The 1,077,404-nt window shown below is 38.5% G+C and overlaps 3 protein-coding genes and 1 long non-coding RNA gene across 14 annotated transcripts; 2 read left to right on the top strand and 2 right to left on the bottom strand.

The window, feature by feature from the left end:
- Positions 1 to 83,013: 83,013 nt before the first annotated feature.
- On the top strand, positions 83,014 to 188,368 carry LOC110674248. Of its 3 annotated transcripts, XR_002498766.1 has the most exons (5): positions 173,897 to 174,043; positions 174,141 to 174,327; positions 187,677 to 187,890; positions 187,958 to 188,057; positions 188,123 to 188,368. XR_002498766.1 is itself a non-coding variant. In XM_021838504.1 (3 exons), the coding sequence occupies exons 1-3, from the start codon at positions 174,258 to 174,260 to the stop codon at positions 188,214 to 188,216; spliced, it is 543 nt and encodes a 180-aa protein (XP_021694196.1). In that variant the 5' UTR covers positions 174,114 to 174,257; the 3' UTR covers positions 188,217 to 188,368. The 3 variants fall into 3 exon arrangements, 1 of the variants encoding a protein (XP_021694196.1); XR_002498767.1 differs by lacking the exons at positions 173,897 to 174,043; positions 174,141 to 174,327 and adding an exon at positions 83,014 to 83,231; XM_021838504.1 differs by lacking the exon at positions 173,897 to 174,043 and having other exon boundaries at positions 174,114 to 174,327; positions 187,958 to 188,368.
- A 41,116-nt stretch (positions 188,369 to 229,484) lies between these two features.
- LOC5579159 (homeotic protein ultrabithorax) lies at positions 229,485 to 841,436 on the bottom strand. Of its 4 annotated transcripts, XR_002498764.1 has the most exons (5): positions 840,987 to 841,436; positions 671,331 to 671,428; positions 528,675 to 528,695; positions 395,727 to 395,777; positions 229,485 to 232,093 (listed from the first exon to the last, which is right to left on the bottom strand). XR_002498764.1 is itself a non-coding variant. In XM_021838501.1 (3 exons), the coding sequence occupies exons 1-3, from the start codon at positions 489,249 to 489,251 to the stop codon at positions 231,804 to 231,806; spliced, it is 975 nt and encodes a 324-aa protein (XP_021694193.1). In that variant the 5' UTR covers positions 489,252 to 490,130; the 3' UTR covers positions 229,485 to 231,803. The 4 variants fall into 4 exon arrangements, 2 of the variants coding, with proteins under 2 accessions (XP_021694193.1, XP_021694195.1); XR_002498763.1 differs by lacking the exon at positions 528,675 to 528,695; XM_021838501.1 differs by lacking the exons at positions 528,675 to 528,695; positions 671,331 to 671,428; positions 840,987 to 841,436 and adding an exon at positions 488,618 to 490,130.
- Positions 517,239 to 517,838, top strand: LOC110674247. Its single transcript, XR_002498765.1, has 2 exons — positions 517,239 to 517,340; positions 517,406 to 517,838. It is a non-coding gene; the product is annotated as an uncharacterized LOC110674247 (long non-coding RNA).
- Positions 841,437 to 852,983: 11,547 nt separating the features above from the next.
- Positions 852,984 to 979,051, bottom strand: LOC5578718 (homeobox protein abdominal-A homolog). Of its 6 annotated transcripts, none has more exons than XR_002498761.1 (9): positions 977,325 to 979,049; positions 976,826 to 976,994; positions 976,523 to 976,743; positions 962,504 to 962,539; positions 934,122 to 934,169; positions 869,871 to 870,094; positions 856,323 to 856,634; positions 855,790 to 855,902; positions 852,984 to 855,626 (listed from the first exon to the last, which is right to left on the bottom strand). XR_002498761.1 is itself a non-coding variant. In XM_021838496.1 (9 exons), coding segments are annotated over exons 1-9 (1,071 nt in total). In that variant the 5' UTR covers positions 977,326 to 979,047; the 3' UTR covers positions 852,984 to 855,586. The 6 variants fall into 6 exon arrangements, 5 of the variants coding, with proteins under 5 accessions (XP_021694188.1, XP_021694189.1, XP_021694190.1 ...); XM_021838496.1 differs by having other exon boundaries at positions 855,883 to 855,902; positions 977,325 to 979,047; XM_021838497.1 differs by having other exon boundaries at positions 855,883 to 855,902; positions 976,523 to 976,740; positions 977,325 to 979,044.
- Positions 979,052 to 1,077,404: the final 98,353 nt, after the last annotated feature.

Here is a 1,077,404-nt window from a genome sequence, read left to right as displayed (position 1 = left end):
TCGGGGCACTTCCGAATGCCAGGAAGCTTATTGAAAGGCCTGAAATTTCAGTACGATGCACCAGTGTGATCGGCCTTAGATAGGATTGAGTTCATGATGTTGTTTCAGGGACGATCCTTAGGAAAAACATAATAATTATTGAAATACCCCAAATGGCCATAGGCAGGTACCCCAAGGGAATCTGGAATAATTCCGGAACCATCCGGTATTCTACTATTGTTATCCTTGCTATCAAAACTAGGATAAAAACTGGACCTTGTCTGAAAATTTCATTAAGATTGCTCAAGATTCACGTGAGTTATGATTTTTTAAAGTTGAAAATTCGTGTGCTGAAAGAGCTTGGCCTTTTGAGTGTTAAGATAATTATTTTTAAAATTTATTGAAAATCAATAAACCAAAATTGTTGGATTATCCACCTGGAGAATGCCGGATAAATAGAAGTCGAATTTTTAATTAGCACATTCACCCAAATTGCCACTCACATCGATGACACAGTGACATCATTTATCAGCTGACGTGTTCGATGTGCCAGCTTGGGCTTAGCCAATTCACTGCTTCCCTACATGACATCCATACTTATCTTTGCGGTTTGTGGAACAAACAGGTTTGCAAGCAAATTCTTAAAATTTTACCTAATTAATTATGTATCTCCGTGGAGCGTACGTTTCCTTCGGAATTATGCAAGCTTTGGCTCCCTGCATGCTCATGTTGCCTATCACCGCTTATCTGTGTATGCATTTCATCACGACATTTCATTTGCAGTTTGAAGGGACTAAAAAAAACAACGCAATTGTGGGATTCCACATTTTATTGTAAGCCTGTGTATTAAACTTTCTCTTATCTGCCTCTTTAGACTCAAATAATTGCGTTATGTAGTAACCAACCCGTTACTTTGTACATTATACATGTAAAAAGTGTTTGTACGTTTCATTTTTTTAAGTTTTTCATATTTAAAATACTAACTGAAGTTTAATACTCAACTTTACTTTATCAATAACTTCAAAAATCAATTGTAACGAAAATATACATGGAAAAGTTATCCCACTGAAAATAATCCACACGTTCGATACAATTTTTTTAACGTGAATCTGTAGTGTCGTTTGGCAAGGAGAAATAACATGTAAAATATTTGAATCTGTTAAGGATTGACTTTGGTTCGATAGCAAAGACTTTTTCACATAATTTGAACGTGTTTTACAACGCCGATATCCATCACTAGTAGAACTAGTTTGCCTATCATGACAAGGACTCATATTGGCCATTCACGCGTGTCATGCTAAGCAACATGTTATTTTTGGGGAAAGCGGGTACCCGTAGTGGGTGCCTGGAATAATCATGCAATCGTTAAAAAAAAAACCCACAGCAATGTTTTCGATTATTTGTAAATTACCGTGTTTTATAATTGAATGGTTCAGATCGATGGTGTAGATTGATGTGTTTTACAATAAGTGAAAATTCACATGTGAAACACTTTGATCGAGCTTGTATAATAGCTTCAGTGCCCCTATAGACCATTTTTTGAGCGAGTAGTTGGGTAGATGGAAGTTGGTAGGAGTGTTAAAATAACGCGTTGACAAGAATGATATCAATGTTGATGATGATGAATTATAGTTGTATATGTGCCTTTCGTTCTACATATAGATGATGCTCAGTGATCCGAATGGAGTGATGGAGGATGAATGAAATGGAATCAGAATAATAGATGCGAAAACAAGAAAAGATCTGGACAAACATTTGAAAAGGGACCAAGAGGTCTTGAGGCTTTTTTCAGAAACGTTGTTGTTGAGCCCTTTGTAGTATCCGGATCCGCTAAAAAAAATCATCATCATCATCATCCAGGGATAAATTCCTTCTGGCATTTTTTCTTCCGTAAAATTGTCGGAAATTCGTTCATAAATCAATCCTCCAGCCTACTCCACTTCCCCTCCCGCATGGAGCCTACTGGGGACGCTTTTTCTCCCGTAAAATCATTGGGAATTCGTTTCCAGTTCAATAATACTTACCTCCATTTTCTTTACTTTTCATTTTCACAAACAAAACAAATGCATTTAAACTGTTTTTTGGTTCTACCGATCGCGTCATTGTAGTATCCGGATCCGTTAAAATAATCACTTTTGGCCGATTCCACCATCGGCTGAATAAACATGAGCTGGGTTTGAACCAGCACAACCATTTGCGACAAAATCGTTCATTAAACGGATTTTTGGAGTTCTCGATAACGCGATTAAGCTCAATTAATTTTTCGTGCTTTTCTCTTTTGAACTGTTAATCAAACGCACGCTCAAAAGATTCATTTGAAATATATTGTACACTGACAATAAATCATACACACTGACATAAATACATGAAATTATATTTTTTCTTCACATACATACATTTTTAACATATCAACTCAAGCTTTTTAGCCCGCTCACGCAAACTAACACTACTATCAAAAAAATTGGTGTTAGTCCTTCCTGATAGTGATATTTATGAGCGTGATCGAGTTGCATTGGGATAAACAGCGTCCTGTAAAACCAATGTTTACTAATGTCGATGTGCCCTTTGGAAACGTTTGTCCAGAGATCATGGACTATCCTTCTGAGTTTCGGTCGAGGACAAAAAGATAGCTCAATCTCGAAAGTAGTTTAGTGTAGCTGGAGTAAAATTCGGTTCACCGCTTCGTGAGCGTCCGGATGATTCATTACATTCAAGTTTCAATATTTCGTTCGATCATTACATTCAAGTTTTAATATTTACTTTAAAAATCAAGTGCAGCCCAAAAGCTTTTTCACAACCTCTAACGACCCAAGTTTTTGAAGACCAAAACAAATCTTGTATGCTTTCCCTATAGACTGCCGTTGGCGAAGGCTTCGGTCGATACGGGTGCGTCCAAGATTTATTGAAGGGGAGGTTCAGCAGTCTAAGCAGTCAGTGGGTGCGAAGTGTAGTCAGCTGCAGGGGAAGTGGAAATGACAGCTGGCGAGCTGGTTAGCTGGCGGGTTTGTGTACTCTGTTCCTCAATCTACCGTTTCTATGGAATTTTTAAGGGTTGTTTACTGCTAGTAACAGCAGTTGAGTGAAAATTGTCTCGCGCGTCCATGAACCTTCTTGTCGCGGCTTGAACTTCAACCAAAACAAAGTCGCCAGCAGTCACTTATTGTTTCAAAATGGCGGAATGAAGAATCTGGCAGATTTGATTACCTCCCTTCTAGATACCTTGGGTGCGTCCAGCATATCCATGGTTATCCAGTACCTGTGTTATCTCTTGTACCATACAGTTGTTTACCAGGGTGCTTTTTTCGCATTTCAACACCTCTTTCTTGTATATCCCAACTGATTCCTAGGAAAGGAAGTTTTTCAGATTTCATAAATTTGAACCCGACCCATAACCAATTTATCTTAACTTTTCAAAGAGTTTAATTCCTTTTTTAACTTTTCAACTGATGCTTCGGAGAACTATAATAAGAATTTATACAGATTTTATTTACGGACTTCTTCAACATTTCTTTCAGAGATTTCAAAAGAAAAATAGTCTAGAATGTCAGCAGAAACGTTCCTAGAAATTCTTTCACGGATTTTTCTAAGATCCAACTCCCACCAGCTAATGAACGAGAGCGACTAATAGGTTTCGTCGCCTCCAAGAAGATAAGCATTCGTAGCACCTATTTCTAGCACAACCTCGCCTATCGGTACACCTAAAGTTCATCATAGCAGACAGAATTTCAAATTGCAACCACATTTTGATCAATGAACACCTGAATGGCGCAGAGAATACAGACACAGAGGGCCATGACATTGATTACGCCAGGACAGCGGAAAGTGGATGGCAACCAGCTCCCACGATGTGCGTTGTTAAGGATGCAATTTAACAGCTAATCAACAACAAGGCCGCTGACAATGATAGTATTGGAGCCGAATCCATAAAGAGAGGCCCAGATAGACGGGCCACTTGCATGAATCAGCTGATTTCTCAGAATCTAGGAGACGGAAAAGCTACCGGAAAAGTGGAAACAAGGTGTTTGGATTCAACTCTTTTAGGTTTTAGGGATAACACATCTCCAGTATGACTAGCGGCGCTCATGAAAAACGTCTCCGAAAAATTTAAATTTTCCTATCTCAGTAACAAGCAATCATTTTCAAATTTTTTAAAGTTGCATTTTGTGTTTACGTATAGATTTGAGACGAGACTCGCGAAGACGGTCTTCTTTTTCAGTGATTGTTGAGTTTTTTCTTTTTCCACTTTGTGTTTATACCAATCATGCGCAAGCCGTTCAAATCCTCACATGAACCTCTCAGCAAAAAATGATTGAGTTTGCATCACATCGAATCATAAATAGCCGTTTGAGTTAAATATCATGCCAGCAAACGTAGCAGACATTACAAATAATTAAACTTCTGCTTAGATTTATCAGCAACTTTGGAAAAAAAAACTGCTCCGCTGACTGAGGTTTTCAATAGCAATTTACTTTGAACACAATACTTTTCACTTTTTCAGCCATAAAAACGGTGGGCTGCATTTGACGTTTCGTGAGAGGGGAATCTGGGCTGCATATGACGTTGATATTTTTCCTCTTCGCGAGTCTCTCTCAGGTATAGATGTATTATAAAAGGTATATGGACATTGATTTTTCATTGTTTTCAATGCGAGATCATCTTTCCAATATTTTGCTGTTCGGATAATTTGCGGACACCCTATACAATCACTATCCTGAACGCCGCCTACAAAGTGCTATGCTATTATTGGAAGAAAATTCGAAACGGTGGCAGATTTGTTAATCCGCCTGAAACGCGAAGAAGCAAGAGTGGGACTAGGGATGGTACACAAATTATGTCACGCTAAATTTCTACATTTTCGAACCACCCCCCCCCCTCCCCATGTCAAGCATTTTGTATGAGTCCTCTAAAACAATTGTAAGGCTTATCACGCTATACTAGACCCCCTCCCCCTCTTGGACCATGACATAATTTTTGTACGAACCCCTACTCGTGAATACGTCGAAAACAAAGTACATGCGGAACTGAGCGCGGTTAAGTCAGCCATAGCGATGGCCATAATTGGATTCCGGAATATTAGGGCCTTAGAAGCATTACTCATATTATTCATAAAAAATCACAAAGTCCTCATGTCAATTTAATATTTCCTAAAGACAATCAAATACAGGACAGCGTTGTACAAATTACTACAGTTTTTATGTTTGTTGCTTGCACAGCAAAGCATCCTGGAAAAAACAAAATTTCTTTCAGTATTTTTTTGTCAGCATCAATATTTACAGCATATCAATGATATGATACAAATATTAAAATGGTTTAGGCCCACTATGTAGATTTGGGGTTTGAAGGAATTCCATTGTTGTTTGAGGTTCTTTCCTGGGATGGGACACAGGTATTTCTGTCGCATGTCCTGGCTCTAAAACCTAGACTTAAGTGCCTTTACTCGCTCTTTAAAACTTTGAAAATTTTACAGCAACCTATGATTTATCACTGTAGATACAATAACAATAAAATAAGAAAACAAAATTACAAAAAACTTTTTCATCAATTTCAATCAGCTACAGTCTCAATATCCTCTACCTTAATGAGACTATACGTTACCGTAATTTTGGCCAAATGCTACACATATTCAACAGCATTTTTCTTCTACCTAAGCGTCATCATTGTTTGGAACGCATTTAAACTGTTTATTGATCGTAGTAAGTCTTCGGTTTTCGAAAACAAAGCAGCGTTTCCCATTATTGTCAATTTTGTTAACTCGTAGATTTTCATCTTAAATTTTTACGCATTTCGAGTTTAAACTCGTAACAGACAGAACAATTTGCGGAGACGATAAAAACGTGACAGATCAATTCGTTCCCTTAATGCTACAACTAGATAACTCGAGAATCAAAATATTGGGTTGTGCAACTTTGAAAATATGACCTAAATACAAGGTGAAGTTTAATCGCAGAGAATATGATTGAGATATTAACTTCAACTTCTGTATTTTGAACGCGCTTATGAGCTGTAGATATTTTGCAGATTTACCGTTTTGATTCATAATACGGACACTTAAGGCCTCAGTGAAGTATAACTGATCAGAAAGCATATAAAATAAATCATTCTGTATGATTCCTCCACGTTATTGAGCCTTCAAAGCGCTTAACTTTCGAATGGTGGGTGAAGATTTTGATTCCGCAACTTGAATAATTTTAAATAAATAGAAATGAGTGGACTTTTCATGATTCTTATTCCGGACGCTTGGTTACTTTTGCCTCATATTCCGGACACTTCGATTCGAATTCCGGACAGCTCGTGAAAATCATAAATATAAAAGTTAAATCATCAATTGAAATCGGTAAACCACTAAACAGACGTATCAGGAAGTTGGGCATTATAAATTTGCATAGATATTTATGGAAAATGTTTATTAAAACGAGCCTCGAAAGTAAGAACATTTGAGCGGCAAAAATTGGAACATTTCGTGTAAAATATTTCCCATACAAAGTTGAGTGTCCGGAATTTGAAGCTGTCCGTAATATGAATCAAAACGGTAATTAAAAATAATATTTTGACATATTGAAGTCAAAAATTTCAAATTTTGAGTTATCTAGTTGTAGCATCAAGGGGACGAATTTTCAACACTTCCGTTCACGCGCGCTGCCTACTGCGATCCTCCATTATTTTTTTATGTCTCAATTTGGCTTTAAATATTAAATCATTAAAGAATGTATAGTATCTGGTGAGTTTCCAAAAAAAATCTACTCAATTTAGCTCACGTTAGAATTTTCCGACCATTTTGCATGCTCCGGAATCCAGCTTAAATCCAAGCTTGTCCGGGCAAATCCTACTTCTAAATTAATGCTAAAACGTAACAAATTATACAGGCATTTCCAATAAGTCATTAGACAATTAGCAATAGTTTCTAACATTATGCTGATGAACAAATACATCTTGAGTATCAGAAAACATTCCATTGTTTTGCATTAACATTTTTTGGTGGTTTTAGGTGAATGAATGAACGTAATATACCAGGAATTCCGTTATTTTCAGGATACCAAAAATTATATCCCGGAATGCTACTTCATTACGAGCCTCATGTACAATCTCAATGTGACTGGTATGCGGTTACATTTACGAATGTGACAAAACAACTTGGTATTTTTTCAAAATTCTCACAGATCTCGAAAAATCGCACAGATTACAGTAAGTTGCTCGAATGTATTTATTATTTGATGACCCTCTACGGTATTAACTCAAAATTGTCAAATATGTCAAATGTGACAAATATGCATTTAAGAAAAATGACTAGAGTAATCATTTATGTCTGCATAACAGGTTCGGGGACCATCCCACAATTAATCTCTAAAAATAGATTAAGAAATGAATAAATCAAAAGACGTGGGAAAATACCTACTAGCTTATTTGTTCTTATCACTTTGGACCACCCAGCTGCACGATAATGATATTTGACTGTGTATACAATTTATTCTTGATAACCTCCGGACGTTAATTTAAGCTCTCCGTGATTTATTTTAATATTGCGCAAATATGAAACACTGCGTGATATTTCTTACGAATCATTACGAAAGTAAATAATATTTCGACAAATTTTCAATCACGCCTGACAAAGTGAACAATGTTGATCTGCAATTCAAACAGAATTCAATTCAAACTCAATGCTGAGGCTATAAAGCGAAGGTATACAGAGTGTGTCTGATTACTAAATCGATTTCTATCCAAGAAATTCTCCAATTTGAAATATTCTCGCATATCATGTCAACTTAAGTACATGATTCACGAATGATAAGAAAAATAAATCTCGCATATACCTCAGAAAATTATTAACTCCAAAAAGTCCATAAAAGTAAGAACATCCATTTCATTTTTTTGTTTTATTTTGGCTGACTTTGTATTTTACACTAGATTGATAGCACCTTGGACTCTTTCTAAAAACAAAAAAAAAACTGTTTCAGCAGGGAAGCTGGAGTTCATCATCTAATCATTTTTGTTGACTCCTTTGAAACCACCAGACCGAATGCAAGCCACGATTTTTGTATCCATTACTCACCGAACTCATCACACAAAACTCGTTCCCTTGAAGCTCGCTCACTTGAGTTATGGCTGTGAATTGAATAAAATATTTTCCATTTAATTGAACTTAATAAATCATTTCGCCTCAGCATTGCTCAGAATTTCCTCCACGTTCTGGACGATTCTTTATGCGAGTGCTGGATTACTGTTCCCGTTGGTTATGTAATATTTTTGGCTCTCCCTTTTTTCCACCACTTCGGACGGGTTTTTATATTTCGGGAACGCTAGTGTACTAGCTAGTCCGCTGGTGCTGTTCCATTTTATTCAAATTTTTTGGCGCATATAACATAGAATGACCGGGATCGCAAAGCCGTCTCGCAATCAAGCCTTTTCAGCCCACCTACCACTGGGCTCTAGATGACAAATGTACTGATTTTGAATTGGTTCGCTTCAATTGTCGTTATATGTAATCCATCACATAATCGATGATGTCCTTCCATCAACTGCATGGGCGATTATTTGGTTAATATTAGAAGGTCGAACTTTAAACGAAGGTTTTTTTATGTTTTATTTAGAACAAAAAGCAAATTCATCATGTTTTAATTAGATAATTGTGGATGATGCTGACAATCTAAACCACCAACATATTCAACTAAAATAAAATAATACTTGCGAGAGAAGATCAGTAGTTGTGACAAAATCAACTGAAATAAATAAATGGAAACATGTCGCACAAAATAAATTTCTTTACGAGGAATAAATAATTGCTTTTTCCTGCGGAATAGTTTTTCGGACACATGCAAGTTGAGCACAGTAGACAGTGGCTGTTGGTTGATGAACAGAGTTCATTTTGATTCAAGTCTACTGAAATATTTTTTCAAAAATTGTAGACAAGTTGTATAACTGTTTGACAAAACCTGTACTCTTAATTTCGACTTAATGGTTTGAAAAACATGTTTCTTTTTACAGCCATCAATAACAAACTCCATATATGAAACCGTTTTATTTTTATTTTTTATTTGCAATTGCAGATCCTGCTAAATGATTTCCAAAGCAGGATCACGATGTCCTTACATGAAGGATTGTTATATATCGCTTAACCGATATTGGCGTGCTCTTCATTCGTTGTTTGAATCTTTTCTTTCTTGGCATTAACGTCCTCGCTGGGACAGAGCCTGCTTCTCAGCTTAGTGTACTTATGAGCACTTCCTCAGTTATTAACTGAGAGAGCTTTCTTTCCCAAAGTTGCCATTTCGCATTCGTATATCGTGTGGCAGGTACGATGATACTCTATGCCCGGGGAGGTCAAGGATATTTCCATTACGAAAAGATCCTGGACCGACCGGGAATCGAACCCAGACACTTTTAGCATGGCTTTGTTTTGTAGCCACGGACTCTAACCACTCGGCTAAGGAAGGCCCCAAGTTGTTTGAATTTACAGTGTATTAATAAATTAAACTATGTTTCGTTGTTATTACCATGTCTTCAATATAGAAACTAGTTTTAAACATTGTTCCATGCACTGCAGTTCAACGTAGTACGTTTCCTCTGCGTGAAAAGACATCAGATCAAAACCTGCAAAACCCCAGATGTATGACGCTACACATTTCTCGTTCTTTTGCTGAATTCGCTTAGTGGCGCGCTTAAGATGTTATCGCTTCAAATTGTTTACCGATGAAATTACCGAGAAAACGTTTTAATTATGCTCGTCGAGGATCGAGTTCTGGATGCGCAATAATGGCTCGAGGGTGTTACCGGAGTGAATTGCATTGACCACGATAAATATTATTGCAGAGCTTGTTTAACAATTGACCGATCCCGGCTGGCTGTATGGGGACCGAATCGGAACCGCGTGGTTCGCAAAAAGAAGAGCCACAAGGAATTTATCATTCGTCCAATCACGCTCCTCTCTGGAAGTTCCTCCAGCCTACGGCATCCGGCTTTCGGTTATCGTCCCGTTCGGTGCTGTGCAGGGAAGGGATATACCTGCGATGCATAAAAAGCCAATTCACACGTTTTTCATTTCTCTTGTGTGCCTCTTGCAAGCCGCTGGCAGCACCTTATGACAGATAAATTTACATTAACCAAGAAGTGGAATCGTGTAATCAGCGGGACCTACAACCCCAACACCAATGTCAAATAACAGAAAAAAATGGTACCATTTTACAATCCTTGCTTGGTGTCGTTGAGGCGTAGGTCCTTCTTTGGCCGCCTGTCGTTTTCGGATATTCTAACTGAAGCAAAAAACAACTACATCTCTAGCTTTTGCTTTATGGCACACGAGGATATAACTCTTGATTACCGTAAATTACTCTAATTTTTATGTTTTATTCATGTTACCTTTCATGTTTACGGTTGCCACTCGCTAATTACGATTGTACTCTCCATCTCATAAACAAGAATTCATAATTAAAACACACTGAGACGACGCAACAATATTGTGGGATGCTGCGTCCTGTCAGCTGAAGAAACTCCGTCCAGACACATTGGCGTCCCGTATCTCCGCGCTTTCGGATGGTGAAAAATGACCTTTTAATGTTCCCAGCATTCGTCGCGTAGAATTTCCCCGCCTTGAAGTTGAACGGTTTTGCGGTCACCAGCAGCACTTGTGGATGGAAATTAAGGACTCTTGTAGATAAATGGGGTTCGGTTGATTTTCCTCGTGCGGAGGAAGAAAAACGGTTGTCAGGATGCTGCTGGTAGCGTTCCACGAGTGAGAGGTGGATGTTGTTTGTTATCGGTGGAGGAAGCTTTGCTCAGAGAAAAAAAAAATGGAACAAAATTCTTTCAGCATTAGAAAAGACATTCTGTTCGCTCAAGGAGAGATGTGAAAGAAGGAGAACAGGGAAAAAATGTTTGCAGAAAATATAGAATCTATCTTTTTACCGTAAGAAGCTATACATCAAGTTGATTTATGGTCACAGATACGACAGCTTAAATTGCATCTCACACCACCCAAAAAATGAAATTAAACTCTCCCCTAACTAAAAACTAAGAAGCACGCCGACACGAAACACGAGTGGATAAGAATCCGTTGAGCATGCTAACACTCATTCCGCGTGTGGAGGCGTAGGAGAAAGTGACGAGAAAGTCACTTCCCTTCCGTTGTGCTGGCCTTTTTGTATTATGTTTTTTCTTTTCTCATCCACCTTAGACCTTTGAGAATGTTTCGGTCCAGCTTCTAGTAGCGGTATGAGATTTCCCTGGAGCTCCAAAAATATCCATCGGTAAATGCCACTGGTGTTGTTTTGTTTTACTGTGACTCAAGTTACCCCAGTCATCATCGTTCATGCGTTTGGGGTGGTGGAAAGCCAAGTCGAACTGATTTTATGCCGAAGTGAAAATTCCATTCTGATTCTTTGCTATTCACTATGCAGCGTGTGAATCTATGGCAAAAGGTCGAAAGGACTAAAGGTCAAAAAAATTCTTAAGGTTAAGATGAATCGAAGCCAAAACTTGAATTTTCAAGAGCACAAATCTGGAGAACCGAATTGAGCTGAAAACTGAATCGGTTATTCACCAACAGCAAAAGACCAATCGATTAAGTTTTCAGCTCAAACGGATGTCTGTTTCTCCAGATTTGTACCTATTGTCCTTTTGTCCTTTTGTTTTAAGACCTTTCGTCCTTGAAAACTATGATTGCAAGAACGAGTTCAGTAGTTCACACTTATTCACGTACTCAAAGTTTTCATATAAGCTTAGTACTTTCTGTAGTGGATTCTTTAGTGCTAAATTTTCCAAAAGTATTGATAAAGTCTATAAAAACTGGATGTTTCTGTGCAAAACTAATCTTATATGAAATAAAACTGTTTAAAATCAGCTTTCACGCGATTTTTTAGCCACAGCCATGAACGATGTGTACTACAAGCGAGATTTTCAGTATAGTACACACAGTGCTCCCCTGACCGTTATTATCAGAAAAAATCTATATCAAAGCTGTGCTCACTAGTCATTTTCTACAATTTTTTTTTGCATATCTGGGTTAAATTTAAAAAAAGTGGTAGGGCCCGTTTTGAAGTTACGCCCTTTTGTTGCATAAGTCTACTAATTCAAAGGAAATCTGAGAAATTTAAACGTATTTTCATTCACCTTGTTTTTCAGAAGAAATATACCATCTAAATTTGATTCAAAGTTGGTTTGTTTACACCTTGTGAAGTTTTAGATGAGAAAATTGACGAAATTTGGAGTTACGCCCTTTTTGAGGTGTAACCTTTGAAAACACTACTTTCAAATAGATTATTTAGGCATTATTATACCGATAAGGATGTTCAAAAAATTTCAATGACACATTGCACTTACATGTCGCGTGTTGTCCTTTTGTCCTTTTGTTTTAAGACCTTTCGTCCTTGGAAACTATGATTTCAAGAACGAGTTCAGTAGTTCACACTTATTCACGTACTCAAAGTTTGCATATAAGCTTAGTACTTTCTATAGTGGATTCTTTAGTGCTAAATTTTCCAAAAGTATTGATAAAGTCTATAAAAACTGGATGTTTCTGTGCAAAACTAATCTTTTATGAAATAAAACTGTTTAAAATCAGTTTTCACGCGATTTTTTAGCTACAGCCATGAACGATGTGTACTACAAGCGAGATTTTCAGTATAGTACACACAGTGCTCCCCTGACCGTTATTATCAGAAAAAAAATCTATATCAAATCTGTGCTCACTAGTCATTTTCTAACATTTTTTTTGCATATCTGGGTTAAATTTAAAAAAAGTGGTAGGGCCCGTTTTGAAGTTACGCCCTTTTGTTGCATAAGTCTACTAATTCAAAGAATATCTGAGAAATTTAAACGTATTTTCATTCACCTTGTTTTTCAGAAGAAATATACCATCTAAATTTGATTCAAAGTTGGTTTGTTTACACCTTGTGAAGTTTTAGATGAGAAAATTGACGAAATTTGGAGTTACGCCCTTTTTGAGGTGTAACCTTTGAAAACACTACTTTCAAATAGATTATTTAGGCATTATTATACCGATAAGGATGTTCAAAAAATTTCAATGACACATTGCACTTACATGTCGCCAAAGTCTTTCACAATTGATTTTTTTCAAAGGCTCAAACCCTGTAAGGTATTATGGAGCCATTTTTTGTATCATTATTATTATTCAAGAAATATTGTTATAGCCCAACTAGCTACTCCTTCGGCTGTTCCGGCTAACTTTGTACTGCCCTAGAACTTAAACTTCAATCGCTGAGTAATGGGTTATTGGCCAAACTATAGAACTCTAGACCACTGTCAAAATTTTTGTGATCATTTGTAGCATACATTACTAAGGACTGTTCATTAAAAAAAGTGGACACCTGATTGTTAACATTTTGGTGTGAAAATTCCAAGGAAAAAATTCAAATTTTGTTTCAGTGTGTAGTCAAGTATTTATTTTGACAGCAGAAGAAAGTTGACATCAAACAGTTGTGAATTCCAAGCGATAGGTCGGTTTAACATGGCGACTCGCAGATTTATTCTGCACAAATGGTGTTCAGAAAAGCTGTCGTTCCGAGATTTGGCTTAAATCGCGAAGTGTTCAAATTCTAATTTTTCAACACTGTATCGAAAACAGATGCTTATGACCACGAGCAATACATCCGAACAGAAAAAATTGGGAAAACAGTTTTTTTATGGCAAGCAGTTTGCTCCTGCGGTATGAAAAGTACTACATTTTTCACAACGGGTTCAATCAACGGCGAAAATTACAGAACTGAATGCATTCAAAAACGTCTTCTGCCCATCTACCGAAAGTATAACAAGCCTCCATTGTTTTGGCCAGGCCTGACATCGACTCACTATGCTTCAGCTACTTTGGAGATGATCAAGAAGGAAAAAGTCGAATTTGTTGAAACATGGCAGATTCTACCGAATTGACCATAACATCGCCCCATTTGGAAATATTGGGCAATAATGAAACAACATCTTAAGAAGGATGGAAGATAAGCAAGTTCCATGGATTTTTTGAAGAAAATGTGGTAAGCAACACAAAGAAAAATTACGAACAAAGTTGTGCAGAACCCGATGGGAGGCATCAAGAGAAAAGTCAGAGCATTATCCAGGAATGCTCAATAAATGTTCATTAACTCATTCTCAAGCTAACTCGTGAAGAGACAGCCTCAGTACTTAAAATATGCTTAAGAGAAGTATGAAAAATGCGTTTTGTTTTGGTTTCATTGATTTTAAAATCATAACACTTGCAGAGCTTAATGTTACATGTCTTCCTTAAGTATCTAACCTCTCTTGAGATGATTCCAAAACTTCGAATTTCTTCATCCCGAACGCACTGTTACGCTAAATGCTGTTGTCCCGAATATATTATTACCTCGAATGAAATTATCGCGTGATAATGGAACTCGAAGTAACGCCATTCTTGGAACTGGAACTCGCGGTGATGGTCTTCAGTTATTCCGGATAATGGAATTCAAAGTTAAGGAGCATAATTTTAAAAAGATATATTTTTATATTATATGATAAAAATAGAGTTGATCATTCTACGAAAATTCCAATTTTGTTTACCGATAAATCGTAAATTGTTCTATGGCCTTGTTGATTACCTACTGGTTTACCTACTAAAATATGGTTTGAATCCTATACAACCTGAAGATTTATATGTAAAGTTTTTTTTCGATCACCAACTGTGCTTGTGAGGTAAACACACACAAACGAAGAAAAACATACTTTGCAAGCTACACAAAGTTTTTCAAACTGACAAGGACAAACATTTAAATTAAGCTCTGTAAATGCTACGATTTTGAATTCCAATAATCAAAATAATAAGGGATGTTCTAGATTTTGCACTATTTTCATCCATTTTGTATCGCTGCTTTCAACGTCGTTAGTTTTATAAAACAAACACGCTGCTACCCTTAATCGAAAACTCAACTCGTAAAGTACTTCTGGACGTATGCTTCGCTTCAATATATAACAGGTAGCAATCAGTAGCATGTTAAACAATCTGAATCGTAAGTACATGGGTTCACCAACTGAGCCAGAATATTGTGCTACAAGAACTAATGCCTTAAAGTGCTGGAGCCTATGAAAAATCGTTGATAGTGACAGACTTTTGTAGCATGTAAGTGCAATGTGTCATTGAAAACATTTGAACATGCTCAATGGTATTAATATGCTCAATTAATCTATTTAAAATTATTGTTTTCAATTGTTATACCTTAAAAAGGGCTTAACTCCAAATGTCGTCTATTTTGTTACTCAAAACTCCCCCAAGAGGTTACAAATAACTACACAAACCAACTTTGAACCAAATTTTGTCGGTATATTTCTTCTTATAATCAGGGCCAATGAAAATCCGTTTAAATTTCTCAGATTTTCTTTGAAATAGTAGACTTATACAATCAAAAGGGCGTAATTTCAAAACGGGCCCTACGATTTTTTTTAAATATTGCCCAGACATGCAATTTACCATTTCTGATTTTTTTCTGATAATAACGGTCAGGGGAGCACCGTGGTACAACAAGCGTGACCACAGAAGTGTTATAAATTCGACTAGTTCACAAAACAACAATTTTGGTATGCATCTTTTATGGTTATACACACATTTGTCCTTTTACTCGTTATTCAAACACCTGAATTTTTTATTTTTTGAAACCGAGCTGGCTAAAGCTCTGTAAGTGAATTAATAAATTTGTGTTTAGTGGAAAAGTAACCCACTCGTGTGTTCTTTCATTTTTTGAGATATATGCCGTTGTATGTGAATGGCTCCTAAAAATCATATTTTTTATCATAACTTTTTTCAAAGATTTTTAACATTTATTTGTGTTTTCTACAAAGTTGTTTGTTATAGAAAAACCTGTGTTTTTGCTGAACATATCATCACCCTATTATTTAATGTAACAAAGTTATTAATGAATTACTCTTTTTTTCAAGGGGTAGTTTAGGCCTTTATAACTGGCTTCGGCGCAAAATGGCGCAGACAACTCTTACAAATCATGAACGTACCATATCTTCTCTTTCGGAATTTGATAAAAAAATTGTCTATAAGCGCCTTTGCATGGGTTTTTACTATCAAACAAATAAGCCTTATTAAAACGAATTCGACAGATAAATCTTTTTCTTTAAGAGCTAGAAAGGTGCGATGTTCAGAAAAAATGCGTGTTTTAAGATGTTCAACAACTTTGTAGAAGACATGAAAAATGTTGAAAATTTAAGTAAAAAGTTATGAACAAAAATTATTTTAAACGAGTTTTTTCATACAAATTTGTGTACTTTATGTTAAAAAATCGTAACTGTTTTACAAGACGCTTATAGACAAAAGTTTTTATCAAATGCCGAAAGAGGAGATATGGTACTTTCATGATTTGTAAGAGTTGTCTGCGCCATTTTGCGCCGAAACCAGTTATAAAGGCCTAAACACCCCTTGAAAAAAGATTAATTCATTGATAACTTTGTTACTTTAAAAAATAAGGTGATGATATGTTCAGCAAAAACATGGGTTTTTTTATGACAAACATTTTTGTAGAAACACAAAAAAATGTTAAAAATCTTGGAAAAAAGTTATGATAAAAAATATGATTTTTAGGTGCCATTCACATACAACGGCATACACATTAAGATTTTTTTCACGAGCTCGGCTGTGCGAATCTCGGTTTCCCGATTTTAACTGAGACTCAGCTAACAAATTGTCCGGTTGCTAAGCAACGAAGCACGATTTACTGATACTCGGCTTTTATTTGCTGAGATCCCAGGGAATTTGTTTGCCGACTACTCGGCTGTGCGGATCTCGGTTAAAATTAACCGAGATTCGGCATTCTGAATTAAGTGTGTTTATTTCAAAAAGTATAAGAGATAGAAAAGTCGTGTCTTCCACAAAGTAGTTTCAATTTGCCAATTCTACAACTTTGCCGAAGACACCATATGTCTGTCTAAATGTTTTGATAAAATAGTTTTTCTGTCTCACTGCTAGGTGGATTGATCAAAAAACTTTTTTCGTCAAAAGTTGCGCTTTAATATACCAAGAAACTTCTCCGATACAAACTATATCGCTAAAATCAACGGTTTTTGCGCTATTCAAAAAGCGTATGAAATCGAGAAAATAAAACACAGTGCAACGGTGACATCTTTCCCACCGATAAGGATATCAAATAGTGTGGAATCTCTGTCACAACCGAGCGTGCGAGATTCTTGCCGATCTCCGAGACGATCGGTACCATCGAAGCCTTCTACTGGCATCCGTTCCTCGTCAACGATATAACAAGTCGAGGAGATCCTGAAAATATCGAGAGGTTTGACACCATCGAAGCCTTCTACTGGTTAACGAGGCACACAGTAGAAGCAGGATCCGTTTACTCTGGTTATCGAGGCGACCATTCGAGAATTTCCACGTCGAGCAATGAGTCGATCGATAGAATCGCATCTTTACTGGTCAAAGAGGCGACCAGTCGAGGATATCTCGCCGATCAACGAGATCGGTACGTAGCGCGACATTCTTGCCGCCGGCAAGGACACAAAAGGTGAGAGAAGCATCTACCGGCCTGCGAAGCGATCGGTAACAATGATGCCTTCTGTTGATCTACGAGGATATCAGTAGAAGCAAACCTCGTTTCCCCTTGTCAACGAGGCGTGCATTAGATACGGCATATGTCCCGTGGTCAACAAGGTGACCATTCTAGGAAGTCCAACTAGTCAGTGAGCCGACTGACAGGAATCTACCCGATGAGCTACTTACTACTCGCCGATAGTCAGAAACTTATCCATCTACGTGCCCAAGTCACCCGAAAGGTCACGTACATCTATCGTAACCAGGAAGAGGTGAAGGATAACCTATCCAACGAATCTGAAACGAATTCCAGCGACGAAGTTCGAGGAATATGATGAGCTGTAAATAAGGTTCGACCATATTCATATCGAGTAGCTATCCGCGAGATTGGCTGGTAAGTTGATGATAGGTGAGAGTGAACGCCTAGTTCTGGAAAGCTTCCAAAATAGGCAGCGGCAGAGTACGCCCAGGAGAAGCGCTCTGACATGGTCATTTTGAAAACGCCACATCACGTTGCGATGGATGGAAATCAAACGAACTTCAAGAACTCTCATCCGCACACTGAAACACCTAGCAGGCCACCAGCCGAATCGCGAGTTAGACTGCTGTAAGAGTTCGCTCAGAGAGAGCTCTCTGACTCACCAAGAGCAAAGACGCACTACATCACTGCGAAACCCAAGATCCAGTCGGAGCCGTGCAGCGTGAACGCGCCGTTGAATCTACAGCCAGCGATGATCAAGTTTCGGAAATCGACACCTGACGGAGTCTGTTGGAAAAGGATATTCTGACCCGTCTTACGTGAATGTACCGAGCAACGCTCGAGCAGCCAAGTCTCGTGCTAGCGAAGTATCCCGACTTTCAACGGCATTTCGGATTCATCGTCTGGAAGAACCCACTAAAGGGGTCTCCGAGTCAAACAGTGTGGATTCACTCGATCACATCTCAGCCGACATCCAACCGAAGACCGCTCAAGAGGAGCCAGTACTCTCCGATTCGCTCAGTGTGGAGACACGGAAACGTACCATGACGTCCGACATGTCAGCAATCAGGGAACAGCAGCGAAATGATTGCCTGGAACACCATCAGGAATCGGCTCAGGAGGAACTGTCTAAGCAGTCAGATGTGAAGTCATCGATCGGTGGAGTGTCATATGCCGACCAAGTGAGACCCGCTAGCAGCGAACAGTCCGCACATTCCAGAGAAGAGAAGTCGCACCATACTGCTGCTGAGACGGCTGCAACCTTGATGTATACAGAGTCCACTCAGGTAGAGCTCTCTAGCCCGTTCAGTGTGAACCAACCTTTCCACACTGCTACTTCCGTCGATAAACTGGACTTCACTCCGAGAGAGTACACCAGACCCGAGCTGTACGAAATGGTGCCAATATATTCCGAAGAAATTACCAACGAATATTCGGCTGCCAAGGAGCTATCAGAGTCTGTTCGGGAGTATCTTTCTGGTCAGTCCTGTGCGACACAGCTTCTTCACGAGGTGATATCTGCTGTACAACCGGAGTTCGATCATGAAGAGTATAAGAATATTACTGTCTTCCAGTGGAAATCTGAGAGTTGGCACTGTGGCCAACCAAGTGGAGCTCACTATAGAGGAGCACTGCATACTGCCGTTTGTAAAGCCAACAAAATCGAGCCTGCTCAGGAGGAGCCTTCCGAGCAACCAGTGAATGTAAAGACATCACCAAGTCGGCTGATGCTCTTCTCATGTAGTGGCCCGTACCCAGACAACCAGAAATCGCATGAAAGTTCACGTTTCAACTCGTTTATTCATACTAATTACATCAAACTCGCTAAATACCGTGGATAAACTCGTCAGATTGATGAGTTTCCTCGTATAAAACCCTTCTTTTCTGAGTTCATTTGTACATTTTGTTTCGTCTCGTACACACGTACAAAGTAAGTCGAATCAATCCGTAGCAGCTGTCAAACCATCATTTGTTATCATAAGTTAAGTCGCATAATATTGCAGGTTAGTTCGGAATAATATTTATACACTCGCATTGTATGTTGTTATTCATCACATAATATATGCACACATATCGCCTCCACTTTTGTACGTAGAAGGCCGTTTCGCAACATCTTATAAGTGAAATTTTGCACATATAGAGCCTCCAGGTGATTTCGTTTTACGTACATTTTGGTTGTCTGGGTACTCGTCGAACCAGATAAGAGTGCATTACTTCGGATTCCGTGAATTTCCTTTAAACAAGGAGGACGAGAAGAATGCTTCAGTCTGCGTCTCCCTAAACCGATTAAGCAGAGAAGCATCGTGCCCTTCATGCCACGACTTTCGTTGTGTCCATCTGATGAGAAAGACACCTCCTCAGGAAGCCCGACATCGAGCAGCAATGGTCATCGTACTAAAGTTCTCGATTAGCGTCAGTCTGTGTTCATCAAGGAAGTGGCGATCAGTGACTCTAATAGATATACAGCAACGTGTCATCCAGCGATGAATGCTGAGTAATTTTGGACTATAATTCTGATACTACACGGGTGGAAATCAGAATCCAAAAACAAGATTATGACTCATGATATCATGATTCCAGCGTGTTTTCGTCTTATGAAAATACACCATGATTTGGACTCATGATATCATGAGTCAGATTGCCGTAACGCAACACACGCGTTAGGTTTTTGTAGCTGATTGCTCGGAATCATGATTCAAATGCCAAAAATGCTGAGTCGCGCATCCGTTTATGATCGACAAAATAAAAAAAAAGTTAAAAATAGCATGCATTGAGATTCGAGCCAAGAACCTTCCGATTGTGAGCCACATACTCTACCACTCAACCGCTTCGTCATCTTGAATTAAGAGTGATCGATACGAATGTGATGAAGCAAAGTGCGCCGCTTAGTGTTTTCGCACTGGATGTTACGCTTATGAGGAATCATGATTATGACTCCAGGAACCATGATTTGTGATCCTGATATTAAGACCTAACCAATTTATAAATTTCATGATTTGTAAATCATGGTGTGGGGATCAGATTTTTATCCGTGTACACCTGCTACAGTCCAGTGAAATTGAGAGGTCCTATAACGTGCATCCAATGGACCAGCTGGGTTACACTTTGCAGCCCCAGAGAGAACCCTTGCAATCCCTACTGCACCTTGAAGATCGAGAAACCTGGTATGCAAGATTCATCCAGTTAACAGTCGTAAATCCTTGAGAAGGAAAGTCTGGAGTTCTCCGAGTGGCTGATGGGGTATCATTCATCGTTGGAATGGAGCAATAAAACTCCAACTAACCACAGTGACAACTTGATGTGAAAACGGCCTAAATTGAGTAAATAGTGGAATTAAAGTTCTTGAGACAAACAAGTGTTTCGCAGTGTAATGAATGATTGATATGAATAAGTTGAAGCAAAGCGTATCGGTGAACAATCATGATTATGTCTCCAGCAACCATGATTTGGGGTCCTGATACCGTGCCCTAACCAATTTATGAATTTTATGGAAATCATTTTTTTCCGTGTGGCCAAAATCTCATCTGACGTTGCAATCCCCCAAAGGATGAATGTATAAATTTTATTCCACTTTCGACCGGAACTTGGTTCGACCTGAAAAACCGAACACCTCAGAATGCGGATCGAAACGAAATTTGTCCCCCGTATTTCTCGTTTCGAGTTTCCTTCTGCTGATGGTTGATATATTTCTTCTATATTATAATGTGCGTTCTGCTCTTCTCCTTTTACCCCCGAGGGCTCACTGGTTGGCTGTGAACTCACAGGGCAAAGCGTGGGCGGGAAGAATGCTGTGCAGTCCTCTCATCCTTTCCTTTTCGTTGAACAGCACCAGTGACACCGGTAGGCACTGGCCAGTGATATATGGCAAATTAAGGAAAGAAGACAGTTCGGGCTATATTTTGCTCAAGAGCTTTGAGAATTCTTCCAGGGGAGCACAGCTGAAGAAATTCTTTATGTACGCACAATTGTTTCTTCGTCCGGAATTCAGAGTGAAAAATTTTCCTCCTGGGAATGGAGACAAAGTTTGCCGAAACATTTTTTCTGTGAAGAACAAGGCGTCCCCATTAAATTATTTTGGATCAGTTCGAAAACATGTTTCGATTGCTGTGAGAGCCGCCCCAGATTATTAATTCACTTTTGATTAACGAGCTGTGAGATGGAAACCATTTAGACGCCACATTGTTTGCTCAAATGTTGTACAACGGTTTGCCGCCGATCATAAATCTCCCACTCGAGAGAACCAGAGGATGATAGTGAGAAACGGGATATAAGATGATACATTAACCTCCCCCAATTTGATCATAGGGAAATTTTAATACCACGCAATATGTTGCCACTGGGGAAGAAGGAAAAAGAGTTACCACTAGACTATTTAAAATTGTCTGAGCATTTCGCTTCCCATCCGACGAGGGCTGCTAGCTGCCAACCGTATAATCCATATAAATAAGAGATAAATTATGTAAAAACGGCTCTCTCCTCCAACTTTCCACGGAAAAGGAGACTCACACCGAATAATAATTTTAAATTGTCATAAATCATAAGAACAAAACACCAGCTGCTAACACATAATTTTCCTATTTTTCCTCCTGCTTGATCTCAATTTCCTTCTGCTTTGCCACACTCCACCACAGCTTCCATCAAAACCACCACTATTTCACTTTTCCTGAGTAGGTACCTACCAGGATATGTTTTATGCATGCAAGTTTAGAACATTTTCCTGCAGACCGCTTGTGCAGTAAAAGAAGTTCCCGAACGTGCCCTCGGAGAGCTCGTTGGCTGGCCCTTGCATCAGAAAAGGGCGGACAGGAAAGAGGAACGACGTGTGCGTGTGTTCTAGTTTAATTTTTCCAACTCGTACACATTTTCCGCCCCATTTGTAAACTACAATATAATAGTGTTGCGGGATGCCGAAGGGATAACGAACGATGATGCAACCAAATCGAAGCAAATGAAGTGTCGCCTCTCAGTGCCTCTGATCGAGAGAGAGCGAAGCCATAATTTATCCTTGCTGACAAAACATCGCCCAACGAGGGTCGAAGCTCGAGGATCACGAGTAGTTTGGTTGGAATAAATTTGTTATCTTTTTTATGCTGTTGAAATGTTAAACTCAGTGAATCATTTGTCGTTGGTATTCATTCAAAACATGTTCAAATCGGGTTCGTTTTCATGGCGCAACCGCACCAAAAACCCAATTGAAACCCATCGCTCAAACAATTAGAGCCTCCTTACTCAGACGACGATGATGATGCAGTATGCAGAACCGGGACCGCGAAAAATCAGATTCAGTTCACGTACGCCACGTTTTGCTAGCTGCCACCATTCTGCCAGAATTTTTCCCGGATTGAAACTGTTTGTGACTTTTGGCGCTGCGTGAGCATATGACCCGCGTGTGCGTATTTTCAGCAAATGGTGATACCATAAATCAATGGAGTCATTCATTTTTCATGCCTTCGCTGTCCGGAATAAATCGATTTATGAACATTACACTGTTATTTATGAATTCGGAAATAAATTTCTCAAAAAGAGGCAAAACAAAAACAGCCAACTTTCCTATTAGCGAACTGGCAGCAACGGAAAGATATAATTCTTCCGCTGACACCTACAAGGAATGTATTACGAAAGGAATAAGGTTCTTTGGTGGTTTTGCAATGGTTGGGCAGAAATTTGTTTGGATTTCTGAAAGCTTATTTTGATAGTATTCAGCAGTAGTACTTGATACTTTAGTGATTGGGCCATTGTATCTCGTGAAACACTCGCTAGTCGTACATTGCATCAGCGCACAGTGCGTTGAATGTATGGAGATGCGAAACTAAAATCAAAACTGGAAGACTAAGCCATTTCAGCCCTTCAGTACAGAGAGGAAAGTTATTTTTTGTAAAAAAAAACTGATTTTATAATAAATGATATATTCTCTTAATTCAGAATACCGAATCAAGGCTAATTTGAACCGAGATTCGCACCGCCTAGTAGTCGGCAAACAAATTTCCTGGGATCTCAGGAAATAAAAGCCGGGTATCAGAAAATCGTGTTTCTTTTCTAAGCACCGGATAATTGGTTTTTGAACTCATGTCTCGGTTCAAATTGGAAAACCGAGATTCACACAGACGAGCTCGTGAATAAAGCTAAGTGTATATAATATAAGTATTATATAAAAACTCTCCCAAGTACTAATTTCATACTTTTCCATGAAAAACTTTACAAATTATACTTGATTTGATCTTTATGACATGTTGGGCGGTAGGGTTTGTTTGATTTCGTAAATTTATTGTTCAGAAGAATTACAAAATTCCTGCGGGATAAAATAGTATTAGAATCCATTTGCATTTTTATAATGTAGATCGTACTGTAGTGTACGCTACCACTCAACGAAGATTTCCAATTTTTTGCATAACATTTACAATTTCTGCTGACGAATCTGCATAAGGATAAATTATAGTAGGATTGCTAAGAATCTGAGGATGACATTAGGTCTCTTACCCTAGGTAGCCTTGTTCGTACGTAACTAAACAGATCTTAACAGATATTATACTTTCCAATTCATGGATTTAGGCTACAAATTTGTGAATGCACAATTAGCCAATGAAAAGCAATTCATTCAGGATCTCACCATTCAGTCGGCACTACTTGATAGGATTTGAACTTCGACCAATTGTTAACCCTTTCTAAGGACAATGCGCTATCTAGGCTGTAACAATAGGCATATGTTTTACAAGTAACATTTCATTATTATATGCATTTCGCAATACCTGATGTATTATAAGCAAATCTATAACCCAAAATACGTATTCTGCCTCTAATAATTCGAATTCAAAAAGTTATTTCACTATAATCGCAGTAGTTTTTTTTTCTGTTTCCATCACAAGCAACTCAATTCATGGCCGAAACGAACGAGATTTCCTCCCTCTATTGTCGTTTCGATGCATTGTAGTGATGGTGTGTATTTATTGGCTTGTGGCCGGTCCCCTCAATGCGCACTGGGTGTGGCAATTCAGCACCGGTAACAGTGGGGCATACGGAGTTCGACGGGCGTTGGCGTAGCGAATCCAACACTCCCCCCACAATGCGGTCCTCTTGAGCTGCATTACATCGAACGCCTACGTCCAGCACGGCGAGTTTTACTGTTGGCCGCTCATAAATTCCATTGATTGTCTGAACGGTGGCGCTTCTCACCTGATTATCTTGCCCTCTTTTTATACCAATAACGCGGCCTTTTGGCCATGTATTTCGAGGAAATTTAGGATCTACAATGATGACCAGGTCGTTGATTCTAATAGGGTCCACATCTGAGAACCACTTAGTTCGGCGTGTAATATACGGCAAGTAGTCTCGGAGCCACTGCTTCCAAAACTGGTTGGCCAAAGCTTGCGAAAGTTTCCAGGAATTCTTCAGTACTTCTGTACTGTCGTTGAAAGGAACCCAAGAACATAGTCCATTGCTAGATCCCAACAAGAAATGGTTAGGAGTCAAAACTGGGGACTGGTCATCGTCCAAAGGCAGATTGGTCATCGGGCGAGAGTTGACCACGTTTTCGATCTCCGTCAACAAGTTTTCCAAAACTTCATGGGACATCGTTCTGTTTGGTTTTAGTTTGGCAAGGTTTTGCTTCACGATACGCACGAGGCGTTCCCACGCCCCACCCATATGCGGCGAAGCAGGTGGTATGAAACGCCACTGCGTATGAGAAGTTGTGAACTCCGTTTCAAATCGCGTTTGATCTAGATTTTTTATCGCCTCCTCTAGTTCCTTGCTGGCCCCTTGAAAGTTCGTACCCCGATCGCTAAAGATCATTGCCGGAACACCCCTCCTTGCCATAACGTTTCTGAGGGCCATAATACAAGAATCAGTAGTCATGGAGTGAACTACTTGTAGGTGAATGGCCCGTGTGGTAAGGCAAGTGGCTAAAAGCACCCATCGCTTTTCCAAGCGGCGTCCAAGTTGTATTACGTATGGACCGAAGTAGTCTACTCCCATATATGTGAATGGGCGCGCAAAGGCTGCTACGCGCGATAGAGGCAAGTCTCCCATAGCAGGTGGTTGTGGTTGCGCATTGTCATTTTTGCACTGCTGACAAACTCGGCGAATACGGTTATATAGCGCTTTCAATTGAGGTATGCTGTATTTTTGTCGTAGTTCGTTGATTGTAACGTTGTGGTTTTGATGATGATATTTGTTATGGTAATAATTTACAACGAGGTTTGTGATGTGGTGAGTCTTTGGAAGGATGATGGGGTTGACTGCGTCCTGGTTGATATACAAACATGCTCCTGTTCTGCCACGTACGCGAAGCACACCTTCTTCGTCAATGAACGGACAAAGATGATGAATCGAACTGCTTTTTGAAATAGCAAATTTGGAGTTTTTCGAAGCCTTTCTATCTACTAGAATCGCTATTTCGTCTGCGTAGACATTTCGTTGAGCAAGGCGATATAAATAGTTTTCAGCGATATTTAGTTCCGACATTGTTAGCGGCCCGACATTTCTTTCAAGTTTGCATATTCTGGTATTCTTGATGAAACGGAACACGTAAGCCATTCGTCGTAACAATTCAGTCCATTTTGAAAACTTTTGCGGGTCGATGACTGGTTCGAACGTTACGGTATGCACGAGTAGGTGAGGGCGTAGTTCTTCCAAAGACGTTCCAGAGATTCTTCGCTGCGTTGGCCATGCAGCCTCAGGCTGTTTCAGAAAGTTTGGTCCGTTAAACCAACGGCTGGTACTGGTCATATCAGGAGGACGTTTCCATTTGGTGCCTTCGTCCGCGATGTTCTCTTTTGTTTGAATCCATTGCCATTCACCGATATCAGAAGCTTCTAGTATTTCGCTCACACGGAACGCAACGAATTGGCTGTATCGGCGGTGATCAGATTGGAGCCAACTGATAACATCGCTTGAATCAGTCCAAAAGTACCGTCTGTTTACGTTGATAGTAAGCGATTTCATTATGCTGTTCGCAAATCTTACTCCGATGACGCAGGCTTGGAGCTCGGAACGCGGGATTGACAAAAACTTGATTGGAGCAACACGGGTCTTCGACCCGACCAACGCTGTCTCGATAATCTGTCCTTCCTGAAATCTAAGATACGCTACTGCTGCAAACCCTTTCTCGCTCGCATCAACGAATATGTGCAACTGGACGTTATTTGAATTCCCAGTTGAGGTGGCTGTCCGATAACATCGTGGTATTTCGACATTAGCAACGCTGGGAAGCACGTTTAGCCACTCTATCCACATTTCGTACTGGTTATCTTCAATGGGCTCATCCCATCCAACTGAAGTACGCCAGATTTCCTGCAAGACAGTTTTCAGGTACATCAGAAAATTGCCAATAAGGCCCAGAGGATCGAAGATCATCATCAATGTTCGTAATACTTCACGCTTAGTAGGCCTCCGCTGTCCGGATATCAGATCTGGATCGTATCGAGGAGAAATCTTGAAAAAGAAGCAGTCGCTGGCCGTGTTCCACCACATTCCGAGTACCTTTTCTGTCACTAAACCCTCGGCCATGTTCAAATCTTTCTCCGCCGTTTTGGGTTCTCCTAGTGCCTCCAAAACTTGTGTACAATTTGAGATCCAATTTCTCATTTCAAAACCAGCGTCCGCATGAATCCGTTTTACATCCTTTGCGATGATTACTGCTTCTTTTTCACTTTCAACACTTACGAGCATATCGTCTACATAATGTTGGTCGATGATAGCGTGAACCGCCGCCGGATGTTCCTCGGCAAATCGTTCGGCGTTCGTGTTTTTCACGAATTGCGCAATACTTGGAGCGCATGAAACTCCAAATGGTAAGACCGACATGGTGTAGACGCTAGGGGTTTGATCATTCTCGTCATCTTTCCAAAAAAAGCATAATCGAATATCCTGTTTTAGTAGTACCTGCAGGTACATTTCGCGTATATCGCCGCAAACTGCCACTCGGAATTGTCGAAATTAGATGAGGACAGATAATAGTGACGTCAAAAGATCAGGTCCCTTCAATAGGAGCGAATTAAGAGACACACCGTACGCGGAGGCGGCTGCATCCCACACGAGTCTTATTTTCCCTGGTTTATTGGGATTTAACACAGGGAATACCGGTAAATACCATTCTCGTTGCTGGCGTGTGTTTAGTTCAGCTTCCGACAACTTTCGAACATATCCCTTTTCCACGTAGTCAATCATTTTCGATCTGGTAACTTCTGCAAATGGTCTATCACGTTGCATTCGCCGTTCTAAGCATTGCCATCTTCTGTACGCCATTCCCATGCTATTTGGCAGACGAACGTCGTCATACCTCCAAAGCAACCCGGATTCATAACGTCCTTCTTTTTTAATAGTCTGCCTTTCAAGCAACTCCATTGCTCGTTCGTCTTCAGATGAACGCAAAATTTTCGCAGGTTTTGCGATCCCCATGCTGTCCAGAGCGAAATAGTTCTTCATTGCCGTATGGAGGTGCTCGTCAGTTGTACTGTTACACTCGCATACTTCAATGGCGTGCACATTTACGTAGTTCACATTCTGTTGTACACGTGAAAGGCATCCATATACGACCCATCCTAAACGAGTTTTGACAGCAATGGGTTCATATGGTTTCCCTTCTCGACCTTTCTGTGCGTGGCCTAGGGAAGCATTATCGAGGCCGATCAGTATTCGAGGACAAACATTGGTATAGGATTCGACAGGTAATCCTTTGAAGTGTTGGAATCGTTCGAGCAATTCCGAGAACACTAACGTTTGCGGTCGAAGCTGTAGGCTTTGGATCGTATGGACATTGTTCATCCTATAAGGGTTTTCGACATCTTCGATGGTGGAAATTCCAACGTTAATTATTTGCGAATCTGCTTCCACTCTCTTCGTGCCACCAGTCCACTTCAAACACAGCGACGTTCGAGGACCCTTCACACCAATTTCTTCTGCTAAGCTGTCCTCCATCAGCGTCAACTCCGATCCATCGTCTATAAACGCATAAGTCTTAACAACCTGTTTCGGGCCGTGTACCAAGACCGGAACAATCCGAAATAAAACTTCACTTGTTTGCATTTGATGAACATTGCAACTGGCCATGGAACTTGTCGGCGTTTCTGCAGACGACGATCTGTTTCCTGTTCCCTGCGATCTGTTGTGCAATAATGGATGGTGAAGAAACGTACAGCCATCCACTCCACAAGATTTTTGTTGTCTGCACGATCCGTTGTGCTTGCGTAGGCATTTGCGGCACAGTTTTGCATCTTTTACAACGTCCCACTTAGCATCTAAGCTCAACTCTTCATATTGTTTGCATTTGGCTATAGTCGAACATGTTCCTTTGCATACAATGCAATTTGTTGTTGATGTTGATGGCAATATTAACGGAGTTTGACTGGATCGTAATTGATCAACCTCGTTATCCGAATGCACGTTTATGAACCCATCATGTTTTATTCCGCGTCCTTTCGATGCAATGGCCGACGCATGCATGACTGCACTGGCATCCTCTGCAAGGGAATATAGCCAACTACTGAAGTCTAGCAAATTCGGTGCTGGGTTGTTCCGAGAATGCTTTGCCCAATCTAGCTTCAATCCAGGGGGAAGACGATCAACTAGCTCAATTTTCAAAGAAGCGTTGTAGACGAAGTCCTCAATCCCACAAGCCTCAATCGTTGCGACCAAATTTTCAACAGTTAATGCAAAATTTACTACTGTATCAAGCTTCTCGATTTGTGGCGATGGTAATGACCTGATTTTTCGGATTGACGCTTGAATTATTGCTTCGGGTCTCCCATACAACATTCTTAGAGTTGATATAACACCATTCACATTGGATGGATGAAGCAGACGGCATCGTACAGCATCTAAGGCCTTTCCCTTCAGGCATTTCCGTAGACGGAGCATATTCTCCTCGTTGGTGAACCCGCACATCTGAGTGGAGGAGTTGTACATGGAGAAAAATAACGGCCAATCTTCTGGGTTTCCATAAAACTCCGGTAATTCTTTGGACACGGCTTGGCGAGCTGCCAACTGACTACGGTTAAGTATGCAGACGTTTTCTTCGACCTCACGAGGATCAGATTCTGGTTGTCTGTAGAAACGATACGCTGAGTCCGTTTGGTTCCTACCGTCAGTAGGCAGCATCTGATTCGTTGGAGCGGGCGTATTTCCTCGACGTGAAGGATTGTTTACCAATCGCGTATGCTCTTCTACTGGAACAGAATGCACATGCTGTCTAATAGACTGATTTTCGAGTGGTTGACAAAACTGGACTGCTGTACCCGATCGGCGGTACGATGGTTGGTAAAACATATTTTTGCAATCAGAAGAGTTTTGCAAACCTATGTTTCTAGTTCTATTCGCTTCGAGAACTTGCGGGCGTGGCGTCGATCGTTGATTAGGGTTGAATCCTTGTAGCGTAGAACGTTGTCCAATAGCACCAACGTACGTGGACTGCCGATGCTGACCACTTCGTCGCTCCTGTACTTCGAGCCCGTCTTCTTCGACTAGGCCAGAGTCATCTTCACCACACTTGCTGGTATCCATCAACCAACCTTGAACTTTGGACATTTCCAACGATCCTACTTCGTCATCGCTGATCACAGTTTCGTCGTCATCGTCCTCTTCATCTAGAATTCGATACTTTTCCTCCAAATATTTCTGCTCCAACTGCTTTTGTTCCTCTAACATTTGCAGTCTGAGGGCGGTTCTACGTTGACTGCGGTTACTGCTTGCCTTGCTAGTAGTCTTCCGTGAATCCCCTTGCCTTACGGGTAGCTTATTGGGGACGGTCTTTGACACTCCCGGTAGTTGTGCATCTGCTTCGGACTCAACACACGCCGGACAGATCCAACTACGTTCGGCTATCCCGCTTGTCACTTCTACACACGAAAAATGATACCACAAATCGCAGCCATCGCACTGCACCATGCTGCTAGTATCACGCTCATTACACATCTCGCAGTGACTAAAGCGAGTTATTCGTATGCGTAGATTGAGATTTTCGCGCGCGACGGGCTTCTTGTACGGCACTGTTTCTACCGACTGAATAGGATTTTTCGTATTCATACCACTTGCCTTTACCTTATGAATCGCTCCCAACTGTTGGGTTTTCGTCTTAGTATTGCTACCAGATGCTACCTGAGGAGAAGGGAGGGATGGTCCAGTTACCATGACTGTGTTGGCCGCTGCACTTGCCACCGATTTTGCAGACCAATTCGCTTCGCGTGCTGCGTTGTTCACGATGGCCAGGTTGCCGAATTCGGTGACCACAGGGTCATTGGTTAGCGGATTCACTAGCTCCTCGGGCGCGCCCCCATGGGCACCGGATGAGTACAGACGATCTATTGCTTCCATTGCGGAGATCCTTCCAGATCCAGTAGTAGATGCCTTTTCCGACATGTCTTACAGAATTTTGTAAGATGTTGGGCGGTAGGGTTTGTTTGATTTCGTAAATTTATTGTTCAGAAGAATTACAAAATTCCTGCGGGATAAAATAGTATTAGAATCCATTTGCATTTTTATAATGTAGATCGTACTGTAGTGTACGCTACCACTCAACGAAGATTTCCAATTTTTTGCATAACATTTACAATTTCTGCTGACGAATCTGCATAAGGATAAATTATAGTAGGATTGCTAAGAATCTGAGGATGACATTAGGTCTCTTACCCTAGGTAGCCTTGTTCGTACGTAACTAAACAGATCTTAACAGATATTATACTTTCCAATTCATGGATTTAGGCTACAAATTTGTGAATGCACAATTAGCCAATGAAAAGCAATTCATTCAGGATCTCACCATTCAGTCGGCACTACTTGATAGGATTTGAACTTCGACCAATTGTTAACCCTTTCTAAGGACAATGCGCTATCTAGGCTGTAACAATAGGCATATGTTTTACAAGTAACATTTCATTATTATATGCATTTCGCAATACCTGATGTATTATAAGCAAATCTATAACCCAAAATACGTATTCTGCCTCTAATAATTCGAATTCAAAAAGTTATTTCACTATAATCGCAGTAGTTTTTTTTTCTGTTTCCATCACAAGCAACTCAATTCATGGCCGAAACGAACGAGATTTCCTCCCTCTATTGTCGTTTCGATGCATTGTAGTGATGGTGTGTATTTATTGGCTTGTGGCCGGTCCCCTCAATGCGCACTGGGTGTGGCAATTCAGCACCGGTAACAGTGGGGCATACGGAGTTCGACGGGCGTTGGCGTAGCGAATCCAACATGACATTTAAATCATACGTGACTTACACACTTTTATGCTTAAAAATTTATTGTTTTCACAATTTCAATTTAATTGTTTGGGTCATAACCTCACTTAGGTGTAATGTCTAGCGGTGAATTCCATGTTTCTAGTGATATGTTCGGTTTTTGACGTTAACTACGTCTTACGGCAATATACTGAGTGTCAATTGAAAAAAAAACTTTGGCACCGTCTCGAAATTATGTTAGGTTTGGAACGCAAATAACTCAGCCATTTATCGATAGATTTTCAATATTTTTCCACTAATTTATGCAAGATTTTACTCGAATAACTAAAAAAAATATCTGAAAAGTCAAGAAAATTTACATGATGAAGAATTCATAGACCGTCTGACAATCAAACTCAGAAACTATTATTGAGATAAAAAAAAATCCGAAAATCTTGCAACGCTATGTGATCGCGATTCAACCAGCCTTTACACCAGAGCAAGTTGATGCTTAAAATAATATATTTTAAATGTAGTTTACAAGGAGTGTTTTGGAAAGCCCAACCAAGACGGTTCGTTTTCGGGTCGCCGGTAGTTTGCTTTTCGTTTCGCGCGTTTTGCTGGGCAAAAGCCCAAGCACGACGAGAAGTTTTGCTGTTCGCGCTGTGTGAGTGCGAAAATATATTCATGTTCTGTCGAGGACGGATTACTAACTGGTGAGATTATTTCATGCTTATGATAACACATGCTTTCAAGAAAGCATTACTGTTGTGTAATATTCAAACAAACTTTGTATGGTTCGTCATTACAAGTGTCGGCATCAAAATACATATATTTTTCTCTTTTTGACATTACTAAAAATATTTTTTGAATTGTTTGACTTCATAATATCATAATGTTGACGTATTTAAAAAAATGTTAACCATTTACCAAAAACTTTTAATCTCGAGGCAAAAATGCACAGAAATACTCATATGTAATTTTCAAACAAACTATGTATGATTCATCACTACAAGTGTCGGCATAATTCCTTTTTCATATAATTTAAAATATATACAAATATTTTACTGTTTTCGCTGACGTATTTTTTAAATCTTCTACCAGAAACTTCTCGAGACAAAAATACAAAACTAGCTTTAAGTATAAGTCGTATTTTTCCACCTTGTCCATGGATCGCATCACCGACCAAAGATGACTTCCAGATCTTTCCCTCCCTCACTAATAAACACCCTTCCCATGATGATTGTGGAGATGCAGAGGTATTCTCGGTCTCTAGAAGCAATAATCATTACACCCTAACATTCCTTCTCCATTCCAACTGACTGTAAGGACTTGGCCGGCGTCGTTATTGATCAATAATATTAGATCTGCTAATATTGCACTTCGAGAGTAAGCGGAAACTCCCATCCCTTATTCATTTGGATCATAGTGCAATTCTTACCAGTTCCGATTAATCACGGAGTAGCAACCATTGACATGTACAGTCAGTTTATGCTATTGCTATGCATATATCATGTGGCAAATTGACTATTATACCCTATGCCCAGGGAAGCCAAGAAAACTTCCCTTACAAAAAGACCCTGCACCAATCGGGAATCGAATCCAGACACCTTCAGTATGGATTTGCTTTATCGTTTCGGGCGTTACCACTAGGCTTAGGATGGCCCCTAGTATTCAGAGATATTTGCTGAACAAAAAAAATATTGACACCATCAGAACTAATAATCAAATGTGTTACCGTACAGTAACATTTTGCTTTTGATTGATGTGGGACGGTAGGAGAATAAAATGTAAGTTAGCCAACGTTCAAATCAAATGGGCGGCTTGGGGGAGCTAACGCTCAAAACGCAGGCCTACGAATGGGTGGCTGCGTGTGCTACTCAATAAAAGCGGAGGTGGCAAAACGCGGAACCCATACCGAAGGTGATGAGTGCTGGTAGAGCGAAGGATCGGAGATAGGCAGTAAGTTAGCATCTCGCAACCAAGCCAGAAGTGTCGAATCATCAAGGTAGAGTCGAGTGGAAAATAACCACGTCACGCCGGTCTTGTTCAGACCCTTAGCCAACGAGTGGTATCAGTCATCGGGTGCTACCGGAGAAATATCGGTTTGACCCACGTCTATCTGGTTTCTGGGCAAGCAATCAGCCCAGCAATACGGTGGGTATCCCGCCTCGACGAGCCGGCCCCAACGACTAAAGTGGGTCGAACGTTTTGGGTTCGTTGGCCATCATCAGGCTCTCTAAGTCGACCACGTGGAGGACCATCCACTGCTCAGGATCGCCGTATAGTCTCTTCGGGCGGATATTGAAGCCACCTCGTCCAACTGGTGGTACAGTCGAGTCGTCTCAGGTCCGTCACCCCGACGCCGTTTACCCTGTAGTGAAGGAGAAGTTCAGCCAGCCCATGACGATCGCCTTCGGTAGCATATAGTCGACTGCTCCGTCGCTCCGAATCCCAGCACGAAGTAATTGGTCCCCGAGTCTTCAGCACCGCCCACTCCGCCGTCCATCGCCGGTGGTAATTGCCTTCCACTACCGAGTTTCGTCACCCCTCGCCGCCCACGATCATTCGAATAAAAACCGTAAGTTGAATCCTCATCATTTTAGGACTCCCACATCCGAAGCTTGTCACCTGCTACAAGATAGCATGCGACAGACATGTAGACGTTTGCCTTGGAATGGGTATTATCCCACCAGATTAAAAAGTATATTGGGGCTCTCAAATTTGAATGTATATCATTACACTCAACAACAGAACCACAGAACCCATCTTCAGGGTCGGTTGTCGAGCATTAGCAACCGATCGTGTGCCGCACGAGTGCACGAGCACACCAATGCATTGCCCAAGTGGTGGGATCACATTCAAATGACCATTAGGCCGGTCTCACAAATCTGACCAATTCAGATTCAACTCACCAGTACCAGTTGCGATGATCGGGTGTACTAAAGTACTCATTGGGTACCTGAATACCACTCACTTGCCGAATAAGCCTACGATCGTGAAGTGGTGAATATAGATCGGAATGAGAGCTAAGCTCTTACCCAAATGCCCACAAGAACTCCAATCAGTTCTGACTAATCCGTTCTGCACACAAGAACAAGTGCATGGCTAAAAGCATGTGCGTTTAAAAAGTTTGATCCTATTTGGGTTGTGTAATTTGTTAATCAGAACTTAGCATGTGGAGCATGGAGTAGGCGTGAAGTGCTTAAAGTGAGATCGGTGAGGAGAAGAATTATTGGTACTATTTATCTGTGCCTAAAACCAACCTTGATCCTATCCTAGGCCTATTAGTGAATACCAACGATTGTGTCTTCGCGGGAGGTGCAGTGTCGTCAACAGCCAATTCGCTGCATGTTCGCCCCGCTGTAGAGCCAGACTGCGGCTAAGGTTTGCCATCCGGATGGCCGATGACGTCGCCGAGTGGATACACTTATATACAAACATATTTACAACACTAGCAGATAAGTACAAAATTTAGATTTAAGTTGATTTGGGGGGAAAATAAATGGGATTTTGCATGTAAAACTTCAGCATTCTTTTTATCTCTGGTGATTCCGTGGACTAGATTCGAAAAGTGACTTTTATGCTGAGCCGCGAACCTGTTCAAGCTGTCTTTCTGTAGACCAGCATTTCTGCATGTGTTCTCTAACTAGTATTTTTTCAAATTTTTGTCTCATGCCAGTGGGATGCAATCCCCGTGTGACAAGCTCTCCCCTATTATATACGCCCTGGGACCCGGGAGACAGAAGACGGCCTTTGGTGCCCACCCCGGAAGCGGCCGTTGGCTCAAGACCAGCTGCTTGGGGCTTAGGCCAGTCCCCTTCTGGGACTGAGCATTTTCTCCCGGGGTCAACTCGTTTCAAATGTTTCAAATATAGATAGCTCTCGACTTACTCAAGAACTTTGTCCAGGACGTCATGTCTCTATTAAGTCAAACTCCTGATATAAATGTAAAAACAAGATTTAAGGCTCACTAGGGCCACCTGATAGCAACATTTGAAATCAATTAAAAAAAATCAAACCACCACTTTTGAACCAAACACCACATTTGACCCATTTTGAATAAACTGATTATAGCAATGATAGCCCTTGGCTTACTAAACAAGCGCTGCTTAGTAGCAAAATTTTGAATGATGATGATTAATTTATAAGTAGTATGAACCTTGAAATATCTACAAAAAAAGTTTCATGCTCACCAGCGCCGCATGGTGTCAACATTTTGAATCATCTATACAAAATGCTCAAGTTTGGGGTGCTGTATCTCAGCTTCTGGTAGTCTGGATTGGCTGAAATTTGGATGACGAACTACAAATAACTTGAAGTTTTGCCTGCAGTCATTTTCCATAGAGTTTCAGAGGGTTGTTCAATTTAATTCGGTAAGTTGAGGGTTGTTGGTCTGTTTCACAAAGTTGTTCAATTTCAGAAGTCACACAAATTTGCAGAACACACCAATCCTCTGGAACTCCAAGGAAAATGACTGCAATGTAATAATTCCTTTACAGACAAAACTTCAAGTTATTTGTAGTTCGTCATCCAAATTTCAGCCAATTCGGACTACCAGAAGCTGAGATACAGCACCCCAAATTTGAGCATTTTGTATGGAAAAACAGCATTTGGTTACTAACTTATGCCACTGGCTGTAGGCCTCTGAAGTTCACCACTTTGTACGGGAAAAACAGCATTTGGTAACTAATTTTCTATTTTTGCTGTGGCGAATTATAGATGACCTCAATTTTTGATAACTATTGGGAAATATGTGTGAAAACTATTGATTCAAAAGTTACAGAAAGGTTGGATTTTGACATAAAAATGCACCATGACACAAAGTGATGCGGCAGAAAAACTACGACTCACATCATCTTGGAGTCTTTAGCACATTTGGGCCTTATTGCTCAATGAACAAATGCACCAAAGACACCAAGATGATTCGACGCGTATTTTTTCTGCTACATCACTTTATGTCTTGGTGCATTTTTTATGTCAAAATTCAACCTATTTGTAACTTTTGAATCAATAGTTTTTACACATATTTCGCAATGGATATAAAAAATTTAGGGTAGTTCGTAGTTCATCACAACAAAAATGAAAAGAATCGGTTGAGAAACGGCGGAGATAAAGCTCTCTGAAGTTGACCATATTGTATGAGAAAACGGCTTTGGCATTTTTTATGACCGATACTGTAGGTTTCTCACTCTTTGAGTCTTTTTACTTCACATATTTTACGATATTTTACGAGAAGTATTCAAAGCTACTAAACTTTTATTAGGTAATTCATTTAAAGTTCAAAGATTTTTTTCAGAATTACACGAGTTTTCTACACGATTTTCTAAGAATAAGGATAGAAGTCCCAGAGATGGTCTTTATACTTCATTCGAAAGATTTTGGTTGGTGCTCCGAGGGAATACAGTTAAACCTTTGTAAATCAACTTTTTTGTTTGATATTCCTTATATAATAAACAAACAGCTACTACTGGAGCACTACCATGACTACTGGAACACATGTTCCAATTGTGGCTCATGCGGTTTTATGGTCACAAAATATTTTTTAGTAGAGAATAAAATCTTTCATGCACATATTTGGAACATCGAAATAAACCTAAATTTCAACAACCAATCCATTATTTTTCAATTGAATCAAAATCAAAATTAAACAATCATTTAATATTCACCATTTTTGGTAGAAAATTGAATGTATATTCATTTAGATTTACATGATGCTGTAACAACACACGAATTTGATTTATTTTTACAGTAGACTTAAAACTCGATTTGGAATTTATTATTATTATTATAGCTTTATTAAGGAGATTTTCAGCCCTAGGCTGGTTCATCTCCGTTTTGGAATTTAAAAATCAAGCTATTCAATACAAGAAAAAACAAGAATGTGAAATGCACATTTCGTCAAATCAACATTCGGTAGAAAACGTTTTGTTATAATAGAAAGCATATGTTATTTGGTCGAATCAACATAGCATGCTAATAGTATGGAAACAAAGTTTTACGTTTAGTCCGATTATCGTCCGGAGTAGGACTTTGCTACCAATACGCTTTTTGGTGATTGTTCTGCGAGTCAAGACAAGCTGGTCTCAAGCAAGCCGAATTTTGTGATCATAATCAGCTCATCTTACGCCAGCTAGCTACACAGTTTGCGAAAAAGCCCATTTTTTATATATTTTAGGTATTTCTTCACGTGTTATGTTCCATATTTCCCTTGGAACACATAACATATTTAGTGGCATCGTATAGAGGAAGGTTATAGTTTTCATTTAAGAATTAAAAAATTGGCGGCCATTTTAAATTTGGACGCTCTCTTGAATTTTGTTAGAAAACCCGTTTTTTTGTCACCATTAGCGCACCGCTCGTTTAGAATTCTGAAGTTACCTTTCTGATGGTAAAACTGAGTAAGATAGGCTGCGAAAACTAGGTGAGCAATGGTATTTACCCTATGAAATGAACGATTTTCTAAATCATGTTCTAGACATTTGACGTATATGGCGAGTGCAATCAATGAAAACATCATTTTTTGTACAACAAAGAAACAAGATTATGACGCCATTTTGATTTTAAGTAGTAGAATGAGTTTTTTACTTTGCTTGCACTTGTTTAATGTTAAGGGTACCGTATCGCTTACTATTCATGTTCTTATTTTCCTGGAGTTACGTCCTTACTGAAGCAGAACCTGCCTTTCAGCTTAATTCGTTATGAAAAACAGATAATTAAATTAGGAATTTCCTTTTATTTATTTATTTATTTATTTATTTGGTGGTGCATTCATCTGACAGTATTGTGTGTGCCTATTTGGTACCAGAATGATTCTTCGGCATATCTTTATGTTCAGGAATAGCATTCATTCTTTCATTTATTTGGTCCAAACCTTTGATTGAAATAAACAATCAATTGAACAGCTGAGATAAGGTAAGAATGAAATAATCTGATGCCTCATAATTCAACATGATGTTGGGCGGCAGTTAAAACGATACTTTGTGGCACAGAAAATCAAGGAATTTTTTAGCTCAAAAACATAAGATTCACTCCATAAATAAATGCACTTTTGGCAATGTTTTACATTAAAACTACAGATATCATCATTACTAATGTCCCAACGCGCAATCTATAAGTTCATTCAATGAACAACAACGTATATGGTAAAAAAAAAATTTGCTTAGATAGTTGTCAATTATTGAATTCATTATTCCTGAATTCAAAGATGTGTCGAAGAATCACTCTATTACAAAAAACGCATTAGAAAAAAAAAATCCAATATAATAACCTATTTTTATAGCTAATTAAGCTGAGTAACAGGCTCGGTTACAGTAGGGACGTAACTCCAGGAATTAGAGGAATAAGAGTATGCGTAATCTGTTTTAGTTATAAGCTCAAAATTATAAATGTTGAGTGGTAATAAGGTGAAAAACCCATTCTACTACTTATAATCAAGATGGCGTCAAAATCCAAGATGGCTGACATATTTTTTCAGAGCATTAGTCTTCACTCCACTCGAAAAAAAAACACCAGCGATTGAAAATTTGTTTCTTTGTTGTACAAAACTTGATGGTTTCATTGATTTCACTCGCCATATACGTTTTCTAACAAAAAGATGGCGACAAAATTCAAAATAATCGCCAAAATTTGGTTAGTCTCTGATGAAAGCTATACCCAGACAACCAAAATGTACGTATAACCAAATCACCTTTTGCTTTATGCGATGCTTATATGTGCAAAGTTTCACATATAAGATGTCGCGAAAAGGCCTTATGCGTACAAAAGTGGAGGCGATTTACGTACATATTTTATATGATGAAACATAACATGCAATGCGAGTTTGTAGATTTTCTTGCGAATTGGTCTATACTCTTATGCTACTTTATTTATGATAACAAAGTTTATTTGACAGCTGCTACGGATTGATCCGACTTACTTTGTAAAACTATGCGGAACGAAACGAAATGTACATATGAACTCATAAAATAGCGTTTTATGCGAGGAAACTCATCAATCAAACGATTTCACTCACCATTTAGTGCGGAAGTGGTGCAGTTTGTGCAAATAAATGACTTTCGTCGTATACTGCTATGCGACTTCTGGTTGTCTGGGTATCCTTCCTCTACACGATGCCACTAAGTTTTTTATGTGTTCCAAGGGAAATATGAGACATATCACGTGAATAAATTCCTAAGATTTATCAAAAATGGGCTTTTCGGCAAAATGTGTTGCGGTCTGGTTTCAGCGGGAATTGCTCATATGTCTTTTTTATCAAATGGCCTTTCAATAAACCATTTCAAAATAAGCTTTCGTCCTGATTTTCGTTTGACTAAACGTCATCACCAAATGTCATTGGACGAAATTTCCTAAAGATTATCGAACAATTCGACCAAATGTTCTAAAGTCGTTCTGAGATAACACTTCGTAAGCCGCAGCATGATAATTTCCGATGAAACAAATTATGTTGAACCTCTTGTTCTTTCGACTTTCTAACGTTTAAAATTCTATCCTATTTTCTGAAGAACTGTTAGCTGAAATACGAACATTGAATGTCTAAACTTCACAATTCTGTGTGACCGAAACAAGCTGAATAGAAATAATAGGCTCTGTTCCAGTGTAATGAAATGCCCAAAAATGAGGAGTATAAAAACTAAACACCAACCTCTTCAGTTGCTTTGTCTAAAATTTCAGTTTATTCAAAAATTATAATTATAGTCGACTCCGTAGTACTATCGATGTGAACAAATTTTACTAATATTTGGAAATAAATGAGAGATTATAAAAACTTAAACCATTATTTTAATTTCAAACTTACAGCAAAATTCATCATTTTAGAACATAGCTTAGTGAAGCCTTAAAGAATATATCATATAATTCTCTGAAACTGGAATGCTTTTTGCAGGCAGTGGAATTTTGCATAATCCTACTAGGTCATTTATTTCACCAAATAAAGAAGTCAAAATCCACCAGCAAAAAAAAAATCTGTGACATCAGGAAATGAGAGGAAGCCGCCTTTGTTTGGCGTGGCCTTCCACAGCCTAACCAGCAAACGTTGCTCTGGTTTAGTTTCTGACCGCTGCTGCCGCTTTTTCTGAGTCGAAGAAATTTTTAATTTCCATGGCATTTTATGATTTATGGTGTGTTTTACTTTTGCAGATTTCCAGTGCAGCACATTGCCACCACGCTGATTCATTGGACATTAGGAGGTCAGCATTCGCACTTCTCTTCCGTTGGCGTTTTCTGTTTTTTTCTTATGCGTACAATAATTATTTGGTTCCGTAATTTATTGTTGTACAGGAGCAGTTCTAGTTTTGAGCATTATGGCATACCAAGGAACTGCGTGACTTGAAGAATGTGGGATGATTTATTCCTGTTTCTAGCGAGAATCCAGTTTGGCGCAGTGCAACAACAGTAAAACAAAAGCACTGTTTGCCAAACAAAGTCCGTTTGTCAGCTTCTGCTCAATCTATCCATTCAGAGTTCCTATAAATTCCATTCCGTTTCTTACTCTATTGAGTCAGGAAGAGAGCGATTGCGAGATAAATTTCAATCGAAAAGTAATTTAAACTGTGCCAGACTATTTTTCAGCGCTTAAAATATAAATCCGAACTCTCGCATTCTAAGCAGCAATTTTTCTTGTAACTTCGTCGCATCAACAAAACTAAGGTATTTTCTTCGGCGCACAAAAACAATAAAGGTGATAATGTTTGAGCGAGATTTTCAAATTCGAAAATGACACTTTTTATTGCTTTCGTGTTGAAAAAACAATTCCGTCGTCCATTGATTGATTAGGCACTTTGTATGAGAATCTGGAAAAGTCAATCCCACCAGGGATCTTGGAAGAAGATTTTCCCAACAGTAATTTATTCGTGCAAACATAAAAACAAAACGCCTAATAAACCAAATCGAAACGAGATGTTGGTGTAGCATCTTTTGGGCTGGAGCGGAAGGAAAATGAATAGATAGCGAGGTAAAATAGATCGAGCTTCGTGGTGAAAGAAATGCAAAAGAATGTTAATTTAATTGACTCATAAATTTTCCTTCAGCCGCCGCATTGAGATTTTGAATGTGTCTGTGTGCTTCCTGGGAAGAAATTTAACTTTTTTTTATTTCACGTCGACATTGCTTAAGCCTTCTCGAAACGAAGCGCAAAGGATCTTCTTTGAATTTGAATTGCATCTCTCGCAAATCCGCAGAATTTCTTCCGGTTTTCCGGTTTTTGCAGGTTTCCGATATTTTTCTTCCATTCCTGGCAATCCTTCCGCAAATGGCAATATTTCTCAGAGCTAATACCCTCTACCAGGATACGGGGTAGGAGTTTCCCAGTGCCGCTTGCAGGATCTTCTCACCTTTTTGCAGACGCCTCTTGTTGGGACCCAGGCTTGCGGTGAAATTCAGTACAACTTGACTGTAACCGAAAATAAATTGCTATCAATTTCTAATCCGTTCCCTGAAAACGCCTTGGCTGTATCCATCCATTAGGTTTTCGCTGCACTCGTACAGTTTACGTTTCTTATGTTTTGTATAGATTTGCATATTAAATAAAAACAAGTTAAAGCGACGAAAATAACATGACCTCCCAGGTAGGGATGAAATGTGATGCAATTATGTTGAGGAAGAAAGTAACCTTCATCTGTTTTATGGCCCAATAAAAATCCCGGGTAAAAAGATTAACTTTGAAGGACAACCGATTTGCAGGTGAAATTTGCGTAACGTCCTCGAGAATGTTTGCATTTCTTTCACGAAGGTCAGCTGCAGTTTTAACGATGTTCGGTGTTTTTGCATAAATGAGGAGAAAGCAAACCCCTAGTCAGGTCAGGTGCATTCAGCTGTTGATAATCGAAATTGCAGTGACGATTGTTAGCTTTGATAAATTGGCTCTAGCGTGGGTGTGCTTTGCTTCCCGCTGGATAACCGCATTCCCAACTGCAGGAAGTAGAATAATGAACCAACGGCGACGTGCAAATAATTCATAATGAGAAGGATTTCCCGATCTGGAAAATTTTGAAATCGCCTACATGTACGAAATCTATGGACGTTTGCCAGTAAACAACGCTGAATCGGAGTTTGGATTGGTGTTAGCATTACTTTTGAGGGCACAACTGTTCACAATGGTAGTAACTAGTGACGGGAAACTGGCACCAACTTGGCCACAGGAGGGCAAACATTTACAGTAGAATTCCGTTTTTGGAAACAATATCGAAATTTTCATGGGTAAATCAGGAAAATTTCTAAACCTTGGCCAGCGGGATTCGAACCCACGCCAACTTGTTTTTTTCCATGGGGTGAGTCGGGGGGAGTGGGGATGTCGAACTACCGATAACCCACTAAAACTAGCCCATGCACTGTACATGAGCAATTCTCGCTGAATTCGTCAAGTGTTGTACAGAGTGGACATACATTTCTCTTGGTTTCAGACTCTTTATCTCTCCGGAGCCACTTTACGATATTTCTTCGGGGAGGGGTTTGTGCATATCAAACTCAACACATGTAGCAGAAGTAGCCTAGGCAAACTGCTTCTCCTAGCCGATTTAAAAATTGCTTCAGGGGAACAGCCTCGTAAGGGCTAATTCTCTGCAGCCAATTCTTGATCGGCACGCCATAGGCGGTGCAATTCTACCATAATGTGACAGTCGTAGGTACTGCAATCCAACACTCGGCATCTGCACACATTCTCTGCATTATATGGTCCGGGACGTGCCTCCTCCGCATACTAGCGAACATAAATACTATCCTTCACAACAATGAAACGCGAGCAATCGAACACGACATGCTCCGTTGTTTCCTCCACACAAGTATGGATAGCGCCACGCCTGTCAGTAGCTTGCGTTTGCTGACAATTACAACTGAGCTGTTAGACATCATCCTCGAAAGCATCGCTACAACCGTGGATGCTCTTTTACAAGCATTTTCTAGGCGGCATCCACAAATTACGTAACACTCTAGGGGGAGGGGGAGTAGGCTCAAACGTTACGGTTCATACAAAAAAAATGAAATTTTTCACACAAAAGGCGTTACGGCGGCTGGGAGGGGGTAAACAATTTTCAATTTAAGCGTTATGTACTAAATGGACGCTGCCCAACTGGCTAGCGAAGCTGAGCTTGTCATCGATGATTTCCTCAAGATGCCTAAGGGATCGCTTAGGTAGAAGAAGAGTAGAATCCTACCATCAACCCAAGCAAAGACGGATAACTGGATGATATCAACTTGATAACAACTTTTATTATCACTGTTATCATTTTGATATTATGTTATCAATGAAAACCGAATGATAACTACATTTGTTATCATTGTATCAGTGACAGTCATTTATGATAACAATTTGATAACAAAATATATCAGTCATGGTGTGGCAGTGAGATTTGATCGCGTGGGATCGTATCTGTGCTCGCTGAAAAGTCCGTACTGGCGGGTGAAAACGCACTCGAACGCGTCTAAAAAGTGTTCCCCCGGTTGGCCGGAAACGCGTACCTAGTGGAAGTGATATTTTCATCCGCTGACGAGTTTGGAAAAGTGGCTAAAAGTGTATTTTTATCTGCGAATTTTGAGCCTCCATTAGCGAAGGTCTTTTTTTTGCTGATTTTTTTTTCGCTCACTCTCTCTCCCGGTGGTGGTCGCATTTTCTCGCTCTCGCGTTTGGAGTTTTGGTCGTCATCGTCGTCGCATCTCCGGGAGCAAACGACGCATTGGTGTTGGTGTGGATTTCGTAGACTTCGTCAGTAAAGTGTGTGTTTGTGTTGTTCGTGCAGTAGTTTGGATCGCATCAGCGACAACAGCAAAAACAGCATCCAGCCCATCTTCCGCATTCATCCGATGGTGGAGGCGAGGCAGATAGTAGATAGATAGCTGTCGGTGGCACCTCGTCGCGTGTCGCGCTTTTTTGCGTTGCGGTTTTTGTATAGTAGTGTACGTGTACAGCAAAGTTCGCCATCAAAGTGTTGCGGGTTGCACGATTGCAATGCACAGTGGGACGAATGAAGAATTACGGGGGTAAAATCGTTTAGGATGGAAATTTTAATGTTTGAGAAAAACAGATTTTTAAAAGTATTGAGTGATTGGAGTGTTATGTAAAATTCAATTAGTATATGATGAACTGAAAAGTTTTTTTTCTATGACCACTATGTTAAGGTTAGATTCGGCAGATGGTGCCATGTGGTGCGAATGTTCTATGGAAAAAAGTTTTTCAAAGTGATAAAAGTGATGATTTCTCGCGTAACTTCTGATCTCGCCCTAAAAGCCATTGGTAACCATGTGTGTAGCTCGTTGTTTCTGAGCATTTGAATGGATTTTCATGTTATTTAACAACGCTATGGGAAAGAAAGGATCATTATCTACCTGCCCGTGATGTTGGTTTGGATGCTTATTCTTTCTTGTGCTCAGAAACAACGAGCTACACACGTGGCTACCAATGGCTTTTAGGGCGTTATCTCAGAGTATGCGAGATTTGTGGAGTTTTTTACCTCTTGTTCGATTTGCTTGCGTTTGAATTCGTTTCGTGCGACTAGTTTTTTTTATCTCCTAACACTAAGCTGAGAAGCAGGCTCTGTCCCAGTGAGGACGTTAATGCCAAGAAGAAGAAGAAGTGTGTTGAGCCTGTTGATTCAAAAATTGAATGTTATTCGTTGATGCTCGGTTCGGGATGGGTTATGAACTGCAGTTTTTTGTCGATTTTTGCGTGGTGCGTGCATTTTGACGCTGAGTGCTAAGTGACGGCTCACGGTATTGTTCATTGCGAGGAGCGAAGGATCGCAGAGGAGTTTCGAAAAAGGAATTTGGTGAGTTTGTTCTGATCATCAGCGCATGATCACAATGCGTAAATATTAACCATTTGTTGGCCAGAACGTTTACCGAATGTATCCTATGGCACTACCCTTTCCATCAACATTCCACAACATCCCGTAACACCTAGCAGAAGTCGTCGTGATGATGATTTCGACATATATTCGTTCCCATGTTTTATATGGTCTGTGTTATATTAATATAGGTAAATATTGCCATTTTTATTTATGTGGTTAAATATTGTTATGTTTTATATGGTTAAATATTGCAGAACGAGTGACTGGATACCAAAACATTCATTATTTATTCCTTTCGGGACAAACGGTTTCTCAATTTTTATAATCAAATTTCTTTCAGCAAAAATCAAGCAAGGATGATGGTAACCTACATGAATACACACATAACATAGGCTTTTGTCTATTTAATTGGAATTTTATATTCTTGGAACGTAAATTATTCACTTCTATTTAGTCTATTATACTGTGTACAATTTCAGTCTTCTGCGTAGATAACATATGAACTTGTTTTTTTCTATGAAAAGGTACACTTCTAAACACAACTAACAAAATAATATCAGTATCATTGTTTGTTCCGCGTGAAATTTATCCAAAATTATTCCTTGCATTTTCAATACTAATTTTTAAGTTATGTATTATATTTCAATTCAACGGAAGAACAGGATATTTATACTATTTGATTTACAATGATATGCTCAAATATTCTCAATCTCAGCATTCATACTATAGAATCAACGCGTTGGAAGGAGTTTGTATAAATGTCTTCAATAAAACCGAACGTTGGATTTTAAATAGCTGTTGAAACTTACGTGTTGTGTGGACATATTGGACGTGATTGACCGTATTATATCAATATTACTATTATTTATTTTCGGTTAATTTGATAATTTATTAATAATTAGTTTTTTTTAAATTTATTATTGATTAGGTTCTACACCATTATCTATATGAAACCTCGTACACAATATTTAGCCAGTTTACTGAAATCATGACTGCCATCCTTTACCTTTCGCCTCATAGCACATTCTTCAGATCCTATTGCGCCTTGTTTATCTTCTTATTCCACTGCGTTCCATGGCTTTTATAATTAACAGTACCCGATTCTGTTTTCGCACGGATTTATTTTACACGGCCGTGCAAAAAAAAAAAAAAAAGATGCCATATTTTGTTTTTTGCTAAAACATGAAACGTCGAGAAATTATATTACTTTGTTGTGCACGGTTTTAGAAATTTTGAACAGAAAACTTTTTTTGTTACACGGTGCACATCAACCGTGCAAGAACAGAATCGGGTATGCTGTGATTCGTGTATATTATTATAAAATGTTATATTATATTTTATTATATTATTGTATATTGTTCTATATTATTTCATGATATAATACATACTATATAACATATGTATTATAGTTACAAAAAAACTGGGAAAAGAAGGAGAATCAAGGCAAGATTAAAGATGCAACTCAACAATGAACTGGAGTTCTTGAATAAGACGCGAGTTTCGTTTTTACAGGATTGTTATTTGGAATGGAAACTATCGGCCCTGTCTAGCGTACACTTCAAGCATTAGTCACTTTCAGGATACTTGGATACAGTTGGAGTATTTTATAATATTATATTGTGTTTTATTATAATATATTAGAATTTATATATCATTATACTGTATACCCGAGCAAAGCTTGAGATCATATTGAAAACTAAATTTGATGTTGTGCTGTCGCGGATTTTGATAACTCAGTTTGTTGTCATTTTGGTCGTTTTAACGGTTAAAATATCAAAACTGAGAGCAGAAAAATGTTCCCATGAAATCAAATTGAAAACTCTTTTTGCTGTCAATGTAAGCAAATTGAAAACAGTTTCTGCTGTCATTGAAAGCAAATTGAGAACTCGCTGAGATATACATATGTTCGATTGATATTGAAACATGGTTGCAATTAGATAAATGCTTCATTTTTATATTCTCGGAGTATTTAAACATGTAGCACGAATAAATTTATAATTAAATAAAAAGAAAATATAAGTAAAAATTTAAAATGATAGCAGAAAGAAAACAAAATATGACATCGAATATTTCATTGATAAATTGATATCAAATTATGATATCAACTTGATGCTGAAAACAATATATGTTTTCAACTGAGGGATTCCACGGAGGCATGCAAGTCGATTCTGATCGACCATTTCAAAAATATCTGAAACTTTGCACAGTTTTTCACTTCCATCTAAATCGTCATTTTCCGATATCAAATCCTCAAGTTGAGTCACGACTAACTTTTCAAAAGGGTGTATGTGAAAATGGTTCAAAAATATTCAAAAAGCTGCACAGCAAAAACAGTTCGTTCGATTGTTAGACAACTAAAGAAACAAAGTTAGACAACTAAATAAAGATTCCAAAAAAAAATACACACAGTAAAAAAATTTTTTTTTGCTATTAAAAACATCATTTTTGTCACAAAAACTCAAATATTTCAAAACCCTATCGGAATATCAACGTAATTTTTTAAGGAAAAACGGTCCATTATATTAGCTATCTACCATAAAAATTTGGTGATGGTAAACCAATAAACAAAAAAGTTATGACATTTCAAACATGTCACAATTTTCACATTTAGTAGAAAAAAAAACTTATAAGTGATTTTGTTTATTAAAATTTAACGAGCAACATGAGTAGTCGCTTTCTCAACTGTTGCAGGCCGTTTGCAGAAAAAAAGTGTTCGAAAGAGCTACGAAATCTCACCGAAAGCACCATAGATAAACTGAAAGCGTAAAACCTGTAGATGAGTTTGTGTCATTTTTTTGCTTGAAATTAGAAAGTTTAATTCCTCACGACTTTATTAAAACAGAGCAATCCCGCTTTTTAAAAAATACGAAAAATACATTACAAGATGGTGAATTTTTAGTCATTTGTGATTTTTCTGAAAACTATAGCTTTGTATTGCAAGATGAAGTGCAGTCCCATCACTGGAACGTACAACAAGCTACAATTCATCCATTCGTTATTTATTTCAATGGAAGTACGCAAATTGAACATTTTAGTTTTATTGTAATTTCCGAAGATTTAAGACACGACTCAGTATCTGTAAATTTGTTCATTGCCAAAATGATTAACTTTTTACGCGTTGATAAGGATAAAGAAATCAGAAAGATATATTTCATGTCTGATGGAGCAGCATCGCAGTACAAAAACCGTAAGAATTTTTCGAGCCTATGTCAATTTAAATCAAAGTACGGAATTGATGCAGAATGGCATTTCTTTGCTACGTCACATGGCAAAGGTCCTTGTGATGATATTGGAGGAACCATAAAGCGCATGGCCACAAGAGCAAGTTTAGCCAAAGAACGTGAGCATCCAATTAAAACTGCAAAAGAACTATTTGATTGGGCGAATCGCAGAAAAGAAGAAGATTTAACAAAATTATCATTTTGTTTTACTACTACTGAAGAGTACGAATTAACGGCATCAGAGCTCAGCGAGCAATATAATAACGCGAAAACGATCCAAGGAACCCAAAAATTTCACTGTTTCATTCCATTGTCAGAAAATAAAATTAAAGCAAAACTATACTCGAACTGTACTGATAATGATGCAAAAGTGTTCGATATTGTAAAAAAATTGAATAACAATAAATAAATAAATAAGTATTAATAAAATGTTTTCATGATCTCATAACGCATACCCAAATCCAAAACTTTTAAAGTTTATATATAACATTTAGAAGCTCATGGATTATACTCTAAAAAAAATATCCTGGTAAAAAAAAATTATTTTCGTGTAATCTGTTAATTCATTTTAATTTATACATATATACATATACATATAATATTTATAAATATACATAATATTTATACATATAATATACATAATACTAATGAATACATGAAAACGACTTGTTTAATTCACACAAGGCCCTTAACAATAAAATCAGCAACAAACTGCGGTTCCCGTAATAATTTACACCGAAAAAAAAATTGTTTTTTCTACTAAATGTGAAAATTGTGACATGTTTGAAATGTCATAACTTTTTTGTTTATTGGTTTACCATCACCAAATTTTTATGGTAGATAGCTAATATAATGGACCGTTTTCCCTCAAAAAATTACGTTGGTATTCCGATAGGGTTTTGAGATATTTGAGTTTTTGTGTCAAAAATGATGTTTTTTAATGCAAAAAAAAATTGTTTTTTACTGTGTGTATTTTTTTTTGGAATCTTTATTTAGTTGTCTAACTTTGTTTCTTTAGTTGTCTAACAATCGAACGAACCGTTTTTGCTGTGCAGCATTTGAATATTTTTGAACCATTTTCACATACACCCTTTTGAAAAGTTAGTCGTGACTCAACTTGAAGATTTGATATCGGAAAATGACGATTTAGATGGAACTGGAAAACTGTGCAAAGTTTCAGCTCAATAGAAAAAAATGAATTAAAAAATTTACCAAATTTTGGTGCTGTTGCTTGGAATCACTCAACTTGCTTTCATTTTGATGTTGGACTTTGCTCGGGTATACATTATATTGTATTGAGTTATTTCATATTTTAATACTATTTACTATATTACAATATAATGGAAGGGACGGAGCACCAAAGCATCATTCAAGTTGCAACAGGACAATGAAGTGGAGGTACTGACCGTAACGCGAACCTTGGTTTTACTCTTTTGTTATATGGAATTATTACTATATGCCCTGTCCGGCGTACACTTATAGCATTAATCATTTTCAGGATACTGGGTTGGCGGATTATAAATACTATATTATATTATATTATATTATGTATCATTATATTATATTATGCTTTGTTGTATTATATTATGTTTTTCACACACCTTATTGTGTTTACATCACATTATTATACTATATAACAATGACAATGTACTGGGAAGGGAATTTACAACTGGACAATAAAGTGGAGTGCCAATCGGAGTCAGGAGGAAAAGTGTTAGTCGTTCGCGTCTAGTACTTTTCTCTCCAACAGTTGTAAAAGATTTGACGCGCCCTTCTTTTAACAAACCTTTCCGTGGAAAGCTCGACAAGTATTGCAAATTCTAATACTCAATCTGTTGGATCATATGGCTGGAAAGAGATTCTCTATTTCCAGCGGGTTTCGCGTAAGTGTTTCTACTTACGGGTCCGCCACCCCCTTTTGGCCCTTCATACAGCGATATGTTGAATGCAGATTGGTAATAAAATTTGACCTTACTGTTGAGTGGAGCCGCATGCAGAGCAAGACTCAAGCAAGGATTGGTGGCTACCTACATACATACAATTTGATAACAAAATATGTTATCACACGTCTTTCCTATAACATTTTTTAAAGCGTGTGTTATTACACAGAGTGGATTTTTCGTCATACATTATTTTGTAAAATTATTTGAAGCGTAAGTTTTTTTCCAAAACACTCATCTCTCAAAATTTTCCTTTGATTTAAGACCATAAAATTCAAAAATTTATGATGATGCAAATTGAGTTATCAACTTGAACTCAGTGATACACAATTTGCTATTGCTTTGTTATTTGACGTACAAATTTGAGTTCTCATTTTTGTTATGTTGGCTGTTAATTCAGCCAAGGTGATAACAAAATCAGTTATCAAATGATGATAACCAGGTAACAAGACTTGTTATCATTTTGCGATTCAACTTTGCTCGGGAACATAGCTTTCTGAAAGCTTACACAACTGCACCGCTACCTTGAGGAGGTGAAGTGCGTGGGCTATCACTTCCAAGCTTGCGATGTTGAACGCATTCTTCACATCCAGAGTGACAACCGCACAGTAACGGATACTGCTTCATTAATGCTCGGTTGCCTCCTCAGCTGTCTGAACGACCAACTTGATAGCGTCCGAAGTAGATTTACCTTTCCTGAATCCAAACGGGTTGTTAGACATGCCATCCGCACCTTCCATATACGATACTAGCCTGTTGAGGGTCAACCTCTCCAATAACTTGACCGTCTTATCTTGTAGACAGATAGGTCTATACGCCGACGGGTCACCTAGTGGTTTCCCCGCTTTTGGTAGTAGCACCAGTTTTTGTCGCTTCCATTCGTCCAGGAAGATTCCTTGATCTATGCAACGTTGCATCGCAGTTCTGAACATGTCCGGATCCGCATTCACTGCCGCTTTTAAGGCAACATTCGGGATACCATCGGGTCCCGGTGCCTTGTTTGACGCGAATGATCTCACGACCTCTGCCAGCTCTTCGTTCGTCACCCTCGCCACTTATTTTCCTTCATCTGCCGAATACGGCGCTGGAGTTCATGGGCTTGTGGGATGATGCGGGAAGAGTACATCGATTATCGATCGCAGCAACTCGGGCGACTTCCCTTGGGGCGCCATAGCATCTTTGGTCTTAGCCATTATCACTCTGTAGGCGTCACCCCACGGACTCGAGTTGGCACTCTGGCATAGACTATTAAATCATGCCCGTTTTCGACTCTTGATTTCCTTTTTGAGAGCTAACTTTGCCTCTCTGAACGCTGCACTGCGTTCTTCTCTTTGTGCTTCTGCGCGTGCGCGTTGCATTCTTCGTCTAGCCCGAAGGTAGATTGCTCAATTGATTGAAGGTAGATTGACTTCAATTGATTCGCACCACCAGCTTTTTTCGACATGGAAGCATCACAGGTCCAGACTGTTCTGTTCGCGCCACAGGGCTTCAGTGAATATTTTGCCGTCGAAGCGCGCTGTTTTCCAACCTCGGGCTTGGGTCGAGCTATATCGCACTAACTACCGACCGCCTGGTGATGGTCACTATGAGTATAACCGTCATCAACGCGCCAGTACCTAAAAGGTTAGGACTACAAAACGCCACATAGATAATGCGGCCAGAGATTCCAGTAATAGTTGGCCTCTTTGATTGGTGTAGCGGCTACCCCACTCCACTGCCCATGCATTAAAGTCACCAGCTATCAGTTCTGGCTGTCGATAAGCCAGTTCGGCTATCATCCTGTCGATCATGTGGGAAAATTCCTTAATCGAACACCTTGGGGCGCGTAGCAGTTGCAATAGAACACGCCGTTGATTTTTGCTATCGCAAAATCGTCGTTTGAGATACAGCATTGGATATCGTCCTGTCGTTCCTATAGCATGGCTGTTGAGACCTATTCAGTTCCCGTTGTTGGTTGGTATGCGGTATGGGTCCGATAGTCACACCACGTCAGTCTTCGTTTCGGAGACTGACTGCCAAAGCATATTAGGCACTTAGTCATTTGCTTACAGTCGCTTGCCCTATGGTCTTCGGTGCCGCATTTTCTGCACATCTTACTTCTGTCGGGACCATTGCATTTCTACGACTTATGATCCTTCCCGGAACACTTGAAGCAAACTTCAGGAAGCTGTTGTATGCTAAACCGGCAAACCGACCAGCCTACCTTGAGTATGCCCAAGTTCTTCGCTTTGTTGGCCTCTGTAACCGGCAGCCTGAACGCCGCCATCTGTTTGCCCTGCGGCGTCCTTCTTTAAGACTAGGATCATGTCACCAATCATAGTCCGCCTTATGCTCCGCATATCTGCGCCCAATGGCAATAATTTCTCCGTACTTCGCTTCGCCTTCAGAACCTCGGCGTATTTCGCTTCCTCCGTTTTGATAACGAAAATTCCTACATTTCTCTGTCTTCGGAATAGCATTCTCTTTAGGCTCCGTTTTCGGTTTCCTCTGCTGTTTCTTATTTCCAACTCGTATCCACGGGCTGCTGTTACCTTGTGCCTGTGGTTCCTGTGGATGCACTGCCTAGTTCGGGATATCTCGTGTTTTTTTTCTTGGCTTTCATGGCCTTTGTTTTGGTGTTGACCTCGTCACTGTTGCCATGTCTTCTTGAATATGGAGCTTTTCCGCTCTGAAGGACCAGCTTTTCTGCTCTGAAGGACGGCCACGTAGGTCGCTTTTCCCTTAGCAACCATATGTCTTTTCGCCACGTATTCATCTTCAAATGGTTCCTTCTTCCGCATCGCGTACCGAATAATACCATCAGATATATTTGCATTGCCTGTGAAGGAAAACACTTCAGTCTGACAAGAATTAGTGTCTCTTTTGCCTTCTTCCTTGCCAAGTTCTGCCTTGGCTTTCTCGTAGTCCTGATTTGTCGCATTTTCAGTAGACTTGTTGTCAAGTCTATGCTGATATTGCTTTTGCTCTTAACAAACTCGATAATTACATAGAGTTTCTCAGCAGCTACCTGCATTTTCGGGAAGTGCTCCTTATTACGAACTATGGCCTCGATTAGTCCCGGGCCATCAATCACCCTTACATGTTGCACTGGAGCGACCAATGCCTGCCATCGTAGTGTTAGTGTCTAGGCTTTTGTCCATACTGTTCTCACTTAAGTTGATGTTGGTCGCCTCCTATCTTGGAGTGAACCTTAGCCGTTTTCTGATAGGGTCCACAAGCCTCTCCTTCACATTCCGCTAGTTGTTTGTTTTGATGGATCATCTCTTACGGGTCCCCCCAAGAGCCGCTATTCACCTTCGCTGGAATAGTCGTCTTTGTGATCCCATGGTCATCTAAGCAATCAGGGAGGCCATGCTAGGGTTGACAAAGTCCTTCATGTGGTACTATGTTCAGAGCCGGATCGGCGCAAGACAGGTAATGGCATCTGAGCCTACTCCCACCCAGTTGGAACAACCAGGCGACGGATTTGGAACGTACTCTAAGGCCTGTCACGTTTTACGGGATGGGGGCAGCCTGTGCCATTACCCACTCGCCGTTTCGGGCCAGTGTCATCCGACCCTACTAAGGGAGTAGAACGTCGCCACTTTCAGACTCAACGTATATTATCCAGTACATATACCGTCGTGTAACGCTTGAGGTTACGCTTTCGCTTCATAAGCGGAAGGTCATGGGTTCGATTCCCAGTCCCTCCACAAAAAACCCGTCCAGCCACCAGAAGACGCCTCACGGAGGACCGAGATTTGGGGAGCACATCCATCCACCGTCAGTATCAGATGGTGACTGAGACAAACTGACCCTCTTCGCAGGCAGCTAGCCTCACTAATAGCAGAGCTCTCTCCTACCTGCTCGGTGTGAGAGTAAAAGAGTAGGAGAGAGTGAAACTAGATGTAAATATAGATAAAGTTGAAAATAGATCTGTATCGATAAAGAAGCTACAGATCAACTGAGTCCGGCACAGTAGTGGCCACGAGCACGAAGTGCCTTAAAAAAAAATTTACCGTCGTGCGCTGCCAGTATACATAATTGAGGCCGTACTGGCGTTGGCCCAAAGTGCTCGAAACAGACAGAATGAACACAGTGTTCGGCATTTGAATCAAAATGTTGTTCCATACTTTTACGTGAAAACAATACTCAAACTAATTTAATCAACATAATTATTGGTACACTCAACAGCTAACAGATAGACTTTGTGAAAAAAAACTAAATTTACACTAATATCAGCCAATTTATATCAATCAGATGTATTTGAAGCCACTGTTGGTCTTAAGTGTTCGGAATACGAGTCAAAACGGTATCAACTGAACTTATTTTTATTGATTCCAAGAACTGTTGTATAATCATTTTATTTTTTCTTTCGATTTCCAAGCAGACGTAAAACAATATTGCTGCAAACCCTGAAAAAGTTAATGAAAACGTAAAACTTAAGATGTCGTTTTAGGTATTTTAATAAGCATTGTCCGCTTATCTTGGTTGTGATTGATGATTTCCGTATTTAACGTTTTGATTCATATCAAGTACAGCTTCAAATTCCGGACACTCTACTTTGTATGGGAAACATTTCACACGAAATGTTTCAATTTTTGTAGTTCGAAAGTTCTCACTTTCGAGGCTCGTTTCAATAAGCATTTTCCATAGATATCTATGAAACTTCATAATGCCCAACTACCTTACGTGTCTGTCTAGTGGTTTGACAAATCTAATTGATGATTTGACTTTTGTATTTATGATTTGTTTGTTTGTTTGACTTGTCCAGAATTCGAATCGAAGTGTCCGGAATATGAGGCAAACGTGATGGAGCGTCCGGAATAAGAATCATGATAAGTTCACACATTTCTATTTATTTAATTTTATTTTCCATTTAAAAATTTAAATAAAATTTAAAATTATTCATGTTGCGGAATCAAAATCTTCACTCACCGAAAGTTAAGTGTTTTAAAGGTTCGACATCGCAGAGGAATCATACGGAATGTTTTATTTTACATGCTTTTTGAAGAGTTATACTTCAATGAGGCCTCAAGTGTCCGTTATATGAATCAAAACGGTAGTTTCCACTGACAATTTTTTGTCAAATGTGTGGATTTTCGTCAAGTAAATCAAACGCGTGGATTGCTGAGCTCAAGATGACTCATCTGAGCAAAAGATATTAACGAAAAATCGATCACAGAGCTCTAAGATAATATCTTACAATTCAATCCATATCATGCTCAAAGGATTCAAAGATGTGATGAAATGTAATGCCTGCATAGAACACTAAGCACTAATTTTCCAGTTAAAACTGAATGCAATGTTGAAGGAGAAGATGATAATCCTGCAGTAAAAAAGGGCATGGGTGAATCCTGGTAGTTCAGACAATTTAGAAAATGCGAAAAACAAAATGATATATACACTAATATATGAAAATCGATCGTATTCAAAAATGTTCCATGGATCAAATTTGTTGCCAAAATCGAGGGACGCCAAAAACAGAATCACACTGTATACCCAACCGAGCTCTGTACACTATTATGAATAACAATGAATAGTGCCTACCCCGGTCCGAGCATCGGATTAAAATTATTAAATATTTGAAAAATTAATGTTCTGAATTATTATCACTACACAATGACAATAATTTTCTATGAAAATTAAATGAATCAGATCTAATTAAGGCCCGCTGCCACAGAGTTGACCTCATCCGTCGGGAAGGAGGAAATGGCGTACGAATAAAAATCAACAAACCGCGAATGGACAAATTATGAATTTATGCGAACGATTTTTGAATATTCTAGCCACCGCACAACGGTTCAGTGTTGGTTTTGCTGACTGGACGTTTGTTGCTGGCAGTCAGTGGCACAAACCAAACCAATGAACGAACAACTCACGGTGAGTGTGAGAGCATGTTTATTTTAGTGTACACCCCGCTGCCAGCTTCACCAGAATTTAATTTATCGCTGACCGCAACGAACCTAGGAGTCGACGGCTTCGCTTAATCTTTCAAGCGATTAATCATTTTAAGCGGGTAAATTTGAAAAACTGAGCGCATATGCATTTCGTAGAGCTACAAGTAGCTTTGATGTTTTGGACGAACATGTGCGCTACAAATTGCTAATGGCGGTCATCCCACAGGGCCCAAAGACTGCAAACTCAAATGCCATAAACGCCCGCACACTGGAGATAAGTTTAGCATCACCAGAAGCAGCAGAGCAAACTATCCAGACGCGATCGTTTTCAAGTCGTATCTGAACAGACTGTCGGTGATGGCATTTCCTTATGGACGTTTCAATATACGTACGCAAGAAGAACATCCGCCCGTTCAGGGATTTAGGTCTACCAAAACCATGCCACGCTGTCTTGCGCACTGATAATAAGCGTGAATTGAAACGTTAATGCCGATATGCAGCTTTTGCGGTTGAAATCGAACCAAGGCGCAAAATTAAGTCTTTTCGTCTGTGGGCATCGCGAGCATTTCATCTCCTCCCGCGTCCCCTCGCTTTCTTCGCATTGGTGAGAAGGGCTTATTTCGCTGCCTTTATCGAATCGTACAACCTTTAAGTCTTTGCCTCTTCCACAGCATTTGCGTGCACGGCATTTCGTGATCTCGTGCGAGAACCATTCCGTACTTCTACGACTTATCGGATATGCAGACTGAAACTGAGCAGGCTTTCAAGTTGGCCAAAAATACGAACCCAAAGGATCCGTTTGGAACCTCCGTCGTCGCTTAGCTCAGCCGCCGTTTGGGGCCTGTCTTTTCGCCGTACGATTTCGCGCAATCGCGTCTTCCACGGTCCCGTGACGGCATTATGTGTGTACGACGAGACGCGCGGCTAAGCATAAACTGTTTTGCTCGTTGCTTTCTGTACATATAGGGTAGCGGCACCGATTTCGTCCAGGATTTGAATTCTGAGAAAATTGAGAGAATCTCTTTGTAACAATCATGATCCGCAACACAACATGAGAGTCTGTTTATCATCTTCTGCTACAACTCTTAATAGCTCAGGGGATAACTGTGCATGATAAAACCCATCGAAACATGCTCCAAACCTGGGGGACTCTATCAATATTCGAGAATATTCGAGGATTATTTATAACGCCATTGAAATAAAAAAAAATAAAACTCAAGCGTGTGCTAGAACAAGGGCGTAAGCCGCATGATCGACAAGATGACAAGTTTGTTAGTATTTTTTCACCTCAAGACGCAAGATACATAGCTATACAACCAAGCGGTCTGAATCGAATAGATGCTAACAATCTTGCATTTTGTCACTTTTATTCACAGAAGAGAGGATCGATGAAAAGAAATCGATTATGCGACTCACGCCCTTATGCTAACACACGCTTTAACTATCCCCAATGGGAAAAAAGAGAGAAAAATGAGTTTTATCATCGCTCTCTCTCTTTGGGGCAGCGAACAATGCTGTTATTTAACATGCTTGTTACAACTTGAGAAGCAATACCGATCATGGCCGGCCATTTTTAATGCTGTATTATTATGGACCAATTGTTGTAATTAGAGAAAGCAACCTCTGCAGAGGATTAAATATACAATTTTGAAAATGACTCTAAAGCTCCTTCTCTGGTGTAGTACTAATGAGTTACAAATGATGAAACACTGCAAAAAATGTCGAATGAAATTATTAAAAATATGAGACAAAAATCGTAACAATCTTCTATTGCCTTAATTGATTCGTTATATAATATCTAGGTTAGGTTAATTGAAAGTGTTTTTTTTTCTCTTATAAGCAGATGAAAAAACTCACCTGTAAAAATTCTGAACTGCTTCGGCAAATGAAAAATAATATGAATGTTAATGTTAATAAAAGCTTAATTTAGTTTTACTACATTAGGATGATAGTGTTTTCAAACACACAACACTCAGGTATAAGAAATGAATGTTATGTTCGTAATGATACTTATGGAGGAATTGAAAAATCAACTATAACTGCGACCGGCGATATGTCCAAAACCGGTGCTTCTACCCTACAGTTTTTTTTTCATTTCGCTCACCGTCTGCGGTGTGCATTTGCCAGTTGCGTTTCCTTGCACAACATAAAAGTTATGTTTAAAATTAAATACGAACACAAATGTCGCGTGAGATGCAATTCCCACAATTTTGTTTACATTACATTATACATGCTCTAATGAAGGTCTTCATCAGCAGTGGTCCGAGAAGGAGAGAGAGAAATAGGAATCCATTGCGTGAGTCCGATAAGTTCGCCAGTGTGGGGAGCTGCGCGAGTTCATAAGTGGTGTCTCCGTGGAATTACGGCTGCTAAGAGTTCGATCTGATACCGGGATTTCAAGGTGTCCGATCTGAAACCGGACTTACGACATTTTTTGCATACATTTGATGCTAATTTCAAGAAAAAGGAGTAGCAAAGCATGCGTTATGCCTGATCGATAGGTGTCAAAAATTGGTTTTCAATTATAAATTCTTTCCATAAGAAAAAGAGGGGGCGTACAATCAGTAAGTGTCAAGTGATCATCTTGATCACTCACAAATCCAAAGTTGACAAGGTTGAGTCTAGAATGGGATTTAATTTTATTTCAGCATTCTACCCTATTATCCCGAATGTCATTTGTCATTCGGGAATCATTTCTTTAACTACAGTTAACTCTCCCTTACTTGATATTCTGTATCTCGATATTTTCCCTAACTCGATGGAATGCGCGGTCCCTTCAATCTAGCATACTTTGATCCCTCTGTAAGTCGATATCTCTCAAACTCGATGTTCCCTAACTCGATGCGACCTGTTTCAGTTTCCTATGCAAGTTTACCTCTCTAACTCGATATGTCCATGAAAATTTTCAAATATTCTCCAAATGTTAATAAATTTTATAAATTAGATAATTATGATTATAGTGATAGTAAAATGAAGGTTGGCAAGTCATTTCAAAATGTACGTTGCTAAATGTACTAAAAATTTACAATTTTTCACATTTATTTACTATTTTGAATTTACTTTGTCGAGATAATCAAAATTTAAAAAATTGAAAAATTTGTGTTCTGTTTCTTGATACCTCCATGCCTGAGTCACTTCGTGAATTCTACCATGAATCTTTGAATCGCTTCCCTGGAGAACTTCTCAGAATACAGAAATACCTTTAAAAATACCAGAACGAGAGTCAGATTTATTATAATCAATTTAAAACACTTGTCCCAGATTTCTCAAAATTCACAACAAATATATTCCAAACTTCTTTTATGGCTGTATGACTCCTCCAAAACATTACCAATAGTAATGAAGAAGTTTCAATAAGAATCCCTTTAAGCATTCAGAGTTTTCTATGTGAAATTGCCGGCGAATTCTCCAAAAATTTCCCCCGATGTTTATTTAGGAAGATCTTTAAGGTCAGTCTAGAATACCTAGTAATTCCTGAAATAACTGATTGATGGAATTCAACAAGAAATAGTTCAAGTTAACTCCTTCTTTTGATCTATTTGGTCTTTCCCGGATGCATAAGAGACTAGTTGAGTTCGTTGGAGAATACTGAAAGCAAAGTGTAACATTTTTCTTCTTCTTTCTGGCGTTACATCCCAACTGGGACAAAGCCTTCTTCTCAGTGCTCTTATGAGCACTTCCGCTGTTATTAACTGAGAGCTTTCTTTTCCGATTGACCAATTTTGCATGTGTATATCGTGTGGCAGGTACGAAGATACTCTATGCCCTGGGAATAGAGAATATTTCCTTTATGAAAAAATCCTCGACCAGCGGGATTCGAACCCACGACCCTCAGCAAGGTATTACTGAATAGCTGCTCGTTTACCGCTACGGCTATCTGGGCCCCTAAAAAAAAGTGTATCATTAATTGAAGCAAAAAGAACTTTGGTTAAAACCATATCTCGATTATGTGTAAATTGGGGGTGGCCTCCTTGCTCCTATGGCACACTTGCCCCATGTTCCGCCGCTGTCAATTTGTGTGACATTACTCCTATCCCAAGTAACTAAAATTCGTATAAAAGGACATGTTATGGTCTTCAACAGCTCACTTTTCAGTGAAATGATTCGAACTTCAGTTTATTTAAAATTCATTTAATTTACTTATAAAGAATGAAATTTACCTTCAAGTAAGAAAAAAAATGAAAAATGGTTCTGAACTTTTTGTTTGTAATAAGTTCGTGAGTTATTGTTTCGAGACTCAAGTTCTGGTAATATCCAGTGTTCTCTTAATCAGCGAAAAAGTTTCACTGAAACTACATTTATAGCATAAGTATACTATGGACTTCATTGCTTAAGTGCAATCCCAACTATTGGTTGATCGGGATTTTTATAGAAAACGAATTGATGACTTTGTCACGATTCAAAACGAATGTTTTTTATTTTTCTATTTGCTAAACACGAAGTTTTCTATATTAAATTTCCGACGAACTCTTTGAAAATATCCCCCGAAGTTTTTTTTTCAGAAAGTTCCTTGAGGTCAGTCTAAAATATCCAGTAATTTCTGAAATAACTATTTATGGAATCCCAGAAGAAATAGTTCGAGTAAACTTCTTCGCTTGATCTATTTGGTCTTTCCCAAATGCATTAGAGGAATTACTGGTTGGGTTAGTTGGAGAGTACTGGAAACAAATTGTAACATCAATTGAAGTAAAAAGAGCTTTGGGTAAGATAAAACATAATCATTTTTTTGAATTTTTGCATCAGACTGCAGAGCCACAACACTCCAGGATAAACTTTTGAATGTAATTCTTGCAAAATCCTCTGGAGAATCGTAAATGATTACCTAAAGAAATAACAACAGGAGCTGTTGTATGATTTTTTTTTTGAGGTTCATAAGCACCAAATTTCCTGCCTTGAAGTTACTGCATTTAGCTTTCCTTCTCATCTTTCTGTTGATGATACAGCTGTATTTGGATCCTCTGGAGGTGTTATTGTACATTTCTAGGAATTTATTCATTTCTACTTTCCAGTCTCTATAAAGCGCATTGGCAATTTTTAATCACTTGAGAAGTGACCGATTTTTTTGTTCCACTTCTCCATTCGCTTGTGGGCAAATAGGAGACGTATGGTTCAGATGGATTTCTTTTGTGTCACAGATCTCTTTGAACTCGGTGGAGACGAACTGCTTAGCATTGTCGAGCGTGATTGTACGTGACAGCCCCCATAAGCTGAACATTTTCATTAGCCGTTTTATGGTCTCCTTTGCTGTGAGGCTAGTCATGATCTCGACACATATTAATCTGCTGAAGCAATCTATCACTACTAAGATGTGCTCGTCTATTGGCAACGGGCCAAGAAAATCTATAGCGATGTCCAGCCAAGGCCTGTCTGGTATCGCACGTCGTTGCATTGGTTCTGGAGTATCGGCTATTTGTACCAATCCTTCGTAACTATCGCACGATTTTGATACTTCAGCGTCCATTTTAGGACACCAGCAGCGATCTCAACCATCGCTTCATTATGGTTTGACCTGGATGTCCCTCGTGAGCTAGGACTAGCATTCGGCTTCGTAAACCTGATGGAATTTCTAGTTTAGATTCTCGCATTATGAGTCCAATTGTAAAAGATAATTTTTGTCGAAACGCTGCATACGGTTTCGCTGTCTTTTGTATACTTCGAATAAAAATTTCTATTTCATCATCAAGTGTTTCGCCCATGGAATCGTCAACCAGCATAGCTAACGTCGTAGTCACTAAACGACGAATGTAAACTTCTGATTCTTATTGCCATTTGTCTTCTACATGTGAGGCTACTCTAGAGAGTGGGTCGGCGATGTTTGGCAAACATTTCTTGTAGACTACCATTAAGTTGAATGACTACAAATCATCATTATGCAACTTGTTCCGTAAACTACTATAGTTTAGTTTCTCACGAGCATTTATCTATGCTCTATGTACGTGAGTTTGATCACAGCGTACTGTACGCTCTCAGTGAATTTAATCACAGTGCCAACGACATTCTCTATTAGTCATCTTCTGATGTATTTTACTTGACTTAGCACTCTAAAAGATCTTAAACACTAGGTAAGGATAAGACACGAGACACCTGAATAAAGATCTTAGTGCGCGCGCAGAAACAAGATAGCAAATCATAAAGTTATGTTATCGTATCCTATTCTAGATTAACACTTCTGTAGTCGCGCGATTGTATTTTGTACCGCGCCGGTGTAAAAACTTGCTTTTCATACACAGCATCAGCGCGGTGCTTCTGGTGATGGTCAACCGCACGACGATCGAATGGTTGAACAGACGTTTTTTTTAGCAGCTCAGGAGGGGAAACGTTTGAGAATCTTTGCACTCTCACTGATTCTCCCTTCCTCTCGCGAGTTTCTTACCGCGCGGGTGGCGATGCTGCTGTGCTCTCAGTATCAGCATTTGGCGCATAAATGATAGTGCGGAAGGTAAATGATTAGTCCGAGAGAAATTTACTGTTATTTTTGAACTTTTGAAACATTCGCAGTGATAAATAATAGAAAAAAAATACAACTGTTGGAAATCATTCAGTACAGCTTAAGCAGTACGGCCTTAGTACCTACAACAAACGCTATTATCAAATTTTTATATACTTCTTCTGATCCCTAATCATTTTTTAGTTACCGCCATTCAAACTGCAAAATACGGCCCACCATCAATTTCTGTGCGGTGATTGTGACCATCATCCAGTCAGCAGTCAGTAGTCGATTTTAATGTGTCGCATTTCTCAATCAGTACGAATCCACTAACATGTCTTTCTTTTTTTCACAACGAATACAAGTTTCGTTTTAATTCTCCATTCGATTACACACACTTTGGGGTTGGTTTTTTTTCGTTCATCACTTCTTTCATTCACACTACGCCAAGTGGTGTCTCATTCATTAGGGATCACCCCCACCAAGACTTTTTTTTCTCCACCATTGCTCCACACACTTTATCCTTAGCCAGATTTTTTTTTTTTCAAATTATGCCTCTCATGCCTCTACAACCCTACTTAAGCACGCACACCGTCAATATTCATCATCAACCCCTGTTCTTTTTTTTCTCTCAACAAAGCCTCACACTAGAATTATTTCCCGGTCAATGGTGCTCCAATTCTTCTGCTGTCCACCAGCATTCAATTCTGGGTGCGATTTTTTGAAACCGAAATATCAAAGATCACTTTTCCAACTACCACTCCATGCCACCTTTCCCCCAGCAGCAACGCAAGCACGTTCTTCTTTTGAAGGTCAACCTTTTTTCCGCTCACCTCATTTTCGAACATGCAAAAAAAAAATACAAAAAATGGTGGACTACAGCGTGATCTTTTTCACGAACCAGAATGAAACTTTTCGGCTATTTTCTCAATGCAGACTACTTTTCCCGATTCATTACCTGCCTTTATCAATAGTTTCTACCCGAGAAGGAAAACAAATGACGCTTGCTCGAGCTTTCTCGGCGCACTGCCCGGCAAAAAGAACGCACAACCCGAGCGAACATAAACAACTGACACTTATTTGGAGAGGAAAAAAAATGAGCTCGGAGAGGAAAAAAAAGCTCGAGCAAGTGCTTTCTAGATGCCTGGCAAAAAGAACGCGCAACCCGAGAAGGAAAAAAATGACGCTTATTCGAGCTTTCTCGGCGCACTGCCCGGCAAAAAGAACGCACAACCCGAGAGAACAAAAACAACTGACACTTACTCGGAGAGGAAAAAAATGACATTTGCTCGTGCTTTCTAGACGCCTGGCAAAGAGAACGCGCAACCCGAGAGGGAAAAATATTAAGCTTGGTCGGCTTTCTCGACGCACTGCGGATGTGTTTATACAGGAACTTCGGAGGAGGTCTAGAGGAATTCCTGTAGACTATTCTCGGAGGGAATGTAGGGAATTTAGCTTCAGAAAATTTCCTAGTGGAACTCTGGAGCATTTACTAGAACAAAGAATTATACGAAATTATACGAAAAAATACGAAGGAATTCCTTGTGGAGCCCCGAAAGAATCTCCGGAGGAATTCTCGGAAAAAATTAGGAATTTCTCCGGAGGCATTTCTGGAGGAAATTCCTGAAGAAAATCCTCGGCCCGGAGGAAATCCTTGTGAAACCCTTATAAGGAGTTCTTGGGAGAAATTCGCGGATTAATTTCTTGAGAAAACTCCCGGAGGAATATTCTGGATGAAATCCCCAGAGCAATTCCTGGAGGAAATTTCCAGATGAATGCCTGGAGCATATCCCCGGGGGAATTCTATGAGGAAATAACGGAGGATTTCCAGAGAAAATTCCCACAGCATTCCTCGAAATCCCTGGAGAAAATCCCCGGGGAAATTCTCGGTGAAAATCCCCAAAAACTACCAGGAGGAAACCTTCGGAAAAAAAATCTCTGAAAAGATCCCTGATATTATTTCTGGATAAAACCCAACTTTTAGAGGAAATCCCCGAAAAAAATCCTGAAGAAAATCTCCAACTAAGTTCTTCAGGAATATTCCCGAAGGAACCCTTGAAATTCCCGGAGGAATTCCTGGAGAAAATTCCCAGAGAAATTACTGAGGGAAGTCTCCAGTTAAATTCTCCGAAAAAATCCTCAGCGGAACTTCGTAATGCAATCCCCAGAGGGATTTCTGGATCAAATCTCCGGAAGATTTGCTATTGATGATTCTTTGGGGAATTCCCGGAGAAAATCTCCGGAGAAATCCTTTGAAGAAATCTTCGGAGGAATTCCTGAACGAAATCCTCGAAGGAATTTCTTAACAAAATCCCCGGTAAAATACCTGAAGCAAATCGTTGGAGTATCTGAAGGAAATCCTTATGAACTCCTGGAGCGAATCTTCAAAGCAATGTTTTGGGAAGAAAAGTTCCGAAGGAGTTCTTGAGGGATATTGCCGGAGGAATCGTTGAAATCTTCGGAAGAATCCTCAGTGTAATTCCTAGAGAAGTTCCCGGAGAAAATGCCAAGAAAAAATCCTGGAGGTACTCTCTGAATAAATTCTCTTAAAAAAACCCGAAAGAATTTCTTGATAAATCCTTGGAGGAATTTCTGAACGAAATCCCAAGAAGAATTCCCAAACGAAATCTTCGTAGGAAATGCTAGTGGAAATCTCCTGAGGAATTCCTGGAGAAAATAACCGGAGGAGTTTTTGGTGGAATTCTTGGAAAAAATCTCTGGTGCAAATCCTCAGCAAAATACCTGGGGAGATCCCCAGATAAATTCACTAAAAAAATCCCTGAAGCATAGTTTTAAAAATCCTGCTTTTTCCTTTGGAATTCGAAACTGCTATCCTTTGTGTTTCTGATGTTTCCGAAATCGTTAGCTTTCTTTTGGCATCGTTTGCATTGCTGCCTAAAAATATAAGATCAACAGCACTTATACACTGAGGGTGTTTGTTAGTCCCAAGCATTCATCTGGTTGGTTCCTTGTATAGGTGCAGCTGATTGGGCGATACTACGGGCGGGCTACTTACTGTAGTAGCAACCAGGGGTGGCCAATCAAGCTAAAGCTTTTTTTTCAGCAAAAATAATAAATATGACATGTTGAGGCCATCAGCATCATCAGGGGTGTTTTCATTACACCGCGCCGGCAGACGAACATGCCTCATGCTGAGGCCCCAAACCGCACATATTGAATTCGCACTTCTTGGTAATATACTGTACTTACCTTTTCTCCATTTATCATACCAATGTAGCTACTGTAAAACAATCACACAATAGATGAAAGGTGGATCAGTATATCCAATTCGATCTTTGTAAACATAAACATCAACACACAATCATTTATTGTTATGACATTTCAATACATATTATTCAGCTGCATTAACACACAACACAAGATTGCATACAAGAAGAAGTAAACATAATATTGTGTGAGAGTTGAATAGGGTAAAGGAGTATAAATAGGGCACGGTAAACTCTCCAAATCAGTTGGAAATAAATCGTGAATTCGAAAACATCTCTCCGTATTAATTATTCCCTACCGGATCGTATCCGCGGGAACATGACAAGTACTAAAAATTCGAGTTTAACAACGAGTTGCATATATTTCTGCATATATATTTTGCAATTAATTATGAAAATTATCTTTATAAGCTAGTGGGGAATCAACTGTATGGTTGTAATCAATTATGCTTTTCGGCTACGCAGTCTTAATTTGACAAATTAAGACTGCGTAGCCGAAAATCATAATTGATTATTTTTATAGTTGGGTTATTAAGGGAGCTTCAATCCTTTTTTCGCCCAGAATTCCTCACCTGAGTGGAATTCGGATCGTAAAACAGAAGCTAGTTGACTAAGTCAATCAGTACTCTTTTTTGTTGGTGGGAAACGTGGGCTGATATGCAACAAACATACAAAAAAAACATGTTTCAAAATGTAGGTGGCTTGTGACTTGCCGTACGAAATAAGAGACACGTCCTAATCGGATTTATTTCGTCACCATCTAGCCATCAACAAAACCAACCCAACAGCATTGTTCATATCATGACGCTAGAGAAACAAATGTAAATGATACTTGCGGATAAATCTGGCTACAAACGATATCTACGAACAACAATCGCTTGTTGATTGAACACGCTTGATAAACCGAAACGTGCAGAGTGCGGTGTTTCTTTCACTTCTCAGTCCCACCAACCGACAGTCTGTCCACGCTGCGAGCTTTCTTCCACAATGTGACCGTTCCACAATTCTTTGGGCCAAGGGGTACCACCGACCGACCGATATTGCGATAGCTCTGCGAGTTGCTGACCCGGCATTCGATTGAACCTCGGCTGTTGAGAGCTGAAGTGCGCATAACCTAGTACAGAGCGCATCGAGTATGTTTATCTTGTTTCAGTTCACTGTTTTATTTATGAAATATCACTTACTAAATTAAAAGTGGACGTGAATGGAATCGATAATCGCGCCACCGCACCGCGCTTTAACGCCGTGACTCGCACTTGAACAAACAAACAGGGAGACCAGCTGGACTACAGCCAGCGAGCGAGCAGTTGATGCGATCGGATTTTACGATTGAAACGATGCATGGCTAAGGTGTGATTTGGTCGCTGCGCACGGTGTGCCGTAAACCGTTGTCAGCGAAAAAAAAGAACATCAATGAAATTAATGTTATAGTGATTTGAAGATCTTCTCTGTTTTTGGATCAATTAAAATCCGTTAAGGGTGAGTCGAATGGGGCCTTCCTTAGCCGAGTGTTTAGAGTCCGCGGCTACAAAGCAAAGCCATGTGGCTGTATTCGATTCCTGGTCGGTCCAGGATCTTTTGGTAATGGAAATTTTCTTGAATTCCCTGAGCATGAGTATCATTGTACCTGCCACATGATACACGGATGCGAAAATGGAAACTTAGGCTGTCCCAGTGAGGATGTAATGTCAAGGAAGAGAAGAAGATCCCTTAGAAATGGCCTTATATCCACAAATCACTATACAAGTCATTTCCCTCGATAATATATGGAGAGGTTATCAGGATACCATAGTGAATGCATAATTAATTCTCAATATTTTTCGTTTATAACAATGGTAGACACACCGTGCACAACTTGGGTACAAACGCCAACCAATTGGGACCAGCGAGGGAGAGACCCAAGCCAGTTCAGTACCTACATATGCTTGGTTCGAGTACATCACCTGAATAAAATACAGCAAGGAGCGCAACTTGGCTCAAGACTTGGTCGGAGAAACCGAAACCCAATTGTTGCTGATGGCTAGCTACCTGCCTGCTGGCAGAGGATTAGCATGCAAGTGAGACCTGATGCGATTATATGCATGTTCGGCAAGAGATGGAATTTAAATTCATTTCGCGAACTACGACAACAATGCGCAATTAAAATTGTTTGGTGTTTTACGCGCGACTTCAATGATGTGCTGCGATTTCTCGCTGTGGGTGATTATTTTCATATTTAGAATTTAATATGTCCGGCTAAAATGCATAAAATTTTAATGATTTATTGTACTTGAATTGAACTTCTGTTTGTATACGGCCACCACGGTGCACAGAGTCACAAGAAGGGCGCTCATATGCCTTTGCAAAAAAAAAACGGTCAATTATATGCGGTTGGTCTTATTGATCGATTCACGCCTTCCTTACAATGAAATGTAAGAAAACAAACGACAAGTGTGTACTTCTGCGGTAAATTATTTGGTGATGATTTGTTGTTTGACATTCAGAAATTTGTCATCATTAGCATTTTGCCAAACGCGTCATAAATCGATAGCATCGTTTTTCTGCTGTTGACCACTTACGAATTCCATTTGACAGTCGGCTTCAGAATGAAACTCCCATTGCTTGCGCACAGGCGTCATTGTAAGGCAATTGATTTATGCCCATCGATAATGGGTCAATCGTATTATATTTCCGTGATTGTATTGAATATGCATGCGATATATTTACCGTTCTTGGTTACATAACAGTTTTTTTTGTTTTCAGTTGCACGAATACATAAACACTCACGCATCGTTTTCGGCGATTTTGCACTCACTATCAATTAACATTTCTCTTCATTAGGCTGGCGTCTACTACACGGACACTACGCTATCTTTGATTTATTGATCGAATTGAATAGAATGACGTCGGGCACCCACTCTAGTGAAGCGAAACTGGTTCAGCGGTCACGGCAATGCATAATAGTTAAGAATCAATGCTACGATTCGTGGGGTAATTTATTGCTTATTAATTGACTCAATCCACGTTGTTTCAATTAGACACAAAACAGTTACCCAGAGAGCAATCAAATTGGCATGATTGTGAGTGGCCATGGAGGTTGATTGATTCTGTATTAAAATTTGAATATCATTCGTCATATTAGGATTGGAATTTGATCAGACTGATAAATGGGCAGGCCTACAGTGGTCGACGTTCAAATTTTTCAAAGTACATGTGTGATATCAAAAATTTCGTTAAGTATAAAGGAGATTTACAATTTGGACAACATTTATCATAACGGAGCTCCAAAATATCTACAGAAGAAACTATCATTTGAGAACAATAACATTTAAGATCTGATTTTGTCAGCTCCTCGATGAATTTTAGACAGATAAAATCGGGAAATGTATCAAATTTTGTCGTGTAAATATTCGTTTATGGGCTATTTTAAAAACAATATGGAGTTTAAGAAAGAAAAAGGCTACACAAACTATTTAGTTTAATTTTTATTTTCAGGACATTTCTCTTGAAATACAACTCGCTCAAACTTTAACATTTCAAATTTTATTGTTTTTTTTTTTTGTTATTCAGTATGACACTTTTTTTTTTATTTTGCTGGTTTTCCTCAGTTTCCAGTCACCAGTTACAAAATATCTAAAAATCCGTAGAATGTTTCGTTTGTTTATTTTTAATTATATTTTTTATTGAATTCCATTTTGACTCATATTATTAACACTTGAAGCTAACAGTGCCATAAATGCATCATATAGACATGAATCAGCTAATATTCGTTTGAAACTCAATTTAATTTCTTAATTAATTTGTAAGATATTGAGAGTGCTGATAAAAGTAATAATGTATTACTATCAGTACTATTTTACACAAAAGAATGGGACAAAGTTATGCTTCAAACAACGAACACTGCTTATTTTGTTTCATATTTCGAACACGTTCAATCAAATCCCAAATAACATTAATAATTAGTATTCAAACGAATAGTTTTGAAACAAAATTATCTGAGCAAGATTTATTGAGAAGATAAAAAAACCGAATTTAGTACTATACCATTTAATTCCACTAGAGTTTGTATCCTTTGACAGATACGCGTATTTCGACCTCAACTGTAAGGCCGTCTTCAGTGTCGTATACTAGACTCGACTTCATTGGCTCAAAATTGTTACTACTGCTAGTGTATAAAATAGCTTCAAAGATTTAAACATGAGTCGCAACAGACCCCCGCTTACAGGAAACTTGATAAAATATTTGAGTGAACTATTACAATAAAATCTCCATATAAAATCAACCACTCAAAATATAAGTCTGTTCGGAATTTGAGACAAAATGATGTTTGAGATTGTTTAAAGATATTTTATATCTCTAACCGTTCTCAAGTTATTGCTTCATTTTATGTACGTCAAAAATACACATATATAATATTTTAACCCGTTTTGAATTACATGTATTCAAAATGTACAAGTTCAAAGAATTTCCTTTTGCAATACATGTCGATCGATACACAATTTTGAAGCCTTCATATAAGATGTTGGGTGAGGAGTTTAAAATGATTTTACCCCGTCTGGCATAAAGTCGTTTGGCATAAGGTCGTTTGGCATAAAGCCGTTTGGCATAAAGCCGTTTGGCATAAAGTCGTTTGGTATAATGACCGTTTGGCTTAATGGTCGTTTGGCATAATGACCGTTTGGTATAATTATTGAATTAGAATGGATATCGGCATTTTCGAAGTTTTTACCGAGATCAACATCACCGAGCCCATAGCAAAACAATTTCGTAGATTCTTAATAAGCATGCTGATTGTTCAGAGATATTCCAAGCTATGAATGTCAAAAATTGTAGTGATATTAGAGAGCATTGCTAAATAAAACTCGTGACGGGTCTGGTGGAAGATGTTTTCAGAATAATAATTTTCTCTACATCCCAGAACATAGAGTATCTTTCAGCTTGTTGCGGTATACATATTTAAAAATAGTAAATTGGCAAAGAAAGTTTGCAGTTATTAATAAAAGAAACGCTCATAGAATATTTTGCAGCAGATCAAGCTCTGTCCCAGTTTGGACGTAACACTTGATGAAAATTACTTGCTTTAAGAAGGGAAAATTTATTTGCAAAATCTTATCCCAAGATCTATAATTGCAGCATATTGCAAAAATAGCCTATATAGGGTTTCGTTTTACTTCGTCGTAAGAGCTACTATTCGTCGTATCAAACTTTAAATGTTCCACTACGGCGGGTATTCCAACTTACCTGCAACATAGATTCATTTTCCGAATGTAATTTTGTGAAAGCTTTTATGATTCATCCACCTGTACACCAAAAATGCAATGAAACTGCTGTATTTCGATAAATAACTTCAGTTCAATTATCCACTTTTCACTTTTTCACCGAAATCGCATGGACGAACACGATTTGAGAGAAATGCTTAGCGATCGACATCAGTCACACCACTTTCCAACACAAGTTTCTTCCCGCCCCCGTGGGTGACTTACTTCGCCGGGAACTTATTTTCACTATGGAAAACCTTCGTACTTCTTCACTGAAGGATTTCATTCCAATCACACGCCGTAAAACTTCAATTAATCATCAAACTTTACGAAATTTCCTCAACCGCCGCGTATAATTGAGAATGTAAACAAAGTTCAATCCGTCGTACTGAGAAAAAAAAGCTTGTGCGCATCAATGTGTGCGCGACGCTCGACGTAAAAATACGATTCCTTTGATTGTGTTGTTTTCGCTGTACTGTGAGCAAATGCCATAATTGTACGGTCAAAAGGAATTGTGTTCATATGTTTGAGCTGAATTTTGATGACGAACAATGAATTTTAAAGGAAATCAGTATATTCCAACATGCTGAAGGAATGGAGGGAGATGCCCATAGATCTACATATTCTAGTAAAACATTTTATTATAGCGTTGATATATTGTGTTTTAACCACTCGACACATCACAGTGAGCAGTAAGCTGTGGGACGAATCTGGAAACTGATTGCGACGGAGTTGAAAACGATACGACGGATTGAGAATACGAGAGAGATGCATTTTCTTTGCATTATTTCCAAAAACAGATCAAGATTTATCAAAATGTTATTGTACAATGCTAAAGCCGTTTTGAGAAAGAATTGTTTGGCATCGGTTTGTATCAGCATCATTCACTGCAATACTGGGAAAATTGCAGCTCTCACTGATCAATGCTTAATACGATGGATACTAGCACATCACCCTACGAGAGCAGATTATTTTTAAATTTTTAAAGAATAAATATTTTAAAGAAGGATAATTTCTGGATAAATTATAAAATAGTATTGGCAATAACTTTCCTAATATGCTTTAGTTTATTCAAGAGCATATGAATAAAGTGACGTTTTGTACCAATTGACTCCACAACCTTCCTGTTATCATCAGAAATATTCAATAGAAATGTAAAAACGAATGCCATTTTCAGAAATTCTTGGTTTCAGACTATTATGCCAAACGACCATTATGCCAAACGACCATTATGCCAAACGACTTAATGCCAAAAGACCATTATGCCAAACGGCTTTATGCCAAACGACTTTATGCCAAATGACCTACCACCGTTTAAAATAGCCCAATTTTGCGTGACGAAGTTCATGGACGCTCCCTGACATCAAATATTATCAGATGCGATCATTTTCAATGTAAAAACGTTAATCACTATGCGATATTTTCATTGATGTTCGGTGGAGAAATGATACAAGCAATCGGATAATATTCATGAAATTAAACCTTAAAGCTATTTTATTTTGTAGTAGGTTTTATTTTGCTGAAGAATGTTTCTTCTTTGCACCTATATTGCCCATAGTCGCATAACAGTCCCATGTTTATAGAAAACCCCATAGAACATAGGACTGTTATGCGACTATGGGCAATAAAGTGGTAAATCAGTACCCATAGTAGTGGGTCCCATTAGACAGCAATGGATTGCGTCAAGGAACAATTCTGAAAACATATCTCCACTAAAGGAACAATGTTCCTGTCATTGGTACAAGGATTTTTACAGGGAAATCTTCTCTATAAATAAAAATGGAATGGTGTTTCTATAACACGACATGGCTCCAGAACGAATCATCGGGCTAACCATATTCTTTCATAGCTAGGTTCTTAAAGTGTTCGTGCGTTGAAAATGTTTGGGGAAAACGGGAGAAAATTAATCGGTCGTGTTGTATGGGAGAATGCACGCCATTTCTCACCAGCATACTTAATGGCAAGATGAACTTTTTCGGGACCACTAGTTTTAAATAAGTTTTAAATACAGATGGCAAGTGCAATGCAATGACAGATTTTCATGAATATTGCTTCGAAATTGAGCAAAAAATATGGTTTCGAAAATTTTTAAAATGTTTATGGTTATTTGGGTAACCATTTGCAATAAAAATCATTGCCGGTGGAAGCGTAATTGTCGTATGTTACACAACAGGCTACCCAGAAGAAATGTGAGAGTCGAGTTTCCAATTTTCTCGGGAAACAGGAAATGAAGTTGTAATTTCCCGGAAAATACTGGTCAATTATCATCCTTTCGACCTTTTGCCAACTATTTGATTGCGAAAAATAACAAATCAACATTCAAATATAGCTAGTGATCTAGTGAAACCATTGATTAAAATGGTTTATGGACAAAAGGTCGAATTACAAAACGTCGAAAGTACAAAAGGTCGAGAGGACAAAAAATCGAAAGGACAAAAAGTCGAAAGATTTTCGACCTTTTGTCCCTAATTTTTCGTTCTTCGACCTTTTAGTTTTTCGACCTTTTGTCTTTCGGCCTTTTGTCTTTCGACCTTTTGTCTTTCGATCCTCTATCCTTTCGACCTTTTGCCATAGATTCGATTAAAATAATGAAAAATAAATTGTGCGATGGTTTTATTTGAAAATAGATAGCTATTTTATAAACCAGAACTATCCCAGAAATAAGGAAATCCCATGAAATACGGGAATCCCGGAAAACATAAGATCATTTCCCGGGAAACTGGAATCTCTGGAATTCTATGTGAGAGTCAATACGTGTTTTGCTTTCATTGTGAAGATTTAATGTTCAAATATGCGCTCACATCTCAAAATGTTCAAAATAACAATAAAACTTTGTTTTTGGATGACTTTCTGTAATGTAGTTTTCCAATGGAGCAAAGCCAAATCACATTTTTCCAACAGTTTCTAGCATAAACACCCTAATGGAACAAAACATAAACTCAACTATGAAAGCTGTTGAAAAGACTATAATATTTCTGATTGTTTGACAAACTTTCCATTCTAAACTTCATTCAAAATGATCATGCTTCAATACATGGATCTCAGCTTCTAGTGATTTGATTGATTTGATTTCACTCATGATATTTCAAACACAAACTTTTAGATTATCGGTTATTCCCATTTTGTGAAAAAGGCATTACTTTCATTTTGACGTAGGTACCAGTTATGGACATAGTGGTTCTCTATTTCGCCATACGGGGTTTCTTGAATGTTTTCACATTTTGTAATATTGTGTGTGTTGTAGCAGTAAGGTTTAAGATATATACTTACCTTACCAGTCAGGCTAAGGCCTGGGTGGCCTCTGCTGTACGTAGGAGACGTCTCCATTCGACTCGGTCCATGGCTGCCCGTCGCCAGCCACGCATTCTGCGAAGGGTCCGCAGATCGTCCTCAACTTGATCGACCCATCTTGCTCGCTGCGCACCACGTCGTCTTGTGCCGGTCGGATTGTTTTCGAGAACCATTTTCACCGGGTTGGTATCCGACATTCTGGTGACATGCCCGGCCCACCGCAGCCTCCCAATTTTTGCGAGGTGGACAATGGTTGGTTCTCCCAGTAGCTGGTGCAATTCATGGTTCATCCGCCTTCTCCACGTTCCGTCTTCCATCTGCACTCCGCCGTAGATGGTCCGCAACACCTTCCGTTCGAAAACACCAAGGGCGCGTTGATCCTCTGCACGTAGGGTCCATGTTTCGTGCCCATAGAGGAGTACCGGTCTAATCAGCGTCTTGTAGATGGTCAACTTCGTGCGATGGCGAACTTTGCTCGATCGGAGCGTTCTACGAAGTCCAAAGTAGGCACGATTTCCAGCAACGATGCGTCTCTGGATTTCTCTGCTGGTGTCGTTGTCGGCGGTCACCAGTGAGCCCAAGTACACGAATTCTTCGACAACCTCGATTTCATCACCGTCAATATGAACTCGAGGTGGGGGGCGTGCCGTGTCTTCTCTTGAGCCCCTCGCTATCATGTACTTCGTCTTTGACACATTGTTGTTCAGTCCGATTCGCCTAGCTTCAGCCCTTAGTCGGATGTACGTGTCCGCCATCGTCTCAAAGTTGCGTGCAACAATATCAATGTCGTCGGCGAAACCAAGTAACTGAACGGACTTTCTGAAAATCGTGCCACTCGTGTCTATTCCCGCTCTTCTTATCACACCCTCTAAAGCAATGTTGAACAGTAAACACGAAAGGCCATCACCTTGCCGTAACCCTCTGCGAGATTCGAAGGGACTCGAGAGTGTCCCTGATACGCGGACTACGCACATCACTCGCTCCATCGTCGCCTTGATCAATCTTATCAGTTTGTCCGGGAAACCGTATTCGTGCATAATCTGCCATAGCTGTTCTCGATCGATTGTATCATAGGCCGATTTAAAATCGATGAATAAATGATGTGTGGGTACATTGTATTCGCGGCATTTCTGCAACACCTGGCGGATGGCGAATATCTGGTCCGTTGTTGCTCGTTCGCCCATAAATCCTGCCTGATATTGTCCAACGAATTCTCTACCAATTGGTGATAGACGGCGGCATAGAATTTGGGAGAGTACCTTGTAGGCGGCGCTCAAAATTGTGATCGCACGATAATTGGCGCAATCCAACTTGTCGCCCTTTTTGTAGATGGGACACACGACACCTTCCATCCACTCCTCCGGCAATACTTCCTCCTCCCAAATCTTGGAAATAACCCAGTGCAGCGCTCTTGCCAGTGCATCACCACCGTATTTTAGCAACTCGCTCGGAAGTTGGTCCACTCCAGCGGCTTTGTTGTTTTTGCAACCGTTTAATCTCCGTTTCTACCTCTTGGAGATCTGGAGGCGGAAGTCTTTCGTCGTCCGCGCGTGCTCCCAAAATTATTTCCGTGCCACCTTCGCTACTGGTCACATCACCATTAAGGTGCTCGTCGTATTGCTGCCGCCACCTTTCGACCACCTCACGTTCGTTCGTGAGAAGATTTCCGTCACAGTCTCTGCACATGTCGGCTTGTGGCACAAAGCCTTTGCGCGAACGGTTAAGCTTCTCGTAGAACTTCCGTGTGTCTTTAGCGCGGAACAGCTCTTCCATCGCTTCGCGATCTCGTTCTTCTTGATGGCGCTTTTTTCTTCGAAAGATCGAGTTTTGTCTGTTCCGCGCCTGTTTATACCGTGCCTCGTTCGCTCTCGTGCGGTGTTGCAGCATTCTCGCCCATGCTGCATTCTTCTCATTCTTCAACTGCTCGCATTCGCCGTCGTACCAGTCGTTTCTCTGATTCGGGGCCGCTGGACCTAGTGCTGCTGTTGCGGTACTACCTATGGCGGATCTTATGTGCCTCCAGCCATCTTCAAGAGTGGCGGCGCCAAGCTGCTCTTCCGTTGGTAGGGCCACTTCCAACTGCTGCGCGTATTCTTGGGCTACTTCTGAGTCCCGTAACCGCTCGATGTTAAGCCGCGGCGTTTGGCTTCGACGCGAGTTGTTCACCGTCGAAAGTTTTGAGCGCATACATACAGCAACTAGATAGTGATCCGAATCTATATTCGCACTGCGGTATGTGTGAACATTGGTAATGTTAGAGAAGAATTTTCCGTCGATTAGAACGTGGTCGATTTGGTTCTCGGTTAGGTTATCGGGTGATCTCCAGGTGGTCTTATGGATATCTTTGCGGGGGAAGAAGGTGCTTCGGACTACCATACCACGAGAGGCTGCAAAGTTGACGCATCGTTGGCCGTTTTCGTTAGATACGGCATGCAGACTGTTCCGCCCGATCACCGGTCTGTACATCTCCTCTCGTCCTACCTGTGCGTTCATGTCGCCAACAACAAGTTTCACGTCACGCGGAGAGCATCCGTCATAAATCTGCTCCAGCTGCGTGTAAAACGTATCTTTCTCGTCGTCGGGTCTCCCTTCATGTGGGCAGTGTACGTTGATGATGCTGTAGTTGAAGAAACGGCCTTTTATCCTCATCTTGCACATCCTTGCGTTGATCGGCTGCCACCCGATAACGCGTTGTCGCATCTTGCCCAACACTATGAAGCCAGTTCCTAGCTCATTTGTGGTGCCACAGCTTTGGTAGAAGGTAGCCGCTTGATGCCCGCTTTTCCACACCTTCTGTCCAGTCCAACAAAGTTCCTGCAGCGCTACGATATCGAAGTTACGGGGATGTAGTTCGTCATAGATTATCCTGTCGCAACCTGCGAAACCAAGTGACTTGCAGTTCCATGCTCCAAGTTTCCAATCGTAATCCTTATTTCGTCGCGTGGGTCTTTGCCGATTGTTCCGGGTCGTATTATCTCCTATGTTATTCGCAATAAGGTTTTTTACGGGTGGCTTATTGGGCCTACGCCAACACTCCTTTCTCGCCGGAGCGCCATCGTGTCAGCTCTGTTTAACGTCCCAACTAATACTAGGACGATCGCGCTGATGGGGCTACCACCTTGGATTTAGCTGTGCGCGATTCAGCATTTCTTACTCAGCCGCTGGATACCAGAACAGACGCTGTTTGAGCCGCACCTCCTGGTGAACAGACGCTCGAGACGTACCTGTTTAAGATATATCTTGATGTTTAAACATTCAAAAAGATGAAAAATGTGAAAGTTATCAAGATTTCACGTATGGCCAAATAGGGAACAACTAGGGCCATAACTGGTACACTTTCCCTAATCTGAATACAATTTTACTGAAGAATGGTATTCCACAAACTTGTTTGTGAAGAATACATCAAACCTATAGAGCAATAGAAGTTTGGCTATCGAAATTAGCGATCTGCACAAATGTGTCTCGTTAGTGATGCTCGAAATATTTTTCTGGAAGACATGCATTATTTTTTAACACCCAGGATCTTTTAGATCTAAGTAACCTTAATATATAACATTTGCGGTTAGATTTGACACGAATCTCATGGAGATTTAATATGCGAAAATAAATGTATTTGTTTTATTCATCTAGGCTAGGGGAACATGCTTGAACACCCTTAGCATTTTTTTTATAATCATTCAAAACTTGAGTATGAGCATGAGACTCGTAATTTTTCTGAAATTGGTTGAGCCATCGCTGAAAAATAGCTTTTATTCATTTTCAAAACAATGATTTGCATAATTATGATGGCACTACAAAATATTCAAATCTCACATGAATTGTGCAAACGATATAAGCAAGGAAAAAGTATATGGTTTCAAAAATGGCTTAATGGAAAACAATTCCGGTGTCATAACTTTCTTAAGTATGTTTAATTCAGCAAAACTAACAAATTGCTATAAACATCGCTTGCAACTTTTAATAAACATACCTTAGTTTATCAGACAACAATATACAGTATATAGGAACAAATGATCGGTTCCAGTATTGGTTCACTACCACTCCTGTTTTTGATAAGTCATGTGTATTTGAGCGGTTTTGATGCCTCTCTCTGACACTTTGTTATGTATTGATTTGTGCTGAAATAGTAAATCTATTGAATTGTTTGCAGGAATAACGTTTTAATAATATTCTCTGTGCCTGGATTTTGTGCTGTTATATATTTATTGTCTTGAAAGCCGGGAATGTGCAATAGTTATGCTAGCTCCAACGTAAAATTCTCCTGATAGCTCTATTATTTTTAAATCTATGGTTTTATAACTTTTGGGACAAATTGTTTTACCGTCGGTAAGAACAACTGTGAGCGAATGTGCGCAAAAATAATTTGCTTTCTCACATATTTGGCATTGAGGATTTTGAGCAACCCTAATGCGGTGTCCGAAATTGAAGGCTATTAAATTTTGCGAATTTTACAACATAATTTGCCTCGTTATCTAAAAAACCATCGATGAGAAACGCCACACTTTCAATAACTTCAAATTATTTTATGAACATCGCTTAATTAGCAAGTCAAATATAACTTTCGAGTTACCTTTGTGCTTAGATTTCCAGATTTCGAGTTAAAAGATAAAAGATAAAGTTTATTGTGAATTTCGATTCAATTCACAAGAAGCTAGAAATACCAAGACATTTTTTTTATCTTAGCTAGGTATTGATATCATCTCTAAAATAGTTCTAGAAAAAGTAAAAAGCTCAAAGGTAATATTCAGGATGAACAAAATAAAACGTAACTAAAAATTAATTCAAATATCCTGTATATTTTTAAAAGAATATTCCCAATTTATAAATCGCTTCAGTAATTACAATAAGTCAATATTGCGATTATGTAGCCTAAAGAATTAAAAAACGAAAAAAAAAATTTTTTTCCTCAAACAAATTGAATTATAATCAACAAGCATTCTTCTGAACACGTGTAGAATCAGCGTAGAATGACTTATCTTTAGCACATGCAGATTACAACATACAGTGCATGCCTTCCTGAACATAGAAGACATGAACCCGACGCCGAAGTAGTGTAAAAATAGTGCTCTAACATGCAACTGTTCCGCTCTATCCTGCTCAACTCACGATGAATCCATGCTTTGGACTGACTGCTATGGAGGCAGTACTCCGATAAAGAGCGAGTGTACGGAATGTTGAATCTTGCCGACGGTACAACGAGTCCTGCACGCTTTATGAAAAGGTGCAGAGGAGTAGTGTATCAAATCATAAATAAATTTGTCTCATTCGCACCTCAGCTGGTAAATATTTATAGGACACGATATCATAAACATTAAAACTCGCATGCCTATCATAAGAAGCGATTGCCCTGTGGATATGGAAAATAAGCATCAAATGTCGGAAAAATAAAACAAAAATCACACAACCCTCGAAGGAGAATATCTGCCAAAAACGGAAGGTGGAAAGACATCCCGCTCATTAATCATTCAATCAAACTGTTAAATGATAAATATGCTTCGGAGCATTCATTATTCATGAAGCTATTTCTGATCGCGCGCGAAATGAAGTCATTAAATCAATTCCTTGCGTATAATAAAACGATTTAGGAAAATAAGTTCATTTTTGACGCCGCTCTCAGATGTGATGAGAATGACAGAGGAGAGGCTCAGAAAATGCAAATGTCTGTACGCCTAGCGCATAGCGAAACATGGTAAATAACATATTAATATAAATTGTAAATTTGTGAAATAATTAGTGAACCTCATAAATGCGTCAACGTGTAACCACAATATGCTAAATTTCCGCCGCTTTCGTACGTTATTCTTACGGCCGTTGGATCCCAAACCCGCTTGGAAAGTAACGACTAGGAAGCTTTTCCTTCCCTAGAGCACTCCAGTTCGGGTCCCCGAGGAAGCTGAGCCGTAGAATGTGCTGGAAGAGACTGTTGCTCCATTGATTCACAAAACATTCAACATGGACTGCATATAATATTTTCAATTGGTAGGAAAAATTTCAAAGTAGAAGAAAATAATGCCGACACTTGTAGTGACGAACCATTCAAAGTTTTTTTGAACAAATAGTTAAACGCAACATTTTTACAGCTGTTTGGACGAAAGCATGTGCTATCATATTTTACTCATATGAAAAAAAAAACTCGTTCGGCTGGACCATCACAGAACACTCTTATGCCGACATTTATAATGAAAATTTTGCAAGTTTACACTTATAGTGTCGAATCATTCAAAGTCCTTTCTTAATTACAAAAATGGTAAAAAGAAAGGAGTGTTGTAAAAAAAAGGAATGAAAAACATAAATAATTTTGAATAAGAGTGAATGCCGACACTCACAGTGACGAATCATACATAGTTTGTTGAAAAATCATTTTTATGTCCCACCGTTGTGACGATTAATTATGCAGTCATACATATGTTATAGGATTGAAATAAAAGTATGGAACGGGCTTACCAGTTGATTCTTTCATCCTCGCCTGTGCAGCACCAATCCACTTTCAGTTTCACTTAACGCATGCAGACTAACTGAGAAAGAAATCACCCTGGATACGCAAGAAAAAAACACTTACTTTTCATGCAAAAGATCACTCTGATGACACAAAACAAAAACACGAAAACTTGGGCTTCCACGAAGCACTCCGCACTGCTCAGGCACTACACCGACTCGTTTGCTTGAGCCATATCAAAGCACTCAAAAATAGAACGCGCAACCCGAGAAGGAAACAACTGAGATTGCTACGGGCTTTCTCGACGCAGTACTCGGCAAAAAGAACGCACAACCCGAGGGAAAAATATTGGACGCTTGCTCAGGCTTTTCTCGGCGCAAAGCCCTGCTAGAAGAACGCGCAACCCGAGGGTAAAAAATGACGCTTGCTCGCGCTTTCTTGGCGCACTTCCCGGCTGGAAGAACGTGCATATCGAGGAAAAATAAAACTGAGATTGCTTCGGGTTTTCTCGATGAACTGTCCGGCAAAAAGAACGCACAACCCGAGGGAAGAAAATAGACGCTTGCTCGGGCTTTTACAACGCACTAACCGTCAAAAAGAACGTTCCAGTCGAAGACGAAATAGGCCTATCTGTCAAGATAAGCAACATTTTAGAGTTTGAAGTATTTGCTCGCCTTACTAGTGATTTTTAGTGTTTTATTTTTTTGCGAAAGTGAAGTGTTGAAAATCAATTAGTGGTTTTCTTAACATACTCTAATAATCCCTTCATAGTGAAAAAAATACTTAAAAAGAAGCTGAAGAGCTGATGAAATTTCATTCAAATCAGGTAATAAATAGTTCAGATCTAATCCCCTAAAATTGATCACTCTTAATGGAAAGTCGAAAAAGATGCAAATGTATTGCCTAATACTCAATATTCGATTTTAACATGGTTCTTTAGCCTGAAAGTTTAGAACATATCATTATACAACAACTAAAATTCCGAAACAATGTTGATAAAATTTATATATCCATGATTATTTAACAGTTGAAACAAACAAAAACTTCATATGAACACTGCCGAAATACCATCTGTGGTTGTTGGACCATTTACACTTCCTCAGTAGCCGTAGCGGGCGAAATTCCACCCTAGATCCACTTCAAAACACTTGGCAAAGTGTGCCTCGCTCATTAATCATTCTGTGTGAGTTTTAAAAACCCGAAATGCTTTATTGGTGTGCACGCGTGGATTGCTTCGTCTTCGCTGAGCACTGTCTCCCTCTATCCCACGCATGCTTTGATCTCCATTTCCCGCATCCTGTGACGACCGACGGGCTTCGCCCTGCCATGCTATGGTTCCATTCAAAAATTTCACTTTCATACGCAACCATCATCTTCTCACTGCCGCTTTTTGTCTAACTGGCCGAATTTGCCGACCAAGTGCCAGAAGGAGATGGCATTCCGAGCAAGACAACACGAGGACTATTAAAATGCTTTATGGCCGACAACCAATGCTTTATTGCCATTTCCCGACGGCAATCCCAATCGCACGCACGCATACTATCTCCTATCGAAAGGGGAAGCGAGATCGGTTGCCGTAAATTTATTCGTGCGATAAAGAAGGAACGATTATTGTTACTTGAGAAAGTCATAAAAGTGTCCGCCTCTTACGGTTCTTTGCTTTATCCGTTTTGATTTCCCCACCACAAGAGTGGATCGGAAGGAGAGGAGAGTGATTGCGCCGAATGAGTTATTTTCTCCACGTGAAGAGCGCGATTTACGAGCTCAATGCCGCCATCCACGTGGTCGCTTGTTAGTATCAGTGACTGTTGGAGGGTTCGGCTTGATGCTCAAAACGAGAGAGAGGCAGGGCACTCATTCTCACCAAGAGTGAACTATCGAGTCGAGAGATACGAAGCGACTATGTTGCGAGGTTTTACTTTTTGTTGTGTTCCCCATTCTAATTTCGGATGCCTTCGAGCGAACGAGTAACTTCAGAAGCAGGTTAAAAGTATGGCTGACGCAGTTTTCTAATGGAGGAAAAACATGGCAGGATCGTTATTGTTGCTTCAGTAATAGCGTGAGTGTGAAAGGATAACGAAAGGATGGATGCGTGTATATGAAAATGTGGAAGTGTGAGAGTGTGTGTGTGTGCCTAACTCTTGTTTACGACAACGATGACGATTATTGTGGTGATGATGGAAGGGTAAGTTGTAAAGTAAACGCAATTATGGCGTCGTCAATCTGTAGTCAATCTGTAGGATTTTCAGCTCGTTCCAATAATTGTTACGACACTTGTTGGGAGTTCTTCTTGATTCGCTCAATGATAATTGTTTTATCCAATAAAACATAATTGAAAAATTATTGGCTCGCTCGTATGCGGGTTGTGTTTAGACAAGAACATATATGCTACACGTCGTATTAGGAAATGCCGACGGGAAGTGTAAGCTTCTAAAAAACTGATTGGGTCTGTGCACGTATGGAATTTGAACGATGGTTCATGTAAGTACAAGTAAATTAATTTCATTTTATATTCGATAAAATATTGTACACTACGATTGTACTCAGAGATCTGATACAAAGCAGATTTATCAATTCCGACGGGTTCGAAACCTAAGGCTAGCACAATTTTAGTTTCTGTTCGAATTCATGTTGATAAATTTACTTTTGATTATATTATTTTTTTATAACGAACGGAATCACATATCTACAGCAATTAGGTAGCTTTTTGAAATTCAATAACAGACTTAATTTGAAATAACATGGATATGTTATAAAGTTGACCATAATCTTCATTCCGCACAATGTTGCATACAATTAAATTTTGCAACTAATAACCGTTGCACGATGTTCTTCATCACACAAATTTAGTTTGCTGATTTGATTGATTTTGCTGTAAAAATTGAGTTCTTAGATGGGTAAAAGTTCCTTCTGAAATTTCTCATCATAATAGCCTGTTTTTCATCAAGCCAATGTATCATTAAACGAGTTCTGCAACGATTTGCATACAACATTTTTTGTAATTTCGTAATAGACCAATTCAGGGTATCAGAAATCATATCGGGGAGCGCTCACCATTATTTTGCAATTTCTGAAAATTGCTGTGAAATGAATCATTGCGCAATTGAAACCAGTTGCGTTCATAATATATTGATAAATTGAAGCTTTTTATTAGTTCGAAATAATCAAAGTATGCAACGCTATGTTTATAGATAGCTAACACTGCGGAACACGTTTTTGTCTCAAGCACCAAAATACTGCTATTTACTAAACTAAGATTTGCTGAATCCATTACCGTTTTCAAAAATATCGTAGCACGTCTAGTTTTTTAGATGTTCACTGTTGAAAATGCAGAATTCGGCTATTTCAGCCAACTTGCATACAAGTTTTCCAGCTTGCATGGCAATTAATTCGCTTAATTTGTCACAGAATTCAAACTACATGTGTATAACAACTATTATCAAAAAAGTTCATAATATTTTTGATGGTCAAAAGTTATTTTTTGATGGTTATGAAAAGTATTGTATTTTGCCATGTAAGAGAAATACAGAATTTTGTATGGAGACTTAATCGATTTAATCTAAATTTAATCGTTCAATTTCAACCAAATTATATCTAAAATGAAAGTTAAAGTCCTATTTTGCATGCTCAGGTCCCAAAAAAGATTGATATATCATACTTTAAATTTGATGTAAACATCAATAAAACCAGTGTTTTATGCAACTTTGGCGACCTGTAGCTAAAAATTGTGACGAACTAGAACATTTCTGAGAACGGCATCAGATTCAGCAACCCCAAATCTACTTGAGACACATAATTGGATTCTTGAGACACGCAAAAATGTCCTTTTTGTTGCGCTGTGTAATTAAGGCGGACATGAGATTTTCGTCTCATTTTCTTGATTGTAGAGCCATAGTTGCTTATGAGAATATGTTCAGACCTTTCAGTATTACAAAGTGTATGGATAAAAAAATACAGTGATCGCAAGAGTAACGTATACGCTACTTTTTATTTAAACTAATCGTTAGTTGGTATGTTCAGCAAAGTTGTAACAAATGATCATACAAACAACTTGGCTAAACAAATATTTTCTCGGTTTTGCTTGAGAACCGAGATAATTATGTACTTTTGAATAAAAATAGTTTCATTATTCAACATAATGATTGTTCATTTCAATCGGTTTTAGGCCAAATAAATGAAAGAATTCACTGGAAAAAATCGGTAGTCTAAACAAGGAGAACGAGTTATGATTTCGGGAGAAAGATGTATTTTCATGTTTTGAAAGCTCAACGTTAATTATTGCCTGGTACTACATGAACAAGATGCAAACTTACAAATACGTTTTGAAACATCTAACAGCACCTTTTTGACTAAGATGAAAAAAGTGACAGCTGGATTAGTGTAACGCCCTGAGCATACAAATTATTGTATGATAATCATGACTCGTAGTCATGATATGATGAAACATAAAATTGTATGATTTCATGACTTTTTGGTCATGAATCAGGCATCGGTGCTTTTTCCGTTTGAATACTATTGCTGAATTCAAAGATATTTCGAAGAATCATTCTGGTACCAAAAAACAATTATATAAGAAAAAAAAAATTTAGTAGCCTGTTTCCATAATATGGGGACGGACCTGTTGTAGGGGTTAAACACACGCCTCTCACACCGGAGACCTGGGATCGAATCCCATCCCCGACATAGTCATCTATGACGTAAGGGTTATAGTGACGACTTCCTTCGGAAGAGAAGTGAAGCCGTTGGTCCCGAGATGAACTAGCCCAGGGTTGAAAATCTCGTTAATAAAGATGGAAAAAGGGAATAAATGTTTCCATAACAAATTAAGCTGAAGAGCAGGCTCTGTTCCAGTGTAGACGTAACGCCAGGAAAAAAAATAAGAAAAAAAAGAAGGTTTTCAGCAGTAGCTTTGAATTTCAACAAGTTGAGCTAACAAGGTGAAAAACTCATTGTTCTAGGGTAGATGTACCAATAGTGGAGGTACTAAGCGCGATTGAACTTCATTTAACCGCCTTAATGCAAGAAGCGCAATTAATGCATATGTTGTAAGGGAAAGTAACGACCACTGACTTAATGAGAAAAATGATTTCATCGTAGTAATCCACGGCATGTCAGTGAAAAATAATACCTCCACTATTGGTACACTGTTCATTTAGTTGCGGTATATTTTTATTTTGTGTTCCTATAGTTGCGGTATCCGTTGTTTTCTTATGGGATCCTCCATTATAGGAACACTTTACCGCAACTATTGGTACAAGCAAGAACAGTTTTAGCAAATTTAGTGATTTTTCATCAGTTTTCAAGCAATTTGGACGCTTTTTTCAACTATTCCGTGTATCAACAAGCCAATATGTCGATTGGCAGTGTCGTTTCTATGGTCAATGCAATAAAATCAGTGAAAACGCAGCGAAACGCAACTACCGCAACTATAGGAACACCCACAACTAAGGGAAGATGGCGTTTTAATCCAAGATGGTCGCCAATTTTTTTTCACCTAAAATAATGCTACCATTCTTCGTTCGACTCAAAGAAAAAAAAACGATTAAAACCTTGTTTCTCCGTTGTACAAAAAAATATGTTTGCATTGATTTCACTCAGTTTTTTCCTCAGCTTTCTGATGATGGTTTCAGAATACTACACGAGCGATACATTAATGGTGAGAGAATGGTTATCCTGACGGAATACATGATAACGGCCAAATTCAAAATGGCCAGCAATATGTTTTAGCTTTGAATTGAAGCTTTATTATCACTCTATACGATGCTACTAAGTTTGATGTGTTGAAAAAATGTACCACATATTACATAAAATTTTTTTTTTTTTGCTTTCTGACGTGGAAAATATATTTAAAAAAAAGTGGAAAGAGTTATTTATGTTTCGGTAAAGACTCTGCTTTCTCTCCAATTATTTATTGAATTTAATCGTTAAAGGCCACTTATATTACTGTCATTTACCACTAACATTAAGTAATTTATAATAAAAAAAGGATAAATATGTGTAACCTTATCTGAGTTAATGAACTGCGATCCTAGCTTCTAAGATCTTAAAGGTGAAACAGTTTGGAATCGAAATTTTTAGATTGCACTAAAACTTCAAAGGCACTAATCTCACGAAAGATGCATCTAGCAACAATGCACTATTTATTTTGGCTTTGTGCACTAGCAGAAAGCTTAAAATAAGAAGATCAGGAACGTTTGCCTACTGTTTCTCCAGTTTAGTGCCTATGAAAACACGAGTAGGGTCACAAGTCAGTCATTGTGACGGCCATCTTTGCATTCACTTTGAAGCTCTGCAGAAGTTGAATCTCTTACTACAGGAATATTTTTTCATTATGAATGTTTATATGTTTGAAATATTGATGATACTATTGAAAATACAATATTTCATTGTGAGACTTTTTCGGCAATATTCTGAACAATGAAAAATTCTTTTATTAATCGTCATATGCTTGAAGCTAAGGTATAGTCGAGTCGAGTTGAAGTTGAGGTATAATCAAGACTTTCCTTTGCGATGAATTAGGTACCAGCCTTGCCAATTTGAATGATTTTTAAATATTCAAATTGCTTTTTAGATAAAGATTCTTTTGAAATATGTATTGAATAACGATTTCAAGGCATGAAGGGTCGCGAAAAATAAGCCGGTGGGTCGTGAAAGTTTGGGAAACTATGCTGTAGATGAATCAATCTGTTTTCATTTCATTTCATTTATATTTATAAAAAAATTATAATTTATAATTGGAACTACTGCAACTACTGGAATGCCCTAACATACGAATTGTTCTATCGAATAACTTCAGAAGCAATGGACTGGTAGATATAAACTTTCCTCATTTTAACACTATATTTGAAGCAGAATCTCATATAAGGGTTGAAACCAGGCTTAACATTGTGGGATGTTTGGTAACTGATGTTTCAATTCAAAATTTATCTCTCAATATTGAGTATCTAATTGTTCCTGATTTGACGATGCAACCATAAGATGTTAGTATTGGTAGAAACGTTATAATGCAACCAGGGATACGCACGATTATAGAAAAAGGCCAAAGACAGATTTTCAAAACTATGATCTCTCTTTAATGATGTACTCGATCAACTCCACTTCTCCAAGGTTCACTGGTGTAATAATCTTGAAACGACTCATGTCATCTCCATCTTCTTAGTTGGAGTTTTTTCTCAATTCAAACGTTACCATGGATACCGAAAATTTTGTCTTGAGGAGGTTGAAAAATTCCGATAAACTTATTGTAAAAGGTTTTGATAAGTATTCAGCCATTTCAGGGCATTTCCTTTCAGTTTGCTTGATATCTAGTAATTTCATAATTTCTTCTCCAACATTGATTTTTTTTTCGCTTCTAATAAAATCGTCGACATTTTCTCCTTCATTTCCCTCGAAGTATGGAACAACAATTTTGAGTTCGTCCAATTTCCCGAAAGAACTTGAGTTCTGTATCCCAGCATGATGATCAGTCCCAAACGAGATTGATGCTTCTCCTGGTGCATTTCTTTCAAAATACTTGACTATGTACTAAGCTCTAACCAAAGCAGGAAGACTTCTTCCGATATCCCCTGGTATTTCGAGATCGGATTGTTGACGAATGTCCAATATTGTTTTGGAATGCGATTGTGCAGGATTTTTTTAGCGTGTATCCCACTTTTGATAAATAGTGCGTTAGTAACAACACGTATTATCAGTGCAATGGTTTATTACAGAACGGTGTTTGGTTCCTACGTATGACTCTTCCATATTCCATGGATACTATGTTAAGTGTATTACTGTGATGTTGTGGCCAGTGCGTATCGTACCTTCGTGCTGTGCGTACACGAATTCTCTCTGCTCTTGAAATTTTTTTTTTTAAAACTACCTAAAGCAATAAAACGGTACTTTTCAGTGCTAGTAAAACAGTACTTTTCAGTACTATTTTTTCTACTATTGATCCCTTTACGATCCTTGTTTGGACCCGTGCCTTTGATTTTTCGTTGGACCCGTTGGCGAAAGCTAGCGGTGGTAATCCTTCTTGGACACCGTCTTGGGAAAAACCTCTCAAAGGTCACGTCTTCTTATTCACTACACATGGTTGCAACAACAAACAAAAGGAAGGGTGAATCTCTGAATTCACAACTTCCTTCCAAAAAAGTGGGATTTAAAACTGTCACTAAACGTGGCAAGAATGGAAGAAAAGACGTTTCTCCGGAATGCGAACTTTCTTCCAAGGGTGTATCGAAATCTGCAATCAGTTCAATGCTCTAGACAAATTTTCCGAACACCAAATCGAAGCAGCCTCTAGCCCAGGCTCTTTGATTCAAGTGAGGAAGCAAAGAGTGCCGCCTATCGTGGTCAGTTGTTCCGAATTTGGGGGATTTAGGCAGGAGATCTTGAACTCCATTAGGGGAATCAAGGTTTCCTTCCAAATCGCAAAGAAAGGAAATTGTCGCGTTTTGCCGGAAACTCTTAAAGATCGCGAACTTCTTCTCAAACATCTAGAAGAGAAGAAGCACAATTTTTTTTACTTATGACGACAAAACTGAACGTTTGTTCAAAGTCGTCTTGAAAGGTCTCTCAAGTGACTATAAATCACCTGAAGAGATCAAAAATGGAATAAATGATTTACTTGGATTTTCCCCAGTCCAAGTAATCATTATGAAAAAGAGAGAATCTGGCATTGTTCGGAAAGGGCTTTCTCAAGAATATTATTTAGTTCACTTTAACAAAAAAGAACTAAATAATATTAAAGCTTTAGAAAAAGGAAAACTTATGTTCGATGTCCGTGTGACGTGGGAACACGACGGCAATTTGACCTGGCCGCAGGTCAAGGCGATAGCTGGTAATCGCCCAGGATGGAAATCTTTCACGTCGGCCCTATGCACCAGAATGGGTGCCCAGGACCCATAAGTAAGTAAGTAAGTCTGTATGTGTCAATTTAGACTTAATTACTATCTGAAACGTCAGAAATATTTTGCTATAATGTGGCAGGCCTGTCCAACGTACGGCCCGTGGGCCGCATCCGGCTCCGCCTTCATTTTGTGTGGCACGCGAATAATTCAAAGATTTTTCTTATATTTGACTCGTTGAATGACTTAAACTTAATTTAAAGTTGGTAGTTGAGGCTTATGATACTTTTGGGTTTATTTCAACCTGTTATTGCAGTTTATAAATTCTTTAAGGTTTAAGAAAACATCAAGCAATCATCAACAAATTAAACCCATCTTTTTTCGTCCAAATTTAAAGAAATTTCAATGAAAATTTTGTCACTTCATTTCAGATATGCAATAAAGAATGTTCATTAAAAATTTCAGCAAAAAAAAGTGGTTTAGATTTTTTTCTGCTTCACTTCGTTGCCCAGCTAATTCAGATTGAGCATATTAAAAATTACTATCGTATGTAATGTTCAGCAGCTGGATTCAAAGCGCTTTGCTTTTGAGCTTATTAACCATTAGAACTGTTTTATACATAACTCTCGCTAGAGATAGATTTGAGATTTGAGATAGAAGAATTTGTTTTAATAATCATTTTAATATTATCAGGACTACATAAACAATCTATTGTTCATTATTTGATAGGTAAAACTGAAACTGAGCGATTTGCATTGGTTCTAATAAGGTCAAGATTGACAAAATACCACAGGATAGAAAAATTCACTCATAGGAGTCGTTCGATATAGCATATATACCGTTTTGATTCATATTACGGACACTTAGGGCCTCAGTGAAGTATAACCCATCAGAACGCATATAAAATAAATCTGATACCTCGGCGCTATCGAGTCTTCAAAACACTTTCAAAAACTTTCGAATGGTGAGAGAATATTTTGTTTCTGATACATGAATAATTGTAAATAAATAGAAATGTGTGGACTTTTCATGATTCTTATTCCGGACGCTTCCTTACTTTTGTCCCATATTCCGGACACTTTGATTCAAATTCCAGACAGCTCATGAAAATCATAAAAAGACAAGTCAAATCATTATTTGAAATTGGCAAACAACTAAAGAAGCGTCTAAGGCAGTTGAGTGTTATAAATTTTTATAGATATCTATAGAAAATTTTGATTAAAATGAACCTCGAAAGTGTTAAATTTTGAACGGCAAAAATTGAAACATTTCATGTGAAATGTTTCCCATACAAAGTAGAGTGTCCGGAATAAGAAGCTGTCCGTAATATGAATCAAAACCCTATTGAAATTTCTCGCAAACTGAAAAATTTGGCCCGCCACACAATTTTTTTTCACCATTTTGATCCGTGGGTAATAAAGGTTGGGCAGGCCTGATAAGAGCTCCATTTTGTCGCACCGTTTGGGTGATTTTTATTTTTCATGTGCCTTGAAGTAAAACTCATTTGGCGTTTTTTGTCGACTAAGTATACGTCCAATATAAAGCGTCAAGGTTAAAATTTCGATTTATTTTTTTTTTTTTTTTGAAATTAAAGGAATAAAGAAATACGGTACTCCATTTGAAACAATTATGTTAACCTCCATGCACAATACGCCAAAAACGACAGACGCCGATAACTACACGGCCTCAAACTCCAGATTTCAAAACTTTTGCACGATTACTTGAATGACTAGTTAATTAACTTTGAATACTTTTCAGATTTTTCCGCAAAAATTTCATGATTACTCTTCAAAAGAATATAAGTTTACGATTCTAATTACACCTTATTTTAACATTTTGGTCGATCCAATGCTGAGGAAATTATCTATGTTTTTTAGATGTGTTTTTTGAAAAATGTCACAACTTTAAGTAAAAATGTAGTATACAAAATTCAAAAAATGTTTTTTGGGAAAATACATATGAAGTAAGAATAACTTTTTGCCTTTTGAATGCGGCTAAGAGAGTCTGAATTGGACGTGTTTTCACAGAGATATGGACTGAAAACTTTTGTATGTTTTTAGGGGGTGAACCCAAACGGAAAATGCAAATTTCACATATAGGGATGTTTCTTTTCAATACCTCAACAACCTACTGAGCAAAAGAACGTTTGCCGAGCCAACTAGTTATGTTATAATTTAGTTATGATTATAAGATGATCTGTTATATTCTTGTTTTTTTTTGCTGCAAATTCTATTAGATGAAAGCTCAATATAAGTGTCAATTTATATTAGAGTGTTACTGCCTCTCTGTAGTAGTCATGTCGTCACTTGAGTGAGAACGACACGTTGAGAGCCTACCCGCATCTTTACTTTTCCACAATACAGTTGTTGTGGAAGCGATGTAGGTACGATAGACAAACAGTTTCAACACTAAATTAATCGCACTCGCTCGTTCCGCGTGTGTAGGAACATGAGATGGATGAATATGGGTTATGAAGGGGGTCCGCGTGGTCTGTAGAGATTTGAATTCTAAAACTTGTAACCAACTCAGTTATTGAGTCACCAACTGGCTCGGTAGCTTAGTTGATAAAGCGCTCGTCTAGCATACAAGAGTCCTGAGTTCAAATCCCAGCCGAGCACGTGGATTTTTTTTTCATAATTTCACCATCTTTACCACGCGTAATGAGTTAATTAATTTAATTCTATTAGATATTTTTGTTGTTTTAACAACTAACGGTACTACCCATAAAAGTATAACCATTCAACTGTCTCATGCAGATTTTCACCGTTTACATCACAACATTCATATTTTATTGTAGATTTTGCTACGCATTTCAAAGTAATGAAATTTGTTTGAAAATTTTGTGGAGGTGGGAAGACAAACATCAAACTTCAAATAAGCGCTATGATCCCAACGCCTAATCTTTCCATATGGGACAGTTATGCTTTTATGGGCATGGTAGATGTTTTGTAAAAACTGGTAGTATATAGAAAAATATCAGAGAAACACAAGCTGTTATTATATTTTTTTCTTCTGTATGGTGTGGTATACCCAAGCATGTAATAGTCAACAATGCAAAAATAAAGCCAGAATACTCATTATGCCAGTTTCCAGATCTTTGCACTTTTTTTCACTCACCTAACAAACGAGAAGATGCGCTAAGTGGAATACCAACTGAGGAAAAAAATGTGATAATTATAACATACTGTCCGTTTGATACTTGAAAAGATAGCCGCGAACGAGCTGACCGCGTGCCTTACCAACTTACACGTTTTACGATGTACAAATTGGTGATTGCGATTTTTTTGTTCCGCTTTGTTCATTGTTCCACATTCGCATATTCCAACCTGGCGTAATTGGTGTTATCATGTGCACGCGACCATTCTTGCAAGCAACAATCCCCAACCAACCATCCTTAGCGAAGGTGTTATTACATAATTCAATGAAGGCAAAAAAATAATCTTGCCCACATAAATTTTTGCTTCTCCCAAGAAGATCCAACAGCAAGAACGAATCGCTGAAGTCGATGAGGCCAGAACTTGGACAAAAATTCACACAATGTGTCACTTCCAGTTTGGCTCTTGTCACTCTACATCTCTTGCAAATAATACGGCAAGCGAAGACGGCACGACGATTGACGGTTGACAAATAAACAAAAGACGGCTGGAACGTGATCAGAGGATTGAATGATTTTGTGGCTCTTCGCTTTGGGCAAATATAGCCTAGCAAAAGGCTTTCCACTCGTATAGCATCGGCTCTCGGATGGTCTTCTTCTGCTGTTCAGCGCAGTTTAAAATTATGGTGTGTTTGGAATAAAATTTATTTGCAGAATGAGACATTAAATTTGCATGTTTTGCGGAGTGTGTCATTTGTTTGAGCAACTAGTGCTCATCGTTCTTACGGCGAATTGTCCATTTCTTGCGTAACTTTACTAAAGGGCCTATGTAACAATGATACACTCTCTCCTCTTTCGTTCTTTGGGAAGCTTTTCACTATGGATTAAACGCAACAGAAGAATGTGTTAATGTGGCTCAGATATTGATTGAATGTTAGATAGGTCATTTTGAAAAGTTACGCTAGTTTTGATATGGGTGCACTTGTGTGATTCTTGGATTAAGGTGATTTATATGAGAATCGTCCGTCGACACTGTTGGGTGGATATGGTTTTCTTTCTTAAAACCTTTTGCCTCACACTTTTAGCCGATGGCCCAACAAGCAACGTACAGGTGGCTAATAAAAGATGCTTCGTCAATTGCTTAGCAATGGGTTAACTTTGATCGTTATCTCGTTTCCCTTCTCATCGTCGTCGTCGTGTCCTTTGCTGGGCGGTCAAAGCAGGCTGCGATATTGTTTCATGGGAAATTCTTTCATCCCGATAAATCTCACCGCTTCATAAAGGAGAAAAATACGGCACCATCACGAAACGAAAACGCTTCGCGGCCCCGACAAAAACAAAAGCAGCGCTCAATGGAAAGTCCAAAAGCGGCAACTAAATCCCTGGGATATTTATAATGTGCGAAAAATATTACTGCACTCTCCAATCCAATTCAGCAATATTTTTTGCGATATTTATTCCTTGCGCAGGGTGCCTCAATCGTAGCAATCGTGTGCCAAGCCGATATGGGGGAAACTTACGTTTTAGAAACGGTCTGGCACGCGGAATGCTGGAGGAAAAATTTTCCATCCCGATCACATAATAATCCCATAAATAAAATATTATTTATTAAGATAAATAAAGTCATAATAATAATCTTATTTTGCTCTCTGACGATTTTGTTCTAGCACAATTTCTCGTCTTTCATTCCCTTGTGCGATGTGCTCTTCGGTCGTGTTTTTAACATAACTTATTTATTTGTTTTATATTTTATCGTTTATCACCCAGCTCCACAATCAGACCGCGTTCGTATTACTGAGGTGTAAGGCACTGAAAAAAAGGTGAAAAGTTTCAGGTTCCCCAGAGCAGAAAAAGAAGCGCAGGAAAAAAAAATTTCGATGCCGAACATTGGCGTAAAAAGGGGGTGAGCGATGGCAGGCTCCCCCAAAACTTAGGATTGGTCCGTCCTAAAACTTTTTGAAAAATATATGACATTTTAGTTGAAATTGTATCTATATATCTAACCATAACACTATGGGCGATAAGGTGGCCAATATTCAAAAAAAAAAATGATTTGTTCTCTTGTACATCATTCCATAGTAAACACTTATATTAAGATATTCCTGGAATATAAGGGTAAGATCTTTTACAGTTTCATTGATACAGTATGTCAAACTTAGAGTTTTTAAGAAAAATAGAACATTCAGAGTAAACACAAGGTTCACCTTTAATATAATATACTGCATATTCGTAATATTTTATACTGTCCGAAAGCTTATTTGAAAAGCTATCTAAGAAAAATAAAGTGAAATAAAAATTCGTACCTTAGGTCGAAAAAATGCGGGGAGCGCACTGTAAGAAATATATTTAATTTTTTATCGAAACTATACACATCCCATACTTTTTTGTCCCAAGTTGTCCCAGGCTAAAATTTATTTCCAAAGGTACTTAGAGGTGTTAACTAAAGGATCGTAAAGAATTTAGCTGCACAAATTTGCACTTTTTTTTTTGATACAGAGCTTTTTGAATTTTTCCAATATTTCTAACCATTTTCTATTAAAAACAGCAAAAAGAAATTCAGAGGATGACTGAATATCGCTAAATCATTCATATCATCATTTCTATGTTAGTTCTAAAATTTATAATGGTTTGCTCAACGTTAATCGCATAAATGGCTTCATAAGGCATCATAAGTAACAAAACCTATTATTTCAATATAGGCCCTACTCAAAAGTTAGTCTCGAAAACTTGTTTTTGAAAATAAAACATCAAATTTGTATCACAAAACTCATAAAAACGACATTAGATGTAAAACATATTTTTGTCCACCAGTCTGTATGGAAACCGCCCATAGTGCATAATGAAAGTAGGTTTTCATGGCAACCTCGATGGTCCCTTGGATCACTGTTGCACTGGTTTTGTGCTCTGTAACTCGACATCTCCCTAACTCGATGGTCCCTTCAATATCGTGCTATGGAGAGTTGACTTTAGTTTTAACACGTCTCATACTGACCCTTGTTACAAATTGATCTGTGTTTGCCTATTGTATGTTTGACTACAAACATTCTGTGATAGTGAATTGTGATAAACTAACTGTGATAGCGCTGGCTGGGAAAACGGTTTTGCTGCATTTTATAAGTCTGATATTGTTTCTGAGCTCGGCACACTGTAGCCGTCACTGAAAAAACGTGATCGAAATTGTTTTGACCTTGAAAACATGATTTTAGTACTATAATGTCTTCGGGAAAGTTTTTCCATAAAATAATCGCTATTTTATGAAAGTGTCAATTTGGTGATTAATCCACCTAAAAGTGAGAACGAAATTTTATTTTTCGTATTTATGAATTTAAAATTAGTTTTTTTCGGGAAAGTTGTAGGTAATATTAGAAGAAACAACTTCGCTGAAGACACCGTATGCATATTTTTTTATTTTCATGTACATTTGTGGAGTTTTTTGTGGAACACCCCTAAAAATCACTTTTTTCATCATAACTTGGTTGGATGATTTTTTACAATTTTCAGTTGTTCTAGTGTTATTTGTTACTTACAAAAACGCATAACTTTCTCCAAAAGAGCATATTTTTATCTCACATACTTTTCGAGTTATTGAAGGTTTTATATAAAATCTCGCACCTTTTTGACACTAAAAATCATTAGGTCGCGCACATTTCCGCAGTCTAAAACATGCTCATTCAATGGTTTGAAACTAATACTATGAAATGCAAAGAAAGCCACTTTTAGCCTGCTTTAGCCTGACGGTCAAAAGAAAGTCTGAAAAAATGTTTACTTACATGCAGATATAATATACACTTATTCACTACCCCTTATATTGGCTTAACTTGAATATCTGGCATCACTGTATCGAATTGTATGCAATCAAATCAACAATGACATCAATCAACAACAGATCGGAATAATCTGTTCAGACAGGTTTACCACAGACAAACAGACTAAATATCATACACTCTTTTCATCGCTCACTTTTCTAACGTTAGTTCCATGTATGAAGTAGGTGGTCAATTAGGGATTCCGGCTCCGACTACTTTTGCTGAATATCGATTCGACGGTACTACATCGATCAGTATCGGTAGGGTTTATGGACAAAAGGTCGAAAGACAAAACGTCGAAAGGACAAAAGGTCGAAAATGATTTAATTGGTGGGAAATTTTTCCTTCTTTTAAAAAAGATTTTCGACCTTTTGTCCCTTCTTTTTTGTTCTTCGACCTTTTGTCCTTTCGACCTTTTGTCTTTCGACCTTCTGTCCTTTCGGCCTTTTGTCTTTCGACCTTTTGTCATAGATTTATCGGTAGTACTAGTAAAATACCGATAATGAAATTTTTTCCCACTAAACCAATAAAAAATGTTAGTTTTCGTTTATTCATAAGAAATCCCTTTATTTTAGTTTTATTCACAATTATAACATTTATGCATTTTACAATAAATAGTTGATAATTTGTGGAGAATGAAAAAAAAATACATTTGTTGAAATATTTTAGAATATTAGTAATAGTTATCGGAAATGTTTACCCTCGTGTCATGTGATTTGCCATCACCAGAACCGCTTGATTGATGATACGATTGGCGAAGGTTATTTATCAGCATTATACAAAATAAAACAGCGGAATTACTGAAATCTTAAGATGATCATGTTAAAGATCATGTAACAAAATTTGTTCATACATTTTTCTATGATAACATTTTGTTGAATTTGTTCATTTGTGGTGATCGAACCCATGTATAAAAGGGACCATTAATAAATTACAACCTGCTTACACTGCTCATCTACACTTACTTGTCCCATTTTCTATGTAAACCTTATGAGCTGCGAGCCAAATATGCGTAGAACGGCAGTACACGAAGGCGATTGTGGATTGTTTCTTCATAATTGTGTAAATATGTTTTAATGCGAGAAAATCGGTGAGTATGCATTTCAAACTGTTTAATTGCTTTTTGGTTTATATGAGTGGCACCCAATATCAGCATCCGTACTAGCTCTGGCTGGAATAATCTGTTCAGACAGGTTTATCATAGACAAACAGACAACATATCCAACACACTTTTCGTCGTTCACCTTTCCAACGTTAGCTGTTTATTTTTTTGCAGAAAAACACTTATTGCTATATTTTCTGCAGGAAATCTCAGTCCTTTCTTGAGAATTTTTCGGAGCTCGCAGCAAAAACTAAAATGTGTAATATAACTATGAAACATTTATTTTTTCCTCTAAAATTCATATTCAATTGCATAATATTTATTGCATAAAATTCGATACAGTGATGCCAGATATTCAAGTTAAGCCAATATAGGGTGTAGTGAATAAGTGTAAATTATATCTGCATGTAAGTAAACATTTTTTCAGACTTTCTTTTGACCGTCAGGCTAAAAGCGGCTTTCTTTGCATTTCATAATATTAGTTTCAAACCATTGGATAAACATGTTTCAGACTGCGGAAATGTGCGCGACCTAATGATTTTTAGTGTCAAAAAGGTGCAAAATTTTATATAAAACCTTCAATAACTCGAAAAGTATGTGAGATAAAAATATGCTCTTCTGGAGAAAGTTATGCGTTTTTGTAAGTAACAAATAACACTAGAACAATTGAAAATTGTACAAAATCATCCAACCAAGTTATGATGAAAAAAGTGATTTTTAGGGGTGTTCCACAAAAAACTCCACAAATGTACATGAAAATCAAAAATTATGCATACGGTGTCTTCAGCAAAGTTGTTTCTTCTAATATTACCTACAACTTTCCCGAATAAAGTTTATTTTTAAATTCATAAATACGAAAAATAAAATTTCGTTCTCACTTTTAGGTGGATTAATCACCAAATTGACACTTTCATAAAATAGCGATTATTTTATGGAAAAACTTTCCCGAAGACACTATAGTACTAAAATCATGTTTTCAAGGTCAAAACAATTTCGATCACGTTTTTTCAGCGACGGCTACAGTGTGCTCGGGTGGTTTTTGGAAATCAGGACTATGGGGCCTTCCTTAGCTGAGTGGTTAGAGTCCGTGGCTACAAAGCAAAGCCATGCTGAAGGTGTCTGGGTTCGATTCCCGGTCGGTGCAGGATCTTTTCGTAATCGAATTTTCCTGGACTTCCCTGGGTATAGAGTATAATCGCACCTGCCACACGATATACGAATGCAAAACGAATGGCAATTTGGCAAAGAAAGCTCTCAGTTAATAACTGTGGAAGTGCTCATAAAAACACTAAGCTGAGAAGCAGGCTCTGTCCCAGTGAGGACGCCAATGCCAAGAAGAAGAAGAAAACAATGATATAAGAAATGTGGCTGGCTGCACTTTTCACACTTCTTGGACGAATCTGAAGAAGTGGAGCTGACGTGTACTGCCACCTTTGCGGGTTTACGGCAAGGACCGGCGACTGGACCGATGGACTGCAAAACCTTGGCGTAGTTTCTATAAAATGTACCATGGAAACATACGTTGGAAATTCTTCTTCTGCATCTTCACTTGTGGCGCCACTCAGGACATTTGGCAACGTTATCACTATCCAACCGAGCACAATAGCCTGCCCAATCCCAGAGAGTCCCTAGAGTCAGTATCCTCACCCAAACGCTTCAGCACTGCAATGTGCTGTTCGAACCGATCAACCAAGTTGAAGAGCTCATCGGGAGATTTCTTCTTCATGCTTGGAGTTTCGAATAATGATTTAATGTGACACCGAATCTGCTGGCGGTTATTCTCATAGCTGGACCATTCATTTAATTCTCGGGACCAACGTCGCAGTCGAAGGCTGACAAGCGTACTCTCACAAATGCCGAACGGATCTTCACACTCCACGCTAGAGAGCCGGCACACACCGGTGGCAATTCTTCAACACTTCTTACTAGTCGCACTTGCTGCGACGTTTCTTCTCATGAATGGAGCAGAACATCCAACACAACGAAGATGTACTGAGCAAATCACACTCACACACCGAAAGCACTCGGAAATGGAATCCGGCTTTACAAAATGGCGACACAAACACGTTTTTTCTTTCGGTGCACAATTTCAACTATTTCACTGCGCAGTTGGCCGTGATGCAACTTCCGTCGCGGAAACACGTTGATTTTTGCACTTTCGCACAATTCAGCAGCATCTATGCTGCGCAATTCGCTGCACGTGATCAGAAGGGCCATGTAAAATATAACATTTTTTCCGATCTCGACTCACAAACCGCGGATTCGCGAACCGGCCTTCCATATTCCAGCGGACAATCAATTCACAACTCGGCTTAACTCGCGGTAGAAACACTCGAGAACTCGGACGGGGAGAAGGCAAGAAAACGCCCGGAGTGATTGACTTCTTGGAAAGAACTAACTTTATTACTGTACCTGGCGGTTACATAGGGACTGTGCGTGTGTATTCGTAAAGTGGTTTTCACGCCCGATGGTATGGGTGCCCTAGTGTAGATGTAGTTGTAAACCTTAGAGGAAAACAATATGCACTCTGTCTCGAAAAACACCCAGAATCCGTGTGAAAAATTTTTCAAATTGGGTAATATTTCCATAAGCATTTTGATGAGTCTGGAAAGCGTGTGCAAGTTTCTTTGAGGAAAACAAAAACAAACTGTGTATGACGAGCGTATGCTAGCCTACGTGTGTTCAAATGTCACTAAGCTCTATTGAGTTCAATGGGTAGTGGACGCAAAAGTGTCTGCTCTTTAAAGAGAAATAGCTCTCTTTCAAGTGAATCTGAGGTGCATTAATTTCGTGCTACACAGTGTTGTGATTCTGTCATATGGTGCTCCAATGATTTGATGGAGTTTAAAACAGATGTGTTATTTTTGTCAGTGAAAACTCTGAAAATTTATTTGCCAAAGTTGCAAAACCAATGGCCGAAGATCATGTTGTGCGGTATAACCGTTGTATGCGATACGTTCGTGACTGTGTGGTAAATACCTACATTACAATGGAATGCGAAGAACGTTCTCCTTTTACATATACCACGTAACGTTCTATGTTATGTGTACTGTCTTCTAATATAAGTGAGATATATATGTGTTCACAGGCACTCAATCTGTGGTCATCATTGATGACCATTTCTCACCGGTACCGCTGTAAAATTCTGATGCTGATGAGTAGTTAAGGGCTTTAATTGCCTTTGGATGATTTTGCTGTCAGAAATTAAAAAGAGGTAAGTTTTCTGATTGTAAAATTTCAAACGGACGTTCCCTTCTGGAGTCACACAACTTCGTGAAAAGGTCATTTATGGATGTTATGATCATTTTGTCTCGAAACATGCAGAAACACTTTTTTTTTTCGTTTCTACGTAATGGATGAAATGAACTTTGAATGTTCATTTGTCTTTACCATTTGTATCTCAATATACAAATATGTGTGTTATTACATTTCAGTTGTTTTGCGTTGATTGTGTAAAATGTGTTATACTGTGTAGTATGAATTGTATTATGTACTGTTAGCCTACAACAGACATATCTGTTTAAGTGTATCACACAACTTCATTAGGTTAAATGTGTGATCGGCACATACCAAGTAATTACGTATGTGGTCAGTTCATCATACTGTAAGTTTATTCATGATATTTGTGATGTCACAAACACAATAGCATATCAATTTCATCTACACAATAGTGATTTTTGAAGTTGGAAACACTTCTTAACGCCAAGCTCTTTCTTTCTTTTGGTGGATTTCATCGAGTCAACATCGTTGTTTCTCCCGAGCTGTGATATTCCATCTCTCGATTTTTTTTTATTTCAACATGGCTGCCAACAACGTTCCTGAAGTCGAGATGCAGAGTGCTGAGGCTACATCTGGTAAGGTTGTGACCACCGAATCCCAGTGTTCTGAATCTGGCGATTCTTGTGCCATAAAAACAGGTTTACTAGCTGTGCCTTCTACTGCTGTGATTAACCCAGGATACGGTGTTGGTTTGCCACGTGCTGAAGATGTGCCTCCCAGTGAAATTTCATCGGAGGCCTCTAAATGGCGTTTTCAAGTTAGGCTTGAGAATGGCCATTTTACACCTGCGTTAAAAGACGCCCTTCTGAGGGATTTGAATGCGTGTCTTTACTCTTCTCCCTCATCTTCTTTCCACCCTAGTTTTAGGGGCTGTGGCCTTAGGTTTGGGGTTGTCTGGTTTTCTCCAGACAACGAACCTAGCAATAATTGGCTTATTGAAAAGCTCACAGCAATTAATGAAAAAGCTGGAGACCTTAAGTTCGTAATCGAACCTTACGCTGCACACCAGAACAAAATCTGTGTGAATATTCCTTGGGATCCCAAGGAAGGTCTGCGTGACGCAAATGTTTTGAAGAGATTGAAATTTCAAAACCCCTCAATTTCAGCTGATCGCTGGAAGGTTGTGAAGACTAGAACAACTGACAACAATAAATTGTTGTTATGTAGCATTGATGATGCTTCTCTGGATGTTTTGCAGAAGCAAAACTTCCGGCTGAACTACGGGTTCTCAAAGGTACAAGTAGATGTACTTCTGCAGAAGAAATCTGCTAAATCAAAACAAATGTAATTTTTATTACCAGTCTGCTTATATTAAGCACCAAATGTTGCAAAGATTTCTATGCAATTAATTAACTGAACTTCGGGTTCCCATTTTTAAGCAACTTTTGTAGCTTCGTCTTACAATTGAGGAAGGGCCTGGAATGGGTTGCGCAACAAAGTGATGTGGCTGGTTTTGATAGTAAATCCATGTTATTTTCTATCAAATCCTTGCGCATCGCTGCGATACACATTGCAGTCCATCCTTTACAATCCGTGCGGCGGTTCTTTCAGTAACATCTCCTTTAGATGTTCTGATAAATACAAGTTTTCTCTCTACTCTTTCCTATCTTTCTATTATCATACCACCCCATCCTATCCCTTTTCCGCTCAGGTAAATGATGTTAAGGCTGTTGTTTGGCGAGGCACAAATCTCCCAACTGGAGGGGAACGTGCTGCCAGAGCCATTTTACTGATAGAGGAAAACAATATGCACTCTGTCTCGAAAAACACCCAGAATCCGTGTGAAAAAATTTTCAAATTGGGTAATATTTCCATATGCATTTTGATGAGTCTGGAAAGCGTGTGCAAGTTTCTTTAAGGAAAACAAAAACAAACTGTGTATGACGAGCGTATGCTAGTCTACGTGTGTTCAAATGTCACTAAGCTCTATTGAGTTCAATGACCGCACAGTGGATCAAAAGGATTACAAACATGGTAAAAATTAAAATTATGTACTGTTAATTCAATGCCAGTTGTACATTGTACACACTCTTTACCTAATAATACACTGGATAGACATGAGAACAGTGGTCATTTGTTCTGAAATATTTGAACCGATTGACTTGAGCACATACACCAACTTATCTGGCTTGCAGAGTGTTTATTAGTATAATTTTGCGCATAAACTAGGTTGCTATGACAGTGACCTGGTGTTAACGTTAATTCATCCATATGAACCGATGCACGAATTGACGAATTTGACGTTTGAGCGGTGCCATATTCACTCATTGCCATGGCCACATAAATAACAAGGCACCGCTCAAACGTCAACGAGTGAACGTGTGCATTGGTCCATAATCGTTCACTAAAGTCACTGATTGGACGGATAAAACGACGTATGTTTTTGCAGATGACAGAAGTAGAAACTAATCAAAAAGTCTCCCCCAGTCAATTTTTGAATTTCAATCTTTAGCAAATGCACAGATTATTTGACCGAAATCATTGAAAGATTCAAGAATGCAGCTGGGAGCACAAACACGCATTTTCCCAGCAAAGATAGTGCTGGTGGTTACGACAAATTTGGGCAGTGGAATCGGTTCATAAATATTATCAAAACATTCATTGTAAAGTAATGTAAATCCATTACAATCTACTACCTACAATGCGAAGGGCCATGCCCCATGTAAGTCTGATGACTATTTACGCCTATGCAAAGGAACGAGAGGAGAAAAAAAAGTAAAGCACCGTTCCCTCAACGTCAAACGTGGAATGCCTCTTCTCCAAGAAGAACAAAGCAATTCAAGCGAAATGAGCCCGAGTTGGCCTGGCCAGAGGGAAACGTGCCGCTGATGTGGGGTCAGCTCCAAGAAGGAAGGAGTCTTCTTTTGCCTTCGCCGAAAGAGAAAGGAAAAAAATCTCAAATAAAAATTGCCGACACACTCTTGCAATATATCTTTTAGATCCTTTATAAATCACAATGTAATCCCTCATGCTGTACAGAAAATAATGTATAACAGCAAATATTGTATCGCACACACCATTCCATGGGTTTCCTGGGGGGGTGCTACCGCTGCCACCCACAAAGAGCCACCCAATTTTGGCAGCAGTGCGAAAACACCTTGTAGCCACGATGGCGACGGCGACCCTTCTGTAATTCGGCTGCCTTTTCTAACTCACCCTCTTCCGGAGCTGTAGCGTGGAACACTGTAGCTGTTGGTACGCTGAACTGAACTAGGAAGAAATATAGAAGGTGGAGATGGGATGCTGTCCTGCTTGGTGGAGGTATTTTCTGTGGTACGCCATAAATACTGTACCGCCACAGCTTGCAATTTATTCACGACCATTCGGATTCGTCAAAGGCGTCTTGCTTCCAGTGGAGATAATTTCCTATTTTGTGATACAAATTCTGGAGTGGCTGCTAAAGTAGCATAAAACGGAAACATTCATCAATTGGATCACGACTTTTTGCTGGGTATTCTTCGGAAAACAAATGCTAACCTGAAGCAAACTCTTGCTTATAAAGAATTGTTATGATTTTTATAAAATTGTTATTTTACGTCTTTTGGATGCACATAAAAGAAGCGAACCGAATGACGCAAATCTGTGTCACATTTTAAATACGATGGTGTCTGATTCGGGAAATGCCAATCATAGCCGCACTGTTTTCATGTCCTTCAGCATGAAAAATTACATTTTTCTTCCAATACATCTTTCAGAACCCATTTTTACGTCATTTCATCACTTACATCATGTGTCATTCAGTCATAATGTGAATTACGTCCGCAGTGATTTTCATTATTTTTAAGAGTGTAGCTATTCTCCATCAATAAACTTCTTGAAAAAGTCATTTTGACAGAATGAAGATCCACATCAACTAAAATTCAATTTTTGCCTATGAACAGTTTGGATTCCGACCATGGCAAATAAAAAGGCTTAATTTTCGTGAATATGCTCTCAGAACATCAGGCCATGTTCCAGTGATGATACAGTACGAAGAGAAGCAGATCTGTTACATTCCTCAGATAATCACCCCAATTAGCTCCTTAGTTCCAAGATCACCCCCTATCTGCTTGAAACACTCTAAGTAAAACCCCTCAGTCACCTGCTGGTTGCGTAATTGACGAAATTGACGCTGCTACGACCGCATATGATGCTTCACGAGCAAGCTCGTCGTCGTTCGTCTTTCTGCTCTCCATATTACACTCCCCCATCGTCAGGTAGTCAGGACGAAATGAAGACATAAATTGTTATTTAGAGCACGTGTTATATTATTTTCACATTAAATTTAACTTATTCTTGCTGTTTTCGCTCTTCAGCGCTCGGTTAGAAACTCATTATTTTCGTCCGCTCTTGAGTTTCGTGCCTTGTCCGTCGCCGTTGGCATTAAAAACGGAGGATCAGATGCGCGTGTTGCTGGTGCTGGTCGTTTAAAACTCCCCTCGTTTTGGCTCACCGTTTTGAAAAAAAAAACGCTGCTCAACAGCTGAAGTGAAATTTACGTGTATTTTTCAAAAATAGTTTGAAAAAAAAAACATAGTTTTGTGAGTTATAATACTTTATCGAAAATAATAAATTGATTATAAAAAGAGAAAATACACTTCAAACCTCTACAAAAGATTTTTTTGCGATTTGCAAATCAATCAACTTTTCATTGAAAAGATGCGCAACATAATGGCCAAAAAAACAAAAAAACAATGCTGAAAAGTACAACTTTCCAGCACTGGTTTCGGTGCTGAAAAGTAGCACTTTTCAGTTCTGTTTGGGAGGCGTCAGCCAAATATCCCAGTCTATTCTGCCATAGCATCTGATTCTATATCTGATCCAGATGCAAGACTGGTAGGTAGAAAAAAAAAGTTAGAATCGGTTTCTCGCCGAAGTTGGATTTTTCTCAGAATTTATGCGAGATATCTTCGGAAATGGTGCATTCGATTCACACCCGGATGCGTTTTAATGCGCCCTTCTTCCGAAGCATGGTTTCTTCCATGGATAACGGGAAAAATCAATTTTCGACGAACTGAATTTTCTAACGATTGACCGATCTTCCAATACTGGGTAAGGAACGGATCGTCCAGCATTCGTAGAGGTGACAGCAGAACCCGCTACTGAAGGCGTACAGTTACCTGTTCTGTCCTCCAACAAGGAATATGGGTTTGTCTGATACCACATTGATGTGAACTAGAAAATTTATGACATTCGTAGATACTATGTCGTAGCCTACGCGATTGAAAAATACTGAAATGATACTATCCATGGATGTATGCCCACGTGGTTCCTGTTGAAATATTTGTTTTTGCAATTTCTCATCGTAATAGGCTGGTTTTCCTCACGCAAATCTGTCATGAAACTGCCTACTTTCCTGCACTGAAGTGTGCAGTGCGGGAATAGTCATTACCTGAGACGAGACTCGCGAAGTCTGTCTTCTTTTTCTGTGATTGCTGAGTTTTTTCTTATTCCACTTTGTGTTTATACCAATTATGCGCATGCTGTTCAAATCCTCACATGAACCTCTCAACTCAAAAATGATTGAGTTTGCATCACAGCGAATCATAAATAGCCGTTTGGGTGAAATTTCATGCCAGCAAACGTAGCAGACATTAGAAATAATTAATCTTCTGCTTAGATGTATCAGCAACTTTAGAAAAAACTGCTCCGCCGACTGAGGTTTTTAATAACAGTTTACTTTGAACACAATACTTTTCACTTTTTCAGCCATAAAAACGGTGGGCTGCATTTGACGTTTCGTGAGAGGGGAATCTGGGCTGCATATGACGTTGATATTTTTCCTCTTCGCGAGTCTCTCTCAGGTCATTACGCAACTGAACCCAGTGCAGTAATGATTCATTACGCAACGCTTTATCATTACGCAACTGTTTTGAGTTGCGTAATGAATCATAACACAACGATTATTCAGAAATTGTTAAATAATGGTGAATACATTCTGATATAATTTCTGTTACCCTCAAGTGGTCTTCTAGGAAATTGCAAAAAATATTGTACAAAACTCGTTGCAGAACTCGATTTTTACAGCACTCGTCGTAATTATCCTACTCGGCAAGCCTCGTAGCATAAATTTACGACTCGTGCTGTAAAAATCATCATTCTGCAACTTGTTCCGTAAACTACTATTGTGCTTCTGGAAATGATCCAGCTTAAACGTCAATTTTTGTAGTAGCGAAATATGTTGTATGCAACTCGTTGCAAAACTCGATTTTTTCAAACTATTATCACATAGTGGACAAAAAATAAATATCAAATTCAAAGGATTAAGAGTTTTTTGCATTTTGTCATTGTAATAGGCTATTTTCCATCACGCCAGTCTGTCATGAAACGGCCTACTTTCCTGCACTGAAGTATGCAATGTGGGAATAGTCATTACGTAACTGAAACCAGTGCTGTAATGATTCATTACGCAATGCTTTCTCATTACGCAACTGTTTTGAGTTGCGTAATGAATCACAACACAACAATTTTTCAGAAATTGTCAAACAATAGTGAATGCATTCCGATATAATTTCTGATACCCTCAAGTGGTCTTTTTTGCAATTTCTCATCGTAATAGGCTGTTTTCCATCACGCAAATCTGTCATGAAACGGCCTACTTTCCTGCACTGAAGTATGCAGTGCGGGAATAGTCATAACGCAACTGAAACCAGTGCTGTAATGATTCATTACGCAACGCTTTCTCATTCTCGGCAAGCCTCGTAGGATAAATTTACGACTCGTGCTGTAAAAATCATCATTCTGCAACTTGTTCCGTAAACTACTATTTCAGCATTATTACTTTGCAGGCTACATTATAACCCAAGTAACAATTCCACAGCAATTTAGCATTCGTGTGGATCTATTGATTTTTTATGACAGTTACGTGAACGCTATAATAGCTAGAGGCGACATTTAATATTGCTAAAAGATGATTTTTTGTAGGTCAGCTGTTAGTTGTTTTCAAAACCTTTTAGAGGCAAACTATAAAGCCAAAATTTTGTGGCTACAAAACCAGCTTTATAACCAAGAAATATTGAATTTTTCACCTGGCATTTTATTTTAGCAATTGCTAAATAACTAGAAATATGCCACTTTCAGAAGGGGCACAGGCCAATTTACTTCTTTCTCATCACATTTCACAGTAAATCTCACTCAGCACTAAAGATTTGAGCACTATATCCCCAAATAAATCACTTTAAATAAAAAGCACTACTAAATTATCACAAACGTGTTTTCAATCTTACTTTGTTTTGTTTAGGTTATAGCAAATCCGCCAAGATCGATGTTAAGATAAAATCATTTTCAAGATGTTGCGACATTCATCTATAACAGGTGGCCTCAAAATAGCTACCATAGATGCTAATTTGCTTTAATCGTGTGACATAAATATACACTTCATAGCCTCTTTTAGAGTGGGCTAAATAGTCACATTCTAGCCTACAAGAGGTTTTGGAGGATGCGATGACCGTGGTTTTATGGGCGTAGCACCCTGGAAGTAATTCGTAAAACTAAAATTGTTACTTGGGAAAGGTAGTAAATGTTAGCGTCCCTTTGCCAATAATAATTTAACAATCCTAATGAATGAAACTTAAAACCAAGTTTAAGAATGTTTAAATGTGGTTGAATTATTCAAAAGCAATATTTTCTCACCAACAGGGGTGACAGACTTAAAACGTTTGACCTACATTATCAACAAACGGTGTAGCTGTCGAATATCGCCGAAAGCTTGATGAGTGGATACGAGGAACCAACATAGACGACAACCTCAACAATCCTTGATCCACAGAGCGGTGAGCACAGCAGCGCGAGATGTGATATGTACTATTCAGAGACGACCTAGGAACGGTTGGTTTGATGGCGAGTTCCAAAAGGTGACAGATGAGAAGAATGTTGCCAGAAGCCAGTAGAAGGCAGTATAGAGAGTATAGAGCGTATAGAAGGCGGTAGAAGAAAGTGGGAGCAACAGAGAAAAGAATTTACCGCTGAAAGAAAAAAAACAGTATCAAGAAGATACTGTGAAGATCAAGTTTAGTGAGACGCAGAACAGCATGGAACAAAAAAGTATGCTGAGATTTTACAAAACTGTCAATGGCGTGCGGATAAAAATAGCGCCATCTTTCGTCATTTTCAATGGCCGTGTAGGTAGCATTTTGACAGAAAAAAAACCATGGTGGTTGTCATGTGAAAAGAGCATTTTGAGCATTTGATGAGCGGAGAGAACTTTGGCTCGTCTGAGAACAAATTAACCATCAGCGAAAAGGAACAAGCTGTGGAGCACCTCGACGCTAAATGAGATTAAAAATTCAATCGGAAAGTTGAAGAACAGTAAGGCTGCAGGAAAAGATGAGTTCTCTGTCGAACTTGTCAAACACGGTAGTGAGTAGCTGTACAAAATACTGCATCGTATTCTATTGAGGATATGGGAGGAAGAAGAACTACTTGATAGCTGGCTGGAGGGCCTAATCTTCCCCCTTAAGGGACACAGACTGGAGTTCGCCAATTGCCGAGAAATAATGCTTCTTAATTCGGCGTACAAAATGATGTCACGTATTCTGTTCAACAGAATCAGACCGCTGGAGGAGTCCTACGTCAGCGAATACCAAGCTGGTTTTTACGAGGGTCGATAAAAACTGATCAAATGTGTACATTGAGACAAATCCCTGATAAGCTCCAAGAATACAACTTGCAGACTCACCATCTGTTTATTGATTTCAAGGTGGCGAACGATTCAGTGTAGAAAAATTAGTTATGGCAGCTGATAGAACATTGTTTTCAGACGAAGCTGATTATACTGATTCCAGTGACTTGCGAAAATGAAGTTATCCACGAGGTGAAAAGGCGTCTTGCGAATAGGGCTTATTACGGGCTCCGTAACCAGCTGAGGTCCCGTAGTCTGAAGACGAAGACAAAATTTGCAATATACTAAACACTGATCCTCCCGGTAGCTCTATATGGCCGTGAATCCTGGACGTTAAAAGAGGTTAACCAGAAAGCGTTCAGGGTTGCTGCGAATATTGGACCAATGCACGAGTTCCCTTATTTGACGTTTGAGCGGTGCCGAATTCACTCGTTGCCATGGTCACATAAATAACACGGCACCGTTTAAACGTCAAATAATGAACTCGTGCATCGGTCCATACTCGGTGGTAAACAAGAAAATGGTATCTGGCAGCAGCTCATGAATCATGAATTGTACCAAGTATATAAAAGAAGGAATATTATCGGGCTCATAAAACACGGCAGGCTGCGTTGGGCTGGCCATGTGGTACGAATGCAGGAAGAACAACAAGCAAAAATAATATTCAGTAGAGAACCCGTACGATGCCTTTTTGCAGTTGAGGAGGACTCAATGGCACTTAACGTTAAGGGCGACTGGAAGCGATTGGCTCAGAACCGAGCCCACTGAAAGAAGAATTGGTCGGTGTTCAGACAGACTCTACCAAGTGTTCTTTGAAGGTTTCAGGAAAACTTGCCCCAAGCGTACGAAATACCAATAGAATTTGCATTTATTGCTGCAAGAATGGAACATATTGATATTTATCTGACGATACATATGTATCAAAATAATATCGTAAAAATCAAAATTGATTGAATCCGGAACGTATTATTAGAACGCTAAATATCATCTAGTTCGGTCTGTCTGAACACCAATCAATGATTTATTCGGTGTAGATTCCACGCAGCGGATTGTAGCCCATCTATTCATGAAGAGGATACAGGTGTGATTATCGAATACTTGCAAAAGTCTGATCATTTGTACCGGTCCCATGGTTTGGGAGGACCATTTACATTTCAGTATAGATTCATGGAAAAGGTACGAAATAAAAATAGCATCACTTCAAATTAAACTAAACATTGTGCTTGATGCATTCATTTTTTGTACAAATATTTTTTTCATAACTTGTACACGATTAAAGGATCAGACTGTTTCAACAAGCATTAGTATTTCAATCCTATACTGTTTAGCAAATTACTAGAATTGAACTAATTAAAATATAGTAATCTCACATATATTTTTGATACGCCATTAGTTTATTTTTATCTCCAGCATTATTACGCAGTTAAAAGCATGTATTTTCATCGTATTCAAATCCCGCACTACCATATCTCAAAATTTTTTTTATTGTGGCTGAGGTATTTTCAATCAAAATTAACCTTATTGATAAAAACCGCATCAACATATTGAATAAGTGTTTAATTTGACTAAATAATATTGAAAGAAAAAGTTTAAGTACAATTTGAAAATAAATTTTTACTACGCAACGCACTGTGTTTTATTTTCTCGATTTCATGCGCTTTTTGAATAGCGCCCAAACCGTTGATTTTAGCGATATAGTTTGTTCGGAGAAGTTTGAGATATATGCCGTTGTATGTGAATGGCCCCTAAAAATCATATTTTTTATCATAACCTTTTTCCAAAATTTTTAGCATTTTTTTTTGTGTTTTCTACAAAGTTGTTTGTCATGAAAAAAAACGTGTTTTTGCTGAACATAACATTTTTCATGTCTTCTACAAAGTTGTTTAACATCTTGAAACGCGTGTTTTTTTCTAAACATCGCACCTCTCTATCTCTTAAGGAAAAATAATTATCAGTCGAGTTCGTTTTAATAAGGCTTATTTGTATGATAGTAAAAACCCATGCAAAGACGCTTATAGACAAAAGTTTTTATCAACTGCCGAAAGGGAAGATATGGTACTTTCATGATTTGTAAGAGTTGTCTTACCCGTAACGCGGGTAGATCACCTTTTCGTGGTGCGTTATGGGGTAAGATCTACCAATTTGAACCCTAGTCTCATCTTGTTTGTCGGGCTAGCGTAATATGTTTTGATAATTCAAGGATTCGCGGTACAAAGTCCTTGTTACTGGCAACAGTTTCTGAAAATTAATCTATTTTACCTAGCAGATAATTAAAGACTCGGAGTTGGTCAGTCCCGAGACTACACTTGAAGCCAGGATAACAGTCATGAGTATTAACTCAACAAGGACTGTAAGTACTGGTAATTCAAGGACTCACGTGAATTCTGATTACTAAACAAATTTTCTGATTACTAAACAAAATGCGCCATTTTGCACCGAAGCCAGTAATGGAGACCTAAACTACCCCTTGAAAAAAGAGTAATTCATGAATAACTTTGTTATTTCAAAAGATAGGGTGTTGATATGTTCAGCAAAAACACGGGTTTTTGTAGAAAACACAAAAAATGTTAAAAATCTTGGAAAAAAGTTATGATAAAAAATATGATTTTTAGGGGCCATTCACATACAACGGCATATATCTCAAAAAGTATAAGAGATAGAAAAATCGTGTCTTCGACAAAGTTGTTTCAAATTGCCAATTCTACAACTTTGCCGAAGACACCATATGTCTATCTAAATGTTTTGAAAAAATAGTTTTTCTATCTCACTGCTAGGTGGATTGATCACGAAACATTTTAAGTCAAAAGTTGCGCTTTAATATACCAAGAAACTTCTCCGAACAAACTATATCGCTAAAATCAACGGTTTGGGCGCTATTCAAAAAGCGCATGAAATCGAGAAAATAAAACACAGTGCAACGGTCCGAAATATTGGTTTCTTGTTCTAGCTCTCATTTTCGTTACAACTCGTGGCGCATTTTCCTCCTAGAAAACTAGCTGATAGAAGAAAAAAAGAACGTCCCCCATCCTAGACCCCATTTTTTATTTTATATCATATTCCCATATAACTCGGTTGCTGTAGACCCTCTAGAGAGCGTAAGAACAAAACCAGACATTTAAACTTCGAAAAGAAGCCAGAAATCAACGCAAACCATGTAGAAATATATTCGTAGAACCGTCCGAGATCTAGCAGCCATCCAGTAAGATTCGGGGAAAGAAAAAAGACAACGACAGGAATGTTGTCACACGAAATGATTTATGCTAAAAGTGTGATTTATTATCAAAACAAGCACCGAGAAGATTACGTCGTACCCGGCAGAAGAAGAGATGGAATCGCCTCGAGACCGTCGCCAGCCATCGTCTTCGGTCTCATCATCGGTATCATCTCTGAACCGTTGATGTCATCGGCTAAATTTCTTGCACCTCCAAATGTAGGTTTAAGCCCCTGAAGATCTCAAATGCAGAAAAAAAAAGTACAGCCCCCTATAAATCAAACACCTTTCTTTACGCATCTTTTTAGATTTGGGCTGTTAGGGATGCGTTATTTTTATGTTTCAAGGAGAAAGGTGATTTAAAGGAGGGCACATTTCACCGTAAACAAAGGGAAAACCATTAGCCGAACCAAAAATCGATTTGCTCTGGCTTTATTACTGTCCTCCGTCTAGTTGGCCTTGACTATGATGACGGTTTTTGCCTCCTTCTCATAAATGTGTTCACGTTCATTTACATAACATTGTGTCACTTGTTGCAGGGGATGACACTTTTTGTCAAAAACTTTCAAGGCTTGCTGAGGTTAATTTAATCGCTGTTGCTCACTCACTGTGAGAACATTAAAGCATGTTCTGCGGTCTGAGACAACGTGCATTGTTACCACATTTTTTTTCGTCTGCAGCTCTGATAGAAGGTTTCGGAATAAAAACAAACAAGATGAACGTAAATTAAATGACATGAAATTATTTCTGCTATTCGGTCATGTCGTTTTCATCAAGCTCAGTGTTATTTTAAACATCGTTGCTCCGTGGCAGTTTGAGTTCCACGAATGTGTTTGCATAGAAGCTGACATGCCTTCTAAGACTTCGTATCTGCGACATACGTATTTTTATTCCTACTTTTGTTGTTTGTGCATACCTTCATGAACTGTGTTCTACAATAGCTATCTGACAACTGGCTGTTGAGCAAGACTCTTGAATTCGACTAAGATCTGCGTGACGCAAAACAACAACGCTGACAATGCAGACATCGAGCAATGTGCCCGTCATTTGAATTTCGTTCGAGCTTTTTAATTTTCTTGTTGTGCTGCTGGGGAATGAAGAATTTTCATGGTATGCCCTTCTTGGCAAGATGTAACGCATGGAAATTGGCAGCTTCTGGTCGACCACAATAACTCAGCTCGTTTAGCTCAACAACAGTATGCGGTTTGCTGGCTGAAATATGAAATGCAATAATTTCTGGAGAACTACCCCAGCGGAAGAAGAGGAAACCGAACGAAAAATGATTCGCGAGATTCGTTGGAAATTTATCACTCTTCTAGTAAAACAAGCTGTTTTCCAAAGTTTTCCCACCACCTCAGCAGAGCCGTGTGCTTGTCTCTCCTATAGTGAAGGGTAAAGTTTTCGCAATTCATAAAACTCTCCAAACACTTACTGCATCACCACCCGCCCGTCGAGTAGGAAATTTCGTGAAAGTGTTGGCTGGTTCTACGGAAAAGCTTGGATGAATGGAACTGCTTCTTCTGAGACCACCCGGATGGATGCTGTTGTGCACTACGATTCTCAGCCGATGCTTCATTGTGGTTAAGTCACTGGGGAAAATTGGTTTCGGTTCCAAGGCGAAAGTTTTTATGTGGATTTTAGCTACATTCCAAACAGGGCTCTCAGTAGAAGAAGCTGGCCACAGCTAGGTACCAAGGTGCCTACTGAGTTACTTGCGTAGCAGACGATTCAGTTTCATCGCCGTTTTGCTCCCGATTTTGGACGGCGCGGTGGAGGAGAAGCACAGTACATTAATCTTCTTTCACTAATTAACCATCCTCTTGCATGCGCGAAAAGTTTGGAAGACGAAAGTTTTATTTTAAATCATAATTTATTTCGGTTATTCATTACACCACCGAGAAGTTATTGTTCATTACGAGCTTATCCAGGGAATCTCTTTGTAGTTCGGAACACATCGGTTGAAACATATACTAATGTGAATGCAAGCTGAAACCAATAAATAATATGCATATTCGTTTCAGAACGTTTGCAAGAAATAATCATCTTAATATTTATATGGAGCATGGGGAAATGAGATTTTTTTTTCGAATAATGGCTCCCATGAAGGATTGCGGCCCTAAGCTGGTTAAAATTCCGTAAAATAACGGAAACGTCATTGTCATATGACACAAATGCTCCAAGGTGAAAATAAACTCTTCAACAACTTCAAACACATCTCCATCGAACACTACCTCAGCACTAACACAACTATGCATACCTCTATATCGGCCTGCAACCATGTACTTCTTAGGTGTAGCGATGATCGGATAATGATTCATCATCTGATACATGCCAATTCGTCATTTCGTAACTGATTCTGTTCGGGTAGAGCGTTATGTCTAGCACTTCTTTTCTAGCAGAAACCATTAAGTTTGGGCGATTGCCTATGTTAAGTAACTCAAGATCTGTAGTATGTCACTTGAAATCTTTTACAATTTATTGTGGGAAACCATTAGGGAGGAAGTACCTGTTAAGAAGAGACGAAGGAATCACAACTCAAAAAATCCAATTTGGTTCAACAAGCAAATCATAAATTTGAAAAATCGAAAACAAAAAGCTCACAAAGTTTACAGAAGATATAAAAAACCAGACGACTTAGAAAAATATTTGGTTGTTTGCGACCAACTCAATTTAGCCATTTCTACAGCACTTACCGAGTACAACATAAAAACTGAAAATTAAATAAAGTCATGTCCAAAGATTTTTTTCAATAACGTTAAAACTAAGCTCAAATCGTGCAAATTTCCATCAACAATGACTTTGGACGAAAAAGTAGGAAATATTTCTGAAGATATTTGCAATCTTTTTGCAAAATTTTTTCAAGAAAATTATTCAACATTTTCGGAAAACGATCGAGATTATTCTTACTTTTCACATTTTGCTGACTTTCCGAGTGATGTTGGCGTTAATTCTATACATGTTGTGGACATTTTGTTTGGTCTTAAAAATTTGGACGCCACTAAAGGATCAGGGCCAGATGAAATTCCACCCGGATTCATAAAAACTTAGCAACTGAACTCACAACTCCATTATTTTGATTATTCAATATGTCTCTTCAAACTGGCCAATTTTCAAAGGTATGGAAAAAATCATTCCTCATAACAATATATAAATCAGGTAAGAAATCGGACATTCGAAATTGTCGCGGAATTGCTTTTATGTCATGTACTCCAAAACTTTTCGAATCAATTGTAAACAAAAATATGGTGGCCCAAATAAAAACTCGTATAACAAACGCTCAACACGGCTTTTTCAAAGGTCGTTCGACCACTACGAACCTTCTGGGATTTGTAAGTTACTCACTGAGTGCAATGGATAAAGGTTATTTCGTAGAAGCTCTTTACACTGACTTTAGTAAAGCATTTGATAAACTGGACATTCCAATGTTGACTTTCAAGCTTGAAAAAATGGGAATCGAAATGAGTCTCCTTACGTGGATCAAGTCCTATTTAAACGACCGTCAGCAAATAGTAAAATTCAATGGGAAAAGATCAAATCCAATACATGTTACATCTGGAGTACCTCAAGGCTCACACTTAGGCCTTCTTCTTTTTATTTTATATGTTAATGACGTTTCTTATATTCTAAACAAACTGAGGGTTCTTATATATGCTGACGACATGAAGCAATTTTTAGAAATAAAGAATGATGACGATCATAATGTTTTTAAGAATGAGATACAAATTTTCTACACGTGGTGCTGCAAAAGTTTATTGGAATTGAATATGTATGTAACCTCATAAGTTATAGCAGAAAACGAACCACACCAAATTGTTTTAGGAAACGAACATGTAAAAAAATGTGATAAAATAAGAGATTTAGGAGTTATCTTGGACTCAAAACTATCATTTATAGATCACAATAATGCAATAATTCATAGAGCAGGAAATATGCTCAATTTCATAAAACGATTTGGTCAACACTTTCGTGATCCTTACAAATTAAAAATACTTTATGTTGCGTATGTAAGATCAATATTAGAATATTGTAGTATTGTTTGGTCACCTTACACAAAAAAAAACATGAAGAACGTATAGAATCGATACAAAAGCAGTTTTTATTATACGCACTACGTAATTTAGGCTGGTCAGTACTTCCTCTACCATCATATGAATCACGATGCATGCTTAACATCACTGAAATCACTGAAAGTGCGTCGTGATTATGCTATGGTTTCTTTTGTTAACGATATTGTTTCACAGCGCATTGATTCTGCTGATTTACTTTCAAAACTGAATTTTTATACTCCTACTCGTGACTTGCGCAATCGTTACTTGTTCACAGTATGTCATCATCGCACGAACTACGCTAAATCTTTTCGAAAAACAAAAGTTTTGACGTAATCAGTTTTTTAACGGGTTTGTAAAGTGTTCAATAAAATTATCTGCAATCTGCAACATTTTTGATCAATAAATTGAATTGAAGAAAAATTATTCAAAGATCTTGGACAAGTACCTAAACAATAGGGTCCTAAAGCTGTGTCCCAATATAAGTACCAAACGCTTAAGTCTAGGTCAAAAACGCATGTTTACTCAATTTTTAAATGTTATTTATGTTTATTAATAAAAGTCCATTTTTTCCTGTTTTTCAGATTTTGTCACACCCCTTGGTTTAAACTAAAATTTTGAGTGTATTTTGTTTTCCGTGCTCCTTCTGAAATGTCAGATAGGAACAACCCCAATGTTAAAACTAAAACCTCTGTGGCGTTCATGTCGATTAAGGCTGTAAACCGTTTCACTAGTTTGTTTAACTTCAAGTTAAAATTTGACAGCTCGATAGTTATTTCCCCTCCGGTTAGAAATAACCCTGCTCTGAAGCATTGCTAAACTTTACAGTTCGAAAGTTATTTTCTGTTAATGTGAATTTGAAAATAACTAACCATCTGTCAACTTTGTTCTGAAATAACTAATCGGCTGTCAAAGCTCAAATGAGTCGACCGCGATGTTCAATTTATCCATTTGATGGGGAAAATAACTATCAAAATGTCAAATTTTCACTAATAGTTAAACGAACTGGTGAAACGGATCAAAAGTGTCAAGGTTCATTTATCGACCCTATTTTTAAATTAAAGTTTATGATATACCGTTAGTTGAGCTAGAAAAATTACTAAATTAGTTGCAGTAACACGCTCTTTCGTGTTCTTAAAAAAAAAACACAATTAAATTAAACATTTTAGGACCCCATTGTCTATTAGCATTTCATTGAGAATATGCACTACACTGAATATAAAAAAAAATTTCAAATCCTAGTTTTTTTTTTGCAGATTCATATTTGGCTATAAAAATTGATGGCTTTCGGGCTTTTAGGCAGTCCTCCTATGAATAAAATTGAATATATTGTGTATGACTTCTTACAATAATACAATGTCTGTTTTCAAAGTATAAAACAAATAGCGTGTTCATGACCCTTGAAGATTTTGATGGACAATTTTTACAAAAGTCTTGCTGGAATTTCGAAAATAATAATCAATTAAATTCATCCCTATTATAATAAAAAAAACTTGAGCTTTGAAGGGGCGCTCAAATGAAAGTTTGCCAAGAGCGCCATGAGGCCACGCTACGGCTCTGGCTGTACAGTAGAGTGATGCAAATTTTGAATTTTTGGCTCCCCTATGCTTAAACGACTTACACTACCCGTCATAAATACAGACTCACTAAAATAAGTATTGCAACACTCAGCTGAATATTGAATCACCCTGAAAAGTTTAGCATCACCTCAAAACAGGTTAATTCACATTGCTATATCTCGAGATCCTTACGACTTGCAAAGAAGCGATCTTCAGCAAAGTTGTTCAGGGGATCAAGGACATCTGGAAAGCGAACAGTTTAGTTCGCGTTTTTGCCGCTAGGTGGCGCTAGTGCGAATGCAAAATTGAGCATTTCAAACTAGTTCTAGCTTGTGATCCATAAGAGATAGAAAGTTCGAATCTTCGGCAAAGTTGCTCAGGGGTTCAAGGACATCCGGAAAGCGAACAGTTTAGTTCGCGATTTTGCCGCTAGGTGACGCTAGTGAGCATGTAAAATTGAGCGTTTCAAACTAGTTCTATCTTGTGATCCATAAGAGATAGAAAGTTCGGGTCGCCGGCAAAGTTGCTCAGGGGTTCAAGGACATCCGGAAAGGGAACAGTTTAGTTCGCGATTGTGCTGCTAGGTGGCGCTAGTGAGCATGCAAAATTAAGCATTCGAAACTAGTTCTAGCTTGTGATCCTTAGGAGATAGAAAGTTCGGGTGTTTGGCAAAGTTGCTCAGGGGTTCAAGGACATCCGGAAAGGAAACAAGTAGCACCACCAAGCGGCAAAATCGCGAACTAAACTGTTCGCTTTCCGGATGTCCTTGAACCCCTGAGCAACTTTGCCGAAGATTCGAACTTTCTATCTCTTATAGATCACAAGCTAGAACTAGTTTGAAATGCTCAATTTTGCATGCTCACTAGCGCCACCTAGTGGAACAATCGCGAACTAAACTGTTCGCTTTCCGGATGTCCTTGAACCCCTGAGCAACTTTGCCGAAGACCCGAACTTTCTATCTCTTATGAATCACAACTTGTTCGGGTGTTTGGCAAAGTTGCTCAGGGGTTCAAGGACATCCGGAAAGGAAACAAGTAGCGCCACCTAGCGGCAAAATCGCGAACTAAACTGATCGCTTTCCGGATGTCCTTGAACCCCTGAGCATCTTTGCCGAAGACCCGAACTTTCTATCTCTTATGAATCACAAGCTAGAACTAGTTCAAAATGCTCAATTTTACATGCTCACTAGCGCCACCTAGCGGAAAAATCGCGAACTAAACTGTTCGCTTTCCGGATGTCCTTGATCCCCTGAACAACTTTGCTGAAGATTGCTTCTTTGCAAGTCGTAAGGATCTCGAGATATGTTCAGTGTTGCAATATTTATTTCAGTGAGTCCGTATTTATGACGGGTAGTGTATATTATGGTATAGGTATAGTATCCTCCCAAAGTTTGAAATCAATCGGAAGAAACTTGACTGTGCACAGGCTATTTGAAGCTTATATGGGGATTACTATGGAAAACGCCATCCTTTTGTGTTCAGTCTTCTTTCTCTTCGTCAAAATGTTTTATGGAAAAATTGTAGCTGGGAAGATTTCACATGAGAAGAGTGTGTTCACTTTTCCACAGATTATTATTTCTAGCAGTTAACCTTCGGGCTGTCGCGCTGTTGTACTTTGTACAACAGTTGTGATTTTTATGCTATCATTTTGCAACAAAGATATCTATCGACACCAAACCAAAATGTATTCCTCAAGAATCTTCTTAAGAACAATACTCGACAGTTTTTATTTACAGTATGGCCCTTTGTAATACGGTAAAATCAACAAATGTACTTGGAAGTGGCATAATAATGAACGCACTATGTACGGTTCAAGGGAACCATAGTTTCAAATCGTCATATCTTAATATCCAGATAATATAGTAACTTGGGGTCTTTATTAAAGTTGTTCTGAAGGTTAAGCGCTATCTGATGGTATCTCATTTAATTCGGAATTTGACTGCTAGGTGGCACTAGTGGGCATGGAAGTTTTACTTTTGTTTTGCAGATATTTCAGGATCCTGACTATTTAGAAGGATGTCGTCTTCGGCAAAGTTGTTTAGTAAGTTAAGGGCTATCATTTTTCGAGCTAGTTGATTCAAAATTTTGCCATTAGGTGGTGCTAGTGAGCATGAAACTTTTGTTTGCAGATATCTCAGGAGCCTGACGACTTAGAAAGATAGTGTCTTCGGCAAAGTAGTTCAGTAGCTCAAAGGCTTTCATTGTTTGAGCCAAGAAATAGGGTATTTTTCCACCAGGCGGCGCTAGTGAGCATGAAATTTTTGTTTTGCGGATACTGCAGGATCTCGACTTTTTAGACAGGCACCTTGGGCAAAGTTGTTCAGAAGCTCAGGGACTATCATTATTTTGCAAAATCTCGAACTTTAATGATTAAACAAAGAAAGGATTTGAGCTACTGAACAACTCTGCCGAAGACACCATCTTTCTAAGTGATCAGGCTCCTGAGATATTTGCGAAACAAATGTTTTATGCTCACTAGCGCCGCCTAGTGGCAGAATTTTGAATCAACTAGCTCAAACGATGATAGTCCTTGAGTTACCAAACAACTTTGCCGAAGACGTCATCTTTCTAAGTGGTCAGACTCCTGGGATATTCGCAAAACCAAGAGTGTTGTATAAAGTACAACGCACGACTACTCGCGTTACAAAAATTCGCGCGACGATCGAAAGGTTAAAGGACTGAACACAAAAGCTTTACCTTTTTCATAGTAATTTCCATATAAACTTCAAATGGCATGTGCATAACCAAATTTTTTCCAAATCACTTAAAATTTTGGGACAATGATTTTTATCATAATTGACGCTGTTTAAGCATAGGGGAGCAAAGAATTTCAAAATTTGCATCAGTCTGGTTCGATGTCGATCGGCCGTCAACGAAGCCGGTTTGATTACTTCCCACGTACTCGTTTACTACAGGTGACAGACGACGGAAGATGATCTCTGCCGCATCGCTTGAAAGTTCTCACAATCTTACTTGTCGCCTTTCTTGTAGATGTGGCATATTGCCCCTTCGTTCCACTCCTCCAGTAGCTATTCTGTTTCCCAGATTGCGTATATCAGTCGGTGCAGACAAATGGCCAGCTTCTCCGGGACCATCTTAATGAGTTTTGCTTCGATACCATCCTTACCAGCAGCTTTATTGTTCTTGAGCTGGTGAATGGCCTCCTTAACCTCCATCAAGGCTGGTTGGTTTCCATCGTCCGCAGTATTGACGAAGTCATTTCCTTCGCTGTCACGACCTTCATTGTCTGTGCTCTTAGCGCAATTCAGGTGATCGTCGTAGTGCTGCTTCCATCTCGATTCGATCATCTCACGTTCGTCCGTCAAGGGAGCATCCTTATCCCTGCGCAACTTGGCTCGCGAAGCCAGTGTGGGATGCGTTGAGCTTCTGAACTTCTGATTCCGTGTTTCTTGAGGCCGACACTGCTGTTCCACTCAAAAGAGGGGGGCTGCTGTTGCCGTTTCCACCTGATCCACTTCTACCGGGTCCCTTGCTGCAGCATGTCCGCCGCGCTACATTCTTCTCCTCCATAATTTGCCTACAATCGTTCCGTCGACTTCCACGACTCCATCAACACGTACCCAACCAAAGCATATCAAATCGTCCTAAGTGTAACATCTGAATGTTCACTGTGCAGCTTTTACAATAATTCTCGCTGAAATTGCTGCTCTCCACACAGCATTAGAAAAGCGAGTGGTGTCTTCAGCGTCAGTGGATTTTACGCACTTGAATCTAAAAAACGCACTTCCTGCGTTGCATGGTCGAAAGACAAAAAAAATGTTATTTAATAACTGTTTATATGACATTCCACTAAATAAAATTATGCATAAATAACAGAATAGTGCACAATAAAGTGAACTAAAAATGAATTATAGCGCGTTGGTGTCCTCTTTGGAAACGATCTCATGTGGCGCCTCGGCCTAACGTTCGCCTAGTCTAGCCCAGCCAAGCCTAGAGCACTAGTCAAGCGTTTTGCTGCAACTGCGGCTCAGCATGGGCATGGTAAGTAGTTCTCTAGTAGACCATGCATAGTGTAGATACGTACGCCCGAAAACCGCCAGAACAGACGCGCCACAGCCATATATATTCAAACTAGCAAATTGGCCTTTGTTCCACTTCAGCGTGGCATGTGTGCCCTCTTTCTAACTGAACCGAACCGAACTGAACTCACACATCGGAAGCGGATGCTGCCGCCATGCGTTTTATGCCCGCGAGTTTTTTCCTTCCTGCACTGACTTTCTTTGCGCCATAAAACACGCGCCCCGGAGCAAACGTGTTTCCTTTCCGCAATCAAAATTTGCTCCTGCAGAGAGGAGGGTTGCTAGCTAAGCCACAATTCATCATCTGAAGATGCTAAAAATCCCTGATTTATAGAAGATTTCCAGAAGAAACAATGCAAATATTTCCACTGCCGATCATAAAACGAAGGAAACTCTGTTCGAAATGTAATCGTTTGAACAAATTCTAAAAACTGGAGGAGATTCACGTAGAAAATCTCGATTCGCTTTGCCCACAACTGCAGCAGCGCGCGAACGAATCCATTCGATAAACAAATGATAAATTTTCGGCTGCCCTCGTAATGGGGTGTATTTTGCCGCCTTATCTGCTGCAATGCTTTTCTATTTGTTTGAAAATCCTTTTTGCGCGCTAAAATAATATAAAAATGTAGGTATTAGCCTGTCTTCGCCACATGTGAAAGTGCCGTAGCTTTCTTCCGGTGCACATTTTTTTTCTCGCCTGGTGGGGAAGAACAATCAAAGGATTATCGATGACAAGCGGATGCAGAACTTGGTTTGGGATACGGAGGGGTAGCTTTAGAAGCTGGTAAGAACTTTTAGAAATTATGCATGGGTCCTAGTGTCCGAAAAAAGTAAAAACGTGTAAAAGACCATCACTGAATTCAACCAAATGTCGATCAGATGTTCATTCATTTGGCTACTAGCCAAATATGTATACTAGAGTGGTTCAAAAAATCGTTTTTGCTCTACACGGCTCATCCGATTCTAGATCAAATTCGGAGTGTCCTCCCAAAATATGAGGTCATTTGGATGAAAACTGAGACTGCACAAACCCTTTAAAGTTTATATGGGAATTACTTAGGGAAAAGCAAGCAATCCATTCAATCGGTCATAGTGTTTGCCCATGCGCTATTGGGGATTAGATTAGAGCTACGTTGATACTAAGAGATAGGGTGTCAATGCTAGTAATGGACCCCTTAGTAGCTGAAATTCATTCTCGACGCCTTCCCGCAATTATATATCAGGCGAATATACGTTTTGTGGAGTCTAATAACAAGTTCAATGTCTTTACTTCACAGTACACCCATGCAACATACAAAATCATACGATTTTCCCAGAGAAATATACATTTGGAAAACTGTTGTCCGAATGCCTATTATGGACCCTCCCGGGGTCCATAATAGGATTGTTTACAAATTTGACGTTGCGTATTATGGACCCTCCATTTGATTCCCATGTAATCCGGCTCGCTGCCGACGTGCCTATTATGGACCCACCTGGAAATGCGTATTATGGACCCTCTTGTGTTGTTTCATATTCAAAACTGTTCAAATATCTGTATTTATGCGCCTCAAACCAAATATTTTGCCTGAAACAGCTGACTAACAATGCAATCGAAGTTCCCCCGGTGGATTTTCATAGGAATAAGGTTGCTTTGAGTGTTAATTTTACGTTTTTCTGTAGGGGGTCCATAATACGCAAAGGGTCCATAACCGGCATCGACTCCCTACATTCATCAGCTTCAACTTTGCTGAAGAGCGTTTTCAAATCGGACGCCTCAGTAATTAGTTACTTATAGTAGTTATAACAATGCAACGCCTTTTGACTACTTCTCAAACCAGCAACTGTTTATCGTGCGCAACAACATCGTACTATTTTATCAAATGGATTTGAATGGAGTGAAATGGATTTAAATTTAATTATGTATTGGTGTTTTCATATTATAGAAACATCTCACGGAATTACAAATGATTTGGTTTGCTGAAATACCGGGATTATGACATCAACATCTGACTAAAATGTATTGATCGTGGAATGTCACACCGAAATTTAACTATTTGCGAAGGCTTAAAATATTCACTGTTTCTGTAAACCTTTGGCGAAACTGAATAAGCTTTATGGTAATGGGGATGAAACTTTGAAGACAATTTGAGGGGGGAAACAAGAAAATTTGTATAAACTTGACGATAAATGCTGGGTTTACAGATTTTTTCTCATAGCTCTTCAATTTTTTGCTATAATTGTTCTTTTGTGTGGATTTATCATACTTGTGAAACATCGTAGATGTCTTCTCGTCTTGTTTGGATCGTATTTCATCAATATTTTTCAGCTGTGAATGATTTTGCAATCATATTCTCAAATACAAGATATTTCAATTACACTAATTACAGTGACCCAATGTCACTGTATGGTGAATGTGGTGAATGGTGCTGACAGCACAGACAACGGAGTAAATGCCTTTGTCAGTACTGCGGGCGATGGAAACCATCCACTATGAGGGAGGTTAAGGGTGCCATTCAACAGCTCAAGAACAACAAAGCTGCTGGTAAGGATGGTATCGGAGCTGAATTCATAAAGATGGACCCGGAGAGGCTGTCTGCATCGGCTGATATGCACAATCTGGGAAACAGAACAGCTATCGGAGGAGTGGAAGGAAGGGGTAATATGCCCCATCTACGAGAAAGGTGACAAGTTAATATTAGTATTATCCCAAATCATCTTCCGTTGTCTGTCACCTATAGTGAACGAGTTCGTAGAAAGTTATCAAGCCGGCTTCGTTGACGGCCGATCGACAACGGACCAGATCTTTACTATACGGAAAATTCTCCAAAAATGGCGTGAATACCAGGTCCCAACGCATCCCCTTTTCATCGATTTCAAGGCAACATTCGTATCGACCGCGTAGAGCTATGAAAAATCATGGACGAGAACAGCTTTGCCGGGAAGCTCACGAGACTGATAAGAGCAACGACGGAAGGTGGGCAATATTGTGAAAAGGTTTCAGGCGAACATTCCAATTCATTTGAATCCCGCCGGGGACTACGACAAGGTGATGTACTTTCGTGCCTATTGTCCAATTATGTTTAAAAATTTATTCAAGGTGTTATGCGGAGAGCCTGTCCTAACAGCCGGGTCACGATTTTTACGTATCCAGTTCATTTGTTTGCTTCGTGGAAGATACGGACATTGTCGGCTGAACATTTGAAACGGTAGCAGGAATGTACAGTACACCCACCTGAAACGCGAAGCAACAAGAGTCGAACTGGTGGTGGGCGACACCGAACGCGACAGGGCTCGCCTAGGTAACAGTATTACGATAGATGGGGATACATTCGAGGTGGTCGACGAGTTCTTCTACCATGGATCCTTGCTGACGGCTGACAATAACGTTAGTCGTGAAATACGGAGGCGCATCATCAGCGGAAGTCGGGCCTACTATGACCTCCACAAGAAGCTGCGGTCAAAAAAGATACACAACAACACCAAATGTACACTGGTCCCACAGTTATGAATCATTTAAGGCTCTGGTTAAATTTGAAAAATTATAGAGAGCAAAATAAACAATATTTTTTGATGAAATCAATTCTGAATGGTAAAGTGGGGTATATACCTGTAGTTCATGTACAATGTTGTCATTAAAATTGTTGAAAACATTTGAAATTTTCACTTATTTGAACATTGTCTTAATCCACAATTTATGAATCGGCAAAAAAGTTGTCCACAAATATGAATCAAAGTGAAAACGATTTATGAATCAGTTGTCTACTTTCAATTATTTTGCAATTAAATGCTATATAGTTCATATGTTTATTAGAGCACTGCCTCGGACAACGTTTATTATATCCGGGGGTGAACCAGAACCAAGTATTTCAAGAATCTGCATGACATTGCTTAATTTTTTATTTTGCTACTGAGCGAGCTTAGTGAACATTGAACACCGATTCATGAACGTCCATACCCGAGTAGCACACATGTTATAATTGAGGCAGAATAACTCTTATATGATCAGATCTGGTTATATGAGAGAGTCATTCGAATCTTTCAAAACACCTGGTTTAGATGGGATTTTTCCGGCGCATCTTCAAAAGTGCAAGGAAACTATTATCCCTATTCTAATGACTCTATTCAAATCCAGCTTTCTTCTGGGATATCTTCCAACTAAATGGAGGCAAGTCCGGGTAGTTTTTATACCGAAATCTAATAAAAAAGATAAAACAGTGCCAAAATTATTTAGGCCAATAAGTCTTACATCAATATTTTTAAAAATAATGGAAAAGCTTATAGATGAGTACATTAAATCAAATATACTTAAAAATAAGCCATTAAGTAGAGCTCAATTCGCTTATCAGACTGGTAAGTCGACACTTTCAGCTCTACATTCGCTGGTTTCAAAAATTGAAAAAACTTTTGACACTAAGGAGATACTATTGGCTGCTTTTCTCGATGTAGAAGGAGCGTTTGACAACGCTAGTTTTACATCGATGAAAAACGCCATGAGAAATCGAGATTTCCCTGAAAAAATGATTGAGTGGATAGAAGAGATGCTATCTAGAAGGGAAATATCAGCATATCTAGGAGATTCAGTTGTAAAGGTAACAGCTGTTCAAGGCTGTCCGCAAGGGGGAGTTCTCTCTCCTCTTCTCTGGTCTCTGATTGTTGATGACCTACTTGTAAAGCTAAAGCTTCAAGGATTCGAAATAATTGGATTTGCAGATGATATTATTATTATAGTCCGCGGAAAATTCGATAAAACTGTTTCCGAGCGAATGCAAACAGCACTCAACTTAACCTTAGCATGGTGCAATAATGAAGGATTAAGTATAAATCCTGATAAAACTACAATAGTACCGTTTACAAGAAAACGTAAAGTCTGCATTTCAGCTCTCAAAATAGGAGATACTAAACTATCCTTATCTCTTAGTGCCAAATTTGTAGGTGGTGTATTAGATTGTAAGCTTGTTTGGAATAAGCATATAGAACAACAGATAGAAAAAGCAAGAAATGCTTTCTGGGGCTGCAAAAGAACCTTTGGTAAAAAATGGGGTCTGAAACCGAAGATGATATGCTGGATCTATTCGGCCATTGTTAAACTGATTATTTCATACGCATCAATTTTTTGGTGGGAAAAAACCAAACAAGTCGCTACTCAAGCTAAGTTAAATAAACTACAAAGGCTTGCTACTATTTCAATTACTGGGGCAATACGAAACACCCCTTCAAATGCGTTGAACGCAATGTTAAATCTTCTTCCACTTCATGACTATATACAAATGGATGCAGTTAAGAGTGCTATCAGAGTCAGAAGGTCCTTAGATAGCGCTGATAGTGAACTAAAAGGACATATGACTATATGGAAGCACTTCAAAATAAGTCCAGTGTACTTAGTGAACGAAGATTATATGTTGAAGCGTAACTTTTTTGATCATCGTTTTTGGGTTGCTGATGTAACTCGCCAGGATTGGGACACAGGAGGACCAACTTTCCGATCTGGATCATTATTTTTTTTCACTGATGGTTCAAAACAAGATAACATGGTAGGGTCAGGAGTGTTTGGCCCAGGAGTAAATGTATCTTATGCACTGGGAAGTTGGCCAACAGTTTTTCAGGCCGAAATTTATGCCATTCTTGAATGCGCTGACATTTGTCTTAAAAGGCGCTACCGGAATGCTAATATATGTATTTGTTCGGATAGCAAAGCAGCCTTGAACGCTTTGAAGTCTAGAATTTACACATCAAGACTTGTTTGGGAGTGTTCCAAGCTACTGCAGCAGTTGTCCTATCGTAATAAGGTTAATCTATATTGGGTTCCTGGCCATTGCGGAATAGAAGGAAATGAAAAAGCTGATCAGTTAGCAAAACAAGGTTCTTCCATGCAATTTATAGGACCTCAACCGTTCTTCGGAATGGCCTCTTGTGCTCTGAAAATGCAATTAAAGAGCTTGATGAAGGCAAAAATTAAACTAAACTGGAAGAACGCAATGGACTCTCGTCAGTCCAAACGATTCATCGAACCAGACGCCTATCGAACGCTGAGGTTGTTAAACCTCAATAAACACGATCTAAGTACTTATACTGGCTTATTAACAGGCCACTGCCCCAGCAAACGTTACCTTAAAATTATAGGTAAATTACCAGAAGATATGTGTCGTTTCTGTAAATTAGAAAGCGAAAGCACTGAACATTTGTTGTGCAAGTGTGTTGCACTATACCACAAGCGTTGTAGATATTTAGATAAAGGCTTGCTAGAGCCTAATGAAATTCAGTTCTATCATCCAAAACAGGTACTACATTTTATCCGAAACGTAGTACCTGATTGGGATGCACGCCAATAGCTGTGGAGATAGTTACTTCATATAGAAACATATTTCTACAGTACGGCAAAAACAAAGAGGATAACACCACAATAGATCAACTTAATGGTCGCAGTGGTATCATGTCCCCACAGAAAAAAAAAGGTGGGGCAAAAGTTCGACCTTAGTGGTATAATCAAAGTTTCCAGGAAAACAATAGCAGTTAAAACAAAACAAATACCATAGAGTAAAGTAGGGCAAAAGTTCGAGTGGGGTAAGAGTTTATTTTTAAGATTTCTAGTTCAATTCAAAACAAATCTTATAAATGTCATGGTGGTTGGAATGCTATTCAAGTAAGGGACTTTTAATCCAAATATCATAAAAATCGATTGAGATTTGGAAAAGTTTTGGCTATTTGTTGTTTTTCGACGTGAATATTGTAATTTTTGGTCAAACTTTCGTTGCGTGGAACCAATTGAAGATAAAATCTTTTTCAATATTTTATGTAAGGGCATTTCTAGGTCTATCATAAGGTTGCTTTGTGGTGTATTAGTTTTTGCATAAATGCTTGAAAACAATTTTTGGCCCATAGTGGGGCAAAAGTTCGAATCAGCGGGGCAAAAGTTCAACCCATGTAAAAAATCACGTAAAAATTTGCAAATTGCCTCAAATCCACATATTATCTTCAAATTTGGTTAAATTCGTCTGATCGTGTGAAAACTGCCACCAAAATTTTACATTTCCACTTAGTTTTGCAAAAAACTGCTATTTTGGAGTATATCACAATTAACCCTGTTTTGGGCAATTTTTTGATGAAAATTTAGTGTGTATTTTTCGTTAAACATAAGTTTACGGCTGGTGTAAAGTATGCCTGTCATAAAAGGATCGATATTTTGTGTTTTAGCCAGCGATATTTTGCCCCACACTAGATTCGAACTCTTGCCCCACCGGTGGGGCAAAAGTTCGAATAAGACAATCAATTTTGAAACTGTTGTAACTTAAAATGGGTAAATATGTTGACACAAGTTTGTTCAGCAAAATTATAGCCAATATGTTGAAGGTTCACTGTATGGTATTTGTTTTGTTTTAACTGCTATTGTTTTCCTGTAAACTTTGATAATACCACTAAGGTCGAACTTTTGCCCCACCTTACTCTACAGTGAACCGTCAACATATTGGCTATAATTTTGCTGAACAAACTTATGTCAAAATATTTACCCATTTTTAGTTATAACAGTTTCAAAATTAATTGTCTTATTCGAACGTTTGCCCCACTCACGCTGAGGACCTGGGATCGAATCCCATCCCCGACATAGTCACTTATGACGTAAAAAGTTATAGTGACGACTTCCTTCGGAAGGGAAGTAAAGCCGTTGGTCCCGAGATGAACTAGCCCAGGGCTAAAAATCTCGTTAATAAAGTCAAACCAACCAACCAACTTTTGCCCCACCGGTGGAGCAAGAGTTCGAATCTAGTGTGGGGCAAAAGTTCGCTGGCTAAAACACAAAATATCGATCCTTTTATGATAGGCATACTTAACACCAGCCGTAAACTTAAGTTTGACAAAAAATACACACTGAATTTTCATCAAAAAATTGCCAATAACCGGGATAATTAGAGTAAGGTGGGGCAAAAGTTCGACCTTAGTGGTAGAATCAAAGTTTCCAAGAAAATAATAGCAGATGAAACAATACAAATGCCATACAGCGAACCTTCAACATATTAGCTACAATTTTGCTGAACAAACTTGTGTTAAAATATTTACCCATTTTTAGTTATAACAGTTTCAAAATTGATTGTCTTAAATTGAATCTAGTGTGGGGCAAAAGTTCATTGGCTAAAACACAAAATATCAATACTTTTATGTCAGGCATACTTTATACCAGCCGTAAACTTATGTTTGCCGAAAAATATACACTAAATTTTCATCGAAAAATGCCCAAAACAGGGTTAATTGTAATACAGCCAAAAAATAGCAGTTTTTCGCAAAACTAAGTGGAAATGTAAAATTTTGGTGACATTTTTCACACGATCAGGCAAATCTTGTCATATTTGAAGATAATATGTAGATTTCAGGAAATTTGAAAATTTTTCCGTGAGTTTATACATGGGTCGAACTTTTGCCCTGCAGATTCGAACTTTTGCCCCGCTAAGGGCCAAAAATTGATTCGAACTATTTATGCAAAATTTAGTACACGTCAAAGCAACCTTATGATAGACCTAGAAATGCCCTTACATAAAATATTGAAAAATATTTTATCTTCATGTGGTTCCATGCATCGAAAGTTTGACCAAATATTACAATAATTACGTCGAAAAACAACAAATAGCCATAACTTTTCCAAATCACAATCGATTCTTATGATATTTGGAGTGAAAGTCTCATACTTGAATAGCATTCGAACCACCATGACATTTCTAAGATTTGATTTGATTTGAGCTAGAAATTTTAAAAAGGAACTTTTGCCCCACTCGAACTTTTGCCCCACTTTACTCTATAATATACTCAAAAATAGCAGTTTTTCACAAAACTATGTGGAAATGTAAAATTTTGGTGACAATTTTCACACGATCAGACAAATTTAACTGAATTTGCAGATAATATGTGGATTTTAGGCAATTTGCAAATTTTTCCGTGAGTTTATACATGGGTCGAACTTTTGCCCCGTTGATTCGAACTTTTGCCCCATTATAGGCCAAAAATTGTTTTCAAGCATCTATGCAAAAACTAATACACCTCAAAGCAACCTTATGATAGGCCTAGAAACGTCCTTACATAAAATATTGAAAAAGATTTTATCTTCAATTGGTTCCATGCAACGAAATTTTGACCAAAAATTACAATATTCACGTCGAAAAACATCAAATAGCCATAACTTTTCCAAATCTCAATCGATTTTTATGATATTTGGATTGAAAGTCTCTTACTTGAATACCCCGTTTTTATAGCACAATTGGGAAGAACCTATCAGGTGTAGTTAAAAAATTCTTTACATATTTTACATCTGTACTGTTTCTTTTTGTTCCTCCATCGTTAATCCATAAAGATAATAATCGTTGAGGCCTTACATAAACAACGTCCGCAATTTGTATGGCCATATAAGACTATAATACCCCTAAATAACTTTTTTCATAAGAATTTGTTTTTCCTAAATCAGGGAAATTCATAAGTATGTTCAGATTCCTTTTCCAAAAAAAAAAAAATCCGTAGTTTATGAACGGTCTCTTCGAACTTTTGCTCTCCCGTAACAAAATTTTACATTGAACCTTATTTGAAACTTAGAATCATTATTCAAAATACTAAGTACTAGTAGTTTGAACGCTGATTCATAAATTGTGACTGGTGTGTATATTTCCCACAATTTATTGATCAAGTAATTCACTCAAAAATCTCATCAAAATCCGTATAAATACGCAATTATCTCTCATAGCTATGTTTATTGAATCTGTAAATGTTGTCTGGGGCTCAAACTCTCACAAAAAAAAATCTTTGAAACACACTTTGAAACTTCATTTCTAGCTAAGCGTCAATAGGCACACGGCTTACAAAGTTGGCCAAAAATACAGCCCAAATAGCTACAAAAAGAATTTAGTAATATTGTTGGTTCATACCGTGATCAAGAGCTATTTTACTGAGATAAAAAGCCTTGAAATGGTTGAACACTATGTGTAGCTTGTCAGTAAAAATGATTATGTGATGTTTTGTGATAAGTTTGATAATAATTTTGTGTTTTGAAATCAGCTGATTCATAAATTGTGGGTGATTCAACTGCGTGGGGTGACTGTACCATGTACAAAACGCTCATAAGGCCGGTAGTCCTCTAAGGGCATGAAACGTGGACGATGCTCGAGGAGAACCTGCAAGCATTTGGAGTCTTAGAACGTCGGGTTAGGACGATCTTCGGCGGTGTGCAGGAAAACGGTGTGTGGCGGCGAAGAATGAACCACGAGCTCGCCCAACTGTACGGCGAACGCAGTATCCAAAAGGTGGCCAAAGCTGGAAGGATACGATGAGCAGGGCATGTTGCATGAATGTCGGACAGCAACCCTGCAAAGATGGTGTTCGCTTCGGATCCGGTGAGTACTAGAAGGCGTGTAGCGCAGCGATGAAGGCGGGCGGATCAAGTGCGTGGCGTGGCGAGCGTGGGGCAGAACCGAGGATAAAGAGATGCAGCCACGAACCGAGTATTGTGGCGTGAAATTGTTGATTCAGTGTCGTCTGCTTAGATGTTAACTAAATAAATGAAGAAGACATTTCGATGGAACGCTAGGAAAAATCACAAAATCGCTTTGATACGCCTCTTTAAAGCTAAGGACAGAATGCTTATTATGACAAATAAGTTCAAAGTTTGTTGTGACACTGAAAATCAGTTAAAAAACCTAAATCGAACAAATATTGTTTCCGTAAATAATTGCAATTAGTATTTCAGATTTTTCAACAACTTTTCTCACATCCTAACAATGAATCCTTTCAATCCCCTTTCTACCATTACCGGTCAGTTCCCTTCTGTCAACGACTGTATCGAACGTAAACTTTCTGCCGTCACGTTTCATCCCTGCATCAATTTCCCGTCCCTGCTTTGACAAGTGGCAAAAATGATCCTTCGCGAAGTGACGATTTATATTCATTAATTGTGAGCTCGCCTCTGTGCTGCAAATTTACCACAGAAACGTGCATAGGCATCAACTGGTCTGGACAAGATGGATAGCAGGATGAGAGGGAAAAAACTCATGGAAAAGTTTCTCCAACAAATAATAAAACTTTGCCCTATAAATTTTCCGGGTTTACTTTTTTCTCTCACGTTTCGAGCCATCTTCACTTCGATTGTGATTGCCACCCACTCCCCTGGGGAAGAAGTTTCTTGCCGGCATTACTATTCTCAATTTATATTTTCTTGATTAATCTTGTCAGGAATAAATCATTCCGTTTAGAATTTTCCCATTAAGGCGACAGAGTGGGAATCCATGCAGAGTGCAGAGTGGCATCCAAGAGGAAACAACACTTTCAAACTCTTGATGCTGCCGCTCTATTTTGTCATCTCCTGGAGCTGACAAAGAAACTACTTGACTTGACTGTATCAGACTCGCTGGGGAAAACTTTCATTTTATCTCTCCACAAGTTCCTGCGGGAACGCAAGAAGACACCACTCCTATGCCGACCGAGTGGTTCCTGCAGGGAAGAAAATGAAACTTTTTTCTCACTCGCCGGCTGCATCAGGAACTTGGCTTTCCTTCCTGCGCCCGGCATGCGAGGCATCCTTTATTTTCATCCACCAGGATCCCAAAATGATGTATGTAGAAGAAATTGTCGAGTCCCGTTAAGGCGCTTTTAAATTGGTGACAAACAACTTTGGACAAATTCGATTCAAAATTGAGCATTGGTTGGAAAATCTCTGTAACCTCTATAAGTATCGGAATGCGACAAAACATGAGAAACAACTTCATGAGAAATCGATTCGCTTCCAACTTCCTTACTATCGAGCCAAAAACGTCCCTGAAACTTGTTTTGGTGCCTCGTGTCTTTTGCGGAGTTTTGGCATTCGCTTATAATCCGGCACATCCATATTTATCAGTATTATGATAATAAGTCTCGATCTTGAATAAATTTGAAATAAAATTGTTACGCCACGTCAAGCATACGTGATATATTTGTTGATTTTTCCCAATAATTTTTCCTCTTTTTCTCTCTCGCAATCGGACGCTTTTCTTTCACTGTCGCCGGTTCCCGGTCGCTACCAGCTTCGATGTCTTGCCAGTTTCGATGTGTTTTTTTCTTTATCTTATATTTTTCCACCCCAAACACCCAAAAGCCCATCGTCAGCATCACCGGTGGTAGTACCTCCTCAAAGCTGGGATCTCTGTCTCGGTCTCTATCTCGGTCCTTCGGGTTCTCCATAGAGTTTGTCTTATTTCCCGCGCGCGCAAAGTATCAGCAATAGATCTTCCTTTCTCATGAAAATTTATCGCTGTTCTTTGCAATTTTCTTTTTCTGACATATTTTATCTTTCTCAACCCCTCGTTGCGCCCATGCGGCTCGAGCTCGAACCCAACGAAACAGCTCATGCTCCTTCTCTATCGGTTTAGATAGCCTTTAGTCACTCTCGGGACAGACCACCAGAGCTTTCGCTGCTATCTTCTTTTTTTTTTGGTTACCTATTTTTATATCGCACCAAAACGCAGCGAGCTGTGAAATTGGACAGATTCTAATGTATCGGCAGTTCGTGACAAATACCTCCCAACACGTTTCAGTTTTTGGCCAGGAGGTGCTCGCTGACCGACCCACTGTGAGGAACAATTCATCTGCTGTTACATAATCGGGCGAGGGAAGAAAAATCGAATCAACATCACAAGAAATTCTTTTGTTTCTGCGGAAGGTTTTGCTGTGCTGCTGGTTATTTATGTACTGAATTTAATCAAATTGATCAATTACATGCGTTTGGGTGATTTGGGGGGAAACATCCATCCGTTGGACTATCATAAGATTCACGGAAGGAGGTTTTGAAGGAGCACAACTGATTGAAGAAGCCATTAACTGTGTTATTACATGTTTGTTTTAATATCTCAGAAGTTTTTGAAATTCATCACATAAATCGAATAATCAAACAGAAAAACGTGATCATCATTCATCATTTTCGAGAGAAAAGTATGGCTTCTTGTTCTCTCTAGCGTTACGTCCCAACTGAGAAAAAGCCTGCTTCTCAACTGTGTTCAACAAGTGTTTTTATAAGCAATTCCACAACTACACAGTTTGTCAAAAAAGTCGATCTGAAGGCACAAAGACGCGTCATCCCGAGCTTTGAAGTACGAAAAAAAATGGCGAAAAAATAACTGTCGCACTGGAAAAAATTGAACAAGACCAATATATAATATTGGTACAAACCGTCCGCTATTTTTATATTCAAAATACATTAAAATTGGAATGTGAATTATTATCCTTTCAAGCAAGGATTTCAAAAATTATAAAACTCTCAAATAATAGGAAGTTGGGCAGTAGAACAAGGGTCAATAATATGAACTTTTATGTGTACCCTTGCAAGGCCTTGTGGTAGCTTTTATATTAGTCTATGTGGGCTATATTTCAAATTATATATAACCAACTTCGATGATGACATCCAAATTCAAATTATATCTTATTTTAGTAAGTTAATTTGTGTGCAACACAAATTTATTGTTGATCAAACTGCAATAACGATACCATCGGAAGAATATTAATTTTTCAATCAACATTCTCCTCATCCATCATCGTTTCTAGCTCGTCACTGCTCCAATAAGTACTTGTATCCCATATTATTGGTGTTACACCTGTTTAAGTGAATCCATTCAATCGCACGATGTTTGATGCCGCCAATCGCTCGAATGCGGAATCCTATCAATGCCCTCCCCCAAGAAAGCTCCCCATTTCACCACCTCAGACGGAGCAACTGTTTTTCTTCGGTTTTCTTGTGCATCCACAGCATCACCATTATTCTTCATAATGTATCCTGAGTTCGATATTAAATCAAAATATATTACAATACATCCATGTGATTTATTACCTTCATATCTTTCGACCATTCAAGATCGGCTCCGACCATAGCCAAAGGAAACGGTAAGATCCCGCACGAAGAAAGGCGAGATAGAGCGAAGTCGACAACAAGAATACCCTAATTTCTTCGACTTTTCCCTCCTTCTGCCAGTAGCTTTCATCATTTGCTATGCGGGTCTCCCATTTTTATCTCGTATGCCCCTGACTGACTACCCTCTTATTTTTTTTTTTCGTTACGAGGCGTTTGACTTGAGTTCCTGAAACTACGTTCTTTTTTCCAGCACTCGCTCGCCGTCTCTCCGCTTGAAGAAAATATCTGTTTTCATTATCAGCGGTCATAAATTATATCGGATGAAAGAAGACGAAGGTCCTTATACGCACTCTCGCACAGGAAAATTTTTCCTCCATCTCCCCCAGCTCTTCCGCGTGTGTATCGCTTGCTGGATGGCTGGTCTTCCTCTAACTAGTAGGTAATCTTTGCATCTCAAGAGCTTTATCAAGGTCCATTCAAAATGTAGGAGAGCGAAACACACGCGCCTACCATCTTTTATTCCCCAAGAAACCCTAACTATCTCTCATATACAGATAGAGAACCCTTCGATTTTTCAACAAGAATTAGATGAATAGTTTCACGTTTCTGTGCATGGCTTGGAAGAGGGTATCACGATGCAAGCAACGGCTTTTATGGCTAAATTTTAGGCACCTCTGCGGTGAACGTTAGGGTGTTTTAAAAACGGATGCGGTCCAGCAGGCTCTGCAAGGGAAGTGATAAGGGCAAAATCCGGGACCAGTATCTGGTTGATTGTGATCATATAATTGCTTCGGGCGAATCCGCAGACTGTTAATATGAGAAAAGGTGGTTTCAAAATTTGATAAGTAGAAATCATTCAACCCATTCAATGCAATGGTTACTTATTTAATAATGATTGTTATTTGAATTTTTGTTATTGCATAGTTTCAAAGTCGAAGCAATTTTTCATGAGATAAATGTACGCACCTGTAGCTATAGCAAAAATGAACATAATACTCTCGAGCTAAAGTTGCTATTGATTTGCCGGAAGACGGATGGAATATTCTAAATATGCATTTTTCATTTCTATCAATAAAAAGTTTTTTGCGACCATGAGAAATAAAAAGTTAAAAAAATGTGAAGCTATTTACTGTTACAGTTTGACCATGAAAATTTGAAGTCCGTGCGTGGACGCTAAGTGGCCCCCAACGACCCTGAAGGATGTAAATGATCCCGTGCTCAAAATCGAGCTCTAGTGAAGAAAATAAACTTCTGTGCTGACTTTCAACGTGTGCAGGAGAATTTGTTACTAGTGGCTTTTCGCACTCATGTTGCGAGCACTAGAGCAGCGAGCTCGATATTGCTACGTAATCTACACCTGATACCTTCAGGGACGTTAGGGGCCACTTAGCGTCAACGTACGGATTTCAAATTTTTACCTGATTTTTGTCTTACCAAAATGAGCACTCTATAATGACGAACTTGTATCATTTCACATTTTCGAAAAAGGAACGGCTTAATAGGCAAGAAATAACCAGAAATGAAGGAAATGTCGGAACTGCTGCATACATATTCAATGACATTGTACTAGAAATAAAACATAAAACACGAAATTCCCTTCAAGACAAAAACGGCGATACCTCAGTACAAAAATGTGGTATAACAATCATATAAAAAATCTGAAAAATCGGAAGCAAAAGGCACACAAGATTTATAAGAAACATCAGAGAGATGAAAACTTAGCACAATATTTGGACACTTGCAATCAATTGAATCTTGCCATCAGTAATGCTCTTGAAGAATATATTTCAAAAACTGAGCTTGAAATAAAGTCCTGTCCAAAGAACTTCTTCAATTACGTACAACAGAACTAAAATCTGACAATTTTCCATCCGTTATGCAACTTGATGAAAATGTAGGTGACAACTCAGAAAAAAATGCAATCTATATGCCAATTTTTTCCTAGAAATCTATACTACATTTTCAGAAGAAGACCGCGATCGCAATTATTTTGCGTCTTATCCGGAATTTTCTGGAGATATTGATGTAAATCAAATCCATGTGCGGGAAACTTCAGACGCTCTAATGAATTTGGACGCTTCAAAAGGTCCCGGCCCGGACACGATTCCACCAATATTTATCTAAAATTTAGCAAAAGAACTAACAGCGCCATTGTTTTGGCTTTTTAATCCCTTGAATCCGGAAGCTTCCCAAAAATATGGAAAAGCTCCTTTTTGGTGCCTATCTTTAAATCTGGCCGAAAATCTGTTATACGTAATTATCGTGGTATTACCATTATCCTTTGTATTCCAAAACTTTTCGAGGCAATTGCCAACGAAAAGCTCTTCCTTCAAATCAAAAATAAAATTACTGACACACAACACGGCATCTTTAAAGTTCGCTCGACCTCAACAAATTTACTTCAATTTGATGACTATTCATTGAATGCAATGGACAATAGAAACCACGTAGGGGGGCTGGGGTCAAGAAGTACACCTTAAGATATATAGGTTCAAATCATTTTTGATTAGCACAATTTTTGAAGATTATTGTAGGGGCAAGCTCACCTCTTGTTCTAAATGATGTTATCGATAGATTTCAAATATATAAGAAACACATGTTAATTTTAGATTTTTGAAAATGTTTCTTCTTATAAGGTTTTTCGACGAGGCACGGAGCAAGAGTGCCACTCGTATGGGGCAAAAAGACCACCAGAGCAAAATGCCACAAATTTTGTATATTATTATTTCCTCGCCTAAACGATACATTCTAGAGTTTTTAGTACAGAAAAGTAGCACTAAATGTTAGAGCTAATACTTACATCACACGTATTTTCCTATCTATACTGAAGCCTGTTCCTTATCGCTTTAATTCGTATGGGGTTATTGACCAATGAGAATATATACTAAGGTGTGGAAGAAGAAGCAATGGCTTTGTGTTAGTAAAGAGCAAAAACGTAAACAAAAACAACTACGTCACTAATTTACACGGCTTCTCATGGGAGCTCGTTCACTTGTAGTTGTGAATGTCACACACTAAACGTCTTCTTCCTCACCTCGGTATATATTCTCATTGGTTATTGACGGTAAAGTTGCTTTTCTATTGATGACACTTTACACTAGAAGGGTGCATTCTTGTCAAAAGTTTCATATAATTCACAATTCGCATACAATATTGTATCATGTAAACGTAGGCTCCTTCTTCAATAAAAATGTATGCGTGAGCCGCTTGTGGCCGATTCTTAGCTTCGTCAGCACGCGTTGGTTGGCCGCACTGCGTATCGTGCTTGATCTCTATCAACTTCTTGTCTCCTATTGAGTACAATGGATTAAACTAACTATAACGGTCGCTATGAAGAGCATAAATAGCGCCACCGTAGTTTTGTGTGCTTGACAGAACAGTAATGCTAACACAATGTTAAATCCCATAAACTGTGGCGCTGCTGATTGGGTGTGGAGAGTGCCGAAAAAGTTACATTCAATGATCCATTAGGTGTCCCACCGGCGCCACGTATCTACTTTCGTCGCTCACAGAGCATCTTCGGCGGGGAAAGCAGTATCGACGGCCATTTGCTGTCGAACATCGTTGGCCAATCGAACAGCTTCGTTGTTGCCGGTAATGTCGGCATGTCCCGGGATATAACAGAAACCAACATTTTTGTTTCGTACCTACCATGTGTTCAATCTCCAGAATCCATCTTCTTCTTTTTGGCGTAACGACGCACTGGGACAGAGCCTGCTTTTCAGCTTAGTGTTCTTATGAGCACTTCCACAGTTATTAACTGAGAGCTTACTATGCCAATGACCATTTTTGCATGTGTATATCGTGTGGCAGGTACGAAGATACTCTATTCCCTGGGAAGTCGAGAAAATTTCCTTTACGAAAAGATCCTCGACCGGTGGGATTCGAACCCACGACCCTCAGCTTGGTCTTGCTGAATAGCTGCGCGTTTACCGCTACGGCTATCTGGGGCCTCCAGAATCCATGAGTGCTTGGAATATCCTGCCTCCAGGGCCTTCAGGCAACTGGCCGAATCCGTAAGAATTACCACCTCGTTTCTAAAGTGTAACTCGTCATCAACAGGTTGGGGTAAGACGTCCCGGATGACTCCTTCAGCCTGCCGTTCTTGCGTCAGAAGATATACTACACTTTCCCTACTTCCGACCCGAAAAATCACATAGTCCGTGTTCGTGCGGAGTTCGTCGTCGTATTCCGATTCCGTATTCCGGTTAGGGAGTATCTCTGATATCTCAGGCTCTTCGACGGACGAGTGTCATGGGTGCTGGGTGCGGTCTTCTTCGGTGGGCGGGCTGGTATTTGGTGAGGTTGCTTGTTTGGGGTAGATGAATTTCGGAGATCTTCCGCGCCGGGGAGTTATTTCTAGATTGAGTCATTGGGCCAGCCGCCGAGTGGGCCACTCGTTGCTCTTGACTGTGGCAGGGTTAGACTGTTGCTTGACCTGCTTGATCAAAGCCATAATCTGCTCAATCTTCTCGTCTTCCTTTTTGCTCTCTTCCTGTAACCTGGAGATTTCCTGATCTCTTTGCAGCATGACCGCTTTCAGCTTCTTTTCGAAAACGCTCCATTGCACTGTGTTTTAATTCCTCGTTTTCATGCGCTTTTTGAATAGCGCCCTAACCGTTGATTTTAGCGATATAGTTTGTTCGGAGAAGTTTCTTGATATATTAAGGCGCAACTTTTGACGAAAAAAATTTTGTGATCAATCCACCTAGCAGTGAGATAGAAAAACTATTTTTTCAAAACATTTAGATAGACATATGGTGTCTTCGGCAAAGTTGTAGAATTGGCAATTTGAAACAACTTTGTCGAAGACACAATTTTTCTATCTCTTATACTTTTTGAGATATATGCCGTTGTATATGAATGACCCCTAAAAATCATATTTTTTATCATAACTTTTTTCCAAGATTTTTAACATTTTTTGTGTTTTCTACAAAGTTGTTTGTCATAGAAAAACCCGTGTTTTTGCTGAACATATCATCACCCTATCTTTTGAAGTAACAAAGTTATTCATGAATTACTCTTTTTTCAAGGGGTAGTTTAGGCCTCTATAACTGGCTTCGGCGCAAAATGGCGCAGACAACTCTTACAAATCATGAAAGTACCATATCTTCCCTTTCGGCAGTTGATAAAAACTTTTATCTATAAGCGTCTTTGCATGGGTTTTTACTATCAAACAAATAAGCCTTATTAAAACGAATTCGACTGATAATTCTTTTACTTTAAGAGATAGAGAGGTGCAATGTTCAGCAAAAACACGCGTTTCAAGATGTTTAACAACTTGTAGAAGACATGAAAAATGTTTAAAATTTCAGTAAAAAGTTATAATCGAAAATGATTTTAAAAATTTTTTTTTCATACCAATTTGTGTACTATAAGTTAAAAAATTCGTAACTCTTTTACAAGATTTTTAACATTTTTCATGTCTTCTACAAAGTTGTTAAACATCTTAAAACGCGTGTTTTTGCTGAACATTGCACCTCTCTATCTCTTAAAGTAAAAGAATTATCAGTCGAATTCGTTTAAATAAGGCTTATTTGTTTGATAGTAAAAACCCATGCAAAGACGCTTATAGACAAAAGTTTTTATCAACTGCCAAAAGGGGAGATAAGGTACTTTCATGATTTGTAAGAGTTGTCTGCGCCATTTTGCGCCGAAGCCAGTTATAGAGGCCTAAACTACCCCTTGAAAAAAGAGTAATTCATGAATAACTTTGTTACTTCAAAAGATAGGGTGATGATATGTTCAGCAAAAACACGGGTTTTTCTATGACAAACAACTTTGTAGAAAACACAAAAAATGTTAAAAATCTTGGAAAAAAGTTATGATAAAAAATATGATTTTTAGGGGTCATTCATATACAACGGCATATATCTCAAAAAGTATAAGAGATAGAAAAATTGTGTCTTCGACAAAGTTGTTTCAAATTGCCAATTCTACAACTTTGCCGAAGACACCATATGTCTATCTAAATGTTTTGAAAAAATAGTTTTTCTATCTCACTGCTAGGTGGGTTGATCACAAAATTTTTTTCGTCAAAAGTTGCGCCTTAATATACCAAGAAACTTCTCCGAACAAACTATATCGCTAAAATCAACGGTTAGGGCGCTATTCAAAAAGCGCATGAAAACGAGGAATTAAAACACAGTGCATTGGGCCCCTACCTGGGAGTAGCTACCAGCTTGTTATTCCATACGTTTTCTGGCTTCCGGGAAATTCAAGTTTTCGTTCACTTTCACATTGATCACTTCCACGTCCTTTTAGTTGACCGCGGACACTGGCGATTCGTTGGTCGATGATCACCCTTGCAATTACGACACGAAGGAATTTCACCGTATTTTTCTGCGAATAATTTACGCAGCGTTGCGGTCCAGGGCAACGAACACTAGTGAGTCCATAGCTGAAGCAGCCATAGCAGAGCATCGGATTTGGAAAATAAGGACGACCAGCAACACACAGTAAAAAGACTTTCATATACTCCGAGTACATGATTTTACAGAACGTAAGGATCAGCTGCACACCAGTCACCTTCTGGCTGATCCTTCATCTTTTCCGCCATCTGAATTAGGTCCATGCAGGAAATGACGCATCTACTAACGTTCAGATTCTGATGAAGGACGACTTCTACCTGGGTGTCATCTACTTAACTAACTTAAGTAATTTGAAAACTTGGGCTGGGTTGCAAACTCGTAGAGTGTATTTTGTACCCTGCGTTTCGGATTTCGCACTTTCGATAGGTCCGCCGGCACATGCCTTAACCGGTTTCTTGGCAATGACGGGTTAATCGGCAATGCAACTCCGTTTTCCCGGTAAGTTGGAGGATCGTTAACTCACCAAACTGGTTCTTTGGGTCCATGTTCTCCGGTAATCTACGTTTAACGGACCATCTAGGTCGCTGTTATTTTGTTTTTGCGTGGAAAAAACTTCCACTGGTAACGGTCACCCGTTACCTACCAAAAATGGACGATGGAAAAATAAACAGAAAGATCTACCTTGTTTTCTTGTTTTAGGTAGAAAACGATGCCTTAGCGTTGACAAAATGTTGTGCCGCATTGTAGACACTTCCGGAACGCATTGCGAGTACGCCACTGATGAGAATCACTTTTTATATTTTTCAAAAATATTTTTTAAAGCAACGGTGAATGAAAACGGCCAGGGAATCGGCTAACGGCGATTTGTTTTGCTGTTCACAGCACGTGATGTATGCAGTTTTCACTAATTTCGGCAGTTTTTCGTACACGTTTTGATCCCGAAAACTGCGAAAAGCCCTGAAAAAAACCTCGTTTACAAAGACAACCGGTCAGCACGGTCTTTCAACGGACGATGATCAAGTTGCTAATATTGCCGACAGAAATTTTTCTTTTTGCATACACTGCCCAAGTAACCATAAGCACTAATAATAAGCCCTTAATCAGCATCATAGGTGCGTACATGCATTATAATAGCACCAGAAATGCTTACACAGCTTATAACAGCACTTCCGCTGCATAGAAACCCTATTACAGCATCATTAATGCTTCTAAGCCGGATGCATACAGGCATTTTTTTTCTATTTCATTTATTTGAGGCTCAATCGCGTTTAACGCTTTACGGAGCCGAAATTCATTTTTTGTATTGTTTACAAATCATTCACTTTTTTGTACTAAGATTAGTATGGGATGGAGCCAGGGTACTCGTGGCAACTCGAGGTTAATGGTCACAATTTTTGGAAGGAAGGACATGGTGAGGATTGGGTTTAGGGTTTTCTGCAGCACATCCGGGAGGTATATCGTGGTATCGCGATGAACGTGTAGTGGCGTTGGTACCAATTTCTTGCCGGTATTCGTCTGCCGGATGGCCAGGATCCTCAATCCAACATACAGGGGACAAAACACAGAGAAAAAAAACTGGAGAAGAGAACACAGGAGAATTAAACTTTTATACTGGACAAGCGAAGAAAATCGTAAATTGCGACCATGTAGATGAGATCGCGGGTGCCCAACACATCTCTAATAGGAACATAGGGTTGTCTACCTCGGGCCGCAAGGGTATCCAAAAGTTGCGCTCTGGAGGCGTCCATATCCGGGCATTTCCAAACTACGTGATCGATGTCATCATAACCATAACCACACCTATTACAAACATTGCTCAGCGCGAGGTTAATCCTGTGCAAATGTGTACCTAGCGAGTAATGGTTGGACATGAGTCTTGACATCACGCGAATGAAATCTCGACCTACATCCAAACCTTTCCACCACGCTCGCAAGGAAACTTTAGGAATTATGGAATGTAACCACCGTCCCAGTTGGTCATTTAGCCAATCGTTTTGAAAACCGTGAAGAGAACTTTGACGTACTAAATGAAAAAAATCATCGTGTGAAATTTGTCTATCATAAATCTCACCTTCCTCAGCGCCCACCTTTGCGAGAGAGTCCGCCTTCTCATTGCCATAAATTAAGCAATGTGAGGGGACCCATACAAAGGTAATCTTATATGATCTTTCGACCAGTGCACACATCTGCTCTCTTATTTTTGTAAGAAAGTAAGATGCATGCTTAACATGTTTCATCGATCGAAGTGCCTCAATAGAACTGAGGTTACCCGAAAAGATGAAGAAGTGGTCTGCGGGCATGTTTGAGATCATCCCCAATGCGAAGTTGATTGCTGCCAGCTCAGCAACGTAAACCGTGCAAGGTTCCTGAAGTTTTCGGAAGGCGGAAGAGTTTTCATTGAAGACACCGAAGCCAGTGGATCCATTGATGCGGGACTACTTTGCGTTAAAAATACGTGGAATCGTTATACATCGAAGTTGATCTGGGATTCCATGAATAGCTTGTTTCATGGACAGATCGTATTCAACAGAGGAACTGTCATTGGTGAAGTGTACACGTGGAGGGTTATAACATGGAAGACTTATGTCAGATGACATGTAGTAGAGATAAACTCTCATGAATTTTGACTGAGTATTCAGTTTGAGCATTTCTTCGAAGTTTTCGATAACGAGTGTGTTGCTCACCCCACAATTAATAAGTATTCTTAGCGAGAGCTCCCAGAATCGGTTCTGTAGTGGTAAAACCCCTGCCAGCACCTCCAGGCTCGCATTGTGAGTCGAATGCATACAACCTAGAGCGATACGCAAACAACGATATTGAATTCGTTCCAATTTAATAAGGTGGCTGTTTGCTGCTGAGAGAAAACAGAAAGAGCCATACTCTAGAACAGAGAGAATGGTTGTTTTATAGAGTTTTATGAGGTCTTCCGGGTGAGCACCCCACCATGTTCCGGTAATTGTTCGTAGAAAATTGATCCTTTGTTGGCATTTTTCCGTTAAATACCTAGTATGGGTTCGCCAAGTGCCTTTTGAATCAAACCAGACCCCAAGGTATTTTGAAGTCAAAGACTGGTCGATGTCTATTCCCAATAGCTTAAGCTTTAGTTGGGCAGGATTCCGCTTCCTTGAAAATACAACCAGTTGAGTTTTTTGCGGCGCAAACTCGATCCCTAAATTTCTAGCCCAAGTGGATAGATTATCAAGGGAATTTTGCAATGGTCTTTGCAAGATTTCCGCTCGTGGGCCCTTCATAGAGACCACAGCATCATCTGCAAGTTGTCTAAGCGTGCATGGTTCTTCCAAACAGTTGTCAATATCTTTAACATAAAAATTATAAAGCAAGGGACTTAGACATGAGCCTTGGGGAAGACCCATATAGCTAATTCTGGAAGTTGTCAGTTGACCGAGAGTGAAGCTCATGTGTTTTTCTGACAACAGATTGTACAAGAAATTATTCAATATTCCAGGTAGTCCACTATTGTGCAGGCTTTCTGACAATATCTCTATGGAAACTGAATCAAAAGCGCCCTTAATATCCAAGAAAACCGAAGCCAATTGCTCCTTGTCCACAAAAGCTAGTTGAATATCTGATGAAAGCAACGCTAGACAATCGTTTGTTCCTTTGCCCTTGCGAAAGCCAAATTGAGTACTGGAAAGCATGTTGTTTGATTCGACCCAGTGATCGAGTCGGGATAGGATCATTTTTTCTAACAATTTCCTTAAACATGATAACATAGCGATCAGGCGGTACGAATTATGATCAGACGCTGGTTTCCCAGGCTTTTGAATAGCTATTACTTTGACCTGTCTCCATTCAGATGGAACAATGTTGTGCTCCATGAATAAGTTGAACAGGTCAAGCAACCGTCTTTTAGCGATATCAGGGAGATTTTTAAGAAGATTGAACTTAATCATATCGCGTCCCGGAGAGGAGTTGTTTGATGAAAGAAGAGCCATAGAAAATTCCAGCATAGTGAATGGCCTGTCCAACGCATCGTCTCTCTGGGTTTCCCAAAATGGCGGTTGAGCTGGAACTGAGTCTGGACAGACCTTTTTTGCGAAGTTGAATATCCAACGATTGGAGTATTCGTCACTCTCATTTGAGGATGAGCGGTTTCGCATGTTGCGAGCCACTCTCCAAAGCGTCGTCATTGAAGTTTCTCGTGAGAGGCCATCGATGAAATGTCGCCAATAGCTACGCTTCTTCGCTTTAATAAGATTCTTCAGTCTTTTTTCGAGCTTCGAGTACTCTAAATTAAGTTCTGAGGTACCGTATCTACGAAAAGCTTTAAAGGCATTAGATTTTTCTCGATACAACTGAGTGCATTCATCATCCCAACCAGGTGTGGCTGGTCGTCTTTTGAAGGATGCACTTGGAACTCGTTGCTTTTGGGATTCTAATGCACTATTATAAATCAATTCTGATAGGAATCGATACTCATCCAACGGTGGGAGAGTGTTGAATGATTCGATACCGAAAGTTACCGCTGATGCAAATTTTTGCCAATCTATATTCCTAGTGAGGTCAAAAGGAACCTGAATTGACTGTTCTGACCTTTCAAAATTATTTCTGATAGAAGTTATTATGGGCAAGTGATCACTACCATGGGGATCATCGATAACCTTCCACATGCAATCGAATGATAGTGAACTTGAACCCAAGGACAGGTCAAGGCAACTTTCTTTGCCGTCGGATGAAATACGTGTCACTTCACCTGTGTTTAAAATATTCAAGTTGAAATCATCGCATAAGTCATAGAAAATAGCCGCTCTATAATCGTCATAAGATTCGCCCCATCCAGTACCATGGGAATCATATCACCCAGTTTAAAACCGGGAATGAGAGCATAGAGACTGCATTCCAAAGATGACGGCGGTTTATTGAAACTCTTGGAGGAATATAAACAGAAGCTACGCAAAGATCTTTACCCTTTACGTTTATTTGGCAAGCAACGATTTCTATGCCTGGATGAGTCGGGATGGGGATTCTGTAGAATGAATGGCACTTTATGATCCCTAAAAGCACACCCCCGTAATTATCATCTCGATCCTGGCGTATAATGTTAAAGTCGTAGAAGTTAAGATCGTCTTCAGAAGAAAGCCATGTTTCACAGAGTGCAAATATATCACAATCGGAATTGTGAAGCAAAAACTTAAATGTGTCTAATTTAGGTTTTAGACTATGACAGTTCCACTGTAGCTCACTTGATGAATTAGCCATCGAAAGATATGATCGAAGCAAGGAGGGGCCACGAGATAGTCAATTCCCGGAGATATTCTTCTGTTGCGGGGAGAAAAAGTTCGAGTATGCCTCTGAATGAGTCTGAAACTCCGAGAGCATTACATATGCGATCCACCAGGGCCCTAAAAGTTATCAGTCCTCGCTTAGCCCGGGGCGTTTTCGAGGAAGAGCGAGGGACTTCAGTAGCATTTCTTTCGCTTTCTTGTCTAGAGCTTCTTTTCGAAGTGTATTTTATCTGTGGAGGCGGGGGCGGCAGATCTTTACTGCAACACGGAACGGAAGCATCAAAGACCTGTTTCTTCGGGTTTTTCAAATTTGCCCCACCTCCTTTGGAATTAGGCAAACTTCTGAGGGAAGATTTCAATACCTTACGGCGCAGTCCCGGAGAAGATGGACTTTCTTTTACCGGGTGCGTGTACCTCCGAAGAATCTCCCCCATCGGTTTCGTCGTCGTTCGCTTCATCGGAAGACAACTCTTGAAAAGAGTTACCAACTGGGATGGCTGATGAAGACTCTTTTGAAGGCGGATTCAAAGCTTTCACCATTTCCGCATACGTCTTCTTGGAGCGCTTCACAATTGAGCGACTCTCATTTCGAATGCGCTTTTTGTATGCCGGGCATTTTTGCAAGTCATGCAGATCCTTGCTACAGTAGCTGCATTTTTCAGCTTCCTGTGTGCAAGCATCTTCTGAATGAGCTTGGTTGCATTTGCCACAACGGGGCTTGTTGTCGCAAAAGCTAGCACTGTGGCCAAGCTGCTTGCAGTTGGTACAATTGAATACCTTCGGCACGTAAAGACGCATTGGGTAAAAACACTATCAATGCAAACAAATTTCGGGAGGACGGAACCAGGAAAAGTCACTCGAAACGAGGCTGACGGCGAAAAAACTTTCTTATTTCCTTCCATGGAAACTGATTGCAATTGTTTGCAATCCAGTATAGCCACATCAGGAATTGACCGGTTATCAAAAACACCTTTGCCAGTCTTAATGTCCTCACATGTCAGACTCGCGTCGATGATTTTCCCTTCCACCTCGACTTCTCGTGCCGGAATGTAGGTAAAGTATTCCACAGCAAAAGCCTCATGCTGAGCAATCTCATTCGCAGCTTGGATTTCTTGGTGAATAACGGTCCCTGGATATTTACGCGTCAGCTCTCGAGAGATCGAGAGCACGTTCAAAATCTTATTTTTGCGCCGGAAATACACAACCCAAGGCCCAGCCGAAGACGGTTGGTAAAACCGCGTTCGAGCAACGAGATCTTTTGGAGGCGTATCGCCTCCATCCGAATCGTCCATGCGGGAATAGATCCAACCGCAACCAAATCAACAAAAAATAAAAAAATGTGGAGAAAAAAAAAACGTTTGAAAAATATTAATTAATTAGTGGACTATTTTGTACACACCTCCCCTATACGGGCAAAAAATAATAATACTAATTAAAGAAGAAAGAAAAAAAAAATATGAAAAAAAAAACTTAACCGATCAGTGGGCTATTTTGTACAAGCCTCTCCTATACGGGCAAAACTTGCACCGGGAGAGAGACAGAGGTGAAGCGAAAAACAACCTTGAACTTGTTTGCTCGGAAATGTAGAGCAATTCAATAGATATACAAATTGATACTTATCCGTATAGCAGCAGAACGTCCAAGCACCGTAGGTAGCAGACTGACCGAATCGCCTTCTGCTTCGATGTTGCTCTCGGTGCGGGAAAAAAAAATCAATCACCGTTGTGCCGATGGTGATGACTTTTTTTTTGCGGTGGAACGATACTAGTTATGTACACTAGTTCGCTTCCTTCGCAAAGCGCGATCGCCTAAGCACTTAAATGCACTAATTAGATTATTATTAACAGTCGAAACTAGATCAAAAACCCACGCGGGCGGTGGGAGAAAAAGGCCACATAAACTTTGCAACTTTGTGCCGTGCGATGAGACCGGGAACCTGTCAACCGACTCGTGCAAGCGCTAAGCAAGGAATGATGCATACAGGCATTAAATAAGCACTATATTGGCTTTATATTCGAATACAGGGCATGTTTAAATGCCATCCAGTGTTTTGACAGATATACCACGTGCTTTTTGTTTGCATATAGTGGTAAGAGGGAGTCAAACATAAATCTTCTCACTACTACAATTGAGGGTTTTATGACGGGGAAAAGTGATGGTTTAAATTGGTCACTTTTCTTTCCAATACTATTCATCTTATGTGGCCGTAGGAGCAAAGGAGCAGGACAACAACTCAACAATACGGGTGTCGTAGGTTCGAGACGCAAAATGAGGAATTTCATCATCATAAAACGAGGATCAAAATGTGGCAATTGCAATCCTCAAAAGGATACTTCGAAGTACTATCTGTATCATTTTATTACATTTTTTACATACTTTTAGAGGTTTCCGTTTTCATTTATTCATTTATTTACCTCGTGTACCAGTTGCTTGGCCGCATACGCGAAAGCTCTCTGGCTGCGTACGCGAAAGCACAAAATTTTCGCCCCAAAAACCTGGCGAAAACAACTGACGTTTCTCACGTGGTCTTATATCAGCATTAGTGGTGCAGAGAAGCACGGTTATATCTTGGCACTATAATGGCACGCTATTTCGCCGTTTCTGGCATTATAATAGCATTATATGCGTATATAAAACTGACATGCAGCAATTGATTACCCTATATGCGCATATAATGCTGTTACCGTGCCGCATTATCGTGCTTACTGGTTACTTGGGTGTTCCTTCCTTACTAGAATTGTTATTATTCAAATTATAAATAAAATGCTTGCACCAGAGCTTTTTTGTTTTCTTAAAATTCATTTGAGATTGTTGATCCAACAATGTTGAATCTATTGACGTTTTCAAAAATTTCAGAGCAAAAATGCATTTTTTATCTATTTTAGTGAAGTTGGATCTAAATTTACCAGTTTGTTAACTGGTTTAGCTTGAGCTTGAACTTGATTGACTGCCCGTGGTTGCTACCCCAGTATTGCCAGATCTTCTACTTTTAGACGATAATGGCGCTTGCTACTTTGATTAATGATGCATTTAAACTGGCTCCCACAGTAGACCGTATGTGCAACTGCGTCTACGCCAGTTCATGCGGGAAGGGTGTAGAGGGGCGGCAAATTTTATGACAGAGAGGCTTGCTGTTTGGTCCGCAGACTGCCTGGAAGAATGGAAGCGTAGGGAAATGGTTTTTATTTATGTCTTTCTCGGGTTCTAGCAAATGCTATGAACTGTGAGATATTAGGAGTGGAAGTGAAGTGAAAGATAACAACTACAAAGTAGAAGGAAAGGGACGGGCCTGGGATTTAACCCATGACCTTTTGCTTATGAAGCAGAAACGGTAGCCGTTGGACCACCAACCCCGTCTTGTTGCAGGTGTTGAGTAGTACGAGTCGATAAAATGTATGACACTAAGAAGGTACTTTTTGGGGATGAGCTTTGTTTTGAGAGTTTTGTTCTCTTTCTACTGAAGTTTTTCACCAATTTCATAAGTGAGCTCGATCACATAAATTCATTACGGAGTCGATAGCCATTTGTTTTTTATTTGAACGAATACACAAATATGTTACATTACTTTTATAGGCTGAACAAAGTAAGTATTATGTAACAGATCTCTCCTTATGATTTATATTGTAGATGCATTTGCCGTATTCTGAGAAGCAGACACTGTACCAGTTAAAACGAAACGCTAGAAAGAAGCAAAACAAGCAGTTTTTTTGTAAATCGATAACTTTACTGAGACAAAAATATCTTGTTACATACCGTCAAACGGGGGAAACTTCCAACCATTTTCAACTTCAAAGCTATATGGATGAAAAACTTGAGGATTCAGATGAGACAAAAACCATCTGGTACCCTAATCGCCACGTAAAGAACACCATGTGGTATTAATTTTATCAGTATTTAGTTTTCTGAGAACAATAGAGACGAAAAATATACATTTTTAATGCTACCTTTAATCAGAAATAGGCTATTCTACTCTTAGAAAACTAATTATTACTGATTGAATTATGAGTATTAAGTGTAGAACTAGCCCTCGTGCGTTAAAATACACTCTAATAAAGTCTTAAAAAAAAAAAAAAAAAAAAAAAATTATGAGTATTAAATCAATTCGATTGAAAACTCCATTGGCAGTGCATAGGGTGTCAACACGGGAAAATTCTAGCATATCATAAGTCTTCACAGTTATTGGAAAACCATTAAAACGCTTTAATGCAACTTTTCTACAAATACAATGGTGTTGGTATAACCTACATTATCACATACTTTTTATGCATATTTAAATCAAAGCAACGTATCACATATTGATATGTATGCCTTAAAATTATATCTATTGGTGTTTTGACATATAATTCATGCAGAAAGTTCCCAATGGCAGATCTGCAAATTAATTTTTATACAGATTTTCAAAATTATTCATGATTTTTATGAATAAAACAAACCTAAATCTAATAATGATGCGATTCATATAAATGTTGTAGTGTTTAGTATCAAACTTTTATTGAATTGGTTGAGGTACAAAAATGTTAATGTAACTGAACAAATATATCCTCAATGCCTTTTCATGTGGTTTCGATGACAAACGGCAAGGAATATCAAACAATTGAGATCAAAACTACTGTTGCAAGTTACCCCACAAGAATAGTCAGAAACGTTTTTGAATTTTATAGCATTTATGCATCAAATTATGAAAACATTTATATTATCAATTTGTGCACTACTAAGCACTGTAACTGATAGCAAATGCAACGAATGATATATTTCTATCGTTTGTGTGGTGTGGAGAACGTTTTTCAGAATAAATTTTATGCAAACCAACGTGCAATATGATTTTCACTTCCTGCAAACCAATCGAAAAAGAAACAATCCTCAAACCCTCGCCAAAATTTACTGTTTTATATCTAAGATCAATAAATGGCGGAATAAATTATAATAATTTAACTCAATGCCGAACGAAACGACAATTCTGTTACATGACGAAGTTTTGCAAGTTTCACCCCTGTTGCAAGTTACCCCATTTGACGGTACTATATATAACAATGTAATCTTATTAAATCAATTTTATTAAAACATTAATTTTTTAGTTTTATTTTTCTCATTTTACAAAAAAAGTACTGTAACAAATTTATAATACAGACTATGATGTTTGATCATTGCTTATAAAAATTGTAGGTACAGTGCAAACTTCGAAACCTCGAATATCATTTGAAAAACATAATTATCAAATTGAAAGAAACTTTTATAAATCTGGAACAAGTAAAAAAAGTGTAAATATAGTTAAAAATCATGGAAATCCATTAATTTTTAAAACGTAATTTCGAAACGTCATATAGGAAATATAAAACTATCTTGATGACAAATGTCATATCGGATAGTCATGTACAATGTTTCATTCGATTTAGGAAGAATTTGGATTCGCGACCTTGAACAATAATATTCCAATTATATCTTCGAAATTTCTGCACAGTATGATCCATTATTATACAATTTATGTTAAAAAGTGTTCAAAATATAAGTTTTATTCCCCAAACTCGCCACTGTTCGGAATATGAGCCATGTTCGAAATTTGAGACAATACGGTACTACGATATCCAACTGAAAAAGCTGTGTTAAACAACACGATTCTTCAATTGCCCTTTCATATTTTGAAAATTACCTTGTATCTTTAAGTGCAATCTAAAGTGTACAGATTTACCTCATTCCACGTCTTCCCTGTCTGTCGGGTAAAACCTACACCGAGTATGGAAAACTTTGCCTGCGCCAACAACATTGCCACCTCCAGATATCGCAGCATCAACAAAGGAGACGAGGCATCAGATTCCATTCTTCTCCGGTAGCCTTTTCGTTGGAAACGGAATAATAAGTGGGAGTTCTTCCCGAGGAAATTTGATGTCTTTTGTAATTAATTAGATTTAATTATTATTTGCACTTTTCCTCCACACAATTTATTAGTTCGGCTGAAACTCTTGACTGTTTAAGAGCTAAAGATAAACCTATTGGTTTTCCGTGGATCTTTCTAGAGCAGTACTGCTATGTTGGCGTAATCGATCTGGCGAACGAAATAATCGGAAAAATTTCTAAAACATTGTCTACTCGTTTCAAGTGGTCCTTATTAAGGCAGCTCTAAATGATGAGTCTAAAATTTTCAGTAGGTGACTAACACAAATTTGACGGTATAAAGTTACAATTAAAAAAAAAGTAGTACAAATGAATGAACTGAATCGGAACATATCAGTCCAACGTAAGAAGTTTTCAATTTTGTCATATGTTAAATATTACAACACTTATCATACACACAAACCAGATTTCCGGGCAGACCTAGCCACCATTCTAACAGTCTCAGCTTCCATACCAAATTGTCCCTGGACGTGTTGTGTCCCATCCCAAACCCCCGACGGATAGCCACTGTGCGTGCAGATAAAGAAATTGAAAGCAATAGATCAAGAGGCATTTGATCATGACAGCTTTGGCACTCTCCCATGCTGCCAGACATTTTGGAGGCGAGTGCGGAACTTGTGTCCGGTTTTTCTCAACATTTTTCACGCTCACTCCCTCCACCGAAGAGACTGTATGTGCTTGTGATGTAGAAACTGGTTGCATCATGTGCCACATGTAAGGACTAGGTACGTGATTCCGAATGGAACCGATACACCCTGTTTCACTTTGGCAGTCCGAAATAATGTGAGCGGCTTAGCACTGTTGGGTCTGTTGTGGGATATCAAATTTTATGACTCATCAAAGCATGAGAAGATGCTGGGATTGAAATCAGAGAGCAGATTTGTTACAGGTATGTAACCTTATGATAATTACTTCTTCAACGGCCCATAACACATCGAAGGTATTAGATATGCATGAAAAACACGTTCATTGCATGAATTTCGACGGTTAATGGTTCGCTGATGATGAGATCGGCCAACAATTGGCTACAAAAGCGGTGGTACTGAAATCTTTCTGAACGTAGTATAATAAAACTTTGCTAAAAACTATACATTTCCTTTCTTATGATTGGAGCAGTATCTACCATCCAGTGACATATCCATTTCTGACGCTGCAAATTGCAAAAATTGAAACCAAATCTGGCGCAACTGTATGGCAAGGTTAAAATGCCTCCCAAAAAAAGAACTGGACCCCACACATCCATCCAACAACCATCTTTCGAATCCGCACAACGTCCATGTCAATATCTATGTTTATTACAAACCAAACCAAACGTTGAATAACAAAGTTGCATTCCCCACGTAGGACAGCCGGTGGCACTCTTTGCGACTCGCCTGAAAATGTATCGACAACCGATCAAAGTTTTGAATATTAATTAGGCAAAAGCAATGCGCGATCGCGTGCGCCAGTTCCTCATTCACCCACCACAATGTGACTTAATTAGTCCCAATGGCAGTAAACAGTGAAGACGCGGCGGAGGACACGGGTCTACCACCCGGGTTGTCAATGAGCTTTGGGTTTGCAAATTCCTTCGACTTACGGCAGTTGCGGTGCACAAAGCTGGATCTTTTTCAGAGTGGCTGTTACAGGTTATGAGTGTTACTGTTGATAAAGATCAAAACTAAATCATTATTCAATTTTTTATGTAATACAACATTTTGACTGATCAAAAATACGGTTTCTCATGTCATATACCATTTCCTAGAGTAATCACTATAAGTTTCTAAATGAACTCCCGAAGGAGTTTTTGGTAGAATTATAACTAAATATTAGGTAAAAAAAATTAGGAAGGATAAAGTTGGTTATGGTTACTTTGATCATCCCTTGAACCACATTGACTACAGAGGCACTGATTTATTATTATCATATTATTAGTTAGCGAAATAAACTCGTTAATGTTTTAGATTTCAACTTATGTAAAGTGAATTGTATTTCTTTTGTTATTTTGCTAGAAAAAAAATCCTACATTTTCTAAATAAAAACAATTAAATGTAAATTCTATTTTTCTAGCAAAAAGTTTCTTCTTTGTTTTCAATAACACAATTCTTTATATGTTTATCGCATGAAAGGCAAATATGATATTCTCCGGTAAGTCGTGACTATTTAAAATCCGGAGAAATCTTGTCAGCAAACTAATGTCAGCATGGCCTTATTGAACAACTGAGCGCTTACCGCTACAGTTACAAAAATTTCTCAGCCGGTACATACAAAATTGCAAAGAATAGCTAATAAGAATTACACTTCGATCCAGGGATGAGACTTTCCTTGTATGCGGAAGTGCACATTTTAGCAGTTCGCATAATATTGATCAACAACGGCGCCTGCCTAGTACCCACAGTCAGTTGGGATGGGGAAGGAATGTTAGTGTGATTGTTGTTTCTAGAGACAGAGAATACCTCTCCATATCTACAACCACGAGAAAGGTGTTGATAAGTGAGCGAGGGAAAAGATCTGGAAATCATGTTTTGTCGCGAGCTTGCTTTGTTGCTTGTTTTTCGTCTGTGTTGATGACAATTTGATTCACTGGTACGTTGACATTCATAATGTCGAACTATTCCAATGTTATTTCTAGTTATGAGTGTAGTGTAATGACAAATCATCCATAGTTTGTTTGAAAACTACAAAAAACGTAAAGTTGCCACAATAAATATGTGTTATCAAAAGCATGAAATGAGCTCTCCAGTTGGCAATTCATCCTAATCTTATTTTCGCACTCGCCAAACTCAAACCGGATACAATGGATTCAAAAACGACACATGACGCGATTCTTTTTTCGAATTCGCGCAAATCGGACCGAACACGATTCTAAAGAGCTCGTATGCTCATATGGGAGTTTCAGAATATCTAAGGTGTTATCAAGGAGTTGCAAGGGATACTTGGTAGGTTTCCAGCAGTGGTTCTCAAAGGATTTTCAAAGGTTTTTCTTAGTTTTTATTTTCGTAGGATAGGTATGTTCCTTTTAATTTTTTTTAGCCTCTATTGATCACCGACTTTTGACAATAATAATAATTTCAGGTTTAACATTACTCTAGAAAATAACTAAGTAACTAACGGGGAAACAGTTTAAGAGTATTTTTCATACCAGAGTATTTTTTTTTTGATTTTCAACTCACGAAAAAATGCACAAAATTCCAAAGGGTACCCGTCTTTTGGGTTGGGTATAAGAGGCTTAAGGATCCAAAGAAATCCCACGGGAAGCCTCTTTCTATGAACCGCATATTTGCCTCGAACAGCCTCAAAAAGATGTTGCTTAGCTCCCAAGGAATATTAAAAAAGCTTTTGGGGACATATTAATACTCTGTAATATCCCCATGACAATCACTGAGAACTTTTATGAAATCCTGGGAGTCTTCATGAACCAAATGAGAATTTTCAAAATCCCTTGAAAAATAAAGGAAACCTCGAAGAATCCCATGAGATCCTGTCAGACACTTGACTTTCCATAAGGTTGCCCAATAGAAATAATTTGAACTGCTTGAGAACTTTTGGCAATCTCTGGCATTGAAAACATATTGGTAAACGCAACTAGGGTTGTCCTGTTTATTACGGCTTAAACCAGCCGACGGTGTTTTGAAAAAAAAAACCTGAACTTCGTAGACACAAGAGTCAATTCAACAAATTGAGATCTAAAAATGTGAAAAATAATGAAATCTTTCTGGTGGGCTTCACACACGCCACCCAATACGCCTGGGCGCGTTAATCAACTACGCCACAGAACGGTTAACGATTCTGCAGCGCCGTCGGCATACCTGAAACCAAAGTCTGTCACGACCTATCGCTCTACTCCACAACTTTTAATCTCCTTCTGCTCTTGCCAGATGCCCAATTCAACTCTCCTACGCGTGCCTAGGAACAACAGTGAAAGATTTTATTTTTAGCGTCGCACTATTCCACCATGTATGTATCTCCATGATTGTGCTACTTTTCCCCGAATGTCCCGTTCCCCGAATGCCATTTCCCCGAATGACCCGTTTCCCCGAAAAGTGTAGCAGTTCAAATAAGTGCTATAATAGTTTTAGGTGGCAGGATGGTGAATTAGACAGAATGATATGCAATCAAAAGGAGGAGGTATTTGCTAATTTTCGGCTATACACATGTTGCCAAAAATGCTGAGGACGGTAAAACTCGTAAGAACTGCCAATCAAAAAAAGAAGGGTGCATATCAGATGACCAGTACGTTCACCCCCTGAAATGTATAAAGTTATGACAAATATGAGTGCAAAAAACTTTTCGGGCAAGTGGGCTATTCGGGGAAACGAGATATTCGGGGAACTGGCATTCGGGGAACTGGCGTTCGGGGAAACGACATTCGGGGAACCGACATTCGTGGAAAAGTAGCACAACCATCCACGATACCACTCGCAAGCCAACGTTGGCTAAATGAGATGGTTAGTAAGGTCAAGCTCAGGGTTTCCACATTTACAGATGTATTTTGTGAACTAGAATCTGTATGTACAGATTACAGGTGGTAAAGAATCCTTAGAGTGAGTCAAGAGTTTATTTTTAAGATTTCTAGCTCAATTCAAGCAACACTTAAAAATGTCATGGTTGTTCGAATGCTATTCAAGTACGAGACTTTCGCTATAAATATCATTGAAATCGATTGAGATTTGGAAAAGTGATGGTCATTATTTGTTTTTTGATGAGAGTATTGTAATTTTTGGTCATGTTTTCGTTGCGGGTAACCAAATTAAGAAAAAATCTTTTTCAATATTTTATTCAAGTGCATTTCTAGGCCTATCATAGGGATACTTTGAGGTGTATTAATTTTCGCTTAAATTCTTGGAAACAATTTTTGGCCCATAGTGGGGCAAAAGTTCGAATCAGCGGGGCAAAAATTCGACACATGTAATCATAATTGACTAAAATCCACATATTATCTTCAAATTTAGCGAAAATTGCCTGATCGTGCGAGAAATTTCATACAAATTTTACGTTTTCACTTAGTTTAGCAAGAAACTGCTATTTTTGGGTATTTTACAATTAACCCTGTTTTGGGCAATTTTTCATGAAAATTTAGTGTGTAGTTTTCAGCAATAATAAGTTTACGGTTAGTATAAAGAATTCCTTTGTTAAAAGTATCAATATGTTGTGTTTAAGCTAGCGTACTTTTGCCCCACACTAGATTCGAACTCTTACCCCACCGGTGGAGCAAAAGTTCGTGTAAGATAAATTTGAAACTGTTATAAATTAAAATGGGTATAGTATTATGACACAAGTTTGTTTAGCAAAATTGTAGCCAATATGTTAATGATTCGCTGTATGTATTTTGTTTCAATTGCTACTCTTTTTCTGGTAACTTTAATTATATAACTAAAGTCGAATTTTTGCCCCACCTTACTCTACTCGTTCTGTGGCGTTGGTTAACGCGTCCAGTCTAGCGTATTGAGAGTCGTGGGATCGAAGCCCTCCAGAATGATTCCATCATTTGTCACAATTTAGCCATTAGCAGCCTTCAAAATTCACTTCGGCGCCACCCACAAATTACGTAATACACTAGAAGATAGGAAGTAGGCTCAAGCATTACGGTCATAAATAAGGCCGGAACAAATCTTAAAATCTTCTTTTGTCACCTTCCATCAAAATATGTCGAGGGGGGGGACAAAAAATAATAAAATGGAAATTCAGGGAAATCCATCATTTTTTATTCTCATATGGCGAAAAACCATGTTTTGCCACATATATCCGTCAAATCAAAATGTTTGAATAATAAACACGACTTTTTTTCGAAGTTCGTAACATCAATCGCATATCATTTTTCATAAAACGGCTTTCAAATTGTACTCTAGCTAATAACAATTTCAAGAAGACTGCGAAAATGTTGAACTTATATGCAACTTGAAATCATATTTAGATTGTATCAATTTGGTCCAACATGTGTAACTTTAAGGCGATTCAAATCTTAAAAATGTTTGAAAATCCAATCTCTCATATCTTTCTTATAATCTTCACCATAAAAATAGTGTTCTGTGAAATTTTCAGCTTTCTAGGTGGTGATTTAAAGTTGGCCCAAAGACGATGTAGGTTCATATGAAAATTAATATGCAGAAATTCTGAAAAATGTTCCAATTACGTTAGTACTGTTAGTACAAACATATCATTCCATAGGGAAAACTTATTCTTCAAGTCTTAATGAAGGATTTTGGTGAAGAAATAAATCCGTTTTGAGCAAATTTTGTTTGGATTTTTTGTAGATGATTGCAGGGCTGTGAAGCTAAATAATATCTAACAAACTCATGAATATCTTTTCTCCTATCGGTCGGATAGAATTGCTCTCTTCAGCAAACTTCTTTATTATGGTTTGAAGAATTAGTTACTATGGGACGATAAATTTGTACTTACATTCCAGTACTGACGTGCTTGGAACATGTATCAAGAAGAAAGCTGAAAATTTCACCAAACTCTATTTTTATTGTAAGGATTGTAAGAAAGATATGGGAGATTGAATTTTCAATTTTTTTTAATTTTGTACAGCCCTAATGTAACATTCCCGGTTGGTCCAGGATCTTTTCGTTATTGAAATTTCCTTGACTTCCCTGGGCATTAAGTGTCATCGTACCTGCCACATGATATACGAATGCGAAAATGGCAACTTTGGCAAAGAAAGCTTTCGGTTAATAACTGTGAAAGTGTTCATAAGGACAATAAGCTGAAAAGCAGGCTCTGTCTCAGTAGTGACGTAATGCTAAGAAGAAGAAGAATTCATGTAAATCATAAAAAAATCTTTTTTCATGGGCAACTCTGTTACAGTAAAACAAACAGATTGAGGACTTGTTATCCAATAACACCTGTTAGCTCATATAATACAGTAAATACGAATTACAAAGCTAGCTAAAAAACACGTAGAATAATAAAAAATTACACTGAAAATGAGATGTTTTATTTATTTTCCCCTTCTGTTTTTTTGAAAATTTTGAAGGGGGGGGAGACAAAAGTAAAATTTCAAATTTGTTCCGGCCTAAATGCTGCCTTTTGTAACCCAGTGGCCCTTCCTTAACATCGTGCTGAAGTCAGAGGCACCAAAGAAATAAAAGCTAAGCCCTACAGACGGTGCTTATGGGGAGAGCTCTCAGTTAATAACTTCGAAGTGCTCTTACAACACTAAGTTGATCAGCGGACTCTGTCTTGGTGAAAAAGGCCAAGTCTAGCAAAGGGAAACCATTAGAAACCTCTATAAACATATACTGAAATACTCTAACAACCCCTAATAACCCGTTGGAACCTCCGGAACTCCTTGGCTCGTAATCATTACAAAAGTCAAAATTTCGTTCTACAATTCAAAGATTCATGTTTATCAAAATAAACTTATGTATTTTTTAAATTTACAATGTGAGCCGAAATTTTTAAGAACTCGATCTTAATTTGCAACTGAAATCTCGGCACGTGCTTCCATATTTTGTTAAAGAAATTTTCTAGAAATTACACTTTAAATAAATGTGATTATTTAAGTAATATATTTGCTATCAAATGTCTTCACAGCTTGGAAAATTACAAATGCTCAAAACTAAATGACAGCTATACAAAACTGGATAGATGATGAAATTGTTTAGAAATTCCAATTTGTTGAAACAATCCTTGTGAAACTTTAAATATTTTGGATTACCACCGAAGATAGTGGACACACAAAATTCTTGCTTCAAAATACGTAAGCAGCGAAGAGGAGTTTAAGATTTCTTCATACATGATAATGTGAAATGCACCATCTTCCAATATTTGCCATTCATAGATGGTTCAGCCTTCTCTTAAAAATAAGCTGCTCTTTCAACTTATCTTTGTATCTTCTAATTGCTGAACTGGCTAACTATGGTTACAACTATGCAACTTTTCTTTTAGCATTCGAACTTCGGTTCTCCAAGTGTTTAAAATAAATAAAACAATCGGTCAAATATGTCAGATGTTCCACCTGACGCAGTTTCTGTCAGGACATGGTTGCCTATAGCCTACCTACATAGGTTAGGGTACTCATAATCTCCTGCGTGTCCCATTTGTGCTGGTGTGGAAGAAACAGCGAAGCATGTTGTGTTCATTGCTGTGCGAGATCGCATGCTCGCTACATTAAAATTTATTAATAAATAACTAATGATTAAAATTTTCAATACGATTGGTTATGCTACTTTTCCCCTAGTGGCGGTTCTCCGAATGTTGCATTCCCCAAACATCAGTTTCCCGAATGTCAATCCCCCGTATATCCCTTTCCCCTTTTCTCACGACAAGTTTTTAATTTTCAATTTAAACAAAAATCAATAATTATTTACTGAGGCGTCCAATTTAAAAATGGTCTTCAGCAAAGTTGTAGCTGATCAATGTATGTAACAGTATCAGTGTAGCTTAAGGCCGTTCAAAATTCAAAAATGTTTGAAAATCCAATATTCCATAGCTTCCGTACCATCCTTATCATTAAAATAGTGTTCAGTGAAATTTTCAGCTTTCTAGATGGTGATTTAAAGGTAGCCCAAAGATGAAGTAGGTTCATATGGAAATTACTGTATAGAAAATATGAAAAATGTTCCAAATACGTTAGCACTGGAATGTAAGTACAATCTTATCATCCCATAGTGAAAACTCATTCTTCAAACCATAATAAAGAAATTTGCTGAGGAGAGCAATTAAATCCGACGGATAGGAGAAAAGGTATTTATGAGTTTGTTTGCTATTATTTATATTCAAATGGAATTTTAGCCTTGCAAACTTCTAGAAAAATCCTAAACAAAATTGATTCAAAAGGGATTTGCTTCCTAAGCAACATCCTTCATTAAGGTTTGAAGAATGAGTTTTCACTATGGGATAATAAGCTTTACTTACGTTACAGTACTAACGTGTTTGGAACATGTTTTAAAATGTCTTCATAGTAATTTCTATATAAACCTACATTGTATTTGGGCCACCTTTAAATCATCATCTAGAAAGCTGAAAATTTCACAGAACACTATTTTAATGGTGAGAAAGATATGGGAAATTGTATTTTCAAATATTTTCAAATTTTGAACTGCCCTAGTGTAGCCCTCATAAGCACAAGGGCAAATGAAAATTTAAAAAGGTTGAAATTCCAATCTTCAATATTTTTCTTCCCATCCTTAACATAAAAAGAAACATTTTTCAAAATTTCTCCATATTACTTTTGTTTGGGCCGCCATTAAATCACGACAGAAAATGCTGAAAATTGCACAGAACACTATTTTTATGGTAAGGAAGATTTAAAAGATTGCATTTTATGGCGATGAACCTGCCTACGGTAGAAAATCCCTCAATAAAAAAAGGAAAAAAAGATTGCATTTTCAAACATTTTAAATTTTGAATCGCCCTAATGAGCATACACTATGAAAAATTGAATTAATTGCTCACTTTTCTCAGAGTAATTCCCATAAAACTTCGAAGGGCTTGTGTACACTCAGTTTTCATCTAAAAGAGCTCAAATTTTGGAAGGACACTCAGAAATTGATCAGATAACCATCATGTGGTCGGTGTTCAGACAGATAGGACCAAGTGTTTTTTTAATGGTTCCACAAAATTGTGTCCCAGGCATGCGGGAAGCTGTTGTAATGGAACTTATCTATTTGATGATACATCTGTACCAAATTAGCATCGGAAAAATCAGAAATTAGCATCGGAAATATCAGAAATTTAACGTTTCTCTAGAACTACCATATATCGGAGGCAAATATTGCACTGCAACTGTGAAATAATTTTGTGTATTCATCTGTTTTCTAGCGAACTCGTGACATACAAACACCATTTAATTTTTATTTGTATTGAAAAGTCGAGTCTAGTACACGACACTAAAGACGGCCTTACAGTTGAGGTCGAAATACGCGTATCTGTCAAAGGATACAAACTCTAGTGGAATTAAATGGTATAGTACTAAATTTGGTGTATCACTTAAATGCTAGAAGATTTATTATCAAAAAGATAGATTGAATTGGATTTGTACTTCATTTTATAGTACATTCAAAAATACAATATCCAACATATCCAACATTCGCCACACCGTCCGGTGCATTTATAGGTGAATCGACACACGATCTATCAATTAATTTTTACGACTATATTTCGAGTATCTACGCAGTAGCATGAACAATAGCTGCCAGGGCGCCATCATTTTGGCAAACGCAAACAACTGTACACGTATCGACACAATAGCAAAAATAGCCCCAAAATAGCAGTGAATGTTTTGATGCGATAACAATCAAATCTTCAACGTTTTCGCTATGCAAGCATTTGTTTATATTCTGGCACAAAGCGCAACAAAACCTTTCGATATTAGGAACCGCCAAAATCCGTTTGCCAAAATCTAAGTTTAAAACTCCTTCCGTAAATGGATGTGCACAATTCATATACGGAAATATGCACAGAGACATATAATAGACAAACAAACCCCAAAGGCCAACACAATTGAATGATTCGGCAGAATATTGATTGCGCAACCGATGGACAACTGGTTCTGATGTATGACGGCGGCAGAATACCAACTACTACCCGTTTCTAATGACCCATATGACATTTGAGAAGCCGAAAAACGTGTTGCCAGTCACGTACCGCTGGCTGGGACCCCTTCTCATTATGCGCCACATCTGCAAATTACAGACAACCGTTTCGAAGAAAGTGAAAAACAACTCTTTACAAATTCCCGCCGCCTCGACGCGCCATCTAGGTTCATAATAGCCATAAGATTAATGGCTCATTTCTCCGCCCCGCCTGAAGAGATGATACGCATTCTTCAGACTAGCGACGTACTCTGCTGTCGTATTTGTACGCGTTACCCACTCCGGAGACGACAACGTGACGTCCTCCCTCCCAGGGCACCATCAGGCGATCGGGACGTTCCAGAACGCAGCTCTTCTCGCGGAGACCCATAAATAATACCGAAAAAAAAACTCTTTCGCGCTCGCTGAGCGCGTAGAAAAGAATGATGAGCTTTCTTTCCTTCGGGAGCAGTTTTTTTTGGCGTGTGAGACTCAAAAAGAAATTCAGCCCGAACTGCGACAAGAATAATAGCTTTTTTATTCATGTTGGACTGTTTTCCTAGCGTTTTACTTAAACTTTGCTGTTTGTGAATCTGCGCCCGATAGTGAACTGGAAGGAAGCTCAAACCCTTCCGAAAACTTAGTGCATCGCCTAGTCAGCACAACGCCATGGCACAACGCGAAAGCTTCCCCAATTGACTTGCACGCGCTGCAGTGGTTGAAGGGAAGAAATATTTATTTTCTCTCTATTTTAATGGGAAGGAAAAAAATGAAAAATAAGTCCAAGGAAATAGAGAAGCGCAAGATGATGTTCTCTGAATGCGATGCCGCGGCTGAGGAGGAAGAAGACGAAGAAGTAGAATCAAAGATAATGCAAGAGCCTGATTTATTATATTTACTCCATTTCGTTCCTATATCTTGGCTCCATCTCCAACAATGTGACTGTTGGTTTTATTTTTCGGGTAACCAACTCAGCTCCGACCGCTCGTCTTGAAATTGGCCAACAGACGGGTAATGTGCTGGATTGCACTTTACATTGACAAATATTTCAAGAGGGGTGGTGTTTTTTGTTCACAGAGATGTTGTCTCTTCGAAATGGATTGGAGTCCATCATTGGCAGTAAGAAATTAACAGAATATGATCTAATGTTCTTCCAAAACATTACCCCAGACATGGTCGCAGAAGCACTTACTAAAGATCTTTGTTCAGCTCATATTGTATTCATCCTATAGATTACTTGAGGCCCCTGAAAAAAAAACTCAATTTTAACTATGCATTTCGACGAAAACGTTATTCTAATTATGTTTCGTTTAAATTAGGTCGCATGACTAAGCTCGCTATTACTGAAAACAGTCATTGGGTTGAGGTAATAATATCTATGAAAATAAACTTAAAATAAATGAAATTATAGTCGACAATTTTAAAACAGTGGAGTATAACATGTCACCCCGGTTCCAAACGGTGTTTTATGACAATATCCAGCTTTTTTCCAAAGTCTTATGTATGAAGCAGATACTCTGCATTTTGATGTCTCGTTTGAGTTTGTATTTTTGTCAAACCGCTTTATCGCTAAAAATTGTATTTCAGTGTGGGCATCGAAAAGGTTTTATCAGATTTTTTTTCATAAATGTGACCAGGTAGTTGCCTTTGATTCCATTAGAAAAATTTACTCAAAATTAGGTTAAATCTACGCAATCATACATCGTATCAACGAGAAAAGTTGCGTTTAACCACGTTTATTTGGCTTATTGGGCCCAACTACCTTAATTTATTTGGTAACATGCGTGGTCAAGAGAAAATGAGATTTTGGGTTAAAAATATTATCGATATATAAGTGTATTTGCACAAAAGTCACGTGACGTTGTCCCGCGGAACTGAACAATCGAGGTTTTGCTTCCATTTTACTTAATTTTTATATGAGAAAGCATTGCGGTGTTTCATCAAACGCAATTATTATTTTCCTGGTCATTCGCCGTGTAGAATATAAGGCAAATGCGCGGATATTTTCAAACGTTAGTCTACATAAACGTAAAAAAATGCAGAGTAACATTAAAACAAGAAGACAATAAGAGTTACTTTAAAACAAGAAACATTCTGAGAGGGTACTGCCAATTTCGAGGACGAGTTCGCGAAAAATCCGTCTGTTAAAGAAGCATGTGGTATTCATTCCACTAAAGTTTTTATCCATTTAATCCAAACATTTGCACGATATACCATACTGAGGGAAGAACCCAAACTTTCGCACGATGACTTGTATGGCTGTTTTATTGATTTTGAATAATTTTCAGATTACGATTCACATGACACATTGATTTTAAATTTAAGTCGATTTGCTGATAAAATTAGCCATGTTTTTCAGTGTTTTTTTTTTGTTTTTTAAAAAATGTCACAATTTTAAGTAAACATTCAGTACACATTTCCAAAAATGTTTTTGGAAAAATACCTACGAATTAAGATTAACTCATTGTCTTTCGAATGCACCATAAAGAGTTCTAATTGGACGTGTAATCACAGAGATTTTGACAAAAGGGGATTTTTTTATTTCCGTACAAAGTGGGCCGAAGGGTCTCAGATTTTCATGAAACTTTTTCCACAGGCAGGGCTCATCAATATATGAATAAAAAAATTGAGGAAAATTTAGGGTCGCTTATTTTCCCGGAAAACTAAGTTGGATTTTTTTTTTCCTCTGACACTACTTACTTTGAAAAATCATAACTCAAGAACGAAGCATCGTAGAAACAAAGTTTTTTTAATGAAAACGAAAGCAAATTTTCTCAGGAATAAATAAAAAATTAACTGGAAAAAGTTTTCCACAAAATTTTCCACCGTTGATAAAATTTGTAAAGAAAAGCCGGAAAAACTATGCTCCAAATATTTTTGAAAAGATAATTTCATAAGCTTTAATCGATGAAATTTTTGAAATGTACTTTTTTTTCGTTTTTGAGTTATGGCCAATTTTGTAAAAAATGTGCAAATGTGCCATTTTGAGCCTTTTCTTTGAAAAATCATACCTCAAGAAAGAAGCATCGTAGAAACATAGTTTTTTTTATGAAAATGAAAGCAAATTTTCTCAGGAATAAAACCAAAATATTAACTGGAAACAGTTTTCCACAAAATTTTCCACCGTTGAGAAAATTCGTAAAGAAAAGCCGGAAAAACTATGTTCCAATTAGTGGAAAACTTTCAAAAATATATTTTTGAGAAGGTAATTTCATAAGCTTCAATTGCTGAAATATTTGAAATGTCCTTTTTTTTCGTTGTTGAGTTATGGCCTATTTTGTGGAAAATGACCATATAAGCCTTTTCTTTGAAAACCCATATTTCAATCGGAGCATCGGAAACACAAAGATTTTTTATCAAAGCAATTGCAAATTTTCTAAAACATCTGAAAAAAAGATATGGGATTGGTTTTAATGAAGTAGGGGAACTTACGTATTATCGGCCGATTTGTTCTCTTCGTCATGGGGGGTTTTTATCGACAAAAACTTCTGAAATTCGGCAGTAAGATGCACTTATATGGTGAAAGTATTGGTGCATAATTTGAGCTCAATATGTTTTAGAAAACCACCCAAGACGAAGAGAACAAAGCTGCCGAAAATACAACAAGTCACCCTATAAGTCGGAATGGATGATATTTTTCATGAAAAATTACACCGCTAAGAAAAACTGAAAAAAAAACTGATTCTGTCTCAATTTTTCATTACACTGAAAAGGGATTCTTTCTTTTCCATGGAATAAATAAGATTATTATTATTATTATTTTAATTTTATTTATTCAATTATTCAGTATATAACTTACATTTCTGGTTAATCATAATCATGCACTTCATGCAGATTTTCATCTTTTCCATGATCCACCGAACTCCATTCGAATGAAACTTGGTCATGAGACTATGGCTAATCGAGCGTAAATTTGTACTGATTTGTGGCCGTCCAGTCCGAAGGGGTTACAGCATAGCGAATAGTATTCGTAGTCCATTTCAACAGCTTCGGTAATAACGAGTAATATACATCTGACAACACTTTCACTTTCTCACTGCTCTTTGTTAGTTTTTTGGTAAACTTATGATTCTCAAGCCATTTCAACGCTTTAAACCAGAATTGGTAAATACCTAATTGCCATATTGTCTTCCCCTTTGATTCAACTGTCAATTTTGTTGTTACCTAACAGGTAGCTGGAAAAAATGCCTACATTTTGATTGAAGAAATCTTTGTTTCTATGCTGTTTCGTTCTAAAGTAGTTTTGTTTATAAACTTATAAATTTGAAAATAAGCTTTATAAACTTATAGATGTATAAATTTGTAAACAGCTCATCTTGGCAATATTTGATCATGTTTTTGGAACGAAAGATGAGCGTATTTCAAAAATGTTAAGAATTGGATCTTATTGATCACTCTTTTCAAATATACTTTGTTTGTAAGCTGGAATAGCTAATTTGGTTATCATTATTTATTTTCCTTAACGGTGAAAAATGTCCTGGGAAACTTATTCCATTTCAAAAAATCTCAAAGTTTTGAGAAAATTTGATTCCGATTTGTCAAAAAAAAATGTTTCTGTGACGCTTTTATCTTCAGTTATGATTTTCGAACGAAAAGACTTGTGCGAGAAATCTGGGCATTTTTCACAAAATTATGACCAAACGCAGGAATTAAAAAGTAGTACATCTTAAAAATTTCAGTGATTGAAATTTATAAAATTCTGTTCTCAAAAATATTTCTTTGAAAATCTTACACGAGTTGAAACATAGTTTTCCCGGCTTTTCTTTACGAATTTTCTCAACGGTGGAAAATTTTGTGGAAAACTTTTTCCAGTTAACATTTTTTTCTATTACTTAGATAATTTGCTTTCATTTTCATATAAAAAAACTTTGTTTTTACGATGCTTCTTTCTTGAGCTATGATTTTTCAAAGAAAAGGCTCAAAATGGCACATTTGCACATTTTTTACAAAATTGGCCATAACTCAAAAACGAAAAAAAAGTACATTTCAAAAATTTCAGCGATTAAAGCTTATGAAATTACCTTCTCAAAAATATTTTTTTGAAAATTTTGGTTGGAGTTGGAGCATAGTTTTTCCGGCTTTTCTTTACGAATGTTCTCAACGGTGAGAAATTTTGTGAAAAACTTTTTCCAGTTCATATTTTTTTTGGATTTTTGAGAAAATTTGCTTAAATTTTCATATAAAAACTTTGTTTCTACAATGCTTCGTTCTTGAGTTATGATTTTTCAAAGTAAGTAGTGTCAGGGGAAAACAAAAAAACAACTGAGTTTTCCGGAAAAATAGGCGACCCTGAATTTTTCTCATTTTTTTTTTCATATATTGATTAGCCCTGCCTGTGGAAAAAGTTTCATGAAAATCTGAGACCCTTTGGCCCAAACCCGTACGGAAATTTAAAAAAAAAAATCCCCATATCTCAGAAACTAAAGCAGGCAGTATCTTAAAATTTTGGATTTTTTTTTAATAATGTTGTCAGTAATAAGTAGAAAATCACCAAAAATGATTTAGGTAACAAATTTATGACCGCCTGATCCACCATAGTGCCTCGCTCAATTCAGCAGTGTACGGTCTTTGGAAAATGGGGAGAACGAGATTAACTGTTTCTTGCTCTCTCAAAGCCTTTTCTCTTTCGCTCGTCGCTTCGTTTTTTGCTGCTAGCAATCATAAGCTAACGAAAATTGAGATTTTTGCGAAAATTGCATTTAACTCAGGCCTATATTTCGTACCCCAAACATTCATTTTAAATAATCAAGATTCTCAATCATATTTTTTAACTTTTCACACAAAGCCTAATTTTTCAGATTCATAATTGGCGTCACATTCGTGGGTGATGAAAACTGCTCGTTCTTTGTTCAATATCACCATTTTCTATGAAATTTAATTTCGATTCTTCTGCCTTGCAACACAGATTCTCAACATATTCAATTAACGATATGCTTTGCCTTGCTTGCCGGTATTTTTTTTCTTTTTTTTTCATTTTTACCCTCGTCATCAACTTGTGGTACCTACCGAAATCCTTAGCACACACATTTAACTCAAAGAATGAATAGCTGTGTTCGCTCGCTAATTAGTCGGACCATCGATAGCATTGAGTTAATACATGCAAAATTTCAGCTCAATCGGAGAAACTGTATTTTAGCGCCAGTCGTTCAAAGTTTGTATGGGATTTACTATGGAAAAACTTACTTCTACAAATAAAAATCGCCAGAGGTCGCCCATTGACCTTTATAAAAATTCTGAACTCAGACCTCGATAGGTATTTTTACGATGAAGAATATTGCCCAAGACTGCGAAACAATCCGACACTTGTGAAAAAACTTATTCAATGAAAACCAATTGACAAGGCGACGTTGATTAACACGTGAAGGAATAACAATAATAACAAAATCGGGCAAAATTTCCGAATAGTCTTTGATCAATAACTTTTTTCACAAGCATCGGATTGCTTTGCGATCTTCGACAATGTTGTTCATCGAAGAAATACCTATCAAGATCTGTGTTCAGAATTTTTATAGAGGACAATGTACGACCTCTGGCGATTTTTCTTTGCAAATTAGGTTTTCCCATAGTAAATCCCATACAAACTTTGAACGGCTGGCGCTAAAATATAATTTCACCGATCGAGCTAAAATTTTGCACAGTTGTTATGGGACTTAAATGCAATACAAAAAGTGGACTGGAGCGAGAATCTAAATTTTTCATATAACCATGTCCCAGGCTACTGAGCATATTTTCGGTTCTTCATTGAACCTACGTGAAACCGTCTCACATAGGTAAATCAAATTTGTTTTTCTTAGAAACTGGTAAATTTGGGTACCAAACTTTAACATTTTGAAAAACCAGCTCAGCTCTGATCTAAAGAGATCATTTTAAGGATATTTCCGAAAATCCATTAGTCCTCTAAAACCAACCCCTCCGCGATGTGACAGATAACGCGATTCTCACGTACCTACTTGCAACCAAAACAATGGGGCCATCCACGGCTGCCTGAAAAATATTGTCATTATATGGTCCTTAAATATGCATTTGCTTAATGTGTCCATTATTCTCCTAATTCCCCTACTAATCATAAATATCGAGCACGTTTTGAATGAGCAAGTCTCGCATAACTTATATTCTCGCCCTAAAAGCCATTGGTAACCATGTGTGTAGCTCGATGTTTCTTAGTATTTGGATGGATTTACACGTTATTTAACAACGTTATGGTGAAGAAAGGATCATTATCTACCTGCCGATGGTGTTGGTTTGATTGCCTATTTGTTCATTTGCTCAGAAACAACAAGCTACACACGTGGTTAACAATGGCTATTAGGGCGTTATCCCAGATTACGCGAGAAGTGTTCAAAAACAAAAGATTGGTTACCATAAGGAACTTAAAACACGCGAACCACAACACATCACTATTCCAAACCCGCTCGCAGGCCGTAAAATCTTCTCGAGGACCGCACAAAACCTTCTCTATGGTCACAGTTTGGTGGTCACTTGTTTATAATGATATTACAAATGCCAAACAAAAATTGTAAACCTTTATTTATTTTCAATAAGCGTAATTCTAATTTACGCCATTTTTCGGGCGCACTCCATAATTTCATTGAGTTTTACAGTACCACGGACCAAAATTTTTCGGTACACTGGCGTTGTACTGCAGCTGTCATGATGCTCCCGGGTTGTCTAAATGTTTAGCGATTCCAATCGAGCTAAAACGAAAGCAATCCGCCCAAGAATTGATGAAATGGCAGCAATTTGAACCTTTTTTTCATTTGCTTAGCGGTTACTAATTAGCTCCGTTCATAATGTTCCGAAAAATCACTGGATAGCTAAGATGTCTCATGGCTCTCACTCCAAGAACTTATGTAAAATTCAAAAGTTAATAGAATTTAGTTATTTCAACTTTCAAAGCCTTCTATCCATAAACCATCAAGAAATGACTGCTACGTTTGTAGATTTAAAAGCGAATACCGAAAAATTGCTTTTCTACCGAAAAAGGTTTGAAAACGTCTAAAGTTTGGAAGAATGTTTCAATAAACATTCTTTCGAACTTCTATACCAATTCCAGAGAAACAACAAACTGTTCGTCAATATACATATTTCCTACCATGAGAATCCACTCATAGAAGAAAACTAGTCCACACATCCACATTTTTTCCGTTTAAATGTGTTTGCATGATTTCGATTCAACAGAGAAAAAAATATTGGCACCACATCAAGAAATTGTTGCGGTCCAATCGTTTTCGATTCTTCAACTATGTAGCGAACTGCGCTGACGGCAAAACACATGTTTGTCGTTGTCTTGCTTTATTTATTTGGGTTAGAGGTCACGTTTGCTCAGATTATTTCCGCTCGACTTGATGTCTACTGTGGAGCCTGTCTGTATATCCACGACGCATCAATCCCCATAGCAGAACTCTAGCCCGGACTGGTGTTCTACAGTCGTCTGAAACGCCATTCGAAACCACTCGAAGGTTTTCGGTCTGAAGTATTCTGTCTGCTCTCAATTCATTGGATGATTTACGCATTTCGGTATCTTTTCTGAGCTTCTTAGCCACTGGGCACACAGCATCATAGCTGTGAATCACCACAGTATTGTGAGGAAATGTCCTATAGACGTAGTTCACTCTTTTCAAATACGGCACTCAACTCAGTATCATCATGAAAATACACATTCGCTGCCAAACTGCGAGTCCCCAATCCAAGCGTAGAAAAAACTTTCCTTTCCAAGCTTTATTTACGATTATTTTTTTCCAAATGTGCAATCAGTTTCATTCCGTTTGTACAAAAGAAAGAAAATCCAACAAAAGACCAGAGGAAAAACATCCACAGATTTTGCTTTTCCCGAACCTTTTCCTGCTTTTCAATACGATTTGAATGGCGGAAAGGAAAATCTTTTTGCTTTTTCCTCCAGAAGCGAACGCAAAGAAGAAGGGAGAAGAGATCCGGGCCAGAGTAGTTTATCCATTGCTGAATAGTTGTGGCAGATTCTAGCTCGAATACAGTTCCTGCCTTGTCCAGGGCGAAGAATGATACACAAAGTCAAATGGGGTAATTCATGGCACTTTTTAATAAACCAGAACTAATTTTTGCTCATTACGGCAAAATATAGACGCCTGGAATGGTCTCCACTGCGAATACATTTGCGTGCCAATCCCACCCCTCACTACAAGAAGGCCCCGAAAATATTCTATTCGTGGGGCGACCAGAGCCAAAAGCAATAAAACATCAATAGAGAAAATGTACTCAACATTTTCTTTTACACCATTAATATCTGCCTTAGCATTTTCTCGCCGTAGAAGGGAAGAAACTTGCCCGTCGCCATTGCAATAAGCCGTTCATTGGTTCGGGCAGCCCATCTTTGTGCATTCTGTTAGAGCGAAACCATCGAAGGAAAATGAGTTCAACAGGTGGCCAAATTTCGAGGAGTTAATTTTTCATTTTCCTCCTCTGTCCAGTTTCCTTCGCTTAGCGCTGTGTGCATTCGTGTAAGAACTAGCCTCAGCAGGCAAACGTTTTCATCGTTCCGTTTTTGGTGCTCTGGTGTTCGCCACTAGATATATCCCACTACGTAGACATGAAGCTCGTTCTTGCACAAGATGAAGAAATTCTTCCCCCTTTGCGATTGGTCCGGTTATTCTTCGAGGTTGGCGCTGTGCTGGTGCGAGGACAGGATTGTGTAAGTAGAACAATTTGTAATTTAATTTCCTATTCTCGTGACTTTGGTGTGTTCCGGATGCACGCAGAGATCCTTTTTAATTTCTGGCTCAATATAGCGTGTGATTCGTTCATACCGTCTGGGCGCTATGTGTGATTATTTACGACCTTCAGAAAGCGGTTGGAGAAGGACATGAGCTGTTTTCTTTCGAACATCTAGCCGTAGATGCGGGCGGATGGGATCTCTCCAGGTGATAATTTCGTGCAGACTTACACGGTCGATCTATTTCCCGGGAAGAACAATTGGTGAGTTTTTCATTATTTATGAATGATTGTTATAAAAAATGCGATAGAGCTATTTGAAACATGTTACTATTTGAAAAATAATGTGTGATTATAACACCAACATAATATTAATACACTTTATCGAACCACGTGTTAAATGTACAATTCATTTAATTTATTTAGTTAACATCAACACAGATAACACTGAATCAACAATTCACGCCATAATACGGTTCGTGGCCGCATCTCTCCATCCTCGGTTCTGCCCCACGCTTGCCAAATCGATACGCTCTTGATACGGCCACCTAGCTCGCAGCGCTCCACGCCTTCTTGTACAAACCGGAACGGAAGCGAACACCATCTTTGCAGGGTTGTTGTCCGGCATTCTTGCAACATGCCCTGCCCATCGTATCCTTCCAGCTTTGGCCACCTTCTGGATACTGGGTTCGCCGTAGAGTTGGGCGAGCTCGTGGTTCATCCTTCGCCGCTACACACCGTTTTCCTGCACACCGCCAAAGATCGTCCTAAGCACCCGACGTTCGAAGAATCCAAGTGCTTGCAGGTTCTCCTCAAGCATCGTCCACGTTTCATGCCCGAAGAGGACTACCGGCCTTATGAGAGTTTTGTACATGGTACATTTGGTGCGGGCCTGAATCTTTTTAGATTTCTTCTGGAGGCCATAGTTGACGCCATCTCCACTGATGATGCGCCTCCGTATTTCACGGCTTACGTTATTGTCAGCTGTTAGCAAGGATCCAAGTAGACGAACTCGTTGGTTGGTTTCCATCGCCCGCAGTACTGACGAAGGCATTTCCTCCGTTGTCCGCCCTTTATTGCCTGTTCTCTCAACGCCATTCAGGTGTTCGTTTAAGTGCTGCTTCCACCTTTCGATCACCTCACGGTCGTCCGTCATAATACTTCCTTCTTTATCCCTGCACATCTCGGCTCGCGGCACGAAGCCGTTGCGGGATGCGTTGAGCTTCTGATAAAACTTACGTGTTTCTTGAGACCGGCACAGCTGTTCCATCTCCTCGCACTCCGTCTCCTCCAGGCAGTGTTCTTTCTCCCGAAAGAGGCGGGTCTGCTGTTTCCGTATATAACGTTCCACGTTCTGTCGGGTCCCTTGCTTCAGCATGACCGCCTGCGCTGCATTCTTCTCCTCCAGAATCTGACTACATTTCTCGTCGAACCAATCGTTCCGTCAACTCAGTCCAACGTACTAGCTCACCCTCTTCCGGTAATGCAGCCTCGATGTGCTGCGCGTACGCAGTTGCGACATCCGGTTGCTTAAGCCACTCTAGATCATACCGGGGCGGCCGTCGGTACCGTACGTTGTTAACGACGGAGAGTTTTGGACACAGTTTCACCATCACCAGATAGTGGTCAGAGTCGATGTTAGCGCCACGATAGATCCGGACGTCGATAGTGTCGGAGAAGTGCCATCCATCAATCAGAACGTGGTCGATTTGTGATCATGTCTGCTGTGGTGATCTCCAGGTGTATCGGTATGGAAAGCTGTGCTGGAATAGGCTTGGTTTGGTCTCTAAACGTCTCTCCAGGTTTGCAGAAGCAAAAGCTAAAGCATACGACCAAAGTTCCCACCGGGGTTGGTTACCCGATCTTCCCCAAGGTTACTCGTACCCCGGCCAGTACCACGAGGAGGTAGGGATATGAGTTGCTGGGCAAGAGGCTAAGGACAACACAAAGGGGTATATTTTATTCCTGCAGGTACTCGAGGTACCAATGGTACGCCATGGTACTGACAGTTCCGTGCAGTGTCATTAACATGGAGGGAGCATAATTTGAATGCTCGAACATTGTGTGGTATTGAATGTATATGGATTGTTATAAATTCTATGATTTTTGGTATACCGCAATAATAGGACGGCACTACCGCAATAATAGGACAAAATACCGCAATAATAGGACAGAGGAAGAGCTTCAGATTTATGTCAAAAAAATGTATGTATGATTCCAAAAATTACTTTTTTACTTCACTGTACTCCAGATAAAGGATAGTTTTTACACTTGACATTGCAAAATACTATAATATTTAGATTTTGGACACTGCAATACGATTTTAATTCCAACACCGTGCTTAAGTGCTCCATAATAGGACGGATACCCTACCTGAAATAAATAAAAAAAAAAATCCAATTTCTTCTCTTTGCCTTCAAGGCTTGTTGGGTACAGTGTAGCGTCACAGCTTATTGTTGAGCTCCATGTTCATTGGACTTGGCCGACACATCGCCAGTTGTCCAGAATGTTTAAAGTTCCCAGGTTATTTTCCACAGCGAACAGCCAGTGTATTCGAGACGCTTTACGAAGTTGCCGACCTGTATCTGGTTCACTATTTAACCCTCAATTTTTTTTTTTTTTTTTCATCTTTATTAACGTGTTTTTTAACATTATGCTAGTTCAACACGATGGCTCAGCAGAAGGCTGAAACCATGGAATATTTCGGTCAGCAGAAGGCTGCACCGAGGAAAAGAAGATAACTGTCAATCTATTTCACATATTCAAATCTTAGTCTAGTACATTTTCATATCCATAGGCTGGCATCGATGTCGTCATCATATGAGAGAGATCATATACTGCTGTACAGGTTGGCTTCACGTAAAAAGCAAAGTAAGGCAGCAATAGTAGTTTCATCGTCGCGTAGTAACTCTCCAATGTTGTCGGAGAGACCGTGTAGTTGTCGTAGATGTTCATACATGGGACAGCACAAAGGACATGGTCGACGGAGGCTGGAATATGGCAATACTCGCATTCTTTGTGGAAGGGCCCGCCTCCCATATTATGCGATATTAGGGTGTGTCCGGTTCGTAAGCGAGATAGAATCCTTTGGTCCTTTAGAATTGGCAGGTCTTTCCAAGCAGTGGTCGAGCTTTTAAGCTTCCGAATAAAAAGTGCCCTTGTGCGGTACCATGAGTCCTCCCAAAATTGGCGGAAGGTAGATTTGATCCACCGTTTAAGGTCCATTAAGGGAACCTCTGAGGTATACCGCTGACCGGAAAGGCCAGATTTGGCAAGATGATCAGCCCTTTCGTTCCCCGGAACTCCGCAGTGCCCAGGGATCCACGTGAAAACCGTGCAAGGTGGTGCGTACTTCAGAATTGCTTGGATCCAAGGGTGTGTTGGCGAATTTGACTGAAGGGCAGATATTACACTTGCTGAATCAGTTAGGACTAGGATCGAACGGTCCGAAGGGGTGGTAGCCGCGATAAAAGCTGCAGCTGCCTCGGCAGAAAAAACAGAACACTGTGAAGGCAGGTTCATACTTACATCCGGGATATCACCAGCCACCCCTATGCCGACACCGGAGCAAGTAAGGGAACCATCGGAGTAACGAAGAGCAAAATTGGAATACGAAGTTTGTAAGAGCTCTGCAACTGATCGTCGCAAAGCAGCGGAATTGCTGCCGGCGGAAAAACTGTTCTTAATTTTATTATCGATTTTTGGTGGGACGGAACGCCAGCTCCTGTCTCCGAGCCAGTGAACCCTGGTAACCGGTGGGAGACTCAGGTTGGCTGCCGCGTTTAGGGCTCTGTTCGCCTGATCAAGGAGAAAGACCCTATCCTCGCCGGCTGTCTTACTGAGGAATGCTGCTGTTTTGCAGCAGATGGAGGAGCAGATAAATATTCGAAATGGAAGAATTCCAGCTTCCACGCAAGCGGAATCTGCCGGTGTGGACGGAAGCAGACCAGAGATGATTCTGATGTAGGAGTTGTAAATTGGGCTGAGAACTTCGATCAATCTTTCCATCGCTATACTAGTAAGCTCCAATCCATATATAAGCCGACTGTCTACAATGGCACGGGCAACCCTGAAGCGGATTTCTCGATTATTCGATCGATGCGGGCGAGAGATGGATTTAATTAGGTTCAACCTAGATCGACACGCTGTCTTAACGGTATCAAAATGTTGACGGAAAGAAAGATTTCGATCTAATAATACTCCGAGAACGCGAACAGTCTTACGAAGCGGGATTGGTTGACCATTGATTGTGATATCCGGGCCTGTTATCCTATGCCCGGATGGACAAATGTGGCAACGTATGCTTTTGCTGGCAGACAATTGGAAACCGTTGTCTGATGCCCATTTAGCAACCGACTTGACAGCGGTTTGAGCTCGGATCCGCGTCATAGTGGGAGTTGATCCACAAACAACAATGACTATATCATCTGCGTAAACGAATACGTATATGTTCTTTGGCAGATGGGAGAATACGCCGTTCATTGCGATTAAAAAAAGCGTTACAGCTAGCACAGAACCCTGTGGGACACCTGTTTCTTCAGGGAAAGTGGATGACTTAGTATTTCCAATGATTACTTGGAAGGTCCTATCGGCAAGGAAATTTCGAACAAAATGTAAAGTTCTTCCACCTATGCCCCAAGCAATCAATTGTTCAAGAACAAGTGGAGTCCACGTTCTGTTGAAAGCCTTGGAGATGTCAAGTGAAATTACTTCGGCGTGATTACCTTTATCGTAGGCCTCCTTGAGGACGTCACTGAGACCAGCGAAGTAAGTAGAAGTTCCGTAGCCTTGCCGGAAGGCATGCTGGCGAAAGTCTAGTAGCCCGTTGGCTTCTAAGTGGTATCTTAGCCTCCGATTTGCCATCCTTTCCATCACTTTTCCAGCACAGCAGGTCAAAGAAATCGGTCGAAATTTTGTTGGGTCGCGGGTGGGGATGTTAGCTTTAGGTATGGGCACTACAAGACTTTCTTTCCAAGCTGGAGGGAAATCATTATTGGTCCAGATCTTGTTGTAGAGATCTAACAGCGCAAGTTTTCCGACACTGGGCAGGTTTTTGAGAAGCGGATATCCGACTTCATCAGGACCCGCTGACCTTCCATTGCTCCGACTAAGCGCGAAGGAGAGCTCCCTGGTTGAAAACGGTAGTTCCATTTCAGGATCGGCAGTGTTAGGTGGAATGATAAAATTGTTGATGGCAGAAGTGGAAGGCTTAACAGAATTCAAAAAGTGAGGCTCGTAGCTTTCAATGGCTGAGATGCTGGCAAAATACTTGCCAAGTTCGCTAGCAACTGCTTCTGGATCAGATATAGCGTTCCCCTGCACTTGAAGAGTGAGAGGTGCAGTTTTTCGCTTTCCATTCAGTGCATTTACTCGATTCCACAGTTCACCGGTAGTTTGGGATGCATTCATGCTTTCTAAAAAATTCTCCCACGTGGCCTTTTTAGCATCACCGATGATGTTCCGACATTCTAGATGGAGCTTGCGATAATTCTCTAAGGTAGACTGCCTGTTCGGATGGTCATGTGGAAGCCTTCGTAGTTGACGCAGCGCTTTTCTACGGGCTTTTACTGCAATCTTGGTTTCTTCAGACCACCATCGAAGAGCCTTCCGGCCAGGGGTGCTGCTAGTGCGGGGAATGGTGGCCTTAGCGGATTCAACTATGGTTGAGATGAAATCAGCCATGTTGTCAGGAGGACTGTTTCGAAGAGCAGAACGAATAAGCAAATCGTACTCCGTCCAATCAGCTTTATCGTACTTCCATCTATGTCTCCTCGTGTTCTTCGGAATTGACGCGCCGGTGGTCAATGCAATTCGGATTGGAAAGTGGTCACTACCATGAAGATCAGAACTTACACTCCACTGAATATTTCTGGCAAAAGAGAGCGAGACTGCGGTGACGTCAATTTCGCTGGAGAAGTGGCCATTGAAAAAGGTTGGTGAGCCGTCATTTAAAATCAGCATGTCTTCCTCTTCGAAGGCGTTAATCAACGTGCTTCCGCGTTTATCAGCCTTGGGAGAGCCCCAGACCGGATGGTGACTATTGAGATCACCAAGGAAAATTCGAGGTTCAGGGAGGGCCTGAAGACAGTTTTGGATTTGACCGTGAAGGTTTGGGATGTTCCCACCTGGTAGATAAGCGCAGGCTACAGAGACGTACGGGGAACTTAGTAACTGTATTCCAACTATAGGAAGATTGGAAGGTAAGTCAAGAATTTTGTGGGGAATTCCTTTGAGAATTCCTATTGCCGCAGAATGTCGTTGATTTGCTAATCGCTTAACAGTCCAGGCGTATTGGCCACCAAGTGTGCGACCCATTTCATCGGCGGATATATTATTTGTTTCCTGAAGGGCTAAGATCCAGGGCTGATTATTCTGGATAATCAATTCCAGATCACATAGGCGAGACCTATAGCCATTCAAATTCCATTGTAGAATGAAATTATGTGATATAGGAAGAGCAGGGACCGGAAAACTTGAGAGAGAAGTTTCGTTGGAATGAGTTGAACCGAGGGGAGTGCTGAATACAGACCCCGACAGAGCTCTACCGAGCGCAGGTCCCGGTGTGGTACCCACAACTGGCAGAGGTGAAGGAGCTGTGGTAGAAAAGTGGGTTTGAGAAACGCCATTTGGGGAATATAAGGTTCTAGTTGCAGACCCCGGAAAAGCTCCGCCAAGCACAGATCCCGAACTGGTACCCGCCGTTGTTGGAGCATCAGAAGCTGCGGAAAAGTATTTGTTTTGAACAGGGCTTCTGGGAAGCCTTCTGGAGAAGTGCTGCTGCGAGTTTGAGAGAGAAGACGGTCTGGAAGTCAGGTCGAAATATGGGTTAACATAGGTTGTTGTTGCGGACGAAGATGCACCGGGTGGTAGATCCAGAAAAGGGTCGACTGCTGGCATGATTGATTGAGAAGTTATAGTTCTGTTCAATCCGGCAGTGCTATTGGGCGTTATTTCAGAACAGGCAAGGGATCTTGAAGAAGCATGATGAGATGTAGAACACGACAGATGACCTTCGGTGTTCCCCACGGTTAGAGTTGAGACCATTTTGAAAACGGTCCCGGAATACCCGGGTGAGTTCCGAGCTGAGCGATGGTAACGAGCGTTATGTAACAGATCATACAACCTGGCGTCACTTGCTTCCGGTCCCAAGGCTGGGAAGTATTCAGTTGGTAATGACGAGGCGGTCTGGCATTTGGAGGTGTACTGGAGTTTTCTGTTCGGATTTCGACTCGACAGAGGCTTGCTTCCCTCGTTGTCCTTCGGGGTATTGGGCGTCCCGACCTTCACCCTCTGTATGTTAGCAGGGGCAGAAAAAAAAGTTTCCTGTAGCTTGCTTCCCACGCTGTCCTCAGGGGAATAGGATGTTGATCCCTTTTGCGTCCCTCTTCCAACTCTATATGGGCGCCAGAGGTTGTCCGCCGGTTCCGGTTCTTCCAAAACTTCCGCACCGACGGGGCCCTGGCTATCCATACAGCTAGTTGGGATTTTCGGGGGATAGGCACTGTGTCCCTTTTGCGTCCCGATAACAACAGTTACGTCCGGATGCCGGGGCTTGTTCGCCAGTTCCGGTTGGGGTGTAGCGTCCGCACTGACGGGGCCCCGGCTGTCCGTGACCCCTGTTGTCGCTGAATTGTCCGTGAGTATTTCGTTCAGAGGCTGTAGTGTGTTCATCGGTATTTGCTCAGTCGACTCTTGTAATTTGACTGTCTCAACTCTAATTTGCGGAGTGAAGATGACAGGAAGAAAATATTGTCGAATTGTTTAGACCATATGCTTGAAGAGGACTGAGCGTAAATTATTGTTTTACTGTTTGGTTCTCCCACCTCTTTTGCGGTGCTTGTTTTTCCGCTTCGAGTTAATGGATGAGGCATTTGAATCGCCGGATGGGCAACTGTGATCCGAGGTTGAGTGCATTCTTTTTGTAGGGTTTGAAACGTGAGACGTGTTGGAGATTCCAGTGGCTTTAGATGTGGCTGACATCATGCTATGATCAGATGCATTTCCATCGTTGGTTTCATCGCCTGTGAGAGATTTCTTGAGGTCCGGTGTTATATTTGAAATCCATTTGGACACCTGTACGTCCACTTTGGGGTTGAGACTGGGCGGTTTCATGACGGAAACTTCTGGCGAGGTTACTAGAGTAGCGGTTTGCGTTTGATCATCTGGTGTAGTAGAGCCAAAACTTGTCGCGGGTTTGTCATAGGACGGAGCTGTTTGCCTGCCTAGAAGCTCAACGATGGTGCGATTTTGATCCGAGATTTGTTTGTCCTTAACTGCTAGGGCATTTTGGAGGTTCTGAATCGTTTCAGTTAGTGTTTCCACTTGTTTAACTAGCTCTCCGATGGTTCCGTGTTCTTTAACCGTTTCGAGACGGTCGGTGACGGTGCGGCTCTGCAAAGCTCGTTCCATTTCAGCCATCCTTCTTTCTTTAGCTTCAGCGTCCGTTCGGAGTTTTGCAACCATGGCCTTCAGACTATCGATTTCAGCGTCCTTACTGGCATTGACCACACCGGAGAAGTTAGCACTACTTCGACTTGCTACTTGTTGGGCTTCGTATTCACGTCGAGCCTGTGGATACGGAATGTCCAAGTCGACGCGAAGGTGTTGTATAGCCTGTTCCTTCAAGTACACCGGACACTTGCGACTTGAGACGGAATGGTCTCCAGTTTTGCACTGCTTGCAGAACAGCTCTGCAGTGCACTGGTACCGCGTTTTCGACGCAATGTGGGCACTGGCGGCTCCTTCCTGGGTATTTGTAGAATCTTGTTCTTCCGGGTGAATCTTGCAGCAGCGTCCGCAAATGCGCTGGGGGCTTGTGCAACGCTTACCAGTATGCCCATACTCCCAGCAGCGAAAGCATAGCATGGGAGATGGGTAAAAAAGACGCGTCTTGCACCGTGACCAACCGAAAACGACATACTCCGGAATAACGGTGCCCTTGATGGTGAGTACGATGGTGGCGGTGTTTATCACTTTTCCATCCGGTCCGCGTCGCGTGATCCTTCGCAGGCTCTTGATTCCCTGGGAGGAGAGCTGTTGAAGCAGATAATCATCTGATAGTCCGGTTGTGTCATGGTTGGTTACCACACATTCCCTTTGATTCAGTCGGGGGTGTTCAGTGATCCGGATTGGGGTGTTATCTTGCAGTTGGCTCATGCGGAGGAGCTTATTTACCTGATCTTGACTCCGTACTTTCAACACATAGGACAGACCTTTATTTTCCTTGAAGGCCCCGAAGATGGGACCTCCAATGGCCTTTTCGACGGATAGCCGAAGAAGAAATGGATCCTGGGGTATGGTTCCAGCAGTCGCTTCCATTCTTAGATACTGCAGTTGTCCTGCAGTACCTGCACGGTCCATAAACTCCGGTAGCAATGCACCGGTGTAGTCGCCAAGAACTCTGTTGCCTACTTTGCCAAATCCTCCTCCGGGGCCCCCTGGGTCCCCTGGGTGGAGGGGATGGCCGTTCGCCAGCATGGCGCCGGCAGGCCGGAAGGAGGCACTCGTGGAAGACTCACCTGTTTTGGTTGGTCAGTCACACTACAGTTGAAAACCACTGAACCGCTTTTTAATTTGAAGATAATTATATTTATACCACTCACAAGTTACTAACACATACACTCGCGCCCGAAATAATACTATACAGTACTCGAGCCACGCTACCGAGTCTATTTAACTTCACTTCTCACCACACCACTGGGTGCTGCACTGATCCGGAATAAAACAATGCACACTCGCCCCGCTGTGGAGCACCCCGTCAGACAACGATCGAGTTGGCTGATGCGCTGTTAAATGATATTAACAGTACGGAACAATGCAAAAGACGACTGTATGCGACGGCGGTCGGCTGTCAACTCATTAACCCTCAAAGCCCCGGGACATACCTTTAATTTTCAATCGACTGGTGCTCAGAAACAAATAAGTTTAACGAAATCCGGTTTTCACTATGATCGATGAGATAGACTTCCTACGAATAGGGTTTTCAAACCGGAAGTTCAGGTCTGGACATGTTTTTCAACCAGAAATAAGCCTTCTCTAGTCACATTTTTTACAACCTTAACAACGAAACCAATGTTTAACGATAAGTTTTAGCCATTTTTAGACATTATGTAACGGACCAAGGCAAGAGTACACCTGGTTCCGAAAGTACTTTCCGGGTAGGAGCCGAGGCCAAGGAACACATGTAAATTTGACCCGAAGCAACATAAGCGGCTACTTGAACGTCATGAAATCAATTCAGAAAGCCAATACAAGACATCAACTCTCAATATTGTCAATTTTGCCAAGACTGGGTTGTAGGGTCACTTCCGGTGAACCAGGAGACAAATATGGATGAAGCTCAAAACTAGGCATGCGACTGCTCAAACTTCATGAAAAAACCTCAGCGTGACTGGAAGAACATGCTTCTTGCCTGTATGGACACTTCGGCCAGATAATCAGACAATGTCTGGTTTCTAAGGTCACTTCCGGTGATTCAGGGAACAAACATGAATAGAATAAAAGGTAAAACTAGAAATGTGGCTACTTAATCTTCATAAAACAAACTCAGCGATAATTCTGCCATAAAACCAGACAATAACCAGATTCTGAGTTCACTTCCGGTGAACCGGGAGTTAAACATATATAATATGTAAGACCAGGCGTGCGACTGCTCAAACTTCGTGAAATAATCTCAGAGTAGCTGCTGGAACATGCTTCATGTCTTTATTAACTTTTTGTCAAGTTGGACAGGCAAAGACCGGATTCTGAGGCCACTCCCGATGAATCAGGAAACAAATATGGATGAAACTAGGTTTGTGACTGCTCAACCTTTTTGAAATAATCTCAGCATTGCTGTAAAAACATGATCCTTGCCTGTAGGGACACTTCGCCAAAAGACCAGACAATGACCGGATTCTGAGGTCACTTTTGGTAAACCAGAAGACACACATGAATAAAGTTTAAAAAGAGGTGCGCGGCTATTCAAACTATCTGAAATCGTCTAAGCTCTGCTTTGCTGTTTGCAATTGTTAAATACACATGTTATAAAGTTTTGTACATCATTATTTTGATAAAAGGCAATCGATTGCATTATTCATATTTGTTTCCTGATTCAACAGAATAACGGATCGCAAAATCCGTACATTTGGCTACATGCAAGAAACATGTTCTTACAGAAACGATGAGTATATTTCATGAAGTTTGAGTAGTCAGTTTTACTTTATTTGTGTTTGTCTCTTGGTTCACCGGAAGTGATTATATGGCCGAAGCATCAATACAGGTCGGACTCGATTATCCGGAGACTCGATTATCCGGGGACTCGATTATCCGGGATTCGATTATCCGGAATTTTGGACTCGATTATCCGGAATTTGTTTTTTGGATGTACAGTACTGGACAGAATAAAGTACGCATTGGCCGTTTTTCCATACAAAATGGTCAAGTTTGGAGATCTGAATCTCAGCTTCTAGTGGTCCGATTGATTTGAAATTTTCACCACAGCCTGGATATAACATAGATTTTACTCAATTAAAATATCACTGTATTTGAAACACAATCTTTTAAATTTTTGAAAATCTCTCAACTTGCAAAAAATTGCAAAATTTTATTTTGAAAATATTTTGAAAAAAAAAACAGTTTTACCGAAAAATGATGTTCTGCAAACTTGTGTGTCTTATCAAATTGTAAATTTTTGCAGAAGGACATATTGCTCTAAATATTTTCGTTTAAAAATTATTTCTACTTCAAAATTTTGTCATTATTATCAAAATTTGAGATTTGCGATAACTTAAAAGTTCGTTAATGAAACTATGAATTTCTAGCCTAGCAAATTTGAGGTTACTTTCAAGCTGCGGTGAAAATTTCAGAACAATCGGACAACTAGAAACCAAGATATAAGACTCCAAACTTGATCATTTTATATGGAAAAACGGCCAATGCGTACTTTATTCTGTCCAGTACTGTACTTGTTTTTCATTTTATATGCAGAAATCTGAGATAATATGATATTGCAATATACAATATGAATTGTTTTACAGTTTGGAACTATTTAAGAAGAGGGGGGTTTGAAAAAGTGTTTTTTGTGTATGCTGGTAAGTTTTTTTCTTGTTAAGACCCTTACTGTCCCTAGAAAAAAATTCTGGCTACGCCACCGCATCATATAAATAAAATAACGAAAAAAAAAGATAATATTTAAGTTCTTTTGTCAAAGCTTTACATTTTTTCTTAGTGATTCGATTATCCGGAGAATTCCATTATCCGAAGTGAAAAAAAAATCGATACTCCGGATAATCGAGTCCGACCTGTACATGTAAAAGGCATGTTCATACAGCAACGCTGAGGTTGTCTTATGAAGTTTGAATAGTCGCATTTCTAGTTCTACTTTTTATTCTATTCATGTTCGTTCCCTGAATCACCGGAAGTGACCTCAGAAACCATCCATTGTCTGTTCATCTGACAGAAGCATCAATACGTAAAAAAGCATGTCCTTACAGCAACGATGACAATGTTTGAACGGTCGCATGCCTAGTTTTTTGATTTATATATGTTTGTTCCTGATTCAACGGAAGTGACCTCAAAATCCGGACATTATCTGGTCATCTGGACGAAGGTTAAACTACAGGCAAGAAGCATGGTCTTACAGTAATGCTGAGGTTCTTTTATGAAGTTTGAGCGGTCGCATGTCTAGATTTACCTGTTATTTATGTTTGTCTCCTGGTTCACCGGAAGTGACTCTACAACCCAGCCTTGGCCATAAGGTAAAATTGACAACATTGAGAGTTGATGTCTTGTATTGGCTTTCTGAGATGATTTCATAACGTTCAAGTAGCCGCATATGTTGCTTCGGGTCAAATTTACATGTGTTCCTTTGCCTCGGCTCCTACCCGGAAAGTACTTCCGGAACCAGATTCCGAATTTCGTCCCATAAAAGAAATACTCCAAATAGTGTACTCTTGCCTTGGTCCGTTACATAATGTCTTAAAATGTCTAAAACTTATCGTTAAACAATGCTTTCGTTGTTAAGGTTGTAAAAATGTGATTAGGGAGCACTTATTTCCGGTTGAAAACAATGTCCAGACCTGAACTTCCGGTTTGAAACCCCTACTCGTAGGAAGTCTAACTCATCCCATCGATCATAGTGAAACCCGCATTTCGTTAAACTTATTGGTTTCTGAGCACCAGTCGATTGAAAATAAAAGGTATGTCCCGGGGCTTTGAGGGTTAACAATATATTCGCAAACTTTTATTCGATGGTGTGACCAGGCTACTGAAGTCTGTCATATTTTACAAGTCTTCCACGCTAAACACAATTTGTAATCATTGCTCTAGCATTGAACCTAACCCTTAGTGACATTCACAGTTAACAACAACAATATCCGAATGATAGTAGGATAGATTTGCATCATTCGACGGAACTGAAACTCGAGTGCGTAAAAAAAATCCCATCAAATGAATATCCATATCTAACCAAATATGCATCACATACCGACGAGTCTTCAATTGCATCTAAAAACAATTTCAACTTCATTTCTCATATCAACAATAAATTCCGTGCCACACCATTCATTCATGTGTCAACAGTCACAGTTTTTCAGCATAACTAACGTTATTTATTTATTTGGAATTTTTTGCAGCCCCCCTGCAGCTCTATCCTGGCGTGAATCATCTCTTCGCTAGACGAATCCACTCGACAAAATTGACGGACATCCGACAGCCATTGTTTGTCCACACACCCGCAAACGCAAACTTCCGGCATCCATTAGTTTGCTGCCCGGCAGGTCCTCCTCACAGCTTGCAATGCAACACCAAATCGACATCTCTGCTCTGTCTCTCCCGGGATGGCCGGTTGTAAATCATATTTTACATATTTGATCGCTATTTGAACTACATAAATTAACATATGCCATCGTTTCAGTCTTCCGCCTGTTCGACTCGAGGCCCCAGTGTGTTCGTTTGTGGGCCGTTTCCCAAATATTTCACTTCTGTGCTACAGGAGTGGACTCGTCCTCTGGCCGGTATGGCTAATTTCGATAGTCCTGACAGTGCACCGTTTGCCTGAAAAATTGCCTTGTGTTTACAGTAATGTTCGCCAGGAGAACCTCCAAACAACACGCTACTCTGCGGACGACCGGTCGCTTGCTGAGAAGAGACTAGTTCCCTCCAGTGTTACGTAATGTATGACACTAGTAGTGCAATCTGTTCGGTCAACTGAAGCCATAAAAATGCTGTAGAAAGCACCAAACAAGGACAGCAGAGGTAGCTCAGACTAATTGAAATAGCGTTCTAGCCGTGGAAGACAGACTGTCATAATAAAATCATAAATCTGTTCGAGTTTTTTTTTTTCATCTTTCGATCCGTAGGATGCAAGTCGTTCGACATCGGTAGGTATCTACAGATTGCAGGATTGACCCGATGGATTTCCAATTATTATCGGCCTCGGACCCGCCATGCATTTTACTAGACTGTACCACATGGCCGGCAAGTAAGTGAAAATGCATTATGGAATGTTTTAAATCTTGTTTTGCTTTTGGGACGGCGGCTGTTCGGTGCGTTTGCTACTCGCAATGGTCAGCACAAGTTGCAACGATGCGTCACAGTGTCCCTAAATTCATTTATCCTACAGGAGTATACCACCGACAGCAGCAGCACGAAACGGAATGCGTGCGTGTAGGCGCTATGGACCAAAAACTGTCGAGTCTGTGAGCCTAAAATTATGCAACGTCGGTTCATGCACTGCACACGTTCTGCACCAGAGGAGATAAATTAAAATGCCATTCAGTACATGTCCTCATCTGCCCACCCTCAATATACACCACGTTCCTTACCCAATGTTCAGTTCCGAACCCCCATGGAAGTGTATTTGGAAGGAAAATTCGTACATTTAGCACCTCACTCCATCCTTTGAGGACCCTTCTATAGAGGCAGGAGAAGCATGGAATGCGCCTAGACTTACTTTACTGAACTACGAGAAATTCCACACATGATTGTATCTCTGGAACAAAGAGCCAGAATGTATGCATGTGTGGAAACGTATAGAGCGCCAGTGTATATTTAAAATAATAAAGTCGAGTTCGAGCGTGTTTATTAAATATACATTAATCCATTTTTGCATAATATTTCATCTATCGCACTGAATGTAAGGATGGGAATCCTAGTTGTAGCCCCGCTCCCTTTCGGTGCTCATCCCTTCGATTGGGTGATGTTGGAGCCAGGAGCCGTGTCGTTTATCATAGAGTGTGTGGTTTTACGCTTCTGTGCTGAATGGAGTCAGCAGCTCAGAAAATGCCAGTATAATCTCTTACATTGTGCTCCCTTCTGCAGGTCGTTTATCCTGGGGGTCAGTCGAAATTTTTCATAAATGTTACATTTTTATGTTTCCATAAAGCCAGGGATAAGCAGTACTTTAAATGATGTATATCTATTAATCAATGAAACTCTGTCGCCAGAACCGACCAGAAATTCGATGGGACGGCATTCTAGTACTACCACCACACAAAATTCTCCAAAGCGGTGGCAGTTGCGAAATTGCATGAAACCCGCGCTAGGCGTCTTGCATACCCTGCAGGCGTTTTAGTTGCCGTTCTTCCAATTGGATAATATTTGCTTCGCTTCCTTCCTGCTTACAGTATGTGATCAATTACTTATGAGTCATTGAATCAGCTTCCTGAATAAATTAATTTCCAACATAAGCGAATACATATTGTACACTCCCTGAAGAAAAACAAAACGAATTATGACAGAGCACCGGAATTGTGCCCGTCTTGGCGACGCGTCGCTGTGAATATTCTTTCCTCTTATATACGATTCTTTTTATTGCTGTTTTATTTGTTTAAGTTTGTCTTTCTTTTATTTTGGGGCATCTTATGGCAATATTTTTGCCCTGGAGAATAGACATTTGGATTTCGCGTAGTTATTGAAATGTTGGTGATGGTTTGTTTCATAAAACTTCATAAAATAGAGAGAGCCTAGCTGAATCAACAGTAGAATATGTTATGTCTAGCTAACTCAAGTGGTATTCCTTATGATTCTGATACCATTAACTTGTTCGTACCTACGTGATTTCTAGGCTATAAATACTGTAATACACTTTTTTATATTAAATTTACAGGAGGGATTGTTAGAGTATGTTTAAAACTACAAATTGAACTTTAACACTTGGGGATTTTTTTTAGTTCCGTACAAAGTGGGCCGAAAGGTCTCAGATTTTCGTGAAACTTTTTCCACAAGGCTCATCAATAAATGAATAAAAAAATTGAGAAAAATTCAGGGTCGCTTATTTTCCCGGAAAACTCAGTTGAAATTTTTTTGTTTTCCTCTGACACTACTTACTTTGAAAAATCATAACTCAAGAACGAAGCTTCGTAGAAACAAAGTTTTTTTATGAAAATGAAAGCAAATTTTCTCAGGAATAAAAAAAAATAACTGGAAACAGTTTTCCACAAAATTTTCCACCGTTGAGAAAATTCGTAAAGAAAAGCCGGATAAACTATGTTCCAGTTAGTTGGTTGGTTGGTTTGACTTTATTAACGAGATTTTTAGCCCTGGGCTAGTTCATCTCGGGACCAACGGCTTTACTTCCCTTCCGAAGGAAGTCGTCACTATAACTTTTTACGTCATAAGTGACTATGTCGGGGATGGGATTCGATCCCAGGTCCTCGGCGTGAGAGGCGAGTGTTCTAACCACTACACCAGGTCCGTCCCCATGTTCGAGTTAGTGGAAAACTTTCAAAAATATATTTTTTTTTGAGAAGGTAATTTCATAAGCTTTAATTGCTGAAATTTTTGAAATGGTATTTTTTTTCGTTTTTGAGTTATCGCCAATTTTGTGGAAAATGACCATATAACCCTTTTCTTTGAAAACCCATATTTCAATCGAAGCATCGGAAAAACAAAGATTTTTTATCAAAGCAATTTCAAATTTTCTAAAACATCTGAAAAAAAAAAGATATGGGATTGGTTTTAATGAAGTATAAGTCGGAATGGATGATATTTTTCATGAAATATAACACCGGTAAGAAAAACTGAAAAAAAAAACTGCCTCAATTTTTCATTACACTGAAAAGGGATTCTTTCTTTTCTATGGAACAAATAAGATTATTAATATTATTATTTTAATTTTATTTATTCAATTATTCAGTATATAACTTACATTTTCATCTTAATACTACAGGTATGTTCCGTTTCTATCACGTTCTGATTTTGTCACGCTCCGATTTTGTCACGTTCCGATTTCGTCAACAAATTATTCCGTTTTTCTCAACACACATTTTTTTTTTATTTTCAAAATGTTTAGAATACAAACTAAACACTTATTTTGAAGCAATTTAAATGCTTTTCAATAGCCTCAGTAAGTGTCAAGTCATATACGATTCAATAAGTTTTGACTCCTTCTTATCCACTAATCAATTGGAGTTTTCAAAGTTAGCATGGTCTGTTGGACAAAATTGGCCAATTCTTCAACAATCGAGAGTTGCTCTGGTCGTCATAGCAACAACTGCAATTTCTTTTTCTTATATAACATGGTATCAAAGAATTTTCTATGTAAATTTGATAAACATAGGCGCTATCCACGTAAGAGGTTTTTCGACCCCCATCCCCTTATGGTATGTTTTTTTTTTGTATGAAAATAAAAAATAATTTTTATGGCACGTAAGATATCTCAAACCCTCCCTTCCGTCATAACCCTTCTGTGATTAATGAACAACCCTATATATGTTCAGTTCTTTTTATAAGGGATGCACTTGGGAATGAACTCAAGTATGTTTTGGCAACGGCAAGAGACACGATCCAGCTTATTTTATTTTCAATAAGACTGTCGACCTCGTCATTTTTTGGACATTATCTTCTATCGCTCAAACTCATAGCATTGCACACATTATAGCAAACAGCCAATTAAATAACTGCGGAAGTGTTTATAAGAACACTAAGCTGAAAAGAAGGCTCTTTCTCAGTTGGAATGTTATGCCATAAAGAAGAAAAATAATCAGAAGGATGAGGATGAACAGTAGAAAAAAAGTTATTTCTTGTTTAATCTCTCTTGAAAAAAATAAACATCAGCTTGATCCACTTCCTTGTAGTTATTTTAACCAATATGATGCAAAGGACATTTATGTGATTTTCGTTTTAATATTCTACATTACATTTAATGAAGAGAAGAAAACTAAAACTATTAATGATTTATTACAAAATCATATTGATTGATATGAGTCTGTAATCAACTTTCATTACGAACCTATAAGAATGAACAATCTAATAATCTTATCACAGCTCCTAAACATAAATACTGTGCATTTATATGATGAAAATGTGTATTATCCTAACAAAACTGCAATTTTCTTTTCAAATTTGTAAAATATTTTGAACAATAAAATTATTCCGTTTTTGTCACGGTTCCGTTTTTGTCAACTGAAAATTGCCGATCGTGTTGATAAAAACGGAACATACCTGTATCTATTTTTTCAACCGGGAAGATTGTCTTTGGTTGCTAACACCAGAAGATTTTCGTTTCTTTGTATTATTAAGAACAAAGCATGCTGTATTTTCTTGGTTTTCATGTGTATCTGAGAATTCACTAGCAAAAATGCTTCGTTCGTCTTCTGGTATAAATGAATGATATTTTTTGTTCCAGGAATTGGAACAAGGTTAGAAAATCTGTTTGGTAAACTTATGATTCTCAAGCCATTTCAACGCTTTAAACTAGAATTGGTAAATACCTAATTGCCATATTGTCTACACATTGATTTAACTGTCAATTTTGTAGTTACCTAACAGGTAGCAAGAGAAAATGCCTACATTATGATTGAAGAAATCTTTGTTTCTATGCTGTTTCGTTCTTAAGTAGTTTTGTTTATAAACTTATAAATTTGAAAATAAGCTTTATAAACTTATAAATGTATAAATTTGTAAACAGCCCATCTTGGCAATATTTGATCATGTTTTATGAACGAAAAATGAGCGTATTTAAAAAAAAATGTTTAGGATTGGATCGTATTGATCGCTCTTTTCAAATATAACAGTGAAAAATGTCCTGGAAAACTTATTCCATTTTAAAAAATCTCAAAGTTTTGAGAAAATTTGATTCCGATTTGACAAAAAAAAGTTTCTGTGACGCTTTTATCTTCAGTTATGATTTTCGAACGAAAAGACTTGTACGAGAAATCTGGGCATTTTTCACAAAACTAAAAAGTAGTACAACTTAAAAATTTCAGTGATTGAAATTTATAAAATTCTATTCTCAAAAATATTTCTTTGAAAATCTTACACGAGTTTGAACATAGTTTTCCCGGCTTTTCTTTACGAATTTTCTCAACGGTGGAAAATTTTGTGGAAAACTTTTTCCAGTTAACATTTTTTTCTATTCCTTAGAAAATTTTCTTTCATTTTCATAAAAAAAAACTTTGTTTCTACGATTTCTTTCTTGAGTTATGATTTTTCAAAGAAAAGGCTCAAAATGGCACATTTGCACATTTTTTACAAAATTGGCCATAACTTAAAAACGAAAAAAAGTACATTTCAAAAATTTCAGCGTTTAAAGCTTATAAAATTATCTTCTCAAAAATATTTTTTTTTGAAAATTATCCACGAGTTGGAGCATAGTTTTTCCGGCTGTTCTTTACGAATTTTCTCAACGGTGGAAAATTTTGTGGAAAACTTTCCAGTTAATTTTTTTTATTCTTGAAAAAATTTGCTTTCATTTTCATAAAAAAAAACTTTGTTTCTACGATGCTTCGCTCTTGAGTTATGATTTTTCAAAGTAAGTAGTGTCAGGAGAAAACAAAAAATTTTCAACTGAGTTTTCCGGGAAAATAGGCGATCCTGAATTTTTCTCAATTTTTTTTATTCATATATTGATGAGCCCTGCCTGTGGAAAAAGTTTCATGAAAATCTGAGACCTTTCGGCCCAAACCCGTACGGAAATAAAAAAAAATCCCCACTTCCCTTTTTTTGCAAAAAAAAAAAAAAAAAAAACTTAAATCACTAGTAAGGCGAGCAAATACCTTTAAACTCTAATATGTGTTGCTTATCTTGACAGATAGGCCTATTTCGTCTGTGACTTACAGACTTCTTCAGTGTCGAGTGCTTTTTTTTATAAATATTGGCTACCGTAGGCGCAGAAAGGAGGACTTCCCGAACTGTGGACAGATTCACATATTATTTTATTCTTTATTTGCAGGTTATAAAATAATATACATTTGTCTTTCTTTAAACAAGGAAACCTTATTCACAGATTATAATCAACACAGTAACTAAATGTAATGTTGCGGCTGAAAATCTGGCAGCACTGCCTTAACATATTTATGTTCAGACGCTGTGCTCTCGAGTGACATGATATTTCATCTGACACTGCGACGATGCTAAACGGCGCATAGATGTATTTATGTATTTGGATGGCAGTCATTACATCAATAAACAGTTTATTGTTATTCTTAAGTAGTCAGTCAGCCTGTACAGGCAGTTCAGTGCATTAATATGTTGAATATAAATAGTTAATAAAAGTCTTTTTTGATTGGTTTTGTGTAAACCCAATGCCATGCACAGTCACCCCAAAGAATTCGAGTTTACAACATGTAAGGTACTTAGTATTTCATAAGTGCAAAAGTACGGAATGGCTTCGAATCATGTTGGGTTCTCCAGAGCACTTATTCTTTGAATGGAGAAGAATGAGTCCGCTGAAGACACTGACACATTTCCGCACTTGTGAACACTTCTGCGATAGTCCAGCGGTGAAAGAAATGCGCAATAATACTACACGTAAACATTACTCTAAATTTGGACATTTAGGACACCTTCCCTGCCCCTCTTGATCTGGTTTTCTATGAAACATTTGAAATAAACCGTGCATTCAAACGTATATACTCTTGTGAAATTAATTTCTCCCGCTACTTCGTTATCGCTCGAATAGAAATTTGACGCTGTAGACAGGATAGTAAGGCCTGCACTGGAAAAAAATGCACTATTTTTATCAGTGTGTAACTTTTTTGTCCGTGGGTAAAAATTGATGAAAATCTGGCTATATCTAGATTGGAGTGTATTGTTTACCTGGAGAAAATGTCACAAACGGTTCAGTGATTATTAAAATGGCCTCGAAACAAGAAGAAAATCGCCGGAGAATTTTGCGTGCCATCATGGAAAATCCGACTGCGAGCATGAGATGGATCGGAAGACACCTGGGAATAATCCATACAACTGTCTCTCGGGTGGTAAAATATTTTAAGGGGTCCCAGACGACCGAGCGGCGGGCTGGAAGTGGACGAAAATCGAAGACAGCTGAGACCCTGTTGTGGTAGCTAGAGTTGGTGGATAAAAATATTGATTGGTTTTATATGAGCGTGCATGTTTGATTTGAGCGTGCATGCTTTATATGAGTTATGTAGGTTTTACTTAATCGTGTACCGTAAAACGGGGTAACTTTGATAGTTTTTTCGAAGAAAACTTGAATATTTTTGCATGCTGTTTCAAAGATTTACAATTTATATTTTTAAAACAAGTACTGGCATCCTAGTTATCGATTACAGTCGATAAATTGGCAAAAGATTCATTTTGAATGGATATATAATTTTTCATATAATCGAAAGTTGGTTTTCTGTTTTGGGGTAACTTTGATAATGGAGTATGATTCGAACAAAATTGAATGAATAACGAACATTTGTAAGGCATTGCATACCTCTAGGCGTTTAACGTTGTATGGAAATTTCTGACTTAGATTACAGAAATGGTACCAGTTTGTGAATATGCTTTTCGCTAAGAGATTTGAGACCGTATTCAAGTTCTATGATAACTAGGCTATCAAAGATAAGTGGCCAACTATTCAAAACTACATCAAATAGTGATCGTAGAAAAGATTGTTTGTAAGCGTTTTAAAAATGCTAAAATTGTGTAAATTTTTTAAATTCGTATAAAAAGCTTAAAATGTTCTTGATTAAAATGAAAACCGCTCTTACATGAAGTGTCATATTAATTTTCTTTAGTTTTGCATTCGTTTTGCTTAACTGATTGACAGAAATTATGATATTTCATTTAGCATGCGATGGGTTACGCACTATCAAAATTACCCGCATTATCAAAGTTACTCCGTTTTACGGTATGTTTTATTTAAGCGCGTTAGAATTGACAGGTAGAAAGCTCGGAAAAGCGCGCACAAGACTGTGTGTCTCGCGATCGAGATCTCAGATAAGTGAAGGATTTTGTGGCATACGGTTGTGCTGGTTTGAAACCAGCATTCACTTGTTCGGTCGATGGCGGAATCGGCCGAAAGTGAAGTTCATTTCGATCTGAATTATTTCAAGCATAATCTGAACCTTTAGATTCGCGACGTGGCTCTGAATGCTAAGTGTTCCACCTGGTTCGTTCAGCAAACCATGAAACGATCTGGGCTTCGTGTATTCAAGGTCCAGAAAGCACCGAACCGGCGTGATCAACAAACCACGGTAGTCGAATCCCGCGCAAGGAAGCTGTATTGATTGTGGTTAACGAAACCGAAATGTGTGGTTATGAGTGACGCAACCTACATCAAGGCAGACGCAAAGTAGATACCGGGGCTAGAGTTCTACGTTGCCAAATCACGACTAGATGTTTCGGAAGACATAAGAAAGAAGAAAAGGGACTACTGCCACTACTTGCTCTGGCACATGGCCTGCCAATGCGGTAAACTGAGTAAACCGTACATTACAACGGGTACCACAGCGATATTTGCAGCACCGAGTGCCTCCAGAAGCGTCTGTTGCCCTTCCTGCGATCTCACGAAGACGAGACATTATTTTGGCCTGATCTGGCAGCATGCCATTACGCGCGATCGACGTTGGTACAGAGACAATAACGTTGTTTTTGTACCAAAAACCACCAACCCCCAAATTCACCAGAAATTCGTCCGGTTGAAAGACTTTGAGCTATAATGAAGGTCAAAGTACGAAAATCGTCCAATGTGTTTAAAAACGAGCTAGAATTGAAGAAAGCCTGGGTGAAAGTGACCAAAAAGGTTGGCTCCACTATTGCACAAAATATAATGAGGGGTCTTAAGGGAAAGATGCGGGCTTTCAGCGAAGTTTTTAAAGTTTTTAAATTTTAAAAGCGAACATTGAATAAAGTAATTATACTGAAACATAATCCACATGTATTAGTTCATTCTCTGAAAGATTCAAGAAAATCCGACTTAAAATAAATTTTTGGTGAACACTTTTGTCTGGTGCATTTTTTTTCGAGTGCAGGCCTTAAAAGTGCTACGTGTAAAGTAGTGTGGGGAGGAAACGCACCGCGTTAATGGGCCGACTTGCTGGTATATGGTCCAGAGTGAGTGCCATGAATTCTACCACTGCACGCATTGACGATTTGGATGCTGGTGTGGAATGCCTGAGAGATTGGTAGCTAGACTATCGGAAGCATCAAGACATAATTCTGGACCTTTGCAGGGATGACGACCTATTAGACGATATTATCAAGAGTGGCATCGAGGCAGAACAGGGACGCGGTAAAGGAACTCAATTTCAAAGGGTGACTCGAAACCGAGATAAGGCGGTCGATAATACTGCTTCAGTTTTGGCATTAGGTCACAACGTTTCACCTATGGGACTACCTGAACTAAATCTCACAAAGGGCATCCTTCCAACTTTTTCTGGAGACTACGGAGAGTGGACATCGTTCTTCAACCTTTTTATCAGCTCGGTTCTCAATCATCCCAGGCTGACCGATGCTCAAAGGCTACTGTATTTAAAAACATATACGGCTGGATCCGTAGCAGCACTCCTTCGGCACATTAAATAAGAAGAAGTGTGCTCTAGGTGCTCTGAAAAAGCGGTTTGATAGAGAGGACCACATCGTAAATCATCATATTCAGCGCTTTCTGAACATACCACCCACATACCGGTATCATCGTTTCGGCGGGTATACAGTAGATCCGATGACGTAATAAGGGCAGTGAAAGCATCACAGCCAGAGGAAAGAGATAGTTGGCTCATTCAAATTCTTCTGGTGTAGCTGGATCCAGAAACTCGTCAGCAATGGGCAGATAGAACATCCTTGAACGAAGTCGATCCGCAAGTTCCTTCCATCGAAAGCTTTCTAGAGTTTCTCGACCAACGAGCATTCACGATGGAAGCTACTCATATCATCGAAACAACGAATATTCAACCAAATCGTCTCAACGACAAGTATAAGTTAGAGGGTTTGCCAAGGCCTGTAAAAAGCATGCAGACTTACCGGAATCTCATCCCAGGGGCTGCCTAGCCTACAGATTCTGATGTATGGCAACCCAAAGTCGTCTGATGCTGGACGCCTGATTCACCCCGGCCCAATGTTTTGGAGGTTTTTCAACGGCCTCAGAGGATATCGTCACTGACCGGGTACACGTAGTCACCGATGTTGACCTCTTCACGTGGCACTTGAACTTCCGGGTTTTCACTCGCGGATAACAAATCTTAAATTATTTTTAAAATATTTCTAAATTAAATTTCTGATACTATAAAAACAAACTGAACAAACCCGGATTACAGTAGCCGAAGTTGAATACACATTAGGGTGCCAATGAAAATCGATTATTCGAATTTTAAAAAATGGAATTGCTCAAAAGTTTTGTCTCCTCGAAAAAAGTCCCCATGCAAAATTTGAGCTCAATCGGACTTCATTAAGTGGACCCTCAAAGCGGTCAAAGTTTGGCTTTTTTGACCCATGAAAAAGAAAGAAATGCATGAAACGTGGAGATCTGGTATTATTTGGTTTTTTTTTTTTTTTTTTTTGAAAAAATCGACCTTTTGGGACTTTGAATTTTTGAGTTGGGGGAGTGAATTGAATTTGAAATGAACGATTTGAATTCAATTGCTGAGAAATTCAAGGCAATAGTATTGAAACATATCCTATATCATTGTTGGCCACTGAAAGCATATTATATGTGATATTTCATTAGAGTGGTTCATTTACTTTACATTAGGGTGGTCCTTTTTGTTAAAAAAATAAAAAAATAAAAAATAGAATTTTAATTGAATATTGAAGACAATAGGAATACCGTTTTGATTCATATTACGGACAGCTTCTAATTCCGGACACTCTACTTTGTATGGGAAACATTTCACACGAAATGTTTCAATTTTTGCCGTTCGAAAGTTCACAATTTAGAGACTCGTTTAAATAAGCTATTTTGATAAATATCTATGCAAATTTATAATGCACAACTGCCTTAGACGTCTCTTTAGTGGTTTAACAATTTCATTTGATGATTTGATTTTTCTATTAATCATTTTCATGAGATGTCCGGAATTTGAATCAAAGTGTCCGGAATATGAGGCAAAAGTGAGGACGCGTCCGGAATAAGAACCATCAAAAGGCTATACATTTCGATTTATTTAAAATTATTCATGCTGCGGAAGCGTATTCTTTACCCACGATTAAAAAGTTAAGGGTTTTCGGCGGTACTCACTTACAAGAGTAATTAAACATCTCCTATGTCATCGTAGGCCACTGTTAACATATAATATGTGACATTTCATTAGGGCTATTGTCCTCAGTTTTGCATAAGGGTGATCATTTAATTTGTAAATTGATAAAAAAAATATTCTCAACAGATCTAACAAATCAACTTTGTTTGTATAGTTTTGAATCATGATTCTTTATTGGCATGCAACTCTTCGTTAAGATATTTTCATTAAGGTTTTCTTTTGAATAGTTAAAAAAAGGGCAACAGAAGTGTTTAGTTTATATTTTCAAAAGAGATTCTCAGCCTTGGGCTCCTTCATTCCCGAAACAATCTCCAAATGTTGAGATCTTTAAGCGGCTTCAGATGGAATGGCACCGCTTGGAAAAGAGTTCATGCCATTCTGGTTTGTATAATGCGTTCGTTAAATCATCAATAACAGACAACGAGAGGGTGATTCTTTTAGAATTTTTTGAGCGACAACTAATAGAACATCATCACCACGAAGATTATCGTGAAGTTATTCAGCTTACGATTATATTTTTGGGTGGAAAAATTAATGTAAATTTTAAAATAAGAGCTCCTGGTGCTTTCCATAATGCAAGATGGATGACTAAAATTATTTATAAAATAGGTGTAAGCATTTTGCCCCATGACTTAATTTATTTTAAAGTCTTTCAATATAGGATAAGGATTTTTAAGGATAAATTAAACTCTTTTTTCGCATGGAATATAAACTATGGCGGTGCACAAGGCTGTTCTCGGAGAATGTTTCGCAAGAAATTGATCACTGTACACTAGGCCGGTTCAAAATTTAAAAATTTTTGAGAATCCAATCTCCCATATGTTCCTTACCATCCTTACAAAAAAAATAGTGTTCTGTGAAATTTTCAGCATTCTAGGTGGTGATTTGAAGGTGACCCAAAGACAATGTAGGTTTATATGGAAATTACTATGGAGAAATCTTGAGATAAGTTTCAAACACGCTAGTACTGTGAAGTAAGTATAAGCTCATTATCTCATAGTAAAAACTCATTCTTTAAACCATAATAAAGAAATTTGCTGAAGAAAGAAATTCATGAGTTTGTTTGCTATTATATAGCTTAAAATGTGATTATAGCCCTGCAAACATGTACAAAAAATCCAAACAAAATTAGCTCAAAGCGGATTTATTTCTTCAGCAACATCCTTCATTAAAGTTTGAAGAATGAGTTTTCAATATGGGATGATAAGTTTCTACTTACATTACAGTACAAGCGTGATTGGAACTTACCTCGAAATTTCTCCATAGTAATTTCCATATAAACATACCGTTTCAATTCATATTACGGACAGCTTCATATTCCGGACACTCTCACTTTGTATGGGAAACATTTCACACGAAATGTTTCAATTTTTGCCGCTCAAATGTTCTTACTTTCGAGGCTCGTTTAAATAAACATTTTCCACAGATATCTATGCAAATTTATAATGCCCAATTTCCTTATACGTCTGTTTAGTGGTTAAACGATTTCAATTGAAGTTTTGTCTTTTCTATATATGGTTTTCACGAGCTGTCCGGAATTTGAATCGAAGTGTCCGGAATGTGGGGCAAAAGTGTCCGGAATAAGAATCATGAAAAGTCCACACATTTCCATGTATTTAAAATTATTCATGTTGCGGAATCAAAATCTTCACCCACCATTTGAAAGTTCAGTGCTTTGAAGGCTCAATAACGTGGAGAAATCATACGGAATGATTTATTTTATATGCTTTCTGATCAGTTATACTTCACTGAGGCCTTAAGTGTCCGTAATATGAATCAAAACGGTACATTGTCTTTGGGCCATCTTTAAATCACCACCTAGTAAGCTGAAAATTTCACAGAACACTATTTTTATGGTAAGGATGGTAGGGAGTATATGGGAGATTGGATTTTCAAACATTTTTAAAATCGCCCTACTGTACACTCTATTCCAAATATCTCTTTGCTTTGACACTACACTTCTTCTTCTTCTTCTTCTTCTTTCTGGCATTACGTCCCCACTGCACAGTGGGACGGATAGGGGTTTTAGGAGGAAAGATGGAACTCACGCCTTCAATTGCGATTTTACGTAAAAATGATGTTCTACAAAGTTGTTTCTAATATAAAAACAATTTATTTGGTCGGAACGAAAATTAGGGTGGCCCTATGTAAAAAAAAGATAACCATTAAAACTTTTTTATTTTAAGGAATATTGACATAGCTTGTTCTACAAAGTTGAAGATCGGAGAATTTTAAGCTGATTTGATAAAAAAAAGTTTTTTCCTAGCTCAAAAATTGACCGTTTTAGAGCATTTATCGCTATTGATGTAGGGTGGCCCTTCAAAAATAGGTTTTTGTGTTATATTTTTTTTTATTTTTTAGATATCTCATCAAAGTTGTCATTCTTTCATCTTTATACGATTGAGACGCATACTTTAAGGCCTATACAATTTTGTCGGTGAATAGTTATAAACATGTTTCATGAAAAACAAACGCTTTTTTGTAAATGTAGTTGGGGCAAAAAAAGATTTTTTTTTTATGACAATTCTTATCCTTTGGCTTTAAATCGGAATAAAAAACTAACTTATTTCATATTCTTATATACGTACTTCCGAAAAGAGTCAAAGGAGCTCAGCAATATAAATAAGGAGAAAAGTTTTTTGAAAATATCTTCTAAATTTACCTCACGTTCGTTACCTGTTCTGGGATTTGCCGGGCTCTTTGGGAAACATTCTGATTGGAAGTAACAAATGCTCAATTACTAGTAATTTGTCCACCGTAGGAGATATATCGTATCTGGAACGGTATATTACTAGAGTACGATTTCTGATTATGACGCTGACTTTCAAGGCTAGATTAAGTAGAATAACTATATGCATTATTTGATCATGTTTAGATGTTTCGAATAATTAAGGCTATAGTTTAGAGATAGTCATGCCTGAAAATTGAACATTATAGTAAATTTGGGAGTTCCTTCAAAAATCTGTTAGTAACGGTTATTAATATATGAACCAGTCATATCATTAGCAAACAGATCCGCCGAAGTATAATACGATTATTCACATTTTTAAGCTGACAAACACTATCGTCATGTCAACACAATTCATTTTGTTTTCCCAACTATACAAACATATAAACATATTTTTTTAGTTATCAAAAAGTCTTTAACTTTTCATCAGAAAAAAATTGTATCAATATTCTTTTTTTTTTGTTGGCATCGCGTCCCTACTGGAACAGATCATACTTCTCAGGTTATTGTTGTTAGGAGCCCTTCCACAGTTATTAACTGAGAGCTTTCTTTGCCATATTTTTCATTTTGCATTCGTATATCGTATGTATTAGTATCGATGATACTCTATGTCCAAGGAAGTAAATTAAATTTTCATTACGAAAAGACTATTGTATCTATTTGTTTCCATTAGCTATATCTTTTATGTTTGCGTTTCAATTAGTCTCGAAAGTAATGGGAAGACAATTTTACTAAGAAACTTGAAATAATAAAAATTAAACACAAAAAAAACAATTTTTGATGGGCCACCCTACATCAATAGCAAAAATGCTCTAAAACGGTCAATTTTTGAGCTAGGAAAAAACTTTTTTTTATCAAATCAGCTTGAAATTTTTCGATCTTCAACTTTGTAGAATAAACTATATCAATATTCCGTAAATTAAAAAAGTTTTGATGGTTATCTTTTTTATCATAGGGTCACCCTAATTTTCGTTCCGACCAAAAAAATTGTTTTTATATTAGAAACAACTTTGTAGAACATTATTTTAACGTAAAATCACAATTGAAGGCGTGAGTTCCATCTTTCCTCCTAAAACCTCAATCCGTCCCACTGTGCACTGGGACAGAGCCTGCTTCTGAGCTTAGTGTTCTTATGAGCACTTCCACAGTTATTAACTGAGAGCTTACTGTGCCAATGACCATTTTTTTTGCATTCCTGCCACACGATATACGCAGGTACGAAGGAAATTATTATGGAAATTAATTTTGAATCACCCCTCGGCAAATTTTACTTCGGGGCGAGCTATCATAGTGTAAATTGAAATGTCATTGAGTCTACGGATTGAAATCGATATACTCATAAAAATGTGCTCTTTCGATCAAGCATAAAAGCTGTTAATTTTCCATCACTTAACAACCCAATTATGTTACACAAATAAAAATCAAGCTTTCAATGACATACATTACCTAATTGTTTCGTTTCTCTACTATTCGTTTACTTTGCTATTGTTTTACTTTGAATCGAAACTACTACGTTTACTACTATTGTTTTACTTTGAATCGAAAGTTAGTATAATAGTTTGCATTTAACAATGAACCAAATTATGCTTTGCTCCACATTCCCCTATTAGGCATCACATCGGCCCGTATCGCTCTATTCAGCGGAACAACGGTATGCGAGACAAAGCAGAAGCATACCCATTAGCTTATGTTTTAATGGCTTTCCAACTTGAGCTATCCGCCGTCAGATGGCTTTCCTCGGAACGAAACGAATGTATGCAATTTAGCTGTATGCATACGAATGCTGTCAGTTTGCTGGTTCTACATTGACTTCTTTCTGTAGCATAGCAGCTAGTAAATGTGTAAAAGGCGGAAAGTAACAAGAACTGAATGGCAATCCATTTTTTTTCCATTTTCTCCTTTCAGCACACCTTTATAATGAAGAACTCGATTACGCTGTGATTTGGCATTGCACAAGTTTAGTGCCGTTTACCATAACATCACAAGAATTTGATTTCTAGTTTTAAATCGAAAGTTTAATTGAAATAATTTAAAAATCCTTAGGAAGGTAGGTATAACCGATGCAATGTTCTGACATCACATTTGCAGACACGACAATGCCAATGAAAGAATGTCTGCCATCTGTTCCAATAAATTCGCGCATCCAGCATGATGAAGAAAAATCGCTCATAAATTATTTATGCTGTCGGTTTTGGGTGTTCCTGGATTATGGTGCAAATGAACGAATTCCTCAGTTTTTTTGTCCTCTACAAAAGTACCTAACGGATATGTATGTATCATCGAAATATTTATTAACCAGTACTGGTTGGATGTTGTCGAATAATATAAACGATTATATTTAGAAATGAACAAGCGAAGACTCCGGAATGATGTTGATCAATCTGTGTAAGAAAAACTTCACAAATAACAAGATATGCTACTCACTAGATATGAGGTCCAAGAATCTGTATCAGGTCTCAAAATAATAATGTTGATAAATCAGTGGATTTCGGAATTGAATTTTGTGAATTACAGTATAAACCACAGTAAACGCCTAAAGGTAGGCAATTTTCTTAGATTTTGGCAGCCCGTTCACCAACAGAACAAGTGTTTTTCTGACTGAAAATGAATTTTTCTCATCAATGCAACTTTGCAACTGGCTGAAGAAAACAAATCTGGAATGTATGAGAAAGTTTTTTTAATGGTGTCTAATGGTGTTTCTATGGCCCTGGCAGTACTCTCTTAACGTTCAAGGAATCGTCATCGTAATCGTCGTCATAATCGAAACTTCAACAGCAGTTTTTCTGTTCAAAACTGGTGTTTTCTGTGTCCCAGTCAACATTTCGGTTGGTATATTTTTTGCTTTACATCATTATATATGAATCAAATCACTCGTATAAAATGCATGAAAACGCTATATACACACCAAAGTGGAGGCCATATACGCACTTCGCACGACTTTTTCAGACTTTTCATAGTCAGCAATACATGTGTATTGTTTGATAGCACCGTGTCTTCTGTTGAACTGCAGATTCTGTTGATCATTACTGCTCGTAGGTGTTCGAACGGGCTTCTTCAAGAGGTCCAAAGTCGTCCGGGCTGGTCTACCAAGAAACAGTTCTGCTGGAGTCTTCGTCTGCGGACTGCACTTATTCGGTGTATTGCGGTATACAAACAGGAAGGTTTGAAGATGCTGTAGTGTTGGCGTAGATTCCCCTTCACTTAACTTCTTGAGTCCGCGCTTGAGAGAATCGACAAAACGCTCTGCTTGACCATTCGATTGGGGATGGTATGGAGCAGTACGCATGTGATTGATTCCGTTCTCTTGGACGAACTGCTGGAATTTTTCGCTAGTGAATTGGGTTCCGTTATCCGAGACTAGGGTTTCCGGATTCCCGTAGCGAGCGAAGGTTTCACGTAGTATATCCAACGTTGCAGTTGCGGTTATGTTACGAGTTCGAAAAATTTCTGGCCACTTGGAATATGCGTCCACTATAACCAAGTAATAGGAGGAGTTTTTCTGGCAACCATGCCGTCGTTTAGCCGCCGCGAATAAGAGCTCTTGCAATAATCGAATAAATCGTGTGAAATGTATATCCTATGAGAATAAACTTCAACTGCATCAGTAGTTTACACCTGTATATCACTCGCGAATTGATATCTTGGTCAATCGAACGATATCTCAGCTGAAATTCGACGATAAATTTATCTCAGCATCGTACTACTATTGCCATCGTGATATATACGTGAATAGCCATTGTTTCGTTGTCTATTGTGATCAACTGTGTTTGATATGGCTAGTGAGGACCCGAATTCTAGGCGGTTACGTAGCAATTTAACGCCAAATCTTGGATCCGGTCAAAAGAAGGAGGGCGATACAAAATCCACCCCTTCTTTGGAAACTGTTATGTTGATGCTCACGAAACGGTTTGACGAAACAAACCACAAAATCGATTGCATGAGGACTGAGGTTAATGGCAAGCTTGACGAACTGAAACAGGATCTTCAAAATCAAATTGACGATGTGAAAGGAGATATTGAGCACTTAAGGGCCTGCTGTGCTACCGAGTCTAATTCATTTCGCACTGACTTGGAGGCTATGAAGAACCGTGTGGATTCTACTGCTGAAACCATCAGTCGTCTAGAGAACCGTTCGGATTTGATTGCTGTTGGTATTCCCTATTTCGTAAATGAGGATCTACATCGTCACGTCTCTGCGATATCGAAAGCTATTGGTATTGAAGAGTGGAAAGTAACACACATCCAATGTAAGCGTCTGCGTTCCGGTCGTTTGGCTGATGGTACCCGCTGTCTCACCCTGCTGCAATTTTCTTCAGTCTGTTTGAGAGATGAGTTCTACTCCAAGTATCTCACCAAACGAGATCTCAATCTTCAGCACATCGGAATAGACTCCAGCCATCCAGTACATCAATGAAAATTTAACCATGAATGCCAGATCGATCAAACGAGCAGCCTTGAAGATGCGCCAAGAGAAAAAACTTGCGACAGTGTCGACAAAAAATGGAATCGTGCACGTGAAAAGAACTACTGATGGTCCATCAACACCTATTATGTCTATCGAACAGTTGTCCCAGTTGTAGCCGCTAGTTTGTTTCATCACACTTTTTTTTTAGGTGTTGTAATTGTATGAAATTGTCAGAAATGAAGATTGTATTGAACAGTTGTTTCGTGAGTTGTGACCTATATATGCAGCCTTTGATCATTGTTTTTCGCTATTACACAAATGTCTAGTTTCATAAGAACCACTCCTTCACATACGATACCGAAGGTAGTTTTGAACACTGTTCTCAAGACTGGTAAGCTAAACATTTGTCATGGGAATGTGCAAAGTTTATGTGCCCATCATTCAAGCAAGTTTGAAGAAGTTAGACTGTTGTTGGAAATGTCCAAAGTAACAGTTGCTTGTTTCACGGAGACGTGGTTAAATGAAGCGATTCCTGATGGAGCGATCGGGATACTCGGTTACAAAGTAATACGGAATGATCGTGTGTACAAAAGAGGAGGTGGTATAGCAGTTTATATCAAGGAGCATGTTCGTCATAGAACGGTTTACTGTACATCTCTTTGTGATGACTCGACGTTCAAAACTGAGTGTCTTGGAGTAGAAATCAGCATTGGTGCCATTAAGCTTCTTCTACTCGTAGTTTACAACCCACCTGAAAGTGATTGCTCCTTGTTCCTTGAATCAGAGTTGTCAGGCATTATTTCGACTTATGAGCACGTCGCTTTAGTGGGTGATTTGAACACAGATATGCTACTGAGTAACCGAAGGAGCACCAGGCTTCAATCCGCATTTGCTATGTTTGGTTTGGAGGTGGTCGGAAATGAACCAACTCATTTTTACGATAGTGGATGCTCACTTTTAGATCTGTTGGTTACAAATCAGCCTAATGATGTGATCGTTTTTAATCAGGTAGCTATGCCAGTTCTTTCGAAACATGATTTGATTTTCTGTTCACTGGATATTGAGGTACAGACATGCCATAAGCCAAAAACATACCGGGACTATGTCCATTTTGATGCTGTAGCTTTGCAAACAGCGGTGGACAGTGTTTGCTGGGACCGGTTTTATTCTTCGGGTGACGTCGATCAACAGATGAACTTTTTCATTACTAGTATCACAACTATTCATGTTGCAGTTATCCCTGTCCGTGTTGTTAGGCACCGTAAGAAGTATAACAGTTGGTTCAACGATGACATCATGCGTGCTATGTATGCGAGGGATCTAGCTTACAAAGATTGGAAGTTGGCACTACCAGATAGTAAACCGTTATTGAAGAGTGTCTACAATCGTCTGAGGAACAAAGTGAATCTATTAACTAGACGGGCCAAAGTACAGTACATCAATAACCTGTTTGGGTTGAGGGAACCCGTTCAAGCATTTTGGAAAAAAATAAAACATGTTGGTGTTTCTAAATCCAACCAACACGAGGAATGTCTTTTTGAACCTGACGCAGTTGATGCTGCTTTTCCAAGTAGTTTTACGCCACTTGAAGAATCTGTACAGCCAATTCCTGTTCATCAACGTTCGGAAAGAAATGCAAATAGGCTCGAATTTCAACCCATTCGTAATTATGAGGTTGTGAATGCAGTTTTCGAGATTAAATCAGATGCAGCAGGTGTGGATGGGATATCCATGAAGTTTTTGAAAATTGTGCTTCCGTTGATTGTCGATCATATCACCTGGATGTTCAATAACATCCTAGCTACTTCAGTCTTCCCGTCCGCTTGGAAAAAAGCAAAAATACTACCGCTACGTAAGAAAAAGCACATAAATTCGATCGATAACTTGCGTCCAATCAGTCTATTATGCGGTATGTCCAAGGTTCTGGAAAAGCTACTTAAGCGACAAGTGGTAGCACATATTGAAAGGTTCAATCTTCTTTCGGATCATCAAGCAGGGTTTCGGCAAGGTCAAAGTGTTAAGACGGCCTTATTAAGAGTTTATGATGATATCGCAGTGGCTGTCGACAACAAGGATAAGGTCGTATTGCTTTTGTTGGATTTTTCCAAGGCGTTCGACACCATTTCCCATCATCAGCTGTGCAGTAAGTTGTATGACCGCTATCTCTTCACTGACAAAGCAGTTAGTTTGATACGATCTTACCTATCAGGAAGAACACAGGTAGTCGTCTGTAATGATAAAACATCTAGAAGTGCTGCCGTTACATCGGGTGTCCCACAGGGCTCAGTGCTTGGCCCAGTTTTATTCACGCTGTATGTTGATGATCTTCCCAACGTGTTGCACTATTGTAGAGCCCAATTATTTGCAGATGATGTCCAATTAGTTTGCATTTATCCAGGAAAATTACCGGCTGAGTTGCTGCACCTTGTTAACCCGTATAGGCCTGAGTGAAAGCAAAAATTCTAAAACCCTCACCGCTCAGCGAATTATTAATGGATTCAAATGATTTTTTGTCAGTATACTGGCACACATATCTAGTTTCTAGAAGTGGACAGAGGAACGCTTAAATATTCCTGTGGTCGAAGTTATTCCGGTGGATCACTGGGTCAGGTCGGGTGAGAAGAATACTGTGCGTTTGTGCCCCTGGAGGTAGGCAAATTTCAAGTCAGAGCTAATTTCCAGAATCAGTTATAATGTGGCCACTACATGACGGAATTTCAAGAAAATTGCATCAGTGTAAACCTTTTGAGAAACGATTTGATTGGATATGTATGAGTTTTGCATTTGATTAATCCTACAAAAGGCCATTTTCGGGTTCCGGGACGCCTCAAACTTACGATAAAGTGGCTAATTTGTATCTGAACATATGTGCCAAGCTTATGGGAACGCATTTTAGTGCAGAATTATGTTTGATTTCTGCTTTTCTAGCATTGAAACGGTTTAGTATCCAACAAATCTATAGCCGGTTCTTCCGGACATTACATACGAATTACCACACACGGTATATTTTAAACGGTGCAAAACTCTTCATTTATAATGTTGAATATCAGATCTTGATGATTAATGCAAATTAAAATTATTGTCATTACAAATAAATAAAGGTAACTTGGCATGTCCCAAAAAATAGCCCTTTTTTACCCGACTTGACCCAGTGACTCACCGGAATAACTCCGGCCACAGTAATATTTACGAGTTCCTCTGGCCACTTCTAGAAACTGGAAATGTGGGCCAGTGAACTGACAAAAAATCATTTGAATCCGTTAAGAATTCTCTGAGCGGTGATGGTTTCAGTATTTTTGCTTTCACTCAGGCCTATACGGGTTAATGAAGATCTGACACGACTACATCGTTGGGCCATGAGGAATAACCTTCGGATCAATCACAGCAAAAGCAAAGCTTTGCTGTTTGGTGTACCAAGACAAGACAATCTAATTTTTCCTGACTTAAAAGTTGATGGAAACCATATTGGGCTAACCTGCGATGGTAGTAATCTTGGCATGATTTTTCAAACTAACCTTAAGTGGGACAAAACTGTTTCTCAGCAATGCGGAAAAATATATAGCGGTCTGAGGACTTTGGGAGCTGTGACAATGGATATGCCAGTGCAAACCAAGCTTCAATTGTTCAAATCATTATTGTTGCCCCACTTCATTTTTGCGGATGTGGTCTATGCGAATATGACCATGACATTGCTATCTAAACTTGAAGTTGCTTTGAATGATTTTGTGAGATATGTTTATGACATAAATAGATGGACATCAGTGCGGCATCTCCAAGAATCTCTTTTAGGCTGTCCTTTCCGCAACTTTCACGCCTTGAGAGCTTGTCTCTTCATGCACAAGATTTTGAACCGAAGAACACCTAATTATCTGTTTTCTAAGTTAACACCACTTCAAGGAAGACGAAATATGAACTTATCTGTTCCTGTCCACAATACTTCACTGTATGGCGAATCGTTTTTTGTGAAGGGTGTGGTATATTGGAATTCACTTCCACCTGATTTGAAACGTGTTCGTTCGGAAGCAATGTTCAAGAAAGGCTGCACTACATTTTTCGATAGATGATTATTTTTAAGTTTTTGTAGTATGTATGTATGTAGTATTATTAAAATTGTGTAACTTTGTAGTTTCAACCGTTATGGCAAGAAAAAGACATTAGTCTTAAGTCATATGTGAAATAAACTAAACTAAACTAATAGTATCCGCCGATTGGGCCTGCGTAATCTATGTGTACACGTTGCCATGGTTGGGTGCACACGGGCCAGGATTCCAGAGTAGTCTTCGTCGGAGCCTTCGCTGCTTGAGCACAGGATCTGCACTCACGAACAAAGTCTTTAACGTCCTCGTCAACATTTGGCCAGTAAATGTAGCTTCTTGCCAGTGATTTCATTCGGTCCCTTGTGGAGCTGATGAAGTACTTGCTTGCGAAACTTTTCTGGAATGACGATGCGGTCACTAAACATCAAACAGTTGTCGACTATCTGCAATCCATCGCGTCGGGAGTTGAATTTTCTCACAGTCAGTCAGTCACAGGGTCAGTAATCTTCTTACTACTTACGGGCCAACCTTCTTTCAGGAATTGCATAACTTGCTGCAGAACTTGATCTTTCTGGGTTTCAGCAACAATCATCTTGAATGACAGGGGGAGTTTGCTCACCGTGTCTGTGACAACAGCTTTGACTTCGTTTTCCAAGTGTACTGCAGCGAGAACGTAATCTTCATCTGGTCGGGTTTGAGTGGACATCAGTCTTGACAGGACATCTGTGCAACCGAACTTGTCAGTCGAAATGTGCTGGATCTCAAAATCGTACAGGAGCAAAGTGAGGGCCCAACGTTGCAGTCTGTTGGCAGTATACACCGGTATACCCTTCTTGGATCCAAAAATCTTGATCAGCGGCTGATGATCCGTCTGGAGGATGAATCTACGTCCGTACAGCATTTTATGAAAACGAGTAACTCCAAAAACTAGGGCGAGTGCTTCTTTCTCTATCTGTCCATAGCTGGCTTCTGCTGACGTCAAAGATCTTGATGCATGTGCGATAGCCTTGATTTCGCCGGTTGGAAAACGGTGCATGATTACGGCCCCAAGTCCATACTTGGATGCGTCCGCCGCGACAATGATTTCCTTGGCTGGATCAAAATGGGTCAGGAGCAGATTCGAACAAAGAATTACCTTGAATTTGTCGAATGATTGTTGACACTCGGATGTCCAATTCCAGTGGGCGTCTTTTTTGAGCAGATTGTCGAGAGGTGCTCTTAACTGTTTCATCTGCTTCACAAATCGTCCATAATAGTTGATAGCTCCCAGGTAAGAACGAAGCTGTTGAACGTCCTTCGGTGGTGGCATCTGGGAAATCGCTAACGTCTTCGATGGATCTGGGCGAATACCGTCTTTGTCGACTATGTGCCCGAGAAACTTGATTTGGGAAACGGCGAACTTGCAGTTTTCAATGTTGAGGTGAAAGCCATATTCTCGAATTCGCTCAAGGTCAGCATACAGGCTACGGTCGTGTTCTTCCTTGGTCTTGCCAGCGATGAGAATATCGTCCATATAAGGTTTCACTCCAGGCATCTGACAAGTCCAGGTGGGTGAAAAACCGTGCTCCGGATAGTTCAGCGAACAGATCATCAGGATGTGGAAGAGGGTGCCGGTCAGATTCGAGAGCGTCGTTCAAGCCAGTGGAATAGTCACCGCATACACGGACAGAGACATTATCTGCCTTCCGTACGACGACTATTGGTGCCGCCCAATCTGAAAATTGCACTGGAGAAATTATACCTTTGTCCTGGAGCCGCTGGAGTTCTGCTTCCACCTTCGGAAGTGCCGTGTAGGCACCGGTCGCTTCGGACAGTACACCGGACGAGCGTCTTGCTTCGGGTACAGCTTAATTTTCGCTTTCGTGCATCGGCCCAGCGTACTCTTGAACACTTCTGGAAACTTCTTCTTGAGCTGCTTTGTAAAATCTTCAGGACGCTGCTGGATTGCATTGACAAGACTGTTGATTGGAATGGACCAAAGATCGAACAGGTCAATTCAGGTTCAATTCAGGATTGTTTGAAATGAAAATGCGCCCTGACTTGCTCACGTTGCCGATGGTGATGTCGGTGTGAAATTCTGCTAGAAGCTTGAGATTATCTCCAGAGGCGGTGATTGCTGCTTCGGCAGTTCTCCGAGTCGCTGGTTGTCCTATTTTGATCCAGTTTTCTTCCGAAATGACTATGATGTCCGATGCCGAATCATGTTGAAGCTTGACCGGTACTCCGTTGAGTTCCACTGTGACGAATTTGCGCTTGCTTCCCACGTTCCGGATTGAGAAAATTCCTTTTGTCTTCAGATTTTCCTTTGGCTTGAAGTGGAATGGCTTTGGTTTGGTTTTGTCGTTTGAGCAGTACCCTTCTTTGTGGCCTTTCTGCTTGCACTTGGTGCAGGTGTGACTGGAGAACGGGCAAAAGCGAGTGTAGTGCATTTCACCGCATTTCCAGCAAGGCGTCTTGGGGATCTTGGCTTTCTTCGGATTTGAATCTTTATGGTTCCGAGTGATGGCGTTGATAGTCTTGCTATCCTTGTTCTCGACCATTTGAGTATCGTGCTTCAGGTTAACAATACGATGACACTCCTCCACCAGATTTTCCAAAGTGATAGTACTTGGACCATCTGGCCGCGCCGGGGCTGATTCTTCAGATTCTAGCTTGGAGATCAGCCTCACACGAATATCGGCATCGCGTGGTGATTGCAGGCCGCAAATGAACTGGAGAGCCTTGAACTGGTCGTTAGATAGCTTTGACAACTAGAACGCTTCTCAGTGTTTGTTAATCTTCGCCGCATACGAGGTAAAATAATAGAAATATTAGTAGTAGAACGCTAATGGCGTTGTTGTCACAAACTGATTTTAATTATTATTACCTTAAATTAGGGGTTTTCATTGTTTGTTCAATACCATGTCGTTGTTTTGGTTTTTAGAAGTAATCTGACACTTCGAGGCCCGGTACTCAAGCTGTCAGTTCGTGGCAAACTAGATGTTGGTAACACGAACAGCAGCGACATTAGCATTCTTAGGTTAATGCTTCTACTGGTAAAATCGTCTGCTTCACTCTTGAAGTACTGCAAACACTGGTACCTCGCATGGAAAATTGACTTCCGACGTCCGAACAGCTTCTTCAGTTTGCCAACGGTTTCATCTAGGCCGAATTCCCTTGGGTGCTTTGGAAGGATGCTGTCCACGTATCGCTCATGGACCGTCGTACTGAGTTTTCGGAGAAGCAACCTCACCTTGGCAGCTTCGTCCAGGCGTTTTCCGTCCTCTTTAAAAACATCTTCGTATCGAGAATACCATGCATCAAAGTAAAGGCCGTCGTCAGGATCGAACTGGAACTCTTGAATCCCGGAGGCGAGCGATTCTATGATTTTCTCACTTCTGTCGGTTGGATCGGGTCGTTCCAGTGCAGTAATCCGCTCCTGCTGTTGCACGATTAGCTCCGTCAGACGTAGAATAGCGTCCTTGAGATCGTTGTCGGACATTTCTTCTTATGGTACTTCGATAGATGTTCCGTCGAGAGACTTGAGGTTGACTTCGGTTCGTACTTCTCGTCGCCAAAATATTGTAGACTCCAGATTGAAGGAAGACGAGGTATTTGTAAGGAACAAAGTATATTTGTGTGCTTCTTCTTTGGAGGTCTAACTGATAATAATCAAAGAACAGAATTTAACATAATGACATAAGGTTAGCAAAGCCTACTGCTCTGCTACAGTATTGATATTTTGTGTTTTAGCCAACGAACTTTTGCCCCACTCTAGATTCGAACTTTTGCCCCACACTAGATTCGAACTTTTGCCCCACCGGTGGGGCAAAAGTTCGTTTAAGACAATCAATTTTGAAACTGTTATAACTAAAAATGGGTAAATATTTTGACACAAGTTTGTTCAGCAAAGTTATAGTCAAGAAGGTTCTCTGTATGGTATTTATTTTGTTTCATCTGCTTTTATTTTCCTGGAAACTTTGATTATACCACTAAGGTCGAACTTTTGCCCCAACTTACTCTATGGAAATTTCTGACTTAAATTACAAAAATGGTCCCAGTTTGTGAAAATGGTTTTCACTAAGAGATTTGAGACCGAATTCGTGTTTTACTACAACTAGGCTGTCAAGGATAAGTGATGAACACATTATGACTTCATGAAAAATTGATCGTAGAACAGATTGCTTGTAAGTGTTTCAAATTTGATAAAATCTTATATTTTTTTATATTTGCAGGTGTATCCTCAAATGTACCTGCAACGAAAACAGCTTTGACATGAAGTGTTATACTAATACTTTTGCAAACGTTTTACTTAACAGATTAACAGAAACTTTGTTATTTCGTTTAGTATGTTGAGAGTCTCGCACTATCAAAGTTACCCAGTTTTATGGTATCTATAAATAGTGCACATTTTTTAAATTTATATATGATAAATATGATTGCAACAACAGTTTTGGCATCGAATGGAAGGTACAATTGAGTTGGTACAGCCAATGATAAAGAACATTCTTGATGCTCAAGGTCTGACAGCGACCAGCAAGCTTGCAGAATTGACCAATCAAGACGTAGATGTTCTGCAAAACGAATGGCGAAGCAGGTTACCAAAATAGTTGAGAAAATGTGAATGTTCAATGGCAAACAAGAAGATCAATTTGGATTTTTTTATGTGAACCCGGAAGAATTCCAATTCTCAATAGCTGAACGTAAATGCATTGCAGCTTCAAAAACGGCATCCATCATTTCATTGGATCAAATAACCGGGAGGATACAAAGCAACAAACATTCTTCGATGTGTTTTGAAGTCATTACTGGCCTTAAGTGTTCGGAATATGTATCGAAACGGTATCTCATGTTAAGTATTATATTGCTGTGTGCGTTTGAAACGCAAATATCAAATGTGGGAACACCGAACGCGGTAAGATTTTCCACAAGAATGCGATGTCAAAGATGATTTTTTCTATCTAGGTCAGTGGTGATTTAGATAATCGTTGCTAGGAGTTGATTGGTATGCAGGGATTGGGTGCGACTCAAATCTCTTTCGGTGCTACACGCGCTGCTGCGAGATAGCACCCAAAATTCGAAAGAGACGTGCAGGAGTATTTTTCTCTGGACTGCACCCTGGCTGTGCTGGCTCGCAATGTGCTTTGGAATGCATAGTATCGAGTTGTCTCATTTTCACTCTTTGCGTTTCGTACACGCGTAAACAAATTCACTTGAATTCATTTCATTAATATGTGACTGTCAAAACTCTTAAACACGATGAACATAATTCGTCACCACCTTATGTTTCTGACTTTACCAAATATGTCAAGATCCACAACAATAAGATTTTGCAAAGCACTTATTAAGCGGACACCACTTTCAAAGCATACTTTGTTGAAAATATTCTAGAGTGGATTTTGTGCTTTCACGAAAGAGACTGAAAGAGTAGAGATTGTGCTTTGCTTTGTCTCCCACACAAACAAATTGTCTCCTGCGCCTTGCTTTGAGTTTACTCGCAAAGAATGGGAGACGCACAATCAATTTCTGAGTGGCACGCATGTTTTTGGCACTGCACTGAGTTTTCAGACATTCCCTGTTGGTATGTGTTACCGCATTTGAAGGACATTTAATGCACCTCTGTAAAAATTCTGAACACAGACCTCGATAGGTATTTTTACGATTAAGAATATTGCTGAAGGCCGCGAAACAATCCGACACTTGTGAAAAAAGTTATTCAATCAAAACCTATTGGCAAGGCGACGTTGATTAACACGTAAAGGAATAACAATAACAACAAAATCGGGCAAATTTCCGAATAGTCTATGCTTAATAACTTTTTTCACAAGCATCGGATTGCTTTGCAGTCTTCGGCAATGTTGTTCATCGTAAAAATACCTATCGAGATCTGTGTTCAGAATTTTTATAGAGGTCAATGGGCGACCTCTGGCGATTTTTCTTTGCAAAAGTAAGTTTTTCCATAGTAAATCTCATACAAACTTTGAACGACTGGTGCTAAAATATAGTTTCTCCGATCGAGCTGAAATTTTGCACAGTTGTTATGGGACCTAAATGCAATCCAAATAGTGGACTGGAGCGAGAATCTAAATTTTTCATATAACTGTGTCCCAGGCTAGTGTATATCATATAGCAGGTACGAAGATATATATGGGGCGGTCCATTAATTACGTAAGACATTTTTTGGGGTTTTTCAACCACCCCTTCCCCCATGGTAAGATTTTATGTATGAAAATTAAAAATAAATTGTATGGCGCGTAAGAAATCTCAGACCCCCCCTCCCCCCCATAAACTCTTACGTAATTAATGGACAGTCCCTATGGCCACTACCTACAGGTATTACCTGTATTACGATAAATAAAGGTCTGAATATTTAAGCTAAGGTTTCATTAATACCATAATTATTATTTTAGTATGATTTAAGAATTGAGCAAAAAGAGATCAAAGGCAAACTAGAAATAATACACTAACTGTGGAAATGATTTTTATTTTATTTTCATAATCTTAACTTTTTTCAGTATTTTTACGAATCATTTAGAAAAAGAAAGTGAACCAGCGAAGCAAACCGAAAGGAGGATTAACACATAATCATGTCGGAGCCCTTGAAGCCGCGGCGAGTGAGCATTCGCTATTCACTTGCCATCTATTGCTCCGATGTCTTCGTGTTGTCAAGTAATAGATGTGGAAGGAAAACATGCTTTTCATGTCCGTTCTCAGTAAAAACCCAGCCGCAACGGACACAACGCCACCGCCGCTCAGAGACAGCCAGCGAAAACCGTGGCGATTTAGATTAATTGAGTGAATCACGTTTTCTGTGTTTTTCTCGTCCCTATCGCATGACGACCCTTTTCCACAATCCACAATCCACAATCCCGGCCTAGACAATGAAAAAAATATATAGAGGAGAAAATTTCACGACCGCGCGTTTTAAGAAAACATGCTTCATTTTAAAAATTTAATTGAATTTACTGCTGCTGCTACGGTATCTAAAGGAACTAGAGTGGACGACCGGCTTCGGTTCGGTCGAAAATATGTTCACAGCTCGGTCGAATTCAAGCTCCAGTGGACGAAAAAATGAGACATAATCTTCTGCAACTGCCAACCAACAGGTTTTCATCACCATTTTCAGAGAGCTGCTGACAGAAACCGGGCAAAGAAGCCTAATTTCAGCGGGGCACGAAATCGTTTTGTACTCTCCAAACTACTTGATGGACCGAAGCAAAGTGGGGCTAGAACATGAATTCAATTACATTTTTCAACGTCTCTCCGCAATGAAGGATAGAACTCACGCTGCTGTTTGTTTCGAGCCGCTGCCACTTATGTCGGTAATTGATTTTTAGCTTTTAATGATGATGGTGATTAGCCTGTAAAATCTGATCATTGAAAATAAATACTTTGCGTATGTGCTCTCGATGCGATTGAAGTTTCACTCACATGGTCAATGGTGCAATTAATGAGATTTGCGTAATTTTCCGCAATTACCCTCTAAATAACGTCTTTGCAAGCAACAATCAGAAAAAGGTGTTTACCAGTCCATGCAAAACGAGGTTCAAATTAGATTCTTCTGCACTTGCTTGCCAGCAAGCTGCAGTCAGTGTTACAAAATTCTACCCCCTCCCCCCCTCTTTCCCTCCGCGCTCCGTAAATATTTACGACCATTCCTTCAGAAGCTCGTAAAGCATTCAAGGATATTTTATTCGCTTTCTCTGAGCTCCTTTTAGATCCTTGTTTTTTCGTTCGTCTCTGAGACAGCCAGCAAAAGCTGCAATATGGCTGTGTTTGTGCGAGTATGCCGGTGTCGTCATCTGTTGTAGACTCGATGAACTAGTAGCTCGCTTTCAATGCTTTATTTCCGTCAGTGAATTCCCTTGCTCCGCTTTTTGCAACTGCCAGCTATAGCTTTTAATGGTAGGAGCTGTTGATGAATTACGTAAGTAATTTTTGATAAAGAACATCTCACGCTTTGGACATATTTAAAGGAAAAATTCATCGATTTTAGATTTCAGTAATTATCGTTTCTTTCGCAGGAACGTGTAGTTTATGGATGGTTCCTTACAGGCGGCACTGTTGTAGAACATAGACCGTATCAACTGCTGCGTGCGGTTGAGGAAGCTTCCTTCGCATAAATTCGTCACCAGTCTGGAGCGGCATTTTTTGGTTCCTTAGGAGGGCACATGCGCAGAGGTTTCCGTTTCTAGTAAAAGCGTTTTGCAGGTTGTTTATAAAGAGTTGTTGATGCACTAAGAGGATTGATAACATATCAGTTAATGCAATTGATGAACTTGATTTTATATTAGTTGAGTATTCACTCGAAAAAAAAATCGGTTAGGAACATCATGAATTGCATGTTGATAAAATCGATTTGATCTTAATTTAATTATATCGGAAATGAAAGTTAAAGACCTATATTGCATGCTTGGTGGATTAGATCACAAAAAAGTTTGATAAATCATACCTTAAATTGTATACACACATCAATAAAACCAGTGTTTTATATAACTTTGATGACCTGTAGCTAAACATTGTGACATGCTGGAACATTTCTGAGACGCATAGACCCGATTCTGTTTTTGCACAGATTTTTTTTTTCACGGCCGTGCAAAAAATGTTCCCTTACATTATTTTCCGCCAAAACCTTATTTTTGCATGAAACGTCAAGAAATTGTGTTATTCTTTTGCACAGTATTTGAAATTTTGAATCGAAAACTTTTTTTTAACGGTACGCATCCCCCGTGCAAAGCAGAATCGGGTGTAGTTTGATCATTGAGACACGTAAAAATGCCATTTTTGTTACGCTGTGTAATCACTGTACTGTACTGTTGAAGTACAATAGATCATAGCAACCCACGAATCTAGATGTAGGGGTCTATTTTGTAAATCGAGCGAATTCATGTGACTTGTCTGGAGTCATTGTCGATCAAAGTAAGCATGCATATTTCAGATGTCACTCGTCGACTCCCATAGTAATCCAGTCACATAGAGTGACAACTGATGATGATGATGATGATTATTTAGCCACCATCAGCGCAAGGATTACCTATGGCTGCAGAATCATACCAGGATGGTATGATCTACCTGATGGTTTGTTGTAGCAGGGCTAGTTAATATCTTTGAAGACCTTTGGAAGACAACACTAAGGCTGTTTTCTCATGATAAAAGGCTGGCGACCCCACGCACTTTCATCCAGTCAACAGTTCAATTAACTCCCTTAGGCTACCCCTCCCCAATACCCAATATATAGTAATATATCATAGAGTGACAACTGTCGATAAACTCGAGTGACAAAGCTGAGTCGAGCAAATTTTTCGGTCGACAGTGACTCCGGTCGAGTCATTTTGATCGAGTCGACTTATAAAATAGGCCCCAAAATTATTTATTCCTTTGTCAACCATCAATCAGTAAATGTGTTTTAAATAATAAGCTCTGCTAAAAGTTTGTGGACCCAGCGAATCCAAACCGAGAAGTTTCTGGAAGTCAGGCGAAAAGTATGCAGCGCAGGAAGACGACGAACAGTTCCTCAAGAGCAAGCCTATCGACGGTACGGCCTTCATCAATTGGAGGTTCAGGAGGGTGGCTGATAAGAAAGAAAAGGAGGAGAGGGAAGCGTGCAGGAAGAGACAGGACAACAAGTGTCGTTCGGTTCTGATTGGTGCGGTCGTGGATAGTCACCTTGAATACACCAAGGACAAGAGGACAAGAGTCCGAAGGAAATCTGGAACGATCTCCATGAAGTTTCGAGCGGAATAGCTTGACGAATCGGTTCATGCTGATGCGGAAATTATTGGAGATGAAGCACGATAAGCATTCAACTCTGGAGTCTTCGTTTCGACCAGTTGGTTCGGTAGCTGAAGTCAAGCGGTGTGAAAATGGACGAGGACATGTCGTGTGAATCCGTGAACACTGGCAACGGATCGGAAAGATTGATCCTGGAACTCGTGGGGAAAGTATCTGGAAATCGAATCAAAGCGCAAGGGAAGAAACTTACGCGATTAATCAAGAATCGGAGGATGTTGCGTTCGCTGGTATGTCTGAAGGAAAATGTCGACTGAAGTGCTACGGCTGCGGAAAATTTGGCCGCAAGCGCGCTGAATGAGTCTGGACTGCGTCAAGAGCACGGTCGGAACCACGAGAAAAAGAAGCCTACAATGGTCGGCACTGCTGCGAAAACTGTGTCGTTTTTTGCCGTTTTTGGGTCAGCGTTGGATGAAGAGTTTCAACGTTGGTACCTGGATAACGGTTGCTGGTTTGCTCTACGGGATGGATTTTCATTACAACTCCAAACAGTGATATGGTATAACTAAGGAAATGGAGTTGTAGGATCAACGCTTCGGTCACCTTGGCAGTGGAAACCTGATGAAGCTCATCGACGAGAAGATGGTGGATGGATTGGACCTGGACAGCAACAAGAAACTTTAATGCTTGCAACCGTGCCTGGCTGGCAAGCAAACACGAAAGCCGTTTGCAAGTCGCGTGGGGAAACGGACAATCCGTCCGTTTTAGCTAGTACATAGCAACATGTGTGGTCCCATCTCACCTGTGTCCTGGAATGGCATGCAATATGTCATATGAACGACTTCACCCATATGACGGTCGTTTACCTGATGAAGTCGAAAGGGTGAAGCGCTGGAGTGCTTGAAGACGTACGAGGCTATGGCGACAGCACATATTCAAACCAGGATGTCGCGTCTTCGCTGAGATAACGGTGGCCATTATAGTGGCAAGTAAGTGAAAGCGTTCTGTCGGCAAAAAGAAATCCAACTGGAGATGACGGTTTCATATACTCCGGAAACGAATGCTGTATACGTGTCCTTGATCAACCGAAGTCCGACCTCACGAAGTCTGAAATGGGAGAAAAAACGTGAGTAATCTTCGTATTTTGGGGGCAAGAGGGCAGAATGTTTCGAAGCAAAAGCGTACAAAGCTGGATGTAAAGGCCGAAAAGACCACCTTTGTGGCCTTTGCGCCAAATGGTTATCGTGTTTGGAATGGCAGAAAGGTTTCCATTGCTCGAGACGTCGAGTTAAACGAATGCAAGATGACCCAAGTAACCACTAGCCCACTAATTCGCCTTTTTGGGCTTATCGGGCTATTCTAAGGCTAATATAACGCATGTAAGCTGTATAATAGCACTATATTAGCACGAAAGGCGAATTAAAATGTTGGTTAGTTGGGGAGTGCCGATAAGATGGACGACGGCAATAGTGGTGAAAAAGAGCAGCAGATTGTGATCCAACATCGTGTCAATCCAGTGGCTCGTGAAGAAGCTGGTAATATTGTAATTTGTAATTGCTCAATCCACACCCTGGCAGACAATTATCCGCCAATCTAGACACGGGCTGGGCGAGGACCTACCAAGCCTCCCCCGTTAACATGCCCTATACCGTTTAGCACACCGGGTTCTTCCACAAGCAGGCGCCGGAATTAAAGCGGTCCCACAAGTTTCAGATACATTAAATAGATATAGTCCCTCTGGCACTAAACCGAATAGCGCCCTCCACCTCATCACCAGCACTGCCCATCCCGCACGCCCAACAAAATGCCGGAAGTGGCATGTCGTGTAGCACATCAGATGTTCTACAGAGCACACCAGCGCGTACAGCAAAGACAGCGCTAATAAAAGCGGAATGCGCCATTCGATTCAGTACCAGAGGGACTATAAATGTAACGGAGAGGAAATGAAAAGATAGTAGAAATGGTTTGGTTGTTGGATTGCTGAAACGAGAAGAATGAAATTATTACGTTAAAACGTGGTTTTTATGGTTGAATAAATGTATCCATAGTTTCTCATCTGTTTCTTTTCCGTATCGTAGTTCCGTCGAATCTATCCACCTCGAGTTTTGTCGACTCCGCTCGGGCAATGAGGTGCGATGAAATGAAAAATATAAAAATATGAGCATTAGTGTTTATCTATTATTCAATGTGGTTCTTATTTGCTTTCAAATACCTAAGTAACATGTGAACTCTGCCTCTATCAGAAAATTCTAATAAATCATAGTTTATTCACCTACATACACCTATACCCTAACACAAAGTATTCCTATTTAATAAGACAAGTGCAAAAGCACAAATAAAAGTGTGGGATTGCATCGAATCATGTTGATGCCCTCAGAGCATTCTTCGATTTGCAAAATATGAGTCCGCTGAAAACACCGACCCGACTCGACGCAATCGCGCACCTCTACCGGCACCTCCGGCACAGGTAAAAACTTTTGCGATAATCCTGTGGTGTGAAAGAAATGCGCAATATTATTTTGATTTCAATCCTAACTTCATGACCCGTGGGCTCTACGCGTATGATTGTTCATTATTTAGGCTAAATATACCTGTTTATACCTGTACATCAGAAAAAAAAAGAAAAACGACTACGAATATCTTGCAGCGTAAAGTTCAAGTGATCAAATATTCAACCTCTCTTCGACCCTGCACTATAATAACCTCCTAATATAACGCAGAGCTAAAGATTCTTGCGTTACGCAATCTGAACAAGAAACCATTTCCAAATACTTCCCATAATTTATGCGAGGCAAAACAGATTCCACTTTCTACGTAATGTAACCCAGTATAAACAGCTGCCCAACTCTCCAGACCTGCGCCCTCCAAGATCCAAGGTGCTGCTGCCTTACGTTCAAAACTTCTTTCCTCAAAGCCTGTCGTCTGTCTATCAATTCCGAACTCTATTGCATACTACAATACCAATCAGACCCTATTACTGACAAGACACAGAGTCACAACCCCAATGTGATGGATTTACCCACAACCTTGTCATAACCCCTCTTACGTTTCGCTATCCTCGGAAGTCACCCATATTGATGCCCAAATTACACCACATTACGTTGGTCCGTTTGGCGTCGCCGGTGGATACCTTGTGCTTATTCTGCGCGGCGTCGAGACGAGTCGCTCTCACCGCGAGTGACGTGAGACGACTAATGTTAATCAAATGGGAGCGAGTCGACAATTGTCACCTCATTCGACTCGTGTCACCTCACACGCCGCGCAGAATAGGCACGCCTGTTCTGATATTCTTTTCTTTCAAACCCCATTTCAAGCCTGTCCCCCCACTTTATCAATACGAATGTTGACGATTCACGATAATCTGAAGATCGTGACCAGAACGGAGGTAGGATTTATCACTAGGGACCAACCACAACCCCATCGTGTCAATCCAGTGGCTCGTGCAGAAGCTGGTAATATGCCGTAAAACAATGATGGACCTATCATCATAACCTATGAAGCTAGCGCTGAAGATGACTTGGAAGATACACTAACCGATCAAACTGCCGGAGGGGATCTGAATGAAACTGAAGTTCGCAGTTGCGGTGTTAACGTTAAATTCTGAAGAGTACGTGGATAATATTCTAACTGAAACAGCGGAGTTAAAGAAACGCGACGACTGGCCGCTTTGGAAGGATGCAATTGATGATGAGATTTCATCTTTGGAGAAGAATCGCACGTTGTGCTTGACCGAGCTGCCTGCTGGAAGACGACCTGTTGGTAATAAATGCGTGTTCACTACCAAGCGTGACGGCGAAGGCAAAATTGACCGGTACAAAGCCCGATTAGTTGAAAAGGGCTTTACGCAAACTAAATGTTTCGACTACTTGGAATCGTATGTACCAGTTGCAAAGATGACAACGTTGAGGATATTTCTGGGTCTGACTAACCAGCGGAATTTGCAAGTGCATCAAATTGATGCCAAGAAGGCGTTCTTGAATGACGAATTGGTCAAATAAATTTATGTGCGGCGTGCAACCATCAGGCTCAATTGAGGCGGAAAACGATCTGGTTTGCAAGCTCAGCAAGAGTTGGAATATGCGATTCCACACGTGTATCGCGAGCATCGGATTCGAGCGAAGTCAGTATGACTATTGCGGACTGGGGCAACAATCCAAACGCCAATCTTTTGTCTCAGGGTACGTTGTGAAACTGCATGGTGCAACAGTCTCGTGGGCTACCAGTAAACAGACTTCGGTAGTATTGTCGACCACTGAAGCGGAGTTCATGGCTCTTTGCCAAGCCAGCTGCGAGGCGATGTGGGCGGTAAGCCTCTTGAAGATGATCGATGTGGAAGTTACCTTACCGGTGACCATCCATGAGGACAATCAGCCATGTGTTGCCATCTGTTAGGAATTAAGGAAAAACGTAGAATTATTTTTTTCTGCAAGACCTGTCATTACAGATCTAAGGCCTACCTACGCATGAGGTGTTTTGAGTTATATTTATCATTGTGGCTCGTGGCTGTGATGAAGGATTTGAAGATATAAAACATATTGTTTGAATTAGCTCTAAGTAGGGTGCAGAACCATTTGGACACTTCCATGGTTAACTTTGGCATTAGGGGTTTATCTCGACCGAATTTTCTGAATCAATAAATGCAATAAGAAACACTTCAGTCAGTGGCTTAGCTAGGATTTTCAGGGCCCAGTGCGGAGTCAAGCTCGGGGACCCTTCAAAATAACTACAAAATAACTAAATAACTAGTCATCTACTCGGAACAGGGATTAGATCCTGAGAAAATTGAGAGAATCTTCCACGGAACTATCATAATATGCAGCACATTATAAGAGACTATTTATCGTATACTGTTACAACTTTGATCAGATCGGAGGGATAGCCGTGCATGATAAAAACCCTCTAAACAAGCTCCAAATCTGGGGGACACTATTGCTATCGGGGATTGTTTCTCGCGTAACATTACTAAAGGCCCTATCTAACATTGAGAGGCTCTCTTTGTTTACTTTCTCTTTCATTAATAACTGAGTCACATTAATCTCTTCTGTTGCGTTTTTTGTATGAAACGCTAGTCAAGGAAATTGGCTTTCGATCTATAGTGAAAAACTTCCCAAAATCTTTAGTGTTCCACTGTTATAATCGAAAGAGAACGAGAGAGGAGAGAATCTCTCATTTGTACATAGGTCCTTTAGTAATGTTACGCGAGGTTTATCGTGCCAGTAAAACACCTATCCCCAACGATAAACAAGCGAGAAAAATGTATTTTATCATTGCTCTCTCTATGTGGCTCTCCTTCACTGCTTCTATTTATCAGACTTGTTACAACTTGCGATACATTGCCGACCGTGAAGCGCAACAGATGGGATGTTTTTCTTCGCTTGCTTTGATCGTGCTTCAAAATCAAATGAGAGCGATTTCTGCAATGCCTGAATCGGAATAATAATATATTTTCAATTAACGTTAATATTTAGGTTTGAAAATAAATTCCCTTGATGCATCTATTTTAGAAGTCGTTTTTAACATTTCATTCAGTAATCAAAATTTAAATTGATGAAAAGTAGTATGCCGATGCGACTACTTCAGGGCTGATGGCGGCTAAGTATGTATATAAAAAAGAATTTTAGGGACCTAATGTCTGAAAAACTAGACCAAACCGAAACTGAGCAAGAACCACGTTTAAATGAAGATTCTTCAAGTAATCCGACCAGACAACCCTTAAAGCATCTTTCTAAAAGTTTCTGTGGGATTAAATGAGTTTCTTCAGAAATTCCATCAGAATGTAATTTGCTCAAAGTTTTCTGTTTATTCTAAGATTTCTTCAGGACTGCATAGAACGAGTCCTTCACAGTCGTAATATTATCATTCGAGGTACCTTAAGAATTCAACCAAAACTTTTTCTAATGCTACCCTTAGTTTTTTTCTCATGATAGCATCAGAAAACTTCCTAGAGAAATTCTTAAAGAATTGTCTTAAGATTTTTCGAGGGAAACCTGAAAAAAAAAACAAAATAAAGTGTGTCAAAGATCTTCGGATCTTTTATAGACTCTTGAGAATGTCTGCCTAGTCTTCAGAGAAACTAATAAAATTATTACTGAATATGTATTACCACAACCAAAATTTCCTATTGGAAATCCCTGGAAAATGTCGAATTGAACTCTTGGAGTAACTATTGGAATAATTTCTGTAGCATTTTTTGGTTTAAGAATTTACTTCAAAAAAATTAAAGATATCTTTGAAAAACAAATTTCAATTAATGAAGAAATTTATGAGGAATCCCTGGTTTAATGAATCATGAATTTCCTTGAAGAATTCCTTATAGATTTTGTTATTATTTCACTTACTTGGAAGTATTTATGAATCAGTTTCTGGAATAATCTATGAGGTAATTCTTAAAGTATTGGTTCTGAAAACGGCTGGAAGCATTATTCAAAATGAGCTTTTGAGCAATTCTCGAAATATTTTCTACACAAATTCCACCAATACTAGAATAAACATTTGTTATTCGCCTGAAAAGATTACTGCATCTCAATGTTACGAGAATTTCGGAATTAACCTTGTAAAAACTTCCGAAAGAATTTTCATTGCAATTTCGTTACTGGTTTGCTAAAGGATTTTCTGGCGTAAATTTAGTATTCCTGAAAATCTTGATTTAATATCTAGAAGAATTTATTAAGATGAAAGAACCTATGGAGTAGACGCGTACTAGTCTCTTGGGCCTCGAGGATATGGCTAATAATTAAATGTTTTCAAACCAGTTCCAGGTTTCCTCAGGCTCAAGTTATGCCCACTGATAATCATTGATTAACAGATTTTTGAACCAAAAACCACGATGTTCTGTTAAAACGTACTGTAACGTAACGTAAAAGAAACACTATCTCATACTGAATGATATAGGGGCCCCAAACCTAGAAGGAAAGTGTTACTTGGGTTTATTCTACGACTGGCGTGAGGTGACAATTGTCGGTCTCGTATAGCGAGGTGACAATTTTCAACTCGAGTGAAGTGACTCGCCGTGTAAATCAAATGGAGAGTCACTTCACTCGAGTCGAGAATTGTCACCTCGCTATACGAGACCGACAATTGTCACCTCACGCCAGTCGTAGAATAAACCCGACTGAATACCAAAATAAGGTATTTTATGCCAAATAAATTACAATACTTACAACCTGAATAAGGTATGAAAACGCCCTGCATAAGAGATAAAATATCTTAACCAAATCAATTCATTAAGGATTTTCGTATGAAAGCGAAATATTTCAATAGTAGTTCAATACCTCAAGCAATCCTCAATAGCTGTCGAATACCTCAATGAGGTATTTTTGATTGTCTTAAACTTTTTTGTTTCTAAACCATAATACTATTAACACCTCATATGAATAATAGGTCCGGTGCGAACCGCATCCCCCTAGCTATGCTACTTATTTAAGTACAACGCATTTTGTGGCCAATTATGAGCACTGCAGCCTTCAAAAAACCCCACTGCCGAAGTGAATCAAAAAAGCCAAGAATAGTATCCGGCTCCCTATAAACAAAAAGACAAAAAAGTTGTTTGATGCACTGCTTTCTCGCAATCCATATATTCTAAATACTATGTGTGATTTTCTGAAATCAATTGACTTGCCTATCCAGTTTTGTCTTTAACTGTGAATTACTATAACCTGCTACTTGAATGATTGACGGATGTCTTGAACGACATTTCGAACCGATAGAATTTCCTCCGCAAGCCATCACGACGTCTCCAAAAAAAACCACTTAGCTTATCATCACCATCTCAACCGAGCGTCTTCACTAATCCATTGTAAATATTGACTAACAAGAGAACCGTCCTACGATGTATCCTGAGTCCTAGTTTAGAACTCATGATGAAAGTATGACGAGATGAAGAAACTACAGAAAACCACTATGAAATATAATTGATTACATTACTAATAATTGTTTAAGAGTCTGCCCTTAATACTCCATAACAAGGAGAATAGACTTTTATTTCACTCTTACAGGCTTTACCTTATTCAAGAAAAAAACCAATAGTGCATCATAAAACATTAAATATTAGTTGGGCTATCTTAGGGCGCGGCCAGGGTAGACGCGAATTGCGAACCGAAGCGAAATTTGCATGGGAAGGAATAACAATTATTAATAATGAAATGTCAAACTCCAAAGGATTTTCGCGTCGCTTCGCGTGTCGTGGCCGACACCTTACGCGTCAGATGCAGCAATGTTGCCTGTTGAGAAGACAAATGAGCTACTAACCGTTTAATGCACATGGGCCAAAACTATGACCGATTGCATGATTTACTTGATTGCCTCATAATATCTGTTATTACCATACGAACTTTTAATTTTTATCCAAACTCAATTTTTATCCAATCATCCTAGCATCGAAGTGAAGCAAAGTTGATTTATTGAACCTCCTTAACTATTGCAGTTGTTTGTTATGCGTACATCGTATCGTAATTAATAGACTAGTTTCTTAACAAAACAAGGCCCGACTTGTTCACGAATCTTCAGATTTGCTGAGTACATCGGTCACCTCACACATACGGTACAAGTAGCACTCCCATTAGTGCAGCGCGAGTGCCCCAACTATCCATCCTGAACCGCAGCCATTTTTCATTCGCCTCGCCCCTTAGGGTCCAAATCAGACCGTCCATTTTAGAGGCACCTATAGTGCAACGTTTCGTAGTTCCTAAATAATCACCATGCATCGGAGCGGCCGCCATCCTCACGGTAGACTGGAATCAAGTGCACTTCCAAGGCAACCAAACATGATCGGTAATAACATACTATTGAAGTGCACCTCTCTGTCATCATCAATTTATTGCATCAAATTAGCCCGAGGGGCCTTCTGTCGTCGTCGTCGTCGTCGCAAACTGCCGTACCAACCAATGGGAGCGTTTTCGTTGTTTGTTGTAAGTTGTAAGAGACGCACTTTTACACTTTATAGCGAGAGGAGAACGTTTATGAAACGATGGTTATTCGCTCCGCTTCGGTATCGTGTTCATCTCAGCACTTCGTAAATTAGAACAATTATTGTCCATTTCTGTGACTACCACGTTTGATCTGAGAAACGCTTTCAAACTTCCACGTAGGAAAAGGATGTTCTTTCGCTCTATCTCGCACTGATGGGCAAGAACCTTTCCAGCTAAATTTTCATAGTCATTTATTTTGTCATAGGGTTTTGTTTTTTTAATCATCATCATTACCATTAATGGATGAATGAACATGCGTACACACTCTATTGCGCACACGGTCACTAAGTTTGATTTCCCCACCTTTGTTTTCTCTTTTTTTTTATAGGAACTGCCTTCTTGCTTGTTTGCTTATCTGTTGTCGTCGTCGTCAAATATTGACAGCCCTCGTGGATTAGATTTTCCCTCATCTATTCTCACTGGAATATGTTACTCTGTTTAGCGGTGAATTTTTGTATGTGTCTGTATCTGTGTGTTTGTGGGTTGTTTCAATGTTTCATTCCAATTAAGTTACTTATCAACTATAAAAATCTTATTTACTTACGTATCTTCCATTACTTTTAAATTATTTTTTTCTGTTTTCGATTTTTTGTAACCATTTCTGCTGTTATTTTGCTTTTCCATTGTTTTATTATTTCATTAAATATACTTTAGCTTACCATCTATTTACGTATACATTTTTTTCCATTTGTTTCTTTTACGTTTAAATTACTCTTACTCTGGTCTAATTACGTATTTTTGATCTATTCCTTCCATTTAGGCTTTTCTATTAAACATTAAGGAGCATCCGTTTCACACTGGGTCAGAATGTGTTTTTAGTGGGCTAAGGGTACGTCTGATAATAGGATGATTGGAAACAAACATTACAAATCTAGCTGTCATAGACGATGAGCTTTTGTGAGGACCTATGTACTGGGATGGAGAATGGAATCGATTTTCTCCTACTTTATGCTACTGTATTTTGGCTTGTCTTGAATAATTGTATCGCTCACAGGGGAAACAAATGAAAATGTTCAAATTTGAAGCACATAGGTGATGTAGCACTGAAAAATGGATCTGAGGGCTAGAAGAGACAATGGAGAGAAAGGTTTGGTTGCATGTGTTGCATGTCTTGTCGTGTTGTTATGAGTGTGGTTCTAGAGAGTAGAGACTAAACTACACTACGGCGGTTGATGTTTACTACACGTGTAGCTGAGCTTTAAATCGCGACGGATTTGAACAATTAATTTAGCGTAGAGACCAACTGACAGAATGCTCTAGTTCTGTAAATTATTGCACTGAAGATAATTTTGACGAGGGAAAACGTTAAATTTTGTTGGCTATGTACAAGTTTGTTTCCCTGTAATAAATAAGTACATGAACAATATATTACTACGACAATCGTTTTGCTCAGGAGTCGACCAATCAACTGGATAATGGCCAATGATAGTGTTTAGAAAATTTTCACAAAATTACGTATCTTGGTTGCTTTTTTGTTGATTATTAGACTTAAGGAAACATAAACAATACTGTAATACGAGGATAAAAGTCATTTTGAGCAGCTTCCGCAAACTTCCAAGCCCTGCGATACATTTGCATTCTTGAGTCACTGATGTTTGAACTTGGTAATTCAATGAAGCCTCTTAAAATGAAGCACACCCACGTATTCGAACCTTTGGACAGTAATTCTAATTCTTTGAAGTACGTATCAGATGAATATTTAGACGGCATGATCGTAGTCCACTTTTGCGAACGGCCAAACTTCACAAAGAAACAAACTAGGATGGTACGTTGCGAATGGTAAAGCTTCGCAAACCTATTTGGAGTTCAATTTCTGAAATTGAAACATAACCGAACAAGTTCATGTCAAACTAAGCTTACTAAATACAGGTGAAGGAAATCTGTCATCGACAAAAGTGGATTATTAGTATCTGCAAAAATGCGTTGGTGCCTTTGCCTTCGGATCTGTCTGCTGATAATTCCTACTAATGTATTGCATTTTTACCACATCACAAAAGGAGGCATACCTTCCGTTTAGACTGAGTTAAGATTGAGATTCGAAAATAGTTTCTACCAGCTTCTTTGTACAACTTTTTCATTCCACCTTTTCTTACAGTCGAAATCTATGTACAGCACGTCCCCTAACTGGGGAACCTTACTTCTTCTCCTCTATCACCGAGGGTCAGATCTCTGTTTTTTTTGGAAATATACCTTTCACTAGCGTTTTAGTTGTTGTTTAAATTAATCTCTTTAGCAACATTTCTTTTTACAAAATTAATTTATCTAATATAGAACAAAGCCAACTTTCGTCGTTGCAATTGGAAACGGAACTAAAACTGAAACGTAACGTTTATCGGTTAAAAAGTAAAACATAAAAGAACTAAAACAACTGTACAGATACGAGACGAAAATATTTCGCTGATCGCAAACTAACCATTTTCTTTTGCGCTGAAACTCATATTAAAGTTAATATAAATAATTACTAGAACTACTGTGATTGGTATGGTCTAACCCCTAGTTTTGCTCGTGCAGGGCCGCCTGTGCCGCCGCCGCAGCAGCCTTCTGGGCCTGGGCTTGCTTCTCCTGTTCGTTCAGCTCCTTGATCGCCTGGATTTCCTTCTTGAGCTTCATCCGCCGGTTCTGGAACCAGATTTTGATTTGCCGCTCCGTCAGGCAGAGTGCGTGGGCCATTTCGATCCGGCGCCGGCGGGTCAGGTAGTGGTTGGTGTGGAACTCCTTCTCCAGCTCCAGCGTTTGGTATCGGGTGTACGTTTGCCGGCCACGTCTTCGCAATCCGTTGGCACCTGTGGAAGAGGGGGAGAAGGGATTACATTAGTCATTGGAGAAAATATTGGTCGAAATTGATAATTTCTAATTTTGATTTACAAAAACTCGGATTTACCCCACTGTGTTTCACAGTCTTCAAAAGAACCAGACATAAATCTTGTAATCACGCCATTACGTATCTTTCCGCAGCGAAACCATCTTCCAAAAATTTGAATCCAAAACGTAGACGGAACATTATTCAAATTACTCCCCTCGTGTTCATGTCTGGGCACTCGGCTCGGCTCGGTGTGGTTCTCCTGGGGGCAAACAAATAATACCCCCGCGATTGAACAATGGTCCACTGAAATTTGTATTATTTGATCAATTATAATGTAATTATTTCATGAAATAGCCTCGAACCACTCGACCGCCGAAATTGGTGCAATTGTTGAACCATGCATGCTTTTGGGTTTTCGCTCAAGGAACCGCAAGGATTTTTTTTGTGGCTCTTATCGGGAATTTTTGGCTTCGACTGCAGAAACGTGAAGCAGCATTTTTTCCGAAACAATTTCCCCTTTTGGCCTGCTTGGATGGTGCCTGCCTTACTCGTCCTACGACTTTCGGTGCCAAGAAGCCAACCGAAGGGGAGAAAAACAAGTTCAACGGCCTGCTTTTTGTCGATCGTAGCAAGCGGCACTTTTATCATTTTTCGTTCCCTTTTTACCTTAACAATTGCTGCGGATGTCTTCGAGGTGCAGTACACTTATACTTACTCACACACAGTCGAACAGGGCTGGAATTTCGACTTCCAGGGCTGCCTGCGTGTTCTCTGTAATTACCGCTGGGAAAACAACAGAAAAATACCTGACGAAAAGCTATCCAATCCGACGCTCCGATCCACACGCGGAGGGCTATAATTTTTGGAGGTTGCCCCCAAAAAATTCGACTATTTTCCTGTTATTTTGCCGCCGCAAAGGGACACGCCAAAACATCCGCCATGAGAACCACGGCGACGACGGTCCAAATTAAGACACGAGAAAATTGGAAACTCTTCTTCTTGGTTGCTTCTCTCGATCGGTTTGGAGCATCCCCAACGCAGAAGCAGTGAGAACCTGCTTATAATTATCAGTTTTCGTAGATGAGTCTATTCGGTTGAGGTTTTGTTTTCGATTGGTGAACCGGGTTAGGAATCATTTCTGTTTGGGAGACGACGACCATCGGTTGCCCCGAAAAATATGGAGACATATGTGGGAAATAGAGACATAAATCAAGATTCGTTTCACTAAATTAACGAAGCCGAACGGTGGAATAACCGAGGTTTGTTGGAATTGTGGGGATGTTTCGGAGAGGGGATGTAGGAGGGGTATTTTGTGCGCTTTTTTGATTATTTATCGAACCGGAGAAGAGTAAAATATTCCTTTAAGTTAGAGATAACAGAACTATAGAGATTTATTTATTACCAAATAAGCTAATAATTCACGAGATTATTCATCATTTTGCAATTCTAGAAAAGCTTAAATATTTCCGAATGTTCTTTGAAAAAAATTTAGAAAAAAAAAACTCTTGAAGAAGACGAGACTAGACATAATAAGATTCATAAAGGAAATAAATTTCCAGAAAAATATTTTTGATAGAAAATCTTCATAGACGAATCAAGATTAGATTTCTGAAACAAATGCAGTCAACTCTCCATAACTTGATATTGATGGGATCATCGAGTTAGGGAGGTATCGTGTATTAGAACACAAAACCAGTGCAACTGCGATTCAAGGGACCATGGAGATAGCTATGAAAACCAACTATTACTATGGTTCTCTAACTCGATATCGAGTAAGGGAGAGTTGACAGGGACAGAAGATCAAAGAACAAGATGTCGAAAGGACAAGAAGTCAAAAATCAATGATTCCAACAGGTTTTCCGTGTAATTACAATATTTCCTGAAAGTCGTTCCAAGATATTCCCTTCTGTGTTAGCATAATTTTCCATGCAACGCTTAGAGAACTTTCCTGATTGTTTACGAAACTGAATTTCGGAAGTATTTTTTTATGAACTTTTTATGATCTGCGAACATTAAGAGCAATTTCCTGTAACAGCATGCAAAATTTCGAAGACAATGGCTCAAACACATTTTGTTTAAATTTCTGAGAAGTACCTTCACACACAAGCTTTTGCTCTTCAAGTTTCTGAGGAAAAACTTGTCAAGCATCTTTACTCGAACTCTTCAAGGCTCTGCGGGGAAACCAATCTGGCCTATGAGGAGAAGTTTTCCAAAATTTCAGAGGATAAGTTTTTGAATATTTTGTGTAGAAGAATTTCAACTTATATGAGAAAAGCCTAAAATTATTTTTCAGAAGTAGTACTTTAAGCTTGTGACAAGAACCTTCGAAGAAGAAGCTAAATATCCACTCCCAGGAAAAACTACTAAAAAGCTTTTCCTAGGGAAAACAGCTACGAGCTTCAGAGGAATAGTTCTCTATTTTTGTAGCTATAAGTTCAATAAGTTTTTTTGAAAGAAGGGAAAATATCTCAAACAAGTTCCAGTGTTTGTATAAAAAAAATGTGTGCAGCATTAGCAGGATTCAATGATTATTCTAGCTGCAAGGCTTAATGGAATGAATCAAACAGCAAAATATAAAAACAGATTCAAAAAAAACTTCACAAAATATTTCTTACAACAATGTAAATCTCAAAACAGTCTTTGTTTAAAAGAAAGTATGGAAGGCTTTAATGAATAAAATTGATTTAATTGAGTTTAATATCAACGGAGAAACTACAGCAATAGATTTCTCTTTATTGATATTTCTTATTGCTGATAACTTGGGCAGGTTCATGAATTCGTTTGTCACCCTTATTTCAGCATGAAGTTCAATATCGGCTACAAAACCAATAATTAATGAAACAATATAGCTTCAAAAACAGTCTTTGTTTAAAATTTTCTCCATTGTCCATTTTCAGGGGATCCTATTTCTGGGCTTTAATCTCACGAGGATAACTTTTTGAAGTTTGTGAAAAGAGGCTTCGAGGAAAAACTTTAACATCTCAGGAAAATGTCTTCTAGCATCTATAAAGCTTACTAGGGCAGAAGCTTTCCGAGCTTCAGAAGAGATGCTTCCTAAGATTTCCTAAGATTTTTCCCAAATGAGGAACATCTCGTATATTACAAGCGGATAAGTTTTCGTAGCATATGAAGGCAAGTTATCTGAACTTACAAATGGGATTTGCTTCCAAATATTTTGTTTCCATCGATTATGGAAAATCTTTCCATTTATGAGGATTCTCTTGTAGGATCTGCAGAAAAAAGTTCTTACTATACTAGGGAAAGTTTTCCAAAGATAGATGTCAGACAATTCAATAGGAAATCTGTATCCATGAAGTACAACATTCTGTATCTCATATTAAAACTCTGTGTCCATACAAAAATCATAGATAAAAAATCTGTGTTCCATTCAAATTGAATCTAAGCCAACATGAAAAAAAATGCACAGTTAATCTAGCCCTGTTTCAAAGCTACATAGCATTATCTTTCAAAGATGTTGTGAATAAGAATTCCAATTTATAGAAGAGGTGCTTCCAACCATAGAGAATTTGTAGTTCCAGTTTTAGACTAAAAGCTAGAAGTGGTCCAATCTAAAGAGAATTGTGCCAACAAATGTAGAGAAGTTTTCCAGGGTGGAAGAGCTTAGAACTTCAGAGGATTAATTTTCGTATATTTAGTGAAGAATAGTTCAATATAGCATTTCGGAGTATTTCGATTTTGTTATGAGAGGTTTCTGATAACTTTTCACACTTGAGAATAATCTCTTGAAGCGGTTGCAAAAAAAAGAAGCTTTCAAAGCTTTAGAGGGCAGCTTTCCAAAATTTCCTGCAAAGGAGTTTCAGTTCATTAAGAAGAAGCTTTCACCTGAGTCGAATTTCTCTTACCATCTGAAAAGACATTTTCTTAGCTAAGATTGTGTAGAACGACTTAATCCTTTCAAGGAGATTTGAGAAGTAGTACTAAATTTCATGCATGGGCGTAGTCAGAATTTCCATCAGAGGGGGGGCGAGCGACCATATTTACGGATTTCATACAAAACGATTATTATACACCACCTCTTTACCCTTTTTGCATTAAACGTTAAATTTGAAAGAATTCCCCCAAAATTTCATATAAATATTTCTAAATAAATGTTCCCAAGAATGCTTTGAAAATTTATCGAGGAGTTTGTTATGGCACTTCTTTTATAAATACTCCAGAAACTCTTTCAGGAGCTCCTCCAACCCAGACAACCAGAAGTCGCATAACAGTTGACGAACAAAGTCTTTCAATTGTACAAAGTGCATCACACCCGCACTACATGGTGTGCGAAATCGTTTGACCGACAAGTTTCCTCGCATAAAACGCTTTTTTATGGGCTCATATGTACATTTCGTTTCATCCCACATACATGTACAAAGTAAGTCGGATCAATCCGTAGCAGCTGTCAAATCAATTTTGTTATCACAAATTAAGTCGTATAAGAGTGCAGATTAGTTCACAATTAAATCTACACACTCGCATAGCATGTGACTTTTTATCATATAAAATATGCACGTATATCGCCTCCACTTTTGTACGTATAAGGCCTTTTTGCGACATCTTATACGTGAAACTTTGCGCATATAAGCATCGCATAACGCAAAAGGTGATTTCGTTTTATGAACATTCTGGTTGTGTGGGAAGGATCTAACTAATTTTTTTTTCTCGACAGGAACTTGTTGAAGCTAGGAAGCAATATTCTGAAAAAATCCTATGAATTCTGCAGAGGGAGTTTTGGTGATCTAAGAGGCATTTATAGATAAATGATAGTCAACCCTGAAGGATCATAAGATGAAGTCCTGAAAAATACCTGGACATTTTTTTACTGCGTTCGTGGAATGGTTCCGGTTTGAATATTTGGAGGAAAATATTTTGAAAAAATCATTATATTATTTCTATGGAAACTCTAGGAATAATTCTTGGGCGAATCAATTCTTAAATTATTTTTCTAAATGAACTCTTGAAAGTTTCCAAAATCTCAATTTTCGAAGATCTTTTGAGATAACTGCAAGAAGGATTTAAGAAATATCTGACGAAATAAAAAAAAACTGTCTAGAGAACTTTTTGCAGGAAACGTTATTGATTTTTTTTTATAATGCTCGAAAATATATACATCACAAATTTCTACACAAATTTCAATTGTGGGAGGTACTCTGCAAACTAATTCAAGGTCAAAAGGAATTTTTGGAGAAACTTTTACGATTGTATCCAAATTAATTCAAATAAATTACTACAAGAACTGAAAATTTCTGGAAGAATCTTTGAAAGAGTTGTTTGAGAAGTTCAGAGAGGTATTCCGGAACACATTTTTGAGTTGAAAGTTGTAAAGAATTGTAGCACTTTGAGGAATCCTTAAAGGAGTTCATGAAGTTATTCATAAAGCTCATGTAATTTCTAATGGAATATCTTGAATTTACTACGGAATAAAACTATACTAAAGTGATTCTTAAAAATATGTAATTCCTAAAGCAAAATTCCGGTTTTATCTTCTGAACATGTTCGACAGTAAAGGCATGAAAAGTGTATTGAAAAATATGCAGAAGAATTTTCGAAGGAAACTTCCCTGTAAGTTTTTTGTAATAACTCTTGAAACAATTCATGAAGCCTTGTGCTTTAAAAAAGTTCTGGTAGCACTACAAAGATAACTTCCCAAACAAAAACCTAGAATTATTGCTGAAGACTCATTGAAGACATTCGAGATATTCCGAGAAACGGTTTCTGGAACAAGCCTTAGAGTGTTTATTTCGAAGATTTCAATCCTTGAACAACCAAAAAAAAATCTGAAGAGGAGTTCCTTAGGAGTATTTGGAGCTATCAATTATCGATAAATTTGTCATATTATTTGATGATTTCTTGGAAGGATTTGTTTTGAGATAACTTGGCAGATCTTTTTAAATTCCGTAATATATTGTTGACAAATTACACTCAAGGTATATTGAAGGCTGTTAATAGAATCGTCAAATGATATCTGTCAAACGTGAGATCTTTAGTAGAATTCTAATTACTTAATTAAGTTGAAGAACTCTTCAATAAGTGAAATGTAGAAGGCAACTTCTGAGAAATTCAAATATAAGCTCAATTTCCGCGGCAAAATGTGTTTCCATCGTTCAGGGAGGGGCAAGGCAAAGCCAAGTTCTCTAAATTATTTCTGGAAGAATCTTTGACAGTTTGAGGACCAGGGCCTTCAAATGTCAGTGAATTTCATTTTAAATGACATTTGAAAATTGTGAATTTCATCGCTTCCTGAAAAAAAAAATTGGTGAGCCTGACTTTATCGTTCTAATGTACGATTACGCTTTCCAAAGTTGAAACTCTAATAGAAAATGTGAAAATCAATTTTTTTCTTTTGACATTGTCAACAAATTCCAGCACAGTTGAGGACTCCTAGATTTATTACTAATTATTTAAGAGGTAAAAAAAATATTGAAATGAATGCTGAAAACAATTTTTGAAAAATGTAAAACAACTAGCGAACTAGTTGAATTTAACTTTTTTTTCCGCGATCCAGGGCGGGAATGGTCAACGGCCTTTCCACGCCCACTCTGGCTACGCCCTTGTATTCAATGTTTGGGTTCAAAATTTGAAGAAGGTTCTGAGGAGCAGCTTTCCTACCATAGGGAGATTTTTTCCATTATCCGTGGTGAAGCTTTTGCAAGCATCAGAGGATTGACTTTCAAATAGTTTCAATCTATTGATGAGCAACTTTCCAACCCTTTGAAAAGGCAACATCTGTGACTGTGACATGAAGTTTCTGATGAACTTTCTCATCTTTGGAGAATTTAATTTAGTATCTGTAGAAATTTTATTGCAGATTACAAATAGAAGCGTTCAGAGCTTCAGAGGTTCAAATCTATGAGAAAGAAATTTTCTATCTTTTGAGGAGTAGCATTAAAGTTCGTAATAATAGGATTGAGAGGAGAAACTTATCTAAAAGAGACATTAAATGCTTATGAAGAAACGCTGTTCAAGATTTCTTCCTTTTTAAAATGTTCACAATAATCATCCAGAGCTGGTACCGGCTGAACATGAAATGCTGTGAACGGGAATAAAAACAGCAGATTAGAAATTCTTTCGGAAGAAGAAATATAGCCACGATTACAGTCAACTCTCGAGTTAGAGAACTATAGTAAAAGTTGGTTGTCATGGCTACTTCTTGTTCCTTGAATCACAGTTGCACTGATTGAATGTTCCATAACTCGATGCCTTCTCAACTCGATGGCCCCTTCAATATCGAGTTATGGAGAAATAACTGTATGAGAATCATGAAGGTACAGAGCATCTATGTGGTCTGCATTGTCTGTTCATCTTGGCGGACTAACGTGAGATAATCGAAAGGTGGAAACAGCACTCTGTTCAACACCTGAATGGCGTTGAGAGCGGAAGCAGAGTCAAAACGGCATAGGAAATGCCTACAACAGTTTGGCGAACTCTGACGATCCACCAGCCATACCTTTGAGCATGGAAGATCTGGCCATTTTTATGTGGGTGATGATGATTAGAATCTGAGAAACAAAGCAGCCAACGGGGTTTTGGAAATAAGCTCATCTACAAAAAAATGTAAGGGAGTCCAAAAGTTCGATGTCCCATGAAAATTTATGGCCAGATTTAACTCAGTTTTCCAACTATGCATAAAACAGCTCGTTCAATAAACAGACTACAGTAAAAAATCAATAATTCCACGAAATTTTACTATATTATAGGCCATGTATGGATGCTAGTTTTAAAAATCTATTTGTTGTTTTACCCGATTTATTAGCGTTTCAAACATTTGCCATTAAAACATTCCAAGCATCTGAGATAATGTTCAAGACATTGATAAGATATGTCATAGGTTCTCTAATTCTCCGAGGAAAACGCCCATAAATCAAGTTTCCCCTCTTCCGATGCACATTTTCGGTGAACAATGGGCCGGAAAATTACAACACACTCCCGAGTGACTCCCACCCCCCCGCAAACTGCCACCAAACATTGGCAAAAAGAAGAAAATGCTTCCTTGGTTGTCACTTTCCAATCGGTATGCCCCTCGAGAGTGGTTTCCTCCATTACGTGACGGCTGCTGCTGCCGGTTCGTAGGTGGCCATGACATCTCGGGGATGGCCCGGACGTAATTGGACATCGCCTGCTGCAATTTTCCACGCCAATCGCAACAAGGCTATAATTAAGATTATGACTGCCCCTCGAGTGCTGTTGCGTAATGGTCTGTCGAAATTTCGTCTTATCAAAGACAGGCACTTGATAAGTTTTCCATGGCAGATTTACGAGCAATCTTACATGCTGCCAAAATGAAAAGCTAATCACTAACTAAGGTTCTAAGGTACTTGAAACACGAAAAAGTGCTACTTGAATGGGCAACAATGCAATGGGACGGATCTTTGGGCGGATCAGATAACGAACGCTGCAAGTAGGAGGGAGCGGTAGAAAATTAGACAGGCATGTTTGAGCAATTTGTTCGGTTGCAGCTGCTGCAAGGTGTATCCTGTCTGTCAGCAACTGTGCATTAGTGTACCAACCGCGCCCATACAGCTCAACCGCGAGCGAGGGAATAAATTAAGAAATAAATTATCTCTATACACTGACTGACTGGTAGTTATAGTTTGCTTTAGGACATTCTAAAAGTGAGTGCATCGAGTATCAAAAGATGCCACACTCTGAAAAAGCAATTAGCCCGCTTGGAAAGGGTTGCGCCGAGTCAAATCCCGGCATCGGACGGCAATCTGAGATGAATGTGAGCAACGCGAGATCAATTAAGGGCAAGACTAGATTGATTTTGCCAGCCAGTCGTCATATTCAGCCGACGATGGCGTGCGTTAGTGTCTTGAACCTACAATTGAGAAAATTACAATAATAAAGCCAGTGCTTGAAAGGCTGGATGGATAGGGCTAGTGAGCTGGCTGTCTGATTGGGAGGAGTTTGGCACATGTGTGTGGTGAAGAAACCAGACGGTTTTAAAACGACGGAAACATGTGGTTCACTTCTCACGACAAACCACACAACAACGACGTAGAAGGCGATGACAACCGAGCAAAAAGTCGAGTCGGATTCAGTCAAGACAGCAGAGAAAAAAAAATCGTCGACATGCCAGTTATACGAAGGGCTACAAATGAATCAAAAACATGACTGTAGAAAGCGTGGAAATCGATAAGAAGAAGAAGAAGACGAAGGAATGGAAGCAGAATAAGTTATACCGCCTGCATGGGTCTGTTCTCAGGTCGATCGAAGCAATCCGGTACATAGCAGCAGCGAGCAGCAGCAGGCGGACGAAGAACATCACAAACACAGCAAGCGGAGAAAAATGACAATCTCGAAATAACGAACGAGGCATGTTCGGCCATATTTATTTTCGTTATCAAAATACCTTCTGCCTCGCTTTTGCAGGTTACGCTCCGAGAGCAGATCGGGACACTGTGCCTCATCAGCTGGTGGAAATTCGTCAAAATCTGGTCAGGTCATCCGTTTTCCTTTGAAGGGATATTTCAACCTTAGTGTGCTGCCATATAAAAATTTCAATCTTGCAATACACGCTCGTTCAAATCTACTCAAAAGAGAGTAACTTTGACTCACTTTTGAAGTTTCAAGTTAGCTGTCAAAAGTGAGTAACTTTATTTTATCAAAGTGAGTAACTTTTTACTCAACCATGAAAGAAAACGACCTTACTCACTTTTGAGTAAACACAAACATATTTGACTCAATTTGTAAACGTCAAAGACTTGTGAAAATTTCGCGCGCTCGAACTGACAAATCCTCCGTTGTGGTGAAATTTCTTCCGTCGTCGTGATGTCGGACTGTTTTCAAAAACAGCCGAGATAAAAGCCGAGCCGGCAGAGCGCTTCGGAAGTCCAACCGGCGAACTCCAGATTAGTGCTGCGAAGTCAATAACCCTGATATCAAGGAAGCGAGGTCGGATTGAAAATGACCAAGGTTTTGATCAAATAACCGTAAACTGTAAGTTTTACCGCCGTTCTTTTTATTGGACTAATTATCAATTCTTTACAGTCTAACCGGGAAGGCTACTGGATCGGTCAAACTACATCCTCCATGACATTCATCAATGCCCCAGATATTTATAACATCCAGGGATCCATTCCAGAGCAGCGAAAATTTCAACACAAATATCACATTTTTTTTACTTGTTATCATGTATTATTATTATGTATTATGTATGAGATAATGAATAAATGTTATGCTCTTTGTATATTTCTTCTGATTTCATAAATAACATAATACATTTATTTCCAAAATTATTATTTCCTGAAGTGAGTGACATCTACTCACTTTCGCAAATTTAAGATTAAACGAAGTGAGTAAGTGTTACTCCCATATTGACATTTGACTATGTTACTCTGAAGTGAGTAACGATGGTGTTACTCACTTTTGAGCAGTTCCACTTTGTTCCGAAGTGAGTCGAAATCTACTCACTTTTGAGTAGATCTGAACGAGCGTGTATAGTTTTTGCAATTTCTCATCGTAATAGGCTGTTTTTCATCACGCCAATTTGTCATGAAACTGCCTACTTTCCTGCACTGAAGTATGCAATCATTACGCAACTGAAACCAGTGCTGTAATGATTCATTACGCAACGCTTTCTCAATTATTTCTTTCGAAAAAATAGCTATTGGAGATTGCATGCGAAATCTAGCGATTCGTAGTAAACTCCCCTTGAACTTTTAAGAGTTTCAATCCGGGTCTTTGGAATTTTGAGCCATATTGCAGGAGAATCAAAAAGAAGCCTAGCAATATCCTTAAATTTTTAGCAAGCTTTTGGGCAGATATCAATCGCTATCTTACTCCTAAGCAAGATCCTGTGGATTCCTAGCGAGATACCCCCTAGGGCGGGTTTATGTGGTTTCTTAACAGACGCATGAAGATTTTTATCGGAATATTAGAATTTCATAGTGGGATCCTGCGAATTTTTGATTAATTCATATGATTGATTTATAACATATAAGTTCAACTTCTATAACGCAATTAAAACTCATTTGATATGAGATGCCATATGATGCAAGGAACGTTAATTTAAAAATCCATTTTCAAATTAGCAAATGTTGTCAAGTTTGACGCTTGGGATTTAGAGATAAGCTGATTTTTTATGTTTATTAAGTTCAGTCATTCAGTTTTGTAACACTACGAACTTCTTTTTTTGGAAATAAGTTTCGAATGAAATGTATTGTATTTTTGTTTTATAACACTATTTTGAGGAATCGTTCCTGAATAAAGGTAACTAACAAATTGTATACATAAAGCTTATTAAACATTTTTGATGACATTTCAGCAATTATAAGCAGGCTTGATGGAAACTCCTCTGCGCTGCAAAGAGGAGGCGATTTTGCCGTTTTTTTGAGGAGAAAACATTGAACTCAAAATTTTCAACACAGATCCTCAAGCAATTCGAGTGAGAGTGCAAAAAATGGGAGAATTTTTTTCTGGTTCTCTCTCTATCTTGTTGCAATGTTCACCTTTACTATCGCTTCAAAAGAACCCTTGGGCGTCCCGCCCGAACAAGGCAGACCTCGGGGAGTTGTGAGAGCATTAATTTTTGATGGAATTTTACGCTGGTGTGTTTTGTGCTGCATCTTCCTCGCTCAATTCTGGTTGCCTCTCTGTTTAGCATTTTATCGCTCCCTCGCAAAGAGGCAAAGGCAGCACGCTGCTCTAGAGTTTGTCACTGAACTCTGATGATGTTGAGGAGTATTATCAAGCCTGATTATAAGCGTGTAGGACGTCAGTCACAATTAACATGACGGATCTATAGATGTATAGCATAGTCATTTACAGGCTTGACAGAAACACTTGTGCGATACAAAAATGAAACGATTTGACGTTTTTCTGAGAAGTAAAAATTTAACTCGAATTTATAAACACAGATCCTCAAACGATTCGAGTTGCGAAGATTTTTTTTTTGATATTCTTTTTCTCTTGTTGTTTTGCTCACCTTCACTCTCACTCTGAATGAACGCATGAGTGACCCGCCCGAACAAAACAGCCCTGGCGGAGTTGTAATGGCATTCTTTTTTGATGGAATGTTGCTCTTTTGTGTTTGTCCTGCTTCTCTCCCGCTCATTTTTCGTTGCCTCTCTGCTTAGTATTTTTTATTCGCTCCCTCGCAAAGAGGCAAAGGGAGCACTCTAGAGTATGTCACCGAACTCTGATGGTGTAGAGGAGCATTATCAAGCCTGGTCATATCCTACGAAAATCTGCTTCGAATTGGACTGTTTCATAGTCTGGACATCCATCTGGTTTCATAATGATGATGTAACAACGTCAAAAAGATATTCATTTTCGTATTTTCTGTGTGAAAAATGGCAACGCAAGTGCGAGATAAAGATACACGAATAAAGCTTTTTGAAGTGATTTGAGCGAAAAATTGAGTTTTGGCGGATAGTTTTGTAGTAGACGAGTAACCAGTAGCAGTTTTGCATCGCAACTAAGAGGTAAGGGTGACTTTAATTCAATCAATGTGTCTGCATGATTTTACTTGAACCAAACACTTGGTAAATGGGGAAGAAGTTGTAGTTTCCGGAGGGAGGAACCTGCACATGTAAAGTTAATGACTCGGTCAGTCGAATTGAAACAGGAGCAATTCCAGCACAACTTAAACGCTCGAAACACTTTACAAGACAATGTGTCAATTCTATCGACTTTCAACAAAAAAAAATCATGTTATCCTTCATTCATCCCTTGCAGAGAACTCAATCTCATACTAAAGATATATTACAAAAAAGTGAGAACACTTTGGTTCAGCATTATAATCATCATCTTCATTATCATCATCATCATCATTCTTTACTCCTCATCAATTCTCACTCTCCATTCCTAATTCCTCACTACTTTTTTTTAATATTTCTCACTTCTTAGTCTTCACTCCTCACTTTTCATTGCTCATTTCTCATTCCTTGTTCTTTACTCCTCATTCCTCGTTTTCCATTCCTCACTTCTCATTCCTCATTTCAACCCCGCTCACTCCTCACTTTCATTCCTCACTCCATATTCCTTACTCCTCATTCCTCATTGCCTCTCAGGGGAATTGGTTTACACTCACAGGGGAATTGATTTACCCTCTCAGGAGAATTACTTTACCCTCTCGGGGAAATTACTTCACCCTCTCGGAAGAATTGCAATACTCTCTCTGGGGTATTACTTCACCCTCTCGGGGGAATTGCTTTACCCTCTAGGGGGAATTATTTTACCATCTCATGGGAGTTTATGCATTGTTCGTATGTACTTCACCACAAAGCATAACACAATAAAGTCGGTTTTATTTGAAGAATTCTCACAATACTGTTTTCCGATTGTATTCCAAGTTAGTTGTTAACATTACACTGATTGATACTGTATCGTTCATAAACATGAAATAAAGTAATTCCTAACATTTAAATTCACTACAAGCAATAAGAAAAATAAATATTAAAATACATTTATCAGCCCCTCCGAACTCCATCAGAGCAATCCAACATAAAATCAACCATTATCCTTAACACAACATGTCTTCCGTCAAGTGACGACTCACAAAAAAAACAATCAGCACCGACTCGCTCTGTCTTCCGTTCCAGGCCGAGGCTTCAAATGGTTGGGAGCGCACAACACACTTACCACTTTATCTTTCCTTTGACTGGACGGGGCACATTTGTCTATCTTTGCTGAGAGCGCTGAGAGCACGGAACGGCAGCAAATTGCGCTTGTATATGTGGCGTGTCGCGCAAATCAAGACACGTGCTATGCGTTACAATAAAGCCGAGATACGAACGAAAGAGAATAGGATAAAATAATCAGTTCGAAATTTTTACTGGTCACATTTTATCGGATCCGTTGTATGACTGCTGATCGAATGACTCTCTTAGTTTAACTTAGCTTAGACTGACTACACATATCTATGGTTGCTATTCCGTGATTGACCAAGGTCAGTGAAGATGCACAAAGAATCAACTAGAAGTTTGGCTGGCCATAATCTTCTTCAGTGTGCATAATTCAGTGTCTCTATTTATGCAGGGTCAATAACGGCGCCGGCCACGTCCTTGCAGTCAGGTGGGAATGAGGGAAGCACTGTTAGTGTGTAACCTTTGCTATTTGCTGATCGAATGAACCGACTCTCGCCAAAAAAGAGCTACGGATTACTCGTTCAATTTAGTAATTCGGTTCTTTTGAATGGCTCTGTTTAATTTTGCCCATGTTTAGAAGGAAAGCATGGTAAACAGTGGCGCGGGAAGTGGGTAGGACAGATAGGACATGTACTACGCACAAAAACACCTGGGTAGGACATTCAAAGGTTTGTCCTACCCATGATTCAACAAAAAAAAAAGAGCAGTATTGGTATATTTGTGTTAAATTTGTTTAATAAAATTTATTTATTAAGAATATCCAATGAATTATACTAAAGACAGAACTGGTTGTAGTTTTTTTAGATCCTTGGTCTCTGTTTTGATGCAAGTCTCTGAGAAGGCTCTATTTTTAATGGAAAGTCTCTAAAGTATCTGTTTTAACCATAATGGTCTCAGACTTCTCTTCTTTACATATTCTACTTGCATAGAATTCTAATGAAATTTCAAGTCTTAGATTCTTCGTAGAAAAGCTTCAGGAATTATCAAAGTGATTTTTTTAGAATACTTTCAGGGTCTCCTACAGGGATTTCAACCAATTCTCCCATAAAATATTCCGGCATTTGTTCAAAGGATACTTAGAAGAACTTCTCCAGAATTTGCTCCAGGTAATCCTAGAGAACTACAAAGCTACTATTTGCGGTAATTTCCTTAGGTATTACTTTGATTTTTTGTTTCCTTCCAAAACTATCCTAGAATTTCCTCCAGATTTTTCTTCAACCGAATTTTCAAGTTATTACTCTAGGAGATCTTCCAAAGATTTCTACAGAATTTCTTCCGAGGAAATCCACAAAGCCTTATTTCAGAGTGATTGAAATAAAAATAGCCTATGGAAACATATCTAGTTTTTCTAAGAACTTGTCCAGCATTTCATCCAAATATAACTCCTGCAGTTTTACCAAGCATTTCTAAAAAAAGTTTCCCGAAAAATCCCCATGTACTCTTTTTATTATTTTAAGGTTTTTACATCAGTTTATACTACAGCAATTTGTCCTCTAATTTCTCCTATCACAATCCTAAACCAATTTCTATAGAGATTTTGTCCAATGTTTTCCCAGAAATTTCTTCATAAAATCCTATGATTATCTTAAAATTTTATTTGAAAATTTCTCACGAATTTATTTTTCAGAAAATTTAATTTCCCTGGAGACTTTCCTGGAAAAATCTTGAAAAAAAATTAAAAATCTTACTTAAGAAAACCTCAAAGAATCAATGTAGAAATCATAGAAGGAATCTATGAAGCAATAGCTAAACGTTTCTTTAGAAAAATCCCTAATTGAAATCTTATTTAAATCCTAAAAGACAATTTTAAAGGAAAACCCCTAGAAACTTTTGGAGAAGTTATTGGTTTAATTATAAAAGACGTTTTGACTGAGAATTTTGGATGATGTCCTAGGAAAATCGATGGATGAATCACTGTATAAAATCTTAGAGGAGTTAGGACTTTCTTGAAAAAATTCTCAAATAATTTTTGGAGGAATTCCGATGATTTCTGAAATAATCAAAGAAATTTCATTTCTGCGATTTGCCTTGGTAAAATTCAGGTTGAATTCTTGAGGTATCCTAAACAAAATACTTGGAGAATTTTTCCCCTCAGTAACTTTCAATTTCCTGCCCTGTGTTATTTTTTTTTAACTTCACTGTGTACACAAAATTTGCCAACGTTTGTCCTACCCATGATTTCAAATGTGGACGCGTCTCTGATGGTAAACGTTATACTGGTAACCATTTCTGGTTTCTCTTTATACGCCCTTAACGTTACAGTCTGTGAAAAGTGTAGTTTGTCAGATGTCAGATGTTCATGTCTGGTAAATCATGATTTGGGAAGCCAATTAGCAATTCTATTCCGTGTGGTTGACTTCTAGAGCGTTTTTTTTTCAATTTGATAGCAAAAGAACCATCTTTGTGTGTTTTTGAAAAGAAAATAACGTGGTAGTGAGCTGGATCCAATTCTTGGCACTTTTAATTCACTTCGGCGATGAAGTTTTTTGAAAGCTACTTATATATGGTTCATATTTGGCCACAATATGCGTCGCAATGACGTGCTTTTTATGGTAAAATTTCGGCTTGGAAAAAACCCCATGCCAAAGTGAATCATGGAAGTGCCCAAGAAGCTCTGCACCCTACATTATAGAATAATCTAGACAGTTTCAGAGCGGAATTTGAAAATTCAAAAAAAAGATTATGGCTCTCAACGCAAAGAAAGCAATGCTAAAATTAGTATAGTTAGGTGTTTGGTGTTTTTATGATATTCAATAACGATGAAAATGTAACATTAACTTGGATTTCACTAAGAAAAAACCGAAGGCCTCATCCACTTCACCCACTGTGAGTTGTTGCTCCGCGTCGATCGCATGCAGACACACCGTTGCATGATCTTGGTCGACGTTTTCTCGAGCAAACACTTTTTGCGCGGGATTTTTCAATTTTGCGATAAGTGAAGCGAACAAGTACCGTAGAATTTTCAGCAAGCAATAATACCTCCCGTGGACCGTGTTGCTCGCTTATCCGCGAGTGCAGAGCATAAGCGGGAAAGATCTCCGCCGGGCCACAATGTGCATCGAGAGCATCCTTCCGCCTCCTCTCGGTTGTGTCACGATTTAACCGCGCGAAGAGCATCTTTCCCAGCCGAGCCGAGCGAGGAAAACAATTTTAAATCATTGATTGTTCTCAATAACTTTTTTTTCGCCGACCACCGACCGCCTGATTCGTGAGATGGAGGGCTTTGCAATGAAAACCGTGCAAGCTCAGCAGAGCCGTTGGAATCGATGATTTATCTTCCGTTTAGGCCGAACCGCCATCAAGTTCAATCCCGACCAGGATCACCTTACAAGATTGTAACACGTTTCTAGCAACAGCAGTTCAAAATCACAAAGGTTGATACTGTTTTGTTATAAGACGACTTTGTTACATTTTTTTATAACAGATTTGTAACAACATTTGTTGTATTTTTGACATGAAACACATTCTGCTATGAATTGTGATATATTCTTGTTTTACTTAGTGTAAATTTTGTTTGAACGTTTTGTAGCAACTGGTAATGTGAATAAAGCAAACCAGGGAAACACATTCTGACATAATCTTGTTTCTTCTGTCTGGTCGGGATCGGTCTTCTAGGTACTTGGCGAGCAAGACGGGGTCAGACGACGGCAAATATGGCGGTACGATGTGGTCTTCAATCATAAACACTTTCCCGGGCGAATGGGCGAATCGATTATCCTCCGGTGTGGTGGTGGTTCTCGTCTGGACACGTGATGAAAGATGACTATAAATTGAGCGAGAATTATGAACACCTTCGGCGGGGAGGAATGTTAGAAAAAAAAGGAGAAAAGCAGCGAAATATTTACGACTGATTGGCGTTCATTTGCCTGCCTTTTAGTGGTGACCCTTGCAGTGAACTTCCATAACTTATGCCAGCAAATAAAAGGGAAAATTAAACGTCATCATTGTTGTGAGTTATTCGCCGTCGACGCGTGATGATTTGTGAGGGAGGACAGTAGTGGCGGATTGATTCACGAGCAATGTGAAGAGATTCATTCTTTTGCATGGTAATCTTGCTTACTCGATAGACGCTAACAACTCTATCGTAATTCTGAATGCTCTGACCGTAGTACAGTCAAACCCTTAATGAGCCGATATTGAAAAGATTGTCGATTCAGAGAAATATCGCGTTACGGACAGCTGTTAGAGTTCTTCATGATAGTACACATTGATACATACAAAAACACTTTTTAATAACAAGGGATTTTGTGATTGCTCGAACATGTTCGAATATCTTTAACTATTATACTCGACCAGAGCCTGTTGCCACAAAGAGCCGTTATCTAAACAAAACAGGTTTATAACATTATATATTCCGTAATTCATCCTACTGCAAATTTTGTCTCCCGAATTCCCTTCCACCGTTGCAACATTTAAACGACATGATTGCAACATTGTTGCAGCTGATCGCTCCATAATGGCACTTTCGGCACGGCATGTTGTCTTCCGTTCCATTGTGCATTACGTTCTTATCTTATTCTTACTCATTCGCTGTTTCGAGTTAAGGTGAAACAGTTTGGAATCAACTTCTAAGATTGCACTGAAACTTCAAAGGCACAAATCTCGCGAAGGAAGCATCCAACAACAGTGAACTTTTTATTTTGGCTTTGTGCACTAGCAGAAAGCTTAAAATAAGAAGATCAGAAAAGTTCACCAACTATTTCTCCAGTTTAGTGCCTTTGAAATCGTGAGTAGGGGCACAAGTCGGCCATTGTGACTGCCATCTTTGGATTCCGAGATGTTTCACCTTAAGTATTTCGCCGATCGTGCATCTGCGCCAAAACCGTCCAGTCCTGGACCATCCATTTCATTTGTCTCTGAACTGCATCAAGAAGAAAAAAAAACTACCACATTTAGCACTTTAAGCAGCATAATTGCTAAATCTCCAGAAAATTAACATCGGATTACATGAAAGGCCAAGTCCAGTCAACCGTCAAACGTGCTCCAAGTTTGATTTCAGCATACCGAGGTCAAGCCGTGGGCGAAAGTGGTGGAACCTTATTGTGCTTGTTTGGCCATCAATCTTGTAAAGCCTAATTGAGTCCCTCGGCCGTTCAGCGGCTCTTCCGAACGGCCACCCTCGCGTGGAATGTAAATCTACAGCGCAAGATGGGGACCGACGACCGGAGTTCAGCGTGGCGGCAAATGATTATAATTACTTTTCTACAGCACATTAATCTTTCACATATGAAATTAATTGCCGGCAGGGTGCTTGCCTTATAACGGAGCACGGTCACATCCTCTATGTGTATATCCTGAGCCAATCAAGCTACCAGTGTGACGCTGACGATAAAACAAGCACAAGGGCAGTTTCATCACGAATATCTAATTTGTTCTAATTATAGCAAAAAAATCCAACACTAAAAATTCGAAACCCCGTAAATTTCCCAGCATCTTCAAGATAATGCCGCCGCCAAAAAGAACGCAGCCAGACCAAACGTAGCGCCGCACCTCATAAAAATGCCATTATATTAAGGGATGCTCTTTATTTAGTGCCCACCCTCGCGTTCGCACCGGTTTCCCGCTCTATCCCGCTTACTCTCGCTTTCCACATCCACAGGATCAACGGTCCCTTTCACGCGTGCACACCGGCTACTCGGCACACTCCCTCCTTGCCATAATAATTCTTCTCTCTCCATTTAATTCCTTCTCCCATTCTCGCGTACGCAAACTACGGCTTCCTCAGAGCTCTCCGACTCTGCACCGAAAAGTTGTTAGAAAATTTCATGACTGATATAGCATGGTAATAAATCACCAACTCACACCATGCTTTATTTCTTTTCCTTTCTCTCTCCCTCTCCTTCTTTGCCTGGGTTTCTTCCTGTTGCCCGGCATGTTTTTCCTCCTCTGCTGGCGCGTTACTCATTTTCAACCATATTTATTTCTAATACCCTCGCGCGCTCATTCCTTCGCTCCTCGGCTTGCCGGTTCAGGCTGGAGATGTTCAATCCCCCTTGGAAAAACCGAAAACAAGTGCAAGAAGCGCTCTCTCGGAAGATGTAAGAATCTTCCACCACCGTGTGCTCACGACCCGTTACGATTACGTTCGCGAAGGGTGACCCTCGCTCGACAACAAACAGGAAGAAAAGGCTTAACGACCATCCGGCACCTGAACTCGCGAGAAATCTCAACAACTAGCGCGGTGTGATGCTGTTTCCGAAGGATGGGACGGTAAATTGGTTGTTAGAATATTGGGTCCTTCCGCAGACTTTATACTTTGAGCCTCGTGTTACTCACACCTAATGTTTCGACACTTTAAATTATGTTATAAAATTCTGATTGTACCCATTACGATACCGTAAATTGCTCATAAGTAAAAAGAACGTTCTTCTTTCCGAATTGACTATGACTGAATACTTGTTCAAAAATTCTATCCTTTATTTTAAAATATGGAAATAAAAAACACCATTAAAAGATCCGCTACAGTTTTAGTAGAAATAAAATGCTTGCAAAATTTGAACATATAGAAAAATGTTGTCATTTTTTTTTTCAATATAATAGTTTTATCGAATGATTTTTGTTTTGAAATATTTCTCAAAGAAATGAGAAAGAATTTTCACAGAGACGGACCTAATTTAGTGATTAGAATACATCCAGTGAATTGTACCCCGTTTGGCATAAAGTCGTTTGGCATAAGGTCGTTTGGCATAATGGTTGTTTGGCATAATGGCCGTTTGGCATAATGACTGACTTAGAATGAATATCGGCATTTTTGAATCTTTTAACGAGATCAACACCACCGAGCCCATAGCAAAAAAATTTGGAAGGTTGCAATAAACATGGTGTTTGTTCAGAGATTTTCCAAGCTATGAATGTAAAAAAATGTTGTGATATTAGAGAGCATTACTAAATAAAATTCGTAACGGGTCTGGTGGAAGATCTTTTCGGAATGATATTTTTTTCTACATCTCAGAACATAGAATATCTTTGAGCTTGTTGCGATCTACATATTTGAAAATAATAATTTGGCAAAGAAAGTTTGCAGTAGAATATTTCGCTCAAAGAACATTTTGAGGCAGATCAAGCTTTGTCCCAGTTTGGACGTGAAAACTTGATGAAAATTACTTGATAAAAGAAGGGAAAATTCATTTGCAAAATATTTAAAGCTCTAATCCAAAGACCTTTAATTACAGCATAATGCAAAAATAGCCTATATACGAGAGCAGATAATTTTTCGTTCAAAATGTTTGAGGCTCTAACGAAAAAAATGTTCCCACGCCACAGCATAACTCAAATGAACAACACATTTAAAAAAAGTATATGTGTGACAAAACTTTTGAACGATTCAATTTAAATTTTAATTTTGGACGTGTAAGTCAAAAACATCGTCAATTATCGAAAGAAGGGAAAACAGATCATGTATTCGCAAGAAAAAAAATATGTTCAATATTGGCAGATTCTAAAAAAATATCATTCTTACAGCACGTCTTGCAAGAATTGATAATACAGCAAAATATAAAAATAGGTTAACATTTAGCTTTACTTAATAATAAAAATTTAAAACAGTATAAATATAAAGAACAACATATGTTCAAAAGAAGGCAACATTTATGATTAAAATAGAAAAAGACGCCAAAAATAATCGCGGCATAATACAACGAAAAGACATCAAATAAAGCGTTCCGAATTATCGGTTCCCCGAATGACCGGTTTCCCCGAAAAGCGGTGCAATTTAAATAGAAGCTATAGGTAATAGTCTTCAGTGGCTGGATAGTGAATGAGAAAGAACGATAAGCAATCAAAAGAAGGATGTATTCTGTCATTCTTGGCTATGCACATGTTGGCAAAAATGCTGAGGACGGTAAAAATAACCGCCAATTAAAAAAAGAAGGGTGTATATTAGGTGGTTAGTTCGTTCACCACCCTGAAATGTATAAAGTTACGACAATTATGAGTGCCAAAAACTTTTCGGGGACGTGGGTAAATCGGAGAAACTGGATATTCAGGGCGTTCGGGGAACTGGCGTTCAGGGAAACGACATTCGGGGAAAAGTAGCACAACCCATCGAAGTAACAGCAGTAATGGATTTCTCTTTTAGTCAATAACTTGAGCAGGTCAATGTTATCGATTGCCAACTGACAGAAGGGCAGTTGGAAACAAAAATATCTACAATATAGCTCAAAAGAACAGCCTATGTATAAAAGAAGGTAAATTTTTTTAAATTTTAAAATCAACACTAATTATACCTATAATAATGGTTACATCATGTTTAGAAAAAAAAAATTGAATGTTTGAAAGAAGGGTAAATTTGTGCTAAATATATTAAAATCTTCAGTGCAAAAAAATATTCCAATAGCGAAACTCAAATGAAGCATTAGTATTTGAAAGAAGGGTAATTTCTGGATAAATAATAAAAAACTATTGGTAATAACTTTCCTAAAATGCTTTAGTTTATTCAAGAGCATATGATTGTTGAATAAAGTGTCATTTTGTTTCAATTGACTCCAAAGCCTGACAAGCCTGATGCCTTCAGAAAGATTCAATAGAAACGTAAAACGAATGCCATCTTAAGAAATTCTTGTTTTCAGACTCATTATGCCAAACGAATATTATGCCAAACGACCATTATGCCAAACGACCATTATGTCAAACGACCATTATGCCAAACGACTTTATGCCAAATGACCATTATGCCAAACGACTTTATGCCAAACGGCTTTATGCCAAACGACTTTATGCCAAATGACCTACCACCCATCCGGTGACGAACAAACAGACCACAAGCGCCGTCCACAAACGTATCGCTCAAAGGGGGGAGTGGTAGTAGGCTCAAGCGTTACGACTCATAGTAATTTAACAAGAAACTCCCATGCAAATTGCGTTACGGAGGAGGTAAGGGGGTCGAAAAATTTCCAAATTTATCGTAACGTAATAAATAAGAATAAGAAGTTAAAATTTTTGGAAATTTATGATTTTTTTTATGATCCATCCATTATATATTGAGGACATTAAGCAACATAATACATTACCAATGAAAAAAATGGGTGTGTTCTTTTCAATTTTTACGAGAAACAGATCTGCTTCTAAAATGATCTGCAAGCGTTACTGATAAGTAGAACGTAATATGTACAAAATGGTCTATTCAGGATTTTCCAAGGGATTTCCACAAAATGTTCATATATTGAGTTTAAAATTTGTCCCTTCAATATATAAATGTTTTTCAGGATATTATAATAGAAACTTCAGTGATCTTGTGCTTGAAAATAGGAGACTAAAAAGAGAACGCAGAGGAACCAAGGAGAATATATGACAAAAGCTCTGAAGGAAAATTTTTCTGCTTGTGTTACTGAAAGCCTTTTTCCATGTTTTTTAAAAGGAGTTTCATCAGAAACTAATTCAGGTATTTGCGCAAAGCTACCTTTATGTTTCAATCCGAAGATTTATGCAGGAGTTCATTTATTTATTCCAGAACGACCTTCTTAAATCTCCATGAAATAATTCACTTTCTCCACAGATACCTCCTCTAACTCCGACCAAATTTTTTTCTGAGGCTACCTTCAGAAATTACTCCTAAGATTCCTTTTATGCTTCAGGAAATCCTGAAAAATTCTTTGAAAAAATTAACAAGGATGTTTTCAACAAATTAACCCAAAAATGTGTATTGCTCAAACAAAGTTTGTACAGCTCACGCTCGATAACTAGGCGATCTTTAACTGCACTGCTTTTGACTGGCATTATTCATTAAAAAAATAGACGTCAAATCCACTTTGACATCTTGAGTGAGGGAAGTTTTGCTAAGAAATTGTTTATTCTGTTTGGAAATCGATCACCAAAACACTGAAATTTCCCTCGACGAAAACAGCACAATCTAGTTATCAAGCAAAAGCTGTAGTATTATTTATTTATTTATTTATTTATTTTTACTATAACTTTGAAAGAGGGAAAAACCCCTTTGGGTGATTTCTAATGGAAATCTTTCTCAAAGAGGCCCCTTTATCTGTAATATTGTCTGATGAAACTTCTGTAGAAATTCCTAATAAACTGTTGCGACAACCTCTGAAAAATCCCTAACTTCTAAATCTTGGAGGTTTCCTGAAATGAATTATTAAGATAATTATTGAAAAAACCTATGCATAAAATTCTGCAGGATTTTCTGAATAAAAATCGGAATAATTGCTGCAGTATTCGCTAGTGTGATAATTCAAATAAAATTTTGAAAAATGCATGGAAATTTTTTTTCAAATATTACTCGAGTACAGCAGGAGTAATCGTGGATGAAATGCTGGAGAACTTTAAGATGAATTTCTGGAGGAACCAAATTATGAATCACTGATTGAATTTATTGAGGAACTCCTAGGAATTTTCTTCATCGAACTCCAAGAATAATCTTTGGAAGAATTTTGGAGGAATTCCTAAAAAAAACTTATATAAACTCATAAAGAAATGCATATGAAAATGGCTGGAGGAATAACTGAAAAAACGCGACGTACGAACTCCAGAGGAATGCTTTAAGGAATACCTGGAAAATCTTCAACGAATTTCTTGCAACATTCTGGAATAAACTATTGGGGATTTTCTTGGAAAAACTCCTGTAGGAATCTTTGGAAGATTTGCTAGAGTGCCAACTGGAAAAAAATCGGTGGAAAACTGGAATTGTGAACATCCCTGAAAAACGTTTTGAAAAATTTCAGAGTAATCCCTGAGGGAATCCCAATTTAGTTATTTCGAATAAGAATCCCAGCAAGGGGAAGGGATGTAGTGACTTTAAAAATAATTTTGGTTTTAAAAAAGAGCCTTTATTGATGTTCCACTACAAATGGGAACTTGCATTAAAATAGTGGCCAACGGTGAATTCATCATCGCAGAAAATTGATTATTGTAACTAATCTTGTAAATTTTATGTAACATTGATCGCATTTGTTATACCTTCAGTATTTCTGTACATCAACGTACTGGCACAACAATTTTTTATTCAAATTGATACAAAATCCTTGAATTTTCTCAGAAATTCGCAGTAAATATTCTCCGATATGTCTTTCCCGAACTTGAAGGAAAAAAAAACCTTTTCCTCAAATGGACATGAGAGACACCCAGATTTAGGAGAAATATACTATGTTTTGTATCTGCTCCAATTTGAGCCCATTTGTTACAAATTTATTATTTTTGTAGAATTGGTGAACATTAAACGCTTTGTAGAAAATTTTGAAATGCTAAAATGGAAATGTCGCTCATGGAACGACACTTAACTGGCATTGAGATAAAGCAAAACAATATAAGTAAGAACTGAGCTTACTTTTATTCGCTTGAGAATTTCAAATCCCTGATGGTGACCGAAATTGCCTGAGAGTTCCAGGTTGTCCAGGTATTAGAGACCCGGTTATTCCATGAGCATCCACGCGTAGTATCAATTAAAAAGTTTTCAATCACGTAGGTCGTGATACAGTAGTGTGAGTGTCACAAATTGTCTTGCTCTCATCATACAGATCTATGTCTATTTTATGTTGGAGGACCGTAAAGGTAAGACGTTACATACATCAGCTGACTCTGCTGCCTTTTCTACGACCGCTGGTCGATCCGATCCTCGATCAAAATCATCAGTCTGTGTCAGACCCGGACCACACAACGGTTGTTGAATCTGATGCAATGGTATAAAGAGACTAAGATTTTTAGTTGACACCTCTCAAAACAATGCTGAAAAATGCTACTTTTCAGCATCAATAATAGTGCAGAAAAGTATCACTTTTCAGCATTGTTTCTGTTGGTAAACCGTTATGTAACTTATATCATGGATGAAAAGTTGGTTGATATGCAACGAAATAGCAAAATAAGCATACATTTCAGCAAGTAGTCTCTGTCTTCTACAGTAGGTAATTGTGGGCTGCACTTAGCAGCTGGCTTTGCTGACTGTAATTTCCTTCGCTTGGCTACTGTTACACTACAACTTATGACTTTTCTAAACTCTAATATTTGTTATTGAATCCAGAAAAATGTGCAAAATTCACTTTAGAGTAGCGTGTTTACCTTCTTGCAAATTGATACTTTCGAACTAAACTTTTAAACCGAATACAAGAACGAGTAATGGCGCTTAAGCCTAGGCTCAATATCCAGGACACACGGAAGAAATACCATCCTAGCAAGTGGACAATAATGGAGTGCGGATTAACATTCTTAGCTTCGATACTCCCGACACTTTTACCTATCTACCTTTATGGAACGGTTGGTACGGTAGTCCCCGTTGTTTTTCTCCACAGAATTTGAATTTTTTTGTCTATCATGCTAATCATTCAAACCCCAAGTCTGCACAGTGGGGCTAATAAACTCATTGCTCAAAATATTATTTCATTACAGATAGTTCAGATAATTCAATTATCGCGATATCTCTATTCTTATGTATTATTGAATGCTTATCCGCGATTTTCGTAGAAAAGTGGAATTTTCTTAAGAATTTGATGTGGGAACTCTGACATTACAAAGTAAATTTTGAGATTATCTTTTGAATTTCGTAAACCCAGAAGCCATTCTGGAACCATTATAAGAATTCTTACATTCTGGTAGTTGTATTAGGATTCTGGTTGAAATTTTAGAACTCCAGTGAACATTTAGGGATCCTGAGGGATTTTTTTTCAGGTCAGGGATTGTTTTTTTTCCGGTGGAAAACCCTGACAATTTGATTTAAATATTTGGGTATTTGCTAAGAAACTTTGAGGATTCGATGGGCTTCTTGCCATCTGCTGTAAATATTTGTACTATCGATGACAACCTTGTAGTTCTAGTGAAGTTTGTTTTCAACTTCATTTGTTCTTGGGATTCTGAGAAAAATCTGGTAGGAATCAATTGAATACCTCAGTAAGAATATTTAGAGTTTCAGTGGGAATCTTGAACAGGAGATTTTTACTGAAATCTATCAATTTCCACGATGAGAGTTACTGCAGTTCTTATCAGAATTGGAAAGTCTCACCTGATTCCAAGGATTCTCACCAAATCGACCGATTGCTCACGAGCACTTCAAATGTTCTTACAAAAATGAAAAACTCCTATCAGTGTATTCATAAGCATCCCAAGAATTACAAGAATTTCACAAAAAAACATCTCATTAGATTTTTTTTTACTGGTATCTGCGGATCAGAATTCCTGGAAATCTCATCAAATTTCAATCATTATTATAAAAACGAATTTTGAAATCATAGAATTCCAAGAAATCAGAACTTCAGGAATATGACCCAAATACCTAGAATCTCACCGAAACACCTAGAATAATGGAAATCAACATTAACAAACCCAGCAGCACAATCAATCCTACTGGAATTTCGAGACTCCAAGACTAAACGTTATATTAAACCCAGATTGATTACTACAGTCTCAAGATCTCAAAAGATAATCTAGGTTTCAAACTAAAATTTGAAAACTCATTAATCACAGGTGGTGGCGAAAAAGTGAAACAAACATCAGTTGGCAGTTCTCTGCTACCTACATGTATGTAATGAAAGCTCGTGTTCAAAGATGGACAATGCTTTTTATTCACAACACCAATGTAGTCTGTGAATCTTGTTTTTGAGTAGATGCTACATGTAGTAAAGTTGAGCGTTATTTATTCATACCACCCATTGTCACTCACTAGTTTGCACCCGGATTTTATCGGAAAACTTTTGTGCAGTTTTTTCCATGGAATATTTTGTACCATAAGTGCTGTGAAAAGTAAAAATTTTGTTAAAATTCAAATACTTATATGGCACCGTTCTATGTGAATTATAGCATCTGCAAATATTACCAACCTGTAGTTCTTCAGAAAATGTCACAGGGAAAACTTTTATCTGATTACTTCTTCCACGGGAGAAGGATGATGTAAATAATATTCAATTGTCAAAGCCACGGCATTTAACAGCTCTGTCCATAAGTGACAATTTTTATGATTAACATCCGAACAATGACCACAGCTTCCTACGGCGATATGGCATATTTTAATTCTGAAAGATCATTAAAACTGCTGAAGAGATTATTGTACTATTTATCAATCAAGTTCTATCAAGTTCTGGAACCCTGCTGGAAAAAAAAACTATCATTTTCTTCCCAATCGTCACAGAATCCACATGAAACCAACTGCCCAGGCAAAATCAATTCGATCTCAACTGTTTACGACATTTGGGGATGCAACCACGGCTACAACTAACCAACCCCCCCCCCCCTAAAATTTGCTACTCGATCCTTCCGAAAATCGATCGAACATAATCAAAATAACAGCTGGCAACTAGCAGACCCGATTTGCAGCCTGATAAAGAGGAGGTTGAGGCCGGAGTCTGTTCAAACATCCATTCCAGAATTCTCACAGCAGTAGTCGACAGTTTTCTCGTTCGATAGACTCGAGAATGGCGGCGAAGCACACGGAAAAGGATACTCCCTAATCCCGACCGTTCGTCCGAATATGTAATAATTTAATGTCTTGTTCTGGGATGATTTATGGTCTTGGAAAGCTGTCATCTGTATCATCAGTGTGTCAGATTGGCTTTCACTCCTCCGTCGTTCTGTTCAATGGAAGAAAAAAAATCCGATTCCGTTCCGACGGAGAAAATGCTGACGGAGATGTATGAATGTCGCCATGCATCATTTTCTCATGGAATCGTTGTCGTACATCCACAACAAAATTCTGTACACGACGCTTCCACATGTGGGAGGGGATCGCATGTGCTTATCTCCTCCATGTAGACCATGTTAGAAGAAAGCATTTTGCTTGTTAGATGGAAAACAGTCTTATCTTTCTCCTTCTGGGGCAAATGTCACTAATTGAAAGAAGTTCCCATTCCGGCAGATTGTGAAACTGGAGGCTTTCTCGGTAGATATATTTCAGAAATAACAACCATTATTAATTTAGTTTTTCCTCCCGAAAAAGGGCAAACGAAACCGGGGTCGAGATTTGTACGGGCAAGATCCTTACTGTTCCAGGAATGATCAATTGCCGCTGAAAATAACGAAAGAAAACACGAAACACAAATAATTGTATGCCCATTTGTAACATATGGTGAACATAAAACTAGATAAATTGATACTTGAATCTTCCCTTTTTCGGGCAGGATTCACTTTCTCTCGTTCGTCGGCGTCCGATGGTTGGTTGGTTGGCTCGGCGAGCTAAAAAGGCGGACTCAAGACTCAAGACGGCGAAGGATTTAGCGCACCAAACCGCAAACGAGCTCATTAAAAGTGAATTATTGTTTCTTCCGAGGCTCAGATGCACACACTTGGCGATTTGACCTCGCGAGCCCCCGACTTCGACTATGCTGCCATCATCGTTTGGAAGCTAATTTTGATGGGATTCAAGACGATTTCTCGCGTAGGCCAGCGAGCGGAAAATGTATCTTTCCCAGAAGAATTGTCCGTTGATGGCATTGTGTAGGCCTTGGAAAAAAGGTTTTAAAGCTACATTCCCAAACTCTCGATGGAGGGGACCTCCATCCGAGCAGCACTTTGAGCGCAGGAGAGCGGAAACCATTACAAGGGAAATTCTGGAGGCAATAACTCAGCCCAAAGCCACGTGGTTCCGGGGTAGGAAATTTAGAGGCTAACTAAGGTGTAGAAAAACAGAGCCAAGGGGAGGACCCGGCACTGAAAGCCTTCCATTTTCCTCGGCAGATTTATGAGCCCAAGGAGCCGAGCGGTCGCTCAGGAGCTCAGGAGCGTTACGCGGTGGCCCTTGAAAAAAGAAGGTGTTTATAATGCCCTGCGAAAAATAAATTTGGAGGCGAAAAATGTCGTATAAATAATACGGCAGCTTTCTGGGCTACCTTGCGCACGAGTCGTCCTCCTGTCGGAGAGAGTGGTAATTTTTCTCGTTTTGAGTTATTCTTAAGGGGGTGCGCGATTAGAGAAACGTGCGGTCGTTGGTCCTTGTTTGCAGCAAAAGCAAGTAAGCCCACCGAGGTTTGGAAGATGTCAAGCCTGGCTTAATGTTATTAAAATTTGCAATTCGTGGCCCAAGGATACATGGAAGTGTGGGTGTTCCGAACACGCACTTGCTCTGTTGTAAGGCGATATTTTTCGCTGCAGAACAAACGCTACGATTCATAAATACCAATATTTATTTTTGCGGGCTACACGAAGCGAAGACCACGGGGAAGTCAAGGAGAGCACACTGAGTGCGGGTTGTTCGGCTCGAACCAGTCGATAAACGAAATGCAGTCAATTATAATGGAACGCATCCTCCTAGTAGAGTAGTTGGTATGCGTTGGCCGTGGCGTTTTCAGGCATCGTCATCCTCGTTGCTTCCCTTGGGGAATTTCTCTTGCTTGCTAACCGTATACTGAACCCGGGCCTGACACTAGAAGGCACAGTAACTATCAAAGGTTGGAATGTTGGCCTCTGGTCCTTTGGTCTACATGAGCTGGACTGCATTTATGTGGTTGTGTTTGCCGAACAGCAACACGGGTTCCCTTCAGACTAATAAAGTTTCGCATGGGATGCAGTTCCTGTGTCCGGTATGAGAAGCATCCTGCGTTGCGGTCGGCATCCGACGTGACTATTGGTCCAATTTCAGTGTTTAATAATAGGTATTCGATATGACGATCGATATATTTGGTTTTCCAAGATTTGTGCGAAAGAAAATTACTCGCAAGACTGGTTGTGTTTTAGTTGTGTCACCTAAATCAATGGAATGCGAACGATCCCTTCGAACCACACCTAACATCCAAGCGGTAATTGAAAGAAATCGTTGCTCATGTCGTATAGATTTCCAATTAAGTTCGTAACTGCAGCTACATGCCCTCAAAATGGGCCTGCCAACTTCGTCCAGCCAATGTGCGGGTGAGGCGCACTGAGGACAGTATAAAATATATCCAATTATGTACATTAAAACGTGGTAGCAAAAACACTGCATCATGTATAATTTAACGAGATCTCGATGCATAGATAGTGGCTGCCTGCTGTAGAGACAAACGTTGCTCGCTGGCTTGCTCCGAGAGAAGTGCTGCTGCTTCTATCGAAGTGCATCTAGTGGTTGAGAGATTTTCGGGATGCATTTAACTTGAGGCAGGGGTGGCTAAGGGGGCGGGGCGGATAGTTTATAGCAAAACGCTCTCTGTGGAATAGCCGCTACTGTCCTCTTCGGTGTATTTAGACTGCCTCCAACTAAGGCAAAGATGCAGTGGATTGCTGGTGTTTGTGTTTGGGGCTCTGTATTTGCACTGTAATAATGTATCCGAGCCGTTCATTATCGATCGACATTGTTTAATTTAATCCGATATAATAAAGTATGCATCTATTACATAATATCCTGAATAAAATGCATAAACAATCAAGAACACTGAGCGCTAGACGGATTCCATGGAAATGCCTACCGGCATGCCAGTATAAATGCACTCCACAACGCATCCCACAATTTCCGCGAGTGTTGGATCCTGCTGCATAACTCACATATCCTCTGGTCAATTAATAAACCATCAAACATCGTAAATCAAAATGCGTTTCCAATAATTCACGATCGCCGTTCCCATCCTGTAGTCACGCACTGATCCTTGTGTGAGAGAATACGTTCCTAGGTGAATGTGGATGTGGAACCATATCATTTAAATCAATCTCCTTTCCAGAGCTGGCTTTCAGTATCAGACAGCCACCATCACAGAGCAGAGACCAGAGCCGGACGTGATAATAGAAATCCATCAACGCTTTAGCAAAACATGATGCAAAGTGCTTGAGCTCTGTGCCGACAAAGAGAGGGAACGTGAGAGAACGAAAAAAAAAAACCAGTCACGGTGCATAAATACGCAAAACGTTATTACATTATCCATAATGAAGTGTTTATAATGGTTGCGGATAGATAAATGATCCCCCATGGTGTCTCCTCCCATCATCACGAACCCGAACGAAGGAAAATAAAACATACAGGGGGCCGTCAGGGGGAAGTCATTTTTTAATCGAAACTGTAAATCTTTCTGGATCGATAAAGTGCACAGACAAACACACACTGAACTGCAACGCACTGGGAGACTATTTGAACAGATATAAATCGAGCCTGTTATCGAGCCTCCCACCCAGTGCTGCAACTAGTTCTTGGAGTAACAACCGATCCTATAATTTCGTGAAGGAAGCTTTCATTATAATCACAGTAATCGAATGTCATGATCTTAACTCAATCTCCAAGATCTTCCATCTTGCTTATTCCTTTTGTTCGACTCTTTGGTCGGCACTGATTGTGCACAGCCTTAGTATAAGATGAAGAAATTCGCCCGCATCGAGACAGAAAGACCGACCGGCCAACCAACAGTTCATAAATAATACACATAAATGAAAACTATCGGAATTTATAATTCACAATGATAGCAATCGTGTGCTAGCTCATATCGTATTTTCCGTTCCATTGTGGACCTCTCATCGGCTTCTTGAGGACAAGCCCAAAGTGACGAAGATTATCTTGAAGGCGGCTTCTTGCTGGCACACCACCCCCGTTTCTTTTGCCACTTCTCAGCTGTTATTAATATGACTATTATGTTTCTTTAATTAATTTCATTTTGTATTTTCATCTGGTTTCAATCTTCTTGTAGTTCGGTTTTTACGACCACGGTTGTTAGCTTCTCTTGCGTCGTGTGAAATATTATCCTGACACTGCACCAGGCTCGGTAAAAGGAGTATCTAATCCGCTCCCGACAAGGAAAGGCGACGAAGAAATTTCTGCCCGTGTAGTTACATGAAACCAGCATTAACTGCTTCGCGCTAACAAACTCCATTAAATGAAAGACGAAGAAAGGTGTTATTAAAACCGTTCGTTCAGGGTTGAGCCTCACTAGTTGCTTTGTTTGTTTTTCCACCACCTTTCCATGGCCGGATCGGGGTGGCGAAGGCGAAAACCCGATCCGTATGAATAAACGGGCCGAGATTAACGAGCATCGATTTCCGCGCCAAACGGAAACCTGGTGGCTCTGAAGGCAATAAACGGGTACTTGAGTGCCTTTCAATGGCTTTTATGAGGACTGCCTCCGTCGTCGTCGTCGCGATTTACGATTCCTTTGAAAGTTTCCTAGCCTCGCGCGAGGTTGGCACTGCCTCAGATTGAGTGATAACCTAGTGATCCCGTTTTCACTGGGGAATGGAACACGTCCCAGGCGATTGTGTTCTCGCCACTACTGTTTCAGTTGGATTCAGTCGGATTGAACGAGATTGATTCCCTTCTTGAGTTGTGTATGGACTGTTTCGTTTCTTGAAGTATGCGAACTAGAATAACGTGCTTTAATGATAACACATATAATTTTCTAGTTGTCTATTAGAAATTTGCTTTCGGATCGGAAAGTTGTAAATACTTAGATAATTCAAGTGTGTTCTTCTTTGCCAGAAAAACGGTTATCAAATAGCTAGATAATCTGCAATTTGTTAAGACGCATAGGTTTCACGTTTTTGTGTCTCATAGAAAACGAGGCCACATTTTATTACATCTAGATTGTTACAACTTGAGAACAAATGACGAGGTTTGTGGTCTGATGGCTACCGCTTCTACTTCAATCCCCGTCGTTTTACTCGAACTTTGTAGTTGTACCTTTCACTTGCTTCTATCTTCCACTCGAAAACTATTCGTTCATAGCCATCTCTAGAACCAGAGACGGACAAGAAACCGTTTTCTTACACTTCAATTATTCAATCATTACATCACGGTTTTCCTTACACCTGATACATAGGCAGTCTGCTAACCAAAAGCAAGCTTCTCTGCCTTACTCCTATATCTTCCCGCATGTTCTGGCATAGATCCAGAGGTATATCCGGTCTACTGTGGGCTAATTTTAAATGCATCATCAATTCTTTTCCCTTCCCCTCACTAATCAGCATTCTGAGGTGGCAGGCGCCATTGTTGCCTAAAAATAGAAGATTACCAGCACTTGTACACTGAGGGTTCTTGTGTAAATGCAGCTGGCTATACTGGCGCAACAACCACGGACAGCCTAAAGCTCTAAATTGTTACAACTTTCATATCATACACCCATTGCAATGGAATGTGTTTTGTTTGTTCTCAATATTTAAACATTTATTATCATATATGTTACCCAAAATGCTTCCAATTGTCGAATGGAACTTATTCTTATAAAAATATTTTCCATCCTGTGACGTCTGTGAAACTATTTGGTCTTAAGGTGACACATCTGGGAATTCAAACATGGCAGGTGCAATGGCCGGCTTGTGCCCCTACTCACGATTTCAAAGGCACTAATCTGTTGAACTTATGGACGTACAAGGTCAATCTTCTTATTTTAAGCTTTCTGCTAGTGCACAAAGCTAAAATAGGAATTGCACTGTAGTTTGATGCCTCTTTCGCGAGATTTGTACCTTTAAAGTTTTGGTACATTATTGAATTATGATTCCAAGCTGTTTCACCTTAAGTAAACGTTTAACTAACATTCCTTTCCTTCCTTAGCGATAGTAAGGAAGTGGCCAGATGTACAATGTAATCAAAGACAAATTAAAGACCTCCATGTCCCTTGCAGTTGCCCAAAATTTGATGCTTCATAAGGTAATCTAGAATGCCGTGAAAAGTGTACTGCGATCTGTCAAACTTGGGTACCTTTTGCACTACCGAGGGACCAAATGCAGTACTAGAAGTGGTACCCAATCTGAGCCCGAGTGAGACGGACCTGATGTAATGCTTGTTTTGTTAATTTCTATTATGTAGAATCCCAAATGTTTCCTTGTAACGCTACATGTAAATAACTCAAAAGCGATAGAGCTGAACTGTATACTGTATACTGTATACCATCCACGATTGATACAGACGCCCATGTTGTGCTATGATGCTGTATCTCAATGCCCACTCAACTTCAAGCTTCTTGAAGAAAGATTCGTTCTTTTCGTAGCACTTTTCGATTTTCTGCTGAACTAGAGAAATTTAAAGTCACGTAATGTATTTCTTCTACTAGTTTTCAGGTGATTCTTCAATGAATAAACAAAGTTTCAAAGTGAAACAAAATTACCGGTAAAGTATCGTTTTATCTGCTCCCTGAGATTTCTAGCTAAATTCCATCAAGAAGTGCAAGAAAACTTCGTGATATTATTTCTGCACCGTCTTGAAATTGACTCAGGAATACTTCTATCAATTTCTGGGCTGCTTATAAATTTTCAGATTTATCTCTCTACATATGGAGTAGAATCACCATTTTTGGCCATACTGCCTATGTTCGCAAAGTCGACGTAAGCGCCATTGAGAATTAAACTACATTATTCAGCGAATGATTGCAAATACTAGGCTTTGATATCGAGGGCGTCTGTATGTACCTTTATCTGGATCTCGATCGAAACGATCAGCGACCAACTGATGAAACATACACTTCGTAGTTGCTACTCCACACAAAGAACCACTCAGTTGGAGCTTGGATTTTTAATTTTTTAACAAATGTACAATTACACTATCCTTTATATTTCTAGAATAATAATAGCGCCGACCAAGTCGTTATGTCAATCGGGGAAAGAAGGGAAAATTGATTAGATAGCCTTTGTTGCTAAAAATCCCCGGAGAATCTCCCACAAATACCTTTGAAGTAGGAGGATGAGGTATTCGATTGCAAGGATACCGCCACTGCAATAAGTGGTAGTCGATTTATTCAATTCTAGCGATGCATAGAATTGATGATGTTTGATGTCATTATTAAAGATGGCGCAAAGAAATAAAGAAAGATATCTATTAGGAGGAATGTTAGAGAAATGAAAAAGGGACAGACCTGGGATTGAACCAACGACCCCGTGCTTGGGAAGCAGAAGCGATAGACTACCAACCCCATCTGTTCTAACACTAATCTAGATCTGTTGAAAAACTAAACGTTACATATTCTTTGCAATCGAGTTGAATGGACAAAAAGAAGTGCAATTTTTGAAAAAGTTACAGGTCTTCTCGGTGAGAATCGAACTCACGATTCTCAATTAGCTAGACAAAAGCGTGACCACTACTCCACGGAGGACCCGTGAACGCAGAATTAAACCTGAATTCGATTTCATATCAATAATCACGTTTTCCTCTATTCATAAGAAAATCCTATTCATTAAAAAAAATAAACCCGCTGAGAATTCCACGAATGTACTTCTATTGATTTCTTGTTCTAGAAACTCTCCAGATGCCATGGTTTTGAAAATGCAGCATGAAACTATTTGGCATTTAGGAAATTCATTACAAAAATACCTTTAAAATTTGTACTTTTTATTCTGCCAGAACAACATATGCTCTTCGAGAACATCATGCCGGATTTTTTGGAAGTAAATACGATTTGCGCATATTGAGCTTTCCTTTAACGATACATTATTGCACTTAACGCCGTGTGTTAAATATGAGAACTTTTCTGCCTGTAAATTGTTTTCGAGAGCAACCATACGTTGTAACTTTTCGTTTTCGACATCCTTTCTGGATTTTTTTGCATTGTCCTCGGAACGTTTCCTCGAGACTCGAATGTATATGCCGGATTAGCAAGAGCTCACCGAAGTCCCTCTTGAGGACTAGCAGTAGGAGTAGTGTCAAAGTAGCCATTTCCAACGCGCAACGGAAGGAACTATTGGAAGAAAATCGACGGAACGGTTGATTGACCAGGAATGTCAGTTGGTTTTGGACGCCTGGAATAGCTGGAGTGTAAAGAGATGGCACAGTTGTTCCGTTCTCAAGAAACGGGTAAGTTCTACAAGAAACTCAATGCATCCCACAAAAGCTTTGTGCCGCGAGTCAAAATGTGTTGGAATTAAGCTGCAGGTATCTTGACGAACGAACGTGAGGTGATTGAAATGTGGAAGCAGCACTACAATGAACATCTGAATAATGAGGAGGATGGCTTGGCGTGTTGTTCGAATAACACTACGAAGACTGTCTAGCTAGAACATGCTTTCCCAAATCACCTTCCATAGTCTATCACCGCTAGCAAGCAGATTTGTGGGAAGAGATCAAGCCGGTTTCGCGGACAGGCGATCGACAGCGGACCAAATCTTTATGATGCGGCAGATCCCCCAAAAGTGTTGCGAAAAGAGCTCGCATTGGCAGATGTGTGATGATCGACGGAGATGAGTTTGAGGTGGTGGATGAATTTGTCCACCTCGGATCATTGGTACCGTCGGATAATAAGTTCAGCAGAGACATTTGAATTTTTATCATTGCCAGAAGTCGCGCTTACTACGTACTACAGAAGACCTTGCAGTCTAGTTAATCTCTCCTCCGTACTAAGTATACCATGTACAAGACGCTGAAAAGACCGGTAGTTTTCCACGGGCATGAGAAGTGGACAATGCTCAAAGAGTACCTGCAAGCGCTAGGAGTTTTTGAACGATGTGTGCTTAAGACGATCTTTGGTGTGGTATTTGAAAACGGCGTCTCAACTTACATCTCATATCCGTCTATGACAATCGCCAGAAGCGGACAATTGAATCTTTTCTCACGAGTGAAAACTGTTTACCTCCTAGCGAAAGCGGACTGTACCCCCTCTCTCTTTCTGGCGTTACGTCCCAACTGGGACAAAGCCTGCTTCTCAGATTAGTGTTCTTAAGAGCACTTCCACAGTTATTAACTGAGAGCTTTCTTTGCCAATTGATCATTTTTGCATGTGTATATCGTGTGGCAGGTACGAAGATACTCTATGCCCTGGGAATCGAGAAAATTTCCTTTACGAAAAGATCCTCGACCAGCGGGATTCGAACCCACGACCCTGAATAGCTGCGCGTTTACCGCTACGGCTATCTGGGCCCCTGGGCGAACTGTACCCCAACACCTATATCGATACCTATGCAATCTCATTTGAACTCACAAAGATGCAGTGGTTTCCGCGATCAGTTATAGACGTAAAAATGAAATATGTTGGCCTCTATTCTAACGTGGAAAGGGCAATTACTGCCTAAAAATACTATTTAAACTCAGGACCGAGCTGACAATATTCGAAAAGTTAAGTTTCCAATTGTTGAATAATTTCAAATTTTATAAATTGTTGAACATATACATATAATCCTCACAAATTCATGAACACTCCATAAATCCATCGTTTGATGAGATTCATATCGAGTTTTTGTAGTTTCAACCTAGTTATATAATCTAACCCGAATTTCCACTGAAAAAAAAACAAAGCCTAAACCATAAACTCATCATCAGATAAAATCAAGATTTTCGTGCGTCAAAATTGAGTTGTCTAGCCACACAGCCCATTGCGGACACCAATCCTCCAGTAGTCTCGGCACGCACTGATTCCCGGAGTTTTAGTTGGTATTCCACTCGACCTAACCCAAATTCAACCATTCTCGTCCACGTCTTCATTGACCACAACCTCTCCGCCATCCTCCACCACCTCATGCCACCACCACTGAATTAAAAAGGCAAAAATTTATGAAACCCTAGACACATCGCGGGCATTTCCTACAAGCAACGCGCGAGATCAAAAAAGTTAACCGCTTGCTCTCGAGCGATTAATCGAGCTAGTAAATCTCCTGACTCAATTTCCCTCTTCCGCGCCCTCCTGCACCGGGATTGCGCCAAGAAAACATGGCGTCGCGCCGCTCGTATGAAGTAACGCAACAAAAGCGAGAAGAAAAGAAAAATTGGCGGAGATGCGTGTGTGTTTCCAAGAGCTCCGAACAAACATTCATCTTTGAGATACTTCTATGCGCGCCTTTAAGGCAAATGGGAGTTCAAAAAACATTTTTACTAAATTGATTATTTGTTTATAAACTCTTTCAGAAGGCCCCGCTTTTAGACTTTCCGACCGCGGATACGGGTGAGAAAATGCATGTTTTTTGGACCGCCCTCGCTCCTGGGATGGTATGATGTTCGTTCTTCAACAATGCTGGAAAATTGATCACGTTTTAGAGACTGCCGATTCACTTAGGAAATGGAAAGCAGTAATTTGTCATTCCGGGCAACATTTCACCCTCTGGGAATGCAAAGAAACGGATTGACGTAGTTTGAAGAGACTCCCGACTTTGAAGCGTGATTCCACGTCGTTCTATCTTATCGCCTGGTGGATGTTTGAGAAGAAGCTGCATTCCGTGCAAGATCTATTTTTGTGTATTACGAATCCAGTCGAAGATGTAATGAAAAAGTAGCTGTAGCATGAAATGTTCCACGCATCCTCGAGAAACAGGAAAAATGGAAGCAAAACACCCATACTGACATAAATAATAACTTCTAGAGGGAATGCGAGTCGTGCAGAAGCTTTGCCCTTTCCGAAGTATGCTTCGAAAAAGGAAGAAAATTCGAGGGTCGCATAATAGGGATGCTATAGTGAAGGATATTTATAGTCATATTATTTCAGGAATTTCCACAGGATTTATTACGTTTTCTACTTTATTTGATTACAAGAACAGTTCATCCGTGCTGCCAACACTGCACAAACAAACTTGTCTCATAGCTTTCGTAGCAAGCGAGCCGTCAGCTCCATCACGCCAAAGTGAACTTGGATCCTGAAGTAAATTAAATGCGTTGCATAGTTTACTGGGATCGTAAATTGGTGTCCGGAAATAATGAACCTCACCTTGCAGCTTGGCAATTGCTAAAATAAGTCCGAAGCGAGAAGTGAAACTATAAACACGATACAAGAATTTTCCGGTCCCATAATGGCTTTTGATTTGTGGCCGAGAGCTAGATGTTTTGGCAAACGAGGGCAAAAGTTAAACCTAGGCTGAGCTTTAAAATGGCTTTTAAGCCGATCCCTTCCCCACAGGGGAATAACTTTCCGAGCTTCAAGGTGTTCTTCGAGGCTGGTTTGGGTGCGCTCGGCTAGTGTAAAACCCGGCCCCGCTCGTAAATCGCTCCGAAAATCCTTCTTGCTCTTCCATACGTTGTAGGCTAAATCCTTTTTGGAGGAAAGTTTGCTGCTTTGCGGCCGTCGTCGTCCTCTGTCGCTGCTCTGAGCGGTGGAAGAAGATGGAGGAAGCTGCAAAAGCTTGTCCTTGGTATTAAAAGAGGATTTAGCTTTAGGAAAATTTTGGGGAAAAGTTCAAACTCGCATCCTTTGCACGTGGTGGTCTTGGGGAGAGCATAGGACGACGCTGAATGGGAGAGGAGGCTGAGTTTTATAAATAATAGCGATACAGAGAAATCTTTCTCCTCATACGTGGTGTCCCTTGCTTGGGGAGGAAACGAAGAATGCCAAAGAAGCTGAATGTTATAAATCTGCACGTGTTTCTTTGTTTTTGCCGAGATGAATGCTGTCCCGCTTGGGAAATGCAGCGTGCGAGTGTATGGTTTTGTGCAAGGTACAACGGAGATTAAGTATAGATAAACCTGCACTATTGTTTCGCGAGGATCGTCCTTCAGTGGAACGTAATTAAGTTATGTTAAACATAGCGAGGAGGAATTTCGTTCGGTAGATAGGAAGTACGGTGCGTTGCAGAATTTGGCAATCAGACAAAATTCGGGAAGTTTAAGTTACCTGGAAATTAATACAAATGGTTTGAAAGATGTCTTTCAAACCATTTGTATTAATAATTTGAATATTTTAAACAGCTCAGTAGGGAGATTGCAGTTGTGATGTAAGACATTGAACTATAGACTTGGCAAGAGTAACAGTAGGTTTCTATGCAGCATTTGCGGTGAAATTTATAACGAAGCTCAAACAGAAGCAGCGAACGAGAGCTCCAAAGAGAGAGTGATGCCAAAATCCATTTTTTTCACTTGTTTACCATTGGGAGTAGGTATTTTATTTTACTGCCAAGATGAATAATCCGCGAACATCTTACAGCAAAAGTGTCTCTTTGAATGGAAGCATGTTTAGATGAGTTTTATTATGCAGTGTTGGCCTCCCAATCTAATCAGAGTTGTAGCAGTAGATGACATATAGGTTCTCATGAAGCACTACGGATCATGATGATTGTTACAGAGAGCGATAAGTGAAACGTCCATTTGTTTTTTTTTTTCATCAATTTTCAAATGAACGGCCATTAGTGTGGCCTATAGTCGTCAAAATGTCTAATTCTTAAGATTCACTTTTCAAATTTGTTCATTTGGATTCCCAGAAGCTACTGTGTGAAATTTGAACGAAATTCATCAAGACCAAGGTTTGACAACCTAGTAGTTTACATGAAAAATCAAGAAAACGGTTGTGCTACTATCCCCGAATGTCGTTTATACCCGAACGCCAATTCCCCGAATGGTAGTTCCCTGAATACATCTTTACCTCAAATAGCCCATTTCCCCGAATAGTGCTTGGCACCCACAATTGTCATAACTGGGAGCAGGTCGCTAGGCCGAAAGCCGTTCAAAATGGATATTGCGTTTCTAGGTAACGCAAATTATCCTGATGTAACAACAAGCAATCAATTCGACCAGAAAACTCATTCGGTGGCTTCAGAGGCGCGTCCACGTTCGGAACCATGGGTAGGACAAACGTTAGTATTTTTTGTGTGCAGTGAATTTAAGAACCAATATAACCCTGGCTGGAATTTGAAAGCTACTATATCAAAGGTGCTCAAACACAAAGAAGTGTAAGTGCAGTGGCGATTCCCTAACCTCAAAACTACCTTTCTACGAATAGAAATTCTTGAATTTCATCAACAAATTGGCATGTAATGAATAGAGATTTGTTAGAAAGGACGATTTCAATAATTATCTTTTTGATTTATAATCTAAATTTGCCGAAATTGTCATTTTTAGAGTCGTAGAACAGGCAGAAAGTGAGGTTACGAGTCGCCACTGTGTAAGTGACATTTCGGTCGTTTTGAGTTGAGTTGACATGAGGAAATTCTTCTGTTTCCAAGCGTTCTAACGATATTTTCAGGTAACTTTTCCGCTCATCTAAAAATAGCATAATTCTTGGAATACTGGTTTGTTTTTTGACTTCCATAGAATGAAAAATTGCTGAAAAAAATTTCAAAGTAGATTATCACAAAACTAGGTTTTTGTCACTGACATCACTTTGCTCAATTTCATTACAGCCTTTGCCACAAGACTAAGAAGACTTTTCGTCGGGCTGGTAGCGACTGAGTGCCTTAAAAATAGGAAATAGAAGACCTCTTGCCAAAAAGAGATATGAAAAGAACCAAAAAGAGACCAAATACGAACCAAAAAACAAAATGGAATCTAATAGGAGCCAGGAGATAAGAGTTTGACTACTCATAGCATCAGAGCAGACATTTCTCTAATATCCTGGATTTCCCTAAAATATATTTCTGAAATAATCTGAATTCCTCCAAAAATTCTTCGAGAAATTTTTCAAGAAAGCCATAACTCCTTCAATATTTGATCCAGTGATTCATCCATCGATTTCCCTGGGGATGGTACACAAATTATGTCACGCTAAATTTCAACTTTTTTGACCCCCCCCTTTTTTTGTCATGTTTTTTGTATGAGTCCTCCGATTTTTTTGTAAGGCTTGTCACGCTTGGCTTGACCTCCTCCCCCCCTCGAAGCGTGACGTAATTTGTGCATGACCCCCTGGGACATCCTCTAAGATTCCCGGTTAAAACGATTGTTTTTTTTTCAGGAATTCTTCCAGGAATGTTTCCAGGGAAATGCCAAGGATTTTTTTCTGAAAAATAAATCAGTGACGTATTAAAAAAACTTGTATAGTAATCTCTGACAAAACTTGGATAAATTTTGAAGTCACTCTTAAGGTTCGCTGAAATAATTCCTGGACTCTTAAATACATTTTAGAAGATTATTTGCTGAGATAATAAAAAAACAATCGAATCTCGGGATAGTATTCTGCAGGATTTTCTAAATAAATTTCTGGAAAAACATTGGACAGCAAGTCTATAAAAATTTGTGGAAAAATCTGAGGAATTATTGTAAAAAATGCTGCAGTATAAACTGGTGTGAAGACTCAAATGAAGTTTTGCAGATTGCATGTGAATTTGTTGAGAAACTTTTTTTAGGAAGTAAAATTATTCGCGACTACGAAACAAAAAGAGATTTACGAAGCACTCGCACTTATGGAAAACCTCGTAAGGAACTGTCATCGTGTGCGTGAAAAAAAAGCAAAAATATATCTCTCCTTGTTTATCTCACAGAAAACCGAAGAAAACATCAGCAGCTTCGTAGTCCCGAATAGGAGTAACATGGATGGAATGCTGGAAAAAATCCTATAAAAAATAGATTTGCTCGAAGAACCCCTCAAGGAATTTTAGGTTTCAGGAAGGAAAAATGTGTGAATTCTTGAAGAAATCCACATGGAACTTCTGGCACCCATTAAAGTCTCCGAAAGTTTCAAGCCTGCACAATTCGGCATCAAGATTCAGTAATAAGGAAAAAGAGAGACTTCAGAGACCATTTTGGTTGAAATAGATACTCTAAAGACCTTCCGTTTAAAGTAGAGACTTCTTGTCTTTACTACCAATGTGATTGTTCTAATTTTCTCATTTATTTCAAGACAACAAATGGATGAACACATTGAACAGCAAAAATTCTGTGAATTTGAGTAGTTTTTTTTTTTTCTTTGCACCGAAGAGACCCGGCTATTCGCAAAAGTTTGCAGGAGAAACTGAAGATGCTTGAAAAATGCTTCATCGCGCAGAAACTCCAACAAATATTATGCTCGAATTTCTTGAACAATTCTGCAAAAAATCTCTTTCGAAAAATTGGCATAATCTATCCAAAATATTTCTATGAATGAAGCCACAAAATATCAGTAGGAATTTGATCAAATAATTTTTAAGGAATTGACTAAGAATTACTTCCAGAAATTTCTGCGACAATTCTGAATCAACCAAGAACCTCAAGACAGTGCGCTTTGGGAGTTCTATAGAAATTGCTCTGAAAATCGTCAAGATTTTTATCACGTTACGACGTTGGTCGTTTTTCTGCTGATTTAGATTTTTGTTTTGTTGAATCGTAGGTAGGACAATACTTTGACTGTCCTACCCAGGTGTTTTCGTGCGTAGTACATGTCCTACCTGTCCTACACACTTCCCGCGCCACTGGGTGGCTTCCAGGTGATGAAAATTATCCTGACCTACCCTTGTAAATTACTTGTTCGACCTAACGATTCATAAGAACTTTCGGCCATTTTTGGCCTAATGACCCTTTCGGCCTAACGCCATTCGGAATAACGGCATTTATATTATATATTATATATTTATGTTTATATTTTTGACAACAATGGCACTTGTCACGTCAGAATGCAGACCAATGAGGGGAAGGGAAAGAATTGATGATGCATTTAAAACTGGCCCACGGTAGATCGGTTAAACCCCTGCATCTACGCCAGTCCATAAGGGAAGGAATAGGGGTAAGACAATTTTATGACAGACAAGCTTGCTTTTGATTAGCAGAATTACCTATGTATCAGGCGTAAGGAAAGGCGTGAACAATTATGGAAGAATGGAAGCCTAGAGAAGCGGTTTCTTGTCTGTCTCTGGTTCTAGCGATTGCTATGAACGAATAGATCAACTGTGATTGATTGTGAGGGCGATTGAAGCAAGTGATATATACAACTACAAAATATAAGGAGAGGGACGGTGATTGAGCGCATGCCATTATGCTTATGAAGCAGAAGCGGTAGCCATTAGACCACCAACCTTGTCTGAGATTTTTGGTTATCTAGGATTGCCAAATTCAGCCAGTCACTGTATTCCCGTGAGGCCCCAACAGCAAACTATCCAACCAGCCTTGTTCCGAAAACTATCTGGCATCTAGTAGTGTCTATACTCTCTTGGTTGGTCCGATTGTGTGTGGTGCAGCCGTTGAACAGAAGTCGTAGCCGGGGAGGGGAAATTTTTCGAGATAAATTATACGAGCAATTCCACACTCGAGCGAGCTCCAAATGTGGTGACTACACGAGAATCTGCTGCAGCTAAATCCGAAAGCCGAACAGTGAGGAAACCCAAAAAAAATGCGGTCGACACCCGAGACTCTCACTTGCACAAAAGGATGTGAATTATACAACATACAATGAAATTACTGGCTAGAGTGAGAGACAGAGAGAGAAAGAGAGTGTGTGTTCGCTTCATTGTATACTTTTCATAATTTAAACCAATTGTCAGCATAAATTCTGCGGAAAAATCTATGTGGGAATAAATTTTCCTAATTCAATAGATCCTGCCGGAGTGGCGCTCGGCTGTCTGCTGGTCTTTTGGCGCGCGGGCATTCGTAAAAGCGGATACACATATGCGACGACAATGCTGCCCAGAGAAAGAAAGTCACTTCTGGCGTTCTACGACTCCTCATAGAATCGTCCGGTCGAGCTTTTTGCAACTTTTTCTCACTTTTCCGCACACACATCCGCACATCCGCGTTATAAATAAAGTGTGGAAAAGTCCCTATAAATTGCGAGATTTCCCTCCGAGCGTGTTTGGAGCTCTTTGGGATTGGTCACGGCATGGCACTCTGTAGCCGCCTTTCTCCACACAATTTCACTACTTATTGTTGATAGCGAAATAACTCATCCGAAAGCGGAGCTCAGTTCTTATAGACTCCCGCTCGTCGTGCCCTGGTGGGAATTTTCAGAACAGTCGGTGGGTGGTCTTTCACAGCTTTATCATCGGGAGAAGCTTTTCAAAGCATTGTGCAAGATTATAACTCTTCAGACACAAACGCACATAGCTTCCGGATGGTGACGCAGGATTTTTTTTGTGGCAAACGGTGCTACACCAAATAAGCCTGTGGCGAAAATGCCGATGCGATTTATGAATGGAAATTGGATGAATTTAAGGATTTGCGGAAAATATACGCGGACCGGTTGTAGATTTTCCGGTGTTCGGCCGCCGACAATGGCAAAAGGAAGGGAACCGTGGTCGCAAATCTTCGCCCGGGAGATGTGATAAAACTGTTGTTGGCTGTTTCTTTCCCATTGAAGCCCCCCGGACGAGTGCCGAGTGCCAAAGTTCATCCGGAGGGCACAAAGCGCGACTCCGATAAAGCATCCTGTCGCACAGTCGTGCCATTCTGGTTTCGTGAACTCCCGATACACAGCTCCAACCAAAAGGAAAAATCGTATCGGGAATAATAAAATGTATACACGCAGGGGGATATGGTACAAAATGTACTCAGATGGGGTAAAATGGCTCTTTGCTAAACTATGTTGAAATATGTTTGCTTAAGACTTGACTTCATCTGACCAATTTATTGGAACTCCTCTCATCGTGACTTAAAGATTTCAAAAAAATAACTTTTGGTTTATGTGGGAATATTGTAGAGTTTTTGAAGCATGAGGAGAAATCTTCCATTTTTTGCAAGTATGAAGAACTTTTTTTTGCAATCTACTACACTTTTGAAACTTTTTTATATTTTTGAAAGTTGTTTGAAAAATTGTATTCTTATATAACCTACAAATGCCCCGGGTTCATTTAACGTGTAATATTAAAAATCGTAGCTTTTATATTTTTCTACGATCAACTTATAACAAAAAAAGTTGTTGATATTATAATAATGTCAAACCTGTTTTTTCCGTTAATTACACGGAAAATAAAAAAATAACAGAACAAAAATTAAAAACTTCATATTTTTTAAAGCACCGTAAAACCTTGAATTTTTATTATTGCTAAAAATCAGTAACTAGAATATGAATCAAGAAAAAATAAAGAAAGATAGAGATGTCCAAAAATAAAATTTATAAACATCAAAAACTAAATTTGGTTAATTTGCGAATTAAAATAAATCATTGCCCGAAACGTGTTCAGCACGATTTTATGTAACTGAAAATGATATTTAGATCGAAAATAAAAATTTGGGTATTACAGGGTTAATAAATGTCAATCAAAAACTGAATAGAGAAATACATAGATGGCTCACACTTGGCTAGCCCTCTGAACATTCTTTACTAATTGAAGTATCATTACGTTATTTACCATTTGAGGTTTCAAGTCTTCATCATTCACAAGCATGATTAGGGACTCAAGAAAATTACTAAACGGACTCTGTGTAGGGATTTCTCTTGAATTTTTTGCAGATTTTTTTAGAAGCCGATGAAAAATAATTTTCATCAAATCCTTTAATAATGCTGTAATTATTTTGACCACAAAAATGTGATTAAATCGCGATAACCTTTTCTTGTTTAACGATATTTTTGCACCATTTACTCTGCGTTATTGTTTACTAAGCTGGCGTAGTTGGATACTTAGCTGGCTTGGAGAAATTTATGATATTTTTTCAATCAAAAATATGAATCGAAAAATTAAGCTCCCGAAACTATTTTTGAGGTTCTAGAAAGCAGGACATCTTGATTTAATTACGTAAGGGATTACAGGGGGAAGGGGGTTTGAGATTTCTTACGTGCCATACAAAACGCCAAAACCGTCTTACATAATTATTGTACTATCTTCTTCTTTTTGGCATTAACGTCCTCACTGGGACAGAGCTTGCTTCTCAGCGTAGTGTTTTTATGAGCACTTCCACAGTTATTAACTGAAAGCTTTCTTTGCCAAAGTTGCCATTTTCGCATTCGTATATCGTGTGGCAGGTACGATTATACTCTATACCCAGGGAAGTCAACGAGATTTCCTTAACGAAAAGATCCTGGACCGACCGGGATTCGAACCCAGACACCTTCAGCATGGCTTTGGAAGGACTATATAGTTTCTAAAAATGGCCAAGGAAATTCTGGAATGTACCTGTGTCCGGAGTGAGTCACAGGGTTAGGTCGGGTTAAAAGGACTATTACTTGGGACACGCCAAAATATCTGGTGCGCCTGATCTAAATAGGATAACGAAAATTTACTCCATACAGCCTGGAATTTTCAATGAACGTCCAAAAGAATTCAAGATGCAGGACAAGGTAAAATTGCTTCATGGAGTTGATTCAGCTTGAATCCTTCAATTGATGTCCTAGAAGGCGTTAAGATGCAGTTGATCTACGTGAGACGAGTTTGATTTACTCCAGACATCTTGACAACTGTTGTCTGACTGTGGTGTTCGCCACGAATCCGGTCGGAACAAGAAGGCGTGGGGCGCAGCGAGCTAGGTGGATTGACCAGGTACACCAGGACCTGGAGAGCGTGGGTCACAGTCGAGGATGGAGAGAAGCGGCCATGAACCGAGGGAATTGGCGAAATATTGTTGGCGAGGCTTTATCAAGATAATTGATGTAAAGCCAAATAAGTAAGTAAGTAATCTTGACAACTTCTATTGATGTCAAACAAGTTGTACAGCTTGCAATTTCCAATTGATATCCTTAAGGGCGTTCAAATGACCTAATCTGCGTGGGACAAGGTCAGATTACACAAGGGCGTTGATAAATCTTGACAAATTTTATTGATGTCATACAGGGCGTGAGAATGTGACTGATCTAACTAGAACAAGGCCAATTTTTGTAGGGCGTTGATAAAGCTTGGAGCATTGATGTCAGTGGACGGACGTGGTGTAGTTGTTAGAACAGGCGCATCTCACGCCGAGGACTTGGGATTGAATCCCAGCCCCGACATAGTCGCTTATGACGTAATAAGTTTTAGTGAAGACTTCCTTTGGAAGGGAAGTAAAGCCGTTGGTCTCGAGATGAACTAGCCCAGGGCTAAAAATCTCGTTAATAAAGATACAAAAGCATTGATGTCCTGAAGTGCTGTAAGATGATCTGATGTACGTGAGACAAGGTCACACTACTTCAGAGCATTGATATATCATGACAATTTCTATTGATGTCAAACAGGACGTTTATAGATGTAGTGGTTAGAACACACGCCTCTCACACCAAGGACCTGGGATCGAATCCCATCCCCGAGATAATCACTAAAAATCCAGTGACGACTTCCTTTGGAAGGGAAGTAAAGCCGTTGGTCTCGAGATGAACTAGCCCAGGGCTAAAAATCTCGTTAATAAAGATACAAAAGCATTGATGTCCTGTAGTGCTTTAAGATGATCTGATGTACGTAAGACAAGGTCACACTACTTCAGAGCATTGATATATCATGACAATTTCTATTGATGTCAAACAGGGCGTTTATAGATGCACCTGATCTTAATAAGATAAGGAAAATTTGCTCCAGGGCGTTGATACAGCTCGAAATTGGCAATGTATGTCCTAGAGGGCGTTAAGATGCACCTGATCTACGTGAGATGAATTTGATTTTTGTTTTAAAGACACCGACACGTTATTGCTTCCAGTGGACGATTTGCCCTTTGAAGAAAGCATCAATCTAGACAACGGACTAGTATGCAACGCCCAGTGGCACAGTCCGAAAACCTTCCTGGCGAAAAGTTGTCCGGACAGAAGCGGGAATCGAAACCACACCCCTTGACTCGATGCGGCTAAATGCTTGGTAACACTAACCGCACGGCCACGAAGCAAACCTTAATCCAGGGCGTTGATACATGTTGATAAGTGGATACAATGTGACAATGTCTATTGATGTTATACAGGGCGTTAAAATTACCTGATCTTAAAAAGATAAAGTTTAATTTCTTCAGGACGTTGGAACAGCTTAGAGTTTTCAATTGATCCTAAAGAGCGTTTAGATGATCTGATCATCAAAGTCGAATTACTTCATGGAGTTGATACATCTTGAACATTTTAATTGACGCCATACAGGGCGTTTAGATTCACCTGATTTTATTAGGAGAACAAAAAAATACTCCAGGGCGTTGACATAGAATATAATTTTCAATGTACGTCCTGCAGGGCGTCGAGATGCAGCTGATCTAAATGCTACAAGGTAAAATTTCCCAGGGAGTTGATACAGCTTGATGATTTCTTTCAATGTCATTCAGGACGGTTAAGAAGATCTTATCTAAATAGGACAAGGCCAAATTTATACAGGGCGTTGATACAGCTTGGAGTTTTAAATTGATGTCCTAATGGGCGTTAAGATGACCTGATCTGTGTGAGACATGGTCAAATGATGTCATACAGGGTGTTAAGATACACATGATCTTAATAGGATAACGAGAAATTTCTCCATGGCGATGATACAGCTAAGAATTTTCAATTTATGTTATACAGTCGCCTCTCCACATCTCGATATCGAAGGGACCATCGAGATAGGGAGTGATCGAGACAAAGAACAATTTTTTAAAGAATACTAGATTGAAAAACACTCCGTTGCCTAGAAAATAATACACAAACAAACGTCAGTTTGCGCTCCTAATTTGTTTTGAATCCCAAAAAAGGTCTAGTAACCTTCGATATTGGTCACATCGACATACGGAGAGAAAATTGAGATCGAAAAATCAACAGAAACACATCAAGATATGGAGATATCGAGATAAGGAGGATATCGAGATATGGAGAGTGAAAATGTATGCAGACTGAAGGGACTTATGAAATCATCGACATATGGAGAGATATCGAGATGTAGAGCATCGAGATGTGGAGTCGACTGTAGAGGGTATCAAGATGCAGTTGATCTACATGAGCCATGGTCAAATTACTCAAGGCCTTGATACAGCTGGGAATGTTTTATGGATGAAAATAGTGGATGAAATTACTCCAGGGCGTTGCTACAGCTTGACGTTTTTGATTGAGCTAATATGTTCCTGATCTCTTAAAATTCTTGCATACAGGTTTGGAATTTTCGATTGCTATCTCATAGGGCGTTAAATTGTAGCTGATTTGAGTATTTTTTTTTAAAGAAAAAGCATCTTATTCGTCGACTAAGCGCGACTAAGCAGAACGACAGGGCAGAATTGAGAATGCTTTCCAAGTCCTGAGTAACTTTTCAATTGAACGAGTGAGTCCTACAGTAAAATTATGCGCGCTTTCAAACTGCATAGCAATTTTTTGAGTTTTTCGCAATTAGTTAGTAATAATTTGTTTTCCTCTTTCAAGGCTGGAATTGAATTCTGAGGTTTTTCCAATTCTTTTGATAGTTTCCAGAAGGGCTTTGAGCCAGTCCAATTAAGAAATTTAATTTCCATTTTTTTTTCCTTATTGAGAAAACTGATTTTAAATTTGTTTTTACAGATCCTGCTATATAATTTTCATAGCAGGATCGCAAGTGCGTTGAAATTGCCTTCTTCTCACGTTTTTAAGACGGATCGAGAGTTTAAGATCATCGTCTATAATCAGGGATTTGAATTTTACTTCACATTTTGGTATTCCAATGCCCCTTGCTTCAACAATGGAATATGTGAAAGTTTTGAGAGCATTGTCAATATCAAGTTTATTACTATCGATGTTATGTTTCATATATATATTCCAGTCGACTCAGAAACAGTTGATAGTGGTGCTAATAGGATTGAGAATCACTTCATGGGATGTTTGAAAAGCAACAATGGCATGATCAGAATCAAAATCTACGTGAGCAACCAGTTAGTTACAAAGGTGACTAGAGTCGGTAAAGACTAAATCAATCGTAGAAAGGTTTCTAGAAGAGGAAACACAAGTAGGGCTATCAGGGTATTCAATTGAGAAATATCCTGAAGAGCACTCATCAAATAAAATTCTGCCGTTGGAATCACTTTGCGAATGTTGTTTTGCATTAAAGTCACCAATGACAAATTTTTTTGACGAGTGAATTTCCGCATATCAGTTTGAAGCAAATTAACTTGCTGCCCAGTTCATTAAAGAGGCAAATAAATAGTTATGAAAGTACATATACCAAACTGTGTTTCAACAGAAACAACCAAAGTTTCAAAAATGATGGTTTCTGATGACAAAAAAAGTTGATGTTTTATACGCTTATGAATGATGGAAGCAACTCCACCACATGCTCCATCGAGTCGATCATTACGATAAACAAGAATGGTTGGATCTCATTGAGTGGTAAAAGTGGCGCTAAACAGACGAGTTTACCAAAATTCGGCGAAATTATTTGAGAATGGCACAATAAATGTGTTGAAAAACGTCGGATGAAAACGTAAAATCCGTTTTTGAGCATAATAGACTGAAAGCCATAACCTAGACCTTAAAGTGCCATTTTGGACCATCTTACCCTACTCTCCCCTCTCCACCGACAGACGACCCAAAGACGGCAACGATTGTTGCCTTCCCTCTATGACTGTCGCCGTTCAATAGTGCCAAGGATCCTTGCTCCGGGGGATGTGAGTTCCCGGAGTTGGCTCTTTCTCTCTCTCTTCAAAGGACCAAAATTTAATGCTTTTCGCCGAAGGTGAAACTAGATAAATCTAGCCGCCATGAAGAACGGATGTGAAGTAGGGCGCGAAATCGAAACCCGTGGTTGTGAGATAAGAGAGTTCGTTGTATCCGCGCGCAGCTGTAGATTATTATAAAAGGCTTTGAATTTTTAAATTTCCCCGAAGAGGGAAACATAAGGTTTGGCCATTTGCCTTGTTGAGTGCGCAGTTTAGGGAGTGGTGACTAATTTGGGGAGTAATAAATCTCTAGCGAGAATCGCATCTGTTTGGAAAATTAACTTTTCCCGAAAAACGGGTATGGAAGGGGGATTTCTGTACCGAAACCAATGATAAGAAAAACGCAGAGGATTATTGGTGCGTAAACATTTTCATTTCCATGGAGCAACGGTCTAGCTTTGCTTGGTCTGAAACCGTCACCGTCGTCTATCCTGCCGGGTCCTGTGGTGGAATAGTTCGGAACCTGTTCTCTATTCGGTCTCCGTTGGTCGAGAATATTTATATTACCAATGCGCCGCGGCACAAGAAGGATCACGGAAAGGGTCCTGGCAAGCAGCACAATTCGGCGATACGAGGGGAAACGATAAGTATGGCCAAGTGGAGGACAAAAGCCCGCATCGAAAAACACTTGCTTGTTTGTTTTTTCACCCCACAGACGACGGGACAGCAGGGTAGGTTTCAGTGGTGCATTTTCCATTTTCTGTCGCGCTGCCGTGTCGGTTTTGGAAAATAAACCATAAATCCTGAACCGAGGCCATAAATCCATTGGCACCATTGCAAGGCAGACCGGGTTGAGTCGGGTCTTTTCCGGCCTTGCACTGGCTGGCTCTCTGGGAAAACGTAGCCTAAACACAAATGGCTTGATTTCGAATAACATTTGTCACTTTAAAATAAATTACATCACATAAAATTTTAGACATTTTCTATCTATTCCAAATAAATAAATTTCCCTCCAGGCGGGAGCCTACGAGCTGAGCGCCAGTCATCCAAACACGCAGCCATTGACCATCCATCCAATGAACGACGGGAAAGGATAACGGAAGGTACACTACATAAAGAAAGGAATTAAAGCACAAGTGTAAAGTGTGTGTCCTGCGATCGTCGTGCAGGGCATTAGTTTTTCGGTGGAAAAAGCGTAATAAACTGTGTGTTCTTCCCGTTCCCGAGCTCCATTGAGACTAGATTTTTTCCCACTGCTGCCCAGAGTGTGCCGTGTCTGACTTGTCCTGCAGTCTATTTTTGGTCGTTTGGACGGAAAATTGCATCTCGCTGGACCACAGGTTCCCAAACTGTGGGTCACGACCCCAAGGGGACTCCTTCGCCCATGTTAGAGAAGTCACAAGACAAATTTGAACTTGTGTGTTCACACACATTTTAAAATGTTGATACTAATTCCTTATGAATAGTTCTGTTCTGCAACTTTTGAGCTACAATTAAATATGAGAATGTATTTTTTATAACACATTTTGAGCATTGATCACTTATACTCATACTCTTGAAGTTCAATTCGGGATTGTTTTCTGATATCCTGATTTACCCTACAAAAGCAACTCGGATGGCACATCCAAGAAGTTTGGGAACGACCATCGCTGGACCATCGTCATCGTCCTTGTCGTCATAATGGCGTTTCGGTCTTCTGTTGTGTCGCACTATGCTCGACCAATTCAGAGTCAGAGAGCTAGCTCCACCGTAAGCCCATCCGTAGAGGCGGGCGTCGTCGCTTCCGTGTGAATTTCGCATGCCACAACATTTGACTAAACATAGCTCTAACCGAAGCGGGAGAGAGCGACCAGCAGCACACGTGATCCCTTCAACGGCAACGAACTCCTGTGATGGTCCTTCTCCTGTTGGGTGCCACCGAGAGTTGCGAGTGAAACAACACAGAAGCAATGTTATATGACGTTTTGTTAAATAATAATGGGATGACACCCTTTAAATTAAAAGGATATATTGTGTACATGAAGAGAAGACACGTTGTTGTGTCTTTTCTCGCCCGTACGCCTGGCTACCGACCGAGGAGTACTGACAGTTCCTGCGGGTAGGGTGTGCAATGTCACATTTGTTACTTTTATGGATCTCGATACTTTATCGTGAAGAACTATGATAACGATAAAATAAATAACGGTACGGCTTGTTGAAACTAGTTGAAGTTTGGGCCTCAGGTTGATATCCCAGGTCTGCAATATCAATCACGAGAAGATTATAAACACTTTGTTATGAGGACCAAGTCTGTTTCTACATTCAATAACCGTAATTTAGAGTAACAAGAGATTGTAGAATTTTGTAGAATTCTTGGAGAACTATCTACACAGAAGAACTTCTGGGATATTGCTGGAACAGTTTGTGTAACGCTTCAGAAAAAAAAAGTTGCGAGTAATGCCGTTAAAAAAGATTTCTGAATAAACTGCAGGTAGAAAATCCACATGAGTACCAACAAAACTGTAAGAATATTCCAAACGATGTTATATTTTCAAAATCTTTGGAAATACTGCAGTTCTGACTGAAATAAACTGGACCCATGGGAATGGATATCAATATAATTATTGGAAGAAGTTCTGTAATAGTTCATAGATATGATTATTCATTTTATTTTACCTGGCCTCAACAGCCGAGTAGAAATTGTTGAATATTTCTTTAGATGGTCTGTGGGCTGAGGAAAGGAATAAGGAATAATTCCAAGAACGAAAAAACGGAGAAAAAAATTGAACAAATTCAGAGTGAAAGAATATTCGAAAATGTTTTGGAAGAATTCGTTGGAAATTGAGACATTTTCGAAGGACTATTTTTGAGCTTCCGTAGTCAAGGAATCCAAGTGTGGGTTCGATTCCCACCTCAGACCGAAAAACTTTTCGCGAGAAATGTTTTCCGCCACGAGTGGCATGATGTTGGATATCAGTATAATTATTGGTAAAAAATGTGTTTCGATAGTTATTTCCAATTGAAAAATTGTGCTTGTCGAAGGATTTGATTATTCATTTCAGTGTTCAGATTTTTACCTGCGCTTGACAACTAAGTAGAAATTGATGAAAGTTTATTCAGGTAGTCCAGATTGATTGAAAAAAAAGTTGTTGCTAGAATTAATGTCAGGAATTCGCTATGAATTCTAAAATATTTTTTAGGTGAAAAAAAAAAGAAAATAAAATTAAACGAATCCTACACAGTTCGAACGCAACGTGTAAATTTCTGAGGCATATAATGCACATAATTGAAGCGTGGAATATCACGGCTATTTACATGATATGTCATGTAAACTTCAATTAAATGTCATGTAATCCAGTATTTATTTCCATTTTTACATGATTTCAGACTTAAATTTACATGACGTCATGTTTACATCGCATAAATGCAGTTTAAGTGATGTGTAATCTTCATTATTTTTAACTGTGTAAGTGAACGATGGAGTATTCGAAAATGGAAGCTCTCGAAGGACTATTCAAAAGTTTCTGCAGATATCTTGAAAGAATATTTGAAATTATTTTTTGTAATATAGGATTCTTAGAGAAAGTATGATTTATTCCTTACCTTCATAGAAGCAAATCAAAATTAAAGGATAACCTTTACACTTTCCAGCAAGCATGGGAGAATCCACTCACTCACCCGAAAGCCACCGATAAAAAAAATAGCAAAACATCAGCTGCTACCGAATGTTCAGTGAGCGCTGAACCATACTGGGAAAAGTGTAGCATGTAAGCGTCAAAACCGATTGTGTAAAAGCGATACACTTATATCTGCGAGGCACGAGTGCACGCCAAATGCATTGAACTGAATGAGCGGATTCCCACTCACTGAATCACTCCGTAGTGTGTATTGAATCAGAATGTAAACAATCATTCAGTATTGCATTTGGTTGCCTTCGGCTTTCAGAATCGGTAGCGACTCAGTCAGTTGCCCTTTTTTTGATTCGCTTAGTGCTCGCCAAAGAAGCAGAATGAGTACCTGAAATTCAAACGTTCAGCGTGGTTGAAGAAACAGCAGTCTCGCTTCCGACTGTACGTGGAATCGAGTGAGGGAAACGCAATAACTGAGTGAGCGTTTCCATGCTTGCTTTCTAGTGCTGTTAAATTTCATGAGCAACACGTTAACTTGAAAATTGAATAATGTTATTATCTTCCTTCTCCGTATTAAATTTCTCCGCAATTGTCACCGTCATCGAGGTACTCACTGGCACTCACCACAACAACAACGAAACGATGAGTGAAGACGCTAGAGCGCGGACGTTCCGGAACGCGCACCCGTTTCGCCAGTAAGGTCAGTATCATTCCAAGTCCATCCTCGATTTTATTCAGACACGTTTTCGGTTCGCTCGTAAAGTTCACTCGCAAAGTTAAGTTCCGAAAGTTGTTTCGCGTTGTCTGCAATGGGAAAGCCCGGTTCCTCCGGGACGCAAAAACGTCGCGCTGTCGAGAGGATGAAAACGCGAAAAAGCGAGTGCTCAAAAACAACCGTTTCGCCCCTCTTGCAGCAGATAATTCTGTGAAGAAGGAGCTTCTGCCGCCATTCTACACCAAGCGATTCCCGGAGAACCTTTATGAGGACATGGATTACTATGTCAAACAAGGCCAGAAGGTGACCCTCCATTGTTGTACGGACGGCTCACCGTTCCTTCAATAAAGCCCTTCCGTGCGATGGAATCGTACCTGAAGATGAAGAACATCCAATTCTTCACACACGACAACGAGGCCGACAAGCCTTCCAAGGCGATCCTTCGGGGTCTTGGCGACATGGAGGAGAGCCAGCTGGAAACCGAACTGAAGGCCGCGGGTCTCGACCCGCTAAAGATCATCAAGATCAGGTGCCATGATAAGAACAAGCGGTACGGCGACCAGCTGTAACTAATCCACTTCCCCAAGGGTTGCAACATGTTGTTCTATCACACCATTCATGTGGACACGGTACAATCCGGTCCACCGGGAAGTGACGCAGTTTTACAATTGCTTGAACTGCCATGGGGTCAAACACTGTCACTGCTCCAAATGTAGAGGCAGTTGTGCGGTCGAGGACCCAAAAAAAGCCGAATTCATTCAGTTCCGCAAGCAAGCAAATCAACGGAAACATCACCCGAATAAGAAGCAGGATACCATCGATCTCGGCCTCGACTCCTTCCTGGGCCATCCCTAAAGAAACAAGGCCAAGCAAGCCTACGCTCCCACCTCTGGATCTGCGGTGCAGCAAAGTCGGTCTGTTGACGCCTCCACTCTCGAAAAAACATCTGGAAGTCATCAAGAATCAAGAATCAAGAATACCAAATCGATATAGCGTTTCTGACAGAAACATATCTCAAATCGGACACGAAAATCTGCTTCCCGCAAGACACCATCGTTCGACCTGATCGAGGCAACGAAGCGAACGGCGAAGGCGTAGCCAGGAGAGGCCTTGAGTTCAAGAATTTGCCGGTCTTTCCACTATTGAAGCCGTCAGCGTCGAGCTGGCTTCCCCGGACGACCCAGTCATATGTGTAGCCGCCTACTGCCCTGCCCAATGCAGAGATCCAGATGGCTCTACCGTGCCTGGAGTAGCAACTCATCGCCGGTGATATGAATGCCCGCCACAGCCTATGGGTCAACATCCGGAATAACAAGAACGGCATGGCTGGCAGGCTGAGGACCTCCAGGCCGGCCACTATGTTATTCATCATCCAGACTCTCCAACGTTCTTCTCACCAGCTGGCGTAGGGTCAACGCTTGACATCAACGTCCTCACCACCAGCTGCTCCGCCATTTGTACCTTCATCGACCTGCCATCTGAACACCTACCGGTGGTTTTTGAAATGGATCAAGCCTGCGCCAATAGTGTCAACCCTCCACTGGCACCGACGGACGAAATCGACAGTGTTCTACGCTGTATCATGCAATACATCGGTGAAGCTGAGCAGTTGTTCATCCCATTTTCGCCAGTGACACGTAAGTTTGGCAATATTGATATGGAAACAAAAAGAATCATCTCGCTCAGGAATGCCCTTCGTCGTCAGTTCCAACGTACGAAAAATCAGGGCCGGAAAGTTCTGTACCGGAAGTTAAGCAAGATTAGCTTAATCAGAGTTCAGAAGATCAGGAATATACAATGCCATCAAACTGCAGAGAAGAAAGACAACTCTTTTTATAAACAATTTCTTGATTCCCACAACCTGGGTCGCGACACTGTCAGCCCGATGGAAGCGTCGGTGTTTGATAGTATTTCTCAACTTGCTAACTCGCCAAGTGAACTCTCCGACGAACAGCAGTTCTCTCTGGATGAACTTACCTCAGCGGTTAAATCTTGGAGGAACATGAAAGCCTTTGCATTCGATGTCGCTTCTCGTAAGCATTTACAACCGTTGTGTAGCTATGGGATTCTTCCCATTCGCTTGGAAGCGATCTAAAGTGGTAGCCATTGCCCACCAGTCCTTCGAGCTACAGACCGATCAGTCTGCTTTCTTCGATTAGCAAACTCTTCGAAAAGCTAATCTACTCCAGGCTTCTGTCCCACACCGAGGCCGACAACATATTTCCGGAAGAGCAATTTGGATTCCGCCAAGGTCACTCGACGGTCCATCAGATCTAAAGAGTAGCGAATTCTATCAACCAATCAAAAGCGATCTCAAAGACGATAGTCGATGTCAAACAGGCTTTCGACAATGTCTGTCAGTAACGCTTTGAAATGTTTCATCTGAATGCTTCTTTGAAGGCTACAATAGTAATTTTAGAGCACTACAACAGTTTAAATGGTCGAACATTGCAATTTCAAATAATAGACCACTACCCTAGTTGTTCAGCAGAGAATTCAAGAATATTCTGGAACATTGAATTTCTATTGTATTAACATTTTATTGTAACTGATGGAATGTTCTCAAACTTTAAAACAAGAACGATTTCAGAAACATTTCACAGCGGTAGACACATTATAACAGCATCGACACGTTTTTGATTCCCTTCAACATTCACAACACGAGCGATCAAACGAATGTCAGAAAGAAAAATGTCAATTGAATGTCTCTCATCACGACAGCTTCACTAGGAAACGTTACGGTTTTGTTTGTTTCTGTCATTTTTCGTAATAGGCGCTTCTTCCACTGCATGTGTGTCACATTCGACATAACAAGCAAGATCAAGCTATTCTTGTTGTTTATGATCCGAGATGTCTGAATTCTATGCAAAACTTATGATGTACGCAAATGTCATCATGTCAGACGACATTCAATTGACAGTTTTTGTGTTTGTCGATGCTCATTCTAGCGTTCGTGCTGTGTGCGAGATGAATCCAGCAAAATAAAATGAACTGATGACCATGGCAACGAACCAAACGTCGCGCCAAATGCCGAATGCTTACAGCACTGACCATGTGTGTCGATATCAGGTAATGTTAACAAAATTATAACAATTCCTTGAAATTACATTTTACATGACGAACGGAGACTTGTTCTCTGTTTTTTGTTCTCATAGCATTTTCGCTGTTGTTATTAGATACATATATATATATATCATTTTGCAGTTGAACATAGAAATTATCAAACAGTGAAGGGTTTGCTGTGTTTGCTTCCAAATTCGAGCTCTGACTGACTGATATATAAGTTTTGTTTGCTTCATTTAGATTATAAAGATCGTTTTTTCTTTCACTACAGATCAGTCTATATTTGAAATAATTAAATATTTAAAAATATTCTGTCGTTAATTTTTTTCCACATATTGTGTAGCGGCATAAATACATAGTCAACAGGATTTCAATGGGTTTCAGTACGAAAAATGACCGAAAACTTCACAATTTTATTGATGGAATGTTTCAAAACCTTCCGAATTGGAGCCGAAATACTGATTTCTAGCGAGAAAAAAATGCGATGTACATTATTCTACTGAGATGCTTTTCAAAAAACATTTCGGTTGCTGGAGCTGCTGACCCTATTTCATTATCATCATCATCTTTTCCATATAAGAAAAGGGATGAGTGTGAGTGAATAGGAACCCTTGAGATATTTCAATGCTGTTTCAGAACATCATAGACGTTCAGCAATTGAGGAATAGTACATTATCGAAATTTTTATAGACTTTTTATACTACAAAACAAAATCTACTTTTGTTAAATTTGCCAAAGAACTAAAACATTTTAGATTTTTTACATGATTTTTTAAGCGTTATGACAGGGTAACGAAATTAAAGTGATAGTAAAAGAGTCATTTGCAATGTTTGTGTGTGGCTTGCTATACTAGAATACGTTGATATCCATAAAATATATAATTAAAAAATAATTTTAGAAAATAACCCGCGATAAATGTATAGCAAAAACGTAACCGTTATGAATCGAGGTGTATACAAAATTCGCATAATTTAGATATTTGTCGTTCCAAAGTTTTGAGCTCCAGCTTGAGCTTGATTAATCGCCCGTGGTTGCTATTCCAGTATCGTCAAATCAGCTGCACTTACTCAAATAACCAACCAGATGACAGCTTGGGACCAACATACACTCTCAGTGTATAAGTGCTGGTGATCTTTTATAGTTAGACAACAATGGCACCTGTCACGCCAGAATGCAGACCGAAGGGAGAGGAATTGATGATGCATTTAGAACTATCCCACAGTAGACCGGATATGCTCCAGCTTCTACGCCAGTTCATGCGGGAAGGTGTAGGGGTAAGGCAATTTGATGGCAGAGAGGCTTGTTGTTTGGTTAGCAGACTGCCTATGTATCAGGCGTCAAGAGAGACGTGCTATAATGATGGAAGATTAGAAGCAAGTGAAAGTACAACCACAAAGTACGAGGAAAGGGACGGGCCTGGGATCGAACCCATGACCTAGGCTTATGAAGCAGAAGCGGTAGTCATTAGACCACCAACCAAGAATATTTTGAATTTTTCAAAAAACTTAACTCTTATGTATCCTAAGCTTGAAATTTTCATTCTCAGCCAGGTTCGCTGAACATACACTCCGTTAGTTGCTCTATCGTACACCCTAAGAGCCCCACTCACATGGGAAAGTCCACTGCAGGTTGTTGTCCACGTGAAATCCCAGTAGCTACCTACGTGTGCAAAAGGCGACCCAAACCAAAGTCGTTTGGATGGAAAAACGTTTGTCCTTTTTCGGGCAGCAACAGCAGCAGCGAGGCCGAGAGCTCAGGAAAGCGCGGAAAATTGATGTTACCAAGTGGAAAACAGGCTCTCTGTTGTTGCGGAATAGGCACGACCTTTGTTGCACATCCACCGCTAGCCAGCGTGCTCGCGCGCTCCAGAGTGAGGGAGAACAGGCCTTACATGCAGATAAAACATAAAGTTTAAAATTTCGAAATATTTATTGCAACCGGTTTTAGACCATTTGCCGGAGGCTCCACAAAACGGCCTCCGCCTCCGGGGGAGATGTGCGTTGGTTCCTTCGTTTACTCATGATGTTCGGAAGCAGCCCCCGGAGACCATTGTCACATCATCAAGAAGCACTTGTAATGCAGCACCAGCCAGCCCCAGAGTCCTAGAGAGTAGCGTCGGGAGCCATTCGAAACCATAACGAAGAAGGATGCCCGATGGCGACGGCAATGGCGATACATCAATCAAACACGCATCTCAAGAGAGACGTAAGGAATGTTTCGTTGCGGATCCAGTTTATTGATGGAAAATTAAAATTAATTGGCCCCAGGAACGAACGCAGAAAATCAACGAAAACGATTTGACCATATCAACGGGAGCGCTGGGGAGAAACCATGCGCGGGGTCTGTAATTACATTTAATTTAATTCAACTTTAAAAGAAAATTAAACTTGACTGTAAAAGCTTGGACTCAAATTGCAAGCTGCACTTGTAGCGGAGGTTGGGGCAACTGGGCCATAGGAGCAAGTAGGAAACTTCTACTTTTCACAACAAGGACTAAATGTTGTTTAACAAGTAAAGTCTGAGTCAAATGTATAAATAACCAAATATATTTGTTCTTTGCAATCTTTTCAATTCGAATGGAAACATACAAGGAAATTCCTATGCCAATGTTGAAAACATCAACTTTTTTCGGCATTTGAAACCAAAGTTTTTGAAACTTTGAGTATTTTTGTTGAAACACTTCTTGGTAAACATACTTTCATAGCTGCCTATTTGCCTTTTCAATGCACTGGGCAGCAAACTATGTTGATTCAAACTGACTTGCGAAAATTGACTCGCAATTAGTAAACATAATTATACGTTATTTTGCATGATATTTCAGAAGCACTAAAGCTAATACTTTTAGAATGTACTTTTGAGAAATATTAGTTGCTAAATTGGTGGGTTTAATAAGCTTTGAACAAAGTTAGAGCACAAATTGCCTAAGGTGGCACACTTGCCCCGAATTCCGCTATACTGAGGAAACCATCCAAGTTGGGACAAGAAAAAATGAAACAAGTCCAACATGGAATTTGGTCCGGTTTTCTCTATGGGGGGAAGCAGAGACAAGAAATTAAAATGAAATCCTTTTTTTCCGCCGGTCCTCTCCACCTAAACAGGGCCAAGGGGCAAAGTGATCGACAACGTGTTTGAGGAATGGGAAGAGAGCGACCAAAGGTACATTTAACCACCACCTATGCAAGCTCGAACGATGATGTGAGCCTTAAATTATGCTTTTGCATTGCATCAATTCCCCCCGCCAACCTCAGGATCTTCCACATCCTTACAAAATCATCATCGATCAGGTTTTGCCGTTCGGCGTGGAAGGAGCGAATAAAAAATAATGACCGCAAACAATGATTTTATTTTTCTCCACTTTTTGTACCACATTTTTCATCATCTCTTCCCTGACCGTTGCCGTTGTGCTTTTAAAAGTCTGAAGTGGTGGCAGAGGCATTTTTCATCATGTCCATTTGGGACTGTTTTCGCGAAGGGCCGCCATTATGAAGGGTTGATTTAAATAATTTAAATTCTGATAAAAAGATGAGAGAATGATTATTGCGGCACCGAGATCTTGCCCTTGGTTTTCCGTTTTTGGGGCATGAAAACAATTTCGTTCAGCGAAATTGGAAGGATTGGAGGAAGGTGCGGTAGTTGATTGGTACGTGAGTGCACTTTAATATTGTGTGATTATCGAGCAGCGCCAATAAGTGAACCGAGAGTATCCTTTTTGAGCAGCCACGGAAAGCATCCAGCATATTCCCTTGAGGCGTGAAACGGGACCAGAGCAGCAACAAAAAAGTGGTGCAACCTCATCATCGTCGACATGATCAGCGAGTGACTGGCCGATGGTTATTACGGGGCAACGATTTCCACTAACGTGTTATTTTCGAAAGCTTTCCAATCGTAGGCCCGAAATTGGACATACCGTTTTTGTAGTTGCAGCTCCCAAATTATTTTCCATCATCCATCCCATCACTGAAAACGAAGTGCCCCCCTCTACAGTGTCAGTGCTTGAAGGAAGAAATCAATCGAACGATGGCAATAATTATGGAACGCCATCGACTCGAACCAGCCGAAACCAATTTGAACCCCATTTCCGACCTCCATTACAATTCGAAACAGCGATACAAATGTGGAGCATCTTCACCTTAAAAAGAATATGTTCGGATTGCTTGTAAACCATTATTCCCAACGAACCTCAAGATTTCACATCGCCAAGAGTTGACCAAAATTGATGTTCGAATGGTTTGGTTAAGACATAAAATTGGAAGTTTGATTGATTTTTAGTGTGTGATGTAGCTAGTCCCAACCCTCCCAACGAAAGCACACGAAATGCTTCGATATCTGCTGGAGTTGGCAAGGGGTCATGATAATGTAGTAATAATTCGTTTTTATTGCAATTGAGCAATCCGTTTTGGGAGATGAAAGTCATAAAACCGAAAAGGGGGATGGTTTGCCAAATAACTCATATTCAGATCGTTTTTCCACGGATGAAAAAACTTAAGAACTTCTTGGTTGTCAAAGCAAGTTGGGGAAAATTCAAAACCAATAAAAGTTAGATATTCTTCCTTCTACCTGCTAGAAGGTGAAATTTAGAAAAAAATATCTAAATGGTCCCGTATGGATCATCTGTTAGTTCAGATTCAATCAACTTAATCTATTATCTAAAGTTGAAACAACTCTGCCGAAGACCCCATCTTTCTAAGTGGTGAGGCTCCTGAGATATTTGAAAAACAAATGTTTCATGCTCACTGGTGTCATCTGGTGGCAAAGTTTAAAATTAACTAGCTCGATCATTCGCGAGGTATTTCATATTCTCTCATGCACCCTTGACCATCACAAATTATACTAGTCAAACATATAAAAAACTTCTTGCACATTTTTCAATCAAATGAAATATACTCACAAGTATACTCCAAATTCCTAATCCAAAATCCTAATTTTTTGACGATTTTTCTATTTCTCGACTCATGGAAACATAAAACTCTTTTTTTTTATGGAAAACACTTGTTAGCGCGGCAAATCCTCTGAATTGACTAAAAACCGAACTTTATAATGCCTAACAAGTCTTCATTTTAGTTTAGCAGCTCCTCCGAGGTTTCAGTAGGAGTTCCTTCGGAACATTCCTTTAAACATTTCTGCATCAATTCACCCGAAAATTACTCTAGGAGTTTCGGATTTCTTCGGAAATTTATTGTTTCTATGGAAGTTCCTATGGAAGGTGGTCTTCCGCAAGTTTCCCTGGGATTTCAACTAGTGAATTTTTCTGGAAGTTGCTGTAGAATTTATCCCGAAACATTTTCCGGAAATTTCTCTACAAGTTCTTTTGGAAGTTCTTCTAGAAGTTTTTCCGAATGTTCCTCTAGGAGTTCTTCTGAAAGTTACTCGATAATTTCTCCTGGAAGTTCCTCTCAAATTTCATGCGGAAATTCTTCTAGGACTTTTTGAGTATGTTTCTATAGAATTTCTTTCGTAAGATCGTCTAAAATTTCCTCCGGAACTTCTCATATAAGTTCTTTTGGAAGTTCCTCTAGAAGCTCTTCCCGAAGTTCCTCTAAAAGTTCATTCGGAAGTTCTTCTACGAGTTTTTCTTGAAATTCCTCTAGGAAGTCTTCAGAAGTTTCTCTCGGATCATTCGGAGTTTCTCTGCAAGATACTCTTGATGATCTCCCGAGAGTTCTCCATGGATTTCATCTAGAGAATTCTTCTGGAAGTTGCTGTAGAATTTTTCCCGAAATTTTCATCGGAATCTCCCGGAAATTTCTTCTAAAAGCTCCTCTAGGAATTCTTCCGGAAGTTCAGTTCATATGGAATCCGAAAATTCATCTGATTCCTGTAAGAGTTCTTCCGGAAGGTTTTTTTTCAGAATTTCTCCTAAAAGTTCCTCTCAAAGCTCCTCTAGGATTTTTTCCGGAAGTTCCCCTAGGAGTTCTTCCGGAAGTTTCCCTAGGAGTTCCTATCGAAGCTCCTCTAGAAATACAGAATATAGTTCTTATATAAGTTCCTTCAGAAATGTTTCTGGTTCCTGTAGGAGTTCTTCTAAAAGTTTCTCAAGAATTTCTCCTGGAAATTCCTCTCAAAGTTCTTGCAGAAGTTCCTCTAGGACATTCTAAGTAAGTTCCTTCAGAATTTCTTTCGTAAGATGCTCTAATTCTCTTCTAGGAGTTGTTCCGGAAGTTCCTTTTAAAAGTTCTTTCGGAATTTCTTCTATGAGTCCGAAAGCTCCTCTAGGAGATCTTCGGAAGTTTCTCTTGGATTTTTCTGGAAGTTTCACTAAAAGATCCTCTTGAAGTTCCTGTAGGAATTCCGCTAGGAGATCCACCGGAATTTCCTGTAGGAGTTTCGCTGGACGTTTATCTAGCAGTTCATTCAAGAATTCCTCTTGGAGTTTTTCAGGAAGCTTTTTCAGAAGTTCTTCAGATTTCTTCTATCTCTCTCTTGGAGTTCCTCCGGAAACTTCTCCAGAAGTTTTCCCGGAAGATTCCCTAGGAGTTCTTCTAAGAATACCTTCAGAAGCTCTTAAAGAAGTTCCTTAGGAAATCCCTCTAATTACTATAGGAGTTCATCCGGAAGTTCCTCTAAGAATACCTCTAGGAGTTCTTGTAGAAGTTCCTTGGGAAATTCCTCTGATTTCTGCAACGAATTCTTCTGGAAGTTTGCCAAGGAGTTCCTCGGGAAGTTTTTTTTCCAGAAGATACTCTGTATGAATCGCCAGGAATTTGTTGAAAAAATTCCGTTAGGAGTTCCTTCAGAAGTTTCCTAAAAATTAAATTCCGGGACTTCTGCTAGGAGTTCCTCCAGAAATTTCTCCAGTTCTGAAATTTCTCTAGAAGTTACTCCGTAAGTTCTTCTAAATGCTCTTCCGTAAGTTTTTTTTTAAAAGTTCCTTCGAATCCTCTACAAGTTTCCCCAGGGGTTACCCCGGAAGTTACATCAGAAAAGTTCGTTCAGAAGTTCTCCTTAGAATACTTCCAGAAGTTCCGTCAGGATTTTCTCCGGAAATTACGCTAGGAGTGCCTTCGAAAGTTCTTCCGGAAGTACCTCAAGAAGCTCCTATAGAAGTATCCCTGGAAGTCTTCCGGAAGTTTCTCTTTGAGTTCTTCTGGATGTTTCTCCGAAAATTCCTTTGGGGGTTCCTTCTCATGTTTCTCCAGTTCTGGAGTTCTTCTGGAAGTTTCTTTAGTATGTCTTTGGCAAGGAGTTCTTAAGTTTCTTTCTTAGTCTTCTTAATAGTTCCTCCGCAAATTTCCCCAGGAGTTACTTCGGAAGTTTGGCAAGAAGCTTCTGCGGAAGTTCCGCTAAAAGTACTCCCAGAATTTTCCCTAGATATTCTCCCAGAAGTTCCGCTTGGAGTTACAACGGACAACTAGTTCCTCCAGAAATTTCTCCTGAAATTTTTCCGAGAGTTTATTCTGGACTTCCTACAAAAGCCTCTTTAGGAATCTTTTTGCAAGTTCCTCCGGAAACTCCGCCAAAAGTTCCCACAGAAGCACCTCCGGAAGTTTCGCAGTTTCCTCCGGAAAAAAGCTCTTGAAGTACATCCGCAGTTTTCCCAGGAGTAACTCCGAAAGTTTCGCTAGGAGTTCCTTCAGAAGTTTCTTTTGGAGTTTTTTAGGAGAGGTTCCGCCAGAAGCTCCACTAAAAGTCCTTATGGTAGTTCCACTAGAAGTTCGTCCGGGAGTTTCTCATAAGTTTCTCCGAAAATTCCTCCACAGGCACTTGTAGAAATTTCTCTGGACGTTGCACTAGGCATTCTTCTAGATTTTTTCCGTAAGTTGCCGTAAGAATTTCTTTTGGAAGTTCCTCTAAAGTTCCCTCGGAAGTTCATCCGGAAGTTCCTCTAGAATTAATTCAAGGAGTCTTCGGAAGTTTTTTTCGTATTATCCCGATAGATCTTGTAGGGGTTCGTCCGGAAGTTCTAATAGGAGTACGTCCGGAAGTCTACAGGAACCTCTGGACTTTTCCAAAGCAGTTTATCCAGAAAGTTTTCTAAGAATTTCTCAAGGAGCTCCTCTTGAAGTTTCTAAGATTCCATTCGGAAGTTTCACTTGGAGTTTCTCTGAAAGTTCATCTAGGTGATCTTCCTAACGTTCTTCTTGGATTATAGCGATTTAATTGTTGTAGGAAGTTGCTGTACAATGTATCCCGAAACTTCCCCCGGAATCTTCCTGAAGTTCCTCTGGGAGTTCTTCCGGATGTTTCTGTAGAACCTGCAGATGTACTTATGATTCCTGAAGGAGTTGGCCCGGAAGTTTCTGGGAGTTTCTCTCAAAATTCCTCCTGAAATTCCATTAAGAAGCTCTCCTAGGAGTTCTTCTGGAAGTATCCCTATGAGTTCCAATGGAAGTTTCTCCAAAAATACCTTCAGAAGTTCTTATTGAAGATCCTTCAAAAATTGCTTTGATTTCTGCAACGAATAACTCCGGAAGTTATCCAGGAGTTCATCCGGAAGTTCCTGCAGGAGTTTCCTGTAGAAGTTTCTCTGGACGTTTCCGTGGCAGCTTATCCGAAAATCCCCCAGGAGTTTTTCAAGAAGCTCCTTCAGAAGTTCCTTAAATTTCTTCCGGAAGTTTCACTTGGAGTTTCTCTGGAAATATGTGATCTGCGGAAAGTTTTCTTTGGATTTTATCTAGAGAATTCTTCTAGACGGTGCTGTAAAATGTATCTCAAAACTTTACCCAGACTCTTCCGGAAATTCCTCTAAGAGTGTCTCCGGAACCACTTCTAAGAGTCCTTCTGGAAGTTTTCCTAGGAGTTCATTTGGAAGTTCCTCTAGAAATACCTCCAGAAGTTCTTGTGGAAGTTCCTTCGAAAATTCCTCTGATTTCAGCAACGAATTACTCCGGAAGTTACCCAGGAGTTATTCTGGACGTTTCACCCAGGAGTTCCTTCGGAAGTTTCTATCCGGAAGTTACTCTGGACGTTACGTCAGAAGTTCCTTCGAAATGTTCCGCTAGGAATTTTCGTAAGATTTCTTCCAGAAAAACCTCTTGAAGTTCCTTCGCAGTTTCTTCAGGAGTAACTCCCATAAAGCTTTGCTTGGAGTTTCTTCGAAAGTTTATGAAGGAGTTCCGCCAGAAGCTCCGCTAAAAGTTCTTATGGCAGTTATTCTAGGAGCTACTCCGGAAGTTCCCCGAGTACTTTCTCCAGAAGTTTTTCTTGGAGTTCCTCCTGAAGATCCGCAAGACTTCCCAGAAAAAGAAACGGAAAGATTCCTGCTCTATGATTTCTTCAAGAAGTTCTTGTAAAAGTTTCTTCGAAAATTCCTATAATTTCTGCAATGAATGACACAAATCTCCCAAATGGTGGAGAACGTGCCTCTGGAGCCGGCCTTCTGATACCCAGGAGTTACTCTCGATGTTTCGCCAGGACTTCCTCAAGTAAGTTCCACTAGGAGTTTTCATAAAAATTCCTCCAGAAAAAAAAACTCCTCCGCAGTTTTCCCTGGAGTAACTTTCAATAAGTTCACTAAAAGTTTCTCCGGAAGTTTATGTAGGATTTCCGCCAGAAGCTCCACTCAAAATTCTGATGATGGTCCCTCTAGAAGTTTCTCCTGCAATTCCTTCGGATGCTTTCCTAGATTTTCCTTCGGAAGATCCCTGAGTAGTTTCTCTGGATGTTCTACGTGGAGTTCCTTCTGAAGATTCGCAAGATTTCTCAGGAGTTTATACGGAAAGATTCCTGCTGTATGATTTCCTGTGAACGTTCCTCCTTAAATGTGCTTGTTAATTTCTCTAGGAGTTCCTCTGGATGTTCGTTCAGGAATCTCTCCAGAAATTCGCCCGGATGTTCATCGAAAAACCCTTATAACGTTACGGATTTTTGAACCAGTTGCTCCGGGGATTGCTTCAGAGACTGCTTTCCATTCATCTAGGAATTTCTCCATGAATTTTCATATGTAGATATTTTGAGGCGAATCCTTGTACAAAATTCCAGGAAAATTCTAGAAATAATTTGTAAGGGAAATCTGGAACGAACAAAAGAGAAAGTCCTGGAGGAAATCCCTAAGAAAATTTCACGAGAGAAATCAATGGTGGAATTTCTTAAGGAATCTTGGAAGAATTTCTAAAGAATGCCCCTTGGCTAACCCTGAGAAAAATTTTCAGTATTTATGGATTAATTTCGGAAAGAATTTTCTGCAGAGCTGAAGAGCTTCTAGAGGAATTCCTAAACTAATTGCCTGAAGAATTCCTAACGTTACGCCCTGAAATGCTCTAAAATTATTCATTGAGAAAGGAATTTCTGGACAAATTCTCAGAAAAACTCGTGGGAAATTGCTGTAAAATTTCAAATAGAGGAATTCTTAGAGAAGTTCCCAAGAGATTAACCACAGAAACAACTGAGAAAATTCGATCTGAAATTATTTATGCAATTTCTGAGCTACTTTTTTAAAGGATACTTAGACAAACTCGAGGGAAATCCCTTGAAGTATTCTCGGAGCAATATCTTATAGGATCTTTGGAGAAATTTTGACAGAAATTCCAAGAGGAATTACTGGTGTATACCCTGAAAACAAGTTTCTGGAGCGATTTATGAGAAAATTTACAAATTTGTTGTTTGATGTTCCTGAACGAATCGCTTATTATTTCCCTGAGCAATTTTTCGAATTTTTCTTGAAGAAAGCCCGGAAAGGTTTTTGGAAAAATCCCCAGTGAAGATCCTGGAGAAATTCTCAGAGGTATTCCTGCAAATATTCTTGGTGAAGTTCTTGAAAAGAGTTTTCCGAAAGAGTTCCGGAAAGAATTGAAACATCTATATTCCTGGAATAGATTATTGGTCGTCCTTTTGAATCTACAATAATTCCAATTGATGGAATCGTTGAACTTTGCTTTTAAATAGAAACAGTCTTCAGAAAAAAAAACGTATTAAGATACCTATTTAAGAAAGTTATAGAGAACTCTACGTCCTCTTCAAAACATCATGGAAAGAGGAGTATTTCTAATGTAGAGGTAATTACTATATGACTTTTTTATATAAGAAGCTGTCAAATGATTGAACTCCATTAATTCCACAGAAACTTCCCGACCTGAACATTTCAAACTGAACCGAAAATTGAAGCTGTACGCCTTCAGCCTAACATTCAAGCAGCGCATCTACCAACTGATCGACCCTCAATATGAATTCTTGAGATTACGAAACGAATAATCTCCATTAAAAATGCCTTTCGTTGATGAATTCTTCGACCAACCGGGGGAACAATGCATCCAACCCAAAAAACCACCGAAAAATGCGAGAGCAAGTTTCGGTGCATCCTAGCGCTGTGGTTTCCTTTGCTTGATTTATCGGTTGACCTCAATCTGGACATTCAATTTGGAACACCAGAAAAAGCACCGTCCTCAGACAACGTTGAAACAAAAGGAATACATAAATGTGTTCCGCCGTTGTTGGTGCTGCTGCTGATGCTGCTGGTTGTGTGCTGTGGCCGAGTGTGAGAGATAATTCATGGACTTTTTGCCCCCATCCCGATGATGCGCTCCCGATTCCGGCCGGGAACTTCGCCTTGATAACGAAAAAGCCATTGGAACCCAACTTTTTCTCGGCTCACTTGTTTCTGCACCGCAATTCAGCCCGATTGGGAAGGAAACGAGATGAATCTCGTTTCGATTGTTTTTCCTGTGAGTGTGACCATAACGATTGACCTTTTTTTTATCGGATGCTTTGCCGTTGCTTTGCGTAGGTGCAGTACCTGGCAAATGTTTGGGGTCACTCCTCAGTATGATGTATCGTACACAAAATTGGGGTCACTAAAAGTAACTTATAACACGAAAATTCTGTAAAATCTTATACAACTAATGAACGTCTCATTATTTACGCTCAAATGGCGTTTGAACTGTATGTCACGAAATGGCTTGAGAACGGGTTAACGGATTTGGAAAATTAGTATTAGTATTTGTATTTTATTCAGGGGGTTACCCCAAACTTTTGTACGGCAGTGTACCTCCGAAAGGGATTGGTCTCTTTGCGGATGAAAAATGAGCACAAAGAGAGAAGATGAAAAATTAAGTTGGAAATTCATTTAGGTTTTGCTTCTGAAACTTGTTTGGATGCTCCGCGAGACGAATCCTAACTTGCGTCGCGGTCCATCGTTCTTTGCAACACCAGCAGCCAGAGTTGTGCGGCCATAACAATAACATTATCATAAAATTTATCTTCCCAATGGCTGCAACATTTCAAAAATGTATTTTTAATTGAAATTTTATACCATTTTTACAAACACACGCCACGCCATTGCTACTACTGGGGCCCTTTGGATCGTCTTTCTTTGCACGTTGGAAATGATTAAGAATGCCGTAGAAGGACCAACCAAAGCACACAAACCATATAAAGTAACTTTATGATTTTCGCTCCTTCGTCCTAGGAATGGAATGGCGCGAACGGTGGTCAGCAAGTGTAATCAAGCAGCGTCTGCATCATTGGTCATGAAAAATTGCCAGAGTTGGACTTGTCTGGAATCTGAGATGTGCTCAAGTAATAAGTTTCAGCATCGGAACATCATTGATGAACTTTTTACATAACTGCCTCCATACTGCGCCACATCGGAATAAATGTCATCCGACTGAATCTACACATCACAGTTAGAGATCTTTGCAGATCATAAATTTTAATGAGACAACGAACGTCGATGCGGAAGCCAACGCCCTGCGATTGCGAAGAGTCAATGCGAATGATGCATTCATTCAAATTCTGTGAAATCCAGGAAGATTGAAGCACATCGCCAAGATGCATAAAGAGAGGAAAATAAACAACGTTTGTGTACTTTGCGCTTGGATCAACGCGGGTTTGCACTAGAAGAAGTTTTATCCGAGAAATTTAAATAAATACAAAATATATTCAGGAAAATTGTACTTTATTCCGGTTTTTTTTTTCTTCCTGCCAGTTGTATCAACTAGTGCATGCCTCGGAAAGGAGGATATTATCATCTTTTCTCGCACAGGTCACACGACAGACGCTGGCTGTGTTGCATTAGTTCTCCAACTGGTACTGGGCAAAAAGAAAAACCTTCAATATGTGTGTATAGAACATAAAATCATAACATTAGCATAAAAATATTTACCCTCCATGTATGCCGACAGCGCATATGCACACACTCCTACTCCTTGCTCAGCTCGCGACGCCATTGTCGTGACTAGAGGCGAACTCCAACGAGGCAAAAGGTGGGAAGAGTTTCCTATTTTTGCAACATAAGTGGACCGTTCTTTTTTCTTCCCTTTCCCAGCCTTTTTAACTTTGTTTGTTTGTCTTTCTGGAAGAATAAAAGAAAAACAAACCCAAAGGAAAAACCTACTGCCGTACGAAATCAACGGGTTGTTAAAATAAGGAAATATATGGGAATTTCACCGTCCACCACACTGCCTTGGCTTGAAGCTGGGGGTGGGGAGGTGCCGACAGTAGCAGAAGAAAAGTAAAAAACGCACTTCCACTATTCGTTTTTAATAAAAATAAAAGCGCCAGAAAAACTTATTTTGCTTGGGTTGGCGCTCTTGGAGCTCACTCTTTTTATTCACTTATCCGCACAAGTCCAATTGGCGAGGGAAGATTTACTCATTCCCTTGTCCCCCGCCCCCCTCCAAAAGGTTCGCTCGGGTTCCATTTTCATTATTATTATCTGCAATCAGCAGAACAATTGGACGGAACTTCCCGGACTGACTGGGCCCAGAAATAAAAACGGGGGAATTGGCGCGGGGCCGAAGAAAAAGCTTCTGTTTCAGCAATGGCATCGTTTGCCGATTTGCATGCAATTCAATTTATGAAACACTTCTCCGGGCGGCTTTGGTTTGATTGCAGTTTTCTTGGGATCGATCCGCTTGCGGTGTTTTTTTTTGTGTCCCAGTGGTGGGTAGTAAATGAATTATGTATGGATGTGTTGTTCACTGATTGTTGTATGTATGGAAAAGTAGTTACTTACGATTTTGAGGTAGGGACAGAAGTATAACTCACCTGAAAAGAACGAGAAAATCACATTGATAGGGTGGTTTTTTGATAAAATCTCACTTAACATATATTACTATACTATTTATAAAAGTTATTAGTTTTCAACCAATCATGCATTACCATAACCACTAAACAGTTTAAGAAATAAGTATTGGGTTTTACACGAGTGTTTAGATTTCTGTGATAATTTTGACATCCCTCCAAGCATGATTTCGCTGCGATATTTTTCCCCGATTAGACTCAACGATTATCACAGTACGATTCATTGCCCACAAATCACACAATCGCGCACAGCAAGATCTGTTTAACTAGGTAGGTCAACTGGCCTACTGTCAAAGAGCTGAAACAGCCTATCTTATGACAGACCTTGCTCGTATACATTTGCACTGCGAAATTGTATGCGAGATTCGACTGTGATAATAAGAAATTTGGGGTGAGTCTAAATGGGTGCAAAAGTCGCAATAATCGTTTTAATTATTTTTTTCCAGGCATAAGTATATCTCCACTAGAACAGACACTGCGTTTTAGTTTATTCGAGAGTCGAATCCACCCACCTTCAGCATGGATTTGTAGCCGCAGATTCTAACCACGTGGCTAAGGAAGGCCCTTGAGCTCACTTTAACAGTTTAACTTGTGGTTGTCTTTGACATAGTTGCTATTTTTGCTATAATTACGATACTTTAAGCCCAGAAAAGACAAGAGACTTCGCTCTATAGCTGCTAAGAAATATCCACTATTGTTCTAACAATATCGACAACATATCAACATATAATCTGACTTAATTTTTCCAACAAACATCAATAAACTTATAATAAAGCTTCAAAGTTTACACTACAAGAAGTTGGATGAAAGACACAATAAGAAATTCTCGCTGAGACCGGCTAACTATTTAACCCCTAACCCCTAGGTAGTTTTTATTAAAATCGTGTTTAAGGACCCCTTCATTTTTGACAATAATTGAATCTTTTAAACTAAGAATTTTTCTTAGACAACGCCTTCACACTAACATGTTTTAGAAAGAGAATGCATAGGAGCTTCATTTGAAAAAATTGAAATGTTTGGCGGCCATACTGAATTCGACCGCAATATTGGATTTTATCTGAAACCCTGAATTTTCTTTGTGTTGGCAATTATTCATTTTAAAAGTTTTTGTATCATTAGGAAGCCAAGTTAGTGTGTAAAATCAGAGGTTTTTTACATGCACCTTAGGTGCAATTTTGTGACATATTTCTTATCGCACGGATGCAAATTCAAAAAAAAAAATCATTCATCTCAGTTAAGTATACACAATAGGGTCCTAAAGCCCTGTCTCAATTTTAGTACCAAACGCTTAAGTTTAGGGCAGAAACACATGTTTACTCAATTTTTAAATGATTTTCATTGGTTTAAGTACAAAAAACATTTTTTATGATTTTTGAGATTTTGTCACACCCTTTGGTTTAAACTCAAATGTTGGGTATATTTTGTTTTCCGTGTCCCTTCCGAAGTGTCAGATAGGAACAACCCCAGTGTTAAAACTATATGCCCTGTGGCATTTTTGTCGAAAAAGTGAATGTCAAACAAGATCACGAGTGTCAAGGTTCATATTTGGAACCATTTTTAAAATTGAAGTTTAATAATGTTATAGCCGTTATTTTAGCTGGAAAACTTGCTAAACTAGTTGTAATGACATGCTCTTTCGTATTATTAAATAAAAACAAGAATTCATTAAACATTTTAGGACCCGATTGTCGTTTTAGGAGCGATAAAGGTATGGGCTAACAGTTTGTATAACAAAGATAAACGAATTTGTAAGTTATGAGGGAAAGCCACATGTGTCGATAGGATTTAAATATGAAACTTGTAACATTCTGAGCTTTTACTTTCATTAGCATAGTTGGTAAAGTTCTCGTCTAGCATACAAAAGTCGTGAGTTCGAATCCCACTAGAGGACGTGGAAAACCTAATAATTTTTCTAAATGCTGGATTGGTACAAAATTCATAAACTAACATTGAAACACTATAGAACTGTTGTAATGTATAGCATCTTCTTCTTCTCTTTCTTCTTCTTCTGCTTCTCAACATTATGTCCCTTTTGGGACACCTTTAACCAGCAGTAAACTTAGAGTGCTTCGTGAAGCCCAAGCAGGACAGTTCGGTTTTGCGTCGTCCGATAGATTTGGCTCACGGTTTCGCGCATGTTTTCGTCGCCGGAGATTTTTTTTTTCCTGTTTTGGAGCGTCTTGCTGGGTAGTGCTTCGTGAAGCCCAAGCAGGACAGTTTTTACATTCAGAAATGGATAAGTGAAAAATGAAAAATGAAAAAGTGATTTGTTTGATTTGTGTCCTCAGTACTGTTGGTTTTTGGCTGCCCTTTTCAAGTTCACCGAACCATCCGGAAGTGACAGGCAGCACATAAATTTAGAGAATCAATCCAGTGAGTTTGTTCCAGTATGATACTTTTTCTTTTGTGAGCCTTCCGGATCGTTTTTGTTCGCGTCGTGGAACTTCTGATCGTTTCTTGAACGGAAAATGTTATTTTCGGAGTTTGATAATTATGTTCAGATTGCGCATTCTGTCCGGGCAGGTGTTACGCAACTAACAATCGGTTGTGGATGCTTTTTAACCATTCGATGACCCTGGAGGGATCGATTCTGCTTTTCGTATAATTTTGAGCAGAAAAACCGACTGTGTTATCCTAGGGTGTTTAGTTCGAACGCGCTTCCTTTCGTTTTTCGATTATCTAAAAATACAGTACCACCCAGTACAGTTTTTCAATGGGCACAGTACAGTTTTTCAATAGGCGTGATTTTTTTTACGCGTATCGTTATTTTATACAATCCGATGACCCTGGAGGGATCGGTTTTGCTTTTTACTGGTTATTGAGTAAAAATATTACTGCACAATCGACAAGCATTTCGCGAAATACTATTTATACTATAAATAAGCTTTTGTTTTCTCTTTTGATTGCCGGCATTCAAAAGATTAATTTGAAAACGCTTAAACAACAAATATTTATGGTCTATCGCCAGCTTTCTAGGCGAATCCTGACAATATACCTTCCCCAACCTCCAACTCCGTAGCACTTATGAGGGTGTCGCTGAGTCGGTGGCCTCTCATTAAGTAAGTGCTACATCAACATTTCCTTCCCCTGTCCCAAGTTACGGTAAAAATGGGCGTGGCCGGGAATAGCGATATTCATGCTTTTAGTATTCTTGTTTATGATTTGAACAAGGTATACTCCCCTGCCTTGTTCTTGAAAGTAGTCAGGATGAGATTATTAAAAAGAAACATGAATGTTGCTAGTATCCAATCTACGAAGTATACCGTAACTACGCTAACGCTAACGCTAACGCTAACCTTTAACCAGCAGTAAACTTACTCCTCTTCATACGTCTGACTACGTCCTTACAAGTTTTTTTTATTTTATAATAGTCCTCACATCTACTTACAGAACCGCTCGAAACGGAAATAGCTTCCTTAGATGAAGGAGATAAAAAAATAGCGAATCAATGCACAGTGTAAAATAATTGAAAATAGGATATCAATATGATGGTCACAAGGAAAAATCTCACCGAATCCTTGCTCCAGCATTGGGTATTTCCGACTTCAATTGCACACAATCCATCTAGGCGAATAAGTGTAATTTTTACAAACTGTTATACTTTTTCTTCTTTCGAACAAAAATCTTTCTGGAAGCAATATGGCATGCAATTAACAAAAAAAAATTGTGCATTAAATGCACTATGCAATTAGCTTAGATAGCATTTAATTCAAGCTACGCGATAAACAAAAACACCTTTTTTTTTTAAAAAGAACATTTTGCCATTTGCAACCATCAACCGATTCGATTTCATCGGCCGAATTGATAATAACGCGGAATCGAAGTAAGCGTGACAGAAAATTCAAATAAGGTACCGCGGGGCAAGTGGGAACGAAAAAAACGATAGTTCAAACAAATTGTTCAATAACATTTTCAAATGTCAATATTTTTCAAATCCAACAACACAATCACGTTTTGGCAACATATTTGCTGGTGTGTGCATGAAACTAATCGAATAATTTCGAAATTGTGAAAACCTTGGAAGAAAGTTTTAGCATGAGCCATTGGACGCAGTTGCCTCGCTAAACGGGGCAAGTGGGACACATCCAGTTTTATGCGTCAATCCACATCAGTAAGTCAAGCATTGCAATAATAGGATTAATAAGTCATAGATTTTCAATTTTAAGTACATATTTGATGTACATAAGGGATCAACCATAAAATACGTTACGTTTTAGGAAGAAACCCTTTATTTAATAGTATGTTACCTCACATTTAATATTAACAGAAAATTCTTCAATAAAAGCGTAAAGAGGAATTAAACATGTTCAAAATATATCATTTATAAGTTGTTAATTAAAATGTAGCACATAAACAATCAATAATTGACGAAATTATAAATATGTTTGGTTATTACTTATATGCATGGCAGAAAACCACCTTATGGGATGGAATTGTTTTCCATCACTACTTAATTTGGTAGAAATGACAAATAAAGTTCGAATAAAATATAAAATTAATCGTTATCATGATGCATTTCAAATTTCAGCTGTGTGTTTGTTCAATTTTGAAGTCGTATTTCAAAAATAAAAAATAAAGAATAATAACACTTTTCTTCTCCCTCTTATGCATTTACGTAAATTGAGGTTGATCTTTCTTTTTTATATAAAAATCATTTGTTTGAATGTTTTAGTGCTACTCTCTAGGAAAATGTATGAAACGTGTACGAAAAGTTTTGATTCTGGTTTTTGTTTTGATAGGTCCCACTTACCCCAGGTACAAATATATTTAGATAGACCATCGAAAATTTCATATGAAATGAAAACAAAATACTGGTTTATCGTTAGCAGCTTGTAATAATACTTAAAAATATAGCTTACTGATGGAAATTCGATTTAAAACACATTTATTTTTTGCGAGTCAATGCAAGACGTGAAACGTGTCACAATTTATCATGCAAGTTGAAAATGGCGCTGAACTGACAACTGTTACATGAACCACATGGTAATAAAAATAACAATATGTTTAGTACTAAATACATTCCTTGTCATTGTATCTTCAACTTTCTAGAAGCATACCCCCTTGAAAAACTTTTCCTAGTTGAGCTATGACGAAACGCCCCACTTACCCCGGATTCTCACTTGCCCCGGGGTACCTTAATTTGTGTCAGTGAGTAATAAGTGAAGCATTATATTATACACATTTAGGTAGATACAGCTTATTTAATACTGTTTGGTGAATAAAGTTTTAAGATTTTTTTGTTTCTAGTGATCTAATCCAGTGGTTTTTATATCGTGCTCTGCGAAGCACTCTTAATAGGTGCTCCCCAACAGTCAATTTCAACCAATGTCTTTTAACTTTAAAATACGGTTTTAATTATACCAAACGAAGCCACACCCTGAATTTTCTTTTAACACCACTGTTTTGTTCTCTAACTATATACTCTTGAAAATTTGGAGGATTTTTTTTATTCATATACACCTTATGTATATCTTCACCATTATGGTGGATGAAATAACAAAGTTTTTACAAGCCTTAAAAATATAAAACTATGTCAAAATCTCGATCATTATTGAAATTTTTATATACATCGGATATTTTGACAAAAAAACGTTCAACATTTAGACTGAGATTTTATTATTGGATGGTTTAAAAAATGTCGGGTAAAATTTTCATATGCATTTTGTATGGGATAGTTTCAGCTGCATATAGTTTTTTCTTGAATTTAGTATAGAGAAAACTCTTAAAGTTGAAGATATCCAATTCGTCCCGACAGAATATTTTGAAACTTTCTGGGGGTAAAAGTCGCGTTGCGATACCTTTTCTCGTCGGAAAAATATATGAGGACCATGCAACTTCGATAATAATCGAAATTTTGATATTGTGATACAATAATATAAATTCCGAGCAACACACATGTTATAATGGTGTATTATCAACTTATATATGACTAATTTTGGTCATATACCAGTTGAAAATACACAATTATAACATGTGTGTTGCTGGGGATATTTCACGAGTTTTATCACAATTTTGAATACGTATGTAAAATATGTTGTAAATTTCAGTTTATTTTCATGTACATTTTGGAGCATCAAAATAAACTGAAATGTCAACGACAAATAGCTTATTTTTCAATTGAATGCACTCTAAATTTACACGGTCATGTAACATTCAAGCATCTTTGGTTGAAAATTAAACGTGATGCTGTAACAATAGATGATTTTGATTTACTTTAGCAACACTCTTCTGTTTACGCTACATCGAAATTTCAATATTTTTATCTGTGTGGTGAACATGTGCCTTAATCATTCAAACACATCAATGAAGGCTTAAAAAGAAATATAAGTCATCAACAGCAAGTGACCAATCGGTAAACTTTTCGGCTTAAACGAATGTTTATTCCAAAAAATGGTCCGCGAGCCAAAAAAAAAGTTGAAAACCCCTGATCTAATCTAATGATAACACAGCGGAACGACTCACACTGCGTTGAATGTATAGTGAAGCGGAATAAAAATCAAAACTGGAAGATCAAACCATTTCACCACCTTGGTATGGAAGGAAAACTTTTCATGGTGAAAAGAACTGTAATTTACATAAGCGACATATGATATATGCTTAATCGCAAAACTATCCCAAGGGCCATCCATTATTTTCTATGAAAAACCTTGCGAGTTGTACTAAAATTGCTCATAATGATGTAAGAATTTATTTGCAAATATGTAACTTTTCACTCGTAGCTGCAAAAGTGACTTATACGCTATTATGTATAAAAATAGCAAATTTTTAGTTATTTTTCCGTTTATATATATATTTTTTTTATAATTTCTTGGTAACTACATTTGAAATGTTATATTTACAACATAAACTGGCTTTGGTGAATTGTCTGGTTGAGCCGTGAATTTTGAATTTTCTGCAGAGCTTTCTTCCTGGTTTTACAACAGCTAGTCCATATTGGTACAGCATACAATATGGCCGGCCTGTAAATTTGTTTGAATATCAAAAGCTTGTTCTTAGGACAAAGTTTTGATATTCTATTGATAAGGGGAAAGAGACATTTTACATGTTTGTTACATTTGGCTTGAATGCCCTCAATGTGATTTTTGAATGTTAAATTCTTGTCTAGCATGAGCAAGTATGCAAAATACGACATGTAACTTTTATGTAGGATAAAGTTTGGTTTAAAGTACACGATCAAATTTAGATTTCCCATATGCTCATCGGCTGCATACACAATTCATCGTTTCGTTTATATTGCAATATAGAATACATTTCCGAAACGCCCAAAAATAACTTTAGAGCATTATTATGAAGTTTGTTTATAAGTATTCTTTAAAACATAAAAAATAATGTGCTGAATTAAGCAAACAAATCATACAATTTGGTAAAATTGCATGCAAGTTGGCTGAAATTAACCAATCTTGCATTCTTAACAGCCAATATCTTAAAAACTGGATGTACCATGTATTTTTTTGATAAAGGCTATTGATTCAACAACCCTAATGCAAGTAAACAGTGGTATTTTGATTCTTGGGACAAATATTCCTCAGTGTAACCTTTCCAGCCTCGCCATCGATTGATTGTGTATTCAAATTGACTTGAAAGGGCTGTTTTTTACGACTATGGCCGTATAAATTATGATAAATCTTCATCATTGATCTCCGAAACCTTTGTATCGGGTATCCAAGAGACTTCAAACTTGAAATGCTATTCGTCGGGCTAAGTATTTGCAGCGATCTTAGATTCAAAAAAGTGAAAAAAATTCAGTATGGAAAATAACGCTGAATTTGGATCTACGACACTTCCCGTTAAATTTTCAAAGATTTGCCGAAAAAAATATCACAATCTCTTAAATAAATTTAAACTGTGGCGAGCCAAAGCCCCCACAAAACAGTTCATCGTCATCCATCCCGAAGCTTTGCCATGATTTACCAGCAGCTTTCCGACTGCCTCCCTGTCGTCAGCAATGGGTTCGGAATAGTGCATCAGGAAGCCTTCCCTAGTCCAGGGGTAACGTCTGCGGCTAACCATGCTGATGGTGTCTGGGTTCGATTCTCGGTCGGTTCAGGATCTTTTCGTAATGGAAAATTCCTTAACTTCCAGTGCATAAAGTATCATAGTTTGGCTAAGAATGCGCTCAGCTAACACATGTGGAATTGCTCTTCGAACACTACGCTGACAAGTAGGCTCTGCCCCAGTGGGGACGTAATGCCATGAAGAAGAAAATCAGCATTCCTCCAGGTCCTCGGAACTTCCGTCCAACCAAATGCACAAAATTCGCCGCTCATATTTGTTTAATCGTCGTCGCATAGCCTTCAGCCAAAATGGCGCGCTTTCGAAAAAAAGGCTCACTCACAGGCTCAATGTGCAACGTGCCCCCCCTTTTCGGTGAGTTCGCGCCAGGCCTTGGCACCGGCAGTAGTTTATGACAAATTTACAGCTCACCCACCAACGGGGATCCCACGAATCGGGAGGCTTTTATCAGTCCCTGACTGGCTGGCTGACTTGCTCGCTGCTCGCTGTTTCTGTGTGTGACTGGTGTCCTTCGACGCGAACCACCCCTGGAGGCATTTATTTCCCGATTTGTAATTTCCTCTATCGCCGAGGCCTTGAGCAATGGCACTTTTGCAGCAATGGGGAAACAATCGATGGGATGAGCCGTTTGCTGGTTGGGGGGAGGAACTCTTCCTCCCGCCCTTTTAGCTGATAATAAACCAATTATTTTTTGCACAGTGTAAGAATTGCAGCCTGGTTGGGTAGAACTCTCTGCTGCATTGTGCATTGTGTGCCGCTTCATATACCCTTCGGCTCATGAAGTTTTGTGGCGTTCGTGATGCGAGTACGAGGTGCGAAATTGAAGCAAGCGGAAGGAAAGAATTACAATTGGAAAATAATTGGGAAAATGAATTATTGATTCGATTTAAATTACAATTGAAGCGTAATTTTTAATTATTAACGTGACGTGATTTACATCCTTATTGGTGAGTTGATGAGTGCTGCAGCATAAATCAGAAACCACACAGAGCCATTAAAGGGAGGTATTTCAAAGGGACGAGCAGAAATGCAGTCACTTTTTCTTATAGGAAGACATTCCTCATCGAAAATGTCAAATGCCCAACGTGACTTAATTAAATCATGTCTTGAAATGGAATGAAAGCTTTTTCCTTATCTACCGTTCTCCAGTTTTTCTGACTACAAGTTTTGCCGTCCGGAATCTAGATAATGACAGCAACTGTGCCTCTGTGTGAGCCCCTTACAACTGAGTCACCGCTCTCTGAAGGGGCAACGGAGCGAGTTAAGATGTCTCTCTGAATGCCTTTCGAAAACGGGACCGGGAAATAAAAATGTTTAAAATCAACCAGCCCCAGTAGACATCCCAGGAATGAAGCATCTTTCCATATCAGTAAGCTTCTGGGGGCCGCACTGTGTAGCAGCCGTATGAATAATTTATTAATTTCAACTAAAAACGCTTGTCACACTGCTACTTAGTGTCGTTCATCGCCGGTTGATTCACCGCTTTTGGAGCAGCTCCAAGCCCTGGGATGACCATATCGGGCCCTGGCTGGCAACCATTTTGTGCCATTTTCCGATGGAAGCGAAATTAAAATACATAAATTATTCATAAACTTGCCAAACGAATAACATATCGATATAAATCAATTTAAAGAAAAAAATAACACAGAGAAGGAAAAAGCCAACGCTGAAAGCTTAACAAGGGAACGTTCCTTTCACAGCGCAGCAGCAGCAGCAACCCGCAGACTTTGAACTACCAATCAAATATGGTCGATGGCTGACTTACGATACATATATTTTCATCTCATTTCTGCTTCTGCTGCTTGTGACTGTGGACTGAGCCGAGATTCGAGTAAGCAGCACAACGGGTTGAAAGGCTTCAAGTTGCACTTCGTAAAAAGCAACGACACATCCAGTTATGGAGCTCCTTTCTCCGCAATAAGACCCTTACATGAAGTGTGTCGAGCACCGTGATTTTCCCTTAATTTCCAACCATTTGTGCTGCAGATTGTTTAGATTTTCCGCGTTGAACCGGTTCGTGACCCGTTTCGACAAAGGAGTCAACCAGAAAAGACTCATAATTGAATATGTATTTCATCGCAGTTGGCCAAACAACGAGCAGGGCAAAAAAAAGGTCCGATTGTTATGCAGCTTCCCCCGCCGACTGACTAGGTATCGCATTGTAATACAAAGAGGTGATTATCTAAGCATTATTCATGCTGCCACCACGACTGCAACTTCGGACGAGGTTGTGGAGAGTGTGCTGACATGTCGTCGGTAGCGAACCCTTATTTAAAGTGATTGCGAAAATCCCGGCCGAAAGGAATTCACCTAGCATGTAGCGAGGCTATTTCGCGCAGGCTAACCATATGCTGCTGCTATCGCGCGGTTGACTCAGCTAGCTAACTGTCGAAGTGAATATGTACCAATCAGGGGGAGAAAACAAAGTTGGGTGGAGAAGAGGCGAGGTTGTTAAAATCCACACTTATCCACTGTTTGTAGAGGCCGGAGGGAAAACGGAACTCGAAGGAAATACCTTCGATGCTGTGTAGTAGGCTACGGAATTTTTCGATTGGGGAATACTTGCTAGAGAAGTATGCCGATTTACATTGCAATTGCCAACTGGTGAGCTCGTTTCATGTTTATGATAAAAAAAATCTATAGTGGCAGCGTTACTTTCATGGAGTTGTCAATCAAATTAGGATGATTCGCCACTACAAGTGACAAACTTAAACCTTTATTCCTGTTTCAATTAGTTTAATATACACATTCCTTTCTTTTTCGTCATTATCAACCATAACGTTTGAAAAATCGACACTATAAATGTCGACACACTTTGTTAAATCCTTTATCGATATCTACAAATATCTTACCACCGCAAGCCAAAAATACAGAACTAGTGTAAAGTGAGAGTTTTATTTGTCCTGCATGGATCGTTAATGAAAAAAAAAAAATGAAAATCCATGGATATTATCAAAGACCAAAAGTGATTCCCAAATCTTTTTCCTCTATCACTAATCAACACCCTTCCAGTGGTGATTGTGGAAAAGCAAAGGTATTCTCGGTCTCTAGAAGCAACAATCACTACACACTAACATTCCTTCCCTATCCCAACTGACTGTAAGGACTTGGCTGGCGCCGTTATTGACCAGTAAATAATACGAGAGCTGCTAAAACACACTTTGTACTTTGAGAGCAAGCAATCACTCATCCAGCGATTATTATATAGATTTGAAAAATCACTTCAAACATAGCCTCAGGGAATCTCCTCGTATGTTTGTTAAAAATTTCTTTAATATTCCAACTAGAAATGTTTCTAAAGATATTTTGAGTGATTTCTTTTAAGCTTTTTTAGGAATTTTTCAACTGGTTCAACCAAAACTCATCCAGGGCTAGAACCTCCTCTAAGTATGCTATGGACATTTTTCAGAAATAATACTAATGAATTTCTGAAAAAAAACACCGGAGATATTTCTAAACAAAATTTTAAATATATAACTGACCCTGGTGAAATACATGATAAATTCATACAAGAAAAAAACTTTTATATATCTCTGGATTTCTACTGCACTCTTTAGCACGTCTAGAATGCGTCTCACAAAAAAAAAACTGGTAAAATAAATATTAGAAAATTTACCTAACGAAACCCTTGAAAATTTCCAAGAATTATTGGAGCTATTATAGAAAAAATGTTAGTAGAGATTTGTAATTTGAGCCCTTATTTAATTGAAAAATCTATGAAGAGTTTACTTCAAAAATCGTTAAGAAAATATTTGGAAAGAGCCAAAATTTGTTGAGAGGAATTCCTGTTGAATTTATTGCACTATTCGTGAGAGCATTCCTTTTAGACTAGGTGGGATAATCCCTTACAGAATTTATGGAGCAATTCCTTGATTATTTTATGGGATAATTCTTGAAGGAGTGGTTTCCAAAATGGCTGGAAGTATATATTACTGGAAAACGCTGACATGAGAGCTTTTCAAGGAATTCTATACCTATAGGATTTTTTTTTTCAAATATTACTCTGAAATGAAAATAAATAAAGAAATCATTGGAAGAATTTTTGAAAAAATCCTGTAGGAAATTCAGCTTATTCTTGATTCATTTTAATTTTATTATCAACTAGTGGTCCCGGCAAACTTCGACCTGCCATTTAGTAGGCTGCTGAAAAACGCTATGAGCGTCCCGTACAAAATGACAGTTCCGTTCATTTTCCTTTTTTTCAACTTTTCCGCTGAATATCGTTAGCTTTTTATACACGCAAACACGTCGGAATACTTCAAGAACATAAGTAAGAGAGAATTTTCAAAATCCGATAGCCCGTTCTCAAGCCATTTCGTGACATAAAAACACCATTCTATTTTTATGTATAAGTGAAAGAAGAAGAAGAAATAGTAGTTTACGGAACAAGTTGCAGAATGATGATTTTTACAAGTTCTGCAACGAGTTACGTACAACATTTTTTTGCAATTTCGTAAAAGACCCACTTGGAGGTACCAGAAATTATATCGAAATGCATTCACCATTATTTAACAATTTCTGAAAAATTGTTGTGTTATGATTCATTACGCTACTCAAAACAGTTGCGTAATTAGAAAGGGTTGCGTAATGAATCATTACAGCACTGGATTCAGTTGCGTAATGACTATTCCCGCACTGCATACTATAGTGCAGGAAAGTAGGCCGTTTCATGACGGATTGGCATGATGAAAAACAGCCTATTACGATGAGAAACTGCAAAACAGATTTATTCGCACTAAACTCACTCATACCCGAACCATTCATATTTGAGTGTGAATAACATTCAAATTACATTCGATTCATGCTCCCTTAACTCTAAGTACACTTTTTGAATTATTCTACACATTTTCGACTTTCGATCGAATTACTTTCGAACGATTCAACCTAAATTTGGAGTGTTCTGCGATGTCTAATTCATTTATCGTTTGGCGTTTTGTGCTGACGGTATTAAAAGTGGTTCATGACTGCTCAGTCGAGGATGGAATAGCAATTGGTGAGCTCGTTTCATGCTATTTTTTTTTTTCAAATGAGTAAAAGCTTCTATCCAAACAATGGTAACACTCTTGTGTTTATCTAGTTGTTCAACAAGCTTTGAATGGTTCGCGACTTCAAGTGTTGTTTACATGTTCATATGTAACAAAAAACTGTTTATCATGGTCCAATCGTTTATCAAAGTAAATCCAACGACCCAACGTTCTTCCCCATTAACAAACATCCCTTCCAGTAACCTTTGTGGAGGTAAACACGATCTCCAAATAGCAAAAAATACGCACTAATATTCCTTCCCTCAATCCCACTCCCACCTGATTTTATTATGAGCCAAAGCCTGAACCAAGTCGAAAGGAAAAATTGCACACAATATTTTATACATTCTTGAAAAGTACCTAAGCATATTTTGATAACGCAAACGAAGGCCTCTTTTTTACGCAAAACATCTAATCTATTTGAAGACTAGTTTTTTTTCGCATTGCAATGAATCTTGAGGCTCCAGAGATTACGCGATTACTCCATGGGTTCATAAATTTTCATCTTCAGGAATTTTTCTAGAGATTTATTGGGAGCTTTCTTCAGGTATACGTACAAAGACGTCTCCAGGGATCCATCACAAATTCTTATGTAGACTCTTCTAGCAATCCTCCCAGGAACTTGTTTTGAAATTTCTTCAATGATTTCTTAACATATGCTAAGAATTGCAACAAAAAATCTCTCAGAAATTCTTGTAACGGTTTGTCCAAGTTTTTCCACGAAAATAACGAAGGTTTATTCTACGATTGGTGTAATTTGTGTAAATATTATTTCGAGAAATCATACCAAAATACCTCGAAAACCTCTCAAGCTCATGGCAATTTTTCAGAAATACTTCCAGCCATTTTCGGAACCAATCCTTCAATAAAAGGCCAACTCATTATCCCAGAAATTGATGCATAGTTTCATCCAGGGATTATTCTACAAAATATTTAAGGTTTTTTTTCTAATAATTCCACTATAAATTCAACCAAGAATTTCTCCTAAATTCTTTCAAAAGTTGCTGGCATTATTTTTGAAGTAAATTCTACTTGAATTCTGAAAAAAAATTCTTCTTAAAAATTGTATTTAGTGTTGAAAACCAGGAAATCCAACAGCAATTATTCCTGTAGCTCCTCAAAGAGTTCCACTCAATTTGTCCAGGGGATTGCTCTAGCGAATTTTGGTTGGGGTATTTTTTTCAATTATTTCATTATTAGTTTCTCTGAAGACTCATCCAAGACTTTCTCTAGAGTCAATAAGAGATCCAGAGATATTTGAAAGACTTCTCTCTTGTATCGTGTATTTCATCAGAGCTAGCATTCCACAATGTTTGGGCTCCATATTAAGGTGCGGCCAAAACTACCAAAATCTATTTTGAGATTTTTATCTTTTCCATCATTTCAAAATATACCTCATGTATTATATTATATTGTTCCTTGATTGAAGTTGAACCAACAATTAAATTTCTTTGACTTTTATTACGTCAAATTGGGTGAAGCCAGAAAATTGAAAAATGTAACAATAAAATAAAGTACAAAACTCATATTTTAGCAATGCAATATTTCCCCAAAGTTACAAACTGTCTAGAAGCTTATGGTTCAACACGTTTATCGAGCATAAAGATGGAAAAAATATTTGGTTGAAGTTTTAGTACTGCATATTCAATATAACACTTTAGTAATTTTGATGATTTTGAACATGGAAAACAACTCTTGTCGCATTATGTCACCGCCATTTTGAATATTGCACATCAGAAAGCATCCTTCGATCTTACAACAAACGTTTATTTATTTTTTGCAGAAATTTTCTGATTTTAAATATAGAGCTATTTGAACTGTTCAATATTTTACATTTATTTTGCCTATATGTTTATACAAAATTTATTTAAAACATATTCATCCACTCTTCATACACATTTTGATCAAAATCGGGTAAATACAAATAAAATTTGAGTTTTCAGTCAATTTTAACTGCATTGCAAATAAAAAAGTTCAAAAATACGATTTAAAAGAAAGTTACGTAACATGTGAATAATCCCATCTGAAATTCATGTATTCATATTACATATTTCATCGATTACGAAAATAAAACTAGTTTTGGACAAATTTTATTTTATTTTCGACCATTGTGAATTTATTTGTATGTATGGGTTTTAAAAAGAATCCCCTCAAATACAATTTTTCTTAGCATCTTCTTGAACAAAATCCTAGATAAAAATCTTGTAACAATTTGTTGAGGACTGCTTCGGATAATTTTCTGAAGAAAACTTTGGAAAAAACAATTCTGTGGGTCTCATTGGAAAAAGTTCTGGTTGAGTGCTTCAAAGTACCTCAAATGAAAATTCAGGAGCAGCTCCTTGGGAAGTCTGTGAAGGAATAGGTCAATGTGCTTCCTAAGAAATCTCCGAATTAATAGTGGAAGCAAACTTTTAGCGAACACCAGAATTACATTCTAAATAAATTTCTGAAAAGAAATATCATTAAATCCCACCGATAAGTTTAGAAAGACGCTTTGAGAGTTGTCTGGTTGATAATTACATGAAAATTAAAAACGACTTCAACAATAGCTGAACACAAGGACCACTATTTTCAATCCCAAATATAAATGTTGATGGAATGTATACTTTGTTTCGAAAAATTGACTATTTAATTGGCACATACCCCTATTTGGAAGGGCGCCCGAAAACCCTAGGCACCAGGCATTGCAGAATTCGTTCTTATTTGATTTAGAAGCACAATCAAAGAAAGCGAAGATAAACATCCCATTTGTGTCGGTCCATGATCGGCAATGTTTCACAAATTGGAACAAGCTTGATACATAAGAGCAGCGAACGAGAGCCCCAAAGAGCGAAGTTTGATAAAATCATTTTTTCTCGCTTGTTTGCCATTGGGGATAGGTGTTTAAGCATTGTTAGAGCTTATTGAGCAATGTTTAGTACATTTTTTTTCAGAGATTTGATAGATTTGTGGTTAGTGCACACAAATAGTAAAACCAATTAAAATGTTTCAAGTATCACTTTAGTAGCTGAACAAAAAAATAAGTATAGAGCAGAAAGACGAGCTGATTGACTTCTGCTCATAATTATACGTGATCTGAAAAGCAATGATTGGTCACAACCCTAGTAAAATTGCAACACAAGATTAGAAAATGAGGTTTTTTTTATTAAAATCACAACATTCAATCCATGTAAGCTCTTACCTGTTTTCATTCATACGGAAATCCGGTGTACCCCAGAACACTTCTTGGATAATTTTATCTAGTATGTGTGATCTTTTCAAGATTAAGAAGCTTTGTTTTTGGTCACAACTCCGTGATGCTATAGAGGCTCTTACTTTTGAAACTGCCATAGAAAGGTTGAGACCATGATTTTGATTGAGTTTATTCAGTTTTGTTGAAATTTAACTAGCCAAATTTGTTTGTTCAACAGTCTTGTTTTGTCGATTTTACAATTATAAATTGTGAACGAATTAGATTTAGTGATAATCTAATAAGTGTTACGGTTTTAGATCCTCAATAAGTGATAAGATCAGGATCAATCTGTACATGCTATCATATAATGAAATCCATATTCGAATGAAATTGAATCTAAACATTTTGAAACAAGTTTCCGTGGCTGGCTCAAATAAAAAAAGCATGCACTTGTAGTATTTAAATTGAATGATTTTTGGTGAGAATGGAAGTAGTCGAGTTGAAGATCGATTGTAGAAAATTTCCAAGGGAAAACCCTCACGCTACAAGTATTTTCAGAAATAATAACTCCACCTAGGACACATCCCGAATTAAAAGGTATTAAAGTACAACCAACGAAAAAATACACCTTAACATAAAACTAAAATAGAACTTCGTAATTTATTTAACAACGATAGTAAAATCTATAAACATAATGGTTAACCCAATATAACTGCGGTTGAGGTTGAGCTTGCGCATGATTGGCCACCCATGGTTTCTACTCTAGTATCGCCAGATCAACTGCACTTACACAAGGGATCAACCAGATGACTGCTTGAGACTAACAGACACCCTCAGTGTATAAGTGCTTGTGATCTTCCATTTTGAGGCAATAATGACGCCTGCTACGTCAGAAAGCAGACCAAGAAGGGGGATTGGCATTGTTTTAAAAATTGCCCTCGGTAGACCGGATATACCCCTGAGTCTACGCCAGTTCATACGGGAAGTTATGGGGGTAAGGCAATTTTATGGCAAAGAGAATTGCTTTTGGTTAGCTGATTGCCCATGACCTTCTGTTTATAAGGCAGAAGCGGTTGGCATTAAACCACCAATCCCGTCCACAAGGGTTAATGCAACATAACTGATAGTTAAAACAAAAACATTCTAATGGTGATTATCCAGATTTTAAAATCAACAATCATCAAGGTTGATTCTAAAAAACTGTATGTTGGCTTATGGACGCTAGCCATGTTTATACTCAAAAATAATCCGAATGCGATCGGCTCAAAACCCTAATCAACACGCCATCGAACAGGTAAGCGAGAATGGTCCACTGCAGTTCGATTTTTCCATCACTGTTGTAGTTTTTTTTCCTGCACCAACAACAGCAGGAGGGACAAAAACTCAATGCATCTCTCGCTGGTTCGTGGTTCGCTTGAGGTATACACCGGGAGCTGGTTGGTGGTGGGGCATTTGGGGCAACCATGTTCGTTAGTTTTATTTTTCGCTGAAATTCGGTGAATGCTTTGGGAAAGGTGCCCTCCTCGGCCGATAATATAGGCAGGCATGTCGGTCCGCAAACTAGTTGTTAGGTAAAAACAGCAGCAGCAGCAACTACTACAATGCACCAGCATCGTCATCGGAATAGTTTTCCAGCCGTGCAGGAGATGAGGAGGCAGATAATGAGAGTCATCGAGCGAGGCCAAAGGCTAATGCTTGGGGAAGTGGTTAGCCGAATGAGGTGAGGTGAAACCCGCCGGGTAAGGTGGAATTGTATTCAATCTATTTTGCATGTAACCACGTTTTGCTGTTGTTGCCGTTGTTGTTGGCTAAATCTCTCGTGACCGGGGATGCTGTGTATGTGCTTCCAGACGAGATGTTGGTGTGAGTGTGAGTGTGTGTTGCTGTTTGCGAGAGGAGATGTTTTGTAATTACTGCATTAATTAAGTGGAAGTCTTAAGAGCGATAATTCTAATAAAAGGTCGAGCGTGCGGCAAAGGAACGAGCAAACATTCCTCATTCTGGGCTCGTTCAGTGACTGCACAGGCCAGCTGATAGAGGATAGATTGTGGATGCGGTTGTTGCAATAACAAACACGATAATTAAATTTTTGAAATAATTCTCTACTGAGAGCTGAGATGTTCCGCACCAGGCTTGATAGTTGAAAACCACAAATTCGTTGCACAAACTCCAAGTCAATTTAGTTGGGATCGGCTGCCTTGCCGCATTGTGCTCCGATAGATCTATGAAAGTATAAGTAGCAGCAGTTTATTTCAAATTGATTCAAGATAAGATTGCCGCACTCCCGGAGCATGAAATGCAGAGCATCCGCATGTACGATTAATGGATGCTCGATCTGTTTGTTCCACACTCGCATATCGGAGAATGTTTCCGAACAATCAATATATTCCTATAGCATCCCGAGTATTTCGGTGAAAATTCCACGAAAGCAGTACATTTACACAAAAAAGTCGTTCATTCTCTATCAGACCTTAACCGATCTTTGGTGGAATACATTATCGGAATCGAGTGCTTCCGTAAGCGAGTGAAGAAACGCGAGAACGCGTACATTCTCATGAATAATGGATCGCTCGATTCAGCGAAAGGAAGCTAGATTCCCTATCATAAATCTCTGATATGAATTTCTTTCCTCCATGACGCATGACTCTCATCCACCGAGCGACGGTCGAGAAAAAGGAAAGGAGGGAAATCTTACGAAGAAAATGGCTTCACGAATTCCTGCCGCTGCCCCCAGTTGACTTGCGATGCGATAAAGCATTCTTGCAGGCATTCGCAATACGACTAATTTGACACGTAATTTCAGCCCGAAAACAACCCATTTTCTTATCGCTTTCCCCAGAATACGACCCTTTCGGCTTCATAGCATCACGTGCCGTGTTGCTACGCTCTATCAGAGCAAGTCATCCCTCCCACAAATAACTTTGCAGCGAAATTTGATCAGCAAAAACAATAATTCAATTTAAGGAAGATTTACGCTCCCACACACGGAAAAAAATCCGTTGCCGGATTCATGAACAAAAAGTCATGATTTCATAAAATTTTATGTTTCATGATATCATGACCAAAAGTCATGAAATCGTGATTATTATGCAAGAATTCGTATGCTCAGGGCGTTACACAAATCTAACTGTCACTTTCTTCACCTTAGTCAACGTGTCTCGTGGCGATCGGTGATCTTAGCTAGTGAAATTATAAAAAAAAATTGTTTTGAAATAGTTTAAATTCTTCGGAACCTTGTCATCATATCGATGAAATTCTTGGTGAAATTCTCGTGAGTTCCAACATTGTTTCACGACACAATCAATGTACTTACTTAATCTTGACTTTGCAGAACCGGGCAATGTTTCACTTTGAGCGAAGATTTTGCTTGACAAGCTCATCGGCGATTTTATTGTTCGGAAGTGATGCATACCCCACGTCCTATAACAGAGCAGGTCACAAAAGGCCTTCGGCAGCCGGATGATCCCGTTCCACTTTCCACATCCGAAGAGTTGTTAAGAAGTGTTCCATGACTCATGCAATCCACCAGCCCAGGGACCATTTACCAATTCAATTGATGCTCGAAACAACATTTTGCGTACAAACCAAACCACCGAATGTTCGCGTTCCTGCTAAAGATGTCACACTCGTTAGGTTGACTTTTGTGGAATGTTTTCACGGTTTATTACGAAACTATCGGCACAAAAGCAGTAAAACTTTGTTTTATTTGTTTACCAATGGCAAATATAAACTGGGATCTAAATTGACGTATAATGTATCGTTTTCATGAACTGAGTTCATGATTCAGGGATCCTGCTTCATGATTTCATGACTCAAGTTGCCACTTTTCAGCACCAAAATTGGAATCATAAATGACAGGCATCTGAATACATGAAAAGTGCTTATGTTTTCATGACCTGTGTTCATGATATTAGATCCTGCTTCATGATTTCATGACCGAAATTGCCACTTTTCGTATCAAAAATAGGAATCATAAATGACAGATGACTAAATCCATGAATTTTATTCATGGTTCCAGCATACATGCTTCATGATTTGAGAATTTTAATTGCCATTTTTCTTCGCTAAAAATTGAAAACGTAACGTACAGCCGGCGTTACGGTAAAATGCTTCATGATTTCATGACTTTTGGTCATGGTGTATTTTCATAACATGAAAACACACTTTCCTCCCGAAATCATGACTCTTTCTCCTGTTTTAGAGTGCCGCATTTTTACCCGTGCAGGAGAGGTGCAATTCCTCAAGATTCGTTCCGAAACGAAAGCATAAATTCAGAAAACTCGTATAATCTCACGTTTGCCGTTGGACCAATTGAACCAATCTTTACCATTGGGTCAACTCCCAAGCGGATTAAAATATGAGCCAAAATTTATTGCAGCCATGGCGCCCTCAAACCTCGACCGACCAGCCGAATAGGACAGGACATGCATGGAGACTACCAGTCTTGAAAGTTGCTGGATTCGGTTCCGGTCGCACATAGTGTCTATATGTGGCTGCTGCTTCCATTGCGTTTCCAGGATTTATTGTCTAATATTGCTTCCCTTATTTATACAATCGATGGTCATTGATAATGAACTGTTGGAACAGGCGCTCACTGATGCCAAAGTGTAGACGACTCCAGCCAGCCAGAAGGTCCTCTTTTGCTATTGCTGCGACACTCTTCGGTACAGATAATTTCGCCTTCGGTTTTAGATTCTAAATTGCACGCATATGGTCAATAAATTTTTGAACAAAATTGAGACCGAAACATTCCGGCCACACAGTGCGACTCTTTGGCATCGGTGCACATCTCGGTACTCCGTTCGATAGCCGTTTTCTGTTCGTTCTTCGGGCGAGGGGAAAAAATTGAATGTGAATAAATTTGCAATCGAAAGTTGGGTCGAGTCAGAGCAAAAGTCCGAAGCAAATTTCATTTATTACACCTCAAACCTCGTGTGCAAAAAGGGTTACGAAGCGAACCATCTGCCAACCCCATCCCTTGGTCAATTGCACCACACATGTCGGCATAAAAGCGGAGGGAAAAGCTAGCTAATCTTTATTTCAGATTCATTGGCACTTAATACCCATTTATCAATGGCCATATTTGACCACTGATCCCAAGCTGTCATCGGCTCAAATCCGAAGCACTCATTCTTCCCTAAAAGGTTGCTAATTTATATGCGAAAATCTGCCGAGTGACCTCCAAATTTCAAGACAAAAGACGCTGCTCCAAAGGGAAATCGAAATAAGCTACTGCATCCGAAGAACAGAAATCAATAAAATTACTCTTCTGTAATTTAAATTGTGCCCAGAAAACACTGAACTCGTCCACCGCAAGAAAACGGGCAACGGACGACGACGACGAATGCGAATGGAAGAGTTAATGTGCGACCATATTTTTCGATCCTCCATCTCGCGTGTTTGTCGTCTGTCTCACTCTTCTGCCCCAGCATCTCTCATTCCGCTTTCCAATTCGCTGAATCCACCGGACCGTTGTATAGGTCGGTCGCGATCGGTGCATGTTTTTTGCCCTCCATGTTCCTCCATACCACGTCCCTTCCGCCCCCTCCCAAAAACTTGTTATGGCAAGATCGGAAAACATGGCACATAGCAAGGAGCAAAAGCATAGCCAGCATAGCCGAGTGCATAAAAGGAACGAAAAAGTTGTCGTTGTACGTCTTCTTACCGCGCACTTCTTGGCGGCGACCGTTGAGTGGCACATACTTCAGCGACTAGCAACTTTTTACTCTCGGTTTGCTTCCCCATTTGGCGGGGGGGCACTTCATTGGCCTTTCTGGGCCGATGCACTGCGCGATGATGCTCTATATGTATGCTGTGCTCGTTTTTGATTTAAAAGTTTACCATAAAAATAGATCACGGCACATCATTAGGCGGAACGATTCTGCTGAAATTTATTGCCGTCCTGCTCTCTTTCTCTCTCCTTCATTGCTTTACCGGTTTGTTTCGTTCCAACCTTCAATATTTCGTCGAAGCATTTGGAATTTGGATGCTTGATTTGAACATATTTCGTTATTCTTAAGAATTGTCGTTTTTTGTTGGGTTCTTACTAACTTTAATTAAATTTTAATATTTCTGTGTGCGTTTGAAATGCAAATAACACCAAACACGGTAAGATTTTTCACAAGAAATGCGATGTCAAAGATAGATTTTTCTTGCTAGGGCGGCGGTGATTTATACAGACGTTTTTTAGACAAGATTTGCTTCTTGAATGCAAACAGCAATAAATACAGACTGTTGAAAAATGCAATCAAACGTCCCGTAGAAAATGACAGTTCCGTTCACTCCCTTTTTTTTCAATTTTCCTGTTCAATATTCTGTACATTTCATATACACATACACTTCGAAATAATTTAGGAACATAATTATGAAAGAGTTTTCAAAATCCCATAACCTGTTCTCGTGTTATTTCGTGATATACAAACATATTTATAGAAGATAGAAGAAGAATATAGTAGATAGAAGCTAGAAGAAATAAGACAGAAGCTAGAAGTTTAGAAGCTAGAAACTAGAAGTTAGAAGCTAGGAGAAAATAGAAGAAAGAAACTAGAAGCTAGAAGCTTAGAAGCTTAAAGCTAGAATCTAGAAGTTAGAAGCTAGAAGAAAATATAAGAAAGAAGAAAGAAGTTATAAGCTAGAAGCTACAAGCTAGAAACTAGAAGCTAAAAATTAGAAGCTAGAAGCTAGAAGCTAGAAATTAAAAGCTGGATGCTAAAGGCTAGAAGCTTGAAGCTAGAAGCTAACAGCTAGAAGCTAGAAGCTAGAAGCTAGGAACTATAAGCTAGAAGCTCAAATCTAAAATTTAAAGTCAAAAGCTAGAAGCTAACAACTAACAGCTAGAAGCTAGAAGCTAACAGCTAACGGCTAGAAGCTAAAAGTTAAAAGCTAGAAGGTAGAAGCTAGAAGCAAGGAGCTAGAAACTAGAAGCTCAAAGCTAGAAGCTAAAAGCTAGAAGCTAAAAGCTAGAAGCTAAAAGCTAGAAGCTAAAAGCTAGAAGCTAAAAGCTAGAAGCTAAAAGCTAGAAGCTAAAAGCTAGAAGCTAAAAGCTAGAGGCTAAAAGCTAGAAGCTAAAAGCTAGAAGCTTAAAGCTAGAAGCTTAAAGCTAAAAGCTAAAAGCTAAAAGCTAAAAGTTAAAAGTAAGAAGCTAGAAGCTAAAAGCCAGAAGCTAGAAGCTAGAAGCTAGAAGCTAGAAGCTTGAAGCTAGAAGAAAACAGCTAACAGCTAGAAGCTAGAAGTTAGAAGCTAGAAGAAAATAGTGGAAAGAAGATAGAAGCAGAGCGTTAATGATTAATCATAAATTTAATCATGATTAATGATTAATGATTATGTTTAATCAAAAATGTTAATCATAAATCACAAAAAATCAAGAGTTAATCATAATTCACTAATCATAATCATTGCAATATTATGTTTTAATCATTAATCATTAATCATAATCATAAAGATCGTTAATTTTATTCAGTAATCATAATCTTAATCATAAGTCAAACATTTAATCAATCATCAATCAATCATTGAACAAAATTTAACAAATTTTACAGCATTGCCTTCTACAGGGTGTCCGCAAATTATCCGTACAATCTTTGAAGACATGGCTCTATACAATCATGTATAATTAATTCAATATTCTTGCATGATTCTAAACATTGGCTTATTATATTCTTAAGAAGTAAGTTTGACACATTTCCGATTTCAAATAATTGCAAAACCAACCCAAATGTATTGAGGTGTCTTAAAGGGAGCTGTTTTCCTAGCTTTATGACGGAAGAGAAATGTCCATAGAACTCACTGGATTTCGATCGTACAATTGTCTATATCCAGTGTAACTTGAAGCCACTAACCTGTAGATTACTTCAAATAATAATAGGACATTTGTATTCATCTCTTTTAGGTTTTAGGGATAACACATCTTCAGTGTGACTAGCGGCTCTCAGGGAAAACGTCTCCGAAAAATTTAAATTTGCGTATCTCAGTAACAAGCAATCATTTCGAAATTTTTTAAAGTTGTGTTTTGTGTTAACATATAGATGTATTATAAAAGGTACATGGACATTGATTTTTCGTTGTTTTCAATGCGAGATCATCTTTCCAATATTTTGATGTTCGGATAATTTGCGGACACCCTGTAATGTATAAATAAATTTTGCATTTCTTATATCTTGTGACACGAACAATGAGAGTTTATGCCCAAGGAACGTCGAAATCCAACCAAGTACAGCATGACTTTGCTTTGTGTCTGAAGACGTTATCATAAGACTAAAAAAGAATCCTTAAATATTTCCTCCAGGTAAGACGGTGCATTTCTTAGTTGTATATGATCCGAATCCGAAGACGCGGTTGAAAGCTTGTGAGTGGTACCATTCTACATGAAGGATTGCTGTTTATAGGGGCAGATCACAACATTTCGACCTAGCACTAGTTTTTGGCCGTTCATAAGATTGTTGTATACTTTGTATGAAAATCCGAAAATTGGCACAAGATCAAAAAATATTCCTATTCCCCTAGTAGGTGCTATTTTTGTCAATACTTCCTCGCTGTTTTTGTTCACGTTTGATGTTTGTAATCTAATATCGCCTGTAGAAATCCACTGAATGTATCAGAGCGTTAAGTTGATCTTGATTTAACATTCGATGATTATAAACGATAAACCATGCTTAAAGCTTTTCAATTTGAATTGTACTCTTCAATAATGAGCCATTCATTTTTATATTATGGCTTATTTGTTACATACGTCATTACGTAGTGCTAAAAATTGAGTTTTTGAACCCTGGGGAAAGCCCTCCCCTCTTCGTAATGCTTTTTGCATGAACATTTTCAAAATTTTGTTTGAGTCGCACCGTATGAGCTTACCCCCTCCCCCTTCGATCATTACGTGATTTCCCAACAAACATTTTGGTGGAATAAGAGCTGAACAAATTACTCTCAAGCAGATTTTAGCTGAATAAACGGTTGTTCAGCTACTAATGTTACTTGAGTTGCGGACCATGCCTCAGGAAGATGCCATTTAATTTTATTAGTAATCATTGATTAATCATTCAAAAGCTAATGATTAAATGCCCAAAAGTATGCTCTAAGCACCGGCGGAAATTTCAACATTGCTTGAAAAAATATTTTTCCAGTTTTTCATAATGATTTCGTTAGGAAATTCCTACCAAATGTTCAAACTGAATTCGCCCAATATCTCTCCAAGAATTGGGATGTTTAGTGATAAAATATTTGCAGTGTTTGTAGCCTGTTCAAAAGATCATATTTTCTAAGTATATCAAGTATATCAAAAAAGATTTCAATCCGTAGACTCAAAGACATTTCAATTTAAACAATAACAGCTCGCTCGAAGCTAAATGTGCCGGGGGTGATTCAAAAGTGATTTCCATACTAATATCGAACGCGTTATTAATATAGATTCAGGGCACGGACAATTTTGAAATTTTGGGTTCTGGTTCAATTTTTAATGTAGATTCAGAAAAAAAAACTGGATACTCCTAAAAAAGCTGATTCTTCCCAAAAAATCTAATATCAACCTACTTCAATAATTCCCTTGAGAATAAATTCAATAGCTTGGTTTGCAAAATTCATGAAGTTTAATATATGGAAAGCTAGGTTTCAGAACTACCAATATAGTGCTTTAGTTTCATTTTGGATTAATTTTTGGAGTATGAATAAACAATTTATTGAATTTTAACATTTTGCTTTACAAAAAGAATACTAAAAATCACTAGAAAGGCGAGCAAATACCATTAAACTTTTATGTGAATAATTATAATATAATCACATGATTAGCAGTATATTAGAGTATACCAGGGTTTGCTCGCCTTACTAGTGACTTTTTCAACACCAATATTTTGAATACTTTCCCCGGGAAATCGACAATCCTTAACAACCCGGCATATGTTCAAGTTTATCAATAACTCTTGAAACTTCCGTTACTTAATAATTCATGAAGTTGGATTTGTCGCAAGCTACACTTCACAGAGCCAATATATTGACCACTACCTCCAGGATACTAGCTCTTGAACCAGAGCAATTAATGACGATTTGTGATTGAAAACTGTGATTAATATAACGAAGTTCAAAAGATTTTTATATAGGATTGTTTGTTAATCATGAGTAATATTATTCATTATCTAGTGTTAGTATATAATCCACTGGTTGCATACTTCAAGTCGTTTAGTGCATATTTTCGGGTATTTAATCATTCGTTATTGAATGATTAGTGATTAATCAAAGATTAATCAAAAAAACAATAATAAAATGACATGAGATGCCCAAAACACCTTCAAGTATGCAACGAATGCATCACACTCTTTAAAAGTTATCAGTACACTTATGATTAAAAAAAAACTGAATCAAATAGCTCTCATCATGATTTTTCGTTCAATCATCAATTTTTCAATCATGATTAACTTAACGATCTGCTCTTGAACCATCCTTCTTTAGACTCGGTCTGCAAAACAATGAAGCTTGATTAATCGTTAATAACTTTTGAGACTCACTATGAAAGTGGCTCCTGACTCTTGTGGGGCTACTCCAGTACTCCCCGTAATAGAATGCGGAATTATCGTAATTTACGAATCGATACCCGCAGTTTCAAAGACAAATTGCAATCCTGATATTTACTTTATTCTTTAGAAGACGACTGAAAAACATAATTTTGAAAAACTACCGTAAAAAACATTACATATACTTCGTATATGGATTAAATGTAAAAAATGATGTGAAATTTGCGATAAAACTACACGTGTTCTCAGTGAGAATCGAACTCACGACTCCCTGTTCACTAGATAGGGCACGTTATCCATACACCACGAGAGGACTCACGGATGCAGAAGTTGACCTGAATTTGATTTCAACTCAATAATCACACACTACTTGCAAACGACTTGTTAGACGAGATTTGTATAGTGCTAACAATGAGTTGCGACGTTCACAATATAAATACGATAAATGAAAATTAAAAAAAAAACTATTGTTTTGAAATTGGAAATTTTGATCAAATTTGACATTGTAAGGGTTAATCATTAATCATAATCACTAATCATACTGAGTTTAATCATTAATCATAATCATTAATCATCTAAAATTGTAATTTAATCATTAATCATAATCATTAATCATACTTTGGCTTAAAAATCAATCACAATCATTAATCATGACTTAAAAAATGTTAATCAATAATCATAATCATTAATCATGATAAAATTGAATGTAATCATTAATCACTTAATCAATCATTGCGACCCGTTAATCATTAACGCTCTGGATAGAAGCTAGAATCTAAAAGCTGGAAGCTAAAAGCTAGAAGTTAAAAGCTAAAAGTTACAAACTAGAAGCAAAAAGCTGGAAGCTTGAAGCTATAAGCTAACAGCTAACATCTACAAGCTAGAAGCTAGAAGAAGCTACAAGCAAGAACCTAGAAGCTAAAAATTAGAAGCTAGAAGCTAGAAGCTAGAAATTAAAAGCTGGATGCTAAAGGCTAGAAGCTTGAAGCTAGAAGCTAACAGCTAGAAGCCAGAAGCTAGAAGCTAGGAACTATAAGCTTCTTCTTCTTCTTCTTTCTGGCGTTACGTCCCCACTGGGACAGAGCCTGCTTCTCAGCTTAGTATTCTTATGAGCACTTCCACAGTTATTAACTGAGAGCTTACTATGCCAATGACCATTTTTGCATGTGTATATCGTGTGGCAGGTACGAAGATACTCTATGCCCTGGGAAGTCGAGAAAATTTCCAACCCGAAAAGACCCTCAACCGGTGGGATTCGAACCCACGACCCTCAGCTTGGTCTTGCTGAATAGCTGCGCGTTTACCGCTACGGCTATCTGGGCCCCACTATAAGCTAGAAGCTCAAATCTAAAAATTTAAAGTTAAAAGCTAGAAGCTAACAGCTAACAGCTAGAAGCTAAAAGTTAAAAGCTAGAAGGTAGAAGCTAGAAGCAAGAAGCTAAAAACTAGAAGCTCAAAGCTAGAAGCTAAAAGCTAGAAGCTAAAAGCTAAAAGTTAAAAGTAAGAAGCTAGAAGCTAAAAGCCAGAAGCTAGAAGCTACAAGCTAAAAGCTGAAAGCTAGAAGCTAGAAGCTTGAAGCTAGAAGAAAACAGCTAACAGCTAGAAGCTAGAAGTTAGAAGCTAGAAGAAAATAGTGGAAAGAAGATAGAAGCTAGAATCTAAAAGCTGGAAGCTAAAAGCTAGAAGTTAAAAGCTAAAAGCTAAAAGCTAAAAGCTAAAAGTTAAAAGTAAGAAGCTAGAAGCTAAAAGCCAGAAGCTAGAAGCTAGAAGCTTGAAGCTAGAAGAAAACAGCTAACAGCTAGAAGCTAGAAGTTAGAAGCTAGAAGAAAATAGTGGAAAGAAGATAGAAGCTAGAATCTAAAAGCTGGAAGCTAAAAGCTAGAAGTTAAAAGCTAAAAGTTACAAGCTAGAAGCAAAAAGCTGGAAGCTTGAAGCTATAAGCTAACAGCTAACATCTACAAGCTAGAAGCTAGAAGAAGCTACAAGCAAGAACCTAGAAGCTAAAAATTAGAAGCTAGAAGCTAGAAGCTAGAAATTAAAAGCTGGATGCTAAAGGCTAGAAGCTTGAAGCTAGAAGCTAACAGCTAGAAGCTAGAAGCTAGAAGCTAGGAACTATAAGCTAGAAGCTCAAATCTAAATATTTAAAGTCAAAAGCTAGAAGCTAACAGCTAACAGCTAGAAGCTAGAAGCTAACAGCTAACAGCTAGAAGCTAAAAGTTAAAAGCTAGCAGGTAGAAGCTAGAAACAAGAAGCTAGAAACAAGAAGCTAGAAACAGGAAGCTAGAAACAAGAAGCTAGAAACTAGAAGCTAAAAGCTAGAAGCTAAAAGCTAGAAGCTAGAAGCTAAAAGCTAGAAGCTAAAAGCCAGAAGCTAAAAGCTAGAAGCTAAAAGCTAGAAGCTAAAAGCTAGAAGCTAAAAGCTAGAAGCTAAAAGCTAGAAGCTAAAAGCTCGAAGCTAAAAGCTAGAAGCTAAAAGCAAGAAGATAAAAGCTAGAAGCTAAAAGCTAGAAACTAAAAGCTAGAAGCTAAAAGCTACAAGCTAAAAGCTAAAAGTTAAAAGTTAGAAGCTAGAAGCTAAAAGCCAGAAGCTAGAAGCTAGAAGCTAGAAGCTACAAGCTAAAAGCTGAAAGGTAGAAGCTAGAAGCTTGAAGCTAGAAGAAAACAGCTAACAGCTAGAAGCTAGAAGCAAGAAGCTAGAAGAAAATAGTGGAAAGAAGATAGAAGCTGGAAGCTAAAAGCTAGAAGCTAAAAGCTAAAAGTTAAAAGATAGAAGCAAAAAGCTAGAAGCAAAAAGCTAGAAGCTTGAAGCTATAAGCTAACATCTACAAGCTAGAAGCTAGAAGAAGCTACAAGCAAGAACCTAGAAGCTAGAAACTAGAAGCAAGAAGCTAACAGCTAGAAGCTAGAAGTTAGAAGCTAGAAACTAGAAGAAGCTAGAAGCTAGAAGATAGAAGATATAAGATGAGCAATTCTCGTTGAAACCAGGCCGCCATCGGCACACATCGTTGGAACTCAAATTGTATGTCACTGATCGTTAATTAAAGCTAAAACTAAAGGGCATTCCTTTTCGTTTTCTCAAATTGGTGGACCCCTCGTACGCCAACTAGGAAAACAGTTTGAGAAACTGTCCCCTCCACCTCGTGGCCATTTGTCCATACAAAAAAACATAAAATATGTATGGACCGTGGACCATCCTCCCCTCATTAATGTCCACGTAGTTTATGGACGATCCCTAGGAATTTCTTCTCGTGATATGTCTCATATTTGAGAACACATAACAAACCTGGAGGAAGTATATAGATTTCATTTGAAGCCAAAGCAATTTTGGCGGCCATTTTGAATTTGGCTACCATCTTGAATTTTGTCGGAAAACCCGTGTTTTTACTATTAGAGCATTGCCAGTTTCGAATTCTGAGATCACCATCAGAAGGATAGGATAGGATATGAAATAGGATATAACATTCCTTTGAAACTTAAAAAAAATGGCGGCCATTTTGAATTTGGCCACCTTGTTGAATTTTGTCAGTAAATGCGGTTTTTTTTTTCATCATTAGCGCACCGATCGTTTTGAATAATCATGTCACCATCAGAGTGCTGAAAAAAAATCTAAGTAAGAAAGGCTACGAAAACTAGGTGAACAATGGTATACCATGTTCTACGATTTTGACGTGTATGACGAGTGCAATCAATGCAAACATCATTTTTTGTACAACAAAGAAACAATTTTTCAATCGGTGATTGTTTCTTCAAGTTAAGTGAAGAATAAAAGTATTTATTCAACCCTCTAATACCCAAATTTTTATTTTCGATCTAAATTTAATTTTTCGGTATCAAAAATCATTCTATACACGTTTTGAATAATGATTTATTTTTAATCACAAATTTATGAATTTTGGTTTTTAACTTTTATAATTTATATTTTTGAGCATCCCTATCCTTTTTCCTTTTTTAAAGCATCTTCTGATTACTGAATTTTGGCAATAATAAAAATTAAAATTTTCACGGTGCTTTTGGATATATTACACTTGTTCTTTTTTCGGGTACATATTTTATTTTCCGTGTAACTAACAGAACAACAGGTTTAAACTTATTTTAATACCACTAGGATCTTTTTCGTTGATAGGTAGATTGTAGAAAAATATAAAAGGTACAATTTTTTGTATTACACGTTAAATGTACTCCAGGCATTTGTAGGTTATAAAAATACAATTTTTCAAACATTTTTTCCAACACACAAAAAAGCTTCAAAAGTCTTAAAAAACTTTCCTTATGTGTGTTATAAAGCAAGGTTTAATCCATTTTGATGTTCGAGCTACGAAAAAATTCTCAAAATTCCAAAGTATACCCCAAAGTATAGGCGGGGTTGCGTATTACAGGGTTAAGTGAAAAAATATGGCGGCCATCTTGAATTTTGACGTAATCTTTATTTCAAAAAGTAGGATGAGATTTTCAACTCAAGATTTGAAAGCAGCAAAACCATTTATTGCCCATTGAATCGATCCAGTAGTAACGATACTGCGAGCCGAAATCAGTGACTTGTAACTACAGGAAAAGACGTTTGCATTTTTCATAGGTGCTATGTCTACACATTCGAAAATATGTGTATTGAATAAACATTCCAAAACTTCTTCATCAGAAGAACTCCAACATGACGTCCCTCTTTAGTTTTAACAGACCGCAGAAGACATGCTTCTTCAAAATCTTCCAAAATGTAGGACGTTAAGGTATCAACGGAATCATCTAAATCACTTGGTCACTGAATTTTTCTCCAGTAGATCCAATATCTATTAACCCCTCTACCGGCAGCTTCATTTTTTACCGTTTAAAAAATATTCAAATCGCGATAACTTTTTTGTTTCTCGATATTTTTGCACCATTTTTTCTCAAGATCTCAAAAAACTCTTCTAGTTTAAGGATCCGTTTCGATATTAATCATTGGTGATCTAGTTTTGAAGATATTCCGATGTTCCTTGGGGGACCAACATTCTCCATATAAAATGTCTTTGGCGGCCATTTTGTTTTTGGCCAATTTATCAAAAAAATAAAATGTGTACCATACAATGCCAGGTAATAAGGAGCTACTGTGAAAAAATCATGAAAATCGGTGCTGTATTCTTGGAGATATCTGAAAATTACGACATGAGGTTTTTTAGAGTTTTCAAGATCTCTATTTGTCCAGTGTAGTACCAGAAACATAAATGCTCATTACTTAAAGACGGCTGCACCAAATTGCTTCATTTTTTCACAGCATACTCGCATTAATGTATCATTCCGAACAGTGAATATCCGAATACGATAAAAATTACGCGTCGGTCCCCCAAGGAATTTCGGAATATCTCCGGATCCAGATGACAAATGATCTATTTCGACACAGATTCTGAAACTAGAAGAGTTTTTTGAGAACTTGTGGAAAAATGGTGCAAAAATATCGAGAAACTAAATAGTTATGACGATTTGAATATTTTTTTGGCGATAAAAAATGAAGCTGCCGGTAGAGGGGTTAACAGTAAGAGCAAGAAAGTGTAAGGGGCTTTGAAAAAAAGAGCCTCCAGTGCTGCTGTGGCAGTTGTAGAGAACGCATCAGACATCGCCATAAAGCACATCCTTTGAAGATGGCCCAATTTTGATCGAATTGTTCTCACTTCCCCTTTTACCATTACAAGACATCCATACGCTAGTATTGGTAGAACAACTGTTGTGTAAATTTATTTCATATACTTAAGTTTGAGGCCCCAAATTTTACCAAAGGTTTTTCGGCACTGACCAAAAGCCATGCCAACTTCCTTGACTCTGAATTCAATATTCAGGAAAGTTTGGAATCAAGAATGGCTCCAATCAGTCACATCAATCTCAGTGCCAAAAAGACGTAAAGGTCGAATTCCAATGGTTTCGCCTTTTCGTAAAAAGAACGATGGATGTTTTATTCGGGTTAACCGAAAGGCCATATTGACGGCACCAACTCTCGACTACTTTGGGGGGTCCGTAGCCTTGAGGTTACGCTTTCGCTTCATAAGCGGAAAGTCATGAGTTCAATTCCCAGCTCCTCCACAAAAAAAAACCCGTCCAGCCACTAGAAGACGCCGCCACGGAGGATCGTGCTTTGAGGAGCACATCCATCCTCCGTCAGTATCAGATGGTGACTGAGACAAACTGACCCACTTCGCAGGCAGCTAGCCTCAAACGACTCAGGAACATGGCAAAACGAACCACCGCAAGAGCAATGGAACTATGGCTTATGGAAATCGATTGGACTATCAGCAGAGCACTCTCCTACCTGCTCGGTATGAGAGCAAACGAGTAGAAGAGAGTGAAAGTAGATTTAAATATAGATTAGTTAAAAATAGATCTTAATCGGTGAAGAAGATACAGATGAACTGATTTCGGCATAGTAGTGGGCACGAGCACAGAGTGCCTTTAAAATAAAAATAAAAGATAAAAAAAAACAACTCTCGACTACCTGAAGAGTAGAGATGGTCGGGTTTCACATTTTTCAAACCCGAACCCGACCCGTACCCGACTTATTTTATTTCTTCAAACCCGGACCCGACCCGAACCCGAGACAATAATTGAAAATCAAACCCGGACCCGACCCGAACCCGAAAAATTTTCGCTGTTGAAACCCAAACCCGACCCGAAACCCGAAAAAGTTTTCTAAGGAAAACCCGAATAAAGCCCGAGTTCTAAAAGATGATAAATTCATCGTTTCTGATACATAGGGAAGGTTTTAGTTTGTCACTCTGTTCACAATTCTCACCAAACCCGACACAAACCCGACTAAACCCGACTTTTTTCAAGCCCGAACCCGACCCGTACCCGATAATTTTGTAGCCTTTAAACCCGACCCGAACCCGAACCCGAAAAATTTTAAATTTTAAGACCCGAACCCGACCCGAACCCGTCGGGTTCGGGTTCGGGTCGGGTTTCGGGTTTGAAAACCCGAGACCCGACCATCTCTACTGAAGAGCACTTTGCATCAGGTCGAATAGGGACCGGGGATTTTTGAAACGCAGTCTGCGAAGTTACATTCAAATGTTTAAAGACTACATCTTTTTCATCAGATAAAGATTCCTCATCTGATACGTCAGCTAGTGACTATTCAAAGTCGCCTACTCGTTATCCATTGAAAGACTCCAAACGTGAAAAAGCACGGAGTACACTGTGTAAAAGGTATAATGCAAAACCCTATAGGTGATTATGTAGGAACGTTACACCATTTTTTTTGTAGGCCTTCCTTAGCCGAGTGGTTAGAGTCCACGGCTACAAAGCAAAGTCATGCTGAAGGTGTCTGGGTTCGATTCCCGGTCGGTCCAGGATCTTTCCGTAATGGACATTTCCTTAACTTCCCTAGGCATAGAGTATAATCGTACCTGCCACACGATATACGAATGCGAAAATGGCAACTTTGGCAAAGAAAGCTCTCAGTTGTTAACTGTGGAAGTGCTCGCAAGGCTCTGTGCCAGTGAGGACGTTAATGCCGTTTCTTTTTATTAATGTAGTTGATGTAATTCGTTTGAATCTCCTGGAAATGGTTTTAAAACATATTCCACAATGAATCAAACGCAATCATAAAGTTGTTGGGCTACGTAAACTACGAAAAGGTGATTTTAGTGCGCCAACAAAACATTATTGTTTTATTTGGTCGATGCCAATGTTTTGCACTGATTTCGTTCACATATGGAGTGTTCGTCAATCCAATCTAAAATAGCAAGAAGAGAACCCTAACCACCCCCTCACAATCCCCTTTTAAGAATGACATGGCAGGAGACAAAATCGCGCTTGCATGCAATCTCCGCGACGGCAATCAAGCCGAGGTTCCTTCCCACGTAATATCGACTGCGCCATCGAAGGAATACGAACCATATTAGCACACGTCTCGCCGCCCGTACCCCGAACACCGCACCGAACCGTTTGCGAAACCCCGTAATGGCACTCACACAGCCCCCTTGAGGCCGCTTTTCAGTTTTCTTTGGCCATACACAGGATTGCGCGCCGCGCGACTTGCGAGTAGTTTTCCTGGTCGCCCTCTCCGAACCCTTACACCTAGGAATACTACAGTTCAGGTTGTCGCTCGTCGACTCAAGACGTACGGGCTGGGAAGAAACTGCGGAGGCTTCAAACCTGAAACAATTGTTTGTCAACGAAAGGCCATAAATTTCAATTGTGTATCCGCTGCCGCTACCGTCTTCGTCTCTCTGTGTGCTCCGTTCGGCTGCTTGCTGGTGCATCGGGGTTGATTCCGTCTTTTCACGGATCATGCATGTCACGACTACGATGACGACGACCGCACGGCGCAATGGATTGGAGATGCATTCCGCTTTGCAGCAAGCAACAACGGTGTGTGTCTTTCGATCATAGGCGGAAAACTTCGTGTTGCATAAATCCGGAACAACGAGGCGGAAAATGTAAACATAGGGTGTCGGTATCACATGAGTTCAAATGTGGCCAGATTTCGATAGGTATTCGCTGAAAATGGTATGTTGGGATTTAATTTGGAAGTCGAGTGATCGGTATCATTTGGACGTAACTTTTCCCTTGAGTATTCTTGAGATACACTCAGTGATGGAAAAAGCATATAATGCATTGGAATGCTTTACTTAAAGTACCATCGGGGTAAAAAAATATTATAAAAGCCTTGTGAATGGAAAACTGCGATTTTTGAAGTTTACAGGGTGTCCATTCAAAATCAATTTTCAAATTCCCGGATGTCCAAGAAATTAAAAAAAACAAATTACAAAAAAAGTCATGCGACTCGATATCAGGACTGTTAAAACAGTCGCGAATTTCACGATTTTCGCGGATTTGGTATGCCAGGCGCGAGAATCACGAGTGACTGAAATTATGTCGGGCAAATCGCGGATTTTCTTGTTTGTTGTTGTTGTTGTTTTAACTTGTTTTGACACAAGTTATGCAGTTCATCATTAGGAAATTTGTATTTAAAACTATAAACTCTCGTCATCCCATTGAGTGCTATAAAGTGCACTTTATAATTTAGTCTCTTTGGCCCAGTTTTGCTGTTAAGTTATTAATTTTTGCAGGTCTTTTTTTTTTGTTGTTTTCCTCCAATATAAAGGGGTCAGTTAAACAATTTGCTACCATTCTCAAAAGGCACAATCCGAAAGCTCATAATTTAAAAGTCGATAACGGTGCCGGCCACGTCCTTACGGTTATCGAGGAAGGGAAAGAATGTTAGACAACCATTGTTACTAGAGACCGAGTATACCTCTGCATATCCACAGTTTTCGTGGAAACAATATTGGGTTAGTGGGATAAGGAAAGGATCTGCGAGTTAAAATATTCACACATCTTTTATGAAACGTCGAAAGAGTTTCAAATGGATAATGCAATGTACTGTATATTGGCCAATTACTGTCTGACTAATGACATATTACCGTAATCCAGGTCATTTGGCGAATTTGGTCGGTATCAAAGAGCAATATCTTTTAAGGATGCTTCATACGTGCCGAGATTTCAAACAGTTTTTATTTCATAAGGATACTTTTGCACAGAAATAATAACAGTTTTTTTAGGCTTTGAAAATGATTCTGAGGCTTTCTCCCTGGTATAGTACCAAAGAGTTACATAGAATATCCAAAGTTGAAACATTGGAACAAGTGTCAAATAAAATAATCAATAATTTCAGGCAAAAATCGTTACAATCTTCTATTGCCACGATTAATGCGTTATATGTTTAGGTTAAGTATATTGAAAACGTAATTTTTTTTCTCTTATAAGCAGGTGAAATCAACTCACCTGTAAAAAATCTGAACTGCTATGGCAAATGAAATGTAATATGTTGTTAACAAAATGTTAATAAAATCTTAGATTTGTTTTACCAAATTAGGATGATAGTGTTGTCTAATAACACAGAACACCTAGATATAAGAAATAATGAATGTAATGTTTGGAATGATACTAATAAAGAAATTAAAAAAAAAACAAACAAAACAGCTTTTTTGATAGGTGCAAGCAATACTGTTGGAAAAGTCATTACTAAACTATCCAATGGTCAGCTTTAATGTGAACTATTGAACTCGATTTAAAATCATACTGCATAAGTAGCGTAGATTTTCAAACCGTTTATTTTCGGAAAACGTGCTTATTACAAGGTAAATAATCTACATTCAGGTATATTATTCTGGTTTCCAAAGTTAAGCTTCGCAATAAAATGGTCGAATGCAAAAGCTGTAAGATTTTTTTACATCATTTTCTGTATTACGGAACCGTTATTTAGTAGATGGAGACATATATTATTCTTATTTTTACTTTATTATATGAAAATCTATTTCGCCCCAGGCCCAGGGGACCATTTTCAATTTCTTATTTTCAAGCTAGGTTTATGATACATTCAATATTATTTCCTAAAAAATAGTTACATGCACTGATGGAGATCAACGAAGTACTGGTTTTGCCGAAATTAAGTTGACAATATCTCAGTTCCTAAGGATAATATAATAGAAAGTTATAGTGATTAATTTGCCCCTGGATTACGGTACTAGAAAAGTGCATCAAAGAACACAGAACTTTGTTAAAACAATTAAGTTTACACAACAATGTTAAGATATTTTTTACGAAAAATCGATTGCGTATTGTGACATGAAGATTTCAATGACAATTGGAATATATTTTTGGCGCTTCCAGGCGCGGATCGAATTTCAGAAGTCGCGGTTTTCGCGGATAACATTTTGAAGTTTTTGTAATAGCTCTGTATACATACAAGGTGAGACGCGAGACAAGACATCACACTTATCGTTCTTACAATCGTATTGATTGTAATCGATTGTAAGAACGATAAGTGTTATGTCTTGTCTCGCGTCGCGTCTTGTATGTGTCGTTTAGTTCTTACGTTAGCGCACACCACAAAATGAGAGCTCTGTATATTTGTTTTCATTGGTTTTCATACGATATGGAAAAATTTGGTAGACTTGAATTAACTTATTCATGAATTAGGTTTAATGAAATAAAAAAATGGTTTAAACTTTAAAATAGTTTTAGATCAAAAGATATAAAATATTGTTGAAATATCTAAAAGATCGTGACCCCCTCGAATAGGGTCTTAAAGCCCTATGCCAATTTTATTACCAAACGCGGAGTCCAAAAAAACATTTTCTACGGTTTTTGAAATTTTGTCAGACCCTTTGGTTTAAACTCAAATTTTCGGTATATTTTGTTTACCGTGTCCCTTCCGAAATGTCAGATAGGAACAACCCCAGTGTTAAAACTAAAAGCCCTGTGGCGTTTTTTTTTCGACAAAGTTATCGTCAAACATGATCAAAAGTGTCAAGGTTCATATTCGGAATTATTTTTAAAATTAAAGTTTAAGTATGTTATATTCGTTATTTGAGCTGGAAAAATTGCTAAAATAGTCACAACAACATGCTCTTTCGTATTATTAAATAAAAAAAATCATTAAACATTTTAGGACCCAATTCACAGGAAGTTCAGAGAGATTTTGGAATTAAATAAAAAAATAGTCAACTCATTACCTTCTAAGAATGCCTTAGGAATTATGCGTTAGAAATGGCTTGTTCATGTAGAAATACAGTATTGGACAAAACATTTGCAACTTTTTCGATTTTCCATACAAAATAACCTGCTTTCATAAGCTAGATATCAGTTATTTATGGACCGATTTCAATGAAATTTTCACAGAACATCGGACATAACTTAAATTTAAACATATATTTTTGAATAATGTTTCCCATTACAAATTTAGATGCAATAATGATTTGACTAAAGTGAAATTTTCGACGAAAAATTCAAAACTATTTATCTCAAAGAGGGCCTCTTTATTTTTTTTATTCATCAAAGATCTAGTCACGAAATTTGTTTTGGATGATTGAAAAAATTCGCTGTAAATCTGCAGAGATCTACACAAAATCTCGTCGGAGGCCTTATAATAACTTTGTCATAAGTCAAGCACTAGTAAAATTAGTTATCCTGACAAAGCTTCATCAAGAATCAGTATCATCAACAACCCTAGAAATCCGCCAAACGGAACTCTTACTGAATCTGTCCAGGATTTCAGAAGATCTCCCAATAAATGCCAACTTTCAAGCAATAATTTCAAGCAAAATCAGCCTTTTCTAGATTCCACCGAAAATCTTATTATCAATTTACTAACACTTCAGTGATCTCTCAGAAAAAAACTAATTCTAATTCTGGTCAATTATCGGTTCGATTTCCGTTAGGATTCCAGCAAAGATCTAATTAAATATTTACCAAGAACTAAAATGGAAATCTTACACGCATCTCGAAAAGCACCTTACCAAAAATCCTTAGTACCCTTCTAGAAATGTTTCAAAGATCCTACTTACCAAAAATTATTCATAATGTGAAGTACGAACAACATACGACTTGAAATTTAAACAAACCGGTACACAGAAAAAAATCCGTTCTTGTATCCGTGAACAGCAGAACGTGAACTCGTCAACAAGCAAAAAATACACCGTGAACTAGATCATGTTTATATGAACGCGTTGCCTAGTTCCGAGAACGATGATGGTAGTTCACGGTGTATTTTTGACAGTTCACGTTTTCCAGAACTCTTTTTTGAGCGTGTATTCTTACGTTTGAAATACATATTTTCCCGGGGTGTTCTCCAAAGTCCCGGGTATTTCCCGTATTTTTCCCGGTGATTTGTAATTCCCGGATTTTTCCCGGTTTTCCCGGATTTCCCGGATGGATGGACACCCTGAGTTTAGTACTTAAACTTCGTTTGCAGATTTTGTGTAAAATTTTCATACTCTTCAAACAAAGTATTGACAATTCACATCTATGATCAACTATTTTTTTTAATTTTTCGATTATTTGGTAGGCTCAAGCGCCGTTAGGCATAACGGAGCCGAACTCATTTGATTTGGTTTACACAATCTTGTAGGCTTCTTCATCATCTATGTTAGTTTTGGAGAATCGTAAAACTCGCGGTTTGGACGAGGTTAGGGAATACAATTATCTTTGAGTGAGGGTGGAATGTGAGGGTTTGATTGATCACAGTTAGCAGCAAAGTGGCGGTATAATACAACTAGATTTGACGAGGCATTAAAGCATAATGCGTTACGAGGGAATAGTTTCAATTTGTTGGCCCAGCCGGAACGGTGAAAGCCCGCTGTGATTAATGATCGTTCATTAGACGGAAAAAATGCACGCTCTTTATTCCCACCGGCGGTGCGACAGTGTCGATGGCGATTTATTTAAAATTAGATACTGCGGAAATTTATATCCTTTGATTTTGTTAGAAAGATAAATCCTCCCTTCAGCCATGCGTTGCCTCTGCGACAACTTCTGCCTCTGTTTAGCTGGATGCTGGGCCGGATGGACGTGAGAATGTAGAGCACACGTTTATCTCCTGGTCGGTTGTCGTCCTGTGCTTTCTCCGCTCGGTTTATCTGCTGGAGAGCACCACCATTCACCCATACAGAGGAGCACATTCGCTCACACACATCCAAACCCGGCAGGACCTCCAGTCGCCGTCGTCGCCGTGTTTCTCCCAAGTAAGGCCTGAATCCTGCGATGGCACACGTTGAATGAAAAACCCGAGGCCGTATAATTTATGAAACCATTTCGAGTTTATCAGTGTTTGTATTTATGTATCAACAGCAGCATCCGAGGGGGAGGACAGCATTGTTTACCACCCACCGCACCGCACACGTGGAGGCATCACTGCTGAAGGTACAAGTTGCGTTCTTTGGGAGGCATCCAACGCTCACTCCAACTCCAACAATTCGACGTACTTTGGGTCGTACAAGCATGCCTGAGGGTGTAAGGGAGCCATGAAATTTATCACAACCCCGCACCCCCAAACACAATCACTTTCTCCCAACACACATGCACGCTGCTCTTTCGCACACAAAAGGTTGAAAAGTTGCAAGTGCTGTGTCAGAGGGCATCCGAAATATATTGAACCCTCGGGAGCATCGGATACATCGAGGCGCGCAACACCAGTGAGTGCAAAAAATGAACGTTTATTCCAGGGATGTCGGAGGGATTTCCTACACCCCCACTCAAACAACCGCAACTCGTGGCAAGAGAGCTGCAGCCCAGCCCAGGTGACTATCGGCCGTGGAAAATCCGAGCGCCCGAAAAATGAGCGCAATTAATAAAACTGTTTTAATGCGTTTGTTATCACATTAGCCCATATTGAGTTATAAATTATATTATTAAAATATTATGCTCGGTGCGCCCTTTCCGGGTGTCTGGCAGTAGTTTCGTTCGACTAAATGGATCCCCCGCAGTCAGAGTGGATGCACCGCCGAGTTATAATTTACACTCTGAGTGAACTGCATTTTTATAAATACATCGGAGCACTCTACTGATTAACCCGTAGGCTACGGGGCTGACATACAAAATTCAAATTGCTCGTATTTGGGCATAACTCCATATTTTTTAATGAAATTTTGAGGATGGCTTCACTATTAGTTGAAGTTTCATAAATAATGGGAAGGTATAGCTCCGGAGTATTGTGGACAAAGTTATTCCAGAAAATCTCTGGGTCAGGTAGGGTAAAAATCACATAAACTTCCTTTTAGAACTCATTTATAATTTGGAATCGAAATGTTTTCATTCAAAATGTGAACAGACCCGTTATTTGTAATAAGTTACGAAGGCCCAGGATATTTTTAAAATTTATAATTAACCTAAAGTAAGACTAAGGCCTCCAGAACATTCTGGAATTTTGCCATAATCAACACAGGTTCATAAGTTATTTTTTAGCGATTGATGTCTACGTTTGTTGGCTAACGCCACTCACTGAGCCTTAACAGACGTGTCCACAAATTTTGACAAAAAATAGGATATTCGAAGTCATCCGAATCATCCTGGAATTCAGGTCTTTATGATCTACCAAATCTACTACAGTCTGTACTAATCCAATTCTCTTGAAACTTTCGCGTTCCTATCCATAAAGCTTCATATGATTCAAAGAGTGTACTGCTATGAATATTGATAATCTCAAGGTCTTCAGAACATACTGAAGTTGTGGGTATCAACTTCTATACGCAACTTAACTTATTATTCAAATAAAATGTTTTTAACATATCCATACTGGATCACAAATCTCCGTTATAGATAAAAATAGTTGTTTCCAAGCTTATTGGTGGTATTATGAATTTTAAATTACTCTGATGACAATATTTACAATATCTACTGGATCTACTGGTACTGTTTCTCACTTGTTTTCGACATCTGATATCGCAGTATCTCTAAGGGCATCTTCAAAGCTTTGGAAATGTGATTCAAATGTTTCCTTTCCTTTCTGGCGCTACGTCCCAATTAAGACAGAACCGGTTGAGGATCTCTTTGTTATGCAAATCATAGATAAATTGAAAGATCCCAGTAAACAACTGTGAATGTTCTCATGAGAACAGGTTCTGTTGAGGAGCAGGTTCGCTAAAAAATAACTTATGAACCTGTGTTGATTATGGCAAAATTCCAGAATGTTCTGGAGGCCTTAGTCTTACTTTAGGTTAATTATAAATTTTAAAAATATCCTGGGCCTTCGTAACTTATTACAAATAACGGGTCTGTTCACATTTTGAATGAAAACATTTCGTTTCCAAATTATAAATGAGTTCTAAAAGAAAGTTTATGTGATTTTTACCCTACCTGACCCAGAGATGTTCTGGAATAACTTTGTCCACAATACTCCGGAGCTATACCTTCCCATCACTTATAAAACTTCAACTAATAGTGAAGCCATCCTCAAAATTTCATTAAAAAATATGGAGTTATGCCAAAATACGAGCAATTTGAATTTTGTATGTCAGCCCCGTAGCCTACGGGTTAATAGTTGTTAGTAATTATGTGCGATTGTTTAAACACTGGAAATGTTGTTTCTGACTAACTGTAAAAAAAGCAAAACCCCGGTGAAAGCTGGGACCCTTTTTGCCTAAAAGGATACCCGCACCCACAGAGAGGATGCGAAACTTCAAGGTAAATGCCCAAAATATGATTTATGGGTGAAATTAGAAAGTTTCTCCTTTATCCCACATCAGTGTAAGATTACGTAACAAGCCAACAACGGGACCTCTCTCGACGACTGGAAGGAGCAAGGATAAACATCAGACGGAGGAAAGCATAAGAATTACTTGGGTGTTTTTTGTGTTGCAGTTTTTTTTGTGTGTTCCTAGCTCGCAAAAACATACACACAAACACACATTTTGCAGTCACACAAAACCAAAACAGGCGAAAGCGTAAAAAACACCATAAAATTTATATGCATTGCAGTTTAGTCGTATATCCTTTTTAAATGCTAAATTATGGTAGCCGTAGTCTAGGCAGAGCGTGTAGAACTAAACCGAAAGAGTCACCGTGTTCGGGGGTTGTTGTTTCGACAGTTTGCCGGTGCCGGGGCGAATGGTTTGAGCAAAGAATTACCTACTGGTAAACGGTGACGGTTTTGCCAGCCTGTTGGTTGAACGTTTTCTAATGGTTTCGCCACAGGACGGCGCGTAAACGATCGGAGAACGAATCGACGTCAATTGTCACTGGTTGTAAAATGCTAACATTTTTTAGGGAATGGTTTTTAAAAAACGATTTGGAGGTGCAGGCGACAAATTAGAAGCTGCCGAAGGTCATTGAGTATGGGCTAGTTTCTGAAGCTCGTATTGAAGGCGAAGCTGCTAGCAAGGTCAAGAGCGTTTGTTCGACGATAAATCATATTTTTCAAGGCGTTTTTTGAACGATTGTAATAATTCATAGAAAATTCTACATTTGGTGCTTTGGCCGCTTTGAGAAGACAGATGCTTTTCTATCTATTGTTCGTCTATAACATCTTAAGAATGTTTAAATTCTGAAAGACGCCGCTATAAACAATGGATTCATCAGCAACTATCTTGACAGTGAGATTCGATTGAAACTTTACGGATATGTTTCACTAGAAATTTTAGCTTTATAGCCGCAGATGTTATGACTAGGCCAGGGGAAGACCATCTGATGAATGTAATGATAATTTTAGATTGATTGATTTGAATAAACTTTTTTAAATTTCAAATTAGCGATTTTAAGCAAACAATGTTGAAACTAGGGTAGGTTTCATAAGCATTGCTAGAAAATATTTTAAGCAAATTAAGGAGTTCATTCATTTTGTCTTTTGACATTATAAACCCACTTTGACAGAACCTGCTTCTCAGAATTGTAGTACTCTATGAGCACATATACTGCTATAAACTGAGAACTTTATGACACAGTTTGCAGTTTCACATGTTTATATCTTACTAGTTCACCCGGCAAACATTGCGCTGCCCAAAATGCTATATTAGAGTAGGCTTTGCTAGAATCTCCATACAAAACGTCAAATTTGTACTAATATTTGATTCAACCTTCCTGATGGATTTCATTAAAAAAAATATTCTCCACAAATACCTCGCAGCCCTGCAACAACGAATAAATGATTCAAATCATTTTGACCCGATCTTAAGCCAACTCGTGACATACAAACACGAATTCATTTGTATTTATATAGATATCATATTGCAGGCACGTTGAATAATAATTACCAAGAAAAATACAGAAATTTCCGCAATGACAAGATCGGAAACTGACTGGAAATCGAACCTGCACGCCTTCAGTGGCTTTGTTTATACCAGTTATTTGAAGAGAAGGATTTCAGAGGAATTCATCGAAAGTTTTTTTTACTATTGGAACAAATTTAACAAGAACTCATAGAAAATTCTCGATAAACAATTTGAAGGACCAGTGTACTGCCCATAAAAGCATAGCTGTCCCATATGGAATAAGTAGGCATTGGGAAAACAGCGTTTAAAGCTTTAAGTTTGATTTCTCATACAAATGTTCATTATTTTATAGTACATATCTGCATGGCACATTCAGTTAGCATTACCGTTCAGTTAACTTAGTTTTGTTTCTATTAATCTGCAAAAATTATAAACCAGAACATAATTTTCGTTTTGCAGTTGCTTTTTTGGTTAGAAATTCATATGGGGATTGTTATGCCTTAATTTTTCAATATTATATAAACCACATATTTTTCTACAACATTTTCGAACAAAGTGTGTTAATGTTTATATGCGTAGTAAAGTATATATCAAAACATGAATTTTGCGATGAAATAGGTGTTGTTTCGAAATTCCATATGGGACAGTTATGCTTTTATGGGCAGTGTAGGATGGTTGTGATATTGTTTTGCGTGGAAAACATATCCGCAAGAAATTACACAGTGGAAGAGAAATATTTTTTTCGCGTGCCAAATTATGCTTGAGCCTCTACTGCATTTGAGATTGCTGAATCCGTTTCTGTTCTCAGAAATGTGCCAGCACATCACAACTTTTGACTACAGGTCGCCAAAGTTGTATAAAACACTGAAATAAATCAATTAAAGGAAATTTAAACTAAGATTTACGCATTTTATGGTAAATCAATCCACCGAGTATGCAAAATAGGGCTAGACCTTTAAAAGAGACATGGGTTGATTGAAATTTTCCAATTAAATATCGATTCAATTGAACTTTTAAACATGATTGCAGCCTCCATACAAAATTTGTCATTTCTTTAATATGGTCAAATACAATACTTTTCCAAAATATCAAAAGTACCGTTTTAGTAACGAAAATATTACAAATTTTGTTGAAAACTATTCTTTAGTACCTAAATACTTATTTTTGTAATGAATTAGGCACAATAATAGCTTACAAGTTGGTAAACTTGCATGCAAGTTTACTAGAATCGCATTTTCAACCATTAATATAACAAAAACCAGATGTTCTATGAGATTTTTGAAAACGACAATAGATTCAGCGATCTCAAATTAAGTGCAAAACGGTATTTAGGAATTTGAGATGCGCAGTGTTATCACCGGCAAAATTTTTGAAAAAAAAACTCCAGTGCTACTTTCCCATTTTATGTTGCATATATTTACACCATAAGGCTGATACAAATATTAATTTTCTTTTATGTCCGAGACCACTTGGAAGGTACGAGGGGGGGGGGGATAAAAATAAATAAGGAACAAAAAAATAAAAACCAAAAAATAAGTTATTTGTTTCAAATTTTTATTTTTACCGATAGTTATTAAACTTTTTCCAATCGTCATCTGGATCATTATTTTACCTGGTTTTTACTCTAAAAATAAAAAAACCTAACTGATGTCAAAAAAATGATGAATCTTTTTTTTTCTCCCCTTCAAATTTATCGGGTTTTTGAAAGGGGGGTGGGTGACATAATAGAAAATTAATATTTGTATCAGCCTAATTTATTACCGAATTACCATCTTGCTACAAGTATATATTATTAAGCATCAAATACGACTTCAGTAACACAAAGCTTTAGGAGAAACGACAGGATCCTAAGAAGAAACATATAACGTAGTGTGCTTCCTGGGGAAAAATCCACTAAACTAATGAAGTAGTGATTCTCATCCTTTTTGCAGGTATAATATAGGTATAGGTGTAATAATGGTTGATATTGAAACCGATAGATATTCTTGGCAGCAACACGTTGATAATGCAAGAATGCTGCTATCATCCTTCGAAAAAGTTCAGAAGATTCTAGTCTAGAATTTCACAATTACCTTTCGAAGAAACCTTGAGAAAGTATCTTGTCGATATTCTCAAATATAAAATCCTAGGGCAAGATCCTAACCAAAACAACAATGCTTTTTGAGCAAAAGTTCGTGGAAGATTTCCGTGGCAAGCATCTTGAACGTTTAACAGAAATATTTTACAAAGTTCCTATCTCATCAAAAAAAAAATCATAAACATTTTGTTAAGTATCCACTACTCGAGACTTCTATTAATATTTTTAAGAAATTTGCAAATGAGCGAACAATAGGTTGTGGAAAAATTCGTAAAAATAATCACCAAAAACTCTTCGAAAACTTAGTTAAATGTTTGTCAGGAATCTATGCGAAGGATATCTGACTATTTAACATTACTTCAGATATTTTAAGAGTTCTCTCTAGAAATCCCGCTGATAGATTCGACCGGATTCTGTGGTTAGAGAAAAAAAAATATAAAAAAAGGATTCTGCGGATAGTTTGAGTGCAAAAAATTGAAAATAAATGTATTTTTCAATCACGCCAATAATTTACCACGGTCCCAATGAATGTTTAAGCTCGCCAAAATCTGCCAAAGATAAACCAAAAATATTCAAGGATTTTCCCGTTCTTATCTCATTGCATGACCTTAGTTAGATTTTCAAGCTCGCACTGGTAACAAAATCAAGCAAGACTGAAGAAGACAATTTAGAAAGACTACAAATCGAGTAATTTAACCTGACAAACTATAATAAAAACCATAAATTTAATAAATTTAATCAGTATTTGGCTTGTTGAAAGTGAAACAAATTACAGTACTCGACAGAATAAAGTACGTATTAGCCGTTTTTGATACAAAACGGTCAAGTTTGGGGGCCACGATCTTGGATTCTAGTGCTTCGATTAACTTGAAATTTTAATCGCAGCTCAGAAATAACTTAAAATTCCACTAAACAAAAAATTCACAAAAATCAAAGTTTGCTAAAAATTACGTTTATTTCATTTCAAAATATTTTGAAGACAATAAAATTTACTGGTAATTGTTGTTCTACAAACTTACGACTGATAGATTTTGCCGCCTTCAAGAATATGGCCATTCGTAGCACCTATTTCCAGCACAGCCTCCCGTATCGGTATACTTGGAGATCACCTCAGCAGACAGAATCGCAAATCGACCACGTTTTGATCGATGGACGGCAATTCTCCAACATAACCATAAACAGCCTTTAAAATGCTTTACAATATATTTCATCGCATTTTTTATCAAATCCTTCCGAGTGTTATATACGCCGTTTTGAAAAATTATGCCTGAACTGACGTACACAAATCTTATTCAGCGAAAATGATTGTTGGGTATTGCAAGTATGTTGGCTATTTCATTAGTATTTGATGTGAGAAAAATACAAATAATTGATAGAAGCTTCTCATTGAATACAGTCAACTTTCCCTTACTCGATATTTCGTATATTGCCATAAATGATACTATTTCAACGGCAAAGTCTCTTTCAGTCAAACTTAGATTGCAAATTTTATTGTATTATTGAAATAAATTATGAATTTGTGACAATCACTAACTATTGCTATTAACCTGTTTGACACCCCTAGTCGCTCCGTATAATCATATTCATTTTGATAATCTGTGAAGTTGTTTCGCTGCCCAAATGATAGATATTAGTATGTCAAGCAAAGCCAAACGAGTGCTCACATACATAAAATGTATGCCCATTTAATGAAGTTGGCTGCCGTAGACAAACTCATTCAACTTAGGACGTTGGACAGGTTGCCTGCCCTCGAGCAAAACATTGACACTGAGTAATTGTTCGTTGAATTTACTTGCATGCTTTTAGAATTTCTAACGAAATGTTACGAGTTAACACAACTAGTGTTAATTAGCCATTACGGCTTAACCAGCCAGTGGAAAAATGTCAATTTTAATTTTGTGATGCGAAAATCCCAGAACATTTGGTAGATATAGTGTCTCCCAGGTTTGGAGCTTGTTTAGATGGGTATGATCATGCACTTATCCTTCCGATCTAATCTGATCAAACAGGTTTTCATAATGTGCTGTGAATCATGATCGTTACAGAGAGCTATAAATGAAAGTTTCTCTCAATTTTCTCAGAATCCAATCCCTGATCTACGGACTTCAGGGGACTCGATTTATCTTCACCTTTATTGCGCCAACAAAAGGTCCAAAACGAGTAAAAGTGATTTAATCTACGCTCAGGTTTATTTTAGGAATTAAGGTGAATTAAGGTACCGCGGGGCAAGTGAGAATACGGGGCAAGTGGGACGTTCCGTCATAGCTCACTTAAGAAAAGTTTTTCATGGGAATATTCTTCTAGAAAGTCGAAGATACAATGACAAGGTATGTATTAAGTACAAAAAATACTCTTATTTTTATTACCATGTCGTTCATGTAACAGTTGTCAATTCAGCGCCATTTTCAACTTGCTTGATAAATTGCGACACGTTTCACGTTTTGCATTGGCTCGCAAAAAATAAATGTGTTATAAATCGAATATCCATCAGTAAGCTGCAATTTTAAGTATTACTACAAGCTGCTAACGATAAACCGGTATTTTGTTTTCATTTCATATGAAATGTTTGATGGTCTAACTTACCCTAAAATATGTTTATACTTGGGGTAAGTGGGACCTATCAAAACAAGCACCATAATCAAAACTTTTCCTACATGTTTCAAACATTATCTCATAGAGTAGCATTAAAACATTCAAACAAATGATTTTTATCAAAAAGATCAATCTCAACTTACGTTATTGCATAAGAGGGAGAAGAAATGTGTTATTCTTCTATATATTTTTTTATTTATTTTTAAATTTTTTAAATACGACTTCAAAAATGAACAAAGACTGGGATGAAATTGCATCAAATGCATCATGAGAACGATTACTTTTTTGTTTTAATTGAACTTTATTAGTTATTTCTACCAAATTTAGTAGTAACGGAAAACAATTCCACCCCATTAAGTGGTTTTCTGCCATGCATATAAATAATAACAGAACATATTACAATTTCATAAATTATTGAAAGTTTATGTACTAATTTAAATTAATAACTTATAAATGATATATTTTGAACGATTTTTTCCTTTTTACACTTTTATTGAGGATTTTTCAGTTAATATTAAGTGTGACGTGACATACTATTAAACACACGTTTTCTTCCTAAAGCGTTTCGTATTTTATGATTGATCCCTTATGTACACCAAAATTGTACTCAAAATTATATATCTATGATTTATCAATCCTATTATTGTTATGGTTGACTTACTGATGTGGATTGACGCATGAAACTGGATGTGTCCCACTTACCCCGTTTGGCGGGGTAACTGCGTCTAATGGCTCATTCTAAAACTTTCTTCTAAAATTTTCACAATTTCGGAATTATTCAACCAAATGTATGCACACACCAGCAAATGTGTTGCCAAAATGTGATGGTGTTGTTGGATTTGAGAAATATTGACATTTCAAAATTTTATTGAACAATTTGTTTGAACTATCGTTTTTTTATGTCCCACTTGCCCCGGGGTACCTTATATGAAATTGCCAACAACATTCCAAATGGCGCAACTGCTTTTAAAACAACATATTTCTTTGAAGTTGAAGACCTCATTGTACTCTTTTCAAGCTTTAGGAAACAGGATGTCACACTTAGGTTTTTTTACACGACGGATACGTCCTGTGTGAAAAAAAATCCGTGCAAAAAAACCGTGTTGATTTCGGAATCTGTTTAAAATTAAACCGTGTAAATTCCGAAATCCGTGTGTAAGAAGTCCTGTTAATTCTGTAATCCATGTAAAAAAGAATTAAAACGTGTTGATTCCGGAATCCTTGTGACAAAAATTTAAATTCAGAAATCCGTGCAAAAATAAACAGTGTAAATTCCGAAAACCGTGTAAAAAAGACATGTAAAATGTAAAAAAAAAACTTTAGTGTATTCTCTTTTAACGGTGCCTGTGAAGTGCAAGGGTGGACTTTACCAAGCTCCACAGCGACGTGGAAAGGTTTTATTTACAAAAGCGATCAAAACAAAACGCTTCAGAGGCTTTGATAGAACTTTAAAAATACAGCAATTACTGATGAATATTGGATAATAACTTAAAATATAAATTTAGTAGTACAAGGACTAGCTGACTTTGATAACATTGCATTTCAATCTACCTAGTGTAGTGATGCTTCCTGATAAACTCAAATGAGGGAAGGCAAGATGTCCTTTTCTGAATTTTCCTCCCAAATAAATTAGTATTCAACAAGAGAAATTTGAATTTTATGTCCTTCGAAATATGCTGTACTTTGCAATAGGGCAAACCAATCCCAAAAAACTAAATTTCGAGGCGCCAAAGAGGCCCATCATCCCTAATCGACCTGAACGAAACGTGCCACTTTGGCTCTGGGCTCTCGTCATTTCATCGCCTTGAAAACGGCAAAATGCAGCGCCAATTAGGCGTTATGATTTATCGCTCTATTACTACTACCGCCAACAACTCGGTCGATCGGTCTTAATGTCGGTGCTGCCCCCCTAGTGGGTGTGAATGCCAAGTCGATTATTGCCCTTCATTGCCTGTACTCAAGCCTCGCATAATGGCATTTGATTACAGAGCTTGGAGCTGCAGCAGCCCTCAGCGACCTCGACTCACTCGGTATAATCAAATGAGTTTTATCATTTCCGATTGGCGTTAGGGTACACTCCACCGAGCTGAACAACAATGCTAATTATAAAATTTGTACGTTCATTCCCGAGGACAAGTTTCTTCCTGAGTCGGCATAGAATGTGGAAATGCTACACTCGGAGTCCATTGTGCCGAAGGATGTGTATAAATAACGCATTTGGTCCCGGCCCTGCAGGATGGCCATAAAATCCCGAAATAATACCGACACTCGTTCGGCAGCCGCAATCGAACGCAACAATGGATAGTTTTGTATTAACTTCGGAACGCTTTATTTATAGGGAAATCGTCTCTATTTCATCCCGTTTTATTGTTTTATTATAGTGTCGCACTATCATTTCCTCCTTCGACCTGGACCAATTGCAGTGCAGTGTTTGGCTCAAAAATTATTCCTTTGTCGCAATTTATTGGACTTATTTATTCACATGAAACAGGAAAATACACAGTCCCATGTTTCACCCTTTCCTCACATCCAATACTAAATAGCGCACACTGATTTCTGATCCCCCAAGCAAACGAAATTGTGTGAAATTGTATATTTTAATGCTTTTATGGCGAAAATGACTACGGCAGGAGGGCACAAACACGCAAACACATTCCACGTATGATTTTCCAGTTTTCGGGTTCCACCGCCGTGGAGCGCAAATTTATAATAGAGAGATAATAAACACTGTATGGTACATTACTCATCCTCGGTGGTGCTTTTGGGGAAATTTTCGCGCGCGGTCCCATGCTTTTTGCTATTATTGGTGGTGGTAGGTTGGGAATCATTTTTGCTGTCACATACTCCTGCTGCTGCAGTGTGCCAAAGTGGAATTATTGGAGTCAGATATAGGAAATTATGGTGCCATCCCGCAGGGCAAACGAGAGCGAGATCCACCTTTTTGCACAGTGCGGTGTGGTTGGAGTAATTGTTATGATTATTGTTTTATTTGAACCGACAAACCTAGATCAATGGGGGGTTTTGGGCGGAATTGGTTGACGGAGAATTAACGTAACAAGAAACGGAGTTTTCCAAGTATCATTTCAGGCTTTAGTATGTATGGCATCCGACCGCGAAGGATATATGCATAGCAGGGCTATTCAAAATTAAAAAAGTTTGAAAATCCAATCTCCCATATCTTCCCTACCATCCTTACCATAAAAATAGTGTTCTGTGAAATTTTCTGCTTTTTCGATGTTGCACAGCAAAAAAATCTTAAATTTACATGGCACGTAAAGTTCTATGGTAATCATGTTAAACAAGTTATAACTGAATATTTAACGATAAATAATGTAAACTGTGTCATTGCATTCGAAAATGCTGGCAATCTTGAGTAAAACTGAAACATATCATGATCTTACATCCAACATTCGCCAATGCAATTCTAGTTTCTTGAAAGCGAAATTGCAAACAAGAATGCTCGGTTTACGCGATTCAACGCTTAATATTCTGCCAAAAAAAATGCACATCGATGAATCGACGGCATTATTTATGATTGAATTTTCAGCGGGAAAATCATGTAAACCGAGCCGTTTTGCATGTAACATTATTTGAGAGAAGACGTTTCGCGTCAAATATTAAGGAATTTGATAACAATGTTGGATATGATAGATGTGTTTGTAGGTTTTATCATTGAATAATACATGATAAATGGCTTTACATGATTGAAACTAAAATAACTTTACGTGTAAATCTAAGATTTTTTGGTACGTGGTTTTATTAAGCTGAAAATTTCACAGAACACTATTTTTATGGTAAAAATGGCAGGGAAAATATGAATTTTTATAAGAAATTTGCTGGTTTTAATATTAGAACTATTTGAGTTACATATATTTTACCGATGTTTTTCAAACTAAGCTCATTTAAAATATATTTTTTCCATTCTTCGTACATTCCTTCCTTCCTTCTGGCCTTACGTCCCCACGGGGACATAAGTAAGCATATAATATTTGGTCGAACCCACATTTCGTGAAAAGGATAGTGCTCGAATCTAAATAGTATGGAAACAAAGTACTACGTTTAATGTTTCATGCTGTTTTTTCGTTCAGGCATGTTGAGATTCAAGATAAGCAGTTCTTAAACTCGTCTTCCCTTGTCCGATACATAGAATAAGCACAATTTTCATTTTGAATAACCCAAAGCTTCTACTGCAAACTCTTGAATTAGATTAACATAATTTCTCCCAAGGTCATCAGCACTGTCAGCGAAGCCTTATATTTGCTTGAGGAATGTTATTAAGCTGGAAGTCATAATAAGCCAATTGGCCATAAGTACACACTTAAAATGAATCGAAGTATCCTGTGAAACAAATCATAAATGAACTGTAAACAACAAAAATACAGATTTTCCTGTTAAATCTACAATTTTACCGACAAAATCCGTGAAATCAACTATATTACCGAAAAAAACCCATGAAACATACAATTTCACTGTAACCCTGTGAAATACTAACAGCATTATTTTCACCGAACTTCTGTGAAATCGTGTGACAGTCGCTCAAGCAAGCATGAGCTTCCTTTTGTTTCAGTTTTTGCACGCCACTAACAAGCAGTGAAAGCTGCCTTACTGGTAGCAAGCCTGCTTCCTGATCGGTAGGTCGGGAATTCAGTCCCCGGACCGAACCATTCTCTTGTTTTTCTTTATGATTTTGTTTAAAGATTTTACAAATTGTGATTTTTAACCGAAGCTTCAGCTGTTGAGATTACGGTGAAATTTCACCGGATTCCGTATTTTTTTAAGTGTGTAGAATTACCGACACCTAACATTCACTTCTCCATAAAGGTTTTCCTTTAAACAAATTTTTCCTGCCGTTTTAATTCTGATTTAAGCATTCAAACATCTTACTCACGTCCGTGAGTTGCAGGACCCGGAATTCAAAGAAAGATCCCGAACACTCTCTCCGAATGCTTCCAACAGATGAGCTGTTGATGATGACGAAGAACGATGACAATTAAAAAGAATAATAAATAAAGATAACATTATGTTCACATCGTTGAGTAATAAAATAACTTGTTGAGCAGTTTTACAAAGAATGAAAAAAAAAATAAATAAATAGGATAATATAATCACTAGAGCTTAGTATATTAGTCAATGTAAAAAATCTACTAAAATATACATTTGAATAATCATTAAAATCCTAGATTTTATCGACTTTGCAAAACTTAGAAAACAATAATCAATTTGACCAAATGATCTTTCAATTAACTTTTTCGAAATAAGCTTTTAGCCAAATTTCCGTTCAACTAAACATCATTCGACCAAAATAAATGTTCTAAAGCCATTCGACCAAATGTCCATTCGTCCAAATGTCTCTTCGACCAAACGTACTTTCGACCAAATTTCATTCGACCAAATGTCATTCGACGAAATGTCCCAAAGCCATTTTGATCCAACTCGATCAATTACAAACAAAATGTTTGTATCAAAAGATATTAATCCTCTAAGCACCCAGGAGCTATGACCAATGGAATCATGGTCATCGTGAAGCAAAACCTCGTAAACTCGTAAAAGCTCGACATCTAATTAAAAACTGTAATTAAGGGCATTGTGCAAAATTTTATGCATGGAATCGAACGAAAATTTCGAGCTTGTGGTGAATTGAGGAGAATGATTATTGTTTGGTGAATGTTTCGTCAACAGAATGGAGTCATTGTCATGAAATTCATTGTGTTTCAAAATAAATGGAAATAGTTTTTTGCTACGAGCTTGTTTGGCTAGATTTTACATTACCAAAATATCAAAAAGAACCCTTTTTAATATCAAAGGTATCACAAACTTTTTTGTTTTGTTTAATTCAGCTCGTATGTAGCTGATTTCTGTGGTAAATTAGGCACACCAATCAGATTGCAAGTCAATAAGCACATTGTTGGCTGCAATCAATATAAAGGGGGAGATCTCCCAGTATCGGACAGCACGCAGCTGCCGTGTTAAACTTTATGATATTACTGAAAACTGGTTCACATAAAATTTGGTACTCGCAGCCGCAACCCTTTCCTTAGCCGAGTGGTTAGAGTCCGCGGCTACAAAGTAAAGCCATGCTGAAGGTGTCTGTGTTCGATTCCCGACCAGTCAAGAATCTTTTCGTAATGGAATTTTCCTACACTACACTAAGCTGAAAAGCAGGTTTTGCCCCAGTGAGAACGTAATGCCAAGAAGATGAAGAAGCCGCAGCACAATTATTTATAAGTGAGAATTGTCAAAGTTTTGAGTAGGTTTTATGGAACGCTACATGAAGAATCGATGGCATAATTGAACAGGCAACTATGAAGTTCCTGGCGGAAAGAATAAATCAAACCATCACTGATCAAAAAATCAGTGTTGTGTTGCTTTGAAAGTAAATGATTGATCTTGTCAGCCTTGTTTAGACTTTGAAATCAATGATAACTAACTATCCAGAGTTGCAATCAGATTGAAATCATCAGCTTGGAAGATTTAATTTAAGAAGAGTTTATGAACTTTTCCATAGAATATTTTGACAATGAGCGTAGCCTTCTAACGCACCAAAAATTTGGCTTTCCCATAGTAATTTTCATTTAGACATTGAATGTCAAGCATACTCTCTTGACTCTTGAATTTCGCTTAAATTATTTCTAGCTTTGGAAGGATCAGGCATTGCAAAATTCGTTCTCAATTGATTTCGAAGCACGATCAAACAAGCGAAGAAAAACATCGCATTTATATCGGTCCATGATCGGAAAAGTTTCGCAAGTTGTAACAAGCAGCAGAGAAGGAGAATCCTAGAGAGAGGGCAATAATAAAACTCATTTTTACTTTACTGCTATGCTAAACAATCCTGAACATCCTATGGCAATAGTGCCTCCTGGTTTGGAGCTTGTATAAACGGGTTTCATAATACGGTGTTATCCTCCCGAGCTGTAACAGTAGACGCTAAACAGACGATCATGAAGTGTTGCGGATCATGATTGTCACAGAGAGCGATAAGTGAGAGATGCTCTCAATTTTTTCAGAATTCAACCCCTGGAGAGTATAATATTTACTCAATGCTACAAAACGTGCAAAAATTGTAAAAGGACAACTGTTCTACATTTGATTGTTAATTCCGAAAAAACCCTACAATCGTGATGCCTTGAAAATATATATCCCACTCAGTTTTGTCCGGCACAATTTTGATAATTATTTATATTTTTTATTCAATGTGGTATTGACAGACATCCACAAACTTCTAGTTCAAGTCAAGGAACATGGTTTCAGCCTGTAGTTGGATAAAAAAAAATCCCCGGAGGAATTCTTTGACAAAATTTCCGGAGGATTTTCTAAAGCGAATCGCCAGAGGAGTTTCTGGAGGAAATCTCCGGATAAATTCTCTGAAAAATCCCCGAAAGAATTTCTCAATGAATTTTTGGGGGAAATCCTGGACGAATTGGAGGAATTCCTGGAGGGAATCTCCCGAGAAATTCATGGTGCAAATCTCCAGAGAAATTTCTCTGGATAAATTCTCTGGAAAATCAACGAAGGAATCTATGGAGAAAATCCCTCTAGAGATTTCATAATAGAATATCAGAAGGAATTTATTAATGAAATCTTTGAAGGTACTTCTAGAATAAATACTCGGCAGAATTTCTGGATGAAATCCCCAGACGAAATTCCCTTAAACATTTCTGGAGAAAATCCCAGAGGAGCTCTTGGGGGGAAATCACCGGAAGAATTCTTGGAAAAAAAAACTCCCGAGAAACTTCTGGAGAAAATCTTCGGAGGAATACCAGGATCGCCAGAGAAGTTTCTGGAAGATATTCTCGGAGGAATTCCTGGACGAAATCTTTGGAAAAATTTCTGGACGAAATCCCCAGAAGAATTCCTGGAGGAAATCGCAGGAGGAGTTTTGGGTGGAAATCCTCGGAGGTGCGTCTTGAGGAAATCCCCGGAGCAATTCTTGGAGGAAATCCCTGGAAGAATTTCTGGACTAAAGTCCAAATTAATAGCTATTGAAATCCGCTGAGAAATTCCTGGAGAAAATTTCCGGAGAAGTTCCTGGAGATATCGCCGGAGGGATCTTTGTAATCGCCGGAGGAATTCCTGGAGAAAATTCCCGGAGAAATTCGTGGCTTAAATCCGAAGATAAATTCACTGAAAAAATCTACGAACGAATTTCTGACGTTTTGCGTCGTCCGATAGATTTTGCTCACGGTTTCGCGCGTGGTTTCGTCACCAAATTTTTTTTTTTCTGTTTTGGAGCGTATTGCTGGGTAGGTATTTGGGAAGGCACAAGCAAGACGGTTTGTTTTCGGGACGCCAAGAAGTTTTGCTGTCAGTGTCAGTTTTGTGTTCAGTCGAGGATGGATTACCAACTGGTGAGTTCGTTTCATGCTTGTGATAACACAATTTTTCTTGAAAGCGTAACTTTTAAGTAATATTAAAACAAACGTTGTATGATTCGTCACTATAAGTGTCGGTATTATGCTTTTTTCTTAAACAATTTCAATATACATATATTTTTCTCTATTTGACATTATTAAAATTATCTTTTGAATTGTTCGACATTGTGAATGTTGACGTATTTTTTAAAACTTCTACCATATCGAGACAAAATGCCCAGTAATACTCATATGTAATTTTCAAACAAACTATGTAGGGGGAGATCCCCCAGTGCCGGACAGCACCCAATACCGGACAAAGTCTAAACATTGAGAAATCATGGTCCAATCAAGATGGTGTATTAGTAGAGAAGAAAGCTATTATGTAGACTAATGTTTGCGTAGAATAACAAATCCTTGAAATATGCATGCCTTTTTAAAAAAGTGGAAATGTTTGAAAATTTAAAAAAAATTGGCGTGTTCTCTTAATTTTGAGCCTATTTAGTAATGATTTTGAATATGAAAAAATACGCAAGCATGATCGAACATAACCCTTATTTGATAGTATGAATGTATTTTGTACCATAATTGAACTAAATATGGACAAATTACAATTTTCGTTAAGCACCTCCTGTCCCTCAGTTTCGGACAGCTTGATTTGTTATATGATAGCTTTGTAATTTCTGCGTCAGTGTCTCTAAATACTTTCATTTTTCATGGGCTCCGTCGATCATGGTATCAAACATGCAATAAAATTAAGACGAATGAACATTCAGAACAACATCGTAAAATGTGCTATTTTTCATCATATATGGAGGAGGTTTTTTGATAGGCATCTTGCAAACTAAGAAAGACTCAAATTATTCTTGTAAATGTTGCAAATGCATTGAAATGGTAAATATCAACTATTCCTATAGTGTACACATTCAATGATGTTCAAATTTGCAGAATTTAAGGCATTTCCAGATCGTGTCCGGTATTGGGTGCTACCTTTCAAGATCGATCAATTTGGTACTAAAATACATCATCAAAATGCATTGTCAAAATTCATATTTATATTTTCAAATTTATTTTTGTACACTATAAAAATGATAATATTTATCATAATGGGTAACACGAGCCCATAAAATCAATAGTTTTTGAATTATGAATTTAGTGGCTTAAGTGTCCGGTACTGGGGGATCTCCCCCTATAGTTCGTCACTACAAGTGTCGGCATTATTTCTGTTTCATATAATTTAAAATATATACATGTAATTTTCAGTTTTCGTCATTAAAAAAAACATCTTTTGAATTGTTAGACATAATAGATGTTGACGTATTTTTCAAAGCTTCTACCAAAAACTTCTCGAGACAAAAATACAAAAGTAGCTTTAAATATAAGTCGTATATTTCCTCCTTGTCCATGGATCGCATCATCGACCAGAGGTGACTCCCAGATCTTTTCCTCCCTCACTAATAAACACCCTTCCCGTGGTGATTGTGGAGATGCAGAGGTATTCTCGGTCTCTAGAAGCAACAATCATTACACCCTAACATTCCTTCCCCATCCCAACTGATTGTAAGGACTTAGCCGACGCCGTTATTGATCAATAATATTAGATCTACTACACTTTTTTTATATTAAACTTTGGGAGGGATTATTAGAGTATGTTCAAAACTGCAAAAAAAGTGAAGTGTTAAAGTTCATTTGTAGTTTTAAATATTAGATCTGCTAAAATTGCACTTCGAGAGTAAGCGGAAACTCTCATCCCTTATTCATTTGGATCGTAGTGCAATTCTTACCAGTTCCGATCAATCACGGAGTAGCACCCATTGACATATACAGTCAGTCTATACTATGCTATGAAAGAATTTCTGAAAAAAATCCTCAGAGGAATTTCTTAATGAACTTCTGGACGAAATCCCCAAAGAAAATCCCGGACCAAATCTCCGGAGGATTGCTATTGAAAATCGCGGAGGAAATCTCTGGAGGAATGCCTGGTGCAAATCCCAAGAAAAAATCGTTGACGAAATTCCCGGAACAATTGCTATTGGAAATCCTATGCGAAATTCCTGGAGAACATTTCGGAGGGAGGAAATTTCCAGGGGAATTCTCGGAAAAAATCTCCCGAGGAATTTATGAACGGTTCCACTGGGAGCTCCTTCGAAAATTCATTTGAAGCTTCACCGGGATTTCCTTCGGAATTCCGTCATAGTTCCTGCAAGAATGTAATCGGAGTTTCTCCAGAAATCCACCAGTAATTCCTCGAAAATCCTCTGGAGTACCACTACGAATCCTTCTGGAGTTACTCCGAGAATTCGCTATGAATTGCTCCAGAAACTCTTCAGGAATTTATTTTGAGTTTCTACTAGAATTCCTTCAGAGTTATACCTGGAATCCCTCTGGATTCCTTACCTCCAAAAATTCCTCCGGAGTTCCTCCAGCAATTCCTCTGGATTTCATCCATCAATTCTCCGAAAGTTCCACCAGGAATTGCTTCAAAGTTCTTCCATAAAAACCCAAAGATTTTTTTAGATATCCTCCAGAAATTTCTTCAGAGGTCCTCCGGGAAATCATGCGGAGCTCCGACGGTAATTCCCTCATGTTTTCTTCATAATTCCTCGGGAATTCCTCCAGTAATTTCTTCGTTGTTTCTCCAGAAATTCCTCCGGGGTTCCTCCAGGAATTCCTCTGGAGATTCTCTGAATATTCTCCGGGCTTTCTCCGGGAAATACTCCAGAGTTTCTCCGGAAATCCTCCACAGTTTCTTAGGAAATCCTTCTGCAGTTGATCTGAGAATTCCTCTAGAGTTTCTTCGGAGCTCTACCGCGAATCCTATCGGAATTCCTCCTTTGGAGTTCCTTCGGGATTCTTCAGGTTTAATCAATTATGCTGGCACTGTTTGTTTGTTTTTATTGATTACATTCGAAATGGATAAAAAAATACAACAAAGGTGTATTTTTGCTGGTCTATTTGATTTAGACAGGTCAATTTTTTATATAAATTTGAATAAAAAAATGGATCACCGATGAAGTTGCCCTAAATATAAACTTAAATAGATGCATAAAAAAGGGAGTACACTGACATTTTTTACGCGGTACTGTATAAAAACCCGCGTTATTTCAAAAAACGACGTAAAAAACCTAAGCCAAAATTTTGTTTTCGCGTAAAATTTTGTTTTGCCATGATTCATATGGTCATGACACGTTGAAAAAACAAGAAGTCTTATTTATGTAGTTTTTTGAAATAATGCAATTTTTGTTACGCAGTACGTCGACAGACGTAAAAAAACATTAGTATATACTCTAACTAAGATCTATCCGGCCATTTTTGAAGGTTTTATTTATCCTAAGAAGCATGACAAGTTTTTACTCTCAAATAGAACATCAAGTAATAGGGTAACCAATATATTTTGGACCCCTATATATTTTGAACCCCCTGGCCCATTTTCCTGCAAATTTACCAGTTTAAATCGAAGCACCAACTCAATTCGCATGCCATTTGGAAAGATAAGACTATTCCGCACTTGCATCAACCGTTTGTACAAAGAAAATGTGTTTATTTTATCTGGAATTAATTTAATTTAATCGGTTCATCCATGCAACCATTACAACACGTTACGCACAGAAATTGAAGCCGTCAGAAATTTTCCAAATGTAAACAAAACTTTTTTCAAATTTCTGAACTAGAGGCGTATAATTTCTTCGGTTTTCCATTGTTAATCGATTGATTAGACTATGGGCAAGCATATTATACAACCAGTGTGGTGGACATTGCAGCCAAACGATAAAAAAATGCAGAAGGTCCACAATATATACTTTGAGGGTCCAAAATGTATTGGTGTGTCCAAAATAATGAAAAGCAGTGCTTCACAATTCAATTATTTTTGACGTTATTTGAATCCTACATGACCGTATGGGTATTTTTATCTCGCAGAGGAAGTATTTCTCTACATTTTGGCATGTTCTTTGACGCTGTGCAATTAATTAATTGGGACAAAAAACTAAAATCACTTCCTTAGGGGGTCCAAAATACAACCGTTACACTAATTCTTTGTTTTGCGTTTTAGTGTTAAACATCTTTATTGTAGATTTTGGAGATGATTTGGTTAATAAAAAGAATTTCGAAGACAAAGAGAATAATTATAATGCATATTTTAAAATGTAGTGTCGACAATAGAAGATGAACATTTAATTATCGAAGGTATGAAAACTTCTACTAGAAGAGAATGCACGCCATATCCAAAAAGAATACTGAACATTTAAACCTTATGTTTTATTAACAATGAACATACATCATACTGGGGCCCAGATAGCCGTAGCGGTAAACGCGCAGCTATTCAGCAAGGCCAAGCTGAGGGTCGTGGGTTCGAATCCCACCGGTCGAGGATCTTTTCGGGTTGGAAATTTACTCGACTTCCCAGGGCATAGAGTATCTTCGTACCTGCCACACGATATACGCATGCAAAAATGGTCATTGGCACAGTAAGTTCTCAGTTAATAACTGTGGAAGTGCTCATAAGAACACTAAGCTAAGAAGCAGGCTCTGTCCCAGTGGGGACTTAATGCCAGAAAGAAGAAAGAAGAATACATCATACTAATAATAACTTAGATACTATCACAAATTACTTAGAACTCTATTAGAGATTATCTTTTGTCCTAGCTTTTTTCACAAGAAAACCATGAATCAATATTTTGATACTGATATGAAGTAGTTCTACTGATGACCTAACTTAAAACATAGCCTAAATTAAAAAAAGGCTGATTCATAATTTTCTCCAGAAAATTTAGCTCAAAATAGTTGAAAAAAGACTTCTTGACGAAACAAGTGACTTTAGTTGAAATGGCTTTAAAAAAGAGACTCACCAAGCACGAAAAATCAAGTTATTAGAGATAAATAATACAGTAAACTCTCTATAACTCGATGCAAATGCAATCCAAGGGACAATCGAGTTAGCTTTGAAACCCAACTTTAACTATGGTTCTCTAACTCGATATCGAGATATTGAATATCGAGTAAGAGGGGGTCGACTGTAATTAAGTCGACTGTGTATTAATAAAAAATATCATCGATTACATAATCTTTCATCAAACTTTCTTTAAAAAAACATCAAAACGGCTCGGAATATCTGACTTGGGTTAAAAAAAAGTGAATCAACTCTCAAGGAAAAGCAACTTCAAGCAAGTTCCGCACCTTTTACCATAATTAAGCATCTTCAAAGGTGTTGGCAATTGAACACACAACACATGGTGGGTGGGATCGTAGCTCCAAGAGAGTGGGAGTTACCAAACATGGCTACCTTGGAAGCAAAAAAAGAAAATACATCAGTGTTTCCTACTTTTCACCAACGGGCGCGCGAGTGATTATCTCGAAACGCTTAAATCTCAAGCCATAGCTCTTTTTCTCTTCCCATCCAGCCGACGATCTCGGGAGAGTTTCATCTCTCCCCGATTTTTCCGAAACTTGTGCACGAAAGAAATGGGGAAATTCGATGCATAAATAAAGAATAAAGTTGAAATTATCTCTCGCCAGTGTTATTTTAAATTCGATTTATCGTAATTTAATTTCCCACTCTCCGTCCCACGATTCGTCTGGGCGTTTTTCCTGGTTGGGTTTTCCGCACGGTCGGATGGTTTGGCCACCACACACACAGAACCTCAAGTCGTTGCCGAAAACCTATTCTGTGATTGGTTGTTTTTAATCGATCCTCTATGGGGTAGGTGTGGAAAACAATTTCTTTGTGCTGAAGGTAATTGTTGCTATTTGTAAGAAGAGGCGAAAGGCGTTTGCGGTTTATTTTACATTCTCCCTCTCCAGTGGATCCCAATTTCACACCGAATTGAGATAGTTTTCCAGCTGAGTTACGATTCCGTTTATGCTCAGCGAATATTTAATGCGTACCACGAGCCTGCCCTTCTCGTACAATGTATGCATAGAAGAGGAAAATTATTATTCAAATCATATATTTATAGCATCCTTTCGTTGCTCATTTTTTCCAGCCGGGAAATCTGCTGCTGAAGCATCTTTTCCGACTCCAAAGGAAAATCCGACAAAATGTCCTTCCGGTTCACTGTCCCTAGCGAAAGCTTAGCCAGTGTAATTCACACCCCACTCTGAAGGCAACATATTTCTTCCTGGTCTCTTTGGATGTTGGAGCAACGGAGTTAAGTTATAAATAACGGAAAACTTTATACCAACTGTTCGCAAAAAAGGACTGAACTCACTGCAAGCCAAATCTCAGTCACTTTACGGCAGACTTCCACAAGAAGCGGGAATGATTTTGCTCAAGTTCGATTCAAGAAGAAATAAAGCATAAACCGGCACTAAATTTAGTGGGATTTTCGTTCGCACCCGCCGCACTGCACAGTTGACTTGAAGATTTCCCAGAGGAATTTTGCTACCCTAGGAGAATTCCGCTCTTCCTTCTGAGCCAGGAATTTCTCCGAAAGAAAACGTCTGAGCTGGCACATTCTGGTTCACTCACACTGGTGTGTTTGCCATAGGGCTCACATTCGTAATAAATTGTTCTTTTTCTCTATCCAAAGAAATATATTTTCATTTTGCGGGATTTATTACTGCTGGTGAAGTTTGAATTTAAATAAGTTCCTTTGTGATTTCACAGAGTTGGCTGGGTACATTGATTCTTCTTACTTGTAGCCTACTGAGATGGTGCTGTCGCAGGTGAATGCCTTCCAATGCCTACTTCGTTTCGAGTGTCGTAAATATTGGTTCCAGGAACGCTCCTCAGATCACTGCAGGTGACACAGATTGCTTTGACAATTATGCAACTGCCATAAAACTGCCTGCCACCGACTGCAATTAGGTGGCCTGTTTTGGTCTGTTTACAGTTTCCGTCCTTTTATTGTTTCACTTTCTAGGCCCGTCGGAGAAAGTCTGCCTGTGTCATAACTTTATGACTCCCGGTGAGATATTTTTGGTAGGCAATTTTTACGCACTGCGACTCAAAAATACCTGAAAACAGCAGGATCTTCACTCCTCGATTGAAGCTCAATTTTAACGCAGAAAAAACACGACACACCGAGACACAACTAATCTGACCGTATCATTCCGAATTTCAGCAAAAACTAAACGGCCACCTTTAAGATTTTCGACTTGATCCTAAGTCCTGCTATCCGACGATTTCGGTGGAAGCAGGAAAAAGCCGTACCCTAAATCACCGGGTTTGGATCGAACCATGGCCGCGTAGAGAAGACAGAGGAAAACTTGAAACAACGGCCAGCTTCGAACACAAAAGAATTCAAAATTGCATATAAACATAAATTTTCACAGACCTTCCAGCGGGTATTATAAAACCACCGAAAAAGAAGACCCAAAATTCAGAGTGCCCTACCGTACGAATCGAGGACACGGGCAAGTCGATCACCATCAGATACGATATCGCATAAACTACCTCGGTATGCTGCCGCGGTTCGACTTTTTGAACAACCCTATCACATCATGCAGCTATTCGCATCGATTAACTATGAAAAATCGAACGGCTCTTCGCCAACGTTGAACGATTGAATGAAGTTGTTTCGTTCAACAGCAACATTATCCAGGAAAATCCACCATGAAATCGAAAATTGATATTTGCCTATAATTGTGCAATTTTGCTCAATTGCCATAATGATAGGTTTCGGTCTTGGAGCCGTCTTCTTGCCATCATCGAGATACCGATACCTAATGCAAGGAACCATCGTCGCTAGCTTCCCATCGCTTTATTAGCGTACGATTTAGCGCGCACGCGTTTTTCCTGGCTGCTTCTTTTGAACTTTATTTATCGGTATCATTCCTCGGCAGCAGCAGGCGTTGAATTATGGCAGCCATGCTCCTCAACTTCGAGTCGAGTAGACTCTCGCTCGAGTCTGCCGCCGCACATAAATACTCTCCAGGGAGCGAGAGAAGTGGCCCGACTTGACGAAACTTCGCCGGCTCTTATCGGTAGTGGTGGAATGGCCGGAGAATGAGAAAGATGCCGATAACAAGCACGTGTGTCGAAGCGAGAGAGAGAGAAGCGAAACTTAACGAAACCAGCCATGTTGCATGTTTCTCATCTACGCGAATTCGCTCTCTCTCGCACGCGGTTGTCTGACCGATCGCTCTCCGCCGTTTAATGTTGGATTTTATGTTTTGTTTTCATCGTGACGCGCCGCTTTTTATGGTTTGTTGATGCTTGCGGCATACGAAGGTAAGATACATAGTGTTTGTGACCGTGCGGAGCGAGAAACAGATTTCTGCGATTGGTGTGAATTATTATCGTTTATGAAAAGGTTTTTCAAGTGAAATAGCGACGAATGTAATCCGTTTGGTAAGATAAGAAGCTAAAAATTTGACTAACTCAGAGAAAAGAGTTATTGGATTGATAGGTTCATTAATAAAAGTAAGTAACTGTTTGCGTTCGAAATACATAATGGATCCACGCGACGCCATAACTTTTCGCGTTGGATACCAACACAGCGCACCGAATTGGATGGATTACACCACTACTAAACCAAAAAGTGCTACTTGTGACATCGATCGATGCCCCGTACGCGTTCCACTGTGTGACGTCACTGTGACGGTGGAGAACTAACAAAAGCCTGGGCTAGATTTTAATTGGAGCAATTTAAACAACATCAATTACTGGACACAATTGGACGAACAAGATTTGTTTATTTTTCCCATGCTGGACGCGGAATAAATCGAACAAATACGTATCGAACACATCAAAAGAGCAAACGGATCTAGCGTTTTTTTGTCCGGTGGAGCAATGGTGGCTTTGCGTGACCGCTTTATTTTCAGGGCACTTACAATGCATGATAGAACAGCAAATATAGACTAGCATGGTTGATGAGTATTCATCCATGGGAATCACACCGAAAGTGGATATCAACCAATATCTGTCACTGTAAACTACAATGTTTAAAAAGTGATGTGAAGCATGCAATACAACCGTGCAAAAAATGTTTTGAGTAAATGATCCGTCGGTAAAAGAAAACTATAAAATGAATATCAAAGCAGCCATTCTTTGAATCTATATAAATGAAAATGGAGTGGTGTTTGTATGTCACGAAATGACTTGGGAATGGACTACCAGATTTTGAAAATTCTTCGACTGTTCGTAAAGTGTTCCTACGTGTTTGTATGTTTAAAAAGTTCAAAATATTCATCGAGAATGTCGTAAAAACAAGAGTGAACAGAGCTGTTATTTTGTATGGGAGGTGTCAAGGCGTTTTTCAACAGCCTACTTGATGGCAAGACGAAGTTTGCCGAGACCACTAGTAAATAATAAAAGATGGAATCAACTCTAAAGAATAGAATTTTTCATTCTTTATTCTAGATCTCCGCGAAATATTAACGATATCAACAAAGATAAAGCTAAGTGAAAATAATATTAAAAAAAAAACAAACGAATCAACAAACTTCAAATTAAAACAATACTAGAATGGCATTATTTAATATGTTCGCCTCAACGAACGTTCAAATCATCATCAGATTGTCAACGCTAATTTTTATTTTATGTTTTCAATCAATTTGTAATTCTGATTGTTATGAAATTTATAGGTAACCTACATAAAATTCCCGGTAATAGCAAGATTTCTTCTTTTTACATGAAACGATGTCAAACCTGTTCAAGGGTATATTTTTTTTTCTCACAAATAAAGATTATACTTATACTCAACTTAATGATTCGTTATTTTCAAGTCATTATATTAATTGTTGTTAATATTATTGATACTGTGATGAAATGTCCAAATTATCAAATCTGTGATTGAATTTTCAGGGCAATCGGTGTATCGGAAGCAGAGATTCAAACTCAAGACTTCGCTTGTAAAACGATCAACATTCTATTTTGTACCGTATTATCGTGGTTCAATCATAGCGGAAAACGAAATACTGACTACAACACTTTTTTTTATTCAAAATTGAATCAATGTATGATGTTCGAGAGCTGGATAAAATGAACTTGGGTTCTATGTTTCCTAAGTTATTAATTGTCTTATCCTAAACAGATAACTACTGAAAATTTCCAGTGAAGTTTCTTGAGGATCGTTGTAGGAGCCTATTTCCTCATAAAATAATAAGATGGATGCTCTTGAAACTCTTCAGGAAGGTGCCTTTTATTTTATTAAAATGAATGGCAACTGAAAAGACATTTTCGTTTTTTTAAAGTTCTCCTTCTTTTTCTCATATACTTATAATGAGAAATTTCTTCAAAAAAATCCCAAAATAATCATAAAAAAATACTTAGATCAATCTCTGTTAATTTTGTCGGTAGAATCTTAAGGAAACAATAATATAATTCTCTAAGAAAATCCTGAATAAATTGCTCGGGAAATTCTTGAGTATTTTCCCGGAAGAGTTTTTGAAAGAACAATTGAACGTATTCCGGTAAGAAATTTATAGGAATGTTAGGATTCTTTAAACATTTCTTAGCTAGGCAATTTAAGAAAAAAGAAATCGAGAGAGTTTCGAAGGAATGGGGAATGGTGCTCCTTGATTTTATAGAAATCTAAAAACCAATTTCATGTGAAAAAAATGCAGATAGATCTGCGGAAAACTTCTCTGAGAAATCATAAGTAACATTTTCCCAATTAAATTATTTTTAATTGCTTATGAAATCCTAGTGGAATATCACGAGGAATCCTGAGAGTAACACCTGTTATAATCATTTATTTTTTTTTTTTCACAGGAAGTCTGGACAATTTTTGTTCCAATTTTTACAAACAATCCTGTTGAGAAACTTCACGAAGAACTTCAAAAGCAAAGTTGGAAAAACAGCTTGTTGATGTTGAAAACATTTTTGGTGAGACTCCTAGAATTGTTTGTACTATTTTTTGGGGAAATCCTCACTAATTCCGGAAAATCCTAACCAAAATATTTATAAACAACTGGGGATACTTTGAACTTACCTGGAATTTATATGTAATAATTCCCAGACAACCAGAAATCGCATGAAAGTTCACGTTAAAACTCGTTTATTCATACTAATTACATCAAACCCGATTGATGAGCTTCCTCGCATAAAACACTTCTTTTCTGAGTTCATTTGTACATTTTGTTTCATCCCGTACACTCGTACAAAGGAAGTCGAATTAATCCGTAGCAGCTGTCAAATCATCATTTGTTATCATAAGTTAAGTCGCATAAGATCACAAGTTAGTTCGGTAGAATATTTATACACTCGCATTGTATGTTATTATTCATCACAGAACATATGCACACATATCGCCTCCACTTTTATAAGTACGTAGAAGGCCTTTTCGCGACATCTTATAAGTGAAATGTTGCACGTACAAAGGCTCCTGGTGATTTCGTTATACGTACATTTTGGTTGTCTGGGAAGTACGAAGAGGACCCTCCAAGGAGAAATGATTAGAAAAATTTCGAATGCATTCTCTGGCAGAATTCTTCAAAAGATTTTTTGAGTAATCTGATAGAGATTCTTCGAGAAATTTTCAGGTGAGATCAAAAAGTGTGGGAATGGTTTTCCGTGTGAATACCAGGACAAACTCAGTGAACCTAGTTAAGGAGTTCTTGGAAAACACACTGAAAACTACGAAAATAATTGAAGAAAAAATTCCCGTAGGAATACTCAGAGGAATCTCTTCAAAGCACATGTTTGAATACCTGAAAAGTTCGTGAAACAATCACAAAGGATGTTTCTTGTAAGTTTTTTTTTGCTGGAATTTTCGAAGAATTTTTAATTTTTTTTTACAACAATAATGAATCTTTTCCGTAGTGAAAATTGAAATTTACGAAAATAACTGATGTACCGCGAAATCAGACAAAATAAAAATAAATAAACAAAATCAATACAAATCTGTTCAAATTACGAAATTTGTAAAAATCGTTACAAGTACTTGCTAGGCCCCTTCCAGAAAAAAATCCTAGCTACGCCAATGTAAGTATAGTTCAAAATTTGTGCATGCAATCGGACTACAAGTTGCTACGACAATCCCTACAGCCTCAAAGGATTATTCTAGGATTTTGTGCAAAAGCCAAAGAAGTTTACCAAGAACATCCTCAGCATAATCTACTGAAACTTTAAGCAGTTCTTGCAGATTTTGTTTCAATCTGAGAAACTCCTGAAAAATTCCGCGAGAACTCTAGAATGCACTCAGGAATTCTTATTCCTGATAAAATCGTAGTTTAACTTTAAAAACACCTGGGTCTGCTCTTGAATGAACCTGCTGATGCAAAGAAAAGTAGATTAGAAGAATTTGATTCCTGAGACATATTTTGGAAGGAACATCTAGAAGAAAGTTTTATCAAAAACATTCTGTTAGCTATCTGCAAAATATATAACTGAATTTCGTTCAGGAAAAAGGGCATTTACGGATTTGTCCTACCCAACAGCAGGAGAAGTCTTTGACAAAGAAGGTAAATTTTTACGGTTTTCAGTAAAATCTCATGGAGACTTGATAAATAGCACAGAATTAAGATCATTTAGGTATAACCAATCTCTTCGGGTGTTGAGATTTCACTAAAATTTGCCAAATAAAGTTTTTTTTATATGAAGTTAACACGTATTTTAAACTTTGATCTCTCGTTAAATAGATGTTTGTTCCAGGGTTGGGAAAAAATCTGAAATTCACTCTACAGTAGTCAAACAAAGCCAATCACAGTCAGCGAAGCCAGTGAAACTCACGCCCATCGCTGCTGTAGGCAAAAAGCCTTGAAAATTGCAAAACACCCGTTGCTAAGGGCAACCCAAAATTACTGTAGAAAAATGTTCTATTTCCCGCTGCATTTCCCGCATTTAGAGCCTTCAATGACACTACTAATTTAGAGAAATTCTTCTACCCAATATAGGCTACTTGATGAGATTCACGATTTTGAACTACTATAGTGAGAGAGCCACGTGATTTTCGCGAAATTCAAGCCTACTACTATTACCATTCCCAGCACTGGTTTGTTCTTTATCAATTTTCCATTTGATAGTTGAAGCAGGAATGATTAACATTATACAAAGTAGTACCTCACTTCCCGGAGAAGGATGAAAAAAAAAAAAAAAATTTTGTGATTACAAACTAGAAAATTATTCGTATTTTTGTAGAAATAATGTCAGCATCATTGCTTGTGGGGTAACAATAAATAAGAGCAAAATTGATTGTATTATACGTCAAGTGACAAGTGCGACAAACAAAAATAATCAAAACACCAGATTTGAGTATTGTACCTTTTAATTTCTTTCGAATTGCATATCTTTCGACAAATAAGCGTATTTAGAATATCACTTGTAGTCTTCCTCAATGTTTTCGGTAATGTCAAGGTAGAAAGTTTACCGTTACTTTTACTTTGTACATATAAATGTTAAATTCATATTTTTTTAGCACAAATCAGGTCATATTGAATATCAAGCTGAATCTAGTTAATAAAAACCGTGATTCCTTGTAACAACGAATATAATGCTCATATTGAGAATTTTGTAATCTTGTCCATAAATTAGCATTTATCAAAAAAAAAAAAAAAATAATAATACAATTGTTTCAATAGCTGGAATCTATCATTATTTAATCATCTCCAAAAAAGCATTTTTATAATTTTACTTCAAAGAGAAATTTGAAATGCACTATGCAGTGACATCTAGTGACTGAAGCCAGCAAATCTGAAGCTCAGATTGGCTTTGAAAATTTTGCAGTTCAGTAAATATGTCGTTTGGTATCAACTATGTTAAAAGATATAGAGAAGTTAGGTTCTCGTCAGCTTTGGCTATAACTGGACCACTGTGGGAAATGACACACTGGTCATCCCCGAGTGACACACATGATACAATTGAAGCACTTTTAGACGAATGGTTAAAGTCGTTGGCTACAAAGCAAAGCTGACGGTGTCTGGGTTCGATTCCCAGTCGGTCAAGGATCTTTTCGTAATGGAAATTTCCTTGACTTCACAGGGCATAGAGTATCATCGTACCTGCCACATGATATATGAATGCGAAAATGGCAGCTTTGACAAAGAAAGCTCTCAGTTGATAACTGTGGAAGTGCTTATTAAACACTAGACTGAGAAGCAGACTCTGTCCAAGACGTAATGCCAATAAGAAGAAGAACTGATATATGGCCAGATCTGGTCACATAGTAGATAATCAGCCTTGAATATACACATGCTATTTGAGTCTTATTTGTATCTTCAAAAAGCAATTGTTGATTATCACTTGAATTCCAGGATAATTCAAAATTTAATCAAAAAAGATTCGAAACCGTTTTGTTAAAAAAAAATGTAATTGGCTTAATATCAGTGGGGAGAAATCGAAATATCACATTGTTCAGGCTTCACCATTCCAAACGATTGCTCCAAATCCAGCATGGAACGTTCACCTTTAATTCTGGCACCGGAATCGGCAGGCAAAAACCACAATCCCTTTTGGCGACACAGTTTTTGCCTGCGTATGGATTTTTCGGTCCCCATCGGCATCGTTTTTCCCCCTTCGGGCATTCATCTTCCCTGCGAGGATCCATCCTCGCTCTGTACACGGGCGGCGTAACAAATAAACCAAGCCATACAAAGGTACCACCACCAATGATCAGAAGTTGCTGCTAGGTGGGGGCGATCCACAGGGGGGGAGGCAAAAAAGAATTAAACTATGTCAACACATAAATCATCCAACTTCTTCCCGAACATTGCTCTCGGCGGCGTACCTCTATCGGGAAGGCAGTGCTGAAAATGTAACACCACCAGGACACATTTACAGACAAACCACCACGCGCTCGGCTCTACACACGGAACGACGAAAACTAGGTCCCTGCAGGAGCGGTGACCGCCGCCGCCACCGGAGCATTTCGCATTCGTCCTTTGGTGGTTTGCTGTTTAGAGGCCACAATGCAACAAGGCGGTCACGGGACGGGGGGAGATATCTCCAAAAACCATTTACCACCAACGCTCGTTTCATCCGTCCAAGCACAGTGCACATATAGGGGATTTACAACAGAACGATGATGCACAGTGGGCAGAAAGTAAAAAAAAGATGAAGTGCGTTTATTATTTGCTTCCTCTAGTAGTGAATGATAACTCTCCAAAGTTTTAGATCGATTGACGGGGTTGGTGGTCTAATGGCTATCACTTCTACTTCATAGGCAGAACGTCTCAGGGTCAATCCCAGGCCCGTTCCTTTCCTTCTACCACTCTTAATCGATCACACTTAAAACTATTCGCTCGTTGCAATCGCTAGAATCAGAGACGGACAAGAAACCGATTCCCTACGCTTCAGATCTTCCATCACTATAGCACGCCTTTCCTTACGCCTGATACATAGGCAGTCTGCTAATCAAAAGCAAGCCTCTCTGCTATAAAATTGCCTTACCTCTATACCTTCCCGCAAGGCGTAGATGCAGGAGTATCCGGCCTACTGTGGGCCAGTTCTAAGCTATCATTTATTATTAGGGTATTTCGAATCGTGTATGAAACATTTACCATTAGAGAATGTTAAAGAGAATATTATTTGGAACTTCATCATAAGTTTTGCTATGATTCAAAGCCGTTGTAACTAATGTAGGCAGCACTCTAATATGACCATTCATACCTTAGTGTGTTACAAATGATGTGTACAGTGTGTCCATTCAAAATCAGTTTTACAATTCCCGGATTTTTCCTGGTTGCTTAAAAATTTGAAACCTGATGACACATGCACTTGCAATTATATCCCAAAGGAAAAAGTCCGAAAGAAACTTTTGATTTGTTCATACAACATGGTCAAATTTGGCTGATTCGACCTAAGTCATTTATGAGTAAAGTTCAATATATATTGTATTTTTGAAATGCTGTAGGTTATGAACAGGATCTTTCAACAGTTTTGAACAATAAGGTATAAACGATTGATTGAAACATCTCAAAGAGTCCACTAAAGATCTTTTTGACAAAATTTAATGAATTGATAGAAATTGAAGTTGGCCTTTGATCAGGACTTATTTATTTTAGATACTTCAAATCAATTTTTATCCGCATGCTTTGTTCATATAAATTTAGACCATAATTCCACAAAACGGAAAAGTTTAACATACATATTGCAAAACAAAAAAAATGTCTTGTTTACTGAAAACATTTACATGACTCCAAACATTCCAAACGTCTTCCCTTTCCCAGAAATCCATAAAAAATTTGCCAAAAATGCTGTCAGGAAATAAATAAAATCTAAGAAAAGGCCTCGCCATATATTATTTTCCATCAGAAAGCTCTCGACCAAGATTTCTTGAAGGGAGGTTCAGCAATCTACGCAGTCAGTGGGTGCGAGGTGAGGTCTGCTGCAGGGGAGGTGGAAGTGACAGCTGGCCAGTTTGTGTACATCATCTTCTTATCAACTCCTTAGAAACTGAGTTGCTAGAGGTTGCTAGCGGTTATTTGTTTTCATATCACAGGAGAAAATTTTTCGCGCACCAGCATTCCAGCTTTGTTGCTAAGTTGTTAAACTCACCGATGCAGTAAGTTCTTAAAAAAAATACTCTGTATCGTGTTACAAATAAACATTCATCTATTTCAGAACTCGTTTGATGCAAATTGGGACATTTTTTACTAAAACTTTGTGCTTAACTTGTCTGCGGTACATGGAGTGTTATAATTACACTGGTTTTCACTTTTCACGGCGAAAATTCTTATGGAATAGTGCAACGCTTGCAAATCTTTCCAAATAGATTGAGATGCCCTCAAGTAAAGCATACAATCCAGTCATAGACAAATACTTCAGCGGTTCAAACAGCGCGTAAATAGTCGCTTGTAACACACAACATCTTAACCTACCCTTGTACCCTGCAATAATTGGTTACTTCTTTTCAAGAATTCGGTTCTGATATGGATCACTTCCGGTTGAGCCTTTAGATTTAAGATTTGTTTTTGTAACATTATAAGACAAGATAAAGAGGTTTTGTACCCTGTTGAGAATGATTTCGTATTGATATCACTCAAAGTGGTTTTTCCCTCCTTCAAAATTTTTAGTTCAATAAATAAATAAATAAATAACACACAACATCTGATGGTGCAAATTATCCGACAGCCAAAAGGCTCGTAACTAGTTAGGAACGTACATCCAAATCCCACTTTGAAAGGATCTGTTGTTGATGCATAGTGGAGTGAATTCAAACCGCTTTATTATTTTCATCGGCAAGTAAATAAAATGTGGTATAATTAAAATAAAACCACCTTCAGAATTCATGAAAGAAATGAGCTCCTAGGAATAAAGTAATAATTTTGTTTTCATTGAAACATTGGTGGATTGACTTTTATAAATTCAGGCTCTTAGATAATTTTTTTGTTGGCGTTTGTAAATTACCACCAAACAGTTATTTCAAATTCATGGCATGCTTTTCTATATCATCACAACAAGGTAGCCAGCTGTCAAATGCATTTTCAATATGGTGGTATGAGTGGTTTTACACATTGGACAACCTGCCTTTGCTCTCGACGGACCTTACTTTGCTCTCGACGGATTCACTGAAAATGTCAGGAGGAGTTCGATGCAAATCCTTACAAAATCTCATCAGGGACCTCACGTCTTAGTCTTAGTTCAAGATCATGGATTAATCAAGTTAGTAATCCAAACAAGGTTTCTTCAATAATCAGTATCCGTTCCACCCGGAATCCTTCAAAAAGCAATTTTTAATTAATGTGCCTGGAAACCACTTCGATCTCCCAAGAAATTTTACAAAAACTTTTCCACCAGCCGCTGAGTTTTTGTTCAGAATTTCAAGAACAATTAGCCAAAACTTTTCCTAAAGATCTTCCAAATTACTGGACGTGTTGCAAGGCATGCCCCTTAGTTTTTGCGAAACCATGCGCCCGCAGTGGGTGCCTGATATAAGGGTTAACTCTTAATCGCTTACAATTTCATCAGATAAATCAAGCGTGTGCTACAATAAGGGCGTAAGAAACAAGATGCAAGTTTCTTAGCACTTTTTCCATCTAGTGAGATTCAATATAGCATTTCTGAAAAGATGTCATGAATCTTGACGAAAATTCATCAAGCATCTCTTTAAGACCCTTTCCATTAGTCTCTGAGCATCATTGGCGTAGCTAGGATTTTTTCTTGAGAGGGCCAAGGGGGGGGGGGTCTGCATTCCAACAACAGTTCCTTCAAAAATTCCGATGGGTATTCCTTTAACCTATCCTTTAATATATTTCTTTCATTCGATTCATAACGTCTTCCATAATGTTCTTCAGAATTCCTATATGTAGTTCTGGGATACCTCTGAGCACTCAGCATAAGGGAAGTGGTGGTAAAATGAACATGGGTGGTAAAATGAACACTGTTCCTTTTACCGAGAAAAACTAATTTCGATTAATTTTTATCCCGCACGGACGATTTAGAGCATAAATCTGAGTGTTTGAGTTGATACGGAGGTCAATTGAAGTGAAAATACCAACGAAAACTAATATGTTAGAAAACCACGTTTGAAAATCAGAACTGACGTAACTTTTAGCTCGGAAGACTTGAGGTTTTTCAGTGAGGTGAATATCAAATGTCAAATCTGATACCATTAGAATTCTTTTTCAATGGGTTACAATCATTAATGGATGTATTTTTGGTGGGGCAATGAAAATTTTCAGAAATATTCATTTTTGCGTGGTGTTCATTTTACCACCAACCGCTGTTCATTTTGTGGATAAAAGTGCAGGTAAAATGAACATTTGCATCGTTTTTTGATACCGATGAAAATATGTAAAAATTTAGCTATTTAAGTCTGAATCCATGTCAATGCTATAGATTACATCCCTATTTTTGATGTTGTGAGATAGAACTATACAAATTCCTCTTTTTTATTATCGGAAACAAGATGATTTCCTTAACGTGTTCATTTTACCGCCCCTTCCCATACTAGAAATTTTCAGAAATTTTTATAAAAAATGTATCGTCTGGAAAGCCTTTATAAATTTTTCGGCCAGGTCTCATGTAGGTTTTCCAGAACCAGATCCTAGAAATCTGTCCAAGAATTCATCCAGGAATTATTCTAGGCATTCTTGCTGATATATCTTAAGAGTTTTCTATAAGAAATCTTACAGGATTATATAGGATTCTCAGAATAGCTCCCATTTATCTTGTCTTCAAATGATTCTACGACTCTTTACTTCTTCATAATAATCTTGAGGTACATTCCTTCATAATAATCTTGAGGTAATTAACTAATAATTCTCGCATAGATTCTTGGATTGTTTCTACCAACAATATTTGAAAAATTGTGTGCGTTTTTCGAACTATTCTTCCAAACTACGATATTTTTCGCACTTATTCCTAGCATTTTATTCTAAGATTCTTCTGTCAATAGATTGATCATTGGATTTCGTGGCAATTTATTGATGACATCCTCCATCAATGTTCTCTGGAAATCCTGGAAGAATTAAGCCATTGTTTTTAAATTCAGAAATTAATCCAGCTAGACTACTCCAACACTTCAAAAAAAAAAAAAAAAGATTTTTTCTGGAATTTATATAGGAATCATTCCATAAATATTTCCCTATACTTCTAAAGTCCATTTTCTGGATTATTTTGAAGCATATTCTCGGAATTTTCCTTCAGGGAAATCCCAAAGGAAACCCCACAGGAGTTATGATCAACAAAGATGCGCAAACATGTTGTGAGGAGATTGGGAATTCACAACAGAATCGCTGGAGATTTTTTTTATATGTTAAGGCACGAAGTTATTGCTGGCATAATACCTGAAGAAATATTTTACAGGATTCCCAGAGTAATATCAATATAAATTTTAAATAGAACTCTTTACGAAATTTCTTGAAGAAATATTGTTTACTAGTGGTCCCAGAAAACTTCGTCTTGCCATAAAGTAGGCTGTTGTTAAACGTCATGTATAATCTCCTCCCGTTTTCCCGATTGCTACGGAGGCTTTCTCGAACTTTTTTCTCGCTCAAACACTACGTATACCTTGTCGAGCGTAACAGTGAGAAACTTACGTCAATCCGCTGATTCGTTCTCAAGCTATTTCGTGGCACATAAACACCTTTAGCAATACCTTTTTTTCGCGTATTAGTGATACACCTAGGAGAATTTTTGAAGAAATTTATCAGCTGAAATGTCTTGTTGACAATATTTTCGATACAGTTACTAGCGGAATGCAGGAAGTCATTGAAATGGGAATTTATGTCTTTACTGTATTCTGAATCTGAACATATTTGTATCACGAATTTTGAAATAATTCAAAGTTAGCCTATTGGGAAAAACCAATCACAAAATTTTTGGCAAAGTCAAGACACATATTTTCAAGGAACAGATCCAAAAATTTAAATTTTTTCTGTAAATTCATAATAACCTTTTATAAGTATTTTTTTTTTTTTTTTGACGAAGTGCATATAAATTAATCTGGAGAAATTTTAACGAAATGATAGGGAAACGTTCTCAGGAGCTTCTAAATTAGTTATAAAGCGATCTTTTTCCGTAGCTTAATGGAGTTACTTAAGGATATTTCTAATTATGCATTGTTGGAAAATTCATAAGAGGACACATTTGACAAAATTCTGCCAATTTCAATAGAGCATACTCCGACAAATTTCTTGTTGAAATTTGTAAAATCATGTGTAAGACTCACCTTACGGAATTCCAGATGGAATAATCAAATAAAAATTAAAAAAATGTATTACGAATTATATGTGGAAGCTGATTTTATTTTCTTGCTTTAGCTTTTAGCTATTCCATTATGGATTATGCTAGAGTTTCCGTAAAAAGTTCGGCCGAACGTTTCTTCAATAATAACAACTTAAATTACTGCAAGAATACGTTAGTCATTCTTTTTTCGTTTTTGGATAAAATTGATGCGATGACATTTTTTTTTTGGGATTGTATCTCAATCCGCAAAAGTTGGGACAAACGATTGTGAGCGTGCTTGCATTGTTGTTTGTTTTGCGTTCGTTCCGATGACAATTCTCGCGTTTAGTATCTAGGGTAGATGTACCAATAGTGGAGATACTAAGCACGATCGAACTTCATTTAACCGCCTAAATTCAAGAAGCGCAATTAATGTACATGTTAATGTTGTAATGGGAAGTAACGATCATTAACTTAATGAGAAAAATAATTTCATCGCAGTAATCCACGGCATGTCAGTGAAAAATAATACCTCCGCTATTGGTACACTGTTCTTTTAGTTGCGGTATATTTTTAATTTGTGTTCCTATAGTTGCGGTATCCGTGGTTTTCTTATGGGATCCTCCACTATAGGAACACTTCACCGCAACTATTGGTACAAGTAAGAAAAGTTTTAGCAATTTTAGTGATATTTCATCAGTTTTAGAGCAATTTTAACGCTCTTTTCAACTATTCCGTGTATCAACAAGACAATACGTCGATTGGCAGCGTCGGTTCTGTGGCTAATGTAATAAAATCAGTGAAAACGGTACTACCGCAACTATAGGAACACCCACAACTAAGGGAACACTTACCCTACAGGCTTATCTGCAGTGCTCGATTGCTCTTCGTCGATGTTCTCTTTTGATTATTAAACAAAATATAATAGATTATCGTAACATTTTTCAATACAGCAAGACCAATGACGATACTTACTTTTTAATGAATCAACAATAGTCGAAAACAGTTTCCAGGCCAAGTAGTTAACTAAAGAGCAATTTGATGGTGATAAATCGGTCACTGCAGTTACGATCTTATGATACAGAACGCGATAATTTGCAATAATTTTCATAAAATTACTTTCGAAAATCGTGTTTTGACGATAAGCAAGTGGTTTTGAAAGACTCTAACAAGATTAGTACTTTCGGTCAACTTTTGTATGAAACACGACCACTGTGCGACGACGACGATGGAGGATAAGTGATTTTCCATTCGAACCACACGCTCTAAAAATGCCGCTTTGAAAACGGCCGAAAAGTGCTGCTGTTGCTGCTATTGCTGACTTTGGTTGTTCGGGAAACCTTTGATGTATGAAAATTTCTGACTCAGCGCTCTCTATCGGAATTTTGCACGCCGATACTTTACGAGCATTCTGCCTGGCTGGTTGTTGCTAGAAGCGGAGTAGGCCACTTTGCCTTTGGTTTTCGCAATCCAAGCAGGCCATAAGATGGGCACAGAGGAAGAGGATTTCCGCACACACAATCAGAGCAGGGGCGAAACCAGAGAAAAGATAACTCAGCCAGCAGCACATTATGTTGATGTATTAGTGGGGACTGCTCGAAAGGAAAAATTTACGAGAGGGGGAAAAAAGTCGAGCATAAATGAGAGAGAGGTATAAAAATAAAATACATTAGGGCGTGGTTAAAGCCATTATTTTTTTTGTTGTTGTTGATGATGGCAGCACTATCATTCACTTGCCGATTTTCTGCTTTATTATGGTCGGTTGGCGGTTCGTCTCACATGTGTGTACTACTCTGCTCGGAAGGCCATTTAAAAAAAGATGTGCACAACAGTCCGAGAGGCGAATTCGATTATGTCGATGTTTATGTATTTTATTGCTTTCCTCCGGGACGGATGGATTTGCTCCGGAAGGGGAAGGGTTTTTTTGCAGATTCCCATGGGCAGCGGCAAAATGTAGGGTAATTAAAGGTGAAAAGAAGTTACAAGTGCCTTCGCAGGTTGAACAGAAGTCGAACTTTAATGGTTATTGCTGGTTGTTTAAAAGTGTTTTATTGTTTGTTTAAGGTCTGGCGATAATCGGTCCAAATGTGCGATAGTTGCTTTTAATTACTGCCTGCTTCCCTGGGTCCCTTTTGCAGATTGCCATGTTGGGCCCTGTGGAAGGGTTTCGCTGGGTGGATTTACGACCAGCAATTATTATCTATTCGTTTTCCGACAGAGAGAGCACACCAGTGGTGCGAAATCTGTGGGAAAAGATAAGAAATGTATGGGCCCATAACCGGCGCTGTCCACCTGGATTAGGTGTTGTGTCTGCGTTAAAGAGATTAATCATAATTTAGTAAGTCGTTGATTTTGCGCAAACAAACCGCTGTATCGTTAAATGCAATCTCATATCACCATTAAAATCAATAGCAGGGGTGTCTTGTTCCACTTGGGCTGAGCGATACAAAGTAAACAGCAATAAGAAGGTGCTTTGAATTTTATGAATGGATATTTGAGCTGTAATTCTCACCGACTTTGTTCACACTGTTTCGGACGCGTACGGAATAACTTAGCAGATGAATTGTATTATTATAAGTTATAAATATGCATTATTATTTTGTCGCGATTATGATAACTGTTGTCAGATTCATTCAATAGATCTAAGGTGCGTTTCGTGAACCAACAATCTGTAATTCTTAGAAAAGCTGAGTTTTCTCTTCAACATTAGATTAGAACAGATCATTTTTTTATCTTACAAACAATGTTGCAAATTGTAAGATCATTATACTAATCAGTACGGCTTACAACTTCATTATACTAACAAATACTACTTACTATAATGAGTGCTACCGCATTGTTACTATTCCACTTTGAAGTCTATTACAAATGCATCCATTTCTAAATACACAACCAATTTGATGTTAAGGGTGGATACAGACATTTTATATATTTTTACATTTTTCTTGAATACCCTTAATGTGATTTTTGAATGTTGAATTTTCATCTAGCCTGAGCCCTGGATACTTAACTGCATCTGCCCGATTGATTGGAAGCTCTTTTATCGTGACAGCATGTCTACTTGAAGGTTTCAAATAAAGAGTTTTTGATTTATGTGGGAATATTTCAAGTTGAGTTTTGGAAGCATTATGATAAATCTTCCATTTTTGCATGTATGAAGAAAAATGCTCCAAACTTTATTGTCATCCCTGAGGTAACTCAAGGAAGTCAGATATGGAAATATTGTAAAATATTGGTCCCAAAATGCTACATTGAGGAACAGTAGCTCTAACAGGAAATCTTTCAGACTTGGAGTTCTGATAACTAACCTTGAGTGTACGATTTACAGATAACTTAATTTATTCTAACAATGTACGTTGAAAATTTAATTACTAATAAATATTTTTTTTCCAATAGCAACTATGAAACAGTAAACTAAGCTCTTTGCTTCCCCACCTTTGCTCATTCCCACAATCTTACAAAGTATTCTTCACCTCTCAACGGTAGCAGTTGCAAGCCGCGGCGGAATCTAAACCAGCTTGATTGATCTGCCTTGTCTGGAACCGATGCAATGCGTACACAAAATGCCGACGGCTTCCGAGAAGGAAATAAATCACCGATTATTTATCGATCTCAATCCTCCAAACCAGTTATCGATATAATAAAAATCCAAACAGCCAAATCAAAACCCCTCGAACGAATCGGACCAAAGGAGCTTTCCGCCACCTCCACAGAAAAAAAAACGGGATTTTCTCTTTTATGTTTGCTTACCCTTAACTATGGAAGCGACCGTTAGGGTGGTGTTGTAGACCGTCCACGAGGAGCACGGAGAAGGTCAATTATTGCACGGCAACGAAGTTCTCCAGGAGAGAATCGATTCCAACCCAACCTAACGGCCATGGGAATTTCGCACCAGCTGCATGGCGCTAGACAGAAGCTACCGCGAAGAAAGAATCGATGCCGCCGCCGGTTCTGTTTACAAATCATTCCTATAAACAGCGATTAGGTAAACACTTTCCCATTCGCCTTGATCGTTGTGTTCCTTTTGGTTTTGAATGTTGCACATAGCCATTCTCTGCGGAGGAAATTTGGGGACGTCATCGCGATGGGGTTGAATGGTTAGTGGAGAAGTATTATAGATTATATTCCCAGTGTTTGTAGATTTTCTATATATCATCAGTTCTTATTTAATCAGAAAACTTGGAAAAATCGAACCATTTCTTTTTAGAGATTTTATATGATAAATTCAAAATTTAATTAAAAAAAACAAACGCTTCCTTTCTTTTAATATTTAAAGATATAACAAATTAAGGGACTTCCTAAGCCGAGTGGTTAGAGTCCGCGGCTACAAAGCAAAGCCAAGCTGAAAGTGTCCGGGTTCGATTCCCGGTCGGTCCAGGATCTTTTCGTAATGGAAATTTTCTTTGACTTCCCAGGGCATAGAGTATCATCGTACCTGCCGCACAATATACGAATGCAAAAATGGCAACATTGGCAAAGAAAGCTCTCAGTTAATAACTGTGGAAGTGCTCATAAGAACACTTAGCTGAGAAGCAGGTTCTGTCTCAGTGAGGACGTAGTGCCAAGAAGAAGAACAAACCAGCGATTTTACAAACGCGTAAATTTTAACAATTTTGAACCCAAATTTGTTATTATGGTACTAGGCATAATATATAACAAAAACAAAATGTTTGGAAAAAATTAAGATGCCTCATTTCAAATTTCGAAAATATAATTGTTTAGAATCTTTCTATTATCTGAAAGAAGTGAAACATTTCAGAAAAGCATAGCATGACAAAATGTATCATCAAGTTTTGGAATTATCTAGAAATATAGGTTATATTTGGGCATTGTCGATGGAAAATCTAGATACTCAAAGCAAGGTGCTTAAAGCAATTTTTCAGTTTTGAGTTTACTAAATTTTGAATGAAGTCGAGTCTAGTACACGACACTGAAGACGGCCTTACAATTGAGGTAGATATATGCGTATCAGTTAAAGGATACAATCTCCAGTGGAATTAAATGGTTTAGTATCAAATTCGGTTTTTCATTTACTTATAAGTATTCCACTAAACAGCTCGAAGATTTATTATAAATTATCGTAATATCGTATGGTCGACGAGATTTTTTGTTTACAATCAACTTTCAAGTTTTACTCGATTAGCCAAGCCACAAATTCGATATTTAAACATTTTATTAGAAACTCATTCGTAAATAAAGAACAAATTTCGGAATTAGACGGGGTTGGTGGTCTGATGGCTACCGCTTTTGCTTCATATGCAGAAGGTCATGGGTTCAATCCCAGGCCCGTCCCTTTCCTCGTACTTTGTAGTTGTATATCTCTCACTTGCTTCTATCTTCCATTCTAAATATATCACACTCAAACTATTCGTTCATAGCAAACGCTAGAACCAGAGACGGACAAGAAACTGTTTCCCTAACGCTTCCTACTTCCACACGCACGTCTTTCTTACGCCTGATACATAGGCAGTCTGCTAACCACAAAAGCAAACCTCTCTGCCATGCCTTTCCCCCAATCCCCATACACTCCCGCATGAACTGGCGTGGATGCAGTGGAATACACGGTCTACGTGGGAGCCAGTTCAATGCATCATCAATTCCTCCCCCTTCCCCTCATTGGTCTGCATTCTGACGTGGCAGGCACCATTGTCGCTAAAAATAGAAGATCACCAGCACTTATACACTGAGGATGCCTGTTAGCCCCAAGCAGTCATTCGGTTGGTTCCTTGTGTAAGTGCAGCTGATCTGGCGATACTGGAGTAGCATCCACGGGCGGCCAATCAAGCTCAAGCTCAAGCTCAAGCGTAAATAAAGAACAAATTTCGGAAACTTCAGTAACTTTTGGAATATAAATATTGGAACAATCTTATAAAGCATTCTTGAAGAATGTTTAAATGCTTTCTGAAACAATTTCCAGAGGACTCCTTCAGCAAACTGGTAGATGTTTTTGACTAAGTTGCTATGAGAGTGTGTTAAAGTTTTTCTCGATAGATACCAGGGTAATTCTAACTTCTAGCTTACTAGTGAAAGCCGGGTTTTAACAAAATGCTAAAGTTTGACATGCTGTAACTTTGAATGCTTATGAGAAATCAGAAATCAGTAGAAATGTGACAGAGCTACACATTCGCTCAATTTCATTATCATAAAATATAGCACAGATTTAAGTAATTGATACAACTATTATTTTGAACGAATTCACCTGGCACATAACTTTTTACGGGTTTTCAGAATATTTTTGAATTTTCTGATAATTATATTGTGCTGATTACTGATTACTCTTACGGAAACGAAGCTATAACCAAATTTTGTAATATTGGTTATTCCATTATGCATCATTTACCTCAGCTTTAATTAATTCAAAAATACATTTCAAGTGAAGCATCTGTTTTGTAAGATTGTTTGAACATTCTGTATGCATTTGATTGATTCAACTAAAAAAAAAAAACAATTGTTGAATTGTCAAAAGCTACACAAAGGCTCTAGAAAGACGGTAAAATTAGCAAGGAATTTTTTGGAAACAACGATTTCCAAAAAAGCTTATTTTCCATGCATTCAGTTTTTATATTATAGATAAATTAAAATCATGACGAGTAATCTGAGACATTTGGTAAAAGTAACGTTACTTGAAGGCTTCAATCTTTAATTTAGAACAATTTGTCTCTTTCTCATTATTTTTGAGTTGAATAAGAATTGACAAACATTCTGGATTGAATAAGATAGTGGTTTAACAATTGTCAGATGTTTGTATCCCAAAAGTTTTAAAACAATTTCAGAAAACATTAGATCACAATAATTAGCAATAACTAATTACAAAACAAGCGTACGATATGTCCCACAAGGTATAAAAAAAGTTTTCATTTCTATGCTTCGGAAACCGTGTAAGAAGTAAGTTTTTTTAAGCATAAGGTTTTGACGGAGAAAGACGTATACAACTCTTTCAAACAATATTAACAGTTTATTGGCAGCAAATTCAGAGATTGAGATGATGAGCTGTGAATGTTGAAAATCATTACATTTTCCATCAATTCGGAAATTTGAAGTACTGTTTCAATGAGGGGCCGCTGTTGAACAAAGACTGATTTACTTCAAGAATGAAATGGCTATGCAAGAGATGTTCGATATCTTTTATCGTTCTCTATGATTCATATTGGAAAAAATCTTGTCCTGGAAATTTGCTCATGTAAAAAATCATGTTTATATAGAGATCTAATTTTGTTACAAGATAATAAAATTGCATTACATTTGTCATTGCATTAGGGTGTCTACTCATTTACATAAATGGAATTCCTTGATATTTCAAGGTTTTTTACAGGTTTAACAAAATAATTCTAGGTTCAAGAAATACTTTTATTTCAGATAGATAAAAAAATATTGACAAAATAATTTGATTCAGTAGCGTTTCAAACTTCCAGATTTTTTTTAATGCATATTGAAGCGGAACAATATCAAAGATTAAGTTTTTTAACTGAATTGTATTTGATAAGAAGACTGTTTTTTTTAGGGGGGTCTGTAGCCTTGAGGTTACGCTTTCGCTTCATAAGCGGAAGTTCATGGGTTTCCGTTCCCAGCCCCTCCACAAAAAAAACCCGTCCAGCCACCAGAAGACGCCTCACGGAGGACCGTGCTTTGGGGAGCACGTCCATCCTCCGTCAGTATCAGATGGTGACTGAGACAAACTGACCCTCTTCGCAGGCAGCTAGCCTCACTAACAGCAGAGCTCTCTTCCTACCTGCTCGGTGTGAGAGTAAAAGAGTAGGAGAGAGTGAAACTAGATGTAAATATAGATAAGTTGAAAATAGATCTGTATCGGTAAAGAAGATACAAGATCAACTGAGTCCGGCACAGTAGTGGCCACGAGCACGAAGCGCCTTAATAAAAAAAAAAAAAAAAAAAAAAAAAAGGCTGTTTCTCATATCACTTGTAAAAGCTCTGATCATCATTATAAACTTAACGGAACTTTCAAGCTCAACCCTTAACATTTATTTATAAAAGGCTCCTCGTGCGAAAACTGATTGCATGGTCTAAGTATCCATTTTTGGCCCACGTTCAGAGAAGAAACCTTAAATGGTAGCCATAAGTTTTGGATACTAAGTGTTTGATCAAAGATTCGGATATCAATCCGAAGATTTACTCTGGCTAGGATAGATGGATAGATTTTTTATTTGAGAGATTTGCAGCCCGAAGCTAGCTCACCTCTCAAATTTCTTCAAGGATTCATGTAGTGACTATTTTCTATGAAATCCCTTCGAGAATTTTCCTAAGGAAATTTGTTTTAAATATCTCAAAAACACAACCTCGACTTTGCCAAATATAATCACAGAAATTAACTCAGGGTTCGTCCAGAATTTCTTTACAGATTCTTTCGGATATTTATCAAGAAAGCTTTAAGTCCTCCAGGATTTCCCATCGATTTTCCTGGGACATCCTCTAAGACTTCCGTTTAGAAAATCTTCAAAAATTCAACTAGAAGTTTCTCCAAAGATGCCTCCTGGGATTTCTTAAAAAATTCCATCATAGTTTCTTTAAGATTCTAACTAGGATTTTTTCTAATGATAGCTCCAGGAATAACTCAGAGATTTAATTTGGATTTTTCTAAAGATTTCTCAACAAAGACTTTAAAGATTTTTTCAAATATTCTTCCAGAAATTTTTCTAGACATTTCTCCAACGGAATGTGAATGATTTTTTTTTTCGAATTCGAGAAAATGTTCATGAAACTTCGTAAGGTTTTTCTAATGCAAATTTAAAGTAATCTCTGATGAACCTTTTGTGAGTTTATAGGTCACCCTTTATGAATAACAGTTACTAGAAGAACTCATAGACCATTGACATTTTAGAAGAGTTTCTTAGTTAAATTATTGGGATGATTGAAAAAAAAAAAACAGTGAAAAAAAATCTGGCAAAATACTGCAGTGTTCATTAGTATGGAAACTCAAATTAACTGTTATAAGCTACGTAGGATTTTTTTAGGAATATTTGGAAGTACTGCAATTGTAATTCTTTGATGAAATTCTAGTGAAATTTCTAGAAAAAAAAAAAGTCTAGAAGAAATCCATGATGAAACACAGGGTCTAATTTGAGGAATTCTTTGTAAAGTTCTTAATAAACTTACTCAAATAACCTTTTGATGATTGTTTGAAGAAATTCGTGGACGAAATCACGTAAAAGTTATTGACGGGATTCTTGGAATAAATCCTCAGTACAATTTCTTTCAAAAATGCTGCAATTTACCTTTTCGGTTTTTCATGGGAAAATATCTGTAAAAATCTTCAGAAGATCTCCTAGAGTAAAAACTGGAAAAATCTGGAATTCCAGATGAAATCTCTGTAGAAACCACTATGATCCTGGAGCTTTTCCTCGAGAAATTTGAGATGATTTTTCAAAAGAATTAGTTGAAAAGTCTCGTTACAGTCTCTGAAGGTTTCTCTGGTACCTGCATAATTTTGCATCAGAATACATTGCAAGCAAGATATGTAAAAAAGAGACTATATAGACCATTTTGGTTAAAAAAATAAAGACTGTCCCTTTCATCAAAAATAGAGACTTGCATTAAAATAGAGATTAAATCTCTAAAAAGAGACCTGCTATCCTAGGATAGATAGATTGTTTCGACCTTTTAAATAAAAAAAGTTCATATTCCAGATAAGTTATCCAGTTTTTAAATAGAATAATAGAATAAAATATAATAGTTTTAAACATCGTGCCTAAAGGTATGTGAATCCATTACTGATCAAATATTATTCCTAAAATTAAATCATGTCATAATTTCATACCCGAAAAGATCCTCACTGAACAGCTCAAGGAACGTTTTGATAGCGGCGCAGACAAAGTTTTTTGGGGGTTTCGACGTGAAAATCCTTTGTCGTGAACATATTCTTCCACGAATTACTGCCTCAAAGAAATTTCCCTGATTGTTATCGGAATTCCCTGAGAATTCAAGTTTTAACAAAATTCCCTGATAATTCCAGGATTTCCAGGTTTTTTCAGGTAGTAACTTAAAATAGTGCTTAAAAATTTGTTTGATACAGCGAACATTTGAGAGCAGCCATTTTGTAATTTGTGTTAATATGCAAATTTATAAAATTTGGAGAAAGTTGGATAATGAAACAGAAAGTTCTTCACTAAAAGAGGCTGACAAAATCTGGTCAGTACTGTACTCGAATTATTCTCATCGTATAGGAAATTTGCGCTCCCTTCTAATTTTTGGTGGTTGACCACCGGCTCACCCGAGGAGGGAAGAATAACTCGTCAATAACTTATGCATACCATATTTTGGTATCATACCAGAATTATATATTGTTCAGTTATCAATACCTCATTTTGGTATTATAATGGTATTTGAAAAAAATGTTTAAAACAATTATAAATACTTCATTTTGGTATTCGACAGCTATTGAGGACTGCTGGAGGTATTGAACTAGTATTGAAAAATTTCACTTTTATATGAAATTCCATCAAGTATTATTTAGGTATTACAATACCTGATCTAAGTATCAGCTTGGTATTTGTAGAATATGCAGAAGGTATTATTTGAGATATTTTACCTCTTATGCAGGGCTCATTCATACCTCATTCAGGTTGTAAGTATTGGAAATTATCTGGTATGGAATACCTCAATTTGGTATTCAGTAGTTATTTTCTTCTGCTCGGGCACTCATGGCGCTCGTATCACTTTTGTTAGAGTTTGACGTTTGTAGCATTGGGCGTTAATGTTTGCGTGACTATGTTTTGAATCAATAATTGTTTTGTTGCTACGTCTGTTTGTCTGTGCTAAAACATTCAAAAATCTAGTAAATGAGTCGGAAAACAAAACTTATCAGGGATCCATGTTTTTTAGAACAATAGAAACATTTTCAAGTCTGTCTTTTAGTTATTGAACAAATCAACATGCGTTACGTATATTTTAAGAGTTTTTTTATTATTAACTTTAAGGATTTTAAATTAAAATAGTGTTCTATATGTTTTTTAATAATGCACACCACAATGGCCGCGTTCTGCTTGCAAGTGCACGGATCTCGTCATCAAACTAAACCATTTTGTCTCAAATTCCCAACACGACTGGTATTCCAAACAGTGGCGATCTCAAAGATAATGATTGATACTTTCACAACTTTCAATGCAGAGGACTTCAACCATAAAAGTATTGATCATCCATTGAAGAAAATTGAATGGTTTCATTGACATCACTATACAAAAGCAAGAGTTCGGAATATGAGTCATGCTCGAAATTTGAGACAAAACAGTACATTTTTCTGATTCAAATATTCTATATGAATATTTTAGTTGTATAAAATGGTTGTACCAATTATAAATATGGTTGACCTAACAGTTGAAATAACGAAATTTTTATTGTCAATGTTGTCAAAACGAAAAGATGCGATTAATTGAAAATACAATTTTGATTTTTTTTGTGGATCTGTCACAATTCAATTGATTTATTGATTTAATGCAAAAAAAAGAGCACAAGGAAGAGCGATTGCGTGAAACTTAACGTTCATTTTAAAAGTTTTGACACTGTTCGAGATCGAAAATCGAATTATCAGAGCGATCATAGTTTGAGCATTCAGTTAAGGATCATATAAATTACACTATTCCAAAATCAATTAAACACAACCTGGCTGGAATAAATATATTCATGTAGTTTTGAGAAATGTATCATCCAAATCACTTGAATTAAGTTCTACGTTCAGCGCAACCACTCTTATGCTAAGTATGGAAGACAAAGTTGCCATCTCAAGTTTCAAAAACATTATATTTTAAAAATATCTAAAGTTTTTACTTCAAGGTCAATAAGGGTAAACTCTGAACAAAAATTTCAACTCTGAATTATTATACCCTGCTGAAGTTCTCAAAGATTCTCCTCAAGATAATTTCTATGACACTTCTGCTTCAAAATATTCTACACTCATTGTAATTCCGATCCCGTGTTTCAATTTTCCCACACTAAATTACCAATCCAAAACCCAATCTGATGCATTTTTAATCTTCTGCTTCGCAAATCCAATCCAACAACGCGCAAAACACAAAGAATAGTAATTGCATTAAAATCCAATCACGCCAAGTATATTCCTCTCGGCAGCTGCACAAAATGTGTCACGCTTCTCGAAAGTGCAATCGGTCGGTTGCTGCTCTTGTTGCTCTTGCTGTTGCACTTCCGCACCGCACATGCGAGATTTTGAGCGCCAACATAGAGAATAAAAAAAAAGGTGAAAAGATGCACCCAAAGCCAGCCAGCAACAGAACTAGCAGCGGCCAGCGACTAGCCCATAAATGTAAACAGTTAAATAACAGTTTTAAGTGTTTGTTTACTCCAAAAAGTGTTTAAGTGGCGCCTCTCTCGCCGATGATCGCCGCGCCGTTGCAATGCCGCCGCCGACGACGTCTTCTTGCTGTGAGGTGCTCTATTCTAAATAAACAACAGTTCCTTTGGATGTTGCTCTGCGCGACTTTATCGCCCCTGGTGTGGGCGCTTTGACTTCGATTTTTTTCTTTTTTGCTTTGGATTCATTATAGTTTAGTGGTGGTATGAAGGGAAATCGATTGAAGTTGATTTGTTTTGTCTTCATGCAGCACGTTTGTTTTCCCGAGTAGTTTTCCCATACCGTGTGTTCGGGTTATTAATAGACCAACAAGTAGGTTCAATGTCAGTAAAATATGGGTTAGCACTGAGTTTTGAGGGATTTTCCTACGCAAAACATGTTCACCGACCTTTTCTACGAATATTAACACGCATTCACATTAATCACTAGTGGTAACAACGACGAAAACCCCTAATTTACGATTCAAAATCCATCAACGACTACCATCTAGATAATTTTACCTTTCCTTACTCCATGGACACCAGTATTGTTATGAGAAAGTTACTTACTTGCTAGGGGAAAATACCATACTCACTATGACATGTTATCTACCTCAAACGGGCAACACACTTTGCAGCAGTGGATTAGTAAGGTTATCAGGGGAAGCGAAAGAAAATAATAGGAAAGGAAACTAGTTTTCGAAAATTTTGACTTCAAAGTAATGTTGTTTGAACTCATGTTCAAAAGTTACTCAAACCAAGTATTAATGGTTAATCAAGGAAAAATTTCGATCTATCGGCAATTCAACTTTCTACACCAAACAATATAACTGAAAATACGAAATTAGAAATAAATTTTGACAAGAATGGAACTTAACCGAACTTAAATTTAACTTAAACTTAGGGAAACTGAAAAAAAGAGAAGCGACTTACCTATCCAGTCTGGAAGAAGTGTGCCCGCAAGAGATTCTGAGTATCTCTTACCTGTGGAGGAGAAAACAAAAGTAAAACAGCATTAGTTTACAGCGCATAATCAAGGATGAATTACAATTAATTTTCATTTTTCTCCGTCCAGCCGCCACCGAAAAGCGTTTCCGAAGGTGTTTTCCAGTTGCACACTCAAGGAGCAGAGATGCAAAACTTTCAATCTCAGCCCCGTGGCACGTCGTTCATAAATTTCCTCCGGCGCTCTGTTCGAAAACCCCCCCAAAGTCCGGAACAGCAGCAGCAGCCCGAAAAGCGCAGATGAACGGAAAAATCACGTCTTGGGGAAAATCTTCCTATAGGAAACGTGCTCGTGTTGGTGTGCCTCCGTTGGTCTAGGTGAGCGGCACCATTAGAGACTCGAAGATCTTCGGAGCTCAAACAAGCCATAAATCCTAGGCGACCGACCGACGCTTCTTCTATCTTGGCGGCTCCGTTCGTTACCGTAAGAACATCTCACAGTGGGAACCGAAAAGCCAAGACGTGTGCGCACAGGTGTACCAACATAATTGCCAGTAATTTACATGAAATATAAATTTTTAAACAAAATGTGTACTTCAACATGTTTCGCGGGGCAAATTTATGGTCACAGCTAGTTTTCGTCCCCAATCATTCAAAAATCTACACAAAACAACGAAAAAAAAAGTCCACTCTCCACCCGAACACAAACGAAACCATTAATTTTCCGCACCGTTAATGTGAGTTATTCGCTCCAAGAGCCCACCCAGACAAATGTGGCGGGAACGCATAGCAATCAACCTCCCGAACGCCCGCTATAATCTGCATAAAAGTAATCACAGTTAACGCAATAATCCGGAAGGCTGACCACCGCTAACATAATTAAAATAGTCAACCCTACTTTTCTAATTAATTTATTCCTGTGTAGACTCTTGGCCGGGGAGAGAATGCAATCCGACAACCGTCGGTCGGTCGGTCGATCGAAACGGGAAGTTGTTTTCTCTGTTCCGAAATGGAGAATTAAAATCTTTAATCTTCCACTCCAGCGCTGAACATCCCTTTTCTTCTTCTTATAAATCACGGTAATCTCCCGGGTGTGGTTTCGTCGGAAAAAGATGCTCGAGACCGCTTTATGGAGGGGATGGCCATAATTTGTCTAGGAAGTCTTGTTTTTTTTCTGCGATAGATCCAGTTGGAATCATTCTTACTGGATGAGGTGAATCAGTACGCAGCCGAAATCCGTTTATCAGATTCAGTCACAATATTCGCTCGGATTTCCATATGTCACGAGAAGGAGCAACTCAATATCTTAATATGCGGGTCTTAAAATATTTTTAGCAGGTTCCTAATTTCATCTGTCTGGCCCATATGTCTTCGTCGAGCGATTTCAAAACTCTCGACACAGTTCCTAATGGATAAGACGATGATAAATGGTCACCCACGGCGGTAGCCCCTCGTCGCTTCGTTTTAGAAACCAGGGTTGCCAGATAGGTCTTCATTTCGGAAATACTGAAATATTGAAAGCATAGACAAAAACATAATATCTTCAATTTTAAAGATATATATGGCGTATATATTATAACAGTGGTTCCCAACTTTTTTGAAGCTGCGCCCTCCTTTTAAATTTTACAAACATCCCGCAGAATCCTTGAAATGAATATCTGTTTTTTTATAGAACCACATAAATTGGTTGCAGTCCAAAATAAGGATCTAAATTAATTAAAAACAATTATAACATCATCCTAAGGGATATTTTGTTTATTTCTCTTCAGCATTTTAGATAGGATTTTCAAATCATCTCATCAGGCATTGAAAAAATTCTATCCAGAAACCTGTTTAGAAAAAAAATGTATTAAATCGCCAATGGAATCCGTGAGGTAGTACGCGAGAGATCTTGTTTGGAATCCACGTAAGATATCTGCGATGAAATTTGTAAAAATCAATCCATAATCTAGCCACATACAGTGTTGGAAGCAGTCACGGTTAATATCAACGAAAACGTGTCGACTACCGTGACTTCCCTTACTTGGCAGCGTTTTCCTTAAACATTCACAACACGAGCGATCCAACGAATGTCGGAAAGAAAAAATGTCAGTTGAATGCCTCTGGCCATGATAGATTTGCTAGGAAACGTTACGATTTTGTTTGCTTCTGTCATTTTTCGTAATAGACGCTGCATTAGGGTGGGGCTTATTTCCAAAAATCTTCGGTAGTCAGGATTTACAAAGTGGAAAATGATCATCGGTCCCAAAATAACATCCTGTGAAAAAATGAGAATTTTTGATGAAGGTTTAGAGGTGGCGCAAAGGGCGTAAGTGCAGTTTTTCCATTTTAGTGAACTCTGAAAAATTTTGGTATACTTTTCAGCTTGTTTTGGTGATTTTAAGACCCTTAAGGGCAAAAAATCACCTCAAAATTGCGATATCTCCACTCCTTCAGATGATATTTGACGAAATATATATTATGCATGCGATTTTTGGCCCTTGAATAGGTTACGCTGACTGATTAATATGAACCCGAATAAGCATATGAATAGCTGGGGAGAATTCCTATGCTAGTAGAATGGAACAAAGAGCAACGAAGAATGAGAGAAAGAACAAAGAACACAGAAGAATGTAAGGTGGGTTGGGTTAAACAGGTGGGAGGGTGAAACTAGTGATGTCTTAAGCGTAACTGAGGAATCTAGAAAACGATGATTATATTTATTGACTTCATTTTTTTTTATCTTTATTAACGAGATTTTCAGCTCTTTAGCTATGGGCTAGTTCATCTCGGGACCAACGGGTTTACTTCCCTTCCGAAGGATGTCGCCACTGAAATTTTTAGTGACTATCTCGGGGATGGGATTCGATCCCAGATCCTCAGCGTGAAAGGTGTGTGTTCTAACCACTACACCAGGTCCGACCCCTTGACTTCTATTTAATATTACCTACTACAGAAATATTTCGAGCAATTTTTCTTCAAGTAGGAGAAGAGCACCAATTTTTTAACCATCTTTAGTTTTCGACCCATGTATACGATTATATTGGAACTTATTGCAACTTTATTGGACTTTATGGAAAAATTTCAATAACGGCTAAAATGTCCTTAATTCCATGCGAAGTTTCATCATTATTCTCCTGGTAGATATTGATAAATGCACGTCACTTTACTGCTTTAGTTCAATAATCGTTTGGTTGTTTTTTTTCTGAATGATGATAGCAATTTATCGAAAAGAACCGTTGCAAAATTTACATCCTGGAAATTCAGTCTCACGCAGTATCTATTAAATTCATAACTAATTTATATAAATATTTATGTATAAATAGGACATCCTGTGAAAATTCCTTCATGTAGCTCTGTCCTAAAACATATGTTTCAGAACTGTGACGACTTAATTTTGGTTTTATTTGAGAGGTTTTCAACCTGAAGTGCTTTATCTCTTGCACCCTATAGAAGCTCGTGCACTAATTTCAATTTTGACTACCGATTTTTTACCTTCTGCTGTTGTTTATACACATCGATTTCAAATACAGATGTAGAACGATGTATTGAACTTCATCTGCATTTTCGTTTGTCCGAAGTTATGTTGATGGTGTTGTGGCGAAAGTGAAGTATTGGAACCCCAAACGCAATTAATTGCTGAAATGGCATCATAATCCAGAAATTCCTGTGGAAATTCTAACAAGAAGTGTTATTGCTGGAAAGCAAAAATCGTTTGTAGATTTACCTAATAAGGATATATCGTGTGGGATCAAAATCCGAACACCTAAGAAATGAATCTAAACCCTTCCACTTCATATAAAACTTCTTCTATTTGTATGAAGTGTACGGATTTTGAGCCTGTATGGATTTGGGCCCCTCTATAATTTCTTTCAGATTATAAAAGCAATTGCTGGAGTTATATCAAACGGACATTCTAAAATACTAAATGAGTGTTTAACTTGCATATAATCACATCTCATACATCCAACCGAGATTTTTACACGGCTCCATAGTTGATTCTTATATAATATCATCAGTTACACCCTCCCCTCTGTTTAACCCACCCCACCTAACAATCTTCTGTGTTCTTTGTTCTTTCTCTCATTTTTCTTTGCTCTTTGTTCCATTTTACAAGCATAGGAATCCTCCCCAGCTATTCTTATTCGGGTTCATAGTAATCAGTCATTGTAACCTATACAAGGGCCAAAAATCGCATGCATAAAATGTATTTCGTCAAATATCATCTAAAGGAGTGGAGCTATCGCAATTTTGAGGTGATTTTTTGCCCTTAAGGGTCCTAAAATCACCAAAATAAGCTGAAAAGCATACCAAAATTTTTCAGAGTTCACTAAAATGGGAAAACTGCACTTACGCCCTTTGCGCCACCTCTAAACCTTCACCAAAAATTCTCATTTTTTCACAGGATGTTATTTTGGGACCGATGATCATTTTCCACTTTGTAAATCCTGACTACGAAAGATTTTTGGAAATAAGCCCCACCCTAACGCTGCATTCACTGTATGCGTGTCACATTCTACATAACAAGCAAAATCAAACTATTCGTTTTGTTTATGATCCGATTTACGATTTATACAAATGTCATCATGTCAAAGAACATTCAATAGACTTTTTCTTTGTTTTTCTCGATGTTCATTCTACCACTCGTGCTGTGTGTGATGACGGAAACGGAAAAATGCAAGATAATAAAATTATTTCTGACCATAGCCACGGAACGAACGTCGCGAAAAGTGTCGAATTTTTACAGCACTTTCAAATGCACATCTTAAATAATTCTTGTCCAAAATCTTCGACTGCCTTTTAGGGGAAGTTCTTGGCAAGATTGCAAGGGTTTTTTAGGCTATTTTATTAGAAAAATTTCTTCAAGATCCAAAGGCTTTCACTCATCCACGGAGATCTTATTGCAAAAAAAAAAAGATATTGTTAGAAATCCAGCAAATTACTTCAGTAAACTTCGAAAGATCATGACAGGTAAAAACTGACAAAAAACCAACAGAAATCTCCTTGAATTTGAGCGGACTACGTCAATGGTTTGAAAGGAAGAAGTAAAAAATAGAATTCCCTGAATTCTGCTGATTGTTTTCAAAGGCACTTCCTAGAAACTATATTAGTTTAATTTCTATTTGAATCTATCTATCTAATTGCAAGAGGTATATTAAGAATATTTTATCAGTATTTGTGAAACTAGAAAAACAAAATAATCAACTATTTAGAAAAAGAATATAGAAATTTTGAAATGTACACAACAACACTGAAAAAACTCATTTATTTGTAATGGCTTCGCGGACCTCCTGAGAAGCCGTGACCGCCTCCTAGAGGTCCGCGCACCACCGGTTGTAAGACATGGCTTTAGAAGCATTCCTTTGTTAAAAAACCACTAATTGAAATTAAAATCTTAACTTCACTTTTTCAATTAGTGTTTTTCTTAAAGAATAATCCCTCCATAAATATAAAAAATGCAGTGAGATTCCTTCGTGATCTAAAACCTAGTTCATGATTCAATACCTAGTGTAACATTTGGAGGAATTTAATAAATAAATTTCACGAACATTTTTTGAGAATGTCCAGTAGGAAGTTTAAACATGGACTTTTAACAATATGCCCTGTAAAATAATTATGGAGGACCGTCAGATTCCTTCTTGGATTCTTGGATAAACTCTTAGATCAATTTCTGATTTCACTCCTATCAAGCTTCCTGTGAGACGATGAATTCTTGAGGAAGCGATGTGGTTATGATAGGCAAACAGTCTCAACACAAGCGCTTTTGAGGTATACATGAGATGGGTGGATATGGGTTATGAGAGTAGCCTGTGTGAACTGTTGGGATTTGAATTCGAAACTTGTAACCATCTAAGTTATTGGGTCACCAAGTGCCTTGGTAGCTAAGTTGGTAAAGCGCTCGTCTAGCAAACAAGCGTCGTTGATTCAAATCCCTGCTGAGCACGTGGATTTTTTTCATATTTTCACTCATAATTCATTCATCCTTACCACACGTAATGAGTTAATTAATTTAAAAACCATGCGCATTGGATTACCGAACAGCTCATTAAATCTTTAAAAAAAATAGAGATAATCTCTCACTTATCACTCTCTGCAACAATCATCATTTGCAGCAATACGCGACTTTAATCGCATGTCTTAAGGAAAAAATTTCAAAATATCTTCCAGTGATTTGTCTAGAGATTTCATTTGGAATACTTTTAGGGACTCAAACAGGGATCTCTCTAGAAATTCATCTTCAAACTCTCCCAGAAATTCTTACAACGATTTTTCAAATGATGCTTAGGGTCGATTTCTTCACCATGGTTTAAGCCGTAAACTACGCTTACTCATATAGTTAAACTAGGTTTAAGGTGACGATGAATCGAAGCCAAACTTCAAATTTTCAAGAGCACAAATCTAGAGAACCGAAAACCCGTTTTGAGTGAAAACTTAATCGATTGGTCACCACCAGCTAGTGCTCAATCGATAAGGTTTTCATCTTCAACGGATGTTTAGTTCTCTAGATTTGTGCTCTTGAAAATTTGAGGTTTGGCTTCGATTAATCTTCACCTTAAGGCCTATGTGAGGGTGAAGAAATCGACCCTTATAAGCGGTTTCTTCACCACCGCTTAGGCCTTAAACCTAGTTTAACCATATGGGTAAACGTGGTTTACGGCCTAAGCGAAGGTGAAGGAATTGGCCCTCAGAGGATTTTCTCCTGAATTTTATCCAGGAAATCCTTTAGCACTCCAACGATACTACCTCCAGTAATTTCCTCAGGGATTACATCGATTCTTTTTTTCAAAGACTCCTGGAGTTCCTCCAGATATTTCTTCACTAATCCTTCAACCAAATTCTACAGTTGTTCTAGGAGATCATACGAAGATTCTTGAAGATGTTCTAAAGTTTCAAGATTTACGGATATACTAAATAAATGGATGGAAAAATCACCGGAAAAATCATGGAAGACTTAGGACTTCCTTGAAAGTGTTGGAAAAAAAATCCTGACGGAATCTTTCGGGTAATTTCTTGGAATATTCTTGGAGGAATTGCAGGGTAAATAATTGTTTTATGAACTTCTGTAGAAATTTCAGAAAAATCACTGAATCTTTGGGAAAAAACTTAATTTTCAATTTCGAGAGAAAATCATGAAAAAATACATACAGTAATACACTACCAATCTACAGTGTGATCCAGAGAGCCATTTTAAAATAAATGTTTAAATAAGCAAGTCCTAATACTTGATCTGAAGACATGTAAAATGCATTCGAACCCAGTCTGAAACCTCGTTGAGGAGTGCAGGTCGTTAGGCCAAAGGCCATTACGCCGGATGCCGTTAGGCCGAAAGGGACGGCCTAATGGCCTTCGGCCTAATGGCCTTCGGCCTAACGACATTCGGCCTAACAGCATTCGGCCTAACGGGATAGAGCCATGTTTAAATAAGCAAGTCCTAATACTTGATCTGAAGACATGTAAAATGCATTCGAACCTAGTCTGAAACCTCGTTGAGAAAGCTTGCGTAACAATTGTAACATTTCGCAAATCGTTAGAAATTCAAACAAAAGGATGACACTCTTATTGTTTATCCAAATCGTGTTTGAGTCTTCCTCAATCTTCTTGTTTCTCGTGAAGTTAACAAAATCCCATTCTGAACGTACTTATATCTTGATCAGTAATTTTATATGCTTTTATTTGCTCAAATATCGCCCATCATTCCGATTTTTTTTTTCTTCAAAGACTAAACTAGGAATTCGTCCAGATATTTCTTCACTAATCCTTCAACCAAATTCTACAGTTGTTCTAGGAGATCATACAAAGATTCTTGAAGATGTTCTAAACTTTCAAGATTTACGGATATACTAAATAAATGGATGGAAAAATCATGGAAGAGTTAGGACTTCCTTGGAAAGTATTGAAAAAAAAAACCTGACGGAATCTTTCAGGTAATTTCTTGAAATATTCTTGGAGAAATTGAATGGTAAATAATTGTTTAATGAACTTCTGTAGAAATCTTCAGAAAAATCACTGAATCTTTGGGAAAAACTTAATTCTCAATTTCGAGAGAAAATCATGAAAAAATACATACAGTAATACACTACCAATCTAGAGTGTGATCCAGAGAGCCATTTTAAAATAAATGTTTAAATAAGCAAGTCCTAATACTTGATCTGAAGACATGTAAAATGCATTCGAACCCAGTCTGAAACCTCGTTGAGGAGTGCAGGTCGTTAGGCCAAAGGCCATTACGCCGGATGCCGTTAGGCCGAAAGGGACGGCCTAATGGCCTTCGGCCTAATGGCCTTCGGCCTAACGACATTCGGCCTAACAGCATTCGGCCTAACGGGATAGAGCCATGTTTAAATAAGCAAGTCCTAATACTTGATCTGAAGACATGTAAAATGCATTCGAACCCAGTCTGAAACCTCGTTGATTGGTGCCGGTCGTTAGGCCGAATGTCGTTAGGCCGAAGGCTATTAGGCCGGATGCCGTTAGGCCGAAAGGGTCGTTCGGCCGAAAGGGTCATTAGGCCGAAATAATATTTTTATCATTTACTACTTTTCGGTATGGCTAACACATTCATCAGTATTTTTTCCAAAAGCTGTTCATTCTAGGTATACATCACAGCGGATATTGTGGGCTCTTAGGTATTGCAGATAATCCTGAACTAACAACTGACAATCCATTTGACCTAAAAATTCATTCAGCGGTTTCTAGATAATGTAATTTGTCCTGTCCTATCCCTTTTAGTCACCCATCTGACTTTACGGTTTATTAGAACTATCGGCCGTTTTCGACACTTTCGGCCTAACGACCCTTTCTGCCTAACGGCATTCGGCCTAATGACCTTCGGCCTAACTGGATAGAGCCATGTTTAAATAAGCAAGTCCTAATACTTGATCCGAAGACATGTAAAATGCATTCGAACCTAGTCTGAAACCTCGTTGAGAAAGCTTGCGTTACAATTGGAAAAGCGTTAGAAATTCAAACAAAAGGATGACACTCTTATTGTTTATCCAAATCGTGTTTGAGTCTTCCTCAATCTTTTTGTTTCTCGTGAAGTTAACAAAATCCCATTCTGAACGTACTTACATCTTGATCAGTAATTTTATATGCTTTTATTTGCTCAAATATCGCCCATCATTCCGGATTTGGTAACAAAACAAAAATAAATCTTTCAAATCATGAGATGCGATTCCAAAAAGTATCTATTATTGCAATATTATTTATAAAAGTTTAACTATACACATTTTTGTCGAGATTTGTAGGGGCCTCTAAAATGTGAGAGCCCGGGGGCCTTAGCCCCCTCGCCGCCCCCGTTAATGCGGCCCGGCTTGAAATTTATGAAATTTTTCTGTTAGACAGACTAGTATTTCGATTTGGATTTGGTTATAAATTCGGAGTTTGATTCATCTATGGAATTAGTATTGGATTCATATGGAAATTCACAAACGATTGCTCATGAGATTCAAGAGAATGATTTCCCAGAACAGAATTTTCCCAAATTCCCCACAGGTTCTCCTCAAAACTCATCCTAAAATCAGTAAAGAATATCTTTTTTATCGATAGAAATTCTTCTATACGTTATATGAACATAAACCCGTTACAAACTCCAGAAATCAACAAGGATGAGATTGATGTTTGGAATTGGGTATGGATTTGGATTTCTGTTTGTATGATATCATTAGGGATTGTATTGGGATTGGAAATGTGGTTTGGATTTGAATTTGGATTTTGATTTTAAATTTGATTGGGAATGAAATGGTATTCTGATATGGGTTCTTTGCTGGAGACTTCAACCTTCTAGCGTATCTGGATCTTAAGATACAGAGGTGTAAAGAAAATGGACAGCGGACGAATTCGCAAACAGATTTTTCATCGCCAGATAGCACTCGTTTTGCTGAACAACTTTGCCGAAAACACCAACCTTCTAGCTCATCAGGATCTCAAGATACGGAGGATTTAAGAATATTTGTTACTAGCGCCACTTAGCGGACGTATTCCCAAACATATTTCCCACTGCCAGATAGCCCTCGTTCTATTGAACAATTTTGCCGAAAACACCAAACTTTTAGCCCATCAGGATCTTAAGTTGAAGTAAAAATGTTATAAGCGCCACCTAGTGAACGAATTCCAAAACAGATTTTTCACTGACATATAGCCCTCGTTCTACTGGCCAACTGTGCCAAAAGCACCAACCGTCTAGCTCATCAGGATCCTAATATATTTATCCGTCATACCATAAACTGTAAGAGCTTTTCCGGAAATTCTGAAAATTTCAGCAAAATCCATCAAGAAACAGAAAAGTTATGCAGGTTTTAGTGTTTTTTCAGCATGCAAAAGTATGTTGGCTGGATGAAGGTTAATCTTTAACCATACGAAAATTCGGCTGATTACTACAAATCAAGTACGCAGCCACTGTAATGAAGCTTTTCTTGAAGCTTTTGTATTAGTTCCGTAGGAGGACATGTGGACGCTTGATCACCTTGGTGCCATCTGTGGTTGGGCATTTGAAGTTTCATCATGCAATCAACAGATGGCGATGCTGTTTGTTATTTTTTTCTTCGAATCCGGATTTTTTTTTTCAAACTTGGATAATCGACACAATATTATACACAAATTACGATTAGGAATCATAAATACTTACATTCGCAGATTTTTTTCCAATCTTTCAAATGCATATACATACTCCCCACAACATCCTCTATGAATACAGTTTGATGAAATTCTGTTAGAAGTATAATTGTTGTAAATTTCTTATATTTATTAAAAAATGTGTAAATTTCTGAAGGAATTTCAGGTAATTTTTTAAGGAAGTTTAAAATATAATACATATAGGGTAGGTGTACCAGTTATGGCCATAGTGGTTCCCTATTTCGCCATGCGTGATAATTTGAATGTCTCAACATTTTTAAAAGTTTTTTTGTGTTTTAGCAGTAAGATTAACGATATATCTTGATGTTAAAACATTCAAAAAGATTAAAAATGTGAAAATTATCCGAATTTCGCATATGGCCAAATAGGGAACCACTATGTCCATAACTGGTACACTTTCCCTACTTAACTGGAGCTTATGAACCTCCTAATCTATTAAGGACGTTTGTATGTTTCAAGTAATCATTCGATTGGTGCATTGTAGATTAGCTTTTTTTGTGATCTGACACTGATCATACTCATTTTTTTTTTGTCTCCAGGAATTCAGATATTTTCTGAAGATTGTTCAATGAGATAAGTAGTTGGGTTAGGGGCAACATTGCTTGAGTTACTCGTGGAAATATCCTATATAAACAGAAAAGATTGAAATCAAATTCATTGATTCTTGGAGAGATTTCAGCGAAATATTCAGTAAACTTCTGTCAACATCCTGTAGGTTTCTATAACGATTTTTAATGAAAATTTTCTACGAATTCTATGTAGGAATTCTTAGAAGCAGTCTTTCATGAATTTCCACCAGGGATTGGATGAAAATAATCATTCAAATTTCTCCGATCGCATGAAAAAACCCTGCATCTACGCCAGTTCATGCAGGAAGGTATAGCGGTAAGGCAAATTGTAGGCATAGAGGCTTGTTTTTCGTTAGCAGACTGCCTATGTTCAAGCGTAAGGAATGACGTGATATAATAATGGAAGAATGAAAGCGTGACGAGTGCTATGAACGAATAGTTTAAGTGAGACAGTTCAAGAGTGGAAGATAGAAGCAAGTGAAAGATACAACTACACTGACAGGGATGGGCTTGGGATTGAACCCAGAACCATCTGCTTATCAAGCAGAAGCGGTAGCTATTAGACCACCAACCCCGTCATATGTTTGCGTCACTCTTAGAGATATTCGAAAAAAAAAATCATCTGGCATCCCTGTCCGCAACCCAAAACCCGAACGCAGCCATCGCATCGTCAGCTCCCAACCTCCTGCTCCAAATCCCACGAAAACGGTGGTGATGGGGGTGTGCATATAGGAAACGGGGCCAGCTCTCCTACAACCGAGAGGGACCTTGTGACTCTAAATCATGTTTGATAAAATGAAGCAATAAAAATGGTTGGATGTGGAACCATAAATTTCCCACTGAAAAGACACAACGGCTCTCATCCTCCAGCAGGGCTCGGAGGAGTTGCTGCTCTTGCGCTCCCGATCTCGATCTCAATCTCGAAAGATGGTCCCAGGAGGGAGGATGAAGAAAGCACGGAGCGCTGGGGAAGAAAATGAAATTTACATATAGAAAAAAACTTCTTTTCTCGAGTATGTCGCTCCTACGACAACGAATAACGAAATTTTTATTTTTGGTTGATGTGCGGCGCACGTGAGGAATGGGACAAGCTCTGGGGGGTTCGAGGGAGGGAGAAACGAATTTTTATTTATACGTTTTAATTTTTGTATTCCAGTCTCGAAGCCGATGATAAACCGGTTCCAATGGAAGCTTTTCTGTTCTGAGCAAGCGGCCATTGAAGGAAGTCCCTTGGAATTAATAGTGTCACTCTTATCGAGGTACGCTTATCTACCGATAGGATCCCGGATTTGGAACTTATCGGTTCGGTAATTTCGCTTCCATTGTCTACTTTCTGTTTAAGGCAATAGGCTGGGAACCGTGCTGGACAAGTGTAATGACGGTGTTGAATTGAATTAATTGGCCTTACGCACGTGATGCTGAGTAATAAGTTCGGACCGGGTCACAATTAGAAATAGAGAAATAGAAGCTCGTTGGCCCTTCCCTTAAAAATACTTTGGGCTGTCGGCTTGAGCAGAAACGAAACTTAATAAGTTATCTTGATTTATTGCCTACTTCCACTTGTTTCACCGGTTGGTGAGATAAATTAGGAACTTTACAATTTCGCCTCCAATTGGTGCTGAGTGGTCTAGATCCATCGGAGGTTCGTGACGAACAATTTGAATAAATTTATTCGTTTCATTTCGGCTTGGTGTTGATGACTCTTGGACTGGCACGAGAATAAAGTGAGAGAATTAAATGAACAGCTGGGCAGCTTCCCGCACACAAAGTGTGAATCATGCTTTTGAAGACCCTTAGGGAAAAGTGAAACGATTTCAATTACATTATTATTTATAACGGTGCACGTTGTCTTGCAATTAATTCAACTCTTATTGGAGGAAGAAGAGCCAAGAAGCTTAGCTTTCTTGTGGAATGTTATCCCATAGGTAAGTCATCAACAATATTGCCTATCTCTGAAGCAGTTGATCATACCATCTCCACCAGAAGACAACTCCATTTGCTTCGATGTCTCTGAAATCCGCATTCCTCGCCCAATAATGATCACTGTTTATCTCATATTCCACAGCGGAAGGACGGGAAACTGTGTGACACATGTCCGAGATATTTTTCCCTGGTGCAGTCTGTGCCGCACAATGGCAAAAACCACACCATCCAGTCCAGCTTCTTGGAGAGCAAACAACATCTTCAGGTTGGAAATTAAGTCGACGGTGGAGAAGCGTAGACACAACGGGGAATCCTTGCCGCGAAAAGTGTCATGTAAGTAAGATTTATAGCTTTTTGAATTTGATCATCATTTTCTTCGCTTCTTATTTTCCGCCAAGCCGCGATCCTCATCAGGTGACCACATTGCATTGCTTCGACTTTTCAGGTCCACAAGAGGCTCGACAAACAAAATACGAGAATATCATGTTAGTGTGTTATTTTTCGCGCGCCTTACGCCTCTTCCAGGGCTTGAAAGTTTGAGAAATATAATTTATTCTTTTAATCAAACCCGAATGAGGAATCTTCCATTTGCGTAGCAGCAGCAGAGAGCTTCTCATCCACTTACTGGATAAAGGAGTTTGTCTTCTTCGAACCACGTACACGCTTCTTCGGGGGCTGTCATTTATTCAAGGTCTTACTCAACCGCCCGATGATCGTCGATCACAAAGTAATGTACGAGTGCGAGTTTCAGCTGCCCGGCTTCGCACTTTTGAGCGTTTATTATGCTGCGACAACGCGTGACAGCTGGCATGTAAAGCAACCATCGCGCAAATATATAGTTGCTATCGCGCCCCAAAGACTTTGACCATACTCATGGAATGGAGCATTTGCATACCCACCTACCCACCGCAAGACCAAAAAATCCGACAAACCTGTTCATCCGTCACGCCGGATTGCGGTTATAAATATTAAAACAAACTAGAGCCGACTTTAAGGGGCCAAGTACTTGTGGGTACCATAACCGCTTAGAGTTGATGCTGGTTTAAACCGGACTGAGATGAAAACAGGACATTCTATCACGTAGTAAGAGTAAGAGTTTTCATTTGAATACTATAACCGTATTATGCCAGACAATTCATAATCCAGAAATTTTGAGTATAAAACAGTTTCACTCGGACGTCAGAGGCAGTGCTGGGAATGGTAATAGTAGTAGGCTTGAATTTTCGCGAAAATCACGTGGCTCTCCAGTACAGTAGTTCAAAAACGTGAATCTCATCAAGTAGCCTATGTTGGGTGCACGAATTTTCTAAATCATGAGTGTCATTGAAGGCTCTAAATGCGGGAAATGTAGCGGGAAATAGAACATTTTTCTACAGTAATTCTGGGTTGCCCTTAGCAACGGGTGTTTTGCTATTTTCAAGGCTTTTTGCCTACAGCAGCGATGGGCGTGAGTTTCACTGGCTTCGCTGACTGTGATTGGCTTTGCTTGGTTACTGTAGAGTGAATTTCAAGATTTTTCCCAACCCTGGTCAGAGGAATATTTTTACCTACGATTATTTTCCAATAATAATGATATTTTCATAAGTAAAATTACAACTTCTTCTTCTTAGCATTACGTCCTCACTGGGACAGAGCCTTCTCAGCTTATGTTCTTATAGTTATTAACTGACAGCTTTCTTTGCCAAAGTTGCCATTTTCGCATTCGCACATCGTGTGGCAGGCACGATGATACTCTATGTCCAAGGAAGTCAAGGAAATTTCTGTTACGAAAAGATCGCGAATCGTATTCAAACACCTTCAACATGGCTTTGCTTTGTAGCCGCGGACTCTAACCACTCGGCTAAGGAAGACCTTCAAGCAAAATTGCATCTAATTTTCAAATAATACATCTGATTAGACGTTACTACTAGCATCATGAAGTGAGTTGTATAATCGTTGTTACCAGAGACCGATAAATTTCGGGAGCTGTCAAAATGTCCACTCCTATCAGGGAGATTGTGATAGTGGGAGGAGACATAGGTTTATAAAATAGTATGAAACGAGCTCATCAAACGAAACGGTAGGAAGTAACTCTTAACACTTCAGTCGTCACGCTGTTGTGTTTTGTACAACATTGTTGAAAAAACCTCGCTATTCGTTCACAACAGCAGCGCGGTGGATCTGACGGTGGCAAACCACGCGACGACTGAAAGGTTAAAGACATCGACACAATAATGCTTCAGAAAGATAACACTTTTTCTAATCGGTATTTTTCAATCCGACGTATATGCAAAAATAAACAAAACGAGATTTTCTTTGTATTGCTCGACAAACGCATAATCGTTATATTAAGTAAGTATTACTAAAACTATTTTATGATTTTTTTTAAAGTAAAATTCAATCATGTTACTGCGTGTATTTGACTTAGCTACATACACCGTAAGTTTTGCAATGTGACTCAATTAACTGTCAAAATGCTAGCACATACACCGTACATACGCTTATAGTAAATCGACTTATGTGCAGAGCCAAAACTAAAATTCCGATTAGCAGATACAGAATTGGTAAACATGTGGAAAATCGAGAGATTCGGTTTTCATACAGCTAACGATGAGAAACATCATTAGTATTCTCTTTGAGGCAATATTCCTCGCAAATTTTCGTCCCTTATCATTTTTTTTTGTTACTTACGGTCCATCCGACGTCACCTTTTGGTCGATTTGAAAATGGAAATATTTGAAAATCGATATTCATTTTAATTGAACATAGCAACTGAGTCAAGTTTTTATGGGAATCTACACGCCGACGTATGTGCAACTTCAAACACATGCCGGTGTATCTGATGTGACGCAAGTGCAAGAGGAACTGTCAAACCGACGCATCAAGCAAGGTGTTTGTAAAAATCAAGACGAATCATCACGGTGTATGTGACCATAGGGTGGGCCTTATTCCCGAAAATATTTCGTAGTCAAAATTTACAAAGTGGAAAATGGCCATCGATCTCAAAATAACATCATGTGAAAAAAATGAGATTTTTTTTTGAAAAGGTGTAGAGGTGGTGCAAAGAGCGTAAATGCAGTATTGTAGAATTTTGGTACGCTTTTCAGCTTGTTTGGGTGATTTTAGGACCTTAAGGGTAATCATATTAAAATTGCAGTATCTCCACTTCTTTAAATGACATTTGACGAAATATCTGTCAAGCATTCGATTTTTGGCTCCTATGCTAGTAGAATGGGACAAAGAGCACAAGAGAATGAAAAAAAGAAGACCATAATATAATAGTAGATACGGTGGAGTATACCCCATTAGGCATAAAGACGTTAGGCATAAGGACGTTAGGCATAAGGATGTTAGGCATAATGGATGTTAGGCATAATATACGTTAGGCATAATGGACGTTTGGCATAAAATAACTTGCGCGTGTGTCATTTGAAACTCGTCTTATATCGAAAAATTTTCGGGCCCATTTACAAATTCAATTATGCTGATGGGGGTGGGTATCTGTCCTTAAGGTGTGACAGTTCATAAAAAAGTGCGATGTTCATACAAAAAGCGTTACGAAAGGGTGGATTGATTGGCTGGTATTAAATGACTTTTTTTCGGTGCTATGAAATTTGACCATGAACCGAATGACAGATATGGGGGAAAATTGGTTGTCATTTTTATTGTTATCATTCTAAAATCCAGCTCAATCCATTTTTGTAAGTATCAATTTAAATTTGCGATGTGCAATCAAAGTGTTATTTGTTTCTAAAGGTGTTTATTTTAATGAGTATATGACATTTTTTGTTATATTTCTCTTACATAATTGAGTTAATTCTAAAGAAGGGAAATCTTCCATATAAATATTAATACTTATAGTGCAAATGAGTACCTTGAAGACAATAATCGAGAGGCAAGTCAAGAATTTATGTTATGATAGGTGACATTATCTTCAGCAATAATTTTCTGGTAGTTTGACAACTATCTTCTTGGCGTTACATTGCTACTTCGAGTCTGCTCGTCAATTAAATGTAGTGAGAACGGTTCCTTTGCTACTTGTACAAACAATTTTCGATGATTTTCAATCAATTTCCTCGATATTCGTCGAGTTTGAAAATTAAAATTTGATCAGATATTTATTTTAATTACAAAAGTCAAGTTCAAATTCAACATAGCACAGTATCCAGCATTGAACATGGTGTGCATTTGGGAGAAAAATGATATTCCCAATGTTATTGCATAGAGCTCCAACAACTTATTTGATTACCCAGTGTTACTCATGATCAATCAACAACAAGTCAAAACGAAAATTTCGGATGGAAATATTTACATCTACGATTCCAAAAACTATTAGAAAAATAAAAATACAAATAAGAACAGAAGGTGATTTCCCAAACAGTCTTCTCCTCCAATCCTTTCTTTATACTTATACGGTTAATCCTTTAATTAACCGTATAAGTATAAAGAAAAGCCTATGATTCAAAGAAGGGATAATGTATGATGAAAATATTAAAAGCAATAATGACATTAATGTCTCGAAAGAATAGCTTATTTATAGAAGAAGGGAAATTTCCTGATTAGGACATTAGCATCACTAACTCCAATAACTTTGTTGACAACAACACTATAAAGAACAGCCTTCAATTTAAAGAAGGGATAATCTCTGATGAAAAATTTGCCAGTTATATGTGTAGAACCAAACCCAAAAGATGAGCAACAGATCATGTACAGCGTCGTTCTTATTCTTGGCTTTCTCATTTGTGCACGATACACGATTATGCTTCATGGCCAAAAAAGTGAAGAAAACGAAAAGATCTTGGATCGACTAGGAGCCGAACTACGATACCTTCAGCATGGATTTGCTCTATGGTTAGAACTCACGCCACTCACGCTGAGGACCTGGGATCAAATCCCAACCCCGAGATATACCCAAGTAACAATGAAAGCTGAACAGCAAGAGTATTTGCTGAATATTGGCTGATCAATGGTGTACAAGGCTGAACACCGTGACAGCTGAACAATAATTTGAAGAAAACCTTATTAAACACTCTTATTCAGCAGTATACTCAAAGCTGAATATTGAGTTGAACAATTTTTCATCTACAGTTTTAACTTTTGTTCAGCCAACCTGAATGATATTGATTAAAGGTTATTTAAAGCTTTAATCAAATCAACAGCCATTGACGAAAATTTTTTCACCTGTATGTTGATAAAAATATACATACCGAAATATATACCTACATTGGGTCGAACACTAAATTAATTATTATAAAACTGTTTCATCGAACAACAAATTTTTCACATCCCGAAGCAGACATGCTGTAAACGCACAAGGGCCTATCATTTGTCGAAAAGAAATCCTGAATCCGGCATCGATGACCTTGTGTAACAACAAGATAGAACACTACACGCGATGACGCAGATTTCTTCGTAACATTTTTAATTAACTGTACGAAATCGAAATCATTACCAACTTGCGTTGACAACAATTGAATAGCAGAAATCAAAAATTACCGAGGATTCTATCTTGAAACAAAAATCACAACACACTTTGACAGCTTACTCAAGTGTTTTTGCATAGCGCTGTTATCACTTCTTCAGCCTCAATGCAGCCTTTAAAATAGCCCTTATTCAGACAAAACAATATGTTAGTCCCTTGCTGTTGATAATGTTCACACGGTCTCATGTGGAGCAGATGTCAAGGTAAGTGGTTGTAAATCAGCGAATCCCAGTTCAAATCTCAATGGCACATATTTACTAATCTTCATCTTTAAATTCCAGCACTTTTCTACACTATGTGTTTGAAATTGTTTGTTGCGTTGATAAAACCCAAAAATATAAATCTGTAAATACTTTTTAATTTTTTTTGGTTAATTGTTGAATAATGGATGAATAAGCGATCGTTAAGCTTTCGAAGGTTGCCATCTGTTCTAAAAATAGAATTATGGTCATTGAAAGAGGCCTGAATAAGCGCATGATAGACCTTTATTCAGCCTTCTATATAGCTTCAATTAAGCTTAAGGCTGAATAAAATCGTCAGAATTAGATGTTTAACAGCTGAACAACAGTGAATGCAGGCTATGAACAGCTTTTGTTCAAACAAAGGCTGAATTGAATTAGCTATAAAAGCGTTTGAGCAGCTTCAAATTGTTACCTGGGTAGTCACTTATGACGTTAAAGTCATAGTTACGACTTCCTTCGGAAGGGAAGTAAAGCTGTTTGTCCCGAGGTGAACTAGCCCAGGGCTAAAAATCTCGTTAATGAAGATAGGATAAAAAATTATCAAAACAATCAATACAATTTTCCAGTAAACGATTTCTATTTTCATTTTGAAAATTATGCCTATCGTCCATTATGCCTAACGTCCATTATGCCAAACATCTATTATGCCAAACGTCCATTATGCCTATCGTATTTATGCCTATCGTACTTATGCCTAACGTCTTTATGCCTAACGTATTTATGCCTAACGTCGTGCACCCGATACGGTGGGCTTTACAGATGAGGGGGCGTAACTAGTATTATATTGAGTTGACGAAAGAATTTTGAATAAATCTCGATTATACGCAAGTGAGAAAATTTCCTGTAGAAAACTATGATTATATTATTTTACTTTCAACTTCACCTACTTCAGATATATTTCAAGCAAATTTTTAATTTTTTTTTTTAAGTTGGAAAAGAGCACCAGCTTTCGAAAATTTGTACAGAATACTTATGGGTCGAAAATTATGGATTTTTCCCAAATTTACTAAACGGCTCCAATTTTTTCAACACTTCCATGAGAAATTGCATCATTCTCTTGGTAGATACAGATTAATCCATTCTCATATATTCACTTTATATACCTTAGTTCGATGATCGATTGGTTGTTTGTTTCCTTAATATTGATAGGCATTCCTCTAAAAAGACAGTTGCAAAATATACCAGCTGAAATTCCTGCGGAAAGTCTCAGAGGAAGTGTTGTTGCCAGTAAGATATAATTTTTCATTAAGGTGGAGATGAATCGAAGCCAAAGTTGATATTTTCAAGAGCACGGATCTGGAGAACCAAATGGATCAAAATTTCGGAGATGACCTGTGCCTTCTTAAAAAATGGTAGGAATTGTGATTTCTTATGAATTTACCCAATAAGAACATAATTTCTTTAAGAACTACACTACCCGTCATAAATACGGACTCACTAAAATAAGTATTGCAACACTCAGTTGAATATTGAATCACCCTGAAAAGTTTAGCATCACCTCAAAACAGGTAATTTCACATTGCTATATCTCGACATCCATACGACTTGCAAAGAAGCGATCTTCAGCAAAGTTGTTCAGGAGATCAAGGAAATCCGGGAAGCGATCAGTTTAGTTCGAGATTTTGCCACTAGGCGGCGCTAGTGAACATGTAAAATTGAGCATTTTGAACTAGTTCTAGCTTGTGATCCATAAGAGAAAGAAAGTTCGGGTCTTCGGCAAAGTTGCTCAGGGGTTCAAGGACATCCGAAAAGGGAACAGTTTAGTTCGCGATTTTGCCGCTAGGTGGCGCTAGTGAACATGTAAAATTGAGCATTTTGAACTAGTTCTAGCTTGTGATCCATAAGAGAAAGAAAGTTCGGGTCTTCGGCAAAGTTGCTCAGGGGTTCAAGGACATCCGGAAGGCGATCAGTTTAGTTCGCGATTTTGCCGCTAGGTGGCGCTAGTGAGCATGTAAAATTGAGCATTTTGAACTAGTTCTAGCTTGTGATCCATAAGAGAAAGAAAGTTCGGGTCTATCTGTTCACTTGGTCACGTCGGTTCTTAGTAGTCAGTCAGCGAAACCTATCCAAGGGCCAAAAATCGCATTTGTAGAAGACGTTCAATCAAATATCACCTAAAGGAGTGGATATATCGCAATTTTGAGGTGATTTTTTGCCTTTAATGTACCAAAAATCATCAAAACAAGCTGACAAGTATACCCAAGTGTAAAAAAGTTAACCAAAATGGGAAAACTGCTTTTACGCCCTATGCACCACCTCTGAAACCTTTCCAAAAATTGTTTTTTTGGGATCGATGATCATTTCCACTTTGTAAATTTTGACTTCGAAAGAGTTTATTTGTTTTGTTCATTTTTTTTTTCATCTTTATTAACGTGTTTTTTAACATTATGCTAGTTCAACACGACGATTGTTTTGTTCAATTTATTGCAATCGAACAAATTGTTTTTTTTTGCGTGCAAGATAAAATACATTTTTTTCATCCGGATGCGAATCGAATGCACCACTTCCGAAGATAGGGATCTTGCACAGATTCTGGGAAAAAATCCAACTTCGGCGAGAAACTAATTCTAACTTTTTACCGCGGAGACAGTAATATTTCAAAAACTAGACGATGATATTTTTGAAAACGACAATGGATTCAGGAACTTATAAATAAATAAATAGCGGTATTTTGGTGTTTGAGACAGAAACGTGTTCCGCAGTGAATGAAGCTAGATCAAATACTCGAAATATGTTTTAAATGGGTTATTCCATTAACTGTACGAACCTCACACAAAATATTCCTCTATAAAAAAGGAATATCTGATACGCAGACAAAATTCTACACATTCCACCCTGAACCAACTGGATTTTACTTCTGAAACGTTGAATTTTCAGATTTACGAAACTATTTAAGTCAGATTTTCGAATTTCGATACCTAACCACTGCTTACAACGTTTCTAGAGTCAATTTTACACTAGTACAAAAACGTCGTAAGTAAATAAATAAAATAGTGTATAATTTCGTCATCAATTTTTTTGTGGGAAATAATAGGAACTCTCTAGTTTTTTAACGCGATCTGATTGCATGCAAAATTTGAGCGATGTGCACGGCGATGAATGACGTTTTACAACACTGTTTTAGAAGACAGGTTGTGATTCTTCTTAATTAATTTTCTTAAAAACCGTATGAAAGTTACTAACGTCGATTTGGAAAAGTAATCAACAATTTTGTGTGACGATTAAACCCAAAGTTTGCCAACAAGTTCAATTCACACGTAGGAAGCACTTTTCGGGTAATCTAAACTACTCAGCTTCGGCAGCGCACTAATCGCGCGGTGATGTCTTAATTAACCTCTTCTTATCGCAAACCTGTACTGCATTAAGACCATAAAAATTGATTGCAGAAAGCGAAAAGGAAAAACACGAAAAAAGCTGCCAGTCCCATAAATTGCACATTTTATCCTACGTTACCTCACGAAACCAGCGGAGAAAAAACGAGAGAACGGAACAGAAACTCAGCCGGCAGCACCCAGAACTGTGTCGATGGAGGCCCCCTTTCAACGAATGCTACACAAACAACCATCGAACCTGGACCACACTGTGACGTCATGCATACGGAAACACCCAACGCGATGAGGTGCGCGCACAAACATACACACGAACGCCCATCTGGAGTGGTATTTCGGTGCACAGGTCGGTCGCCCATCGCCCGCATCGAAAAACAGCTGAGCTGAAGTGAGTGCCTCCTCAAGCGGCTCTCAGCGTCCAGTTAGTTTGATTACGATGGTGTGAGGTGGAAAAGCATGTAAACATGTAACCCGCCAAACGTATCAGAAGAACCATGTGGTTGCGAAGCGGTCGTCATCCGAGTGAAGTGAGTCCGAAGAGAGCACCGAACGCATTGCATTGTTTACGCCTCAAGTGCTTAGAGAACTAGCGTGCTGACCCATTGAAAGCGAGAGGGGCAACGAATGGAATCGCGCCGTGGATCGAAATTTATTTGGGAAGGTTTTTCTGATAGTGCCGAATTATGGCGAATGAAGAACGACGACACACAAATGGAGCCATAAAGTTGGCCAACCGCCCCGCAGTCAGTCACTCAACGGCTTGACACGAGCCGAGCCGGAGCGGAACGAAAATTTGTATCAAAACGGAATATGGAATCGCACAGCACCCCGAAATCAGGCGCTTTAGAAGCAGATTATCATTTTAATGGCGTCTTTATTGGTACTTAGTTTGAGTTTTATTTTTCATAAAACGCACTGCTTATTTCCCGTATCAAATCTCGTCGAGCATCAGCCACCGACCGACCGTAGGCAACGAGCGTTTTATGCATACTTTAAATTAATATTCCGCCATCCGCTCCGCGCCGTACCGCGCGTGCATTGGGTCGAGTACACTCAGTGGAGTGAAAATGGCATCACACAGATTTTCTGCGGTTTTATAAAAAAATAATATCAAACTATGTAAAAAACTAACCACTGGGTATTTTCTCTTGAACATTTGGGTAGAAGTTGTTTAGAGTTTATTGTTTACACTATATTTTTATCGCTGTCAGTTTTTCGAAAATTGGAAAAAATGGCGTCACCCGAAGAGCAAAGTCACGGATTTATTTTGCGCACGCCCTTGGAAAATCCTCAACTCTGTCATCGGTACATCGGAAATCGAATCGGGATCGTGCAGTCAACGGTAAGTCGTTGATTGAACGTTACTACGAAACTCTGAGCATCGAACGGAAGGAGAAATGCAGTCAGAATGGATGTTCTATTAGTGATCAGGATCTCAAACATGTCGTGAAAGTGTTTGAGTGGAATCCCAATGCTTGGGTCAGCGATGTGGCTAAAAAGTTGAATCTGTACAAATCTTTCATTCGGAAAGCCAAAGTCCGGAAGGGACAAAGTGCAGCGGGCTTCAAATTGTAACGAACGGCGAAATACAATCGAAAAAAACGCGTATTACTATTCAAATGTTATCCTGAAGTGGTAAAGATAACTCTCATGATGTGTTGTGGATCATGATTGTTACAGAGAGCGATGAGTGAGAGATACTCTCAATGTTCTCAGAATTCAACCCCTGGTAATATTTCATAGTCAGAAAATTCGGTTTACTAGGCATTTTTTATCAAATCTTTTCCTTATCCATAATGCAATTAAAAAAGTCTGGAAACAGGCTGGTGCCATTTTCATTTCGCTGACTGTACCTCGTTTGTTTCGTGTTCCACACGTCGGTCAGCTCATTCAAATATTGCTTTATTGGATGATGTCGTCCAGTGGCGCCACCAGTGTTACTCAACGGCGAATACGAGGCAGCTGAGGTGCCGGCCGCTGCGGAGATTTGCCCCGTTCTATGCTTTTAACTTACAAAGGTGCAAGATAATCCAACTGGTGTGTGAAGTGGCGAACTAAGCCGCGCGCATTGCTGAGACTGGGTATGGTTAATGTTTTACACACTGCACCTCAATCGAGACAACGCGCGCGCTACAGTTCGAGGCGCTCGTAGTGCTTAGGCGCCGCCGCTGGAGTTGCTGCCCGCCAACATGGGCCGCCGTCTGACGTATTCGGTTCGGATTCCGTATGCTGTGCAACAAATCCAGCGACGCCGCTACGGAATGGAATTGCTGCCGATTCGGAAGTTACATAACTCACATCCTGAAATACGATTTGACCCACTTATTCTCGGTGCGCTGCTCGGATAATCGAAGGTTGCTAGCCTAATCCATCACCCAGCGATCATAACGCCTCTAATGGCCTTATATGTATGGCACACAGTAGCAGCGCAGCCAACGTGCATCGAGGGTCGTCGTAGCCGAATCAGTGAATCGCGAAAACGAATGGGACTGCTCGAGCAAACAGTAATAACAGTAATAAAAATAAACGAGAGGGCGTGAATACTAACTAGCGCAATGATGTTCTTCGCTGCCCACGCACGCAGAGACCACCGTCTTTTTCCCACATGCCACACGACATCCACACAAAGTATGTACCGTTAGATGGGGTAACTTGGGACGCTGTTCAAAATACTGTCGCGTGTTCTGTTAAACAGACTTCGACGAGAATCTGTTTATCGATTTCAAGACAGATTCAGAGAAAAGAAATGAGCTGTGTCAGATAATGACTCATGGTTTGGCGGCGAAAGTAATTAGGCTGATACGTGCTACGCTGGATGGTCCGAGATCGAGCGTTCGAATTGCAGACGAGGTGTCAAACTCGTTCGTGACGTTAAGCGGATTGAAGCAGGGTGACGCACTTTCGAATTCTGTTCAACATTGCACTCGAGGGTGCATTCAGGAGATCTGACGTCATTGACGTAGCTAGGATTTTTTTCTGGAGGGGGCCTAGAGGGGCCTTGTTTATTCCAGTATAAAATGCTTCAATAATTCTTCCAAAGAACTCGTGAGGAATCTGACTTGTGATTCTTCCTCGAACTTTCCAGGTATTCAACCATATGTTTTTAAGAGATTCCTCTGAGAATTCCTACGGGGATTTCTTCATCAATTATTTTCATACTTTCTACAAGAACACTTTAACAAGTTTTAACTGAGTTCCTCCTGGGATATCTACGGGAAATCATTCCCGGGATTAGTAGTTATTATTCAATAAAATTTTCCTGCAGTATCTCAAGCTTTCTGATCTCAGGTTCTTGAATCAGACCTTTCTTCGAAGAATCTATATCAAATTGCATGAAATATCTCTTGAAGAATTCATCAATTATTTCCATACTTTTTAAGTGCTTCCGCCAAGAACACCTTAACAAGTTTTCATCGAGTTCCCCATGGGATTACCACTGGAAATCATTCCCGGGATAAGCATTATTCAACAAAATTTTCCTGCAGTATCTTAGGCTTTCTGATCTCAGGATCTTGGATTAGAACATTTTTCGAAGAATCTATATCAAATTGCTTGAAAAATCTCTTGAAGAATTCAATCAGAAAATTCTTTTGAACATTTCGCCAGGAAGTTTAAAGAATCAACCAGTTGTTCCCTTATAATTACTGAGAATTTTTCAAACCATAGTACAATGAATTCTAGAAGTCATACCAAAGTTGGCTTTAAGATCATCACGCAAGAATTCTTTCCACAAATTCTTCAGAAAGTTGACAAACAGTTTTTCCTAATTTGCCGTTGAGGTTTTCCCTGAAGTTTCGATTTAGATTCTATGAACATTTTTTTTAATCTTTCAAAACTGCTTGAAAAATTCGCAGCAAAAATTATGCAAGACTTCCTGCAAAAAGCATTGAATGATTCTTCTAGGTGTTACTCTACAGATTACTCCTAATATACTCTTCACGGTTTCCAAGAGCAATTAAACAGGATTCAATTGGGAAAATGTTCTTAGCGATTTCTCAAAGAAGCTCTTCGCAGATCTACTTTTTTCACATTTTTTTTTATATTTCTCCAATAATGCTTCCCGCATGTCTTTCAAACGCCCTCGAAAATAATATTTTGAAATTTATTCAAACATGCCTTAAAAAATTTGAAATTTTTTAACATTTCTAACTTACTACCGAGCTACGTTGAAGTGTACTCTAAAAAAACTCTTCCGCGAATATACTGAAAAATTTCCCAACAATTTGTTCAGGGATTTCAACAGAGAATTATAATGTTGCTTACTCTGGAATGTCCTCCTATGATTTTTCCGAAAAACTGATCAAGACATACACGCATTTTCCAGAGATATTTATCTTTAAACATCATAAACGATCCTTCTGGGATTTATTTTAAGAACTGTTTTTAACAGATTTACTGTGAGAATTTTGTAATTGATTCTAGAACGTTTAAAAAAAACTCTCCAAAAATTGCATCAGGTATTCTCTCAGGTTGTATAAATGTTTCATCAAGAATACCTTTAAATTTTCTTTACAAATCACTACATATCCATACAGCCATTCCATGAAAAACCGATCTAGTGAGACACCGAATTCCGTGAAAATTTGCTATTTGGTTCTTTACCCGAAATAAGGATACACGTGTTTTTCCTGAAAGCCTCCTTAATAAAGACAATAATAATAACACACATGTTTTTGGATTTTTTGAATAGGCCCATTTCCGACCATTTCCGAAATAAGGTGACCAAAAAATCGCGACTTTGCAAAAATTTTATTTAAAAAAAAATAATAATTTTAGAACCGCTTGACCGAAATGAAAGCTAAAGATTTTTACTTGACAAGAAAAATATAAAATTTCACAAAAATTGTTTTTTACATAAAAAAAACCGTTTTTTCGTGTTTTAAAGCTTTTGGGACATAAGGGACTTTTGCTGTTCTTATTTTTTCTTGGAAGTTCAGAAAATATTACGTTTACTGTCAAGCGATGTATGCTTTTTAGTTTTAGAGATACACACTAGAGCTCTCAGTGCATTAGATTCTTTATTTAAAAAAAAATCATAACTTTTGAACAGCTCAAACAATTTTCAATCTTTTTTTATGGAGAGCTTAAAATTTCAACTATTCAGAAAAAAATATAAAACTCTGAAAAAAAATACATGTATAATATAACAATCTCCTAAAAATTTTATTATTTTTCACGTAAAAGAAATAAATTTTTGATCTTTTTTCTCATGTAAAAACCTGATTTTTGTAAAATTTCATATTTTTCTTGAAAACTCAAAATCTTTAGCTTTGATTTCGTACAAGAAATTTGAAAATCAGTCAAGCGGATCAAAAGTTATGATTTTTTTTAAATGAAAATTTTGCAAGTCGCGATTTTTTTGGTCACCCTAATAAAAAAAAAACAAAAACACGTGTATCCTTATTTCGAATAAGGAATCAAATAGCAAATGTTTACGGAATTCGGTGACCCACTAGATCGGCTTTTTATGGAATGGCTGCATATCCAATTCTAGAGTAACACATACAACAAAAAATGGAAGAACTTCTTAAGACATTTGTTAGATAATTTCAGCTTAAATTGAACTCGGAAAATTACTACATCCAGTCAATACGTAGAACGTAGAATTTCCGCAAATTTTTGACGAAATTCCATACGATATACCTGATGGAAAACATTAAGTGGTTCGTGTAAGATTTACTACAGCAATTTTTGTTCTTCTTATTCTTCATCAGTTTCCAAATTCCAACAAATTGTTCTTGAATAGGCTGTTTTTATTTATTCTGATAGGAACTGCAGAAAATTAACGCGAAAATATTTGCGGTATTTTTAAAGGACATTGTCAACATTCGTAATGTAAGGTTTAACAGAATTTAAATTTTAGAAGAAATTTTATCATTACTTTGAAAATGTGTTGAGGAATTTCTGATGAAAATTCAGAAATCAGGAGTCTCACGTATATAAATTCTGCAATTTTTCAAAACTCCTAGAACTAAATTTGAAATAACTAAGTCGGAACAACGGCAGATAAGTATAACCTCTAGCAAAAAAAAAAAAAAAACTATAAATTCCTTAACATATTTTTTCTAAATTCTTTGCGTGATTTTTGTTTTGTTCAAAACTCTGCCAGAAATCCTCTAGGAATTGCGGCCTGGAATTGAGCAAGAATTCAATCCCAAAACATGTATTCTGCCAATAATTGATAAAAAATTTTTTCTTAAAGAAAAGTTTTTAGCAAGATCCTTAAAACTTTTTTTTGGAAATATTTTAATAAATAGCATTCCCCTACCCTTTTGTTTTGCCAAATGTATCTCCATAGTTTCCTTTACTACTATGCAAGTTTCGGAAACAAAAGAGTTCCTGGGGTTTAAAAAAATCCTCTGAAAATTCGAAGGCAAGATACAGTTCAAAAACACTTTTCATAAATAATTCTAAAATACTTTATCGAGTGATTTGAAGCAGAGTTTCCAGAAAAATAAACATGGAAAAAATTCTGACGTATTTTGGAAAGATTTCTTAAGGATTTTGCATGAATTTCGCAGAAGAATTTGTAACGAAATTTTTGAAAAAATTATTTGGTAGAATTTAGAATAAACGAAAGAATTTACAGCAAAGTACAAGGTTTAATAGAATCAATGATTTTTTTGGAGGAGATGCGGGGGGAAACTTTAAACTTTTGAAAGGCCAAGTATTTTTCAGTTGAACTCCAAGATCTGGGATCCAAGAGATTTATAGAAAAAAAAAATCTGAAACCACCCTTTGTTATTCCTTGAGGGATTCGATTATACTAAAATTCTTTATGGAATATATAAGAGTGGTTTCAAAAATTTTGCTACAAATTTGTTGAAATTTTTTCAAATATATTTTGTTTTTTTTTTGGAAATTTAAAACAAAATTATTCTTTATGATAAAATGTTTTGCATTCTTCAGAAAATATGAATTTTGGGACTCGGACTTCCAGCATATTTTATAATTTTCTTCAAATATTTGTGTATTTTATAGTGAAAAAATATGGTTTTTCATGACAAATTGCTACAAGTCACTCCATTGAACGGTATAGGTCTTTCGAGCTTGCAATTTTCATTTGGCTGCTTCTCGATGACGAGTGGCATTTTTTTTTCTCTGTTGCTGGCGCATCGCAATAAGTTAATCATAATCAAATGCACTCTCGTTGGGCCGAACACGTACCTCACCGATGACATTTGCAAACAAGCTGGACTGGCTAGCTGGCTGCCTGCCTTCATGACACCTATTGAAAGATGGGTCTACGACGCGATTCGATGTGCATCAGCACTACTTCAAAGCGAGAGAGCAGGAAAATAAAAATGCAAGAATTAATAAATGGCTGGCAAATAAACAAGCTCCTACAGAACTTATCACTTGACAATTCGAAATACGCCAAAGAAAATTTAATAAAGATATTAAAAATCAAACTTAGCAAAAAAGTAAAACACTGATAGCTATTTATTAAATTTAAACTAGAATTAATTATTTTACTGTTGGAATTTTTAAATATTGTATTGCTTATTTTCGTTTTTTTTTATATTCAACGTTGATTTCCATAAAAAGTTGTTTTTCAAAAAAATTGTTTCGAAATATTTTGCTGGCAGTTTTCGAATGGTTATTCTTATACTAGCTCATGATAACATTTTTTCCATTATTAAATATTGTTGCGCTTTTCGGTTGATGGCTTCGAATGAATACAAAGTAAATGCACTGACCATCAACGACTTGCTGCGCCGTTCGATCATCGTCGCTCCCATCGTAACTTATTTCTCGATTAACGAGGTGTTTGTTTTCCACCTATAGCTGGAACACAAGCGAACTCTTTGGATCATGTTTTTTATTCCTTTGCTTAATTTTTCCGAGGTGTGAAGAGGGCGGTGGAGAACGGGGAACTCCGATGTATCGTGCTGTTAATTACATCGATTATTACTGCACATACCCATTTTAGCACCCATCTTGATGGGTGGTGGCTAATCGTTTGCTGGTGGTTGTCCAGTTGCACGTCTTGTTCGGTTTGATTGGAGTGCTTCGAGAGTAGGTCATGATGAAAAAGCTCGCAGGTTTTGCGATAAGGATGGATATTAAAGATTTCAATTTCAGTGCTTCGAGTAATGAGTATGTGAAGATTTTGTTGGTCCCACGAATTATTCACTGGATTGCCTTAAGCTTAATACATGTTTATGAGCTATTCTTCGACTAGAGAAATGCAAATTATTCAGCACCTTCTTTGACCATGTTTTGAAATTGGCCTTTTCAAGCAAACAATTTTCCAAACCACCACAACTATGGCTGAAGCAGTCCAAGTTAGAGTCAAATTTGCCAATAAAATTGTTATGGGATTACATTTTTTTTTTTCAAATGGATCCATTTTTTTTCCATCCGTATAAAACATCAACTTTTTTCGTCATTCGAAACCAAAATTTTTGGAAATTTTGGGATTTTCCGTTGAAACACAGCTTGGTAAATATACACTTATAACTGCCTATTTGCTTTTTCAATGCACTGGGCAGCAAGGTAATTTGCTTCAAACTGACTTGCGGAAATTGATTCGCAAGAAGTCAAACTTTTTTTGTCATTGGTGACTTTAACGACAGAATTTTATTTGACGAGTGCTTTTCAGGATATTTCTCATTTCAATACCCTGATAGCCCTACTTGTTTTTTCTCTTCCAGAAAGCCTTCTACGGAGGATTTGGCCTTAACCGACTCTAGTAACCTTTGTAGCCAACTGGTTACTCAGGCTGATTCTGACTCTGATCATGTCCCTGATCCTCAATCCTACAAGCTCCACTTTCAATTATTTACGAGACGACTGGAACACTCATCGAATAAACGTTAATAAAAGTAATCTTTGAATACCTTTCTATTACATTGTAATTCCAAAATGTTAAGTAAAATTCGAATCCGTGATTATAAACGATGATCCCAAACTCTAGATCCGCCTTAAAAGCGTGAGAAGAAGGCAATGTCAACACACCCACGATCCTGCTATGAAAATTATATGGCAGGATCGGTGAGAAGAAATTCAAAAACGGGTTTCTCAATTATTGACCAAACATTTTGAAAATAAAATTTCTCAATTGGATCCTGGCTCTAAGCTCTTTTGGAAACATTCGTCCACGTAGATGTGTAATGCCAAGAAGAAGAAGAAGAAGAAGAAGAAGATATGAATCAATTGAAATAGTCTTCGGCCTGGAACTGCAACCGTAGGCAAGATTTCGTACCATAAAACCAAAGATTGAAGTCTTTGAGTTGATAAAGCAATCATCAGTCTTCCTCAAAAGCATTCCACAAGAACGCCTCCAAACCTTCCTTCCTTCCTTTCTCAGCTGACTGTGCTGAGTGACCGCAGTCCCATCGATTGACCCAGTCGATCAATCAGTTTGCTTTGCTTGCGGTGGTGGTGATGGTCGTCATCGTCGGAATTCGCAATCCCATATTGCACTCGACAAGCACCACGGACACATGGACTGTCTGTTGTGGTTTATCCAGTCAGCATGTAAAATTTAATTTATTTTCTTCTCCTCGCACAGACAGACACCATAAATAATTTTGTTCTCACTTCCCCAGCCACTGGCCAATCCAGACGGACGACGGACGTGGAAATACAGCACACTTCTCTCACGCTTCTTGCCCTGGCGTTACGTTCCAACTGAACAGGACAGAGACTGCTTCTCATCTAAACTTAGTGTTATTATGAGCACTTCCATAGTTATCAAACGAGAGCTTTTTTTGGCAATTGGCCAAAAACTTACTCGACCGACGGGATTCGAACCCACGAGCTTTAGCTTGGTCTTGCTGAACAGCTGCGCGTTTACCGCTAGCTCGGACTTCTCTCACACATTCAGATTGGTTCTCCATTCTCTCACACCTTCGACCCATCATGCTTGGCCCCATCCTGGGGCCGGAAAAAGCTTCCATGGGCGACGGACGGCTCCGATTTTACTCACTGGAGGAAAAAGTCGGCTGCACAAAGTGTAATAAAGAGTAAATATTTTCGCTGCGAAAATTTATTCCGCAGCACATGCAATCTGTTGGACACTCTTCCCCGCGTTTCTAGGCATTCGGAAACACATGCAAAAAGAGGGATTTTCCCTTTTTTCTACCCCTCCGAAGGAATGAGGTGCTGATGATGATTTCTGCAGGTTTGTCCCTTCGGTTTCCTTTTCAGTCGGATCCTTGAACACGCTGCGAACTCAAGGGCACAATATGTGTGTTTGTGTGCCTGTGCTCCGTTCTGGTGCTGATGGGTGTTGATGATGTTCGGCATAGGACAACAAGGGTCTGGACGGCTTTTGCGAGTATTATGTGCGAAACCGTGACCTACGCCAATCAGAAATAGAGTGACTGAGAGAATCAAATTTTCGATAAGAAATTCTGTTACAATTAGCGGAAGTTTAAAATATAGCCCCAGGTGCTGTGAAACACGAAGATAAGCTTCAACTGCATCGATTGTTTTTCCCAGGCACCTATGTAACTTCGGTCGGTGGTGACTATAAGCTAAAAAAGCAAACGCTATTAAACAAATGAAAAATGATTTAATATCGCTTGATAGAACACGTGTATAATTTTCCTCACTCGCTCGGTTTGAGCATTTTTTCATGCGGGAGCTTTGCCTGTGCAATGTCTCCGGAAATGCACTTTGCTCCGTTCCAATGGAAAAATATGGCCAAAATTGTTTCTCTGACTGGTAGATATTTCATATTCATCAAAATGTGGGAGGCCACCTCCCATAGTTCACTCGTGTATCTCATCGTGCACAGCACAGAAAAATGCTCTCTATATTTACACAATTGCTGCTACTGCTTGCTGTCGCTGGTAGGTCGCTGGGTAGGTTCTACTGTGCTGCAGCTGGATGGGCGAATATTTCACGCTGGGCATTCCATAAAGCAGTGCTAACTTATTAAGTGTGGAAATTTGTTGTACAAGCTAGTCTTCCACTAGGAAGGATTTGGAGATTTGGATTAGGGTGTGACATTTTCGGGACAGATTTCTTGAATTTGATAATTTTGGCCCATCCACTGATGAAATTATTCCAAAGAAAAAATAACACGAATTCATTACAAATTGTAATTAGAGTTTAAACTATTAAATACAACATTCAAAAATTTGCTTGTTTCACAAAACTACACGATGCACATAAAATAACATTTTCGAGTATATAAGCAGGCGTTTAATTCTGAAAAAAATGAGTATCTCTCGCTAATCGCTCTCTGTATCAATCATGATCCACTGCACATTATGATAGTCTGTTTATCGTCTTCTGCTAAAGCTCTGATTATATCTAGGGGATAACAAAGACCATCTAAACAATTTCCAAGCCTGGCACTATTGGTATAGGATGTTCGGGGTTGTTCATCATGCCAGTAAAGCAAAACAATACTCCCAATGGTAAATAAGCGACAAAAATGGGACTAGCTTATCTTTAAGCTTTCGTCACAGATTCTATGAGTCGCTTTCAAATCACAATAATCACATCTAATGTCCAATTTATAACAATTTGATAACTTAACATGATTTTGAATCAGCCAACATGCTAATATAATGGTTACCGTTTTTAAGCAATTGGCATGCAGTTCCGTAGCTCCGGTGGTAAAACCACTAATAAAAATGTATTCACATTAAAAACTGTGTAACCTGTAGTCTTAAACAAAGCCATTGTACAATAATACAAGAACTTGATAAAACTTGACTAATGAGAGTCAATAGCATTGTAGAAGAATCATGACTCTGTTCACATAATCGTTTGCTCCTGCGGGGATGGGCGAAAATAACACCTGTTCGGCGCACAATTCGGTTACCGCATTATAACGCGAATCTGGTTAGGCATAAATATATCATGGATTGCATCACGAACGATAGGTGACTCCCAGATCCTTACCTTATCCCACTAACCCAATACCCTTTCCAAGACAACTGTGAAGATGCAGAGGTATACTCGATCTCTAGTAGAAATAGTTGTCTAACTAACATTCCTTCCTATCCCCAATGATCATTGGGTCGGGGGTGATTCTTAACCGCTGGGCGTAATTTCGAATAAAGAATCGACAATATTTCTGACTAACGCCCTTTTTGAGGCATAACCATTAGATGAACTAAATTTATATAGATAAAAGGCATTCTAATATCGTTAATCTAGTAAATGACAAACTGCTTTAACAAGTCGCGAAAGATGTTCATATTCAATACATTTTATATAGGCTCAAGCGCTATACGGCATTACAGAGCCAATTTTATATTATTATGAATCGTGAAATAATGTTCGTAGCATAATAATCTAAATAAATTTGAGCACTCACATCTGACGTTATTAAACTTCACATTGCCTCAAAGAATACTTAAGAAACATAAGCTTACGATTGTTTGCTGCGTCCTTTGCTGAACCTTTTTTTTTGTTTTCAATCTTTTGAACGGAGTCTAACTATGATGAACGGCATACTTTCAGATGCTGTAAGACGTTTGTGAACTAACATTGAATAAAGAAAGAGTACTTGAAAGAGTCTGTTTTTTATACCTTAATGGTTTAGCTTAGACAAGACGTTTCAAGTTTAGCATACATTATAGCTAGAAATAGGAATGTTCCAATCTCAACAGCTAAAAAGTAGTGAAAAAAGGTTGTTTTTAAATGCTGTATGTAGTATGTAGGTCCACCACAAACTGGTTTTAATCCTACACAAATTGAATATTTCTTTGTAAACTTTAATTTCAATCTGTCACCCTGTCAAGTTAATAAATACAAGTCGCTATAATTGGTAGAGACAAAAAATCATACTGTTTAGGCTATACATTTTTTTCCAAGCTGTATTATCCTGAACTCTCTTGACATCTGTAAATATATATTGAGGTATAATTGCGTATTTTTATAGAACATGAAATCATGAGTAGCAAGTGAAATGATCCAGAATATTGCCCTACAAAACATAATTTTGTTACATGATCAAACTAGCTTCGTGATGCCTTGCAGTACTTGAGCCTATGAAAAACAAGTGCTATGCATAGCATAGCATAGCACAGCATAGACTGACTGTACATGCAGCATAGACTGACAATCATTGCTACTCAGCAATTGATCGGAACTGGTAAGAATTGCCCTTAGATCCAAATGAATAGGGGATGGGACTTTCCTCTTTCTCTCGAAGTGTACATTTTATCAGTTCTCATATTTTTGACCAATAATGGCGCCGGCCAAGTTCTTACAGTCATTTGGTATGAGCAAAGAATTTTAGTGTGTGATTGTTGCTTCTAGAGACCGAAAATACCTCTGCATCTCCACAATCATAACGGGAAGAATGTTTCTTAGTGATGGAGGATAAAGATCTGGGAGTCATCTTTGGTCGGTGATGCGACCTACATATGGATAAGGAAGAAATATATTACTCTTACTTTGAACTAGTTTTGAATTGTTGCATCGCAGTGAAAAGATATTTGTAGAATATGAAATAAAAAAGTACGTCAGTATTTATAATGTCGAACTATTCAAAGTTTGTTTTTAGTAACGACAAAATTAAGTATAAATTCTTTAAAATAGGAATAAGGCTTCATGGTGACAAGTGTAGGGACGAACTATTCATAGTTTGTTTGAAAACTACATGAACGCAATGTTACCTGTATTATCATAAGCACGAAACGAGCTCACCAGTTTGTAATCCATTCTCGACTGAGCACGAACATCTTTTCGCGCGCGCATTACGAAAACCGGACACGATTGATCTTGATTCGCCCACCCGAAAAGAGCGTGGAACAGTATAAAAAAACACACACACTAATCAACAAAGAATATATGTACGACTTTCACCCATTTGCACGAATTCAAGCAAGTGGGTTTTTTATAATGAAACCACACATTTAACTTAACGGTTCAAAAGAGGGATAACTCCATTCTAAAAGAATAAGATCACCAAGTAACATACTAGGATTACATATTTCTTCTATAAAAGAAGCTCTGGTCAATGTTTTCAACCATTGTGCAACTATCAACACTCTGCAACACATATCCCTCCTCGGTTATAATTTCCGGGCAAACTTTTGTTGAGAATTATTAATATGCTTGAGCGCTTCAAATGAGCTTTGTATGAAGATGTTTTGAAGATTTCCGTGAACATTTCTGTGTAGTTTTGTATAGACTTCTGTTCTATCAAACCATTTCGCGCCAAATCGTATTCTGACCTGGCGGTACCCTCTCAGATTCCATTGAAACTTTCTGGATGTGTAGATCATGACTAACTAATCCTCTTTACATACTTGTTTTTTCCAAAATTTATCGGAGCTATCATTTGAAACGGGCCAAACTTTTTTACCCGATTTTATTTCAAAATTAGGTAATTGAAAATTGGCAATTCCTACGAAAAAGTGTTGTATGGACGACTTATGGATAATTGTCTTAATTTATTGATGAAAATACTGAAAAAGCTCATTTGTGGATTACACCGAAACAATGGTTTTCAAAATTTAAATTCGATTAAAAAAATGATTATTTATTATATTCATGAAATTTTGTCTCACGATAGGCAATTATTTAAACGACCAACCGTCCATACATAGCGAAATGGGCAATTTTAGGAAAAACAGTTGTTCTAACAAAAACTGTTTCTTGTAAACTAAACAAGTTTCATTCAAAACTAAACAAGCGAAAGTCACAGTTTTATCAGAGCTCAATGCAGCTGAGTAAACGAGTCAATATGTTCTAATGAGTTTGTTTGAAATAACCAAGAATTCCATATAAAAATGCCTGATTTGTGTCCCACACTGAAAAAAAAAAAATTACAATGTTTAAAGTTGATTTACAAATAATGGTCATATATCATTTCAATTAAATTTTGACTCTAGATAGGTAATTACAGTCATCTCTCCCTTACTCTATATTGAAGGGATCATCGAGTTAGGGAGGTATCGAGTTATAAAACCAGTGTAACTGCGATCCAAGGGACCATCGAGGTAGCCATGAATACCAACTTTTACTATGATTCGCTAATTCGATATCGAGATACGGAATATCGAGTAAGGGAGAGTTAACTGTATATTAACTACATACCGACGATACATCGTGAGAAGAGCACTTTTGAGGAAAACAAGTTTTTCTAACAAAAACTTTTTCTTTACCTAAACTAAAATGTTTAGTTTGTCAGTTTCATACAAAACTAAACAAGTGAAACTTACAATTATCTCAGAATTCAATGAAGTTCAATAAGCGAGTCAATTTGGTCTAATCAACTCCAAATAATCGAGTATTCGTTATAAAAATTGTTTCATTTGTGACCTACACTGAAAAAAAAAAGATTTTTAAAAGTTAAAAGTTAATTTAAATAGATGGTTATTTTTTATTTTATTAAAGTGTTGTCTCATTAAAGGTAATTATATTTACTATAAACCGTCCATAGCGAGATAGGCACTTTATAGGAAAAAATCTAACAATGTCTTTTTCTTGTCTTAAATAAAAAAAATTGCGTGTAATTTTCAAACAAAACAAAACAAGTGAAAGTCACAATTTTCTCAGAGCTCAATGAAGGTCAAAAAGTGAGTCAATTTCGTCTAATCAGTTTACTTTGAAATATATAAAAAGGACTTAGGGCCCGTTTCTCGTTACATTATGTTCGAAGTTGGCAGCAATACAAATACAAAACAAAGGAACATGATATTTTATCGAAAATATTATTCCTTCATTGTTTTGCATAATTCCGAGGAAAAATGTGATAATATATGAGTGAAATAAAACATGATGCTTAGTTAGTCAAGGTCTACACATCCAGAAAGTTTCATTGTAATCTGAGAGGGTGCTGCCAACATGTATTCGAGTTGGCGCGAAATGCGTCTAATTGACATTTTGGTGCAGTTTCATTGGAAGCTTACACGGAGAACTTTAAGTACCGTAATCCAGGGGCAAATTGATCACTAATTTGCAACTTTTTGTTGTGTTGTTCTTCAGAATTTAAATATTGTCAAATCAATTTCGGAAAAAAAACAGTACTTCATTGATCTCTATCAGTTTATGTAACCAACTTTTAAATAATATTGAACATATCATAAACATAGTTTTAATATTACAAAATTAAAATGACACATTGCACTGTGTTTTATTTTCTCGTTTTCATGCGCTTTTTAACTTAAATTTTTAACATTTTTCATGTCTTCTACAAAGTTGTTGAACATCTTAAAACGCGTGTTTTTGCTGAACATTGCACCTCTCTATCTCTTAAAATAAAAGAATTATCAATCGAATTCGTTTTAATAAGGCTTATTTGTTTGATAGTAAAAACCCATGCAAAGACGCTTATAGACAAAAGTATTTATCAACTGCCGAAAGAGAAATATGGTACTTTTATGATTTGTAAGAGTTGTCTGCGCCATTTTGCGCCGAAGCCAGTTATAGAGGCTTAAACTACCCCTTAAAAAAAGAGAAATTCATGAATAACTTTGTTACTTCAAAAGATAGGGTAATGATATGTTCAGCAAAAACACGGGTTTTTCTATGACAAACAACTTTGTAGAAAACTTAAAAAATGTTAAAAATCTTGGAAAAAAGTTATGATAAAATATATGATTTTTAGGGGTCATTCACATAAAACGGCATATATCTCAAAAAATATAAGAGATAGAAAAATTGAGTCTTCGACAAAATTGTTTCAAATTGTCAATTCTACAACTATGCGGAAGACACTATATGTCTATCTAAAAATTTTGAAAAAATAGTTTTTCTATCTCACTGCTAGGTGGATTGATCCCAAAACTTTTTTCGTCAAAAGTTGCACTTTAATATACCAAAAACCTTCTCCCAACAAACTATATCGCTAAAATCAACGGTTAAGGCGCTATTCAAAAAGCGCATGAAAACGAGAAAATAAAACACAATGCATTGGGGCGAAATTGATCATCATATAACAAAACAGGTTTAAGAATAAAAAAAAAATCCCTATCTACTAAATTTTGGAGTCCTGAATTTGAAAATGATGTCAAAATTCTTACAAATTGAGTATATGATCATTTTATTCCAAAATAATTCTTTGAAAATTTGCCTTATACGCCTAAATGTAGGCAATTTCCTTCAAAATAGGCGCATTGTTTGAAAATAACCGGTTTTATGAGCAAAAAACTATATTTTCTATGCTGTATGATATCGAAAATAAGTTCAGTGTTTCGCACTCAAGCTTGTACCACATTTTAAACACTCAAAGTTGACTTGTAGGCATAGCACCAGTGTATTGTTTAGCACAGACATTTCCAATTGTATTGCTTACACCAGTGTTGATAGACTCACGCTCAAAATCTCAATCAATACGCTCTCCCGTGAGAGCAAACTCATTAGATATCTGCTTCGCAAATCTCACGCTTGAGATTTTGATGCAAAATCAACTCAATCAACTCAAACCGTAAAAAATGATTCAGTCGCAAAACCCGGCAAAAACGTGTGAAACCCGAATGTTGTTGTTTACGTTAGAAAGGATTACTATAATTTTACCAGACTAACAAGAAATTATTGCCATGTGTGAGTAAACTGTAGAAATACGAGACGATGAGTCAAAAAGATGAGCCAACTAAACCATGATTTTTTGACTGCTGAGTTGCATGATTGACAACTCACGCATGATAAATCTCAAGCGTGAGTTGTGAGAAATTGAGTTTTTCCCAACACTGGCTTACACCTTCAAAAAGTGTGAATATTTCTATGCAAAGCTGACCCTAACAAAAATAAAATAGTTTAAAATCAGCTTTAGGCATCTATAAACTTGAAAACATGAAATATCTATGATGTCAACGAAACCTTCAGCATCCTTGGGAGGAAATGTGTTTTGGTATCTACGTGATCAAATTCACCCCAGTGATCAATTTGCCTCCGGATTACGGTACACTTATATGGATTTCTGTAGATCCTTAGTAACAGACTTTTGAGAAAATTTATTCAAATTCTTAGTTGAAGAATTCCGTGGAGACCTTTTTTTTTTTCCAAACTTGGAACTTACGTTCTTTTTTCACTTTAAATTTTAACATTCGCTCCCAATATTACAGGAAGAATCGTGAGGAGTTGTATTTTGGGGTGTTTGTGTATTCCAAAAATCATAGACAAAAAATATAATTTCGACAAATTTAAATCATAACGCTTTTTGTATGAAGATATTCAAATTTTTGTATAAGCCGTAACGCTTGAGCCTACTCCCCTTCCCCCTAGAGCGTTACGTAATTTGTGGATGCCGCCTAATCGAAAATCAGCCCCACGATTGCTGGATTTCCTATTCACATGGGACTGATAGGCATTGGTGGGCGAAAAATGTTCATACATTTTTTGAACTACTTCAAAAGTTAGGGCCTAAAACGCTATATAAATGAACTTTTAAATTATTTTTCAGACGTCTGAACTGCCACTTAGCAGTAAAAAATGAATTTCATCAAAGCTACATGGTTGTACAACAGCATGAGAGCACTAATATTTTAGTTTCGAAAAATCGACCTCACCCTAACGCCGTCTTTCCAAAAAGAGCGACAGCAATGAATTTTGTGCTCCACCACTATATGAGCTATGGCCGTTCCTGAGCAGACGTTGTCTCCTAGCCTGGCTGCTGGTTCCACAGAATCCCGACCATCCTCGCCAAGTAAACATAATTTTGTCTCCTCAAATGTTTACCTTTGTTATTAAAATGCACCGTCGCTTCCTTCGCCGGAGCTCTTCTCGATTAATCTCACCCAGAAATTTATGAACTTCTAAGAACACTTAGCGATTATTAATGGGTTCACCCCAAAAGCTCGTAAGTCAATTTTCGCATAGGTGGTTAAACAAATCGGGAGATACCTGTACCCACACTTCGCACCAAATGAAACGCCGAAAGGGGAAGGGGCAACCCCTCGAGAATTCCTGTATCACAAGTGTAAATGAACGAAACCCATATCTCATACATCAACGAAAGCAAGGCAACACAAACATAAAAGTGAGCGCATATCACAAGTCTCGCAACATACAAAGTAAAAGGAACAAAAGCGCACCAAAAAGAACACACAGAAATATGAATAACAAATGCCCAGGTGAGGAGGCCCCTCGAGAAAGCGAGTGTGTGAGGATAAGCGAGAGGTCAAAAAGTTTGGGTTGTTGCGTGAAGAGTGCAGGCGATGCACACTATGGTAACGGTGCGGGTACAACCATTTTATCACGCCATCTACACACACCTTGCCTCTGTTTGTGCTGCTTTGGCGAGAACAGGTCACTGCCGAAAAAAAAACCGGCTCGCCAAATTCAGTTTGAACGTTGTTCTTGAAGGAGCCGTCTGCCGCCGTCCGAAATTTTCGCTTGGATCGTGAAACTTCTTCCTTGGATGCGGAAGTGCACAGCGCACATATAAGGTGGCATTGCTCAAAAACCCTAGCGCGCTAAATCATTGTCAAAAGTTTGCATTTTTTCTGCTCGCCAAAATCCCGTGAAATAAATTGCATTCCAATTGTCATTCTGCACAAGTTTCTTCGCACGCTGGACGATGAAGTGGTTGGTTTTCTAAGAGCTTGGTCCGTAACTGTAAAACTGAGAGGTGGCAAGGTGCCGACGGTATTATCGCATCTGAGGCTATGATGTTAGCGTGCATTGGTTTGGTTACGGTCAGTGTCAGTGTAATTATTCATAAATAAGCTTTATCGGATTAACAACTGGCTACTGCTGCTGCTGCCTCGGGTTGACCATTGCATTGGTGGCTCTATTACCGTCGGCTCTTTGTACGGAGTTGGGTGAGCGATTGTGGTGGAGAACCGATCTTGGTGCGGTAGATTCGCACGCTGCCCGGTGGCTGTTGGGGGTGACCATAGGTTCAATTCCAAAGTCTGTGATATTTTTTGCCTTACGCTGGAAGGGGGTGGGGAGGTGAACGGAGCGGGACGCAATAAAACGGGTGCAAGTCATTTCCAGGGGACTCTACAAATGAAGTGTTTATTGCAGTGTAAATTCAGCCGTTAAGTTGTTGGATGCGTTATGCGAAAATGGAAAGTCAAACGGAAGTAAAGGATTTGGTTAATGTTACTCGTTTGGGTGAATGCTAGTGTTTGTGTGCGTAAAAGTATTTCCTTATGCTTTTCTGAAGACTAGGGTGGGTGTGCGCTTGATAGACAGTATCCCATAGTCACAGTATTGGCTTTTAACGTTCGTAAATCGTAGTATTTCATTTCTATGAAGATCAGAAGCTGGTTATCTAAGCACCAGTGATCTACAACTCGATGTCCAAAAAAATATTGAAATAATTTGTTTCGTGTAAAATTTCTGCACTAATAGTACCACTAAAATAATCTATACATATTTTTTTAAATAAATGAAAAATTAAGAACTTCTTTACTACATTCGAGAGCTTTTGATCTCTTCTTAATATTAAAAATACACTGTCTCAGGCTCCCATATAGCCTACATATTTGAAACTGTCATTGCACGTCTGGTTTTTTAAGGTATTCATTTTTAAAAATGCATTATTTATAGATTTCAATCAACTTTCATGCAAGTTTATCAGCTTGTAAGTGCATTTTTGTGCTTAATGTTCAACAAAAATTAGTGTTTAGATACTGAAGAACACGAATCAACGAGGTTTGTAATATTTCCATTATTCAAACGGTACTTTTATAAGGTTTGGGAAAGTATTGTATTTAGCCATTTAGAAGAAACGATAAATGTTGTATGGAGCCTGTAAACATATTCAACAATTTGATTTAAACGATATTAATTCGGGATATTTTATTCAAACTCATACAAAATTTTAAATCTTATTTTACATACTTGGCAGATTGATTATCAAAAGAAAAAAAGTTTGAATTTTTCTAAAACATTATCAAAGTTGATTTTTTTTTTACAAAGTTTGACAATCAGTAGCAACAAATTGTGACGGGCTGGAGCATTTTTGTGAGCGGCAACTGATTCAGTAACCGCAAATTTGATGTGGAGACACATAACTTGATATTTGAGATACATAGCTTTTTAGTATACCGTATAATTATGTTGTAATTCTACAGAAAAATACACCACAGTAATCTGACATAAATACATTCAAATTCCTTTGGGTTCCTGCAATGTTCCTTAAAGATATAAGAGAAAGAGTCCTAGGACTCCCCAAACTCTACCTAAATCTTGAAAGTAATTCTCAAGATTCCTATGAAAACTCTCAGGTTCATGCTTTGAATCTACAAAATCTTACTAATCCAAAGAGTTCAGTGGGAATTTTCTGTATGCATTTAGAATCCTTAGGATTTCAAAAAAAAAGATTAGCTGATGGAACACACACTTTGTAGTTGCTACTCCGTGACATTGCACGAGAACCACTCAGATGGAGCCGGCCACGTCCTTGTGTATATCGGCAGGCCTAGGAGCGAGTCTCTTTTTAGTAACTTGGTCACTTTTTTCAACCTGGTCATTAAAAAGTCACTATTCACAACAAAAAGTCACTGAAGTCCCTTTTTTCAGGAAAATAGTCATTTAAGTCACTTTTTTCGTTATATGATTGTAATGAAAATAAAGGCAGGGTCAGCTTTTCAAACAGAAATTGGAAGAAACATATATTTGTTATTATCAAGACCAAAAATTGGGATGCGTTTTTTAGCCGAAATATACTTTAGCACCAGATCCAATTTTTGACAGACCAACTGAATAAATTACTAGTGAACTTTCTGCAGAATTCTATTGCTATAGAAGGAATAAGGCAGATCTTATGAAAGAACCTCTTCAAAACTCTTCAAAAATTCAAAAGCGATTACTAATTTTGCTAGAGTTCATTTTAGAAGTTACATTAGAAATTCAAACATAAAAGCTTGTGGTATTAAAGGCACTTTTAAGTTGTTTTTGGGCACTATTTTGATTATTATGTTTTAACTGTCTGACCGCTACCAGCCCTGCATCGAGGATAGAAAGGAATATAATATAGATAACCGGTGTTACCAGGAAACTGGAGAATCTCCTGCATTTCCAACAGCTACCTTGAAAATAAGAGGGTTTTGTTAGTGATGGATAAGGTATTCGACCGTAAGGATACCACTGTGGTAAGCGGTTAAGTCGATTTATTCAATTCTAGCGATGGATAGAACTGATGTTTGATGTCATTATCAAGGATGATGCAGAGAGATAGAGAAAGACAGCTATCAGGAAGAATGATTGAAATAGGAATGTTCAACCTTTATATAGTATTTTTCTGAGATAAAATCACGTATTATCGTGATTTTCAATATAAGTTTCAAAACGTTTGGCTTCACAAATATTTTGACAATTTCAAAGCAGCACGAGTTTTGTTTAGTTTTTATTTCTTTATTTTTTTGACTAAGTATTATGAAGACTTGAGCAGTCCAAGGTTTGCGGCAAGTTTGTACGTTTCGTAGAATGATCCAAGAAACATATCCGTCAACTGAATTTATATTGAACCTCAATCAGTGTCCAAGAAGCGGATAAAAAAAAAATAATGTGTACGCTTCTTTACATACAGCATGTGATTTTTTTACCCAGATCATAGGGGGATGTGCTAATTTCCATCGTATTTAACTTTGGTCAGTCAGAACCTGTAATTTTTCTAGTTTTGCTATAAATTATGCTGATACAAACCGATGCCAAACAATTCTTTCCCAAATACGGCTTTTGCGTTGTAAAATAAGATTTTGATAAATCGTGATCGTTTATTGGAAATAATGCAATGACATTATCTCTTCCCGTTGCCTATATCCGTCGTATCCATTTTGATTTCGGTCGCAATCAATTTTGATTCGTCTCACAACAAACGGTTCACTGTGATATAGTGAGATGTCAAAATGCAACTTTTCAACGATGCAATAAAATGTTCAAATAGGTTACTTAAGTTTCAGGCATCCTAGCGTACGGAAATATGTGGATTTTACTTAAAATTCTTTAGCCACATCAAAATACAGCCCTTTTACCGAATAAGGGCCCTATTTTATAAGTCGAGTAGATCAAAATGACTCGAATGGAGTCACTGTCGACCATAAAATTTGCTCGACACGGCTCTGTCACTCGAGTTTTTCGACTGTTGTCACTCAATGTGACTAGATTACTATGGAAGTCGACGGGTGACATCTGAAATATGCATGCTTACTTTCATCGACGAATCTGCTCGATTTACAAAATAGTCCCCTAAATGCGTCATGGCTCACAGTGCAGCGAAAACAATCAACAACACAATGAAAGGAATTGTTTTCTACACCGAACATCACGCACTTTTTTGCGTACATGTGTCCTTCTCAATCCTGACGAATGAAAACATATGCGAACCAGGAGGAAATTTCTTGAAATTTCGTGAAATATATACGTTTTACGGCGTGTGATTGGTGTAAAATCCTTCAGCGCAGCTTTACGAAGGTTTTCCATATTATAAATAAGTACCTGGTCAATCATATCTCACAAAGACGCGGGAAGAAATTTGAATCCCAATGTGACGCGTCACAGTCGATCGCTACTTAGGTTTAGCTTGGTACGTCTACGTCCATGCGATTTCGATGAAAATGTGCAAAGTAAATAATTGAACTGAAGCTATTCATCGAAACACACACTTAGATTAAATTACTGGGGTCGGTAAAATTTTGCTGGGTATTGGAACTACCGAAAAATTCAGTAATATGAAAACTGTCGCCACGCGTAATTGAAAAAATCTCTGTTTTTCGATTTCTGACATTTTTTTTAGTTTACTGACTTTTTCGGTAGTTCAAAAACCCAGTTATTTTTACCGAACAGATTGAGTGTGTAGTCTTATTGTATTTTTGGTGTACAAGTGGACGACAGCCTTCACAATATTGTAGGTAAATTCGAATACCTGCATTTTAAGTTTGATGCGACGAATATTAGCGCTTGCGACGAAGTAGATCGAAATCCAATTGCCAAATTTTAACTGTACAAAATTGTTTCTTTCTTGACTGTTCTCAATGGACTCCATGGGAATTATTTGAGAAACTTTTTAAAAAATGTTTGGAAAAACTGCAGCAGTAATTTCAAGATTAAAAGCTAGAGAAATTCCTAGGAAAAAATAGATTTGTTCGAAGAACCTCTCAAGAAACCAGGGAAGAAACGTGAATGGATTCCTAAAGAAATCTACATGGACATGTGGATAGATCATGGCTGCCCAACGTACGGCCCTCGGGCCAAATCCGGCCCGCGGCTTCATTTTGTGCGGCCCGCGAAGAGTTTGAAAATCCGTCTCATATCTGGCCCATTCAAAGTTTTACCAACCTGAAGTTAGAGCATACCAACCCAATTCTTCCCTTTTCTTTTACTTCCAAACTGAACTTTTATTACAATTTTATTTTATTTTTATTTTTTCATGGATACTTCACTTCATTTAGAAGTTGGATTCTTTGCACTTTTTTCCAGAATTTGAGTATCCCTACTAATTCTTCATCGGAATTTAGCTTAGAGTTCAAGTTTCGATGTTCGTAATGAGAAAGCCTATTTTTCACTTCTTGATAGAAAAATATACTGAACTTTCATAAAACTTCGACAAAAAGAGGTCAAATTGGTCAAACAAAATGTCACTGAGTTCTCACAAAACCTCGGGTGTTAATTTTACACATTCTAGAAAAATTTGGGGCCCAGATAGCCGTAGCGGTAAACGCGCAGCTATTCAGCAAGACCAAGCTGAGGGCCGTGGGTTCAAATCCCACCGGTCGAGGATTTTTCGGGTTGGAAATTTTCTCGACTTCCCAGGGCATAGAATATCTTCGTACCTGCCACACGATATACGCATGCAAAAATGGTCATTGGCACAGTAAGCTCTCAGTTAATAACTGTGGAAGTGCTCATAAGTACACTAAGCTTAGAAGCAGGCTTCGTCCCAGTGGGGACGTAATGCCAGAAAGAAGAAGAAAAATTTCAAAAAATCTTGGACATGATTCTTATAAAATCATTGACATGAATTCTATGGAAAACTTGTGCAAGATTCTCATGTGTGGGTTGGGCAGGATTCCTTCAGAAACTTCGGCAGGATCCTCGATCAAATAAACACTAAATCTGGTACACAATTATTGGTAGGGTATTCACAAAATCCTAGGTGGGATTTTGATAAAATTCTGAGTAGGATTCAAATTTAAAAATCTAAAAAGCAGTTTCACATATTCCTGGACAAGATTACGAAACAAGTCTCAAACAATATTCTGACATAATACTATGCACAATCCTTACAAAATCTTGCGCAAAGTTCTCATGTATTCCTAGGCAAAATCTTGAGCAGCTTTCTTGAAAAATCCAGGACCAGTTTTTTACGATCCTGCACAGGACAACCAGGGACAAGTTGTATTCTGAAAGAATTCTGAGTAGTTAGCCTTTAAAAACTTTATTTTCATTCTCATAAAATTGAAAACAAGATACTCAAAAAACTCGATAAAGGGAGCAAGCTGTAAGTTTTTTCAAATAAAAAAAAATGCTTTATTGGCTGATTACGATATTATCAATAAGATTTTTTGTGGACTACAAAAAGTTTGGCCCGCTTCCAAATGTCGTTTCTAAGATTTGGCCCTCGTTTCATAAAGGTTGGGCAGGCCTGGGATAGATTCTTGCAGAGTTTCTTGAAAAAAAAACATTATGTTATTCTTCAAAAAACTCTGGAATAAACCTTTGTTGATATCCTCGGGAAAAATTCTGTAGAAATTTTTGGAAGATCTCCTTGAGTAACAATTGGGAAATCGGGGGACAAAACATCTGGAGGTGATGCTAGGATGGATGAAAAAAAAAACTAAATAATGCCTTCAAAAATTACTAGAAGTAGTAGCTTTGGAGTACTCATGGAATTCTTAAAGCAAGTTCTGGAGAAATTCTTCTAAGCATTCTTTGAAAAACTGGGAGAAATTCTGGGACAACAAGTAGGGACCGTCCATAAATGACGTAGCCTTTTTGGGGGAGGGGGAGTCTAAGATTTTGTGACGAGCCATGTGTTAGGTATGTGAAAATAGGCTACGATGGGGGAAGGGGGGTATCGTAAATTGTCCAAAAAATGCTACGTCATTTATGAACGCTGTCGTAGAGAAATCTCTAGAAGAATTCCTGTAGTGATCCCTGTAAGAGACTCTGAAAGTATTTAAAATAAAATCGCTATGAGAATTCCCGATGTTTTTTTTTTGATAACCTGAAATTCTTGGAGAGCCTGTTGAACCCGTTGTAGTCTCTTAACGTTTCTCTGAAGCCTGTACAATTTTACATCCGGATTCAATGCAGGCAAAATTAGAATAAAAGATTCTTTAGAGATCAGTTTTATTAAAATAGAGATTTAAAAGTCCTTACATTTAAACGGACACATTTTAAATGGAGACCAAGTGTCTAAACAGACACCTGTTATTACTTCAAAAATGCTGCAAAAAAGATCCTTAAGAACATCTTTATAATCTGCTAGAAATATTTTTATGAATGATGCCACAAAATATCAGTGGAAATTTGATCGAAACATTTTTCAAGAACTTCAAATTCTGAATCAGCCTAGAACTTCTTGACACTCTTAAAGTTCAATAGGAACTGCTCTGAAAATCGTAAAGAGATTTAGCAATGCTTTGCTAGATTATATCAAGGATGATCGCTCGTACAGCAATTGCTAGCACCATTAAACTCTTGCTGTATATACTACGATGCGACTAGTCTTAGTTACTTACTTCTCCCAATTTTTTTCAAGAATGTTCTAATTATTATCTATGGATGTTGCAGAAACTCCTTAAGAATTACTCCAGGAATTTGTTCCAGAACATTTACAGGAATGGTCGTAGATATTTTTAAGAAAACAACTATTGATTCATTCAGAAATGCCATAGAGGATGGCTCCATTTGTTTTCTAACGATTAAATAAGTTTATTGTAACAATTCTCACAGTTAGTTTCCTAAGATTTTCACTATAAATCTTCTAAATCATTGTTCACACGAGCCAGGACTTTTTGGAGTCATGCACAAACCATACTACGCTTCACTAGGCATAAGAAACCCATGAAAAAGCTTATCGTGTCTTCCATTCGCCATAAGAAAAAGTACAACGAGTATGAGAATAAAAAAAGAGAAAAGAGAGCATAGAAAGCTACTTAATGTATCAAATATTTTTGTTAAGATTCCACTGGAATCTATATCATAGTAATCTGACACAAATGCATTCAGATTCCTTTGGGGTTCTGCTCAGTATACTTAATATTTCTCAAGGAAATCACATGGATACCCTAAATTCCACCGACATCCTGATTATAATTCTCAAAATTTTATTGTGGTTCATACTTGAAGCTACAGAATTCTTCTAAAAATTACAGGAGTTCAGTATAAATCTTCTGAATTCAATCAAGATTTTGCTTAGCATAGACAGACTGCATAGCATAGCATAGACCGACTGTACACGTCAATGATTGCTACTCCGTGATTGATCGAAACCTGTAAGAACTGCACTTGGATCCAAATGAATAATAATACTTTCCGCTTACTCTCGAAGTGCTAATTTTAGCAGCTCTCATATTATTGATCAAAACGACGCCGACCAAGTCCTCCTAGTCAATTGGGATTAGGATGGTTATGTTAGTGTGTAGTGATTTTTGCTTATAGAGACCGAGAATACCCCTGCATTTCCACGATCATCACGAGAAGGGTGTTGATTAATGAGGGAGGAAAAAGATCTGGGAGACACCTTTGGTCGGTGATGCGATCCATGTATTACACCCATAAAGAGTTTTTAACTAGAAACAAAATGCCAAGAGAATACTATAATTATATTAGTTCAAACCTCGATGAGAGGATAATGATGGAATCATCGCCTCTTAAAGATACGAATTATGGAAAAGATATGCCTTGAAAACCTGTTTTAACACGTTTTACAGTATCCAAGAATATTCAAAAAAGATTATAGGAATCGTTCTGTACTTTATATTGTGAGTTATGCTCTTTTCATTCATTTTTATTCCAATCTGTTATACATGTCTTTTTACATGCGAAATCTTCGAAGAATACCGAAACGGATTTCTTTCGAGGGTTTTAGTATGTGCCTGGAAGACTATTTCCTATTGAAAAAAGAGATTACCTTTTGATTTTAAGTCTATTTTAAGCCGATCATGAAATATGACTTGAAAGATGGAACTCCCTGATAAATTCCTTGGCGGATATATGACGAGATTCTTGGTTCATTTCTAAGATTTTCGATGAATTTGTATGTAATGTAATTTGCGGATTCCTTGAAAGATCATTTACGGATTATTCCTAGTCAGATCAAAAGCGCTTTTTCTTTCAAAGCATGACGAATTTTTGGTCAGAAACTTGATCTTTCTAGTACACCATCCAATAATGACAATAGGTATTATAGGGTTAACCAGCTTTTCAATAGAAGTGAATCCAATGCAAATTGCTTCAAATGTCAGTTTCATGCTTCCACTGTGATATAAGTAACTGAAACTGATGAAGACAGCAAGCGATAGTCTAAATACATATTGTTGTCTAATGATACGCAATTAGGGCCGAATGAAAGGGAACAATACTCAAAACTACCTTTTTAATTTTCTCTACTGAGTTTCTGCTCAGAAGCTTCAAATACGTAGAAGAGAATAGAAAAATTGTTTTTTTTTAAATACTTCAATGTCGATTTTTCTCAAACTAAGTTTTTGTCACTTACATCTCTTTCCTTCCAACTCCCTCAAGCATCAGCAAACCCTTTATTGCTTTAACCAGGGACGAAAAAAATCATGCTCACTATACTCAATTCACTGAATTTATGCCATCATCAGAGTAACCGCACCACCACCAATATGATTGTACCAATGAAGATGGCACAAAAGTAGATGGGCAAAACAAACAACGATGCCCGTATGTCGTTGGTGTTTTTGAATATCAGAAGCAGAAGAGTATCAGTTTTAGAAAATTGATTATCAATGAGGTTCAAATTAATTAAAAAATATGCTGCTGTACAAGTAATGAAGGATCCGATGCACGGAATGGATTATATTGACGCGTCTTTAGTGTGCCTCGTGCAAAAATTACAACTTCCCGAAGCGGAATGTAAAAAAGTCAAGCTGCTTAGAATGAATATCATTTTTTGTTTTCGATTATCAAAAAGCGATTGAGTAGCAGCAGGTTAAAAGGAAACTGACAATCTTGCGCAAGCGCTTTGCCAATCTTTGTTGTGTTGTCAAGGTGAGGATAAAAGCAAATAAAAATCAACGAAGTTCTTCCCAGCAAGTATCAATGTAGGCGAGGGTAGATTGAGTATCCTCGTCCCTGGCTTTAACCTTGAAAATGATATCAAATGGTCAATGTCAGCGTATATCACTCCCTACTAATTATTGTTTCTAAAATTATCAGTCTCTACAATGCAAAAGTGCTTCGCTGAACCATTTCGAACCAGATTTCCAACTCCGAAATCCATCGCCATCCACCTTCGAAACCCGGTGGTTCATGGATTTACCCGGCTCAGTTCGAGATACCGACCAACAGCCATAGCCAGCGACCCAACCTCATCGGACCGGGCCGACCCATAAATCATAACGGCCGTTGTTGTGCAGCGCCGGTCGCAACCGAAGGAAATCATTACCGCAGCGAAACAACTCACTGAACTACATTTACCTTCCGGTGAGCGTCCTTCGCCGAAGAAAAAGAGACCCTCGAGGGCCTTGAATGCGGGCGAGAGCTCTCCCTCCGTACAGATAACGGAAGTGCTGTGTGGAATATGCCAGAAACAGGAGCAACACCATTATCAACCGAACATAACCAGCGGAAAATCCCTACGATGAAGAGGAAGCTTTTCCAACGGCACCGACTCGGCAGGGCAACTTACTGACACTTGAACAAATGATGTATCTATGCCTCACCGCCCATCCCCTGAAAAGCATCCGACGCGGGGGTCTCATCATTGAAGCAGCGCTCCAAGACTCCATACAGAAGAGGAAGAAGGAATACCCCGAAGGTGGCAATACTACAGAGATAACAACACTTCATAAAACTTGGAATCGCAGCAATAAGGCTTTCGTTTTGAATAAATTGTGCAGCAGCAAGCAACATCAGCGAGAGCACAGGCTAATTCAGCATTCCACGTCGAACGTCGAGCGCCCGCCAAAGTCGTTTGGAATGACGACTACAGAGAGTACAACCCTGGGCTGGAAAGGACATCCACGTTCAGCTTTCGGTTGGAACGCACAAGAAGAGGGATTGAGGTTTGGTCGCGATTTGATGGCACACCGCACCGTCGGCTCTGATAGAGAGCAGGCGAGTGACCCGGATGGGAGGGAATATCAAAATCGTATCTTGTGCCGAACAATTTTTGATCTAATATCTTGGGTATTGGAAAGGTGTTCGAAAATTTGATAAATCTCACTGCGAAAGCTCGACATCTGAAAATATGTGTACGAGATCAAAATTAGTTCTGTTAAATTAAACAAGGTTTAGTACAATGATTGTCGTCTTTTTATTTTTTTTTTAATTCTTCGTCATCTTTCTGCTCATACTTTGGTACAAATTGTGATCTTCTTCAGCTTTTTCCCCCTTCTCGGGTTGGGTGTTCAGCTCTGTGATTATAAGTATGCAAAAAAAGTCAAGGAAAACCGGCATGCGAACGCGTGGAGCCAAAGAAAAGCCCTGCCAGTCAGTGTGTGTGTGTGTGTTCTACACTGTCTTGGCTCGGCGGAGATATCTGCGATATGATTTATGGTTTGTTTTCATTAAATATTTGCATGTTATTATGTACAAATTTTTCTCGTTCTCATAAGTAGCGCCCTAATGGGGTTGCCTGCTGTTCCTGATAGTGGCTGGATAAGAAGAGTGGTTCCAACGTCGAGAGCCTCTACTGTAGGCCAAGTGAAAGAGAAAGAATATGCGATCGGGCGGCCATAAATCAATAATGTTTCTGAATCGATCAATAGAAAAGACGATTTTTAATTTGGTGCTTTGTTTTCGGGTTTTGCTTTTTGTAGAGCATCTTGGTGCGGCGACGTATCGGGAAATTATGTAAGCTCACGCCGTGATGACGGTGCGGTGGTTTAGTCGTAATTTATGGTGAGTGAAGGGATCTATGAGGTGGTATCGAGCGCTTTTTCGATCCAAAATGCTTTATTAGGCTCTGTGCGGGAATAAATCAAACAAATCAAAATCGGCGCCGACACTCTTCGGGGCAAGTAAAGAACATTGACCCACAATTTCTCCGAAAGTGTGTCAAGCTTTTACCCAGTCTCTGAAAACTATAATCAAATTTTAAGCTCATTTAGGTTCTAGTGCTTTGAACACAATTCTTCAAGGAAGAGAATCATTATTGTAATCTCATCAATAACCTTTTCGTTAGTTGGCCCAACCGCCTTCTCAGATCAAGAGATTGAAGGTAACATATGATTTCATCTGCCTCAGCTAGACAACTTGCCAAGTGCCATTATGCAATTTTCCGATCGTTTCCTATTATTATTGCACTCTTTTTCGCTTTTCCTAGGCTCTTTTCAGCAAACGTTTTGCGGTTACAAAGTTGTCGGCAAGATATTCTGCGCGAAATCGATCATTGCGGCTTGAATTAAGTGAGGTTAAGTGCATTTCTGGCGCGCGGGGGATAATTTCGGTTCGATTCCCGCATCCCGCATTCTTTTCGCAATTGGGTTTCTAGGGGAACACGACTTCAAGCCGAACCGAACTAGGCCCCCGAAGCAGACGGCATGCTGTCTTCATGTTGATGTAATAATAATAATTTGGTGTATAATAACGAATTCCCCCACCAGTCGAGCTCTTGCGCCGACGACCGAGCGAGGCTTTTATCTATCGAATTCAATCTTTTGTTCCTTTTGCGCCTTGTTGCGTACGAACCTGTTGCGGAACATTTTTCTCGGCCCTTTACCCGTGGAGAGGCGAACTTCAGAAACCAATAAAACGATATAACAACATATTTTTGACGGGTCGGTTCCGCGTGGCAGATCGGAACCAAGCTGATTCGTATTGACGGTTGAGTCACGGATGACGTCAATGAATGATAGGCATTTGTCATATGGCACTGGAAGAAATTTCCCGAAATCAGTCGTTTGTGAAAACCGATAAATCACCTTGATCTAGATCTAACAATTTCGCACAAAAAAAAAATGCAGAATGACAAAACCATAAGTAGTGTTTTGAATTGAAATCATTTTAAAACAAGGTCGGAAATAAAATTTACTCGTTCACTTCGTCGTAGGCGCTAATATTCGTCGTATCAAACATTTCCAAACATAATTTTGTGAAAGCTGTTCTGGTTCGTCAACTTGTACACCAAAAATGCAATAAAACTATAGTATTTCGATGAAAAACTTCAGTTCAATTATCCTTTTTGCACTTTTTCGACGGAATCGCATGGACGAAGACGTACCAAGCGAAATCTGATTAGCGATCGATTTGGCCGAGCCATTACGATTGACATTTCTTCTCGCCCCTCTGTGTGACATTATTGCCACTCATTTACACTATGGGAAACTTTCTACGAAGGATTTTATTCCAATCACACGCCGTAAGACTTCTATAATTCACGAAATTTTAGGAATTTCCCTCAAAGACCGCATATTGAAAACGTAATCAAAGTTTTCCTTCGTTCGGACAGAGAAAAAGGCTGATGTGCATCAATGTGTGCGTGTTACTCAGCGTAGAAAATGATTCCCTTGTTTTTGGTGAGAAATACTGTTTTCGCTGCACTTTGCTTGCACCATCATGCATTTGTTCGGTCAAAAGTCATAGTGCTCATTTGTTTGGGCGGAGTTTTGATAAGGTTAATGAGTTTTTAGGGAAATCCACATATTTCATCATACTATGGAAGGGATGAGTATGCTGGAAGATCTAAATAATCTAGTTAAACATTTTATTATAACGTTGAAGTGTTGTATCGTGACCACTCACTTTATCATAGTGAACCGTTAGTTATAAGACGAATCAAAACTGATTGCGACCGAAATAAAAAATGGATAAGACGGATATAGGCACCAGAAAGTGATAAGTTCATTGCATCAGAATCTTATTTCACAACGCGAAAGGCGTCTTGGTAAGAAACTGTTTGGCATCGGTTTGTATCAGCATCATTTATTGCAAAACTTGGATTTCAGGTTCACACTGATCAAAGCTTAATACGACGAAATTAGCACATCATCCTCCCAAGTTCTATTACCCTTGCACATTAATACCAAAAGCTCATAAAGTTTCATTGTCGTTCCAATAAACTTGCATCTAATCCCATGTTTGACGTTTAACATCAATGAAACGACGAGATTTTCTGCAAATAGTCTTAGCAAAGAGCAATGCAGTCAGCTTTATCAAGATGTGTTCAGTAACATTTGAAACAAACTCTTGCAACTACTCCCAAAATATTGATTTTAATGTTATGTTTAAAATAACTTTCATTCAAAGCATCCGCAACTTGAATTTGCATTGCATTCAAGTTGCGTCCTAATTTCGTCAGTAATGAACCAGGGTGTCTACTCATTTACAGAAACGGAACTCCCTGATATTTCCAGGTTTTTCCAGGTTTTAAAAAATAATTCCAGGTTCAAGATATTCTCCAAACACATAGGTGATTGGCGGATTTTTTTTATTAGAAGACTGATTTTTTTTTAGATACGAATTTGGCTTCAAAACACTTGAACAAAAAAAAATCTAACGATAAATTTTAAATTATTTTCAACTCAATAAAAAACATCCGTTTGTTCGAAATATTTAAACAATTTAAGAGAAAAAGAGAAATTTCGTTTTAATGCTCACGAAAATCAAGAATTCGTATCAAATGATCAGAAAGTGCAATTAATCATCAAAGTCTAATATGAAAAAATACTGTATTCGAATTGAAGAAAAATAAGCCTTTCACTTAAAATTGGATTCAGATCAATGGACTTCAACGACTTACCAAGAAAGTTTCAATATAGGACGTTTTGTAATGTTTCAAAGATAAATCGGAGGGACATCACGACTGGTAGTGACTGACCGTCTTAAAAAAACAACCTTCGAGACATCTTACCTGAAAAGAAAAAAAAAAATAGAAACCTTAAAAATCCACGACACGAGAGTTTTATTCTTCATGCAAACAGACATTTATTTAAAAATATTTCCAAGGCAATTAATTGGAATTCGTCGTGAAATTACATCATGCATAACTACTCGTTTTGCTTTAGATTTCTTTCACATATTACTCCAAAGATCCCTTCAGGAGTTTGATTTTTGATTTTTCACGAACTATCTAAAAAATTCGTTTAGATACTTTCATGAATTCAATCTGGATTTTATCTTAATATCAAGAATCCCTCCAAAGATAGATTCATTTTTCAAAGAAGTTCCAAGTTCTTCTGAAACTTATCAATAATTCTTCCATTTCTTCTTCCGAATCTTTCTGCAACATTTCCGTTTGAAGCATCTTCAATAACTTAAATTTTTTCGAGGCATTCTTCCATTTTTTAATTTCAAAGGGATATCAGGGAAATGTTTCAGATTTGTTTGGATAAAATGTCGGAAAAATGCGTGAGGAAAAATCCTAAGATAATCTTTGATCAATCTTGTGTGCATTCTTAGTATGCCTTGGAAGAAATTCTAAATTTTTGACGAAATTCTTTCAAGGATTTCTAAAAAACATTCAAATTTCTGAACAATGTCCTACAAAACTTTTAAAAGAAATTTCTTGAAGAAATTCGGATAGAATCTCTGAAAAAATAAAGAATGATGCATGAATGATCGGAACTACAACTGTAATAATTGCAATACTTGAATGAAGTTGTGAAAAATCTTTGGAGATTAGAAAATTCTGATTAAAAATTATTCGAGAAATGTTTGAACCGCAGCCATAATATTTTGATGAAATGCATTTCTCCAGCTGAGAGCGATTTTAGTAGAAACTCAATGAGGGAAAACAGTTTAAATTTATAAGGGACTCTTTGAAAAGTATATTATTTATTTAATCAAATAATGCCTGAAAGAATTTTTGAAGCAATTCGTGAAGGTAATAGTAGATGAATTTTTACAATAATATTTTTGAAAATGCAAGACATATATGAAAAAACCGACGTAGGAATTATTGTAGGGTTTCTTGAAAAAATGTCGAAACGCTTTTTTCATAAACTTTGGAATAAACTTTTGGAAAAAAAAACTCCTCTAGAATATGTGGGAAATCTCCTAGAAGTACCAACCGGAAAAATTGGTGTACTTTTAAGTAAAAAAAAACATCTTGAGGAAATCCTAGGATATTCGCTATCATATCTTCAGAGTAATCGCTGTGGAAATTAATGGAGGTAGTAACGTTGCAATGCTCTAAGATTTCTGGACCAAATTTTGAAGAAATTACTCTAAACATCCTTTGAGAAACCGCTGGTAGCATCCCTGAAGGAGTTTCTGAAAGTATTCCAAAAGTAATCTTTGGAAGTTTTGCACCAGGATTCACTGAGAGACCATTTCAATTGAAATAGAGTCTTTAGAGAGCTTACATCGAAAACAGACTTTTAAAGACTTGCATTGAAATAGTGGCAACCTTAAATTCTGCTATTAATATGTCATAGGATTTATCGCAAGTAGCATTTTAATAGCTTCGTGGCCGAAAATTGTTTTAATAGACAAGATTTCGTGTCGCAAAAAGGACATATTCTACCATGTATTGCTAATTTTGAAAAAAATCCCAGGTTTAATAAAATTCCACGATAATTCCAGGATTTCCAGGTTTTTCCAGGTACCCTGTGAACGTGTATCTCGAAGAGTGCAGTAAAGTAATAAGCAGCATTTATTTTCTAGGAAATGTGGTCGATTTTATAGTTCATTGTTAGAAGAGTAATAGAGTAATAAAAAGAGCAGTAGACTTATGAAATCAGAAGTTCGATTCCCATCAGAATACTCAGCAAACATTTTTTGTTCATAAAATAAAAATACATTCACATTTTCCGTGTTTTGTTGATAACTGTTTGGTTTTAGATGATATTTTGGCGAAAATCTTGTGCATAACCTGACAACATGCCTAACGAAACTACTCGAAAATGTTTTGCAAGAAATTTTGAAAAAAAAAACATGTTTACATGAGGCAGATAAAGTCGTGTTTCATATTGGATTTTTTTTGCAATTTCTCTTAATATTTTCGATAAAAAATATCAGAAAAATTACTCAAATATAGCATAGAACTTGTTAATCAACATTGTTTTTCGGAAGCTAAATTATTTTGAAAATACAGAATGAATTCTAAAGAAATTCTTGAGCAATCGAATCAATTGAAGCAATCTTTCTTGGAGAAGTTTGGAGAAAATGGATTACTCCAGCACAATGGTCCGAATCGACATTTAAGCAGGAAAAAAGTGTTTTCTATGATCTCGTCTCGACTTCAGACGTGTGATGTCTTCAAAAAAAAGTTGAATAGGGTGGCTCTTATATAAGATGTAATTTTGACTCAAACTTTTTTGTTTGAGGTAATCTAGTTTGTGTCTCAATTCTTCGGCAAATTACTAGAAAATGTTATTTAGAACATTTTTGTCGAAGGCACTTGATCTAACTGTTCATTTGAGCGAAGTAAATTGATTTTTAATTTTTTATTCAGGGTGTCTGTTCTCTTTTTTGGCCCAACTTTTTTGTTTTCAATTTAACGTGAATCTGGTATGTTCTCGTCGTTTTAAGACGAATGATGTCTTAAGAGACGTTGTACGTATTTGAGTAGGCTATCAAGTAGGCTGTTGAAAAATGTCATGGAACCTCCCATACAAAATGACATATTAGTACCCTCCCGTTTTAGCAATTTTTCCGAAAACTTCCCGAAACTTTTTCGTCGCACGAACACGTCGGAACCCTTCAAGAAGACAACAGTGAAAGAGTTATGCAAATTGGTAGTCCCGTTCTCAAGCCATTTCGTGACATACAAACACCATTCCATTTTTATTTATATAGATAGATTGGATTTCGACTAAAACTTTTTTGTTCGAGGAAATTTGTGGTTACGCTTTTTGCGAACTTTTAGAAAACGTTTTTATGAAAAACTTTGTCGAAGATACTTTTGATGATTTTTAGTTTTACTCAAATGTTGTCTTCAAAAGAGTTGAAGAGGAAGTAATGATACAAATTTTTGCTGAATATTGCAAGTTTGTAATTCTTGTGATTTTGAAGTTATAGCAAATAAGAGTTCGTTCGATATTTTTTTTTTCTGTCAGCAGCATTGGAATTTTTTATGAAAATTAGGTATGAATTCTTAATAAGAGTAGTTTGGATAAAACGGATTACTCCAGCGCACAATGGTCCAAATCGGCATTTTAAAAGGAAAAAAGTATTTTCTCTGATCTCGTTTTCGACTTTAGACGTATGATGTCTTCAGAGAAGTTATTTGTAATTGAGTTTTGTGTCTTCTGAGAAAAAGATGAATAGAATGGCCCTTGTTTAACATTTAATTTTGACTCAACCTTTTTTTTAGGTAATCTGTGTCTGCACTCTTTTTTAAACTTCTAGAAAATATTATTCAGAACAACTTTGTCGAAGCCACTTTTAATCTAATCCTTCATTTGTGTGAAGTGAATTAATTTTGAAAGTTTTTACTTTGGGTGGTCCAGAAAAATCTGTGTTTTCGATCCAACTTTTTTGTTTTTAGTTTAATGTGAATGCGGTCTATTCTCGTCGGTTTTTAGGCGAATGATGTCTCCAGAGACATTGTTTGTAATTGAGTTTTGCATCTTCTACGAAAAAAGTTGAATAGAATAACCCTAATGTAGGATTTAATTTTGACTCAAACTTTTTTGTTCGAGGAAATTTGTGGCTACGCACTTCTGCGAACTATTAGAAAACGTTTTTATGAAAAACTTAGTCAAAGACACTTTTGATCTAACTCTTCGTTTGAGCTAAGTAAATTGATTCTGAAAGTTTTAATTACAGTAAAATAAAAAAAAATCTGTTTTTATTATTATTTAATTTTTTTTGGTTTTAGTTTAACATAAATGTGGTCTTCAGGAGAGTTGTATAGGAAGTAATGATACACGTTTTCGCTGAACATTGCAAGTATGTAGTTCGTGTGAGACCATAGCATCTCCTAGGATTGTGTCTAACATGTTTATGAAACAAAAATTTAATTGCAAGAATAATTCAAAATCCAATAATTTTCCATTCGCCAGCAAACGAAAAAATATCATCCACAGTGGTGAATATTCCCACATTAATAAAAAATCTAACCGATAAATTTCGCTTTTCGAACCTCGCTGAGGCTCAGACCATGTGTTGGTAAACCCGGTGCGAGGCAGAAACTAAAACGGACAGGAGACAGCCCAACACGCAGCCCATGTGGCAGCCCTGCCCTGTCCGTATACCAAACCTCGCTCACGGTGGATACCTTCCATCGAACCAGTCCAAGTGCCGGGACGAAACGAGGAGCAACGAAATCAGGGCAGAAATGTATTTTGGCACGTGAGTGGCTGAGAATTTCAGCGGGACCATACCACACATCGTCCAACTGAATTGACCCCGCTCCCACCCTCTTCAGGTTGTTTTCTAGTTTGGAAGCGCGGTCTTCTTCCGTGTCGGAATCGATTTTTAACTAATTTTTACTGTTTCCCAGGTTGTGTTTTCATACTGCTTTTGCAGCTTTTCTCACCGACTTCGGACAACCTTGGCAGACTGTCGAAACGGAACGGAAAAAAAATACACGTAATAACGCGAAACCGCGAAGAAAACGCTTTGCAAAACACAAGAAATAAATCAAGAAATATCCATTTGCAAGGTAATTCTTCTTCGGGGACCAGAGAACGATCAAGCGAGGCAATCGGAGCGAAAATTGATAAGCAAAACCAACACACTAGGGTGGTCGATAATGATCAAGCTACAAAATCTAGAGTTACACCCCCAAATTTGTTCCTTCTGAACTTTTGGATGCTACGGTGAAAATTTGAATGGTATCCATCGACTCTAAGAGGCGCTAAATGAGTTTGAAAGTTGTGTGAAATATATGGGTCTTTTGAGGTCCAAACGAACAAATTTGGGGGTTAACTAGATATTGTCCAAATAGCCTTAACGGTAAACATGTAGGTACTCAGCAAGACCAAAGTGAGGGTTCGAATCCCACCACTCCAAGATTTTTTTTTTTGTAAAGAATATTTTCTTGACATTCTGATGCATAGAATATCTTCGTACTATGTCTGATATAACAAATTAAAAAATTGCCAATAGGCAAAGAAGCTCTTAGTAAATAACTGTAGAAGTGCTCATAAGAGGACTAAGCTGCGGGCCAGACTCTGTCCCCGTTGCGACGTAATCCTAAAATGAAGAAGAACTTAAGACTATCACAGTTTGATTTTTCTCGTATTAAATTGGGCCACCCTAACACACACACACAAACTCGAAGAAATGCATCCGAGAGTACGATAGTTTCAAATCATTCAGTGAGTGATAATTATAGCTTCAGTGTTGCCATCAGGCCCCATGCCCATGTGTGCGAGCGAGTACAATCGAATAAATCAATGATCGCCATCGATTGACTTAATCCCGGCGCTATAAATCTTCCGCCGTAAGTGCTGTTCACTCAAATTACCTACCGGATAATCATCTTCTGCGGTCCCCAGCCACTAGACTAGACGGAAGCAGCTCGCCAAGACACATAGATCATGGATCAGAGCCGCTCGCTCGGTTGATCATTACAATTACACTGATCTCGTCTTTCGATCTAGGGCCGATTCCTCTCCCATAGATTTGCCCACCCTCTCGCAATTCAACCCTGGTTTGTGGTCTCGTCATGTGCTTGAATCGCGCATAAATTTTATTTTCATTATTAATACTTTTCTTCGTTTCTCCTTCATAGGTGGTTCCATAGTTGGGGAGAGACTTATTTTTTGGCGCATGCACAGAGATCTCTTCTGGCCAGACACTTCTCCGGGTTCCACTTCTTACTGTCTTATCACTGTTGTTATTTATTATTCCGAAACGATTTGTTATGCTGATTTTCTTCAAAAATATAATTTATGTTACTCCTTTTCACGCTCACTCAGCCCGCCCCCCTTCCGGAGCTCCCGGTTCCCATATACAGGAAGAAATGAAATTCATGCGGTGCGGGAGTGCATTTGGCGTTCACCCGGGGTCTGACAATATTTTGACAGTAATTACGTGTGAGTCGGGATGTGTGTTGTGCCTCGAAATGCGATTTCAAAAGATCACGAATGTGTGTCCTTGATTTTTTCGCTCCGGCTTTGCTTTATGAAAGGGAGTGAGCTGTTTGTCCCGAGCAGAGAAAAAATGTTCGTTTGTGCGGTGCCTGAGCTACGATAGCATATTTTGTTCTGGTTATTCGTTTGGTGGGGATTTTGTCATAGATTCCATTCATAATTTGACTACCCCGTGGTTCTCATTTTTCATTGCTGCAGAAGATGAAATTTAAAACAGAATGGAGCATACCCTTTATAGAGCTGAGTACTGAGTACGCTTCATAAACCTAAAAAGTATAATCAGAAGCACTGATGTAAACTATAAAAAATTACCGACTTCAGTACGATATTACAGGGTGTTTGGTCATTTTGGTTTTAAATATTTTTTCAATAACCGAAATTTAAGGCAATGGAACATATTCTAGGCTGCAAGTAATTACTGAATTTTTCGAAAAATTTTTGAAGCATATCTTTGTTGACTTGTATAGTAATGATTTGTGCCTAGAGCGTCACTAGCAGCTGACTTTTTCATCATTTCCAACATGGTCATCGAATGTAAATAAAATTCTGTTTCAGATCCTGAGAGTACTCACACATAATAGTGAAATCCTATTTTGGCTTTGAAAGATTAGTTCAAAATTTTGAGTTACGCCCCTCTCAATTTTAAGCTTGATTTTTCCTAAATATGGCTATATCTCATAAACTATTGGGAATTCCTCAATACAATCTTTGGACGAAATGTTCTTTACTCCGAAATGCACATCTCTCGCCGAAGTGTCGTGGCGGTATTCTCGTTTTCCGTAGAGTTTTAGTACGAATGGAAATTTTTCATATCTTTTGGTCATAAATCATAAACCGTTTATATTTTAGCATGACTGACTGTCTTCATCAAAATTATGCTCCTAACCAGCAGAGGCAACTTTGCTCAACATGTTGATAAGCTACGAACGACTCCTGTTTTGGTCATTTTAACACGTTAAGCGCCGCGCGAAGAGCCAAGGTTGTGCACCTGTTTGTGTACAAAATACAAGAGCCCGAACGCTGAAGTGTTAATATGACCAAAATAAGACGGATCGTTTGTAGGTTATCAACATGTTTTGCATAATTGCTGTTGATTGGAAGCATATTTTTGTCGAAGACAGTCATGCTAGAATATAAACGGTTTATAAATTATGACCAAAAATGTGATAAATTGCTATTTTTTCGTGGTTTTTGCACTAAAACTACGAAAAAGGAGAATACCACCACGATAATTCCACGAGAGATGTGCCTTTCGGTGTGAAGAATCTTTCGCCCAAAGATTGTATTGAGTGATTCACAATAGTTTTTAAGATATAAGCCATATTAAGGAAAAATCAAGCTAAAATTAGAAAAGGGCATATCTCTAAATTTCGAACTAATATTTCAAAACACAAAACAGTGTTTTGCTAGCATAAGTGTGTACTCTCAAGAACTGTATTCAAAATCTTGTTTGCGTTTTGTGTGTTGCCCTGTGTAATTAATGAGCTCCATATCAATTTGGCCAAAAAAGTCTTCACGCAAAGATCGTTAGGAGTGTGTGATCCATTGATCGCGTCACTTGCTCTAGCGGGGCTTAGTAATGAACACTTGTTCGGCGTACAATGCGATTATCGAATAATATCGCGAATCCAGTTAGACGTGATTATATCATGGATCGCATCACCAAACATTGATGGCTTCCAGATCTCTACCTTATCCCACTAACCCAATATCCTTTCCATGACAACTGTGGAGATGCAGAGTTATACTCGGTCTCTAGTAACAAAGGAAGTCTAACTAACATTCCTTCCCTTCCCCGATGACCGTGGCAAAGCAAAGGAAGTAAACTTTCAAATGATTCTACAAAATTTGAAACACAATTTAAATATATTCTATTAGGCGGCATCCACAAATTACGTAACGCTCTAGGGGGAGGGGGGGGAGTAGGCTCAAGCGTTACGGCTCATACAAAAATTCGAAATTTTTCATACAAAAAGCGTTACGGAGGGGGGGGGGGAGGGGGTCAAAAATTTCCAATTTTAGCGTTACGTAATAAATGGATGCCGCCTTAAGTGCCTTAAGAAACGAAAAAGATACAATTATGAAATTAATTAAATTTCTGCACAAAACCAACTTGCTCAAGAAACTGTGAAAATGAAAGAATGTATAGAGATAATTTTCTTTTTTGTAAGACATGAATGCACCCTTCTTGTGTAAAGTGCCTCAAATAAAAAGAAAAAAAAAACAGTGTACGGGGTTAGACTTTTGATGAGCTATACAACCAGCAGATTATTGAGAAAACAATATAAATATCAAAATAATACATCTATAATGAAGGCCAGTGATTCCTAACCTTTTTGAAGCTGCGACTACCTATGAAGTCCTACAAGCATCCCGCGGACCACTAAAAATGGATGTTCTTATGATCAATGTTTATGAAAATTTGTCAAAGATTTCAAAATAATTTTACAAACACATTTGACAGGCATACCTAAAAATCACGCCTGTAGTACATTAAAAATTCTTCTATGATTTTTTGATGGAGCCCACTAAGCATTGAACCAGGCAGGACTCTATCATAGATATTTTCAAGAGTTCAACACTGAACATCTATGACAAGTATGATAAAGAATCATTTCAGCATCTTCAAGATTCACTTTAATACTGAGTTTTTTTTTTGTAAAAATATTTGAAACTCGGCAGTAAGATGCACTTACATACGGAACAAATTTTGAAACAAAATATGAGCTTGTTGAATTGTAGCTTTCAGAAAACTTTCTGCCAAAAGTTACTGAAGTACTGAATAACATTCCAACGAAAAATCCACCAGACATTCGTCAAAGATATTCCCAGTAGTCAATTTAAGATACCTCAACGTTACTTTCAAAGATTTCACCAGCAATGTACGAGGATCTCGCCAAAAAAAGCATACATCACTAAGTAGAAAGCTGCTATAAATATTATAATAGATTTAAAAATGGGCTTTCAGGAGCCAGTTATGGGCCCTGGGAGGAATTCATTTAAAATTTCTCCAGGAACTCTTGTGGAATTTTCTTTTTGACGCTGAAACAGATATCAGCCGGAAGTACTACTTAGGATCTTGATGATAGATTCGAGAGAATTATTTGAGTGGAAACAAACTAGAATTGCAAACTGTTTATGCTAAACAAGAAAATCCGACATAACCCAGAAAAAATACTTATCTCGATAGGAAACCGATAAGAGCTGCTAATGATTAAACTGCATATAGGTATGCCCGATTTTTTTACGCTGGATTTAATTGAAACAGATGCATTTGCAAGAACAAATTAAAAGTATTTTGTCGGTGTAGTAAAAAATATCCAAAACCCATTTTTTTATCAAACATAATAAATCCACAACTCATAATTATCGCTCTCTTGCTAAATAAGCTAATTGATTCCTCACATTTATTTATAAATCTAGAATGGCTTTATTACTTCGCGGATCCACTGAGAAGCCGCGACGGCCCCCTAGGGTAGCCCCACTTGAAGCAGTCCATCGGTATGTTTAACTATTATAAAAATATAAGCATATGAATTCTCACTTCCTATTTCCTTACCGGATAAAATTTTCGAAGCTTCACTCAATTTGTTTCCAGATGGCAGCATCGTACCTTCATAGACATGAATTGACACAAAAGTCCTACATTTGTCTTCTTTCGGGCTATTGTGTTTTATTGGTGTATTCAATTTACATAACTTTGTAAGGTTCCAATCAATTCAACATTCAACAATGAACATTGTAACAAAAAAAAAATCGGAATATCTCTTTAAACGTGTTTTAAAATCTACTAAAATCATCGTTTAAGTCCATAAACTGTTCTTATTTCTCTTTTTATATATTAGTAAAGGTTCATGGTCAAAAGGTCGAAAGACAAAACGTCGAGAGGAAAAAAGGTCGACAGATAAGAGGACGAAAGATGAAAGGTCGAAAATGATTTGCTTGGTAGGAAATTTGTCCTTCTTTAGAAAAAGATTTCCGGCCTTTTGTCGCTACTTTTTTGTTCTTTTACCTTTTGTCTTTCGACCTTCTGTCCGTTCGACATTTTATCTTTCGACCTTTCGTCCTAGATTCGGAAATGAACTATTATTTATAAACTGTACAGAAAATGTAGGTACCGTCGTTTGGAAGTAAATAAGACATAAAGGGTATATACAGTGATACCTCCATGAGTCGATGTTCCATGACTCGATATCGACTCATGGAACCATACTAGAAACAAAATTTCATGGTAACTATGATGGTCCCTCGAGACTGCATTCCAAAGGATTTCTGTTCCATGACTCGATATTTCCATGAGTCGATGGTCCCTTCAATATCGACTCATGGAGGTTTCACTGTAATAGGAACAAAAATAGTCCATTGAACGATTACGCCATCAGAAAATCGCTTTCTTTCGCTTCTACGGGAAATTAGAAAACAAAGCTGCCAATTTTGACAGGCAGTTTCGATAGATAGCGATACCGTTTTTCTTAATATTCTAAGCGAGTGAAATTAAAGCTGTTAGCACTTGCAAAGATTGATTATATCTGACCAAGGTACACCGTCAGAGATCTGTATTTTCTCAGACAGTCAAGCAGCTTTGAATGCTCTAAAGGCATTCACATGTAGATCAAAGTTAGTGTGGGAATGCATTCTTTCTTTGAAGCAATTGGCCAGTAGGAACGAAGTTACATTGTACTGGGTGCCCGGCCATTGTGGAATTGAGGGGAATGAAATCGCCGACAATCTAGCAAGACAGGGTGCAGCTTCGAGCTTTGTCGGTCCTGAACCGTTCTGTGGTATTCCTGAGTGCACTCTCAGGATGAAACTGAAAAATTGGGAAATGTCCATGGTAGAATCCAATTGGAACGCCACGGATACATCCAAGCAAGCGAAAAGATTCATAAAACCCAGTCTAGCTAAAGCCCGGGCTATACTGAATCTTAATAAAGGAAATCTTAGGGTAATAACTGGCCTGATGACCGGTCACTGCCCAAGTAGGTATCATCTTAAAAATATAGGAAAAATACAATCCTCTGAGTGTCGTTTTTGTCAAGCTGAAGACGAAACTGCTGAGCATTTACTCTGCAACTGCGGAGCATTGCTTAATCAAAGAACGTTAACATTTGGAAAAGGGTTATTAGAGCCCTTGGAAATTTGGCAAGGTGGTCCTAATAGGGTAATAGACTTTATAAAACGAGTTGTGCCCAGTTGGGACAGTGTGACACATCAACCAATGTCTATCACATCTCAATTGTGAAAGGATATTTGATGAGCACCAAATAAAATATGGGTCATACCACAATATTCCTAAATAATGGAAGCAGTGGTTAAAAGGCTCTACAGATGAGGGAAAAAAAAAAGGTACACCGTGATTTTAAACAAAATTAAAAAAGAAAAAAAAAATAACTTTTCTCTCAGAAATTTTGAAAAACATCAGTTTTACTGAAAAATTATATTTTAAAAAATTGTGTGTCTTATCAAATCCAACAATATGCTCAAGCATATTGCCCTAATATTTCCATTTGAAAATATTTTAAATTCAAAATTATATCATTTTTGTCAAAAATGCAGATTTACAATAACACTCAAGTTTGTTGATGGAAAGCTCTGAATTTTTTGCTTAGAAAATTTGAAGTTACTATCAAGCAGTGGTGAAAATTGCAGATCTTGCACTAGAAGTTGATATCCGAGCATCCAAACTTGAAAAAGCAGTTTATGATTCCTTGGGATTCAGTGTGAATTCACATTCCGCAGAATCATAACATTTTATGTTATGTTGATAGGCTGGTCTACCATATATGGTGTACTGTATTTAAGAACAGTTAACTCTCCCTTACTCGATATTCCCTATCTCGATATCGAGTTAGAGAACCATAGTAAAAGTTGGTTTTCATGGCTACCTCGATGGTCCCTTGGATCGCAGTTGCATTGGTTTTGTGTTCTGTAACTCGATACCTCCCTAACTCGATACCTCCCTAACTCGATGGACCCTTCAATATCGAGTAAGGGAGAGTTAACTGTAGCACAAATATTGAAAATGTATTGGAAAATTTACATTTTGAATTGTCGACCAATCGCAAATTAAGAAGACAAGACGTGAAAGCCGATCCGAAGAGCCAACAAAGGACAACAATATGTCAATTCTAAGTTGTTACTAAAACGTTGTATATTCTATATCAGAGATTGACTGTAAACCTTCGTTGAGTGGCGAATAGATAAACTTAAAAATAATATGCCATGTGAAATGGGTCATGGAGGTTTTCAAGAAGTCGTTCACCCTACGTAAACTGTAGGCCCATAGGAATTCTTTGAAACAAACTACGCTTTTTAATCAACATTTTCTTAGTAAGAGCATATAAACATGATGTAACGAACACCAGAACTTATGTTCTTCAAATTATTAAGATTTGGATGCAGAAAAATGGAGTTTGTAGGTAATTACAATATCAAATCGGCTCCGTCATGCTCTATAGCACTTGAGCCTGCACACAATCAGTTGATCAAACGTTTTTGACAGTTACGTCTTAAGAAGGGCGTAGCTAAAAATTTAGGATTTTTTTTATGAAAATCTGTCCAGAGATGTAGAATAGGTATAACTAGCATTTAAAATTTTGATGGCTATTTTTGTTTTATAATAACAGTAAATGAAGCACCTTGGTTCACTATTTGTGTTAAGCTATTTCTCTCTATTTGCCATCCGAAATTATGGGATTGAACAAATTACCATTCTCGCTAAACATTACTATAGGTCCTATGTACAAATGAGAGATTCTAGTACACGACACCGTACACCAGTTGAAATCGAAATACGCGTATCTGTCAAAAGATACAAACTCTAGTGGGAATAAATGGTATAGTACTAAATTCGGTTTTTCATCTACTGAGAGATTCTCTCCTCTCTCGCTCTCTTTCGATTTTAACAATGGAATACTAAAGCTTTTGGGAAATTTTTCACTATAGATCGAAAGGCAATTTCCTTGACTAGCGTTTCATACAAAAACCGCAACAGAAGAGGTTAATGTGACATAGTTATTGATTAAAGAGAAAGTAAACAAAGAGAGCCTCTCCATATTAGATAGGTCTTTTTGAAAAGTTGCGCGAGCATTCAGGACTTATATCTCCAAGACAAAAACGCATTTTTTCCACGAAAGTATGTTGAAAGTCTTTAATAAAGTATTCCAACCAAAAAATTCTGTGTTATATTCCGTTCTGCATTCTACGTTTCACTCTGGTGAAAAACTTGTTGGATAATGTGTTACTCTAAGAAATATTTTTGCGATACAAAATAGAATTTTAAGGATAACCTAATATGAGAGTGTTGTTCTAGTGTTTGACTGACGGAAAAATACTATTATTAAGTAATGGTCAATTCTCTGAAGTCGTTTAAAATTGATCATTTAGTTGAAAATGCTATCAGAATTATGAGAACTATTTGAATAACCTACTTACTGCTATATTGGGTTGAAGGAGTTTATTATAGTTGAAAGTTGTATTCAAGTCATTATTTTTTTCACTTTAGAGTAGGTATTGTCTGAATTGTATATAAACCCTAACCCTCTAATACCCAATCCCGCCTTTAGACGGGGTACATTTTGGAATTTTGTGTATTTTTTCGTAGCTCGGAAATCAAAATGATTTGATTGTTGGCTTAAACCTTAGCTCATAACACGCATATAAGGAAAAAAAAATTATGACTTCTGAATTTTTTTTTGTATTTTTTTAAATGTTTGAAAATTGTATTTTTATGACCTACAAATGCCTGGGGTTCATTTACCGTGTAATACAAAAATCATACCTTTTATATTTTTCCTACAATCAACCTATCACATAAGAAAAGCCTGGTGGTATTAAAATAATGTCAGTTAGTTACACGGAAAATAATATATGCTCCAGAAATTAAAAACTTAGGTATTAGAGGGTTAATGTTTGACCTCTCGAATGCTTCTTGGATTGTGTTATTCCTGATGCTTCAAAGGTGTGAACCCTGCAAGGAACCAGAGATTTCATTTCCAATGAACACGATGGATAGAATAAACTATTTGTGAGAATGAACTGCGTTCGTCGCACTGCGCATGAAATCGGTTCATTGAAGTCAGTTGAAACATTGAATTCTATCGTTAAGGAAGAATCTTCTGCAGTCCAATTTTCTATATCTAGCCAAGGTCTATCCATCCGTTGAAGTCTCTGTGCTGGAACTACTGCCCAGCTTTCGATCATCTACCAATCGAAACATGGACGGTTGTTTAGACTCTAGAATTGAACAGCCTCTTCAATCCTGGTACCGTAATCCCAATGAATATTTGTAGGACATGATATTAACGTCTGTTTCTGATGATTTTCAAATCTTCTCTGTTCAAATCTCAGCTGTTGAAAACTCATTTTCCAACCGTTTTTTTTCGAAATCGATGGCATGCGATCTCGATTTGTCTCCATTTTCAGTCTATATCATATTTGGACTGCTGATTTTCCACATTTTTACACATTTAACACAAAATCGTTTGACACGAAAATCCGTTTACTTGTGCCAGATATGTTCCGGAAGCTCCGAGAACGACGGCCATTCCCATAATTTTGTCGAAACCATTCGTGTGGCACCTCAATCTTCATGATTTATTAAATAGTGAGTGGAAAAGTTCAAGGAATCGGAAAAATGTCCGGTGTGACCAGGTCCATCCTGAATGGTCGGTGAGCTTTATAATGACCATTTCTACTCATTATTTGACATATCATGAAGATTGTGGTGTCACACGAATGGTTCTGATACCATTGTGGGAATGACCATCTCACTCGGGGCTTTGGGAACATATCTGGCACAAGTAAACAAATTTATCTCATTCACGAAGGTCACAAGCACTCACTTGTAAATGACTGTATAAACCGATAGTGTTATGTTTAAAAATATCGAAAAGCACTAGTCCGAAAATGTTTAACAAATATATATTGCGCCAGGTTCCGACTCCAACGGAATCCGGAATAGCTCCCGAACCATAAGGTGAACAGATTCCGTTTCGCGGCCCTTTGAAAATTGAGATAAACTAGACAAACATGCTATTGATTTCGAAAAAAAATCGGTTGAACATGGCTTTTTCACAGTTGGTTTAACGCGAAGCAGGCTGTCATTGTAATTTGTGCGCATCGTATTGTATCTTGTCACAATTTTGAATTAAAGAAAATCAGTTGGTATTGCAGTGATGTAGCTGAAAAAGTATCAGCATACTTTCTGCATGTATGCGCATACATAGTATAGTGATACTTTTCTGTATCAATACCAATTATGAGGACTGAGTTTTATTACTTTGAAATTGCGGGCTGCAATGTCAACATGGCTGCCAAAACGAATGACGGGTTACTCAACCTTGAAAATCATCAAAAAGGTTTATTTTATAAAATTTGGATAGTTGATAAGACTAGTAAACTTTCTTTATAGTTTTGGACGTCTCTACACATCCAAAATGTACTACATGAACTATATTATTTATACAACAAACTTTGTTCCCGTTCTATCACCGCCCTCTGCTCGGGCCATCACCTTCCCGGGATTTTAAAAGTGGAACTGGAGGTCACCGAACGACTGTGTCTGTGTACTCCTGTGCGTGTGCAGCTCAGAAGATCATGAATGCAACATTGCAACAAATGAGACGAGACAACCGAGGAGGAAAGTAATAAAACCCCTGAAGAGAATTAATCATACTTATTACGCACCGCACCGGAATGATGGGAGAAAGGTGCTGCACATAGCGAGTCGGAGTCCGGCAGTGACCCTTGGCGATGGGAATCCCTCAGTTTTATGGTTTTCTTACGTGACAGTACAATTAAATCCTAAATTTTTCAACTGCTATATTAGATTCCAATGACGCAAGACTAGGAGAGGAGAAAAAACTCACCCAATATTACCGTTACAAATTGCACAGCCATGAAAGACAATTAGAGGTGAAGGTCAGTTACTGCCTGGCTAGGGCAATCGAGAGCAGCATGTTTTCCACAATTATGACCAAGTTTCTAACGAGCCTAATAAGGCCCTCGTCGGTGCATTCGGGTAATGCAGAACAATTTTGATATTGAAAACAATTACGAAAGTTAAAGTTTCCAATGAATATTCATCCGAAAAATTGAATATTTTCATGTCAGTCATACATAATAAAACGCCCCAACGACGACGCCGTGCCCCGAGTTGGAGAGGTGTGAGGTAGAACAAACAGCCCAAAAGGATAGCCATCAATACGTTTGGGCCTCCCGTATGTGGGGTGTTGAATATGAGCTGTACTATCCGTCGTTTCGTAATACGGTAGTCATCGAGGTCTGGAGGAGGTGAACGAATGAACGAAAACAACAGTCAGCAGTAAGGTAAGCTACGGCACGACAAACTAGCCGGGGTTTGGCACCGTGAGCCGAAAAGAATTAAATGTTGCAAAAATTTTCTGCATATTAATTGGCTACTTTACTGGCCTACAAGCAAAAAGTGCGTTTCCTACAGTTTGATATTGTAATCATTTTGGTGCACCTACATTATACTAACCTCTAGGTTGACACCTTTTTTTGCGGACAATTGGTCGATTCTATTCACGTACGGCCATTGTCTTGTTCGAAGGCGCTACTACAAATGATGTCATGAATATTTTTAGGGAGATCTTCGTAAGGGGGCTTTCTCCTTTTCCAAGATCATCTTCGATGATTGATGACTTGACCCGTCCTCGAGCAGAGTCCGTCAGCCGTCGGTTAACATAAACAGCGCAGTCGGTTAACATGGATGCGCGCAAGTGGATTAACTTCCAGACTGCACTTTGCCCGGGCGGATTGATTTGCATGCAAATTATCATTATGGTTACGACGAGAACAAGTAATTTCACATCAGTACGTAAATCATTCTTCTATCTTTGCGCCTTCTGCTACTTTCAGATCCGCCACAGTGCGCCTCCTAAGCGGTTCCGGCAAATTCTTGGGCAGCTCTCTTCAAACGATCAACGGCCGGATCCAAGCCCTAGAGAGTGGATCAGAGTGTAGTAAACGTAAATCGACACATCCCGAGCAGGAACGAATAACTCGGACCTATCTAGGCAAGGTGTTTTAACTCTTATGCAGGGCTCCTGCATATCTTATTGAGGTGGTAAGTATTGAAAATTATCTGGTATGGAATGCCTTAGTTTGGTTTTCTGCAGCAACTTTCTTCTGCTCGGGATCTGATCTGAAACCGCCCTCGCCGCTGCAAACAGTTTGCACGGTGCATAAATTTCGCTTTTTAATTGGTGTCCGCGGCGCTTCGCAGAGGGAGTGTATGTACCTACTATTTCGAAAGTGTCCGCTATTAAAATATGAAGAGGGAGATTAAAAGAAGCTTATTTTTGCACCTGATAATTATCACCATTAAAATGGCCATTATGCGCGAAAATTGAAACAACGGCCACGGCTCAGCGAATGGGTGATTTTGTGCAAACATGCATTTGGGCAGCTCGTTGCGAAGAGCCTTCCATCAGTCAGAGGGATCGAGATCTGTCGTCAGTGGACGCTGAAGGGATTGACGTTGGATTGTTCAAGCATCATTATGGTTGATTATGTTTTCTCACCTTTGTCATAATGGGGCTGGTGAGTCAGAAGGGAGTCGATTTGGATGTTTGCGATGTGATTAAAATAATTATGATATTCATGAAAAAATCTTTGAAGCTGTTTACGACATAACGATTGTGGATAAAGTCGACAACTATACTAAATTTTTCATATCATGTATTGGGAAAGCTTCAAATGGTCTCAAACTACATGGAAATCTTCCATAGTTCAGGAAAGTTAGTTCTTGAGAAACTCCTGCTACAGAAACAGTGTTTCGACCTTTTATCCCTTCCTTTTTTCCTTGCCCGACGTTTTGTCTTTCAAGTCGTAGAATCGTTCAGGAAGCTGAACTGAAGGCATTCCCAAAGCGATGCTTTCCAAAAACGGTTTCAGAGCTGTATAAATAAGAGCATCTGTAACAGAGGGTTTCGATCTACTTCGTCGTAGGCGCTAATATTCGTCGTATCAAACCAGAAATGTTCCAGTACAGTGATATTTGATCATGTCTTCAATATAAATTCATTTTCCAAGTATAATTTTGGTAAAACTGTTATGGTTTGTCAACTTGTATACCAAAAATGCAATGAAACTGCTGTATTTCGATAAATAACTTCAGATTAATTATCCACTATACACTTTTTCAACGAAATCGCATGGACGAAGACGTTCCGCGTGAAATCTGATTAGCGAACGACTAGACCACGGCACATTACGATTGACATTTCTTCCCGGCCCTACTACTAAGCGACTACTTCAACCTATGTGCATCTTCTTTAACGGATTTCATTCGAATCACACGCCAGTAGACTTTCCTTACCGACCACATATATTAGAGAACGTAAACAAAGTTGTCCATCGTCCGGACTGAGAAAAAAAACTTGTGTGTATCAATGTGTGCGTGCTGTTTGGCGTACAAAACGGTTCCTTTGATTGTGGTGTGAAAGATTGTATTCGCTGCATTGGTTCGGTCAAAAGTAATAGTGTTCATATGTTTGGGCTGTATTTTGATGGCGCCAATAAATTTTAAAGGAAATCCTCATATTTCATCACGCTGTGGGAATGGAGAAGGATGCCGAAGCTCTCATTCATCAAGTTTAACATTTTATTTTAACGTTGAAGTGTTGTATATTGACCACTCACTACATCAGACAGTGAACCGTTGGTTATGAGACGAATAAAAACTGATTGCGATCGAAATTAAAATGGATACGACGGATATAGGGAACAGAAAGTGAATTATTTAATTTTTTGCATTATTTTCAATAAAAAAAAACAAGATTTATCAAAATCTTATTTCACAATGCGAAAGCTGTCTTGGGAAAGAATTGTTTGGCACCGGTTTTACAAGTTCTCACTGATCGAAGCATAATACGACGGAAATTAGCACATCACCCTAATGGTAGTCTAATGGCTACCGCTTCTGCTTCATAAGCAGAAGCGGATGAATTCAATCTCAGGTCCGTCTCTTTCCTCGGACTTTAGGGGCTGTCCATTTATTACGTAAGACATTTTTCGGGGTTTTTCAACCCCCCCTCCCCCCATAGTAAGATTTTTTGTATGAAAATTAAAAATAAATTGTATGGCGCGTAAGAAATCTCAGACCCCCCCCCCTCGTATAAACCCTTACGTAATTAATGGACCGCCCCTTATGGTTGTAGATTTCACTTGCTTATACTCCACTCAAAATTTATCACACTTCAACTATTCGTCCATGGTATTCTCATAAGCTTCTATCCTTCCATTATTAGCACGCCTTTCCTTACGCTTGACGTAGGCAGTCTGCCAACCAAAAGCAAATTTCTCTGTCTTAAAATCACCCTACTCCTATCGCATCAGTTGGCGTAGATGCAGGGGTATATCTGGTCTACTATGGGCCAGTATTAAATGCAACATCAATTCCTCCCCGTTACCCTCATTGCTCTGCGTTCTGGTTGATTCCTTGTGTGAGTGCAGCTGATACTGAGGTAGAAATCACACGCAGCTCAACCTCAGTGACATCAAACCTATATGATGGATGCAAGGATACTCCAATATTTCGTGAGTTGTCTTCGAGCTGCGAATATCAGTCAATTTCTGATGATTGCTTAACGTGAAAAATCGCTGCAAAGTTCCAAAAAAAAGAAAAGTTTCATAGTCAACCCATTTCCTTCTGAGAATGGTTTTCCATAGGTCACAGATTCATCATGGAAGAGCTTCAAGAATTCTAGAGCTTACTTCATGAATACATACAAAGACTAGTCCAGAGATTCCTCTGGAAATTATTCTAAAGATACCTCTAGTGATTCTATCAAGCATTCAACTTGAAAATCTTGAAATGATTTCTTAAGCTATGTCAAAAGAAATTTCTTCACAATTTGCTATAGAATATCGTTCATCATTCCACCGATAGGATTACTGCGCTAATTCTCCCAGAAATTTCTTATAAAGCTTATTTTAGTTTTAACAATTTCTTCAATAATTATCATTTCAGAGTAATAACTAAAAATATATTCCTACAGTAATATTTTCGTGAAATTATACATAGAGTAAGGTGGGGCAAAAGTTCGACCTTAGTGGTATAATCAAAGTTTCCAGGAAAACAATAGCTGTTAAAACAAAACAAATACCATACAGTGAATCTTCAATTTATTGGCTATTATTTTGCTGAACAAACTTGTGTCAAAATATTTACCTATTTTTAGTTATAACAGTTTCAAAATTGATTGTCTTATTCAAACTTTTGCCCCACCGGTGGGGCAAAAGTTCGCTGGCTAAAACACAAAATATCGATCCTTTTATGACAGCCATACTTTACACCAGCCGTAAACTTAAGTTTGACGAAAAATACACACTAAATTTTCATCAAAAAATGGCCGAAAATCGGGTTAATCGTAATATACTCAAAAATAGCATTTTTTCGCAAAACTAAGTGGAAATGTGAAATTTTGGTGACAATTTTCACACGATAAGACAAATTTAACTAAATTTGAAGATATGTGGATTTCAGATAATTTGCAATTTTTTCCGTGATTTTATACACGGGTCGAACTTCTGCCCCGCTGATTCGAACTTTTGCCCCACTATGGGCCAAAAATTGTTTTCAAGCATTTATGCAAAAACTAATACACCTCAAAGCAACCTTATAATAGGCCTAGAAACGCCCATACATAAAATATTGAAAAAGATTTAATCTTCAATTGGTTCCATGCAACGAAAGTTTGACCAAAAATTACAATATTCACGTCGAAAAACAACAAATAGCCATAACTTTTCCAAATCTCAATCGATTTCTATGATATTTGGATTGAAAGTCTCTTACTTGAATAGCATTCGAACCACCATGACATTTATAAGATTTGTTTTGCATTGAGCTAGAAATCTTAAAAAGAAACTCTTACCCCACTCGAACTTTTGCCCCACTTTACTCTAGTTTATAATATAGTTTAAAATGTTCGGGTGGATTTTTGTTTTGAGAAACCTAACAAAAATTTCTTGAAAAGCACTGTTTTTTTTTCAGTATTACTTTGTGTCATTTTTGAATCATTTCTTCATGAATTACCCTACAGAATATCACAGGAATTGTTTCATAAATTCTACCACACAATCTAATAGAAGTTTACCATAAATTCAACCGGAGATTGCTCATTCAAACATTTCTTGAATAATTTTTGAAGTAAATTCTCGAAGGATCCGTCAGTTTGATAGTTCATTTAGGGTTTAACACCACAAAATGCTACAGCAGTGCTTCCTGTAATTCTTTCAAGAGTTCCACTCGAGATTTACCAGAAATTTTCTCTAGAAAATCCTGAAGGAAATTATGGATTTCGTTTGGTAAGTTTTTCAATAATTATTGTATCAGTTTTTCGAGTCTAGAAGAAATCTGGAGATCTTTAAAAGATTTATCTCTTGCAGAAATTTATAAACCATTTTGCCAGAATCAGTGTATTTTTTTAATTCAGTTTAGAAATATCCACCAGATTTTTTTCAGGAATTAATTTAATCTAATTATTTTTTGAAAATTTCTTTAGCATCTCCTTGGAGACGTTCTTAGGGAAATCCCTAATGACTTTTTGCGAATTTCTTTGGAAATTTTTTTGGATGAATCTGTTGTAAAATTCCCAAACTTGGAAAAAAATCTCTCAAGCTTATATCTAGACAAATTTCTAGTTGCAATACTAAAAAAACGCAGAATTATTATAAGAGGAAATTCAAAGAACTCTTCGAAGCAATCTCTAGAGTTGTTTCTGAATTCTATGGAAGAATTACTGGGTTAGTACTGAGAAAGGTCACTTCCTTGAGAAACGAATGTTTGAAGAAATCCCTGGAGTAATTTCTGAGGGTATCTTTGAAAAAAAAACTCCGGGATGAATTCTTCAAGGTATCCTAAACGAAAGTCTTGGACGATTTATTTTGTGAAATTTGTGTAAGAATTGCTCAATGAACTCCTGAAGAAATCAGGAGGAAACTCAAAGCAAACACCCGAGTTTCGATATTATGAAATCATTAAATATATATAGTAATATTTGGCGTAACGTCATGAGAAATCCTTACAATTTTTTTAGAAAGATACTCTGAGAGACGACTGGTTTCTCTGAGGAATCTGTATTGAAATGTGGTTCCTGGTCAGTTTCTTTTTAAGCACGTTTTTCAGGCATGATGTTTCTTAGTTTATATTTTAAGATACTTAGCTGCTAAAAGCCCTGTTGACTAGGCCCCCAAATTTGACTCCGCACCGGGCCCCAATCAGTTTTTACCACGATTTCATGAATCATGTTACAAGTAATTTGTTGAGAATAATTGGAAGAATTTGCTGTAAATCTGCAGAAATCCATACAAAATATCTTCAACGATCTCGTAAGAACTTTTTCATAGATCAACGACTTGCCAAACTAGGAATCCAGATAAGAATCAATATCATACGTTCCTCTAGGAATTCAACTAAGAACTAAGAATTTCAGGGAAATCTGCCAAGAATCTTTTAAATAATCCAGAACGACAATCATCTAATTACCTTTTCAGTGATCTTTCAAGAAACTGGTCCAGTATCGCCTAATTTCCCGTTAGGATTCTTACAAAGATCTCAATGCATGGTATGAGCACCTACAACGGATGGACAACTTCACGACAAGTGACTGATCGAAAAAGCAATTGTACAAACAAACCGCGCAAAAAAATAAGAAAAAATACGAAACACCGTCACCGTTTTGTTTACCGAAGAATTATGGCACACTCCGAAAATCGAATATTCGTAACATCCAGAACAAGTTATGATTTTTACTATACCGGAACGAACTCACCAAATTCCTGTAGTCTCCTGAAAAATGTGTCCGCCGGTTCCGCTTCCTCAGAAAACGGCACTGTCTGCCCCGCTAAGGCTAAAGTGAGCTTTAAATAGTCCTATTCTTCCATCGGTTCACAAACTAAACTTAGAAACAAGCAAAACTTAGAAACAGGCAAAACTAAATCCGGGTGGCGTAGTACCACCGAACCACCAGCGGAATTATGTAGGTACGCGAAAAAAAACGTGACAGCAGTTCAAAACACAACCGTCCGCGGCACGGCCTACTACGATCCTCACAAACGGCAAAAAGTTGCTCGTCGCGCGGAAACTAAAAAAAAGCTCCACTAAACACTTCGTTGTGATTACTCTTTAATTACAAAACCAGAGATCAATTAAAATGTTGTTCTTTTTCGCGACTTTGCCAACAAACATTAGAACTTCCTTCTGGATTAAATTTAATCGTTTGTTACTAAAAACTCATTCAAAAGGGTTGTGACAAACTCTCGAAAGCATAAGCATAAGCATAAGCATAAGCATAGATGACCGTACAATTCGTAGTTGCTACTCCGTGATTGACCAGAACAATCGAAGTTGCACAGGGAATTAATGAATGGGGCTTGGGATTAGCTTACCATTCTTCAATGTGCACAAATCGAGAGCTCAAATTTAAAAGTCTATAACGGCGCCGGCCACGTCCTTACGGTCATCGGGGAAGGGAAGGAATGTTAGTGTGACTACCGCTGTTACTAGAGACCGAGATCACCTCTGCATCTCCACGGTTGTCATGGAGAGGATATTGGGTTAGTGGGATAAGGTAAAGATCTGGGAGTCACCAATGTTTGGTGATGCGATCCATGATATAATCACGCCTAACCGGATTCGCGAAATAATTCGATAATCGCATTAAACGCCGAACAAGTGTTCGTCACTCGCCCACGCAAGAGCAAGCGACGCGATCAATAGATCAAACACTACTAGCGATCCGCGGCGCTTTTTCATTTCTCTGAGCGAACGACGCGCGACAAGTTCGATCCTGCCCCCATCGCCCGCCCCCGCAGGAGCAAGCGTCAAGGTCGAAGGATCAAACACTACTAACGAACCGATCACTTTTTCACCGCTTCACTACCGACGCGCGACATGTTTGATCCTGCCCTCATCACCCGCCCCAGCAGGAGCAAGTGTCAAGGTCGAAGGATCAAACACTACTCGGTTGTGACAAACTCTCGAAAACCGAAAAAGTTGCTTTTTGGACTTAAGGTGAAACAGTTTGAAATCAACTTCTAAGATTGGTCATCTTTGGATTCCGATATGTTTCACCTTAGACCTTAGAAATTCATTTAGAATTTAAAAAAACGTGTGCTTCTGGTTTAAATTTATGCATTCGATACACCATAGTAGTATCGACAGTAATCATCCAAGAACCCAGCATTTGTGGGTGTCGCTAGATCGTCAAATTTTCCAAGAATTAGAAAAGAAAGAAAATAAGAGAAATTAGAATTTGACCAAGGATGTATAGAGGACATTGAAGAAATTCAGCAATCATGTCGAAAAAACAATTAGTAAAGATCTTCTTAAGAATTCCCTAAATATTTTTAACAGAATTTTAACAGATCCTTACAGGGATCTGTTAAAAAAATTTTAAAAATAGATAACATTTTTAAAATTAATTTGTCAAATCAAATTTCCATATGTTATGTGGAATACGTTGATTTACTGAATCACGATTATTTAAAATTCGTTTCACCACTGCTATTCTCGCTCGATAAAATCAATTTACGGTGGGAATTGCCACTAAAAGCTCAAAACAAGACATCAAATTCATTAAAAAGCCACCACACGGTCTTCGGCGAGGACTCGCGAGGAGAATTTCGCCCCACAAAACCCCAATCGAGATAAAACAAAGTTCAATAAATGATAAAAACTGACGTGTCCCTTCCCACCACCCAACCGATCGATCCAATGACGCAACCTGCAGCAGCAGCAGCAGCAGCAGCAGTGTAGTGGCACGCATTTGCACTTCATAAGAAGGGCACTCGGCCGGGCCGTAACTCCGGGGAGATTGCGGATTAATCCGAACAGTTGAACAGAAGTTCGTACACCGCGCGAGAGCGGTTGGTTGAGAAATATAAAAAGCAAACTTTCCTCCTTCTCGCGGCTCGTTATCGTTATTTTCCAGTTCGTTTTTCCCCGGGGAGCTGGCTTCGACGATTCTCGTGTCCTCCCGGACCTCCACACACCGAGGGGATAGCGTCTTTCAATTACATCGAAATTCATCTTGTAAATCATAAATTAGCTTTTTTTTTGTTCTGCTGCAGCTTCAGTCCGGGAATCTGCTGAACCCGACACTTCATTTTTCTGCGTCAGAGATCAGTTGAGCATGGGTGAGGAGGTTGAGCAGGGGCAGACGCACCCTCACGGTGATCTCCAGGTTGTTTTTATCAGAAAAAATATCTTCTATCTTCTATCTTCTATCTTCTATCTTCTATCTTCTGTCTTCTATCTTCTATCTTCTATCTTCTATCTTCTACTTTCGCGCATTCAACCATAACTGTGGCAACACCTCGCTGGAGCTGTGTACTAAAGGCGAGCTTTTCTTCAAGATGCGTTTTCGCAGCAAATGCATGCGATCGATCTTTGGTTATGCAAAATAATCGACTTATGAGCAGATTTTTCTAATAATAAACGGTCTGGGGAAGCACCGTCACTCCATGTTGCCGAGAAAGAAAGAAGATTTCTGCTTTCCGCCTTCGAAGACGTCAAAACAGGAAACTTTTCCTCTCCGTTTGGTCGAGACTTAGTCCGACGGTTGTTTTTTTTGGGTGGTTTTTTCGTACCTAATAATTTTTTGGCAGGTTCTTCTTCGACTTGATATTTTCTTATTGGGAATATGTTTTTTTTCGATTAGTTTCCTACATGAACGAATCCGGACGCAGAAAGATGCGCAATCTTATCGGAGCGTGCTTTCCTGTAGGACTGCAAAACATTCAAATAGGAAAGTCAAGCGAGTGCTTGAACTCGAACGCAGCCAGTATCGGTTTCCTTTCACACAATCGGCCCTCGGATCGATAGGTACCTTCAAGACAAGAGGAAAAATTTACCTACACCCAACTGAGACAGTGAGTGAGCCCACGTTGAAAGGGAAAAGATGCGTTCGGGGGCTTCGGGAAGTGCTTTTTATTGCATTTTAAGCGATCGTCAAGCGCGATGATCACGAGAACGCAATCGACATATCTCGCGCGACTTTTGGAAAGGTCCTATCTAGGATTGAGGGGCTTTTTTTGTTTACCTCGTCTTTAATCAATAACTGAGCCGCATTAATCTCTTCGGTTGCGTTTTTTGTATGGAACGCTTTATCTTTCGACTTATAGAAAAAAAAAACTTCAATATAGCATTGTTATAATCGAAATAGGTCCTTCAAAAAAATTCAGCGAGATATTTTTGAATAAGATCCACCGGAGGCAGCATGGACCTCTTCAAGGACGGACGAACGGGTTCTCCACCAAGAAGGGGAGGATTTGCGGATGAGACGGATGGTTGATAATTTTGCTGGACAAATTACTGGACATGTGTTCTCTGGTTGATTATTGTTGCAGCGGTGGTCGTCGAGAGTCATGGCTGTTACAGCGCTCGCAGAAAGGGTGAATTAAATTTGATATGTGCGAGATAAAAACAAGAGCCTCTTGTTAGATTACTATGTAGAAACCAGACGTTTTAATTTTAGACTTTTGAGATGCGAGCATTAAAGTTTATCCGAGGTAAAAGCGTCAAACTTCGGACCGACCCTCCATTCTCGGTATTGAAACCGAGTGCACCGAGAATGAGGGATATGAGAATCCAAAAATACTCTCTCTGTCAACCATTGCATTTGTTCGAGCATCTGTCGCGCAGAAGAAAGCCGAGACAAGATGAAACCTTTCGTAAACATCGTCGGATACATATCCAATCGTATCCGCAGGAACAGGGTGTGACTCATTTAGAGGAAACAGCTCAATTTTCGTTCACTTTCGAATCTTCCCAACAGATTGAAGAGCGATGCGAGAAAAAAAATCGCACTCCCAAGTCCGACGGCCGCTTCTTGTTCATTGACTGTCGGAGGGGTCATAATGTGTGTTGCGCAATTCTTACGCTGAAGGTCTAAAATTTCAGCACGTCAAGAAATCGATGCACGGGGTCGCTCATTCGAAGGGAGTAAGACGTGGTATGTATTCTTTAATTTAGTTTTTTTTCTGCTCTCTGATGTTGATAATGGTATCTTGTGCTGCATGGCGCACTATGAGTGAAGGGCAGAGTTATGTGGTCAAAAAATGTTTTTTTTTACGAATATAATATCTGAAGCAGGATTATTTACTGGACACCTATTCAAGGCAGATTTAGATATCTATACAGCTTTTTTTAGGTATCACGGAAAACTGGATGTTGTCAATGGAAGGGCATAAGAACCGTTTAGTAAACGCTTGAAATTTATCAAACTTAAAGTCATAAGTTCAATCCAATGTTTATTTGGGACTGAACTTATTATCGTCTGCTTACTGAGCAGGCCGTCGTTATCACACGTTAATAGAATTTAGAATTGGAACTAATAGATCCAGCAAGGAAAAAATATTAAAAAATAAAAATACTATTTGTCGGGATAACTTTTGCCTTATTTATTTATTCAATACTTTTATATGAATCAACTTTGAACACTTTCAATATTTTTTTATTTGTCCAAACCAGGGGTTATGGTTAGAAGTAGACAATAGCTTTCGTCAAGCTTGGTGTAGGATTTGAAAACTCTTATTGCACAAAAAACATTATTAAATCAATTTTTCACAACTTCTGCTAATTCAAATCGATTTTGACAAGATTCCATGAGCTTCTAACAGAAGGCACACCAATAAAGTTCAGGCTGTGAAAACTCTATCTACGTTTTGATGAGCCATAATGATCAAACTGCAGAAAATTTAAGTTACACCCCTAAAATTTGTTCATTTGGACCACCAGAAGCTGCTGTGAAAATTTGAGCGAAATCAACTCAACTCTAAAAGGGACTAAGCTACCATTAAAGTTTTGGGAATAAAATCGAGCAAACATATGGGAAAACGTTTCCAATTGCTCTTGAAAATTTGAAGTTTGGCTTCGATTCATCTTCACGTTAAAGTGACTTCAAGTAAGAACAGTAAAGTCTTCCAAAAGGATTGATTTCGATTAATAGACAAAGCATTTTTAATTGCATAAGATATTTGAAGTCGTTTTTTCTTGGAACGCAAACCGAAAAATTTTCTTAACTGCTTCTTAGAAAGAAAATTGTAAAACATTAGTATGAGCTTCAACACTTCTATTTTGTTATTTGGATTTAATCTCAAAGAAAGCTATCAATAGTATGTCTTTGTGCATTTTTGGTTTCTACACTGAAAAACAAGATACCGAGGTAATTGAAAATAACGGCCTATTGGTCAACCCAAAAATTCTTATTCTATTTGCATAAATGTACTGTAATGAAGGGTCACTTGATGATTCCAGCAATATTTTTAGTAAATCAGAAGTTTTCTTCAGTTATGTGAGATACTTCAAATTTCGATCTTCAATCTACTTAATGAACCGCGAGCCTCCCGTCAGAGACGCATTTTTGCAAAATATTCGATTTTCTCATGCTTGCTTTTATCATGCTGCTTAAAGTTCTCAGAATCTGTGCCAATTGCATGAGTCATTGCCATATTTCTTCGTGGCCTGGAGCTCGTCACCTAGTTGAGCATATTTGAAAGACAACGAGCTTCAGAAACCGTCTCCGAGGGTTTGAAATCAGCAATGGATCTAGAGATTCTTATTTGAGAACCAAATTAATCATATATTGTCTGCAACAATCCTTCAAATTTTGGGGTAAATCAGTATCCATTTGACGCTTTGAAGTTGAATAAACCAATTTTTTTTTGAGAATAATATGGTTGTCGAAAAACTTGTTTATTTAACTTGAAAGCGTCAAATAGATGCTGATTTACCCTAAAATTCGAAGGATTGTTGCAGACAATATACGACTAATTTTATTCTCAAAAAGGAACTAGTGATGAAATTTGTTTCAGATTATTTTGAAGCCGTGATTTTTGAAATATAATAAACTATGCCGTGAATTTAGAAGTAGTATAAACTCAAAAGAAATGGTATTTTATAAAAAAGCAGGCTTTCAATAAACGGGACTGGAAAAAATACGCATTGGTCAATTTCCAATCGAGTTTGGAGGATTGGTTCTCAGCATCAAGTGCTCTGATTGTCCTGAAATGTTAACCAAAGTTAAGAAATAACTTATTTGAATCAAAGAGATTGAGATACAAGTTCTAAATTATCTCATAAACCTGAACACTTTACAAGACAATTTACACCGTCTTCAGCACATAGGCTGCACAGACTGAACGATCACTAACATTAGGCAACGGACAACACGAAACACCCAGTAGCCCAGCGATGAATTTTTCGTTTGACGAAAAGTTTTCATCGACTGGAGAGGGAATCGAACCCACGCCCCGTGGCACAATACGCCTAGACGACTGACGCCGCTAACCGCAAGGCCACGAAGCCCACAAGACAACCAATAAGACAACCAATAAATTTTTAATTGTCCAATATTAAAAAAAAACAATTTAACTGAAAATGTGTGCCTTACCAAATTTAACAGTTTTGCAGAAGGTCGTATTACATTAAACAATTCCATTGTCATATGCATGAATATCGAAATTTTATCATTTTTGTCAAAACAGAATATGTGAATTCTATTTTGACAAAATGTGAAATTTGAAAGTTTTTTTTTAATTCGATAAAACTTATATTTCTTTCAGGTGAAATTAAAGTTATCCTCAATCTGACGTTAAGGTTACTTATTCAATTAATACACCACAATCTGAGATCCAATTCTCAAAATTTGAACATTTTGTATGGAAAATGCTGAATGTCTGCGTTATTGTCCAGTACAGGGCTGGCAGTGAAAAGTGCTACCAAAAATAGTTGTTTAGTGTCCGGATTTGAGAAAAGGTGACTAAATAGTGACTTACGGTTTCAAAAAAAGTGACTGAGTGACTCAAAAATGAAGTCAAAATGTAATCAGATCAATTACACTGTGTTAGAAAATCGTTGTTATAATTGAAAATTGAATATTGAATTGTTCATTAATCCAAAAATTCCGAAATATTGTTTACTGTTTGCAAACTGTTTTTATTGTATAAATGAAAACTTTCATGAATAACTCAGTCATTTTGTAACCGATTTTTTATGTTTCCGATAATCTAGAAAGAAAAAATAAAGATGTTCAAGTTGTTAAGAGATGCGTTTTATTAAAAATTGACCAACTATAATATTCCCAAGAGAAAAAGGAAGATAACTATTATTTGAAGTATAGTTTAGAATATTCCACAGTGGCACCCTTTCATACAAAAGACGGAAAAACGTCAAAAGTACCCCAAATTGATTGAAAACATTTATCAACTTTTTTTCTTGCTCCCAGTAATCTTTTATGAAAACAAAATAAATGATCTCTAAAAGGTATTTTGTCCATTTTTTTGGATAAAATGCAAAAAAGATCACAGCAATTTAGAGCAGGGATACAAGTTTCACTTTCTAATGGATAGTCTAAAATTGTGAAACAGGATGCAATTTGGTGTGTTAGATTGGCTATTGTTTAGTGAAAATGAATTGGAAATTTGCTCCTATCGAGGCAAGAAGGGGCAAGAAAAACTATTTTTCATTTGAAGATATGGATTATTTGCTTGCTTGCTTCTCAGGAAACCCAGTGACCAATCTTCATTTTTATAAATTGCCTCAGTTCGTGTTTTATTTTCGGAAAATTTTATCTGTGCGAATCGATTATTGGAAAACGCAGCAAATTATTGATGCCGTGAAGCGTTCTGGTACTAAAGTTTTTCTGAAACATGAAAATAGCATTTCGCAAATCTCAAGATTTTACTTAATCAGTTGCATACTTGAAAGTTAATATTATAAGACAAATATGTTACGTTTTCTAGTAAATAACTGTTATAAAAAAACGCGGTCGGAATTAAACTAATATGGACAATTAGGAAACTCCGTGAATATATTTGTAACCAAGGATCCAATTATTGCAAACAACACAATTTCTATTACAAAAACCATTTTTTTCGGAACTCTGCCGGAAATTGGTGAGAAAATAGTTGAAAACGTTATATACATTGACGTATTTTTTCAAGGGTTCAGTTAGATTTAGAGACAATCCACACTGGGCCATAAAAAAAATATGTAGACAAAACCTCTAGCCTAGCGCATAAGGAGCGCGTTCTTCGAAGACTGTTTTTTGGATTATAGCGATGCAAACTTTTTTTGTTCACCGTCCTGAAGCTTTGACCTCTTCGGCAAAGTTTCAGAGCGCATAAAAATACCACAAGCTATCGAAGACACATTCTGTGAATTGTTTTTTAAGTCAGAAAACTTGCTTCGTCATGGTTATCACAGGGTATGAAAAATATATTTTACAGAAGCGACTTGTAACCTCACTTTTTACCTGTTATACGCATCTAAAATGCCTTTTTCGGCAAATTGAGATATTAGAGCAAATAGTAAATGATTGGAATCTGCTTTTCTAGCAAATCTTCACTTGATAGATGCAAATTTGTTGCGTAAAATCAAGAATTGGTTGGTTGGTTTGACTTTATTAACGAGATTTTTAGCCCTGGGCTAGTTCATCTCGGGACCAACGGCTTTACTTCCCTTCCGAAGGAAGTCGTCACTATAACTTTTTACGTCATAAGTGACTATGTCGGGAATGGGATTCGATCCCAGGTCCTCGGCGTGAGTGTTCTAACCACTACACCATTTTTTTTTTTTTTTTTTTTTTTTTATTATTAAGGCACTCCGTGCTCGTGGCCACTACTGTGCCGGAATCAGTTGATCGGTAGCTTCTTTATCGATACAGATCTATTTTTAACTTATCTATATTTACATCAACTTTCACTCTCTCCTACTCTTTCACTCTCACACCGAGCAGGTAGGAGAGAGCTCTGCTGTTAGTGAGGCTAGCTGCCTGCGAAGAGGGTCAGTTTGTCTCAGTCATCATCTGATACTGACGGAGGATGAATGTGCTCTCCGAAGCACGCTCCTCCGTGCGGTGTCTTCTGGTGGCTGGACGGGTTTTTTTTGTGGAGGGGCTGGGAATTGAATCCATGACCTTCCGCTTATGAAGCGAAAGCGTAACCTCAAGGCTACGGACCCCCCTACCCACTACACCATGTCCGTCAAGAATTTCTATTCGTGGAACAGGTAGATTCAAGGTTAGGGAATCGCCAATGATATTATAGTAGGACAAGTTCTTAGTTCCAATTGGGCCGCTGCGGAATGAGACATAAGACATAATGGTTTCCTATTTCGCCATACGTGATAATTTGATTATTTTCAAATTTTTAATCATTCTGTATGTTTAGTTTGATATCAAATGAATCTCGATGTCAAAACATTAAAAAAATATTCAAAATGTGAAAGTTTTCAAGAAAACACATCCCTAGTAGCACACATGTTATAATAGATGCAGAATAACCATTATATGACTATATTTTGTTATATAGTAGTTGATATGCCATAATTATAACATGTGTGTTATTCGGGATATGGCCAAATAGGGAACCACTCTAGCCATAACTGGTACATTTCTCTATATGAAAATTTCTAGATATTTGAACACCTGGCTAACCAACAGTGTATGACCATCGGCTTCTTTTGACATCGGACTTTGTGATACTGATGACACAGTTTTCTTTGACTGTCAAATCATAATTGACAAAATGTGTCAAAAATCTTGTAGCATAATGGTAAACTTAACAATATTCTATTCTATTTACATGAAAAATACGGTTATTTTGAATTCAGATATCTCAAGTGTATCAAAATATATATCCAGAAAACTTTGACAATTGGTAGACGAAACATAGCGTATTGCGTAAAATTGATAAATTTTTGCAAAACCTTGCATTTTGTTGAGTAGAGGAATATTACAAATAATGATATTTTTGCAATAATTTGTTCGAAAATTAAAATTTTCAAATAACAGTTTTTTTTAACATACAGCACATGCATGTTATCGAATTTCAGTGACGCATGGTGTTTGTAATGAAATATTTTAAGATTTTGGCGTGATTTTATCATTTTTCACCAAAACTTTGTTATTTGACGCCGAGGACGCAAAAGCCCTAGGACGTGAAACAAAAAAGTTTGCGTCGTTGCGGCAAAATTTCCAACTAACTTTTGTCATCGAATTGAAGAACAAATAATTCAGAGATAAGTCTACGCTAGAGGTTTTGTCTGGTTAAATTCTGTTCCTGGCCCAGTGTGCAATGTGATGTTAAGTAATGTAAAATTCTGGTTGTGAGGGATGCTAACAAATATAGTAAACCTGAAGATTCTAAAGATCAAACAATTTGATTTTTTTTTTATTGAACAACTAGTGGTTTCGGCAAACTTTGTCTTGCAGTAGAGAATTGAAAAATGGCATGCAATCTGCCATACAAAATGACGTATTAGTTTTCTACCGATTTTCAGACTATTCCGGAGTCTTTCTCAAACATTTTCTACCCACGAACACGTTGCAGCCCTTGCAAAAGTGCAAAAAAGTGAAATAATTTTGTGAATCCGTTGACCTGTTCTCAAGCCAATTCGTGGCATACAAACACCATTCCACTTTTATTTATATATAAGAAGGTGGATAGATTCCTCCAGTTTTTCTTATCGTGAAGACCTCTCAGGCTGCAAATGAAAATGCAACTGGTTTGAAAACCAATGAAATTAGATGGAATATTAGATCGAAATTGAAGCAAACCATCTTTAGCGCTACCAATTTCCCAGCAAATGGCATTTCAAAGCAAATATGGTTTACACTAATCCCAAATACACAGAATATTTCTAAAATTTTAAAAAGAAATTCCGCTACACATTGTACGGTGTTATTGGCTGTAATGTAACAGTACATTGGACTATGAAATAAAACGTATATTTTTCGATAAAAATGACATGCGCTATTTTTGGAGGATACATCGCTTCTAGTTTAGTCGATTTGCCAAATTTTAGCTTTTCATCTTGTCAAAAGACTATAATATAGTTATGAATACTGAGGTTTTCGCCCCAGTAGTTGCCGTCGTATTCCAGTAGTCGATCAACTGATGGGAGCAGTTGTTTAAATATATGTATAAAAATGACAAAAATTCCCAGAGATGATCGTTATGCTTCATTCGAAAGATTTTAGTTACCGTTCTGATTCAAATTCCGGACACTCAACTTTGTATGTGAAAGGTTTCACTTAAAATGTTTCAAAATTTCCCGTTCAAAAGTTCCCAACTTTCAGGCTTGTTTTAATAAACATTTTCCATAGCAAGCCATGAAAAATTATTATACGCATTTAGTTTTGACGTTCTTCTAACGCCCTCAGCCGTTCAATGTGTAATTTTACTAGTTAAATTTTGGTTTTCGTGTGCTGTCCAGAATTCGAATCAAAATGACCGTAATTTGAAGCAAAAGTGAGTTTGTGTCCGGAATAAAAATCATGGAAAAAAACATTGATTTCTTTTTATTTTAGGTTATTTGAGCTGCGAAACCCAAATCTTCATTCGCCATTCGAAAGTTAAGTGTGTTTGAAGCTGGATAATGCAGAGGTATCACACAGAAAGTGTTATTTATGTGCTTTTTGCTCGGTTATACTTCACCGCGGCCTTAAGTGTCCGTAATATGAATCAAAACGGTACTGCTCCGAGGAAAAAAAATTAGATCTATATAAAAATCAACTATTTTGATTGAAATTCCTTACAATCTTACATTATTACCGAACGGCTGGTACTGGAGCACTAGCGCAACTACTGGAACACGTGTACCAGTAGTGGCTCAAGCGGTTTTATGCTTTTATATTTTTTCCTTACAGTAGCGGTTGAAATTATCCAATTGTAGCCAAAAGATCTCTTTTAATACTTTCTGTTCGTATGCTATTTTTTTGTTGTTGCTTAGGTAATATTTTATTGACATCTGTAATCCAATAGATCGAAATTGAAGCAAACCATCACTAGCGCTAACAATTTCCCAGGAAATGGCAATTTTCAAGCATATACTAATTTTAAATACTCATCATATTTCAAAAAAAATTGAAAGTAATTCCGGTACACCACACAATGGAAGTTTTTACAAACTTTGGGTATTTTAATACAGAAATTGGAAACATTTTTATGTAAGCGAAAAAATACGAAATAATTAGAACGCTTTTGCTTATTTCTACATACATTTTTGTTTATTGCTACAGTGAAACCTCCATGAGTCGATATTGAAGGGACCATCGACTCATGGAAATTTCGAGTCATGGAACAGCAATTCTTTGGAAAGTTGCTTCTAGGGACCTTCATAGTAACCATGAAATTATGTTTTTAGTATGGTTCCATGAGTCGATATCGAGTCATGGAACATCGACTCATGGAGGTATCACTGTAGTAAATTTACTGTTGCTCTATGCAGAGCAATTCCGACACAATTTGCTCCTTAGAAGAAAATGAAAACTGCTCAACGATTCGACAACTAGTTTAACCTTTTCAAACTATTCCATTTGAAGACGACTTAACAAAAAGACTCCGAAACATCGGACAGTACTGAATAAGCCAATTTAACTTTGAAAGACACTTACAAATTAAAATTGAAAGAAATGTTCAAAAATGTTCAAAAAATGCCATGACGGGCAAAGTTATGAAAGTACAAGTACCGTGACAATGAATAATAAAAAAAAAACTATTCTGAGAGTTTTTTTTTCAGAAAGTGTTCAGAAAAAGTGGAATTCATATGAAAATCAAAATTAGGTTACACACAAACCGAACATCGCAATAAACTAGAAAAACTATCCTCCACATAATTTGACCAATTTTCCACACACCGCCAGAACTGTGCGTTTTGAAGGCTGATGGTACGAAGTACCTATATTCTTCCCAAGATCCTCGCAGTTTATCCAGCGCTTACAAAACCACAGAGGAACAGGTTTCATTCGCTTTTGTTGCCTTTAACGCCTAGTGTTTTTTCCTGCGGTTTTGTAATTTTCGCTTCATACGAATCATTTATGAAGGCTTGTGTTTAGTAACGCACCAAGACGAAAAAAGTTAAAGTCTCAACTGATCTTCTTATATGATGATGTAAGAGAACTATTTCAGATGAGAACATGGAATCCCGGCATCGGAACTTTTTCGTAAAACAATCAGCTGATTGCGTGCCCTTCTCCCCCCCAAAAAAAAACTCCCCAGAAATGTTCAAATATAATTATAGAAAACAGCTTTTAAATCAATTAGATCGGAAAGATGCTTAACGATATTTACGAGTGCTTCCCCCGTGGCGTTTTGTGGTGCCGAAGCGGGGGCCAGGGCAAAAGAAGGAAAACCGGACCGGATGGAAGCGCGCAAATGAAACATAGTAGGTATTGGGATTGCTCCAATAAGCTCCTTCGGTCGTGGACCAAAGATGCCTGATCTGAGATGAGGAGCAACAAAAAAAAAGAGGTGGCTGCGCATTGTGAATATATTAAGATCGGGCCCAGAAAAGCGGCGAGAATTGGAAGGCAGGTAGAGCCCTGCTCTTCGGTCAAATGCACCGGCGGGAATATTTCTGAAATCGTTTTTTAATAATCTCCCCCTCCAGCGTGCGTTCTCGTGAGATTCTTCTTCGTTACACACAGCGACTGTGGTCACCGCAAACGACCGGAGTGTCCCGGAAAGGCTCGAAAGAACAACAACGTGCCCGCAAACTCGTTCAACAAACCCTCATAAATTTTCATTCAAATTATGGAGTGCAACAGAAGACGCATGCAGGAATCAAGAGAAACCCAGATTCCAGCATTCCGACGTTGCATCCTTGTAACTTGGGGGAGATTTGAGTATTGTCAAACCGGAAGGGTTCCTACAGGTTCCCTAAATTAATTAACACACTAGTGGGAGCGGTTTTTTGATTGACACCCGCACTGACTCACCTGCTATAGCCATCCAGGGGTAGAATGTATGGTTTGACTGGTGAAGACCGGTGGTTGGAGCTGTTTGACCACCGGCCGAACCGGTCAATGTGCATTGGTTCGTGTTCCACGTTCCGGTAACACCGGTGGCAGCAGTGGAACCTGTTCGACTGACGGGACTTCCACCCGAGGCATCAATGTAACCTCCAACGCGGGAATCTGGTGTACATGCCGAGGGTCGTACAGGAACTGAACTATTTTGCTGTGCAGGTACATTTCCGCCAGTCGCTGTGTTGGTATTGCTATTGGTGGCACTCGTGTTGGTCGAGTTCCACACATCCTTGTAGCCGTTGGTGGTATCTGTGGTTCCATTTCCGCCTCCCGTTTTCCCACAGTCCTTGGTACTATAGGAACCTTCGTAAATTTGCTTGCATGCTGCCTGTAAGCTGGCATCGTAGGGCGAATCTTGCGACGATCTACTCTGATGTAGGTGGTGGTTTGTGTAGGGAGACATTCCGAGGGACAGTGGGAAGCCTCTGTATGCGGCCGCAGCTGCTGCAGTTGTCTGATCGTGGTGGGTGCCAGTTGTGGTCATCATTCCGGCCGCTTGATGCGGATGACCGTAGAAACCAGTTTGCTCAAAATAGGAATTCATGTTGGCCAAAATTTTGGATACCTTCGTTCGAATCCGGCAGATACAACAAACGCCTAGACCTCGCTCCTCGTTTTGTGCGGAACGGTTATTTTTTCAGTTCGGTGTTTATTTGAGCAAGTCTCGAGCACTCTCTTCAACAACTCAACGGTACAGTGGACTTAGAATCAATTTATATTCATATCACTACTGCCATGCATTCAACACCCATATTTCGCATGGACATCATCAGCAGGGGACAGACACTTCACTTGAATTTTCCCAGGCCACTTGATGTTTTTTTGCCTTCACACACTGTCTTCTTCTGAAAATTGTTTTGTGTTCACGGTCACTTTTCTTCGACCTTATTTCTATATTCGCTCTGGTTTGATTTGTTTTCCTTTTCACAAATTGTCACCTGTTTCACAACTTTTTTTGAATTTTCATCTTTCACTTATCACTTCTGCTTTGGAAACTGTATCGCAACTTCCGCCGCCCGTACTTTTTCAAACGATTGGAGACGTCGAACTTTTCCCGAATAAATCGCGCCAAGAATTTCGTTCCGTACCAAAAATTTTGCCAAAAACTGGCAAATCAGCGAAATTTCTCGCTTTCCGACACTCGGATTGATTTTGTGCAACAATCTTTCGATAGTGTTACTAATAAAAGTTGAAGATGTTATTGGTCTATATTCGAGAGGAGCGCAATAATAATATTAATAACAATAAAAATAAAACGCGCCTTGTCTAAACGGTTGCCTTCAAACGAATGTTCACTTTATTTTGATACGACAATGCCGAAACTATCAATATCTCGCTTCTCGCAGGCCAAAAGCGCGGAGCAGACCCAAAGTGTGTACCGCTCGAACTCGAACTCGAACCGATTCTCCGCTGGCAGAGAGTAGGTGCAGGAGCGCCAAGCCAGCAAAACAGATTCCGTATGTGCGGTTTGCGAGCGAGCGAACGAGTCAACTGAGTGAGTGAGTGAGTGAGTGAGGCGCAACACAGACGAAAAACATTGCACGCTGCCGGGCGACCGAATCGAGCCTATCGAGGGGTGGTTGGGTGATGTTTGGGAGGTACTCGAATTCCTCAACCAGCTCGAATGGGCCACAAAACGCACATGCTAGCCGCGGAGAGCGAACTCTGACGCCACATGAGAGCTGCTCGAATCCGCGACTCGCACACACATTCGATTGCACATTTACGCTCACATAAAATCCGACAAAATACATCATTATTATGAGCATATAAAATACATTAAAATAAAATATAATCTCTTCTTGTGTATTGTAGCTTGCGCAATAGCGTTGTTTCATTCCACGTGATCTCGTTTCTCGCTCGCTCGCCTACTCTAATGTGGCGTGTGAGGATTTGGATAAGAGGCTGCTGGTTTTGCTTGCTGCACACATAGTTCGACGTCGATCATTAGGTCTGGTCTTCATTCCCGTTCCCATTCACGTACACAGCATGTTGCATATGCGCCCTCTCGCTCTCGGTTTCGCTACTCTCCTTTTTTATGGTTTTATGGTGTGCCATCATCGTCCTCATCAATAGCCTACTGTGTGTGATCTCATCTTTCCTTTGTGGCACCTCTTTCCCAAGTTCGCTATCCTTTCCCGCCGAAGACCCACTACACGTGCAAAGGGACCAACGCACACCACCGTACGGCCATTTCATTCCGGTGGACTTTTCGAGCTGCCGAGAAATAACTCATTTTTATTAGGCTCTACGACGTTGGATGTTGCATGTCCTTTCCGTGGCTCTTCTGCGTGGGGACGGACGGAACCGCTGGCCGTCGTCGTTGCTCGAATGGCTATCAGTGCAGTGCCATCGATGGGCGATGGGTAAAGTTAGTCCGACTTTTTCGTTTTGACTCGGTCTTCCATGCAACTCTAGCATGTGGCTTCGGAGTTTTCGAAGGAAAAACAGCATGCCTCATTCGTGGATGAAGTTCTTGTTGAGAGTGGAAAGCGAGAAGATCGATCATAAGGACGTTTTTCTTGGATTGGATCCAAGAAAAAGAACTAAAAATGACTTAAAAAAATAATTTTATGGAAAAATTTGGTTGATGTGCAAATTGGAGTTAAGTTAGAAAATCTATGAATATTTTATAACACGTATTCATTGATAGAGCTGGAATGAAAAATTAATGATTTGATGAAGAATATTTTCGTGCTCATGTTAAAGTTCTGTTAAATGTATTCAAATCGTTGTTTATAATTAAGTTGAATTTATTATCCGAATTATTGTGTTTGTCTAGTTATGAAGCAACATTGTGTGACAGTAGCTCAAAAGTAATACAAACCAAATGGCGAAGATACGTTTTCCAACTTATCAGAAGAGAATTATATTATTATTGAAGAAGCGCAAGCAATCAACATATGTAAACAAAATTATGACAAAAATGATGGAAAGAATGAAATAATAATTGGTGAAGGAGGGTTCAATATACAATAAAAATGAATTAACATGAACCAAATCCATATGTTTTCAATCTGATAAACATGGATGTTGAAGTTTATCATTTCCATAGTCTAAAACAGACAGAGGGATATTTGGTCGGCGTTAAGTCAGAGTGATCCAAGAAAAAACTTGAGAAAATTTGATTATTCTGTCATTAAATGCAGAATCACCTAATCTCCATTTCACTTTGATCAAATTTGACGATTGTTGTAAAATGCAAGAGATATGTAAAAAAATTACTTTGGATGATCAATAAAAATCGATAAAAGTATGCAGTTAGAGTGCACAATCAGCGCGCTTATGAATTCGAGAAACTGAAAGTCTAACTTCCAAATGATTTTTCAGATTTTTCAGCATGGAACGAATATTTTTTTCATCCATCAATGGAAATTCATAAATATTACATAATTCAATGCATCTGGTTTTGATTTGGCCATTTAATATATTTCTGTGCAGCACTCTGTCTGCACCGAATGAGCTGAATGCATTTTTTTAAGTCGATTCCAGAAGTTTTTGGTAGTTATATGGTGTCTGTGTGGAATATCATAGAACCCGCCTATTGGACCAGTATATTTTGGTCGGTACTCAAAATTTTCACTTGATTCCCTCTGATTGAACGCAAATTTTAATATTTCTTGTCATCAATGCTCTGACCCAGCAAAACTTTAGTTTTCAAACTATCGTAATGTCACTGATTTCGGGGTTAAAGATATAGATTCCTGAAAAAATGCTGTTAGGTTATCATTTTATCTCGAAGATATGAACCCAGTTTGACCGTGCAAACATTAAACGGCTATTATTGTACAAGTAACTGTTGAGTCAAAAAGAACTTAACCACAGAACGGTGTTTTTTGTTTCTGTCATCGTGAACCCAATGCACTTAGATTGGATTATGTTTTCCATGATAGTGATGAAGTGATAATTTCATATTTTATTGTTTGGAAGTAACACAAAGATGTGTGGGAATGTTGAATTAAAATTTTTATTCAAAATTGCTAAGTGTTAGCAATGGGCTTATTTTCTCAAAATATGAAAAATGTTACTTGGACCACTTAAACTTTATGCCAACTTTTTGTGTCATTAGTACAAGTATATATAATTTTGTGTTCGAATATTACCGATAAATTTGGGGTCAACTTAGTGAGTGTCGTAAAAATATTTCCATATTAAGGTTCAAGAATCCATCATTCAAACCAGTTTTTTTGTTCAAATTTAAAGAAATCCTCATAAAAATCTATTATTGCAATCCAGATAGCAAGTGTAATGCAATGACAGATTTTTTTGATAATTGCTTAAAATTTGAGCAAAAAAAACTGGTTTTGAAAATTTGTAAAATGATGATGGTTATTTTCCGCTTAACATGTGAAACTAAATGGAATAAACGTCGATAAATGGAACATATTCCATATACCTACAACCTAAATACATTTCGAAAAGTTCTCAAAAATTTTCGCTACATGTTGTTATGTGTCTGTAAGTAAGGTCAATTTACAAAATCTCATCGAAACATATCCACTCTATTCCTTCGTCTTCACAAGTTAGTCTGGATATACAAAATGGCAAGTAACACTCGTAGTTAGGAAAGCGTTCCCAGGTAGCTCTTGGAAACAATCAACACATGTTGTCCAGGCCTGATTCGGTCCACTACTGCCCTTGAACGCATGGATGTCTCAATAAAATAATGCGCAGAGTGTTCCAAAGTCAATTATATTGAACACTATATTATCTAAGCCTGAAACAATTTTGAAGTAATTTTTTGTGCACATGTCATTTAAAATAAAACTATGTCACAAAAATTTCACTTTTTTGGAAAACGTTAGGTCCGAATCTCACAACCATGACCAAAAATGTTAACTTTGAGAAATGGCATTTAGAGATTATCTCGATGGAATTTAAAATGAACGATTTTTAAGGCTAATGTCAAGAACAATAATACCTTTCTTAAAAATGTTGTGCTACAAATATCGGGTTGCACATTATATAGCACACAAAAGTCACAAGTTTTATCAGAACAGTTTTGCACACCTTTTTGTGAATATTAGAAAAGAATGAAATTATAATAATTATAATAAGTATAGAACATTAAATCATCGAACGTGAATACCAATCAGAAGTTATTATAAAACTTACCTTATGCAGAACTTAGCAGAAGACACCAAGTCTACTAGTTTTTGACTTGTACGAGATATTCCGCGGGTGGTCGATATCTTCTTATTCAATGCATTCAAGTTCTGGTAAAGTATAAAATGAACAATGATTCATTAACGATGTGAAGTTAAACAGAAATGTAAAAACTATCTTGTTTAGTGAAACAGTGATATCTGTCCTGTCAGTAAATGATCGTAGAAAATGATACTTTCATGAATGTTAATTTCCTGTTTGTAAATCAATAAAATTTGTCATGACAGAGCATACATTAAAACTTTATTCATTAACATTAATTTTAATTCAGTGCGGAAAAGTAGGCCGTTCCATGGCAGATTTGCGTTTTGCATAGCCTATCATTTGTAAAAATATATATTTTAACTATACATATTGAGACAAATGCTATAGATGCACAAAACTGAATATATTCTGGGAAATAAAATTTATACACGCATCTTTTTTATAAGATCCTTTATTTTACTAACAGGATATAGTAATTACACTGAGTGATGGCGAAATACTATCCAATTGTAGCTAAAAGATGAAGAATCGTCAGCTCTAAAGAAAAGTTATAAGTCAGGCATGTAGATATGTGATGTTTTCTATAGAACTTATCTTCATAAAACTTTCTATTTTTAAGGGTTCAGATAAGCAATAGCTTAAAGTTTGATACCCATTTTTTATGAGATACTGTCTTCATGCACAAAAAACATAGTTTACCAATACTGATTCTGTGGCTTTGTATTACCAACAGAGTTAAAAAAATGATAAGAACAAATGCAAAAACAAAAAAACAATACCTTCCATCATCTCTCTTATCAGTCTCGTGAGCTTCTCGGGAACCATTGGGACATGGTTTTGCCGTACAGTAAAGATCTGGTCCGTTGTCGATCGGCCGTCAATGAAGCCGGCTTAATAACTTCCCACGAACTCGTTTACTACAGGTGACAGACGACGGAAGATGATCTGGGATAATACTTTGTAGGCTACATTTAGAATGGTGATCGCTCGGAAGTTCTCACATTCTTACTTGTCGTCTTTCCGGTAGCTGGTCTGTTTCCCAGATTGTGCCTATCAGCCGGTGCAGACAAATGACCAGCCCCTCCGGGCCTATCTTTATGAGTTCAGCTCCGATATCATCCTTACCAGCAGCTTTATTGTTCTTGAGCTGGTGAATGGAATTCTTAACCTCCCTCAAAGTTGGTTTCCATCGCCAGCAGTACTGACGAAGGCATTTCCTCCGTTGCCCCGTCCTTCATTGCCTGAGCTCTCAGCACCATTCATGTGTTCATCGAAGTGCTGCTTCCACCTTTCGATCACCTCACGCTAGTCTGTCAAAATGTACCCACACTTAACTCTGCACATCCCAGCTCGCGGTACGAAGCCGTTGCGGGATGCGTTAAGCTTCTGATAGAACTTACGTGTTTCTTGAGACCGCCACAGCTGTTCCATCCCCTCGCACTCCGTTTCCACCAGGCGGTTTTTTTCTCCCGAAAGAGACGGGTCTGCAGTTGTCGTTTCCGTCTATAACGTTCCACGTTCTGTCTTGTCCCTTGCATTCTTCTCCTCCAAAATCTGCCTACATTCTGCCCGACGTAGCTCTCAGGAGCATCGTAGATGGTTGCTTTTACTGTTTTCAAGCAGTCCTCAAGAGGGGTTTCATCCAGCTTCACCTGGAGATGCTGCGCGTATGCAGTTGCGACGTCCGGTTGCTTAAGCCGCTCAAGACCGGGGCGGCCATCGGTACCGTACATTGTTAACGACGGAGAGTTTTGGGCGCAGTTTAACCATCACCAGATAGTGGTCAGAGTCGATGTTAGCGCCACGATAGGTCCTGACGTCGATAATGTCGGAGAAGTGCCGACCATCAATCAGAACGTGGTGGGTTTGTGGTGATCTCCAGGTGTATCGGTACGGAAGGCTGTGCTGGAAGTAGGTGCTACGAATGGCCATATTCTTGGAGGCAGCAAAATCAATTAGTCGTAAGCCGTTTTCATTAGTCAGGCGGTGGACGCTGAATTTTCCCATAGCCGGTCGGAATTCCTCCTCCTGACCAACCTGAGCGTTAAGATCTCCTATGATGATTTTGACGTCGTGGCTTAGACAGCTGTCGTACTCGCGTTCGAGCTGCGCGTAAAAAGCGTCTTTATCATCATCAGTGCTTCAGATTTACAGTTCCATGTACCGAGCTTCCCATTGCAAGTCCCTTTACCTCGCTGTAGTCTTCACTGATTGTCCCGGTTCGTATTCTTTCGTTGATTATTGATTGCATATTTTTTTTTACGGCTGGCTTGCATGGCCTGACACAACCCCCTAGATTTCCGGAGGACCATGTTTAGAAGGTGTGAGGAGCATTTAGATTATTCATTTTTATAGGTTCGTAATGATAGTTGATTGCAGACTCATATCAATCAATATGATTTTGTAATAAATCATAAATAGCTTTAGTTTTTTTGGTTCTTCTTCTTCCTGTCATTAACGTCCTCACTGGGACAGAGCCTGCTTCTCAGTGTATTGTTGGTATGAGCACTTCCACAGTTATTAACTGAGAGCTTTCTTTGCCAAAGTTGCCATTTTCGCATTCGTATATCGTGTGGCAGGTACGATAATACTCTATGCCCAGTGACATCAAGGAAGTTTCCATTACGAAAAGATCCTGGGCCGACCGGGATTCGAACCCAGACACCTTCAGCATAGCTTTGCTTTGTAGCCTCGGACACTAAACGCTCGGCAAAGGAAGGTCCCTGAGTTTTCTTGGTTAGAATTTCTATAAATGTAATACAGAATATTAAAACGATAATCACATAAATCTCCTTGGCACTATATTGGCCATCATATTTGTAAAAACAACTATAAGGAGTGGGCCAGCTGATCATTGTTTTTTTTGTTTTCAAGAAGATTAAACAAGAAACAACTTCTTTTTCTACTGTTCATCTTCATCCTTCTACTTCTTCTTCTTCTTCATCTTCTTCTTCTTCTTCTTCTTCTTTATGCCTTCATCTCAGCTTAGTGTTCTTAAAAACACTTTTGCAGTTATCAATTGATTGCTTTTTTGCCAAGGTACATTGTTTTTGCATTTTTGGCCACACCCGATTGATGATTAAATGTGGAGTTATGTTGCGAATGTTTTGAAAACTGAAACAAATATTTACGATTTCCTGAGCTTTGGATTGCCAAAATCTTATCAGTAAAATGATTGTGGTGATCTTTTTTCTAAAGTTTTTACTACCATCTTCGACAGGGATGCACTTATCACCGATCTGCGCCACCATCGCCTTTTAGCTATACGTTAGACTGACGAACTTTTAGCTATTACGAAAAGACTGGCAATAAACTAACCTAAAGTTCTAGTTTTTTGTTAAGTAAAAATAATGTTAAATACTAGTGGTCCCGTTAAACTTCGTTTTGCCATCAAGTAGGTAGCTGAAAAATTGCATGGAATCTCCCATACAAAATGAGAAGAAGAAACTCTTTTGTGAAGTTCTATGAATAAGCGAATGGCTGTTGGTATAAGACTCCTCCTAATTAACCTTTTAGTCTCCATGTGGGAAGAGGTTCATGTCTGCTCAAAGATCAAGATCCCAGCAAACTTGAAATGGCAACGTGCGTGACGTGGGGACGTCCAGTATCAACAGTTTTTTCAAATTGTCAGCCATTTCAGCCCTTTACCCTCTTCCTCGATACAAACTTATTATATGGAAATTCCAAAATTTTTGTACAGATTGCTTAGTTTTGCTAAACCTTTTCCCTTACCCCTTGAAACAGGATCTAATCAATGACTGTTTGCTTTAATTTGTAAGATATTGTCGAGTTTGAGAGATAGAAGATAATGTTTAAAATGATGGGTTCGACCGTCTTATCAAAAATAAAATAAACTCGATCATGTCTCTTGCCGTTGCCCAAACATTTATTCTAACATACCATAGGGGGAGGGGGGGGTCTAAATATCGTCAAAATTCTCTTACATAATTAATGGACAGCCCCTACATCTATCAAATTTAAATAGACAATTTATTGATGCCATGTTATATAAGAAATAAGAGGAGGTCTCTGCAACTCGCTTAACTATGTATCACAAATTCCCGTTGTTGCTAGGACGTGGCCAGAGCAGCTGTCAATTGTTGAAGGATGGGAAAATCTTGACCAACAGACCATGCTAGGTTTGAAAACTTCAATTGATTAGTGGATAAGAAGAAGTCAAACCTCATTGAATCGTAATGTATCGTAAGTGCTCAACATTAACATAATGTCGAAAATTCAACTCTAAGGCTAATAAAAATCATTTAAATTACTTCATAATAACATTTTGAAAATCAACTATAAGATTCGCGTTTCGGTGGTAAATTTAATGCTTCACATTACCTACTTACTGGATATTTATGAATTTTGCGGTTTATTTTTGGGTGCTCATGAAATATGCCAACTTATGACGTAGTTGGGGGGTGGGTCCTCCAAAACCGCAAACGAAATCGATGCAGTTCACCAAACTATGAAATATTCGTGTGAATAGAAGTGCATTTGATTGGAACATATTGCATTTGGATCAGTTTTGGAGAGCTTCGTTTCCCCAACTACGTCACAAGTTGGCACCTATACTTGGGGTAGGTTATTTAATACCATTTCAATTGTTACAAAAGAAATTTCCTTTTTCATTTTTTCAAATGCTTTTTAAATTAGGGTTATCGCCACTTCTCTCTACTCAGTGAACCTTCTAGTCATGTGTCTATCTAGCTCACAATAATAGTAGCTACGGATCATCCAAGTTAGTAAAATGCTAACTAATCGTCACCAATACCATGCCCACTTGATACCGAGAAAAGTTTTAAATCATATTGAACACTCATTTCGATGCTGTGATCTAGCAGATGCTGATAACGCAGTTTGTTGACATATTGGTCGTTTCAACGGTTAAAAACAACGAAGCCGAACAATGTTCCTCCGGGTCAACGGATTTGAATGATTCTTTCTCCGTTTTGTTCGTCAAGGGTTCCGACGTGTTTGTGTGTATAAAAATTGCAGGATATTCATCGGGAAAGTTGGAAAAACGAGCATGAACGGAACTGCACACTTAATTCAGAATGCCGAATCTCGGCTAATTTTAACCGAGATCCGCACAGCCGAGTAGTCGGCAAACAAATTTCCTGAGATCTCAGCAAATAAAAGCCGAGTATCAGTAAATCTTGCTTCGTTGCTAAGCAACCGGACAATTTGTTAGCTGAGTTTCGGTTAAAATCGGGAAACCGAGATTCGCACAGCCGAGCTCGTGAAATAAATCTAAGTGTGTGTCATTTTGTACGGGACGATCAGTAGTGTTTTTCAACAGCCTACTTGATGGCAAGACGAAGTTTGCCGGGACCACTAGTATAACTATAAAAATTATAATATTGTATAATAATGATAATAGCAGAACAAAAACAAAATATAACATTGAATACATAAAAGATTTTTTTTATCGAATTTTGATATCATCTTGATGCTGAAAACAAGATATGCTTTTGACTTGCCCGCTGGTCGAGGATCTTTTCGTAAAGGCAATTTTCTCGATTCCCAGGGCATAGAGTATCCTCGTACCTGCCACACGATATACACATGCAAAACGCCAGAAAGAAGAAGAAGAAGATTATTTAACAACTACCGAAAAGCTAAACATTACATATAATTTGCAATTGGATTAGATGGACAAATTGATGTGAAAATTTGCGAAAAAGTTACACGTCTTCTCAGTGAGAATCGAACTCACGACTCCCCGATCTCTAGTTGGGGCGCGTTAACCACTACGCCATGAGAGGACTCATGAACGCAGAAGTTAACCTGAATTCGATTTCAGCTCAATAATCACGTGGTCCTCTTTCGCAAAGTGCACCTCTTTCGGAAGAATTAGATGCCCATCCAAACACAACGCTTTCTATATATCCAATGCCTAGCCCGAGAGCGCATTGTTTTTTAGGTATAGGAATAGCACACTACACTAGCCAGCAACTGCGCTGGCTGAGGTTTCTATTGTGTGGGCTTCCAATGGGTCGCGACGTTCTCAAACGACCGGTTACGGAACATGAGTCCGTTGCTCGATAAATACTTGTTTTAATTATGAATCGTGGTTTACGGCCAACCAGCCGAGTGGAAGTTTAACAACTACCGAAAAGCTAAACATTACATATAATTTGCAATTGGATTAGATGGACAAATTGATGTGAAAATTTGCGAAAAAGTTACACGTCTTCTCAGTGAGAATCGAACTCACGACTCCCCGATCTCTAGTTGGGGCGCGTTAACCACTACGCCATGAGAGGACTCATGAACGCAGAAGTTAACCTGAATTCGATTTCAGCTCAATAATCACGTGGTCCTCTTTCGCAAAGTGCACCTCTTTCGGAAGAATTAGATGCCCATCCAAACACAACGCTTTCTATATATCCAATGCCTAGCCCGAGAGCGCATTGTTTTTTAGGTATAGGAATAGCACACTACACTAGCCAGCAACTGCGCTGGCTGAGGTTTCTATTGTGTGGGCTTCCAATGGGTCGCGACGTTCTCAAACGACCGGTTACGGAACATGAGTCCGTTGCTCGATAAATACTTGTTTTAATTATGAATCGTGGTTTACGGCCAACCAGCCGAGTGGAAGTTTAACAACTACCGAAAAGCTAAACATTACATATAATTTGCAATTGGATTAGATGGACAAATTGATGTGAAAATTTGCGAAAAAGTTACACGTCTTCTCAGTGAGAATCGAACTCACGACTCCCCGATCTCTAGTTGGGGCGCGTTAACCACTACGCCATGAGAGGACTCATGAACGCAGAAGTTAACCTGAATTCGATTTCAGCTCAATAATCACGTGGTCCTCTTTCGCAAAGTGCACCTCTTTCGGAAGAATTAGATGCCCATCCAAACACAACGCTTTCTATATATCCAATGCCTAGCCCGAGAGCGCATTGTTTTTTAGGTATAGGAATAGCACACTACACTAGCCAGCAACTGCGCTGGCTGAGGTTTCTATTGTGTGGGCTTCCAATGGGTCGCGACGTTCTCAAACGACCGGTTACGGAACATGAGTCCGTTGCTCGATAAATACTTGTTTTAATTATGAATCGTGGTTTACGGCCAACCAGCCGAGTGGAAGTTTAACAACTACCGAAAAGCTAAACATTACATATAATTTGCAATTGGATTAGATGGACAAATTGATGTGAAAATTTGCGAAAAAGTTACACGTCTTCTCAGTGAGAATCGAACTCACGACTCCCCGATCTCTAGTTGGGGCGCGTTAACCACTACGCCATGAGAGGACTCATGAACGCAGAAGTTAACCTGAATTCGATGTCGATGTAGTTGTTAAACTTCCACTCGGCTGGTTGGCCGTAAACCACGATTCATAATTAAAACAAGTATTTATCGAGCAACGGACTCATGTTCCGTAACCGGTCGTTTGAGAACGTCGCGACCCATTGGAAGCCCACACAATAGAAACCTCAGCCAGCGCAGTTGCTGGCTAGTGTAGTGTGCTATTCCTATACCTAAAAAACAATGCGCTCTCGGGCTAGGCATTGGATATATAGAAAGCGTTGTGTTTGGATGGGCATCTAATTCTTCCGAAAGAGGTGCACTTTGCGAAAGAGGACCACGTGATTATTGAGCTGAAATCGAATTCAGGTTAACTTCTGCGTTCATGAGTCCTCTCATGGCGTAGTGGTTAACGCGCCCCAACTAGAGATCGGGGAGTCGTGAGTTCGATTCTCACTGAGAAGACGTGTAACTTTTTCGCAAATTTTCACATCAATTTGTCCATCTAATCCAATTGCAAATTATATGTAATGTTTAGCTTTTCGGTAGTTGTTAAACTTCCACTCGGCTGGTTGGCCGTAAACCACGATTCATAATTAAAACAAGTAAGATTATTTATTTCGTCAAGGAATGTAGAACAACTACCGTAAAACTCAAATTGGATTAAATTGACAAATTCATGTGAAATTTGCGAAAAAAATAGGGGGAGATCCCCCAGTACCGGACACTTAAGCCACTAAATTCATAATTCGAAAACTATTGATTTTGTGGGCTCGTGTTACCCATTTATGATAAATATTATCATATCTATAGTGTACAAAAATAAATTTGAAAATATAAATATGAATTTTGACAATGCATTTTGATGATGTATTTTAGCACCAAATTGATTGATCTTGAAAGGTGGCACTCAATACCGGACACGATCTGGAAATGCCTCGAATTCTGCAAATTTGAACATAATTGAATGTGGACACTATAGGAATAGTTTATTATTACCAATTCAATGCATTTGCAACATTTACAAGAATAATTTGAGTCTTTCTTAGTTTGCAAGATGCCTATCAAAAACCTCTTCCATATATGATGAGAAATAGCACATTTTACGATGTTGTTCTGAATGTTCATTCTTCTTAATTTTATTGCATGTTTGATACCATGATCGACGGAACCCATGATAAATGAAAGTATTTTGAGACACTGACGCAATAATTACAAAGATATCATATAACAAATCAAGCTGTCCGAAACTGAGGGACAGGAGGTGCTTAACGAAAATTGTAATTTGTCCATATTTAGTTCAATTATGGTACAAAATACATGCATACTATCAAATTAGGATTATGTTCGATCATGCTTGCGTGATCCAAAGTATTTTTTCGTATTCAAAATAATTACTAACTAGGCTCAAAATTAAGAGAATACGTCATTTTTTTTATAGATTTTCACGCCTTTCTACTTTTTTAAAAAGGCATGCATATTTCAAGGATGTGTTATTCTACGCAAACATTAGTCTATATAATAGCTTTCTTTTCTACTAATACACCATCTTGATTGGACCACGATTTCTCAATCTTTCGACTTAGTCCGGTATTGGGTGCTGTCCGGCACTGGGGGATCTCCCCTATACGTCTTCTCTGTGAGAATCGAACTTACGACTTCCTGTTCACTAGATAGGGCGCGTTACCTCTACACCAGGAGAGGACTCATGGACGTAGAAGTTAAACCTGAATTCGATTTCAGCTCAATTTCCAAATTCGATACAGCTCTTTCGCAAAGCGTAGGGAGCCGGATCCTATTCTTGGCACTTTTGATCCACTTCGGCAGCGGGGTTTTTTGGAAGCTACGAAGGTAATATTTGGCCACAATATGCGTCATACTGATGCGCTTCTAATTGCAAAGTTTCAGATAATTCGGCCGAGAAAAACCCCCGATGCCAAAGTGAATCATGGAAGTGCCCAAGTAGCTCTGCACCCTACCTCTTTCGGAAGAATCAGATGCCCATACAAACACGACGCTTTCTATTGTATATGCAATGCCTAGCCCGAAAGCGCATTATTTATTATGTATTGAAATACCACGCACTTCTCGTCAACGACGTGCTGGACGAGATTTGTATAGTGCGGGCTCCCATTTACTTCATTTACTTGTCAAAAGGTAGATATAGATTCTCAATCAAATGATTCGACTATTTTCATACATGTATTTTAAATTGTACAGTTCCAAGAAAAAACCACAAAAAAAAAAAAACGAAAACTACACATAGGATTAAAAGTTGTTTACACATAGCGATTAGGTAGCTTAGAAGAATCCCACCGCCCAGCTCATCATATCCGACGAGCTTTACGATCCCGAACGAATTACTCTCAGGGCAAAGTTTCTGCGAACACCTCATAGTCGACGCGAACTCGCAGCAAAGGAGCGACTGCCACCGGACCTATTCATAATTGTTATATTATTGTTATTACTACGACCGCTGTAATTATCACGAATCATAAAATTATTATCACTCCTTTCCGACATAAAGCATCCTCTCGTATGAGCGTTCGTATGAGCCTGACTGAGCGTCCCCTCGGTGCCAATCCAATCCAAAGGTCCAACCTGTGAAAGTGCGGTGGATTCCACTGTTTGTGTGTTTAAAATTTCAACCCTCCGCCGTTTAACGAATAGGGTCGACTTTTCCGAGAGCCGAGCACTCGTCGAAAGGATGCTTCCGATGAGGATATGAAATGCAATGACGACGACGGTCATAGACTTGGACAAGCGTTAATTGCTTTATTATCACTACGCGGACATGTTATTATTATTCATTCGTTGCCATTTGTTCGTTTGTTTGCGTAGTCTTTCCGGGGTCTCTCAACTAGAGGGATGTTTTATCAACTGCTGAGAGAATGTGCGATTCACAGTCAGCACAGAAATAAACTGTCCATTTGTTTGAAGTTATTTGACGAAAAATTCTCTACAAATAATAGTAGAATATTGATAAGTGACGGAAACAACAAACACGTCTTTTTTATTGGACAACTTTGTTTATCCTTTCAAAAATCAAAATTTTATTCAAAATTATGAACTGTTCTACTTTGTATCACAAACAGCTTATGTAAGCTATGAAGAACACATCTCTTAACAAACAACCGTTTTCACTTACGATTTCACCCAATTTACGTTACTACAAGCAAGTGGACACTTTGATTCGGCGATGAATGTAAGTCCCACGTTTCATGAATCATGACTTGGTAATAAATTTGCAGTAAACCGAATATCACACACTGAAACGAAAGTAAACTCGAATGCCGAAAACATACACAAACAATATAATATCGCTATAAAACGATAAAAACGACAATCAACCCAACACACCATAAAAACTTAAGCAAAGTCAATTTGAAATTGAAGTTATTTTATGTGTTGTGTGTGTCCCCTCACATCGCTGTTTGCTTGCTACTGCTCCTGCTGCTGAATCGAATGAGAAACCTTCATTCCTCCTTCTGGCCGACCGACGACGACATGTGCTTCAGGCTGCAACAGATCGCTGCGAGCCATGCGGAGTGGGCGAGGTTGGGAAGGTTTGGAAATGGAGGTGATGCACACTGGGGCGGAATCGAAAAAATGCGGAAACAATAGGCCCTTCTTGCTTTAAACTGAAAGTACACCCACAAGTCACTAATAGTGAGCAAGATTTTCATCGAAATTTTACCGTTTTTCCTATAATAAGTTTCCTTAAAGGGCCTCTTTCGCTGAAGCCACCAGACGTCCATCTCGTAATTCCAGCAAGCTAAAGAATTTTCCACGTTTATGTCGATTCTGCCCCAGTGCGTACTCGTGATGGTGCATTCACATTCGTTGCGCTCGATTCGCTTCCCGTCCCAAAGTAGGTTCCTGGTGCGGGACCGTCAGAGTTTGGCGTTTTGTCGTCAATGCTTTTCGACTCTTGTCGCCATCGTGCGGAGCCATTTTCGAGCAGTGATCGCAAAAGTGACAAATATTCGACTGTATGGACTGTATAGATTGTCGCATAAGTCGGTTATGCGTTACTTCTGATGTGAATTCCGTCGACTACTGATTCTGATGGGGCACAGTTTCTAGTCAACGGTTGCAGTTCGGTGGCACTCTAACAGAAGAAATCTGTCAACCCTATTCACCAGCAGTAACTCGGCAGCAACAAGACGATTCAAGTTTCAGTTCATGCTCGGGTGATTTTTCTCCACCGCCCGCTGTAGTTGTTGTTACTTACTTAAAAGTTACTATAACTTAGACGCTGCCAAATGTTTCACCCAAAATAGACAAAGACGCCAACAAATATGCGGGGATTTATTTAGTACAAAGGCGAATCGAATGAAAATCAAAGTATATAGTAAAGACAGCCATACGTTGCGTCCAAAATGAGTAAATATGATGGAACGATAGTGTCATCTTTATGGGAACGCCCTTTGGTCAGTCCCAGTGGGAGAAGGAAATTTAGCAACTGGTGCAAAAGTTTCAGTTGGAGGAAACAAAGAGCACAGAAGTTAGGGTGGACTTGTTCATATAAATCAGCTTTCCTTTATATATAGAAATTTTATTTTGAAATGCGTATGATTGTCTGTTAATTTTCATGTAGTAGGATCTATGAAAAGAAATAAGAAAATTTTCTTCTGAAATGGGAAATAAGCGTTTAAGAAATTATATTAAAGTTTGAAAAATATCGCAAATGGCAATCGAAAAAATAAACATTTCGAAAAAGCTCTAAAGCTTTCCGAAAGCACACATATTTTAAATTAAGAACGCATAAAATTTTCAGAGGATCCTCATATGACACTCAGGAATTCGAAACGACACTCACATAACTCTTACATGATACTCATAGAACACGAATTGGAACCCCTAAGAATTTGCAAAGGATTTCCACAGAATACCAGGATGCCAATAAGATTCCCAAAGTTTTTTTCAAGAATTTGCTCAGTATTTTCGCAGTATTCCCACAACAATTGCACAGTAATTTCATATAACTCCCATCGTATTCCTAGAAGCCCAGGATTGTAGGATTTCCATTTTATCATTTCCACTGGAATCGCACAATTCCCATTTTGCCATACTTACTGGAATTTTAAAGTATTTCCATATTATTTCCATAAGACATCTGAGGTTTTCCGCAGAACTAAAACACTCCCGTAGTATGGCCAAAAAAACCTCATGGAAATTTCTTCAGGATTCTCTCAGAACTTGCATTTTCCTGAAATACCAGAATCCACACTGGAATCCCATGAACTACATCGGAATCCATTGATTTCGATTCACAGTGGAATCCTAGGATCAACATTGAAATTCATAGATCCACACTAGAATCCCAATATTCACAAAATAATCTCAAGATCTGCACTGGAAATCCAAAATCCTCACTGGGATCTCCGGATCCACATTGGAATACCATGAATCACACTAGATTTTCAAGCTCCACAATAGAATCCCAGGATCCATATTGAAATATCAAGACTCCCAGAAATCACACTGGAATCACAAAATTACAGTCCAAGGATTCATACTGAAATCTTAAGATTCACACTGAAATCCAAGCATCTACACTGAAATCACACTGTAATCCCAGTATTCACACTAGAATCACAATATCCACATTAAACTCATATGATCCACACTGGAATATCATGGTCCACACGGTCAAGATGCACATTTGAATTTCAGAATCCACAATGAAATCCCAAGATCCACATTTATATATCTGGATCCACACTCGAATCCAAATATTCAAACTGGAATCCTTGGATCCATATTTCAGTCTCGGGATCAACATCGGAATTCATCAATTCACTCTGGAATCCTAGGATCAGCATCGAAATTCATAGTTCCACGCTGGAATCCCAAGATCCACACAAGAATCTCAAGATCTCAACTGAAATCCTGGGCATCCACACTAAAATCCCAAGATCCATACTCGACAATCTGCGACAATCCCAGAATCCACAATGAAACATACTACAGTCAAAAGATCCACACTGAAATCCTAAAATTCACGCTGAAATCCAAGGATATACAATGAAACCACAAGATCCACACTGTAATCCCAGGATTCACACTGGAATCTCAATATCCACACTGAAATCCCAGAATCCCCACTGTACAATGGAACATGCACAATGAAATCCCAAAATCCACGTTTAAATCTATGGATCCATACTGGAATACCATTACCAATAGTTAAACTAGAATCCCAAGATCCATACTACAGTCTCAGAATCCACACTGAAATTCCAGGAGCCATACTTGAATTCGACGATCTATGACAATTCCAAAATCCACACTGGACCAGTAGGAATCCCAAAATCAAAACTAGAATCCCAAGACCCTTATTATAATTACCGGATTCACACTAGAACCTCAGGATCCACATTTAATTATCAAGATTCACACACTGGAATCCTAGGATTCACACTGGAAACACAGGATCCACATTATCCACACTGGAATCCCAGAATTCACACCGCACTCTCAATATTTTATGATCCTTTTATTGGGGCCCTCCTTAGCCGAGTGGTTAGAGTTCGCGGCTACAAAGCAAAGCCATGTTGAAGGTGCCTAGGTTCGATTCCCGGTCGGTCCAGGATCTTTTCGTAATGGAAACTTCCATGACTTCTCTGGGCATAGAGTGCCACCTCAGTTGATAACTGTGGAAGTGCTTATTATAATTGAGAAGCAGGTTCTATCCCAGTCAGGTGAGATTCGAGCCCACGGCTCTTGTATGCTAGACAAGTGATTAACCAATGAAGCTATAGAGCCACCAATGTACCTGAAAACTCAGAAGATTGCAAGTTTTGATTGAGTTTTGTATTTCTTATTCTTTTGTATTAAGCTTGATTTAATTCTAAATTGGCTGCTTCTAGAGAAATGATCATGATATTCATTATGGTTTTGAATGATTTCAAGATTCTAATTGTATCATCAAAACGTATTCATTTTGACAAAAAAAAAGAAATTTTTTAAAATCGGCCAAAAGTTGTTCTTAGAACATTTTTTATTAAAAAAAACTCCATGTTTATCCTAAACATCTGTTCTCTATCAAGATTCTTCGGTAAAAAATAAAACAAATATTTAAAATAAGGTTTTTGTGTAATTTGAAATTTAAAATTTTTTATAAAAATTTTCCAGTGTATATATTTTTTTGGTAGTCCGTATGGTTCACTACAACTTCTCCATAGACAATTTTTCTCTAAGATATACTGTTAATTTGAATTTTGAATTTTTGAAATAAACTGCATGTAAAATCTAATAGGCCATTTTCAAACATTATTTTTGAGTCAAATTTTTTCCATGGAAAACACTTATCCTACCAAACCAAAATCATATAGGTACAAAATTTGATCTAAATCGATTTTTAGTTTTTTTCGACTCATTCCGTCAAAAGGACAAAAGGTCGAAAGACAATTGGTCGAAAATGGTTCGATTGGTGGACATTTTTTCCTTCTTTACAAGATTTTCAACATTTTGTTCCTTCTTTTTTGTTCTTCGACCTTTTGTCCTTTTGACCTTTTAGTTTTATTATTGAAATTGTTTACCGGCATATCGGTATATTTTGCTCGAAGTAAGAGGGAGCATGGAGAAGAAAGCAATGAATACTAGATGGATAGGTACATTCTGTCATTTCAACCAGTTGTCTTTTCCCCTTTTGTCACAGATTTTCCACGAATTATTATAGGATTGTTCTTTGAAAGGACCGCCGAAAGAATTCCTGAAAAACTACAAAAACAATTACGAACCCTTAGACAGAAACCCGACCAGAGGATTACAACAAAATTGCAGCACAATAATATCAAGATTTGTTACAAATATTAAATTTTGTTCAAGGGACCATCGAGTTAGGGAAGTATTGAGATACAGAACACATTTTTTCAATTTTTGAAATTTTCATTATTCCGACAAAGCACATTCAATATAGTAAACTAAATGTGAAAAATACTAAATTTTCAGTACATTTAGCAATGTGACCCTTTTTGCATAGTCTTGAAAAATCCAATTTTTTATCACCCTGCAATGATTTGTCAACCTTCATTTTACTATCACTACAATCATAATTATCAAATTTATTTGATATCATTTGGAGGATTTTGAAATTTTCTATGGAAATATTCAATTAGAGAGGTAAACTTGCATAGGAAACTGAAACAGATCGCATCGAGTTAGGGAACATTGATTTAGAGAGGTATCGACTTACAGAGGAATCAAAGTATTCTAGATCGAAGGGACCGCGCATTTCATCGAGTTAGAGGAAACATCGAGATACAGAATATCGACTAAGAGAGAGTTAACTGTAATTATAAAAGCTGCTTCAAATCTGTTGAAATTCAGAACATAATTATAACACAATTTGTAATACAATTTTTGAGAGAGCAATTGCTTATAACAAACTTTGTTATATTTCAGTAATGGAAAATAACAAAATTAGTTATATTTGTGTTTAGTTGGAATCATAATGAGTTACATTTTGCTTTAAATTATAACATTACCTATCTGTTTCAATTTAGTTCAGTGTAGAGGATTGTGTTTTAATTTTTGTTACATAAATTTTTCATATTTTTTGTTATTTTAACTAAAAATTATAACATATTTTGTTAGAAAAAAAAAACGCGCTAACTGAGCAACAAAATCTGTTACAACTCTGATGTAATCCACTGGTCGGGAAGTCCTGCAAAATCTCCGGGAAAATTCAAAGCATCGTAGAAGAAATAACTTGATGAATTCATAGTAGAATTCAGTTCAAATCCTGGGGTATTGATGAAATTAGCAATAGATATCATGTATAGCTCTTTTAAGAAACTACTAAAGAAATTCTAAGTCCCTGAATTCAGAATTCCTTGGAAGTTGTTCTACTGACATACTCTGGAGAAAAACATGAGAGAATACGTGCTCCATAACTTGGTGAAACTCAAGGAGAATTGATGAAATTCCTCAAGGAATCGTTAAGGCGGGAATCCGTAAAGTCAATACTGATCAAATGTTTTTTTTTATGAATTCTCTAAGGGAAAAAAGGCTTCTGAAAAAACATAAACATTGGTGGAATCTCTGGAAGGATTCCTGAAGAAAATCTCAATTGAGTTCCAGAATATTTATTGAATATTCTGGAACTGTGGGCTTCGTGACCATGCGGTTAATGTTACCAAGCATTTAGCTGTATCGAGTCAAGGGGTGTGGGTTCGATTCCCGCTTCAGTCTGGAAAACTTTTCGTTAGGAACGTATTTCGACTGTGCCACTGGGCGTTGCATGCTAGTCCCGTTGTCTAGTGTGGTGCTTCCTTCAAAGGGCAAATCGTCCACTGGAAGCATTAACGTGTCGGTGTATGTTTAAAAAAAAATTGTCAGACAATAGAGAGAATGAAAATGAAAAAAAACAATCGTTAGATTGTGTTCCATCTGGAAAGATCGAAAGGTAAGAAAATTGATTGCAATTTAATTCTTTATCTGACTATTGTTTTTTTTAGGAATGCATGTTGAGGAATGAAATACAGGTGAGTAGAAGTGTTGCTAGTTTGGTGGTTTTTGAAGAGTTTGGGCCTGCCGCATGAAGTATGCTGTGTCCATTGATGTGGGGTTGAAATGAAGGACTCCAGTGTCTAGTTGCTGGCCTGAACACATCTAGTGGAATTTCTCGGAGATCCCTGTCGGAATTATTGAACAATATGTTTCAAATTTTATGAAGAATAGAAAGGATCCATGGAAAAATTATTGGAAGAATCTATAGAGGCACTTTCCTAATGATTCTAGTTGAAATCCATGTAGAAATTTCTTGAAGAAATCATTTGAAAAATCTATTTTTTTCGAGCTGATTATGAAGATAAAGCAGAATGATAAATAAGAATGCACAGAAACTAATAAAGTGTTGCTTTTAAATTTGAGCTTATAGTTTACTCGATATCGATTAATGATTGAATGCAGCGATACTGAACGCTTGAATTGCTCTGATTGATACTGGCAGATGGTTGAATCTCAATTATAGTTTTAAGTTCATAAATAAAATAATAAATAAATCATAAATAAGAGTCACAAAACAATACGTTATACCGAGTTACGTTATAGAGAAGTTACGTCATATCGAGGTATGACTGTACTAATATAAATTTTGAAAAAAAATGAGAGTCCTAAGCGACAATTTAATATTTTACGTGCTCATCAAGATCAGGGGTTGAATTCTGAGAAAATTGAAAGTATCTCGCACTTATTACTCTCTGTAACAATCATGATTCACAACACATCATGAAAGTATGTTTGTCATATTCTGCTACAGCTCTCATTTACGATACGCGATGCGGAAGAGGGAAGCTTCCGGGGATGAATACGTGGCAAAAAGACGTATGGTTGCTAAGGGAAAAGTAACCTACGCGGCCGTCCTCCAAAGCGGAAAAGCTGGCACGAGCCAAGCCCCGCGATCAAGAGGACATGGCAACAAAGGAGAGGCCAACACCAATCCTAAGGCCAAGAAAGCCAAGAAAAAGGAGCCACGGGTTAACCGGAACCAGGCAGTGCATCCACAGGAACCACGGGCGCAAGGCAACAGCAACCCGTGGATACGAGTTGGAAATAAGAAAAAACAGAGGAAACCGAAAACGGAGCCCAAGGAGAGCGCTAAACCGAAAACAGCGAAACGTAGGAATTTAGGCGAAGCCCTCGTTATCAAAACGGAGGAAGCAAAATACGCCGAGGTTCTGAAGGCGATGCGAAGCACAGAGAAGCTATCGCCATTGGGCGCAGACGTGCGAAGCATAAGGCGAACTAGGATTGGTGAAATGATCCTAGTCTTAAAGAAGGACGCCAAGGAAAAGGGTGCAGTCTATAAGCAACTGGCACAAGAAGTACTTGGTGACGAGGTTGATGTAAGATCCCTTACTGCTGAAGCGACTCTCCAGTGTAAAAATCACCGATGCAGCGGAGGTCTCGGCTGCCCTCAAAGAGCAGTGTGACATCGACGTAGCCAGTAAGGCCATCCACCTTAGAAAGGGCCCGCAGGGCACCCAGGTGGCGGCGATCAGGCTGCCGGTCGCAGAGGCCAACAAAGCGAAGAACTTGGGCATACTCAAGGTAGGCTGGTCTGTTTGCCGGCTGAGCATACAACAGCCTCCTGAAGTTTGCTTCAAGTGTTTCGGGAAGGGCCATAAGTCGTGGAATTGCAATGGTCCCGACAGAAGTAAGATGTGCAGAAAATGCGGCGCGGAAGGCCATAGGGCAAGCGATTGTAAGCAAATCGCTAAGTGCCTAATATGTGTCGACAGAGCAGACAACGGACACTTAACGGGCGGACCCAAATGTCCGGGCACAAGCGGAGTATCAAAGCAGCCAAAACGGAAGTAACACAGTTAAATTTAAACCACTGTGATGCAGCCCAGCAGCTGCTTTGGCAGTCAGTCTCGGAAACCAAGACTGACGTGGTGTTATTATCGGACCCATACCGCATACCAGCCAACAACGGGAACTGGGTGGCGGATAGGTCTCAACAGCTGGCAGCTATAGGGACGACAGGACGATACCCAATCCAAGAAGTAGTCTCTAGCTCAAATGACGGTTTTGCGATAGCAAAAATCAACGGCGTGTTCTATTGCAGTTGTTACGCGCCCCCAAGGTGGTCTATTGAGGAATTTTCCCACATGGTTGACAGGATGATGGCCGAACTAGCTAATCGGCAGCCAGTAGTGATAGCTGGCGACTTTAATGCATGGGCAGTGGAGTGGGGTAGCCGCTGCACCAATCAAAGAGGCCAGCTATTGTTGGAATCCCTGGCCGCATTAAATGTAGAGTTGGCAAATGTGGGTACAGTGAGTACCTTCCGCAGAAATGGTGCAGAATCGATCATCGACGTGACGTTTTGTAGTCCTAACCTTTTAGGTACCATGAACTGGCGCGTTGATGACGGTTATACTCATAGCGATCATCAATCGATTCGCTATAGTATAATACCAGGCGGGCAGAAGGCAGCGCGATGTAACTCGACCCAAGCCCGAGGATGGAAAACAGCGCGCTTCGACGTCGAAGTATTCACTGAAGCCCTGAGGCGCGAACGAAACACTCTGGACCTAAACGGTGAAGAGCTAGTTGCTATGATATCACGAGCGTGTGATGCTTCCATGCCGAGAAAAGCCCCTCCTAGAGAGAACAGGCCGCCAGTGTATTGGTGGTGCGAATCAATTGCAAATCTTCGAGCAATCTGCCTTCGGGCTAGACGAAGAATGCAACGCGCACGCACAGAAGCACAAAGAGAGGAACGCGGTGCAGCACTCAGAGAGGCAAAGTTGGCTCTCAAAAAGGAAATCAAGAGTCGAAAACGGGCATGCTTTGAAGTGTATGCGAGAGTGCCAATTCTAGTCCATGGGGTGACGCCTACAGAGTGGTAATGGCTAAGACCAAAGGAGCCATAGCGCCCCAAGAGAAATCGCCCGAGTTGCTGCGATCGATAATCGATGTACTCTTCCCGCACCATCCCATAAGCCCATGGCCCCCAGCGCCGTATGCGGCAGATGAAGGAGAAGAAGTGGCGAGAGTGACGAACGAAGAGCTGGCAGAAGTCGTGAAATCATTCGCGTCAAACAAGGCACCGGGACCCGATGGTATCCCGAATGTTGCCTTAAAAGCGGCAGTGAACACGGATCCGGACATGTTCAGAACCACGATGCAACGCTGCATTGATCAAGGAATCTTCCCGGATGTATGGAAGCGACAGAAATTGGTGCTACTACCAAAGGCGGGGAAACCACCAGGTGACCCGTCGGCGTATAGATCTATCTGTCTACTAGATACGACGGGCAAGTTATTGGAGAGGTTGATTCTCAACAGACTAGTACCGTATACGGAGAGTGCGGACGGCCTGTCCAACAACCAGTTTGGATTCAGAAAAGGTAAATCTACTCTGGACGCCATCCAGTCGGTCGTTCAAACAGCTGAGGTGGCAATCGAGCATAAAAGGAGCGGCATCCGTTACTGCGCGGTTGTCACTCTGGATGTGAAGAATGCGTTCAACAACGCAAGCTGGGAAGCAATAGCACACGCCCTTCACCGCCTCAAGGTACCGGTGCAGTTGTGTAAGCTTCTAGGAAGCTATTTTGATGGTAGGATTCTACTGTATGACACAGAGGAGGGGCAGAAAAGCGTTCGAATTACCGCGGGAGTACCTCAAGGTTCAATCCTGGGCCCGCTGTTATGGAATGCCATGTACGATGACGTACTGAGGCTGCCCCTTCCGACGGGTGTTAAGATTGTTGGCTTCGCCGACGATATCACCCTAGTGGTCTATGGTGAATCGATGGAGGAAGTAGAGTTGACAGCAGCGCACTCTAATTCCCTGGTTGAGGAATGGATGAAGTCTAGGAAACTAGGACTGGCCCGTCACAAGACTGAGGTGGTGGTGGTCAACAACCGCAAGTCCGAGCAACGGGCGCTTATCTCGGTAGGTGATTGCACCATAGAGTCCAAGCGATCCCTTAGGCATCTTGGGGTAATGATCGATGACAAGCTGAGCTTCGCTAGCCACGTTGAATATGCCTGTAAGAGGGCATCTACGGCTATAGCGGCGCTTTCGAGGATGATGTCTAACAGCTCTGCTGTAATTGCCAGCAAACGCAAGCTGCTGGCAAGCGTGGCGCTATCCATACTAAGGTATGGAGGACCAATCTGGTCAAAAGCGCTTAGAACGAACAGAAACCTAAAGCGGTTGGAAAGCACGTACAGGATAATGTGCTTAAGAGTAGCAAGTGCATACCGGACGGTATCTAAAGAGGCCGTGTGCATCATAGCCGGGATGACGCCCATCGGGCTCATCATCAAGGAAGATGTTCAATGCTTCAACCAAAGGGGTACCAGAGGAGTCCGCGACACGTGTAAAGAGGAAACGCTCAGAAGCTGGCAGCAGGAATGGGATAACTCCACTAAGGGTAGATGGACCCATCGACTAATACCAAATGTGTCAGATTGGTATGGTAGAAGCCATGGGGAAGTGAACTTCCACCTGACGCAGTTTCTGTCAGGACATGGTTGCTATAGACAGTACCTGCATAGGTTCGGGCACTCAGAATCTCCTGCGTGCCCCAATTGTGCTGGTGTAGAGGAAACAGCGGAGCATGTCGTGTTCGATTGCCCCCGTTTCATTGTTGTGAGAGGTCGCATGCTCACTACATGCGGAGGGGACACGTCCCCCGACAATATTATAGAGAGAATGTGTGCGGATGCCGAGTGCTGGAATGCAGTAACTACGGCTGTCACTCACATTATGTTAGAATTGCAGCGTCTATGGCGCGCCGACCAAGAGTTGGCTGCAGAGGATTAGCCCTGCCGAGGCTGGTCCCTTGTAACATTGTTTAAGTCGGCTAGGAGAAGCAGTTTGTCTAGGCTACTTCTGCTACACGTGTTGTGCTATATGCACTGGTCCCTTCCCGAAGAAATACCGTAAGGTGGTTCCGGGGAGATGAGGGTCTGAGTCTAAGGGTCATGTCGATGCACTGTTCACCACTTGAGCAATTCTAAATGAATTGCTCATGCACAGTGCATAGGCTGGTTTTAGCGGGTCGTCGTTGGTGCGTCATCCCCGCATTCCCTGAGTTATCTTCTCAGGGGATCTGTTTGCAGATTTCCCCCTTGTAAAAAACAAAAAAAAAAAACTGCTCTCATTTGAGCCGAAGAGTGCATGATAAAACCCATCTAAACAAGCGCCAAACCTGAGGAGCACTATTTCTATAAGATGTTTCGGGATTGTAAATCTCATCTGTAAAATAAAACACCAACCCCCAATGGTAAATAAGCGAGAGAAATGAGTTTTATCATCGCTCTCTCTATGAGGCTCTCGTTTCTGCTCTTGTTTATCAAGCTTGTTACAACTTACGAAATATTTCCGATCATGGATATGTTTTTATTTGCTTACTTTGATCGAGCTTCGTAATCAAATGAGAACGAATTCTGCAATGACTGATCCAGATACTTTCAGAAAGAAAATTCATTTTGACAAGAATATGTCTACTTGAATGATACAATAAAGAGCTTTTGGTTTATGTGGGGATATCATAAGTCGGGTTTTGGAAACATTAAGAAAAATTTTCCATTTTTGCAGATATGGAGAAAACATCCAAACTTTTTCACAATCTACTGCAGATGACACGCAGGCTTCGTCCTTTGGCGAAGAGGCCTGTGTCATCCGCAAACAAAGAACACCTAGATATAAGAAATGAATGTAATGTTTGAATTGATACTAATAAAGGAAATAAAAAAATAAATAAAACTCTTACTAACTTAATGTTGAATCACTTACTATTCGTGTAAATTTTGAAATAACACCACCCTATCGTAACAAGTGTCATTCTCAGCTTCTTTCATCCCGGCAGCTTCCGATAAATAATCATCTTGATTGGAAGCCAACGCTCGACAGCGTCCATCACCCGAGAGAAAGAGCGTCCTCCAGCACCACTGATATGAAAATATAAAAGATGTGTCCTGTGATAGCCATCGGCCGAAGCTCATCGTAAGAAGCCAAGAAAAACTGTTTCGTTTCTTTGTTTTCCCGCTGGCTTATGTGTTGGGTTCACCCATATCTCCACTCCAATGATGGTGTAACATTCTTCCCATCTACTCCTATCCTCCCGAAAGCCACCCTCAACCACCGAGACGATGTCACATGTCGATGAAGCCCAAGAGACTTCCACAGTAAGTGTGGGCTCATCTCGATAGAAGAAAGAGTAACTCACTGTTTTCTCTGTCCCAGTTGCTGTTCAAGTTGCCGTTTTTGTATGCTTCATCCCTCTCAGTGGCCTTTTCCAATATAGAATGAGTTCGTAATGATTTTTACTACTTGCTTATTGCCCATTAACTTTTGTCTGTTTTGATTTTCTGTACATAAATTTACCACTTTATGAGGATCTCGGCTTGCCATGCCAAGTAGCGCTTTTGTATGACTTTTATCGCTGGATGCATAGTAGGCCACATAGTGTTTTATCTTCGAAACGGAAGCAAAATAACTTCCCAGACGGTTTTTTATTGTTGGCAACGCTGCCCAGTTTTTGAATTGAACTGCATTTCAACGTATTTTGACTTTTCAACAAGCCATATATTGATCTATTGATGGAACTGTATCTCTCATTGCCAAACCCAATTAAGGAGAGTAATAAATATTTCACGCCTATCAGAAGTTTGGCAAAATAAAACTCCGATCGCCCTTTCTTCTCATGTTCATCCGAAAAAAGAGGCAAACGCCGTGTCGACCGTAAGTAATTCATAAATCATAAACCCTCGATTGTTTCGATTTTTCACCTAATAATTTCCCTCCAGAGCTACGATTTTTTCTCTTGTTCGTCCCAGAACACAGGAAGATAACAGGAGAAAGTGGTGTTTTTAGTTTGAGACTTGGTTTCTTGCGTTAGACATTGTTAAAGGTACACAATTCTGGCTTGTTTTGAGTAATAAATCAAAATTATCTTTTGTCGTCGGTCGATAGCTTGGTGTGAGAATAAGAAGAGCCTCAAAGCGAGAGAGAGAGAATGGATCCTTCGGAAGAATCGGAGGCCTGTCGGTTGCGTAATGCCTTTGGCTTGTCGTCAGACGAGGTGAAAGTTTGTTATGTAACCACCACACAGAGAAGTAGGCCGAGATTCCAGGTGGGATAAGAATTGTCAGCAAGACTCTTGAGCTAGTATGGTTTATGACTTGTTTTAGTTTCAGTTATTATTTTTGCATAAAACTCATGATTTTGAATGAATTTCAACTCTTGCGTCATTCGATTATCAAAATCCTTAGATGCCACTTGAACAGCAGTTGCCCAATGACGATACATAAAAAGCAACCTACAAGCATTGCTTGGTCGAATCATAGTTATCAAACGACAATACCTCGATTACCGTCGCACCAATGGAAACTTGATGTTTCAAGTGAACAGTTATGCTTTAATTTAACTCGATGACATCCCTTCGTACAGAACTCAAAATTAGATCGTCTGGCGTGAGTTTTCGTTTTAATCCAAGGACATTTGCTTCTTCTAGATGATATTTTGTGTCCAGGGAAGTCAAGGAAATTTCCTTTACGAAGCTTTCTAAATTTTCCGGGAATAATTATGAACATTTTCCGTACTGTTGACTAAGAAAGTAATTTTACTTCTTTTGAATACAGTGAAACCTCCATGAGTCAATATTGAAGGGACCATCGACTCATGGAAATATCGAGTCATGGTACAGCAATCCTTTGGAAAGCTACTTCTAGGGACCATCATAGCAACCATGCAATTTTATTTTTAGTATGGTTCCATGAGTCGATATCGAGTCATGGAACATCGACTCATGGAGGTATTACTGTATAATCCGTAAGCATTTTTCATATGAAATATAAAGTGCTTTGTAGCAACGAAGTTTCAAATGCCGATTCTTCTTAGGTTAAATGTGTTTAATCATATAAATTCATCAATTGTTAGTTAACAAAAATTTAATATAATTAGTATAATTCAACATATTTGACCTGAAAGAGAAGCCTTTTGAAACTTCGTTGCTACAGAGAGCTTTATATTCCACATGAAAAAAGCTCACAATTTGTGAAGATATCTGCGATTTTTTATTATCTCTTCGGTGGCCGTCCATAAACCACGTGATCAATTATGGATGGAGAGGTGTGTAGTATGGCCGAAAATTACGATCCAAACAAGTTTTTTTTTTGTATGGACAACTGTAATTTTTTTTCGAAATTTTTGCTTACAATTTAGAAAAAGAAAATTCCATAATATTCATCCCAAGCCCAACATCCGGTGAATAAGATTTTTAGCAAATCAAAAGAAAACAAGTTTATATAATGGTGGTGTGCATCATTTATTTACAATGTCCTCTTGTTTTGCCATATTTCCCATGTGTAATTGACTGAATGATGGGTATTTGAAAAGCTATTACTATGAGTATCATTGATGCGTTTGTCCCATATGCCTAATTGTTTTAAAAGCTTTCTGCTATGAAGTGCAAAACTTAACTAGGAATATCACAGGGGGAGATCCCCGAGAATCGGACACTTAAGGCACTAAAATTATAATTTAAAAAATATTGGTTTTATGTTTTTTGTAACCCATGTATAATAAATATTATCATTTTTGTAAAATCAATTCAGTTCAAGTCAGAACTTGCTCAAGTAATATGTAAATTTCATTAGAAAAAAACGTGGGTAAAATCCAAAACATGTTCAAAATTGACTACAGTCAACTCTCTACTACTCGATTTTGAACTGATTATCGTCTATGGGAGATATCGAGTCAAAGAATACACTTATTTTTTGACGAAATACATTGGATAAATCATTTTAGCTTATAATGTTGTAAAATTTCAACATATTGAAACATGACATGAAAATATTGGGATAAAATGATGAACTTGAAGTTGAAGAAATATCAACATACATTTAAGAGTCAAAGTACGCTATATTTAAATGATTATAAAATGGAGCCAAAATTCAAATTTTCAAGCTCAAAATTGGGTAAGGGAAAGTTGATTGTATGGTTCTCAGCACTTGTAAACGTTTTCTTTTGTATAGTATGGACATTTTTTTGAAATGCTGTATCCAAAATAGTCTGTGGTATTGATGGAGATGTTTTTGACATGTTTTTAAAAAGCTGATTTATTGATTCTATTTTTTGTGGTCTACTGTACTTCTTAGATTTTTTCGAAGACTTTTTCTTGACCGAAACAGAAACAAAGGCACCATCAATGAATATTACAACTTCTGTGACTTTCTCCCAAGTCGAGTACGAGGTGGAGCTGAAGGAATAGGCTGAGTTCTCGGAGGAAATCAAGAGGTCCGTACTGAACCATATGAAAAGGTTCGGATTGGGCCAACACACAGTTTTTGATTTTCAATCTCGGTGAACACAAACAGCGTATAGAAATATTAAAACAATACGGACAGATGATAGCTTAGGCTTGGGGGATTCAATTATAAAATATCACTGAAAGATTGGAGAATTATTGTCACTTACAGAAGCTTGGAAATAATGCTAACCAATAGCACGCTAGAGTATTTCAAAACAACACACTGATATAAAAATCAAACAAATAAACTGAAAGGCGTCAAATTTATTGTGTTAGATCCAATCCAGGTAGTTGGTAGAAAAACGGCACACAAGATCTTTACAGTAGTGACAGTATTGATAAATGCTTGATGGTCCGAATTAGACCAGCTTCCTCTATGAATTTTGATATTACGTGTTGTGGATATTGATTGGCCACTCATAAACGGTGGCTTCCAATACCAAACCAAAACTTGAAAAGCTTCGATTTCTGTAAATTTATACACCATCGAATGTTTTTATCCGATGAATAATATTTAATAGCCAATTTAATGTACTTGTTAGTTAAAAAGAAGAATTTGACTTTTCCAGTCTGCAAGTTAAGAATCAAGGGTCGATTCTTTAACTTCAGCATCATAAACGTGTATAGCCCATACTCCGGAATCACTGATGATGACAAGGACGTACTTCACGAAGCTCGAATGCGATTACGATCGCTGTCCAAGTCACGACGTCAAGATCATCATAGGAGATTTGGACGCTCAGGTTGGCCAGGAGGAGGAGATTAGACCGACGATCAGAAAGCGCTCACCGACTGACGAACGAAAACGGCCTACGACTGATAGATTTCGCTGCCTCCAAGAGTGAAGTATACGCCAACTTCTTTATTTTAACGAATCGTAAGTTGGTATGTTCAGCAAAGTTGTAGCAAATGATCATAGAAACAACTTTGCCAAACAAACTTTTCTCAATTTTGCTTAAGGGCCGAGATGATGACTTCCAACTCGATGATCTTGCTTAGGAATAGATTAAACACTGGTAGAGGAAAAGACGATGAATTTCTTGCAGAAGCTTCCAAGTTAATCGAAAACAACTGAAAAACGAGGTAGCCATTACTTTTGTGAGTTGAACTTGTATGAATATTCAATAAGTATGGATTTTTCTCATATCGTCTATTAGTAAAATCGATTTTAAACGAGATAGTAAAATATAATCTTCTCCAAATTTTGCTCACAGGTATTTGAAAGACTGCAAAATCATTTGGTGGAAAGATATATTTTTTGAGGTGCTCATAGTTGAGATACAAGGCATACAAAATAGTTAATTTTGAGATGAAAAACTCAAATAATATGAAAACCATAAGAAATACAACTTTGGTATGTTCAGCAATGTTGTAGAAAATGTTAAGCATAAAAACTTTATAGAACATAGTAGGCCAATAAAGCTAAAAAATAAAACACTTAAGAGCAAAAATTTAAAAGTAAAATATTTTATTATCTCAGCTCTTAAGCAAAACCGAGAAAAAGTTTGTTCGGCAAAGTAGTTTCTATGATCATTTGCTACAACTTTGCTGAACATACCAACTTACGACTCGTTAAAATAATAAAGTTGGCGTATAGGTCACTCTTACGATCACCGTAAAACAATTTTTGATCCATACATTTTGTAGTACTGAAAATTCTGAACATATTCTCAGAAGAAACTATGGCTCTAAAATCAATAAATCTTAACGAAAACCTCATGTCCGCCTAAATTAGCTTCATGAACCAGTGTGCAGCAGGAGCTTCTCATACCATTAGGAATCGCGGGATGTTCATGAGGGACCGGAAGATGCTGGCAAACGTCGGCGCCCACAGCCGATCATTTTGGACATTGTGCGACTGTTGCAAGACAAAGAGTTTCTTATCAGAAAACAAGACCTGCGAACCGCGAAAGTATCAGTTCAGCACTGTCCTTTTTCGTTGTAGCCTGCGTTTTATGTATGGTTTATATTCTGAGTCCTTCATCAGGATGGTGGGAGCATTCCCGATCGACACATCCAGGTCAGCAGCGGTCTTCCGAATCGAGCGGTTCATTTTTCAGGGAATCCGCTCCTTTGCCACCTTGATGGCAGCTCGCGTTCTCGCCGAACGCGGCCACCCGAATCTTACACGGTCCTTGGCCGAGCCCGTATCTCGGTCCCGCCGGATGGTGGTATAAAAAAATCCGCTTCACCCTATGGGATTTCAAATGCCGGAATATGTCACTGGGTCGCTCACCTCTCGCAAACAATTTTACTACGACGTCGCGGTACTCTTTCATCGTGCGCGGTGAACAATCAACAAATGACAAGCAGTCGACATCATACGTGACGGTTATCCTATATACGAAGCAAAAGCTGACCCCAATACCAATACACAGAATGCACATGGCGCGCACCTGAATAACGATAACATTGAACAGCCTGCATGTATGGCTGAATTCACTTTTAGATCGTGAAACAAATGTTTGATGTAATGATTAAATTCAAGTTTTGTCAAAAATAATGGCATAAAACACAAATCGATGGCAATTAACTCAAATCAGTGGGTAATCAGGACTACAAGAATATAAAAAAGTAGAGAGAAATCTTCAACTGCGTAACCTAATAAGTTCATGAATATTGGTATCCAGCTTTTAACCCTCTAAAACCCAAATTTTTTAGGTATCTAAAATCGTTCTAAACTCGTTCTGGGCAATGATTTATTTTTGTTCGCAAATCCATGAATTTTTTGATTTTTGATTTATATAATTTTTATTTTTGAACATCCCTATCCTTTTTCATTTATTCTTGAAGCCTCTTCTAGTTTCTGATTTTTGGCAATGATAAAAATTCAAGCTTTTACAGTACTTTAAAAAATATTCAATTTAAATTTTTTTTCTGGGATTTTTTTTATTTTCCGTGTAATTAAGGTTTGAAATTATTTTAATACCACCAAGCTCTTCTTCTGTCATAGGTTGATCGTAGACAAATATCAAAGGTAAGATTTTTTACATTCTTCGTCAAATGAACCCCAGGCATTTGTAGGTTATATAAGAATACAATTTTCGTAAATACAAAAAAGTTTCAAAAGTCATAAAAAACTTTTCTTATATGCGTGTTATGAGTCAAGGTTTACACCAAAAATAAAATCATTTTGATTTTTGAGCTACGAAAAAATACACAAAATTCCAAAGTGTACACCGTTTTAAGGCGGGGATTGAGTTTAGAGGGTTAAAGAGCGCTAATAGCTGCCGTAAGTAGGCTCGCTTTATGGTAGGGATCGGTCTTTTTGACGTTTGGCATGGGTCGTATTATAATGAGTATGAAAACAATCATTGTACTTGACTGATTCCTAAATTCTTTACCCAGTTGGAATCTAAACACAATTGATAGTCATCACATCTACTTGAAGTCATTTTATAATATCAATTACCGTGGAAGAACCATATTCTAAACGGCTTAAAAAAAATCAGATTCTTATGAATTCAAAAATTAAGGATTTTAACTGTTGCGAGAATAGATTGTCTTGCCATTTCACTTCTTTAATATCTAAATAAACGTCAATAATGAAAATCGAGAGTGATATAATGAAGCGATATTCAAACGAGCAGTGATCGAGAAACTACTGTATAATGCCTCATGTTTGAACTCTCAGTTAACAAATTTGAATATAAAAATGATAAATGTTCAGAATATGGGACATCCTTTTTTTTTAATTTCTTTATTAGTATCATTCCAAACATTACATTCATTTCTTATATCTAGGTGTTCTGTGTTATTAGACAACACTATCATCCTAATTTGGTAAAACAAATTTAAGATTTAATTAACATTTTGTTAACAACATATTACATTTCATTTGCCGTAGCAGTTCAGATTTTTTACAGGTGAGTTGATTTCACCTGCCTATAAGAGAAAAAAGAAAAAAAAAACGCTTCGAATATACTTAACCTAACTTAACCTTAACATATAACGCATTAATCGTGGCAATAGAAGATTGTAACGATTTTTGCCTGAAATTATTTATTATTTTATTTGACATTTGTTTCAATGTTTCAACATTGGATATTCTATGTAACTCATTGGTACTATACCAGGGAGGAAGTCTCAGAATCATTTTCAAAATTTTATTTTGAATTCTCTGCAGAGCTTTCTTCCTGGTATTACAACAGCTAGTCCATATTGGTACAGCATACAACATGGCTGGCCTAAAAATTTGTTTGAATATCAAAAGCTTGTTCTTAAGACAAAGCTTTGATTTTCTATTAATAAGGGGATAGAGACATTTTACATATTTATTACATTTAGCTTGAATGCCCTCAATGTGATTTTTGAAAGTTAAATTCTTATCTAGCATGAGCCCTAGATACTTAACTTCATCTGACCAATTTATTGGAACCCCTCTCATCGTGACAACATGTCTACATGAAGGTTTCAAATAAAGAGCTTTTGGTTTATGTGGGAATATTATTAGTTGAGTTTTGGAAGCATTAGGAGAAATCTTCCATTTTTGCAAGTATGAAGAAAAAATATCCAAACTTTTTTGCAATCGACTACAGATGACACGCAGGCTTCGTCCTTTGGCGGAGAGGCCTGTGTCATCCGCAAACAAAGATTTTTGACATCCTTGAGGTAACTCAGGTAAGTCAGATGTGAAAATATTGTATAATATTGGTCCCAAAATGCTGCCTTGAGGAACACCAGCTCTTACAGGAAGTCTTTCAGATCTGGAGTTCTGATAATTAACCTGAAGTGTACGATTTGACAGATAACTTTGAATTATTCTAACAATGTATGATGGAAAGTTAAAGTTTTTTAATTTTACAATCAAACCTTCATGCCAAACACTGTCGAATGCTTTTTCTATGTCTAGAAGAGCAAGACCAGTAGAATAGCCTTCAGATTTGTCGGAACGGATCAAATTTGTTACACGTAAAAGTTGATGAGTGGTCGGATGTCCATGGCGGAATCCGAACTGTTCATTAGCAAAAATTGAATTTTAGTTGATGTGAGCCATCATTCTGTTCAAAATAGCCTTTTCAAAAAGTTTACTGATGGAGGAAAGCAAACTGATTGGACGATAGCTAGAAGCTTCTGCAGGATTTTTGTCTGGTTTTAAAATTGGAACAACCTTAGCATTTTTCCATTTGTCAGGAAAATATGCTAATTGAAAACATTTGTTAAATATATCAACTAAAAATGATAAGCTACTTTCTGGAAGTTTCTTGATGAGGATGTAGAAAATTCCATCATCGCCAGGAGCTTTCATATTTTTGAATTTTTTAATAATAGTTCTCACTTCTTCCAAATCAGTCTCCCAGGCATTTTCGAAAACGTTCTCTAGATTGAGAATATTTTCGTACTCCTGAGTAACTTCATTTTCAATTGGACTAGTAAGTCCTAAATTAAAATTGTGCGCGCTTTCAAACTGCATAGCAAGTTTTTGAGCTTTTTCGCAATTAGTTAGTAATAATTTGTTTTCCTCTTTCAATGCCGGTATTGGCTTCTGAGGTTTTTTCAAGGTTTTAGATAATTTCCAAAAGGGCTTAGAGCTAGGGTCCAATTAAGAAATTTTATTTTCAAAATTTTTGTTTCTTAATTGAGCAAAACGTTTCTTGATTTCTTTCTGCAAATCCTGCCATATAATTTTCATAGCAGGATCGCGAGTGCGTTGAAATTGCCTTCTCCTCACGTTTTTAAGACGGATCAAGAGTTTAAGATCATCGTCTATAATCACGGATTCAAATTTTACTTCACATTTTGGAATTGCAATGCTCCGGGCTTCAACAATGGAATTTGTTAAAGTTTCAAGAGCATTGTCAATATCAAGTTTAGTTTCTAAAGAAATGTTAACATCAAGATTGGAGTCAACATACGTTTCATATATATTCCAGTCGGCTCGTAAATAATTGAAAGTGGAGCTGATTGGATTGAGAATCACTTCTTGGGATATTTGAAATGTAACAGGGACATGATCAGAATCAAAATCAGCATGAGTAATCAGTTGGCTACAAAGATGACTAGAGTCGATTAAGACCAGATCAATCGTAGATGGATTTCTAGAAGAGGAAAAACATGTGGGGCTATCAGGGTATTTAATTGAGAAATATCCTGAAGAGCACTCATCAAATAAAATTCTGCCGTTGGAATTACTTTGAGAATTATTCCATGACCGATGTTTGGCATTAAAGTCACCAATGACAAAAAATTGTGACTTATTGCGAGTCAATTTACGCAAGTCAGTTTGGAGCAAATTAACTTGCTGTCCAGAGCATTGAAAAGGCAAATAGGTAGCTATGAAAGTATATTTACCAAACCGTGTTTCAACAGAAACACCTAAAGTTTCAAAAACTTTAGTTTCAAATGATGAAAACAGTTGATGTTTTATACGCCTATGAATGATGATTGCAACTCCCCCACATGCCCCATCAAGTCGATCATTACGATAAACAAAAAAGTTAGGATCTCTTTTGAGTTTAGATCCAGGTTTCAAATACGTTTCGGTAATAACTGCTATATGCACGTTATTAACCGTAAGAAAATTAAACAGCTCGTCCTCTTTACCATTCAGAGAACGAGCATTCCAATTTAATATATTTAAATTATTATTTGGATCCATTAGAAAAACGTAATCCAATAACAATTTGATTTGTAAATTTTACACCTACTTGGACTGCTTCAGTCATAGTGGTGGCTTTGAACATTGCATCAATCATTAAATTCAATTGTTCAGTTAGAAAATTAAAATCAGAGGCAGACATGTCATGTGATTTCCCATTAGAATTTCCGGTAGACGAAGAAGCGGAGTTACCTGTGGCGGTAGGGTTTTTTCCATTTGATTTGAAACAAGTAGAATGGGTACCCATGGATCGAGCAGGGGAGGAGTTCGAATTTCCTGCTACGATATCGGCTAAGGATTTACCGTGGGTAGATACATTCGAAATTGAAAGATTCGAACGGCTACCCGACGGATTAAAATTAGTTTGTGAATGAGCAAGATTATGATCTTCCTGATGGGTATGATTCATGATCAAGCGATCGTTAACTGAAAAATGAGCATTGTTCGATACTCTACCAGGCAAATTCCGGAAACGACCGTTATCGTAACGGATATTATCCTTCATCTGCTTGGCACGAGCCTCAACGACTCTCTTGCGTGAAGGGCATTCCCAAAAGTTAGCTTTATGAGGGCCCTTGCAATTGGCGCATTCAAACTTTCTGGTATCTTCTTTCACAGGACAGATGTCCTTAGCGTGAGAAGAACCTCCGCAAATCATGCATTTAGCATCCATGCGACAATTTTTTTGTACCATGACCCCACTTTTGGCACCGACGACACTGAGTGGGGTTCTGGTAATTTCCTCCAGGTTTCTGGAAATGTTCCCATGTCACACGGACATCGAACATAAGTTTTGCTTTTTCTAAAGCTTTAATATTATCTAGTTCTTTTTTGATAAAGTGAACTAAATAAAATTCTTGAGAAAGCCCTTTCCGAACAATGCCAGATTGGGTTCTCTTTTTCATAATGATTACTTGAACAGGGGAAAATCCAAGTAGATCATTTATTCCATTTTTGATCTCTTCAGGTGACTTATAGTCACTTGAGAGACCTTTCAAGACAACTTTGAACAAACGTTCAGTTTTGTCGTCATAAGTAAAAAATACAACAGCGCGACGACTGAAGTGTTAACATGTGCCAAACAAACTATAAACCCCACTTTCACCAGTTGAAGGTCATGGCCAGGGTAACTCCCGGCCACAAGCCAAAATGTACAATTTTCCCAGTGGTAATTGATATTCCCGGATATTTTCCGGTTTCTCAATTTCCCGGTTCGCATTTCACCCTGTAATATAAATTATCATCCAGCACATCGAAATTGGTATAATTCGTTAAGTGCCGATGAAGTCTTGTGGTGCTGCCTTGCGAGCTAACTCATCATCATTTCCAGCGATGAAAGAATGCACAGGTACCCATTCAAGATTTACAAAGTTGAATGAATTCAGTTCCTCAATTAGAGTTCGTCATGCGATAACAAGATTTGAACTTAAGTTGACCGAAGCAAGAGCTTTTATAGTACCCTGACATAAGAACAAAGATTTTCGCTTTAAAACGGTGCTGTATCTACCAAGTGAGTAAAACAGATCTAGCCTTAGCTGACGAGAATTAACACTAGCTTCAAACAGGGAACCATCAGTGGTAGACCTATTCATATTTTTAAAAATGTCTGGGAACTCTCCAGTCAACCGATATTTTGATTCTACATGGCAATGTGAACTTCTGGTCAAAATTTCAGTCAATTTAGAGTGAATTTAGGCGTGTTTCAAATCAATTATGTGCTTTTGGGCTATTCTCAAGCTTTTAAAAATCATAACTACCAAAAGGAATACCAAAACTTATCGGAAAGACCTCTACACAGTAGTTTATCGTATTCTATGACCTTTTTTCGAACACGATTTTATGATTTACGATTTTATGATAATGTGGGGCATCATTACTCTATAGGGATATAGCTAGTTGGTTACAAAATGGTATAATTCGTATGTTCTCCAAAAAATTCGGTGATATCAAGGTTATGAAAACTCGTAATATTTTATTTGGAATATCTCATATGCTACGGTTCTTCTTGTTTACAATTCAATCACAAAGATAAAAATTTTCAAACCTTAGAGCCGAAACGAGTTGAACCGTTCTCATTTATAGATGCTTGTCTCGCACGGAAAAAATCGTTATAAAACTTCGTTCATTTAAAATTGCAATAATGTCTGCTGAAAGCTATCACACATACCTTTTAGCGGTGCACTTGTTCCTGAAAAAAGACCAAAAAAACAAAATTAATCACAAATGTTATAACTTGTAGCTACTTGACAAATATAAATTAAATGCTCCAAACATCTGCGATGCACATTGCACTGCAGACTCATAATGCGCTCGATTTGCCGATTGCCACCCACTTGGATTCATCCACTCGACATTCTTCGATCAACTCTCCCTCCTTAGAGCAATGCCACATGCATCGAAAAACATGTCGTTTCCTGTCCCTTTAAACTTTATTACGCTGTCAATAATCAGCCACATTAGCTCCCGCCCCGACAGACAGTTCCAAATCCTCCAGCCGAAGATCATCAAATGCAGGTTTATAAACAAATAAAACGGTGGCCCGCCACGAGTTTACCGCGGTGTACCGTAAAAACGTTTAAACCGAGTTTTATAGCATTTTTATGACGGTATTTAACACTTCTGTGCCTCGTTGAGAATCCTAATCTATCTCTCTGTGCCGCTTTGAGGCGCTTCCAGCTGGCAGACAGACGTCGAGGATGGGCCAGTAAATCAATATGACGATCTCCGTAATGTCAACACTTTGCGTCGGGGTAACAAGTGGCAAAAGCTGATTTGACATTTCACAAGTGACGATCCGCCTCGGGGATCTGCGAAAACATCAGGAAGCATATCGTCCGGTCACCAGACTGTCTACCACACCCATCGATGAAATGGGTGACGAAGACAACACCCGTCCCTCAATGGGCAATTCGTATGAACAACGAGCCAGTGACCACAATTTACTGTGATTTTTATTTCATTTTTACGACTTTTTTATGGCAACTTTAGTTTTACGACTAACCAGGCTCTTAATTTTATGTGGGAACCAACTTTTCCCTCTCCCATTCACATCTTCATTTCGGGATTGGCCTGTCGGTTGCCGTGTAGACACCACAATTACTGCCACCAGCCTGTTGTGATACTGTGTGACCTTTCGATGGCGATTAGAGCAGGATTATCTGTCCATAGATCGATGAACCTGGGTTAAAGTCCGAACGATTCTGATTCTGCTGCGCTGCGATCACACAGCATTCCCTCATGAGTCCATGTGATCGATGTGATGATCAGCCTCACGCAGAAGTGGCGCTAAGGTAAGTACGTAAATCACGGAATCACCCGTAATGTTATATCTTCTCACAATTTGATTTTACGATCATCATTATCGTTTAATTTAATTATTTGTTTTGGTTGAAGCGTTATAAATTAAACAAGCAGTAAACATAAGCACTAAGCCATCCGACACTGAAGGAATCATACAAACGGCGGAAAGGAGTGCGACAGAGCAAAAGTACCACCACACACTTTTACGACTATTTTATGGCTTTTTAATTGTACCATAAAACTGAATTTTGAGTGTTGACACAAACCACGGTTCGTCACGCCAGCCGATAGCCGTATCCTCGATGTGTGCGTTCCAAAAAGCGACCACGCTGCCACACCACCATAAGGCCATGCGCGCTAAGAACGAACGAAATAAAATTACGCAAGCAAACGTTGGAAATGCCACACCGAGAGCAAGGGGCTGTTGCTGCTGCGGCCTTTGAGTGTTTGTGTTCGTCGTCACGACGACTCGTTTCATATTCACCTCTCGACGACTAGCTCTGGGCATGGTTCGTTCCAAGTGAGATGCCGGTTCCTTTTCCAGAACGGCATGTGACGCTATAGCAGTGCGGATGGTGAGAAAACCGACCATCGACGTTCTGAATCTGTACACACGCATATCAATTATGGAAAATATCCGATTCACCACGGGAACCGAAGAGACATCTGCATTTGGAAGTAGCGAAACAGCTTCCATAATGGCTTGCCGGTGATGTCACCAATACCAGAATGGGGTCGATGTTGGTTCTTGAATAATTTTATGGTTTCCAAAGTGGCAGAGAGGTAATCGAATGCTTCAGATATTGTAGAGATAATTCGTTTCTCCAATTGGCTTCCTTTGCCTGGTGGCCTTCGATATCATATAGTCGAATAGTATCACCCATTATTGATGATATTCTACAAAAATACATTAAGTTTTGATACACAGTGAAAAGTAAGCGCATTGATTTGTCTTTATTATAATTGAATAAATCTCTTTGAGGAAGTCATGTAAAGGGGTGATGTCATGATTGCATTACCAGACAAGTATTTTCCACACTACAGTTAACTCTTCATACATCGTAATTGAAGGGACCATCGAGTAGGGGAGGTATCGAGTTATAAAGCACAACATAAGTGCAAATGTGACCATAGAGATAGCCATGCAAACTAGCTACAAGTACAACTATGGTTCTCTAACTCGATATCGAGATACGAAGTATCGAGTAAGGAAGAGTTGACTGTATGAAAAGGTGAATAAATCGATACTTTTCAAACGGACCCATCAAATATTGAGAGGATCTCTTTGTCTATTTTCTCTTTAATCATAACTGAGCCACATTAATCTCATCTGTTGCGTGTTTATGAAACGCTAGTCAAGGACATTGTCTTTCGATTTATAGTGAAAAACTACCTAAAAGCTTTAGTGTTGCACTGTTATAATCGAAAACGAATCTCTCATTGTTATACAGGCCCTTTTGAAAAGCCACGCGAGGTTTAGTTAAGAAAATTATAGAAAACAGATAAAAATGACGCGGCCTTCGTAAATAACGTAAACACGTATCGTAGCCATTTTGACAGAACACCTTTGAGCAAGATATAGACTAGAAATAATGCCATCTCTTTTTACCTGTGTACAATCTGTCAAAATGACCTGAATGTTGTCAAATTTATTGAAGGCCTATTTTTGGTGTAATAAAGAATAGGGTTAAGAACTTTTATGCCTCCATTTGGCAGTAATTGTTAAGAATTGCAATAATTAGCACTTCAATACGATGCATATTGTGGCCAATTTTGATCTCAGTAGCTTTTCAGCAGCTTGCCCTAGTAAATCAGAAGTGCCAAGAATAGGATCTGTCTCCCTATCTTTTACTGTTCCAGAAATCCCTCTCAGATTTTTGTTCGGATATTTACCAAAAAAATTACCATGAAATTACCAAGCTCCCGAAGGATGTCTCCCAAAATTACTCCACGATATTTTTTAAAATTCCTGCAAGAATTACTCCAAAGTGTCTTCCACACATTTCTCGAAAAAGCTCTCAAATAAAATTGTCTAGAAATTCATTTGGTGATTTTTCCATGAATTTCCCCTGTTTTCACTAGGATTATTTTCTAATATTTTCAGACTTCTTCAAGAATGCAACCAGAAATTTCTCATATGATATTCCTATGAATTACTCCACATATTTTTCCACGGATAACTGCTGGTTTACAGTTAACTTCAATACTTGTAGCATCCATTCAAAAATGAATTCTCCAAAGTTAACTTCATTTTGATATTTATTTAAACTTTTCAAACATGCAGTACGTAAACTACTTTCGAACATGAGCTTCTACTGCATATGTATAGTAGAGAAATGTAAATTGATACAGGATTTCCTTCCTAGCCACCCTTTGTGACTTACAAATTTTTATGTTTTAGCTTGAGGATCCTCAGGTGTTTCAGTAAGACTCCTGAAATTCTGGAAGCATTCCTTAAATTCTTAGAATCTCAGTGTTGATTGACTCACACTCAAATCTCAATCAAAACGCTCTCCCGTGAGAGCGAACTCATTAGAGATCTGCTTCGCAAATCTCACGCTTGACATTCTGATGCAACATCACACAATCAACTCAAACCGTATATAATGAATCAGTCGTAAAACCCGTCAAAAACTCGTAAAACCCGAATGTTATTGTTTACGTTAGAAAGGATAACTAAAGTTTAACTAGACTAACAAGAAATTATTGTCGTTTGTGAGTAAACCGTGGAAATGACAATGAGTCAAAAAGGTGAGCCATGATTTTTTGACTGCTGACTTACGTGATTGACAACTAACGCATGAAAAATCTCAAGCGTGGGTTATGAGAAATTGAGTTTTTCACAACACTGTAATAGATCAGTTTCCATGATAGTGGGTCTGGATTCTGATACGATTTGCTGTAACTGGAAGGAATCATAGGGTTTAGTCGGAATATCTAGCAATTCAATCAAACTTTTTTTTTTTTTTTTTGAATATGATGTTTTATTATTCTGGTGGAAATTATTCACGTTACACTGCCAATCTCTAAGATTTCTACTTGTAATTAGAAGATTCATACAGTGATTTCATCTGGATTCCAAGTGATCATCACAACGAATTCTTAAAATTCTTAGGGAAATCCTAGAGTTTCCTATCGAAATCTTACAAATTCCCACAGGATTCTAAAAGATCCATAACAGGTATCTAAACCGAATTCTTAAAATTTCAGATCTTTTACCATACATTTGAAACTTCCTTCAGAATTCTAGAATATTTTCCATATACTAGGATTTTAAATTTTAGAACTAATCCCAGAACTACCAGAATTTCTTTTATAACTCCGAATCCCTACGGAAATCCATACGATACCCATTATTATCGCAATATTCTTCATGGCTTTTTTTTTCTTTATTATTATTATATATTATTATATCTTTATTCTAAGAACTACACAAAAAATTCAAATTTTCAAAGGAATCTGAAATCCCAGAATTCTCTTTGAAATCTTAAAAATCCTATGAAAATCTCTGAATTACTTTACAACGCATTCTAATGATTTTGTACTGAAATGTTATTATCCTATTCGATTCCCCAATAATGAGTAGCGTGAGCAACAACTCACGCATGAAGAATATCATGCGTGAGAATTCTAGATTTTTGCAACACATAACATTTTTTTTATTTACATTTTTGTGTTTCTCGAGAAGTTTTGAAGTGTATTTTTTATGGGTTCTCCTTCACTTCCCTTCAAAATTTTCGTTCAGGGATGGTACACAAATTATGTCCGGCTAAATTTCAACTCTTTTGACCCCCTCTCTACCCTTTGTCACATTTTTTGTATGAATCTTCCGAATTTTTTGTAAGGCTTGTCACACTCGGCTCAACTCCCCTTGAAGCGTGACATAATTTGTGCATGACCCCTTCAGTATTTCAACATGATTAACAAGTTCTTAGGGCACATTTAATTCAATTGCAAAATATATGTAATGTTTAGCTTTCGGTAGTTGTTAAACTTCCACTTGGCTGGTTAGCCGTAAACCACGATTCATAATTAAAAACAAGTAAAATTTGAATTTAGATTTTAAAAGAAATTTTTCGAATACTTCGGTTTTACACTTCAATTGGAATCGAAAAGCAAGAAATCTTTATGCTTCATTTTATACTCACAGTCACCGCCAAAATATGTCGATATGATAAAGATCAGTATTTATTTGTGTGTTTATTATAGCAAAAACCTTGAATTACGTGATTCATGCAGAAAAATCTGTATTCATATATTTTTATCTTCGTTTGTGAGTATTTTACGAAGTCTAATCTATTAAATAAATCAAGAAATCACTTATATTTGTTCATCTAATTCAGTGTTCCCCAACCTTTTTGGACCTGTGGCCCCCTTTGAAGTTTTTCAAACATCCAAAAAGTCAAGTATGTAATCCACAACAGATTATGTATGAGTTCTGTTATGATTCTCTGAAGTCCAATAAATTCACTAAGAATCTAACCTAGAGTCTACCAAACGTTTTTCTAAGGAGATGGATGATAAAGAGTTCCCAAAAAGGAACTCACTATAATCTAATGAAACATATTGCATGTCACGAAGTTGGAACAATTCCAGCTCCACAAACAATTTTCGCGTTTAGTATCATATACGCGTATCTGCAGTGATTGATTCCTTTTCGTTGATTTTCTCTTTGAATCGGTACACAAAATTCAATAGATCTCCATAACATTTTACGATGCAGTGTGACGAAGGATGATGATTTCTTTATATTGTATAAAAAAAGCAGTCGAATACATTCGCCCGACCATGTTTGCCAAGCTTAAAAGAAAATCGATGAAGAGAAATCGCTCACGGCAGTTACACCCTTATGATACTGAACGCAAGAATTTGTCAAATATATTCAACAAGAAGAAAACCTAGATAATTTTCAGAATCCTCACAACAGTTTTTCACATCATTTGAAAGATGTTGTTACGTATCCCCCAAGGATTTTGTCAAGAATTCTCACAAAGATAGCTTAGAAAAGCATCGCCTCTGGAAGCAGCTTTCAACATTTTCAGAAGGAGGAGCCAACTAACGGACATCAGGAAAAAAAGTTTAAAAATTTACCAAGAACTTTTGAAAAAAAATTCAAACCAAGAAGCTTTGCATACAATTTTCAAGTACTGCTACATATATTAGTCTAAAATCGCATAAAAACCCTCCTGAAAAATTCATGAAAATTCTGTCAATGGTGGGAGCAGTTAAGGATTTCAAATATCCTACCAAAAGTTTGCTAAGCTTTTTTAAGAAAGCAATAAAGGTATTTTGTTAGAGCGGGAGCCCATTCTAGGTACTTTTGATTCACTTTGGCAAAGGGATTTTTAAGAAGCTACTGAGCTTATTTTTGGAAACAATATGCGTTGTATTGGAGTGTTTCTTACTGTAATGTTTCAGACAACTTGGTCAAGAAAAAAAAAATCATGCCAAAATGAGTCTTAAAAGTGCCCAAGTAGTACATTACCCAATGCGCGTATTCAAAAACAAATGAGAATGTGGGGTAAGTGGGGCGTTTCGTCATATCTCACTAAGGAAAAGTTTTTCATGGGGGTATTCTTCTAGAAAGTTGAAGATACAATCACAAGGAATGTATTAAGTACAACAAATATTTCAATTTTCATAACCATGTGGTTCATGTAACAGTTGTCAATTCTGCGCCATTTTCAAATTTCATGATAAATTGTGACACGTTTCACGTCTTGCACTGACTCGCAAAAAATAGATGTGTTATAAATCGAATTTGCATCAGTAAGCTATAATTTTAGTATTTTTACATATTGTTAACAATAAACCGGTAGTTTGTTTTCATTTCATATGAAATTTTTGATGGTATAACCTACCCCAAAATATCTTTATACCCGGGGTAAGTTGGATCTATCAAAACAAAAACCAGAATCAATACTTTTCCTACACGTTTCAAACATTTTTCTAGAGAGTAGCACTAAGGACTGTTCATTTAAGAAAGTGGACACCTAAATACTAGCATTTTGGTGTAAAAATTCCATAAAAAACAAATAAAATTTTGTTTCAGTGTGATCTCAAGTGTTTATTTTGACAGCAGACAAAAGTTGACATAAAAAAAATATAAATTCTAAACGATGGGTCGAATTGACATGGCGACTCTCAATTTTTTTCTGCACAAATGGTGTACAGAAAAACTGCCGTTCCGAGATTTGGCTTAAATCGCGAAGTGTCCAAATTGTTTTTTTTCAACGCTGTGGCCAAAGCAGATATTCCTGACGACGTACGATACATCCCAACAGAAAAATTTGGGAAAAATGATTTGGTATGGCAAGCAATTTGCTCCTGCGGTATGAAAGTACTACATATTTCACGACGGGTTCAATCAACGGCGAAAATTACAGAACTGAATGCATTACAAAATGGCTTCTGCCCATCTACTGAAAGCATACCATGCCTCCATTGTTTTTGCCAGACTTAGCATCGGCTCACTATGCTTCAGCTACTTTGGAGATGCTCAAGAAGGAATAAGTCGAATTTGTAGAAAAATGATCGAATCCATCAAATTGCTCAGAACTACGCCTCATTGAAACATATTGGGCAATAATCAAACGGCATCTTAAGAAGGATGGAAGAGAAGCAAGCTCCATCGATTTTTTCAAGAAAATTTTCGGTCAGCAGTTCAAAAAGCAGTTCGAAAAGTTCCGAAAAAAGTTGTGCAGAATTTTATGGGAGGTATCAAAAGAAAAGTAAGAGCATTCTCCAGCAATGCTAAATAAATGTTCAAATTTATGTGAATTTGACCGAAATTACGTTGATTTCCATGTATTCTAGGTAAACTCATGAATTTGTTCGAAAATAAACAGTTTACTGTTAAAAACACGTGTCCACTTTCTTAAATGAACAGTCCTTAGAACATTCAAACAAATGATTTTTATAAAAAAGAAGGATCCCAAATTACGTAATTGCATAAGAGGGAGAAGAAATATGTAATTCTTCTATATATTTTTTATTTTTGAAATACGAGATCAAAATTGCATCATGAGAACGATATTTTTTTTATTTAAATTGAATTCTATTGATTATTTCTACCAAATCTAGTAGTTACGGAAAACAATTCCACCCCATTAGGTGGCTTTCTGGCATGCATATAAATAACAGAACATGTTTACTATTTCAACAATTTTAAAAAATTTACGTGTTATTTTTAATGAATAACCTTTGAATGATATATTTTGAACATTTTTTATTCCTTTTTACGTCATTAGTGAGGAATTTTCAGTTAATATTAAGTGCGATGTGGCCAGCGTTACACTGTCTTACATTCCTAAGGCGTGGCGAAAGGTTCGAGTTGTTTTTATTCCTAAAGCTGGCAAAAGGGATAAAACAACTCCCAAAGCCTTTAGACCCATAAGCCTTTCGTCTGTTTTGCTAAGGACAATGGAAAAAATAATTGATGATTTCATCAAGTCAACAAGCTTAATAGAAATGCCTCTTTGCAAATATCAATTTGCGTATCAAACGGGTAAATCTACTATTACAGCACTACAGACGCTAGTGAGTAAGATCGAAAAATCACTTGAAGCCAAAGAAATAGCCGTGGTTGCATTTCTCGACATCGAAGGAGCATTCGATAATGCATCCTACAGCTCCATGAGATCAGCAATGGAAACAAGGGGCTTGGATAAAAGCATTATTGAATGGGTAATGGCTATGCTCAGAGATCGGGAGATATCCGCTGATCTGGGAGGTGCGCAACTATCTATAAGATCTAAGAAGGGATGTCCTCAGGGAGGAGTATTATCGCCCTTACTTTGGTCGTTAGTAGTAGACGAACTCCTTAAAAATCTAAAGGATCAAGGTTTTGAGGTTATTGGATACGCAGATGATGTGGCCATTGTGATTCGTGGAAAATATGATGACACAATCTCCAATCGGTTGCAATCTACGTTAAACAGTACTCTCAAATGGTGCAGAAGTGAGGGCTTAAATGTAAACCCTTCGAAAACAGTTATTGTTCCTTTTACAAGGAGGAAAAAGGTGAACCTCAAACAGCCTTTTTTGGATGGAATTCGAATTCAGTTCTCGGAAGAAGTAAAACACCTTGGTGTAACTCTGGACAAGAAATTGAACTGGAATTCTCATCTAAATAAGATCATAACTAAGGGTACAAATGCCCTGTGGGTCTGCAATAAAGCCTTGGGGAAAACCTGGGGCCTACGCCCAAACATGGTACATTGGATTTATTCAGCAATAGTGCGACCTAAAATTACTTACGCTTCACTGGTGTGGTGGCCTAAAACAAATGAGGTAACCACTCAAAAGAAGTTAGCTAAGTTACAAAGGCTTGCGTGTATATCTATGACTGGGGCAATGAAAAGCACACCATCAGTTGCTTTGGATGCCCTTCTCAATTTACTACCTTTGCATCAATTTGTTAAACTGCAAGCTGCAAAAAATGCCTTGCAATTTATCCGTTACAATAAAATACTAGATGGTGATCTGATGGGACACTTGAAGATCATCAAGGAATTCAACTTGAACTCAGATATAAAAACAGTAGAAGATTGGATGATAACGAAGACAAACTATGATGTGCCATTCAAAGTGGTTAAACCAAACCGCAATACGTGGGAATCTGGTGGGCCAAGTTTACGTCCAGGGTCTGTTGTATTTTACACCGATGGGTCAAAGATGGGCGAAAATACCGGGGCTGGAGTTTTTGGTCTCGGTATTAGTAAGTCTATAGCTATGGGATGCAGCCCCACTGTATTTCAGGCTGAAATTCAAGCAATTTTAGAATGCACAAATGTTTGTCTCAAAAGGAATTAATTACAGGTTTGCTAAGATCTGTATTTTCTCGGACAGTCAAGCAGCATTAAATGCGCTAAAGGCATTTACATGTCAATCGAAGTTAGTGTGGGAATGTATTCTCTCTTTGAAGCAATTGGCCAGTAGAAACGAAGTAACGTTGTACTGGGTTCCCGGCCATTGTGGTATTGAAGGGAATGAAAACGCCGACAATCTAGCAAGACAGGGTGCAGCTTCGAGCTTCGTCGGCCCTGAACCTTTTTGTGGAGTTCCTGAGAGTACTCTTAGGATGAAACTAAGAACTTGGGAAATGTCCATGGTAGAAACTAATTTGAATGCCACGGATACAGCCAAGCAAGCGAAAAGATTTATTAGACCCAGTCTGTCAAAAGCCCGGGCCATATTAAATCTTAATAAAAAGAATACCAGGGTAATAACCGGTCTGATGACTGGTCACTGCCCGAGCAGGTATTACCTTTACAAGATTGGAAAAATCCAATTCTCAGAATGTCGATTTTGTTTGAACGAAAACGAAACCGCTGAACACTTGCTTTGCAGCTGTGGAGCATTGTTCAATCAAAGGCTGTCAATATTTGGAAAAGGGTTATTGGAGCCCTCCGAAGTTTGGCAATGCAATCCAAACAGGGTAATAAACTTTATAAAACGAGTTGAGCCTAGTTGGGATAACGTGCTCCATCAACCATTGTCCACCACATCTCAATTGTGAGAGGATATTTGATGAGCACAAAATTAAATATGGGTCATACCACAATATTCCTAATTATTGGACGCAGTGGGTAAAAGGCTCTACAGACAAGGAAAAAAAAAAGTGCGATGTGACATACTATTAAACAAAGGTTTTCTTCCTAAAGCGTTACGTATTTTATAGTGGACCCCTTATGTACATCAAAAATGTACTCAAAATTAAAAATCTATGATTCATCAATCCTATTATTGTAATGGTTGGCTTACTGATGTGGATTGACGCATGACACTGGATGTGTCCCACTTGCCCCATTGAAAGAGGTAACTGCGTCTAATGGCTCATTCTAAAACTTTCTGCTAAGGTTTTTACAATTTCGAAATTATTCGATCAGTTCCATGCATCTAAAAACTCTCCAGATACAGTTATATTGGCAGTAATTAATTTGTTTTTAAAAGCAGAACTGATTAAAAAAATACTGATATTTCCTATAAGATCAGTTGAATATAATTATGCCATAAAACAGCACAACCGAACAGATCTTGACCATTAATACCCTAAAACTATCACAGATTACTTTAAAACGTCTCTCAAAAATCTTGAATAGCAAAAAACAACATAAATGGACGAAAAACCGGATTTAGTACTATACCATTCAATTCCGCTAGAGTTTGTATCCCTTGACAGATACGCGTATTTCGACCTAAATGTAAGGCCGTCTTCAATGTCATGTACTAGACTCGATCCGACCAAAAAATCGGTTTCCACTAAGCAGCTCGATGATTTATTATCAAAAAACAAAATTTTTCTAATTTATATTGAAGAAATGTGTGAATTCTACCAAAACAGCATGATAAAGTCTTATGACTACCCAGACAACTAGAATGTACGTATAACCAAATCACCATGTGCAAAATTTCACGTATAAGATGTCGCGAAAAGGTTTTATACGTACAAAAGTGGAGGCGATAAACGTGCATATTTTATATGATGAAACATAACATGCAATGTGAGTGTGTTGATTTTCTTGCGAATTAGTATGTACTCTTATGCGATTTAATTTATAATAACAAAATTAATTTGACAGCTGCTACGGATTGATCCGACTTACTTTGTACAACTATACGGACGAAATGAAATTTGCATATAAACTCATAAAATAGCGTTTTGTACGAGGAAACTCATCGATCAAACGATTTCATCCACCGTGTAGTGCGGGAGTGTTGCAATTTGTACAAATAAACGACTTGGTTCGTATCCTGCTTTGCGACTTCTGGTTGTCTGGGTAGATATTGCTTACGTTTTTGATCGTTTTCTTCTGTATACATAAAGTTACAAATACTGATTATTCATACTCCAAACAGCACGAACGATGAAAATACAACATTCAACTGACAAAATGTCGTTTAGATAAAGTGAAATTCTAAACCGTCAGCTTATTGTTTATCAGCGACCACACCACTTTGCTGCTTCTATTATAATTTCTCCAAAAAGCCCAAAAGCCTGCCATGGAATCACAAAACGGTAGGCCTAGCCGGTAAGCCTAAATGGCGGAACAAACGGCTTCGGCGGCGTGCCTCTGGTGTGTGGCTTCTTTTTGTTCACATTTAATTTATCTAATCGTTTGAATTACCTCATTTTGAAAAGTGAGAATCCATTTTCGAAACCCCGAAATGGCTACGAGCTGTGAAATTCTGAATCTATAATGTATGAACCCCTTTGCCATGCTTGCTTCTTATCCTGTTTGGCCATGGCCTAGACCTGGAGTAGCGCTACCCAAAGACAGCAGGTTCTCTCCGGCCATTGAGCAAAGGCTCGGAAAGAACGACATAATTTAAATTGATTTGAATAACAAATACCGGTGGTATTTTTTGGAAGAAGCTGGCTCTTGTTGGTTGATACTTTTTTCGGGGTTATGACGGTATGCACAAGATAACTACCTCCGAGCGCGCAGAGTGAGAGCGAATTTATGCTAATTTACAACCTTGTTTATTATACGTGGCAAAGAGGCAGCGCGTTAAGTCGGGTTGAATTATTCCAGACACAGAAATGATGAAAAATGCGTACCCAGAACGGTGGATTTCTACCGTTCACTTGAGTGATAGTTTATGTGAAGAGTGTAAATTGTTGCGATTTCATAAATTTGCTGCTTCCTTGGTTAGATTTTGGTTTTGGCGACCGAGGGATTAAACTCGCATTGACTCAAATTAATCTGACGATTCCAAAACCGTTCCCATCACGATTGAATCCCAATTCCGAGACCAGCATAAATAATCAGCGGAGGACGTGAACCGAAATCTAACAATGCCATTAGATTTAGTTGAAGTAATTATTTGTGCAATTTTGTGTGAGAATTCTTTTGTGGAAAATGATTTATAGGACCCTCGGCTGAGATCGTTGGGATGAGCCGGAACGTGAAGGGTCCATCTAGGGATGTTTGAAGAAGAAAGTTCGAAGAAACACCGAAAGAAATGGTACCCCCTTTGTTTCGCTTCCCGAGCACAGATAGAAGCTGAAAACAGGGAAATGTAATCCCGGCATAAATCAAACGAATGTCTTTTCTCACCCTTTGCGTGACTCCTTTTTCCCTGTTGAAGATTCTCGCGCTTAACGACAGTCCGTAATGGTTGTTCTTTTATCCGTAGATAAACAGAGAAAGGGAAATGGGAGAACCAAAACCAACATGGCTGACCTGCGTCTTCTGTATGCTCTGCTGTAGCTGGAATGATTTATTAACCCATTGGAACTGGAGAGGGTAGTTTTTGTACAGCGAGAAGAAATGGAGAGTAAGTTTCGTCGGTTGCGATGCGATAACCTTTGTGCAGCGTTTTTTTTTTCTCCTATTGCGTCCTTTCTTCGTTTCGGCGAACAATTGAGACATTAAGTTGGGAACGTTACGTCCTGCTGTCCCTATTGCAAGGACCAGCTTCCTGCTAAGCGTTCACGATCGCTTACAACAAGATCGACTCTCCGATAGAGGAGATTTACGAAAGAAGGGCAGACTGTCTTTGTGCTTGCTGCCATTAGATAAGCGAGACTCGGTCGGGTCCATCCCACGGTCGTGAAATAACAAAGAACTTCTACACCATACAGCATTCAATCCACGGTGGAGGATGCAGTCGACGAGAAGAAGTCGGAAAGCCATTTCATCTCCATGTTTTCTTACAGCTACGGCAATAACCAGTGAGTTATCGCTGATTGAGTGCGCAGTCAATAAAAGCATCGGGAGGTCAATGGCTCATCGTGTATTAATTTAGCTCCATTGCCATTTCACGTACCGCATATATGGGAATGGGTCTTCGTCGCTACTGGATAGAGAGGCTGAACTTGGGATGGAATGATTTAATTAGTTTTTTAAACGGTATCATGGGGGTCAGTTCCAAGATTGGTTCGTGCATCCGAACAGTGCGGCACCTGAAAATATGCTGCATTAGAGGGCTAAATGGGTAGGGCGGTAATCTTTGAAAATCTTGGATGGTAATCTTTAAGACGCCAATTGAGCATAGCTAGCATACCCAAGTAACATTTTTAGTTTTTTCATTTATTACAAGCTGTTGTTACCACCATATCGCTAAAACTCATTTTAGAACTTATTGGTCTTAATAACCTTAATAAACCTTTGATGAAACTTCGTTAAGCCCGAAAAGGCCCACACTACAGGAGGTTGTTAAGACTATACCTTAAAACCGTTTCTAAACTTCTTAGTTTTGTATCGTATGAATACATCTACCCTTGTAGTAGGGGAAGTGGTGGAAAAATGAACAGGGGTGGTAAAATGAACACCTTGTCTTTTACCGAGAAAAAACAAATATCAATGAAAATTTATCATGCACGGACGATTTAGAGTATAAATCGTAGTGTACCGGTTAATACGGAGGTCAATTAAAGTGAAAATATCAATGAAAACCAAGATTTTGGAAAACCACGTTTAAAAATTAGAACTGACGTAACTTTGAGCTCGAATGTCTTGAGGTTTGAAACTTTTGGATTTCTTTTTGAATGGGTTACAATCCTTAATGGATATATTTTCGGATGAGCAATAAAAAATTTCAAAAATATTTGTTTTGCTCACGTTTTTGGCATGGTGTTCATTTTACCACCAACAGCTGTTCATTTTACCCACATAGTGCAGGTAAAATGAACATTTGCATCGATTTTTGCTAGCGACAAAAATATGTGAAAATTTAGCTATTTTAGTTTGAATTCGTGTCGCTGCTATAGATTACATCCTCAATTTTGATGTTGTGCGATAGAACTATACAAATTCTTCGTTTTTCTATCAGAAACAAGATGATATCCTTAAGGTGTTCATTTTACCACCCCTTCCCCTATGCTATAAAACATTCATAAGAGCTATTGTATAGCCTTATTGAGCTCAACTAGCGGTATTAAATCTTTTAAGATATCCTTGTACACGGAATAAAACCAATGTTAAGAGCTTATGATTGAACAAACATCAACCAATAATTTGTTTATAAACCATAACCTTTTTTTGATTTTGAAACCATCATGACATAGAATTTTTCGATTTACAGCAACGCGCCACAATTACGACATCATTATTGGCTATACAATATATTACTCCATTCCATTTTTAGAATGATTTCATGCTCATCTCAATCATAAATTGAAATTTCCCACGCATATTGTAATTATCAATCCGAAACGGCGACAATTAAAATGGATTCCATCCAGTTAAATCTTGCTGGTCTTGTAATTATCAATCCGAAACGGCGACATTTAAAATGGATTCCATCCAGTTAAATCTTGCTGGTCTTGTCTGGGATGGTTTAAAATCAATTGGTAATCATTTCGAACAATATAATCATTCATTAACGCTTTTGATCTTAAGAACCCGTGCTCAAAACCCTCACTGGCTAAAATACTCCTAAATCAGAATATTTGTTCTGCACTTCGACAAATTGTTTTTTTGGGAGCCTTGACTTAAATTTAATGCACTCAGGATAGCTAGTGCTGTCAAAAAGGTAAACAAATCGGATGATTCAATTTTATGATGCAATTCATTTTAATTAAATTTGTGCCGTTATGTATCTAACTATTTTATTGGAATAATTGTTTTAATAAGTTCGTCGTGCTTGATCGGTTGTACTGATGCAGAAAACGGTAAGTGACAAGTGTCTGACAAACGAAAACTTTTTTCGTGTAGCTCAGCTGTTGTGTGCAGCATAGTTGTCCCACTAGAACGGGAAGTTCAGGCAAGTATGGGAAAAGTATGCGATAGTCTGTTAATTCTTCGAGAGGAATATTTGGCATTTCTATGTTTGCGTTCTGATTGATTCGTGATTCACTACATGATTATCATTATCAACATAATGATATTGATAACCACACGCAGACTGCATTCCAATAACATGCATCAGACAGTTGAGATTTAAGAATGCTTTAACATGAATTAGCATAGTCTTAGAAGTTTTACTTATGCCTTGACAAGACAAGCAAAATGAGGTTTTAAATATAGGTTTTAATAGACACTACACAGCTCCTTCAAAATAAAATTTATTATCAACAAATGTGGCCAGCAAATAAGTTTTAACGGGAGCTCTTGTAGATATCTACAAAGCATTTAAAAGTGGGTTTTACCGAAAAGAACGTTTGGCACTTTGCAATGCTTTATTAAATCTGTTAGGAATGAATACATCTCTAATAAAACCTCCATAAATAACATCTAAGATCAAAAAGCACTGAAATTGTTACTTGGGTAGGCTATGAGATTTTCCGCTTACTCTCAAAGTGTACATTTTAACAGTTCTTATATTATGGATCAAAAACGGCGCCGGCCAGGTTCTTACAGTCGGTTGGGATGGGGAAGGAATGTTTGTGTATGAGTGTTGTTTCTAGAGACTGAGAATTCCTCTGCATCTCCACAATCACCACGGGATGGGTGTTGAAAAAGATCTGGAAGTCCTTTGGTCGGTGAAGCAATCAATCTATATAAATAAAAATGGAATGATGTTTGTATGTCACGAAATAACTTGAGAACGAGTCAACGGATTTACCTGATTCTTTCACTGTTGCATTCGTCTAGGGTTCCGACGTGTTCGTACGTAGAAAAAGCTTAGGAAAGTTTTCGGAATAGTCTTAAACACTGGAGAAAACTAATGTGTAATTTTGTATGGGAGATTGCATGCCAATTTTTCAACAGCCTACTTGAAACGAGCTCACCTGGGATTTCTTCAGCAACCCTTCCTACAGTTTCTCTAGGGATTCCCCGGAGATTCATAGGAATTACTATAAGTATATTTCGATTTAGTGGACATTTTCATTTCAAAATTGTTCAATAAATCGAATTGTTCATAAAATCGAAACGGAACGGGCTGTGCTTGAACTGCCTGTCATCGTCACACATAGTTCGAGCGTGTACTGCTGGCGTACGCCGACACTGTCAGAAGAAGCATCATTCGCTTCTCAATTTCGGAGGCTTCAACAGTGCAAGGACTGCTGCATCAACGGCGCAGAACGACCCCTCCAGTCCATAAGCTGAGAATCGGTCACAGTTCATAAACTTACAAAAACTTCAGAATTGCCGATAAATTCAGTAGTTCTTTAGGAATTGGCAAACTTTGGAAAATATGACGATCATTGACACACGAGCCATAATTTCATTTATCCGCCTGCATTTACACAACACGCATAACATTTATCGTTCGTGGAAGATGAGAAGCCACGATAGAAGACAGACATACACCACCCTTTTTTGGCGCCGATTACTGTGTGTCACCACTTGTAACATTCGCTGACACATTCTCATTTTGATCAAGGAGGCGAATATTTTCAATTTTCTGTGCAATGTTTACAACCAAAGGGGTGTTTGATGATCCAATAGATGATAATTAAGTTCTTTAAGGTTGCCTTACCAGAAAGTATGGAACCATTTATGACCAATTTTATGCAAAACATCAATCACCAGAAGGGCTTGACGCCATGAGAGCTGCTGATCTTGAACGTTTCATCGCCTCAGAGCTCGACGTTCTGAGAGTTGAAGTCCTGCCATAGTTCCAGTACGATGTCAGTAGAGGAGTCTGTATGCGAAGAGCTGTTCGATAAAACGACAAAACGTAGAAAAGATGAAGATTCGTAGTCACCCTTACTAAAAAGAAGCACATAATCAATCAATTGGGAAACCCAAAGGCCACCGCATTAAAAAGGCTGGATGGTGGAGTTTTGCATCCAATATCTGAGAAAGTCGTAAGCAAAGACTTTTACGTTGACGATTTGTTAACTTGTACCGACAGTGTCAAAGATGGGAAAACACTCTCCACCGTTCTTATTTCATCGACAACTTCAGCAGGCTTCATACTGCGCAAGTGGAGTTCAAATAGCTCCGAGCTGTTGTCCACGATTCCAACAGAACTTCGAGACGCACGCTCCACTCTGGAACTCGATTCGTCAGTTGTTAAAACGCTTGGGCTCACTTGGGAACCGGCTGAAGATATTTTCAAGTTCGATGTACCATGCTGGAGTTCTGAGTCAACCATTACCAAGCGCGTCGTTCTATCCGACACCGCTCGCATCCGCTGGGTCTCATCAGTCACATCGCTGGTGTCGACAATCCGGCAGACATCGTATCCTGCTGAATGACATCTTCACAGTTCAGTTGGCTTACCAGTCGATGTGGTTTGAAGGACCGTTGTGGCTACGCAAAGATCGCACAATTTGGCCCAAATCAGTTACTGTCCAACCAGAGTTGGGTAAAGCACTACTTCGCCAGCAATATCGCTTCCCACTCAAATCAAGCTATATAGTTCCATATTTGTGTTCCGATCATCATTCCCTATGCTAGTCCGACTCGTTGCATGGATTCTCGGCGTACCCATACTGCAGTAATGAGAAACCGAGCCTGCAAGCGTAGTGGAAACCTATCAACATCCAAGCTTTACAAAGCTGAACTACAGTTAGCCCAGCTAGTCCAGTCGGAAAGTTTTCCGGCAGAAATTTCGACATTATCCTAGAACCAACCCATTAGTGCATCATCGAAGCTATTAGCAGTAAAACCTATTCTGGTAGAAGGTACACTTTGCGTTGGCGGCCTGTTGCAACATGTTCCGATACCAGAAAGTCGAAAACATTCAGTAATTCTTCACCATCAACACCCCCTGATGAGTTTAATAATGGATTACTACCATCGTAACACCTAAGACATAAATTCTGGCGTATTCTTGCACCAGATGTTGCACGTCGGACTATCCACCGGTGTGTTGGATGCTTCTGGAGTATAACAATGGTCCATGAGCAGTAGATAGCCCATCTATCCTCCGTCCGAGTCACACCTGGACCAGTTTTCCTGAAGGTCGGAATCGATTTGTGCACCAAGGCCGTACACTTGGAGGCTGATCTTTCAACACAAGCCTTCCTGGCGTCATTCAAGCGATTTGTTGCCATTCGTTGCAAACCACAGTTGGTCATGTGCGACAACGCGCCCAGCTTTGTTGAAGAGAATAGAGAACTCGAAGTATTACGTCGACTGTTGAACGATCAACAAGTCCAACATTGGATTGCAAATGCAGCACTAGAAGGAATTGAATTAAAATTCATCCCGCATCGAACTCCCAACTTCGGCGGACTGTGAGAGGCGGCCGTAAAATCCTTCGAAGAACATTTCCGGAAAACCATCGGAGATAGAGGGCCCTATTTTATAAATCGAGTCGACCAAAAACTACTCGACTGGAGTCACTGTCGACCTAAAATTTTGCTCGACTTGGCTCTGTCACTCGAGTTTATCGACAAGTGTCACTCTATGTGACTGGATTACAATAGGAGTCGAAGGGTAACATCTGAAATATGCATGCTTACTTTGATCGACAATGACTACAGACGAGTCACATGAATCCACTCGATTTACAAAATAGACCCCAGAGTTTTGGACGTAAGACGAGCTCCATACCGTAGTTTCCCAAATAGCAGCGATTCTGAATTCTAGACCACTGACCCCTTTGAGCAACGAATGATTTCTCAGCGCTAACACTGGGTCATTTTCTGGTGGATAGGTCGCTCACGTCAGTCCCAGAGCCCGAGTTGGGGAGATTCCTGAAAATCGATTTTCACATTGGCAACGCACGTAAGACTTCGTCCAGCAAATTTGGAGAAAATGGAAAACTCAGTATCACTCTGATCTGCATAATAGGACGAAATGGACACGACAGCGTGATAATGTTCGTATCGGAACCATTTGACGACAACTCAAGGACGAATAACTGAAATTTTCCCACTCAGGATGGGAATGTCCAGGGGTTGCCGTCCGTACCCAGGATGGTGTCTTTAGAAGGGGCATTTCCAAGATTTTCGTCCTTTTTATCTGGGACAACGACCAGGAGTCACCATCAGCAGAGCAGTAACTCTTCCAACCAGATGCTTCGCCACTGCGGAGGACCCCAAATGGAGGATCTCCACCGTTCAGTTAAGTATTTGTGTCCGTTTCGCATGAAGGTTGTCCTGTATCGTCGAGCGTGTCAATCCAGCAACGAAGATCATCCCGGTCATCAAGCGAACTGATCACTCGCTACGAAGGCCATTGTCAGTTCAAAATCATCATAGAAGCTCAATACCAGAAATCAGCAATTCCTTCGCTACTCCAATGTAGCAGCATCGCGATGTCAGGCGGCGCTGGCGGAGGCCCGAATGCAAGAGTCTTCAACGTCCATGATTCGAGCACAACCGGAAGGATCAGTGTCTTGTATAACGCGAGTTTTGTTTTCGTTTGCATGCTACGGGGCTTCAGCTGGTTAAGGAGCCCGTAGAAAGCTCGACTCGCAGCTGTAATACGTTTTTTTACCTCGCGGGTAACATCTTTATCACACGTCAAGAGTGTTCCAAGATACACAAATTCTTCAACAGGGTGTCGACTTAATTTTGAAAATAAAATTCCCTGACTTTCCCTGACCTTCCAGTCGTTTTCCAGAAAAATTCCAGGTCACTCAATTGGTTAATTTGGACCGAAACTAGTACGATATGTACAAGAAGATACTTATCCGATAATTTTCATGATGTAAAGTTCATGTTATAGGTCGTATGAATAAACTGAACAAAAGCTATTACTTTACTAAAATATATTTGAGAGATAACTTTTTTAGCGTTTATTCAAGTTGATATGATAAAAATGAGCAATTGAACAAAGATGTGCTCGGCTACTGAACTACCTCAAACATAATTTCACAAATTTTAGGCATAAACGACAATTCTGGACCCCTTCCTGATTATACCTGATTACAACTTTTTTTTTATATAAGAAGCAACACTATTACGATCATCCACGATGCTTTTTAAGTGTAAGAAATTTATCCTGAAATTTGGCCATTACTTTTTCCAGGTAAAATTCCAGCCATTGCTGAAGAACTTTTTTGGGGAATGGCTTCAAGAAATTCCACACAGATTTCTCAGAAATTCCTCTTGAAATTCTTAAACATATTTTTACAGATATTCCTTCAATACTTCTCCATGACGATTTCCCCTAGAAGCTCCTTATCTCTAGGGTTTTTAAAAATGATTAGAGTATTTCTTTCAATCTTGAATTTCCCTAAAAATAGAATTTGGACTTTTTAGGATTACTTGACTTCGTTTTATAATCACCTTAGCGGAATTCATTCACTGATTGAATTATGCGCTAATAATAAGAATTCTCCTTTTGAATTTGTGTCCAGAGCTAATTGAATAGATTATTTCAAACAATATTTCTAAAATTTCTGCTTTTGAAATTTTGAAAGGCATCATCAGAAATTCTGTAGAATGTCCTGGGTATATTCTAAGAAAAAAAAACTGGTCATATCTATAAGAAAGCTCCTGATAAAAATCCTGAAGAAAGGCGGTATTATCTGAAAAAACTTTTTTCAGAAACAATTTGAAAAAAAAACAAGATATATCCTGTCCATATCCTGATATCTGAAACATACGTATTTTCGACGAAATTTTAGTTTTTTTTATTTATTTTCTCATGATGTAATTTGACATCAAATATAATAATGGTGAAACTGATCAGAACATTAAACCGAAAAATTGTACCATCATCAGGAGCACAAATCTAGAAAACCAAACAGTGTTAAGAGCTGAACAATTGGTCGGTTGATCACCACCAGCCAATAACCATTTTTTTAATAAATTATTGTTTGATTCATCAGATTTATGCTCTTGGAATTTTGAGATTATAGGCTTTTATTCATCATCACTTAAATACGAGAATCCTCATTAGTTTTTCTCTATACTTTATTCGATTTCAGCAGTTTCACTTGGATATTTTGAGCAAACTTGTAAGGATTGACATAATTTGATGGAGTTGACTCCATTTTTTCAAGATTTTGAGCAAAATGCGAGATCTAGGAAACTTAACAACAAAATATTTCTAAGCAATCCACGTCAATTTGGAAGACGTTGTTCGGAGAGTACTAATGATGCTTTTTAATAAAAAAAATGAATTCTGAGGATAAATACAAGCAGTAAAGTACAGTTTACTTAATTATGCATAAGAGCATTTCCTCAATGGTTAACTGCTATTTCGAAAGATTGATTACCTTTTTTATTCCATATATCGTATTGCTGACATAGCCTTAACAATAACTTTCCAGATAATCAACTTGTTTGATGTTGTAGTATTGATATTTTTTCCCTGACCTCAAGTGAAATTCCCTGACTTTCCCGGACTTTCCAGGTCAAACATTAAATTCCCTGACATTCCCTGACTTTCCAGGTTTTTCCAGGTAGTCGACACCCTGTTCAAATACTTCAAACTTTACACCACCTAGCATTATTTCGCCACCACTAACACATCCGGACCCACGTTGACCACCAGCTATCATGTACTTCGTTTTTGTGGTGAGCCCGATCCTCGTTGTCTCCCTCTTTAAAGGCACGAACGCCTCTTCCAATTCCGCTGATGTCGATATCGTCCGCAAAGCCAAGGAGTATACGAGAACGTGCGATAATGGTACCGCTTCTCTGCACACCGGCTCCACCACCCGTACACATGATTTCAATCCATCAAGCGTTGCACGAATCAGTCTAATCAGCTTCGCCAGAAAGCCATGTTCCGACATAATTTATCACAACTCGTTTCTCTTCACTGAAACGTACGCTGCTTTGAAATCTACAAACAGATGATGAGTCTGCAAGTTGTACTCCCGGAATTTATCGAGCATTTGACGCAGGGTAAACATTTGATCCGTCGTTGATCGGCCCTCTCGAAAACCAGCTTAGTATTCTCCGGCAAAGGACTCCTCATGCGGTCTCAATCTGTTGAACAGAATTCCAGACATGATTTTGTACGCCGAACTAAGGAGTGTTATCCCTCGGTAATTGGCGCACTCCAGACGATGCCCTCTCGAGAGAGCTCTCTTGTACAAAGGGCAAATGTGACCATCCAACCAACTAGTAGGCATTTGTTCTTTCTTCCATATAGTCGAAATGATACTGTGAAGGTGCAGTTGCTCACTTCCGTGTTTGAGAAGTTCGGCGGGAGTTCGTCTATCTCAGCAGCTTTGTTGTTCTTCAGCCCATCGATAGTTTTCTTTACTTCATCTAGCGTTGGAGGTTCCACAGCCTGTCCATCGTCATCGATTTCAATAGTGCTACCAGATCCACTTCCATTATCTCCGTTCAACAATGACTCGAAGCACTCATTCCACATGGCAGCCACCATTGTTTTATCAGTCAGCAAGTTTCCTTCGCGGTCGTTGCACATGACAGGCGCTGTTCTTCTTCGCACACCATTGACAGATTCGTAGAACCGTCGCATATCCTTCTGTTCCATGGTTTCTTGCCACTTCATGCTCCATTTTCTTTCTGCGATGGATTCGTTTTTCGGCTGCCCTTGCTTCCTTGTACCGCTCTCTGCTCTGAAGGCTACGGGCTTCTAGCCACGTTCTTCTCGTTCGTCATTCTCTGGCACTCCTCGTCGAACCAACCGTTTCTTGATCTTCGTTGAGCAGTACCAACCACTTCTCGCACTACTGTGCTCATCGCTTCGTGGACTGACTCCCACAGATCGCTGAGGTTGACGTACTCGTTGATTTCGCTAATCCGCTCGTTGAGCTTTTGATGGTAGTCCGCTGCTACACCATCTGCTGATAGGCGTTAGATATTGAAACGCAACGAATGTCGATTTCTAGAATTCGAAACAATTGATAACCGCGCTCGAGTTTTGCTTACAATGAGATAGTGGCCTGATATTATTAGGATATTAGGACCCCTGAAAGTTCTAACATCGATGACATCGGAAAAATATCGGCCGTCTACCAGAACATGATCGATTTGGTTGCAAAATTCGCCATTTGGGTGTCGCCAGGTGTGCTTACGGATATCCTTGCGTGCAAAGTTGGTGCTATTGATGACCATCCCCCTGGTGGCAACAAAGTTCACTAAACGTAGGCCGTTGTCGTTGGTAACGGAGTGAAGGCTCTCCGTACCAATGATAGGGCGGAAGAAGTCCGACATGCGCATTAGCGTCGCCGGTGACAATTTGTTTACGTCGTGTTTTGGGCATTCTCTATGGACCAATGCACGAGTTCACTATTTTGACGTTTGAGCGGTGCCAAATTAACTCGTTTCCATGGTCACGTAAGTAACACGGCACCGCTTGAACGTCAAATCAGTAAACTCGTGCATCGGTCCATAGGCCTTGTCGAGACATTCGTAAATCGCATCTTTCACATCATCGGGTTTGTCGTTTGTCGGTGAACTTGCCCCGAATCCTCAATACGCAGATCCGCTCGTTGATCGGCTTCCACTCAATAAAGCGCTTCATCTGCTTCCCGATCACTATGAAGCCGACTCCGTGTTCAGATTTATCGCCACCGCTGTGGTAGATATTATATTTGAATGCGGTGTTAGCAACGGGGTCTACCGCTCTGAATTCACGTTCTCCAGATCTTAACCAACGAATTTCCTGAATAGCTGCCACGCACACGTCAACTTTTCGCAATTCACGAGACAAAAAGCTCACTCGTCCAGGTTCATTTAAGGTCCTGACGTTCCAGGTACCGAGTTTTTAATCATAGTCCTTATTTCGTTGCCAGGTCGGTTACCGAAAATAACGTTTGTTTCTTCTTCTTTCTCCATTTTTCGTAGTGGATAATGAATTCGGAATGGTACCTTACCGGGGCCGAGCTACCTACATCACGTTGATGGGGCTGTCATCTTAGGCGTAGGTAACGTGCTACAGCATTACATACTCAGCCGCTGGATGCCAGTACATACGCTGTTTGAGCCGCACCTCCTTGTTGTCCTTGCTCCGAATGTGCCTCCTCACTCTAGCTGATGTCAGAAGAACAACAATGCCCAGGCTGCACTACCAGCGCAACCCTTAGCTGGCGGTATTTGTCATCATTTGACGCGAGGAAGCGTGAGGTAAGAACTTGTGAGGACCAGAGCTGGCGGGGACCAGGGCACTCGGGTAGAATAATGATAGATCTTGAGCTACTGAAAAACTTTGACGAAGACGCCATCTTCCTAAGTAGTCAGGATTCTGAGATATCAGAAAAACAAAATTGCGATGCCCACTAGCACTGCCTGGAATTCCGTATTTCATTGACCCTATTTTGATGACGATTTAAGATATTGATCATTTATAAACACGGTCGGTAAAAAGAAACGTCGAAAAAAGAATTTAAGGACTAATCTTTTTAGGACGTTTTTTTTTACCGACCGAAGAGGTTGGAGAGTAATGGTATTCGGCGTAATGGAACTCGGGGATGTACCTAAATTAAGGTTATGGGATTTCAGTGCACCATTTTGATTGATTTAGTCTTTATACATACGCAATCCCATGTTTCATTTTAACACTTTTAAGGTCAGTCTCATTTTTTTATTCCAATAAATAAAATTAATCACGAAACATGCTTTTTATTTTAAAGATAAGTATCCATCATTTTTGATAAATTATCAAAAACAAAAACAGAATCTGTTCTAAGGTAGTTTGGTCTTATGATTCTGGAGATATCATTTGGATGACCTTGACTGTGAACCACGTGAGCATCTCAAGCTCGCCATACCCACAATCCTCAGCTTCAACTTGCTGAAAAGCTGCCCAAAGGCTGCTAAACGCATCTTGTCATGGGATGCGAGATTGATTCCCGCTTCAGCCTTTGAAACTTATCGTGAGGAATGTCTCTCGACTGTGTCATTGGAGCATGTTTGTCCGTTGTCTAGTATTAAGTAAAAGTCTGTGCAGCAAAATGGCAACTTATGTCGGTTTAATATGGTGAGTTAATAAACTTCAAAGTATATCGGATTTTTTTTTACCAAATCAGGTAATCAATAATGATCGAAATCGACACAGACTTCGAAAACAAATCAGACGTGTAGAAAAATGGCGCAAACACTTGAAAAAGCATAAAAGTTATCATGAAGCAAAAATTTTTGAGGGGAAATTAAATTATACTGTCATTAGAGTAATTAACGATATGTCTTTTGTTATTGATAAAATAAATAATTAATTAATGTAGATTACATGAAACTATAACTAAGGATGCTAGAAGTGCTTCCTTACCTTCTCAAAATCGACCTACATGCGGATGCAGACGGATGTCTTAGAAATGCATGAAACGTCAAGATCTGGTGTTATTTGGAAATTATTTTTTTTTTTTTGAAAAAATCGACCTTTTGAGACTTGGTAAATTTTTGAGTTGGGAGAGTGAATTGAATTTGAATTGAACGATTTGAATTCAATTGCTGAGAAATTCAAGGCAATAACATTGAAACATATCCTATATCATTGTTGGTCACTGAAAGCATATTATATGTGATATTTCATTAGGGTGGTTCATTTACTTTCCATTAGGGTGGTCCTTTTTGTTTAAAAAAAATAAAAACTAGAATTTTATTTGAATATTGAAGACAATAGTATTGGAACATCTCTCACATTATCGTCAGCCATTTACTACATTTATTATGTGGTATTTTATTAGGGTGGTTCACTTATTCTCCATTAGGGTGGGCCTTTCTGTCGAAAAATTATAATTTGAATGGGATATTAAAACAATAGTATTTTATCACCTCTTTCATCATCATGGGGCATTTCCTTCATAAGATTCGTGATATTTTATTAGGGTGGCTCACTTATTTTCCATTGGTGTTTGCCGAAAATTAAAAAAAAATCCAGAAATTTTGAATTTGATATTTTTCTTTAGCACAATAATATTTTAACACCTCTTCTATAGTCGTAGGCCATTGTCTTCATTTTTGTTTAGAGAGGCTTTAAATTCCTCTGAATTCATGCGCCTCTAGTTCCATTTGATATGCGACATCATCGTAGGACACTGTTAACATATTTCATTAGGGAGTTTCTCTCATTTTCTATTAGGGTGCATCATTTTTCGTATAGTTTGAAACCATGATTTCTCTAAAAAGTCTCGTCCACTTTCCTTAATTATGGTGTCATTGTAAAAATTTCAACCTTAATACCTACAGACCGAAAGATTATGGTGTGGACTACTACATAATATTTGCGTAATGTTCGACGAAAAATGTAAAGGTAAATGTAATAACAAAAGAGTTTTCTAGAAAGCCTCTCATTGTTAGAAAGGTCCTTTTGAAAAGTTTTGCGTGATTTTCATTCGGAATGCAACACTTACTAAGATGAACCAGTTCGGAGTCCTCGTCTCATACAAAATCCGCTTGCTACTTCGTGATTTCAGATGCACTCATCTCAGAGATCAAGTATTGAGCCTCAGTGACCTTTCCAATTCAGTTTTGCACCATCTGTGCAAGCTCAGATAAAAAAAATCAGAGTGATTGGTGAGAAGGCTCTGAACTGTAACCCCGGGGCCCATAAGATGGGGAACTGTTAGATTTTGCAATGGTTGTAGTAGCAATAAGGTAAGCAACGAAAGGGAGAGGAAAGGAATTGTGATATTAAAAAAATATCATGTTGGTTGATTTTGGTACATTACATAGCATATATTACCTAAATTATATCTGATTTGTTTGGACTTTTATACATTCCTACTCCGTAGGAATTGCTGCAGGAATTCTGAAAATATTCTTGGAGAAATTCCCAGAGGTACTCTTAAGGAATTCCTGGAGGAGCTTTTAAAGGAACACCGAAGTAATTCCTGGAAAAGCTTGAAAATTATTCCTGGAGAAACTCCCAAGGAAGTCCTGGAGAGACTCCGAAGTTAATCTTGAAGGAATTCCGAAGAAATTCTTGGGGTATGCTTGGAGTAACTCTGGAGGAATTTCCGGCAGAACTTTTGAGGATTTTTCAGAGGAAGTCTGAAAAAATTCCGGCAGGAACTCCGTAGGAATTGCTGCAGGAACTTTGAAAATATTCTTGGAGAAATTCCCAGAGGAACTCTTAAGGAATTCCTGGACGAACGTTTAAAGGAACACCGAAGGAATTCCTGGAAAAACTCAAAAAATATTCCTGGAGAAACTCCGAAGTTAATCTTGAAGGAATTCCGAAGAAATTCTTGGGGGTACGCTCGGAGTAACTCTGGAGGAATTCCCGATAGAACTCTTGATGATTTTTCAGAAGAAGTCTGGAAAAATTCCTGCAGGAACTCCGTAGGAATTGCTGCAGGAACTCTGATAATATTCTTGGAGAAATGTTTTCAATATCCCGTTCAAATTATGATTTTTCGACAGAAAGGCCCACCTTAATGGGAAGGACGGGGTTGGTGGTCTGATGGCTACCGCTTCTGCTTCATATGCAGAAGGTCATGGGTTCAATCCCAGGCCCGTCCCTTTCCTCGTACTTTGTAGTTGTATATCTCTCACTTGCTTCTATCTTCCATTCTAAATATACCCCACTCATACTATTCGTTCATAGCAAACGCTAGAACCAGAGACGGACAAGAAACCGTTTCCCTAACGCTTCCTACTTCCACGCGCACGCCTTTCTTACGCCTGATACATAGGCAGTCTGCTAACCACAAAAGCAAACCTCTCTGCCATGCCTTTCCCCCAATCCATACACTCCCGCATGAACTGACGTGGATGCAGTGGAATATACGGTCTACGTGGGAGTCAGTTCAATGCATCATCAATTCCTCCCCCTTCCCCTCATTGGTCTGCATTCTGACGTGGCAGGTGCCATTGTTGCCTAAAAATAGAAGATCACCAGCACTTATACACTGAGGATGCCTGTTAGTCCCAAGCAGTCATTCGGTTGGTTCCTTGTGTAAGTGCAGCTGATCTGGCGATACTGGAGTGCATCCACGGGCGACCAATCAAGCTCAAGCAAGCTCAAGAAAGGCCCACCTTAATGGAAAATAAGTGTACCACCCTAATAAAATACCACATATTAAATGTAGAAAATGGCTTACGATAATGTGAGAGATGTTCCAATACTATTGTCTTCAATATTCAATTAAAATTCTAGTTTTTATTTTTTTTTATTTTTTAACAAAAAGGACCACCTTAATGAAATATCACATATAATATGCTTTCAGTGACCAACAATGATATAGGATATGTTTCAATGTTATTGCCTTGAATTTCTCAGCAATTGAATTCAAATCGATCATTTCAAATTCAATTCACTCCCCCAACTCAAAAATTTACCAAGTCTCAAAAGGTCGATTTAAAAAAAAAAATCCAAATAACACCAGATCTCGACATTTCATGCATTTCTAAGACATCCGGCATCAAAAAAAAAAAAAAAATCGATTTCGGAAATTTCATGTACGGGGGGATTGGGAGATTTTTCATGGGTAAAAAAAGCCAAACTTTGACCGCTTTGGGGGTCCACTTAATGAAGTCCGATTGAGCTCAAATTTTGCATGGGGACTTTTTTCGAGGAGACAAAACTTTTGTGCACTACAATTTTTTGAAATTCGAAAAATCGATTTTCATTGGCACCCTAAATGCTCATGCTCGCATGATTGAAAAACACTACAACAGTCATCCAGTACGAATATCGATTCCAAGATGGCGTCGAGAGCAATATAAAGATAAATGCATCAGTTGAGACGAGTGGGGCTTTAAATCGTTTCAGAATAATTGTAAATCATATTTAAGTGATTCAAATAGGTTCAATGATTTGATCGAAATCAGCTGTGACTTCAAAATGCAGTAGGGAATCTTCTTAGCGCCACAACTTAATTCTATACATTTATTTAGTAAAGGGGTTCTAGTTAGAAGTTTTGCTCAGACAACCTTTAGGGGCTTTTATAATTTTCTGCAAAAATATACACAAAATCTGTGGCACCATTATTTTCCTCATTACTAGTAAAACAATTGCGACACCCCATTCTGGATCCACGGCTTACTGGGTTGCGGCACCCCGAGAAAAGCAATCATCCATTAAAAGGTTAAATTTCTCAACCAAAGGAGGCAATGCCTACCACACCCCAAAGCACGACGAAGGGCCCTCGCAAACGGTGACCGACGCCTACTAAGTGCATTATTTATGCAAGGCCTCGTGAACGGTTCTCTCTCGTAATTTCCTACGGCTCGTAAACAACAACCGTCCGAAGCGTCCGCCCTGGCAGCGTAAGTAACGAGATTGTTATCAGCTCGCAAAAATCCGTCTGAGCCCGTCCAATGTGTACGCACGTGTTGCCGCGATTAAAATAAACAAAACTAAAGCGCTTAATCGAACCGAACCGAACCGCTGACTGGGACGAGAGATGACTTGGACTTGGCTGAGTTCAAGAAAAAGGATGGCTCACAGAGGTGGAATTTATTTTTATTTGTCCGAGGAAGCACCCTCCTCTTTCTGGTCGTAATGCGTCATGTGCACAAGGGCGGGATTTTTTTTTGGTGCTGCAAACAGTTCCCAAGTGCGTACTTGGGATCCTTTATCGAAATTGCAATCTAATGAGGTTTTATGTTTTTTATGGCTTAACAAATTATGTTTCGACGCGGCTCGTTGATCAGGAGAGAGATCGAGTGTGTAAATGCATCGATCGAAATACTTACAAGCAGTGTTTTTTTTCTTCTCAAGTAAACTCAGTTTCCTACAGGAAAATCTCATCCTCCGCCTCAGCCATCGCGGGGTACAAAAGAGAATCGTGTTGCCACAGTGTTTGGACCGTGTTTTCGTTAGCGTTTATTTATTGGTTTAATCAAAAAACCAGAGCGCGAGTCTGAACCAGCCTGAGGGCCATTGACCAGAGAGAAAAAGATTTGAATTCCTTCTCCCCAGTTCAGGTCAATGAATCTACAGAAAAAGCATAACTCAGAGAGACTTTTTGAAGAATCGTTTTTTTTTTTGCTTAAATGATCCAAAGTAAATATTCAAAAAATATTTCATTTGCCTTCAGAGTATCGGCCCAAAGCTTCAGATGGTCCACTCAAGCGAAGAGGAACACCAAAATGGTGATTTAGTTTTCATCGAAACAAAAATAAAACAGATACCTCAATCCCTCGGCAGACTCTCAAGATTTTCTCTCGCTTGATCTTGATTTAAAAGTGTAGCCATACAATTTATACCTCTCGGGGTTCGTCTGACCCTCCCGTTTCGTTCCCCCGATCCGAAAATGTTAGCCCTCTTTGTAGACGAAAATGAAGATCATCACCTTTGAAAAACCGCTCCGAGGCAAAAATCAAACCCAGAGCCGAGGGTAAAATTGCAGCTGTTATGCCCTCGATCTTCAGTTTGCCGCCGTCATCGTCGTTACCTTCGTTAAAATAAGACCGTATTTTGCCGTACTGCAGAAGTCGATGGGGCCTAAAGGTTTTTGCGACTATGAGGAAATGAAAATGCTCCATGGAAAATCAAAAACTGCTCCATGATAAACGAAGCTATCAAAACGAAGCAGCCTCTAGTCCATGCCCTTTGATTCAAGTGAGGAAACAAAGGGTGCCGCCAATCGCGATCACTTGTTCCAAATTTGGAGGATATAGGTAAAAGGTTTCCTTCCAAATCGCAAAGAAAGGAGACTGCCGCGTTTTGCTGGAAACTCTAAAAGATAGCGAACTTCTTCTCTAACATCTTGAAGAGAAGAAGCACAATTTGTTTCATGAACTGAACAGAACGTTTGTTCAAAGTCGTCTTGAAAGGTCACTCAAGAGATCAAAAATAGAATAAATGATTTACTTGGATTTTTCCCAATCTATGTAATCATTATGGAAAAGAGAACCCATTTTGGCATTCGTCGGAAAGGGCTTTCTCAAGAATATTATTTAGTTCACTTCAACACAAGTGAACATAATAATATTAAAGCTCTAGAAATAGCAAGACTTATGTTCGATGTCCGTGTGACTTGTGAACATTTCCAGAAACCTAGAGGAAATTTCCAGAACATTGCCACATGGATGTTAAATGCATAACTTGTGGAGGTTCTTCTCATGCTAAGTCGGGGGCAATCATAAGTCTACGTTTTGGGACTGTCCTTCACGCAAACGAATCGTTGAGGCTCGTACCAGACTGATAAACGGAAATTTTATTTGATGAATGCTTTTTCTTCTTCTTATGTTTGGCATTACGTCCTCACTAGGACATTGCCTGCTTTTCAGCTTAGTATTCTTATGAGCAGTTCCACAATTATTAACTGAAAGCTTTCTTTGCCAAAGTTGCCATTTTCGCGTTTGTATATCGTGTGGCAGGTACGATGATACTAAATGCCCAGGGAAGTCAAGGAAATTTCCATAACGAAAAGATTCTGGACCTTCAGCATGGCTTTGCTTTGTAGCCGTGGACTCTGACCACTCGACTAAGGAAGGCCCAATATTATACAATATTTTCACAACTGACTTCACTGAGTTACCTCAGGAATGTCAAAAATCTTTGTTTGCGGATGACACAGTCCTTTCCGCCAAGGTACGAAGCATGCTTGTCATCTGTAGTAGATTGCAAAAAACATTTTTTTTTTCTTCATACTTGCAAAAATGAAAGATTTCTCCTAATGTTTCCAAAACTCAGCTTATAATATTCCCACATAAACCAAGAGCTCTTTATTTGAAACCTTCAAGTAGACATGCTGTCACGATGAGAGGGGTTCCAACAAACTGGTCAGATGAAGTTAAGTATGTCGGGCTCATGCTAGATAAAAATTAAACTTTCAAAAATTACTTTGACAAATGTAACATATATATGAAATGTCTGTATCCACTTATTAACATAAAATCGAAACAATGTCTTAAGGGCAAGTTTTTGATCTTCAAATATTTGTTTTTGTGTGCAGTACCAATCAATATGAACCACATTAAATAACTGCTTTCATTACGATCTTGATTATCTTTGGAACATTCTCAATGTTTATTGGTGGATTAAAAGGACTGTCATCGATGGGAAGGAAGCCTTCTCATGCCGACAGGAGTCACGATGATTGAGAACTCTTCCACGACAACCATTTAGCTACTCTTTTTCGACTAGACCCCCGTTCGTGGTGGAACGGGATAAATCGTGAAATGCTTCATTAATGATACATTTAAGTAAGGAAAATGGTTTCGAAACATTGCCAAAATACCACTGATGGCGCACAAAAACCTGTGGTTAATTTAAATTCTGAACGAGTACGGGCACACAGTCTCAGCAACTGATTTTGGTTTTAGTTCAGGAAAACTGTGTTTTGCTGCTAAACCATCTGAATTATTCACTTTTCGTTTCTGGAGTCATTCTTCTCCTAGTAGTGGCGGCGGCGATTCTTGGAGCGTGGAATCGTACAATCACATCGAACAAAAGTTTAGTCGAGCGGCAATCAAGCCACTTAATAAGTGAAAAAATAACTGCCCTGCCCTGTACTCTTGGCCTCCTTCCCAGAGCAGAAAGGCAGCTCTGGGAACACAATACCTCATCATGGCGCGTTTCTCGGCAAATTGCTTTTAAATTGCTGGCAAATAATTTATATTTTATAGCAAATGGCCACAGTAGGAGCAAACGGCAGACGACGACGACGAGGACCGCGTCAGGAAAAGTTCGTTCATGAGAGGAACAACCGCGCGGCAAGTGCTTCTTTTAGTAAAAAACAGACCTATAAGTTTACTGAGGAGGAAAAATCAATTTTCAATTCATTACTCAGTTCGTCACAAATATTTATGGCCTTCGGAGTTGATGAACATACTTTTTGCGTCGCCGTTCGTGTTCGTCGCGGAATGATGTGTTCGAAGGTTACACTTCGCAGACTAGGAAATGATGGAAAGGTGGCAGCAGCTGCAAGAAGCGAAGTGCTTAGCTATCCATGACCAATTAATCTGCCCGGACTGCGACATTTTGTTGTGCGCGAAGAACTTGTTTTGATTTACCGATGGGGGGATATAAATTACGTTAATTATCGAATCAATCACCTGCGGCTAGTTCCCGGAAAGGAAATTATTCGGAAGTGGAATACAATGTATTTAGTGCTGTAGTATTACACATCTAAGCGAAGAAAATATTGTATATGATGATTGAAAGTTTTTTGGATAAAATGAGTCTATGTTCTGTTAACTATTAATGTGTTCTGTTGTTGAAGAAAAAAGAAGCTGTATTGGATAAGAAACCCAGAATCGACTTCTTACTGAAAATGAATCGAGCTGTTGTGTGGAATATCTATAAGAAAATGAAAACCGAATTTAGTACCATACCATTTAACTAATTCCACTAGAGTTTGTATCTTTTGACAGATATGTACATGTGATTCCTTCCTTGTTCGATTGCTGCAAAAATTATATCTCCACCGATCAACATGGATTTTTTCCGAGAAGATCCGTCGAGTTAAATCTCGTTGAATTCACGACGCTTTGCATTAAAGCTATTGACGCCAGCAAACAAGTAGACGCTGTTTATTTGGACCTCAAAGCGGCATTTGACCGTGTCGATCATCGAATACTTCTCCAGAAACTTAGAAAATGCGGAGTTTCCACCGGTTTCAGTAATTGGTTCGATCGCTCTGTGTAAAGATAGGCTCATGCGAATCAGCATCGTTTACGAATATCTCTGGAGTGCCACAAGGCAGCAACCTTGGACCCTTGTTGTTCTCTTTGTTCATCAATGATGCTTCACTGATTTTACCACCCGGAACCAGGCTTTTCTATGCGGACGATGCTAAAATCTATATGATCGTGAATGGCTTGAGTGACTGTATTAGACTGCAGAGTATGTTGGACTTATTCGAAGCATGGTGTGTTAGAAACTTCCTAACGCTGAGCATTGAGAAGTGTCAGGTCATCTCGTATGGTAGAAAGCGTAACCCAATCAGATTTCCGTATAAGCTTTCAGGGACGACACTTGAACGTGTACCACGAGTTCGTGACTTAGATGTCGTTCTAGACGAGGAACTAACCTTTAACTACCACTATGACGATGTCATCTCCAGAGCAAATAGACAACTTGGTTTTGTGTTGAAGGTGTCTGATGGGTTCAGGGACCCGCTCTGCCTAAAGTCGTTGTACGGTGCTCTAGTACGTCCTATTATGGAATTTGCTGCAGTTGTGTGGTGCCCTTTTCACACTAGCTGGATCACGCGAATCGAATCTGTCCAAAGGAAATTTATACGCCGAGCTCTCAGAAACCTACCATGGCGCGATCCAAGAAACTTGCCACCGTACCACGACCGTTGCCGCCTAATTGGAATCGAGACCTTGGAGAACAGGCGACATGTTGCTCAAACAGCATTTGTTTCCAAACTGTTGAAAGGTGAAATCGACTCTCCTTCCCTATTGGCTGATGTAAATGTCTATGCACCAGAACGAACATTACGTAGGCGTCACTTCATTAGTCTAGGAAGTCGGAGTACTCTTTATGGACAGCATGATCCTGTAAGATTCATGACTGCAAAGTTCAACGAAGTCTTCCATCTGTTTGATTTCAACGTTTCGATTACAACACTTCGGAATCGTTTTGTGCAGTACTTTGGTGGAAACTGACTGTTTATGTTTGTGTTATTTATAGCTAGTTTATGTTAGTTTATTCATTAAGACTACAATATGTCAGATGGATTATTTGAAATACAATACAATTTCGATCTCAACTGTAATGCCGTCTTCAATGACGTGCACAACACTCGACTTGTCGGTTTTCATTTTCTTAACTTGCCTACGATATGCGACTGTTGTATTATTTAGGGATTGCACACAATGTATCGAGGCGCGGTAAATGGCTGGGCATGGCGTACCATTGGTACCTCGCGTACCTTCTTCATCTTTCTGGCGTTACGTCCCAACTGGGACAAAGCCTTCTTCTCAGTGTTCTTATGAGCACTTCCACAGTTATTAACTGAGTGCTTTCTATGCCAATTGACCATTTTTGCATTGGTATATCGTGTGGCAGGTACGAAGATACTCTATGCCCTGGGAAGTCGAGAAAATTTCCAACCCGAAAAGATCCTCGACCGGTGGGATTCGAATCCACGACCCTCAGCTTGGTCTTGCTGAATAGCTGCGCGTTTACCGCTACGGCTATCTGGGCCCCTACCTCGCGTACCTACAGGAATAAAATAGACCCCATTGTGTGGTCCTTAGCCTCTTGCCCAGCAACTCCTATCCCTACCTCCTCGTGGTACTGGCCGGGGTACGAGTAACCTTGGGGAAGATCGGGTAACCAACCCCCGGTGGGAACTTTGGTCGTATGCTGACAGGGAAGGGGGGGTTTGCTTTTGCTTCTGCAAACCTTGAGCGTCTGTACTCCATGTTAGGAGCGGCTCACAACAGCGTTTGTTCCCTATGTCAGGGGCGGCTGATCATCGTCCGAGTGCCAGAGAAGGACTCTAAGCTAAACTGCGCACTATGGCCCTCTGAACATATAGGGGGAATGGTCCTCCGCAGTGTTGATAGACTCGCACTCAAATGTCAATCAATACGCTCTCCCGAGAGAGCAAAATCATTAGAGATCTCTTTCGTAAATCTCACGCTTGAGATTTTGATGCGAAATCAACTCAATCAACTCAAACCGTAAAAAATGATTCAGTCGCAAAACCCGGCCAAAACTCGTGAAACCCGAATATTGTTGTTTACGTTAGAAAGGATTACTATAATTTTACAAGACTAACAAGAAATTATTGTCGTGTGTGAGTTAACTGTGGAAATATGAGACAATGAGTCAAAAAAGAGAGCCAACTCATCCATGATTTTTTGACTGCTGAGTTGCGTGATTGACAACTCACGCATGAAAAATCTCAAGCGTGAGTTGTGAGAAATTGAGTTTTTCACAACACTGGTCCTCCGGAAATCTAGGGGGTTGGTGTCAGGCCCTGCAAGCCAGTCGTAAAAATACACCAGCACAGGAACGTCAACGAGAGAATACGGACCGGAACAATCGGCAAAGACCACAGCGACGAAAATGGACTTGCGATTGGAAACTCGGTACGTGGAACTGCAAAGCTCTCAACTTCATCGGAAGCACACGCATACGCTCCGGTGTACTGAAGATCCGCGGTTTCGACATCGTAGCGCTGCAGGAGGTGTGCTGGACATGTTCGACGGTGCGAACGTTTAGAGGTAATCATACCATCTACCAGAGCTGTGGCAACACATGTGAGCTGGGAACAGCTTTTATAATGATGGGTGATATGCAAAGGCGCGTGATCGGGTGGTGGCCGATCAACGAAAGAATGTGCAAGTTGAGGCTCAAAGGCCGGTTCTTCAACTTCAGCATCATAAACGTGCATAGCCCTCACTCCGGAAGCACTGATGATGACAAGGACGCAGTTAACGCGCAGCTCGAATGCGAATACGACCGCTGCCCAAGCCACGACGTCAAGATCATCATATGAGATTTGAACCCTCAGGTTGGCCAGGAGGAGGAGTTCAGACCGACGATTGGAAAGTTCAGCGCCCACCGGCTGACGAACGAGAACGGCCTAAGACTGATAGATTTTGCCGCCTCCAAGAACATGGTCATTCGCAGCACCTTCTTCCAGCACAGCCTCCCGTATCGATACACATGGAGATCACCACTGCAGACGGAATCACAAATCGACCACGTTTTGATCGATGGACGGCACTTCTCCGATATTACCGACGATAGAACCTATCGTGGCGCTAACATCGACTCTGATCACTATCTAGTGATGGTGAAACTGCGCCAAAAACTATCCGTCATCAACAATGTACGGTATCGACGCCCCCCTCAGTATAACCTAGCGCGACTGGCCCAACCGAACGTCGCCGCCGCATACACGCAGCATCTCGAGGTAGCGTTGCTGGAACAGGGCGAGCTTGACGAAGCCCCTCTTGAGGACTGCTGGAGCAACATAAAAGCAGCCATCAACAACGCAGCCGAGAGCATCGTCGGGTACGTGGAAAGGAGGACATGTAACGATTGGTTCGACGAAGAATGCAGGCAGGTTTTGGAGGAGAAGGATGCAGCACGGGCTGCAATGCTGCAGCAAGGAATGCGACAAAACGTGGAGCGATATAAAACAAAACGAAAGCAGCAAACCCGCCTATTCCGAGACAAAAAGCGCCGCCTGGAAGAAGCGGGATGTGAAGAAATGGAACAGCTGCATTGTTCACAAGAAACGCGAAAGTTCTACGAGAAGCTTAACGAAAAGGCTTCATGCCGCGAGCCGAAATGTGTAGGGATAAGGACGGAAGCATCTTGACGGACGGACGTGAGGTGATTGAAAGGTGGAAGCAGCACTACAACGAACACCTGAATGGCATGGAGAACACAGGCGCCGAGGGTCACGACAGCGGAGGAAGTGACTACATCAGCACGGCGGATGAAGGAAATCAACCTGCCCCTACATTGAGGGAAGTTAAGGATGCCATTAACCAGCTCAAGAACAACAAAGCATCTGGTAAGGATGGTATTGGAGCGGAACTCATCAAAATGGGCCCGGAGAGGTTTTCCGCTTGTCTGCACCGGTTGATTGTCATAATCTAGGACACGGAACAGCTGCCTGAGGAATGGAAGCAAGGGGTCATATGCCCCATCTACAAGAAGGACGACAAACTGGAATGTGAAAACTATCCTGCAATCACTATCCTGAATGCCGCCTACAAAGTGCTATCCCAGATAATCTTCCGTGGTATATCACCAACAGAAAATGAGTTTGTGGGAAGTTATCAAGCTGGTTTCATCGATGGCCGATCGACGACGGACCAAATCATCACTGTACGGCAAATCTTCCAGAAATGCCATGAATACCCAAGTCCCAACGCATCACCTATTCATCGATTTAAAAGCGGCTTATGATGGCATCGACCACAAAGAGCTATGGAAAATCTTGGACTAGTACAGCTTTCCCAGGAAGCTCACGAGACTAATAAGGGCAACGATGGACGGTGTGCAGAATAGCGTGAAGATTTCAGGCGAACATTCCAGTTCATTCGAATTCCGCCGATTTTCACAAGATCCAGCCAATTTGTTTGCTTCGCGGATGATATGGATATTGTCGGCAGAACATTTGGAACGGAGGCAGACCTGTACACCCGCCTGAAACGTGAAGCGATAAAAGTCGACCTGGTGGTGAATGCGTCAAAAACATAGTACCTACATGCTGATAGGCGGAACCGAGCGCGACAGGGCTCGCCTAGAAAGCAATTTTACGATAGACGGGGATGGTGGTTGACGAGTTCGTCTACCACGGATCCTTGCTAACGACTGATAGCAACGTTTGTCGTGAAATACGGAGATGCATCATCAGTAGAAAATGCGCCTACTATGGGCTCCAGAAGAAGCAGCGATCGATAAAGATTCATCCCCGCACCAAATTTACCATGTACAAAAGTAATAAGACCGGTGGTCCTCTATGGACATGAAGCATGGACCATGCTGGAAGAGGACCTGTAAGCACTTGGAGTGTTCGAACCATCTTAGGACCATTCGGCGAAGAATGAATCACGAGCTCGCTAGTAGAGTTACCGTGCACGTGCTGTAGCCTTAGGTGCAGGAGGCTCATTGCTTGCTAGCGCACGGGTGTGCTGTACATTGTGAGACCTTTTTTGGTGCACCTCATTTTTCTAGATATGTGTCTCAATGCGGTCTCATGCGCTCCGTCACATGTGCTGTTTAAAATTCAGCGCAATAATTAAAGTGGTTACAAAAGATTTCATCGAAATTGTAACTCTCGGATCGCGAGTCTTCGACTATATCAAGTAGACCATCTAGACATCTGCATAATAAGGCGAAAATAGTTGTAGAGGCTTTTCGTTACTAAGCAGTTGTTTCCCAACTTGGATACCGATTGTGAGCCGTGATTCGAGATGAGACGAGATTCCGATGAGCTGAGAGACGGTTTGGTTGGAGGCTCGTTAGTTCATTTATGTGCTCCTGAGAAATATGTAACTCTACTCGCTAGGCTCTACGGCGATCCCTGTATCCAGAAGGTGGCGAAAGCCGGAAGAATGACTACCGAATAACAACCCAGCTAAGAAGGTGTCCCGAGGAGGAACACTCCCCAATAACTAATGCATACCATATTTTGGTATCATACCAAAATTAGGTATTGTTCAGTTGTCAATACCTCAATTTGGTATTATAATGGTATTGAAAACAATCTTTAAAACAATTAAAAATACTTCATTGAGGTATTGAACAGCTATTGAGGTCTGCTGGAGGTATTGAACAATTATTGAATAATTTCACTTTTATATGAAAATCCATCAAGTATTATTGAGGTATTACAATACCTGATCTAATTATCAGTTTGGTGTTCGTAGAATATGCTTGAGAAATTATTTGAGGTATATTACCTCTTATGCAGGGCTCAATCATACCTCATTCAGGTTGTAAGTATTGGAAATTATCCGGTATGGAATACCTGAGGTTGGTATTCAGCAGTTATTTTCTTCTGCTCGGGGTTCGTGTCGCATCCGGTTAGTACAAGATGGCGGGGAGCACAGCGAGCGAGATGGCATGATCAGGTGCAACAAGAGCTGGAGAGCGTGGACTAAAATCGAAGCTGGAGGAACACAGCCATTGATCGAGTAAATTGGCGTAACAGCGCCAACGAGGTTTTATCAAAAAAATGATGTAACATCAAGTAAATGATAATATCTGAAGGATCAAGAACATCAGCATTCATCAAAGCGATACTCCGTTTACTTAAGAGAATAGCCAAAAGTCTATGTCATAATCAAAAACTGTCAATAGACCACTGGTTACGCTTATAGACCCTGAGGCCTATATATGACGAAGTCATTGGAGGACCCAAATCATCCGTACAAATCAATGCAATACTTCGTTTAATTATATGGAGGGTTAAGAGTCTTTAAACCATTAAGAGTCATTAAAGAGGTTTATGAGCGTTTAATTAAAGACTTAGACTTATAGATTATTTGATTGTATTCAATTGAGTCCTCGTAGGACCAAGAACATCGGTACTTATTCAAGCAATGCTCTGTTTATTTATTTGATTGGTAAAAGTCTGTGTCATGTTAAAAATAATCAAAAGACTGCTTATTACATTGATAGACTGAAGGTATTTATTCCAGGAAGTTTTTTGGTGAACAACCACACCTTTTGTACTCACTCAATTGCCAGAACAGGGATCTTAACGCAACAACCGATTCTTCAAAATATAACAATCTTCTAAGATTCTGAACTACGAGATATTTTTCTACTTGGAAATGATGAATAGATCTCCATTAGAATGGAGAATCATATGTATAAAACTTTAAGAAATTTTAGATGACCATAACTTGCACACATTTTAGCCTGATTAAAAACCATATAAATCAATTATGTGCTTAGGATACAGAAAAAGCATAATTATTTGATACTAGCGGTCCCGGCAAACTCCGTCTTGCCATCAAGTAGGCTGTTGAAAACCGCTATGAATCGTCTTATACAAAATGACAGTTCCGTTCACTCTCGTTTGTCCGAATTTCCCGGTGAGTATCCTAAAACTTCAATGCACACAAACACGTCGGAACCTTTGACGAACAAAATGGAGAAAGAATCATACAAATCCGTTGACCCGTTTGTAAGCCATTTCGTGACATACAAACATCACTCCATTTTTATTTATATAGATAATAAGCATTTATTTCTACAAGTAGACTCCACAAAGCAAAACCTTGTTTTACGATCTAAATTCCCTCGTTTTTCGGACAGATTCAATTTACGAATCAATAAAATTTACAAACTCCCGATTCAATTCGTGAAATGAAATAACAGTGCATTGGAAAATCCGTACCTAATTGCAATAAGCTTAATCCTGCCTAGATTGAGTAATTGCTGCGGTTATGAAAGTTCAGATCATTCTTCAACATAGAAAAACAGCAACGATCTTTGTTTTCAGACTAATGCAAATTGGTACAGCCCAAGTGATCTAAGAACCTTATTTTTGTGAATAAAATTGGTATCAAGTTAACCTCCTGAACACAGTTTACGCTAGAGCACAGCATTGATGTAGCATTGATGGATCTTTACTTGAAAATAAAGTAAGTGCTGGTGCTTTACTCACATTATAGACATAACTCCGTTTTCAGGCGAATATTTCCGCTCCTACCTGTACAGTACATTTGGTACTTCAACAGCACCAAAATCATGGTAGTTATTAGTTATCGTTTGTCGATCTAAAGGAAGCGGAATAAGAGAATTAATTGATGTGTTGATTAGTAATGGAACATCGCATGCCTTTAGTGACCCTGTTGCGATAATCGCCGTAATTTGAACGGCGCGACGACAAGGACGAACTGGGAATGACCAGAAACGGTTGATGGAAGATTATGCGGACTGGCGCGAGCAACGAAACGGGTTTCGGACAATAAACGAAATTCGTTCTACACTATACGGTAGTTCAAATGCGACTAATTTTATTGATTTCAAAGTGTTGGATGGTGTATAGAGCGAATGGTGTTATATGTGTGGTAAAAGATAGTATTTGTGATAACGGTAAACTAAAAAAAAAGTGTATGTTTATCCAAAACCATAATCCCTGCCTCAACAGGCCTTGAGGCAGTTAATCCAATTTCAAAGAGCTGTATTAAGCCTTCAGACCGATTCTTGAGCTCCAATTGGTCGGTCGGTGTTCAGACAAACCGGACTAGATGATTGTTAGCGTTCTAAGGATACGTTGAGATCTCCATCAATACTGATGTTTCCGATGCTACCTCTACCGGCAGCTTATTTTTTACAGCTAAAAAATATTCAAATCGCGGGAACTTTGTTGTTTCTCGATATTTTTGCACCATTTTTTCACAAGATCTAAAAAAAAACCTTCTCGTTTGAGAATCCGCGTCGATATTAGTCATTAGTAATCTAGTTTTGAAAATATTCCGATGTTCTTTGGGGGACCGACATTCTCCATATAAAATGTTTTCGGTGGCCATTTTGTTTTTGATCAATTTATGAAAAAAAAATAATAAAATAAGGAAATGAGGAGCTACTATGAAAAAATCATAAAAATCGGCTCAGTATTCTTGGAGTAATCTGAAAATTACGATATGAGTTTTTTAAAGTTTTCGAGAACTTTATTTGTCCAGTGTTGTAACAGAAACATGCTCATTACTCAAAGACGGCTGCACCAAATTGCCTCATTTTTCCACAACATACTCCCATTAATGTATCATTCCGTGGAGTGAATATCCGAATACGATACAAAATCTGTAGTCTGAGATATTGACTTGGGTATGGCTACGCGTCGGTCCCCCAAGGAATTTTGGAATATCTCCGTATCTAGATGACCAATTATCAATATCGACACATATTCTACAACAAGAAGAGTTTTTTGTGCGCTTGTGAAATAATGGTGCAAAAATATCGAGAAACGAAAAAGTTATCGCGATTTCAATATATTTTTGGCGGTAAAAATGAAGCTGCCGGTAGAGGGGTTAATACAGATGTATCATCAAATAGATAAGTTCTATCATTACAGTGAATAATGCAAATATTTTAATATTTTAAATTCCTGGGGTAACTTTTTCTGAAACCATTGAAAATACTTGGTCCAGTCTGTTTGAACACCGACCAGTTTAGCCTAAACCATTCAGAAACAGTCCTGTTGTATATATTGTATATACAATCGTCAGGCTAACAAACCTTTGAACGAAACTGTCTAATCTAATGTGTCTTATCAAAATGGGAGACAGAGCATTTACTGGTCACTGCCGACTAAAATAATACATGGCAAATATTCGTCACATATTCTTAGGAGGCACCGAGTAACCCCGAACTTGAAGGTAATGAACTACTCAAATTGAAAAATGTTATTCAAATATTGCTTACCATCAGTTATAAATTTTTGATAATACGATGCACAAATCGTGATCCACAGTAGCTTTCAACTGGTCTGGTTGCTCAAATAACTGAATTTAATTTTTTGTCACCAAAGCCAACATATATGACCTATTTTTTCCTCAATTACAACAACGTGCTTCAAATGTTGACCACGTACATACGTATTACATTGTCCGAGAGACGGTGCGCCACGTTGGGAACGCCACGCTATACTGGCCGGTTTGAATAAATTTTAGACAATTTCTGCTATTATTTATGGAATGGTATCATGCATTATTTACCAGCCCCGTTGGTGCTCCCGACTGGATGGCATTCCACAGCCGTAGAACCGTCAGTTTGTGAGTGTGTAGAATCATTAATCCTAACTGGAGCAGCAAGTTTTTGGCGGCACAGGAACGCATATTTTGCCTCCACTTTATTGCAACACGTATGCCACCACCACCGGTGGCGGTGAGAAAGTAGCAAATTTTAGTCCGGACTGTCCTGCAGTCAGTGGTGTCCGAGCCGAGAACTCATACATCGATCGATAAATTATAAAACGCGTGCTAGAAAGCCACTATCCGCACAGGCTGCCACATAAAGAATGAAAAGTTACTTCATTCAGATGCTACAAAGTTGCTCTAATATAGGTTTCAATCGGGGGCCAGGCCGAACCGGGCCGGATGACGTTGCAGCAGAAGTACCCTGAGCAAACATGTGCTTCCCATGCAATTGCCATTTTTAGTATCGATCCAAGATTTTCAGACGGGATATTACGCAGATGATGGTTGCCTTGAGTCTGTCGGATCAATTACGGCACATTGATTTCACCCAAGCAAAGCTCGCCCCCCATTGCATGGTGGTTTGAGTTGAACCGGCTCGGTCGGAAGAGGGAGGTGAAATCATGGTGCGGTCATGGTGTGCTTTCTCCGCTTCAAGACATCAACGGCCAGCGTCGCTCGGGGGGAAGAGACGATAACAATTATCATCCTCATAATAATGAAAATAAATATAACAGTAAAAATAACATAACATTCGCTTTCAGTCACGACGGCGACGGATGCAATTCGTTTACCCGTCAAGTGGAAGCCTTGACATCGGCCTTGGTCCAATGATGGCGTCATCGTGTATGTGGATCAATTAAAGCAAACAAAATCAGGTCTGGTCGGTTGAGTGTTTGGTGACTGTCTTCGTTTTTGGTCGGAATAGATGAATGGATTAAAGTTTAGTGGTTTAATGGGGGGAGAATTTCTTTGAGTTCGAAACTTGATCATACCTTCTGTTGAGCGATTCTATCATATTTTCCGGAAAATCATTCGCCCAAATTCGCTTGTTTTCCAGCTGGCTTTGATGAATTTATGATTTCGTGTCTTCGTACAAGGTCCAACCGATATCGTATAAAAAATGCTTATTTTTAAGACGGGATCACAGCTATGGGGCTGTCCATTAATTATGTAAGGGTTTATGGGGGGAGGGGGGGTTTTTTGAGATTTCTTACGTGCCATACAATTTATTTTTAATTTTCATACAAAAAATATTACCATGGGGGGAGGGAGGGGGTTGAAAAACCTCGAAAATTGTCTTACGTAATTAATGGATCGCCTCTATTGACTGAATGTTTCCATAACTTTCATAAAACAAGTTTTCCACTGTCAAAGAAACAGAATCATATAAAAAAATCGTTTTCAAGGTTCCTCCGACTGTACATGAACTAGTTTCGTATTCTACATCTTGATGGCCCCTTCAATATCAAGATGTAGGAGAGAAAACTGTACTGCACACAATCATCTTGATGCATTAATTTCTCATCGCAGAGCGTCCCATAAACAATATGTGTCAGTATTTCAACTTCACCAGGCAAGACAAATTACATCACAGGTCATAAGTAAACCCCACAGGAACGCACACACTCGCCGGGTTGCTGTCGTATCTGGGTTAGTCTTGCTGTATGCATAAATTAATATGCAAACATCGTTACTCATATCCATATTGTTCTTAGCTGAGTTACCCGAAAAACGTGCCCCCATAAAGCCGAGTAGCTTTTCCAACCCTTAAAACAATACGGAACAGCTCTGCTGTGCTGACGCTGCTTTCGACGATGACGATGCACACGGACCAGATGTGGGCGCCAAACAGAGGGAAAATATGGTTTCCAACAACTCGTTCCTTTCCTACACGTATGGAGAGTTGAGATATGCAGCATGTTTGGGTATTCCTGCTACTTTGCCTTCAGTCAGTGCCAGCCGGTGAACCGGGGACTCAAAAATCACGTTCCAAATTCCAACAATTGCAGCTGAAATCACTTGTTTTGAATTCACAATTTTTCCCCCTCGATTTTGTACTTGAGCCATCTTCGAAAGCAAACTGCCTGAATTCATCGCGCTCAGAGGTATTTCACCTCAAAATGGTGGCGACACGAAGATTCGGCAACCTGGGTGACGATCACCGTCACGTTGTCTTTTGTGATTAATTAATAGCTTGTAACACGTACGGGGCTTAAAGAGTTTATTGGTGCTTCGATTTCCTTTTCCAGACCAGGCATTCACAGCCAGAATTCAAATAAAGGCAAACGACCAACGTATATTAACATACGGCACCGAGGGCATCCCGAACTTGTGGCATCAAATTGAATTATTCATAGCACTCTTGCGTTCTTGAGAGAATACTCTTCTGAAAGTGAAACTATGATGGCTTTCTGAGAGCAAACAACCACTTGAAGTTTTGAAGAGCCTTCTTAATGCTTTGTTCATTCAAAATGTGTGATTTACGAACGAAGTTTTTGGTTGAAAAGTGGTTGAGAAATAACACGCTTTCGTTGTACTCTACCGGATGTATCCATGTTGTACTTCTAGGGTAAGTGTACCAGTTATGGACATAGTGGTTCCCTATTTCGCCATACGTGTTAACTTTAATGTTTTCAAGTTTTGAAAACTTGTGTGTGTTGTAGTAGTTAGATTTAAGATATATCTTGTTGTTGGAACATTCAAAAAGATTTAAAATGTGAAAGATATCAAAATTTCACATATTGTCAAATAGGGAACCACTATGGCCATAACTGGTACACTTTCCCTACTTAATACCGCTTCAAAGGATTCTTTCCCGAAAATCATTCGCCCGAATCCTAAACACTCGATTGACCCGAAAAGATCATTCCTCCGAATAATTATGTTGCCCATCATGGAACTAAGTTTGCTGAACAAAATCTGCTAAGAATGCTAGATGTTTAATTATCATTCAGAGGAACAGCACACTTATGTTGAAAAAAGGGCAAGTTCTTGCTTGTACTAGGGTAAAAAGGGACAAGATGAGTCAATGGCCAAGATATTATTATTTAGTATTAGTTCTACCATCTTTTACGTTTCTTACTAGTAAAAAATATACAAAATCGCTATGTTCTTTTCTTTCATTACATACAATTAAACGGTCTTATCTGAAAAATCCTGCATCCCGGAATATTTATCTTCAAATCCAGCGATTTGCCGAAACATCAATCTAATCATTATTTGCATTAAATAGGTGGCACAGTCTTCAACGATTGTGTGAAAACTGCCTTATTCCCGTCTGTTACCTACTGGAAAATAGCTGTTTGAAAATAGGCTCTTACTTTTAGACAAGATTGTAGAAGAGAGCAAAAGAGAGCTGCAGATAGACTGATGATTCCATTAATAAAGTTGGAGGGCTTTACTAAAATCTTAAAGAGATCTTGAGATTTACCCAAAGGCATCATGGATAGTAGCACAATGTTCGTGTGAAGTTAATTTGAACGATTTCGTACATTGCAGCTGAAATAGAGTAGTGAATTTGATTAAAATGCAATAAAGAACCATTTCAAATAAAATAGAATAGTTTAAAAAGTAATCCTGTTCCAAATTTCTTAAATTTTTGTTTTATCCCCTTCAACAACAATTTTTTTCCGCCCATAATCATAATATTTGAACTGCGAAAAATGTGTTGTTTTTGATGTGTTTGCACTATTTTTTCACAAGTTCCAAAAAAGCTCTTTTCTGTTCAGAATATGTATCGATTTTCATCATCCTAATCTAGTTCCATATATAGTCCAATATTCATCAGAGAACAGCCACATAGTCTCATAACTCATGCATATATCTTTGGCTCTAGTATTATTCTCATGTTTGGTTATTTGCTCTTTGGGACTAATCATTTATGAGGGTGTATTGAGAAAATCGAAGCAAATGTTTCTGTAATTCAAAAAATGCACCAAAGCTGTAAAGAAAATAAATACTGCCGCAAACCTCAATGACGCATCGACATTGTCTATCAAAAGACCGTATGAAGTTCTTGCAAATTTCATAAAACATCATTTTGTAATTTTAAAACAAACCATCCGATTGTGCTCGTCGATATGGTATGACACACATTTGAGGTTTTTGATAAAATGACTATAAACCAAATTGCGGTTACGGAAATGTTGCATGAGGAGGTCCTGTAAAAACTAGCTTGATTTCTATCTTTTTTTTGGTAAAAAAAAACTGATGCTGCTAATAGATGGTTAGGTTAGATCATCAACTAAGTATACAAAAAGTTTGGCTTCCCAATATTATTTCCATAAAATCCTTAAATGGTGTAAGATCATAGAGATTTTATAGGTTTATAGGTTATCAAAATGCTTAGCAACTTCTTGGTACATATTTTGTTCGAAACATTTATACAATCTAAGATCGTTTACATACAAAATGCCCCATTTTATGCTTCCTATCTCATCGAAGCATTTTTATTTGATGTTACCTTAGTAAGAAGTACCTCGTTGTTTGAATTCACGTCCCACAAAATGAATATTCATGAAAAATAAATATTGAAGTCCATAAAATGACTACCTCATAAGGTTCAGATTTTCAAATAGCTGGCAAAAATCCAATTTTCAAACTTGGTTTTTAATTGAAAAACGAGGTCAAACATTCATCTTCTATATCAGATAGTAGTGAATACATGCGAGAATAAACATTTATTTCTACATGTTCAGACGTAAAATAGCTGCTCGTGTCAAAAACCTAAATTTATGCTTCAAAACTAATCCATTTTCACCAAAACCCTTGCAAATTTGATTTTAAGCGTATTTTTTTTCTGGTCGATAACGCATTCTCATATAGATTTAACATATGTCGTTATCAACTTGTGTCGTTAACCTTATTAAATTAATACTTATTGTTGTAAGTACTCCAAATAATTAAAGAAGAGCTTCTCTATATCGTACAAATCGCTCTCCACCACTTCCCGACAAGATATCTTGCTCGAACGTGACTAAGGAATCGATTCAAGAAGATTCTTCTTACCTAAGTTTGCCTAAACGATAGTTGTTTGAAAAAGTTGAAAGCTAAAAATTGTATGAAAACCAGCATTTTTGTTAGAATGTTGCTCCATGAAAACAAAAAATGATAAATATGCTCAAAACCGGGACTGCAATCCTGAAACATGTACCACAACCAGGGCCGGATTTATAAATGTGGGGGTCCGGGGGCCATTATCTTGTGGGGGCCCTTTTCCCAAAAAAAAAAAAAACATTTTGATAGTTTAGCATAGACTAGATATTTGTAATGTTTTTATAAAGTTTTCATTACCAGAGTCAAACTATTTTAAAACGTTGGAAAATACTTCAAATCTCCTATGAACGTAAACCACATTGAAATTTAAATTAATATAGATAATATTTAATATTTGATAAATTTTTAAAGGTTTTAAATGTTTACAGGTTAAATTTAACTTTTTGGGGGAATATTCGTCAACAACTTAATTCGTTGGATGATTCTCTTCTTCTAGGTACCCTAATTCCAATTAAGCTTATTCTAATATGTTTAATATTCAAGTTGTTGAACAATCAGATTTATTTGAAGATTTTGAGTTGAAGAAATTGCTGCAGGTCTTTTTCAAGAGGCTTCCCAACAAATATTTTCACAGAATAAGAGTTGATTTCGTTCAACTGTTTCGTAAACTGTTATTGAGCTACTAATGTTTGTTGGGTAGGTTTCTGTTGTAATGAAAGTCTATTTTTAATGGAAGATCTCTAAGGTCTCTATTTTAATCAAAATTCTCTCTAGAGTCTCTTTTTCCCTCATAAGGATTGCAGTGAACCCTGATGCAAAATTCTACGGGCTCCAGAGAAAAAAAAAACAATGACTTTAATGCAGCTTTTCAGCAGGTTCTTTAAGAATTTCTTCTCACATGTCTCATGGAAAACTTCAAGAAATTTTCTAGTGATATTTCCAAAAATTTCATCTGAAATACTTCCAGGGACTCATACTGGGATCCCTCTAGATTTTTTTTTTAGAGATTCTACTACCAATACTTCCAGATTTTTTTCCAGCGACTTTGCAAAGGATGCTTGTTTAGAGAACTTTCTCCAAGAAAACCTCGAGCACTCCAACGATTCACCTCCAGTTATTTCATCAGGGATCTCCCTGAGTTTTTTTTTGTTCAAAGACTATACTAGGAGTTCCTCAAGATATTTTTTCACTAATCCTTTGACTGAATTCTACAGTTGTTACTAAGGAAATCGATGGAAAAATCACCTTATACAAAAATGGAGGACTTAGGCCCTCCTTGAAAAATATCTAATAGAACTTTTGTAGAATTTTTTGGGTAATTAGCTGTTCTTGTTAAAATCTAAGTTATATTCTTGAGATATCCGAAACAAAATTCTTGGAGAAAGTCCTTAGCAAAATTCTTGGAGGGATTCCACAGGAAATAATAACTTTATCTTCGGAATTATCTCTGAATCTTTGGGAAATGCCTAAATTCTCATGAAATTCCTATAAAAAAATCTTGAAAAATACAGTGTCGTAACGTCGTAATGAAGAATTTCAAAAAAAAAAAAACAAAAAGAAATGTCTGACCTGATTATCTTTTCTTCTGATACATGTTACCTAACACATTTTATTTTTCTGTTTCTTGTTTGATCCATTTTCGGTCTCTTTTTGGTCCATTATTTCAAGCTAGAGTTCTCTAAAGTCCTTATATTCAAGGCACTTAAACGTTACCAGGTCTGCAATGTGAGCGATAGAGTTATTTTCAGAATAAATAATTGAATAATTAAGTCCTATTACTTGATCTGCAGATATATAAATTGCATTCGTACTTGGTCTTAAACTTCATTAAGAAAGCTTTCGTTGTTAGTAAATCGTTAAGAATTTAAGCAAAATGATGGCACTCCATTTGTTTAGCCAAATGGTTTTTGAATATTTCTTGAACTTCTTTTTTCTCTTAAAGTCAACAAAATCCCATTCTGAATGTTTAAATATTTTATTTTAGTAATTTTACATTTTTTTTTTCGAGATTCCCCTAAAATGTGGGGGCCCGGGGGTCATGGCCTCCTCGCCCCCCCCCCCCCCGTAAATGCGGCCCTGACCACAACACTTGTCATGCTCAAAACTTATCAAATATTGAGAAAACGTAATTTTCGCCATGAACTTTTGAATCTGGACCACAATGTGCCGGTCAAATCAAATTGTAGCTCAATTGAAAATCTTTGTACGTGGGTACAAGAGTGGACAGCTTCTCCTCACTGATCAACTACACCTCGAATCATAATCGCTTACCTCCCATATTAGCATATGCCCTCATTTCTATCCGATTTTAAAAATATTTCTTTTGAATTTTTCATAATTTTTTTTGCATTCTGGTGTTGGGAATTTAGACGAATTGCTTTTCGAGGAAATATGAAAGAATCGCTCCACAAAAAGTGTGACCAAGTTTCGAACTCAAAGGAAACCCTCCTCAATAAAGTCCGCTCAGTTTGAGCAATTATTTGTCAGAGAACACTTCGAAGAATTTCCTTAGGGGTTTATTGTGATATTATGTCAAGTATTTACTCTAGGATTTGTTTCCAGAAATGTTTTCCGCTATTATTTCAGAAATTTGTCCAAAATTTCTTTTTTCTATTATAGTCATACCTAGATACAACGTAACCAGTGCCGGATTTGGGCTTCGGGGGGCCCGGGTCAGACCTAATAAAGGGGGCCTTTGATACAAAACTCAGTACATTCTGTGATTCCACGATCTAACGTATTAAATTTCAGTTTTAAATGAGATGTTCGGTCCCAAAGATATGAGGGGCCTTAATGCAAAGGATAATTTTAAGTTACATTTTGGCCGTTTATAAGCTATATACATTGAAAGATTGAGCTGTTTTAATGCTTTCCAAAGGTATTTTTAGGTCAGATTTGCGTCAGATGGGAAAAATATAATAACTTGTAGAAGGTCGGCTCAGTTTTTGGCTTCTATATAGTTTGTATGGAGTGAAAAATCGCTAAAAAGCTACTAATAAGCCATTTTCTCTAAAGCTTTCAGGGGGACGCACCTGGTGTAGTGGTTAGAACACTCGCCTCTCACGCCGAGGACCTGGGATCGAATCCCATCCCCGACATAGTCACTTATGACGACGACTTCCTTCGGAAGGTAAGTAAAGCCGTTGGTCCCGAGATGAACTAGCCCAGGGCTAAAAATCTCGTTAATAAAGTCAAACCAAAACCATCTAAAGCTTTCAAACCCCTCATACAGAAAATTGCATCTATCACTTTTCTAACTGTTCTCAATGTAGCCATAAAGAAAAATAGACACTAGTTGATGTGATTGCAAACAGGTTTTCTTAAATTGTCTATGGAATTACTATTTTCATTGAAACTTTAAATTAAGAGAACAAAAGTTGTATCAAGAATTCGACAATTTGGCCTGAGACAAGGTCGTGCTACTTTTCCCTGAGTGCCACTTCCAAAAAACGCCATTTTCTTCTTCGGACACCCCATATCCAGGAAAATTTCTGGCATTTATCATTATCGCAACATCAAACGTTTCAAGATGCTAAACGAGTGGATTATATGTTGTCAATCCTTTTGAAATCGATAGAAAGTTCTATCAAGTTTTTCTGTCCTTGGCATTACTAGGTTACTTTTTTTTAGTTCCAGTTGATAAAATTTTCTCTTTTTTCTAGTTTTTAATCCTTTTACTAGAACGTTACCATTGGCTTGTTATATTGAACAATAATAATTACAAAAAATATAATAAGTATAAGTTTTCAGTATGTCTCTAGTTGCCGAATTCTTTCGAAAAAAAAAACACAGTATTTATATTCTTTGGATTATATTGAAGGTTAAATGAATTCAAAAAAAAAACTTCATCAACTATGGCATACAAAATAAAAAAGTACTTTTAAAATATTGACTACCGCATCACAAAAGAATTAACATTAACTCCAAAATTCTGATAGCGTTCCTATAAGTTTAAATTTTACTGTTCTGATAGAAAACCAATAACCTCTTTAAATTTAGCACTACGTTACAGATTCAGCCGTATTTTTAAAATCCTGCAGATCCTGTTTATTTGAAGGATATTGAAGGATAATAATTGACCAAACCATACTGTGAGATTCAGTTATTAGTAAAACAAACTCAAATATGCGATTGTTTAAACGTTAGCATTATATGTCTAAATGTTTAAAAAGAAAATATTGGAAGGAATTTCAAAATGTTTTTTTTTCTTAATGTTGATTGCATGTGAGCCCCTCTCATCGGGGGGCCCTAGCCATTTGCCCTCTTGTCACCTCCCAAATTTGGGCCTGAACGTAACCTCGATATAACGTAACTTTTATCTCGATTTAACGTAACTTGTTTTGGCTCCCATATATTTTTTCAATTAAAATGAAAATATGATTTGTGAACTACAATAAACATTCTTCATGATTCAAACACCAACCAACACTAAATCAGAGCTATGCAAGCGTTTATTATCACTGAATACAATCAAAAACCGATAACGAGCGAGCTATAAAATAGCTCAGCATTAAAACTAACATTTTGTCATTGCTGTACATTTGTATAAACCGTTCTTCTTTATTTGTGTTGAATTTATGCTCCCACTGAAATCAAGCCTGCTACTCACTTCAATTTTCTATAAATACATTGATAATTATTGGTTTAAGCATTGCATTTAAAAATACTAGATCAAACTCAGGTTAGACTTGTGTGTCGCCGGGACATGCTGCCATCGCCGATCCGTTTAACATATATTTTTTTAATGCTTAAGGAAATATTTACTATTGCTTTAATAATTCCTATAGATATTCTCTAAATTATTTATCCAAGAATTTAACGTTTCTCCTGAAATTCCTTCGCAAATTTGAACTAGAATCATTCTGAGGATGCTTCCAGAGATTCCTCTAATAATTTCTCCATGGACTCATCTTCAAACCCTCTTGATAATCATGTGTAACACTTAAAACATATTCTCAAAATAATTCCAGCATTGATCTCCCAGGAATTCCACTTGTTAACCTTCCTCATATTCATGTATAAAAACTTCTGAGATTTTCTTCAGGAATGATATGAGGGATCCCATTAGATTTTTTTAAAGTTATTTCAGGGATTCCTCCAAGAGTTTCTGGAGGCATTTGATCAGTATTGACTTAAAGGGATCCCGTCCTAAGGATTCCTTGTGAATTCCATCAGAAAATTGTAATTGAATTTCTCCAAGAAATGCTTCAAACATTCCTCCAAAAGTTATTCCGGAATATGTCCAAGCACTGTTTTCAAATTCCGGATGCTAGTAATTTTGAATTCAAAGAATTAGAATTTCACCAATAGTTTCTTTTTTAAACATATCTATGAATTCGTTCATGCCTTTAATAAAGAATTTTACCAAATAATTTCTCCAGGATATAAAGTGGATTCAACATCAAACCAATAATTTTATTTTCGGAATTATTCCAGATTTCTTTCATGAATTCTTCCACCGGCCAAAACAATCTAGTAATAATTCTTGGAATGCTCTTAAAATTATTCTAAAAACTCGTACAGGTATTCGTTCAAAAACCTTTAAAACGACCTTCTCGGAATACGCCCATCAATTTCATTATGAATTTCTGCAGAACTTTCTTCAAATATTCATGCAAGAACCATTCTATGTACTACTTCAGTTTCTTCAAGGATTTTTTAAGAAAGTTCAATGGGTTCTCCGAGTATTTTTTAGAGAAACTGTTTATCGATTTTCCTATGATTTTTTTTTATCAAAAATTTATTTTCAATGAAGGATTCTTAGAGACTCTTATAAAAATGGCCTATTGTATTATTTACCTAATAAATTTTTGCATTAAATTTGAAATATAATGTCGGTTCGATATTGGCAATACGTCCAAAAATATCATGTTGCCAAAATAAAACCGTGCTTAAATCTAGCGGTCTTTTTAAGATGCATTTTTCTATCATTTATTGTAAACTAGTGGACTCGGCAAACTCCGTCTTGCCATCAAGTAGACTGTTGTAAAACGTCATGTAATTTCACATGCAACATATTGGCTTTCTCCCGTTTTTCAGATTATTCCGAAGACTTTCCCAAACTTTTTCCTCGCACTATCACGTCGCATCCCTTGTCGAGTGCAACTATGAAAAACTTACGTCAATCCGTTCATTCGATCTCAACCCTTTTCGTGACATGCAAACACCACTTGATTTTTATTTATATAGATAAAATAACGAAGTCATCCAACAACCATCGTTTTGAATAAAATGCCGAAATCTAATGATTTTTTTAAAACCGTTTGATTTTGGAACGGTATTTTGCTACATTAAATCTACGCCTAAATAGAACGGTATGTTGCCAAAACCGGACCGTGCCTGAAAGCAAACCATGCCAAAGCCGAACGGGATTTGTAACTTGAAACAGGCTACTTCTAGAGAAGTGATCATGGTTGAGAAATATTTCAACATTTTCATTTATTCACCAAACGTAAAACTTCTTCGTTGAACGTTTTCCTCTAAACATTATAAGTTTCGGAGCTAGAAAAATCCTAAGACGAGACTCGCGAAGACAGTCTTCTTTTTCTGTGTTTGCTGAGTTTTTTTCTTATTCCACTTTGTGTTTATACCTATTATGCGCAAGCCGTTCAAACCCTCACATGAAACTCGCAGCAAAAAATGATTGAGTTTGCATCACATCGAATCATAAATAGCCGTTTGAGTGAAATTTCATGCCAGCAAACGTAGCAGTCATTAGAAATAATTAATCTTCTGCTTAGATTTATCAGCAACTTTGGAAAAAACTGCTACGCCGACCGAGATTTTTAATAACAGTTTACTTTGAACACAATACTTTTCACTTTTTCAGCCATAAAAACGGTGGGCTGCATTTGACGTTTCGTGAGAGGGGAATCTGGGCTGCATATGACGTTGATATTTTTCCTCTTCGCGAGTCTCTCTCAGGAAATATCTAAATGAATTGCATGCAAAAACAAATGGGAAATTTTCGGAAGTCAGAACAGTGATCGATTTATGTGTGGAAAAAAAACTTATTCTTCCATAACGAAAACATGTGCATGTACTGTGACTGACCGATTTTACATGGAATTCGTCCCATTAAAAAAATAACAAAAATACGGCCAAAAAGAAAAGTTCCCATGTTTTTCGACTGTCATAAGCAAACGAACCATTTTGAGCATTGTTAAGTATGAAAAAAAAACTACATCGAGAGTTTTCTACGTCATTTTTTTTTAAATAACGTGTTATTTTTAACGTCGTTTTGATAAATAACACGTTTTTAACGCAGTAGGGGACAGAGCTACTTGGGCGCTTCCATGATTCACTTTGGCATGTGGGGGTTTTTCTTAGCCGAATTGTCAGAAATTTTGCAATAAGAAGTATTGAAGGGTGCATACTGTGGCCAAATATGAGCTCAGTTGCTTTCAAAAAACCCCACTGCCAATGTGAATCTTAAGTGCCAGGAATAGGATCCGGCTCCCTATCGCGTTAAAAAAAACCGCGTAAAACAACTTGAGTGTACTCCCAAGACTGATTTCAGAATATATTCAGTGAGTGTTTTACGGATTGTTCTTGAAATTTAAAATTTTTGTTAAGGATACTTCTATGAATTCAACCAGTAATTTTTAAAATCTTGTTATCAAAAATAACTACAAACATTTCTTCGATTTTTCCTTTAAAGTTTTAAAATCTCCCGAAATTTATCCTATAATTATTCTACATAATTCCTTTGGATTTCTTCCAGAAACTCCTTTATAATTTTCTTTAGAGATTTCTTTATAATTTCTTTCAAAATTTTCTTCATGATTTCAGCCAGGATTAAACTTTCTGGATATCTTCATGATTTCATCCAGGAAGTTCTCTAATGATACCTCTAAGACATATCCAATGACTTTCTTCAGAAATTCCTTCAGAGAATCTTCAAGAAGTTTTGCTATTAAATGGAACAAGTATTCCTTGAGGATATTGGTAAGCAATTAGAGATAATTAAAAAGAAAATCCTTATCCTTCCAGTTGTCGAATGACTACCACTAGAAGCACCACACTACAGCTGATACAGAAAGCGAGTACTTTACCATCTGTTTTGAACAAAATACAACATCGGTATTAAGCTTCTTGTAAAATACCAAATGGTATGGCAATAATTGAAAATATTACTAGGCAGGTGGAAACTCTACTATATGATCGTTTTGAGATCGTAATGTAAGTACAAATTTACAATCTCATAGTGAAAACTTATTTTTCAAACCTCAATGAAGGATGTTCCTTACTAAGGATGGCAAGACAGATATGGGGAACTGGATTTTAAAACTTTTTTTAAATTTTGAACCGCCCTTGTATACACATTCATTGTATGTTTGACTAGTTTGCCAATGTACTTATTCTGCTTTGACGAAATATGTGTAATCGATTCACACAAAGCACGATTGCAGAAGCCACCATTCACGTGCTCAAATATTCATGACTGTCACTCGACTAATTAGCAATTTGTCTTGGCCATGCATTTGTTATGTTGAATTAAAAGCAAATGATTACCAATCCAACCACAACGACAAGTTCTTCAGTACCTACTTCTCTAATGCCGCAATTCGATTCCGACAATTTGTAGCGCTTTTGACGACTGTCCCAAGCAATCATACGGAAGCTCATTTCAATTTTACGCCACTAGGGTTTGAATAAATTAGCCACCACCACCACCTCCTGTTGCCCCCAATGGTCACGACAAATGCCCTAAATGATTGCATTAATTATTCATTAGCTCTAATGAAAATCCATTCGCCAATGGAGTGTGTAAAAATGTCGTCTACTGTTTTGGGAAATTAAATCATTGGCTCGACGCAGATCAGAGATTTTTACTGCTGTGATACCAATCTAAAACGGTAGCAATGAATTTTTCGAAAATACTTATTTTCATTGCTAGTTTTACGAAGAAGCTGGAAAATACCGCATACGGCTTTATAGTTTTGAAAACCCCGTCGCTATTTGTGCACAGTACGGATCGATGCCTCCGAGCGTGGCTGACGGAATTTATGCTCCAACCTGAGCAAACACGCGAGCAAAAGAGCACACAGCCATGCGATCATCATCTTTATCGTCTAGGGGTAATTCTCGACTCTTTCACACTCAATAAAACCACTCCGAATGGGCTGTCTCTCATTGTTGAGAGTCCGACGCCGTTATGTGCGCACACTTTCTCACCTTTCCGTCGTCGTCCGCAACCAGAAAAAAAATCCTATGCTCAAAATTCACCTTCCTGGCCTGCCAAGCCAATGCTCTGTCTGTCAGTGTGTGAATCTTCACTTCGTCTACTGTTCAGGCATTCCGAGGCAGACCATGCTCACGACAACCCGCCAGCCCGACTCCCGGCGCATCAACTCCGAGATTTTATGTCCCATTCTAACTCACATAAAACTGCCATAAACCGACAAAAGCAGCCAAGCGATATAATAATCATAACAATCGCTATAACTATCCCATTTATACTTACATAAATGGAGCTATAAAACCGATTCAATTGGTGGCGTCAAATCCGTGCCTCTCATTCGCTCCCTCGGCTGTCACGAGCACATGCTCATTCTGTTTACCCGTCTCGCTCCCACGCCAGAGTCAACCATTGCGCTCGCCCTCACGGAATCCCATTCGATTCGAGCAGTTGACTCGTTCAAAGTCGTGTTTATGCGTCCGACCGTAAGCCTCGCCAAACGCTCGTATCAGAGCAGTTTATATAATTTTTATAACAAGATTATTGTTATAAATAGCGCAGCAGCCAAGCCAGCACGGCACACATCGTTCGGTTGCACTTTCCTTCTCCCCGTCCTGCTCGCACGCTGGGAACCATGAATGGGGGCGCGTGTGTTGGTGAGCTCGTTCGTTCGCTCGCATAAATTTCAATGTTTACAATCATGGCTGACGATTAAAAGCAGGGAAAATGGGCGGGTCATTCAAACGTCACCACTACAACCATAATCGTTAGGAGACGTTGACGACGACGGTGCGGCGGTGATGTCGTGCTGCCAATGTGCATGGTTGGTGTGCTAGGGGAGAACCATGTGGAATGGTGCTCGAAGCGGCCATCAAGTGACGAAGCAACAGAGTGTTGGCATTTTGTTTTGGATGGGATGCGAAATAGCGACGGCGGTGGAACTGAAATTGGTGCGTTTACTTTCCGGATGCGGTACGACCGTACAGAGAAATTTTATTCTTCGCAATTGTTCGAAAGTTGTGATATGGAAGTTGAAGAAAAATTTTAATGAGAAGGAATTTAAAAAAGTTCAAAAATATAGTTTTGATAAAACCAGATAGGACTTTCATGATCATGACCTTTGTGTTGAATAGCACAAAATAATGTCTTCAAAATCACATTTTATTCTTCAGAATTGCACCTGAACCATGAACAATCCAGTCTTAAATTGATCGGTTCAAATATTTGTTCCACGTAAAAATTTCAAATAAGAAAAATTTGTATCTATTGCGATATATTTATCATACGCATCATTTTAGTCATGTTCTCTGAACGCTAAGAGATTCAGAAATTCTATTTGTATTGTATCTATGAAATCGGTCAGAAATTTTGAATGATTTACTCATAAATTCAGAAGAAATTCATATCACCAATCATTATGGAAAAATCTATTTGTAAAATCCTAAAGAAATATGCAGAAATTGCTATAAATATAGATGATTGTTTAATCATCTATAATCGATTTACCCTTAGCATATCCTCAGATTTGTTGATGTGAATTCAATAGAGGTTCCTTGATAGAAGCATTCGCGTAATTTATTTTCAAGTTTAGTGAATACCTGTAAGTAAATAAAAAATAGAATTAGAATTATATACACTTGAAAAAATATCATGTTATATTTACTATCAGCCCGTAATTTCAAAATTTGACGTAATTTTGTAAAAACAATCCTCAAGTATAATAAGACATAGCATTCCCATTTCTTTCTCATATTGTTTATCAATTACGAATAAGAAATAAAAACACCATGGCACATAAATTTAGCATAATAATGTATTCTTCATATGTAGACAATTTTTATTGCATTAAACAAATATTGAATCACCTCTCGCGTAACTTTCCAAAAGGACCTATCTAACATTGAGAGGCGATTTTTTGTTTTTGTTTCTCTTAGGCCATGTACGAGACGGTAGCCATGCGTTATGCGACGAGTTGCATTCACAACCAATTGCAATTACGAAATTGTCGTTGCAATTGAAGTTTTTTCTAGGATCATCGTTTCTGTTTTCACTCAGAATCTCTCGTCTGACTCAAAGCTTGTTGACTAAGTCTATGAGAACTCCAAAGCAATTCGATCAAGGCACTCAGACAATAATTGGCCAACTACCAAAACAGATTAAATATGTACTACTTTTCAGCACCGTTATCAGAGAGTGCTGAAAAGTAACACTTTTCAAAACTGTTTTTGTTGGTGGCCGTTATGGTGCTCATTCTTTTGATAGAAAGTAGGCTGATATGCAACGGAATGGCAAAATAGTAGTTTACGCAACTAGTTGCAGATTGATTATGTTTATAGGACGAGCTGTAAATATATCCAATGATGCTTGTCGAGTTGAATGATTACTGCGAGTTCTGTTAAAATCTAAAATTCATAAAGCAGGACTAGTAGCGACTGAGTGTCTTGGAAATAGGAAATTTGCAAACCTCTTTCCTGAAAAAAGAGACTGAATAGTAGGGTGCGGCTTATTTTTTTTTATAAATCATATATAAAAGGGAACCTTTATTTTTGAGCCAAAAATATTAAGATTGAAAGCAAGCGAGCCAAAAATATTAAGATTGAAAGCAAGCGAAAAAATGAAATATGACCTTCAGTTAAGTCTTCATAACATTGTCATTTTCCAACGAATTTATCATCATTCTCATCAATATTAAATTTATGAAAAGTTTGAAGAATATCAAATTTGTCTTAAATCAAAACTCGTCTTAGTTAATAGTAGATTTCTTCATATTTTTCCTTTTTGTACTAAAGGGACGGAACTGGTGTAGTGGTTAGAACACTCGCCTCTCAACGCCGAGGACCTGGGATCGAATCCCATCCCCGACATAGTCACTTATGACGTAAAAAGTTATAGTGACGACTTCCTTCGAAAGGGAAGTAAAGCCGTTGGTCCCGAGATGAACTAGCCCAGGGCTAAAAATCTCGTTAATAAAGTCAAACCAACCAACCTATTTGTACTAAAAAAATAATTTTTGTTTGACCATAACTTCATTAATACTCATCCGATTCAAAATCTTACATGCTTTTGAAGCTAATTTAGTTGTTTTCCAACGTAGTTAATTTTAAAAAGTTTTGACTTAGTTATTCAACAGAAACTACTCAAAAACATGATTTTTTTCAATGAAAAAAGTACTTTTTTTTCGAATTGTTGATTATTTTTCACCGGAAATTACATTTTTACTGTTTTTTTTTAAAGATGCTTCAATCTCGTTGAAAATGCAAATATGTTTGAAAAAAAATTCAAATATTTTCGTTATCAAGTTCTTGGAAAATTGCTCCTAAGACCTTTTTTAAGGATTACAAAAAATTAAACCCAGTTTTAGCTTAAGTATTAACGATTAACCGAGAAAAAATTGAAAAATATAACAATTTTCTTTGAAAAATCAATTTTTTGGGCAGTTTTCATTAAATAAGTAAGTCAAAATCATTTTTAAATAAATTTGTTGTACCTGCAATTTAAAACCTACTAAATTTGCTTCAAAAGCATGTAAAAAGATTAAGAACCGGTTAAGTATTCATGAAGTTGGTCAAATATAAATGTTTTTTTTAGTAAAAAGAGGAAAATTTTTGAGAAAACTACTTTTAACTTAAGACTAGTTTTGATTTTAGACAAATTTGATATTCTTCAAACTTTTTATAAATTTGATCTTGAAAAGCTTCGAAATCGGTTGGAAAATAACAAAGTTATTACGACTTCACCTCTAAATATTAATATTTTGCCCAAAATTTTAGGTTTCCCTTTTTATGTGATTTGAATTTAGAAGAGCACACGAATTCTTGGTTTAGAGACATTTCGAAAAATAAGCCGCACCCTACTCAACAGAAACAAAAAAGAAACCGGGAAGAAACCAGCAATAAAATCCAAACCTAGCAGGAACCAGTAGAAAAAAAATTATATCAAATCATACATTTTTCTGAGAATATTTTTAAAAATTTCTCCACTCCGCCCCTTTCGGGATCAGATTGGGTACCACTTCTAGTACTGCATTTGGTCCCTCGGTAGTGCAAAAGGTACCCAAGTTTGACAGATCACAGTACACTTTTCACGGCATTCTAGATTACCTTATGAGCTCGAAAATTTTGAGCAACTGCAAGGTACATTGAGGTCTTTAATTTGTCTTTGGATAGATATGTTAATTTGAGAGTTTTCAATTTTTCTACAGGATAAATGAACTCCTGTAGAAAAATGAAAATCTGATTGATTATATCCTATGAAAACTCTGCAAGAATTCCCCCAAAAAAATTTGATTTGATTATCTAAAGATTGAACCATGTTTTTTTTTTTTCAAAATCAAAAATTATCACAAAATACCTCAGGGCTCCCATTAGGAATTCAAGATATTTTTAAGAAAGCCCTTAGTCCTCCAAAATTTTATCCGGTGTTTGTCCAATATATTTTTCTGGAACATCCTCTAAGATGTTGGAATATCCAACTAGAAACTTCTCCAGATGTATTCAAGGATTCCTCAGCATTTCCTACAAAATTAACCTTCAAAATTTCTTCAAGATGTTAACCAGAAATTTGCTCCTGAGATGCTCCTAAGATTTCTTTTGGAATTTCTGCAATAATTAAAAGAGATTCAATTTTATTTCTATTGTAAGATTTCATTTTTTTTTTCAAGCATTCTTGCAGGATTTTTCGATTCATTTTTTCAAGAAAATTTGAATGAAAATTGTTGAAAAATACTCGTGACGTGTTCTTAAAGCAATTTATGTTAAAACTTATGAAAGTCCTCAAATCTCCATTGAAGAATAACAATTTTATGGTAGACTCGTACTTGAAGAACTATAAGATTTTTTTTAAGATTATTCTTATAATAATTAAAAAAAAACTGTTGAATCGCTGGATAGTATCTCGCAGGATTTTGTGAAGGAACTCCTGGAAAAAAACATAGAACGAAATCACTGTGTTGTGAATGACTTCTTGAAAAACAAATTCTGTACTGATAACTGGCGTAGAACCTTAAATTAACTGTTCAATATTCCTGGGGGATTTAATGAGGAATCAATTGAAAAATGTTAAGATGAACTCCAGAAATCTTTGAATGAATTTCCTAGAAAAAATCCTAAAGAAACTTGATGACGAAACACAGAGCGAATTCAAGGACTCATTTGAAATGTTCTTAATGGATGCACTTCGTGAGTAATTTTTGGAGTCATTCTTAGAACCGTAGATGAAATAGCGTAGAAATTCCTGTCGGATTTCTTTGAAAAATGATCCTTGAACGAATTTTACCAAAAACTCCGGATTTATCCTTTGCTGGTTTTCTTGAAAGAAATTCTGTTAGCATCATTGAAGATCTCTTAGAATTCAATTGAAAAATGTGGGTAAAAAATATCTGGAGGAAGTCCTAGGATAGTCTTTGGGAAATTGTTCAAAGTAATCTCTGAGAAACTTACTAGAGGTAGTTACTTTGAAGTGCTCAGGGATTTCCAGAAAGAATTCTGGAGAAATTCCTGTAAGCATCCTTTGGAAAATTACTGACGGAATTGGTAGACGAATTTCATGAAGAATTCCAGATGAAATCTCTGGAGAAACCAGTAGGATGATTCCTGAAGCTGTTCTCGAGAAATGTGAGAAGACATTTGGCATCACAATCATCTGCAAGTAAGGGAAGGAAGACTTAAAATACCATTTTGGGTAAAATAGAGACTTCCGAGATCTTGTATCAAAAATAGAGATTTGCATGAATATTTTCTTTGAAAAGACACATGCTACCAGCCCTAGGTGTGTTAATCCTTTAATAATTAAATATAGAGATATTAAAAACATCAATCATGTTTTGGTTAGTCGATAAAATTTCATACTCGCAGAAAGTATGGGCACGACTTTGATAAGAAGAATCACAATATTTTTCCAAAGAAATAACTAATTTTATATTTTTCTTTGAGCCTGTATGTGAAAATTTTGTTTGATAAAATAACCTTTTACATTGAAATTTTTGATTTTAGAAAATCAATTCTTATCTAGCCAGCACAGGTCCTACTTTTGTGTTTCGTTCGAACTGAACTAGTGATGTATGTTTTTATCAAAATCTTTCGATGTGGGTAGTTTGGGTACATTGTATCGAAAATGTTCTCCAAGATTTTTTTTTTAATTTTATTTGGCTTTGCTTGAAAAGATTTGACAAAATGGTAGAATTCTAAAAATAATGCAAGTTTTTCTCTCCACATAAGATAATTTCACGAAATCATAGGTTTCAAGATATTTTTAATATAAATAAAAATAATTCATTTCAAATTTACTTATGTCAAATATCTATACTTTTGGATAGGCAACAAAAAATTTAGATTTTTACATGTTTCAATGGATATACAGGAACTTGGTTTTGACCCATTTAAAAAACGACCACATCGACCGGATATTTAGTTTCTTATCAAATTCTATATACTGAACTTTATTAGTTTCAATAAAATAAATGTTAGTCTGATCATTTATCGTATCGACAATGATAAATATATTTTTCCGAATTTTTATTGTACGTAGTTTATGACCCAGCACAAATTTCGTACAACAAAGTCGCTCAAATATAACGCGATTTGTGCAAAACTGATAAGAGGAGCTTCCAGAAATGTAACACCATCAACAAACAGGTAGCGAAAAAAATTGCCCAAAATTAACAATCTGCTCTTGATAAGTGCAAAAATGAAATGTGTGAAAATCAGATTTTTATCTGCAATAGTCTCTGAATGGCAGTATGGTGAAGTCGTGCCCATACTTTCTGGGTCGTTTGCCCGAACGCTATTTCCCCGAATGACCCATTTCCCCTAAAAGCGATGTACTTAAAAAACGGGGTATTCGGGGAACTGACATTCGGGGAAACAACATTTTGGGAACCGACATTCGGGGAAAGGTAGCACGACAGGATACAACAAATTGTATAACCACATTTTACTCGACCGAATTTTCTGAAACTTTGCAAAAAGAAGCGCCTTAGTACAATGAATATTAAGGCCAAATATGAGCTCTGTAGCTTTCAAAAAATCCCACTGCCGAAGTAAAACAAAATTGCCAAGAATAGGATCCGGCTCGCTACACGACTTCTAACATCTATACTTGAAAAATTACGTATCAAGAGATATGAATCTAGCCTTCTGAACCATGGTTCTACTTTACAACTGGAGTGATAATGAGACCTTGTCCTTGACAGTATTTTCTTCAGAATTCTTTATACGATGGGATGTTTTCCACCTTCGTTCACAAAGCGAAAAGGATAACCAGTTTGATTGTGAATCATATATTATTTCTGTTCTGAATGATATCACACATCTGCCGACGACCTCATTATTACGTATGCCGACAATTCCAGTCTTAAACAAACGGACGGCATACAATTGAGCCATTGCCTACATACGAAATGATAACTGTGCACTCAATGTCCCTTGGAAAGATTTACTCCACTTGAAGCTGACTCAATTACGGTTATTAATTCAACCTCGAGACACATTTGTACTGAAGTTCCACAGAAAGTGGACAGTGAGCCAATAGAAATAATTACTCGGAAAACAGAAAAATCAGACAGCGAATCCTTTGCCACACAAAACGCCTTTTCTTCTTCTTCTTTCTGGCGTTACGTCCCTTCTGGCGTACTGGGACAAACCCTGCTTCTCAGCTTAGTGTTCTTATGAGCACTTCCACAGTTATTAACTGAGAGCTTTCTATGCCAATTGACCATTTTTGCATGTGTATATCGTGTGGCAGGTACGAAGATACTCTATGCCCTGGGATGTCGAGAAAATTTCCAACCCGAAAAGATCCTCGACCGGTGGGATTCGAACCCACGACCCTCAGCTTGGTCTTGCTGAATAGCTGCGCGTTTAACGCTACGGCTATCTGGGCCCCTAAAACGCCTTTTTTGTCCACTGAATTGAAGCACTGTTCCTACCGAGAAAGAAAAAAATCGATTTCTACCCTAAAAACACACATTTTTCCGAGTCAGGCTTTGGGTGTCCTGTGGAAAACAACCGTGAAACCCTTTGCAGGAAAAACTTTTGGCACGATTTTTGGCGCATTGCACTTGCGAGGAAGGCTTCTCATAAATATTCCACCAGGATTGCCTACGATGGGCAAAGGTTAAAGAGCGAAATGTGGTTCCATTGCGTAGAATATACTAGTTGATGTGTTGATGATGTCGTGAATTATTCAATTAGTATGAATTTTTCATTCCGTTGAACTGGATTGCGTTAGAACTTAACTATGTTGAAGAAAGAAATCATGGTTTCCGAGTTCAACCAAATCAATTCGGAAATTTCAGCAATTTTATTCAAACCGATTAAAATTACCTCACGACCGTTTCGGTGAGAAATCGCTGTTATTATTGCTTTTATAATTTTATCAGCACAATAAAACCGATTATAAAAGCGTGCAATAAAGCTACCAAAAGCAATCATTTGGGTCGTTTGGCGGGAAAGAATCCGAGCTGAGAGACGAAACGAAAAAAAAAACACACCAGCCAATGACGCGAAAATCGTTGCTTGATTTCTGTCAGGCCTTTGCGCGTTACCAGCCAAGAGAAGACGAACGTCAATAGTAATACAATCGTTTTATTATGTTAAATATAAACTTTTCTGGAATTTGCTTCGCCTTCCCAAAACAGGTTTCTGAATAAGCCGACCCGGTTGGAATTTGATACTTTCCTCGGCGAGGCCATCCAGGGTGTCGCCTCTTGCCGATGACCACATGTGTTCGCCAACGGAAGATATAAAGAGGTAAGATAGACAGAACCGTGCACCGGTCCCCATAAAATCCAAGATATGTCTCTGTCCAACTGCCCTTGTTCGGATGCAGCTGATTTTCTTCCACTCGAAGCGCTTTTGCAACAATCGCTGCACGTTTTCGCTCCCGAAGTGGATTAAATTTTCGATTAAATCAGTAAACACCCATAACAGAGCGTTTTAAAACCATTCCAATAAACAGGAAATCAAGCAAAGTGGATCGAGTGGTGGATGATATTCATTGAAGAAATCAAAATTCGGAAACGACCATGGTGACGATAATCATCAGAAAACACCTTGAAACAGCACTTTCGTCCTTATCCAACGGTCTTCTGGGGGGAGAGAAGACGCCCAGGCGGTGCTCGGATGTGTACCGGAGCGAAGAAAACAACCCCTGAAATGACTCAATAAAATTAAACGACTATGATGCTCATTTCGCACAAACACACCCACGCTGAATACTATGGACTGGAGGAACCGTGCTCAAGGTGCTCTCGATTGGAGGACCGACATTCGCAGAGGAGAGGTTGTTGATTTCCTTTAAATTCAATCACCGGCGTGTGAACTATTGATAAGGGAAATTGAAAATAGCTGGCTGCTTGATGAGAAAAGGCATCAGCTGCCACAATTGAGCGTGGAATGGCGTTGGGATTCTTTCTTCTATTTTGGTTCTAGCTTGAAAAAGTCACAATTGAATGTGAACTTAGTTTGAATCGAGTTATTGTTACATATATACACTACGTCGAACGATTTTCTATCTTTCAAACTAATTTAAAGTTTTTTAAATTCATGTTTCATTTGAAATCACAATGTACTTTGAAACAGCAAACAAAGTAATATGGTAATCATTATCTCACATTTCAATACAATTTGAATTCTTTTAGTTATCCTAGAGTTCAAATCATGTTAGTCACTTAGCGTTAATTATGATTAACCTTCTTTTTGTGTGAAAAACAAGTTACGTTGTGTGTGTTTTTTTTTGCTACAAAGCCATGCAGAAGGTGTCTGGGTTCGATTCTCGGTCGTAATGAAAATTTCTTCGACTCCCCTGGGCATAGCGTATGATCGTACTTGCCAAAGAAAACTCTCAGTTAATATCTGTGGAAATGCTCACAAGAACACTAAGCTGAGAAGCAGGCTCTGTCCCAGTGAGGACGTCAATGCCGAAGAAGAAGAAGAAAATGTACTGCATGCTTGGTTAATTGAGCATTCAATAGCTAGGAGGCGCTAGTGAGCATTGAAAATTTTAAATTTAATTATTGGCCAATGTAGTTTTGATGGAAGGCTGTTGTTTTCGGTAAAGTTATACGTCAGACCAATGGCTATATACTGCATATCCAACATGTCAAACATTCTAGCACTAGGAAGTGGAAATATTTCCAACTCATATCTCAGCAAATAAGCCAATGTTTTCAGCAAAATTGTTTGTTAGGCTCAGGACTATGTGTTATTGCGATATTTTGTCATATAGTCTTGAACTTAATAAGCTAGAGGTGCTAGTGGGCATTGAAAATTTTTTAACTTTTATATCTGCTAATGCAGATTAGTGAGAAGGTTGATGTTTTCGGTAAAGTTGTTTAATAGTTGTTTAATAAATAAAAGGAACTAGTGAGCTGATTATTTCAAAATATTTTGTATCGAAACGATTATTACTTAGTTGTAGGTAGGGTGATGTGCTAGTATCCATCGTATTAAGCATTGATCAGTGAGAGCTGCAATTTTCCCAGTATTGCAGTGAATGATGCTGATACAAACCGATGCCAAACTTATCTTTCTCAAAATGGCTTTAGCATTGTACAATAACATTTTGATAAATCTTGATCAGTTTTTGGAAATAATGCAAAGAAAATGCATCTTATCGTATTATCAATCCATCGTATTGTTTTCAACTCCGTCGCAATCAGTTTCCAGGTTCGTCCCACAACTTACGGCTCACTGTGATGTATTGAGTGGTTAAAACACAACATATCAACGCTATAATAAAATGTTTTACTAGAATATATAGATCTACGGGCATCTCCCTCCATTCCTTCAGCATGATGGAATATACTAATTTCCTTTAAAATTCATTGTTCGTCATCAAAATTCAGCCCAAACATATGAACACAATTCCTTTTGACCGTACAGTTATGGCATTTGCTCACAGTACAGCGAAAACAACACAATCAAAGGAACCGTATTTTTACGTCGAGCGTCGCGCACACATTGATGCGCACAAGCTTTTTTTTCTCAGTACGACAGATTGAACTTTGTTTACATTCTCAAATATACGCGGCGGCTGAGGAAATTTCGTAAAATTTGGTGATTAATTGAAGTTTTACGGCGCGTGATTGGAATGAAATCCTTCTGTGAAGAAGTACGAAGGTTTTTCATAGTGTAAATAAGTGCCCGGCGAAGTAAGCCACCCACGGGGGCGGGAAGAAACTTGTGTTCGAAAGTGGTGTGACTGATATCGATCGCTAAGCATATCTCTCAAATCGTGTTCGTCCATGCGATTTCGGTGAAAAAGTGAAAAGTGGATAATTGAACTGAAGTTATTTATCGAAATACAGTAGTTTTATTGCATTTTTGGTGTACAGGTGGACGAATCATAAAAGCATTCACAAAATTACATTCGGAAAATGAATCTATGTTGCAGGTAAGTTGGAATACCCACCGTAGTGGAACATTTTAAGTTTGATACGACGAATAGTAGCTCTTACGACGAAGTAGAACGAAACCCTATTGTTGACAAAAATGTTTGTTGCTTCTCAGTTGGGAATCATTGAACTTTGTGTTTCCGGTTTCAGAAACCTGTGGTTTTCGTTTGCTTCCACATATTTTCGTAATGCTAGATTATGGAGAAACCAAATATTAACACGATTCAATTCAATACTGGCGAACTAAGGTACAGCTTTTCCGAAAACACCAGTCTTCAAGATTGAGTTAATATTTTTGAGGCATATGGGTTTGAAATATTTGCCAACTAGTGACACTATTCCATACTAATCAAGTATGCTATTCATTGTCTTTCGTTTAGGGGGAAACATCTCGGAATCCAAAGATGGCCGCTACAATGGCCAACTTGTGTCCCTACTCACGTTTTCAAAGGCACTAAACTAGAGAAGTAGTTGGCAAACGTTTCTGATCTTCTTATTTTCTTATTTTGAGGTTTCTGCTAGTGCACAAAGCCAAAATAAAAAGTGCACTGTTGGTGAATGCTTTCTTCGCAAGATTTGTGCCTTCGAAGTTTTAGTGCAATCTTAGAAGTTGACTCCAAACTGTTTCACCTTAACTAGCAACTTTACTGATTTTGATCTGCACCCTGAAATATATGAGGGTTTAATTTTAATGCTCACTAGCTACTCCTACTGGCAGCATATGTAACCAGCTGATCAACCAATTTGTAGCCGTCGAACCCTTGAATAACATTGCCGAAGACAACATAACTCAAACTAGAGATATAAAAGCTTGAAATGTTTGATGGTCACCACTTCTTCTTCTTTCTGGCATTACGTCCTCACTGGGACAGAGCCTGCTTCTCAGCTTAGTGTTCTTATGAGCACTTCCACAGTTATTAACTGAGAGCTTACTGTGCCAATGACCATTTTTTGCATGCGTATATCGTGTGGCAGGTACGAAGATACTCTATGCCCTGGGAAGTCGAGAAAATTTCCAACCCGAAAAGATCCTCGACCGGTGGGATTCGAGAACCCACGACCCTCAGCTTGGTCTTGCTGAATAGCTGCGCGTTTACCGCTACGGCTATCTGGGCCCCGATGGTGATGGTCACCAGCGCCTCCTAATAGTAGTTTGTTGAGGTATGCCAGACGTGCCCAACTTTTTTGAACTATTGGCCAAATCTCAGCACCGAAATTTGTGGGCAGCCCAAATTTTCCGTAGTCCACAATTTTTTTTCAATAATGTCAGAAAAAATCAATAAAACAGTTTATGTTATAATTTGGAAAAGATACCTACAGCTTACCAACCTTATCGAGTTTTTTGAGCACCTTGCCTTCAATGATATGAGAATAAAATTAAAGTTTTTATAAGACAACTACTCGGAATTCTGTCAGAATACAACTTGTCCCTGGTAGCCGGAAACAGGTCTCGAATTGTACGAGATAGCTGCCCAAGATTTTGCCTAGGATTTTTTTTTAACTATGCAAAGGATGTTGTGGAAATTGTACATGGTATTATGTTTGAATATTGTTCATTTATTGAAATTTTATTAAAATTCCATCTAGGATTATGTGAATGTTCTGTCCATGATAATGTTCCAGATTCAGTGTTAATATTATCGATGATACTGCCAAAGATTCTGTAAGAATTCTGCTCAATACACATGGAAATCTTGTACAAGCTTTCCATAAAATTCATGTCAATGATTTTATAAGAATCATGCCCAAGATTTTTCGAAAAATCTTCCTAATATTTTCAATAATCTGCCGAGGGTTTTGCTTGATATTTTTCCTGAATTGTGTAAATTTAACGCCTAGAATTTTGTGAGACTCTCACTGGTCTCTATTGTTTGACCAATTTGATCTATAACTTTTGAGTAAGTTCGTTGTAAATCAGTACAGATGGATTCCGTTTTTGGCAACAAAGTCGAAATTTTCAGTTGCCAATAGCGGAACCGTGCCAAAATCGGAACCCATTTTTTTATTTTTAGTTTTCAGCTCTTGGATTTGAAAACATCATTGGAATGTTATTACATTATCCTTATGAAACCATACAGCATCGAAACTTCGGAACGGTTCACTTCGAAGCAGATTTTCGTTGAGAAGGACTATGTCATGAATCCCCGTAATGTTAATTGTGACGAACACCCTACATACTCTTTACCACGTAAATGTCTTCAATTATTATTATAGAAGCTTTGTGCTTTGTGAGGGACATGTAAAATCAATAATCGCATAAATCTGGACAAACATTTGAAAAGGGCCCAAGAGGTCTTGAGCCTTTTTTTTTAGAAACGTTGATGTTGAGCCCTTCTTAGCCCGCCCACGCAATCTAACACCACTAGCAGAAAGATTGGTGTTAGCTCTTCCTAATAGTGGTATTAGTGAGCGTGATCGAGTTGAATTGGGATCAACAGCGTCTTGCAAAGCCATTGTTTACCAATGTCGATGGGCCCTTTTGAAATGTTTGTCCAGAAATGACCTTTATTCATGAACCTTTATTCATTTCCTTAAAACTGTGTAAGAATACTAAAAAATGAAATGTATTGTTATATTTGTACAGAGACGTACTTATAAAACAAGCGCTGACTTACAAAACTGAATTAGTTTTTTATTTAATGAACATTGAAAATCTGTTCATTTTTTAGGTTCTAGTGTACAATTTAACAAAATCAGGTTTAGATTTGCTCCATCCATAAATATGGCATTTAATTTTGCAGAATACACAAACAAGCTTATTATTATGTGATTGAGCTTGATATATGTTATAAAGCTACTCAACGAGAATATACAGAATCCTGCTATGAAACCTGAAGAGCCTGATAAGAATCTTCGGGTGCTCATAAGGAATCTACAGGAACGCGTTTGGACTCTGAAGCATCTTGCTAGAAATCCGCAGGATTCCACATAGAATTCTCAGGATCTCGCTTAGGATTTTACTGCGATATTGCTGAAAATTCTTAAATTCTCCGATTGAAGTTTTTGAAAGTTTATAATTCTAGCACTATCACTGTCCAAATTCTTCTGGTAACCTTTTCAAAACCCCCAAAATTTAACCATAAATACTCAAAATGCCACTAGAAATCCATATTATCGCGCTAGGAATTTACAGGAAGCTTTAGAAATCTTAAGAGTTTGTTAGGAATCACCAGATTTTGGACATTATACCCAATAATCAATTATACAATCTCAGGATCCTGCAAGAAACCCATAGTTTCCGCTAGGAATTTGCAGAAATCCTCAAGAATACGTTAAAACAACTGAGAAATCTCCAAAAACCACGAAATCCTCTAAAATCTCCGAAGAATCCGGTTCGGAGTATAGTTACGAAACCTAATGACCCAGCTCGTAAAAAAACATAATGATTATGTTATGAGGCCCATATCCTTGATTAAAAAACTTGTATAGAATGTTGGATCGTCTTTTAACAAATCTATCGTCTTACAGAATCTCTAACAAAGCGGAAAAGTAGTTCTAGATAGTTGACGCAAAAGATCATTTTACATACTAATACCACAGACAAAAAGTTTAAACACTCTCAAGCGTATCTATCGCACGCTTCAATGATATTAATCAGAATAAAGTGTGATATGGATTGTGGTCGCATTTGTCATCACGACAATGGTATTGAAAGGCTCATTGTAATTCTTGAAAAATGAAATATAATTCAGTAAAATATGCAGACGTTTTTTGGATTGTATGTTGACACTTCTGCAACTCACTAGAATACCGTAATTTCGGGTGAAATTGATCACTTTTCACGGTTTTTCTTGTCTGATTTCTATAATGTTGACAATGCCAAACAACCGAATGCAGGAAAACAAGTATGAAGGTGAGCCTCATTGACTCAAGTACCGAAATTTTCTAACAAATGTAATTTTAGTGCTAAAAAATATGTCTGAAATAAAAAATCGGGAGATCTCATTTCGGGGTGAAATTGATCACTTATCAATGCCATTATTGTTAGTTTTCAAAACAACTTTACATAATAAATTTGAGCTCCCTGAATCCGAATATGCTTGCCAAATTTTCAACAATGCAATATTTTTAGAAATAATGAATGTTTAAATTTCAAGAATAACGCAGAAAACGCCTAAATGTATGCAATTTCTTAAGGAATTTCCTGATATTTAACAGAAATTCAATTGTTTCAACCAAATCAACGAATTGGTATGAGTATTGGTTATGAAATCTAGTTCCGGGACATATCTTAAGTATCCTCACAAACTTTCAGGATTATACCATGTCCAAATCCTTGTCTAGAACTAGAAGTTTATTGATGTTTGTCAACATTGCACCGTACAAGATTTTGAAATTTTTCATTATTTTCATAGAAATGAACATTTTGGAACGCAAAAAACTTTCACAACACACAATTTGGACATACTTACGACAAACAAAGTTCAGTCACTGCAGGTTACATTGATATTTGTGCTCCATTAGGAAGAAATAAAATCGAGTGACACAGTGATCAATTTCACCCGAATTTACGGTAATTAGAATATTTTATGAAATTCCTTGAAACTTATGATACACGACATTTTGTTTTATTTGTTTCTATTACAGGTCGGACTCGATTATCCGGAGACTCGATTATCCGGGGACTCGATTATCCGGGATTCGATTATCCGGAATTTTAGACTCGATTATCCGGAATTTGTTTTTTGATGTTCTTGTTTTTCACTTTTTATGCATAAACCTGAGATAATTTGGTATTGCAATTTAAAATATGAATGGGTTTGCAGTTTAGAACGTATTTGAGAAAAGGGAGGTTTGAAAAAGTGTTTTTTGTGTACGCTGGTCAAAAACTTTTTTTTTTCTTGTAAAGACCCCCACTGTTCCTAGGAAAAATTTCTGGCTACGCCACCGCATCATATGAATAAAGTTACGAAAAAAGATAATATTTAAGTTCTTTTATCGAAGATTTCAATTTTTTCTTAGTGATTCGATTACCCGGAAGATTCGATTATCCGGAGTGAAAAAATATCGATACTCCGGATAATCGAGTCCGACCTGTACTAGAGTTTTTTTTTTATACGCAATGTATGCAATTCCATAATAATAATAACAGTGAACTAGGAAGGTGAGACGAAATTTATAAATATGTATGAGTTATAGACTTTTTGTTGCTCTTGTGTCAGTGTTTATGCTTTGTCCAAACAAGCTGATCCAGATCTGAAGCAAAGCGGTTTTAATAAGTGTATCACTTACTGGCAGACTCAAGTAGGCTGGTCACTCAGTATAAATGCCTAGGAAAAATAACTGTTCTCTAGTTGAGATACTTGTGAAGATTTATGGCCTCATGAAACGTTGCGTGTGACCAAGGATCATCACGAAGTAAATAGGCGCGTACGAGAGCCCTTAGTGGTTGGTAGGATTTGGGGGAATTTCGACGAAAATTGAGCTCTCGAATGTAGTCAGTGACTAGTTGACTTGCTATTCAAATGACTAAAGCAACAAACACAATGATATTTACTAAAATTTACAAATTTCAGTGGTATTTAAAAATGTTGCCAAAAACGGATCCATTTTGTTGTCAAAATGGGGGGTGCCAAAAATGGAGCATGCCAAAAACGGAATCCCACTGTATATTTTTCTATCAAGAATTCAAAAATAAGTTTTCTCATTACGAACTTCAAAACTTCAACATTAAGCTAATTTTTTATGAAGAATATTTTCAAATTAAAAAAAAAATTGCATAGAATTCAGTTTCCGAACATGCACTTCTTTAAAAAAAATCGGGTAAAGTTCAGTTTGGATATATAATAAAAGAAGAGGAAAAAATTGGTCTTGCTATGCTCTAACTTCAAATTGGTAAAACATTGAATGGGCTAGATATGAGACGAATCTTCAAACTCTTCGCCCACACAAAATGAAGCCGCGGGCCGTACAATGGGAAGCCCTGAGTTAAGAAGACATGCAGCGTATAGCCCTTGATTCAATGAGAAGCTTTGCTGAAGTAATAATTTCTACCAAATCCTCAGTATCTTGTGTTATAGAACGTTATTACAAATATGTGAGCTCCATATACTAAAATTTTCTAGCGCCATCATGCGGTGAAACTCCCAGCTAACCAATGTGTATACTATATTGATCCTTTCTATAATGCAAATCTTTACCTTCGAATGTTTCATTGTACATTGCGTGCAAAGTTAAAAAAAAAGCTGTTATTTCAACCTTTAACGATAAACCAGCCTGCTTTTGAGTTTGCCATTATTTTTTTAAAGTAAAACTCAATTAAATTTGATGTCCAAAACAATGGAAAATAAAGTAATTATATAATATGTAATCCGAAAGAATGTTTCTCAAAGGGCTAATCTAAGATATTTTTTAGGATTTTTCGTGACATCACACAAGGTATTTCCCTGACCTTCCAGTCTTATTCCAGAAAAGTTCCAGACCAATGCGTTGGTTAATTTGAACCGAAATAAGTAAGATTTTTGAATAAACTGATCAAATGCTTTTGCTTTATTGAGATATATGTACCTGCCAGATGACATTCTTGAACGTTTATTCAAGTTGATATGATAAAACAGCCATTCCATGAAAAACCGATCTAGTGGGTCTCCGAATTCCGTGAATATTTGGTGACCATTTCCGGAATAGGGTGACCAGAAAAACAGCGATTTTGCAAAATTTTTATTTTTAAAAAAATTATAACTTTTGAACCGTTCGACCGATTTTCAATCTTTTTGAACGAAATGAAAGCTAAAGATTTTGACTTTTCAGAAAAAATATAAAATTTCACAAAAATTGTGTTTTTTACATGAAAAAACTAAATAGTTTCCGTTTTTTGTGTTTTGAAGGCCTCGGGACCAAAGGGGCTATCGCTGTTCTCATTTTTTCTTGAAAGTTCAGAAAATTTTACGTATACTGTCAAATTTCCAGCGATGTATGTTTTTTAGTTTTTGAGATATATTTTTTGAAAATAAAAAATCAGTCATTTTTTATCGGCACACACTGTAGGTCTCAGCGCATTAGATTTGTAATGTTAAAAAAAAATTATAACTTTTGAACAGCTTAACCGATTTCCAATCTTTTTGTATGGAATGAAAGCTTAAAATTTCAACTATTCAGACAAAATTGAAAAACCTGATAAAAATATGTTTAAACGTGAAAAAAATATAAAAACTTCTAGTTTTTTTAGAAATTTTCATATACTTTAATGCGGAAATTTTTTTTTTTTCAATGTTTTCTATTTTTTTTTTTTTGAAAAGTTGAGACCTTAAGCTTTTATTCCATAAAAAAGATTGGAAATCGGTTGAGCTGTTCAAAAGTTATGATTTTTTTTGAACATTACAAATCTAATGCGCTGAGATCTACAGTGTGTGCCGATGAAAAATGACTATTTTTTATTTTCAAAATAATATATCTCTAAAACTAAAAAACATACATCGCTGAAAACTTGAAAGTTTGCGTAAAATTTTCTGAACTTTTAAGAAAAAATAAGAGCAGCAATAGCCCCTTTGGTCCCGAGGCCTTCAAAACACGAAAAAACAGAAACTATTGAGTTTTTTCATGTAAAAAACACATTTTTTGTGAAATTTTATATTTTTCCGAAAAGTTAAAATCTTTAGCCTTCATTTTGTCCAAATAGATTGAAAATCGGTCAAACGGTTCAAAAGTTATAATATTTTTAAAAATAAAAATTTTGCAAAATCGCGATTTTTCTGGTCACCCTATTTTGGAAATGGTCACGCACCCATGATTCTCAGCATGATTTTGCTGAATAGCTGCTCGTTTATCGTTTATAAGGCTATTATACGGCTTATATAGGGCCTGTCAGCTGTAGAATAGCTGTTTATTAGCACGCAGGGCGAAGTGCTATTTGGTCACTTGGGTTAGTTTATTTCACGGAATACGTCGGAATCTATGCTGCCGAACAGTTTTGAATAAAAGTTTAGAGAGCTCACCTGAAAAAAAGAGAAGCAACACACATGTTACAAACTGATAAACAATGAAATCAAATTATATAAAAGTTAATGTGTCAATGTGCGCTTCTTTGGAGCCTAAAAGGATCTAAAATAACAAAAAGGAGACCAATGAGAAATCAGAGAAGTACAGAATCCGCAATCTAACCGAACGTGTTCTGAGGACACTTCCAAGAATTTCTCTGAGGAGTCCTCGAGACATCACGCCAGGTATTATTGAACGTTTTTTTCAATATTGTTACAAGAAATTACATAAGAATTTTTTCCAGGCCTCTACTAAGAGTTTCATTTGATATGTTCAACTCATCCAATGATTCTTCAACTCATCCAATGGTTGTTCAACTATTTTTTCAAGGAATTACTCCAAAATGCTCGTTTAGAACTCCTTCACCAATTCTAACAATAATTTGAATAGGAAAATTCTACCAGTAATATCAGGAAGTTGTCTTAAGATGCTTCGAAGAATTATTGAAGGGATTCCTAAAGGACTTCTTTCAGAAATTTATTGTGGAATTTCTTCAGAGATCTTTTTAGTATCCAAGTGATTTTTTCAAGAAATACGTATTCAAAGAAATTGTTTTTTTTTTTCAGAAATCAGGTGGTATTTCTAAGGGATGTTCAGGGAGTCCTTGAAGAATCTCTAAAGAAATTTCTGTCTGGTATGGAAAACATACAAAAAGATATCAAATATCGTGCAGATACAGGATATTCCTTTAGGAACTACATAGGATAACTTTGTTCAAATTCACTGATACATCCTGGAAAAACTTTTGTAGGATTCCCTGGGAGCGCTCCTTGAACCCTTAAGAAATACTTAGAATAATTACTTGAGGAATCGGTGAACGATTTCCTTGCAATTCTCCGAAATAATATCTGAAGGAATACCTGGAAGAAACAGTGGGGAAGTTAGCGGCACCTTAGCGTTGGGGCGTATTATACCTGTTCACCACAGGATATAAACCGCATCGATAAACTGCCCGTAGCTTACCGTGATGAATCAAAATCCGGAAGAAACATATATCCGGACACTTTGATGAAATTTTTTTATTTCGATGTTAAATATCCTTCCAAACGTAAGAACATTAATCCTACGATGAATGTTAACTACTGTTGACCATTGTGACTTGAATTATCGTCAAGTTAGCGTTCTTAAACATTGGTAGAGACAAAACCATATGTCAGTTTCACTCGGACATGTTTATTTCGAAAATTAATGAAAACCAAGAGAAATCTTCTCAATTCGCCATCGCAATTCGACGATTCATCACGTAATTTTTATGTGCTTATCTTATGTGATACATGTTCTGTAGTGATTTGTTCGTGTTTTCATTTTATTGAATTCAACAGTTTTACCTTATTCTTCCCAACAAAACAGCTGTTTTCCGAACGGCCGGAATTCTGGATGTCGATTATTCAATTGTAAACATGCAGTATCACCTTAGGCGTCCGGGTATTGATGCAGCACGGTATGAAATTAGAGATAATTTTTGCATAATTTATGATCTCGCCCTAAATGCCATCGGTAAAAACTCGGTTACGGTTAGCTCGTTCTTCTAAAGCAAATGAATAGACTAAAATAAAAAGTAACACCATTGGAAGATAGAAGAGGATCTTTTTTTCATTGTAGCATCGTTAAATAGCGTGTAAATCCATTTGTTTGCTCAGAAACAAAACAACAAGCTGCACACTTGATAATCGTTGGAACTTAGGACGAGATCATAAATTAAGCGAGAATTGAATCGTTTTCTTCAAACATGAGCTACCATGCGTTCTCATCGTTTTCGTTTTGATGAACGCTGGAGTCACTGTGTTGGAGCCAATCCCATATGCTACGAGATCTACTCCATCTACACGAGTTCCACATACGCGATACTAATATCATCGAGACAAAAATGTAGAACTGGTTTCAAGTATTGTGGAGATGCAGAAGCAACCATCATTACACATTAACTTTCCTTCTTCATCCCAACTGTAGGGACCAGACCGGCACCGTTATTGATCAAAACCATGAGAGATGCTAAGATGCGCAGTTCGAGAACATGCGGAACGTCCCATCCCTTATTCATTATTATTATTGTCTTTTAAACGAGATTTTAATCCCGTGGATGGATCATCTTAGGCCCTTATTCATTTGTATCGAAGCAATTCTTACCAGTTCCGATCAGTGAATCAAATTGTCATCAAAATAGACAAAAAACAAACAACAAAGCAAGCTTGCTCACAACCGTTTGTCGCAACTGTTGCGGATAAGGACACAATCAAAAGTAAAATTGTCATGACAATCACAGAGCGCAACAACGTTGCAATCTTTTCAATTCGCGATTAATCAGTTATTTTAAATACAAAGCCAAATTTGTTTTATGGATGCTGTTTGATAATGTGTTAATGTTTACCAACACGGAGAAAGTTCTCGAAAATTGCAAAGCGAAGCCCAGAAAATCGCTGCGCATGGGGTGATCGATCTTTGTCATATTTTGTTCATGTGATGATAAACTGATGTTGCGGAATAAGATTGTTGCAACAAGAATAGGAGATGACAATGTCTTTGTTGCTGCGTGTTGGGTGACAATTGATTCACTGGTTCCGATCAATCACGGAGTAGCAACTATTGACTTGTACAGTCAGTCTATGCTATGTTACGATTTCCATGCACGCGGTACCAATTTTGGCATCATCGTTACCATCCGTACTAGACCGATTTCGATTTAAAATCGTTGATTACTCTTGATATGCATTTCAGAGGTTTGATATTTTCACAAAAGCATTTTGAATTACAATCAACTCTCCACATAACTCGATATTTAAGAGACAATCGAGTTAGGAAGGTATCGAGTTATAGAATACAAAACCAGTGCAGATACGGTCCAAGGGCCTATCGAGGTAGTGGGGCCTTCCTTAGCCGAGTGGTTAGAGTTCGCGGCTACAAAGCAAAGCCATGCTGAAGGTGTCTGGGTTCGATTCCCAGTCGGTCCAGGATCTTTTAGTAATGGAAATTTATTAACGAGATTTTTAGCCCTAGGCTAGTTCATCTAGGGACCAACGGCTTTACTTCCCTTCCGAAGGAAGTCGTCACTATAATTTTTAGTGACTATCTCGGGGATGGGATTCGATCTCAGGTGCTCGGCGTGAGAGGCGTGTGTTCTAACCACTACACCAGGTCCGTCCCCTGGCAAAGAAAGCTCTCAGTTAATAACTGTGGAAGTGCTCATAAGAAATCTAATCTGAGAAGCAGGCCCTGTCCCAGTGAGGACGTTTATGCCAAGAAGAAGAAGACTATCGAGGTAGCCACGAAAACCTACTTTTACTATGATTTTCTAACTCGATATCAAGATACGGAATATCGAGTAAGCAAGAGTTGTATTTTGTACTAGGGTAATTCGCCAATTGTTGAACTACTGAATTACTCGCTACTTGTTAAACACGCCATAAGAAATACATGGTTTGTTCGACAATAGGCGAGATTCTTAGTCGTTCATTTTGGTCATTTAGGTTTTGACATAGATAAGCTAAAACTGACCTAGGTCTTTTTTTTATAGAAACGTCCTAGCAAAAAAAAATCTTTTGCGAGCTTGTTCATTGAGACATTTTAGATCTTTTTTCTGAAGACATATAAGTGTCACTTTATCAACTACGTCGATTATCTAGAAACTTATAACTCTAGAATTATACTCTGAATCAATCCATAGCAAACTTTTATTATTCAACGTCTCGTACAACCGGTCATCAGTATTCCATACGTTTGCTAAATGGTGCCCAATTATCATTCTACGAATACCTCCGACACAATTTCACTCTCTACCAAAATCCCATCCCAACAAAACGTTTGACTTGGACCGGCGATGTTGCTTGTTGTTTAATTTTTATGAATTTTATGCGCATTTTTATACGACATTTATTTTCGCCCAAATGCTTCTTGATATTGTTAACGAAATTTACCGCCTCTTCCCGAAGGGGAGGAAAAAATCCCAACAGCCGGAGGTACTCGAGTGAGGCAAGGAAAAATTCTCTCGGACGCAAGGGTAGACCCCGAAAATGGTCCAATTATTGTTCGTAGCCATCGTCCGTCTCTGGTCGGATAGCTGAAATGGCCATGCCAGGGTACAAAATTTCCAGCCGGGAAAAAGTGGATGACTTTTCTTCACTTCCCTTTCTCGTATTTTTCTGTGTGTCGTTCCTTCCTTCCCTCGCTGACTGTTGTGGGACATTTTACTACCATTTTACGAGCGTTTAATTTCTCGACGCTTAATAAACAAGCTATAAAACTAAGCTCAAATGGGTGCTTAAGCAGCGATTTACTCGTGTCGCTTCCGTGTCGTTATCCGTGCTGTTCGAGAATGCAGTTATCGAAATTTGCGAGCTGTGAGCCACATTTCGGCATCGACCCAGTGCGCGAATAAAGCCATATATGCTGCCATATAATGCCATTATCGACGGGAAATAATGGCATTTCGAAGGTCGCGTCCGTTAGTTTGCTGGAAATTATGGCCGAATTGAATCATAACACAATCGGGGTTCCGTAACCTCCTGCTGGAAAGACGCGCGAGCTGCTTGGCCACTTTTCGAATAATTATCAGAAAGAGAAAAATCTCAAACAGAAAGAAACCCATCGAAACGGAGCGGGACGCGATTACTCACACAGCGGGTCATAACTTTCGGGCGAGTCATCCAGGTATAAATCAACGGAATGTATCTGGTTTCTTTCGATTTTTAAAAGCTTCTCCGCTGTGTTGTGTGCCATGTTGGAAGGGAAAATATTTGAATATTTTCCGTTTCCATTTCCCCCTATGTAAGTACAGGGTTGGTAGCGAGCAAGTTGTAAAATAATAGTGACCTTAGTGATTGGAAATATTAAAATATTGATCAAATACAGCAGCCTTCCCAATTCATTTCTCTGTCTTTGAAATTGTTAAGTTTTCAATGCAACACTATGTTGCACGAGACGATTTTAATGGAGTTACAGAATCTGGTCAAACACTTGTTGAGGAAGGATTTGAGGGAAGTGCAAAAGTTCTACGATTTATCTAACGATTTGGTAAAAAAAAATTTGTTTGGCGAAATTTTTGAAATTATTTGTAGCAAAATCAAAGAAATAGTGACAGAATTAAAAAAGTTGAAACTCAATATAACTCAGAAACTCAAGAAGAATCGAAAATAGAAACTCAACTGATCGAAAATAGTGACCAAGTTACTAAAAAGTGACTCGCTACCAGCCCTGCATGCCAGGGAACGCCAATAGGAGAGAGGCAGCTTCGTTTTGGGGCCTTATTTTCGATGTAGTTTATTCGTTGACCACCGCGTCAGCTTCCATTTCAACTCCCAAAAACGGAAAATGTGAATGAAAGTCATAAACTACACCGCACTTCATTTCTACGCTACACAATGTACACTATCGCGATCCCAAAAGAAAAGAGTCATTCTTTAAAAAGAAACAAATAAATCGCACCTCTTGTCATGTTTCTTTTGGGACCCGAGGTTTCTGACCTAAGCGCGACGAGATCGGATTTGAATATTGACTCTTCATTTTGGTTGTTTGAATTTGAATTTCTAATTATTTCCAGTTGTGAACTCCGACCATTCCACACACACACACATTTTATGGGATTAAACTATTGAATTACATTGGACACCAAATTCGATTTCTTTAATTGCTCGTAAAATTCGCTTCCACACTGGCAGCTGAGCTGCCCCGGGGGTTGAAATTGGATTTGGTCCTCGAAAAAGAGAGCAACCGCCATGATTCACGCTAATGTCCTGGAAACCGTATCAGCCAGTCGACGACGACGACGACGGAGCGTTTGAAGCCCGGGCAAGTGGAACGCTCAATAGCTCGTGGCGCTTTAAATCTCTTTTATCGTCGCCACCCACTCACGCGTGTGCTTATCACGTTTTTTCGAGCCACCACCCACCAGGAGCACACTGCAAGCCAAATCTCCCCCATAGTGGTCGACTACTCACAGCGGCGGCGAGAGAAATGGGAAAAATGTAATTAGATTTACGATTTATTTATGTGCTTTATAGGATAATTTCGCCCGCTGTCTCCCTCAACAGTTGGAATAATTTTCCCAGCACCTACTACCATCGCCATCGCCATCGCAGTTCAGTTTTTCCAAGACCAAGAACTTGTGGCAGAACTTATTGCGTCTATGCTCGGTTCCGCGTGTGTGCCACACGGTGCCATCCTTCTGCGGACACAAGGCAGGGACATTTCGGCGGCTGTGTGAGGGACGGAAGTTTGCCAAGCGAAAGAAAATCAGCATAGGCCGGATTTGCATAACTGCTCCGGAGGGTGGATTTCGAGGGGTGTGTCACTAGTTTGGTAGTTCTGAACAAATGTTTAAAAGAAGTTTTTCATATTTCTTGTGAGAAGCAATGGAACAAAGAAAAATGTTGGTTATTTAAGCGGAAGTCTAACGGGTCTTCCTTCGCCGAGTGGCTGAAATCTCCGGCTACAAAGCAATAAAGTCTTGCTGAAGGTGTCTTGGTTCGATTCCCGGTTGGTCCAGGATCATTTCGTTAAGGAAATTCTATTGATTTCCATGAGCATAGAGAATCATCACGCACAAAATATACGAGTGCGAAAATGAAAACTTTGGCAAAGAAAGCTCTCAGTCAATAACTGTGGAAGTGCTCATTGAACACTACTATGAGAAGCAGGCTTTGTCCCAGTGAGGACGTAATACCAAGAAGAAAAAAAGAAGAAAAAAAACATTTTAGACCGGCACTGACAGGGCTCCAGGGTTACCTCCAGGAGTCCTCCAAGGATTCGACAAGGGGTTCCTCCCAGAATTTCTGCAAGATCCATGCAGTTCCTTTACTGAGATTCTTACAGGAACTTCCCCAGGCATTCCCAGGCTTCCAGGAATACTCCGAAAATTCAACGACGATTTTTCTTGGGTCCAGAGATTTTTCAAACGAATTCTTTTGGTATTCCTTCAGTTATTTCTCTAAAAAATCTTCCACAGACTTCTCTAAGGATTCCTCCAAACGAACATCCACCGTTTTGATTAATATTTCGGACACTTAAGGCTTCAGTGAAGCATAACTCACCAAAAAGCATATAAGACAAATCATTCAGTATGATTCCTCCGCGTCATAAAGCCTTCAAAACACTCAACATCTTAATAGTGGGTCAAGATTTTGGTTCCGCAACATGAATAACTTAAAATAACAGAATTGTGCGGACTATGAAAAATGTTTATTTAAACGAACCTCGAAAGTGAGAACAGCAAAGAATTTTTTTCCATACAAAGTATAGTGTTTGGATTTTGAAAGTTGTCCGTAATATGAAGCAAAACGGTACTATTAGGGTGCGGCTTATTTTTCGAAAATTCTCAAAACCCAAAATTAGTGTGCGCTTCTGAATTAAATCCACATAAAAAAATTGAACCTTAAATTTTGAGCCAAAATTATTAAGATTTTGAGGTGGCGCAAGCGACTTGAAGTTATGAAATATCACCTTCAGTGAAGTTATATAACTTTGTTATTTTCAAACCAATTTTGAAGCTCTTAGCATCATTCTCTTGAAATTAAAATTTATGAAAATTTTATAGAATATCAAATTTACCCATATTTAAAACTTGTTTTAGTCAATAATAGTTTTCTCAATTTTTTCCTATGTTTACTAAAAGATTTATCTCTGTTCGACCATAACTTCACTAATACTCATCCGATTCGAGATGTTTGTACATGAATTTGAAGATTATTTAGTTGATTTCAAACTGTGTATACAACAAATTTAGCTTAACACAGTTTTGACCTAGTTATTTGACAAAAACTACGCAAAAACATGATTTTTAATTAAAATAAATATCAAATTGCTCAGAATTGTAGATTTTTTTTTCAGAGGGAATAACGTTTTAACTGATAAATTGAAGTTTATGAATCATCTTTTGGATTAGGTATTCATGTGGTAATGGTCTAACAAAAAGGATTTTTTTTTAGTAAGATGAGGAAAAATTTGAGAAAACTACTTTTAACTAAGACTAGTTTGAATTTTAGACAAATTTGGTATTGTACTAACTTTTCATAAATTTAATTTTGAAAAGAATGACGCTAAGAGCTTCAAAATTGGATGGAAATAACAATGTTATGAATACTTCAGTGAAGGTCATATTTCATTACTTGAAAATTCACCTTCAAGTCGCTTGCGCACCCCTAAATCTTAATATTTTTGGTTTCCCTTTTTTATGTAATTTGAAATTAGAAGAGCACACGAATTTTCGGCATTGAGAACTTTTGCATAATAAGCCGCACCCTACGGTACAAGGATTCTTCCAGAAATATCTTCAAAGCTTTTTCCAGAAATTACTTCAGGAGTTTTTTTTAAGAGATTTCTCCAGAATTTCCTTCGAGGATTACTCCAAGGATACATACAAAGATATGCCCAAGTAGTCCTCTCGAGATTCGTCCAGAAATTATTCCAGAGATTTTCTCCCAGATTTCTCTAGGAATCGCTTCAGGGATTCCACTAGGAAATCCTCCAGGGATTCCACAAAAATTCCTCTTTTGTTCTACAACTCACGAATTCCTCAAGGGATTCCTAAAGGAAATTCTCCCATAACTCTCCCAGATAACCTACCAGGGAAAATGCCACATGACTTACTCCAAGAATTACTCCAGATTGTTTCTTCAGGGATACCCTAGAATTTTGTTTCAGAAAAATGTTCTGGGTCTAAAAAACAAATCCTCCGGGGATTCTTCCAAAAGTTTTTCTTGAAATTCTTCCAGAGATTCTCCTATGAGCTCCTGCAGGAATTTTATCAGAAATTATCCTAAGAATTTTTTCAGGGAAAATCTCTTTAAAAAAATTCTCCAGTAAAATCTCTACATAAATTCTTTTTGGAAAATCTCTTCATGGATTCCTTCTGAGATTCCTCCAGAAATTGAATACTTTCAAGGATTCTCCAGGGATTCCTCCGGAGATGACTCAAGCAGTTCTTCAGTAATTAATTAAGATAGTCCTTCAGAAACTCCTACAGAAGTTTCTCCAGATACTCTCCATGGATTTGTCGGGGAAAACATCCACAGAAATTCCTGCAAATATCTCTCTAGCTTCTCCAAAACTTCTCCAAGGATTGTTCAAGAAAAATCTCTACGTGAATTCCTCTAGAAATTATTCCAATGATGAGCTGGTAGAGAATCGACTGTATATTTGAATGATTTATAGAAGAGCCGTTGGATAAATGAAGTCTGCGTAGCTGAAAAGCTTTTTTGATGTTCCAGGGGTTCCTTCAGAAATTCTCAAGGGATTTCCTCGGGAATCCCTCCAGGCATTCCTATAGAGATGCTTCCAGGAATCTTACCAAGGATTCCTCTAGTTTTTTTTTTTTTTCTAGAGGATTGCTCCAGGAATCCCTCTATGAACTTATCCAGGGATTTCTCAAAAACTTCTAAAGGAAATAATTTCTAAACACAATTGCTAAGAAAACCCTGGAGGAATTCTCATTATTTTTGATGAAATGCCTGGAGAAAATATGGGCAGCAACTTCTAATGGAATATTTGGAGGAATCCCCGGAGGGTTTTATGAAGACCCAAAACAAATCACTGTAGAAATTTCAAGGGTTATCTCGGGAGGATTACCTGGAGAATCCTTAAAATAATTCATGTAACGATTTTTATTAAGGTATCCCTGGGAGAATACGTGACGGAAACTCTTAAGGAATCTCTATAGAAATTCCTGAAGTTCTTTTTAGTAGAATCCCTAGATGGATTTCTTGTGGAATCTCTGGGATAGTTCCTGATGAAGCGGTTCCTGGAGGAAATTTCAGGAATATCTCGGGGATCTTCAAAGGCATACTTGAGGGTTTCCTGAAGAAACGTTTGAAGTAATCTTTGAAGAAAAAATCGTAGTGTCTAACCAGATATAGCCTTGAAGACACTTTAGCTTAACTTAGCTTAGACTGGAATCCCTCTATAGGCTCCTGCCAGAATTTCTCCAGAGATTCTTCCAGGAATTTAACCGGGTATTCCTATAAGGATTACTCTAGATTTTTTTTTCTAGAGTATTGCTCCAGGAATACTTCGAAGAGCTTATCCATGGATTTCTCAAAAGCTTTTTTAGGAGAGGAGTTCGTGGAGGAATCTCTAAAGAAGTTGATGAGCAAGCCCTGGAGAAATTATTATTGTTTTCGATGAAATCCCTGTAGAAAATATGGGTTAATCTCTGTAGGAATTTCTAATAAAATTCTTGGAGGAATCCCCGGAAGACTTTTTCTCAGAATAAATCACTGGAGAAATTACCTGGAAAATAATTCATGTAACGATTATCATGGATGTTTTTATCCCTGGGAGAATTCGTGAAGGAAACGCTTGAAGAATCTCTATAGGAATTCATGCAGTTATTTTTTGTAGAATCCCTAGATGTATTTCTAATGAAATTTCCGGTATAATTTCTGATAGAATTCTTGGAGCGATCTCTGGATGAAAGTTTAAGAATAATTCGTGAATGAATCTTGAGTCTGAAGTTATCTTTGAAGAAATTGTCGTAGAGTTGTACTCTGGTTACAGGGGAAAGCGTTGAAGACACCTTTGCAAAAATCCATCTAGAGATGTTTCTGGAGGAATCATTAGAGGAATCTTTGGAAGAATTTTTGGAGGAATATCAAGAGAAATCGCTTGAACAATATTTAAAGGAATCTCTGGAGGAGACCCTTGAAGTAATCTCTGCAGTAATTCCTGGAAAAGCTCTCTGAGGAAGCTTTGGTGAAATTCCCAGAGAAATTCCAGTAATGATTTTGCAGAAGGAATCTCAGGAGGAATGACTTGAGGCATTCCGGCAGAAATTTCTGGCGAAATGGCTAGGGAGATCCCTGTAGAAAAATCTCTGCAATAATTCCTGAAACAATCCATGGAGGAAGTTTCGGAAAAATTCCTGGACAAATTACTGAAGGTATTTCGGGAGACAAATTGAAATTGATCTAGAAAATCTTTGAGTGAACAAAAGTTCTTCCTTGAGAAATGGCTGGCAAATTCGCAAATGGAGTCTCTGGAGAAATTGCTGTAGGGATTTTTCTGCATAAATCTGTGGAGGCATTCTGACAGAAAGTCCTTCAGAAACTTCTGTAAAAATATCCTTGCAAAAAATCCTGGAATAATTCTTGAAGGAACACCTTGCAAAATTCCTGATCGAATTGCTGAAGGCATCTCTGGAGCCCTACCGAAACCGGTCTAGAAAACCTGGTAGCGAACAAAAGTTCTTTCTGGAGGAATCTCTGGCAAAAGCCCTAGTGGAATCCCTGGATAATTCATTGTTGGGGTTATGGTAGAGATTATCTTGGAGGTTTTTCTTGTGAAATGCCTGAAGGAATACCGTTTTGATTCATATTACGGACACTTAAGACCTCAGTGAAGTGTAACTCATCAAAAGGCATGTCAAATAAATCATCCTGTATTATTCCTTGATGTTATTGAGCCTTCAAAACCCTTAGATTTCGAATGGTGGGTGAAGATTTTGAATCCGCACCATGAAGAAATTTAAATAAATGATTCTTATTCCGGATGCTTCCTCAGTTTTGCCTCATATTTCGGACACTGTGATTTAAATTCCGGACAACTCATGAAAATCATAAATAGAAAAATTAAGTTATCAATTGAAATCGTCAAAGCACTAAAGAGAAATCTAAGCCGGTTGGGCATTATAAATTTGCATGGATATTTATGGAAAATGATTATTAAAACGACCCTTGAAAGTGAGAACTTTTGAACGGTAAAAATTGAAACATTTCGCGTGAAATGTTTCCCATACAAAGTAGAGTGTCCGGAATGAGAAGCTGTCCGTAATATGAAACGAAACGGTATTCGAAAGAACTCGTGGAGAAATCTCTTGGAAGAGTCTCTGGAGATATCTCGAGAGGAATTCTTGAAGGAATCTCTGCAAGTTTTCCTGGAGAATTCGTCAAACTCAGTCAAATGTTATAACTCGTAGGGGCCCAGATAGCCGTAGCGGTAAACGCGCAGCTATTCAGCATGACCATGCTGAGGGTCGTGGGTTCGAATCCCGCTGGTCGAGGATCTTTTCGTAAAGGAATTTTCTCGATTCCCAGGGCATAGAGTATCATCGTACCTGGGACTCTCGTTAAGTGTGCTTAACTACCAAAAACTTTCCCTACTGCTTTGCTCCTGTGCCTAGATTTCCCCCGGAGCTACAACACGCAACTTCATCGTGGGAGGGCTGTGCACTTCGTCAGTCTCAGCGTCTAGCTGTTCTTCTAGTTCACTGTTGTGCCAGTAAATCATCGATTTGTTTTCGATGATTCACTGACACATCAAGTCGCGGCGATTGAACCATTGAACTTAATGCCGTCAAAAACGCTGCTCACTACGACATTTCTACGGTGTCTCTGCGACTACTCGTTTTACCCAATTGGAGGTTGAAGATTTCTGACTTCCGGTTTGCAGGCGCTCCGACAATTTATTACCGATACTACGCTACACCCGCTCTACTCGATCTAGTCCCCGACGGAGGGTCTAGCCTAGTACTTTCATACTGGCACATGTTCTGCACGATGTTGTACGGACTGGGTCAGGAAGAAGTTAACTTTCCCATGTTTGTCAGTCCTAATAATGCAGATAGAGAGCATCCCGACGGTAATGCACACTGCCTCCGACGATATAGTGCGGTAGGCACTCGCCACCCATATAGCCATGAGCCGGAACGAACTTCTCGGTTACGTTTGGTCGCTGCAGCCCAAGCCGGGACTTTGTATCTCAAAATGGACTATGATACGGTTGCCAGAAGGCGCCTTGTACTGCTTTTTGGTCCTCCAATGTTGGGCATGATCCCAGCTACAGTGTTGCTGCTTTTTCGCAGGCATAGTCTACGTGGCGGTTGAAGTTTAGCCTATCGTCGATCATTAATCCAAGGTGCTTTAGAGAGCGTTACGATGGGATTTCGGGCCTTCCGACGTTGATCTCAAACTGCCGAACCGCCTTGCAGTTGCTGACCAGCACCAGCTCCGTTTTGTGATGAGTCAACTGCAGCTTGACTCCAGTCATCCACGATTCAATGATGTCTAGCGAATCCGCCGTCAGTATCTCCACCTCCACCGCAGTCTCGACAGTTATCGCAAGAATTAGTCATCTGCGAACCCGACGATCTCGACTCCATTCGGCAGTGACAAGGTTCGCACTCCATCGTACATCATATTCCACAGAGTTGCACCAACTATGGATTCCGTGTGGAACTCCCGTCGTTAGTTTCGTTGATATCCGTCCCTGGTTTGTGTCGTAAACCAGTACCCGGTTCTGAAAGAAGTTTTACAGAACTTTACACAGATATTCGGGAACCCGCAGTATCGATTGCCTCTCCTGTTCTGCTTGGAAGCTTTCTCCGCGCACGCGATGACTGTCGAAATAGCATCTACCGTAGAAGTCTTTTTACGGAATCTGAACAGTCTTTATGAAAAATCGTTCTCGCCCTTCTTCAGAAGTTTACCAAGAGTATGCAGCAATCATATTGGTCTATATGTATGATAGTATGATCTCCTAACGGTTTTCCAGGATTTTGCAGCAACACCAGCTTCTGTATCTAAACTGGCGTAGATGTAGGGGTATATCCGGTCTACTGTTGGCCAGCTTTGAATGCAACATCAATTCCTCCCTTTTCCTCTTATTAGTCAGCATCCTGGCGTGACAGGCGCCATTGTTGCCTTAAACTAGAGATCACCAGCATTTACACACTGAGGATGTCAGTTAGTCCCTAGTAGTCATCTGATTGATTCCTTGTGTAAGTGCAGCTGATATCGTGATACTGGAGTAGCAAATACGGGTGACCAATCAAGCTCAAGCTCATTGATGAGCTCGTTCCATATTAATTACTACCACTTCTGGACATTAGATTCAGAATGTAGAGATCTCTGAAATTCTCTTAAGTTGGCTTTAGTGCATCCCATATTTGTCGGAATTATGAAACGTTATAAAATCGACATTGGAAACGATTGAAGCAAAAAAATCCTTAACGAATCTTAACATATGAAAGCTTTTGCCTGGCGTCAAGGTCATGTCACAAGAAATACATTAGAAAATATTTTGTGTTTCGTGTTTGACAGCAGATGTAACCATAGTTGTATGCTGGAAGACTTTTCTTTGTTAAATTCGAAATCCTTCTTAAATCTTTGCAACAATCCAGAAGCCCCTCGGTCGACAATTCTAATCAAAAACCCCGAAAAGTCCTCCATAGAAAGATTTAGACCGTCTATAAAGTGCGCCTACCGCGCGTATTTTTGGGAGCCCATGCCTGATGGTGGCAGCCAGAAGAAGCAGCGCTCGAACCATATTCCAAGTATGTGCTACGAGAACTTGATTAACTATAACCGTAAATCGGTGCGCAAAAGAAGACGAAGTTTTCCTTCAAGGCCCCAGGGCTTATTCCGTGGCAAGAAACTTACACTTGATTTGAAGAGAGTGTGGGTGGCCCGTCCATTCCACCCGAAGCCTCCGGGATTTACGGTTATGGTTATGGGAAATGGGCTGCCACACTTTCACCCCAGGGCCACGGGCTGCTGCGTCGTTCCGGCGCGGCTTTTCCGGCAGTTTCGTCTTTCCGGTGCTTCCGGTGTTGAATTATCATTATGGCTGTTTGCAGAAAATCAGCATCGGCTCCCGGGGTTCGCTACTAGTGTGCGGGAAGCTCTGTTGGTTTTATTTATTGGAAATTGCGTAACTTTGTATGCTGCGAGGCACCCTCTGCGGGCTTCTGTCGTTGCCATGCTGTATAAGGTGTGTATCGAAAAGTGATCGCAAACATTCAAAATTGTAATCTCAGAGCATAGTTGTTCTTTTTGAAACCTTGTTTGCCACTTTCTCATCAAGTATTGAAGAAGACAAAATAATATTAAATAGTATGCAGTTTTGATATAAATACAATAAGTTTTATCCAGCTTAAAACAAAAAATTACACAAAATAACAAGTCGTGCTGTTTGTTTCTGATTTGTATACATCTTCTTCTTCTTTCTGGCGTTACATCCCCAACTGGGACAGAGCCTGCCTGCTTCTCAGCTTAGTGTTCTTATGAGCATTTCCACAGTTATTAACTGAGAGCTTACTATGCCATCGACCATTTTTGCATGTGTATATCGTGTGGTAGGTACGAAGATACTATATGCCCTAGGAAGTCGAGAAAATTTCCAACCCAAAAGATCCTCGACCGAAGGGATTCGAACCCACGACCCTCAGCTTGGTCATGCTGAATAGCTGCGCGTTTACCGCTACGGCTATCTGGACCCCTTACATACATACTGTTAACTAATTGCATTCATAATTGGTACACCTACCCTATAGAAACTTTCTCAATCAAAAAATATGTTTTGTTTCGTTTCAATCAGTCAAACAGTGTATAAACAGCATATAAAAATACTGCTGTTTACTGATTATTCCAATATATTTGTTTCACTATGTAATGAGAATTGTGCCAAAACATTTAAGAAATTTGACACATTTAATACATTTCTATTTTTTATAATTGTGCAAGATTTTCTTCGCCATCTGTTGTTTATATGGAAAATTACCATACAAATACCATATTATTGAAATAATATCACCACTACTTATACTTTTAAACACATTGTTAGGTATTTCCAATCATAAAAGTCGTAAAATGGCTTGTAGATTCAAGTCTATATTTCTGAGATTGTTATAAATGTTTGCGACTACTTTTCGGTACACTCCTAAGAATTGGTATGTGTTTATTCAGGCTCGAATGGCAAGGGGTAGACCCAGCAGTGCTAGAAAGGGGAAGCTCAAAAGGATTTCCACATTTAATGCAAAGCAATAAATCGTACTTAATTTTAATTATGTTTATTTGCGCAAAAACATGAATTCAATCGCATTTCGTGGCAAAACGAACCCCTTTCGCAAGTTGACACCACTTCCAGCGGTATTTGCGCCCATAAATATTAATGACTGCCGAGATGCTCTCTTATTGAACCGGGACTACGGTTCACAAAAGAGTTGCATTACGATAATTGCGTTTTCGGTTTACCACCATCGAATAAATTGGAATTGGAAAATGCGTCAAGACCAGCGCTAAAACCGAATTTTAATCCAAGCTTTGTGAAGGGATGAGAGTTGAACGAAATTTGCATTCAATATTGGATTATTTCTTTGACGAAATATCTCACAATTGTTACTCGACTAGTAAGGCAATTTAATTTAGCGAAATTCCCCTAAAGGAAAAAAGGCGTGTCCAACACACTGCTTCCTACGAGTGATCCCATCTTTGATTTTAATCTCCTCCTCTATGCCTTATGGCCGCTCTCGTTAGGCGATGGACGGTCGTTTGCTTGATTCTCACTGTGCTTCCCTTCCGATTGAAACGTCCCAAAGAAACGATTCAATTCAACACTTTTTCCAACATTGAAATTATTCAATAAACCACTTTTTAATTCCATAGTTGAAGAATGTGATTGAATTGCTGCTCCTCCTCGGTGCGAAACCGTGGAAACACTCGTGCATAGTGATTTCAAATACGGGAATAATGGAAATAACGAGTTATAAAACAACTGTAATAAACGTTAAAGTGACCATAAAATGTAACAAATATGAGCAATAAAAGCCCCGAAAATTATATATTATTATCAATTATATTGACTTTTATTGACCTTAAAATTAACATACCGCAAAGAACCGCCGTAAGAAGCGAGAATAGGGGGAAAAAATCTAAAGCAACTCAGTCAGAACTGACTCTCCGATTGCCGCGGAATGTCTGGCCTGCACTCACACACCCCTACATATAGAAATGTGAAGAAAGACAAAATATACCAAACACATTCGAAGGTTGTACAGCAGAGAAGAAGGCCCACACGAATAGGGAAACCGAAAAGGAAATCAGTTAAAGCCAACATCGATAGGAATAAAATCGAGAAACGAAATAATAATGCGTTCCAGGCTAATAGTGGTGGTTGGGAATATGGGGTATGATGGGTTGAGTTAGTGATTCGTTGAGTTTCTTTTATTTTAGAATAATCCATCCAACTTCTATCGGAATCGAATCTTGTTTCGAATCGAATTTATAAATACATACAAATATACGAATATTCAGTTCGTTCACACTCACACAAAGATAGTTTTGCTTCTTTTCGATGAACTTTTGAAAATGTTGTAGCATTAACAAAAAAAAACATATGAATAACTCGACACTGTACAGTTACAGTATACCATATAACAACAATGAAAATTTATGATGTACCTTTCACTAATACATTGTAGAAACAGCAATTAAATAACAGTAAAAAACGCAGCCTTTTATACATATTGAATGATTGAATACAATTATGGTATTTCTGAAATCTGGATAAACTGCGTGTATTACAAATGCTACAACTGCAATGAAAAAAAAAATTTTCTTACCATTTGCAGGGCTGGTAGCGGTCATACAGTAGAATAATAGTGACTTGAGAGACTAACATTTTTAAAATAGTGACAGAAAAGTGACTTCAAACCATACATAATAGAAAACAGAAGAATATACAGAGTGTTTACTCATTTACAGAAATGGAATTCCCTGATATTTCCCGGTTTTTAAAAACAATTCCAAGTTTAAGAAATTCTTCAAAATACAGTATTATCGAAGCTACCTGTCATTGAAACACTTAAACAATAAAATCTAACGATAAATTTCAAAGTATTTTTCACTTCAATTACTTTTTACTTTTTTTTTTTTTTGATTTCCGACATCACGACAAAAATTACTGCACCTTTTACTGTGGATTTCTTTCACATATTAAACCGAAGATCTGCTAAGGAGTTTGCCATTTCTTGCTAACTTTGAAAGTGGTTCTTCGAAGAGATTAGTTTAAGATACATTCAAGAATTCAATCAGGAATTTCTGAGGATGACCACAGAAATTACAACCTTTTCAGTTTCATTTATCAAGAAAGTCCCTAGTTCTACAGAAATTTATCCATTTATGTTTCCAATGATTTTCCTGAACTAACTCCAAAATCCCAGTTTAGAGCATCTTCAAGAATTCAAAATTTCTTTTGAAATTCTACTAATTTTATTCTGAGAGAAATTCTAGACGAATCGAATGAGGAATCTCAGGTTGAATTTATTGAGGTATTTCTGGAGAAGATAAAAATAGATTTCATGGAGGAATTTTTAGAACAACTCCTGCGAGTAATTGTGGATGTTTTTTTAAAAGATTCCTTATTCAAAATTTAAAATAAATAGTTATTGTAGGGTTTTTTAAAAAACGTCGAAACTCTTGAATGAACATTTGAGGAACAACTTCTGAAGGATTTGTGGTAAATCTCCTCAACTAGAAAAACCGGTGGAAAAACATATGGAATACTGGGATAATCGTTAGATTTTTTTTTTTTCAAGAAATTCAGCTTAGCAAGCATCCCTCAAAAATGCTGATGGCATCCCTGAAAGAGTTCCTGAAAGTGTTGCAGAAGGAATCTTTAAAAAAAAAACACTTGAAATCCTGAAGCATTCCTTGAAATCTGAGAAAAAATATTATTGAGAACTTGTGGAATACACTATGGGCGGTTTCCATATAGAATGGCGACCAAAAATATTTTTGCCATCTCATGTCATATTTATGAGTTTTGGTATATAAATTTGATATTTTGTTTTCAATGAACAAGTTTTCTAGACCAACTTTTGAAAAGAGCTTATAGCGAAAACATGCATTTTTCACTAATGATGCATATAAGCAATTTATGCAAGCAACATTGTGAAAACCGCTATAAATAATAAAACTTACATAATAATGATAATATGAATCATTTAGCGATATTCAATTATCACCTGAAATTATCTTTAGCTGATATGAAAGAAAAAAACACGAAAATATTGAAAAAAAATCAATGAGCCCTAACTGAAAAAATGCAAATATGTGCAGCTAAATTCTTCATGATCCACATGATTTACATCTTCGAATAACCTTGGAAATGAATTTTAGCCTGGGACAACTTGGGACAAAAAAGTATGGGATGTTTAAAGTTTCGTTAAAAAATCGAATATGTTTTTTTTTCAGTGTAGTTCTCACATTTACCAGACCTAAAGTACAAAATTTTTATTTCATTTTATTTTTCTAAGATAGCTTTTTTAGTAAGCTTTCGAACAGTGTATAAAGATTTGTATGAAATATTACGATTCTGCAGTATATTCCATCCAACGTTTACCTCGTATTTGTACTGAATTTTCTGTTTATCTTAAAAACTATAACTTTGGCAAACTGTATCAATGAAACTACAAAGGATCTTGCTCTGGTATTCAAGGAATATCTTAATATAAGCGTTTACAATGTATTGATGTACCACAAGAACCTATCAGAATATTGGCCACCTGATCGACCATAGTGGAATAGTCGCGTTATTACGTCTCTGAAAGTTTCTTTGGAGCCTGCTAGAACAGGGAACTGTAATTGCCTTCACCGACTTGGTAATCTTACTTTTTAAACAGTGTTTCGATAGCGGCGCAGCCGAAAATTTAATAGATTTAGTACCACAAAATGGACATATTCTACCATTTATTATTGATTCAAAAGAATTTCTCTGATTGTGGCCGAAAATCCCTGAGAATTCCAGTTTTTTTCCAGGTGAAATAAAATTTCTTGATAATTCCTGAGAATTCCAGGTTTCTCCAGGTAGTACACACCCTGATAAAAGTGACTTTGAACACCAACATTTTGAAAACAGTGACCAAATAGTAACTTCAAAAGACAAAAAAAGTATGCCAGGACACTGAAGTATTTACAAGGAAATTAATTTTGGAAAAGTTTCTGGATAATTCCTTGAACAATTCAAGATGGAATTCCAAGAAGCTTTAGTTTATCTATTGAAGAAGGACCCGATCAGGTTCCATAACAAAAAAACTGTATCACTGAAGTCCCTGAAAGATAAGCAAAAGTTTCAGCAGAAATCCTTTAAGAAGATTTCCTGTAGAGTAATGTTAGAAAAATAGTTGAGGAAACTGTGAAGGAATTTTTGAAGTAATTCTAGTAGTCGGTTCTGGATACATTCACAGGAAACGGTGCTAAAAATTTGGGCTACACAGATTTTTGAACAGCCATTACTCTAAAACTATTCATTCGATTTCAAATTTTCTTTCACATGCATAGAGCTTGACTATTCCAATAATGATTGTAATGAACAAACCGATTTTTGATTTTCTTTCACCATTTGAAGTGTTATAAGAAAATGTATATTTCTTCTCAAACATGTTCACTAAACTTCTATAAGCAAATTCATGCCGAAGAAAGCTACTTGTCATTGCTTTGGACTTCGATTTACAGACAAACAGACTTATGAAAAAGGTTTTTTTTTGCAGTTTTTGAGGTAAAATAAATTTTGAGTGTAATCAAAAGTTTCTTTAATCATTCAAATTGTTATTACTGGACTTCTAAAATTGATTTTATGTCAAAAATCTACGTATAATTGCTTTGAATTTTGAGCTATAGATAAACAGGGGAAAAGAGTTTCATAATATTTAGGTAAAAAAAATTTTGAGTGTATTAAAAAATGTATTACTTCATTCTAATTTATTAAATGACTTCTACAATCAATTTTATGATTTACAGGCAAAAGGTAGTAAGAAATAGGTCATACCCCTCAAAAATCTTTTATCTTATTACGATTATGCGTAATATTATTTTCCTCTGAAAGACATTTAAGCATTCAAATGGCGTAAGAAAATCAAAAATTGGTTTGTTCATTATAAAGCTATGATTTTTTGAAGGTTTTGAAAATCTTTTGAAAAATTTTTTTTTGAGAATTTTTAATGGAAGCCCCTTATTACTGTTTTCCCTATCTTTAGTAGAATAGTTAAATCGCTTTTTTATAAGGGTTGACAATTTAACATTATTTAAAAAAAACGAATTTTGCCTATTCCAAAAGCTAGTCCAGATTAAATTTGCTGCCTGCTCGGATTACGATTTGGCGCGAAATGATAAAAGGATTCCCTGAAATATTTCAAAGACGAATAAAATTCCTAAGAAACTGTTAGCAAAAATTGTAAGAAATTTCGCAATTAATTTTACAAATTTATTGAGGAATCTTCGAATAAACCTTCTGAGGAAATATGTATTTTTATTATCTTCTTCTTCTTGGCATTAACGTCCTCACTGGAACATAGCCTGCTTCTCAGCTTAGTGTTCTTATGAGCACTTCCACAGTTATTAACTGAGAGTTTTCTTTGCCTAAGTTGCCATTTTCGCATTCGTATATCGTGTGGAAGGTACGATGATACTCTATGTCCAGGGAAGTCAAGGAAATTTCCATTACGAAAAGATCCTGGACCGACCGGGAATCGAACCCAGACACCTTCAGCATGGCTCTGCTTTGTAGCCGCGGACTTTAACCACTCGGCTAAGGAAGGCTCCGGATTTTTATCATATCATGGAGAATTTTTTGGAAAAGTCATGAAGGAATTTCATGAAAAACTTCAAAACTATTTTTTTATTTAAGGTAATCCTTACAGTAATTGCTTGAGGAAGTGATTTACGAATCCGAGAAAAATGTTCTTGGAAAAATTGGAACTTCATATCAAATCGCTTGAAAATTTGGCGGTCATTAAATCCTTTAGGAATCTCCAGAGACTAATTCCTGGAGGAATAATTGGAAAATTCCTACTGGTATAATCAGCGGCTGATTTCTGGGTGTTATTAGATGAATTTTCAGATAACCTTGAAGGGATAGAAGGAATTCTTGAAAAGTTTATAAATCAGGAAAAACCTTTATAGCAAAATCAAAATAAAAATTGGAAGTAAAGTTACTCAGAGTATTTTTCAATTAAATTCTCGATAAATCTTTGAAGGAGTAATTGACAAGTCAATTGTATTTTAGATGTATCGTTATGATTAATATTAAGGCCTCAGTGGAGTGTATCTTCACAAAAAGAACATAAAATGTATCATTCTGTATGATTTCTCAGCATTATTGAGCATTGAAAACATTTAGCTTTTGGATAGTGGGTGAAATCAAAATCTGATTTCGCAATATGAATTATTTAAATCAAAAAGAAACGTATGGACTTATATAATGTAAGGAATATTCCATACATTTTTATTCAAATTCTTGACAGCTCATGGAAACCATAATTGGAAAAATCTATTCATCAATTGAAATCACCAAACTTTTATGGCAGTTTGCCAAACTGCCATAAAAGTTTGGCATTTTTACAGATATCCATGGAAAATACTTACTAAAACTAGCCTTTAAGAGCGGAATTTTGAACGTCAAATATTCAAACATTTAGTGTGAAATGTTTCCCATGAAAATTCGAGTATCCGGACTTTAAATCAGCGCGGAACATTCGACATTTGGGACACTTAACCCCACAATAATCCGTCATCAAACCTATTTCAACCCGATGTCAATCCAAAATTGGTTCAACATCGGGTACAATATACGTCGACATTGACCCGACCTCCAGTAGACGTATCAAGTCCGGAATATTTTGCTTACTGAATCATTCCATTCAATTGACATAAAATCGCTTTTCGTTTGATAGGTTCTCTGCTTGACTGAATCTGTTGGCTACTCGATTGGAAGAAAAACTGAACGAAAGTGAGTTGTTCACTATCCGAACAATTGAATTGGCTTTCCCCTGCTATGGATCTCTGAGAGCTTATTAAATTAAGTTTTCATCAGGCCTGGCTAATCATAGTCAGATGTTGTTAGACCAAAATAATCGTAGGGGATAGGATGGTTAATCCGGAAACGTCCATTCATTATCAAAGCGGATATTACAGATATTCAGAATACATAAGTTGAAGCGATAGTATATTTCGCATGCAATAAAATGAGCACAAGGTATAGATACTTAAAAATTGCGCAATCAATCTGCATTGAAAAAATAGTCTACCTACGGACGGGACTTTAGATCGTACCTATAACCTGATACTTACCAAGCATAAGCGGTAGTGATTTAACCACCAAGCGCTCTACCTTTGCCGCTCTTAGAAATGTTCCAGCATGTCACAGTTTTGGGTTACAATTCGCCAAAGTTGTATTGGGTACTAATTTTATCAATGCTCATATGAAATCTGAGCTATGGTTTACCCACACAACGAGAATGTACGTATAACGAAATTACGTTTTGCGTTACGCGATACTTACAGTTGTGTTCAGAATAACACTACATTACTACACAGCAGATTCTCATACAAAATGCTCAACTTTGGCATGCTGTAACTTTGACGCATCAGTCCTTAATTAAGTAAATAGCGGTATTGTTTAGCTTGAGACAAAAATAGTTGTACTATGTAATGTATTATTTCATTATATAAGATTCTTATATAGAAAACGTAATATTTCTTGAATGTGTAACTATATGATACAATATTTGTAAGGTTTAATTGTATTGAAATCTTGCAACCGGTGTTTGCGTTAACTCATAATCCCCCGATGCCCCCCGCATTTCATCGAAGGCAGCACTGTCTGTTGAGACTCGTCAAAGTTGTTTGGCTTGTAGCACAACCACCACTTTCTATCATCACAGTAACTACTGCCTTCCTCTCGCAGCCAACCCGTAATTAAGCATACTTCTTCGCTCACCAGATTCCGGGCCGGCCATTGCATCGCGTTTCTTCGGATGATTATAATTACCAAGATGATGATAATGTTTATTGCAACACTGTTCTTCTTAGATTTCGCTTTTTTTTTCACCGGCTGCTCTCCGAAGGGGCGCCACTAACCAACCAATCACCACCACCACTCTGATCTGATTTGAATTATTCAGTGTCCGGAGATCCATTATTCCATCAACGCGCGAACGAAAATTGCCCTTCGGGTGCATGAATTAGCAATTACTCTTGTGCGGAGGCGTAGCCGGTTTACTTCCACACTTCGTAAATATCTTCACGAAGGAACACTTTTTTTTGCTTGCTGTTGTTATTAAAATAAAAAAGAGTTTAATGACTCTGAGAAATCGATTCGAATCAAGGTGGCAAATGGCGGCCAGTTGTTTGAAAACTATAAATGTGTCAAGTAAAAAGTCAAGTATCTCCATATCGAGTTGAAGCTGCGAGAGTACCTTTTATGTATTGCACCTTTTTTTACTTCAAGGGCAATGACCGATTGAATGCTGATTGAATTTCAATGAAACGACGCATCAACCGACTGCAGATAAGTACGTACATGAGAATCGTGCCCCAAATGGAGTTTTGCACCTTCCATTCAGGTGAAAATCGACATCGATTTCAGCTCGCGAGACAAAATTACACATAATTGTGCAATTTCAGTTATGAAACTTAAAACCAGAAGTGTCTAACGTGATCTTTTCTTCGACAAGTTTTTCGCGCCGGAAAAAAAGCCAATCAAATTGAAGCACCAGCTCAATTATTGGCCATCAAGCAACGCCATCTTGTCAGCACCCATCAGCTAAAAACACGCGGAAGATAAGATCAGTAAAACCGATAATAAGCTTTGATAGCCAACGAGAGATGCTTTCTGCAGATAACCGATGCACATTTACCTTCGCAACCGCAGCAAGCAAAAAGGTTAACAATGCGTCATCATCACTTTTCATCACAGGTAAAGCACTTAACTAAATGCACTTTTTTTCTTTATCAATTTTCGATAAACATCACACCGTTTTTAATGCGGTCCCGCTGGTCATTTGTTCGAAGCTTGTATCAGCACCCGGCAGCAAAGCATCAAGATGTTTATCACTTTTTGCGCATAATGCAATGCCTTCGCACTTTCCCACCAGATCGCCAGCGAAAGATAAAACGAACCGCGTGACATTTTTGTTTCCGCCGAAAAAAAAGATCGAAATCCGTCATTTTAAAACGCGGCCTACCTAAAAGACCGATCCCACAGCACTGGATCGGCCAGGTCAAAATCATCCGAAAAATCTTCCACGCTTAAAATTCTCAAAAAACGGGACGAGATATGTAAAAAAGAAAGAAAATATTTACCCGGAAAACAATTAAATTATTATGCATAGAAGAGGCAATAAAACCATAAAATATTTTGGAGAAAAAACACACCCTGATTGGATAAGAAGAACACAACCTCCTGACGTAACCCCTTGCAACTCTGGGACCCAAAGATTCGGTTCGAAAATAGCATCCTTTTTCCCATTTTTTACTGTAGCTGTTGTCCCGCATCCACAGGAGTTAAAAAGCCATAAATCCAAACGAAAGGCTATAAATCCCAAGGACGAACCGCACATTGAGTCCGTCACGGCGTAGAATTACGGGTTCTGGGTGCTGAGGCCGGCCTAATGGTAGAACCCTTTGCTGGCAACGGTGCGGCAGTGGTAGCCTTGAACCAGCATCGAGAAGTGACGCAAAATGACGCAAATTGTAAGCAGAGTCGGAAAAATGCAATCATTGTTACGTAAGAATGTCATCCCTAATGAGTTTTTACCTTTGATCCAGGAGGGAACTGCAGAAGTGGAAATGATTTGCCGATTATGAGTGCAGGTATCGAATTGTGGCCTTGAAGTTGGACAGAAATATGAAGCTTTATGACATGGATGTTTTTTAAGGTTTCAAACGAAGTTGTGCACCTTTGTTGAAAGCGCTAAAAAAATGAAAAGCAACTGGAGGAAAGAATTCAGTTGTCTGTGCATAGAGAATAGGTGATCTCAATGAGCTTACCTGAGGTGGCCAATCTTTATATAAAAAAAATATCAGGTCGAAAAATTGTAAGTTACACCCCCTTAATTTGTTCATTGAGCGCCTAGCAGCTACTGTGGAAGTTTGCGTGGATTCCATCATGTCTAAGGGGCTGGGAGCTTAACGAGCTTGAAGTTTACATGGAGAAAATCGACCAAACATATAGAAAAGATTGTTCCAATAACATTTTCCGCAATAGATGTCGCTGTTACTAGAAACAAGTTTTAGAAACAAAAAGGTTCTGCCTAAGGAAACTCAATCGCTCGATCCCCTGGGGTTTAAACAGGAAGTTCCTTGAAAAGAGTTTATTTTCAAACTTCCTGTTAATTGCATCCTTACTCTATTGATTGTAAAATCTTAAAAAGACATAAGTAAGAAATTCATCGAGTACTGCGTCATATGTGGCCAAAAATGACTGTTTTTTAACATACACTACCTAGCATAAGTATGTAATCGCATGATCAAGTATCCCAAGTAACACATTTTGTCATAAACGTGGTCAAAATACACCTTTCATACATCGCCGCTGTTTTATTTCGAATGTGCAATACTTAATATCATACACCTTTATAACCGAAAAAGCGCAGACGGTGAATGATTTAAAACATCTTCCATAGTCCAATTAGATATTTTAAAATACCTCCTTCATACTTATCATAGCATTCTGATGTGTTATATAAAAGTTATATCATACATCATTATAACCAATAAGTTGTTATCAAGTTATCAAGACGTGATTTTCCGTATTAGAATACAAGTGCATTTTGTGTATATGGTGATTGAAATGTTTTGACAGCTCAAAAAACAAAAACAAAAACAATCATTCATTGACTTTAAATGGTGCAAATAACGTGATGAAAAACAAGCATCTTGCTGTATGAGATTTACTTGGGATATTTGTTTTTTCATGTCACGAGTTTCAAAATGTTAAGTAACATTTGTGCATGTATGGTGTATGTTTTCTTAGGTGCCGTATTAGATTTTAGGTGAAACTGAGTGTTGTACTCTTTGTTTATTGATGCGCCATTTAAAACATGCGCAATTGCAACTTATGTTCAGTGAAATATATCCGATTGTGTGATTTTTTTCATTTGAGGAACAAGCGAGAAACATGGAGGATTCAACTAGATGCCTACAGGGTAGGTTAAAACTTTTTGGAATGGTTATTGGATTAGGTACCTAAAAATACAATTGGTTGATGTGTGTTTTTTTTTTTTTCAATAGAACGTATTATAAAAATATTAAACTTTTTAGCTGGGTCGAACATATTCCTGGCGTTTCGTGCTGAAAACAGTAATTCAGCTAAATGTCAATTGCTTGCAATGAGAGCTCTACAGTTATTATTTTTTCTGATCGGTGCTGTAACATGGCATTTCTTTGGAAAAGTAGAAGACACAGGTGTTGGAAGCAATTTTGTGTTTGAATGAAGTTATAACTACGTATTCAGTACGTGTTCAAAATAACAAATATAAATGCTGCTCAATTCATTGAAAATGTCAAATTTCGTCGTTGAGATGGAATGCTCGTTGTCATTGGAAAAAAAGCACATCTGAAGAACTTTCATTTGCGCACTATTTTCGTGTACATGTTCAGAAATTTTTCTTCTCCGCTTGCATTAACTACCATTTTACTTATTTATTCGCAAAAGATTTAGTTTTGCTACAAGTTTCTGCATCCATCTTCGGGGAGAAACTGAGATGTCATAGAGACACATGCTAAAATGTTTTTCATTTGACAGAAAAAAACATAACTATAACATCTCTATCAAAACAATCAAACAAATATGTACGAAAGATGTATTCAAGAGCAACTTTATAACTAAATTTGCATAAACTGAAGTTTGGTTATGGGAAGTGCTTTAATTAAGTAATATATACGTTTGTCAATCAAGAATATAACATAAACATTGGATCTGAGTTTGCAGAATGGATATGTTCTTCTAAAACATCTCGAGAACGGTTTTAAAACAGAAGATTTTTTGGATTTCATCTTTAACATCTGATTATAACATCATTTTCGGATAGCTCACCGAGAAGATGTTTTCTGTGTTACTTGGGATTGCAACACCCCAGTTGAATTTTGAATCACATCCTAAAATGTTCAGCATCATATAAAAACAATTCTACCCTATGACTCCGAATCAGGGCTTCCGGTACCGACCACTTTTGCTAATTACCGGTTCTACGGTATTGCAGCAGTCAGTAAAATAGCAGCAGTCGGAAATACCGGTTCCGATAGTTTTTACTAATAAAATGGGATAGAATTCTGTGCTTTTCATATTTCTCATAAAAAAAACCAAAAAAATATGTGATGATGATGATGATTAGGTACTATCATCTATTGCAGCAAGGCAGCTGCCTATAGCACACTAATCTGAGAAGCGATTTGATCAAGATTGTACCATAGTTTGTGATCAGCCAGTCCACTGTATGAAGGGCCAAAAACGAATGGGCGGACCCGCAAGCAGAGACATTTGCACGAAACCAGCGGGAGTTTAAGAGAATCTCCTTCTAGAAGAAAGTTTTCACAAACAACGGTAAAATCGAGCCCTCGATTAACAGAATAAACCCATTAGAAGGGATCGAAGAGCCCGCCCTTTAACTACGAAATTTTGACAACAGGGAGGAGGCATTCCCTTCTTCTTCTTCTTTCTGACATGACGTCCCAACTGGGACAGAGCCTGCATCTCAGCTTTTTAACTGATTTTTTTTTTTTTTTTTTTTTTTTTTTTTTTTTTTTTTTTTTTTTTTTTTTTTTTTAATTTCTTTATTAGTATTATTCCAAACATTACATTCATTTCTTATATCTAGGTGTTCTGTGTTATTTGACAACACTATCATCCTAATTAAAACAAATTTAAGATTTTAACAAATTTAAGATTTAATTAACATTTTGTTAACAACATATTACATTTCATTTGCCGTAGCAGTTCAGTTTTTTTTTTACAGGTGAGTTGATTTCACCTGCTTATAAGAGAAAAAAAAATGTTTTTTAATATACTTAACCTAACTTAACCTAAACATATAACGCATTAATCGTGGCAATAGAAGATTGTAACGATTTTTGCCTGAAATTATTAATTATTTTATTTGACATTTGTTCCAATGTTTCAACATTGGATATTCTATGTAATTCATTGGTACTATACCAGGGAGGAAGCCTCAGAATCATTTTCAAAATTTTATTTTGAATTCTCTGCAGAGCTTTCTTCCTGGTATTACAACAGCTAGTCCATATTGGTACAGCATACAACATGGCTGGCCTGAAAATTTGTTTGAATATCAACAGCTTGTTCTTAAGACAAAGTTTTGATTTTCTATTAATAAGGGGATAGAGACATTTTACATATTTATTACATTTGGCTTGAATGCCCTCAATGTGATTTTTGAAAGTTAAATTCTTATCTAGCATGAGCCCTAGATACTTAACTTCATCTGACCAATTTATTGGAACCCCTCTCATCGTGACAACATGTCTACTTGAAGGTTTCAAATAAAGAGCTTTTGGTTTATGTGGGAATATTATTAGTTGAGTTTTGGAAGCATTAGGAGAAATCTTCCATTTTTGCAAGTATGAAGAAAAAATATCCAAACTTTTTTGCAATCGACTACAGATGACACGCAGGCTTCGTCCTTTGGCGGAGAGGCCTGTGTCATCCGCAAACAAAGATTTTTGACATCCCTGAGGTAGCTCAGGTAAGTCAGATGTGAAAATATTGTATAATATTGGTCCCAAAATGCTGCCTTGAGGAACACCAGCTCTTACAGGAAGTCTTTCAGATCTGGAGTTCTGATAATTAACCTGAAGTGTACGATTTGACAAATAACTTTGAATTATTCTAACAATGTATGTTGGAAAATTAAAGTTTTTTAATTTTACAATCAAACCTTCATGCCAAACACTGTCGAATGCTTTTTCTATGTCTAGAAGAGCAAGACCAGTAGAATAGCCTTCAGATTTGTTGGAACGGATCAAATTTGTTACACGTAAAAGTTGATGAGTGGTCGAATGTCCATGGCGGAATCCGAACTGTTCATTGGCAAAAATTGAATTTTCGTTGATGTGGGCCATCATTCTGTTCAAAATAACCTTTTCAAAAAGTTTACTGATGGAGGAAAGCAAACTGATTGGACGATAGCTAGAAGCTTCTGCAGGATTTTTGTCTGGTTTTAAAATTAGAACAACCTTAGCATTTTTCCACTTGTCAGGAAAATATGCTAATTGAAAACATTTGTTAAATATATCAACTAAAAATGATAAGCTACTTTCTGGAAGTTTCTTGATGAGGATGTAGAAAATTCCATCATCGCCAGGAGCTTTCATGTTTTTGAATTTTTTAATAATAGTTCTCACTTCTTCCAAATCAGTCTCCCAGGCATTTTCGAAAACGTTCTCTTGATTAAGAATATTTTCGAACTCCTGAATAACTTCATTTTCAATTGGACTAGTAAGTCCTAAATTAAAATTGTGCGCACTTTCAAACTGCATAGCAAGTTTTTGAGCTTTTTCGCAATTAGTTAGTAATAATTTGTTTTCCTCTTTCAATGCCGGTATTGGCTTCTGAGGTTTTTTTAAGATTTTCGATAATTTCCAAAAGGGCTTAGAGCCAGGGTCCAATTGAGAAATTTTATTTTCAAAATTTTTGTTTCTTAATTGAGCAAAACGTTTCTTGATTTCTTTCTGCAAATCCTGCCATATAATTTTCATAGCAGGATCGCGAGTGCGTTGAAATTGCCTTCTCCTCACGTTTTTAAGACGGATCAAGAGTTTAAGATCATCGTCTATAATCACGGATTCAAATTTTACTTCACATTTTGGAATTGCAATGCTCCGGGCTTCAACAATGGAATTTGTTAAAGTTTCAAGAGCATTGTCAATATCAAGTTTAGTTTCTAAAGAAATGTTAACATCAAGATTGGAGTCAACATACGTTTTATATATATTCCAGTCGGCTCGTAAATAATTGAAAGTGGAGCTGATAGGATTGAGAATCGCTTCTTGGGATATTTGAAATGTAACAGGGACATGATCAGAATCAAAATCAGCATGAGTAATCAGTTGGCTACAAAGATGACTAGAGTCGGTTAAGACCAAATCAATCGTAGATGGATTTCTAGAAGAGGAAAAATATGTGGGGCTATCAGGGTATTTAATTGAGAAATATCCTGAAGAGCACTCATCAAATAAAATTCTGCCGTTGGAATTACTTTGAGAATTATTCCATGACCGATGTTTGGCATTAAAGTCACCAATGACAAAAAATTTTGACTTATTGCGAGTCAATTTACGCAAGTCAGTTTGGAGCAAATTAACTTGCTGCCCAGAGCATTGAAAAGGCAAATAGGCAGCTATGAAAGTATATTTACCAAACTGTGTTTCAACAGAAACACCTAAAGTTTCAAAAACTTTAGTTTCAAATGATGAAAACAGTTGATGTTTTATACGCCTATGAATGATGATTGCAACTCCCCCACATGCCCCATCAAGTCGATCATTACGATAAACAAAAAAGTTAGGATCTCTTTTGAGTTTAGATCCAGGTTTTAAATACGTTTCGGTAATAACTGCTATATGCACGTTATTAACCGTAAGAAAATTAAACAGCTCGTCCTCTTTACCATTCAGAGAACGAGCATTCCAATTTAAAATATTTAAATTATTATTTGGATCCATTAGAAAAACGTAATCCAATAACAATTTGATTTGTAAATTTTACACCTACTTGGACTGCTTCAGTCATAGTGGTGGCTTTGAACATTGCATCAATCATTAGATTCAATTGTTCAGTTAGAAAATTAAAATCAGAGGCAGACATGTCATGTGATTTCCCATTGGAATTTTCGGTAGACGAAGAAGCGGAGTTACATGTGGCGGTAGGGTTTTTTCCATTTGATTTGAAACAAGTAGAATGGGTACCCATGGATCGAACAGGGGAGGAGTTCGAATTTCCTGCTACGATATTGGCAAAGGATTTACCGTGGGTAGATACATTCGAAATAGAAAGATTCGAACGGCTACCCGACGGATTAAAATTAGTTTGTGAATGAGCATGATTATGATCTTCCTGATGGGTATGATTCATGATCAAGCGATCGTTAACTGAAAAATGAGCATTGTTCGATACTCTACCAGGCAAATTCCGGAAACGACCGTTATCGTAACGGATATTATCTTTCATCTGCCTGGCACGAGCCTCAATGACCTTTTTGCGTGAAGGACAATTCCAAAAATTGGACTTATGGTTAGCCCCGCAATTACAACATATGAATTTGGTGGTATCTTCCTTCACTGGACAGACGTCTTTGGCGTGAGAAGAACCTCCGCAAATCATGCATTTAGCATCCATGCGACAATTTTTTGTACCATGACCCCACTTTTGGCACCGACGGCACTGAGTGGGGTTCTGGTAATTTCCTCCAGGTTTCTGGAAATGTTCCCATGTCACACGGACATCAAACAAAAGTTTTGCTTTTTCTAAAGCTTTAATATTATTTAGTTCTTTTTTGTTAAAGTGAACTAAATAAAATTCTTGAGAAAGCCCTTTCCGAACAATGCCAGATTGGGTTCTCTTTTTCATAATGATTACTTGGACTGGGGAAAATCCAAGTAAATCATTTATTCCATTTTTGATCTCTTCAGGTGATTTATAGTCACTTGAGAGACCTTTCAAGACAACTTTGAACAAACGTTCAGTTTTGTCGTCATAAGTAAAAAATTTGTGCTTCTTCTCTTCAAGATGTTTGAGAAGAAGCTCACGATCTTTAAGAGTTTCCGGCAAAACGCGACAGTCTCCTTTCTTTGCGATTTGGAAGGAAACCTTGATTCCCCTAATGGAGTTCAAGATCTCCTGCCTAAATCCCCCAAATTCGGAACAACTGACCACGATAGGCGGCACTCTTTGCTTCCTCACTTGAATCAAAGAGCCTGGGCTAGAGGCTGCTTCGATTTGGTGTTCGGAAAATTTGTCTAGAGCATCGAACTGATTGCTCATTTCGATACAATTATTCATTTCACCCTTGGAAGAAAGTTCGCATTCCGGGGAAGCGTCCTTTCTTCCATTCTTGCCACGTGTAGTGACAGTTTTAAAACCCACTTTTTTGGAAGGAAGTAGTGAATTCAGAGATTCACCCTTCCTTTTGTTTGTTGTTGATACCATGTTTAATTAATAAACGAAAGAAGACGTGACCTTCGAAAGGTTTTTTCCCAAGACGGTGTCCAAGTAGGATTACCACCGCTAGCTTTCGCCAACGGGTCCAACGAAAAATCGAAGGCACGGGTCCAAACAAGGATCGTAAAGGGATCAATAGTAGAAAAAATAGTACTGAAAAGTACTGTTTTAGTAGCACTGAAAAGTACCGTTTTTAATTTTAGCACTGAAAAGTACTGTTTTTGTAGCACTGAAAAGTACTGTTTTATTGCTTTAGGTAGTTTTTAAGAAAACTTCCAAGAGCAGAGAGAATTCGTGTACGCACAGCACGAAGGTACGATACGCACTGAAGTTATTAACTGATTATTAACTGAGAGCTTACTGTGCCTATGACTATTTTTGCATGCGTATATCGTGTGGCAGGAACGAAGATACTCTATGCCCTGGGAAGTCGAGAAAATTTCCAACCCGAAAAGATCCTCGACCGGTGGGCTTCGAACCCACGACCCTCAGCTTGGTCTTGCTGAATAGCTGCGCGTTTACCGCTACGGCTATATGGGCCCCTAAGGAGGCAGTCGCAAGCTCCCTATTAAAATCGCTTTGATTGGGTGCCCTGCTGGTCCCACCCAATCCAAATATAAATTCAGTAGTTTATATATTGTTATGAACTAAAAAAAAAATAATGTAATATGGAAAAATCTCACCAAATTAACTGGAAACGTTGAGAGCTGTCGTCCTGTTCATGTTGCCAATTTCGTAGTATATCCTCTACTCTATATTGCTAATCAAATCATATGTTTTCGTACATCACATCAGAAAATCCACACTTTTGTTTTGTAGGCATGAACGTGCTTTCATGTGCATAGTACCGCGTTGAATGAACCCTAGACCACCCTACACATATAAAATCAGAACAGAGCTTGGCTCTTGAACAGAACACAGTTCGCTGCGTGTTCAGAACATGAGCTGGAATATTTCGATATCAATGATACCTAGAATCAAAACTATACGCGTCACATGCTGGATTTGCTTTATTAAATTATTCCCGTGGTTCCATATTTTTGTGATTTCTGTTAAGCATCTAATGTGAACTTCGCTCACGCGTTAAACGGTTACCGGACTAGTGGATTACAACAGAGTTGTAACAGATTTTGTTACTCAGTTAGCGCATATTTTCTAACGAAAAATGTTATAATTTTGGCTGGTTAGTAGTTTCAATAACAAATATTATAACACAATTTCTGCTACACTACACAAATATATTATTCTTTTAACAAAAATGTAACTCATTATGTTTCGAATCAAACAAAAATATTACTCATTTTGTTATTTTACATAACTGAATTAGATCAAATTTTGTTTTTGTTTACATGAATAAAAATGCACATATATAAGAAATTGCTCTCAGATTTTTTATAACAAATCGTGTTATATCAATGATTTAAATTAAAATATATTTGAAACAGCTTTTGTTGTTATAACTGATTTTGTTTTAATTTTGTTATTATTTCCTCCATCAACTCAAAGTGCTTCTAACAAAAATGTTATTTGTAACAAATCTTGTTATAATTTTGTTGTAATCCACTTATCGGGTAAGAACATGAAGTTGAACAGATTTTGAGCAAAAGCGTCTGATTGCGCCAAAACTAAAATTAGAATAACCAATTATGTTGCAAGAACCACCCTAGTGTGTGGTCACTCACGCCTAGCATAGCCGCAATCGTGTCCAACACATTGCACACACTATCTCCTATACGCAATATAGAATAGGCCTTTTGCACCGATCGCTTCCCGATCGTGTGTGTTAATTTTACCACTTCTAGCCAGGAGAAGCAGTAGATAGCTAGGCAAGATTAGTTATAAATAAACCTCCGTCGCGTTCGGTCGGAATAAACTCGCTTGTATTTTGATACCAAAATAAAGTGTTTATCATTACGCGTAATAAAGTGAAGTGCATTGACCTCAAATCACTGTTTCCTTAGTGAGAATTATCACCGCGCGCGTCCCCGTCGATACCGGGTTGATTAATGAACCGTAATCGCTCTATGTGCGTAAACATAAATGGTCCTTCGAGCCGGATCAATCGCGGTGTCGGACAGTTGCGCGTAGTTTAGAAGTGTTTCGCGGTTGAGAAAAGGACGCTAGTGCCGGACAAAAGCGCCTTAGTGAAGTGAAATTTCGCCATCACGATAAGTGATTTGTGGCGCGCGGTTTTTGTGTAAACCCGCCATTGAAGTGAAAAAAGTGGATGGTGATTTTTGCTGCTGTTGGGAGAGGACGACCGGAGAAGATTTTTTGCGTGGCTTTTGGTGCAACCACCTTGGGACGGACACGGCGATCAGAGGACAACAGTGACCACGGACAAGCTGCAATTCAGGGAAGTACAGTGCATGTGTGGGTCTGTGGCTTTCTATGCATGAAGATTGCCATTAGACTGTGGGTAAAGAGATCACGCTGTGATTGATAATAAAACGATCAATTTGCATGCGAAACTGTGTTTTTTGATTCACGATTACTTGGTCCCTGTGGTTTGTTCGTTGCTAGTTGGTCTTGGATTCCGCTGGTAACCGGTTGGCTCATTTTCGTTGGTTGTATTCCCCTTCGCTGTTGTCATTGGGTCGGTCAGTTCGTCTCGCGGCGCGTGGAACGTGGAGTCGATTCGTTGTCACCAGTGCACAGTGGTCCAGAGAGGTGAATTTTCTCGCAGCAGCTCAGTGATTTAGTGAGTAGTGCAGTGTATTGTAAACAGTGCAAACGAACTTCCCAGTGCAATAACTTTGAGCAGTGACTTCGGTGAAATTGATTAGTGGACAAAACAGTGACAATGAAACCCGAAGACTTGAGAAGTTTATTGAAGCGGGAGAAACGGCTTCAGAACAGTTTAGAGCTAGTGGAAAAGTTCGTCAGTGACTATGATGAAGAGCGTGATAAGAGGGAAGTAGAAGTTCGTTTGCAGCTGCTTGAAAGTGTTGTGACGGAATTCTTCGAAGTGCGCGATAAGGTTGAAGTGCTGATGGATGAAGTAGCTGAAGACGAAGTTCCAGATCCGGATGAATCCGAGAAGGCTCGTAAGGCAAGGCTGGCGAATGCATCGAAAGAGAGGGAGGAAGAAGGTTTAGCCATCGCCAATGATGTGCAGAACCGTTACTGCAAGGCCAAAGCAGCATTAATGGAACGGCGTCCGAAGAAAGTTTTGGATCATCCTGGGACGTCGAGCATGGCTGCCGGAACAACGTTCTCGAAGGTGAAGCTGCCGGAGATTAAGCTACCAACGTTCGGCGGCAGGCTTCGAGATTGGGTATCTTATCGAGATGCATTTCGAAGCTTGATCCATCAAAACCGGGAACTCACAGACATGGACAGGTTTACCTACCTTCGTTCATCGCTGACCGGAGAGGCACTTCAGGAAGTCAGCTCCGTTGAACTTTCCGCCGCCAATTATGTAGTTGCCTGGGCTGCATTGGAAGATCGCTACCATAACGAAAAGCTGATCGTGAAGGCTTATCTCGATGCCATCTTCGGCATAGAACCGATGCGGAAAGAAAGCTACCACCGCATCTGCGAGACGATCGAGTCCTCTACGAAATGGATTCACCGCCGCCGACAGCTACCGTAAAAACACTGGGCCTTGTATGGTGTCCGTCGTCCGATAATTTCTATTTCACGCTGCCCAAGTGGAATTCAGCGTCGGGGATTACTAAACGAATTGTGGTTTCCGATGCGTCCAAACTCTTTGATCCCTTGGGACTGATAGGACCGGTAGTCGTCGAAGCCAAAATCTTCATCCAGACTTTGTGGAAGCTGAATGCGAATTGGGATGATCCGCTCCCGGAGAACCTGCAAACTTTCTGGTTGGAGTATCGTAGGAACCTCAGCGCCCTAGAGTCCATCAGTATTCCTCGATGGGTCGGATATACCAAGGAGTGTGTCTCGACCGAATGGCATGGATTTTGCGACGCTTCCGATAGTGCATACGGCGCTTGCCTATACCTTCGATGTACCTACGCTGACGGTTCTGTGCGAATTCAGCTGATGATGTCGAAATCACGAGTTGCGCCACTGGAAGATCTGAAGAAGAAGAAACGTAAGCAGTCGACGCCCCGACTAGAGCTTTCATCCGCCCTCCTTCTGAGCCATCTCTATGAGAAGACAAGCAAAGCGACCGCGTTGGCTATCCCGTCGTATTTCTGGACCGATTCCAACATCGTGAAGTTCTGGATTGCGTCAACACCGTCCCGATGGCAGTCTTTCGTCGCGAACAGAGTGTCCGAGATCCAACACCTGACCAAAGCTGGAACCTGGAATCATGTCGCAGGGATAGAAAATCCAGCTGATGTGCTTTCGCGAGGTATATCTGCAACGCAGCTTGAATACCACTCTTTGTGGTTCAGTGGGCCTGTTTGGTTGCGTCAAAGTCGAGAGTTCTGGCCTGAGAATTCAGAAGTCGCCGCAGAGCAGCTTGATCCAGCTTCCCTCGAAGAAAGAAAGTCCGTCGCCTTACCGCTGCAAGTCGCAACTCCGAGCGAAATCTTCTCGCTTCGTTCCTCGCTGTTTTCATCAGTTCGACTCGTAGCGTTGATCCGTCGCTTTCGCCACAACTCCCAGAGAGCCAACCGGAATACAAGGAAGTTCGGTTGCATCAGCACGCAAGAATACGAAGACGCCCTTTTGCATTTAGTCCGCCTGTCGCAACAAGAATGTTTCCCGCAGGAGATAGCAAGTCTGTCCCGGGAGGATCAGGTGAAAGAATCCTCGAGAATATCTCCGCTGAATCCAAATCTCCGAGACGGCATACTGCGCGTTGGCGGCCGGCTCCGGAACGCAGCCGTTTCCGAAAATCGGAAACATCCGATGATACTCGATCACCGTCATCCCCTCGCCACGTTGGTAGTCCGCCATTACCATCTGAAGATGCTCCACTCCGGACAACGTTGTACTAGCTGACCCCGAGTTCTACAAGACTTCGGACATCGATATGATCATCGGTGCCGAGTATTACTTGGATTTGTTGCAAGATGGGCGATTTAGACTCGACGAGGATGGTCCGACGTTCCAAAACACTGTGTTCGGATGGATCGTTTCCGGTCGCATTTCCAACAGTGCGATCTCCGCAGGTTCACCATCTGCGTCATTGTGTTCCATGTCGGAAATCCAAGAGCAACTTACTCGGTTCTGGGAGCTAGAGAGCTGTCATCTAGCGAGCACTTATTCCGTGGAAGAGTCCACATGCGAGGAGTTCTTCAAGCAAACAACCGTTCGAGACGAAGACGGACGCTTCGTCGTTTCTCTGCCCAAGAAAGATCACATTATCGGGCACCTGGGAGATTCTCGATGCATAGCGGAGCGTCGATTCATGAGCTTGGAGAGGCGGTTTGCTACAAATCCAGAGCTGAAGAGGTTGTATTGCGAGTTCATGGAGGAATACGCGGCGATGGGCCACATGAAGAAGGTAAACGAGGAAGAACTGTCAGGATCGGTGAACTACTTTCTACCGCACCATGCGGTATTGAAGCCGGATAGCAGAACAACCAAACTGCGCGTGGTATTTGATGCTTCGTGCAAAACTACGTCCGGTGCTTCGCTTAACGATGGACTGATGGTAGGTCCCGTAGTCCAAGACGACTTGATTTCGATACATGCTCGTTTCCGCTTACACCGGATCGGTATCGTAGCCGACGTAGCGAAAATGTACAGGATGATCAACATGTGTCCATCTGATCAGAAGCTACAACTGATTTTGTGGAGAGCCACGCCAGATGAAGCAATGGAGGTATTCCAGCTGACGACCGTTACGTACGGTACCGCATCCGCTCCGTTTCTCGCTACACGTTGCTTGGTACAGCTAGCAGAAGACGGAGAATCCACGCATCCAGTCGCAGCGAAGGTAGTTCGGAAAGACTTTTACGTCGATGACATGATCACCGGCGTCGACAACCCAGAGGAAGGCAAGGAGCTAGTTGAGGAAATGGTCAAGCTTACCGGTTCTGCTGGAATGACGTTGCGAAAATGGAATTCGAATTGCGGAGAAGTCCTGAGCGAGCTACAACCGCATCTGCGAGACGATCGAGTCCTCTACGAAATGGATTCACCGCCGCCGACAGCTACCGTAAAGACACTGGGCCTTGTATGGTGTCCGTCGTCCGATAATTTCTATTTCACGCTGCCCAAGTGGAATTCAGCGTCGGGGATTACTAAACGAATTGTGGTTTCCGATGCGTCCAAACTCTTTGATCCCTTGGGACTGATAGGACCGGTAGTCGTCGAAGCCAAAATCTTCATCCAGACTTTGTGGAAGCTGAATGCGAATTGGGATGATCCGCTCCCGGAGAACCTGCAAACTTTCTGGTTGGAGTATCGTAGGAACCTCAGCGCCCTAGAGTCCATCAGTATTCCTCGATGGGTCGGATATACCAAGGAGTGTGTCTCGACCGAATGGCATGGATTTTGCGACGCTTCCGATAGCGCATACGGCGCTTGCCTATACCTTCGATGTACCTACGCTGACGGTTCTGTGCGAATTCAGCTGATGATGTCGAAATCACGAGTTGCGCCACTGGAAGATCTGAAGAAGAAGAAACGTAAGCAGTCGACGCCCCGACTAGAGCTTTCATCCGCCCTCCTTCTGAGCCATCTCTATGAGAAGACAAGCAAAGCGACCGCGTTGGCTATCCCGTCGTATTTCTGGACCGATTCCAACATCGTGAAGTTCTGGATTGCGTCAACACCGTCCCGATGGCAGACTTTCGTCGCGAACAGAGTGTCCGAGATCCAACACCTGACCAAAGCTGGAACCTGGAATCATGTCGCAGGGATAGAAAATCCAGCTGATGTGCTTTCGCGAGGTATATCTGCAACGCAGCTTGAATACCACTCTTTGTGGTTCAGTGGGCCTGTTTGGTTGCGTCAAAGTCGAGAGTTCTGGCCTGAGAATTCAGAAGTCGCCGCAGAGCAGCTTGATCCAGCTTCCGTCGAAGAAAGAAAGTCCGTCGCCTTACCGCTGCAAGTCGCAACTCCGAGCGAAATCTTCTCGCTTCGTTCCTCGCTGTTTTCATCAGTTCGACTCGTAGCGTTGATTCGTCGCTTTCGCCACAACTCCCAGAGAGCCAACCGGAATACAAGGAAGTTCGGTTGCATCAGCACGCAAGAATACGAAGACGCCCTTTTGCATTTAGTCCGCCTGTCGCAACAAGAATGTTTCCCGCAGGAGATAGCAAGTCTGTCCCGGGAGGATCAGGTGAAAGAATCCTCGAGAATATCTCCGCTGAATCCAAATCTCCGAGACGGCATACTGCGCGTTGGCGGCCGGCTCCGGAACGCAGCCGTTTCCGAAAATCGGAAACATCCGATGATACTCGATCACCGTCATCCCCTCGCCACGTTGGTAGTCCGCCATTACCATCTGAAGATGCTCCACTCCGGACAACAAGTCGTCATCGCAAGCACCAGAGAAAGGTTCTGGATTCCGAACATCCGTAACCTCGTACGAAAGGTGTTACATGAGTGCGTCACCTGCTTCCGGATCAAGCCCAGATGTCAAGAACAGCTGATGGCAGAGCTGCCACCGGAAAGAGTGAATCCGGCACCACCATTTCTCAAGGTTGGTGTAGATTATTGCGGCCCGTTCCTGGTGTCCTATCCGCAGCGCCGTAGTGGTCCCGTTAAATGCTTCGTAGCAATATTCGTTTGCCTCGTTACCAAGGCCGTTCATGTCGAGTTAGTCGCTGACCTCACCACAGCGGCATTCCTGGCGGCATTACGACGATTCACTGCCCGTCGAGGTCGTCCAGCTGTGATCATGTGCGACAATGCCAAGAATTTCGTAGGAGCAAAGAGGGAGCTTCGACAGCTGTTGAATTTGTTTGAGCAGCAACAGTTCCAGAATGCTGTAGCCAGCAACGCCGCAGATGAAGGGATTGAATTCAAGTTCATCCCGGCCAGATCGCCCAATTTCGGTGGTCTATGGGAAGCTGCCGTGAAATGCTTCAAAAACAGCTTCAAGAAGATCGTCGGTAGTCGGACGCTGCTGTATGATGAAATGCAGACAGTGCTTCCGCAAATCGAAGCTGTGTTAAACTCCAGGCCTCTTACTCCACTAAGCAACGATCCTGGAGACTTCGAAGCACTCACGCCCGGACATTTTCTTGTTCAACGACCACTGACAGCGATTGCTGAACCCGATCTGGAGAATGTTCCAGCTAACCGCCTAACCGTCTGGCAAAGGTCTCAGGACTACAGCCAGAAGCTCTGGAAGAAGTGGAGCACACTTTACCTGTCCGATTTGCACAACCGGACAAAATGGACTCGACAACGAGATAACATCACCGTCGGAACCATGGTTCTGTTGATGGACGAGCGGCTACCGCCGCTGAAGTGGAACCTTGGTCGAGTAACCGAAGTATTCCGAGGCTCTGACGATAACATCCGCGTGGTAGACGTACGCACTGCGAATGGGGTTTTCCGAAGAGCGATATCGAAGATTTGCGTCCTTCCGATAAGGGATAACGCAACATCTACCAGCGATGAGGCATAATTCGCCTCCACCGGGGGTGCTTTGGCACCCGCGGAGGTCCATAGGGCCTCCGCATTCCAGTAAGTTTTGTTTTTTATCAGTATTTCAAAAAGCTTAAGGAATTTTCATACCCCATAGTCATCGTGCTACCCGTCCCGGGTCTCCGGGACAGCGTATCGTTTGGAGCCAACCTTGATCTTCCATCCAAGACCCTGTCCATAAGTCATCGTTCCGAGGTATAATCGTCCGTTGGTGAAGGTAGTTGTGAGCGTTCAGTCCAGTCAAGAAGTCCTGTCAATCCGTGTGAAGCAACCCGTTTGTTTCCGAGTCCATCGGATACGTTACGTTGCGAAACTAATCCGTTCCATCTCGCCGAGGTACAACCTGCAACAATCCGCTGGTTTAGCAAGCTGTAGCGTTAGTCGGAGTTTGGCCAACTCTATGACCGTCACTGTAGCCGCCCGATCAGCCCAAGAAGCGGTAAGAGCTCACCGCAACCGTTTGGTTTCATCCTTGGCAACCGATTTGGTCAGTATCGCACCGTATATCATCCGTTTCGACACCGTCATCGCCGCTGGTAGCGGTCGCGGAGGCCACGAGGGCCTCCGCTCCAGGCAAGTTGTTGTATTGTACATAAATCCAAGTGAAAAAGCACCCTCTCATTTGCAGCAACGAAAGAAGCCCATCCCCGTCGTCGAGGACGACTGCAAGGCAACCGGAGGACAACCGCAGGACGACCGAATACCACCCCGAAGATGTCCCCTTAGCGATCGATGGTATCTCGCTCGGAGAATCGTCATCGCCATCCAATAGAGGAATCGACCACAGCCCCGTAGAAGTACCGGAATGGCACACCGCCGTTTGATTCTTCGTCAGCAATCAAGTCGCAGACGCACCTGAAGATCCCGCAAGAAGCAGCCACCAACCCCTTCGCGATGTGCCCAGAAGCCACCGTATTCGTCACGAACCAGCACCATCAGCCACGAGCCGTTTTGAGTACGGCATTCCAGCAGTAATCGTTTCGTCACCAGGAAGAATTTCAAGAATTGTCAAGTGAATTTCGTAGAAGATTAGGAACCAATTGAATTAGAATAACAAATTAGTTGAAATCCGTAGGTTTCAAGGCGGCCGGCGTATGATTGCGCCAAAACTAAAATTAGAATAACCAATTATGTTGCAAGAACCACCCTAGTGTGTGGTCACTCACGCCTAGCATAGCCGCAATCGTGTCCAACACATTGCACACACTATCTCCTATACGCAATATAGAATAGGCCTTTTGCACCGATCGCTTCCCGATCGTGTGTGTTAATTTTACCACTTCTAGCCAGGAGAAGCAGTAGATAGCTAGGCAAGATTAGTTATAAATAAACCTCCGTCGCGTTCGGTCGGAATAAACTCGCTTGTATTTTGATACCAAAATAAAGTGTTTATCATTACGCGTAATAAAGTGAAGTGCATTGACCTCAAATCACTGTTTCCTTAGTGAGAATTATCACCGCGCGCGTCCCCGTCGATACCGGGTTGATTAATGAACCGTAATCGCTCTATGTGCGTAAACAGCGTCTCTGCCCCAAATGCCATCTACTCGAAAGCCACCATCCTGAATGTACTGCGATTTTCACTACCCCGAATGCCGTTATTCCGAATTTACAATTACTTCGTATGGGATTGCCTCACGATAATGGAATTCGGGGTAATGCCTTTTGAGATTATGGGTCCTTCGGGAAGATGCAAGTTATTCTGTTAGTGATTATAATCTTCCAATCATTTTGATCAGAGATTTTTCATTAACCCTCTAATACCCAACCCCGCCTTTAGAAGGGGTACACTTTGGAATTTTGTGTATTTTTTCGTAGCTCGGAAATCAAAATGATTTTATTTTTGGCTAAAACCTTGACTCATAACACGCATATAAGAAAAGTTATTTACGACTTTTGAAACTTTTTTGTATTTTTGAAAATTGTATTCTTATATAACCTACAAATACCCGGGGTTCATTTAACGTGTGATATAAAAAATCGTACCTTTTATATTTTTCTACGATTAACCTATCTCAAAAGAAGAGCTTGGTTGTATTCAAATAATTTTAAACCTGTTTTTCTGGTAAATACACGGAAAATAAAAATATTTCCAGAAAAATATTAAAAATTTAATATTTTTAAAACTAGCGTAAAAATTTGAATTTTTTTTATTGTCAAAAATCAGTAACTAGAAGAGGCTTCAAGAAAAAATGAAAAAGGGTAGGGATGTTCAAAAATAAAAATCATAAAAATCAAAAACCGAAATCCATAGATTTGCGAATAAAAATAAATCATTGCCCAAAACGTGTTTAGAACGATTTTAGATAACTAAAAATGATATTTAGGTCGAAAATAAAAATTTGGGTATTAGAGGGTTAATTTGAATTGGCCAAGGATTTTATCATATATTTTCTTTTTTTATATACCCTTTTTTTTAGATTATCGCTAGAAAATAACAGTCACTAAAACTTTTGTTATAGTATTTATTAATTAGTAACAAAGACATCTCTTTTGTGCTTAGTTTTCATTGAATGATGTTGATGCTGCTATAATCAGCTATAATCTGAAATTTTCCCATCTTCAAGACATGGACTGTTCTTTTGATTCATGTTCTTACAATAAAGTCTCTTTATATAACATATTCTATATTCTATATTCTATTCTATCAAGAAAATTTCTTCACTTTCTAATAAAAGGGAATTAATCTCTCATGAAAGTTTTGCTGCAAAAACGAAAGATTAATACACTCTTAAAAATAATCAAAATTATGAGTGACGTAAACCTGTTTGCAATGAAATATTTTGCAACTTAAACCAAAATATGACTTAAAACTTTGTTTCAGTTGACGTACATAGTTTAACATTTCAATGTATTATAGCCTGCTTTTACACCATGTTACAAAATGAACGACAACGCTTTGAATCTAGGCATTTCAAGGTCTAAAAATTAACATTAGGCTTATTTTTCTGTTGATTAACACGTAAATTCATTTGACAATCAACTTGTCTGACGATAGCATGCAAACCAGCAACTCTGTTTTAAAACATGGCCGGTAGGGTTTCGTTCTACTTCGTCGTAAGCGCTATTAGGCCGGAACAAATCTTAAAATCTTCTTTTGTCACTTTCCATCAAAATGTGTCGAGGGGGGGGGCAATAAATTATAAAATGGAAAATCAGATAATTTTATAACTGTTTTTATTCTCATATGCTACAAAACCAAGGTTTTGCCACATATACCCGCCAATCAAAATGTTTTGATCAATTATCAAGTATTTTTCTAATGTTTCATCACGTTGATCGTATAATATTGTTCATAAATAAAATTTTCAGAACAACGATCTCCAGGTGAATAACTCATAACCTTGAGTTCTGGTGGGAGAAAATACAAAATTGATAAAATAAAACAAGAACAACTTTCAAATTGTGTTAAAACAAGTTACAAATTTGAGAAAAAGGCAAACATGGTAGCACTTAAAACTTGAATTTAAACCTTTAATTTCATATAACATATATGTTATATGCTTCTGGTTGTGAAATATTTCATTAGATTTGAATAAAATTGAAGAAAATTGATTCTGTGAAATATATTGTCCTTCTACGCCCACGCGTGTCATGTTCTTTGCAAATTTTAGCGAGTGTTAGATAATGTGTCCTGGAAAACAGCTTTGATGGCACTATTTCTACAATCAGTTTTTATATTTGTGAAGCAATTCTCCCCATAAATATGTTTTTTTCTTTAACAAAAACTAGATTCATAACGTTTACCCAACACAATGACGACACAGTATAGCAACACATTTGATATGCAGCTTGTGGATGATGATTACGCTTTTAATATTAATATATCAAGAAGAAGAAGAATCCCTTAGGAAAACATTGCCGGCTGCTTGGGCACGTCAGGAGTTAATCATCAATATTAACCTCCTTTTCCCGAGCAGCCTAGATAGCCGCGTAGTGTCGGTAGCGGTTGTTTCAACTGGCTAAGAATTAACACTACGGACTGCCTGTTCCGGTGGTAAAAGTCCACCTCACAGGTGACCCCTAATTTATGGTGTGATGCGTACCGTGCCTAGGAATGAATGGTTAGGGGGGTCTAAATAAAACCTAACCGCAAACGGAGCCTGTGGGGTACCAGGGCGCCCTCCACAGTATTGAGTCCTTCCTGTGTTACCCGGAGCAATGGTGCAGGTGACCTTGTGTTTCTCCGAGATAATCGGCTGCCCTTCTTCAGTCTCTATCCTGAGGCTTAATAAGGGTGGGATTATGAACATGTTGACATTTAATTTAAATTATCACCTATATGGATTCGCATTATGCGTTTTACACAGTGTATTCTGTGCTCTTTCGCCTTTGGCGACTTTAAATAGATACCGATCTGGTTTTTTCGTTGCTGATCTTTTTCGTGCTGAGATTGCAAAAAGCTTAATCCTGCCTAGTTTGGGTAGTGGCTACGGTTAGGTTAGCTCAGATCAATCTTCAGCATAAAAGAACAGCAACGATCAATCTTTGCAGACTCATGCAGCCGTGTAGTTCCGGCGTATAGAATAGAACTACGGACGACCTGTTCCGGTGGTAAGAGTCCACCAAACGGGGTAACCCCAATTCAAGGTGTGATGCGAAAAACCGTGCTGAGGAATGAATGGTCGAAGGGGTGAAAAAGATGTTCGGCCGTTAACGGAGCCTGTGGGGCACCTAGGCACCCCTCACAGTATTTTGTCCCTTACCGCGTTAATGCAGGGCTCTGGCGTGGTGGACCTCTTTTCCCGTGCTACTCGTGGGATCCAATCATGAATACAAACTTAAACCAAAATCAAAATAATAGTAGTAGTGCAGGTAGTAGCAGTAGTAGGGAAGCGAACCCCTTCGCAAGAAGTGGGTTAGCTAGGTCTCCGTTGAGGAGAGCGGAAGCAGGAGGAGGCAGCAGTGCACGTAGTGCCAGTGCGGGAAACCATATTTCATCCCCGGCTAACGCATCGGGTGAGGTTATGGATGGAGCGTGGTTGATGAGGGCCATCAATAAAAGTAGAGATGGGCTCTCTGCGATGGAAGTGGCTGCACAGCAGCTCGACTCCATAATTGACTTTGCGTCCTCGAAGTCCAACATCAGTAAGGACCTCAAGCAGGCCCTGTTCAGACTTCGTAAGTCGATGTTCGCGGCCAAGCAGAACCATGCTGAACCCATGGCGACTGTGGCTGCGGCAGAACCCGTGGAATTGAAGGTGCCGAAGTCTACCCAGACGGAGCCCTTCGTCTTCGCGGGTAGCCCCAAAAGTGCGGAAGCGAATGCTTACAACAAGCAATCGCAGAAGCGCGCGAGGCAGCCGTCAGGGGAGGAGCTACTCGGCGGCGCTCGCAAGGCGAGGCGGATATCAACCCCGAAAACCGGCAGAAGTGCCGGAAAATCAGACCCCAGCCAGGCGTCCCGGAAAGCCGAGAAGGGTGGGCCCGAAAAGGCTGGCCCCTCACGGAGTGATGGGAACAGGGGGTTGCGACCTTTGAGATGTCCTCAATCACCACAGGTTAGGGCGGATCAGGGGGGGGACGCCCCCTGGACAACCGTAGTGAGAAAGAAGAAGAAGGAGAAGCAGGAAGTTCAGGAGCGAGGGATACCAGGCCTAAGAAAAGTAGGAGGGTAGGTGCCAAGCGCGAAAAGGGTGATGCGATCATCATCAAGACGGAAGAGTCCAAGTACTCGGAAGTCCTGAAGGCGATGCGCAGTGACGCGAAGCTCGCAGATCTTGGAGCCGACGTACGCAGTGTCAGACGCACTCGTACAGGTGAAATGATTCTCGAGCTTAAGCGGGACAAGGAGCGCAAGGGCGCCGCCTACAAAAGTTTGGCGGAAGAGGTCCTTGGCGAGGGTGTCGAAGTGAGGGCTCTGACGCAGTCAGTGACTCTGAAGGTGATGAACCTTGACGAGATCACCAACGCAGAAGAGCTCGTCACAGCACTGCGGCAACAGTGCGAGATTCAGGTGACCACCGCTGCCGTTCAGCTACGGAAAGGTCCGGCAGGTACTCAGGTGGCCTTAGTACACCTAACTGTGGCGGACGCAAATAAGTCCGCTAAGGTAGGCAAGATCAAGGTTGGTTGGTCAGTATGCTCACTGAACATACATGAGCAACCGGTGATCTGCTTTAGGTGTAGGGAACCAGGACACAAGTCCTGGGGCTGTAAAGGCCCTGATAGGACCAAGTTGTGTAGGCGTTGTGGTGAGGAAGGTCATAAGGTACTAGGCTGCAAGAACCCTCCCAAGGGCTTGATTTGTTCCGGCAAGTCCGTGAACAACAATCATCCAACGGGAGGCTCAAGGTGCCCGACCTTCAAACGAGCCATTAACGAAAAGTCACAGTGCAGGTAACGCAGCTGAACCTGAACCACTGTGACGCAGCTCAGCAACTGCTGTACCAGGCAGTTGCTGAGTGGGGGACGGACATCGCCATCATATCGGACCCATACCGAGTACCCGCCGGCAACGGCAACTGGGTCGTGGATGGATCCGGAAAAATGGCGGCGATATGGACGACGGGTAAATACCCCGTCCAGGAGTTGGTGTCTACTACCTACGAGGGCTTCGTGATCGCCAAGGTGAACGGGGTCCTCTTTTGTAGCTGCTATACGCCTCCGAGTTGGTCGACCGAGCGGTTCACGCAGATGCTGGACTGCATGACGACCGTGTTGACAGGGCGAAGGCCAGTAGTAATAGCGGGTGACTTCAATGCCTGGGCCGTGGAATGGGGAAGCCGTATCACGAACCAGCGAGGTCAAATCCTGCTAGAGGCACTGGCCGTGCTAGATGTCGATCTGGCTAATGTTGGTACCAAAAGTACCTTCAGCCGAAACGGAGCGGAGTCGATTATCGACGTTACTTTTTGTAGTCCTGGCCTAACGAGTAGTTCGAACTGGAGGGTAGACAATGCCTACACTCACAGCGACCACCTGGCGGTTCGCTACAGTATCGACTACAACAACAGCAGGCAGCGCGTAGAGGAAGCGGCTAGGTCACGGCCAAGCCCTCGTAGGTGGAAGATATCGTACTTCAATGACGAAGTACTTAGCACGTACCGAGCAGGAGCGTGAAGAACGACGGGCGGTGTTCACCGCTGCCAAAGTCGCGCTGAAGTCCGAGATAAGGGCAAGCAAAAAGGCCTGCTTTGAGAGACTCTGTCAGAGTGCCAACGCGAACCCGTGGGGTGATGCCTACAGGATCGTTATGGCGAAGACAAGAGGTGCAATTGCTCCTACGGAGCAATCTCCACGGATGCTGGAGGGGATCATCGAGGGGCTCTTTCCGCGCCACAACCCTAGCCCATGGCCTCCTTTTGTAGGACAGCCGGGGATTGGGGCTGGCGATGAGGATAGAGTAACCGATGAGGAACTTGTAGGGATTGCAACGGACGGAGTTCCAAACCTGGCCCTCAAAGTCGCAATCTTGGAGGCTCCCGGTATGTTCAGATCTGCTATGCAGATATGCCTGGACGAGGGAGTATTTCCAGATGCGTGGAAGAGGCAGAGCCTGGTACTATTGCCAAAGGCGGGGAAACCACCTGGTGACCCGTCGGCGTATAGACCAATATGCTTGATTGACACGGCGGGGAAGGTGCTCGAGAAGATCATCCTCAACAGACTGTTGAGGTACACTGAGTGTGTAAATGGTCTCTCAAGCAACCAGTTCGGCTTCCGGAAAGGGAAGTCCACCGTAGACGCTATTCTGACGGTTAAGAAAACCGCTGAGATAGCACTCCAGCGTAAGAGGAGGGGTATTCGCTACTGCGCAGTAGTGACTCTGGATGTAAGGAACGCATTTAATAGTGCCAGTTGGGCGGCTATTGCCGATGCGCTCCTGCGTCTGGGGATACCCGAGTACTTGTACAAGATTCTCGGAAGTTACTTCCAGAATCGGGTATTAGTCTATGACACAGAGGTGGGTCGGAAGTGCTTTCACATAACCTCAGGAGTCCCGCAAGGTTCCATCCTGGGCCCGGTGTTATGGAATGTCATGTACGACGAGGTGTTGAGATTAAAATTCCCGGCGGGTGTGGTCATCGTTGGCTTTGCCGACGATATTACGCTGGAGGTCTACGGTGAATCGATCGAAGAAGTGGAATTGACTGCAGCCCACTCGATCGCAATTGTGGAGGAGTGGATGAGCTCCAGGAAACTGGAATTGGCTCACCCCAAAACTGAGGCGGTTGTTGTCAACAACCGAAAGTCGGTGCAGCAAGCGGTGATCAGTGTAGGCGACTGCACGATCACTTCGAAGCGCTCCGTCAAACACTTGGGGGTGATGATCGACGATAAGCTTACCTTCGGTAGCCACGTCGATTATGCCTGCAAGAGAGCCTCCACAGCTATTGTGGCACTGTCCCGGATGATGTCCAATAGCTCTGCGGTGTACGCCAGCAAGCGAAAGCTTCTGGCCAGTGTCGCCTCGTCCATACTGAGGTATGGTGGCCCGGCTTGGGGCACGGCCTTAAGTACCAAGAGCTACCGTAGCAAGCTAGAGAGTACTTATAGGCTAATGTGCCTGAGGGTTGCGAGCGCGTACCGTACCGTGTCACACGATGCACTCTGCGTCATCACCGGTATGGTGCCTATTGGTATCCTTATTATGGAAGACATAGAGTGCTTCGAAATGCGCGGCACAAGAGGCATACGCAGGACTGCCAGACTGGCCTCATGGTCAAATGGCAGCGAGCGTGGGACAGTTCCACCAAGGGAGTGTGGACTCACAGGTTGATTCCGAGGTTAGATATCTGGGTCAATAGGCGCCATGGGGAACTAACATTCCACCTGACACAGGTCCTTTCGGGCCATGGTTGCTTTAGACAGTATCTACACCGTTTCGGTCATGCGGGTTCTCCCCAATGTCCAGTTTGTGCAGGTTTAGAGGAAACGGCGGAACACGTTTTGTTCGTGTGCCCGCGTTTCCGCACAATGCGTGACCGCATGTTAGCCACATGCGGTCGGGACACGACTCCGGACAATTTGGTCCAGAGGATGTGTGAAGACGAGTTTGGCTGGAATGCCGTTTCATCGGCTATCACCCACATCGTCTCGGAACTGCAAAGGAGGTGGCGAGTGGACTCGAGGAGTGGCTAGTGCAGACGCTAAACAACAGGTGGTCCAAGGGTTCGCAGTCGGCTACGTAGGTCATACCGGTGCCCTACGGTCGAAATCGACCCTTACAGCGATTAAGTGGCCGCGGGGAGAACATCCTGGTAGCGCTGCTGTCGTAGCGCCGGCCTACTGGGTTAGTACGAGCCTCTGGTTGTTCGGGGCAGGTGGAGGCCCCTTCGTCAGCAATCCCAGCTGGTGCTAGCTGATAGGGCCTGAGCCTTCAGTAGGTCAAATTGCGAAGCCCGCAGTATCAGTTCTTGATACCTGCGGTGCAGCTGGGCGCGGGCGTAGTGGTCGACCCTGCCCGCTTTCAGCGGACAACGGGAGGTGAGGACCACCTGGGAAGCTGGCAAAGCGCCAGCATGCTACCTTGGTGGACCCCCCTAAGCGTGTCATCGATGTTCGTTGCTGCATGGCTACGCAGCTAACCTGGAGGATGCGACGTGCAATAGCCCCTCTCCGAAGCAATGCCTTCTTGGTGGTCCCGGAGAGACGAAGGGTTTGGCGGCAATGGAAATGGTTTAGTGGGTCGGGGGTGTAGTCCTGTTTACTGCTTGCATGTAGTAAATGGTCCCCAACCCCACACGGCGTCTGTTGAGCAGATTATCCCCCCATTGCTTAGAAGAAAAAAAAAAAAAAAAAAAGACTCATGCAAAATGGTGCAGCCCAAGTGGCGCTAGTTCAAGAACCCTACTTTCGTAGAGGGAACTTCTATCTAGGTAACCTTGTGGATCCAGTTTTTGCTACTTTCAGCAAACTTGAAATGGCAAACTCGCGCTCCATGCCCCGCGCATGCGTGCTCGTAAATAAAGCAATCGTTGCTACACTCATTTCTGAGTTGACGACAAGAGATGTATGTGCTGTTACAATCGATGTTTCTGTTGGTGACCTCAACAGGAAATACGTCTATTGTTCGGTATATTTACCACATGATGAACCATCCCCAACGGATGACTTCAAACGAGTTGTCGTACACTGCGTAACAAAAGGCCTTCCGCTGATTGTAGGCAGTGATGCCAATGCTCATCACATCATCTGGGGCAGCTCGGATATCAATTTGAGAGGCTCCAGTCTGATGGAATACTTAAGTAGTTCAGACCTTGGATTACTTAACATAGGCAATCGCCCAACCTTCATGGTTTCTAATAGAGAAGAAGTGTTAGACATAACGCTCTGCTCGAATAGAATCAGTCACGAGTTGACGAATTGGCATGTATCAGATGAGGAATCATTATCTGATCATCGCTACATCTTCTTTGAACATTCAAATGTAACTGCGCAGACTGTGCGTTTTAGGAATCCCCGATCAACAAACTGGGAACTCTATATTGAATTGGTTGCGACCAAATTTCATGGATATTCTCCGTCCATTGAAAATCCAAGTGATCTGGATGATGCCGTTGATACTACAACATCCTACATTATGGAAGCTTTTGAAGAAGCATGTCCTCTGCGGTCTGTAAAGACTACAAGAGGGACCCCATGGTGGAATTCCGATCTGACTAGACTCAGGAAACAATGTAGAAGGAGTTGGAACAGACGCCGTTCAGCTGGATCAGAGTCGTTCAAGTCAGCTCGCAAGGCTTACAAGAAGGCTCTTCGTTCTGCTGAACGATCCGGCTGGAAAAACCTTTGTACAAATGTTTCCAGTTTGAGTGAAGTCAGTCGGCTGAACAAAATCCTTGCAAAATCTAAGGATTTCCAAGTGAACGAAATTCGCTTACCTAATGGTGACTTTACTTCTTCCGATGAAGAAGTTTTAGAATGTCTATTCAATACACACTTTCCCGGATGTGTGGACATAGCATCTACGGATGAACCAAATGTCTTTTCATGTAGTTACGAGTCTCTGGCCTCGGCTCTCAGTATCGTAACTACTGAATCGATTCAATGGGCACTTAATAGTTTTGCTCCTTTCAAATCTCCAGGAGCGGATGGGATTTATCCTGTTCTGTTCCAAAAGGGGTTTGAGTTTATCAAACATGTTTTGAAAAAGCTACTTGTAAGCAGTTTTGCTACCGGGTATATTCCCAGATCCTGGCGTGATATTACTGTAAAGTTTATCCCGAAAGGAGGCCGTGCGTCGTATGAAGAAGCGAAGAGTTTTAGACCAATCAGTCTGACCTCTTTTCTTCTGAAATGTCTGGAACGCATTATCGATCATCACATCCGTGATGTTTATTTGGCAAACATGCCTCTTCATGTGAATCAACATGCTTACCAATCTGGAAAGTCCACTGTGACTCTTTTACACAAAGTTGTATACGATATCGAGAAAGCATTCGCTCAGAAGCAATCCTGCTTGGGTGTTTTCTTGGATATTGAGGGTACCTTTGATAACGTGTCTTTCGATGCCATATTGGAAGCAGCACGAAACCATGGGCTACCTACAATGATTACCAATTGGATTCATCAAATGCTCAAAAACCGACATCTCTTCTCGACATTGCGTCAAGCAGCGATTCGAAAATTGAGTGTTTGCGGATGCCCCCAAGGGGGAGTCAAAAAAGCTTGCATGGCCTTCAGTCAATGCCGGCGAACCTTTGGTAAAACTTGGGGCCTCAAACCCAAATATATCAACTGGATTTACACAACAGTTGTTCGACCAATATTGGCATATGGATGTCTTGTGTGGTGGCAAAAGGGCGAAGTGAGAACAATCCAATCAAAATTGGGCCATCTCCAAAGGATGTGCTTGATGGCGATGTCTGGTGCGTTCTCTACAACTCCCACAGCAGCGCTCGAGGCCCTTTTCGACGTTGCGTCACTACACATATATCTTAAACAAGAAGCACTTTCTTGCTCTTACCGTTTATGGGTACTGGATCTACTGGAGAAAAATCCAGTGAATCGTAGATCTACACACACTTCGTTGCTTCCACTTTTGGTGAATTGGGACGAAATTGTCCTTGCTCCAAGTGATCTCACAATTGCTAGTCACTTTCCTTACAGGACATTTATCACACAATTCCCTTCACGGGAAGAGTGGACGTCTGGCTATTTGGAAAGAAGTATATCAAACAATATAGTATGTTACACTGATGGCTCCCTTCTTGAAGGTAGAGCTGGTGTAGGAGTATATTCTCGTGAGCTAAGGCTGAATCAGTTTTACTCACTTGGTAGAAACTGCACCGTTTTTCAGGCGGAAATATTTGCCCTTATGTGTGGAGTGCAATCAGCACTTCAACAGCGCGTAATGGGTAAAGTCATATACTTCTGTTCAGATAGTCAAGCTGCTATAAAAGCTCTCGCTTCGGCCAACTCAAGGTCGAAGCTTGTTATCGCATGTCGAACTCAAATTGAGGAACTGAATTCAGTCAACTCTGTAACTCTTGTATGGGTACCTGGCCATTCTTCCATCGCTGGAAATGAATTGGCTGATGAGCTAGCTCGCGATGGAGCATCGCATGACTTCATTGGCCCTGAACCGGCTATTCCAATTTCGAAGTGCTGGGTGAAGCTTCAGATAAATTCTTGGGCGGCAACTCAGCACAAGCAATATTGGAATAGTTTGGAGTCATGTCGTCAAACAAAATTGTACATTACTGAGCCATCTCCAAGGGTGGCGAAGTATTTAACAAATCTGTCAAAGCAGAATTGCAGTCTCTTAGTCAGAGCGTTGACAGGCCACTGCCGACTCAACTATCACATGGCAAATATTCAGCGTGCTGACTCATTTGTGTGTGATAGTTGTAACTCCGATTATGGAACTTCGTATCACCTGATATGTAACTGTCCAGTTTTTGCGCAAATGCGATTCCAATTACTTGGTAAACACTTATTAAGTGAAACTGAATTCAGAAGCCTGAATCTTCAGGACATTCTGTTATTCTTAACCCGCTGTGGTAATGAGCTATAGGCTCTCTTTACGCTCATGCGTTAAGAGAGTCCTTTTTAGGGCGCTGTTCGAACCCATTGTGGTATGGAGCTACATGCTCTCAATTCGCTTATGCGATTTTCCCTCTTCAAGGGACCCCACTCCTATTTCCTCCCATCTTTCCCTTCCCTTTCCTCTCCCATCGGGTAGATGATGAAATAGGCTCAAATATGGCGATGGCACAAATCTCCCAACTGGTGGGGAACGTGCCTTTGGAGCCGGCCTTCTGATACCTGATACGCTTTTAATATTAATATATCAAGAAGAAGAAGAATCCCTTAGGAAAACATGAATTCAAAGAAATTTTAGAAATCAATTGCTGCATTGATTTGAGAAGATGTTCTACACTGCTACACTGTTACAGTAAAAATGTCGTAAAAACTATTCTAATAGAAAAACGTTCAAGAAAAATCCCAAACCTATTAGCATTAACAAACCGATTCAGGTTTTATAGTCCAATAACACCTGTTATGCCATAAGGACGAAATACAAAACTAACCAAAACACGGAAAATGGTGAAAACCAACTTTGAAAATAAATCATTTTATTTATTTTCCCCTTCTGTCGTTCTAAAAAATTTGAAGGAGGGGAGGGGGATTGGCGACAAAAGTAAAATTTCAAATTTGTTCTGGCCTTATTAGTCACAGAACTTTTTGTATAAGTATTGGATGATCAAAAGCCCATCTTCTTCTTGTTCTTCTTCTAAGCATTATGTCCCCACTGGGACAGAGCCTGCTTTTCAATTTTGTGCTCAATGAGCACATCCGCAGTTATTTAGCGGAGATCTTTCTTTGCCAAAGTTGCAATTTTTCGCATTTGTATATCGTGTGGCAGGTACGATGATACACTATGCCCAGGGGAGTCAAGGAAATTTCCATTACGAAAAGATCCTGGACCGACCGGGAATCGAACCCAGACACCTTCACCATGATTTTGCTTTGTAGCCGCGATCAAGAGCCTTCTTTAGCCAAATAGCAACATCCGCGCCTACATAGCAAAGCCATTATGAAGGCGTCTGGGCTCGACTCATGGTCAGAACTTTTCTTAATGGAAATTTCCTTGACTTCCCTAGACATAGAGTATCCTCCTGTCTGCCTCACAATATAAGATAGAATATGATACAAAGAACACAGTTAATAACTATGGAGGTGTTCTTAGAACACTAAACTGATAAGCAGCTTTGTTATATTTATCAGTACAATCAGGATAAATCTCGTTTGACTTACTAAGAAGCAATACACACATGCATATTTATTGATTTCATCAATCATAATTTTCCAGTCTAGAGCAAATGACGATAAAACATTCCCTCAAGAAAGCATAAATATAAACGAGTCCATGAATCACCTCAACTTTATCAATATTGGGGTGAAACATAATGAGTCTCTTGCATTCTCATTCTGAAGTGAATTTAAACAAAGTAATAGACGCTGCAATAACTTCTCAGTGCATTACAAAGTCGCAATTAGTAATGCACTGGAACACTTTCCATGGTCAATCAATCTACCACATTAGAAGAAGCACCCAGCTATTTGCCCATGATTGGCATAGTCCGAAGCTAATGCCCTTTAATTATTACCTTCTTCAAATGATCGCACCATAATGATCCTCCGCCATGCAGCCAGTCAGTCAGCGAGAGGTAACAAAGTTTTCGCCAACGGAAAACCGTGTTTCATCTACTATTGTCTGATTTATCACTCCGGAGCACGAAAATTTTGTTAACATCGGTGTTTATTTTTCATTCCACTAACTCACTTGCAACGAGCGGTGGTGGTGGTGACCGCGTGGAGCCGCCTGAGTAGACAACTGGAGGGAAGAACATGAGCGCGGATGAGAATATTTATTTCAGTTTGAATTTCAGATCATGTCGTGTACGAAGACGGCGCACTATGGGATAGAAAGCTATTTCTGTTGGACAGAAACTTCTAGCACCCTGGGAATCCATTTGGTGCTCAAAGAGACTCGAGAAAAAAAGGATAAATATTATAACGTCATTTGCCCCACGCTCGCCAAATCGACGCGCTCTTGATCCACCAACTTAGCTCGCTACGCGCCACGCCTTTTTGTACCAACCAGATCCGATGCGTTCTCGGAACATGCCCTGCCCATCGTATACTTCCAGTTTTGGCCACGTTCTGGATACTGGGTTCGCCGTAGAGTTAGGCGAGCTCGTGGTTCGTCCTTCGCCCCCATATACCAAAGATCGTCCTAAGAACCCTCCGTTGTCCCGTCGTTCATTGCCTGAGAGCACAGGCACCATTCAAGTGTTCGTCGAAGTGCTGCTTTCACTTTTCGATCACTTCAGGTTCGTCCGTCAAAATGCTCCCGTCCTTATCTCAACACATCTCGGCTCGTGGCACGAAGCCATTGCGGGATGCGTTGAGCTTCTGATAGAACTTCCGTTTTTCTTGATACCAGCACAGCTGTTCCATCTTATCGCACTCCATCTCCTCCAGGCGGCGTTTTTTCTCCGGAAAGAGGCGGGTGCCTTGCTGCTTTCTTCTCCTCCAGAATCTGCCTACATGCTATCGACAATATTTCTCATAATGACGAATAGCGACAACCACAAATAGTTAGAAGTATAGGTGGCTTGGAAACATTTGTCAGAAACATTTTAATGGACAACTTTACAGAAAAAGACGCTTCTATCAAAAATAGAACTGATCTTGATAAACTGTAAGTTATCTAGATCAAATTTAATACCACCAAAATTAGGCTTTGATTCATTGATTCTTTGGCCATCCAGAGAAGGTTTCTGTCTCATAGTGCAGCAGGAAGATTTCCATGACTGGGATCGCGAGAAACGACACGGCGACGACCACGAGCACGTTTCAAACCTTGAGCCAGAGCCAACAACAAATTAAGCAATCGAGCATGCTTCTCGCGAAAATCGCCAAACGAGTACTTATGGTTCTCGTCGGTCGTGCTGGGATTGCATGTTCGATTCCCGTAATTCTGTCAGCCGTTTCGAATTAGAATCTCGTTATCGAGGAAGAGATATATGACGTTCAGTTTGTCTTCGTCGCTGGGGGTGGTGGAGGAACGGGACACCTCCTCGGACGCTGATTGGGAGATTGGCTAAGGTTGGTTCGTGACCGGGGTCAATATATCGTCGCCGGTCCTACACTCCTCCATTGGGTCACACACAAAAAAAGCGAAAAACTTGAACAAGTCTAGTATGTGCGATGGCTGCAAATGTCTAAATTACGTTTCTTCGATTTGGAACAAGGCGCATGAGTTTGCCTGCGCTTCCACGGCACCTGAGGCCCCACCGGATGACCATTAATTCTTGTCTTATGACTATTTTTCCACCACTGACTGGCCGACTAACTGCTGAGCTGGAACACAAGGGAGTCCACGTCCAGATACGAAGAGAGAAGGAATTGACACAGCCGACTGGCATCTGCATAAGTATCGCGCGGTGAGAATGAATTATTTTCAAATTTTACTTAAATTATTGTCGTTTGATTAATATTTATTAGATGATTCAGGACATTATTTTCGAGCTTGTTCGGTCCGTTCTGTAAACGAATGCAGCGCGAGAGAAGGAAACTACAAACAGTGTATGGGAACAGACCTCTGTGTACGGTTTGTGTGCTAAGAGGATTGAGATGGTTGTGTATTTTAACAGGGATCGTGTAATGACTTATGATCAACAAGCAAACAAGTTTTCGGTTTTTTGATCTTTATTTGCAAAATAAAGCAGATGTGTTTTGAATTTTTGAAAATTGTAGACACAGTCTAAACTAAGGACTGTGACTCATTCAATTCGTTAAATTCAAACAATGATAACTTTGAAACCCATGTATCTATATGTACTTCAGATATGTTCCATTTTATGAGCAATCATCTTAAATATGATTTATTCTTCATGAGATTTCCGGAAGAATTCCTGAATTAGCTTATAGAGGAATTATCGTAAGAACTATAAAAAATTTTGGCAAAATTTCCGAAATAATGTTTGAAGGAATTTATGGATGAATTCTCAGAAAAATTCCATGGCATCGCACTTGAATTTCCTCCTGAGAAACACAGGAGGAACTTCACGTGCGATTCCATTATAAGTTTTCTGAGCTAGATAAGCATAAAAATACGAACTAAATTGACTGAGGAATCTGTGATGACTCTGAGCTAAACTGACTTGGAATCTTGAACATAACTAACCCAGGATTGGAACTGATTGATCTCATCTAATGTGGATTCTATGCCGATAGAGCATACGATCCTAAGCTAGCTCAGAGAGCTATGATTCTCATCATCATACTTCTGAGAGAAGCTGCCAAGCTTCTGAGAGAAGCTTCCAAGCTTCTGAGAGAAGCTTCCAAGCTTCTGAGAGAAGCTTCCAAGCTTCTGAGAGAAGCTTCCAAGCTTCTGAGAGAAGCTTCCAAGCTTCTGAGAGAAGCTTCCAAGCTTCTGAGAGAAGCTTCCAAGCTTCTGAGAGAAGCTTCCAAGCTTCTGAGAGAAGTTTCCAAGCTTCTGAGAGAAGCTTCCAAGCTTCTGAGAGAAGCTTCCAAGCTTCTGAGAGAAGCTTCCAAGCTTCTGAGAGAAGCTCCCAAGCTTCTGAGAGAAGCTCCCAAGCTTCTGAGAGAAGCTCCCAAGCTTCTGAGAGAAGCTCCCAAGCTTCTGAGAGAAGCTCCCAAGCTTCTGAGAGAAGCTCCCAAGCTTCTGAGAGAAGCTCCCAAGCTTCTGAGAGAAGCTCCCAAGCTTCTGAGAGAAGCTCCCAAGCTTCTGAGAGAAGCTCCCAAGCTTCTGAGAGAAGCTCCCAAGCTTCTGAGAGAAGCTCCCAAGCTTCTGAGAGAAGCTCCCAAGCTTCTGAGAGAAGCTCCCAAGCTTCTGAGAGAAGCTCCCAAGCTTCTGAGAGAAGCTCCCAAGCTTCTGAGAGAAGCTCCCAAGCTTCTGAGAGAAGCTCCCAAGCTTCTGAGAGAAGCTCCCAAGCTTCTGAGAGAAGCTCCCAAGCTTCTGAGAGAAGCTCCCAAGCTTCTGAGAGAAGCTCCCAAGCTTCTGAGAGAAGCTCCCAAGCTTCTGAGAGAAGCTCCCAAGCTTCTGAGAGAAGCTCCCAAGCTTCTGAGAGAAGCTCCCAAGCTTCTGAGAGAAGCTCCCAAGCTTCTGAGAGAAGCTCCCAAGCTTCTGAGAGAAGCTCCCAAGCTTCTGAGAGAAGCTCCCAAGCTTCTGAGAGAAGCTCCCAAGCTTCTGAGAGGAGCTCCCAAGCTTCTGAGAGAAGCTCCCAAGCTTCTGAGAGAAGCTCCCAAGCTTCTGAGAGAAGCTCCCAAGCTTCTGAGAGAAGCTCCCAAGCTTCTGAGAGAAGCTCCCAAGCTTCTGAGAGAAGCTTCCAAGCTTCTGAGAGAAGCTTCCAAGCTTCTGAGATAGAAGCTTCCAAGCTTCTGAGATAGAAGCTTCCAAGCTTCTAAGATAGAAGCTTCCAAGCTTTTGAGAGAGCTTCCAAGCTTCTAAGAGAGACGTTTCTAAGAGAGAGGCTTTCATTTCTAAGAGAAAAGCGTCAAGCTTCTAAGAGAGAAAGTTTCCAAACTGCTAAGAGATAAGCTTCCAAGAGAGAAGCTTCCAAGCTTCTGAGAGAAGCTTCCAAGCTTCTGAGAGAAGCTGCCAAGCTTCTGAGAGAAGCTGCCAAGCTTCTGAGAGAAGCTTCCAAGCTTCTGAGAGAAGCTTCCAAGCTTCTGAGAGAAGCTTCCAAGCTTCTGAGAGAAGATGCCAAGCTTCTAAGAGAAGCTTCCAAGCTTCTGAGAGAAGCTTCCAAGCTTCTGAGAGAAGCTTCCAAGCTTCTGAGAGAAGCTTCCAAGCTTCTGAGAGAAGCTTCCAAGCTTCTGAGAGAAGCTTCCAAGCTTCTGAGAGAAGCTTCCAAGCTTCTGAGAGAAGCTTCCAAGCTTCTGAGAGAAGCTTCCAAGCTTCTGAGAGAAGCTTCCAAGCTTCTGAGAGAAGCTTCCAAGCTTCTGAGAGAAGCTTCCAAGCTTCTGAGAGAAGCTCCCAAGCTTCTGAGAGAAGCTTCCAAGCTTCTGAGAGAAGCTTCCAAGCTTCTGAGAGAAGCTTCCAAGCTTCTGAGAGAAGCTTCCAAGCTTCTGAGAAAAGCTTCCAAGCTTCTGAGAGAAGCTTCCAAGCTTCTGAGAGAAGCTTCCAAGCTTCTGAGAGAAGCTTCCAAGCTTCTGAGAGAAGCTCCCAAGCTTCTGAGAGAAGCTCCCAAGCTTCTGAGAGAAGCTCCCAAGCTTCTGAGAGAAGCTCCCAAGCTTCTGAGAGAAGCTCCCAAGCTTCTGAGAGAAGCTCCCAAGCTTCTGAGAGAAGCTCCCAAGCTTCTGAGAGAAGCTCCCAAGCTTCTGAGAGAAGCTCCCAAGCTTCTGAGAGAAGCTCCCAAGCTTCTGAGAGAAGCTCCCAAGCTTCTGAGAGAAGCTCCCAAGCTTCTGAGAGAAGCTCCCAAGCTTCTGAGAGAAGCTCCCAAGCTTCTGAGAGAAGCTCCCAAGCTTCTGAGAGAAGCTCCCAAGCTTCTGAGAGAAGATCCCAAGCTTCTGAGAGAAGCTCCCAAGCTTCTGAGAGAAGCTCCCAAGCTTCTGAGAGAAGCTCCCAAGCTTCTGAGAGAAGCTCCCAAGCTTCTGAGAGAAGCTCCCAAGCTTCTGAGAGAAGCTCCCAAGCTTCTGAGAGAAGCTCCCAAGCTTCTGAGAGAAGCTCCCAAGCTTCTGAGAGAAGCTCCCAAGCTTCTGAGAGAAGCTCCCAAGCTTCTGAGAGAAGCTTCCAAGCTTCTGAGATAGAAGCTTCCAAGCTTCTGAGATAGAAGCTTCCAAGCTTCTGAGATAGAAGCTTCCAAGCTTCTAAGATAGAAGCTTCCAAGCTTTTGAGAGAGCTTCCAAGCTTCTAAGAGAGACGTTCCTAAGAGAGAGGCTTTCATTTCTAAGAGAAAAGCGTCAAGCTTCTAAGAGAGAAAGTTTCCAAACTGCTAAGAGATAAGCTTCCAAGAGAGAAGCTTCCAAGCTTCTGAGAGAGACGCTTCCAAGCTTTTAGGAGAGAAGCTTCCAAGCTTCTTAGAGAGAAGCTTCCAAATGAGAAAAGAGAAGCTACCAAGAGAGAAAAGAGAGGCTTTCAAGCTTCTAAAGGAGAAGCTTCCAAGTTTCTAAGAGAGAAGCTCCCAAGAGAGGAAAGAGAAGCTTCCAAGCTTCTGAGAGAGAAGCTTCCAAGCTTTTAAGAGAGAAGCTTTCAAGCTTCTAGGAGAGAAGCTTCCAAGAGAGAAAAGATATCCTTCCAAGCTTCTAAGAGAGAAGCTTCCATGCTTCTGTGAGATAAGCTTCCAAGCTTCTAAGAGAGAAGCTTCCAAGCTCCTAAAACAGAAGCTTCCAAGCTCCTAAAAGAGAAGCTTCCGAGCTTCTAAAAGAGAAGCTTCCAAGCCACTAAGAGAGAAGCTTTCAAGCTTCTAAGAGACAAGCTTCCATGGTTCTAAGAGAGACGCTTCGAAGTTTCTAAGAGAGAAGATTCCAAATTTCTAAGAGAGAAGCTTTTACTTCTAAGAGAAAAGCGGCTAAGCTTCTAAGAGAGAGAGCTTCTAAACTTTCAAGAGAAAGCTTCCAAACTGCTAATAGAGAAGCTTTTAAGAGAGAAGCCTCCAATCTTCTAAGAGAGAAGCTTCCAAGCTTTTGAGAGAGATGCTTCCAAGCTTCTAGGAGAGAAGCTTCCAAGAGAGAAAAGAGAAGCTTTCAAGCTTCTAAGAGATATGCTTCCAGGCTTGTGAGAGAGAAGCTTCCAATCTTCAAAGAAAATAGATTCCATGTTTGAAAGAAGCTTCCAGGCTTGTAAAAGATATTTTCTTTTGTAAGACTTCCGGACCGTATTTTTTTTTTCGCGTCGTGGAACTTTTGATCGTTTCTTGGACGGAGTTTCTTTTTTCGGAGTTTGATATTTTTGTTCAGATTGCGCGTTCTGTCCGGGTGGGTGTTACGCAGCTAACAATCGGTTGTGGATGTTTTCTTACCGTTCGATAATTCTTGAGGGATCGATTCTGCTTTTCGTAGAATTCTGAGCAGAAAAACCGACTGTGTTATCCTCGGGTGTTTAGTTCGAACCCTTTCTTTTTTCGACAATCTAAAAATACCAGCACTGCCGGTTTTCTTCTTTTTTTAGCACGCGGTTTTAAATGTTCGTGTTTATTATTTGTTCTACAATCCGATGACCCTGGAGGGATCGGTTTTGCTTTTTACTGGCTATTAAGCAAAACATATTTCTGCACAATCGACAAGCATTACGCGAAATACTATTTATGCAATAAATAAACTATTGTTTTCTCCTTTGGATTTCCGGCATTAAAAAGATTAAATTGAAAACACTTAAACAACAAATGCTCACGGTCTATTGACAGCTTTCTAGGCGAATCCTGATCATATACTTCCCCCAACCTCCAACTCCGTAGCCCTTATGAGGGTGTCGCTGAGTCGGTGGCCTTTCATTAAGTAAGGGGGAATACCGTTAATCATGCTTTTAGTATTCTTGTTTATGATTAGAACAAGATATACTTCCTGCCTTGTTCCTGAAAGCAATCAGGATGAGATTATTAAATTAATTTTTTGTTAGTATCCGATATATGAAGCATACCGTAACTACGCCAACGCTAATAATCTTAAATATGATTTTGCCACTATTGGAAAGTTCTATGATTGAACAAAAGAAAAAAATATATAGAAAGCATAGAGGCTGCCTCCCTTAGTACCACATTTGGATTACATTTACTTACAGACATTCAACTGAAATTTGAAAGAAAATTCCTGAAAAATTACAGGACTTTGCGTTTTATAAGTCACAGAACATTGATTTTTTTTTTCTAATTTTAATTCGTCAAAGTCTCTTATCTGATGGGTTGAGAATCTTAAACACCTCTCAAAATGGTTCTCACCGTTTCAAAAATCGAAAACATGGTGCGCCCGAATCGATTTGCTGACCCATTCATATTCATTCGCGAGATTTCCCATCCGTAATGAATAATAATTATTTTAATAACAATGTCGACGCCACGCCAAAATGCGGCCTGGACCCCCTAATTACCGTCGATGGCAATTAGTTCTCAACAGTGTTTTTCGAGTGCCGTAAAATTTAATGATTTTTCTTTTCATTACAGACACTAACCGCAGAAAAGTGTGCCCGAAAGCGATTTTGAGCTCACATGTTCCCTCTGCTCGGCCTCTGGAGGGAGGAGTTGAGAAGACCACACCGAACAAGACAATTAGGCACACGCTGCTACTACCGTTTGCTTCACGTTTTGGCGCTTTCGTGACAATCATCATCACCATCAGTGCCGCTGTTGCCGCCATCGCCGTGAATGTGTTCTCCAGGGGTTCCCAAACTTTGGAAGATCGCCGCCCTTGGAAGTTTTCTGAAAATGGAATAGCGCACCAATATGAAAAACGTTGTAGAAACTTCTTTCAAAATTTCAAAAATGCACTAAAATTTGGTCCAAACTGTTACAGCATTCAACATATCTGGCTTGAAAATTTGTTTGAAGATTTTTTTTCTTAAGACAAAGAACTGAATACAGACATTTTATTCATTTCTTACATTTGGCTTCAATGCCCTCAATGTGATTATTGAAAGTTAAATATTTATCTAGCATGAGCCCTAGATACTTCACTTCATCTGACCATTTTATTGGAACCCCTCTCATCGTGACAACATGTCTACTTGACAGTTTAAAATAAGAAGCTTTTGGTTGATGTGGGAACATTATAAGCTGAGGTTTGGAAACATTAGGAGAAATCTTTCAATTTGCAAGTATGAAGGAAAAATATCCAAACTTTTCTGCATTCTACTACAGACAACACGCAAGCTTCGTCCTTTGGCGGAGAGGCCTGTGTCATTCGCAAACAAAGATTTTTGACATCCCTGTGGTAACTCAGGTAAGTCAGATGTGAAAATATTGTATAATATTGGTCCTAAAATGCTGCCTTGCAGAACACCAGCTGTTACAAGCAGTCTTTGAGACTTGGAGTTCTGATGATTAACCTGAAGTGTACAATTTTACAGATAACTTTGGTTAATTTCTATAGGTTTTCTAAAAATATGACCTTCGTTACAAATTAAGTTGTGGCGCTCAGTTTAGAATCTACTGGTGTTCTCCATTCTAAGACAATGGGAAAATTCGAGGCGGAGGAGATCCTTGAGAAATTGCTTAACGCACTTGACGCTTCAAAGCAGCTGGCAATGAGCCGTTCATGGGGAGCCATCTTTTTCCTCGGTCTGATGAACCATCGGAACATGCCTCGTTGCGTGATTGTGCACTTTTTGGGAGGAGAAATTTGCCGTTCTGAGGCGCTGGAAACGAAGGCTGGTTTCATTACCTAATTATCTGCGTAAATTATAATAATCGTTAGCTTTTGATTAAATTCTAGAAGGCGTATGTGAAGAGCGTAAGTGTCAATTTCAATGCAAATTGATTTGCAGTCACTTGACAAGTGCATTTTCCCCGAAACGTCAACTCAGCCATCATCGAAAACTCATTGTCATACAACCAAAAAGCTATAATTAAATTAGTTTTAATAACAACCTTCCAAATGGTACATGTCAAATCAGAACCGTTTGGCCGTTGTTGGCCCAAGTCAAACAACCCACTCACTTTGGCCTCGAATCTTCGCTCGCATCTTGCGCGTCGCTGTTTATCCAGACCAAGAAGAAGGCGCGTCCGCTGCCGCCGCGTTTTCGTTCTTTACATTTTTCGATATACAAACATATAAATTACGGAACACTGTTCTTTCCGAACACGGTTCAGTTAATAAATTAGCTGATAAAAGTAAATTATGGTCGAAATAAATTGAGTGTACTCGAGAGGAGAACAGAGTGAGTAGCGGTTGCAGCCGAAAACAACAACAACATCAACAACACAAAAAGAAGCCGCCTAAAATATCATTGAAAGGGCCGTTGGGTTCGTTAGTCAAAGTGGTTAAATGATGGTTGAAAATTCCAGCTATACTTGGTGTAATTAGCGAGTCATTCGAATGGTATCGTTACAATATTAAAATACTATATAACTACCTTTCACTGGATCTGGGTGTCGAATAGCTCAAAATTTGAATAATGAACAATCACTTATTTCACACTTTCACTATGTAAAACACTGGTAATCCACAATCCTGAAATGAGAATAAAAAATAAAATAATTGTTAATACGCAAATAATGGTTAAGTTAATTTGTATTAGAAACTAAAATAAATGTATCAGTCGAATTATTGCAAAGCGATAGCACCGGTTTGTTTACGTCCGCGTGTCATCGAGCTTTTTTCCTTTTTCGAGGGTAATAACACACTAATAATCTGCCATCACGTCGCGATTTGGTCGTTAGTATTTGGACTTTTAGTGGAATGTGTTAGTTTCTCGATTAGTCGCGATCTAGTGAAGCTTTAAGCAACTTTTTGTTGGTGCAACAATCGCTCTTCCTACCGTAGCTAGTGCCACGACGCACTAGCATTGTAACCCGTTCGTTTTCGTGCACACCTTCATACGGAAAGAAGTTTTTCTGATCATCATTCGGCTACTCGGCTTCGGCCATGGCCGAAGCTAGTCAAGGCTCCCGAACGGGGGGGCCTCTAGGCGATCCCCCTGAAAACACGTTTGGAACACTAATTCCCCATTGGCTGATGAGCCACGACGAAATTGGCTATCAAATTGTGCTCGTTTTACAAGCCCGCCAGCAAACACCATCGGACAGCCAGGAAAACAACTTTTCGTTGAAACGGCTCCCCAGTCCGTTTATCATTGGAGCATCGGTGGAACAGTTGATAGGACGACAGGAAGCCAGGAAAGTTAATGCAACTAAGGAAAACAGAGGAACTAAGTATCTGCTTCGCACAGACGCCCGCTCAATCGCTGAAAAACTGTTAACGCTTACGGTGCTCGTTGATGGGACACAGGTAGAAGTGTTTGCACATAACACGTTAAATTCTGTGCAAGGTATCGTTTACGAGTTGGACACTGTCAACGACGATGAGCAGGAGATTTTGAAACACTTGGAATCCCAAGGAGTGACCAACGTCCGTCGTATTCGTAAACGAGTCAATAACGTTCTTCGAAACACTCCACTTTTAGTGTTGACACTGAAAGGAGCCGTCTTACCTCAAACAATTTTCTTCGGTTTACTAAGAGTCCCAATAAGAACGTACTATCCTTCACCACTCCTGTGCTACAACTGCGGAGTTTACGGACACTCGAAAAACGTCTGCAAGGGGACATCGATATGTCTCAACTGCTCCAAAGAATCCCACGTAGCCAAGGGAGAACAGTGTCAAAATCCACCATTCTGCCTGCATTGCAAAAATGATCATTCAATCATTTCACGCGACTGCCCTACCTACCAACACGAAAAGAAAATAATCCATCACAAAATCGACAACCGAGTATCCTTTGGTGAAGCCCGCCGCGTGTTGAATGAAAACCAGAAGGACACGTACGCCAGCGCTCTTCAGCATCGTCTACACCAAGTGGAATTGGAGAAGGACACTATCATCAGAAATCTGAGGAATGAGCTAGAAGCAGTCAAAGCAGAGATGGAGCATTTAAAAACATCATTGAGAGCTCAAAGCAGCAATATTGTATCGCAAAACATCGATATTTCCCCCCCAACCATCACTTGTAGCACTCCACCTGCTGACCAGACACCATCCATGCCCGAAGCAGTTGATAACCCGGAAACTAACGGAAACCAAATTAATGGAAGAAAATCGCGTAAGGACAAAGCATCAATGTCACCCCCAAAAGCCCCGCTAATCTCCAAAACTCAAAGCACACTTCAAACAATGAAATTGCGAAACCGAAGTCGGAGCGATAAAAGAACGAATGCATCTCCGCCTGACATTGACCTCGACCCCAAGGGGAAACGCAGACACCTGACCAATAACGATGGCTGTAAATAACCCCGTCACACCAATCCACAATGGTTTCGACCCGGCAATTCATCCTGACTCTGGCATGGACACCGTTCATAACATACCAAAACACAAAGACGAAGACCAACGCAATGTCAAGGAGTACGATTATGGTAATCTCAAAAACAACATATCCCGAGTTAAAATGCGGTTTGAGGGAGGGGAATGTGCAGTACCCCCCTCACTTCTAAACGGAGAAGCGAGTCTAGTCAGGGAGGCAATCCGGGACGTCTTTCCACCACCCGTTGACTGCCAAACTCCTAGCTCGGTCGCATATATCAACGCTGCATACAACACGCAACTCTATCAAATCAACGTAGCCCCAAAACCGTTGCCAACAGCCGCTCTTTGCAACTCTGAAGCATACGACCACTACAACCAGTTTCGGCCTTTCCCCGGAAGCAGCAACGCAATTGGACCCTGCTACAACTCCTCAAGCACTCCATTTCGACCTATATGCATCCGAGGACCGTACAACAATCAACATCAAATCAGTTCGCCAAGCGCGAGGCCTGCCACGTCGACCCTGACCAGAGATGTTCCGGTGCACGCCGACGAGCCTCCGGCGGCAGTCGACGTGGCCCTCATCTCCCCCCGGGCAAGTATCGATACATTTCTATCTCCTAGAGAACAGTCAAATTCCATTATGTTTTCCAACAACCCAGGAACCCCCGTATATACCAACACTCAAACACGTGACGAAGAGGATCTCGTGTCCGACGATACTTGCAGCAGTTCATCCCATCGCGATCGACCCGAAAAAACGCTGTTCTTACAATGGAACATTCGCGGTCTCTGGAGCAACCATGCCGAGCTGTGCCACATAGTAACGCAAAATCCTCCAATAGCCATCGGACTACAAGAAATGATGTGCGGTGACGCTAGCATTGCCCTCCGGAAACAATACTCATGGAAACTAGCGAATCGACATTACTGTCAAGGTGCTGGGGCAGCTGGTCTTGGAATACTAAAGGAAATTCCTCACGACTTCATCAGCGTTGACGCTCGGATTCCTATTTGTGCAGCTCGGCTGCATAGCCCCCACAACATCACCATAGTTTCCATATACGTTCCACCAAACAGTCCTGATTCTGACGTAATAGATGCACTACAAAAAATCACACACAACCTTGAGCAACCATTTATTATTGGTGGAGATTTCAACGCTGCTCACGAGGTCTGGGGTAGTCCCAAATCATCAAAGAGAGGCCTAACACTACTCAGCTGGTTCGTCGAAAACGACTTTTTGGTTTTGAACAATGGGGAGCCTACGTTCATCAGTTCCACTCACGGAAGTGCATCGTGGATAGATCTAACGGTAGCATCTAAAAGTGTGGCGTTTAAGTTCCATTGGTCGATATCCAAAGATACACATGGAAGCGATCATTTTCCAATTAGAGTGTACACTGAGGACAGAGCTCCGAATATAAAACTCCGGAAGCGATGGCTATACAAAAATGCAGATTGGCCGAAGTTCGAGAGAGTAATCGAAAACCACCTGAACAACGATGCAGACAAAAACCCTTCTGTAGACGAAATTACTGAGCTTATCGTGAATGCGGCAAAATCAGCCATTCCTCAAACGTCAGGTCGTCCGCCAAGAAAAGCCGAGCTGTGGTGGACTGACGAAGTTCAATCTGCCATCAAAGAACGTAGGAAAGCGTTAAGAAAATTAAAACGAACTCATGCGACCGATCCGAACAGGGATGAATTACGTAAAGAATTTCAACAAGCTCGGAGCGCTGCCAGGAAAGTGGTCAACCATGCCAAGAAACAATCTTGGGAAACGTTTTGCAACTCTTTCAACCCCCAAACTCCAGTGGATATTCTTTGGAACAACTTCAACAAGCTTTCCGGGAAACGGAAGACCGGATTAAAAGGGTTAGTGATTGACGGTAAGCACGAACAAAACCCTATAATCATTGCCGAGCACTTTGCTAACCACTTTCAAGAAACATCTGCTGCTGATAACTCTGAAGACGAAAGAGAAGCTGAAAAAACCAACTCAGTCTCGGAACTTGCAGAGAACACCGCTCTGAACAGTGACTTCAGCTTTCAAGAACTCCTACGAGCGATTGATATCACTAAAGGGTTTTCTACTGGCAACGATAATGTAGGCTACCCAATGATTCGGCACCTACCGGTATCCGGAAAATTGGCCATGTTAAAATGTTTCAATCGGGTCTGGACTGAGGGAAAGTTCCCACCTTGCTGGAGAGAAGGGCTTATTGTCCCTATTCAAAAACCCGGGTCTCAATCGAGATCTGCGGAGAACTTCCGTCCAATCACGCTCCTTAGCTGTATAGGAAAGATATACGAGCGCATGGTAAATCATCGGCTCACAACCTTTCTAGAAAGGAACAATGTTTTACATCCTAGTCAGCATGCTTTCCGAACCGGTCGAGGTACCTCCACGTACTTTGCCGAACTCAAGGAGATTCTTGAAGGAGCAAAACGGTCTGAAACACACCTTGAGTTTGCCTTACTGGACATACGAAAAGCATACGACCAAACCTGGCGTCCTCACATATTACGTCAACTAAAACTTATTAACGTTGGAAGTCGCATGACAGCATGTATCGAGGAATTCCTGAAGGATCGCCGTTTTCAAGTGTGCTATGGTGGTTCTCTTTCTTCACAGAAAACTCAAGACAACGGGGTACCTCAAGGCTCAGTACTATCGGTTACGTTATTTCTTTTAGCTATGAACACGGTCTTTGAGATTGTACCAAAAAATGTTCGGATCTTGGTGTATGCCGACGATATCGTGCTAGTTGCAGAATCTAAACAGCAAGCAGCAGTGCGTCGACAACTTTTGCAAGCAGTTCTTGCGGTAGATTCCTGGGCCAAAAACATCAAGTTTCGATTATCAGCTAACAAATCGTGTCTATTGCACGTATGCCAAAGAAAACGACATAGAATGATGAAATCCAGACCCGCGATCGTCATAGATGGAGATGCTATCCCTGAAGTTAAAATTGCCCGTTTTCTAGGAGTGTGGATGAATCGTAGAGGTGAATTTAGAGCGCACGGGGCTAAAACAGCAGACAGCTTACAAAATCGAATAAATTTTATTAAGGCTTTAACGCCGAAAGCTAATCGATCATCTCTGTGGAAAATAATTAATGCTGTATGTCTCTCAAAGCTGATGTATGGCATCGAACTATTTGGAATGGAACTTACCAATACACTACAGCCTATCTTCAACGAGCTGCTAAGAATCTCATCAGGAGCCTTCAGATCATCCCCCATCTATAGTCTTGCAGTAGAGGCGGGCGAACTACCATTAGACCTTCGTTTAGCTGAAATATTCATCCGTAAATATTGTCGTTTAGCAGAAAAACCTGCCAACAACTACCCTCGATTCAGTGAAGCAGCCAAATCCGTATTCATGGAAATAACTAATGCTACAATTCCTGATATTGCAAGGCTAAAAAGGGTGGGCCGCCGCCCGTGGGACAGTCCTCGCATAAAAGTAGACTGGTCAGTCAAGAACGCTTTTAAAAAAGGGCAGAATACACAACTTGCCAGGACCTTAGTGCAAGAGTATCTCAACGGAAAATACCTCAACCACTACAAACTCTTCACTGATGGATCTAAAAAGCAAAACGAAGTTGGCGTTGGGGTTATTGGACCTCAATTACTAATTGAACAAAGCCTTCATCATCAATGCAGTATATATACGGCAGAAGCTGCAGCACTTGTAGCTGCCGCGCGATATGCTCCTAAGGGACCAACCGTCATCCTGTCAGATTCTGCAAGTTGTATAGCCGCCATCGACAAGGGGGATTCAAACCATCCTTTCCTACAGGAATTCGAGATAATTGCAGGAAGAAAGAACATCGTAGTTTGTTGGATTCCAAGTCACTCCGGAATCTCAGGAAACGAAGAAGCAGATCGAGCAGCCGAACGAGGTCGATCCTCAAGACTACTCTACCAAACGGTACCCTCAGCCGATGCGATAAAATGGATCAAAGGGTTGTTCCGTTACAGTTTTCAGGAAAAATGGGACTCTCATCGCTTAACTTTTTTGCAAGCCTGTAAACCTTTGGTCGATAAATGGCACGATAGGAAAGACCGACGAGAGCAACGTATACTAACGAGACTCCGAATTGGTCATACTCGGATGACCAAGCAGCACCTGTTCGACCGAACGTTATCAAACAACTGCGAAATATGTAACACTGAACTTTCTGTAGAACATATCTTACTGAACTGTATGAAATACGATGCTATTAGGGAAGAACTACGACTATGTAGTAACATTCAGATTGTACTAAGCAATAACGAAGATGAAGAAACGAAATTGTTAAATTTTGTCAAGAAATGTAACCTGCAACTATAAAAAAAATCCTAAATAAAAGCGAATGAACCATTTGGTTTAAAGCTTAAAAAAAAAAAAAAAAAAAAAAAAAAAAAAAAAAAAAAAAAAAAAAAAAAAAAAAAAATAAATGTATTCTTTGATAAGGTGAAGTCAAAAGAGGATGGGAGAGATCCTTCAATACCGGACATCGTCGAAAAATTGAGAAATCGGGGTCCAATTACGATGGACGAAGCCTGTATATCATATGTAGTAGATTGCCAAAACAGTTTGGATGTTTCTTCTTCATACTTGCAAAATGTAAGATTTATCCTAGTGCTTCCAAAATTGAACTGATAATATTCCCACATAGACCAAAAGTTATTTATTTGAAATTTTCAAGTAGACTTGTTGTCACAATGATCGGGGTTCCAATAAATTGAAGTTAAGTATCGAGGGCTCATGCTAGATAAAAATTCATTTGGCTTGAAAAAATGTAAAAAATGTCTCATTAACAGAAAAACCAAACTTTGTCGTTGTTCTTAGACCGGCCTTGTTATATGCTGTACCAATATGGACCAGCTGTTGTAATACCCAGAAGAAAGCTCGGCGAGGATTTAGGAAATGATTTCAGAATGTTCCTAACAATGCCTTCTAAAACATTCGTTCAAATATCAGAAAATATTTTAAAATAGAAATTTCTAGATATTGCAACAGGAGTTCCTACAGGTAAATTTGTAGCAATTCTATGACGAATCTTTCAAATCACTTCATTGGGAAAAATGTGAAAATCCCTGAAGATATTACCTCAAGAATAAAATTAAATAAATCACATCATAAGGCCTCAGTCATTGAGCCTCACCGCGCAGCAAACACAGGTAGCCGTGGAATCTTCAAAGCACACACATATTTAATTAGATTCAATCAAGATCTCACGCTCCGCACATTGTGCTCATGTACATACGTTTATTATCAACGCCATCATCGCAATTTTTACAACGATCATTCTCATTCCCCCTCGAGACGTAAGCCTGTGTGTCCAAGATGCCGAGTCATGATTTCTTGAACCGTTTGAATACGACTGGCGGCGGTGAATAATTTATGGGCAAAATTCGCCACTGCCGCTGAAAAGCTGCTGACGGGCTCGTGCAATTAATTAAACTGATATCTTGACAACGAGCAATCACCGCGCAAAACTCGAAGAAGGGGGCCGTCTGTCATTGTTGAGCGCGGGCCGATTTATTGCTCAATTATGAAAACAGTCCTGAAGGCACTGGCACGTCACTTTTACCCAACCGCTCATTGTAATGCACATGCATTCGTTCTAACCGACACAAAAAAGAGACAAACCGAACGCAAATGGATTGTTCCGCCGAGAAAGACGAGCGAAAAAAGTGCATTCAAATGAATCCGACTAGAGAGAAGGGGCCAGTCCGTCCAATGGTCAATACCAACAGCCCCCGCCACAGAAACGATGCAAAAATATGCGGCTCAAACACCGCAACACACAGCATAGAATAAGCCATCACGGATTTTTATTGTAATGGTAACTAAAAATTAAACAATAACAATAAAAAAGCATCCAGCTGTACACCGAATTTCCGAGTTGTGAACCGAGGCCCATGCTCATGCGGAGATAAGAGTGCAATATAGTATAGACTGTGCGGTGGTGTTGGTTTGAACTGGCACGATTGGAACCAATAATGTTTTGGATATCAGCAATAAGACGTTTTTTTAATATGATTTGCCTCGACCCATCCGAACAGCAATGGTTTCAAACTAACCCTGTGAAACGGTACCGAGCGGCACAATTCAACCAAATTTCCAATAATTTATAGCACAAACCCATTATGGCGATCAGATAATAAAATTTAAATACCATAACATGTGAAAATAACCACATATGTATTAGAGCGGACCGCAAATGAAGCCTGGGGATGGCAAAAAGAGCGGCTCTGCGATGAAAAACAGGGAAACAGGCAAAAATCACCAAGCATAAAAAATCAATACCTGAGAGAATGGGAAAAAAATCAATCGATTTGGCGCATTGCCTTCGATTTACCAACAGAATCTGGCTGAATGGGAATCTCTCATACGGAAGTTAATTTGGGCTCTGGATATGAACAAAAGGAGAACATTTAATTTATGCGCAGTATTTTACATTTCGGGATCTTTGTCACCCTAGCGGTAACGTAAGGGGCTTCACAGCATGTCTTACCTGAAACTGTGACTGCCGACCACCCAAACAACCAGAAATCGTATGAAAGTTCACGTTATAACTCGTTTATTCATACTAATTGCATGAAACCCGCAAAACACCGTCAGATTGATGAGATTCCTCGTATAAAACACTTTTTTCTGAGTTCATTTGTACATTTTGCTTTGTTCCGTACACTCGTACAAAGTAAGTCGAATTAATCTGTAGCAGCTGTCAAATCAACATTTGTTATCATAAGTTAAGCCGCATTAGATCACAGGTTAGTTCGATAGAATATTTATTAGAGTGGTTCAAGAAATCGTTTTTGCTCCACACCGCTCATTCGATTCTAGATCAAATTCTGAGTGTCCTCCCAAAATTTGAGCTCATTTGGATGAAAACTGAGACTGCACAAGCCCTTCAAAGTTTATATGGGAATAACTATGGGAAAAGCAAGCAATTCATTATATCGGTCATAGTGTTTGGCCATGTGCTCTTGGGGATTAGAACTACGTTGATACTGTGAGATACAATAATCAGCTACAACTTTGCCGAAGACCGTTTCTAAATCTGACGCCCCAGTAATTAGTTATTCATCCAAATAAGCTCAAATTTTGGGAGGACACTCAGAATTTGATCTAGAATCGAATGAGCAGTGTGGAGCAAAAACGATTTTTTGAACCACTCTAATATTTATACATTCGCAATGTATGCTATTATTCATCACATAATATATGCATGCATATCGCCTCCATTTTTGTACGTAGAAGGCCTTTTCGCGCCATTTAAAAGTGAAGTTTTGCACATACAAAGCCTCCAGGTGATTTCGTTATACGTAAATTTTGATTGTCTGGGCAGTTTTTACAGACAGGCTGATGTGCCAATTTCCATTTGTATTAAGCTTTGATCAGTGAGAACCTGCAATTTTCCTAGTTTTGCAGTGAATGATGATGATAATTCTTCCCCAAAGCGGCTTTCAAATTGTAAAATATAAGATTTTTATAAATCCTGATCGTTTAATGCAGTGAAATTATTACCTCCCGTTGGCTATATTCGTCGTATCCATTTTTATTTCATCAGTTTTAATTCGCTCTTCGGGCATCGTCTCTATTCTTACAGTGTGATGATGAGAATTTACCTTAAAAATCATTGAACTCATCAAAATACAACCCAAACACATAAGGCCAATGCAGGCTAACAAAAGTTGGCTAATGAAAAAGATGCCTGGTTGAAAATCAAGCATTTAAACTTCACATTTTTGGCAGTTTTCATGTAGTAAACCATCACTCAACAAGCTAAAAATCATATTATTTCATTTTGAATACTGGGAAAATGGAATCGTAAATGTGATGAACAATATTCGCATCAAATATTCTGAGAATCAACGATCTGAAGATTGGCCCTTTTGAATCGTTACTCGAGAAATTGTTATCAGTAGGCAATGGTTTCGTTCGTGGGTCGTGGGTTCGAATCCCACAGATCGAGGATCTTTTCGGGTTGGAAATTTTCTCGACTTCCCAGAGCATAGAGTATAATCATACCTGCCACACGATATACACATGCAAAAATGGTCATTGGCATAGTAATCTCTCAGTTAATAACTGTGGAAGTGCTCATAAGAACACTAAGCTGAGAAGCAGGCTGTGTCCCAGTGGAGACGTAACGCCAGAAAGAAGAAAGAAGAAGGCAATGGTTTAGCCTTGGAAATCCTACATTGAACGCAGTTCTTGACATGTTCCGTAACAGCGCACGGCGGCAGGGAACGTTGAACGGCTGACGTTGCTCGTTGATAACGGTTTCGTATCGATGATACCACTCGACAACCATCCTAGTCAGACGATGTTCTTTAGGGAGGATTATAGGAAACTTTGTGTCGAACGGTAGGAAGATTGCTCCGGATATTGTCGTGTCCATCCGGACCATGCCGCACTCATCAATTTCAACTTCAGCCCTTTCTTCGACTTCTGGAGCTGAGACATCTCTTTCGGAATCACATCTGCTTGTACCAGCCACCAGAGTGCATTCTTGGCTTTGGTTAGCTCTTCGTGGATGACTTGCGAATTCTTTGGCGGTTCCCTGTTCTCTGTCGTAAGTTTAACGTGGCAGGGCCCAGCCTCAACTTTTTGTGGTTTTTGGTTGAGCTTGAAGTGGCCAGGATTCTTCATGTTTGCATAGGAACTCCGGTCCTGCGAACCAACGGCTGTCGGCTTTCAGGTTCGGGCCACTAGCCCCTTGGCTAGTCCACTTTGTTCCACCATCGGATTTGGAGAGAATTTCGCCTATCCTACCTGCATCGAATTGTCAATAGCGCCGATGATCGGAGTAAATCCAAGAAAGGACTGTTTTAGAATCGGTCCAATATACTCGTTTCGATATCGGTAGACTGTGACTATGGCAGAGGGTTTTCAGCCAAGTTCCAACCGCGGAATGGAGAGCGTTTTCAGCGGTGCTACCTTTGCTTTCCCTCCGACGAGTGCAGTGCACAGTGGAACTCTCCGTGAATAGCTGCCCTGAAATAGGCGACGCACTCATAGGCAATCTCGCTACCGTCGACGAAGACGTGTAGTTGCAGGTTCATTTATGTCAAATGCCGTAACGCCCGGGAAGTAGGCGCGTGGTACTTGCTCTTCTTCCAGCTCTTTGAATTTTGCGATCCATGAACGCTATCGCTCCAGAGCCTGCTCGTCTATCGTATTGTCCCAGCCAGCTTTCGTATGTCAGATGTCCTGGCAGATGGACTCGGCCGTGGGTCAGAAAGTGCGAAAGAAGTCCCAACCAATTTCCCACAATCACTGTTTCCACGTCGACCACGCTGGAGAATACGAAAGCATCCTCGGCTGCCTTCCATCGCTTGCCCAGCACGCGCTCTATTTGAGAACCACCATCGCTCACGATCTTCATCGTACCGGCATCGGCTTTCCCAATCCGTTGCAGAACTGTAGCCGAGTTTGAGAGCCAATTGCGAATAGTGAATCCGCCTCACTGGTGCACCAGTTTCACCTCCTCTACCACCTGACATGCTTCATCCTCGCTTTCAAAACTATTCAGGTAATCGTCGACATAGTGTCGACGCACGGTTGCCTCCGCTGTCCTCGGATACTCCGCTGCGTGTTCGGTCGCATTCAAGTTCTTTACAAACTGCGACGAACATGGCGAATTTGTTGAACCGAGCATTGCTACGTGGATTACGAAGGTCCTTGGAGATTTTCCGCTATCACTGGACCAAAAATATTGCTAGCTGTATCGGTCATACCGGCGGATCTTAAGCTGATAAAACATTTCCATGATGTCCCCCACTACGGCGATCTTCCGTTCCTGAAAACCACAGAGCACTTCCGGGAGGTGTTGCTTTAAATTCGGACCTTTTAGCAGCATGCTGTTCAGAGAAATGCCGTTCACTGTAGCTGCCGCATCCCACACGATTCGGATCTTGTGTGGCTTCTTCGGGGTTTGCACTATTCCAACTGGGAGGTACCACAATACACCTTCTTTTGGTACTGCGCTATCTGAAGTTGCACTTTCTCGAAAAGGGCTGGATCCGTGTTGAAGCCCCTTTTCAGACACCATAGGCGTCTCACTCCCATAGAATAGTTATCGGGAAACTCCACGATGTCGTGGCGCCACAACAACCTCTCAACCGGTCTCAAAACCGCCTTCGATTCGTCTATTCGTGTCTTCTCGAGCAATGCTCCTACATTCTCCACCGTGAAGTATTGCATCACTAGCTCATGCAGAGTATTTTCGGAGTCGCAATCACAGATGTGCAAGTTACAGCTCGCGATGTTTGACCCATTCGGCATTGATCCGTAGATTGCCCATCCGAGACGATTCTTCGCTGCTATAGGCTCTCCTTCTCGTCTTTCTCGTAGTTGTTGAATGGCGGTGAGATAGGTATTCTTTGCTCCAATTAGTACTCCAGGAGCTTTGGATTCGAAGGCTATGGCCGACAACTTCCGTAGGTGCTCAAAACGACCAGCGAGATCTTTGTAGCGTAGTGTTCGAACCGGTAGTGCCAGAGATTCTACGGTTCTGACATCTTTGATGCCCGAAATATCCACCTCCACCTGATATGAACCTTCTTCTGTGCGGCTGATATTGCTCGTCCAGGTCAAACAGCGACGCATTTCCGTTCCTTCAACCTGTAGAGCATCGGCTATGCTCTTTTCAAGAAGCGTTACGGATTAACCTTCATCGATGAAAGCTAGGGTTTCTACGCTTCGTACCTTACTGAAGAGTCGCACTGGTATCATGCGGAAAAGCGTGGTGCTCTGAGTGTGATGAGCGTTCACGCCTTCGGTGGGATTTCTTCGTGGCACTGTCCCAGTTCATTGTGGTGCCGGCTTGACTGCGGTTGACGGACGTTTCGAATCGCCGAGTAGGAGCGGATGATAACGAAGTTGACATCCTTGCACATTACAACGAGCTGACGATCGACACGGCTTCCTTTCGTGCTCCGAGCTGTCTTTGCATACTGCCCATTTGGATTTTCAGGCGTCGCTGCACTGGCTGAAGTAGCGTGGGCGTTGACGAACCCCTTTTGATTCTCGTCCTTTCTCGGCTTGTCCCCCTCGGAGAGTGACTTCTGCTGCTGCCGGCACCAGATTCCTCAAGTACCGGTTAAACACACGGAGATCAACGGCCAAAAACTGGCGCTTGAACGTTACCCAATCGAACTTCAAGTTCGCTGGGAGCTTATCCATAAGCTCTTGGAGTAGCATCGAGTTTGATAGATGTAACACTTGTCCCGCCGCCACCAAATGCTCACACAAATTCTGTCTGTTGTTGGACGAGTTGTCGACACATTCATGGCATTTCCAGTGTTCCTCCTTCTTGCCATCATCGAAGCCGATGTAAGACGGGGTTGGTGATCCAACGGCTACCGCTTCTGCTTCTGCTTCATAAGCAGAAGGTCATGGGGTCAATCCCAGGCTCGTCCCTTTCCTCGTACTTTGTAGTTTGTATATTTCACATATTTCTTCCACAGAGTGGAAGACAGAAGTTCCACTCTTAATATATCACAGTTGATCTATCACGGTTCATAGCATTTGCTAGAACCCGAGATGGCAAAAAAAAACGTTTCCCTACGGTTCCATTCTTCCATCATTATAGCAGGCCTTTCTTTACGCCTGATACATAGGCAGTCTGCTAACCAAACAGCAATCCCCTCTACCATATTAATCATGCCAGCCCTAAACCCTTCCTGCACTTGGGTTATCTGTTAGTCCCAAGCAGTCATTCGGTTGGTTCCTTGTGTAACTGCAGTTGATCTGGCAATACTGGAGTAGCAACCATTGTCGGCTAATCAAGCTCAAACTCAAGATCAAGCTCTTCGAAGTCGATGCAGACGTAGTGTGACCACTTGCTGCACCCTTTGCACTGCACCATGTCGTCGATGTTGTTGGCCAGATCGCACATCTGGCAGTCGAAGCCATCGATCTCCGGCATCGTGTATGTCCCGTTCCGACGTGGTTCGCAACAAATTTTTGAGCTGAATTGGAACGTTTTCGGAGTTGTTCAAAGAGTTCTCTGTAGCACGCTGAGTTTGTGGTTAGGCGAGCTCAAAGCTGTTGTATTGATAGTTTGGGATTCGTTACAATTCGAATAATTCATGTTAGAATACAATTTCAGGACTTTCAAGTTTCAATTAGGTTTGATTCTACAGGATGACGGTCTAATAAACGAAAATTTACTTTTTTCTGACTCTGTCCACTTGTCTAGTATACAAGGAATGGTTTTGAGAATGATTTACGGAAGCTATCTAATGCGGCTGTATAGGTGAAAAGGCGCAAGATTGATCACTACGAGATGACAGTGGCGTAGGTTCACCCCCAACATTCATACATAAGTTTGATTATAAAAAAAACATCTGTAACATAGAAAAACTATTTGCAATGGCTGCATACTGCTTATATTTGGAATTCAGAACAGTTCGGTTAATTTTTGACGTTGGATAACGTCTTACGGCAACATACTGGAGTACAATTTCGAAAAACGAAAAATCGCTCGCGTCACGAAAAGTGGTTAGATTTTGACTGTTAATAACATACTAACGCCCGGATAGATTTTCAAGATTCATGCACCAATCGATTGGAAATCTTTCTACGAATCTACTCCAACAATGAAAACTATTGATTCGCATGACTAAACTATTGAAAAATTGGGAAATAGCGAAGCATGTCTTATTTTTCATAGAAAAACTCATTTTTCTTGTGTATTCCTGACACAGACATTAGTGTAGAACTAGCCCTCGTGCGTTAAAATACACTCAAATAAAGATTTAAAAAAAAAATGACACAGACATCATTGCACGATATCTTAGCCACTTTCGTCATTCAAAGGGAAACGCCCCTTTCGGTCTCCCTCTTACTTCTCTTTATTATCTCGTGTTCAGTTGAAGCCAACCAAACTCGACTTCACGCGCGCATCAGTCAATCGTTGACCAGCAACCGGAGAAGGACTCATATCGGAATAAATTTTACACGTTCGTCGCTGCTGCTGCTGCTGTTTATTCCCAAGCTAAAAGCTGCGGGTTCCGTGAAATCGCTCATCATGGCCCTTAGCATCCGGCTAGCCCATCGAATGCGTGGAGAATGCTTCCAGAAACCTTGATAATTACCGTCGGAGGAGTGAGCAAACCATCGAATACAAGCATGGACAAGAAAGCACAAAATTACCGACCGCATTTCAATTTAATCGTCTTCGGTGATCTTTTGGTGTGTTTCTGTCAATGGATAATGGAATGAAAACCCAGTTTGATCGACGGTGACTACCACCAACCGTCCTTTTCAGGACGACATTTTCATTTTAAAAGAGTTGTGAGAATTTTCCACCGTGAAGAGCGACATTACTGATGATTGGATGTGATTGATTCAGTTTTTGGTCAATCATTTGCACGCAACCATTAATGGGAAATAAATTTCACATTGTGCACGCGCGGGGCAATCGTCGACAGTGTGTGCATGAGTCGGATAAATTGCGAACGACACTTGAATGAAGAATCCCTCCCGGTTTGTTTCGCATTTAGAGATGATCGCATAATGCCGTTGTCGCCGTCGCTACCTACATGATACTAGAGCGATCAGTATCAATTCGTCGAACACAGAGCTAAAACTATTCAGCAACAGCTTTGTTGACGTTTCAATTTGGTAAGACATTGTCGATCGAATGGAAATACGCACACAGAAAAGACTGCGAAAATGCTACCGCCACCCGACCCGAGCGACGGGAACCTTTGTTGAACTTTGTTTGCCATTTATCTCCGTTGAAAACTAATCATCCGAAACTATAATTGATAACTATTTGAATTATTTAATCAATTGTGGCCCTGAAAAGGGCAGTTGTTTGAAGTTGTGCTTCAATGCATTTTAAGCGTGTTCGCCACGGATACGACGAGTATCGAAAGGCTTCGGAACCCACTTAAGCACAGAGTTGATTAATATCAATCATATCAGACTGATGGTCTTAAACTATCACTATCACTTGCGAGCCAACAATATCACTTTGATTTGACAACCAACAGCAGTTATGCGACATCGCACTCTAGATCATAATCACTGCGGAATGAGTGATCACGTGGTAATTATCCATGCTATTACTGTTTTTCTGTGACCAACAAATAGTTTCAAACTATCTGTAATACTGTTAAAAATATCGTACTGATAATTTGCCATTTTAACTGTTTAATTTAAGGCTAAACTTAACCCATCAGTGATATCCATAGTCTATCGCCATCAATGCACTTGTGATGGAGTAGATAGCATGATTTTGATGTGATATAGATTGATCCGGATTGTATCGCAGTCGGCCTGTACAAATCAGCAAATTTTAAGCGTTGATTGTGACAGCGAGCAACTCTGCTTAAGCAATCAATCTTAGTGGATCATGCGTGGACCTTCAAGCGGAATATTTGTCTGTTGAGCAAAAGTTACTGCTCATGCTTTTTCTTCCATCGACCGGTTGAAGGGTTAATTGAACCAACTAAATATCGCGTCTCCAGTTGAATTCCGGAACCATCGACACGCGAAAACCGATTTTTCTCTAAATCTGTACTTCGAACATAACGTCGGGCATAGTGCGCTGGACAGCGGATCTGGTGTACTACACAGCGCACCTTGTCCGAAGTAGCTCCGACGCATGGATTTGGAGAAAATCCGTTTTTCGCGTGTCGAAAATTCCAGTTTTCAACTGTGAGAATAATAATAACACAAAATGTTCATAATAGGACAGAATTGACATGCATCAAATAGTGTGAAAATTGATTAGAAGAGCACTTATTTGCGACCTACAAGAATTCTGTGCCAATTTTCGGATTTTCATACAAAGTAGGCCAAAACCGTATCGAAAATCGGTCGGTCGAAAATCATCGAAAATTAGTGTTGGGTCGAAAATTGGTGCTGCTCTCTTAGAAATCTTTCATAAGTTCGTGACGGTCTCAAGCCAGGAAATAGAGGAAGCTAAAGTTATCCAACGACACTTTGGCGGTCGTATCTTGGAAACAACCTCTTACTTTTTTTTTCAAAAATTAGACCATTTCGATTTAACAGTTCACTTTCGTACAGTTCAATGCAGAAAATATGGGGCAGTGTATAGCTAAAATCTGTTGAATCGGTGGACCTCGTGTTCCAAGCTATTGGATCTTAGATGATCTGAAATGTCCTAAAACTATGTTATAGTTACCCGTCACGTAACTCTATATATTGTACATCGTAAATTCTTTGACGTTTCGGATGTCCTAGTACATTAGAAAACATGCTAAAGGAATGCATCTATTACATTTCTAATATTTTATTCAATGATTGCTTTCCAATTTCTTCATGTGCAGGATGATTAGAATTCAATCAGACAATGAAGTTATTAAGTACACAATTTACTACATTTATTCTTGGAATAGTAGGTATTTAATTTTACTCGTTGTTGATTTTTTTACATTTCTTGTATGTGTCAGAAAGGTCAAAAAGGGTCAGAAAGGGTAAAATTCAAAGTTGACTATTGGAAATCAGCCAAAAAAGGGAAATTTAAACAACTTAGTTAAGCAAGAACCGACTTGAATCCCTTGAAGCCTGCACCGGAACCAGTAAGCCATTTGCATCCCGAACCATAATCCTTTCTAGCGCCAAAGCGTCCTCGACTGACTGCTGCTGCTGCACTACATAATCCTACCAATTCAGCCGTCGTCAGCGTCGAACGAGCAGAGTCATCACTTGAGCAGTCGGCTTCCCCTATGGCAAAATCTAGTCTTCCCGTCTGGCAACGAACGACAGCAATTTAATCCACGGGTGGGTGGCTTGATGTATGCTGATGATGTACACATTTAATGGCACGAACTTTAATATGTTTGTATAACTTTTCATTAAATCCACCCGTAAATCCTTTCCGTACTAGTGCCGATGCGATATAGAACAACCAACCCAACCATCCAAGGGAGTTCGAGAAGAATGGCTTGTCCTGTCCATCGTCGTGTGAGTTCGCCTCGTGACGGCAGAAGGGAGAGAACTTGCTAAGCCTCCGGGTCCGACGATGGGTCGTTCAAACTCCCTGGTGAGTCTGTGGAAGTGTGCTGCTTCTATGAAAATAATACACTGATAATGAGACATTTTAATGGCCTGGAGATATAAACGTGTCATTGAAATATTGACATTGTTCTTCTGGTCAACGCAGAACCCGTCGGTCTTGTCGTAGGTGAGCGCTAGTTATTTGCTTTTACTGCAGCACACGCATGTAGAGAGAGCCATCAGCCATTTTTGTGTCGCACTCCGAGGGAAAAGATACTCCCCCTCTGCGGGTTTTGGATTGAGAAATGGGTTCGACGGAAGGGAAAATGTCAGTGGTCGTAAAATATAGATTTGTTTTCCAATATCTTTTCCGATTGCGCACATGAAAAGGCAGACACGACTGAAACACGCCGAAACCATAAACATAATAAAGCAAGTCGTTTTTATGAATTATTTTCGCCGGGAGAAACTTTGGACAAAGAGCATCGAGAGTTGAATTGAAATTCACGTCATAAATCACGTCGAATGGTTGTAAGCACGTTGTTTGTTGGCACCTCGAGAACTCGGCCATCAATCGTTCTGCTTGAGTGGGAAAACAAACAAGATTCGAGCGATCAGTTGAGTAAATTAAGCAAAGTTCCCATGTTCGGGCGTGTTCAGTCTAGTGACCTTTCCATGGATTTGCAGACTTTGATATGACAATGCTTCGGGCGGACAACGAACGGCGGGTGCTCACAAAAGCCATTACCATCGCACAACGGTTTTGCAATAATCTGATTCCATAAATATGTAGATTATGCTTTATCTCTATTTACGATACGGCAGTGCGGGATTTAATTCATACTGCGTATGATGACGCAAGCAGAGGTGGTGGAACATGTGCTTTGATTCTCAACCAAGACTAAATTAAATGGGGGAGTAGTATCGATTATTCGATGGACTAACTACCATTTGTCCACATCTGTATTCCGCATGGGACATAATCTTTTTGAGTAGGATGAGCAATATGAACTGACAGCCATTATTGTAATTTTTACATTTGAATTACGAAGCCCGATCAGACGGAGGAAACATGATTAGTGGATGTCCATTAACCACGTGGTCATATTTTTGAATTTTCAGACCCCCACTTCCCCTCGTGGTCATTTGTCCATACAAAAATTATTAAAATTTGTATGGACTGTGGTCATTGGCCAGACCCCCCTCTCCCCATAAATGTCCACGTTGTTTATGGACGACCCGAGTTATTCATATCACCAGCTGTATGAAACATGTATCGTTAGTAAACTTGATATTGACAATGCTCTCAATGCGTAAAACAAATTCTATTATCGAAGCAAGGAACATTGCAATACCGAAATGTGGAGTATAATTTCAATCCGTGGTTATAGACGATGATCTTAAACTCTTGATCTGTCTTAAAAACGTTAAAAGAAGGGAATTTCAACGCACTTGTGTTCCTACTATAAAAATTCAATGGCGGTATCTGCAGAAAGAAAATAAAAAACGTTTTTCTCGATTAAGAAACAAAAATTTTGAAAATGAAGTTTCTTCATTGGACGCGGAAGCGCTTTTGGATATTATATAAAATTAAAAAAAAAAAACTCAGGAGCCAATTCTTCCGATATATCGGAATATCGATATTTTGCTTCCGATATTCGACATTTTTGTATTGATATTTTTATTTCGATATTTATATGTGTACGATATTTCCTTCCGATATATCGTACACATATATAAAGAAGACGATTGTAGGGTTTTCTTTTATTTTAATTTTTAATTTATATTTCAAAAAAGTGTTTATTCTAATAGTACTATGAGTATTCTAAGATATAATCCTTGATAAAGATATCGATATTTTGTAGTGTTCAAAGATTTTTTGCAAATCTTAGTAAACGAAAAAGTAAGTCACAAAATGATAGAGGAATTTTTCTCTATGTATCATACGATATTCCGATTTATCGATATATTGAATCAATAAATCGATAGTACCGATACTTTGATTCGATAATCGCATCGAATCAAATATCGATACTTTTCAGTATCGGAACGTCTCTAATTGAAAGTGGAAAACTATAACTAAATAATTGCAAAAAGCCCAAAAACTTGCTATGCAAACGCGCATAATTTAAATTAAGGACTTACTAGTCCAATTGAAAATCAAGTTACTGAGAATTTTGGAAACATTGTCAATCAAAAGAACGTTTTCGAATTGGGGATTGATTTGAAAGAAGTGAGAACTATGATTAAATTTAAAAAATGTGAAAGCCCCTGGCTATGATGGAATTCTTAACATCCTCATCAAGAATCTTCCAGAGAGTACACTCACAAGACGCGACGCGAGATTGGACACAACACTTATTGTTCTTACAAACATAAAAAGGATTAAAACATTTAACAGGACGATGCCCAACTGTAGATGGGCAACATTGAGCCCGAAACAGGTCGACGAAAAAGGATATTTTTTCGAATTGTTTTCATGTTTATAAGAACAATAAGTGTTTGGTCAAGTCTCGCGTCGCGTCCTGTGAGTGTCAATGTCCATATCATCTGGGAAGCAAACAAATTGACTGGATCTGGCAAAATCGTACCCCAGCTGTTGAGCCCGGCTCTTCTCATAACACCTTCTAGCGCAATATTGAACAACAGGCACGAGAGTCCATCACCTTGTCGTAGTCCCCGGCGAGATCCAAACGAACTGGAGTGTTCGCCTGAAACCTTCACACAATTTTGCACACCTTCGATCGTCGCTCTTATCAGTTTCTTAAGCTTCCCGGGAAAGCTGTTCTCGTCCATGATTTTCCATAGCTCTACGCGGTCGATGCTATCGTCTGCCGCCTTGAAATCGATGAAAAGATTATACGTTGGGACCTGGTACTCATGGATTTCAGGTACGTTGCCGATCGGCGATCAACGAAACAGGCTTGAACATTTCCCAAGAACTCGTTTACTACAGGTGACAGACGACGGAAGATGATCTGGGATAATACTTTGTAGGCCGTATATAGAATGGTGATCGCTCGAAAGTTCTCACAATCTAACTTGCCGCCTTTCTTGTAGATGGGGCATATTACCCCTTACTTACACTCCTCCGGTAGATGTTCTGTTTCCTAAATAGTGCCTATCAGCTGGTGCAGACAAATGATTTCAGCTCCGATACCATCCTACCAGCAGCTTTATTGTTCTTGAGCTGATGAATGGCATGCTTAACCTCTCTCAATGTGGGGGCTGGTTGGTTTCCATCGCCCGCAGTACTGATGAAGGCATTTCCTCCGTTGTTCCGACCTTCATAGACTGTGCACTGAGCGCCATTCAGATGCTCGTCGAAGTGCTGCTTCCACCTTTCGATCCCCTCACGCTCGTTCGTCAAGATGCTCCCATCCTTATCCCTGCACATCTCGGCTTGCGGCACGAAGCCGTTGCGGGATGCGTTGAGCTTCTGATAGAACTTACACGTTTCTTGATACCGGCACAGCTGTTGCATCTCCTCGCAATCCGTCCGAGTTTTTTCTCCCGAAAGAGGCGGGTCTATTGTTCCACATTCTGCCGGTCCCTTGCTGCAGCATGATCGCCCGCGCTACCAATCGTTCCGTCGACTTCGTCCCACGTACCCGACGTTGCTCTCAGCTGCATCGTTGATGGCTGCTTTTACTGTTCTCCAGCAGTCCTCAAGAGGGGCTTCATCCAGCGCACCCTCTTCCGGTAATGCAGCCTCGAGGTGCTGCGCGTATGCAGCTGCGACATCCGGTTGCTTAAGCCGCTCTAGGTCATACCGGGGCGGCCGTCGGTACCGTACGTTGTTAACAACGAAGAGTTTTGGACGCAGTTCAACCATCACCAGAGTGGTCAGACGATATTGGCGCCACGAAAAGTCCTGACGTCGATAATGTCGGAGAAGTGCCGTCCATCAATCAGAACATGGTCGATTTGTGACTCAGTCCGCTGTTGTGATCTCCATGTGTATCGGTATGGAAGGCTGTGCTGGAAGTAGGCCATATTCTTGAAAGCGGCGAAATCAATTAGTCGTAAGCCGTTTTCGTTCGTCAGCCGGTGGGCGCTGAACTATCCAAGAGTCGGTTTGAATTCCTCCTCTTGGTCAACCTAAGCGTTTCGATCTCCTATGATGATTTTGACCACCGGGGTTGACTACCCGATCTTCCCTGAGGTTACTCGTACCTCGGCCAGTACCACGATGAGGTAGGGATCGAAGTTGCTAGGTCATGCCCAGCATTTACCAACCAAACATCGACTCATGGAGGTTTAACTGTATTTTTGATTTGATTTTGCTTGAGCCGCTATAGGACATGTGCCAAAAGAAGCACAATTTCTAATTTTTGTTCCTAGTAGCACTCGCTGCTCGGCGCTGACAGAACAGATATCAAAATCGTACTGATACAAACATCTTATAATTTTCCAATGAAGGATAGAGTTACAGCTTGATATTGAAATGTTCTTACATCTTCACTTACTTAATTAAATAAAAAATAGTTTCTTTTAATATTGCTTCTATAAGAGCAAGGATGCTCAAATTTCAATCGAAGCTATTTATTTCGACCTTATTTTTTTGGAAAAACATGAGAAATGAATCAATAATCCATTAATAAACAGCTCTGGTGCGACTATCAGGGTCTGTCTACTAAGGGTACACCCATCTTGAACCCAATATTACGTACACTATTGATCGTTGGCTTTGTATATTGAGTTGCTAATAATGATGTAGTCTTTCAAGGAGTTAGATTTTTTTTTGGCAGAATTCGTTCTCATCTGATTTTGAAGCACTATCGAAGCAAATGACAAAAACATCCAATTTTTATCGGCCCATGGTCGCCAATGATTCGCAAATTGTAACAAGCTTGATAAATAACAGCAGCGAACGAGAGCCCTAAAGAGAGAGCGAAGATAAAACACAATTATCTCGCAATGTTGCCGTTGGGGGTAGACGTTCTATTTTACTAGCATGGTATATAATCTCAGAGGAACATCTGAGAGCAAGGTTTGAATCTTGTTTAGATGGGGACTGTTATCCACCCTATCTAATCAGAGTTGTAACAAACGATGATAAATAGGTTCTTATGATGTGTTGCGGACCATGATTGTTACAGAGAGAGATACTCTCATTTTTTTCAGAATTCTATACCTGTTTAGGGCGCCATACCTTATTTTTGGCACCTGATCCACGTCAGTAGGGGAGTGGTTTTTTTAAAGCTGTCGAATTCATGTAATGTTTCTTATTGCAATGCTTCCGACGATCTGGCTGATAAAATCCCCCACGCCAAAGTGCACCATGATGGCTCCCTAGTAGTTCTTTATCCTACTATTGGAAAGATAAAAATAATATGATTTTTCAATTACTCGTTTTTATCACACACCACAGACTCCATTTTATCTCGCCGCATCTATGCTTCCATTGTCCCCACTCTCACTCCAACGAAAGTTAATCGAAAAATTATGGATTCTGAGATAATGAGCGCCATTCCAATCGATTTATTGCAAAAACCGAACCACAGAGCATGTTTGTTCAACCGGCACTGATAAGAGCTCGGAGAAAAAAAAGTAGTACCCACACTCGCTCCGTTTATTTAAAACGATAAATATCCTTTCTGTGGTGCTGGAGTGCCATTTGCATATAGGCCACGCACAGGCTGTGAAAAGCCAACTCCACAACGTACCGTTTTGACTCATATTCCGAACAGTTGATGCCAATAGTGACTTCGAATGCATCTTCTTCTCCTTATCTTGACATTACGTCCCAAACATCCCCCCCATCACCAGCTAGTGACCAATCGATTAAGTTTTCAGCTCAAACGGATGTTTGGTTCTCCAGATTTATGCTCTTGAAAATTTGAGGTGTGGCTTCGATTCATCCTCACCTTAACTGAGAACTTTCTTTGCCAAAGTTGCCAATTTCGCATTCGTATGTCGTGTGGCAGGTACGATGATACTCTATGCCCTGGGAAGTCAAGGAAATTTCCATTACGAAAAGATCATGGATCGACCGGGAATCGAACCCACACACCTTCAGCATGGCTTTGCTTTGTAGCCACGGACTCTAACCACTGTTAGGCATAAATCAGCTGATATTTTTTAGAAATATTTAATTTCTTTGTAAAACTTAACTCAAGACCATTGAATTTACTGTAGAAAATTAAAATTTATTATCTTTTACTATTATATTTTGAATATTTCAACCAGAACGTCATATAAAAATCGAGTGTTCAAAATCTGAGTTTGTTCGCAAATTGAGACAAAACGGTACTGGCCGGTATGTCTCTGCGCCACACCATTGATAGCAGCGCGCGATGGCACACTTTATGAGTGTGAGCTGCAATCCACAGTGACCACAAACATAGTGCATAATTTACTGGCACCATTTGCATACTTTCCGGCGCGTGAGCGCATAATGCCACTAAATCATTGATCGCATGTTTGCTGTCCCATTGGGTTCCCGAGACCAAAACGACCACGAGAAATGGGTACATTTTTATTTTCGCCGATACCCACCATGACAAAATTTATAATTTAAATGCACTCGGTAAATTGCGGGAAAGTTATTGGAAATTTAATCAGTTACATGTTTTGCTGCTGTATTTTATGTCACTTTGTTGATTGTCCGATTTTTTCTGCGACCGATAACGAACGAAAAATTCTAAATGAACGAACGGAGCTCCAAATTGGTCGAAAGAGATGAATTTAACGATAATTTCTTAATTCTCGCCAGTTAGACAATTCAATCCACCGAGAGTGGACGTATGGGTAATTCCCTGCAGTGACGACCCCTGGCAGTTACTTCCCCAAAAGTCATGAATATTTGATTGGAAAATATTAGATCTCCCTTCTCGTCTCGAGGCGAACCATTCCGGTCCTGAAATATGGTGGACATCGAAGTGCTCTTTCATTCCGTGCCGAGTGTGTGTATGAGAAAGAGCTCGGCGTTGATGGTATAAACACTCATTTTAAAATGACTCTCAATTGGCCCGTAAATCCTGATCCAGATAACGGGGTTCTATTGTTCCTGGGCGAGTTTAATGCTGGAGGGTACTTTTTGCCGAAAGCAAACTGCTCACTCCTTTTTCCTTTGGACACAGACTGTAATGGCAGCGATGGGTGCAAAAACTGATCCGGAATCGTACGAAACAAAGACATTAGGTTGGATCCGAGTGATGGCACTCTCTGTACGCATAGATTACGGTTAAAACCCCTTTGGAAACAACCCTTTTTATCTTCGGCAGACACATTCGACTGATTGACGGTTGGTAGCGGTTTTTTGTTCGTTGATTCGTTGAATAGAATTGACAGACCTGGGGATATTTTAGGCCCAGGAAAGTCAAGGTAATAGCACGCCTTTTTTTACGCCTGGTACATAAGCAATTTGCTAACAAAAGCAAGTTTTTCTGTAAAAAATGCCTTTCCCCCTAATTCTTATACACTCCCGCATAAATTGGCGTAGATGCAGTGGACTCCACGGTCTACAGTGAGCCAGTTAAATGCAACATCAATTCGTCATTGGTCAGCAACCTGACGTGGCACGACTGAGCTGTCAACGAATGAAAGTGAACAAGCATGTTATAATTCATGCTGGTGAACAAGTTCGCTTTCCGTTGCCATTGCGTTTGGGCCTACGGTAGTTTGACTAAAAAAGCTCTCATCGAACAAATGTGAAAGTGTTCATAGAACACTAAACAGACAAACAGGTTTTGTTGGAACAGTTAAAACGTTACACCAGAACGAAAAAGAAATAACAGTTGCATCCATTCATTATTAATTCAAAAGATAAGTTCTGAGAATTTTCAAAATCTAACGCTTGTTTTCCTTTTCACCATATTTTATTTTTGTTGTATTACATAGGTGAAAGCAGTGTATAATAATTTTATTAATTAAACTGACTAACATCGCCATATTCATTAGCAGTCTAGTTCCGGCAACGCAGTTGTGTTCCCGTATGACTGTTAATTTCAAAATTAAACTATTTATTTTCTCGCTATCTTGTGAATGGGATATTTAACCTCAGGAGATTAATTTCGCTTCATAGCTTCCTAGAGCGCATTCGATAAGCATTCTTCATAATGAAATTTCCCCGTTAATGATGAATGAATAATTGATTTCGGCGCTACGCAATCAAAACAAACTTTCAAATCGCTCCTAAGCTTTGATGCAGTTTCGGCATAATCATCCATCTAGCAGAGCAAAAAAAGCACTCAAAAGTACTTCGGGCCTTCTGGATAAGCCCCTTCAATAAATATCTTTAATCCATTAACCATTTCCATCCCATAGAATCCATTGCCATTACTTCCACTAAATTAACCTTTAACGCCATCTACCGGAAAGTAGCGATAGCAACGCAAATGTCTCTCTCCATTCCGCGCTGGCTTTCTGGCTGGCGGTCATCAATAACTAAAAGCGTGGTGGCTTTTTACCTATTCTAGGGACCGTTTGAACCTCTCTGAAGGCAGCAAAACCAACGACCATTCCCATATACTGACACACACATATAAGGGGGCGGAAGGAGATGACTCCAAGCTGTAAAAATTTACGATCCAAAAAACACTCCGTATCAACTTAATCCCGGGTCTGGCGAAGCTTTTTCGACCCGCACAAGAAAGAAAAAATGCAATCCAACAAGGTTGCTGAAAACTTTGGGGTCCCCAAATGTAGTTCGATAAATGTTAGCTTCGAGGGTCGGTTGCCTTTTCACGTTGATTCATGCTCATCTTGGCATCCCGTGGGTCGCTTTCGAAGTTAGACCTATGCGCCGCCGTGTAAACGCCGACGCCGAACAAGTTACCGGCGGCGTGCCATAGTCCGATCAGCATGCCGCTTCATATATCTGCTCCAGCTGCGCGCAAAACGTCTCCTTCTCGTCGTCAGGTCTCCCTTAGTGTGGACAGTGTACGTTGATAATCCTGTAGTTGAAGAAACAGCCTTTTATCCTCATTTTGCGCATCCTTGCATTGATCGGCTGCCAACCGACAAGGCGTTGCCGCATCTTGCCCAACACTATTAAGCCAGTTCCTAGCTCATTTGTGATGCCACAGCTTTGGTAGAAGGTAGCCGCTCGATGTCCACATTTCCTTCTGTCCCATCAAACAAAGTTCCGGCAGCGCTACGATATCGAAGTTACGGGAAGTCGTAAGTCATAGATTAATCTGTTGCTACCTGCGAAATCAGTTCCATGTCCCAAGTTTCCAATCGTAATCCTTGAGTGTTCTCTGCTGATACTCACAACGTCTCACTGACATATGACAAAACAGATTTCACGTTGGAGTTGAATCTTCAGATCTAAACGTTGACTTGTTAATCTGAATGTTTTCCAGACATTTCTTAAACTCGCATAAGCAGCCCTCGCCTTCGTGATGCGTGCTCCTACTTGATCTTAGTGCCGCCGTCTGACGCCATCTGACTACCAAGCTTGCGACATTCTCTACTGCTTTGCCAGCTACCGTGATGTTAGAAGCACTAGATGTATTCACATCCAACGATTTAGTCTAGTTGACGTCGTTTTTGAGACCTGCCGCTGAGAAGCGTTCAGCAAGATTATTCGTATGTCCGCGCGCCGTTGTGCCAATAGAGCAAGATCATCAGCCAATTGAAGTCATTTATATGATCCATGGCAGGGGAAGTGGTGGTAAAATGAACAGGGGTGGTAAAATGAACACCGTGCCTTTTACCAAGAAAAAAACAAATTTCAATGAATTTTTATCACACACGGACGATTTAGAGCTTAAATCCGAGTGTTCGGATTAATACGGAGGTCAATTGAAGTGAAAATATCAACGAAAACCAAGATTTTAGAAAACCACGTTTGAAAGTTGGAGCTGACGTAACTTTTTATTCGGAGGTCTTGAGGTTTTTCAGTGATGGGAATATCGTCGTGATGTGATGTCAAATCTGAAACTTTTACATTTCTTTTTGAATGGGTTACAATCATTTATAGATATATTTTCGGGAATGCAGCAAAAATTGTTAAAAATATTAGTTTTGCTCACGTTTTTTGCATGATGTTCATTTTACCACCAACAGCTGTTCATTTTACCCACATACTTACTTACTGATTTGGCTTTACATCAATTATCTTGATAAAGCCTCGCCAACAATAATTCGCCAATTCACTCGGTTCATGGCCGCTTCTCTCCATTCTCGACTGTGACCCACGCTCTCCAGGTCCTGATGCACCTGGTCAATCCACCTAGCTCGCTGCGCTCCACGCCTTCTTGTTCCGACCGGATTCGTAGCGAACACCATCTTTACAGGGTTGTTGTCCGGCATTCTTGCAACATGCCCTGCCCAGCGTATCCTTCCAGCTTTAGCTACCTTCACGATACTGGGTTCGCCGTAGAGTTGAGCGAGCTCGTGGTTCATCCTTCGCCGCCACACGCCGTTCTCCTGTACGCCGCCGACGATCGTCCTTAGCACTCGGCGTTCGAAAACCCCAAGAGCTTGCGAGTCCTCCTCGAGCATAGTCCACGCCTCATGCCCATAGAGGACTACCGGTCTTATGAGCGTTTTGTACATCGTACATTTGGTGCGGGGGTGAATCTTTCTTGACCGCAGTTTCTTCTGGAGCCCATAGTAGGCACGACTTCCGCTGATGATGCGCCTTCGTATTTCCCGACTAACATTGTTGTCAGCCGTCAACAAGGATCCGAGGTAGACGAACTCGTCCACCACCTCGAAGGTATCCCCGTCTATCGTAACACTGCTTCCTAGGCGGGTCCTGTCGCGCTCAGTTCCGCCAACCAGTATGTACTTTGTTTTCGAAGCATTCACCATTAGCCCGACTCTTGTTGCTTCGCGTTTTAGGCGGGTGAACAAATCTGACACCGTTTCAAATTTTCTCCTAATAATATCCATGTCGTCCGCGAAGCAAACAAATTGTCCGGATCTCGTGAAAATCGTGCCTCGACTGTTAAGTCCGGCTCTCCGCATAACACCTTCAAGCGCAATATTGAACAACAGGCACGAAAGTCCATCGCCCTGTCGTAGTCTCCGCCGAGACTCGAACGAACTGGAGTGTTCGCCCGAGATCTTCACGCAGTTTTGCACACCGTCCATCGTTGCTCTGATAAATCTTGTGAGCTTCCCGGGAAAGCTGTTCTCGTCCATGATTTTCCATAGCTCTACGCGGTCGATACTATCGTATGCCGCCTTGAAATCGATGAACAAATGGTGCGTAGGGACCTGGTACTCGCGGCATTTCTGGAGGATTTGCCGCACGGAAAAGATCTGGTCCGTTGTCGAGCGGCCGTCGATGAAACCTGCTTGATAACTTCACACGAACTCGTTTGCTATAGGTGATAGACGACGGAAGAGAATCTGGGATAGCACTTTGTAGGCGGCGTTTAGGATGGTGATTGCACGATAATTTTCACACTCCAGATTGTCGCCCTTTTTGTAGATAGGGCATATAACGCCTTGCTTCCACTCCTCCGGTAGCTGTTCCGTTTCCCAGATTCTGACTATCAGCCGATGCAGACAAGCGGCCAACCTGTCCGGGCCCATCTTGATGAGTTCGGCTCCGATACCATCCTTGCCAGCGGCCTTGTCGTTCTTGAGCTGTTGAATGGCATCCTTAACTTCCCCCATCGTGGGAGCTGGTTGGTTTCCGCTGTCCGCTGTGCTTACGTAGCCATCGCCTTCGCTGTCCTGACCTTCTGTGCCTGTGTTCTCTGCGCCATTCAGGTGTTCATCGTAGTGCTGCTTCCACCTTTCGATCACCTTGCGTCCGTCCGTCAAGATGCTCCCATCCTTTTCCCGGCACATCCCAGCTCGCGGCACGAAGCCTTTGCGGGATGTGTTGAGCTTCTCATAGAACTTCTGCGTTTCTTGAGAACAGTACAGCAACTCCATCTCTTGGCATTCCACCTCTTCCAGGCGGCGCTTTGTGTCCCGGAATAGGCGGGTTTGCTGTTTCCGCTTCAGTTTGTATCGTTCCACGTTTTGCCGCGTACCATGCTGCAGCATTGCAGCCCGCGCTGCATTCTTCTCCTCTAAAACCTCCTGGCACTCCTCGTCGAACCAATCGTTTCTTGAGCTCCGTTCCACATATCCGACAATGCTTTCGGCAGCGTCGTTAATGGCTGCTTTGACTGTCCTCCAGAAGCCCTCAAGAGGGGCCCTATCGAGCTCGCGTACGTATTTGCGACATCCGGTTGTTTCAGTCGCTCGAGATTGTACCGGGGCGGGCGTCGGTACCGTACATCATTGATGACGGATAGTTGTGGCGCAGTTTCACCATCACCAGGTAGTGGTCGGAGTCAATGTTAGCGCCACGATAGGTTCTGACGTCGGTTATGTCGGAGAAGTGCCGTCCATCGATCAAAACGTGGTCGATTTGTGATTCTGTCTGCTGAGGTGCTGGTGCTCAGGTGTACCGATACGGGAGGCTGTGCTGGAAATAGGTGCTACGAATGGCCATATTCTTGGAGGCGGCAAAATCTATCAGTCGTAGGCCGTTCTCGTTCGTCAGCCGGTGGGCGCTGAACTTTCCAATCGTCGGTCTGAACTCCTCCTCCTGGCCAACCTGAGCGTTCAAATCTCCTATGATGATCTTGACGTCGTGGCTTGGGCAGCGGTCGTATTCGCATTCGAGCTGCGCGTAAACTGCGTCCTTGTCATCATCAGTGCTTGTGGAGTGAGGGCTATGCACGTTTATGATGCTGAAGTTGAAGAACCGGCCTTTGATTCTTAACTTGCACATTCCAGGGCTGGTAGCAAAAGGTGGTACCGAAAAAAGTTATTTTAGTGACCAGATTTGAGATAGAAGTGACTAAATAGTGACTTTCGATTCTCGAAAAAGTGACTTAAAGTGACTTGAAAATCAGACCGTATTCAGTTTTATTTCAATTCTATTATACTGTTTCACGATCAATATCCAATATGATAGGGAATATTCAATATGATCTACTGTAGGTAATAGCTCTAGGTGAGTACCATATTTGGAAATTTGTATTGTACTTCCAAAATTTAAAGTTATCGCCTACATTTTTTTCAAACAGAAAAGTTAACTTTACGTAAATAATCCTTTTTTAAGCAGAATTTATTATTATTTTTTTAATATTTGTCTCATATATCACCAAAGAATTTTATTTTGTAATTTTTAATAAAATTTTGGAACCTTTGTAAAATTAAAATTTTTCCCAATTTCAATTCCATCCAAACGCCCAAAAAATGACCTCCCTTAAACCGTAGGAATTGAATTCATTGTAAACTGTCTAGATCCCAAAACTTTCAGGATTCAGTCTAGAAAAATTATATACTTTAACGATTTTACTTAATAAAACCAATATTTTGTGTAACTAGATCAAGATTACGGAAAATGTAATACTTGGGCATTAATCAATATTTCAGATAAAAACTGATCATAGAAGATCGAATATGATTGAAGTACTGCATAAAACCGCGTTCTTCAAACGCCGACTAAGGAAGAACAAATGGTTGACATAAGCCTGAGAAACAGTGAAATTTTCCACCAATAAGTTTAATGGGAGGTACGTTTGGCTGAATGAACATTTAGCATAAAGACGATAGGCTTAATAGGCTGTTCTTCTGAGTTATGCTGTTAAAGTTGTTATTAGCACTAAGCTTCTAATATTTCAATCACACTTTCATGATTCACTTCACATTGGGGGTTATAGTTAGTCGAATTGTAGTAAACTATGCAACAAAAAATATTTTCATGCCGCGCATATTATTTTCAAACAAAAACTCTGTGGCTTTCAAAAAACCTCCTGCCGAAGTGAAACGAAAGCGCCGAGAAGAGCATCCGACACCCCACATTTCTTTGAAGAAAGCATGCATAATTTCATGAACAATTCACTGAAAACTACAAATTCCTGTAACGCGTGAGAAAACAATCGTTATAAAAAACGACTTAAAAAGCCTGAGCCATTTTTTTCATATAAAACAGTGTTTTGTTATGATTTGTATGGTCATAAAACGTCGAAAAACATATGGTTTGGTTTTTACGCCGTTTTTTTTTTTTTAAATAACGCGATTTTTACGTTGCTTTTTAAATAACACGTTTTTTTTTACGTGGAAGTCGACCGACCTTAGAGTATACTCTAGCTAAGATATATCCGGCCATTTTTAAAGGTCTGGTTTGCAAATAAAGTCTATCCTAAGAAGTGTGATAAGTTTTTACTCTCAAATAGAATATTCAATAATTATTTTTTTGTTTTGCGTTTTAGTGTTAAATACCTATATTATAAATTTTGTAAAATTTCAAGGAATCTATGTGCTTTATACCAGGATGGTTTGGTTAATAAAACGAGTTTTGAAGACAAAGAGAATAATTAGGATGCATATTTTAAAACGTAGTGTTGAAAAATAGAAGATAAACATCTAATTATCCACCACAAGATATAAAAATTCCTATTAAATGAGAATTCACGAGATGTTAAAAAAAGAATACCTTTAGTTTCATAACAATGAACTTACACCGTACCAATAATAATAACTATCTGATACGAATGCCATGTGTTTGGTAAAGTGTCGTTAATAATAAATAAATAATAAAAATAATACTAATAATAACTTAGATACTATTACAAATTACGTGGAACTCAATAAAAGATTAACTTTTCTCCAAGCTTTTTTCGGAAGAAAACTTTGAACTAATATTTTGATACTGACATCAAGTTGTTCTGGTGATGGCCTAACTTAAAACAGCCTAAATTAAAAAAGTCCGATTCATACTTTACTCCCGAAAATTTAGTTCACAATAGTTGAAAAAAGTGACTTTTTAACGAAAAAAGTGACTTTAGTTGAAATGGCTTTAAAAAAGAGACTTTAAAGTGACTGGCTTCAAAAAAGTGACCAAGTCACTAAAAAGTGACTCGCTACCAGCCTTGACATTCTCTCATTGATCGGCCACCACCCGATCACGCGCCTTTGCATATCACCCATCACTATGAAAGCTGTTCCCAGCTCGCGTGTGTTGCCGCAGCTCTGGTAGATGGTATGATTACCTCTAAACGTTCGCACCAATGCTCCTGTCCAGCACACCTCCTGCAGCGCTACGATGTCGAAACCACGGGTCTTCAGTACATCGGAGAGTATGCGAGTACTTCCAATGAAGTTGAGAGATTTGCAGTTCCACGTACCGAGTTTCCAATTGCTAGTCCATTTTCGTTGCTGTGGTCTTTGCCGATTGTTCCGGTCCGTATTCTCTCGTTGACGTTCCTGTGCTGATGTGTTTTTACGGTTGGCTTGCAGGGCCTGACACCAACCCCCTAGATTTCCGGAGGACCATTCCCCCTAAATGTTCGGAGGGCCATAGTGCGCAGTTTAGCTTAGAGTCCTTCTCTGGCACTCGGACGATGATCAGCCGCCCCTGACATGGGGAACAGACGCTGTTGTGAGCCGCTCCTAACATGGAGTACAGACGCTCCAGGTTTGCAAAAGCAAACCCCCCTTCCCCCGACCAAAGTTCCCACCAGGGGTTGATTACCCGATCTTCCCCAAGGTTACTCGTACCCCGGCCAGTACCACGAGGAGGTAGGGATAGGAGTTGCTGGGCAAGAGGCTAAGGACCGCACAAAGGGGTATATTTTATTCCTGCAGGTACGCGAGGTACCAATGGTACGCCATGCCCAGCCATTTACCGCGCCATTTTACCCACAAAGTGCAGGTAAAATGAACATTTCAATTGTTTTTTGCTAGCGATAAAAATATGTGAAAATTTAGTTTTTTTGTTCTGAATTCGTGTTCCTGCTTTAGCTAACATCCCTGTTTTTGATCTTGTGCGATAAAACTATACAAGTTTTTCGTTTTTTCTATTAGAAACAAGATGATATCCTTAAGGTGTTCATTTTACCACCCCTTCCCCTAATGGGTTGCCACAACAACCCTCGGTTTGGATCACGATCAATTGCTCCAATCAAGATATCATCGATTACGATGAAAGACAGTAGCGGTGATAGTATACATCCTTGGCTTCCTCCAGCTACGACCCGGATAGGATCGGACAAGACGTGGTTGTGCAAAGCTCCACACGTGAATGCCTCGTATTGTGCTTCAATGAGGCCGACGATTTTCTCAGGAACACCCTTGCGCCTTAGGGCACCCCATATAACATCGAGTATAGGGACTCTTGGAGTTCGTTGATAATATGGTCCACACATGATCGTCCGACACGGAATCCTGAACGTATCCTCAGGATTGCTTTGCACAGAACATTGAGATCTATACACAATAATATGATGCCTGTTATTCTCGTTGATAGCGATGAAAGCATTCTTGATTGCGGTCCATTGTTCTTCCACGTTGCACTTTGGGGAATGTCCGCAATTTACCATGGATTTGTCCAAGAATTCCATCAAATTCATTCTATTCTAGTCTATTATACGCGCTTGCACAGCCAATGTTGTTAGACATCCTGGAAATTCCGGAATTTCTTCCAGTAATTACTAGTAGCATAAATTATCACAGCAAATCATAATATGATACAACTATAAAAATTGCCAGGCCTACTGTGCAGGCCTCGTATTGAAGATAATTTAGAAGTTTATGGCGATCAGATCAATCACTCATGAATAATATGACGACGAAAATATCTAAACTGTTTGAAGAAAGAAACGGGGACAATCGTACAAACCGTTTCATTTCAGGGGATAGATAAAATCATTGGGTCTGATAGAATCTGTAGGAACTAAGAATGTTAAGACGCATTCCATCGTAGTGAATTTTCCTATTCCTTCCTTATGCCCTGGCTCTAGAGCTTTGGTTTAAGCGCCATTACTCGCACTCTGAAATGAAAAGAAAACTTTTTCATTCCCATTATGAAACAATGTAATGTATGGAAAACACAGGAGCAAGAATAGGCATTTATACATGGCCAACAATCAAAATTGAGGCTGAGCAAGTAGTAAAAGTGATGCTGTCTCAGAAAAAGTGCCGCTATGAAACACTTATCCACGATTCCTAAATCCTTACAAAAATTTGCCATGAAACTAGAATCAACTCGTTCACAGCACGCATTTTAAAATAAACAAATGGAATTCTCTCACCAAATTAATGTTCAATGTCTTCTCTCTCCAATCGTAAAGTTTCTTTATGATTAAAATAAGACACCTGCTTGAAGTATTGTTAATAAAGATCATCTGCTTTTAAATACAGCGATTTTTTCAGGTCAGCTTTTCCTACTTCATCAAATTTATCCAACTCTTCAACTTACGAACAATCTTCAATCAACAGCAAAAGTTAAATCATCCTTCAAATATAATATTTTCGCTTCACTTTTTCTGATGAAACCTTGCACAAAAATTATATATTTCTAAAAATTGTAGAAATTTTAAATATGCATGATAAGCCAGAACTTCAACTTTTTGTACGCAACAAATGGGGCCTTCCTTAGCCGAGTGGTTAGAGTCCGCGGCTACAAAGCACAGCCATGCTGAACGTGTCTGGGTTCGATTCCCGGTCGGTCCAGGATCTTTTCGTAATGGAAATTTCCTTGACATCCCTGGGCATAGAGTATCATCGTACCTGCCACACGATATACGAATGCAAAAATGGCAAGTTAGGCAAAGACAGCTCTCGGTTAATAACTGTGGAAGTTGAGAGGCAGGCTCTGTCCCAGTGAGGACGCAATGCCAAGAAAAAGAAGAAAATGACAGCCACATTTTTTAAACCCAAAAATTCTACCAGGTTTATGTCAATGAACTTTTTTCTTCTCCAAAATTTCTCTAGGATTATTGCAATGAATTTCCTTAATTTGTTTCACAAGAATATCAAAGTAATTCACTGTGTTACTTATAAAAAATTTCGGGATTTCAAAAGGATCATACTACGAATTCTTTGAGGAATCCCTCTATAGATTTCTGTAGAACTTTTCTGAAATTCTAGCATCTATAGCAAAGATCACTTCATGGAATATTTCAGAGATTATTCAGTGGTTCCTTACGGTAGTCTTTTGAAAAATCCATGAATTATTCCTTGAGCTTTTCTATGGATTGCTCCAACAAATCTTGGAATGATTAAAATCTAAAAAAATCTCAGGACATTCCTTCACAAGCTTTTTAATTTTGGCTAAAACGTGCAACGCTGGATGGTTCGATATCAAGTGTTCGAATAACAGATCGAGGCGTCAACCTCGTTCGTGACGTTAATCGGATTTAAAGAGACGCTCTTTCAAATTTACTGTTAAAAATTACACCCAAAAATGCTATTAGAAGATTTGGTGCGCAGAGAAACGGCACTATCATCACACGGTCACACTTGTTCTCTGGCTTTACGGTCGATATCGACCTTATTGGAATCGATCGCAGATCAGTGGAAGAGGCCATCGTGCTTCCGAAGAGGGAGACAGCGAGGACAGACCAGACCATTGATTCTACCAAAATGAAGTACATGGTTGCAGGTAGAGATAGAGGTAGTCCTAGTGGTGTTGGCGCTGACGTGGTGTTTGATGGGGATGTATTTGAAGTTGTTTAAGTGTTTGTTGAAGTTGGAACACTTGTGACATGTGACAATGACGTTTCCCGCGAAGTGAAAAGACGTGTTGCAATTGCTAATCGGGCCTCTTACGGACTATGTAACCAGCTTAGGTCCCGCAACTTGCAAACGGAAACAAAATTCGCCCTGTATAAAACATTGATTCTTCCGGTGGCTCTCTACGGGCACGAAGCGTGGATGTTGAAAGAGGGAGACCGGAAAACCATTGGTGTGTTTGAGCGTAAAGCGCTGCGGACAATATGCGATGGCAAACTAGAAAATGGTGTGTGGCGTAGACGAGTTATATCAAGTGTATAAAGATGCGAATATTATTAAGCGTGTAAAATACGGCAGACTTCAGTGGTCTGATTACTTAGTGCGAATGTCGGAGGAAAGATTTGCGAATATAATATTTGACAGGGCACCAGGTAGAGGTCGGCGCACTTCGTGGAAGATCACGAATACGCTGGCTGTACGCACTGGAAGAGGACCTTAAGACCCAGAACGATCTGAACAACTGGAGAAGTGACGCCTAAGACTGACGAAGATGAAGCTCTACAATATGCCCGGCATTGGCGTGACGCTACGTCGTAACCAACAAGGTACAAGGTAGGTTGTTATTCAATCATTTAATTTAATTTTATCTTTGGGAAAGTAATTTATCAATAAAATGTTTTATGCTTTTCTTGAAAAAATCGTACAAATTTTTCTCCTGCTAACATTTGGCACTTACTCGTAACTTCATCTAGGAACTCTTCCCAAAAAAAAAAAACGATAGCTTTCCAGGTTTCATCGAGAATTTCTTCTAAAAGGACGCTTCTAGGATTTTTGTTTTAAGATAGCCTTGCAAAAATTACTCCAAAAATATTTCCAGGTATTCCTTAAAAAAATCTTCAATAGATTCTCCACAAGCTTTTGGAAAACTCCTGCAAACATTCAAGTGAAGATACATCAAGGTTCTTTCATAACTGTTCTTCCAAGGAATGAATTCTATATTTTGTCCAGGAATTTTGTAAGAAATTTTCCAAGAATTTGGAATTTTCCTATGTTGAATTTTGTTTAGTAATGTTTTCTTAAGATTCTTCCATGATAACTTATTGAACTCCAGTAACTTTGTCACCTATTTCTCCAAGAATTCTTTCAGGATTTGCTGCAGAAATTCATTCGGGGATTTTTCATGAATTCCAGATATTTTTTAGGAATTCTTACATAGAATCCTCCACGGGTCTCTTCAAGTACAGTACAGCATTTCCAATCATTGTATTTTTAGGTGCATTAAGATTGAAATTGATATGGAGATGAACCAGCCACCAGCTGAAATAATAATTGAAAAAGTTTATATTTTAGTGAAAAGAGTGGTTTGAAGTCTTGAGCAATGCTTCGAAAAAGCCCGAACCAAGAACTCAGTCTCAGTTTTTTTCATCTCGGGTTGCGCGCCTTTTTTTGGGTTCTTTCGGTTTGCGCGCGTTTTGCCGGGCAGTGCTTTGTGGAAGCCCAAACATTCGTTTTTGTTTACTGTCGTCAGAGCGATTTTATGAAAAGTAAGTGTTATTTTTCTTGCGACTCCCGAGTTTTTTCTTCCTCAGTTAGTCTGTATGCACTAAGTGAAGCTGAAAGTGGATTGTGGCTGCTTAGTCAAGGATGAAGGGTTAATTGGTGAGCTTGTTCCATGTTTTTTTTTTAGAAAATTTATAAATATGTACGACTGTACATTTAAGCGATACAACGGTGGGACGTAAATATGATATTTCAACAAACTATGAATGGGTCGCAACTTTAAGTGTCGGCATAAGAGTGTTCTGTGATGATCCAGCCAATCGAGCCAAGCTACGTTTACCTATTTGTTCAGCAAACTTTGAATGGTTCGTCACTTGAAGTGTCGACATTGTCCTCTTATAATTGGAAATTTTTCATATCAATTGAAAATATTATATTTATAAAAATGATTATTTGTCATAAATAATTGTTTATCTTGGTCTAATCGCTTATCAAAATGAATCCTGTGACCCAACGATCCTCCCCATCAACAAACATCCCTCCCAGTAACCTTTGTGGAGGTACAGCGTCATTTGAAGTCTTGTTGCAATAATCAACTTATCAGACATGTTTTAGTTGTACTAGTTTTATAAGTTATATTTACAATAAAAAAAATATAAAATTTCATCCGCCAATCAAAATTATATCGGCGCACAGGTCTATTTCGAAGCCAGGTACGAAATGCCCGGTCCAAATCGACCACTTAGAATTAAGCAATAATTAAGCCCCATGCGTGGTAATATTTATCGTTTTCTTCTAATGCCGAGCACAAAACGCTGACTAGTTAGCTGCCCGGAAATTGTCTACACTTTCCATATGTTGCCGATGATGTCATGGCGCTGAAGTGAAATAACATCGTGATGACATGACCTAGTCACATCCGTGTACGGTAACACTTCATATTCGGGGCCGTTCGGAATTCGTCTCGGAATTTGGGAAATCAATTGGAGCGTGAAAAATGTACCGAGGGAATTAACTGTCATGATCGGACTGGGAGAAAAGCGGAAAAGTCTGTGGTCTTCTGAGCGAAACACAGCATGATGGTGGCGGCGAACTTCCCTGTTCGTTTTCTCTATGCTTGGCTGGCTAAAATTAGATCGTCATAATAGTTGAGAGTTCACGGTCCATTAAGAACAGACTCACTCGCATTTTCGCTTCTGATCTCGATGCAGAGGGAAACTTCTAAATTTATACCTTTGGTGATATTTATTGGATTTAATATTTTTAATCTTCAAACGCGGAAAGCCACCATCATTGTTTTTCAGTCTTCTTTTTTGTTCCCAGTTTTCTGATGGCAGCGATGGTGCATATTGGTACGTCCCACGGAGAAGCAGAGAAGATGCTTAATTAGTTTCCGTGGCACACCTCGTGGTATTCTCCCTTCCTTCTTTGACCCATCTTGTGTTTAATTTTCCAGTCTGGTGAGCATTCTGATCATTGGAGGTTTTCAACTCTCCGCAGCTATCCTCCGAGACTGAACGAGAATCCATAGCGTTGTCCAGAGCCAGGCTCTTTCTTTTGACCGCGCGAACCCACTCTGCTAGACAGCAGAAATTAAAATACGACTGCAATTAACCTATCTTGTCGTGAATTTATTGCACTTAATCTGCTATTTATGGAATTGAGAAAAAGAAATCATTAATGAAGTCATAAATAAACAATCTATCTCGACGACGACAACGACGACTTCGGCGCAACTGTGTCTCACAAGGCAAAGGACAGACCGAAGAACAAGACGGTCGCTGATGGTGTGCTCCTTTTTGTTCTCCAACAGGGCGAACTAATTTGTGGCCAATCTAAAGTGGTTTCTCGGCAGCTTCCTTGTCACTGGCTGGAGGAGACCGTTTGTGATTCGCGTTTTGTGTTTCTTTTGGAAGCGGATTGTCATGAAGGTTTCTTTAGACTGCTTAAAAATTACTACCTTAATGGAGCCATATTCATGAACATAAATATTGGGGGCAAAATCCATACCACGAATTTTGCAATTCAGATACCATTGTGACGTATGTGATCTGAGCTAGGGTGAACACAGTGGTCGAAATTTGTTTAGCTGAGTTCCATTTTTTCCACTTGAAGGCATCGTATAGAGGAAGGATAGAACTTTCATTTAAAGCTACACAATATTGGCGGCCAGTTTTAATTGGCCGCCATATTGAATTTTATGAAAAAAAAAAAAGCCACCATTGGCGCATCGCTCGTTTTGAATTCTGAAACCACCATCAGAAAGCTGAGAAAAAACTAAGTGAGATATGCTACGAAAACTAGCTGAGTAATGGTATTTACCCTATGAAATAAACGATTTTCTATATCATGTTCCAGGATTTTGACGTATATAGCGAGTGCAATCAATTCAAACATCATTTTTTGTATTATAAAGAAACAAGTTTTCAATCGTTGATGTTTTATTCGAGTCGAGTGAAGAATAAGAGTATTATTAATATTGAAAAAATCTGGCGGCCATCTTGAATTAGAGAAAAAATGAAATTCTCGTTTTTTCCGGTTTTTCCGGTATAGTTCCCTGAATTTTCCAGTTATTTAAATTTGCTAATCGAAGGTACTTCAGCCAAACTTCTAATCTTTCAATTATTTCTTCATCCCTTTTGTCATATTGCCGTTTGGCATACAGTCAGTCGGCATAAAAGACGTATAAAACATCATGTCCCATTTTGTTTAAATAGCATGGTATATCTTAGGCATTGGACACATTTTTGTTAAAAATGCGCTTTAATATCTAGAACATAATGTACCTGGAAGTTATGTATGGTACAATTCCAAAAGAGCTTTTTTGGATATTGATTTCCTTGTAAAAAGAATATTAGTAGTATTTTCTATCAATAACTGACAATGGAATGTACAAACGCGAGATTAATGGAAAACATTTAAACAATTTCAACGTTTTTCAAAATTATTCCAAACGGCTATTACGTCATATGGCGATTATGTCAGACAATCGAAATGCTAAATGGCATTATGCCAAACATTCCATGAAATGATGCTAAACGGGATAGGCCTCTCTAAAGTAATAAAGTTTAATTAAATAAATCAAAGCACAGAAACATATATCTCTACTTTATTTATTTAGTTCTTGGTCGATTTTTTGTTCTAATTTTAGAGAAAATAAAAGACTTATACATAAAGGACTATTCTCAAGAATACATATCCAGATTAATTGTGGTGTTTAGAGTCAAATTATTTAGAGAAAATGTCACCCCTAACAGTAATAAATAATATTTCAAAACATGGTGACCTACATTGGGATCAGAGTTAATCATTTTTAAGAAGGATAGCGTAGAAAACAAATCATTAAAATTTATAAACATCTCAATGAAAGTTGTTTGCTCAAATTGACAAATGCTGAATTACAATATATTCAAATATAACGATTGTTATGGTTTATAGCTTTGCATAAAAATTGTTCGTTCAAAACAATTTCAGTCTTTTCTCCCGGTGAATTCAAATTCCCATTTTTTCCGTTTTCCCGGGACATAATGGTCCCTCATTTCGCCGTACCTGTTAAAATAATTGTTATCAAATTTCGAATTGTTTTATGTGTTTTAGTAGTAATATGTATATTAAATATGTCTTCACGTTAAACCATTCATTAAGATTTCAAATAGGAATGTTTTTGAGATTCCGCACATGGCCAAATAGAGAGCCGCTATAAACCTAACTGGAACACTGTAAAGGAAAGGTATAGATTCTTGTTGAGTTATGTTATTTTTCGTGGCAAATTGAATAAGTACCGAAATCCGCGGTAACATTGATCAGCGGGGTTAAATTGATCGGTATGATCCTTCTCGTAAAAAGTTCAAATCATCATTTATTGATGAAATATTTTCAAAGCATGAATGGTGCCTTTTCAACTTTTTGAATCAATAATTTTTATCATTATGGATGACACTACCGAAAATTCATGTCTCACACGATTTCTGAAAATGGTATGAGCGAGGAAAATGCGATTGTTACTAAAAATGGCATCGCCGAAAACGAATCCGTAGTCAAATCTTTCATAAATTTATTAAATTAGGCCCAGAGCTGTTAAATGTCATGGATATCACGTGACTTTGACAATTGACTATTGCTGATATCATCGTATCATTGAAAAAGTCATCGGAAAATGTTTTTTTTTGTGACCTATTCCGAATTACTATCGGATGGCAATATATGCGGAAGCGATATTTTGCATGCTAGGTTGCAATAAGCATTTTAAATTTTCCAAAATTTTGACATTTAACAGCACTGATTAGGCTACATTAACAAATTACTGTTAAGAATGCAGAATTTCCTTAGAAAATTGCCTGCTTTTAGGCGTATTGTGCGGTTTGAAGTAGTTTTATTTTTTTAAATAAATCAAAAAGTTTGGTCTTCATGTTCGCTTCAGGGGCCATGATTTAAGTGAGCAACGTTATTTTCAATATTAGCGAACGGTGTTCACATGGATGATCAATGTTACCTCATATCAGCTAAATCAAAAAATGACTTAAAATATTTATTTAAACATACTTTATCCTTTTGAAAACCAAAATAAAGTATAGCAAAATAAAGGCAGCGAGCACCGCTGCCAGTACTTGTTTTAAAAATATAAAACTAGCGACATTTGCATTTTCAAACGGAAAACTTAAGAAATATCCCAAAAACTGATCAATGTTACCCCGGATTACGGTACCAATATACGGTGAAATTATCGTGAAATTTCATGTAGTTTTTTTATTGCCGTAAAATCGAGACATATTGATCAATGTTCCAATACTTTTTCTCAGGTATTCGCAAACTACCAATTTTCTGGCATTTACCGTGCTATTCTTAAAATGTAATCATTAAAATTTCCAGAAAAAATGTATAAATAAGACATAAGATACTGAAAATTCGATTCGTGGACCCCTAAATCAGACGTATAGCACCCTAGACCGTTATTATCAGAAAAACATCTCCATCAAATCTGAGCTCACCAGTCGTTCTCTATGGCTAAGCAAAATTAAAAAAAATGTAAGGCCATCATGAAGTTACGTCCTTTTTAACCCGTATAGGCCTGAGTGAAAGCAAAAATACTGATGCCCTCACCGCTCAGAGAATTCTTAATGGATTCAAATGATTTTTTGTCAGTTCACTGGACCACATATCTTGTTTCTAGAAGTGGCCAGAGGAACACGGAAATATTCCTGTGGCCAGAGTTATTCCGGTGGGTCACTGGGTCAAGTCGGGTAAAAAAGGGCTATTTTTTGGGACATGCTAAGGTTCCTTTATTAATTTGCAATGACAATCATTTCAATTTGCATAAATCATTAAGATCTGACATTCAACGTAATAAATGCAGAGTTTGGCACCGTTTAAAATATACCGGATATGGCCATTAGGACGTAACGCCCGGAAGAACCGGCTATAGATTTGTTTAATACTAATTCGTTTCAATTCTCGAAAAGTAGAAATCAAACATTATTTCGCACTAAAATGCGTTCCCATAAGCTTGGCACAGATGTCCAGATACAAATTGGCCACTTTATCGGAAGTTTGAGGCGTTCCAGGACCCAAAAATGGTCATTTGTAGAATCAATCAAATGCAATACTCATAGTTATCCAATTCAATCGTGCTCAAAAGGTTTACACTGATAATTTTCGATTTTCTTAAAAATCCGTCATGTAGTGGCCACATTATAACCGATTCCGGAAATTATCTGTGTCTTGTAATTTGCCTACCTCCAGGGGCACAAACGCACAGTACCCTTCTCATCCGACCTGACCCAGTGATCCACTGGAATAACTCCGACCACCGGAATATTTCCACATGCCTCTGTCCACTTCTAGAAACAAGATATGTGTGCCAGTATACTGACAAAAAATCATTTGAATCCATGAAGAATTCGCTGAGCAGTGAGGATTTTAGAATTTTTGCTTTCACTCAGGCCTATACGGGTTAAAAGACACGGACACCGTCTTCAGCCATTTAGCTGCACAAACTGTAACTTAACACTAGACAACGGACAAGCATGCTCCAATGGTACAGCCGAGAAACAATCCTCACGAAAAGTTGCAATGGCTGCAGCGGGAATCGAACCCACACCCCATGACACGATGCACTCATTGCCTGACGACACTAACCGCACGGCCCCGAAGTCCAAGTATATGCCCAAAATACAAAGGAAAATACAGTGATATTTGAATGTTTTTTTATTTACCGTGATTATCAGATGAAATATACCATCAAAGTTTGTTGGTCTAGTTGTTTGTAACATCTGGGCGGAGTTTTGAATCGAAAGATCGACAACCTTTATAATTATGCCCTTTCTGGGGCGTAACCATTCGGAACACTTATTTCATTGACGCTATTGACAATATTGGCGGCCATATTAAATTGGCCGCCATCTTGGATTTAATGAAAAAAAAAACTCCATCGTTTGCGCATCGCTCGTTTTGAATTCTGAGACCACCATCAGAAAGCTTAAAAAACTAAGTAAGATATGCTACAAAAACTAGCTGAGTAACCCTATGAAATAGACGATTTTCTAAATCATGTTCTAGGATTTTGACGTATATAGCGAGTGCAATCAATTCAAACATAATTTTTGGTGCAATTAAGAAACAAGTTTTCAATCAGTGGTGTTTTCTTCGAGTCGAGTAAAGATTAAGAGTATTATTCATATTGAAAAATTCTGGCGGCCATCTTGGATTAGAAAATTAGTATTATTTTTATTGAAAAAATAAATAAAGCGTTATTTTATGAAAGGTGTTATTAAAAGATCAAGAGTTTAACTGTCAAATTATGGTAGGTGTACCAGTTATCAGGATGGCCATCAAATTTTCATTTTGAAATTCTCACTTGTTTCCGGTTTTCTCGGTATAGTTCCCTGAATTTTCCAGGTTTTTAATTTTGCTTATTGAAGGTATTCCAGCTAAACTTCTAATCTTTCGAATATTTCTTCATCCCATTTGTCGTATTGCCGTTTGACATACAGTCAGTTGGCATAGAAGACGTTTGATATAATTTGAAAATGAATATACTGCAGTGGTACAGTGATATACGGGAACACAGGATGCGTCATAAAAAATCATGTCCCTTTTTGTTCAAATAACATGGTGTATCTTAGGCATTGGACACATTTTTGTTAAAAATGCGCTATAATATCCAGAACATAATGTCCCAGGAAGTTATGTGCGATGCAATTCCAAAAGAGCAGTTCATATTGACGATGATGAAATTGAGGTTGTCGAAGAATTCTTGTACTTGGGCTCACTGGTGACAGTCGACAACGACACCAGCGGAGAATTCCAGAGACGCATCGTTGCTGGAAATCGTGCCTACTTTGGACTCCGCAGAACGCTCCGATCGAGCAAAGTTCGCCATCGCACGAAGTTAACCATCTACAAGACGCTGATTAGACCGGTACTCCTCTATGGGCACGAAATATGGACCCTACGTGCAGAGGATCGACGCGCCCTTGGTGTTTTCGAACAGAAGGTGTTGCGGACCATCTACGGCGGAGTGCAGATGGAAGACGGAACGTGGAGTATGATTTCTAGGGCGGCAACTCAGCACAAGCAATATTGGAATAGTTTGGAGTCGTGTCGTCAAACAAAATTGTACATAACTGAGCACTGAGCCATCTCCAAGGGTGGCGAAGTATTTAACAAATCTGTCAAAGCAGAATTGCAGTCTCTTGGTCAGAGCGTTGACAGGCCACTGCCGACTCAACTATCACATGGCAAATATTCAGCGTGTTGACTCATTTGTGGAACTTCGTATCACCTGATATGTAACTGCCCAGTTTTTGCGCAAATGCGATTCCAATTACTTGGTAAACACTTATTGAGTGAAACTGAATTCAGAAGCCTGAATCTTCAGGACATTCTGTTATTCTTAACCCGCTGTGGTAATGAGCTATAGGCTCTCTTTACGCTCATGCGTTTTGCAGTGCCCTTTTTAGGGCGCTGTTCGAACCCATTGTGGTATGGAGCTACATGCTCTCAATTCGCTTATGCGATCTTCCCTCTGCAAGGGACCCCACTCCTATTTCCTCCCATTTTTCCCTTCCCTTTCCACTCCCATCGGGTAGATGATGAAATAGGCTCAAATATGGCGATGGCACAAATCTCCCAAATGGCGGGGAACGTGCCTTTGGAGCCGGCCTTCTGATACCTGATACCTGATACTGAAGTTATCTGGCGAGATTTAAGTGGAAATCCTTAAAGAATATCTGTTAAAAACCTTGGAGAAATTTTTGAAGGAAGCCCTAGAAGAATTCCTTAACAGTGCATTGAGAAACTCTGTGAAAGACCGTTCTCTGGAGGAATCATTGAAGTAATTTTCTGGAGAAATTATGCAGTGTTTACTGAAGGAATCCCTCGTGGAATTACTGGGGAAACTCTGGGATAAATACCAGGGGTAATTCTCGGAGGAGATTCCGTATTCCTGGAGGAATTTCTGCAGAATGTCTCAATTTATTTCTGGGTGAAATCTTTGAAGAAATTCTTGAAAGAAATACTGGAATACATGGAGAAGTTCTCGAAAATATGTCTTATACCTTGTCTAAATGATCTTAGAGAAATTCCATGAAAAATAGATGAGGTAGCTTATGAAGAAATTCCTGAGGGAATCTTTGTAAGAATTTCAGAGAATTCTCAGAGGAACCCCTGGAAGAGTCTCTCCTTTAAGAAATTTCTCGAGATTGTCAAGGTGAAATCTATGGAGGAATTACTCAAATTCCTGCAGGAGTTATCAATTTTTTTTTATTTAGCGGTGAAATTTTCCTGGAGCAATTCTGTGACAAATTCCTGAAGAAGTTTAAGGCATTCTGTGGAGAAGTCCCTGAAAAATAATGCAGGAACTCTGGAAAGTCCTTTTGGGATTTCTCGGAAGAATTCCTGTAAAATTTTCAAGTGTACAATTTTCGAAAATATCTGAAATATGTCTTGGAGAAATTTTCGAAGAAATTCTCTGAAGGATTTACTGCATTCCCTGGACGAATTTTTGAAAACATCATTGAATCATTTCCTGTTGAAATATTCCTAAAGAAATTCATTGAGAACTCCGTAGGATCCTTGAACAATTTCCAAAAAACAAATCGTGGATCCCTAGAAAAAAATGCAGAAATAATGCCTAGAGAAATTTCTTGAGAATCTCTGAAGGAATGCCATGGAGAATTCACGGATGAATTTCTGAAAATTTCATTCAGATATCTGTCCAGTTGAAAACTTCGAATTAATGATTGAAATGCTTGAATTATTTCTGTAGGAGTTCCTGGAGGAAATCTGTGGATGAATCCCTTTGAGAATTCTTTGAACACATCTTTGGAAGAATTACTGGAGTTTTCGAAAATATCTCTGAAATATCACTTGGGGAAATGTTACTAGAGAAATGCGTTTAAAAATCTCTGAAGGAACTCTTGGAGGAGTTTCTGAGGGAATCCTTGGACAAATTCCTAGAGGAATCGTTTTGAGAAATTCTTAAGAGCAATTGCAAAATAAAGAAATTGCAGATGGAATTTATGTAGGAATCTTTGGACCAACTCTGGAGAAATTCTTGGAGAAATTTCTGAAGGAGTCTCTGGAAGCACCCGTTGACAAATTCCTGGAAAATATCTGAATTATGTTTAGGTCTAGGTGAAATCTTTGAAAGAATTAATGACATCCTTGGAGGAGTTTTCGAAACAATCTTTGAATTTTATGTGGTGGTGAAGTTTCCCTAGAGAAATTCCTTTGCCTGAAGCATTTTCTTGAGGAATGCTGTGTAGGTATTTCTGGAGACTTTTGCTTAAGGAATTCGTGGAGGAAGCCTTGGTGAATCTCCATGGGAATTGTCGGAAGATTCAAAGGGTGAATACAAATATTCTCTGGAGGAATTCCGGGTGGGTTATGTTGAAATTATTTCTTGGTGAATTCTTTGAAGAAATAACTAGAATTCTCCGGGCAGTTCTCGAAAATGTCTCTCATTTCCTGACAAAATGATCTTAGAAAAAATTCTCAAGATTTCATTGAGGTAATTTTTGAGAAATTCTTGAGGGAATCACTGAAAAAATTCCAAGAGAGAGATCCTTTTTAGGAATCCCTGAAAATTTGAAGGAGTAAATCTTGGAAGAATCTCTTGAGGAGTCCCTTGTGAAATTCTAGAAGAATTTTAGGGGCAATTCTCGAAAGAATCCTTGGATAAATTTCGGGAAAATATCTGAATTATGTATCACCTCCACATAATCTATGAAGGAATAACATAAATCACTGGAGGTGTTCGAAAAAAAAAACTCAAAATTATAAAGCGGTGAAATTCGCCTAGAGCAATTCCTTGAAAAATCGCTAAAGGATTCCTGTAGAAATTCTGTGGAGAAATCACATGACACGAATTGCACGACTCTTTTATGGAACTCTGGAGGAGTTCCTTTGGGATTTCTTGGGGGAATCTCTGGCGAAATCTGAGGAAGAATTCAGGAAGGAGTCTCTGAAGGAATCCTCGGAGGAATTTTTGGAAACCATTCGAATTATGTGAAGGTAAAATCTTTGAAAGAAATACTGAAGTCCTAGGAGGAGTTTTCAAAAGAATCTCTGAATTGTTTGGGGGCAAAATTCCCTAAAGATATTTCTTGGGAAGTCCCTAAAAGATTTTTTGAGCAAATCCTGGAGAAATTTCAGAAAGAATTCCTAGAGGAATCCTTGGCAGAACCCTGGAAAATCATCGGCAGAATTTCTGGTCGAATATATGTAGAATTCTCTGGAGAAGGTTCTGCATGTATCCTTGGAGGAATTTGTGAAAAATATCTGAATAATTTCTTGGTGAAATCTTTGGAAAAATCCTTCAAGTATACACTGGAGTACCTAAAGAAGTTTTTAAAAAATATCTCTGCATTATTTTCTAACAATATGTATAGAAAATCTTGGAGAAATTCCTGATGAAAGTGGACAATTTCCTTAAACAAATCTCAGCAGGATTCTCATGAGGAAGCCCTAGTAATGTTCTTTGTAGAAGGAGTTGCTGGAGGAACCCCTGGTAGAACTCTGGAGGAATTCCAGGTGGAAGGTGGAGCTTGGAGAGATCCCTGGAGAGTCCCGTAGGGAAATTTCTGGAAAATGTCTGGTGAAATCTTTGAAGGAGCTATTGAAATCCTTGGAAAAGTTTTTGAAAAAAATCTCTGAATTATCTAGTGGTGGAATTTTTCAACACAAAAACCTTGAGAAATGGCCATGTACAAATACTTTAAAGAGTTTCTGGAGAAAAATAGGCATTCTTTGGAGAAACAGTGGGAGGATTCCCTGGTGGAATCCTGGAGGAGTCCCTTTGAGAATTTCAAGAGATGTCTCTGGAGGTGTCATTGGAAGATTTTCTGAAAATATCTGGCATATTTCTTGGTAAAATTTTTGAAGGAATGGCTGCATTCTCTGGACGAGTTTTCGAGAAGAAATTCTGAACAATTGTCTCTTGAAAAATTCTTTGACAAAACCTTGGAGAAATGCGTTTTTACGTTGATATGGTTTATATGTACTTTTCCCAGCTATTGTTGATATGGAAGGAAAACAAAGCATTCCTATTGCCCAACTGATTTTCGTTTAGATTATGCAAGTTGTCCAACTTTGGAAAAAATGCACCGCTTCCAAAGTTGAATACATCGCAGAATTCGAGAAAATCCGTTCTTGGGCATATTCACTATCACAGATCACCGCAAAAATATGTTTGATTTACTCCACCATCAGACAGGAGAGCTGATGTTAAATTAATGACTGCGGTGGGAGCGGATGAAGTTTGATCTATTTTTTGTGGTCTATTTTTTTGGAACTGTTATACAATTGGACCAAAAAATAGAGCACTGGTGAAAACGATCTAACTAATCAATTTTTAACGGTATTGCTTTAGAATCGGACATCTTTTCGGTAACTTGTAGTCCCACCTTTAAATATTCTGAATATTGATTTCATCGACCTTACCAAAACAGGTTTGAACCTTAGAACTTTAACATTTCCTCTCAGGTTGCACGCAGTGAATTTTTTTTCCAGATCATCCAGTTTTATTCGTGCATGGAAGTAAGAAAAACTATGCCCACAGCACAACTTTACCACTCGGTCGATTTCCCCTAAAGTTGTCCCTGCGGAGGGTTGGAAAATCCCTCGGAAAGCTCGTTTTTCCTTTTTTAATGTTTTCCATTCTGGAGGAATTTGGTACATAAAAGTGATGTATATACACGTCGTGCCCCGGCATCGAGATCGGTCTCCACAAGAAGCCATCGTGAAGCTGCTCTCGTATCCGACCAGGCAGGCGAGCTTCAACACACCCACCTTAAGATGCTGCCCTCCAGTTGGTGCTGGAAAAGGAGCATCGGAAAAAATCGCGCGGGAGGAAGCGAAATGGCAGCATTTTGATTATGCAAACTCCGGCAACCGTAACGATCTGTGTACGAGCGCTGGATGTCGGTATGTGTATCCGGGGATGAGTTGGAAACTTTGAGTCAGTCCGCGAGTTTCTTTATAAGGAATGGAAACATGTCTCCTCCGCCCTGCGCGAGGTTCGGGAAAGATGTTTCGCGCTGTGTTGAAACTGCTAACGACCAATAAGAAGCCGTTTCAACAATAACTTGTTTAGACTTTAGAATCGCTTATATTGTCCCGTTGATGGTGTCTTTATCATTCCACTAATCCATTTAGATGTCTGATGGCGGTACGGAGGGGAAGCGATTGACTCACGCGCATTGGGTGAAAGAATGTTCGTTCGCTGCAGCTGCTCGAATTGCTAGACCTTTTCCAAAGACTTTCACTATTGAAAGAATTGAAAGGAAAACGTGGTACGATGATCCTTATAAGTGCCTTTCATATGGTAACCACATGGTTCGAAATTCTTCACGCTATATTTTAATCAAATAGAAGATTTAATTGATCCTCCGACACTTTAAGGCCCTTCACAAACAATAGTTCTTATCGCTAGATGAAAGTCTTACATTTATTCAATTCGGAGCACTGATCCACGCCCGGCTCCGTTTAATGCTCGCTGCTTTAATTATCATAATTGCCAATTTATATAATGGGCTCAATTTCATTATCTCTTGTCTTCAGCTTGTTATGGTAAAGCCTTATCTCTGTGACTGTGCTGCTCCAGCTGCTGCCTTTGCTATTTCTGCTGGCCATTAGCGTCACTTCAACTCATCAAAGGACCGCTGCTTCCGTCAGTTCAAAAGAGGCGGACTTAACCTAAATGTAATTCATTGGTCTAATTAATTAAACTCCAGTGGATCTGGCTCCCACAGTCCCGCACTACAAGGGGCAGAAGTGGCTGTGAGAAGTCGAATCTAAAAGGGTGTTGAATGCATTGAATTTGGCAAGTTAATGTTTCGATGTAAAATTGCATGTATGCATACAATTGTTCTTATCTTACTTTCTTTGATAATAGCACGTTGACGTTTCGTAAGACCTTGAATTGTAATAAGCAGTGATAAAAAAAATAAACTCAATGATGGTATTGTATATTGCAAGCAGAACTGTTAAATGTCATGAATATCACGTGACTTTGACAATTGAATATTGCTAATGTCATCTTTCTCTGTGGAAAAAATCGTCGGAACATGCTTTTCCCGGTGACTTTTTCCGAATTACTACCGGTTACTGATGCGATATTTCGATTGGGAAGGTGCTATAAGCATTTCAAAATTTCTTACGATAAAAATAGTATTCTGTGAAATTTTCAGCTTTTTTGGAGGTTATTTAGAGGTGGACCAAGACATATATTTTTCCAAATGGGGCATATAGTGCTAATAAAGAGCTATTGAACGACTTGAACGAATTTTGAATTTGTAAATGACCACAATTCGAAGACCACTAGATCAATTAATTTGAAAAAAAAAATAGTTGGTCTTACAATCCTTGGGTAAGACATCCCCCCTTTTTCTAGGTAACGGAAAAGCGTGGACACGAGAGGTGCAAAGCTGATCTCAAACGGATATTTTTGTTGTTGTTTTCAATTTTATTCAGCAGTTCAAAAGCTATCTATAAAATTTTAAGGAGAATTCATCCGCAAGATGGCACTAAAGACAAATTTTGTTCAATCATCTGTATCTCAAGATCCTTATCAGCTAGAAGGTTGGATTCTTCGGCATATATATTCAGCAGATTGAGAGGGCCATCTGGAGGTGAAAAATCAATTTATCCATTATTGAGAATTTTTGCCGAATACACCAACCTTCTAGCTGATTTGGATGTTGACACGATTTTTCCGTTACCTAGAAAAGTGGGGAGGGGAGTCATGGGGGATGTCTCATCCATGAATTGTAAGACTATTTACTTCAAAATTTATTTCTAATTAAATGATCTCAAAAATTGGTTTACGAAATTCATGCACCATATTTCACATGAAAATGCATGTTTACAGTGAAAATATTATTTATATGTAAATTCAACGCAACTTCATTACAAAGTTGTCTCTAATTATTATACACAAACTCTTAACTCTTTTTGCATGAAACGTTAAACTGTAAAGGTCATTCACATTATTTTCCTTTCACAGTTGGCAAAATGGAGTTCGAAACGCGTCTTGTTTCAATTTATTGTCTAAGTTATGGGTTCATAAACTTTAAAAACAAATCGGGAATCGAATATGTCTGAAAAAAAACATTACTCTTGGTAACTATGCTGGGGCACTGGCAAAAATTGTCCATGTATTCTACGAAAAAATCTTCCACCAAGTGCTTCCTCAAAGAATTTCTAAAGAATTTCTGGGCTTCGTGGCCATGCGGTTAGTGTTACCAAGCATTTAGCCGCATCAAGTTAAGGAGTGTGGGTTCAATTCCCGCTTCAGTACGGAAAACTTTTCGTCAGGAACGTATTTCGACTGTGCCACTGGGCGTTGCATGCTAGTCCGTTGTCTAGTGTGGTGCTTCCTTCAAAGAACATAACCTTCCACTGGAAGCATTACCGTGTCCGTGTCTTTTATAAAAAAAAAAGATTCCTAATGAAATTCTTACAAAGAATCTATCAATTTTTATTTCAGAACTATCTTTGAAAAAACTTGAGATTTTTTCAGATCGCCAATATTTATGCATATATTTATCACATAAGAATTTCTTCACGGAACTTCTCTAAAATAGTGAGAATAAATTTCTCTGGAGCTTTTCTTAAAAATATAATTTGGAAGAATTTCCCCAGAATTTCTTATACAGATTTCTAACTAAATGTTTCCAAGAATTTTACAAAATGTATCGAGGAGTTTTTTATGGCAATTCTTCTATAAATACGATAAATTCCTTCAGGAACTTCTCCAAGGATCTGTCCAGATTTTTTTTTCTAAGAATATCCTTTGCAGAAACTTGTTGAAGCCACATTGCAAATCTGTTGAATGATTCCTGTTTCAATATTTGGAAAAATCCTCAGAAAAAATAGCTTAGGCTTATAGACTGACTACACATATCAATGGTTGCTATTCCGTGATTGACCGAGGTCAGTGAAGATGCACAATGAATCAACTAGAAGTTGGCCATAAACTTCTTCAGTGTGCATAATTCAGTGCCTCCATTTATACAGGGTCAATAACGCCGCCGACTACGTCCTTACAGTCAGGTGGGATTGGGGGAAGAAATGTTAGTGCGTAACTTTTTCTATTTGGAGACTGTGTTAACCTCTGCATCTGCACAAATGTTATTAGGAGGGATGTTTGTTAATTGGGAGGATCGTTGGGTCACAGGATACACGTTGATAATCCCTGGGAACAACACATTTTTAAAAGAAAATATGTGTAGCAAAACTTTTGAACGATTCAAAATAAATTTTAATTTTGGAAGTGTACGACAAAAACACCGTCTATTATCGAAATTTGTGATTGAATTTTTTCCAGTATATCTCGAAAGGAGATCATGTGTTTGCAAAATATTAAAATGGTTGATAGTTAGCTTTGATAAAAAATAAAATTTAAAACAGTATAAATATAAAGAATAGCCGAAAAGGCAAAATCTATGATTAAACCAATTGAAGATTGGACGCCAACAATTATTGCGACATAATAAAACCAAAAGACATAAAAAATTGCGTTAAGAATCATCGATTCCTCTAACGCCAGTTCCCCGGTGAAATTTAAATAATCTCCAGTGGCTAGATAGTGAACGCGAAAAGACGATAGGCAATCAAAAGAAAGAGGTATTCTGGGTTTTTCGGCTATACACATGTTGGCAAAAATGCTGAGGGCGGTAAAACTCGAAAGAACCGCCAATTAAATAAGGAAGGGTGCATTTTAGATGGTTCGTTCGTTCACCACCCTGAAATGTATAAAGTTACAACAATTATGAGTCTCAAAAACTTTTCGGGGAAGTGGGCTAATCGAAGAAACGGGATATTCAGGGAACTGGCGTCAGGGAAACGACATTCGGGGAAAAGTAGCACAAGTGAAGTTACTACAGTAACACAGCGTAACAAAAATGACATTTTTGCGTGTCTCTAGGATCAAGTTATGTGTCTTTAGTAGATTTGGGGTTGCGAAATCTGATGCCATTCACAGAAATGTTCCAACACGTCACAATTTTAGCTACAGGTCGTCAAAGTTGTATAAAACACTGATTTTATTGATGTTTATATGAAATTTAAAGTACAATTCATCAAATTATTTTGTAATCTAATCTACCAAGCATGCAAAATAGAACTTAAACTTTCATTTCAGACATAATTCGATTGAAATTGCACGTTAAAATTTGTATTAAATCGATTTTTTCAACATGCTTTCAGTCTCCATATAAAATTTTTCGTTTCTCTTATATGGCAAAATACAATTATTCTCTAAACCATAAAAAATATTTTTTCCACATCGAAAGTATATAAACTTTGAAGATAAGCATTGCTATGCACATAAAGTTTGAATTCTGTTGCAAATTGAGTAAATCAATTGCCATACAAGCTGGAAAACTTGCATGCAAGCTCGCTGAAATAGTCAATTTTTGCATTTCCAACAGCCAATATCTCAAAAACTAGACGAGCTATGATATTTCTGAAAACGGCAATGGATTCAGCAACCCTTAATTAAGTGAATAGCGGTATTTTGGTGCTAGAGACAAAAACGTGTTCCGCAGTGTAATCGATTTCTCTTTTCGCCAATAACTTGAGCAGTGTTATCGATTGCCGCCCTTCTGTCAGTTGGAAACAAAAAAATATCTAAAAAATATATCTCCAAAGAACAGCCCATGTATGAAAGAAGGTGAAATTTATTCAAATTTTTAATCAACAGTCTTTATACCTATAATTATGGTTACATCATATTTAGAAACAAATAAAAATATTGTTTGAAAGAAGGGTAAATTTGTACTAAATATAACAAAATCTCCAGTGCCAAATTTCATTCCAATAGCGGAACGCAAAAGAAGAATTAATATTTAAAAGAAGGGTAATTTCTGGATAAATAATAAAAAAAATGGCAAAACCATTCCTATTCATTCATTTATTTAGTTAACATCTACACAGATAACACTGAATCAACAATTTCACGCCACAATACTCGGTTCGTGGCCGCATCTCTCCATCCTCGGTTCTGCCCCACGCTCGCCAAATCGATACGCACTTGATCCGCCCACCTAGCTCGCTGCGCTCCACGCCTTCTTGTACCAACCGGATCCGAAGCGAACACCATCTTTGCAGGGTTGCTGTCCGGCATTCTTGCAACATGCCCTGCCCATCGTATCCTTCCAGCTTTGGCCACCTTCTGGATACTGGGTTCGCCGTAGAGTTGGGCGAGCTCGTGGTTCATCCTTCGCCGCCACACACCGCCGAAGATCGTCCTAAGCACCCGACGTTCGAAGACTCCAAGTGCTTGCAGGTCCTCCTTGAGCATCGTCCACGTTTCATGCCCGTAGAGGACTACCGGCCTTATGAGCGTTTTGTACATGGTACATTTGGTGCGGGCGTGAATCTTTTTTGACCGCAGCTTCTTCTGGAGGCCATAGTAGGCCCGACTTCCACTGATGATGCGCCTCCGTATTTCACGGCTAACGTTATTGTCAGCCGTCAGCAAGGATCCAAGGTAGACGAACTCGTCGACCACCTCGAACGTATCCCCGTCTATCGTAACACTGCTACCTACGCGAGCCCTGTCGCGCTCGGCCCCACCAGCTAGCATGTACTTTGTCTTGGCCGCATTCACCACCAGTCCAACTTTTGCTGCCTCGCGTTTCAGGCGGGTGTACAGGTCTGCCACCTTTTCAAATGTTCGGCCGACGATGTCCATATCATCCGCGAAGCAAACAAATTGACTGGATCTCGTAAAAATCGTACCCCGGCTGTTAAGCCCGGCTCTCCGCATAACACCTTCTAGCGCAATATTGAACAACAGGCACGAAAGTCCATCACCTTGTCGTAGTCCCCGGTGGGATCCAAACGAACTGGAGTGTTCGCCTGAAACCTTCACACAATTTTGCACACCTTCCATCGTTGCTCTTATCAGTCTCGTGAGCTTCCCGGGAAAGCTGTTCTCGTCCATGATTTTCCATAGCTCTACGCGGTCGATACTGTCGTATGCCGCCTTGAAATCAATGAAAGGGTGATGCGTTGGGACCTGGTATTCACGACATTTTTGGAGGATTTGCCGTACAGTAAAGATCTGGTCCGTTGTCGATCGGCCGTCAACGAAGCCGGCTTGATAACTTCCCACGAACTCGTTTACTACGGGTGACAAACGACGGAAGATGATCTGGGATAATACTTTGTAGGCCGCATTTAGAATGGTGATCGCTCGAAAGTTCTCACAGTCTAACTTGTCGCCTTTCTTGTAGATGGGGCAGATTACCCCTTCCTTCCACTCCTCCGGTAGCTGTTCTGTTTCCCAGATTGTACCTATCAGCCGGTGCAGACAAATGGCCAGCCTTTCCGGACCCATCTTTATGAGTTCAGCTCCGATACCATCCTTACCAGCAGCTTTATTGTTCTTGAGCTGGTGAATGGCATCCTTAACCTCCCTCAAAGTGGGGGCTGGTTGGTTTCCATCTTCCGCAGTACTGACGAAGGCATTTCCTCCGTTGTCCCGTCCTAATATGCTTTAGTTTATTCAAGAACATATGATTGTTGAATAAAGTGTCATTTTGTATCAATTGGCTCCAAAACAATCCTAATGTAATCAGAAAGATTCAATAGAAACGTGAAAACGAATGTCATCCTAAGAAATTCTTGGTTTCAGACTCATTATGCCGAATGATTATTATGCCAAACGACTTTATGTCAAATGACCATTATACAAGACGACTTTATGCCAAACGGATTTATGCCAAACGACTTTATGCCAAATGACCTACCACCGGACGAAAGCACGTGTTATCATATTTTACTCATATGAAAAGTAAAAAAAAACTCGATTGGCTGGACCATCACAGAACACTTTTATGCCGACACTTGCAGTAGCAAACCATTCAAAGTTTGTTGAATAAAGTAAAACTTCTGCAAATCTACACTCATAGTGTCGAATCATCCAAAGTATTTCTTCAATTACAAAAACAAAGGTAAAAGGAAAATAAGAGTCTATGCCGACACTCAAAGTGAAGAACCATTCATAGTTTGTTGAAAAATCATATTGTCATTTCAACGCTGAACGATTAAATGTGGTCATACAAATTTTACAGTTTTGAAATAAAACCATGAAACGAGCTCACCAATTGATACTTCATCCTTGACTGAGCTGCCACAATCCACTTTCAACTTCACGTAACGTAACAATCCGACGACAGAATGAAAAAACTCTTGCTTGTTCGGGCTCTTTAACTTGCACTGCCCGGTAAACGTGAAAACCGAAAAAAAATATCGGCCGATTTCGATTCAATATGGCTTGTATGCTTGGTAGTGAATAGCATGAAAAGATTCTCACAGACAAAGATATTGTCACAAGTCAAAAGAGAATTTATTGTGTTTTTATAATCTGTAAGGTTCGTCTGCGCCATTTTGCACCGGAAGCAGGTATGCGAGCCTAAACTACCCATTAAAAAGAATAATTTCTGAATAGAATTGTTATTTCAAAAGACATCGTGATGCCAAGTTCAGCAAAAACACGGGTTTTTGCATAACAAACAACTTTGTAAAAAATCAAAAAAAAAAAATTTTAAAAAGCTTGGAAAAAACTTTAAATGAAAAATATTATTATTAGGAGTCATTTACATACAACGTCATGAATCCGATTTTCTCAAAACTAGTTTTTTTTTCGCCTACATCACTTTGTTTCTAATTTTCTCATTTAACAAATCTGTCAAAGCAGAGGCAGAGCGTTGACTGGCCACTGCTGACTCAACTAACACATGGCAAATATTCAGTGTGCTGATTTACCCTTCTTAGGGCGCTGTTCAAACCCATTCTGGTATGGAGCTACAAGCTCTTATTTCGCTTATGCCATATGACACACATTTCCCAATCACCAGGGAACATGCCTGTGGAGCCGACCTTCTGCTACCTGATAGAGACGATTAAAGTTCAATGTAATTCATTGGTCTAATCCATTAGACTACAGTAGGTCAAGCCCCACAGTCCTCCACATTTCAACATATGTACATTATTAGCTTAATCCTAAGTTATCTGTCAGATCTTTCACTTCAGGTTAATTATCAAAACTCCAAATCTGAAAGACTTCTTCTAAGAGCTGGTGTTCCTCAAGGCAGTATTTTGGGACCAATGTTATACAGTCCTTTTGCATCTGACCTACATGAGTTATCTCAGGAATGTCGAATATCTTTGTTTGTGGATGATACAGGCGTCTCCACCAAAGGACAAAGCCTGCGTATCATCTGTAGTACCGTAATTTCGGGTGAAATTGATCATTTTTCACTGTTTTCTTGGTATTCTTTCTAAACTGTTATCAATATCATACAACTAAATGCAGTAAAACAAGTACGACGGTGAACCTCATTGGCTCATGTACCGAAATTTTTCAACAAATGTGATGTCAGTGCCAAAAATCTAGTCTAAAATTAAAAATCGGGGAATCCCATTTCGGGGTGAAATTGATCACTTGTCAATGTTATTATTGTTAGTTTCAAAATCAACTTTACATACTTAATTTGGGCCTCCTGAATCCAAATCTGCTTGCCAAATTCTTAACAAGACAATATTTATGGAAATAACCAACAATTAAATTTCAAGAATACCGCGAAAAACGCCTAAATGTAGGCAATTTCCAAAGGATTTCCCTACTTTGTTGCAGAAAATTGATTTTTTCAACAAAACGAGCAAATTGGTAAAAGTTTTGATAGTAAAATCTGTTTTGGAGATATATTGTTAGCATCCTCAGAAACTTTCAGGTTCACACCATGTCCAAATTCTTGTTTAGAACTAGAAGTTTATAGATGATGATCAATTCCACATTCAAATATGGAAGATTTTTCCTAATGCTTCCAAAACTCAACTAATAATATTCCCACATAATCCAAAAGGTCTTATTTGAAACCTTCAAGTAGACATGTTGTCACAATGAGAGGAATTTCAATAAATTGGCTCATTCTAAATAAAAACTTTCAACAAATCACATTGAGGGCATTCAAGTTAAATGTAACAAATATATAAAAGGTTTGTGTCTACTTATTATCAGACATTCGAAGCTTTGTCTAAGGAACAAGCTTTTGATCTTCAAACACATTTTTATCTATACAGAATAGCTGTTATTATACCAGGAAGAAAGCTCTACAGAGGAATCAAAATAAAATTTTGAAAATGATTCTGAAGCTCCCTCTATGGTATAGTACTATTCAGTTAATATCATATTCTTTGACTTAATATCCAATGTCAAAACATAGGAGCAAATGACGAATGGAATTATTAATAATTTTAGACAGAAATCGTTGCAATCTTCTTTTGCCACGATTGCTTTTTTTTTTCTTATATTGGCAGGTGAAATCAACTCACCTGTACAAATTCTAAATAAAAAATTAGCCTTGAATACATTTCTTTCGGACAGAAATCACTTTAATGCAAAATTGCATGCTTGTTATTGTCTAACTTTTTCCAATAACTGCAGGTTGACGTTTTGCAAGACCTTGAATTGTAAAAAGCAATGATAAAAAATAAACTCACTGATGATAATGAAACAAGAAACATATTGCAAGGTTGCTGTTTCTCCAACCTTGAGAGTTCTTGCACCTTACGTTGCAAAAAAAATCATAGCACTTGTGTGTTTTTTACCTGCCATCCAAAAGCAATAATGAGCTTCGAACTTGTGTGGTGTCCTTCAAATTCATATTTTATTTCGCAACTTGATCATAACTTTAATGACCGCCTCACGGCAAAGCCATGAAAGGTCAAACATTGCTCACTGCTGCTGCTCGTTGGCTTCGAGGCCAGTCAAGTCCGGACGAGTACCTGGTTGAGAGTTAATTAGTTTCAAGAGTCACCGTGCGTAAAAAAAAACGAATGGCATGGGAGAAATGCAACTCTGCAAGGTTTCGGTTTTTTTTCTGCATCCAGTAAAAAAAGAATAATTTACGACAGCAACTGCACAGTCTGCCGCACAATTCTGGCGTGTGGTGAGGATTTCCATGTTGCGTATTTATAGAATGTGCAAACTAACGGAGAAAAGGCTGCTGCATATGTACTTTTGGCAATCGGTATGCATCTCTCGTAGGGTTGAACAAGCAAAAAGGATGCACCGCATGACGCAGAACGGTATCTGCATTTGAAAACATAGTTGAATAATTAGGCACAACAAGCCCGAACTTCGGAGAACAACTTCTCGTCCTATGAGGGCTATAAAAAGCGTCATTTAACTGCCCACGTTTATCTGACCGTTTATAAAATTGAAATCGCACCACACAGCGTCGATGTCAGGGGCCATAAATAAATTGGTACGCACCATTTTGGACCCACTGGCAGTGGACACTCGGGCAAAGTTCTTCCTTCGGCTAGCACAAAACTTTGTTAATTAACGCTCGCCAAAAGGCAGCCGAGGTTTCCTTCCATCGGGGCTGCGGGGGAGATTGAAGACCAAGATAAAGCTCCATCGCTTCTTTATGCCGGGGTCTTTATTGTGTGAGAGCGTTTTTTCGCAAACGGCCATCTTGCGCCGAAGGGAAAGAGATATGGAAACGATTGCTCTGGGAGTCGTAAATCGCCGCAAAATTCGTTTCGAAACAAAGCCTACACTATGGCTGCGATGCCAATATGGAAAGGGAGACTTGGAACGATTCAAGCGTGCTCGCGGCAATGGAGCGTGAAATGGGTATGGGAATCGAAATATGGCGGTCGTTAAAGGAGCCTCTCGCGTGCCGCCGATGTCTACCCGAAGGTGGTTTTGCTCCTCTTCTCCTAAGGCACGGAGGCACCAGTCAACAGCAGAGAAGTTGTTCCGTTCCGAAAAATAAAGTTTTGAAAATAAATTTATGAAAATTTTATTTTATTTCTTTGCCTTAGTTTCTGCCCAATTCCCATGCTCTGTGCCATGGCTTGAACTTTCCAGGACTTGGGGTGCCATTAAAATAATAAATTTCCCCCATCCTTCTTCACGTTGGCAGCCCAGCCACTCACCTTCGTATTCGTCGCACCGGCCACATGTCCTAGGACCTGAGCAGATACAGAAGTAAGAATGGTAGGGAAAAAACAGTATGCGATCCGAGGGCCACTCTCGCAAGCAGGAGGAGGAGGAGAAGTCAGCTGCCAAGACCAAGAAATAAACGCAACGATGCCGGAGAGGGCAAAAGCGCAAGAAAAACGAGCACATTATTAAGATGTACAACGGTTACGTGCCCCAGCCCGGAAAGAAGTTGGCAACTAGCAGGAGCATCAGCTTAGCGGGATTTTTCTCAGATTGGAAATGAAAAATTAGAATTGATTGTCACAAATTGAAAGAATATATTAAATGAAGTAAAATGGAAAAACTAAAATAAATTCTAATGCCCCTCTTATAAGAAAATTCTAGCTATCTTTACGAAAATCCAGTAGTTAATAAAACAAAATTAAGAAATGATCAAATCATTTTTCAAAAATATTAATAAATTTCTTTCAAGCATCTTTTCTCAAATGTTCAAAACTAATTTTTGAGAATCCGCTGAAAATTGATAGATATTTGACCCAGATTCTACCCCATTACACCGAATCCCATAACCCCGAATGCCATTAACCCGAAGGCCATTACCCCGAATTCCAAAACCCCGAACGATCCATCACCCCGAATTCCAATATCATGGGGAAATGTCATCAGTATCGTCATGTCAAGATAATTGTAAATTCGGGGAAATAGCATTCGGGGTGATGGAATTCGGGCTAATGGTACATTCGGGGTGTTGGCATTCGGGGAAATGGCATTCGGGGTAATGGGGTAGAATCATGACCCAATACTTTACACCGGGAGTACACGTCTATTCAATTCAACAAAACAATTATAAAGTGATGAGCGAAAATGTTTCCTACGAATTAAGATTTAGTGATCGCGAGTTTGGCTTATAAGACAATATTTAGTAACTTTATAATTTATATTAGGGGTATTCACTTAAAGTCGCGTAAAATGATATTCTGTGTAACTGCAGCAATGAAACATTTCAAATGAAATATTCCTGTTCTGATTCTAGGCTATGTCAAATCATAAATTTTCAATCTAGTGTTCCACTGTAAACGTCAGCCAGTCAATCCAAAATGTGTTGTTCCAAACCAAAATTGCTTTTTTTTTCGTTGGTTCCTAAATTTGATAATTTTGCTCCACGGCTAATCTATTCCACATTACCGACGGTGGACAATCGTTTAGAACTGATGTGCAGCATGAAATAACTTTGTTCAACTTATTTCTAGCTTGAATCTGACCTAGGTAAATGCAGTCACTGAAAGCCGGTGTGCTATTGGTCGTCACTCAGGATTTATTTTGCGCGTGTTTTCTATTACAAAATCACAAAATCATCATATGATATCGGCTCAATAATGTGCAGAACAATTAAATTTGGGGGATTAATGGTATAGGGATGATGTTCTATGGGGGGGACATGATGAAACTAATAACAAAACTAAATTAAATTCCTATCGCACATGCTACCAGGCTCCATGTACCGTGCTGATTCGGATTTCCCGGACGCTGCGAATCCCGAACATTGGCCTTATTTCACCCGAAAAATATTATTCTGTCAATTTTTTTGGATGAAGCATGTAGAAGTGGTCATTTTTATGATCCTAAGCGTAAAAAACCTGAATATTCTAAGAACATCGTTAACATGGCTAGTGTCCGACAATTCCGAACATCACATACCCGCTTCAACTATGTTGACTGAACTCTAGACTAACGCAAATGGAGACCATGTAGATGAAGAATAGCCTACATTCACAGTTTTCGATAAAAGTTGTCTAGCACCTAGTATTTCGACCTTTATTCATTGCATAATTTGGTGATCAGCATTCTTCCGTAATGGTTTGCAATATCAAAACATTGAAAATGTTCGTTTGGACTTCTGACTGTCGTACTGATATTACCATAGCATTCTAAGATTGATTTTCAACATTCTGAAATTCTTCATTGATTATTTACGCAATATCTTGAAACATTTCAGATAACCAATTTAGCATGACTTACGCAGCAGTTTACGCTGTTAAGTGAATACCCCTATTGTATTTTTTTCAGATCTATCGTCCTGTTGCACGATTTTTTGAAACGCGAGTAGTCGCGTATTGTACTTTGAACAACACCCTTGGTTATTCGCGTTTACCAAAAATAACATCTTCAACAGAGGGCGGTTGATACAGAATTCCGCCACCAGGCGGCGGTAGAGTGAAAGTTTTTTTTAGATTTTTTTGATTTCTTGATCTTTTTTTGATATCCCAGTAGGCTGACTAATTAGAATGATGACGTATTCGGCAAAGTTAATCAGTAGGTCAAGGGCTATCTTTGTTCTAGCCAAGAAATCCGAGGTTTTGCGACCAGGTGGCGCTATAGCTAGTGTGCGTGAAAGTTTGGTTTGCAGATATTTCAGGAGTCTGAACACTTAGAAAGATGGCGTCTTCGACATAATTATTCAGTAGCTCAAGTGCTATCTTTATTTGAGACATGAAACACGCGATTAAGCATTATTAAGAATTAAACTATTGTTTTACAGATATCTCCAGATCTTAACCACTCAGAAGGATGGCGTCTTTGGCAAAGTTGTTCAGTAGCTCAAGGATAGCTCATTATTTGAGCTAAAAAAAAGAGATTATGCCATCAGGCGGCGCTAGCTAGCATGAAACTTTTGTTGCAGATATTACAGGATCTTAACCACTTAGAAAGATGGCAGTTTAGCTACTGAAAAACTTTGTCAAAATTGTCTGAAATATATGATAAACAAAAACTTTATGCTCACTTGCGCCGGTAAATCCCGTATTTCTTGGCTCAAATAATGATGGCCTTTGAGCTACTGAACAACTTTGACAAAAACGCCAGGTTTCTAAGTGGTCGGATTCCTAAGATATCCGCAAAACAAACGTGTCATGCTCACTAGCGCTGCTAAGTATCAACAATTTGAATTATTGAACAACTTAGTCAAAGACGCCATCACTTCTAAATGGTCAGGATCCTAAAATATTCGCAAAACAAAAAAATCATGCTCACTAACACTACCTGGTGGCAAAATTTTCAATTAACTTGCTACAATAGCAATAGCCCTTGACTTACTGAGCAACTCTGCCGAAGACGCCATCTTTCTAAGTGGACAGTGTGCTCCTGTGATGCAGATATCAAAACAACAAAAGTAAAGGTTTCATATCCACTAGCACCACTAGCACCATCAATTCCGAATTGGATAAAGTACGCTCCACTTCTAAAACAACTTCACCGAAGACTCCAAGTTTTGAAATCATCTAGATTTCATACATACCTATTTCAAATTGTAGTCTTCTCGAACCGTATATAGTGCGTTCATTATTGTGCGACTTCTATGTACATGTATCGATTTTTTCGCATTATTTAGGACAGCTTGGCCTTACAACTGTTGAGTATTGTTAAAAAAAAACCCCACACCTCATGACTCGATACGATAAACTGCCTGATGACACTAACCGCACGGCCACAAAGCCCACGAAAAAGAAAAAGAAGATTATTGAGGAATACATTTGAGAGGGTCAGACGCAAAGGACTGTTAGTGACAAAAATCTAGTTTTGGGAAATTCAACTTCAAAATTTTTAACCATTTTTACTGTTATACAAATTGTATGGAGGCCCAAAAAACAGGCCAATCTTTAAGAAATTACGTAGTTTTTTTTTTCTGTTGGACGAAAAAATCAACTAAAGATACCGATAGAAAACTGAAAAACAATAGGATGTTTAACAGGGTGTCTACTTGTTTACAGAAATGAAATTCCCTGATATTTCCATAAATAAATAATTCCATGATTAAAAAATTTTCCAAAATACATAAATGATTGACGAATAGTTAATTTTAGATGACTAAAAATATATTTTCAAAAATTAGTAGTTCTGAAAAAGAAATTAAGTAAAAATAAATTTCAAAGTGTTTTTCCCTAAGCAATATTGGAAAAAACATTCAAAAATATTGATGATTTTGACGAATAACATTAATCTTTATTAACCTTCGGGCTGTCACACTGATGTACTTTGTACAACAGTTGTGATTTATATGCTATCATTTTGCAACAAAGATATCTATCGACACCAAACCAAAATGTATTCCTCAAGAATCTTCTTAAGAACAATACTCGACAGTTTTTATTTACAGTATGGCCCTTTATAATACGGTAAAATCAACAAATGTACATGGAAGTCGCATAATAATGAACGCACTATGTACGGTTCGAGGAAATTACAGTTTGAAATAGTCGTATCTTAAAATCCAGATAATATAGAAACTTGGAGTCTTTATTAAAGTTGTTCTGGAGGTGAAGCGCTATCTGATGGTACCTCATTTAATCGGAATTTGACCGCTAGGTCGCACTAGTGGGGATGGAAGTTTTACTTTTGTTTTGCAGATATTTTAGGATTCTGACTATTTAGAAGGATGTCGTCTTCGGCAAAAATGCTTAGTAAGTTAAGGACTATCATTTTTCGGGCTAGTTGATTCAAAATTTTGCCACAAAGCGGCGCTGGTGAGCATGAAACTCTTGTTTGCAGATATCTCAGGAGCCTGACCACTCAAGGGCTATCATTATTTGAGCCAAGAAATAGGGTATTTTGCCACCAGGCGGCGCTAGTGAGCATGAAATTTTTGTTTTGCGGATACTGCAGAATCTCGACTTTTTAGACAGGCACTTTCGGCAAAGTTGTTCAGAAGCTCAGGGACTAGCATTATTTTGTAAAATCTCGAACTTCAAAGATTAAACAAAGAAAGAATTTGGGCCACTGAACAACTCTGCCGAAGACATCATCTTTCTAAGTGATCAGGCTCCTGAGATATTTGCGAAACAACTGTTTTATGCTCACTAGCGCCGCCTAGTGGCAAAATTTTGAATCAACTAGGTCAAACAATGATAGTCCTTGAATTAACGAACAACGAATAACTTTGCCGAAGACGTCATCTTTCTAAGTGGTCAGGATCATGAGATCTGAGAAACAAAAGTTTCATGCTCACTAGCGCCGCCTAGTGGCAAAATCCCGAATTTCTTGGGTATAATAATAATAGCCCTTAAGCTACTGAACAATTTTGCCGAAGACGTCATCTTTCTAAGTGGTCAGACTCCTGGGATATTCGCAAAACCAAGGATGTTGTACAAAGTACAACGCGCAACTACTCGCGTTACAAAAATTCGCGCGACGACCGAAAGGTTAATATTTTTAATTTATCCCGTTATTTTACAAAAAAATCTCTTGAAGATAATTAAGCTGTTTTCTAGGAATTCCTTAAGACATTTGATAAGATTCTTCGGAATGGCTGCCTTACCTTCCAAAACGAGCTATGTTTGTTCTGTTCGATGTTGGCTGTGTCAAATGCGGAAACTTGAGATGGGCAAAACGGCTCATTTTGGTGAACGGATCCGATCCGAATCAATCATTTGAGTGATCCGGATCTTTTAAATGGTTCAGTGGCTCAGCGACTCGCAAAGTAAGAGCGAACTGATCCGAGCGAACGGAAAAAAGAGCGGTTCATTCGCTGTTGCGCGACACTTCTCTTATTTTTCGTATCTTTCGCTCTCTCATTCTTCACCAGAAACTCACGATGTACTTTTCCATGCAAGAGAGTACTTCTCTCTATATCTCATCTGCTTGTATGCAAGTGGGCGGGGCAAATTTGTTGTTTTGGCTGTGTTTTGTGTGAGAGTGCAGAGTTGCAACAAATTGTGTTTGCATGTGTGCCATGGCGCGCAAAGTGAGGCACGTATCAAGCGCTGTAATGAAGCCGAGAAACGAACGAAAGAAAATAGGGGCAAAGAATCGGTTCCAAGTCACTTTTTGTCTGATCCGTGCTGATCAAATGAACCGACTCTCGTCAAAAAAGAGCCGCGTATCACTCGCTCTTTCGAGTGATCTGGATCTTTTGAACGGTTCCGATTCTTTTTGCCCATCTCTAGTGGAAAGTGTAAACACTGTGCACAATTCTCGTACGCTGGTGTTGACCAAGGGTTTGTCAAAAGAAACTGGGTAGAAGGCTTTCGCGAAGCAGATGGTGGCGTGGAAGAAGTTAGTTACCGGAACTCCAGGTTCATCGTGAGATGAAGGAGCAGCAGTTACAGCAAGAGTAGGAGATGTTGGATGCTCAACTGGCTGCGGAGAAGGAGTTTTCGAAGAAGCGGGGTGAAATCCGGAGGCAGTTTGCTAGCAGCGTCAGTCAGCAGCAGTCAGCAGTAGGGTCAACGCGTTGAAGGACCAAGAAGGCGCTGTTGGTGGAGCTTCGGCGGATAATCCGAAGCAGAAAGTGTACGAGTGGTTGGACGAGCTAAAGGTAGTTGCAAAAATGCCATCGGCCGTCGATTTTCGGGAGGCCTACCCCGAGGGAGATCCACTGCGAGTGGAAATAAAGTCAAAGCCAGTTGACAAGCCGAAGCCGATGAAGGAAGCGCCATGAATAGTCGACACCGCATCTGAATCGAGCGGAGACGAAAGCAACGATTTTTCAGCGGATGCAACGAAAAGTAGCCGTTATAGCAGCAAAGCCAGTTACGGGTAGGAGCGAAAAGTTGGACGAATGTCTAGAGATAGCAAACTTGGTGATAGGTCGGGAAAAGCGGTCGGCCGAATTACGAGAGAACAGCTAGCTGCTCGGAAAGCGGAGTCGCAGTGTCTTCCACAGTTTCGCGGGGAAGCAGAAGTTTGGTCGCTGTTTATTAGCAGCTTTGAACACACGACGAAAGCGTGCGGATTCTCGATCCTGGAGATTTTAAAGCGACTGCACGATTGCCTGCAAGGAGATGCGTTTGAAGCAGTTAGAAGCCGGCTTGTCCTACGATTCTGTTCCGGACGTGATAAGCGAAATCTCTTCGGACGACCGGAGAAGCTTTTAACAACGGTTTTATCTAAAGTTTGAAGTGCTCAAGCACCTAGGGGTGACCGGCTAGAGACGTTCCTCAGTTTTGGGATAACGGTAAAACAGGTATGTGATTAGACGGGGTTGGTGGTCTGATGGCTACCGCTTCTGCTTCATATGCAGAAGGTCATGGGTTCAATCCCAGGCCCGTCCCTTTCCTCGTACTTTGTAGTTGTATATCTCTCACTTGCTTCTATCTTCCATTCTAAATATATCACACTCAAACTATATTCGTTCATAGCAAACGCTAGAACCAGAGACGGACAAGAAACCGTTTCCCTAACGCTTCCTACTTCCACGCGCACGCCTTTCTTACGCCTGATACATAGGCAGTCTGCTAACCACAAAAAGCAAACCTCTCTGCCATGCCTTTCCCCCAATCCAAACACTCCCGCATGAACTGACGTGGATGCAGTGGAATATACGGTCTACGTGGGAGTCAGTTCAATGCATCATCAATTCCTCCCCCTTCCCCTCATTGGTCTGCATTCTGACGTGGGTGCCATTGTTGCCTAAAAATAGAAGATCACCAGCACTTATACACTGAGGATGCCTGTTAGTCCCAAGCAGTCATTCGGTTGGTTCCTTGTGTAAGTGCAGCTGATCTGGCGATACTGGAGTGCATCCACGGGCGGCCAATCAAGCTCAAGCTCAAGCTCAAGCTCAACGGTAAAACAGGTATGTGATCATCTTGAGGCTGCGGGGATCAAGGGTCATCTGAACAACCAAATGCTAGTACCAGAATTGATTGATATGCTACCCCCGAGCTACAAGCTGAATGGGGTTCGGTACAAGCGAGTAAAAATAGACAGTCCACTGAGAATGTTTACTAGTTTCATGTCAGAGATTGTTTCTTACGTGTTCGAAGTCACGGACTTTTCTGCACTGTCGATTAACAAGTATCTATGTCAGCGATAAAATTTCCGAAGGGATTTTGTACATATGCATGATACTGACGAAAGAACTTACAACGAGATGTCTAGCTGACCTTATTGGATTTATGAGGAAACGAATCATGTACTGTGAAGAGTTCAGACGACTTTTTGAAGTTGAGATGCTGGGGCCTTCCTTAGCCGAGTGGTTAGAATCCGCGGCTACAACGCAAAGCCATGCTGAAGGTGTCTTGGTTCGATTTTCGGTCGGTCTAGGATCTTTTCGTAATGGAAATTCCCTCGACTTCCCTGGGCATAGAGTATAATCGTACCTGCCACACGATATACGAATGCAAAAAATGGCAACTTTGGCAAAGAAAGCTCTCAGTAAATAACTGTGGAAGTGCTCATAGGAACACTAAGCTGAGAAACAGGCTCTGTCCCAGTGAGGACGAAATGACAAGAAGAAGAAGAAGATGCTGGGGTTTTGTGAAGTATGTCAAAATAAGCACGGGAAAGGTCAGAGTTTGTCAAGATTATCGTGTAATGTGCGAGACAGTCGAAGCAATCACCGTTCTTTGTTGCAGTGTAGAAGAATCGGTGCAATTGCAGACAACAAACACAGATGCTAACAAAGATCATTTTTTGCGCATCAAACAAACAAGTTTTCAATTGTTGATTTTTTCCTTGAATCGAGTGAGAATACGAATATATATGAGAGAAAAATCTGGCGTCCATCTTGGATTTCGATGCCATCTTGATTTTAAGTAGTAGAATGAGTTGTATTAGTCCCTTATTTGTTATCCACAAAAAAAAATAGAATTTCATTATTCACGTTAGCTGAACATAAGGATAATTTTTCTGTATCCATTTACCACACCATACCTCACTGTTAATTCAAAGGCCGACAAACCCTTCCATTCGATTTAAATGATTGTTATTATTTCGAAAGAACGATGTCCAATCGATTGTTATTTTACTTCTCAGGATAGTTTTCGAAACCATCCAACCCGCAGCCCTGCTATCTCCAGGGATGTATTTTGATAAACGATTATTGCACCAACAAACAACCGTTCAAAGTTTGTCTTCAGCAGTGTTGATATTTCTGTTTGGGAAGCAATCCTCAGTCCGCTCCAAACATTCGTTTTCCAATTCAACCCTTTGTGTCCCTTGAACTCGTCCCTTGACAGTTCCGGCAGCCAGCTAGCATCCTTCGAATTCAACATCTTTCTCGTGCTCCAGGCCTCGGAGCCATTTTAGCTACACACGCAGCAGCCACCAAGCAATCTTCCTTCCTGAAGACTGTGGATTCTTCTTCCGAGCGGACCGAATCTCTCTATTTTCTGTGGCGTACACCGCCCACCGATGCTGCCTGGAGAGGCGCCCACCTTTTTTTTCTCGTCCAACACACCGCTTTTTTGACTAGAGTGTGGGGTCCGGGATTTATCGCCTTAATGGTCTGCCATATCTCTTTTTTATGTTTATAAGAAAAAGAAACATTTTAATGGGAAACGACTCCTTCCGTCTCCTCGTCCCGTGCAGCGTCGAATCTTTTGGACCTTCTTAGGGAAAAGCTGCGATTGAATCCGGGAAAAAACCGTGCCGTGGAAAGTAGCATCTTCGCTGTGCGCACATGTTGCCACTGTCTTCGGAAAATGAGATTTTGCCTTTGTCTTCACGCGTTCTCACTCCAACTTCGGGGTGTGCTCCACGTTACGTGCTTCGATTTCCGAGGAGGAATATTTTTTGAATTTTCCGTGCTGATTTCACGAGCGAACAGTGCTCGGCAGCAAATGGCACCGTTCTTCCTAATTATACGCTTAATTGAAGAAAATTAAATTGAAAAAATATTCAAATTTTTTCGTATCGGGATAGGAAGTACGAATCGCAAGGTATTCCGATGAAGGTATGCAACAGATGCATTTTCACTAGGAGGAATGAAAAGTGGAAAATCCTCGGTGCCCTGTAGTTGGTGAGGCCGGCAGCAGTGTTCATAATATCGTCTCGTATTGTCCTTCCGGCTAAGTGGGTTCAGTGGCAGACGACACCACGTGCTGCGAGAAAAAGTGCCAACCAAGGGCTGAGACAGCAGGAGAAATTGCAATATTTATTCATTAAAATGATAGAAATGCTACGGCGGCGTTATGCTCGGAAGGGTGAAAAGACGTTGGTTTATTTATCAAATTGATGCCGCACAGCTGGCTGGTTCAAGCGTGAGCACGGGACGGCACTAAGATTGCAATAGAACGTCGCTTGCGGAATTAATATTTAATATGAAATGTTGTCAGCTGTGGATGGAAGTCGTGGTGGTGGATCTTTCACATCGTGCCTAGTCAGGGCATTTGTTACAATTGAAAGTGATGATAATATTCAGCAGCATACATCTAGGATGCTTATAGAGTCTGCGTGGGCGGATGATATGAAGGTAAATAACAGTCAAGCAAGAAATTAACAAAAAAATATTGTGTACCCTTAGTAGACAGTCCTTTTTAGTCGTACTAGAGGCTTTTACGACCGTTTTGCTATGACATGAAGCTCTTCATGTAAGTACCATTGGTTCACATCGAATCTATGACAAAAGGTTGAAAGACAGAAGGTCGAAAGACATTAAAGTTGAAAGGACAAAAGGTCGAAGATCAAAAAATAAGGATCAAAAGGTCGAAAATATGTTTTCAAAGAAAGAAAAAAATCCCACCAAGCAAATCATTTTCGACCTTTTGTCCTTTCGACCCTCTGTCCATAAATCGTTCACAGCTCGATTTTGTAAGAAAAAAATGATTGAAATAAATAGCTTTGCTTAAAATTGAAGTTCTATTGCTCCTATAATAGCCTTATTGTTCATATAGTAGCACTACTAAGAGAAACTATTTTTAATTTAACAAAATAATTGAAGAATGAAGAACTTTAGTACATCAATCGAAAGCTTTTGATCCATTATTTATAAAAAAATTGTAAAAGTATTATTAAAATACGAATTTGATTTGTATTTTGCCTACACCGCAATTAGAAACTGTGTCACTAGAAGCACATGTTCTCCTATAGCGGAAAGCGATAATATGCAGAATAATATAGGTTTTCGTAGTTTCCATATTTTTTTCCTCAAAACCAATATAAAACGTTTTCAGATGACGTAAAATAATGCCACTGGTTTTGTTTTTAGATTTTATATGAATATTTGTTCTTAGCTATGTGGCTATTAGTAAACCGACCCTATTCACATCTGGTGGTACATGCGCTTAAATGTCCACGATACTCCGAACAAGTTGAAACGGGTGAGGCAGAATGAATTTTAAAGTTTTTAACACAATGCCAATAAATGCTAGTAGATTTTTCATTCTTAAAAGTTGGTGTCAATTTTTAATTCAATGTGTCTATAGTTAAATTTATCATCGTTAAACAAATTCACAATGATACCTAGCCATTCCACCTCACCCCAGCTATTCCAGCTTGCCCGGTGTACCTTTTCTATATGAAAAACAATGGAAAGGAGTTTGTATGTCATGAGTTGGCTTAAGAACGGGTCCATGTATTTGAATAATTCTTTCACTGTTACATTCGTCCAGGCTTCCGATGTGTTCATGTGAAGGAAAAATTTAGGAAAGTCTTCAAAATAGTTGAAAAAACAGAAGAAAACTGATTTTTTTTGTATGGAATATTCTACAGAATTTTTCAACAGCCTTTTTGATGGCAAGACGAAAGATTCCACGATTTTTTTGTAATCTTCTCTGACATAAGCAAACAAATTACGTGCTTGTATACATACATCAATCCTCTAACAATTCACACCGATAAACTTGAAAAAAGCTTTTTGAATCGTTTTTGCAACGTTTCAAACATCTAAAATCAGTGTGATTAATGTCAATAGCCTCGTTTTCTTCGGCAGCTTTCCCTTGAGAAGTGCAGGCAAATCTATTCTGCAGCTCCAAATCAGCCGCTTTTTGAGGCGCAAGGACTGTTCATTTTGTAAAGTGGACACTTTGTTTATGCTATATCCTCTTTATTTATTAATAAAATCGTCATCGGTTTTCCGTGCATCGTTCAACTATTATTACACAATGCTTAGAAAATATAAGATCATAGAAAATGCTTTTAGTTGAAGAGCTAAATGGTTTTTCCAAAAACTCCTAAGAAAAGCTGTTCGTCAAAGTTTAACATTATTTTTCGCAAAACAAAAATCCTCAAATTTATGAACAAATTGTATGTTTGCATTCTTTACTATTCTACCAAAGGTATAGCTTTAAAAAAAAAATCAATTTTATTCCATCATTCTCTAACATTAGGTAACTTTAGCGATTTATCCATTTATGGCCAAATTTGCTGATACACCATCCTTTCACTCCCAGCAAAAGAGAAAAGTAAAAAGGCGTGTTCAAAACTAGTTTAGATTACTAAAGAAACTATATTTGTATGAACGAAAACTAAATCGTGAGTTTGAGCCACAGTCTTAAGTATAAATTTTACTCTTAATGGTCGTTTTACTAAAAAGTCTCATACTTTTAAAATCTTGTATGCATATTTATCGATCAACAGCAAATTGTAATCGTTTTTCTTCGAGTGTTTCAATTGATAATCTCAGAATAACATATTATGAAAATAAAATATGGAAAGAAATCGATTTTATTACAGCAGTGTTGCCAATTTTGATGATTGTGAATGTACTTTGAAAAATATTCTAAATATAAAGCAATTGTTTTTCTACTGTGCTTTAAATGTGACGTGAGGACTAAATAAGTTACTCCAAGAGAGCGTAAATTGTTTTTCATATTAATACTTTATTAGTACTTCCATCAGTTCACTTCAAATTTAAAATATTTTCCTCTAAAAATAGTGGGGAGAAATAATTTTATTATATCTGTAATATTGTTGCTCCAAAAATAACTTGATTTCTTCCATCAGGTTATGATTGATGATGTTTTCAAAGAACAAGTCTTTTTTGAAAATAGAAAATATATATTGTCGAATTTTCCAGCCAATTTGTAACAATGATTGATTTTGATTACCTCCAAAAATCGACCGTTCTAAACGTTGTTCCATATTCGTGTGAAGTTTAATAATTTTGGAGTTTTTTTATTATCTTAACATTATACAGTACTAGCCGAAAGATGTACAGAACACCGATGGATATTTCTTTTATAAATTAAAAAGATACAGCATGCACAAGGTTTCAGCCTTATAAAAATAAACAGTCCTTATTCACTTGAATTGCTGACATCTCTGGAGAATTTGTTCAGTCTCGGAAATCTTATTAACGGGAAGCTGACGAAACAAATAATCATCTGAACGTTTTCATTGGTGTGTTTTGACAGAATTTGAGAATTTGGTGTTCTAATCTTGATTGCCGACAATAGTCGAATGGTGTCAAAGCCGTAAATTACCCATCTTGGAACAAACTAAAATCCCCTTAGGAACCTTAAACATTCTTTGAGAACCGATAATAAATTGGAGTATAATAGTGGAATGCAAGTAAAAAAAATCGAATTCAGCACTGAGAAATTCTCGCTGAAATATAATAAGTCAAGAAGTTAAACTATGTAGGAATGCTCAAATTATTTAGCTTAGTTAGGGTAGAAGTCCGATAAGCGTAGTATAAGCATAGATGACTGCACAGTTCGTAGTTGGTACTCCATGATACCAGAATAACCGAAGTTGCACAGAGATTTTAATGAATGGGGCTTGGGATTGGCTTAGAGTAAGGTGGGGCAAAAGTTCGACCTTAGTGGTATAATCAAAGTTTCCAGAAAAACAATACCAGTTGAAACAAAACAAATACCATACAGTGAACCTTCAACATATTGGCAATAATTGTGCTGAACAAACTTGTGTCAAAATATTTACCCAGTTTTAGTTATAACAGTTTCAAAATCGATTGTCTTAAACGAACTGCCCCACCGGTGGGGCAAGAGTTCGAATCAAATGTGGGACAAAAGTTCGCTGGCCAAAACACAAAATATCGATACTTTTATGACAGGCAACTTAGATTTGACGAAAAATACACACTAAATTTTCATCAAAAAATAGCCCAAAACAGGATTAATTGTTATATACTCAAAAATAGCAGTTTTTCGCAAAACTAAGTAGAAATGTAAAGTTTTGGTGACATTATCGCACGATCAGACAAATTTTGCTAAATTTGAGGATAATATGTGGATTTTAGGCAATTTGCATTTTTTTTCCGTGAGTTTATACATGGGTCGAACTTTTGCCCCGCTAATTCGAACTTTTGCCCCACTACGGGCCAAAAATTGTGTCCAAGCATTTATGCAAAAACTAATGTACCTCAAAGCATCCTTATGATAGGCCTAGAAACGCCCTTACATAAAATATTGAAAAATATTTTATCTTCAATTGGTTCCATGCCACGAAAGTTTGACAAAAATTACAATATTCACGTCGAAAAACAACAAATAGCCATAACTTTTCCAAATTTCAATCGATTTTTATGATATTTGGAATGGAAGTCTCTTACTTGAATAACATTCGAACCACCATGACATTCATTAGTTTAGTTTTGAATTGAGCTAGAAATTTAAAAAAGAAACTCTTGCCCCACTTTACTCTATTATTCTAAATGTGCACAAATCGAGAACTCAAAATATAAAAGTCAATAACGGCACCGGCCACGTTCTTACGGTCATCGGGGAAGGTAAATGATGTTAGTTCGACAACCGCTGTTACTAGAGACCGAGATCACCTCTGCATCTCCACAAATGTCATGGAAAGGATATTAGGTTAGTGGGATAAGATTCAGATCTGGGAGACACCAATGTATAATTATGGAATCCATAATATAATCACACCTAACCGGATTCGCCAAATTATTCCATAACCGCATTGTACGCCGAACAAGTGTTCGTCACTCGCCCACGCAAGAGCAAGCGACACGATCAATAGATCAAACACTACTGACGCTCGCGGCACTTTTTCATTGCAACGCGACCGACGCTCGACATGTTTGATCCTGCCCTCATCGCCCGCCCCTGCAGGAGTAAGCAACAAAGTCGAAGGATCAAACATTACTCCTCGAAGTTTCAGGAGAAACATCCTGAGGAACACTGGAACCTGGAAATTCTTAAAATTTCTTGGAGAAATACTTGGACGATCTCCTGATGGAATATTTCTGGAAGAACTCCTGGTGGACCTCCTCTAAAATGTTTTGGAAAATCTCCCGGAGGAACTTCTGGAGGCACTCCTGGTAAATCTCCTGAATAAATTCCAGCAAAAACTCCTAGAATAATTCCTTGAGGAACTAGATGGATTTCTCGAGCAACTTCTGGAGAAATTTGTGAAGAAATTTCTGAAGATATCCTTGGATGAAATCTCTGAGAGTTTCTTAGAGCTATCCAAAGCTTTTGGATGAAAATCTAAGGGAACGTCTATAGAAACATCTGGAAAAACTCCTGGGGTAATTCATTGAAAAACTTCTGGAAATTATTTAGACTTTTTTTTAAGGAAGTTATAAGGAAATTTCAAGAGAAACTGTCGGAGCAACTCCAAGAACAACTTCTTGAGTAATAACCATGAAAAACTTAGAGAGAAACTCCTTGACAAGCTCCTGTAGATATTTAACGAAAAAATGTTGAATGAATTCATACAAAACTATTGTAGCAGATCCTAAGTAAACTCCTAAAAAAAAAATCTTTCAGGAACCTCTGGGAAAGTTTATGAAACTTCCGGAGGAATTCTTGGAATAACTTCTTGAGGAATAACTTAAAACCCCTAATGAGGAACTCTTTGAGCAGCTCCTGGAAATATTTCAGAAATATTCTAGAAATGCAAATTTTGAGGAAACTCTTATGAAAACTCCTGTGAAAATATCTTTTAAGAATCCTTAGATAAACTTGTGGAGAAATTTCTGAAGAATCTCTTGAAGGAACTTTAGAGAAACTCCTAAAAAACTTCTTAAGGAACTTCTGTAGAAACTCGTAGAGGAACGCCCGATGCAACTCCTACAGAAATACGTTAGATAACTGTTGGAAAAAATGCTTAAAGGACTCATGGAGAAATTTCTGAAGAAACTATTGGAGAAATTTTCTAAGAATTCATAGAGAAACGCCTCAAAAGAAAAATTCTGAAGACATTTCTGAAGAAATTCTGCTAGAAATACTTCAGTAGCATCCTGAGGAAACTCCTGTTGAATCTCATGGAAACATTGTTTGAGGAACCCCTAGAGAAACTACTGGATAATTGTCTGAAGGATCTCTTGAGAAATTAAAGAAAAACTCCTGAATGACCTTCTACAGAAACTCCTAAAGGAACGCCTGATGGAACTCCCAAAGAAATTCGTGGAACAACTGCTGAAAGAACTCCTGGAGAAACTGTTCAAAAAATCTTGAAAAACTATCTTAGATTTTAATTGAGTAACCCCTGAGAAGTAAAATTGTGGAGAAATTCCTATAGAAACTTCTGGAGAAATTCTTGAAGGAATTTCTGGGGAAACTCCTGGAGGGATTCTTGAGAAACTTTAAAAAAAACTCATGGAACGTCTGGAAAATCTCCCGGAGGATCTTCTGGAGGAACTTCTGGTGAATCTCTTAAATAAATTCCAGCAAAAACTCCTAGAAGAATTCTTTGAGGAACTAGATGATTTTTTCGAGGAATTTCTGGAGAAACTTGTGAAGAAACTTCTGAAGATCCTTGAAGGGAATCTCTGAGAATTTTTTTGAGCTGAAAAAAAGAATTTAAAGAAAATTTTTAAAAAAGCTTTTGGAGGAACATCTAAGAAAACGTCATAGAAACATCTGGAAAATTCCTGGAGTAATTCATTAAAAAACTTCTGGAAAATCTTTCGTAAAATCTTTTAGATTTTTTTAAGGAAGTCATAAGGAAATTTTAAGAGAAACTATCGGAGGAACTCTAGGAACAACTTCTTGTTATTCCTGGAGTTGTTGAAAGATATCGTGGAAGCAAAGATAAACTTCTGAGGGAACTTCTGGAGAAACTCCAGGATAATTATCTGCAGAAAAATCAAGAGTAACACTCCTAGGAAAATCTTTGGAGAAAGCACCTTGGAGGAACTCTTGTAAAAATTTTGGAGTTATTCCTGTAGGAACTTTTTGTAACTGGGGCAAATTCTCGAGAAATTCCTGAAGAAGATTTAGGAGAAACTGCTGAGGAAGATCTAAAGATAAATGGAAAAACTTCCGAAGAACCTCCTGGAGGAGTTCCTGACAACGCTCATTAAGAAACACCCAAAGCATCTTCTGAAGAAGCCTCATGTAAACTTATGAACAAAAAACCAGGAAAAATTTCATTATGAATTTCTGTAGAAACTCCTTAAAGAATAATTTGAAAAGCTCCTGGAGATATTTTCTGATGAGCAAAAGCTACCATGAAATAATTCATTGAAAATTCCTAATGAAAACTAAAGAAAAATGTAGAAAAATTTCTTTCAAAGATTCCGTTGTAAAATTACGAAGAGTCTTTTTTGTGGCTGTTCTGAGAGGACATTTATAAGCCAATTTTGGAAATATTACAGTAGTTATCCCAGGATGAATTTTTGAAGAAATTGTTGATTGATCAGAAAAAAAATCAAAGATATGTCTACAAAGCAATTCAAGAAAGAGCTGTAGGAAATTTTCCTGGAAAAATTCGTGGACGAACACCTGATGGAGTTTTTTTTCTGAAGCGACTCCATTCCAGGAACTCGATGAAGATCATTTAGAGGAGCTCCAGGATAATGTACCGAATAAATACCTCGCGAAAATTTTGAAAAACCTCTCGGGGTAACGTCTGATAAAACTCCTGGAGGAACTTCTGGAGAAACTCCTGGTGAATCTCCTGATTACATTCCAGGAAAAACCTCATGAAAGAATTCCTAGAGAAACTAGATGAATTACTGGAAGAACTAATCTAGAAATTTTTGAAGATACTTGTAGAGTAACTTCTTGAGTAATCCTTGAGAAAATCTATAGGATTTTCTTGCAGCAACTCTTGAGAATTCTTCAAGAAACTGTCGGAGGAACATCTGAGGGAATTTCTATAGAAATTTATAGAAACACCTGGAAAAACTCCTGAAGAAATTCCTTGGAAAACTCCTTGAAAATCTTTGACAGAATCTTCTGGACATTTTTTGGAAGAAGTCCTGAGGTAATTTCTTGAGATAGTTTCAGATTAACTCTAGGAATTATTTCTTGAGAAATAACTGAAAAAAAGAACGACTCAAGGTGCTCCTGGACACATTTGAAGAGAAATTTCTGGAGGAACTCCAGTAAAAACTTCTGCAGCGTATTCTGAGGTACTTTTGTAGGAACTCCTGGGAAAAATCTTTGAGAAATCCCTAGAGAAAGTACTGGAGAACTTTCTGAAGGAACTCTAGACGAACTCCTGAAAAACTTCTATGGAAACTTTTAAAAGAACTTCTGATACAACTTCTTAAGATAATTATCGTATGAAGCTTTTCGAATGACTATGTTAAACAAATTCATGGAACTAAAGTCAATTTTAGGCCAAAAACATGATTTAAGCCCAAATGCTCTTAGTACACACTTAGAATAAATCACCGACGTCGGTTATTTGTTTAACAAAATCTCAACAGTTGAACATTCGGTAAACGAAAAAAGTACCGACTGGTCGGTAAACTGTGATTTGCCATGAAACGTCAGAAATTGCTGAACAAGTCTGTTAGGTTCATTTACCGATCTTTACGGTAATTCCTGATGACCCCTTCGTTCGCCATCAAATTCTTCACATGATGATCAATTATTTTACGATTCAAGTTCTTTACATTGAAAAGTTGTGAAAATATCAATTCTTACCTTTGAAATCACCACTGTTTGGAATATGATTCAGGTTTGAAGTTGAGGCAAAACGGTACCTTAATATTTTTAATTTTGTTAAATTATTCAAAAATATGTGTGCATACAGTTTACAGTTTACTTATGTTACTAAAACGCCTGTATAGAAAGATTTTAGACAAATTGCAAAATTGTTACTGAAGACTCGCATAAATTATGATCTCGCCCTAAAAGCCGTTGGTAACCGAGTGTGTAGCTCGTTGTTTTAAACAAATAAATGGATCAAAACTGGGACGTAGAGAAGGATCTACTCTTCATTTAACAATGCTATGTTAAATATCGTGTAAATTCATTCGTTTGTTTAGTAAAACAAGCTACACAGTTGTGTACTAATGACTTTCAGGGCAAGATCATAAATTAAGCAAAAATGTACTCAATTCATCTTAAAATTTTCCTTCTTACTTTGAAACACGTCCCCAATGTACAGGTGACTTAAGTGCAATTAACATATACTTATACAATTTACTTAAACCAATTTGGCACAAACCTCCATTAGGGTAAAAGCACCGGTTTTGGCCAGCCTAAGAGAAAATGTCGATAAAAATTAAATGGGACACCGTATTTATACTACAAATATGTCAAATGCAAGCTTTCAATCCATATAATGTGTATAAAATATCACAGCTAAGCTAAAACCATTTTCTCGCCTTGAAAATCTCGTTGGTCGATATAGGCCAACGGAACCAGTTTCGGCCAGAGATTTAACTTCGGTTCCTAAATTGGCCAATTGCATTGATTTCTCATAAGAGTGGCCAAATTAGGAGTGCCGTGGCCAAATAAGGAGTATGAGAGTTAATATTATAAGGAAAATGAATTGTTTTTCTTATGTTTTGAATCAATTTGGACGAGTAAATGAATGTAGCTCTATCATGTGAATGTGATCTACTGAACACAAAAGGTTTCATGCTGTTTGGCTATGTAAAACGATGTATAATCCCCTATGACCACAACTGGCGTATGGCCAAAACCGGAGCTTCTACCCTATTGGTGTTTTCCGAGAAACTATCAAATTAAGTTAAGCGATTTAGTAGTCAGCACAAACGGTATTTTTTCACATAATTCTGAATGATTTTCAGGTGACCCATTTCAAAACTGCATTAGTATTTTTTATTCAATTTGTTAAATTTCCATTTTGTCGTTTTTATCCGGATAACTTAACTCGTTATGTACAATCAATGTCCTACAATACCCATTATGTCCGAGCGATTGTAATTGCTGATGTACCCTCGAGGGGCGACAAATCCCAGCTGTCGGAAGAGCACCAAAGTTCGTCGCCAAGCATGCACAATAACCATAAACAAGGCTCCACCACATGCGTGCAGCAATTTACTGTGTGTAATCCCCTCCGCCGCTTAGTTATTGCAATCGCCTTTTTAATTGAACGCACTCCATTATAACCCACCCAAACGTGACTCATCTCTCTTACGGCGTAACATATTGAACGTGGTGTGCCATCGAAAACCACAAGTATGCTTAATTAACGCCTAACACAGGCCACCATCGCCGCCATACGATGACGTCATTAAAATTCCACAGTTTACCCACCGACCAACGATCGGAGCCGGCGAACAACGTTGGAATCTAATTCCAATAAGAGCCTCTCCAGTAGCGAACTCGCGGAGTAGGAATTTTTCGGTTCATCCATTAGAGCATTCCTCAACCTCGCCCATCGGCGTTATGGATCCTTTTCACCTTTCGTTTGTTGTATAAGGGCTGAATTTTCCGTGTTTGCCAAAAAGGTATATGAAAATAACTTCGACCCCCGGAACAGTCCAGCGTGGTCGCACCATATATTCATACACTCGTTCAAGTGACTTTTATTATCCTTTGCAAATGTTATATTATCGCCTGCATTCCATTCCGTTCCATCGCACACTCGCACACGGGAAGGACCTCAACTCGACTCCACCTTTTTCTGATTGCCTTTTTCTATCTCACTCTGTGCCTCTTGTTCTTCCACACGGTGCGTCTGAAACCGATATGACCAAAAGAATTTTTTTTAGCGATTTGGCAAATACCATTCGAAAAATACAGCATCTGCTCCGTGAATTTGAAAATATTTGTACAAGTTTTGAAGTTTTGGTTACTGCAAATGTTAAAACATTTCATAGATAAAATCAGAAGTTACATGGATTTGTATATGATAATAAATATTAGCTTTCATTTAGAGCTCATTGAAATGCCTTTGTTGTATTTATGGACATTATTTAGAATGTCCACTCTGCATTTAAAGAATTCCTTACTTTTTGGCATAATGTTTAAATGCAACAAGCCATTATTTTTGTTTATTTTAACTAATAATTCAAAATCTTTGAATGGTCTGAAGACAAATAGATGGGCCTATTAATTGATGTTGCATCATGCAAAATCTTTGAATATTACATCATCAAAGGTATTCAGTCGAGTTTTGTACAGATGGATGGAACTGTTTTTCTGGTTACCATTACGAATTCCCGGTTTTTAACCGTCTTTTCCCGGTGGGCTCAAACTCTCGTCTATTTCCAGGGTTTTCCAGTCCGGTGGCCACCCTACCGTATTAATTCTTCTTCTTTTTCTACTGGACATATGGTCCTCACTGGGACAAAGCCTGCTTCTCAGCTTAGTGTTCAATGAGCACTTCCACGGTTATTAACTGAGAGCTTTCTTTGCCAATTCGTACATCGTGGCTTTGCTTTGTAGCCACGGACTCTAACCACTCAGCTAAGGAAGGACCCTGCCGTGTTTCACAAACTTAATAATATTCTAATATTAATACACTTTATAAAACTCGTGATTTATGCATCTACGCCACACCCCATTTTCGAGTTTCCCACCGAGTATTGTCCCCAGCACTTTTCCCTCGAAAACACCGAAAGCTTGCCGATCTGCCTTTTTCAACGTCCACGCTTTGTGTCCGTAGAAAGCAACCGGAAAAATCGATATTTTATATAAAACGAATTTTGTTTCCATTTGCAAGTTGCGTTGGTTACGTAGTTCGAAAAAGGTCTTATTCGCAGCCGTAATTCCTCTTTTCACTTCGTGGAAACGTCATTGTCATTTGTCACAAATGTTTTAAAATAAACAAACTCTTCAACAACTTCAAATACATCCCCATCAAACACAACCTCAGCACTACCTCTATCTCTATCTGCAACCATGTACGTCGTTTGGTAAAACTAACGATGAGACATTTCCTCGCTGTCCCCTCTTCAAATGCACGAATGCTTCCTCCGAAGCCAATAAGGTCGATATCGTCCGCAAAGCCAAGAAGCTCATGCGATCGTGTGATGATAGTTCTGTTTCTCTGCAGCCCAGATCTCGTAATAGCACCCTCGAGTGCAATGATGAACAGTAAATTCGAAAGTGTGTCTCCCTGCTTCAATCCGTCTAACGTCGCAAACGAGCTTACAACCTCGTCTCCGAACACTTGATTTCAAACCATGCAACGTAGCACGCATCAGCCTAATCATATTCACCGGAAAACCTTGTCCAGACATTATCTGGCACAGCACAAATGGTGAGTCTGCAAGTTATACTTCCTGAATTTATTTAATATCGCTTGCTAAAGAAGCATGTTGTCAAGCGGCCCTTACGAAAACAAGCTCGAGCGGTCTCAGTATGTTAAACAGGATGCGCAACAGAATTTTTTGCGCCGAATTTAGCAGGGTAATCTTTCTTGTAGATTGGGCGTATGAGGCCATCCAACCAATCGGTGGGCATTACTTCGTCCTCTCATACATTCAGAAGTACTTGGTGGATGAACTGGTAAAGCTTCTCACTTCCGTGCTTGACAAGCTAGACCGGGATCTCGTCCTTCCAAGCAGCCTTACAGTTCTTCAACTCACTGGCAGCCTTTTTAACCTCTCTATAGTCGGTTGGATCGTCATCATTAATGTTTGTCCTGTCTCATCGAACTAGTCGTTGACCATGCCATTATCCCACGGTTGGTTTACAATTTTTTTTTTTCTATCTTTATTAACGAGATTTTTAACCCTGGGCTAGTTCATCTCGGGACCAACGGCTTTACTTCCCTTCCGAAGGAAGTCGTCACTATAACTCTTACGTTATAAATGACTATGTCGGGGATGGGATTCGATCCCAGGTCCTCGGCGTGAGAGGCGTGTGTTCTAACCCCTACATCAGGTCCGTCCCCTTTATTTACAAATTGATATTTATACCATAGGGCTGTTGTTAATCCAACCAATCGTTTTGTGGTGAGTTGCAATCTTGGTTGCAATGATGATGCAGCGCTACACGATAAGTCAATAAGTATATGATGAAAATAGACTTTTTATATTTTAAATTCTAAATCACTGCAAAAAAAAAAAATATTTATAGAGAATTCCTCCAAAGAGAGATGATGTGAACGAGGCTCATTCTAATTAAAACTCGTTTAATTATAGGGACATTTTTTTATAATTACTAGTAAACATCGATATAACATAGTTCAAGTATGTATTTACATTTCAAATAACAAACACATGTATATCCTCGAAAACTTATGAGAATGGTATTTTACTCTTTGAACTGTTATTTGATTAGTATGTGCTTAAATTCTTCGAATAAAGATTAATAATTTAGTTTTAATATTGATGTTACGAGCTGTGTCTACAGTTAAATTTAATATTTTGATTCAAAGTATTTTTATATATACTAGTGTTCCCGGCAAACTTCGTCTTGCCATCAAGTAGGCTATTGAAAAATATCATACAATCTCCCATACAAAATGACACATTAGTTTCCTCCCGTTTCTAAGTATATTCCGAAGACTATCCTAAACTTTGTCTACGCACGAACACGTCAGAAACCTTGGCGAATGCATCAGTTAAAGAATTGTGAAAATCCTCTGAACTGTTCTCAACCCATTTCTTGACATACAAACACCATTCTATTTTTTTTTTGTTAAGGCACTCTGTGCTCGTGGCCACTGCTGTGCCGGAATCAGTTCATCTGTATCTTCCTTACCGATACAGTTCTATTTTTAGCTAATCTATATTTACATCTGCTTTCACTCTCTTCTGCTCTTTTGCTCTCACACCGAGCAGGTAGGAGAGTGCTCTGCTGTTGGTCCAATCGATTTTCCATAAGCCATAGTCAATTGCTCTTGCGGTGGTTCGTTTTGCCGTGTTCCTGAGTCGTTTGAGGCTAGCTGCCTGCGAAGTGGGTCAGTTTGACTCAAACGACGGAGGAAGGATGTGTTCCCCTATGCACGGTCCTCCGTGCGGCGTCTTCTGGTGGCTGGACGGGTTATTTTTTTGGAGGGGCTGGGAATTGAATCCATGACCTTCCGCTTATGAAGCGAAAGCGTTACCTCAAGGCTACGGACCCCCCCACCATTCTATTTTTATTTATATAGATTATAAGTTCTTCTGTACATCTTCTTGCAATTCTTGCAGAAATCCCTCTGTGATTTTTGCGTGTATTTCCTTATGAATTACTTTTGAAATCCTGGGAATTTAAATCTTTGAAATTCTTGAAAATACTCTGGAAGACTCTACTAAAAATCCTGCTGCAATTCTTCAGGATCTTTTGAGAGGAATTTCCCTAAAAATCTACTATGACTCTACTAGCCATTCCTCTGGAATTCCTCCAAAAAAAAACTGGTTTTTTTCCGGAAATACTTCTGGAATTCTTACGAGAATTCCTCTGGAATTCTTCCGGAAATTATCTGAGACGCTATCGAAAATCCTTTTAGAATACTTTCGGATACCTTTCGAGGATTCTTTCGGAAAACCTTATGGGATACTTTTGGAAATCTTTCGAGGATCCTCCAAATCTTTCCTTTTAGATTTTTAGAGGATTCTAGCAGAAACTCTCCCGAATTACTTCTAGGATCTAAAAGCTTCCCTAATTTTTCAAGAAATTTCTGTGATTATTCTTTCGAATATATCTCTAGGATTCTTTCGGAAAGTCTGCTGGTATGCCCATTGATTCCTTTCGGAAATCCTACGGCAAGTCTTCAAAATATCTTTTTAAGATTCTTCCTAATATATCCCTGTTTTTTTTTTTTTTTTTTCAAGAAATCCTGCTATGATTCTTCTGTATAACCTGCTGAGATTCATCCGGGTATACGACTAGAATTCTATCGGACATCATTCCAAGATTCTACCGGAAGTTTTCTTGAGATTAGATAATGAATCCTTATTTTTTAGAAATACCCAGTGCATCAAATTGTCATCAAAGGAGACGAAAAACAAACAATAAAGTACGTCGCTCACAACCCGTTTATCCTTTTGCGGATTGGGATACAATCAGAAGAAAAATTGCCATGATAATCACTGGGCACAACATTGTTGCAACCTCTTCAACTAGTGATTAATCAGTTATTTTGAACACAAAACAAAATTTGTTTTATGCATGCTGTTCGATATTGTGCCAATGTTTACCAATACAGAGAAAGTTCTCGAAAATTGCAATACGAAGCCCAGAAAATCGCTGCGCATGTGGTGATCGATCTTTGTCATATTCTGTTCAAGTGGTGATAAACTGATGTTGCAGAATAAAATTGTTGCAACAAGAGTAGGAGATGACAATATCTTTGTTGCTGCGTGTTGGGTGACAATTTATTCACTGGAAATACCATTGGGATTCTTCAAAAAAAAAAATCTGGGATTCTTCAAAATATCTTTCGGAAAATTCTTTTTGGGGTTTGTGGGGTTATAGAAAGTTTTCCGGAAAAATCCCAGGTTGATTTGCAAAATAATCGCAGAGAAATTCCTGAAAGATTTTCTGGTTGATTTCTAAAGGAATTATTTAACGATTTCCGTAAAAATATAAAAGAATCCCATTAGAATGTTTGGAAGAATTCCAAATGGATTTTGAATGTATTTTACAGTGACTTCCCAAACAATTCCTGAAGTTATTTCACAAGAATGCCTGAAAGATTTTCTGGCCCTAGATATCCAGTAGAAAATCCAGGAAACAGATATCCAGTAGAATTCCTGAATAATTCCAGAAAGATTAACGGAAGAATTTCAAAAGGAATTTCCGGAACTATTCAAAAATAACTAATAAAAAGATTTCAGAAAGAATCTCATAGGTATTTTTTTTACAAGTCCCCGAGATATCTGGATGTTTTTAAACAGGATTTCCGGAAGTATTCCAAAGAGATTTACGAAAGAATCTCAGCGAATTTCCTGAAAAATCGAGTGTTTTTATTTTAGTCTCAGGAGTGTCACAGAAGAATTACTGAAGGGTTTCTGAGAAAATATCAGAAGGATTAACATAATAATATTGCATAGATTTCCAGAAGAAATCCGAGGAACTTTTGTAAGAATCCCTGAAAGATTTCTGGATGAATCTTCAAAAGGTATTCAGAAAAATCTCAGATTTTTTAAATAGATCAAATTTTTCTGGAAAGCAATCATAGAAAAATTTTCAGCTGAATTCCAGGGGAATTTTATGGAAAAATTCCGAAAGGATTTACATAATTACGCCAGAGGGATTTTCAGGACAATTCCCAGGGAGATTTTAGGAAGAATCACAGAGCGATCAGAGAGATAACTATATATAATAATCTCAGAAATATTTCCAAAAGAATCTTAGTGGATTTTTAGGAAGTTTCCTAGCACCGCAACTAATATATTAACATATTAGTAACATATGACATATATACGCTACGTACATGAAAGTTATAAGAATGATGAGCAATACTAATATTGCTCATCTTCCACAATTGATCTTATGATCACAGACTCTCCGGAGTGCATTCGGAAATATGCCACATAGACAGCTAATTTATTTTCCTATCATGAAATAGTTTATCTAATCAGGTCTAATCGAAATCTGCGTAACATCAACCCACTCCGATTGCAAGCCAAATTCCAGACACTCGACTTCCAACAAGTGTTCAACACTAACGACGTAGACACAGAAACGCAAATTGTAACCGAGGATTTACAGAATTTGCTCCAAACACATGCCCTAGAACGCGTCGCTGTTATCCGGGATAAACGAACTCCATGGATCAGCAGAGAAATCGAACAGACAATCGCTACTAAAGATTTGTCGTACAAGCTCTATTCACGCAACCCTGAAAGAAGAAGAGATGACCCCCAATGGAACGACTACTGCCGTTTGCGCGACAGAGCCAATTCACTGATTTTTGCAGCTAAGAAACGTTACGCCGACAGAAATTTTTCAATCGATCTGCCGGCCAAGACACTGTGGAGCAATTTACGCCTTCTCTCTAGCGTTTAACTGTGTGAGACACAACATACTAAAAACCAAACTAGCTGAAGAGTTTAGATTTTCCCAATCTGCATGTGACCTCGTCGGATCCTTCCTATGGAACAGAAGCCAAGTTGTGAAGTTGGGAAACAAGTTTTATCAACATAGGCAGCTTACCGCAGGTACACCACAAGGATCGTGCCTCAGTGCTCTCTTGTTTAGCCCATTCATCAACAATAAACTGCAGTGTGAATATCACATGCAGGGTAGGTTCAACAGTTATGGACATAGTGGTTCCCTATTTCGCCATACGTGATTACTTTAATGTCTTCAAATTTTGAAAATTTGTTTGTGTTGTAGTAGTTAGATTTAAGATATATCTTGATGTTAAAACAATAAAAAATATTTAAAATGTGAAAGTTATCAATATTTCACATATGTCCAAATAGGGAACCACTATGGCCATAACTGGTACACGTTCCCTATGCCGATGACCTACAAATTTATATTTCTGGTCCGACTGGCGAAATAAATTGGCTTATTCTAACGATCAACCAAGCATTTGCCACTATCGAGAAATGGGCAAACGCTAATGGTCTCTATCCTAATCCTAAAAAGACACAAGCTATATTTTTTTGCAAAAACGGAATTGAACCTGCCCCAGTTTTGAATGGGTCATTCTGCGACGAGACTATTCAGATCAGTCACAAAGTTGTTAATCTTTGCTTAGTCTGAAATGGATTGAGCAAGTCAACGGCACCGCGTCAAAGGTTTTCAACGTTTTGCGGATTTTTCGTCGTTTTGGACCTGTTCTTTGGACTGAAGTGCGGTTAAAACTGATCCAATCAGATTCATGCCGATATTCACATACTGTCTACTTCCCAGAGCTACCAGAAGCACAGAATGAAACGCTTCATAAATGCTACAAAGCTTCTCTAAGGTTCATCTACAACATGAGAAGCCGAACAACCACCGTACCGGTAAGAACCGCAATATTTGGACAAGATCTGCCCGACAATTATCATCATCACATTTGCTGCTTCATGAGTATGGTTTAACACTGTACCAGAATACATACTTACAACAACATCTTCCCAGAAGCCAAATGGATTGAACGCGAAATTTCACGATGCCAACGAACACAACCACTGCAAGGAAGAGTCTGCTAAACTATGGAGTAGCCGTTTGGACGCTCTTCCTGTCGATATTAAAACGAAACCTTCTGTTTCTACCTTAAAATCTGCCCTACGAGCACTATATTGATTCATCAATAATTTCCAAATAGCAATCACTGTTAAAACTGGTTATCGTAAGATTAATAAATACAATTACAATTACTGATTACTAATTATAAAATTACATGGTGCAACAACCGCGCTATATTCGATACAAACAAAAAAATGTCGGCGCGATCCATCAAATTCACTTATGTTAAGGAATATTTCAAAGCATTCCAAAATAGCCCAAAACCATCAAATAACGATAAATTTCGATTCCTCTGTTGAAATATTCTCGAATTCACGGAGAAGATGCTTAAATACTATATTTTTAAAATTGTAGGTGGTCAATTCTTGGACATATTTTCCGTTACCAACGGTTTCAGACACACCGTGATCCCACCATGGTTATCCTTGCTGATCCTTTTCTCTTGCGATTTTTGCTGCATCGTTACCTCTTCGCAGTCTGCTAAGCTAACGCTACTGCTGCTGCTGCTGCATAGTTTTGAGCAAACGTTGCAGTTACCATTACGGGTGTTCATTATAGACATATACATGCACACGGTTCTTGCTTGGCACCGTCACTTTTTGTGATCGCATCAGGAAACGGACTTCCCTGCCCTGCTGGTCGACGGTGTGCAGTCCGAAAAATAAACACTCCCTAACTATTCTCATGATGATCCATGGAAGTGAACCATTGTCGTCTTTTGCTGTTTGGATTTCGTGCGCCCCATAGGTAAAGACCCACCCGCTTGGAGGCTACCAGTGCCGAGTCAGTTACGACTAGAGGTAATTTATTTACAACATGCCATTATTACCTTTTAACAATTTTAATGATTTTAGTATTCATAGTGGACCAAGTGTGGATGACCACCACCACCATCGCCGGTTTCGCCGGCATTCGGAAATTCTGTTCTGTGATCGTGGGGAGGATTTAGCAAATACAACACAGGATGAGCATCGGCGACATTCATTCATATTCACTTTTAGTGCGCAGAGTTGTTTATGCAAATGGTTGTTTAGGTTATGCGTCGGAGCAGACAATGGTCGTGTTTAGAATCGTTCGCCACACAGCACATTCGGCAATCAGTTGGCCGAAATTTGATAGAATGACATTCTTGTTTATTATTCCTTAGTCAATATTTCTATTAGGATATCCTTGAAATATCAGAGCAAGGTTTTTGTAGTTTTTTTATGCAATAAGAGCTTTTTTTTATTTAAAAAAAAGTAAAAATATAGCCGCAGCGGTAAACGCAAGATAAAGTAAGACCAAGCTGAGGGTCGTGGGTTCAAATCCCGCCGGTCGAAGATCTTTTCATAAACGGAATATTATCGACTTCTCAGGGAATAGAGTATTTTCGTGCTTGCCACACGATATACGAATGCAAAAATGGTTAATTGGCAAAGAAAGGTCTCAGTGAATACCTCAGGAAGCGCTCATAAGAACACTAAACTGAGTATCAGGCTCTGTCCCAGTGGGACGTTACGGCTGAAAAAAGATGTGAATCATTTTACAATATTAAATTAATCTTTGAGTCAATCTTCAGCTGTTATTAAAAAATTGGTTAACAATATTGAAAATCAATAAGACTGAAATGCGGTCTTCTTATTCAAAAGTCTGTCTCTTGTTTTATAAAAACAAACAAAGTTTGTAAATGACATAAGACGACAAACACATTTTCGGCCATCAAACTACATGAAAACTGCCCATAGTGCACAGAGTGGTTGTTACTCCGAGGACACAATAATAAGACACACGTCGCACATCGATGGCCTGGGCATGCAGTCGTGGCCAAATGGTCTTAATAATTATTCAACAATTTGTTGATAGGCTTTAATGGTCATTGCACTGGTGGGTCTTGTTGCGCTATAGCTCTATTTTAATTTGTCTCACAAACACGGAATGTAGTAGGTAGTAGTTGACTGCCGAGACCGAGTCGTGAAATTTATTTTTATGGCCGGCTGTGTGATTAGGGGGGTTTGCTTATCCTTCAGATGAAGTGCGTTGTAGAACACCTATTAAGTATATCACGTTTACGGGGAAGGAGGGGAGATGTATTGAAAGAGTGGGTTGGAAAATGCTCAATTTTTACGAATCGTAGAAAAGCAATTTGAATTTCCTTAGCCTTCTTTAGCCGAGAGGTTAGAGTCCGAGACTACAAAGCAAAGCCATGCTGAAGGTGTCTGGGTTCGATTCCCGGTCGGTGCACGATCTTTTCGTAATGGAAATTTCCATGACTTCCCTGGGTGTAGAGTATCATCGTATCTGTCACACAATATAAACGAATGCGAATATGGCAACTTTGGCAAAGATAGCTCTCAGTTAATAACTGTGTGTGAAGTTCTCATTGAATACTAAGCTAAGAAGCAGGCTCTGTTCCAGTGAGAACGTAATGCCACGGAAAAAAAGATGTTACTATTATGTTTTGTTTATTAATGCTAAGTTTTAAAGTATTCTCTTTAAATTTTAGAAATGGTATCATACAGCAACCGTTTTTATTATGATACTGATTTAAAAAGGTTTGTTCCACTGTTTTAGCAGTTAATCACATTCAAACGTGTTCAAGTCAACTACCGTCCAAAGGAACCTCTTCCAACGGTTCACTCTACAAACTCCACTAAGAAAAAAAAACTTCTATCCACTTCCTTTGTGTGCAACTATCTTCGACCTAGGAACGTACATTGAATGAACTGGAAATGGCCGTTTCCTTTTTGCTCTTTCCTTCCTGTTTATCGTCCCCCCATTCGAGCCCTGGCAATGCAATGGCATCCGGCGGAAAACGAAAGAAGCACACACATCACGGTCGCAAATGTAGCGAAAACTCAGATCGCTTCGCTAGCGCCAGAAGATGAACTTTTCCCGGGGAGTTTTTTTCCCGCGTGCGGCAAATAACGGTAGAGAAAAAAACTAGCCCTTTCTCCATTGTGTGCACATTGTGGATTTCCTTTGTGTGCTTGATCTCTTTCCGAGGTTGATCCTTTTCATATGCGTAGCCAGGGGAGGGCAGGGGTCCATTGCTTCCCTTTCAAACAGGCGTGAAAATATTCAAAATTAAGTGGTTATTCTACAAAAGTTTAAAATGCTTCATGAAGATTTTTTGGAGTCTACTATGCAATCAGACTTCGACTTAAAATCTTACCAGAAACAGTCCGGCATGTATATTGCGAGGAATCTGCCAAAAATCTGTTACAGTTATGTTATCAAAAGGCGTATGCCAAGGGTTTGCCAAATTATCTTCGAATGAATTGATAAGAGATTGATCAGAGATAAAGCATAATACTGAGGAATTCCTCGAACGAATCTCATTGACATTCCTTTAAATATTTATCTTAACATTCTTGTAGTAATTCCTACAATAAGCATGTCATTTTTTTTCTCAAGATGTCTTAAGTACCCAAGTATCCAAATGGCACTTTAATTCGTATCAGCCGTATGACAGCCACATAAGCCAAAAACGGCGAATCAGCGGGCTAGTGGTTACTTGGGTATTTAAAAATTGCCCATGATAATTCACTCCTCAAGCTCTCCAAGGATCGCTTCAAAAATTCCTAAACTTTTCTCTGTTATTTCATGATACAAACTGAGACAAATAAAAAATGTTCAAAATCCTCGAAGAAGTCTTCTTAAACTCTTTGAGGATTTGATTCCAGAAAGCATAGTATAGCATGGACTGATTGTACAAAGGTGGCTACTCCATGATTGATCGGAATTGGTAAAAATTGCACTATCGATTCAAAGGAATAAGAGATGGAACCTTACGTTTATTTTCATGGTATTGATCAATAACGGCGCCGGACTTAGATTCAGTTGGAATGGGAAAGGGATGTTAAGTGTGAAATAATTGTTGCTTCTAGAGACCGAGAATACCTCTGCATTCATCAAGGGTGTTAATTGACGAGGGAGAAAAAAATATATCTGGAAGTGGCTGTTGGTCAGTTTTGCGATTTTGTCTCGCGGTGAAAACAAAACATTGCTAGAAAACTGGAAGAGTGCGTCGAACTATTCATAGATTATGTTTAGTAATGACGAAAAACCAAATGTATGTGAATATTAAAAACCAGTATTGGGGTTTTATGCCGACAATTGTAGTGACGAACCATCCATAGTTTGTTTGAAAATTTGTTATCATTAGCATGAAACGAGCTCACCAGTTGGTAATCCATCCTTGACTGAACACAAATATCTTTTCGCACTCGCCCAACGTTAACCGGACACGATTGATCTTAATTCCGTTGCTCGCCTCATAGAAGCATGCAACAGAAAGAAAAGACCACTCACAACTCTCTTTAGGGATTTTTCCGAAGCTTATTATCCTTTAAGATTTTTTGCAGATACAGCACTTCAATACGTCGCATATTGTTGTCAAATATGAGCTCACTGGCTTTCAAAAAACTCCACTGCCGAAGTGAATTAAAAGCACCAAGAATAGAATGCGACTCCCTGTTCATTTTGAATTTTATCTAAGGAAAGTGTACCAATCATGGCCACTTTTACATTTGTCGTATTTTTAAAGGTTTCTACAACAAAATATATTTGACATCTCACTACTAAAACACACAAAATAATAAAAAAATATAACAATTAGATTAGTATGTATAGCGAAAAAGGAACCACTGTGGTCATTACAGGTACACCTACCCTTTATCGTTTATCAAAACTCATCTTATTTGTGAACAACCTATTCCCACATTTAAACTCTAAGTGTTTTCTTGAGGAAGTGCAGATGATTTCCGGCTTCGTTAAAGCATCTAACGACAACATTTCCCTCCCATTCCCAAATTGACCTGCATTCGACCGCAGCCGGCGTCGTTATTGTTTCACATAATTCCCCATTTTGAGCTTTCATGAAAATCCTGCAGTAATCTCTGATGAAACTTGTGCGAATTCCAAGTAGGCCTTGATAAATACCTACGAAACTCGTTAGCACTATAAACTCCTGTGAATTTGGAAATTTAATTAAAAAGAATCTATGACAAAAGGTCGAAAGGACAGAAGGTCGAAAGACAAAAGGTCGAAAGGACAAAAGGTCGAAGAACAAAAAAGAAGGGACATAAGGTAGAAAATGTTTTTTTGAAGAAGGAAAAATTTTCCACCATGGAAATCATTTTCGACCTTTTGTCTTTCGACCTTTTGTCCTTTCGACGTTTTGTCTTTCGACCTTTTGTCCATAAACCGTTTCAGAGTAATCTCTGTGAAAATTACTAGTAATGTTTGATTGCTCAAGAAATTTCTGGACCGAATTCTGAAGAAATTCCTCTAGGCATCCCTTAAGAAAACGTTGGTAGCATCCCAGAAAAAGTGCCTGAAAGTATTCCAGAAGGAACACTAGAATTCCGGTACCATTCCTCGGGATCTGGTGGAATAGTCGCGTAATTTTTGAATGTTATCAATCAATTGGAACTGGGAACTGCACTTGTCTTTACAAACTTGGCAATCTTAAGTTCTACTTCATTGACTTAACATGATTACTAAACATGACTTAAAAAAATCAAGTACTGAACAACGCAAGTACCGTTTTGATAGCAGCGCAATCGAAAAATGTTTTGATTGAAAAGATTTTGTGTCACAAGAAGAACATATTCTACCATGTATTACCAATTCAAAAAAAAAATCTCAAACTGTGCACGAAATTCCCAGAAGATTGCAGGTTTTTTCCAGGTTGAATAAAATTCCCTGATAATTACATTTTTTTAAGGTAATACACTATCCTCTATCCTAGGGATTTCTCCAGAAATAATATTTGAGATTCTCAAAGGTTTTAAAAATACTTAGATAATTTGAATTTGTTTAGGAATCTCGCCTTTTTTGTTTCAAGCATATCTACTTATATTATTCCAAGAAGTCGTTAGAGAAAACCTCAAGAAATTTCGCAGGTATTATTGTGAGAAAGTGTGTACAAATCTTTTGATTAAATTCTTGAGAAATTCTTTAAATTATGCTAAATGGAATATCAAGTTGAGCTTCTGAAAGAAAACTTTGGAGAATATACTTATATGAAGCTATGTAGGGTAGGTGTACCAGTTATGGACATAGGGATACCACATTTCGCCATACGTGCTTTCTTGAATGTCATTGCATTTTGAAAAGATTTGCGTGTTGTAGTAGATAGATTTAAGATATATCTTGATGTTAAAATAATCAAAAAGATTAAAAATGTGAAGATCGTCTAAATTTCACATATGGTCAAAAAGAGAACCACTATGGCCATAACCGGTACACTTTCCCTAGTAGTAGTTGTCAAATTTTGAAGAAAGTTAGAAGGTTCATTAGGAAGAGTTTCTGAAAGAAACTCTATAACATTTTTAGATTTTTTCTGTTATATCTTTTGGAAACAAGATAAAAGAATCTTTTATAGAAATAATGGAAAATGTAGTCTGATAAAGGATAATGTGTAAAGAATTATCTTGAGAAAATCTAAAAAAAAGTAGGATTGGATTTTTTTTTAAAGCTTTGAATTGATTCCTGAAAAAGAATATCATTATCCCTGCAACAATCCTTATAATAATTTCGAGTTCGATTCCTTAAGAACTTGGAGAGAACATATTTAAAGGCATCAGCTGGAAAATGAACGTATAAATTATTGAACATTTAGAAGAATATTGAAAAAAAAAGAGAAATCTTTGCGAAGGATTCTTTGCAACAATTGTTAGTGTAAAACTCATGATTTCATGCCTTGCGTTGTCGAAGCAATACATTTGATAGAATAAAATTTTAAATTTTCACAAAATTTCTCAAGGAATACCCAATGGAAACTCAAGAAAAATAAATCCTGGAAATATCTCTAAAGGAATCATGACATAAATTCATGAGAAAATTGAGAGAATCTCTCTCTCTCTTATACTGCTACAGCTCTTATTAGTGCAGGGGGATAGCAGTGCATGATTAAACCCTTCTCAACAAGCTCCAAACCTGGGAGACACTATTGGATGTTCGGAAAATGTTTATCGTGCTAGGAAAAAAAATTTCTATCATCGCTCTCTCTTTGAGGCTCTCGTTCGCTGCTCTTATTTATCCAACTTGTTACATCATGGAACGCTACAGATGTGATGTTTTTCTTCGATCATGCTTCGAAATCAAATGAGAACGAATTATGCAATGCGTGTTCGGTAGTTATTCCCGGAAGTTATTCCTGTTGTTGGAATCTATTACAGGGAATTCATGGAGGAACTGTATGAATTCCTGCAATCTTGTGTCAATAACTGGTCGAGAAAAAATTGTCTATCAATGGAACTACGATAAACCAAACCTTGAGTTTGTGCTTGATTGGCCACCCGAGATCAGCTACACCTACACATGGAACCAACCAGATGACTGCTTGGGACTAACAGACACCGTCAGGTGTATAAGTGCTGGTGAGCTTCTATTTTAGGCCTGCCACGTCAGAATGTAGACCAATGAGGGGAAGGGGGAGGAATTGATGTTGCATTTCAAACTGGACCACGGTATACCGGATATACCCCTGTATCTACGCCAGTTTACGCAGAAAAGTATAGCGGTAAGGCAATTTTATGGCAGAGAGGCTTGCTACTGGTTAGCAGACTGCCAGACTGTGTAAGGCGTAAGGAAAGGCGTGCTATAATGATGAGTGAATGGCAGTGTAGGGAAACAGTTTCTTGTCCTTCTCTGGTTGCTTAACAGAAGCGGTAGTCATTAGACCACCAACACCGTCAATTGGACCACTGTCAATCTAAAGATTTGATTTTTCCAATCTACCTTTTTTCAATCCGTTGATAATCTTTTTTGCGTTAATTCATGAAAGAATTTTTAAAGTAACTTGTCCCCTCCCTTTGAAAATTCTGACTACGCCCATGATCCTTCCCATGCAGTCGAGAGGATGAGTTGAAATTTATGCTCATAAACCCCCTTAGCCAGCAGCCCTGGGAGTGTTTGTTTAACGTTGGGCCACCACCCACTCGCAGCCACTGCTGGTGCAATCGCAAAGATTCCTTGCCAGCAGGAGGAAAGAAGAATTCCTTGCGAGATGCGAACACGAACCATGGCGAATGTGTTGGTTGGTGTATTATAATGTAAGGAAATTCTTCCGACACAGCACGGGATCCATTGTTGGCCCGAAGCAGCTGCCACCACGCACACACGTCCTGGAATCTTTCCGCTTTCCGTTCGCTGTCCCGGACCAATGTCGTCTTCGTCCCTCTCCGCATAATAAAGTTTATTTTGGTTCCAAGGAAATTGCTACTATAAATCTTTGAAATGGCAAAGTCTTTTAATGAGGATAAATATTTTAGCTTCCTTCGCCTTCGGAGCGAAATTCCTGGCTGCGTGGAACATGGCCCACCGCCATTGCATTGACGACGACGACGACGACAGCGTTTTGATTTGACGCGTTAATGGGCCTGGGGATGTTGGGGTAGGCTGCTTCGAGTAGGGACATCGAGTACGTGAGGTTACGCTGATTGCCGCAGAAGTTTCCCGAAGATACGTACGTACGTAAGTATGCCGGGGGAGCAGCCTTATAGGACACATATTGTAAGATCTGTTATCGAAAAGATAAATATTGCAAAATGTGCGTAATATTGGTTTTATTCATGAGGCTGCGATAAGGCACAACTGTGGTGTGAGTGATGGAAAAAAAACCGAAGGATTTGACACTCAAGGTGACCGAAAGATTTGTAAGAAAATTGCAAAATGGTTTCACGATTAAACGCAATAATTTTCTATTCACGTTTTTCCCGTTCATACTGACCAATAAAAGCTGCAGTTTCAATTATTTTAGATTTGATTTGAGTACATTCATAACACACACATCTTGATGTAAATATTTATAAATTATACCTATTGACAATGTTTTCGAAGCTTTTTGTTATTGCAGCTAGAAGCATTGCCAAATCGAAAGTATTCTCAATCAAAAGAATAATATCGACAATTCTTGGGGAAGAAGTCAAGAAGTAATAACAATAAAAAAATCAATAATGTGAATGTTAATGAAATATTATTTTAATTTCATCCAGAAACTTTTAGAGAGCATATTGTTTTGATTAATATAATATTAATTAATCATTTTTAGTTGTTATATGGTAATCAGTTCCATTATTGTGGTAAGCCAGCAATTGAGTTTAACTCAGAATAAGATATTGCTGCTGTAAGAATCAAGGGATACAGTATTGCACAAAACATTTGCATCTTTTTCTATTTTCCATACAAAATGATTTGGTAGGGTAGATTCCGTTATTTACAGACCAATTCGAATGAAATGAAATGAAATGGAAGACATAGCTTGAATTTTGATATATATTTATGAACAATTTTTCGTGATTGTTCAAAAGCTATAACAAACCGACTAAAGTGAAATTTTTGACTCAAAATTATAAACGATTTATCTGTATTGACGCACATAAGGTATGGACCTCAATCATTTCAAGGCACCAAAACTACATCGCGGAATGTGCGTCAACACATATAAGTCTTTTATAATTTTGAGTCAAAAAATCATAAGCACAGACAAGTAACACACATCCCTTGACCAAGGAATTTATTGTGGCTGATACACGGTAAATAAAACACTTATCTTCTGGTCAAGTAACCGAGCAGGTGGAAAAAGCTGACTAGGATCATAATGTGTTGTTTTAAAGTAATTACTGACGATAACAGTCAGCTATTGGTTTGTTGGACATAAAAGATAAAAGATCAAAAATAATATCAAAAATTAATATGGAAAAGTATTGAACAATATCTTCTTACAATATTATAAGATAAAAACAATATCAGGCAAGTTTATTGATTGACCAACAAATCAATACCAATATATGATCAGACAGATGGCGAAGAACAAAATAATTAAAAAGTCGGTAACCAAGTTCGAACCCTTGACCTTCAGATCCATTCATTGAGATGCTAACCATTTGACTATGCCTATCAAATGGAAAATCAAGGAAATAAGCGCATAATTTTCTTCGTTTTTTGTGACTACTTTTTACTCCTACTTTTTACAGGTCTAATACGCCCCCCCTTCCCACTAAGGAAAAACTGCTCTATCGCAGTAGCAAATGAATTACCGAAATCCGGGGTATCATTGATCAGCGGGGTAACATTGATCGGAATGACTCATCTCGTAAAAAGTTGGTATCATCATTTATTGATGAAACTTTTCCAAAGCATGAATGTTGCTTCTCTTTCTTATATTAACACACCGAGGACGAAGCCTCAAAATCAGTTGGAACGCTAAATTCAACCCACTATATCTCGGCTGTCCTAAGCCCGATTTACAAAATTTTGGCACCTACAGAAATGTATGGGCTTCTAGATTCATGTCAGATTTTTGAAATATTTTTGAGAACTACTGTTTGATTTGTAGTACTTAAAACACCGGAGCAAGTCCTAAAAAAATTTCTAACCGGCGGTAATTTGTAGATAACTTAGAATTTATCGCGATAACCTATAGATTTTTTTATTGTATGATGATCGTATTAGTGTAATCTAACAATTGGCATTGAATTTTTGATTTTTAGCCGTTCAAAGAACTACAATATATTCACAAAACTGCGTAGAATACAGAAAAAGTACATTTTCAATTATAACTTGAAATTTATCGCGATGACCCAAACATTTTATGATCTTAATATATACTCATATTTAAGGCCATCAAATTTGCATAACACTGATAATGAATTTCTGTTGGAAAAACTACAATATTTTCACAAAATAGTGAAAAATACAGGAAAATACAGGTTTTCTACAGTAATTTCATATTTATCGCAATGAGTCATCAGTTTTATAATTTTATTCTCTTTGTTTGTTCATAAGAAACAAATTTCCTGAACATCGTTGATCGCTGTTTGTTCAAAGAACTACAATATATTCATAAAACTGCGTAGAATACAGAAAAAAATACATTTTCAACTATAACTTGAAATTTATCGCGATGACACAAACGTTTTATTATCTTAAAATATATTCATATTTAAGGCCATCAAATTTGCAAAACACTGATAATGAATTGCTGTTGGAAAAACTACAATATTTTCACAAAATAGTGAAAAATGCAGGAAAATACAGGTTTTCTACAGTAATTTCATATTTATCGCAATGAGTCATCAGTTTTATAATTTTTTTCTCTTTGTTTGTTCATGAGAAACAAATTTCCTGAACATCGTTGATCGCTGTTTGTTCAAAGACCTACAATATATTCACAAAACTGCGTAGAATACAGAAAAAAAATACATTTTCAACTATAACTTGAAATTTATTGCGATGCGCCAAATATTTTATGATCTTAAAATGTACTCATATTTAAGGCCATCAAATTCGCAGAACACTGATAATGAATTTCTGTTTGGTAAGCTACAATATTTTCACAAAATAGTGAAAAATACAGGTTTTCTACAGTAATTCGATATTTATCGCAATGAGTCATCAGTTTTATAATTTTAATCTCTTTGTTTGTTCATGAGAAACAAATTTCCTGAACATCGTTGATCGCTGTTTGTTCAAAGAACTACAATATATTCACAAAACTGCGTAGAATACAGAAAAAAATACATTTCCAATTATAACTTGAAGTTTATCGCGATGATCCAAACGTTTTATGATCTTAATATATACTCATATTTAAGGCCATTAAATTTGCATAACACTGATAATGAATTTCTGTTGGAAAAACTACAATATTTTCACAAAATAGTGAAAAATACAGGAAAATACAGGTTTTCTACAGTAATTTCATATTTATCGCAATGAGTCATCAGTTTTATAATTTTAATCTCTTTGTTTGTTCATGAGAAACAAATTTCCTGAACATCGTTGATCGCTGTTTGTTCAAAGAACTACAATATATTCACAAAACTGCGTAGAATACAGAAAAAAATACATTTTCAACTATAACTTGAAATTTATTGCGATGCGCCAAATATTTTATGATCTTAAAATGTACTCATATTTAAGGCCATCAAATTCGCAGAACACTGATAATGAATTTCTGTTTGGTAAGCTACAATATTTTCACAATATAGTGAAAAATACAGGTTTTCTACAGTAATTTGATATTTATCGCAATGAGTCATCAGTTTTATAATTTTAATCTCTTTGTTTGTTCATGAGAAACAAATTTCCTGAACATCGTTGATCGCTGCTTGTTCAAAGAACTACAATATATTCACAAAACTGCGTAGAATACAGAAAAAAATACATTTCCAATTATAACTTGAAGTTTATCGCGATGACCCTAACGTTTTATGATCTTAATATATACTCATATTTAAGGCCATCAAATTTGCATAACACTGATAATGAATTTCTGTTGGAAAAACTACAATATTTTCACAAAATAGTGAAAAATACAGGAAAATACAGGTTTTCTACAGTAATTTCATATGTATCGCAATGAGTCATCAGTTTTATAATTTTAATCTCTTTGTTTGTTCATGAGAAACAAATTTCCTGAACATCGTTGATCGCTGTTTGTTCAAACAACTACAATATATTCACAAAACTGCGTAGAATACAGAAAAAATACAGTTTCAATTATAACTTGAAATTTATCGCGATGACCCAAACATTTTATGATCTTAATATATACTCATATTTAAGGCCATCAAATTTGCTGAAAACTGACAATAAATTTCAGTTGGAAAAACTACAATATTTTCACAAAATAGTTAAAAATACAGGAAAATACAGTGTTTCTACAGTAATTTCATATTTATCGCAATGAGTCATCAGTTTTATACTTTTAATCTCTTTGTTTGTTCATAAGAAACAAATTTCCTGAACATTGTTGATCGCTGTTTGTTCAAAGAACTACAATATATTCATAAAACTGCGTAGAATACAGAAAAAAATACATTTTCAACTATAACTTGAAATTTATCGCGATGACACAAACGTTTTATTATCTTAAAATATATTCATATTTAAGGCCATCAAATTTGCAAAACACTGATAATGAATTGCTGTTGGAAAAACTACAATATTTTCACAAAATAGTTAAAAATACAGGAAAATACAGTGTTTCTACAGTAATTTCATATTTATCGCAATGAGTCATCAGTTTTATAATTTTTTTCTCTTTGTTTGTTCATGAGAAACAAATTTCCTGAACATCGTTGATCGCTGTTTGTTCAAAGAACTACAATATATTCACAAAACTGCGTAGAATACAGAAAAAAATACATTTCCAATTATAACTTGAAGTTTATCGCGATGATCCAAACGTTTTATGATCTTAATATATACTCATATTTAAGGCCATTAAATTTGCATAACACTGATAATGAATTTCTGTTGGAAAAACTACAATATTTTCACAAAATAGTGAAAAATACAGGAAAATACAGGTTTTCTACAGTAATTTCATATTTATCGCAATGAGTCATCAGTTTTATAATTTTAATCTCTTTGTTTGTTCATGAGAAACCAATTTCCTGAACATCGTTGATCGCTGTTTGTTCAAAGAACTACAATATATTCACAAAACTGCGTAGAATACAGAAAAAAATACATTTTCAACTATAACTTGAAATTTATTGCGATGCGCCAATCATTTTATGATCTTAAAATATACTCATATTCGCAGAACACTGATAATGAATTCCTGTCGGGTAAGCTTCAATATTTTCATAAAATAGTGAAAAATACAGGAAAATACAGGTTTTCTACAGTAATTTGATATTTATCGCAATGAGTCATCAGTTTTATAATTTTAATCTCTTTGTTTGTTCATGAGAAACAAATTTCCTGAACATCGTTGATCGCTGTTTGTTCAAAGAACTACAATATATTCACAAAATTGCGTAGAATATAGAAACAATACATTTTCAATTATAACTTGAAGTTTATCGCGATGACCCAAACGTTTATGATCTTAATATATACTCATATTTAAGGCCATCAAATTTGCAGAACACTGATAATGAATTTCTGTTGGAAAAACTACAACACTTTCACAAAATAGTGAAAAATGCAGAAAAATACAGGTTTTCTACAATATTTTCATATTTATCGCAATGACTCATCAGTTTTATAATTTTAAACTCTTTGTGTGTTCATGAGAAACAAATTTCCTGAACATCGTTGATAGCTTTTTGTTCAAAGAAGTACAATTCTTTCACATAATCTTGTATAATACAGAAAAATCTTAAATTTCTGCTGCAATTTATTGATTGCCACTAGATCAATTAAAAGATTTGAAGTAATTTTAGCTATGAAAATAAATATATTTACAGAATATTTTTGATGTTTTTTAAAGAACTACAACAGTTTCACAAAACTATGAATAATACAGGGAAATTACGATCCTAACAACAGTTTGAAATTCATTGCAATGATACATATATTTTGTGATTTTGAAATATTATCAAGATTTCACAATATAATCGATGAAATTTTATTGAAATAACTACAATATTTTCACAAATTATCATATAATACAAAAATATTCTGTTGCTACCGAAGTTTGAAAATTTTATCATCTATATAATTTTCTAAATCGTTGTGTATTTTCAATAAAAATAAATGTGCTCAAAATTATTAGAAGCTGTTTGTTTGTTTGTTCCTTTGGAATATTGTAAAACTTTCTAATTATGAAAACATAACCCAATTACTGAACTGTAGCGGAAATAAATCCGAGGTACATTCGATTTGCATAATCTGCTGATTTAGACATAGCGTGATATATTCTAGCAATATTAACAACTTTCAAATGAAGTCGTCTGACTTTATTTATATGTGGTCAAATTATTCTTTATATTAAAAACACAAGACGCCGTGAGCAGCTATTGGATCAGTAGGTATTTTCTATGTTTCAATAATCGCACATTCAAAAATTATTATGTATACCAATTCTTTTTGCTGAAGTAGGTATAATTTGACCATAAAAAATAGCAGGATAAATAACGAAATTCTAATTATGTAATGCTTTTTATCCAGTATGCTCGTCACGAAATCTGTTTACCGTGAGCGGAATAGGAACACTTAGATGCAGTAACAGTTTCAATTAAATATTTTTTATGAATGTTTTTCAAATAGTTTCTATATTAACGCTGATTATCTATACTTGGAGCTACATTGTAACATAAAAAAAGTATTGATCGACTCAATAGTTATTTTAAAATGAACCTTCGAACACCTAACTTCCCTTGAATGAGCGAAATATGGTACACAGATCCCGAGCAAAGGCGGATAGCTGGATGATATCAAAATGATAACAACTTTCATTATCACTGTTATCACTTTGATATTCTGTTATCAAGGATAACCGAATGATAACAAAATTTGTTATCATTGTATCCGTGACAGACATTATTGATAACAGGTTGATAACAAAATATGTTATCACACATCTTTCCCATAACATTTTCACAAAGTATGTGTTGACAAACAAAGTTGACTTTTCGTCATACAAAATTTAGTAAAATTATTTGAAGCGTAGTTTTAATACAAAATACTCATTTCTCCTAATTTTCCCGTGAATTATGACCATAAAATCAAAAGAAATATGATGTTGAAAATTTAGTTATCAACTTGAACTCAGTGATAACATAATTTACTATTACTTTGTTATTCGACAAATAAATTTTAGTTCTCATTTTTGTTATGTTGGCTGTTAATTCAGCCTAGATGATAACAAAATCAGCTATCAAATGATGATAACCAGGTAACAAGATTTGTTATCATTTTGCTATTTAACTTTGCTCGGGATGGTACTCTATTTCTTTTCCCTGTGAAATAGGAAAACTACGGTGATAGTAAACAGTACGATGTGGTTAAACATTAAAATATCTGTAAGTTTTCCATAGCAATAGGTTAAGAAAGTTTTTACTGCATTTAACATTCTATTGTGATTGTAGTTCTTTTAAGAATGAAATGATAGTATTTTGAAGCAGATTTTTTAAGATGTGTCATGTTCAAATATTATTAAAGTAAAGCTGGTTGAATCGATTCTTACTGTTTAACTTACTACATGAAAAAGTGACATGAAAATGGGTTTTCAATCAAGCCCTAGCTGAGACAGTGATTAGGGTAACTGCATATTTGAAATATTTACCTTTATATATTTATGCTCTTGTTTTTTTTATGAGAAAGTTTTGAACCATAAAATATAGGTCATTGCGTAAAATTATTAAATTACAAAAGAGTTCTTAGTTTTGAATAAATTATTTAATGAAAATATTTTAGTTCTTTGAACTAACACGTATCAATTTTCATTTATATCCTTTTCTCGTGAACATGAAAATAGTTAGAATTAATAAAATCAATGCGTCATCGCAATGAATATCAAACTACACTAGATATGAGAAAATTTATAAATTGTAAAATTCATGGGTAATAGCGATTATTTTAAACTATTGCTGAAACTTTTTTTTCTGCCATATGCTACGCAGTTCAATATATATGTTGTAATTCGTTAAATGTACAAATTATAATGACAAATGTTTGGTAATATAAATTCGAACTTCATTGTTAGATAAGTTCCAAGTTGTGTACAAACAAACGCTAAATTTTTAAGACTACACAGAAAAAAATATTTAATTTTCAATGTGATGTAAACTGAAGTCTACTGTAAAAATAAATCAAATTCGTGTATTGTTACAGCATCATGTAAATTTAAATGAATATACATTCAATTTTCAACTAAAAATGGTTGAATATTACATGATCGTGTAAATTTAAAGTGAATTCGATTGAAAAATAATGGATTGGTCGTTGAAATTTAGGTTTATTTTGATGCTCCAAATATGTGCATCAAAATAAACTTAAATTTACAACATTTTTTTAGCTGTGTAGCCCAGTGTTTGTAGTACTACAAATCAAACAATAGATTCCAAGCACATTTCTGTAACCGCACATGAATCTACAAATAAGGACAAACTAGGGTTGAAGCGATCAACTTTTTTTTTAACACCGTCATCCATGTAAGTAAAATATCATTAATTGCGTTATTATAAGTAAATTAAAAAATGATGTGAGTTTGGTTGGTAACCCTATTACAGACAAGTTTGTTTGCATATGAAGTGAATTTTCTAAGAACTTTTTCGAAGCGTTATAAGTGACAGAAAATTAAGCTTCCAAGAATACCATTTGTACGAGAGTTCAAAGAGTCAGTAGAGCGCGGAGAATATTACTAGCATTCTGTAGTTTGCTTATTTCGACTGTTTCAATAGTGTCAATAAAAGCAAAACACTAGTCCAGTTTGCTGTAGACAATTGTACACAAGTCGACTAGCAAGCGCACGCTTGCGTGCTACATAGCACGAAGAAGCGCTGCCCAGTGCATTGCCACCTGCTAGGCGCAATCGGCAGCTTCACCAGAAACAAATCTCTCCGTGGTTTGTGGAGAAACCACTGTTTGCGTGGTGGAGATCGTAGTGACTAAGAACTACCAAGCGTCCCCATCGAAATTGATTTTCTGTGAACGCGCGCTTAAGGTGAAACATCTCGGAGTTCAAAGATGGCCGGTACAATGGCCGACTTATACCCCTACTCACGTTTTCAAAGGCACAAAACTGGAGAAATAGTAAGCAAATGTTTCTGATCTTCTTATTTTAAGCTTTCTGCTAGTGCACAAAGCCAAAATAAAAAGTGCACTGTTGTTGGATGCTTTCTTCGCGAGATTTGTGCCTTTGAAGTTTGAGTACAATCTTAGAAGTTGATTCCAAACTGTTTCACCTTAAACTATTCACCTGGACCTTCAACCCTTGGGTGATATAGTAGTTCTAGGTAAAAGGGTAGTCGTTACTTGCTACGGCAAGAACGCAGTTGGGAGTGTAGAATATTCAATTTGAGTGACCAGCAAACATAAGCTGACAGAAGGAAGCTAGCTAACTCTTCGCTGTTGGCCAATATGGCCACAGCTATTTCGTCTTTGGACCCACCCTGGGGTGGCCATTCGAAGCATGGAGCGGATAGAAATGATCGAACCATACCAGTATGGATGGACCGACACGGAATGCACGGGCAACGCATTATTTTGTCTCTACGAGCTGCTGAAGGAGAAAACTTGCCAGAAAATCCTTTCATTCTCAGTAAGTCTATCAATCAAGTCTGTGGAGGAAACGTTGAAGCTGCCAACACCGAAGAAAAGGATACAAAGTATGTACTAACGACCAGGAGTGTGAATCAAGCGCAAAAGCTGCTGAAGATGAAACAATTGATCGACGGAACTAAGGTTGAGGTAGTCTTACACCCAAAGCTGAACGTTAGAAACTGCGTTATCACCTGCAGAGCGGCCATCAAAATGACTGAAGAGAACCTACTGGAGGAGTTGGCACCACAAGGTATTAGCAAGGTGAGAAGAATTACCCGTTACGAAAATGGACAAAAAGTGAATACTGCGACACTAGTACTGACCGTCAATGGAACGGTAGTACCGGAGTACATCAACGTCGGACTTTTGAGAGTGCCAACACGATTGTTCTATCCGGCACCAATGTTATGCTTCAACTGCTACTCCTACGGACACACAAAAATGAGATGCCAGAACACACCCGTGTGCAAAGTATGCTCCGGTACTCATACACTTGGAAAAGATGTAAGTTGTACCCAACAGCCTGCATGCAAAAACTGCAAGGATAGTCATTCACCGGCGAGTAAGAAATGTCCATTGTACATGAAGGAGGAGGAAATTATAAAAATAAAAGTTGAAAGTGGTGTGTCCTTTGCCGAAGCCAGGAAAGAATATCAACGAATGCATGGAGATCGTTCGTATTCTGCTGTGACTGGCGCGCAGGCGAGGATTGAAGACATTAGGAAAGAAAACGAAAAGGACGTGGAAATTCGAAAACTCAAGGAAGAATTAGCAAACCTCAAGGAAGTGATGTCACAAAAATCTGAAAAGGAAAAGGAGGATGAAACAGTTAAACTGCGCGAAGAAGTAATTCAACTCAGAAAGATAATTGACGACTTCAAGAACGGTCCAGCAAAGCAACAAATGGATACTGAGGAGCAAAATGAATTTTCCATCAGTGAAGAAGAAATGTCTAATGCAGAGTCGCAATCTGTGAACAACGATAACGAGAGTGAAGGATATGCACCAGTTGCTAAAGCTGTTCGTAGGAAATCAAAAAGAACGTTAGCAAAAAGTGTGAAAACTGTAAGAGAAAAGGAAGGAGATGACACCGACCGAAGCAGAAGTAGCAGAAGCGGACATGAGCCAATCAACAAGGAAAAGTCAAACTCTAGCCAAAAGAAGCGAGGAAGGCCACCCAAACATAGAGATGACCAGTGAAAGGAATATGCTAAATGACGGAAATAACGATATGGACCGAAGCAACGGAAATGGCACCGAGAACGACATCAGTGATGAAGGAAGGAGCGAAACGGTAAGTTGGTTGGGGTTAGATGAAGAGAAAGTAGTCTCCCCACTCTTCAGAAGAGGAGAGAATAGTCCGAGGAACGAGAGCGAGGACGTTACACTCCCACCTGTGCTCTGTCAGTTGCCTCGGAGTTCTGCCAACTACGCCGCAACGAATGAAGCACAATTAAGAAATGGCACCACCCAAGCAAGCAGGATTCGAAATCAAGCAACTAAGCTACAACCCGCAATATTATCATGGAACATCCAAGGAATACAGACAGGAAGACAAGATTTGGACCTTATAATAAAGGATAGAAAACCACTAGTGATATGTTTGCAAGAAACAATGTGCTCTCAACGCACTCAGCCTCGGATTACAGGATACACCATTTATAACCGACCACGGCCTAACTGTCAACGAGCGTCTGGAGGAGTACTGATCGCAGTTAAGAACGGCATTGACAACGTAGAAATCGAAATGGAGACCACGTTAGAAGCCATTAAAGTAAATATTGGTCCTCCTTTGAATTTCTCCATCATAAATGTCTACTTCCCACCCGGAGCAAACCTTAATATATCGGAAGTTGAAGCACTTTTTGCGGGCCCAAATCCTGTATTACTAGTGGGAGACATAAATGCTCATCATCCATTATGGGGTTCCAGTTTTAGCAACAAAAGAGGGAAAGAATTAGAAGAAGTATTTGACAAAAACGACTTAGTGATTCTTAACAGCGGAGAACCAACATACTACAATCAAACAACAGGTAAAGGATCATGCATTGACGTAGCAGTCTGTTCTACACATCTGGCCGGAAATTTGGAGTGGGAAGTCCTAGGAGATAGCTACGGTAGTGATCATATGCCAACTCTAATCTGTAACCCAAGAGAAACGCAAGAGAATCCAACCAGACCTAAATGGAAAATTCAGGAAGCGGACTGGGAGCAGTATCAACGTATCGTTGATTTCCCTTTAATAGGGGACCCAGAAGAACAAATGAAGGGAATTACTTCGGGAATAATATCTGCAGCTGAGCAATCGATACCACGAACGAAAGGAGCACCGTCGCGTAGAGTAGTCCCATGGTGGAACGACGAAGTCCATGTTGCGGTAAAGAAACGACGAACGGCATTAAGAAGAATGAAATCAGCACCAAGCGACGAACGTAGAGAAGAGCTTGCCAGAGACTTCAAAACAGCTAGACGTGAAGCACGCCAAGTGATCAAAAGTGCTAAAGAAGAGTCGTGGAAACAGTTTGTGTCTTCTTTCAATGTGCATACTTCAGTTAAAGATATGTGGAACAAATACAGGTCGCTCCAGGGAAGATGTAGGCAAGCTTGCATTGGAGGAATCAAATATGAAGGTCGCGAAGAAACGACAAGTGTGGGAATAGCTGAAGCAATTGCAGAAGCCTTTTGCAGTGTCTCTAGTGATACCTCGTACAGTGAACATTTCCGTGATGTTAAACAGCAAACTGAAAGTAACCCTTTTCTTATGTTCGATGCACCGGAAGAAGAGTACAATAAAGACTTTTCAATGTATGAATTGGATGAAGCACTGGAGAGTCTGAAGGACTCTGCCCCAGGTGAAGATAATGTGCATTATGGAATGTTGAGTAACTTACCGCTAGATTGCAAATACAAGTTGCTGGAGACTTATAACAAGTTATGGCAACAATCGGTGTACCCTGTAGAATGGACTAAGTCAATTGTGATCCCAATATACAAGGGTAAAGGGGATAGAACAAATCCACTGAACTATAGGCCAATTTATTTAAATAGTTGTGTTGCAAAAATTTTGGAAAAAATGGTGAACAATCGTTTAATTTTCATTTTGGAAACCAAAAAGTTATTGCACAAATATCAGTATGGATTCAGAAAGGCGAAATCCACCACAGACCATTTAGTGGAATTGGAAGGAACAATTAGAGAACATCTTAATAAAGGACACTATGCTCAGGCTGTTTTCCTGGATATATCGAAAGCCTATGACACAACGTGGAGGAGGCTTATACTGGAAAAGTTGAAGTTCTGGAAAATAGGTGGACATCTGCTCAGATTCATAGAACGATCTCTGGCATGTCGAACCTTTCGTGTGCTCGCAAACGGTACGCTTTCTAGTGAAAAGAAAATGGAAAACGGATTGTGCCAGGGGTCTGTGCTCAGCGTTACACTCTTTCTGGTGGCCATTAACACTATTGTAGAAAAACTACCTGGTGAAGTAAAGTGTTTAATCTACGCTGATGATGTCGTTATCATTTACGGTGGCAATGACTTTGAGAAAAATGAAGAAATACTACAAAATGCGTTGAACACAATAAGTGACTGGCAACAAAGAACTGGATTCAACGTGTCCGCGGAAAAATGTGCTACAGTGACTTTTAAAACAGCTAGAGCTAGAAAAGTGCCTCTGACAAGCTCCCTGACAATAAATGGATCGAAAATACCGAAGGAAAAAACATTCAAGTGTTTGGGTGTTTGGTTTGATCAAAGTTTAAGGTTCAGAGAACATGTTGAGAATATTAGAGCATCGTGCCAGCAGAGAATGAAAATATTAAAATGTGTAGCTAGTAGCTCATGGGGTGGTGATCGGGAAACAATATGTAAGCTGTACAAGGCGACGATTCTCGAGAAGATGTTGTACGCTGCACCTCTGATCTCTTCAGTGTCCAAAGATATTTTGAAAAAACTTGAAGTGGTACACAATGCTGGAATGAGGGCTATAAGCGGTGCATTTCGTTCAAGTCCATCGGAAAGTATAAGGGCTGAAGTAGGAATGCCAAGCTTCAATACATACGTGGATCAACGGACAGCCTTGTATGCAGTGAAACTGAAAGCTCTGGATCCCCAGATAATCGAAGAAACATGTGAAACAACAAGCAGCGAAGATGAATCACAAGAAACAACAACATATGAAAGCAGTTCAGGAGAAGAGTGGGGATCAGTGAAACCGGTACCAGAACTGACAATCAGAGAAAGAGGAGGCCATCTGCTACAGGAGCTTGAAGTTCAGGTTCCTTTACTTAACATTTTTACTCTACCATCTTGTGCACCATGGAAAGTTCTCGTGGACAAGACCCTGTATACAGCAATGCGTCGTAAACAACCTGAAATCATGTTGCGGAAGCTCTTCAATGAAAGAAGAGTAACAAAATACAGGGTTCATAAAACCTTATACACAGATGGTTCAAAAATGTCCAATAAATGTGGGTATAGTGTAGTCAGTGATAATATGTCAATTCGTAAAAGGATATATGATGAGAGTAGTATTTATGGAGCAGAAAGTCTAGCTGCAAAAGAGGCAATAATGTTGGTAGCAAATGAAGAAGGGGCGGGTGCATATTTAATTTGTACTGATTCACTAAGTGTTGTAACATGTTTGGAGAGTAGTAAAGTTAAAAGTCTATGGAAAGATCAAATGCTTGAGATTTACACTCAATGTTTACAAAATAGAAAAGAGGTCACATTCTTTTGGGTACCGAGTCATATAGGTATTGAAGGTAACGAGAAAGCGGATCGAGAAGCGAAGTTAGCCTTAGAACAAAGAATAGACACCAGCATAGCATTGGACTATAAAGAAATGAAGAAAATTTTAAACAATAAAATAATAATTAAATGGCAATACGAATGGGGAAAGATTAGGGAAAACAAATTACGAGAAGTAAAAGACTCGGTCATCCCGTACAAAACTAGAGGCAAGACTCGGAGAGAAAATGTAGTCCTTACTAGAATACGTATCGGTCATACGGTCCTAACTCACAAACATCTATTCGAACGAATGGCAGCACCAATGTGCCAGTGGTGTAACGAATTGCTCACTGTTAAACACTTATTAGTTGAATGTATAAGTTTAGACGAAGAAAGGAAAAAAGTAGGATTGCCGATAAGTTTGAGGGAGATTTTAGCAGATGATGAAGAAAGAATTGAATCAGTTATATGTTATCTGAAAAATATCAATGTATACAATAGTTTATAGAAGGTTCCACCATACACAAGACCTGAATGACAATAAAGTTAAAGGGTCTATAATAAAAAAAAAAAAAAAAAAAAAAAAAATGATGTCATTGCGACAATAATGGGTTAGCTACAATTTGTAGTTGTAAGTCTCAAATATGAGAATAGTTTAAAACCACAAAACCTATGGGTCGTTGCGGTGAATATGAAGTAAGATTGTTGAAGGTATTTTTTCTGTATTATTTACATTTTTTTGAGAATGGTTTAATGCTTTGGAGAAACTATAAAATTTGCTCAGTTAATTTATGGTTTATAATATGAAAAAATATAATAAAATCATGAAAATGATAACTCTTTGCCACAATTATTATATTGCAACGGAAATCTGATATATTTCTGTTATAATACATAATAATACACAGATATGATTTGTGCAAATATTATCAATAAATAGAAATTGTTTTATTACCAATTTTGTAAACTGTTTGTCGTGCTTTGAAAACAGAAATAATAACTGCTCTATTTTTTATATTTATTACGTTGAGAAAATTTCAAATCGTAAACACAACTACTATGAAAACGCAACCATAGTCAGAGACTGTTCTGTATTATTCGTGATTTTGTGAAAATATTGTTAGTTCTTAGAGCAAATAGCCATTATAATTGTTGAGAAAGTTTGTTTTTCTCCATACTTAATAACGGTTTTGAATAATAAAATCAATTAGTCATCTTGAATAATATGAAACAAGAGCAGAAATAGTATATGTTCTTGTATTACATGGTATTTTGTGAAAATATTGAAGTTTTCTAACGAAATTTAATCGGTTAATTTATACAAGCTTACCAACTCTAAATGATAACATTTTTTTACCATTTACAAATCAAAAAAACCCTTGGAACACTGTGGTCAATTTCAGGTTGTTATTACGATCTAACTTTTCTGGTATTTTTCACAGTTTTGTGTAAATGTTTTAGTTCTTCAGAAATCACCAAAAATGTTCTGTAGATATATTTACTTTTATATATAATTATGCTCCAAACCCTTAAAATGATATGGTCTGGAGGTAATCAGTTATTTGCATTTGGCTGACAAAATGTCGAAAGGCGGGAATTGGAAGAGAACGAAATGATCTTGGAAGAATTATTCTCTTCCGAAAGAATAAATAATTCGATATTTTTTTCTTTTCGATGTGTTATTCCTTTCGACGTTTTGACATTGAACGTTTGTTGTGTTTTGATACGTTCTATCATTTTATATATGAATCTGAAAAATTTTAAACCGTGGAGATTATAAGAAAATGCGGCAATTTCGAAATAACAGGAGACATTTTAAATGTTTATGTATTATACATGATTTTCAAGCACACTTATTTTTCTTGAAAATTTACAACAATTTAGAAAATTATACAAGCATGTTCAAACTTCGGTAGCAACAGAATATTTTTGTATTATACGGTAATTTGTGAAAATATTGTAGTTCTTTCAATAAAATTTCATCGATTATGTTGTGCAAACTTGACCACTCTAAATATGAGAATATATTAAAACCAAAAAACCCATGGATCATTGCAAAAAAAATTCAAATTGTTGTTAGGATCGTATTTTTCCGATATTATTCACAGTTTTGCGAAAATGTTGTCGTTCTTTGAAAAACATAAAAAATGTTTATTTTTATATCTAACAATTGAAGCATTGTAAATTGATAAGGTCTAGAGATAACTAATAAATTAAGGGGCCCAGATAGCCGTAGCGGTAAACGCGCAGCTATTCAGCAAGACCAAGCTGAGGGTCGTGGGTTCGAATCCCACCGGTCGAGGATCTTTTCGGGTTGGAAATTTTCTCGACTTCCCAGGGCATAGAGTATCTTCGTACCTGCCACACGATATACACATGCAAAAATGGTCATTGGCATAGTAAGCTCTCAGTTAATAACTGTGGAAGTGCTCATAAGAACACTAAGCTGAGAAGCAGGCTCTGTCCCAGTGGGGACGTAACGCCAGAAAGAAGAAGAATAACTAATAAATTGTAGAAGAAATTTCAGAATTTAATACAGAAAATTAGTAAACAATATTTTGTGAAAGTATTGTAGTTCTTTAAACAAACAGCTATCAACGATTTTCAGAAAATTTGTTTCTCATGAACATACAAAGAGTTTAAAATTATAAAGCTGATGAGTCATTGCGATAAATATGAAATTATTGTAGAAAACCTGTATTTTTCTGCATTTTTCACTATTTTGTGAAAACATTGTAGCTTACCAAACAGAAATTCATTATCAGTGTTCTGCAAATTTGATGGCCTAAAATATGAGTATATTTTAAGATCATAAAACGTCTGGGTCATCGCGATAAATTTCAAGTTATAGTTGAAAATGTATTTTTTTCTGTATTCTACGCAGTTTTGTGAATATATTGTAGTTCTTTGAACAAACAGCGATCAACGATGTTCAGGAAATTTGTTTCTCATGAACAAACAAAGAGATTAAAATTATAAAACTGATGACTCATTGCGATAAATATGAAATTACTGTAGAAAACCTGTATTTTTCACTATTTTGTGAAAATATTGTAGTTTTTCCAACTGAAATTTATTATCAGTGTTCTGAGAATTTGATGGCCCTAAATATGAGTATATTTTAAGATCATAAAATGTTTGGGTCATCGCGATAAATTTCAAGTTATAATTGAAAATGTATTTTTTCTGTATTCTTCGCAGTTTAGTGAATATATTGTAGTTCTTTGAACGGCTAACAATCAAAAATTCAATGCCAAATGTTAGATTACACTAATACGATCATCATACAATAAAAAAATCTATAGGTTATCGCGATAAATTCTAAGTTATCTACAAATTACCGCCGGTTAGAAATTTTTTTAGGACTTGCTCCGGTGTTTTAAGTACTACAAATCAAACAGAAGCTCCCAAAAATATTTCAAAAATCTGACATGAATCTAGAAGCCCATACATTTCTGTAGGTGCCAAAATTTTGTAAATCGGGCTTAGGACAGCCGAGATATAGTGGGTTGAATTTAGCGTTCCAACTGATTTTGAGGCTTCGTCGTCCGTGTAAGTGACGAATATCTTAGGCGGACAAGTGTTAATGAGCTATTAAAAATTGAGATTTTTGCAAAAATTGCGTTAATTATATGCGTAAATTTGTCAAGTTTGCGAAACAATGATTTCAATGGTTAAGGATGACACTACCGAAGATTCATGTCTCACATAGGTTCTGCAAGCGATATGAGCAAGGAAAATGCGGTTCTCACTAAAAATGGCATCGCCCAAAACGATTCCGCTGTCAAAACTTTTATAAGTATGTTCAATTAGGCAACATTAACGAATTACTGTTAAGAATATAAAATTCCCTTAGGAAATTGGCTACCTTAAGGCGTATTTCGCAGTTTGAGGTGTTTTTAATTTTAAATTAACTCAAAAAGTAAATGAGATGTAAGCGTTTGGACATCATATTCGGCTTCAGGGGCCATGATCTAAGTAAGTAACGACATTTTCAATATTACCGAACGTTGTTTACATGGATGATCAATGTTACCCCATATCAGCTAAATGAAAAAATCACATAAAACATTTTTGTAAACATGCTTAAACCTTTCAAAAAACAAAATACAGTATGTAGTCACGAGCTATGGGTGGCAGTACTTGTTTTAAAAATATAAAACTCAGAACATTTGCATTTTTGAATTAAATATTTAAGAAATATCCTAAAAACTGATCAATGTTACCCCGGATTACGGTACTTCTATCGTTTTTGATGTCAAGGTATTATTTCGATAGATGGTCATGCTCTGCATGCAACTTTCTCTTACCAGGTAGCTTCTAAAAAGAGTACAAAACGTTTCTTGTAAACGGTCTTAATTTTGACGTTTCAAAACAAACCGGGCAATGTGCCCCTCTCATAGAAAAACGATCTTCAGCGTTGTAGAAATGATCGAAGAGAAACTCAACCACTTGCTAAGCTTAAAAGAATCCATCAGCATTCTTGTCCCGGTAAAAGTTTTTGTAATAAGTACAATAGTATATGAAGGGCTTCATTTACAACGAGGCTTGCTTATCGGATGCAAAATTTTGCACCACAGAGCTGATTTACGATATTTTCGAAATATCTCTTGGTTTTTCATACATCTCAATGATATAATATGTGCAACATCATTTTCTCGGGGATATTTCAGATATGTAATCATATTTACGTGTTAAAGAAACCTCAATCCCTTGAAAATGAAGTGGGGCATATTGCCCGGTTAGGGTGCATTGTCCCGATTTACCCTGTAACAACTATTACAAACTATTTAACACTAATGGGGCCACCTGTGGGACCACTGGTTAGCTTTCATAGCTATAATGCTGAATAAACAGGGAAGTTTCTATAATGGCCAAGAACAATTGTTATGTAATCTAATTGGACTGCCCGACATTAGTTGCTTGCTTTGATAACTTTTGCATAAACAACCTGAAACCGGGTAAGCCCTACAAATTCAGCATACTTATGGATTCCAATGTAAATCTTGGGATTTCAGTAAGAGACTGGATTTCCAGTGTAGATCCAGAGATTGTGGTGTGAGCTGAAGGATTTCGATGTAATTTGAAATGCAGAATTTCAGTAGATTTCAGCAGGGATCCTAGAATTCCAATGTAGATCCTTAGAGTCCCGTGTGGATCCTATTATTCCAGTGTAGATTATTGAATTCTATTGTGAATCCTCGTGTTCCAGTGAAAACCTTGTATTCCAGTGTAGATCCTGGGATTTCATTGTAGACCTTGGACTTCCAGTATGAATGAAGGAATTCCAGTGTAGATGCTTGGATTCCAGAGTGCATACTGATATTCGAGTGTGGATCATAGGGTTACAATATGGATCCTGGGAATCCATTGTGGATTTTGGGACTTAAATGTGGATGCTGGGATTTGAGTTAGGATATTGGGGCTCCAGCGTAGATTCTGATGTGGAATTCTAGTGTGGATTCTCGGATTTCAGTGTGGGTCTTAGGATTACAGTATGGATCCTGGTATTCCAGTGTAGATTTTGGGATTCAAATGTGGATTCTGGGATTCCAGTGTGGATCTTCGTATTCCAGTGTGAATCCTGGTAATGTAGTGCAGATCCTGGGATTTCAGTATTGATTATGGGATTCTAGTGTGGATGGTGGAATTCCAGTGTGGGTCCTAGGATTCCAGTGTGGATCCTGGGATTCCAGTGTGGATCCAAGAATATCACTATAGATCCTAGGAATGGATTCTGGGATTCCAGTGTGGATTTACAGTGTGGATTTTAAGTAATCAGTGTGGATCCGTGTATTCCAATGTGGAATTAAAGTTTTTAGCGGCAATTATCGGATTCCAGTGTGGAACCAGGGATTTCAGTATGGTTTCTGGAATTCCTGAGGGGATGCTTGGAATCCAGTGCGAATCTTGGGATTGCAATGTGGATCCAAGTATTTCAGTTTGGATCCTAGGATTTCAGTGTGGATTTTAGGATTCTAATGTGGATTGTATTACTTCATAGTGGATCCTACGCTTCTCATATAGATATTGGGATTCCAGTGTGGTTTGTTGTATTTCAGTGTGGATCCTGAGACTGCAGTGTGGATAGTTGTGTATTGGTGTAGATTTTTGAATTCCAGTGTATAACCTGAGATTTCAAAAAAGATTTTTAGATTCCAGTGTGAATCTTGGAATTCCAGTGTGTATCTTGCGATATCAATGTGGAACATGGATCCTTGGTTTTCAAGGTGAATCCTGGATTTCCCATGTGGATCCTAGGATTCTTATGTGAATTTTTCCACTGTAGATCCTGGGAATCCAGGGTATATCCAGGATTTCCGGTGTAGATCCTATTATTTCATTGTGAATATTGGCATATCGTTGGAGATTTTGAATTTGCTCGAATTCCAGTGTGTGTATCCTGGAATTACCGTGTAGATGCAAGATTTCTAGTGTGAATTTTGGGATCACAGTGTGGATCCTGGGATTTCATGAGACTCATGCGGGAATTCCCAGGGAACTTTGTGCTTAGGTATTTTGTGGGAAATGTGTAGAAATAATGCAAGAATTATGAGAATCCTATGGAAACTTCGTTTGGTTTCTATGAGCATCGTGGGTAAATTTCAAAGGAGAATCTCTGGAAATCTGGTGGATATTTTTTGAGAAACCTCGGCTGGAATTCCAGTGTGGGAATATTGTGAGAATTCTGTTGGATTCCTATTGGAATTCTGTGGAAAACCTTCTAGAGTCCTAGGGGAATGATATGTAAAGCTCGAATTATTATCATGTAAATCCTGCTGAACCGGCTGTGGTATTTTCTACGGCAACTTGAGGGTGTACCATAAGGGCATCGAGTACTTTACATGTTCAGACTTCACGATACAAGTTAAACATGAACCCAAGTGATTGTTGGTGCCCTGAAACTAGTAAAAAAACGCTTCTTAAATTACAAAATGCATTATATTTTTTAAATGTAATAAAATGGTGTTAAACTTAGAAGAAAACGTGCGCATTCGACAAAAAAAACCAACTTTTTCGCAACTAACCGAAAAGGATTCTCAAATACACTGTTAAAGTGATTTGGTTAGAATTTTGTCATTATTCACTCATGTATTTTAGACTTATCTGAGAGCCAACAACTATTTTCATTTGAGCGATACACGACATTGCAAAATAAGTTTTTGTAAAAGCACACAATTAGAAAGACATTGAAACGAAAATGTATTGCTGGATGTATTTTTAAAATGTATCAACCTAAGCTTAACTCTCAAAAGCCCGAGACGAACCTTGAATTTTTAAATGGTCACAATTCAAAGACCACTAGCTCAATTAATTTGAAATAAATTTTCAACTAAATGCGATTAGGTGGTGAGACATCCCCCCTGACCCCTTCCCATTTTCTAGGTAACGGAAAAGCGTGAACATGAGGGATACAAAATTGGCCTCAAATGGATATCTTAACATACAAATGAGCTAGAAAGTTGGTGTCTTCGGCAAAGCTGTTCAGCAGATCAAGGACTATCTGGCAGTGAAGAGTTTGATTGGGAATCCATTTGCTAGGTGGCACTAGTAAAAATAAATCTTCAATCTTCTCTATTTTGAGCTAGGAGGTGGGAATCTTCTACAAAGATATTGAGCAGAATGAGGGTTAACTTGAGGTGAACACCCTAATTGAGTATCTATGCGCTAGGTGGCGCTAGTAATAAATTTTCTGTAATTGATCTTTTAAGGCTTAAATATTCAGTGTAAGGGAAATGGGGTATTTCGCTCAATTAATTTTGAAATTCATCGCTACACATTCTACAACTATGGAGTAATATCTCATTTTGGTTTGTTTTGAGTTTCACTGTGAGTTTCAGTGGTTCCTTTTATTCTTAGGCCTCTGCGGACTAAAACATAAACAAAATAACTGCGAATTGCTAATTTAATAAATAACTAATCAACGACGAAATTTTAATCATTTCATTGCTTTATCTGAAAAACAAACTGAGGATTTTGTTCGCTGAATTTTACTCTTTTGCAATTTTAAGCAAAATTTTGATGAATTTTTCAACAAATTCGTGATCATCAGCATTGGTTTGTTGAATTTCAGCATTTTTTTTACTGAATTTCGGCTCAGCAAATTTTAGCAAAATATTGCTGAATTGATCTGGTGTGCGGATAGCCCTCAATCTGCTGAATATGGTCGCCGAAGCCACCAACATTGTAGCTGATAAGGCTCTTGAGGTAGAGAGGATTGAATATTCAATTTTTCTAGCGCCATCTCGCGGAAAAATCTCAATTAGACTCTTCATCGCCAGATAGCCCTTGATTTGCTGAATATCTTTGTTGAAAACATCAACCTTCTAGCTGATAAGGATCTTCAGATACAGATGATTGAATGAAATTTGTCACTAGCGTCAACTAGCTCATGAATTCGCAATCAGATTTTCCATTGTCTGATGATGAATAACTTTACCGACGACACCAACATTCTAGCTCATTTGGATGTTGAGATATTCGCTTTAGGCCAATTTTAGAGCTCTCGTGTCAACGCTTTTTCCATTACCTAGAAAAGGGAGAGGGATGAGGGGGGATGTCTCACCCAAGGATTGTAATTGATTGAATTGATTGATCTACTAGTCCCCGAGTTGCGGCCATTTAAAAATTCAAGGTTCGTCTCGGGCTTTTAAAGGTTAACACCCCAATTGTTTCCAAAAAGACTTTCTACATGAAAATGATCAAAAATCTACAACCAGAAAAGAATTTCAAAAGTTTTTGTCTGCGTAATGATCCTAATTAAATTTATTTATCTGCTACTTAATTCACATATTTTTAATAAATCGTTTCTTAGTTTTTAAAATGAATGTTTTGAGCCCATAAAATTCTAACAAAGCTATTTTGGAGCTTTTGGGGATGAACCAGCCTCGGGCTGAATTTCCTCATAATAAAGAGTCAATTACCAATTGCCTATTTTGGAACGTTTTCTATATCTAAAATCCACAGTACTTTAAGTTGATAGACAGCCATTATCATACAATGCAGATCACTAATCTCAAATAACAAATATCAAATAACGATCTGATCAATCCAACTGGTATATCGACTTTCGGCGTTTCTGTAACTTGTTAAACTTGATAGAGGAGTTTAATTCCTTAATGCTCTTCGTGTCCTCTACACCCCATTTCACGGTACGTCTACGTAATGTGCTGCATACTGGGTTCCCACATTAAACAACTGAATTTTACAATTGTTTCAGCCAAACTAGTTCAAGTGTTTATTATTTTTTCGCAATATTATGACAAAAATTGTAAATATAATTCAATATTTACGTCCTTTTATCTGTGCTCTTTATACGATGTGTTGAAATTGATTCATGCCACGTAATCAAGCTGATAGCAAATGTTCTAGCAGCCGGACGGTGCTAATATTCTTTAAACAAAACCGTTGAACAATGTACTTCGCCAATCAAACGATAATAGCTCAATTTTCACCCGAATAAAGCGTCCAAACATGCTTCCACTTGTTTATTACTAGATAACGAGCCATAGACGCGACCTGTGTCGGCTGCCGGCAAAAAAAAAACGCAGCCCAATCGCCAGTAAGTGTGTTTATGTGACCTTTAGAAGCCATAAAACAAGGCCATTAAATCAAATTTTACGACCCCCGTTCGTCTTCCTGCGGTCCATTCCGTTAGCGGCACTGTTGGAACGTGACACTCGTGAGCTAGGTCGAGTTCATCGCAGGATTCGACTCCTTACACGGCAACGGACAGCAGCAAAATAATACTTGTCCGTTTATTTACAACACATGATCTCCGCACAGAACACAGTGGCAGAATCAGCAGCGACAGCAGCATCTCGCAATCCATTCAAGTAGCAAAAAAGAAACGTTTTGAACGACAATCAAATTAATTTTAACGACTGTTGTTGGACATATATTCGCTGAGTTTATTACCGTTCCGCAGACATGCGATTTCAAACGAGAGGGTAGTTTATCGCATGACTTCATAGCGAAGGAAGAAACGCTCCGCCTTGTTAGATGCAAATGAATTCAGCATCCACTCGGCAATGCACCGCCGTCATCGATGCAGGATTTAATTAACTTACCAGAAGATCGGAGCGGTTCTTAATCTCATTCCGGCCAAGAAGAACGACAGCGAGAATCCATAATTTGTGCAACTTTAGCACCCTCTGCCTTTCAGTGCATGCAACTAGCGATGCTTTGCAAAAGAGCTTCCAGCATAAGAACATAAAAGTACGCATGCTAAGGGCGAAAAAGCACACCTCGTCGCATAAAATTCTATTTCTCTCTGGATGCAGAAGTTGATCCACAGAGATCGAACAACCTCGCCACGTGTTTGAGAGAGATAATGAACTATTCCACAGATCCGATCCGACACGAGTCAGAGTCATAAACAGGTCGTAAAGTAAAGCCTCCCGGGATCGAAAGTGTCGCAATCAAATTTTAAGTGGGTCAATAAAAGATACTTTAATGACCCCTTTTATGATGTTTGGTTGGCTTTCGTCAATCCCTTTCGGTTTTGAATCACCACCGCGTCTGCCACGGCAATTCTCTCACCAATAAATTTCGCTCCTGGGTTCCCGCTCACGCTATGTTGGGGGATTTCCCGGTTTTATGCTCTCGTATATCTCTCCAGGTCGGCATGATATCAGTCATGCTGGCGGTTTGCTTCACGCGTTGCATGCTGACGAATTTCAACACCAAAGGTTGCCTCTCCTCGATGGGGAGGGAAAGATACTCACAGTCCGAACAAGATGAGCGAAGCAAGAGCGAAAAGTTTATAGCTTCCGCTAGTGGCAAGCAGGTGGCTCGTAAAACAGCGTGAAGATTTATCTGCCGGAGCTTTTTTGCTCTTGATTTATCGGAATCAGCTGGGAGCTGGGATTAGTTAGAAATGGTAAGTGATTTGAAATGATTTCAGAACAAGGTCAACGCTAAGTAGTATTATTTTATTATTTTTATTAATATATCCGTTGGATTGAAGAGGCACGATAATATTGACAATAAAAATTAAAACAACGAATAAAAAATAAAATTTAGTAGTATTTGGAGAAGAGAAGATTGCATTTAAAAATGATTCCATTTAGAAATCATTTTAAAATTATAGCTGAGAATACTTGTTATATTAGGATTGGTAACCCTCCAAAGATCCTACGTAGTGTTGGTAGACCCACACTCAAATCTCAAGTCATACTCATTTTAGATCCTTCTTCTTCTTCTTTCTGGCATTACGTCCCCACTGGAACAAAGCCTGCTTCCCAGCTTAGTGTTCTTATGAGCACTTCCACAGTTATTAACTGAGAGCTTACTATGCCAATGACCATTTTTGCATGTGTATATCGTGTGGCAGGTACGAAGATACTCTATGCCCTGGGAAGTCGAGAAAATTTCCTACCCGAAAAGATCCTCGACGGGTGGGATTCGAACCCACGACCCTCAGCTTGGTCATGCTGAATAGCTGCGCGTTTACCGCTACGGCTATCTGGGCCCCTTTTTAGATCCTAATAAATTTAATAAATTTTTCAAAACCCAACTCATAGATTCAATCAGCAAACTGAAGCATTTAACAAGCATAGCATAGACTGACTGTACATTAGAGTGATGCAAATTTTGAAATGTTTGCTCCCCTATGCTTAAACGATTTTAATTATAGTAAATAGCATCCTCCCAAAGTTTGAAGTGATTCGGGCGAAATTTTACTGTGCACACGCCATTTGAAGTTTCAGGGTGTCTACTCGTTTTCCGAAATGAAATTCCCTGATATTTCCAGGTCTTTTCTAGGTTTTATAAATTAGTTCCAGGTTCAAGAAATACTCTAATTTTATATGACCAAAACGAACTAATGACAATTTCACTCTTCTAGACATTATAAAACAATGTGCTAACAATATTAAAGCTTAATTCAAATATTCATGTGAATTGTATTTAATAATGATGGTGTTTTTTATGTTGTTTGTAAAAGTTCTGTCTATCATCGTGTTTAGAAAACGGATAATAAAGTTCCCGTTTAATCGAATCCGACCTGTATAACTTTTACAAATGTGGTAATTTAGGTAAATGAATAATTGATTACATTTCATTCGAAAACTTTCAAGAGCTCTGAATGAATAATAATTGTAAAAAAATAATTCGAAGTCGTTTAAATTCCAGATAACTTATCCGGAATCGGTTTTTCCGAAATTGAAAATATTCCAATAATTTTGAAAATTGTTCATGAAGCATGGCTGGTAGGGACTGAATGTTTTGAAAATAGAAAATTCAGTAACCTCTTGCTTGAAGAAAGAGACCTAACAGTAATCAAAAAACAAATCGAAACCTAACAGGAACCAGGAGAAAAGAGTTTGATTTTTTATGGAATCAGACCTGACATTTCTCTTAGAATATTTTTTTGTTTGAATTTCTCTAGATATTACGACAAATAATAGTGTTTGTATTACTGCTTTTTCAATGATTTTCTCAAGGAATTTCATCAGAAATAATTTCCAGGAGTTCATTTAGTAATTATTTCCCATAAAATCACTTCAAGAATTTTCCTAAGATATTTCGCTAAGAATTTTATTTTGGATATCTTAAATAACAACCTGATTTTTTCCAAAAAATCACAGGAATAACCTCGAAGATTCCATCAGGAATTACTTCATGTATAATTTCAGATATTTTTCAAGAAAATCTCTAGTCCTCAAGGTTTTTTTTTCGGTGTTTTTCCCATCGGTTTCCTAGAACATCGTCCAAGGCTCCCGTTTTAAACATGTTGCAATATTCAACCTGAAATGCCTTCAGGGATTTCTCAGGATTTCCTACATAATTGTCCTTCAGAATTTCTTTAAGATTTTGACTACGAATTTCTCTAAGAATATCTTGAGAAATTACTCCAGAGATAGCTTCTAAGATTTCTTTGGAAATTACAGTTACAAAAAATCCAGGAAATTCTAGTATCAGTAACTCCTCCTGTAAAATTAAGAGATTTCTCAATGAAGTTTTCACAGATTTTCCCCAGCATTCTTCCATAAGTTTTTCATGACGAATTTCCAAAGCAAATATTAGAGTAACCCCTAAAAAAAACTTGTGTAAGTTCTTAAGTCATTCTTGATAAATAAGGTTTTTTAGGGAAACTCTTGACAAAACTCAAGAGTAATTGCTAAAATTATTGAAACAAAAAACAGATCAATATTGAATCTCTGTGAAGCAACTCCTTGAAAAACGAAATCGATAAGAAATTGGTAGGAATGATCGAAGGATTTCTTGGAAAAATAATTGTAGTAGTAACTAATGTGGAATCTTAGATGAACTTTTGAGAATTTTATGGTATTTTTTTATTTGATTCTTGGTTGAAATGTAGAAGAAATTCCAAAAATATATAATAGAGTAACTGAACCACGAAACACAGGTCGAATATGAAATGTTCCTAATAGATTTACTGATTAATTACTCGAGGATTTTTTGTAACAATTCTTTGGAGTGAATGTGGACATGATGGCGTAGAAATTTTTAAAAAAAATCTGAAAGCTTATGAATCAACCTTTGCGGGCTTCTTGGAAGATATTCTGTGGGAATCTTTGGAAGATCTGATAGAGTTACAGCTGGAAAATTCGGTTGAAGAATTATTGAAAAAATATATCGAGGAAATCCTAGAATAATCTTTGGAAACAAAAATTTAAGTAATCTCTAAGGAAATGACTGGAGGTAGTAACGTTGAATTGCTTGAGGATGTCCTGAATCAAACTCTGGTGACATTCCCTTTGAAAAATTGCTGGTAGAATTGGTAGAGGAATCTCTTGGAGAATTCCTGTAGAGAACCCTGCATTAGTCCCTGAAAGTATTCAAGATGAAATATCTGGAGAAAACACAAAGAAAATTCTTGGAACATTTTCTCTAGAAATATGTGAAGAATTTCTGAAAGAATTAGTTGGATAGTCTCGTAACAGACTCTGAAAGTTTCTCGAGGCCTTATAGAATATTGCATCAGAATTCACTACAAGCAAGATAGGGAAAAAGATCCTTTAGAGACCATATTGGTTAAAATAGGGACCTTTCATCGTAAATAGAGACTTATTAGAGAATTGAATAAAAATAGAGACCAAGTGTCTGAAAAAAAAAACCCTGCCCACAGTCCTAGATATGTGAATCCAATACTGATCATATATACCTGAAGATATTTGATGTTTAGATAAGGCGATAAAGTTCCATATCTGAAAAGATCCTTAAGTAACGTTATGATAGCGGCGTAGCCGAATTTTTTTTTATTGAACAGGGCATTCTGGAAAGTAATGGTAATCTCTAGATTTTGACGCAAAAATCCTTTGAAGTGAACATATTCTACCATGAATTACTGCCTCAAAATATTTTCCCTGATTGTAATTCAAATTTCCTGAGAATTCCAGTTTTTTCCAGGTTGAATAAAATTCCCTGATAATTCCAGGTTTTCCAGGTTTTTCCAGGTAGTAGACACCCTGAGTTTATATGGAGATTACTATGGAAAATGCCAATCTTCTGTGTTCAGCCCTCTATCTCTTCGTCATGATATTTTATGGAAAAGTGAACAAATTCTTCTAATGTGGAATCCTCCCAGCTACAACTTTGCCGAAGACCACTTTTTGATTGGACCTCAGGATAAATTGTTATTCATCATCATAAAGTTGGTTTGCATGTAGCATGCTTTACCAACTGTTCGGCAGGCAACAGTGGTGCTCCTGGCGGAAAGAATAGATCAAAGTAATCCAGGCTACTATGTTCTACAGCAAAAAAGCAATGTTGCTCTGAAAGTAATTGAATGATCATCTCAGCATGATTTACACTTTATTATCAAAAATAACAAATTATCCTTACGTCCCATCGAAATGTGGTCTTCGGCTGGTTGTAGCTGGGAAGTTTTCACATAAGATGAGTGTGTTTACTTTTCCATATATTATTTTGACGAGCAGTTAGAAGAGTGAACCCAAAAGATTTGCCTTTTCCATAGTAATTTCCATATAAACTTTAAATAGCGTGTGCACAACCAAATTTCTTCAGAATCACTTCAAATTTTGGGAGGATCATTTTCATCATAATTGACATCGTTTAAGCATAGGGGAGCAAAAACTTCAAAATTTGCATCAGTTTACTGTACATGTCAATAGTTGCTATTCCGTGATAGATCGGAACTGGTAAGAACTGCACTACGATCCAATGAATAAGGGATGGGAGTTTCCGCTTACTCTCGAAGTGTAATTTTAGCAGATCTAATATTAGTGATCAATAACGGCGCCGGCCAAGTACTTACAGTCAGTTGGGGTGGAGAAGGAATGTTAGGGTGTAATGATTGTTGCTTCTAGAGACCGAGAATACCTCTGCATCTCCACAATCACCACGGGAAGTGTGTTTATTAGTGGAGGAGGAAAAGATCTGGGAGTCACCTTTGGTCGGTGATGTGATCCATAGATAAGGAGGAAAAATACGACTTTAACTTAAAGCTAGAATTTTTTTTTATCTCGAGAAGTTTTATGTAGAAGATAAACGTCAACATCTATAATGACGAACCATTCAGAAGATGTTTTTATTAACGGTGAAAGAAAAAAAATATATGCATATATTTTAAATTATTTGTAACAGGAATAATGCCGACACTTGTAGTGACGAAGCATACATAGTTTGTTTGAAAATTACATAAGAGTATTGCTGTGCATTTTTGTCTCAAGAAGAAAAGTCTTTGGTAGAAGTTTTTTTTAAATACGTCAACATTCATAATGCCAAACAATTCAAAAAATATTTTAAGTAATGTCAAAAATTATATATATATATATATATATATATATATATATATATATATATATATATATATATATATATATATATATATATATATATATATATATATATATATATATATATATATATATATATATATATATATATATATATATATATATATATATATATATATATATATATATATATATTATATATATATATATATATATATATATATATATTAGATTTGTATAAAACAGGCATAATGCTGACACTTATAGTGACAAACCATACAAAGTTTGATTGAATATTACATAAAAGTAACGCTTCTATGCAAAAATGTGTTATCATAAGCATGAAACGAGCTCACCAGTTGGTAATCTATCCTCGACTGAACACGAATATCTTTTCGCACTCACACAGCGCGAACAGCTAAACTTCTCGACGCCCCGAAAACGAACCGTCTTGCTTGGGCTTTCCGAAGCACTCAGCAAACAGAAGCATTTAACAAGAACAGAAAAGAAAAGCTTACAATTCGTAATCACTGTTTTCAGTCAGAGCAAATTGAGATGAAAAATGGAATTGTTCTGGTGAGCTATTCTTGTACCTACCGAACATCTGAAGATTTAGCAAGGATTGGGATGAGGTTATTGGGGACGGTTTACTCGGTTTATGGCACCATTGGACTCGACTCTTTTAACAATTGATCGAGTGAGAGTTCCTCGCTTTCTTTTCGGCAACACAAGTAGTCAACTAGGTACGTGGTGGAATATAGCTTCACGTCTTTGTCGATGCAAGCGAAATAGCTAACGCATGTTTTGCGTATCTGCGGATTGTCAAAAACAAGAAGGTGTGCTCTGAATCCGCTCTCTATTCTACGTCTGGAACTGCAAGCTGGATTAATAGGGTGCCGACTTATGAACAATATATATATACAGCCCTAGACCTCCCATTGAAAAAGCGATAGCTGTGGACGGATTCAATAGCATGTCTCTCGTGGATTCGTTCGAATAGGCTTATATAGGCTTCATGGTCGGTAAAATGTTGAACGTCTCTGTAGTAGATGAATGGCATTATGTTCCGTCAAAGCATAATGTGGCCGATAATGCAACAAAATTGGGATGTCGTCCTAGCTTCGAACCAAGCAGTCACTAGTATACCGGACAAAACTTTCAATACTTGACGGAAGAAGAATGGCCCGAGCAACCACTGAAAGAAATGACTACCAATAAGAAGTTACGCGTAGTATTTCATCACCATCGAGAAGTTTTGCATACATTGATCGACCTGAACAGGTTCTGAGTAAATACCAGTAGCAATTTTCGGAAACTATCTATGGAAGCATTTCTGTGGGAATTTCGAAGAAATTCCTGGAGAAGTCCCGGAAAGAATGCTTGGGAGAATTCCTGAGGGATCGTTGGCAGAATTACTAAAGAAAAACTTGTGAGATTCTTAATGGAATTTCCGGAGAAATGTTGCAGGATTTTTTTAGGAAATTCTATAGTAATCCTTGGGGAAACTCTTAAAGTAATCCCTGGAGGAAATTTCTCAAGTCCTCACTGGGGGTATTTCTAAATGAATCTCTGAGGAAATTTGTGAATAAATTTATTTGAAATATTGACGAAATCCTTGGCTAAACTCTTGAAGGAATTTATTGAAGAAAACCTTGGGGCAATTTTCGAGGAATCCATGGTCAAATATTTGAATAAATTTCGAGGAGTATCCATGAATAAATCCATAAAGGATATTCTTGGAAATTCTAAGAGAAATCAATAAATGCATCTGCGATAAAGCTCCAAGAAGATTTTTTGAATGAATTCCTTAAGGTGAAGATGAATCGACGCCAAGCCTCAAATTTTAAAAGAAAACAAAAATGTATGTTTAAAAGACATAAATTTCCTATCTCGTTAAGATTCCAAGATATCCCACCGGAAGTGGTGTGAGCACTGTCCTGCAAAATTCTCCCGAAGACAGCACCCTTCTATACGGCCGCATAGCCAGTGCCGAAATAACCAACTTGCATGCAACAAGCGAGAGATGGGCAAATATTGTATACGGTCTTGTTCCGGTCGAATTTATGAAGTAATAAAGCCTACAATTGATTTCCTGGAATAATCCCATCATTCCTTAGGAATTGGGTGGAATTGTGAATGAATTTTATAAATATTTATATAGAAATGGTTTAAAGAAGAACTGGTTGAATAGGAAAAAATAAGTGTAATCCCTGTTGAAATTGGTGAAGATATCAGTATTGACGTGCTTAAGGATATACTGAAGAAATTTCCTTTAGAATCCTTCGAAATAATGCTGAAAGAATTTTGAGATGAATTTCTGGGAAAAAAGGTAGAAGAATTTGTGGAAAAAAATAACTTAGAGGAAAGCTCTAGAAAAATTGTAGAAGTTTTCTCCCAAGGAATCTGAAAAAGGTTTCGTAAAACAGTGACACAGAATCGTAAAAGTTTCTGGACATTTCTCTGGTTGCCTCTAGAATTTTGCATCAAGATTCAATGCAAGCGAAAAGTAAAACAAGTAAGTTTAGAGAAAATTTTGGTTCAAAAAGAGACTTTAGGGAGTTTTCATAAACCCTCCAAATATCACAAAACACTAGAAGAAGTAGAAGTAGATAAAAGTGGAAACTAAATGTACAAGCAACTGGTCCTCAGTGACCTGTTAAACGATTTTAGATTTTCAGTCACTAATCTTTAACCCATTATGTCTTCATGATTCTTCAAGGAAATTCCTATAAGAATTTTGCCAGTTTTTGTCTCTACATGCATTTCTCCAAGAAATCCGTCAGAATTATTTAAGGATTTTTGACAGGTCCAAGAAATCTCTGTAATCTCGCTACTCTTAGAGAAGCTAATGATTAAATTCCTGGATGTATATCTATTCTAGATGCTTGTTGAAGCGCCTATCTCAAAACTGCTGTTGTACTTTGTACAACAGTTGTGAACAGAAAGATGAAATCTCGCGGAACATTACTAAAGGACCTATCTAACATTGATAGGCTCTCTTTGTTTACTTTCTCTTTCATTAATAACTGAGTCACATTAACCTCTTCTGTTGCGTTTTTTGTATGAAACGCTAGTCAAGGAAATTGACTTTCGATCTATAGTGAAAAACTTCCCAAAATCTTACGTATAACAGTGGAATTATAATCGAAAGAGAACGAGAGAGGAGAGAATCTCTCATTTGTACATAGGTCCTTTAGTAATGTTCCGCGAGAAATCTTCGGCAAAGTTGTTCAATAGCTCAAGGGCTTAGTTAGCCAAAATCAAATTTCAAGGCTGAAATAACGATAGCCTTCGAGCTACTGAACAACTCTGCCGAACACGCCATCTTTCTAAGTGATCGTGCTCCTAATATATTGGTAAAAATATATATTTTATGCGCACCGGTGCCACCTGGTGGCAAAATCTGAAATCTACTAACTCGATCAATGATTCCCTTGGCTCATGGAACAACTTTTCCGAAGACGCCACTCAAGTGCCGCCTGGTGGAAGAATTCCATATCTAGAAGACCACCGCATGTCTGTCCTTGATCTCCTTTGTTGAAGATTGGTATATTGAATTGTACAGAGTACAACGTGCGACTAAATTCGCGCGACATAAATCCGGGAAAAAATCCGGCTTCATAATACTTGGTAGAGCTTTAGAGACATAAGAATTGGTCCACGTGAGTCAATTGGAAAGTCTCTAATAACAATTCTGAGAACTAAATGTTTGAAATGTTGACTACACCAACGCCACCTAAAGGGACAGTTTTTAATCAATTATAGAACACTATTACAGAATAACCGAAATTTGTATTATTTTGGGAAGAAAGGAGTTTGATGAGAACACATGACAATGGTTTTCCTACAATTGATAAGTCTTTGATTCGTCTATTTGAAATCGATTTCCACCCCCTCAAAAGAGTAATCAACTTAAAACTTATATTATGTACCAATCGTTGTGCAACGGGAGCAAAACTAGCACCCAATTCAAGATTTCATCCGAAAGTGTCTCGAAGACAACATGACCCGCGGTTAAAACCAGCTGAAACCCCGGTCCAATTGCTCCGACCGAACACCAGCAGCAATTGCCTGCAGAAACACCATACCCAATAAAGGTAAGCTCCCTGCTACGGAGAGCACAGCTTCGAGCAGGATTAATGAAATTCCAATAAGATTATCGTAAAACTTTTTGAACACACCACCGATCCGGAACGAAGCCCCCGGTAATGGCCGGGAAATGGCTTCTGGTTCTGCTGAGACGATGTAAAAATGGCACGTACAGTTCCACATTTTCATTCGCCTTTAGTGGCAGTAAACGGGGGAGCTCTTTTCGCATCCTTATGTAGTATGTGGTCCCGAGAGCAATCGTTTCCGCAGTTGGATCTAATAAGACCGAAGGTACCAAAACGCTGCATTCACTGCCAAAGCTTATGTATGTACCGAAAGCAGAGCCAAAAGGGACGGGAAAAGCTCATGTGCCACGACTGCAAGCTTATGCGCTTTCCTGCTTCGCACCCAGCATCAAGGACGAAAACGTTCCAACAAGAGCGAGAGAGAATTGGCAATTCTGCCAACATAAGGAAGGAAATTCGAACCCTCGCTAAGCGAACGAGAGGTGTCGAATATTTATATCCTCTAGACGCAATATAGACTATGGTTTCACATAAACATTTTCGCTCCACAAAAATTTATCTCCCGGGCGGTTTATCGTATATTTATCTCTCTTTTTACGGCTCCCGAAATGTTTTGTTTTGGTGCTTTCTCGCTCTTCCGGCTTTCTCTCACGTCACCACGGCGACCGACCGAAGCGATGCACTTTTTCACTATGGTTTCCCAGCAAAAAGAGAGAAGTGAAATGGAACTGCACGTGCGCTTCGTCGCGAGAGAGCGAGAGAAAGCAACCGGTGAGAGCGATCGTAAAAACCGCCCTTTATGGGTGTGATAATAATACAGTTTTACGACGGCCATGTTTTTACGACTATGGTGGAATAAAGCATCGGTATTAAAGTGAGCGAGATGACAACACTAGTTTGACGTATGTTGTCCTCTTCGTTGGGTTTATGTTTCTCTTGAATCGTGTTCAAGAGCGAGTTTTTGCACCATTTGCTTCATTTTCATATTCGTCGTATGGCGGGACGGAAGCTGAAGAATAAAAAGTGATCTTTGCAATTGGAATAGTGGGCAACTTGAGGTTTAAATGCCGCCGGATGTGTTTTGAATTGAAATTGTAATGCTGTTTGGATCAGATTATGTAGTGAATTGTTTTGTTAACCTTAATGATTTTTTTTTTGTTTTGTGTTTGTGACTTCCTGAAAAGAATGCAATGAGTATTCACAAATCTGAAGAACCATATAGCTGTCTAGGCTAAAAAATTTATTGATTGACCACCAGCGATAATTAAACGATAAAATATCCAGTATTAACAACTTTTTTGGTTCTTCATCATTACCCTTATAAAATTTGCACTGTGGGGGTCTCGTTTCAAAATCTAACGGATTTTCCCATAAGTGTATCATGTAAACTAGAACCGTGGTAGAAATAAACGGATATACTATAGGAAAATCAAAACATTACATATTGATTCGTCGATATATTCGTGCTGAGATTTTAGCAATTTCAAAATGTCATACTGAAAATTTTTAAATACCAACAACAAAGCATTGATTTTCTATTTTCTATTTAAACACTGGAGTTATTTTTAAGGATCAATTCAGTAGTTTAGATTTCTATGACGATTACCGACTTTTGTGCAAACGGTAAGGTTAAATTATGAGAAGAGGTCTGTACTGTTTACATTTGTACATTTTGTTTATATTCGTACATTTTTTTTTTATTTTCCATACAAAATTATCAATTGTGGTAGGCTAGATTTCAGTTATTTATGAATCAATTGGTCGGTGTTCAGACAGACCGAATTAAATGATAGTTTGGCCTTGCAAAGATACATTACTGATGAGGTTTTGTTGCAATTGCAAATGCAGGGTGTCCATTCAAAATCAGTTTTATGATTCACGGATGTCCAAAAGATTAAAAAACAAACGGATGACTAAAAGATCCTGCGATTTGGTATTTTCGTTTTTTTTATATAACATGGTCAAAGCTGAAGGTTTCAATCTAACTTATTAATGTTTTTTAATGAAATGTAGAAACTATTGTGAGCCCAAAAATGTATGAATTTTGGAAGAGTTCGGGTCAAAAGTATATAAATTATTTGGTTTTCTAAAAGACCTTCCACCCCTAGTACCGTTTTGATTCATATTACGGACACTTAAGGCCTCATTGAAGTATAACTCAACAAAAAGCATGTAAAATAAACCATTCCATATGATTCCTCTGCGTTATCAAACCTTCAAAACACTTAACTTTGGAATGGTGAGTGAAGATTTCCATTCCGCAACATGAAAAATTTTAAATAAATGGAAATGTGTGGACTCATCTCGATTCTTATTCCGGACGCTCGCTCAGTTTTGCCTCATAATCCGGACACTTTGATTCAAATTCCGGACAGGTCAATCAAATCATAAATAGAAAAGTCAAATCATTAATTGAAATCGTCAAACCACTAGAGAGACACCTAAGGTAGTTGGACATTATAAATTTTCATAGATATCTATGGAAAATGCTTATTAAAATGAGCCTCTAAAGTGAGAACTTTTTAACGGCAAAAATTGAAACATTTCGTGTGAAATGTTTCCCATACAAAGTAAAGTGCCCGGAATTTGAAGCTGTCCGTAATATGAATCAAAACGGTATTTGTAGGAGGCTCAGAGAGATATTGCTCTGCGTTTTTTTATTTCGACTGATACAAATATTAATTTTCTTTTATGTCACCCCCCGAAGTTTGAAAATATTGAAGGACAGAAAAATTGGTCTATTACTTTCTTGAACTCTGTTTGTATTTAAACTTTTTGAGGTAAAAAACAGGTAAAATAACGATCCAGACGGCGCTTAAAAATGTGAAACTATTACCATTAAAAAATAAGAAAAAAAAACTTGTTTTATTCCATGTTTATTTTTAAACTAAGATTAAGACATCACCAAGAATCAGTGTCATCAATAACCCCAGAAATCCGCGTACGAAGTTCTTAATTCATGTGTATAGGACTTCAATAGATCACCCAAGATATTTTCTAAACATTATTTGGCTTAGCTTTTCGCCAACCTCAAAAAATATAGTAAAAACTAGCTTACCCAACGTGGCTAGCCACGTTCCAACGAAATTGTATAGCGAAAAGCTATGTATAATCTTTTAACGTGCATAATACTAATGACCGCAAAATCGCCTAAATTTATGCTCTGACCATACTCAATCGACCACGTGGCCTTAATGCTGTTGTAGTGTTTTTTCTGTTGTGAAATATTTCAAAAGTTCCAGAAAATTCTAGAAATTAAAAAATACTCTTCTCTAAAATTCGCGAATATTGCAGTAATATATTGTCATCATTCAAAATCACAGTAAGGAAGGAACCATTAGGGAGGAGTTACCATCGCCTCATGAAAATATCAAGACATGGTACAGGAATGTTTGGAAATCTGTTATAAGGGATCATCATTGTAGCCATAACATTTTGGTTTTAGTATGCTTCCATGAGTCGATGTAGAACCATAGAACATCGACTCATGGAGAGTCACCAAATGATAAATACTTTCGATCAACTAACTGCAAGATTGTTCTAGAAAGTTAGAAAAAAATACCAAGTTGTTTTGCCACATTGGCAATTGTAATCGCATAACATCACATTGAGCTTACACATAAGCCTCGTAATAAAGTAGCAATGAAATTTGTATCCGAATTATTTTCTGACCATTTACCTAGTACGTATGTGATGAGAGTTGTACAAAACTTCAGCTTAAAATAAGCACTCTTGAGTTCTTGGTAATCTTTAGAAATTTTTGCTTTCTCGCATAGGTACTGCCATAAAAAGACCACTTTACTCTTTACTCAATGCCTACTTTTGTCGAATGTTACAAAAATTCAGTTATGGGCAGTGTAGGTTTTACTGTAAATAAAACAACTCGAATATTTGCTGCACATTCATCTTATTATCAGGCATTTGCTTATGTCGAATTCGTCTTTGAACCTAGGTTGGAATTGGCAAACATCGTTTTTAATCAAATATTTAACCGCAACCCGAGTTAAATCCGACCAAACTACCATTTACTTTAATTTGGGTTTGGTTCGAGAATATTCTATCATATAGCTCTTGTAGTGCTCTAAATAAGCAGTTGTGATGCTCCAGTATTAAAATAGACTGCTGTAGTGCTCTTAAATTGCTGTTGTAGCGCTCAATGAAACTTTTCGATGAAACATTTCAAAGCGTTACTGACAGACAGACAACTCTGGGATTTTATATATATAATTGTAGGCACAATGAGCCATTCATCTTTTTTAGAATGTTCCATAAACCTTATTAGCAATCTACTCATAAACATTTCAATGTCAGAAAACAACTTTCAGGAAACTGGTAATTTTTTGGTACGATTCCCGTTAGGATTCTAGCTTCTTCTTGGCATTAACGTCCCCACTGGAACAGAGCCGGCTACTCAGCTTATTGTTCTTATGAGCACTTCCACAGTTATTAACTGAGAGCTTTCTTTGCCAAAGTACGATGATACTCTATGCCCAGGGAAGTCAAGGAAATTTCCATTACGAAAAGATCCTGGATCCTTCAGCATGGCTTTGCTTTGTAGCCGCGGACTCTAACCACTCGGCTAAGGAAGGCCCCGAAGATTCAAGCAGAGATCTCATTAAAAGTTTGTCATGAATCTAAACGGTAATCTAGCAAGCATATCACCAATAACCTTGCCAGGAATCCCTTAGTTCCCTTCTAAAAACTTTTCAAGGATCTCAATCGTTTACTTATTCTCTACCAACTCACCAAAAGTTAGTCATGATGCGAAGTACGAGTTGACAAAAAGTCTAGTGAATAGGTGAATAGTGCGGGCCTTCCTTAGCCGAGTGGTGAAGGTGTTTAGGTTCGATTCCCAGTCGGTCCAGGATCTTTTCGTAATGGAAATTTCCTAGACTTACCTAGACATAGAATATCATCGTACCTACTACACGATATACGAATGCGAAAATGGCGACATGGCTGAAATGCGTAAGAAAACGTGATTTTTATGGGCTGTATATGAAAACAATATGTATAAGGTGGAAAAAATTAAAATTTCATCGATGGAATATTTTAAAACCTTCCGATTATTAAAATATAACCCAAATACTGATTCCTAGCGGCGAAAACTCCGAAGTTCATTCAATTTTTATAATCTTCTGGCTTAAACATAGCGTGGGTCTGAGAACACCAATATGGATCACATTTTGATAGTGCTTCAGACATAACATGATTTTCAACAAATATTTTTGAGTAGTTTTTCCAATCACGAGTTCAAAAAATAAAAACGATTTGACAAAAGTAAAAATTTTGACGAACAGTGATTCATTTGAAAATATAGAATTTCATTCGCAAAAGAGGAACAAGTTCGAGCCTTCATAGCAGCCGTCATTAGTTAAGTGTGAGTAACTGTATTCAAAATGAAATTTTATAGACTTAGCTTAGCTTAGACTGACTACACATATCAATGGTTGCTTTTCCGTGATTGACCGAGGTCAGTGAAAATGCACAAAGAATCAACTAGAAGATCGGCTGGGATTGACCATAATCTTCTTCAATGTGCATAATTCAGCGCCTCTATTTATACATGGTCAATAACGGCGCCGGCCACGTCCTTGCAGTCAGTTGGGATTGGGGGAAGGAATGTTAGTGTGTAACCGAAGTGTATTCAAAATGAAATTTTATAGAGATCAAAAAAAGAAAAGTACCCAATAATGTTTTGTATGACTAAGGTTCATTATACGCTATGTTGAGCATGATTTGGAACCCAGGTTAGACTATTTTTTGTCGATGAGAAAGTTGAAAATTCCTATCAATTGCTACACCTTCATTCTGCGTTTTTGGTTATTTTTTTTGTCAAGTAGTATTATTGCACGTTTATCGACATAAATAGGCATACATCGGATGTAGAAAATATCCGTGCAAAAACAGAATCGGTTATAGTGCCCATTGAATCACTTAAAAAAAAATAGGAATATTTCTAGAAAATTAAAATTTTCCTTAAGAAGTAGAAGAAAAACAATACTTTTTCTTGAAATTTATACTCTTTTGTACCTTATTTTTCCATGATGTCCCTAAAAACCCTACCTCCCATAAGAAAGCAATATAGGAGACGAATTCAGGAGCCAAAATTAAAAACATAGCGAATATAGGTGCATGTGATCGAGTATTTGTCACCCTAATTTTTAAAACAATAACAAAGTTCTGATCAATAATTATATTTTTTCTGCTGAAATGATTTGAAAATTTTTGTTTAACGTATTGATATTATTAATAGTTCTTATAATTTATCCTAATATTTGGTGTCCTTCAGGGTGGCGAACGCCAAAAATCTTGCAAAATATGCCTTAGAGATCCAAGAAATCAATAAAAGTCGATATGATAAATGAGCATCCATTAAATTAGTCAAGCTTAAATAAGCTATGATTAAAAATACGTTCACTCCAGCGTTCACCGAAATAAAAATTATGTAGATTCATGGTTTAATAACATGTACAAATAAGCTCAAATACCATGAGCTTCGAATACATCATCAATGTGGTCCTACATGTCTATTTCGGATTAATTTCTGACAGATTTTACCAGCCGACGAGATCATCAGAAAATTTAATGAAGAATTTCTCAACAAACTTACTAATAGTTTCTTAAAATATTCAAAACAGCTTGCAAAATTAATGCTTGGTGGAAATCTAACCTCTCATTGAAAAAAACTTGGCGAAAACTTCTGGATTCTGGTACTTGTAGAAATCTTCACAGTCTTCCTGGGAATTTCTGAAAAATTGCTTACAGTAGTTTCTAGTGCAAGCTTCTTAACTACCTGTTTTTCTATTGGATTTTGGCAAGCTCCTTTTTAGACGTTCTCTATCTGAATCTTGAAATGATGTTTGCTTGACTCCTGGCAAGATTCTTAGTGGAGTACAAGAGCTGTAGTGTAATCTGACGATCTTAGCCGAATTCTTGCATTATCTGTGGGGGATTATAGATGTGTTTTTTAGGTTGTCTTGCCAAGGATATCTTTTGATTCACTATGAGATCTTTGGGCAGGGTGTCTACTCATTTACAGAAATGAAATTCCCTGAGATTTCCAGGTTTTTTCAGGTAAAAAAATCCAGGTTGTAGAAATTCTTCAAAATGCATAAATGATTAACGAATAGTTCATTTTACATGACTAAAATTTATTTTTAAAATGTATTTTTCATTTTAATAAACAAAATATATATTTTCGGTTTGTTCTTAACGTGTAAACAGCATCAGAAAAACCAATTTGAAATTCGATGATTTTGTTTTATTTCCACAAAAAACAATTATTTTTATCAAATGATCTAAAAATACCTCAAAAACAGAGATGAAGAAAATAGTCTATCCGAACTTAAGGGAAAAAATCTTTCCCATGAAATGGGATTTGAATTATGGACATCAGCGATACACCCACAAAAGTTCTCTAGAGGGAATTTTGTTTTTTTTTAGATTTTGTCTTGGGGAAATTGGGTCTGGTAGCGTTTGATCGTCTTGGAAATATAATTTTAAATACCTCTTGCCTGAAAAAAACAGACATGAACCATAAAAAATATAAAACAGTCATGAATCATGAATGCGAAAAGAAACCCAACTTGAACCACGTCATGAGATTTTGGTTCCTCATTTGAAAGGCCAGTCCTCTAAGAATGAATTTAAGAATTTTTTGGGAGTCCTTTGACGTTACGACAAGTTATCCTGCTTGTTTTACTGTGGATTTTTTTCATGAAGCTTTTCCAAGAATTTAGTTTTGGATACCTTCAAGAACTCAATCTGGAGCTTTTCTGGGAATAACCATAGAAACTACTTCGGAGAATCCATCAGGACTCCCTCCAAAGACCGTTGGAGAAATTTTCAAAGGAAGTCTGAGGTTCTCAAGAAATATATCCATTGATTTCCCTAGGACATTCTTCAACGTTCCCGTTTAGAGCATCTTCAAAATTCAAAATTCATTCAGTAATTCCTGTTATTTTTTTATTTCCCAAAGAAATCTAAAATAAGTCTAGTCTGTCTTCCAGAAATTTCTCTAGGAAAATGTGAAGGGTTTGATTCAGATTAGATTGGAAGAAATTTTGAGAAAAATCCGCATGTTTCTGAAGAAAATTTTTGTTTGTTTTCTAAGTATGCCTTGATGAATTCTTACGAGGATCTCTGAAAATACTACTGTATTATTGATGAAATTATTCTTAGGATTTTCTGATACGGAACATTGAATGAAGTTTTGAAAAATCCATGGAGATTGGAAATATTATTTGAAAAATTATTAGATTATTGTTTGAACCACATCAATAATAGTTTATAGAAATGCTGAGAGAAAGTTCTGGAGGAACTTAATGAGGAATACCAGGTCAAATTTTTTGAGGAATTCTTGGAAAAAATCATAAAATATTTCATCGAATACTGTCTGAAAGAAACAATTCCAAGCAATAGTAGAATACATATGAAAAATGAAAAAAATCGGGCGTTATCGAAACTATGGAAAAAAAACTTTGTAGAAGAACTTCATTAAGATATGTGAGATATCTCATAGAAGTAACAACTCAAAAAATCGCTGAATGAACAAAACAAAAAACATTTGGAAGAAATCCTGAGATAATCACTGTTATTTTTTTCAGAGTGATCTATGTGAAAATTACTAGAGGTAATAATGTTGCAAAGCTCTACGATTTTCTTGACAAAATTGTTGAAGGAATTCATTTGAGCATCCCTTGAAGAATCGCTGATATCATCCCTCGAGAAGTTTATAAAGATATTCCATACATAAATACTAGAATACCTGAAGCATTCCTGTAAATTTCCTTCAGAATTTGTGGAATAGTCGAAAAACATTTTTCTGAACAAATTTAGATTGTTTTCAAACAAGTTTCATATGCTCATGAACAAAACCCAACTGTAAATGGGAACTGTACTTGCCTTTCCCAACTTTCTAATCTTAAGTTAGGATTAGAGGTGAGCAAGAAGTTAACCCAAGATCGGTCGCATGCGTGTACTGAGTACACGCACCCTGAAAAAAGTTCGCTTTTCATGCACAGCTCGAGCGAGGTGGTGTCGGCAATGGCTGAATGCGCGACCGCTCTTGAGTTAAGATTAGGATGCAATTATCTACGCATGTTTTATGTCGGATAAATAAAAATCGTTAAACAAAATTTGAGGACTGAACATATCTAGTAGCTTCTGGATAGTGGCGCAGCCGAAAATTTTTATGATTGATAAGATTTTCTGTCACAAAAAGCATATATTCTACCTTGTGTCACTGATTCAACTAAATTTCCCTGATTATGGCCGAAATTCCCTGAGAATTCCAGGTTTTTCCAGGTTGAAAAAAAAAATCCCTGATAATTCCAGGTTTTCCAGGTTTTTCCAGGTACTAGACACCCTGTTGGAAGAATTTTATGAACTTTCATTTAAAGGAACATCCATTTTCAGGGGTTTTTGAGATGTTTGTAAAACTTCAAAAATGGTCGGGAATCATTGGTGCAGATAAATTACGTCATAAATTGATATGTAGCTAAACATTAAGGCGATTCAAAATAAAAAAAAGAGATGCACTCCCATACCTTCTTCACTATTCCTACTAAAACAGGTGTTCTGTGAAATTCTCAGCTTTTTTAGGGTGATTTAAAGGTGGTTTATAATGAAAATTACCAATGCAATTGATGAACGAAAAAAAGGATTAAGTTCAGTTCGATATTCTCCATGCACACAATTGATTGAAGGCTTTAATTTTATGGTTTTGCAGTATATTTAGGGCTTTTCAAACCGGTACTTGCTCTCGTAGGCTCTTTTCTTAGGCTGGTCAAAACCGGTACTTGCATTACAAATTCTTCCGTATAATACTTTTGCACTATGTGGACACATAATGAGAAATTGAAATACCAAAAGTGAACGTCCTGATCTTTTTGGTGGATTTTTATGTCTCTTGTCAATGAGCAACGGTTTTTTTTTTTTGCGAATGCTGTTCGACTCAAGATGTACTAGTAATGAAATACACACGAATGCTTGAAAAAAAATCTAAATTTTACATTTACCTCAATTAATCTAGAATCTTCTATATTAAGTATTTTACATTCAACATAGTTTTGCGCAAATATCAGATCAAAATTTAATGTTAATTTATATGCAAACATCACTGACTGGTTAAAGGCCTACTTGCCACAAAATTATCGATATTTTGTTTTATGTCAGTAAACTCTTGCCTCAAACTAGTGTCGAACTCTTTAAAAGTTCGTTTAAGTGAGAGAATCACTTTTAGTCTCTAGTAATAATGGTTGTCCAACTAACATTCCTTTCCTTCTCCGATGACCGTAAGGACGAGGCTGGAGCCGTCATTCTGTGCTCTCGATTTGTGTTATAATACACCTTAATGTAACGCAATATTGTGAAGTTCTAAAAATACGCGTTTCTGTCAAAGATAAGCAATTAAGGCGGAATTAAAAGGTACATGGTACTCAAATCTACATTCTTCATTATCTTATGAGATTCTGTCCAGAGGGTTCGAATACATTATAAAGAATCACAAGAGCAGGGCTGGAAATGGTTATAGTAGTAGGCTTGAATTTCGCGAAAATCACATGGCTTCTCTCACTACAGTAGTGTAAAATCGTCAATCTCATCAAGTAGCCTATGTTGGGTACATGTATTTTCTAAATCAGTAGTGTCATTGAAGGGTGCAAATGCGGGAAATAGAACATTTGGTCGCCGTTAAGTCAGAGGGGACCAAGTACAAAACTTGAGAAAATTAGATTATTCTCTCATTAGATGCAAAATTACCTTACCTCCGTTACACTTTGATCAGAATTGAAAAATGCTGTAAACTGCGAGAGATATGTAATAAATTTACTTTGGATGATCAACAAATATCGATAAAAGTGTGCAGTCAGAATGGACCAAGTGCTTATTACCATAACAGCGAAAATGATCAGCGCGCTGAGGAGTGCGAGGAAATGAAAAACGTTTCGGGAGATTTGGCAGATTTCATCCATAGAAATTTATAAATATTACTTAATTCGATGTATTTGATTTTGATTTTTGACCATTTACTATATTCGGATGGGTGGTCAGAAATTGCAACAAATTCTGTGCAGACAGAGCGGACCACCTGTTGAAAAGCAATAAAATGATTGATTACTGCATTTTTGAGTGAATTTCCAAGTCCGATAGAAGTTTACGATCGTTCTATGGTGTATGTATGGCATGTCCTAGGACCCGCTTATTGGACCAGCATATTTTGGCCGGTACTCAAGATTTTCGCTTGGTCCACTCTGACTGAACGCATATTTGAATATTTCTGGTCTTCAATGCCCTGACCCTGCGAAAACTTAATTTTCAAGCTATCGTAATGCCACTGATTTTGGTATTTACTATATGAATTATTTAAGAATTTACGATACTGGTGTCGAAGGGTCTTGATAATCTTTTTATCTTAGAGATATGCACCCAATTTGACCATGCAAGCATTAAATGATTGTTATTTTTCAAGAAATTGTTCAGTCAGAGTGAACCAACTCACTGAACGATGGTCTTTAGTTCAGTCAGAGTGAACCAAGTACACATAGTCAATAAAAAAATCGTTCTATCAGAGGTTTGGATTATGATTTTTCATGATTATCACTTCACATTATATTGTTTGAAAGTAACATAGAGACGTGTAGAAATATTGAACCAAAACTTTAACGAGTTCAAAAATTACAGAGCGTTAGACTTTAAACCCATTTTTCTCGAAATATCAAAAATGTCACTTGGTCCACTCTGACTTAACGCCGAACATTTGTCTATGGACCGATGCACGAGTTCACTATCTGACGTTTGAGCGGTGCCGTGTTATTTACGTGACCATGGCAACGAGTGAATTTGGCACCGCTCAAACGTCAAATTAGTAAACTCGTACGTTGGTCCATAGTAGTCTTGGGTTACCCTTAGCAACGAGTGTTTTGCTACGCTTGCCTAGTGTAGTGTGAATTTCAGAACTTTTCCCAACTCTGCACAAGAGCTGTCGAAATATGCTAGTAGTGGAAGTAGTGATTTGTTTTAATTGCAATATTGCGTTCTCTTCAGGCAGTTTTTGATCCTCTAGATAAAACAATAAGGCTCTAGGAAAAATCGAACATTTGTAAAAACTGAAAAAAAACAGTTTATTCTTCTATCTTCTTTGATATCATTTATAAGTTTTGACAAAATTAAGAAACGGACGATTCATTGACGGGGTTGGTGGTCTGATGGCTACCGCTTCTGCTTCATATGCAGAAGGTTATGGGTTCAATCCCAGGCCCGTCCCTTTCCTCGTACTTTGTAGTTGTATATCTCTCACTTGCTTCTATCTTCCATTCTTAATATATCACACTCAAACTATTCGTTCATAGCAAACGCTAGAACCAGAGACGGACAAGAAACCGTTTCCCTAACGCTTCCTACTTCCACGCGCACGCCTTTCTTACGCCTGATACATAGGCAGTCTGCTAACCACAAAAGCAAACCTATCTGCCATGCCTTTCCCCCAATCCATACACTCCCGCATGAACTGACGTGGATGCAGTGGAATATACGGTCTACGTGGGAGTCAGTTCAATGCATCATCAATTTCTCCCCCTTCCCCTCATTGGTCTGCATTCTGACGTGGCAGGTGCCATTGTTGCCTAAAAATAGAAGATCACCAGCACTTATACACTGAGGATGTCTGTTAGTCCCAAGCAGTCATTCGGTTGGTTCCTTGTGTAAGTGCAGCTGATCTGGCGATACTGGAGTGCATCCACGGGCGGCCAATCAAGCTCAAGCTCAAGCTCAATTAAGAAACGGACGATTCATTTTTCTACAATTCATGTCTATCCGGAAGAAAACTGCTGTTTCAATAAAGACGAAATAAAGAGCCTTGCAGTTACCCAAAATTGTATGGCACATAAGGTAATAGAGCGAAATTTAAAACGCCGTGAAAAGTTTACTGCGATCTGTCAAATTTGGGTAACTTTCGTAGTTCAAGGGTCCAAATGGAATATTAGAAGTGATTCCTATTCTGAAACCGACTACTATGTCTTTATTTGATCTTTGATTTCAGTGACTAAAATTGCTGAATCTGAATGACTAGAATTGCTTAATGATTAATCACTGAACTTTGTGAATCGTATGATTAAAGTGAAACATCTTGGATTCCAAATTATATAATGTACTAAAACTTTGAAAGCAGGAAATAGCATCAAACGACTGTACAAATTCTATTTTAGCTTTGTGCACCAGCAGAAAGTTTAAAATAAGTAGATCGACCTCATGAGTTCGCTATTTCTGCAGACTTTTGACCCTATCTCAAGATTTCAAAGGCACTAATTTAAAATCTTGAAATAGGGCCAAAAGCCGACCACTGTACAGACATGTTTGAATTTCTACATGTTTTATCTTAAACCGCGATATCCTGTTCGACTAAAAATATAGGGAATTCAAATAGAACTGTGGAAAAGTCAAAATTGGACCATAATAATTTTTGAACATCTTTGATCTTGTATACGATGGTTATTGTTTTGTTACATAAAATATTTCGTTCTCATAGATTATTGCATGCTTTTTCATTAAAAATTGATAAATTACAGTTGCTTAAGTGTTTTTATTTCGCACCCATGAAAAATAAATTAAGCATTACTTTTATAGTTTTTCTCTTACTAAACACAATACATTAAATATTCTCAGACAGCGGAAGCTGATTCATCCCGTTCTTGATCAGACAACAAAACATAATAAAATTTTAATCTTGTTGATTGAGTTCGAGGTGAAACGCAATATATATTTTTCATTAAAAAGTGTAATACGTACAATTCTAAGAAAAATATTGTAGTTCCTCAGTGTCGAGGAACAGAGATTCCATAAGAAAACAGTAAACAAATTATTAAAAAAATAGTTATATCCTAAATTTGACAAATTATTACAGTTACCTGCAGATAAGACAGCTTTTACTTTATGTTGACTATACCAAATGTAATATCGTACCTGAAAAATAAAGATAAACATCTATATTAGTAAACTGTTTTTCAATTTGAGCTTCATTTTGAATGTCTTTGAAATTCGTTGCGAATTTTGAGATGTCATATACAGTTTTTAAATTTTAAGAGCTTAGGATTGGTTCTGCCAGGCAAGTAAATTTGTTTTTGCTGCATTTTTTTTATTTGTCAACAGCAATTCAGTGTTTCATAGGATCTACCCGACCAACAAATTACTCATAGCTCTATCATGACTTCCATCAGCGCAGGCATTCAGCAAAAAGCAGAAAAAGGAAACCGAGTGATATATGCAAGGGTGTATGTGACGGTATGTGCAATTATGAGAAGGTTATTCTGACGCAGAATCTGCCAGGAAAACAAGTCATAAAATCATAAAAGAGTAGAGAAAGTTTCATCACCCTTTGCTCATTGTGATTTTTGCGTGCCTTTTTTTCCAAGTAAATTTTCGTTAACTTTTTTATGGTCCCAAGTTTTTTATGGGCATCCTTTTCCCGTGTCATCCGGAGAGGATGATTGAACGAGAACGAAGGACGAATGCTGAAAAGTTTTGCTTTGAGGTCTAGAAATCAATTTACCTCGAGAGGTGATGGGTGATCGTTAGAGTTTCCTCCGTAGAAGTATTACAAATAGCCGGTAGTTTGCATGATAACAAACAGCGCAATTCTAGTGGTCGGTGACCATCATGTGACACCCCATGGAAAAATCGCGATCTTTTCCACCGATTCCTGGCGCTCACGGAAGGAACAAAACGCGAACACTGACGACACAGTTGCTGTTGCTGCTATCGTTGGAAGAACCAAATCGGTCATTGTCGGAAGGTGACGAATTTTCACAGAACAACACACGCAACCACCGAGAACCGTTGGAGACATTTGGAGCGAAATCCACGCGACGCGTCACGACGATGACCTTTGACGGACTTTTAGAATTACACACGCGAAATCAGCAAGCAACTGAGCCAGAAAACAGCAAGAACCAAACAACCACCGCACGTCAACTGAGGCACTCTTGAAAATGTCAAAAAATGGTTGCCAAAGCAAAAGCAAAACACGGCTAAGCATAGAGAAACAGCACACGTTTATATCGGAGAGCTTAGCTTGGTTCGTTCGGTCGTTCGTTTAGTGTATTGTATATGCTGCTGCTTCCTCTGGAGCGGCGTCTGTGGCTGCAAAACCAAATGTGAACCGCACCACTGTCAACCTCTTTTTCTTCCACCCCACCACCCTACCATGCCATAGCCATACCATATACCCGTAGGTCGTTTTTCCCTGGCATTGACTAGCTCTTGGGCTCCGTGTCCCTGACTCTGCCGGCGATCGATCGATGCAACATGGAAAGAGAGCGACGACATTGCCCGCCGCAGAATACACTTTACTTTAGAATCGACCATGGCCAACTGCCAGCGCACCGACGGAATCAAACCCGGTATCGGCACGCCATGTCCGAAGGAGGTAATTGTGCAACTTTTATGTACTTCAGATTTTCTTTCACGTAAAGTTTCTCTTGTACTTAAGGAACAAGCTGGTAAAAACATTTTGTAACAGTTCATTACAAACATAAGGTACCCCGGGGCAAGTGAGAATACGGGGTAAGTGGGGCGTTTCGTCATAGCTCACTTAGGAAAAGTTTTTCATAGGGGTAATCTTCTAGAAAGTTGAAGATACAATGAAAAGGAATGTATTTAGTACTAAACATATTGTTATTTTTATTACCATGTGGTTCATGTAACAGTTGTCAGTTCAGCGCCATTTTCAACTTGCATGATGAATTGTGACACGTTTCACGTCTTGCATTGACTCACAAAACTTAAATGTGTTATAAATCGAATTTCCATCTTTAAGTTACAATTTTAAGTATTACTACAAGTTGTTAACGATAAACCAGTATTTTATTTTCATTTCATATGAAATTTTCGATGGTCTATCTTACCCCAAAATATGTTTGTACCCGGGGTAAGTGGGACCTATCAAAACAAAAACCAGAATCAAAACTTTTCGTATACGTTCCATACGATTCTATGACACTACCCCGAACGCCACTACCCCGAATGCCACTACCCCGAACGCCATTACCCCGAAAGCCATTACCCCGAATGGGTCATTACCCCGAACGCCACTACCCCGAATGGGTCACTACCCCGAACGCCATTACCCCGAATGGATAACATTTTGAGACATATTCTAGTTAGAGAGTGGGGAGCTAATTGTACGATACCTTTTGAGTATTTCACGAGTTTGGGTCAAAAATGTATTTTTCAAATATTAGAAGATAAAAAAGCAGCTAGTTGTTCAGCAAATATTTTTCACACACTATGTTTTGTCCTCTAATTTTGGGAAGATTCCCACAGCCACATTGCAATGCTCTGAAGAACAGCCTATTTTGAAAAGAAGGGTGAATTTATTATGAGAAGGATAGTTATAATATGCACAAAATTAGGATGTAGTAAAGTCTCTTATTGGACGTCGGTAGCCACTTCCTTTACTCATTTTTATAGGTGTCGGGCATTAAGATTAAGATCTTCTTAAAGATTTTGTTTCGTAAACGATGGTAATGGAATTTCACCCTGAGATAGTCGCTGCAAGTATTGTTCTATGGAACCCGCCTAAAAACCAACCTAATAGACGACCGTTCCGCTAACGCACTTGTACACTTGTACATGTTAGAAAAATCGGCGGCCTCTGATTGACGCTACAGTAAGAACTTTTGTTGATTTGTGGGATGATTAATTTGAATTTCTGTGAGATAACCACAAAAAAAAATATTTTTTTGATTCAAGATAATGAAGAAATGATGATGGCAGAAAAGTGGTGAGTAAATCCATAAGAGACCTGTCTGTTTTAATACAAGAAGATAAAAGAAAAAAAAAATTCCGATTTGAATTATAGAAGGAATCACTTTAGTGAATGCCTTCAAGATATATTCCTTTATAAAAAGCTGCTATATGGAAATATTAATGACTAGCTCATCCAACAAAATCGTGAAAGAACAGCCTATTTAAAGAAGAAGGGCAAATTTCTGGTGAAATGTTTGCAGCTATGACGTGAATGATCACTGTAACAACGTGATGCTATGACACAACCTATATTCATAAGCAAGAAAAATATTTGTTCAAAAACAAAATTGAAATATGAACACCACCAACAAGTCCAAATACCGGTGATTACGCATCTGTTAAGCAACACCATATTGAGGGTTATGGATTCGAATTCTTTTCAGTCAATAAAAGGCTTATTTTATTAAAGCCCATTCATAAATTTCGTAACGTTGAAGGGAGCAAAAAAGTTTGTGGGTGGTTGTCCTCAAAATGTTACAGCCCATTCACAATATGTAGAATTTCCATACAAAAAAAAGTACGAGGGGGTGGGTAGGTGTTAAAAATGGCAATTTTTGGCGAAATGAAATTTGTGAATGAACCCTTGAATTGCGAAGGTGCCCACTGAGCTGATAAACAGGCACTGTCTCAGAAAGAATGAGAAGAATATAGTTGCCATCAAGATATTTCGAAGGAATAGCTGACATATAAAAGAAGGGAAAATATATGATGAACATTTTACCGACGAATTTTACGTGCCATTAATTACCAGCCTTCATTAGAGACGCATTTTTGCACGCAAAACAAGATACTGTACTGTATCTCATACTATTCGGGGTAATGGCTCATTCGGGGTAGTGGCGTTCGGGGTAATGACCCATTCGGGGTAATGGCTTTCGGGGTAGTGACCCATTCGGGGTAGTAGCGTTCGGGGTAGTGGCGTTCGGGGTAATGGCGTTCGGGGTAATGGGATGGAGCCGTTCCATACATTTTCCTAGAGAGTAACACTAAAACATTCAAACAAACGATTTTTATCAAAAAAGAGCAATCTCAAATAACGTAATTGCATGAGAGAGAGAAGAAAAGTGTAATTATTCTGATTTTTTTTTAATTTATTTTTTATTTTTGAAATACGATTTCAAAATTGAACAAACACAAAGATAAAATTTGAAATGCATCATGAGAACGATTACTTTTCAATTTTATTTGAACTTTATATGTTATTTCAACCAAATTAAGAAGTGATGGAAAACAATTCCACCCCATTAAGTGATGTTCTGCCATGCTTATGTATAAATAATACGAAAACATATTTAAAATTTCGTCAATTTTTGATTGTTTATGTGCTACAATTAAACTAACAACTTTTAAATAATATATTTTTAACATCCTCTTTACGCTTTTATTGAGGAATTTTCAGTTAATATTAAAGATGAGGTGACATACTATTAAATAAAGGTTTTCTTCCTAAAACGTTACGTATTTTATGGTTGACCCTTATGTACATCAAATATGCACTTAAAATTAAAAATAATGATTTATCAATCCTTTTATTGTAATGGTTTACTTACTGATGTGGATTGACGTATGAAACTGGATGTGTCCCACTTGCCCCGTTTAGCGAGGTAACTGCGTCCAATGACTCATTCTAAAACTTTCTTCCAAGGTTATCACAATTTCGAAATTATTCGATCAGTTTCATGCACACACCAGCAAATATGTTGCCAAAATGTGATTGTGTTGTTGGATTTGAAAAATATTGACATTTAAAAATTTTATTGAACAATTTGTTTGAACTATCGTTTTTTTCGTTCCCACTTGCCCCGCGGTACCTTACATTAGTTATTACTGAAATTTATTTGAAACCTGGATCTAAGCTTAAAAGTGTTCCAATTTAATTTTGTCGTAATGATCGACTAAAACTGGATGAAGCATGTTGTGGAGCTGCTATCATTATTCATAGGTTTATAAAACATCAACTTTTTTCGACGGAAATGTTTCATGTATGGACAAATAAATGTAGAGCACTACCATATATGTACAAGAGAACGTAGTTTCTGTAAGTAAAAGGGTGAGTCAAAATCGATGAATATGTAACTATTTGCAAATAATTTTAGAATCCTTGAAAAAGGTAAAATATATTACCGAAACCGTCGGATATTGAAGCAAAACTGTTCTTGCTGCTCTCAAAGACTGCAACGGCCGAAAACACCACGTTCATATTAACTTTTTTCGTCATTTGAAACCAAAGTTTTTGAAACTGTGGGTGCCTCGGTTGAAACACAGCTTGGTAAATATACTTTTATAGCTACCTTCTTGCTTTTTCAATGCACTGGGCAGCAAATTAATTTGCTTTAAAATGACTGGCGGAAATCGACCCGAATTTTTTTGACGTAAACTACGTCTAACGGCAATATACTGGGTGTCAATTGAAAGTCTAAAATGTTGCGACCGTCACGAAATTATGTAAGATTTTGAATACTAATAATTCAGTCATTTATCGGTAGATTTTCAATATTTTCCCACCAATCGGTCGGAAATTTATACAACATTTTACTCAAATGGAGAAAACTTTTGATTTTTGACGATAGACTGTCGAAAATTGGGAAAATGTCGACCCCTTTCTTACGCAACCAAACACGTTCATATTGTCTTACACGATTCTTTTGGGTTGGCAAGTGCACTATAAGAGCAGACCAATTTCTGCTTCTTCGTTCATTCTTCATTTGATGTTAACTAATTCAAATGCAGAAAATCACTTGGCGTAGTTAACGTCATGCGCTCGTGTCTTGTACACAACCCACTTTGATTTTTTCATAATATTTTTGACTTTAATGCCAAACATTGTTAGTGAAATAATTCGAAAACAATTCCAACGGTAGAATTTTTTGAAATTTCTCAGTTGAACTCTTATGGTTCTTATCTCTGTTGGAAATTATCTTAAATTAATTATTTAATACTTAGAAATATGAAAGCCCCTGGCCATGATGGAATTTCTGACAATTTCAACAAGAAACTTCCAAAAAGTAACAACTAACGAAAAACTAAACATTGCATATACTTTGCAATTAGATTAAGTAGATAAATTGATGTGAAAATTTGCGAATAAGTTTCACGTCTTCTCGGTGAGAATCGAACGCACGACTCCCTGTTTATTAGATAGGGCGCGTTACCCCTACACCACGAGATGACTTAATTTAGTTCAATTGACACGCAAATTTCGCAAAGCGCACCTCTTTCGAAGAATTAGATGCCCAACCAAACATGACGCTTTCTATTGTACATGTAATACCTAGCCCGAGAGCGCATCTTTGCAGGGTTGTTGTTTGGCATTCTTGCAACATGCCCTGCCCACCGTATCCTTCCCGCTTTAACCACCTTCTGGATACTGAGTTCGTCATAGAGTTGGACGAGCTCGTAGTTCATCCTTCGCCGCCACATACCGTTTTCTTGCATACCACCGAAGATCGTCCTAAGCACCCGACGTTCGAAGACTCCAAGTACTTGCAAGTCCTCCTCGAGCATCGTCCACGTTTCATACCCGTAGAAGACGACCGGTCTTATGAGCGACTTGCACATGGTACATTTGGTACGGGGTGAATTCTTGTAGACGACTTCTGCTGATGATGCGCCTCTGCTTTTCACGGTTTACGTTATTGTCAGCTGTCAGCAAGAATCCAAGGTAGACGAACTCGTCTAGCACCTCGAACGTATCCCCGTCTATCGTAACACTGCTTCTTAGACGAGCCCTGTCGCGCTCGGCTCCACCAGCTAGCATGTACTTTGTCTTGAACGCATTCACCACCAGTCACCACCAGGTCTTCAACCTTTTCAAATGTTAGGCCGACAATGTTCATATTATCTGCGAAGCAAACAAATTGACTGGATCTCGTGAAAATCATACCCTGACTCTCCACATAACACCTTCTAGTGCGATATTGAACAACAGGCACGAAATTCCATCACCTTGTCGTAGTCGCCGGTGGAATGTTCGCCTGAAATATTCACGCAATTTTGCACACCTTGCATCGTTGCTCTTATTAGTCTTGTGAGCTTTCCGAGAAAGCTGTTCTCTTCCATTATTTTCCATACGCGGTCGATGCTATCGTATACCTTGAAATCGATGAAAAGGTGATGCTTTGGGACCTGATATTCACAATTTTTTTGGAGAATTTGCCGTACAGAAAAGATCTGGTTCGTTATCGATCGGCCGTCAACGAATCCGGATTGATAACTTCCCACGAACTCGTTTTCTATAGGTGACAGACGACGGAAGATGATTTGGGATAACACTTTGGCGGCCTAGGATGGCTCGGAACTTCTCACAATCCAACTTGTCGCCTTTCTTGTAGATGGAGCATATTACCCCTTCATTCCACTCCTCTGGTAGCTGCTCTGTTTCCCAGATTGTGCCTTTCAGCCAGTGCAGACAATTGACCAGCCTCTTCGAGCCCATCTTTATAAGCTAAGCTCCGATACCATCCTTACCAGCAGCTTTATTGATCTGAAGTTGGTGAATAGCTTCCTCAACCTCCCTCCAAGGAGGCATTTTTTCCGTTGTCTGGACCTTCATTGTCTGTGCTCTCAGGACCATTTGGGTGTTCGTCGAAGTGCTGCTTCCACCTTTTGATCACCTCAAAATGCTCGTCCGTCAAAATGCTCCCGGCCTAATCCCTTATTCTATTTATTTCGGATTTTTCGACACGTTTAAAAAAGCTGAAATCCATTCTACCATTTATCTTCATTATTGTTTTCCTAGAAAAAAAACTTACTACGTATTTAGAAAACCATGAAGGTTGGACCACCATCCACGTGGATCGGGGCGTAATAATTGACTCCTTCATATATGGAGGAATGTTGCAGATGATGATGTTTTTGTACTCGAGGTGCTACACTTGCCTTGTTCATCTCAATGAACACGCAATTTTGTGAATGGTGTCGGTGAATGCTCTTCACTTCGACCATGTCAAGCATTGAACTTTTTTTTTTTGAGAAATTCCTCTACCTGCTCCAAAATCGGTCGTTTTGCCAAGGTACTGACATCCACTACTAAAGTATTCTTCATATGCGCAGACATTATGCCCGGAAGTTTAGTACAGATTCATTTAATTTTCAAGTAGCTTCGGAAAAATACGTGTATCGCGCACGAAGAGCGGTTGCTAGCTGTGAATATACAATGATTCAGCCATAAATTACTTGAAAATTAAATGAATCTGTCCTAAACTGCTTGAGCATGAATTGAACCATACCTGAATAACTGGAAAATGTCATGAAACAAATAGGGTGACCATGGCCTAGAGATTCAAAATCAGGACATTTTTCAATTTTAACACAATTTTTGTTAGCTCCATTTTGGTTCAAATTCCGAACTTAATTCATATTCGAAAAAGCAGCAATATCAATGATATTTTTTTTCTAATTTTTCAATGTTGAGGACTTGTAATGTAAGGTGTCGTCCAAAAATTATGTAACGCTTAAGGGGTAGGGGTTTCTGATAGAAATTTCTAAAGGTTGGCAGGCTTCAAGCCAATAATAAGTGAGAATCCTCTTTACTTAATTGTCGCTTGAAGTTTAATTTCATCAAGGAATCCACCAACAGAGGTCCTTTGACAATTTGGCAAGAGTTTCAAAATATTCAATCTGCTGCAACAATCTCATCAGCAATTTAACGATGACTTTCAAAGGAATCTGCTTAGTGTCAGAAAATAACCAATTATATTTCATATAATCAAAAAAACCTTGAAAAATCCACTTGTTTATGGTAAGAATGTAGAATGAAAATGTATGGTTTTGTTGGGTGCATATACAGTCATTTTATAGATGTACTGAAGATGCAAGGAAATGCCGCTAGCATTCTTTGAATCATACTTTTACTAACAATCTGCTAAGAATCTTGTTGGTAATTTCACTAAGAAGTTTCCTCTATGTTTTCATAAGAATTCGCCAAGGATCTCTCGGAAAAACCATGATGAGGGCTACTAATAATCAATCTATGTTTTTGGGATAAATCTGACAGATTCTGAGATCGAAGAAGATGGCATTCAAATGAGGGAGCTTCCCTGTAAAGCATGTTAAAGGATGATAGGAAACATTTTTCTGTTGTTTGTGCTAAACTTTGAAAAAGTGTCGGTGATCTTTTTCGTTCATTACATTATATCGTTAATTGAAGCTATTTTTCAAATCTGAATCATCGTTAACATTTCATGGTTCAGCAAGTAGGGAAATCAGGACAAAACTTGAAATATGATAAATAAATCAGGACGCCTTAATAGAATCTAAAAATCAGGACATGTTCTGCTAAACAAGGACAGATGGTAATCTGAAGTGCAAGGTCATTCATTCCTGAATCAGGCGAATATGAAGTAATTCAAACCTGTATCACTTGAATTTGCAATGAATCTGACATTAAATACTTGAATATGAAGCGAATCAAACATGAATCACTGGAATATGACGTGAATCAGTCTGAAATCTTGCATATGAAGTAAATTCGTCCTGAATCTTTTGAATATGTAGCGAATCAGACATGAATCACTTGATCTGACATGTATCACTTAGATATGGAGCGAACCAAACCTGAATCAGATGAATATGAAGTGCATCAGCTGGAGTCATTTGAACATAAATCAATGTCCATTTAGAATCTGGAATAATAAAATGAACTGTATCTCGGTAACGGGTTGGCGTTCAAATAATGTTAATACATCATACTTTAAGGAAAAAATATTATTTCTCTTCGTTTCTAATGAAAATTCGCACTTTCTTCTGTATTGCTCTCATCAAAGGCTGCACACCTCCGGAGTCAAATTCTTTGGCACATTTTGGTCATCTGAGTCGCGTCCCGAGCCGTTTTTCTACTTTTCTTGAGCTTCCGCATGATAATTGCTCAAAATCTCTCGATGGGCCGAAACTGCGGGCAGTTGGATGGATTTATGTTTTTATCGAAGAATTCTACGTTTTATCGCGGTACCGCTTAATGTCTTCACGGCTAGAGTGGCAACTCGCCAAATCTAGCCAAAATTTCACGGGATCTTTATGGACTTTAATGAAAGGTAGTACGCGGTTTTTGAGGCATTCTTCTATACTCCGCAGTTGCATATCCCTTGATTTTGTCAAAATAAACTTCGCAAGAAAACCTCCTAGTGCCGTCGCCATGTAGAAAGCTGTCCGAAATCAATTTTGACGCAGGTTTCATCGTCAATGAGCGGGCATCCTTGGTACTTCGTCAACACCTGCTGGTACAATTTTCGAACTCGAGTTTTGGTGACAAACGTTCTAGTTGATTGCTTGTTGGCCCGTTATGATCGATATCCTGTTAGCAAATTCTTCGAACGGTACTTCGAGCAACAGCGTACTTTTGTGCGATTTCATTATCTGATATTCCAGGGTTTGCTCTGACGGTTCTCAACACATTCTGGTTCAGCTTCCAGTCACATGTTCCACTACGATGCTTACCTTGAGGCACTCGATGCACACTTTTTCGCTTGAAACGTTTGAGCACATCAGCGGGGTAAACAAACCGCTGTAAAATAATTCTTGCAGCGGTCACTTTCCATGCCACTGCAACACAATAAGTGATACTGGATTCTAACTGGACAGAACTTTAGTTTGAATCTGACTCTGAGGTATGGAGGGAATCAAACCTGAAACACTTGAATATGAAGTTATTAAACCTGAAACACATGAATATGAAGTGAATGATTCACTTGCATATGAAGTGGTTCTGACTTAAATAATTTGACTATGATTATAGTCACGAGAGCAACTCATCACACATAATGTAAATCACACCTGAATCACTAGAATATGAATCAGTTCTGGAACACTTGAATGTACAATGCATCAGACCCGAATCACTTGAATAAGATATGATTTAAAATTTCTAACTTTAATCACCGCCACTTCCAAATGCCAAAGCCTTTCTCAACAACATTCATGTGATATAGACACAGTAAACCCTCCATAACTGGATATCGAGTTGAAGAACCGGTGTAAAAGTTGGTTTCCATGACTACCTTAGACCGCAGTAACACTGATTATGTGATTTATAACGGTATGACCTCTTTAATTCCATGTTCTAAATACTCAATTTCACATGTTCTTTACCGTCACCCAGCTGGAGAAAACGAATCAAAATGTTTGCTGTTCCAATTTCTTTGACAGTCTGAACAACTTTACAAAATACTTGAACTTGCTATTTCATCTGGATCACAATACAAAACTAGATTAAAATTCTTAATTTCATATGTTCACTACTGCCACATAGCGGCAAAATTACGAACTAAAATGTTCACCTATCGGATTTCCTTGACCTTTGTAGCAAAGTGAAAACATATCTTCCGTATTCAGAGTGATGAATTACAATGTTTTATTCTGAACCTTCCTGTCACAATGCTCAACCATAGCCTACTCTAATCTAATCCAATAGCACAATACTACATCTCTCCTTTTTTCCATAAAAGTGAATCAATAGTTTATTCTAGCTTAAAAACTACTGAACAGTCAAGACTGCTTTTCTTTCAATAATGTATGAATGGTCTTTAGGAATGTTTCATTGCTTGAAATATTGTTGATCTCTGCCGGAAAGCATACAGCACGATGTCCTCGAGTTTTTTCTCCTTGTACTGATGAGTTTAAAACTGTGCGTATCTTGTCCAGTGCTGTAAACATTCGACACTTTGAGCGACATTCGTTTCGTTGGCATGGTCAGCAGTCACAGCAAGAGCGGTAGAATAAACGTCGACAAACACAAAAAAGTGTCAATTGAATGTCGTCTGATACAAGAAAATTTGCATAAATCATAAGTTTTGCATAGAATTCAGATATCGGATCATAAAAAAACATGGATAATTTGATCTTGTCTGTTATGTCGAATGTGACACACATACAGTGAAAGCAGAACAGAAATAAACAACACCATAACGCTTCCTAACATAGCTATCGTGGTCAGTGGCATTCAATTGACATTTTTCTTTTCGACATTCGTTTGATCGCTCGTGTTGTGAATGTTTAAGTGAAGCGCTGCCGAATATCGGCGAAAACGTGTCGACTACCGTGATTGCTTACAGCACTGATCTCGTCACACCACCAATGGTCCCTAAACGCAAATGGATTTAATTATTAAATATATAGCATCAATAAGTCAAAACTGAAAGTATACTTAGCTACATTGAGTTACTTCTTTATGCAATTATGCAAAGCATGCTTGATCTTGTCCATTATCCGTTCTTGATTGTTGTAAAAGAGGTTCGCTTAAAATGCTTAAGTGTTTAACATACACACTTAATTTAGAATGCCGAATCTCGGCTAATTTTAACCGAGATCCGCACAGCCGAGAAGTCGGCAAACAAATTTCCTGGGATCTCAGTAAATAAAAGCCGAGTATCAGTAAATCATGCTTCGTTGCTAAGCAACCGGACAAACTGTTAGCTGAGTCTCGGTTAAAATCGGGAAACCGAGATTCGCACAGCCGAGCTCGTGAAAAAAATCTAAGTGTGTACTTTTATATTATTTTAATCGTTTCCTTTATAGAGAAACGGGTCGTATGATACGTTTGATTTTTACTGTTCTCTTTCAAACAGGGCCAAATTTTCACGACCTCCCTGTGTTCTTTTACCGGAAATGAACCAGGATTATTTCACCCTCTTCATTTCTTATGGAGAAGTAGACCAGAATCATTCAAAATGTTCTCTTTACTCTCTTGTTTTTCTCTAAGAGCGGACCGGACGATTTGTTTTGTTCCTTCATTTCTTGTCAGAAATGGCCCGAATTTCAACAAACTCCCTACGTTCTTGTTACAGAAATGGACCAGGATTTTTTTCATCCTCTTCATTTCTTATGGAGAAGTAGACCAGAATCATTCAATATGTTCTCTTTACTCTCTTCTTTTTCTCCAAGAGCGGACCGGATGATTTGTTTTATTCCTTCATTACTTATCAGAAATGGGCCGAATTTCAACAAACTCCCTACGTTCTTGTTACTGAAACGGACCAGGTTTATCCTCTTCATTTCATAAGGAGACGTAGACCGGAATTACTTAATGTATTCCCTTTACTCTCTGCTTATCAACATAAATAACTTGCTCGTGTATTATACCCCCTTCATTTTATTCTTGAAATGGAACGAATATTTTCTTCCAATCTTTCATTTCGTTTGCAAAATGGACTTATTTCCTAATATATATATATATGTAGTCTTAAACTATATTACAAATCATACATGTTGCAGTAATCTCTTAATTCTCAGCAATTTGTTATTGTTCTCTAAATTTGTTTGATCATAGACAGCATAATTATTCAGTTGTCAAGCTATTTTACATCTGTCTTGTCATGCTCTGTATTCGCAGGCTAATTCACATTATTTATTACGCCAATCGGCGAGTCAAATTTATTTTGAATTTTAGAAATTCAACTTCCTTTAAATTCTTAATTTCTTTAAATTTGTACTTGGTAGCCTTATGGACCTTCCTAACGTATTCACGAGTTTACGAACTATTTATAATCACATGATTGAGTCATGTACATTTCTGATAATATCTTTTAAGTTTATTTTATTTGTGGTCCAAATTGATACCTTCAGAAGATTTGATAAAATTGTAAGCCTTTATTTTAATTAAACTTTCCTTCCTTTAATAACGCAAGAGTAATATTATGAAAGCCATTGAGGGTTTTGCCCTCCAATAGACTCACATCTAAATAATTTTGTCACATCAAAATATTATCATACCATGTGTTTAGAAAGCAGAAGTAATTTGAACGGCATTCCCCTACAAATCACCATCACCCCACATAACACACGGATAGACTGCGCAAAGGGTATAAAGTCCCCCTCACACACGGTTGGCAGCAATAACAACAACAGCAGCAGCATCGCACATCTGTCAAGCTCTACACTCACTGAGCGCCTTCCAGTGAGTGACCGTCGCCAGTCCAGCATACACATGCATCATCAATCATCATCGCCGTCATCGTCGTCATCATTTGCGACTGGAAACAGCGGAAATGTTCTACGCGTTTCTAGAACATGTGGTGCGGGATATAAATACGCGTGATGTGCGCGGCTGAAAGTCAGTTATATTTCAAATTTTGAAAAGTGATGTACAAGTGATAAGTGAAGTGAAAAGTGTTTAGTTCAAAAGTTAGTGCAATAAAGTGAAGTTTTAAAAAAGTAAAACTTGCCTAGTGTCTTCTTCGCGTGCGGAAATTGTCGTTTTCGTACATTTGGTCCTTCGAGCCGGATCGCGCGGATCTAGCAAGTCAGAAGGCAAGGCAAGTTTCGCGTTCGGTCGTAGTGTAAGTAGTCGCGTCGCGAGTCGTTTTAGTGTGCGCGAAAGTGTGATAGTCGCGGGACCGTCGTGACAGTGTCCGTCGCAGTCAGCGGAACTGTGGGTCTCGACCAGTCGACTAGTTCGTCGTTCGTCGGTTTACTTGGTAGCAAGACAGCTACAGTGCCCGATTTAGTGCTTCGGCGCGCGTCAGTCGTCGGTTGTTAATCCAGTCAGACACAAGCAGCTGAGGATTTCAACGGCGTCACCGGCCGGCGGTACATTTGCATTTAGTTTGGAACGACGTATCGCAACAGCTTTCGGCATGGCGGAGCTTAAACGACAGCGTGGAGTTATTCTCGGACGCCTGACACGGATCGAAGTATTCATCCGAGACATCGAATCCAAGCCCGGAATCACAGCAGAGTTGGTTCAGGCACGACTGGATGTCGTCAATCAGTGCTGGGATGAGTACGACACCATACAAACTTCCATCGACGCGGAGGAAGGAGTAAACGTCGAAGAGGAAGAAGAAAAACGTGCCTCCTTTGAGGAAAGGTGCATGAACGCAAGAGCTGCATTGCGTTCCATCATCGAGAGGATGCAGGGTCCAGCAATAGCGGCTGCAAACGTGCACAGAGGCCAGGTCTTGATGCCTATTCACCACCAGCAATTCCCCATGGTGCAACAACCAGTAGCTGTACGGTTGCCTACATTGGAATTGCCAACGTTCAGCGGTGATTATCTCGGTTGGCCAGCGTTTCGCGATGCTTTTGAGGCGCTTATCGACAGAAACACGCAACTGTCTGACGTTCAGAAGTTGTTATACTTAAAGTCGAGCCTCAAAGAGGAAGCAGCGTGCATGTTGGATGCGATGGATATCACCGATGTCAATTACCGAGTGGCCTGGGATTTGCTGATTGAGAGGTTCGAGAATCGTCGGGTAATCAAGCAGAAACATCTGAAGGCATTGTTCACCACGAAGCAAGTGTCACAAGATTCGCCGAAGGAGTTGCGTCGCTTATTGACTGAGTGCCAGCGAAACATCAATGCACTGAAGCAACTAGGTGAGCCAACCGATCAATGGAGCACGATTTTGGTGTATCTGATCTCCAGCAAACTCGATAGCACATCACGTCGTGATTGGGAAACCCAAACCCAACAAGAGGAGTCACCAAAATACGAAGACATCGTCAAATTCATCAACGGTAGATGTCACACACTAGAGGCGTTGGCAACGGACAAAGAAGAGCTTCGCAAATCCAGTCGTTTCAAGCCACAGCTATCTCATGCTTCTACGAGTTCTAGTGGCTGTAAAATCTGTGAGAGTGTTCAAAACCATCCACTGTGGAATTGCAAGAAGTTTATAGCCATGAGTCCAGAAGCTAGATTCGACGAGGTGAAAAAGTGGAAGCTGTGCTACAACTGTTTCTCGTCCAAGCATGTAGTAAGTAAATGCGAATCCAGAGGTTGTAAGTCCTGCAGTGAAAAGCACAACACCTTACTACATGGACAGCAACACCATCAGCAGGAACAACGGCCATCTAGCTACGTGTCATCGTCGTCAGAATCTGTCCCTCAGGATCAGCGCTTCGTTAATGCGAGTATGGCGAGTCAGGCAAATCACACCATGCAACCATCAAGTGATATTTTGGCTACTGCTATGGTCTGCATCTACGATCGAGCTGGGAGCAAATTACCGTGTCGCGTGCTGTTGGATTCCGGATCACAACCGAATTTCATAACGCAAGCTTTTGCTCGGAAACTTCGGTTGAAGGAATGCAATACATCGATCACCGTCCACGGAGTAAGTGGAGTAGAAGCTCAAGTTGGAAGGCAGGTGACGGCTACTATCGAGTCTCGTGTGAACGGAAAGCAGTTTAACGTTCCACTGCTGGTGATGAACAAGATCACGAATGTGTTACCATCTGACAACATTCAATGCGATAGTTTTTCCACTAGAAGAGAAGAGTTGGCAGATCCGACATTCAGCAGACCAGGAAGAATCGATGTTCTACTGGGAGCCAAGCTTTTCTTCAAGCTTTTACTTCCGGAAAAGATTGAAGTTGGTGACTTCATTCTGTGGAACTCTGAGCTAGGCTGGGTAGTTTCCGGAAGCTGCAAGCAGTATTCGCGGGATCACGTGCAATCGAATGTGGTTACTTCGATGACTGATGCTGATCTGCTGCAACAATTGGAAAAGTTCTGGAAAGTAGAGGAACTGCAAGTTGGAGTAAATGGTGAGGCCAAATTGGATCCAGCGGAAAAACACTATCTCGAACACGTCAGACGCTTATCAGACGGAAGGTACGAGGTGAAGATCCCATTGTTTCAGCCTCCTTCAATGCTTGGTGATTCTAAGGAACAAGCCCTACGAAGATTCCATGCTTTAGAGCGCAGGCTACATGGAAACGACCAACTTCGAGAAATGTATACAGATTTCATGAGAGAGTACGAATCTTCTGGGCACATGAGTGTTGTTCCTGACGGCTTGGAAGAGGTGGGTTTGTTAGTAAATTACCTCCCTCATCATGCAGTCCTTAAGCCAACGAGTACTACAACTAAGCTAAGGACTGTTTTCGACGCATCCAGCAAAACATCATCAGGTTTTTCACTCAACGATATTATGATGACTGGGCCGAACATCCAAGCAGATCAGTTCTCGCTTTTGTTGGGATTCAGATGTTGGAGATATGTTGTCACAGCTGACATTGCCAAGATGTATCGGCAGATTCGAGTAGACCAGCAATCATCGAATTTACAGCGAATACTGTGGAGAGAAACACCATCACAACCACTGAAGGTGTATCAGCTGAACACAGTGACATATGGTACGAGCGCTGCTCCATTTCTTGCTGATCGTACGCTGCACCAGCTAGCCGCAGACGAGAAAGACACCTATCCGAATGCCTGTCGTTCTCTTTGCAAACGATTCTACGTCGACGACTTGTTAGATGGATCAAACAGCAAACAGGCTTTACTGAAAACGAGAGATGAGTTGCTCGCAGTGCTGCATAAGGGCGGTTTTGAGCTGAGGAAGTGGAGTAGTAATGATCCAGAATTGCTGAAGGATTTACCGGAAGGCTTGGTGGAAAAAGGCACAATGTGTGAGATTGACGACGGCGAAATCGTCAAGTCTCTGGGATTGAGCTGGGACACCAGGAATGATCAGTTGACATACCGTATCCATCTAAAACAGTTCCAGGTTTACTCTCGACGTACCATCCTTTCTGCGATTGCATCTCTGTATGACCCCGTGGGATTGATAGCACCGATCATCTTAGCAGCTAAAACTTTGATGCAGCAGCTTTGGCTCTTAAATGTCTCCTGGGATGACCCACTCCCAGAACATATCGTGCAGAAGTGGCAGCAATTCTACGATAGTCTGCGGCATTTTCAAAACCTGCAAATCGACCGATGGACGTTTGGATGTCTACAGCCAATCGCCGTAGAAATACATGGGTTCTCAGACGCTTCCATGGTCGCATATGGAGCCTGCATTTATGTCAAAACCGTCGACGTATCTGGAAATGCATACGTTCGTCTGCTGTGTGCCAAATCACGCGTAGCACCATTGAAGAAGGTTACACTGCCACGGTTGGAATTATGCGCAGCAGTTTTATTGTCTGAACTCTTGACAAAGGTTCTAGACTCTGTGGAATTGAGCGTCGGCAGCTGTTTTTTGTGGACGGACTCCATGATAACGCTTCAATGGATCACCGCACCTTCAAACCGCTGGAAAGAGTTTGTGGCAAATAGAGTCGAGAGGATTCAGAACTCCACTATTGGATGTCACTGGAGATACATCAGTGGAAAGGACAACCCAGCCGCCATAGTATCACGCGGACTTGCAGCAGAAGAGCTTATGGATTCAACGCTCTGGTGGAGTGGCCCAGCATGGCTTGTGAACCGATCACTTTGGCCTGAACAGCCCGAGCTTCGAAATGAGGATATTCCAGAGGCGCGTAAGGTTTGTGCTGTTGTTATAACAGAACCGATATTCTTCGAGAAGTACTCTTCCATGACGAAAATGAAGAATATTCACGATCAGTTTCGAAGATATGCTTCCTGCTCGATCCAGACTCAGATTGTTGAAGGCGAGCCTTCAAGGCCGGCGGTATGTTTAGAAAGCAGAAGTAATTTGAACGGCATTCCCCTACAAATCACCATCACCCCACATAACACACGGATAGACTGCGCAAAGGGTATAAAGTCCCCCTCACACACGGTTGGCAGCAATAACAACAACAGCAGCAGCATCGCACATCTGTCAAGCTCTACACTCACTGAGCGCCTTCCAGTGAGTGACCAAGCGCATCGCAGTGAGTGACCGTCGCCAGTCCAGCATACACATGCATCATCAATCATCATCGCCGTCATCGTCGTCATCATTTGCGACTGGAAACAGCGGAAATGTTCTACGCGTTTCTAGAACATGTGGTGCGGGATATAAATACGCGTGATGTGCGCGGCTGAAAGTCAGTTATATTTCAAATTTTGAAAAGTGATGTACAAGTGATAAGTGAAGTGAAAAGTGTTTAGTTCAAAAGTTAGTGCAATAAAGTGAAGTTTTAAAAAAGTAAAACTTGCCTAGTGTCTTCTTCGCGTGCGGAAAGTGTCGTTTTCGTACACCATGTTAGCCATATATTGGATGGCACCGTAGCTACCAAAATAAACATGTAACACATTTGTAACGCACCCTGTTGGTTTGTGCATTGTATGTAAGGTGCGTGCTTCTGCTAAACTTCCATATAAACAGACGTGTGAATATTTATTCCTCCACGTTGCAAATTTTCTCGAAAACCTATTCGTCAAAAACACTTACAATACATTAATTTATAACACCACTACTACTATACATTGGATGTTTTCTAACTTTAGAATTTAACAATTACAAAAAGATTGTAAACGTTAGAAAGTCGCTATTTAGTTTTAGAACGTTAAATAATATATTGTCCATTATTTAAAAATACCGTTGAACTAATCGTTTTGGTGTATTTCTTATTTTGATATTTTTCTAAGTCGACAGATTTTTTTTACAGAAATGCTGTTACTGGCAACCAGACTATTTGTTTTTTCTACTGCTACATTTGCTTTTAAATGCAAATGTTTAAATGTTTCAATAAACATAGTCCTGTTGTTTTCTTTTATTCTGATGTAATTCCAAATGCATATTTTTATAACAACTAAAATTCTCTTCGGAACACACAATAATTTGAATGCAATAATAATAAAACTCATGATTGAATGTAAATTACATTGCTTTAAATTAATAAAATATATAAATACTCCTTTTCTGTCTTCGTTGTAAAAACCAAATAAGTGACGCCAAAACACGCTATAATGGTTACTATGCAAAAACTCTGTTTCATGAACAACTTCCATAAGCAATTCTTCAAATTGTCAGGACATCTATCCTATGATGCAAAATCATAAATCGCACATTGAACATGTTCTTTCGTTATTTCATGAGTATATCGTCGCAGAAGAAGTAACGTTTAAATGGAACTGGTGCCTTTTCACTACTTTTATGTTCATAACAAAACCATTCAAGTGTTTCCATCGTATCATACTACAGAAACCTCCTTCTTTGTTTATTTATCGAATTGATTCATTTTACATTTTTAACTTATTAATGCACACATCGAGTATTTGATAGATCATTTTGATTAATGGCTATTGTACGCCATTCTCCATGGCTTTAGTTTATCTATTTCAAAGCCACAAAAATGTTGCTTGTACGAATTTTTCAATTATTAACTAAATTTGCCAGATTTCAAGGTAAAAAAATACACAAACCCAATTGTTTGTCTTTATTAATATAAGAAACCCAACAACGAAGAATAATCAAGTAACTTTTCATAAAAATTAGAACTAGAAATTGATTGACAAATTGTATATTTTGTTAATATTCTTTTCTCTCTCCCTTCACTTTTTAAAATTGTAAATTTTGAATTGAATAACATCGTGATACATTGAATAAAACTTCCTTAAACAAACCTGGACTATTTTTTTAGTTCAATTGACGAAATTAACTGTAATTGGGATTGCGAATCACGACAGGAAAATCATTCAAAATAAACTTTCTGAATGTTTTTAAACTTGACATACCGCCGGATGTTCAAAAGTTAACACGGTATTTCTGATTCCAGATACGTTCCGATCATACGCAGCACAAAATCTGTATCGCAATAATTTTTCTGTTACCCTTTTCCGCCATTTCGTCAGGCGTTCCTCCGAACAGCATACAGCCAATTTTAAAGATTCTTGTGCACAAATCTATGAACCGCACACTCGAGTCAAAATGGGATCCGTTCCAACAATCGACGCCAATGTAGCAAAGTGAAAACACATCTTCCGTATTCAGAGTGATGAATTACAATGTTTTATTCTGAACCTTCCTGTCACAATGCTCAAGCATAGCCTACTCTAATCTAATCCAATAGCACAATACTACAACCTTCTGAACAACTTCGCAAAAACGCTCATGCATTCTTTTTATCAAAACTTTGAGATATAACTAGTATAAACATATGACGTATGACGTTTTGAAGTTTACATGTACACGACGAAACACGTGTCAAATAAGCTGCGGAGCCCCTTGAGAGACCCCGAGACGATCAATGGATAACAGGAAAAGACCAAGAGCTTTGGTGTTTTCCAGCAAAGACAATCTACTTAAGACTTCGTTAGGCTCTAGCAAGGATCGGGTTAACACACTGAACAAGTCTGGCGTTTACAAAAGCAGTTGTCCTCACTGCAAGAAGGTCTACGTTGGTCAAACAAAGCGGTCCCTCAATGTTAGATTCAAGAAACACTTGGCGAAAATAGGAAAAGCTCAGAAAACAGTAGACAAGGGGATAACTCACGATTTCAAATCTAAGCTAGCACAACTTGTCTTAACAGAAGGTCATACAATCACGACGACGGATATCAAGATTTTACGAAATGTTTCTTTACCTTGGAAATTGCATGTGGCTGAGAGTCTGGAAATAGCAAACAGATACCTACGATGCTACTCAACAGAGACCAAGGCAACGGCAATACATGGCTTTTTAACTTGATACCTACAAATCGTTCCCCTACAGCTCTAAAATCTTAAGTTTCTACAAAACAAGGTCGAGTTCTTTCTTCAAGTCGAGTCTAGTACACGACACTGAATACGGCCTTACAGTTGAAGTCGAAATACGCGTATTGTCAAAGGCTACAAAATCTAGTGGAAATAAATGGTATAATACTTAATTCGGTATTTCATTTATTTTTAAAAAAATCCAAGATAGAATATTTTCGGTTTTCACTTGTTTGTTTCTACTGATCAAGAATAACTTCCTGTGAAAGAAAATCTGAGATGCTTGAAAGTTGCGTTAAAACCCCCTTTACCCACAGCGTGATACCGCGTAGCAGACGAAGGGGGTGAGGGAAAAGGAGAGAAACACCAAAAAGCATTAGAGCTCTGCTTTTCCTCCTCTCTACTTTGCTCGGAGCTGATTTCGACCTTTCTTTCCGCTCAAGCGTTATGGTGTTCGTTCGCCCGTACGGCCTTTTTTGATAAAAACTCATAATCATTGATATAAATTACACTTGACGTTACCTCATACCAACCACCCACCAACCCACTCACGGCACCTGATCACAATGTGGTGTTCTGTTCTGTTCTGTTCGCTGACGCAAAGGGAACCGGAGAGATGGAGATAGGTCCATGCTTTTCGATATGCCCCAGTGCAAGAGTGAGTGGGATTACCTTTGCCAAAAAAGCGAGCCTCCTGAACTCAGCAACCCTCGAGCGAGAACTTGCTTTCTGCGACCGATTTGCAAAAGGGAGAGATGCGCTATGTATATTGAAGGTGGATGTAGCAGAGTACACCTTTTACATTGTTGGCTCCCTTCCGGGGCTGAACGCCTGATGGGTAAATAGTAATTTTCTAGATCAATTTATAGTGCAAACAAATTTCAGGGGATTTCACCGAATCTGATGGGCCGCTTGCAGATTCATGAGGGAAGATGCCGGAACAAGATATATTGCAGCAGGGAGGGAAAATTCCAGAGTGCGGCATTCCGTGGAGAGTGGGCCGAATGGAACGTGCGCGCGGGTGTAATTTCTCTATCGAAGCGGAAAATAGTACCCGTCGAAGCTTTGCGACACCCTCAGGGGGAGCCTTTGTTCCTCGACCGAATGGTTGCGCATCTTATCTGGACGGGTATAAATTTGACTTTAAACACCTCTTCGCCGTATCCGGAAGGTGACTAGTACTAGGACCGGGTTGAATGGCGCAGATTGTGAAGGTTATCTCGGGATATTATTCACGGTGAATGGTCCGTAAGCGAGATTGCATAAACGAATTACAGGCTTCGATGGGGCTATATGGGTCACTCAATCACTAAGGATAATTGAGCAGTTGGGTATGCAAATTTTGATACATTAATGCGCAAACTTCAGTACCACATTCTTAACAACGATAGCGCATAATATCTCATTAATGTAGCATGTTCGAAAAAACTTAAAATAATTGAGAATCTGAGGTACAAAGCCTCAAAGAATCTGACAAATTCTATATCAAATGATCATCATGATTACTTCCCAAGAAGTGGCTATTTTCTAGTTATTTCTAGTTATTGACTTATTTTATCATTTAAGGAGAAGATGAATGAAAGCCAAACTTCAAATTTTCAAGAGCACCAATCTGGAGAACCAAACATTCGCTTAAGCTGAAAACTTAATCGATTGGTCACCACCAGCTGGTGGTCAATCGATTAAGTTTTCAGCTTAAACGGATGTTTGGTTCTCTAGAACTCCTGGACTCATGGGGAAGTTTTGGATGATTTCGAAGATGAGTTGAATTAATATGGAAAACATCCTGTATGAATTCCTTGAAAATAATTGGACCAAATTCATGAAACAATTTGCGTAAGACAGATCGGAGGAATCACTGGAATAACTTGTTACAATAGCTGATGAAGAAGATATTGACATTTTACTTGAAAAAATACTTAAGAAATTGTTCTGAAGTCCTACATGAGAAGATTCTTGGAGAAATTTCTTGAGAAATGTGTGGATGAACTTCACGAATTTACTGAAGAATTCCAGGAAGAGAACTAAACATATTCCCTTGAACAACCTCTGGAGAGTTTTTTGGATTTTTTTTAATTGGTGTAAATGTGGATGAATATTTAAAGAAATCTTTTTGAAAATGTCTGGAAGCATAACTGGATAATTGAAGGGTAGGAATTTTTATAGATCTCGAATACTTAAAGAACTGTGGAATGATTACTTGTGGATTTTCTTGGAAGAACTCCTCGAGTCTTTAAAAGATTTCCTATAGTAACAACTAAGAAAATGACAAGAATTAATTGCAGGCGAGAAAAAAAGACATCCCTAAAAATAGACTTTTTATAGACTTGCATTAAAATAAAATTTATTTAATATTGCGAGCGTCTGAAAAGGCTACCAGCCCTGCAAATAATGACACAACAGTTCGTCATTATGTGATATTTGCCTAGTTAGTAAATCAGTTTACGAAATGTGTTTCGTAAATACTTTCAATGCATCAAAATAAACAATATCAGTTTTTACCGTACAGATGCAGAAAATGTAATCACTTTATATTCTTAAGAAGCCTTCCTTAGCCGAGTGGGTAGATCCCGCGGCTACAAAGCAAAGCCATGCTGGAGGTGCATGGGTTCGTTTCCCGGTCGGTCCAGGATCTTTTCGTAAAGAATTTTTCCTTGACTTCCCTTGGCGTAGAGTATAATCGTACCTGCCTGAATGCGAAAATGGCAACATTGGCAGAGAACTCTCAAGATAACTGTGGAAGTGAATTTAGAACACTAAGCTGAGAAGTATGCTCGGTCCCAGTTGGGACGTAATCATTACCTGTATGTATATTTGGCGTTTTATTATGCAGATGAATCCAGCGTTCAGCATAGACAGCCGAAACAGAAACGTTTGGTTCCCTTCCATACGAAATGCATGTGGAGTTGAGGGCACCCTTATCGAATGCAACCCTGAGAGAATACACACAAACGAATTCCACCAAACAGCAAGCAGAAATCTGGCAAAACTCACTAACACTAATACACTACGCTTGAAGCACTGCAAAGCAAAGCCTTCTTGTGCTCGCCATTTTTCGAATTTTTTCACAACCGCAACACGACGAACACGGTAGCGTAATCCAAAATTATTGAACGTATTCGGTATTATGCACCGGTGAATTCCAAAGCTGTGCACTTATTCTTTTGTAAACCACACTTCATCGATTCACTTCAAATTTTCTTTTTCAATTCTAAACTCGCAACTCCGCGACGGCGACCGAACACGTTTGCATCCTCGACGAAGAAAAAACCGTTACTGACTGTCTAGCTTGGCCAGCGCAAGCGCGCACCTACACTTCTTCGAGTTCAAGTCCCGTTAGATGCGATCGTTTCGTCACTGGCTCTGGCTGGCACCGTCGGTCGTTGTCGTCGTTCGTTCGTTCGTTTCGCAAAAAGGCCCTTCGCCACGCACTCTGCAAAAATTCCACTCTGCCACTGCATTAGCCTGTGACTGGAGCCTTACGTAGGGGAAAACGAGCCACCACTGGTATGAAATTGTCGGTTATTCTTGATAATGTGTGTAGTATTGCGTCGCTTATATTAAATCCACATCCAGCAGCGGCGGTAACCCGCAGAAGATATGCGCGCAATTCAAACGCAACGTCAAAATTCAAGTAGGCTTGGATTTTTTCGCTCTTCAAGGACGCAAATGTTTCAAATTTGCTAAATCTGAAACATTTGGTGATTTTCATTATCACTGCGACGGTATATCGATATTTTCAGATAATCGCATTACGTGGATTTATCTTGCAGAGCACAATATTCTGTTCAAGTAGAGTATTGCGGGGCAAAGTTTTGCACGTAACTTGTCACAGAAGATTCAAAACATAGTACTGGATTTGTTAAAGTTTAATTTGTATTTTAAGGAAATATAACTAGCAATATAACAGTATTAAGGGGTCATATGTGTAATTATGAACCTAATATAAAAAAAAAGTTGTGACGTGCAAGTAGTTGATGACGGCCACGTAAAATCAAGAAGATAGAGAAGAAGTTGCTGAAATTTTTGGCTTTATTTTTAACATTTACCAACTCAGTCATGGAAGGTCCAAGAATGAAAAAGAGAAGTAGAAGCTCATAATACCATCTAAAGCATCACAATATGAGCGAGTTTACGTTCTAAGCCCTCTGTGTATTGTATGAAATTATTTCGTGAGCTGCAATTCTGGTTCTCAAGAGCTGCAACTGCTTCATGGAATTAGTTGAGGAATCTTGTCCATGTTTTATCGAAGTGACACCAGAAAAAAAAAGAACAACACTGGGAGTTGTGTTGCAGGCAGCACTCATGTCAATTGGGTCCTAAAATTTTTAATGAAATCTTGTTTTTATTTAATAACACGAAAAAGCATGTTACTGTAACTACTTTAGCAATTTTTCCCGCTCAAATAATGGCTATATCATGTTTAAACTTTAATTTAAAAATTTGGTCCATAAATGAACCTTGACACTTTTGATCATGTTTGACGTTCGCTTAGTCGACAAAAACACCACAGGGGGTTTAGTTCGACCACTGGGGTTGTTCCTATCTGACATTTCGTAAGGGACACGGAAAACAAAATAAACCCAAAATTTGAGTTTAAGCCAAAGGATGTGACAAAATCTAAAAAAAATGTTTTTTGGGCTTAAACCAACGGAAAACATTAGAAAATTGAGTAAACATGTGTTTTTGGCCTAAACTTAAGCGTTTGTCACTAAAATTGGGACAGGGCTTTAGGACCCTATTAGATAACCTAACAAGTATGTTCCATTATAGCTCTAACTGAAGCTGAATGAAAACCAGCCTATATTTCCACTTCGACCTCCTCATCGTCTAGGACAAATAGGTGGGTCTTAGTGGCTTGTTACTCTCTAATACTCTTCCGACCGTAACTTATAAGTATTAATAAGAACAGATTCAACAATAGAACAATATGGTAGATCTTACCCCGTAACGCACCTCGAAAAGATGATCTACCCGCGTTACGGGTAACTGTATGGTATGGTTGCCTTCAGTCTCGTGTACTAGACACGAGTCTAGTATGAGAAACTATATACGGCCCTACAGTTGAAGTTGAAATACGCGTAGCTATAAAACGCCCCAATGTCCAGAGTTGCATCGGTGTACTAAAATCACTCGGTCCAAGAATTGTGACACTTGAGCGGGTCCAGAACACGTGGAGAGCATACGAAAGCGTAAAATATTAAAAAAAATTTGGGGTGGGTAATGTCTATTACATTACCGCGGGGTTGACGTAGAACTACGATGATTAATAATTTGATTGGTCATGTGTGTGAATTTGTAAGTGTACTAGTTTTTGTTGTTATTGATCGGATGAAGTTTTCAGAAGTTAACTCTTTTTGGACTCATTTTGGTAGTCCTGAAAAGAACCATTTGTCGTTCTGTGGTTTCGAGAACCAGTGTATGGTGTTCCAGGAATAATGCCAGATGATTGAATTTGTTTGTTTGGTCGTTGCTTCCTTGTGTTGCTTGGTTGGGTGATCGGTTTCTAGCTCCAGCTGTAGTTCGCCAAATTCCTCCAGTAGATTAGATGTTTGATAGCTCGGGTGCTTCGATCGTGAGAATCGATTGAATCGGTCCAGTGCTTTGGTCTGTAGCAATATCCATTGCATGAGCATTTAGGCTCTGTACATTGATACTCATCAATATGCAGGCTGGGCCACTATGATCCAGTATTTCACGTCTCAAAGCGTCACTAATCGATGATTGCCTAAGCGCTGCAGCTCATTCCTCAAGTCAACCCTTGGAATTGCTGCCTTTGGCGTGATGGAACTGGGAAGAATTGGTAGAGTTTGTCAAAAATAGTCCTTGCAGTGAAGTAATCCGCGACAAACCAACATATACCAATTGCTGATCCTGGCTTTTGTCATAGTCGTACACGACCTCGGGGAAAGTTCCACCTTGCGACTTATGAACAGTTAAAGCACAGGCACTAACCATCGGGAACTGAATACGTTTGCATTTGATTATGCCGCACAGTTTGAAAGTAAAATAAAAATTCTCTATACAGGAGTGAAATTGGAATTTCAAAACCAAGAGCCTTACGTTGGCATGAAATATTTTGAACTCTTATAACTGTTTGCTGGTTTAACGAAATTCCTTGAATGGCACATCAATTGAAAGACAAGACATCAAAGGGTCATGTCGTTTACTTACTGAATCCCACATAACTGTTCAAATAGTTTAATAACTGTTTTAAAAGAGAACGTTGATATCAAGCAAATTTATAAATAGGGGCGCTAGAGAAAATTTGACGTCATTTGCTTTCAATTCTCCGCTTCGATCGCATCTCAGCAGGCAACAGATCGTCTTGCTCTGACCGGGCGTGCTTCTCAGGCACAGACATCGATAGCGAAGGACGCCCCCGTTTGTCTTGCTTCGCTCAAATCAAACTGTCGAGCGAGCGAGAGAAGATGCCGTCCGATGATAAAGCCATCACCGCTGCCGCCGCCTAGAAGAAGAAGAGGAAGCAGTCCACAGGAGAAATTGCGGTCGAACTGTGAACACGGTCGGGCGAGTCATTCTCGCTTTGTGGTTCACCGCTTGTTTGCGTTCACCCAGCCATCGTCATCGCCGCCATCATCAGATTTTGACTTAAGCCCGGTGATCCACTACCTGTTAATGTTGTGCGCCATCCACGTCACGAAACTTTCGGTTCGTCGTATAAGCAAATAACTTGCTCAAATTTATACATTTGAGTTGAGGATTCCCCGTTTGACCATGGCAATCAACTGATAACATCCCGCAGTGTTATTTATCTGTAAGAGCATCAAAGCTAACAAAGCCATCGGCCCTTTTCAGGGTCATCAAATTAGTAGAAAAAAGAGAAATATTTCCGACTTTATATATGACTTCTTATATTCCTAAATCAATTTCACAGCTTCATACAAAATTTCATTTGTCATGAATAATTTATGACTCAACATTTTGAGACTGTAATCGCGGACGCTGCTGCAGTGCCATCGGGGTGAGTGCTCAACATTCCACAACAATTGTAAAAGAGTGGCATTTCCAACAACGTCTTTGATGTTCCATATTTTGTGGGAACACTTTGATTAGCAAAATTATCACATGTAACAAAATTGCGACATATTAAGAATGCTTTTGAAAATACATTCTCATTGAACAATTGTAATAATTTTGGCACCCATGGATCAGAAATTTACCGTCATAATAAAGAAAACTATTAATTATTAATATCTCGTATTGAATATTTAGTTAATGTCAACCCTTCCAGCAATTCATGTTCGACCAATTTCTCACGCATTAGCATTCTCCGCAATTTTCAAGTAATTCTAAGCCCAACACATTATTGGCACATACCCATTTCCCAGATTGGTCGATCAGAAAGCGAAGAGCACAAAAGGGAGGAGCATCGTCTGCTATTCTGAGGTTATAAAACATGCTTCCTTCGTCGGATTCAGTTTCATTCTAATTCCGCTTTCGAGCTGGTAAGAGCTCCTCCGAACTTGCTCAGCGAGAAGAACCTCGCTGCTAGAAATCTGCTGAGCTGTCATTCTTCAAGCTGCCAATCCAGCATCTGGTCTGTGAAATCGCTCAAGATTTCTAGGTTGACCGATCCGCGCTTCTAGATTTCGCCTCGTGGTAAACTCGTGGTCACAGCATCCAAGCTCAATCGGCCCTTTTCAGGGCCAACATACGTTCATAAAAGGGTTTATTGGATGATATTTACTGATTTATCTATAATGATCTAAATATCGCGGTATACTACAATTTGGTTCACATAATTTACCCCACATAATTACATGAATTTGAGAATTTACCACTGCAGCGCCGTCGGACCGTAATAACCAGGGTTGGGAAAAAATCTGAAATTCACTCTACAGTAGCCAAACAAAGCCAATCACAGTCAGCGAAGCCAGTGAAACTCACGCCCGTCGCTGCTGTAGGCAAAATGCCTTGAAAATTGCAAAACACCCGTTGCTAAGGGCAACCCAAAATTACTGTAGAAAAATGTTCTATTTCCCGCTGCATTTCCCGCATTTAGAGCCTTCAATGACACTCATGATTTAGAAAATTCGTGCACCCAACAGAGGCTACTTGATGAGATTCACGTTTTTGAACTACTGTATTGGGAGAGCCACGTGATTTTCACGAAAATGCAAGCCTACTACTATTACCATTCCCAGCACTGGTAATAACATCATGTTACTCAGCATTGTATGGTATTTATTGTGTGCATTTGAAATGCAAATACCAAATGCGGGAAAACCAAATGCGGTAAGATTTTCAACAAGGAAGGCGAAGTCAAAATTTGATTTTCTTTGCTAGGTTGGCGGTGATATGCATCATGATTGCTAAGTATCCTTTGGTTACTTGGTGTTACCGCATTTGAAGTTCAGTTAGACTGGATTTGCACGTCAAACGCAAACAGCAATATTTCAAACAGCATCGTTGATTTATCATTTAATGGGGGAACACTTCCTAAATTCTCGAGTATTAAATTGGAAAATGTATTAAAATTGCGACAGATTTTAAATACTGTTTAATATACTGTTTCCTGACCAATTGTAATAAGTAACTATTGATCTGAAATTTTTCTACATGTTAGTCTATTGCGTTAATCTGAGAAATAGGCTATATGAAATTGATGTCTTGGCAAGGGATGTACAAGATGAGCATTATGTATTAATTTTCCAATTTCCGTACTCGAGAATTTTAGAAGCGGGGGCCGTGATGCTCGGGATGGATTGTCCTCCATGACTGGTCCTGGCTGGAAATATTCTTGAGGAGAAACTCGACCCTTTGCTGCAGGAATTTCATTAACAACTCTTTGGTAAAGCAGAAATTTCTGATAAAAGTGAACTTTTTCAAAACAACTCTTATTGATTGGAATATTTATCAACAACTCTTTGTTAAGTAAAATCATTCTTAATAACTCTGCTCCATCGCCAAACCAAACCATTTCATTGAATTCATCAAATACAAGAATATGAATGGTAAGGAGAGGCAGATGGTGTATATTTTGCTAACGTTACTTTCCAACAGGTCGCCGGTTGGCGCTGACTACTAATCCGTCCACTGAATGATTTTCAGTTGTTGCTTTCGCTCTCTGGTTCCGTTCGCTACTCGCACACTGCTGTGGCTTTCACGCGCTCTTCTTTGCTGCTCCGCTGCTTGATCCGTTCGTTATGCCGTTCGATTTGTGAATGAGCTGGGAACAGAACAACCAGTGCAGTGGTGGCTCGTCTTCCCCTACGTAAAGCTGCCAGTCACAGGCTAATGCAGTGGCAGAGTGGAATTTTTTCAGAGTGCGTGGCGACGGGTCTTTTCGCGCAAAGTGCACGAAACGAACGAACGACGCCAACGACCGACGGTGGCAGCCAGACAGAGCGAGGGATGAAACCATCGCATCTAACGGGACTTGAATTCGAAGTTTGGGTGCGCGCTTGCGCTGGCCAGGCTAGACAGTCAGTAACGGTTTTTTCTCCGTCGGGAACGCACATGGTGTTTGGTCGCGGTCGCGGAGTGCGGGCTTAGAATTGAAAAAGAAAATTTCAAGTGAAGCGATGAAAAGTGTGGTTTACAAAAGAAAAAAGTGCTCAGGTTTGGAATTCGCTGGTGCATAATATCGAATGCGCTCAATATTTTGGGATTACACGCTGTCGTGTTGTGGTTGGGGAAAAAATCGAAAAGAATGCTTCGCTTTTTTATGAGTCAGTGCTTGAAGCGTAGTATATTAGTGTTAGTGTGTTTTGCAAGATTTCTGCTTGATGTTTGGTGTTGTCTCAGGGTTGCATTCGATGAGGGTGCAGAAGGTGAAGTGATGTACATTGCATTGTACATACGCATATACGAGTTGAAATTGCATCCTGTCACATGTGTTCCGTATGGGATGGAACCAGACGCTGTTGTTTCGGCTGTTAACGCTGGATCTCATCTGGAAAATGAATCATCAAATATAAATACAGGTAATGCTTACATCCCAACTGGAACCGAGCATACATCTCAGTGTTCTGAGTGCACTTTCACCATGCAACTTAAGAAATCTTTAGAAATGAAGTACAATCAAAAGAGTAATTTTTACAATGAAGCTTAGTTAGAGAAACTTGGAACGTCTGAATAAATTACCATAAAATGAAAGAAACGCCACAATGGCTTAAAAATTTAAAACATTTACTGATTCTCACAACCATGTTGATGATTTCTAGAACTTACATTATGTTTTTCTTTTCTAACCACATTTACAGCATTTCGCGAGACATTAAATTGCATAAATACGAAGATATTCAACTTTAATAGTTGAATCGTCATTACTATGAATTTTCTTAAAAGTTCTTATTGTGTCTTCTAGGCAAAATATTATGCATACGCAAAAGCGCATAGTTTTCAAACCTTGATAAAATTCCACATCTACGATATTCGACTCTCAAATGTCTTGATTTTTAGGAAAGCAAGTGTTTCAAATTCTGCAAGTTTATTGAAGTTTAATGTCGCCGTTACTGACTATGTTTATTATGTTCTTATCCAATAGAAGTGTTTGCTCAAAATTTTCCCCTTAATACACCTAATTCTCAATTAATTCGCCAAAAAATAAGCTGCTTCAATAAGTCGATATGATACAATATTGGAGAGGTGGCCATCAACTCGTTTTTGTTATGTATCATCAAAATAATTAATTTGATCAATTGATTGAGAATTTGATGAGCTACGGTAGAATCTGTGTATTTAATTCAAATGGTCCAGTATACAAGTATCGAAATTGTCTTTAGATCGACAAATGTTCCATCAAATTTTGTTTGAAGTGGCATGAAATCATGGGTGGGACAATCCTTTGACTTACCTTCCCGTACATTTTTGTACGTCGGACATGTCCTACCTGTCTTATCCACTTCTAGCGCCACTACCCGTGAGTAGTTAAAAGTACAATCTAAAAAAACATTCCTGTAGATTTTTGTACATCTATTCCAATAAGTTTTTTTTTGGAAATGGTTCATTGAAAGATAAAGTAGTAGATGTCTATTTTAGCTTGCTCTAAAAAATCGTGTTTTTGATGTCAGCATGTAGGAAAGTAATTTAAATTCAATAAGCATCATAATAAGCAATAGATGTTATTAAGAAGTCATTTTTATTGAATTCTTAACTGTTCTTAATGATATGAAATCTATAAGGATCTGATCTTAGGATCACTTAAATAAAGTTCTTTGAACCACATTTAGTACACTCATGAGACGTGACGAGGGACAAAACACAACACTTATTGTTCTTACAACGTTAAAAAGAGTTAAAATTACCTTTTAACTCGACCTGTATAGATCCCCAAACTTGGCATTTTGTATAGAAAAAAAAGTTTAGTTACCAACTTTTGTCACTGACTGTATTTCGGAGGAGATTCTCTGGTTGGGATGAAACTCCGAAAGAATTTCAGCAATCTTGACCAATTTTTTGAATAGTTTCTGAGGTTTATTTTGAAACACTCGCAGAAGATATGCCAGGGAGAACCGTTAATGAAATATTAGGATGAATTTCTTCAAGCACCTCCAGAATTTTTTTTTTATGAAAGAGATCCATGAAAGAATTTTTGATTGAATATATGGAATAGATTATTGCAGAATCCTTGAAGAAACCACGGTAGAAATGTCTACAAAAATATCTTGAGGTTATTCCGTAAAATCAAGCGTGTGGTAGAATAAGGGCGTAAGTCGCATGTCGATTTCTCTTCATCGATTCTCTCTTCTAAGAAAGAAGGGGACAAGATGCGGGTTTGTTAGTGAAGATCGATGAAACGTACGCCTAAAATAATGTTTGGAGGAAAGTCTAGGGGACAAGAATAATAAATCATTCTATTCTTTTCTTAGACTTTCTAAGGATAACCTCAACATACCCTTGAGTTACTTTATTGCGAAACCTTTGCAATAATTGCTGATAAAACTCATGAATACCTTTTATGCTTTCGAAGTAATACCTTAGATAATAACTCTCAGAGATATTTCTGAAATGATTAACAGAAAAGTGCCAATTTACCGGGGAAATAACCGAAAAACTTTTAACTTACTGAAACATGTTGCTGAGTGAATGTTTGTCGGATTCTTTGGAGGATATTTAGAAAGCAGAAGCGATCTCACATCAATGTGATGGATTTTACTAAAAAAAAAGATTTGACCCCACATTACATTCGCCACTACGAAGCAAAAAGAGATTCCACAAAGCACTCTCATCAAAGAAAAAACCTCGTAAGGAATTATCATCGAGTGTGCGAAAAAAGAAGCAAAAATATATCTCTCCTGGTTTTTCTCACTCAAATCCGATGAAAGCATCAGAAGCTTCGTGAATTCCCTTTCACACACTCTCGACTGCAGCAATAACAACAACAGCAGCAGCATCGCACATCTGTCAAAGCACTACAGTCACCAAGCGCGATGTGGGGTATTCAGAGGTGTGGGCGAACATCGAAATTAGTATTTGTGATAACATCAGTTTTTAAGTGGTAGTTGTGTAATGCCAACTTCGGCGAGCCGAAAGTTCACGAAGTAGCCATCAGCTGATCGTTTTGTTTACATCTTTTTCGTGACTAATACAAGCAAACACATACTAAGTGTGAAGTGTAAAGTGAAAAGTCGTGAGAATAAAGTGAAGTGCTATTCAGTATAACTTGCCTGTGCTCTCTTCTCGTTCGAGAAGTTTCGTTTCCGTACAGAGAAAATATTTAAGAGATGCTTGGAGAAATTCTAGAATTGTTTCTGAAAACCTTGCTGGTGAAATCTTTGGGAATTTATGTAGATGCTTTTTGAAATCCTTATGTAGTCTAGAGGTCGGGTTTAAAAATGGAGCTCATAATGATCTTGGGTCTCTAAATACCCAAGGCGAAATCGCAGATCACTATGACCGCAACCTTTTGAATTCTCAGACCTTTTCCGTCTAATGGACCCATTACTCAGCCTATAAATTGAACCAACTCGTGTGGATGACTTGTTTGTCAGACATTGATGAAATTTTTGGACATGTTCACCGGCTCGAAGTTATTGCGGTGGGTCATGTCAGGTAAAAATGACCCCAACTTCCCCTTCAATCTAACCAATTTATTAGAATAAATCCTACTCTAAACTCACTTGATTTATTGTTTCGACTACGGACGTAATGTGAGAACTAAATAAGTCACTGAGACCAGATTTGGACTTGAGTAATTTTTAGGTTATTTATGGGACCTCATTAGAATTGATCGAATTTTATTTCTCTTCTTAAATTTGGGTGTAAAACTTCATCATTTGCACGAGCTAACTCAGACATGGTCGTGGAAAATCATTTGAAGGATATTGGCCACCTAGATGACAGATCCAGTGATTCAGTTTTGAATTAGGTTCTTCACAAAATGGGAAAATTTCGAGTTTAGGGAACATTGCCATTTATTCTTCTATTTCTAGGTTTCCAATACCCCTGAAATGATCTTTTTCTATAAGGTCTGAACTGCTTTTTCAAAACGGTAATGTTAAGTACCGAAATTTATCCGGACCCTCTGAGCAGAATCTCAATAAAGAGAATACAAAAAGTAGGTTTGAACATTGTATCTTTTAATTCCACCCTAATTGCATTATCTTTCCACAGATATACGTATTTCGATTATCACTTGTAGCCTTCTTAGTGGATACGAGTAATTGAGTAAGTAGGGCGGAACTAAAAGGTACAATACTCAAATCTACTTATTTTTATTCTCTTTAAAGAACCAAACAGATGGCACACTAATCTCATTAAGTTCTAATTCTAATTCTAATAATAAAATACCACTAGAATACAAATGGCAGCACAGCGTTTCTTATTAGTGTATTATAGTGTCTATATAACATCATCAGAGCAAACTGAAGCCCAAATTGACTTTTTTGAAGGGTGGGCATCTGAATCAACCGCGGTACTGGCTCCAAGCTATGACCAAAACAATTCCTTCAGAACAATCTTCAACCTGGTGTGACCAACGTTGTCGGATGCTTCCTCTCCTTACAGTTGAGAGACCATTGAGCCGGAAAAATGCTTCTTCAAAGAACTGCTGAAGAACATTCAGCATCTTTAAGACCGTAGAAGGTGCTACAGCAAGAGATGTGACAAAATGAGAAACGCTACAAAAAAGAGGAGACCGGCATATTTGTTGCCAGAGAGCATATCTTGGAGGATAAGGACTATGAAGTAGTGCGTAATTGTTCTAATAAAATGAATCAGAAACTTAACGCATCCCACACGAAGTTTCTTGACGTGAACCATGTTGGATGAAAACAAGATTTGAGCTTCTCGAACAATGAACACGTGGTCATCGAAAGATGAAAGGATCACTTCAAAGAACACCTGAATTATGCTGAAGGAAAACGCAATAGAGATAAAGACAGTACTGCAGCGGGAGTAATTCAGAATAGTAGATAATGAGGAGTCTATGCCTCATTTATACAGAGTCGACAACAAGCTGGATTTGTAAGACCCATCCCACATATTGAACAAACGAACATCGAAAAAGATCTTTCACGTAAGAAATTCTTCAGAACTATTGAGAAAACGAAATCTTTACGATCTTACGATCTGTTTCGATATAAAGGTAGCATAGAACTGTGGAAGATTATGGACGAAAACATATTTCTCAAGAAGCATCAAATATTTCGTGTTCGGTTTATAACTGGATTTTTTTGTGGTCATTAGACCATCTTGTATCTGCAAGCCATATGTGTTCAGAGATCTCTTTTCGAAGCGGTAACGTATAACGAACAAAAGATCGAAATCCGTAGATGAAAATTTTATTCAAATACAAGGAATAAATTTTATTCAACACAAATAAAACTTCAATTAGGTTTCATTCACTTGTTTTATTTCCATAATTCATATCAATATGTCATTCTGCTCACTTCTCTTCTTCATTACACGGACAATTTGCTGCCACAGTACGATGTGTACGTATTTCGGTTTTCTTGTGACCATCTAGTTTGGTTTTGTTTTTTGCAGTTTAATAGATGTAATAAATAAACATCGAGCTATTTTAAAGGATCTCTCGCGTAGCTCCATCTATCTCAGATCAAACTCAATTCGGCTGCTAGCCAAAAACTTACGTTTTGAATATTGAAATTGTATTGCCTTTGATTTTGGTTTTCTCGTTTGTCTCAATTTTCCTGCTTCGCTTCCTCTTCACGAGTAGGTGTCTATTAGTTTCGCTCTATATGGACAAAAATAAAGGTCATTCCGTTTCCGGGTCATCGATATCAGTGGAGCAGTTTTCCAAAGAATTAGAGAGATTAATTGCTCAATTCGTTTTCACTATGGCCGATCCTCCAAAGCTTCCCAGTGGCGGACTTAGCTCTCTGAATTTCTTCAATATTCACATTAACATGTACGGCATAATCACTAGTTTTTTTTTTTTAGTTTTGTATTATATTAATATCAGTATTAAATGTTATAATTTACAATTTCTGTATCAATTACTAGCAGTATTTAAAATGCATTTTTATATTCACCAATGTTTACGTATTTAAGTGATGAGTTTTACGTTTATCGAGACTTTCTTCGACGAGTTTATCAAGGAAAAGTGTTTGTTCTGTTTTGTTTGCGTCGAGTTGAGATCAAAACATTGAATTTGCTTGATTTCTATGGCAAGACTTTTACTGTGTTATTTGTGAGTAGCGTCAAACAAACATTGATTAGACGATGGAATGAACTCTTCTTTTTTGTTTCATATAAATAGCTTGTTCTGGTTGTTCTCTATTCTACCCTGACTATGATTACGTATTTCATTTTCTTCCTTTTGATCAGTGACAATGTGGGATTTAAAGCGATATTTACATGGATTCCTTGGGAAAACTGTTTGGTGAAACTGAGTTTTGCTTTTAGTTGTACAGAAAACCGTTTCGCTTGTGCTTCGCTGCTGCTTGGAGGTAATGGTATAGCTTGTAATTCTTCGAACTCAGTGTTTCTCATCGAAACAGTGGGAAGTATATTAACATAAAAAAAAAGTTAAAAGAGCATAAATATGAACGGATTTGATCTGAGGAACTTGATCGCGAAACAACACAACAAGGGCGAACGTAAAATAGGTCAATTGATATGTGAAATAAAGTGGTTCGTATAGTACGAAGGTTGCCGACTGAGGCGCGGTTATTGGCTCCACTAAATGAAGATAAATCGAACGGAACATACCATCGACTGGAAGACAAAAGATCATATTCCGGGCCAGCTCCTCAGATCACTACTAATTAGCAACCAATGAATCAATGAAAAACAAAAGATTTGTATTACAAATTAGAAATTTATTCAATATGTATCATCTTTCTAACTAAATCTACGGTCTAAGTCTTGTTAATACAAAATAGTAACAAATTTACACAAGTGAAAGTCAACAAAAGAAACTAAAACTCTTTCTGGGATCAGGGAGTTCCACCGGGCACAGATGGCCGGCTTAGACACAGTTCTGCAATTCAGCTTTCTGAATTTATAATTTTTCGCTATTTCTAAAATAACTAACTCTAACCACTGGACAGATTTGCGATTATTTCTGTTTGTTTTGTTTAGTTTCAGTTTTAACCTTGGTTATATTCAATAATTGTAATTACGTATTTTGACACGGTACTGCTGTGTGCGGTTTCTGGTTTCCGCACACACGCTTTGACCGTAGAGATTTTAAAACCTTACCAAAAACGAAACGCTATAGTTAATGAGTACGACCATTTTAAATATAACTAATCTTTACCTAACACAGTTTTTTGTTGCATGATTTGCTCTGTCGCACTGGACTCGATCGACTCGAGTCGAGCAGCCGTTACGTTCGATTCAAACCGAGGAGTTTGAGTTGGTGATATTCGAACTTGTCACAATTATCGCATTTCATCTCTTTCTTCTTCTTCTAAATGTATAATCGACAAATATGATTACAAATCATGTTTAAGTTCTATAGAAAAAATAGTTTCTTAGCACTAGTACGTATATTTGTTATTACTTTTACTTGTTTTCCAGATTTTTTTCTCGGTCTATAGTTTACAACTAGTTCTTGTCCTTTTAAAGGCTGTGACTTATTCTAAGAAATTTCTTCAAATGCAATCAACGTTCAAAGAATAAGTCACAATCCCCTCTAGCAAAGTAAGTCAACCCCCAGACCAACCATCACGGTCGTTTTTTTCTTCCATCATCGCTGTTTCTGCTGCTTCTGCATACTAAACGTCCATCGGATCCATAGGTCATCCATTCCGGCAATCATCCGCAAATTTGCAATTTTGTCGCTCTGGTTGGCCTTCCGACAGAGTTGAACCAATTCTGAAGTCTGGAGGCCGTGATCGTCTACGATCTGCTGCTGTCTACTCTTCCCAATCGTTCTTTTGTGTTTGTGAAAATTACGTATGTCGGATGTATTTTTTTTGTGTACTGTTGTGTTGAGTGAGTTGCTTGTGGCTTATTTAGGTTCTTGGTTAAATCGAACCAACGATGTCTCTAGTACTCAGGTTTGCGCTGTTTTGGTTGAAGTTGGCATAAAAATAAAAGAAAGGCAAGAAAGAGAAAAGAACAGAACATAAGAATCAATCGGATAAATAGCGTTTGGGGTGCACTGAGAAATTAAACTAAGGGGAATGGGTTTTTTTTTGTAAGAAACTCAAATTGGCATGAGACGTACGAGAGATTGAGTTGTGGTGGGAGATTGACCTGCTATCTCAATCCAGTTCAGTCTAAAAGCGTAGTTTTACAATTAATCTCAACTTATTCCCACCTTTTGTTATGTTGCATCACCTAGAAAAATCGAATCGACAAAAAGGGAGATAAAAAGAGACATTGGTTGTGTTTAGAATTTTGACTTTGATCGAACTAAAGCAAATAGTTACACTCGGAAGCGATACTAGGAAACTACGATTGAAATCAATAAAAAATCCTAATGAATTGCGCAATCGTTTTATTTTTTTTCAGAATCGAAATTATACCAAAAATGATTTCATGCAGAAGAGAAATTCATCAATCGCGAAACTTCAAAAGCAAGGAACTTGCTGCGACAGAATAGAACAAAGCAACAATAACGTATTCTCTTGTCGTCCATCGTAATCGTAATATAGTTTCGTTAACCGTGAAGAAACTCTCCCGGACAAGAGAACCACGCTTGAAGTGAGGGAATCCGAAAAATCCGAAAACTATGCTTTAAGAATGAACTCTACTAACGGCTTTCAGTATATCCTGATTGGTTTTATTATCCAGACCTCCCATCATGCTGAGATTCCCTCCGACGCCGACGCCGACGCCCATACTGCCGAGGCCGAGTTTCAGATCGTTCTGGGCCACTATCGACGGATGGTGCAGGTGGCTGCCGAGGCTCGAACTTCCACCACCGCCACCGCCGCCGCCGCCTCCTCCGCTGGACTGCTGGGAACCGACGATCGTCTGCTCTTGCTGCTTCTGGCTGTTGTGATGTTGCTGGGCGGATTTCAACGAGTCGTTCTTCATCTTGTCCTGCTCTTCCCGTTCGCGCCGCGCCTGGAATTACAATTGTCAACCGATGTTAGTTGGTGGTAATGGCATTGAACGATGAAAATGCTACAGTCGGTTGTTGGAGAGTGGAGTAATTTGGCATTCCCAATGACTGGCGGTGTTGTCCTAGCCAGTTAGAGGGTCGAAATCTAAGGAAATCTCTGGGTGATTTTCATCCAGTAATAATTCCAGAATTTATATGGATAAGGTACCGTGGGGCAAGTGGGTAATGGAATTCGCATAGTTGAGATTCTTCAAATTCTAGAGACTTTAAATTGAAACAAATGAGGTCGTGTATAGTTTTTAGCTTGACTCCCACCAAATATAAGCAGCATGCTGAAATTGATTTTTATGAAAAATTGAATAAAAAAATACAGAAAATGTTTTTGAAAAATGTCTTCTTACTTTTCACTTGCCCCAAAAGTGGGGCAAGTGAAAAGTTTACCGTTTTGAACAATAAATTCAAAAACAAACAGTTATATTCACAATTTCTATTAGCTTTAACATTTGTTAAGACTTCCCAATGAACAATAACATAAGTAACATGTAAACAAAGAAAATGTTATTCTTTTCACTTTAATTTTCTTCTCTTCAGTTATGTTAGTTGAAATGAATCGACAACATTATAACTGCAACATTTCCAATGTTAGTTCTTACATTATAGGACAGCATTTGCATTTCTGCTCTATAGAATTTCCACCGCTCGTTATTTGTTTTTGAGAAAGTCGGATATAACGTCGGATAACTCTTCGGGAGAAATCAAACGGAATCCTTCAATAACGTATTTAGAATCTTTTTTATGTGGATAGACCTATACCCCATTTTTATGTTTTGAACTAGCTTTACATAGACATTCCACGAGATTTCCGTGTGTTCTCTAATATTGCAACATTTCAGTCAACGTCTTCCTTTCAATTGGCTGCCCGAAGTAGACATATTAATATTGTAATGTTTGGCGACATGTTTTAGAGAAGTTCCATGATTTCTAATAGCTTTTAACGCTTGACTATAGTGTTTCTTGAATTATCAGCACGTTATGTTTTTCTATGATAATTGCGAACCATGTTTACTTATGGCTACTTGAAGAGAAAACAAAAATTCAATCTCTAATGATAAACTTTTCACTTGCCCTACCTGATAAGAAAATTGACGGTGTTTAAATTTAGTTATTTTTAGGTCTACGTCAAATTAATTCTAAAACTTTCTTTATTGCAGTTTGAAACTGTCACAGAGGACAACTAAGAAGTGATACAGGAAATTATTTTCCGCAACTTTTTTCCACTGAAAATATTAAAATAAGATTGTACGCCGCCAACTTGTTACGGAGTAACAGTTGACAGGTTAACAATTTTTCGCTCTATTATGCAATAATGGCTGAAAAATCTCAGAAATCTCTTACCTATCGTAATGTTCTCAATGGCCTCAATGGTTTACGCATGAGTTTAAAACGTTAATTCACATATTCAGTAAAATATATCAATTGTTTTCACTTACCCCATTTACCCACTTGCCCCGCGGTACCTTATTTCAAAGTGTTTGTCGAAGAACACCAAGGATTTTATCTAGGAATTTCTTCATAGAGTTCTCAAGGAGTTCTTCCAGATGGTCATTCTAGAAATTGAAGGAAAAGTCCTCAAATTATGGGTTTCAAACCACAATGAATGACGTCATGAGTTTTTAAAACGTTTTAGAAAAGATTCCTCCATTAACTACTTCAATGATTTTTTAGGAATTTTCTATGGATTTTACTTTTCTGAAATCTGGAATCAATCATGAATTTTGTCTTGAGGTATCCTCAGTGTATTTTTTTCATTTCGACTGATAATTTATGCTATGAATCATATCTAAGAGACTTCCTATGATAAATGCTCTATAACTTTCTGAAGAGAAAAATTCCATGAGAAATTTTGATATCCGGGTCAAATAATTTTACACGACCGTGTAAAATCAATCGGATCTTTTAAATGGTTCAGTCGACTTAGCGGTTCATAAAGGAAGAGCGAACTAAACCAAGCGAACAAATCCAACTGTTCACACCGTGTCGCACGGCTCGTTGTAGGGGAAGTGGTGGTAAAATGAACAGGGGTGGTAAAATGAACACCGTGACCTTTACCAAGAAAAAACAAATTTCGATGATTTTTTATCACGCACGGACTATTTAGAGCATGAATCTGAGTGTTCGAGTTGATACGTAGGTCAATTGAAGTGAACGTATCAATGAAAACTAAGATTTTAGAAAACCACATTTAAAAATTAGAACTGACGTAACTTTTGGCTAGGAAGACTTGAGGTTTATCAGTGAGGTGAATATGGTTATGGCAGCGTCCATTTATTATGTAACGCTAAAATTTGAAATTTTTGACCCCCTCCCCCCTCTCCGTAACGCTTTTTGTATGAAAAATTTCAATTTTTTGTATGAACCGTAACGCTTGAGCCTACTCCCCCCCTCCCCCTAGAGCGTTACGTAATTTGTGGATGCCGCCTATGATATGATGTCAAATCTGATACCTTTAGAATTTTTTTTGAATGGGTTACAATCATTAATGGATGTATTTTCGATGGGGCAATGAAAATTTTCAGAAATATTTGTTTTGCTCACGTTTTTTGCGTGGTGTTCATTTTACTACCAACCGCTGTTCATTTTACCCACATAGTGCAGGTAAAATGAACATTTGCATCGCTTTTTGATAGCGATGAAAATATGTGACAATTCAGCTATTTTAGTCTGAATACATGTCACTGCTATAGATTACAGTTCTATTTTTGATGCTGTGCGATAGAACTATACAAATTCCTCGTTTTTCTATCAGAAACAAGATGATTTCCTAAAGGTGTTCATTTTACCACCCCTTCCCCTACGATCTCTTGCTTCCTCATTCTTCGCACATTCTTCCCCAGAAACACACGATTCGACCGGACACGAACACGATATTCGGCCGATTTCCCCTACCCGAAACAAACGAAAGCTGCAAAATTGCCGTTCATGTGAGCAATTTCTCTCTGTATGTTTCGTTTGCCTGCTCAAGTTGGTGGAGCAAATTAGTCTGTCTATCGCGAGAGCGCTGAGAGCACGGATCAGCAGCAAATTGTACTTGTATATGTGACGTGGCGCGCAAAGCAAGGCTCGTGTCAAGCCACGGAACAATCATTCAATTGGCTTTTTGTATTTTTTTTTTGTAATATATTGTTTTATTGATTACGTTAGCCTGTTAGTCATACTGTATATCAGGTCAAGAAAACAGGTATGGGAAAAATACAGTAGTGGTTCAAACAAAACTTGAAAAGTTCATGAAACAAGATTTTTTGCACGGCTCCGTTTCGTTATGCCCACTCTAGTGCTTTGGCAGAGTCAGATGTGCTAAAGTTCATTACGGAGCTACGGAGCTCTCAAGTCCTGCACTATATCCCGGAAGCTGATTGGGAAGAGCCTAAAACTTCAAATAAACATGAACATGGAATGAACGTCGAGTGAAAACTTTGGGGATGACCTGGAGCCCACAGTGACATGAACTCTCCTTTCTTGCAAACCATTCGAAAAGCTAAACATTACATATAATTTGCAATTGGATTATTGGATCTTTGGATATCTTCCGAAAGAGGTGCACTTTGCGAAAAAGGACCACGTGATTATTGAGCTGAAATCGAATTCAGGTTAACTCCTGAGTTTATGAGTCCTCTCATAGCGTAGGGGTAACGCGCCCTAACTAGAGACCAGGGAGTCGTGAGCTCGTTTCTCACTGAAAAGACGTGTAACTTTTTCACAAATCTTCACATCAATTTGTCCATCTAAACCAATTGCAAATTATATGTAATGTTTAGCTTTTCGGTAGTTGTTAAACTTCCACTCGGCTGGTTAGCCGTAAACCACGATTCATAATTAAAAACAAGCATGTATTTTTGTTTGGTCTTATGGGCTCTGGTAGTATTTGAAAATTTGATAACCTAACTACTATTTACAAGACTAATTTAAAAAAAAATTGATAACCTAGGGGGAACGAGATCCCGGATGACCTGCTGGCCAGATTGGTGGCAACGAGCCATGAATTTATCGATCGAGTCACCAAAGCGCTCCTCTAATGTTTTTATCTCGGCCAGACGGTGGACCTCAGTTGTCCTTGTTCTCTGAGGACTGTTGAGGATCCGGAGGAACTTATTCTGAGTCCTCTGGAGCCTCAGATGGTGGGTCTCGGCGCAACTCTCCCAATGTTTGTTGCTTCTTAAAATCGAGAATACCTCTGCATATCCACAATCATCACGAGAAAGGTGTTGATTAGTGAGGGTGGAAAGAGATCTGGGAGTCAACTTTGGTCAATGAAGCGATCCATGGATATGGAGGAAAAATACGACTCTTACTCAAAACTAGTTTTGCATTTTTTTTTTCTCGCGGTGAAATGAAATTGGTAAAAGACTGCAAAATTACGTAGACATCTACAATGTCGTACTATTCAATGATTTTTATTGGTAATGAGGAAAGAGAATGAGTATACTAAAATTATATGAAGTTACAAATGAACTTTAACACTTCACTTTTTGCAAAAAAACAAAATAAAATACTAAAATCACTAAGGTGAGCAAATACCATTAAACTCTAATATGTGTTGCTTATCTTGACAGATAGGCCTATTTCGTTCTAATAATCCCTCCCAATGTTTAACCCTCTAATACCCAAATTTTTATTTTCGATTTAAGTATTATTTTTCGCTATCTAAAATCGTTCTAAACACGTTTTGGGCATTTATTTATTTTTATTCGCAAATTTTTAAATTTTGGTTTTTGATTTTATAATTTTTATTTTTGAACATCCCTAGCTTTTTTCATTTTTTCTTGAAGCCTTTTCTAGTTGTTGTTTTTTGGCAATAATAAAAATTTTAATTGTTACGGTATTTTTAAAAATATTAAATTTTTAATTTTTTTTCGGAGCGTATTTTATTTTCCGTGTAACTAACGGAAAAACAGGTTTAAAATGATGTTAATACCACCAGGCTCTTCGTTTGTGATAGGTTAATCGTAGAAAAATATAAAAGGTACGATTTTTTATATTACACGTTAAATGAAGCCCAGGCATTTGTAGGTTATATAAGAATGCAATTTTTCAAATAATTTCTAAAAATACAAAAAAGTTTCAAAAGTCATAAAAAACTTTTTTTATATGCGTGTTATGAGTCAAGGTATAAGCCAAAAATAAAATCATTTTGATTTGCGAGCTACGAAAAAATACACAAAATTCCAAAGTGTACCCCGTCTAAAGGCGGGGTTGGGTATTAGAGGGTTAATATAAAAAAGTGTAGTATTATATGAAGTACTATTTTAATACTCAGAACTATATAAACTTAAAATATATTCCAAGATATTCTTCTTGAACAACATTTAACGAATAATAATAAGCCTAGGGATGAGCATCTCAATAACTAAATGAAGAAAAGGAATTTTATCAGTTTTTCTTACATAGTTTTCATTTGAAATTTCGCTATAGACGTTCTCTGGAATTTTCTCATGAAGCTCGAACATCACCCGAACTCCTTTAGAAAATAGTTAATCAAATGTTGCACCAATAAATTCCAAAATGCCATCACAGATGCCAATCACAGTTTGTTCAGGACTTCCTTCGTGGATGGCGTTGGAAATTTATGTCAAGTTCTTCACCAGATATTTTCAATAAATTACTTTTACAAGTAGTTCAGGGATTGCTTTAGTAAATCTTTAAAAACTTAATTGAACAATTTTCCAAATGATTCCAGCAAGCGTTGGTTGGAAGAGCTGTTTAGAAATCACTTCAGGTTTTTCTATTGTTTCCTACGGAATTTAACAGAATTTTAATATATTGGGGGATTAGGGGCATAATGAACATACGAGAATACGCATACTTCATTAAAAGTTCATACACTGCATGAAATCTGTATTGCATTTGAAATGTTTGACGGTATAAGAGTTTATTGTTTGCTTCAATTGTCCCTCAAAATTTGACTTAAGGTTTTTCTCAGTTTCAAATTGGCATACAAGCAAGGCCGTGGAAGAATCTAATTTTTGAGCAAAGTATTGAATCCAAAAAGGTTCTTTTTAGTTACTTTGATTGAGGAAGAGCCCTTTGGCATATCGGAACGATTAGTGATTAGTCATTAGTCATTATATATATTGGAATCATTAAATTGTATGCAAGTGTTCATTTCGCCCCGATACCTTTTTTCCAGCCTCGCTTTTCTGACATATGATATGATTTTTATCACCATGAATGAATGTAGCACGTCGTACTAACATCAAACTTGAAAACTAGCCGGGGGTAAATTGGAAAAATTGTAATTCAATTGTCTTAAAACGAACATTTGCTTAACGTGTCCATTATGCCCCTAATTCCTTTATCTATAGACATTCCTTAAAGTATTGGGGTCCTGATAGCCATTGCTGTTAAGGGGAAGACCATGCTGAGAACCTTGAGTTCGAACTTCATCGGTGTAAGATGTTCTTGGGCTGGATTTTCTTAGAGTTTCTTCAACAAACATTTCACAGTACCCAGATAATATTTCAAAATGTCTTCGTTTCTTGTAGGAAGATTTATAAAATCCCGGAAATTCATAATTTTATCTCTTACACTATCCACTTGAAAGTTTGAAATGCCTTCATCGAGTATTGTAGCTCCTTTTCAAATCCTGCTTCCAATTCTAAAATTGTTTCATAAATTCTCCAAAAAAAAATGTAACAGTTTCTTCGTTTCTATAGGGATGCATCCAGAAGATCTTCCTGCTTTAGTTTTTAAATAAATTACTTAAAAAATCTTTCACAAATTCTATCAACAAATCCTGCAACTGCGTAAAAGATTTTTTCTTATATTTTTGCAGTACCAAATACTAAAAAATAAACAGAATTTTATTCAGTAACTTTGCCAAGTGATATTTTTTAAATGCTTATTTGCGGATTTTGCTGCATTTATCCATGTTTTTTTTTAGATTATGCTAGAAATTTTTCAATGTTCCTCTTTATTTTTTTCTGGTATTTCGTTATTTTCATTTTATTGAGGATTGTTTTTTGGCTGTGCTACTGGGCGTTGCATGCTAGTGTGATGCGTCCTTCAAAGGATAACATGACCCACTGGAAGCATTATCCTGTTGGTTTTAGTTATTCTTACAGAAATCCTTCCAGCTGTGAAGTCTCGACCAATTCGATTGCGAATTTCTTGGATAACCTCAAACTGCTCAGCACTAACCGGTAGAGCGTGTTACCAAAGTAGTCCAAAATACAAAAAAAAATCTGAAGATCCAAGCACCCATATGTTTATTACCATTTTGAGGTGTCGAGTAGAGACGGGTAAAATAAATCGGAATTGTTCAAAACAACCAAATCACTCAATTAAACATGTAAGGGATTGTTCAAATATTTCGTAATGCAACTTTAGTAGGGAAGGGGTCTTCCATTATGTTACGGTCCATACAAAAATCTAATTTAAAAGCTGTTACGTGTTGGAGGAAGGAGATCTTCAAAGAGAAAATTTTGCGTTACGTAATATTTGAATGATCTCTAATCATGTCTATTCATTAGATCAGCAGTCACAAAACGGATCAGAGAAAAAGTGACCCATACAAAGATCGAACTGATTTTTTCCCCTATGAGGCTTCTTCTTCTTCTTTCTGGCGTTACGTCCCCACTAGGACAGAGCCTGCTTCTCAGCTTAATGTTCTTTATGAGCACTTCCACAGTTATTAACTGAGAGCTTACTATGCCAATGACCATTTTTGCATGCGTATATCGTGTGGCAGGTACGATGATACTCTATGCCCTGGGAAGTCGAGAAAATTTCCAACCCGAAAAGATCCTCGACCGGTGGGATTCGAACCCACGACCCTCAGCTTGGTCTTGCTGAATAGCTGCGCGTTTACCGCTACGGCTATCTGGGCCCCCATAAGGCTATGAGGCTATGCATGCTATAAAACGTTTGACTTTTACTGTGCGCCCTGTTTTCAATTTGCCCATAAGAGAGAGAGCGAGATAGCACCAACACACGGCACACAGTAAAAGTCAAACGAACAAAAGAATTTATGGCACGTACAGAGGCTCATAGGGAACTTGCAGCCTTTGTTTAGTGTGCCCAACGGACCCCTTTGATTTTGCTGAGAAACGTTTCGCAACGTGTTTTCCGTTTCAAACCGTTACCCAGCAAAATCAAAGGGGGCCGTTGGGCACACTTTTGTTTGCTGCAAGGGCCCTCTTTCGTTCATATCTTGACTTTATTATAACTCTTGACACGTGCTCGTTTTGCGCGCCATTTCACACACACATGACCAATTCTCGCTGAAACCCGGCCGCCATCAGCACCCATCGTTAGAATTCCAATTTTATATCACTGATCACTAGTTTTAGATAAAACTTAAGGGTGGTCCTCTCAGTTTTCTCAAATTGGTGGACCCCTCGTACGCCAGCTAGCTAAACAGTTTGCGAAAAAGCCCATTTTTTTTGGTAAATATAGGGTATTTACGTGATATGTCTCATATTTCGCTTGGAACACATAGCAAACTTAGTGGCATCGTATAGAGAAAGGATATAGCTTTCATTTAAAGTTAAAAAAAAATTTGGCCGCCATCTTAAATTTTGTTAGAAAAATTGTTTTTTCACTATTAGCGCCCTTTTGAATTCTGAGATCACCATCAGAAAGCTGAGGAAAAATTGCGTAAGACAGGCTACATAAACTAGGTGAACAATGGTATTTACCCTATGAAATGAACGATTTTCTAAATCATGTTTAATTCAATGTTGTTATGCCGAAATGCAGGTGTATCATCTTGAGGTTGGGAAATATGGTGGACATCTTGGATTTAGACGCCATCTTAGTTTTTAGCAGTTGAATGATTTTTACCATCTCAATTAATTAAGTTATAAGGCCTCCGTTAAAAAAAAAATATCAGATTCTTTATTTCTTATCTAATCTCAGCTGTTCAACTGATTGTTCATTTCTATCATACACACTTAGAATAATATGCCGAATCTCGGCTTTTGGAAACCGAGATCCGCACAGCCGAGCGCTCGGCAGTCATCTCGGCTTAATAGTTTTAACTGATTAACTCGGTTTCTGTGAAAGGATTCAGCTACCGTGTTTAACCGAAAATCTCGGCATCTCACAAACAGAAATCTCAGCAAAAAGGAAAAACAATCTTTGTTGAGACACTTTTAGCCGCAGAATATTATTTAGTTTACATTGTTGTTTTTAAGCAATGTCAACTTAAGAGCTGCCCATAAATCGTAAATGGAAATGGTTAATGATGTGTCCTTAAAATTCGACTAATTATTCCATAACTACTTCCCGGCAGAAAAAGCACATAATATCCAATATTGAGCACTAAATTACATAAAAACAACAACTTTAAGCGTACTTACTGATGAGTTTGTACAATCTAACTCCTTTACGCTTCATTAATTCCAGCACTTGGTTTGTTGTAATAAATTTCCCACGATATTTGCACTACTTTTCCACGTATACACAAAACCGATGTAAATGAAAACAAGTTTGCAGATGGTAAAACAAAATGCTGAGAATTTCGGTAAACTGAGGTGGAAACCGATATATCAGCATTCAAGATAACTGAGTTCGTTGAAAACATTGTTAACGTTGGTGCTCGGCTTACATGGTTGCCGAGATACGGGTAAAAAGTAGACTCAACTGAAATTTCAGTTTCAGAAGTAGCCGAATCTCGGTTAAAATTATTTTTTAGCTGAGTTTTCAGCAAAATGTTCAGAAGCCGAGTTGACTCAGCATTTTCAAATGCCGAGCTCGCGAACAAAATTTAAGTGTGTAGGTTTTAGACCAAATAAATGACAGAATTAATGCTGTTTTGCAAATCGAAGATATGCAGGATAATCATTTATATAGCAAATAAGCGTTAATAAATCCTACTTGTTAATTTGTTTTTGAAGCTAGTTAAGCTGAGGGGCTGGCTGTGTTCCAGTAGGGACGTAATGTCAGAAAAAGAAGAACAAGAAGAAGAGTAAGTGTAACGGTAGCATTAAAATTCAACATGATGAGTGCTAACAAGGTGAGAACTAATTCTACTACTTAAAACCAAAATGGCGTTAAAATCCAAGATGGCCGCCAGATTTTTACACTCAAAATAATACTCTTATTCTTCACTAGACTCGAATAAAACACCAACGATTGAAAACTTGTTTCTTTGTTGTTCAAAACATAATGTTTGCATTGATTGCACTCGCCATGTACGTCAAAATCATAGGACATGATTTAAAAAATCGTTCATTTCATAGGGTAAATACCATTGCTCACCTAGTAGCCTATCTTACGCAATTTTTCCTCAGCTTTCTGATGGTGATCTCAGAATTCAAAACGAGCGGTGCGCTAATGGTGAAAAAACAATTTTTCTAACAAAATTCAAGATTCAAGAAATTAAAATGATCGCCAAATTTTTTTAAACTTTAAATGAAAGCTATATCCTTTCTCTATACGATGCCACTAAGTTTGCTATGTGTTCCAAGCGAAATATGAGACAAATCACGTAAAGAAATAGAATTTGAAATAGATTTATTGAAAAATGGGCTTTTCGCAAACTATTTAGCTAGCTGCTGTACGAGGGGTCCACCAATTTGAGAAAACCGAAAGGACCACCCTTAAGTTTTATCGAAAACTAGCGATCAGTGACATAAAATTGGAATTCTAACGATAAGTGCCGATGGCGGCCTGGTTTCAGCGAGAATTGCTCCTATAATAGTACTACTAAGAGAAACAACTTTTTCATTAAACTAAATAAAAGAAGAATTTGGAATTGTTTCCCCAGATATTTGATTTTTGAAGAGTCGAGTAGACATGGGCAAAATTAGAGTGTCTTTAAACAAGCGTGACGTCATTTTCCAATTTTGACAGGTCTCCTGGGGAACGCCACTCTTTTTCAAATCCACTCTGGGCAAAATGAATCGGAAACCGTTCAAAGGAATCGAATCACTCAATTGAACAAGTAAGAATTCGTTAAAAAATAACAACGCATTGGTGGGAGGAACGATGTCTTCCATAATGTTACAGTTCACTCAAAAAAATAAATTTCCCATGCAAAAGATGTTACGTCTTAAAATGAAGAAAAAAAAAAAAAGATGCGTTACGTAAAATTTGAATGGTATCTAATTTGTAGCTACACGGAAAATCACAAAGTGCAAAAAAAGTTCTCCGAACTTAAATTTGAGTAAACTGCAAGTTTAGCGTCGAATGTCGGTGGAATAAGCAAAATTTAAGTTCTTTCGAGTTTATCAAAATTTAAACTGACGACCACAACGGCGACTTTGAAAGCTAACGCTGGATAGAACTTCACATGAATTTGTCCATTTAATCCAATTGCAAAGTATATGTAATGTTTAGTTTTTCGGTAGTTGTCAGAATTATTTAGGGTCCTATTTTGTAAATCGAGCAGATTCATGTGACTCGTCTGTATTCATTGTCGATCAAAGCAAGCATGCATGCATATTTCAGATGTCACCCGTCGACTCCCATAGTAATTCAGTCACATAGAATGACAACTGTCGAAAATCTCGAGTGACAGAGCTGAGTCGAGTGATGTTTTCGGTCGACAGTGACTCTAGTCGAGTCATTTTGATCGACTCGACTTATAAAATAGACCCCTTATTTTGAATTGAGTTATTTTTTCACTGTTGTCAAAGGAAAAGTACCTTCTGAGAGCTTTATACCAGTTAACCCAAATTTGGGTTATCGCACGGTAGAGCCGAATGGAGTCAAAATAAGTCAAGGTTAGGTTGACATGTGGCTGCGTGTTTTTTTGGCGAGAGTCGGTTCATTCGATTTGCAGTCACACAACAGATCAGATAAAAAGTGACCCGTAAAAGGACGAACTGATTCTTCTCTCCTGTTCTCTTTCGTTCGTATACCGGCTTCATTATAACGCGTGACACGTGCCTTGCTTTGCGCGCCACGCCACACATGCAAGCACAATTTGCTGCTGCTCCCTGCTCTCAGCGCTCCCAGCACAAACAGACAAATTTGCCCCGCTCACTTGCAGTACGCAGGCAAACGAAAGAGAGAAAGTGTTCATCTGAACGGCAAAGCGTATACCTAGTTTTGCATCTTTCGTTCGGTTTGGGTAGGGGAAATCAGCCAAAGATCGTGTTCGTATCCGATCGAATCGTGAGTTTCTGGAGAAGAATGAGAAGGCAAAAGAACCGTTGAATCCGTTCGCTCTTACTTTACGAGCCGCTAAGCCCGCTGAGCTACTAAATCGTTCTCTAGATTCGATTCACTAAACTCGGATCGGATCCGTTCATCAGAAAGGGCCGTTTTGCCCATCTCTAGTGTCAAGACTTCGATTCATTTTCACTTTAAGGAATAGGGTATTTTGCGGCTTAGGATTCGACTATTATCAGCAATCAAAATCAAGACACCAAATTTACAGCATTTTTCTATCAAAACGCACCTATGAAAACATTTAGATGATTCTTTGTCCCATCAGCTTCCTTCTGACGAGATTTCCAAAGATGAACAAATTTGTCAGAGATGTCACCAATTTAAATTAATACGCCTCAATATACGGCTGATTTGGAGCTGCCCAGTGGCGCGTGAAGTGTCAACGGATTGCCTTATCCATTATTCAACATGAAGTGTAATAATTTCTACAGAACACCTACGCATAATCGATTGAATTTGTGCGGAACCAAATCCGTAGTATTGATATTTGACCATGCAACGAAAATCTGCTTCAAACTTAGCTTCGCTTTTAAGTTAGTCCACGAAAACTATAAAAATGGGACTTTGTACTAGCAGCAAAACCAAATCAAGCAAGACAATTTGTTTTGTAATCAGCATTCACGAGATTCCATGAATTACTAATATTGAACAGTCCTTGTTGAGTTAGTAATCATGATTGTTGTTCTGAATTCAAGTCTTTTTAATGTATTCGAATCCTCTAAGCAGAATCTCAATAGAGAAACTAGAAAGTAGATTGGAGTACCTTGTACCTTTACCTAAAGGTACAAGGTATTCCAATCTACTTTTAAGTTTTTCCCCTGAATTCAAGTGTAGTCTCGGGACTGACAATCTCCGAGCCTTTAATTATCTGCAAGGTGGTAAAGATTCAATTTCAGAAACTGTTGCCTATAAAAAGTACTTTGTACCGTGTATCCTTGAATTGTCAGAACAAACTACCCTTACATATTCATATTTAAGCTTGCAATTTCATAGAATAAATAATCAGACCAACAATTACTCCGTAATCCAAAACCTTGATGCAACCGGTAAAACCTCCAACTCACCTGTTCGTTGATCTCCTTCACCGCCCGCAGTTCCTTCTTCAGCTTCATCCGGCGATTTTGGAACCAGATTTTGATCTGCCGCTCGGTCAGACACAGGGCGTGCGCAATTTCGATCCTCCGTCGCCGGGTCAGGTAGTGGTTGAAGTGGAACTCTTTCTCCAGCTCGAGCGTCTGGAAGCGGGTGTACGTTTGCCGGCCTCGTCGACGCGGGCATCCGTTGGGACCTGGCGAAATGAGAGAAGCAGAAATGGTAAGATTTTGATGCGTTTGATGTTTTTTTTTGCGCTTTTGAAAAAAGGTGTAACGAAGAACGGAGGTGAATGAAATTACGCAAGTCAGTATCCTTACGTAATTCGTTTCAAGTAAAAGAACAGGATCTACCGCTGTGGTGAAAGTTTTCGAAACAAAGGAAAAGAAAGTTCAAGAACGGAAAGGGGTAATAAAAATCAAGAAAGTCGAGTTCTTTTGTGTTGTTTCGTTCGATGGATGTTCGTAACTCGTTTCCAGCTGAGTAACTCTTTTCTTTGTATGCAGTGCGCCTTTCCTTTGAAGCAATGTAACATCGAGTAATCTTCGCGTTTTTGGTGGTGAGCCTCACAGGGGAAGAAATGCTTCTAACGACCAGTTAATTGACTTAAGATGGCCGCTTTCACACCCTTTTCCCTAGGCTAGGCAGCGACGACGGCGCGGCGATTAGAACGCACTGATGGGCAGAGGAGGGGTCGTATGTTACAAGGAGTATTGATGATAAAATATGATAGTCGTAAATATTCGATTCCACTGCGCGCGAGAAGAAAAGAAGGGAATCAGTCGTGTTGGATAGTTCCCTCGACGCTCTGATATCGTGCAACTGCTATGGCAGGAGAAAGAGCGCTTTCACTCGGGGGTTGAGGCCAGGAGTTGGGCGGAGGCGAGGGATGATTATTTATGGGCTACGATATTAAATTCTAGAGCCATGTTGATCCTTGGCTCTGCAAGACACCGCGCTGCCGCTGCCTCTTTGCTCTGTCTGTTGCCGGTCGTGGTAAGGATTCGTAATGAAGCTATTGTCTTTTCATCAAGCATGAGCGATACGTAGCGTAGAGACTCCCCCGGAGACGGGGGCATAGTTGGATGCCTGCTGAACGCAAACTCATTAATCGGCACAGCGATTGAGAGGAACGTGAGGAATTATTTTATTCCATAAAGGATGCCGTTTGGGAAGATGGATGATGTTTAATATTGCGGCAAATGCATGGGGAAAATTCCTCTGAGTTGAAACACGAATTCAATATCAGTAAATCTTCAAGACTTGGGAGAAGCACTGTTGCATCCATCTCACCTTGGGCTTTCCTGGTGTTACCTTGGTAACTTTCAAGCTAGCTTGGATAACTCGGATTACCTTGTATATCTTCAAGAAACCCGGGCAATCGAACACGACATGCTCCACTGTTTCCTCCACACCAGCTTAATTGGGCACGCAGGAGATTCTGAGTGCTCGAACCTATGCCGTTACTGCCTATAGCAACCATTCCTGACAGAAACTGCGTCAGGTGGAAGTTCACTTCTCAATAATTTCTTTTATACCAATCTGACACATTTGGTATTAGCCGATGGGTCCATCTACCTTTAGGGGAGTTATCCCATTTCTGCTGCCAACTTCTGAGCGTTGCCTCTATACACGAATTGCGAACTCCTCTGGTACTTCTTTAGTTGAAGCATTGAACATCTTTCTTGATGATGAGCCCGATGGTCGTCATACCGGCTATGATGCACACGACCTTTTTAGAAGCCGTTCGGTATGCACTTGATGTTCTTAAGCCCATGATCTTATACGTGCTTTCCTGCTCGTTATAAGCGCTTTTGACCAGATTGGTGCCCCATACCTTAATATAATATGGAAAGCGCCACGCCTGCCAGATGATTTCGTTTGCTGGCAATTACAGCAGAGCTGTTAGACATCATTCTAGAAAGCGCCACTATAGCCGTAGATGCCCTTTTATGTACAGGCATATTCAACGTGCCTAGCGAAGCAGAGCTTGTCATCGATCATTACCTCAAGATGTCTAAGGGATCGCTTGGACTCTATGGTGCAATCACTTATCGTTAGGCTGACCATAAGCCAAGCAGATAAAAACGGGACAAATAAAAACCAAAAACAAAACAATTTTAAAAGACATAGATTATGCGATTGTGCTACTTTTCCCCGAATGGCCCGTTTCTCCGAAGCCATTTCCCAGAATGACCCGTTCCCTTGTAAAGCAATGCAGCTCAAAAAAGTGCAATAATAGTCTTTACCCGAGCAGGCGAAAAAAGCTAAGCAATATCAAATTTTGATATGGACATACAAAAATGATATTAACTTGAAAGATATAAGAGTTAAAAGATCCGAAAATAATATCTAAAATTTACTCCTGGAATACTATTAGCATACCATATTTAGCTTTTATAAGATCTCACCAATATCAGCGAGATCTTCCAGCATCACATTTAGCTATGGCTTAGAAGTTCCAGGAATAAAATTTTTTATATTGTCTTCAGATCTTTTATCTCTTATGCCAATCAAATCAATATCTCGATTTAATGGTCAGAACTTTGCTTCTGCTCGGGTAGTGAGATAGTGTTGAGTTAGAAAGATCGATAAGCTACCAAAGAAGGAGATATTTAACCCTCTGATACCCAAATTTTTATTTTCGATCAAAATATCATTTTTAGTTATCTAAAATCGTTCTAAACACGTTTTTGGCAATGATTTATTTCTATTTGTAAATCTATGAATTTTAATTTTTGAGCATTCCTATCTTTTTTCATTTTTTCGTGAAGCCTCTTCTAGTTACTGATTTTTGGCAATAATAAAAATTCAAGTTTTAAGGTACTTTTAAAAATAATAAATTTTCAATATATTTCTGAAAATATTTTTATTTTCCGTGTAACTAACGGAAAAAAAGGTTTGAAATTATTTTAATACCACCAAGCTTTTCTTCTGTTATAGGTTAATAGTAGAAAAACATAAAAAGTGCGCTTTTTTTTATTACACGTTAAATAAACCCCAGGCATTTGTAGGTTATATAAGAATACAATTTCTCAAACAATTTTCAAAATACAAAAAAAATTCAAAAGTAAAAAAAAAACTTTTCTCATATGCGTGTTATGAGTCAAGTTTCAAGCCAAAAATAAAATCTTTTTGATTTCCAAGCTACGAAAAAATACACAAAATTCCAAAGTGTACCCCGTCTAAAGGCAGGGTTGGGTATTAATCATTCTCGACTAAATACATATTGCCAAAAATACATATTGTTCACCACCTTGAAATGCGAAAGGTTATGAGTGTTAGAACTTTTCGGAGAACTGAGCTATTCGGGGAAACGGGGTTTTTGGGGAACTAGCATTCTGAGAACTGGCGTTGGGAGAACGACATTCGGGAAACCGCCATTCAAGGGAAAGTAGCAGAACCAGATTATGCACTCCCAAGCTACATGTCTGTATGATTCAATAAAAATCACTTAAAAACCTTAAAGCGCATTCTTTGATTTCCAAAAAGCAGCGTTTTCTTAAGAATTTCTAATGCTGCTCCATTTATGCTCGATTGCCACTTTAGCTATCTGGATAGCGTCCATAGTAGATTTACCTTTCCTGAATCCAAACTGGTTTTTGGACAGGTCGTTCGCACCTTCCGTATACGATACTAGCCTGCTGAGGATCTACCTTTCCAACAAATTGCCCGCCGTATCTAGTAGACAGATAGGTCTACCGTTTTGATTCATATTACGGACACTTTTTAGTCCCTAACAAAAAGTTACAAATTGTGACTTAGTGTCGTTTTAGACCCAAAAATTCAAACAACTCGCAAAAATCAGTGTGTTGACCGAATTTAGTTTTGTTGGGCTTGAAGGTATAGTTTCAGAAACCATTCCGGAGATCCGGATTCGGTCATTGTGGCCACCGGAAACCTGCTACATCTGAAAAAAGTCGACAAAAGTTTTAGCACCAAAAGTAGGCATGCGACGGCTCATTCTTGATGATATTGAATACCTGTGACTTTTCTAGTTCAATTAAAGATGAATGACCACTCTAGCTCATTGTTACCACGAAATAACCCAGTAATGGCCACCGGAGATACCCGTGTTGTGCGATATTTAGGTTTTTGTACCAAAACTAGGCATGCGACGCTTCATGATTCTGGATACCTGTGACTCTTATAGTTCAATTATTGATGAATGACCACTTTGGTTTTTCTTTACTACCCCGAAATAACCCAGGAATGGCCAGCGGAGATACTCATATTGTGAGACATTTCAGGTTTTGTTCAAAAACTAGGCATGTAGCGACCTAATCTTCATGATTTTGAATCTCTGTGAATCTTCTAGTTCAGCAGTTTTCATACCGTGCTCCGCGGAGCACTTGGTGCTCCGCGAAGACTTGGCAGGTGCTTCGTGACAGTTTTGAAAATTTATACTAATGCCTTGAAATATCTCAACATTTTGCTTCAAAATATGCTTTTAATTATACCAAACCAAACCATATCTAGAATTTTCAAAAGTATACATGTTTTAAGAACAACACAATTGATTGCGCTGAAAATTTGATCGATTAGTAGCTCGTTGGAGGCGATCAATTGAACGAATTTACATTACAGATCATTATTTATTTAATTTATTTTAACTTTAAATTCGGAAAGAGGGTAAAGCCCCTTTGAAAAGGCATAAGACCCCCTCAAAAAGGCATAAAACCTTTTTTTTATTTTCAAACAACGTTATAATAAGACTATACTAAGGCTCAAACGGCATCAATCCATGGCAGAGCCAAAATCTTCAAGGTGGACCAGGACTAAAGTTCACTTCAGATCATCAAAAAGTAAGTCAGGATAGGAAATATTTTTTTTTCAATCCTGAAATTAAAGAGAAAAAAAACCAACAGTATCATACAAAATAAGAAGCATCCTATAGAAATCTATAAAGTATTTTCATAGATGGAAGGAATTTTCTTCCTAAAATATCTCGTACAGATGAAGGGATATAGTTGTGAATTTGTTTAAAATCATTAATAAATAATTACAGATCATTATTTTGTTCACTAGATTTCTCGCATAACCTGTGATCTCGCCCTAAAAGCCATTGGTAACCGAGTATGTAGCTTGTTGTTACCGAGCAAACGAATGAATTTACTTGTTATTCAACAATGCTACGATGAAGAGAGGATCCTCCTCTATCTCACAGTGGTGATAGTTTTTATCCTGGGCCATCCATTTGCTTAGAAACAAGAAGATACACATTCGATTACCAATGGCTTTTAGGGCGAGGTCACAAGTTATGCGAGATTTGTGCTCTTGAAAATTTAGAGGTGATTTTCTTAACCTTGTAATGTTTTCAACTTTATGGTGGAGGACGAATCATAATAAAATTTGTAGTGGAACTGATATGCGACTACTTTTCATTATAGGATAATTCGACTTGGTGTTTTCTATTTTGCTTAACAAACCATGTTGTCTCATTAGTGCAGATGAAAGATCATTGGAAGATGTCTCTTTTAATTTATGATCTCGACTTTTGATAAGCAACTGTGTATCTTGTTATTGCTGAGCAAACGAATGAATGTACACGTTTTTTTTTAACAATGCTACGATGAAGAGAAGATCCACCTCTATCTCTCTGCGAGATTAGTTGAAAACTGAGCTCAACTCAATTTTGACAAAAATGCAGATGTGACTGATTTGCGATACACCTCAAATCTGTGTCAAAACCTCGATCATTATTGAAATATACCTCGGATATTTTTACGAAAACGGAAGGCTACACGCAGCGAACTGGACTATCGAAATTCATACATTTTTCCTTATGAAAGGTGGAACAATTATTGCAATGCGAGCGCTTTATGTAGCGTTCCAGTATCACTCCACATCAAGGCGTCGATAGGCGTTGGTATACGCACGGGCCTATCGATCGCAAGGTTCTTGGTTCGATTCCAGGTTGCCGCGTAAACATTTTTTGTTTTTAAATTTTGGTTTCATAAGACAAATCTATGAGAGTTGCAATACTAAAACAAACTACCAGACAAATTTTCATCCAATTTGGAGAAGATTAGGAGGTGTGTTTTTTGGCTATTTTTTACATTCAAAAAATTCTAATGAGAATTTGGAAAAACGAAAATCAAAATAAATACCACTAGTTGAACGTATTATTAGTATTTTACAACTTTTGAGAACACTGTATGCCGATTAGAGATGGTTTTGATCTCATAAAATTGATTTCTGTACATGATCAGATGGTAAGATGGTGTTCAGGCGGCGAAGACGTGCGCGAAAGCGGTTCTTCTTTTAAATGCATCGTTCTCGATAATATGGAAGAAATTTCTAAAAAAAAAGTAGCGGATAGTGCGTGTCAGTGGATATAGGAATGAATTTTCATAGTGTATAGTGAAAAATTGTAAAATTACGGTATTTTTCGAGGTGTTTGATCAATTTTGTAATGGCTTGGCCGATGTTAAGTGAAAAAAAAATCTGGGATAGTCAATGTATCGTGTTGTCGTGTGGGTGGAGTGAAGTGAGGGGTTTCTTTAATTGAAGCTTGAATGACGTTGTTTAAATGGGGTCCAATGGTGTTGAATGAATTGCTGTCAGTTGGCATATAAAGCATTTCAGAAATATTTCGTAATATGACCATATTATTCAAGTTTTATTCAAGAATTTATGTAAAATCATGTGGTCGAGTGAGCATCGAATATTCTGGAAGCAATGGGTACTTCGGATCAGTAAGTGTGTGTGCGTGAAACTTAGCGCATCAAGCATTATGTTGTCATGACAACGACGAAATGCGGTGTTAGAAGTGGAGCAACCTAAAGCTGTAGGCCGACGACATAGTAACGCGGTGCGTCAAGCGGGGCGTGAGGCGTTCATCGTGTGATTTGCATATAAGCATATATGTGACATTGTGACGCCTTGTTGAATTGCGTGGGTCGTAACTACATTACAGGATATCCGGAAGAAAATAAATGCAACATTAATATTTTGCAGTTTTAGATCTACATTTCCTACTATTAAGAGACTGTCCATTATTAACGTAACACATTTTTGTGAACATTTTCTGTATGAAAATAAAAAATAATAATTGTATGGCGCGTAAGAAATCTCAATCTTATTAAATTTTGCGTGAAGTAAACACAATAATTAATGAAATGTTTCGCGAGTGCAGTATACCATATAGTGTAAATTGGAAACCTTAAGAAAAATCAAACCATCATTGATCATCGGAGAAATCATTCATTTCATCAAGTTTTACAAATCTGCATGGGGTTTCAACTAACTTGGTGAGATTGTTCTAATTTATATTGTATTTATTTATCTTTTTATATCATATATAACTGGGTTGGGAGGGACCACCAGGGCACCCGAATGAAGCGACTTGGACAAGGAGCTTGGAACTGCCTCCTCCCTGTTGTTAACATTTCGTGGATTGAGGATGGGCTCTTCGACCCCATCTATTGGGAGTATTCTGTCAATCGAGGGCTTGATTGTACAATTGTTCGTGAAAACTTTCTTCTGGAAGGAGATTCTTTTCCCCTGCCGCGGGTTTCGTGCAAGTGTCTCTGCTTGCGGGTCCGCACATCCGTTTTTGACCATTCATACAGGAGACTGACTGCTTACGAACAACAGCACAATCTTGATCAAATCGCTTTTCAGATTATTCCAGTGCTATAGGCAGATGCCTTGCTACAATAGATGGTAAAACCAAATCATCATCATCATCATCATAAGGTAAATCTATGAATTCCAACCCGATTCCTTGTGGCGAATTTTCATAAGGGATTCTTATGTATTTCGATAGTCCATTTGCCTGAGTGTACAAATATTCTGTTGGTGAAAGTTTCCCATACAATTTGGATAGGACAGTTTTAGCTTCAAAATTGGGTTTTCTTGAATTTGCATGGAAAACAACCCTTAAATTTGAACTAATCCAATGTTCCTCGATATAATATTTTGAAACTTCTGGCTGTGAAAGTTTAGTTCAAATACTTATCCTCGTCGAAAAAAATCTGAGGTAAATGCAACGTCGATTATAATCGAAATTTTGACGCAGTGATTCAAAATTATGGATATTTCACGAGTTTCATGAGAAATATTATTATTTCCTAAAGTACTGAAGTTGTGGTTAACCCATTAATAAAGAAATATTTCGGTACTGAAACTCGCTCAGTAGTTTCAACTAACAACAAAACTCGGAAAATTTCCAAACCAAAGGAATTCTGCCGTTTTCAAGTCACGAACTTTGAAATACATGACGAAAAATCATATATCATTTTATTCGTCTTCATGCCACGAATTATTGTATATTCGACAAAAAATATATACAGTTTCATTGATATTTATAACTGTCATAGTTTTATCTTGAAATAAAAACACTATGATCAATCAAATTAAACAAATGTTTTTGATAAGGATTAAAATTTAAAAATAAAATTAAAATTAGTGAAAGATTGACCAACATAAAGTTTACTTTCCAAGTACCTTAGTAATCATAGGGTCATTTTTAGCGTGTAAGAAAAACAAATTTTTCTATGGCAGTAGTGATAAGGAACAGATGCTCCGCGCAATATTTTTATTTCAAGAAGTGCTCCGCGAGCCAAAAAGGCTGAAAACCCCTGTTCTAGTTCAATTATTGATAAATGAGCATTCTGGCTCATTGCGACCGCCGAAATAACCCAGGAATGGCCACCGGTGATATCTCTGATGTGGGACATTTCAGGTTTTTTTTTTTTTCCAAAACTAGACATGTGACGGCTCAATTTTCCTAGTTTTCTGGGCACGTGACCCATCTCACATAATAATGTATGAATGGCCAGTATAGTCTTATGCTATCACTGAAATAACCCAGGAATGACCACCTAAGAAACCCGTATCGTGGGATACATTAGTTTTTGTATCATAACAAGTCATTCGACGACTCAATCTCCCTGGTTTTTCGGGCATGTGACTCACACAATTCTCACACAATAATAAATAAATGTCCAATCAGGTCCTCTGGTTTCAAGTTGGCCGATTTCACTGCAGAATCGTTACCCGTTCTATGGTTATTGTAGTTGATTGACGCGCCCAGTCTAGCGTATTGGGAGTCGTGGGATCGGAGCTCACCAGAATGATTCCATTATTTTTCACAAATTGTGCATCACAATTTGCCTAAATTGACTTTTGTGTCTACGAACTCCAGGTTTTATTTTTGGTCATAATTAGCCAGAGTGGTCATTCATATATAATTGAACTATGAGACTACAGGTATTAACAATATTGAAAAATTGCGCCGTCGCATGCCTAGTTTTGGTACAAAAACTAAAATATTTTACAATACAGATGCCTTCGGTGGTCATTCCTGGGTTATTTCGATGGTCAAAATAAGTCAGAGTGGTCATTTATCAATAATTGAACTAGAAGAGTCACAGGTATAAAACATCATGAAGATTGAGCCGTCGCATGCCTAGTTTTGGTACAAAAACTGAAATATCTCACAATACGGGCATCTCCGGTGGACATTCCTGGATTATTTCGATGGCCCAGAAGTACCAAAGTGGCCATTTATCTATAATTGAGTTAGCAGAGCCACAGGGATGCAAAATCATGAAAATTGAGCCGTCGCATGCCTACCTTTGGTGCTAAAACTTTGTGGTCCTATATTACGGGCTCCCCGGTGGCCATTCCGGTGCTCCAAAAGAGCCAGAATATCCATTAGCCTGGGACACGGTTATATGAAAAATTTAGATTCTCGCTCCAGTCCACTTTTTGAATTCCATTTAGGTCTCATAATAACTGTGCAAAATTTCAGCTCGATCGGTGAAACTATATTTACGCGCCAGCCGTTCAGTTTGTATGGGATTTACTATGGGAAAACTTACTTTTACAAAGAAAAATCGCCAGAGATCACCCATTGACCTCTATAAAAATTCTGAACACAGATCTCGACATGTATTTCTACGATGAACAACATTGCCGAAGACCGCAAAGCAATCTGATGCTTGTGAAAAAAGTTATTAAGCATAGACTATTCGGAAATTTTGCCCGATTTTGTTATTATTGTTATTCCTTTACGTGTTAATGAACGTCGCCTTGCTAATAGGTTTTCAATGAATAACTTTTCTCACAAGTGTCGGATTGTTTCACGGTCTTCGGCAATATTCTTTATCGTAGAAATACCTATCGAGGTCTGCATTCAGAATTTTTATAGAGGTCAATGGGCGGCCTCTGGCGATTTTTCTTTGCAAAAGTAAGTTTTCCCATAGTAAATCCCATACAAACTTTGGACAGCTGGCGCGTAAATATAGTTTCACCGATCGAGCTGAAATTTTGCACAGTTATTATGGGACCTAAATGGAATCCAAAAGGTGGACTGGAGCGAGAATCTAAATTTTGTCCCACACTAATATCCATCCATTCATACGTTTGGCAAAATACATCCAAACATAAAAATCGTAACGAATTGGCACAATTCATTTGGTTTCGAGGCATACTTTTGAGTAATTTTTAGATTTTTGTCGCGAAATTCCATTTTCTGGCCCATAGTGCCCGCGCCAGTCGCCATTGATGTGTCACTTGCTGTGTGGTTCGGACCGTAATCAATTTTTATATCAGTCCATTTTCATAAGTGGGTGCACTCTCGATTAGAAATTGTTTCAATTTGCAGCCGTTTGCTCGCGCTGTGGGGCCGCGCTGTGATCGGTTGAAATATCTGGAGCGTGTGTGCTTCACTCCTTGCTCCTTGTTGCCCCCCTGTGTTGGTTTTAAACAAACTACAGCGCGCCCTGAGGGGGCGCTGGCTGGATGGAAATGAGAAGTGATAAATTACCAAACTCCACTGGATGTGGACCATATGGAAACCATCAAAAGTGTCTCGCCCCCGCCCTGCCATAGAGCAGCCCTCTCGATGGGCATTTCGTTCTCACCTGTTGGAAGTGTGAATGAAGTTTGTTTGCCACTAAACAAATCGTAAAATTGGTAGTAGGAAAAATAAACCAACGAATCCTCGTACGTAGAGAGTTTTGGGTGGATCCTAACCTCAAGAGATCAACGATGCAACGATCAATCAAAGAACTGTTGAAAATGGCCATCGTTTGGCTCGTTTCATGTGTCGCGGTTGTTGGAAATTTTATATCTTGTTCAGGATTTGCCTTGTGCCTTTTCCGGCCTGACCATCCATAAGCATGGCACATTATTGTACTAAACATACACAATATTGGTATTGTTATTGCGTTTAATGTGCGTTCCGAGCCTTATTATAACAACTTTGTATTTGCATTCTGCTCGCCACTTCTCGGATTCCACACGGAGCTTCGGAGAGATTTTCGTTGGGCGGGAGTGAAACGGTGAGATGACGAGTGTAACTGTAATTACAAGTACACATACAACGCAATAACAACAAATAATAAATACACCATTGCCAGTTTATCCACGTTCAGTTCGAGTAGAGAGACGCTTGTAGCCAAAGTAACGGCGATGATGACGACGAGAAATGAGAATAACTGGCAGAAAGAAATAAACACCCACGGAAATTGTTGATGCGCGCGGACTCAAATCGCTAATTTGTTTAATTATTTTAACGATGAAATCACTCAAACGGGCACGTATCGTTTTTCTTGCCCCGGAGGATGGCGTTACCGTTTCGATTTGCAACAGAGTGTGATTTTTTTTGGATGGTCAAATTTCAAAGGTGCGCACGTATCTTAAATTAGTAGGTCAATTTAGAGAAATTTCCCCACAGTCTTCGCCAGAATTTCAAACATCATTCTTCTTCATTATGAAACAAAGTAATTCCTCACGTTCCTCATTCGCTTTTCACACGAATGTGTCTGTCAGATATCGAATATAAGAAAACTAATTCCCATGGGTCCTTTACCTCTATTTGAGTGGTTTTGCTATCGACTTGAGATAAAGTTTGATTGACAATCCACATTGATGTGTTTTATGGAACTTAGAATGAACTGCAGTTGTGCGAGGTCTGACGGCTTGCAAATATAATTTCGAAGATACATATTATGTTGTTTATGGTACTGGTTGGCGGGTGGACATATCAGGCGTTAAAAAAGGTGTACTCGTCAGGTCTATCTGTTTATCCCTCTATCTTTAAAACTTGCATGCAAAGTTGGCAGATCTCGCGTGAAAGCCAACCTAACATTAGTTTGTTTTCACTTAATTCGGCTCTTCCGTGGGATAATCCAAATTTGGGTTAACTGGCATATGGCTCTCAGTAGGTAGTTTTTGTTTGACAGCAGCGAGTTTGAGTTCGATATGCGATAACAATTCTCGAGCTTGACCGAAGCAAGAGTTTTCAGTTATAGCAGCATGACTATCTGAACAGAAGTATATGAATATACCCATTGCGTGCTGTTGAAGTGCTGATTGCGCTCCACGATGCAGTGTCTACCAAGCAAGTAAAACTGATTCAGCCTTAGCTCACGAGAATATACACCAGCATTCGCTCTACCTTCAAGAATGGAGCCATCAGTGTAAAATACCATATTGTTTGTTATATTTCTTTCCAAATAGCCATTATCCTCGCAGTTATTTCCAAATGAATTCATCCATTTTATTCCATGAAAGCATCTTAATCATGTATTAGTTAAAGATTGATTTTTGCTATTAATGAAAGTTCTTGAAATTTTGTCGCAATATTTCAAAGTCTGGCCCATAGCGCAGAAGACAGAAATGCACTTCTCGGAGCCAATGCGTGCCAATGCAATTTCCAGCCCTGCTTGAGGCAAATAAATTGATTGCCTAAACGAAACACTTGGCTCCGCATGCTGCTGGTATGGCGTATGGCATGGCTTCGCATAAGCCTTCCCCTCCCCTCCCCCCTCTCCGCCCTCTTCAAACCCATTGCGACTTGCGTGGGGCGCTCCTGGAGCGTATTCATATGGTAACGATATGGCAAGCGAGCGAGCGGGCAGAATAACTAATAATCGCTTTTATTAGTAGTTTTACTAGGCAAGTTGATAATAAAAATACATTGTGAACACACAGTTTTATAGTCGTTTTACCACTTTCTATTTATGGAGATAACTTTTTGCGGTCACAGTTTTTTTTCTATATGGCCAAGTGACACACGAACAGTGTGTTGGGTATGTGTGTGAGTGAACACGGTGGGTAATAGGGGTAGGCAAAGATCGCGCACTGACCGACCATGAATTGGACCGCCAACGGTATTCGATGGAAGTCGCTGCTGGATGGTGCAGTAAGTGCATTATAAATAAAGCTCATAACGACATATTTCAGGCAAGTGACACACTAGGGCGGTTCATGTTGTAAAAGAATGGTGAGATACCATCTTTCATATTTTCCTTATAATCCTTATCGAACATAATGAAAATTCCATTTCCTCAAAAGGATTATAATGAAGACATGGGAGATTGGATTTTATAAACTTATTTAGTAATTTGAACCGCCCTAGTGACACACTCACTCACTCAAACAACTGAGGCGTCGAGGAGAAGAAACTGCGGGAGTCTCGAGGACCAAAGTTATCATTTTATTGCAGCAATGATCACTCGGGGCAGAAGTGCAGGAAGATGACACCGTCCACAAACCAGAAGCCAGCACTGGCCAGATATGGATGGGATTTCTGTACACGGATGAAAGAGAAACTTCATTTCATTTTTACTTCTGTTGCTGCTCAATTCGAACAGGGGTAGGTCAGTGTCGTCTAACGGCCGGAATATGCGAAATAAAAGTCAACTTTATGGCGATCGTCGGCGATGGCCTGCACACTTTTGAGAGGCCATTTGGATTCGATTTGTGGTTTATTTGGGCTGTGCAATCGAGATCTGAAAGTGTGAAAACTATTTTGAGTAGCTTAATTTAGAGAAAGGTAATCAGCATGGGTACAAATGAATCAACTTGTGAAGCGCTCACTTATATCTTCAACAGGGATTGAATTTTGAGAAAATTTAGAATATCTCTCACTTATCCCTCTGTGTAACAATCATGGTCAGAGCTCTGCTCATATCGTGGCGATAACAGTTCATGATAAAACCCATCTAAACAAGCCGTAAACCTATCTAAACCCCCTATGGTGAACGTTATAGTATTAATCGTAGTAGTCTCATGAGTTAAATAAACTGTTATCCGTTACTACCTGTAGAGAACAGTCGCCTTATTTCCTAAATTAAAACATGGTGTCAGATCCATAGTTTGCGTGGGCTGATCAAGAATTGTCAATACGGAGATATGCAAGATGAACTATTGTTGGACAGAATCGTGATGTCTGTAAGAGACGTGAGACTGCGCCAACGTCTTTGGGAGAACCAAGAAATTACGTTGAACGAAGCAATACAAAAATGTCGTGCAGCTGAACTTACAAAAAAAACAGATGAAACAACTAAATTCCGATTCCAAGATGTCAATTGAAGCACATGTCGATAAAATCCAGAACAAAGGAAAAAGATCAAACTATACCGCATCGTACAAGAAATCTAAATGCAATTACTGTGGATACGAACACGCAAGAGATAAAGAGAAATGTCCAGCGAATGGGAAGAAATGCCTTCAATGCGGATTGATGAACCACTTTGCTAGCGTATGCAGATCGAAACAATCAAATAATGAAGTAAAACTGATCGAAGAAAGTCATGAGAACATCCTCGCAGTCCGAAATGAATCACCAACCCAGCTTCACGCTTCGTTATTCTTCGTCACTGGCGATAAGTGTGAGAAAGTTAAATGCCAACTAGATACTGAAGCGTCCTGTAATGTGATGGGAATATCCTGTTTTACCAGAATCTCAGCTAAGAAAGAACTGAAAACTACAACGACAAAGCTTAGAGTTTATGGTGGAGGTGTAATAATACCAGAAGGTCGATGTGAACTCACAGTTATTCAAGATGATCAAGAGTCGACGCTGATGTTCGAAGTGGTAGGAGGTGAATACAAGGAGTATCTTCCGTTATTATCGTTACAAACATGTTTGAAATTCGGATTCATCACTGTAAACAAGGAAGCTATCAACACGATATTCTCAAATAAAAGCGGAGCAGAACAAATAATTGCTAAATTTCCGGACGTATTTGATGGCTTAGGTTGTGTAGAAGGAGAAGTCAGCTTAGAAATCGATAAATCAGTTCCACCCAAGCAGCAAATTCCAAGACGAGTTCCTCAAAAATTGCGTGCTGAGATGAAAAAGCAGCTTGATGAGATGGAAAATATGGGTGTTATTGCAAAGGTAAATGAATATTCAGAGTGGACTAGTAACATTCTTATAGTACGACGCAATGACAAACTGAGACTCTGCATTGATCCCGTGGACTGAAATGAGGCTTTGTTAGACGTTAAATATCAAATTCCGAAACTAGAAGAAATTTTACCAGAGTTACATCAAGCAAAAGTATTCAGCTGTCTTGATGCAAAGAAAGGATTTTGGAACTTGAAACTAGACGAGAGAAGTAGCAAATTGACCACGTTTGTAACACCATTTGGCAGTTACCGTTTTCTTCGTATGCCGTTCGGAATTAAGCCAGCTATGGAAATATATAAAAAAAGACAACATTTACTACTTCAAGGATTGAAAGGAGTTGTCTGTATCGCTGATGACATTTTAGTATTTGGATCTGGAGAAACTACTGAAGAAGCAATTATTGATCACGACAAAAATTTAAGAAATCTACTAGTTCGTATACGAAAAAAAAAAATTGAAACTTAATCGAGACAAACTGCGTTTGTGTCAAGACTCTGTGAAATTTTTCGGTCATATTATCAGCAATCAAGGAATAATGCCCGATCCAGACAAAGTGAAAGCAACCGGAGAATAAGGACGACGTGCTACGCTTTCTAGGAATGGTTACTTATTTTTCAAAATTCATACCAAACCTATCTCAAAGTTCGGAACCACTGCGACGATTAGTGACAGCTGATCAGTTTGAATGGAATCAAAATCACCAAGATAATTTTGACAGCATAAAGAAATTAATTAGCTCGGACATACTACTAAGTTTCTACGATGTTAACAAGCCCTTAAAAATTCAAACAGATGCATCATCAAAAGCAATTGGGTGTACCCTGATGCATGAAGTAAAACCGATTTCGTATGCATCAAGAACCCGTTCGACTACAGAAGTAAATTACGCACAAATTGAAAAAGAATGTTTGGCAATTGTTTATGCTTGCACAAAGTTTGATCAGTACCTCTGTGGAAAAAATGACATCATTATTGAATCAGATCATGAGCCACTCGTAACAATTTTTAAGAAACCCTTATTTGTGGCTCCACGTGGAATTCAGAAAATGCTGATGGTCCTTCAACGTTACAATTTTCGGCTAATCTACAAAAAAGGCACGGAAATGATCATAGCCGATACTCTCTCAAGAGCTCCTGCAAATAGTTTAGATGATCCCCACTCTTTTGAAGTCTATCGTTTGGATTTGGAACAAACCGATCTGACCGAAGATTTACGAATATCGACGCCAACAATGAAAAAAATCATACTGGAGTCAGAAACTGATGAAGAAATTGTACTTCTCAAATCACTTATCTCAAAAGGATGGCCGACAAAATACAGCGAAGTCAGCGATTTGGCGAAGAGATATTTCGTGAGCAGTTAACCATCTACAAAGGACTTGTTTTGAAAGAAGACAGAACTCTGGTACCTAAAATTATGCGCCGTTTTGTACTGGATACCCTCCACAAAAGTCATCAAGGTATCGAAGCCACTCAGAAACTATCTAGAGAATGTGTGTTCTGGCCAGGAATATCAGAGCAAATAAAAGATCTTGTCTCGCAATGTGAAGTCTGTTTGAAAAACTCCACATCTCAAAAGAAACAAGTAATGCAATCTACTGAAATCCCAAGTTTGCCTTTCGAAGTAGTAAGTATGGACGTAATGGAAATACGCTGGAAATCGAAGCCTTTGCGACTGTTGGTGACTGTTGATCACTATTCAGATTTTTTCGAAGTAGACGAAATGAAAGACTTATCATGCAAAACAGTGGTAAATATATGTAAGAAAAATTTCAGTAGACACGGTATACCTTCAACTGTTATATCAGACATTGGAACCTGTTTCACTGGTGCTGAATTTCAAAACAAGATTGGAAGTTCGAACATAAAACTTCAAGCCCACACCATCCTCAAGGTAATGGGAAAGCAGAATCAGCCGTAAAAATATGTAAACATTTGTTGAAGAAATGTGAAGATAGCGAGACGGATTTCTATGAAGCTCTATTGATGTGGAGAAACACGCCAAATAAAATTGACAGTAGCCCAACTCAACGATTATTTGCTAGACGAACAAGAACTCACCTTCCAACGATTCCATCAGCATTGAAGCCAAATATAGAAGAGAGCGTAAGTGCAAAAATAGCAGAAAGAAAATGAAAGAGTCTATGCGAAAATATATCCAACAAAACATAAAAGGACAAACTGTAGAATATTATACTGACGAGACGACAGATCTGACTGGATAGTTACAGACGATAACCGAGTCTATTTAAGAAATCGTATTTTCATTAGGCCTGCAAGAAATACTATACCAAGTGAAGCAGAACCAGTTCCGATCGAGCAAAATTTCGATGTCCATGATAGATTACCACATTCACATCAAAAACGAAACGAAATATTCGATGATATTTTCGATGAACCACAACAACCATCAAACAAAGATTATCCAACAACCATGCCCGTGCCAGTCGACGAACAGGAAGAAATCGTAATCAGTTCAGAACAAAACAATGAAAGCGAACTCCATGGTAGTGCTGAAAACTGGAATGGAAATGATAATGATTGTAGTACAAATCAAAATAACGACACACGTGATGAAACAACGAATGGTACATCTACGGTATCGCAAAATGAAGAAGAAATCGTTGAACCTGCATTAAGAGATTCTCATGAAACAGATGAAGAGACCTTTACATCAGAAGAAGAAACACCTACTTCAGAGGATGCGACATCAGTCCCAGATGAACCATCTGTTATAGAAGATTCATCGTTCAGTACCCGATATCCGTTAAGAAATAGACTAAGAGATTTTTTCAATTATCGCTAACAATCATGGAGGAGAAGATTTTTTTTTTTTTTTAATTACATAGGCACTCCGTGCTCGTGGCCACTACTGTGCCGGAATCAGTTGATCTGTAGCTGCTTTACCGATACAGATCTATTTTTAACTTATCTATATTTACATCTACTTTCACTCTCTCCTACTCTTTTACTCTCACACCGAGCAGGTAGGAGAGAGCTCTGCTATTAGTGAGGCTAGCTGCCTGCGAAGAGGGTCAGTTTGTCTCAGTCACCATCTGATACTGACGGAGGATGGATGTGCTCCCCAAAGCACGGTCCTCCGTGAGGCGTCTTCTGGTGGCTGGACGGGTTTTTTGTGGAGGGGCTGGGAATCGAACCCATGATCTTCCGCTTATGAAGCGAAAGCGTAACCTCAAGGCTACAGACCCCCCCTAAGGAGGAGATGTTATAGTATTAATCGTAGTAGTCTCATGAGTTGAATAAACAGTTATCCGTTACTACCTGTAGAGAACAGTCGCCTTATTTCCTACATTAAAACAGTGAATAAGCGAAAAAAAGGGTTATATCATCGTTCTATCTTTGGGGCTCTGGCCCGTTGCTGTTATTTATCAAGCTTGTTACAACTTGCGAAACATTGTTGGTCATGGAGCCCCAGATACTTAATTTCATCTGACCAATTCATTAGAACCCCTCTCATCGTAACGACATTTCAACTTGAAGGTTTCAAATAAATTGCTTTTGGTTTACATGGGAATGGTATAAGTTGAGTTTTGGAAGCATTAGGAAAAATCTTCCAAATTCAAAAAATATTTTGCAATCTACCACAGATGACACGTAGTCTTCGTCCTTTGGCGGAGCGGCTCATGTCAACCACAACAACAACGTTTTTTTTTGACATCCCTGAGGTAGCTCTGGTATGTCAGTTGTGAAAATATTGTATAATATTGGTCCCAAAATGCTGCCTTGAGGAACACCAGCTCTTACAGGAAGTCGGTCATTGTTGGAGTTCTGATAATCAACCTGAAGTGTACGGTTTGACAGATAACTCTGGATTATTCTAACAATGTATGTTGGACAATTTTTTTTTATTTTACCAAGCCTTCATGCCAAACACTGTTCGACATTGAATAAAACTGTATTTAAATATTTGTGACAATTGTGATTTTGCTTTTAAAAGTGAGAGTAGGAAACTTAACAAATTCAACTCTGCATTCTATTTTTGGCAGATTTATTTAATTAAAAATGTTCCTATCGAGCAACGTATCATTGAAAGGGAAGCGGAGAAAATTTGATTAAACATTAATTTAATTTTAACATAAAAAAACTGTACTCTGCATCCCTTCATCGAGCGGTCCCTCTCACGTAATTCAAACAAAATTTACGACATAAACCGACTTCACCAAGTAAAACATGTCTCTAATTAAAATTTTAAACTTCCCATGTCTCTTTGTCAACTATCAAAACAGTTGTTCGATCGATTTTGTCGGAACCAATAAATTCCACCCGATGAATGATTTAATGACATTCGCTCCAAAGCGAATGCAGTGTTTTTTTCCAAACTTCTCCGATGAAGAAATTAAATTTAAAGTACATTGTTGAACCCCTTCCCGGCGGACAAACCCGAATGAGGCAGGCAAAATGGCAAACAAGTCGTAAATCTCGCCCAGATCCCGCTGCAGATGGTTGCAAAACCAGATTCGGGAAACTTTCGGTCCCTCGAACCGGCGTTCGACTTGTTCCATTTTGCTGTTGGTACCTCCGAAATCGAAAGCATGTTCTCGGTCGAAATCTCCAGAGAGCGAAAACCCGGGGAGATAAATTTTCATATTTCATTCGTGGCATAAATTTAGCTACATCTTTGCCATCGGAAAAAGAGCGAAAGATGGAATGTATAGTTTTACTTATTTATGAATCATTCGGCGAACATCAGAAACGATTCGGAATGGTACAGATAGTCGCTGACAAGGTCGCTCTTCGGGACAAGGAAATGTCTTTAAAATGACACTAGAAGTCAACGGGAATTGCTCCCTCTAATGAGATCATTCGAAGAACGGCAAATTTGTTCAGAAACATCGCAATAAATAAATGTCACTAGCACGTGGTGTCGAACGTTATGAAACTACTTTCACCACTTCTGCCGTGTCTTCCCTAGCATAGAACGTTGGAGGAAAACCTTTCATTTTATTGAACATAAAGCATCTCTCGTTTCCCCCTCGTCTACGATGGCACATAACGTGTGGCAAGCGAACGAGTAGGAAAACGTGTCAAGACTACGGAAACAGACATTTCGTCTTGGACTGCGCTTCCCTTTCAGCACACCGGCTTCCTCCATCGCATCGAAACCGAGAACTTTTCCGCACCCCATAGATTTTCCCTTCCGGTAACCACCTTTCACAATCCGCGTTCGCCTACAAACAGATTCAGGTTTCAATTTCTTCGTTCTTGTTCTAAGGCCACGCCACGCACAACTTCCTGTGAGATATTGAATAATCGCACCTTTCGAATGCTACGGCGTTTTTACCCATTTCGCAATGCAATTCGCTAACTGGGATGGAACCAGGACCAACAGGGGCCAATAACCCTAATAATAACTTTCGTGACAGCCAGTGTCCGGTCCGCAGTTTAATTGGAACGCTCGATTCTGCTGGATCCCCATTCTTCTCCAGGGGGCAGAGTAGGAGGTGCAGTGCTGTGAAAAAGTTTCGTTTCACGCCCTAAAAATTCACGTCCTACAAACATACAGAAGTGCTTTACCATAGCTCCGATGATTGAAACGATGAGATTTACTGCAAATAATCACAATTTTTGATTCAATGTTCAAAACCAGCACTATGGTTGAAGCTGTCCAAGTTGATGTACAATTTACCAATAAAATTGTTATTGGATTATTTTGAATTGGAATGCTTGTTCTTTGACTGGTAAAGAAGAAGAGCTGTATAATTTTCGACCAACTAATCACATACCCAGAGCAGTTATTACGATTGTACGACATTTCCCAGAATGACGTTCCCCAGAACGACATTCCCCAGAACGCCATTCTCCAGAATTAGACATTCCCCAGAATGGGACATTCCCCAGAAAACCATTCCTCAGAATGGGACATTCCATAGAAAAAAATAACAAGAGATCTTTGAGGTGTTCAAATCCAGGAAAATGGTAAATAGTAAATAGTGAATGCATCTAACTGGAAAATTCGAGGAAAACCCTTATTTTCATAGGTAAAACAGTAGCGTTTTTTTTTTATTTTTCACGGTAGGACTTTCGGTTTGTTGCAGTCTTTCATTTATTGAATGGAGAATCTTTAAATCAAAAATTCTTTAAAATTAACCATGGTCGGAAATGTAATTCGAACCATTTGGACGATTTTTTTATTTTTTGACGATTTTCTCGTCGAAAAAGTTAAAATTTAGCGTGACATAATATGTGTACGGTTCCTAATTATTTAGACAATAAACCTAGGAAGAACAGCATATGTTCAAAAGAAGGGAGAATATGCCATGAAAGCCGAAAAACAAATTCCATTAATTTACTTTGTGACATATTACACTACACCAATCTCCCTTTGAAAGTACAATTAGAAAGAACAGCCAATTTTAAAAGAAGGAAGAATAACTATGAAAACGAAAAAACAATAGCTTGGATCAAGTTTGATCATAAAACACAGTATGGCATATGTAGGAACAGCTTATGTTAAACGGTTGAGCTAATTTTCCTCGAATGTCGGTTTCCCAAATGTCGTTTCCCCGAACTCCAGTTCCCAGAATGCCAGTGCCCCGAACAGCCCGTTTCCCCGAAAAGCCTAGTTTCCGAAAAGTTTTTAGCTCTAATAATTATCATAACTTTTGTGTTTCGAGGTGGTAACGAACCGGTCATCTAATATGCACCCTTCTTCACTTGATTGGCGGTTCTTTCGAGTTTCACCATCATTGGCATTTTTGGCAAAATATATTTAGTCGAGGATGACGTTCAAATCTATATTATCTTCTTCTTGTAATTGCTAATCATTCATTCTAGTTCAGCACCCTCTCCTTAAAGACTATTCGGGTGCATCACTATTCGGGGAAACGGGTCATTCGGAGAGGTGCCATTCAGGGAAATGATATTCAGGGAAACGACAGTAGCACAATTATGAAATTAATTAAGACACAATTAAGAAAATTTTTAAACAGCATTTTCCTTCTAAGATTATGGTTGGGTCTGCCGATGAACCACTTAGCCACAAAACCACCTCTTTCCCCCTTCGTGATTTTTTGACCGTACAAACTTTTTGAAATTTGTGTGCCACACCCCCCCCCCCTTCCGTAGAAGACCAAGTGATTTATGGACGGCAGCTTAGATGGTTTGCGTAAAAAAAAGGAAGCAAGCATTCGCCGTTCAAAAGATTTTTTAACTCAATTCCGATTTTATTCGCTTGAGATCCATAATAATGAATTTGACAAAATAATATTTTGGGTGAATTGACGTCTGTGTCCGGAATTTGAAGCTTCTGTGAATTCGAATCAATTCAGTAGGTACATTTCTTAACGACAACAAAACTAAACTACCAATTTTTTTCCACTCTTTTATAACGTATAAAAACGGTTCTGGGGAATGTCCTATTCTGGGGAATGTCCCATTCTGGGGAATGGATTTCTGGGAAATGTCCCATTCTGGGGAATGGGTTTCTGGGGAACGTCATTCTGGGGAATGTCGTTCTGGGGTTTGACTTTCTGGGAAATGTCCTACAACCGTTATTACTGAAGCTTATTTAAAACCTGGATTCAAACTAAAAAAAAGGATCCAAACTGTTTTGTTTATCGTAATGATTGACTTGATGGGGCATGTGGGGGAGTTGCAATCGTCATTCATAGGCCTACAAACATCAACTTTTTCCGTCATTGGAGCTAAAATTTTTGAAACTTTGGGTGTTTCTGTTGAAACACAGCTTGGCAAACGTACTTTTATAGCTGTCTATTTGCCTTTTCAATGCACTGGGCAGCAAGTTAATTGGCCCCAAACTGACTTGCGGAAATTGACTCGCATGAGAACAAAATTGTTTGTCATTGGTGACTTTAATGCAAAACATCGTTCATGGAATAATGTTCAAAGCAATTCGAATGGCAGAGTTTCATTTCAGTGCTCTTCAGGGTATTTCTCTATAGAATTGACTCGATAGCCCTACTTGGTTTTCAACTATTGACAACTGGTTACTCACGCTGAATTTAATTCTGCCGTACTTATGTAAAATTTTGGTTGACCAAAGTCTGAGAAAATTGGCCATTGTATTTCTGTGTAAATTTTGAAATGCCTCAACTTCGAGTAAAGATTTAGTAAACCCTCTGGTTTTTTTTTCTAGGGGATGACCCCAAACTTTTGCACGGAAGTGTCCATATGCACTGGTCGTCATTGTCGTCCGTAATTACGCTGCACTGTGCGGCGCTCGATCAGTGGGTGCCGATGTTAAGCCCCTTGTAAGTACGTTTAATTTGCATTTAGATGCTACCACCACCCATCACCCGGCCGGACACAATTCGTTCCCCTCCCCACCGTTGCTGTTGCTGGGTTGGTCACGTCATCCTAGCAAGCAAGACGCGGGAATTTAATTCCGTTTTAATTATCGAAGCCCAGTGCGGAGATGTGTTCATCGGGTGTTCGATTTTCAACGGTTGTGTGACGGTTATGAGCGTTTTGCATTCGAATGGGGTGCATTTGGACTATAATTGGATGAATCTTGTCAAACTTGCCATGGCTGGGGCTACCGACGATTTAGAATTAATTCAAATTCAGGAATAACGTTTGATTGTGGGTTGAAAACGGGTTCGTCTTCTGTATTCAAATCATAGGCACGAGGGCAAATTTGCAGCAGGTTTTAGGTGATTATGGATGAAATATCTGGGCGCAGAATATATCCGGAACTTGCATAACTTAAATGATGGAATTAGTTTCGAATCGTTAGCAAAAAGCTCAAGTTATGGTATAAACTTAAACAAGCTCAGGTAGGATTCGCCAACGATCCCAGAGAAAATGTGCAGCAACAGATACGAAAAACAATATGATGCCTTGATGTCTGTGATACGTAATGAGGCGATTTTTTCAAGAATCCCATTAAGATCCTGGAAAGCATTTATCCTGAAGTGCACGACTATAGGGAATTTAGACGATTATAGGGAAGTTCAGCTCTCACCAGCTTACGAACGAAAACGGCCTTAGACTGATTGATTTCGCCGCCTCCAAGAACATGGCTATACGTAGTACCTACTTCCAGAACAGCCTCCCGTATCGGTACACCTGGAGATCACCCCAACAGACTGAATCGCAAATCGACCACGTTTTGATTGATGGAAGACACTTCTCGGACATTATCGACGTCAGAACTTATCGCGGCGCAAACATCGATTCGGACCACTACCTAGTGATGGTTAAAGTGCGCCAACGACTCTCCGTTGTGAACAACATTCGGTACCGACGCCCGCCACGGTACAATCTGGAACGACTCAAGCTACCCGAAGTCGCAACTCCGCGCAAAGCCTTGAAGCTGCGTTGCCGGAAGAGGGAGAGCTCACCGAAGCCCCTCTTGAGGACTGCTGGAGTAGTCTCAAAGCAGCCATTAACAACGCAGCGGAAGGTGCCATTGGGTTCGTGGAAGCAAGTCGACGGAACGGTTGGTTCGACGAGGAGTGTCAGACGGTTTTGGACGAGAAGAATGCAGCGCGGGCGATGATGCTGCAGCAAGGCACCCGTCAAAACGTGGAACGATACAAACAGAAGCGAGTGCGAAGAGATGGAGCAGCTGTATCGTTCTCAAGAAACACGAAAGTTCTACAAGAAACTAAATGCATCCCGCAAAGGCTTTGTGCCGCGAGCCGAAATGTGCCGGGATAAGGATGGAGGTATCTTGACGGACGAACGTGAGGTGATCGAAAGGTGGAAGCAGCACTACGATGAACACCTAAACGGCGCAGAGGAGTAAGATCAGGACAGCAGGAGGAATGGCTTCATCAGTACGGCGGATGAGGGAGACGTGCCAACTCCCACAATAGGTGAAGTTAAGGATGCTATCAAACAGCTCAAGAACAACAAAGCAGCTGGAAAGGATGGTATTGGAGCGGAACTTATTAAAATGGGCCCAGACAGGTTGGCCAATTGTCTGCACCGATTGATAGCCAGGATCTGGGATACAGAACAGCTACCGGAGGAGTGGAAGGAGGGAATAATATACCCAATATACAAAAAGGGTGACAAGTTAGAATGTGAGAACTATCGAGCGATCACCATTCTTAACGCAGCCTATAAAGTGCTTTCCCAGATCATCTTCCGCCGTCTAACGCCACTGGCAAGCAGATTTGTGGGAAGTTATCAGGCCGGTTTTATGGATGGGCGATCGACGAGAGACCAAATCTTTATGTTGCAGCAGATCCTCCAAAAGTGTCGCGAATATCAAGTCCCTACGCACCACCTATTCATTGATTTCAAAGCGGCCTATGATACCATCGACCGCGAAGAGCTATGGAAGATTATGGACGAGAATGGTTTTCCCGGGAAACTGACTAGACTGATCAAAACAACGATGGATAGTGTACAGTGCTGTGTGAAGATATCGGGTGCATTGTCGGACCCGTTTGAAACACGCAAAGGACTTCGACAAGGCGATGGTCTTTCCTGCATCCTGTTCAATATTGCGCTAGAAGGTGTTATGAAACGGGCGGGCTTCAACTTGCGGGGCACGATCTTCAATAAATCCAGCCAGTTCATCTGCTTTGCTGACGACGTGGACATTGTCGGAAGAACGTTCCAGGTAGTTTCTGAACAGTATTACAGGCTGAAACGTGAAGCAGATCGGGTTGGATTGAAAGTGAATACGTCGAAAACGAAATATCTGCTGGCTGGAGAAACCGAGCGCTATAGAGCTCGCATTGGCAGACGCGTGATGATCGACGAGGATGAGTTCGAGGAGGTGGATGAATTTGTCTACCTCGGATCATTGATAACGTCGGATAACAACTGCAGCAGAGAAATTAGAAGACATATCATTGCCGGAAGTCGTGCTTACTACGGACTCCACAAGACCTTGCGGTCTGGTAAACTTCACTTCCGTACTAAGTGTACCATGTACAAGACGCTGATAAGTCTGGTAGTCCTCCATGGGCATGAGACGTGGACAATGCTCGAAGAGGACCTGCAAGCGCTAAGAGTTTTTGAACGACGTGTGTTTAGGACGATCTTCGGCGAAGTATGTGAGAACGGCGTATTGAGGAGAAGAATGAACCACGAGCTTGCGCAACTCTACGGTGAACCTAGTATCCAGAAAGTCTCAAAGCTGGAAGGGTACGATGGGCGGGACACGTTGTGAGAATGCCGGACAACAATCCCGCAAAAATGGTGTTCACCTCAAATCCGGCCGGTACAAGACGAAGGGGAGCGCAACGAGCTAGGTGGTTTGACCAAGTGGAGCAGGATCTTGGAAGTGTGGGGCGATCGAGGAATTGGAGGTTAGCAGCTAAAGACCGAGTTAGTTGGCGTAACATTGTGGCGCAGGTCGAGTCTTGAAGGACGTAGAAACAGCAAAAGTAAAGTAAGTTGTGTTCGCATGGGTGAAAACTGGAATGAAATGCGCGTTCAATGAAACGGTGCACACATACAGGCGTTCATCGTCATTCGGGATCGAGTTATATGAAAACGAATGTGTAATGTGAAAGAGATGGACTGATTCACGTGATAATATGCGACTAGGGTTTATGAATGAGTCTTGGTGACGGAATATGAGATCCGGTACGATCGATGAAAAATGATTGGTGCGAAGTGAAAGAAAGCTTATGTGCGCAGCAGTTTTGTAGCGGATGGTTGCTTTGCGTTCATTTACGATTCCTTCGCCTCGGTTACCACATAGATTATTACACACTTAATTTAGAATGCCGAATCTCGGCTAATTTTGACCGAGATTCGCACAGCCGATTAGTCGACTAACAAATTTCCTGGGATCTAAGTCGTGCTTCGTTGCTAAGCAACCGGACAGTTTGTTAGTTGAGTCTCGGGTAAAATTGGAAAACCTAGATTCGCACAGCAGAGCTCGTGAAAAAAAATCTAAGTTTGTAGAAAGAGAGTGACAAATCTTGAGAAGGGATGATTAAATCAAATTTTGGGATCGAACACTGGATCGAACATTCGAAGCAAAAATGATATCCAGACAACCGGAACGCACGTATATTAAAATCATCTTATGCGTGATAAATCAGTTGCTGTAGATAAATGCCATTAAGGCTCAAGAATCCATCATTCAATCATCAGCAATCATTGCCAACCAAAAACCAGTTTTTTTGCTCAAATTTGAAGCAATCCTCATGAAAATCTATCATTGCATTACAGGTTGCAAGTGGAATGCAATGATAGATTTTCATGAACATTCCTTTGATTTTGAGCAAAAAAACTGGTTTTGAAAATTTGTAAAACGATGATGGTTATTTTCCTCTTAATTTTGTATGTGCACATGAGACAACTCGAAGCGTACATAATAAGTTTAAAAAGTAACATTTTATGTGAAAAAACTTGTTAATCAACCGATTTCCACATCTACACAATAGCGTGAAAAAATAATGATACATTAACGGTTTTTTTTTTTTGGTAAATTCTAATGTGACTTCTTGTTTTCTGAGTAGCTATTATACAACGTCGTTCACAATACATTGAAAAAAAAAAAGTCAGTAACGTCCCAGTAAATCTAACCAACCAGAATCTTTCCAGAAATCCCTTACCATAGTAACAATAATAGCTGAATAACAGTTTATTCCAGAGTTGCTCGCTGTCACTATCAACGCCTAAAATATGCTGATTTGTACAGGCCGACTGCGATACAATTCGGATCAATCTATATCACATCAACAACATGCTGTCTACTCCATCACCAGAGCATTGATGGCGATAAGCTATGGATATCACTTAAATTAAGCAAATAAAACGGCAATTTATCAGTACGATATTTTTGACAGAGCTGCAGATGGATTGAAACTATGTGTTGATCACTGAAAAACCTTAATAGCGTGGATAATTATCACGTGGTCACTCATTCTGCAGTGATTATGACCTAGAGTGCGATGTCGCATCACTGCTGTTGGCTGTCAAATCAAAGTGATATTGATAGCCTGCAAGTGATATTGATAGTTTTAGAGCATCAGCCATCAGCTGATATGATTGGTATTAAGCAACTCTGGTTTATTCTCTTGAAATATATTAGATAGAGATTTTCTGAATGTCCTAAAAGTTCTTATGAGGTAACATGTTTCGTACACTTTTCACCAAAAGGTAAGACCCCTGGAATTTTCAGTACATTAGAATCTTGTTGAAGATTTACCGTCAAAGGAATTCATATCTCCTGATGCTTTTTTTTCGAAAGAATTAATCCTTTAAGATAATTGTAAAGAATTTCATAAGAATGGCTCCCTCCAAGCATCTTTCAAAATGTTGGTAGGAATTCATATATTCTTTGCTGGGAGTCCATCAAGAACCTCTTATGAATTCCTGTGGATGTTTCACCATAAGTGCAGTGCTATTCATGAGGATCTTTTGAAAGGTTTATGATTGTGATTCCAAAATCAAAGTTTTTCAAGAAACGATAATGTGTTTCTTCCATTTACTGACAATCATTCAAGTTTCAAGTACTATTGTGATAGAAGATTTGTAGTTCAGGTTGGATCTCAGGAGTTATTGTAGTTCTTCATGCTTTTTAAGTATAAATTTCAATAATTTCAATAAAGAATTCACCAAGACCCAGATCTGTCCAGGAATCTCACAAGGTTCAACTCAACAATTCGCCAAGAATCTTGAAAAGAATTTAACCACCCAAGGATTTTTACATAAGGTTATACCAGCTAGCCAAGGATTCCAAATGGAATACACCAAAGATCACAATAAGAATCTGTCATATATTTAACCACGCAGCATCTTCCGATGATGTTAGCGATCATCTGCCAAGTATCTAAGATCTTTATCAACATCTGTACATTGATTGGGTTAAGAGAATGGGATTTGAGAATATGTACGGGAAATCGGTTCCTTCTGCTTAAGTTTAAATTATTCCAAAGGAATACCACCGTAGAGTCCATCCAAAACTCGACAAATTTCCAAGGTTAACGTTAGGTAGAGTTGATGTCGCAGTTATGTTTATTATTTTCTATCTCGCTGTACATGTATGCAAGTAATAAGATATTAAATATGTTTTTATGTTAAAACACTCAAAATATTCAAAATTAATGGTCCCGTCTTGCCATCAAGTAGGCTGTTCAAAAATGGCGCGCAATCTCCCATACGAAAAGACAGATTAGTTTTCTCACTTTTTTTTCGACTATTCCGGAAACATTCCTAAGCTTTCTCTACGCACGAACAAATCACAACCTTTAACAACCGTTCTGTGACATACAAATACCATTCCATTTTTGTTTAGATTATTAGATGCTAAAAAGGAATTTGAAAAGAATCCACCATTAACCGTGGAAGGCATCTCTCGAAACTATTTAAAGAAGTTTTGGCTTAGAGTTCGCTAATTAATTTTATACACATTTGGATAAAAACAAAGGCGTCAGGAATCCGCTTTTGAAAGATCAAAGATGTTCTTAAGCGAATGTCAAAAACCTGTGAATAAGTCGTTAAGGATATTGTGAAGAATCCTTTGATAATGTATTCAAGAATCCTTCATCAATCTTCGGAGGAATTTGTGTATTATTCCCTAGAAATCCGTCACGAATCTCATATAGAATGTTGTGAATCTTTCACAATAAGCTTAATGAGAAATACTTCAATATTTCGAAATGAAAGTTTAAATTTGAAGTATGCCTTGTATGTGTCCTAGTATAACTTCACATATATGCAAAGAATCTGCAGACGAAATTGACTGGAATCTGACGAGCATCTTGTCATTATTATTTTCATGAATTTTTTTCTTACTGTTTATAGCTTTACAATCCCACAGTATTTCAACCTGCATGTTTGACTGACTGTTTTTCAGCGGATTATAATATTGGTCAACTGAACATTCTCGAAAGAACTGGTCAGTAAATGGTCAACAATGATGGAGAAAATCTGATATGCTACCCTTCTACGCCTATTTGTCCCATGTTCTAAGCAAACCTTATGGACCACGAGACAAATACGTGTAGAACGGCAGTATGGATCCAGAGAAACACTCACTAACAATGTCGGAAGCAGGCTGAACGTGATTTTAGGAAGCCCCTTTGTCCAAAATGTGTTAGAAAACAAGCAAATTAATAAACTAATACTTTTTAGAGCGTTGTTTTTAAGAAACCTGTGAGTAACTGTCAAGAATCCATCAATATCGTCAAGTAGGTTCAAAGTACCGGAAAGAATAGCCATGTATACCGAAATCGTATGAAGTTATCATCAGATCTTACATCGAGATGTATTAATTAGAATAAAGTTGACCTACCTCGTTGAAAAACGACTAGAAATCTCGCCAAGAATAACGTTTGAAGATCGTAAAAATACAGGTTTGCACTAAACCTCTTGTAAGAATTAAGCCAAACAGAATGTTATCATTTTAGGGTCTTTATTCTTCGTTGCAACTTCTGTTTTCGATGTTAATTATTTGGCTAGGTTCTATGCGTAGTGTAGCATCGGAGTAATTTAAGCATCTTGAATTATTTTATCATTTATATTGCCACCAGGCATTGCGGAATTCGTTCTAATTTGTTTGCGAAGCAAAGTCAAAGCAAGCTTAGCTTAGCTTAGCTTAGCTTAGACTGACTGCACATATCAATGGTTGCTATTCCGTGATTGACCGAAGTCAGTGAAAATGCACAAAGAATCAACTAGAAGTTCGGCTGAGATTGGCCATAATCTTCTTCAGAGTGCATAATTCAGTGCCTCTATTTATACATGGTCAATAACGGCACCGGCCACGTCCTTACAGTCAGGTGGGATTGGGGGAAGGACTGTTAGTGTGTAATCTTTGCTATTTGGAGACCGTGTTTGCCTCTGCATCTCCACAAAGGTTACTGGGAGGGATGTTTGTTAATGATCCGTTGGGTCACAGGATTCACTTTGATAAGCGATTAGACCATGATAAATAATTATTTGTGAGATATAAACATGCTTATATGTAAATATAATATTTTCATTTGATATGAACAATATCTATGTAGAGAAAAAATATGCCGACACTTGAGGTGACGAACCTTTCAAAGTTTGTTGAATAAAGTGAACCTTTTGGAAGTCTGCACTTGAAGTGTCGAACCATTCAAAGTTTTTTTTTTAATTACAAAAATAAAGGTAAAAAGAAGAAGGTGTTTCTATAAAAAAAAATTTAGGCAGAAATAATTTGTGAATCAGAGTTTATGTCGACACTCACAGTGACGAACCATTCATATTTTTTTGAAAAATCATATTTACGTCTCACCGTTTTAACAATTAAAGGTGCAGTCATACATATTTTATAGATTAGAAACAATAGCATGAAACGAGCTCACCAATTGATCCGTCATCCTTGAGCAGCAACAGGAGCAAGCGTCAACGTCGGAAGATCAAAAAGAACTAATCGAAAGCGGCACTTTTTCACTTTACTCGATCGACGCGCGACATGTTTGATCCTGTCCTCATCGCCGGCCACGGCAGGAGCAAGCGTCAAGGTTGAAGGAAGAAACACAACTCTTGCGAAGCAAGGTCAAAGCAAGCGTAGAAAAACATCACATCCGAATCGGTCCATGATCAGCAATGTAACAGCAGCGAACGAGAGACTCAAAGAGAGAGAGCGATGATAAAACTCATTAATCTCAAGTATTACCATGCACTGTTATCCTTCCGATCTAATCAGACCTGCAGTAGTAGATGAGAAACAGACTTCCATGATGTGCTGTGGATCATGATTGTTACAGAGAGCGATAAAATACTCTCAATTTTCTAACAATTCGATCACTAATTACCAAATTGTATCAATTATAGTAAAACGCCAATTATCGCACAGGCCAAAAATCGACTCAATTATTGTACACCCAAAAGAAATACATAAGCTTTGCAATATTTGGCGTGTTTCAGCTTTTGTCTTTTGAGAGGAATAGCCAACCATTAGGAGGTTAGATATGGAAAGTAATGATAACTTCCATCGCCGGACACGCAATCGTCTCCGTTACGAAAAAAACGAGTTATGATGATATGACACCTACTTGAATAGATGCCAGCAACTCATCAACGCTCTCATAGATTGCAAGGAGTTGGATGATAGACAAAATTGAAATATAGACCAATTGTCTGCGAAATTGCAATTTCACAATGTCCCAACTTCTCCGCTATAAAATGAAAATTGAGCTCCAACGCACAACTTCGATGTTGGGTTAAATTGATTCATCGTTGAGTGCACTTTTATTTTTCGTATATATTGCTTCCTAAATGTATGATTAAACCGTTATTGAAAACTTCATAGACTAGTATCGTCTTATTTGAAGCATCAAAGCTAATGTGAATGGCATTTAATCTAATGCACCACCAGAAAGACTTTTAAGAAACAAAATCGACCGAGAGCTTATCAGTTTAAAATGAACAGAAAACTGACCACATCCATCACACCATCAAACTCATAAATCACAGTCAAACGTCTCCCGTATGTCAGCTTTAAATTTCACTACTTCCTCCACCTCAAGCCATAAATTAGCACATTAACTGGACTTAAACTATACGGAGACCTGCAGCACGCCACACCTTCTCGCATACCTCGTTTGGCCAAATTACCTTTCTTCTACCACCCTTCATAAGGTATACCCAAAACCCAAAAACAAGACCGGTCGAACGGCCGTGTCCAACTAGAAATTAAATTAATTAGGCCCGTCGTAAAATTTCGGCAAACTTCGCCCCCAAAAAGCCGACCCTGCCTCGTTACGAAAGTGTCTCTAATGGGTCACTTGGATGAAAAATTAATTCCTGATTAATTATGATAAATACAAGAATTTCCTGAGGGCGGCCATTGTCTTCCAATGGCTGGAACTGCAAGAACCGATCCACGACGAATCAACGGCTTCCCTCCGACCCAGAAGGTGGAAAAGAGAAATGCCAGCCTGTCTCGTGTGTTCCCCGTTTGATGCCGGAGGAGAAGCCGAGTGAAAAAAATCTAAATATTTATAAAGTCTCCTACACCGTGATGGCTGGCTGCACTTGCGTTCGTTCGGCGAGCAGTGTTGCTTGCAGCAGACATAGTGCCGACGATTTTTTCCATCAGCTCACCTTCGACTATTTATTTATTTACTTGAATCATCGATCGTCTGGGGTAAGGGGGGCGGAGAAGGGGGGAATTTCTCCAGGTCGGTTCGGTTCGTCCAAGCATCTGCGTTCTTGAACAATCACTTCCCGTGGGTTGAAAAACTCTCGCGTCGGGAAAAACGGCAGCCATAAATTTTATTTTTAACACATACTTTTCCCTAGACCTAGTGGTAATAAAGCGAAATAAAAAACAATATAATTGTATAAATAATCATATCTAGTTGGGAGCTTTCCAGCTAGATATCGGTTTGAGGCGTTTTCGAAAACGGGTTACTCAAGAGGAGGAGAGGCGAGGGGATTCCGGTACGCACGAGACGTTCCAGAGCCGAGTTAAGCAGAGTCGGAAATGCTCGAACTATGGTTGAAGTCGAAAAACACGACAATAGGCGGAGAGAGAGAGAGAGGCAATGTGAAGTGAGACGGACAAGCAGCCATTAAACAATGCAATTAAGAGAATAAAAACTTGCTTTATTGTTTCGCCTTTATCTTTAGAAACGAGCACTCGAGCTAATTTGAAAGTCTAAAGCTGGTGACGCTATTCATAAACCAATCTACTCCAAACTCCAGATTTGCACACAAAAATCCAATCTAATTCCTGCTATAAATAAAGAAAGCTAATTGTGCCGTCTTTAATCCAAATATATTGGATCGAAAGTTCAGAGAGCGCTTCATAAATTAATTTTATCGCGCTTAATGCGTGCCATCTCTTGAGGAATCTCTGTTCCAGCGTGTGCCACATCGTGCGGAATTACCGAAATGACACGAAAAACAGTTTTCCTATGGATTTTCATCTCGCAAGTGCCGCCTGCTTTGCTGCTACCAGCTCTGAGTCAAAGACTTCATTTTTTATTGTAATTTACGGGGGTTTCATCCAAGTAAGCGGACGCTGGATAAAAAGACACATTCGAACGACACGAGGAAAATCCAGCTAATATCAGCACTTTCCCGGGCGCAATCCCGGGCAATATAGCGGAGTGGTTTATTTTCAGCTGACAAGATTTAACTCGGCTCTTTAAAGACACCGTGGCAACAACAACCATCGATTGCCACCATAGCGCACAGTGGTTCGAAGCCGGAAAAAAGTTCAATGTGGTTTTCTCCGAGCGGTTATTTTTTTCGAGTTCTTCAACATTTTTTGACAATTTCTCATCATAATAGACAGTTTTTCATCACGCCAACCTGCCATAAAACGGCCTACTTTCCTGTACTGAATCATGTAGTACGGTAATAGTTATTACGCAATCGGTTGCGATTTTTACTCCACGATTTTTCATTACGCAATTGTTTTGAGTTTCGTAATGAATCATTACATAACAATTTTCAGAAATTGTTAAAATTATTGTTAAAATGCATATGTGATAACCTCAAGTGGTCGTTTATGAAATTACAAAAAAATATGTAAGCAACTCGTGTCAGAACTCAATTTTTACAGCACTCGTCCTAATTATCCATGCGTAAACTACTATTGTGGTCTGAATCTAAAGTTTGAAACAGAATTATTAGATTTTGAATTTATACAACTTTTTGAATGAACCTTGGATATGATTTTTCATGGACACTTACATTTGCGGTCTGTAATTCACTGGCTATTCATTAATTTAAAAAGAGCTCAAATTTTGTGTTTGAAGGTCTGCAAAGCGCAATCCGAATCAAATAATAACAATCATGTTATACACTTATACGTTCACTCCAATGTTTTCACTGCATTATCGAATTGAATCAGCTCTTTATTATTCGGGATAGGCCTGGAAATGAACTCAAGATTACACGATATGAAGACGTTGTAGTGAAACCTAAACTGGGTACCCGTTCTTCCGTTACCCAAGTTGTACAGGTAACAGTACACTTTTCTCAGCAATAAGCCCATCGCCCCGTCATATTTTGGACAACAATTTTCATTATCATTTAACTCTTGTTGACTCAGACTCGGCAATTCACAGATTATAGCAGACACCTACCAATTAGGTCAATTGCTTCAACGAGTAGGAAAAGAGGTTCAGCAGAACTCAGAAATCTGCTGTAATTTTTGGAATCTTTATGAAATAAGTTGAAGGAGAGGGATCTCACTCAGAGACCAAGACATTTTTGAAGAGTCTTATAAAAACTGCCGTACGCTTCTTCCTGCATCTCATTCGCTGGGACTGTTAACAGAAAAGTATATAAAAGAGTATACAAAAAGCTCTAATTTGGGGATGCTTGTTGTAGAATTTGTACACATTGGTGTTTGGGATGAATCTATTGAATAGAAGTTTCGATGAACAAAAAAAAAACAAGATTTTTTCAGTTTTTCACTTTCTTGTTTATGGTATTTCTTGTTAAGTGACGGTTTCAAATTCCGGTCAGCCACGAATACTTACAGGTTGAAATTGGCAAAAAAGTTGTCTGTTGATAATTGTATAAGTGTTCAAGAGAACGCTAAGCTAAGAAAGCAGGCTCTTTACAGTTTGAATGTAATGTCATATAGAAGAAGAGAGATGAGGAGGTAAAGAAAAACAAGAAGAAGTTGTTTCTTGTTCAATCTTTCTTCAAAATAGCAATGGTCAGCTTGACACTCTTTCGCGTTCAAGATTGTAACAAATATAACCCATACCATGATGCATAGGACATTTATGTGATTATTGTTTCAATATGAATGAACAATCAAAAAGTTTCTCATAGTCCCTAAACATCATCATACTGCGTAGTACATGTTTGTGGTGAAAATATGTATTTTCCTGTTAAAACTACAATTTTATTTTCAGATTTTTAAAATATATTGTCTAAAAAAATTATTCCGAATTAGTCACTATTCCGTTTCTATCGACTGAAATTTGTCGATCATGTTGATAAAAACGGAACATACCTGTACTCGTATGAATCTTCACATTTTATAAGATCCTTTTACTTCTAACATTATTCCCTCCGCAACAACGATCTTTTGCGTATTATATAAATATGTAGTGAAATATGAAGTCGATGCTGGCTATGGACCTCTTGCGTATTATGAACTTCCTACAGACAAACATAAAGTTAACATACACAGTAAACTTATTCCTTTGAAAATTCACCGAGAGAACATCGTTTTCATTGTTAGGCAGCAGTTTCAGGCAAAATATTTGGCTGGAATGCTGAAATACAGATATTTCAACACCGCACAAGAGGGTCCATAATTAACAATTTCATGTGGGTCCATGATAGGTACGTCGCCATTGAGCCGAACAACATGAGAATCAAATGGAGAGTCCATAATGGGCCGTTTGGCATCAAGTCGTTTGGCATAATAGTCATTTGGCATAAAGTTGTTTGGCATAATGGTCGTTTGGCATAATAGTCGTTTGGCATAATGAATCTGAAATCAAGAATTTCTCAATTTTTTGCTTTTACGTTGCTAATGAATCATTTTGATTACATCAGGCTTGTTTTGGAGTCAATTGATACAAAATGACACTTTATTCAACAATCATTCGCTCTTGAATAAATTTAAGCAAGGTAAGTTATTGCCAATTTATCCAGAAATTACCCTTCTTTCAAATCTTAATTCCTCTTTTGAGTTTCGCTATTGGAACAAATTTTTGCACTGAAGAATTTTATATATTTGGCACAAATTCACCATTCTTTTAATCGTTTTATTTTTTTTTCTAAATGATTCTATACCATTACCCGGAATACCATTACCCGGAATGCAATTTACCGGAATACCACTTACCGGAATGTACCATTACCCGGAAAAACCATTTACCGGAATGTACCATTTACCGGAATGCACCAATACCCGGAAAGCCAAATTTTCCATTTTCGACGACCTTTTTCAGTACATTTGTGTACAATATTTATTCTCTTTCATTGATGTTCAGCACAAATTATGTCACGCTAACCATCTTGGCTCGGTCTCCATAAACACTTTTTCAAAAGAAATCTTCAAACAGCTATGGACCAAATATGTTTTTCTTTATGCCGGCGTTACAACTCAACTGTTGTAACAGTTAATAACTGAAAGCCTATGTCAATCGACCACTTTTACATTCGTTCATAGTTTGACAAGTATGTCAACTTTGCCAACCAGAAATAATTTTGAACCGGCGGTATTCAATACTACCAATGTCAGTTTGATCTTTCTGAATAGTTTCACTTTACCGCAACGAACATTACGATACCAAAATTTAATTGCACATGTCATTTATTTGCGATTTTATTAGAAAAGAATCGCACTTCCATGATTCACTTGGGCATGGGAGGGAGGTTTTTCTCGATCGAATTATCTGAAATTTTGCAAAAAAAGGCACTACAAGACGACGAACATTGTAGCCAAATATGAATTAAGCAGCTTTCGAAAAACCCCACTGCCGAAGTGAATCAAAAGTGTCAAGAATAGGATCCGGCTCCCTATAGATCGAAAAACTATGTCTTCAAATTTAGGCTATAAAACTAAACATTACAGGCAAGGTTAAAAATAATGAAAAGAATTTTTTGTGTTATATATATATTTGATGTGAAATATTAACGAGGTCAATATAAATCGAAAAAATCGCCTATCAATTAAGGTAGGGTGCATTGAGCATCCCAGCGTTTGAAAATTTTTGGATTTATGATAGTTTTCTTATCTTCTTCAGTTAAAACAGTTTAGAATCCAATTTAAATATTGTATCAAAAAATTAAACAAAAACTATGCAGTACAGTGCAATTCTCATTTAAGCTTTAAAGCTCCCCCAAATCAATACGATTTAAGCGAATTCGACAAAAATCGACGTGATTTCGTTGTTGAGTCGTTGCAAGCACTCTTATATGGAACCATCTAGACTGACACCACGAAAATCGCTGCAAAATTGCGTCGCTGTGGGATAGACACGCTCATCAAACTGTGCATGCAGCGCATATCGCTGTAGCCGTAAAAAACGCCTTGATTTAGGGGAGTCTTTAGGTTTGAGGAAATCTGAGAAATCAAGACGAAACTAAGAGATCCTTGGTGATCGAGAGTAGGGACACTTTACGCCATTGAGACGTCTATCTCTAGATTCCGAAATATTGAACCTCAATAGATCTACTTTTCCTTTGAATTTCCTTGATTGTGCTATTTTTCTACGAATGCCATAACTCTGAATGTCTGTCTCCCGAATCCAGGATAATATACTAGAAAGAATAGTAAGCAATCATAAGAAGAAGATTTTTGGTCATTTTCGACTAAACACATTTTGCCAAAAATGCCGAGATCGGTGGAACTCGAAAGAACCGCCAACCAAATAAAGAAGGGTGAATATCAGATGACCCGAAATGGGTAATTCTAGAAAAAGGGATATACGGAGAATTTGCATTCGGTTGATTGACGTTTACAGAAACGACATTCGGTGAATTGACACTCGTCGAAAAGTAGCACAACCAATCGTGTTAAAAATTCTAACCATTGCTTATTTATTAACATTTGGACACTTGGAAAACCGACGGTCGAATGTCGAAAGTTAAGCAACATAGTTGTAGCCAAATTCAGCCAGTTCGGCCAAGACAAGCTGAAAGAACAGCTTATTTTTAAAAGAAGGGTGAATCATCTATGAAATGCAAATATATGAAGATGGTGCATATTGACATGATCAAGTACGAAGATATCTCAGTCTCCTCTTCGATGCTTATTTTTTGAAGGAAGAACATCCCCCGTTCATTACCGTTGGTGATCATTTAAAATAGTTCAAGTCAAAATACTGACCTGAAGTACCGTGAATCGGTTAAAAGGACGTTAATGAAAAAGGCGAGAAATACAGAAATAATTTTCCGGTAAATGGTCCTTCCGGGTAATGGTTTTCCGGTAAATGGTTCATTCCGGTAAATGGTTTTCCGGGTTATGGTCTTCCGGTAAATTGCATTCCGGGTAATGGTTTTCCGGGTAATGTCGGAGAACCTTCTAAATATGATGTTATCATAATTATAGGTATGAAAGCTGTTGATTTAAAATTTCAATAAATTTCTCCTTCTTTTATGTATAGGCTGTTCTTTGGAGCTATATTTTTAAAGTATTTTTTGTTTCCAACTGACAAAAAGGCGACAATCGATAACATTAATCTGCTCAAATTATCAGCGAAACCAGAAATCGATTACTGCTGTTACTTTGATGGGTTGTGCTACTTATCCCCGAATGTCGGTTCCTTGAATGTCGTTTCCCCGAATGCCAGTTCTCCAAATATTCCGTTTCCCCTACTAGCCTACTTTCCCGAAAAGTTTTTAGCACTCATAATTGTCGTAACTTTATACTTTTCAGGGTGGTGAACGAAATGACCTTCTAAAATGCACCCTTCTTTATTTAATTGGCGGTTCTTTCGAGGTTTACCGTCCTCAGCATTTTTGCCAACATGTGTATAGCCGAGAATGATAGAATTCTTCCTTTTTTAACTGTTTAACTGTTGACGTTCCTTCTCGTCACCACTTTTCGGGGAAACCAGTCATTCGGGAAAATGGCATTCGGCGGAAAGTAGCAAAATCCCTTCGATGATTCTGAACGCACTTTTTTATATCTATTTTCGTTTTAATATGCCGCAATAATTTTTGGTGTCCATTCTTCTATTGGTTTAATTGTAAATTTTGCCTTATTTTGAAAATAAGCTGTTCTTTACGTTTATACTGTTTTAAATTTTATAATTTTGAGAAGCTAAATTTTAACCATTTTTATATTTTGCTGTTTTATCAATTCTGGCTAGATGTGTTGGTAGAATGATAATTACTTCAGAACCTGCCAATATTCAACATATACTTTTTTGGGGCAAACGCGTGATCTACTTTCAATATATGCTGGAAAAAATATTATTTCAATCACTAATTTTCCCTTCTCTCGATAATAGACGGTGTTTTTGATGTACACTTCAAAAATTAGAATTAATATTGAATCTTTGAAAAGTTTTGCCACAAATATTTTCTTTTAAAGATGTGTTGTTCATTTGAGCTATGCTGTGAAAAGATTTTTTTGCGTTAGAGCCTTAAACATTTTAAACGACAAATAATTTGCTCTCGTATATTGGCTATTTTTGCATTAAGTCGCATTGATAAATCCTTAGATTAGAACTTTTGATATTTTCCAAAAAAAAATCCATTCTTTTATCAAGTAATTTTCATCGAGTGTTACGTCCAAACTGAGATTGATCTGCAGCGAAATATTCTATGAGCGTTCCCTTGATGAATAACTGCGAACATTCTTTGTCAATTCACTATATCCAAATATGTATACCGCAACAAGCTCAAAGATATTCTATGTTCTGAGATGTAGAGACCCGTCAAGAGTTTTATTTAGTAGTGCTCTCTAATGTCACAACAATTTTTGAAATATTAGCTTGGAAAATCTCTGAACGAACACCACGCTTGTTTAAATAGAACCTACCAATTGTTTTTTTTTTTGCTATGGGCTCGGTGGTGTTGATCTTGTTAAACTCTTCAAAAATGCCGATATTTATTCTTAGTCAATCATTGTGCCAAACGGCCATTATGCCAAACGGCCATTATGCCAAACGACTTTATGCCAAACGGCTTTATGCCAAACGACCTTATGCCAAGCGACTTTATGCCAAACGGGGTACAATCGATAGGTACGTCGCCATTGAGCCGAACAACATGAGAATCGAATGGAGAGTCCATAAGAGGAAACGTAACACTTGAACATTCATAATAGGGTGGAATCCATAATGGGCATAAAGACAACAGTTACCCAAATGTTTATTTCTCTGGAAAAACTTGTTGATAGGCTGCACAAAACGTATATCCGTCCAAGATATCATTGTAGAAAAGCGTCCAGAACAGTGAATCAATTGTCACCCAACACGCAGCAACAAAGATATTGTCATCTCCTATTCTTGTTGCAACAATTTCATTCCGCAACATCAGTTTATCATCACTTGAACAGAATATGACAATGATCGATCACCACGTGCGCATCGATTTTGTGGGCTTCGCATTGCAATTCTCGAGAACTTTCTCCGTGTTGGTAAACATTGAAACATTATCGAACAGCATCCATAAAACAAATTTGGTTTTGTGTTAGAAATAACTGAAAAATCGCGAGTTGAAAAGGTTGCAACAATGTTGCGCTCTGTGATTGTCATGACAATTTTGCTTTTGATTGTATCCTTATCCGCAACAGTTGGGACAAACGGTTGTGAGCGAGCTTGCTTTGTTGTTTGGTTTTCATCTGTTTTGATGACAATTTGATTCACTGGTCCAGAATGAATTTGACCTACTAATGGATCTTTACAAACAATGAAACCCTTATTGTTTTGAATCATCATCACACACACGATACATTTGTTGAGACACGTTTCAACAATATAAACGAGTGGTAATATTAAAGTATTTTGAAAATGTCTTCCGGGTACATTGATGCCTATTTATTCCTGTTTCAGAAATAAAAAAAAAACATAATGGCGAAGAGATTTGTCGAAAAAAAAATCAAAAATTTTTGCCAGCATTTAGAATAACGGGGAGCTGCACAATGATTTTTCCCGTTTTGTATTGAAGATGCAGCTCTTGTGGTAGGGTTTTGATCTACTTCGTCGGAAGCGCTATTATTAGTCGTATTAAACAGAAAATGTTCCACTGCATATTCGAACTTTCGTGCACTTAATAATAATATTTTAAATCTTCGTACATCTTCACTGAAGGATTTCATTCCAATCACACACCGTAACAAATACTTGTACGCATCAATTTGTGCGTGATGTTCGGCTTAGAAAACGGTTCCTTCGATTGTGGTGGTTTCGTTGCACGTTGAGCAGCTGTCATGATTGTTCAGCAAGAAGGAATTGTGATTATATGTTTAGGCTGTATTTTGATGGCGCCAATGGATTTTAAAGGAAATCCATATATTTCTACCTACTTAAGAAATGAAGAGCAAATCCTGTCGATTTAAATATTTTAGTAAAAAATTTTAGTTAACGTTCAAGTGCTGTATTTTGACCACTCACTATACCACAGTGAGCCGTTAGTTCTAAGACGAATATGAAAACTGATTGCGACCGAAATGAAAATAGATACGATGAGTACAGCGAACAGTAACAATTTTATTGCATTATTTCCAAAAAACGGTCAACATTTATCAAAATCTTACTGCACAAAGGGAGAGCCGTCTTGGAAAAGGCTTGTTTGGCATCGGTTGTATTAGCATTTTTCACTGTCATACTGGGAAAAATGCAGGTTCTTACTAATCAAAGCTTAATACAATGGATATCTGCTCATCTTCCTGTTTAAGTGTTTTTATTCAGAGAGGCGCAATATGCAGTTCAAAACACAGCCAAGCTGCTGACAAACTATACATTTAATAAAAGAATTAAACTCTATTACTCACTAATATATGTGAAACATCATGGTTTGTAATAATTCAACATAAATCTACAATAGTTTATAGATTGCATATGCAAGGAGACTTACAGTGTTCAAGTAGAAATATAGAAGTCACCAAAATTTCGCCTGAAGTCCACAATCCGTTTTGCTGGACACATGGCAAGAATTTTCTTAAGGTTATTGTTTGAGGTCTGCCAAAAATAACAGGAGGAATCCTCAAGCATCTCCTGAGAAACCCTCTAGGAATCTGCCAAGAGACTCAGAACGTACATTAAGATATCCCGAAAAATCCTGCAACAATCTCTCCAACAATTTTCTGATGATTTTCAAATAAATCTGCTTAGAGCTTGATCAAGATCTCGCTAGGAAGTTACTAGACAGTAAAAAACAGTCTAGTAGATTTTATAGAACAAAAAGAGCTTATTATAAAACCGCTTCGAATTTTTTCGGAGATCATGACAGAAAATACTATTCGGATTCAAAAAAAAAAAATCTTTGCATTTTTTTAGGAATTTTACAACGAAGTTTCCATTTAGCTTCAATTAAGATCTCGTAAGAATTCTCCAAGCATCTCACTATAAATCCTACAAAAATCAATAACAGTTTTAGGGAGATATTTAGGCGAAGATCGTCTCTGTAAACCAACAGTTTTCTCTACACTATTCTGAGAAACATTCGTTCCAGAAATATGGGAGAATGCCTCTTAGCGATCCATCAAAATATATTCTGCTTCCATCTAAACTGAATCTAATAATCGGAGGTCTTTTCCATTCTGATAGCGATAGAATGCAGTGAAAATACACCAGAGATGATTTAATACAATCCCAAATGATTCAATTAGCAGTATCAAAACAACTGTCAAACATCAACTAAATCTGTTGTGACACATTATGAAACGCATCCCATACATTATGTACAACTGAATTCGATTTTAAACCACAAAACTCTACATGGATTTTGAGAGATATGCTATTTGAATATTCTTGCTATGTTTTAGTGTTAAGGTAGTTTCCACTAATTTTGATTATCTATAGCATTCAATGGTGTTTGCCAAGCAGTAATAGTACCAATGCCTGAAAAGAATCTCAAAGTTAAAAAAACATGAATGATGATGCTGAAACTGACAAAATAGATAATACTTGGATTGAGGCAGATTGTGGAGACAATTTGAAAGGACATTCACGTGTAACTTTTTAAAAGGACCTTTGTAACAATGAGGAATTCTCTCTTCTCTCGCTCTCTTTCAATTATAACAGTGCAATACTAGAGCTTTTGGGAAGTTGTCCGCTCTACAATGTCTTTGGCTAGCGTTTTATACAAATAAAGAAACAGAAGAGATTATTGTGGCTCAGTTATTGATTAGATAGCTCAAAAGGTTACGCGAGATTTGTAGTTGTTTGTGAACAACTTATGTTTAGAAGTGCAAATCTTAATGATATCATAAAACAACACTTCGTGTAAAATAATTAGATTGAGAAATTGCAAACAATATTCCATGATGCTTGAATACGTCAAAAATATTTCAAATATATCAGACAGAGCCTTCTTCTCAGCTAAGTGTTCTTATGAGCACTTCCACAGTTATTAACTGAGAGCTTTCTTTGCCAAAGATTCACATTTGTATATCGTGTGGCAGGTACAATGTTACTTTATGCCCAGGGAAATCAAGAAATCATTACTAAAAAATCCTGGACCGACCGGGAATCGAACCCAGACATTTTCAGCATTACTTCGCTTTGTAATCACGGACTCTAACCACTCGGCTAAGGAAGGCCCATTTTCAAATATACAAGTTAGACAAAACTACAACAATATTTATCATTTAAATGATAGTTCAAGGTTATGGCCGTCATTTTCCCTACATCAAACCACTGTGCACACCAGCTTACTTTCGGATGGCGCGCTGCTTCAGGGCGTGGTTGAAGCGATTGCTGCACTCCATATCGTTCGTCCGCCACTGCTGACACTGACTGCTTCCTCTTCATAGAGGAGAAATCGATTTTACGACCACGCGGAAAAGAACGCCAGCCAAGCGAAGCTATAGAATTCATTTCCACAGACTCACACTCCGCGTTTATGCGCAATAGCGAAATTTTACGACGGTAGCCAGCATCAGAAGTGGAGAAAGACGCCACAGCATATCTCCCGTAGGGTTCCAAGCTGGACCACGGGAAGGCCTCTTCTTCATGACCATCCTAGATGAGCTGTTGGTGCGCCCAGAAATTGATCAATTGGATTGCGAGAAAATAATTAGTGAGAAAATGGAAAATTCCTCCGGCATTCTTTGTGCTCGGCCGGGATGAAATTTTCCCCGCGCGGAAAAAGACGAATGGGCCCCTTATGGTGCCATTTACGACGACGGCTGCGTTCGTTTTATGTGCTATTATTGTAGCGTTCGGGAATGGAGAGCATCCGTCGTCAGTTGGTACCTCCAGAAGTCAGTGAGTGCTATAGGGTACATAGGGCCCCGGAATTTGTCGGTGTGGATAGTGACACTAACACAGACACTCGCAAACTCGATTCAGCTCAGTTGAGAATCACGGCAGAGCATCTATCGGTAGACAACACCAGCCAGCCGCCAAGCGACGAGGAGATGTCTCGCTATAGCTTTTGTCGTCGTCGTTGGTAGCGGAATCTGGGGGAGCAAAAATGTGGATCGGAGTTTTATTGATTGCATTTTATGCGCATGCGATTAAATAAAATTCCACTCACTTCATTCCGGGGGCCATTCCGGGGGAAAACAGCAAACGATGACGGCGACAACGACAACGGTTTTGGGAATGACGACGACAGCTATGCGGTGCTGAGCGAGCTGAGGGAAGTTGCTGGCAGGTGTGGGTGAGGCTGGGATGATGGCCCAGTTCCTCTCGAGTTGAAGCTGATGCCATTCGATACTTACTAGTTACCATGAAGGTACTGACTGCTGTCTTTATGGCGGATAATGCACACATGATGGGGGACATTTCGGGGACCTACATGGCTTTACCTCCGAGGAAGTATCTCGGTGCAATAACGAGAGGTGGGTAGTTGTGACTGGGTTTAAATAGTGTCATCCACTATATTTGAGGTTATCAATTGGAAAGTGGGGCGTGAAAAGACTAACTTAACATACATATTTTATGGAATTGATAATTACTGGACTAACATTTGCCCAAAGGGATCAGAGAAGTTTTCTTTACGATAAGGCCTTTGGTCAGAGCTAAAGGAAAACTTATGTTTGGGTGCCCTATAGTCAAAGTACAAAATCTGTCTGTTAACTTTGAATTGAATAATTTTACGTTTGACCAATCGAAAAAAAATATCCAAAAGTTTGTTTTTAAAATTCTATGGCGACTTCAGTAAGTATAAGTCCAGAATCTTCAAAAAATTTCATCATCACTCAAATTTAGAACATATTAAATTATTGGTGCAACTTCTGCCACAAGCCTCAATTTCTGGTTAGGAAATGAATCGTTGAAACTAAAAAAACGATCTCGAATTGAACAACTCAAGCTTCAAGTTGATTAGTTGATAGGAAAATTTAAAACAGTTTGTTAAACGGGATAATCGCTCGGCAAATGAATCTGTTTCTCACTTTCATAAATCAACGCCAATTATTCTCATTACCATTGCAACTTCAGTTGTTCCAAAAAAACAACTACTCGCCAGCCTGAACTGCTACACCCAATCCAAGTTCATTAATTTGATTGAAGACATAGTTTCGCGCCAAGGTTCAACGTCCACAACTTCTGCCACCTACCAAAACCTCTTCTCGCTGAACTGTTCGCCAACTAAACGGGCTGCCCGGTGCTAATCAAATCAATTATGTCTCCTAGTTTATGACCGCATAAGTGTACGCACACGTAAGCAATCGACGCAGCTCTGATTATCTTGGATTGTGCAGATCTCCAAGGCACCGACCGGGGAGCAGAAGATTCATGACCCGCATCCTTCTGCAGAGTACTTCTTTCTTTCGCTTACAGTTACACACTTTATGGGCCAATTAAAGCGCAAAACCTACGCTCGGGAGCCGAGATTCATTCGCCCAGGTTTATCGAATGGCTCAATTTCCTCCTTGGACACGCGATGAGCCACAACAACCGGTCGTCGTCATAAGTGAATTCGCTATTGCCTGGAGGTCTTGGTGCCGATTCCAGTCGACGACTCGCGTGATTTCAAAATTGTGGATGACCTTCGGCTGCAAAACGCCACCACGATCTAAACGAGGCGTGGTTAATGGTCCATTTGATATCATTTAGGCACATTCATAGAGGTAGTCAGACAGACAAACGTGCGGCAGTCGGAATTTGGCAAATTATTTGGCTGTCAACAGCAATCACAGAAGAAGAAGCGTGCAATAAAAACGATATTCATTCCATTAACCCCCATTATTGAAATTTATTTCGAAGCGATCGTACATCGTTTGGGAAATGGGCGATCCACGAAAAAGAACTAAATCGATTAATTGAACCTCGTTTCGTTGAATGGAATAGAGCAACGAGCTTTTATTGACCGTATTATTCCTCCATTTAAATGTCAAATCGACGATAACTTTTATTACCAAACAAATCATTATTCCGTTTTTTATGGAGTAAGGGATCGACTGCGTTACACTGGAACCTCAATTTGCGAACTAGATCGGGGGTTCGGAAATTGAATCAGTTCGTGAAACCAGGTATTGCCTTTTGTCTGCTGTTCGGAATTCGGATGCTCTTTGTCCCCAAGGACTTCATGAAATGTTGGCCTTAGGAACTTCCTACCTAGATATTTTGAATTCCGGGCGTATTTTAGAGCTTTATCTTCGTCGGTCTTGGGCGATACTTCTCCAGTTACTCCGAACTTTACTCCGCCAGATCCTCTTCCACTGCGTACAGTCAACGTATTCATGATAGTCCACGAAGTCGCCGACCTCGCCTTGAAGTCTGCCGTATTTCACACACTTAATAATATTCGCATACGGGCATATCCTTGCTATCTCTCTCTTCAGCGACACGAAGGCCTTCTCCACTGACCTGTGGACGATTCCAAGAAGAACCGTGTGATGATAGTGCCGTTTCATTGCACGCCAGATCTCCTAATAGCACCCTCGAATGCAATGTTGAACAGTGAATTCGAAAGTGCGTCTCCTTGCTTCAATCCGTCTAATGCAGCCCACAGACGTTCAGACGGTTTGACCAACATTGACTCCGCCCCAAGCTAGTCAAACCAATTTATGTTGATGCAACCGTTTAACTTCAAAATTATAATTCCAGGGATTTATCTAAATTTACTCAGGGATTTCATTAGGACTTTTGTCACGGCTTCATCCTTGGATTCCTCCTAAATTCCACCAGGAATTTCTTCAGCGATACTTTCTTGTAATTTTCTACAGATTTCTCCGGGAATATATTCATAAACTCCCCAAGGGATCTCTTAAGTAATTCTTTCAATGCTTCCTCAAAGAATTCCTCCAAAACAAATCCTCCAAAGAATTAATTGAGAATTCCTCCAGGAATTCCTAAACAAATTCTTTCAGGATTCTTTTCCTACGATTCCAACAGGAATTTCTGTAGAAATTCTTATGGAGATTGCTCAAGGAATCCGTCCCAAGAAATCACTACAGGGATTCTATCAAAAACTCTACTAGGAATTTCCACCATAAAGTCTTCCTATCGAAAATCTTCCAGTGATTCTTCTAGTGATTACCCTAGGAGATCCACCACAGATTTCTACAGATTTTTCAATTGATTCAATCATTCTTCCAGGGGTTGTTTCAGGGATTCCTACTCGATTTTTTCTAAAAAAAATCAAACATTCTTACTGAAATAAATGCATAAAATTAGTTCAGGAATTCTTACAATGATTCTACCTAGAAATTCTCCAAACATTTATCAAAGAATTCCTCCAAGGATTCTACCAGGAAGCTTTCAGGGATTCTACGAGAAATACTGTAAAAGATATCACCAAAATTACTTCAACTGGATGCCACAAATGTAGTTTGCAATTTTTTGAGAGGCTCCTCCAGATTATCCTCCGGAGATAATAAATTATTTTATCAATTCTTCCAGTGTTTCCTACAATGATCAAGGAAGAATCATCCTTGAAGGGAGGATTCTTAAATTAATTTATCCATCAATTCCTTCCAGTATTTCCAGTATTTTTTGTAGAAATTTTTCCAAGAAATCCACCAAGAATTATTTTATGGAATCCTTTAGAGACTCATTCAACGATTGCTATAAAAGTCCTGCCAAAAATATATTTAGGAATTTTTCCAGCGTTATCTTCGTTATTCCTCCAAGGATTCCTCAAGATTTTTCCAGAAGCTTTCAGTGTAATTTCTGTAGGAGTGATATTTTGGAATTTTGCACAAGCTTCCTGGCGGAATAAAGGAAGGAAGAATTTTGAGTTCAATCCTTCGCGAAATTTCTGGTAGATTCTCTCGCGAAAATATTGCTGGCTTTTATGAAAAAAAAAAAAAAAAAATATGTATGTGAACTCTTTGCAATTTTTTTGTGTAATTCTGTGGAATAATTTCTGTTAGCCCAGAAAAGGTTGTAAGAAGGGAAATCCTAGTAAAATCTCCAAAGTATTGTCTGGTATGATGGAAATTCTGGCGAAACTATAGTGATATTCCCAGTGTAAACCCTGGAAGAACTTTCCGTTTTCCGTTCCTCTCTCAACAAATTACTGGTGAAAAAGAAAGAGAAACTGGTGAAGTATCTGGAGGAATTTCTGGTGGAGATTATCTCGATTCCGCCGAGATTTTTTCTAGAAAAAAAAGGGCTAGAAAGGGTTTTTTGAATTCCCTGCAAAATCACTGGAAAAATATTGGTGGACTTTCTAACAGAATTTCTTATGGAATCCTTACGAGAATTTCAGTTGAAATCCTTGAAGGAACCTCTGGTGGAATCCTTAGAGGAATCCCTAGAGGATTTATATGGAGAACTTTTAGTTGGAATTCTTAAAAGAAATCCTAGCGGAATTTTTGAAGGAATTTCCAGGAAATCCCAGGAGGAACTCCTGATAGAGTCACTGGAGGATATATTGGTGGATTCCCCAATTACTAGTGAAATCCTTTTGAGAAATTTCTGGTGAAATCCCTGGAGGAATTCTTGATAACCACCAAGAAACCCTGGAGATATTCCGGGAGAAATTACTTGAAAAACTCCGAGAGAAATTCCTTGAAGAATTTCGGGATTATTTCTTTAAAGGAATTTCGTAAGAAATCCCTTGATGAATTCCGTAAATAATCCTTTTAAAATTCCGAATAAAACTTCTTGAGGAATTCCAGTACCGAAATCCTAAAGAAATTTCTGGTAAAAGCCATGTAATTCTTAATTTAAGTAATTCCTCGACCTTCGAGAAACCTTGGAGATATTTCGGGAGAAATTCCGAGAGGAATCCCTTAAGGAATTCGAGGAATTTCGACATACATACATTGATTAATTCTGAAAGAAATCTCTTAAGAAATTTCGGTAGAATCTCTGAAGGAACTGCTGATAGAATCTCTAGAGAAACTTCTAATGGAATGCCCTTAGAAACTCCTGATGAAACCTTTGGAGGAATTCCTGATAAAATCCCTGGAGGAACTGCTTATAATATCCCTAGAAGAAACTCCTTATGGAATTCCTTGAGGAACCCCTGATATCATTTCTGAAGGAACGCCTTATGTAATCTCTGGAGGAATTTCAGGTGGAATCTCTGATGGAAATCTTGATGGATTCCCTGGAATGACTCCTAATGAAATCCTCAGAATAAGTCTGATGTAAGCCCCAAAGGTATTCCTGGTATAACACTTTTAGGAACTCCTGATGGAATCCTTGGAGTAATTCCTAAAGATATTATTGAAGGAACTCCTCATAGAATCATTGAAGTAACTGCCTATGGAATTCCTAGAAGAACTCTTGATGGAATCTTTAGAGGAACTCCTAATAGAATCCATGGAGAAACTCCTGATGAAATTGTTGGAGGAATTCCTGGTGAAATCCCTAGAGGAGTTCCAGGTGAAATCCCTGAAGAAACTCCTGATGAAATCCCTGGAGGAATTTCAGATGTAATCTCCAAAGGGACACCTGATGGAATCTCAAGAAGAACTTCTGATGAAATCCCAGAAGAGCTTTTGATGGATCTTTAAAGAAACTTCCAATGGAATCCATAAGAAACTCCAAGATTAATCCCTCGAAGAACTTCGGGATACATTCCTTGATTAATTCCGGGGGAAATCCCTTGAGAAATATCAGTGGAATCTCTGAAGAAACTGCCGATGGAATCTCTAGAGGAACTTCTAATGGAATCCCCTTAGAAACTTCAGATGAAACCTCTGGAGGAGTTCCTGATAAGATTCTTGGTGGAACTCCTGATAGAATCCCTGGAGAAACTCCTTATGATATCCCTGGAGGAACTATTCATATCATTTCTGGAGGAACTTCTGATATAATTTCTGGATGAATTTCAGGTGAAATCTCCAAAGAATTCCCTGGAGGAACTCCTGATGAAATCCTCAGTAGAACTCTGATGGAAGCCCTAGAGGTACTCCAGGTTTCTCAGGAGTTCCCTTTAGGAACTCCTGATGGAATCACTGGAGAAACTCCTGATGGAATCCTTGGAGGAATTCCCAAATATATTATTGAAGGAACTCCTGATGTTATCATTGGAGTATAAAATCCTTAGAAGAACACTTGATGGAATCCTTAGAGGAACTCTTGATAGAATCTCTGAAGGAATTCCAGGTGGAATGTTAGAGGGAACTTCTGATGGAATCCCTGGAGAAACTTCTGATGATATTGCTAGAGGTATTTCCAATGGAAACCCTAGATGAGTTTCAGGTGGAATCCGCCAAGAAACTCCTGATGGAATCCCTGGAGGAGTTTTCAGATCTTGCAAATCTTCGTAAAATGAGGTTTTAGTGTACTAAGTTTTTTCGTCGGACATTTGCCTTCCGTTTAAAACGGTGGTGATTGGAAGTCGATTCATCCGCTGGAACCGCTCCTCGGAGGAGACATTCGCCTCGTAAATCATTCCTCCACACAGTTCTCACACACACACACGAGCCGACGACTTAAATTCTAATTCCCCGGTCTGTCACGAGAGTCTTGGTTGGGAAAATTTATTGTTTTCGCTTTTCTTGTTCACTCCTTTTTGCGGAAAACTCGTAAAAACGGCGCGCTGCTGTCTCGGATATTATTTAAAAGCTATAAAATTATGTTCACTTTTACGAGCAGAGAAAGAACTTTTTCCTTCCAGCAGGACGACTGTGGAAAAGCATTTTTTGGTTTGACTCATCGCCAAAAGCCGTCGTCTATCGACAACAACAACAGAGTGGCTCATTGTATGAAAGTTCTGTGCAGTGCAATTTTTATTACCTCTTGCGATCAACTCTCGACAACAGAGGGGGAGAGAAACGGAGAACAGGTCGTCCATACAGAAACTATGAAAAGTCATGGATTCGCCGGCTTAAATTGGTCGTAAAATGAGATTTATGCGTGGTAGAGTAGAGCTAAGGCACTCCCCGACACGATGGTAAAACACTATAAATCAATTGCATCGACGGGACGACCAACGAAGGGGCCAATGGCGCAAAAGTTAATGTTAAATCGGATCACGGCACAGTACTTAATAGGACAATTCCCATTCTTTCACGTATGCAAAATACTTTCTCAATTCGTGCAGAACTTTTTTCCGAATTGAAACTCTCATCGAACGAAACTTTGACCATTAAGGCTCTCTAGTCGAAACAGTGCCGGATTTGGGCTTCGGTAGCACCGGATCTGATCTCTTTACGGGGTCCATTAGTAGAAAATGAGGGTGATGTGCTAATATCCGTCGTATTAAGCTTCAATCAGTGAGAACATGTTATTTTCCCTGTATTGCAGTAAATTTTACTCATACAAACTAATGCCAAACAATTCTTTCCCTAAACGACTTTCGCATTGTGCAATAAGATTTTTATAAATCTTGATCGTTTATTGGAAATAATGCAAAGAAATTATTGCTTTCCGTTGCCTATATTCGTCGTACCCATTCTCATTTCGGTCGCAATAAGTTTTTATTCGTCTCACAACTAATGGCTCACTGTGATAAAGTGAGTGATCAAAATACAACTCTTCAACATCTTAATAATATGTTTTACTAGATTATCTAGATCTACGGGAATCTCCCTACCATTCCTTCAGCATGATGAAATATATGGATTTCTTTTCAAATTCATTGGCGCCATTCGAATACAACCTTAACGTATAAGCACAATTCCTATTGACCGAATAATCATGACAGCTGTCCACAGTGCAGCGAAAATACCACAATCAAAGGAACAGTTTCCTACGTTGAAAATCACGCACACTTAGATGCGCACAATTTTTTGTCCCAATCAGACCAGTTGAAAACTTTGTTTACGTTCTCAATTTTATGCGGTCGTTGTGGGATTTTCGTAAATTATAGAAGTTTTACGGCGTGTGATTGGAATAAAATCCTTCAGTGAAGATGTAAGAAGTTGTTCCATAGTGTATATAAGTGCCAGGTGAAATAAGTCACACAAAACGGCGGGACGAAAATTGAATCGTAATGTGGCGTGCCCCATCGATCGTTAGTCAGAATTAGCTCGGTACGTCTTCGTCCATGCGATTTCAGTGATTGAACTAAAGTTATTTATCGAAATTCAGCAGTATTATTGTAATTCGTAAATTGCACTTGGAAATGAATCTGTATTGTGGGTAAGTTCGTATGTCCGCCGAAGTTAAACATTTTATGACGAATAATAACGCTTGCGACGAACGGAAATATTGCGAAGACCAAAGCTAAATTACCTTGATAATCTATCCACTTGGGCTAGTAATTTAAGTTTCGGGAATTATGTTCAAATTCTGAAGATTTTCAATAATTCATTTTTTTGTATTTTACTTTAGCTTCTGACGACCCTCCAAATCCGGGCCTGAGTCGAGAGTCATCCCAAATTCCCATCACTTCCCGAAGCCATTTGACGAATCCCTCTAGGGAAATATCTTTTCGGAATTCGGAATAAGTGTTTGCCAATATTGAATACCAGTTTCAGAATCAGGCAACCGGCGACGACGAATTGGGATTGGCTTGGGGGAAAATGGCTTTCCGTATGCATTTATCGAGAGGAAATTCTCGCTGACGACGACGACGGTCGTAAAGGGAGACCCATCACGAGCACATTTTTCCCTCCTTCCGAAGCCATCGTCTGCTGTTTTTGGTCTTTGTAGAAACCGTCTCTTGTGGCTGGGGATGGGGACCCTCGCCGTTATAAATTGCAGAGGATTTTTTGATTAAAACTCTGCTTTTCCGTCCTTCATCCAGAACATTGTGAAACGACACGCTACAGCGGCATCGGGCTTTTGTCTTGAGACTAGGTGGGCGGAAGAAAAATGGAGTGTCAGGTGTAGTACTCTCTCCCATTTCCACTCCAACACCTCACCATGAAACCATAGTGCCGAATTCTGTCAGCTGTACGATCATTTTTTGGAAAACAGAAAGAACCATTTTACTCTAAATCTCGTGTCATAAATCTTTCAAGAAGTTCGCGGCATTCATTGTTACAGAAAATCCCATTAATTTGTTGTAGAAAAAAAATCTTCTTCTCCAACGCATCACAGCAAAACCTGTTGTAATCGAGTATCCTAAATAAATTTATCGCTTTCTCACCAAAAAGACCTGACTCACAACTGTTACATTTTCCTTCCACGGCTTTGAGTGGGCCGCATCAGAGTCCGATGAAAAAAAAAATACGAAAATGGAATCCCCGTAGCATATGGCGGAGAACAAAACATTTCAGAAAGAAACCAGAAAAAAATCGATAAATTACCCGCTGTACATCGAAAACTTTCTTCGCTGCTAGGTTCTTATCTAGCCCAAATCACGGCCAATCAAAATTGTTGGTAACTCGGAGCTCTACTTTCTTCTCTCCTGCTGGACAATACGCTTACAACAAAGAAGATAGAGTTTCACCGAAGCGAGGTCAGAATCCCGATCCCTGACCAACCAGATCAATATTTATCGGTGCTGTGACCGCTTCCAAGTCGATCACCTCGAAGCCTGGGACTTCACTATAGAAGCGATCATCTTCACAATTGATGATCTGTTTTCATCCCTCTCTCTCTGCTGCAGTGCTTTTCTTTTCCGCCCTCTAGCTCTAGGATGATATAGTCCGAACCGTCCGAATGATGGAAATTTACGACTTTTATTATCCCATTTGACACTTTCCTCTCCCACGGGTGCTTGGAGCGGTGAAAATTCTAAGCGCTATGCCGATCTTGCGATACGGGGCATTTCTACGCACATATAATGTTTTCACTCACAGCATTCAGGTAATGTGATACTCGTCACTGTGGTGAACGATTTTATTTCGATGTGGTTACGCATCTTATCGTGGGTGATCAAATCTGATCTTTTTGACATGGATTTGTTATTAATATAGAATGAATTTCCCATTCATATGTATAATTATCTTCTAATGTTAGACTGGATTCAAATATTTTGTCATATAAGTAAGCCTTACGTAACTCCTGGTAACTAGGTCCGTGGATCATGAGCAAGAGCATGAGCATGATTGCTACTTCGTTATTGCAAGAACAGCTCACACAGGGAACCAACAGACGCTACTCAGGATGAACAGCAGCTTCAATGTGTAAGAACTGGTGCTCTCATTAGTATAACAAACAATAACGGCGCCGGCTGCGTCTGGATGCAGGTCAATTTAGGGAGGGGAAGGAAATGTTGAGGTGTTATTTGCTGGAAGCCAAGGAGTCCTCTGCACTTTCACGAGAAAACACCAGGTGTTTGTAAAATGGGAAAGGTTTGAATAGTAGAATTTGTCTTGGTAAATGACACGTTTTATCTTAAGAGCCCTAGAAGTAAACCAGTAATAACGTATAATTTTTGAAAATTATTTTATCTCTTATGCGTTATATGCTATACGGTGCTGAGGTTTGATACATGTTGTAATCTGTGGATTGACAACTATTGTAGAATGAATTTTTCAAATTATTTAGTTTAGCACTCAAAAATGGACAACATGTGTGAGTTTAAATCATATCTGAACAACAAAAATGGTGACCTTTGTGGTCATGCGAACAATGTCACATCGTGTCATGGGGAGTGGGTTCAATTCCCGCTTTAGCTGTTGAGCCTTCCTTAGCCGAGTGATTAGAGTCCGCGGCTACAAAGCAAAGCCATGCTGAAGGTGTCTGGGTTCGAATCCGTCGGTCCAGGATCTTTTCGTAATGGAAATTTCCTTGACTTCCCTGGGCATAGAATATAATCGTACCTGCCACACGATATATGAATGCGAGCGGAATAAATCACATCAGAGGAAAATTCCAGCAAAAATGAGTGTCGTCACAACTCCGCGAGGCCTGTATTGTTCGGGCGGGTCACTGAAGAGTTCTTTTAAAGAGTAAGTAAAGGTAAGCATAGAGGCAAAATAGAAAGAGTACCACGATAATTCTCGAATTTTGTTGCACTTATAATCGAATCGTTTGAGGACCTGTATTGAAAATTTTGAGTTAAATTTTTACTCCTCAGAAAAATTTCAAAATCGCCTCATTCCTGAGAGTTTTGGTGAATTGGTTGAGTTTTGTAGAAACTCGATGTTCTCGAAAGAATCAACATGGTTAGTGAGCCTGCTCTGAAACATCACAAAGAACCAATGATCGGGACTAATGTGGGCTTCATGGCCGAGCGGTTAGTTACGTCAGGCAGTTAAGCGTATTGAGTCGTGAGAGCTCCACCCCACTACCCCAAACGCAACTACCCCGAATGGGTATTTACCCCGAACGCCAATACCCTGAATTTTTCAGATTATAGTATAATAATTTGTTTTGTAGGCCAAAAAAGGTCAACTACACTATAATATAGGACTAATGACGGCTCGCGTGTGTACCTTTGGAGATTTTTCTTTCTTCCATATGTTAGTTGTTTTTCAGAGTTATACTCTTAGTGATTATTATTTCATTTTCCTAGTATTTTAATCATAGACTTCCCTTCCATGTGAATACAGGTCGTTGTCGTTGATTGATTTCTGAGAATGCCGAACGTCATAACTGCAAGTATTTCATCAGAAATTAACCCTCCTTTCTAAAATAAACTGTTCTTTTGAGTTATCACTGGAAACAAAACTAGCCACTTAATATACTTGTACTTGCGTGAGAATCTGATAATTCTTTTTCAAAACGGAATTTTCTCCAAGAGTGTCCAAGAATATTGTTCTAGTTATTAGTTAGGCTAGTTTTCCGAGTTTAGCTTCATTGATGTTAAAGCTGTAATAATTTTTATCATGAGTTTTCCCTTCTTTTAAAAATAGGCTGATTTTTTGACTTATTTTGTCAATCAGGTTTCTTAAAGACAGATTACTAGTTCCATCCCAAGACAGATGTCGGGCAGAATATTTTCCATCTTCTTCCCCTTTTTGGCGTTTTGTCCCTACTAAGATAGCTGCCTTAGTGTAATATGAGTACTTCCCCAGTTATTCACTAAGGATTTTGCTTTAGTATTCAGCCATTCCATGAAAAACCGATCTGGTGGGTCTCCGAATTCCGTGAAAATTTGCTATTTTGTTTCTTATCCGAAATAAGGATACACGTATATTTGGATTTTTTTGATTAGGGTGACCATTTCCGAAATAGGGTGACCAGAAAAATCGCGATTTTGCAAAATTTTTATTTTTAAAAAAATTATAACTTATGAATCGTTCGACCGATTTTCAATCTTTTGGGACGAAATGAAGGCTAAAGATTTTGACTTTTCTGGAGAAATATGAAATTTCACTAAAATTGTGTTTTTTACATGAAAAAACTCAATAGTTTCCGTTTTTTCGTGTTTTGAAGGCCTCGGGACTAAAGGGGCTATCGCTGTTCTCATTTTTTCTTGAAAGTTCAGAAAATTTTACGTATACTGTCAAATTTTCAGCGATGTATGTTTTTTTAGTTTTTGAGATATATTTTTTTTGAAAATAAAAATCAGTCATTTTTTATCGACACACTGTAGGTCTCAGCGCATTAGATTTGTAATGTTAAAAAAAATTATAACTTTTGAACAGCTTAACCGATTTCCAATCTTTTAATATGGAATGAAAGCTTAAAATTTCAACTATTCAGACAAAATATAAAAATCTGATAAAAATATGTTTGACCGTGAAAAAATATAAAAATTTCTTATCATATTTTTTAAACATTACAAATCTAATGCGCTGAGATCTACAGTGTGTGCCGATGAAAAATGACTGATTTTTTATTTTCAAAAAAATATATCTTAAAAACTAAAAAACATACATCGCTGAAAATTTGACAGTTTACGTAAAATTTTCTGAACTTTTAAGAAAAATGAGAGCAGCAATAGCCCCTTTGGTCCCGAGACCTTCAAAACACGAAAAAACGGAAACTATTGAGTTTTTTCATGTAAAAAACACAATTTTTGTGAAATTTTATATTTTTCCCGAAAAGTCAAAATCTTTTGCCTTCATTTCGTCCAAAAAGATTGAAAATCGGTCAAACGGTTTAAAAGTTATATTTTTTTTTAAAATAAAAATTTTGCAAAATCGCGATTTTTCTGGTCACCCTATTTCGGAAATGGTCACCCTAATCAAAAAATCCAAAAATACGTGTATCCTTATTTCGGATAAGGCACAAAATAGCAAATTTGCACGGAATTCGGAGACCCACTAGATCGGTTTTTCATGGAATGGCTGTATTAGTATATCGTGCGCCAAGAATAATTTTGCTTAGTAGCTTCACTTTATCGCTACGGTTGTTTAGGACCCAGAACAAAATAATATTATGTGTATGTTTTGTATTTAAGGAGATTAGCTAAAGCATTCCCAAACCAACCAAATTTCTTCAACAGTGGATCATTACTCAACGTATTAGTCTTCTGCACGGTCATATAGAACAGAATTTGCAGCGATAAACTCACAGCGACCGTTTATTTCCGTCACTGCGAAAGATAATCATATGTCGGTGGAAGGACAACTAAAAAACTGTGTTATAATAATATTAGATTTTTCCTTCTTTTTTAAATTAGGCTATTCTTCAATGTATTAAATTATTCACGTTCAAACTAGAATGCCGTAGTTGATCGGGCAAAGCTCGGATCTAATCAAAGATCTTATGCTCAATTATAACTAGAAAGTTTGTTGATTGAAATTTTGCATAAAATATCGTAGAGATGCACCATGGAGCATCAATGCTTATTTCGTACAAGAGAACAAACAAATATTAAAGTATTTTCCCAACGTTCGGGGTAATAACCCATTCTGGGTAATGCAATTAAGGGTAGTGGCGTTCAGGGTAACGGCATTCGGGGTAATGGCGTTCGGGGTAGTGTTATAGAGTCGTCAAGGGATGTGGGTTCGATTCCTGCTCCATCCATTGAAACTGCCATTTCCTTGAACACCAGTTCCTCGAATGCTAGTTTCCCGAATGTCAGCTCCCCAAATTAACCTTTACCCCGAATGACCCGTTTCCCCGAATAGTAGGGTGCCGGTACCAATGGTTGTAATGTACCAGTAGATTGGACCATGGAATAAAACGTACATATTTCGATAAAAACGACATGCGCTATTTTTGGTGAATAGATCGTCTCTAGTTTAGTTGGTTCGCCAATTTCAGCTTTTTATTTTATCAAAATAATATGCCCAAACAATAATTTTATCACTCTTTTTATATTTTTCCCATGAAGTAGAGCTAGAAATCTTTTTGTTTACGTCAAAAGATCCCTGATAAGGCTCTTCGTTATAATGTTATGATTTTTTATAGCTTAGGCATCGGCACCCTAATGCAGTTCAAAAAGGTGTCAGAATAGTCTTCAGTGGCAGGGTCGTGAACTAGGAAAAAACGATACGTTATCAAAAGAAGAAGATATTCGTTCATTATCCACTAAACCAATATTGTCAAAAATGTCGAGCACGGTAAAACTCTGAATAACCACCAATCAAGTAAAGAAGGGAGCATATCACATGACCGGTTCGTTCACCACCTGAATGGGTAAGAAGTTATGACAACTATGAGTACAAATAAGTGTTCGGGGAAATGGGCTATTTGGGGGAAAAGAGGTACTCGGGGAACTGGCGTTCGGGGAAACGAAATTCAGGGAAGCGACTTTCAGGGAAAAGTAGCACAGTCCTTTAATATACGACTAATAAAATGCTAATAACCTGAAAAAAAAAAATGAAAATGAGTAGCCAAGTGTGTTTTTGGGTTCATTCTGGAAAAAAGTTTAACAGCAGAAGAAAAAAAAACAAAAAAACGAAAAAATCAACATATGAAAACTTTACGAACCAAACGTCGGTCAAATTTTAGACAAAGTGAGTGAAAGATGAGGTGAAAGTGCGTCAAAAGTGAGTGGAGACAGAAGTGAGTTAATAATAAATCTCATGCAAGTCAACAGACGAAGAGTCAATGGAGGGTTTAAAAAAATCGTGTGTGATTCATGACTAAGTCTAGCAGTAAATCGAGGTAGATGAGAATGACAAGTGAATGAATGAAAGTTACGTAAAAGATAATTAAGAAGGAATGAACGATTGAGATGATTATGATCATAATCCAAATGGGTAGGTCAATGTATCATGAGTGAGTCAAGAGAAGGTAATTCATCCTCAGTTAGGGTGAATACAAAGTGTATCAAAAGTGAAGGAACTCAATAATTAGCTTAGTGTGATCAAATCGATAGTGAACCAAAGGTAAGTAGAGCAGAAATTGAGAAAAGACAAGAGTGACATAAAGGCTGTGTTGATAGACTCGAACACAAATCTCAATCAATGAGCACTCCCGCGAGAGCAAACTCATTAGAGATATGCCTCGAAAAGCTCATGCTTGAATCTTTTGTGTCAAATGACTCAATCACACTCAAGCTGGGAAAAATGATTCAGTCCGCCAAAAACTCGTGAAACTGGATGTTGTTGTTAACGCTAGAAAGGATTACTTTAATTCTACCAGACTAACAAGAAATTATTGCTTTGTGTGAGTGGACTGTGGAAAAACGAGACAGTGAGTGAAACAGATGAGTCAACTCAACAATGTTTTTTTAACTGCTGAGTTGGGTGATTGACAACTCATGCATTTAAAATTGCACCCATGAGTTATGAGAAATTGAGTTTCTCACAACACTGCATAAAAATGAGCAGAGAATATGTCGAGTGAAACCAAATAACGTTAGCTATGACTAGAGCTTCAATTATGTTGGTTGAATAAGAGAAGCGTTAGTTCAAAGTGGATTATGGGAGAATCAAGGGTGAGCTAAATAAGTGGAGCCGTGTTCCGATGAAGTGAAAACGAAGAGCATAATGATTATCGTTTTGGATAATTTTTCCATACCTTAAGGAATCCATCCAAAACTGTATGAGTAAAGGGTTTTCATTTCTCGTAGTTTCAATAGTGGTGGTGTCGATAAGCTGATTGCGAAGTATCAAAATTTCAGGTGTTATAGTGGTTACAATAAGCCTTATTTAGCGTTTAGGCGAAGTCCTGGTCTGTAAAGCAAAGACATACTGAACATGTTGGATTTGATTACTGATTTCCATAACAAAAATACACGCGACCTCTGTAGATACAAAAAATATTATTCCTGACACGAACGAATGTAAAAATGTACATTTTGAAAAAAAAAAAAAATACAGTAATAATACAATAGTAATTAAGTGTGAAAGTGGTCAAGCTGAGAAGCGAGGTCTGTTTTAGTAGGTACTTAATACAAAAAAGAAAGAGATAACAGGTAAGACTTTGTAGAAAATCTGAATGAAACGCTTAATACAATTGACCATTGGAAAAAGCGTGAAAAATGCACATGTTCCATATTACATGCCCATTCCATTAGGAGTCAAATGATTTTTCTCTAACTGAGTGATGCTTAAATCCTGAATCCCTGGAATTCATGAACTTTTAATTCAATCAAGGTTATTATTAACATTGATCGAGTCGCACAAATTCTTAAGTAGTACTGTCACTGTCTCATACGATTGCGTCCCGTTGTCTCTTCTATTCGTCTGTTATCTAAAGACAGCACTCCCGAACTAGACTCTAACTTTAAGACAAGATTTGCGTTTTTCAAGCTTTGACTACATCCTTGCAAGTTGCGATATCTGGGGAATGAAAATGAAAAAAAATAAAGTTGGAAGACATCTCAAAAGATTTGCAGTGACCTTCTGAATCAGCACCTATCCACAATACCGTTGAAGGTAAGTGGCTGTCTTTGTGATGTTACAGCATACAAAAAGCTAAACAGACAATACTGGAGATACCGTAACAAGAATTAAAATAGATTCGAGAATATTTTCGGTTAGGAAAAGTTACTCGATAAGCGCAACAACAAGAAACCAGGAATGAATAAATAATATTTAGGAAACCATTGAAAGTGCAACGAAGGCGGTGATTTATGAATGAATTAAGATAATGTGCTCGACTTCCAAGGGCATAGAGTGTCTTCATACTTGCCACATGTAATCCATACGCAAAACTGGCTGTACGGCAAAGAAAATTCGCACTTAATCATAAGTAGTCGTGAGAACACTAAGCTAAGAATGAGGCTCTGCCCCTGTTGGAACGCATCGCTATGGGGAACTTTTGAAGAGAATTCTACCAATATATCAAACAAAGTTTGGATGTGCATTTAACATCTAGAAAAATACATATTTTTGAAACACTCTAAAACAATGAGATATATATGTTTTGTAATTATAAATAATGAAAGCATTTCAATATTTTATGAGTGGATCATGTGAACTAAAAGTCTCGTTGATAAAGACAATAATAATACTACATCGTATGCAATCACTGAACAACGTTAAAAATGACATCTTAGACGCATATTATAAACCAGAAACCCAGAAACCTAGAAAACTAATAATATAGTATATCTTGAATATACCACCAAATCGAATAGATCTCTTTGAAATTCCCCGCCTTTTCGCCCAAATTCCCCGAGCACCCCCTCAGCCCATAAAACAAGCTTAATCTGCCGCAATTACACGATCGTATCCATCGGTTGTGTCGTTGTCTAGAGCCCGCGCTGATAAAGAAATTAATTCCCATGGAAATCGGTATCCTGCATACGAGCATACCAAAACCGCCACAAAGTAACGATGAGGCAGGGTACCGATATCGAGTGCTGCCCCGGGTAACCGACCCTGGGAGCGAGACCTTAATTTATTCCACACGCGGTTTGTCTTCGTGCAGCCGAAGGAAACACACACTCCTCTCGATGCGTTGGAATAAAATTTAATGAAATTGAACATTTTTCTCAAGCCATTCTGGTTTTTCTTCCCGCGCGCGCGCTCAGTCCTAGGCGTGTACGGGAGTTTAGGAGAGGACGTGACTTAAAAGTAAATAACGACACACAGAGTCACTGGGACTCGGGCGCGCACGCAATGGCGGGGAAAAAAGCAGGGAAGAGAGCCAACCGCGGGCGCGCGGGATCATAACTCATGTCATGAGCCCAGAAAGTTGAAAAATATCCTCTCCTGCATTCAAATGCAGTCGGTCGCAACCAACCGAACTGGTGTGTGTCTTCATGGCCCCGGACCTGGACACCGTTGCACGGTGGTTCAGATTTGGGAAATAATGGACACAATTAAGCATTCTCGAATGCTTCAACCAAAGAGGTACCAGAGGAGTTCGCAACGCGTGTAAAGAGACAACGCTCAGAGGTTGGCAGCAGGAATATGATAACTACACGAAAGGTTGATACCAAGTGTGTCAGATCCACCTGATTCAGTTTCTGTTAGGTCATGTTTGCTATAGGCAGTACCTGCATAGGTTAAGGCACTCAGAATCTCCTGTGTTGCGAAATTAGGGTTTTGCAAACATTTAAGAAAACTGCACCTCTGTGCGTCAGTGACTCAGGAAGACGAAGTCTCGTCGACCGGTGAGATTGCATCTTCCTTGCCGTGCCCGCTGCTGCTGCTTGAAGTCGTAAAATAGAAGATGCGACACAATCGCTCTCCGCAAAGGTGTCTCACGGCTCAAGATCCGCAAGCTGCGGTTTCCGAGAAGCAAAGAAAAAAAAAATCACTCGGATCCAGTTCTTCCATTTCATTTGGAATTCAAATGTTTCCGAACCCAGGGACGGGTTTGCGCTCGGTTGCCTGGATGGATGCTGCTGCTGCGTCAGATTCTTCTCCCCCCATCATCACAATCAGCATAAATTTTCCCCTCATCCGACGACCAACAGCTCGGAATTCAGTGCAGAGAAGTAGGCTATGCTCGAATCCAAGGAGGCACCATATGTTGGGCCTTTTGTCTGAATAAAGAGAGCACTTTTTTCCATTCGTTCCATTATCGAATTAAGCGCATGGCCTTTTCCCTGCTTTGTCTTTTTCCTTTGCGCTTTGGACGCCATCCATGCTTATTCCTACTCGGCAGCATAAATCAGTGCATATGTCAAAGCAAGGGGGAAAACGTTACAATGTTGTTGTTGGTTGTTGGTGTGCGAAACGAGTTTTCCCTTCTCTGTTGGTCGCTACCTGGATAGGTTCTCTGTCCAGAGATCAAGTTGGCGGCCATGAGCCGGCCCGAGATGAAGGCTTTGATGCTGCAAAACCGCACGCTAAGCAAAAAAAAAACCGAGGCACAGACAGACGAGGCGGTAAATTGACTTTTGTTTAATCATGTATCCCTCTTGTGACGTGAATTTATAGCACTGACTGCGTGATGGCTGCTTCTTTTTTCTTGCTTTTGTTCCCCGGGCGGGTTGACCGCCATCATGTGTATTTCGGTCAGATCGATCTGCCCGAGGAAGCGGTAAAACATTCTCGATGGGGTTTCTGCACGCAACTGGAGCACAAGATGTAAAAAAAACTTGTTTGACTTACCTGCAAAATCTCCACACACCACTCGGTCGAAGGGATTACTCATCCAATCTGAGAAGCGAGAAACGAAATCGATTAGTGAATTGTTCGATACGAATGACATGGGTGGTTTTTCAATAATCGATGATTTTTGAGCGTCTTTCAGGTTTATGATTAATTTATTTTTCAGTAAAGAAGGTTGAGGGATGAATATTAATTTAAGATCAGTAAACAATTTGATTGAGGAAAATTTTACTGTAATACAGTTAAATCTTCATGATTCGATGTTCCACAGTGTTTTATTTCGGATATTTCAAAAGTCTTATGTTTTCAACATTGTTTCAGTTTCAGAAAATGTATGGCAAATACTACGAATGATGTGAAAATGTCCGGGAGCCTACTTCAATCCAATTTTTCGCCTAAAAGCAGGAACATCCCATATTGAGTACATGCACCATCTGAAAAACTTTGGAACTTTTTTTTTTCGATTTACCTGTAATTAATATGCTACATTCGGGACATATTTTGCTGAAGGTTATTTACAAACGTTATTTTGAGTAAAGAATGAACGTTGCCAACAATTTTTGAGCTCAACTTATTATGCGCGTGAACTTAAAGACTGAAGAAAAATGTATTTAAATATCCTTTTCGATTTTATGCGTATGTTTCCTGCAAATTTACTGATGAAATTAAGTAAATTGTTCCTAAAAAAGTTATGGATTAATTTCAAACTGATTTATTGCTATAAGAATAGTAGAAGATGTATTTGTTTTTGGCAAAATTACTGATTTGCATCAAACGCAACTTTGTCATTACTTCTAACCTTATTCCGTTACAAATTTTGTTAGAGGTTTGGAAGATTTTTTCTTGAAAAAAATCATGATAAAAATCTGTCGTATTTCCTTTTGAAATGTTTCACATAGTTTCTGAAGGAGATGTTGCACACATTTGTTGATAATTATTGATGGTAATTGTGGGAAGATTTGCAGCTTAAATTCTTAAATTATTCATTAAGTTTATATTTTCACAAGAATACAGTTAGTTTTTTTCACATGAAAAATTTATAAGATTTTAACGTAGATTTTGAGTTGTTGCTGGATTCTCAGTTTAAATTTTGCTAATATTTGCTAATATGCTCAATCATTCCCCCAATTGTTGCTTTTGGTAAAATTATCAGCGATCCAAATAGAGATATGGATATTGGATATGGAGATATGGATAAAATTTCGGACTGTTTTTCTGCGGGATTTGTTGTAACATTTGTAAAAATGACGATGAACTCCACAAAAAAAATGCAACAGAGTTTTTGCGGAATCAGGGGAAATATTTCAGCGGACACGATTGAGAGCACTGCTAAGCGAGAGGTGTGCTTTCAAATGCAGTCCGATCTTTTACACAGGACTGAAATGGCTGTCATCCACGAACAACTGGAGTGAAGCCAAAAATTTGGTGCTGATTTGACTGCTCGTGAAAAAATACCGTAAAGCGATTTGTGTAGGAAGCATGGGGCTGTCTCTTTCCTGTTGTTAACATTTCGTGAATTGAGGGCGAACTCTTCGACCCCATCTAGTGGGAGTATTCTGTCAATCAAGGGGTTTGATTTTACAGTTGTTCTTGAAAACTCTCTTTTGTGCTATTGGCAGATGCCTTGCTACAATACAATAGACCTTCATCATCATCATCAATCAGGGGAAATATTTCAGCAAGATCCATAGAAATTAGAACATAGATACAGTGACCCCACGCAGTTGAATCACCCACAATTTATGAATCAGCAGACTCCAAAAGACAAAATTATTATCAAACTTGTCACAAAACATCACAGAATTATTTTTACTGATAAGAAACTAAGTGTAAAAGTAATTCTGTGATGTTTTGTGACAAGTTCGACAATCATTTTGTCTTTTGAAATCAGCTGATTCATAAATTGTGGGTGATTCAACTGCGTGGGGTCACTGTACTTGCATGAATCACACTAATAATTCCTCTAATGATTTCCTTAAATTACAACGCTTAAAACCATTCTTAACAATGTGCTAAAATTTCCATCTAGAATTATGTATGCCTAAAGTTTCTCTATGTTTTCTCCAAAAACTCTTACAGAAATGTCTCAAAAAATACCTGCAAGATATTTCTCATTTTTTGTGTCATAAATTTTTTATGGGTTTGGTAACCAATGTTATCGATATAATGGGAAACATTTTCAGGCATTTAAGTGGACGATCTGATCACACAATCCGATTGGTGGGTTTAGAAACATTTACATGTACAAAACCAATTATGATAAACATAGTATAATAAACTACTTCAACATGTGATGCTCTAATTATACTTTATTTTATTGTACATGGCCATCCAATTCCACCAATTTATTTAAAAAAAAAGTTTTTCAAAGAATATTCGTTCCATGAGTCGATAGTCTCTTCAATATCGACTCATAGAGGTTTGACTGTAAGCAGCATTACTAAATCAGTTTATGAAATATATATATTCAAATGGTAAATAAATAAACAATTAGAACACTCTCAATCTGATACTTCATTCTGGATTAAATAAAACACATTATGATCTGCACTGTGAAAAATCTTCTTCAAAAAAGCTGTTTAGTATTATTTTACTAAAGCAGTTTTCTCTTTCCTTTGTTTCTGTTTTAAGCATGATCAGTCTTTAAGGTTATGACTCAAAATTATGAATCAATCAATGTGAAGATGCATCAAATATTAGTTTAATATTTCTTAAATGACCCGTTTTTTCGTAAAATGATGTAGTTTGAAAAAAAAAAAATGGCAAAAACAGTTTCCAGTGACATGGACGTAAGGTCGAAAATTATTTGCGTGATGAGAAAATTATCCTTCTTTGAACAACTTTTTCAACGTTCTGTATCTTCTTTTTTGTTCTTTGATCTTTTATCCTTTCGACCTTTTATTTTTTGATCTTCTGTTCATCAAAAATGTCGAAGATAATACAACTTGGAACAGAGGCGCGTCCACGTTCGGAACCATGGGTAGGACATACGTTAGCATTTTTTTTTGTGTAGCTAAGAAAAACTTTAACCCTGGACTGGAAATTGAAAATTACTATACTTGAGCGGCTCAAGCACAAAGCGGTATAAGTGACATTTCGCTCGTTTTGATATCAGTTGAGTTAATTTGAGGAAATTCTTCTGTTTCCAAGCGTTCTAACAATATTTTCAGGTGACTTTTCCGTTAAAAAAATGGCATAATTCTTGGAAGACTGTTTTTTTTTTTGGTTCCCACACAATTTTTATTGAATGATAAATTTCTGAAAAAACTAAAAAGTAGATAATCATAAAACTGTTTTTTTGTCACAAACATTCCTTTGCTTCCAACCCCTTAATTTCATGTCAACTGATAGCGACTGAGTGCCTTAAAAATTGGAAATAGAAGAGTGCGAAAAGAGATCGAAAAGAGAGTGAAAAGAGATCAAACAGAAATCAAGAAAACAAAATTAAATCTAATAGGAGCAAGTAGATAAAAGTTTGGCTCTTCATAGCATCTGAGCAGGCATTTCTCTAATGACCTGGATTTTGGAACAGATATGTAATTTCCCTAAAAAATATTGCAGAGATCATCTGAATTCCTCCAATTATTCGAGAAATTTTTCAAGAAAGTCAGAACTTCTCCAAGATTTTATCCAGTGATTCATACATTTACAAAAATATCTTGTATAGTAACTTCTGATAAAACTTGGGTATGTTTTGAAAACACCCTTGATGGACAAGGATCTCTGGAATAACTCCTGGACTCTTAAATAAATTTTAGAATGTTTCCTAGATAATTTGCTAAGATAATAAAAAAAATCAATCGAGTCTTGGGATCGTATTCTGCAGGATTTTCTAAAGAAATTTCTGGAAAAAACATTGGACAGAAATGGTATATAAATTTGTAGAATCATCGGAAGAATTATTGTAAAAATTGCCGTAGTATGAACGTGTGAACATTTAAATGGGGGTGGGTCATTTCGCATAAAGATGTTTCGCATAAGTGCGTTTCGCATACGGACTTTTGGCATAATGGACATTTGGCATAATCAGAATTATATGCCTTCTTTAAAATGCTACCTGTTCTTGTATGAAGCCGCTATATGCGAAACGTCCATTATGCCAAACGTCTTTATGCGAAACGTCTTTATGCGAAATGGGTCACCCCCCATTTAAATGAACTTTTGTAGGTTTCATGTGGATTTTTCGAGAAGGAAACATGTATGATTTCTTGAAGAAATCCACATGAACAAGTGGAGAAAATTCTACAGGATTTCTTGAAGACTAACAAATGGATAATTCGGTTGAATGATTAGTGGAAAATATCTGTAGGAAATTCTAGGATAGTTTTGGAAAATAAAATCACAGTAATACCTGAGGAAATCACTGAAGGTAGTAGCTTCGGAATTTTTAGAACTTTCTAGAGCAAATTCTTAGGAAATTTTTCGAAGCATCCTTAGAAAAATCACTGAAAGAATTTCTGGGAGAAATGGGAGAGACATCTTTGGAAAAACTTCTGAAGAGAACCCTGCGGAAGACCTTGAAAGAATTCGAAATAAAATCTCTATGATAATTCCTGAAGCTTTTCCTCGGGAAATCCGAGACGAAATTTTGAAGAGCTTGTTGAACCCGTTATAGTCTCTGAAAGTTTCTTTGTAGCTTGTACAATTCTGCATCAGGATTCAATGCCAGCATAATAAGAAGACTTTAGATACCATTTTGGTTGGAATAGATACTCTGAAGATCTTCAGTTAAAAGTAAAGACTTCTTGCCTCTACTACTAGTGTGGTTGTTCTAATTTTCTCATTTATTTATAGACAACAAATTGATGAACAGCAAAAATTCTGTGAATTTTTGTAGTTGTTTTTTTCTTTGCACCTTAGAGACCCGGCTATTCGCAAAAGTTTTCAGGAGGAACTTGAAAGATGCTTGAAAAATGCTTCATCACGCAGAAACTCCAACAAATATTTCGCTAGAATTTCTCAAACAATTCTGCAAAAAAAAATCTTTCGAAAAAACGTCATAATCTGCTCTAAATATTTTTATGCATGATGCTACAAAATATCAGTAGGAATTTGATCAAATAATTTTTAAGGAATTAACTAAGAAGTACTTCCAGAATTTTTTATGAATTTTTCAGAAATTCTGAATCAACCAAGATCTTCTAGACAGTGTGCTGTAGGAGTTCTATAGGAATTGCACTGAAAATCACCAATAGATTTAGCAATGCTTTGATAGATTATATAAAGAGAGATCATACTTTCAGAAATCGCAAGCAACATGACACTCGTGCGTGCTGTTTATAACACGATGCGACTGGTATTGGATTAACCCATTACTTTATCCAAATATTCTTCAATAATCTTCTGATAATTATCTATTGATGTTCCAGAAACTTCTCAAAAATTACTTTCAGGATTTTTAAACGGCAGTTTGTCTCAGAACATATACAGGGTTGGCCGTAGATATACTTGTGAAACCATTTATTGATTAATTCAGAAATGGCATAGAAGATTGCTCTATCTGTTTCTATTACGGTACCATATGATCAGTTGAGAAAATCAGGACATTTCATGTTTTTTGGAAAAATGCTCACCGGATTTGTTAAACAATTTCTGCTGAAAAAAAAAAACAATGAAAAACCTTACGACGTTGATCGTGTTTTTTGTTTTGTTTGGTTTAATCGTGGGTAGGACAAACCTTTGACTGTCCTACCCAGATGTTTTCGTGCGTAGTACATGTCCTACCTGTCCTACCCACTTTCCGCGCCACTGACTTGGGAGAATCTATAATCATACATAAAAGTCAGATTACCCATGCGTTTGGCACAACGTATGAAATTATGAACGCCAAATTTGTTTAAGGAAGAAAGGGGAAGTGACATAAAGTCAGACAAAAGTAAGGACAAAGCACTTATTTTCGACCTACAAGAAATCCATGCATATTTTCGGATTTTTATACAAAGTAGGGCAAAATCTTATGAATGGGTCGAATATTAGTGCTATGTCGAAAATTGGTGTTCTTCACAGTGTAATAAGAATGCTTTTGTTCCTAAATTTGTACTTGAATAACGGAGTATACAGAACACATTTCTTTCCCAGGTTGCTAAATCTTTTATTTTTGTACTCAGGTAGATGCACCGGTGGAAGGATGCGATTTATTATTCGAAAGAGTCTAAACCGAAAATTGGTATGCTTTTCTAAATTCAAATCACACAAAAAGAGAAACCTCTAAGTTTGAGCTAAAATTTTGAAGATTCACCTCTAAATCGTAAGCGACATGAAGGTGACATCACAGACAAACAGACGTCACACTCTCATCATTGTCCATCGACCACCTTTTTAACGGTCGATTCAAAAATATGTTAGGTGGCCAATCCGCCACCCGCAGCGCTTGCTTCGTTTTTGTTCGTGTTTGACGTTTACACACTTCCGCCATCTGTTGGCCCGTCGGCCAAACACGCTGACTTTAGCATTGAGCGTACATATCCTCGTGACTATGATTTTGATCGAGATTTGTTCTAAGTGTTACGTCTGTTTGTCTGTGGTGACATTTAAATTAATAAAATATGACCTGCAGTGAAGTATTCATAACTTTAATATTTTAAAAATAATTTCCAAGTTTTAGCATCATTCACGTCAGAATAAATTTTATGAAAAGTTAGTAGAACATCATTTCCATCAGTCCTAATTAACAATAGTTTTCTCTAAATTTTCCTCATTTTACTAACTTCTTTGTTGGATCATAGGTTCATAAATAATCAACCGAATTCAATTTTTTACATGCTTTTGAATATATATTTTTTTTTGTTTTTAAACGGTGTTTACAACACATTTAATTTAAACACTGTTTTGACATAGTCATATAACAAAAACTGCTCAATAACATGAATTTTCAATGAGAAATACATAATTTTACTTTTTTTTTTTTTTTTTTTCAGATTCTGGAAAATTTTTTTTTAAATCATTTTCAAGGTCTAAAAACATTTTTTATAAAATTAATCAACTCATTACGCGTGGTAAGGATGAATGAAATTATGAAAACAATTCACGTGCTCGGCTAGGATTTGAACCCAGGACTCTTGTTTGCTAGACGAGCGCTTTACCAACTAAGCTACCGAGCCACTTCGTGACACAATAACTCAGTTGGTTACAAGCAGTGCTGGGAATGGTAATAGTAGTAGGCTTGAGTTTTTGCGAAAATCACGTGGCTTTTCTGATACAGTAGCAGTGTTGTGAAAAACTCAATATCTCACAACTCACGCTTGAGATTTTTCATGCGTGAGTTGTCAATCATGCAACTCAGCAGTTATAAAATCATGTATGAGTTGGATCACCATTTTAACTCATTGTCTCGTATTTCTACAGTTTACTCACACACTGCAATAATTTCTTGTTAGTCTGGTAAAATTACGTTAATCCTTTCTAAAGTAGACAACAGCATTCGGATTTCACGAGTTTTTGCCGGGTTTTGCGATTGTATCATTTTTTACAGTTTGAGTTGATTGAGTTGATTTTGCATCAAAATCTCAAGCGTGAGATTTGCGAAGCAGATCTCTAATGAGTTTGCTCTCACGGGAGAGCGTATTGATTGAGATTTTGAGTGTGAGTCTATCAATACTGTACAGTAGTTCAAAATTGTGAATCTCATCAAGTAGCCTATGTTGGGTACATGAATTTCATAAATCAGTAGTGTCATTGAAGGCTGTAAATGCGGGAAATGCAGCGGGAAATAGAACATTTTTCTACAGTAGTTTTGGGTTGCACTTAGCAACAGATGTTTTGCTATTTTCAAGGCATTTTGCCTACAGCAGCGATGCTTGGGGCCCAAATAGCCGTAGCGGTAAACGCGCAGCTATTCAGCAAGACCAAGCTGAGGGTCGTGGGTTCGAATCCCACCGGTCGAGGATCTTTTCGGGTTGGAAATTTTCACGACTTCCCAGGGCATAGAGTATCTTCGTACCTGCCACACGATATACGAATGCGAAAATGGCAGCTTTGGCAAAGAAAGCTCTCAGTTAATAACTGTGGAAGTGCTCATAAGAACACTAAGCTGAGAAGCAGGCTCTGTCCCAGTGGGGACGAAACGCCAGAAAAGAAGAAGCGATGCTCGGTAGCTTAGTTGCTAAAGCACTCGTCTAGCATACAAAAGTCCTGGGTTCAAATCCCAGCCGAGCACGTGGATTATTTTCATAATTTATCCATCTTCAACACGCGTAAAGAGTTAATTAATTTAATAACCATGAGGATTGCATTACCGAAAAGCTCAATATATGTGTGACCAAAACCTTTTTCATATCAATTTTAGAGCAAAAATATTCATGCGTTTATTAAAAAAAACATATGCACTATCCAACTTATCGTTAGGGCTCACTACTAGGTAGATTAAGCCAATCATAGCAGTCGGCATATATCATTAAGTTATCATTATAACAATATGCTTTTTAAACTTTAGTTCAATAGTAAACATATAATTTCCGACAAAAATCTTTAACAATCCAAAGAAATTGGATTTGTTCGTTAAAATCATGTTTTTGGGTAGTTTTTATGAATAACTAAGTCAAAATATTTTTTAAATTATATGTGTTGTATACAAAGTTTAAAAATGAATAAATAAGCTTCAAAGGCATTTAAAAATCTTAATCAGTTGAGTATTCATGAAGTTATGGTCAAACAAAGATGATTTTTTTAGTACAGTGAGAAAAAATAGAGAAAACTACTACTAAGACTAATTTTGATTCTTGGCAAATTTGTTGCTGTAGAAACTTTTCATAAATTGATTTTTTGGGAGAATTGAAGCTTTGAAATTGATTGAGAAATAACGAAGTTATGAAGACATAACTGAAGGTCAAATTTTTTAACTTCAAAAATCACCTTCACGAATGTTCGTTTGTTTTTTTGAACATTCGAAAAATAAGCCGCGCTGTAACCGTTTAAAAGACACCAGTCGGAAAAAGAGTTCAGCTGAAGTTGAAGAAACCTGAAGTGACCAGTTGAGCGAATCCGAAGATAAAGCTTCAGGTCATCTGCGTGCAAAAGCCGTGGTCCTTTGATCACCAGGTTGGACATCGTTGAAGTAAATCAGGAATAACAGGGGTCGCATGTGACTTCTCTGTGGGATTCCAGATGTGAGCATGAACATAGATGACCAGAAAAATCGAAGTTGCAAAGAGATTTAATAAATGGGGCTTTCTATTTGATGTGCATTCTCAGATATTTTAATTTTTAATTTTAATCCTCATACTGGCAAGATATGGAACCAACTAAACAAGCAATTTTTAGCTTAAAAATGAATAACTCTGACAAAGACATCAGTCTTCCAACAGAACTCAAACTTGATATATAAAAGTTAGAAAATATTAGACGCTCACTTGCGTCTTCTAGTGACAGTTTGTTGAATTAAACAGACATGCAGCGTCTAGCCCTTTATTTAATGAGCAACTTTGCTGAAGTAATCATTTTTCTTAATCCTCAGTATTTGGACTCTTGAGATAAAGAACATCATAACTAATACACAGTAACATTTTCTGAGCTAGCATTTCTCTTTTAAAAAGCCTCGCAGCAAATTCGATCAGGTAACCTTCCAAAATCATTTCCGATACTCCTCTATTGCTTTGTAATATGAATATCTAAGAGAGTTCTTCTTTAATTTATTGCAATCTAGCATGACTTCAATCTTCATTAGATTTTCAGCAATTTCAACCAAAAAGTCTCCCAGAACCACTCCCATATATTCTTTCTCAAATTCCATCTACGATTGTATTAGGCAAAATCGTGCACAGGAAAGGAGTTTGTGGAGTATAACTTTATGGAATCCTCCTGTCATTTCTTTAGGAATTTTAGAATTTGAGAAAAACTTCTCTCGTAGTTCCTAATGATAATCATCCAGAAATCCCGTAAAAAATCAGATATTACTCAAAGTTTCTTCTAATGAATTCTACCAAGAGTTTACCAAGCATTTATTAAGGGTTTTTGTCCCGCGGAACACCCTCTTGTTTCCAATCAAACATTATTGATGTGGTATGTTTATTTAACAATCATCAAAGGCTTGAATTGAATCTGAAGGTTTAGTTAAGTCAAACAAGTAAAACTCGGGACGTTTAGTCACTTTACGCTACGTAGTAGTTGAACCTTTCATTATTGTTCAAAACTTCATTCTTCCATTTGTTTCAATTATCTATCTAAACCATTTAGAAAGATACTGTCTTTCAGAAAAGCAGAAAAAAATAAACTTAGTTCGTAGTGTTCGTTAGCACTTTCAAACGAATTGTAATGTGAAACATCCTGTATTTCTACGAATCTTCGAAAAATAACAATCAAATCTAATTACTCAAAACGAAGGTCTACTCACATCTGTAAGCAACTCGCTTGAGCAGCAACCCGTTGAGTAACTGAGTGTGGTAGTTAAGAAATGATGGTTTGAGCGCCATGACCAAATCATACAATGGAACTTGGCTTATCTCATTTTCGAGCAAAACGTACTGCACAACGCAAAGTCCAACCATTGAACCTTGAAAACAGAGAGCATTGCCTAGAAATCCGTTGACTAGAAACCCTTTCCATCACACGCTTTCTAGCTTTCTCCTGCTCAAGGTCAATTTCACGTACTGCTTAAGCACCGAAAAAAACCTAGCAAACTTTAAAAAAGTAAAATAGAAAGCGCTCACCAGGAGTCATCGGTAAAATGCTGGAAAAAGGCTTGAAGACATACACACAAATCATCCTTCACGGAGGCGTGCGGGTAACCCTTCGACGGGGTGCCAGCTGTGAGCCTCAACCCGGGTAACGTTGCGTAACTAACCGGCCTCCGACGACGACCGGTGAGCGCAAAAATAAGGTGCAAAACAGAACTTTTTTTTTTGCTTCCTTTCAAATTCCGTTTGAGCCCAGCGGGTTTATGGCCGTCCGTAGGTGAAATCGATGTCGTGTTGTCATTTGTTTGGATGGATTTTGACAGACACTTGATGAGTGGGTAAGAAGATTCCGAATGTTGATAACGGCTCGCTGCTCGTTTGGAACCGTTTTGTCACAAATTATCCGTTGGGCAAAGTACAGTTAATGAGGGAGATACCTACAGATGGAAAAGTCACTTGTCTGGCATTGCCTCTGGACTCGACTCGTTAGGCTGATTGAAATGACTTGAATTTTATGGGCGATTTTTGTGCTTTCGAGAATTCCCCGCGCAGTTTTCGAATCAAGGGGATTTTGGGGTAAACATATCATGCAGAACTTTATATAACTTCTGTAAGCAACTCGCTTGCATCCTAATTTTGGAAACACTATAAATCCTTCAGGTAACCCAGATGTGAAAATGTCGTATAATATTGTACCCAAAATGGTTCCTTGAGGAACACCATCTCTTACAGGAAGTCTTTCTGACTTGGATTTTTTATAATTAATCTGAAGTGCACGAATTGACAGACACCAGATAACAATGTATTTCTATGTCTAGAAGAGCAAGACCAGTAGCCTAGCCTATTTTGTCAGCCGGCCATCCTTGTCCCAGCCTCCCCTACATCGCAACCAAAAGGCCCTTGTTTGACCAAATTATTGCCCTACCGTAGCGGGCAGTGGAAAAATTCAAATTGCAATCGAACTTATTTACTTCGCTGATCGTTATTGCGCTGATTAAAGCGCCAATTGCCAATGACGATAATGGGAGCCGGAAAAGGCATGGCAAACAGCAAAACCAAAGCCCGAAACCAGTCATCGACTGCCTTAATCCACTTAAGTGCGTAAGAGAAGTGGTTTCAACGAGCGCGGTTCATGGGATCTTAAGCTGGAATTTTAATTCAACCGGTTCGACCCCAAAGCCGAAGCCGAAGCGCACCGAAGTCGATCATCGGTGTGTGGGTCGATCGGTTGATGGGTTTCTTCATAGCTGGTAATGGGCAGGATGAGAGAAACATAAATCATTGGCAGCCAATTCGGGCCCGGGGTTTCTGCTTCGTAGGCAGACAGAATGAATGGCAAATGTAGAGCAGAAGAGAGAGAGCCATTCAAAATGGCTTCTCGCCGCTTATTGGCTTTTTACACCGTTTGTTTTGTGCTCCGCTGACCAATGGCCAGTGCCGTATGCAAATATATCACCTTATGCTTCTAGACTGGTGGGTAAACAAATCGTGAAGGTGGTGATTGGATGGGCATTTTGGAACGGTACGGTTTGGTCGAGGTGTTCACAGTATGTCGTATGGGTAATTGGTTACAAGATTGTTATATATTCAAAGTTAACTAGCTTGAAACAATGAATTGACACGATGGTATAAGTATATATGTAAATTGCCTTGATTGTTCAAATATCAAGGTATAATGGCCGCTTGGCATCCCTAGTAGCACACGTGTTATAATTGAGGCAGCATAACTCTTATATAACTAAATCTGGTCATATTAGAGTTATTCTGCATCAATTATAACATGTGTGTTACTCGGGATAATGGCCATTTGGCATAAAGATTGACTTAGAATGAATATCGGCATTTTTTATGCTTTTACCGAGATCAACACCACCGAGCCCATAGCAAAATTGCTTGGTTGGTTCGCAACAAGCGTGGTGTTTGTTCAGAGATTTTTTAAGCTATGAATGCCAAAAATTGTTGTGAAATTAGAGAGCATTACTAATTAAAACTCGTGGCGGTTCTGGTGGAAGATCTTTTCGTAATAATAATTTTCTCATCATCCTAGAACAAAGAGTATCTTTGAGCTTGTTGCGATATACATATTTGAAAATAATAAATTGGCAAAGAATGTTCGCAGTTATTAATAAAGGGAACGCTCATAGAATATTTCGCTGCAGATCAAGCTCTGTCCCTGTTTGGACGTAACACTTGATGCAAACTACTTGGTAAAAGAGGAGAAAATTTATTTGCAAAATATTAAAAGCTCTTATCCATAGATCTTTTATTGCAGCATAATGCAAAAATAGCCGAAATACGAGAGCAGATTATGTTTCGTTTGAATTGTTTAAGGCTCTAACGCGAAAAAATCTTCTCACATCATAACTCAAATGAACAACACATTTTTGAAAGAATATAATTGTGGCTAAACTTTTCACGATTCAATATAATTTTTAATTTTGTAAGTGTACATCAAAAACACCGTCTATTGTCGAAAGAATGAAGAAATTGTGATTGAAATGAAATATTTTCCAATATATCTCGAAAGGAGATCATTCATTTGCAAAAAAGTTATGTAGAAAATTGGCAGGTTCTAAAGTAATTATCATTCTAACAGCACGTAGTGCAAGATTGATATTACAGCAAAATATAAAAATGGTTAGCATTTAGATTTACTTAATAATAAAATTCAAAACAGAATAAATAGAAAGAACAGCCTTTTTGAAAAGAAGGCAAAACTTATTGAGCTAATAGAATATTGGACGCAAAATATTTTTGCGGCAGAATAAAACGAAAAGACTTAAAAAATGCGTTCAGAATCATCAAAAAGATTGCGCTTCTTTCCCCCGAATGTCGTTTCTCCGAATGTCAGTACCTTGAATGCCAGTTCCCCGTTTTTGCCGAATTCCATTTCCCTGAATGACCCGTTTCACCGAAAAATGATGCAGCTTAAAAAGGTGCTATAATAGTCTTCAGTGGCTAGATAGTGAAAGAGAAAGAACGAAAAGCAATCAAAAGAAGGAGGTATTCTGTCATTCTCGGCATCTTGGCAAAAATTCTGAGGACGTTAAAACTCGAAACAACCGCCAATTAAATAAAGAAAGGTGCATATTAGATGGCAAGTTTGTTCACTAACCTGAAATGTATAAAGTTACTTCAATTATGAGTGCTAAAAACTTTTAGGGGAATGGGCTAATCTAGGAAACGGGATATTCGGGGAAACGATTTCTCTTTTCGCTGATAACTTGTGCAGATCAAGTTTATAGCTGCCCTTTTGTCAGTTGGAAACAAAAAAAATATATAAATGAAAAAATAGCTCAAAAGAACAGCTTTTGTACAAAAGAAGGTGAAATTTATTTAAATTTTAAATCAACAGTTTTTATACATATAGTTATGATTATATCATATTTAGAAAAAAAAATAGAACGTTTGAAAGAAGGGTAAATTTGTGCTAAATATATCAAAATCTTCAGTGCAAAAATTTATTCCAATAGCGAAACACAAAAGAAGAATTAATATTTGGAAGAAGGGTAATTTTTTGATTGATAATAAAATGCTTTTGGTATTAAATTTCCTAATATGTTTTAATTTATTCAAAATCATCTGATTGTTGAATAAAATGTCATTTTGTATCAATTGACTCAGAGGCGTCGCGTGGCCTAATTATCAACCTGTGCACTCGAATTCGAATTCGTTTTTGAACCTAGGTTGGAACTGGCGCAACCTGTTCTGAACCACAGTTTCAACCCCAACCCGATTCAAGTTCGACCGAACTACAATTTGCTTGACTTTGGTTTATATATGTGTTGATAACCAACCCAGTTCCTAAAAACGGAAACAACATTAGTGTCATTTTACATATGTCATTGCCAAGGTGTACCTAATACCTTGGATTCAAACCATTTTTTTTTTCTAAGGTAATAAAATGTTTAATCAATCTTTACTAACCTTCGTTTTCAAATATATTTTTTTTCTAGTCTCTCAGTTGATTAAAAACATTTATGATTGCAGATGCTAATCGGGTTGTTTAGTTTTATTTTTTCACTTTTTCAATTTTAACGATTAGTCATTATTATGGGGAAATTGTAAAATTGCATATAAAAATAATTCAAATTAGGCGGGTCATCAGTTTCGATTTATAAAGCACTGGATTCTAACTAATATTGCAATATAGAGTTAGTGATCATAACCCACATATTTTTATATAGAATTAATACAAGATCGTTCGTTTCGTGTACTTGGTGCACGCATCAAGAAAATTGCTCGCTTTTAAACCACACCACAAGCGTTATAATGACGATGACGGTACGGAGGGCACGACTGCTTTTGAATTTATTTTCTGATTGTCTTCTGATTGACCATCACAAGTACCACCGCGCTAATACTGTATGCTGGAAGCGAGGTTCTTAACCAAAAACAAACGCGCGGGCCCTGAGTCTCAAACTTACAGAAACTTCTTACCGTCAGCCGTCTAAAAAAATCACGCCAGTACTCCACACCACAAGCGTGGTGATGTTGAAAGCGCGAAGGAAAAAAGAGAGCAAGCAAAATGGATCTCTCTCGTGGATTGATTTGTCTCTTGTCTCCCCATCGCACGCTCGCACAGATTGATGTAGCAAAACTGTGCACCGGCCAGAGTTGACGCTTTGGCTACTTACACACTGGCATTTTTAGTGCAAAAAACATTCTACCACATATACAGAATTATGTGTACGACGAAAGGCAATGCGTCTCCCGATGAGAGTGCACACGTTGGGTTTCATCGTCACAGCAGCAACGTGTAGCGTGGAACAAAGTGTTGCGTAGCATGCAAAGCACTGAGCGCGTAGGGAAAATTAGAGCACAGATCTCGCGCCGCACCAAACAGCTTTTGCTTTTAATTTGAATATCAAAAATATAACAACAAATATTTTGAAAGGTAAAAATTGCGATGATCAATGATAAAGATAATTGAAATAGGCTAAATTTTATTGAGAGAATTAAAGAATCGTACTTCAATAATAGTAGAAATTGTAGGTTGTTATGATGAACGATTTGCCACCTGTGCAGTGCACATGTTGCACATGTGGACGCGACGCCTCTGAATTGACTCCAAAACAAGCCTTATATCATCAGACAGATTCAATAGAAACGTAAAAACGAACGTCATCTTAAAAAAAAATCTTGGTTTCAGACTCATTATGCCAAACGACTATTATGCCAAACGACCATTATGCCAAATGACCATTATGCCAAACGACGTTATGCCAAACGGCTTTATGCCAAACGACTTTATGCCAAATGACCTACCACCTTTTTGAACTAATGGGAAGAGCCACGTGGTTTTCGCGAAATTGAAGCCTACTACTATTACCATTCCCAGCACTGGTTCTATGTCTCGATCTCTCCCTATCTCGATGGTCCCTTCAATAACGAGATGTGAAAAGACGACTGTAGTTGAGCAAATCTCGCGTAACTTTTCAAAAGGAGCTATCTTACATTGAGAGAATCCCTTTGTTTTTTAATCAATAACTGAGCCACATTAACCTTTTCTGTTGAGATATTTTTCGATTTATGGTGAACATTTTCTCAAATGCTTTAGTATTGCACTATTATAATCAAAAGAGAACGAGAGAGGAGAAAATCTTAAATTGTAACATAAACACCTATGTACGGTTCAACGAGAAATGCTTAAACAAAGGAGAATACAAGGGCAGCTTTTCCGTCGTATTTCGAGGAATTGACATAAAAAGACTACTTATTCATTATTCTCATGGAAAATTTAGAATTGGCATTTTCAAGAAAATTTTGATATCGTAAGGTAAAATAAGAGTTCACAACAAATTTCAACTACTTCATTGCTACTACTATGTTGTAATTTTGCACCATATTTGCAGTTTGAGTTCTGTTAAGTGAAACCAACATGACAAAACAGAAAGTTTCTTAGAGGTTTTCAGTTGAATTTCAATAGATGCTATAATTTTCAATAAATGGCATATCAGCAACTGTCAGTAAAGCGCAAATTCAAAAATTGAATTTGAGCATTACGTTACAGAGTTTTATCTGTTTCAAATCAATTATCGATTATCCAATCAAAAATGGTTTATTTTCTTTAAAAGATTTTATTCCTCCGATTGAAGTAAAACTTCACTGATCAATTGTTTGGATTTTTGTCAGCTACAAGACATGTTTCTTTGGAATACTACACCGAACAATCAAGCGAACTCAAATTATCAATCACTTTTGACCTATACCTCGATACATTTCAATCGCCACATCTCATTTTATTATCACCCTAATACAGAGACGCGTCCACGTTCGAAACCATGGGTAGGACAAACGTTGGCAAATGTTTTGGGCACACTGAAGCTAAGAAATATTTCAAAACATAACTGGAAATTGAAAGTTACTTTATTTGAGGGGCTCAAACGCAAAGGGGTGTAAGTGAATTTTGGTCGGTTTCGTCGGTCGGTTGAGTTGAGTTAAGGGAATTCTGCTATTTCCAAGCGTTCTAACGATATTTTTAGTTGATTTTTCAGCTCACCAGAAAAATAAAAAAAATTCTAGAAGACTGGCTTGTTTTTTTATTGACTCCCATATAATTTGTATAGAGTGAAAATTTGCTGGAAAAAACTTCAAAATAGAGTTTTTTGTCGCTGACACCATTTTGCTTCTTATTCCTTCATTTTCCTGCCAGTCGTTACCACAAGACTAGGAATGCTTTTCGTCTCTACAGAGCTGTTAGCGACTGAGTGCCTCAAAATAGTAAATTAGTGACCTGGCAATTGGTCCAAACCAAAACTAAAAAGAGTTAAAAACAGACCGAAAAGAGACCAAGCAGGAATCATGAAAAAACGAAACCTAATAGAAGCCAGGAGATAAGAGTTTGATTCTTAATAGCATAAGAGTGGACATTTCTCTAAGATCTAACCCTTTTTTTCAATTCTTTATGGCAATACAATATGACAAGTATTACTGCATGTGTTTTTCATGATTTTCTCTAAGAATTCCATCAGAATATTATTTTGGCATTTGCCCAAATGTTCAGATGTTACTCCGGAAATTTTTAGTGATTATTTCCCAAAGAATTTCTCCACGAATTTCCATAGGGGATTTCTCAAAATATTTTGCTTACGATACCTCAAGAATTCAACCTGGATTTTCCCAAGGAGGTTCGTAGAAAATGGAATTCTACCAAATATTATTCCAGAAATCACCTTAATCCTTCCAAATAAAAAATAAAAATAAATCAAGAAAGTACTAACTGCTCAAAGATTTTATCCCGTTTTTTATCCATCGAATTTTTATAAGATTTCTTTAACAATTTGCGACGATAATCCAAAAATAAAACAAAAAAAATTGATATCTAGATAGTATTCTGCAGGGTTTTCTAAATAGATTTCTTGCAAAACATTGAAGAGAATCTCAATAGAAATCTATATAGGAATGATCGTAGGAATTATTGGAAAAATTGCTGTAGCATACACTTATATGAAAACTTAATAATAAACATTTGATAGCATAGGATTTTTTTGAGAAATGTTCGGTGAAACTGTAGAGGTAATACTTCGATGAAATGCTGGAAAAAATTCTAGAAAAATCAAAACAGATTTGTTCGAAGAACCCTTCAAGGAATTTTGGATTTCTGGCATGAAATGTTTAGAAATTCTTGAAGAAATTCACTTGAACAGGCGGAGAAGTTCTTGTAGGGTTTCTTGAAAAAAAAAAAAACTAGCTTTTTTCAAACACTCTGAAATAAACCTTTGTGGAGTTTCTCGGAAGAAATTCTGTAGAACTCTTTGGAAGATTTCCTAGAGTAACAGCTGGAGAATTCGGTAGAAAGATTCGTGAAAAAATATCTCTACGATAATTCCTGAAACTTTTTCTCGGGGAATCTGAGACAAAATTCTTGTACAGGATCCAAAAATTTGTACAGGATCCAAAGAAACCTTCTGAGACTATAATGTGATCAGCCTGTTTGATCACATTATAGTCTCAGAAGGTTTCTTTGGATCCTGTACAAATTAGCATCAGAATTCAATGCGACCAGATCTAGGGAAAAATATTCTGTAGAGGCCAGGAGAAAATATACTGTCGAATAGATACTTTAAAGACTTTCCATTAAAAATAGAGACTTTTTGAAACTTATATTAAAATAGAGACCAAGTCTTTGTGCAGAATCTTCATCAAATATTTTGCTGGAATTTCTTCAACAATTCTGCAAAAATATCTTTCAGAAAATCGTCATAATCTAAAATTTTTTTATAAATGATCCCACAAAATATCAGTAGGGGTTCGATCAAAACATTTTTCATTAATTAACTACTTAAAGAAATGTCTACGCCAATCCTGAATCAGCCGAGAATTTCTAGAGCGAGTGCTGTGAGAGTTCTAAAGCAGCTGCTCTGCAAATCGTCAAGAAGTTCAGCAATGCTTTCATTAATTTTATCAAGAGTGATCTCAGGCGCAGAAATCGCTAGCACCATCTCATTCGCAATGTGTATAACACTATGCGACTGGTATTAGATAAATCCATTGCTTCATCCAAAGATTCTTCAATAATCTTCTGATAATTCCGAATGTTACAGAAACTTCTCAAGAATTACTTCCGTAGATTTTTTTTAGAAACCATCCATTGAATCATTCAGAAATGTCATAGAGGATTGATTTATTTGTTTTTATTACGATAAAAGAAAATTCTTGTGGCAATTATTACAATTAGCTTCCAAGGATTTTCTCTATAGATATTCTCAATCGTTTTTCTCACGAGCCAGAACTTTTGGGGGCCATGCACAAACCATGTCACGCTTTACTAGACATTCCATGAAAAAATCTCCCATCCTCTATAAGAACAAGCACGACGTTGATCGAGTTTGTATGTAGAAGGTATATTGAAAAGATGAAAATAATGCTCTAATATGTACTCTTAATTTGAATTCCACTCATCGATATAGACTATGTTGTGGTTTTACACAAAACTGTTGCGGAAATACCTCATTAAGGGCCGATTTCTTCACATTTGCTTAAGCCGTAAACCACGTTTACCCATGTGGTTACACTAGGTTTAAGGCCTAAGCGGTGGTGAAGAAATCTCTTATAAGAGCTATCGCCAAGTTTTTTGAGCTGATTATCATGGAGCCACTCTTTTCGAATTCAACTTGTTCTAAGCAACATTATTAGTACATGTATACGCAATATTTTTTTAATACATGTACGTGTTTTGTTTGTTTTCAATGATTAATGTTTAATCGGTAGTCGTGTTAAACCGGTAGTTAGGCTGAAAGCCGTTAGGCTGGAGACCTCTAGGCCGAAAGGGTCATTAGGCTGAAACTACATTATACTGTTTACTACTACTTAAATTACTTAAATTACTTAAACATTCATGCTGTGGTTTTCCTTCTTTCACACAAATTCTGTTATTTCTAGTTGTATTTCACAGCGGCTATTATGGGCTTCTTAATAATTCAAATTATCATGAGCTTGCATATAACACCCCATTCGGCCTATAAATTCATTCGGCAGCTTCTAGATAATGCAAATCATCCTGACCTACCTTCGTTAGTTACCCATTGGCTCTAAAACTGAATTCGGCCTTACGATCGGTCATTTTCGGCTTAATGACCCTTTCGGCCTAATGACCCTTTCAGCCTCACGATATTCGGACAAATGGTATTTGGTCAAAATATTTAACATGTTAGACATATCAAAATATCTAACATGTTAGACATACAGTAAATCCGATGATCTAACGTACAATTTTACCGAACACTACAGAGGTATATCAACCATTATTTAAAATTTTAATTTTTCAATGCTCACTGGCGCCTCCTAGCGATAGTATATCAAACTAACCAAGCATAGCGGAATTTGGGGCAAGTGTGCCACCTTAAGCAAATTGTTCTCTAACGTTGCCTAAAGCTTATAAAATCCACCAATTTAGCCTCATGAGGTTAGTTTCACATCTTTTCATAACCACTGTGACATTCAAAAAATAATAATTTCAAAAAGTATTAGTTTTGGAGTTTCTCAAATATCATCCAAAATAACCTATTTTTCGACACTATGGGGCAAGTATGCCACCCATATGGGGCAAGACGGCCACCGAAGAAACATCGCATGTAATTCTACTTGTAATGAAATTTTCTTTTTTTCCTATTAATATTACTTACAAGGCTGACGCTAATCGATAATTTAAAAAAAAAATATTTTAAATTTACCGTAATAAGGGGAGGCTTTATAACAAGGGTCAAACCATGCGTAACTCCCTATTACTCAATTCGAATAACTAATATGGTTATTTTTGTCTCGATTCAATACAATATATGTATTTCCCCTATAATACGGCGAATATGTATAATATTAAACTAGATCAGCACTAAATAACGGTAAAATATTGATGTAGATATGTAAAACGGTACTCAAAAAGCCGAAAAACATGTTATTATTGAATATTTTGAGAAAAAATCGCTTTAGGGGGCAAAAATGTCAGTTGTTCCCCTACTATACTTCAGAAACTACTACTGGTGTCTCATTTTGGTTTATTATTATGATTTTGTGGATGATGTTTATATTTTTATGAATATCACTCCAATATTTTTTGTTTACCAAATAGGTGGCACACTTGCCCCAATAAGTATGCATTTCAACCAAACTAGATTTCGTATGTAAAACTAAATACTTTTTTCGGTCAAATACCACAATAAGTTACACATTTGATTAGTTTCACGATGTACAGTACGTTATAAAAATCTATTAATAATTTATCTTTCACCATGCTATTTAGAAACAATGAAACCTTATAAAAATCCACTCAAATGTGGTTGTCTTTGCTTAAGTCATCATATTTTGATCATTGTATTGTGAACTATAAGGAAACATATTGTTCAGCTCAAAGAGAAAATATAGATTGTAGTTTTTATAAAAAGCAGGGGTGGCACACTTGCCCCTATGGCACACTTGCCCCAAAGTCCGCTACAGCTCATAGGCCTAAACCTAACGAACAACTTTGCCGAACACAACGAATTTCTAGCTGTTCTGCAACGTGAGATATGTGATTTTAAAATATGTGTAGCTCACTAGCGCCTCCTTGTTGTGAAGTGTTGAACTAAGCAATCATGTAGTTATCATGGTTGAGTGACAAAACGTCGAAAGACAAAATGTCGAATGCCAAAACGTCGAATGCCAAAATGTCGAAAGGACAAAACGTCGAAGGGACAAAACGTCGAAAGGACAAAACGTCGAAATACAAAACGTCGAATGCCAAAATGTCGAATGCTAAAATGTCGGAAGGACAAAACGTCGAAGGAACAAAACGTCGAAAGGACAAAACGTCGAATGCGAAAACGTTGAATGCCACAACGTCGAAAAGAACAAAAGTACCCGAATGTCTGACTAAACGTCGACTTTTTCGATTAACTCCTCCACTAGCAGGACCATTTTTTTTACTACAACAAAAAATCTAAATCGTTTTTTTTTTTATAATATCTAAAAAACGATTTTTTATTTTTTTGTATCATTTTTTCACAATTTCTCAAAAAACTTTTGTACTCGATTTTGTTTATTGATGATCTGGATCCGGAGATTCTTCGAAATTTTCCGAAATCTCAGGCTACAGATTTTTTTCCAGTTCAGTTATTCACTTTTCGAAACTATAATTTGATGGAAGTCTGTTATGGAAAAATAGTAAAAAGTAATCATATTTATTTTTGAAGATTTCATGAAGACACCTCAACCGATTTGTATGATTTATTAAGAGAAGCTCTTGGTGTTGTATAGCCCACATTTCATTTTTTTTTATATATTGACTAAAACAAAATGTCGTCAAAAGAAATTTTATATAGGGAATATAAATTCCCCGGAAAAATTGGATCAGTGCAAATACATTGTTTTCCAAAGATATCTACGGGATACCATAATATATAGCTGGTCTTAGAAAGGAAAGTAAACAAATAAATAGCCAAGTCTTGTCAGAATTGTTTTGATAAATCGATTCAATTGTACTTATCCGACAAAAGAATGAGTAATTTTTTGAAGAATAAAGAAATCACTAAATGTTGAAAATCCAGTCAATTTGATGAAATTAATGTTACTGATTTGTTGAAAAAAAGAGCGAGTCATAAGGTGCGGCGAAAGAAAGCTAACCTTTTTTTTCATCTGCAATCGGTCTTATTCATCAACAGGCTTGTTTTGTCTTGTGTAATTGCCTTCTCATCACTTCAGCAATTAAGTTTAGCCATAAGAATGTCACCTTACCTCCTTGAACATAACTTCATTATCGAACATCATCTCGGGCCTCCATTTCAGTTTCCATCTCAAAGTGCTTCACTGCTTCATTTCTCGCCAAAAATGACATTTTTCTGAAAAATATGTCCCACAATTACTTTGATGAAAATTGTAAAGTCTTGCTTTCTCAGGCCGCGCCGTTCGCATCGCAACCATTTTTTCCTTAGAAACGCTTGCCAATAACAATCGCTAGAAAAATGACTGCTTTCGACGTTTTGTCCCTTCGACGTTTTGGGATTCGACGTTTTGGGTTTCGACGTTTTGTCTTTCGACATTTTGTCGCTAAACCAGTTATCATGTCATATTCCGAACCATCAGAATTTGGAACCATCCTCAGGTCTTGTTACAGAACGTCATTGACGCTTAGGGGAATCAGAATTTTTATTTTTTTTCAGCTGGCGCCATTACGCGGAGAAATTCCCAACTAATCAATGTGTAACATAGTGGACATTTCCCTCTTGCACAACTTCACCGAAGAAAGTATAATTTTGTATAGAAATGTTTCTGAGAAATAAGCGCCGAAAGTTTTAAAATATCGCTATTGTTAGACCGTTTTCCACGATGAACCATTCCTATTTTGAATTTCCCAATACTTTCAGTATAACTCAATAAATTTTCTTTTCAAAAATCGTGATTTTTTTTCTATTTAAATTTGGGCATAAACGACACAAATTATTAAAATACTATCTTAGCTTATTCAATGGCAATGTAATGAAACGGCCTACTTTCCTGCACTGAAGTATGCAGTGCGGGAATAGTCATTACGCAACTGAAACCAGTGCTGTAATGATTCATTACTCAATTACAACTAAAAACAGGTGCGTAATAAGAAAACGCAACTGTTTCGAGTTGCGTAATGAATCATGACACAACATTTTTCAAAAATTGTAAAATAATGCATTCCGACATAATTTCTGATACCCTTAAGTGGTCTTCTACGAAATGGCAAAAAATGTTGTACGTAACTTGTTGCAGAAATCGATTTTAACAGCACTCGTCGTAAAAACCATCATTCTGCAACTTGATCTATAAACTACTATTGTCATACTACGACATTTGCTACGTTATCGGAAATCGCACATTTCGGTTGAATCTATTAGCTCAGGAAGTAACACTACCTGTTTGTGAGTAAAAGTTAATGGCAATGTGCTTAAATGAAAGCTTGAAAATATATTTGCAGGGTTTCTTACGTTATCCATGTAGTATTTCAAAAATTTCACGGAATAAACTGTACACAAATCCATTAGTCCATTCAACCCACCAGAAGAATAACTCATACATATAAATATTTCGAAAAGTGCTGCTTAGAATATATGAGCAATCAAGAGATGTTACTAGTCGAGTGTGCATTGCGAAGTCCATGCAAGCGGATTCGTGTTTCGCGTCGCCTGATTGGAAGTGTGTGTGTTTCTTTTGTTTCGCGTCTCCGGAGTAGAAGTTTGTTTTTTTTTTCTTTATTTTGACGTATTTTTGAGCAGTGCGTGGACTTTGCAAACGCAAGCGGATTCGTGTATCGCGTCGCCGGAGTGGAAGTGTGTTTTTTGCTTTCTTTTTTCCGTTTTGTTGAGCAATGCGCTTTACGAAGTCCAAGCAAGCAGATTCATATTCCGCGTCACCGGAGTGGAAGTGTGGTTTTTTCTTTTCTTTGTTTCAATGTTTTGTTGGGCAGTGCGCTTTGTCAAATTCAAGCAAGCGGATTCGTGTTTTGCGTCACCGGAGTGTTTTTTTTCGTTCGCTACCAGAAATTTTGACTCGTTGGTGTAGTGTGTTTTCACGTTACGTATGCTTGGCGACATGAAGAAAGGGAAATCAATGCTTTGCGGTAGCAAGTACATCTCTATGTGCAGCTCATTGAGAGACGAACTGTGGATTGCAGAGGTGTGTTTGTTTCGGTCTTCAGCCAATTTATCCACATGCTTGCCAGAACGTCTACCAAACGTATCGTATGGCCGTAACACCTACGAGAGGACGTAGATTTCTCTGCATTTTTCTTAAGAAGGCGTTCAATTAGCCACTCCTTTCCTTTCGCTAGCATCCACAAGGACGTGGCCAGGACAGCTCTCGACTGTTGGAGGATGCGTCAATCTTATCTAAGAGCCAGGGGTTGATCCCAAATCTCTGGCTTTGGTAACGGACGGGAAGGGGGCAACCCATATAGAATGGTCTAGGACTGAACCACATACGAATTTTTGCGAATTGCTTAATGCTAATTGTAATCAAGAGAGATTGCTAGTCGATGATTTTACATAAGACAAAATAATTATTATTTGGGAAACATTTCCAGCGTGTTGTATAAACGACTATCGAATTCAAAACAAACTGTAACAAATATAACATTACAGTGAAAGCAGAAACAGTGAAGAATGAAACTCTATTTTGCAAACACAATTTCCGTACTCCTTGAGCCACTAAGTCAATGGAGAAAGAGTCATGATTTGAAACATAACCCATCTACATTCGTTCTCTTGCTCGCAGCCATGGCTCGAAGTTCGCTGCGCTTCAGTGCGCCCAGAACAATCATGCAAATGTTCATCGTTCGAAACGAGGTAATTTAGCAATTTTGTTACATCATTCAGGCGCTCGTGATTTTACACAAACATCTAACGCGTCGAGTGAGGAATTTGAGCGGAATTAAATATTTTCGAGAACGGGATAGATGATCTTGCCCTTTCACGAACGACAATTATAGCCACTCACACGCCGACAGAATCCATGTGCAGTAGCGCAACTATCGTCACGATAATTGTTATTGCCCATCGGTCGGCCATTGAATGGATGGGCCCATAACCAGCTTCATCGGCAGACAAAAGAATTTCAAATTAGGTGTCGTGCGTGTTTATTTCTGTATTAGCACCTTGCAGTTGAGCAAATCTCGCGTAAGTTTTCAAAATGATCTATCTAATAATGAGAGGCTTTCTTTGAATAATTTCTCTGAGATGCATTAACTTTTTTGCATGGAACGCTAACAAAGGACATTGTTTTTCGATCGATAGTGATACTGTTATAAAAAAACGACAGAGGAGAAAATCTCACATTGTTTCATACTGCCCATAACTGCAAAACAATCACATTCGACATTTTTGAAAAATTGGAGTTAATGGCACATACTTTCGATCAACTTACTGATTGATTGACTGATTGATGATTAAGTTGATCGAAAGTATTTGTCATTCGATGACTCTCCATGGTATTAACTCCAATTTGTCAAAATTGTCGAATGTGACTGTTTTGCAGTTATGAGCAGCATAGGTCCTTTAGAAAATTTCAGCGAGAAATCAACATTCGACTCATTGCGGGTATTCATGAAGGTATTTCTCACTGACATACCACAGATTTGGCGCCGCCAAGACATCAAATCTTCATAATTTCTGTTAGGTGTCAAGTTATTGTATGAAAAATAAACATATTTTGGTGAATTAATACATTGCTCAAAAGAACCGTCCAAAAGCTTCAATAATCATATTCACACACATGCACGCGCCAAATGGCACCTTCGCGTACGAATTTTTCCGCTCCCATTGAATTTTTATCGTTCAATAAAATGGTCTACTTTTATGTGCTTGTATAAAACATTTCTACGACTAATTAAAATGATAAATATTGCCGTTTCGTTTACGCCGCGCCTCCGAACGGCTCTCGGTTTGCCGACTACCTACCCGAGACACCCGACCGGCGATCATTAGCCATTGATAGATGATAGGGGCAATATGGGTATATGAGAGCGAGCATCGGTTTTTTTTTATAACTTTTACCCATCGACAACGTATAGCTCGGGGGAGCAATTCAATGTCAGCAAAATAACTTAAAATTATGATAATTATACATAAAACTCGGAGTCGTTGGTGTTGGTTTCTGTTTGAGCAGGGTGGGACTCAGGTTAGTTGAAGAAGGTATCCTTTGGGGGATTGCGCTCTGATTCCAGATGGTGTGTTACGATCATTTTTATGGAGTGCCTATATAGACAGTCATTTCAAACGACCACATTTGCGAGGAATGAAAAATATATGGCGGAATCGTAACGCGGTTAGCCATTTGATACAGTCAAGGCCACTCATTTGAATACGAGTTGGTCCCTTCAGAAGTGGGGAGTCTCCCGATGGAATGGTCACGGAAAGGATCCGCAAGCAATCAAGAATCAAGAGAGTGGTAAAAGCCAACCATCATCATGCTTATCTTGTCTAACGAAAAGAACAAAAAAAAGTTGCGCCCATCCCCTCGCTCCATTCCGATCTCAGATGGCGTTTGTTTTATTTCCGAGCAAAGATTTTTATAGGGGCGATTTTCTCATTTCCACGTTTCCATGGTAACCTTTCCCCATGGAGTCGTTTTCTCTGCGCCTTCGCTCTCGTTCTGAAAGGTTTCTTTGTTCTCGGAAGGCCATGCTTGCGGGGAATGGGACTAGACTACGATTATGTAGGTATCGAGAATTAACGAAATTTATAGAAATGACTACAGTGAGTGCCAAAGTAAAGGGCGAAACAACGTAAATCACATTTAAAATAAGAAAATTCTTTCATTAAAATGTATGTACACAGTAAACAATTCTTATTTGTGAAGCTTCAGTAGGATTTTTGGTCCTAATTTACCTAAAAAAATCTAGTTTTGACATTAGATTTTCGCCAGTTTGCATGACAGCAATCAAGTGAGAACTTCATTTTGTCAGTGACTGTATATCTGGCCTTCCCAATTGGGAAACAAAGCTTGAACAATGTTTAATTTCCCTTAATTCAGAACCCCTCGATTGTCTTCCGTACTTAGGTAGATAGGTTTCGCGCGTATTGAGAATCCTTTGGCTTTAAACCGAGCAGAACACTACCAATAATGAAATCAAAATCTCCATAAATATGGGAATTAAAATTCTATTCCATCGCACCGTTTGCAGTGAGGCAAAATTTAGGAAATAAATTTGAATAAATTAAGCTTAACTTTCAATCTTCCAGCGGCGGCAGTGGCATCTTCCCGGCGAGTTTGGCCAACCATTTTTGGAACCGTCTTGGAAGGGGACCACTGCTGCTACACATGCCCACGGGGTGAATCGTTTGGATACGTGGATGGAATAAAACATGTTCCAAGGTACCGAGAGCGCATGTAATATTCAACACATCCCTCTCGAAGCAAATTCACAATATGATAATGTAGCCACCCCTGCGCTTAGCAGTGAATGCGAAGCTCTCACTTTGCAGTCGTTATCACCCCATCCAGGAATGGAAACGATGCTTCGACATCTACAGACATCAGGGGGTGGTTTGCCGCCCTCACCCTTCGGGGTCTTTTGACGGTGGCGATATGGAAAAATTAGAAATGCGCATAATTTATTGCTCCAAACATTGCCCATCGCCCGGGGGTTCCTGCTGCCGAGAGTGAAAATCCACCATTTTGTGCGGAGATCAGCGTCAATTAAGTTTAAAATTTCAAATCGAGACAAGGAAGAATGTTAGAATACCTTACACCAGTATTGAAGTTTTATAGAGTTAGAAGTGGAATATCGATTGTTGAAAAATCAAAGAATTTATAGCAAGTGGTAACACTAACCTGTGCTGGCGAATTTCTGTAGCGCGGATTGAGATGCTGTGAGTGCGTTGCGATCGATGACAGGAGAAATGCATGTGGAAAGAAGAGAGTGAAATTGATTATTAAGTGTCACGTATACATCGATATCACGATAAACTATTATTAGAACTACCATAAAACTAAGCTTCATAGCAAAATAAACACTAAATACATTCACATTGCTCAACTCATAAACCTAGTACAGCGATTTAAAATTCATAACATGCTATCATAAAGCTCGTCTTGACCACCCCGTAACAAGCCATTCTTCCATTATGGCAGAAATATGTCTAGCGACCACCCAACGGAAAAAAAGGTGAACACACTGGAAATAGTTTAGAAGTACAGCTCGCAATGAGAACCAGCTGATGCGTGAGAATTGGCCGCAACAGCGAACTACGAATAACGTTAAAGGGGATTTACAGTGCGAGCTTACTGTGTAGTTGGAAGTCGTTCCAGTCAGACGACAATGCATATTTTATGTTCTTATACTGCACATAATAAATTTTAGGAATGGAACTTGAGAACAACATCAGAATTATGCAATTGAATGTAAGTGGCCGATTAGCTAGTGTGAAAAAAGCAAGCTTTCTGTGACTCTCAATTCAAATTTAAACACACTAAATAGATTGTCGAAGAACTTGCATAATATAACTGTCCCATAGAGATTTTTGAATCAACACCTGTTCCATAGTACCGTAATCCGGGGTAACATTGATCAGCGGGGTAACATTGATCGGAATGATTCATCTCGTTAAAAGTTCAAATAAAGATTTATTGATGAAACATTTTCGAATCATGAATGGTGCCTCCCTTTCTTATATTCATAAGCTAATGAAAATTAAGGTTTTTGCCAAAATTGCGTTTACTTCATGCGTAAATTTGTCAACTTTTTGAAACAATGATTTCTACCATTTTCACTAACACTACCGAAAATTCTTGTCTGTGTCTGTCTGTGATCAAGAAAAATGCGCTTGTTGCTAAATATGACATCGCCGGAAACGATTCCGTTGTCAAATCTTTTATAAGTTCATTCAATTAGGCACCATTGACTAATAACAATTAAGAATGTAGAATTTTCTTAGGAAATTGCCGAATACGCCGGCGGTTGAAGGTGTTTTTAATTTTGAAATAACTCAAAAAGTAAATGGCTTGTAAGAGTTTGGTCTTTATATTCGGCTTCAGGGGCCATGATTTTAGTAAGTAACGACATTTCTAATATTACCGACGTTGTTTACTTGGGTGATCAATGTTACCCCATATCAGCTGAATAAAAAAACCTCTTTAAACATTTATTTTAACATGTTTAAATCTTTCGAAAAACAAAATACAGTATATAGTTGAGAGAGGTAGGTGCCAGTACTTGTTTTAAAAATATAAACTTGTATCACTTGTATTGTGAAATGAAAACATAAAAAAAATCTCAAAAAAATGATCAATGTTACCCCTGATTACGGTAAACTCATGTAAAAACTAACATGATGCAGCCCCAAAAAATAAAAATAAATACATAACAGTGTCTATATCTACTTTCAATCCAAATGGCAATTGTTAAACATAAGTTGTGTTCAAGTTTATATTTTCTGTTGAACAATAGAAGCAAAATGTTTCTTTGCGGAGGTGCTAAATGCAGGGCTGTTACAACAGGCGCGAATTTCGCGATTCTCGCGGATTTCGCGATTTTCGCGGATTTGTAGCGGATTTGGCCAGCCAAACGCGAAAATCGCGGGTAGATAAAATTCTGTCACGAAAATCGCGGATTACCCAAATCATGTGGCAGTTATATACATAAAGTCGTAATTTCATAATTAGGAAATTTCTATTTAAAACAGAAAATCCAAGTCTTTTCCTTGAGAGCAGTAAAGTTCAGTTAGTATAGTCACTGATATCAAAACTACTGTTCAGGCAAATATAAAAAGCAGTAACATTTTCATTTTTTTTGGAGTCATTTTTCTCGATGGTCGCTAGTCAATCAAGAGTTAGCTCCTCTCTAAATTCTTAATGACACTTATCTAAAATTCTATTCTATTGACGGCGTTACATAGGTTCTTGACTTAAGATAAACTGGAAATAGAAAATTATACCGTTCAAATCCTGTGAGTTTGAAGGAAAATTATCTTCCGTTGAAAATCATAGAAAATGGCGCTCATTAAGACCACTCAGCACATTTGGCTTGGCTTTAAAATACTTGAAATCAGAAATGTGTCAAAATTACTGATCATGGATACAATATGTCAAAATATTAAACCGTGTAGGAATGCTAAATTTGTTCAGCTTGATTACATAAAAGCATGCATTCAAAGTTTGTACGGGTAATATGCGGACACTCTGGCTGAGTGTTGGCGTTGCAGTAATAGTTGATTACCATATAAAATCTTAAGATCGATAGAAAAGTTTAAAGCAATAGATAGCTCCGTAGTCAAATTAGCAGTTTTGTCAGTGAAAAATAAGTATTGTAAATCCAGAAGATACAAATTACTTGGAGTTAATGGAAAGCAACACTAATAATTGTATGTATAATTTATGTAATATTTGATGTAAATATAACTAAATAAAACCTCTTGCAGTTTTGGCTGATAAAACCGTTTACGATCTGCTTTAAAAACCAGTGCAACGATTGAATCACCACCACAACAAACCGGTTAAAAAGTTAGCGCCTGGTGAAATCGCTCAAAATAATAGTAGTTTTGCTTGGTGAATTTTTGTTCAGCAACAATTTTGGGGTTTATTCACAAATTTCATAACGCCGAAAATGGCCATTTTCGACACCCACCCACCCCCTCGTAACGCTTTTTGTATGAATATTTTACAAATTTTGTATGAGCCGTAACAGCACGAGGGCACCCACCCACCCCCTTCAGCGTTATTAAATTTGTGAATGGGCCCTTGTAATAAAAAATGGATCATTTATAAATTTGCAACTTTAGAGAAAACTGTTGAACACCGAGGTGTGAAGAAAAATTAAAAAAAGCATAATGCAGCTGAAATTAAAACTACTATTATTTTCAACCAGACACATAGAAAAAATCTTTGAAATTTACGTCATATGTTCCCGACATATTGAAGCAAGTAAAATGACGTGAATCTAAGTCACAAATGACGTAATTTTCCGTCACAATGGACTGAAAATTATTTGAATCACAAAAAATTTCACTCATATTGCACGTAATTTTACAAGAATGCCGTATTTTTAAGTTTTAATACCATCAAATTTACGTTACGTACGTAATATTAGGTTTTTCTAAGTGTGTAGTACTATGACGAATTTTGGGATAATGAAATTGAAGAGACATTTAGAGTTCTCTGTCAAAATTTCATGCATTTTGCTCATAGGAAAACTAAGTTACAGCATGCCAAAGTTGAGAATTTTGTATGAAAATCGGCTTTCAATACTATTATTCTGAACACAACTGTATGTACAATACATTTTCAATACTTCAGTGTAAAATAGTAAGCTCCGCATAATTAAACTGAGTAGTTTACAAACCAATGGTGTTTGCCTATCCATGTGTTTTATGAAAAATAAAAAATACAGTATTGGCGATCTAATCTTATTAATGGCAATCTTTTCGCTCGCGATAACATCATCACTTAAAATAGTGTCTAACTTATGAGACAAAAAATCGAAATTTAAGGTTTTGTATGCTTTTAATTGACAATGTAAAACTACTGTGTGTGTTGTTTTTAAGTTATCATTAATAACTACATTTTGCATCTCCTATTGTATGCAAAGATCACATCGAATTATGATAAGTATAGTTGCAAACTAGGCCTCCTCTCTGCACTACCATTTATTAAATTGCATGATTTTTCAAAAAAATATATTGAAATGTTGATGACAAAAAAATTTCGAGTGATACTGTTGAATACGACTTTCTCCATGAAAAACTCGAATTATGAGATATTTTCCGCTTTTTACCTTTTTTCCTGCCTAGTGAAGCAACTTAAGTAAATCAAATATATTTCATAATTCACTACCCTTAGTGTTGACAGAAATCCGTATACCAATTTGTCTTGCTCAATTGTAGATACCTCAAGGCGAAAATAATCACTTATTACCATTAAAAACTAGTTTTCGACGTGCTTGTTTACGCATTTTTTATAATGAGTAGTAAATATGTCAATGAAACAGATTTTTTTGAGGCGCGGGTTAAAGTACCTAGGCGCGGATCGAATTTCTGAAGTCGCGATTTTCGCGGATACGATTTTAAGATTTTTGTAACAGCCCTGTAAATGATATGCACACTTAATTTAGAATGCCGAATCTCGACTAATTTTAACCGAGATCCGCACAGCCGAGTAGTCGGCAAACTAATTTCCTGGGATCTCAGCAAATAAAAGCCGAGCATCAGTAAATCGTGCTTCGTTGCTAAGCAGCTGGACCATTTGTTAGCTGAGTCTCAGTTAAAATCGGGAAACCGAGATTTGCACAGCCGAGCTCGTGAAAAAAATCTAAGTGTGTGGCATGCAGAAGTGTACTACTTTGTGCGCTTTTTTCAATGCCTAATTTGTCCATATCCCTTTCGGGACTGACGATTTTTCAACTTAATGATCAAATTTCTCTTTCTTCTCGTTAACACATCGCTCCAGAATGGATTGTACTCTTCATGGGATTTTAATGCAACTCATTTACTATGGATTACTGATGACGAGAAAAAAATATATTTGAAACCGGTCCTGAACGAGCCGTTTGAAAAAATTATGTCCAGCACAATTGTGTTGCTTCGTCCAAAAAGGGATATGGGACAGTAATGCTTCTATGGACAGAAATGGTTACCGATAGATAAACGTCAAATAATATAAAATAAGAATTTAATTTAATTTTATTTAATTAAAAAAATATGAGTGAAATTAACCAGAAAATCCAACCCACGACTTTTGTATGCTAGTTGAGCGTATTACGAACTCAACTAGGAACTAGGCCACTTGATGTCTCAATAGTTTAGAAAGCAATAAGTTTCGAATTTAAAGTGTTCTTCTTAAAAAGAGCACTTGATTTTTTTCGTAGTTTCACTTATATTATGTTCATCCATACACACGCACAACGAGCTGATGATCTTATTTGCCATGCGGATTAGTCTACCGACAATCTCAAACCATATAGCATTAGTTGTAGCCTATTTAAAATAGGAACATTTACAGTTTGGCATAATTTGGATATAATTTAACAAAAATAAATACAGTTTAAGCTCAAATGTCGCATTGCATGTAAACTGCATATGAAAAATATTAAAAATAAATTCATCCCTGTTTCCAAGAAATATCGGGATTTTCCCAGAATACGGTTCATTACCCGGCACAACATATTTTCATTCATCGTTTTTTTTCAAGTTCATTCCATTTAATTTGCAGTTTCACGATGTTTTGACGATCCTGCTATTCGCCTTTAGCTTACGCTTAACAATAGCTCAGAATCTCTCAATCGGTGTGAATTTATATCAATTAGGTGAGTTGAGGGTTAATTTCATCATTCATCAGGAAAAAATCCCTAAATTTTATCAACACTTGATAATGCCACATTGAGCTATTTTTTTCCCTATTTGGTTTTCTGCAGATATGGAAAGATCAGTGGCTTTAACGTACGGAATGTATTGACTGAATCGTTACATTATACTGCAAATGAGTTTGTTGCACGGCACTGCATATTTTTGGCCAAATCGCGGTCTGAAATTCTTGGATTTAGCTTAATGGTCTTTATAACTTGAATCGGCAGCACGACGCATGCTTTATGGCTTGCGATGAGTCGAAATAGTTGCTTCATACTTATTTAGTACATGCCGTACAGTATTTTTTAGAAAACCTATTTGTTTTTTATTTATTTTTTGCCCGATAAAAAAATATTGAAATGAGCAAAACTTTCAACGAAAAAGGTGGCTGACAAAATCTGGTGTTGGGCAAAAACGGATTACAAGTTCTCCTTAGACATGAAAACATAATCAGAAAAACACTTTTGCCTTGCTAGGACCAAGAGAGTGCCCAAACTTATAAAGCAGTGTAACAAGCAATCACAAGTTTTACAATACAATGGGTATCGTAAAGGAATATATGAAGTTCTAAATTAAACAAACAATTTATTTGCAACATTTAAAGACAACTATCAAATTTGTCTGTGGGTTCTGTTAAAACCTACTAAAGTCAAGTTGTAACTTTGACATAGTATTGAGTAATTCATTCAAATTCCGAACATGAGTCATATTCTAAACAATCGACTTTTTATAGCGATTTTTCTAGAAATCCACCTATATTTCTTCACAAGATGATCAATTCTTCTATGATTCAAGTCCTCTACGCATAAAAGATGCTAAAATATCAATTCTTATCTTTTAAATTGCCACTGTTCGTAATACGAGTCATGTTCGGAAATTATGAATACTGTTTTGTCTCACATTTTGAACACTTGACATTAAACTGTGATTTTTTCAATTAAATCTTTAAAATTTCTGCACAGTACGATCAATTCTTTTACAACTCAAGTCCTCCATATTAAAAGTATAAGTATGTTCGGAATTTGAGACCAAACGGTATGCCAAATACGAGATCTATGTAATTTTTTTTTCTTTAATGTTGTTATTATCGAGAGGGTATGTTAGAGGCGTCGGTGGTATAGTGGTAGGCAAATTGCCTTTCACCTCAGTCGGTCGGGTATCAATTCCCGTCGACGCGTTTGGGATTTTCTGCGTTATAAAATTTTTGATCACGTCTTCCTTCGGAAGGGAAGTGAGACCTTCCTGGGCGTCTGTGTTTAAGCTTGGTACCAGAAATTGGTCAGAAAGAAGAAGAAGAAGAGGGTTTGTCAAAAATACGCTTTTTTTCTCCTGGGAAGGTTTCGATATTGAAAAATATCGAATCAAAACGTTCCATCATGGTTTTAAAAATCAATCAAAATTTGTGCTCATCCCTTACAATACACCCGATTTTGCTTTGACACAATTTTTTTTTTTACACGGCCGTGCAAAAATAAGTTTCCATGCATGTTTTTTTTCGCCACAACATTATTTTTGCATGAAACGTCGAGAAATGATGTAACTTTTTTTGCACGGTTTTTGAAATTTACCATACAAAAAAAAGCCGCCGTGCAAAAACAGAATCGGGTGTAATTAGATGTCGTTCAATTAATGAAAATAGTTGTGAGAAATTTGCACGTGTTTAATTGGAAAATGATCATCAAATGATCAATGACAAAATCTGGCGTATAATGTATCGATAAATCATATGATATATTTTAACAAAGTCAAACTCATACAATGCGCATTTGAATAAATTCCAGATTAGCTTTTGTGCGTCAAAAATATTCAATCTAGGGGATTAAACTTGGTTTAAGTTTGATTTTTTTCGTATAGGGATACGCTGCCCCAAGTGGAATTTCAGATGAAAACAGAAAATCTCAGGTACCTTAACAAATTTTGTCAATGCGTTCTCCCACATGGTCATAAAAAGAACTGTCGTTGTAACTTTATGTGAACTCAAAACTAATTCCCAATACGATCCTCAGATTTTTCTTCATATCTCGAGTTGAGTACCATACAGGCGTATCTGCATTGTTCGATTTCTCTTCGTTGATTTTCTCTTCCGATTATTATAAGAAGTTCAATCGATTTTGGTAACATTTTACAATATAACATGACGAAGGACGATGAGTTCTTTCTACTGAATAGAAAAAAGCAGTCGAAAACAGTTGAACGACCTAGTAATTAGCTAAAGAGAAAATCGACGAAGAGAAAACGATCTTTGTAGTTACGTCCTTATGATACTGAATGCGAGATATGATTTTTGATGACAAAATTGATGTTTAGCCTACATATATGAATCATGAAGACACAAGTTGTCGGAATGTTTTTAATAACAGAGATGCTTCAATCAGATTTACGGCGAATGATGTACCGAACAGTTAAATAAGGATGAAATCAATTTCCAAAAAGTTTTAATAGATACTTGGAAAATAGATAATCTGGGTCAGAACTCCTAATACCATATCAGTTTTTTCTAAGATGTTGGTATTATTTAATTGTCAGTTGTGTTACGGAAAACCATTTTTTTCATATTTTCTTATCTTTGGTGAGAAAATAAGTTTATAACTGATTCAAGACTTTTACAAGTAACTCAGAGGCTTCTCAACCAATTCTCGATCCCTGTAAGGTAATAAAAGATAGTTTAAAAACAATCATAAGCATCTTTCAAGCGCATAGACATATTTTACATCTAATAGGAAATTTCAAATCGATTTTAATATTTCATGAGATGCAAAATAATAAAATCAACAACATATGTCCTTTTGTATGAAAACCATAAGCCCTTAAATTCACAGTACAATTCTAGAGTTTCGAATTTTAAATCTAATCATTGCCTACTTCCACTTCTAGATCGACTTCTTTTTTTTCAAATATAGGGGAATTAGGGGCATAATGAACATACCCCTCAATATCTGAGAATATGCATACTTCATCAAAAGTTCATACACTGCATGAAATCTGTATTGCATTTTAATTGTTTGACGGTATAAAAGTTTACTTTTTCCTTCAATTGTCCTTCAAAATTTGACTCAAAGTTTTTCTCAGTTTCAAATTGGCATATAATCAAGGCCGTGGAAAAATCTATTTTTCGAGCAAAGTAACGAACCCAGAATTCTATTTAGCTATTATGATTGAGGAAGAGCCCTTTTGCATATCGGAACGATTGACAGTCATTAAATATATCGGAATCATTTAATTTCATGCAAGTGTTCATTTCGCCCCGACACCTTTTTACCAGCCTTGTTTTCAACCCAATTTTCTATCTCGCTTTTCTGACATACGATATGATTTTTATCACCATGAATGAATGTAGCACATCCTTCTAACACAAAACTTCAAAACTAGCCGAGAATAAATTAAAAACATTGCCATTTTATGGTCTTCAAACGAACATTTGCCGCTTATTCTCCTACAACATAAGTTGCTTCTAGATGACATTTATTATCTTAAATTGCGGGAACAGGCCGTTAGGCCGAATGCGGTTAGCCCGAATGTCGTTAGGTCTAAAGCAGGCCTGACTATTCCATGTATCAAAATTCTATGTTATATCAAACTCTTCGTTACAGATGCAGTTAAGTTAAGAAATTAGTTCGGTCCGCGGGCCGGATAGATTTTTGCCTTTGTCTGCATCGCTAGTAAAGAGTTTAATATAAATTTGAATATTTATACATGAATCAATCAGACATAATACCAAGCTTTCATTTGAGGCATAAAAATCTCAGTTCGGACTATTATTATGAACGCGTCAACCATTTAGCTCAAAATAGAGCCAAAAAGGTTGAGCAGGCCTGGGTCAAAATAACCTTCGACAGTTTAAGGTTGAAAATACTTACTACTATTTCAAATGGCTAACACATTCATCCGCATTTTTCCTTGTTTTAAACAAATGTTGTTTTTTCTAGTTACACATTTCTTGTTTTAAACAAATGCTGTTTTTTCTAGTACCGTAATCCGGGGTAACATTGATCGCAATGACCCCCCACGGAAAAAGTTGAGTTCAAAATTTATCGATGAAATATTTTTAATCCATGAATGGCAATTCCTTTCATTCTATTCATGAGCTAATAAACATTAAGATCTTTGCAAAAAATGAGTTGTGTTCATGCGTAATTTTTTTTTAACTTTGGGAAACAATGATTTTTATGATTATGGATACACGCTCAAAGAATCATGTCACACATGAGTACTGAAAACGATATGCACAGAAGAAATGCAGTTAATACTAAAAACGAAGTCGTTTAAAACGATTCCGTTATCAAAACATTCATAAATATGTTCAGTTAAGCATAATTCACAAATTACTATTAAGAATACAGAAATACCTTAGTAAATAGCCTACATTTAGGCGTATTTCACATTTTAAGTTGTTTTTGATTTTAAAATAACTTAACAAGTAAATAAGTTGTAAGAGTTTGGTCTTCATATTCGGCGCCAGGGACCATGATTTAAGTAAGTAATGAAATTTTCAATATTACAAAACGTTGTTTTTATTGGTGATCAATGTTACCCCTGTCAACTTTAAACATTTTTTCAAACATGCTTTCAGAAAACACAATACAGTATATAGACTCGAGCATTGGATGTCATTACTTGTTTTAAAAATATGAAGCTTGCGATGCATGCATTTTCAATTAAATATCCAAAAAAATGAATAATGTTACCCCGGATTACGATAATGTAAATTATCCTGACCCAATAACTAAAAACATATTCGATCTATTTCAATATTAGAACTATCGGCCATTTTTGGCCTAATGACCCTTTCGGCCTAGCAGCATTCGGCTTAATGGACTTCGGCCTAACAGGATAGAACCAGAAATCGTATACCCTGCAGATTTGTCAGAGATTGAGAGTTAACTGGGATGAATCTGAGATTATAGTGTTTTTCACAAAAGTTGACCGGTTTGATTATTATTTTTACCATAGAAGTTCATTCCAATTTTTGGATGCTTAGGATTAGAATAACGGACAAAGACCATTCCATCAAAGCATTATTTTCTATACAAATTGTCTTGTTTCAAGGAGACAGTAAAATTTCATAAAGCTCTATTGAAGTACCTCAGCTTTATATGAAAATATGACAACTCGGTCTTCAAACCTTGAATCTCTACAGGGTGGTTACTATTTACTGTCAGTGGAATAAACAATCATAGAAAAAGAATGCTTGTAGGAATTTCAATTTCCTGTGTCTATCAAGTTTTGAACATCATTTTTCTCGGCAAGGTATATAGATAATATATTTTTGTTTCACCTTGACATCCACTATAATTGGTACACGGGTTATCCAGAAATGTTTTAATCCAAGAAGGAATCTGTTTTTCAATAAAATTTACCATAATTTGTCTTTTGCTACTCCCTAATTAGTCCGTAAGAATGTGTTTCAATAGTAGAAGTTTTTGAGCGCGTGCTTGATTAAAAATACAAATCTGTGATAAACATGCGTGTCTACTGTAACACCTTTGGTACAAAGCATGTGACAACATCTAAGGTAAATGATTGTCAAGACAATCGTTATGGATACAAACAAAAAACAGGATGCATACTGTAAATTATACTTTATATGAGCATCTTTTTTTTTTTCTACGATCATTGACTTTACTGACAGAGAATAGTAATCATCCTGTATATGATGGTTTGAGTGCTCATTATCATCCCTGAACTCATGAATTTTGAAAATTATCCTGATACCATGAATTTTGAAAATTTAAGTTTATTTGATCGACGCATAAAACATATCGCCAGATGCATGAACGTCCGTTTTATTTTTAATATGGAAAATCTTAACATGACTTAGGGCAATCTACGAAAAATGAAGGTAAATCCGTTCATGAAGGGCATAGTTTTAAGCTTATCTCATGTCTTATAAACCCCTTAGAGATGGTCGAATTAAGGTTCGTGGAGAAGTATTTCGTTCTACAGGCCACTCTCTAGTATTCGATATTGAACGGTTAGTCAAATCAGAAAGCTACTGAATTATAAGAAACTCAGTGCAACTGCGGTTCAGTTGAATATCGAGATAGCTATGAAAACAGTAGTTATAGTTACATTTTTCACAATTTCGTCGAAGTTTATTTGAGAAATTTGCGTCTTTTTGCGAAATGTCCCATTACCAAATTATCAATTGGACTGTATGTTTTGATGTGAAAGAATTCATATATTGTCAAATTTAATTAATCTCTATCAGTATGTCATGGATATTTCATTACATAAGACTTCCCATTTCAATGAATTCATTTGAGTGTTGAAAATTTAGAAATATTGAGGCGAGATTGATCATCATATATTGAAACATGTTCAGAAATATCCTATCTACTTAATTTCTAATCTATGAGTAATGTCAAAACTCTTACAACTTGTATATTTTATGGCAAAATTAAAGTTTGGACATCAGCATAATACGCCTAAACGTAGGCTATTTCCCTTAACCCTTAACGGTAATCAAGAATAAAAGATTTTATCATTGAAAAACTATGCTTGTAATACAATATGATTTCAAAAATGAGTACAGTAGTTTACACTCACCACCACAATTCAAACACCAACAGTTTGTAAGTAGGTTAGCGCAAACGGATTGTTAAGTACTGAATTTTTCAACCGTGTTGCTTACATCTTCAAAAACTTTAAGTACTTCTATAAAAAATAAAAAAGTTTAAAATCATCATTACATATCTATAAATTATAAAACATGGAATGTCTGAAATGCCAATGACACATTCAACATTCTTGGAAAGAAATGCTTTTTGGTATCGACCTGATCAATTGGACTCTGGATTATGGTTTATTATAATGAAAATGTTATAAAAAAAATAACATGTAAACTTCTCTCCCATGCGTCGAATCAAGTTGCTTTCTTTTGTTTTTAAAGTCAATGCTCAAATAGAAAAAAAAAAAACAGGAAAGTCATTATTTAAAATGATTATGACTGTATATAGTTATGAAAATCAGTAGTATAGCGACGGTGATGATGAAATGCCGTGATTTTGTCGACGTGTCGTTCCAAACGCTCTTCTTCAGATCAACATGATAAAAATCGCAAAACATCGCCACATGTTAACGCTTCCAGTAGACAAAAAAGTCCATTGGAGGACGACACACTAGAATAACGAGAAAATCCAATAAAATGAACGCCAACCAATCCACCATTTCTTAGTTCGACACTTGATACAGTAAAAAACCTTTCCATAACTTATCCCGACGGAATTGTTTTGGTTCTCTGCTGATAAATGTGTGAAAATGGAATAAGTATTACCATTATTATTGTCATGTTTAAGATGATTATAGAACGAAGCCACAACTCAAATTTTCCAGAGCACAAGACTAGAGAACCAAACAGCGTTCCGCGTTGAAAATTTATCTCATTGATATTCAACGCGAGCTGTTGTCAGATTCTCCAGTCTTGTGCACTTGAAAATTCACAGTTTGGCTTCGTTTTATAATCACCTTAATGCTTCTAGTTGAATGATGCACTGTTATTATCTACCCCAAACATTAATCTTAGCTTCATAACGATTCTAAAGACAAATTTTTGGATCCAATAGCTTTATAAAACCATTTCAACACCTGATATGTTACTTGGGAGATATTATATTGCGTTGTCCCACATTAAGGTGAAGATGAATCGAAGCCAAAATTGAAATTTTCAAGAGCACGGATCTGGAGAACCAAACATCCGTTTGAGCTGTAAACCTAATCGATTAATTACCACCAGCTAGTGACCAATCGATTAGGTTTTCAGCCTGAATGGATGTTTGGTCCTCCAGATCCGTGCTCTTGAAAATTTAAACTTTGGCTTCGATTCATCTTCACCTTAACCCTTCTATTATTCTGAATGTGAATTGTCATAGCTCAGGTAGTAATTCTAGAACAGTTATCTTTAATTCCTTCATAAGTTATTCTAAAAAAATATTCATCAGTTTTTTAAATGTTCCTTAAGTGCGCCAAGTACACCCAAAAATTAATAATTTACAGACCCAAAGATGCCAATAATTCATCGACATAAGCGTTCGATAATTATAACAAGGATCTCCGTCTCAATTTGCATACGATCTTAAAGAAGTTCTTCAGCTAGTTTGTATGTGGTTATTCGACCATTCGCCCAACTGGACGGCAAACCATTGTGGCCGTGTGTGCATATCATTTCTTGTTTTAAATAATTATCACAAATCAGCCACCGCCGACGCCATCGGACCCAAAACTACCCCGCCGATAAGCGTGGCCATTTTGAATGGCTCAATACGTATGCGTGTTTTCCCATCGTAACCCGGATCGGTTCGGTCCCGTGGCTCTATTTTCGACCTCATCGAGGCTCAACGAATTTCCGCTTCGGTCGTCGTCGTATACATGGACTCCGGCGCGGTTGATAAGGGTAATCTTAATCTTTTAAAAGCAAAAAAAGAAAACTGCCTCGCATGCAGCATAAATATATCAAAGCGTGAAACAGAAGAAGAAGATAAAGTCGAAACATGCGTCGGATCAGGAGGGCATAACTTACCGGTCACGAGCCAGGGATGGCGGGTAATGTCTGGGAGGCCAGATTGGCCTCCGCCGACGGACGACGATAGCTGTGAACATGCGGACCCGAGGGAATCTACACCGACGCCGGCGGAAGCTGCCGATACGGCAGCTGCTTGCTGGTAGAACTGGGCAATACTGGCACTACCGGGAACTCCCATCGGTGGATAGCTATTCATAACGCTATCTGTGTATCTACTGCTGATAGATGGACGAGAACGGATAAGAAGAGGAGAGCTGTAGTGATTGTCCAAGGATCGACGGAAGCTGGCTAAGCAATTACCTGCACGATTTGTCGTCCAAGCCCGAAAAACCTGGCATCGTTGAGTAGCTGGCGTGCGACGACGGGTGATTCGAAACGAACGGATACATTTTGCTGGTCGGTGGAGAATTCGGACTACCTTCACTACCTGTGGTTAATGGACTACCTTCAGAGTTTGGGGTCTGTGACACTGTTGAATTCGAATTGGAAATGGACTGTGATGAAATCTGTGAGCTAATGAATGGCTGAAACTGTGCGTATTTTGGTAGCATACTATCGATTATGAATTTGGACATGGCCGCATTACAGAGGGTTCTGTCGGGACTGTTGTTAGTGGTCTAGATTTGGGAACCCGGTTGTTGGTTAGTAGTAGAACTGATCGGGAATATCACGCACAGTTTCCTAGCTCTTGTTGGAACGGACTGGATTTTCGCTTTCTGGTTAGTAGGTTGTCTCTTGGTCTAAGGTTGGAGTTAGTTGAAGTCTTGTGGAACAACAGGTATAACTACAAGGTACTCACTTCAATGCTTAATGCCACCGAGAGGATTTTTGCACTCTGTTCTACACTTTGAGCAATTAATCTGCTCTAAACGATTGCCACTTTACCACCTTAAAGGACCCATTTTGATCAATTCATACAATTATCACCAATGGCAGATGCCTTTCAATTATTCCGTTTTCTTATCACTTGACTTCCTTATCACAATTTCAAATCACAAACAAGTTGACTTATGTATTCAGTTTAACCATCGATGGCCGCACAGTTGTTGATTCTCACTCGTCACTTTAGGTGGATTTTAATTGCCCAGTAGCACTTAAAACAGCGACGTCCTTAGCTCACTTGCACACGGCATAACAGGTCATCAGATTGATGAACACTTATCTTCGTCGGGAGCAGCACTTGTCACGTACGCGTATGCCGAGGACTCGGCAAAGTTCAAACTGTCGGCTATTTTCTTTCTTCCTACTGCATTACTCGTCTCGTGGCACAAAGTACAAAGTGTCTCCGTCGCACAGCAAACGAAAACAAAGCAACCGTAGATTTCTTTTTTATTGTTTGTTGTGCTTTTCGCAAAGCCTCCTTTGATTCTCTATCAAATTGTTTTATTCATGTTTTATCTTTGAACTAATGTTGATTTTTATTACTGCTTTATTTTATAGATATTATTTTGAATTTTCTCCTCTTGGTTGTGTTTTATTTTTACTGTTATTAATATTATAATAATAAAAATTCGATCGTAGAAGTCCGAAGTTGTTTACGTTATGACAAGTAGTTCGTTTATGACACAATACAAAAGTTTCGCATATAACAAGCAATACAAGAGGAAAAATGATATTCCTTGTGTGTTTATTTTATATTTTATATACATTAAAGCCCCGAAGCTCTCTGTATTGCCCACTGTCGCCGTCCTGCTCTACTGGTTCTTGGTCTCTTCGCTCCAGCGTCTTGGCCTTTGGCCTCTCACTCATACGCGAAACTCTCGCTCTCTTCCGCGGCGACTCTGGAGGAAATCAACGCGAAACGCGTGTGCGGCTTTCAGGCATTCACTTGAACCTTCGAAAACGGTGATCTGTGCAGTTCTAACTGGAACCAATTGCAACGATGTCACCAATTATCGCAATTAACAGCGATCACGATCACGCAGAAACCAATCGAAACGATCCAATTAGCAATCGATCAGTTTTATGGCCGACCGCGTCAGGTGGAATTTTACGTACGATTTTCGAAATTTTGTTCGCCTAATCCATGAACATCGCGAGCGCGTTTACGACCGTGATAGTGTCTGCACCTCTTCTTCGCACACACTGCGAACCATAAATGCGGAATACCGCCAGTAGACCGGTGAGCGATGAAAAGCCTTACCAGCTCACCCACCGATCCCGCAATTGAGCAAAATGTGCTCAATCGCGCGGAGGAAAAACTAGTTATCTCACTTCGGCCCATTCGGAGGGAACATTGCACACTGGTCGATCTCGTTACTCCCATGTGCACCGTGTCGACCCCTGTGATGGAATCCGGTGCTCGTCTAGAGTGGGACCTCCGCAAGCACGACTCGGTTCACCCTTCTCTGTCTCTACCTAACCATGTGGGGTGGTCGACGACACGAGGTGATGGCTCACGGTCGGGAGTTTTGATTTTTCCTTCTCTCTTCCCGCTTCTTGATCTCCAGCAGAAGAGAGTTTCGTTGCACAACGCATCGGAGACAGAAGTTTTCCGTATTCTCATAGGAACCAAGTGAAGGGATGACGTGCGTTGAGTTGATAGCAGGGGCAAACACGCTTAAAAATATGCACACAGTGATGGATGTGAGATGGTTGCAATCGATCGAAGTGGAAGAAATTACGAAATTGCTGAACACCTGTCATAAATTATTAGTGACGAAATGATATCACAAGCTTCATGTTGACTGCGTTTTCAATCCGATTCAATGCACATATCTTTTGCACTCACCACTGAGTGAATTCATCTAGGCGTGAATCCTCAGCAGGAGATGTATGGAAGAAAAGGCCACCAGTGTGAGGCAGTCGGAAGACGGTGCAGTTGCCTTTGAAGGCTTTCGGAAGATAAGAAGATATTTTTTGGGATGTTTATGCTTTGTTTACTTGCCGCAGTGGAGAATGGCATACGGCCAGCAGAAATCCTATGAGAAACTTTTGCTTTTACGATAATGCACTTCGTTGCACAATTCTTGCAAGTCGAGTTGGAACATAGCAAAACATTTTTGAACTGGAAAGCGAATTGTGAGAAGGGAAATGATGGTCTCCTTTCATTAGTTTTAAAATTAATAATTTGTTTAAAGATATTTAAGAAGTTTTATTTTTACAATAACGATATAATTCGTCGAATGATTAAGATCTTTAATGTATTATTTTTCATACAATGTGCCTCTAAATGAAAAATTGATGAACAAATAAAAAAAATATCGTATTAAGTAACTTACTTTAACGAAACAAGGTTGCACAATTCGTGTGATTGAGTTAGAAATTTGCAAAACATTTTCGAACTGAAATGCAGAATGTGTGATCAATGGAAAACGATGATCTATCATCATCAATTTTTCAATTAATTATTTGTTTCAAGGTGCTTTAGAAGTTTTATTTTTGTCAAATAACGTTATGACTGGTTGAGAACAGGGCTGAGAATAGTAATAGTAGTAGGTTTGAATTTCCGAAACTCACATGGCATTCCTCACTAGGCGGCATCCACAAATTACGTAACGCTCTAGGGGGAGGGAAGGGAGTAGGCTCAAGCGTTATGGCTCATACAAAAATTTTAAATTTTCCATACAAAAAGCGTCACGGAGGGGTCAAAATTTCCAATTTTTGCGTTACGTAATAAATGGACGCTGCCCTACAGTAGTTCTCGCGAATTTCATCAAGCAGCATATTTTGGGTGCGTTAATTTTCCAAATCAATAGTGTTATTACTGGCCGCAAATGCGGAAAACGCAACATGAAATAGAACATTTTTCTACATCATATTTGGGCTGCCCTTAGTGCCGGGGTGTTTTGCTACTTTCAAGGCTTTTTGCCTACAGCAGCGATAGGCGCGAGTTGCACTGGCTTTGCTGACTGTGATTTGCTTTGCTTGGCTACTGTAGTGTGAATCTCATAGCTTTTCTGGTTGAGATCCCTATAATGTTTTATATTTTGTACACTGTATCTCTGAATCAACATTTCTGGTAAAAAAAAAACCTTGCGGATTAAGTTACGCATTTAAATCAATACCGCAAGCAGTCTTCAATAGCTTATCAGGTAATAAATCAATATAAAAAAAGACTTCCTACTTTACGTATTTATTGCGAAGTTCGTTAATTGAGTGAGACAATTAAATGGAATATTATGCATAGGAATGATGAGTGACGCGACTGATTTGTTTTCAACTTATGCTTTGAAGTTTAGTTCAGACGTGTTTAACCTATTCAGTATTGTTTCTGGCAACGTAAACATATCATTGGTCATATCTGCCATGAACTTCAGAATACTCTGGAAAATAGTTTCCAGATCTACTAGCGTGATCTGTGAACATTTGAAATCTATGCATACACAAAGAAGTTCAGAGCAATATGTTACTTTGATGATGTTATTTATTGTATTGCTGCACTTGAGAGATGTTCTGAGTTATCCTAGAACTTCCTACAATATAGGTATTACATACGCAAAAAGTTGACATTGAAAAACTATTCATGCAGTACGCGCTATTAGTAATTCAATGAAGTATGTTTCATTGAATCTAAATAGAAATTTGGCACATGCTCTGAAATGTTGGAAAAATTCAACTGTGAATACTATCTAAGTCACCCAAGAACTTTAGGAAAGGCAGTCCATAAGATCTACAAAATCTACCAGCGTAATAATAGGATTCATTGTTCAAAGAGCGCTCTTCTTCATGCACAAATTTCCTGAGATATAGGTCATAGAATCTACTGTGTAATAAGTGACGTATTGATGAATTCTTAATACAATATACGCTCTAGAAATGTAAAGAAATTACCTTCATGAAATCTTCAAATAATTCAATGAAAAAACTGTTCGTAGATATATTTCATGGAATCCCTGCACGATCTAGAACATCCGTACATCAATATAGTATTCCATTTTACTTTTATGAACAGAAAAAGAACTGTGCAAGCACTAAAAGCTATCAAAAGACCACTGGTAACGCTTGTAGCTCTTAAGGCCAATGTTCCATGAAGTTCTTGGGTGACCAAATAAAATTAAAACTTTTTATACACTACCCGTCATAAATACGGACTCACTGAAATAAGTATTGCAACACTCAGCTGAATAATGAATCACCCCCAAAAAGTTTAGCATCACCTCAAAACAGGTTAATTCACATTGCTATATCTCGAGATCCTTACGACTTGCAAAGAAGCGATCTTCAGCAAAGTTGTTCAGGGGATCAAGGACATCCGGAAAGCAAACAGTTTAGTTCGCGATTTTGCCGCTAGGTGGCGCTAGTGAGCATGTAAAATTAAGCATTTTGAACTAGTTCTATCTTGTGATCCATAAGAGATAGAAAGTTCGGGTCTTCGGCAAAGTTGCTCAGGGGTTCAAGGACATCTGGAGAGGGAAGAGTTTAGTTCGCGATTTTGCCGCTAGGTGGCGCTAGTGAGCATGTAAAATTAAGCATTTTGAATTAGTTCTAGCTTGTGATTCATAAGAGATAGAAAGTTAGGGTCTTCGGCAAAGTTGCTCAGGGGTTCAAGGAAATCCGGAAAGGGAACAGTTTAGTTCGCGGTTTTGCCGCTAGGTGGCGCTAGTAAGCATATAAAATTGAGCATTTTGAACTAGTTCTAGCTTGTGATCCATAAGAGATAGAAAGTTCGGGTCTTCGGCAAAGTTGCTCAGGGGTTCAAGGACATCCGGAAAGGGAACAGTTGAGTTCACGATTTTGCCGCTAGGTGGCGCTAGTGAGCATGCAAAATTGAGCATTTCAAACTAGTTCTAGCTTGTGATCCATAAGCGACTTTGCCGAAGACCCGAACTTTCTATCTCTTATGGATCACAAGCTAGAACTACAGTGAAACCTCCATGAGTCGATATTGAAGGGACCATCGACTCATGGAAATATCGAGTCATGGAACAGCAATCCTTTGGAAAGCTGCTTCTAGGGACTATCATAGTAACCATGAAATTTTGTTTTTAGTATGGTTCCATGAGTCGATATCGAGTCACGGAACATCGACTCATGGAGGTATCACTGTAGTTCAAAATGCTCAATTTTACATGCTCACTAGCGCCACCTAACGGCAAAATCGCGAACTAAACTCTTCCCTTTCCGGATGTCCTTGAACCCCTGAGCAACTTTGCCGAAGACCCGAACTTTCTATCTCTTATGGATCACAAGCTAGAACTAATTCAAAATGCTCAATTTTACATGCTCACTAGCGCCACCTAGCGGCAAAATCGCGAACTAAACTGTTCGCTTTCCGGATGTCCTTGAACCCCTGAGCAACTTTGCCGAAGACCCGAACTTTCTATCTCTTATGGATCACAAGATAGAACTAGTTAAAAAAGCTCAATTTTGCATGCTCACTAGCGCCACCTAGCGGCAAAATCGCGAACTAAACTGTTCCCTTTCCGGATGTCCTTGAACCCCTGAGCAACTTTGCCGAAGACCCGAACTCTCTATCTCTTATGGATCACAAGATAGAACTAGTTTAAAATGCTCAATTTACATGCTCACTAGCGCCACCTAGCGGCAAAATTGCGAACTAAACTGTTCCCTTTCCGGATGTCCTTGAACCCCTGAGCAACTTTGCCGAAGACCCGTACTTTCTATCTCTTATGGATCACAAGATAGAACTAGTTTAAAATGCTCAATTTACATGCTCACTAGCGCCACCTAGCGGCAAAATTGCGAACTAAACTGTTCCCTTTCCGGATGTCCTTGAACCCCTGAGCAACTTTGCCGAAGACCCGTACTTTCTATCTCTTATGGATCACAAGATAGAACTAGTTTAAAATGCTCAATTTACATGCTCACTAGCGCCACCTAGCGGCAAAATTGCGAACTAAACTGTTCCCTTTCCGGATGTCCTTGAACCCCTGAGCAACTTTGCCGAAGACCCGTACTTTCTATCTCTTATGGATCACAAGATAGAACTAGTTTAAAATGCTCAATTTACATGCTCACTAGCGCCACCTAACGGCAAAATCGCGAACTAAACTGTTCGCTTTCCGGATGTCCTTGATCCCCTGAACAACTTTGCTGAAGATCGCTTCTTTGAAAGTCGTGAGGATCTCGAGGTATAGCAATGTGAAATTACCTGTTTTGAGGTGATGCTAAACTTTTCAGGGTGATTCAATATTCAGCTGAGTGTTGCAATACATATTTTAGTGAGTCCGTATTTATGACGGGTAGTGTACTTATACGATGGGTTGAGACTGTATACCATAATTTAAAACGATCAATTTACAACTGCTCTTATATCTGAAGGTATCATAACCTGTACCCCAGTGCTGTTGTAGGATCAAGAACATCCGTATAAATCAAATGGATACTCCGTTTACTTATGTGAATGGCTCAGGGTTTGTGTCGTAATCAAAACCTACTAGATGACGCTTATAAAGTATGAGGCCTATATTCGATGGAGTCTTTGGAGAATCAAGAACATCCGCACAAATCAAGGCAATACTCCGTTAAGTTATAAGGGTTAAGAGCCATTATTAAAAACAATCAATATACAACTGCTTAGGCTTGTAAATCCTTAGGTCTGTATTCTATTGAGTCCTTGGGGGACCTAGAACATCGATACTTATCCAAACAATGCTCTACTAATTTATATGAATCGTTAAATGTCTATCCCAAATAAGAAAAAAACTGCAGAAGATTGCTTATCACACCAGTACATTTAAGGTACTTATTCCAGGATGTTTTTGGATGAACTTGAACACTTGTTGTACACACTTACACACTTAGTTACCAAAACGGGAATCTTGACCAAACAAACGGTTCTCCAACATAAATCTTCTAGGATTCTGAATTGTTAGATGTTCCTCTACTTAGAAATGATAAATAAATCTCCATATACTACTGTGGAGTCATATGCCCAAACTCCAAAGAGTTATTGGAAGAACTTTAACTTGCACACATTTTAGCCTGATTAACCCTTAAAGCTCCGGGACAGACCATTTGTTTTCAATCGTGTTTCTTAGACACAGCCACAAAAGGATAGGTTTTAGTCATCTTAAAATGACGGACCAATGCAAAAATGCAATATTTAATTAATTTTCTTGCATGGTTCCGGAAGTACTTCCCGGCTAGGAGCTGAGGCCATATGTAAATTTGGCCCAAAGCAACAGTGCAGCTACTTGAACGTTATGAAATCATCTCAGAATCCCAATGCAAGACACCAACACTCAATATTATCAATTTTACCATATGGCCGAGGCTGAATTGTAGGGTCACTTCCGGTGAACCAGGAGACAAACTTGGATGAAGCTCAAAACTAGGCATGCGATTGCTGAAACTTCATGTTATTTCATGCTGTAGCTGCTGGAATTTGCTTCATGTCTGCAATCACTTTTCGTCAAGTTGGCCAGGCAACAGCCGGATTCTGAGGCCACTTCCGGTGGCATTGAGAGTTGATGTCTTGCATTGGATTTCTAAGATGATTTCAGGACGTGCAAGTAGCTGCACTGTTGCATTGGGTCAAGTTTACATGTGTTCTTGGCCTCGATTCCTACCCGACAAGAAAATAAACCAAATGATACAACATTGGTCCGTTACGTAAAGTCTAAAAACGGCTAAACCTATCGTTAAGTATCGGTTCCATGGTAAAATCTGTAAGAAATGTGACCAGGGAGCACTTATTTTCGGTTGAAAAACATGTCCAGACCTAAACTTACGGTTTGAAAACCTGAACTCTGCGATCGTAGTGAAGAGCACATTTCATTAAGCTGATTTGATTTTGAGCACCAGTCGATTTAAAACAAAAGGTCTGTCCCGGGGCTTTCAGGGTTAAGAACCAAATTAATCAATAATATGCTTAGGGTAATGAAAGAGCACAATTTCTTGAAATAATGAAAATGGTTCTCTTGCAAGTCGATTCCAAAAGAAAAAAATGTTTTACGAACTGAACTATCAAGAAAACCTTATTCCTGCTAAATTACTCACAGGAATTCCTTGGAGAATTTTCTACGAAGTTCGGGGAATAATCGGAGAAAATACCCCATGTTTTTTTAAGAACCTGAGAAAATACTTGCAGGAATATTCTGGTAGAGAATATTTAGGAAAATTCTATTGGTACATAGAATAACACAGATCAGAGAAGAATTGAGAAGATTGAGAAGAAGAGCTGGAATAAAAAATCCTTGTGACATTTTCAGAAGAAATCTCTTAAAAAAATCTTGGTGCAAGTCTTGACAAGTTTCCTGAACTTTATATACCTATAGAAATTTATGGTGTAATCTCTGGAAGAACATCATGAGTTATTTCTGGAGTAACAGCTGAAACTAACTTCATCTGTATCCTTGGTAAAATTTCCAAGTAAAATGTTTGTTTTGAACTTTTGGAGAAATTCCTCGAAGAATACATCGTTCCACTACTGGAGAGATCCCTGGAAGAATTTTCGGATTAATCCGGTAAATAAATTCTTGAAGCAATTCATAGAAGAATTTTTATATCTAGGAAAATTTTCAGATTCGTGAAAATAAATCTCAATCTCTGTAGGGCTATCAAACTTTGAAAAAAAAATCATGTTGAAATTCTTGGAGGAATTTCTGGAGCAATCCCAGGAAAAATCTGGGATTTTCATAAGACATCCTGCAAATATTATTGGAATGTTTGAAAAATTATGAAGAATCTATCGAGTAACTCTCTGAGGAATATGTATAAGTTGAAGCAGGAGTTAATGAAAGACATCAATTTATGTTTAATCATTGAAGGAATTTTCGTTTAAATTTATATAATTAATTTCTGGAAGAATTTTTTAACAATACATGGAGAAATTCATAAAGGTCTATGGAAAAACCTACAAAAATACATACAGAAAAATTTGTATATTCTTAGTTTATAGAGGCATGCTTGTGATAAATTCACAATTTAGTTTTTGAATGAAACCTTTGATAAAATGATAGTAAAATTGTTCACAAGCTTTTGGGGGAATTTTTGAAAAATAATCCTGGAAGAGCTGATGGAAGTAATAATAGAGAAATTCATGAAAGTTTTCCCAAATAAACCTCCATAAAAGATCTAGTAGGAAATCCCGAGACAAAAAATTAAAGACACACAGAGAAAAAAAATTGAAGAAAATTTAAAAAAATATCGAAATAATTTCTGAGAGAATTTCTAAAGAAATCCTTCGCGAAATTCCTGGAGATATTGTTTAAGGAACTCCTGAATTCCAAGTACTTTAAGAGGAATTCAAGCTTTCTGGAATGATTTAAACGTCGTTGTCAGCGAAGATCTTCGGAACAAAAATTAAAGTGTGTTTAATTTTCTTATTATTAACAACTACCGAAAAGCTAAACATTACATATGGATTAGATGGACAAATTGATGTGAAGATTTGCGAAAAAGTTACACGTCTTCTCAGTGAGAATCGAACTCACGACTCCCCGATCTCTAGTTTGGGCGCGTTACCACTACGCCATGAGAGGACTCATGAACGCAGAAGTTAACCTGAATTCGATTTCAGCTCAATAATCACGTGGTCCTTTTTCGCAAAGTGCACCTCTTTCGGAAGAATTAGATGCCCATCCAAACACAACGCTTTCTATATATATCCAATGCCTAGCCCGAGAGCGCATTGTTTTTTAGGTATAGGAATAGCACACTACACTAGCCAGCAACTGCGTTGGCTGAGGTATCTATTGTGTGGGCTTCCAATGGGTCGCGACGTTCTCAAACGACCGGTTACGGAACATGAGTCCGTTGCTCGATAAATACTTGTTTTTAATTATGAATCGTGGTTTACGGCTAACCAGCCGAGTGGAAGTTTTAACAACTACCGAAAAGCTAAACATTACAAATAATTTGCAATTGGATTAGATGGACAAATTGATGTGAAGATTTGCGAAAAAGTCACACGTCTTCTCAGTGAGAATCGAACTCACGACTCCCCGAGTTCGATTCTCACTCGGCTGGTTAGCCGTAAACCACGATTCATAATTAAAAACAAGTATTTCTTATTATTATTTTGAAACTCTTACTCTCCATCTCCAAAATCCCGCTCTATCATTCGAGTCTATAGAAATACTAAATTTGAAGGGAATAGAGGTATATTTATATTATGCCCAGCAAAATAGTCGTACGTTTTTCTCTGCGCGTCAACCCAGTGCGGATTCAATATCGGAGTGATGTGCGAAGTGGCAAAATAGTCCCGAACAGTCTTTTAAAACAATTTTTCAGAATTCCATGCATAGTTTAGTAGAAATACATGTGTGAGATTTTTTTCAAATTTGATTTTTCAATGACCGATTGTTCCATATTTCTCTACAATTTGTCTCTCCAACGTCGCTACGGGAATCCTTAAAAATATACTGATTGGTTTGCTTCACTAAGAAAATTGTAATGTGCATGCAAATTAACTCACTTTCGAGTAAATTTCATAGATTTACTATTTTCCTTGCATCAACTTTTTCTCATTTTACCTTTGAAGGCCAAATAAAATCAGTCTAATCATGTCGATTCCAATATGCAGCCAATTCAAAACAAGTTGACAAGACTGTTATCGTCCACTATCTAATGACCACTTGTAATTCACGAGACCCTGTTTAATCGTATTTGTTCCGTACGGAACGTGCCGTAAACATGTGCGATTTAAAATACATCCGAGTGCAGCCCCTTACACGACCCACCCTGCCGACGCCTCTGTGGTCGAGAGTTCCCACAGTGAGCGAATGAACTCCGTGAGTTACCGAATGATCTCGTGAGTTCCCTTCCACGAGTGAGTGACCGAGCTACGTGCATCGCGACTATTCCACGTGATTCTAGAAGCTTCCTCGTGCTTCTAGATCACTTGGCGCGGTGCTATAAATACGCGATCCCTTCGCGTTGTCGAACCAGTTTTGTTTCTACCGCCGCGAAGTTTATACCGATCCAAGTGAAGTAAAGTGAAAGTATAGTGAACAGTAGTGTAACTAGTGAACAGTGTAGTGTAGTGTAGTGCAATAAAGTGTACTGTAGACTAGCAGAATCAGTGGTGTTGTTCCTTTCATCCCGAAAAATACAGTCCACCCCGACCCGACCATAGTGGTCCTTCGAGCCGGATCCAGCGCCGCCCGCCGTAGGAAAGGAATCGACACATCCGCCGCTCGACGAGAGCTATTCCGGCACGCTTGCGTGGTGACCCAGACCAGAGCGTGTATTCCAAGGAGGATTCTGCTAGACATCGCCGCCGACACGTCTGCCTGGTGCTCTCACCAAGCCGTGTACCGCTCGCCGAGGAAGTGATCATCTACCAACACCGCTACTTACCGTGAGTAGTTCCGCCACGTTTGCCTGGTTGTGAACCCAAACGTGCATTCTGAGAGGAGAGGATCACTATCGCCGCCCTATCCGACACGGTTCCGTGGTGCGTGTACCACACCGTGTTCCAGCTGTTCACTGAATCCGACCGTTTAGCCGACACGTCTGCTTGGTACCCTCACCAAGACGTGTACCACCGACCCAACGAAGTGATCATCTAGCAACACCGCTACTCACCGCGAGTAGTTCCGGTACGTTTGCCTGGTTGTGGACCCAAACGTGCATTCCGAGAGGAGAGGATTACTATCGCCGCCCTATCCGACACGGTTCCGTGGTACCACACCGTGTTCCAGCTGTTCACTAGATCCGACCGTTTATCCGACACGTCTGCTTGGTGCCCTCACCAAGACGTGTACCACCCGCCCGAGGAAGTGATCAACCACCGCCACCGCTCATCGCGAGAATTTCCGGCACGTTTGCCTGGTTGTGCGCCCAAACGTGTATTTTCGAGAGGAGTTGGTTGTTCACTATTGCCGCCAAATCCGACACGTTCCCGTGGGTTCCAAATCACAACGTGTAGCTGTTCACTATCGTCGCCGCTAATCCGACACGTCTGCGCGGTACCCATACCGGGACGTGTTTCACCGAGAGAGTAGTACCCGTTACGCCGTCCAATCCGACACGTTTCCGTGGTGCTTTGACCACAACGTGTACTGCAAGAGGAGCCAGCTGTTCAATCAAGCCGCCCATTTATCCGACACGTTTGCGCGGTACCCATACCGAGACGTGTGTCGCCCAGGAGGGAGACATTCGTTCCGCTGCCCAATACGAATCACCGACACGTTTTGTGACACTTTCCCAAAGCGTGTAGTAATAGGACGAACCATCACCCGACTATTCGACACGTCTGCGTGGTGCTTCGACCAGGACGTGTATCCGTCAAAGTGAGTTTGTACGACACCCGCCAAACGCCGAAGAATCCCATCGCAGAGTGACTGTTTCGACACGAATCCCAACGCCATGGAGATCCGAATCCCAACTGAAGACGCTATGCAGCAGAATTGTTTGCCGAAAATGAGATCCACTAAGCCGAACAACCAGGACGCCGCTCTGATCGACCCAAACGCCGATTGGAAGACAACCGTTGATCCGAACACGTTAAAGCAGTTTTCGTCGCTATCACGCCTCCGAACCCACGTGAGTCTGAAACTAGAGCGAGTACAAAGCGCACTTGCTGCCGCCACGAATCAGGTGAGCCTACCGCGACTCAGGACGTATTTGAAAAACATTGAGGACGCCTACGCCGAGTTCTGCGCCGTACATAGCAAGGTGATAACGACCGTTCCAGACACCGCTCTACAACGCCAGGAGGAAGTATTCGCCGATTTCGAAGACCGATACAATGTTGTACGCACGACGATCGAAGACCTGACAGTCGCCCAAGGAAAAAGTCCCGCCAGAGGTCCGAATCCACAACAACAACCGTTCAACGACCCGATCCGTGCTGTCGATGAATATCGCGCCGACTGGACGAAGCTTTACTTCCTAGCGCCCGTAGTACAGGAGAAGCCAAAGAAGATGAATTGTGAAAACCCGCAGGACAACCACGAAGTAGCGAATCACGTACAACCGAGGAGCCATTTGATTGAGCACACAATTCGAAAGTCATCCGATCCACACCCGAAGCACTTCAAAACAACATTAGAGGATTTCAACCGCCAACGACAGTACCAGACTCAAGATTCGAGTCCATCAGTTAAGGGAAAGCACGATACTCAAACCGATCCAAACGACCAACGCACTGGACATAGATCGAACATCCGACAGACAGCGAATTCGGCTAACACACTGCAGTCACCGAGTAACAAAAGTCCAGAGCAGCGACAATTCCAGAGTAACGAGTTAGACTTCTACCAATACGACCGACAGGAATATGCACCAACATCGAGCCATCAAGTTCCCGACACATCGCACTCCACTATAGATCGTCCGACCTCTCCAACGATTGAGCAGCATACCATAAGGAAAATACCGACCGACTCCAAGGAAACCATACCCAGTCGACAGGATGACAACAACAAATTTTGCTCATCGAATCCCGTCCAATATTCTCCTAGTAAGAGCGATGCGACAGAATTTCGACTCATCCGACCCAGATTCCGCCCGCCGAAGAGAATGACCATGGAGAACCACAAACCCGAAACCATACTGTTGAACCTTCGTGTCAACCGGGGGGAGTATGTTCCGTACGGAACGTGCCGTAAACATGTGCGATTTAAAATACATCCGAGTGCAGCCCCTTACACGACCCACCCTGCCGACGCCTCTGTGGTCGAGAGTTCCCACAGTGAGCGAATGAACTCCGTGAGTTACCGAATGATCTCGTGAGTTCCCTTCCACGAGTGAGTGACCGAGCTACGTGCATCGCGACTATTCCACGTGATTCTAGAAGCTTCCTCGTGCTTCTAGATCACTTGGCGCGGTGCTATAAATACGCGATCCCTTCGCGTTGTCGAACCAGTCTTGTTTCTACCGCCGCGAAGTTTATACCGATCCAAGTGAAGTAAAGTGAAAGTATAGTGAACAGTAGTGTAACTAGTGAACAGTGTAGTGTAGTGTAGTGCAATAAAGTGTACTGTAGACTAGCAGAATCAGTGGTGTTGTTCCTTTCATCCCGAAAAATACAGTCCACCCCGACCCGACCGGAGTTGGCCACGGTTAACGCGCCAACAGTATTTTTGAACACATTCTGCAATAAAATTAAAGCTTCCTCTCCATGGCCTGAACGCCATAACTCTGAACCCAACAACCCCGAATGTGTCACTACCCCGAAAGCTATTACCCCGAAAGCTATTACCCCGAATGTGCAATTACCCCGAATGTGCAATTACCCCGTATAGTATGAGATATAATAAAGTATTTTGTTTTGCGAGTACAAAATGTTGACGATACTTTAATAAAAGACTGAGCAATCATGTACTCGTTTCTAATGTGAACTGATAATTAATGATGCATAAAATTCGTCGGTAAAATTTCCCTTATATTTTCCCTTACTCCATACGTTAGCTGTTTTTCGAAACATCCTTTTTCCGACTACCTATTTTTCTGAAACAAGGCCTGTTTCTCAGCTCAATGAGCACTTTTACAGTTATTGACTAACAGCTTTTCCAGTCAATTGAAGTTTTTTTTGACCTCCATGCTCGGGGAGTCAAGAAAATTGCCAAGACAATAAGATCATCCACCGGAAGAATTTGAACCCATCACTGTCTATATGGTTTTGCGTGCTCATCGCTATTTTTGGGCTTCTTGGTTGTGACCATAATGATTTTTTTTCTTTTAAATATTTTCCTTTATTATGAACATAGGTTGTGCAATATTGCTGCACTGTTTATCCTCGCCACAGCATAGCTGCTAGCATTTAATCAAAAATTTGCCCTTTATTCTTAAAAAGTCTTTCGAGTTGCAGTTGCTAGGCACTTCCATTTTCATATGGAACAGCTATTTTCTGGACAGCAAGATTTTTCTTAGCGTTTTAATTAAAGTCAATCCTGGTATATTTTAATCAAACATTTTCCCTACTTTTCTCTTATTATGTTAGAAGAGTTAGATCTCTTATGGATCTACTAATCACTTTCCTGTTGTTATCATTTCTCGATTGTCTTGAATAAGCTATTTTTTGTGGTTAGCTGATCGAAATTCAGTTGAATGATCTCACAAAACAACGAAAGTTTTTATTTTAAAGGTGATCAGAGGCCGCCGCATTTCTAACAGTGTCTTGATGTATACACAATTATAACAGATAACTATGCCAATCAGGTAGTTCTTTAGGCGGGTTCCATAGAGCAACATTTTCAGCGTTTCAAAAACACAATCTTTTGGCATATCCTAATACCAATAGACCGACATCTAAAACAATATGAGTGAAAGAAGTGGGTAGCAGCGTCTAATAGGAGACTTAACTGCATTTTGATTGTGCATATATTATACTATCCTTTTCATAATAAAATCACCATTTTTTTCAAAATAGGCTGCTCTTCAGAACATTGCAGTGTGGGTGTCAGAATCTCTTAGTATGCAAGAAGTATACATTGAAGAGCCTTGTTTTTTTCTGTTAAAGATTTCCAATAATTTAAGTTTTACGATATTTTAAACTACCAAAGGAATCAAATGAAAATGTAAACGTCCATTAAACACACTTCTAACGATCATTTAGCAAAGCAACAATAATCAATTGATTGAAATGTCGCACCAGATATCTGAAAATTAAACACATTGTTAAGCCATAGCCATTTATAAGCGATTTATAAGGAACCGTACAATTATCTTACCACCTTGTAATCAGAATTAATCTCAAAATATTATGCATTCGGGGTAGTCATAGAGTCAAATTAAATCACCATGCGTCTCCTTGGCGTCTTTATCTTAAAGCCTAAGCGAATAACCATGCTCAAAGCAGTTGAGTAGGGGAACAACGCCCAATAATCATTCCTAGAACGTTTTAATTTGTATTCTTTGCCAAACGATGCTAAAATATGTTTACCCAAGAGTTGACTCATAGATTGTCTCTGAATTTCCCGGTGAAATTCAACAATTGTTCACTTTTTTTGCAAGTTGCAAGCTTTCCCAACTCATGGAGACACTTGATTGCTGACTCTTCGTTTTTAATACAAAATGGCATTCTGCCTCATCGATTCGATCATTTTGAACCAAACCTATTTATCAACCAACTTTTCGACTTTGCTTTGAAATCGTAAAAAAGCTCAAACATGGGAAATGTTTTTATGGTGGTAACTAGTGAATATTGTAAAATTACTATTAAGCCAAAGTGACATTTTAAACCATTCTACTCTACAGAAACTTCAGAAACGTGGAAGTTCTATTAGAAGCTCAACGCATCCCGCATATGTTTCATACCGTGAGCTGAAATGTGCAGGGTAATCGAAAGGTGGAAGCAGCACTACTAAGAACACCTGAATGACGCAGAGAGCACAGGCACAGAAGGTCATGATAACGAAGGCGATGGCAACGTCAGCACAGCGGACGGTGGAGAGTAACCAGCTTCCACGATGGGGGAATTTAAGCGTTCTATTCAACAGCTCAGGAACAACAAGGCCGCTGGTAAGAATGGTATCGGAGCCAAACTCATGAAGATGGACCCGGAGAAGTTGGCCGCTTACCTACATCTACCGACGAAGTGGAAGCAAGGCGTTGTATGCACCATCTACAAAAAGGGAGACAAATTGGAGTGTGAAAATTGTCAACCGCCTCCTATAAAGTGCTATCCTATATTATCTTCAGTCGTCTATCACATATAGCAAACGAGTTCGTGGGTAGTTATCATGCAGGTTTCATCGACGGCTGCTCGACAACGGACCAGATCTTTTTCGTGCGCAAATCCTCCAGAAATGTCACAAATCCTCCAGAAGTACCAGGTCCCATCACCAACCCATCACCTGTTCATTGATTTCAAAGCGGCCTATGATAACACCTACCGCAAAATGCTTTGGAAAATTATGGATAGTTCCAGCTTTCCCGGGAAGCTCACGAGATTGATTGGAGCAACATTGGACGGTGTATAAAACTGCGTGAAGATCTCAGGCGAGCACTCCAGTTCGTTCGAATCTCACCGGAGACTACGACAAGGTGAAGGATTTTCGTGCCTGCTGTTCTATATTGCGCTTGAAGGTGTCATGTCATACGGAGAGCTGAACTTAACAGACTTAACGGACTTAACACGAGATCCGGACAATTTGTTTGCTTCGCAGACGACATGGATATTATTTGAAGAAAATTTGAAATTGTGAGAGATTTGTTCACCCGCCTGAAACGCGAAGTAACAAGAGTTGGACTGGTGGTAAACGCGTCGAAAACAAAGTACATGCTGGTTACGATAGACGGATTTACGATAGACGGGCATACCTCCGAGGTGGTGGACGAGTTCGTCTATCTCGGATCCTTGCTGACGGGGGACAACAACGGGAAATACGAAGGCACATCATCAGTGAAAATCGTGCCTACTATGGGCTCCAGAAGACACTGCAGTCGAGAAAGATGCACCTCCGCACCAAATGCACGATGCACAAAACGCTAATAAGCTCTTGCAGTTATCGAACACCGGGTGCTAAGGACGATCTTCGGCGGCGTCCAGGAGAACGGTGTGTGGCGACGAAGAATGAACCACAAGCTCGCTCAACTCTACGACGAACTCAGTATCCTGGGGGCTGGGCAGGGCATGTTGCAAGAATGCCGGACAACAGCCCTGTAAAGATGGTGTTCGTCAGGAATCCTGTCGGAACAAGAAGACGTGTGGAGCAGCAAGCTAGGTGGATTGACCTGGTGCATCAGGACCTGGAGAGCGTGGGTCTTAGTCGAAAATGGAGAAAGGTTCATGGCCGTACCGATTGAATTGGTGAAATAATGTTGATGAGGTTTTATCAAGTTATCTGATGTAGAACCGAATAACAAAAATAATCACCCTGCAGAAAAGAGTAGAGAATATTTCATATACTTTAAAAGAGATCTTTGGAATGGGGACGAAAGTTATGAAAATCATTTTATTTCAAAATGAAATCCCGTCCTTACTAAATTCAAATTGATTGTACAGTTTGAATGACACAAATTATTACCTACAGACAGTCTAGCAAGAAAAGTAAGGAATTTGTGTATTGAGAAAATCTCGCTCTCTTTGCATCAATTTCAATAGAGTTAATGGAGTCTGAAAATCAGCTCTTAAATATTAACTTAAAATATCTAACAATTTAGGAGACCCGAAGAAAAATGAGATGCTACATCGGAAACAGAAATCCTAGCAAGTAAGCTAGTCCTTAAACAAGTTACATTATTGCATTGAAGTTGAAACAATCGAGGAAGCTTTTGATACCAATACTTGGTTAAGACTGCGGTCAGCACTAGAAGTACGTGCAAGCAGTTTCGAAACGAATGTAATTAAATGATCAGCAATGCTCTGAATAGTTTGCATCCAACCATTCTTTGAACGAACCGTTTCCTTTGTCTTTTCTAGTCAGCCTCATTCTCTAGCGCTTGATAAAGTGATTATTAGGAGTGGGTAAAGAGTTTCCTGATTTCTTGATGTCTGACTGCTCTTTCCAGTTTCGTGCAGAGATCCCCCCATACCATCCCCGTTTGCAAGATACTTCCATACATAGGACGCAAGTGGTGATGGTATTTAAAAAAGTGCATCTCCCGCTCATTTTCCGCGAAGCATCACCGGAGAGTACATAAAGCGGCGTCGTTACGAGCTGCAATAAGTGTGAATGAAACGATTATATCTTCGCTATAAAAAGAAGTGCACTCTCGAACACGAGTCACCAGGGCCAAACTGGCAACGGACTCTACGCCAAAGACAGCAGAAACAGGTTTTCCAAAAGGCTATGTGCCACATCCGACCGAACCGAGAGCAAGGAGATTCTGAAAAGCCATACGAAAGAGAGCACTCTATATCGCTCTGGACCACACACCGGATGATGATACTCTCCGGTGACCAGGATTCCTCCGGAGTACAACTCCCCCGCATCTTCACTATCATTCAAACTCTAGATTGGCGTCTGCATGGCCCGGATTTTCCCCCAAAAAGCATCCACACAGATAAAATCGAGCACCGAATGGTTTGTTTTCTTTTTCCCACTTCGACGGAGGGGACTGCTATGTGCAAATCCTATTCTCTGCAGATTACGGAAACGCTGGTGGCAGCAGGGGGAGACAAATCAAGAACCAGCCACATTCAGCATCTAGCGAGGCAGAGAAAAAAAGTTGTGTACGTTAGCAAAAAAGCTAAAAAAAAATAATCTAAAACTGCCAGCAACTTCCTTCCTGTGCCGTGTGTGTATGTCTGGCAGAATAGTTTTAAAATTCACCACGCGGAGCACACGGTTCAAGGAAGAGAGGTAATTCATTGGAATTTCAGAAGACGCTGCAGCGACTGCCACAATGTAATCTTTTCGCGTTCACTATATTGGCTAAATATTAATAGATTTCGCCGAGCATGTATATAAAAATCGACAACGTCGACGAAAACCGTGCGAAAGAAGGATGGCTCCGGAGAGACTTAACTTAAACATTGGCCTGCCACACGGAGAAGAACACCGCTCGTGACGCGGGTTATGGGCGGAAGGCTGACTCTATGTTTAGACTGGTATCGTATCGATCGAACGGTGCATGATTTGATATAACATGTTGCAAGATCAGATGGGAAGTGCATTTAGGATTTTTTTTATTGTCAACACATGCAGTTTTTGGAGGATTATGAATAACGGCATCCATAGCAACTTATGGTAACAATAAAGAACCTAGGGCAATTTTATGGAACATATTGCACCAAATGTTCGTTTATCACAAAATGGATTTTTGATTGCCACTAAGGTACACTGATAGGCAAAATAAAGTGCCCACCTCACCAGTTTTCGAATTTCTCTTATTGATTTGGTTCAAATTAAAGTTAACACACTTAAATCTTTTTTGATATTTTATTTTTGATATTCTTTTAAAGTTGCACTTACCAAATTTTGATAAAAAAAAAAGAATTTTACTCAAAGAAAAAGAAAATCAATTTGTATTGAAAAATAAATAGTGACAAAATAAAGTGCTCACTTCCTTCTTGGCCCCAGAAAATATGATTTAAGAAAAATAAAAAGCAATTTAATAGTTAATGTGTCCTCCTTTGGCCTTAAGGACTTGCTGGAGGCGCTTCGGCATGCTTTTCACCAGGTTTTGTAGGTGTTGTGGTTCTAGTTCTTGCCAGGCGCGCTCCAAGGCTTCAAAATAATTATTTTTGTTGGTAACACTAGTTTTGTCAACCCTGGCATCAAGAATCTCCCACACATTCTCGATGGGGTTGAGGTCTGAGCTTTGTGGAGGCCATTCCAGCGGTTTAATCCGACAAGACCGGAAGAAAGACTTGGTCTTCTTGGCAGTACGCTTCGGGTCGTTGTTCTAGAGAAATATGAATTTCTCTTCATGGCCCGTCTGGATCAGCGAAACCCCCAGATCTTCCCGCAAGATGTTGATGTAGGAATCTGCCGTCTTTATTCCGTCGATTTTCACGAGGCTTGGGCAATATAAAGCAGGATTTATGGACGAACGTGCAACAACGGGCCAGATATTCGCCATCTGCCTGTTTCAGAAATGTCGCGAATACAATTTACTTACACATCATTTGTTCGTTAATTTTTAATCGGCCTATGATACAATCGATCGAGATCAGCTATGGTAGTAAATGCACAAATACGGTTTTCCGGACAAATCGGCAAGATTGATCAAGACGACGATGGAACGAGTGATATGCGTAGTCCGAGTATCAGGGACCCGCTCGAGTACCTTCAAATCTCGCAAAGTGTTACGGAAAGGTGATGGCCTTTCGTGTATACTGTTCAACATTGTGTTAGAGGGTGTGATGAGCGGGGATAGACACGATCTTCAGCAATTTGGTTTCACCGATGACATTGATATTGTAGCACGGAACTTTGAGACGATGGCGGATACGTACATCCGACTAAGTGTTGAGGCTAGACGAATCGGACTCAACATCAATGTGTCGAAAACTAAGTACATGGTAGTGAGAGGCTCAAGAGAGGACACGGCATGTACCCACCTCAAGTTCATGAAACATGGACCTAACGTGCAGACGATCAACACAACCTTGGTTTTGCGGACAGCAGAGGCCACCCAGGCCTTAGCCTGACTGGTAAGGTAAGGCTTCATGTCGTGAACTGAAATGTGCAGGGATAAGAATGAGAGCATCTCGACGGGCGGACGCGAGGTGATTGCAAGTTGGAAGCAGCATTAAGATTAACACATGAATGGTGCAGAGCACATTGGCACAGAGGAATGGGGGAAGTTAAGGATGCCATTCAACAACTCAAGAATATCAAGGCCGCTGGCAAGGATGGTATGGAAGCCAAACTCATCAAGATGGGCCCTAGGACGTTGCCCGCTTGCCAGCATTGTCTGATAGTCAGAACCTGCGAGACGGAACAGCTGTGTACTTTGGTGTAGTAGTTGTTATATTTTAGATGAAACAACATCCTATCTTATTACTTAATTCGATTTCAAGCGCTGTGTAGTACGGAATTTTGAATGTTTCTTATTCTGGCTAATAATAGAAACCTTCTTTAGCCTAGTGATAACGTTCACCGTAACAAAGCAGAGTCATGCTGAAGGTGTCCCGGTCGGTTCAGGGTCTCTTTCTTCTTCTTCTTTTCTAGCGTTACGTCCCCACTGGGACAGAGCCTGCTTCTCAGCTTAGTGTTCTTATGAGTACTTCCACAGTTATTAGCTGAGAGCTTACTATGCCAATGACCATTTTTGCATGCGTATTTCGTGTGGCAGGTACGAAGATACTCTATGCCCTGGGAAGTCGAGAAAATTTCCTTTACGAAAAGATCCTCGACCGGTGGGATTCGAACCCACGACCCTCAGCTTGGTCAGCTACGGCTATTTGGGCCCCTGATCAGGGTCTCTTTATAAAGGAAATATCATTAACTTCTCTGGGCAAATACTTTTTAATTGTGGTTGCCTCATTCCATACGAATTGGAAAAATAGCAACTAAGGAGAAGAAAGCTCTCAAATAATTAGGAGGAAATCATGCCAACAAGCATTGACGTAAATAGCCATCAGATTTAGAGGGTACTACGGCGTCTTCTGATTGGAGGTAATAAATCGTATTTAATTCACATAACATGACAATACTTGTTTCGATTATATTAGTGAACTGATTTTGGTAACGCACTTTCAAACAGATATGGATCAAAGCCTAAGACAAGATGTGACAACTCGCTTCTTGTTAGTTTTCTTCTACTCTTTTTGTGTTGCTAGAATGATGATTTTTATGTTGCGCATCCATGAAAATTGACAAAGAGAGCTGACCAGACAACCAGAAGTCGCATAATAATTACCGTAAAAAGTCGTTTACTTGTGCGAATTATATCACACCCACATAACATGGTGAATAAAATCATTAAATTGATGGTTCTCCTCGCATAGAACGCTATTTTCTGAGTTCATCAGTTCATTTTGTTTCGTTCCGTATAAACGCACAAAGGAAGTCGAATCAATCCGTAGCAGCTGTCAAATAAACGTTGTTATCATAAACTAAGTCGTATAAGGTTACAGATTACTTCGTAATAAAAATCTGTACGCTCGCATTGTATATCATTTTCCATCATATAAATTATGCACATATACCGCCTCCACTTTTGTACGTATAAGGCCTTTTGACGACATTTTATACGGAATCTTTGCACATATAAGCATCGCATAACGCAAAAGGTGATTTCGTTGTATGTACATTCTGGTCATTTGGGGAGGTATCGATTTTACCGTACAATAATCATTCCTGACAAGGCTGTTTTAAGGACCGATTAGGGGTGGTCTGCTTTGGTCCCAAAATGATATACGCTTTTTCGAGTCTCAGTCTAAGATCAAAACCTTTTTTGAATTTGAAGTATTTTGAATCGTTTTTTTGACGTTGTTTATATGGTATAAAATTACATTAATGGAAAAAGAGTGAGCGTAATTTAAAAAAATAATTCTTCGGTATATTTTGCCAATATGACGATTTTTTACCCAACCACACAAAAATCGAATCAAATACAAAGATTTTAAAGGAAACTAAAAGCAGCAAACAAATTCACCTTTCGAATATGGTTTGAACTAGAATCTAGCAGAATTATAAGACAGGATGAACACGGTTAAAATAAGCGTCATTATGCTCAATAGCTCTGCATTCGGATTTGCACTAGTCTGTCGTTCTATGCATATTTGTCCCGTGGTCCATAAACTTTGCATGGAACATGGGATAAGTAGGCATAGAAGAACAGTAGGGGAATGTGGGACAGTTTGGCCACTTTAAGAAAAAGTCGGATTTTCGCAATTTTTAGATCAATACACTAGATCCGTATGACTTTCGTTGTCTTATAAAGTTCACGAATGAGTGAGTGATTTTTGAAAATTTGTCATTTTTTGAGTCGATTTTTTACCGATGGAGTGAAATGAGTACCCTATTTCTGATTATTATATTTTCTCATATAATCTAAAAATTCAATTATTTTTTTCACTACACTTGATAATCATTAGTATTCATAAACGCTTCGTGCAAAACTATTAAATTTTTAAAATCGTTCTAATAGTCAAACATCATCATTCTAAAACGATGAAATTTTAGAGAGCCATTCGGGGTAAATGGGCACTTTTTTCGAACTTCGTTTGCGATGAGTTTAGAACACTTGCAGCATGTCTATTGCTTCATTTCCTAGCCAACTTTGCAGTTGCATGCCATTTTATATGAAATTTCCAAAATATATGCAGTTTTTAAGGGATGCCTATTCTATCCTATTGGCCAAACCGCCCCGACTACCCCTACTGTTCAAACAAAGAATCAGCTTTTCAATTCAACGTCGCATGTTTTGCTTCAAAATTTAGAAAAAAAGGTAATATAAACATTTCCACCCAACCTAGTCTTGTTCCTTCAGTCTTGGGAATGCGAGTTTTGTATCATACCTCGACACCAACTCGCATCTGTCAGTAGGGGTGGTATTAATCTCAATCACTTTCTACAAAGAGCTGTCAATGATTGCTTTTATGCCAGAGACCTGATCTAAATCAAAACAAAACCCACGACTTTTCACTTCATTTTAAAGTTTAGTGCAAGAGACAGTAGGGCTAATCCAAAGTTAGAATCCTTGAAATCATGGCGATTGGTGTTTTGAATTGAGTCAAGAGACCAATTGGGCCAAAAAAGCAAACGAAACTAATTTGGAAATATGGATTATTTGGTCGCTGTTCAGACAGACTGAACCAAGTGTTTTTAATGGTTTCAGAAAAACGTATTTCAGGCATTCGAAATTACAAAATGTTTGCTTTATTCGTTGTTGTATAGGAACTTATCTATATGTTGATACATCTGTATTGAAATAGCATCGGGAAAATAAAAATTGATGGAGTCATTTACGCATCTTTAGAATTCCAATCATCTTGTCCGATCTGACTGAACAGCTACCATTTATTGCTCAGCATTTCAGTAGCGAATGATTAATTTCTTCTCTCAACAGGGAACTTCCCAGAATTCGAGCATAAGATTGAATAGTAACTTTTTTACAATGGAAGACAATGCTTAGTAAACCTGCATGGCTATTCATGCAAATTCCATGCTCAATAGCGCCACCTGGTGGCAAAATCTCGAAACTTTTGGCTCAAATAATGTAAGCGCTTGCGTTACTGTACATCTTTGCCGAAGACTTTCTAAGTGGTCAGGCTACTGAGCTATCCGCAAAACCAAAAGTTCCATGCTCATTTGCGCCGCCTGGTGGTGTAATTCAGTATCAGAATGACCACCGCATGTCAGCCCTTGTGCTACTGAACAACTCTTCCGAAGACACCAACCTTCCAAAACATCAGGATTTAAAGAAATCATATGTTACAAAGTTTGAATTGTTACACCTCAATGTTCATATAGTGCCGAAGAAAGTGCTGTGCTATCTCTTAACGCATACGAGATATTCAACAACACCCCCAAATTGATGACATCCCATAAGCCCTAGGTCTCCTATAACGCTCAAGTGTGTATTATAGGAGTGCGCGTAATAGAAATGCGTGCTATATGAATGCGTATAATAGGATCATCATTCCTGGATGATCCGTTTCTGATCATCCCGGAATCTTGAAATTATATATGTAACATGCATTTTAATTATATAGACATTTATTTTTCAAAACATTGTAGGGGTGGCCAAGCCCAAGTTTAGAGGGGGGGCAGTCCCCATTGCCCTCGCCGCCTTATTCAAGACCATGCCAAGGTAAAGATTGGCTGAATTTGGAATCCCCGAATAAGAATATGCTTGTTAAGTTCTTACCGTTTGGATATTACTGGGCATATTTTTGAATGTTATGTCGACGTTTTAAGAATTCTTATCGTTGATTTTTTTTTCGCAATTTACCTACCATGAACAATTTCTCTTCTTTTGGAAAAAGGTTGTTTTTTCTGATTAACAAAAATTTCACCAGGGATTTTTGAAATATCGAGTTTTTTAAGTTTTTCCTGTTGCAATATCATTTGGTAATGCAATATACTCGTGACATTGCTGATCTTATAACACAGTCTAAAACGACATATTTTACAAATTTTCAATGTTGTCCCTTTCACATCCGGGTTTTTAGCTATTACCTAAACTATTATTGTTTTTTTTAATTACGGATTTTACCAGTACATTGATTAATACAGATTAATTTTATTAGTATGTGTACTTACCGTATATTCTATTATACACTCACTGGTATGCTTCAAAACCAATCACTTATTCTTTTATATTCACTCATTTCGATTGAATGTAATACATATATTTTGAACCTCTCAATGTCACTTTATTCATTTGAAATTATACTTTTAGCTTCTGGTTCATTTGAGTAACAAGCTGTAAGATGACTCTAGTTATTTGAATATTTGTAGCAGTATGGGGTATTATTTTGGAAGACCGTTAATTGTATATAAATTGGCAACTTCCATTCGATTTTGCCGTAAGTGGCCAAATTATATACGCGTAACTTTGGAAGGGCTTGATAGGCTTGATCAGTCTCAGTTTTCATTCAGATGAACTCAATTTTAAGGAGTACAAATTTTAGGAGTATACACACTTAGAATGTGATATAGAATCGAAATTATGTTGTGGTTTTTGAGTGAATTATTGCACAGCGATAACAACGGTTTATTTACGTCCGCGTGCCGGTAGTTTACTTCGACTATTCGATTGTTATAAAGCGTATTAAATTCCTTATTACATCGGAATACTAGCGTTAGTATAGTGTGTAGCAGCTACATGCTTTAGTTGATCGATTAACGGTGATTTATACTAGTTTTCAAGTGAAAACTTTTTGCTAACAAGCTAAGCGAGCCGTCATCACAAGCGTCGCAACGAACTAGCATGGATCCCGTTCGATTTGGTGTATTTGGCTTGCACACCACTGCCGAGCATTGAGTAGAAGTTTCAAATACCGCTTCGGCCATGGCCGAGGCTAGTCAAGGGCCCCATTTGGGGGGCTCTTTGATAACCCTCCAGGAAGTACAATAGGCACACTAGTTCCTAGTTGGCTACTGAGCAATGACGAGATAGGATACCAGATCGTACTCGTAAAGCAAGTCCGCCGTGAACTAGATTCAGGAGAAAAGGAAATCAACCACCGTCTTCCCAGCCCGATTGTGATTGGATTGTCAGTAGAGCAAGTGATTGGTGCTGAAAAAGCTAGAGAAATTGTCGCTTCTAAAGAAGGTAGAGGTACGAAATACCTTCTTCGCACGAACTCTCGCCTAACTGCCGAAAAGCTTCTAACCATCAAAAATCTGGTAGACGGGACACTTGTGGAAGTCGTTCCCCACTCAACCCTCAATTAAGTCAAAGGAGCCGGATTCAATAAACGATGACGAAGAAAAGATTCTAGACTACTTGAAGTGTCAGGGGGTAACTAAGGTTCGACGCATTCGGAAACGGGTCAATGGAACTCTTCGTAACACTCGATTGCTTGTATTGTCACTGAAAGGCGCTGTACTCCTCCAGTTCATATACATCGGATTACTACGAGTTCCAATGCGTACGTGTTATAATTGTACGTATGTTATAATTGTGGAATCTATGGACACCCGAAAAAGGCCTGTAAAGAGGCATCAATCTGCTTACACTGTTCTCAAGAAGTACATATTTCCGATGGGGAACAGTGTCAAAACCCTGCATTTTGTTTGCATTGTAAGGCAAATCATCCAATCCACTCGCGCGAATGTCCGAAGTATCAACAAGAAGCGAAAATCATCAAGCACAAAACCGACAACAGAATCTCTTTCGGTGAAGCCCGTCGTGAGCTGCGCGATAGATGTGGCGATACGTACGCTAGTGCATTACAACAACGGTTGCATCAAGTTGAATCCGAAAAGGACACGATTATTGCCAACCTTGGAAAAGAACTCGAAGCCGTCAAAGCAGAATTAAAAACTCTGAAAGAAACCTCACTGTCGAACCACCCTAACGGCGAAATTGAGATTCAAAATGTGGTGCAGAGCAGCACCCCGACGGTAAAGGGAGTTGATATGGTTACAAAAGACACTAACAGCCAAATGCCGTCGTCATCCGATTCTGGCACCATGACTGGAACTCGGACAAGCGTAAATGCAACTACCGGAAGGAAATCTCGGAAATACAAACTATCAATGTCACCTCAAAAAGAATCTTCGCACAGCACGAACAATAGATTGCTTCACAATATGGAACTGAGAAACCGAAGCCGAAGTGTCAAGCGTATCAATACCACCCCTCTGGATCGGAAATGTGAAAAACGAAGGCATCTAGATTACAATGATGGCCGCTAGTAACTCTCCCTCGTACGCCCCTGAAAATACCGACCCTGCAATGAATCCGGACTCTGATATGGACAACGTACTAGCAAAACTCCAAACTGAGCAAGACGACCCTCGCATACAAATGGACTACGATTATGAACTTCTCCTCAACAACACGCAACGAGAAAAAATAATAGCAAATGTAAAACGGCGATTTGAGGGAGGCGAATGTGTAGTACCCCCCTCACTTCCAAGCACGGAAGCGTGTCTAGGCAAGGAAGCAATCCGGGACGTCTCTCTCCAACCCGTTGACTGCCGATCTCCTAGCTCGGTCGCAAGAATACATCATCAATCATGTCGACCACCACTTCCGAAAGAAACACTTTGGGATTCTGAAGCATACGACCGGCTGTGCCATTTTCGAGCGCTGCCCTCTAATAGCAACGCAGAAGGATACTTCATCATTGATCGCACCACCAGTATCTTCAACCACGATTCGCCAAGCGCGAGGCCTGCCACGTCGACCCTGACCAGGGATGTTCCGGTTTTGTCCGAAGAGCCTCTGGCGGCAGTCGGCGTGGCCCCTTCATCATCTCCGGCAAGTATTCAAATTTTTATATCTCAAAATCAGCAGTCAAACTCCATTGGTCTTTCCAACAACCTAGGGCTACAAGCGGCTACAATTCATCAAGACGAAGATTCAAAAAACGATGAGGACTCTCTCAGCAACTCGACCTTCGGTGACGCAAGCAGAAAGATGTTTTTTCTCCAATGGAATATTCGCGGCCTTTGGTCCAATCATCCCGAATTGTGCCACCTAATCTCGCAGAATCGTCCAATCGCAATTGGATTACAAGAGATGATGTCTAAAGACCCTGGCAACACCCTCCAGACACAGTACACATGGAGCCTTGCTAATCGTCATTACAGTCAAGGCGCTGGTGCAGCTGGTTTAGGAATCTTGAATGAGGTTCCACATCACTTCATGGTGGTAGACACCCCAATCCCGGTCTCCGCCGCACGACTACATAGTCCATTCAACACTACCGTGGTATCCGTATACGCTCCTCCAAATTGCCCAGATGTGGACATCGTAGAAAATTTAGAACACATCAAAAACAATCTAGAACCGCCATTTCTCATTGGTGGCGATTTCAACGCAGCCCATGAAGCATGGGGCAGCACCAGATCAACGCGAAAAGGTATGCTCCTTCTTACGTGGTTCGTAGACAATGACCTGATAGTACTCAATAATGGAGAGCCAACGTTTATCAGCTCATCCCATGGCAGCACATCTTGCACATCTAGCGAGAAATCTATATTGGTAGAAATCTATACACGGTAGTGATCATTTCCCGATCCGTGTCCATTCTGAAGAAAGCATAACCTGTACAAAACTCCGGAAACGTTGGCTATACAAAAACGCCAACTGTCCACATTACGAAGAAAACGTTGAAAATTTTCTGCGTAACGAGCCCAACTTGGATCTTTCAATTGAAGAAATAACTGAAATGATCCTTAGCTCCGCTAAATCAAGCATTCCACGAACAACAGGTCACCCACCCAAAAGAGCAGAGCTATGGTGGACAGATTCAGTGAAACTTGCTGTAAAAGCACGGCGAAAAGCACTAAGAAAACTGAAACGCTTTAATGAAACGGATCCAATGAGAGACAAAGCACGAGTAGAATTTCAAAAAGCTCGTAGTATTGCTAGGAAAAAGGTGAAACTGGCAAAGAAAGAGGCATGGGAAACTTTCTGCAGATCCTTTAATTCACTCACCCCGGCTGACATTATTTGGAGTAATTTTAACAATCTATGTGGAAAAAGAAGATCAACGTTTAAAGGACTCACGATTGATGACAAGTACGAGCAGGATCCAGCAATCATTGCCGAACACTTTGCTGATTACTTCGAAAAAACTTCAACGGGCGATAGTCACGAGGAAGTACTGGAATCAGAAAGCAGGCGTGTACCATTGGTTTCCCCAGAGAATAGTCCATTGGACAGTGACTTCAGTTACCAAGAGCTTCTACGAGCAATCGATGGGACCAGAGGATTTTCAACAGGTAACGATAACGTTGGCTATCCCATGATTCGCCATCTACCCATCTCCGGAAAAGTGGCAATGCTACGAAGCTTCAACCGCGTCTGGGCTGAAGGCAAGTTTCCTTCTCTATGGAGAGAAGGGATTGTTGTACCAATCCCCAAACCTGGTGTTCAACCAAATTCTGTAGAGAATTATCGTCCAATCACTCTACTGAGTTGCATTGGAAAGATATACGAGCGCATGGTGAATCATCGTCTGACAACTTTCCTCGAAAAAAGCAAGTTTCTCCATCCGGGACAGCATGCGTTCCGAGCCGGCAGAGGAACCTCGTCATATTTTGCTGAGTTGAACGAAATCATCCAAGAGGCCAAACGAACAGAAACTCATCTTGAATTCGCTCTATTGGACATCCGGAAGGCATATAACCAAGCCTGGCGACCACATATACTCAACCAACTCGATCGTGTTCACGTCGGTAATCGGATGAGAGCTTGCATCGAAGAATATCTAAATAATAGGCGCTTCCAAGTTCAGTACAGCGGATCTTTTTCATCCAAAAACACATTGAAAAGCGGAGTGCCCCAAGGATCAGTCCTAGCAGTGACTTTGTTTCTCCTGGCCATGAACACGGTGTTTGAAGTAGTTCCCAAAGACGTTCGGATCTTGGTGTACGCTGATGACATTTTATTGGTAGCAGCATCCAAGCAACTGTCCACCGTACGACGAAAACTTCTGACTGCAGTTACTGCAGTTAACGATTGGGCTAAAAAAGTCAAATTCCGTCTATCAGCTTCAAAGTCTTGCGTCCTACACGTATGTCAGAGAAAAAGACACAGAAAAGCGCGGGTAAGATCAGCAATTGTTATCGATGGCGAAGCAATCCCAGAAGTAAAAACTGCGCGCGTTCTCGGGGTATGGATACACCACTCATAGTGCCAAGACAAAAAAAACACTTCACAGTCGGATCAACTTCATCAGAGCTTTGGCACCGAACTCGATCAACCTTGTGGAAAATCTGCAATGCAGTTTGTTTGTCAAAAATGTTGTACGGTATCGAACTTTTCGGAACAGAGCTAACCAGTTCTCTGCAGCCTATCTTCAACCAACTGTTAAGAACATCATCGGGGGCACTCAAATCTTCTCCGAACTATTGTCTTGCTGTTGAAGCTGGGGAACTGCCACTAGAGCTACGGGTCATCGAAATACTAATCCGTAAGTACTGTCGACTGGTGGAAAAAAGCGATAACGGCTATCCTCATCTCCGCAATGCGGTTGATACTGCGCTCCGCGAAACTACAGGAGGTGTTATTCCTGGTATCACTAAGCTTCAACGTGTTGGCCGCCGTCCATGGAACTGCCCTCAAGTAAAAGTAGACTGGTCCATTAAAAACATCTTCAAGAAAGGCAACAATACCAGTATAGCAAGGATCATCTTGAAAAGAAATACTCCAATCATGTGAAAATTTTTACTGATGGATCGAAAACTCAAAATGATGTCGGTATCGGAGTGGTTGGACTACTACTGGACCTAAACTATTAATCGAAAGAAGTTTGCACCCACAATGTTCTGTTTACTCAGCAGAAGCTGCCGCTCTGGTAGCAGCTGCACGATATGCATCCAGATCTCCAACAGTTATTCTAACTGATTCCGCTAGTTGTACCGCTGCTATCGATAAAGGCGAATCCAACCACCCTTTTGTGCAAGAATTTGAAAACATCGCTCTTCAGAAAAACATCACCGTTTGCTGGATCCCGGGACACTCCGGAATCACAGGAAATGAAGAACGAGGGCGATCTGCTAGGATATTCAACAGGACCGTTCCCTCACCCGATGTCAAAACATGGATCAAAACTTTGGTGTACGAGAGCTTCCAGAACACGTGGGATTCTCACAGAACGACCTTCCTGAAGAGCTGCAAACCTTCGATAGACAAATGGATAGACAGATCGGACAGACGCGAACAACGTGTTTTAACTCGGCTTCGAATTGGTCATACTTGGATGACGAAAAAACATCTTTTTGATAAGCAAAATCCTCCTATTTGTGAAGTATGTAACGATGAGATTACAGTAGCACACATTCTTCTTAATTGTAGAAAATACGATTACATCAGAAGAAATAGGAATCAGAAGAATAGGACTAAGTAATAATATTCAAATCGTGCTAAACAATAACAAGAAAAACGAAATAAAACTATTAAAATTTGTTAAAGAATGTAAACTAGATCAAATCTAAATTAAAACAGAAGTGAATGAACCTATGCAGGTTTAAAACCTCTTAAATAAAAAAAAATGTTGTGGTTTTGAACGCCCTATATTGACATACAGTCAACTCTCCTTAACTCGATATTCAAGTGAACATCGAGTTAGGGAGATATCGCGATACAGAACACATATTTTTCACTTATTAAACTCTTCATTATTTTGATAAAATTCATTTAAAATAGTAAATAAACGTGAAAAATACAGTCGACTCTCCGACTGGAAATATAGAAATTTATTCCTTCGATTTTGTGATTTTTTGGGTCGGTTTATTCTATAGCTTAATAATTCTATAAGTCAATGGTCCCTTGAATATCGAGTTATGGAGAGTAGACTGTTATAAAATTGGCACATATTATCGTACGTGAAAGTTTCTAAGAAGCCTGCAAAAATTTAAAATTTTATCGCCTTCAAATGAACTGTAAGTCTTTGCTTATCTATCAGCATTATCATAAGAATTAGAGAGGCGAACTTGCATTAGAATGTTTCTGTTTCAAAAACATCGAGCTACAAAGGGACCGCACATTTCATCGAGTTAGGGGAAATTTCCAAAAACAGTATATCGAGTAAGGAAAAGTTGACTGTATTCAAACATTAAGAATGAAAATAACAAAAATCAATATAAAAACTTCGAACATACTTAACTCCACGTGAAAAGAGAAAATACCCAGATTTCCGAACAGAGGCTCTCGTTAGCATACGATAATAGAGAGAATATCAAACTGTATAGACTTGACTGTCATTTCTATTGAAATGCATCTTCCACGCTCAGAACAGCAACCAGTAGGTGCTAATAATGATCGTTTACCCCCTGTACGTGGTGGTGATTTGTGCAGCCATACGATCACTGGAACTAACCAATAAACCATAAGGGGATTCCAAACGTCATTTTTTTCCACCACTGTGCTACGGCTCGGTCAGGGCGGGCGTCTCGAGCGCTGACGAGAAACTATTAATAGGCTCGTAAAGCAATTTAAAAACTGTAAAAAAGTTTATATCAGCCATAAAAAAGGCGCAAAAGGAGCACGGTTCGGGGATAAGAAACAATGGAAGCTAGTGGAATCGACGGGGCGAGGGGTGCAATTACAGCACACAAGACACGATTGGTTAAAAAGAAACGAAATTGGGTGAAAAGACTTATTCATATAGATAGCAATACAATTTAAACACCGTAAAATATTACAGTAAGCAGTGAGCAAACGAGGGAGTGATTATCGTAAAATAACAATCATGATGAATCCATATGTAGGAGCAATTAAAATGTTACTCACTGAGGGCTTGAACCGTAGTTCATTTACTGACCGTGAAGTTTAACAAATTATATTCCAGATTGTATGCTTACCTCTAGATCGATTCTGTTTATCCTCCTAGCCGGCGAATAAGTCCAAGGTCGGCTGCCAGACGTATCTTTTTTGTGGCCGATTGTAGCGTTCCATAAACTTGACGGCTGAACCCGTAAAACCCTAAGTGACAAAATTCCGTCTAATTTCAATTCCATGCTTTGCCATAAAAATATCTTTTACTGGTCTCACCACAATAAAACTTGTTGTTTCTTCTTTGGAGCACTCGAACCGCCTCTTCTCATCAGGATCGGCTTCGAATGCACATCACATTTTACTCATTTTTTTTACTCTTCGGGTGGCTCAAAATTGAAAAACCAATTATATGCACATGAAATCACACATCATGACCGATTCTCTTTCAACCGCAGACCACCAACCGTCGACGCGCATCGGGTGGCTATAAATCTCGATAATGACCGTAAAATCCTCCATAAAACTACCACCAAATTGAATTTATAGTATCACTATGCCCCCTTTGGGCCGCGTTTTCTCACAATCCTCCGCTTTTCAATCAATATTTTCTGCTCTTTTCCTATCGTTAACGGTTCGGCTCGGTGGGAAGGACGGTCGAAGAAGCAACAAAACCAACAAAAGAAAGAAAACGCAAATCGATTAAACGTGTATTAATTTAATGAGATCCATTCAAAAATTAAGCACAGATTGAGAATGAAAACAAAAGTCAATGGTCAACGTAAATAATTTTCTGTAAGGGAAAATAAACAGAATCCCAATCGGACCAATGAACGACGCTCCGTCTCTCCCTCGCAGCGATGGGTACCTGTAATAGTAATGGAGAAAAAACACAACAGAAAATCAGGAAACTGTTTACGAATGGATTTTGACGGGACAAACTCCGGACGATAAATATTGACATATAATGCAGGAATGATTCAATTTCGTCCCTTTCGAAAAACCGTTAAATAATGGCGCCCACTTTGAGTGAGGACCTCGTCCGACTGACATCGATCCTGTGGAGACTGTTAACATCGAATTTAGATTAACATCATTACGGAGCAATTGTTTATGGGTCGTTAAAATTATTATTTTATTGATCGGCTCTTGAATTGTCGGGATTGACACACTGATGGCATGCTTTCGTCCCATGCCCCGTGAATACATTCGAGATGATCCGAATAAGAGAGAAGGGGGAAATGAGATGGCGAGCACTACTGACATCTGGCGGTGTTTCGAGCAAACCGTGGATAGAGTAAAAGCTTTCCGCTTTCCAATTCTCTAGGATACTCGAACGGAACGAGGAAGTTATATTGGTATGTCGATGATGGTGAATGAGCATGCGTACTGCTTTCCAATAGGAAATGGCTTTTTGTTCCTAGGAGATGCTTCAGGGATGAACCTTTCAGGGTGATAAAATACGGAATGGGAATCCATTCATCGGATACCTTGCGAGATTGAACCCAGTGCCATTTAGTGATGTGCTTGAATTGCTTTGACCAATGATGCCAGGAATGAAGCTAGGGAGCTTTTTACTTCGAGTTGTGTATTCTTCCTGGTGTTGATGGTCTCTGAGTACTACCCTGGATGTTGCTATTTCTCATTTTAATTTTATTCTAAATGATAATGGTTTAATTTTAATAATTTAACTTATCATGAGACAGGAGTTCCCATCACTGGTAATGATTGTGATAGTAAGGTACACGGAGGCAAGTTGAAACGGCTGTAACAAGATGAAATGCAACCGTTTTCGAAGTGATTGTAATACATTTCAGCAAACTTTTCTGCGCTCTGGGTTTGTTTGTACTGTGAAGTATATGCTGCAGGAGAAAACTTATCTATCGAAATTAAATTTCACCATGAGAAATTGCTAATTCATCGTATTCCAGCTGGTACAACTTCCTCAGGTTTGCCTTATTTAATTTATGACATTAAATAATGATTGCATAGCATAGCATTAACGACTGCACAAATCGTGGTTGACAGCACAACGCTTAAAAAATAAATAATTTAAAAAGAGACTGAAAATGAATCAACTTTATATTTTAGTTCACAATTAATTGTCATGTGATTAGGGGGTGGGACATTTCGCATAATTTTCGTTTCGCATGAAAGACATTTGGTATAATGGTATAATGGTAAATAATTCTTTATATGCCTTCTTAAAAATGCTGCCTACTCTTCTATGGAACTGTTTTATGCCAAACGTCTTCATGAGAAATGGGTCACCCCATCTGATTATACTTTTATTCAATTTTCATAACAAAAACTGCTTGAAAGTTAATTTTGGAGATACATTTTATATACACCTTTTTTAAAGTGTTGTCTAGGAAAATATGCTACAAATGTATATACAAACAGTTTCATTTAAGATTTATTTCTTAGAAAAGTGTAGAAAAATCGTGGATAAAAAGCGAAAATAAAGAAGCTAGGAAAGGAAACGAAGCGGTAGAAAAGTTCAGATAAAGTGAGAAAAGAGCGAGGCTAGTGAAGTGACAAAGGAGAATGGGAAGAGAGTGACAAGGGGAATGAAAAAATGGAAAATAAAATTTAAATAGAGCAAAAATGAGCGGAGTGTTTTTGGTGCGTTATGTTATTTACGCTTACGGTAGATCATGAGATAACAGTGTAGCCTTTGAAAATAGAATACTTTGATGATTTCCTTGAATTATTATTGCTATGAACTTTTAATAAAAGTCTTGCCAAATCAATTTAGCAGTTGTGTCTTAAGGTGAAGATGAATCGAAGCCAAAGTTCAAATTTTCAAGAGCACGGATCTGGAGAACCAAACATCCGTTTAAGCTGAAAACTTAATCGATTGGTCACTAGCTGGTGGTGACCAATCGATTAGGTTTTCAGCTCAAACGAGTGTTTGGTTCTCCAGATCCGTGCTCTTGAAAATTTGAACTTTGGCTTCGATTCATCTTCACCTTAAAATTTCATTTAAATAATTTTTTCGTAGTGGATTCTTCTTCTTATGTATGTACAAATATTGAAAGCGTACTGTTAGTGATCATCATCCACAAGCTGTGCATCAAATGAGTGATTCCAAGCAGCAGCACCAAAATTTGGTAAATTTTTTAATTCATTTTTTTCTATTGAGCTGAAACTTTGCACAGTTTTCCAGTTCCATCTAAATCGTTATTTTTCGATATCAAATCTTCAAGTTGAGTCACGACTAACTTTTCAAAAGGGTGTATGTGAAAATAGTTCAAAAATATTCAAAAAGCTGCACAGCAAAAACGGTTCATTCGATTGTTAGACAACTAAAGAAACAAAGTTAGACAACTAAATAAAGATTCCAAAAAAAATACACACAGTAAAAAACATTTTTTTTTTGCATTAAAAAACATAATTTTTGACACAAAAACTCAAATATCTCAAAACCCTATCGGAATACCAACGTAATTTTTTGAGGGAAAACGGTCCAACTATCTACCATAAAAATTTGGTGATGGTAAACCAATAAACAAAAAAGTTATGACATTTCAAACATGTCACAATTTTCACATATAGTAGAAAAAAAAAATTTTTTTTTCGGTGTAAATTATTACGGGAACCGCAGTTTGTTGCTGATTTTATGGTTAAGGGCCTTGCGTGAATTAAACAAGTCGTTTTCATGTATTCATTAGTATTATGTATATTATATGTATAAATATTATGTATATGTATAAATATTATATGTATATGTATATATGTATAAATTAAAATGAATTAACAGATTACACGAAAATAATTTTTTTTTTTACCAGGATATTTTTTTTAGAGTATGATTGATGAGTTTCTAAATGTTATATATAAACTTTAAAAGTTTTGGATTTGGGTATGCGTTATGAGATCATGAAAACATTTTATTAATACTTATTTATTTATTTATTGTTATTCAATTTTTTTACAATATCGAACACTTTTGCATCATTATCAGTACAGTTCGAGTATAGTTTTGCTTTAATTTTATTTTCTGACAATGGAATGAAACAGTGAAATTTTTGGGTTTCTTGGATCGTTTTCGCGTTATTATATTGCTCGCTGAGCTCTGATGCCGTTAATTCGTACTCTTCAGTAGTAGTAAAACAAAATGATAATTTTGTTAAATCTTCTTCTTTTCTGCGATTCGCCCAATCAAATAGTTCTTTTGCAGTTTTAATTGGATGCTCACGTTCTTTGGCTAAACTTGCTCTTGTGGCCATGCGCTTTATGGTTCCTCCAATAGCATCACAAGGACCTTTGCCAAGTGACGTAGCAAAGAAATGCCATTCTGCATTAATTCCGTACTTTGATTTAAATTGACATAGGCTCGAAAAATTCTTACGGTTTTTGTACTGCGATGCTGCTCCATCAGACATGAAATATATCTTTCTGATTTCTTTATCCTTATCAACGCGTAAAAAGTTAATCATTTTGGCAATGAACAAATTTACAGATACTGAGTCGTGTCTTAAATCTTCGGAAATTACAATAAAACTAAAATGTTCAATTTGCGTACTTCCATTGAAATAAATAACGAATGGATGAATTGTAGCTTGTTGTACGTTCCAGTGATGGGACTGCACTTCATCTTGCAATACAAAGCTATAGTTTTCAGAAAAATCACAAATGACTAAAAATTCACCATCTTGTAATGTATTTTTCGTATTTTTTAAAAAGCGGGATTGCTCTGTTTTAACAAAGTCGTGAGGAATTAAACTTTCTAATTTCAAGCAAAAAAATGACACAAACTCATCTACAGGTTTTACAATAGTTTCTAGGTCACACCTATCCGTGGTCACCCATTGCTCAAATGATAACTGATCAATATAATTTTCTTCAAACTCAGCGAATAATGTATTTTCCAATGATGAAGAATCTGGACAATCCGAACAAGATCGTAGATAGCAATTTGATGTTGTATTTTCACACAAAAGACTACCAGTTAACATTTTAATATCCTTTGATAAATTGATTCTTTTCAAACTATGTAAGATTAGGTTAATATTTTCGTGTGTTGTGCACACACAAACATTATGTGTTCCTGAATTGGATAGAAGCTTGCATTGCCTTGGACGAAGGCTTGCAAATGAGGAAAAACCTACCTTAATATTTTCGTTAATTTCCTTGAAGCGTGTATACGCTTCTTTCAAAGTAGTCATCATTAATCGTTTTTGGATTGCTTGACGCTTTCCATCTTTTTTTACAGATACATAATCTTTTTGGCCAGGCATAGCTCTACTTACTTCATCGTCTTCAAAATATTGAATTATTTTTTCTTTTGTCTCATCTGTTAATGAAGTACTCGACCTAGCATTTTTGGTCGCAAGACAGTTATTTTTGAATTGTTTTGCCTCTTTTGCTGTATTTCTATTGGTTTTGAACTCATCAATGGCGTCTTGAATAGACCACGAGCTTGACAGCATCGACAAAATCAATAATTTTTCTTTCCTTTTCGTGGCTAGATTCGAGAACCTTTCCTTCATATTCATAATTACCTCATCGTAGTCTGTATTTTCCACATCCTCAGGTCCTAATTTGAAGAGGTTTCTTCGTACAGCTTCGTTGATTTCACGGTATTTTTTCTCGGGATAATTGACGTAACCCATCTTCGTCCATTTAATCGGAGTCACTTTTATTCCAGCTATCCCTTCGTTGAAGCGTTTGATGTTGACCTTCTGGATGCACTCATCTTCTGATTGATTTGTTGAAACAGATGTCGCTGATGGTACCGTGGCAAGACTATCTGCACTTGGTACTTCTGGTAACTCCTCAGTTGTTGTCGGTGCATCTAGTAATTCCTCAGTTGTTGTTGTTTTCGAACTTCCTGCAACCTGACCCACCGATGATGTACAGATTGCCCGTTTGTCAACGTACGGCAGGACGTACAAATGCGTAAATTTGTATTCAATGTAGACATTGAAGCATAACCAGCCGCTTTCAGTTTATCTATGGTGCTTTCGGTGAGATTTCGTAGCTCTTTCGAACACTTTTTTTCTGCAAACGGCCTGCAACAGTTGAGAAAGCGACTACTCATGTTGCTCGTTAGATTTTAATAAACAAAATCACTTTTAAGTTTTTACTGACTAGTTTGGTGTCATTTGCTTGACTGAAGAAAAATTTTACAATTAAATCTTTTATAACCATAGTAGTAGTATATTTTTAGCTTTTTCGTGAGTATGTTCATTTTATGTACCTATCATGTTTTTGATGTTGTTGAAGTTACTCGCTTTCTCCCAAATATGATTAACAAAGTCTATTCTCTACCAAGGCGGGTCTATACCCAGGTGTAATCAGATTTTAACTTTGTGGATAAAACCAGCGTCGAGAAAACCGACCTGCTTTACGTATACTAGATCACCTGGGTATAGACCCGCCTTGTTCTCTACGAGGTAAACTTTTTGCAGGTAAACTAGTCGTATACCTGTATAGAAAACTTTTTTTGTAGCTTTTGTCTTCAATATTAGATTTCTTATAGGTTTCTTTTATCAAAAGGTTTCAACACTCTTGAGAGAATTTTTCTTCAGTTACGTACAATAAAAAATATGACACTATCAAGACTTTAGATCACAACACTGGATCGCGTCTAACTTTCTAATAGATGCTATAATAGTTATGAATAATTAAATAAAATATCATGAAAACAACTTGTTAACCTCATGTGGTACCCTTAACAAAAAATTCAGCAACAAACTGCGGTTCTAAAAAAAAATAACAATGAAAAAAAAAAATTTTTTTTTCGCTAAGTGTCAAATTTGTGAAATATTTGAAATGTCATAACTTTTTTGTTTATTGGCTTACCATCACCAAATTTTTATGGTAGATAGTTAATATAATGGACCGTTTTCCCTCAAAAAATTACGTTGGTATTCCGATAGGGTTTTGAGATATTTGAGTTTTTGTGACAAAAATGATGTTTTTTAATGCAAAATTTTTTTTTTTACTGTGTATTTTTTTTTGGAATCTTTATTTAGTTGTCTAACTTTGTTTCTTTAGTTGTCTAACAATCGAACGAACCGTTTTTGCTGTGCAGCTTTTTGAATATTTTTGAACCATTTTCACATACACCCTTTTGAAAAGTTAGTCGTGACTCAACTTGAAGATTTGATATCGGAAAATGACGATTTAGATGGAACTGAAAACCTGTGCAAAGTTTCAGATATTTTTGAAATGGTCGATCAGAATCGACTTGCATGCCTCCGTGGAATCCCTCAAATGTGTTACTATGATTGTACTACTTTTCCTCGAATGTCATTTCCCCGAACGGCAGTTCCCCCAAATGCCAAAATATCTGAGGTCTGTGAAACTCGAAAGAACGTCCGATCACATAAAGAAGAATGCATAGCATAGTTTGTTCACAACGTTGAAATATTTAAAGTTAGGTTAATTATGGGAAATGGGTAATTCAGGGAAACGGCGTGTTTGTGGAACTAGCAATAGGAGAAATGGTGGTTTTGATAATTTTAAATTTTCACTTTTGGTCGATTTTTGAATTTTTTCTTTGTCAAAAAAAAAAACGTTTTGATGATACAATAAGTATCATGAAATTATTTTAAACCATAATGATTATCGCGATCACTTTTCTAGAAGTAGTCATTCTCGAGTTTTTTCAAGTTTAATACCAAAATGTATTATTTAAATAAAAAAAAATAGGTCATTTCCATTAGTTATTTGCGCTTCTATATCAAGAACAATAGGCTTTTGAGAGTATTTGTCATAGGGGAAGGGGTGGTAAAATTAATACCTTAAGGAAATCATCTTGTTTTTGATATAAAAACGAGGAATTTGTGTAGTTCTATCGCACAACATAAAAAATAGGGATGTAATATATAGTAGTGACATGGATTCAGACTAAAATAGCACAATTTTCACATACATTCATCGCTATCAAAATGCGATACAAATGTTCATTTTACCTGCACTATGTGGGTATAATGAACAGCGGTTGGTGGTAAAATGAACACCACGCAAAAAAAACGTGAGCATAACAAATATTTCTGAAAATTTCCATTGCCCCACCGAAAGTGCATCCATAAATGATTGTAACCCATTCAAAAAGAATGCTAAAGGTATCAGATTTGACATTATATTAGAACGATATTCACCTTACTGAAAAACCTCAAGTCTTCCGAGCTAAAAGTTACGTCAGTTCTGATTTTCAAACGTGTTTTTCTAAAATCTTAGTTTTCGCTGATATTTTCACTTCAAATAACCTACGTATCAACCCCAACACTCAGATTTATGCTTTAAATCGTCCGTGCGGGATGGAAAATCATCGAAATTGTTTTTTCTCGGTAAAAGGCACGATGTTCATTTTATCACCCCTGTTCATTTTACCACCACTTCTTCTATTTCTATGCACGCATTTTAATATTTTTTTTGCATTCTACCTCCAAAAAAACTCCATAATAGCTTCTTTCAGAGAAGTGATCGTGATAATCATCATGATTTAGAATAATTCCAAGATGCATATTGTATCATGAAAATATATTTATTCTGACAAAATACATTTTTTTTAAATCGACCAAAATTTTTTTTTTTATTTCTTCATCAAGAAATTTTGTCCCCAACATCTCTTTGCTTTAATTATTCTGTGGCAAAAATTTGAAAAGTATTAAAACGTGGGGTATTTGTAACTTGAAATTTAAATTTTAGTTTTGAATTTGCTGTAATAAAAAACTTTCAATATATATTTTTTCTTGTAGCCCAAACGGCTCACTACAACTTGTCCATAGTACATTTTTATCTTAACCCTCTAATACCCAAATTTTTATTTTCGATCTAAATATTATTTTTAGTTATCTAAAATCGTTCTAAACACGTTTTGGGCAATGATTCATTTATATTCACAAATCTATGAATTTTGGTTTTTGATTTTTATATTTTTTATTTTTGAACATCCCTATCCTTTTTCATTTTTTCTTGAAGCCTCTTCTAGTAACTGATTTTTGGCAACAATAAAAATTCAAGTTTTCACGATACTTTTAATAATAATAAATTTCCAATATTTTTCTGACAATATTTTTATTTTCCGTGTAATTAACAGAAACACAGGTTTGGAATTATTTTAATACCACCAATCCCTTCTTATGTTATAGGTTAATAGTAGAAAAATATAGAAGGTATGATTTTTAATATTACACGTTGAATAAACCCCAGGCATTTGTAGGTTGTTTTTCAATTTTCAAAAATACAAAAAAGTTTCAAAAGTCATAAAAAACTTTTCTTATATACCTGTTGGTCCTATAACACTTCCCCGAATACCATTACCCCGAAAACCATCTCCCCGAAAACCAGTACCCCGAAAACCATTACCCCGAATGCAACGTTACCCCGAATAACACATTACCCCGAAAACCATTACCCCGAAAATCAGTTCCCCGAATACGACACTTCCCAAAGTTGACAGTGACTTCAGACGAGCAACCTTGAAAATATGCCGCTGCATTACTTGTCTGTATTACATCTTGTCAGTATTACAATTTCCAACAAGAGATTTGTCCTTCTTTTAGTTATCGGCTATTCTTTTGGAAGTTGCACTAGCAAAGTGATTGTTGGCATCATAATTATTGACGCTTTCATCAGTGATTTTTTCTTCTTTTATCATAGGCTGTTCTTTAGCGATGTACTTTTGAAATAGTGGTCTGTTTAAAATCAGTTAACATTCTTATCTGACATTTTTCAAACCATAGTCTAGTGCCCTTCTAGAATATGTTCAACTCGCATTGCCTCCAGCAATATAAAAATATAATTATGCATTACCAAATAATATAACGCTTTTGAAAGAGGGCGGGATATGTTTCTAATATTAACATGTCAGCACTATCACCAGTTCGAAAAATGATTTATTACTGTGAACACAACCATTCTCACAAAATCAAGTACACGCCTGTGAGTGAGATTTTGGTTCTCACTTGGCTCATGAAGAATAGCTGTTGATTAAAAGAAGAATAAATGTTTTGATAACAAGAACATGAATTCAAATGAAAATCAAAATTCTATAAAATTGGTATATGGGATTAGTTTGTCGGATCTTCATTTTGAATTTTTCGTGCCAAAAAAAATTCGGGGTTATGGTCTATTCGGGGAAATGGTATTCGGGGTAACGGACTATTCGGGGTAATGGGTTTCGGGGTATTGATTTTCGGGGTACTTGACCATTCGGGGTATTGACTTTCGGGGTGATGGTTTTCGGGGTAATGGTATTCGGGGAAATGTTATAGGATCATACCTGTTACGAGTCAAGGTTTAAGCCAAAAATAAAATCATTTTGATTTCCGAGTTACGAAAAAATACACAAAATTCCAAAGTGTACCCCGTCTAAAGGCGGGGTTGGGTATTAGAGGGTTAAACCAAACAATTTCGGAGCTAGATTTTTTCGAATAAATTGCATGCAAAATCTCATAGGCCTTTCAATAGTTATTCTTGAATCGAAATGATCGATTTATGTATGGAAAGAACTAATTCTACCATACTGAAAACATGTGTGAAATTTAATCTACATCGAAGATCATTGAGCTCGATTTTTGTTTTTTCGGCTCATTCTGAGTGAAGCTTGTCAGCTGTATGTAGAATAAGTGCTCTTAAAGTTACATTTTGGTCACTTAAACATACACTAAGTTATGGAATACTGATTTTTTAGTCTATATCGTTTAATTTCATTAGAATTTGTATCTTTTGTGAATTCAGAAAGGTTTCTTATAATTTTACTATGTTTTTGTTTCATCTAGCCACTTTACGTTGTTCGTTTTTTTTTTTCACAGGATTACAAAAAATAATTACCGTAAGCTCATACTTTCCCACCCGAACCCTAAAGCATCCCCCTGGAGTGACAGAAATTTAACCGGACACTTATACCGAAGGTCAAAGTTCCCACTTCAAATTCAAAGCTTAAATGGAAATATCTACGGAAATCTCAGAAGGGGAAGAAGAAGAAGGAGAGGAAGAGGAAGAGGAAGAGGAAGAGGAAGAGGAAGAGGAGGAGGAAGAGGAAGAGGGACGTGGATTTGAAACAAATGACCAAAACGGACGATAGATGTTTAAAATAATAAAGGTGGAAAGAATGCGATGTATTTTAATGATTGAAAGAACAGAGTCAGAGCAGAGGCTAGAGCAGAGCTAGAGCAGAGCTAGAGCAGGCTAGAGCAGAGCTAGAAGCAGAGCTAGAGCAGAGCTGAGCAGAGCTAGAGAGCTAGAGCAGAGCTAGAGCAGAGCTAGAGCAGAGCTAGAGGCAGAGCTAGAGCAGAGCTAGAGCAGAGATATGAGCAGAGCCTAGAGCAGAGCTAGAGCAGAGGCTAGAGCAGAGCTAGAGCAGAGCTAGAGCAGGGCTAGAGCAGAGCCTAGAGAGCAGAGCTAGAGCAGAGCTAGAGCAGAGCTAGAGCAGAGCTAGAGCAGAGCTAGAGCAGAGCTAGAGCAGAGCTAGAGCAGAGCTAGAGCAGAGCTAGAGCAGAGCTAGAGCAGAGCTAGAGCAGAGCTAGAGCAGAGCTAGAGCAGAGCTAGAGCAGAGCTAGAGCAGAGCTAGAGCAGAGCTAGAGCAGAGCTAGAGCAGAGCTAGAGCAGAGCTAGAGCAGAGCTAGAGCAGAGCTAGAGCAGAGCTAGAGCAGAGCTAGAGCAGAGCTAGAGCAGAGCTAGAGCAGAGCTAGAGCAGAGCTAGAGCAGAGCTAGAGCAGAGCTAGAGCAGAGCTAGAGCAGAGCTAGAGCAGAGCTAGAGCAGAGCTAGAGCAGAGCTAGAGCAGAGCTAGAGCAGAGCTAGAGCAGAGCTAGAGCAGAGCTAGAGCAGAGCTAGAGCAGAGCTAGAGCAGAGCTAGAGCAGAGCTAGAGCAGAGCTAGAGCAGAGCTAGAGCAGAGCTAGAGCAGAGCTAGAGCAGAGCTAGAGCAGAGCTAGAGCAGAGCTAGAGCAGAGCTAGAGCAGAGCTAGAGCAGAGCTAGAGCAGAGCTAGAGCAGAGCTAGAGCAGAGCTAGAGCAGAGCTAGAGCAGAGCTAGAGCAGAGCTAGAGCAGAGCTAGAGCAGAGCTAGAGCAGAGCTAGAGCAGAGCTAGAGCAGAGCTAGAGCAGAGCTAGAGCAGAGCTAGAGCAGAGCTAGAGCAGAGCTAGAGCAGAGCTAGAGCAGAGCTAGAGCAGAGCTAGAGCAGAGCTAGAGCAGAGCTAGAGCAGAGCTAGAGCAGAGCTAGAGCAGAGCTAGAGCAGAGCTAGAGCAGAGCTAGAGCAGAGCTTGCGCAGAGCTAGAGCAGAGCTAGAACAGAGCTAGAGCAGAGCTAGAGCTAGAGCAGAGCTAGAGTGGAGCAGATCTAAAGCAGAGCTAGAGCAGAGCTAGAGCTAGAGCAGAGCTAGAGCAGAGCAGAGCAGAGCTAGAGCAATGTTGAGCAACAGGCATCGTAAAAGTTGGAGCATAAAAGATAGTAAATGCGCGAAATAAGGAAGAAGTAATGAAATAAAACAGAGAGAAATTGAAGAAGATTTTTTGCGTAACTTTTTAAATGGACCTATTTAACATTGATAGACTCTATTAATATACTCCAATCAATAACCGAGCCTCATTAACCCTTTCTGTTGCTTTATTATATGAAACACTGGTCTAGGACGTTGTTTTTCGATATATGTGGAAAAACTTCCCAAGAGCTTCAGTATTGCATTGTATTAATTGAACAAGATAATTTTTTATAGCAATAAGTCTTTTTGAAAAAATACGCGAGAATTCTTAGAAAGCAGGGATTCAATTCCAAGAAAATTAAGAATATCTATCACGTTTAGCTCTCTGTTATAATCACGATCAGCAGCCCTTCATTTCAGCCTGTTTATAATTTTCTGCTACAGCTCTGATTAGATAGGAGGGATAGCATAGCATGACAAGATCCGTATAAACAAGCTCCAAACCTAGAGGACAGTACTGCTATGGATGGGGAAAGTTCACCACTCCGGTAAAATTTAATGCTAAATTTGAGAGAAAAATGGGTTCTACCATCACTCTCTCTTTGGGGCTTTCGTTCCATGCTGTTATTTATCGAGCTTATTGAAACTTGCGAACATTGCTGATCATGTACCGATAGAGATGGGAAGTTTTTTCGTCAATTATTTTGATCGTTCTTCGAAATCAAATAAGAACGAATTCTGCAACCAGAAAACAGCAGGAAAGCGGAATGAGAGTGAATGGATAGTAAAACAGCTTAGCTTAGCTTAGCTTAGCTTAGACTGACTACACATATCAATGGTTGCTATTCCGTGAATGACCGAAGTCAGTGAAAATGCACAAAGAATCAACTAGAAGTTTGGCTGGGATTGGCCATAATCTTCTTCAATGTGTATAATTCAGTGCCTCTATTTATACAGGGTCAATAACGGCGCCGGCCACGTCCTTGCAGTCAGGTGGGATTGGGGGAAGGAATGTTAGTGTGTAACCTTTGCTATTTGGAGACCGTGTTTGCCTCTGCATCTCCACAAAGGTTACTGGGAGGGATGTATGTTAATGGGAAGGATCGTTGGGTCACATGATTCACTTTGATAAGCGATTAGACCATGATAAATAATGATTTGTGAGATATATACATGCTTTTTTGTAAATATAATATTTTCATTTGATATGAACAATTTCTATGTAGTGGAAAATTATGCCGACACTTGAGGTGACGAACCATTCAAAGTTTGTTGAACAAATACCTAAATGTAACATTTATACAGCTGTCAGGACGAAAGCATGTGTTATTATATTTTACTTATTTGAAAAGAAACAAAAAACTTGATTGGTTGGAACATCATAGAACACTCTTATTCTTATGCCGACACTTACAGTGGCGAACCATCCAAAGTTTGTAGAATAAAGTGAACTTTTCGCAAGTCTACACTTGTAGTGTCGAACCATTCAAAGTTTTTTTAATTACAAAAATGAAGGTATATAAGAGGTGTTCTGAAAAAAAATGTTAAACATAAATAAATCATGAATCAGAGTTTGTGTCGACACTCACAGTGACGAACCATCCATAGTTTGTTGAAAAATCATATTTACATCCCACCATTGTAATGATTGAATGTGCAGTCATACATATTTTATAGATTAGAAATAGTAGCATGAAACGAGCTCACCAATTGATCCGTAATCCTTGACTGAGCAGCCACAATCCACTTTCGGCTTCACTCGTTTGCTCGGCTATAAAAAAGCACTCAGGAAAAAAAAAATAAGCGCGCGACCCAAAAAGAATAAAAAAAAATGATCGGGCTTTCTTGACGCACTGCCCAGGAGCAAGCGTCAAGGTCGAAGGATCAAACAGAACTAACCGATCGCGGCACTTTTTCAGTTACTCCAACCGAACTCACCGATCACGCCACTTTTTCACTTACTAGCCCAACGCGCGACATGTTTGATCCTGCCCTCGTCGCTCGCCCCGGCAAAAGCAAGTGTCAAGGTCGAAAGATCAAACAGAACTCTATACTCTATTAATGCACGCAATGGAATGCAAACTCAAAATTGTGGATACGCATGGTAGCTCACTGTTTTGAAAAGAACACCGAACCAATTCAATAGAATAATATTAGAAAAGTGCTAGTTATGGGGCATATCTTATCTTAGTGATAACGTCTGCGGCTACAGAACAAAGCCATGCTGAAGGTGTCTGGGTTCGATTCCAGGTCGGTCTGGGATCTTTTCGTAATGGAAATTTCCATGGCAACTTTGGCAAAGAATGCTTTGAACATTTTTTTTTTTGTTTCGAGAGGCTTTACCCAGAAGGGGCACTCGTCTCTATACTTTTAACTAATACCTATGGAAGTGTCAATAAGAACACTTAGCCGAGAAGATCTGTCCCAATGGAAACGTTATGTCAAGAAAGAGAAGAGTATATTGCAACTATTAGTCAATTATGTACAATTAGTCACAAATAATTATTATTTACAATAAGTAAATTGCTCATTAAACTCCCAAAATAATTAAGGAAGCTACTTTTAAAATACGACACGAATGCACTTCGGTGTAAAGTGTCTCTAATAAATAATAATAATAATAATACTTTTAAAATAGAATGATGTATTTATGTAATAATTGATATTACTTTGATTTTTAGCGTCAAAACTTTTTTCTGTTACAAGGATTGTTAATTCATTCGAGCCACTCTTCAATGTTAATCATAGAAAAATGTACATTCATCTGATGTCTGAGCCCAACCCACCTCATAAATTTATTACATCGCCATACAAGTCTAGCGTCACATGTTTCCCCCTTTCCATCCCAACAGAACCCCTTCGGCAGATTTTCGACCCGGGTTGCAAATTTTATTGATCCGGGGTTGTGAAACCAGTACGAATAAGGAAATTTCGGCAACATTTTCTCGCATTCCATGTTTTGTTTTGGGCCGTGACAAATTGAAGGGTTTGTTTGGATCGTTACTTGCGAAACTAATCGTCGTTGGAAAATAGTAAAAAAGAGGTGTGAATTGCTGCAGATGCTGTCCGGACCCGCAGCACAACAAACGGCACACAGTTGCAAATAGATCCGCAAATGCACAGCCTAATTGATTTATGATTCAATCGAAGAAATTGCATATAATTGGCGTTCATTTTAATAAATGAATAATGCATTCGCCATGTTGTCACGTTTTGCCTTCACGCCTGCCTTGTACCGAGCTGACTGCGTGCACCCACTGTCTAATGGTAATAAAGGCGAGTGTGTGGATGGGCTTGGTTGGAGCTGCTACTACTGTCTCCGGTTACACGTACTTACGACGGCTGGCTGGGGCCATATGCGTACATACGAATGGGAATGTGAAATTGACTCTATCCGTTCATCTGATGGCTATCTTTCCTCACTGGGCACACGAGCTCTCGTCCGTCCACGGGGGATAGTTGTTTTGATAGACGACATTATCGATTAAAAGTATTGTTATTAGCTAATGCAGTTTATGGTAATGGTCAATCCAACGCGACGGCGTCCAGGCTTCAGGGGATCCGTACCAGGGGAAAATTCTCGGTAGAAACGCTGGAAAGCGTTGGAACCTTGTCGAGGATTTGCATAGCAAACAAGATCGGATTTAGGAATTCCACCCCTTCGCTGAATGATGGTTGGGGAATTAGTCATTCACAAAGTGGCAAACATGTCCGCAACAATGTTGCAGCAATATTGGCTAATGCCTACCGTCTGTTTCCTCGTGCTGACCTTGCTACATCCTTTCTTCGGCTCAGAAATAGCACGTAGCGTAGCATAAATGTAAGTTTGCAATGACGTTGGATACATACGAATCAATTATATTTGCATGTCTAAGAGCTTCTTTTGGTTCGTTTACTCGATGTAGAAGAACGGTTTATTTTCCTGTCCCATGTTAATATCTATCAATAACTAATAAGCAACGACTTTTTGTAAACTGTTCATGTCTGTAGCTGATGTGCGGATTTCCTTGTGAAATTTTGTTCCGATGATTTCCGCAATCAATATCATTGCGCAGAATTTCAACTTTAATATCATCTCTACAAACAGATTTCCATTACCCAGAATGCTATGAACCGAATACCAAGACTCCACACCGAATTTCTTTAGCGAAGAGTATAACTTTAACTGTGCCATCGGGGTTGCAACATTCGGGGTAATAATAAATTTGTGTTTTTTTTAAGCACATTTAAGTAAATTTTTATGCACATGGCTAGTTATACATTCATTTGGGCAAATTAAATTCGGAATTATGACATTTGGACTAGCTTCATTTGGGTAATGGGTTAAAATTTTTCTTAAAAGTTCTTAGGGGTAAATTCTTATAAGATCTGAAGAAGATCATTTCGCCTTATAAAATTGTAGAATTTTCACATAAGGACATTAATAACATTTGAAATAATTTCATAACTTTTTTGAAATGCTACTTATTATTGTATGAAATGCTTTATGCGAAACTACTTTGAATGTTTCCAGGTGAAATCACCCACCCCCAATTTCTCACAAGATTTTCCTGGAAAAGTAAGTCTAAGGTTTTCAGTTTTAAAAAGACTCGTTCGAAATACACCAAAATTACTGTTGTTGTCACCATGAACACATCACTCGTTAGATTACTTAAGGATATCAATCGGTTTCACCTTGAATTTGACGCGAATTCTTTCAAAAGCTCCAGCTCTTATTGGGTACTCTAAGAACTTCTTAAGTCATTCCTAAAGACCTTCATGGAGAAATCTCCAAAGTAACCAATTGAAAGAAATGTAGAAGTTGCTTGGTTTATATTATTTAGTTTTATTGCGAGAGCTTATCTAAACCTGACCTATGAAAAATTTCTGCAAGAATTCATGGAAATATTTCTGGTATTGACATTGTAGGTGGTCCTAGAACAAATTTCTGAGGAACTCTTTTCGAAAATTTCAAGAAATTCTTAAATTCTTTAATAGGTACCTCTTTAGCAATGCAAACAAAAATCTCGTATTAACAATTTATGCTTCATTACAATCTAGCAAAATGTCAATCAGAATCGCAAGAAGAAATCATGGAAAAGTTTCTGTGGTTGCTTTTCAAAGAATCCCGGTTCAACTATTTGCGATAAACACCTTAAAGAATCTTCAACCGGATTCTTGATCAATTTCTTCGAGAATAACTTAAAAGTTTTCAAGAAAAAAATCGTGAAAATGCTTCTAAAGTTATACCAGAGGTACTTAAGGAAAGATCTATTACGGGTTTTCTTTTACGAAATAACTGTGGGCAGGCCAAAAATTTAGCCCAAATACCTTTAGCATGGCCTTCCTTCGTAAGTGTGTACCATCACTATAACACTGGGTTATGGAAGGGATCATAAGAGGAAAAAAGGAAATCGTTTGAAATGTATCTTGAAGTGAGAAGTAATTCTTCAACAAGTGCTAGGAGCAAAAAAGACTTTTTGGACACCATTGAAAATTTCCTGTAGGACCTTCTAGAATAATTTAGGAACTTAAAAAAAACCTGAAGAGCCAGATAAAATCCTTAGAAGAATTGAAATTGGAAAAAATTCATTTCATGAAGGGAACTAAAAAAACAGGGAACTCGAGACTAAATTTCTTGAGAAATGCTTCAGAGCCTGTATGAATAACCTAAAAATGGCTTGAGGAGTCTTCAGAGTACAACCAAATTTGTGTTGGCACTATAAAAACAGTTTTTTCATTGGCAATTTTATGAACAATTTCTTGGAAGGTTCGTGGATATACAATTAGAAACAATTTCAAATGGCACTTGAGAAGTGAAGGTATCAAGTTCTATTTAATGTGAGACAATTACTAGCTAGCAAAACATCAGGCGATAATGAACCCATTTTTCTTAATTTTTTGCTTGGAGAATTTTGGTTTTTGTGAACCCAAGGAATTATACAAACAATCTTTGAAAGTTTGATACAGGAGTTGATGTCAAAGCGGGTGGTGAGACTACCCGGCACTAAAAATCCCGCGTTTAGATAAATATTGGGGTTTTTCATATCCCGTGATATAATTTATGGCATCCCGAAAATTCCAGAAATCGAGATGTAAGCGTAAAATTTTATAAAATCCATTTATTTTCAATATCAAACATTGTTGTTATCTATGCTTCACTCAATGCTAACAAAAACCAGCATCAAGATAAGACAACAGCAAGATATTTTCTAGAAAATACATCTGAAAATATTTTCTTTGAGCTAGATGCAAAGGTATTGGAAAACGTTATTTATTACATATGAGCATATGAGTCTTAAATCCAAATGCAATGACCTAGGCTATGACTTATATATACACCATATTTGTATTTTTAATATGATGTATGTGTTTTAAAAAAATCTAAGGAGTAACCGATGACCACTTTGAATCTGAACGCCTTTTAAGTTGTACCCCGCTAATCTGCACATCGTTCAGATTGAAAATGGTTCAAACGTCCTCTAGCTCATGGAACGAAGTAAAGTGAAAAGGAACAGCCAAAGGGGTACCCAGAAGTACGATTTCCTGTTGTTCGTAGGGTAAGTAGAAGTAAAAACTTAAAAATGAACCCCGATGGTTTGCATGAGGTACCATTCAAATTAGTGGGGGTGCACGGTAGTAAAAACTTCGTGGTAATCGGGATAATTCTCTGAAGTGTTTCCTTAGGGATTTAAAAAAGTCTTTGATTGCGGATGATAAAGGCCTCTTGCAAATTTTTCTTTTTTTTCAAGTAGAGATTTTGTCACGGTGAGAAATAATAAAAATAAATAAATTGATCAAATGAAGTTAAATATATATCTAGTATTCATGATAGACAGACATAACTTTATGACATAGCAAAATGTTCCGAATCGAGAATTTCACAGGAAAAAAGTGTTTTCTCTGTTCTTGTCGATTTTGGACGTATGATGTCTTCAGAGAAGTTATTTCTCATTGACTTTTGCATCCTATGAGAAAAAAGTTTATTAGGGTGGGTATTTTTGAGCTAACTCTTCATTTGAGCTAAGTAAAATGATTCTGAAAGTTTCAGCGTAGGGTGGACTAGAAACAACAGTTTTTTTGGACTAACTTTTTTGTTTTCAGTTTTACGTGAATGTGGTCTTCAAAAGTGTTCAGAAGTGTCAGTGTTGTAGAGGAAGTAAAGATACACATTCTTGCTACACATTGTCAGTAGACACTTTTGCCTCATTACCCATCATATTATTCAAGCTTGCATGAACAAAATTGAAGAACAAAAAAATTTAATTTTGTGGTTTGGGATTTTTGTAGAGGTTTGCAGAACTTTTTGTTAATGAAAGCATATTATATTGCGTTTCATTGTAAATCGCCTTATCTTTGATCCATATCTGTAGAATTGTTTATAGTACCCTATAATTATTAATCACAGCTTCGTGGAACAGCGTCGAACAGAAACATATGTACAATAGTATATCATAATTATTTGCGAAGCTGTATAGATTACTCGATCAAAGTTCAACATCAAAAGGAAAGCATACCAAAATCTACCAACTTATATAAGATACATAATGCTTCAATATGCTCTTAGGGAAGATTCAAATATGACGTCCATCGTTTTTCGGGATTTCTAGACCCCCCCCCGCCCCCTCTGTCACGCTTTTTCCAATACCTAATACATGCACTGTCACATTTTCGTAGATACCCCCCCCCCTTCCCCCAAATAATGGACGTCATTTTTGGATGACCCCTTATACTGCCGACAATCACACGAACTAGGTTGGTATTTTGACAATTTTTTTTTGAGATTAGATCACCAAATTTTTACTTGAATATGCGACATTAAAAAAAATACACTATTTATAAGACACGGACACCGTTTTCAGCTATTTAGCTGCACAGACTGTAGCTAAACACTAGAGACAACGGACAAGCATCCTTGACGAAAAGTTTCAGCGGGAATCACACCCTATGAAAATTTTAATAGTTTTCAGATTTTTCGCAAAAGTTTTGCAAGTGCTTATCAAAGATTATGAGATTCCGGTTATAAAGCCATACCAGTTTAAATATTTGGTCGATCCAATTCTGAGAAAATTTGCCATGTTTTTTCAGTGCATTTTTTTTTGTAATAAGGTTGACTCATTGCTTTTCAAATAAGCCATAGGGAGTTTAAATTGGGCGTGTTTTTTTTTGGGGGTTACCCCAAATTTTTACAAGAATGTGTATGGCACATTTTGAAATAGAGACCAGCAACTCACTGACATATGAAAATATTCTTCACCAAAATCAAAAGAACACTATTTTTTTTCTTGACAAGCTACCTTAAGAAATAACTTGGAGGAATACTTGAAGAACTTGTAAAGAAATATCTAGAGGGAATCTTCCAAACACCTTTGAACGAATCAATGAGTAATAATTTATTTACTTTTCGAGCTCATTGTCGTCATTTTCGAGCTAGGCGATATTTTTCTCATGCATTTGAAAGATGAATTGAATTTATCAAAAAAATTATGCAGGGTTAAAACAGTGTTGAAGAACTGGTAGAAGAAACTCCTACAAGAATTCATAGTACAATTCTTAAATTAAATACTCAAAAACATTCTCGTGAGAATTCCTGAAAAAATCACCATTCTTAGAAGTAGGAGTCTCTAATCTCTATGAAGAAATTTATAGAACCAACACAAAAATTCTGGAAACGTGGAAAAGGGTGGATTCAAGAAGGAAGCCTAGGTAGGATTTCTGTAGAAATCTGTTGATTTTATAGACATCCCTGAAGAAATATTTGTTGGGATCCACTACGACACACTTGGAAGAATCTAATGGTAATTTTCTATAGAGACCTAGCGGTGTCTCAGGAGAATTTTCTCGCAATTTCCTCGAAAAAATATCAAGTATCCATAACATGATCCATGGACAAATCAATTGAGAAATTAAAAAAAAAAATCCATAGAATACTCTTGATATAATCGCCGATGAGACCTCTGAAGGCATGTCACAATGGATACAATGAATATTATTTTAGATAAATTCTGGATAAGTCCCTTGAGGCACGTAATTGTATTCAGAAAAACTAAGAGAACCTTGTGTAAAAAAATCATGGAGATTTATCTCTCACGTTTTTGAAAGAACTCCTGCAGAGTTTGTATTTGAAAATCCAGCAAAAATAATTGGATTGTTTTCGAAATAAATTATGTAAGAAATTTATGATGGAATTCAAAGGAAGGAAATCTGAAAAAAAGCATGGAGCACGTAAAAATCTTAAGCAAACAAAAAAGTATTCTCGAAGAATACATTTTGGAATCATCTAAAATCCTATAAAAACTACTTGCATTCCCGAAAAAAAAAACGCTCTGAGGGATTGATGAAAAAAAAAATTACCAATTAACTAAGAAATTATTAGAGGAATCTATAAAAACGTATCAAAGAAATTCTAGAAAAGATTTTTTTAAATAATCCTGAAAAAATCTCAGAGCAATAATTTCTTGAAAAAAAAACGCCGAAGGATATCTTGGTGAAATCACAAACTTAAATAAAACTCCACGACCAATATTGAAAAAAGTAGCGTCAAACGGGGTCACATTGATCAGCGGGGTAACATTGGTAGACATGGCAAAACATAAAAATTTAGAAGAAATATAACGAAATGATCAATGTTACCCAGGATTACGGTACTAAATCATTGGAAATAAAATCATAGAAGAAACCCAGGAATGATTTCTCAATAAATTTACACACCAGAAGGTATCCTCAATAAAATCTCTGAAATGAATTCTCGATGGGATCCATGGAACAATTCCTGGGGAATACACTGGATAATTTGGACAACTATTCCTTACGCAATACTAAAATTTTCCCTGTTTTTGAGCTGAAAAATTTATCGGCGGTTAAATTAAATCTTAAATACCCATGATTCATGGAGTTTGTTTATCTTTTTATTTTGTTCAGCGGCATTCCAAAAGCCATAATTAGGGAACTTTTGGTGTCAAAACTGTGAGAACGTCATTTATGTGAATTGAGAATGTTCACTTCAAAAATAGACTTAAAAAACTCGTTATTCGCCATAGCTCACAAGATTTTGAAATTCCCGGGTTCAGATAAAATAAAATACTTAACCTTTTAAAAATTATTTAATTAAAATTCATATAACTCGAAATATTATTGATTCTGTCAAATATTTTACTGAGATGTTTGGCTAAAGGTTATACTACAATTCTTTTCTGTAAATGCCTTCGAATATTTTTCCAAAAGTTTTTAATACAAGTTTTTTTTGCAAAGTTCATCCTGCCGACATTTTGGAATATATGCATCACAGATTGCGTCAGAAATTCTTCTAAGCTTTCGCTCTGGAAACTCTGCTTAAAATGACCGTATTATGCCAGAATTATCCACGAACAGTGCATGTTTGCAGGAATTCCTGAATAGTTTTGCTGCGATTTTTTCAAGCAATCCTTGAAGAAGTTCAGAGAGATTTTCTGAAAGATGTGTTTAAGGAATTTGAAGATTTTTTTTTTGGAAAAACCTCAAAGATAAAATTGGAAGAATTGTTATTGAGCACTTCGATAATTTGTGAAAGAAAAATCCTTGCATTCTAGCGCATTCTCGGACGGAATTATTTGAAAGATTTCTTATGTAATTTGATTCATAGAAAAAAAATCTGATTAGATCAGAAAAACCCTAGCTATGCCAATGTATATTGTACTTACATATGTTCCTGAAACTGTGGATAATTGCTTAATTTGTTTTTCCTAAGGACGATAGATTTGCCCAACACATAACACCCAGGAAAAACACAGAGCATAAGGGATGAATGTGATGTACAAAATAATTCTGATGAAGAAAATTCCAACTGCTCGAAATGACAATGTTTTGTTCATCATCAGTTATTGAGTGCCTAATGTGACCAGTAGCCACATAAGTGAATCCATTTCAGAACAAATAATCGCACGTTCTTATCAACATTGTTGTCGTCGCAACAAAACCTGCCTCGCCATCCGAGTGAAAGCTCTCATGATGAGGGAAATAATCGTTCAGAGAATTATTTTAATTACACGACTCGGGTCGGGGCATTGGTGAAGCGTTTCGCCGGCTATAATCATGTCGGAATTAGCACGTCACGCGGTGATAGATTGGTGACCGGTCACACAATGATACAATTTCGACGCGTATTTCTTTCAATTTTCTGATTTTATGGCTTTCGAACGAGTTGAACTGCTGAAAACAGAAACGGAAACTAGGTGAAAATAGTGGCGAAGGCTCTTGCTCACCGTGCGCTGCACCATGTTTATGGTTCTCTAAACTATGTTGTAATTTTTACTTTTACGACTTTTGAAAGAACCACCACCATATAGATAAAAAATTAGACCTGTTTCTTTATTTTATTGGATTTGTACCTCTGGTGGCCCGTGTGAATGAAACGTTGCCCGGGTAAGCGTATTTTTATGTCCGGAGTTTGCTACTTGGTAGACACATCTCTGGTTCATTCATCTATCTAGGCAGCCGTCCACTCTACCCATTGCTCACCGCCTCGGCGTTCTGTGGTGGAGGTAATTAAAAAGTCATATAACGTTCAGTTTTACGATTTTTTATTGTTATTACCCATATTATCACGCTTCGACCAACGCATTGTTCCTTTTTCATTTAGTTTGGAAAGGGGTGCTCGATGCCTCCTCGATGGTATCTTTGAACTACAACCGAACGCATTGCGCGCCTCTCCTCAGGTTATTGCTATTAGATTAAATAGCTGTGATAATTGGCTTGTAATTTATTTCCATTTTGGTTTAGGCCATTCTCACGGGTCACGCTGATATGGCTTTAAAAGCGTCGTAAAAGTACGAATTAACGAAAAATGTGTAAGCAAATAAAAACCCACAAACATTTGTAGTGTTTTGGAGTTGGTTAATATGGCAGCGAAGTTGTTAACGACCATGTTGCCATAGGCAACGCATCATTGATCGAAAAGGTGCCATGCCTTTGGCTTGCCGTAGCAGTGCAGAGAAAAAAAACTGGTTTGCTTGGACGAGAATGCGATCCCTCGACGACTCGAATAAGTTCATGTGCCTTTCTGTGTGAGTGTTTGAACGAGCCATGGAACGAACACTGGCGCAAAGCGTGGCAGGAGCATAAATTGCATCGGCAATGGCCGTCGCTGGATTAAAAATATCAGAAGAATGACGTTGTCTATCTTTGCGGTAGCGTGAGCAAGTGAGGTGAAAACATGTTTTTCATGGGTGAGTCGATTCGATTGATGGACTCACCCTTAAAAATTGAGGGATTTCGATTCATAAATACGTTCAAGTAATGCTGCCTTGGACATTGCAATTGAACTTGACATTTTCATCGTCGCATTATTATTTGCACCAGTCAAAATTGAACCATAAGCATGAAATATTCACGAAGCTCGAAAGATTGAACCTACAATCAAGCGAAATCTACTGGAGTAAAGTGGCACAACCAACATTTCCCCTAGCGGAGTTTGGGGCAAATGTGCCATATGGGGCAAATACCGTGATGAATCAAAATCTGGACGGTACCAATATCCGGTTGAATAAGCTTTGGATTGGCCAGAGTTAGAGAACAATTTTCTTAAGGTGGCACACTAGCCCTAAATTCCGCTACTCGCTTTTTTACGCCGGCAGACTGATTGCAGAACAGTACATTCAGCACATGTATCAGCAAAGAGTAGCTTCAGTCGTAAACACGCATTTTACGATATTTTTACTACAAATTGCATCGTAAAAAAACTGAAAGTAAAAATCCTGAACTAGAATTTGATTAATTATTTGTTTGTTTCTCGTTTCTCTCACTTCATCGTTGCAAATTGGTCTCCCTCTCGGTCGACCCCGGCGGACGACTACGGAATCGCGTCCAGCTCGTGGCTTTGGGCAATCAAGTGCGCTTTATGTCGATAAGACACGCTCTACATACCTTCCTACGGGTATCGCAAACCCCGAACAATTGACCGGGAGAGGGGCCCGGATTCGATGCCGTCGTCGGTTACAAACAGGAACGACAACAATCCATCGTTCCGCGTACTTAAACTGTAGTAAACGCCAACCAGCCGTTCAGGCAGCCATCCCAGATACCAACAGACCCGACAACGATATTTTGTTATATTCATTGTTCAGATAAATGTGAAGTGGCCATTATTGCGGCGTTGCTTTTCGGTGTGTGTCACAGTCACATATTTCTGACTGTGAGTCGCAATTGTTGTCCGAGGTCGCGGTTGTTAGGCGATTCGTTGATCAGTGCAATGATGGGGGACTAGATGGCCGTAGCTGTAAACGCGCAGCTATTCAGCAAGACCAAGCTGAGGGACGTGGGTTCGAGTCCCGTCGGTCGAGGATAAGTGCCTTGATATCTTCCACACGATATACACATGAGAAAATGAAGGATTGGCGAAGAAAGCTCTCAGTTAATAACTGTGAATGTGTTCATAAGAACACTAAGCTGAGAAGCAGTCTCTGTCCAACTGAGGACGTAACGTCAAAAAGAAGAAAAAGATTCAATGAGGGAAAACGAGCTGCATTTGCACCCCTCCAACAATTGGCTCGAAACTGGGACATCCACATAAATATCATTAAAAAATGCTCGAAAGTTCAAGAACTACACCAAGATTTGAATAAAACTTGCGATCAATGAATGAGAGACGAGTGAGTGGTTATTTTGGATCTGGCTTGGAGTTCAATGGGAGAAGGTCATTGAACGAATCGAAAAGTTGAGGCAACGGCGACGGCAACGACGTAGACAATGATACTGCCAGTCACATATATTCATCAACTGTGACGTTCGCTTCCCTTTTCGACAGACGGGTTTCTGAATGCCAACGATGACGGTCCGATATGGTTTCGACGGAGACGGAGCAATCCACTCAGAAGGGTTGATGTTCGTTCTAGTGAAATTTAAGTTTAGTTTGCTTTCAGTTTTTTTTTATTAGTTCAAATGAATGTAATTAATTAAACAGGAGAAATCTTCCATTTGTTAAAGTACGAAGAAAAATGTACAAACTTTTTTGCAATCTTTTACAGATGACAGGCAGGCTTCGTCCTCTGGCGGAGAGGCCTGTGTCATCCGCAAACAAAGATTTTTGACATCCCAAAGTCAACTCAGGTAAGTCAGATGTGAACATATTGTATAATATTTGCTCCAAAATGCTGCCTTGAGGAACGCCAACTCTTACAGGAAGACTTTCAGACTTGGAGTTCTGATAATTAACCTGAAGTGTGCGATTTGACAGATAAATTTGAATTATTGTTGGGAAATTAAAGTTTTTTTTACAATCAAGCCTCCATGCCAAACACTGTCGAATGCTTATTCTATGTCTAGAAGAGCAAAACTAGTAGAAAAGCCTTCAGATTTGTTGGAACGAGTCAAATTTGTTACACGTAAAAGTTTATGATTGGTCGAATGTCCATGGCGGAATTCGAACTGTTCATTGGCAAAAATTGATTGGATTTTGATTGACGTGGATCATATCATTTTGATCAAAAAGACCTTTTCATTAAGTTGACTGATGGAGGAAAACAAGCTGATTGGAGGATAGCTAGAAGTTTCTGCATGATTTTTGTCTAGTGTCAAAATTAATACAATCATGGCATTTTCCTATTTGTAAGGAAAATATGCCAACTGAAAACATTTGTAAAATATATCAACCAAGAATGATAAGCTACTTTCTGAAAGTTTCTTGATGAGGATGTAAAAAATTCCATCATCGCTAAGGGCTTTCGTATTTTTGATTTTTTAAATAATAGTTCTCACTTCTTCCAAATCAGTCTCCCAAGAATTTTCGAAAACGTTCTGTTGATTGAGAATATTTTCGAAATTCTGAGTATAATGATTTTCAATTGAACTAGTAAGTCCTAAATTAAAACTGTGCGCGCTTTCAAACTGCGCTTTCAAAGTTTTTAGCTTTTTCGCAATTGGTTAGTAAGAATTTGTTTTCCTCATTCAATGCCGGTATTGGTTTCTGAGGTTTTTTCAAGATTTTAGATAATTTCCAAAAGGGCTTAGAGCCAGGGTTCAATTGAGAAATTTTATTTTCAAAATTTTTGTTTCCTAATTGAGCAAAACGTTTCTTGAATTCTTTCTGCAAATCCTGCCATATAATTTTCATAGCAGGATCGCGAGTGCGTTGAAATTGCCTTCTCCTCACGTTTTTGAGACGGATTCAAATTTTACTTCACATTTTGGAATTTCAATGCTCCTGGCTTCAACAATGGAATTTGTTAAAGTTTCAAGAGCATTGTCAATATCAAGTTTAGTTTCTAAAGAAATGTTAACATCAAGATTGGAGTCAACATACGTTTCATATGTATTCCAGTCAGCTCGTAAATAATTGAAAGTGGAGCTGATAGGATTGAGTATCGCTTCTTGGGATATTTGAAATGTAACAGGGACATGATCAGAATCAAAATCAGCATGAGTAATCAGTTGGCTACAAAGATGACTAGAGTCGGTTAAGACCAAATCAATCGTAGATGGATTTCTAGAAGAGGAAAAACATGTGGGGCTATCAGGGTATTGAATTGAGAAATATCCTGAAGAGCACTCATCAAATAAAATTCTTCCGTTGGAATTACTTTGAGAATTATTCCATGACCGATGTTTGGCATTAAAGTCACCAATGACAAAAAATTTTGACTTATTGCGAGTCAATTTACGCAAGTCAGTTTGGAGCAAATTAACTTGCTGCCCAGAGCATTGAAAAGGCAAATAGGCAGCTATGAAAGTATATTTACCAAACTGTGTTTCAACAGAAACACCTAAAGTTTCAAACACTTTAGTATCAAAAGATGAAAACAGTTGATGTTTTATACGTCTATGAATGATGATTGCAACTCCCCCACATGCCCCATCAAGTCGATCATTACGATAAACAAAAAAGTTAGGATCTCTTTTGAGTTTAGATCCAGGTTTTAAATACGTTTCGGTAATAACTGCTATATGCACGTTATTAACCGTAAGAAAATTAAACAGCTCGTCCTCTTTACCATTCAGAGAACGAGCATTCCAATTTGAAATATTTAAATTATTATTTGGTTCCATTAGAAAAACGTAATCTAATAACAATTTGATTAGTAAATTTTACACCTACTTGGACTGCTTCAGTCATAGTGGTGGCTTTGAACATTGCATCAATCATTAGATTCAATTGTTCAGTTAGAAAATTAAAATCAGAGGCAGACATGTCATGTGATTTCCCATTGGAATTTCCGGTAGACGAAGAAGCGGAGTTACCTGTGGCGGTAGGGTTTTTTTATTTGATTTGAAACAAGTAGAATGGGTACCCATGGATCGAACAGGGGAGGAGTTCGAATTTCCTGCTACGATATCGGCAAAGGATTTACCGTGGGTAGATACATTCGAAATTGAAAGATTCGAACGGCTACCCGACGGATTAAAATTAGTTTGTGAATGAGCATGATTATGATCTTCATGATGGGTATGATTCATGATCAAGCGATCGTTGACTGAAAAATGAGCATTGTTCGATACTCTACCAGGCAAATTGCGGAAACGACCGTTATCGTAACGGATATTATCTTTCATCTGCCTGGCACGAGCCTCAATGACCCTTTTGCGTGAAGGACAATTCCAAAAATTAGACTTATGGTTAGCCCCGCAATTACAGCATATGAATTTGGTGGTATCTTCCTTCACTGGACAGACGTCTTTGGCGTGAGAAGAACCTCCGCAAATCATGCATTTAGCATCCATGCGACAATTTTTTGTACCATGACCCCACTTTTGGCACCGACGGCACTGAGTGGGGTTCTGGTAATTTCCTCCAGGTTTCTGGAAATGTTCCCATGTCACACGGACATCAAACAAAAGTTTTGCTTTTTCTAAAGCTTTAATATTATTTAGTTCTTTTTTGTTAAAGTGAACTAAATAAAATTCTTGAGAAATCTCTTTCCGAACAATGCCAGATTGGGTTCTCTTTTTCATAATGATTACTTGGACTGGGGAAAATCAAAGTAAATCATTTATTCCATTCTTGATCTCTTCAGGTGACTTATAGTCACTTGAGAGACCTTTCAAGACAACTTTGAACAAACGTTCAGTTTTGTCGTCATAAGTAAGAAATTTGTGCTTCTTCTCTTCAAGATGTTTGAGAAGAAGTTCACGGTCTTTAAGAGTTTCCGGCAAAACGCGACAGTCTCCTTTCTTTGCGATTTGGAAGGAAACCTTGATTCCCCTAATGGAGTTCAAGATCTCCTGCCTAAATACCGCAAATTCGGAACAACTGACCACGATAGGCGGCACTCTTTGCTTCCTCACTTGAATCAAAGAGCCTGGGCTAGAGGCTGCTTCGATTTGGTGTTCGGGAAATTTGTTTAGAGCATCGAACTGATTGCTCATTTCGATACAATTATTCATTTCACCCTTGGAAGAAAGTTCGCATTCCGGAGAAACGTCCTTTCTTCCATTCTTGCCACGTGTAGTGACAGTTTTAAAACCCACTTTTTTGGAAGGAAGTAGTGAATTCAGAGATTCACCCTTCCTTTTGTTTGTTGTTGATACCATGTTTAGTTAATAAACGAAAGAAGACGTGACCTTCGAGAGGTTTTTTCCCAAGACGGTGTCCAAGAAGGATTACCACCGCTAGCTTTCGCCAACGGGTCCAACGAAAAATCGAAGGCACGGGTCCAAACAAGGATCGTAAAGGGATCAATAGTAGAAAAAATAGTACTGAAAAGTACTGTTTTTGTAGCACTGAAAAGTACTGTTTTATTGCTTTAGGTAGTTTTTAAGAAAACTTCCAAGAGCAGAGAGAATTCGTGTACGCACAGCACGAAGGTACGATGCGCACTGCCAGTAAGATCCTGATTATGGCATACTGGTCGCGATATAAACGGACAAGGCATGGAACTACAAGTAGGAGTGCTACGAGCACATTGGGACCAACGCAATGGGTGGATCACTCCTGATGCATCTGATGTATCGAGGAAATATGATGCATTGAAATGCATTTAAATGCACACTTTCAGAAAATTTGCAAATCATGGCTTGCTCAAACGAATTGGTGTTGTCCTTGTCAAAGTGTCAAACTTGTTTTCCCTGAAATTGCGAAGAGCTAATACCATTTTAATTCATATTACGGACACTTATGGCTTCAGTGAACTTCGACTAATCGAAACATATATAAATTGAATCGTTCCCTATACAACTTTAGCGTAATCAGGCCTTGCAAACACTTAAATTTCGAATGCTGGGTGAAGATTTGGATTCCAAAACTTTAATTCACTTTAATCAACAAAAATGTTCTGCCCCTTCATGATTTTTATTCCGGACACAACCACACTTTTGCTTCATATTTCGGACACATTGATTCGAATTCCGGACAGCTCATGAAAATCACAATTAGAATAACCGAATCATTAACTAAATGCACTAATCCGTTAGAAAGACGTCAAAACTAGTTGAACATTGTAAATTTTCATGGATTGCTATGTAACATGTTTATAAAAATAATCTTTCAAATTGGGAACTTTTTGACGGCCCATTTTGAAACATTTCGAGTGAAATCTTTCCCATACAAAGTAGAGCGTCCGGAATTTGAAGCTGTCCGGGATTCGAATCAAAACGGTATCCCTTTCCAAGAGTTGATCTACAATAGATTTCGTAATACTTCCAGATTATCGACGTTGAATTCGAATACTAGTGAAATAAAGTTCTAAATCTGGTACCTTTGAAGATATCTCTTGTTTAAGCGTCCGCTTTGAAATAGAAATTTCTAGTAAATCAACGTATTTTCCAGATTGTGTCAATGCTTTATTTAAGAGTCACCAGATGCCGCCCGTTATGATCTGTACTGATTGTATATTCTAGGTTTAAAACTCGGCAAACTATAGGAACAAGCGTACAAAAAGCCAGCGCTCGTTTCCCAACCGGGTGTTTGCGGACCTCTGACATAGCTGAAATTATGCGGAAACCGTATCTTTTAAATAATGTTTTTAATATGTTCCATCCGCCCACCTAATAAACACAAGAACTTGCTGAATAATGGGAAAGAAAATTATTGATTTCAAGTGTCCTTCGTACTTCACACAGAGCAAACAATTTATTTTGTCAAAAATTTCGATTTATATTTAGATGTTTTTATTAGAGTGAATGCTGGCTCCATTGCTCGATAAGAAATTTTATCTGTCCAATCAAGTACAAATGTTGCTGGCCCATGCAAGTCGCCTAACAGACTGTGGCCTTGCCGGAAATGGGTTTCTGACTACTCCTGCTTGCAACAAATTGCTTGCTTAAATTGGATGCCACGCGATTTGCCGGATCCTTATTTTGTTCCTTTTTTTATTGCGATGACCCTAGAGGGATCGGTTCTGCTTAAAAATCGCAGAGCAGAAAATTACTCCCCTACTTTTTGTTTCAAGCACTGCAATAACTTATTTCTTCTTTTGTTTAGTTACACGTTAATCGTACTCACGCGACATTTTATTTATTGTTAATTTTTTTTTGTTCCGATGACCCTGGAGGGATCGGATCTGCTTTTTAATTATTACTGAGCAGATAACCAGAGTTTACACTACGTTCACAAAAACGGTTGATAGTACTATTCGATGCAAAATAATCTATACGGTAAATAAAACACATGTTGTCTTTTTTGAATGCCGGAATTCAAAAGATTAAAATTTAAAAAATTAAACAACAAATGCCCTCGGTCTATCGCCAGCTTTTTAAGCGAATCCTGACAATATACCTATCCCAACCTCCCCCTCCGTAGCACTTATGAGGGCGTCGCTGAGTCGGTGGCCTCTCATTAAGTAAGTGCTACATCAACATTTCCTTCCCCTATCCCAAGTTACGGTAAAGATGGGCGTGGCCGGGAATAGCGATGTTAATGCTATTGGTATTCTTCTTCATGATTAGATCAAGGTTCACTCCCCAGCCTTGTTCCTAAAAGCAATCTGGATTAGATTATCAAAAAGAAACATTAATGTTGCTAGTATCCAATCTACGAAGTATACCGTAACTACGCTAACGCTAACGCTAACGCTAACGCTAACTCCTGCTTGCAACAATGTAGTTTCCTCTCCGTATGGATGCAAGACAAAGTTCATGATTACAGAATTCATCAACACAATGCCTCAAATATCAGATTTTCGTAATGATTAGGCATCAAATGTGAATTGAAAAGTATTTTTCTGGTTCGATAGGCTACTTGCTTGATATTCTCAAATAAATAACGATTAGCTTTGAATTTCAATTAGAAAGAACCAACCTGAGACGAGACTCGCGAAGACGGTCTTCTTTTTCTGTGATTGCTTAGTTTTTTTCTTATTCCACTTTGTGTTTACACCAATTATGCGCATGCTGTTCAAACCCTCACATGTACCTCTCAGCAAAAAATGATTGAGTTTGCATCACATCGAATCATAAATAGCCGTTTGAGTGAAATTTCATGCCAGCAAACGTAGCAGACATTAGAAATAATTAATCTTCTGCTTAGATTCATCAGCAACTTTGGAAAAAACTGCTCCGTCGACTGAGGTTTTTAATAACAGTTTACTTTCAACACAATACTTTTCACTTTTTCAGCCATAAAAACGGTGGGCTGCATTTGACGTTTCGTGAGAGGGGAATCTTGGCTGCATATGACGTTGATATTTTTCCTCTTCGCGAGTCTCTCTCAGGAACCAACCATTTTGAAACTTTCACAACAAACAATTATGCGTTGCTATAGAAGGATACGTTGATAAGTTGTTGTAGTTAAAGTCAAAGCTAAGTTGATGGGAATGTTGAAAAAATGCATTTGATGCAAATAAATGTACATTTGATGTACACTGAAGAAGTGATCCACCCCTTGGACCAACGCCAGTACGACCCCAATTATATATACTGGCAGCGCACGATAAGTAGCGTAGGATTACTAACGGTATATGTACTTATTATAATTATTATTATTATTATTTATTTGAGACACTTTACACCGAAGTGCATTCGTGTCGTATAAAAAAAAAACTGGATAATATGCTTCGAGGCTGACACCGGTGACAGTCTACTCCCTTAGTAGGGTCGGGTGATACTGGCCCGAAACGGCGAGTGGGTTAATGGCGCAGGCTGCCCCCGTCCCGTAAAACCGTGGCAGGCCTTAGACTACGTTCCAAAACCGTCGCCTGGTTGTTCAAACTGGGCGGGAGTAGGCTCAGATGCCATTACCTGATTTGCGCTGATCCAGCTCTAAACATAGTACTCCATAAAGGACTATGTCAACCCTAGCAAGGCCTCCCTGCAAGCCTGCTTCTCAGCTTAGTGTTCTTATGAGCACTTTCACAGTTATTAACTGAGAGCTTTCTTTGCCAATTGATTTTTGCATTTGTACATCGTTTGGCAGGTACGACGATACTCTATGCCCTGGGAGTCCAGAAAATTTCCAACCCGAAAAGATCCTCGACCGTTGGGATTCGAACCCACAACCCTCAGCTTGGTCTTGCTGAATAGCTGCGCGTTTACCGCTACGGCTATCTGGGCGACTATTCCAGCGGAGTTGGATAGCGGCTCTTAGGGGGACCCATGAGAGATGATCAACCAAAACAAACAACTAGCGGAATGTGAAGGAGAGGCTTCTGGACCTATCAGTAATTGGCTAAGGTTCCCGCCAAGAAATGAGACGACCAACATCAACTTAAGTGAGCAAAGTGTGGGTCAAAGCCTAGATACTGTGACGACGGCAGGCATTGGCCGTTTAAGCGCAACATGTGAGGTGACCGATGGCCCGGGACTAATCGAGGCCATGGATTGCAATAGGGAGTACCTCCCTAAAATGCAGGTAGCTGCTGAGCAATTTGATGTCATCATCGAGTTTAGCTGCAAAGCAAGATTACGAGAAAGCCAAGGAACAACTTGGAAAGGTAGAAAAGGCAAAAGAGACACTAAGACGTGCCAGACCGAAGTGTTTTCTTTCATGAGTAACGCGAATATATCTGATGATATTATTCGATACGCGGTGCAAAAGAGGGGACTTTCTGAGGATGAATACGTGGCGAGAAGACGTATGATTGCTAAGAGCGTCCTAAAGAGTGGAAAAGCTGGAACGAGACAAGCTCCGCGATCAAGAGGACATGGCAATCAAGAAGCAGTGCATCCACAGGAACCACGGGCGCAAGGCATACGGAGCCCAAAGTGAGTGCTGAACCGATAACAGCAAAACGTAGGAATTCAGGCGATACCCTTGTTATCGAAACGGAGGAAGCGAAACACGCCTAGTTTCTGAAGGCGATGCGATGTAGAAGTTATCGCCATTGGGCGCAGATGTGCGGAGCATAAGGCGGACTAGGATTGGTGAAATGGTCCTAGTCTTAAAGAAGGACGCCAAGGAAAAGGGTGCAGTCTATAAGCAACTGGCACAAGAAGTACTTGGCGACGAGGTTGATGTAAAATCCCTTACTGCTGAAGCGATTATCCTGTGTAAAAATCTGAATGAGATCACCGATGCAGCGGAGGTGCCCTCAAAGAGCAGTGTGACATCGACGTAGCCAGTAAGGCCATCCACCTTAGAAAGGGCCAGCAGAGCACCCAGGTGGCGGCGGTTAGGCTGGGCATACAACAGCCTCCTGAAGTTTGCTTCAAGTGTTTCGGGAAGGGCAATAAATCGTGGAATTGCAATGGTCCCGACAGTAAGATGTGCAGAAAATGCGGCACCGAGGGCCATAGAGCAAGCGATTGTAAGCAGGTCGCTAAGTGCCTAATATGTGTCGACAGAGCAGACAACGGACACTTAACGGGCGGACCCAGATGTCGGGACACAAGCGGAGTATCAAAGCAGCCAAAACGGAAGTAACACAGTTAAATTTCATCCACTGTGATACAGCCCAGAAGCTGATTTGGCAGTCAGTTTCGGACTTTGTACCTCGAATACTTGAATTACCAGAACATATTACCCTAGCCCGATAAACAAGATGAGACTAGGGTTCAAATTGGTAGATCTTACCCCGTAACTCACCACATTACGGGTCAATGTCGGAGTGTTGCCTGTGTTATTATAAGCATGAAAAGAGCTCACCAGTTGGTACTTCATTCTAGATTGAACATGAAAGCTCTTCGCACTCCATAACGCAATCCAAACACGATTGATCTTTATTTCGTCGTTGCCCCAAAAAACATGCAACAGAATCAAAAGACTATACTTTTTGTTACTAGGATGTTGCATAGCAGTATAAGTGAAAACGATGCTCAAAGAATGACGAACTTTCTATCCCTATGTTAAGAACCGTCATACCCCAAGCCACATTGCTGAATCAACTTGGAAAAAGGCAGAAAAAGAAACAGGGACTACGAAGTCGCGACAAAATTTGGTATCGATGTGACACCGATGAAAAAAAAAAAACATTTATTACCCATCCCAAGAAAGGTGTCCGGGCTACAGAAATTTTACGAGATTCAAAATATGATCACCTCGCTCGAGGCGATCCTCTCCCCCCCTCCAAATCGGAGCGTTATGCGTCGATCTTTTGCAACTTGACAAAAATGTCCACTCCGAATGGCTCGACACTAATAACAACGATAATTACGCCACGTATACGCCTCATTATATGACCCCATCAAATGGGCGTGAAAGTCACAGTCCAAACGGTGATAACATTCCCCATTCGCGCGTTTGTCTGATGCTGTTTTTTCGACCGTGCACTTTCTGAAAATTTCCGATGAATGATCCCCAAATGTACTATGGGCCAGAAACCAAAAAAGGTATCTTTGAAATTTGACTATGTGTATTTTAATACGATATATTCGATTACATTTTAATTCCAAAATTTATATTCCTAACTTTTATTCCAATACAATTCAAAATGCATTTTAATCACTCCAAACGGGGCCTTCCTTAGCCGAGTGGTTAGAGTCTGCGGCTACAAAGCAAAGCCATGCCGAAGGTGTCTGGGTTCGATCCCCGGTCGGTCCAGGATCTTTTCGTAATGGAAATTTCCTTGACTTCCCTGGACATAGAGTATCATCGTACCTGCCAAATAATATACGAATGCGAAAGAAAATGGCTCACAGTTAATAACTGTGGAAGTGCTCATAAGAACGCTAAGCTGAGAAGCAGGCTCTGTCCCAATGAGGACGTAATGCCAGGAAGAATATGAATCATTCCAAACCTATTTTTTTTCATGAAGTTAGTACTTCTTTACGTACATGAATTATTACTACTTTTAGGTTGGTATTTGTTGAGTATGAGTATGTTTGGAATTTTGATTCCTGGCCCAAAGTGGATTGCTCGCAGACAATCCTCACATGAATGAATTTGAGTCACACATCTCATCGGGTCGAATTTTCCCGGCTGTAATTAACGTGCCCGTGTTAGAGAACCTAATGGGTGCTGAAACTGTGAAATGACACCCCTCTAGGTATTTGTATCGCCTGTCAGCTCCTCGTGTGTGCAATGGGAAAAAGCGCCAATCCGAATGGATAACGGGGGGGAAAGGCCCATTAAAATGGCACATAAAATCCATACGGAGAGAGTGGGGTTCATAAAAAATCTTTATATGCGATACTTACGCTGACTGTAGGGACCTCTTCATCGGTTGACGCCGCCTTAAGTAGGTGTTTGCAAAAGTGCCTCCACGGCCATTCCCGGTGATGAATATGATACTTGCTTATATTTCGGAAAAAAAAGTGGATGGATCTATTATGGACATTTGAGCAAATCATGCGTTCGTATGCCACGAAACGTCGTCGAAGCATCGGAAATGGTGTGACAAACTATTCAGCTGCGTCGATCCGGTGGGCCTCATCATCATTTTCGTATCGGTGCGTGGATCCCTTCGAACAAGGTGATTGTCATGAAAAGTTTTGCCAACTTGTTCCAGCGAGGTAGAATAACGACCACCACTTAACAACCGTCGTTTCAGCGGTCGCATTTCACTCGTTACATATTATAAGGGTGAAATTACTTTAAAGAGGTCGCTTTTGAAATTTTACAATATCATCATTCAACACGCAATACAGCATTTCATCGAATAAAGAAGGAGGATTTTCTATAACAGTGATGTTTACGCCCTTGTGATAGTCAACGAAAGGTTTGTTCGAACGAATGGATGTGATGAAGGCCGAAACTGTGTCATCGGCAACGGACCCAATTGTCAAATGAGGGTGTACGATAAATTGATAACGGAAATAATTTTACAGTTTTTAATAGACAATATTTCATGTAGTTGGCAACATATAGAACTATATAGAATAGAGATAAGCAATATAATTCAATTTCAGAGTAAGGCGGCCGATTGAAATGAGCTTGAGCTTGGTTGGCCACCCGTGCTTGCTATTGCAGTATCACCAGATCAGCTGCAGTTACACAAGAAACCAGTCAAATGTCTGCTTGGGACTAACAGACACCCTCAGTGTATAAGTGTATTTTTATGCAATAATGGCGCCTGCCACGTGAAAATGCTGACCAATAAGGAAGAGGGAGGAAATGATGTTGCATTCAAGACTGGCCCACAGTAGACCCGATATACCCCTGAATCTACGCCAGTTTTTGCGGGAAGGTGTAGAGTAGGCTGGCCTTGGTCAATATGGTAGAAAAATTAAGTTGTATTATTGGACGGGGCACCCCTAGGATTATTTCGTAGGGTTAGAAGAAGAGTTCCGGAAAATTTCAGCTCATTTAGTCATTCCACGAGCAGGTGCATTTGAATTGAAGTTAATATGGGATTTTCAGCTCAAACATATGCATATATTATCCATATATATGGGAAACAGCATATCATCCACTGTTTGGTTCAGGAAAATTGTTGATCGAGTTCAATTGAACGCACAATGTCAAAAACTTTACTTGATATAATAGCAAACAGTATTGTAGAAGGTTGTTTTATGATTTATATTGAGAAAGTTGGTGTTTTAATTATTTGAAGTAGATAAGCTCAGGCAATACTTCTGTACTGAAAATTAGCTTAAATTCAGATAAAATCTTCTGCAATTATGTTCATTAGGTTGTCAACAAGTGTATTCGTTATTCTGAACTCAATGGAAAGCAATCAATTAGTATACGAAACGAAACAGTGACATAAGGTCATTTACAATATATTTGAAACGAATATCACGTACAAACTTCAAATTGAATGCGCCAGCTGGTGGAGCAACCAATAGGGTTGAAATTTTGAGAGAACTTCTTTCTTATCTCAAGGCTCATATATAAGGGGTGCCCCGTTGAGTTTAATAACTTTTTTGTTTAAGGACCAGTCTACTCCGAAGTGTTCATGCTCATATAAGATTTTTTAGAAACCCCACCACATTCTTTTAAGAACATCTCGAGGAATTCAATTAGGAAGTCCGTTTAGGATTCTTCTAGGAATTCCTTCATCAATTCCTACCTAATTGTTTGAATCTTGTCATCTCTCTAAAATTCTAGACTAACATGTGAAAAGGACGGCAAAGTTTTTGAAAACCGAAACTTCTCCTGTCCATCTCAGGCGCATTTCAAGTAATTCTCGAAAATTTACACCATCAGCAGGTACAACTGACTTTGTTTTTTAGTTAGTGGGCCATGTATATATTTTTTTTTTTGAAATGCTCGAATATGGTGGGTAAACAGGCTTCTGTTCGCACAGACTCTTATGTCCTTTTAACATGCTGGTCTAGAGCTCCCCTAGAATTTTTAGATGGGCATCCTTTTAAGAATTTCAACTGCGTTTCCTAGATTTTTTTTCTGGAATCCCTGTCATTTCTTATCAATGATTTCTCTCAAAAAGGCTGAACAGATTTGCCTAACAGTTCCTTCATGAATTTCCATTTTATTGCCTCCAGTTTTTCCAGGATTTTCTTCCAATTTACTTCAAATATTGTTCCAAACATTTCTTCGATAATTCTATTCCTCAGGAATTATCCAAGAAATTCCTATTGGGACTACTACTTTGAAAAGTTGTCTATGAATAACTAAGAGTATTTCTTCAGAAATTTATCCAGCAATGTATTAGTGGATTCTATTAAACATTTGAGAATCCTGCAGGGGTCTTTTCGGGAGTTTCACAATAACTTCCTTCCAGCGATTCATCCAGTGTTCTCAACATTATTCTATTCACTTAGGGATTCCATCGGCAGTTTCTCGAAGATCAAAGATTCTGTGAATGGATTTCATTAAATTTTCTACCACAAGTTAATGATGAAATAAACTCGAAGTTTATCCTACAAATTTGACCTGGAACTATTTTCCCACACGTTTCTCTTGAAATATATCCTGATATTTCCACACGAAGTTTTTGAAGCATCCTTCCAAGAATTACTCAAGTTATTCTTGGATTTTCATAGAAATTCTACCTGAAACTCTTTGCGAGTAAAAATATTGCATTTCTTCAGAAATGAGAATGTTTTGAATTTCCCTTCCCAATTTTTTTCGATTCGTTCAAAACTTCCTTCTAAAATTCATATCAAAATCTACTATTCCATGATTTTTCCATATATTTTTTTATTATGTCCTACAATTTCACAAAACAGTTAAGAAATCCAAAGGTTATTTTATAAATTTCTTCAAAAAATCATTTAAATTTTAATTTTTTCAAGAAATTTCTCATGAATTGTTTTTTCTGATTTGGAGTTCTTTAACTCCTCTACTAGCTGCATCATTTTTCACCACACAAAAAAAAATCAAATCGCAATGTTTGTTTTATTTTTGATATTTTTGCACCATTTTTGTTTTCAAAATTTCTCAATAAACTTTTTTGTTTATATAATTTGTGTTGACTTATATCATTGGTCATCGGGATCCGGAGATATTCTGAAGAGTAGCCACAACCAATTTTGGTTCTGGTATCTGAAAACTTCAAAAAATCATATTGTTATTTTTAGATATCTTGGAGACAACTCAACCAATTCGTATGATTTTTTTTTTTCAGAGAAGCTGCTTATTATCTGACATTGTGTACACCGCATTTTAATTTATTTTTGATACATCGACTTAAAACAAAATGGCGGTCAAAGAAATTTTATATGGAATGTGTTGGTACCCCAAGGAATATCAGAATATCTTCAAAATCAAAAATCCAAAAATCCTATCCAAACCAATCCAAAAATCCTATCGGGAAAATGTCTCCGAATTCCTTGAAACACTCTGCATATAAACCCAGTAATAAACTCAGCTATTTCAATGTTCAATCTTCTTACCGCTTATGCAATGGTTAGAGCTTTTTATTTAATGGAGTACCATAATCAGTTGCTAACATTGCACTATGGTCCAGGAATCAGTTTTACGCGGAAAGATGCATTTTGAGCTTTAGAATGAAACATTAGACAAAAACGGTCTTCTACAAAGTTGTTTGTATTAGTTGAGCCCTTTGTTTGGTTTTATTGAAAATTAGGGTGGACCACATTTTCATAGAAATTGTGTAACTAACTTTCTTATTTGTAGAAATTATATTATACATGCTTCAGCAAATATGTAGACCATTCAATTTCAAGCAACTTTGCCAAAAAAGTTTTTTTATCTCTTAAATTGACTGATTTAGAGCTTTTTTCCTACGGTGACCTAGGGTGGTCCGAACAAAACTGGTTTTCTGACTCTAGAGTTTTCAATTCAAATTTCTCATCAAAGTGGTCTATGAAACACTTTTAGAGCTTTAAAAAATGCGTAATTTGGTGAGTGGAGAAACTCGCTATCTCCTTCCGTTTAGGAGTTATTGTTGTTTTTCTCTCAAAGACATGCCTATTTTGATTGTGAATTTCTCTGATTGGGGCAAACATAAAAAATATCTTTTGACGGCATTAAAAAGACAAAATAAAATTGTATACTATATCAAAAAATTACAGATGTGTTATTTTTGTAACTCTTATAAAACGTCTTGAAAGTCAAATATTTTTTATCACAAAAACTTTAATAACTTTTGAACTAAAATAAATATCAACAATCTTTTTGCATTTGCGTTTGTTAAGTTCTAAAAGTCGTTCATAGACGACTTTGACGAGAAAATAATATTAAAAAAACTAGAGTTATTTTTGTTGGACCACCCTGCGATGATTAGGAAAAAATGCTCTAGATTGGTCAAATTTTAAGCTACATAAAAACTTTTTTTGGCAAAGTTGATCAAAATTTTAAGTTCTACCGCTTTGCCTAAGAGCATATACCAGTATTTTTCAAATAAAAAAGTTGATTATATGATTTGTGTGATATTGTGGACCACCCTAATTTCAAATGACACAGTATGAAAGCTTACATTTTTAGAAACAATTTTGTAGAAGATCATCTTTGTCTAAAATTTAATTTTCATGCTCAAAATGCAAAATAATAAAGAAATACATACTATGAAAATCTTCAAAATAGTTTTAAAGCCCTATCTTTCTTATTTCAGATTTCTCGTCAAAGCGGTCTATAAACGACTTTAAGAACTTAACAAAACGCAAATTTTCATGCAAAAATATTGATGATATCTATTTTAGTTGAAAAGTTATTAAAGTTTTTCTGCTTAAAATCCTTTGTTTTTTAAGGCATTTTATTAGAGTTACAAAAATAACACATCTGTAGATATATTATACAATTTTATTTTGTCTTTTGAATGCCGTCAAAAGACATTTTTTATGTTTGCCCCAATCAGAGAAATTCACAATCAAAATAGGCATGTTTTTGAGAGAAAAACAACAATAACTCCTAAACGGAAGGAGATAGCGAGTTTCTCCACTACCAAATTACGCATTTTTTAAAGCTCTAAAAGTGTTTCATAGACCACTTTGATGAGAAATTTGAATTGAAAACTCTAGAGCCAGAAAACCAGTTTTGTTCGGACCACCCTAGGTCACCGTAGGAAAAAAGCTCTAAATCGGTCAATTTAAGAGATGCAAAAAAACTTTTTTTGACAAAGTTGCTTGAAATTGAATGATCTACAACTTTGCTGAAGCATGTATAATATAATTTTTACAAATAAGAAAGTTAGTTACACAATTTCTATGAAAATGTGGTCCACCCTAATTTTCAATAAAACCAAACAAAGGGCTTAACTAATACAAACAACTTTGTAGAAGACCGTTTTTGTCTAATGTTTCATTCTAAAGCTCAAAATGCATCTTTCCGCGTAAAACTGATTCCTGGACCACTGTGCATTGTTTAGTGCGCTCAATCGAATCCTTGTATGCAGGACTGTCGAACCTTTTTTTTTTTGCCTCTGAAAGTCCTTCCAGGGTTCTGACAGAATCATATCGTGAATACCGTGAGGATGCTGTTCAAGATTGCTCGAGAATCTTGTCAAGACTGATTGAGAATTGTGCATATGATTCCGTCAGAATATTGCCTAAGATTTATTTTGTGAGTCTATTTTGAAATCTGCGAAATTGGTGTCCAGTATAACAAAAGAATCTGGCTCAGAATTCTGTACGAATCTTTTTTTTTTGTGAATGCCCTGACCAGAAATAGCTCATGTCAAGGATACTGCTAAAGATTTTGTGTGCGAATCTTGTCCAAGGTTTCCATATATGGATTTTATAAAAACATGTTAATAATTCTTTGAGAATTTAGTGCCACCTAGCAGTTGATTATTTAACTATATTTTAAACTGTCAAAAACCCCTTAATACCAAAGATAAACACCTTCTAGCTTATCGCGATCTTGAGATACCCGTTGAATGGAACATAAGATCAACTTTGGTACCACCAGTCTACTAGCTTATCAATGTCTCCGGAGACAGAATGGTAGCAAATACAAGCACCACCCAGGGTTTTTTCTCAAATAGATTCACCGCCAGTTAGATCTTGATCTGCTGAACTTCTTTGTCGAAGACACCAACCTTCTAGCTAATATGAATCTTGAGATATAGGCGATTAAAATATTTAATACTAGCACCACCTAGCGCACAGAAAGAAAAATCCATGTAAATTTCAGCGTAAAATCATGCACATGAAGGGAATGCCAGGTATGTCGCAAATTTACACATCACATCGTGTAAACGGTCTCCAAATTGTGGCCATTTGAAAATTCAAGAGCTTTTGAGGGATAAAAAACATATCCAATATGGCGTTAGTGGACACATTTTATTTGCTTATACCTCAGATGAGATACGAAATTGTTGTCTTCGACAAAGTCGAATGACTAATTGAAGCCTGTTTGCCAAGGATATTATTAGTTCGAAAAACACTACCAAGATGGCGCTAGTTGGCATATAATTTAATTGCTTATATCTCAGTTCAATGACGAGATGCGAAATTGGTGTCTTCATCAAAGTTCGAAAAGTAATAGAGAACTATTACCCTAAAACCATCTCAGTACGAAAAACACTCCAAAAATGGCGCTAGTAGTCATACATATTATATGCTTATATCTCAGTCCAGTGGTTAGGTACAAATTTGGTGTCTTGCACAAAATTGATAAACTAAATGAGACCTATTTACATTAAAAATGGTAAGTTCGGAAATCACTCATCATATAGTGCTACTGGGCAAAAATTCTCATTCCTGTGATAAGATATAAAATTTGTCTTTGTCTTCGACAAAGTTGTTCCAGTAAATGAGACCTATTCGACTTAAACCTTATTAGTTCTGAAAAAAAAAACATCCAAGATGGCGCTAGTGGATAAATATTTTATTCGCTTATTAATCAGTCTTGTGATTAGATACAAAGTTAGTATCTTTGTCAAAGTTGATCAACCAAATAAGCTTAAAACATCTTTAGTTTTAAAATCACTCCCAAGGTCGTGCTAGTGGGCAAAATTATATTTGTTTCTATCTCAGTCCACTTACGAGATGCAAAATTGGTTCCTTAATCAAAGTTGAGACAGTAATCGAGAACTATTCGCCTAAAACCTAATCAGTACAACAAATTCCCAAGATGGCGTCAGTGGGTAAACAATTTATTCGCTTACACTTCAGTTCAACGATTAGATACAAAGTTGGAGTCTTTGACAAAGTATCGATCAAATGTTCAGTCATACATATTTTACAGATTTAAAATAAAAGTATGGAACGAGCCCACCAATTGATCCTTCATTTTTGATTGAGCAGCCACAATTACTCACAGCACAAAGAAATTACTCTGGAGGCGCGAGAAAAATAACAATAATGCTTTTCATGCAAAAAATCGCTCTGATGACACAAAACAAAGCACTGCCCGAAAACCAAAAAAACAAATTTTCACTCCGGCGCAACGAAAACCCAATCCACTTGCTAGCTTTCTCGAAGCGTACTCTGGCAGCCCTAATTGACCGAAATTTTAGTGATAAACTACAAACAACTTGAAGTTTTGTCTGTAGAGAACTCATGATATTGTAATCATGTTCCAAAGAACTACAGGGGGTTGTTCAAATACAAAAGTAAGTACCCAAGAGATTTTTTAATTTATTTCAAAAATGTTATGCTGTGGGTGGTTGGTTTGATCGGCAAAGTTGTTCACTTTCAGAAGTTACGCAAATTGTAGGGAAAAACAGCATTTGATTACTAACTTTTGTCACTGACTGTATCACATGTAGTTATTTTTTCAACTAATTCATATTCAAAAGTAATTTTATATAACGAATATTTATTGAATGTGTCAAATTAAAAAAAAAGGTTCAATTTATGGGAATTCAACTTTGAGTTACAAATATGAAGCTGCAAATAAGCATTATCTTAGTCAATTCTAAATATTTAAATTATAATAAAGGATACAAAGGAACAGTTTTGCCTGATGTTCTGTCGATAATAATCTTCATGGTTTTTAAATGGCCCACATGCTTTTTCAAAACTTTGCAGAATTGTCAGATATCCTGTTGTTTCAAATCGGTGTTTGATTTGAATTAAGAAATTTAAAATGTGTAATCCATCGCAAAAGGAATTAAGGAAGAAGAAGTTGAAGTTTTCTTTCCAATTCCAAACATCGCACACCCTACCGCCGAGCTAGTTTTCCCTTTCTGCGTGGCCCGGGAAATTGCCATTCCGGTTGACGTTGACGCCATCGAGGTCGTATCGCTATCGTTATTGGTGTGTCATCCTTGCGCCATTTCACCCTTTTGTTGGCAAAAATCGATCGAGCGTGAGAAAAAAAGTCGAGAAAACTTCCCTCGCATGGGAGCATTCTTCTTTCGCCTTCAGTCGGCAAACACTTTTTTACGACTTTGAAAAACGGCCAATTCGAAACTACAATAGGATATCAATATAGATCGTGGCAGCGGTCGCGGTTATGATTCATCTTTTTTTTTTCCTACAATTTAGTTGCGCTTATCATCTTGAGTTGACGCAAATCGAAAGCTGATTATCCCATCCTTTGCTCGTCGAAAGCAGTTTGGCAACCCGCTCGTAAAGTTCACTAATGTATTGCATGACGGTCGCAAAAAAAAAAGCTAGGAGCTGTCGCACTGAATAATTTTTCCACTACGGCCAACCATCGCAAGTAAAAGTTCAAGAAAAAGGGCGGTTGAAAAGTTCCTCCGTATCCTGTTCCAGGCAGTTGGAAGAAGATAATGAGATTTTCGTGTAATGTCAAAACTGCTTCCTTTCGTCGTCGTCCGGGGAGCCGGGGGAGACATTTTGCCGGTGCCCAAAGAAAGAGTTTTCCATATTAAAGAGTATATACGCAGTTTCTAAGCGCATAAATATTGAACTTTATGATAATTTAATTCTTTTGTTACAACTACTTTGACAGCCCCCAAATTCTTGGATAATTCTTCGTGTTCGTTGGTGCCAGTGGTGTAGTTTTTTTGTTTTCATTCATGGCATGTGAATAAATTTGTCCAAGATTTGTCAGAGTTTAATTCCTACGTAGGCATGACAAACTCACCAACTGGAACGTTCTGAAGCAAACTTCGCATAAATCATAAAGCGAAAATTTGAAACTTTGGACCACCTTTGAGAATTTGTTAAAGACGTTCTTTGACAAAATCAAGCGGTATCCTTTGAATGGTAATCTTAGCCACCGAGTGACAATTCATTGGCACCAAGAACCACCTTAGCTCAACGTCTAATGGCACATTAAACTAACAAACTTATGACCACTTGATTCACCCCAGTTCTGATGATTCCGGAGACACTGCCTAAGCGTATTATACGCTCTTATGGACGTTAAACAGCACCTATCGAACATTACCAGCGAGGGTAGAATTAATGCAAAGTGAAACGAACGCCTTCTTGCAATGCTGCCGGGAACTTGGCCACATCCAAACTGTGTATTCTATATTAATATCATAAATATTGAAAATTTATATCCTCCTGCAATGGACGCAACCGGAGAGAGGAAAGGCACCACAACAATGGGTCTGATGTTCCAAAATTGCTGCCTCTGTCAACCCGTCCCCGTCCTCGCAAAGACGATGACTCTGTATAGCCACTGGAGGAGGGCAAAAATCGTTTCATGGCCATTTTGAAAATATGAACTGCTCGGCCGTCCCAAACACGAACCAAATTTCCCTTTTCTGCCGAGGAAAACTTTGCTTTAATAACGACGAAAATGGGGTGATTATCCAACATCCCCGAGAGCAAAACTTTCACCTTATCGCTGCTGCTCCTTCGAGTGCCACTCACGGAGGATAAGAAACAGACCCTTCTGCTGGAAATTTCTCCCCGCCCTATCTGTGTGCCCTCCATTTACCGATGGATATTAGATTATTTTTAATCGTGCCGGTAATGAAAGAAATGTGTTACACTTGGCTCTGCTGTTCTTCTCGAGGCGGTGCGGATCGAAAACGAGACATTGCAATTAGAAATCCCCCTTAGGAAGCTAAAACTATGAGCATTAGCATAATGACCCCTGTCCCTTTGGAAGGTGAGCATGTAGAAACCGAACTGTGTCATATGCACTAATGAATGAAATTTCGATAATGGATGATATCGAATGATAATGAGCCATTTAATCAATTCGATGGGGGAAACAAACGTCTCTCATCATGTCGTTGGTCTGATCGAGTATTGATGAAGTTGATCGGTTCAAAGACATAAAATGAAGTTGAATACATTCAATGAAGTTTGATTCAATCTGATAGTCGAGCCTCCATGAAATTATATCGAAAAAAAAAACTATCAATTTATGGAAATATTGAACCAAGAAAGTGTCAAGAATGAAGGACAAGTTCTTCAACTACAGCCTGATCAGTATAAATGCGCCAACGAACGATTAGACCGATGACATGAAGGATGAGTTTTATGATAGCCAAGACAAGGCCTATGGAGGGTGCCCAAAACAAGATGTCAAGATAGTCATCGGTGACTTAAATGCGCGGATCGGGAAAGAAGACTTCTTCCGATCTGTCATTGAAACGGAAAGCCTCCATTCCGTTACCAATGATAATGGCCTGCGACTTGTAACCTGCGCTGCTGCTAGAGGGATTGCAATTAGCGGTACCTACTTGGCACGCAAGAATATCCACAAACACACCTGTAGACACCCGAGTGGCGATGTCTCTTCCAAATAAGTCACGTGCAGTTTGATGGGCGACATGTCATGGATACCAGGATCTTTCAGGGCCTTAATTTGACTCGCATCATTATCTCGCTGTTGCTAAAATTTGGGCGCGGTTTTGCAGCGTCACGAGTTCCAGAACAAATAGAACGCTGCGCGTCAATATCCAACGTTTGTCGACTGATTAGGAAGCTGCACGCTACTGCCAGTAGATGAGTAGTTAGGAAGAATCAACGTTTCTGGATCTGTGGCAACAACCGCGTGGGAAGTGATTGACACTGGTCAACGACGATACGACTGAATATACGAAAAACGAAACGACTGGTTCGGCGAAGAGTGCCATAGAGTGACAGATGGAGTAATGTCGCCAGAAGCCGTATGCTTGTGGACGGTTATCGAAAGAACAGAGCGAATCCACCGCAGATAGAAAAGGCAGCACGATAAGAGATTGTTAGCTGAAGAATATTTTCATATTTTCTGACGATTTCCTTGGCCCTTATTCGGGTTGCCGTACATGTACCGGATTCTCTCTTCGTATTGTTTCCAATCATGAAACTCATCCGCATAACAGAGATACCAGTCGTAAGCCTCCCCTCGCAGAATCTTGTGAATTTTCTGCAAAAGAACATCGTTAGCCATTTGAACCATCGCTGCAAGACGACGCACTTTCAGCAAGAAATCTTTCAGCGAGCTGCTCTGCGCATCTCTGCTAAAACTCAAATGCCATTTCTCCATTCTACGATCAGCCTCCCTTATCTCCACCTCGATGATTCTTCTGAAGTCGCGCTTCGGTCTGTACTACCTTCTAGCCCATCCCTCTTCATCCTCCGAAAACTCATCTGAACTGAAGTCCAATTGGACTTTCGCACCGACTCCAGAATTTCGTTCAACTTGATTCCAATCTCGTGCTCTATTACCTTCGAACGGACGATGTGCAACTTAGTCGATGCTTCCATGCTCGGTCTGGTCGATTTCCCTTGTACAGATTCCTTAACTGTTCGTTACGGAACGCAGAACTGTCTCGTTGTTCCTCATAGCTGTCCCTGCTCTACGCGGCACACCACCTGGTACTCGAACTACGTATTCCGAATAGCGCTGCTGTTCGAAGCCCGCATCTACATCTCATTGGCGCTGCATCTGTCTACGTCGACGTTGCCTTTCGTCCACTGCACCATAGCGACCCTCGTCGAGTCTGTCGCAACTCCACTGATCACGCCGCCTATCTCAGTTATCGTACCCCTCATTTCCTTGTTATCTACTCCCTCAGTACGTATTTGGGTTGGCAGCTGCCCTCTAAGTTTCTGCTCTCGCGCTGGTAGTAACAATCTCTCTCATCGCTTTCTCGATCTCTATTGTACGCTCCACTTTCGCGTTCAATTTTCTTATTAATCACGTTCTCTTTTGAGCTTTGACCGCTTAGTGAAGCCCTACAGTCCCTGCCTATCTTCTCTCGCCGATCCTGAATCTCATTATGGCTAACCGAACCCGCGTATCCTTTGCTACCATCATTTACTTCGCTCTCCATACCGCTATTCTCGCTCCCTTAGATGCATTCAACAAAATTTCCAAATTCCGTCGCAATTCCTCTACTTGCGCTTCCAATGCCTTCTTTTGTCTCTCACTTTCTACACCATCTCTGATTTCCAATTGAATGACTGTTCCATCTAAAATAGTTTTTCATAAGTAATTGGAATAAGTGTTGTAAAATAAATTACTTGACTGTTCAACGAAATACTCCGTTACCACGCAAAGAAAAGCAAAGCATCGAAGGGCGCTGGAGATACTAGCGAAAACCGTGCGGACACCATCTGGACGTTTCCAAACAGGCTTGTCATGGAAATTTGACTACTTCTAGTTTCCAGAAAACCGATTCATGCCCGAGACGCGGTTGGTACGACAAAGTTCGTCAACAAATCCTTGATTACCAGTTGAAAGGGTATGCTCACAGCCTGACCAAAGTGGAATCTAGCAACAGCGATCCAAGAAGAGTCTGGTATTTGCCGTTAGGGGTAGTAGAAACCGAAGGGGCCGAAGGGGTAGTAGTAGCCTGGAAAAGCCAGAGTAGCATAGGATGCTGCATCAAAAACTGACGGCGTCTCTTTAAATTCTATGCTACTGAAGGGCCACATATCTGCCGTTTTGTTCCATTTTCGTTAGCGACAAGCTGCCATCGCAGGCCATATTAAGAAAATGTTCCACCAGATCCTGATTCGGCCGGAGGACCGGCAATCTCAACGCTTCTTGTGGCGGTAGATTCCAGAAGAACGTAACGTTCGGGTCTACATGTTCATCATGCTCGGCCCAATACATCAAAAAAAGCAACGCCGATGAATGGAAGAACGTGTATCTGGAAGCTGCTGCAGCTATCGTGGAGAACTCATATGTGGACAACTATGAAAACAGTTCCGACACGGCTGAGGAAGCGGTTCGCATAGCCCTAGAAGTGAAGCAGTTCGCAAAGCTCTAGAAGGGTTTCGGTAATTAGCTCTCGAACCCCCGCAAGCTCTTCAACGGGTCGGGGAGCAAAGTTTGCAAGTCACGAAATCCTTTATTGCGTAGAAGTCTACCGATTCCGAACGAATCCTAAGGATGGCATGGCAACCGGAAAGCGATGATTGACAACTCGCTCTAAGGTTGCGAACCGACATGCAGCTACTGTTAGCGGAAGAGACTATTCCAACGAAATGTCAAGGCCTATAAGTTGTAATTAGTATCATCAATTCCTTAGGACTTGTAGCAGCATTTGTAGTTCAAGGCAAGTGCCTAATCAAGGCGATGTGCTTCAAAATTTGAACTAAGTGAGGATTCCTCGCTGCTACTTTATTGACTATGACCCTCGTAGCCAAGACAGCCTAGAACTCCACGTGTTTGTAGACGCGAGTGGGACCGCTTACGCTTGCGCCGCCTATTTCCGGATTATCGACCGCGAGCAAGTGTGTTGCGCATTAGTGTCCGCGAAAACAAAGAAATCGGTTCCACTACCTATCGATCGTCGTGTCATTTGGGGTGGCTCTAAAAGAGTCCAGTCCTGGATCCATTCAGATAAGCGAAAGTACGGTCAATTCGTTGCGTTTCGAGTCAGCGAGATTCTGAACGCAACGAGTCTGGAAGAGTGGATATGGGTTTCAACGCGGCTCAATATCGCTGATCAAGCTACAAAGTGGGGCAAAGGACTTAATTTCAACGCAGACTCTCGGTGGTTTATCGGGCCTGAATCCTTTATTAGGACGAGTCAAAATGGCCTAACCAAGAGGACTCCCCACCGAATACTTCGGAAGAAATGCGCTCTATCCACGCTCATCATCTAGTAACTTCGGATCCTCTTATCAACTACCAACGCCTCTCGTTACGTTCTCCGACTCATTGATCGCTGCCGAAGAAAATCGATCGCACCTTTTGATCTGGACGTACTTTCCAGAGAGGAATTCTTGAACGCAGAAATTGTGCTGTGGAAGTTGGTTTAGGCTGAATAATACCCTGTCTACGAACACCAGACGAGTAGATGTTTCGAACCCTTTTGATTGAGGTTAGAGGAATAACTGAAGAGGGAACTGAAGATGAGGAAGCTTTTACGCCAAAACATTTCCTCATGCTCAGTTCCAGTAATGTAGTTCAGCCTCCCCAAGACAAGAGCCGGTGGCTGATACCGGGCGAACACTGAGGATTAATTGGAACTAAATACAGAGCCTGTTGGGTCAGTTTTGGAAGAAATGAATAATATGATACCTCCCAAATCTCTGCCCCCGTTCAAAATGGTTCGACGACACCAAATAGGTGAAGTTTGGAGATGTGGACCACAACCACAATATAGGAAGTAAAGGTGCAGACTATGATAGGAGTATGCTGTCGTCCTGCCACTAAAGTGGCAGTGCTTGATGTGGCAGTCGAAGGCATAGCTGAGGAACACCGGGCTATACCAATACGGGTCGGGGAATGTGGATGAGCCACTACCGCTTCTCCGGTCACTAAAAGGGATTACATTCCAAACCAACTACGGTCTACGTAGCAGTTATTGAATGGGTTGAACAAAACAAAACGATACAAAGATTACACAGTGAAATCGAAACGTGGTAGAACTTATTAATTTCCTTAAAATCTAGTTGAATTTCTTAAATTATATCATTGAATTGTAATCGTAAGTTCAAAATTAATCTCATGAAATTAGAAAAAAAAAAATAAAATATAGGGTCAGTGGGGTATTTTCCAACGATTCATAGTGAAACGGCCGTAAAAACCCACTAGTGCGACTATAGGAGACTGTATACTAAAGGAACATAGTCGAAATAGTGGGTTTTTACGGTCGTTTCACTATAAATCGTTGGAAAATATTTTTTGACGTGAATTTTAGGAGCTGTTTATCTAAGTACCATTGAAACACAGCTCGATTTTGTTCAAGAAATGATCGAAATAAATGATTTTGCTTAAAATGTTAGCTCCTTTGCACCTAGAGTAAACCTAGTGTTCCTATAGTAGCACTACTAAAAGAAACTATTTTTTGTTTTACAAAATAATTGACGCATTTACATCAATCGAAAGCTTTTGATCCACACCTTAAAGGAAATTATAAAAAAATTGTAAAAATACGGTTTTGATTTGTATTTTGCCTGCGCCGTGAAGCTAGTGCTGCTATAGGAACAGAAATTAGAAATAGTGCTACTATAGGCGCATGTGATCCTATAGTGGCGGAAGCTATAATAAATACAAAAATATGATTTTTCTTAGTTTTCATATTTTTTCTCAAAACAAAGATGAAAAGCTTTCAGATGGTGCAAAAAAAAATGCCGCTGACTTTGTTTTTCGATTTTATACGAATATTTGTTCTTAGCTATGCGGCTATTGGTAGATCGACACACATATTGAAACCCATATAAGCGTTGCGGTCAGATGGACAGGCAGAAGTAAGGATAAACAAAGTTTAAAGTGACTAGAAATGTAAGTAACTATAGAGAATATTAGTAAAATGAAAAAAAAAAAAAAAAAACTAATTAAAATATTAAACCAACACCTTAAAGCATTTCCCAGAAAAAACAGGTGAGCTAAAAAGACGTCCGAAAATTCTTGCCATTTGACCCACCGTATCAGTACCACTGCCCGCCATGTGCAATGATGGAGAAAGGGATTTTAAGACCGATAAAACGGTGGTGAAAGTAGAAATTACAGCAGTTGTCGAATGCTGAAAATGGAAATGTAGCGAGAAACAGGATGAGCATTGATAATGACGACAAGGTGTGGACCTACCGACCATAGTAGAGGTTGAAAAGGCTTTCGGCGAGCTGAAGAACCGAAGATCCCGGTCGAGCTCCTCAAGCATAGGAAGTGAGCAACTTTACCAGTCGATCCACCGAGCACAACTGAAGATATGGAAGGACGATGAAATGCCCACCCAATCTTCAAGAAAGGGCACAGACTGAAGTGTGCCAATTACATACAGGGTGTCCGCAAATTATCCGAACAGCAAAATATTGGAAAGGTGATCTCAAATTGAAAACAATGAAAAATCAATTTCCATGTACCTTTTATAATACATCTATGTGTTAACACAAAATACAACTTTAAAAAATTTCGAGATGATTGCTTGTTACTGAGATAGGCAAATTTATTTTTTTCGGAGACGTTTTTCCTGAGGGCCGCTAGTCATACTGGGGATGTGTTATCCCTAAAACCTAAAAGCGATGAACCCAAATGTCCTATTATTATTTGAAGTAATCTACAGGTTAGTGGCTTCAAGTTAGAATGGAAATAGAAAGTTTTACGCTTCAAATCCTGTGAGTTCTAAGGATATTTCTCTACCGTCATAAAGCTCGGAAAACAGCTCCCTTTAAGACACATCAATACATTTGGGTTGGTTTTGCAATTATTTGAAATCGGAAATGTGTCAAACTTTGTTCTTAAGAATATAATAAGTCAATGTTTAAAACCATGCAAGAATATTGAATTTGTTATGCTTGATTGTATAGAACCAGGTCTTCAAAGTTTGTACGGATAATTTGCGGACACCCTGTAGGGATTATCCTGATGAATCCGGCCTACAAAATATTATCGCGCATCCTGTTTAACAGACTGAGACCACTCGAGGAGTCCTTCGTCGGTGAATATCAAGCTTGTTTTTTGTGAGGGCCACTCGACAATAGACCAGATAATTACATTGCGAATGATCTTAGATAAATTCTGGTAGTACAACTTGCAGACTCACCATCTGTTTATTGATTTCAAGGCGACGTATTATTCAGTGAAAAGAAATGATCATTTCCAGATAATATCTGAACATGGTTTTCCGGCGAAACTGAAAACGCTAATACGTGCAACGCTGGATGGTTCGCTGGATCAAGTGTTCGAAAGTGTTATCCTCGTTTGTGGCATTAGACGGATTGGTGCAGGGAGACCCGCTTTCGAATTTATTGTTCAACATTGCACTTGAGGGTGCTTTTAGAAGATCTGGCGTGCAGGGAAACGGCTCTATTCTCACACGATCACACATGCTCCTTGGCATTGCGAACGATATCGTTATTATTGTAGTTGATCGCAGGTCAGTGATGGAGGTCTTTGTGCCTCTGAAGAGGGAGAGAGTAGCGGTAGGCCTGACTATTAATTCTACCAGTCCAGAAAGCACCGAGTACTACTGAAGATATAGGAGGACGAAGAAATGCCCACCCGGCGTTGAAATAGGCATTCCAGAAAGCCTTTTATGTTTTCAAACGTAAAGTGCTGCGGACAATACTCGGTGGAATACTCAAAAATGGTATGTGGGGCAAACACATGAATTACGAGTTGTATAAAGTGTATAAATATGCGAGTGTTGCTAAGCGTGTTGAATACGGCAGACTTCAGTGAGCAAGTCACATAGTGTGAATTTCGAAAATAATATTCAGCAGGGAACCAGGTAGCATGCGACTTCGTGGAAGACCACGAATACGCTGGCTGTACGCAGTGGAAGAGGACCTAGCGTTCGGGGCATTTGGAGAAATAATGCCCAAGACCGACGAACATGGACCTCAACACTCCCAGAAAAACGTCGATCATATAATATTTCAGTGTGACAAATTCATTACTGCAAGAAATAAATTAATCAACAATATAGTAAATGTGGGTCAACCTTTTCCTGTATCTGTACGTGCTATACTTGGTACAAAATGCTGGTATCCTGTAAAGCAGTGGTTCCCAACCTTTTTGAAGTCGCGACCCCGTGAGCAGTTTAACAAACATTCAGCGGACTGCTGATATTGAAACGAAAATTTATGAAAACTGTCAAAAGATTTAATTATGGAACAACAGGCATTCTTCACACTAAGCTCTTACGGTGAATTTCACCGTAATCTCAACAGCTGAACAGTTCGGTGAAATAAAACACCGTAATTCCGTCGAAATTTTACGGATTCCGGTGATTTTTCACCGAATACTGTAAAAATTTACCGTACTCCGTTAATTTATTTCACTGAACTGTTCAGCTGTTCAGATTTTACAGGAATCCGTAAAATAATTTAAGTGTGTTTGTAAGACACCCAAAAGTTTCGTCTGTAATTCAGCACAGATAATGAAAGAATTCTTCCAAGGTCATCTGGTGTTTACTAAGTCCACTGAGCACCTTATAAGGACTCTATCGATCATGTTTTCAAACGTCCGTTAAGAAACTTCTAAAAAAAGTGATCTTGCCAAAATTCAACTAAAAATTGAACAGTTGAGAAGATTTCTCAGCAAACATAATCGCCATAAATTTGTCAAAACCATTTTCAGGAGTAACATAAAGAATTCTTCGAGAACCATCTCAAATGACTTTCACAAATATTTACAAAAATCTTTGGGTACACTTAAAAGTTCCACCACAATCTACAAAAAAAAAATTCGTTAGATTTGTCAGGAATGATTGTACCCCGTTTGGCATAAAGTCGTTTGGCATAAGGTCGTTTGGCATAAAGTCTTTTGGCATAATGGTCGTTTGGCATAATAGCCGTTTGGCATAATCATTGACTTAGAATGAATATCGGCATTTTTGAAGCTTTTACCGAGATCAACACCACCGAGCCCATGGCAAACATTTTTGGTAGGTTCTCAACAAGCATGGTGTTCGTTCAGAGATTTTCCAAGCTATGAATGCCAAAAATTGTTGTGACATTGGATAGCATTACTAAATAAAACTCAAGACGGGTCTGGTGGAAGATCTTTTCGGAATATTATTTTTTTCTACATCCCAGAGTATCTATGAGCATGTTACGATAAACACATTTGAATATAGTAAATTGGCAAAGAAAGTTCGCAGTTATTCATAAAGGGAACGCTCAAAGAATATTTCGCTGCAGATCAAGCTCTGTTCCAGTTTGGACGTAGCACTCGATAAAAGGAGGGAAAATTTATTTGCAAAATATAAAAAGCTCCAAAGATCTATTATTGCAGCATAATGAAAAAAAAACGCTTATATATGAGAGCAGATTATTTTTCGCTTAAAATGTTTAAGGCTCAAACGCAAAAAAATCTTCTCACAGCATAACTACAATATACAAAACATTTTTAAAAGAAAACATTTGTGGCAAAACTTTTCAAACATTCAATATAAATTTATTAATTTTTGAAGTGTACATCAAAAACACCATCTATTATCGAAAGAAGAGGAAATTTGTGATTGAGATAATATTTTTCCAGCATATTTCGAAAGGAAATCATGCGTTTGTCAAAAAAAAGTTGAATATTGGCAGGTTCTAAAGTAATTATCATTACAACAGCACATCTTGCAAAAAATGATAGACCAGCAAAATATAAAAATGGTTAACATTCAGCTTTACTAAATAATAAAATTTAAAATAGTATGAATATAAAGAACAACCTATTTTTAAAAGAAGGCAAAATTTGTGATTAAATCAATATAAGATTGGACGACAAAAATTATTGCGACATTATAAAACAAAAAGACATCAACAATTGCGTTCAGAATCATCGAAGTGTTTGTGCTACTTTTCCCTGAATGTGGTTTCTGCAAATGTCGGTTCCCGGAATGCCTGTTCATCAAATGACCCTTTTCCCTGAATGCCATTTCTCCGAATGAGCGGTTTCCCTGAAAAGTGGTGCAGTTTAAATAGGTGCTACAATAGTCTTCAGTGGCTGGATAGTGAACGAGAAAGAACGATAAGCAATCAAAAGAAGGAGGTATTCTGTCATTCTCGGTAATACACATGTTGGAAAAAATGGTGAGGACAGTAAAACTCGAAAGAACCGCCAATTAAATAAAGAAGGGTGCATATTACATGGCCAGTTCGTTCACCACCCTGAAATGTATATAGTTACGACAATTATGAGTGCTACAAACTTTTCGGGAAACAGGATATTCGGGGAACTGGCGTTCTGGGAAACGACATTCGGGGAAAAGTAGCACAACCCATCGAAGCGACTACAGTAAACGATGTCTCCATTCGCTGATAACTTGAGCACATCAATGTTATCGAATGCCACACTTTTGTCTCTTGAAAACAATAAAATATTTAAAAAAATATAGCGTCAAAGAACAGCCTATGTATAAAAGAAAGTGAAATTTATTTAAATTTTAAATCAACGCTTTTTATACTTATAATTATAGTTTCATCATATTTAGAAAAAAAAAAACTGAGACGTTTGAAAAAAGGGTGAATTTGTGCTATCAAAATCTTTAGTGCAAAAATTTATTCCTATAGTGAAACTTAAAAGCAGAATTAATATTTGAAAGAAGGGTAATTTCTGGGTATATAATAAAATATTATTGAAAATAACTTTCCTAATATGCTTTAGTTTAATCAAGAGCATGTGATTGTTGAATAAAGTATCATTTTGTATTATGACTCTAAAAACAAGCGTGATATCATCAGAAAGATTCAATAGAAACGTAAAAACGAATGTCATCTTAACAAATTCTTGATTTCAGACTCATTATGCCAAACGACTATTATGCAAAACGACCATTATGCCAAATTACTTTATGCCAAATGACCATTATGAGAAACGACTTTATGCCAAACGGCTTTATGCCAAACGACTTTATGCCAAATGACCTACCACCGTCAGGAATCCACCAAGTTATCTCGTTTCAAGCAGCTTTCAATATATCAAGAAACTTTTCTAATGGGCTTTTAAGGAGTCCAATAATGAAGATTGGAAGAAGATTTCGCAAGGAACTCTTAAAACATCTTGTCAGATATCTGTCAGAAATGTAATAAAAAACAATCTGTTTATTGTTTGAGAAGAATAGGGAATTTCTTCAATCCCATCAATTTCTTCAAAGAAATCATCAGGAAGCTAGCAAAATCTGCCAAAAGTTAAGCCAAAATTTATTTTTATGTTTAAAGTATTTAAATCTGAACTGAACTATCAATGATCTCTTGCCAAAACAGGTGAGGTGAGAGATTCTTCACATATATTCATCAATAAAAAACGACTCATTTTAACAATTTCTTTGAGGATCCCCTGAGAATTGAACACGGCCCCCAAGGGGTCCGCGGACTACCGATTGGGAAACCCTGCTGTAATGGAACTTTTGTTTCAGTTTATGAATGAGATCTCATATTTGGTTTGATACTCTTTGTGTTTTTTTATGTCTATTTTCAGATGTCACGTTGGATTCGATTGTGATTCTCTCCCTCACTGGCTTCCGATGACACTCCTTACTCAACGCCGATTGTTATGTTTCAATATCATGGCTCTGATATGGTTTACTACCGTGTGAGCCTTTACTTTTAAGTTTGATTTGTAACGTTTATTGAAAAGATAAAGAGGTTTGGTGCCTCTTTGATAAAGATTTCCAATAAAAATCACTCAAAGGGGTTTTTCCTTCTTTCAAAATTTTAGTAAAAACAAATTATAATGATAATAATAATAAAACACTCCCAGAAACAGCGTGACGATACACTGTAGCCAATAAGGTACAAGGTTGGTATGTGGATTTGAAATAATTATATATTTTGTCGCAAATAATATCTCTTTTATCTTTCTTATGAACTTTTGCCCCGCTGATTCGAACTTTTGCCCTACTATGGGCCAAAAATGGTTTCCAAGCATTTCTGTAAAAACTAATATACCTCAAAGAAACCTTATGATATGCCTAGGAACGCCTTTACACAAAAATTATTTTCATTTTTATTTAGATGTGCTTTCACTTATTATAATTAGTTCGATCGTAAATTACAATTTTCTTGTCTTAAACTATAAGTAGTCATAATGGTACCAAATCTCAATGGTTTTCTATAATATTTAGAGTGAATGTCTCTAACGTGAACGGCATTCAAAAACTCAAATCAACTTATTTTACAAATATTTTGTTCAATACATCGTTGAGAAAATATTTATCTGTGAATAAAACGGCTTATATCGTCAAAGTACACGAGTGAATACTGAACACTCTCTTGAATTAAAATCCAATAGTTCACCGGCTACGGATCATTGTTCGCGTTGGTAAACACGCGCCTCAGACACGCTTTCGACACAGGATAAATAATGATTTTGCAATAAATGTCACTGACCATACTACGATCATCTATCATCAGATCACATTAAGTTTCGGTTTTAAATCTCACGTAATCCCCGCCAAACACAAGTTCGCTTTCATCGTGAGTCATGAATAGTTCATATTTATCGAGCGCACTCACCAGTGAAGGCGAATATCTTCCTGTTCCTGGAGCAAACCACCATTGATTCGCTTGTTCGTTCCTTCTTCTTTGCCAGGGAAGGCGAAGATCTTTGTTCCACCGGATCAATATGTACATATTCAGTGAAATGCAATATCGCGTTGTTAAAGCGTTTATTTTAAGCAATTAACAGCCATAGCCAAACAACATTATTAAACAGTTGGCTGTTCGGAGGTACGAATCGGGTACAAGTGGCACTCACACAGCGTGGTGGATCAGGAAAGGGGTGCTCGAGGTTAAATGCACTGTCGGGGAAAAACGCAAATTCTCTGTGATAAACAACTGAGAATTTAACACGTGCTCGATTGAAACATACATTCACGTTGTTCGGTCCTCATATTGGCACATCTTCCCAAAACTGGTGCATTTGACCCCACCGCCCCCAACTTGAACCACCATCGTTCGGCTCGAGCCTATTAGAACAAGAGCGTGTTAGGCTCCACTAATGGTAACAATAACAGCGTTCATAAATAATCCGGTCCGTTTCTGCTCCGGACGATTTCCGATGAGGGAGGGGGTCTTCGTGGCCACCGCCTCCTCTATACTTACACACGAGCGACTCATGCACGGAGGCCAAATTCGAAACCCAAAATGATAATTATTACATCACATTTCACTTCACAAACAGACAGACGTAGATGTTGATGAAGAAAACCGAAGGATCCCGCCCGCCAGGCGGTGGGAAGAAAAGCGGTTTTAGGTTTTCACTGATCTGATTCATACATTATTCAAACACAACCCAAAACGGAGGATAATGAAATATTTTAATTTCTTCTCCATTCCCATGTTCTTCGAAAGGTGTACGCGGAGGAGGATTGGGAGTTTTCGCGTCTTATTCTAATTTACAAAACAAAGTAGCACCAACTGTTTCGGTTCGGCTGGTGGTAGAAATATCCAAAAGTGGATTTCCATATTTGGACAAATACACACACTTGGGGCAAACGGCCGGGCGATCATCTTTTTTCGAGCGGCTCTTTGCAAACTCCACCGTGCTGGATGAATTATTTATTCGTGCACTTGACGGTTTTCTCAACCGAAAAACTTATTCAAATTCAAAGCGTTTTTCTAATTTAAATAGCTACCGAATTCCTTGAGGCGTAAGGTGACTAGAAGGAATTCAAACGATCGAAGCAAGCCTTGCCCTGAGAACGGATTTAAAAGTCTTTACACTTGATATGCTGTTCGCCAACTGAGATCGATTCAGTCAAGGCCTGCTCGGTCATTTTACCTGCGTTCGACTCACGTATACGAATCACCTCAAGGACATCCGAGCCATTACAGATGCATTAAAACAATCGTTTGCAACCCTTCTCGGATTGCCCAATGTTCCGTCACACAGAGAGTCTGACTTTCAAGGTCGCATCTATCTCTCTCTCATGGGTGGGTCAACCCTTTTAGTTGTGCAATTCGGTGATGTCCTGCAGACAAACCGACGTCGCCTGAAGCGTTGATTGATATATGACACTCTTCTCAGCTCCCACCATGAAGGAAGGGGTTGACGACAATTGCCTTTGCGTACTTCTCTCCAAGGAGGCAGCCTGCGACAACCCTTTGAACTCGTTTCGTTTGACCCTCTTTTGCATTCGGTCCGGGTGTTACAAGGAATCAGGCTAGGAACAAAATGCTTTCCGTTCCTCAGAAAAAAAAAGAAAGGAACAAGTATTCGCAACCAAACATAAATACATAAAGCAATACAATTTATTGCGTCGTAAAATATGCAATTTTGTTGTTATATAGTCGATTTCGTTCTTTCTCTGCTTTTGCCGAATGGCCGCTTCCGATGGTTGAACGCTTCGTGGAGGCCCTCAGACGGCCAAAAGGACAAGCAGAGTCCGCTTATGCCTCTCTACTCCATGCTGCAGCTAACAGGTTTCAAAGCGTCTGCAACTTTTGGTCTGTCTCCTTTCGGCGACTTGTTCCAATGTTCCACCCATCGTTACATTCAAGCTCAGCTAGCATGCAATCACAAACAATTACCTCGAATGACCTCGACAGATTGATTACTTCTCCAAGCAAACCGTTCCGAAAAAAAAAATAGCACGAAAGGATAAGGATTTAAGTTCTTTCGTCTCACCCCGTTCAGTGGAAAGGTGCAATTGTGCAATCCTTGCCTTTCTGTCTGATGAGGCAAAGCAAATAGGTAATTCCGTTAACGATCCGGTTGACCATGAGCGCTCTAAATGGTTTTCCAAGGATCTCTCCTTTCGACAGTGGATTCTTCAGTTGGATTCAAAATTTCGTTACGACAAGTTTGTGTGTTGATAAATCTCATTACGGAATGAGCCGTTTCCAGATGAAGATTGGAAGGCATCTGGTTTCTCGCCGCGGCAAAGAATGTTCGTGAGGAAGTGATATGAAAACGGTTGAAGAATTCGTTCACTCGAAACAGTGTTTAATGCTTTCAATTAGGTCTAGTGAGATAACTTTAAGCCCTGCGACGGCGGAAGAGGGCCTCACAAAGTGCCATGCAAATTAAGGTCCCGATAGCGCGGAAAGCCTCTTGATGGCAATAAGATTGTCTAACTTATTTGGTTTCGATAACAAACGAGTCGAAGAGTGTGGCTGAGGGACCGATCTGAAGTCCCATAGGCTGTTTTCCGCGGTCGTCAGTAAGAAGAGTGCGTAAAGTAAGTACGATTGGCCATTAAGATTCGAGAAATGTAGATGACAACGACGGCGATGATGGCGAGCAATGCGCGTTTTACGGACCGTTGAACCCGTTTTCGATGGCGAAGAGTGGCGGATTAAGTGCATGTGGGCTTATTTTTCTTACACTTTGATGGGTACGATGATTGGTCATTAGTGGCACGTTAGTTGGGTTGTTTTTTCAAGGCGTACGAAATCTCCGAATCGATACAATGTTTGTCGAAGTGGTTGGATGGCTAAGGTTGATGGTATCCATTTTCTTGTTATTGCATGATATCTCGATCAATTTTATGATTGAAAAAATGCCAATGGATAATACTGACAAGGGAAATATAAACAACACATTCTATTGAAAAAAAAAAATATATATATATATATATATTAAAAAGTCTCTGAATCGTTACCTCGACGGTACTTTACGGCGTAAGTCATGATGACCTTTTTTAAAATGGGAACAAAAAAAAAACAAGAGAAGGACGATGTTTAATTAATCAATACTTTTTTGAATTGTCATGTTCGGTAAATGGTATCAACTTATTTTAACACGCCAACTTTGAAAACATTCTTGATGGAATTTAAAAGTTATTTTGAGTGGATTCCGATTTAGTAAATTTCGGACGATATCTATAATGAAATCTTCGTTGATCTTTGACGCAGATTTCTAAATTTTACGCAACATTCTAGGCGGATTTTTTATGAGATTTTTGGTAGACTCTACATTATATTTTAAGCAAACTCTTTAGTAGAGATTCATTTCAATGTATTTGTCAGTTTTAGTATATTCTTGTTTACAGAATCTTGGCAAAAATAAATGAGAGATTTCAGACGAGGTGGACGGCGAGCTTCTTGTTCGATTTTCTACTCATCAGATAGCCTGTGCTATGTCAAATCGGACTTGGTGCTATTTTTCCCCTGGTAAATATTAGAAAAGTGTTTCTACAATCTTGAGGATCCAATCTGATTCTTATATTAACGATTCATTAAATATGTCTCTTAATATAACAGTAAATAATACATTTTTTTTGCATTTGCTATTTTATTTTCATTTGCGTTAGCTGAAATATTCAAAAATATACTGTGGTGAGTTTCTTGTGAGATTCTCGTCAGGATTTTTCCAATTTGTACTCGGCTGCCATTTCAAGTGTTTGATGGATTGTTTAGGAGATGTTTTCTAGGAATAAATTTCTTACTATATGCTTAGTACGCAAACCGGAGAACTTTTTCGATCATCAATAAACTTATGAAAAGTCCGCACGAACTCTACCTGAGTTCTATCAAGAATTCTTTGGAAATATTTGGAAGATAACAGTCATGTTCATCAGAAAGTATCTTGAGAGCTTATACGTGAGTTTCATGTAATACACGTCGGACTCGATTATCCGGAGACTCTATTATTCGGGGATTTGATTATCCGGGATTTGATTATCCGGAATTTTTGACTCGATTATCCGGAATTTGTTTTTTGATGTCCTTGTTTTTCAATTTTTATGCATAAATCTGAGATAATTTGGTATTGCAATATAGGGAGTCGATGCCGGTTATGGACCCTTTGCGTATTATGGACCCCCTACAGAAAAACAAAATTATCACTCAAAGCAACCTTATTCCTATGAAAATCAACCGGGGGAACTTCGATTGCATTGTTAGTCAGCAGTTTCAGGCAAAATATTTGGTTTGAGACGCATAAATACAGATATTTGAACAGTTTTGTAAATGAAACCACACAAGAGGGTCCATAATACGCATTTCCAGGTGGGTCCATAATAGGCACGTCGGCAGAGAGCCGGATTACATAGGAATCAAATGGAGGGTCCATAATACGCAACGTCAAATTTGTAAACAATCCTATTATGGACCCCGGGAGGGTCCATAATAGGCATTCGGACAACAGTTTTCCAAATGTATATTTCTCTGGGAAAATCGTATGATTTTGTATGTTTCATGGGTGTACTGTGAAGTAAAGACATTGAACTTGTTATTAGACTCCACAAAACGTATATCCGCCTGAGATATAATTGCGGAAAGGCGTCGAGAATGAATTTCAGCTATTAAGGGGTCCATTACTAGCATTGACACCCTATACTATGAATGTTTTTCAAGTTTTGAACGTATTGAAGGAAAGGGGGGTTTGAAAAAGTGTTTTTTTTTGTGTATGCTGATCAAAAATTTTATTTTCTTGTATAGACCCCTACTGTTCCTTGAAATAATCTCTGGCTACGCCAAAAAAAAACAACGAAAAAAGATAATATTTAAAATCGGTTATCTAAGATTTCAATTTTTTTCTTAGTGATTCGATTATCCGGAGGATTCGATTATCCGGAGTGAAAAAAAAATCGATACTCCGGATAATCAAATCCGACCTGTATATTGAAAATATGATTTTCAAGATATATAAAAAATAGTTGCATGATGCTTGGCGGTCTGTTGGCGAAACATTATCATTTTTTTTATGTCCCCAGCATATATTTCCTTAATCATAAACAAATCCAAAAATTCTCGGATTCGGATTCCAGTAGAGATTACTTGTGAACGATGATCGAGATTTCCAGAAAATGTTGTATATTAGACAAATTCCATCCAAAATGAGTCGAAAAAAATAAAAATCGTGCTCTATAGTCTTCAATTTGGATTAAATTTTGCACATGTTTTTATGGTATGATAGAATAAGTGTTTTCCATAGAAAAATTGATGGTGAATAACTAATGAAAATGGACTATTTTATTATCTTAATATTATGTTTTGCATTAAACTCAATATAATTCGAAAATGGTTAATAAGTTGCATGAAAAAATGTATAGGCCATTTTCGAAGGTTATTCTCGAGTCAAAATAATCAATTTTTCTATGGTCGAGTTCTGTGACTGACCGATTTGACATGGAATTCGTCACTAGTCGTCTCAGCAAAGGCTGTTGAAAAAAAAACATGAAAACTTTCGTAAAAAAAAAGATAGAATGGCTTTCTCCCGATTTCCGATCATTACGGAAACTTTCCTGAACTTTTTCTTCACACGTACACGTCGATTATCTACTCTAGAAATTCTTCTTCTCTAACCAAATTTTTAACAAATTATTTTAAAATCATACTCTGAAGTTTGTGAAGATCCTTAATGTTTTATTGATTCCCAAGTGCATGATTTTGTTAATCGTACACAATTCTGTGTAACTACTATTTAACGTGTGCTCCGGATGCTCTCGAAATTCTGTTCAAGATACTCTCAGAATTCAACTCAGGATTCTCTCAGAATCCTGCTCAGGATCCTCTCAGAATCCTACTCAGGATTCTCTTAGAATCATGCTCAGGATTCTTTCAGAATCCTGCTCAGGATGCTCAAAGAGTCTTTACTCAGGATTCTCTCCGAATCCTACTCAGGATTCTCTCAGAATCCTATTCAGGATTCTCTCCGATTCCTACTCAGAATTATCTCATAATCTTTCTCAGTATTCTCTCAGAATCCTACTAAGTTAATCCTGAGTTGGATTTTGAGAGATTCCCGATAAGAATTTTTCAAGGAATCCTGAGAAGGATTTTGAGAGAATCCTGAGAAGGATTCTGTGAGAATCTTGAGAAAAATTCTGAGAGAATCCTGATAAGAATTCTGAGAGCATCCTGAGTAGGGTTCTGAAAGAATCCTAAGACAGATTCTGGGAGAATCCTGAGAGAATCCTGAGAAGGATTCTAAGAAAACCCTGAGAAGGATTCTGAGATAATTCTGAGAAGGATTCTGAGAGAATCCTGAGAAGAATTCTGAGAGAATCCTGAGAAGGATTCTGAGAGAATCCTGAAAAGAATTCTGAGAGAATCCTGACTAGGATTCTGAGAGAAATCTGAGAAGGATTCTAAGAGAATCCAGAGATAAGCCTGAGAATGATTCTGAAGGACAATCCTGAAAAGGATTCTGAGAGAATCCTGAGAAGGATTCTGAAAGAATCCTGATGAGGGTTCTGAGAGAATCCTGAGGAGGGTTCTGCGAGAATCCTGAGGAGGGTTCTGAGAGAATTTTGAGGAGAATTCTGAGAGGATCCTGAGGAGTATTCTGAGAGAATTCTGAGGAAAATTCTAAGAGAATCCTGAGGAGTATTCTGAGAGAATCCTGAGAAGGATTCAGAGAGAATCCTGAGAAGGATTCAGAGAGAATCCTGAGAAGAATTCAGAGAGAATCCTGAGAAGGATTCTGAGAGAATCCTGAGAAAGATTCTGAGAAAATCCTGAGAAGGTTTCTGAAGGAGAATCCTGAGAAGGATTCTGAAGGAGAATCCTACTAAATATTCTCTCAGAATCGTACTCAGGATTCTCTCAGAGTCTTACTTAGGATGCTCTCCGAATCCTACTCAGGATTATCTCAGAATTCTCAGAAGGATTCTGAGCGATTCTGAGAGAATCCTGAGAAGGATCTTGAGAGATTCCTGAGATGGTTTCTGAGAGAATCCTGAGAAGTATTCTGAGAGAATCCTGAGAAGTATTCTGAGAAAATCCTGAGAAGGATTCTGAGAGAATCCTGAGAAGGATTCTGAAGGAGAATCCTCAGAAGGTTTCTGAAGGAGAATCCTACTAAAAAATCTCTCAGAATCCTACTTTGGATTCTCTCCGAATTCTCAGGAGGATTCTGAGAGATTCTGAGAGAATTCTGAGATTCTCTCTAAATTCTACTCAGGGTTCTCTAAGTATCCTTGTCAGGATTCTCACCAAACCCTTTTCTGAGAGATTCCTGAATAGGATTCTGAGATAATCCTAAATAGGAATCTGAGATAATCCTTAGTAGGATTCTGAGATAATCCTGAGAAGGGTTCTGAGAGAATACTGAGAAGAATTCTGAGACAATCCTGAGTATGATTCTGAGAGAATCTTGTGAAGGATTTTGAGTGAATCCTATGAAGGATTCTGAAAGAAT

This window comes from Aedes aegypti, chromosome 1 (genome assembly GCF_002204515.2).
Source record: "Aedes aegypti strain LVP_AGWG chromosome 1, AaegL5.0 Primary Assembly, whole genome shotgun sequence".
Taxonomy (NCBI): domain Eukaryota; kingdom Metazoa; phylum Arthropoda; class Insecta; order Diptera; family Culicidae; genus Aedes; species Aedes aegypti.
This window is presented reverse-complemented; position numbering and strand designations above follow the sequence as displayed.

What these genes read in the sequence shown, in the direction of transcription:
- LOC110674248 (XM_021838504.1), top strand. Translation starts at nt 174,258, where the DNA reads ATGGGATCTCTCCAGGTGATAATTTCGTGCAGACTTACACGGTCGATC. An exon ending in TTTCCCGGGAAGAACAATTG is followed by an intron (nt 174,328 to 187,676) that starts GTGAGTTTTTCA and finishes AATTTTTTGCAG; the next exon opens with CCCCCCTGCAGCTCTATCCT. An exon ending in CTCTCCCGGGATGGCCGGTT is followed by an intron (nt 187,891 to 187,957) that starts GTAAATCATATT and finishes CCATCGTTTCAG; the next exon opens with TCTTCCGCCTGTTCGACTCG.
- LOC5579159 (XM_021838501.1), bottom strand. Translation starts at nt 489,251, where the DNA reads ATGAATTCCTATTTTGAGCAAACTGGTTTCTACGGTCATCCGCATCAA. An exon ending in CCCCTGGATGGCTATAGCAG is followed by an intron (nt 395,778 to 488,617) that starts GTGAGTCAGTGC and finishes TCTCCTCCACAG; the next exon opens with GTAAGAGATACTCAGAATCT. An exon ending in ACTTCTTCCAGACTGGATAG is followed by an intron (nt 232,094 to 395,726) that starts GTAAGTCGCTTC and finishes CCTCTTCCACAG; the next exon opens with GTGCCAACGGATTGCGAAGA.
- LOC5578718 (XM_021838496.1), bottom strand. An exon ending in TTGGACGACAAATCGTGCAG is followed by an intron (nt 976,744 to 976,825) that starts GTAATTGCTTAG and finishes TCCATCTATCAG; the next exon opens with CAGTAGATACACAGATAGCG. An exon ending in ATCAGGATATACTGAAAGCC is followed by an intron (nt 855,903 to 856,322) that starts GTTAGTAGAGTT and finishes CGATTTTTCTAG; the next exon opens with GTGATGCAACATAACAAAAG.